Raw genomic sequence first — 1,153,433 nt, 5'->3', positions numbered from 1 at the left:
GGAATAATGAGTGATTTTCGCCCATAACAATAAATAACCCCACAACGGACTAAAGAAATAACCCAATTTGCCAAAATTTCGAAGAATAATTTAGCTTGAAAACGTAAATAACTCACAGAAAAAAACATATCCCTCCCCTCCCTTCCCCTCCCTCCATCCCTCCCTCCCTCTCCCCGCCCCCCCTCCCTCCCTCACCACCCCCAACACCACACACACATTGCCCCCCCCCCCCACACACACACATACACACATTGGCAGACCTACTCAACACACATTCTCACACTCAGACACAATCTCCTCCTCCCGCATACCACCCTGCTCAACATTTCGTTACTTTTTTTAAAGTAATGATGTAGTGTTATTTATATAATAATTATTAATAATGCTACGTAAGCAAAAGATAAATGAAACGCGAAAGGAAATTTCGGTGCTAAAATTGTAGATGTAATAACTTCCAAACTCACTGTTTCACAGATTTTATAAATAGCTCATGTCAGTTTTGCCATACGATTATACGTTATTTTTGCAATAGAGAAAGACATACATACTTACTGCCGCCAGTGTGTACTACAAGAGCGGAGCTAAGAGGCTCTCTGCCCTGACGTACCACGAGCTACACGCCTTGGTTTATTTACGTTTCGTAAAGGGTGTGGCACTTGTTACCTGTGGCTAAGTGTGTCAAGTGCAGTAAAATTAATTTCGCTGGTAAACGTTCACTATGTTTTCCGAAATACTGTGTGCAGCAACGACCAACCAACGGATAACAATAACTGTAAGTAACGCAACAAAATCGCTCTCGTAATGTAAATAATTCTCGCCACATGTTTCGTCTATTCACCTTGACACAGGTACACGACTCCCACACTGCTGCAATCAATAAATATGTGCCATCTGATGATGAATCGCTAGGTGGTTCGAAACCGGTAATGGGATAGTAAAAATTGAGGAACAAAGCAAAAGGCGACTGGTTGCAGTAATTTCAAGAAACCTTTGAAGAGGAAGGCGGCTGCAAACGCCACTGCAAAACTTTCAGCACCAAAACATCTCGAAGTGAGCTCCGTACGCAGGGCGAGCTGTAGTTCCAAAGTGATGCAAATGCCCGCCGCACGGGGTAGCCGAGCGGTCTTGGGCGCAGTGTCACGGTCAGCGCGGCTTCGGCCGTCGGAGGTTCGAATCCTCCCTCAGACATGGGTGCGTGTGTCGACCTCAGAGTAAGTTAAAGTTCCATTAAGTAGCTTAGGCACCGATGACCTCAGCAGTTTGGTCCCATAGGACCTTCCCACAAATTTCCAAATTTGCAAATGTCCGTAACAGGAGAACGTGGTGCCAAAACCATAAAAAGCTGTACTATGGAGCGATGGAAGAGCGTCATTTCGGTGAATGAGTCTTCTTCCTCACTGTTCTCAATCTCTGGCCGAGTTTACGTCCAAGAGTGAAACAGGGCGGGGGTTCGGCTGTGATTTGGCAGCCATGTCGTGGCGGTTGGTGGCCTTCTGTGTTCTGTGCTTTGGAGCGAAGGGTGCGTGCTCGCAGTACAGGTCCCCTATGGTTACCTCAACTTGCCACTGTTTTGCAGAAAGAACTGTATAAGGTTGCCTTGTAAACAACACATGCCCTGTATTTATTTCGAGACGGCTGGAAGTTGCTCTCAATGCCAACAGCTTTCCTACACCGTATTAGGCATGATAATGTGCCGTGCTCTTCGTGGTTCCGCGTTTTTGTCTACCCCCTGTATCTCAATACTCGCAGACTCACTATCGGAAACTATACATGAACTATCTATATAGGTAACTAAGTTTGTACGGAACCTTCACAGCGTGAGTCCTGTTCGCACCTGTGCGGGGTTTGAACATAGTTTATACGAAAATCTTTGGTTCATGCTATGCTAGTGACTCACATAGCCGGAAGACATAACACAGAAATCCTCGTGCTGTCACAACTAGGAACAATAACAAGCGTAATAAGCACCAGAATACATCAACGGGGAGACCATCTGATGGGAATGAAGAGGATCAAGTGTTTTCAAGAATATTCAAAGAGCAGCTATTCGGTAAAAACCTATGGTGAGAGGCAGGAGTACACGGGTAGCATAAATTGAAACAGTATGCAGCAGGATAGGCGTAAATAATTGGGTGGGAGTACCATAAGACACAACCATGTGAGACCCGCGCGGGATATTCGTATCCCATGGAAGCCAGGAAGGAGAAGAAAGTTTAGCGGGAAGACTGAACAGTACGCATGTGCGGTCTCTTGTCCACACGTTGCCTCACTGTACAAGCAGTCTGGTTTGTATTGCGTATACTGTGTGAAAGAAAAAGACAGAAAAAGAGACACGAACAGCAGCTAAGCAATGGAGATACTGTATGCGGGAAATACAAAGTGACTGGGACGTTTTGTTTGCAAAGTTCAGAAAAATGTCACAGCAAGATTTTGATTACCTGCTTGGAAAACTGAGATCTTGTATCTCTAGGTAAGATACTCTTATGCCTAATACAATTTCTACAGCGATAAGGCTGGCCATAAGATTCTGTTAACTGTAAATAGACTATTTAAATATCGGTGTGAACATTCCGCATTTCAAACCGAAGCGCCAGCGATTGATTACTCCTGAAACTCTGAAATACTTAAGGGAAATTCTTAGTTATTATGCGAAGGTAAGCTGACTTTCAATTTATCGTTTATATTTTATTTTATAGAAAAGTTGTTTACACAACTTCACGCGGAAATGATTATAGATTAACGTTGTCTGACTTGACAAATTCTGGAACATTGTAGACACCCAGAATCCACTAGAGCGCTCTCGCTTTCAAGATCTGTGCTTTTTCCGCGCTCATTGTCTTTCTTTTCAATTTCTAGTAATGTCGTTAAGGTTACTAAGTCGCCATACCAAGAAATTCTTCGATAGTCTTCACATGCACATTTTGTAAATTTGTATTATGCTGCTTCTTCGCTGTTTTCCTCCTTGGCACTTACGTTATTCTTTGCAGTGATATGATCAAAGACTTTTTATATTACTTTTAGTTCCCATCAAATGGAAATAACAGTTAGCGCTCAGACCATCACATCTCAGTTTTGTAATCAAATAGTCTTTAGAAGGGATGTTCAATATGACATATCTTTGTTTGTAATTGTTTATCAGTTTCAGTGTACTTTCCTTACTCAGTGGACATCATCGCACACAAATCGCCTGGATCAAAAATGGTTCAAATGTCACTAAGCACTGTGGGACTTCACATCTGAGGTCATCAGTCCCCTAGAACTTCGAACTACTTAAACCTAACTAACCTAAGGACAGCACACACATCCATGCCCGATGCAGGATTCGAGCCTGCGGTCGCGCGGTTCCAGACTGAGGCGCCTAGAACTGCTCGGCCACAGCGTCCGGTTCGCTTAAATCATATCCTCAGCAAATCACACAGCTTAACACACATGGACTCCATCCACCTGTCGTGTGCTAAACAGCGCAAGAGACTTCCACCAAACCTGGGAAGCAAATCACTACGCCGCACGCCATCAAGTTCGAACAAATTACGCACGTACGAAGTAATTTTTAGTTACACAGCTATAAAGATGGCTGACAACAGTAACAGTAACAGGGTAAACTCTGTCCGTATTTTAGTATCGTTAAGAGTATCTTCTTCAGAAGGTAAGTTTTAAACATATTACAATGCTTTAATCATATTATAAAATAAACGTCTAAAATACTTAATACTTTAGAACATTTAAATGCAGTCTAAAAATTACAAGAGGTACTTACATAAACTATAAACATACACAGTGAGCTAGGAAGTCAAACAGCAGAAAATATGGAATAAAGTCGTCCGTGGAAGGAGTATGTAGCGTTGCTCTTGGGGGACAAAAAAATAAAAAGAATTGTTACTTTTTTTTTTAATGTCGAAAAAGTGAATATTTTGGTGGGCCACTTGGCAACAGAATCAGGGATTTATTACGCTATTATAATAACATACGTTGACCATTAAATACCTGAATAAGAGCAGCATATTGATATATATATATATATTTGAGATCGCTCGGAAGAAACATTATCATTTCTGTGCATTTTTATAGTCGCGATACAGTCATACCCGGAACAACACTAAGGGACCAGAAGATTTATAGACTCTAAAAGAAATGCAACACTACACAATTAAAAAAAAATTGGTCCAGAAATAATAGGAAAACGATAATGTTCCTTCTGCCTCATGCTGCGTTCGGCCCATCAGCGTGATCGTAATTTCTGATGATGAAGTAACACAAAATAATTAACAGTTAAGTAAATAAGGAGATGGACTCATCAAGGTTAATTTACGAAAATAAGCACACTTATCTTTAACACACGTTTTTTTTAATGCTACGTACCTTTTCATATTAAATTACAATAGATGACCATTGTGGTTAAATATTTTATACATAACAGTCAAAATGTCCTCTCGACGCTGTCTATTAGATATCAGTTACAAGAAACTACATGTTTTCTGATTGGAAAAAATAACAATTAGCATATTCACTCAATATTTTCACATAAAATATAAAATACAGTTGTGGAACGCAGCAAGTCCGCGTCCGCCTCTCATGGAATACAAACAGTAAAAGGTGAGGCGTCAAAAGCCTCACTTGTCTTGAAACAACAGAATTATTTTTTATACCATTAATCGATACATGTACATAGAGATTTACTGGCACCGCGCAAGAACGGCAAAGATAAAGAATAATAGATTCTGTCGCTGCTATGCGATGATTCATTTCTTTTACTTTACAATTGTTCGATAACTTTAGGCCATCAGGCGTTTACTATTGAGCGTATATTAATGTTTGTGAGGCGAAAATTACTAATATTACACTGCCTCCCATGAGGAGGGAAGGAATACCGAAGGTGTTACTTTCATCCTCATGCCCATTGGAATATTTGTAATTTTCGGATGTAACATACAGGTTATTAAAAGTCTCATTTCATATTCATTCCATAATAAAACAATTAACGTTTCAATTTGTAATTACTGACGGTGGATCATTGTGAATTTGTTCTGCGTTTCTATCAGTGTTTGTATGGATTCAGTCTATCTTGATGATTCTTAAAATTAAGGCTATCAGTACACATATTTACAAAATTTATAAGGAAATAGAGTCACACTTCATTTTTCATCGTTGCAAAAGTAATTTGACTATCACAACTGGTACACAACTTTCTGTTTTGACAGTATTCATTATATTGTCATCGTCTTGTCGATTGATTGCCTTGTCCGTCGTCGCACTTAATTATACATTTATTTTCGTCGCACATACACTATTTATGATAGACTTGGATTGTAGAGCAGCCACTGGTGATGGCTTCGACAAGGAAGTCCACATCTTTCACTTTCAGGACTCGAGTGTGGCTCTCCGAATTACTTCACATATGGAAATGGAAATGAGCGTTTGGCGTCATTGGCCGGGAGGCCCCTCGCGGGGCAGGTCCGGCCGCCATATCGCAGGTCTTATTACATTCGGCGCCACATTGGGCGACCTGCACGCCGGATGGGGATGAAATGATGATGAACACAACACAACACCCAGTCCCCGAGCGGAGAAAATCTCCGACCCAGCCGGGAATCGAACCCGGGCCCAGAGGACGGCAATCCGTCACGCTGACCACTCAGCTACTGGGGCGGACACTTCACATATGAAACAGATAAAATATCTTATATTAGAATAGCTTACAAAACTAATTTTATATACATGTGGGATGGGATATAGGAAGGATCGGATCCTTTGACGTATTTTCGTGTGCTTATTTTCATTCGTATCGTGACCTCTCGTCAAAGTTTACATTTCAACAGTGTTCAGAGGTAACCTTGTGACTTGTCTCTGTGTACAATCAGTCATTATAATAATTACGTTAACTTCTCTATCTTAGAGTCTCTCGGAAGGTTTATGATACATACAAAATTGTTTTCAGTACTGGATGTGAACGTTTTTGCTACAGAATGTAGCGCACAGCAACTGTGTTGGCGGTTGAACGTTTACATTATTTCGTCACGTGGTGGCTGTCCGCCTCCACTGTTGCGAGCAATCTTGAAATTCAGTCTGTGCGCGCGCACGTGACCGGAGCTTTCTTGCAGAGCGTTGATTTCGCGCTTGAGGTGCCGTGCGTCGCTTTTGTTCGGCGGATCGTGGCTTTGTGCTTTTTTAGATTGCTGGAGGGAGCTTCTGCCACCGAAACTGCCTCACATCACTTCCTGTCCACTATCCAGTTACGGATTCACAGGTAAGTGGTGGCTACCGCTGCAACTGCATGTGTGGAATGACACTGATTATTACACACTGCACACATCAACGAATTTTTCACACATATGGTGCAGTAGAATACTGCCACTGAAAACCGTCGAACTTTAAAACTTCACTTGCACTGTGGTGAGCGTCTGCATGAACGGTGTATTAAAAGAAATTCTCGCGTCATAACATCACACGGTGTTTACAAGTTGATTTACATACTAATATTTACAAGAGTTCATTTAAATCGATAAATAATCTAATTGACCACTTTGAATCAAAACAATTGTTTCTTAATTAGTCTTTTTTTTTATTTATGCCTACGGTCACAAGTAGGCTATTATGAGTCCTTTTTCTTTGACCAAATCCATTCCAATCTCCTTTACAAATTAATTTCATTCATAGTAATCTTTATCACGCTTGCTTATTCATTTTGTAGGACCAATACTTTTTTTTTTCTTTTAGTGCTCGTCTTATTTAGTGTCAAAAGTTTTTCTCGTATGTGCTTGTCTTTAAAGAAAGTTCGAGGACAGATTTGAAAATAGCAATTCCGCCTCTGAGTTTCGTGTAGAAATACAAACAGTCGAAAAAAGAAAGGTGGGAAAAGCGGGTCTACTCGCTGATCGTCGACAGAATTTAAATTACTCCTCAACCAGGTCGAAAATTTAATTTACCTTGTGCATTACAAAAGCAATATGCGCGTCGCGAACCTACTCATTTTTATATGTAGTGCCTCACTTCCTAAGCACACGTGCATCTTTACAAGTTGATCCTGAGGAGTGGATAGGATCAAGGATCTTAAAGGATTTGCACTTAGGAAAGGGATTCAATAATCACATAATCACAGAGAAAACAATAAATATTGCAGTGCACACTTAAAATAAAATCTATCACTTCAAGCATGTATATCTAATATGTATCTTGCTGCAGCTTGCTTACTACTCTTTGCTCATTTCTTAGACTAAGTCAAGTTTATGCATTACGCATTTGGGTATTAATTATCATTTGTATATATAAGCCTCTCACTAGAGTGTTGTTGTTTGCTGCTGTCGCTACCTGTGAAGCTTGGGCGAGATCCTTATTCTATGTGCTGCTAGCTTGTGAATTTGCAGTATCGCTAATGCTCAATAGTACCGTGAAGTTGGCATAATAAACCATGTTACTCATATGTTCTTTTACTCAGCTTGTTTATAGTCTGGACTCATCTTACCTTGCGTTATATAATAAACTTCCTTTTTATTCCATCACGCTTTTACTTAAGGTTAACGTCAGGCCTTTTTAGAACAATTGCACTGCGTCATCAATCTGTTCATGCTTAATCCTAGGTATCTGTTCACTTCAAAGAGATGTTATTTTATCGCTGGCACAGCACTGTGCTGGAATTTACAAGTTAAATCTACCGACTGTTTTACGCTAACAGGTGGTGCCTTATTTACATCACCTTTGAAAATAGGGAATAACCTCATGGAATCGAATCTTTCTCACAACTTTCCTCTTTTGTCTGGACGTTTAAGTATTTCCTTTTAAAACAGGTCATTAATTTGTCCTCGATTAAATTTTACTTACTAATACTAAGCACATATAATCATCATTTTCATATTACTATTTAGTGAGAGAAGTGCGTTATTCGCTCCTTCCTGCTTATTCTCAAATTACTATTTAGCGAGAGAAGTGCATTATTCGCTCCTTCCTCTTTCCTCATTTTAGTACCTCGGGGCTAATTAATACCTGTCGAGTACATCATTTTCCTTACATACTAACTTATAACTAAAATTGAAAATCGCCTCTAGGACATGTCCTCCTGTTTGCATAAAGATTATTCATGTAAGTACTTGTCTACAACTTATTCTGTATTTTATTTTCCAGACGCGTTGTTTTAATACATAAGGTTTCCTTTCAGCACCGGTTAACGTCCGTAGTCAGTTCAGTTCCGTTCTTGTTACTCATTGGTTAATCCTGATCTCCAATACCTTAGAATTTTCTTACAGCTTAAATTAACTTAATTCCTGGCGTTATAAAATTTTCTTAAATCTTGATGGTGGAACAATCCTTTGATTTATTCGTGGCAGGGTCAGATAACAAATAGCTACCAATGTGTGGTTTCCTCATTATCACAAAGGGACCTTCATAAATGTGTTGCCACTTACGATTCTTCTTTAACAACAGGGATGGTTTAAAGTGAGTCCTGACTAATACCTTTTCTCCTTCTTTGAAATCTATAACTCTGTTTACCTTCTTATCAAATGCCTTTTTTCGGAGGTCAATGATATGAGGCTTGCCTGATTTTTGCGTCTAGGTCCAATTCGTTGTCTTGTAACTTTGGAAGGGGGTCTATCCATTCATTCCTCTCTTTTGATCTTGACATTAACTCATGTGGCGTGAATCCGGTCGACAGATGAGGAAGGTGGTTTACAATCTGTTCGAATGGTGTTACGAAGTCTACCCACTTAGATTGCTTATTCGGAATGTACGTCCTTATAAATCTGTTAAATTCTTTGAAGATTCTTTCTGTCGGATTCGATTGCGGTCGAAACAGGGATATCAAAATTTGTTTGATTCCATGGCGAGCAAGAAATGCACGCCACGGGCGTGATGTGAAATTTGAAGCATTATCAGACAAGATTGATTCTGGAACCCCGAATCGTGGGAAATAATCATTTTCAATGCGACGAATTATTGGATTTGCACAAGAAGATTTTACTGCGTACAGTCTTATGTGCTTAGAAAAAATTGTCCAGGATTGCTACTAAGTATTTAGCGCCTCCCCTACCGGTGGGTAGTGGACCTGCTAAATCAAAACTAAGAAGCTGGTTTGGCCTTTCAGCAACTATTGGATTTAGTGGAATTGAAGTGGAAATGTTAAAGGAATTTGCCTTTTGACAGATGACACAGTTTCTCAATAATTTATGAATTCTCTGGTGTAGATTCGGAACATAACAGTAAGTCGAGATTTTCCTTTTACATTTTTCTGGTCCGTAGTGACCCCATGAAATGTGAGTGTACCACAGAAGATGTTCAATGAAATTTCGAGGGATGCAAACACACCACCTCTCAGATGACTCAGACGTCTTATGAAATAGCGCTTGGTTATGAACTTTATAAAACTTGGACAACTTGTGGGCTGGATTTTCGTGAAGAATTTGTCTAACCTTTTTCCATTTTGGATCTGTATTTTGAAGAATCTGAATCTGCCTACATAACTGAAGAAAATACTTTCTGTGAATTGGATCTTTCATTAACAAAACTTTACAATTAGACATTTGTTCCACCAGTTCGCTGGTTTCTAGTAAGCCCTCAGGTGAGCGAGAAAGTGCGTCTGCTATAACATTACCTTTACCTTTTATATATACAATGTCAAAGTCATATTCCTGCAGGAATAAGCACCATCGAGTAAGACGAGGGTGTTGCAACTTGCATGTAAGGAGGAATGATAAGGCTTGATGGTCTGAATAGACTTTAATTTTTCTTCCATAGATATAATAGTTAAATCGCCTAAAAGCCCATATTACGGCAAGTGCCTCCAACTCCGTAACCGAATAAGACTTCTCACACTCTGATAACACTCGACTCGCAAAGCTAATCACTTGGATTTGCTCGTGTCCATTTACTAATTGAATCTGGAAAAGACAAGCGCCGATACCCACAAAGGAAGCGTCTGCAGTAATACAAAATTCCTTATCCATCTGAGGATGATGGAGAATGTTACTGTTAACCAGACTGTCTTTAATTTTCTTAAATCCGTCTTGGCATTCCGGCGTCCAATTCAAATGTGAATTCTTTTTTAAAAGGTTGTGAAGAGCGGGATTGTTCAATACCTGATTGGGAACAAAACGTCTGAAAAATGACGTAAGACCGATAAATCCTCTCAGTTGCCTTTTTGTAACAGGGGTTGGAAAGTTTTTTATAGCAGACAATTTTTCCGGGTCGGGTTTAATTCCTTCAGGGGTGATGATGTGTCCTAAAAATTTAATTTCACTTTTTCCAAACTTGGATTTCTTAAGATTTGCTGTAACACCATACTCTCTGAATCGTTGAAATATCTTTTGCAGAAGGGCCACATGATCTTCCCAATTTTTCGATGCTACAAGAACGTCATTCACATAGACTGTTACCTCATCTAAAAGTTCAGGACCTAGTACATAGTCAAGGGCAGAAATAAAAATTCCGGAACTCACATTTAGTCCAAACGGCACAACTTTGAAATGGTAAGATCTACCTGCAAATATAAACGCAGTGTACTTCCTTGACTCCTGCGCAAGTTTTACTTGCCAGTAACTGCTTTTCAAATCAAGGGTACTCAAATACTTAACTCCATGAAACTTCTGCAGATGCTCTTCAAGAGCCTCTGGTCTCGTTCTTATGGGTACTATAATTTTATTGATTAATCTTGCATCTAGGACTAGCCTTACGCTACCATCTGATTTTAGCACAGACAATAAGGGACTCGAATAAGGTGAATGAGATACTTCTATCACATTCCAGCGTAACATTTTCTTGATCTCGCACTTGACAGCTTCGCGTCTCGCATATGGAATGGAATAGCTTGTTCTACAGTAGGTTGAATGGGGCAGGACATCCATTCGATATTCAAAGCCTTTTATTAGTCCAGGTTTCTTAGAAAATACTTGAACGTAATCTGTTAACAAATTGTAAAGCTCATTCTTCTGTTGTTTGGATAATTCAATGGACTCACTAGCTTTACCGTATAATTCATTCTGACCGGGAATTAGGTCTTTATACTCATCGTCATTAACACTTTCAAGATCTGTCATGTCTTCTGTCTGACTGTACTGTTGTCTTTTAGTCCATGGCCGTACTGCTATTTGAAGCACCCCAAAGTTTGTCTTCACCTTACTTCTTAACAAATTTACAGTTACTTGTTGCTGGCTCGCTACTAGAGTACAGATTCCACACTCGATGTCAATTTTAGCTTTCGTCTGCCTCAAGAATTCCATACTCAGGATACATGGCACTGATAGGTTTTTAACAATAAGAAAAATGCACGTTACTGAAATAGACTCTATCTGGATTTGAAGCTGAGTCTGAAGATTTACACGTTGTGTTAGTGGACCAATTGCTCCCGATACGGTGCAACCTTGAATTGGAAGTGATAAAACTTTGCACACAGAGGATATTTGCTTAAATAAACATAAAGATAAGACATTTATATTAGCTCCTGTATCTACAATGGCTGTTACTGGTATGTTGGCAATTGGTACTCTTATGGAAGCTTGAACTTGTTCGTCCCATACGTCATCATTGCCTTTCGTCTCAGTGTCTGCTACTAGATCATCCCGTAAGTTTGTCTCTTTGTCATACCTAATTGCTTTAATTTCGTGTGGACTAATGGACAGGGTGCCCCCATTCAAACTTGCAGGATCCTCTAGGAGGCTCAAAGGTGCTGCTTTTAATTTTCCGCTCGACGCTTACTTTCCTGCTGATTTATATTTCTTAATGTTTCTGCCGTCTGGAACTGGTGTTTGTTTTGTGGTACGAACTCGGTTGGAAACGGATCTTGTTGTCCTGGCGTATTCGCTTGCGCATAAAAAATTTGCGTATTATGCGGGCGTTTAGGCTTCAGAGTTCCCGAAGGTCCGTTCGCTTGTGGCTGAAAAGTATTTTGCTGTGGCTTGTGTTGATTGTAACCGTTAGTGAAAGGTGTACATTGGTCTCCACCTTGATTATGCCATTTATTTCTTTTCCACTGTCGATTTGAATCGTAAGACTGATCGTTTTGATAATTCCCGTTGATCGGTTGCGTGTTTCCATATTGGTGGGGCTGTGTGTTATAATGTGCATTTTCGTACTGAGGTGGTGACGAATTATATATTGGATTGTATCTCTGGCCGTTATTGTACTTATTTTTGTATTTGCTGTTGGAGTACGTAGTGTGTTTATTTTTGAAACCGTTGTGGGGTTGGTACTGGCCGTCCCTGTGACGTGCTTTCGCTCGACCACCATTGTTGCCTTCGTATTCTGTGTTGTGCTGGCCGCCTGCACTGAAGTGGGCGTTGCCAACATCAACTCTAGCGTCCTCGAAAATCAGATCTAATGACTCTAACACAGATAGGAAAGTGTCCGTATCGTCCTCAGACACGTTTACTAACTTTTCTCTGATCGCAATCGGTAGGTTAGTTTTTAGAATCATAATAACGTCTTTGGCGGTGATCGGCGAATCCCAGAACTTGATTTTCGCTAAATACTTTTCAAAATATCTTCTCAAACTACCGCGCTTACTGTTAAACACTTCGGCGTTGTAAACCTCTTTTCTTAGGCGCTGCTGCACACCAGAACTCCAGAATTTAGCTAAAAACATCTGTTCAAACTCTTTGTAACTTTTACAAGAGTCGACCATTTCGGTTCCCCATAAGGCAGCATCGCCTACGATAAATCCACTAACGAATTGAATTCGCTGGCGGTCACTCCAGCTATTCGGGAAAATTCCTGAAAAATTTCGGAGGAACACTATAGGATGAATTTCTCTTTTCTGTGGGTGAAAGGTCGGAAAAATACGATGTTTGATCACGCTTTCCTCCTGCATCAAACTGACAAAAGTGGGTGGGCTGGTAGTCTGGTTAACTTGTGCTTCTATAGAACTATGAGTTTGAGCGTTATCAAATGGTGAACGGTAATGTACTTGCTGTTGTTCATTACTTCGTGGTGAATTATTCCAGTTTCCTGACACGGGAGGTGGGGAATTTTCAACTTGACATTTTAGTGTACGAACTTCATCAACTATCTGTTGACGCCATTCAGGTAAATCTTGAGCTAACGTTCGTCTTATCTGGCCTAATTCTGACATCACCGTGTCTCCTGTTTTTCCAGGGGCTGCCAATATTTCAAAGGCCACGTTTTTGACCGTTTCCCTGAGTTCGTTCTTGACCTTGTTTTCTGTGAATCCGTTTTTGTTTTTAATCCACTCTTGGTAGTGGTCGGACAATGCTTCAGCATGTGCCAACAGTATTCTTTATTTGATCCTCTACATTAAGAGTCTCAATCTGTTTGGAAAGATCATCAACAACATTCTCGATCGTGTCTACTGCGGTTTTAACTCCTTTGACCTCATCAGAGATTGCAGTATAATCTTCTTTTAAGGTCGCAGCTTGTTTTTGATATTCTATCACTTTTGAATTTATCTCTCCCTTGGCTGCTTCGATTTTTTCATCTAACCGTTTTGAAATATCCACTATTTTTGACTCTACTTGTGTGTCAATTTCTAGCCTCATGATCGTGATCTGACTACTGATTTGGCTTTGGACATTACCCAACAGGGTATTTAAATCAGCTGTTATGTCTGCCTTTAGTTCGGCCTTGACCGAATTTAACCGTGTATTTAGGTCATTTGCCCGCATCTCGTGGTCGTGCGGTAGCGTTCTCGCTTCCCACGCCCGGGTTCCCGGGTTCGATTCCCGGCGGGGTCAGGGATTTTCTCTGCCTCGTGATGGCTGGGTGTTGTGTGATGTCCTTAGGTTAGTTAGGTTTAAGTAGTTCTAAGTTCTAGGGGACTGATGACCATAGATGTTAAGTCCGATAGTGCTCAGAGCCATTTGAACCATTTAGGTCATTTATCTCCGTTTGCAGATCTGTTTTTACCGAATTTATGTCTTGTTTTTACCGAATTTATGTCTTGTTTTTACCGAATTTATTTCTGTTTTTACTGAATTTATGTCTGCTTTTACTGAGTTGCACAGATTTGTAAGGACCTGATTTTTATTATGCCGTCTTTCGGCCTTCTCTTTTTCTTCGCGGGCCTTTTCATCTAATCTTTCCTGTTTTTGGCTTTCGAACTTGCGTTCCATTATTGCTTCGATCATTGCAGCCAAGTCATTTTTTTCAAATGCGGGAATAGTTTGCACACTAGGACCAGCTTCTAAAACTTCGGTCGAGGCTGCTTCTGCCTCCGCTCGTGTACCTATCGCGCGTGATCGTAATGGATAGTGAGGTCCATTCGCATTACCGCTGTCGTCTGGTTTTGTTTGTGTCCGCTGTTTACCGTCAGCCATGTTCATGAATTATTTGTCAAACGTCAAAATGCTACAGATATTGTTTGTCACTGCCGTCAGTCGTTTGTCTACGACGTAGTGCTATGGCTTACTGGGACCTAAGATAAAATTTTAACTCTAAGTAACAACTGACGTTCATTTACGCCAAGAAGACAAGATGGTTCCTACTAATTACAAACAAATGAAATATCACACGTTTTACCAGTTTTGAGCGTAGTTATCCGCCATATCGTAATTTTTTTTACGCACTGACAACAATGTTACACTTTCACTGAATTTAACTACGTAAGAATGGACTATGGACAAATTGAAATAAAGCTGTTTCAAGGCAAGGAAAGACAGGTTTACGTTCTGATCAACTCGAAAGATGCTACGTCACTACGAAAGCTTGGCTACTGCGTATAAAAATTTGACTTACTATGGCTGTCTTGATAATGATACAGCTGGATACTCGCGTTTATTGGTAATTTCATCAATCGTTCTTCTGAATTAATTAATAGGTTTTCCCACTTCTCTTTCTCGGTTGAATTGCATCCACATGAAAAAATGAAACAATTACTAGAACAAGCACTGAAAAATTAATAAACACATACATGAAATGATTTTTGATCAAGTCCCTGTTCGGGCGCCAAGTGTAGCGTTGCTCTTGGGGGACAAAAAAATAAAAAGAATTGTTACTTTCTTTTTAATGTCGAAAAAGTGAATATTTTGGTGGGCCACTTGGCAACAGACTCAGGGATTTATTACGCTATTATAATAACATACGTTGACCATTAAATACCTGAATAAGAGCAGCATATTGATATATATATATATATTTGAGATCGCTCGGAAGAAACATTATCATTTCTGTGCATTTTTATAGTCGCGATACAGTCATACCCGGAACAACACTAAGGGACCAGAAGATTTATAGACTTTAAAAGAAATGCAACACTACACAATTAAAAAAAAATTGGTTCAGAAATAATAGGAAAACGATAATGTTCCTTCTGCCTCATGCTGCGTTCGGCCCATCAGCGTGATCGTAATTTCTGATGATGAAGTAACACAAAATAATTAACAGTTAAGTAAATAAGGAGATGGACTCATCAAGGTTAATTTACGAAAATAAGCACACTTATCTTTAACACACGTTTTTTTTAATGCTACGTACCTTTTCATATTAAATTACAATAGATGACCATTGTGGTTAAATATTTTATACATAACAGTCAAAATGTCCTCTTGACGCTGTCTGTTCGATATCAGTTACAAGAAACTACATGTTTTCTGATTGGAAAAAATAACAAGTAGCATATTCACTCAATATTTTCACATAAAATATAAAATACAGTTGTGGAACGCAGCAAGTCCGCGTCCGCCTCTCATGGAATACAAACAGTAAAAGGTGAGGCGTCAAAAGCCTCATTTGTCTTGAAACAACAGAATTATTTTTTATACCATTAATCGATACATGTACATAGAGATTTACTGGCACCGCGCAAGAACGGCAAAGATAAAGAATAATAGATTCTGTCGCTGCTATGCGATGATTCATTTCTTTTACTTTACAATTGTTCGATAACTTTAGGCCATCAGGCGTTTACTATTGAGCGTATATTAATGTTTGTGAGGCGAAAATTACTAATATTACAAGTAGGAGTTGTTACACAGGCATTGGATGGAACGTGTGGCAGCCAATTGAAATGCCATGTAAACCTTTCCTTCCTAAATCCAAATTGGCCCTCTCCTATATGTTGGTTTATCTTAGCTTTTAGTCTTTCCTTAATAATACTGAGAGAAATTTTGAAACATAGCTTATTAATGCTACGGTTCTAGGATTTGAACAATCATTGGCATTTCCTTTCTTAGATATAGCAATTGTTCTACTTTTATCTTTTATTAATTCCGTTAGTAGTGTTTCATCCGCGTAAGAGACACACACAGATTGATACAGAAGGTGTATGTTCTTACATCCAGCATTATCTAAAACTGAGAAGCGATGTTTTCTGTTTCTCTTGCTAAGCTGTTTATGGCACTGTTGAGTTCTGACTTGGCATTTGAATTCATTTTACACTTTTTCCATTGAACTCACGTAATGTGAATCATCTTTCGTACCTTCACCATCACACAGCTTTTCATTGCATTCTCTCAAACTGTCTCCAATTTTTTCATGTTGAAAGAGGATGTTTCTCATCTTTGTGTTTCTACGAGTTAACTGTAGTGATTTAATTTTTGAGTACGCCTTGTCTGCGTTTGCTTTTTGCGCGGTCTTCTTCTACCTCCCTACTACTTTTTCTCAATCTTTTACCTTTTTTCCTGCGACGCGTAGTATAGAACCGATGTATATTTACCGATTCGAGTCGTAGATGGATGTCTAACGGCTTCCAGCGGCAACAAAGATTTGTAGTACAATATTTCAAACACACTGACGTGACAAAAGCCATGGGACGGGGGTCTGCACGTAAGCACGTGGCGTTAGTGCCGCGTACACAAGGTATTAATGGGCACAGCATCGGCGGAGCTGCCGTTTGTACTCGAGGGCTTCACCTGAAAAGGTTTACGTGTCACTGTAGGGACACGACGGGAATCGACAGACTCTGGACGCGGAATAGAAGTTGGAGCTAGGCGCAGCCGACATTCCATATGGAAAATCGTTAGGGAATTAGATATTGCGACATCGACAGTGTCAGGAGCGAGCAGAGAATAACAAAATTCAGGCGTTACCTCTCACCACGGACGACGCACCGTCTGACGGCCTTCACTTAACGTCCGAGAGCAGCGGCGTTTGCGCAGAGTTGTCAGCGCCAACGGACAAGCGACACTGCGTGAAACAACCGCAGTAATCAACGTGGGACGTACGGCGGACGTATCCGTCAGGACGGTGCGGCGAAATGTGGCGTCAGTGGGGTGCTGGCAGCTCGACACCGCCTGCAGCGCTTCTGCTGGGCTCCTGACCGCATCGGTCGGACAACTAGACGACTGGAAAACCGCGGCCTGCTCAGCTGAGTCCCGATTTGAATTGGTTAGAGCTGATGGTAAGGTCGATTGTGGCCTAGACCCCACGAGGCCATGGAACCAAGCTACAAAAAGGCACTGTTTGGTGGTGGTTCCATAGTGGTATGGATAGGGTTTGCCTGGAAGTGACTGGGTCCATTTGCAGCCGATCGTGGACTTCGCATCCCCAAATAACGATGGCAATTCGAGCGAATAATGTGGCCCTCCCGATCGGCCGACCTGCATCCCATCGAAAACTGCTGGGACACAGTCGAATCGCGCACCGCCAACAGATTTGCAGCCACGGACGGCCACACAGGGAGCGTGGTCCGCTATATCCAACAGAATATTAAATAAAACAAACGTAAGTAATTCTCTGAATCTTTACTCTCCATCAAGTGTACACATTTGCAGCCGTCTGCCGATAGAGACCTCCACATTGTAGTGTGTAACGGCACCACGCTGGTGCGCGGGAAACGGCGCGCCGCAGTCGTGGAGCGGCCGGCGCCCTCTGCTTCTGCACCGCAGGCGGCCGCCGAGGCGTCTGCGACAACCAGGCGGCCTCGCCTGCGGCTTCACTGTCACTTCCCAAACCTATAAGAACACCTTCGAGGACTTCACTTTGATAGTGACGAAACGGCGCACGCAGAGGTGAGGCTGTGGCTCTGTCAACCGAGTCAGACAGTCTACAGTGACGCTATCAACAAAGTAGCCGCTCGTGGGGAGAAATGTTTTCGTCACCAGGGTGCCTATGTTGAGATATAAATATGTTGACTCGAAGAACAGAGATATACAAAGTTAGTAACTTTTGCTTTATTTAAAAAGCTATAAGAGTTTTCATCTCGGAGACTGACGGTCCATAAGTGAGTTTCAAACAACCTTTAGGCATAATTTGAGACCTCTTCGAAACTTCTTAGCACTGATACACCCCTCAAAAAGATGAAAGGAATGAATTTTCTCGCTTTCTACACGTTCGCTGTTAATAAGGTAAAACTTGCTCACTACTGACAGTACTTTGCAGGCACTGTTCACACAGTAGTCATCACGTCTCTCACGTGACGCCCATTGTCGACGGGAAGCGTCAGAATGTTTTTCCCTTCAGCAACAAAATGAGTTTTAAAGGGGAATGTCACGTGCCCATTCCACAGAGTGGGCCCATATTAGTCTAGTGCGATTTTTCTTCTATCGATATGTATCGACAGATGGAGTAAAACACGAAAGTTAGACAACAATCCGTGGGCGGCTGTATATCGGCGCGTGGTCGGCGGCAGCAGTCAGCGAGGTGCAGGGCAGTACCGGCCATTTTTATCGTGTCACTGTACCTGTTGATACGTGTCGACAAAAAATAGTATCACCCGTGACTAATGTGGGACCGCTCTATCGAACGAACACGTAACATTCCGCTTCGAAAATCGTTTTGTTTGTAACGCGAAACAAATCGACACTTCCCGTCCACTCTAGGCTTCGCATGAAGGACGTGATGACCAGAATCCACCTACACAGTGCAGACACGAAACAGCAAACATCTGCTGAAAAGACGGAGAAAATGCACCCGACGACTGTTAGGAGAAACGCCCCGTATCCGCTGAATGTACCAGCGAGACTGTGCCATTGAACGACTCGTGGTTGAGGAGATACGACATCTACGTCATCGAGATGTGTGAAAATCTAGGATTCTGCGTCTGCAATCATAAAGAGTTTACTTGCATAACGTCAAATATTAACTCATGTATAAAGTACCCACATGTTTGAAGCTGTTGTACTGGTGGGAGGTGCGTAGAGAATCTTTGGTGGTGGGACGTTCCTTCCAGCTGCGCTAATACTCCGTCACTAGTGAACTCGATTAACTCGCTGATTTTAACTCACATTCGCAGAAGAATACAGCCTGACTTTGTGTGGTAGGGGGGAGACGTCGGACACACACACACACACACAGCCGCTGATGAGAAGAGCGATCGAAGCGTCAACCGGTGGGAATGGATCGCGGACGACCTCGTCGCGTGGAGCCCGTACGGTACGGTCATAATGGGAGCCCGCGGCGTGGTTTCCCTTCCGCATTGAGCGGCCTGAGCCTGAAATGTCGCCTGCCTCTGGACTGGAATGCTGCACACGCAAGTGCGTACGATCACGCAAGTCGGGCACGCACGCACGCACGCACAGGCTATCGGGGTCGAACCGCGGCGCGCTGCTGCAGGAAGCGTGTTGAGGAATGTCGCTCACTTTCACACACGCCGCCGCCTCCTTAAGTGGCTCGACCACAAGCTTGCAATTGTTATACTTACCTTGAAGCCGGCCGGTGTGGCCGAGCGGTTCTAGGCGCTTCAGTCTGGAACCGAACGACCGCTACGGTGGCAGGTTCTAATCCTGCCTCGGGCATGGATTTGTGTGATGTCCTTAGGTTAGTTAGGTTTAAGTAGTTCTAAGTTCTAGGGGACTGATGACCTCAGATGTTAAGTCCCATAGTGCTCAGAGCCATTTGAACCATTTGAACGTACCTTGAAAAGGCCACGCAATTCTAAGCTGAGGCGATGAGCTGGAACCACGACATCTTTAAATTTACCCGTATTACGCTCCTGGCAAAAACGTGATTCACACTGATAATCCAGAACATTGGTCTTTCCACCTTCGCCACGGATAACACGATGAAGCGTCGTGGCGTGGAAGCAACGAGGCCGTGGTATGTCTGTGAACGGAGTTGGCACCACATCTGCACACGAGTCACCAAATTCCCGCGAAGCCCGGGGAGGGACGGAGAGACAATGAGCTCTGACGCCACATCCCAGATGTGTTCGATTGGGTTCAGATCTAGCGAGTTGAGCAGCCAGCACATAATGCGGAACTCGCCACTGTGTTCCTAAGACTATTCCATCACACTCAGGGCCTTGTGACATGGCGCGTTATCTTGTCGAAAAATGCCAAACTTGGACGTCATGAAGGAGCTGTGACTCTCGCGATGTTGAACGTATTTATTGACGGATCACAATCAAACACCTCGCTGCTCAACTAGACGTGTCTGTTGGTAGTGCTGACACACCTGTCCACCACTTGTGGTACTCACAGGTGTCTGCCCTGGCTTCCTCGCCGCCTAACAGAAGACAAAAAGAGCAACTAAAGACGACGTGTGCAGTATTGCTTCCGAACTACGAGACAGATAGTGACAAATTTTTTTGTCATAGGCGTTGAAATATGGGTTGATCACGTCGAACAGGAAACGCCACACCACCTCTCCTCTGATGAAACAGTTCAAAGCTGCACCCACAGCCAGTAAACTAATAGTGACGGTCTTCAGGGACTATTCATTCTGCAAGAATGAATAGTCGACCAGTAGAGCAGTGCCACGCCCTCCCAGAAACGTGGCGTAAGGCCGTCGCATTGAACGGAGATTACATTGAAAATTAGGGTTTTGTGGGTAAAGGATTGGAATAATATGGTGTATTGGAATCCTGAATATAACCAACCTGCTTTGACAAAAAAAAAAACAGATAGATGGCTGCTGTGGCCGAGCGGTTCTAGGCGCTTCAGTCCAGAACCGCGCGACTGCCGCAGTCGCAGGTTCGAATCCTGCCTCGGACATGGATGTGTGTGATGTCCTAAGGTTAGTTAGGTTTAAGTAGTTCTAAGTGACAAATGACCTCAGATGTTAAGTCTCATAGTTCTCACAGCCATTTGAACCGAAAAAAGGTACGCTGCAGTACTTATTGAATGCCTGTCATCGTATATATTCGTATGAGGCTATGGCATCATGTTTAGCATGCTGCCATCTAGTGGCAACTTTGTTTTCCTATCCCAGGTTTACAGGAACTCGCTTAGTAGTGTGCCATATCATGTTATGTACACAACTGGTGTTGCTGCAGTCCTTGTGCTACCTTTGCACTTTTGTAGGTAGGAACGGATTGTGTTTACACTTTTATTGAATGTTGTTTAATTACTGCTACCTAAAAAATTATTGTAAAGTATGTTTGTATACCAGTTCGCTTGTTACATTTGTATTTTAGATTTCTGAAGACCGAAATTATTCGGAAACACGTGTCCGTCTGATTGCCTCCTTCCTCTCCCGCCGCCCCTCCTATGTTACCATCCATATCGCCGATTCCCGCACGTTCTCCCCTCTCCTCTACCTCCTGTACACAGCAGATGTGCCCCCACCCCCTTCCAGTCCACCTCCTGCAGTATGCCGATGACACCGCCTTCCTTGCCCTCTCTCCTACCCTTCAACGGTGCCAATTTCTCGAGAAACACCTTGACTTTTTTGCCGCACAGTGTAATCAGTGGCTCCTGAAAATCAATCCTTCCAAGACCGACGCTATCATCGTAGGTCGTACCACTTGCTCCTTCCGGCTCCTTGATTTTCACTTACCATCTGCACCCGCCCTTCCACCTCTCCCCACCCTTACCTACCTTGGTCTCACCACTGACTTGTCAACTCACCTAGATCCCTCATCTCTATCCAATCCAGAGCCCACAACCACCTCCACCGCCTCAAAGTCCTCTCTGGCCAGACCATCGTCCACACCTACAAGTCCTTAATCTATCCCATCCTCTGTTATTCTAGTCCCACCTGGATATGCGCCCACCCCAAATTCTATAAGTCCCTCCAGGTCCTCAAGCACCATGCACTTTGCCTTGCCTTCCATGTACACCTATCGTCCCCTGTGCGGATATTCTACGACCTGATTCGTTTCCCTCATCTGCTCCTTTTCCTCGAACATATCTGCATCCTCTATACCTGCCGCCGCCTTGATCCCCCTCGTCCCCTGGTTGCTGCTCGCCTCTCTCCAATCCCCGCCCCCTGCTGCGCCTTCACCGTTGTGTCCGCCCTACCCTCCACCTCTGCATTCTTCATCTCCTTTCCCAAGGTGGCTTCCGTCGACTCCCCCTCCCTGATGACGACACTCTCCCTCCATTTATCCCTCCTATCAACTCTGATCCTCACCTCCCCCTTTGTCCTTTGCCCGGGCTCCCCCGGGCTCCCTCTCCCCCCGTTCCATACTGTTTTTTCCCTGCCTACCCTCTCTCAGACTTCCCTCTCTCCCCCGAGTCCTTTTGTTCTCCCCTCCACTGCCTTTCCAACTTCTTCTCGCGTCTGCCCAGCCCCCCCCCTCTCTATGTCCCCTCCCTCCATTTGGCTTCCCCCCTTTTTTCTTTTCCTCTCCTTCCCCCTTTTCCCCCTCATCGGTTCGGGTCCTGCCCCCCCCCCCCCCATCCTCTCTGCCGCCGTGTCGCCTCTACAGTGCTATTTTGAGTTAAAAAATTCATATGGCTCTAAGTGCTATGGGACTTAACTTCTGAGGTCATCAGTCCCCTAGAACTTAAAACTACTTAAACCTAACTAACCTAAGGACATCACACACATCCATGCCCGAGGCAGGATTCGAACCTGCGACCGTAGCAGTCGCACGGTTCCGGACTGAGCGCCTCAGCCGCGAGACCAGTGCAGATGTATCTACTAGCATGATTGCTTGTCTCCTACATGACTTTCTCACACGTCTGCTACGAAAAGTATCCGATGTGGGCATGGAAGAACTAAGTGCTTCATGTACAAAAGAATTTTCTTTTTGCTGTTGGCGTGCGAGCTGTACAGGTAATGGATAAAGTTCTGCACATCAGGAAACCGCGTACGTGAAGAGTGTTGTATTAGTTGAACCCCCATACCGTAAACGATATCAAAAGCTCATTTCAAAACATGCCTGGAAAAGAAGTAACCTAACTCGAATGATTTGGATCAGATACGCAGCTGTAAGACCAAACGTGGATCCAGTATTACAGGGTGACCTAAAAGTCCGTTAACATGTGAAAATGCGCTATTACATGGAATAATACAGGTAGAGAGGTGAAACTGGAAACACATGCCTAAAATGACATGAGCTTTAATTGAAAGCGAAACGGGTGCAAAGATCAGCCAACAGAAGGCGGTCGGTAGCAACACATTAGTGACGCCGCACGAGGACCGGGGCTACTGATAATCGTCGAACTGTCGGTGAAACACAACTGCATGACCAGAAAGTCACGGTGTGGTGTGGATTTACATCAGTCATTATCGGACCTTTTTCCTTCGTGGAAATGTGGGGGTGCTGCTTTTCAAAGTGTCTCGACGTGACGGCTGCACTGCACGCCGATACGTTAAAGCATCGCATCGTCTCTAGCCTGGCTTAATGAACATCTGCTGGAAGGTACGATTTTTATGAAAGATGGCACTCCACCCCATATTTGTACATGTGTGAAAGACCCCTTGCCCACATCATTTGACGACCATCACATGCTGAGCCGTCACTTCCGTCACGCTTGGCCTCCTAGGTCTCCAGACCTCAATGCGTGCGTTTGTTGTCTCTGTAGTCGCAACCGTACCGCAATCTCCTGAGCTCATTAGGGATGCTGGAAGACAACACACGGCGGCAACACGGATACACCGTACACAGCTGTTCACAGCGTTGTGCTCGACTAGAGGCGTTGTTGGTTAACGACGGCCGACATGTTGGAGCATTAGCTGTAAAGAACATTGAGCCTTCTTGGCAGGTCAGATTAAAACCGTGTGCTGGAACACAGAACCTTTGCCTTTCGCGTGAAAGTGTTCAACTGACTGCGCTTGGGTAGCATAGTCGGTAGAGCACTTTCCGCGAAGAAGTTTCATATCAGCGCACACTCCGCTGCAGAGTGAAAGTATCATTTTATAAAGAACACTGGTATGCTACCAGAATGAGATTTCCACTCTGCAGCGTAGTGTGCGCTGATATGTAACTTCCTTGCAGATTAAAACTGTGTGCGGGACCGAGACTCGAACTCGGGACCTTTCCTTTTCGCGGGGAAGTGCTCTACCATTTATTTATGCATGAGAACGTGGATATGGGTGCTGCATCATGGGACGGGTAGGCATGACACACCACAACATTGAGGGGGGTGAAGACGCTGCGGAGATAACCGGCAAAAGTTCGTCGGTAAGATGGTTTTCGGGTGAGGATGCTATGCGCGGTCACAACTTTGTACCAGAAGTCGAGGACTGTATGCGGACCACTCTGAAAGAGGTAGTCTAAAGCCTGTCCTCGAAACCAGATGAGTGTATGGTGCTTAGCAAGAGGGTAGTGAAATGCCTGGGGAAACAACAAAAAATCTGGGGTTACCGTCGTTGGCGGGGCACGGAGGTAAAAGCCCACGATTCGTTGGATGAGGAGCCAAACGTTTCGTTTTAGGGGGCACGTAAGACGGTGCTCGTCGTTGTCTTCGAGCTGACAGTCATGACAGTCAGGCCAGTGCTATGCGATAAAGTCGACTATTAGTCGGGAATTTGCCGTAGACTAAAACATACCAGAGTGCAGACACAGACGACGGTGAAAAGGGTGCATGCACACACCCCCAAACCGTTCGCCAATTAATGTTAGGGTGCTGTAGCACCATGGGGTCGCAAGGGTTGGACAGCCTAAACAAAAGATAATAGTCTTTTGTACGGGGAGGACGAGTGACTGGAGGATCGGCCCGAACGTAGCAGAGTTCTACGAAACAATTGGCGACATGGTTCAATAATGGAGAAATAGGTGCCACATTGATCGGTGGATCGAGAGAAGCTGGTCGGAGGATATCTAAGAGACTGTGTGTTAGGGACGGGACCGGCCCCCGCCAGTGCCGCAACGTAGTGCGGACAAAGAGTGCGGAGGGTCGTGGCCGCACGTTGCCGAGTCCGAGGCCAGCCTTTGCAGGAGGCAGAGTGTTGTAGCGGACTTTGGAAAGGGCCCCTGCTGACACGAAATACCCAAAGGCTGATTAGATGTGGCGGCCAAGGAGCAACGGCTGAAATCCCTGGGCTAGCAGGACAGAGCGGATGAAGTTATATTTGTGGAAAGGGGCCAAAATAAGTTAGTGTCAGTTGCACTCAACATGTAAACTTTATTTGTTAAAACAAACAATTAGACAAGCAAAAATCAAAAACTCTCAATGTTTTAACGAAAGAACCTCCTTTGATTTAATGTAGGTCGGCTGAAGGCCACATCGAAAATCCATGGCACAAGGCCTAAGCAAGGAATGGAGGTACAGGAGTTCCTCTGAAGGTTTCACTTATTTAGGAAAAAATGTTTATCTTCAATATAACTAGGCTGGAAGCCTTAGCTTAAATTTTTCCCATAGAACTCGGCTGAAGGCCACACATTAATCAAGAACAGTGTTACGGCTTTAGGCCGAGACAAAGATTTTCAATGTTTAATCGAAATAGGCTGAAAACTCGGATGAAGGCCGCATATCAACAAAACAATTTAACGGCTTAAGACCTAGAAAGAAGAGTTTTCAGTGTGAAAAGACTGAAAGCCTTATCTTAAATTATTTCGTGTAAAACTCGGCTGAAGGCCTCATACTGAAGAATAACAATCCTATGACTTAAGGGCAAGACAAGGATTTTGAATTTTTAGTTTAAGAGAGATTAAAACTCGGCTGAAGAAAATAATATAACGGCTTAAGGCCTAAAGGGAAGAAATGGTTCAAATGGCTCTGAGCACTATGGGACTTAACATCTGTGGTCATCAGTCCCCTAGAACTTAGAACTACTTAAACCTAACTAACCTAAGGACATCACACACATCCATGCCCGACGCAGGATTCGAACCTGCGACCGTAGCAGTCGCGCGGTTCCGGACTGCGCGCCTAGAACCGCTAGACCACCGCGGCCGGCTAAAGGGAAGAGCTTCTAAATTTCAACTAAAATAGGCTAAAGGCTTTACCTAAAATGCTTCGCATAAAACTCGGCTGAAGCCCACATGCGAAACCCAAACAATCTCATGGGTCAAAGCCCAGCCGAAAACATTTCTAATTTGTAATTTAAGCTGTAAAACTCGGCTGAAAGCCACATAAAAACTAGAAAATATTTCTTACGGCTAGACAAAAATTTCGACTTTCATTTGAAAAGGCTGAAAAATCGGCTGAAGGCCACATACCAACTTGAAACAAATTTACAGCTTAAGGCCTAGACACAAGGAATTTTCAGTTTTAATTTTGAAGGGCTGAAACTCGGCTGAAGGCCACATACCAAACAAGAAACAATTTTCTTTTGCGGCTTAAGGCCTAAAAATAAAAGCTTTGCAATTTCAATAAGCTAAAACTCGACTCAAGGCCACACAGAGTACTTAATACTAAAAATGGAATCAGTGTGTGAAACACAAGGAGCGGCACTCAGAAGGTTCCAAGGGTCGGCCTGGGAACGTAACACGAACGGACGTTTAGGTGAGACAGGCAGCCAGGCCGACAACCTCTTAATCGGAAGACAACTCATCGGAAAGCCAGCAGACGAATCAACCAACAAGATCAGTTCTGCACCACCCGACTAGCAAAATCACAACAAGTTGTCACTAGCACAACGATCTGGGTGCTGGTGCCCAATCCAGCCAAGTCAGAATAAACGGCCAAAACTACCAACAGCACCTCAGCTGCCGTACTGCACGCCATGCTGGAAAGCATCAACACGACGAGGAAAACGCGCTGCTGTAAACTACGTCAACGACCAGGGCAGCTAACCAAAACGTCGATGGCCACAAGGCAGAAGATGCCGATGCTCAACTTCATTAATGAAGGTATAAATTAAATTAAGTTAAATACCACACAGGATGGCGGCTGCAATTGTAGCCGACTTCAATACACATATGTTGTTGCTCAGGGGAATCTCCCAGAAAGCGACAACCAGGATCAAACAAAGAGATGTGGTGGCAGCTGAGGCTTGATAGTAGGTTAAGCGAGCACTCAACGTTTAGAGTCCGAGGTCGGTGGTGACGGACTTGGTAACCCTCGCAAGAAGTGCCCCACAACTCCAGCCGTGCATGCACACTGCCAGCAGCACCGGCCTGATTACGCACCACGGAGACTTCCTCGCTGCTCTGCCCCAACGGCCACAAACGGTCAAAGGACCAAACATGCGCCGGCTGATGGGGCGACCGACCGAACGACCGACCAACGGTCGTTTCCGCCGCAGCCTCCTTCAGTCGGCCAGTGTTGCACGTGTGTCGCCAGCGGTCGGCGAGGACTGGCTGTCCGCGGCTCACTGGTGCTCCGTCCCAGTGCTACAGGTGGAAGCTGAGAGATTGCAGAACTCTATTTTTTGTGTTACTTAATCGACTGTTTTCAAGGACTGCAGGCAGATAAAGACGTATTGTGTAGACACAGGCAGCGTACCAGCTACTTTCTATTTTTATTATGTACTATGAATGAATTGTTGCTAAGTTTGTAATTTGTTACTGCTACCACAATTTCCTTTTTCATTAGCATAGAAATGTTTCGATATTTTAAAGCAAATAACGTATTGTACTCCATTGCCACATGACTTGATAAATTATTTCGAAACTGTAGTTGGTGCCACTCTGCAATACGACGAATGTCTGACGACGAGAGCGAGGAGCCAGCGTGCAGAAGCAGGAGGGCGCGAGTCCCGCCCCGCACAGTGGGCGCACCTGCAGCAGCGAGACGGACGTCGCTGTCCCAGCAGGGCTGGACCAGGTCTCGCTTCGCGTGTCTGTTGCTCGTTTCTCGACGTTGCTACTAAAACAGCACTCATAGCTAGTCCCATTTTCTGTTTTAGCACTGCTGCTATGGATGATTGTTTTTTTTTTTTTTACTCGGTTATTAGAAAAAATAAAAAACATCTATTATAACCGAGATCAAACAAAACCTAAAAATACCAGTTATTCGGAATTAAAATATCGGTTTTAACATGCCACTTTCTCCCATCCCTACCGTAGCACTGTTCATTGCACTGTACAACACAGAATTCCACAGTTTTCCTTTTCCAATTAATCTGGTTGAAGTTAATGGACATAGTTACACATTTTAAGATATATGCTTTGGCGACTCATTCTTAATAGACACCGTTTCCGTTATTACATCACTTTCGTGATAAAAACACGCACGCACACACACATACACACACACACACACACACACACACACACACACACACACACACGCACACGAAACTGCCTGTCAGATTAAAACTGTGTGACGGATCGAGACTCGAACTCGGGACCTTTTCCGTTCGCGGCCAACTGATCTGCCGAATGAGCTACCCAAGGACGTCCCACGACTCGTCCTCACAGCTGGCTAGCAGCATCCTTCCTTCCAGAAGCGCCAGTCTTGCAAGGTTCGCGATAGAGATTCTGTGAAGTTCGGAAGACACTGGCGGCAGTAAACTTGCGAGGACGGTTTCTGAGTCGTTCTTTGGAAGCACAGTCAGTAGAGCACTTGCCGGCGAAAGGCAAAGGTCGCAAGTTCGAATCTCGGTCGGGCACACAGTTTTAATCTGCCAGGTAGTTTTATACCATCGCACACTCCGCTGCCGAGTCGAAATTTCATTCTACACACACATAGCAGTACTTACTTTAACGTAGGAAACCAGTTCAGTCCAGCGTAGTTCAGGAATTTGAACTTATTACTTATTTTTACAGTATCTCTGCTTACCATCATCACAACAGCTACGCGGGTATTTTCCTCTTGTACCCGTTACTCGTGGCCCACCCGGTAGACGGTGTACGGTTTTCTCCGGAAGCACTCTTCCCCGCCCGCCGTGACGGCCTTGGCGCGAACGGACCAGGAAGCGACACTGGAAGGCGTCTGATGAGGCACGGCCGTCGACTACGGTCGGGATGCGGCAGCGGCAAGAGCGAGCGGGTTGCGTAAGCGGCTTACAAAAGACCCGGGCTGGCTGCTTACTGCTGGCTGGGCTGGGCGGCGGTGCCTCGTCACGGCCGGGGGTCTCCCCACACAGCGAGAGTCTCAATAAAAAACTGTTAACTCGATGTGAACTGAACCTCTGAACCTCGACTGGTTTCCTATCTTCGTGTATCTGTGTTGTTGTCCTGGACAATACCAGCGCTAAATGATAAATGAGTCGCCAAAACAGAAACAGTATAATTCTGTTTTTAGTAACTTCAACAATTTAATTAGAAAGGCGAACCTGTAAACTAAACAGCCCAACTAAACAACCCCTTCCAAACATCGTATCGATATCTGAAGCAACTGTTGGAATGAATGGCTCTGAGCACTATGGGACTCAACTGCTGAGGCCATTAGTCCCCTAGAACTTAGAACTAGTTAAACCTAACTAACCTAAGGACATCACAAACATCCATGCCCGAGGCAGGATTCGAACCTGCGACCGTAGCGGTCTTGCGGTTCCAGACTGCAGCGCCTTTAACCGCACGGCCACTTCGGCCGGCTGAAGCAACTGTTCTTCGATAGATAATGAGAGCGGAAATTAAGGCACTTGGACTGCCCGGCGAGCAAAAAACCGAGACGCTGCAAGAGATCATAAGGGAGGAAGTGGAACATACATTGAACCCAATCTCTCGTCCTTCGTTTTCCTTTAAAACGGTGAAAAAGTCGAGACCCAGGCGGAGTTACGTTCCTACAATGCCGCATGAGGAACCTGTTTGGGCACCAAGGAAGACTGACGTCTGGAGGACCCAGGATAACCAACCAGTATGTTTCCACTGCAGACGACCGGGACATGTGGTGCGCTATTGTCGAGAAAGGCGGCGGATATTTGATGACGCCCGCACCAGAAGACAGCAGACAGATCTTACCTGACGCCAACTCCGGGACGACGAAGATGAACAAGAAGATACGGGTGCAGGACGACGTAGGTCACCATCAAGGCAATCTAGCCGCTGGAGCGGACGCTCCCCAACACGCCGATCAAGGTCTCCATCGCCGTTTCGTAGCTCCAGCCGATCACCTAGCTGCCGCAATCTGGAAAACTAAAGGATGCGACCTTCCTTGGAGGTGAGGCCGCTGAAGAGAAAAATCTTCCGCCGTCGATCACTACAAAATGATAGGAAACTATGTCGATATCCTCATGGATGGCCGACCATCCCAAGCTCATGTGGACTTTGGAGCAACATATTCAGTCATTTCGGAGAAGTACCGTCGACAGTTGCAGAAAACCGTATTCGTCGACAGCAAAAAATCTCTACAGAAGGTGGCTACTGGGAAATATGCAAAACCTACAGGAAGATGTACAATTCGTGTGGGTATAAGTAGCCATACACAGCCCTTAGAATTCATCGTCTTACAACAGTGTAGTCAAGACGTCATTCTAGGATGGGACTTTTTGAAAGCTTCTCAAGCAATTATAGATTGTGGTCGCTCGAAGGTTATGCTAGACGAGATGATACTGCGGACAGGAAGATGCGCATCCGAGAGTGTGGAGACTATGTTTGCTGGATGAAGTGATCGTTCCTGCAGTCAGCGGTAGAAAGGTAACTGTCATGTGTCATGCTATGCATCAACCCATGGATCTTTTAGTGGAATGTAAGAGAAGCATACCACTGAAGCATAACTTGGTCATCCCAACCTCTGCCGTCTCGTTTAAGACCGGATCTGGTGAACTGTGGATAGTCAACTGTCGCCGAGAACCGCAGATCCTTCCAAGACCCAAGTAGGTAGCAATCGCTGAGCCGTTAATTGAAGAACAGCTGAGCGTCATACAAACTTTGCCATTCTTCAAGAGTTCTCTGAGTGCTCGAATCCACAGGTGAAGAGCAAATTAGACAAATCGACGGTGAAGCACCGGATTAGCACTGTAGACCATCAATCAATAAGCCGGAGAGCATACCGTGTGTCAGCAACGGAACGTCGAATAATTCGCGACGAGGTAGAGAAAATGATGAAGAATAATGTCATTCAACCTCTGAGCACATGGTCGTCGTCAGTGGTCCTCGTCAGGAAGAAGGATGGCAGCTGGCGCTTTTGTGTTGATTACAGGAAGCTTAATAAGATGACTAAAAAGAATATTTACCCTCTTCCACGAAATGACGGTACACATTGTCTGAAGGGGGCTAAGTTTTTCTCAGCCATGCATATGTACTCGGGATACGGGAAAATCGAAGTAGATAAGGGTGACCGTGAGAAAACTGCATTCATCACCCCTGAGGGCATGTGTGAGTTTCAGGTAATGCCGCTTGATGTGTCTAATGCACCAACAACATTTGAACGTATGATAGATACTCTTCTACATCACCTGAAGTGGACGATGTGTCTTTGTTACTTAGATGACATTATAGTGTTTTGAGAGACATTTGATGAACACGTAAAAGGAATGAGGGCCGTCCTTAAGTGTCTCCAACAAGGCAGACTGAAACTTAATTCAAGGAAGCCTGTCTTTGGAGCAAAAGAAATCAAAATACTTCGACACCTTGTGTCAAACGAAGGTGTGCCGCCAGACCCAGAAAAGGTGAGATCTGTAACGGAATTTCCTATTCCTAGAATTATTAGAGATGTGCGAAGCTTCCTCGCATTATGTTCTTATTACCGTCGTTTTATCACAGACTTTTGTATCAGAACCAGTTCACTCCAAGAGTTGTTAAAAGCCGATGTTAAATTTACCTGTGGTGGTGGTGAACAAGATTCTTTCGATGTCCTGCGAAAATCTCTGACGACTTGCCGTGTACTTGGTCTGTATGATGAGAGAGCACCTACGGGACTACACACAGATACCAGTGGGTATGTGATCGGTGCTGTTCTGGTGCAAATTTCGGATGGAAAAGAGAATGTTGTAGCCTATGCTTCCAGGACACTTACAAAAGCAGAGAGAAACTACTCAACTACAGAAAGAGAATGTCTTGCTGTGATATGGGCCATGTGCAGATTTCGACAGTATCTCTATGGAATGCCATTCACAGTTGTTACAGACCATCATTCACTTTGTTGGCCGTCAGGTCTTAAGGATCCAACAGGACGACTCGCCAGGTGGACACTACGTCCATAAGAGTATGACACTACCATAGTGTTCAAACGTGGAAGAAATCACCAAGATGCCAACTGTCTCTCAAGAAACATTGTGTAAGACCATAAAGCATTTAATGAAGACAGTGACTGTCTCGCTGCACTCCAGGATCTCTCTGCCGAGCAGAAGAAGGACGCCAAGATATCTCAAATTATGCTTGCCTTAAACTGGTCCGACGATGTGAAAGGACAATTTAAGGTAGCTGATGGATTTCTTTCCAAGAGATTTTTCTGGTCGGGTTTAGTTAGGAGTGTCCGTCACTATGTGTCGCACTGTCGAGAGTGCCAGAGGAGAAAGGCAGTTCCTCAGAAACCACCTGGCCGACTCATACCAATTCCACCAGATGAAACGCCTGTCCAGCGTGTTGGGAGTGACCTCGTCGGACGATTTCCAAGGTCTGTTAGTGGCAATAGATGGATTATTGTTTGCTCTGATTATCTGACACGCTATGCCAGTACAAAAGCCGTGAAAACAAATGGTTCAAATGGCTCTGAACACTATGGGACTTAACATCTGAGGTCATCAGTCCCCTAGAACTTAGAATTACTTAAACCTAACTAACCTAAGGACATCACACACATCCATTCGCGAGGCAGGATTCGAACCTGCGACCGTAGCAGTCACGAGGTTCTGGACTGAAGCGCCTAGAACCGCTCGGCCACAACACCCGGCCCGTGAAAACAGCCGAAGCATCCTACGTATCCAAATTCATCGTGGAAGACATTGTATTAAAACACGGTACCCCAAGGCCGTTAATTACGGATCGAGGGAAAATTTTTCAATCGAATCTTGTGACAGAGATAAACCGTCGGTGCAACATTACTTATCCGCAAACAAACGGCCTTACTGAACGCCTTAATAAGACCTTTGCCGACATGAGACCTGGCTGGTACTCAGGGAAAGGTAGGATTCGGTGTGGACGGGGCCGTAATCGGTTACCCTTGGTTGCTGAGTGTTTTTTAATATAAGTCACGTACACTTTATTTGGAAACAATTGCAAATTAAGTTGACAATAAGGAACAATTATCATACTTGACTGTTAAGAAACTATGTCTAATTAGAAAAATTCTTAAGAATGTTGCACTCACGGCTGGAGGCCTTATTGACCAGAAATTCAAATTATTTGTCGGCTCAGTGCTACCTTTCGTGACGTTTGCCTACAACACGGCCAAACAAGACACCACAGGATTTACGCCATTTTTCCTGGTGCATGGGCGTGAGGCGACGACGACGATGGACACTGTGTTTCCGTTACATCCTGACGACGTGGACGACGACTACATCGGCCAGGTGTTAACCAGAGCTGAGGAAGCTCGGCAGTCAGCTCGACTCTGCACGCTGCAGGCTCAAGAAAACGATCGCGGAAAGTATGACGCGAGCCACCGCCGTGTTGTCTACCAGCCTGGTAACGTCGTCTGGATCTTCACTCCTGTTCGGAAGACTGATTTCTTTGAGAAGCTCCTCAGGCGCTACTTTGGACCTTATAAGGTTTTAAGACAGTTGTCTCATTTTAGTTACGAAGATTTCGACCCCGACGCAAGACGACGAAAGGTCAGAGATAGGGTCCACGTCCTTCGAATGAAGCCCTACAAGGATCCTGCCACCCAGGGCAAATTCGAAGCTGGAGCGACAGGCAACAAGAGGAAAGGTGACGAAGAGCGTAGCGGCAAAGGAAGTTCTAAGAAGATCACCGCCAGGGCGAGCATCAGTCATCGGGAGTCTGAGTACGCAGGACCGATGACTCGTTCCCGGACTAGGACGACGTAACACCGAGACGCTGTTCTGTTATGGACGGAGCATTGTCGCAGTAGAAGCTGAGTAGCACCGTGGTCTAGTGGTAATGGCACTGAACTGTTGAGTGGTCACCATTCGGACACATACGAAGCTGTCGCTGCTCCAAGACATGCTCATTGCAGCAGACGTTGACATTGTCTTTCTCCAAGAAGTCTTCGTCGCCGATTTCCCGGGTATGTATGGTTATACGGCTCATGTGTCCCACGCCTCGCCAACTAACAGTGGAGTCGCAATTCTCCTCAGAGGGGGCCTCGAGGCGGACGAAGTCCGATATCTCCCCGACGCTAGAGGAATGGCCGTAGCGGTGCAAGGCGTCCGGTTTATCAACGTGTACGCCCCTTCCGGAACGAATCGCCGTCGTGACCGATCGCTCTTCTTCGCAGAAGGAATAGCACCGCTTTTTCAGGGCAGGCACGATGACTTGATATTAGGGGGCGATTTCAGTTGTACCCAAGCACCTAAAGATCAGCTGCCACACCATTCACCGTGCCCAGATCTTGGGACACTCATCGGCGATCTCCAGCTGGTAGGTACATGGGAACATGTCCGAGGAAATAGACCGGGATACACCCACTTCACGAGTCACTCGTCTAGTCGCATCGATAGAATTTACGTCTCCCGTTCTCTCGCGGCAACGGTGAGTGACGCGGAGGTGTGGCCAGTAGCCTTTTCTGATCACGAGGTCTATGTATGTGCCGTCACCCTTCGTCGCCAACGGGTGTGGCGCAGCCGACATCCCTGGAAATTAAACCTTGCTCTTCTCGCTTCTCCGGATTGTCGGCGCGTCATCGAAGACACGTGAAGTTTGTGCGTCCGCCGCCTCCCAACGTATCCTACATCGATTAGTTGGTGGTTAACCTGCGCCAAGCCGGCCCTACGGCGAACCTTTATTACGTATGGTCGTGAGACTGCTGCTTGGAGGCTGCAGACCCTTGATTTTTATTTCACCGTCCTTCGCGAATGCGCCTCCTTGCCACCCACACCGGAACGACAGTTGACAGTTCAGCGTGCGAAAGCACAGATCGTAGCCCATATGCGCCGGCACCTCGAACGGACGATCGTCCGAGCACGAACACGAGACTGACTCGCAACGGAGCGACCCACCATGTACCACGTCATCCGAGAACGTACACTGCGAACACGGGCGCTGATACATGCCATCACCACTGAGGACGGCCGTCATCACACCACACAACGCGATATTGCTGCAGCCTTCTTCGACCAGTACGCACGACTTTATTCTGCCCAATGTTCCGACCCGACGACGGTGACAGCAGTCTCACAACTGGTTTACGGCATTGTCCCACAGGATTTCCAAACTGAATTATTGAACGACATTACGGAAGACGAAGTTATCGATGCCATCGGTAAAGGAGCGACGAATAAGTCTCCTGGCCCCGACGGGCTCCCTGTTGAGTTTTATAGAACTTTCCCGTATTTACTGGCTCCCATGTTGACAGACATCTGTCGGGAGCTTATGTCCCCCGCGGTGCCGCTCCCTGCGACGTTCGTAGAAGGAATAATTATACCGGTTCACAAACCTAAAGGTGGGGCTCGAATACAAGATTACCGCCCGCTAACACTCGTCAACTGCGACATGAAGATATTCACCAGACTATTAGCAAACCGTCTACGACCGACCCTACCTTACGTCATCTCACCAGATCAGACTTCCCTAGGGGGTGTCAACAACATCCACACAGCACTGAGTCGATACCGTGACTTAATAGCCCTAGCCAGGGCACGCCGCATCCCGGGAGCGCTGGCATCACTAGATTTTAGCCAAGCTTTTGATCGAGTGGATCACGCGTACCTAACGTCCGTTCTCCAGCACATGCAGTACCCACAGCAACTCACAGACGTCGTGATGCGCCTCCTCCGAGGGGCGACTTCCAGAGTGCTCGTTAACGGGCATCTCTCGCAGTCCCTCCCGATTTTCCGCTCCGTGCGTCAAGGCTGCCCCTTGTCGACGTTCCTATATGCTCTGGCACTGGAACCGCTCCTCTGTGGCCTCCGTCAACGCCTCACCGGTCTCACCCCACGTGACGTCACATTTCGCTGTACAGCATATGCAGACGACCTGGTTCTCGTGTTCCGCAATCGCGACGATGTCATCAGAGCACTATAATGGATTACCACGTACGGTGTGGCTTCCGGCAGCTGTCTCAACGTCGCCAAATCGGTCGCCATGGCCATAGGAGACGGGTTGACCCCAGCGTGTGTCGAACCCCTACAGCTTCGTAGCACTATCAAATGTCTCGGAATAGAGTTTCACGACGACATACGGCGCACTTCGGCTCTTAACTAACGCCGCTTATTACAACAAATTCGGGTCCAGATCTTCAACCTTCGTCTGCGGACCCTCGACATTCTGCAAAGGACACACTTCGTCAATGTTTACCTCGCATCGCGCCTTCCACACATAGCGCGAGTTCTTCCAATGCCGTTACTGATGGCTCGACGTCTATTAGCGGCATTCGGAGCCTACGTCAGTACAGGCATGCTCTTCAAAGTCAGTTATGAGTCACTGACCCCTCCCCCAGAAAGGGGAGGTCTTGGTCTAGTCCATGTCCACGACAGAGCTGTGGCCCTGTATGTCAGCTCACACATCAAGCTGTGGCACCACCACACGGAAAGTTTGACAGGTTTGCTGTTGGAGTCCTTAGCTCCGCCCTCCCTTATGCCCCTACAGACGACGCAAGACATACCCCACCCTTCTACTACTTCGGGAACTTTTACATTGAACACAGCTATATCCGTATCGCAGTACCACCGACGAAACAGGCGTCGGCGCGGGATATATATCATGTCCTACAGCAGAGGTGCCCGCCAAACATCGTGGAGACCAAAAGCCCTCAGGTTAGTCGGAAGGTGGTGTGGAAGACGATTCACGCGGTTCCACTGGACACAGCCGTCCGATCCACATGGTACATCACAGTCAACGGTAAACAGATCACCCGATCACGCCTCCACAAGATAAACATGGCGGAATCGCCTCTCTGCGTAGACTGCGGGATACCAGACACGGACGAACACCGTCTCACATGTGGCGTGGCAGAAGACGTATGGGGCTTGGTGCGACAAATTTTGTCGTATTTTCTACGAGTGACTCCGGAACACATTACACCTCGGCTTCTACTATTTCCGGATCAACAGTATTTCCCGCGCGCCAAGACCAACGCTGTCACGTGGATCCGTACGCATGCAGTACACTACTTATTTCACCATGGACCTAAAGATGTATTCGACTTTTGGAACTACCTACAAGAACGTCATTGCAAGATCGTACGGAACCCAAAATACAGACAGTATTTTTCTAATTACTTAGGGAGTGCCCTACGCGACCCTCCACGCAGCTGGATCATCAACAGGTAGCAGAAGACACCCATTGAGTGAGCTGACAAGACTAAGCTCGATTCTCGGTGGAATAACATACGACATACGTGAAAACGTACCTGGATGATGAAGCGTAAGGAGAGTAGCGACGCACCCTTCTGCATCCTGCATCCCATATACATTACCTCGGTGTAGGAACGCGCCGAGATATTGTTTTCTTTACTCAGAGCACGATGCGGTGCTAGATACATTTATTCTTGTTGTGGTATAAAGTAAAACCATATTATGAATGTATTAAAAGCAGTAAATAAAAATAAATAAATAAATAATAATTCCCACGAAAGATTTCCCCTTCCCATCCCTGATTCCTTGATTCCTTGACGGACGAGGGGGACACTGTGACCAGGCCTCGGGTTACGACCCCTGATCGCTCTGCCTTCCCCGCCCTCCCCCACCTCCCAAAAAAAAAATGGAGGGTCATGAGTTCAGAACTAACCTGGACTGTACAATTTTAATTTCTATTTTCGGTTCGAGTACATTCTATAAGTATTCACGAATGTCAAAAATCATTGTACTAGAATGTTGTGTAGCTGTATATGAACTGTATGTGTTCTGGCCGGAGGCAGTTCGCTCTGCACCCTTGAATGTGCAAGTGCTGAATAAACCTTCTTCAGTGAAGTTAGTGTTCGCCATTCATCTAATTAAACTTTCTTCTACGTGACAACATAAGAGAAGAGAGAGCACAGCGTTGGCAGACGCATTTTGTAATTTTTGCTTCTTGTTCGTTCCCAAAGGTCCTAATCACATGCCACATCATCCTAATAGAAGCTGAGTATCATACGGGCGCCTTTGCATACTTTTTTCAGCCGTCTGAAAATCTACTGCCACATAAGAGTTTCAAATGATCTACAAATTCAGCATGAGTTGGTTTACTTAATGGTAACAACTGAAAGTTTTTTTATTCCTACTGTGATCCCTGAATGTGGCATTGCTAATTCCGTGAGACAGGTTGGAAGTACCACAGAAGTCTGCTTGTTCTTCAGAACAGCGTCTAACTTCCTTCGTTCGTGACTTGATTTGCGCTGCGTGTGCCGAGGTTGCCTGACCGCCGTGGTAAACGTGTTTGTCGTCCGCTTTCCTACAAGCTACTAGCAGCAGTATATAGCAGTTCATCTCATTTATTTCGATCTTGAATCTTTTCTGTTCAGTGCTTCGAAAAGGAAAGGAAAGGCAAAGCGAGAATAAATGGAGAAGAATACTGTCCTAAGAATTAAAGGAAAGCCGTATGGAACAAACAGAGGGACAGGGTTTGCTCAGAGAGAACCACCACAGCGTGATGGAAGTTGAAACTATTGGAATGTACCTGCGTACTGTACACCATAATGGAATAAAACAAAGTGTCTCGTAATTTTGGGGTTCAAACTGCATGACCTTCCCTTCCTAGGAAAGCTACCTCCGCTTCCACTGACAAATAAATTAAATCGTGGAAAAAAGAACTGCCTATTAGCCACGGTCATTTGTCTTGAAGAGAAATACAGGAAATTTATTTCTCCTTGTGCCAGTGATGTGAATGCCGTATTCTTTCTTATTGGTCAGAAGTAAGTGATGCGATGCTGTGTACACTCAATGATCGTGAGAGGCGTTGTAGGCGACGTGAAACTATTATACGTCGCATTCCTTCACATAAAATGATTTGTAAAGTGAACTGGTCGTGCTTTTCAGCGTTACGTACATCAGTCGGTGAAAACGGGACCACCTTGTCGTCCATCTGCCTGTGTCTGTCCGCCGCTGTTCTCAAGAATTCAGGTCACATAGTAAGGTCTACCGTCTCGTGGCATCGTACAAAATTTAAGCTACTACGTAAATGCAATCAAAAGATACACTTCTGTGCAGGCAAACTCAGTCATCAAAACGTGTAGAGTACTTACCGTTGGCCTAGAAACATGTAATTTGGCGGGAAGTAATATTTCTGAGCACAAGTAAAGGGAAAAAAATCCGAAAATTGCTAGTTTGTAATTATATGACACGAAAAAATATTTTTTGGCATTGATTGTCGGTTCATCTGCCCGTCTACCTGCCTGTTCCTCTATTAAGGAGCCTTTTCTGAGGAACGGTTAGAAGTATTGAGTTGAAATTTGTGTCGAATACTAAGGTCTGTGGTCCCTAGGCAGTGTAAGCTGCTGAGTCAGACCAATCAAAAGATACAGCCACATATTTCACACAGTTTGGAACTCCCATACTGACTTACCGAAACCTATTGATGAACCATCTGTACACATAATTTCGTTCGTATGGAACGCACAGAGCGTAAGTCCCTTTCTTTTTCCTGTTTTCTTATATTCTCACTTTTCGCACTCTCTGCGTTTACCACTCCTAGTCTAAAATTTCTTTTCGATTAGGAGCCTGAGTTCCAGAATCGCCTCGCTCGTTCCCACTCCCCTCCCGAAACGAAACTGGTCTCCACTCAGCGTATCCTCTACGTCCTTCTCACCCCTTCTCAGAATCATCGTTGTGAGTATTTTTTATGCCTTTGATGTTACGTTCCAGGTTTGGTACTGTTCACGTCTTGTAGCTACCGACTTCTTCGTTGTGGAAACAGGAATCGCATTTCTGGACATGGGCTGGTATTCCTCTTGTGTCATTGCATTGCACAATATGATGTGTGCGTGTATTCGGCGCGGACAGCCTGGCTCTAGCCGCCTCGTGGTCGATTCGCCGACGGGCTCTGGCTGTGTGTGTCCTGGTGGCTGTGTGTGTCCTGGCGCTCTCTTTGTGCTGGCTGCTCGTTACAGGGCTCTGGCAGATGAGAATGGCTCTCCCCCTTCCCCGTGCCTCCCTCAGGGAAACAGGCTCGCTTCACACGCCGACTCAGCCCAGTCGTCCACAATATCGTACTGACCAAACTTTCCACTGCTTCACATTTAAAATGTGGCGGTGTGTGACCCTCGCTGCCAGCGACAACTTGTAACTACTTTCACGGAAGGCAAGATTTCGTGACTACGAACACTTCTTGGTGGTCAGTAACGGGATTGTTAACTTGGATGGAGGGTTGTCTGTAGAAGTAGGAACACCGTCAGGTGCGCCCCACGTAAGTGGGATGGGGAGTTTGATGTCCCATTAAATAATACTGACACAGTAAGTTCCTAGCAGATTAAAACTGTCTGTGTCCTACTGGGAATCGAACACAGAATCTTCGTCTTTCGCAGGCAAATGCTCTACCGACTGAGCTTCCCAAGCACGCATCACGACCTGCCGCCACAGCTTTACTTCCGACAGTACCTCATCTCCTACCTTGCAAACTGCACAGAAGTTCTCATGCATACGTTGTGGGACCAGCACTCCTGGAAGAAAGTGTATGGCGGAGAAATGGCTTAGCCACAGCCTTGGCGATTGTTTCCGGAATGTTTCTGTTTTTTCAGTGTGTAGCGGTGTGTTCACTGATTTAAAGCCTCCTTGCAGATTTAAAATGTGTACCAGAATGGGATTCAAACCTGGGACTTTCGCCTATTGTCGTGAGTGGTGCTTGGGTAGCTCAGCCAGTTGAGCACTTGCCAGCAAAAGCCAAAGGTGGTATGTTCGACTCTCGGTCCAACACACAGTTTTAATCTGTCCGGACTTTCCAGGCTAGCATACACTCCGATCCATAGTGAAAATTGATCCTGGAAATGGCGTAGTAGGCAATACAATCTCAGAATGGTGTAGGATTGGCAACTTGATTTAGATTTTTATAAAATTAAATTGCACGCTTCATAAAATGTAGAAAAGTACTATCCTACTAGCACAGTTGTAGTCACCCACAGAACATGTGAGCTCACAAAAATACTTGACTATTAGTTCGTATGTGAAACGGAATCGTAAAGCAGGTGGCTGAGGTGGTTCGGTGAGGCGTTCCTGCGGGGATGTGGTCAATGCACGAAGAAGGATGCTCAGCGGACGCTTGTCTGACACACCGCAGAGTACTGCCCGAGTGTGTGGGACCGTGACAGCGGATACTGAACATGTTCAGAGACGGACAGTACGAATGCTCACAGCTTTGTTTGACTCACAGGACAGCATCACAGAAATACTGGAAGACCTGAACAGGCAGACGAATGAAGATTAATGCAAACCATTATTTTCCAAAAGTATTAATTGATGGCCCACCGTTGAAATTAGATTACTGAACTAATTCAAATTACCATAAAAATGCAAATTTAAATGAAAAAACATCAGATTCCTTTCTGTTCAGCTGTAATGTTTTTCTGCAAGCTGGGTGCACTGGTGAAGTGCAGGACGCAGCGGTCCAGAGGCAAGAGTGTCGTAAACATGCCCCTAGATGGAACGCCGGGTCCCGAGCCAGCTATTCTGGACAGGCGGGCGTTGTCACACATCGATAAAGGGCTCACAGGAGCTTCAAGGCGCCATCCGGCAAGCTGTGAAAAGCGTGCAAGCGTTTGGCAAATGCTACACACTCAGGGCGAGAAGAATCTGCTGGTCTCAGAGGTGGTCAGCGGCAGGTGACGTTTAAATTTTGCGAGGTAGTCCCAGGCTGGCTCACCAAAACCGTCTGGCGTTCGGCAGTTGTGGCTGTAGCGTGTGTTGGGAGGCGGATAGGCCGGCGACGAAGAGTCGAGTTTCCGGCCAGACCTCCAGAGGTGACGCCGTCACACTTCTCCCTGTGGTATAACACCCCAACTTACCCCTTAAAGTCAATTAAGACAGGATAATATGAAGTAGGGAAGAGTTATCTTGGCAAATACGACATCTTTGCCGATAAGCTAACACCAAGAAGTTTCGATAACAACAACATTATACGTACATCACTGAGACTTTTTGTTATGAAAAGAAGAAGAAGAAATCTCAGATTTGATTACTGGACAAATATCCGAGTGATAATTGCGATTAATATCTTTAAAGCTAAGTCCAAGATGATGTTAGTCAGAGATAACTTTTATGTGGAAGAGAGTTGTAAGCGCAACGAAGAAATTCAATGCGCCTACAATACTCTTTCACAGAAGAAGTCGCTTGCTGGCTCTCGTCCTGTAAAGATGTGCGAAAACAGTTCTTGTCTTAGTTATTGAGAATACGGAACGCGACGAGATTGTTTTGCGTTCAGAAGTGTTTCTTGCGTGACGTGATTCACGAACTTCGGAAACTGATTTTCTAAGCAGAGACAGGAACTGATAGACGCGTTAAACGTGGATAACGGGTTAATTGAACTTTATTGACGAAACTAGTGAATATTGGACTTGACTTTCAAATAGTTGGAACTAAAAGAAGAGTGGATAGTATATCAAAGGACTACACTCAATTATTCTCGAGTACGACACAATTACACGACTTCACGAATATAATACAATTACGCTGAAGAGTCAAGTTGCCGTAATTGTCGAGAAACTTAATTTTAATAGAACTGACTTAACCAACCAACTGCGTGTGCGTGTGGTGCGAAAGTTATAAAGTATTTAGTTCAAATGGTTCTGAGCACTATGGGACTTAACATCTGAGGTCATCAGTCCCCTAGAACTTAGAACTACTTAAACCTAACTAACCTAAAGACATCACACACATCCATGCCCGAGGCAGGATTCGAACCTGCGACCGTAAAAGTATTTAGTGGCCAAGGAACAATAAACTGTTCGTTCCAAGTGAAATATGAAGCGTGGACTACATTATTAAGTGATTTAATCAATGATAGTTAACCAACGACTGTTTAGCAGGGACAATTTAATCTGAATATCAAAATACGTACTTCATTAATTGAAAAGAGAACTTTTCAACATTTTTTTTTTTTTTAATATTACGGCGTAGGTTCACTCAGACGTGATCAAAGAGTATCTGTGGATCTCGCTTCATACAGGTTCAACAACTCCATAGCAACGAGCCAACAACGTACGAGAAGACTGATAATTACGATGTTTCCTCGCAACTGGTGGTGTGTACGATGCGGACGAGATAAGATTTAACAACTACTGCATATCCGGGCAGTGAATCATTCAATCTTAAAACAGAAGAAGCATCCATCGTACGAGTTGGCATTTCTGTCTCCCGTCCACCAACGGGGACCTGCGGCATCGCGCATCGTGGCCCAACTACGCTGCGAGGGCAGTGGCAGCTCTACGGCGCCGACAGTATCGGCAGGCGGTCGGAGTGCGGGGACGCCACAGTGGGGATCTCTGAAGGACGCCGTGTGCGGACCCACGCCACGTACGGTGGATGACGAGACAGAGGCGATTGTGACTGTCTAAGAATCCATTCAAATGGCGAGCATAACTCTATGTCCGTGTTTAAGCATTTTTCGTTTGCAGGAAGGTTTCTGTGGACGTTACAAGCAGTTTAGCTAACCTTTGTGTAGAGTTTCAATAGAGCTGCATTTCTCATTAGTGGCCACTAGTCGACAGCTATTGTAAGGCACCGCGCAGGCTCTCTGAGCGTTTCCGGCGTCTGCAAGGACCCAGGCTACGGTAGCGTGCAAGCTTTACTTTTTCCTGGGTCGCCGGAGAGTAAGGATGGTCTGAGTGGTCATCTCTAGCAGCATAAATTGAAGTGGTTAAGAGTTTTCTTCGACTTTGTAGCAGTTCTTCATTGTAGGCGTCGGTAATCGCCGGCCGCTGTGGCCGAGCGGTTCTAGGCGCTTCAGTCCGGAACCGCGCTGCTGCTACGGTCGCAGGTTCGAATCCTGCCTCGGGCACGGATGTGTGTGATGTCCTTAGGTTAGTTAGGTTTAAGTAGTTCTAAGTCTAAGGGACTGATGACCTCAGATGTTAAGCCCCATAGTGCTCTGAGCCATTCGTCGGTAATCGTGCTATACAAATCATTTCAGTTAGGTAACAGTGTTCAATTTAGCAGTGCTGAGCGACGACACCGAGTGTTGTGAAAACTCAGTTATTTGGACCAAGTACGAATGTGTCGTGTGCTTTTCTGTGTGCTTGCGCTGTTTTCTTGTACGTTATAAGGCTGCGATCTGACACAATCACCTCTCGTGGTCGAATTGAATCCTCATTTCCACTACGGAGTAGATGTGCTTCTTTTTTCTTTTTTTTTTTTTTTACAACTGCGCCGGGAAATTAGTGAATTTATACCACATTTCTGGAACAGGCCTTTGTCCTCAAAAGCAAAAGTAGATCGTCAGAACTGGTTACTCCGTGATCCAGTGTACTTAAATGTGGCAGCATTGATCTAAATTCTATCCTCTTTGCCGTATGGATGGTCAGTGTGAATGTTCGTGTGTGTGTGTGTGTGTGTGTGTGTGTGTGTGTGTGTGTGTGAGTGAGTGAGCGAGCGCGCGCGCATCAAGTAAATCCTACCCGTTGTTTAACAGATTTGGTTCCATGTATGAAAGCTGTGCTCTTACAATACCATGTGTCTTAAGTTGAAGCACCAGCATTCAAAGCAACTTTGTTTTATTTAATACCCTCGAGTTTTTTTGATTCAGAATTAAATGTTCAGTGATTTCTTAACTTGCAACTGTTATATCTCACAGCACAACCCTTCTTCCTAGTCAGGCTCCTAAAAATAATTCAGTTTTTTTTCTTCCCTTAATAAGGATCCTTTGTATCCAGTACGAGAATATTTAATCCTTTCGTTCATACAACGATTTGAGATATGGTGTTTTTTGGGGATTCTATTTAACCCGTATATAACTGAAAGCTGCTGACAACTCCACCATTCTTACTGAAAGTCAGGACATCTTAAATCGTTGGAAAGAGCACTTCAGCTCACTGTTAAGCAGCCCTTCTACTGCCGCTGGAGATTTTCTCAAAAATGTCCCACAGCACCCTCCAAAACCCTGGCTGGCTGATCCTCCAACTTTTCAAGAATTTTGCAAGGCACTCAAGAGTGTGAAACCTGGGAAGGCTCCTGGACCTGACAGCATCCCGATGGAGCTTATTGAGGGTGGCGGCTTGCCTCTAAAAACTAGACTCTTCTCACTTATTATATTAATGTGGGAAACCCGCAAGGTACCAGCTGACTTGAAGAACTCCACAATTGTCACCATCTTCAAAAAGGGCGACAGAAGCGTCTGTGGTAACTACCGGGGAATATCTCTACTCACTGTCACTGGAAAAATTTTTGCAAGAATCCTTTTAAATCGCCTCCAGACACTTTCAGAGACTATACTACCTGAGTCTCAATACGGGTTTCCACCTTCAATAGGGACAATTGACATGATCTTCTGTGCACGACAACTGCAGGAGAAGTGCAGAGAACAGCAAAAACCTTTACTACTTTTCTACGATCTAGAAAAGGCCTTTGATACAGTTCCCAGAGAAGCCATGTGGATGGTCTTAAAACGCTTCGGCTGCCCTGAACATTTTGTTGACCTGATTGAAGCTCTCCACGTTGATATGACTGGACAGGTCCTCTGCCAGAATGAAATGACTGGTGAATTCCCAATAACAAATGGGCTTAAACAAGGATGCGTTCTTGCACCTACATTATTTGCATTGTATCTGGCAGCTATGCTTTACGAGACAACCGTAAACAATGCAGGAATAGAACTAAAGTACAGGTTTGATGGAGGATTATTCAACCAGTCCAGACTCCATTCAAAAAGGTTCACCAGTACCACTCGTGTGACAGAGCTGCAGTATGCTGATGACAATGCCTCTCCAGCTCATTCACCTGCAGAGTTGCAGCTGTCAGTTGATTCCTTCAGCAGGGCGTACGAACGATTTGGTCTCTCCATCAATATTCCAAAGACAAAGGTGATGGCGCAGCCAACTCCTGGCTCCTCCGTTCCTGACTTCAGCATATCCATCTATGATACACTCTTGGAACAAGTGGACCATTTCCTCTACCTGGGAAGCATACTGTCATCCAACTGCTCATCTGGAAAAGATGTGGAGAATAGATTACGTGCTGCACATGTAGCATTTGGTCGTCTTACAAAGCGTGTCTTCCTGAATAAAGACCTAACACTGTACACCAAACTGATGGTGTACAAAGCTGTAGTCATTTCCACCCTGCTATATGGTTGCGAAACCTGGACGTTATATCGCTGCGATCTGAAGAAACTAGAACGCTTCAACCAACAGAAGCTAAGATATATCATGAACCTGAAATGGGATGACTTCATATCCAACACGGCTGTTCTAGAGAAAGCAAAAATGCATAGCATGGAAGCTCTTATCATTGGGCATCAACTCAGATGGGTCGGACATGTCCAGCGGATGAAAAATGACAGACTTCCACGCCAAATGCTGTACAGCGAAGTGAGCACAGGTAAAAGGCCACGAGGTGCCCCTCTCAAACGTTATAAGGATCAGTACAAGAAAAATCTGAAAAACTTGAACATCGATCCGAGTAACTGGTCCACAATAGCAGAAGACCGAAGTCGCTGGCGCTCAGTTACCTCAAATGCTCTTCAAAACTTTGAGCTGGAACGTCGAAGAATGGAGAATGACAAACGCCAGAGACGTAAACTCCTCCAGGCTCAGCCACGTCCTCCACCTTCCATCAGCTGTAATGTCTGTGGCCGCCTGTTCCACGCTAGGATTGGATTGCTAAGCCATCAACGACACTTCCACGCCTGAACCGTGACAAAGCAAATCTCAGGAGAGAAATGAAAACTCGGATACGAGTATCAGCCGACGACGAACTGAATTTGAACCACCAGCCTAAATTTTTGTGTTTGGTACGTGTTCAAAACGAAAGAAAGTAAGCTGTATTTCACACTACTGGCCATTAAAATTGCTACACCACGAAGATGACGTGCTACAGACGCGTAATTTAACCGAGAGGAAGAAGATGCTGTGATACGCAAATGATTAGCTTTTCAGAGCATTCACACAAGGTTGGCGTCAGTGGCGACACCTACAGCGTGCTGACATGAGGAAAGTTTCCAACCGATTTCTCATACACAAACAGCAGTTGACCGGCGTTGCCTGGTGAAACGTTGTTGTGATGCCTCGTGTAAGGAGGAGAATGGCGTACCGTCACGTTTCCGACTTTGACAAAGGTCGGATTGTAGCCTATCGCGATTGCGGTTTATCGTATCTACATTTACATCCATACTCCGCAAGCGACCTGACGGTGTGTGGCGGAGGGTACCTTGAGTACACTTCTGTTCCAGTCTCGTATTGTTCGTGGAAAGAAGGATTGTCGGTATGCTTCTGTGTGGGCTCTAATCTCTCTGATTTTATCCTCACGGTCTCTTCGCGAGATATACGTACAAGGGAGCAATATACTGCTTGACTCTTCGGTGAAGGTATGTTCTCGAAACTTCAACAAAAGCCCGTACCGAGTTACTGAGCGTCTCTCCTGCAGAGTCTTCCACTGGAGTTTATCTATCATCTCCGTAACGCTTTCGCGATTACTAAATGATCGTGTAACGAAGCGCGCTGCTCTCCGTTGGATCTTCTCTATCTCTTCTATCAATCCTATCTGGTACTGATCCCACACTGCTGAGCAGTATTCAAGCAGTTGGCGAACAAGCGTACTGTAACCTACTTCCTTTGTTTTCGGATTGCATTTCCTTAGGATTTTTCCAATGAATCTCAGTCTGGCATCTGCTTTACCGACGATCAACTTTATATGATCATTCCATTTTAAATCACTCCTAATGCGTACTCCCAGATAATTTATGGAATTAACTGCTTCCAGTTGTTGACCTGCTATATTGTAGCTAAATGAAAAGGGATCTATCTTCCTATGTATTCGCAGCACATTACACTTGTCTACATTGAGACTGAATTGCCATTCCCTGCACAATGCTTCAATTCGCTGCAGATCCTCCTGCATTTCAGTACAATTTTCCATTGTTACAACGTCTCGATATACCACAGCATCATCCTCAAAAAGCCTCAGTGAATTTCCGATGTCATCCACAAGGTCATTTATGTATATTGTGAATAGCAACGGTCCTACGACACTCCCCTGCGGCACACCTGAAATCACTCTTACTTCGGAAGACTTCTCTCCATTGAGAATGACATGCTGCGTTCTGTTATCTAGGAACTCCTCAATCCAATCACACAATTGGTCTGATAGTCCATATGCTCTTACTTTGTTCATTAAACGACTGTGGGGAACTGTATCGAACGCCTTGCGAAAGTCAAGAAACACGGCATCTACCGGTGAACCCGTGTCTATAACCCTCCGAGTCTCGTGGACGAATAGCGCGAGCTGGGTTTCATATGACCGTTTTTTTCGAAACCCATGCCGATTCCTACAGAGTAGATTTCTAGTCTCCAGAACAGTCATTATACTCGAACACAATACGTGTTCCAAAATTCTACAACTGATCGACGTTAGAGATATAGGTCTATAGTTCTGCACATCTGTTCGACGTCCCGTCTTGAAAATGGGGATTGCCTGTGCCCTTTTCCAATCCTTTGGAACGCTACGCTATGGTTCACCGCTGCAAGAAGGGGGGCACGTTCCTTCGCGTACTCTGTGTAAAATCGAACTGGTATCCCATCATGTCCAGCGGCCTTTCCTCTTTTAAGCGATTTTAATTGTTTCTCTATCCCTCTGTCGTCTGTTTCGATATCTGCCATTTTGTCATCTGTGCGACAGTCTAGAGAAGGAACTACAGTGCAGTCTTCCTCTGTGAAACAGCTTTGGAAAAGGACATTTAGTATTTCGGCCTTTAGTCTGTGACCTCCTCTGCTTCAGTACCTTTTTGGTCACAGTGTGTCTGGACATTTTGTTTTGATCCACCTACCGCTACATTGCTACTCGCGTTGGTCGAGATCCAATAACTGTTAGAAGAATATGGAATCGGTGGGTTCAGGAGGGTAATACGGAACGCCGTGCTGGATTCCAACGGTCTCATATGACTAGCAATCGAGAAGACAGGCATCTTATCCCCATGGCTGTAACGGATCGTGCAGCCACGTCTCGATCCCTGAGTCAACAGATGGGGACGCTTGCAAGACAACAACCGTCTGCACGAACAGTTCGACGACGTTTGCAGCAGCATGGACTATCAGCTCGGAGACCATAGCTGCGGTTACCCTTGACGCTGCAGCACTGACAGGAGCGCCTGCGATGGTGTACTCAACGACGAACCTAGGTGCACGAATGGCAAAACGACATTCTTTCGGATGAATCCAGGTTCTGTTTACAGCATCATGATGGTCGCATCCGCATTTGGCGACATCGCGGTGAACGCACATTGGAAGCGTGTATTCGTCGTGGCCGTGCTGGCGTATAACACTGTGTGATGGTATGGGGTGCCATTGGTTACACGTCTCAGTCACCTCCTGTTCGCATTGACGGCCCTTTGAACAGTGGACGTTACATTTCAGATGTGTTACGACCCGTGGCTCTACCCTTCATTCGATCCCTGCGAAACCCTACATTTCAGCAGGACAATGCTAGACCGCATGTTGCAGGTCGTGTACGGGCCTTTCTGGATACAGAAAATGTTCGACTGGTGCCCTAGCCAGCACATTCTCCAGATCTCTCACCAATTGAAAACGTCTGGTCAATGGTGGCCAAGCAACTGGCTCGTCACAATACGCCAGTCACTACTCTTGATGAACTGTGGTATCGTGTTGAAGCTGCATGGGCAGCTGTACCTGTACACGCCATCCGAGTTCTGTTTGAGTCAATACACAGACGTATCAAGGTCGTTATTACGGCCAGAGGTGGTTGTTCTGGCCACTGATTTCTCAGGATCTATGCAGCCAAATCACGTCAGTTCTAGTATAATATATTTGTCCAATGAATACCCGTTTATCATCTGCATTTCTTATAGGTGTAGGAATTTTAATGGCCAGTAGTGTAATTAGTGAGTGTTGGTATTTAAAGTCAGAGACAGGTTTCATTCAATAGGCGCTGCAGTCACGGACTGTGCGGCTAGTCCCGGAGGAGGTTTGAGTCCTCCCTCGGGCATGGGTGTATGTTGCTGATAATTCTTCCGGATTACATGGCCGTGGTCCATGGAATTCTTCTATTCGTAACGTTTTGTCCAATAATACGTTGGACATCCTCAGAGGTATGGCTGGTCCTGCTGAGTCCTGCCGACTGACGCGTCGGGCGTCGGAGAGCGGCCTAAATACCGAGGAAAGTGGGCGTGGTCTAGCTTGCACATAGCAGCAGAGAGAAAATTAGTCAAAGATAAAATGTAACCATCGATAATAGCTAATCGATAATAGCAAATAAGAAACCATGTTGTTGGTATAGTTATGTAGACGATACATTCGTGGTTTGGACAAACGGTAAAAAAGCCTTAGACGAATTTTTTGATTATCTTAATAGCATAAACCCTAAAATTCAGTTTACCATTGAAGCGGAAAAAGACCAGGCTATTTCATTTCTCGATGTGTTAGTCATGAGACAGGCCGATGGCAGTCTAAAACATAAAGTGTTTCGGAAGAGCACACATGCTGATAGATACTTACATTGCAACTCCAGTCATCACCCACAACAAAAAAGAGGTGTAATCAAAAGTTTAGTGGACAGGGCAAAACGGATTTGTACGCCGGAACATATGGATACGGAACTGAATCATCTGAAACAGGCCTTCGAAAAGAATGGGTACTCAAACAAAGAAATTAATAGAGTTTTAAGACCTAATTACAGCAGGCCAAAGGACAAGGATGGTACACAACAATGGAAGAACACGGTGTCTTTACCTTTCATTAGTAAGGTTACAGATCGAATCGGCAAAATTTTGCTGAAACATAAAGTGAAACCGGCATTCAAACCTACCAGAAAAATAGGACAAGTACTTCGTTCTGTTAAAGATAGAAGGCCACCAATATCATCTAGCGGTGTGTATAAAATTCCGTGTACCTGTGGCAAGGTCTACATTGGTACTACGAAATGAAGTGTGAATACGAGGGTAAAGGAGCATAAAAGTCTTTGCCGACTGGGAAAAACAGATAAATCGGCTGTTGCGGAACATGCACTTCAGTCAGGTGACCATGTAGTTAAGTTTTCTGAAACTACAGTTTTAAGTGCTGCCACGAACTAGTGCTCTGAGCACTATGGGACTCAACTGCTGAGGTCATTAGTCCCCTAGAACTTAGAACTAGTTAAACCTAACTAACCTAAGGACATCACAAACATCCATGCCCGAGGCAGGATTCGAACCTGCGACCGTAGCGGTCTTGCGGTTCCAGACTGCAGCGCCTTTAACCGCACGGCCACTTCGGCCGGCTGCCACGAACTATTATGCACGACTGTATAGGGAGGGTATTGAAATTTATAAACATGAACATAATTTTAATAGAAAAGAAGTGGCCTTGAAATTAAGCGAGATATGGACAGTGGCGTTACAGAATCGATAAGCGATTTTTATCCATGACGGACTATTATCGACAGTTACATTTTATCTTTGACTAGTTTTCTCTCTGCTACTATGTGCAAGCTAGACCACGCCCACTTTCCTCGGTATTTAGGCCGCTCTCCGACGCCCGAATCGTCAGTCGGCAGGACTCAGCAGGACCAGCCATACCTCTGAAGATGTCCAACGTAGTATTGGACGAAACGTTACGAATAGAAGAATTCCATGGACCACGGCCATATAACCCGGAAGAATTATCAACAACAGTACCATCCGGTCGTGAAAGCCTTCATTGTATGGGTTTGTCCTTAGGATAATTTAGGTTAAGTAGTGTGCAAGCATAGGGACTGATGACCTTAGCAGTTAAGTCCCATAAACTTTCACAAGCATCTGAACTTTTTTTTTTTGTTTCATTCAGGAAACCGACTTAACTATTAAATCTGAGTTTTACGAACAACATTAACGTTCGTGTCGATCTGCTCCGCAGAGTAGCAGGCGCTGTGCTCCTGCCGATGGCGGCCATTTTGAACACCTTCAACAGTAAAACGTCATCAGTAATGTAGTGACCATTTACGCGACTTAAAAATTCGTGGTTTTTGTTGTTTTCGTTGGTACTACTGAGGTTCAGACAGGGCGAACTGCTTCGTGAGGCACCCCGCACGCTGCACCGCCTGCCTTACTGGTGGCGTGCAGGAATTCGGAGCGACACGTTTAACGGCTTTCCTAGCAGCTCCACAATCGGACTTGGGAGAAGGTATTTAGGGCTGATCAGATTTTGTCAGGCTGGTCGAATCTCGTAGCTGGGGTGGTGATGCGAGCCACGCAGGGGACGGTTGTCCGGTCCACTTGCCTTTCCAGTGTCCTGAAGGCGGAGGGACGCGTGTGGGGAGGGCCTTGTGTGTGAGCTCACGTGTCGCGGTGGGCGCGCGCGCCTTCACGCGCCGCCGTTCGGCAGCCGCAAACCGAGCAAAAGGAGCGTCTGCGCCCGCGGCCTCAGCCAAGGCCGGCCCGGGTGACATTTCGTGCGTCTGCGGCGGCCGCAGCGGCGGTTACTGCGTGGACGTGCGGCGGCTGCGTCCTCGCGCCAGGATACAGAGCAGCTCCAAACTACCGTCGACCCGCGCATCCGCACTAGGCAGCGATCATTCGCTCATGCGCATAAGACTGTACCACAGTGCTTACTCCTTGTTATTTGCTTACTGCTTGGTGGCTAGTAGCTAATTTCAGATTTACACGTTGGGGATTTTCCGCGTTTTTTCCCCAGTAAGTATGTTTTCATAAATGCAAAGAAAACAGTTTTTTTTTTTGCCAGAAGCCTTCCTTTTATACTAGCTGTTTGTGAAAGCATTTTTTTATTGATTACTTCGTATTCTAGAAATGAAATGAAGCAAACAGGCTTTAAGCGTCTTAATTCAGGCATTCAGCGAGGAAAGGTGTACGTGTGACTCGCTGTATCATAATACGATACGTCGTCAATCGTTTCTTTCTCACTAATATGCATACAACGTGATACGGTGATTTTCGATTTGCATCCTAATGCCTTAGTTTACGAAAGTTCGTGTTTGCTTTCATTGCGTCTGCTGTTTATTTGAGTATGCCAGAAAAGAGAAACTGGCAATGATAGGCGACAAAGTGCGTGCAGTTTCGCCCACTGCGATACACGAGGACTGAAAAACTCTGAGTAGCACTTGAAAAAATAACCCAAGTACACCTTTAAGTATTGGTCCTTTAAAGTGCTGAAAATTGCAGTCCATACATCCACAACAACTTTTGAAACAGTGTGCTGTGCTATTCTGTGGCTAAAACCCAGACTCTTAATGGATTCCACAGTCGCCAGGAAACGTCATGTAACAACCAGCCTGCAACATAACAGGGCGTTTACCCGCTAGGCTGGTACGGTCACAAAACGTATAAACACATGATTTAATTCTCACTTTCGAGAATGTGAGGCAGCCTCCCTTATGACTGTGTCACACTTGTTAAATCCGTCTTCTACCATAACAGCAGCTTCTCGAAACAGGCCATGTCCATCCTCACGAAATTCCGAAATTCCTGCGGACCTTCGTGGATCAGTTCTTTCATAAGCAGTGAATACAATCCCCTACTAGCGTTCCTTCTTTCCAGCCAGGGTGGAACTCAACAACGTCTGGCTTTTCGTTTTCGTCGTCGTTCTGCAAAAATAAGAAGATTTACTACCATTGCCAGAGCAATAGCTCCAAAAGCAAGTGCGTCCACCATGTGCAAACTGGTGCATAAATGTAAATCTATATACAGGGTGTTACAAAAAGGTACGGCCAAACTTTCAGGAAACGTTCCTCACACACAAATAAAGAAAAGATGTTATGTGGACATGTGTCCGGAAACGCTTAATTTCCATGTTAGAGCTCATTTTAGTTTCGTCAGTATGTACTGAACTTCCTCGATTCACCGACAGTTGGCCCAATTGAAGGAAGGTAATGTTGACTTCGGTGCTTGTGTTGACATGCGACTCATTGGTCTACAGTACTACCATCAAGCACATCAGTACGTAGCATCAACAGGTTAGTGTTCATCACGAACGTGGTTTTGCAGTCAGTGCAATGTTTACAAATGCGGAGTTGGCAGATGCCCATTTGATGTATGGATTAGCACGGGGCAATAGCCGTGGCGCGGTACGTTTGTATCGAGACAGATTTCCAGAACGAAGGTGTCCCGACAGGAAGGCGTTCGAGGCAATTGATCGGGGTCTTAGGGAGCACGGAACATTCCAGCCTATGACTCGCGACTGGGGAAGACCTACAACGGCGAGGACACCTGCAATGGACGAGGCAATTCTTCGTGCTGTTGACGATAACCCTAATGTCAGCGTCAGAGAAGTTGCTGCTCTACAAGGTAACATTGACCACGTCACTGTATGGAGAGTGCTACGGGGGAACCAGTTGTTTCCGTACCATCTACAGCGTGTGCAGGCACTATCAGCAGCTGATTGGCCTCCACGGGTACACTTCTGCGAACTTCAACAGTGTGTCATCCTCATTTCAGTGCAAATGTTCTCTTTACGGATGAGGCTTCATTCCAACATGATCAAATTGTAAATTTTCATAATCAACATGCGTGGGCTGACGAGAATCCGCACGCAATTGTGCAATCACGTCATCAACACAGATTTTCTGTGAACGTTTGGGCAGGCATTGTTGGTGATGTCTTGATTGGGCCCCACGTTCTTCCACCTACGCTCAATGGAGCACGTTATCATGATTTCATACGGGATACTCTACCTGTGCTGCTAGAACATGTGCCTTTACAAGTACGACACAACATGTGGTTCATGCACGATGGAGCTCCTGCACATTTCAGTCGAAGTGTTCGTACGATTCTCAACAATAGATTCGGTGACCGATGGATTGGTAGAGGCGGACGAATTCCATGGCCTCCACGCTCTCCTGACCTCAACCCTCTTAACTTTCATTTATGGGGGCATTTGAAAGCTCCTGTCTACGCAACCCCCGTACCAAATGTAGAGACTCTTTGTGCTCGTATTGTGGACGGCTGTGATATAATACGCCATTCTCCAGGGCTGCATCAGCGCATCAGGGATTTCATGCGACGGAGGGTGGATGCATGTATCCTCGCTAACGGAGGACATTTTGAACATTTCCTGTAACAGAGTGTTTGAAGTTACGCTGGTACGTTCTGTTGCTGTGTGTTTCCATTCCATGATTAATGTGATTTGAAGAGAAGTAATAAAATGAGCTCTAACATGGAAAGTAAGCGTTTGCGGACACATGTCCACATAACATATTTTATTTCTTTGCGTGTGAGGAATGTTTCTTGAAAGTTTGGCCGTACCTTTTTGTAACATCCTGTATAGTAATACCTGTGTAACCAAGTATCGTAACACAAAACCTACATGAGAGAATAACAATCAATAAATAACCATAAAAACAATATCTTATTAAACAGGAACCTTGAGGTCACATGAATATTTCGAACGAGTGACGTTCAAAATGGTTCAAATGGCTCTAAGCACTATGGGACTTAACATCTGAGTTCATCAGTCCCCTAGAACTTAGAACTACTTAAAACTAACCAACGTAAGGACATCACACATATCCATGCCCGAGGCAGGATTGGAACCTGCGACTGTAGCAGCAGCGCGGTTCCGGACAAGCGCCTAGAACCGCTCGGACACAGAGGCCGGCTCGAATGACGATCCAATATGTCACACGGCGCCCCTTGTGTTTCGCGCGGTAGAACGAACGTCTTTACAACACATCAGAGACTTCTGTTCGCGTTTCGCGCGTTGTTACCTTCTACTGTGCTTGTGCGCCAGGTATATCCCGTGTGGATGGTGTAAAAGGTCTACGTGAAACACTACGTAGTTACAGATATGCCTGCTTGGGACGATAGTGCATAAGTATACGATTTAGGCGCATCGTAAAATAGGGGCTTAACTGACGGTTGAACCTGCAACACCGAAATGTTCCAAGTTCGCTGTACGGCCCCGGTTGCAGCAGCAGTCATAGCATTTCCGACCTAGGTATGAGTTTTCGACAATGTGAAATGGTGAAAGATGTTCGAAACTCTGAGAAAAAGAGGAGTGAGCTGTATGGAAAGAGGTTAAGTACAATATATACAGGAACCAAGAGGGAACAATGAGAATGGAAGACCAATAACAGAGTCCTCAGGTTACAAAGACGGGGATGCAGTCTTTCTGCCCTCTTGTTCACTGGGCTATGCAGCTGCCCATACGGATGGGCTTTACGCAATCAATGCAAGACTTTCCAATTGTCTCACTCACTACACGCAAATTATTAGTGGTACAGAAATAATGAATTGGACATATTTGTACGAAATTTAATGTAGTTAAATTTTGTACTGGGACATGTTTTTGCTAGAGATGGTAATTTTAGAAGTGTTCAAGAAAACTGACCTTCAAATGGGTTTTTCTTAAATAAGTAGAAAATCGTGACCTCCCAGTACAAAATGGAACTACATTCAGTGATCTACCGAAAGCTATTACACACGGTGAAATTTTGTAGCACAATTTTATATTGAACTACAGATGGTCAAACGTAGTCCAGTACATCCTGATCAACAGCGATCGCTGGTTCAAGGTGTTGTGGGTAACGTGTTACAGTAAGTTTAGATAGATATCTGGAGGACTCTCATATGTAAAGAAGTGTTGTATCTCATGTGTCCTGGATACTTACTCGCTACTGGCAGTAATGAATTTTGTTTCCAAGATACTATACTGGACATAATTAAGGGAAAGAAAGTTGTTTTCTTACCAATGCAATACGCATATTCATAAGTGATGACTCAAACAATGTGTAGCACACACATCCAATGATTTTGTAATGCTAGTTGTGTAAGGTGGCAGAATAAATGAAGGTCAATTTCGCACCTTACATAAGGGTTTTGTACATCGTAACGGCAAGGTGAATATGACACCTAACTTACTTCGGCGGTAATGAGCAGATTTGCCTATAAGTATGTAATGCAAAAGGGATAACACTCAAACGACGGTATTAACACAATCCTCCTATAGAATGCATGCCAATGAGCAGAAGGTGAAACAAGCAGCGAGAGGAAACGTGTTGTGTGGAAGCCAGCACGGGCGTATGCAGTGGCTGCGCCCCGGGAGGCGCTACAGAAAGCTCTTAAGGGGCCGCGTCAGCGACCGGTCAGGTGACGCGTACTGCACGGCGAGTAAAGGACCGCCACAAGCAGGACAGAAAGAAGCTTTAGCAAACTGCGTTTCGGAATGCCGAAAGGATACATTCGATCACAGGAACTGCGCGTGATAGACACATTTAACTTTTTAGGTATCTGGAGCAGGCACAAAACGTCCGATTACCGAAAACGCAACGGGAAGGAGTAAATTGCCAAGATTTCGACGCGGTTTAATGGTAGGACCCTTGCGATTGGTAGAGAGAGTTTCCACGAAATAAGAGGAACGCTCCTATTGGTCGAAAAAAGCCGTGACATGGAGAACGAAAGAACTCAGGTGGGGAGGGAGTTCGGCTACAAGAAAGACGAGAGCGAAATTTTTGGGGACTCTTCTCTAACTGGGGACTCTTCTCTAACTGGCGTCAAGTGCAGAACAGAAACGCAGAGGAGATATTTGTGTGAACATTACGTTCACAGCGCCTGACCTCCAGCTGGAAATGAGCTCCAACCGTGGAGAAACGAACCAGCTAGTTAGTTAATTGTCCTTGCAAGGACTGAGAGGGCATATTAATATGCAGGCTGCTCCAGCCATACGCATGCATATCGCCATGTTTCAAGACTAGGGATGAGTTCATGTTTTCTCTCATATCAAGAAACATAGGGAGTGTTTCTGCTGGAAAATTCAGCAAAGGCTTAATTAGACTTTATAGGATTTTCAGTGGGCGAGAGCAGCCATGCAGACGACAACTCATCGCAGCTAAGGTAAATACCGCGTGCAGAGGCATGAACTTGTTGGTTCACCAGCTTGCGTCCACTGTAAACTCGAGCGACCTTGGGTAATCTTTTGCTCGATTTGTCACAAAACTAACCATCCTCTGTAGACTGGATTGTCATCCTAAATAGTACCCAACATTGAACCGGAATCGAATGATTTATCGTAGTACTGGCCAACACCGTAAGAATAATTTTATCAAGAAACTTCTAGTTAAAATTTACCAATTTTGTGTTTAGAACTTTTTGTTTCTGAGGACGAGATGCGACATTTTGACAACTGTCTAACATTGTCACATTGAAAACTGTGTAAAAGCGTGTATTTCCGCGATAAAATTGCAATACTAAACAATGTCATTACAAGTTTCACAGTTGTGTTCAGTCATAGCATAAGAAACAACCTAACCACAACCTTACAGTTGATAGTGTATAATCAGTTTATTGTGTGTTAATTGTGGGCCATATTAGTTTTCAAAGACCCAAAATTCAAGTTTTAAAGTTAATTCTATACTGTTACTTGTTGTTGTTGTGGTCTTCAGTCCAGAGACTGATTTGATGCAGCTCTCCCTGCTACTGTATCCTGTGCAACCTTCTTCATCTCCCAGTACCTACTGCAACGTGCATCCTTCTTAATCTGTTCAGTGTGTTCATGCCTTGGTCTCCCTCTACGATTTTTACCCTCCGCACTTCCCACCAATACTAAATTGATGATCCCTTCATGCCTTAGCCTCAAATTCCTCTTCTCTTTAGTTCTGTTCGGTACCTCCTCATTAGTTACGTGATCTACCCATCTAATCTTCAGCATTCTTCTGTAACTCAACAATTCGAAAATTTTTATTCTCTTCTTGTCTAAACTTTTATCGTCCATGTTTCACTTCCATACATGGCCACACTTCATACCAATACTTTCAGAAAAGACTTCCTGACACTTAAATGTATACTCGATATTAACAAATTTATCTTCTTCGTAAACGCTTTCCTTGCCATAGCCAGTCTACACTTTCATATCCTCCTTACTTCGTCTATCATCAGTTATTTTGCTCCCCAAATAGCAAAACTCATTTACTGCTTTAAGTGTCTCCTTTCCTGATCAACTACAGTTCATTATCCTCATTTCACTTTTGTTGATGCTCATATTACATCTTCCTTTCAGGACACTGTCCATTCCGTTCAGCTGCTCTTCCAGATCCTTTTCTGTCTCTGACAGGATTACAATGTCGTCGGCAAATGTCAAAGTTTTTTTGATCTCCATCGATTTTAATTGCTACTTCAAATTTTTCTTTTGTTTCCTTTACTGCTAGCTCAATATACAGATTGAATAACATCGGGGATAGGCTACAACCCTGTCTCACCCCCTTCCCAACCACTGCTTCCCTTTCATGTCCCTCGACTCTTATAACTGCCATCTGGTTTCTGTTGTACAAATTGGAAATAGCCTTTCGCTCCCTGTATTTGAACCCTGCTGCCTTCAGAATTTGAGAGGGTATTCCAGTCAACATCGTCAAAAGCTTTCTCTAAGTCTACAGATGCCAGAAATGTAGGTTTGCCTTTTCTTAATCTATCTTCTAAGATAAGTCGTAGGGTCAGTATTGCCTCACGTGTTCCAACTTTTCTACGGAATCCAAACCGATTTTCCGCGAGGTCGGCTTCTGTAAAGAATTCGTGTTAGTAATTTGCAGCCGTGACTTAGTAAATTGATAGTTCGGTAATTTTCACACTTGTCAACACTTGCTTTCTTTGGGATTGGAATTATTATATTCTTCTTGAAGTCTGAGGGTATTTCGTCTACCTCATACATCTCGCTCGTCAGAAGGTAGTGTCAGGGCTAGTTCTCCCAAGGCTGTCAGTGCTTCTAATGGAATGTTGTCTTCTCTCTGGGCCTTTCAGTGCTGAGTCAAGTTCTTCACGCAGTAGCATATCTCCCATTTCATCTTCATCTACGTCCTCTTCTATTACCATAATACTGCCCTCAAGTACATGGTCCTTGTACAGACCTTTCTGCCTTCTTTGCTGAGAACGGGTTTTCCATCTGAGATCTTGATATTCATACAAGTGGTTCCCTTCTCTCCAAAAATCTGTTTTCTTAATTTTGCTGTTGGCAGTATATATCTTACCCCTACTGATATTTGTCCTGTAGCCATCCCTGCTTAGCCATTTTGCACTTTCTCGGTATCTAATTTTTGAGACGTTTGTATTCCTTTTTGCCTGCTTCATTTACTGCATTTTTATATTATCTTCTTTCATCAATTAAATTTAATATCTCTTCTGTTACCCAAGGATGTCTACTAGCCCTCGTCTTTTTAAATACTTGATCCTCTGCTGCCTTCACTACTTCATCTCTCAAAGCCACCCATTCGTCTTCTACTGTGTTTCTTTCCCCCATTCCTGTCAATTGTTCCCTTATGCTCTCCCTGAAACTTTGTACAACCTCTGGTTTAGTCAGTTTATCCAGGTCCCATCTCCTTAAATTCCCACCTTTTTGCAGTTTCTTCAGTTTTAATCTACAGTTCATAACCAATAGATTGTGGTCAGAGTCCACATCTGCCCCTGGAAACGTCTTACAATTTAAAACCTGGTTCCTAAATCTCTGTCTTACCATTATATAATCTGTCTGAAACCTTCCAGTGTCTCCAGGCCTCTTCCACGCATACAACCTTCTTTCATGATTCATGAGTATTAAATTTCCGTCTCCCTTCACTATCTGAATATTTTCGTTTATCTCATCATACATTTTTTCAATCTCTTCGTCATCTGCGGAGCTCGTTGGCATATAAAACTTGAACTGCTGTGGTAGGCGTGGGCTTCATGTCTATCTTGGCTACAATAATGAGTTCACTATTAAACCAACTCCTCCATTACTCCTATTTGATTTTGTATTTATTCACCTGACCAGAAGTCTTGTTCCTCTTGCAACTCAACGTCACTAACTCCCACTATATCTAACTTTAACCTATCCATTTCCCTTTTTAAATTTTCTAACCTACCTACCTGATTAAGGGATCTGACATTCCACACTCCGATCCGTTGAACGCCATTTTCCTTTCTCCTGATAACGACGTCCTCATAAGTTTTCCCCGCCCGGAGATCCGAGTGGGGGACTATTTTAACTCCGGAATATTTTACCCAAGAGGATGGCATCATCATTTAACCATATAGTAAAGCTACATGCCCTCGGGAAAAATTACGACTGTAGTTTCCGCTTGCTTATTACAAGTTCCCAGATCCATATCATTTCTGATTAAGTATTTTGCTCAAGAAGTTGTCTCAGTCACATTCGATTTAATGGTAATGTATGCTAAGCAACAGCCATGCACAACAGCTGTGTGCTAACTATACAATTTAAAGTATTAACAGAGAGCAGTGCAAAGAGCATTACCATTGCGCAGATAAAGGTAAGAAGTTTTATGATTTCAGGGATAGCATTAATTAAGCACAGGACCATTATTTTCAAATTGATCAAGTTTCTGTTTCATTATCTGGACCAATTTCAGATGATTAGGGTTGCATCAGATTCAGCTTTTGCGTTAAGTAAGTTACTGCAGTTTTGGTTTGGTTTAAATTTATTGACAGTTTACATTCTTGCAGTCGGAAAGTGTTCAGTTCTGGCGAAAGCGCGTAAGTGACGAGATAAATTACACGTTCGCATTCAAGTCCCTTTCTAACAGATGTGTTGGAAAATACTCTCAGATATGTAAGTTCAATCATATTTTAAACGTACATATTTCACTGCGAAAAGGTTATGTTCGTTTTTATGTAGGACAAATAATTTGCACGAAGCGATCAAGAGTACGAAACCTCAGACACGAATTTGTTGCATAAACGCCATTGGTGACTCTTTTTTAAGGAACCCTTCTGTCCCCAGAGGGAGCTGTGGGGCAGAGTGGTCCGGGGTCGCAACCCGCGGTCTGGCCACAGTGCGCCCCGCATTTGAAACCCAATGTATATATTGGTGTAACCAGGAGAGAGTAAAGAATTTAATAAAGTAACAAAAAATTTCGATTTTCCACTATTTATAAGTAGCCTGTATCTCTAAGGCAACTACGAGAAGCTTCGCCGTAGGTACTAAATCGTGCCAGCGACTCCCTGACCTGAGCACCGCGACGATGGACGATGACGAGATCGTCTGCGTATGCAGTGCAGCTGAATACACGATCCCAGAGAGGCGTTGACGGAGGCCGCATAGCAACGGTTCCACGGCGAATGCATACAACAATGCAGCCTCGACGCACTGATCGACGTATCGAGATGGGAGGAGTAAGACGGCCAATGTAGATAGAGTACCCGAGACGTAGCCTACAGAGGAGACGCATTACGACGTCGATGGTAGCATCAGGGTGTCCCATATTGCGGAGCACCCCTTCCAGGCAGTCGTGATCGACGCGATCGAATGCTTCGCTGAAGTCGAGAGCTGCCAAATGTCCAGACACACGACGCGCGTGAGCAAGAGCGATTATGTACCGATAGCGGCAGAGAGCAGTGCGTGTGTTACTAGTACCTCCCGAAGAAGTTTGATCGGGGGAAACCACGTACCGTTCAAGTCACGCAGCCAGCAGCTGGGTGAAGATCTTTGTATCGCTGTTGAGTAACGTCATGGGGCGGAAACGCATATCCGTGAGGTAGCCCTAGTCTTGTGGACTGGAATAAGGAAACCACCGAGGGAACCGTCGGGAATCGGCTCGGAAGATGACGTAAGGTCCTGACAAATTCCCGTCCACACTGGCACCAGAAGGCGACGAAATGTCCGATAAAACTCCAGTGGGATAGCGTCGTGGACTTCGTCCTCCGTGACGTTAGCAATCAGATTCATCGTCGCATCCACGAGAACGAGCCAAAGGAGTCTGGAGATCGCCATAACGTTTTCACGGCGGTGACGTTCAGAGCAAAGCGTAGCGTAATGTGCACTGAGGGCAGACCCCACATCCTGTCGGGTATCAAAACGCTGCCCCTCGTGGGCCGTAAAAACATTAATGAAATTCCTCCAACGGTGGCGTCGTTCCGCTGTGACGTGATAGACAGATAGACGCTCTCGCACTAACCCGCCGCGTGTGCGCCTCTGACCGTAGCTCCTTCGAGGTGGCGGCAAGAGAGGGGCGTGAACTGTGCCTAGCCAGGATTCGCCAGCGCCTGCTGCTCTGGTAAATACGGTAAAATTATATATTCCAAGAGAACGCTGCCACCTCGCCGCGAGCTCCCTTCGGTAAACAATCGAGGCCTAGTGAAGGGCAGGCTTTGCACAGAGCACTGAACAAGACACGGCAGAGTGGCAGGCAGGCATCACGGCGACGACGACAGGTGGCCCACGCCGTCTCGTTGAGCTGCCGGCAGGCGGCTGGAGTGAGGTGGCTGCGGTTTAGTTTCGACGGTCCACCGCCGCGCCACACGCTTTGGCAGCACACACTGGTGGCGCAGATATACAGGGTGTTGCAAAAAGGTACGGCCAAACTTTCAGGAAACATTCCTCACACACAAAGAAATAAAATATGTTATGTGGACATGTGTCCGGAAACACTTACTTTCCATGTTAGAGCTCATTTTATTACTTCTCTTCAAATCACATTAATCATGGAATGGAAACACACGGCAATAGAACGTACCAGCGTGACTTCAAACACTTTGTTACAGGAAATGTTCAAAATGTCCTCCGTTAGCGAGGATACATGCATCCACCCTCCGTCACACGGAATCCCCGATGCGCTGATGCAGCCCTGGAGAATGGCGTATTGTACCACAGCCGTCCACAATACGAGCACGAAGAGTCTCTACATTTGGTACCGGGGTTGCGTAGACAAGAGCTTTCGAATGCCCCCATAAATGAAAGTCCAGAGGGTTGAGGTCAGGAGAGCGTGGAGGCCATGGAATTCGTCCGCCTCTAACAATCCATCGGTCACCGAATCTGTTGTTGAGAAGCGTACGAACGCTTCGACTGAAATGTGCAGGAGCTCCATCGTGCATGAACCACATGTTGTGTCGTACTTGTAAAGGCACATGTTCTAGCAGCACAGGTAGAGTATCCCGTATGAAATCAAGATAACGTGCTCCAGTGAGCGTAGGTGGAAGAACATGGGGCCCAATCAAGACATCACCATCAATGCCTGCCCAAACGTTCACAGAAAATCTGTGTTGATGACGTGATTGCACAATTGCGTGCGGATTCTCGTCAGCCCACACATGTCGATTGTGAAAATTTACAATTTGATCATGTTGGAATGAAGCCTCATCCGTAAAGAGAACATTTGCACTGAAATGAGGATTGACACACTGTTGAAGTTCGCAGGAGTGTACCCGTGGAGCCCAATCAGCTTCTGATAGTGCCTGCACACGCTATACATGGTACGGAAACAACTGGTTCCCCCGTAGCACTCTCCATACAGTGACGTGGCCAACGTTACCTTGTACAGCAGCAACTTCTCTGGCGCTGACATTAGGTTTATCGTCAACTGCACGAAGAATTGTTTCGTCCATTGCAGGTGTCCTCGTCGTTGTAGGTCTTCCCCAGTCGCGAGTCATAGGCTGGAATGTTCCGTGCTCCCTACGACGCCGATCAATTGCTTCGAACGCCTTCCTGTCGGGACACCTTCGTTCTGGAAATCTGTCTCGATACAAACGTACCGCGCCACGGCTATTGCCCCGTGCTAATCCATACATCAAATGGGCATCTGCCAACTCCGCATTTGTAAACATTGCACTGACAGTACATACTGACGAAACAGAAATGAGCTCTAACATGGAAAGTAAGCGTTTCCGGACACATGTCCACGTAACATCTTTTCTTTATTTGTGTGTGGGGAATGTTTCCTGAAAGTTTGGCCGTGCCTTTTTGCGACACCCTGTACACGTCGTGGTCAGAGAACGCAGTGGGCCAGACGTGAGCAGCCTGCACCCCACTGACAGTATCGCAGCAAGTGTAAACACGATGGAGTCGGCTAGTGGAGTGCGTAAACCATGGATGATCGTCATGAACGTGCTCCCAAAAATCGATTAGTCTGAGGTGCTCGAGAATTGTCGCTACCGGCGCGCACGGAGAGTGACGTGGTAGTTGGTCTTTGGGTGCCTGAGTGCAGTTGAAGGAGGAAGATAAGGCTGCAAGTCTCATGAAGGGCGTTGCTGAGGACATATATAGAGCCCTACTCCTGAAGGAGGTTTCAACTGCAGACGACTTCATAAAATGGTGCCAGTATATCGAGACTATGCATCAAAAACGAATTACACGCAAGACGTTTGAACGGCTTGCAAACGTCGTATCGATGTCTGTGATGGAGGAAGAAACTGATTTCACAAGTATTCTTCGTCAGATAGTGAGAGCGGAAGTTCAGACGGAACTTGGATTGCCCGGCGAGCAAAAAACCGAGACGCTTTAAGAGTTCATAAGGGAGGAATTGGAACAAACATTAATCCCAATCTCTCGTCCTTCGTATCCCTTTAAAACTGAAAAAGTCGAGACCCAGGCGGAGTTACGTACCTACAATGCCGCATGAGGAACTTGTTTGGACACCAAGGAAGACGTCTGGGGCACCCAGGATAACCAACCAGTACGTTTCCACTGCCGACGACCGGCACATGTGGTGCGCTATTGTCGAGAAAGGCGAATATTTGATGACGCCCTTGCCAGAAGACAGCAGACCGATCGTAGCTGACGCCAACTTCAGGACGACGAAGATGAACAAGAAGACGTGGGTGCAGGACGACGTAGATCACCATCGCCGCAAGCCAGCCGCAGCAGAGGACGCATCCCAACAAGCCGCAACCTGGAAAACTAAAGGGTGCGAGCTTTCTTGGAGGTGAGGCCGCCAAAGAGAAAAATCCTCCGTCGTCGTTCACTACAAAAATGATAGGAAACTACGTCGATATCCACATGGATGGCCGACCAGCCCAAGCTCTTGTGGACTCTGGAGCATCGTATTCAGTCATTTCGGAGAAGTACCGTCGCTAGTTGCAGAAAACCGTATTCGTCGACAACAGAACATCTCTGCTGAAGGTGGCTAATGGGAAATATGTAAAACCTACAGGAAGATGTACCATTCGTGTGGGTATAAGAGGCCATACACAGCCCTTAGAATCCATCGCCTTACTAGAGTGTAGTCATGACGTCATTCTCGGATGGGACGTTTTGAAAGCTTCTCAGGCAATTATAGACTGTGGTCGCTCGAAGATTATGCTAGACGAGATGAGATACTGTGGACAGGAAGATGCACATCCGAGAGAATTGAATGCTTCACAGGCAATTATAGACTGTGGTCGCTCGAAGATTATGGTAGTCGAGATGAGATACTGTGGACAGGAAGATGCGCATCCGAGAGTGTGGAGACTATGTTTGCTGGAAGAAGTGATCGTTCCAGCAGTCAGCGGTAGAAAGGTAACTGTCATATGTCATGCCATACATCAACCCATGGATCTTGTAGTGGAATGTAAGAGAATCATACCACTGAAGAATAACTTGGTCATCACAGCCTCTGTTGTCTCGTTTAAGAACGGATTTGGTGAACTGTGGATAGTTTCGCCGAGAACCGCAGACCCTTCCAAGACGCAAGTGCGTAGCAAACGCTGAGCCGTTAATTGAAGAACAGCTTAGCGCCATAGAAACCTCCCATGCCGAGTCTGGGGGCGAAATTAGCATTGTCACTACGAGACACGATCTTCTAGCTCGACTATCACCAGATCTCGCTAAGGAACAACAGAAGAAGCTACTTGCCATTCTTCAAGAGGTCTTCAATCCACAGGTGATGCACCAGCAACTTTTGAAAGTATGATGGATAATCTTCTGTCACCTGAAGTGGATGATGTGTCTTTGTTATTTAGATGACATTATAGTGTTCTCAGAGACATTTGATGAACATGTAAAAAGACTGAGGGCCATTCGTAATTGATGACTGAAACTTAATACAAGAAAGTGTCTCTCTGGAGCAAAAAAGTGGACGATGTGTGGTGTCACCGCCAGACACCACACTTGCTGGGTGGTAGTTTTAAATCGGCCGCGGTCCATTAGTACATGTCGGACCCACGTGTAGCCACTGTGTGATCGCAGACCGAGCGCCACCACAAGGCAGGTCTCGAGAGACGGACTAGCACTCGCCCCAGTTGTACGGACGACTTTGCTAGCGACTACACTGACGAAGCCTTGCTCCTTTGCCGAGCAGATAGTTAGAACAGCCTTCAGCTAAGTCAATGGCTACGACCTAGCAAGGCGCCATTAGTAACATTGCATGTATCTAAAGAGTCTCACTTGTATCGCCACAAGCTCCAGATGTACCAAAAGGATGGATTAAAGTTAAGTAGTCCAGAAGCTACATACTCTTTCTTTATAGCATTCATTACGTATCCTGTTTCAGACCTCACGCCCAACTGCGTGAGCGTAGCGCGTGCCTTTCGGCTTCCTCTCATTGTGTCTAGGCTGTCTTGTCTAGACACAACACGATGTGTCTTTGTTACTTAGATGACATTATAGTGTTTTGAGAGACATTTGATGAACACGTAAAAGGAATGAGGGCCGTCCTTAAGTGTCTCCAACAAGGCAGACTGAAACTTACTTAATTCAAGGAAGCCTGTCTTTGGAGCAAAAGAAATGAAAATACTTGGACATCTTGTGTCAAACGAAGGTGTGCCGCCAGACCCAGAAAAGGTGAGATCTGTAACGGAATTTCCTATTCCTAGAATGATTAGAGATGTGCGAAGCTTCCTCGCATTATGTTCTTATTACCGTCGTTTTATCACAGACTTTTGTATCAAAACCAGTTCACTCCAAGAGTTGTTAAAAGCCGATGCTAAATTTACCTGTGGTGGTGGTGAACAAGATTCTTTCGATGTCCTGCGAAAATCTCTGACGACTTGCCCTGTACTTGGTCTGTATGATGAGAGAGCACCGACGGGACTACACACAGATACCAGTGGGTGTAGGATCGGTGCTGTTCTGGTGCAAATTTCGGATGGAAAAGAGAATGTTGTAGCCTATGCTTCCAGGACACTTACAAAGTCAGAGAGAAACTACTCAACTACAGAAAGAGAATGTCTTGCTGTGATATGGGCCATGTGCAAATTTCGACAGTATCTCTATGGAAGGCCATTCACAGTTGTTACAGACACTCTGTTGGCCGTCAGGTGTTAAGGATTCAACAGGACGACTCGCCAGGTGGGCACTACGTCCATAAGTGTATGACACTAGCATATCTACAAATGTGGAAGAAAAAACCAAGATGTCGACTGTCTTTCAAGGAACATTGTGTAAGAGCATAAAGACTTTAATAAAGATACTGACTGTTTCGCTGCACTCCAGAATCTCTCTGTCGAGCAGAAGAAGGACGCCAAGATATCTCAAATTATGCTTTCCTTAAATTGGTCCGAGGATGTGAAAGGACAATTTAAGGTTGGTAATGGATTTCTTTTGCAAGAAAAACTTTGATCCGTTTGGATAGAGGTGGCTTTGACTGATTCCTAAACACATGCCTTTAGATGTTCTACAGAAATTCCATGACTCATCTGAGGCAGGACAGTTAGGATTTACTCGTATTAAGTCCTACGATAGAATCCGCAAGAGACTTTTCTGGCCAGGTTTACTTAGGCGTGTCTGTCACTATATGTCGCACTGTAGAGAGTGCCAGAGGAGAAAGGCAGTTCCTCAGAAACCACCTGGCCGACTCATACCAATTCCGCCAGATGAAACGCCTTTCCAGCGTGTTGGTATTGACCTCCTCGGACGATTTCCAACGTCTGCTAGGGGCAATAGATAGATATAGTTGGCACTGATTATCTGACACGCTATGCCATTACAAAAGCCGTGAAAACAGCCGAAGCATCCGAGGTAGCCAAATTTGTAATAAACACTGTGCCCCAAGGTCATTAGTTACAGGTAGAGAGAAAGTTTTTCAGTCGAATCTTGTGACAGAGATAAACCATCGGTGCAACATTACTCAACACATGACGAATGCCTACCATCCGCAAACTAACGGGCTTACTGAACACCTTAATAGAACTTTATCCGTCATGCTATCAGTATTCGTCAAAGTTGAGCAGAGCAACTGTTATGAGGCGCTACCTTTCGTGACGTTTTGCTACAACACCGCCAAACAAGACACCACAGGATTTACGCCATTTTTCCTGGTGCATGGGCGTGAGGTGACTACGACGATGGACACCGTGTTTCCGTTACATCCTTGCCGACTACATCGGCAAGGTGTTAACCAGAGCTTAGGAAGCTCGGCAGTTAGCTCGACTCCGCACGCTGCAGGCTCAAGAAAACGATCGCGGAAAGGTACGACGCGAGCCACCGCCCTGTTGTCTACCAGAACGGTGACCTCTTCTGGATCTTCACTCCTGTTCGGTAGGTTGGTCTCTCTGAGAAGCTCCTCAGGAGCTACTTTGGATCAGAGATACGGTCCAAGTCCTTCGAATGAAGCCCTGTACGGATCCCGCAACCCAGGGTAAATTCGAAGCTCCAGCGACAGGCAACAAGCGGAAAGGTGACGAAGAACGTAGCGGCAAAGGAAGTTCTAAGAAGATCACCGCCAGTCATCGGGAGTGTGAATATGCAGGACCGATGACTCTTTCCCGGACTAGGAGGACGTAACACAGAGACGCTCTTCTGTTAGGGAGGGAGCAATTCGCAGAAAAAGCTAAGTAGCACGGTCACCGTGGTGTAGTGGTTATGATACTAGACTGTTCCATGGGATGCCGTGTGTTCAAAACTCACCGGGACTCTACAATTATGATTTCTATATTCGGTTCGAGTACATTCTAGAAGTGTTCACAAATGTCAATAATCATTGTACTGGAATGTTCTGTAGCCGTATATATACTGCATGTGTTCTGGCCGGACGCAGTTTGCTCCGCGCTCTTGTATGTGCTGAATAAACCTTCGTTAAGTTAGTGTTCGTCATTCATCTAATTACATCTTCTTCTACGTGACAATATTGGGATTTTATCGAAAGGTACAGTTTTGACATAATGAAAAACGCATTTTCGTTAATGCATCCTCAAATCTTCCAGTACGCTATAAATTATCGACTAGTAATCACATTGTATGAAAACGTTAATTTTGAACGTAATGTTTCGTTAGCTTGTGTTAACAGTTCGGTTTTGTTTCAGGTTTTTAAGATCATTCTCGAAGTGCACCGAGTACATTGCTTCGCAGAACACTATTTTTAGGTGTGCATGTGTGTGTCTCGCAAACATAGTTGCAATTAACGGGTGATTCATAAAGACAGAACAGATTTCAGTTGTTTAATACAAACTCTAAAAGGCAAAAAAATGGTTCAAATGGCTCTGAGCACTATGGGACTCAACTGCTGAGGTCATTAGTCCCCTAGAACTTAGAACTAGTTAACCCTAACTAACCTAAGGACATCACAAACATCCATGCCCGAGGCAGGATTCGAACCTGCGATCGTAGCGGTCTTGCGGTTCCAGACTGCAGAGCCTTTAACCGCACGGCCACTTCGGCCGGCTCTAAAAGGCAGAAACACATTGTGCGCGTCACTGGATAGAGGCGGCTTCCACGTATTGACACGGCTGCGCTGTAGCCTGTTTGTAGCAACACGTGAGTACACGACAAGAGAGGTGACCCCGTGTGTTGGGATTTGCGCAGAGTCAGTCCACTGCTCCTGTGCGACCTGGCGTTCCGTCGTCGATTCAGCGAGAAGCCGCCTTTGCACAACCAGATTTATGACGAGCACAAAAAATTGTTTCAAGTTGGTTGGACACGGAAAGGGGAGGTCACCGGTCAGCGAAGCCCGGCTGATGAAAATGTCGAGCGTACCCGAGGCGCTTCCCCAAGACGGCAGGCCGGGAACTGGAACTTGGTCAAACAGCGGTGTGGCGTGTCTGAAATGGCGCCTGCGTATGGAGCCGAACAAGCTGCAGTTACTGCGGGAGCTGCGTCCCGACCACCGTAACGAAGGCACGAATTCTTCATTCCAGTTGTCCAGGATGCGGCAGAGGACAAGTCATCTTTTCGGACGGATCGACGTTTCATCTACCGGGTCAAGTAAATCGCCATAGTGTAAGAATTTCCGAGTCACGAAATCTTGGCATTGTCGTCCAAGATGAAAGAGACTCAGCGAAACTGAATGAGTTTTGTGCTGTTACTGTTAGCAAAGGTTATGGGCCTTTCGTTTTTGCGGACGAAGCTGTGATAGGAATGTCAAACCTGGACGCGCTGCAGAATTCCTTGTTTGCTCATCTTCACGAAGATTCCAATGATTTCATTTTGACGCACGACGGCGCCCCGCCTCGCTTTCTCCTCGAGGTGCGGCCTTATCTTAAGAACAACATACCACGACGCTGGACTGGAAGGGCACACCTCGCGATTTTTTCCGGTTGAGGTACATAATAGGCAAACTCTTTGTCCCTCCAACGGCAGGTACTCTTCGAGAGCTGAGAAATCGAGTTGCTCAAGCTGTCGGTTCAATGAACGGCGACTTGTTATTTGGTGCGTGGAATGATGCTTCGATGTTTCTCGAGCAGGGCATTGTGCTGATGTGAGTCTATGGTATACATTATGTGCGAACCTAAAACTTTGAGTGTTTTTCTATACGGTGACATGTGCAGTGTGTTCCCGACTTTCACGTTTTGTCCCATAATAAACAACTGGAATTTGGTCTTGCTTTGTCAATCACCTATCCTCGAGAAACTTTTATTTCCGTTATTAATTCGCAAGAATAGAAACGGAGCAATATAAAATTATACACGTATATATATCTAACACAGTATTCCGATGTGCAGTGCTTTATGTACGGGTGTTATTTATCGATATTTCAGCGTGCAAACTTCCCCTGCAGTACCGGATAGACGGCAAAAAGTATTGTACTACGTGCTATACGACGTAATTCGGTTTAAAATGCTGTACACATTAAAGGAAACTGCGTACAAGACGCTGGGGTTTAAATTCTTATCACGAAGTTTGTCTTACAAGGGGAGGCCGCCAATTGTGAAATTCAGATTCGATTCATACTGCGCATAATAAAAGCTCATGGCCAGAGGTGTAATGTGGCAAAGCAGCAAGATGCACTTCTCAGCCGTTGTCGAGAAAATCGACAGTTAAAAGAAACCGTTGCGGTGAAATACTCTCTACGATTAATGATTTTCTACAGCGTCGTGGCGCAGCGGTACGCGCTCGGGTTCGTAATCCGAAGGTCGCCGGATCGAATCTCGCGCCATGCAACATTATTTATTATTAGTTTATTGTAATTCAAATATAACATGCATAAGCAATTCATTAATAGTTTTTATATATATATAACTATTAATAATATATATATATATATATATATATATATATATATATATATATACAACTATTAATGAATTGCTTATGCATGTTGGTCAAGGCGGATCGCTCTCCAATTGTACCGCCTCCATTTTTCCGTTTGTTTAACAGGGTGTACCAAAGCTCTCACGTCCGCACTGATTTTCGACGATGTTATAAGTTGCGCTAGGGACCCCATCTACCTTCTTTCGAAGTTAGCAGGCAACTACGCTGTTATGCGGCGGCTCGTTTCGGCCCATTCAACATCTGTCCTTCAAGTGTAACGAGCGAGTAACGGAGTTTATATTTCATACCTGCCACAGCAAATTTGTGGTCGTGGGGTTTCTATTCTAATTCGAACGTTTGACTTACGCTATACGTATTCGTTTCGGAATATCGTTTCTACGTCTTCCGTTAACTATACGTGGTTAACATTATGAAGACAATTAATAACATTTGTGAAATACAACTTTGTTTGGGGAAAACATAATGATGTTCGAAGTCGCCAGTTTTTCCACGGCAAACGACTTTCAACAACTTATTATATGCATAATTGTTGCAACTGATTGCCCTGAATTTATATATATATATATATATATATATGTGTGTGTGTGTGTGTGTGTGTGTGTGTGTGTGTGTGCATATATATACACACATTTGAATTACAAAAAACAAATACTAAAAAAATAAAAATAAAAAAAAGGTTGCATGGCGCGAGATTCGATCCGGCGACCTTCGGATTACGATCCCGAGCGCTTACCGCTGCGCCACGACGCTGTAGAAAAGTATTAATCGTAGAGAGTATTTCACAGCAACGGTTTATTTTAACTGTCGATTTTCTCGACAATGGCTGAGGAGTGCATCTCCCTGCTTTGCCACATTACACCTCTGGCCATGAGCTTTTATTATGCGCAGTATGAATTGAATCTGAATTTCACAATTGGCGGCCTCCCCTTGTTAGTAGTTTGTCTCGTTCACTCTCGTAGACTTGCCTGTGACTGCCCCACAGCGGCCTTGTGCAGAACGGTCCCCTGTGCGTACCTTTCCCCGACCAGCTCGGCAGGTTTCGTTTTTAGCCCGACCGGTACGGTATCGGGCGCGCCATCGGCGACGGCGGACTTTCGCGGCCTACTCATCCCGGCAGTTACGTTACGCGAGGCGAGCAGTAGCGCGGGCAGCGCGGGCAGCCGGTCAGCCGGTCAGCGGGGCGGCAGCTGCTGGCCGCCAGCGGTGCGTCCCCCCCAGTTAGGTTCACGCAAAACGAAAACAAACACCGAGCTTTATGCCGAGCCCATTGATTGCCTCGTCTTAATCAGAAAGCGGTGCTTTCTGAGTGGGTGAGTGAATCGTCAATTTCGCCGACGATGACGAAGAAAAGTGTACTAGACTCTTACTATTAAGGCCTCAAACAGAACCTCAGAATTCGAGACCCATCGATTGGACTATAGTCCTCGAGTCTGCTACTGCCGAATCGGCCAATGTCTTCACGAGTGAAACTACTCTCGAAATATCTCAGAGATTTCTAGACGGGTTTCAGCCAGCTCTCGGTTCCGAGTATAATTTGACTGTGACAACTTTACCCTGTAGGTTATGAAAAACATTTCCAGACTGTAGGACTTTCGTCGTGCACGCACCTCATTTTGTACAGATTCACCGAATGGGGGTCCAATGATGTCTCAATTTCTTAAAAAATAAGACTATTTTTGTCTAAGAATTAATAAATAATGTGAAAAAAGATTTACGTTGATTGGTTCATTAATTTTCCCAAAAAAATTGTAAAAATAGCTTAGTTTACACGCTGACAGATGAAAATGGACCAATAAAAGAGTAGGTAATAACTTCCACAGTACTAGAGTGACTTTTAGAGGATAAGAGAGATTGTAATACTCCAACAAGTAAGTGAGGACATTCATTTAAAAGTGCTGCTGCGACATGAGGTTTTTGATGTAGAAATTGCACTAATTCTTCCAATTGTAATTTTCAAAACCTCAGACATCATAATCTGAACAGTATCAAAAATATTTTTTATTCTAGTCCTATTAGGAGGACTATACCATGAATGAAATCAAGGAGCCGTACAATGAGCAGAATAAGGGGTTGTAGTTAACTATAACATTTGGGTTGCATTCAAAAAGTATTGATATAATCAATCAACCTTAAATAGAATAAGAAGCGAAATGTTGCAATCAGTTTTGACCTGGAAGATTGGTAAATAAAATACCCTTATTCTTATTAATTGAAGCCAAGGAGAGGTGTATTACTGTTAATAATATAATTGAACTATAAAGTTCCAGTTAAGGAAAAGTAAAGCCAATATGAGAGCTGCTAACTTTTTATATTAGTGGTTAAACTCCGTTAACATCTCTAAAATTTATATAGTTTAAATAAAACATTACATTTTCACTGTAAAAATAATATATCTATATTTATAAATACCTAAAAGTTAAAATACTTCTTTAACATCTTCAGTGTCATGCTCTAATTATAAGCTATTTAAGTACATGAAATATAATATCACTAAAATAAATATTCAAAAAATAAAAGTTAAAAGATAAATCTTGAAATTAGAATCATACCAACCCTGAGTATATCCAATTAAATAAATAAATAGTCTATATAAACCTTGGTCACCAAATATTTCACCTCAACCATAATCAAATGATTTCAATGAATAATAACCTAACTTTAAAGGAATATATCTAACAAACTTAGTTGAAAGAAAAGGTATAAACCATATAGAACCAACAAATCTAACAAAAGAAAGTATACTTAAAGAAAATAAATCATGAGAAAAATCAAACTTAGAAATAAGATAACCCAAATAAGCACCTAAAACAACTACTGTAATAGTTAAAAACTTTAAATAATAATCTAAAGCAATCACATGAGGAATAGGAAAAATTAACCAAGACAAAAGACTACCACCAAAAACTGCAACAAACAATAAACCAATTATACCAAACGAAATATAAAAACCCTTATCATCAAAAGAAAATCTGGAATAAAAATTATCCCCAGATATTGAATAATAAAACAAACGAAAAGAATAAGAAGCAGTTAAACCAGTAGAAAAAAATAAAGAAAAAATTAAACAATTAATTCATCTTAAACAAACCATTTCAAGAATCAAGTCCTTTGAATAAAAACCTGCCAAAAAAGGTATACCACACAAAGACAAACTAGAAACATAAAAACAAACAGAAGTTAAAGGTATAAAATTAACAATTGAGCCCATAAAACGAATATGGATTATTATGAATTATTGAACCTGCACACATAAATAATAATGCCTTAAATAAAGCATGAGTTAATAAACGAAAAAATGCAAGTTTTGGATAACCTATAGCCAAAATTCTTATTATTAAACCAAGTTGTCTTAAAGTAGAAAGAGCAATAATCTTCTTCAAATCAAATTCAAAATTGGCCCCCAATCCAGCCATAAATATAGTTATACAACCAATTAAAAGTAAAAATCGATCACAATTATAAGTATCTAATATTGGTCTGAAACGAATTAATAAATAAACTCCAGCAGTAACAAAAGTAGAAGAATGAACTAATGCAGAAACAGGAGTAGGAGCAGCCATAGCAGCTGGAATTCAAGAAGAAAAGGGAATTTGAGCTCTCTTAGTTATAGCTGCTAAAACAATTAATATAGTAATAAGCTTTATTTCAAAAGAGTTAGAAATAAACTCATAAAAATAAATATAATTCCAACCACCAAAATTTAAAATGCAAGCAATAGAAATTAAAATAGCAACATCACCAATACGATTAGAAAGTGCAGTTAATATACCAGCACTATAAGATTTTACATTTTGGTAATAAATAACTAAACAATAAGAAACCAAACCTAAACCATCTCATCCTAAGAAAATTCTAATCAAATTAGGACTAATAATTAAAAAACCTATATAAAGAATAAATATTAAAACAATAATAATAAAAACGATTTATATTCTTTTCACCCGATATATAATCCCCTCTATAATAAATAACCAAAAAAAGAAATATATATAACAAAAGACATAAAAATAAGAGACATTCAAGCCAAAATTAACCATAGAACCATTTAAATTAAAAATTTCTCACTCAACAACAACTCTATAATCAATTATTAAATAATAAATGCCTAAAATAAAAATTATAGTTCTAGAAAAGAATAAAGAAAAAAAACTCAAAGAACAAATAGAAAATAAATTCACAGCCTAAGATGAAAAACTTCATATCATTGATTCCACAAAACAATATTTTTAATTAAAATACTTAAGCAACTTAAACAAAGAAATATTCACTCTTCAAACAAAGAATATTTAAAGGCAATCAATGCAAAAGTAAAAGATGATATTCACGAAAATAACCAAGAGAACAAGTATAAACCCCAGAATAATAATTACCATGCTGAGAATAAGAATATATATATAAAGTATAAACAGCTCTAAAAACAGATAAAAAAATTAAAGCAAAAAGCTAAAAGAAGATAAAGACATAATTCTATTTAATAATCTAAGCTCACCTACCAAATTTAATGATGGGGGAGTAGCTATATTTGATGATCTCAAAAGAAACCACCATAACACCATTCTAGGTATCAAATTAATTATACCCTTGTTAATTAATAATCTTTCTCTACCTAAACATTCATAAATAATATTAGATAAGCAAAACAATCCAGAACAACATAAACCATGACCAACCATTAAAGAAAAAGAACCTATCCAACCTCACCAATTTATAGTTATCAATTCACCGATAAACAGTCTTATATGAGCAACAGAAGAATATGCAATTAAAGACTTTAAATCAACCTGACAAAAACAAATAAATCTAACAATAACCCCACCAGATAAACCTAAAGATAATCAAAAATAATTAAACTTTAAACCCAAGTAAGAAATAACCTTTATAACACGAAAAATACCATAACCACCTAACTTCAATAAAACACCAGCAAGAATTATTCTACTTGAAATAGGGGCCTCTACATGAGCCTTAGAAAGGCATAAATGAACCAAAAATATTGGCATCTTAACTAAAAAAGCCAAAATTATAAACACATAAAACATAAAATAATAAGAACCAAAATCAACCAATAAAGGGAAATATTAAGTGTTAGAAAAATCATAAACCTTAAATAAAACCAATAGTAAGGGTAATCTAGCAACCAAAGTATAAAAATTAAATAAACACCAGCCTGTAAACGTTCAGGTTGATAACCTCAACCCAAACTCAAAAGTAAAGTAGGAACTAATCTAGCCTCAAGAAAAATATAAAAAGAAAGAAGACTTAATCTAGCAAATGATCAATAGAACATAATCATTAAAATTAAAACCATAAAGACAAAAAAATTAGAATGATAAGAACTTAAATAAACTGAACCTCAGGCAGTAATTATTAAAGAACAAATTCAAAAACTCAGCAAAATCAAACAAAAAGAAAAAATAATCTATACCAAAATAATATCTAATTATATTCAAATCTGCATATGAATAAACACAAATTATAAAAACAAAACTCGATAGAAACCTTAAAGAATGAACCAACCATCAACAATTATTCAGCAAACAAAGAGGGATCAAAAAATAGTTATAAATAAATACTTTAACATAAAGATAAACCAGAAGAATTAAAAGAGTCATTACCATGAGAACGAATTATTGAAACTAAAATAGAAAGACATAAAGCACCTTCACAAACAGAAAAAACTAAAAAAAATAACAAAAGAAGTAATCACAATCAAACTCAATAACAAAAACAATAATTAATATAAACAAAAAAAGAACACTATACTCTAATCTCAGAAGAACCATCAATAAATGTTTAAGTTTAGCAGAAAAAACATAAACACCAGCAAAATAAACCAACAAAGAAGTAAAAACAGAGAATATAAACATTAGTTTCAATAGTTTAAAAAAACACTGGTTTTGTAAACCGGAACTAAGTCTAGCCCACACTTTTAAAATTTCAGAGGTGGAAAAGCTTCCATCATTGGTCCTCAAAACCGATATTTTAAATAAACTAGCCTCTGAAATGATTAAAATAATAATTATATCACTATCAAATGTAATGAATATTAATTTTATTAATTTAAGACAGCCAATATCAATAATGGTTTTCATTATCCTACAAACATTTTTAGTTGGATTAATAACAGGAACAATAATGGAAAAATATTGATTATCATATATTTCATTTTTAACGTTTCTTGGTGGTATATTAGTTCTATTTATTTATATTACAAGAATTACGTCAAACGAAATATTTCAACCTAAATCAATTACCATAATTATTACCTTAACAATATGGGTATTTATTACATCGACATTAGTTATCCTAGGTATAACAACATTTATAGACTTTTTCAAAAATACTGAAACTATAAATATTGATAATTCAGTCAATTACCAAGAAATAACAATATCTTTAGAAAAATTATATAACAGACCAACATTCATTATTACAATAATAATAATAATTTATTTATTTTTAGCATTATTAGCTGTAGTTAAAATCACTAATATTAACCAGGGGCCTATTTGTAAAATAAGATAATTTACTGATGAATAAACCCTTACAATTAAGACATCCTTTAATTAAAATTATTAATAACTCTTTAATTGATTTACCTGCACCAACAAATATTTCATTTTGATGAAATTTTGTGTCCCTGCTAGGGTTATGCTAGGTAATTCAAATCGTAACTGCACTATTTTTAGCTATACATTATACATCAAATATTTAAATAGCATTTAGTAGTGTAGTACACATCTGCCGAGACGTAAATAATGGTTGAATTATTCGAACTTTACATGCAAATGGAGCATCTATATTTTTATTGGTATTTATTTGCATGTAGGACGAGGAATTTACTATGGATCTTATATATACATACACACCTGAATAATTGGTACAGTAATTGTATTCTTAGTTATAGCAACTGCATTTATAGGATATCGCTATCCCATGACACCGGCCTGGGTGGCCGAGCGGTTCTAGGCGCTTCAGTCTGCAACCGAGCGACCGCTACGGTCGCAGGTTCGAATCCTGCATCGGGCATGGATGTATGTGATGTCCTTAGGTTAGTTAGGTTTAAGTAGTTCTAAGTTCTAGGGAACTCATGACCTCAGAAGTTAAGTCCCATAGTGCTCAGAGCCATTTGAACCACTTTATCCCATGACCTTCGTCGCCTCAACGTACTTCTCTATTGCAACAATCGCTGCAAATGAAATAAAACGATTACATATTGGCTACTGATTGAGAGTTTACGTGATCTAACATCTGCGCAGTGACAAATATTGCCACAAAAATAAACGTGTATTATTCACAGGTGCCACTGACTCGATCTTATTTGCCAAATGTGAGAACTGCCATAAGCAAAAGCATGACTCGAGATTCGAATAAACTTTCGCGAATACTTCAGTCCTCGACGGCATTCTGTACTTACGAATATTGTTGTTGTTGTAGTAGTCTTCAGTCCTGAGACTGGTTTGATGCAGCTCACCATGCTACTCTATCCTGTGCAAGCTTCTTCATCTCCCACTACTTACTACAACCTACAGCCTTCTGAATCTGCTCAGTGTATTCATCTCTTGGTCTCCCTCTACGATTTTTACCCTCCACGCTGCCCTCCAACACTAAATTTGTGATCCCCTGATGCCTCAGAACATGTCCTACCAACCAGTCCCTTCTTCTTGTCAAGTTGTGCCACAAACTTCTCTTCTCCCCAATTCTATTCAATACTTCCTCATTAGTTATGTGATCTACCCATCGAATCTTCAGCATTCTTCTGTAGCATCACATTTCAAAAGCTTCTATTCTCTTCTTGCCCAAACTATTTATCGTCCATGTTTCACTTCCATACATGGCTACACTCCATACAAATACTTTCAGAAACGACTTCCTGACACTTAAATCTATACTCGATGTTAACAAATTTCTCTTCTTCAGAAATTGCCAGTCTACATTTTATATCCTCTCTACATCGACCATTTTCAAATTTATACTGACTTTTTGATCACCCGGTAGGTCGAGAACCAACTCATGAGGGTATCGTCTTATACCTCCTGGCAACAAACAGACCTGAATTTATCGAATCAGTTAACGTTGAGGAAGGTATTATTGACCCAGCAAGGGTAACAGGATACAAATTTCAGAATATCTCAGCAGTCAGCAGCAAATATTCGGCGATGAGGACGAATATGTGGAGAAAAAATGGAAAAAATTCAAATGCATCGTTCAATATGCCCTAGAGAAGTATGTTCCGAGTAAGGTTTTAAAGGATGGGAAACATCCACCATTGTTTAATAGCCGTGTTAGAAAAACGATACGTAAGCAAAGAGCACTTTATCTCAGATTCAAGAAAAGTAAAAACCTAGCTCACAAACAAAAGCTGAACGAAGCGAAAATCAGCATAAGGAGAGCAATGAGAGAAGCGTTCAATCATTTCTAAAGAAAGACATTGTCAACCGACCTGAGTAAAAACCCTATGTAAAATCAGTAAGTGGGTCAAAATGATCTATTCATTCTCTCGGCTATCACACCGGCTCCGAAACGAAAGATAACAGACAGACGGCCGAAATACTGAGTTCGGTCTTCCGAAGTTGTTTCACCGCGGACGATCGTAACACTGTCCCTCCTTTCAGTCGTCGTGCGAACATCGAAGTGGCAGGTATTGGGATAACCGATCGCGGAATTGAAAAGCAACTACAATCGCTTAGTAGTGGAAAGGCTTCAGGACCAGATGAAATACCTATAAGATTCTGTAAAGATTGTCCGCCCCCGGTAGCTGAGTGGTCCTAAGGGCCCGGGTTCGATTCCCGGCTGGGTCGGAGATTTTCTCCGCTCAAGGACTGGGTGTTGTGTTGTCCTAATCATCATCATTTCATCCCCATCGACGCGCAAGTCGCCGAAGTGGCGTCAAATCGAAATACTTGCACCGGGCGGGTGGTCTACCCGACGGGAGGCCCTCGTCACACGCCATTATTGTTATTATTATCCATAAAGATTATGCGAATGAACTTTCTCCCCTTCTAGCAGTAATTTATCGTAGATCGCTTGAGCAACGAAAGGTACCTAACGACTGGAGAAAAGAGCAGATCATTCCCGTTTTTAAGAAAGGCCGCAAGATAGATCCACGTAATTATAGACCTATATCGTTGATGTCAATCTGTTGTAGAATTCTGGAACATATTTTATGCTCATGAATTATGACGTTCGTGGAAAATGAACAGTTCCGCTATAAAAATCAAGATGGATTCCGCAAACAGAGATCCTGCAAAACTCAGCTAGCTCTGTTCCTCCATGAGATCCACAGCGCAGATGCCGTGTTCCTTGATTTCAGTAACGCATTTGACACCGTCCCGCATTGCCGTCTACTGAAAAAAGTACTAGCGTACGGAGTATCGGAGCATACCTGCGACTGGATTCAAGATTTTCTTGCGGATAGAACTCAACACGTCGCTCTTAACGGAACTAAATCTACAGAGGTGAAGGTAATATCCGGAGTACGACAGGGAAGCATGATGGCACCGCTGCTGTTTACAATGCGTATAAATGATCCAGTAGAGAGCGTCGGATGCTCTTTATGCTAGTCGTAGATGATGCAGTTGTCTAAACCAAAGTAACAACGCCAGGTGATAGTACGAGTTTGCAGAAGGACCTGCAGACAATTGATGAATGGTGCAGACTCTGGCAGTTGACGCTGAATGTAAATAAATGTAACATATTGCTCATACATAGGAAAAGAAACCCACTACCGTACAACTGGAGATAGCGTCTCCCCTACAATATCTAGGCGTGACTATCCAGAGCGACGTTAAGTGGAGTGACCATATAAAACAGATAGTGGGAAAAGCAGACACCAGACTCATATTCATGGGAAGAATTTTAAGGAAACGTAACTCATCCACGAAAGAAGTGGCTTATAAAGCGCTTGTTCGCCCGATTCTTGAGTATTGTTGATCTATCTGGGATCTCTATCTGGTAGGAGTGATAGAGGAGATACAGAAGATCCTCGTCTCGTCACGGGATGGTCTAGCTGGCTAGAGAGCGTTGTGGAGATGCTAAGCAAACTCCACGGGCAGACGTCACAGGAGACGTGTCGTGCATTACGAAGAGATTTACTATTGAAATTTCGGGACAGCACTTTTCAGGAGGGATCAGACAACATATTACTTCCCTCACAGACACTCGCGTATTGACAACGAGGAGAAAATTGAGAAATTAGAGCCAATACAGAGTCTCGCCGAGAATCATTCATCCCACGCACTATTCGCGAGTGGAACAGGGTTGGAGGGGTCAGACAGAGGTACGGAAAGTACCCACCGCCACACACCATTAGGTGGCTTGCGGAACATAATGTAGATGTAGGTGTGGAATTAGAATCAGGTGTCGTTCCTGATGACTCATAACATCGTTTAGATGTGAAGGCTCGGTTAAAACGCAGACTCAAAAATCCGTAGTCCAGATGCCACTACACAGGGTACTCTAGAATTCCCTTTGCAGACTTCGTCGACTTTTAGAAGGGACTGAGTAAACGCTTGGATTGGAACCCATGTTCGGACACGTACCGTTTTTCGTGCTACAGCCGTTTGAAAACGTGTTTGCTAGGTAAGTACGCAGAAGGATAGTCACGATTTGCGGGGCAGAAGGCGGGGGCGGTTGGTCACATCGGATCAGCTGCTGTCATCTGACGTCCATCCTATCTCTATGACGTGGTTCGAGCCTAATTCGCGTGACTGTGAGTGTTAGAGCAACAGCCGGCCGCGGTGGCCTTGCGGTTCTAGGCGCTTTAGTCCGGAACCGCGAGACTGCTACGGTCGCAGGTTCGAATCCTGCCTCGGGCATGGATGTGTGTGATGTTCTTAGGTTAGTTAGGTTTAAGTAGTTCTAAGTTCTAGGGGACTGATGGCCTCAGATGTTAAGTCCCATAGTGCTCAGAGCCATTTGAACCATTTGTTAGAGCAACATGATTGAGTACATGTTTGCAGAATATGGTTCAAATGGCTCTGAGCACTATGGGACTTAACATTTGAGGTTATCAGTCCCCTAGATCTTAGAACTACTTAAACCTAACTAACCTAAGGACATTACACACATCCGTGCCCGAGGCAGGATTCGAACCTGCGACTGTAGCGGTCGCGCGGTTCCGGACTGAAGCGCCTAGAACCGCTCGGCCACACCGGCCGACCTCTATAATATTTGATCTTATGTACTAATAAGAGCTCTATCACCCAGGATTGAGTTGTCGTCAATAATTTACAAATTAAGCGCAAAAGACACAAATGCCAGTAAACGTTCGAAATATGTTGATCATCTCGTAAAACAAAGTAAGTACCACTCGAAATGAAGAGCACAGAAAATACTGGTGCGATCAAAACAGAATTAAAACCAAGTTTCGCCTCATCCGCCTATAAGGTATAAAACAAAATTTACAGGTTAGTTATTTTAGGAAACCTGTTTTCCAAACAACAATATCTTATACGTATCAAGACGAGATGTATTCTGGTGCTGGAACAGGAATGGTCCAGCTGCTGTTTTATCTCGTTGTTTCAGTTACTTTCAAGTGCAAAGAACAAAGTTCATTTGCCTGGCAGTGAACCGTAATTTTTCGCACAAATTAGAACATACTTCACACAATTGGCACACTTTTAACATTGGTGAAGCTTGTTCTCAAGCACATTTCGTAACAGGTCATTGCGGCATATAAATAACGGGTATAAAGTTGACAGGTCCTCGCTTTCAAAGAGAGAAAAAGTAAGAATAGTTTCCAAAGTTGCAATGCGTGCACCAACTGAAGCTATGACTGACTGCTGTAATTCGTGGGCCAGAATGGCTGCCAGTCACAACGATACTCAGTATCTGAAATCTTTTCACGGATTTTAGAAGAGTGTTATGGTAATACTACATTTATTATTTTGGTGTGCACAGCACGTACAATTTCGTATATACAACGAGACAAAATTATAGTAGCTGTATGGTCCGCAAATGAATAAACAGGTCAGTTAAAACGATATCAACAAACAGGTCAACTCAAATAAGACAACAGAAAGTGTGATTATACGCTGGTACGCAATTAAGAAGTACTTCTGAGGTTTTTAAATACTAAGGAGGCACGCATAATGATCGGCTATGTGCAATAACATTTCTGAAAAGAACGCAACTTTGTTATCAACACATAACATTCATGCTTGGATGTAATTTACGTGTTGAAAACAGCAACCAGTCACATTATTTCGGATTAGTAAACTGCTATCACAAAAACGTTTCCAAGGTGGTGGCATGTATCGACGCGATGCTGTTGCTGGTGTAGTGCCGTAAACACAAGACGGATGACCGTTCCACGGCGAAACAGGGCATGTACAACGTCACAGTGACGTCGCGGAGAAGTGTTACCGAGGCGAGTCTAGCGTCTGCCAGAAGTGAGTGGTGCCGCGAGATGGTGGCCCGCTGTCCCCGCCCACGCACTGAGCCTGCACCACGGTCTGCCGCCACCACGCCGTGGGCTTCCCACAGGCTGGGGAGGCCGCCGGAGTCGCCTCACCTGTTAATAGCAGGGACGACAGAAACCTTAGCACCAGGCGACGGAGCCAAGTCTAATGAGGCCAGCACGCGTTCTATGCCCTATGGATAGGAGCACTTCTCGTGAAAAATGTTCCACACGGCCGTCTGGCTAACCGCATTCCAGAACCCGCACTATGCGGTGCTCACCTCCAAAGTGGCTGTACCTCCTTTGGAACGCATATTCGACCACACGTTGACTTGAGGTTTTTCGCTCCTTGTTCTCTCAGTGACAGTTTCCTAAACTCTGTCTCTATTTAGGAAAATCACCCTACACGAGAAAGAAGACATTTTTCTAAAAATAGCTGTGTAAAGTCAGATATGTGACGACATTCTGAAAAGTGATGCCTCCGAATTTTTTATGTGAAAGCTTTTAAAGCTCGAGGGTGGGTTAGGGAGAACAGTCGACTGAGGTTTTGTGAGCTCTTCGTGGACGTGGATACTGGTGTAAGGCCTTGCGTCGTCACGGTGAAGGAGACGTTCGTCTGCATATTTGCGGCGACGAAAGCTCTGAAGTCGTTTCTTCTCTACCGGCCGGCACGCGGGAGATCGGAAGGCTCTGCGGGACCTTGTCGCGATGACGACAAACGCTTCGCCCCAGGACTCGCCGTGCTTTTGTTCACTGACACGTCTCCGTAGACATGTGCGATTATCTGAAACTCGGTGACAGCTTTGTGCTCTGAACGTATCTGCATTGCAGGCAACATTTTTGAAGGCTAAGTACTGAGCCGACACGTATCGGAACTTGACAAAATTTTAAGGGCTGAAGCGAGAATATTCCAAGAGGTTGCACAAAAAATACGCACATTTTCAACCGAAAACGGCCAAGAGAAACATGTGTTGCAATAGTTTTCGAACGTGCCTCCTTTTTCTCAACATAGTCAACCTGACGACGAACACGTTTATTCCAAGGAGAGACCAATTTGTTGCTACAGTGACTGTATAATGCTCGACTTTCTTGACCGAGCCACAACCTCACCTCTACCTGCATCGCTTCAGCAACGTGAAAGTGACGTCCTGGAAAGTTTTGGAAACAGAGGAAATTCGAATAGGGGCAAGTCGGGACTGTGCTGAAGGTGGCCGACGACAGTGAACCCAGGGCAGACGTGGCAGCGCTCGCCACTCTGCAGCACGCCACATTAGTTTCAAGTGAGAAGGAAGCGCGCGGGGAGACGTTTTTGTTTCTATTTTTAGCAGTGCGCCATAATTCTCAAGAGGACACAAGAGATGCACTGTCACAGGAGGCGGGGACAGTCCGCACCAGACCGCAAAGTGACCGCGCGAAACACCCACACGCGCTTCGAGAATGTTCTAGAACATTTCGAGTAGGTGCACTTCCGGTCTACAAAAGTATTAAGATGGAGTAAACCAGTGAAGTCACCCATCACCAAAGTGAATGGACGCGACCATCTGACGTGACCGGGAATGGAAGAAAGTGGTCATCTTCATCTTCCTATCGTTCTCGTTCTTACTTCTGTCCAATACTAGGCATAATGAGCTGTCAGAGTCTCAATCCCTCTCCTTGCTCGTCTTCCTGAACACCATTACCCTAAGGGGAGTCTAACATAGAAGCTCCCGTCGCTCGTACCCTGCGGAGAGAGCAGTCGCCACAGTGCTGCCCTCCTCTCGGCCTGCAGTCGGGGCGAACCCGTCGCGTCGGGTGCACTGCAAGCCGCCTTCTGCCTCCTCTTTTGAATTCCCGGCTCGCTGTGGGCAGAAGCCGCTTTTCGTACAGTTTTGCGTCATCGGTCCCCCGACGCCAGACAGCCACTCCTGGTCGTTGGTCCGTATGACGGGCGAGAGTCAGGTTGGTATCCCTGGGGAGGATTTTTCTTTTGAGTCATCAGACTTTTTTTGCGCTCAGCCACGAAATTACTCCGATTAGGAAAAATCGCAGGGAGAATGGTATTCGTGCTGATCTTTTTGGATCAAAACCACATTCAAATGGGGGTCTTCTTTCTCGATCATTGATTAATTTCTTTGATAATGTTGTTGCAAGGATTATAACAATTACTGGAATAATGAATCTAATAAAAAGTCTTGTAGACAGGATTAGAATTGTTTTTCTTGATTTATATCAAGCTTTCTGATTGGAAGTCAAATGTACTATTTATAGTAGAAAAACAATTATCTACCTCATCAATAAATAGAGATGTATAAGAATAATCATACTAAGTCTACGAAGTGTCAGTATCATGCTGCTGCTTCAAATCCAAAGTGGTGTCTTGGTGAGAATTGATTTATTGAGTGTCGAAGTAGACATGTTGTTAAGAAGATTATTCTAATAATTACGTGGAGACCATGGAACCCTGTTGCAACAAAGAATGTCGATCCATAAACTGCGTCTCCAATAGTGAAAGGTACTTCTCAATATTCATATGCTTGAAGTATTGTGAAATATAGTCCTAATAATACTGTAAAAAATAATCCTTGTAATGCTTGAGTATGGTTAGATTCTATTAAACTATGATGTGCTCATGTTACGGTTACTCCTGAGGCTAAAAGAATAGCTGTATTAAGTAATGGAATTTGTATAGGATTAAAAGGTTGAATTCCTATTGGAGGTCATAATATTCCTAGTTCAATTGTTGGTGCTAGTCTTCTTCTAAAGAAGGCTCAGAAGAATGAAACGAAGAATAATACTTCTGATGCAATAAATAGAATTATTCCTCATCGTAATCCAATTGATACAAACCCTGTATGTAGTCCTTGATATGTCCCTTCTCGCACTACATCTCGTCATCATTGAATTATAGTTAGTAAGGTAATTCTGAATCCAATTATAAATAAGTTAATGTTAAATAGGTGAAATAATTTCGCTAATCCTGATACTAGGACTATTGCTCCAATTGCTCCTGTTAGTGGTCAAGGTCTATAGTCTACTAAGTGGAATGGGTGATTTGAGTGAGTTTCTAACATAGGTTTAATATACTTCTCTAGAATATAAATTTCTTAAAATTGAGAAAGCGTAAGCTTGAATTATTGTCACTGCTGATTCTAGAATTAATAGAAGTATTTGTCCAATAATTAGTAGTGAGGTTAAGTTTATTGCTATAGATGGTCCTGTGTTTCCTAGTAAGGTTAATAATAAATATCCTGCAATTATATTTGCTGCTAGTAGTACTGCTAGTGTACCAGGTCAAATGACATTTCTAATTGTTTCAATTAATACTATAAATGATATTAATGCAGGTGGTGTTCCTTGTGGAACAAGATGTGTAAATATATGATTAGTATGGTTAATTCACCCAAATAATATGAATCTTAATCATATAGGTAGGGCGATTGCAAATGTTAATGCTAAATGTCTTGTTCTAGTAAAGATGTAAGGGAATAATCCTATAAAATTATTAAATAGTATTATAATAAAAGTTGAGATAAAGATGAATGTTGTCCCATTAAATGATTTTGGTACTAGTAGTGTTTTGAATTCGTTGTGTAAGGTTAAGTTTAGTTTATTTCAGATAATATTAATTCGTGATGGTGTAAGTCAGAACATTGATGGGATTAATAATAGTCCTAAAAATGTTCTAGTTCAATTTAATGATAAATTGAAGATGTTAGTTGATGGGTCAAATGTTGAGAATAAGTTTGTTATCATTTTCAATTTAAGTTTTTTATCTCAATTGTTCTTTTTTCTGCTCTTTTAATAATATTGGGTTTAAATGAGAAAAAGTTTATTTGATTAAATAGGATTAAGGTAGCTGAAAATATAATGAATAGGGAGAATCATATGAGAGGAGATATTTGAGAGATTTAGATTTAATTTCCCCATCAGAAGTAGACGTTAATTTACTATTGTTTGGTTTAAGAGACCATTACTTACTTTCAGTCATGTGATGTTTCAAGGTGTACTAATTGGTTAGTTATTTTAGATTGACACTCTAATGTTATACATTTTAACTAACTCCTTAGATTATCTTAGATAATCACTTGATAAATAAATTTACTGAAGTTCTTCTAGTCAAATTCTGTCTGGCCGCACACCCACCGTCGTCGCGACTGCACAGATATCGCTTCGCCAATTGGCAGGCGGTCTCCTTGTCAGTGGGTGTGCGGCAGCATTCGCCCGAAATTTTCTGGCGCTAGGCGCTGTCGCCTCCCGTCGGTACACAGGGTGTGGGCGTGGCTCAAGCGCTCTGCTTGCCGCGGCTCGGAATCTGGGCCGACTCTTAAAAACGAGAGCGCTCTGCTCTGCTCTGCTCTGCTCTGGCCTGCGACTTTTCCCGCTGCCGCCCGACACGCGGCAACAAAAACACGGCCGGCCGGCCGTTTACGGACTTTCTCTGTCGGCGGCCCCTGCGCAAATCGCGCGCTGCCTCCCACGCGACCACGCACGGAGGTTTCTCCAGCTAACAGCGTTCGCGGTGCCACGGCAGCCGGCAATGTGCTGCGGACGCGCGCTGCCCCGGGGTCGTGGAGTAACGGAGGGCGCTGCCTAATCTGTAGATGACACAGTTGTCGAATGTACCGATGACCCGCGGCTTCGAACCCTCCCTCCGGCATGGGTGTGTGTGTGTGTGAGTGTGTGTGTGTGTTGTCCTTAGCGCAAGTTAGATTAAGTAGTGTGTAAGCCTAGGGACCGACGACCTCAGCAGTTTGGTCCAATACGACCTTACCAAAAATTTCCAATTTTACCGATAACCACTCCGATTTCTCCTACTCTGTCCCTCCAACCTACTTCAGGACTAGGCTATCTCATTATGAAGAACTTGACCAAATCCGGTGATATCTGTCTTTCGGATCAGCCTTCCAACTTGGCTGAGGCGCGCCCGCCACGCGTACCTCTCCGCTGCCGGCCTCTACGTCACAGACTAGCATCTACACCCGATGTGTGTGACTGAGTGATTTGTTTTCCGTATTCCAGTTTCTGTCCTCCCATACGGTTCTCACGCTCTACAACTCCCTCAAGCGGTTCGGAGGTTACTGTCTCTTGTCTTCGCACATGTTCAGTCATCTTGGCCCTTCTTCTCGTCATTCTTTTCCTTGTGTTCCTCACTTCGCCGATTCGACTCATTTCTTATCAGTCTACCATACTTTCGACATTCTTCTGTAGCACTGCACCTCAAATGCTTCGATTCTCTTTTGTTCTGGTTTCCCCACAATTAGTGTATCATTACCGTACTATGCTGTGTTTAACGAACTCACAGAAATTTCTTCCTCAAACTAAGGCCTACGTTTGACACTATTGGACTTCTCAAGGCCAGAAACATCCTTTTTGCGAGCGCAGCCTGCTCTTTGTGTCCTCATTGCCGCGTTCGTCGTGAGTTATTTTGCAGCCTAGGTAGCGCAATTCCTTAAAATCGTCTACTTTGTGATCGCCACTTTCGATGCCAAGTTCCTCGCTGTTCTCATTGCTGTTACGTCTCATTACTTTCGTCTTTTACCGTTTTGCTTTCAATCCACACCCTGTACTAATTAAACTGTTCGTTCCATTCAACAGGTCTGTAATTCGTCCTCGTTTTCAACGAGGAAGACGACGTCATCAGACAATCTTTTCATTTTCATCTTTTCACTTTATATTTCTATTTATAAGCCTCTGTTTCCGTCATTGCTACTTCGATGGCCGGATTAAACATCAATGGAGAAATACTTTATTCCTACCTTGCCCCCTTTTTGACCCGAGTACTTCGTTCGTGGTCTTACATTCTTATTTTTCCGTCTTTGCTCCTGTACATATTGTATGCTACCCTTCATCCAGTATACTTTAACCTAGTTTTGGAATAATTTCAAGTATCGTGCGGCATTTTACGTTGCCGAGTAATATCCATTACACGTAATACGACATTGAGAACACAGTAAAACATTCCAAGGTATTGCTTTTCTGCGCACCGACTTGCATTCCTACGTCGTTATCCTTATTTGTATAGAACACAATAAAATGAGAAATGTTTTCCGCGTCTATAAGTTTCGGGGACCAAATTCCCATCACCTCGCTGTCAATGTTCAACCCTTCATATACAAGGACTTAAAACAGCACAAAATAGTAATGAAATAAAATGAAGGTACTCGGACGTTGCGAGATCAACAACGAAGTGCTCGCATTAAAAGTGGTGTAAGACAGGGCTGCAGTCTTTCGCCCTTAGTGTTCAATCTATACATCGAAGTTGTAGTGAGGTTCAAGAGTGGGGTTCAGATTCAGTGTAAAAGGCTATCAATGATTAGATTTCCTGATGACATTGCATGCTCAATGAAAGTGAAGACGAATTACACGATCTGTTGAGTGGGTGCAGATAGAGAGTAAATGGAAAAAAAACGAAATTAATGAGAAGCAACAGAAATGAGAAAAGTGAGAAACTTGACAACAAAACTGGTGGTCACGAAGTTAAGGAATTGTGCTGCAGCGGTAGTTATTTAGCATTGAAGTTGGCTGATCAGACAGTCGCGCGGCCGGCCAGAGGTGTCGCCAAACGTCTTCTTCATTAGGTTTTCTAAAACATCAAGAGAGACACACAAAAGCTGGACACAGGGCGGCAATAAGGATCGGACCCGAGACAGAGGCTGACCGCCTTCCGCGCGCTGTCATCACCGCTGTGAGAGCAACTGACAATAATCGTATCCGACAGGCAACTTGATTTTCTCGCGATTGGCGAACTTCAGTGCTAATTAACTCGGAAACAACAAAACATGTCGAATTTTTTCTTAACAATTATTTCTCAACAGAACGTACCCTGCAGCAACCTTAGAAGTTTTCAAGCCTTTTTCTGACCACCCTGCGTGTTAGGTATTTTGTTGTTAGTCTAAAGAAAATGAAATGCTAAAGCATCTAAAGCCTGAAGTTCCTTTGCCAAGTACTGTGCTATGCATCATATTTGTGAGACCTAGTTACAAAATTTAAAAATTTGCTACATCTATAATACTTGTAGAAACATAGTTCTATGGGAAAGGAAAAAGGAGGGTAGATGAGTCGCAACTTGGACAGTTGTGCTGTACTATCTGAAACTTTTAATTTTATCTTTTAATTTTTTATTCTAATGTTGTCTGTAATGTTGCAGTACAGTTCATTATGGCCTACTTTGCGAACAGGCCGTTGCATCAGCATAGGTCCCCACAGTGACGTGCCTGCGTGTGCAGCAGATAACCTCGACCGCTGGGCGTCGCCTGGAGCGCCGGTTTCACGCTGGACGTTCTCTGTGCCACCGGCTTCCAACTGGCACTGCCGAAATTTGTTCCGGGACCGAAATCGATGTTTTGCCGTAAAAGGGGTAAGGGGTCACAGGCGAACCAGAGCGACCCAGTATGAAACCTGTATACTTAGTGTAGTGAGCGTATCACTGGAAAAATCCCTTCAAACGGTCGCATCCTAGCCACCCTCTGAAGTAGGGCTTTTGATAAGACGTCGATATATCGAAATCTTTTTCCAAAAAACATCGACATGCGTCGGCGATATGTTTTCTCTCAATACATCGATATCAAAAAGGCAATATCGAGTCCCGATATTTTTATTTTATATTATTTTTTTCACAATTTCGGGAAAAATTTGAAGTTGTACTTTTTAAATTGTAGCAGACCATAATTTTACTTTCAGTGTGTGAAGGAGTCTCACTACTTCTTGAGCTTTCATCACGTCCAGCCTTTCCGTTTGACTGTGTGGAGCAGGCACAGCTGGCACAAAAGAACAAACTTGGGTCTTATGTTTGACAGAAAACTGTGCTGGTCCTCCCACGTTTCCTATCTTTCGGCTCGCTGTCTGCGATCCCTCAACACCCTCCGTGTCCTGAATGGTACCTCCTGGGGAGCGGACCGAGTGGTCCTTATCCGCCTCTATCGCGCCTTAGTGCGCTCGAAATTGGATTATGGAAGCATAGTCTACTCCTCTGCTCGGCCGTCTATTCTTCGGCGTCTCGACTCTATCCACCACCGTGGATTACGTTTAGTGTCTGGAGCTTTTTACACCAGCCCTGTGGAAAGCCTTTATGCTGAGACTGCTGAACCTCCGCTGTCCAATCGGCGGGCAGTCCTTCTGAGTCGTTATGCTAGCCATCTGTCTTCCATGCCTGCTAATCCAGCCCATGACCTTTTTTTCGACGCCTCCTTTGATGTCGGGTATGCAGGCCGCTCCTCCTCCCTACTACCCCCGGGAGTCCGCTTCCGTCAACTGCTCCATTCTCTTTCCTTCCGCTTTCCTAAAACCTTCTTGACAACTTGGGGTACAGCACCGCCTTGGCTCCGTCCCCGGATCTACTTGCTCCGTGACCTTTCTCAATTTCCCAAGGATGGTACCCCTACACTTGTTTACCGTCGGGCATTTGCTGCTCTATGTGCACAAATGACGGAAGCCACATTTATTTACACCGACGGCTCGAAAACATCGTTAGGTGTAGGGAGTGCCTATATTGTTGGCGACACCCCAAATCACTTTCGGCTTCCCGACCAGTGTTCGGTTTATACTGCGGAGCTTTACGCTGTGCTCCAGGCTGTCCACTACATCCGCCGCCATCAGCGGATACAGTACGTAATCTGCTCAGATTCTCTCAGCTCTCTCCTAAGTCTCCAAGCTCTTTACCCTGTGCACCCTCTGGTCCACCGGATTCAGGACTGTCTGCGCTTGCTCCACTTAGGGGGCGTCTCAGTGGCGTTCCTCTGGCTCCCGGGACACGCTGGTATCTGTGGGAATGAGGCGGCCGATATAGCGGCCAAGGCTGCAGTCTCTCTTCCTCGGCCAGCTATTCAGTCTCTTCCGTTTACCGATCTACGGAGCGGTTTATGTCGCCAAGTTGCCCATTTATGGCATGCGCATTGGTCAACACTTCCCCATAATAAATTACGGGAAGTGAAAGCCCTTCCTTGCGCTTGGACCTCTTCCTCCCGAACGCGTCGTTGGGAGGAGGTAATTTTAGCTAGACTCCGGATAGGGCACTGTCTTTTTAGTCATCGACATCTTTTAAGCGGTGATCCTCCCCCACTCTGTCCCCACTGCTCTCAGCTGTGGACGGTCAGACACCTTTTAATTGAATGCCCCTATTTTAATCCGTTACGCTCCCGTCTACAGCTATCGCCTGATCTATCGTCGATTTTAGCAGATGACACGCGCTCAGCTGACCGCGTTCTACAGTTTATTAGTGACAGTGAAATGACGTCAGTCATTTGAAGCTTTTTTTGGGGACAACCAACCCCTTTCTATAGTGGATTTTTAAGCATTCCTTCAGCCTTTAGTTTCTCAAATTTTATGACTTTGTTCCCATTGCTGCTGATTTTAAATTTCGTTTTTTTCCTGTTTCCTACGTCACGGGCTGGGCGCTAATGACCATAGAAGTTTTGCGCCCTAAAACCACAAACAAAAAAAAAACAAAAAAAAAAAAAAAAAAAAAAAAGAACAAGTCCGATGCACTGAGGGCGGGGCGTAAAAATGATGAACAAAACTCTGAATGACAAGATTGGTCTCCGCGGCTTGTGGTGGCGCGTGAGGGGAAATGTTGACGTGATCGGCGATCGGCGCTCGGGCGCTACCAACAGAAATTGCAAGGTTTGGCTTCGCCACGGAAGTTTGCAACTACAGGTGCTAGGTCGCTCGCGTTATAGAAATGAAGAAGCAGGGAAGTGTTCCGCACAAATGCGGTATGTGACGAAACTGAAGGACGGACCTGTCGTGACGCTTTTTAATGTGCCACTTACATGCAGTTAGCACTGTTAGGCAAGCGTGAACGCTCATCGTTTTCCTTTCAGTTCTTTCTTTAAGGGGAATAAACAGGCTGCTAGCTTGTTGATTTACACAATATCTAATAATAAATCAAAAGTATACAGCTCATGTAGAATGTGCAGCCTATATCCATATTGTTGTAACGGCGACCGGAGCAGTCGCGGGGTTGAAGTGACGGAGACGCGGCGGGACCCGTGGAGCGGTCCGCGAACAACAACACGACGGGAGGGGACGGACACGACGAACGGAGGACCTTACGACAACAACATGAACGGACAACAGAGTGAAGAAAACCATACAAGACAACCACGTCCACTCGTAAACAAAACACGAAAGTAAATACACTGTCTAATGCGAGGCGATACGTCCTGAGACGTACGCATGGTTAGACAGGCAGGCGCTTGAGTACTCTATCGGGGACGCCGCTATTGGCCGCTGGAACCACGTGTTCCACTTTGGCGCCCTCACACTAAAAGCTGGCCAGGAGGCGCGCGCCGCCACAGCTTAAGGCGTGATGGTGCAGAGACCTCTAGGGGTCTTCGACGTCCATGACGTCTGGCGGGGATTCAAATTCCGCGGCGCGCGGTATCAGAGATATTTTTCTCGATATATCGCGAGGCGACAATGATACTCTTTTAAATATCGATATATCGGACTCCAAATATTTCTAAAAATATCAGTAATCCTTCTCTGAAGCTGTACACATGGTACATGGTACGCATGGTACAGGGCGGAGGCTACCTGGTGTCATTTGCTTTCCTGTTCCGCTATCAGACAGAGCAGGGGAAAAAGAGGCTATCTATATGACTTTGCACGAGCCCCGATCTCTCTTATCTTCGTGGTTCTTACGCGAAATGTACTTTGACGGCAGTAGAATCGTCCTGCAGTCAACTGGAAATACCTGTTCTCTAAAATTACTCCAAGGTGTTTCGCGAAAAGAACATTTTCACTACAGTGATCCCCATTCGACTTAACAAATCATCTCTCTAACACTCAAGTGTTGATCGAATCTTCCGTTAACAAACCCAGCAGCGCGCCTCTGATTTGCTTCAGTATTTCTCTTTAAGCCGACTTGGTGGGAATCCCGAAAACTCTAGCAGTACTCAAGAATGGGTCGCACCAAAGTGTTCATGAACCACAATTTCCTCAGAGTCTGCAAACAAAGTCGACCATTTCCATTATCTGCCATCTTCAATAATGATAATTAAAACGAACTGCTAGATTATAATCCAGCGTCGTTTATTCAAAACTTGATACCAGTTTCGACGGCAAATAGTATAATCTTCAGGCACCAAGCATAATGTGCCATCAACGTACGAACCGCAACAATAAAGATCAGCGGAGTGTTCAGATGGAATTAGCACAAGTTATGAAGCACGTACGCCGGCATGTGCGACCAACGAAGTCGAGTGGAGCGGGGCCAAAATGAAATGGATTCCGTATCTTCGTAGCAGTGAGAAACCACTAATGGTCGTCTCACCATTGGTATTCCGTATCTTCGTAGCAGTAACAAGCCAAACACTGGTCCGACTACATTGGTGGGCTTGTCACTCCTACGAAGATACGGAATCCACTGCGTTTTGGCCTCGCTGCACTCGACTGCACATGCTGGCGTAACATGATTAATGAGTTGTACTGTTTGCGTTTGAAGACTCGTACGCTAATGGCATATTACGCTTGCGGCTTGTAGATGACGCTTTCCTGGTATCGAAAATGGTAGCATGTTTTGAATAACCGATTCTGGGTTACAATAGAGCTGTTTGTTTCAGTTATGATTCTTTAACTACTTGATGTCCTGATGCTGTCCCTCTGTGCTCGATGCATTACCAGAGACTTATCTGCGTTAAGTGCTGTCCCAGTTGATAACGCTTTGTAACGTTACAACTAGGTAATTAGTCGACGTGACTGCGTCAGGTAACGCACTACAAATGCTGTATTTCGTATACTGCGGGACTGTTTTTCCTACTCATCTGCATTAACTCACATTCTTATCCGTTTAGAGCCAGCTGTCGCTCATCAAACAAACTAGAAATTTTGTGTACCATCTGATATCCTCTTTCGTCGCTGAACGACAACACCACAGCTTCAACAGCAAACAGCAGCAGGTTGCTTCTTGCATTGTCCATCGGATCATTTTCGTAAACAGAAAATAAGAGCGGCCCTACCACACTTCCCTGGGGCATTCCTGACGATACCGATGTCTCTGTTGAACGCTCTCCGTCGGGAAAATACCACCTCGGGTCGGCCCCGCTATTTAGCCTAGCACTCTCCACGCAGCCGTCGGCTGATCACGAAATACGCAAAAAAAAAAAAAGAAAATGCATCCTTTTAGAGGTTTCCAATTCACTGAAGCTGTATTGTGGAGTACACGAAACGATTACATTTACAGGTGATTAGCACAAGCGGTTGTGGGGTAGCAGGCAGCGACCCTCTCTGCAGCACCCTCTCACTGCTGCTACCTGACGCAGCCTCCACGGGCGGCGGCGCAGGCGCCGACTCTGGCGTCCAGCCCGTCGTGCAGGTGGCGAATACTGTCCGGGGAGTCGTTACGCCGCACCTGTTCGACCTGTCCACGTACTTCTCTGAGAGTTGGTCGGTTGGCGAGTCGCACGAGTCACGAGTCACTCTTCGTCCCGTCATACCCCACACGTGCTCGACCGGAGGCAAGACAGGTGATCCTGCTGTTGCCTTGCAGACCACGTCGAGTTCCAAGTACAGCGTGTGGGCGACCACCGTCCTCTTGGCACAACACATCACCTTCCTGTTGCAGGAAAGGCCAACTGATGGGTCTCTTAACATTCTCCACGGACCGAGCGCCGGTTAGTGTTCCCTCCAGAAACGCAAACGGAGAACGAGAGTCGTAGCTTACCGCACCCCGCACCGTAACACCTGGGGTGGGGTCAGTTGTGTCTCGACGAGACGGCGCTCACCGGGTCAACGCCGTACACACAAATGACCGCCACTCGTGTGCAGGCAGAGAGTGCTTCCATCGCCACCCCACCTGGCAAGTGACGCTCTGACGGAGCCAGTCGAGTCGTCCACGTCGCTGCTGTCAGGCTAGAGACGTGCGCCCCTGTAGCCCATGTACTACTAATAACCGGTTCGTGTTGACACGTCTGCACTCACGAGCCCTCTTATCTGTCTGCTGTGGTAGCGGTTCGATCTGCCACTGCTGTCCTCACGATACGGCGATCCTAGTGAGCGTCTGTGCTGCGTGGGCGTCCTGAACCTCGCCTACGAGTGGCAGATTGTTCACGTGACCACTGACACTAGCACGCCCAACTGGTGTGCGAGTTCTCAGAAAGGACCATCCCGCCACCCGAAAGGCCACGACCTGACTCCTTTCAAAGCCGCTCAGCTGGCTGTAGGGAGCACGGGTGCCTCTCCGTGGCACGGTTTCCTGCTTGCTTCACACGTCTGCACCGCACTGAGCTTTCCGGCTGTGAGCGTGTGCTGTTGATGGGTACAAACAGCTACGCCACTACGCCATCTGTCGGCGAGCGACGTCGAAACCATTACCAGCACACCTGCCATCCCCCGTGCGGGACATGCCGTCACCGGATCAAAATCTACGTCGTCTTTACAGGTGCGCTAATCTGCTTTTCGCCCGCGGCACCACAGGTCGCTGTCGGGCGGGAGGACAGCGTGCGGCAGCTTGCGGGCGGGACTTTGTCTCAGATGGCAGGGAGGCGTCTGGAGCACACGGCTCCGCCCCTCTGTATTCTGCCCACACGAGCGGCGGCGGCTCCGAGCCCTTGACATTCAGCCCCGCTGGCTGTGAAGGCCGGCCGCCGCACTGCTACAGTATTCAGTCGGGGTACTTGTATTGTTTTCTCTAGAATGATCCCACCAACCGTTACGGCTTTCTTAGGAAGCAAAGCACTTCTCAACCTGAAGGAGCAGGAAATGCGTTCCTACTTGGCAAGAGTTGTCCATGGGGCACATTCGAGGTCCCTGAAGCAGCGTCAACACTCACTGCACATCTTACAGCGATCGTAGACAAACTTAAATACACAAAAAAAGTTCGAGAAGAATCGATCAATATTTTTTCAGACTTCTATTGTGTCGACAATACCAAAAATTATCTAGTACACTGCATTACAGAAGCGTTTCAGGAGCTTTCGCGCCTGTACAAGGCTGACACATTTTCTGGGTGAAGGCCCACAGCGGAATGAAGGGAACTGTAGAAATAGATACTCTGTCCGAGCAAGCTGTGTGAACTGGTTTAGTGAAATACATTCGAGGAAAAAAGAAGACGTACAGCGAAGGAGCTAACCGAGTGCGACGGAAATCGGTAGATGCGATGTACCTGTACAGGGAAAAAAACACACATTACAACTATGGACACAATGGATTACTTATTGAACAAGACAAATACCGGGTTGGTCCACGTCTGGCGCTCAGCGAGCGGCTGTTCGGCTTGGGATTGACTGACGGAGCTGTTGACGGATGTCGTGACTAATTCTGTCGAACTGGCGCGTTAGATCATCAAAATCCCGAGCTGCTACAAACGTTCTCTATTGGGGAGAGATGGGGCGACCTTGCTGGCCAACGTACGGTTTAGCGAAGACAAGCAGTAGAAACTCTCGCCGTTTGCAGACGGACATTATCCTGCTGAAATGTGAGCCCAGGACGGCTTGTCAACAAAACGGAGCTCACACTACCGTCGACGTACCACATGGCTGTAAGGCTGCCGCGGATGGCAACGCTGTCCAGCGCCAGCGCGTCTTCCGACACGTTTCGCTGGTCATCGCCGCACGTTTTCAAGGGGACTCACGCCTCAAGACATTTCTAGTCCAGTCAATGAGAGACCAGCCTGGAGACCCCCCGGCCACCGGTGGGATGTCAGCCCGACTGACTGTCGCCCGCCGAGAGCAGAGGTGTGGGTGGGCTGCCACAGCACGACCGTCACAGCACAGCGATACGTCGGTGGCAAGTCGTCCTGGGCTCACGTAATGCTCGCCCGCATACTGTGACAGTTTCCGCTGCTCGTCGCTGTGCTCGCCAAACCAAACCAAAGCAATCCCACTCTTATCAGCAGGGGCGCCAGATCTCTCACCAGCTGAGAACGTCTGGAGCAGCGCATTCCAACCAGCTCGTCACTGCGACCACCTGACACCGCAGTTGGACGCAGTTTGGCGCGTTATCCCTCAGGAGGACACTCAACGTCAGTGCCGAGAATAACTGTTTGCGCGAGGCCAGAGGTGCACCAACGCGTTACTGACTTGCTCAGTTTGTGAAGCTCTTTCTCCTGAATATTTTCCTGAAATTGTGCTCATTGGTTTGTCAGTGCGTGTACATCACATCTACCGATTTCTGTCCTGATAATTCCTTCGTGGTGCGTCGTTCTTCTGCCTTAGAGTGTATATTCAGTTATGTGTTTTTCCTTTCGACACATCGAAATTAAACACATAACCAGTTTGTAGTTGCCATACACTCCTTTATTACAAACACATGCTCTTAATGAAATTAACAGTAACAAAGATTGCAATAAAAGGCACGTGCCCTACAGAACAACCGGCAGGACTCAGATCAAAACATTAATCCGTTCAAGTCCAATAGACACAGACCTTTTAAAATTACGCAACCAATTTTCACTAATTAAAACAATGTTCATAAAATCACTGTTAATCAAATTTCACTGACATAATTAAATCATACAACTTTTTAAACATGCTTCGTGACTTACGTAGAACTGGCTTTCAAGTAACTCATATCAAATTCTAAAACTGCTTCCAACAACCGAGACATCTTCCATGACTGATCTTATGCAGTTCTGACAAATTAAAAGTATTAGCAGATTAATACACCCAACTAGGCTTCTCTTTAGTATTACTTACAGGTGCGAGGTTCACATATATTTCATCCCTAGATTATAATTATACCGTATTAAACAATCTTAAAATGGGACCTTTTCAATGTTACGTTGAAAATTACTGATCGACGCGAGCAGAGCGCAAGGTTCTAACAGATACAGGAGTTTCACGGACCAGAAGGTGAAGTAGAACTATACTCAACTCTGAGCTACAGTTAAGCTTCCGGAAAACCACAACGCTCCATCGGAAAGATGGAATTGCAGGACACTAACAGCGTAACGATAGACACCGATCCAGGTTCTTAAATTTCCCTCTTCCGCCGTGATACCCCGATCGGAGTTAGCTCGCTTCGACAACTGCCAATTATCTGAAACATAAACACATGAGCGGCAGACAACGTTCTGGCACATTAGATACACAAAACATATCTGCCCAACTGGTTATAAGTAAACCTTTAATTATACACAGCACAAAATGAACCCGAGCAGAACTAACCTACGTGACCACTTGCCCAGTAGCGGCTCTTAAAATTTGATTAACCAGTTCTCTAGAACAAACAAATAAAATAATAACATAGAGAAAGGAAATAGGGGAAATTATTTCGGCCCGTTGTTGAACGCCAGGCACAGAATTGCGCACTACTTGGTATGGCCTCTAGCTACGCATTAACCACGGCTTCACGTCTATTTGTTGTGCGTAGCTAGCACTCCCTTAAATGCCGTCAACGTATCAGGCGGCCAGACCAAATACAGTGACAAGTAACTGAAACAGTCAAGATAGTTTTCAGTACACTCGGGTATTCAATTAACACGAAGAGAACCCACCAAGGAACAATTCGACGAGTCCAGTTCGTTCACTTTGAGTAACATGTAACAGATGCGAAGGAAATCTGTTCTTCAAATCTCGAGGAAATCCCAGTCACCGCCGGCAATGGATCTGCATTCCAGCGGCTAAACGCGCCGCTGCAGCTGGCCGGCCACGCTCCTGCGTCGTACCGACTCGGCCACTCACCAGCGCCACACGCCACACGTCACTGTAGCTCAACACAGCTGACACCCGAACTCGAGCCCCAGCGCAGCGCGCGCGCAGCAGTAAATAGCCATCCGCCAAAGATGCAACGAAGACAAGCAGGCATCGAAAATCGGCTCACCACGATCGGGATGACAATCGATGGAGACTGGCGCCAGCAGCGCACCAGCTCATTCAGTACTGAAAAAGAAATTTTTTTCGTCCCTGCAAACCGTTAGGTAGTCAACGATCACTTGGGTTTGGGTGACTGGGGTGCCGTTCAGTGATGCAGATCATCCGAGCTGAGTCAGACTGCACGCCGGCTCTCTTAGAGGCATCGTTGCTGCCAGAGATGACATCTCTGTGAACCCAATTTGGCACCGCATTATCCCCACATTAACTCCAAAACTCAAATGTGTATTGTTGTTGTTGGTGGTGGTTAGTGTTTAACGTCACGTCGACAACGAGGTCATTAGAGACGGAGCGCAAGCTCGGGTTAGGGAAGGATTGGGAAGGAAATCGGCCGTGCCCTTTCAAAGGAACCATCCCGGCATTTGCCTGAAACGATTTAGGGAAATCACGGAAAACCTAAATCAGGATGGCTGGAGACGGGATAGAACCGTCGTCCTCCCGAGTGCGAGTCCAGTGTGCTAACCACTGCGCCACCTCGCTCGGTGTGTATTGTTGCATGTATATTTTGTGTACGCGCAGTAAGTTAATTTTCGTTATTGGCTACCTTCCTGGTGTCGCCATTTTAATGGGGAACCTGTGTTTCGATCGTGAGTTGGCGTCCGAACTATCTGTTCTACTTCCGTATCACTGTTCGGGAGCCATTAATGTGGATATACTGGACCCACCGATACCGGATGTAGGCTTCGTCCCGTGACGTAATGATAATGTGCTGTGTGACGCGATATTTGCACAAGCACAGAGAGAACAGAACACAATATGTCTTTTGTGTCACTAGTGGTTCAAATGGCTCTGAGCACTATGGGACTTAACATCGATGGTCATCAGTCCCCTAGAACTTAGAACTACTTAAACGTAACTAACCTAAGGACAGCACACAACACCCAGTCATCACGAGGCAGAGAAAATCCCTGACCCCGCCGGGAATCGAACCCGGGAACCCGAGCGTGGGAAGCGAGAACGCTACCGCACGACCACGAGCTGCGGACTGTCACTAGTGCCTGGTATGTAGGTTATGTAGACTGACAGATCGGCAACGTAGTATGAAGTCTGCGTTAGGTTGCCAAGTGACTGATTGTGAATTGGCGAAACCCGAGGATGTGAATATGACATTTTACACATGGCGACATACTGATTTGTAGCGTAGCTCGAGGTCTAGGTTACGGTTTGATAGTAAGTTGGCGAAGTGATATGAACGCTTCGGTTGATCCGTTTGGCTGACTGTAGTTGCGGATCGCTGCTCGGCAGGGATTCAGAGGCAGCGTCTACGGAACCGCCGACCCCCGACAGCCCGGCACGTGGGGGAGAAGGCGGCTGAGCCTGCCGGACCGGAATGGGCGCCCCGGCGCGCCGCGGCCGCCGCTCTGCCCTTGACTTTCACCACAGCACACCGCGACCACGACCACGACCACGGCCCCACCTGGCCCGCGACACGCATACTGCTCGCCCGGGCAGCCACACTCACTGCCAGACCCTTCCCCCCCCCCCCCCCCCCCCTACTTACCTACCTACTTGCGACTGGGCACAGCAAATCATTCTGCGACATTCCGCGCAAAATTCAAAATCGTTACTTATGTTATATCGTCCAAGTCCACAACGTCTCCAAGTGCCTAGACCACTTATCCAATTTTAGTACTTACAGTTTACTGTACAAAAACAGAGTCCTCGAAGACATATCCCTAAACTAACAACGTAATAAAATTTATATTCTCCACGATCTACATGAGAAAAGTTTTGCAGTTATGATTAAGGGGCTCCTCAACGCCCTATACTTGCAATGTTAAAATAACGCTTATAAATTACATCTTTCCTCACAAAGTATTTGAGGTAGGAAGTTGAACTTTTTACAGATTATTTATTGGAATATGGGCTACAACTTAACACATGGATTTTACAAAATTTTAGTTCAGTTATTAAAGATGATTTTTTTTCAATTGTAATGAAAATTCACAACATTTTTTTGCAATTTTTTATTTATATATTCAAAAATATACAGTTTTTTGGAAAAAGGCTGTGTTAAATTATGCAGAAAGTACTGTGTAACATTTACTGAAAGTTTGAAACAAATATGTTTGGAAGATCCTTAGAAAACATGTAATTAGTATGAGAAAATAAAAGTTTTGTGAATCGAGCGACAAAGATTGGATTAACTTTTTAGTGCATTCCAGGTCCATAGGATGGATTATCTTCATCCTCTGCAAACTCCTCCTCCAGCTTCCTCTTGTTCCTCCTCCTGTTTACTCTTGCTTGTATTGCTTTACTCTTTACAGCCCTGTCTGCAGCCCGAAGGCGTTCCTTGTCTAAAGCAAGCACCGCTCGTTGTTGTGTTCGTAGATTTTGCTACCATTTTCTTCAGTTGCAGTTACTGCAACACTGTTCCAAAAGGTGGTCATGTATGAACACTTATCACATTTTAGTTGTATTTCACTAGCAAGTTCTACGTGCTTTATTATGGAGAGTTCCAGACCAACTTCACTAGAATGAATACATCTTACACAGTTTGAAAAAATTCCTTTGAGAACCGACATATCAAATATTTCATTCACATCCGATTCGCCCATAAAACATTCATAGTTTTCACTCATTGAACCAAACTTCTTCTGTGAAGTATTTTCTTTCCCACTTTGACTGCTATGGGCAGGTGTACTTGAGAGGTTAGGTTCACTCACTTGGTTATCGTCTTTATTGTTTACAGTAATAACACATACCTTTGGCTTTCCAACATTTCTCCTTTTCTTAAAAGCCTTCAGAGGATTTCTAATTACTTTTACTCATTATTATACTTCAACAAAACAGAGACTCAAGAAACAGAATTAATTACGAATATTTTCGAGAAACGACAGAGTAAATAAACATGAAACAATCGACAATCACACCAGCGATATATATTGAACCATCACAGGTTAGCCACAACACATACTTTATCTCACATCACTAAAATGTACCTGATGAACACGGACGTTAATAATAACACCATTTGACAGCAGTTCAACAGCGCCACAGTGGGTCACGCCCATGTAGAACACATTTCAAAAAAAATTTAAAAATTGTTGTAGTCTTCGGAACTGAATAAATTATATATCTATTAAAAGGTAATAGTCTGCAGATTCAGAAAACGCAAAAAAGTAAAAATTGAACTTTTCATGATTTTGAGCCTTTCCGGAGCCCCGTAACTTAACCGAATAATTCTATTAGTTTCCGAGTGTAGAGGACTACGCAGATAGCTCGGTATGGGTCACGTGTTTATCGCCCATGTCTAGAAAAACACTCTGGCCACTGCTTTCCTTCACTAACCTGGAATTGAATTTGATTCTGAAGTAAGAGAGCGTTATGTATTTCTCTCGAGAACTTAGTACCCAAATATAGCAGTTTTGAGTAGCTATATGTTTCTATGTAACATTACTTCCAGAGGACTGAATTTTCCGGTAGCACAAATATTCGTAATTCTGGAATTGGAGAAGTGTTTATTAATATGCTGGATCGAAGTGGAGAATCAGAAACAGCTGACAGTTTCTGTAATATAAGCCAGTTACCTTAATGAATCTATTATTAGAGCAAGATATACACTATACCAGTGTTTTCGTGCTTTTTACAAGTGTTCGAGATATTTGAAACATTGCCCGAACTCTTTCTGTAGTCATGTAGAAAAAACATTCTTGTTAAATATGCTTCAAATGAAGGAGTTGCCTCTAAGGTACTCTGTTTTCAGGATTATTGATATTAAAACTACGTTAGTACAACAGTGTCAGTTAAGAATAAAAACTGCCCGTTCTGTCTGATTGCGATAAGCAAAAAGCAAATGAAAGTCGTCAATGCTAACGACAGTCAGTAGAAAAAGTAAAGCAAACTGTCAAGGCACATTTTTTTATTGGGAGAGCCATGTTAAAGTAGGTGACAGTGTGTTTCTTTGGTGTGACTAAACTTCTAAGTCTCACAGATGAGAGAATGTAAATTGCAAATACAGCGGATGAGATATTCTATATCATACTCGTCAAATAAATCATTTTTTAATTTCATCTTTTACGATTTTGAAGAAAGTTTGTATAAATTACACACGTGAGAAGACCTATATTTGCGATGTGACAAGAATAACATTGTTGCAACAAAAATCTTTCCGTAACCTTCTGGGGTGGTGTAGCAAGGTTGGAGACATTCAGGATTACATGTCAGGGAGGATGATCTTGAAATGTAATCTGTAATAAGGCTATGCAGGATAAAGAGAAACTTGTATTTATTAATCTGTCAACAGATTTTCACTCACCTACAGTAAAGAGAAATGTTTGTGGGAGTTTTGTTAACCGAAAATTTTTTATCATCATCCCCGTATTTTGGGAAATTTGGCGATAAGGTTCTGTTATTGCCGTACGTTCCAGTGAAATCGCTGCTATATTTCTCCACCTTCCAAATGAAAGTTGTATTAAGAGAAAGAAATCCACGATACCCAAATCACACGACGACTGACGTAAGCTTCCGCTGTCTGCCACGAGCTACGAACCCGAGCTCCACCAGGATTTGCTGTCCCTAGACACGAGTGCAGCACTTCTGCCGCCATACCCCAGAAACTGTCTCTCCTTTTGCTGCTGGTCACCTGTTTCGAAATTTCCAGACTGATTGAAACTGTGCGCTGGACTTGGATTGAAACCCACAACTTTGCCTTTTGCGGACTGTGTTGTTACCTCCTGAAACATTACAAACGGCTAGTACCACAGCAGAAGAATCACAGTTCACAATTTTGTGTGTTCACTAATTGTAGTAAATTAGAACGAAACGTATCACAAATTGAGTACCTATATGTTACTAAAAATGCAAAATCATAATATTCTTACGTCAACAGCGGGCGTCATAATCTCTTCGCTGTAGTCTACGTCCATCTGGGTTTCAGATTTGAGGAACTTAAATGACACATTCTTAATTCCCCCCCCCCCCCCCCACACACACACGACTCTTAATTTTAATTGAAATGTATTGAAAAAACTAAGAACTTTCTCGATACAATCTGAACTGAAACCACATTGTGTTGTCCCAAATGAACTGCTAAGAGCACTTTTAGTAAAGTTGTAATTACTGAAATTAATTGTAACTCACTTAGGCCACCCCGTGGCGTACATAATAAAATATAAAAACAGATTAGCTATGCTGTAAGTGGAAAAATTGAAAAGTCTAATTTCTAATTTACAGTATGGACATTTTTGACATCTGAAGTTATTAAATCTTAATTTACCATACAATTAGTACTTTAAACTGTTTACTAATATTTCTCCCATAATACAGAATTGGGTATTTTCATGCGATGTGCGTGTTTTTGTGTAAATGTACGTGTAGTTCGGTAACGTGATAATGCTTACACAGCAAACAGGCATAACGCTTACACAATTGGCTAATAACAGCGTTGTTTGTATTGAATCATTAGATTATGATCAGAAAGTAAAGTAATCAGAATATTTACAAACGTAACAAAATATGGTTGCTGTGGTATGCTTGATGTGGAATCGAGTACTTCAATATTTGCTTCTCCGTCTGTTGCAACACACGACTAAGCTGCACCATCACACCTTCAACACTTTTAAAATCGGTTTTTTTCCCCGCTCAATCTTATATGATTTCAACAAGATATTACCATATATAAATACATTCTTTACGAATATAGGTTTATCCTCATTAATCTACTTCCGAACCTTTCGAGGCTCATTTTCGTACTTCTCCGAGGTTGGCGAAGTGTTAGTGAAGTTCAAAATTTAGTGCGAACTTCAATGCGAGATGCTGTTGATAGTTTCCACAACAAAACCCTGTTTCGAAATCTCGCAGAAAATCCAGAGAGATTGTGGTCGGTGTGAAGTGTACCAGCGGCAGAACACAGGCAACAGAGATGGTGATGCTGCCGATAACCGTGCTACTAAAAAGGAGTTGCCAAGTATGGTTTTCGGAAATTCTTTCACCATAAAAGACAAAGAAAGTATTGCAGAATTCAAATCAAGAAATGCTGCCAACACAAGTGACTTAGAAATATATATCCTCGGTGTAGCAAAGGAGCTTAATTCACTTAATAAAGACAGGTCCTCCGATCCAGATTGCATACCAGTCAGGTTCCTCTCAGGCTGCCCTGATGCGATAGCTCCGTTGCACTGGAAACGTCCATACTCGAGAAAGGAAATAGTAGTAATCCGCTGAATTACAGACCCATATCACTGACGTCTATTTGCAATGTGGTTTTGTAACATGTACTGTGTTCGAACATTATTAATTGCGTCGACGAAAACGATCTGTTGACAGTCGGCACGAATGCAGAAAATATGTCCAAATAGCTCTGAGCACTATGGGACTTAACATCAGAGGTCATCAGTCCCCTAGAACTTAGAACTACTTAAACGTAACCAATCTAAGGACGTCACACACATCCATGTCCGTGGTAGGATTCCAACCTGCGACCGTAGCAGACGCGTGGTTCCGGACTGAAGCGCCTAGAACCGTTCGATCACAGCGGCCGGCGCGGAAAATATCGTTCCTATGAAACACAACGAGCTCTTTGTTATCACGAAGTAATCAGTGCTATCGACAGGGGATCTCGAAATGATCAGAAGGCTTTTGATACCGCCTGTCAGAAACGACTTCTAATCAAATTGCATGGATGTGCAGTATTAGTTCTACAACTGGATTCGCGGTTTCCTTTCAGAGACGTTACACAGTTCGTACTAACTGACGAAAGACATTGAGTAAAACAGAAATGATGTGTAGAGTTTCCCAAAGAAGTGTTGGAGGGCCTCAGATGTTACTAATCTATGCAAATGATCTAGGAGAGAATCTTTGATTGTTTGCAGATGATGCCGTCATTTACCATCTAGTAAACCCACCAGAAGATCAAAACCCATTACAAAATGACTTAGACAAGGTATCTGTACGGTGCGAAAAGTGGCAATTGACACTAAATAATGAAAAGGAATCCGTTAAATTTCGATTACACGATAAATGACAGAAGTACAAAGGCTGTCAGTTCAACTAAATACCTAGGAATTTCAATTACGAACAACTTTAACTGGAAGTGTCACGTAGGTAATGTTGTGGGGAAGGCAAAGCTAAGACCGCATTTTCTTAGCAGAACAGTTCGTAGTTGAAACAGGTTTACTAAAGAGATCACCTACACCATCCTCGCCCGACCTCTGTTCGAGTACTGCTGTGCGGTACGGGGTCCTTACCAGATAGGACAGGCGGGGGAGACGGAAGAAGTGCAGTGGAGGGCAGCTCGTTTTGCACCACCGCGAAATACGGGAGATGGTATGACGGATGTGACACGCCAGTGGCACGGTAATCATTAAAACAGACGATACCATATTGCAGTGTCTGTGTTGTTTACAAGTATGATGCAGGTTGTTTTTTTCGAACGTGCATGCATGCACAAGTGCGGGTTCTGACGCATTAACGACAGTGTGTGAAAATATATTTCGTGTACATTAAAACAAAGCCTTCATACGCTTCTGCGAGATCTTTTAACAGAATTTCAACCTCCGACGTTCTCCTCTGAATGAGGAAACATTTTGTTGACACCTGTGGTGTCACCGCCAGACACCACACTTGCTAGGTGGTAGCCTTTAAATCGGCCGCGGTCCATTAGTATACGTCGGACCCGCGTGTCGCCACTGTCAGTGATTGCAGACCGAGCGCCACCACACGGCAGGTCTAGAGAGACGTCCTGGCACTCGCTCCAGTTGTACAGCCGACGTTCATAGCAATGGTTCACTGACAACTACGCTCTCATTAGCCGAGACGATAGTTAGCATAGCCTTCAGCTACACTTGCTACGACCTAGCAAGGCGCCGTATTCAATTGATAATTATTATGTGAAGCATGTATCATCAAGAGCGATGTTCTACAATTGGGATTAAAGTTAAGTATTATATCAACTACTTACTTTATTTGCAATTCTCAAGATATTGTCCTGTTCCGGATGTGACACGCGAGCGTGTAATTAAACGCGTGCATTTCGGCCTCCTCTAGAAACACAGTGTTGGCTCTTCTGCCAACACTACAACACCCACCTAGATAGGGAGAGACGATAATTGTATTGAAATAAGAGAAACCGGGGCTCGCACGGAAATATTTGTGTGTTCGTTTTTTCCACGTGCTGTCGGAGAGTGAAACGGTAGAGAAATAGAGTGAAAGCGGTTCGGCGAAGCCTCTGCCAGGCACTTCATTGTGAATAGGAGAGCTATCATGTAGATGTAGATGCGGCACATGGCAATTACTCGTTTTATCACCAACTGCGACACGGTCGCGTATACAAACAGTGATCCGATATTGTCAAATGTTTTTTATTCCAGTCTTTGATCACAATATGATTTCTTTAGACGAGGACCGGTTTCCGTCCGTAATGACCATCCTCAGGTCTTTTTTACACCTCGTCCTAAAGTGATAAGGCCATAATGGCATCGTCAAAACATATAAATATAATCAGCATAGCATCGTCATAACGTGTGGAATAGGCCGCATCGTCCACATAGGCATTATTGCAACTGTTTTTCTTTCATTTCCCTCAGAGACACGTTTAAATTAATAATGTTTAAAAAATAGCCGGCTGTGCTGGTGGCATAATAGACCAATCACGACAAGCCAAAAAAGGTCGAGTATTGCCAATAACTGGTGTCGTGCGAAACTTTTGTACAGTGGTAGGACAGAGCGCCACGAACCTTACACTACAAGTCCTCAGTAATGAGGGAGGAGCGAGGCGCGGAGGTCGCTTTTGTACGTGTTTCTCGAATAGGCCAACATGGAAAACCGTGGCCTCCAGCGAAAGCGCACAAATTTCCTCCCATCTTTTAAGCGAGGCTTACTTAAGGTTTATTCATCTACAGCTGAGTTTCTTTAATAAAGAAAGAAAGAAAATTGAGATTCGTAACACATCTCTAACTGAAGCGAAGTTTGTTATTGAGAATTCAGTGTTTTCACCATAAGACGAAGAAAACTGTTACTATTTGAGTATGAAAACTAACGAAATTTTTAAAAATGCAGAAGATCGTTGCTCTGAACTAACCATCGACAAACTTTACACTGACGTAAGAGTTTTGAGAAAGTGTAGTTACTTACCTTACCAAATGGACCTACGAACTATCAGGTTTCTGCATTCTTACGTAGATGTCTCCCACTAAATTAGTGGAAGTGAAACACGTATTTACACAAATATTATGCTCAGTAACTATGCGTAGGTTAATTTTTCCGAGCGTTTGGTATGCCTCGTCACCCTCGTCTTACTTCTGAATTTCTGTGGATTTCGTCCCGATTTCATTTCCAATATGTGTGGGAACATTAGCTACGCAGCACCATGATCTCTGGTTCGCATAGTCAACAATCTGTGCGGAGGCAGGTAGATTTGTGACGTTTTGCGAGCGGTAGCCGTGCACTGTGTTGAAGGTTTGCATGACATTGGCTTGGACACGGCACGTTCACCGTGCTGACCTGACCTGACCTGGCCCCACTCGGCACAGAGCGCTCCGGCCAGCACGTGGCCGCCACCTGCTGCCCCCCCCCCCCCCCCCTCTCCAGTCGCCAGCCAGCGCCCACTGCTGCGTCACGTCGTACACAGCTGAAGTGGTCGGTGTCTCTGCCTTGCTCAGTCAGACACGGTGCCCAGCCGGGTAACGATCCGTTGCCGCCTGTCTACGAAACTTCGCTCTCTGTATGTCTCGAAATCACCTGCAAATTGAATAACGCATTCATTCTTCAAAAATGGTTCAAATGGCTCTGAGGACTATGGGACATAACTACTGAGGTCATCAGTCCCCTAGTACTTAGAACTACTTAAACCTAACTAACCTAAGGACATCACACACATCCATGCCCGAGGCAGGATTCGAACCTGCGACCGTAGCGGTCACGCGGTTCCAAACTGACGCGCTTAGAACCGCACGGCCACACCGGCCGGCATTCATTCTTCCTACTACACTGTACACTCACAATAAATAAAATTTCGTTGTTGCTACTCTTCGTGGTGTTAAAAGTTGAATGGCTATACTCTGTTCTTCATAAGAATAAAACTCATGCAAACATAACGCCATGTTTTCTTCCGCGTTTCCTTCAGTCTCATTGGATTTCGTTTCGAGTGGAGCAGAAGCCAAGCTGTGACCAGTACACTCAAGTACGATCATAAGGATACGTTTTACGTGTTACACGATAATGCGGGCAGCAGCTTTACCTGCGTATTAAACTTGCGACATCACTGTCCAGTCCGCGATCAAACTGACAGTATGTCATTTAATTTTTAAGGAGAATGAAACAATATTTTGGAAAACTGTAGCAATACCGCGTGCTTCTTAGGTGACCAGACGGAAAGCATAAAATGCCCTCGTTCTCACCTGACACAGTATTCTAATTACAAACGATAATGATGAAAATTAAATTTCTGCGATAAACACAGAGTAATTTTTCTGCGATGCGAAAGCGTAGCGTACTGCAGGGATTTCACCGTACTGTTGAATATTAATTACAGTCAGTCGTCTGGTAATCTCCTCGCGCCCTCCTCGTCCGAATAGGAGAACTACATTTCAGTTCTGGATGTGTCGCCTGCTACGTCGGTAACGAGCCTGGCAACAACAGAATCCACGGAGCCAACGGGGACTGATGGCCTCGGATGGTAAGTCCCATAGTGCTCAGAGCCATTTGAACCAGCCACGAAGCCAACCAGGCGCCGCATTCTCTCTTCTTCTTGTGATGAGCCGTTTTACATCCCGTCAGCGTTCGGCAGTGCCACGTGAAAAACCTGCGTGCGTTTAGTTCCAGTACGTGCGGCATCTTAACACTGTTGTTACTTCTCGGCCCAAATCACGTAACATCGCCCCAGATCACTTCTGTTGGTTCCTATCGTAATGGTACAGTGGCAAATGTAACAATGCAGAATTTGTATGGTGTGCTCGATGCTGTGAAAACGATTGTTTGTCATGCATAAAAAGTTCTCGGTTTACTTGCCGCGTAAAATGTGGACAAAATCCCGAGCTGTCGATGACTACCTCCGTCATCTTCGTCAGGGGTAAAACTGACTGTCGTGGACCGGTTTTATTTTTCCTTTATTGTCATTTCCATTCCCCATCAGGAGCGGCCTGGCAGCAGCACAAGCGCTGATCTTCAGCCAAGAGACATAAATGGACAGGAAGAAATTTAAAAACCAATATAAAGGAGATAACATGGCGGAATATAGAAACAAACAGAAGCAAAGAAGACATGCAAAGCGGTGACTGAAAAGTATGTTACACAAAAAAAACTCACTACATTAAAAGTCAGCAGGCAAAGTACGGCTGGAGCATAAAAGTCCGTAGGACGAGTGAAACAGCCACATGCTGGACGGTGTAGCAAGGAACTTTCATGGACGATAAACATGTCGAGCACACAATTAAAGCCCACATCACTAGGTGACACTGTATAACGGTACGGAAACAACACTAACGTAGCACACTGATAACGAATAAAAACCTGGGAGGATCTGCAAAAAGGGCGAGGGGGGGGGGGAGGAGGGACAAGGGGAAGAAGGGGAAAGGAGGCGAGGAGGAGGGAGAGAAAGGGGGATGAGGTGGGGGGCGCACCTTAGGAGGGCTCGGAAGGGAAGGGAAAGGGAAGGGAAGGGAAAACAGCCGAGGATGGGGTGCTGGGACTCAGGGTGGGAGGGAGGAAAGGCGGAAAGGAGGAAAGGCCGCCCTGGGAGAAGCGTGGACCGGCCAGGCTTCCGCTTCTGTAAGCAGTGCACGGCTTCTCATTTGCTGGATGACGTCACGGTGAAAACGGCGCGTACGGAGGTGGCGGCCTCTATATCCGTAGATTTTGATTGCGCGCTTTATCCAGCGTTGCTTGCAGCGCCACCCATCGCAACAGGCGGAGAACTGCGAGGAATGTAAGAAGTCTCCCTTTGTGCTCTTTCTTTATCAACTGCGCGCTTCCATGCATTGCTCAGTGCATATCCGGAGTCTCTCTTGAAATTATTTTCACATAGTCTAATTTCAACTGCTTTCCTGATAACAGAGTTCCAATAGTTTGAAGCGTGAGCAAGTATTCTTGTTTCATCGAATAGAATCTTATGTTTATTTGGGTCGACAAAAGCGTCCGATCCCACGCGTCTGCTTTGACCCGTGACGTAAGGGTGTTGTGTGTGACGTCATGACGGCGCGGAGTTTGGTTTGTGAGAGTGGCGTGTTTGTACATGTCGTCGTGTTGTGGTTTGTTGAGCTCTCTAGTGGTACGTTCAGAGTTTTCGTTTGTGTGGTGTAATGGGCTCAGTTTGCCTTTGCTCATTATCCAGAATTGTTCGAGTGTCGCCTGTGTTTGTAGTGTAATTCATTTCAGTGAGTTAACGATTTTGTGTGAAGGTTAATTTAGTGTTGTTCGCTGTACATCGTGTGTTAATTTTAGTAAAATTAATCTGTTGTTGTTTATGTTCACGAATGGATATGACGGATAAAATTAACAGTGCGCGGGTCAAGGGAAGTGTTCGATCCCAATGTGTGGCTGTGTATGTTGATACTGGTATCGAGAGATGTTTTTGAGCTATATAGGCCAAGGGAAGTGTTTGATCCTAACTTATGGGATCGGGAGCTGCTGTTGAGCTATATAGGTCAAGGGAAGTGTCCGATTCCAGATGATATTGTGTTTAGTGGTATTTGTGGAGTTTTATGATGATGGTTTTTTTCGTCGTTTTGTGTGGTTTGTATGGGGGTGGGTGTCTAAATTTGTTTATATTTAGTTTGCCCCCACCCAAAAACACCCCATTTCCCGCGCTTGTCCCATTAGTGTCATTAGGCTTTTTGTGTGAAAGTGTGTGTGTTTATTTTTCGATGTATTTTCGTTCTCATAATGTGTACGTACCGACTTTATATGCACCATATTGGAATCGTGGTTTATGGTCGTTTCCGCCATATTTGTGACGTCATGGGTCAAAGCAGACGGGCGGGATCGGACGCTTCCGTATTTCCGTTTATTTAACAACCTGTGCTCAGCCACCGCTGGTTTTTCTAGATTCTATCCGATGAAAGAAGAAGCGTCATCATCATCATCATCATCATCATCATTTAAGACTGATTATGCCTTTCAGCGTTCAGTCTGGAGCATAGCCCCCTTATAAAATTCCTCCATGGTCCCCTATTCAGTGCTAACATTGGTGCCTCTTCTGATGTTAAACCTATTACTTCAAAATCATTCTTAACCGAATCCAGGTACCTTCTCCTCGGTCTGCCCCGACTCCTCCTACCCTCTACTGCTGAACCCATGAGTCTCTTGGGTAACTTGCTTCTCCCATGCGTGTAACATGACCCCACCATCTAAGCCTGTTCGCCCTGACTGCTACATTTATAGAGTTCATTCCCAGTTTTTCTTTGATTTCCTCATTGTGGACACCCTCCTGCCATTGTTCCCATCTACTAGTACCTGCAATCATCCTAGCTACTTTCATATCCGTAACCTCAACCTTGTTGATAAGGTAACCTGAATCCACCCAGCTTTCGCTCCCATACAACAAGTTGGTCGAAAGATTGAACGGTGCACAAATAACTTAGTCTTGGTACTGACTTCCTTCTTGCAGAAGAGAGTAGATCGTAGCTGAGCGCTCACTGCATTAGCTTTGCTACACCTCGCTTCCAGTTCTTTCACTATGTTGCCGTCCTGTGAGAATATGCATCCTAAGTACTTGAAACCGTCCACCTGTTCTAACTTTGTTCCTCCTATTTGGCACTCAATCCGTTTATATTTCTTTGCCACTGACATTACTTTCGTTTTGGAGATGCTAATCTTCATACCATAGTCCATACATTTCTGATCTAGCTCTGAAATATTACTTTGCAAACTTTCAATCGAATCTGCCATCACAGCTAAGTCATCCGCATATGCAAGACTGCTTATTTTGTGTTCACATATCTTAATCTCACCCAGCCAGTCTATTGTTTTAAACATATGATCCATAAATAATATGAACAACAGTGGAGACAGGTTGCAGCCTTGTCTTACCCCTGAAACTACTCTGAACCATGAACTCAATTTACCGTCAACTCTAACTGCTGCCTGACTGTCCATGTAAAGACCTTTAATTGCTTGCAATGGTTTGCCTCCTATTCCATAATCTTGTAGAACAGACAATAACTTCCTCCTAGGAACCCGGTCATATGCCTTTTCTAGATCTATAAAGCATAGATACAATTCTCTGTTCCACTCATAACACTTCTCCATTATTTGCCGTAAGCTAAAGATCTGGTCCTGACAACCTCTAAGAGGCCTAAACCCACACTGATTTTCATCCAATTGGTCCTAACTGATACTCGCATTTTCCTTTCAACAATACCTGAGAAGATTTTACCCACAACGCTGATTAAAGAGATACCTCTGTAGTTGTTACAATCTTTTGTGTTTCCATGTTTAAAGATTGGTGTGACTACTGCTTTTGTCCAGTCTGATGGAACCTGTCCCGACTCCCAGGCCATTTCAATTATCCTGTGTAGCCATTTAAGACCTGACATTCCACTGTATTTGATGAGTTCCGACTTAATTTCAATCACCCCAGCCGCTTTATTGCACTGCAATCTATTGACCATTTTTTCCACTTCCTGAAATGTGATCCTATTTCCATCATCATTCCTATCCCATTCTACCTCGAAATCTGAAACATTACTGATCGCATTTTCACCTACATTGAGCAACTCTTCAAAATATTCCCTCGATCTGCCCAAGGCATCCACAGGATTCACCAGCAGTTTTCCTGACCTGTCCAAAATACGTGTCATTTCCTTCTTACCTCCCTTTCGAAGACTGCTAATTACACTCCAGAATGGTTTTCCAGCAGCTTGACCCATAGTCTCCAACCTGTTTCCAAAGTCTTCCCACGATTTCTTCTTGGATGCTGCAATTATCTGTTTGGCTTTGTTTCTTTCTTCAGCATAACTTTCTCTGTCTACCTGGGTTCTGGTTTGTAGCCATTTTTGATACGCCTTCTTTTTCCTTTTACAGGCTGCCTTGACTGTATCATTCCACCAAGCTGTTTGCTTCATCCTACTTTTACCCACTACTGTTCCAAGACATTCTTTAGCCACTTCTAGTACTGTGTCCCTGTACCTTGTCCATTCCTTTTCCAATGACTGTAATTGACTACATTCAACTAACTGGTACCTTTCTGAGATCGCTGTTATGTACTTGTGCCTGATTTCCTTATCCTGAAGTTTCTCCACTCTTATCCTCCTACATATGGACCTGACCTCCTGCGCTTTCGGCCTCACAATCCCAATTTCACTGCAGATTAAATAATGATAAGTGTCATCAAAGAATCCCCTGAATACACGTGTGTCCCTCACAGCCTTCCTGAATTCCTGATACTGGCACAGAAATCCAAGAGTTGTTTCCCGTTCCTGTTGGCCTCCATATCCTCTCCAAATTTACCCATAACCTTTTCATACCCTTCTGTTCGATTTCCAATCCTGCCGTTAAAATCACCCATGAGCAGAACACTGTCCTTGTCCTTTACTCTAACAACTACATCACTGAGTGCCTCATAAAAACTATCCATCTTATCTTGATCTGTCCCTTCACAATGCGAATATTCTGACATAATCCTAATTTTCTTGCTAGACACTGTCAAATCTATCCACATCAGTCGTTCGATTACATACCTTATTGCAACTACGCTGGGTTCCATTTCTTTCCTGATGTAAAGCCCTACACCCCATTGTGCTATTCCTGCTTTGACTCCTGACAGGTAGACCTTGTATTCTCCCACTTCCTCTTCTTTCTCACCCCTTACCCGAATGTCACTAACAGCTAAAACGTCCAGCCCAATCTTACTTGCAGCCTCTGCCAGCTCTACCTTCTTCCCAGAGTAGCCCCCATTGATATTAATAGCTCCCCATCTCATTACCATTTGTTTGCCAAGTCGTATCTTAGGAGTCCCTGGTTTGTCAGTTAGAGGTGGGACTCTGTCACCTCCAAAGGTCCGAGGCATTTTGCTCTGATTGTTGCCAGCATCATATTTAAAGTACCAGGGAAGCAGGTTGCTAGCCTTAATTGCCCCGAGTCCCATTGGGTTTTACCCCTAACGGCTGAGGGACTAACCGGTGGTAGTCTTTGCCGTATGAGCACAAAGGTGACCACGACTCAGAATATGTCCGAGATGCCCATCCTTATTCCAAAGTAACTGGTATCCCGACTGTCGGGACCACTTACTTGGCCACTCATACGTTGCCCGTGGTTCATGAACTAGGACATGACTACAGGAACCCACACCATGAACCACAAGCATGATTAAGGAAAACGTTGATGGCTGTTAATACATTTGAATCTCTTCAAGTTTCATTTAACATAACTTAGTTATAATATATGTAATATATAGGGTGAACCGACTCCTCACATGCCAGCGATAAAAAAATCGCTCACAAAATTTCATCCGGCGAGTACATTGGGCAGAAAAGGACGTTAAAGAATGGCAGTCTGGCAACACTGCAACAATACATATGGTAACTACCTCAGTCAGCAAGCAGCAGTTGTGCTGTGCAGTTGGTGCAATGGCTATCGTTTTGGGTTTGCATGCTGTAGGTGGAAGGTTCGAACCTGGGAAGTGGCGTACCTTTTTATTTGCTAATTTCATTCCGACATTTGATACTGTACTACACCGTTTCTTAGGTCACATGTATCCTAAATTTAGAACATTTTGTAACGCTGACCACAGCAAATATGTAGTTAGACAAATAAGAAATTGACAGTTGAAACAAATGACCTCTCATAGGGCAGAATAACTATGAAAACGATACCAATTTCGAAATGCTAAAGGTGGTAGCACAGTACAATAACACGACATCTACTTGTCATTTATACTACGTTTAATGTGAGCGCCCAGATGGCGCTCTTTAGCAACCAGTGACAATAATAATGCCCATAACCTGCACAACAGAATACGTTGTCCGCAGAACAACACATGCTCAAAGCGACCTCCCTGCACTTGCAAACAATGCGCAAACCACCGGATCTTGCAGCTCTGGATCCTTCGCAGCGAAGCTGCACCCATAGTAAAAACAACAGCATGATCGGCGCTACCAATTCTTCCACATTTTCGACGGCGAAGTAGAGTACACGTACTCCTTCAGGTGTCCCCACAGGAAGAAATCCAGGGGATTTAGATCAGGTGAACATACAACTGGGCCTGCATCTCCGAGCCATTTCCCCGGAAATGTTCCAAATACTGTCCAGAGTGTGGAGGTGCACCATCATGATGGAACAATATCCTCTACCGAACATTTATTGGGACATCTTCCTGTGCATCAGGCAGGAATGCATGGTACCTTCGTGCAGTCAGCCGGCCAGGTAACATGTAGAGGCCCAAACGCCTGTCGCCCAATATTCCGGCACAGACGTTGATACCAAAGCTAACTTGATGTCCACGGTCGCTGCTGACGTACGGGCTAACCTCACACCGATGGCGCGCATTGTGCACATTGAAGACACCCTCACGAGTGAATGCTGCTTCATCCGACCATATTATGGTGTTCACGAAGTCATCGTTGGCTTCCAGTTGTTGTTGGAACCATTCACAGAATTGCACCCGCTGATGGCCAACTGCTCTATGCAGGTGTTGCGTGAAAGCATAATGAGGGGGGGGGGGGGGTGCAGCCCACGCTGGTGCAGCACGTTACCGACAGTGCGTCGCGAGACACGCAGCTGCCTGGCTACGCTTCGTGCACTCTGCTGAGGTCTTGGTATATCACCTCCAGAGTAGCTTCCCCAGCAGCTGGAGCACGGTGAGTCCGTGGACAACCTCTGTCACACAGTGGTGGAAGGACACAACCTGACTCCCGAAGGCGCAACTGCAGACGACGAGCATGTTCACGAGCAGCAACACCAGCCCGGTTATCAGCTGCACCAAGGACCAGAAGCATATGCACCTGTTCGTCGTTTGTGTACGCCATACGTCTGCCACACTGGTTTAGAGGTTTTCAATGAGAAAATTCGAAACGTGTACGCAGGTACCGGTACATTGGAGCCTATGACAGGCGCCTTACTCCGCTCGCAACTAGTCCCCGTCTAGTGGGCAGCGGACACACTGTAAACAAGCCATCAGTCCTGCGCGCTGTTCCACCTGCAGTGCATTACCCCCCTGACCGATATTGTTCTGCACGATTCATGTTCAATTACCAGAAAGTTCCTAAATGCGATGTAACACATACCGTACAGTTAAAAGGAAGTCACGCTTGATCAAGGTCCGCGTCACTTTCCATTTCCAACCAGGCATAACGTCTGAGAAAGGGAAGAAATAATAATAATAATCATAATCATAATAATTATAATAATGCATTGAGATATGTACTGAACAGCATGCGGTTACCATACTCAGTACTGACAGGTATAATTAGTGGGACCATGGTGATAACACATGCAAGTAGTAACCGAGTTTGGACATTATTCGCAAAGCACATCGCTAGTCCTAGTGGTAACGTGAGGCCCTAACGAAATGTAATGGACCTGAACGAGGCTAGAATAATAGGTGGTACTAATCTGTGGGACCATTGGAGGAGGGTACAAAGAATAAAGTTTTCGCATCTAGTAGACGAAGTGTTGAAAATAAATTCACGCCCACGACGTGGAAAGTGCTTCTTTCGAAGCTGACCAATCTTCCTTTTCTACGATTGTAGTACGTAAGTGCAGTTTTTTCTAGAGGACATGCTGCTATCACTGTTGACGATTAAGATGCCAGATACCGTACCACCTGGATTAAATTTGCCAAATGAAAAGCGTATACCTCAACCCAGGATCGAACCATCGGCTTTCTGCATGCTAACCCAAAAACTCTCTCCACTGCACCAACTGTACAGCACGACGTGTATGTGCTGACAAATGTAGTTACCATACATACGGTTACAGTGTTGCCAGATTGCCACTCTTAAACGTCCTTTTCCTGCCGGATGTACTCGCCAGATGATATTTTGTGAGAGACATTTCTTTACTGCTGGCCTGTGAAGAGTCGCGCTTCGAAGACCGAATGCGTGAATTTCGCTTCAGCCCGTGTAAGTAGGACCTACTTCCTGTTTACATTAGGTTTATTCCTATGATGAACGGAGTACAGCAGTGTATTAACGAAAGTTCGAAAGGTGAAGAGGTGATTTTCGTTTCCTTGTAACATCGATGTACAGCTACTGGGTGATATAATAATAAAGAACAGATTTCAGTTGTTTATTACAGACAAACTATAAGAGATAGAAATACGTCGCGCAAGTCGTCGATTAGAGGAAGGTTCGAAGTTATGAAACAGCTGCACTGCTGGGTGTTTGTAGAAGCATGGCGGCTACGCTGCAAGAGAGACCATTTTGTGTGTTGCATTTTGCGCGAAGTCAATCCGTCGTTCACGTTCAACGTTCAGTCCGTTTAGATTTGTAACTGGGATACAAACACTTGGAAGTTGGCTGCACATGCAAAGGGAAGGGCAGTGGTCGGCCACGTACATCTGATGAAAACGTCGAGCGTATCCGAGATGCGTTCACACGGAGCCTTCGGAAGTCCACAAGGAGGGCAGGCCAGGAACTTTAACTTCCTCAAATATGGGTGTGGCGTGTTGTGAAACAATACTTGCCTTACAGTTCGCACATACAGCACCAGCTGCGTCCCGGCAGCTGTAACAGAAGGTATGAATTTTTCGTTTCACTTCTCGAGGACATAGTAGAGACACTTTTTCCGAACGACTCATCTTCTCGGACGAATCGACGTTTCATTAATCGCGTAAAGAAAACCACCATAACGCAAAAATTTGGGGCTCACATAATCCTGTCGTCACCGTCGAACATGAAAGAGACTCACCGGAGTTGTATTTTGTGGCATTTCTGTTCGCAAAGTTTATGTATCTTTCTTTTTTGCAAAGGAAACTATGAGTGGAAAGTCTTACTGCAGTACTGGTTGCTACCGCAACTGCACGAAGATTCGAGTGGTTTTCAGGTGCGGCCTCATCTTAACAACGTTCGACTGGGAGAGGTCGAGAGCAATACGTTATTCATTGTCTCAGTCTCTCAGGTCACCAAATCCCTCACCTAGCGATTTTTTTTCTGCAGGTACGTGAACGAGAGAAACTTTGTCCCACGTATTGCAGCTACTCTTGAAGGGCTGAGAAATCGAATGGTTGGAGCTATCGATTCAAGAAACACAGACCTATCAATTAGTGTGTCGAGTGATATGGACTACCTTCGACGTTTTTCGAGGTGCGCGTGGTACTCGTGTTGAGTCTGTCGTATAGTGTCTGTGAGAAAGTAAGACTTTGAACCTTCCTGTACCAAGTGATATGCAGAATGTGTGTCTCTCTCATAGTTTGTAATAGGCAATTGCAATCTATTCTTCCTTTTTTATATTGTGTGTAAAAAGTTATGAGTTACGTTTGGACACATGAAATAAAAATTATGAAATAGCTCTTGGAATGGATATCTCATGGCACTCGGGGAGTAAGTCTGTCGGCGTCCCGCAGGTCTAGTCCGTGAACTGCCTCGTGGCCACAGCCCCAGTGCGTGACAGAGAAGCGACGTGTTTCTCGTGTCGTCTCGGCTCGAAAACGCAGTTCCCTGCGCGTCAGCGCGATCTTCTCCGCCTGAGCTGTGAGCAGCAGCTGCAGAGCCAGCAGGTGCCGGCTGCCTGTGTGTTAGCAGCTGCTGTCTGCTGGGACCTTGCGGTGGAGAAGACACGCACCTGTTCTGCCTCTGCGCCTCGAACGTCCGCTACTATTTAGACATCGGTTCAGCTCCTCGGCGCTACACGAGAAGCAAAGCCTTCGAGAAGTTCACTAGCCCCTCTCGTCGTGAGCTGCTGCTGTAATCGACGCTTTTACTAATTTCATCTCGAAAGCGCTGCATACAGAGTCTGTAAACATAAACTCCGTCCATTATCCCTGTCGGACCAATAGGCACCGACCGACCGCCGCGTCACCCTCCGCCAGTGAGGTCAATAGATGCGGTATGGAGAGTCGTGAGGTCAGCGGAGTGCTCTGCCGATCGTTGGCAGTGTTCGCGACCTGGAGCCGCTAGTACTCAGAAGCTGAACACGACAAGTGCATAATCCGATTTCCCAGAAATTTCGCTCAGTGGAAGAAGAACCAAATAAGCGAAAACGTGCCTCGACTTAACCGTAAATACGTGACAGTTACTGCGAAATCGACGGTCAGTCTTCGGCGCGATTTAGAGGCCTTCTATTGCGCGATCAGTTTAATTAAAGGCTCGGCACAGTCGGTAGCGTCGCGGCTTCGCGCCTTCGCTCTCCTTGTTCAAAACGCAATCACGATTTTTTTATTTATCCACCCATGTCAGTAGAAGGTTACTGCACAAATGCCTTATCAAGTTATGGGATGTGAGGCATTACATCAGTCGTAAAATTACAATAAATGTCATACATTTATAATATATACTGAAACGCAATTCTCTGGAACAAGTACGCAAATTGACAAAAAACCCATAAAGAATTTCACTCAAATCAATTTCAAATTTTTCTCGTTCATTTATTGGTTAACACATTCTTGTAATAATCTTCTACAGACATCAGAAAAAAATAAAAACAATTGGATTTCGAACACGGGGCTCGAAAGTCTGAAGCCATGGTGCTAGCCGTTGCGCCACCGGTTCGGTTGAATTGGTTCCGTGCTAAAAGGAACACAAAGTACCTCTAAAAGTATGACTGTCGTTTTCTTAAAAAACGGTAGAGTATCTGTGGACAAGCCGAGACACGAGTCTGCTTGTCCTGACATCTATTCCAGTGACATAGTTTCTGCGAAATCGGACTACGTGCGCTTGCCGTGTTCACCTCTTCAGTCAAGTAGCTGCTCAGACTGAGTGTACCCTGTTCTTCCAGCCCTCCCACGAAGGAAAAATCTCTGCCAGTACTGGGACTCGAACCTGGGTCATGCGCGTGGCACTCAGGTGCCACTTAACTACGGAGGCGGACGTACAGTACATGTAGAAATAGTGTTGTTTCAGTGGCATCCCACATTGAAAATTGAAGATATAATTCCTATGGTGTGTGCAACAAGTCTGTCCCCGATTTCAAAATCATATCTTAGATGTAGCTAAGCGGTTTGTTGCAAATAGTAGCTTAACTCATGAAATTTTTATCAATACAATACCATAAGTGTTCAGTTTGTTGCCCATAGAATGTCCAAACTATAATCATACCCATATACAGGGTGTTTCAAAAATGACCGGTATATTTGAAACGGCAATAAAAACTAAACGAGCAGCGATAGAAATACACCGTTTGTTGCAATATGCTTGGGACGACAGTACATTTTCAGGCGGACAAACTTTCGAAATTACAGTAGTCACAATTTTCAACAACAGATGGCGCTGCAAGTGATGTGAAAGATATAGAAGACAACGCAGTCAGTGGGTGCGCCATTCTGTACGTCGTCTTTCTGCTGTAAGCGTGTGCTGTTCACAACGTGCAAGTGTGCTGTAGACAACATGGTTTATTCCTTAGAACAGAGGATTTTTCTGGTGTTGGAATTCCACCGCCTAGAACACAGTGTTGTTGCAACAAGACGAAGTTTTCAACGGAGGTTTAATGTAACCAAAGGACCGAAAAGCGATACAATAAAGGATCTGTTTGAAAAATTTCAACGGACTGGGAACGTGACGGATGAACGTGCTGGAAAGGTAGGGCGACCGCGTGCGGCAACCACAGAGGGCAACGCGCAGCTAGTGCAGCAGGTGATCCGACATCGGCCTCGACTTTCCGTTTGCCGTTTTGCAGCTGCGGTCCAAATGACGCCAACGTCCACGTATCGTCTCATGCGCCAGAGTTTACACCTCTATCCATACAAAATTCAAACGCGGCAACCCCTCAGCGCCGCTACCATTGCTGCACGAGAGACATTCGCTAACGATATAGTGCACAGGATTGATGACGGCGATATGCATGTGGGCAGCATTTGGTTTACTGACGAAGCTTATTTTTACCTGGACGGCTTCGTCAATAAACAGAACTGGCGCATATGGGGAACCGAAAAGCCCCATGTTGCAGTCCCATCGTCCCTGCATCCTCAAAAAGTACTGGTCTGGGCCGCCATTTCTTCCAAAGGAATCATTGGCCCATTTTTCAGATCCGAAACGATTACTGCATCACGCTATCTGGACATTCTTCGTGAATTTGTGGCGGTACAAACTGCCTTAGACGACACTGCGAACACCTCGTGGTTTATGCAAGATGGTGCCCGGCCACATCGCACGGCCGACGTCTTTAATTTCCTGAATGAATATTTCGATGATCGTGTGATTGCTTTGGGCTATCCGAAACATACAGGAGGCGGCGTGGATTGGCCTCCCTATTCGCCAGACATGAACCCCTGTGACGTCTTTCTGTGGGGACACTTGAAAGACCAGGTGTACCGCCAGAATCCAGAAACAATTGAACAGCTGAAGCAGTACATCTCATCTGCATGTGAAGCCATTCCGCCAGACACGTTGTCAAAGGTTTCAGGTAATTTCATTCAGAGACTACGCCATATTATTGCTCGCATGGTGGATATGTGGAAAATATCGTACTATAGAGTTTCCCAGACCGCAGTGCCATCTGTTGTTGAAAATTGTAACTACTGTAATTTCGAAAGTTTGTCTGCCTGAAAATGTACTGTTGTCCCAAGCATATTGCAACAAACGGTGTATTTCTATCGCAGCTCGTTTAGTTTTTATTGCCGTTTCAGATATACCGGTCATTTTTGAAATACCCTGTACTTGCCAACATCTGTTCCATCATCGTCCGTACAGTATCTCGTATTCGTGCCGCAAGTTTGTGCACAACAAAAACTGGTGAACTGAACACCTTAATCCTAAGCTAACCCCACGAAAAGAATCAGTGGGGGGTCATGTCTAGTCAACGTGCTTCTCTCGATGTTGGACAGTCCCCATTCCAGAATTGGAGAGCCGCGCGGGATTAGCCGAGCGGTCTGGGGCGCTGCAGTCATGGCCTGTGCGACTGGTTCCGGCAGAGGTTCGAGTCCTCCCTCGGGCATGGGTGTGTGTGTTTGTCCTTAGGATAGTTTAGGTTAAGTAGTGTGTAAGCTTAGGGACTGATGACCTTAGCAGTTAAGTCCCATAAGATTTCACACACATTTTAACATTTTTGAACAGAACTGGAGAACAAATAACCCCCTAGTGCGGCGGTGCACTGTTTCTTGAAACACTTCGCTACCTGTAACAGGAGAGACAGAAAAGATTTCATAGGATGTCAGAGCACATGTAGAAGTGTACGCATTAACGCCTTGAGTTGAACTACCGTTTGAAAAAAATCACATAGCCATATCTAGCATAGTTGCTCAGAAATAAATGTTTGTAGTGGAGCAGAGAGACGATCTCTCGTCCTGTATACGTAGCAGAGTACTTACGGCAAAATCCTCGTTGACGAAGTGGTCAACAGTAGCAATAAAATAAAAATATGAAGCGGCAGCATTAATTAGTCTTTGAGAGTCATCACTTTATTCTATCCTTGAAATTTGCAAGCTCGAAAGCGTCATCTTTGACCCTAAGTAGATGATCCAGTGCACAAAGCGTCAAACACAGCAGATGGGCGTTAAAGTGCAAGGTAGCTTGCGGCTCTCCAGTCACACAGTTACACGAACTACCTTGCAGTAACATTGAGATCGACGTGTTTGTAAAAATCCTGAAACACAGTCAGAGTGCAAACGTACTGAGGAGGTACAGGGTATCTCGAATAGAATAACTTCCTCCATTCATTGTGAAAGCGTCGGTCGTGTGAAACCCAACCAGCACTTCTCTCGCAAGACAAACCCGAAAGCCACGGATAAAGGCAGCCACGTGGATGCTGTATTTATCGATTTCCGTAAAACATCCGGTTCGGTTCCACATCAACGTTTATTACTCTGTGATTTGGTTGAGGATTGTTTGGTACGCATGATCCGGCATGTTAGATTGGGTGGAAAGTCGACGACAGATGTAGCAGAAAGTTAAGGGAAGTGCGTTCGGACTCTTAATGCTCACGTTGTATGTTTATGACCAGATACACAATATTAACAGCAATCGCATACTATTAACTGGTTTTTAAAGAATTACAATTTGAAAAAAAATGCAAAAATATTCACTAGGAATTCGATACGGTTTCAAAGAGGTACAAATATATCCAATTTTCTGCAAATGTTCAGAAATGTAAATCTGTCCGCTTCACACAAAGCCAGAACATAGAATATTGTGAACTCAATGCCACTGAGTCACAAGTGAAATGGTTCAAATGGCTCTGAGCACTATGGGACTTAACGTCTGTGGTCATCAGTCCCCTAGAACTCAGAACTACTTAAACCTAACCAACCTAAGGACACCTAAGGACGACCGAAACCGGTCGTCGACATAAATAAACTTCCGTTGCGATAGAGGCTGTTCTACTGAATTTTAACGTTTTGTACAGATCGCTATTTACGCTCCATTGATACAATGCTTTCAAAATTTTTAGATGGAATATATCTAAGCACCGTAGATCTATTGGTCCCCGAGGAGTTTCCATGCCGCCCCAGATACGTCATTAATCTGTTTACGGACTTTGAAACTTTCCGGTCCACATTCCCCTTTCCATACCAAAATGCTCAGTCAATAATCCCCAAATGACTCCCCCAATTTTGTCAGTAGAGTTACAGCTCGCACTGTAGAGGATACCAGGCTAGTTCTGACTCACGGGAACCTATCGACATTCGTTAACGTTTCCGGACGTGGCTCTGTGACGCCGAATTCACCACTAGATGTCAGGAGATGCGGATTCGCGAGTGAAAAGTGAGGTGGCGAGTATTGTCAGCAGAGAAGCGACCATAGCAGAACGGGTTGCTCGGCCACTGGGTGTCGCCCAGCTACAGCTGGCCAAGTCGACTGCTGGTGCTCTGACTGCGAAGGGACGGCCACGACAAACCGGAGAGCAGGCAGACGCCACGTGTTGAAGGACAGAGGCCGTCCGTCGGGCACCGCGGAGGAATCACTCGTGAGTTCTAAAGCGCCAGCAGCTGTCCGGCTGGCGTAAGGAGCGCAAAAAATTTTTGAATCTCAGATGCTCCACATTTTTGTAGTCGCTCGAGGTGGTGCAGAGAGCGGACGCTGCTGGGCAGTGGGTGACTGGAAACGAGTGGTTTGGAGTGACGGATCACGCCACACCGTTTGGCAATAGTATGGAAGACTGGGGTTTGGCGAATGCCAGCAGAACCTCAAATGCGATCAGTTGTAGCGCCTGTAGCGAACGACGTAGGAGGTGGTGTTAGAGTACGAGGGTGTTTTTGGTGGTTAGGCAGTAGTCACCTTACTGCGCTTCAGAAAGCGCTAAATGCGGACAACAGGGGAAGAGTTCCGAGATGATGATTGTGTCAGCATCACAATGCATCCTTTCATAAAGCAGCAACGGTTTGTCGACAAAAACGCTTCTGGACTGGAGTGGCCCGCGCACCGTCCCGACCTGGAGCCAGTGGAACACGTTCTCTGGAGAACGATATCACCACGTTCTCTGGTTTCGCCGCTTGAGAAAGGATGGGCTGCCATTCCACCACAGACATTGTCACCTTATTGCGTCTCCAGCTCAGTTCAAGCCATCGTAAGGGCGCAGCATGCACACACACCCCGTATCTTCACCAATTAGTGTCCGCAAACTTTTGACCTGATAGTGTATATCTGGCGCGCAGTCACAAGTGATGCCTGCTACAGGCCGAATCGCTGTCATTGCCTTCACGACAGTATTTACCAGACGTAGAGTTTTGATAGGGCAGTAATATCACGAGCTGGATATGGAATTCCAAAACCAAGAACGGTACCTCTGATGAACCCCACAGAGGCGCAAAGCGACAGACAGAAATGTACAGGCGTCGAGTCTATAACTGAAGCTTAGCGGCGATGAAGCGGTAGTACTGTTCTATCTAAAGCACTACGCCTACACCAAACCGCTTCCGCGTTTCATCCCGCGAAGTTGTCGTCCGTCTGAGATTTTAGCTGCTTCCGTGTCTCAGGCGCTACTGCTCTCCACTTTTAGTATACAGTGAGATGGGAGGAAACACGACGGATAACAGACCTATTAGATAGTACAACGAGGCACCGAAAATATGCTGGTACAGTCTAACCCTGTAATAACAAATAGTCTAAATATAACCGGTAGCAATCACCATGTGGAGCTTAAAGGGCGACGTCAGTTCAAATGTCCTAATGAAGCGAAACGCAGTAAAATTGTGTTAAAAACTATAAATGAAAGCCTTTCAATTGCATCGCTCAGTAAATGAAAATTGTGGCACAATTTACATCAAAGTCAACCTATGCTACCCTGGCATAGGAACGCTAATAATCGTCAGCAAGAGGACACACGTGAGGTGAACATCCGACTATGGGACAAGACTGGCTGGTTGGTTGATTTGGGGGAGGGCACCAAACAGCGACGAAATCGGTGTAGGGAAGAATGGCGAAGAAAGTCGGCCGTGCCCTTTTCAAAGGAACAATACCGGCACACGCTTGAAGCGATTTAGGGAAATCACGGAAAAGCTAAATCAGGATGGCCGGACGTGGGTTTGAACCGTCGTCCTCCCGAATGTGAGTGTAGTGTGCCGACCACCGCGCCACCTCGATCGGTCTGGGGAGGAGAAATTACTTCACAACCAAAAGTTAAATAACTCGTGATGTAAGTAGATGAACTCTTAAATTGGCAGGAAACATGAAAAAACGAACACGTGGGGAGGAAACACCAGCTGCCCTTTTCACATAGAAAATATCTGCCAGACCTATTCTCTAACATGGGCCTCGAGCACGGATCATGTCTTCAAACCAAAAGAAAAACAAAAATTCAGCCTGCTGAGCGAAGGATGCTTCGAATGGCTGGAGACGTACGCTATGACTGCCAACAAATTCCCTGTACGAAACACTGAAAACCAAAAATATGCCAGACAGGATAAGGGAACAAACCACCAGATTGGGACTCAACAGACTGCGCAACAACGGACTTGAAAACTCACTCTTGCAGCACGAACGTATCACGTTTCATTTTCCGAAATTCACTATGCATTCCCTCCCTACATTATTCTCGAAGCAGTTTCGACTTCACTCCGACGGAATCTTCCGGAAAACAAAGAGATAGTTGAGACTCTCAACAGACGGAGAACACCTACTAGGATTTGGGATGATGTCGCAGCGCGTAAAGGAAAGAACAAGTTACTGAGCAGTAGTACTTCAATCAATTCCTACACAAGGAGACAATATTCTCTACATCCACGAGATTTTCAGGTATTTCATTTTACACGGAATTAAACAGAAATTCTCAACACGAACGAAATTCCGAGATCACATTATCGAGACCCCTGAGATAATATGAAGATACATAAGTCAGAACATCAGGCCACCTATCCCAGCTGGGGTTCCTTCGACCGAAGGTTTTTTTCCTCAGCCGTAAGGCGAATGCTTGGGTTTGGAATGAAGAAAACGTTAACATCATTTTCCTCGCGTCTGTCCGTTTATATGCAATTAAAAATCGTGCGAAATGAAATATGCACCCAATTACCCTGAATAAATGGAGTCGTAACAGAACAAACTACAACTGCTGGCTGACGGAGCTGTGCTCTGCCATCCCACCGTGTCCCCCAGAGGTGGAATGAAAAATTGTAAAAAAGTTTGGTAATGAACGTGCAACACTGAATCGCGATGTTAATGCGGGCAGGTCAACAGGTGCCGGTGTGTTACACCAGCGACAGGTCACGGGAATCCCGCAGCCCTCGCTACCTGCGTGCAGCCCTGCTCTGTGGGGCCGTTCGGTGATCGCTCGTGATTTCCAGTCAGTCTGGCGAAACGCACGCGTGGTGTGAGAGCGCAGCTGCGACGGCTTTGTCTCGTTACACATCGCGGCTGCGTAATTTCGCTTCGCTTTGCCTGCGCCGAGTAAGAACCTCACACACTAGATTTTATAGTTAGGCAGGGAGAACGAATCATTATGAGAAGTGAAGTTGAAGCCAGAGTTCCCATTTACAGGGCTATTACAAATGATTGAAGCGATTTCATAAATTCACTGTAGCTCCATTCATTGACATATGGTCACGACACACTACAGATACGTAGAAAAACTCAAAGTTTTGTTCGGCTGAAGCCGCACTTCAAGTTTCTGCCGCCAGACAGCTCGAGAGCGCAGTGAGACAAAATGGCGACAGGAGCCGAGAAAGCGTATGTCGTGCTTGAAATGCACTCACATCAGTCAGTCATAACAGTGCAACGACACTTCAGGACGAAGTTCAACAAAGATCCACCAACTGCTAACTCCATTCGGTGATGGTATGCGCAGTTTAAAGCATCTGGATGCCTCTGTAAGGGGAAATCAACGGGTCGGCCTGCAGTGAGCCAAGAAACGGTTGAACGCGTGCGGGCAAGTTTCACGTGTAGCCCGCGGAAGTCGACAAATAAAGCAAGCAGGGGGCTAAACGTACCACAGCCGACGGTTTGGAAAATCTTACGGAAAAGGCTAAAGCAGAAGCCTTACCGTTCACAATTGCTACAAGCCCAGACACCCGATGACAAACTCAAACGCTTTGAATTTTCGGCGCGGTTGCAACAGCTCATGGAAGAGGATGCGTTCAGTGCGAAACTTGTTTTCAGTGATGAAGCAACATTTTTTCTTAATGGTGAAGTGAACAGACACAATGTGCGAATCTGGGCGGTAGAGAATCCTCACCCATTAGTGCAGCAAATTCGCAATTCACCAAAAGTTAACGTGTTTTGTGCAATCTAACGGTTTAAAGTTTACGGCCCCTTTTTCTTCTGCGAAAAAAACGTTACAGGACACGCGTATCTGGACATGCTGGAAAATTGGCTCATGTCACAACTGGAGACCTACAGCGCCGACTTCATCTTTCAACAGGATGGTGCTCCACCGCACTTCCATCATGATTTTCGGCATTTCTTAAACAGGAGATTGGAAAACCGATGGATCGGTCGTGGTGGAGATCATGATCAGCAATTCATGTCATGGCCTCCACGCTATCTCGACTTAACCCCATGCGATTTCTTTCTGTGGGGTTATGTGAAAGATTCAGTGTTTAAACTTCCTCTACCAAGAAACGTGCCAGAACTGCGAGCTCGCATCGACGATGCTTTCGAACTCATTGATGGGGACATGCTGCGCCGAGTGTGGGAGGAACTTGATTATCAGCTTGATGTCTGCCGAATCACTAAAGGGCCACATATCGAACATTTGTGAATGCCTAAAAAAACTTTTTGAGTTTTTGTATGTGTGTGCAAAGCATTGTGAAAATATCTCAAATAATAAAGGTATTGTAGAGCTGTGAAATCGCTTCAATCATTTGTAATAACACTGTATATTAAGAATTTTTTTTTACAGTTCAATTGGTAATGTTAATGTAGAAATAAAACATAATATTGAAAAAAGAGAATCGATTAAAAGAACATAAAATAAAAGAAATTAACTCGAGTTCCAAGTTAATAAGTTGGAGCTAATATTACTGGCAGACTAGTAAGAAGTCGAAGTTTGTCGACTAAGTGCGCCTGCTTCTAGACACGTTGCTGCTGCTGCACTGTTTTACTCCGCGCACACTGGTACGTGCGTGCCTCCGACAAACCTCGAGTCTACGCGTACCCGTGTGCGCCGCCATAGCATTCTGCTGCGTGGCTCTCTCCTACGAGACGTCAGGTGCATTTCCTCTGGCGTTTCGGCAGACATTTTCAATTCCGTTTTGGCGTTGTGCAGCTGGAATCAGCCCAGACAGCGACTGCTCGTCACGTCTGCCAGCGACGGCGCCTCCCTGCCGCAGAGCGCACAGCGCTATCCATCTCGCTGCTGGGCGGCTGGTTGTTCTTTGTGACGAGCAGTCGCTGTCTGGGCTGATTCCAGCTGCACAACGCCAAAACGGAATTGAAAATGTCTGCCGAAACGCCAGAGGAAATGCACCTGACGTCTCGTAGGAGAGAGAGCCTCTTATATACAGGGTGTTACGAAAAGGTACGGCTAAACTTTCAGGAAACATTCCGCATACACAAAGAAAGAAAATATGTTATGTGGACATGTGTCCGGAAACGCTTACTTTCCATGTTAGAGCTCATTTTATTACTTCTCTTCAAATCACATTAATCATGGAATGGAAACACACAGCAACAGAACGTACCTGCGTGACTTCAAACACTTTGTTGCAGGAAATGTTCAAAATGACCTCCGTTAGCGAGGATACATGCATCCACCCTCCGTCGCATGGAATCCCTGATGCGCTGATGCAGCCCTGGAGAATGGCGTATTGTATCACAGCCGTCCACAATACGAGCACAAAGAAAAAAATGGTTCAAATGGCTCTGAGCACTAAGGTCATCAGTCCCCTAGAACTTAGAACTACTTAAACCTAACTAACCTAAGGACATCACACACATCCATGCCCGAGGCAGGATTCGAACCTGCGACCGTAGCGGCCGCGCGGTTCCAGACTGTAGCGCCTGTAACCGCTTCGCCACCACGGTCGGCCGAGCACGAAGAGTCTCTACATTTGGTACCGGGGTTGCGTAGACAAGAGCTTTCAAATGCCCCCATAATGAAAGTCAAGAGGGTTGAGGTCAGGAGAGCGTGGAGGCCACGGAATTGGTCCGCCTCTACCAATCCATCGGTCACCGAATCTGTTGTTGAGAAGCGTACGAACACTTGGACTGAAATGTGCAGGAGCTCCATCCTGCATCAATCACATGTTGTGTACTTGTAAAGGCACAGGTTCTAGCAGAGCAGGTAGAGTATCCCGTATGAAATCATGATAACGTGCTCCACTGAGCGTAGGTGGACGAAACTAAAATGAGCTCTAACATGGAAATTAAGCGTTTCCGGACACATGTCCACATAACATATTTTCTTTCTTTGTATGTGAGGAATGTTTCCTGAAAGTTTGGCCGTACCTTTTTGCAACACCCTGTATGGTGCCCTACCTGACTCTGATACCTCAGATATTTGCGAAACAAAACAAAATGTGGAAAACTTAACTGTCCATGGACGCACCTGTGTCAAGGCCTCACAGTGTGGGCATGAATGCTCTACTGATAAATATAAACAAATGTACCTTTCACCGAGCGAGGTGGCGCAGTGGTTAGCACACTGGACTCGCATTCGGGAGGACGACGGTTCCATCCCGTCTCCGGCCATCCTGATTTAGGTTTTCCGTGATTTCCCTAAATCGTTTCAGGCGAATGCCGAGATGGTTCCTTTGAAAGGGCACGGCCGATTTCCTTCCCAATCCTTCCCTAACCCGAGCTTGCGCTCCGTCTCTAATGACCTCGTTGTCGACGGAACGTTAAACGCTGTACCTTTCAACAAAATATTACGCTAATTTAAATGGCACACGAATGTTTTTTCTACCGAAATGAAAATTGGAAGTACAATTAGTGATGTAAGACTTGAGAACTGCTTAGACTCTGGGATGGAAACGGCGCCACACTCTCCGCCACAACGGTCGCCTTCGCTGCCGTGACGCGCGCTGCGAGCAGGTCAGTCGGTGTGAGTAGCACGCCCCGCGGCCCGCCTGCACTGTTCAGTCTGCTGGTGAGTGCGTGCGACTCTACTTCGATGCTGCGACGGTGGAGAGTATCTGGCTGCTAGAGAAGTACAGAGTGATCTCTGTGAAGTATACAGGTATGCAATTTACGAAGAAAGTAGTTGATCCGTATAAGACACAAACAATCGTGACGGAATTACATACTTTCTTTCATAACAGGAGTAACATATTGAATCTTTTGCATTTTCTGAATGGAATCTGTACAAAGGCACTCACTGGCCTGCTGTGTTATTGCAGAACTCTGGGCAACCTTCATTCGCAGGACAGAGCGGATCAGGTTGTAGAAAGGGGCCAAGACCAATTACTGCTAGTTCCACAAGAACACACAACTGTATTGCTTTTAAAACAGTACACATTCATCTTTAAAACAACAAGGATAAATTCGCGGTTGGGAGCTCAGGGTCCAAGTAACTTCTCAATAACAAGGGTTTAAATAATTCATTTAGGATTTAGACAAACGGCTGAAGTCCTTACTTAAGTAAAATTAAAATATCTTCTCGGTTGAAGGCCCAAATAATATTCCAGATGACCAAAGGAAATTCTTCAAAAGGCAAGCATTTACAAATTTCAGCTAAAAGCCATATTAAGGAAAATTTGAAATAATTCCTCGGCTGAAGGCGCAATAACATTTCAGATCACCAAGCGAAATTCTTTAAAAGGCGAGCATTTACAAATTTCGGCTAAAGGCCGTATTAAGAAAAATTTGAAATAATTCCTCGGCTGAAGGCCCAATAATATTTCAAAATACCAAAAGGCAACCTTTAAAGAGAAGCATTTACGCAATACAACAGAAAGCCATCGTAAGAAAAATTAAAATATCTTCATGGCTGAAAGCCCAAACAATTATTCAAAATAGTTAAAGACAAACCTTACGATAAGCGCTTACACAGCACGGCTGAAAGCCATTTTAAGAACTCAAGATAAATAATAAAGAGAAACCGTAAAGACAGGAATTTCGATAGTACGGCTCAAAGCCACAAATTTTAAAACAAACGCGGCTGAAGGCCTAAACACAGAGCATACAACCCTAATTTCAATCAATTGGTTCAAATGGCTCTGAGCACTATGGGGCTTAACATCTATGGTCATCAGTCCCCTAGAACTTAGAACTACTTAAACCTAACTAACCCAAGGACATCACACAACACCCAGTCATCACGAGGCACAGAGAATCCCTGACCCCGCCGGGAATCGAACTCGGGAACCCGGGCGCGGGAAGCGAGAACGCTACCGCACGACCACGAGCTGCGGACTTCAATCAATTAAAACAGCATTAATACACTAGAGAAGGGCAAGTACAGCAGTTACAAAACTTAAAAAAGGGAAAACAGAAATTAATTACGATAAGTGGTGTTCAGAAAATACTCCAGAATCGGTCTGAGAAGGTCCCTCAAGGCTGCAGTGAACTGGGACAGGCAGCCAAGGCTTCAGGTCAGATAAGATAAGGCAGCACAACCTAGGGACGGTTCACTAACGACGGACAATCTAACCGATTTCAAACCGTCAGATCCAACTGCACAAATAATACAAAATGTCGGCCGATTACGAGTAAACCAAGATACCTATACCTTCGGTCACGGTCTCACCAAGTTTAAGGCATCAACCAGCACTCAAGACAAGTTTAAAAGAAAACAGAAAACACAAGTGACAGCTGTCATGTCACTACGGAAGAAGGCTGCGGGAGCGGCCGGAGTGGCCGAGCGGTTCTAGGCGCCACAGTTTGGAACCGCGCGACCATTACGGTCGCAGGTTCGAATCCTGCCTCGGGCATGGATGTGTGTGATGTCCTTAGGTTAGTTAGGTTTAAGTAGTTGTAAGTTCTAGGGGACTGATGACCTAAGATGTTGAGTCCACCTACGCTCAATGGAGCACGTTATCATGATTTCATACGGGATACCCTACCTGTTCTGCTAGAACATGTGCCTTTACAACTACACAACATGTGCCTTTATAACTACACAACATGTGGTTGATGCAGGATGGAGCTCCTGCATATTTCAGTCCAAGTGTTCGTACGCTTCTCAGAGCCATTTGAGCCAAGGCTGCGGGTTCTAGGCAACAATAACACACCACTTGTTGTCACACGCGTCAACGGCTGATGAAAGAACAATCCACCAAAACGGAGAAATCGTAACAGTCGAGTTTTAAGAACAGGCAACTAATTACCCAGCTTGATGATCGTGCTTCAGAGGAAAGCGAAAAGGCGCTGACATAGCTAGCGCCTCCAAATGCAACACGTTTTGCCGGCAGAGCAAACGACCAACGGCAGCCCACTTTCGCCAACAGCGGTCCCGGCGAGTACTAACGTTGCTGGCCGCCACCTCTTCCCCGACTGATCCCGGTGTGGCTGCTCAGCAGACCGCATGTCGCCATCCGAGGACCAGCGGACCGGCCGACCGGCGGCCTTCCGCCTGCGCCGGCCACGGTCCCGGCGCGCAGTTGCACCGTGCGGACCTGCCTGCTGCTGACTGCCAACTCGTCCAGCCGCCGAGTAACGACGAACCCGACTCAGTCCACAACCCAAAGGGGACTGAGTCTCAGAGCTGACTGACTAACGTGCGACTGTCTGCCTTCCGAGCGACTCTGCCGACTCATTGCACCGACTCACTCCACCGACTCTGTCACACCGCCTCGTTCCTGTCAGAGCAGAACCCGGAACCCGGAAATACTCACGGGCGCTCCACAGATAGCAACACGAACCTAATGTCGATAACGGCGGGTGCTGCCACTCACGGACAGCGAAGGTGAGCAAGGGTAGTGGCGCCAGAAGGCACTAATACAAAACTAATATACAGGGTGAGTCACCTAACATTACCGCCGGATATATTTCGTAAACCACATCAAATACTGACGAATCGATTCCACAGACCGAACGTGAGGAGAGGGGCTAGTGTAATTGGTTAGTACAAACCATAAAAAAATGCATGGAAGTATGTTTTTTTACACAAACCTACGTTTTTTTTAAATGGGACCGCGTTAGTTTTGTTAGCACATCTGATCATATAAACAAATACGTAATCAGTGCCGTTTGTTGCATTGTAAAATGTTAATTACATCCGGAGATATTGTAACCTAAAGTTGACGCTTGAGTACCACTCCTCCGCTGTTCGATCGTGTGTATCGGAGAGCACCGAATTACGTAGGGATCCAAAGGGAGCCGTGATAGACCTTAGATACAGAAGAGACTGGAACAGCACATTACGTCCACATGCTAACACCTGTTTATTGGTCTTTTTCACTGACGCACATGTACATTACCATGAGGGGTGAGGTACACGTACACACGTGGTTTCCGTTTTCAATTACGGAGTGGAATAGAGTGTGTCCCGACATGTCAGGCCAATAGATGTTCAATGTGGTGGCCATCATTTGCTGCACACAATTGCAATCTCTGACGTAATGAATGTCGTACACGCCGCAGTACATCTGGTGAAATGTCGCCGCAGGCTGCCACAATACGTTGTTTCATATCCTCTGGGGTTGTAGGCACATCACGGTACACATTCTCCTTTAAGGTACCCCACAGAAAGAAGTCCAGAGGTGTAAGATCAGGAGAACGGGCTGGCCAATTTATGCGTCCTCCACGTTCCACGAAACGCCTGTCGAACATCCTGTCAAGGGTCAGCCTAGTGTTAATTGCGGAATGTGCAGGCGCACCATCATGCTGATACCATATACGTCGACGCGTTTCCGGTAGGACATTTTCGAGCAACGTTGGCAGATCATTCTGTAGAAACGCGATGTATGTTGCAGCTGTTTGGGCCCCTGCAATGAAGTGAGGACCTATGAGGCGGTCGCCAATGATTCCGCACCATACATTTACAGTCCACAGTCGCTGTCGCTCTACCTGTCTGAGCCAGCGAGGATTGTCCACGGATCAGTAATGCAAGTTCCGTAGATTCACTGCCCCGTGGTTTGTGAAACCCGCTTCATCGGTAAACAGGCAGAACTGCAACGCATTCTCTGTTAATGCCCATTGACAGAATTTCACTCGATGATTAAAGTCATCAGCATGTAATTGCTGATGTAGCGACACATGAAACGGGTGAAAGCGGTGACGATGCAGTATGCGCATGACACTACTTTGACTCAGTCCACCGGCTGTCGCAATGTCCCGTGTACTCATGTGTGGGTTCATGGCAACAGCAGCTAACACACCAACTGCACCCGCTTCTCCTGTGACGGGCCTGTTACGGAGCCGTTTGCGTGCTACGACCATACCCGTTGCATACAGTTGGCGGTAGATGTTTTTCAATGTGCGGCACGTTGGATGCTCTCTGTCCGGGTACCGTTCTGCATACACCCTGCAGGCTTCAGCTGCATTTCGTCGACACTCGCCATAGATGAGTATCATCTCCGCCTTTTCAGAGTTCGAATACACCATGGTCACAGTTCCTACAACACTACACTATCACAGACGTCTGGTAACACGGTGTACTACAGTTGGTCTGCGTGCGGAGACGAATGCAGAATAACAGCCAGCGCTACATGCGGACACTGCGACAGCTAGACCAAACCACAACAGTGCACTACAGCCACACTCGTAAACACGGTCGTCATCGTAAACATGTCCCTGCAGATGCTGCTCGCCGACCGTGGCCCGTGTTTGTTACAACACGCAACTGAACGTCGGAGGTTTCAAGCGTCAACTTTAGGTTACCATGTCTCCGGATGTAATTAAGATTTTACAATGCAACAAACGGCACTGATTACGTATTTGTTTATATGTTCAGATGTGCTAACGAAACTAACATGGTTCCATTTAAGAAACGTAGGTTTGTGTTAAAAATACTTCCATGCATTTTTGTATGGTTTGTGTTAAACAATTACACTAGCCCCTCTCCTCACGTTCGGTCTGTGGAATCGGTTCGTCAGTATTTGATGTGGTTTACGAAATATATCCAGCGGTAACGTTAGGTGACGCACCCTGTATATTCTCGCCGTTTCAGAAATGCAGGAAGGACAGGTCAGAATCATGAGCCACGCGCGGCTCATTCATTCTTCCTACTTACCTCAAAAATTCTCTTCGCATTGATTTTGTTAGGGTTTGGAGATCTGGCGCTGAAATTATCGCCCACCCTTCTCGTATCGCTCTTTTCGGCTCACATGCAGCCTCAAATTGCCGTCCATTGCGATGAACACGCCTAGCAAGTATTCCCCAATTCCCCAAAGGTTTTCCACAGGATTCAAATCCGGGCTACATACAGGCCAGGACAAGACATCTCAATCTTAAAACCACTTTTTGGTTCTAGCAGAAACATGCACAGATGCGTTATCTTGTTGAGACGTTGGACTTTCGTCCCCAAGATCCTCATATATTCTGATCAGTTCTGCCTCTCGCATCTCAGTGCACGTGTTAGAGTTCATTCTAATGTTCAGCGAAGCAATGCGTGGCTGATGTTCAGCGCAGAATGCTACGTAAATCATAACACTTCCACAACCAAAATTACTGCTCATTCTTTTTTGCTGCTCTGTTCTCAGACCATGACAATGATGTTGAAATCCATCCTTCGCATCTAATTTAAACTTCTTTCCGTCACTCCGATTCTGAGGCCCATGACATGTTTTTCAGTAAACTCCAATCCAACCTGTTCATGTCTGGATGTCGAAACGGGGTTCAGCAGTCGTTTCTTGAATTCAAGATGTCTCTCATGTGACTCGTATGTCGTACACGTGTGGCAGTTACAAGTTGAAAAGAATAACGCTTTGCGGCTCTTGCTTTGCGCAAAAGTAATCCTTTGGGTGTGTCAGATGATTTTCTACTTCCCTCATGTTTTCTGTTCTGTCCATATCCTGCGGCCAGTCTAACGAAATTATCAGTCACTGTACTTGGACAGTTCAACTTCTTGGCCATTTGACGATTACAAAGTCCCTTTTCCTTGTTAACAGTCTGCAATGGGGCACCGTGTCAAACGCAGCGATATAGAATCTGCCTGTTGCCTCGCACCTACAGTTCGCAGAATATCACGTGAGGAAAAGCAAGCAGAGTTTCGAACGAGCGATGCTTTCTGAATCTGTGCCGATTTGTGGACAGAAGATATTCTGCCTAAAGAAAATTTTTTATATTCTTAGACCATGTCGGAGAATTTTGGAGCATACCTATGTTAAGGAAACTGGTCAGCGATTTTGCGGGTTCGTTCTCTTACTCGTCCTTTACACAGGATTAGTGCTGAATATATGACATCTTGTACAGAAGCTAAAGGGCCGTACTGAAAACAATTGATACACTGTAAGTGAATTACGAAAATAATAATTCACTCGATTTCAATGAAACGGAAATCTTTAGCCACAACTGAAAGGCGAATCAATATTTCAATATTTTACGCACGTCCGCTGGCACTAAGCGCTGTGACTCGACAGCCTCATAGCTTTCTTGTCGCATGTACTCTGTTCTGTTTCCGCGCGATATCGCGTGTTGACGCGTGATTTCAGTTTTCCTTGCAATGGCGCATTACCGCTCGTTTGGTGGTGAACGAAATGCAAGAAAACGGCCTAAAGGGCGAAAAGACATCCGAAAACAACCTACAATAGTCGCATCGAACGTAATGAAGAATTTTACTGATCAGGTCAACACCGAAAAAGCCAGGAGTAACATAAATTTGGGCAAGTCCCTAAAATGATAACAAAACATTGCGGTATTTCCGAATCGACTGTACTCCGTATGAAGTAACATCAGCAGAATCAATGTATGCGAGCACGTGTTTTGATTGTACACGCAAAAGACATAAATGGAAACGGGAATTACGGAATTTGACGATTTAGACAAAAAGTTTGTGAGTAGAACTATACCTTGAGACTACGAGGGGAGAAGAGTATCCGACTGCTACAAAAACGGAGAGTGATCACCTTGAAAAAAATTAATCATTCTGGCTCAGAAACCTCCGTTTTTTGCCTGGTCCGCTCACTTGGATTCAGAAAGTACATTGATGGGCAAAAAATATTAATGGAGTGCAGAGACACTGCAGCAGAATCAACGAAGTTGTGTGTAACATCCACGTAATGCGTGCTGGGGACGATACTCTTGTAGTATATATACTTTGATAAAACTTGGATTTCACAAAACCAGACGCAAAGACATATTTTGCTCGACTTCATCGGAAATATTTGTCTGAAAGTACACTATGTGATCAAAAGCATCCGGACACTCCCAAAAACATACGTTTCTCCTATTAGGTGCATTGTGCTGCCACCTACTGCCAGGTACTCCGTATCACTGACCTCAGTAGTCATTAGACTTCGTGAAAGAGCAGAATGGGGCGTTCTGCGGAACTCACGGACTTCGAACGTGGTAAGGTGATTGGGTGTCGCATGTGCCATATGTCTATACACGAGATTTCCACTCTCCTGAAAGTCCCTAGGTCCACTGTTTCTGATCGGATAGTGAAGGGACACGAACAGCACAAAAGTCGACCTCGTCTGTTGACTGACAGAGACCGACGACAGTTGAAGAGGCAGACATCTATCATATGGTTCAAATGGGTCTACGCACTAAGGGACTTAACATCTGAGGTCAGCAGTCCCCTACAACTACACTACTGGCCATTAAAATTGCTACACCAAGAAGAAATGCAGATGATAAGCGAGTATTCATTGGACAAATATATTATACTAGAACTGACATGTGATTACATTTTCAAGCAATTTGGGTGCATAGATCCTGAGAAAACAGTAGCCAGAACAACCACCTCTGACCGTAATAACGGCCTTGATATGCCTCGCATCGAGTCAAACGGAACTTGGATGGCGTGTACAGGTACAGCTGCCCATGCAGCTTCTACACGATACCACATTTCATCAAGAGTAGTATTGTGACAAGACAGTTGCTCGGTCACCATTAACCAGACGTTTTCAGTTGGTGAGAGATCTGGAGAATGTGCTGGCCAGGGCAGCAGTCGAACATTTTCTGTATCCAGAAAGGCCCGTACAGGACCTGCAACATGCGGTCGTGCATTGTCCTTCTGAAATGTAGGGTTCCGCAGGGATCGAATGAAGGGTAGAGCCACGGGTCATAACACATCTGAAATGTAACGTCCACTGTTCAAAGTGCCGTCAATGCGAACAAGAGGTGACCGAGACGTGTAACCAATGGCATCCCATACCATCACGCCGGGTGATACGCCAGTATGGCGATGACGAATACACGCTTCCAATGTGCTTTCACCGCGATGTCGCCAAACACGGATGCGACCATCATGATGCTGTAAACAGAACCTGGATTCACCCGAAAAAAATGACGTTTTGCCATTCGTGCACCCAGGTTCGTCGTTGAGTACACCATCGCCGGCGCTCCTGTCTGTGATGCAGCGTCAAGGGTAACCGCAGCCATGGTCTCCGAGCTGATAGTCCATGCTGCTGCAAACATCGTCGAACTGTTCGTGCAGATGGTTGTTCTCTTGCAAACATCCCCATCTGTTGACTCAGGGATCTAGACGTGGCTGCACGATCCGTTACAGCCATGCGGATAAGATGCCTGTCATCTCGACTGCTAGTGATACGAGGCCGTTGGGATCCAGCACGGCGTTCCGTATTACCCTCCTGAAGCCACCGATTCCATATTCTGCTAACAGTTATTGGATCTCGACCAATGTGAGCAGCAATGTCGCGATACGATAAACCGCAATTGCGATAGGCTACAATCCGACTTTTATCAAAATCGTAACGTGATGGTACATAATTCTCCTCCTTACACGAGGCACCACAACAACGTTTCACCAGGCAACGCCGCTCAACAGCTGTTTGTGTATGAGAAATCGATTGGAAATTTTCCTCTGGTCAGCACGTTGTAGGTGTCGCCACCGGCGCCAACCTTGTGTGAATGCTGTGAAAAGCTAATCATTTGCATACGACAGCATCGTCCTCCTGTCGGTTAAATTTCGCGTCTGTAGCCCGTCATCTTCGTGGTGTAGCAATTTTAATGGCCGTAGTGTACTTAAAACCTAACTAACCTAAGGTCACCACACACACAGCCATACCCGAGGCAGGATTCGAACCTGCGACCGTGGCAGCAAGGTGGTTTCTGGTAAGCGCCTAGAACCGCCCGGCCACAACGGCCGGCCAGGCATCTATCCAGACCATCAAACAGGACTTTGCACACAATCCACTGCAAGTACTATGATAGGTGATAAAAGTTGGATTTCATGGTCGAGAGGCCGCTCGTAAGCCACACATCACGCCGGTAAATGCCAAACGATGCCTTGCTTGGTGTAAGGAGCGTGAACATGAACGACTGAACAGTGGAAAAAAGTTGTGTGAAGTGACGAATCACAGTGCACAGTGTGACGATCCGATGGCAGCGTGTGGTTATGGCGAATGCTCGGTGAACGTGTGTAATACCAACAGTAAAATTCGGAGGCAGTGGTGTTATGGCGTGGTCGTGTTTTTCATGGAGGAGGTTTGCACCGTTTGTTGTTTTGCGTGGCACTGTCACAGCAGAATGATACGTTGATGTTTTAAGCACCTTCTTGCTTCCGACTGTTCAATAGCAATTCGGGGATGGCGATTGCATCTTTCAATACGATAGAGCACCTGTTCATAGTGGACGGCCTTTGTCGAAGTGATTAAACGACAATAAGTTGCCTGTAATGGACTGGTCTGCACAGAGTCCTGACCTGAATCCTATAGAACACCTTTGGAATATTTTGGAACGCCGACTTCGTGCCAGGCCTCACCGACCGACATCGATACCTCTCCTCAGTAAAGCACTCCGTGAAGAATGGGCTGCCATTCCCCAAGAAACCTTCCAGCACCTGATTGGAAGTGTGCCTTCCAAAGTGGAAGCTGTCATTTAGGCTTAGGGTGGGACAACACCATACTGAATTCCAGCATTACAGATGGAGGGCGCCAGGAACTTGTAACTCATTTTGAGCCAAGTGTCCGGATACTTTTGACCACATAGTGTATGTGGAAAATTTTTGAATAGCGTTTTCAAACCATTGGCGTTTATGTTGAAGCGTCTCCGAGTCAGGAATGTCAACATGTTCGTGACACGGGTGCAGTGATGAAGCAGCACGTAGATTTTCGGGAGGTGGGGAATATTCTCGGTCCTCTCAAGGCGGCGCTCGCGCGCTGTCGCGCACCCAATCTCTCGCAGATGCAGTGCGTTCGTACGTAAAGCGATACCGCAATGACGCCTCAGATTTTACCAAAATTAATTTCATAGTTTTTTTAACAAATTTCTCGCTCGAAGTTTCTACAAGGTCCAACAGAACGTAAATTCATCTGGAACGACCTTTTTGTTGCACGGGCGGGACAGTTTCACGCATCTTACGGTATTTTATTTTTTTAAATCAAATGCACGTATGAACTCTGAGAATATTTATAAATTATTTTTATTCTGCAGGGGGGGGGGGCGTAGGAGGAGGGGAGGGGAATAGGATCTGTCATGCCCTGGGCGCCGCTGGTGGAAGACCAAGACAAACATATTTTTTCGTAATTTATTATTATTATTAGAGTAAATTCTGTATACTAGTATTATATTACTACACGCGTTTCAGGGTGGGGGAGTGCTCCAAAAAGTGAAGTGTCATACCCCTGGCACGGAAGGAAAGGGGGGGGGGGGCAATAGCGTGTTGTGCCACGGGCCCCGGCTACGCTAGGTGCGCCGCCGCGAGGCTGCGGGCACAGCCGCGACCCCGCTTTTTAGGCGAGAGGTGGGCGGCGGCGGCGCGCGGCCGGCCGTTCCTCGCGGCGCAAAGAAGCGCACAGGGCCGGGGCCTGGCCTGCCTCGCTCCAGTAGGCGAGTCGGACGCGCCGGCGCCGTTCTTCGCAGCCCCCCAGCCCACGGGGCGGCGGGCCGCCACTTCACACACCGCCGCCGCCGCTGTGACGGCGGAGGGTAGGGGGGGGGGGGGGGGAGGCCGGAGCGCGGCGCGGCAGCGGGCTGTTGGTCGTCACGCCGTCCAGCCGAGCGTCGCCAGGCGTCCTCGTTGTCGTCGGTCGGATCTCCCGTATGGCGATCGTCCACTAGACGCGTCTGCACAACGTGAACTGCCGAGACTGAAAGTGACTTACAGTGGCCGGACGAGAGTGCGGAAACATCGCTAGAGATACGTCGTCGAACGCAAATGCAGATGCTAGGCAAGCCTGCAGATTGCCCTGTTTCACCACGAACGGCACCTCTTTGAATCCTTTACTAGTCTCGCAAGGGGGAGGCTTCAGACACGGCTAACCGATTCGACTCAAATTTGGCAGGTCGCTTGTGCACAACCTAAAACGAAGGACTAAGATATTTTGGCTCAGCCCCCCCTCCCCTCCTGTTTTTGCGAAAATCACTCCTAAATGTTATGATGAGCAATCGACTCAAAATTGGCGGAATCTATAGACGATTGTAAATAGAGCATTTTTGATCATCAGATATAGGGTCCGCAAACGCATACTTTTCCAGAAATCCACGAAAGAATCTCTGTAAAAGTACTCACATGGTAAACCCAATGGTAAACGCTTTTTCGCCGATAGCGCAACGGCCGAGGTAACTGGCTGGGAAGCGGAGAACCCAGATTCGAATCTCGGTGAAACTCTACGGTTTTCATTTTTTTTAAATTGCGATCTATAGCTGACGTTTGGGTGGCTGGTCGCTGTTGGGAGAAAGGTTTACCGTTCGTGCGTATCCTGATGACGTTATGGTTCTTCTCCGTGCCCATGATGATATATCACTGCTGAAGGAAGTTTTCGATGCCTTTTGTCTTCTTACGGGGGCGCGGGTAAATGACCAGAAATGTCGCTCACTCAGTTTGCGAGGATTTGACGCTGTTGAAATTCCGTCGACTTTGAAGGTCACCGGATCTCGACCGTTAGCAGTTATAATTGACAATTGTCCGCTAAAGATGGCTATGATAAACTGGAACTCTATCACGGATAAGATTGAGGGAGCAATCATTGAACACGAGCATCGCTCCCTCTTACTTTTTCATAAGGTCCGGGCCACGGAAACGTATGGGCTAAGAAAGGCTTATTTTATTTCACAAATCTTTCCACTTCCCGCGATGATGTAGCGTAAGTTGCAAAATTTAACTGGCAGGTTTATCTGGCGCAACTCTATATTTCGCGTGCGTTATAGGGTCATGTCGGAGGAGATTCTCGTGTATCAGAACTCGTAGGGATAGGAGGGTTAATAAGGCACGCAACTCAACACGGAATAATAATAGTAATAAGGTAGGCAAACTGATTTCCCAATCGACGTGAGCCGCGCGGAGTAACCGCTCCGTTCGAGGCGCCACGTTACGGACTGCGCGGACCCTCCCACTGGAGGTTCGAATCCTCCCTCGGGCATGGCTGTGTATGTAGTTCTTAGCATAAGGGACTTTAAGTAGTGTGTAAGTCTAGGGACCGATGACTTCAGCAGTTTGGTCCCATACGAAGTGACACATTTGAACAAACAACGTGAATTACTAAAGAATTAAATTTTCTAACGCTGGTCACATGAAAAAAAAAACTCCGAGTAAGAGTGGTGCGAATTCCTCACGAGGGACCACCGGCAGCCAACAACGCGACGCTTGTTACAGCGGGGCTCGGGACAGCACGCGCGCGGCAGGAGCTGCGTCGTCCCGGCTGCCTGTTCGCTATTCGTCGTATCACAGTTGTGAACGTCCAACAGTGAGGCTGTGCAGAATGAACCTTATACAAGTCAACCGGAAAGAGTTGTTTTCCGTCATTAGGCTGTCGCAAACCTCTAGGATACATTAACGATTTTTCATCGCTAATCCACCGAATTATTTGGGAAAGAATACAGTGATCTTCCGTAAGTAACCGTTCGGGAAGAGGGCCACCGCCTCGTGTGACTGTGGCACTCCGGACCACGTGATATATTAGTGTCCCATTTACGATGACGTACGCACCGATCTAAGACGCCAGTTACCTAATAAACACACTTGTCATCTGATTAGCGATCCTCTTCCTCGTGATAACTGGGTGTTGTGTGGTGTCCTTAGGTTAGTTAGGTTTAAGTAGTTCTAAGTTCTAGGGGACTGATGACCATAGATGTTTAGTCCCATAGTGCTCATAGCCATTTGAACCATTTGATTAGGGATCCATCCACATTCGAGAGTGACCGACATTTCTGGTCATTAACCCGCGCTCCTGTAAGACGACAAAAGGAATCCAAAACTTCCTTCAGCAGTGGTATATCATCACGGGTACGGAGAAGAACCATAGCGTCATCAGCATATGTACGAACGGTAAATCTTTCTCCCAACAGCAACCAGCCACCCAAACGAGCAGCTATAAATCGCAATACGAGTTCCAGAAACAGTACGTAGAGCGACACGATAACGGACTCCTTTGAAGGACGCCCAGACACACCGCGATGCGGGAAGTAAGACGGTCATTTACGTCAGTGGACGCCCGAATATCAGTAATTAGAGAGCTAAACAGCCGTCGTGCAGCATCGTTAAAACCAACAGTCGCCAAGGAATCCATGATTAACGCGGTCGAACGCTTGGTGAAAATCAATGAAAATCAAAGCGCTTGTCACAGGAATGATGGAAGCAAGCGAAATTAAATCACGACAGTCAGCAACGGGAGTCAAGAGAGTACGACCCGGAAGACAACTTTGATGGCTTGCGATGATGGTAGCCAACAATACCGGTAGTCGGCTATTTACCGCTCGCCTCACTATTTTACAATCATAGTTGAAGGTAGGCCCACGCCTGATCTACACGCAAACGTCCCGGCTTTTTGGGGATCAGTACAATTTTAGCAACCTTAAAGCTGGGCGGGAGAAGGCCATGGAAGTTATCGTATCTTCTACTAGGGGCCAAAAATCGAATACAAAATTCTTTGGGAAGGCCATCGCGGCCAGGTGATTTATGGGAGGGAGAACGAGCCACAATATCAAGTATATCATAGCGATGGAATACAGAGAAAAACTCTTCCTGGAGAGCTGATGTAACAACACGATCAAGGAGGGGGGTGAAATCAACAGACGGTGGACTGTCTGAATCCACTTCAGCATAAAGTTCGGAATAGTCCTGGTAAAGTTCAAGCATGATATCACATTGGTTCAAATGGCTCTGAGCACTATAGGACTTCACTTCTGAAGTCATCAGTCACCTAGAACTTAGAACTACTTAAACGTAACTAACCTAAGGACATCACACACATCCATCCCCGAGCCAGGATTCCAACCTGCGACCATAGCGGTCGCGCGGTTACAGACTGTAGCCCCTAGAACCGTTCGGCCACTCCGGCCGGCTATCAGATTGGGAGGACCACTCACGCTCATCTAGAGAACGAATGGTAGAAAGACACGTCTTTTGAGATCGCTTGTGAAGCCGTGGAAGATGATAGAGAGAGGTCGACTCATCCTGTACGATTGAAAGAGGCTGGGACGCAATCGAACACCATCCATTTGCCTACGTTTGAGTTGGAGAAGTTTTGCCTTAACACGGCGGACGTCGACGACTCTCAAGGGGGCATCACCAGCATTATCGTAAGGATCGCGGAGGACTGCATACTAAAAGTTCGCATTATTTCAGCGCTAAGCCGCGCGGGATTTGCCGAGCGGCCTTGGGCGCTGCAGTCATGGACTGTGCGGCTGATCCCGGCGGAGGTTCGAGTCCTCCCTCGGGCATGGGTGTGTGTGTGTTTGTCCTTAGGTTAATTTAGGTTACGTAGTGTGTAAGCTTAGGGACTGATGACCTTAGCAGTTAAGTCCGATAAGATTTCACAAACATTTGAACTTTTTTGTTTTCAGCGCTAAAATGCTTGAGTGTATTTCGAATCCGGGGTTTAGGAAAGGTAACTCACCATTCTAGAAGTGAGGAATAACGCGTGTGGGACTGGGTTGTCCGCCGCCAAACGCCTGCGACGATGCCTTCCAGAGAGGAGTCCGTGAGAGGTAGAGTGTTTAGCTTCCATAAAGGGCGCGAGAGATGGACCCGCTGCGGGACGTGGTTAAAAGTCATTGAAACAGTTCAGTGATCAGTGAAGCATAACTGGGGCTCTGACCTACACGACGTAAGACGCACTTAAAATCACCCCCTAACAAAACCTTGCGGAGGTTCCGTCGGAGTAAATAAACAATTTCTTCCTTGTAAAACCGCGCGCGACCGGATCCAGACGGAGTGAAAAGAAAAATTAAGGTGATGTCATAAGAACTACACCCTATAGCACGACCATCATCTAGCGTTTCGAAGTCTGTCGGCGGAATTTCATCTCGATAAAGCAAAGCCATACCGGTAGAATTCTCAGGCGCGACATTGAAAAATAGGGTATCTAGGAAGACAAAACACATCAAATAATACCTCTTGTAAACACACGATATCAGGTTGGGAATAGGAAATAAACAGACGTAACGCAGCAAGCCGTAATTGGGAACGTATCCTATTAACATTGAGGGGTAGAAATGTATACGCCTGCATCAGTTAAGACATGAAAGGTTAATGAAAGAACACTAAGGAAAATGTACTCATCACGCCCTTCTCTCCCTTACGTCCGGTGGCGGTTGAAAGAAGGTATAATTCTAATCCTCCCCACCGGATGCCGAGGAATCTTCGTTATTCTTTTTACGACGAGCCGCTGCACGTGCAGGTTGAAAAGGCTGTTTCACACCACTCCGTGAAAACACACACTGCTGGTGGGGGACGTCAAGCTCCGATTTGACAGAGGAGCCGTCGCCAGTGCACTCATCGGAAATCAGGGAACAAGACTCAGAACGACCAACAGCAACATGAGGTACAGAAAAGACAGGTAATGCAGTGCCTGTGTCACGTGGCATCTCCTGAACATCAGGAAGAGAGCCCGTAGAATCCTGTTGCTCTACCGTCTCAGCGTGGAGGAGGGGTGGTATTGCACTGGAACACTGGAAAGGCTGTCCAGCAGGCGACGTCTCTGCGGGAACAACGGAACCCACAGGAACCGTCACGTCGACGGGTGAACTGAGGGACGCAGACTGAACGCACATTTCAACGTCAACAGAAGCAGCTACATCCTCTCTGGTAATACTGGAATCACAATTAACATCAGTAGACAACGCATTGCCGCCAGAAGGTGCACCCTCTGTCAACGCCGTGTCAGAAGAACGAGACTGGAGTGGGGTGTGGGGCGTCCTCGGAATCTGTACCGTCCTCAGTCCGCCGGCGTTTGACGTGCGCTGCAGGAGCCGTCGTCCCCTCGTGGACAGAGGCCGCACTGGGACGCGTCATTGTAACGGTGGAAATCCGCGAGGAGTAGGGGGTGATGTTGCCCCTACATCGCTTAAAGCTGGAGACCGACTGACAGCTCACTGCCAAGTTACTACGTCTGCTAACGTTAAAGGAAGACGTTTTTGATAAGACGACGTCAGAACAGTAGTACGGCGCGGACCATCAGATCTGAGACGACCGCTTTCGTTACAGAGAGAACACGTTCCTTCTTGCCCTGTATACGTAACATGGATCCGGTAACCATAAACAGTTAAGTGGGAAGCAATATTCTTTTTAACGCACATGTCCACACTCTGGAGGCCATTATAAGCGATGTTGTGCTGACCAGCGTTCCCATCGGATATGCCGTTTTACCCCAAACGGAAGTAACGCCGTTTTAAGACAGGAATCGTCCACTCCAGGAGGAAGGTTCTTAATTCTAACCGGAGTATACTCGAGTGCCGCATTTTCCAGGAGGAGTTGACTAACGGAACCATCGGGATGTGCAAACAACACGTTAGAACCAACCCGAGAGAGAAGCCGTTCTACTTGAACGGGATCATAAAACTTGACAAAGAATGCACACAAATGAGAATGAAAGTAAGCGCGGGCAGAGTCCGGCCGATGCACCAGCGAGACCTAGCGGCCGCGACACAGCCGGCGCCGCTGCTACGGTGTGCTGGCTCTGACGCGCGACACTCAGCTGTCGGCGCTCTCGGCGAGGAACCTTCACCGTCCGATGTGGGTACACAAAGGATGCGTTTGTGGACCGCATACCTGGTGACGAAAAATGCTCCATTTACAATTATCTATCGATCCCGCCAATTTTGAGTCGATTGGTCGTCATACCCTTTAGGGGTGATTTTGTCGAAAAACGGGAGGGTGTCGAGCCGAAATATTTTGGCGTCCTCCGTTTTAGGTTGTACACAAGCGACCTTCCAAATCTGAGCCGAATGGGTCGGCCGTGTCCGAGGTCTTCCCTCGTCAGCCGTGGTCGGTACAAAGGCGCCTAACCGCAACAGGAATGGGGTATACTCGGCTACCGAGCCACGCTGCTACGATCCTCAGCGTTCCCGCTGTGTAGCACGGGAGAAGCCAGTTCGACTTTCGAGCCGACGGTACGACGCATCGAAGATTTATCACCAACACGTCTCTCATTTGTCGTAATTAAGTGTCAGTTAATGGCATATCGGCAGTAAAAAGCCTTCGTATCGTTGTTAAGATGTAACTTAAAACCTGCCTGCGTAAAATTACAGCATAGCGTAGCCTGAAGAGTTTGTCAGTCCAGAAGGATGCCGATTCGATTCCAACCCTGTGCTAAACATTTTTTTCTTCATCTTTGCAAAAATCGCGACATATTCGGAAATAAGCAGCCAGTATTTGTGATAAGGAAGATCATAAATGTCATTGCTGCTTGTCTCACTCGCAACAGTGTACTCTTTCGTTTTTCAGTCAGACAAAGTCACTCCTGAGACCGAGCGCTCTTACATATAAATAACGTCGAACAATACAGACCACACTTGTATTATATTAGTGCGAAAGTCTGAGAATCTTTTACACACGCAAAAGTGAAAAATTGAAACTTATCGCGTCGTCGTACTGGAACTTGCATCCTTCTCTTTCTGAACTTCCAGACTCTTCGGACTACGCTACGCTGTAATTACGCCACCTTAAGCTGTAACTTGTATCTTAACAGCGGTCTGAAGGCTTCTAACGCCGTTATGTCATTAACTGACATTTAATTATCACAAATGGTAAAACAGAGTAACGCGTTTGTAGTAAGACCCGTGGTCTAGGGGCAGCCGGCACGGTAGCTCAGCGTGTTCGGTCAGAGAGCCGGTTGGCCTCTGTAATAAAAAAAACTGAGTGGAAGGATCAACAAACGAACTTGAACGGGCTGTCTTGCGACGTCCGCAACGACCAAACACAACGATCAATAACGAACAAAATGAAAAAAGAAAAAAAAGGGGGTAGCGTCTTTGATTCATAATCAAAACCGTCTTCGGTCCCGGGTTCGATCCCCGCTACTGCCTAAATTTTGATAAATAATCAGCAATGGCGGCCGAAGACTTCCGGCATAAGAAGTCAGCCTCATTCTGCCAACGGCCTTCGCAAAGAGGGCGGAGGAGCGGTTAGAGGTTCAGGGCACTCTCTTGTCCTAGGGGTGGGAAATTGCCCCTAAAGGCGGAAGAATCAGCAATGATCAACGACATGAGGATGCAGAAGGCAATGGAAACCACTGCATTAAAAAAGACACGTAACGTGTATTCACAGGACATGTGGCCTGTAATTGAAGAAGTGTCATGATGATCTCTCCATTGGCAAAAGATTCCAGAATAGTCCCCCATTCGGATCTCCGGGAGGGGACTGCCAAGGGAGAGGTTACCATGAGAAAAAGATTGAATAATTAACGAAAGGATAACGTTCTACGAGTCGGGGCATGGAATGTCAGAAGCTTGAACGTGGTAGGGAAACTAGAAAATCTGAAAAGGGAAATGCAAAGGCTCAATCTAGATATAGTAGGGGTCAGTGAAGTGAAGTGGAAGGAAGACAAGGATTTCTGGTCAGATGAGTATCGGGTAATATCAAAAGCAGCAGAAAATGGTATAACAGGTGTAGGATTCGTTATGAATAGGAAGGTAGGGCAGAGGGTGTGTTACTGTGAACAGTTCAGTGACCGGGTTGTTCTAATCAGAATCGACAGCAGACCAACACCGCCAACCATACTTCAGGTATACATGCCGACGTCGCAAGCTGAAGATGAAGATATAGAGAAAGTGTATGAGGATATTGAAAGGGTAATGCAGTATGTAAAGGGGGACGAAAATCTAATAGTCATGGGCGACTGGAATGCAGTTGTAGGGGAAGGAGTAGAAGAAAAGGCTACAGGTTCAGCTAGTAATAGCGAATACCCTGTTCAAGAATCACAACAGGAGGAGGTATACTTGGAAAACGCAGGGAGATACGGGAAGATTTCAATTAGATTACATCATGGTCGGACAGAGATTCCGAAATCAGATACTGGATTGTAAGGCGTACCCAGGAGCAGATATAGACTCAGATCACAATATAGTAGTGATGAATAGTAGGCTGAAGTTCAAGACATTAGTCAGGAAGAATCAATACGCAAAGAAGTGGGATACGGAAGTACTAAGGAATGACGAGATACATTTGAAGTTCTCTAACGCTATAGATACAGCAATAAGGAATAGTGCAGTAGGCAGTACAGTTGAAGAGGAATGGACATCTGTAAAAAGAGCCATCACAGAAGTTGAGAAGAAAAACATAGGTACAAAGAAGGTAGCTGCGAAGAAACCGTGGGTAACAGAAGAAATACTTCAGTTGATTGATGAAAGGAGGAAGTACAAACATGTTCCGGGAAAATCAGGAATACAGAAATACAAGTCGCTGAGGAATGAAATAAATAGGAAGTGCAGGGAAGCTAAGGCGAAATGGCTGCAGGAAAAATGTGAAGACATCGAAAAAGATATGATTGTCGGAAGGACAGACTTATCATACAGGAAAGCCAAAACAACCTTTGGTGACATTAAAAGCAACGGTGGTAACATTAAGAGTGCAACGGGAATTCCACTGTTAAATGCAGAGGAGAGAGCAGATAGGTGGAAAGAATACATTGAAAGCCTCTATGATGGCGAAGATTTGTCTGATGTGATAGAAGAAGAAACAGGAGTCGACTTAGAAGAGATAGGGGATCCAGTATTAGAATCGGAATTTAAAAGAGCTTTGGAGGACTTACGGTCAAATAAGGCAGAAGGGATAGATAACATTCCATCAGAATTTCTAAAATCATTGGAGGAAGTGGCAACAAAACGACTATTCACGTTGGTGTGTAGAATATATGAGTCTGGCGACATACCATCTGACTTTCGGAAAAGTATCATCCACAAAATTCCGAAGACGGCAAGAGGTGACAAGTGCGAGAATTATCGCACAATCAGCTTAACAGCTCATGCATCGAAGCTGCTTACAAGAATAATATACAGAAGAATGGAAAAGAAAATTGAGAATGCGCTAGGTGACGATCAGTTTGGCTTTAGGAAAAGTAAAGGGACGAGAGAGGCAATTCTGACGTTACGGCTAATAATGGAAGCAAGGCTAAAGAAAAATCAAGACACTTTCATAGGATTTGTCGACCTGGAAAGAGCGTTCGACAATATAAAATGGTGCAAGCTGTTCGAGATTCTGCAAAAAGTAGGGGTAAGCTATAGGGAGAAACGGGTCATATACAATATGTACAACAACCAAGAGGGAATAATAAGAGTGGACGATCAAGAACGAAGTGCTCGTATTAAGAAGGGTGTAAGACAAGGCTGTAGCCTTTCGCCCCTACTCTTCAATCTGTACATCGAGGAAGCAATGATGGAAATAAAAGAAAGGTTCAGGAGTGGAATTAAAATACAAGCTGAAAGGATATCAATGATACGATTCGCTGATGACATTGCTATCCCGAGTGAAAGTGAAGAAGAATTAAATGATCTGCTGAACGGAATGAACAGTCTAATGAGTACACAGTATGGTTTGAGAGTAAATCGGAGAAAGACGAAGGTAATGAGAAGTAGTAGAAATGAGAACAGCGAGAAACTTAACATCAGGATTGATGGTCACGACGTCAATGAAGTTGAGGAATTCTGCTACCTAGGCAGTAAAATAACCAATGACGGACGGAGCAAGGAGGACATCAACAGCGGACTCGCTATGGCAAAAAAGGCATTTCTGGCCAAGAGAAGTCTACTAATATCAAATACCGGCCTTAATTTGAGGAAGAAATATCTGAGGATGTACGTCTGGAGTACAGCATTGTATGGTAGTGAAACATGGACTGTGGGAAAACCGGAACAGAAGAGAATCGAAGCATTTGAGATGTGGTGCTATAGACGAATGTTGAAAATTAAGTGGACTGATAAGGTAAGGAATGAGGAGGTTCTACACAGAATCGGAGAGGAGAGGAATATGTGGAAAACACTGATAAGGAGAAGGGACAGGATGATAGGACATCTGCTAAGACATGAGGGAATGACTTCCATGGTACCAGAGGGAGCTGTAGAGGGCAAAAACTGTAGAGGAAGACAGAGATTGGAATACGTCAAGCAAATAATTGGGGACGTAGGTTGCAAGTGCTACTCTGAGATGAAGAGGTTAGCACAGGAAAGGAATTCGTGGCGGGCCGCATCAAACCAGTCAGTAGACCGATGACAAAAAAAAAGTTGCCTCCGCCCTGGGCTCGCGTGACGGCGGCGGCAGCGGCACCTGCCGGCCTGACCCACCCCACCCCATCGCACCCCACCACACCCCACTTCCGTCGGCCCTCGACTTGAGAGCAAATCTTTAACATCATGCAGCGCGTCAGCAACCGTATATGTATAGAAAATAAACAATTTTTTCAGCCTTCAGTTGCAAGGTAATTTTTAATCGTTTACCTAGGTTTCGATTCACGCGCTGCATGATGTTAAAGATTGGTAAATTTGTACCTGCCGAGGCAAGTAAAGCAACTAACAGATATATGGACATAGTGTATAAACATATGTCCGTATGCGGTTTAATTCATAGGTTCTGAACAAGATTCCAATACTGGAATCGAAACCTAGGTAAACGAGTATAAATTACCTTGCAACTGAAGGCTGAAAAAAATTGTTTATTTTCTGAATTGACAGCCTTGAGAATTGTACTATGTATCGAGTAATCGAACTCCAACGGATTTCTTTTGGAACTCATGTGGATCACATCACACATTTCGTTATTTAGCGTCAGCTGCCACCTGCCACACCATACAAAAATTTTTTCTAAATCGTTTTGCAACTGATACTGGTCTTCGGATGACCTTACTAGATGGTAAATTACAGCATCATCTGCGAACAACCTAAGACAACTGCTCAGATTGTCACCCAGGTCATTTACATAGATCAGGAACAGCAGAGGTCCCAGGACGCTTCCCTGGGGAACACCTTGTAACCTCCCCACAAAATTTTACATTCTCATTTAACCTCCCCACAAAATTCGTTCCCATTTACTGTGTAACCTCAAAACAGTAAAATTCCTAAACTTCTCCACAGTAGAAATTATAATTATGTCGTTCACATTCAGTGTAACGTCCCAACAAAAAAATAAATTCAGTAACCTGGTGATAATACAATGTAACTAACCTCTCAATTAAATTGTCACTCACTTATGACTTTTCAATAATTGACTGTGAATTTAACCTGGTAAATCTTGGACGTCAGCAGTGATGCGTCATGGCCCTGAAAGATCATTCTGAATAAAAAAGAGAAAATTCTTATCTCAATGAAGTCGCCGGATAACGCATATATATCTGCTCTTAAAATAATGTTTTCTGGCACAGCCCTGTGCAATGCTGGCCGATAGATTTGTCATTTATGAAAGGAAGCAACTGATTTTTCTTTTGCAACAATCGGGGTGATCATGGATGGGAGAAATTAGTAAATTCTTTAAATTGAAATGAATGGTTGTTGAAAGTTACTTTTTATGAGAAAGATTATTATTACGAGATTTTAAAAACATTTACATGTGAGTTTACATAATATTACTAGATATGCGCGAGGCTGCTTTTTTACCTTATACAATAATACTCAGGCTCCGGCATCGCTGCACCGCTACCGGCCCAGCCAACACGATACACCAGACAGGACTGACAAGCGCAGACTGCAGACTAGCAACAACTTACTGCTACAGCTACGCAGTTCCTACTGCAGTCAACACTGCTCTCTGGTCAGAGACCTTGCATATCGCAGGCAGCGCATGAGCAATACATCGACATTACATCTGCTCGGACCTCTTACAACTTGATATCACTTCTGTTTTACTCGATGATTTGCCGTCAATTACTACGAACTGCGACCTTCCTGACAGGAAATCAGGAATCCAGTCGCACAACTGAGACGATACCCCATAGGCCCGCAGCTTCATTAGAAGTCGCTTGTGAGGGACGGTGTCAAAAGCTTTCCGGAAATCTAGAAATACGGAATCAACTTGAGATCCCCTGTCGATAGCGGCCATTACTTCGTGCGAATAAAGAGCTAGCTGCGTTGCACAAGAACGATCTTTTCTGAAACCATGCTGATTGCGTATCAATAGATCGTTCCCTTCGAGGTGATTCATAATGTTTGAATACAGTACATGCTTCAAAACCCTACTGCAAACCGACGTCAATGATATAGGTCTGTAGTTCGATGGATTACTCCTACTACCCTTTTTAAACACTGGTGCGACCTGCGCAATTTTCCAATCTGTAGGTACAGATCTATCGGTGAGCGAGCGGTTGTATATGACTGCTAAGTAGGGAGCTATTGTATCAGCGTAATCAGAAAGGAATCTAATCGGTATACAATCTGGACCTGAAGACTTGCCCGTATCAAGCGATTTGAGCTGCTTCGAAACCCCTAAGGTATCTACTTCTAAGAAACTCATGTTAGCAGCTGTTCGTGTTTCAAATTCTGGAATATTCCATTTGTCTTCCCTGGTGAAGGAATTTCGGAAAACTGCGTACAATAACTCCGCTTTAGCGGCACAGTCGTCGCTGCGTCTTGCCGCTTGTGTGCTTTACAAAATGCGACCAGAATTTCTTCGGATTTTCTACCAAATTTCGAGACAATGTTTCGTTGTGGAACCTATTAAAGGCATCTCGCATTGAAGTCCGTGCCAAATTTCGCGCGTCTGTAAATTTTAGCCAGTCTTCGGGATTTCGCGTTCTTCTGAACTTCGCACGCTTTTTCCGTTGCCCCTGCAACAGCGTTCGGACCTGTTTTGTGTACCATGGGGGATCAGTTCCATCTCTTACCAATTTATGAGGTATGAATCTCTCAATTGCTGTTGCTATTATATCTTTGAATTTGAGCCACATCTCGTCTACATTTGCATAGTCAGTTCGGAAGGAATGGAGATTGTCTCTTAGGAAGGCTTCTAGTGACACTTTATCCGCTTTTTTAAATAAAATTCTTTTGCGTTTGTTTCTGGTGGATTTGGAAGAAACGGTATTGAGCCTAGCTACAACGACCTTGTGATCACTAATCCCTGTATCAGTCATGATGCTTTCTATTAGCTCTGGATTGTTTGTGGCTAAGAGGTCAAGTGTATTTTCGCAACCATTTACAATTCGCGTGGGTTCGTGGACTAACTGCTCGAAATAATTTTCGAAGAAAGCATTTAGGACAATCTCGGAAGATGTTTTCTGCCTACCACCGGTTTTGAACAAGTATTTTTGCCAACATATCGAGGGAAGGTTGAAGTCCCCACCAACTACAACCGAATGGGTGAGGTATTTATTTGTAACGAGACTCAAATTTTCTCTGAACTGTTCAGCAACTATATCATCGGAGTCTGGAGGTCGGTAGAAGGAGCCAATTATTAACTTAGTTCGGCTGTTAACCTCCACCCACACCAATTCGCACGGAGTATCTACTTCGACTTCACTACAAGATAAACCACTACTGACAGACACAAACACTCCACCACCAATTCTGCCTAATCTATCTTTCCTGAACACCATCTGAGACTTCGTAAAAATTTCTGCAGAACTTGTTTCAGGCTTTAGCCAGCTTTCTGTACCTATAACGATTTCAGCTTCTGTGCTTTCTATTAGCGCTTGAAGCTCAGGGACTTTCCCAGCACAACTACAACTATTTACAACCACAATGCCGACTGTTCCTTGATCCAAGCACGTCCTGTATTTGCCATGCACCCTTTGAGATTGCAACCCACCCCGTACTTTCCCGAGGCCTTCGGGGTCTTTTGTGTTCAGAGGAGATGCGACAGGTGGACCCAGTGCTTCCAGAAGCCAGTCCCGGGAGAGGTGTCCTGTCGCCTTGGAACACAGCGCCTCCGCTGGGGAACAGAAACTGCGCCGCCTTCCAAAGGAACCGGGGCGCCCGCCACACGACAGTCTTCCACTGCTTCACGGTTCCAGCACCACGTTTTCCTGTTGTGCCGAGTGGTCGTGCACTTGCAGCTACCGCGCAGTCCCCGCTTACGGAGCTCCACTAGTGTTGCTCTGGTCTGACAGGGTTCGCGGGAGCGACATTCAGTTCTGCGGTGACTTTTGCAGCTGTTCACCTCTTACATTTCGTAACAATCCTCTTCAGTGACCCTCTTCCACGGTCACTCAACTCGTACTTCCGTCCACGGTGTGACTCTGTGGATGATCTTTTACCGCTTTCCTTGTATACTGTATACATATTCGATACGGTAGCTCATCACCGAACATTTCGGCGCCCTGATTTGCGGAAGCACCCACCATAGCAGCACCAAAATTTTGTACACCTTCGAATTCACTTAGTTCCGCCATAATGCAGAACACTGTTATGACGCTTGCAACGTTCTGAGGACATTGCACACGTAGCCAAACTCAGCAGCGAGAACGGCAGGCTTGGCTGTCGTCAGCATTTATGTTCGAGAATGCATTTTTCGCGGTGTTTTCACATCTTTTTCCAATCCCTGTAGAAGTAGGCACAGCAGGCACCGCTGCATGTGTTGATAACGCGAGACGTTTTAAAGGCACATTTGCATGCTGAGCTTTTCTTAGCAGAAAACGTAATTGTAAGTAATAAAAAAAGAGATAATTAAAGCGATAGATATAGTCCACGGCTGTATACATATTGTATGCAGCCGCTGAAAACATTTCAAGATTTTTGATCGTCATATAATTGGCGAAAGAGTCACCTTTTGTTTTCTAGGTCTTGTCCAGATCGGACGTATTTAGGCGCACCGCCATCAATACTACGTTATTTCAATATTCTATTCTACCAACCAAATGGCCCTCTTGCCGGCCGGAGTGGCCGAGCGGTTCTAGGCGCTTCAGTCTGGAACCGCGCGACCGCTACGGTCGCAGGTTCGAATCCTGCCTCGGGCATGGATGTGTGTGATGTCCTTAGGTTAGTTAGGTTTAAGTAGTTCTAAGTTATAGGGGACTGATGACCTTAGAAGTTAAGTCCCATAGTGCACAGAGCCATTTGGACGAACGGCCCTCTTAATTGCATAATTCATGTCACAATGTAAGTGTAGTAATTTCAAATTGTGTTTTTATTTCAGAATATAGTTATTACTAACCAACGTATGTTTGGTTACGTGTCATTAGTCATTGTAAGATTGTTGGGTGACTTCGAATGGCAAAAGGTTCCGTACTTTCAAGCAAAACCTGGTCCAGATCGATCCACCGTCGTCTTCGGGTGCTGTTTGATAACCAAGTCCGATTCTAGTGAAAACACAGGGAGAAGAAACACGGTTAAAAATACATGAATGGAGCTTTAACAGAAAAATGGCATCCTCAAGCGCCGAGAGGTTGTATCAAACATATTTTACCAATCTGTAAACGTTATTGATACCTATTTAATGTTCATTTATATACTTCATTGTATGGTCTCGATCCAGTTACGAATGAGCCAAAAAAAAATTAATTAAATTCGCGACTTCGTGTCTGGACGCATTGTTATACACTCCTGGAAATTGAAATAAGAACACCGTGAATTCATTGTCCCAGGAAGGGGAAACTTCATTGACACATTCCTGGGGTCAGATACATCACATGATCACACTGACAGAACCACAGGCACATAGACACAGGCAACAGAGCATGCACAATGTCGACACTAGTACAGTGTATATCCACCTTTCGCAGCAATGCAGGCTGCTATTCTCCCATGGAGACGATCGTAGAGATGCTGGATGTAGTCCTGTCCAACGGCTTGCCATGCCATTTCCACCTGGCGCCTCAGTTGGACCAGCGTTCGTGCTGGACGTGCAGACCGCGTGAGACGACGCTTCATCCAGTCCCAAACATGCTCAATGGGGGACAGATCCGGAGATCTTGCTGGCCAGGGTAGTTGACATACACCTTCTAGAGCACGTTGGGTGGCACGGGATACATGCGGACGTGCATTGTCCTGTTGGAACAGCAAGTTCCCTTGCCGGTCTAGGAATGGTAGAACGATGGGTTCGATGACGGTTTGGATGTACCGTGCACTATTCAGTGTCCCCTCGACGATCACCAGTGGTGTAGGAGATCGCTCTCCACACCATGATGCCGGGTGTTGGCCCTGTGTGCCTCGGTCGTATGCAGTCCTGATTGTGGCGCTCACCTGCACGGCGCCAAACACGCATACGACCATCATTGGCACCAAGGCAGAAGCGACTCTCATCGCTGAAGACGACACGTCTCCATTCGTCCCTCCATTCACGCCTGTCGCGACACCACTGGAGGCGGGCTGCACGATGTTGGGGCGTGAGCGGAAGACGGCCTAACGGTGTGCAGGACCGTAGCCCAGCTTCATGGAGACGGTTGCGAATGGTCCTCGCCGATACCCCAGGAGCAACAGTGTCCCTAATTTGCTGGGAAGTGGCGGTGCGGTCCCCTACGGCACTGCGTAAGATCCTACGGTCTTGGCGTGCATCCGTGCGTCGCTGCGGTCCGGTCCCAGGTCGACGGGCACGTGCACCTTCCGCCGACCACTGGCGACAACATCGATGTACTGTGGAGACCTCACGCCCCACGTGTTGAGCAATTCGGCGGTACGTCCACCCGGCCTCCCGCATGCCCACTATACGCCCTCGCTCAAAGTCCGTCAACTGCACATACGGTTCACGTCCACGCTGTCGCGGCATGCTACCAGTGTTAAAGACTGCGATGGAGCTCCGTATGCCACGGCAAACTGGCTGACACTGACGGCAGCGGTGCACAAATGCTGCGCAGCTAGCGCCATTCGACGGCCAACACCGCGGTTCCTGGTGTGTCCGCTGTGCCGTGCGTGTGATCATTGCTTGTACAGCCCTCTCGCAGTGTCGGGAGCAAGTATGGTGGGTCTGACACACCGGTGTCAATGTGTTCTTTTTTCCATTTCCGGGAGTGTATGTGCTATATTGTCTTCCTTTTGTTATATGTTTATTGCAAACGACGTATGGGATACAAAACGGGAATACTCTGAAGTAAGAAAAATTACTCGAATGTTTGTCGGCACCTGAAACTACGCTGCAGTCGCGGGTACAAGGTGAGGCACCGCATCTTTACATCAGCAATCTTGCTCACGCGCTTTGTATTGCCGTAACTTACTTGATAGATCTATCACAATTTTCTGTTTCCGTAGAAGTGATTAAGCCACATCTCGGTTTCAAAAATAACTTTCATTATTCGTATAGTGCAACAGTAGTGTTTTATCAGTTCACAATACGGAGGACTTTACTTCTGTGCGACGTAATATGGCGTGCAGCCATTAGTATTCAAATTTTCACCATTACTTTCGGCAATTAATTTTCTTGCTCAGACATTGACGCATAGCGAGATTAATTTTTACATTTATTCTGATTACACATACGAGTTTAAATTTTTATTGTGTGTGGCATGGTATTGACCAGAAAACAATCAGCAAGGATGGAGAACCAGAGACGGCAAACACAGACGAAATCAGACTCTGACACGCTATTAAATAATGAAAGTGACGTTACGGTTGACTCTAATACTAACGAGCGACATATTATTGACTATTCTGGTGACGCAAATTCAGAAAATAGACCGTCTACTAGGATATGCCTAAATCTAGTTCCGAACCAGTTTTGGTGTCTGACGTCATGTCTGCCGACGTGGTGGGGGCGGGACAGTTGCACGCCACTAGTGTTGCCAGAGTGTTCGATGCTACAATGGCACAAACGACACAGCGTGACCAGCAGGTGACGTCTGTTCACGCCGCTTTGAAAACAGCTCATGTCGAGATGAAAACACGACATTATGAAATTAAATCAGATTTAGCTGCACTTTGCGTAGCCGTGTTGAGGAGATAAATAACTGGCTGACTGGACAAGTGTCCGACCTCAACGCGAAGTTTTCAGAGCTTTCATTACAACAAGAAAACACAAATAAAGGTGTGACAGATATGCAAGTAGAAATGAACAATCTCAGTAAAAAATGCGAGCCTGCAGTTACTCAGCTTAAATCTTATCCGGCAGTCCATGTTGATATAAAAACGCGCATTGCCGATGTCGATAACAAGATTGACACAATTGACAAACATTTTTCTAATAAAGTAACGCTACTCATTGACAATCATTTCTCATGCATCGATAGAGAATTTCACAGTTGGATAGAATAAAAAGGCAAAAATTTTGACCAGTGCTTACAAGATAAACTGGCTGATGTTGTCCACGACACTGTTGCGGAATTTATAAATAACATCAAACACGTAATCAGTCAAACAGCGGCCGGCCGGAGTGGCCGAGCGGTTCTGGGCGCTACAGTTTGGAACCGCGAGACCGCTACGGTTGCAGGTTCGAATCCTGCCTCGGGCATGGATGTGTGTGATGTCCTTAGGTTAGTTAGGTTTAAGTAGTTCTAAGTTCTAGGGGAGTGATGAGCTTAGAAGTTAAGTCCCATAGTACTCAGAGCCAGTCAAACAGCACAATCTGCCGCTGCGCAATCGAAACAGTTTGACAATTACGAACAACCAGTGTGCAATGACGGTAGTAGCAACCAAAACACACAGTTTGACAATGAACACAAGTACATTTGTGACGGATACACACCACACACTATGTACTCACAACAGCACGCACCTCGACGTGACACACTGCATTCCTGCGTGATAAACATCGATGACATTTTCCTTGCCATTCTCCAGTCGAACCTTACACTAATCATTCTGAAACTAAACATTACTAAGAAACAGGTATTTGTGTCAGTCAAGGTAGGTAATGGAATCGTACAATGGCCATTCTTCGTCGTCCAAAAACTGGTCATTAATTGTATTTTAGGTTTAGATACATTGTGCAAGAAGGGCATCACTATTGACTTCTCTCAACCTAAATGTACACTTCGAGATAAGTGCAATGAAACTGCAATTGACCTGGATACCAGGACTCTGAAGCACGATAAATATTGTACAGGGTACAAGATGCAGTTAATACAGGACACCGATGACGCTGCCACAGAGACACACGCGCCTATTGCCGAGTCTGAGGACTTGAAAACTTCAGTTAGTAATAAGTTATTAGAAACCAACAGCTGTCACACTTGATGAACGTAATGAACTTTATGATATTTCGTCCAAGTATATAAAAGTATTTAGCGAACAACCCCCGTGTGATCAACAATATGTATAAAATAGAAGTTAAGCCTCGCCAGATTTCCTTCCAAATGGTTCAAGTGGCTCTGAGAACTATGGGACGTAACTTGTGAGGTCATCAGTTCCCTAGAACTTAGAACTAGTTAAACCTAACTAATCTAAGGACATCACACACCTCCATGCCCGAGGCAGGATTCGAACCTGCGACCGTAGAGATTTCCTTCCACAAAACCTATAATGTGCCACTATCCCAACGACATGCTGTGTGGCACGAGTTGAAGCTAATGTTAGAGTGGAAAATTATCGAACCTTCCACGTCACCTTACTGCAGACCTTTACATGTTGTAAAGAAACTCGTGTAATTAATGAAATTATTATACCTGTTCGCACGAAACCTGAGAATTTAGAGAAGCAGCTTCAGAGATTTTTAGATTCTAAGTATTTCTGTACGATAGATCTGACCTGTCCTTTCGTTCTGGCAAGTCCCAATCACGCCAGATTCTATAAAGTATACTGCATTTATATTCGGGGACGCACCTATCAATTTTGTGTCCTTCAATTCCGTCTGAACGTCAGTTCAGGCGTGTTTATCCCCCACCGCATTGGATTCTGTACTTTATGATTGATTGGTTGAATGAGTTACTCACTACACTGATGACCTGCTCATAGCTAGTAAGAGTTGGTGTCAACACATTGATACTCTGCAGGAGATTCTACATAAAGCTGGAGTGACAGCTAACCTCAAAAAGTCGAAATCTGCTTGGAGTGAAATTAGGTATCTTGGACATATTATTAATGCTCAAGGTATACGACCTGACAAAAGTAAGGTAGACGCAATCAGAAATTTTCCTAGTCCACGGATTAGAAAGAAATTGAAATCATTCGTTGGACTTTGTTCTTTCTTTCGACGATTTTTCCACACCAACTATTAAACAGCAGACACCTATGGAACCTACTAAAAAAGAATCAGATATGGATATGGTCTGACCACTGTGATAGTATTAAGCATGCTTTGGTTAACACAAATATTTTGGATCACCCTGATTATAATTTAGATTTTTGTATGACATGTGACCCCTTATCCTGTGGCTTAGGCTGTTGTTTGTTTGAAGTTGTAAAGAATGGAGAACAAGAACATGTGAAAATTATTACTTTTGCGAGCCGCACACTTAGCGAATGTGAACGCTCTTACTCTAGCACAGAATTGAAACACTCCCAACGGTGTGGGCCTTTAAGAAAAATGGTTCAAATGGCTCTAAGCACTACGGGACTTAACATCTGAGGTCATCAGTCCCATAGACTTAGAACTACTTAAACCTAACTAACCTAAGGACATCACATGCATCCATGCCCGAGGCAGGATTCGAACCTGCGACCGTAGCAGCCAGTGCGGTTCCGAACTGAAGCGCCTAGAACCGCACGGCCACAGCGGCCGGCAGTCTTTAAGAAGTTCAATTATTATTTGTATGGAAGGAGCACTAAAATTTATACTGACCACCAGGCTCTCACAATTCTGTTACGTTGTAAGCTTGTACATCCCAGATTATCACGTTGGCATTTATCTTTGCAAAACTATCCTTTGAAATTGTGTATATTACGTTTAAAGACAACATCATTGCCGACGCTTTGTCTCGTCTGCCTCAAGGCTTGAATGAGTAACCTTGACCTGGAGAATGTGAATGATTACCGAATACTTCTTATGTGGGATAAGCTATATCACCAGTATTATATCGACTTACGTAGAAGTATGTCAGCGTTGCAGAAATCTTATCCTCACGGGAATAAGGTGAGAGTTTTACTCACAAATCAACCTGACCATCCTCTGTCCAGCCGATATTTGATACATAATGATGTGTTATTTTATCGCCGTCATCCTGAAGCCACTACTTGGTGCTTTTGTGTCCCTAAGAATTCTGAATGCAACCTAATTTGGCATACACATTTTGTTTGGGGTCATTACGGTACCAAGAAACGCGTAGCAAACCTTTAGCAATATGAGACGTAAGATCCACAGTACACTCAAAACATGTGCGATCTGTCAAAAATCTAAACCGCTGAACTTGTCAACGAAGACTAATTTGCATTCTATTCTGCCCTGTAAACCTCTAGAAACTGTAAGTTCTGACATAAGCGGTCCACATTCCACAAGCAGTGATGGTGTGAAACATCCTTGCATTTTGCGGTTCATTCCCCAAGCATCTTAAACTGTATGCTGTAAGATCTGCTACTGCCACTGCCATAATTCGTCGTTACTCATGTGACTACACTCCTCACGTGGGAAAAGCAAAAGCTACTTTATCTGACAGTGCTGCATACTATACTGGGTACAAGTGGTGTAAGTTTCTCAAAGACAATGGTATTAAGAGTATTTTTATCTCAACGTGTAATCCCACTGACCGTGTGGTCCGTGAGAACCTACATTTCTACCAGACACATCAACTGCCTAAAATATTTGTCTTTATTTGATGAGGTACACAACAACCTCAATGTTTATGAAACTCCGTACACTCCTAATGAGCTCATGTTCGATCGCAAAGGTGCCAACGATTGGAGAACGCCGCCAAAACTTTCTTTTCAGCAAACAACACGCGACGAAAAGGTGAGGGAAGTCTATGCGACACTGATTGCAGAAACCAAAATTAGAAACAAAACTTATGCGCGCACTGTCAAGAGGAAGCAGGAATTTAAAGCTGGTGCTTTTGCGTACTCACAGTAAGTCGTCTACTCTTCAGCGGCGCAACACGAAGTGCCGTCTACTGTACGGTCCTTACATCATTGTCAGCATTCCGCATGCTCGTGCATATCTGCTGCAGCATCCTAAAACAAACAGAATTATTGGACTATATGCTCGCCGTGATGTTAGAGTATACCGTGCACAACAGTAAACACATCTATGGATCACGCTTACGTTATACACAACTATCAAATACACGCGCCTCAAGCACTACTACAGAAAAGCTACGTAGTATAAGAGTTTTATTTCAGCAGCAGAAGGAGAAAGAAGAGATTCGTCTTAGCCGTATACTTACAGCAGACACTTAAAATTTTAAAGCAAATATTCTATGTTAGCTGTTATACAGGAGTGAAGACATATTTTCAGCCTATGAGATTGACTATCTACACCGCCAGTTTTCGAATACTAACGACTCATTGACGTGAATACTTCATCATTCTACACCCTTACACTTTCACCTTGAAACTGATGGGATACACATCTCACCATTGAACACACACACACACACACTTACGAGTAGCTAAGGACATGCTGACACTGCGCACTTACACTCGTGTCGCGAGTATTTTTTGTGTTTGATGTTAGTTAATTGCTTATTTGTAGTTGTGCGCTAGAATGGTGTGAGATGTCGTGTCCAAAACTCCTCTATTTCAGGTGACATCATTTGCAAAAGCAAACACATAGATCTAAACTTGTAATGTAAGTAGGCTGTTTATGTTTTCTTTATGTAAGTAGGCTGTTTAGGTTCTTATATTGGTAACGCCGCCGCCACGTAGCGCTCTCTGTATGAAAATGAAATCACTGGCTGTGCTGTGTGCAGTCTGTGGCTAGTTTGCATTGTTGTCTGCCATTGTAGAGGGGCAGCTGGATGTTAACAGCGCGTAGCGTTGCGCAGTTGGAGGTGAGCCGCCAGCAGTGGTGGATGTGGGGAGAGAGATGGCGGAGGTTTGTAATTTGTCATGAACTGATATATATATTATGACTTGTGATGATATTAAGGTAAATACGTTGTTTGTTCTCTATTAATATCTTTCATTTGCTAACTATCCCTATCAGTAGTTAGTGCCTTCAGTAGTTTGAATCTTTTATTTAGCTGGCAGTAGTGGCGCTCGCTGTATTGCAGTAGCTTGAGTAGCGAAGATTTTTGTGAGGTAAGTGATTCGTGAAAGGTATAGGTTAATGTTAGTCAGGGCCCTTCTTTTGCAGGGATCTTTGATAGTCAGATTGCGTTGCGCTAAAAATATTTTATGTCAATTTAAGCACAGTCATGTATAAATTGTTCAAAGGGGAAGTTTCAGTAAATAATGTTAATATTGTAAACATATGTAAAGCTACTTGAAAAATATTTCTATGTGACCAATCATACTTGTGTGAAGACAAGAGGAATATGTCTCTATGTTTATGTAAAGCCGGTATGTAACATGTTTGATGTATTTGAACCTACGTAAAAAAACCTATATGTAACATGTTTCCATGTATTTATCTGTATTTAGGTGAAGCTAAATGAATTATGCTCATATATGTTATCTGTACTTATTACATGTGCCATATGGAAAAAGTTATGAGACTCGCATAACCTGAAATTATTTGTGGCCATAAACGTCGCTGAACTTGTGACTACGAGGAAAGTGGTATGCAAAACCGCATAACTGAAAATGACTATTCATGATATATATGTAGACGTGATTAACTATTCATGTTTGGATTTTGTTTACAAACTGTTAACACACGCAGCACGGTGCCCGGCCGCCCTGAAGTTGGCGACGGCGCCCGTACACCGCACGGGCGAGCCTTGATTTGCCTCCGTAAGCGCGTTTGGCGCGTTTCCGAAGCAGTTGCGCCAACTAATGTGGAGGTAGTTCATTCTGCTTCCGCGAGAGCCAGCATTTATCGGCTATCTCATTCTGGGAGCGGTTGTGAGCACTGCAAAGACGAAGTTACCTGCACTTCATTCACAGGTGTTTACGATCGTGAAAATGGCGCGCAGCCAGTTGACGGAGGCCGAGATCTTAGGTATTCTTTATGGAGATGCAGGATCTGAAACTGACGATTCTGACAAAGAGGATTCGTACTCTCCAGACGAAAGTACAAGTGATGATTCAGGTATGTATATGTCTCAATTGTTTGCAAAGTGAAGAGTTCGTTACCGCATTTTGTATTGTGAGTAGTGTTCATTACTTCACTTTAATTTAGTACCTCTTAGTACCAATCTTAGCATTATTTTTTTTCTATGCAGACAGTGGTACAGACCATCAGTCACCATCTGTGGTAGCTGGTCGTGTGTGGCTCTCTGAGCACAAAGAGCCAGATTGGTCGGAACTAGACGATCAGCCAGCACTGCCGGATTTCCAGCAAGTAGTCGGCGTAGCACCTGCTCCCCTGCTGTGGAATGGGAGTCCACCAGTCTTCTATCAGGCGATGTACGACCTAGGGCAAAAAACAGTGACATCAGTCTAAATAAACGGTGTAACCAGTGCAAAAATACAAGCTGTGCTGCGGGTGATCGCCCACACGCATCTGCATCAAACCTGCCAACTGTGGCATCAGCAATAAGAACTTGTAATTACAAGTTAACGAGTGTTGTCACTTTAGGATTTTGTGTCTGTTTTAGATGTTAATCCACATTTGTGAAATCCATGATGATAAATCTTTTATCTGCGACGTCTTGTGCACATGAACACAGGGACTGGGAATGAACTGTGAGTCGTGTGATGAACTCACTTCGCATCGGCGGCGCTAGTACTGATCTTTACACGACTGCGCATGCATCATAAAAATTCAAACATTGAAAATCTTTTTTGTGTAAATATTAAGTTATATGTGTTATATACGATTTGTATGTGTATTTGCAGACTTATATATGCAATGTGCTTTAGAGTGAGTTGCTCCCCCGCAGGTGTGTCCTTTCGCCTCGCAACTCGGAGGAAAGTTTAAAGGCACATTTGCATGCTTAACTTTTCTTAGCAGAAAACGTAATTGTAAGTAATAGAAAAAATAAATAATTTAAGCCATAGATATGGTCCACGGCTGTGTAAATATTATATGCAGCCACTGGAAACATTTGAATATTTTCATCATTTAGGCACACCGCCATTAATACTACATTATTTCATTATTTTATTCACCAAACGGCTCTCTTAATTGCATAATTCAAGTTACAATGTAAGTGTAGTAATATTAAATTGCTTTTATTTCCGAATATAGTTATTACTAACCAACGTATGTTTTATTGTGTGTCTTTAGTCATTGTAAGATTGTTGGGTGACTTCGAATGGCAAAACGTTCCGTACTTTCAAGCAAAAACTCGTCCAGATTGATCCACCTTCGTCTTCGGGTGCTGTTTGATAACCAAGTCCGATTCCAGTGAAAAGACAGGGAGAAGAAACACGGTTAAAAATACATGAACGGACCTTTAACAGAAAAATGCCATGTTCAAGCGCCGGGAGTTTGTGTGAAATATATTTTACCAATCCGTAAACTTTGACATCTATTTAATAGAGTTTAATAAAGTTGTTCGTAATTTTTTTAACACCCAGGTACTTAGTTGAATTGACAGCCTTGAGAATTGTACTATTCATCGAGTAATCGAATTCCAACGGATTTCTCTTGGAACTCATGTGGATCACATCACACTTTTCGTTATTTAGCGTCAACTGCCACCTGCCACACAACAATCTTTTCTAAATCGTTTTGCAACTGATACTGGTCTTCGGATGACCTTACTAGACGGTAAATTACAACATCATCTGCGAACAACCTAAGAGAACTGCTCAGATTGTCACCCAGGTCATTTATATAGATCAGGAACAGCAGAGGTCTCAGGACGCTTCCCTGGGGAACACCTGATATCACTTCAGTTTTACTCGATGATTTGCCGTCTATTACTACGAACTGCGACCTTCCTGACAGGAAATCACGAATCCAGTCGCACAACTGAGACGATACCCCGTAGGCCCGCAGCTTCATTAGAAGTCGCTTGTGAGGGACGGTGTCAAAAGCTTTCCGGAAATCTAGAAATGCGGAATCAACTTGAGATCCCCTGTCGATAGCGGCCATTACTTCGTGCGAATAAAGAGCTAGCTGCGTTGCACAAGAACGATGTTTTCTGAAACCAAGCTGATTACGTATCAATAGATCGTGCCCTTCGAGGTGATCCATAATGTTTGAATACAATATATGCTTCAAAACCCTACTGCAAACCGACGTCAATGATATAGGTGTGTAGTTCGATGGATTACTGCTACTACCCTTCTTAAACACTGGTGCGACCTGCGCAATTTTCCAATTTGTAGGTACAGATCTATCGGTGAGCGAGCGGTTGTATATGATTGCTAAGTAGGGATCTATTGTATCAGCGTAATCTGAAAGGAACCTAATCGGTATACAATCTGGACCTGAAGACTTGCCCGTATCAAGCGATTTGAGTTGCTTCGCAACCCCTAAGGTATCTACTTCTAAGAAACTCATGTTAGCAGCTGTTCGGGTTTCAAATTCTAGAATATTCCATTCGTCTTCCCTGGTGAAGGAATTTCGGAAAACTGCGTTCAATAACTCCGCTTTAGCGGCACAGTCGTCGGTAACAGTACCATCGGCACTGCGCAGCGAAAGTATTGACTGCGTCTTGCCGCTTGTGTACTTTACATACGATCAGAATTTCTTCGGATTTTCTACAAAATTTCGAGACAATGTTTCGTTGTGGAACCTATTAAAGGCATCTCGCATTGAAGTCCGTGCCAAATTTCGCGCGTCTGTACATTTTAGCCAATCTTCGGGATTTCGCGTTCTTCTGAACTTCGCACGCTTTTTCTGTTGCCCCTGCAACAGCGTTCGGACCTGTTTTGTGTACCATGGGGGATCAGTTCCATCTCTTACCAATTTATGAGGTATGAATCTCTCAATTGCTGTTACTACTATATCTTTGAATTTGAGCCACATCTCGTCTACATTTGCATAGTCAGTTCGGAAGGAATAGAGATTGTCTCTTAGGAAGGCTTCTAGTGACACTTTATCCGCTTTTTTAAATAAAATTATTTTGCGTTTGTTTCTGGTGGATTTGGAAGAAACGGTATTGAGCCTAGCTGCAACGACCTTGTGATCACTAATCCCTGTATCAGTCATGATGCTCTCTATCAGCTCTGGATTGTTTGTCGCTAAGAGGGCAAGTGTGTTTTCGCAACCATTTACAATTCACGTGGGTTCGTGGACTAACTGCTCGAAATAATTTTCGGATAAAGCAGTTAGGACAATCTCGGAAGATGTTTTCTGCCTACCACCGATTTTGAACAAGTATTTTTGCCGACATATCGAGGGTAGGTTGAAGTCCCCACCAACTATAACCGTATGGGTGGGGTATTTATTTGTTACGAGACTCAAATTTTCTCTGAACTGTTCAGCAACTATATCATCGGAGTCTGGGGGTCTGTAGAAGGAGCCAATTATTAACTTAGTTCGGCTGTTAAGTATAACCTCCACCCATACCAATTCGCAGGGAGTATCTACTTCGACTTCACTACAAGATAAACCACTAATGACAGACACAAACACTCCACCACCAATTCTGCCTAATCTATCATTCCTGAACACCGTCTGAGACTTCGTAAAAATTTCTGCAGAACTTATTTCAGGCTTTAGCCAGCTTTCTGTACCTATAACGATTTCAGCTTCTGTGCTTTCTATTAGCGCTTGAAGCTCAGGGACTTTCCCAGCACAACTACAACTATTTACAACTACAATGCCGACTGTTCCTTGATCCAAGCACGTCCTGTATTTGCCATGCACCCTTTGAGATTGCAGCCCACCCCGTACTTTCCCGAGGCCTTCGAGGTCTTTTGTGTTCAGAGGAGATGCGACAGGTGGACCCAGTGCTTCCAGAAGCCAGTCCCGGGAGAGGTGTCCTGTCGCCTTGGAACACAGCGCCTCCGCTGGGGAACAGAAACTGCGCCGCCTTCCAAAGGAACCGGGGCGCCCGCCACACGACAGTCTTCCACTGCTTCACGGTTCCAGCACCACGTTTTCCTGTTGTGCCGAGTGGTCGTGCACTTGCAGCTACCGCGCAGTCCCCGCTTACGGAGCTCCACTAGTGTTGCTCTGGTCTGACAGGGTTCGCGGGAGCGACATTCAGTTCTGCAGTGGCTTTTGCAGCTGTTCACCTCTTACATATCGTAACAATCCTCTTCAGTGACCCTCTTCCACGGACACTCGTACTTCCGTCCACGGTGTGACTCTTCCTTGTATACTGTATACATATTCGATACGGTAGCTCATCACCGAACATTTCGGCGCCCTGATTTGCGGAAGCACCCACCATAGCAGCACCAAAATTTTATACACCTTCGAATTCACTTAGTTCCGCCATAATGCAGAACACTGTTATGACGCTTGCAACGTTCTGAGGACATTGCACACGTAGCCAAACTCAGCAGCGCGAACGGAAGGCTTGGCTGTCGTCAGCATTTGTGTTCGAGAATGCATTTTTCGCGGTGTTTTCACATCTTTTTCCAATCCCTGTAGAAGTAGGCACAGCAGGCACCGCTGCATGTGTTGATAACGCGAGACGTTTTAAAGGCACATTTGCATGCTGAGCTTTTCTTAGCAGAAAACGTAATTGTAAGTAATAAAAAAAGAGATAATTAAAGCGATAGATATAGTCCACGGCTGTATACATATTGTATGCAGCCGCTGAAAACATTTCAAGATTTTTGATCGTCATATAATTGGCGAAAGAGTCACCTTTTGTTTTCTAGGTCTTGTCCAGATCGGACGTATTTAGGGGCACCGCCATCAATACTACGTTATTTCAATATTCTATTCTACCAACCAAATGGCCCTCTTGCCGGCCGGAGTGGCCGAGCGGTTCTAGGCGCTTCAGTCTGGAACCGCGCGACCGCTACGGTCGCAGGTTCGAATCCTGCCTCGGGCATGGATGTGTGTGATGTCCTTAGGTTAGTTAGGTTTAAGTAGCTCTAAGTTCTAGGGGACTGATGACCTTAGAAGTTAAGTCCCATAGTACTCAGAGCCAGTCAAACAGCACAATCTGCCGCTGCGCAATCGAAACAATTTGACAATTACGGACAACCAGTGTGCAATGACGGTAGTAGCAACCAAAACACACAGTTTGACAATGGACACAAGTACATTTGTGACGGATACACACCACACACTATGTACTCACAACAGCACGCACCTCGACATGACACACTGCATTCCTGTCGTAATAAACATCGATGACTTTTTCCTTGCCATTCTCCAGTCGAACCTTACAGTAATCATTCTGAAACTAAACATTACTAACAAACAGGTATTTGTGTCAGTCAAGGTAGGTAATGGAATCGTACAATGGCCATTCTTCGTCGTCCAAAAACTGGTCATTAATTGTATTTTAGGTTTAGATACATTGTGCGAGAAGGGCATCACTATTGACTTCTCCCAACCTAAATGTATACTTCGAGATAAGTGCAATGAAACTGCAATTGACCTGGATACCAGGAGTCTGAAGCATGATAAATATTGTACAGGGTGCAAGATGCAGTTAGTACAGGATACTGATGACGCTGCCACAGAGACACACGCGCCTGTTGCCGAGTCTCAGGACTTGAAAACTTCAGTTAGTAATAAGTTATTAGAAACCAACAGCTGTCACACTTGAGGAACGTAATGAACTTTATGATATTTTGTCCAAGTATATAAAAGTATTTAGCAAACATCCCCCGTGTGATCAACACATATATGTATAAAATAGAAGTTAAGCCTCGCCAGATTTCCTTCCAAATGGTTCAAGTGGCTCTGAGAACTATGGGACGTAACTTCTGAGGTCATCAGTTCCCTAGAACTTAGAACTAGTTAAACCTAACTAATCTAAGGACATCACACACCTCCATGCCCGAGGCAGGATTCGAACCTGCGACCGTAGAGATTTCCTTCCACAAAACCTATAATGTGCCACTATCCCAACGACATGCTGTGTGGCACGAGTTGAAGCTAATGTTAGAGTGGAAAATTATCGAACCTTCCACGTCACCTTACTGCAGACCTTTACATGTTGTAAAGAAACTCGTGTAATTAATGAAATTATTATACCTGTTCGCACGAAACCTGAGAATTTAGAGAAGCAGCTTCAGAGATTTTTAGATTCTAAGTATTTCTGTACGATAGATCTGACCTGTCCTTTCGTTCTGGCAAGTCCCAATCACGCCGGATTCTATAAAGTATACTGCATTTATATTCGGGGACGCACCTATCAATTTTGTGTCCTTCAATTCCGTCTGAACGTCAGTTTAGGCGTGTTTATCCCCCACCGCATTGGATTCTGTACTTTATGATTAATTGGTTGAATGAGTTACTCACTACACTGATGACCTGCTCATAGCTAGTAAGAGTTGGCGTCAACACATTGATACTCTGCAGGAGATTCTACATAAAGCTGGAGTGACAGCTAACCTCAAAAAGTCGAAATCTGCTTGGAGTGAAATTAGGTATCTTGGACATATTATTAATGCTCAAGGTATACGACCTGACACAAGTAAGGTAGACGCAATCAGGAATTTTCCTAATCCACAGGTTAGAAAGAAATTGAAATCATTCGTTGGACTTTGTTCTTTCTTTCTACGATTTTTCCACACCAACTATTAAACAGCAGACACCTATGGAACCTACTCAAAAAGAATCAGATATGGATATGGTCTGACCACTGTCGGAAAGACTTTGATAGTATTAAGCATGCTTTGGTTAACACAAATAGTTTGGATCACCCTGATTATAATTTAGATTTTTGTATGACATGTGACCCCTTATCCTGTGGCTTAGGCTGTTGTTTGTTTGAAGTTGTAAACAATGGAGAACAAGAACATGTGAAAATTATTACTTTTGCGAGCCGCACACTTAGCGAATGTGAACGCACTTACTCTAGCACAGAATTGAAACACTCCCAACGGTGTGGGCCTTTAAGAAAAATGGAAAATTGCTCTAAGCACTATGGGACTTAACATCTGAGGTCATCAGTCCCATAGACCTAGAACTACTTAAACCTAACTAACGTAAGGACATCACATGCCTCCATGCCCGAGGCAGGATTCGAACCTGCGACCGTAGCAGCCAGTGCGGTTCCGAACTGAAGCGCCTAGAACCGCACGGCCACAGCGGCCGGCCGTCTTTAAGAAGTTCAATTATTATTTGTATGGAAAGCGCACTAAAATTTATACTGACCACCAAGCTCTCACAATTCTGTTACGTTGTAAGCTTGTACATCCCAGATTATCACGTTGGCCTTTATCTTTGCAAAACTATCCTTTGAAATTGTGTATGTTACGTTTAAAGACAACATCATTGCCGACGCTTTGTCTCGTCTGCCTCAAGGCTTGAATGAGTAACCTTAACCTGGAGAATGTGAATGATTACCGAATACTTCTTATGTGGGATAAGGTATATCACCAGTATTATATCGACTTACGTAGAAATATGTCAGCGTTGCAGAAATCTTATCCTCACGGGAATAAGGTGAGAGTTTTACTCACAAATCAACCTGACCATCCTCTGTCCAGCCGATATTTGATACATAATGATGTGTTATTTTATCGCCGTCATCCTGAAGCCACTACTTGGTGTTTTTGTGTCCCTAAGAATTCTGAATGCAACCTAATTTGGCATACACATTTTGTTTGGGGTCATTACGGTACCAAGAAACGCGTAGCAAACCTTTAGCAGTATGAGACGTAAGATCCACAGTACACTCAAAACATGTGCGATCTGTCAAAAATCTAAACCGCTGAACTTGTCAACGAAGACTAATTTGCATTCTATTCTGCCCTGTAAACCTCTAGAAACTGTAATTTCTGACATAAGCGGTCCACATCCCACAAGCAGTGATGGTGTGAAACATTCTTGCATTTTGCGGTTCATTCCCCAAGCGTGTTAAACTGTACGCTATAAGATCTGCCACTGCCACTGCCATAATTCGTCGTTACTCATGTGACTACATTCCTCACGTGGGAAAAGCAAAAGCTACTTTATCTGACAGTGCTGCATACTATACTGGGTACAAGTGGTGTAAGTTTCTCAAAGACAATGGTATTAAGAGTATTTTTATCTCAACGTGTAATCCCACTGGCCGTGTGGTCCGTGAGAACCTACATTTCTACCAGACACACCAACTGCCTAAAATATTTGTCTTTATTTGATGAGGTACACAACAACCTCAATGTTTATGAAACTCCGTACACTCCTAATGAGCTCATGTTCGATCGCAAAGGAGACAACGATCGGAGAACACCGCCAAAACTTTCTTTTCAGCAAACAACACGCGACGAAAAGATGAGGGAAGTCTATGCGACACTGATTGCAGAAACCAAAATTAGAAACAAAACTTTTGCGCGCACTGTCAAGAGGAAGCAGGAATTTAAAGCTGGTACGTCAGTGCTTTTGCGTACTCACAGTAAGTCGTCTACTCTTCAGCGGCGCAACACGAAGTGGCGTCTACTGTACGGTCCTTACATCATTGTCAGCATTCCGCATGCTCGTGCGTATCTGCTGCAGCATCCTAAAACAAACAGAATTATTGGACTATATGCTCGCCGTGATCTTAGAGTATACCGTGCACAACAGTAAACACATCTATGGATCACGCTTACGTTATACACAACTATCAAATACACGTGCCTCACAGCACTACTACAGAAAAGCTACGTAGTATAAGAGTTTTATTTCAGCAGCAGAAGGAGAAAGAAGAGATTCGTCTTAGCCGAATACTTACAGCAGACACTTAAAATTTTAAAGCAAATATTCTATGTTAGCTGTTATACAGGAGTGAAGACATATTTTCAGCCTATGAGATTGACTATCTACACCGTCTGTTTTCGAATACTAACGACTCATTGACGTGGATACTTCATCATTCTACACCCTTACACTTTCACCTTGAAACTGATGGGATACACATCTCACCATTGAACACACACACACACACACACACACACACACACACACACACACACACACACACACACACACACACTTACGAGTAGCTAAGGACATGCTGACACTGCGCACTTACGCTCGTGTCGCGAGTATCTTTTGTGTTTGATGTTAGTTAATTGCTTATTTGTAGTTGTGCACTAGAATGGTGTGAGATGTCGTGTCCAAAACTCCTCTATTTCAGGTGACATCATTTGCAAAAGCAAAAACATAGATCTAAACTTGTAATGATTGTAAATAATGTTAATATTGTAAACTTATGTAAAGCTACTTGAAAAATATTTCTATGTGACCAATCATACTTGTGTGAAGACAAGAGGAATATGTCTCTATGTTTATGTAAAGCCAGTACCTAATATGTTTGATGTATTTGAACCTACGTAAAAAAACCTATATGTGACATGTTTCCATGTATTTATCTGTATTTAGGTGAAGCTAAATGAATTATGCTCATATATGTTATCTGTACTTATTACATGTGCCATATGGAAAAAGTTATGAGACTCGCATAACCTGAAACTATTTGTGGCCGTAAACGTCGCTGAACTTGTGACTACGAGGAAAGTGGTATGCAAAACCGCATAACTGAAAATGACTATTCATGATATGTATGTAGACGTGATTAACTATTCATGTTTGGATTTTGTTTACAAACTGTTAACACACGCAGCACGGTGCCCGCCCGCCCCGACGCTGGCGACGGCGCCCGTACACCGCACGGGCGAGCCTTGATTTGCCTCCGTAAGCGCGTTTGGCGGGTCTCCGAAGCAGTTCCGCCAACTAATGTGGAGGTAGTTCATTCTGCTTCCGCAAGAGCCAGCATTTATCGGCTATCTCATCCTGGGAGCGGTTGTGAGCACTGCAAAGACGAAGTTACCTGCAGTTCATTCACAGGTGTGAGTTGACGGAGGCCGAGATCTTAGGTATTCTTTATGGAGATGCAGGATCTGAAACTGACGATTCTGACAAAGAGGATTCGTACTCTCCAGACGAAAGTACAAGTGATGATTCAGGTATATATATGTCTCAATTGTTTATAAAGTGAAGTGTTCCTTGCCGCATTTTGTATTGTGAGTAGTGTTCATTACTTCACTTTAATTTAGTACCTCTTAGTACCAATCTTAGCATTATTTTTTTTCTATGCAGACAGTGGTACAGACCATCAGTCACCATCTGTGGTAGCTGGTCGTGTGTGGCTCTCTGAGCACAAAGAGCCAGATTGGTCGGAACTAGACGATCAGCCAGCACTGCCGGATTTCCAGCAAGTAGTCGGCGTAGCATCGCAATTTTCGGATGCCACTGAGGAGCTTCAATATTTTAGTTATTTCTTTGATGACGTTATTCGGCTCTTCAAAAGTGAAACGAATCGGTACGCTGGTAACTTTATTACGGCAATTGTGGTGTCACCGCCAGACACCACACTTGCTAGGTGGTAGCTTTTAAATCGGCGCGGTCCGCTAGTATACGTCGGACCCGCGTGTCGCCACTATCAGTGATAGCAGACCGAGCGCCGCCACACGGCAGGTCTAGAGAGACTTACTAGCACTCGCCCCAGTTGTACGGACGACTTAGCTAGCGATGCAACACTGACGAAGCCTCGTTTATTTGCAGAGAAGATAGAATAGCCTTGAGCTAAGTCAATGGCTACGACCTAGCAAGGCGCCATAGCAATTGATAGTTATCGTATGAAGCATGTCTCATCAAGAACGATGTATACAAATGATGGATTAAAGTTAAGTATTCCAGCAGCTACGTACTTTTCTTTATAGCATTCATTACGTATCCTGTTTCAGACCTCACGCCATCCTGCGTGAGCTTATAGCGTGCATTTCGGCCTCCTCTAGAAATATAACAGCAATGAAACGCAAAGGTAGCCTGAAAATAAACTCTATTTGGCATAAGTGGTCTGCAGTAAAATTGCAAGAGATTTACTGGTTTTTCAGTATTATTTTGCATATGTGCGTCGTCAAATTGCCGAAAATCAGTGATTATTGGTAAACAGATCCGTTTTTGCAGACAGGATTTGCGAGTAAATTCTTGAGTCGCGATCGATTTTGCGCTATATTGTCGATGTTATACTTGAATGACAATGCTACGTTCATTAGCAGAAGCAAAGAAAAGCACGACACACTTCACAAAGTGAGGCCTTTCTTTGATTTCTTTGTGAATAAAAGCAAAAGTAGTTTTCAACCAGGCATGAATCTGACAATAGATGAGGCAATGTGTCCCTTTCGTGGTAGAATAGGCTTCAGAGTATACGGTAAAAACAAACGCAATAAATGTGGGATATAATTGTATGCTCTCTGCAATTCATCAACTGGTTAGATGCTAAACATTGATGTATATACAGGTTCTGCAGGGAATGCTGACAATAGTATCCAGGCCCTTGTAAAAAGGTTGTGTTCACAGTACTTTGGCAAAGGACATTCCATTTATATGGATAGGTAGTGCACCAGTCCATCTCTTCTGGACATGTTGTGGGAAAATAAATCTCTTGGAGTGGGAACTGTAATGAAAAAGAGTAAAGGTCTGCCACGAATATTCAAAACACTAAAACTAAGAAAAGGTCAGATTTTCAAAGGAAACAGCATCTCTTGGCAGTGAAGTGGAAGTCAAAACGAGACAAAGCATAAGTCTACTACCACTAGTATTCAGGTGAGGGCCAAAGGTGGGATAGCAGAAATTGTAAAGCTAGACGTTATTATTGATTACTACAAGAATAAAGCTGGGGTTGACAGAGCAGTTCAGTTCTCCACTTATTATCCGTTTGCCCGAAAAACTTCGAAGTGGTGGAGAAAGCTGTTTTTCTATTTGATCATACAATGTTTTTCCATTTGATTATCATTTCAACTGTCAACAGTTTTATTTTATATAAAGAGAAAACTAGGAAGAATGTATCCCTAGTAGACTTTATTCACAAAGTGGGGAAGAAATTGGCTGAGAAGGGCGGAAGTATTTTTCAGCAACAAACCGTTTCATCCTCACAAATTGAGTGGACATTTGCAAGGCACTTTCCAAAGAAGGTCCCACCTACTGCAAACAAGGTGAATACTACTAGATATTGCAATGTTCAGACAGGGGGAAGAAAGAAACGAGTAAGCGCATCAGGAAGGAAAGTAGATGGTGTGGTGTCACCGCCAGACACCACACTTGCTAGGTGGTAGCCTTTAAATCGGCCGCGGTCCGTTAGTATACGTCGCACCCGCGTGTCGCCACTATAAGTGATTGCAGACACAGCGCCGCCACACGGCAGGTCTAGAGAGACTCCCTAGCACTCGGCCCAGTAGTACAGCCGACTTTGCTAGCGATTGTTCACTGTCTACAGACGCTCTCATTTGCCGAGACGACAGATTAGCATAGCCTTCAGCTACGTCATTTGCTACTACCTAGCAAGGCGCCATATTCAGTTACTAAAAGAATGTATTCTGAACAGATAATATTGTGAATCATGTACCGTCAAGAGCGACGTTCATCATTAATGGATTAAAGTTAAGTATCAAAGTAATTACGTCCGCTTTCTGAATTCTAATTCCTTGTCATGTTCCAGATCTCACGTCAGTATAGTCCTTCCCTCCTCATGCCAGCCTGCGTGAGCTCTAGTAACACGGTGTTGGCTCTTCTGCCAACTCAACAGATGGTGGTGCAAGGACTGTGGCGTTGGCCTTTGCGTCCCACAGTGTTTCCAGGATTTTCACACAAAGGCTAACTACATCTGAACTATTAAAATACTCTAGTTTACAGGTACCTGCAGTTAGACATTCCAGTGATATATACTTTTTTTTTAATTTATATACAGTATAATGGCATTACTCAAGAGAGAGATCATGTAAAACTTTTTTGACCACGACTTTTTTGTGTGTCTTTTTTAAAATTATAACACCCATTTGTATTTTATGTTGTAAAATAAACTCACATTCACGTAAAGCTCTTACTTTTTCCTTTTAAATAATGCAAGAACCATATTCGTATCATTTTCCTGTTCTTTGCAATCTAATTTCAAACATCCATTAAATAAGCCAGTTCACAGCCAAGTGCCGGGTGTAAAGAGGGCAGTGTTGAAAGTGTTAATGTAGAATCGTGTTACAAATTATTCGCGTAAAGACTTGACGACGGACGTTTGTTCTACGTCGCAACTACTTGTGTACGAATATTTGTGCATCGCTTGACAAACTCTGTATGTGAAGAAACTTTCATAGTGAAGAGCATCGACACGTTTGAGTGCATCGCAAATTGACGTTTACCACGGTGCATCTCTGTATATCTGTATCTTCGCAAGTCTGTATGGCAAGGACTGGTTCCCTACTGCACGTGCGGTCGCTCTGCTCCAAAACGAGGAAGACCACTCGACGGGTGGGGGAATTTTGGACGGATCGTCAGGGAGCAATATGTTCTCGGAAATGAGGGACTTTCTCAGCTGATCTAACCGAGGATCGACTCCAGCATCGAGCCGTCCGAGATCCTGCTCACCTGCTGTGGAATGGGAGTCCACCAGTCTTCTATCAGGCGATGTACGACCTAGGGCAAAAAACAGTGACATCAGTCTAAATAAACGGTGTAACCAGTGCAAAAATACAAGCTGCGCTGCGGGTGATCGCGCACACGCATCTGCATCAAACCTGCCAACTGTGGCATCAGCAATAAGAACTTGTAATTACAAGTTAACGAGTGTTGTCACTTTAGGATTTTGTGTCTGTTTTAGATGTTAATCCACATTTGTGAAATCCATGATGATAAATCTTTTATCTGCGACGTCTTGTGCACATGAACACAGGGACTGGGAATGAACTGTGAGTCGTGTGATGAACTCACTTCGCATCGGCGGCGCTAGTACTGATCTTTACACGACTGCGCATGCATCATAAAAATTCAAACATTGAAAATCTTTTTTGTGTAAATATTAAGTTATATGTGTTATATACGATTTGTATGTGTATTTGCAGACTTATATATGCAATGTGCTTTAGAGTGAGTTGCTCCCCCGCAGGTGTGTCCTTTCGCCTCGCAACTCGGAGGAAAGTTTAAAGGCACATTTGCATGCTTACCTTTTCTTAGCAGAAAACGTAATTGTAAGTAATAGAAAAAAGAAATAATTTAAGCCACAGATATGGTCCACGGCTGTGTAAATATTATATGCAGCCACTGGAAACATTTGAATATTTTCATCGTCATATATTGGCAAAAGAGGAAGAGTCACCTTTTGTTGTGTAGATCTTGTCCAGATCGGGCGTGTTTAGGCACACCGCCATTAATACTACATTATTTCATTATTTTATTCACCAAACGGCTCTCTTAATTGCATAATTCAAGTTACAATGTAAGTGTAGTAATTTTAAATTGCTTTTATTTCCGAATATAGTTATTACTAACCAACGTATGTTTTATTGTGTGTCTTTAGTCATTGTAAGATTGTTGGGTGACTTCTAATGGCAAAAGGTTCCGTACTTTCAAGCAAAAACTCGTCCAGATTGATCCACCTTCGTCTTCGGGTACTGTTTGATAACGAAGTCCGATTCCAGTGAAAACACAGGGAGAAGAAACACGGTTAAAAATACATGAACGGACCTTTAACAGAAAAATGCCATGTTCAAGCGCCGGGAGCTTGTGTGAAATATATTTTACCAATCCGTAAACTTTGACATCCATTTAATATTCATTAATATAATTCATTGTATGGTCTCGATCCAGCTACAAATGAGCCAATAAATAAACAAATAAATTGTTAAAACGTGTAGTGCAGGAAGTAGTATATTCCTCTAGTTCCATTGGTGATGTGACAATATCTGTTCTGTTACAGGTGAGTCTCGCAAGCTGCCGTACACTGAACAGGCCGACTGCGTCGTCAGTGGTACGTATGAACCAGAAGAGTTCGGGATATTGTAGACTTCTGTGTTACGCATTACGTGTATGCGCTTGCTAGAACTCTGATGCTTCGGGTTGCGTACCCGTTTTCTTCTATAGTTGATGAGGCTTCCATCTTCTGACCTGCTTTGCGAATGATGATATATCATGTACAACGAGGTTGTGATTTTACGTTAAGCAGTACGCCCGAGATTTTTGAAATCTCGCTATGTAAAACCACCAAAAAACAGAAAGGGCGCAGCTAGTTTTGACTACTTCGTCGCCATTTGGCAGATCTGTACACAACACAAGATGAAAACACAAACTTTTTCTGAACTAATGGACATATCCAAAACCAATACGTGCAATAGTAGAGTCATATTGTATCCTTAAGCACCTACTTTAATGCTTAAAATGAGCTATACTGCATGTAAATTATTGCGCACACACACATACATATACCGATGGAGAAAACTGCAGCGCAAAGAAATAATTAACATAGAGTAATGAAATTTCGGGAATACGGTTTTCTAGGTAACATATTTAAATGACTGACATAGCTGAGACGGCCGCTGAACCCGCAGGGCAGAACAGGTGATTAGGATTGTGGAAAGAGCCAAATAAGATGTCGGTCGGATTCACTCAAAATTGTAATTTATTATAAGTTAATAACACCTTTAAACCAAAACGGCGCACAGCCGAACCTTTAGAGCTACGAGTTTCAAAGAAGCAATTATTTCACGACTAAGGACCTCCAAACAAGAAATCTTAAAAATCAACAAATAAAAATGCAGTTAAAATAGTAAATAAAATAATTAAAATATATATTTTATCACAGTTAGGCTGGAAAGCCTCAAGGCAAAAGCAGATAGAACAAACATATGCAAGATGCAATACGAGCGGCTGAGGACCACAATTAAATTTGAAATTTGTAAAAAACATGGTTCAAATGGCTCTGAGCACTATGGGACTCAACTTCTGAGGTCATTAGTCCCTAGAACTTAGAACTAGTTAAACCTAACTAACCTAAGGACATCACAAACATCCATGCCCGCGGCAGGATTCGAACCCGCGACCGTAGCGGTCTTGCGGTTCCAGACTGCAGCGCCTTTAACCGCACGCCCACTTCGGCCGGCGAAATTTGTAAAATATTTACCATAATCTGTTAAGGCAGAAGGCCGCAATGTTTTGGCTTAAATGGTAATTTCAAGAGTAAGGTTTTAAGCGGATTAAGGCCCACAATTGATTTCCCGAAATTCAAAAATACATAAGGTCCAGTAAAAACAAGAATTTTTAATCATTGGCTGTGATGGATCGTAAACAGACAGTTAAACACTGGTAAGGACAATAAGGAAAACGGCACTCAGAAGCCTCCACGGACGTCGGTGTGCCCTCGTTCACTTAGGTGTGACAGGTGGTGGGCCCAGCCAGTTACACGCAACCAGGGCGACAGCCACGGACCGACCGACAACGACTTGCCACCAGTCAGTACGTGAGAACGCAAACACAAAAGGTTACGAACGTGATTATCCACGATGAAATATGTATTAGCTGTCACACCATGTTGGACAGGAACAACAGGTGAGGAAAGGACACTCCCTGAAATTACGTTAGTGGCCAGGGCAAGTAACCGGAACACTAACGGCCACTGGGTAGAAAATTCCGCTTGTACACTCGAATTTGAAATACGGTAATGTAGTTAACTTCACCCAAAAGGAACACTGCCTGAATTTACGTCAGTGCCCAGGGCAGGTAACCGGAACACTAATGGACACAAAGCATAAAATTCCGCTGGTGCACTCAATTGTAGTCAACCATTGTAGTTAATTGCACCGCATGGCGGCTAAATTTCAGCAATACAAAAACTCTGTGTTGCTCACAAGAAAACCTCTCCAACAGCGTACCACCGAAACGAACCAGACAACATGAATGGACGTGGCTTGGGTAGTTGAAACCACTACTCTACCTTGAAGTCCTGGGTCGGTGAACCACGAAGCTCGTAGCGATCGGACAGCTCCACACACGCTCCGACACTGCGCAAGGGCTGTCAGCGGACCCAGCCGACTGTACCGCGTGTAGATATCTTCCCTGGTCCGCAGCAACCGACCGACTCCTCTCGGAATGCGACGACATCTAAAATAGTCGTCAGTGGAAGTAACGCCAACTACACACACAACCTGACAAACACTTGCACGAAGACCTGAACGATACCCAACACTAACTAAACACACACGAAGACAAATCGGGCGTCGATGCACGCAGACACACACACACACAGCCGACTCATGAACGATCAGCGGGCCAAAACGCGTCATCCGGTAGGTCGACCGACCGACGATCCAGCAAGACCGCGGCCCGACTCAAGTGATGCGTGGCGGCAACGGTCGGGAGAGCCATGTCGACGCAGAGCTCATTGCTGCTCCAACCCGACTGCACTAGTGCCGCATTGCAACTCCCCGACTGGCAGGTCCTGACTGGGCTCCAGACTCGTTCCAACTGACTGGCAGCCCGAACTCGCAAACCGAGCTCGCTTACGATGGACAACGACCGGCACGTAACAGCAGTCGAGCAAAGATACTACGAGAGGGGATATATCGATAGGCGCAGCTAACGCCGCTCACGGTCAGGCAAAGCAGCAACTCAGTGACAGTAGTGAGGTCGAAGTACGTTAGAAACAGGGTGTAAAATACACGATGGCGGGAACACAACCACGTACGGCTCAACAGAAAGTTCACTGGTTAATGAAGCGAGAAAAGCTTAGATGCTGGTACATTAATTACAGAGTATTGAATGCAAGAATGCAAACGTGAATGCATTGTATTGTACAGGTGCCAGATGTCGATTTGTGGGATAGAGATCCATGCGTGTTGCGCTTGATCGATTGCGTATGAGGACGTCATGTCGGTCGTGGACGACGCTGGAATTTCCGTCCGATGATGTCCCGTGTGTGCTCTACTTGAGACAGGTCTGGCGATCGAGCAGGCCAAGGCAGCATGTCAAAGCTCTGTAAGGCACGTTGGGTTGCAATAGCGGTTTGTGGGCGATCGTTATCCTATTGGAAAACACCCTTCGGAATGCTCTTCACGAATGGGAGCTCGACAGGTCGAGTCGCCAGACTGCGGTGCAGTTCTGCAGTCGTGATCTGTGGGATAGCCACGACATCGCTGCTGCTGTCACACGAAGTCGCACGCCAGACTGTAGCTCCAGATGTACGTCCAGTGTGTCCAGACCGCAACACGGGCTGACTGCGGGCGCTCACCTGGCCACCTTCTAACCGACACACGGCCATCACTGGCACCGAGGCAGAAGTGGATTTCATCCCAAAACACAAGGCGCCTCCACTCCGCCCTCTGCTGAGCTCTTGCCTACACTGCTGAAGCCGCAAATGGTGGTGGTTTGGGGTCGGTGGCATACACGTTACAGGGCGTCCGGCTCGTAGCTGTCCTTGAAGTAAGCGATTTGTAACAGTTCTTTGTGTCGGCGTGATGCCAAGGGAAGGAAAACACAGGTACAAAGAAGGTAGCTGCGAAGAAACCGTGCGTAACAGAAGAAATACTTCAGTTGATTGATGAAAGGAGGAAGTACAAACATGTTCCGGGAAAATCAGGAGTACAGAAATACAAGTCGCTCAGGAATGAAATAAATAGGAAGTGCAGGGAAGCTAAGACGAAATGGCTGCAGGAAAAATTGAAAGACATCGAAAAAGATATGATTGTCGGAAGGACAGACTCAGCATACAGGAAAGTCAAAACAACCTTTGGTGACATTAAAAGCAACATTAAGAGTGCAACGGGAATTCCACTGTTCAATGCAGAGGAGAGAGCAGATAGGTGGAAAGAATACATTGAAAGCCTCTATGAGGGTGAAGATTTGTCTGATGTGATAGAAGAAGAAACAGGAGTCGATTTAGAAGAGATAGGGGATCCAGTATTAGAATCGGAATTTAAAAGAGCTTTGGAGGAATTACGGTCAAATAAGGCAGAAGGGATAGATAACATTCCATCAGAATTTCTAAAATCATGGGGGGAAGTGGCAACAAAACGACTATTCACGTTGGTGTGTAGAATATATGAGTCTGGCGATATACCATCTGACTTTCGGAAAAGCATCATCACCACAATTCCGAAGACGGCAAGAGCTGACAAGTGCGAAAATTATCGCACAATCAGCTTAACAGCTCATGCATCGAAGCTGCTTGCAAGAATAATATACAGAAGAATGGAAAAGAAGATTGAGAATGCGTTAGGTGACGATCAGTTTGGCTTTAGGAAAAGTAAAGGGACGAGAGAGGCAATTCGGACGTTACGGCTAATAATGGAAGCAAGGCTAAAGAAATATCAATACACTTTCATAGGATTTGTCGACCTGGAAAAAGCGTTAGACAATATAAAATGGTGCAAGCTGTTCGAGATTCTGAAAAAAGTAGGGGTAAGCTATAGGGAGAGACGGGTCATATACAATATGTACAACGACCAAGAGGGAATAATAAGAGTGGACGATCAAGAACGAAGTGGTCGTATTAAGAAGGGTGTAAGACAAGGCTGTAGCCTTTCGCCCCTACTCTTCAATCTGTACATCGAGGAAGCAATGATGGAAATAAAAGAAAGGTTCAGGAGTGGAATTAAAATACAAGGTGAAAGGATATCAATGATACGATTCGCTGATGACATTGCTATCCTGAGTGAAAGTGAAGAAGAATTAAATGATCTGCTGAACGGAATGAACAGTCTAATGAGTACACAGTATGGTCTGAGAGTAAATCGGAGAAAGACGAAGGTAATGAGAAGTAGTAGAAATGAGAACAGCGAGAAACTTAACATCAGGATTGATGGTCAATGAAGTTAAGGAATTCTGCTACCTAGGCAGTAAAATAACCAATGACGGACGGAGCAAGGAGGACATCAAAAGCAGACTCGCTATGGCAAAAAAGGCATTTCTGGCCAAGAGAAGTCTACTAATATCAAATATCGGCCTTAATTTGAGGAAGAAATTTCTGAGGATGTACGTCTGGAGTACAGCATTGTATGGTAGTGAAACATGGACTGTGGGAAAACCAGAACAGAAGATAATCGAAGCATTTGAGATGTGGTGCTATAGACGAATGTTGAAAATTAGGTGGACTGATAAGGTAAGGAAGAGGAGGTTCTATGCAGAATCGGAGAGGAAAGGAATATGTGGAAAACACTGATAAGGAGAAGGGACAGGATGATAGGACATCTGCTAAGACATGAGGGAATGACTTCCATGGTACTAGAGGGAGCTGTAGAGGGCAAAAACTGTAGAGGAAGATAGAGATTGGAATACGTCAAGCAAATAATTGAGGACGTAGGTTGCAAGTGCTACTCTGAGATGAAGAGGTTAGCACAGGAAAGGAATTCGTGGCGGGCCGCATCAAACCAGTCAGTAGACTGATGACCAAAAAAAAAAACAAGATGCCAACTGCTCCTCGAATTGCTGGTGTAGACGCAGTACGATGCGCCACAGCCACACGCCACGCGCCACGGTCTTCCGTCTTGGAAGTGCCAGGTGGCTCTCTGGAGCCCAGCCCAGTCTTCTTGCGAGCATACCTTCCCGTGATCGCCGCTGCCACCAGTTGTGTACAGTCGTACACAGTCTTGCCAAGACTTTCTGCAATATCGCGGAAGTAACATTCTGCTTCTCCTAGACCTATTACAGGACCTCGGTGAGCTCTTGATAATGGCGTCGTCTTAAAGTCATTCCTGATTAACACCAACCCACTACGTCCAGCCTCATAGATAACTAACGCTTACGACCGTTACACCGCCTATTTAAACTAATCCTGATTTGCAGCCACTCTTACAGGACTGATGCGATTTGTGGATAGACATCTTCCAGATGTAGGAACACGCATAGCAACTTTCGTGTATCTTCCAAAACTCCTTCTCGGTGTTGGTTATTTTTTCCGTCAGTGTAAGTATAGACACTTTTTTTTCAATAATGGACACATACAGGCGATTTAAAAGAAGTGTCACATTTTAGTGTTGGTCAAAACTACAATATATCTGGAAACCAATACATCTACATCTACATTTGTACTCCGCAAGCCACCGAACGGTGTGTGGCGGAGGCCACTTTACGTGCCACTGTCATTACCTCCCTTTCCTGTTCCAGTCGCGTATGGTTCGCGGGAAGAACGACTGCCGGAAAGCCTTCGTGCGCGCTCGAATCTCTCTAATTTTACATTCGTGATCTCCTCGGGAGGTATAAGTAGGGGGAAGCAATATATTCGATACCTCATCCAGAAACGCGCCCTCTCGAAACCTGGGCAGCGAGCAACACCGCGATGCAGAGCGCCTCTCTTGCAGAGTCTGCCACTGCTAAACATCTCCGTAACGCTATCACGCTTACCAAGTAACCCTGTAACGAAACGCGCCGCTCTTCTTTGGATCTTCTCTTTCTCCTCCGTCAACCCGATCTGGTACGGATCCCACACTGATGAACAACACTCAAGTATAGGTCGAACGAGTGTTCTGTAAGCCACCTCCTTTGTTGATGGACTACATTTTCTAAGGACTCTCCCAATGAATCTCAACGTGGCACCCGCCTTACCAACAATTAATTTTATGTGATCATTCCACTTCAAATCGTTCCGCACGCATACCTGTCCTCTCAAGCACACGTGTCTGTTACGTAGGAGTAGACCCTATAGGCAGTGCTGTATGTGGTTACCACGCATCCTGACACCCCTTCAGCCCTTCTTCACAGTGAATCACGCACTCTTGCAAATACATCTGGCTCCATTCGAAACGTGTCACAACTAGTGGACACGCGTTCCTGTAAAGCCCGAAAATTGTTGATGGATTGGACGTACACCAGTGCCTTAAAATGTCCGTTCAGCGAGAAACCGAACGGGTTCAGGTCAGGTGAACGGGGAGGCGATGCCACCGGACCCCTCGACCAGTCCGACGGCCATGAAACCTTGCGGTGAGGTACTCGGGCGGTGCACAAACTACAGCCGTTACCTTTCTGCGAGCGTGACGTCCTCCATCATCACTGGTAGCTCTCGGCACCGGGCGCCTTTCAGTCTGCTCGCTAAAGTGCGTGGCCTCGGGAGTCTGGCACCGACAATTCCCGCCCACACGGTGACACTGAAGCGATTCTGGTGCCTCATCTCCATCATTACCTCCAACCATTCACGCGCGCCCAGTGAGTTTCAATAGCAAGACGGCATTTTCTTTTTGAGTCCTCAGTCTTCTGACTGGTTTGATACGTCCCACCACGAATTCCTCTACAATAAAAAGGCCCGTGTCTCAACATGTATTGGTTTTTGGACTCATAGTAATAAGAACTTTCCTTGTAGTTTTGACAAGACTACCCGTCGTAGCAATATGTGACAGATTTTTTAAACATCTCGTATAATCGCCGCCACTGGCAGAACGAAGGCGACCGGAAAGTAATGTCGTATTTCTACATTAAATTCAATCAGATAAATTTTATTTTTATTTTTAATCATTGATGTAATCGCCCTCGACAACCTTTTGCTATCTATTGTGTAAATTTTTAGTGCCACATCGATAAAACTCAATCGGTTTCTGAGCAAAAATCTGGAGATTCTATTTTGGACAATATTCACAATTTCAGTTTTTTTGCCAGTTGTAGCCATCGGAAGAAATGAGATTAGATGGTGCAAAATCGGGTGAGTATATTGATTGAGACAATACCTGCAACTCCATTTCATTAATTTTTGTCACGGTTCGTCTTGCGCAGCGCGGTTTTGAATTATCGTGTCGTAGACTAACGCGTTTCTTGTTGACAGTCGCTACGCACTTTTCAATTAAAGATAGATTTATTCGATCCAGTTGTTCACATCAAAGTTCTGCATTGGCAGATGGGCCAGGTTTCAGCAGCAGACACACAAAAGCGCCTTTTTGGGATGTAAGCCCGGCTGGCTTAGCTGCACTCCGTGGCCATTCAGTCGGAGATGGCCGCTGCCTTTTGCGCTTCAGATGATCACAGGAGACCCATTTTTCATCTCCAGTGAAAAAGCATTCAATAAGCGGTGCTGTATTGTGCCGCTGGAGTAGTAAGTTGCATGCGGTGGATCGGTTAGATTTGTTTGTCCTTACGGATCCGCTGCATATGTAATCGGATGTCGACCAAGGTTGGTGAAGAGTGTCAGACAGTTCCTCGATTATCTGGCAAGCATCTGCTACCGCTTCCGCTCGGAACACATCACTGCCTAAAGGTGTTGGTGTTCCCGGTCGATACCAGTTGGATAGATCAAAATTCAACTTAGAAAACCATCTTTGGCATTTACCAACATCTAATGCACTTCGATAAATATCGCAGAGCACGACTGTTAAGTGTACAGTGGGCTGATAAATAACAAACGAAGATCTACACGCTCAGAAACTGCATTCGTTTTCCGGTTCCCCAAATACTAGGGCGTAGATGCAAAGCCATATCTCAATATCTCACAGGCTGGAAAATTGTGCTTCTACCTTCTGTTCTCCGCTATAATCAGTTGTAATTTAATTCATTATTAAGGTCTGTCATTGCAACTCAATAAAGTGCTAGTACAGTCTACACAGACACAGCGACTTCGTTTATTTTAGAGGGGCAACGAAGAAGAATTAATGATGCGGCTGGCGAAGGTGCTTCCAACTATTTTCCACAAGTTCTGAAAACATTAAGAAGAAGTGGATGTTCCAAAAGAAAGTTGAAACTCCCGTCAAACGTGTTTTACGTATGAAATAATCGAAGAGCACTTTCTCGCCGCTAGCCTGGATGCCTATGGATGAGTGAGAGTAGCAGTTTCGGGCAGCCAGCAATCGAACCCGATGAAGGGAAATAACGAAGATCACCTTACCACATTTGTAAAAGATGTTAAGAGAGAAGTGTCCGAATGGTTCGCCAGAAACAGGCTAACAATAGAGCTCCAGAAAATAGTAGCAACGAATTTCCACACAGTCGAAATAAAAATGTAGCAACAATATGTATGCATAACCAAAACATTAGTGCTGTTACTGATCCTAAATTTCTCGGGAATCATATTCAAGAAAATAGTAAATATAGCTCTCGTATCACATCTCTAAATTCAAAACTAGCAGAAATGAGCTATGCAGTAAGAATTGCTTACAACAATACTGGTGCAGAAACAGTTAGGATCATATGCTTTGCTCGTGTACATTCATTACTGAGGTCCAGTGTCACTTTCTGGGGAAATGAACACTAGACAAGAAGCGCTTTTACAATTACAATACAATATTATTTACAAGGCAATTACAAGAATAATGAAACAAGCAAGGAGCAAAAAAAAGCAATTCTGTCTATAAATATCTATACCTTACCCCATCTAGCATTTATATATCGAATGTAATTACGCAAGCCAAGAAATGTATACTGAGAAAAGAAAATCTTTCTCTGCAAAACAAAATGGTCCATGATTACCATGTCAGATAGTGACAGACACGTTAGTTATTGGAACATCGCATTATGCCAAAAACGTGTCTATCATCCAGGAACAAAACTATACTACAGATTACCAAGGTGTTAAAAGTCACACAGGTACACTACCAGCCATAAGTTTGGAAACACCACGCTGCGTGTTACAACGGAGCAAGCCGGGAGTGATCTGTGTGAGTTGTTGGTTATAATACAGTGTAGTGTGCTCAAATAAAGATCAATAATGAGACAGCAGTGTACAGATAATTATTGTACATATTGGTATTGCTCAGTTTTATATAATCTGACTTCACCTGTCCAAGCAGCTCCGCTAAACACGCCTGGTGTTGCCAGTAGACGTAACGATTGTGTAGGAAGGGGTATGTTGTTTACAGTTGAGTTCAGTTGAAATTATTTGTATGAGGGAAGCACACGCAACGAAAGTAATTAAAAGTGACCCGAAAGTGCCAGATTCCTTATGATTCTCCGGTAAAGATAATCACTTTGCACCAAGAACAGTTTAGTGTCCGACAAATACGGAAGAAACTGAAGATTTTCTTCAGCGGAGTCGTCAAGACCGCACACCGACATGGAGAGCCAGGCTCCTGTGGTTATCGTCCTCGCTCAGGAGCACCCACGAAAAGTATTTGTTAGTGACCAGTAAACGTAATAGATTCAAAACTCTCCGAGAACTGACTGCAGATCCAAACGCAACTAAGGTTAAACTAATGAGTGAGTCAATAGTGAGTCGGTGCCTGGCAGAAAACAACATCCAATGTTATGCAACAGCAAGGAAACCGTTGTTTTGTCCTATTAACAGGAAGAAGACGCTTCAGTGGACTGCGGCACACCAACGCTGGACAGCAGGGGATGGGGAAGGAATAGTATTCAGTAATGAATCGAAGTCTGAAATCTTTCGAAGTAAACACTGTCAATTCGTACGTCGATCACCCCATAAACGCTCGAATCCTCAATGCGTAATTCCTCCTGTGAAGCGTGGAGGAGGTTCTCTGATGGTATGATGCTCTTTTTGATTGAACAAAATCGGAGTTTTCTTGAAACAACAGGGGAAAATGAACCAAAGAGTTATCATGCCAATCTCCAGCGATTCGCCAAGACATCTGGCTTGTTTCTGATTGCGAAAGGCTTTGTTTTGCAGCAAGACAACGACCAGAAACATACAGCACCTCTTGTGTCAGGACCGTGTGAAGTCTCCAGAGGTTCTGAAAATTTTGAGAAACGTGGCGTGGCCTCCGCAGTCCCCTGAGTGTAACCCAGTCGGGATACCGTGGGATGAGCTGGACAGGAGCAACCGAAAACGGGGAATGATGAGTGGGTCACACATGGAGATCCTGCAGCAAGAATGGGCACTAATTCCAACTGAAGCCCTGGCAAAACTGGACCGTGCCATGTCGAGAGTGTGCAAGGCAGTGACGAAAGCAAAGGGTGGCTATTTTTAGGAATCTAAAACTTAATAGTTGCATTTACCTATGTTTTGTTTGAGACTACTAGCGTTTAAAAAACAATCCAATGCAATTTTATAATGTATTTCCTTTCCGGCATCCATAATCACTTAGTGTTTCTTTGAAGAGCCAAAGGAACTGGTACACCTGCCTAATATCGTGTAGGGCCACCGCTAGCACGCAGAAGTGCCGCAACATGACGTCGCATGGACTCGACTAATGTCTGAAGTAGTGCTGGAGGGAACTGACACCATAAATCCTGCAGGGCTGTCCATACGAGGGGTTGTACATCTGTTCTGAACAGCACGTTGCAAGGTATTCCAGGTATGCTCAATAATGTTTATGTCTGGGGAGTTTGGTGGCTATTGGGAGTGTTTAAACTCAGAAGAGTGTTCCTGGAGCCACTGTGTAGCACTTCTGGACGTCTGGGATGTCGCATTGTCCTGCTGGAATTGTCCAAGTGCGTCGGAATGCACAATGGACGTAGATGGATGCAGGTGATCAGACAGGATGCTTACGTACGTGTCACCGGGCAGATTTGTATCTAGACGTATCAGGGGTCCCATATCACTGCAACTACACACGCCCCAGATAATTACAGAGACTCCACCTGTTTGAACAGCCCCCTGCTGACATGCAGGGTCCATGGATTAATGCGGTTGTCTCCATACCCGTACACGTCCATCGGTCGACACAATCTGAGACGAGACTCTTCCGACCAGGCAACATGTTTCCAGTCATCATCAGTTCAATGTCGGTGTTAAGGGACCCAGACGAGGAGTAAGGCTTTGTGTCGTCCAGTCATCAAGGGAACACGAATGGGCCTTCGGCTCTGAAAGCCCATATCGATGATGTTTCGTCGAATGGTTCGCACGCTGACACTTGTTGATGGCCCAGCATTGAAATCTCCAGTAATATGCAGAAGAGTTGCACTTCTGTCACGCGAATGATTTTCTCTGCAGTCGTCGTGGTCCCGTTCTTGCAGGATCTTTTTCCGGCCGCAGCGAGGTCAGAGATTTGATGTTTTACCGGATTCCTGATATTCACAGTACACTTGCGGAATGGTCGTACGGGAAAATGCCTACTTCATCCCTACCTCGGAGATACTGTGTCCCACAACTCGTGCGCCGGCTGTAACACCACGTTCAAACTCACTTAAATCTTGGTAGTCTGCCATTGTAGCAGCAGTGACCGACCTAACAAGTGCGCCAGACACTTGTTGACTTATATAGGCGTTGCTGACCGCAGCTTCCTGTGTGCAGCTCTCTGCAATTGAATACACATGCCTACGCCACTTTCTTTGGCGCTTCAGTGTAGTTGTGAATGCACAATACATATTCAGATTTGTAGCTGTTCACTATATGGGTCGAATTTGTATTAAAACGTTAACTGACATCTGTTTGATGGTCGTAGAACGAACAGCTAAAAAATGTTTCTGTCTAACATCTTATGTACAATATGTAAGGTGTTCATCTGTTTTGTAGCTTTGTAAATAATTGGCCTTTGCTATACTGGGACAAAGAAGCATGACAGTGCTGCATTAGTGGATTACATCCTTGACTGTGTTGAATGTAATCTCTGGTGCACATGCGTGCCAGTGGGCTGTGCAGCGCTGGAGCATTCTTATTAGAGGCGTGTATTGTATTGTGCATTGAACCGGGGACCTAGAAACGACGGAGAGGCTTCGTCTCGCCGTAGCCCTCAGTGGTCCACAACAGGCCACAGCAGTCCACCCACCCCACCGCCGCCCCACACCGAACCCAGGGTTACTGTGCGGTTCGGCCCCTAGTGGACCCTGCCGGGAACGTCTCATACCGGACGAGTGTAACGTCAATGTGTGCGTGGTAGAGTAATTATGGTGTCCGCGTACGTGGAAACGGTGTTCGCGGAGCAATCGCCGACTTAGTGTAACTGAGGTGGTATAAGGGGAAGCAGCCCGCAGTCGCCGAGGCAGATGGAGAACCGCCTTAAGAACCATCCACAGGCTGGCCGGCACGCCGCACCTCGACACTGAAGGTCGGGACACGCGTAACCGCAGCGAGCCCGCACCGCCTCCTTCCCGAGCAGAGTCCACGACACGGGCGTCTGTTGGTGACGGTGGTGGTAGAAGAACACACCGGCCCGTCACTGCTCCGAGCGACAGCCGTCAGTATTTTCTCAGTTCTGTTCTCGTAGAGTGGTGTGTTTTTCTGATCTCGATCATGTTTTCAAAATTTCGGAACAGTGATCTAGCGATGATTGCGTCGGCTTTAGAAGAAGAAGAAGAAGAGGAAGAAGAGGGAACTTTGAGGAGGCGAAGAAAGAGAACTTGGGTGGACAGTGCATGGAAATCGAAACCTATTGAGGGAGAATTTAATATCAGCTGGAGGGCCTGGAGAGGTAGGATGAACTGTAGTCCGAGAACTTGTACCACGGTATTTTGGCTCTCGAGCTCACTTTCGGGATCACGTTCAGGCTCTTCCACTGTTGGGTCAATTTCAGAATCGTCCCTTTGATCTTCCATTGATGGCACATTTGAGACGGTTGCTTTTCCCACAATATGGGGGAGCAAAAATTCCAACATTTCTTCCTACTTGTACTTTTGATTTTTGGCTGCAGCTTGTCCTGATTTTGTCTTCCTCTTCTGTAGAGTTCGACGAAATTGGCCTCGAATTGGAGCCCACCTTTTCCTGCACTCTTCCGGCCCTCCTAAACACAAAGAATATTCTTTCAGAATAATAATTGTATGTTACGAACTATCAAAATATCTTTGTTTTCAGGTTTCTTGCAACTGGGGATACTTTCAAAACAATTTCATTCAGCTACAGTCTGTGCAGATCAACTGTAGCTGCTATCATTCACAGTACATGTAAAGCAATTGTGGACGTTATTCTAAACGAGGTCATGCCTGTGCCAAATCAAGCTAAATGGATCACTGTAGCATCTGAGTTTTGGGAAAAGTGGCAGTTCCCTAACTACACTCCTGGAAATGGAAAAAAGAACACATTGACACCGGTGTGTCAGACCCACCATACTTGCTCCGGACACTGCGAGAGGGCTGTACAAGCAATGATCACACGCACGGCACAGCGGACACACCAGGAACCGCGGTGTTGGCCGTCGAATGGCGCTAGCTGCGCAGCATTTGTGCACTGCCGCCGTCAGTGTCAGCCAGTTTGCCGTGGCATACGGAGCTCCATCGCAGTCTTTAACACTGGTAGCATGCCGCGACAGCGTGGACGTGAACCGTATGTGCAGTTGACGGACTTTGAGCGAGGGCGTATAGTGGGCATGCGGGAGGCCGGGTGGACGTACCGCCGAATTGCTCAACACGTGGGGCGTGAGGTCTCCACAGTACATCGATGTTGTCGCCAGTGGTCGGCGGAAGGTGCACGTGCCCGTCGACCTGGGACCGGACCGCAGCGACGCACGGATGTACGCCAAGACCGTAGGATCCTACGTAGTGCCGTAGGGGACCGCACCGCCACTTCCCAGTAAATTAGGGACACTGTTGCTCCTGGGGTATCGGCGAGGACCATTCGCAACCGTCTCCATGAAGCTGGGCTACGGTCCCGCACACCGTTAGGCCGTCTTCCGCTCACGCCCCAACATCGTGCAGCCCGCCTCCAGTGGTGTCGCGACAGGCGTGAATGGAGGGACGAATGGAGACGTGTCGTCTTCAGCGATGAGAGTCGCTTCTGCCTTGGTGCCAATGATGGTCGTATGCGTGTTTGGCGCCGTGCAGGTGAGCGCCACAATCAGGACTGCATACGACCGAGGCACACAGGGCCAACACCCGGCATCATGGTGTGGGGAGCGATCTCCTACACTGGCCGTACATCACTGGTGATCGTCGAGGGGACACTGAATAGTGCACGGTACATCCAAACCGTCATCGAACCCATCGTTCTACCATTCCTAGACCGGCAAGGGAACTTGCTGTTCCAACAGGACAATGCACGTCCGCATGTATCCCGTGCCACCCAACGTGCTCTAGAAGGTGTAAGTCAACTACCCTGGCCAGCAAGATCTCCGGATCTGTCCCCCATTGAGCATGTTTGGGACTGGATGAAGCGTCGTCTCACGCGGTCTGCACGTCCAGCACGAACGCTGGTCCAACTGAGGCGCCAGGTGGAAATGGCATGGCAAGCCGTTCCACAGGACTACATCCAGCATCTCTACGATCGTCTCCATGGGAGAATAGCAGCCTGCATTGCTGCGAAAGGTGGATATACACTGTACTAGTGGCGACATTGTGCATGCTCTGTTGCCTGTGTCTATGTGCCTGTGGTTCTGTCAGTGTGATCATGTGATGTATCTGACCCCAGGAATGTGTCAATAAAGTTTCCCCTTCCTGGGACAATGAATTCACGGTGTTCTTATTTCAATTTCCAGGAGTGTACATTGGTGCCTTGGATGGAAAGCATATTACCATTCAAGCTCCGAAGTTATCAGGCACTTTGTACTGGAATTACAAACATACTCCACTGTACTTCTTGCCTTAGTTGACCAATGCTACAGCTTCATTGTAGTAGACGTCGGACCTTACGGGAAAAACTCGGATGGAGGTATTTTTTTAATCTCGAATTTTGGAAGACCTCTGGAGCATGGCCAGCTCAATGTTCACAGGAGCCGAGCACTACCTGGAACAATTTTCGAACTGCCAATGTTAATTGTAGATGATGAAGGCTTTCCTCTCAAAAGTTATATGATGAGACCTTATCCTGGAAAAGGTTTGACAGATGACAAGAGAATATGTAACTACCATCTAAGCCGAGGCAGGAGGATTTCTGAAAATGCGTTTGGAATTTTAGTACAGAAGTTTCAAATATTATCCCGACGGTTGGAAGGAAATCATGAAAACATAACGACTATAATACTAGCGGCTTGCGTCCTCCACAATTTCATTAGACAAAATGAAGCAAGTAACAAGGCAGTATTAAATGAAAGCAACGATGGTGCTAAGAGCACCAGACTCCCTGGCAGGGCCTGCAATCTTCAAGACCTACCCCGTCTACGAGGAGGGAGGGTCAACACGAGAAGCGTTTACTGTGTGAGAAAAACTCAAAGATTTCTTAAACTCTCCATTTGGAAGTGTAGAGTGGCAAGTAAAGTGGCAAGCGAGGGCTGTACTGGGAATATAATGCACCCAAGATTTAATGCCAATTAACTGTGGATTTTAACCTACAAGTAGCGGTATTATTTTGAACTTTAACTTTCAACTGTGGAAAATTCAAATGTGGTAGTGCGTCAATTCTGTGTAAATTCAACTGACAAACAGTTGTACATGAACTATACACGGTGTTTTTGAACTCCCTGGACATGCTTTGTAGAAATATCGAAATGTTTGTAGAAGTATGTATTTTTCAGATAAAAATTATGTAGTGAAAAAACAAAAAACAAAATGGCAACATTTCTACAAAGCATGTCCAGAGAGTTCAAAAGCACCCTGTTTACAAAATGAGATAATATGAAAAGGTAACATACCTGGCGCTCTCAGTGTCTCGGAAATGATTTTTCACACCCTTCCCTTGTATTCGACATTGCGATATTTATCATCACTTTGATCGTACAGAACGGGAATTTCCGCACTTTTTCAATAAAGTTTTCGCTCTCCACGTTGCACGAGCCCGCACCGTTCTCCGTCAAAAAGTAAACTGAACTAGTCCGTGACGTGCGGCCTCTGTGCGGTGGTGTGCCGTGTGTCCCTACACGTTGGAATGGCTTGTTTTCCTAGCTCGCCGCAGCACGTCCAGCAGCCGTGTGTGCTTATGTGTGTGTCCCGCTCGACCTTCACCCACCGGCCGGAGTCGTGACGGGGACCGCGCGGCTAGCCGGGCGGGCCTATTAGAGGCGTAGTGGAGGCAAGTTGAGTTTTCAGGAAAGGAGGTATGCCATTTGTGAATATGGGAAAAATTATGAGGAATGCTTTATTATAGAGATTAAAACTCGTTTATTCACTGGAGAAGAGTTTTGGAGGAATATTTCTAGGCGAGCCATGCACGTGTGAGAGTGAAATGTTTGTACATGAGAACTATCAATTGAAGGAAATCTTTGTCTGCTAGATGACTAATAATGTTCATAATTTGTGTTAATTTGATGTTTTTATTTTTCATCACGCCACAAATTACGCAATAGGTGAAATGTCTATAATATTTGTAATGAGAGAATTTCGTAACTGTTAGAGTCTTCTTACGTTGTACAGTCTTTTGTGACAATAATCATTTATATTTTCTTTAAAGTAAAATCCTCCTCCATCATTATTAGCAAAGATTGAAAACTTTTGTCGTGTATGCAGCGCATCCTACATCAGTCGAAGCCACAGACTGTTCCTGACAAGCAAAGAAAAGTTTAGAACGGATTATTTTTCCGTAGCTGCAGCGTTTGCTGATTTCAATTTCTTTCGAGAACGTCGGTACAGTAGACACAGAAAAGCATGCTGACAACACGTCGTCAGAAAACATTCAGTTGTGCTAAGTACGCAGATTTATTTACAGTCCAGGCGTAACTAACGTTACACGATATTTTCCACCCGCCGAGCAGTATTTTATTTCGTGGGAACTTGGAGTCAAACGTTGCACTTCAGTGTTACGTAACTTTCATAATGCACTTCAGTGCGGTCTATCAGTTAAATAGTTTTCACTGAGGACATGATTAGTTTCTTTTGGCATTTAATTTGCATTATTTCAAATTCAGCGTTTCATACAATTTATGTTTCTGTTTCACGACACTGCACACAAGCGCACCACATGTCCAACCACTAGTCGGTTTTGCTCTTCCGTTGAATACGATTTAAATCGTACGTTGCACGAGGACAAAGGTTTTGAAGAAAGAATATATAGTACTTCACATATAGATAAATTACGTAGAAAGCTTACAAATATACGTACTGGAAAAGAGATTTATGTAGACAAATAAGTAAGTAAAGAAAGATAGAACTAAATAACTTGCTGCATGCGCGCGAGTTGGCCCAGAGCTGGACGTTCGTTACGCGTCCAGCCAGCGCTGCCGCCAGGCTCCGCGAGCTCGCTGCAGACCGACGTTCTGCTCTGAGGAGGAACTGCCTGCCGGGTCGCCACCCACGCGGCTTTCAAAGCTTCAGGCCGCCCCACTCACCCCATTCTCTCCGGTCGTTTCTTTTGTGACCGCGCCGGACTTAGCAGCGCTAAGAAATTCACCTCTTACCAAAGGTCTGCGTCCCATCGGAGAGACAAAATAAAAAGAAACACCAGCTGTCGTCCATTCACAAACAAAGCGGAGGATGCGTGCCACCATTACCTGCTTTCCTCCGGCATTTAGCCGTTTACTTTTTTTTACGGAAACGTTTCTCGTTTCTCAGAAATTCTCATATGCACTGAGGAAGACGGCCTTCACGAGTAAGCTGTCTGCAGGTGGAAGTGGTGATCAACTCACAAGGGGTTCAGACCACCGTTTTAGTTCGTACACTGTCAGTAATGCATTAGGACAACGTAATGCGCAAGTGGAGAGACATTCCACTTAGGAGATTTCGAGAAAATGGCAAGAGATGCTTTTACGTGTCCGTGATGTACCAGTGTGTTACGACTCTGATACCGAGCTGGCGGCGGTCCTGTGGTTAGTGTTCGAGCTCCGGCGTCCGTGCGTCGGTGCATCGAGTCCCGCTAATCCTTCCTTTTTAATTTATTTTTTTTCAACACTAGTCATATTGTTGCGCATACTTCTTTAGGTCTTCCTTTCCTTCCTTCTTTTCTTTTTATCTCTATAGTTAGTTTAAAAGCTTTTTCAACTGCCTTCAGTCTTGTTCATATTTTTTTGACAACAAACGAGAAATAGCTTCCCGTGAAGATGCTACTCGTACATCGCCCATTTTCGACACCGGTATTTACGAAAATATTGCGCTACGCACGGTTTGCATCCAAATTGTCGGCACGGTTTGTATCCAAGTTGTCGGGAGGAAGAGAAATTTTTCAAAGTGTCACCGATCTTTGTGTTTCCTTAGAAAGCCTGAAGCTTTCTCGTACACAGGGAAAACTGCATTTATTCGATGTTGTAGACGTCGTTTTAATGTATGTACTCTTTGTCTGTGTGAAAACGGTCATGTAATGGCGAAAGCACATCCGACGATTAAACTACAGTACCCTCACATCCTGGCGTATTGTAACTCATTGTATACTAGACAGTTATTTACACCTTTATTTGTCGTGTTTGACGTGGGCTTTCAAAACCTGTCCCTCGTCTTCGAAACCTGCATATCGAAGCGTCCAGGACTAAATAAGTTATTACTGCATAGCCCGAATGCAGGTATAAGGGATTTGGGAAGTCACGACAGGCATACAGTTTCATGAAGACGTTATGCGTTCGGTCCTTCACTTTTCGATACTTAGAAATATAATATTTGTCCTGATAACAGAGATTAGCAAACAACCAAATAACATTGGAAATACAATACCAGTTCGTACGAGTGTCTCGTCATCACATAACGTTTCAGATGTAATATGAATGAAGTAATGTGACTGGCATTGAAAAAATTAATTTAAAAAAACGTGAGAAGGACTCGATCCAGCGATCCACCTGTTACGGAGCTTGAACGCTGATAAGATGACCGGCTACAGATCGTACTCACGTCTCTGACGGGTAAAAACATGCCTCGCGATTTTCTCGAAACCGTCTAAGTAGCGCGCCTAAATACTTGACGTTCTGTTGTCGTAATGCAGCACTAAAAGTGAAGGCAGTCTGAAGTGAATCCGTGATCTCAACGTAAGAGCCTCCTCGTGCCAGAAAGGACAAACGTGTACGCTCTCTAAACTAATCGCACTCTCTCTCTCTTGCCCATCTGATGATTGTGGAGAATTATTGAAAACTCTGTATTCTGACTTTCAAGATGATAAGTTTCCTTGAAAGAGAAAAGCTTCTGTCCACAAACTGACACAGATTTAGACAGGATTGGCCGGCCGAAGTGGCCGTGCGGTTAAAGGCGCTGCAGTCTGGAACCGCAAGACAGCTACGGTCGCAGGTTCGAATCCTGCCTCGGGCATGGATGTTTGTGATGTCCTTAGGTTAGTTAGGTTTAACTAGTTCTGAGTTCTAGGGGACTAATGACCTCAGCAGTTGAGTCCCATAGTGCTCAGAGCCATTTGAACCATTTTTTTTTTAGACAGGATTGCTCGTGCGAAATTCCAAGTTAGGCCTTTTTCTCAGTCGATATTTTGCCAACCGTGGATGAAGGGCAACACGTAGTTTCCCAGTATTTGAAATGTGGCACGCTGTGGACACGAAGTCCGATGATACGGAATAGTTTCTCATATATGTGGGTGGCTCGCGGGCTTCTGAAGTATTCATCGGACACAGAGGTATAGTGGAGAGTGTCCTACAGAAGCCGGACAGCCGGGCCGCCCTAGCTCTCACACACGGGAAGGCCGTGCGAACCGCTGCCGTCGACGCTGCACTGCTCGCCAGAGTGCCGCTGTGTGGGCGTGCGAGGGCGGCCTGGGCGGCGCTGCTGCTCGGTGTGATGAGCGGCAGCTCGCTCTAAGCAGGCAACTCTGTCAGCCCCTTCAGATGATCAGTAAGCAGTCATAGTGGTGCTGCTTGACACAGTCACGTCGATTAAACAGGCAGCCGTAATTTCGTACAGGTAGCTGAAATGCAGGTTCAAATCAAATGGTTCAAATGGCTCTGAGCACTATAGGACTTAACTTCTATGGTCATCAGTCCCCTAGAACTTAACTAACCTAAGGACATCACACAACACCCAGCCATCACGAGGCAGAGAACATCCCTGACTCCGCCGGGAATCGAACCCGGGAACCCGGGCGTGGGATGAAATGCAGGAGCACACGAGGCCGGTGTAGGGAGGGCGAGTGGTCAGCATCCAAGTACAGTGTAGCTCTTCTACAAGGTGTTTCACAATTCGTGTTACGCATTTGTAAAGGGCAGTCAGTGGATCAAGTTTTACATAGGAACGCATGCTCGCAAATGGTTCGTTCCGATGTTACACGGACAACAAGATGCGCAGAATTCACTCCGACATACTGTGATATTACAACAGCTGTTCGACACGACGACCACTACGTTCCGTGCACACAGTGTATCAGCACAGTAAGTGCGGGTAAACACTGCCCAACATGCGTGGTGCAAGGAATTTTGTGGTAAGGTCTTATGGGACCAAACTGCTGAGGTCGCCTGAGGGCGGATTCCAATTGCACGGACTGTGACAAGGCTCCGTAGACCGGTCGGCTACCCTGCGCGGCACCGTGGTGTACGATTAATCGCTTCTGCCGCAGCCACAATCCGTGCAACCAGATCGTTCTCCCACTGGACAAGGGTCTAGTAAACAAGACTCTTCCTGTGGTCCCACAAGAAAAAGGACAAAGGGGATATTTCTGCGGGACAACGGGCTTGCCACAGTGGTAACACCGTTTCCCGCCAGATCGCTGTAGGTAAGCGCTGTCGGGCTCGGATAGAGCTCAGATGGGTCACCGCCCGTGACTGCCGAGCGCTGTTGGCAAGCGGGGTGCACTCAGGCCAACTGAGGAACGGCCGAAAAGGGCGGAATGCCGACCACATGGCCCTCCGTGTCCGCGTCCGGTGGCGCCTGAGGTTGGAGGATGACACCACGGCCGGTCGGTTGCGCTGGACCTTCGAGGCCGGTTCGGACGGTGTTATTTCTTGGGGCTGGAGGGGGGGGGGCGAGGGAGGGGAAGATCTTGGTGGTCAAGCACACGGTCCACCTCAACCTATCTACCTGTCCTCTAGACCACGTTCAGATGGTTTAGGACGCAACCTGCAAAATGTACTGCCACGGCACCGTGATGGAACCACAATTCGTGCCGAATGTCCAGTGACACATCTTCCGAAAACTCCGCCAGCAATATGAAGTATCTGGCACCACCTAGGTGGGGCGGAAGGATGCACGGCCCAGTAACACAATCATCGTAGATAGCTGCCCAGAGAAGTAGGGGGCCAAGGGAGGAGCATCACCCCACAGGGTGCCCCGAACGTTCCGACACGACGACGTCATCCAACCGAGGGCCGGCGTCACCCCAAAGTGGGTCACCCCTGACCAGGACGTCCCACCCCAGAGTAGATCACCTCAGATGACGTCCGTGACGTAACTCGTGACGCAAGTGCCACACCCCCCTGCCGCACCTCCCTGGAAGGAAGTTTGAAATTTGGCGGGAAAGTGCCACGCACCTGTTGACCCTGAAAAATGGCAGGAAGTTCAAATTCCAAGAGGATAATGCACCACACCACGGTTATCTCTACTAAGCAAAGAAAATCGCGGGAAGATAGCTCACTTAGCCTACCTCCACTAACTTAAGTCAACTGACCGCCACTTCATCTTACGAACAGGCGCCAAGTTTGTATTTTGGCAGTAATCAAAGGTCACTTGGGGTTTCGCTGCTAAGCTAAGAAAATGGAGCGAAAGAAAGGACGCTTCTACTAACCTAAGTCACCTCATCCTATGAACAAGCACGAAGTTTGAATTTTTCCTTCGTCCGCAGCTCGTGGTCGTGCGGTAGCGTTCTCGCTTCCCGCGCCCGCGTCCCCGGGTTCGATTCCCGGCGGGGTCAGGGATTTTCTCTGCCTAGTGATGACTGGGTGTTGTGTGATGTCCTTAGGTTAGTTAGGTATAAGTAGTTCTAAGTTCTAGGGGACTGATGACCATACATGTCAAGTCCCATAGTGCTCAGAGCCATTTGAACCATTTGAATTTTCGCTGTAAACAAACGTCATTTCGCATATCTCTTATAAGCTAAGAAAATGACGCGAAAAAAAAAACACTTGTACTAACCTCAGTCATCCGACCGCCACATCCTCCTAAGGATCCATGTGAAAAGGACTTGCACATAAGTCTTCATTTAAACAATTCCATGCAGGTGTGTTCTCCACTGGATCCAGAGCCCAACTCACTTAGTACACATCGCCACCACCAGAGGGCGCTCTCATGACGTCAGGTGATGACGCAAGTACCGTTATTCAAGATGGCTGCATACATTTTGTTCGCCATGTACTCCACGACACAGCCACTGCACGGTCCCGTTACGTAATCCAAGATCATCGCTCGCAGTACGTCAAACACACATCACCCCTGCAGTCAAGCTCTGAGACAGAGAGAGAGAGAGAGATGGTGTAATATTTTCTCTCTGACGCGTCTATAACGGCGTGTGCCGCGCGTGTAGAGCCCGTAGGCGCCACAGAGTGCCTTCTGGAAGTATGCTAGCGAGTGTAACTGAACACACGTGACACCCACATCGCGCATCTAACGTATCAATTGCCTAATTCCAATTCGATTTTAATGATATTCCATAAATGAATGTACGATTTCGATATTCAATTATCAAATGAGAATTTTCGCATTTTCCCACTAGGAGCGCAGTGTCCATTCGTGAAGTAGCACCCCACACTCCTAGAATGCTGCACTCCTATTGGCCACTGCGTTAGTCACGTGATTCTACGTCGTAGAACCCCAGATGATGGTCTGTAGATGGAAACTGGCGCGAAAATCTCCCAGGCTGCGCTGGGCTGCCGAGGGGCGTTAGGAAGGAGTGGACTCTATTTTTGAACATTTTATTTACAGATGGAGTACATTTATCGCACTGATAATAAACACACGCTCTCACATGCTTGGGGCCATCTCATACAGCTCACAGACCTGCAAACTACTTCTAAATAACGCCCTCCAGACACGCAAACAGTTCCTAATAATTTCAGGACACACTTCCCTACTACATCTAAATAATGCAGCACAGTGAAGTGTAGGCACACTCAGTCCTCGTCGCATTCGGGAGGACGACGGTTCAATCCCGTCTCCGGCCATCCTGATTTAGGTTTTCCGTGATTTCCCTAAATCGTTTCAGGCAAATGCCGGGATGGTTCCTTTGAAAGGGCACGGCCGATTTCCTTCCCATCCTTCCCTAACCCGAGCTTGCGCTCCGTCTCTAATGACCTCGTTGTCGACGGGACGTTAAACACTAACCACCACCACCACCACTCAGTCCTCGTAAACTGCCACGCACAAATCCCCGCAGGCATGGCATGAGGCGTGGACATCCGTTTCGTACTTGGTTCCTGGCAGATTCCTGTCGCAATACGTGTTCGCCTAGACACAGGTCCTGGGACGAGCGCGCTGTCACAGTCGCGAGCCTCAACTGAACGCGGGTGAAAGCTGCATCTGTTTCCAGATACTGTTATACTGACATCACGGAATTCCAAGGCGCGCTCACACGAGACACCTCCGAGCAGCAGATGTCTTTACCGCCGATGACAGAATAGCGCAGGACGCACTGCTCAGAGCACGACATGACACAACTGTTTAACCATACTTGACTACATAGCGTGGCTCTCGCCTCGCCGCGAAACGTCTGCATGGCGACTCGTAATCCAAAAAGTTCACAATGTTATTGTTACCTCACATCACTTTGTAAAAAACAACACCCAGTTGTATAGTCTCCCAGAAATAGTTAATGCTAGCTTTCTTTATATCTCAGATTGTATGCACGGAAATTCTTGCCCTGACACAACCTGTTTACGAAAATAACACAGAATGCACTCTTCCCAGCGCTCCTAACATCATACCCTTACTGCTTTCAACACACACAAACGTTCCCACCGCTGTGTAGAGGCTCCTATATCACAACACGAAGGTTGTGAATGAATGGAGCATTATAATTCGCTCTTATCGAATTTACCCGCCGAATTACTGATCCTGCCGATATCATGCCATAACAGAAAACATGTTAACTTTACAATTCAATTTAGCCGGCCGAAGTGGCCGTGCGGTTAAAGGCGCTGCAGTCTGGAACCGCAAGACCGCTACGGTCGCAGGTTCGAATCCTGCCTCGGGCATGGATGTTTGTGATGTCCTTAGGTTAGTTAGGTTTAACTAGTTCTAAGTTCTAGGGGACTAATGACCTCAGCAGTTGAGTCCCATAGTGCTCAGAGCCATTTGAACCATTTTACAATTCAATTTACACAACGTACGGCACAGTAACTTTACAATACAATACATACACATTTTACACAAACAGTGCAGTTACCTTTTATATCTGTACAGCACCCAAAAAAATTATCGTATGCCTACACTCACACAGGCTATATGTCACTATGGTCCCCAGACCTAGGCAGGTACAGCGAGCCTCTTCTTTCTTTCTACAGACGTGACATTCAGCGCCATGCAAAATCATCCCTTTTACATCAGAGCACCCTCAGCGGACCGACGTCGCACTCCGGACTATTCTACTAATTCGAGCTCGTTTCCCCTCAGCACAAACGCGTTACTCTTTCTGCTCCAAACCTGATCCCTTTTCTACAGACGTCTCCATTCTCGGGTATTACAAGAACATTCCTATGTTCGCATGATATTGTACCATTTTCGCTGTACTTCTCGATATCAAGCACTAGGCGGCCTCCTACCGATCGCTAGCGCAGCATAGTTCCCAACATATAGACTCGAAATCATATCTATACAAACGCCAAACGTAAGCGAGGTCCAGCGTGCTGTAAACCGCTCAGTAACTAGAAACAAGTAAACTCATATTCTCACTCTCGAATACCGAACTCGGGGGGTGTGTCTGTGACGTCATACCGTTGTGTGGATTTTCCTGTTTCCAGGTCTGTGATGTCACGGCCGCCATCTTGGATGACGACCAACTCTGGGATGACGCCGGGCCTTGGGGCTGGATGTGGTCATCGTGACGGAACTATCGGTCACCCTGTGGGCAGGTGCCCCCCTTGCCCCCCTGCTCAGACTTTGATGCCAAAGGTGCACTGAAATCTTTGTGTGCACGTGACGTGCGTTCAAAACACCTGCCCTGTCGAAATACGCTTCGTCGGTGAATATAATACGACCTGGAAACAGGAAAATCCACACAACGGTATGAAAACCAAGTAGAGAAATTGCCGCGTGACACAGAATCCACCGGCACCGTGGCGTGTGGCTTCTGAGGCTGGTGCAGGTGGAGCTGCTATTCGTGCAGAACACGCCAGGCAGACGAGTGAGACACATGAAAGCCGCTTGCAGTGGATCGAGTACTCGTGATGGGTCCTCTTCAGCTTGATGAGGTACTTCCTCTTCCATTACGACAGTATGCCGCCTTCTTGGAACGCCGCTGTTTGCTCTGTCGCTTGTGAATTTACCACTTTGGCGCAGTCGTTGTTCTACTCTGGCAAACGTTAGATGGAGTCACAGGGTTTGGAAAGTACTGCTGGTATAGACGTTGAGCTTCTCGTCCACTACGGCGAGCTCACTGTAGGCCAGTGGTTCCCAACAGGTGGGTCCGCGAGCTATGCCAGATGCAATAAGAATAAAAATATATTAAATATATTTCGTATGATAACAGATTTTTTGTTTTGGCCGCTCAATATTTTTTCAATAATGAATATGTCAATGTTTTTTCTAAGTACCAAAAATAGAAAACGTATAAAAAGACTCTTAATTTGGCTTTTTTATGTATTTGATACTGTGATATGATAAGGTACCAATCATGCTCGGTGAGGGGCGAGAAAATTTTGTTGGGAACCCCTACTGTAGATAAACAACATATCGGTGTACTCTGCGAACGTGTACTCGGGTGTCGTGGTTGGTTAGTTGATTTGAGGGAGGGGACCAGACAGCGAGGTCATCGGTCCCATCGAATTAGGGAAGGATTGGCAAGGAAATTGGCCGTGTCCTTTGAAAGGAACCATCCGAGAAATTGCCTGAAGCGATCTAGGCAAATCACGGAAAGCCTAAATCAGGATGGCCGGATTCGGGTTTCAACCGTTGGCTTCTCAAATGTGAGTCCAGTGTGCGTGCCACTGCGCCATCTGGCTCGGTAAGGTGTCCTGTTGCTGCAGTACTAGTCACTGTGATGTCAAGTGACATGCCGGCACGGTAACTCAGCGTGTTCGGTCAGAGGGTTAGCTGCCCTCTGAAATAAAAAAACCGAGTTAATGGATCAACGACGAACTGAAACGGGTGTCTTGTGACGTCCGGCCCGGAGCAGATAAAACGAACAAAATGAGATGAATTAAAAAAAAAGAAAGAAAAAGTGACGCACGACAAGAAAACGTGAAAACGAGGTGGATGGAGGCAGAGGACATCACCTGACATAGCGCCATCGTTCTGTTCATGAATGTGGGTTGCCCACTGCGACACGCGAACTGCTTCAAGAGCATCTAGCACGCGATTCAGTAGTTCTTGCTCCCCTTGCAACATGGAAACGTACCGTTTCCGGAAATGCGTTACTATCTAAAATCTGATGTATTAAGTTCAATGTATACCCTCTACGAGTGTGTAAAATGACTTTTGCAACACCCTGTATAAAGGAGACTACGTAAAGAACTGACGTGAGACCCGTTCTTGGGTGATTTACCTGTGTCTGGTATCCCCGCCACGTCGGATGAAAGAAACGCAGGACTGATGATATATTTGTTACCGGTAGGTTCGATCAACACGTGAATAATACGGAAATGTTCTGTGAACTCAAATAGAGGCAGAAGGGTTTCCTTCCGTCTCATTTCCTTCCATAGATTCAAAATAGCGTCTTTAACGGAAGCAGAGTGTTGTCGTTGATTTTCTTCTGGCGGAAAGTTGGAGCATCGCAGATATTCATAGGCGTTTGCAGAATGTCTACGGAGACGTGGTAGTAAGGCTCGATTCAGACCACTAGTGCGTGAAGCCGCCAGTTCCGCCAGAGATTGGTTTTTGTAAGAGTAATATGATGTGCACAATCAAACGCGTAGGAAAGATCACAAAAACTAGGAAAGATCACAAAAACTACCAGCTGTGAAATACTATTACTTAAGGCTTGTAGTCTTTGACGAGTGAATGTATAACCCTTCTGGAATCTAAACTGTGATACGCTTCTGTACATATTCGCGCTTCGCCGGCCGAAGTGGCCGTGCGGTTAAAGGCGCTGCAGTCTGGAACCGCAAGACCGCTACGGTCGCAGGTTCGAATCCTGCCTCGGGCATGGTTGTTTGTGATGTCCGTAGGTTAGTTAGGTTTAACTAGTTCTAAGTTCTAGGGGACTAATGACCTCAGCAGTTGAGTCCCATAGTGCTCAGAGCCATTTGAACCATTTTTGAACCATATTCGCGCTTCAGTGGGACGCACTTAACCCGACGATTGACGGCTCGAGTGAGACCGTCCCAGAAGCTGGGTGTGCTGCGAACAGGTGTAGCCTTCACCAGGTAGAACTCGGAACCGTACAAATCCGATTATGACTCTCAATTTTTGGTGGCCTTCCTTCAGACCCCGGAAAGGCACCCTGCACTTTAATCTCCGCGACGCTGCTGACGTGGCCGTTGAGCGCCCGCACGCCCCCCAGCCCTCTCCGCAGCCTAAGACTGCTCTTCCAGTCGGGACTCTGGAGCTCCACTCGCTGGCTCCCGCCGTAAACTTAAAACGTATCCGCCAGTGAGGTACGGGTGTAAGGAGACGAGTGTCGCCCCGCTCCCACGTCCAGGTTCCTGTATCGGAAATTCTAGACATTTACTTGGGCGTCGCGGCTTCGCACAGCGTTCCCACGGAAATGGCAAAGTTTGAAAATTTGCAGACACACGAGTGTCTGTATATCTTATTTGAGGAAACGTGTCTGGGGACCGCACCCAGCAGTGTAACAGCAAGTGCACAGCAGAGGACGCCACTCAGCAAGGCAGAGTTCTCACTCCTTCCACCAACGGCTTGCTGTCTCGTACTGAGGACACCAGTCTTCCGTTTCGCCAGTCACTGTTCGCGGAAGCCTAGCCGAGAGGTCCGTCTGTCCCCGCAGAGATTCGTCCCACTGGCCACGCGGCCCACTGGCGTGAGACACTGCACCCTCAGTGACCGAAGTGCCCAAAGTTCCACCCGTTTCCGGGCCAGCGAAAAGGAGTTACCCTGGTCGAGACCGGAATGAAACCTCGGAGGGGTGGGTTACCTACATCTACATCTACACGGCTACTCTGCAGTTCACACTTAAGTGCCTGGCAGAGGGTTCATCGAACCATTTTAACACGCTACCCCGCCTTGCCAGTCGTGTAAACTACGTGCAAGACAGGTGAGGAAGTCGACAAACGAAACTGAATCGGAAAGTAAATGAAGCAAAAGAGTCTCGTATACAAATTCACTCTGCAAATAATATAAAATGCGAGGAGAAAGGCTCGAAACAGGGCGCGGCCTCTCAACCTCGGTTGTACAAGTCTGCGTTTTGTCTGTTCAGGAAATGTTTCACCTCGAAGATCAGTTCGTCGCCTTTTTGACACACATTGGTTTCTTCTTCAGAGGAAAGAGGAACTTGTCGGCGGGTGCCACGATATGAGAATACGGCGGTAAGGCAAATATTGACAGTGCTAAGAAGCAGTGCATCACGAGCTGGCCCGTCGTGGTCCAACCAACTCCTCCGTGGACAGCTTCACGCAACGCAGCGTCCCATAATCTCGTCAGAAGATTTCGACGTACGCTGCTGTGAGGGTTGCCCCTTGTGAGCATAATCTGTTAGCAGTATGACACGGAGGACACAAAACATTCTCAGCATCACGTAAGCTGGCTCTCGGTGGGATTTCCACTGCTCGGTTTATCGGTTTACCCCTGTGCGCCAGAGTCGTGTCGATGCACGCAGTACCAGGTCACGTGGACTGGCCCGACGCAGCTGCCAAAAGCGAGTCGCCTCGCACTGTACACTGGCCTCACGCGGTGGATCGCGGACAGAGTGGTGTCGTAGCCAGCCCCAGCCCCCAGTGCCGCGCCGGACCTCATCCTGCCCGCCGCAGTACACCAGCTCGACGTGCCATACAATCAACAAGTCGTTGCAAGTCCGCTGGCCGGCCGGTGTGGCCGTGCGGTTCTAGGCGCTTCAGTCTAGAACCGCGTGACTGCTACGGTCGCAGGTTCGAATCCTGCCTCGGGCACGGATGTGTGTGATGTCCTTAGGTTGGTTAGGTTTAAGTAGTTCTAAGTTCTAGGGGACTGATGACCACAGCAGTTAAGTCCCATAGTGCTCAGAGCCATTTGAACCGAGTCCGCCGCACTACTAATGAGGCGTCCTGCCTCTATAGCCGTCCTTAAATCCGAAAATGTTGTCGGTCCAGGATGTTGTTCACGAGCTGACCTGCCCATTATGTCCCGTAAGTGTTCGATGCTACTCATCTCGGCCGATCTGGGTGGCAAAATCACTGGCTAGAATTTTCCTGGATATTCTTCAGATCAGTCGCGAACAGTTGTGGTCTGGTGACGTGGCACATTGTCATCCATAAAAATTTCATCGTTGTTTGGGGTAATCCAGTCCGTAAAAGGATGCAAACGATCTCTAAGCAACCCAATATAACCATCTCCACTGAGTGGTCGGTTCACTTGGGACACAGTGCCCAGTCCGTTCCACGTAAACACAGTCCACATCGTTATGAAGCCACCATCAGCTTGCGCTCTCCCTTGTTGACAACATCGGTTCATTGCTCTCTAACCCCACCATCAGCTCTTACAAGGGAACCTCCCCATCGCACCCCCCTCAGATTTAGTTATAAATTGACGCAGTGGACAGGCCTTGAAAAACTGAACACAGATCAATCGAGAAAACAGGAAGAAGTTGTGTGGAACTATGAAAAAATAAGCAAAATATACAAACTGAATAGTCCATGTGCAGGATAGGCAACTTCAAGGACAATGTGAACTGAGGAGCGCCGTGGTCCGGTGGTTAGAGTGAACGGCTGCGGAACGAGAGGTCCTTGGTTCGCGTCCTCCCTCGAGTGAAAATTTTATTCTTTATTTTCGCAAAGTTACGATCTATCCGTTCATTCATTGACGTCTCTGTTCACTGTAATAAGTTTAGTGTCTGTGTTTTGCGACCGCACCGCAAAACCGTGCGATTAGTAGACGAAAGGACGTGCCTCTGCAATAGGAACCGAAAACATTTGATCGCAAGGTCATAGCTCAACCGATTCCTCCACAGGAAAACACGTCTGATATATTCTATACGACACAGGTGACAGCATGTGCGTCACATGATAGGAATATGTTGTCGACCCACCTAACTTGTACACTTGGCGATTTGAATGGGTAAAAAGATTCTTCTACCTTGCCCGATTAGGTTTTCTTGTGGATGTGATAATCGCTCCCAAAAAAGTGATGAAAACATAAGAGCTTATCACATAAACTGAACAAATGAATGCAACAGTTTCACAGTCGCACAGTTTTCCCTGTGCTCTGTCAAAACATATGTTTTTTACGTTTTCAAATATTTCCGTGTGTAGACCGTCAAATCCTTCATATGTCCAAGCAAATCTAAACATGTCCTGGAATTTTGGAGAGCGAAGTTGATTATGTGTGAGTGCCTGAACTTTAATAATTGTCTGAAAAAAATTCACTCGAGAGAAGATTTGAACCAAAGACTTCTCGTTTCGCAGTTGCTCACGCTAACCACGGGACCATGGCGCTCGCAAGCTGATAGTTTCCTAGATGTTGCAAACCTTGCGCATGCCCTACTCAGTTTGTATATTTTGCTTCTTTTTTTCATACTTCCACACAACTTCTTCCTGTTTTCTCGATTGATATGTGTTCAGTTTTTCAAGGCCTATCCCTGTGCCAACTTCTAACTAAATCTGAGGGGGGTGCGATGGGGAGGTTCCCTTGTTAGCAGCTAAAATCAGGACTCATCTGACTAGGCCGCGGTTTTCAAGTCGCCTAGGGTCCAGCCGATTTGATCATGTTCCCGGGATGACGTGCTGTTAGCAGAGGCATTCGCGTGGGTCGTTTGCTGCCACACTCAATAAACGCCAAATTTCGCCTGTCGTAACAGATAGTTGATCGTACGTCCTACATTCATTTCTGACATTATTTCACGCAGTGTTGCTTATCTGATATCACTTGTAACATCCCAAGAAACCCGATAACCCTAATTAGAATGTCATGATAATTTAAAGTAGCGAACAGTGTTATCCTGAGAGATAAGACAACTTTGACAATAATATAACACCTTAAAGTTTTGATGAACACCAGTTTCAATAATTACTCAGTGTGTCATGATATAAAGGTAAAAAGAAGGAAAGGTCATTTTTAATTAGCTATCAAACATCTCAGTAATAACTGCAAATCAGTACGACGAAAATTAAGTCCAAAGTAATATGTCGGTCAGAGAGAGAGTTGTAAACGCAGCGAAAAAGGAAATTCAATGCGTGACTTGAGAACTTGAACTGAAGAGATCAGTTCGCTTGCAGACGCGGAAGTGCGCCAGAGTCGTATCGATGCACGCAGTACGATCTCTAAGTAACCCAATATAACCATCTCCACTGAGTGATCGGTTCACTTGGGACACAATACCCAGTCCGTTCCACAGCTGAGGTCCACCTTACCGGAAGCCGTGTCTGTCCACGGAACAAGATGTCCCGTAGACCGTTATGTACCAACTGTCAGGCAGTGCTTTAATTGTCTTCGTTACGGGCACATCAGCGTACAATGTCGACCTCAGATGAGATGCATTAAATGTAGTGGTCCACATAATGTTGAATCCTGTGTCTCACCTATCACTATTTGCGCTCATTGCGGGGGACAACACGCATCCACGGACCGTTCCTTCCCGGAATACTATATACGGCGACGAGCTCAAGAATTAGCTACGTTCAACAACATTGACTTCCAGGGATGCGCTGTCTATTGCTCGTATGCCAACCTATGCATCCGTCACCGGGGTTCAACAACATCACTTGCCGGCTCCGATTATTCCTGCTCCAACAAATTTGAGCTCTCCGGACTTTCAAAACCCACAACTCTTCCCGCCGCTGCCCGCCGCAAGCATGCAGAGTCAACAACGCGGAAGTGGGGACGCAACTCAGTGTGCAACTGTGCCCCAGCAGACACACGTCGCTTACCGGTCTCCCCGGCGGCAGGCGCAAGTAAACAACCAAAGTAACGTAACCGCAGCCTGTTATATCCCATGCAACATTCATTTACTCCTATCAGCCAAAATCCATACCAGTCTGCTGCTCACAGATTAGCAACCCCACAAGCGCCGAATCAACGACAGCCTCAAGGTCGTGCTGAACTTAGAGATAAGATAACAAATGTGATTCATATTGTCATGCAAAACATAAGACAAAATAGTGCTATGAACAATTCAGATATCCGGCACCTCGTTACTGGCATATTTCAATCTCTCTCTCCCTAAATTATGGCGGCTTTAAACGTATTGCAGTGGAATACGAGATCGGCTAATTCTAATAGAGAAAGCTTGCAACGAGAACTGTTCGTAAGTCAGCCTGATATCGTTCTGTTATGTGAAACTTGGTTCAAATTCGAACGAACTGTTCGCTTTCAAAATTACTCTATAGTAAGGGAAGACCGTCTCGATTGGTGGGGCGGCGTAGCTATACTGGTAAAAACTTCGCTACCGCATCGACCACACCCGTTACACGTACCTGTCACCAACCTTGAATTAGTTGCTGTGGAGATACGAACTGCCCGCAAAACCTTTACAGTTGTCTCGTTGTATAACGCCCCCCACCACAGTATCGTGGAAGACGACTGGAGACAATTAATAAGTCAGCTTCGTCCTCCCTTTATCGAAGCTGGAGACGTGAATGCCCACCATGTAGCGTGGGGAGGAGACGTGACAGACAGGAACGGCAAGAGCTTGATAAGCGTTATCTCAACGATGGCTCTCCTACTATGATAACTTCACCTCTCCGTAGACCCTCCGCAGTTGATGTAACTCTTTGCACCCCCTGCTTTCCTGAAATATCTAATTGGTGCGTTAAAAAGGATTCAGTGGGATCCGATTATCTCCCAATAGAGTTTCACATTAACATCAACGTCGATACTACGCACATCTGTTACTCTAATAGTACGTGGAAAATCAAGGAAGCCAATTGGGCCTCTTATATGGAAACGGTTCGGCGGGCACTCGCAAATACGTGACTTACGGGACGAAGATGCATACCCAATTTTACTCAATGCTATGAACGTCGCAGCTGGCATCAGCATCCCTAAGAAAAAAGAGTTTACAGTACTGAAGCACCGTTCTCCTCCTTGGTGGAATTCTGAATGCTCTCGGGAAGTTGCGAAGCGACGACTCGCCTTGAAAACTTATCGTCAGAATCCTTCATTGGACAACTTCTTGGCTGTGCAAAAAGTGAATGCGCGAGTTAACAAATTCCTGAAGAAAACCAAGAAGGACAGTTGGAAACAATTTTGCCTGTCCCTAAATAATGAAACCAGTATGGCAAGCATCTGGCATAAAATAAAAGCTTTTCGAACAAGAAGACTGTCTTCCTCCCCTCCTGCTATAGTCTACGGCCTGGTTAGAGGAATTCATAGATACAATCGCTCCTCCCACGGTGCCATTTTTAAACCATCGGTTCCCTGCTGAAGAAGACCGCTATCATGTTCTCCTTCGTCCTTTCTCTAAAGAAGAACTCAACGAAGCTATTAAAGTATCGAGCGACAGTTGCCCTGGCATTGATCATATACACTACTCTATGCTTGCACACATGCCTATAGAAGCGAAAGACTTTCTCTTGAACATTTTTAATCAGTACTGGATGAAGAAATACTTCATATCAACATGGAAGACGCAAGTAATAATTCCAATTTTCAAAAGTGGTAAAGATCCAAATGTCGGTACTAATTATAGACCTATTGCCTTGTCGTCGTGTGTTGCAAAAACACTGGAACGAATGGTAAAAAGGAGACTAGAATGGTGGCTTGAAAAAAGTAATTTGTTGCCTCGGAGTCAATACGGCTTCAGAAAAGGCAAAGGGACCATGGATAACCTGTTTTTGCTTAATATGGATATCACGTCAGCCTTTCAAACGAAAGAGACAGTGGTGGCAGCTTTTCTTGACGTTAAGGGTGCATATGATCACGTACAAATACCGACACTCTTGGACAGGCTGGCAGGATTCGGAATTCCTTCACGGATGATCTACGGTACCAGTACCCTGATTACTCAAAGAACGATCCACGTCCGTTTCAAAGGCACCATGGTCGGACCTCTTTATGTCTCCCAGGGCTTGCCGCAAGCTGCCATTTTAAGTCCTCTCCTGTATACTCTATACACGCACGACCTAGAACGCATACTTACTCCCCCCACAAAAATCCTACAGTATGCTGATGATATATGTGTTTTTTCTACTGCTGCTTCATATCTTCAGGCCAAAACGGCATTAACCACAACCATCGCACACATCGATGAGTGGCTCTCTATCAATGGGCTGGAGATCTCGGCTGGGAAATCAGCAGTCGTTCCCTTCTCCAAGTCGACCACAGCTCGCACTGAAGATCACATTACCTGTGGCAAGTACACCTTCCAAATAAAATCTCACGCTCGATTTCTGGGGATGAGCAAGTACACCTTCCAAATAAAATCTCACGTTGGACTTCTGGGAATGATTTTTGACTCTCGGTTAAGCTGGGCGCCCCACATCCGATCCACCGTTGCCAAGTGTGAAGAAGGTTTAAATGTAATCAGATCACTCACTCGTGTCTGGTGGGGAGCGCACCAGAGTGTTTTACTCACCATGTACCGATGAATAATTCGATCTCGATTAGACTATGGCTGTCAATTCTACCACACTGCGTCAAAGATTCATCTCTCCAAATTAGATATTCTTCAATATAGAGCCATTCGTACCTGTCTTGGAGCCATGCGATCGACGCCCACCTACGCCCTTTTAATAGAAGCAGGGGAGATGCCCTTGAGCATTAGACGCCAAATGTTATCGGACAAATTCTCTATTCAAGGCATGGCCATTATGGAGAGTTCCGTCTATCAAAGTAGAGACTGCATTTATCGACTGTGGATTGCATCCCACAGAAAGCATAAAGTGCCAGCCGTTTGTGCCAGCTTTGACACTTGGTCACCTGTCATACATTCTATACGGCGTTCAGCGCATCTACCTGTTTTTGAATATGATCTTCAAACGCTCTGCTCCCAGATCCCAGTCCATTATTTAAGTACGACCTGGCTGGACAGTACTAATGTCAACGTTGGCTTCAATCGTCTCGTTCAAGCACAATGGCCGGGTTTTCTCTGTGTATATACCGATGGCTCCAAAATTCCGCAAGAAGAGTGTACAGAATCCGCTTTCTTCTGCTCTCAGATCCAGATCCGCAAAACCTTCAAACTGCCTACGAGCACTTCTATTTTTACGGCGGAGACAGTGGCAGTTTTGGAAGCACTTAAGTTTGTCTGTAGCACTTCCTTCCCCAAGATATTGATAGTATCTGACTCGCAAAGCGTCCTTAAAAACATTCAGTACAGTCGATGGAGCGAAACAACCAACAGTTATATCTTGGATGTGATATCTGAATATTTTCGCAGCACACGCACGGGCCGGACGATCCATTTGTTGTGGGTACCTTCCCACTCTGGTATCCTCTATAATGATGAAGTTGATGCCTTAGCCAAACAAGCGGCAACCTTAGGCACCGTCCTGGATCTGCACCTTCCTTATACAGACTACTTGCGTGAAGTCAAGGATCACGCAAGACAACAATGGCAGGAAATGTGGAACGTTTCTCAACAGACAAAAGGCGGTTATTACGCAGTGCTACAACCTCGGATTCCTTCACAGCCGTGGTTCATGAGGACACATCTGGACCGATCCACGATTTCTACCATCATAAGACTCCGCTTCAATCATGCCTCTTTCCCACAACATCTACATCGGATCAACGTTTACAGTTCACCAGCATGTGAGTGTGATCCTGAGTCGGAAGCTGATGTCAACCACATCTTATTTATGTGCCCCAAATTTGACCGTGAACGGTTGGTCTTTCTGAAGACATTGCTGAGTATGGGCTACCATCTTCCTCAATCAGCTTCTTCTCTTTTGTGTGCTAAAGACGTTCGTTTATATAAAGTGACAGTTAACTTCATCATTAGTACTGGTCACATTCTGTAGGTTTTAATGGTGTACGTAAATTATAAATATGTCTTGCTGATGAAGATATTTCAGAATTGGTGTGAATTGTAAGCCAAGACACTTTTACTTATTTTCCAATTCAATTCAATTCAATTTTTAAAACATTATGTACAAAACTGTAACAGTTAAACTTTTTCTTCTTGAAAATATGCATTTCTGTATTTGTTTATTCAATTATGTGTACATTGTCACTATGTGTTGCCGATGGCTAAATTGAGTACACCCTCAAAGGCCAAATAAACAAAACAAAACAAAAAAAAAAGCTGAAGAGGTATTCTGATAGTGTACGACGAGTTAATGAACTTTAATTATTGGAGATATTATTGTTGGACTCAACCTTCATCAAAGTGAACAGTTACAACGAAGAATGGACATAGTATCGAAGACTGCAATACCTGATTAACCTGGAGTAGGAAACATTAATACGACCACACGAAGATAATACACATACGCCGATTGTAAAAGTTGTCGTAATTGTCACGATCACCGAATTGAAAAGAATCATAATTGATCTGATCCATCGGTGTGCGTGTGGTGTGATGATTATAAACTAATTGCTAAGAAGGAACAATAAAATTGTTCGTTAGTAATGGAAATCTCACGTGTTGGCTCCATTAGTAAATGAACTGTGTGATAGTTGATGATCAAAATTAATTAACTGTGAACATTTTAATTGAAAGAGTAACTTGATGAACATTGAGCATTGAAAGGAGTGTTTTGCCGAAATTATATCACGACGCACGAAAGCAAGATAGCATAATAGATTATCTCTGGATTTGCGTCGTGCCGTTGTGCAACGATTCTTCCTAGCAACGTAACAACAGCTACTGATACTGAACCGGAAATGAATTTTTCCTCGCTTCAGTGGTGTGAAACGACGCCGGTGATGAATGATTCACTCAATACTGCAATAACTAACTAACCGGGCATAGTAAATCATCATAAAACCATAACAGACAATCAAAATCAGCAGTTCGCATCGCTGAGAAGACTGTGCTGACTCGCAGACGGACTTCCATACATTACGCGAGGAACAAACTTCTTTAGAGATTTTCAGGTGCTGTTCTACGTTATCCGACGGGGACATCCATCACAGCGCGTCGCGTCTCCATTCCACCGACAGAGCTGTGGCAGTGGCGGCTCAACATCAACAGCGACAACAAAAAGGGGAGAGGGGACGTCACACACTGACGACTCTACAAAAACGCGACTTCTCTCGGCCGTGAGCTGAAGACCGTCGGCCGCGGTGTCTTCTGTGCTGAGGGATAATGCCTGCTGGGATTCGGTATTCTCGATACAGTCTTGACACTGTGGATCACGGAACATTGAATTCGCTAACGATTTCCGAAATGGAATATCCCCTGTGCCTAGCTCCTCTACCATTCTGTTAACTGCCATGGTGCGCCCACGACCACCTTTTCACGTGAATCCCCTGAGCTCCGCCAACGCTCTGCCCTATTATACGGCACGCACGCGACACTACCGCCGTCTGTATACGTGCGTGTCGCCATCCCACGACTTGTGCCAGCTCAGTGTAAACCACGCATCACTTCGCTGTAACGAAACCGAGATCTCGATCAGCTGACTAATGCCAGCAACCACTTGCAGAGTATTTCGATAATTCATGTAACTTCTGCAATACTATTCAGTTTATCTTAATTGAAGTATATTAGGGATGTACCCGTGGTCTAGAGGTAGCATCTTCGGTCCCGGGTTCGATCCCCGCCACTGCTTAAATTTTGATAAATAATCACCATTGGCGGCCGAAGACTTCCGGCATAAGAACTCGGCCTCATTCTGCCAACGGCCTTGTCAAAGAGGGCGGAGGAGCGGTTAGAGGTTCAGGGCACTCTCTTGTCCTAGGGGTGGGAAATTGCCCCTAAAGGCGGAAGAATCAGCAATGATCAACGACATGAGGATGCAGAAGGCAATGGAAACCACTGCATTAAAGACACGTAACGTGTATCCACAGGACATGTGGCCTGTAATTGAAGAAGTGTCATGATGATCTCTCCATTGGCAAAAGATTCCGGAATAATCCCCCATTCGAATCTCCGGGAGGGGACTGCCAAGGGGGAGGTTACCATGAGAAAAAGATTGAATAATCAACGAAAGGATAACGTTCTATGAGTCGGGGCATGGAATGTCAGAGGCTTGAACGTGGTAGGGAAACTAGAAAATCTGAAAAGGGAAATGCAAAGGCACAATCTAGATATAGTAGGGGTCAGTGAAGTGAAGTGGAAGGAAGACAAGGATTTCTGGTCAGATGAGTATCGGGTAATATCAACAGCAGCAGAAAATGGTATAACAGGTGTAGGATTCGTTATGAATAGGAAGGTAGGGCAGAGGGTGTGTTACTGTGAACAGTTCAGTGACAGGGTTGTTCTAATCAGAATCGACAGCAGACCAACACCGACAACAATAGTTCAGGTATACGCGCCGACGTCGCAAGCTGAAGATGAACAGATAGAGAAAGTGTATGAGGATATTGAAAGGGTAATGCAGTATGTAAAGGGGGACGAAAATCTAATAGTCATGGGCGACTGGAATGCAGTTGTAGGGGAAAGAGTAGAAGAAAAGGTTACAGGAGAATATGGGCTTGGGACAAGGAATGAAAGAGGAGAAAGACTAATTGAGTTCTGTAACAAGTTTCAGCTAGGAATAGCGAAAGCCCTGTTCAAGAATCACAAGAGGAGGAGGTATACTTGGAAAAGGCCGGGAGATACGGGAAGATTTCAATTAGATTACATCATGGTCAGACAGAGATTCCGAAATCAGATACTGGATTGTAAGGCGTACCCAGGAGCAGATATAGACTCAGATCACAATATAGTAGTGATGAAGAGTAGGCTGAAGTTCAAGACATTAGTCAGGAAGAATCAATACGCAAAGAAGTGGGATACGGAAGTACTAAGGAATGATGAGATACGTTTGAAGTTCTCTAACGCTATAGATACAGCAATAAGGAATAGCGCAGTAGGCAGTACAGTTGAAGAGGAATGGACATCTCTAAAAAGGGCCATCACAGAAGTTGGAATGGAAAACACAGGTACAAAGAAGGTAGCTGCGAAGAAACCGTGGGTAACAGAAGAAATACTTCAGTTGATTGATGAAAGGAGGAAGTACAAACATGTTCCGGGAAAATCAGGAATACAGAAATACAAGTCGCTGAGGAATGAAGTAAAGAGGAAGTGCAGGGAAGCTAAGACGAAATGGCTGCAGGAAAAATGTGAAGACATCGAAAAAGATATGATTGTCGGAAGGACACACTCAGCATACAGGAAAGTCAAAACAACATTTGGTCACATTAAAAGAAACGGTGGTAACATTAAGGGTGCAACGGGAATTCCACTGTTAAATGCAGAGGAGAGAGCAGATAGGTGGAAAGAATACATTGAAAGCCTCTATGAGGGTGAAGATTTGTCTGATGTGATAGAAGGAGAAACAGGAGTCGATTTAGAAGAGATAGGGGATTCAGTATTAGAATCGGAATTTAAAAGAGCTTTGGAGGACTTACGGTCAAATAAGGCAGAAGGGATAGATAAAATTCCACCAGAATTTCTAAAATCATTGGGGGAAGTGGCAACAAAACGACTATTCACGTTGGTGTGTAGAATATATGAGTCTGGCGATATACCATCTGACTTTCGGAAAAGCATCATCCACACAATTCCGAAGACGGCAAGAGCTGACAAGTGCGAGAATTATCGCACAATCAGCTTAACAGCTCATGCATCGAAGCTGCTTACAAGAATAATATACAGAAGAATGGAAAAGAAAATAGAGAATGCGCTAGGTGACGATCAGTTTGGCTTTAGGAAAAGCAAAGGGACGAGAGAGGCAATTCTGGCGTTACGGCTAATAATGGAAGCAAGGCTAAAGAAAAATCAAGACACTTTCATAGGATTTGTCGACCTGGAAAAAGCGTTCGACAATATAAAATGGTGCAAGCTGTTCGAGATTCTGAAAGAAGTAGGGGTAAGCTATAGGGAGAGACGGGTCACATACAATATGTACAACAACCGAGAGGGAATAATAAGAGTGGACGATCAAGAACGAAGTGCTCGTATTAAGAAGGGTGTAAGACAAGGCTGTAGCCTTTCGCCCCCACTCTTCAATTTGTACATCGAGGAAGCAATGATGGAAATAAAAGAAAGGTTCAGGAGTGGAATTAAAATACAAGGTGAAAGGATATCAATGATACGATTCGCTGATGACATTGCTATCCTGAGTGAAAGTGAAGAAGAATTAAATGATCTGCTGAACGGAATGAACAGTCTAATGAGTACACAGTATGGTTTGAGAGTAAATCGGAGAAAGACGAAGGTAATGAGAAGTAGCAGGAATGAGAACAGCGAGAAAGTTAAAATCAGGATTGAGGGTCACGAAGTCAATGAAGCTAAGGAATTCTGCTACCTAGGTAGTAAAATAACCAATGACGGACGGAGCAAGGAGGACATCAAAAGCAGACTCGCTATGGCAAAAAAGGCATTTCTAGCCAAGAGAAGTCTACTAATATCAAATAGCGGCCTTAATTTGAGGAAGAAATTTCTGAGGATGTACGTCTGGAGTACAGCATTGTATGGTAGTGAAACATGGACTGTGGGAAAACCGGAACAGAAGAGAATCGAAGCATTTGAGATGTGGTGCTATAGACGAATGTTGAAAATTAGGTGGACTGATAAGGTAAGGAATGAGGAGGTTCTACACAGAATCGGAGAGGAAAGGAATATGTGGAAAACACTGATAAGGAGAAGGGACAGGATGATAGGACATCTGCTAAGACATGAGGGAATGACTTCCATGGTACTAGAGCGAGCTGTAGAGGGCAAAAACTGTAGAGGAAGACAGAGATTGGAATACGTCAAGCAAATAATTGAGGACGTAGGTTGCAAGTGCTACTCTGAGATGAAGAGGTTAGCAGAGGAAAGGAAATCGTGGCGGGCCGCAGCATCAATCAAAACACTGATAAGGAGAAGGGACAGGATGATAGGACATCTACTAAGACATGAGGGAATGACTTCTATGGTGTTAGAGGGAGCTGTAGAGGGCAAAAACTGTAGAGGAAGACAGAGATTGGAATACGTCAAGCAAATAATTGAGGACGTAGGTTGCAAGTGCTACTCTGAGATGAAGAGGTTAGCAGAGGAAAGGAATTCGTGGCGGGCCGCAGCATCAATCAGTTAGTAGACTGATGACAAAAAAAAAAAAAAAAAAAAAGTAGATTAGGTAAGATTTCTTTACTGCAAAGTTGAAATTTTGAAGGGTGTTTAACTGCACCGAAAGAAATGTGACAAAAAGTTATAATATGTTCGACAGTTACTGTATAAAAAAACACGAACATTTTCTGACACACACACACGCTACGAATTGAACGATAAGGTCTTTTACATATCTTTTTCTTCTTCTTCTCCGTCATCTCTTGTTGCTCTACAACACAACGTGAGCCTTGGCGTCTTCAACAAGTTTTCTGCCTTTTATCTCGATCGGTTGCCATAGCGCTCCATTTTCTCAGTCCTTTCCGTACTGAGTCCAACTTCATGAATCAGTCCAGCTTGCCTTGTCTCGTAAAAATCAGTTGGTCTTCAGATCTAAAACTCAATGAATGGCGAAGATTCTGAGAGTACAGAATTTTAATATCTAACTCAATAAAAGCGTGTACTCAGTAATCAACGTTTCCTTATATATTACGCTTCTTAGATTAATATTGTTTCTATATTTGTACTGGATTAAGCAAAAGTCATAAAACATAAACTGTTATTTCGTGTAAAATGGGGTTATTATGGGTATAAACCGGTATCACCTTTTGTAAAAGCGCAATAAAAGATGCCAAACTAATATTTTGTCTCATATTGCTGTGGAAGCGATGAACTGAATGTCTCGCGTCGCAACAGACACAGGAATTCGCCGAAGAACTCCATTGTGTCTGTTTTGAGAAGAACGACCTGCCACCACCCTGTTTCAAATTATTTGTCGCGCTTTCACTCGACGAAGTGTAAAACAGTAATCGTCGCATACGTGTAGATTGGTAATTTCTGAGACATTAGGTTTACATTAGGTTTACTGTACTAGTCCATTGTTGTGTTGTTGTCTTCAGTCCTGAGACTGGTTTCATGCAGCTCTCCATGCTACTCTATCCTGTGCAAGCTTCTTCATCTCCCAGTACCTACTGCAACCTACATCGTTCTGAATCTGCTTAGTGTATTCATCTCTTGATCTCCCTCTACGATTTATACCCTCCACGCTGGCCTCCAATGCTAAATTTGTGATCCCTTGATGCCTCAAAACATGTCCTACCAACCGATCCCTTCTTCTAGTCAAGTTGTGCCACAAAGTTCTCTTCTCCCCAATCCTATTCAATACCTCCTCATTAGTTACGTGATCTACCCACCTAATCTTCAGCATTCTTCTGTAGCACCATATTTCGAAAGCTTCTATTCTCTTCTTGTCCAAACTAGTTATCGTCCATGTTTCACTTCCATACATGGCTACACTCCATACAAATACTTTCAGAAACGACTTCCTTACACTTAAATCTATACTCGATGTTAACAAATTTCTCTTCTTCAGAAACGATTTCCTTGCCATTGGCAGTCTACATTTTATATCCTCTCTACATCGACCATCATCAGTTATTTTACACCCTAAATAGCAAAACTCCTTTACTACTTTAAGTGTCTCATTTTCTAATCTAATTCCCTCAGCATCTCCCGATTTAATTTGACTACATTCCATTATCCTCGTTTTGCTTTTGTTGATGTTCATCTTATATCCTCCTGTCAAGACACTGTCCATTCCGTTCAACTGCTCTTCCAAGTCCTTTGCTGTCTCTGACAGAATTACAATGTCATCGGCGAACCCCAAAGTTTTTACTTCTTTTCCATGAATTTTAATACCTACACCGAATTTTTCTTTTGTTTCCTTTACTGCTCGCTCAATATACAGATTGAATAACATCGGGGAGAGGCTACAGCCCTGTCTCACTCCTTTCCCAACCACTGATTCCCTTTCATGCCCCTCGACTCTTATAACTGCCATCTGGTTTCTGTACAAATTGTAAATAGCCTTTCGCTCCCTGTATTTTACCCCTGCCACCTTCGGAATTTGAAAGAGAGATTCCAGTTAACATTGTCAAAAGCTTTCTCTAAGTCTACAAATGCTAGAAACGTAGGTTTGCCCTTTCTTAATCTAGCTTCTAAGATAAGTCGTAAGGTTAGTATTGCCTCACGTGTTCCAACATTTCTACGGAATCCAAACTGATTTTCCCCGAGGTCCGTTTCTACCAGTTTTTCCATTCGTCTGCAAAGAATTCGCGTTAGTATTTTGCAGCTGTGACGTATTAAACTGATAGTTCGGTAATTTTCATATCTGTCAACACCTGCTTTCTTTGGGATTGGAATTATTATATTCTTCTTGAAGTCTGAGGGTATTTCGCCTGTCTCATACATCTTGCTCACCAGATGGTAGCGTTTTGTCATGACTGGCTCTCCCAAGGCCATCAGTAGTTCTAATGGAATGTTGTCTACTCCGGGGGCCTTGTTTCGACTCAGGTCTTTCAGTGCTCTGTCAAACTCTTCACGCAGTATCGTATCTCCCATTTTGTCTTCATCTACATCCTCTTCCATTTCCATAATATTGTCCTCAAGTACATCGCCCTTGTATAAACTCTCTATATACTCCTTCCACCTTTCTGCCTTCCCTTCTTTGCTTAGAACTGGGTTTCCATCTGAGCTCTAGATATTCATACAAGTGGTTCTCTTCTCTCCAAAGGTCTCTTTAATTTTCCTGTAGGCAGTATCTATCCTACCCCTAGTAAGACAAGCCTCTACATCCTTACATTTGTCCTCTAGCCATCCCTGCTTAGCCATTTTACACTTCCTGTCGATCTCATTTTTGAGATGTTTGTATTCCTTTTTGCCTGCTTCATTTACTGCATTTTTATATTTTCTCCTTTCATCAATTAAATTCAATATTTCTTCTGTTACCCAAGGATTTCTATTAGCCTTCGTCTTTTTACCTACTTGATCGTCTGCTGCCTTCACTACTTCATCCCTCAGAGCTACCCATTCTTCTTCTACTGTATTTCTTTCCCCCATTCCTGTCAATTGTTCCCTTATGCTCTCCCTGAAACTCTGTACAACCTCTGGTTCTTTCAGTTTATCCAGGTCCCATCTCCTTAAATTCCCACCTTTTTGCAGTTTCTTCAGTTTCAATCTGCAGTTCATAACCAATAGATTGTGGTCAGAGTCCACATCTGCCCCTGGAAATGTCTTACAATTTAAAACCTGGTTCCTAAATCTCTGTCTTACCATTATATAATATATCTGATACCTTTTAGTATCGCCAGGATTCTTCCAGGTATATAACCTTCTTTTATGATTCTTGAACCAAGTGTTAGCTATGATTAAGTTATGTCCATGAGTAGCATTAATGAAACTAGTCCGTCAGCCGTTAAAATCAGTGTTTGATTTCAGCTGTAAATGACAAAAACCTAAACTGTCGGCTCCATTCCGCCTAGTGCGTAATGACAACAAGTCTGCGTTTTGCCCCCTGCCACGTGAGTATGAAACATGCAGGCACAGGAGTGTGAGCGGTCTACACGTTGGGGAAGGTACTTACTGATGGGCCACCTAAAGGAATTGTGTATCAAAATCCTCGGATATTATAATAAATATTTTATGTTCACTGTAACTTGAACCCTATCTTGTACATGTTACTATAGTAGACAAAGAAGTTGTAAATATTCACCGTTAATGAAGTATTTGAAAAATAATTTCATTGTCCTACTCAAAGAGACCCGTTACCTTTCTTGAGCCTGGCAGTTTCCGTGAATGGGCAGTAGTGTCAAATACAGTACGTATCTAAGCGTCAGTATATTTCTTGTTTTTGTTTATTTGAGGAGTTTCTTTTCATCAAAAGGAATTACATGTTCGAAACCAAGGTCCTTAAAGTGAAATGCCTTCGAAGGTAAAAAAGGGGAAATACGTTTCAGTGATTATCAGAACTCTTTGGCTATATACTACTGGAAAACACATAACGAAAACCATTACTTACATTTCATTCGTAGTGATCTACTTAGGCCGAAGATTAGACAAAATTCGACGTGGCTCATTCAAGCCAACTCACACTGCAACGCTAAAAAAAAAAGAAGCCTACTCTCCAGCCACAGCTTGTAACTTCCATTAACAGAAATTTTATTGGATTGATGGTATAGGCAACTAATGGTTAACGTCATATCTAACCAAAAGAATGCAGAAAGTTGTATTTAGTAATTAAGGCGACATAATTCCGACTGGGGAGACATCTCATATAGGGTTCCGCGAGCCTCAGTCGTAGGTCCACCATTGTTTCCCATATGCGTAAACGATCTTCTGTCTAATGTAGAAGGAACAGGATTAGTTCTTTTGCAGGTGGCACCAGTATCGTAAGCAATCCAAACATAGATATAGAAATGGAAAAAGTAGTAAACAATATTCTTAAAAGTTATGTCCCTAAATCTTTGAAAGAGACAACATATTCAGTTCTGCACACATAGGGGTACCAAACCAATGATATGTGTCACGCATGGAGAGGAAACAATAAATATGGCGGAAACTTCAAAATTCTTAGGTGTCCATATTCATGAGAATTTAATCTGGGAAAAGTCCATTTTGGAATATCTAAAACAACTTAGCTCAGCCACATTTGCACTTAGAAACATTGTAGACATTAGCGAATGATGAACCAGTAAGTTGACATATTTTGCATATTGTCATATGAAATAATGTTCTGCGGTATCTCATCTTTAAGAAAGAAAGTCTTCATTGCGTAGAAATATGCTGTAAAAATAATACGTGGTGTTCACCCACGACATATGTTTAAGGAGTTGGGCATTCTGACTACTGCTTCACAGTGTATTTATTCTCCATGAAGTTTGTTTGCAGTGGATTCACTGCAGTTCAAAAGGGTTAGTTATCACAAATCTTGTGCACCTCTTCTTTTGCTGCAGAAAACCTTAATGTGGAGTAATGAATGCCATTTCTTCCTTCTGGCACTGTAATCATGTACAACATCATTGTTCGTTTTGAAGTGTAGTGAATTATGTACAGCAGACTTCATGAGGCAGTAATAATACTGTGAAGCAGTAGTCAGGATGCTCAACTCATGATGATCGTGGGTGAGCACCACATACGTTTTTGAGCGACGAAGATTGTCTCTCTTGAAAATGAGTTACTTCAGAACATTATTGCATATGACATTATTGAAGGAAAATATGCAAAATATGTCAACGTACTGACGCTAAATACAAATGTGGCTGAACTAAGTTGTTTTAGGAGTTCCAAAATGTGATTGTCCAGTTTAAGTTCTCATCAATATGAACGTCTAAGAATTTTCAAGTTTCCGTCCTATTTATTACTTTTTCACTATGTGTTACATTTACCATAGGTGCAGCAACCCTGTATGTGCAAAACTGAATATGTTGCGTCATTTTAAAATAGAGGTTGAGACAGTGTCCAGAAAACCAGTGGATGACACTTTTAATAACCTTGTTTACCATGTGTTCTGTTGCTCTATGGATGCTTGGATTGATTACAATACTAGTGTCATCTGCAAACTTGAACTAATTTTGCTTCTTGTGCATTAGACGGTAGATCTTTTACATATATGAGGAACAATAGTGCCCTGCGGAACACAACACGTGATTTCTCCCCAGGCAGAAAAATGTCCCCGGACTATATTGGTTGGATTACTAAGTACAAGTTTCTACATTATCCACTGTACCATTAATCCCATAAAACTTCAATTTATCTATGAGAATAATATGATACACACAGGGAGATACCTTAGGTAGGTAACAGAAAATACCAACCGGCGCTAATTTCTCATTTAATGCTTGCTGAGGATATTATTGTTGCTCAGATGAGATTCTGTTCTAGAATACATCACTTTGATCACTTTGAAACAAGTATATTAATATTGGTGTGGATTTTGTAAAAACCCCATTAATGTCTCTCGTAATTAATTAAAATATTGCCTTACCTCGTACATAAAGTAAACTAATGCATTTATATTCCAGCCGAGCAGAGTTTCAACCAGCGTCATTGGATACAGTTAAGCCGTTACTCTGACGCTGTAGCTGTAAGGTCTCTGCTGTTGTTTCCCGGTTCGCGCTTCTCTGTGTCGATCAATACACTCTCCCCGTCAACTACTCAGCGGAGGCAGGACACTTGCTTCGTGGTCGGTTAGTGTACGGAGCGCTCTCGTGGTCTACTCTGGAGGACGCTCTCACTTGCGTTCAGCCTGACCGATGATCGTGTCTCTGCGGTCGCCGACGTTGTCAGCCGTGAAAAGGCTCGCAAGTGGAAGATTGCCGTCTGGCGATACGTGACCAAAAGTCACCTCTGGTTGAATACTGCACTGGTAAGGTTGCTGCCCAAAGTGGCCAAATTCATACTCCGCTCTCCACGTTTCCTAATTCCATCAGCATCGCCTGATTTAATTCGACTGCATTCCATTACCTTTGTTTTACTTTGCTTGAAGTTTATCTTACAACTTCATTTCATTCCATTCAACTGCTCTTCAAAATTCTTTGACGTGTCTGATAGTTTTACTTGTGATGCGTGTATGGAGAGTGAAGTGACGAACGAAAAATTTGTACCAAGGCCAGGATTCGAACCGAGATTTGCTGCTTCGTAGGCAGATGCGCTAACCATTATTCCACAACGGTTCAGTGGCTTTGCGCAACTGCACCGAGTACCCTAAGCACTCAGAAGCCACAATGTTTTTATTTCTTCTTTCTGAAGTAATTCCATTTACAAGTTTCTCCTTGGTTTATCCTGACTGTCCATCGTAGTGGGTGGTGCGAACACAACCGTAAGGAATTAGCAATTACAAAATAGCTTCTAGCTGTCGAAAAGTTTTATAATTTTTTTAAATATATGATCGCTTTCGAGAACTCCGTTCCCAGCTTAAGAAGCGCATTCATTACAAATTAATCGACGTTAGATTTTATTTTTTCAGTCACAGATGTGTGTCACCCGAATCCAAGCTCGCAAGCTGACATACAAGGGACGTTCAGTAAATAATGCAATACTTTCTCAGAGATAATTTCGTTTGAAAAAAATGCAGAATTTCTTGTGGGATATCGTGGAATATTCCCGCTTCATGTCACGAAGTACCGATGTGGTGCGGCGCCTTCAAAATGGCGTCTGCAGTGGAGTCACGTTAGGAGCTGATGGATGTTGTGGAATTTCTTTTGGTGGATAAAGAGAGCATCGCAGATGCTTATTGCGCCTGCAGAAAGTCTACGGAGACATGACAGCGAACAAAAGCTCGTAGAGTTGTAGGGAGAGGTGTCCGGCATCATCGAACCGCAGAGCCGTCCCATCTCCCGCGCGCCGGCCCGCCGCACGCAGCTCTCCTACCCTCTGAAGAAACGACTCAGACAAGTTCGTCGCCAAAAAACGCTAACGACGTTCTTCGTCTCCAAGACAACGCAAGGCCTCACACTAGTCTGCACACCGGAGAGGAGTTCACGAAACTTCACTGGACTGTTCTTCCTCATCCACCCTTCAGCCCAGATCTCGAACGTTCCATCTGTTTGGCCCGCTGAAGGACGGGGAGATTATTGATGCAGCAAGACGTCGACCAGTAGAGTGGTAGCAGGTCCTCCCAGCCAGCGTGCTGAACGGAGACTGTGTTCAAAAATAGAAGAGAAGCGTGGGAAATAATGTGATGTATTGAAAACCTGCACAAAACGAACCTGCTTTCAGAAAAAAATTCGTGTCTCATTACTAAGTGAACGTCTTTCGTATAAGGGGGACCGGAAGGAAATGTTGTTTCTAAGCATGCCGATACTGGTTTGTCACTTATCAGCTCATTACTGCCAAAAAGATCTGCGATGGCTATCCAAGTGCATTACACGTTTGAAAATGCCAAAGTTGGTTATCTCACTCAAATCCGGTAGTTTTGATCTTTGCAACTCGATGAGGACATGGTAAGGACGAAAACGAAAGAAAATCCGTGTCAGACAATCGACGGATTGTAAGCACTCTTAACCTACATTGTTCGTCCATCGGAGAACAGTTGCAGCGGATTGGTACATGCAACTTATTGCTTCGATGGCGTAATACAAAAGTGTTTCTTGATCGCTTCATCACTGGAGATGAGAAATAGGTCCTCTATGACAATTTCAAACGCAGAAGGCAGTGGCTCTCTACGAACGAGTCTCCGCGAAGTACAGTTAAGCCAGGTTTACGTCCCAAAAAGTTGCATTTGTGTGTTCGATGGGTTATTCGCGGGGTCGTTCAATTTGAAGCGTTGAAACCTGGACAAAGTGTGAATGCAGACCTTACTGTGAACGACTGGATCGAGTTAATCAATCTTTAATTGAAAAGAGCCCAGTGATTGTCAACTGAAAAAACCATAATGTGTCACTGCGCGAAACGAATCCTGGGAAAAATTAATGAACTGAGATGGAAGGTATTGCCTCACCCACCATACTCGCACGGTGTTGCACCGTCGGATTTCCATTTTTTCCGATCGCTAAAAATTATGTAAGTGGCATAAATGTGGAACTTTAGATGTTTAGATAGCCGCTCCAGATGTTTTCTCAAAACCAATTGATTTTTATCGATCAGTCACTGAAAATTTGCGCAGTAGATGCAAATAGCTGTTGATAAGGAACGTCATTACACAATTGGTTGAAAAAATAAGAACTTGTTAAAAATTTGTCTGTTTGAATTTAACGTAGGAGCACATTGATTTGCCGCCCTGCAGACACGCCCCTCCCACACAGCGCACAGCCTTGCAGCAGCGCTGCTCAGTCGCTACTGAAGCAGCGGGCATTCTCCTCGTGTTTCACTGTCCCTGGTATTACATATCGCTAAACCGAGTACCGCAGTATAATTTGGGACCGCTGTATCGATTGTGCACTTGAATTTCCTCTTTAAAAATGATTTTGTTTTTAACGAAGAACAAACCGACGCTTTCCATCGACGACGGGCCCGAAGGCGAAATGTTTGAGGAGCGTTGCACCAAGTAGATGGAGTAGCTCTGCGCTGCGAACTATCCCGACGAACTTTAATTGTCGCGGTTATGCTGGACTTTGAAGATTGGCGTCGAATCGGGACTACTTTCGATGAAACGTTTCCAAGTGTGATTCTCTGAACATTTTGGCATATATTCCGTGCCGTGCTATGGAAATGACGTGGCAGCGCAGGCATGTTTCGAACATTCGTGGGCGTTGGTACACGAAGGAGCAAAGTTTTTGTGAACTTGTACTATTTTTCGTTCTTAGTTGATGAGACGTTACAATTTTTACAGTTTTTTATGGGTATTCGGAGTAAGAACTCCAGAACATTTTATCGAAGAACATATGATCTATTTGATCGCAAACTGTGTTTACCATTACACCAATTATCCGTAACGTGTTTAATTAATTTTGTCTAAGCGTAGAGGCCGGCCGGGGTGGCCGAGCGGTTCTAGGCGCTACAGTCTGGAACCGAGCGACCGCTACGGTCGCAGGTTCGAATCCTGCCTCGGGCATGGATGTGTGTGATGTCCTTAGGCTAGTTAGGTTTAAGTAGATCTAAGTTCTAGGGGACTGATGACCTCAGAAGTTAAGTTCCATAGTGCTCAGAGCCATTTGAATCATTTTTGTAAACGTAGATGTCCAGGCTATGCATAATATTTTACCATTTTTTCGTATGCCTTTGTTAAAGGTTAGACAGCACACTTTTCAGGCCTTAAAAAGAAGTTGGAAGCGTTCTGACAGTCTGAATATCGTTATAACAACTGCACCCCTGTACAGCCACATTCAGAAAATAAAGCAGCAAATCGTAACTAGTAGTCAAGGTGATCGCGTCGTCGAAAGGTTCGCAGTTTCAAACAGAAAAGAAGATAAAAAGAAAAACAGGGGCAAGTAAGGATAGGATGGTAACAGGTGAACAAACATTTCTGTTGCTGCAAAGCAGACAGAAACGGAGTTTCCCGGATAATCAATTGTAGCCGCGAAACCTCAGCAGTTCTTTCGCATGTCTGCTCGAGAAAACTGAATTATACCCTGAGACAAAAATTAAGGTTTTATATTAAAGAAAAGGAGCACAAAAGGGAAAAAGGAGGGACCAGGGAGAGAAAGAAAAACAGCAGAGTCCCCGGTTTCAAAAACGCACGACGTCAGCTATACGTTCCGGTATTCACTAATTAATCGCTCGGCTCTGAAAGTAAGTAAAGAAACTGCTGTTTCCTGCGAGATAGATAGCGCTGAAGAGTCTGCGAGATTAATTTGGCTTTTATATTAAAAACTGCTGAACTCGGTACTCATCGCTCTCGTTAGAATTTAATCCGACATTCAGACGTGTGCGGGAATTGGAGATTATGCCATGCGGAACTGTTCATCCGCGGTAGGGGGAAAGATGAGAAGATGGCATGGGGCCAACATGAAATCTGCCTCCGTTCCGCATTGTCGAAGGTTGCACAGTTGGTACACGCACGATGTGTGGTAATTATGCACTAGCCCACCGTGAACAGATTCCTTGGGAAAAAATAAGATTAAGCCTATATACAAGAGTGCTTCAAAAAGCGATGGTGTCGTACCTGGAAGAGATGCCGAGCACTAGTTCGGCAGGTTTGGTGAGTTGTTGACCACTAACACCTCTGCCCTCGATTCCCCGTTTTAAGAAAAGCTAGTTATTCACACGCCTCAGTGTTCATGATGTCCTGAACAACGATGCGGCGAGAGCCACGGGACGCCTTCCAAACACCGCCTCCCGCCGCAGTGCAGCAGCACGAAGTGGCGTCGACTCAGCGAGACGTCGGAGGTTCGCTGCAGAGCCGTGCTGCCCTCAAGCCGTCCACAGTTGCGGAACTGTTACAGGTGCAGGAGTTTGTGCAAGAACTGACTTCTCGATTATGTCCGGTAAATGATCGGGGGGACTCATTTCGGCCGATCTGGATCGCTCGAGTCGTCCAGAAGGTTCTTCAAACAAGTTGCGAACAACTGTGGCCTTGTGACATGGCGCAATACCATCCATAAAATTTTCATCCTTTTTTGGGATCATGAAATCCATGAATGGCTGTAAATGGTCCCAAGTAGGCGAACATAACCATTTCCAGCCATTGATCGGTTCAGTTGAACCAGAAGATCCTGTAGACGCTACCCACACCATTATGGAGCCATAACCGGCCCCCAGAGCGCCTCGGTGACAACTTAAGCCCTTGGTCTCCGCCACACTCCAGTCCTACCATCAGCTCTTACCAACTGAAACCAGCACTCATCTTCTGATCGTAAATAATCAAAGCGGATTTAAGATTTAGATTGATCCTCTCCGCAAAGGATGCCCGTGGATAGTATTGTGTAGTAGAGATATGCTTAATACCATTCAGGAAACAGAAGACCTTGAAGTGAGGCGAAAGGGAGGTGGGGACATTATCACCAACCATTTGTTTGGGGGATCCAAAAACACTGCCAGCCGTTCTGAGCGAGTAATGAGTGGATGGGCAAATATCTATGAGGAACATTACATATGTAGATTGTGGACAGTGGATTGCTGTCGCGCTCTTCATCTGTGTCCTCAGTGGCTCAGATGGATAGAGAATCTGTCATGTAAGCAGGAGATCCCGGGTTCGCTTCCCGGTCTTGGCACATGTTTTCAGCTGTCCCCATCAAGGTAAATCAACAATACTTGTCAGCAGCTGAGGGTTTCAATTAATTATCATTTATTCTAGAGTAGCTGCACCGTCATCAATGGTATCTGTTCTTTCGAGAACAGTTACTATCTTCATATATAGTTAAATGGCTACCCGGCCATTGACCTTCATCTGTGCATGTGCGCACAGGTTGCCCGAACTCTTACGGGAATCGTCACATTAATGTGTGCGAGTAATGAGTGGATAGGCAAATTTCTATTAGGAACATTACATATGTAGATTGTGGACAGTTGGGAATGTGAGTCTCACGGAAAGCATGCTAGGGATAAGTCCCTGCAGTTGCGCTATTCGTTTGTGTCCTTGGTGGCTCAGATGGACAGAGCATCTGCCATGTAAGCTGGAGATCCCAAGTTCGAGTCCTGGAGGGGCCATACATTTCCGGCTGTGCCCGTCAAGGTATAACAACAACACCTGTCGGCCGCTGAGGCTTTCAGTTAATTATCATAGACTCTTACTCAATTACACCGCTCTGAGGGCAGGAGATTGAATATTAGAGCGTAAAACCGATCTACAACCCAGCAATATACCATTGTGTACCGTGTCAATGTAGTAAACACATAATTCATGTCCTACATCATACAAAATCGCCCCTTTTACATCATTCATATAGCTATCGACCCACACTCGTACATATACAGTGAACACAGACATCAAAAGCACATGCCCATAGGTATACTGCTCACTGCACTAGATATTTCCAGTGGCATAGCATGGTTGTAAAGGTTGGGGAGACTCTGCAGTTATTATAGGGAGACAAAATAGTACAATAAACAACAATTTAAACAAATGAAACAAAATTCATCAAATAAAACAACAACAGCTACTACTACCACCGTCACTGATAATAATAATAATAATAATAATAATAATAATAATAATAATAAGTACCCATATCATTTAACACAGCCACACATCGATCAAGATGCATCCAACACATGGCTAAGAAAATGTAATATATACAGTGAGACGGAAGGATTCATGATTGCAATACAGGTTCAAACAATAAACACCAGATATTACAGCAAGCATATTAAAGATCCCAATACCACAACAGATAAATGCAGACTTTGCAAACAACAAATAGAAACAGTAGATCACATCACAAGCGGATGTACAATACTAGCAAATACAGAATACCCCAAAAGATGTGACAATGTAGCAAAAATAATACATCAACAACTTGCCATACATCATAAACTAATAAAACAACACATTCCCACATACAAGTATGCACCACAAAATGTACTGGAGAATGAGGAATACAAATTATACTGGAACAGAACCATTATAACAGATAAAACAACACCATATAACAAACCTGACATCATACTCACCAATAAAAAGAAGAAATTAACACAACTAATTGAAATATCCATACCCAATACAACAAATATACAGAAGAAAACAGGAGAAAAAATTGAAAAATACATCCAACTGGCTGAGGAAGTCAAGGACATGTGGCATCAGGATAAAGTTGACATTATACCAATTATACTATCAACTACAGGAGTCATACCACACAATATCCACACCAACGCAATACAGCTACATCCAAACTTACATATACAACTACAGAAATCTGTAATTATTGATACATGTTCAATTACCTGAAGGTTTCTAAATGCAATGTAACATATACCGTACAGTTAAAAGGAAGTCACGCTTGATCAAGGTCCGCGTCACTTTCCATTTTTAACCAGACAAATGTCTGAGAAAGGAAAGAATAATAATAATAATAATTTGTTCAAGAAACGATGACAAATTTGTAGAATTCCAGCAGCAAGAGAAGAAGCACTTACATTTTCTTGTACACAAGTGCAATGCGCCTGTCTTTTCTTTCCACAAATAAGTCTATAACTCGCTCTACAAAGATCTGGTCACTGGATAGCTCTCCAAGTAGTGTCTTTTCTGTTGCTGACGTGCACAAACACGACAGCCGGATGTTGGACATTGAATTCCTTAAATAATTCTTCACTCATTTAAGAGCACTCATGCTTCGTTCACTGCTTGCTGTAGTTGCGGATAGAGTCAAAACCAAATGCAGGAACTTCTTTGTTTCTTCATAAACGGAGTCCAAATCGTTGTGGACAATGTACTTTAAGAGGATTCTTGGAGATAAGTAGTTTTTCTCATCAGCGTTTATGTTACACAGTTCATTTTCAAGTTGTTCTTGTTTGAAAAAGGTGTACTGTTCTAATAATTGAAGCAGTTTCAACTTTTGGAATTCTTTTTGATAGTTTGGGAAACAGTTTTCGTTCAAAAGTTCAACAAACTGAATTTGGGGAAGTCTTGAAACCTTCTTTCCATCTGAACAATTTGCAAATCGAGTATCTCGTAAGTTAGTGCCCTGAGAGATGTTTTTTGACTGTCACAGAATGATAAGTTGCCATTCAAACACAAGTTGCATTTAATGCATTCATCAACGAATGTTTCCGTTCTTAATTATCGTAAGTTCCTCAAAACGGTTCTTATTTCGTCGTGGCAAGCAGTTATACTGACAGATTTTGACTGAAGAACATCAAAGAGATGATCAAAGCACCATCGGTAGAAGCAAAGCAAGTAGACAAACGTAGGATCATCCATCCATCGTTTCATTCCCACGGCACAGCTCAAAGATTCTGGCTCCCACTGACAGTGGGTATCATCAAATATGTAGTTAAAAACACTATATAGCCCTGAGGGAAAGGAAGTTCCAGCTAGTGTTGCTTGCATGTCGCAGTTCAAATCCTTTCCCAGTTAGCAATACAGTTCGTTTTGATGATTAGCAGAAACACGAATGGAATGCAGTAAGATCACTTACAAACATGCGTACTTGTCGTATGATTTTGGAGGCGTGTAACAGTACCAAATTCGGTTGATGTGCGTAACAATGAATAAACAGCGCATAGGGACAGAACTGCTTCACGAATTGTTGTTGTCCTCTTTCTCTGCCCGCCATTACTGAAGCGCCATCATATGTTTTTCTTTTCCTTCCACACTCAATTCTTTCAATACTGCATGAATAATGTTTGACAAACCTTCAGCAGTTCTATCTCCAGAATCATCGTAAAACCCAACGAATCTTTCCTTAATTTTGTCTGCAATACAGTACCTGAATATTATACTCATTTGACTCTTGCATGACACGTCTAATGTTTCATCAGCCTGAATCGAAATGAAATTGCAGTTCTGAATTTCAGATTTCATTTTCTCATTAACTACCAGAGTTATCATTTCTATTACATCATTCTGTGTATCTCGAGAAATTCCTTTAAAGGTTGAAGATGATGACAGATGGTCTCGGATTAACTGATCTCCTTGAGCTACTAAATCCAACAATTCCAGATAGTTTTGTTGCTGGATGATTCGTCTTCTCGATGGCCGCGAAAGGCTAGTTCTTGTTTACAAAGAAATACAATTGTCTGAATAAGTTGAGCCAATACTCTCCTGCTGGATGCAACTTGTTTGTTGCATTTTATTGCTGTCAGACGACCGGCTTCAGAAAGGGCGTGCTCAATTCTACTTTTTCCCAATAACTGAAATGATTCTTTGTTCTGCAGGTGACATTTTTATATCCGATGCTTTTGTGCTTTGCTGTCAAAGTTCTTTATTGTACAAATGCCCTCATTGCTTCATTCCTTTTCACCACCGAAAAGAAAAAATATATAACAATATAATCTGTTATTAACTGCATTCGCAGTCAGCCAAGCATACTTTTCGTACCAGGCTGTCTGAAAAGTGCGTTTTTGTTTGGCTTCACTTAAAATTACACTGAGTGTAGTAGTAGGTCGTTTGTCCTTCAATTCGCACTTTTCTTCGTACGTTAATGTAGCAAAGAGCGTTATTAATAAAAATTCTGCAAGGTTGGCGACACAACGAAAATATGCACAAAAATCTCACAAGAATGACTGTGAACACAAACCGCGCGACTGTTCACTTCCGTGTTAAAAGCCAGCATAGAAGCGGCAGAGACTAGTCTCGATACCTGCTAGCAAGTGCAGCGCACCGGCCTTCGTGGAGGAGGGAGAGTGGAGGGGAGCCGAGAAAGGCACTAACGCTCAGGCAGACACAGCCAGGTAAGGGAAGGGATGCAGAGACAGAGAGGAGACGAGTCTCAAGCAGGCAGGTACACCAATACTCAGGGTGCGGCGGCGCGGGCTACAAAACTGATGTCTTCGCACATTTAGTGCTCTTAGTAGAAAGTTGTTTATATTTTTGTTATGAATTACTATTGCATCTTTTTTAAGCCGGAATACAGGGAGACTAAATCTCAAAGTCTCCCCTCACGCTACGCCACTGGATGTTTCATCACTGCACTAGATATTTCCCGCTGTGTCATCCACTCCCTACGCGTAACCACACTCTCAGTGGACCAAAGTCACTCTCAGAACTGTTCGACAAATTCGGGATCGGCAGAACGCGTTACTGTTTCTGGTCCAGACCGGCTTGCTTGCTACACCCATCTCCAGACACTGGGATCACAAAAACACATGTATTTTCGCATGGTTTGCCACAAAGTTGTGGCAGAAACCGTGATGCAGTGGTTACGATATCAGTCTGTAGCATGGAGTGTCATGATTTCAAAACTCACCTGCACTGTAAAATTTTAATTTCTGTATTCTGTTCGAGTACATTCGAGAAGTATCCACAAATGTCAAGAATCATTCTACTGGAATATTTTGTAACTGTATATGTAACGTATGTGTTCTGGCCAGAGGCAGTTCCCTCCACACTCTTGTATGCGCAAAAAACCTTCGTTCAGTGAGAGTGTTCATAAATCATCAAATTACACATTCTCGTACGTGACATTATTGTGATGGAGGTGCTGGGTACTGGAACTTGTGATAGCGCACATTATCGACGACACAGTGGCTCCCATCAGACCACGACAGATCCGCCGTTTACGTGGCGAGACACCCGAATTCGAGCCATATTCAACAGATCGCAATCTACCGGAGACAGAAGAAGAAGACAGTATGATGACAGCAACTGTGTGCCACTACATGAGACATCCTTCCGGGTTCTCTGGTGACGATGGCCAAGACCCAAACAAGTTGCTGAAGGTATATGAGCGTATAGCCAAATTTAACAAATGAGATGACACCGTGTGTTTCGCTAACGTGTTTTTCTACTTAGAGGGCACTGCCAAGCAATGGTATCAGAACAAGGAGGAGAAGTTCACAAGCAGGGAAGTATTCCAGGCGGAACTGTGCAAGTACATCGGCGACACACAACGACAGAAGTTCAAGGCTGAAGATAAATTAATGTGCATGGCATAGCTTCTAGGAGAACCTACAGAATCCTACATTCAAGACGTCTTGGAGATGTATAAAAGAGTGGATCCTAGAATGAAGGAGGAAGATAAGGTTGCACATCTCATGAAGGGTGTCGCTGAGGACATGTATCAAGCCCTACTCCTGAAGGACCTTTCGACAGCAGACGACTTCATAAAATGGTGACAGTGTATCGAGACAATGCATCAAAAAAGAAGTAATTTCAATTTTAAAAATCAACCGCCTCAGTTGCACAGATTACCTAGATTTACTTAGGTTCCAGTCGGGATAACTGCAGTTCCAGTACAGCACTCGGGGCTGCCGCATCGCGGTTGCGGAATGGGGCCGAGACAGTTTCAGATGCGTTTTTATAGTCTGACGATAATTTATGGAATTGTAGTATTAGCTTGACGATGTCCACTATGGACAAACGGTAGTTACTTTTATTCTGAAGAAGGTTGGGTTATCCTGACTGTCAAGTCATCTGTGCAACTGAGGCTGTCTATTTTTAAAATTAAAATTAATATGCAGGGTGTTACAAAAAGGTACGGCCAAGCTTTCAGGAAACATTCCCCACACACAAAGAAAGAAAATATTTATGTGGACATGTGTCCGGAAACGCTTACTTTCCATGTTAGAGCTCATTTTATTACTTCTCTTCATATCACATTAATCATGGAATGGAAACACACAGCAACAGAACGTACCTGCGTGACTTGAAACACTTTGTTGCAGGAAATGTTCAAAATGTCCTCCGTTAGCGAGGATACATGCATCCACCCTCCGTCGCATGGAATCCCTGATGCGCTGATGCAGCCCTGGAGAATGGTATATTGTATCACAGCCGTCCACAATATGAGCACAAAGAGTCTCTACATTTGGTACCGGGGTTGCGCAGACAAGAGCTTTCAAATGCCCCCATAAATGAAAGTCAAGAAGGTTGAGGTCAGGAGAGCGTGGAGGTCATGGAATTGGTCCGCCTCTACCAATCCATCGTGTACCGAATCTGTTGTTGAGAAGCGTACGAACACTTCGACTGAAATGTGCAGGAGCTCCATCGTGCATGAACCACATGTTGTGTCGTACTTGTAAAGGCACATGTTCTAGCAGCACAGGTAGAGTATCCCGTATGAAATCATGATAACGTGCTCCATTGAGCGTAGGTGGAAGAACATGGGGACCCAATCAAGACACCACCAACAATGCCTGCCCAAACGTTCACAGGAAATTTGTGTTGATGACGTGATTGCACAATTGCGTGCGGGTTCTCGTCAGCTCACACATGTTGATTGTGAAAATTTGCAATTTGATCATCAGAATCGAGGAAGTACAGTACATACCCACGAAACTAAAATGAGCTCCAACATGGAAATTAAGCGTTTCCGGACACATGTCCACATAACATCTTTTCTTTATTTGTGTGTGAGGAATGTTTCCTGAAAGTTTGGCCGTACCTTTTTGTAACACCCTGTATATACAGTTGCTGACAGGGCCGCGAAATGTTGAAAATATTAAAAAAAAAAAACCAATTACACGCAAGAAGTTTGAACGGCTTCCAAAAGTCGTATCGATGTCTGTGATGGAGGAAGAAACTAATTTCACAAGTTTTCTTCGTCAGATAGTGAGAGAGGAAGTTCGGAAGTCACTTGGTTTGCATGGCGACCAAAAGACCGAGACGCTTCAAGAGGTCGTAAGGGAGGAAGTGGAACATACATTGAACCCAATCTCTCATCCTTCATTTCCCTTTGAAACGGTGAAAAAGTCGAGACCCAGGCGGATTTACGTTCCTAAAATGCCGCATGAGGAACCTGTTTGGGCACCAAGGAAGACTCATGTCTGGAGATGTTTCCACTGCGAACGACCGGGACATGTGGTGCGCTATTGTCGAGAAAGGCGGCGGATATTTGATGACGCCCGCGCCAGAAGACAGCAGACAGATCTTAGCTGACACCAACTCCGGGACGACGAAGATGAACAAGAAGATACGGGTGCAGGACGACGTAGGTCACCATCGCCGCAATCTAGCCGCTGGAGAGGACGCTCCCCAACACGCCGATCAAGGTCTCCATCACCGTTTAGAAGCTCCAAAGCGATCACCTAGTAGCCGCAACCTGGAAAACTAAAGGGTGCGACCTTCCTTGGAGTTGAGGCCGCTGAAGAGAAAAATCTTCCGCCGTCGATCACTACAAGAATGAAAGGAAACTACGTCGATATCCTCATAGATGGCCGACCAGCTCAAGCTCTGGTGCATCATATTCAGTCATTTCGGAGAAGTACAGTCGCCAGTTGCAGAAAACCGTATTTGTCGACAGCAAAACATCTGTGGTGAAGGTGGCTAATGGGAAATATGTAAAACCTACAGGAAGATGTACCATTCGCGTGGGTATAAGTGGTCATACACAGCCCTTAGAATTCATCGTCCTACAAGTGTGTAGTCATGAAGCCATTCTCGGATTGGACTTTTTGAAAGCTTCTCAGGTAATTAAAGATTGTGGTCGCTCGGAGATTATGCTAGACGAGATGAGATACTGTGGACATGAAGATGTGGAGACTATGTGTGCTAGAAGAAGCGATCATTCCTGCAGTCAGCGCTAGAAAGGTAACTGTCATGTGTCATGCCATGCATCATCCCCTGGATCTTGTAGTGGAATGTAAGAGAAGCATACCACTGAAGAATAACTTGGTCACCTAGCCTCTGTCGTCTTGTTTAAGAACGGATTCGGTGAATTGTGGATAGTTAACTGTCGCCGAGAACCGCAGACCCTTCCAAGACACATGTGCGTAGCAAACGCTGGGCCGTTAATTGCAGAACAGCTGAGCGTCATAGAAACCTCCCATGTCGAGTCTGGGGGCGAAATTAGCGCTACCACTACGAGACAAGATCCTCTAGCTCGACTATCAGTTCTCACTAAGGAAACACAGAAGAAGCTACTTGCCATTCTTCAAGAGTTTTCTGAATTCTTCAATCCACAGGTGAAGAGCAAATTCGACAAATCGGTGGTGAGGCACCGGATTAGCACTGGGGACCATCAACCAATAAGCCAGAGAGCATACTGTGTGTCAGCAACGGAACGTCGAATAATTCGCAACGAGGTAGAGAAAATGATGACATCGTTCAGCCTTCGCTGAGCCCATGGTCATCACCTGTGGTTCTCTTCAGGAAGAAGGATGGCAGTTGGCGCTTTTGTGTTGATTAGAGGAACCTTAGTAAGATAAATAAAAATGACGTTTACCGCCTTCCACGAATTGACGATACACTAGATTGTCTGAAGGGGGAGAAGTTTTACTCAACCATGGACATGTACTCGGGTTACTGGCAAATCGAAGTAGAAGAGGCTAATCGTGAGGAAACTACATTCATCACGCCTGAGGACCTGCAATGCGGTTTGGTTTATGTAATGCACTTTTGAACAGATGATGGATAATCTTCTACGTTACCTGAAGTGGACGATGTGTCTTTGTTATTTAGATGACATTATAGTGTTCTGAAGAGACATGTGACGAACACGTAAAAAGACTGAGAGGTGTTCTTGAATGTCTCCAACAAGGGAGCTGAAACTTAATCCAAAAAAGGGGCCCTTTGGAGCAAAAGACATCAGAATACTTGGACATCTTGTGTGAAACGAAGCTGTGCGGCCAGACTCAGAAAAGATGAGATCTACAACGAAATTCCAACAAGAATTGTATAGTACAGGTGAGTTTTGAACTTGCGAAATTCCCTACTCCTAAGGCCGGCCTCTGTGGCCGAGCGGTTCTAGGCGCTTCAGTCCGTTTTAACCGCGCCGCTGCTACGGTCGCAGGTTCGAATCCTGCCTCGTGCATGGATGTGTGTGATGTCCTTAGGTTCGTTAGGTTTAAGTGGTTCTAAGTCTAGGGGACTGATGACCTCCGATGTTAAGTCCCATAGTGCTCAGAGCCACTTGAACCCACTGCTAAAGTATTAGAGATTATGCTCTTATTACCGTCGTTTTATCAAAGGCTTTTGTATCAAAGACTCCAAGAGTTGTTAAAAGCCGATGCTAAATTTATCTGGGGTGTTGCTCAAAAGATTCTTTCGATGTGCTGCGAATAGCTCTCACGATCGACCCTGTACTTGGTCTGTATGATGAGAGATCATCTACAGAACTACACACAGATGCCAGTGGGTATGGGATCGGTGCTGTTCTGGTGCAAATTCTGGATGGAAAACAGAAGGGTATAGCCTATGCTTCTAGGACACTTGCAAATGCCGAGAGAAACTATTCAACTACACAAAGAGAATGTCTAGCTGTGATCTGGGCCATCTGCAAATTTCGACAGTATCTCTATGAAAGGCCATTCACAATTCTTACAGACCATCATTCAATTTGTTGGTTGAAAGGTCTTAAGGATCCAACAGGACGACTCGCCAGGTGGGCCCTACGTCTTCAAGAGTATGACACTACCATAGTGTTGAAAAGTGGAAGAAAACACCAAGATACCGACTCTCAAGAAAGCCTGTGAAAGACCGTAAAGAGCTTGATGAAGACAGTGACTGTCTCGCTGCACTCCAGGATCTCTCTGCTGAGCAGAAGAAGGACGCCAAGATATCTCAAATTATGCTCGCCTTAAATTGGTCAGAGGATGTGAAAGGTAGTTAATCCGTTTGGAAAGATGCGCGTAGACGTTCTACAGAAACTCCATGACACACTTGAGGCCGGACATTTAGGATTCATTAAGAACTACGATAGAATCCACAAGAGATTTTTCTGGTCAGGTTTGTTAAGGAGTGTCCGTCACTATGTGTCCCACTGTCGAGAGTGCCAGAGGAGAAAGGCAGTTCCTCAGAAACCACCTGGCCGACTCCACCAGCAGAAACGCATTTCCAGCATGTTGAGATTGACCTCCTCGGACGGTTTGCAACATCTGCTAGTGGCAATAGATGGATTATTGTTTGCACTTACTATCTGACACGTTTTGCCATTACAAAAGGTATGAAAACGGTCGAAGCATTCGAGGTTGCCAAATTCATTGTGGAAGACATTGTATTAAAACACGGTGCCTCAAGGTCTTTAATTACGGATCGAGGGCAAGTTATTCAATCTAATCTTGTGACAGAGATAAACTGTCGGTGCAACATTAGTCATCACATGACGACTGCCTACCATCCGCAAACTAACGGGCTTACTGAAAGCCTTAATAAAACTTTGGCCTACATGATATCAGTGTTCGTCAATGTTGAGCAGAGCAGCTGAGATGAGGTGCTACCTTTCGTGACGTTTGCCTACGACACCGCCAAACAAGACACCACAGGATTTACGCCATTTATCATGGTGCATGGGCGTGAGGCGTGCGGCCAGGTGTTAACCAGAGCTGAGGAAGCTCGGCAGTTAGCTCGACCCCGCACGCTGCAGGCTCAAGAAAACGATCGCCGAAGGTATGACGCGAGCCACCACCCTGTTGTCTACCAGAACGGTGACCTCGTCTGGATCTTCACTCCTGTTCGGAAGATTGGTCTCTTTGAGAAGCTCCTCGGGCTATACTTTGGACCTTATGAGGTTGTAAGATAGTTGTCTGATGCTACTTATGAAGTTAAAGATATCCTACCCAACACAAGATGACTAAAGCTCAGACATGCCGTTCACGTCCTTCGAATGAATCCCTACAAGGATCCCGCAACCCAGGGTAAATTCGAAGCTCCAGCAACAGGCAACAAGCGGAAAGGTGACGCAGATCGTAGCGGCAAAGGAAGTTCTACGAAGGTCGCCGCCAGGGCGAACATCAGTCATCGGGAGTCGGAGTATGCATTACCGATGACTTGTTCTCGCACTAGGAGGACGTAACAGCAAGACGCTGTTCTCTTAAGGAGGGAGCAATGTCGCAGAAACCGTGGTGTAGTGGTTATGCTACCAGACTGTTTCATGGAGGGTCGTAAGTTCAAAACTCACCTGTACTATACAATTCTTGTTGGCGCAGAGCAGTTTGTACATGGGAACAAGTATGTGGCAGCAAGAGGAATCCGAGAAAACGTCGACATGGAAGCGAACAGAATTAGGGAAGCAGTCAATTTCTTTTCTCCGTCGAGGGAGCATTATACAGGGTGATTCAAAAAGAATACCACAACTTTAGGAATTTAAAACTCTGCAACGACAAAAGGCAGAGCTAAGCACAATCTGTCGGCGAATTAAGGGAGCTATAAAGTTTCATTTAGTTGTACATTTGTTCGCCATTTCAGCCAATAAAGTTTTTGGTCCCTTTTTCTTCGAAGGTGCTACTGTAACTGGACTACAGTATCTGGAGATGTTAGAGAATTGGCTGTTCCCTCAGCTCGAACAAGAAGCACAACAATTCATATTTCAGCAGGATGGAGCGCCACCACATTGGCACTTATCTGTCCGTAACTACCTGAACGTCAACTACCCGAGGCGATGGATCGGCCGCCAGGCAGCCCGTGGCAGAGCACTTCACCATTGGCCTCCAAGAAGCCCTGATCTTAACCCCTGCGATTTTTTCTTATGGGGGTATGTTAAGGATATGGTGTTTCGGCCACCTCTCCCAGCCACCATTGATGATTTGAAACGAGAAATAACAGCAGCTATCCAAACTGTTACGCCTGATACGCTACAGAGAGTGTGGAACGAGTTGGATTATCGGGTTGATATTGCTCGTGTGTCTCGAGGGGGCCATATTGAACATCTCTGAACTTGTTTTTGAGTGAAAAAAAACAGTTTAAATACTCTTTGTAATGATGTATAACAGAAGGTTATATTATGTTTCTTTCATTAAATACACATTTTTAAAGTTGTGGTATTCTTTTCGAATCACCCTGTACTCTATGTCTATTGAGGGTCCAGTGATACACGCGAGTTGACTACTGTATTTGACGCCTTTCAGGAAGACACTGAACCATTCGCCTCCAAACTTACATTCAGCTGAGTTAAACGATAAGAGAGAGTGGATGGGGTGATCGATTGAGGTGGAGCTGTAACGAGGTACAATTTAATGGTAGACTCTCAGCCCTGGCGGTGATCTTCGCAGAACTTCCTTTGCCGCTACGCTCTTCGTCACCTTTCCGTTTGTTGCCTGTCCCTGGAGCTCCGAATTTACCCTGGGTTGCGGGATCCTTATAGGGTTTCATTTGAAGGACGTGGACTGTATGTCTGACCTTTCGTCATCTTGTGTTGGTAGGAAATCTTCAACTTCATAAGTAACATCAGACAACTATCTTACAACCTTATAAGGTCCAAAGTGGCGCCTGAGGAGAGACCAATCTTCCGAAAAGGAGTGAAGATCCAGACGAGGTCACCGTTCTGGTAGACAACAGAGTAGAGGCTCGCGTCATACCTTCGTCGATCGTTTCCCTGAGCCTGCAGCGTACGGAGTCAAGCTGCTGAGATTCCTCAGCTCTTCTAGAGAGGGAGAAGTTGGTGCGGGTCAGTTTTTCCACTGTTCTGTCAGTATGCATCAGTCGCGTGAAATAGCTTGCGTTCGACTCGTACACTGTCATGTGTTCTGTATGTGGTTTAAAGCACTGTCTACTTGCGATCGTTAACGGTAAACCTGTCGGTCATCAGAGGACTTCCACCTCATGTGTGATAAAACGTGACACATTCCTCTAAACGAACTATGATTTGTGCCATGTACTCCATCCATCCCCCTGTCGCATCTTGGGGTGTAAAATCGAGACTTCAGCTTCATAACTAAGGTAGTGATGGGTCTTTGTGAGGCTCTGCAATCCCCGTGTAAACATTTGCATGACAGATGTGCTGTTTACAGAGATAGTGGCGAAATGACTTGTAATTTTCACATGTCGGACGCTGCCGCTGTGCGTTTATCTGTTTCCTTGTAAGAGGTATTCCCAGTAGCTACCGATAATTTTATATAGGGCTGATGCAGGCATAATATGATTTCTGAAGCGTGATTGGATGTGAACAGTGTACGCTATACATCTCTGGAAAGCTATATTGTGCCCGTATCACACAGAGCCAATGTTTTAAGAACGTGGTTTTTTCGTTTTAAGCTCGATAACATAGTCTATCGTAGAGAAACCAGGAAGAAGGATGTATGTCATGCTCTTGAAATATGTTTCTGACATTGGAATATTAACAGCGCTACATTCCATACGACTGATAGATAGGTCGGAAACACAGGCGACCTATTATTATGTGCGTTTTAAATGCGGAACATTGCAGCCTTAGAAGTGCATGTGTTTATGTTCTCTCTTACCAGTACCTTCCAGGTACTGTTCCTAGACTCTGGAATAATACTTTAAAACTGATAGCTTGGTTGATTTTTGTAAAAGTTCTTCGAACTCCATCCGTTTGTAGCTCCATCGCGCATAAAAGTCACCCGTTTCTTGTTCTTCTTCACCGTCTGCTGTTACATCACAACACTTTCAAATCTGTTACTATTCATACGTGAGGAGTGCTGACCACCTCGATATGGGCGCATCTCGAGAAATCTTGTGCACTTGGATGGGCGAGGACTCGACAAGCTCCATTCATTGACGAGATGCGGAATGTAGCGGCCCACTTCTGATCGATTGCAGATTAAATCGGTAATGGTGCTGCAGGGTGGGTTGGTCAATGATAGTGTGAGGGGTGTCTTTCAGTCTCTAATTTTACCCTAAGACTGCGAGAATGCTCTGTGACTCCCATCAGCATAGAGATAGATCGTAAATTAAGCACTATGCTTGAAATGTTAGAAATATGTAGGGCGCTGTCTGATATACTTTGATGATTGATGTGTTCGTGAATTAACGATGAATGGACGTACTGCGCAGTCATCTATCCACATTCACAATGATACTCGCGAAATGGGAAGGGGGTGGTTTAGCTATGAAACTGAAACTGGGGAAACATGCTGTCACATCACTGGTTGGTGCTGAAATTACTGTAAGATTGGTAAAATTGTTCACACAATCAACTGTAATGCTTATTATATTTCAATACATCGGGGGGGGGGGGGGGGGGGGGTTCCATCGCATCCATCCACTGGCACGCTGTTTGTTACCACATAATGATGACTGATAACACTTGTCGCGTACATGAGTACAATATTGAAACGTCCCCTTTGAACAATTGTACAGGACTGTGCTTAAACTGACACCCAATATTTTTAGCGCAACGCAATCTGACTTTCAATAATCCCTACAAGAGAATGGCCCTGACTAACATTAACCTATACCTTTCACAAATCACTTACCTCACAAAAATCTTCGTTACTCGAACTACTGCAATACAGCGAGCGCCACTACTGCCAGCTAAATAAAAGATTCAAACTACGGAAGGCACTAACTACTGATAGGCATAGTTAGCAAATGAAAGATTTTAATAGAGAACAAACAATGTATTTACCTTAATAGTGTTGAAAAATCGTAATATACATAGCAGTTCATGACATCCAGTCTTACAAATTTCAAAACTCCGCCATTTCTCTCCCCACATCCACCACTGCTGGCGCCTCACCTCCAACTGCGCAATGCTACGCGCTGTTCACATCCAGCTGCCTAACACTACAATGGCAGACAACAATGCAAACTAGCCACAGACTGCACACAGCACAGACAGTGATTTTCATACAGAGCGCTACGTAACGTTGCCAATAAGAAAACATAAACAGCCTACTTACATAGCCCCATGCTCCCCACAAAAAATTTTACAAATTGTTTTGGGCACTGCCCAATACATATTTGTTAAAAAATTTTCACAATTACAATAACAAAGAAATCAAATGCACACTCGTATTGATACAATGTTGGTCAAAAGCTAAAATTTTCTCACAGTCCATAAAGACAGTCCTGATCGTTCATCACAGTAAAATCGCAATGTTTTTCTCAAAGTCTGAGCACTAAAAGAAAATGCACACAGAAGTAGTGGATTTCCATGCAGTCTTGAAGAAGTAGTGTTGTCCTTCCAACGGAAAGACAGTGCTGACTCTTGACATGCAGACAGGTATTGGTCCACAACAGAGCAAACCCACCGCAGAGTCAGTCGAAGTTTTGAAGAGTATTGGTAGGTAGGTCATCACAGAGCAGACCCACTGTAGTCCTGGTAGAGATTATGGTATTGGTGGGCTACCAGAGGTGCAGACCCACTGCAGTCCTTGTAGAAATAATGGTATTGGTGGATCATCAAAGATACAGACCCACTGTAGTCCTTGTAGAGACAGCCAGCAACCATCTGTTGCGACTGTGCAGGTGCACAATCACCATCGAAGAGTCTTGCGGACAATATAGCAAGTCCATAAACCACCACTTGTGCACTCACAAAAAAATTTTTTTTTCAATTGTCCTTAGAACCAGCTATGCTGTTATCCAGTCCCTTGCTGAAATATTAACGTATGCGCAAACACTGTCAGTCCCTACATCTCACTTATTGTCCATATACTATGACCAACAGAAACGTGTGCAGTGAAATGTAACTTACAAGTTACTTAATTTGATGAACTGGTGTCAATTACAATTTTATAACATAAGAATACAATAACAAAGGTACAAAATACATCATTAAAGAACATAACAATAGAGATAAATTTGTAGTAGTACAGGCTTTACAAAAGAATAGAAATAAACAGATACATCAGTGTTACAGGAATTATGACATAAGTGAATATATAAAATAATGAGAATAGTTTTCGAAACATTAATTTCACACATGAGCTTTAAAACAAAACAGAATAAATAATGTCTAAACATCTTTACAAAGTAAATAACATATTATCAGAAAATATCTACAATGTAACTCTCATCAGATAAACACATAAAGACAGGAAAAACACAAATATACAAGAAAACACAAACACATAGCAGAATAACACAAGAGGAAAGGGCAGGGTTTGTTTTCAGTGTAACATTTGGTACTGCAGTCCAACCTAAAACTTCGTTCTGTAGATCTTTCCTCTTATTTCAACATTTGTTTCCACCAAAAAAATTCTATCCAAGCATGCTTTCTGTATTTATATGTTCACACATTTCTTACCTCATTATTTATTGTCCATTATCTTACCTCATCATTTATTTCCGAGAAAATCCTACCTAAACTTGTTGTCCATAAACCCCACTTTTTTGGTTCATATCCTCTTTCAAAATACTGTTTTTGGCCAAACCATTTTCTTATAGCTTCTCAATGCATTTCTTCCAATTCATCACAACTTGTTCTCTTATATGGCCTACCCCATTTTAAGCTAACTTAAATCTACTGAGCTCAGATGCATAAACTAAGGGATGAGGCAATTCAGCAGCACAAAACAATTAATACAAACAGCAATGACAAAAAATGGAAATTGGCGAAGCAAGCAGCATTATAGAAATTAGCAAAGCTGTTGCAATATTACAACTAATATAAGGCAATGTGCAGCAAACAATAAAAATAAATCAGTAGTAAAACTGGCTTAACAGAGTAATACAAAGTCAAATTCAGTAGCACTATGCCTGGCAAGCAGCAGCAGATAATGCAATAACTTATATCTGAACATGACATGGCTCAAGGAGAAAAAATATTACACTAAAGGCAACAATGCAGACAAGGGAAATGTATATTCACATCTTAATGTCTATGTAATTAAAGTGGTGCACCACAACTTATTCTACAAAAGAAATTACCAAGTACTTGAAAAGAAAATTCTGTATGCAATTCCTGTGAAATGTTTTTGTGCTCCTTCGTTTTTTTTTTAATTAAGTACATCATAAAGTGGTTATTTATTGGATCTGTAGGCATAAAATATCTATATTAGTACATCTATTAAATTTTATTTTAACCAATGCTGCAGTGCAGCTAGAAACTAGATATTAAACAAAATGAGCAATCTCTCAACTAGAAAGACAATAGATGTAAAATGTTTCTCATCATTTCGTGAGGCATTTTAGTAAATATCATAAATTAAGAGCTCCACAGTGTAATCATATGTTTTCAAGTTTGAGCGTGTCGTATTTGCGATGCTTTCGACAAAGAAATGTCAATAGCGAGGATAATGGCTTCTTTTTTTTTTTTTTTTTTTTTTTTTACCTGTGCCTCTGAAAGGCACACACTAATGGCTTTTTTCCAGGCGGACTGTCGCGCAGCTGCCCACAACGCATTACGTGCAGTTGGTCACGTAACTTTCTTATGGGAATATTTACGACAGCAGTTTCCGCTACAGTGACAGTCTCATATAAAAATATTTCACAGGTCAAGAATTTGCATTACAAATCTGTAGAAACAAAATCCTATAAATATAACAGTGTCCAAAAAATTTTCGCCGGCATTGTGATACATTCATGCATTTACACACATTTCATAACTCTTAAAGTAAGATTCTTGGTTTCCAACAACCTTTTTCACAAAGCAGAGTCCCTAACCACTACTCATTATTCCTTACCTTATTCGTCGACACTTCTTCAATATTTCATCGTAACAGATATGTAGCATACTCAAATAACTCATATAGCATCAGCTTATTGATCATAAACATACCGCAACAGTATAATACACATAGTCATCGTGATAATAACATCATAACACCTCAGTCAACTCTCAAAATCGTCGTAGCTTCCTCCAATAATTTCAAAACCTAAAAGAAATTCTCTGCTCATTTCAATAGTGTCATCTACCTCAAACGTACTTTAAAATCATGATCCCATACCAAATACACCATTCAAAGCTCTTGTAATATCACAATGGTTCCAAAAAATGTGAACATTTCACAAAGTACAGACAAAATACAATTTCATAGGTGTGAAGTTATCCAATTGTGTAATTACGTAAACATCTGTCACTCATGTAGTAAAATAAATATTTGTCTCTCTCAGTTAAATGATCAGATAGCTGTGTAATTTGTGTGTTAGAGAAATATGGTACCGATGTGTAAAGTTGTATAAGCAAATACCATATTAGCTAGGGCTCCTTGTGCTTGCCAAACAACGTAGGCATGTACCCCCCTGAGGATTAATGTAATTATACCCTCAGGTCTTACAGATTATTGCAATGGAAAGAAATGTATCACGGAAAAACTTTGTATCATTGTACTTCAAATATCTTTAAAAATAAATGTTTTAAGTACAAAATTGATCACTCAAATATGTGTCCTGTGGCGCTAAACTGTGCGTCTTGTTGTAAGATAATCTCTGTGGAAGTGTCGTAGGTATCGTCCTCCGAAAGCTAAGTTCTGCAGAAGCCAATGTACTTACCTCATGACAAACAAAAATGAAATGCTTTGCGTATAGATATCGTAGTTATTACGCTTATTGCCGTGATGAAGAAAGTACTGTGCTGTAACGTATTGTTGTCCTACGGAAAACACTCTCTCCTTGTAGCTATACCACAAAAGTAAAACATGTTTTACTTTACAGAAGAATTCAGAAAAACTGTGCAGATATAAAACAGATACACCGCAAAAGCAACATTGTAAATTGTCACTCATTAGTAGCGTCGTGATAAAATCGTGTAGCTGTCACTAACCACTGGGTCATCTGCTATCTCACAGAAAGTACTTTAAATCCAGAATGTATTTTCAAGTAAACCAAAATGTTGCATTAAAATTCATTAGCAGTACTGGTAAATGTTCTAAGAATGTGAGCCTTATAGTCGTTACGTAATCGTGCAACTAACAAGCAAGAATGTACACACACAATAACACTGTGTCGTCTGTTCGCAATAACAATGCATTCGTAATTTCTGTTTAAATAAGTTCTCTTGGTTCTTGACTGGATATTTAACTTCAAACATTGTTGCATGTTAACAGATTCTAAGTCTGACAAAGCATACTAGCAATGTAAAGTGAAAAGTTATATGGCAAAGACAAAGTTAAAAAGCAGATTATATTTCAATAAACGGTTTTACATGTGAAATGTGGTGTAAACCTTTACTCTCCCTAGTACACAGAGTTTCAGCTTCAGTGGAATTATCATGTGGTATATGGTACATCGGTAAAGAATGCTAAATTTTTTCTCAAGGTTAGCGTCTATGTAATTTTTCCCTGAGCCAGCTGGCGCACGTGGCTACCTGCGGTGCGAGTCATTGTCTGTCTCTTTTTTGGCGTGCATCGTTATTGGGATTAGGAGACCTAACTTCTACAAATTCACCTTGTCGAGAGTGCCCTGCTCTGTTTGAATCCCGCCAGTTCTGATGGAATTCAGGTCTGTCGTTTTGTCGGTAGTTTACATAGTTTCTTGTTTGTCGGTCATATGGTGGAGAATTTCTCCCAGAATCGTAACTGCACGTTGAACTGTCGCATCTGAAGTTATTCTGTCTCCCTTGATAATAATTGTTTTTGTTCCCATATTGTCTGTTTCTATGGTAATCTCTGTCATATTCATTACTACAGAAATGCGATCTTTCTCTGTAACTATTATTACTCTGCCAGTGATTGTCATATGGGTGGTGTCTGTCTTGGTCACGATTTGCGTTGTAACAATAGCCTTGTCGTGTCCAGTTATTGTTTCTGTCGTCACGGAATTGTGACGGATTTGACCTGTAGTGATTGTTTTCCTGTTTTCGCATCCCGCGACTGTCTGTGTCAATTTCTAATTCTTGTAAGAGTCCCTGAAAAGCTTCAATGTCGTCTTTGCAATGTCCTGCCAAAATAATATGTCGTAAATGTTGAGGTAATTTGATTAAGCAAATGCGGATGAGTTCTGAAGGGCTGCATGGGTTTGAAAGATACTGATTCTTGTGCAACATGTCTTCAAAATATTTGACAAGACTGGAAAATTCAGATTGTTCAAAGTGTTTCATCATCATGATGCTATGTTTTACTCGGTCTTGTGTAGCTTGAGACCAGTATGCTGAGAGGGAGGCATGGTAAAATTCTCCTTCACTGTGACAATCGTGAATGACCGATCGCAATCTTACAGCTGGTTCATTCTCTAAATAGCCACACATAAATTCTAATCTGCGCTCTAATGACCAGTTGGGAGGAAAACAGTGAGAGAATTGATGGAGCCACGCTTGTGGATGAATGTCGTTGCCAGAATTCTTAAATGTTTTAAATTTACGTGTAGTAATAAACAGCTTATAGTCAAAATCATCATGTCGGCGAGTCGCATATCGGTCATTGTTACGTCGTTTCGGCGGTTCCATTTCAAAATTCGGTGCACCTTGCCAATTTCTTTCATAATTTCCGAAATGCACTGTGTTATTATTTTGTGGCTGTTCCGTATTTCTATGTCCCTCTTCCCGTATTGGAGCACGAGTGGCCTCTAAAATATGTAATTCCTGTGTTACCTGAGTCAGCTGATCTTGTACTTCCCGGATTTCTCTTTGGTGTTGCGTATTAATTTGATTCTGATTTTGTTTGAATTTCCTAATTTGTTCGCACTCTTCTGTGTCATTAAAGACTACCGGTTTTGTGTCATTCAGATTATCATCTACCTTCGTAGACAAGTTAGTGAACTGATCCGAAAGTTCGGCTACTTTCTCCGATAGTGGACACATTTCCTCAGTGTGTTTTTCTGAACCAAGTTTCAGAGTGTCCATTTGTGTTGAAATCGAATCTACTGTGTTCTTTAAGTTTACCTGCAACTGAGTCAATTGTAGCCCACAAGGTCTCATGATTTTCATGAACAATGGTTTGCAGTTCTTTTATGGCTGCTTCGTGATTCTGTAATGCATTTTCATGCCACAAAAAAATAGGTTGAAAATGCTCACAAATTTGTGTTTTTACGTCATTACAGACTTTTTGACATTTCGACTCAATGTTATGTAACTCAGTAGTTAAATCTTCACGTGTTTGTTCAAGTGTGGTGTCTAACTTCCGAAGATTTTGTTCCATTGTGTCTAACTTTTGAAGCTTTTGTTGTGTTTGTCTCTGATTTTGTTCCATTTGTTGCATTAATTGCAATAATAATGTATTAGTGTCTGGAATGTGTTTCTCTATGCTTTTTGGCAGTGCATTTTCACCGGCAACATTCACGTTTTGAGAAGCAGAAAATGTGTCTTGACTCATTTAAGAAAACGGCGAGGACCCAAAACCTGAGTCTACAGTATTTGCAAGATTGTGTCCTGTCATTTCGGATTCCTGAGGCGAGTTCTTGCCGACCGATCGATCAATAATGCTTCCCTGTTCACTAATTGTTTCACTACCTACAGCATTATTTGCAGCCCACTCCATTTCCCTATGCACAATTACCAAATTACTACTTTTAACATTAGTTAATTCATTACTCGGCGGCGCTGATAAGTTACGCTCATCATCACTATTATTTCTCAGTTTACTTTGGAGCCTAGTGTTAGTTTTTCACACGCCATTATTGTCACAATATTTCACACGACAACACAGAAAAGCACAATTTGAAGAGCAAAGTAAAAAAAACACATTAACATAGGATTGAAAATAATATCTAGTTAATTGCAAGCGCAGCTGCGAAATACTTGGTGCAAATCTGCATGCATGCCACAACTGTGTATAACAATGAAAAACTACAACTACAAAGGAAATTCTCTCTATAATTACGTGCTAGCAATAAACAAAATCTACACTAATTACACAAACTACAAGAAAAAATCAGAAGATTCCAGGTTCGAATCCTGGCAGGGTCGCCATATGAAACGTCCCCTTTGAACAATTGTACAGGACTGTGCTTAAACTGACACCCAATATTTTTGTGCAACGCAATCTGACTTTCAATAATCCCTACAAAAGAATGGCCCTGACTAACATTAACCCATACCTTTCACAAATCACTTACCTCACAAAAATCTTCGTTACTCGAACTACTGCAATACAGCGAGCGCCACTACTGCCAGCTAAATAAAAGATTCAAACTACGGAAGGCACTAACTAGTGATAGGCATAGTTAGCAAATGAAAGATTTTAATAGAGAACAAACAATGTATTTACCTTAATAGTGTTGAAAAATCGTAATATACATAGCAGTTCATGACATCCAGTCCTACAAATTTCAAAACTCCGCCATTTCTGTCCCCACATCCACCACTGCTGGCGGCTCACCTCCAACTGCGCAATGCTACGCGCTGTTCACACTCAGCTGCCCAACACTACAATGGCAGTCAACAATGCAAACTAGCCACAAACTGCACACAGCACAGCCAGTGATTTTCATACAGAGCGCTACATAACGTTGCCAATAAGAAAACATAAACAGCCTACTTACAAAATAAGGAATCAGTCGAAACAGAACGCAGAACAATCAGTTATTCCGCCAATGTGACAGATGAGTTTCTATGTAGTTTGCAAACCCACGCCAATGCCGCAAAACTCTTCGAACTTCCTTATGTTGTATATGACTTTTATTTAAAATCATCCAGTGTGTGCGATGTGTTATGGTAACAGCAGTAACAATATATTTTATACTGTGCGACATTTAAAGGTACCCCAACTGACCTATCTTCCCTCCAAAATTGAAACTTCCCGCCAGTGTGGCTTGGCAGGGAGGTGTGGTACTTTGCAGCAGTCTCGGGTAACGGTACTCGCATCATCAGGTGATGTCACAGCAGCCATCTTGAATGACGTCAATCGCATCATCAGATGACATCGCAGCAGTCATCTTGCATTATGTCAATCGCGTCACAGTGCAACGTCTTGGATAATGGTACTTTGGGGTGATGTCCTTGTTGTCTGTGAGAGGTTGTGGATCAGGACATCTTAATGAATGACATCAAATACGTCATCAGCTGACGTCACAGCAGCCATCTTGAGTGATGTCAATCATGTCAAACTGGGACATCTTGGATAACTGTACTTTGGGGTGATGTCCTTGCTGTCTGCGAGAGGCCATGGATCAGAACTTTTTTAATGTAGGTTTAGAACTTGACAAAGACCTCAAAGTCGTGTCAGAAAAACAAAATGTTTGGCAGTGTACAAAGCATGTTAGAGCGAAAAAAAAAACAATGTTTCAAACAACAAGACAGGGCCGCAGGAGGCGTCTCTTGCGACTTACAGTATAGTCTATGCGATACGATCATCCTCCTACAGTACAGGTGATGAAACTTTAAGCTGGTCTCTGCAGTGGATCAGTATCTGTATATCTAATAGGATCATCACATGTCCTCGATGCCTGCATGCATGCAGTATTTGTTTTCGATATATGGGAGGAGAGAGATGGAATGAAAATCTTATCTAGTCCTGTATCTGATGAAGTCATTTGAGCTTTTATAGTTCGTAATTTTTCTCTGGTGGGTGCTACAGAATAACGAAGATTGCATGTTGGGGAGATAGATGTGAATGGACGTGGATCTGTAGTACTTTTGCGGATGCACCAAAGTGCAGTTGCAAAATTCCTTGTCCTTTCTTAGTTCCCGTTTCCATAGAATGGTTAAAACACACTGCTGTTGCAGTAACACAGCTTAGCATGTTTCTACACGGATTGCTGCAGGTGGCAGGTAAAGCTTTCTCCAACTTACATTGGAACAATCACATGCACAAAGCTGCAGGGACGGTAGCGCAGAGTCTGAGGGGTAGTTGCATAGGGGCTACCTAAAACCATGTTGGAATTTTACTGTAGCAGATAGGTTCGAGAAAGGTGGCTCAAGATATGATTGTTCCAGAAATGTGATTCACTATTGGCTGGAAACAAAGGACTTCTCCATAGGTTTCAGTGCAGGTATGTGGTTAAATAGGAGGCTTGATTCCAAATCACAGACATCATTTCTACCAAAAGCATAGCACTAGAGATCTGAAAAGCTAGTGTGCATTTCTTAATAGCTCAATCATCACACCATCTACTACTGTTTGTCATCCTTCTCAATCTGTCATCGCCTACAAGTCCGTGGATATGTTGCAGAACCTCTGACATGGCATCGAGACAGAATGCATTACAAATACTAGAGAAATATCTAGTGGCATCGGCGTGAGGGAGTTACAAATACCGGTTTCATACCACGCTCCGTAGCCGAATCACTTCCAAAATTCATCAATTTTATTGCAAGGATGCACCATCAGCGACGTGTAACCGCACTGCTGGTGTGATAATATACACTCCGACATACTCTGTCTCTATTCAGTGTAATGGTAGTTGTCTGGAAAAACCACGACATTCATAGGTAATGCCATACGTGGATATATAAAGCCAGTATAGCTTTTAACATGGATATTTGAATGCATCGCTTGTGATGGTAATATGATTGGGGCTTTCTTTTTTTTTTTTTACATATAGCGGTCTGTAAGACGATTATGGCTCTGTTTCTAATACATGGTGGTCGCACTCACATGAAAAACCTTATGAGACATGTCCATCCATCATTGATTTTAGGTCAGTATTATTTCGTATAACCAGCAATCAGTTATTGATAAAGTATTATACTTAGTAGTAGGGGGTGCATGATAGTTTCGCCTTGTGCATCAGGCTTATAAAGTATGTGTTCTGACATGGGCAAAGGAAATGACTATGTCCAGTCTTAAGGAAGGTATGGATTTGGCATGTAGTACTGTGATAGCAAAGGGAAGAGTATGTCAAGTCATAAAAATTGTACCGATATTTCTATTTCCAGGGCCACAGCCATCAGCAGGGTGTAATTCCGATACCTCACTCGTTGTCGAATGTCGTTTAACTGTTACTGCAATTGTAACATTTAGTTGTAGGTACAGCGATAAATTATATATGAGGCCGGGTTTTTTTCCTAAGACGATTCTATATATGCATGCTTGGCGTTCAGCGCCGGTGACCTATCACAGGAATGATTCACATTTCCCATTAAAGGTAGGAGCCATCCAAATGGAGAGGTCTGTTGGAGTGTAGGAATGTAGCTGATTTAACTGTTGTCCTCTAGACAGCCAAATAGCGAACTAATACTTACGTGTTGGATAACTTTCATGATCATGTGGAAATTTTAAGAAGATTCAATATGGGCGTGTGTTTGTGCTGGACCATTATACCCTTCCACGTGCATTGTCTGGTTGAAAATGCTTCTGCACATATCGCACCTTTATTTAGTTGAAGGAACATCGATTCTGGTGTGTGCATCTAATAGGTGGAAGACACATTTGCCGATTCTCTATATATGAGAAAGACCTTATTTGACTTGGTAAATTATAGGGGCTGATTTGGAATCTGTTACATCACCGATATTGGTATTCGCGGGAGGAGATATCGGTTTCCTCTATTTTTTTCCAAGATCTCACGTAAAGGTCTTCACAGATGGGATAAGTTTCTAGTTACTTAGTGGTTTACAACACACACCACCTAGCTAAAGGGTTTGTAAAGAAATAATTTCCAGTCTGTATCTTTGGAGATGCTGCACGAGCAATCGGTAGTATACTGCCATGTGCTTAATATCGAGATGTATCGTGTAAATGGTATAATATGATGGCAAACCATGTGAAAATACATGTGTTCTTGTAATCCCAGAGTCTGGAGATGGATGTAGAAAAGCAAGAAAGCAAGCAAGTAGGTCCAGACCAGAAACAGTAACACATTTGTGCTGACTGCGAGTTTGTCGAACAGTTCTGAGAGGGACTTTGGTCCACTGAGAGGGCTCTTTCTATACTTTCAGAGTGGATGACCTCCAGGAAATATCTAGTGCAACGAGGAGTATCAAAAAATGGCTCTGAGCACTATGGGACTTAACTACTGTGGTCATCAGTCCCCTAGAACTTAGAACTACTTAAACCTAACTAACCTAAGGACATTACACACATCCATGCCCGAGGCAGGATTCGAACCTGCGACTGTAGCAGCCGCGCGGTTCTGGACTGCGTGCCTAGAACCGCTAGACCACCGCGGCCGGCAGCGAGGAGTATCCCCACGGTGCATGTGCTTATGCTGTCTGTCTTCGCGGTATATGTATGAGTGTCTGGTGGTCGATAGCTATATTAATGATGTAAAAGGGGCGATTTTGTATGGTGTAGGATACAAATGTGTTTACTACATTGACACAGTACGCTGTGGTATATTCCTGGGTTGGAGATCGGTTTCATCCTCTAATATTCAAGCTCCTGCCCTCAGTGGCAGAGCGGTGTAATTGAGTAAGAGTCTTTCTGTATTTGACGATCTGTAAGCCACTTAGCAGGACGTCCCCTCATCGGCACCCCTAAGCGTACCCTCGCATTTTCCTTGTTGTTCTATCAACATAAGTGATGTTGATTACAGTACACCATCACGTGTCGGTGATGTCTTTCCAAGAATTACATCCGCAGATGTGGCATTCATTATCAACATAGTGCCAGTCACCCATCCTTCATAACACTTGTTTGACACAATCTTGGCAGGATGCAGCATCTTCCAGAAGCGCTCATTCGAAGACTTTGTTAGATAATTTCCTAGGGCTGAGGAGAATCGAGACATATAGCTGGTGTGAGTGTAGGCATACCATAGTTTTTTGGGGGGGGGGGGGGGCACTGTACAGATATAAAAGATAACTGCACTGTTTGTGTAAAATGTGTCTATATTGGAGTGTAATGTTGCTGTGGATTACATTGAGGCATGACCACAGAAGATGAGTGTGTGTCCTATTGCGAATCAAGCATAGATTCAGCACATCGATAAGTGTGAGGGTATTAGAGAGATTTTTACGTTGAAAATTATGTGTGCTATAGATACTGAGATTCGTTCCAGAATCACAGCCATCAAGAGGAGACATTACATGTACATCGATCAGTTCAGAATGAAGCAGCAATTGTAATATTGAATTTTAGTTACACTGGTAAATACACTCCTGGAAATGGAAAAAAGAACACATTGACACCGGTGTGTCAGACCCACCATACTTGCTCCGGACACTGCGAGAGGGCTGTACAAGCAATGATCACACGCACGGCACAGCGGACACACCAGGAACCGCGGTGTTGGCCGTCGAATGGCGCTAGCTGCGCAGCATTTGTGCACCGCCGCCATCAGTGTCAGCCTGTTTGCCGTGGCATACGGAGCTCCATCGCAGTCTTTAACACTGGTAGCATGCCGCGACAGCGTGGACGTGAACCGTATGTGCAGTTGACAGAGGCGTATAGTGGGCATGCGGAAGGCCGGGTGGACGTACCGCCGAATTGCTCAACACATGGGGCGTGAGGTCTCCACAGTACATCGATGTTGTCGCCAGTGGTCGGCGGAAGGTGCATGTGCCCGTCGACCTGGGACCGGACCGCAGTGACGCACGGATGCACGCCAAGACCGCAGGATCCTACGCAGTGCCGTAGGGGACCGCACCGCCACTTCCCAGCAAATTAGGGACACTGTTGCTCCTGGGGTATCGGCGAGGACCATTCGCAACCGTCTCCATGAAGCTGGGCTACGGTCCCGCACACCGTTAGGCCATCTTCCGCTCACGCCCCAACATCGTGCAGCCCACCTCCAGTGGTGTCGCGCCAGGCGTGAATCGAGGGACGAATGTAGACGTGTCGTCTTCAGCGATGAGAGTCGCTTCTGCCTTGGTGCCAATGATGGTCGTATGCGTGTTTGGCGCCGTGCAGGTGAGCGCCACAATCAGGGCTGCATACGACCGAGGTACACAGGGCCAACACCCGGCATCATGGTGTGGGGAGCGATCTCCTACACTGGCCGTACACCACTGGTGATCGTCGAGGGGACACTGAATAGTGCACGGTACATCCAAACCGTCATCGAACCCATCGTTCTACCATTCCTAGACCGGCAAGGGAACTTGCTGTTACAACAGGACAATGCACGTCCGCATGTATCCCGTGCCACCCAACGTGCTCTAGAAGGTGTAAGTCAACTACCCTGGCCAGCAAGATCTCCGGATCTGTCCCCCATTGAGCATGTTTGAGACTGGATGAAGCGTCGTCTCACGCGGTCTGCACGTCCAGCACGAACGCTGGTCCAACTGAGGCGCCAGGTGGAAATGGCATGGCAAGCCGTTCCACAGGACTACATCCAGCATCTCTACGATCGTCTCCATGGGAGAATAGCAGCCTGCATTGCTGCGAAAGGTGGATATACACTGTACTAGTGCCGACATTGTGCATGCTCTGTTGCCTGTGTCTATGTGCCTGTGGTTCTGTCAATGTGATCATGTGATGTATCTGACCCCAGAAATGTGTCAATAAAGTTTCCCCTTCCTGGGACAATGAATTCACGGTGTTCTTATTTCAATTTCCAGGAGTGTATGTTTCTGGCTCCCCCTATTCTTGTGAGTCTTGTATGCATTTGACGATCTGTGGACAACTTTGTGGGGTTATGTCAACAAGTGGCCACGAAAGCGTTAACAATTTTGTATTTGTGGGGTTTAATTGTCAGTGCACTATAGGGATCTGTACAAGATACTTTTGCCGCTGAAAGTCTCATCTGCAGAAGACAATGGCAGACAGTGCTCCCACACAGGCAGTAGGAGCAGTTTGGCGGGTAAATTCAGTGACGAACGGGTATTTGCTAGGAGCAATGCACCCTGTGCTATTCTGGGAAGCATTGGCACATCTCTCTTGGCACTGGACCTGCACCGCACCTACGCGTCATCGCGCGAGCTGCGGTGCCTAGGTGAACACGTATTTCGACAGGAATTTGTCAGGTGTCAAGTATGAAAGAGATGCCACTGCATCCTTGAGGGACACAAACTGACACCTATGCATCACTTGGCAGTTGTCGACCACATTGTCGCTACAACTGGGTCGTCACTTCGTGGGGACTGCCAGTGCTTCGCAACTCCAGGGGGACGTATGCAGATTCGGCGGTCTCGGCGTCGGGATTCGAGCGGCGGGATGTGCTTTTTACTGGCGAAGTTTTGTTTAAACTACAGATGCTGCGAATTAAAAAAAAACTACCACATACATTTAATTAATTTGCATTAATTTTTTATATCAAGGCGGTGTTAGCAGTACAATACTTAAGGGGATGGTGTGCGTGAGTGGGCTACATGGAACAGAACAGCAGGGTAAGTGCAGAACGCTAGGTTAATTTGCATAATTTTTATGTAAAACGCAATATAATAGTTTAAGAGGGTGAGTGACAAAAATAATGCGCCAGAAATGGCGTTCAAAATCATGTGACTTTCGAAAAGTGTACTGGAAAGTTGTGGGAGGATGTAACTAATTACTTAATTTGGTATCAAAGGCTGTACAATAGCTTAAGGAAATGGGGGGTGCCAAGGAAAAACCACTAAACAGAGCAATAGGTTGTGCTGACAAAGGGCCAAACATTAGGTTAAGACGTCCAGAGTACAGTGCCGATCATTAGGTTATGCAATGTATTTGCCCCATGTAATTACTTCGTACAAGACCTACGCGTTTCCAAGTGGCAGAGAATGATGAGAAGAGAAATCCAACCCCCACAAATTGAAGTTTTTATAAATAAACAGTATCCCCTTTGAATTTCCTGTTATGAGATCCTTGCTCTCCAGCATCTTAGATTACATCATGGAAGGGATGACAGTGCTCTCTTGTGGCAGTACTGTGTGAATTTGGACTCCAGTCAGAACAGAGTTGGTGGCGGTACTGCCTCTAATTTTTTAAATACAGACGCCGAGTCCTTCTCCCGGCAGTTCCTAGACAGAGGTGGAGGTCAGATGATGTAGGTTACTGGAGGTAGCCCGAGTGCCCTTTTTTCCCGCAATTTGCTAGGTTAGTGGAGGTAGCGGTGTATGTTGCATTGTCCTGATGGAATTCGAACTTCCTGCCATTTTCTGGGAGAGGGGGGGGGGGGGTACCAGTGGGTGAGCGGTTAATTAATTCATCAATTTAATTAAGTAATCAATCAAATTGATGAGAGGATGAATTCCAATAACTCGGACTTCAAAGTACCTGTAGCAGTGAGGGGGTAAGTTTCCTGAGGGGGAGGTGGGGGGGGGGGGGGGACAATAGGCTAAGCGTCTGTCAATCAAAAGAAATTCAAAGGAGAACAATAGCTTAAGTACCTGTCAATCAAAGGAGAACAATAGGTTTGCCCCTGAGTGCATACCTGCCCCTGATGCAGGTAAATCGCAGTAACAAAATGCGCTACAATATATACTCTGTTCCACTACTCATATACGCAGAACTTAACTTTTAAAAATCCACTAGCTGACATAATAATCTAGGTATACAGGTAAAACTAGACATACACGTCTGAAATGACACGGGGTGTCATAGAAACGAAAAGTGAGTGAAAAAAGCGGCCGCCAGATGGCGCGGGACAGCAAGACGTAAGTGACGCCGCGTAAGAGTCGCGTATAAAATGTGCTGCAGTGAGAGAGGGAGTCACGGCATGCTGACTTCACCAGGAAAAAGGAATGGGGGAAGGTGACGACTGGTTGACCAACCTGTTGTGGACCGAGGAAGCCTATTTGTCACTCTGAGGGGCTGTCAACATTCACATCTGCAGAATTCGGGCTACCGAAAATCCTAAAAAATGGTTCAAATGGCTCTGAGCACTATGCGACTTAACTTCTGAGGTCATCAGTCCCCTAGAACTTAGAACTACTAAAACCTAACTAACCTAAGGACATCACACACATCCATGCCCGAGGCAGGATTCGAACCTGCGACGTAGCGGCCGCTCGGCTCCAGACTGTAGCGCCTAGAACCGCACGGCCACTCCGGCCGGCCCGAAAATCCTAGAACTGTTGTGGAAACTCCTCTGCATGACGATAAAGTCACGGGGTAGTGTCGATTTACCACACTAGTCGTGGTCGGATACTTTTTCTTTGGGTATACGAGGGGTGCTGCTTTTCGGACTGTCAGCGTGATGGGTGCGAGCTACGCTGATATATTACCCCTAGCCTGGGCGGTAAACACCTGCCGGAAGGTACGACTGTTGTGCGGGATGGCGCTCCACCCCACACTCCTACACGTGTGAAAGTTTTGCGCACATCGTGTCGCCGCTTCAGTCGTGCCGGGCCTCCACGGACCCAGAACTCATTCCCTGTGATTGCTGGCTGCGGTGTTTCCAGAAGTGGCAATCGTCCGACCTCATTAGTGCTGCTGGAAGGCAACATCCGACAGTAATTTCTCCCCATGCCTACTTAAAAGCTATACGGTGCAGTTCACAGCGTTAAGTCCCGATTCGACGTATTGTTGACGAATGACGGCCGACATGCAAAGCATTAGTTATAAAGAACATCGTCTTTGCTAAAAAAAAAATCTTGTCATGCTAACGATTGTCTTTGTCCATACGAAGCGCCATGCGTTGCTCGTTTTGTGGACTTTTTTGGTTGCAATAAATCTCTATGTCATTTCAGGCACATGCGTCAGTTTTTGCCTCTCTACCTACATTATTCTGTGAAGTTGTTAATTTTTCAAATGTTGACGGACTTTTGCCTCACCTTGCATTTAACGGTAATGGAATGGCGGGAAGATTGACAATTTAAAATTTCAATAACACATAACAGTTCTTTGCGGCATGTAAAACACACGGATAACAGGCACAGGTAGACAAGCGTCGAGCCACGCTAATCACTAAATTCAACCGACTAAGGCAAAGAAAACTGACCAGTCACTTGTACGAAAGCTCCACACACTGGTGTACGCAGTTTAACGGGAACTGTAGCTCGAGCGCGGCAATGAACGAACTAGACACACGAAACGTCGAAGACACCAGAATAAACGGAACGCCGTACGAACGACAGTGGGAGACGAAACACTGTCGCTCACGTTGTATTTACTGTATCAGGAATTTTTAATAAGTATCCCGGACCCCTACGAAGAATCGCCCCAGCAAAAGATGATCACGATAGAGAGAATAGGTAGAATTAGTCGGTAAGGCGATATCGGAGACTGTGGGTATCGTCTTATTTCGGGACGGACGCTACGGGAGGCGTGAGGCTCGTTGGCGGTGGGCGCGCGGCCGAAGGCGTCACGGGCTGCCCGCAACACGCGCCATCATCCACCCAAATGAATTACCTCTTAATGGACCACTGCCTGTCAGACGTGTTTCAACGATCGATGTCTGTTATCACTGATGTAGCCTGTATGAGCTACTGTAGTATATGAAACTTCCTGGCAGATTAAAACTGCGTGCCCGACCGAGACTCGAACTCGGGACCTTTGCCTTTCGCGGTTAAGTGCGGTAGAGCACTTGCCCGCGAAAGGCAAAGGTCCCGAGTTCGAGTCTCGGTCGGGCACGCGGTTTTAATCTGCCAGGAAGTTTCATATCAGCGCACACTCCGCTGCAGAGTGAAAATCTCACTCTGGATACTGTCGTATATGTTAATGAGAACTAATGAACTTTAAAATATAGAAGAGCTGAAACGACAGTCTATTCCAAGTCATTTCGTAGCTCGGGGTACAAGTTGCGATCTTTCATTTAGCACTCCCCGCATGACGGAACCGAGTTCACAAGAGTTGGACGTTCGAGCGCGGCGGAGAACGGAGGATCCGGGCCACCAGACATTTGGGGTAACAAACGGCTATCTAAGAAGTTGTTAAAGACGTACTCGAGCTACACAAAACAGCCATTCGCAGATATTGCACCGTATGTACACGACCGACATCTTGTCGCCACAGCTGAACACCGCGCTAACCTGACGCCTTCACTTCGGCACCCACACCGACAGCGACGCGACGGACGTAGCGTGTGTACGGGCGCAGCTTGCCACACGCGGCAGCGAGAAAGTGGCAAACCGATGTATTACGCCCGACGCCGGTAAATCCGCAGTGTGTTTGGTGCTCGGCACTGAAGTAGTGAGGGGCAGGCAGCCGTCGTTCGAGGCCGCTTACAGAACGAAATGGACGCAGGCGGCGAGCTGCGCGCGCGCCACGGAGGGGCGGCGGGCAGGCGGGCGGGCAGCGCCGGCCCCGGGCGCGACTCGGCGCCCGCGGCCGCTGCAGACCGCCCACGGCTTCCCTTCCTGGATCGCAGGCCGGCTCCACACCGGCCGACGTTGCTGGACTTCCGTCCCGGCCACAGGTAACCAGCCCCACAAGCGCCTACGAGCCGGCTAAATCTCAGCATTCGCTCACAAATCGGAAACTATCAGCTTTGCTTCTCGAGGGCACCGAGACCTGCCGTCAACACCCCTCAAAGGTTTACGAGCAGTTGAAGACTGATTTGGCATTAGTCCAGGAAACTGGCGTTACCGTCGGTTCTGTCGCCTCTATCGTTAACCATTTAAGAACGATAGCACCAGATGACGGATCGTTGCTACCACATCAGTGCTCTGGGAACAATGGTTAACGCTGGAAATTTTCACAACTTTATTTTTAGGGTTCCGTGCCTAAATCTGTAAAAGCGGAACCCTTATACGATCACTTCATTGTTCGTCTGTGTCTCTGTCTGTCCGTCCGTCCGTCCAGAACCCTCTTTCTCAAGAACAGGTGGACGTATCAAGTTTAAACTAATACAACACATTACGGTCTATAGTTCCATACTAGTGCAAAAATTTTAAGTCTCTAACTCAATTCAGTCATAAGATACACTAGGTCCGCAGATCGTGGTCGTGCGGTAGCGTTCTCGTTTCCCGCGCCCGGGTTCGATTCCCGGCGGGGTCAAGGAATTTTCTCTCCCTCGTGATGACTGGGTGTGTGTGTGATGTCCTTAGGTTAGTTAGGTTTCAGTAGTTCTAAGTTCTAGCGGACTGATGACCATAGACGTTAAGTCCCATAGTGCTCAGAGCCATTTGAACCAAGATACACTATGTGATCAAAAACATACGTTTTTCATATTAGGTGCATTGTGCTGAGACCTACCACCAGGTACTCGTATCAGCGAACTCAGTAGTCATTAGACATCCTGAGAGGGCAGGCTGGGGCGCTCCGCAGAACTCACGGACTTCGAACGTGGTCAGGTGATTGGGTGTCACTTGCGTCTTACGTCTGTACGCGACGTTTCCACTCTCCTACACATCCCTAGGTCGACTGTTTCCGATGTGATGGTGAAGTGAAACGTGAAGGGACACTTACAGCACAAAAGCGTACAGACCGACCTCGTCTGTTGACCGACAGAGACCGCCGACAGTTGAAAAGGGTCAAAATGTGTAATAGGCAGACATCTATTCAGTCCATTACACAGAAATTCCAAACTGCATCAGGATCCACTGCAAGTACTAAGGCGGGAGGTGAAAAAAATTTGATTTCATGGTCGAACGACTGCTCATAAGCCACACATCACGCCGGCAAATGCCAAACGACGCCTCGCTTAGTCTAAGGAGCGTAAACATTGGACGAGTGAACTGCGGAAAAACGTTGTGTGGAGTGAGGAATGACGGTACACAATGTGGCGATCCGACGGCAGGGCGTGGGTATGGCGGATGGCCGGTGACCGTCATGTGCCAGCGTGTGTAGGGCCAATAGCAAAATTCGGAGGCGGTGGTGTTACGGTGTGGTCGTGTTTTTCATGCAGGGGGCTAGCACTGCTTGTTGTTTTGCGTGGCACTACCACAGCACAGGCCTACATTGATGTTTTAAGGGGACACGCCCCAGAACTGGCTGCATTTTTAGCATTATATTCACCCTCATAGTGCAACTGATCTATTAATGAGAGATAGCTTAAAACTCTTACACGCAATTGGGGTCATTAGTCAAAGCATTTCCCAAAAATCATTGAGATGTTTATTATATTTTTGTACTGACAGAAATATTTATAATAGTATAAAAAGCGGAACCCAATTCACAGCTGTACCATTCTCTTTGGATCCACTGGCTGAACAGCTTGGAAAAAAAGACAGTACAGACAACATTCACATAAGTGGTTTATGCCTACAAATATCCTACCCTGATGCTGATCTGTGGCAAAGGCAAGTAACTTATTTTACTACAACAAAAATATTTAAAAATGTAGCTCAAATATCACCGACGACATCATCATCATGCTATTAATTTTTCAGGAAATAGTACGCAAGGTAGTTAGAGGAGGTCATTCTGAATATCTGTACCAATTTTTGTGAGCTTAAATTCATTTAGGAGAAAAGTGTACCTGAATGATGACAATTCAAGTTTATGGTAAAGCGCAAAGGAAGAATTTCAGATTTATTAACTTACCACTGTGCTCCTTTAGAACATGCCAACTGCATACTCCAGTTGTCCTCCTGTTTCCTTATCCTCCATACTATTTCTCTTAATCCTTTTCTTTATCCTTGGTAACAGCTTCTGCAACTGTCTCTGCTTCCGTTACCCACCGCTTATCAATATCAGTTAGAGCTGAAGCCATATTCCTTCCCGTCTGGATGTTCAATTTCTTCATAACATTGATCCTTGAAATTGCACCATCATTGAATCTTATTATTGTATCCATTACACCAATTTTCAGTATTGTCAGCCCAACAAATACACTTTTTGGTATTCTCTCCCCTATACAGCTGTTGAAGCTTTCATTTGCATTCTGGGGGAGACCATGCATACATTTCCTAAGTAGATTTTTATTTGCCAGATTCCTATATATAGGCCTAACTGCCTCCATTGCAGCAAGTGGTATGTATTACTTGTGGGTATATTGTATGCCTGTAGCATTCCTCAACCAGTACTTGCACCACGAATCTTCCCCTTTTGGACACAAACGATACTGTGGGGTTTCATCTGTTGACACTCTGTGAAACCATGTTGCTCAAACAGCCCCGTGTTCTCCAAATCTCCTACAATTCTCCTTATTGATAATGCATAATAGTGAGTCAAAGAATCAATTTCACTTTTTGTAAGACTACCTGGACTACCCATGTGTTTTTCGTCTGGCAGTTTTCTTACACTGATGTCTTTACCTAATTTTCTCACCCGAGCTCCCGTTCTTTTTTATGCATGCCCAACACATTCAAGCTTTTCTGTCAGAGTGCCCCCGTATGATCTGTCATTAAGAACAGTAGTGTGTCCTTTACAGTCTCCATCCCTAAGGTAGCCTACATATCTGACACCATGACTGACTTCTGGTCTTCTAAAAATGTTTAGAACTCCTTTCGTTTCCATGTTTCTACTTGGGCCATCAAAGTCCTTTACACAGACGGCAATCAAAGTCCTTTACACAAACATGGGTGCCAATAAATTTACTTGAACCACCCTGGTAGTGCTTTGTTAGACATTCATAATCTAGTATCCTACCAGTTTCAATAAATGTGGCAGTTACAACCACATTCAGAGAAGTATGGCTTCTCTTCTGCCAAGATCCATCAAATGCTGCTACAATGTCTGTATTCTCAGACAAGGCTACTGCTTCTTCTGCCGCTCTTTTCATTGAATGTTCATTTGCACCACATAAAGCATTATGTATTACTTTCTTGTATCTTTCAAACCTCAGTGGAGGTGGAGGCAAATCCATCACTGCATAGAAAGTCTGGGCAGCTCTTCTTCCCCTTCCATTACATCGCATTGCATAAGCAAGCTAAATATTTTACACTGTAATGTCGACTGTCAGCTACTGGCGATGTCATAGTATCACTGTGCATCTTACACGAGTTACAGGCAATCACTAGCCGACTTGAAAAATCCTTCCTTGCTGAGCTGTCCTCAAAACGTCAATACTATCTTCACAAGTGCAGTACTTACATTTCACAGCACTCTTCTAAGGTCTTGACAGCGTATTTAGGTTCACAATAACATTTCCATCGTTGCTGCTGTTTACAATACTACTAGGCTTGTTCTTATAACATTCATAAATCGGGAGTTTACGTCTAGAAGCACTGTCTGTTGAAACAGATTCCGCGAGCGACTTTTGAAGCAACTGATGTGTATTATCCAGTTGTGTTTGGAACTGGTTGCCGCGAAACTTTCGTTTGGGGCTAAATTTCTTTACTAAAAAAATGGTTCAAATTGCTCTCAGCACTATGGGATTTAACATCTATGGTCATCAGTCCCCTAGAACTTAGAACTGCTTAAACCTAACTAACCTAAGGACATCACACAACACCCAGTCATCACGAGGCAGAGAAAAAATTTTTTTACTCTCGGCATATGTAGCAGAGGAAACACACACACACACACACACACACAGAGAGAGAAACAAAGCAACACACAATATCTACAGAACCACACGCATATGAAATTCCGAAATCATATATTCTCAGATCTTTGTTTACATTCGAACCATAGCCTTCTATACATGCCTGTCCTTTGATTCCAGGAGTCAGTGCCTTCTAGAATACATCTGTGTGAACTATCCGTAACTAACGACGGAAAATAACGGAAGAACAAAATAATGCATCACGTATTCTGACACACTTCAAACTGACAGATTGGCGCGGCCCCTGTGCAACATACCGTTCAACCTCAATTTTAGAACGAACGGAAAATGGTAATGCCCATAAATTATGCATTTTTAAATCAGATTGAAATGCTCATTTCTATAGGCCAAGAAATTTTTTTAGAAATTTTTGGTCATTTTCACGAGCAACTCGAGGATGGCGATTGCATCTTTCAACTCGATCGAGCACCTGGACATAATGCACGGCCTGTGGCGGAGTGGTTACACGACAATAACATCCCTGTAATGGACTGGCCTGCACAGAGCCCTGATCTGAATCCTACAGAACACCTTTGGGATGTTTTTGAACGCCGACTTCGTGCCAGGCCTCACCGACTGACATCTATACCTCTCCTCAATGCAGCAGTGAAGAATGGGCTGCCATCCCCCAAGAAACCTTCCAGCACCTGATTGAACGTATGCCTGCGAGAGTGGAAGCTGTCATCAGGGCTAAGGGTGGGCTGACACCATATTAAATTCCAGCATTACCGATGGAGGGTGCCACAAACTGGTAAGTTATTTTCATCCAGGAGTCCGGATACTTTTGGTCACATAGTGTACGGACATTTTTGTCACATATTTAATACTCGAAAACTCACTCAGTAAAACCTATAGGGTACTTCCGTTGACCTGGAAACATGAAATATTGCAAGAGGCAAGTTTCACAGTAGAAGTAAGTAAAAAAATTCTGAAAATTCTTAAATTGACTTTATATCGCATACAAAACATCGTTTTGCAATTAGAACACACATTGCATTCGTCTTCTGTGAAAAGCGTAATAGACGAACATTAACCATGCACACACTATATGTATGTTCAGGATAGTGTAAGGAAATACTGCACATATTTTGATACAGTTTTGGACCGGTATCTTGCCAGTATCTCTGTCGATAATAGGCAAAAATAACAGATGCTTCATTCTGAAAATTTATTTAGTTGACCAACAGCACCGAAGGCCGACCGGCCTTACTCTCCTACTTACTGCTCTCCCTGTCCATCCAGTGTCATTAATTAATTCTAACAGTAGCCTGTTTTTGTTTGGATAGCTGACCTAGGCTCCAAAACCAGTTTCATCGGCTGAAGCAATTTTTTGAGGTAGTGAAATACTAGGCAAAGTGCGATTTCTTGGACATTGCAAATGCAAGACACTATAAACAGATTTTCGTACAACGTACCTGGCAATGTTTTAGCGAACGGTCTGTCATTAGTAGCTATACCGCTTCCGTTCGCCACAAATCAGATATGTGGATGTAGACTTTCGACTACGGTAACAATATAAAGAAATGAGAAGTACTCGATCAGTTTGATACATGACTTCTGATGTCCAATGGCGGACACCAAACCTAGTATAAAACAAATACCCAATTGAATCATTTTTTTGTATAGTGACAATAGTAGAAAAGCCTAAATTTTAGTTATTTGAACGTTAACTATTATAAGTAATGTGTCACTTTAAAAATAGGAGCGTTAATTTTTTACAATCCAATGTTTAATTAGGTTCGAAACATTGTTTAAGGTGTGATGTCGTCCAGGTGTAATGGTGCCAGGAAGTCTCAGCACTTCTGGGCCAGAGCAGACGTACGGATCAGTTTAAGTGCCAACCCACCTGTAACGTTATGATGTCGCTAGGACTGCCGGCACTTCTCCGAGCGGTGGCGGCGGCATCGGTGGTGGTGGTGGTCGTGGTGGTGGTGGTGCGGTGGTTGGAAGCACAGGTGGGTAGCACAGTGGGCTCGCATTCCGAAGGACGGCCGTTCAAACCGGCGTCCAACCGTTCAGATTTAGGTTTTCCGTGATCTCCCTAAATCGCTCCAGGCAAGTGCCGGGACGGTTCAATCGCAAGGGCACGGCCGATTTCTTTCCCCATCACTGACACCATCGGAGCCCGTGTTCCGTCACTAATGACCTCGATGTCGACGGCACGTTAAAGCCGACCCTCCTCCTTCCGCGGACTTGCAGCGAGGTCAGTGGGCCTGCCCTGTCGGTGGGAGGCGAGATAGAGGAGAGGCCGGCGCCGGGACACGGCACGCCCACGGCTTTCGCCGGCTACCTGGCCTCCGCCCTTCCTCCAGGAGGCTGGTGGCAGGGCGCTCCGGCGGCTGCCAGACAGCGACCGAGAGGCACCGCATGCGTGACCCACGCCAAAAGGGCCGTGCTACATCTTGTGGCTGATCGTGGCCCTTACCCTGAACATCATCGTTCTTCTTATTCTTCCTCTTCTTTGCTACCTCTGTCTTATACAAACTTGAGGCTAGGGGCTCTCTGTCGTGACCTGAGCATCGTCCTTCAACTATATGTTTGTCCTCTGCTAATAATGTTCATCATTCCAATTCTCTTCTTATCTCTTCCTCTCATTTCTTCCACTTTTCCCTCTATAATTATATGTCACAGACAATTCTTAATCAGTATATGACCCAGCCAAGATTTTTTTCCACTTTCTGATCGCTTGCAGTAATCTCCTTTCTTCCCCTATTTTCTTCACTACTTCTTCATTCTTAATTCTGTAAGTCCGCTTCATCTGTAGCATTCTTTTTCACAGTGGCATTCCAAAAGTTTGTGAATATCTTTCTTCTTTCTTTTGAACTGTCTGTGATACGTATAAGGTTACGCTCCCGACGTAACATTCAGCAAATCTATTCCTCAACTCCAGTGGAATTCTTCTGCATGTTAGTGACTGCTTCACGTATTCAACTTCTTTCTTTTCGTTGCATATCCTCATCCCTATTTGTTCTGTACGGCTTCCGTTCCATTTCATGAAACCTCACAGGAACAGAAAGGATTTAACGTGTTCTGTCTTTTTTCTCGCAGTATGTTAACTGGAACTTCCTTATCGCTTACTCTTATCACTTTTGTCTTTCCTATATTTATCTTCAATCTATGCTTCTCGCCCTGTCTTGGAATACTCTTCAACGTCTTCTGTACCTGCTGTCCTGATTACGCCGGCACTGCTCGATCAACTGCATATTTAACTGTCTTTATGTTTTCTCCTCAAATTACAACGGATCTTGCATTCCCTATGACCTCACCATTCTTGTCCATATATGTTGTGACACTGATCATCCTAGCCTTACATCCCTTCCAATGCTCATTTTTTACGTCTCCTCATTTTCTGTCACTTTTGCTTTGTATACATGTTCTTTAATAACGTCCTGTCTTTCCAGTCTATACCAACATCTTTTAGAACTCGCAGCCGTATTCTGTGCTCTATCGAAAGCCTACGAGTGTTGTGATAGCTTTGGTAACACGAATGGCAAAATTAACCATCCTATAGCCTTTGCATTCTTTTTTGTTGCACTTTTTAGGTAAAGTGGCCATAAGTAGATTTGAGGTCAGACTTTTGTGTTGTAAATTGTGTTTACTACCCCCGTCAATCTGACTATTGAATTTGGACCTAAGACTATCAGTGCTCAGATGGTATTGAATCGCAGCCCGTTGTTTTTTTTTTTCTGGAGCTCCTGAACTGCTTTCTCCAGTTCCTATTTTCTTTAACTTAGGATCTCGGTGTTATAAAGTCGTACTTCTTATAAAAGAGATAGAGGGTGCCACACGTGCGCCCTGACGAGACTGCATACTAAACTGCAAAAGATTTATTGAAACGTTCCCTAGCCTCGGAACTTGCGGGACTCACGAACACAGGCAGCGCCGCTGCGTGGGTGGCGCCGTCTCCTCGGTTTGACGGTGCTCATTACTGAAGGACAAATGCGTCCTAAACTGGACGCTATTTATTGGCTTCAAGCAGACCTGCACTACCGGCAGCCAGACAGCATCTCCACGCTCTAATACGAGGTCTCTCTCTCTTCCGAAAACATGGGAGCGATTACCGATTAATACGCTGCCCCTAAGAAAACCACCTCCGTACCAGAGGCCGGCCCATATCGTTTCGACACTCGTGTCTTTCAGGCAGCCAGTCTGAGGGGCAAAGCACAGTCATTTCCGTGGATCACTTGTACTCCAGCTAAGGCGCTGCTACCTGCCCGGAGTTTTCACAAGCTGCCATCGTGGAAAGCCACCAGTCCTTATGCTCCGACCCCAAACCACGTAGACCGACTGGTGGGACTCAGCGCGGCAAGGAATGAAAACTGTCAGAATCGGAGTGAGCAACACTTCTTATCGTCTGTGGAGCGTATCAACTCGACAGTTTGTGTATACGTGGGAAAACTGAGGTGAAAAACGTCGCGGGGTGGCGATGTGCGCATGCGCAGGTCGCGGTAGTACGGCGCACGAGGTGTGAGGGGGCAGCCCGCTGGCGCAGTTGTGATTCGTACTCACAAGGGAACCTCCACATCGCACCCCCCTCAGATTTAGTTATAAGTTGGCGCAGTGGATGGGCCTTGAAAAACTGAACACAGATCAATTGAGAAAACAGGAAGAAGTTGTGTGGAACTGTGAAAAAATAAGCAAAATATACTAACTGAGTAGTTCAAGGGAAGATAGGCAACATTAAGGACGATAGGAACGCAGGAGCGCTGTGGTCTCGTGGTAACTTGAGCAGCTGCGGAACGAAAGGTCCCAGGTTCAAATCTTCCATCGAGTGAAAAGTTTAATTTTTTTTTATTTTCAGTTTATGTGACAAACTCTTATGTTTTCATCACATTTTTGGGAGTGATTATCTCATCCACAAGAATACCTAAATCGGGAAAGGTAGAAGAATCTTTTTACCCATTCGCCAAGTGTACAAGTTAGGTGGGTCGACAATATATTCCTGTCATGTGACGCACATGCCGTCACCAGTGTCGCATAGAATATATCAGATGTGTTTTCCTGTGGAGGAATCGGTTGACCTATGACCTTGCGACAAATGTTTTCTGTTCCCATTGGAGAGGCACGTCCTTTCGTCTACTAATAGCACGGTTTTGCGATGCGGTCGCGAAACACAGACACTAAACTTATTACAGTGAACAGAGATGTCAATGAACGAACGGACAGATAATAACTATGCAAAAATAAAGAAAGTAAAAATTTCAGTCGAGGGAAGACTTGAACCAAGGACCACTCGCTCTGGAGCTACTGACGCTACCACGGGACCACGGCGCTCCTGATCTCACATAGTCCATTATGTTCCTTATGAGGCCCATTGACTACTCAGTTTGTATATTTTGCTTATTTTTTCACAGTTCCACACAACTTCTTTCTGTTTTCTCAATTGATCTGTGTTCAGTTTATCAAGGCCTATCCAATGTGCCAACTTATAACTAAATCTGAGGGGGGTGCGATGGGGAGGTTCCCCTGTCAGGTGATTGACGTGAAAATGCGGAAAGGTGTCCGACTCGATCTTGGCTGCACGACGCGAATTAACACAGTTTGAATGCGTAATTGTAGTTGCAGCTAGATGCAGGGGACGTTCCACTCCGAGATTCACGGTGTCAAGACTGTGCCGAGAATACCAAACTTCAGGCATTACCTCCGGTGGACGGAATTCACTTAACGACCGAGAGCAGCTGCGTTTGCGTAAAGTTGTCAGCGCTAACAGGCAGGCAACACTGCGCGGAGTATCCGCAGAATTCGATATGGGACGTACGACGAACGTTTCCATTAGGACAGTGCTGCGAAATGTGGCGTTAGTGGGCTGCGGCAGCAGACGACCGGCGCGGTGCCTCTAGCAGCTGGGAGCACGACGTCGCGTGCAGTGCCTCTGCTGGGCTCGTCACCCTAGACGACCGGAAAACTGTCCCCCGGTCAGATGAACCTCGACTCCAGTTGGCCAGAGGCGGTGGTACGGTTCGCGCGTGGAGCAGATCCGGCGAAGCTACGGACCCAAACCGTCGACAGAGCACTTTGCACGCTGTTGGTGGCTTCATAATGGTGTGGGCTGTGTTTATACGAGTGAGTCCTCTGGGCCCACTGACTGGAAGTGGCCACGTTCGGCTTCTTGGAGACCATGTGCAGCTATTCGTGGACTTCATGCTCCCAAACAAAGATGAAATTTTTCTGGATGAAATGCGCCACGTCATTGCACCACAGTTGTTCGCGATTGGTTTGAAAAACCTTCTGGACAATTCGAGTGAATAATCCGGCCACCCAGATAGCCTGACACGAATCCCATCGAACATTTATCGAACATAATCCGAGATGAGGTTGTGGACAAAATCCTGCACCGGCAACCTTTTCACAGTTCTGGACGGCTATAGGGGCAGCACGGCTCAAGATTTCTGCACGGGACGTCCAACGATCTGTTGAGTTCTTGCGGCAACGAGTTGTTGCGTTACGCCCGGGAAAAAGGAGGTCCGACACGATATAGAGAGGCACCCCACGACTTTTGTTACCTCAGCGTATGTGAGTCGAAGAGGTGGCGGAACGGCAAAAAGAACCTGTCGTATTTGAACGTGCCCATCATCACACCGTGAGTGGAGTTGCCCGATATGTTGGTGTACTAATGTGGACTCTCCAAAGCGTGTTCTTGGAATGGTGGCACATTCACAACCACGTAACACGGCGCAAGAACAGCGGTCGTGAAACGATTCAAACAGACAGGGACTGGGGGCAAGTGTCACGCAGTGTCAATGACAATCAGTTTCAGACCCGAAATGAATTGCTACTGCCACGTGAATGCAGGTCTGTCTCAACCAGTACGCGGGCGACCATTGCCACGATAGTGGACATTCGGCGTCTCTTACCTGTGCAATAGCTGCTCACAGCGGCACAGGAAGCTGCAAGTCGTGAATAGCCTAAAAAATACAGAAACCGGACAGTAACTGATTGTTGGTGCGTAGTGCGGTTCGACACGTCTCGATTTCGCTTCTGTTGAAATGGTGCGAGGTGTTGAGTGCAGAGTCAGCCGACGAGGCGATTAAATCTTCAGTTTGAGGAATATAAGCGGGAGGTCGTTCTGTGACGTTTTGGGGGTGTTTCCCGTACCATAACCTGGATCCACGTGACTAGTACCAAGGGAACATTATCGGTGAACGGGTGTTGTCCTTAACTGCGTTTTCATGATGGGTTTGCTAGGACACTTTCATCTTCCAATACGCCAAAACCCACGTCTTTAGGGCTGATTGTGTGCGGTGTTGATTTGACGAACATTTAGTACTCTGAATCGCTAAATTGAACGATCCTAATCGCTTAGGCAGTGAGTGGGACTATTTGGAGCCCCACGTGAAACATTCTTGCAATTTATAAATTTTGTCGTCTATATAAATAAAAATCAATTACCCGCATGTATGAAAGATCGTCACCTGAGAAAAGCTTGACCAACGTGGTTGATATATTCGTTGCTGTGTTTGCTATTGTCACGACAAGATTTGTGTGAAAGAAAATTTTTGGTAAATCCAACGGAAAAGTCAGAAAGTAAAATCACCTGTAAAAGATCATCACTGGAGAACGGCTCGATCGATTTGGTTGACCTTCTTTTTCTTAATTGTGAATGATGATGATATTTTTGGTTTAAAAATGAAAAGAAAAAAATTGTCTTCAGTTTGACACTTCTGCTGTTCTCGCAAAAAAAAAAAAAAAAAAAAAAAATCAGTTTCATAGTTATGTAAATAATCAATATGTCATATATTGATTTACTGGAAGCCTCGCAAAGTTCTTGGACCTATTTAACACAAATTTTTACACGGAAATAAAGTATATATTTTTGTAATATACTACATACATAAATATATATGTAATACATATAGGGGAAACGTTGTTACCAAAAATCCCGAAAACATCTTGACGGATTTACTTGAGATTTTTGCACGATACTCTAACGGTCATTCAGACAGAAATGGACATAGATAGAGGGGAGGTTCAAAGTGGTTCAAATGGCTCTGAGCACTATGGGACTTGACATCTGAGGTCATCAGTCCCCTAGAACTTAGAACTACTTAAACCTAACTAACCTAAGGACAGCACACACATCCATGCCCGAGGCAGGATTCGAACCTGCGACCGTAGCAGTCGCGCGGTTGCAGACTGAAGCGCGTAGAACGGCTCGGCCACACCGGCCGGCGATAGAGGGGAGGCGGGAGGAGGTTACGTACAGCGAGATGGGGGGGGGGGGGAGGAGGAGGAGACGTAAGGAGAGGGTGGGGGAATGAGGACATGGGCAGAGAAAAAGGGGGGGGGGCAAGGAATTGAGGAAGTAGCTGCAGTTGCCATGCATACTTAGCAATTACGAAGCATTGCGGGGTTCGCTGGTTTTGAATAAGTATTAGGTCGTGTAGTTAAGAAATAGTATAAGACCTGAAACGTTCGCGTTTGGAGCGACTTTGTAGCAGTCTTGCTCAGGGCAACTACTCGCTGGATTTTTGTGACGGTCTTCCCTGTCTCGACAAGAAGTTGGCTCATTGCGGACCCCAACAAGTGAGCATTTCCGGTCGCGGATGCTGCCGTCGGTCTCTTGCTCTCCGTCTTCCCTCAGTATTTTCTCTAGATGTTCACCATATTTTCTCACAATATTGCCAAAGAACTGGAGAATATTTTGATTGATGCGAGAAGAAAGACTCCCTGACATAATGAGGTGATCAATAATGGCCACGTTCGTTTTTCTTACAGTCCATTGTATGCGCAGCATCGAAGCTCAGATGCATCAATACGCTGCCTGTCTCTGGCCTTGAGGGTCCATGTATCGCAACCGTGAGACAATTCAGGGACTACGAGTGTTTCAACAAACTGGACCTCTGTGTTGTTCGTTATCGCTTTGTTCTGGCTAATCTTGCTGAGCTGTTTCATAGCCACTCATCTTAGCGCCGTCCGTCTCCTTATCTCATTTTCACAGCTCCCCGTATTGCAGCTGTTTGACTGCACCCCTTGCCACATGTACTGCCTTATGTCTGTTTGCCTACTAACGTCAGATTCTGGGATGCCACAGAACGACTCGAAGTGAAGGTGGCTACGGATGGTAGCTGCTGCCCGTGCAGTCCGGCGGGTGGGCGGTCGCCGGCTTCTACCCGGGGGCAGTGTTTTACCGCAGCGAGGCGTCGGCAGCTCGTTCGTAGTGTCGGGCGCAAGTCGTGTGGAGCTGCTGGCTGGCGGACGTACACTGATGACGCGCAACATTACGACCAGAGACCAACTGTCGATACAAACCGGTCCGGGCGGTAGCAGCGCCACCTGGCGAGGAGTGACTCATACTCTGACACACGAACAGTGAGAGCGCCGTGGAGATTGGGGAAGGCGCGCGACCTGTCGGAGACTGACCTAGGGCACATTTTGATGACCCGGAGGACCGGCACGAACATTTCGGAAACTGCACGACTTGTCGGGTGTCGGAGGAGTGCTGTGGTGAGTGTCTTCGGCACGTGCCGAAAGCAAGGTGAAACGACCTCCAGACGTCGCGTGGTTACACAGCCACCTTCCATTACAGATGTACACTGGTAGTACAGGACAGGCGGCGAACTGCGGCGGAAATAACATCAGTCTTTAATGCTGGGGAGATTACGAGTGTGTCTGAACACACAGAGCACCGAACACTCTTCACGATGGGCCTCCACAGCCGAAGACCGATGCGTGTGCCACTGTTAACACAACGGCATCGGCAACTACGACTGAAATATGCGACCATCGGTACTGGATGTTGGCGCAGCGGCAGAGCGTCGCACGGTTTGCTGAATCCTGATGCTCTCTTCGTCGTGCCGATGGGAGGGCGCGAATCCGTCGTCTTTCAGGGCAACACCTTTACTTGGAGGCGGCGGCCCCATTGCACTCTGCAGAGCATTCGCGTGTCCATCCGCGGGTCCAGTGGAGCTCCTGCGAGGCACCGTGACGGCCGAGGAGTATCCTACAGCGGTTACAGGCCACGTAGCCCCCTTCCTGAGGACCACGTTTGTCGGCGGCAGTGGCATTTCTCAACAAGATACTGCGCCATGTCACAAAGGAGTGTGGTAGAGTGGTTCGAGGAACACAGTGCAAAGTTGCTATTGATCTGGTGCGCCCCCCCCCCCCCCCCCCCAACTCGCCAGATGGAACACATACAGGATGTGTTCCCTTCCCCGGAATTTACGGGAATCAGGTGAGTTGTGCATGCAGGTGTAGTGCCAGCTCCCTCTAGCGACCTACCGGCCACATACCGGCTACTGGGCGTGTGTTCGTAACGTCCTGGCTGAACAGTGTGCGTTGTGCGCCGAACTGGGATCGCTCGCAGCCAGGCCGTCGGTAATTCCTACTGTCCTGTTGGGGCGTTTAAATGCAAGGGTTGCCCAGGAAGTTATACACCGCATTCTTTTCTTCAATGATTCTTTACTGAACATAAAGAGAATTACACACACGAAAGAATAGTGTTTATGTACACACCCTATTTTTTCCACGTAATCTCCAACTCGTTCTATGGCCTCCCTCCAGCGCGAAACAGGGCCGGGTATGTCCTGCGGTACCGATAATTGTCCCGGTAGTGGAGGGAGTGCTTCACTGTGGGAAGCACCTCCTCGTCGTCCTCAAAATGTCTTCCACGAATGGCGTCCTTTAGTGTCCCAAACGAACGGAAGTCCGAGAGGCCACGCCAGGTGTGTCAGGTCTGACAGCCGTGGGTGGTCTCCCCGACCGCTGTAAACCGTGGAGCTCCTTCGAACCGCCTTCTGATGTCCTCACCCTCCGTGCCCAGCAATAACTGTACTACCGTCGACAGCACATGATCCGTAGACTTTGCACAAGCGTTTGTGGGTATTCCCCACAGTTTGTTTCTCTGCAGTGAGAAACTGAATGTCGGCACGTTGCTTGTAACGGATGAGACGCCATTTTGAAATTGTGCTGTAGCTGCGCTGTCTGTCGGAAGTGACGGAAACTGGGCGCTCTCACTCAGGACACTTCGAATAATACATACGTAACGTTTCGCAGTCGTAGCGTTGCTTTCGGCTTCACTTCTGGATCCACGGCTGCCCAGCAAGCTCTCGAGGTCCTTAAGAACTGATAGAGCGGCCGCAGTCCGAGTGGCGGTCAGCTACAGCTGATTGTCGTGTCGCCCCACTTGCACGGGGCGTTCAGACTGTGAGGCGCCTCCCGGCTTCGGCAACGTAGACCTCGTCACGTGTGGAGAGCACCTACGGGATGCTTCGTGGGCGTCAACAGATGTCGGATCTCGTGGCCGCTCTAATTCGGGGCTCCACAGCAGACGTGCTCCTCTAGCGGGCTGTGAGCGCTGGCCGGCGAGCAGAACTCGCGCGAGTTAGGTCGACACTCGGCGCGCTGGCTCAAGGAAACGACCGTAAATTGATTTCCCGTTCACAGTCGTTCCCGTCAGCCACCGCGCCGAGTGTCAATTTAGTTTGCCGCAGTAATACTGTACGCCGTCCATCGTCACGGGGAATACGATGCGGAGTCGTTTGGAGAATTATGCAAACGAGAAAATGGTTGAAGAAATAATGTCTTCATATTTCCTGACGCATTACAAATCAGTTACTCGAAGCTGCAGATGAGCATGAATCGCTTTTTCATATCATACTCCCAGTCAGTGGCACAGCGAACCCCCAATTTTTCTCAACGCGATTAGTGCCCCGTCTGTAGACACAAAGCTAATAAATTCCGTGACAAACCTGCATATTCTGCACTATCTTCAACGCTGATAACAATGTGATGATAGCTATGTGATTTCGATATCTACACTCTCCTAATGCTAAAAATATGCAACACTCTCTTTACAAAGATTTTTCGAGCTGGCTGGCTCTGAACTTGGCTTGCCATAACCTGTCTGGGATGCACGATAGTGATCTTTGATTGCGGCACTACCTGAAGAGGGCATGTTCAGCTGTAATTGCCAAGTATTTCTTATTAAATCACTATTAGTGAAAGAGCACAAGGACTTTTCTAAAAGTACTGCAATTTTGTATCTCATTCGAACGGCAAACTCACCCGATATTTCAGAGATTCCTTTTAACTTTTAAAACCTCTTAAACACGCTCAGCTTCCTCACATTTTTCGTTTGCGTATTCTTTTACGTGGTAAGACGTGTAGCTCCTTCGCAAATCGAAGTTCCTGAAAATATTCGGCGTCTTAAGATACATTTTGCCAACATCGGTGGCACTGCGGACCGAAGAGCGAACATGCAGTCGGCGCCACACGAGGCCGGCCCGCCACTGCTGCCATCTGATGACGGCGCCGCTGTCCAAGCTGATGCTGCCGCACTTGAGAGTTGGCTCTCCTCCCGCCTCGTAGCGACTTGCATACGCTGTCGCTGACGGCTCTCACGTAAGGTAATCGGACAACGCCAAGTTGTTAGCCCTGCGGGATCTAATGATCGACGAGTGTCTTCGGCTGGGTGCGACGACGTATCACAAGGTCTCGTGGATGTGACATGCCGCACTAGCGTGACGTCTCATCGGCAGCGATTATTTTTTTCTGGAGTGCCTACGTATAGATACCAGCCCACATGTGAGACGCAAGGACTCTGTGTAAACATACCGGATTAAAAAGTTGTGGATCTGTTATACGATGATTAGTTTGACTTTCAGAACGATAAAGGTACCAGAGAAGCAGTTCTGGTGTTGCGATTGATAGCGGAAGCGAGACTTAGGATAAATCGAGACACGTTCGTAGCATTAGTCAAGCTAGAAAAAGCGTTCGACAATGTAAAATGGTGCAAGGTGTTGGAAAGCAAAAACGTCAGATATACATTTGTAAGACGAACGAGAATGCAATAAACAACAAAAAAACGTGAGTAACGAAATGAATAAAAACCGTTTATGGTGGTACGCAAAGCGTGGGATCTGTTCGTCATCATAAGGAACAAAATTGTAAGGAAAAACACCATATCGTTACAGTGACCACTGAAGAAGCTTTAAAACAAAGCGAAACGCACTTGCTTTTATTACAGTTGCTAAAGACGTAAGTTAACCTATGCAACTTGTCTGTGTGCAACTGCCGAAAAAAGAGGACTAGGGGAGCATTTCCATCAAAATTGTGGACCATAAACAAGATGAAATAAGGAATTATCGTACCTCAGGTACAAAACAATATATCGTGGACGAAACAAAAAGATTGCCACAAGCATAGAGGGCAATCCTGGCCTAGAGAAGTCTGCTAATATGAAGCATTTCAGATCTGGTACCACAGAAGAATGTTGAAAATTAGGTAGACCGATAAGATAACGAATGCGGTCGTTCCCTGCGAAGAAAGGAACATGTCGCAAACACTAGAAACAAAAAGGGACAGGATGACACGTATGAGAAACCAGGGAATATGTTCCACGGTAGCAGAGGCAACTTTAGACGATAAAACTTGTAGAGGATGTCAGAGACGGGAATAGATCGAACAAATAATTGAGGACGTAGGTCGCAAGAGCTACTCTGAGGTGAAAAGTCTGACACACGAGAGAAATTCGTGGCGAACCGCATCGAGGCATTCAGAAATTGATTATTTCAGAACAAAATAAGAGCAAAAACCAAACAGAATCGTAATAGCAGGAGAAGGTGGTAAACAGCACAGTGCACACAAACTTGGCCGGATACGGGTGGGTAGGCGGCGCGGCGCAGGAGGGGGGGGGGGGGGCAGTGGTGGGGGCCCGCGGCGGCCAGAGGAGAAGAAGCGAGACGCCGAGTCCGAGAGCGCGCTGCCACAGCGGAGAGGGCGGTGAAAAGAATTGTGCGTACTGGACAACGTCGCCTATACAACACTATCAATGTCTCTCGTGGAAATTCGTCGATATTATCTAAAAATAAAATTTCTCTCGTTTTTTCCGCTCTTTCCTCAAGTAGTGATCGATTCAGTATTTGTTCCTGCATTTCTCGTCTACATCTACATCTACATCCGTATACTGCAACCCACTGCGAAGTGCTAGGTAGAGGGCACGTCCCATAGTACCAGTTATTAGTATTTCTTCCCGTTCCTTCCATGTATGAAGCACAGGAAGAATAACTGCATGCAGTAATTATTCTAATCTTGATCTCACGACCCCTATGTGCGCGATACGCAGGGACTCGTAGTATATTCCTAGATTCATCATTTAATGCCGGTGGTTCGAACTTTGTTAGTAGACTTTCTCGGAAAAGTTTACGCCTACCTTCAGGAGTCTGTCAGTGCAGTTTCTTCAGCATCACTGTGACACTCCGTCGCGGATCAAACAAAATTGTGCTCCCCTTCTGTGCATACGTTCAATATTCTCTGTTATTCTTATACTATGTGATCAAAAGTATCCGGACACCCCCAAAAACATACGTTCTTCAATTAGGTGATTTGTGCTGCCACCTACTGCCAGGTACTCCACATCAGCGACCTCAGTAGTCATTGTGCGTACTGGACAACGTCGCCTATCAATGTCTTTGAGCAGGATGAGGCACTCCGCGGAACTCACGGACTTCGAACGTGGTCAGGTGATTGGGTGTCACTTGTGTCTTACGTCTGTACGCGACGTTTCCAGTCGCCTACACATACCTAGGTCGACTGTTTCCGATGTGATGGTGAAGTGAAACGTGAAGGGACACTTACAGCACAAAAGCGTACAGGCCGACCTCGTCTGTTAACCGACAGAGACCGCCGACAGTTGAAAAGGGTCAAAATGTGTAATAGGCAGACATCTATTCAGGCCATTACACAGAAATTCCAAACTGCATCAGGATCCACTGCAAGTACTAAGGCGGGAGGTGAAAAAAATTGGATTTCATGGTCGAACGACTGCTCATAAGTCACACATCACTCCGGCAAATGTCAAACGACGCCTCGCTTAGTCTAAGGAGCGTAAACATTGGACGAGTGAACTGTGGAAAAACGTTGTGTGGAGTGAGGAATGACGGTACACAATGTGGCGATCCGACGGCAGGGCGTGGGTATGGCGGATGGCCGGTGACCGTCATCTGCCACCGTGTGTAGGGCCAATAGCAAAATTCGGAGGCGGTGGTGTTACGGTGTGGTCGTGTTTTTCATGCAGGGGTCTAGCACTGCTTGCTGTTTTGCGTGGCACTGCCACAGCACAGGCCTACATTGATGTTTTAAGGGGACATGCCCCAGAACTGGCTGCATTTTTAGGATTATATTCACCCTCATAGTGCAACTGATCTATTAATGAGAGATAGCTTAAAACTCTTACACGCAATTGGGGTCATTAGTCAAAGCATTTCCCAAAAATCATTGAGATGATTATAATATTTTTGTACTGACAGCAATATTTATAATAGTATAAAAAACGGAAGACAATTCACAGCGGTACCATTCTGTTTGGATCCACTAGCTGAACAGCTTGGAAAAAAAGACAGTACAGACAACATTCACGTAAGTGGTTTATGCCTACAAATATCCTACCCTGATGCTGATCTGTGGCAAAGGCAAGTAACTTATTTTACTACAACAAAAATATTTAAAAATGTAGCTCAAATATCACCGACGACATCATCTTCATGCTATTAATTTTTCAGGAAATAGTAGGCAAGGGAGGTAGTGGAGGTCATTGTAAACATCTGTACCAATTTTTGTGAGCTTAACTTCAATCATTTAGGAGAAAAGTGCATCTGAATGATGAAAATTCGAGTTTTTGGTACATTGCAAAGGAACATTTTCAGATGTATTAACTTACCACAATGCTCGTTTAGAACATTCCAGCTGCCGCTGTTCTCGGAATATTATAGAATTGACCGCACGACTGATTTGCGTGCAATCTCCTTTGCAACTGATTGCACTTTCCCAGTATTCTACCAGTAAACCGAAGTCTACGACCAGCTTTACCCACAACTGAGCCTATGTTATCATTCCATTTCATATCCCTCCAAAGTGTTACACACAGATATTTCTGTGAGTTGGCCAATTCCAACTGTGACTCGGGCGTAGAAAACTACGTTTTTTCGTTTTGTGAAGTGCATCGGTTTAAATTTCTGAAAATTTGAAGCAAGTTGCCAGTCTTTGCACAGCTTTGAAATAATAGGAATGGCTGACTAAATATTCGTGCAACTTCTTTCAAATAGTCCTTCATCATAGATAACTGCATAATCTGCAAAATGTCTGAAGATACTGTTAATATTGTGCGCGATGTCATTAAGATATAACACGTACAGCAAGGCTCCTAACTCACATCCCTGGGGTATGACCGAAATTATCTGACGATGGTTCTCCGTCCAAAATAACATACTGTGTGTTCCCTACGCAAAAGTCCTCAATCCAGTCACAAATTTGACTTGATACCCCTTATGATCGTACTTTTTACAATAAGAATAGGTGCGTTTCTGAGTGAAATGCTTCTCAGAAATCAACAAGTATTGCATCTGCCTGAATGCCTCGATCAAAAACTTTCAGTATGTGTTGTGAGGAAAGTGCGAGTTCGGTTTCACACGATCGATGTGTTTTCGGAATCGATGCTGGTTGGCTTCGAGGAGGTTTCCTGTTCTAGACAGCGCATTATATTTCAGCTCAGAATATGTTTTAAAATTCTACAACAAATCTATGCCAAAGATAATGGATAGTAGTTCTGTGAATGACTTGTACTACTCTTCTTCTAGACGGCTGTTACCTGCGCTTGCTTCCAACTACTGGGCACGGTTCCTTGTTCGAGGGATCTACGATACATTACTATCAGGAGAGGGGCTAACTCAGCCACAAATTCAGCAGAGAATCTGAGAGGGATTCCATTAGGCCAGGGGCGGGCAGGAATCCTGCACGTGTGCGGTGCTCTTGCACGCGTGCAGTTAACAGGTGTTCTGCGTGCACACAGGGGCAAGCTGGCCACCCGCTTATCTCCCCTCCCCACCATACCTTCTGTCCGCTCCTTCCTCTGCAATGTGTTTTGTTTCCTAGCTTGCTTTATTGAGTGAATGAATAGGGTTAGTAGGAGTGCTTGAAAGATATCGTGTTTTGAAAGAGGACCAATTACCTACGATACGTTTTATTTAATTATCATAGGTGGAGTGGAACAAAATTTCTACATAGAGACAAACGCAAACAGTTACTTAAAGTTTCATCACTGGTGTTTGCTCTTAACCGAGATATTTACTAATTCAGCAAATGGTTTTCCAGCTCTCGCTATATTAAGCGCAATCTTATAACTTGCACGTACCGCTGGTTATTATTGTTGTCGTCCTGAAAAACTGAAAACAGTGCTCCATAAAATGTTAAATCAGTTAGACGAGAGACATGACGAAAGGAAGTCGCAGATCTCTCGTGACCACAGCAACTACGACAGATTCATCTAGTATCGTCAGATCGCCCTTCTTAAGCTCAGTCAATTTCCCCATCAGCTCAGAATCCAACAATAAACTGTACTCGTCCTTGTGAAATTTGTTGTAATGGTCTTCAATACTAAACTTCCGCTGACCAGCGAGAATACCGCCACATATTAAACATTTCTAATTTTCACGTTTTTGCACAAAGAAAAAATGGTTCTCCCATTACTTTTTAAAAGACAGCAAATCTTCCCTTCTCCGTTTCCTTGTTTCACTCTGCATTTTCCGGTTCTTGAAATACAATGTTCACTACGTAGTGGTCGCTTCGCATCAACGTCAGCAGTTTAGCCTGGCACTACATTGCCGCAACCTGCCGGCTATAGCCACTGCCCCAGTCGACGATTGCACGCGAGCAGCACACGTGCAGCGCTGCGCGCTCATGAGCCGCGAGCAACGTTTGCCCGCCTCTGCATTAGGCTCTCGATTTTTGTTCAGTTTTAACTGTTTCAGCTGTTTCTGAACATCACTGGCACTATTATTGATTTCACTCACGTTTTGGGTTAAACTGGGGCAATTCTCGTGAGTTTTCCGTTATAAAGGAATATTTGAAAACGAAGATAAGCATTTCAGCTTTTGATTTGTTACCCTCAATTTCATTTTCTGTCCCATTCGCTAGGGACTGGACACTAACTTTGGTTGCCACTAACGATCAGAATTTCTGCGGATTTTGTGAAAGCTCGTTTGACAATATTGTCTTTCTTTGTTTATTGTGCAATTGGAGTAGCTAGCGGTTCCTGCACCCATCCCAGGCACAGTTATTTTACGAGATGCTTTGCCTCTTCCGACACAAATTGTAGCACTGCTTTCAGTGGCACGCGAGTGATCGTTGAAGAACTTTCCCTGCGGCTGAGGTGCGCGCACCACTGCAGAGGCGCGCCGTGTAGTTACGGGATCGCAACGAGACCGCTGCACGTGCGCAGGTGTGCAGGCGGCAAAGTGGGGCGGACTGCGTGAGCGCGCAAGGTGCGTTTCGCAGCGGCCCCATGCAGGCCGGGGCGGCCGCGCAGTGCGCCCACCTGCCGCCAGGGGCGCTGGCGTCGCCGGCCTTCCGCGGCAAGCGGCGCCCACCGCCGCGCAGTCACTCGTCAGCTGGCGAGCTGTCGCGACGTGTCGGGTCGTTCGTATGTAGCGTGCTGCGTGCAGCAGGCAGCGCCAGCGTGTCCTTGTGTTTCTCAGTCACATCAGGCGGCAGCGTCCGGCTGCGAGAGCAGAGCCATGCGCTGGTTCGGCGAAAGGAGCAAGTCGGTGGACGAAGGCGGCGGCGCGGCGGGCACCGGAGACGGCATCTTCAGCAAACTGCACCTGGTAGGTGGCGATTCCTCTCTACACGTGTCGTATTCGTCTCTGTCGCCCACTAGCCAGCCATTGCAGCAGTTTTCTTTTCCACAAACTTTAGATCAGATACAAAATAGTAAAGATATCTGCAATCGTAATCTGTCAGATTAAATGTTCGGCCGCAGGAAAAGAGCATCGACCAAAACCGAGTAATTTTTCGTGTTTGTGTGAGGACTGGTATGTTGCACCTCTCTATACCTAATCGAAAAACCTACCGTCAGGTACCGTCGATATCCGTTCGTTGCAGAATGTAATGAGGTATCTGTCGGGCTGGGCTAGTACTTGGATGGGTGAGCGCTGTTGGCAAGCGGGATGCAGCCAGCCCTTACGAGACATACGGCCGGGAGAGCGCTGTGGAGACCAAGTGCCCCTCCGTATCCGCATCCGGTGACGCCTGTGGCCTGAGATGACACGGCGGCCGATCGGTACTCTCGGTCCTTCGTGGCATGTTGGGGCGGTGTCCAGTGTAGTTGTTTCTTTTTAATCTCTAACAGACTGCGATCTTCCCTGCCAACCGGACTGGATTCCGAAAAGCTCGGTCATGCGAAATCCAACTCGCACTTTTCTGAGATGACATCTCGAATTTATGGATCGACACAGGTAGATGCAGTATTTATTGGAGTCCCAAATCACACGATTTAGCTACACGTGCAACCTCGTTATCGAAAACACTATCGCATGGCGGTATCAAGTGAAATTTGTGACTGGGTTGAGGATTTTGTTGTAGGGAGTATGCAGCGTGTTATCTCGAATGGACGTCATCGACATACGTAGAAGTAAGTAGGTTCAGGCGTGCCCCAGGGTAGCGTGTTCAGGTCCCTTGCTGTTCGTGTTGTTATTTATTACCTTATGGAAAGTATTATTGCGAGGGCGTGTTGAAAAGAAAGACCTCCGAAATTGTAATGTACAAACTGATAAAGTTTTTTTAAGTAAAACAAACTTTATTGACATTCTGCACCTTAATTCTTCATGCCTGCTTGCCCTGTACCGCTAGAGGGCTCCGAATTGTAGCGTGTGACGTGATGGTGTGCAGAGTGACTGTGTGTGCGCGTCAGAAACAGCCAGTTTCGCCTCGGAGGAGTTCGACTTCTTTTTCTTCGGCACGACTCTGCTAGGCCACACACGAGCGCCGCGGCAGTCCCATGCCTCGGGCTCACGTCATGTCATCCCTTATTCTCCGTACAGTCCCGACTTGACTTCATCCGATTTTCGTCTGTTTCCATAAGTTAAAGAACGTGCTCGAGGACTTGACTTTAATAGTGACGAAGCCGTGCAAACAGAGGTGAGGTTCTGCCTCCACCTACAAAGTCAGACGTTCTGCAGTGACGGTATCAACAGTCTGGTGTCTCGTTGGAAGATACGAGTACGTCGCTAGGGCGACCAAGTTGAGAAATGAATGACGCAGACATGAAGAATAAAGATGTAGAAATTTAATTACGTTTGCTTTACGACATTTCACATAAAAAATTCGGAGACATTACTGTTAAGTTATGTATAACGTACTGTCTGAAAAATAATTTGCAACAACATTCAGCCAGATCGTGACAGGATTTCTATATAGTGTAAAGATTCGCTACTTGCTTTAAATGTTCAGAAATGTAAAATAATGCACTTCCAGAAACGAATAAAGCTTAGTATCCTATGACCGCAGTAAAACGTGTCACAGTTGGAGTCGATCAGGTCATTGTAGGGATATGAAATGGAACGAACACGTAAAACGAGCAGTAGATAAAGCAGGTTGAAATCTTGGTTTATCGATAGAATACAAGGCAAATGCAGTCACTCGTACGACTCATGTTAGAATATTGCTGAATTCTGTGTGCTGCGTAAAAATAGAATTTTTTTTCTTTTTTTATGCGTTCCGCGACAGTTCCCCTACTGTGGTAACCTTTTATCTCACAGTAACAGTTGCATCCTACGTCCTCAATTATTTGCTGTATGTTTGTCTTCCTCTATTGTTTCTACTCTGTACAACTCAGTCCCGTACTATCGAAGCTGTTCTCTGATACCCTAGCATTCCGGCCCTTTTTATTGTGCGTGTTTCCCATACTTTCTTTCTATGGCCGATTCTACGGAGAACCTCCTCATACCGTAGCCTACCTTATCAGTCGACCTTATTTTTAACATTATTCTGTAGCACTCCATCTGAAATGCTTCGATTATCTGTTCTGGTTTTCTCACAGTCCACGTGTCACTGGTATGCAATACTGTAATTCAAACGTAAATTCTCAGGAATTTCTTTCTCAGATTGAGGCCTATGTTTCATGCTACTAGACTTCTCTTGGCCCGGAATGTCCTGTTTGGAAGTGGCAGAATTCCATAACTTCATCTACTTCGTAATCACCAATCCAGATGTTAAGTTTCTCGCTGTTCTCATTTCTGCTTCTTCTCATTACTTTCGTCTTTCTTCGGTTTACTCTCAGTCCATATTCTGTACCCATTACACTGTTCATTGCATTCAACTGATACTGTAATTCTTCCTCACTTTCTCTGAGGATGTCAGTGTCACAGCGAATCTTACCATTGGTATCCTTTCACTTTCCATTTTAATCCTACTTTTGAACCTTTTCTGCATTTCCGTCATTGCTTCTTCGGTGTATAGATTGAACAACAGGGGCAGATTACTACTTCCCAGTCTTACAGCCTTTCTAATCCCAGCACTCCGCTCTCGGTCTTCCACTGTTATTATAGGACTAGCGAAGGACGTCGAGTGTGTACAGAGAAGGGCAGCACGAATGGTGACAGGTTCGTTTGACCCGCGGGAGAGTATCACGGAGATGCCGAAAGAACTGAACTGACAAGCGAGTGAAGGTAGGTGCCATCTGTAGCGTGAGAACCTTCTTAGCAAGTTTCAAAGACCGGTAAATAAGGAATCTAGGAAAATAGTAAGCCCCCTAAGTATCGCTCTCGTAGGGATCGCAAAGGCGAGATTGGATAACTTACAGCGCGCATAGAGTCATTTGAGCAATCGGCCTTGCTGCGCTTTGTACGTGAGTGAAAAGGGAAAATTCCCTAGTACCGTTTTTTAAAGGGCGTCATATACGCCGATGACTGTAGAAATTATTTATTCGACAGTCGCTTTTGGGTCACGTATACAGGTGATCGTCAAACGGGCACAGTGTGACGCACCCTCTGTCATGCACTTCCTAGTGATTTGTAGAGTGCAGATGTAGGTGTAGACCTGTTGCCTTTTTTGTTAGAAGCTCGCACACCAGATGTACCCCCCAGGTGTATCAATTTTTCTCAGGTTTGTTGTTGCATTTCCAGAAAAGTACACAGACGCTAGAAATGCTATCTTTGTTTGTGTCTTAGGCAACTGGAGAAAAGTTCCTGTAGACTTGTAGCCTCGGTGAATAGTGGAAAGAAGCGTTTATCGTCTGTAACTTGTATCAGGAGCTTCTGCGGGATATTTACTCACCGTTTTGCCTAGTAAGCTCTTAGAAGCCCCACACATTCGGGGTTAAGGATGCGCCTCGTAACTCGACAATCGTGGCTCCTAATTGTCACTAAACCTGCGGGGTTCTCTACTGTTGTAATCGAGAGAAGAAACGGGGTGTGTTAAATTTTAGACTGAGTAAGCAGACGCTGCCTGCCGTCTCCACGAGTTTACGGCTATCCGCTCCCCATGTTCCCATCTGCCAGTAAATTTATCGACTCCAGACAGCGGAAGGCTCTCACCTGAGCGGCCTCAATTCTGTACCGGACAGGCACTCCAAGATATCTTACGTGCTCGCCACTTGTAACAATTAAGGCCTCGTTCTGCTGCACCAGTAGTCTCTCTCTCTCTCTCTCTCTCTCTCTCTCTCTCTCTCTCTCTCATTGATAGGAGCCGCTGCATCAATTGTGAATTTCAATTCGAAGGATTCAGCTAGGCGTGATAAAATGAAATTCGGAATTTCATATGTTTGCTTGCTCTTTATTTGCACACGGTCGAGTGACGTTAACGCGACCACCTGCCAAAAGCCTGCATAGCTACGTTTTGCAGCTCGGGCTGCTGCGAGGCGTGGAGGCCGTGCCGTGGCCAGCTGCCGGCTGAGGGTCCGCGATACGAAAACCCCGATCGACGTCGTTTCACTGGTTCTCGACTGCCGGGGAGAGGGCGCACGGTACACACTGGTCCCGGAGCTCGTGCAGCGCGAGCCGTGCTACACCACACGCTCCACTCTACTGCTCGCGGATGCCAAAATAAAACAGACCTAGCCGTGGACAGGATAGGTGTCGATAGTCATCCGGGGGACGCCATAAAGCTTTCCCGAGACCGTAGTGCCGTATACGCCAATTATCCTCCGTCCTGAGGGGCACAAAACGCGATTCATCTGGAAAGGCCCCCAGTCGCCACTCGGTGGACGTCCGCTGCAGCCTTTGTCGGCGACGGCCGGCCGCGGAAGCCCAGCCGCAGCCCCTGGGCGGCCAGCTGCTCGGCGCCTGCACCTCTGTTCGCCTGTACGGATCCCCGCTACTGTCGTTCGCCCTTTTCGTGCGTGACACGTGGCGCACTACAATCGCCTTGACGCCGGCTTTCGATAGCGCCATTTAGCATTCGCGGTATACTTTAGCCACGGCGTCACGCGAACAGTTTACGAACTTCCACCCTCGCACCGAAAGCCAGTGATCGTGTGCATTTCGCCGTCAGATAAATCGCTCTGCTCTCTCATTAAGAAAACGACTGTGCTGTTTTCCGCGTCTCCCCGACACGCTCTACATACTGTCCAACGCTAGTGTCGCCACCCACCGTCAGTGAGTGGTTATTGCACGCTGACGTCCGAGATAGGCGGTGGTCACGTTAATGTCTCTGGACCTCCCCCCGCGGTACGTCGTCACGGAAATGATGAAGAAGCCGAACGTACGACGGTAGGCATCAAGTAACCTACTTACCAAGTTTTAGGAACTGGCATTAAATGGAGAACCTGGGAACATACTGCGACGGAGCCACGCATCGTTCCCGTAGGATCCGCCAGGTCAAAATGAGGGTTATTATACAAGTTCGGATGCATCTCATTCAATCTTCCAGACCTCCTTACGCGAGCTGGACTAGAAGAAGCTCTGATAAGTGCCGGAAGTACCGCGTCCTCGTATCACACACGAAGTCCAGCGTCTCCAGAAAAGACGTACGCAAAGCGCTGCGGCGTGCCGAGTCGATTCTGCGTCAGCTGGAAGCAGAAGCGCAGGCGTGCGGAGCGGCAAGACCTGCCGTCGACTGCGAGTTCAGCCGGACCCGGCACCAACCTGAAGCCCGCACGCCGTCCTACACGCGGAATTTCTGAGAGCCAAGCATTTGCCTGTTTCCCTCATCTTGCGCACTTCTGGCGCGCTTTCGAGCGTCGCAGGTCGAGCAGACTGCTGATGTGGCCAGTCGCACAGTCTGGACCCGCTTCAGGAGATTCACACCGGAACGTCAGTTGGCTGAGTGGAGCAGGGTACGAGAGTTCATAAAAGACGAGGGTGTCGCCAGGAGTGCCTCATAGGACAGACTTGGACGGAGTGTAGAGGGTGTCTCGACGAACAACTCAGTCACCGTCCCAGCCGCAATGCCACCACTTTGCCAGCAAACGCGACATCGTACGACGGCGGACCGTAGGCGGGGTGTCTCGCAGTGTTGTTTGTTATTCGGTGATCTCCAGTGGAGAAGAGGGAGCTAGCTGCTCGTCTCGTACGAATGCGATGCTCTGTAGCCTCGGTGGATGACGTTTCGACGCGGCTTTCCACCTGCAGTGTATTTTTCTCCCGTACACCGACAAACGTGGCAGCTTTTAGAGGGTCCATTGCGTTTTCGAGTTTGTTCAACGTCTTCTGCCACGCGTGCTCGATAAACACCGCAGACTTTCAATGAACGTCGGTTGTAATGAATAAATTCAGATAGCGTTTACGTTTGGTTATCAAAACTTATACGCCGGTCACTGTGATGTGAGGGAGACGGCTGTACTGTCCAACACGGCGCGCGCCGTTGTCCGGGCCACACAACTGGCTGGCGGGCTGCGGCGTGGCGTGCGTGCCGGCGCGGCCTCTGGCGCCTGCGCAGATGTGTGCCGCGTTCTCCTAACAGGGACGCCCGCTCGCCGGCTACCTCGCCGCTTTCGCTTTTAAACACCTGTCGCTTCTCAGTTTCATTCCTCTCAGTCCGGGCGCCCCCGTGTAGACGCGTGCACCGAAAATGAACTTGACGTTCGGAAGTAATGACTCCCCCGAGACATACTACCGTCGCCTTTCTCCCCCAGCACAAACAGTGATTCGTGATTCGCAAGCGTGTAAACGTATTGACCGAAAGTGTAAGGAAAAATTGTCCGTTCCAAGGTGCAATGCCGTGCGTGACGCACGAATGTTGCGGCTAGAAGCGGCGTACGGTGTGAAGTGGAGGCGCGGTATCTGAGCAGTCCGTTACAGACAGGTGCGTAGCCAACTAGATGGCGGTTGACCCACTTTGGACGAGGGCTGATAACCAGTACAAGACACACGTGCTCTCGTGTGTCGGAGATTACACAGTAACCCGGGTTTCCGAGGTCAAAAGCGGCCACAGCGCATCTGCAGTACCGCAATGTCTGCACTCACGTAAGCCGTCGCACAGGCCGACCACGAATGTTTGGCCAACGGACGTCAAGCTGGCTCAGCTGAGCCATAAAGGCCGATCGACAGCTTGCTGTTGAAACTGACCGTCGCAGAGTTGTATACGGGTTGTCAGGCACCCGTTTGCAGCAGAACTGTTCGGTGAGAGAGGATGCAGCTGTAGCAGCTGGCGGACGACGTCACGCGCAGTGTCTCCCCACTGACTGTGTGGACACCTGTGCACCTCCGCGTGTTTTCTGACAAAATGCTTAGAACTGGTGTACAAGAGTGGGCTTAAAAGCAATGCCTCCGAGTGTTGTATTCTGTTCTGATTGTCCGCTGAGGTATTGTGTGTCATTCATATTACTCGGTCATCATTCCCGCTTCGTAAGTTAGTCAGGGGACCGATGACCTCAGCAGTTTGGTGCCTTACAAGGGAACCTCCCCATCGCACCCCCCTCATATTTAGTTATAAGATGGCACAGTGGATAGGCCTTGAAAAACAGAACACAGATCAATCGAGAAAACAGGAAGAGGTTGTGTGGAACTATGAAAAAATAAGCAAAATATAAAAACTGAGTAGTCAATGGGCCTCATAAGGAACATAATGGACTATGTGAGATTAGGTGCGCCGTGGTCCCGTGCTAGCGTATCTGCAGGACCAGAGGTCCTTGGTTCAAGTCTTCCCTCGACTGAAAATTTTACTTTTTTTATTTTTGCATAGTTATTATCTGTCCGTTCGTTCATTGACGTCTCTGTTCACTGTAATAAGTTTAGTGTCTGTGTTTTCCGACCGCACCGCAGTACTGTGCGATTAGTAGACGAAAGGACGTGCCTCTCCAATGGGAACCGAAACCATTTGATCGCAAGGTCATAGGTCAACCGATTCCTCCACAGGAAAACACGTCTGATATATTCTATACGACACTGGTGACGGCATGTCCGTCACACGACAGGAATATGTTGTCGACCCACCTAACTTATACACTTCGCGAATGGGTAAAAAGATTCTTCTACCTTGCCCGATTTAGGTTTTCTTGTGGATGTGATAGTCACTCCCAAAAAGTGATGAAAACATAAGAGTTTGTCATGTAAACCGAAAATAAAAAATTAAAATTTTCACTCGAGGGATGGCTTGAACCAAGGACCTTTCGTTCCGCAGCTGCTCACGCAAACCACGGGACCACGGCGCTCCTCTGTTCACATTTGCCTAGATATTGCCTATCTTGCGCATGGACTACTCGGTTTCTATATTTTGCTTCTTTTTTCATAGTTCCACACAACTTCTTCCTGTTGTCTCGATCGATCTGTGTTCAGTTTTTCAAGGCCTATCCACTGTGCCAACTTATAACTAAATCTGAGGGGGGTGCGATGGGGAGGTTCCCTTGTTAGGAATTCACACACACACACACACACACACACACACACACACACACACACACACACACACCGACGCAAGCTGCAGCCCTCCGCCGCTAGAGGCCTCTGAATTGTAGCGTGCAAGATGGCGGATTGTAGCGCATCTATATCAGTGTGTGAGAAACAGCGCCAAGCAGCGAGTTTCTAACCGCAGAAAACTGAAATCCATGAAACAACTAAAGCTGTGTGAGGTGATAATTGTATCGACATCGGTAATGTGCGACGTTGAGTTGTTCGTTCTCGTAATGAAGGAAATGGTGGTGCCAATGAAGAATTTCGATCTCAGTTCGCTGCTAATGGTTACCTTCCCATCACCAAACATCGCCGGCCGGGGTGGCCGTGCGGTTCTAGGCGCTACAGCCTGGAGCCTAGCGACCGCTCCGGTCGCAGGTTCGAATCCTGCCTCGGGCATGGATGTGCGTGATGTCCTTACGTTTAATTAGTTCTAAGTTCTACGCGACTGATGACCTCAGAAGTTAAGTCGCATAGTGCTCAGAGCCATTTGAACCAAACATCGTTCATACAATCACTCACATAGTTTTCAGCATCAAATAATTTATTCTGTTGCTGTTACTACATTATTTCTTCACTCTTTACGTCCTTGCAACAGAAAATCCGTGTCCACCGAACTGCTGTCTGTGCAATATTTGTAAGTACTGAACTTTCAGCACAGCGATGAATTGCTTGTCCTGCTAGCGGCTACGTAAATCTGCAATGGCGAACTATTATGTTCGTTTAGAGAAGCCACTGAAATAGAGAAGCCACTGAAATATATAAACATGAGAACTGTTTTAAAATAATACAAGAAACCATGAAACTTAATAGTATATGGATAAGTACCATGTGCCTATAATCAAAGTGCATCTACTCACAGAGGTCCACTGTGGGTTGTAATTATTGTACGTCAGCGGAACTTGGCAGATAGAGTTACGCTTTAGTTCGGAACCAATTTACGCTGGCAAAAATTAGTCCCAGTTTTGGCCACAGCGTGCAAATCTGGCGTTGTGAATGCAAGAAAGACGCATAGACATCTTTTTACGTGCAGTGGATTAGGAACGTGACATGGGCAGAATAGGTCAGCTAGTGAGAAAGGCATAATGTTGATTTTATTATTAACGCCCGCTTACACAATTTGTTCAATATGAGCATCGGAGACTGCAATCAAATGCTGCATCTTTCAGGGGGGGTAGGACGCCAAACGGGCCGACTTGGAGCAGGGGAGGCACCACTGTCTATACTTTTACAAATAAATTCACAAAACGTTGTCAGCATGACCAGGAGCGAATCACGATTCACACTCATAGCAGTGGAAGTTCAACTGCATAACACGTGACATTTCATCATTATTTTCACTTACTGTTGGCTGCATTTGTTGCTAAAGTTACACTTTTCTTCATAAGTAAGAGAGATTCTTCGGTCAAGTTTGCGCAGCATACAAAGCATACTTATAGATGTATGAAACTCAAGAATTTTCCAACTGTGGTAAAAATTCAGATAATTAACTATAAAATTTAAGTTTTTTTTCTAAACATGAAGATCAAAATGTGACAGGTCATTCATTTTTTCACTAACAGCGCGCGGCCTCTCTTCTCGATGGACAAACTGTTGTCAAACGACAGCGTGGACGCCATACCGTCATAGAAATAGCGTACAGCGCCAGAATTACACCTGGTGGCCAAAATTGGAACCATTTTTTCTTCCAGCGTAGATGGGTTCTGGATCGCCGTATTAGCGTGTCCGTCAAGTTTCGTTAGCGCACGACAACGACAGCCCGCGCAGGATCTCCGTGAGCAGCTGCACTCTAATAACTCTCAACTACCCAGTAGCTCGCCAGGATCGACAGCTAACTTTTATGTACCTCTGAAACGCTTTATCTCTGCCGATCGCGTGTTTATTGTCGGTCGCCGCCTCCCGACCCATCACTACATTAAAACCCTCTGTGAAGACGCCCACGCAGCAGCGAACGAAACTTTGGCAGCAAAAAGGTTTGATGGACTACGGCCATTAAGAACTGAAGATTCCTAAAGAACGAAGAGGTGTCAGTGCCAGCCGACACTAGCGTGTAAGGACTGTCTGTGCTGCCCAAAGCAAGCAGCAGTGCAGCTTAAGAAGTGAGCATCTGTCACACTATCGGTAAAAAAAAGTTTCCACAAAATTCGATTCACGTAAAGTTAGGATAAACTGAATATCTTCAATTTTATGTTCCCGCCACACGATGCTCTTCTCTCATTCGCCTATGTTTTACTCAGTGGTTCTTGTTAGTGTTAAGTATATAACGCGGGGCCCAGAAACAGCCTGATCAGCCAGAACCTTGTGGCCACCTGTATGATATGATAGCCAGTATGTCCACCTTTGGTTCCTGGCCTTGTGACGTGGCGCATTATCTTGTTGAAAAATCACATTGCCGTGGTCTGCAACCGGTGTACGATACTACTTGGCGCCATGGAGAATCTCCGTTGGACCCATGTATGCCCATGTGAATGTTCGCCACAGCATAATGGAGCCGCCGCCAATTTCTCTTCGTCCCGGAGTACCGGTGTCAAGCAGTTGCTCCACTTTGAATACGACGAATTCGCGCTCTCCCATCGGCACGATGAAGAAGGTATCGGGAATCATCAGGCCGTGCAGCGCTCTGCCACTGCGCCAACGTCCGGTGCCGATGGTCACGTGCCCATTTCAGTCGTGGTGTTAACATCGGCTCACGTGTAGGTCGACGGCTGTGCAGGCCCACCAGTGTTCGCTGCACTGTGTCTTCAGACACACTTGTACTCTACCCGCCATTAAAGTGATGTTAGTTCCGCCACAGTCAGGCGCCTGTCCTGTTTTACAAGTATGACCAGGCTACGACGTCCGACGCCTATAATGAGGGATGGCATTATGTGGGGCCGACGTACGCCGCTGGTGGTCATGGAAGGCGCCGTAACGGCTGTACGATACGCGAATGCCGTCCTCCGACCGATAGTGCAACCATATTGGCAGCATATTGGCGAGGCATTCGTCTTCATGGGCGACAATTCGCGCCCCCACCGTGCACATCTTTTGAATGACAGGAGAATGACAGCGCTCGAATAGAGTGGCCAGCATGTTCTCCAGACACGAACCCTATCGAACATGCCTGGGATAGATTGCAAAGGGCTGTTTATGAGACGACGTGACCCACCAACCACTCTGAGGGATCTACGCCAAATCGTCGTTGGGGAGTGGGACAATCTGGACCGACAGTGCCTTGATGAACTTGTGGACAGTATGCCACGACGAATAAAGGCATGCCTCAATACAAGAGGACCAGTGTGTACAGCAATCTGGACCACCACCTCTGAAAGTCTCGCTGTATGGTGGTGCAACATGCAATGTGTGGGTTTCAAGAGCAATAAAAAGGGTGGAAATGATTTTTATGTTGACCTCTATTCCAATTGTCTGTACACGTTCCGAAACTCTCGGAACCGAGGTGATGGAAAACTTTTTTTTATGTGTGTATATATATGAAAAAAACGTATATTAGTTACAGACGACGGCGTCCACACACACTTCATTCAACATGTAAACGTCACTACAGATATTCGGATTTATGTTTGGACATACTCGATATGCCTACCATCATAGGCGATGATGTGGCGCAGACGAATAGCGAAATTCCGCATGATCCACAGAAGTGTTGGGAACATCGATGCAGTGGATGACCTCCTGAATGGCTGTTTTCAAGTCAGCAATGGTTTTGGGGTTATTGCTGTACACCTTGTCTTTAATATACCCCAACAAAAAGGAATCACATGTGTTCAGATCCGGAGAATATGGTGGTCAATCGTGGCCCACGCCAGTGGCCTCTGGGACTCCCGAGCCAGAATGTCGTCTCCAAAGTGCTCCTCCAGAACATCAAACACTCTCCTGCTACGCTAGGATCGAGCTCCGCTTTGCATAAACCACATCAAGTCGAAATCAGGGTCACTTTGTACAACGGGGCTGAAATCATCTCTCTTGACCTTCACGTACCGTTCGGTAGTCACCGTACCATCGAGTAGCATCACCCCGATTATTCCGTGACTGATGATCGCACACCACACAGTCACCCGCTGACGGCGAAGAGACCTCTGGATCGCTAAATGCGGATTCTGAGTCCCCGAAATGTGCCAGTTTTGCTTATTGACGAACACACTGAAATGAGAGTGGGCTTCGTCGCAAAGCCAAACCGTTCAGCGCATACTAATTCCCACCGTGTCCCCCGACCAACCGTACAGTTTGGACACTCTAACGAAAACCGTTCAGACGTTGTGTAGATTTTATTTGACGTAGTTCAGTGAATGTCAGCCTGTACAAGGAGCGTGACCAGCGTCAGGCGTTGTGATAGGCACGGAGAGGGAGTAGTGATCGGGTGAGGTAGCACTATCGGCACGAGATAAGCTTTCACAGGTCTCCAGATTTGTAGAGCATTCAGATGTGACGGAGGCCCGATGTCGGGACTGCATCGGAACAGCCGCACACTTGGCCGAGGTGACAGTCGACTGCGTGTGAACAGCGCGAGGTACGCTCGACCGTGTCGCGCCCGCACTGACCCCTTCGCGTCTGTGCCTGCCATCCGAGACCCTGAACGGACTCCGAGCAACACAGCCAGCCTAGGGCATTACAATCCCGTGTTGTGTTGTGGCCGTCACCACAACACAGACTGCCGTGACCTGGAGGCGTGGACTGCTCACGGACGGCGCCGCACACTGACAACGATGAACCGCGGCTCTGCACCACGCCGGATGGTCATCGTCTGCCAGTGCGGTGCTCTCCCGTTCTTCCAGTTGTCCGTAGGGGCACAGCGCCTCAGGGGTGTGACTCCAGGCCACGGCTGGCAGTCACTGGGGGAGCTGGTACGCAACGGACATTCTGCCTCCTCCAGTATCGTGTCGCCACTTCCCAACAGGACAGCGCTCCTGCACACGCCGCACGTCTCTCTAACGAACGCTCTGCGTGATGTTGAAGCAGTCCCTTAGTCAGCAGTGCCTCCAGATCCGTGTGGGACCGGCTAGACAGCAGCTCCATCCGATTACCAGTACCCCAGATGTAGGTACCGCTTACAACAGTTGTGGGTTATCTTAACTCAAAAGAGGATACAACCCCCTTCCCAATCTGATTAGTACATGCATCCAATGGCAGAGGGGTTGGAACGTCATACTAATAAAATGGGCTCACACTGCCAAATTCTTTGTGTACCGTACGCTTTTCAAGTATTTTCAAGAATTTGAACTCTTGCCGATCCTGTTGAAGAGAAAGCAGACAGACCTTTGTGTGGTGTCACCACCAGACACCACACTTGCTAGGTGGTAGCTTTTAAATCGGCCGCGGTCCGGTAGTATACGTCGGACCCGCGTGTCGCCACTGTCAGTGATCGCAGACCGAGCGCCACCACACGGCAGGTCTAGAGAGACGTACTAGCACTCGCCCCAGTTGTACAGACGACTTTGGCAGAAGGGGATCACTGACAAAATACGCTCTCATTTGCCGAGACGATAGTTAGCATAGCCTTCAGCTAAGTCATTTGCTACGACCTAGCAAGGCGCCATCACCAAGTATATTGAAATGGAGATTATATCTGTACAAGAGCGATGTTATACAATTATGGATTAAAGTTAAGTATTCCAGAAGCTACGTATTTTTCTTTATAGCATTCATTACGTATCCTGTTTCAGACCTCACGCCAGCCTGCGTGAGTTTAAGCGCGTGCCTTTCGGCTTCCTCTCATTGTGTCTAGGCTGTCTTGTCTAGACACAACACTTTGCATAATGTACTATATTTTATCCACTAATGTGACAACTCGGTATGAGGCTCCAACTCGAAATGAACAAGTTTTGTAACAAAAGTTTTTGGATACCAGAGATAACAGCAAAGTCTGTCGAAACCGGTTGTCGGAAGTAAAGAAGTATTTTTTTGCGATCTTGGCAATAAAAAGTTGTTTACCTAGTTAAAGTCTCGCTTCTCAACACGAGATAATTCAATTAAATGCTGTCGCTAACTAATGTTAATGGCAGGCTCTAAAAAGTGTAGGTGCTGAACTGAGGGATACGACCTAAAACCTAACAAACAATTAAATAAATAAAGAGTCGTCCCACATTCGCTACCTCGACTACGCTGCCATCTCGTGACCGAATAACAAATATTAGGCTGTGTGTTACGTTTGACTTGAGCGTCCCTCAAACTGCAGGACACTCTCGGAATCTGCGCCACAGGAATCTCGTCGCCTGTTTCGTAAGTGAGGTCGTGTGCTTACCGGCTTTACCCGCGCCCGTAAATCTGGACCACCTTGTGACGGCGCGGCGCGGCGGGGCGGGGCGGGGCGTGCGCCGGTCGTATAACTCAGCCCTGTGGCTCGGCAGTCCCCAGCGCGCCCGCTTCTCCTTTATAGTCCGTCGCTCTCAGCGCCTCGCCTGCGGGGCACTGTAAATTTTCACGAGTATCTTACGCAAAAACGGCCAGTTATCAGGTGTACGTAACTTTTAGGGTTTCGTGCCTAGAACTCCTGTAGGAGCGCTTTGTTGTCAGCCTGTCCGACTGCTACGAATCCTTTTTCTCAGGGAAAGGTTGACGTATCGAGTTAAAATCAATGTCACGTACTAAGCTCTGTGGTCCCTTGATGGCGTAAAAGTGTTAGTGCAATCAAAAAATACGGCCATGTATGTCATGTAATTTGATACTCGAAAACTCGCTCATCAACACCTGTAGTGTACTTCCCGTTGACCTAGAATCATGAAATTTGGCAGAAGCAAGATTTCACCCTATACGTTAATTAAAAAATCCGGAAATTGTTTATTTGTAATTATACAATAAGAAAAAATATTTTTTGTGATTCCTTGATCCGACTGTCTGTCTGTCTGTCTGTCTGTCTGTCTTTCCGTGAGCTAAGACATCTTCTGTCTTGAACAGACTGGTGTATCAACTCAAATTTATGTCATGTAATAATGTCCATAGTTCAAAAAAATGACTCTGAGCACTATGGGACTTAACAGCGGAGGTCACCAGTCCCCTGGAACTTGGAACTACTTAAACCTAACTAACCTAAAGACATCACACACATCCATGCCCGAGGCAGGATTCGAACCTGTGACCGTAGCGGTCGCGCGGTTCCAGACTGTAGCGTCTAGAACCGCTCGACCGCTCCGGAATGTCTATAGTTCCTTGGCGGTGTAGAAAGTGTGAGATTCAAAGTCAACACCATCAAAAGATACGGCTGTTCGTGTCACATATTTTGATACTCGAAAATTCACTCATCAAAATTTGTGTTGCTTCCAGTTGATTTAGAAACATCAAATTTTCCAATGAGCAAGGTTTCGCACTACAAGTGAAGGAAAAATCCGAAAGTTGCTAAATTGTAATTATATAACACGAATGAATATTTTTTCCTCATTTTCATGTGTGTTTCTTACTGTCTTTTTAGAACCATTTCTCTGTGGAACAGGGTGTCATATCTAGTTTAAACTTATTTCACATACTGAAGTCTATGGTCCCTTGGTGGCGTGAAAAATTTAAGCTTCTAGGTCAATGCAATAAAAAGATTCACTCATTTATGTCACGTATTTAGGTAGTCACAAACTCACTCATCAGAACCAGCACGGTACTTGCCGTAGACCTACAATCAAGAAATTTCTCAAGAAGCAAGGTTTCGCTGAACAAGTAAACTAAAAATCTAAAACTTGTTAAAATGTAAGTAAATCACATAAAAATACCTGTTGACGTTTGAACATACATTGCCTTCTTCATCCGTCAATAGCATAATAGACGAACATCTCCGCGTGCAAACATAAAATGTAGAACATCTCTGCGTGCAAACATAAAATGTAAGCTTTAGTCACGTTTTAGTAAGTAAATAAAACATGAGGTCCTCCGCTCGCTTCCTTTTGTACGTCCGGACTAGTCTGAGGAACTCCTGTAGTGATTTTGGTACGGACTTGAAATTTCCAGGACGAATATCTTGCCAGTATCGATATCGACGAAAGAGACAGGTCGGACAGCCGCGAAGGATTAGCCGAGCGGTCTGAGGCGCTGCAGCCATGGACTGTGCGGCTGGTCCCGCCAGAGGTTCGAGTCCTCCCTCGGGCATGGGTGTGTGCGTTTGTCCTTAGGATAATTTAGGTTAAGTAGTGTGTCAGCTTAGGGACTGATGACCTTAGCAGTTAAGTCCCATAACATTTCACACACATTTGAACATTTCTTGAACAGGTTGGACAGCAGGATTCTGAGGAACGGCGGTATTTCACTAAAGCCTTCAGAGATGCGGAGGAGTGAGTGTCTCCTCTTTAACTGAAACCCGTGGTTTTATTAGATGAAGATGGGTTAAATGACTTTTACAGACCTGGATTATCATACGAGATGCGTTCAGCAAGTACTGCAACACATTTTACGTTTTTTCTTGGCCAGTTTCGGTTGCAAAAATGTGGGATTTCTTTTGGGACGTCGTGGAATATGCCCGCTTCAGCCCCTATAATTTCATGAAGTTCCGATGGATGGCAGCTCTATACGTAGTCTTCGAAATGGCGTCTGTAACGGAGATGCGTACCAAGGAGATATCTGTCATTCAGTGTCTTTGGCGGAAAACCGGAGCATCTGTGATTTTCACTGGCGCTTGCAGGATATTTGCGGAGGCCTGGCAGTGAACAAAAGCACGATGAGTCGTTGGGCGAGGCCTTTGTCTTCACAAGAAGGTCGCGCAGACCTGCCCGATCTCCCGCAACAGCTGTGACAGCTGGGATGTTCGAACGTGCTGACACTCTCATTAGAGATAATCGACGGAACACAAACACTGCGCTGCACAATTGGACGTCTCTGTTGGCAGTGCTCGCAAATCGTACAATGAAGCCTATCACGACCAGATGTCGTAGTTTCTAAAGATTCTTCCGGTTTGTATGGCCGTGGATGAAGAAACTTCTCGGTTCCTGGCATTTCGCCCAGAGCTGCAATGGGCATCTTCGGAGGTTCTCCTGGCGACGCTGTCTTTCCGACTGACGACTGCTTCCCTGTATAGTCGTAGATAACAGTTTTTCATAGTAGGTAAAACTTTGTTTCCGGAAAACTTGGCTTCATAACTTGCTGTAGATGATATTTCTGTTTATCCTAGTCGGCAAAGGTTCTATGTTCTGTCAGTCTCGTTTTCACGCCAGTCTTATATAAGGTTCGTATAGGGTCTTGTAGCCGAAAGAATGGGGAACAATATTCTGTATTGGAATCCTGCATAAAACCAACCTGCCGTCGGAAAAGTAGCGTTGCATTACTTACTGAATTCTCCTCGCACTTGTGTTCAGGTAAGCTGTTTGTACGAACGTGTTGCTCTCCTGAATTCAGAGTGAGTGTAATATGTAAGGTGAACGAGAACACCGACAAACTTTCAGGGGTTGTTCAGGGATAGCAACCCACGCCTTTCCGGTGGCTCGTTACAGATTCATTGCATTTTGTTTAGTTGCTTGCCGCACTTAGCCCTGTACCTGTGTTGCGCTGAAAACAGCGCACAGCGGCGCCTCGTCTCCACTCGCTCGCCAGCGGCCTGCCGCTGGCAGCAGGAGTCGTCCGCTGCTGCTCGCTTCTGCCTTCAGTTTGTTTACCTGCGGACAGGTGGCACACGTGTCTGGGTTAACTGAATGCAATGTAAGAGCGCTACAACGACTCTATGTTGTTGTGTCGTTGTGGTCTTCAGTCCTGAGACTGGTTTTATGCAGCTCTCCATGCTACTCTATCCTGTGCAAGCTTCTTCATCTCCCAGTACTTACTGCAACCTACATCCTTCTGAATCTGCTTAGTGTATTCATCTCTTGGTCTCCCTCTACGATTTTTACCCTACACGCTGCCCTCCAGTACTAAATTGGTGATCCCTTGATGCCTCAGAACATGTCCTACCAACCGATCCCTTCTTCTAGCCAAGTTGTGCCACAAACTCCTCTTCTCCCCAATTCTATTCAATACCTCCTCATTAGTTATGTGATCCACCCATCTAATCTTCAGCATTCTTCTGTAGCACCACATTTCGAAAGCTTCTATTCTCTTCTTGTCTAAACTATTTATCGTCCATGTTTCACTTCCATACATGGCTACACTCCATACAAATACTTTCAGAAACGACTTCCTGACACTTATAAAATCTATACTCGATGTTGTAACTGCCAACTGCTTTCTGTACAAATTGTAAATAGCCTTTCGCTCCCTGTATTTTACCTCTGCCACCTTCAGAATTTGAAAGAGAGTATTCCAGTCAATATTGTCAAAAGCTTTCTCTAAGTCTACAAATGCTAGAAACGTAGGTTTGCCTTTCCTTAATCTTTCTTCCAAGATAAGTCGTAGGGTCAGTATTGCCTCACGTGTTCCAACATTTCTACGGAATCCAAACTGATCTTCCCCGAGGTCGGCTTCTACAAGTTTTTCCATACGTCTGCAAAGAATTCGTGTTAGTATTTTGCAGCTATGACTTATTAATTTTCACATCTGTCAACACCTGCTTTCTTTGGGATTGGAATTATTATATTCTTCTGGGAGTCTGAGGGAATTTCGCCTGTCTCATACATCTTGCTCACCAGATGGTAGAGTTTTGTCAGGACTGGCTCTCCCAAGGCTGTCAGTAGTTCTAATGGAATGTTGTCTACTCCCGCGGCCTTGTTTCGGCTTAGGTCTTTCAGTGCTCTGTCAAACTCTTCACGCAGTATCGTATCTCCCATTTCATCTTCATCTACATGCTCTTCCATTTCTATAATGTCCTCAAGTACATCGCCCTTGTATAGACTCTCTATATACTCCTTCCACCTTTCTGCTTTCCCTTCTTTGCTTAGAACTGGGTTTCCGTCTGAGCTCTGGATATTCATGCAAGTGGTTCTCTTTTCTCCAAAGGTCTTTTTAATTTTCCTGTAGGCAGTATCTGTCTTACCCCTCGTGATATAAGCCTCTACATCCTTACATTTGTCCTCTAGCCATCCCTGCTTAGCCATTCTGCACTTCCTGTCGATCTCATTTTTGAGACGTTTGTGTTCCTTTTTGCCTGCTTCACTTGTGTGTTCCTTTTTGCCTGCTTCACTTGCTGCATTTTTGTATTTTCTCCTTTCCTCAATTAAATTCAGTATCTCTTCTGTTATCCAAGGATTTCTACTAGCCGTCGTCTTTTTACCTACTTGATCCTCTGCTGCCTTCACTATTTCATTCCTCAAAGCTACCCATGCTTCTTCTACTGTATTTCTTTCGCCCATTCCTGTCAATTGTTCCCTTATGCTCTCCCTGAAACTCTGTACAACCTCTGGTTTAGTCAGTTTATCTAGGTCCCATCTCCTTAAATTCCCACCTTTTTGCAGTTTCTTCAGTTTTAATCTACAGTTCATAACCAATAGATTGTGGTCAGAGTCCACATCTGCCCCTGGAAATGTCTTACAATTTAAAACCTGGTTCCTAAATCTCTGTCGTACCATTAAATAATATATCTGATACCTTCTAGTGTCTCCAGCATTCTTCCATGTACACAACCTTCTTTTATGATTCTTGAACCAAGTTTTAGCTATGATTAAGTTATGCTGTGTGCAAAATTCTACAAGACGGCTTCCTCTTTCATTTCTTCCCCCCAATCCATATTCCCCTACTACGTTTCCTTCTCTCCCTTTTCCTACTGACGAATTCCAGTCACCCATGACTATTAAATTTTCGTCTCCCTTTTCTTGTTCTTCCTGCCACCGAACTTCACTAATTCCCACTATATCTAACTTTAACCTATCCATTTCCCTTTTTAAATTTTCTAACCTACCTGCCTGATTAAGAGATCTGACATTCCACGCTCCGATCCGTAGAACGCCAGTTTTCTTTCTCCAGATAACGACGTCCTTTTGAGTATTCCCCGCCCGGAGATCCGAATGGGGGACTATTTTACCTCCAGAATATTTTACCCAAGAGGACGCGACGATGGCGCCGGCCGGAGTGGCCGAGCGGTTCTAGGCGCTACAGTCTGGAACCGCACGACCGCTACGGTCGCAGGTTCGAATCCTGCCTCGGGCATGGATGTGTGTGATGTCCTTAGGTTAGTTAGTTTTAAGTACTTCTAAGTTCTAGGGGACTTATGACCACAGCAGTTGAGTCCCATAGTACTCAGAGCCATTTTGTACGATGGCCGGCAGGGTGGCCGAGCGGTTCTAGGCGCTACAGTCTGGAACTGCGCGACCGCTACGGTCGCAGGTTCGAACCCTACCTCGGGCGTGGGTGTGTGTGTTGTCCTTAAGTTAGTTAGGTTTAAGTAGTTGTAAGTTCTAGGGGACTGATGACCTCAGAAGTTAAGTCCCATAATGCTCAGAGACTTTTTTTTGTGCGATGTCTGTGTTTATCAGTTATTTTAGAGACCGGTTATTTTGAGCGGTTTTAACAGTTGGGATAAGATAGAGATGAGAAATACTGCCGTAGCCGTTAACTAGTTGTTTTAGCGTTAACCGCCATACTTACAACTATATGCTGAGCTGTTGCCGGTGACCATCAAAAAGGGGGGGGGGGAGAGGCAGTGAGGGAGGGGTGAAAGAGGGGGGGGGGGGAGAGACAGAAAAAGATATCTTTCATGCGCGTGTGTGGACCGAGGGCGCCCTTGGCCGCAGACATTAGAGCGGCCTTTACGGCTGCACGCGGCGACACCGTCAGCGTCGTTAGCGCCACGGCGAGGCGCCGGCCAGGCAGGCCAGGCCACGCCGGCAGCTTTCTCCCCCGGGCCACGCGTACCGCTAATTCCGCGCGTGAGCCGCGTAGCGGATGTGCAGTCGACGGCTGAATTTAAAGGTGGCAGTAGAAGTTATTCCTGGCATGGTCAGTCTGGGTGCGATTTACGGTCAGTGGTAGCTGAAGGACATTGAACATGCCGAGATCGCTAGAAAAGCCATTGATGACCGGTTTCTCCAGGGCTATGCTGTCATCATCGGATCTTATGCTTCTGAATTTTTCGCTCATGTCATCCGTTAGTTTAAAATTTCGCTTCACATTGCATATGTTCACCCGAATTCCATGAAGATCACTACACATAGGCATGTCAGGTGTAAAAGTATTATGTACAAATTTATAGTTATGTTCATGTTTTTGCGTAATACTTTTAAATTTGACTTGCCGATGTGTTGTGATCTTCGTGGTAACGTGGTGTGCATATGCAGTGTGAAGCGACTCGTAACAGTGATGGATAATGTGTCGTAAAAATTCAAAACCGTATGGTCCGATCATGAAAGCGTAGCTCTGTCGAAACCGGTCATCCGATACAATGCTTTTCTGGCGATTTTCGCTTGAGAAGTTTTTTTTTAAGTTACCTGGAAACAGAATCGACTAAACGCAGTCGGTAAGCCGGGTTCCACAGACGCGCCTACAGCGTTCCACGAGAAGGTCTTCCTCGCAAAAAAGATTCTCGTCTACGATTGCTGATAATTTCTGTGAAACTGCAGCACCCGCTGACCGGACGATTACAAATCAAGCAGCGCTATCCGCTGCCCTGTAAGCTTGCTAGGAGAGGATCGCAAATTTGGGAACAGTGCTCGAGAATAAGTGCCGGAAAAAGGATAGTGCCGGAAAAGTTCAAACCCGAGACACAACCGAGCAGTACTGACCACAAACGTAAGGGCGTGAGGGGAAAGTATAACAATAAATAATAATAATAATTCGGAAAAAAATTTAGTTGTGACTTGCAAAAATATCTTTTACTAGCGAACCCGGCAGTGCTTCGCAATTGTTAAACATGTATGGGAACTGGAAGTACGCCATAAATTCCTTGCCCCCCCCCTACCCATCTTTCTAATCCTCCCTCTCTCTCCGTACATCTCCTCCACCCGCTACCTCTCTGTGCATAACCTCCTCCCCTCTCTCTATCTCCTCCCTCCCCCCTCTCTATGTCCATTCCCGTCTGAATGTCCTGTAGAGTACCTTGTAAAAATTTGAAGTAAATCGGTCAAAAACTTTTCGGAATTTGCAGTAAAAACGTTTCTCCTTCATATATTACATATATATTTATGTATTACGTATATAAGCTGTCAAACTTATTTTTTTGTAACGAAAACATGAGACACTAGAACTGTCAAACGGAACCCAATTTTTCTATTTACTTTTCCATACCAAAACATACCGTTAGCATCCACAATAACGAACACGAAAAAACATCGGCCAAGTCATTCTCAGGTGATGGCCTCTTACTATTGATTTCACTTTCCAGCTTTTCCGGGGGATTTTCCAGTAATTTTCTTTCCCACAAACCTTGTCCTGACAATAACGAACACAACAGAAAAAAATCGGTCACAAGTCGTTCTTCCATACATGCGGCAATTGATTTTTATTTAAGTAGATTAAGCTTTACTGTTTCGACAAACGAATTTGTTATCTCCAGAAGCCTACAAAATTAAGGATATTTATATCTTTAGACCTTGTTTATATATTCATGTAAATTATAAGAATTATATTAAAGAAAGTTACTTAGTACTGGTTTACAAAATGTCAGTGTTTTCTTCATAGAAACGTAATATCATTATATGTCCAAAAATGTACATATCGTATGCATAAGATACTGACAGCTGCTAAATGAGGTAGTAAGTAAGTTTATGTAGTATACCTCTTATAATTTCCATAAATGTATAGCCAAACTCTAAGGATTTATAATACCCCTAATTTTATGGGCTTCTGAAGATGACAGTCATTCCCCTAAACAGCTAGAACAAGATAAGAAATATATTTGCAACTGACAACTTTTTTCTGAAACATATATTACAGCAACGAATAAAATAAAAAAGAAAATAATAATAACAATAATAGTAATAATAATCATGTGCTCCTAAGTTGGCCAAAATCGTAGAACAATAATTCATTCATGCATTTCGTATAGGCCATCTTTGGACCACGTTATTTCAACTTTCTGTCCGCCACCGGTAGCTGAGTGGTCAGCGCGACAGAATGTCAATGCTAAGGGCCCGGGTTCGATTCCCGGTTGGGTCAGAGATATTCTCCGCTCAGGGACTGGGTGTTGTGGTGACCTAATCATCATCATTGCATCCCCATCGACGCGCAGGTCGCCGAAGTGGCGTCAAATCCAAAGACTTGCACCCGGCGAACGGTCTACCCGACGGAAGGCCCCAGTCACACGACATTTAGATTTCAGCTGTCTGATGTTCGCCCAGTGCTCCCGCCTTCGTTCTCGGTGTTGCTCCTTCCTCTCCTGGGTCCAAGACTTTTCTGTTTTTAGTTTTGGCTTTTCTGGGATACCCTGCCACGCCATAAGTTTCTCCTTGAGTGGGACACCCTCTGAGATGTCATCGTGGGTGATCCCCACTTCTTTAAGATCTTTCTCCGCCTCTGAGAACCAGGCCCATTTTGTGTTCTTCTCCTCAGAGTAGGTGATCATACAATTGGTCAGTCTTCCAGGGCTCATTCGGGTCATATGTCCATAAAACATAATCCCTCTTTTCCGCGTGGTATTGGTTATCTTCTCTATGTGGGAATACAGGATTATAACGTCTTCTATGTCCCCCATTGTCTTTGATGGGGCCTCAGATCTTTCTCAAAATCTTCCTTTCCTTGGCGTTCAGTTTTTCGATTAGGCCTGTTTTGTTCATTACTAGGCATTCAGAAGCGTGGAAGACCTCCGGACACCTAACACCGCACTAATGCCTTAATTTAGCGTTGAAAGATACTGATCTTTTGTTGCAGAAGTTTTTGGTTAAATGGGAAACTATTTTTTTTTCATGCGTGATATGAAGGCTTCTTTCTCTGATAAGATGGCTGTTATCCATTCTCCGAGATATTTGAACTTCTCAACTCGCTTAATTTTGCCTTGATCCACTACAAGCTCCCTTGGTGGTGAATTTATGTTCGTTATAACCTCGGTTTTCTCAAATGAAATTTGGAGGTCAGCCTTCTGTGCTTGTACGTTAAGCTCATTAATCTGGCTCTCAGCTGTTCCCATGAAATCAGAAAAAATTGCAAGATCGTCTGCAAAGGCGAGACAATCGATTTCAAGATTTTGTTTCTTGTAACCCAGCCTGACACCATTTTTAATTCCTTGGTTTTCCAGTTCTTTGCGCCACTCAAGAATTGCCTTCTCGAGGGCACAGTTGAAGAGCAGAGGTGAGAGAGCTCATCTCCTTGCCTCAAGTCTTTATTTCAAAAGCTTCTGATGTTCTCCTCTAATTTTCACTTTTGAGGTTGTGTTGGTTAGTGTTCGTTGGATTATCGCTTTGGTCTTCTTGTCGAGGCCAAGTTCTTCTAGAATTCTGATCACTGTTTTATAAACAATCGAGTCGTATGCCTTTTTGAAATCCACAAAGGTCACAGCGAAATTTTTATTCCTGAGCTTCAGGTACGAGGGGGTGTATTTGAGGTTCATTATCTGTTCGACGCATGATCGCCCATTCCTGAAACCTCCCAACTGTGGGTCTAGCTGTTCTTCTGTCCTAGTTTGCAGAGCTTTCGACAGAATCCTATAGGTTGTTGATATGTGAGATACCACGATAGTTATTTACATCTGTTCAGTCGTCTTTCTTATGAAGAGGATGAATTAGAGCACAATTCCAGCCATGTGAAATTCTTTCAGATTACCAAATCTGGCTGATAATTTTCTTTAGTTTATCTACTGCCTTGTCCCCTGCATACTTCCAAAGCTCAGCAATTATAGTATCTCCCCATGGTGCTTTGTTGCTTTTAAGCGAGTGAATAATTAGCTTGATTTCCTCTTTCGTGGGTGGTGATTAATTTGGGTGTACTTCTACATAGTCGGTAAAGGGAAATGTGGTTTGGAGCTTCATAATCCAGAAGAGGTGTAAAATAATTCGCTAATATCTGGCAGTTGTTTTATCATTGTGAGCTAGCTTCCCGTTTGGAGATTTGTAGTGTACGCTTGGAGGATTGTACTTGGTGAGATTGGCTTTAGAAGTTCTATAGAAGTTTCGTGTATTTGTCTCCTGGAAGTCTTTTCGTTTTATAATAATAATAATAATAAAAATAATAATAATAATAATAATAATTCCCTAAATATCATTTATTGGAGTTCGTTCTTCGGTTAGCACCGTCTTGAAACCATATAAGTAGGATTTCAATTTCTGAAAATTAATAATTTTAAGTGCTAATCAGTAGCAGCGTTCAATCTGATAATAACACTGAACTCGATTCTAAATGGACTCAACCCAATATTTTGTTACATTAATTTAAAGTCCATATACCACCAAACCGCTGGTACATAACCTTCGTACTGGTACAATTCTTTGACAAGAGTCAGACTGAAATATGACGGGGAATATTTTTGATATTTTCTGCTAAACTCTGAAGGAAGAACGCAGTGGACAGTGATTTTATAATTCGCACGCATATCCCTTTGCTTACTACCGTAATTATAATTACACGGTAACCCCTGAGCAGTAGATTCTGTAAAGAAGAAAACAATATACAAAATAGCTCTCTTTTAAGAAAAGCTGATTTTTCACGTATATCTCCTGCACCAAGGGCGGTATAGTACATACAGTGGTACGTCGGGATACTCTATGGAAAATGTATTGGGAATAGAATTAATAGCGAAGAAGTAATAAATTAAAAAAACGTGTCTGATGATGAAGTTTAAGTTCATGAACAGGGAAAATGTAGTAAGCAATAAAGTTTGTTTCTTTCATGAACCACGGACCCTGCCGTTGGTGGGGAGGCTTGCGTGCCTCAGCGATACAGATGGTCGTACCGTAGGTGCAACCACAACGGAGCGGTATCTGTTGAGAGGCCAGACAAACGTGTGGTTCCTGAAGAGCGGCAGCAGCCTTTTCAGTAGTAGCAGGGGCAACAGTCTGGATGATTGACTGATATGGCCTTGTAACACTAACAGCCTTGCTGTGCTGCTACTGCGAACGGCTGAAAGCAAGGGGAAACAATAGCTGTAATTTTTCCCGAGAGCATGCAGCTTTACTGTATGATTAAATGATGATCGCGTCCTCTTGGGTAAAGTATTCCGGAGGTAAAATAGTCCCCCATTCGGATCTCCGGGCGGGGACTACTCAAAAGGACGCCGTTATCAGGAGAAAGAAAATTGGCGTTCTACGGATCGGAGCGTGGAATGTCAGATCTCTTAATCAAGCAGGTAGGTTAGAAAATTTAAAAAGGGAAATGGATAGGTTAAAGTTAGATATAGCGGGAATTAGTGAAGTTCCGTGGCAGGAGGAACAAGACTTTTGGTCAGGTGAATACAGGGTTATAAATACAAAATCAAACAGGGGTAATGCAGGAGTAGGTTTAATAATGAGTAAAAAAATAGGAGTGCGGATAAGCTACTACAAACAGCATAGTGAACGCATTATTGTGGCCAAGACAGACACGAAGCCCACGCCTACTACAGTAGTACAAGTTTACATGCCAACTAGCTCTGCAGATGATGAAGAAATTGATGAAATGTATGATGAGATAAAAGAAATTATTCAGGTAGTGAAGGGAGATGAAAATTTAATAGTAATGGGTGACTGGAATTCGACAGTAGGAAAAGGAAGAGAAGGAAACTTAGTTGGTGAATATGGATTGGGGCTAAGAAATGAAAGAGGAAGCCGCCTGGAAGAATTTTACACAGAGCATAACTTAATCATAGCTAAAACTTGGTTCAAGAATCATAAAAGAAGGTTGTATACATGGAAGAATCCTGGAGACACTAGAAGGTATCAGATAGATTATTTAATGGTACGACAGAGATTTAGGAACCAGGTTTTAAATTGTAAGACATTTCCAGGGGCAGATGTGGACTCTGACGACAATCTATTGGTTATGAACTGTAGAATAAAACTGAAGAAACTGCAAAAAGGTGGAATTTAAGGAGATGGGACCTGGATAAACTGACTAAACCAGAGGTTGTACAGTTTCAGGGAGAGCATAAGGGAACAATTGACAGGAATGGGAGAAAGAAATACAGTAGAAGAAGAATGGGTAGCTCTGAAGGATGAAGTAGTGAAGGCAGGAGAGACTCAAGTAGGTAAAAAGATGAGGGCTAGTAGAAATCCTTGGGTAACAGAAGAAATATTGAATTTAATTGATGAAAGGAGAAAATATAAAAATGCAGTAAATGAAGCAGGGAAAAAGGAATACAAAAGTATCAAAAATGAGATCGACAGGAAGTGCAAAATGGCTAAGCAGGGATGGTTAGAGGACAAATGTAAGGATGTAGAGGGTTATCTCACTAGGGGTAAGATAGATACTGCCTACAGGAAAATTAAAGAGACCTTTGGAGAAAAGAGAACCACTTGCATGAATATCAAGAGCTCAGATGGAAACCCAGTTCTAAGCAAAGAAGGGAAAGCAGAAAGATGGAAGGAGTGTATAGAGGGTCTATACAAGGTCCATGTACTTGAGGGCAATATTATGGAAATGGAAGAGGATGTAGATGAAGATGAAATGGAGTTACGATACTGCGTGAAGAGTTTGACAGAGCACTGAAAAACCTGAGTCAAAACAAGGTCCCGGGAGTAGACAACATTCCATTGGAACTACTGACGGCCTTGGGAGAGCTAGTCCTGACAAAACACTACCATCTGGTGAGCAAGATGTATGAAAGAGGCGAAATAACCCTCAGACTTCAAGAAGAATATATTAATTCCAATCCCAAAAAAAGCAGGTGTTACAGATGTGAAAATTACCGAAATATCAGTTTAATAAGTCACAGCTGCAAAGTACTAACGGGAATTCTTTACGGACGAATGGAAAAACTGGTAGAAGCCGATCTCGGGGAAGATCAGTTTGGATTCCGTAGAAATGTTGGAACACATGAGGCAATACTGACCTTACGACTTATCTTGGAAGAAAGATTAAGGAAAGGCAAACTTATGTTTCTAGCATTTGTAAACTTAGAGAAAGCTTTTGACAATGTTGACTGGACGAATCTCTTTCAAGTTCTTAAGGTAGCAGGGGTAAAATACAGGGAGCGAAAGGCTATTTACAATTTGTACAGAAACCAGATGGCAGTTATAAGAGTCGAGGGGCATGAAAGGGAAGCAGTGGTTGGGAAGGGAGTAAGACAGGGTTGTAGCCTCTCCCCGATGTTATTCAATCTGTATATTGAGCAAGCAGTAAAGGAAACAAAAGAAAAATTCGGAGTAGGTATTAAAATTCATGGAGAAGAAGTAAAAACTTTGAGGTTCGCCGATGACATTGTAATTCTGTCAGAGACAGCAAAGGACTTGGAAGAGCAGTTGAACGGAATGGACAGTGTCTTGAAAGGAGGATATAAGATGAACATCAACAAAAGCAAAACGAGGATAATGGAATGTAGTCGAATTAAGTCGGGTGATGCTGAGGGAATTAGATTAGGAAGTGAGACACTTAAAGTAGTAAAGGAGTTTTGCTATTTGGGAAGCAATATAACTGATGATGATCGATATAAAATGTAGACTGGGAATGGGAAGGAAAGCGTTTCTGAAGGAGAGGAATTTGTTAACATCGAGTATAGATTTAAGAGTCAGGAAGCCGTTCCTGAAAGTATTTGTATGGAGTGTAGCCATCCATGTATGGAAGTGAAACATGGACGATAAATACACTCCTGGAAATGGAAAAAAGAACACATTGACACCGGTGTGTCAGACCCACCATACTTGCTCCGGACACTGCGAGAGGGCTGTACAAGCAATGATCACACGCACGGCACAGCGGACACACCAGGAACAGCGGTGTTGGCCGTCGAATGGCGCTAGCTGCGCAGCATTTGTGCACCGCCGCCATCAGTGTCAGCCAGTTTGCCGTGGCATACGGAGCTCCATCGCAGTCTTTAACACTGGTAGCATGCCGCGACAGCGTGGACGTGAACCGTATGTGCAGTTGACGGACTTCGAGCGAGGGCGTATAGTGGGCATGCGGGAGGCCGGGTGGACGTACCGCCGAATTGCTCAACACGTGGGGCGTGAGGTCTCCACAGTACATCGATGTTGTCGCCAGTGGTCGGCGGAAGGTGCACGTGCCCGTCGACCTGGGACCGGACCGCAGCGACGCACGGATGCACGCCAAGACCGTAGGATCCTACGCAGTGCCGTAGGGGACCGCACCGCCACTTCCCAGCAAATTAGGGACACTGTTGCTCCTGGGGTATCGGCGAGGACCATTCGCAACCGTCTCCATGAAGCTGGGCTACGGTCCTGCACACCGTTAGGCCGTCTTCCGCTCACGCCCCAACATCGTGCAGCCCGCCTCCAGTGGTGTCGCGACAGGCGTGAATGGAGGGACGAATGGAAACGTGTCGTCTTCAGCGATGAGAGTCGCTTCTGCCTTGGTGCCAATGATGGTCGTATGCGTGTTTGGCGCCGTGCAGGTGAGCGCCACAATCAGGACTGCATACGACCGAGGCACACAGGGCCAACACCCGGCATCATGGTGTGGGGAGCGATCTCCTACACTGGCCGTACACCACTGGTGATCGTCGAGGGGACACTGAATAGTGCACGGTACATCCAAACCGTCATCGAACCCATCGTTCTACCATTCCTAGACCGGCAAGGGAACTTGCTGTTCCAACAGGACAATGCACGTGCGCATGTATCCCGTGCCACCCAACGTGCTCTAGAAGGTGTAAGTCAACTACCCTGGCCAGCAAGATCTCCGGATCTGTCCCCCATTGAGCATGTTTGGGACTGGATGAAGCGTCGTCTCACGCGGTCTGCACGTCCAGCACGAACGCTGGTCCAACTGAGGCGCCAGGTGGAAATGGCATGGCAAGCCGTTCCACAAGACTACATCCAGCATCTCTACGATCGTCTCCATGGGAGAATAGCAGCCTGCATTGCTGCGAAAGGTGGATATACACTGTACTAGTGCCGACATTGTGCATGCTCTGTTGCCTGTGTCTATGTGCCTGTGGTTCTGTCAGTGTGATCATGTGATGTATCTGACCCCAGGAATGCGTCAATAAAGTTTCCCCTTCCTGGGACAATGAATTCACGGTGTTCTTATTTCAATTTCCAGGAGTGTAGTTTGGACAAGAAGAAAATAGAAGCTTTCGAAATGTGGTGCTACAGAAGAATGCTGAAGATTGGATGGGTAGATCGCATAACTAGTGATGATGTATTGAATATAATTGGAGAAAAGAGAAATTACGGCACAACTTGACTAGAAGAAGGGATCGGTTGGTAAGGCATATTCTGAGGCTTCAAGGGATCACCAATTAGGTATTGGAGGGAGGCTTGGAGGGTAAAAATCGTAGAAGGAGACCAAGAGATGAGTACACTAAGCAGATTCAGAGGGATATAGGTTGCAGTAAGTACTGGGAGGAAGAAGCTTGCACAGGATAGAGTAGCATGGAGAGCTGCATCAAACCAGTCTCAGGACTGAAGACCACAAGAACAACAACAACAACAACAACAACAACATTATTTTGTGGCGTATGCTTGTGAGAAAAAAGTTCGGAAAGGTTTCAGATTATGTGTAAGGTTTGTTGGAACTTGCTAAGTGCTCTCATTTTTTGTATGCTGGTTGAATATAGTCGTAGTCAGGGTAACCTTCGAACCACGAGGTACGCTTCCTCAAGGCGTATACATTCTTAGTTTAGTACTTGATGTAAGACTACATCTCGTAACCGGTAGATTATCAGTGCTTTTATTTTTTTAATGTTCGGTGATGCTCTTTGAAATACTGAATATCAGATTTTGGTTGCTCAAGGAGAAAATGAAAGGGAGGAAGGTTAGAGTTTAACGCTCTGTTGACAGCGAGTCCATTAGAGACGCAAAGGAGCCGTACCGACTTTTGCCTGGACTGATTTTGGAAAATACCGGAGAACCTAAATTTGGATGGCCAGTGGGGTTTGAACTGTCGTCCTTCCACACGGGAGTACAGTGTGCTGACCACAGCGCCAGACAGCTCGCTCTTGTCGTTGTCTCTGGAACCCATTAGGCACGCAACTTGCGACTGGGACAGGAGCCGTTTAGTAATACAGGTCTGTTATTTACTGATCACCTGTTGACGTTCTCTCAGATAGGACGTCCTGAATCCACTGCCGAAGGAGGTCCGATATCCGGCGAGCTCGTGTTTTGCTCGCCAAGCGCCGAGGCGTGACTGTATCGAACGTCTTCCGCAAGTCAAGGAACACACCATCAACCTCGGCTTCTTTCTTTAACAACCTTTTCAGAAATGTAGAAATCAAGGCTTTTCAAATGGGCTTTGTTTTTGAGGCAAAAAAAAAAAACACCACACGAAGTTACTAACCTCGTGTAAATAGGGGATGTGGTTGAGGGTTAAATTAAGCTTTCTGTGAGGCTACATTGTGGAAGGGTCCCATCGTAAGAGCTTGTTTCTATAGTTTGTCATACGCGAAGAAAGTGTGTACCTCCTCATGGGCGAGAGAGAGAGAGAGTTTAAATCGTGCAGTAATAACCAGCGGCAGCGAAAGCGTTCTCCACAGTTAGGCGGCCGCGTAGGCCGTCGGTCGGCTGTAATGTTCGTCCCTGCGCGCCGCCTCTGCATACAGAACAGCCCATTAACAAGCGCGTTCCTGGCCGCCTTCTCTTCCACGCACGTCCGCCGCAACGTAAAACGCCGGGACCTCGAGTCTGCACGAATTACTGCCCCAAGTGGCGGCACTGCTACGCTTGCTGGTGATTAAGCGACAGTGTGTGTTTGTACGGGGAGATAACGGAAGTTTGTTTTTACTGCCATAACTAGCGGCCACTCACTGAGGCTACTGTTGTGACCAGACGAAACCACTTTCGTCCGGCCTTAACTGTGGATTCTGGGACAAGTGTCGTCAAAGTGGAACGCACGGAATATTGTATGAATACGTGGTGCACGTCAGAAAGAACAGACACCACGCGTTCGTGTGACTGATTCGCCACTATGGGCAATGAATGGACGACCTCCACTGCCGATGCACATTTACGTTCGCTCTCCAGCGAGCACGGAGGACAGGGGCGGCAGCGGCGGACAGGTCGCGCCGAGGTAGTGAGCACGAGCGCACCTTAACTAGCCGAGCATCACGTGGCACACTTGTTAACAGACTGCTCTGTTCCAGCAAAAGAATGCAACATTAACGGAAGTACATTTCGTCAGAAACCTCAACAACTGCCACTGTCCTGCACGATGGTGTTCACCGCTCTAGCTGAGGTGTCGAGCTGGATGGAGCTCTTGCGCGATCGACACTGTAGTGACGTCAGCGCGAGGGAGTCGTCGTCGTAGCAGTCGATATCCGCACACCTCGGAACGTCCGCGGGGCCTAGTCATCAGTGAGCCGTTTGAGCAGGGCACGAACCACCTCGTGTCGTGCTGCGGCTAGAGGCGGTGTCACACGGCGATGTCTGCTGCGGGTGGGCAAAGAGGCCAGCGCGGGAAATGTGGCCGTTGCACACTTTTTTGCTTTGAACGTCGTTGCTGCCTGCCGAGAAGTTGTTAGCGTAAGAAAACAAATCTAAAACGCGATACTGCAGTGCCGACTGGCTGTCGCGATGCGGTCGTAGCTCCACAATGGCTCATTTGCGATCCACGGTTATCTGGCAGATCTCGCTCGATTCGACGTGCGATCAAGTCTTCGGCTGATTTCAAGCCACCTCCTTTTAGACAATTACATTAGCTTCACGTTTTCTCCAGAACGCCAAATGTTCACCAAGTCATTTCCTATCTACTACTGTCCGTTTTGTTCATTATCGGTTTAGAAGCGTTTTGTCTTGGAAACTTTCTGACGATACGACGACAATGACAATATGAGGCAGACCGAAACTCGAATCCGGTTTCCCCACTTTAAGCGCTTTGGCTATCCGTGCACGACTCGCTGCCACACCTACACTTGCGTATGTCGTTGTTCGTGTGATACAACCTGCACTCGTACGCATTGTGTAATTCCCGGACACGGGGCCGGCCGAAGTGGCCGTGCGGTTAAAGGCGCTGCAGTCTGGAACCGCAAGACCGCTACGGTCGCAGGTTCGAATCCTGCCTCGGGCATGGATGTTTGTGATGTCCTTAGGTTAGTTAGGTTTAACTAGTTCTAAGTTCTAGGGGACTAATGACCTCAGCAGTTGAGTCCCATAGTGCTCAGAGCCATTTGAACCATTTGAACCGGACACGGGGAGGACATTTTAACTGAAAGTCGCTGCCGATATCGGCGGATAAATGCGACATTGCAGTGCCTGTGTCGTGAAGAACAAAGATGCATAGTTGTACTTAACAACACGGCCGCTGCAGTATCGCGTTTTAGATTTGTTTTCTTACTTTATTCTGCCATCAATAATTTGCTTATTTAAGCCACAGTCTTTTAGATTTTCGTGTAGTTTCGTAAGCCTCTTAATTTTTCAGAATGCTGTACAGTTTTTACTTGTCGCCCTGCTAGGATTCATTTTTTGGATGTGCTCATGAACGTTAGTCTTCTTTACTTAATTTCCTCTCTAATTTTTTTACCTGATTGTGTACTTCTGTGTCATTTCTTAAGGTAAACGTTTCTACCGTTAATCTGTTTCGTAAGATCTTTCCCTCGGTCTTCCTTTCCTTTTTCCTGGTTTCTTTTATTGATCTTAAAATTAATGCTCCTGTTGCATACTTTTATTCTGACCATATTATTGCCTTGTGATGACTGTTTTTCATTTCTGTGCATTTATTCAGTGTTTTCGTTTTTCGTTGAGTAAGGTCACCAGTATGTAGCGTCGCAACCCCATCAAAGCACATTCCGCGTACGTGAATTATTTTGCAGGTGAATGTAATGGTACAAAAACAATATTTTTGACACCACATGCCAGTGATGCAGCCAGCAATGTTAAAGATAAAACTGCAGTATTTAGCTTTGGTAGCGAGATGTGATGCTGGTGGATTTTTCGTAAAATAAAATGGCACTAAATACTCCTGTTTTGCGTTTATTGTGTCAGGCGAAAAATCCAGTCTTCATCATTTCAGTCCCAAGTAACAACCGAGCCTGCAAATTTATTTGTTAAAGTAGAGCAATCAGATTGAAACATCACATCGTTTTAACTTGATGTACAGGCAATGTCTCCTCATTATAAGGATTGGTAAGCAGGGCACATGGGCTGCAGGAGTGGAATGCTGACCCCATTTGAGGATACAAAAATTTATTTCCACCACGTTAATTAAAACAGAGCATTGGTAACAAGACAATAATTAATTAGCATTTGCAAATTGCAGTGATCTGCACCTTACTTTGGACAGATATAACTTTTACATAACTGCAGATCTGAGCTCACTAGTTGTGAAATTAAGTCAATTATCAGGCCTTGTCAATATGAAAAAAGACAATTTGTAAAAGCTATTAAGGTTCAAAAATACTCAAATAGCAAGATCGCATAAATACGTGAATTACCTATCATGGGAAACATTCGGCAATATGATGTTATGATAGCCTGTAAGATCCACGCAGCCATCAGCGCATTCCCGACGTTTGGCGTTCACATCGGCCGCGCGGCTCAGTTCCGCGCTCGAGAGCTGGAGTGACAGCAACAGGCAGGAGGGCCTGCGCACACCAGTAGCGGCTTCTAGAACACACGAACCCGAAATTAATACACAGTTCACTAAAATACAAAATCCGACAGCCAAACACGGGGTAGCGCCAAATGCAGAAAGTAGTAGTGTGCCAACCACAGATACTATTACAGCAATAGTTCACTAGACAGTTTTCAATGACGTGAAATTTCACTCGATAAATTTATAAACCACAACTAGCTCGAGGTGATAATGAGCAGGCAATAACGCACACAACCTTAAATACAAAAGGACCGTTCGACGGCGCAAAATTTTTAGTATTATAGTTGTCAAGAAGGAAGAAGTTTGCAATTCCAATTTAAATTAGAAGCTGAAGTTTTATGCAGAGAATAAACTTTGATTCATAAAATTGACGAGTTAACATATTAACAATAATAATGAAAAAAGAAAGCGCCGAATATCGGCCACACTTGTAATTCGAGATAAATGCAACGGAAGCAGGACACAGCGCAGTTACACGGACTTGCAGTGCCAGGTATCCCCGACCCGTGTCCGAGTGGTTTGAGAAGTGACCAGCGAAAATCAAAGTGGCTACACGAAGCAGTCACAGCCAAAAGTTGCACCACAAAGTGGCTCACCGCTTAAAGTTAGTCCAGGGGCTCGCTGTTAAGTGCCGCGCTCTCCCCGGGCTTCGAGACGGAGCCCACGCCGGCCGCACCCCAGCTCCGCCCGCCGCCGGAACGTCAACGCTGCGTGCCCTCCCCTCCCCTCCATTCCACTCCCCGTCACCCTCCCCCTCCCCCACCCCCTCACCCTCCCGCCCGCCCGTCGAGTGTCCGTGGGTGCCCCGACCGAGACTCACCCTGGCGAGCCGAGACCGCCCTAAATGGAGGGAGCTGGCCAACCAGGACGCCGCATAGCGCGTGACTTCGACAGAGACACCATACTGCCGAGAGCATAGCAGCAAGTCACGGCCCAACCATTACATTTTTTATTACATGCACAGGATTTTCCACGGACATCATATTTTCTGTTACAAAATTTCAGTGATACTTTGTGACACGTCAAGTTTCCCCGGCGCGTTGATCCGGTTGCAATCCCGAAATTTCTTAGAATATTCGGTGACATAGTTTGAAATTCAAATTTGGTACATTTGTTTTTATTTATTTATTTATTTTTGGAATTTACCTAGTATTAGACTTCATCAGAGCCGGCCGGAGTGGCCGTGCGGTTCTAGGCGGTACAGTCTGGAACCTAGCGACCGCTACGGTCGCACGTTCGAATCCTGCCTCGGACTTGGATGTGTGTGATGTCCTTAGGTTAGTTAGGTTTAAGTAGTTCTAAGTTCTAGGCGACTGATGACCTCAGAAGTTAAGTCGCATAGTGCTCAGAGCCATTTTGACTTCATCAGTGTATTCTGCATCATTCTGTAAACTCATTTCCGTACGCCTCCGTGTTCTTCTTCGCTTATTTTCGAGCATGTCCGCTGGTACAGTGCGAAATGCATCCTCAACGTCCCACAACGAGTTATCAGCTGTGGCGAGCTCTGGACTTGTTGGGAGCACGCAGCACGCGTTCCTGATGAATGACGGCAGATCCACCGTCCTCGGGAGCGAAAGAGCGCAGCGGGCAGGCGCTTCGTCTCCCTGCAACCACACGAGCTCTTTGAGGCCCCTTTCCTCAAGCTGAGGTATTCATTATTTAGCACTTGTAAATAATTTGCACCGTTCAAAGTCCCTTAAAAAAAGTACGCTCCGAGCAGATTATGTGACGTCATCGCTGTCCACATCGTAAAGTGAGGTGGGTTCCTTTCTAGCTCGAGTGTGGAACGGCGATTCTCTTTGGCCCAAATGACAACAGGGTTGCGTTGTTTGCGGGACGAGACCAAACAGCCAGGTCATCGGTCTCATCGGATTAGGGAAGGGCGGGGAAGGAAATCGGCCGCGCCCTTTCAAAGGAACCATCCCGGCATTTGTCTGGAGCGATTTAGGGAAATCACGGAAAACCTAAACAGGATGGCCGGACCCGGGATTGGAGCGTCGTCCTCCCGATTGCAGTGTGCACCACCTCGCTCGGTCCAAATGACGATATTTCTAGCACGTGTGCAGCGGTAAACGGCACGTTCATCTTAAAACGTAACTTTGACACACTTCAACACTTTTGGAAATTGACTTAACAAATCGTGGCGTGCTATAACGCTATAATTCCGGACTGTATGCCACAACTTGTTCTTCCGATGTACGTGTCGACTGCATAGGAGGCTGTTCAGTCGAAGCAGAGACTCCGACACACGTTTCTTCTCGTGTCTTCTTCCTTCCACTCTTTCCTTCCCATCTTCAACACCGCCAAAAGCAAAAGCACAAAAACACAAGTGTTGCCTTTCGCGGAGGAGACTTATTAAATCTTTCCTAGAATGCTCCCATAATGCGCCTCATTCTATGCTCTTCATGTCGTCGTTCGTGGACACACAAATTTGTCACTAAGCGCCCCTCAGCAGTGAACTATTACCGCTCACATCGACCACGGCTGCAAATTAAAACTCCAGTAATTGATAAGCAGTAACGTACACAGGAACCTGAGTAGTAAAATTTGATGCTAAACGGTGGTACGGGGACTTGTCGCCCACCGGGTTGCTATAAAATAAAGCAAAGTCTTCTAATTAGCAACGGAAAGTGTCCACTAATTACTGCCAGAAAGATAATATATATATATATATATATATATATATATATATATATATATATATATATATATATATATATATGGAAAAACTGGCACGTTTCGGATGTTGCAGTAAACCAGAGTACCACGTATTCCACTGTACCTGGTGGACTGAGCTGCAGCCCCCGCCAGCAAGTCGCCACGCGCCGGCCGGCGGCGGTGACGCCCCTCTCGCCTGCCCTCTGCTCACTCAGTCCTGGGACCTGCGAGCAGCTGCGTGACTCAGCTAAGCCGGCTCCACAAGATCGTGCACTCCACTCCACTGCGCCCACTGTGGCTGCTCCAGTTAAGGACGTCGACAGGCAATCGGAATGCGACCACCAGCCGTCTACCGGATACCTGCATGTAAATAGCCGTGGCCGAGGCAAAAGCGTACCGGTGTTATCGATTCTGTTAGCATTTTGGGCACGGAAAAATGATTGTCTCCGTGCCTGTGCGTGCGCCCTAATCTCCTATTCTCGTCGTCCCTGAGCGACAAGAGTCACGGGACACCTCCCAACATGGCGTCGGACTTCCTTTTTCCCGGCGTAGTGGAGCAACGCGACGCGGCGTGTACTCAACAAGTCGTCGCAAGTCCCCTGCACAAATACTGAGCCGTGCTTTCTCTACAGCCGCCCGTAACTGCGAAAGTGTGCGCGAACTGAACTCTCGATTGTGTCCCAAAATCGTTCGATCGGAATCGTGTGGGGCGGCTCGGGTGGCCAAATCATTCGCTCGAATTGGCGAGACTACTCTTCGCAGCAGTCCCGAACTTGTTGCTCGGTAACACGGTGCATTGTCATCCGTAAAAATTCCATCGCTGTTGTGGAACACGAAGCCCACGAATGGCCGAAAATGGTCTCCGAGTAGCTGAACGTAACCGGGACCCAGTAAACACAGCCCACACCACTACGGAGTCGCCATCAGCTGGCACAGTGCCTCGTCCAACAGTTGGGCCCACGACTTCGTGGTGCCTCGGTCGTACTCGAACCTAACCGTCAGCCCTGAAATCGGGGCTGACCTCAGCAGGTCACGGTTTTCCAACCGTCCAGGGTCCAACCAGGAGCCCAGAAGAGGCGCCGCAGCTGATCTCGTCTTCTTAGCGGAGCCACTCACGTCGGCCGCCTGCTATCGTACCCCGTTAATAGTAGATTTCGCCGGACTGTCCTAACGGATACTTTCGTCGTACATCCTACACCGATTACTGTGGTTGTTTCACGCAGTGTTGCTTGTCTGTTGGCACTGACAGCTCTACGCAAACGCCACTGCTGTCGGTCGTTAAGTGGACGCTGGCGGCCACTGCGTTGTCCGTGGTGGTAGGTAACGCCTGAAATGCGCTATTCTCGTCACAGCCTTCATCGCGGTGCGTTGAATTCGCTAACGGATTGCACCGGGCGTATAGTATAGTTCCAACTACGATTCCCCGTTCGAAGTGTGCGAACTCCCGTCGTGCGGCCACAGTCGCGTCGTAAACGTTTTCGAGTGAACCAACTGACAAGGGAACCTCCCCATCGCACCCCCCTCAGATTTAATTCTAAGTTGGCACAGTGGATAGACCTTGAAAAACTGAACACAGATCAATCGAGAAAACAGGAAGAAGTTGTGCGGAACTATGAAAAAATAAGCAAAATATACAAACTGAGTAGTCCATGTGCAGAATAAGCAATATCAAGGAGAAAGTGGGCGCAAGAGCATCTTGGTTCTGTGGTTAGCGTGAGCAGATGCGGAGCGAGAGGTCCTTGGTTCAAGTCTTCCTTCGGGTGGAAATTTTAATTTTTTGTTTTCAGTTTATGTCACAAACTCTTATGTTTTCATCACTTTTTTGTGAGTGATTTTCACATCCACAAGGAAACCTAAATCGGGAAAGGTAGAAGAATCTTTTTACCCATTCGCCAAGTGTACAAGTTAGGTGGGTCGACAACATATTCCTGTTAGGTGACGCACATACCGTCACCAGTGTCGTATAGAATATATCAGACTTGTTTTCCTGTGGAGGAATCGGTTGACCTATAACCTTGCGATCAAGTGTTTTCGGTTCCCGTTGAAGAGGCACGTCCTTTCGTCGACTAATCGCACGGTTTTGCGGTGCGGTCGCGAAACACAGACACTAAACTTATTACAGTGAACAGAGACGTTAGGTAGCAAAATAACAGCAGATGGAAGGAGCAAAAGTGACATTAAAAACAGAATACAACTTGCCAAAATAGCATTCAATGGAAAAAGAAACTTACTGACGAGTAGAAATGTTAGTTTAGACGTAAGAAAGAGAGTCATGAAAACCTATGTGTGGAGTACAGCCCTTTACGGATGTGAAACTTGGACTAGTGGAAAAGAAGAAAAGAGAAGATTAGAGGCATTCGAAATGTGGTGCTACCGGAGAATGGAAAAAATCAGCTGGCGAGACAAGGCTACAAACGAAGATGTCCTCAGAAGAGTGAAAGAAAACAGATCTCTTTGGCGAAATATACAGAAAAGAAGAATAACCTTCATAGGTCACATTTTACGGCATAACAATTTCATTAAGAGAATATTAGAAGGAATCATTGAAGGAAGAACTCGCCGAGGACGACCTAGATTAAGCTACATTCAACAAGTAATAAATGACATCGGGTGCCAGACCTATGCAGATATGAAGAAGAAAGTTGACAAAAGAACGGAATGGCGTGCTGCTGCCAACCAACCTGTGGGTTGATAACCGAAGAAGAAGAAGAGACGTCAATGAACGAACGGACAGATCACAACTTTGCGAAAATAAAGAAGGTAAAATTTTCACTCGAGGGAAGACTTGAACCAAGTACCTCTCGTTCCACAGGTGCTCACGCTAACCACGGGACCAACGCGCTCCGCAGCTCACGCTATCCTTGATGTTGCTTATCTTGTGCATGGACTACTCAGTTTGCATATTTTACTTATTTTTTCATAGTTCTACACAACTTCTTCCTATTTTGACGATTGATCTGTGTTCAGTTTTTCAAGGCCTATCTACTGTGCCAACTTTTAATTAAATCTGAGAGTGGTGCGATGGGGAGGTTCCCTTGTGAGTATAAAAGAGCTCCGGCTACGCGTACTCTGTCACACCTCGTGCAGTCGCTGTGCCATCGCTTTTGTCGCCTCGTTCTACGATAGTGGCAGGTTAATGGACACACCATCTTCGTCGAATACGGCCTTTCTGCGTTTCGCGAGAACTGCTTATACCGAGGATTTCCACTTAAGTGCAACCACCATTTCTGCAAAGGGGCGATCAAACAGTTACCCTTCGAAGGCCGTATAGCCTGGAATCGGTATGCCAATCAGCAGAAACGCCGTGAGCACTGAGGCAATCGTCCCATCGAGACACGACGCTGAAGAAGCCTGTTTGGTAAGAAACCGTGGCCTGCTGCGTGACTGCCTGCTGCACGTCCTCCTCTCCACAGGAATCGTCGACCATCCGAGGTGTCCCTTAAGGAGCCGAAGGTGGGGAGGGGTGAGCACCGTACGGCGCGGCGACGGCTGCTCGAGTGCCTCCCACTGGAGGTGATGCAGCTCGTGCGATACGGCGACGTGTCTTACCGTGAAGCAGCAGCAGCAGCAGCTCTTGACGCGCCGACACACATTCTGCCCCATACATTCTTCACTCTCCAATGAATGTCTGTCGGTGTTTGTCTTTCGGAGGTCACGAGAAGAGCAACAGTACGTCGGTGTTGTACGAAGGATTTGGCTATAGTACGGAATCGTACTCCGCTTTAGGTGTGCCCAGCATGCAGACAGCTTACAAGGGAACCTCCCCATCGCACCCCCCTCAGATTTAGTTATAAGTTGGCACAGTGGATAGGCCTTGATAAACTGAACACAGATCAATTGAGAAAACAGGAAGAAGTTGTGTGGAACTGTGAAAAAATCAGCAAAATATACAAACTGAGTAGCCCATGGGCGGCATAGGCAATATCATGGAGACAGCTCACGAGCGCCGTGGTCTCGTGATAGCGTGAGCAGCTGCAGAAGGAGAGGTCCTTGGTTCAAGTCTTCCCATCGAGTGAAAATTTTACTTTCTTTATTTTTGCATAGTTATTATCTGTCCGTTCGTTCATTGACGTCTCTGTTCACTGTAATAACTTTAGTGTCTGTGTTTTGCGACGCGTCGCAAAACCGTGCGATTAGTAGACGAAAGGACGTGCCTCTCCAATGGGAACCGAAAACATTTGATCGCAAGGTTATAGGTCAACCGATTCCTCCACAGGAAAACTCATCTCATATATTCTATACGACACTGGTGACGGCATGTGCGTCACATGACAGGAATATGTTGTCGACCCACCTAACTTGTACACTTGGCGAATGGGTAAAAAGATTCTTCTACCTTGCCCGATTTAGGTTTTCTTGTGAATGTGATAATCACTCCCAAAAAAGCGATGAAAACATAAGAGTTTGTCACATAAACTGAAAATAAAAAATTAAACTTTTCACTGGATGGAGGATTTGAACCAAGGACCTTTCATTCCGCAGCTGCTCACGTTACCACGAGACCACGGCGCTCCTGCGATTCCGATACCCTTGATGTTGCATATCTTCCCATGAACTACTCAGTTTGTATTTTTGGTTACTTTTTCACAGTTCTACACAACTTCTTCCTGTTTTCTCGATTGATCTGTGTTCAGTTTTTCAAGGCCTATCCACTGTGCCAACTTATAACTAAATCTGAGGGGGGTGCGATGGGGAGGTTCCCTTGTTAGTTGCAGGCCCTCACCTGCACTCCTCGTAACCGACTGTCATCAATCAGAAAAGACTCCTATGACCCCTCATTCGGCACCAATTAAGTCGCAAATAGCGGGGGGCTGGGATCAGTAGAATGCACGCTGCGTGGCGTTTGGCTCGGAGCTGTCCTCGGAGTAACCGATCTGTAACGGTTGCGCCAGTGTGGTGCCAACTGGTGTCAGACGCGGTCAGATGCGGCACAGCCTGACGCCGAACACGACGGCCTTCCCCCTGGCTGGTGCTACGTGGCCCTCCAGGCGCCGCTCCTCTCCCTACTGTACATTCTCGCGACCGTCGCTGCCAGCAGACATGTACAGCGGCTGCATTCCTGCCACAGTACGGACGACCAGCTTCTCGTAGCCCTATTAGACGATCAGGTTTCAACTCGGTGAGGTAGTGATAATGGCGTCTTTGTCACCTCGAAGCAATTCTTGACTAACGTCAACTCAGCACGTACACTATCAAAGGTAACTTCTATTCTGGACAGTTCTAGAGTGTATTTTAAGCGAGCCCGATTTGCATCAGCATAGCGGCTGTGCTACCGCCGCTCGTACGCGACTGGCGAGAAATCTAACAGACATCTTTCAGATGTAGAAACACGCCTATTATCTTTCGTTTGTGTTGCACAACGCCTTCTTGGTACTGCGATTCCTTTTCGTCGGTTTATTATGCTGTCGTGTGGGCTACACCGACCCGCTATGGTGCTAGTACCGTGTCTGCTGCATTCATTCCAGGCCAGCTGTCGTGCCTAGGTGGTGACCAGTTCAGACACTGGAACAGTGCTCTACAACTGGTCGCACTAGCGTCATCTGAGTGATTTGCTTTACAGATTGTGACGTTCTATCGAAATATCGGTGACAGAGCGCATCATCACAGCTCACGTCAGTTTAGCACGCTGTAGACGCCTTTTTCACCCGAGAAAATGAGGAAGCAAATGTCCGAAAGAACAGACACCAAAAAAAGTGTCGAATACTCTGAGAGGTGATAGTATTCATCGGAATAAGAAAAATAAGACGAATAAACGTGGTCCCGGAAACGCATACTTTTCGAGATAAATACTTGTTTATTAGAGGGGCTGAGCGACGTGCAGTAGTTGCGTCTGCTCCCGGTGAAATGTGTCGGCGGGGTATTGTCATGTCTCACTCACCTACCACTAGGTGTGCTTCGAGTCGTGTTGTAGACTACGTTAGTTTTCGTCGTGTCTGTGTGCCTCATTTTAAAGTACTGTCAACCGTGCGTACATAGCAAAGTGTTTTACTTTCTTCCAAAAGCGGATTCTCTTATGTGTTACTGTTATTGCGCTGTTTGCATGTACAAATGGTGTAGTACATTTTCTCTCTTCCACCACTTGTTAGTTAGGTTTAAGTAGTTCTAAGTTCTAGGGGACTGATAACCACAGCTGTTAAGTCCCATAGTGCTCAGAGCCATTTGAACCATTTTTTGAACCACTTGTTAGCATTGGAAGCCCACTACTCTATAAGTGAAATGGCGGATATAATATTCTGCTACGGTTTAGCAAATGGCCGGCCGTGGTGGTCTCGCGGTTCTAGGCGCGCAGTCCGGAACCGTGCGACTGCTACGGTCGCAGGTTCGAATCCTACCTCGGGCATGGATGTGTGTGGTGTCCTTAGGTTAGTCAGGTTTAAGTAGTTCTAAGTTCTAGGGGACTGATGGCCACAGCTGTTAAGTCCCATAGTGCTCAGAGCGATTTGATTTTTTTTAGCAAATGAACGTAGCCTGCGAGCCCTTGCCTTCTACGCTGAAAAATATCCACAGCGCAGAGTGTCTTCTGATAACCTGTCCGGCAGGCTTTTCCAGCGTCTGAGGGACACGGGTACCCCCGCACATCGGAGGACTGACAATGGAAGGACCGCGCACTCCGCACACGTGACGTGCAGCACCAGCACAAGGCGTGTCTCACTCTCTCATCTGGAGGGTGCCTCGTGAACAATTGTCGTACCTGCGAGTGGGCAAGGGGCGCTACATCAGTAGTGCGTGTAGGTGTGCCTAGGTTGAGAATTTGAGTCTGACGGCAGGCGTGCTGAGGTGGTCCGTGCAGTTACAATGACAATGTGTCCGGATCTACATGTACATCTACACGGTAACTGCAATTCACACTTAAGTGCCTGGCAGAGGGTTCATCGAACCATTTTCATACCACTACTCTACCGTTCCACACTCGAATAGCGCGTGGGAAAAAAGAACACCTAAATCTTTCCGTTCGAGCTCTGATTTCTCTTATTTTATTATCGCGATCATTCTGCCTACGTACGTGGGTGTCAACAAGATATTTGCGCATTTGGAAGAGAAAGCTGGTGATTGAAATTTCGTAAATAGATCTCGCCGCAAAGAAAACCGCCTTTGTTTCAATGACTGCCACCCCAACTCGCGTATCATATCAGTGACACTCTCACCCCTATTGCGCGATAACACGAAACGAGCTGCTCTTCTTTGCACTTTTTCCGAGTCCTCCGTCAATGCTACCTGGTAAGGATCCCACACCGCGCGGCAGTATTCCAGCAGAGGACGCACAAGTGCAATGTAGGCTGTCTCTTTATTGGGTTTGTCGCATCTTCTAAGTGTTCTGCCGACAAAGCGCAGTCTTTGTTTCGCCTTCCCCACAGTATTATCTATGTGGTCTTTCCAATTTAAGTTGCTCGTAATTGTAATTCCTAGGTATTTAGTCGAATTGACAGCCCTTAGATTTGTGTGATTTATCGTATACCCAAAATTTATCGGATTTCCTTTAGTACCCATGTGGATGACCTCGCACTTTTCTTTGTTCAGTGGTCAGACGATGTTCCTTGTAAGCAGGAGCCCCACGTTCCAATCGCCGTCCGCCACAGATTTTCAACTTCCCTCATTACTTCGACCTTTATGGACCAAATAATTACTCCAGATCTCTGCTCCAACGTCATCGAGGCGCCCGCTGTGGAAACAAAAAGGTAAGGCCACGCACAGCACGGAGGTCGCCGCGTGCGTAAGTGAGAGCGAGGCCACACACACCACGGCTGTGATGGCAGCCTCGCCGCCGTCTTTCGGAGAAGGCCGCTTCCCGGCAGAGTAGCCATCGGCGCGCGCTGACGTGTGCGGCTGCGCTCTTCCCGGTCCCCGTGAGTCTGCTTCCCGGGACCCGCAGCGCACGGCAGGAGAGTGACGAGCTGTGCTGAGCGGAAGAACGCGGCGGGTCCTTACGGAGAAGGCCGCCCGCCCGGTCAGGGGACCCGCACGTGTCGCTTTTCACACGTGCGTGCAGTGAGGCGCCGAACGGCAACGCGCTTCAGTTTCCTTAAGTGCTCTGCTTCCACGAATACGGGCTGTTTCAAATTCGAGAAGTCTGCGTCTTCTACGTGACTGTAGGAAATGTCTAACACCAGTACTGACTTAACACGCAGTGGCTTAACACCAATACTGGTGTAGGGAAACAGTTCAAAAATTTGAAAACAAATAAATCAGCAGGTACGAATGGCACCCCAATTTCCTTTTCCAAAGAGTAATTTTTCCGGAGCGCATGCAGCTTTACTGTGTGGTTAAATGATGATAGCGTTCTCTTGGGTAAAGAAATGAAAGACGACGTAGATGAAGATGAGATGGGAGATATGATACTGCGTGAAGAATTTGACAGAGCACTGAAAGACCTAAGTCAAAAATAAGCCCCAGGAATAGACAACATTCCATTAGAGTTACTGATAGCCTTGGGAGAGCCAGCCGCGACAAAACTCTAGCCTCAGATTTCAAGAAGAATATAATAATTACAGTCCCAAAGAAAGCAGGTGTCGACAGTTGTGAAAATTAGCGAACTACCAGTTTAATAAGTCACGGCTGCAAAATGTTAACACGAATTCTTTATAGAGGAATGGAAAAAATGGTAGAAGCCGAACTTACAGAAGATCAATTTCGATTCCGTAGAAATGTTCGAACCGCGAGGCAATACTGACCCTACGACTTAGATTAAGGAGAGACAAACCTACATTTCTAGCATTTGTAGACTTAGAGAAAGTTTTGACAGAGTTGATTGGAATATTCTCTTTCAAATTCTGAAGGTGGCAGCGGTCAAATACAGGGAGCGAAAAGCTATTTACAATTTGTACAGAAACCAGATGGCAGTTACAAGAGTAGAAAGCGAAGCAGTGGTTGAGAAGGAAGGGAGTGAGACAGGGTTGTAGTCTATCCCCGATGTTATTCAATCTGTGTATTCAGCAAGCAGCAAAGGAAACAAAAGAAAAATCTGGAGTAGGTATTAAAATCTATGGAGAAGAAATACAAACGTTGAGGTTTGCCGATGATATTGCAATTCTGCCAGAGACAGCAAAGGACCTGAAAGAGCAGTTGAAAGGAATGGACAGTGTCTTGAAAGGAGGATATAAGATGAACATCAATAAGAGCAAAACAAGGATACTCGAATGTAGTCGAATGAAATTAGGTGATGTGAGGGAATTAGATTAGGAAATACAGTTAAAGTACTAGATGAGTTTTGCTATTTGGAGAGCCAAATAACTGATGATGGTCGAAGTAGAGAGGATATAAAATGAAGACTGGCAATGGGAAGGAAAGCATTTCTGTAGAAGAGAAATTTGTTAACATCGAGTATAGATTTGAGTGTCAGGAAGTTTTTTTCTGAAAGTATTTGTATGGACTGTAGCCATGTATGGAAGTGAAACATGGACGATAAATAGTTTAGACAAAAAGAGAATAGAAGCTTTCGAAATGTGGTGCTACAGTAGAATACTGAAGATTAGATGGGTAGATCACGTAACTAATGAGGAAGTGTCGAATGGAACTGGGGAGAAAAGGAATACCAAGTTAAGATCAACCTGAAGATGCCTAAATAAGGTGAAACGCGTAGTTGAAAAATAAAAAACTAAAATTGCGACCAAGACTGTTATCAACCAATACGTTTTCTTAAGCATAATGAGGGGCCCTCCCCCTGTCACCCGCACATGGCAACACGAGCCTCTGCTGCACATGGTAACGCCCGCCAGACAATCGCCGAACGCAGAGCCTTCCGTCGGATTGACATCGGGCAAAGCGTGATTCGTCGCTCCGAGTCACTCGTTTCGAGCCATCTCCTGTTCTGTGGTGTCGTCCTTCACGCCGCCTCCAGTATCGCTCGGCACTGACTAATAGGTACTCTCAATAACACAAGCAAGACTTCTGTATCTAATAAATATTTCGTACGAATTGTCTAAATTATGATGAATCAAAGTTGAGATGTGCAAACGATGTGGCAGTCTCCTAAGGAACAGCCGCCATAACTCGAGAGAGATGCAGTGGCTTGAGACAGCTGAGAACGCGACCAAATTTGCTTCTGGTGTGACGCTCTAGTGGTAGAGCGTTTGGCTATAAATCCGAAGCTCGTAGGGTCGAATTCCGGCTGGGTCGCTTTCTTTTCACTCTGCCTTTTAACTCAGAATTCGCTGTTCATTGAGGTGCAGATTCGCCAGAAACTAAACACGGCTCGGAATCCGTGTTGCACTGTAGGTCCCCATTCACCCGATGGATAACTGGTTAGTGACGTATGAGCTGCCTAAGAGACATCTAGTTATGAAATTTTCCCTCTGCAGAGGAGTGTGCGCTGATATGAAACTTCCTGGCAGGTTAAAAGTGTGTGCCGGACCGAGACTCGAACTCGGGACCATTGCCTTTCGCGGGCAAGTGCTGGGCAGAGCGTCGAAACTATAGCATGTTTCGCCGAGCGGTTCTAGGCGCTTCAGTTTGGAGCCGCGCGACAGCTACGGTCGCAGCTTCGAATCCTGCCTCGGGCATGGATGTGTGTTAGGTTAGTTAGGTCTAAGTAGTTCTACGTTCGAGGGGACTGATGACCTCAGATGTTATGTCCCATAGTGCTCAGAGCCATTTGAACCGTTTTGTAGTATGTTTCGAATAAACGACTTTGGATTACAAAACAGCTGTTCTTCACAATTATCTTTACTCAAGGCATTCGTAGACGTCACCGGAAGAGGAGAATTCAAACCGTCATAAAGGCAAAAAGGCCGGGGAGGGGGCAGGGGGGGGGGGGTACCCCGTATTGTCGTGTACTAGTAGGTCTTCGGACACTTCTGATCAGATAGTGTACGTCTCGCACCCCGCTACGAATTTGTGGATTGTGACTTCGGTCGAGATCGGTAATTTGCGTTACGCTACGGAAATTCCACGGCAGAGGAACGTTTCAGGTGGACCAGCATTCGAAACGGCAGCGCTTCAGATCGCGTACCGACCATCCAGATTTGTTTTGTCAGAGGTTCTCTTTCATCGGTTAATGGAATATCCGTGCTTTCTCTGAAAAGGAAAAGGGGAGATTTCCCTCTGTATCCTTTCCCAAACTGACGTTGTTTTCAAAGACTCTGTCGCCGACGGAACGTTAAATCCTAATTTCCCTTCCTCCCCCATACATTTGTGCGGAGGGGCCACAGTTAGACGCCAGCGTTGTCTCTACGGCGGCAGAGTAAGTGGCGCTCCCACTTGTAAGAGCTCACATTCCGACCTCGCTGCTGGGTTCGGTCGTCGCATTGTGACGCGTGGGTACGCGTTCGTTGCCCCTCTCTCTTCTCGGCGAAAACGTCGACGGGCGGCCGCCTATTGCTTAAAGGTCGCCGTAGGCTTCTCCTTCCCACTGTGCCACGTCACATTCAGTGTTGTGCGCGGTCCACGTACGACAGGCCATTCCAGGCAATTTCATAGATGAGGACGCCGGCCGAAGTGGCCGTGCGGTTAAAGGCGCTGCAGTCTGGAACTGCAAGACCGCTACGGTCGCAGGTTCGAATCCTGCCTCGGGCATGGATGTTTGTGATGTCCTTAGGTTAGTTAGGTTTAACTAGTTCTAAGTTCTAGGGGACTAATGACCTCGGCAGTTGAGTCCCATAGTGCTCAGAGCCATAGATGAGGACGACGATGATGACGTGTTTCGCCCGTAAGACCTCGATGTCGGCGCTACGTTAAGCCCTAATCCTTCCTTTCATCGTGCCACTGTGCGATGATTTTGTACGTGCTTGTGTGTTCGACGGTGACGTCGGCGGTGGTGCATTAGCAGCAGCAGTGGCACACACTTGAGAGGTACCGCTAGCTGCAGGTTTTCCTACGCACACTCGCACAGTTAGCTCGCGTGGGCACGGAGTACGGGCCGGCAATCCTCCAGCATTCGACTCGAATCCGCGACCAGCAGGCGGAAGGCGAACGGATAACGCAGGAAGCCGCTCGTTCCACGTACAGATGGCGCTAGGGTCACTACGTCTCTTAACACACTGCGCTGTAGCCAGCCACACCCCCGAGCGATACGAGATCATAACGGCGTCGCATAGGCGCCATCGTTGTGCGCTTCTGCACAAAACAGCGTCCGCCCAAAGTATACCTCCACGGACCCACGATTTTATATGCAGTGCGAAAGTATCATTGACGGCGTTCATTTGTGACGTTGTCACGGTCACTCAGAATGAGGAAGAACTGCAGGAACTGGTGATTGGAAGGAATACAATAATAAGCACAGAGTATGGCTTGATAGTAAATAGAAGGAAGACGAAAGTAATGAGAAGTAGCAGAAACGATAAGCGAGAAAATTGGTGATCATGAAACAGATCAAGCTACTTGGAAGCGAAATAACGAGTGATGGCCGATCAAAAGAGGTCTTAAAAATCAGACTAGCACTGCCAAACAGGACATTCCTGGCCAAGAGAAGTCTACTAACATCAAACACTAGGTAAGGAATGTGAAGGTTGTCCGGAGACCCGGTGAAGAAAAGAACATAAGGAAAACACTAACGCGAAGAAGGACAGGATGATAGGACATCTGTTAAGACATCAGGGAATGACTTACGTGGTACTGGAGTTAGGTGCGGAGATTAGAAACTGTAGAAGAATACAGAGATTGCAATTTTTTATCCAGCAAGCAACAGAGATCGTCGGGTGCAAGTACTACTCTGAGATGAAGAGGCTGGTACACGAGTGGCGACTGTCATCATTTCAGACGTTCGAGCCGCTACTTCTAAAGTTGTCTACACACCGTGCCAGACATCCCAAGAACGTACAATCACTGCACCAAAAAAAAAGGAAAAAAAAAGACACCTGGAAACGAACACGTTCCTTGCAGTGGTACGACCTTCTCCTGTGGAAAAGTAGCGCAATGACTATGCGATGTAATATCACTATCGTCGTGTTACGATCAAAATTGCTACTGCCCGTAGGCTCGCACTCCACAGAGTGTCTTAAAGCAGGTAGTTTGTTTCTCTCTTGCTTTCAAACTAGGGGCTCTCCTTTTAGACAAGGTGAACCGAGAGGCTAGCGACAGTGTCTCCTCAATGACGTACCTGCGTGTGGGCCTCCGCAGCCGAGAGGCTGCACGCTGATGACGCGACAGGACGTTCACAGAGCGGCCTTTTCAGACGAATCGCGTTTTATTGTCAGTGGGGTGCATGGCCGTTGGCGTGTACAGCGCGAAACGTCTGAAAGCGAACACCCTGCGACAGTCTTCTGAAGGGGCCACACCGGAGGCGGGGGGACTGATTTCCATGGCTGATATCGCCGCAGTGGACCGACATCCACCCCTGCATGCAGTCTGTTCTACAACGACGTCCACCAGCAGGACAGTGCAACGTGCGTTGCTTCAGGAGCACGGGGGCGAGTTTACCACCAAACTTTCCGGATCTAAACCAAATGTAGAGTCCCTGGCACGGCCTCTATCGGGCTGTACGGACAACGGAGAGAAGCGTAACGCCGCTGGCCACGGGCTCCACATCCCTGCCGCTACCTTCCAGAAACTCGTCGACTCTCCCGCCGCATGTCTCGCAGCTGTCTGCGGTTATTCAGGCCACACTGATGTACCTGGACTACAACAGCATATTACTCTTCCTTAGCTACCGTCATCTTATTACTGTTGTAAAACACGTTGCATTTACTTATTTTAGGTTCTGGTAATCTAAAACTTGTACATGTGTCAGGTCTACGCGTGTATGTGATACGGTTTTTGTTGTTGTTGTTGTTGACAAATACGTACCTGTTCCTCGTTGTGTACAACAGGTTTCTAAAATGTAATTTTTAGTTTTCCGTCGTTGGTCGGTTGCTTCTGTATTCTTGAAGATGTGACTCGTCTAATGCAACTAAATGAGAGGCTGTATTATTGTGCTATACGTGATTCGTTGTTTTTATTTATGAAGCATATTCATGACGTCTAATACAGTTAGTTATTTTATACAATATTTGCGTTGTATAAAAAGTACAGGTTTTTACTATGTTGCAGTTTTTTTATTCTTTCGTCGTTAGGTGGGTGATATTAAATTAATATTTATTTATAATTATCGTTTGTGATCTTATTAGACCATATGTGCCGTCTGGAGTTCTACTTCGATGGTTTGCGTCCCAGGATGTCTGATTTTCGGCGTTTTACGAACACATTTAACACTTTCTGTGTTTACTGTATGTAGTGTTGCCATCTGTTTTTCGTTCGTCTTTTGCTTCTGTTGTCGTGTCTGTATGTATTTTAATATTGTTTTCTTTGTTGCATGTGTATGGAGGAGGGGGTAGGCGCTTGCGTGTGGTAGTTTATTTTTATTTTTTTGGTTATGTTCTACATCTGTACTTGTTTCTCTCGCTAACATGGTGAGCGAGTTGTCGGTTGGATTGATTTCATTTATTGCTTTCTTGTTCATTGAAAAGGCTCTAACTGGAACTCCACGACGGAATATGTGCACTAGTAACATCACGAAACCTGTTGTACAAAATGTTGTTTCGCACCTAACAGAAGAGTAAGAAAAAGTTTTTAATATAGTAAAAAATCAGTAATGATTATATAACGAATATATTACATTCAAAAACAAAGTGTATTACAAGAACGTGAAAATGGCTCACAAAAAAGATAAGCGAAACATGTAGGGCAGAATAGAAACGGCCCTTCATTTGGTTGGAATAGTTGAACCACAGCTCACGAAAAAGATGCTTATCTACTCATTGTAATACTGTACATGGTAAAATAGCCAAGTCGCCAAAGTCGGTGTAATTAACATTTAGAATGTAGTGGGTATTACTGTCAGACATTTGACACATTTTCTTTCTGTTGTTGCAGGTAAGTTCGAGACTGCTGCTGTTCCTGCACTGCGCACAGAGCTGTCGGTATGTTGTGTGTGTTAACTTTCAGCTATCGTTAATGGATTTTGTGCTTCTACTCACGGTCGGTCTGACTTTGGTGTATAACTAGAGAACGTAACGATAATACTTGCGAATCGAATCCGCGCCAACAGTTTGATACCCTCGGGTATGGCACCGCCCAGCGCTGATGTAGTTTTGCTGCAGTTTTTCCTACAAGTTTCAGCGAGCATCGAAACGAGTGCTCATTGATGTTTCGTACTTGCAAAACACAATACACAAACAGAAAAGCGTCTTTGTACTCTTATTAGAGAATGTATCATCATTAACAGCGTAAACGCACATAGTTGAAAGTACACGATCAAAAGAGTCTCAGTGAGCAAAGGTCCGGCAACGATCGTTCGCGAGATAACCGCGACTTTGTGGTTGCCAGCCGACATTGACGTGATGCTGTGCAAACGTGGCATGCCGGTCCGTACACGTGTGCATTTAGGTGTGTTGTCGAACACACTCTAGGTTTCGTCGTGGGCGCCGTCCTCTTTGCTACCGCCTGCCTCCCGCCGGGCATCTCCGGCTCCCTTTTGACGGCGATTTTGCCTCCTATTGCAGTTCTCCACGGACTTGTCTCCTCGATCGGTGTCTTCAGCGATGTCTCGATCGCCTTTTCTCGTGGAGCATCGACAGTGCCTTTCGCTTTTCTACTGACAAAATCGTCTGTATGAATTTCCGGCGGCGCAATTGGTTCCTCCCAACATCTTTAGATCTTGGGCCTGTTGCTGTCCCGTCCGCTGAAACTACGAAATTCCTGGGGCTCGTGTCTTACCTGGCCGCCCGCTGTACCTGCTGGTCCCTCAGTGCCGTACGTGTCCTCAGCTGTAGTCCCCGGGGAGCGGATCCTCGTGCGTTCGAAACTAGACTGTGGGCGTTTCGTGTACGCATCTGCACGTCCGTCGACCTTACGCCGCCTAATTCCAGTCCACCATCGTGGCGTCCGTTTGACCGCTCGCGCCTTTTACTGTAGCCCGGTTGAGAGTCTGTACGCCGAAGCAGCCCGAGTACCGCTGTCATAGCGCCGTGATTTACTCCTCAGCAAATACGCATGCCGTTTATCTGCCATGCGTGGCCACCTATCGTATGCCTCCTTATTCGATGTCTCCTTTGACCGCCTGTATGGGGCGCGTCCCTATTTGTCTGTTACCTCGTGCAGCCGCTTTCGGCACTTGCCACAGCGGCTTAACTTCACACTACCTGCCACTTCCCCGACGGGTGTGAACCCTTCACCAGTGTCGTGGCCCTTGTTCGTCTTGGCCTTCATTATCTTCCTAAGGACACTACTCCAGGCTCGTTCCATCCCCTTCAGTTTCTCGACCTTCACACGGAACTAGGCGACAGTACCTTTGTGTAGACTGGAGGCTCTCGGACTGACCGTGGGGTCGGGTGTGCCTTCGCCGCCGGCGCTGACAATTCTCGGTATCGGCTTCCGGAAAACTGCTGAGTATTTACAGCTCGGCTCTTTGCCCTGTGCCAGGCCACGCCGTCTATCCGGAGACACGCTTTTCAATTGCGTCATCTTGTCGGACTCTGTCAGTGCCCTTCACAGCCTGTGTGTGCTGTACACGGTCCAGCCCTCAGTGCAGCTGGTTACGTGGGTTCCCGGCCACGTCGGTACGACGGGCAACGAGGCCGCCGACGCCCCTGCCGAGGCTGCAGTCCTCCTACCTCAGCCCGCTGCTTACCTCATTCCCTCCACTGATCTCTGTGTCGCCGACCGTCTGTGTCCCTTTGCAGTTCCCTTCGTGGGAACGAGCTCCGCAGAATTCAAACTCTTCCAGAGGCTAGGCCGACCTCGCCTCAGCCCTCTAGTTTTGGCTACGTTGCGTATTGGGCACTGTCGTTTTAGCCATCGCCGTCTGTTTAGTCACGATCCGCCACCATTTTGTGCTCATTGTCGTCAAACTTATTACGGTTCGCCATTTCCTGACCGAATGTCCCTTTTTTATGTTTGCCGCTTGAGTTATCGGCCGTTTTAGCGAACGATGCGCAGGCTGTCGACCGCACTTTACTTTTTATCCGTCCTACGAATATGGCGAAGGACGTTTAATCTGTAGTTAAGGATTTCCGTTGTCTTTATGGCGTGTATTACGGACACTTCCCCAAGAGTAAGTCCTCGGTTTAGCTGTCTTTCCCTCCGTCGATTGGGCTTAACGCGTAGCCGCCTTTAACTCCTTTTTCGTCTTACTGCTCTACGGTTCTGACACGGACGCGTATGAGATTAGTTGTTTTGCGCCCTAAAACAAAACGAAACGAAACAACAACACCCCAGGTGTCTCGACAAGAAGAGTTGCCGCGCCGCACAAATCCCTGGAAGGGGCAGCTGTAGCGCTTGGAGAGCACTGCTCGGCAGTGCAGCGCACCAGCGCACCACTGCGCCTCGGTGGGGCGCACCTCGGTCCCGGACTGGCGCTCTGTCAGTGCAGGCGACGACAACCGCACGTTTGACAGCAACATTTCCTTTACAGATGAAGCAGGTCTGACTCGTGATAAATAAATACGTCGCCACAACTCCCACCTTTGGAATCACCTGGGCTCCGACCCTCGCGCTGTGCACGAATCTCCACATCAGCGACGTTTCCCGCTGAATGTGTGGATAGGGATACCAAACAAACTCAATTGACGTAATTACCTTCGATTTCTGTGGCATCATCTTACAGGATTGTTTGAGCAACGGTATGAAATGTGGTTCGTGCACGATGGAACAAGTGCACATTTTGCTGCTACGGCCAGACATGTAACACGCCGATATGGCGCAAGATGGACTGGGGGAGGAGAGCCGGCAATGTTGTCTACACCCAGTCTAGAGAACGTGTACGCCACGTTTATCTGTCAGCAGTTGGGTGGAACGAAGGTTAGAGGTTAACGTCCCATCGAAAGTGCGGTCATTAGAACCGGAGTCCGAGCTCAGATTATGATGGGATGGGGAAGTAAATAGAACACGCTCTTTTCAAAGGAACCATCCCGAGATTTGCGTGGAGCGATTTAGGGAAACCCGGGGAAAACCTAAATGGGAATGGCCGTACGGGGATTGGAACCGTCGTCCTCCCCAATGCGAGTCCGTTGTGCTGACCGGGGCGCCACCTCGCTCACTTGCAGTATCCCTGAGTGCCGTGACGGACATTTCATCACAGAAATGACAAACTTTTGACCAATGCAGGGAAAGTGGAAAAGCAGCAAGAGCAAGACAACACACGCGACAGGGTAAAACTTTGTGCCGGTCCAGAACTGGAATCTCGATCCACGAGAAGTTTGCGCCGATCGCTGCCACTTGAACCGTACGACCACGCCCGATGGACGGACTAGAAGCTTCAGCTTGTCACAGTTGCCGCCCACACCTTCCTAATTCCACAGCGGATGTCCACTTCTCAAGCTAGCGACTGGTTTTCTTTCTAACATCCATAATGCAGTGTAGTCAGCTTCAGTGTGAGATTCTCCTCCTCCTCCTCCTCCTTCTTCTTCTTCTGCATCACTCTCTTTCTTTTCCCTTCGCTGTTGTTACTGTTTGCTTCCAAAACTTGCATCAACAGTCTCTGTAAGGTCATTAAAACCTTAAAAACCACTTGAGCCTCTCGTGGCCACTTGTTGGTGTGTTGGCTTTTGGCTCTGCATCTTCGGGCGATGTTGTTTAGCGATTTATCTGACTTTTTTTCCAGTAATAGTACTGACGGTAACGGAGGGTAAACCTATGATAATACCACCCAGCCATTAGTGCTGGAAAAAGTCAGGAAAATTGTGAAACAAATGTGGGCCGAAGATTCCCAGACAAAAGCCAGTACACCATACATCGAAATATTGATGCACAGGCTGTCAGTTGTTACAAATTACTTGTATTTCAGTGCCGTTACGGCGTATAACGACCGCTCGGTCGTCATCAAACGTGGCTTTGTGGCCTCATGCTTGTGAGCGATGTATGACAACGTCCGAGTGCCCCAAACAGTGGGACTCCACGTGGAACAAAATATATATTTTTTTTCCGAGACAGCACCGTGCTATCTGGAGAGACTAAAGAAAGCGTCCGCCGCAGAGACAAGAAACTCGCCGTACTTGTGACGTGGAGCTGCTTACATGAACCGCCAGTGAGGACAGGAACTGCGAGTATTCCTGGAGGGCGCCCCTCCTCCCGCAGCCCGTGTGCGGCAGAGAGCAGCCAGCAAACGTGCAGCCTGATGTGGGGCGACGCGGTCACCTCGATCCCAAGTGTAAACCGAGCCAGTCGTCGACCACAAATTTGTTTATTCAGTTCAGTAGCCAGTTACAATCATAATCAGATTGTACTAAAAACGGGACATTCGTTTTTATGAGTAACAGCATTACGACAATCTACAACAGTATAAGTATCAGTGTTGATTCACGTGACCTGAGAAACACGTAACAAATAACACAACTGTTCCATTAAGCTAAGTAAAAGGAGCAAATAATATTCTTCGTCTTGACTGGCATCGTTACAGAATATGGAAACGTGACGGTGTAGGGCCGTCGTTGACGCACTGCAGCAGTACGAGCGCGTGACAGGGCTTCGCCGCTAGGTGTCGCTGACAGCCACCTGTTTACACTGGAGCGGCACAAAGCCAAGAGGTAGCGAGTTTACGAAAGTAGGACGACTTACAAACGTAATGAAAAATAGGTAGAGCTTAAAAATGGGTTCATAATAAATTATTATTTGAAAGTCTAATCGCTAGCTCTCAAATAGCAGTCTACGTGTACGGCAAGAATTTTATTCACTGTTTTTCACTGAGTTTAACGGGACGGATACGTTAAATGATAGACGCTTCTGCGGTCGTGTGAACAACCGTGCTACTTCCACTTAACTTGCCACAATGCATTTATTTTTTAGATCGGCCTAATGACGATCGTGAGATCGCAACAAGTTACTGAACTGAGTGAAGAAATTCGTGGTCAGAGACTGTTTTCTTTTCCACGCGTTCTAAAATATTGTAAGTCTGCAGGAGAACAAGGAAACGCCTCCTCATTCTGTTACCGTTCGTTTCTAGAGTTAGTCACCGCATAAGTAGAATTCTGCGGAAAAAATAGTATAAGTACCACATTTCTCAGTCCGAATGAAATAAGACTTCGTCCGACGCAAAACGGACGCACCTGTTCACCTCGACGCTGTGGGATTCAGTGAAGTGTCGCGTCGCTGTGCCAAAGTGTGTACAGGCTTGTAAAGCCAGTACATATTTGTAGCAGTGAGTATTCCAAAAAGCATGCAACTTATCAAAGTATTATTTTCAATGAATACGTTATTAGCTGGATTGCACGGGGTAGCCGCGCGGTCAGGGGCGCCTTGCCACGGTTCGCGCGGCTCCCCCCGTCGGATGTTCGAGTCGTTAGCGTGAGTTAGTGTAAGTCAGATTAAGTAGTGGACCGATGACCTCAGCAGTTTGGTCCCAATGGAAATTACCACAACCACCATTATTAGCGGGTAGCTTTTTCTTATTATGTCACATTTCAACATATGCGTCCGCATTTTGCACACAAATCTTGAAGCTCTTAGGAACGGAATGCACGTTTTTTCTTAGCACCTTAACTTGAACATTTGCAAACACTTCACGGATATATTGTTCGAGACTGTTAATGTCCTCTGGTTTTAACTTGTACACTTGTTCCTTAGCGCAGTCCCAAAGGAAGAAGCGTCGTGGTGTTGGATCAGGGCTGCGTGCAGGCCACTCTGCAGTCCCGGCTGCATTCTTCCAGCCGCTACCTTTGGAAAGAACTTGACCAATAGTGCCGACTGTAGCCGTTCACGAAACCTCCGGCGTCAAATACCACGTCGCCTGACCACCCCACAGGGTCTTGTCGTACAGCTCGGGATAATCGTCTTCCAAAAAAGCATAATCTCGCAAAATTCCATTCTCTTGTCGCAGTTCTCATCGAACAGCTGTTGCACGTAACGCGGCTTGCGAGGTCGAAAAAACTGACCACTTTTCAAAACGGTCATTACCGTGTGACAGGACCATCCCGTTTCCCAAGCAGCTTATCTTGTTAACTTTTTTGAGGGCTCTGTTCAAAGGTGTGCTGAACAGCGCGTTGTGTTCCGATTTGAATGTTCCAGATCGACTTGCACGTTTCACACTACCTGTTGTCGTTAACTTGTTATGACAGGTTTTTACTGTCTTAGAGTTAAGCGTTGCAATCCTACCTCGCTCTTGTCTCCACCGTCTCTGAACTTGCACCATCGGCTGCTCAACTTCGTACACGGCGGCAATCTTAGCTCTTGTATTCTACTGTAAGTACGCTGGCCATTTTTTGTTTTTGTTTTCACTCGATCAATCTCTGAAATCATAAATGGTAAACCTCACTATTGTTACATGCCAGCAAGAGTTGATGCTGCTTTCTAGTAGAATCAAAAATAGGTATTACAACTACCCTGTTTGCCGGCCGGGGTGGCCAAGCGGTTCTAGGCGCTACAGTCTGGAACCGCGCGACCGCTACGGTCGCAGATTCGAATCCTGCCTCGTACATGGATGTGTGTGATGTCCTTAGGTTAGTTAGGTTCAAGTACTTCTAAGTTCTAGGGGACTCATGACCTCGGATGTTAAGTCCCATAGTGCTCAGAGCCATTTGAACCATTTTTTGAACTACCCTGTATATAGACGACCCTCGGAGGGCAGTGAAAGAACGTATTAACGAGCACGAACGCAACACGCGATTCAAACAAAGTGCAGAATGTGTGCAGCGGAAGTCAAGAGAAGTGCAGACAAGGCACCGACTTCAACAACATACAAGTGCTGGCAAAGGAATGCAACATTTAAATAAGGGAAGCCGGCCGTGGTGGCCGAGCGGTTCTAGGCGCTACAGTCTGGAACCGCGCGACCGCTACGGTCGCAGGTTCGAATCCTGCCTCGGGCACGGATGTGTGTGATGTCCTTAGGTTAGTTAGGTTTAAGTAGTTCTAAGTTCTAGGGGACTGAAGACCTTAGAAGTTAAGTCCCATAGTGCTCAGAGCCATTTGAACCATTTTTTATATAACGGAAGTCCGAGAAGCGGCTGAGATTTCCGACAACGAATGTAACTGCGGTAGACACACCGGCTGGTTTTGCGTAGCGTGCGAGGCAGGGAACTGCGTCTGAACCGAATCGAACCATAGTTGCGGGTTAGATCAATGACATCGTATTTACATACCCTACTGGCTGCTGTGGAATCAGGTTTAATACGGATCAACCAGAACGATTGCTGGGTATGGTAGACTTGTAAACAGTTCACTGAAGATACAGCAACACCACACTTTTTGCACTTCCAAGTACTTTCTGTTCTTTCTCCTCTTAAGTAGCACACAAGAAGCCTTTTAGTGTATTTTTTTTCCTCACATAGGCGTTATGTGAACCGAGAAATGAACCATGGTGTTGTCTGAAATCTCATAGGGGTAGTGCTCGCCGATACTCGCCTGCGAAAAGAGTGCTGAGGTAGCTGTGTGCGCTCTTAAACAGCTGCTGTGCAAAGCAGGTCCTGAAGCCCGTTACGACATACAATGAACGAGTTGAAAATATACGTATCAATTCTGACCACATGTATTTGTCGATTGTGTGTGTGTGTGTATGAGTAAGATAAACATGAAATCTAAAACGTGACGTACGTAAGTTGTCACGTATATGCTTAGAAACGACGCAGAGTTGAATGAAATGCACGAATGAAACGAACATCAATGTAGGCAGCAACGGACCACCTTTTCATTTGTAAACTGTCTCTATACAGAGTGCTTCAGTGGGAGAGATGAATGCTTTGAGGCGTGATAGTATTAGTGATTCTGGAAGAAGAAGAAGAAGAAGAAGAAGAAGAAGAAGAAGAAAAAAACGAAGAAAAAAAAACTGCGTCGGAACATATGCTCTGTTCCGAATGTTTTCCGAGATAGCACACATTTGATATAACGTTTGTACGTTGTACTGAAAACCACGCCCTCTAGCGAAAATTTACTTCACAAGACATCCTATTCATCTTATTCTCTACGCCTAACAGTTTGCGGCAAGGAAGCGCGAGGATATTTAAAATCTCGCGCTGTACCTTAGGTAGTTTTCCTAGGCCAGTTTGAGGAGGTTTGCCGACTTGATAGACAACAGGCCTAAACAATGAATCAAATTGTTTGTCTCAATTTGCTCTATGCTATTGTGGCAAGTTGTAAACAGTGACAGATAATACAGAAAGTAAATAGCAGTATGCAGTAAGTGTGCTCTATTTCGGAAACCATTCGGAGTAGGGCATATGTCCGTGCGAAGTATTTTTTTTTTTTTTGGTTCAGAATCACCGATACTATCACTCCTCAAACCAGGTACCAGCCTGTATACCCATTGGCTGTAAGCTGCGTGACTGGAAAAAGAGCTGTCATCTACTCTTTAAGATCCGCGCCACCCTTCTGATTTTAAAGGGCACTGCTTGTGGTTCATCGGAATCAGAATCAGTGAGACACAAATCACTTGCTTCAATATAGCAGTGGAAAACACTGTCGACAAGCATCTGTAAACCTCCTCATCATCACCACGACCTACCCCTTTCGCCATGTTGGTTCTTTACTAGGATCAGCTACCTTGTGAAAGACATTCATTTAAGAGCAATCTGTTTGGCACAAATTGAACACCGTGCGTTGTGAAGAGCTCATTTGCGAGCCGAGGTCGTTGTGCGATTTAAATGCCACAACAACTTCATGCGACTACAGTTCGTCATTTGATGTGACTGGATTAATGACCAGCCAGCCTGTCATTTTCAGGCTGTCTCCCACGCTCGTTTAGGCAAGTTCTGAACTGATCCCCAAATTTTGCCTCAGAGAATACGATACAGGAACATGATGTGTCGACAGAAGTGCCGACACAGTGTGATTTGAGGGGACCGCAATGCACGCTGTAAACACACGAAGGATGGCGTGAGGTCTGAAACAGGATACGTAATGAATGCTATAAAGAAAAGTACGTAGCTTTTGGAATACTTAACTTTAATCCATCCTTGTTGTATACATCGCTCTTGACGATACAAGTGAGACTCTTTAGATAGATGCTATGTAAGGCTAATGGCGCCTTGCTAGGTCGTAGCCATGGACTTAGCTGAAGGCTATTCTAACTATCTGCTCGGCAAAGGAGCGAGGCTTCGTCAGTGTAGTCGCTAGCAAAGTCGTCCGTACAACTGGGGCGAGTGCCAGTCCGTATCTCGAGACCTGCCTTGTGGTGGCGCTCGGTCTGCGATCACACAGTGGCGACACGCGGGTCCGACATGTACTAATGGACCGCGGCCGATTTAAAACTACCACCTAGCAAGTGTGGTGTCTGGCGGCGACACCACACAACAAAATACGAATGCGCGCAGACAAATAACGTTTTCGATTTTTTTATTCTATTCTTAATACCGTTTGAGATATCAGTTGCAACCCTCTGCCGCTAGACAGCTTCGCATTGTGGCACGAAACATGGCGTTTTGTGGCGTAACTATGTCGATGAGAAACAGCGTGGTGTAATCAAGTTTCTAACCGCAGAAAACGTGTCTGCAATTGAAATCCATGAAAGAATGAAAGGTGTTTACGCTGACGATTGCATCGACATCAGTGACGTGGGACGGAACGGACGACCGCGTGCGGCAACCGACGAGGCTCGCCGGAACCTACTCGAGCTCACCAGGCGAAATCGTCCGTCAAGACACACACACCTCATCGACAGTTTCTATTGCATTTTGAGCGTGAGGGCGATGGGTTCCTTAACAACATTGTGACAGGTGACTCCGAGAACAAGAGAGCATCGATAGAGTTCCGCCACAAAGGGTCACCGACGCCAAAGAAGTTCAAGACATTGCCGTCAGCAGGCAACGTCACGCTCGCAGTGTTCTGGGAGATTCGAGCTGGGATGGATTTGTAATTCGTGCCTAAAGGCACCACCATAAACGCTGCAAGATACTTGAAGATTCACGGAAAACTGAAAGCGCGAATTGGAAGAGTTGGTCCACATTCGGAGCACGCCGTCCTGCAGCACGACGACGCCAGACCAGACGCGAGTGCTGCGGCATCTGCAGCAGTCAGACGCCGTGCGTTCACTGCCGTCGGTCATCTTGCACGCAGTACCGGCTCGGACGCATCCGGTTTCCTTCTGTTTCCAAAACATAGAGAACACCTTCGAGGACTTGCCGTTGATAGTGGTGAAGCGATGTAAGCGGAGTTCAAGTTGTGGCTTCGTCAACAGGTCAAACTTTCTGCCGCGATAGTGTCAATAAACTATAGTTCAATTCTTTTATCTTGGCGGCTCCCAGACGCGGGAGATTGCTGCGTTGCCAGTTGCAAACGACGCACGCGCCAATAGGAGCAGCGCCATAGTATGGCATAGTTCGCAAATTTACGTTTAGGGGGGAGCGCGCAGTTCATGAAGTAAAGCCACCACGGCCGCATTAACCCTTTCGCTGCTACAAAGACGTGGTCCCTGCATTCCGCGCTGTGCGCGATTTTGTCACTGCACTGCTCGCCTGTGCAGACACATCGTGTTCCGACTGCTTTGACGCTCTTATCATTCGATTCCACAAAAACTATTTGGCCCAAAAATTAGATTTTTACATGTCTTCTTGACTGATACCTTCCCCCCATAAATGACTTAATTTTGTTTCGATGTTCAACGCAATCAGTCAAGAAGACGCGTAAAAATCAAATTTTTGGGCCAAATAGTTTTTGTGGAATCGAATGATAAGTGTGTCAAAGCAGTGGGAACACCATGTGTCTCCGCAGGCGAACAGTGCAGTGATGACAAAATCGCGCACAGCGCAGAATGCGGGGAGCACGTGTCTGCAGCAGCGAAAGGGTTAATGAAGAGACAAAGCACTAGAAATTTCAAAAAAATTGCATTCAAACGAATATAATTCGTGAAGTAAGGCACTTCGATATTGTTTTTAAATAATGAAAATACTAAGCAGCACACAAGGTTTGAACTCATAACATTTTGCGTAGAAGCCAAACACCTTAACCGTTACGCTAACACAGCTCGTGTGACTACATGACGCCATGAGGACTCTAACGCGTCACGCAAAATACTGACAAACACTGTTGGTATGACTATGAATTACTCACGCTTCGTCGAAGTACAATAGGAAATAAACAATTACCGCTGTTCTTTATTGCGAAAAAGCGGTTCGTGAGATTGATACAAACACCTTTCCTTGCTATCCTCTGAATTAGGAGTCTTATTGCTTGTTTCGTTTAATTAATTAATAGAATATGAAGCAATTGGTATAAAGAATGCTTTTCCCAAACTTTCTATAAAAGAAAGTCTGCTATCAAGACATTGCTTTTTTTCTATTACTTTATTTATGACTGAACGTTTCTAAAACTGAAGACTCTCGTCCCTGCTATGCACTGCAGTCGAGATCTGGCAACGTCGTTCTCTGTTCATTGGCTGACTGTTTTGTGATGTCAGATGCGCAGAACGAACCTAAACTCGGCCGCCAACATATATGACGCGCACTTTAGTCTCTCATTGCGAGATATATGTTTGTTGCCAGGATGATTATGTCGAGACGTGAAGAATAAAGGTGTAAAATGTTAATAAAGATTTATGATTTAAAAGATTTCGGAGTTCTCACATAAAAAATTTCTTTTCAGCAAGCACTCATGCGGTGTCACACAGAACAAAGTTTCCACGACTCACAGACAAATGGCACCCACCACATCCGTCACTGAGGCTACCTCGCCGACTATCGTGCCAGGGAGGGCACGCGACCACGGAAATAAATAATAAAAATAAAATTTGCGGAATCCTGGGAAGTTGGGGTAAACGCTAGCGAAAAGAAGAATAATTCTGCAGCAGAGAAGACGGTTGTAGAGTCCCAGCTTCGTGGTTCTCGGGCATCGAGGAAGTTAATACGCAGTCGCGCAAAGAGGCGAACTTTGCTGCGCGACGTCAACATTTTGACAAACGTCTTGCTCTGCCTGTTCGGCTGTATCTCCATTGACGTGACACACCTATAGTTGCTCCCTTTTTTATGTGCTTGCGACACAGGTCTTTGATAATGTTCAGCTAACTATGAACACCAGAAGGTCCCAGCAGAGGTATCGAAATGTCAGTCATATAGAAGATCGTGACGTGAAGTAAGATCTTCTATATTTTTAGGTCGTCATATAAGATCTTAGTTCACGTGCGAGAATAATCGCTGACGCAGAGGCGCAGAAATAGGCTTTCTTTCCACGCTTCATCCGCCAGTAGAACTGTGAACAGCCTTTAACATCCCGCTTTGGTATGATAAAAAGCGCTCTCTGCCACGTATTTCAGTGATTCACTAAGAGAGATGGATTTGGGGGGGGGGGGGGGGCAGATCGAGAGAGAGAGAGAGAGAGAGAGAGAGAGAGAGAGAGAGAGAGAGTGCTTTAGAAATTTCTTTCTCCACGTTGTCCCACATTCCGCACAGAGTGCTATATGAGTTCTTTTATTCTGGGGTATAAAAGAAAGTCGCGGACCTATAGTGTTACGGTGCGTGATGGGAAGTTCCGTAAGGTGCTGGCGGCGGCCAGACGTGACCTTGACAGCGAACTATGGGGGCGGCGTGGGAGGCGGTGGGCCGTAAAAATCCGCCATTGCGTGCTTGGCGTGCGAGTGCGCGTGTCGGCCCACGCGGCTGGAGAAACACGTGGAAACCCAGGAGGTGGGGGCGGCCTTCCCAGCCAGGTGGGTCAGTGGACCAGCCGGCGCGAGGTGCGCCTTAGCAACCACTACACCGCCTCCCCTCCCAACCGTGCACGGGACGGTAGCGGGTCGAGAAAACCACCGTCCAGTATCCTTGACGTCCGTTTCTCACATTAGGTCTTCAACTTTGTTTCCGCCGTTTTTTGTCCAAGTTCGAAGCTTTATCGTGAAAAACGTAGAAAATATTTACGATTAAAAGTATTGGCTGTCGGTGGCCAGTACTTTGTCCCACCGTTCTCGAGGCGGGTGGACTGGGCGTCATTCGAGGCGATCCATGTATCGATCCAATGTCGCACCCGCTCGTGTGACCGGGGGCTCAGGTCAGCCAGGCCGTGTGTCATTGATCGAAAAAGGTGGCAGTCAGAGGGAGCAATGCGACGGGTGTGACATCCATTTTACCCTTTAGCAAGTATGCTTTGATGGGTTTTGCGCCTAGATTGACGGAAAGTGATCGAGTACAACATAAGTGATTTCTGGCGTTCCCCAAGGTAGTGTTATAGGCCTTTTGCTGTTTCTTATCTATATAAACGATTTGGGAGTCAATCTGAGCAGCCGTCTTAGGTTGTTTGCAGATTATAGTGTCGTTTATCGACTAATAAAGTCATCAGAAGATCAAAGCAAACTGCAAAACGATTTAGAAAAGATATCTGAATGGTGTAAAAATTGGCAGTTGAACCTAAATAACAAAAAGTGTGAGATCATCCGCATGAGTGCTAAAAGAAATCCGTTAAACTTTGGATACACGATAAATCAGTCAAATATAAAGGCTGTAAATTGAACTAAATACCTAGGAATTACAATTACGAACAACTTAAATTGGAAGGAACACAAAGAAAATGTTGTGGGGAAGGCTAACCGAAGACTTTGTTGTATTGGCAGGACACTTATAAAATGTAACAGATCTACTAAGGAGACTGCCTACACTACGCTTGTCCATCCTCTTTTAGAATACTGCTGCGCGGTGTGGGATTCTTACCAGACAGGACTGACGGAGTACATCTAAAAAGTTCAAAGAAAGGTACCAAGTTTTGCATTATCGCGAAATACGGGAGAGAGTGTCACAGAAATGGTACAGGATTTGGGCTGGACATAATTGAGAGAAGGGCGTTTCTCGTTGCGACGGATTCTTCTCACGAAATTCCAGTCAACAACTTTCTGCTCGGAATGCGAAAATATTTTGTTGACACCGGACTACATAGGGAGAAACGATCACCACGATGAAATAAGGGAAATTGGAGCTCGTACGGAAAGATACAGGTGTTCGTTCTTTCCGCGGGCTATACGAGATTGGAATAACAGAGAATTTTGAAGGTGGTACGATGAACCCTTTGTCAGGCACTTAAGTCTGATTTGCAAAGTATCCATGTAGATGTAGAAGTTGCAAAATTACTTTTTCTGTCTTTCGCTGTAATATGACCGTTTTAGTTCTCAGCTCAAAACTCATGAATTGCTTACGATAACGATCGCTTGTGATTGTTTATGCCAGCTTAAGTAGCTTCGAAAATCTATCTTCCACCGCCGTACCGGTCTTGGACGTCAGAATCACTGTTCTTGAAGCGTCTAAACCACTCTGTGCACATTATTTCACTAACAGCGGGCCGCACGGGTTTAGCCGAGCGGTCTAGGGCGCTGCATTCGTGGACTGTGCGGCTGGTCCCGGCGGAGGTTAGAGTCCTCCCTCGGACATGAGTGTGTGTGTGTTTGTCCTTAGGATAATGTAGGATAACTAGTGTGTAAGCTTAGGGACTGATGACCTTAGCAGTTAAGTCCCGTAAGATCTCACACACAGTTGAACATTTGAACTAACAGCGGCCTCACCATAAGGCTTACCCAGCACTTTATGAGCGTCAGCTTCGGGTTCCTTCATATTAAAAATTGCAACTTTCCGCAGATAAATAGAATTGGGCTCGTAAGTTGACATATGTCTTGGAGAATGACTTCATTATAGAATGACAAATGGACTGGCCTTCTAGCGGCTAGAGCTGCCGCTGCCGCTGCCCGCCGCCTGCTGCAGGCAGAGCAGTCGCGGACGCAACACAGCGCCAGAGCGCCAACCGCGCGACCTCCTCCAACCAGCACGCATTCCGGAAACAACGCTTTTCTCAGGCGAGACGACGAAAGACACGGATCGAGACACTCAGGTACATGTACTTCTGCGTACGACCTCTGCAATGCACCGTACGATACGTGGCGCAGAGTAGTTTGCAGCAGTACTGGCCACTGCCTTTCTTATTCCGCACGCAAACAGAGGCTGTCTGTAAGCCTCAGTACGCGCCCTCATTTCTCTTACCTTGTGTGCGTGGTACTTACGCGAAATGTACGTTGGTGGCAGTACAACCGTTCTGACTACAGAGTCAGCTTCACATGCCGGTTCTCTAAATGTTCTCAGTAGTATTCCACGGAAAGAGCGCGGTCTGCTCTACAGGGATTCACTCGTGTGCTGATCACATATCGAGCTGCCCACCTCTGAATTGCTTAGATGCCTGCCTTTAGTCGGAACTTGTGGGGGACTCGAACATTCGAACAGTACTCTGGACTGGTTTCTACTAGCGATCTTTACAGATGAAACGCGCTTCCCTCAGATTCTGCCAACAGACCAAAGTCGACCGTTCCCCATCTCGCCTTCCGCCGCCCCTGCGTGCTCCTTCACCCTGCAACGTCACGCCCACATGTTTAACGGACGCGTCCGTGTCAAGCAGCACGCTGCTAGCGCTACATTCAAACGTGACGGCGTTGTTTTTCCTACCCACGTGCATTAAGCCGTACTTTTACACGTCTAGAGCAAGCTGTAGGTGCAGCATATCTCGATTTCCGAAAAGCGCTTGCTTCAGCTCCACGTGTACGCTTATTATACAAAGACCGATCCTGTACGGGATATCGAGTGAAATTTTTGACTCGATTCGGGATTTATTGGTAGGAAGGACGCAGCATGTTAACTATTACATGGCGTGTCATCGACAGATGTGTCCGTGAGGAAAGTGTGCCCGGACCCCTGCTGTTCGTATTGTACGTTAATGACCTCGCAGACAATAGTGACAGTAAGCCCCAAGGATGTTAGGGAGATTATGCCGTTACCTGTAACACACAGCTTTAGGAAACCTGCAGAGATAATTCAATCGTGTCTTGCTGATATTTCAAAGTGGTGTAAGGGTTAACGACTTCCTCTAAAAATTCAAAAATATAAACTTATGGGCTTCACAAAACGAGAAAAACGTGGTGTCCTATTACTGCAATATCAACGAGTCACAGTTAGCATCTGAATGTGAAATTTTCTGTGTACGTGAAAGGGAACGGTCCTGTAGGCTCAGTCATAACTGAAACAGGTGAAAGACTTGAGTTCATTGGTAGAATACGAGGGAAATACAGTCAGTCTGCCGAGGAGATTGGTTACAATACAGACTGGAGTACAGCTCAAGTGTGCGGGAACGACAGAGGGTTTTTGGACGTATCCGGAGAAGGGCAGCAGGAATGATGACCTGTGAGACAGTGTGACGGACGTGATGAACAAATCCAACCGGCTACAACTCCGTGTATATTGCTAACATACGGGTCACGCGGACAAGATTATATAGCACGCACAGAGGCGGCTAAAAAGTCATTCTTCGTGCGCTCCGTACGTGAACGGAAGACCCGCTAACATCTGATTTGCAGAGTACAGATGTAGATACGGATACTCAGTGTCCAGTTACATTAACGTGACCACGAATAGCCGCCTTCTGCAGCGAGGACTACTTCTGGCAGACTGCGGAGCCGCGCCTGGGTTCTCGGTTGTCGCGCAAAGCCCGACCCGAGTGGTCCCACACATTCTCAGCTAGGGTCAAATGCCAGGGGAGTACCGTACGCTCACCCTAGTGTTCTTTCGACCACGCACCTGAAGTGCGTGCTGTGGAACGCTGCATTGTCCGTCGTGCCGCAGAAACACCAGCAGCGTCTAGAGAGGTAGGCGTGCCACCCGAGGACAGGTGCGCACTTGTGTCGATCAGTTGCACCTTCCGGAATGCCGAGATAACTCACCAAATGCTACGAAAACATTCCCCAGTCCGTAACGCTCCGTCCTCTGGTCTCGACTCCTCTCACGATCGTTGTTCGCTTTCAGACGTTTCGTGCTTTACGCACCAGTGGCCTCCTATCCAGTGCAGCATCAAATGTGATTAATCTAAAAAGGGCACCTCTCGCATCTCTGTGAATGTCCACTTGCAGAATTACGACCGCGAAAACTCCGGCCTCCGTCGCCGGTGAACAGCAAGCAGTCAGCGTGGAGGCACGGAGCGGCCGCCTGCTGTCCAGGCGACACGCAGCGACGTCGTGCAGGAGACACACACACACACACACACGCACGCACACACTGTTGGTAGCCCTCGGTCCATCCGGGCGGCCAGTTGCTCGGCACTTGCGCGGCTGTTGGCCCGTTCACATCCCCGCAGCCGTCGCCCGCTCCCGTCATCTATAGCCCGTGGTTGCCTCGCCGCCTTCTTGGACAGCGCCGTTTTGTCGTGCACGGCATACTTTAAGGACGGCGGCACGCCAACAGTGTACAACCTTCGCCGTTTCAGAAATACTTCCACCCTCGGTGCAAAAGCCAATGATCGTGCCGTTTTGGGGTCATGTAAATCGCTCTGTTTACGCATTACGACAACGGCTGCACTGTTTTGCCCGACTCTCTTACCTCCGCTGATACGCTTTATTTACCCTCCACTGCAAGTGCTGCCACCTAGCGCCCGTGAGCGGTTACTGCATGTTAACGCTGAACAGAGGCGATGGTTACGTTACGTGACTGGACCACGTATATCATCTATAGCGTTCCAAAGCAGCCGGCACTGATCTTTTAAACGGATGACTAAAAGGCACATTATGTTACTAATTCGTATGTTTTTATTGGTCCTTTGGGTATTACACGGTGCGTTTCGGGTACCCTTTTATGCACAACTTGAACTTGAAACACACCGTTCCATTAGAACATAAAGTGAAATGTATACTAACTTATCCTGTTGTAGCTGTTTTTTTGCTACGCGTCTCGCTTTTATCAGCAGCTTACTTGCTTCAAATGTCGCAGCAAACTTCGTATTACGTCGCTGTAGCCGTATTTCACCTCATTCCCTTTTATTGTCGTCAGTTAACTTGCAAGATAATGTTCTATGTTGACCTTAATAAGACGCTAAATAACGAGCTAAAGACAGATACATGTTTTTGTTGTCACTTCTCGAATATTTGTACTCTTTTCGTTTCTTACTTCACAAGTTAATTATTACGAATAATAACGACAGTCAACAATTTTTTGTTTTAACTCGGTCCGTGTTAACTCTAAAGATACAGCAGTGTAGGAACGTCTTATTCGCCGACGAGCAATGTCACCCAGTCGTTTATTATTCATTTGACAATTACGTTGTTACGAGTGGCGCTATAAATGTGGAGACTAATTCCGCATTATGTTAAATATACAGTGAGCAGTAATGATCAGTTCACATTTGAACAATTACTGGAATTACCGTTAGGTATAAGGAAAGTTTTACGGTCTGTTGAGAAACTTGTCGGATACGTACTGCAACTTTCGAGTCCTCAGTCCGCTCACCCGCCTCGAATTCGTGTCTCGTGCCAGCCGCTTCACGTGCAGCCGACACTGACCGGCCACAACAGTACGGCCACCTACCTGATACCTTGGGCGCGGATAACAGTGGAAGCAGTGAGCCACTGGTAGGTCGCTGCAACCACAAGTCACCCAGTTCCCGTAAAGTCCGGGGAGGGGGCGACGAGCTCAGCCACATCCCAGATGCGTCCGATCGGATTCAAATCTGGCGAGCTGGGGGCCCAGCAGATTAATAGGAACTCGCCACTGCGTTCCTCGGACCACTCGATCACACTCCTGGCCTTGTCATACGGCGCATTATCTTGCTGAAAAATGTCACCGTAATCGGGAAACGTGATCGTCGCGAAGGGGTGTGAGTGGTTTGCGACCAGTGGACGATACTCCTCGCACGACCTCAACTGGACCCACGAATGTTCCCCAGAGCATAATGAACCCGTTGTCAGCTTGTCTCCGTCGCGCCTTAAAGGTGTCGAGGGGCTGTTACCGTGGATGGCGACGGATTGGCGGCCTCCCATCGACGTGACGAAGAAGGTGTCGGGACTGACCAGACCGTGTAACACTCTGCCGCTGTGCCGACGTTCAGGGCCCATTTCAGTCGTAGTTGCCGATGTCGTGGCGTTAACGCTGCCACACGCACAGGTCGTCGGCCACGGTTAGGAGTGTTCGGTGCTCTGTGTGTTCAGACACACTTGTACTCTTCCGTCCGCCACAGTTGGCTGCCTATTCTGTGTGTCCAGCCTACGGCGTCCGACATCTGTAATGAGGGCTGGCGGCCCAATCCCACGACGCACGGACGCGGTCTCACCACGATCTCGCCACGTGTAGAAGACACTCACCGCGGCATTCCTCCAACACCCGTCAAGCCGTACAGTTTCCCAAATACTCGTGCCGAGCCTCGGGGCCGTAGCAATCTGCCCTCGGTCAAACTCAGATCACACGGCTCCCCCATTCTGCACGGGGACAGCACGCTACCTGTTACACTTCACGCACCGTGGCGTGTCTGAGTGGCAGTAGTCGTACCTCGGCAGGTGTCGCTGCTATCTCCCGGACGGGTTTATAGCCACGGTAAGTCGGTGATCATAATGTTGTGGCTGATCGGCGTATGTCATCAATCAATTGCCAGGTGGTTTCCAGTCTGTGTCTTCCTGTACACTTTTTACCCTCTACAGCTCCATCTAGTGCCGTGGAAGTTATTCTCTCAATTATTAACACATGTCTCATTGTGTCCCCTCTTCTGGTCGGTGACATCCATATGTTCCATTCCTTGCAGATTTTGCGGACAACCTCGTCGTACCTTACCTTATCATTCGACGTAATTTTCAACATTCGCGTGCAGCAGCACATCTGAAACGCTTCGATTCTCTTCTGTTCCGGTTTCCTCACTGTCCGTGATTCACTGCCACGTAAATTCCCAGAAATGTCTTCATCAAATTATGGCCTATCTTGCATACTAATAGATTTCAACTGGCGAACAATGCTTCTTGTTTATTTCTTGATTAATACGTATGATACCAGAAGTATTTTATGTTGTCCTTTTATACAGTTCTTTAAATTCGTCAGTTAATACTGACATTATCGGCGACTGATGAATAGAAGTTGAATGAATTGGAAATCAGCAGCGATGAATTGATGACTGCCAATTTACGGCACGGCTGCTTCACGTGCCGCGAGAAGAGGAAAGAGGGAAAAAAACTGGTGAGGTAATGTGGTAGGAATGCGGGAGCGATCTTGTCCTTGTCCTCTTCCCAGAGTCGTGTGCCGCGCGTCTTACTGTGGAATGCACTGTGCGCCAGAGTATCGTGCGTCCTTGGTGGCACAGTCTCTGCGCAAATAGTGGCTTCTAATACCTCGAAATACTACAGCTGTGTTGTCTTGCGACCGAAAGTGCGGAAAGATGTAAGAGCTCCGGTTGACAGAGAGAGAGAGAGAGAGAGAGAGAGAGAGAAAGAGAGAGAGAGAGAGACGGAGGGTGGACAGTGCACCGCCAACTTTTCCCCTGGTCCCTTCGTACCCTCTTCGCTGATGGTACCCACACACAGCAAGGGCCTACATGTAGGTGGTCGTTGCTGAGACGTGTGTCGCAGGAAGCAGTAGGAGAGAATAAGAGTTACCACGACGCAGAACGCCTGTCTTGTAGGAGCTGCTCGACGCACTCCTTTGTGATACGTTGGCGACTTACTTATATACACTCCTGGAAATGGAAAAAAGAACACATTGACACCGGTGTGTCAGACCCACCATACTTGCTCCGGACACTGCGAGAGGGCTGTACAAGCAATGATCACACGCACGGCACAGCGGACACACCAGGGACCGCGGTGTTGGCCGTCGAATGGCGCTAGCTGCGCAGCATTTGTGCACCGCCGCCGTCAGTGTCAGCCAGTTTGCCGTGGCATACGGAGCTCCATCGCAGTCTTTAACACTGGTAGCATGCCGCGACAGCGTGGACGTGAACCGTATGTGCAGTTGACGGACTTTGAGCGAGGGCGTATAGTGGGTATGCGGGAGGCCGGGTGGACGTACCGCCGAATTGCTCAACACGTGGGGCGTGAGGTCTCCACAGTACATCGATGTTGTCGCCAGTGGTCGGCGGAAGGTGCACGTGCTCGTCGACCTGGGACCGGACCGCAGCGACGCACGGATGCACGCCAAGACCGTAGGATCCTACGCAGTGCCGTAGGGGACCGCACCGCCACTTCCCAGCAAATTAGGGACACTGTTGCTCCTGGGGTATCGGCGAGGACCATTCGCAACCGTCTCCATGAAGCTGGGCTACGGTCCCGCACACCGTTAGGCCGTCTTCCGCTCACGCCCCAACATCGTGCAGCCCGCCTCCAGTGGTGTCGCGACAGGCGTGAATGGAGGGACGAATGGAAACGTGTCGTCTTCAGCGATGAGAGTCGCTTCTGCCTTGGTGCCAATGATGGTCGTATGCGTGTTTGGCGCCGTGCAGGTGAGCGCCACAATCAGGACTGCATACGACCGAGGCACACAGGGCCAACACCCGGCATCATGGTGTGGGGAGCGATCTCCTACACTGGCCGTACATCACTGGTGATCGTCGAGGGGACACTGAATAGTGCACGGTACATCCAAACCGTCATCGAACCCATCGTTCTACCATTCCTAGACCGGCAAGGGAACTTGCTGTTCCAACAGGACAATGCACGTCCGCATGTATCCCGTGCCACCCAACGTGCTCTAGAAGGTGTAAGTCAACTACCCTGGCCAGCAAGATCTCCGGATCTGTCCCCCATTGAGCATGTTTGGGACTGGATGAAGCGTCGTCTCACGCGGTCTGCACGTCCAGCACGAACGCTGGTCCAACTGAGGCGCCAGGTGGAAATGGCATGGCAAGCCGTTCCACAGGACTACATCCAGCATCTCTACGATCGTCTCCATGGGAGAATAGCAGCCTGCATTGCTGCGAAAGGTGGATATACACTGTACTAGTGCCGACATTGTGCATGCTCTGTTGCCTGTGTCTATGTGCCTGAGGTTCTGTCGGTGTGATCATGTGATGTATCTGACCCCCGGAATGTGTCAATAAAGTTTCCCCTTCCTGGGACAATGGATTCACGGTGTTCTTATTTCAATTTCCAGGAGTGTATTTATAACTTTGTAGCCTTTGGCGATTTGTCGTTCCATATTAACAGGATACTGGTACGTTTTGTCTCATTAGTTGTCGCTTTAGCAGCAGCCTTGCATACACCATTGGGCCATTTCGTCTTTTCGGTAGAAGGGTGATTTCTTGAATTTTCCTGTTTACGCTGTACGGTCCTTTCTAAAACCCAAACACCACTGAAGGAGCACAGGTGATCGTGATGAACGTGCGGACAGTTCCTCCAGCCGTTACTAGCGGTGGGTGGATCCGGATGTAGCCGCTGCTTCCTTATTCAAGTAGCTCTTCATTTGTTCTCAGGAGAGCTGAATGGACCCCGACCACACCTCCCGCCCTCAGAAAAAAAAAATCTGAGGAGGTACGTGGAATCGAATCAGGATCCTTCCGCACCAAAGGCAGCCAAACTAACCTTTTTTTTAATGAATCGATGTTTGTGTATTACAATTTTCACTTAAAAATGTAGAATTTACATAATATTAAAAAATGCTGCTAATTAGATTCGAACCAGAGACTCTATCCTCACAAGACTGCGACGCTAGGCAATTTATTTCCTGAAGCGGATGTGCCGCCCTGCCTATGGCCTCCTGTATAAAAAAAAAAAATGGTTCAAATGGCTCTGAGCACTATGGGACTCAACTTCTGAGGTCATCAGTCCCCTAGAACTTAGAACTAGTTAAACCTAACTAACCTAAGGACATCACACACATCCATGCCCGAGGCAGGATTCGAACCTGCGACCGTAGCGGTCTCGCGGTTCCAGACTGCAGCGCCAGAACCGCGCGGCCACTTCGGCCGGCTGGCCTCCTGTATCTCTGCAGTAATCGCTCTTGGCGCCTTTCTCGCTGACTAAACACACCGTTGACGAATAGTGCACCTCGTCTTGTAGATCCACTGCCTGACAATTTGCCAACTTTCTATTAGAAACGAAAACGGTGAACTACGTTTGTAGTGCAATATCTCTGTCAGTTTCTGCATGCAGGGCGCCGCTGCTTGGCGTGTCCGCAACGCGATGTTGTAAACGTCTCTATGGCAAAGAATTCACAATAAAAGGAGAAACAGCCCACCTCTTGAGGGGCCCAAAGCTTCTTATAAAATGATAACTAGAGAAAATCTATCCACTAACCTGTCACCACAGAATGGTAAATCGCGAAAGGCTAAAAATATATACACGTGGCCATTAAAATTGCTACACCAAGAAGAAATGCAGATGATAAACGTGTATTCATTGGACAAACATATTATACTAGAACTGACATGTGATTACGTTTTCAAGCAATTTGGGTGCATAGATCCTGAGAAATACCCAGAACAACCACCTCTGGCCGTAATAACGGCCTTGATACGCCTGGGTATTAAGTCGAACAGAGCTTGGATGCCGTGTACAGGTACAGCTGACAAGGAGCTTCAATACGATACCACAGTTCATCAAGAGTAGTGACTGCCGTATTGTGACGAGACAGTTGCTCGGTTACCATTGACCAGACCTTTTCAATTGGTGAGAGATCTGGAGAATGTGCTGGCCAGGGCAGCACTCGAACATTTTCTGTATCCAGAAACGCCCGTACAGGACCTGCAACATGCGGTAGTGCATTATCCTGCTGAAATGTAGGGTTTCGCAGGGATCGAATGAAGGATAGAGCCACAGGTCGTAACACATCTGAAATGTAACGTCTACTGTTCAAAGTGCCGTCAATGCGAACAGGAGGTGACCGAGACGTGTAACCAATGGCACCCCACACCTTCACGCCGGGTGATACGCCAGTATGGCGATGACGAATACACGCTTCCAATGTGCATTCACCGCGATGTCGCCAAACACGGATGCGACCATCATGATGCTGTAAACAGAACCTGGATTCATCCGAAAAAATGACGTTTTGCCATTCGTGCACCCAGGTTTAGTCGTTGAGTACACCATCGCAGGTGCTCCTGTCTGTGATGCAGCGTCAAGGGTAACCGCAGCCATGGTCTCCGAGCTGATAGTCCACGCTGCTGCAAACGTCGTCGAACTGTTCGTGCAGATGGTTTTTGTCTTGCAAACGTCCCCATCTGTTGACTCAGGGATCGAGGCGTGGCTGCACGATCCGTTACAGCCATGCGGATAAGATGCCTGTCATCTCGACTGCTAGTGATACGAGACCGTTGGGATCCAGCACGGCGGTCCGTATTACCCTCCTGAACCCACCGATTCCATATTCTGCTAACAGTCATTGGATCTCGAGCATGCGAGCAGCATTGTCGCGATACGATGAACCGCAATCGCGATAGGCTACAGTCCAACCTTTGTCGAAGTCGGAAACGTGACGGTACGCCATTCTCCTCCTTACACGAGGCATCACAACAACGTTTCACGAGGCAACGCAGGTCAACTGCTGTTTGTGTATGAGAAATCGGTTGGAAACTTTCCTCATGTCAGCACGTTGTAGGTGTCGCCACCGACGCCAGCCTTGTGTGAATGCTCCGAAAAGCTAATCATTTGCATATCACAGCATCTTCTTCCTGTCGGTTAAATTTCGCGTCTATAGCACGTTATCTTCGTGGTGAAGCAATTTTAATGGCCAGTTTACTGCTTCCTCCGACGTACATCTCAGCAGGTAAAGCTAACGCTAGGTAAAGCTGTAAAGACTCGCAGCCATTGAGTTATTGCTTTCGCCAACAGCTGTTTGAGCTTTGCGGTTGGAAGCTGTCAAAACTGCTGCCAGGTATCACGGGTCTCCTTAAGCCGACTCGACAGTAGGTGTGTCTTAATAGTACAGAATAAATGTATTAAAACTTCACGCGGTATTTTTTCATGCATGTCAGTGTTTATGGCGCCGTATCGCTTGAAGCACATGTCGTGCAATGATATATTTGTGTGGCTACAGTTAGCGGCACATATGGATACTGTCTAAGGCGCTGCAGTCATGGACTGTCCGGCTGGTCCCGGCGGAGGTTCGACTCCTCCCTCGGGCATGGGTGTGTGTGTTTGTCCTTAGGATAAGTAGTGTGTAAGCTTAGGGACTGATGACCTTAGCAGTTAAGTCGCATAAGATTTCACATACATTTGAACATTTTTGGATGCTGTCTGCAAAACGTGTTGCGAGTAGAGTTAGTAGCGCACAAGCATCGAATTTAAAAGTCATACGTGATGCGGCAGTTTTTTACGCTTCTCATAGCTCATGACGTGACATCTTGTAAACCGTGATAAGGTGAGTGGTTCTTACTCCCACAGCGATTGTTGCCTGACGTTAAGGTATATGTGTAGCAGCCGGCCGGAGTGGGCGAGCGGTTCTAGGCGCTACAGTCTGGAACCGCGCGACCGCTACGGTCGCAGGTTCGAATCCTGCCTCGGGCATGGATGTGCGTGATGTCCTTAGGTTAGTTAGGTTTAAGTAGTTCTAAGTTCTAGGGGACTGATGACCTCAGAAGTTAAGTCCCATAGTGCTCAGAGCCATTTTATGTATGTAGCAAGTTTTATTGAATTCGGCTCCGTGGTTTTGGAGGAGATGCGCTGTTTTTACATGTAGCTTGGTTTGTTTGCAAATCTGTGACGGCTGAGCCGCTTTATGATGAACGGGCTACTATCTGAATTCGGATAAAGAGGAATACGTTGAAGGAAGTTGTGTCACCGTAGCGTAGAAACAAAGAAGTGTGAATGAAATGAATCCTCATAGTGTCGCGTTTGTACAAAATAAACAGTTATCCGATGGTAAGCACCCGAGTAAAGGTCACTCACAATCAACATCGTGTGCGGTCATCAGTCCCCTAGACTTAGAACTACCTAAGGAAACACACACATCCGTGCCCGAGGTAGGATTCGAACCTGCGACCGTAGCAGCAGCGGGGTTCCGGACTGAAGCGCCTAGAACCGCTCGGCCACAACGGCCGGCTGTAATATAGAATGTCACGTTCCTAGTCCACAGCTGAGGCCACCAGAACGTGATGCAGTTAAAACCTAAATCTGACAGAGTATCGACCTACAATGATTTACATCCAAGATTCTTAAACTTATGTCAACAGTTGAGCGAAGGAAAGACATAGCTGGCTCGGCGTTTCTCTGGATGCCGCTCGCTAGGTACGGGACAGGCGGGTGCGTCCTCTGCAGGGGAGAGGCGGTCCGGCGGAGCTGAGCGACGCGCCGCAGCCACGGGCCTCCTCCCTTCCGTAGTCAACAGGTAGTACAGCGCGTATTAGCGACATCTCTCTCTCTCTCTCTCCCCCCCAGTCCTCCTCTTCGTCTTCCTAACCTCCACCCGCGTCTTCCATCCCTTCGGATACGCTGTTGGTGTGCTTTGTAGGAGCCATTTCCCGCACCAGGTGAAAATCGTTTGTACGCCACCTTTTTCTTTAACCTGCAACTATGCTATATAGTTTTAATACGTGCATTGATCACCTTGCGCAACAAAGTCCATTTGAAACAGTCGTCGTGATGAAATAAAGCAGTGAGAGCCTTCACTCGTGCCGAGACCACGTGTTGTACTGTATGCGTACGTGTGTTTGATAATCTCGCAATAAGGAGAGATCCCATACTCGCCAAAGTGGTACACACTATGTAATTAAAAATATCCGGACACCCACGTTTCAATTAGTGTAGTTCGTGACATAAGTTCGTGGCTTATACAAACTAAACTAAGGCTCAAACACCATAAGACTCAGTTTTTACCGTTTCTAACACACATTTCAACAAAACCTGACGTTTTAATTTCACAGAATTAACATATGATGAGAAAAACTGAACAGTTCTAATTTCTAGGTGTTCAGATAGATAGTAAACTGTTGAGGAAACCCCATGTTCAGGATCCTGTCCAAAGACGTAATACTGCCATTTTTACTATTCGAACGATATCCGAAGTGAGTGATCGTTTGACACGAAGTCTACTTAGCTTATTTCCATTCGTTTATGTCGTATGGTATTATATTTTGGGGTAACTTTTCCCATTCTAAAAGGATATTTTTGACTCAGAAACGGGCGATTCGGGCAATAAGTGGTGTTAAGTTCACGAACCTCTCGTCGACCCCTGTTCACGAGTCTGGGTATTTTGACATTGGCCTGTCAGTATACAGGGTGAGTCTCTAACTACTGCCACCTAGAATAAATCCGAAAATATGATACTGGCTGAAAAGTTCGTGGGACAAATGTTGCATGGGACAACGGGGGCCATAATATGACGTCAGAGATATGGTCAACATTTTTTTTTTTTTTTTTTTTTTTTTTTTTTTTTTTTTTCAGTGGGATGCTATAGTTTGCCACATACTTTCTGATAGCGGCTATCGATACGAAGCCAATGATGTGCAACAGTAAGGTCTTTGGAGGTCAAGGAAGGTCAAAAAGGTGGCATGAACGTCCGTTTACAGAAGGTGTTCGAAGTGATGACCATTGGTACCACTGGAGTGCTGCAATCTCCTTATCATGGATTGACTGGTATTCCTGATCACTTCGGCGCTTATCGAAGCACATGACAATTCTGTTTCGTACATTGTGCAAGTAGTAAATATTCACCGAATATGGCGTATCCATCTAACGTGCCACTGACATATAAACACCATTCCACGGTTTCGCAGTACAACATTAACAGGAACGTCGAATCAAGCGAATGTGAATGATGTATTCCTTCGAAGAACAAGTCGATATGCTTCTCATTTACGGAGAATATCAACGAAATTCAGTGAGAGCTGGAGACTTATACGCTGAAAGATATCCTCAACGTACTCACCCTACACTTAACGTACATTTAAATATGTGTATGACAAATTGAGAACAACTGGATCTTTAACGCATCGGATACACATCCGGTAAAGGAAAGTTACTATCGAGGAAACGGAAATTGGTACTATTGCCACTGTGGTTCGAGAGCCTTGTGTTGGTTCGCGTCAAATCGCAGGGGAATCTGGCATGAGCTAGAGTAGTGTTGTTCGTGTTCTGCATCGCCCTAAATATCATCCTTACCATATCATAATTATACCAAGAATTAATTGGTGCGGATTGTATTCGTCGCATTGAATTCTGACGATGGGCTCAACTTTAGATTCAGAGGGATGACACATTTATTAACTTGATTTTATTCATTCACGACGTTACATTCACTAACCATGGAAATGTTAATTTGCAAAACATGCATTATTGGGCAACTGAAAATCCATGTTGGCTGCTGCAAGTTCCACACCAAAAACCGTGTTCGCTGAATGTATGGTGTGGGATTCTGGAGGACACAATTATAGGCCCGTATTTCATCGAAGGAAATCTTAATGGTAGGAGAACACCACATTCGTACAGAAAACATTAAGTCTGTTATTCAAAGAAATACCTTTAGGAATAACGAACAGAATGTGGCATCAAAACGATGGATGTCCGGCACATATTTCGCTGATGGCTAGAAATGAGTTGCAGACCCAATTCCCTAATCGTTGGATTGGATGCAGAGGCGATGTGTCGTGACCGGCTCGTTCGCCAGACTTGACACCTCCAGGATTTTTTCTTCTGGGGATTCGTAAAAGACGTTGTTTATAAAGAAGTTCGAACTACACCTGAAGATATGCGAGAGAGAATTGTCAGAGCATGTGCTTAGATAACTGCCGAAGTGATAAGGAACGCCACTCAATCCATGATTGCAGCAATGCGTTGATATCAATGGTCATCACTTCGAACACCTTCTGTAAATGGACGTTCATGCCACCTTTTTGACCTTCGTTGATGCCCAAAGACCTTACTGTAACACACCACTGGATTCGTCTCGATAGCCGCTATCAGAAAATAAGTACCAAACTATTGCATCTCATTATAAAAAAAAAAAGAAAAAAAAAAAAGCTGATCTTCATACCTCTGAAGCGGCCCCACCTAGCAACGTCATATTAAGGCCCCTGTTGTCCCATGCAACTTTTGTCCCACAAAAGTTTCAGCTGCTATCATTTTTTTGGAGTAATTCTTGGTGGCAACAGTTAGTGACTCACCCTGTATAAACTCCTTACTATCATTTCTTGTTAACAATATTAGCTTATTCCCAAGAAGAAGCAGCTTTCACTCAGTTAATGCTCGGCAGAAATCAAACCTGAATTTGGATCGGACGTCCTTAACTCGAGAGTTGGTGTGTACTATCCTACTGCATGCATTTTCAATAAGCTGAAACGTCCCCTTTGGAAAATTATGAAGTACTGTGCTGGTAAACTACTACGTTATTTGATTCAGAGACAGCTGAGTAAAACTGAACGTACTCAGACAGTTAGTTCTCTCATTACTTATTCTGATCATCACTAAACTAACACACAATTTTTTTTAGCGCAACGGAATCTGACTTTCAGTAATTCCTACAGAAGAATGGCCCTAACAATAACCTACACCTTTAATGAATCACTTACCTCACAAAAATCTTCGTTACTCGAACTACTGCAATACAGCGAGCGCCAATACTACCAGGTAAATAAGATTCTAACTACTGAAAGCACTAACTACTGATAGGCATAGTTAGCAAATGAAAGATTTTGATAGAGAACAAACAATGTATTTACCTTAATAATGTTCAGAAGTCATCAACTGTACAACGCTACGCGCTGTTCACAACCAACTGCCCAACACTACACAAGCGAATATTCCAACAATGAGTCCAACCAGCCACAGACTGCACACAGCACAGTCAGCGATTTTCATTCAGAGCGCTACGTGGCGTTACCGACATAAAAACCTAAACAAAAGCTACCACAAGAATTGAAAAATCTTAGCAGTAACCCACGCGCTTCCAAATCGAAACTGAAAAGTGTCCTCATGGGTCACTCCTGTTCTGTCGAGGAGTTCTTTGAAAAATTAAGCTGATTCTTGTTGTATTGTTGATTGCGTGTGCTTAAACTTAACGGCTTGACTGTTTTTGGGTTCATAAATATTTTATTTTTATCTGTTATTACTTATATGTTGTAATTTCACGCACTGACAAGTTCATTGACCTTGGAGATTTGCTCCTCAATTTGATCCTACCAAACTTGACGTGTAAATAAATAAAAATAAGTTGTAACTCAAAATTCGTTACTGGGAGTCACCGTAGGCGGACACGCCAGTATAGAAGGTAGTGGGGAGTGGTGTGTGTGGCCGGCAGGGAAGCAGTGGCGGCGGAATGGGCCGGCCAGGTGACCTCAGCGCCCAGTGACGAATCCGTCGCGGACATTCCTGCCGTTCAGTCGACTGTCAAGTGGAGGCGCGAAGTGTCGACCAGAGCTGAACCGGTACCTGGTGGGCCGTCTGTGCTGACGGCCAGGATCGGACCGGCATTGCGGAGGCTGGTGGCAGAAATCGCGCGACGTCAGCGGACGTGAGTTTCACAGTGCTACGAGTCCACAACCAGGCAGCGCAAAGATTGTACACAGGCGGAAAAGAGGATGGCTACAGCGGCGGTCGAGCGGCCGCTGTAAGCCACACCCTTCCGTAGCCGACCGAGCGAGGTGGTGCCGCGGTTGCCACACTGGACTCGTATTCGGGAGGACGACGGTTCAAAACTGAGTCCGACCATCCCGATTTAGGTTCTCCGTGATTTCCCTAAATCACTTCGGCAAATGCCGGGTTCGTTCCTTCGAAAGGGCTCGGCCGACTTGGTACCCCATCCTTCCCTAATCCGGTGGCGCCGATGGCTTGGCTGTTTGGTCCCCTCCCCCAAATCGACCAACCAACCAGTCGAGGAGTGGCGCCCTCTGTGCTTGTGCCTAGTCCGCTTGCAGTGTCTGTATTTTGTCCATCGCGAGGTAGAGTGCTCCGTGTTAGCAGATTCTCTTCCCTTCAAAAAGAGGTTCAAATGGCTCTGAGCACTATGGGACTTAACTTCTGAGGTCATCACTCCCCTAGAACTTACAACTACTTAAACCTATCTAAACTACGGACACCACGCACATCCGTGCCCGAGGCAGGATTCAACCTGCGGTTTCAGACTGTAGCGCCTAGAACCGCTCGGCCACCCCGGCCGGCGATTCTCTTGCCTTGGTGTACTGTATAATGTCCAATACTATTGTCAAATGCGTAACTAGTAATATTTTCGGTACTCTTAAATAATTTTGTCTTTTTCGAATCGAGTCGTACCGCCCTAGTCTGTTAACTATTCTTTATTGCGATTGCATTTTCGACACACGGTCATTGTCAAGTATTGTTGGATAATGCGGCCCACGATTTATTATCCCACGATATTTGCCAATGACCACGTGTCGATATTGGAATCGTAATAAATAATAGTGAACAGCGGAGAGCGGTATGTCTTTATTCAAAATTTTCAGTTTTCCTCAACAAAATTCTGAATTCTTTCTTCGGGTTACTCGCGATTCATTGTGTGTGTCCATTTGACTGTTTATTCCATTCAGTAAGTCCTGCAATTCCTCATTTTCACCTGCGAATCTCATCATTGGTGCTCTTTCACTCAAAATTTTAATATCACTCTTGAGGCTTTCTTTTATTGCGGCCTCCTTTTTATGTGCAGATTGGCCAGTAGAGGAGGAGAACTGCATCACTGCCCAGTGCCCTTCATAATACGAGCACTTCTCTCTCGGTTATTGCATTGTTGTTCTTCCCTCTCGTTATTGTACACATATCACCAGTATTTTCCTATTTTTCTCAGAATTCAAAATGTGTTGCAGGATTTTACGTACTCTACAGTCTTTTTTTTTCCTACGTGGACGTGTCTTGAAGGACCATTACGTAAGCGTTGTGGCAGGTTTTGTGTAGGTTCGCGTCGTTTGTGACGTGGCGCGAGGCCCTGTTAGAGTGGAGCGCGGTGCGCCGCGTGTCCTCGTTAGCAGGACCGCCGGGCCACCACCGGCCGGCCGCGCCTCGTCAGCCCCTGCGGCACGCACCCTTCCCCCGTCTGCTGTCTGCGGGTGAGACCCGAGCCTTAGCCTCAGAGGCTGGGCTGCGGCAGGGCCTCTCAGGCTGCAAACCGCCCATTCTCTCTCCCTCTCCCCCTCCGCTTGCCTCGCTCGCTCCACCTGGCTCGAACTTTTCCGAAGCATCACCTCCGTTTTCTTGGTCACTGCCACCTGTTTATATGCAGTGCTCGGATAGGTTAGTTAAGTGGGACAAGATTGTCGGTGCAAATGAGATTCAAGTAATAATAATAATAATAATAATAATAATAATTTGAAATTTGGCTTCAACACAAAATTATTTCTTCTGTTCCCCATTCCATCGTTGTGGCTGATACAGCAACCAGATTTCAGTTACGCGTTTCGTCTGTGGTCGGTATCTTCAGATTATCTACAACCCAAAAAATTACAAAAACAACTATAAGGGAACGCCTTGATACTGTCTTGTGCTAAAACGTACCCTGTGAGAAAAGTTTTTGTGCAAGCTTACAGAAAGTGGACACGGCGCTCGCCACCCATAAAAATGATTACACGATGCGAATCCATCGGCAAAATGCGACAGGGATATCAGTAGGCTGAAAATTTCCATTGCCTGTCAAGTGGATTTTTGAAAAGAACGGAAACAATATAAAATAACAACTGAAACAATATAAAATTGGAACGATTTTTTTTTATTTTATTTATTTTTTTTTTTTTTTTAGATTTGATGAACTGGGAATAATTAGATTTGCAAAGGGAGGCTTAGGAGATCGTAATCATTCGATTACCGCACTCGCTGCCACGCTAGGGGGCAGGTGCACGGCAGGGCAGAGGGGCGCAGCGTGTGTGGGCGGCCCCCTCACAGACACCCGAGTGCGGAAAAGCATGGCAGTCGGGCGTCGTCTCCAAATAGTGCACCAGGATCTGACGGATAGCGTCGCCTCGTCTACACGTTATCAGCTGCGCAGAACCGATTCGTATACGGAACATCAATAACGTTATAAACCACAGTCTACATAATTTCTAAATTGACAGCTCTAAAAACAAGAGTAAAGTTCACTAACACCTGTCCGGTAAAATAATTGTTGTTGTTCTTGTGGTCTTCAGTCCTGAGACTGGTTTGATGCAGCTCTCCATGCTACTCTATCGTGTGCAAGCTTCTTCATCTGGCAGTACCTACTGCAGCCTACATACTTCTGTATCTGCTTAGTGTATTCATCTCTTGGTCTCCCTCTACGATTTTTACCCTCCACGCTGCCCTCCAATACTAAATTGGTGATCCCTCGATGTCTCAGAACGTGTCCTACCAACCGATCCCTTCTTCTAGTCAAGTTGTGCCACGAACTCCTCTTCTCCCCAATCCTGTTCAATACCTCCTCATTAGTTATGTGATCTACCCATCTAATCTTCAGCATTCTTCTCTAGCACCACATTTCGAAAGCTTCTATTCTCTTCTTGTCTACACTATTTATAGTCCACGTTTCACTTCCGTACATGGCTACACTCAATACAAGTACTTTCGGAAATGACTTCCTCACACTTAAATCTATACTCGATGTTAACAAATTTCTCTTCTTCAGAAACGATTTCTTGCCATTGCCAGTCTACATTTTATATCCTGTCTACTTCGACCATCGTAAGTTATTTTGCTCCCCAAATAGCAAAACTCATTTGCTACTTTAAGCGTCTCATTTCCTAATCTAATTCCCGCAGCATCACCCGATTTAATTCGACTACATTCCATTATCCTCGTGTAGCTTTTGTTGATGTTCATCTTATATCCTCCTTTCAAGACACTGTCCATTACGTTCAGTTCCTCTTCCAAGTCCTTTGCTGTCTCTGACACAATTACAATGTCATCGGCGAACCTCAAAGTTTTTATTTCTTCTCCATGGATTTTAATTGCTACTCCCAACTTTTCTTTTGTTTTCTTTATTGCTTGCTCAATATACAGATTGAATAACATCGGGGATAGGCTACAACCCTGTCTCACTCCCTTCCCAACCACTGCCTCCTTCCATACCCCTCGACTTTTATAACCGCCATCTGGTTTCTGTACAAATTGTAAATAGCCTTTCGGTCCCTGTATTTTACCCCTGCCACCTTCAGAATTTGAAAGAGAGTATTCCAATCAACATTGTCAAAAACTTTCTCTAAGTCTACAAATGCTAGAAACGTGGGTTTGCCTTTCCTCAATCTTTCTTCTAAGATAAGTCGTAGGGTCAGTATTGCCTCACGTGTTCCAACATTTCTACGGAATCCAAACTGATCTTCCTCGAGGTCGGCTTCTATCAGTTTTTCCATTCGTCTGTAAAGAATTCGCGTTAGTATTTTGCAGCTGTGACTTATTAAACTGATAGTTCGGTAAATTTCACATCTGTCAACACCTGCTTTCTTTGGGATTGGAATTATTATATTCTTCTTGAAGTCTGAGGGTATTTCGCCTGTCTGATACATCTTGCTCACCAGATGGTAGAGTTTTATCAGGACTGGCTCTCCCAAGGCCGTCAGTAGTTCTAATGGAATGTTGTCTACTCCGGGGGCCTTGTTTCGACTCAGGTCTTTCAGTGCTCTTTCAAACTCTTCACGCAGTATCGTATCTCCCATTTCATCTTCATCTACATCCTCTTCCATTTCCATAATATTGTCCTCAAGTACATCGCCCATGTATAGACCCTCTGTATACTCCTTCCACCTTTCTGCTTTCCCTTCCTTGCTTAGAACTGGGTTTCCATCAGAGCTCTTGATATTCATGCAAGTGGTTCTCATTTCTACGAAGGTCTCTTTAATTTTCCTGTAGGGAGTATCTATCTTACCCCTAGTGAAATAAGCCTCTACATCCTAACATTTGTCCTCTAGCCATCCCTGCTTAGCCATTTTGCACTTCCTGTCGATATCATTTTTGAGACGTTTGTATTCCTTTTTGCGTGCTTCATTTACTGCACTTTTATACCTTATGAAAGGGATCCTCAAGAATACACGAAAAAAACAAAAAGTAAATCGTGTCTTAAAGAGAAGGGAGTCAAATAAAAAACGCAAGAGATACCAGAGTACTTCACGACTACGACGCTAAACGTCGTTAAAAAGGGGTATCATTATAGCAAAAAATGGAGCGACTATTGCTGATCGTTGAAGAGGTCATCGACACCATGAAACGTGCGTTTATCTATCTCAGATTCCTCAAGTAAGTTCAGTTTCCGGCCATTGTGGGCAGAATGCAAAATTTTCATAATATTGGTAGTAGGCGGGCAGTGGCCAGATAGCTTTAAATTCTCCGCAAATGGTGAGTGTTGTTTTATCTGCCCTCTCTTTGCGAGCCGCTGTTCCTGAAACTTGGTTTCAAACAACACAAACGGGAAGAATGGACAGCGTGAGCCGTCATCCCTGCAAGTTTGCATAAAAGCTTTGCTCAGTATGGGATCAGGACGTTTCCTTACATCTACTTTTGTAATTTTTTGCATTTAGACGATCTGAAGATACCCATCCCAGGCGAAACGCGTGATTGAAATTTGAAAATAAAATGCTGCGCAATCGAGATTGTATTTTTAGCTCTTCTATTTTCTTCTTATTTTACTTGCACTTGTACTGCTAACAGCTGGAACAAGGCATCGGCTGACAGCAATTCTTCGAACATTTTTAAAATTAAAATCGGAAACACTTGCTCGCTGTCTAGTTTTCGTACAGAAAAGACAAAACGGAAAAAGCTTCACACACACACACACACACACACACACACACACACACACACACACACGTGGAAACAAACATAGTAATAATCTCTGCTACTTCTCAGTGCAGCTTATGAAATTATTCCTTCGATACATTCTGGTAGGATTCGAACAAACGTTTGGAATCGTAAAATAAAAACTTTCGGTGATCTCAACGGTGTGCAATTCGATTAGCTCGAAACGTATATCGGGAGGCGCACTTTCAGTTGCTATCGAAAAGGACCTTACAAACATATCGAATATTGGCTGCAAGATAGGAACTTTCTGTAACAAAAACAAAAGGAAATGTTAATAAACGGAAGTAATGTGTAAAGTAGCTTTGACGTAATAAAAGGCGGTATGTTTATTAAACAAGTGCTGTGGAGTATTGTTTTTAGTGTAATGTTACACGTGTACGTTTAACAAAATCGACATTATTTTACTGTTAGTGATTCACCGTTACATTACCTGGATTCCGTCACTAAACTCATTTTCAAGGCGTTTTGGCACCTCGAAGCATTTCTCAAGACGCGCTGCTTCCGGCACACATGCTGTCAAACAAACCCGTAGTATCGTTTTGAATAAATACGTTTAGAAATCCAGATTCTTTATTAAAGGTAAAATTTATATATCACTTACCTACCTCAGAAAAGTGTTGCGAACTTTCGTCCAAAATGTTGTTTTTGAGGAGCTGAAATTTACGATGGAAATCTTTTATACTGCCGACCATATCGTTGATGATGAGATTATTTAAACCCTCCATCGCTATTCCTTCCCTACTCTTACACAGTACTTGAATACACAGAAACATAATTAAATAGAATGACACGCATACAATAATGTAAATAAAAAAAGTTGTAGGTCAAAGACAAAGTAATGGGAAGGGTATGTTGGCAACACTACAAAACACAAACCACAACACGTATTTAGAAGTACAAAAACAATCAGAACACAGTAGTGTGCATAAAAGTGTGTTGCGGAAAACGTAAGAAATGCATAGTGCTGCAGAACAACTAAATATTAGACCAAGATCATCAGTGTCTAACGCAGAAAAACGACGATTTGCTAGCAGACGGCATTTTCCGATGTAAGCGAGAAATCACCGTAACTACAAATCAACTTACTCCTAACGAACTGTTTTTCGATCTAAAAGTAAATCTAAATGTAAATAACGTAATTACAGACTACTGATGATGCTTTACTTCAGTAAAGCTAAACGCGTCTGGTGAAAAAAAAAATCGCTCATTTTTGTACTTGCAACGACAGAACAAAATACCCTCAGGAAAAGTAAATCGTTTAGGAGGCGCATAACATTCTTCTGCAGGAGCTGAGCGCCGGCACCGCGCAGTCCAACAACTTCAGAATTCACTGCCCGCAGCGTAACCTCAGCATCGTAGGGGATATTTGGATGCTGCTCTTGAAATGACATAAAAAATTCTTTGAACTGCCTATGACTGACCCCCTGAGAAGGAATATAGGACGATACGCACCACTGAGTCCATCATGTCTTGAAGACCGGTAACTTTTGCATAAAGAACCTCTTGGTGTGCCAGACAATGAACTCGAGGTGAATTCGGCATGTTAAGCTTCTCCCACAGAAGACCAGTAAACCGTTTTACTTTACCGCGCGTTGCTAGCGCATCTTTTTTTCCCAGATGAGACGTATTGCTTCGGCTACCATTTCGACCCTATCTGAAATATCCGCCCGTGTAGCAGTGTCCTTCATCGGAATCATACGCAGGAGCACTTCCGTCACACGCAGATCGTCGTCCACGTCACGCAGAAAATAGCCGACGAGGCGTGTCGCTAATATCCGTGGGCTCATCAAGTGCGATGGAGAACGCTAGGAGCTTTTCAATGAGCAGTTGTTCGTGGAGATCCCGGCGTTGTCACTGATTCACCGAGACTAAAAAGTATCTGCTGTATGCGGCAGCTAATGTAGGATCGTTGTCTGTATTAAGTCCAACAAAATCCTCTTTATTAGTTGTCTTTCCATAAACGGCTCCCCAGCAGAGCAACTTTACAGCCAGCTCTAACAGTGTTGCCGCAGCGCCCTTGATTTTCTTCGCCGTGTGTTAGACAAAAATATTGTATTAGCAATAGTACAAGCGAAAACGAAAAGGAATACAGTTTCGAGAGGACCTTTAAGCATACTAAATATGCTAAGGTACTGATACAAACCTCGTTTGTGGATACAGAATTCTCTTCTGCAACACTCTGCAACTTCCTTAACTCTTCCTCTCTGGCTTCCCCTATGATTTCACTATACTTTTCTGAACGCAGTTAACTGTAGTGTTTTTCAGTTGACGATCTTCTTACGCACGTAAGTACCGTACCCGAAATTAGTCATTTGGCTTTATCGTCACAACTAACAAAAAAATAAGGAAGATCCCACTCTGGTCTAAATGGACTTTCAGAAAGCTTTGTTTTTTTTTTTTTGTTTTTTTTTCGAACAGGTTGTTCCATTATTCTAGCAACTGTCTTGCGCTTATCTACTTCAGCATCGAATAATAAGCCGTAGTGCACGACGGCGGCTTCACCACGCAAGCCGAGTTGAGGCGGATTAAACCGAGTTGGATCGATGCACCGTGCAAACAGCCTCTGCACCTCGCTCCGTGGGCGAGAGGACATGGGCTAGGGTACGGAAAATGCTCTTCTTGCTGCCGATAAGACGGTCTTTGATGATTGGATGATACGGTGCTTCTGATGGTATGGGGTGTTGATGGTATTGGAGGTAGACTTTGGTACTGTTCTGCTTCACAACTCACGCCCCCCCCCCTCCCCCCGCCATAATTCTATATATCTGATAAATTGCACGTGAATGGGAAGAGAGAGAGAGAGAGAGTAATTTTTACCTTTCTAGAATGCAAGAACGAAACCGGACAGACAGCAGCTAATATTGGTATTTAATAAAGATTTCGTCCATTATGAACTGTGCTATGAAGCTTGGCAGGGCGAAAAGTGAAAATTACAGGCCTTTATCAGTCACAAGCGTTTAACACCCCGTGACTACCGCAGACTGTGAATTTTTCATGTTGCCGGGAAGTACGCTCTGCCAAGTGTTGTACAGCGATTACGAAACGTGTGAGTCGACTACTGAGATTTGTTGTGGCGAGTCCGCAGAAGGGGCGTTTTCTGGTATCGAGTCAGTAGTCCTAACTTGACACAAATTTCCTTTGAAATAAATTCTCCACAATGGAAGGGGAAGTCATCAAAGTTCTGTTAGAGACGGAAATCACAACTGGCCGGGTATTCGCGACGATGTGAGGAATGACCGGAAACGTTCCAGAATTGATTTGCCCTCTCCAGCGGAGCGTGCGATGATTGATCTGCCGGGAAGCTTCAGCTGAAACGCCGGTTCGTGCCGGTGGGGGTGGTGCCGGAAGCCTGAATCGATGAAACCAGCAGAGGAGAGGCGCTCAGGGGAAACAGAAAGACGGGCAGATAATCTTCCGGCCGTGGGCGTGGATTTCCCCTTTCTGAAGAATCCACTTCCTGGGGCCTCCGGAACTGCACATCCGTGGACGAGGCCGGGCGGGATACGGACGGACTCCGGAGGCCGAATGGGTCATATCTTTGCACCCACGGACAGAGGTGGCCGTTTCACACCAGTCTCCGTCACTGTAGACACGTGTCTGGGTGTAGCCGCTGCGTCTGCATCGATACTAGAGATGGCGGTTTATCGCTAAAACGACAGCTTTTACGTTATACCGAGTTTCCCGTCTCCAGTTTGACCCGACTGTTAATACCGTTCAGAATAACCGGTAACGGAAATAATCGATTTTCGGTTTTTTATTGCTATTATTTCTACTAATAAACGTAGACATCACACAAAGATCTAAAAATTATAAGACTACCTGAGACTTTGCCACTACGTATTCCAGGATACACACAGGGTGAAAATTATTTAAACCGACACGATACACCGAAATACACATTAAAGAAAAATGTCATATTTTCCTGCGGGATTTTTTTAAACCGGCGGATGGAATTTTCTCTGAATGAAAATTAATTAAACTGATAAACTTTGGGGGGGTTGCGTTTATGAATGAAAACACTTTTTCTAGTGTTATCCTGTGAGGAGAAAAGATAAGACAAACAAGTTTTAATTCTGTATTGCCAAGAGACAACATTAACACAACACAGTTACTTCGATTACGGTGGAGGTTTGGAGGTATAAAAATGTCTCAATTGACTTGTAAACAGAAGTAACGCCGGTGGGCCGTGCCTTTAAATCCTACTGCCTGGGCAACCAGATAGTCTTCTGAATCAACAGCGGTACTGTAAACTAGGTTGCACATCTCTCGTCACACAAAAGAGTCCAGAAGTGTCAAATCGGGGAATGGAGTAGGCCACGGAGCAGGATGACCTCTGCCAGTCGACTTTCCTGGAAGCAGTCGGTTCGAGAATCTACGCAGAGGACAACTGAAGTGCTGGAACCACATGCGTGTCTTGTAGCGAGCGGCACATCATGGAGCAACTCCGGCAGTTGTCCGGCGAGGAAACTGTAATGGAGCCCGTCATTCATTGGCCCAGGCAGGATTAAACAGCCAGCAACAGCAGCTGCCCACACAGGCGCGGCGAACCGCGCCCCAGGAGCGTGTCGACTGCCGTCACTCAAAAGCATAGAGGACGGAAATGTAGGATGCAGGTACCACTGCGAAGAATGTGCTCAGACTGGATGATCGTATAGTTCCAGGTTGTGCGCAAGCTCTCGAGTGAGACGGATTAACAGTTGCTCACGTAGGACGTTTCTTGCGTTCGTCTGATTCGCCCCTATGTAGTGCGCAACTGCGTGAGTGCTGAGAGTGATTACGCCCTCTGTCGGATTAAAAAATGCTTACAGGTAGTTCTGACATTACAGGAAAATGTTTGTTTCGATATCCCGTTACACTTGGCTCACAGAAAGCGTCCAGGACATCTCACACTTAGTGGAGGAGTACGTACAAGAATTCGTTTCTAAAGGAAAATTGGCAAAATGAATATCCGGGCAACGCCGGGTTAGTCAGCTAGTGTGTAACTGAAACAACAGATCTCCTAGTATGTCTGGTGTAGTAAGTTACAGAGAAGGTCAGTCATAGAAATTATGAAATATTTGCGAGTAGTAACATAAAAGATGCAGCAGAAAGAAATATTTGCAGAACTGAAGTTGATAAATTAAGATTGCAATGCGAGGTACAAATGGCAACAGAAGAGGTGTTAAGCGGTCTGAGAATGGAAGATAGTGAAATTGCTACACGCTCCCTGGCAGTGAAAAATAAAAGAAATTGTGAACTGCGTGTTTGTTGTCGTGCAATGTGTAAGAAAAAGGCGATTAATGTTCGACGTTTGTGAATGGATTTGTGGAAGCAGATCGTGGACCCTGTGAGGCAGCTGAGGGAGCACGAGCAGCAGGCGGCCTCGGCGGTAAGACGCACCTCCCTCTGTCCGCTCAATTACACCTCTACGGTTTCATGACGTCACTCTGAATTGTCTCGCAGCGGAATGTCGTCCGTCTGTGCGTGGTCGATATCGAACCGAGCAGCAGGCCACACCAGGCATCGATCGGCGCGCCTCCAACAAGCGTGGCCGAGAAAGCGGCTGCGGCATCCCGGCGGGAAGGGACGACGGCGACAGCCCCCTTTATCTGCTGGCTGAGTGCATTCCGCGGTCGCCTCTGCCTTATCACACCTCGCACGTCCGCTGCCCGTGACCCAGTACACATTTAACTTTTCACATCTTGCTGGTATACTCTCAGTTTGAACCGCCATGTGCACGACTACACATGTTAAGAAACTACCCGACAGATTAAAACGGTGTGCCGGTCCCTTTGCCTTTGGCGGGCAAGTGCTCTACCCGCGCACCGTCCTCACAGCTTTACTTCCGCCAGTAGCTCGTCTCCTACTTTCCAAACTTGACGAAAGCTCTGCTGCGAAACTTGCGAGAGTAGCGCCTCTAGGAGAAAGGATGAAAGGCAGGGGAGGTTCTGGCGGAAGTACAGCTGTGAGGACGAGTCGTGAGTTGTGCGCGGCTAGCTCAGTCGGTACGAAGTTTTACGTCAGCGCACACTCGGTGAAAATTCATTCTGGACAAATGTTCAGATTGGTTAGATGAGTGCAGGGATCTAAGCAGGGCTGCACGGTGGCCGCTTGCTACCGGCTCTCGAGACGTTAAATCTACAACATCTGTCTGCTCCAAACGGAAGTGACGTAAGAAGCACTTCACCTTGCGCATGCGAAAAGCCTGCTATTCCCCCTTCTTCTCAAACAACTTAATATTTCTCACAACAAAGAATAAACATGTTATTGCTGCTTGTTTCATTCACAGCAATTTAAGGTGCGCTCTTAGGTTCCTGCCTAGCCACACCCTCGGATGTAGCGTCGTATTCGAAAATAAAGAACCAAATACTCATTTCATTCTCGATTTTCTAATCAGATGGAAACATAAATAACATCGAATATTGCAGAACATACTTGTATTACATTCATAAAGAAGTTGCAGAGTGTGTCAACGACGCTAAGATGAAAAGGAAACTCAACACATAGAGCGACGCGAACCTGTTAACCCACTTACTGTGGCAATGTGATCCAATACACTGCGCCGTAGTCACGAGCTTTTGGTATTTTTTCTTGGGTATAATCGTGTCTCTTGTAGGCCTATGTCGCTGATGAGCCATTAACTGACATTTAGCGATACGGATGACATGTTCGCGACTTCACTTTCAAGAACCCTGAAGCAGAAGACATTCTTTCAGAATTATGACAAAACTAATCCGTCTGGTATGCCAAATATATGAGACACGTAAAATACCCTCACACTTCGAGGAGAATGCAATTATTCCGATCCCAAAGAAAGCAAGTGCTGACACGTGTGAATACTACTGAACCATCAATTTAAAAAGTCACATTTGCAAAATACTGACACAAAAATATTTGCAAAAGAACGGACCTAGTAGAAGACTGGTTTATGTTCCAGAGAAATGTAGGATCAGGCGAAGTAATACCAACTTAAGATGAGTTATAGAAAGGTAAACCTACCATTATAGCATTTGTAGACTTACAAGGAAACCTCTAGCAACTTGACCTCATTAACGGTCGATCAACGTAAAAGTGAAGCAGAACCGATTTATGTTCATATTTATGCACAGAACAGAATTTATCTCTGTACACTTGATGTAAAATGTAAATAATTTTTTGGTCCCAGACATTTTTCTTCGTCAAAAAACACTAGTAAGAAAAAATATCCAAGTCCTTAGGCAAACCTCACAAATTTTCACGAAGACAAAACACGTAGTTTTCGTTGAGTAAAATCTTTGAGCAAGTATATTTGGCCCTCATACTGGAAGCACATGATAACTAGCCCTTTTTTTCGGTAATTCTACTTCGGCGTGGTTTTCCTTTTGAATGACTTCAAGCCATTTATCGTTTCGCTCGAACTGCCGCAAGCACGTGTCACGATGAAATTGTATGATTTCAGAATCTATCATGTAAATGAAATACTATCAGTAAGACAGGTGAATGTACTGTACAGTAGCAGTATATTAACACAGCAAACATAAAATCATTATTGTTGTTGTTCTGGTCTTCAGTCCTGAGACTGATTGGATGCAGCTCTCCATGCTACTCTATCCTGTGCAAGCTTCATCATCTCCTAGTGCGTACTGCAACCTACATCCTTCCGATTCTGTTTAGTGTATTCGTCTCTTGGTCTCCTTCCACGATCCTCCCTCCAATACCTAATTGGTGATCCCTTGAAGCCTCAGAATATGCCCTACCAACCGATCCCTCCTCCTAGTCAAGTTGTGCCGTAATTTCTCTTCTCTCCAATTCTATTCAATACATCCTCATTAGTTATGTGATCTACCCATCTAATCTTCAGCATTCTTCTCTAGCACCACATTTCGAAAGCTTCTATTCTCTTCTTGTCTAAACTATTTATCGTCCACGTTTCACTTCCATACATGGCTACACTCCATACAATAACTTTCAGGAACGACTTCCTGACACTTAAATCTATGCTCGATGTTAACAAATTTCTCTTCCTCAGAAACGCTTTCCTTGCCATTGCCAGTCTACATTTTATATCCTCTCTACTTCGACCATCATCAGTTATTTTGCTTCCCAAATAGCAAAACTCATTTACTATTATTAAGGACACACAAATACACGAACATCACTACTCTAACATTGTCTAGTGCTGCGAGAGAATTTTTTTTCTTTATTGTATTTCAATTCCCCATTAGGGCGGCCTGGCAGCAGCATATGCGCTGCTCTTCATCCGAAAGACATAGAACAAACAACAGAAGACATTTAAATATAACAAAGGAGAAAATATGGTGAACATAGATACAGAAAACTGGGAACATCATGGAAGACAATAGACAAAAAAGGGGTGACTGTCAAATGGAAATAAAAACCGTAAAAAAGTAGCACACACAAAAAAACCACACACTGGGACAGTTAAAAGAACACAAGGCACAGTATGACCCAAGCATAAAAGTATCGATGGATGGCGTAGCACGTAACAAACACTGACAGTAGCACTAAGTATGCGGCCAGCACACAATTAAAATCACACCTCTCGATGCACAGGAGAAACAGCACTAAACACAACACTGACGTGGCACACTGACGATGAGCAAAACGGAGTATCTGCCAGGTTCAAGGAGATGAGGGAGAAGGGAGGGAGGGGAAGAGAGGGGGGAGGTGGGTGGGGCGCGCTGCAGAGAGGGCCAGGTAGGGAGGGACGTGGGAGGGAAAGAGGCGAGGATGGGAGCAGGGGCTCAGGGAGGGAAGGAGGAACATCTGCTCTAGGGAGGAAGAGGGGAGAGGAAAAAAGGGGGCTCTGGGGCTATAGTTGGAAAGAAGGGTATATGTCACGGTGAAGTTCATCATCTGGGAGGGGGAGGTGCTGGAAATTGCGCTGACGAAGGAGATGGAGGGTGTGGAGGTGGAGAGAAGGAGGGATACAGCGATACAGGTGCGGCAACGGGCAGGGGGTGGAGAGGAAGGAGGAAACCTGCGGGTGGGGGGGGATCAAGCCTGCGGACAATGTAAAGGATGCGGAGATGTTGGAGGAACAGGAGGAGGTGAAGGAAGGGGATGAGTTCATACAGGAGCCTGTGGGGGAAGGAAGGCGGATACGGAAGGCAAGGCAGAGCGCATGGCGTTCAAGGATTTGGAGGCCCTTGTAAAAGTGGGTGGGTGCAATGCTGGCATAACAGAGGATAGAATGGATGAGGGATTTGTAGCTGTGGAGGATGGTGGGAGGATGCAATCCCCATGTCCAGCCAGAGGCGGAGGTGGGAATGGGCTTTCTGCTGAATGGTCTGGAGGTGAGGGGTCCAGGTGAGGTGACAGTCGAGGGTGAGGCCAGGGTATCTCAGGGTGGGGGTGAGTTGGATGGGACGACCATAAAGAGTGAGGTAGAAATCATGGACGGAGCAGGTGGTGCGGCCTGTAATGATTGCCTGCCTTTCTGGAGGGGTTGAGATGGAGGAATCACTGGTTACACCAAGTGGTGAACTGGTTAAGGTGGGTGTGGAGGGTGCATTGGGACCGTTTAAGGGTAGGATAGACAGCCAGGCAGTGTCATCAGCATACTGGAAAGGTGGACAGGTGGGGGTGGCTTGGGCATATCAGCCATATACAAGAGATGGGAGAGGACAGAGCCCTGGGGGACGCCAGCAGTGGAATAAAAGATATGGGAGTTGGTGTTGTGGAGGGTGACACAGGAAGGATGGTGCATGAGGAAGGAAGTGACCAGACGGACAAAGTTGATAGGCAGGGTGGGTTTGAAGTTTAAAGAGGAGACTGGGATGCCATACATGGGCATAGGCATTTTGGAGGTCGAGGGAAACAAAAATGGCAGAGTGACAGGAGATGAGCTGGAGGGAGAGAAGGTGAACGAGGTCAAGGAGTTGGTCTTTAGCAGAGAAGGAGGGTCGGAAGCACACTGGGTAAGGGGGAGGAGGTGGTGTTGATTAAGGTGCTGATGGATACGGTGGGAGAGGATGGATTTGAAGACCTTCCTGAAGAGAGACAAATTAGACAATAGGAAGAGGCAGCAGAAGGGGGTTTGTTGGGTTTGAGGAATAAGAGGACGTGGGAAGTCTTCCACAGGTCACGGTATAAGCCGGTAGAGAGGATGGCGTTATAGAGATGGGCAAGGACAGTCAGGAAGGAATAGGCGCTTTCTCTAAGGTGGCAGTAGGTGACACACTCATGACCAGGTGCTGTGTTGCGTTTGGACCAGAGGATAAGTGTAATGTTTTGTGCTGTGATTGGAGTGTTGATTTCGGAGGGGGGCAACTGCCCCAAGTACTGGAGACTATGAGTAAGTGGAGCGACCGAGGTATCGGCATGTTCCATGATGGTGGGGAAAAGAGAATAATCGAAGTGGGGATCATCTGGGATGGAGAAGACCTCAGCAAGGGGGAAAGCGAAGTGGTTGGCCTTATTGGGGTAGTGGGGAGCGAAATGGGAACCAGTAAGGTGATGAAAGGTGGACCAGAACTTGGAGGAGTTGATAGGGAGGGTGGCGTTGAGTCGTGTGCAGGTCTGGCGCCAGTCTCGGCGTTTTGTTGCTGTAATAAGGTTCCGTACATGTCGCTGTATTTGTTGGTGGCGTTGGAGTGTGTCCCTGTCACGAGTGCACAGGAAGGAGCGATAGAGGCGGCGGGATTCACGGAGGAGGAGGACAGCCCGCGGAGGGAGAGTGGGACGGTGTAGTGGATAGTTTTAGTACGAACATGGGCCTCCACGGCATCAGTAATTACCTTCTGAAGGAAGGACGAGGCGTGGATGATGTTGTCAGGATGGCGATAGGTAAGAGGGTGGCTTTCGACCTGGGTGGTGATGGATTCCCGGTAGGCATCCCAGTTGGCACGGTGGTAGTCATGGACGACCTTGGGAGGGGATGCAGGGTGCGGAGCCTGAAGGGGGAGGTGAGCAGACATTATGGTGAGAAGGATGGGGAAGTGATCGCTACCTGGATGGCGACGGCAATATGCCCAAGGAGGTTGGCAGAGGCAATGACAACATCTGGGGTGGTGTCACTTTCCGGCCAGGTCTGCTGGGGAAGGGAAACAAGGTCACCTGGGATTGTGGAGAGGAACTGATGCCACCACTGGAGGGCGGCAGGTGAGCGGCTATGGATGTTAAGGTGGAGAAGGTGCGGTCAATGTGCGAGGTGAAGTCATAAGGAAGAGGAGTAGTGTAGCGGACATAGATGGTGGTACAGGTAATGGAAGGGAAGAAGACTGAGGTTAAAGTGTTCTGTGGGGTCATTGAGGAGAGGTTTTGGCCGGATGGGGATATGTGTAAGGTGGCCAATCGTGACTCCACCCTGCGCACAAGGCCGGGAGTGTCAGAGCAGTGGAGGATATAGGGAGAAGTGTGGATAGAATGTTGGGGCTGAAGAAAGATTTCGTTTAAGAGGGAGGTGTCGACCTGGTGGTGGGAGAGGGTGTGCACAAGTGGGTATTTGTTGGAGCAGAAGGAGCGAATGTTCTGGAAGAGGATGCGACACTCATGCCACGCCATGGCAGGAAGAGAGAGGGGGAAGAGAGGGAAGGTAAGAGGCTTAAACTAGGGTGTCGAGGTGGGTGAAGGTGAAGTGGGCTCGGTCGTGGGAGTAAGTGGCAAAGGTGTTCAGGTGGAAAACGGAGCGAGCGGCAAGGGAGATTTGTCGGAAGGTGTGGGGGCACTGAAAAGGGTGAACGTTTTGGAGTACAACAGGAGGAGGGGAGGTGGTGTTGACTTTTTGTGGGAAGTGGCGGGAGCTTCTGGGGGCTGGGAGGAGGGGAGAGGGACGGGGAGGAGAGGGAGGTGGCGGGTGGCAGATCCCTGTGGCGCAGTGGAGGCGCCGGGAGAAGCGGCCGGTTCAGTGGCGGCGACGGTGGCTCGTGGCTCGGCGCGAAGTGCGGGGGATGCAGGTGACAGAGTGACAGGGTGGGTGAGAGAGGGGAAGCCGACCACCTGAGGGGCGGCAGCATAGGTGGCAACAGAGGCGTATGTCAGGGTGGGGGTTGTAGTGGGAGCTGTCGAGGGTGTGGAGGCTGGAGGAAGGGTGTAGAGGTGGGGCTACACAGCAGGGGAGGAGATGGGGGAATGGGTAAGTGGGGGAAGGGGAGGTGAGCTGTAAGGAGTGAGGCCAGGGGCGGCACTCCAGGAAGTGACTGTGGGAGAGGGGGAGGGGGAGGTGTAGATGACAGTGGAGGTGGGATCGCTCATGGTGGACGAACGGCGAGGGGCGGTCAGCGGGCAGCGGCGGCGGTGGACGGCCACGAACAGACGGCAGGCAGCCAGACAGGCAGACACCAAACGTAACAGCAATAGCAACTAGCGCTTTGAAGACGTGGATCACACCCTGAGGGTAGCCCAGGCTCTGGAATCTCATACCTTCGAAGGAGGGAATCCGACCCTCTAGATGTGCGAGAGAAGGTAGACTTCCGATTTTAGTAGACGACGCCGTTATATTGCTGGCAGTGTGAACGTCAAAACTTTGTTCCCGAGAATACTTATTATTGATCTTCCGTTCAAGTTCCCTTCAGGTGAATCGACGTTAATGCGTCACACATCACCAGCGTGATTGTCCCAGGGTGATTCAAATGCAACTCCTAAAAGTGCAATGAAATTGCAGAGGGTCGTATTATCGATTAGGCAATTGGCACTCGTGTTTTGACAAATGATCAACAGGTGGCAGCACGTTGTTACTTTACACAAAACGCAACTGTGCCAATGCATAGATGATTGCCCCGTTGTTTACTAGTGACGCTTCTGAGTAGCGACATATGATACACTTTGTGACGGTTAAGCTGTTAATTTTCGGAAGTGCATCGCAGAACGAAAGCACAGTACGGCAATTGGTGTGTGCGAGTGATGCAGAAAGTTTAAGGCTCCGTCTCGTCGCAGCCGCAGTGGTCCGCAACCCCACGACGACTACCGCAGTTCACTTCACCCCTCCGTCGCGCCACACCGAACCTAGAGTTATTGTGCGGTTCGGCCGCCTGTGGACCCCCCAGGGAACGTCTGACACCAGACGAGTGTAACCCCTATGTTTGCGTGGTAGAGTAATGGTGGTGTACACGTACATGGAGAACTTGTTTGCGCAGCAATCGCCGACATAGTGCCGCTGAGGCGGAATAAGGGGAACCAGCCCGCATTTGCCGAGGCAGATGGAAAACCGCCTAAAAACCGTGCACAGACTGGCCGGCTCACCGGGCCTCGACACAAATCCGCCAGGCGGATTCCTACTGGGGACCAGGCGCTCCTTCCCGCCCGGAAAGCCGTGCGTTAGACCGCACGGCCAACCGGGCGGACAGTTATGGATATCTCATACTGAAATCTACCACGAAATCACCTTCGCCCTACATGCTAACGAAATTATATACATTGAACATATCAACTGTTACACACTTAACCAATTCACAAAATCAGCAAAAGCAACACACACAAAAAGCACTGGACTCCCATTCGAAAACATAAGCTCTTCAGATACTCCACCACTTCCAAAAATCACATACAACGCATTTTATAGAGGAAGTGTAAATTGTTGTACACCAAAGAAAGCAAGGAGAAAAATTCTCGATGACGAACTAGATAGCGAATCAGTTAACTTTTTAAAAATTTTCTCCTGTATATGATAACTGGAGTAATTTCGATAAAAACGCTCATTTTCTCATAAATTCAACATCTACCAAAGAAATAGACTATAAACAACAATCGATAATTTAATAGTAAATAATAGTAAAATAAATTTTAAAATTGACAGCTTTACGTAAATAATGTAATCTACAAAAATGTAACAGCACTGATGTGCGTAGAAACTCTTTGTGAAATGGTACTGTCATATCATCCCTGTAACGTGTTTTGATTACAAAAATAAAGAGTGTAACTGATGATTTGTGTACCCTTCTAAGTAGACACTACTATTTCCATCGTAAGTATATAAAAAAAAAACATCCTAAGAATTATTTTGCCCGATTTTCCGATGGCAGTATACCATCAAAAAGACTACTGCAATACAAGAGAGGCAGAAGATTACACACGGAGACATAAAAAAATACTTATGTAATCAAATACACCTCAGAATGAGAATAAATTCTCAAAGCGTCTTGTGCTAAGCATGGAAAAAGACGTTCCTGGTTTCCATAACTGAAGTGCTTGTGACTGCAGGCGTCTGTGTTGCAGCACGACGATGCTGCCATTTAAACCGCATCGACGATACGAGATACGAAAAATTCATCTCTGGAACACCGACCTTCTCACCAGACCTCGCCCCCGAGTGACCTTCACGTTCTCAGATGTCTCAGAATCGCCGAGAGGCAAGCATTCGAGAAGCGTTGAGGTGAAAACCGCATCTAATAACTCGGGAAATGCGCTGTTGGGGGATTTGATGTCAGGATCGCGTTGGTAGTGAGCGTGTAAGTTTTTTCTCGCCTCATCCTGTAGTGAGAGCTGGGTGCAGCCACAGACACAGCTTCGGCCATGCCCACAGTAGACGGTCCCACGGAAAATTCCTACACTGCGATAACAGACGTCGCTGCAGCACGCGTGAGGATAATTGCAAACATTTCTCACACGTAACAGGTTCACTAGACCACACTTACGTAATGCAGCAATTCTTGCGCAATGGCGAGTCTCGTTTCGCTACAGTATTCTGGGAAAGAATGTGGTGTTGCGAAGCAAAGCTGAAAATCTCTCGGTCCGGCAGAGACAGATTCGGTGTGTAAGATTAAAATCCCCTTATTTTTCTGCATAGTGTTTTATTTGAGGTCAGTTCCAACTCCCAGTTACTGCCGCGTGGAGTGGGCGCGTGGTTTGAGGCGCCACGTCACGGACTGCGCGGCCCCTCCCACCGGAGGTTCGAGTCCTCCCTCGGGCATGGGTGTGTGTGTTGTTCTTGGCACAGGTTAGTTTAAGTAGTGTGTAAGACGAGGGACCGATGACCTCAGCAGTTTGGTCCCTTAGGAATTCACACACAGGTGAACAGGTGACGGTAGCTTCCTAGATACCATTTCTGAAGTCCACTGTAAGAAGTGGTAACTCAGGAGTCATTTAGATTAGGTAAGTACGAAGGCTCGTACAGTGGGTGTCAATTTGAATATAATGCTTTGGGCGTGTTGAAGCTAAAACCATTATTAAAACCGACGTTCCGACCGACTTTGAAGCAGTTCTCTTCAGGGCGAAAAGAGTGACGGTTTTAATAGTGGTTTTAGTTCCAGCATGACACGGTCTAATGCCCAAATATGATCTTATTAAAAACTGATGTAATTGGTCAGCATGTTGCCGCATTTTCCGCTGTAAAACTGAATCCCTCTACATCGTAGCGGGCGATCAGAATTATGTTCCGAGGGACATGAAAATTAGTAAGTAATATCTTGAGAAACTGCACTCTCTCCGCTGCAGAGTGAACGAGTGAAAACTGTCTCCAGTTGCTATTTCGCAAGGCAATCAGTAATAGTAATAATAATAATAAGAAGAAGAAAAATAACAATATAATCATGCTTATAATTATTGTTGTTATTGTTATTATTTTTATTATTACTCTAGCAAACGCAGGAATGGCCTGCAGGAATAGACAGTTCCCGTTGCAATCAATATTCGCCTTTTTGTCAGTGCGGCCTGCCGCGTGAACTACGACGAAATAGGCGTTTCAAGAATTCAATTCCAGTAGCTGCAATATAATATTTATTTACTTGTATCTAGCTATTTCTGCACAATTAGCTTGTCTGTTGCGGTATACGATGGCATTTTCAAGTGCACCTTAGGTGCTGTGAATAATGATTTTTATTTACATCTTACTTATCAAAAAATGGTACAAATGGCTCTAAACACTATGGGACTTAACATCTGAGGTCATCTGTCCCCTAGACTTAGAACTACTTAAACCTAACTAACCTAAGGACAGCATACACGTCCATGCCCGAGACAGGATTCGAACCTGCGACCGCAGCAGCAGCAGCGCGGTTTCGGACTGAAGCGCGTAGAACCGCTCGGTCGCAGCCGCCGGCTCTTACTTATCATCAAGAAGGAATTTTATATTTTGCATTTCTACGATCGTGTAGCATCCAGGAGCCAAACGTGAGCTTTCTGTTGCGAAATGTTAGTATACTCGCGTAGCTGTAATACCGTGATACTTTTTCCAGATAATTATTTGACTTCTGTTTGACAGTTTGAACCGTTACATGCAATATGTTTACAGATTCTTTTTCTTTGAGAATCAGGGATGGCGTGTTTGTTGCATAGATAGTATATGGTTAAAAAATTTTGTGTAAATGATTTCATTTGAGTCAAACAACATACGAGAGTGTGTGAAAGCAATCTCTCAACGTTCTATCTACATCTTAAATCTGAAGACCACAGAGCAGAACACAATGAAAATGCTGTACAAATTTTACACAAAACATCTAATGGGTTCACAATGAGTATTATGAAAGACTTGAAGATAGACACTCACACGAAAAATTTCCATAACGATGTAATGAACATACTGACCTGGAACACAAGCCCTACTTAGAAAATTTATTGAAGTTTTCGAACACTAGAAAGGTTTATTATATGAGATCACAGATAATACATAGACAAAAATTTTTGACCATATAACATCTAAGCAAGAAGTACACCATCCCTGACTCACAAAGATGAAAGGTCTCGAAACATATCGCATCTAAGGATCCCAGGTCTCAAATAGCTGTCAAGGAATTATTATCAGGAAAAATTTCACATTATGACAACTATGTGATTGTACCTGTTGTAACCACTACCGGAAAGGTCGCGGGGTCGCCGAGAACGAAAGCGCGGCGGGACCGAACGGGAGCGGCCGGCGAACAAACAAAACGGGCAATGGGAAACGACGGACACTAACAACGACGAACAACATGCAAGAAGCAACGGGGTCACAAGCGAAAAACCTCACGAATGACAACGTCCACTCGTACACGGAAACAAGCAAAATAAATGCGCTGTCTGTAGGCGAGATGTCGGTACACTCACGCGAATATCAGACTGCCTCACTGGGGGAGAGGCAGGCGCTACCGGCCGCTGGGACCACTTGCTCCACCGTGGCGCCCTCACATTATACGCGCGCAGCCACGGCCTACGGGGCGACGGCTGCAGAGACCTCTGCTGGTGCTCGAGGTCTTTGCCGTCTAGCGCGCGTTCGGAACCCGCAGCGCTCGGTACCAGAATAACGACAACGCCTCACCACAGAAACCCACACAGGTCCACAGTCGCCTTTTGGATATCACATGATCGTCTACACCTAGGTGTACACGGTGATAATTATTGAACTACATGAAAAAAAAAACACGTAAATTTAGTTACAGACTACTACGTGCACGTACTTAATTCAACATGTAAACATCACTGCAGACATTCGGATTTAGGTTATGACATGTTTGTTATGCCTGGCATCACTGGCGATGATGTGGCCGAGCGGTTCTAAGCACTTCAGTCTGGAGCCACGTGACCGCTACGGTCGCAGGTTCGAATCCTGCCTCGGGCATGGATGTGTGTGATGTCTTTAGGTCAGTTAGGTTTAAGTAGTTCTAAGTATAGGCGACTGGTGACCTCAGATGTTAAGTCCCATAGTGCTCAGAGCCATTAGAACTATATATATATATATATATATATATATATATATATATATATAGCCCCACAAAAAGGATTCTCATGTGTTCAGATCCGGAGAACATGACGGCCAGTCGAGGCCCAAGCTAGTGGCCTCTGGGAACACCAGAGCCAGAATGCGGTCCCCAAAGTGCTCGTCCAGGATATCAAACACTCTCCTGCTTCAATTGGGTCGAGCTCTGTCTTGCACGAACCACATCTTGTCGAAATAGGGGTCACTTTGGATAGTGGAGATGAAGTCATATTCCAAAACGTCGACGTAGTGTAGGGTAGTCACTGTGCCGTCGAGGAACATCGCCCTGATTATTCACTGACCGGACACCGCACACCGTTCAGTCACCCACTGAGGTCGAAGGGACTTCTAGATCGCGAAATGCGGATTCTCAGTCCCCCAAACGTGCCAATTTCTCTAATTGAATATCGACTGTTTCCTCACAAGAATGCAAAGTGAGATCTGCCCTAAAATTAACGTAGCTCGTGCTCATCATATTGTTTTGTTTGTGGTATTCTGAAGTTCCCGAAGGGAAATAGAACCCAGCAATTGCAGCACGTGAAGAAAAAGTGAATTACTCGCTACACAACTATTTTTTGGCTGTCGGAAACAAGCTGTGGTTTCGTGCGGCGTAAGGTGCGACGCAGACACGAAAATACACTCCTGGAAATGGAAAAAGAACACATTTACACCGGTGTGTCAGACCCACAATACTTGCTGCGGACACTGCGAGAGGGCTGTACAAGCAATGATCACACGCACGGCACAGCGGACACACCAGGAACCGCGGTGTTGGCCGTCGAATGGCGCTAGCTGCGCAGCATTTGTGCACCGCCGCCGTCAGTGTCAGCCAGTTTGCCGTGGCATACGGAGCCCCATCGCAGTCTTTAACACTGGTAGCATGCTGCGACAGCGTGGACGTGAACCGTATGTGCAGTTGACGGACTTTGAGCGAGGGTGTATAGTGGGCATGCGGGAGGCCGGGTGGACGTACCGCCGAATTGCTCAACACGTGGGGCGTGAGGTCTCCACAGTACATCGATGTTGTCGCCAGTGGTCAGCGGAAGGTGCACGTGCCCGTCGACCTGGGACCGGACCGCAGCGACGCACGGATGCACGCCAAGACCGTAGGATCCTACGCAGTGCCGTAGGGGACCGCACCGCCACTTCCCAGCAAATTAGGGACACTGTTGCTCCTGGGGTATCGGCGAGGACCATTCGCAACCGTCTCCATGAAGCTGGGCTACGGTCCAGCACACCGTTAGGCCGTCTTCCGCTCACGCCCCAACATCGTGTCAACTACCCTGGCCAGCAAGATCTCCGGATCTGTCCCCCATTGAGCATGTTTGGGACTGGATGAAGCGTCGTCTCACGCGGTCTGCACGTCCAGCACGAACGCTGGTCCAACTGAGGCGCCAGGTGGAAATGGCATGGCAAGCCGTTGGACAGGACTACATCCAGCATCTCTACGATCGTCTCCATGGGAGAATAGCAGCCTGCATAGCTGCGAAAGGTGGATATACACTGTACTAGTGCCGACATCGTGCATGCTCTGTTGCCTGTGTCTATGTGCCTGTGGTTCTGTCAGTGTGATCATGTGATGTATCTGACCCCAGGAATGTGTCAATAAAGTTTCCCCCTCCTGGGACAATGAATTCACGGTGTTCTTATTTCAATTTCCAGGAGTGTAGATTCGGAACTATACTAAGCATGAGGAGGGTTTTACTTTAAAGAAAGTCGTTCTCGAAAAATTAAATCTGATTATTCTCAAGAAAAGACTGTACAACATATGAAGATCCTAACAATTAGGCTACGAAATTCTTTCAATACAAAAATTACAAACATTTCAGCCAATTGTGTTGTTTGTGACGTAATGAAAACCAAGAGATCAAGTTAACATTAATCATATTAATGTTATTAGTTATGTGAGAGACAAAGATTTCCTTCAGTTAATAGTTCTGACAAACGAACATTTCATTCTGGCATATGCATCGGTTACCTTGGAAAAAATCTTCTCCACCAATAGAATTAATAATGGATGCTAACAAACAAGTTTTCATTTCCATAATGAAGTATTCCAGATAATTTCCCTGGGGTACACAGGTATGAAATGTCCTTCTCCGGAAACTCGACTGCTGGCCTCTACGCCGCGGCGCTGCACAAGTGACTGGCGACGAGGCGCGCTGACGCGCTACTCGTGCAGCTCGCTTATTCATCTTTCTCCCAGTAAAATAAAGGCGAACTATTTACAGTGGCAGAAAACCTATCAACACCTTACACGTTTAACCACCCAACGTGTTGTCATCAACGTACCATAGTAAGTTACCAGGCTCTGAGTTGGCTTATAGTGATTAACTTCATCTGATGCTGCTGTTGTTACTAAATGCTCGAATTTCCACTGAACTGACGATTCTTGCGGCTGACTAAGGAAACCGGTAACAGTGAATCAAATAATGCGTGACCTGTGCCCCGTTTATCGGCATATTAATGTTAGTCGTCTCCACTTTCATTCTATGTACTGCCGGTCATTCTCTTCGTGGTGGACAAAATCGACCCATTCCAGTGAAGGGCGACCGGCTGGAAAGCACCCCACGTGACCAAAAGAACGCAGCCGCCTGTCGGTGGACGTCAGTAGGCAGTGTCTCCCACCCTTCGCCTTCGAGACGGTTTGAACTTTGCCGGGTACACACATTCAGTGAGGCGTCTGAAGGAAATGCAGCCCATTCTTTCTCGAGACCAGTAGTGACGTCTGACGTTGCGGTCTGCAGCGAAGTCGAGGTCCTAGCTCGTACCAAAGGTATTCCACCGATTGCAAATCGGAACTGAGTGCAGGCCAGTCCATTTCTCGAATGTTCTCGTCGAGAAACCACTGCGTCACAGACGCTGCTTTGTGGCGCGTGTATTGTCTTACTGACAGAAACAGTCATCGTCTCCGAACTGTTTCTCTACTGTACGCAGAAAACAATGCAGCAAAATGTGTCCGTGTCCTTCGGCGGCATTCAGCGTCTTCTTAAGCGCACTGTAACGCGGCCTGCTCCATACGAGCACTAGACACGACGGTTTGCTAAAGTTCTCCAGGTATTTGCCAAACCGCGGCCCTGCCACCGGACTGCCACAGGGCACGTTTACACCGCCTCGCCGTGGCTTACTGACTGCAGGTCGCTCGCGAGGAGCTGCTACACCCTTCTTTCCCATTATGTTTAACTGCCATCGTGCTGGCTGGGCTGCCGGTACCTGCTTCGAACTCGAGTGTGATTGCTTTCGCTGAAACTGTGCGATTCGTCACAGCCAGCCTGCGCAGTGCCCGTCCGTGCGTATCGGGTCTGCCCGGTCCACACCGCAGTCGCGTCACCGACGGTCCACTGAGGCAGCTTCACAAGGTTCTAAATGTTGCTGACGGGTTTATCACTCAGGTGACATCCAGTGCAGGGTGCAGACCCACCTACTCCGCTCTTACTGGTTCTCCACTGACGACGCCGTACTCTCCTCCCCCTTTTATAATTGCGAGTCCGACTGTAGTGACTCCTGGTAGTCAGTTACACATCGATTAGGCGTTCCGGAAACGTTCGATTAGATAGTGTACTTGTAATGCTACTAAATTTGCTGCGCGGAGTCGCAGTGTTAACGAATCGTTGGCCAGTATCAGACGGAAGGCAGTCCTCGAATTATCTACAGCCGACCTGCCGCGGGAGGACGCGCGTTTACACAGCTGCGCAGCGGCCGTCTACGAGGTGCTGCTAGCGGGCGTCACACGCCAGTGTGCGTCGAGCAGCGGTCAGCATCGCCACCGCCTCGGTACGGACCTCACCTCGCATACTGAGAAAGCATACTGCTAAGACTTGGACAAAAACGAGGGTCTCCTAGGTGACGAGCATTTTGACCGAAGGAAAGACAAAGGCGCCGCAGACCTACTTCTGAGATTACCTTTGGTAATAGCGTCAATGGGAATTTGTTCAATTTGTTGCATCAGTCTTAATTACAATAATAATAATAATAAAGGCGACGACATCACAACCAAGTACGGCAAAATTAAAGGGGTCACACACTTCAGATACCTAGGCGAAATCATCGAACCGACCGGAACAGAGAAACTGGCTTACGAAGACAGACAACAGAAGACACGGAAATCACTAGGCATGGTACGAAACGTCTACAACAAACAATGCATTTCCAGAAACACCAAGATCAGACACTATAACACAGTGATCAAACCCGCCGTACTGTATGCCAGCGAAACACTAGCACTCAACAGGAAAATCAAAATTGAAGAAATCAAAAAAGAAGAACGCAAAATCATGAGGAAAATTTTAGGAGGGAGACCCACACCAGATGGCTACAGACTACAGAAGAACTCAACAGTACAAGCATATTCGAACATCGAGAACGATATGAGAAAAAGGCGCCTTAAATTCTACGGACATTTAGATAGACTCCCTGAAACAAGACTCACCAAGAAAATTCTAGAACACATCAAGACACTTAAAGTCTCGACACCCTGGATGGAAGGAGTCCGAAAAGACCTACAAGCAATTGGCACGACAGACAGAAGCACCTTCCGAAAACACATAGACAATTGGGAAGTAAAGTCAGAAGCGCTAAAACAGCGGACCAAACAAGAATGGTCTGAGGAGAGAAAAGAGGCCCTCTCCAAGAGAATGAAGGAGTACTGGAAGGACAAGAAGAACAAGCCTTCAAAGTCATAAGCTTAACGATTTCCTTTTAGGGAAAATTCGCCAACAATAATAATAATAATAATGTAAACAATACACCATCATTAAACTTCGTGTTAATAAATACAGATATTTAGGGACGGGAAAAATACGCTGTAAAACTATACGATGAAAATTATCCTAAAATTTAGCTTATACAGGATGATTCAGGGTGATCGCACATCGGTAATCACATAGGAACCGGTGCTACCAGAAGCCATCCGGGCGTTGCAGTTATTTAGTCACCTGCTAAAAATGGACACCCGCTATAGGAGAAGCTCACAGTTTTGTGCAGATGCATCGAGACACGCCTGACATCGACACTGCGTTGAACGGCGCACCCTCTCAAATCAAAAGCACCGACATCCTCTACCGCGCTGCAGCAGTCCTGCGAACCGGATGCACCGGCGTGTAAAGTTTCATGAACAAGGCCCTTCAGATATCCCGCACAGGAAAAAGTCGATTGGTGACAGATCGCGTGATCGTGGTGGCCACGCCACAGTCGTGTCAAGTTAGCGACCCGTTTTCGAGAAATATACTTTTTTTTCATAGTTCTTGATAGATGTGCCACAGTTCTAGAGTTCTTTGTACAAAATTTGAATAGTCCTGCAGTATTTAGCTAAGAAAACAACAATACGCGAAAAAATTTTCGTATCGCAATCATCCTTTGTCAATTTTCGCAAAAAGCAAATTCGTTCAACACTTCTGAGGACAGTTCTGAACAGAACACCAAGGGTTCTATCGAAAAGCCTAATAACATCTTTTTGTGGCGATGACAGTTTATACCATAACTGCTTTAATGTTAGACCCACTTTCTCCACAGCAAAAAAATAAATTCGTAGAACAGTTTTAATGAACAGTTCTGGATAACACCCCAAGACTTCTATCGATATTCATAATAACATTTTCTTGTGTTGATAATAATTTGTAAGATGATTGATTAATTGTGGGGGCCGACCGGGGTGGCCGAACGGTTCTAGGGGCTACAGTCTGGAACCACGCGACCGCTACGGTCGCAGGTTCGAGTCGTGCCTCGGGCATTGATGTGTGTGACGTCTTTAGGTTAGTTACGTTTAATTAGTTCTAAGTTCTAGGGGACTGATGAGCTCAGAAGTTCAGTCCCATAGTGATCAGAGCCATTTGAACCATTTTAATTGTGGGGCTCACTTACTCAACAAGAAAAAAAATGTCTATTCGTACAACAGTTCTGATGACAGCTCTGGATACCATTGTAAGAGTTCTATCGAAAATGCTAGTAACATATTTTGTGCAGGTGATTGTTTACGAAGTAACTGCATTTAATAAGGAATGTTTATGAGCATTTCCCGTGAAGTTTGCACCCCTTTTACGGGAAATATATATATTTTTTCATAGTTTTTGATATATGTATGCAATAGTTCTTGAGTCCCCTGCTCAAAACACGAATAGGTCTGCAGAATTTCGGGAAGAAAACAATAACTCGGCAAAATTTTGATATGGTAAAAAATTATTTGTCAGTTTCGAAAAAATAAATTTGTATAACAGTTCTGTTGGCAGTTCTGGAAAGCACCCGAAGAGTTGTATTGAAAATGATAAGAACATTTTTGTGGCGATAATAGTTTATACGATAATTGTTTTAATCTGATACTCACTTTCTCTACGATGGCAAAATTCGTAGAATATTTCTGATGACGGTTCTGAATAGCACCCACAGAGTTCTACCAAAAACTATAATAACATTATTTGTGACTATGACTCTATATGAGATAATTAATGTGGGACTCACTTTTGTCATGTAAAAGTAATAAATTCGTACAAAAGGTCTGATGGCATTTCTTAACAGGACCCTAAGAGTTCTAGCGAAAACTGTAACAACATTTTTGTGGGGATAACAGTTAATGAGATAATACCATTTTCGAGAGACCCACTTGGTCTACATTATAATAAATTGGCACAACCCTTTTGCTGACAGTTCTGGATAGCACCGAAAGAGTTCTTTTAAAAACCCTCATAACATTTTTATGGTGCCAGTAGATTATAAAATAGATTGTGTGTTCACTCTGCAGTGGGTGTGCGCCGATGTGAAACTTACTGGCAGATAAAAACTGTGTGCCGGACCGGGTCTCTAACCCCAGGCTATGACGAAGGAATATCGTCACAATATCCTTTCGTCCAGGAGTGCTACTTCTGCAGTTGTCGTGGGACAACTTCTACGAAATTGGGAACGCAGGAGATGAGGTACTGCCGAAAGTACAGCTGTGAGGACGCATCGTGGATTCTCACTTTTATTTTGCAATTATGTGAGACGTAAACAAGGTTACAGTGCGCAGTGCAGTACACAAGAAGCTCTTTTATCCGCACGTGGTGGGAGCGGATGTAATCCGGATTACCGAAAATCCGGATAATCCGGAAATATTCTACTAAATACAAAAAGTCTAAATGATCAGCAATGTGCAAATGCCGGTACAGCTTCTTAAACACTGACTCTAGTAACTGTAGGTGGATGCGTGGGCTGTGCACGCTTAGATGATTCAAAGAGAGAAGGCTCGTCAGTGCAAAACGAACAGATGGCTGAGAGAGCAGATACATTCACACGCGCCACTAACCAGATGGTGTCACACCTGTCGAGAAGCGCATCAGAGGTACAGTGAGATGTGGTTTGAGAGCTGTTGGCGTGGTTACTATGCAACTTACTTGATGGGCCCCAATACACCGTTATATTAATGTACAATACTTGAGAAACAATGTCATTCACACACTCTGAGCTCCTTAATCACTCGGTACTAGACTAAATTACCGGCCTAGTGATAAGCAGCCTATGTTATAAGAAAGAAAGAGAAAAAGACAAAAGGACACAAAATATGAATCCGGATAAACTGGAAATCCGGATTAGTGGGGGCCAAATAAACGAGGTTTGTGTTTGCAAATTTCGAACCCCTTATCAACGTTAGTATTGTATCCCCTCAACATAATAACACCTCTGACAGTCATGTACTGAATTAGGATTTTAACATACTACTTAATTCGTTTGTACAATATATTCATTTAAATATACTTATATTTCGAAAAATTGTAAAGAATTTGACTCTCGCTGTAGTGTAACTCATCAAACTTCCACACTTCCTTTCTAACTAGAACAAATGTTTGCAACAATATTAACGATAGCAACTTCAAATTTACTCGTTACACAAAGTACATGTCTTTTTGTACCCTAGAGTCTGGTAATGTTGCCTTCTAACTTTCATTCATGAGGGTCATGGGCATATTTTTAGCTGTTAGTGGGTCCTAGATGTCATGAGAGCTCAAATAAACTACTGTTTTACGTAATAATATTGTTCTGGTTCTTCCTGATTCTAAAAATATACAGTTCATGTACAGTACCTCGTCATTCTCGTGCTTAAATGTCATTTTGTTTAAATTGGGCGCCGCAATTTCCGTAGAAACTCGTTTATGTAATATCTTTGAAGAACCTGTCGACCGTCGTATGTGCAGGAAAAATGTTTACATGGCATAAAACAAAATCAGAACAGTTGCACTTGGAAACACTTGCCGAACAGTTGCACTTGGAAACACTTACCGAAATCTGTTTTTGTTGGCATTTCAGCTTTTCACATTAGTGGAATGGATGTCATAATATGTTTTAATGATGGAGTAAAAAGCAGATTAAAAACAATGAGCATACCGTGCATCAAAATTAGGCACAACATGAAATTTGTGCTGCTATGAGCGGACAGGCAACATGTCACAGAAATTGAAAAAGTTGCTGAAAGAATGAAAAAGGAGGCCAGAATAACAAAGAAAAGAAGTAAAACTAAAGAAAATGAAAAGGACACGAAAGGAATCAACAAGATTATGGAGCAGGAATGGTTTGAAGTGTCGTCATTGAGAAGAAAAGGCATACAAATCTTTAGTTTCAATTTTCTGTAATCAACATGTTTGCATACAGAGATATTGTTACCCAATATCTCATCCACTATTAAAGCTATATAAACAAAGTTATGGATGAATAATAATATAGTGCTTGCCTACACACTGAACCACATTATTCAACAATGGATTAAATATTTTAAGCTGGAGTATGTCATATTATTTTCTTAAATTAATAGGAGAAAAAATTCCCTCTTAAAATACATTTTTTTAAGTAATCAAAACATGAAATGGTAAATATTAATTGGTTTGCTGTTTCAACAAGGTAATAATTCAAAGAATAAAATTAGTTTTTTATCTTTTATTTGGAATAGCGTGTAGTACATTGAACCCAAAATAATAATTACGTGTAATTCTGTATGTAAGAAAAACATCAATATTCACAGCACAATGTATTCCACAGATTTACAATGTATTTCACTTAGAGCTCATAATATACCAATTCTTTGATAAAAGTTTCATTCCTGAATCTATTGACAGTCTTGCATTGTTAAATTTCAAAGTACCAGGAAAAACTACAGGCCGTGATGTACAGGTCCCCTTAACAGCTCTTCTTCAAGAAATACATATGTAGGGAATTCAGTAATAAATAAACATAGAATTTGTGAGGTGTGAAACAACTAAGAAAAATAGTCACAAAAAATATATGCGTGAAATTTATGGCATAAAATGTTCATATTCTAGTAACTAAAACAGGAAGGCTGTTGTTCCAGAAACAAAGATACTAAGAACTAACATAAGAGTTGTATTTGTAATATTTAGATATCAAGTTTTTGCAGTTGCTTACCTTATAAAGCAAAGTTCCTATGAAGGAACTACTTGCTTCGTCTCGTCAGTCTTGTAGCTGCCATTTGAAAATTTTCCTCTCTTGACATACTTGAACAGGTGTGGAGAAATTATCGTTTCTTGTGAAACTCTCTGTACATCTTTATACAGGTCATCGTACTGCTTCCAGTAGGTTCCATCGAAGACATATGCCGTGTAGTGTTTGATGGAGCTATTATAATGAATGGCACCAACGAGAGTGTACTCTTGATTGTTGACTACGATTTCTTTCGTGATCGTTTGCAACACACCTTTCTTCCTTTGATTCGGAGTAAACTGCTCTTCAGTTGGTGGACAAGTTGTTATACTAGTATCCATCATCAAGTAGCATCCAGATTTCTTTTCTTCGAGTGCTTCGCCTTTACATTTCTTGAATTTTATGATAGTCTTTACACCTCCATTTGTTGCATCTACAGCCTCTTGCATGAAGTTATAACCAATAATATTGTCTAGTATAATTTCCGAACATTCGACTCTGAATTCAGAGAGAATATTTTTCGAGAGATTACTCCTTTTTTAGGAACGGTATCACATATAAAATATCAAATCTCTGCTTAAAATGCAGGGAGCTTATAATTTTTTTGTCTAAAACATCCAAACCCAGACCCAGAAATGGATGGCTCACCATTTGAATGGTACTTTTGAAATCATCGATGAGTGAATTTGTTTGAATGAATGAGGCCATCAAAGAATCGAAACCGCACGTTCCCTTTAAGTTGTAGGTAGCAGATTTGAATTTCCTTGAGGACTCATTTGGGAAAAGTGGTAAATTAATGTCTATGAATTTCTTAGTCGAATTCAAATTTGGGCAATCATCTAAGTAGTTTTTCTTGCTCTTAGTTTGCGTGCTCGATGTGACAACGATTTTATTTTGAAGCTTTTTCAGCATTGCACTCTCCTCCATTTTATTGTTACAGGTCTCTCGGTTTTCTTCTGTTTTCGAATCACAGGATGAAATTTCAATGACACCCTTCGTGAAGTATGATTCGCGATAGTCTTTTGTGGAATGAAATATCTCTTTAGAGTCCAAATTCGGCAGTAAACTATCATCTGAAGAGCGCTGAAAACACACACTATCTCTCTTGTCTGAGAGATTGTTGTTCTCCGCACTCGTAAGAAGTGAGCTCGAAGTAAGAGAAAATTTCTATTCAAAATTATTAAAAATATTGTTTAACTCTGTCTCATTGCCATCTTCGTATTGGGTCTCACTTCGTAACGTATTGTTCAGTGTGGTCTCAGAATTATCGAGTAGAATATTGCTTCTGGGGTTTGTTATCTTCAGCTTCTTATTTTTTCCTCTCCAGTTTTCTTCCTCATGGTAAGGCAGTGATGCTTCAGTTGGTTTGTGCTTCTCAGCTTGCTTTGAATCTTGTTTTTCCATCATAAGTGGCGCTAACAGCAAAGTTTTCTCACACAGCCTGTTCAAATGTTGAAAAATGAATTTTTCTACTCGTAAAGTTGTCTTGTCAAAGCCCATTGTCTTTAATTTTGAAAATCGTCCTTCAGCCGCTGCTGACGAACGAATAGATAAAGGAATATGGAAAGAAGGACACATCACAGCTGTCCGCAGTGGTGTTTCAGCATCTCTGGAGCATTAGGAATGTTGTACGGATTCACGCGAAAGAGATTGCCATCCTTTGTGTGATTCGCGATGATTTCAGCTTCATTGTTTTGCCCTATCAATCCACGCGTTTGTAGTAGATTCCTTAGAGTTCAAAATTGATTCCAAAAGACTGTCATCATCGTTTTCAACATCAGTTTTCTTGTCATCATCTTGTTTTTCGTCAATATATGAATGACGTGGACCACCTCTGATAATGTTACCAAGGTGACACTGATGTTCCATTGATGAATATTCTTGAGCGCATTCATCAACACCAAGATGTTCACTCAACGCAACAACCAAAAGTGAGCGCAAAGCACTTTCGATAAGACGAATATCTGTCATCATATAAATATGGACCAAAACGCGAAGCTAAAGTTGTTTGACTTGTAATTTACTCTTGAGAAGCATTTACACCTCGATATCGTGACCATAAGATGGTTTAAATCTATTCTCAAACAACACGAGGGTGGAATTACTCTTTCATGCAAAACAATATGACTATAACAAGTATTCAAATAATCTGTTAAGTCCGAGCAATTGGCTATTTCTCTAGAAATGGCAATCAACAAAGCCTTACCAAAATCATTTACCATGATATTTGGTTGGGGAGCTCCAGATCTGACGATTTCCATAAAGAAAAATGACAAGAATGATGCGTAATGCCTAGAGGCTATCATCTTTTAAGTTGGGCAACTGATTGATGATCGAATGACGATATTTGGATCTTTACTGTACTCCATTCACCGAAACAAGAGACGAACTGTAAACACGGCAAGGCGCTGCCGTCGAGGGGTGTACAAGGGAGCAGGGGCGTCAGAAATTAAAAAATCAAAGTCGTGTTTTTTATAATTTGGCACCTGAACATGATCAAGTGATCCGAGAACTACCTTCCGACACCTTTCTTTTTACATTACATTAAAATTTATTGTCACTGAAAAAGAGAAATATTTAAGCTTTCAGGAGAAGTTGTTTTTTCGCTTTACTCTATATTTATCACATCATATCTCCTAAACTGTGTGTCGCACAGCAAAATAATTTTATAATTGCCTTCAGTACTATATGTTGATGTGGTCTGCAAATTTTCTGCCCAATAGAGTCAGTAATAGTGAAGTAATAAATTAAAATCTCACGTCTGATGCAGAACTTTTACCAAATCGTCATCCAAAATATAGTAAGCGACAAACTTTTCCCCTTTAAATTTTTTTGTGGGGGTGCAAGCGAGAAAAGTTTCAGAAAGGTTTGAATTTAATTTTGTAGTTTGTTCGAAAGAGATGGGTGCAACCGTTTGTCCTTTATGAGCGATGCATTGTGCGGTTCGCAGGCGCGGCGCTCGGTCAGTGTGGCCGTCTCAGTTGCAGGTGTGAGCTCGTCAGTGGGTGTTGTACAGCGGCGATTTCAGGATATCTTAAGTTCATCTGTAAAAACGCTTGAAAGACTAGTTGTTGATTTTTAGAGTAATTACATGTATTTGTAGTCACGCTGAGCATTCATGTTTATGTGCGCATCCAATAGCATCGCATGGTTTCTTATTTTATATATTCACTTATTTCATTGGAGTCCCTCCACGGCTGCTGCGGCTGGACGCGTCGGGAATGAAACGGCTGCAGTGCGCCGGGCGGAGTGCTGGGGCAGTGTGACGGCGTGCGCTGCACCCTTTGCAGAACGCTTCCTTCCGCCGCGACTGCCCGTGTTGTCCGGTGGCGACCAGCACCCGGCTCGTGCGCTCACAATCGGCGATGCAGGGTTGCGAATAACTTGCGACGCGGCACCTTTCTATCGGGATATTTCGCACGATATAATCGCGCTTCTTCTCGTTTATTGCAGATGGCCGCGATAGATATGAAATGCTTCACAGCTATTTCGCTACCCACAGTACTCCCAACGCTTTCACGACGTGAATGGTAACGGTCTCCGTGAGGTCTGCCCCAGTTTGTATAGCAACGCACTCTCGTGGCGTTTGCGACCCCGTTTCCTATTGATTACTTGTCCTTGTCGTACGCCCGATGTGGCATGTCAGTTTGTAAACTTTTTTTTTAATTACGTTGTGTAATTTCATATCTGTTTAGACAAAAACAGGGGACTTCATCTAGAAGTCCGCGGGTGGCATCCGTGGGGCCCGAGCTGAGTCTGACATTGCTTCCACTTACTTGTGTCAAACTAATCCTGTTTTCTTTCCTGTCGGCCTCCCTTGGCCAACTCTTGTTTTTAGACCGCAATGGTATTAGGTTTCGAGGCCTGAGGGTGTCTTTCAGTTTCCTATCTCTCTCACCCCAGTTGTGCGGGGTTTGATGCAGGTCCCTGGCCCGAGGTTCTGGGTGAAGTCCCCAACGGCAGCTGCGGCGGAGGAGGAGATCTCTGGTACGGTGCATATGCTTGGCGGATGGGGCAACGGATCCGGAGTACCGTAGGCGACAGTAGGGTTCGACAAGTCGGCAACTCCTGCAGCCCACTCAACTCCACACTTAGTGACCCGTCACTCCTGTGGAAACAGTTGTTTGGGTCGAGAGAAAGCTATGATGAACGCTGGGCAAATTCGTGGCTTTTAAATACGACCCTGGCGATGCAGCGCCTGTGGAGAGGACACTCCGCCTGCGCCTGCAAAGGTGCGGATGACAACACGGGCAGTAGCAGTTACCGGTTTTAAGCCTGTGAGTGCGGGCGCCAGGGGTGGCTGTCGTCGGTGGGAGAGCCCACTGCGGCTGACTGACTGGCTACCGCCCGCCTGTAGCTGGGCAGCCCCCAGCCAGTAAGGTGCCAGTCCGTCCCCCACCTTGCGCTTCTATGGGTGTATGGAGCAGCAAGCATCTCGCAGTGCTTGATACAACGTGGGTTACTGAGGCACCTGGAAAAAAACAACAATAAAGCAGCTCATACGAGCAAAACCAACTATTCAATAACACGATTTGCCACCTGGAATGTCAGAACTATGTTACCCGGTCCCTATAGTCAGAAAAACAGCCATATTTGACAAAGAACTCCTGCGTCTTCGCGTTGATGTGGCTGCATTACAGGAAACTCGTCTCTCTGGGGAAGGCAGACAGCGTGAAGATAATTACACCTTTTTCTGGAAAGGGAGAGAAATTGGAGACAGACGTGAACACGGAGTTGGCTTTGCAGTGGTGCTGCGAACAACCAAAATCTATGTCTGAACGATTAACAACTTTGAGATTAAAGACGACATCAGGCCCCGTCACACTAATCTCTGCATATGCTTCCACTATGAAAGCGCCACCTGAAGTCAAAGACATGTTCTATGAAGACCTGCGGAAACGCCTGGAGAATGTTCGTGGATCAGATAAACTCATGTTACTGGGAGACTTTAATGCCCGGGTTGGGAATAAACGGAACAACTGTACCGACTGCATTGGCCCATACGGCATTGGAAATATGAATGAGAACGGTCAGCGACTGCTGGCACTTTGCACCTCTCTTTCTCTCTGCATCCCTAACACTTACTTCCAGAAGAGAGACGTGCACAAAGTAACGTGGAGACACCCACGTTCAGGCCATTGGCATCAGGTCGACTTCATCAAAACCAGAAGAAGCGACCTACGTCATGTCCTTAATTCCCGCACATGTCACAGTGCTGACTGTGATACTGATCACTCTTTAGTTATGACCAAATCACGGTTCACACCAAAGCAGATTCACTCAGCTGAGAGCGTTTGTCGAAGAGTGAAGATCAACACCAAAGCCATTCAAGATGATGAGCTATACAAAAAGTTCAGTGAAGAAATTGAGATGTAACTGGATCCTGAGCAATTTATAAGTGCACAGAGCGCCGAAAATATGTGGCATTTAGCTAACGAAAATATTATGCAGACAGCTATCGGAACATTTGGGAAGCAGGGTAGGACTCAAAGTGACTGGTTTACTGAATGTAAAAGTGAGTTGCGTCCATATATAGACAAGAAATGTAATGCTCATATACAGGTTATGAATAATCCTAAAGACCAACGAGCAATAGCTGAATACATGGCCTGCAGAGCAGATCTGCAACGAGTTTCTCGCCATTGCGCAAATAGATATTGGACCAACCTTTGTAAAACTATTCAGATCTGCCGAGACAAAGGAGATTATAGTGGCATGTATGAAGGCATCAAAAAGGCCAAAGCAGGAAGTTCGCTGCAATAAAAGATCTAAATGGAGACCCAGTCAACAATAAAAACCAGCAGCTGGATAGATGGGTGCAGCACTATACTCAGAAGAGGTCAACATTTCTTGAGAAGCTTTGGGTACTTTACCAACTTACCCAGTTATGTCTGAGCTTGATGATCCTCCCACTGTTGAATTAAAACTCGCACTTAAAAGTCTAAAGCTAGGCAAGAGTACAGGCCGTGATAACTTACCAAACTTGACTGCGTTTTGCCGATATTGTATCAAATCCTATTGCAGTGCTGGGAAGAAGGCACAGTACCTCAAGACATGCGAGATGCAAATATAGTAACAATCTATAAGGGAAAAGGCGACAGAGGTAATTGTAACAACTATAGAGGAATATCTCTCTTGAGCATTGCTGGAAAGGCGTATGCAAGGATAATCCTGAAGAGACTGGAAACCTTGGCTGCTCGGATCTATCCTGATTAACAGTGTGGATTTCGAACTGGCAGATCCACATGTGACACGATATTCACCTTGCGCCAACTACAAGAGAAGTGCCGCGAACACAGAGTGCCATTACACCGTCAGTAGGGTGGGACTCTACAGCATATTGGAAAAACTTGGATGTCCCCCAACTTTGCTGTATTTAATAAGATCTTTTCACGACAATATGCGTGGCTCTGTAATCTTCGATGGCAGTACATATAAACCATTCAGTATGAACTGTGGATAAGACAAGGCTGTGTGTTGGCACCTACAATTTTTGGAATTTTCCTCTCGGGTCTGCTCCAAGTGGCTTTCTAGAATTGCAATGTTGGGGTACATCTGCATACTAGGGAAGATGGAAGGCTTTCCAATGTCAGTCTTCTGAAGAGTACGAGATAGTCGCTCGTGAACTCCTGTATGCTGATGATGCTGCAATTGTTGCGAACTCCGCAGAAGAGCTGCAAGATTTAGTCACGCATGCCACCTATTCTCGACGAGTGTAAACAGCAGTAAGACCGTAATTATTGTTCAGGGTGCTAACACAAAGCCGAATATCACACTAGATGGCACTACTCTGCAAGTCGTAGATAACCTCTGCTATCTTGGATCTACTATAGAATTAAACATGTCTGTTGACAGGGAAATTGATGCTCGCATTGGAAGAGCTGCGACAACTTTTGGCAAACTCTCTACACGTGTTTGGAAAAGTGACAAATTCTCTTTGACAAAACTAGCGTCCTCAGCATCCTTTTGTATGCATCGGAAACATGGACTGCGTATGCCAAACAAAAACGTCGCATTAATGCTTTCCACGTGCGGTGCCAGAGATCCATCCTCGGAGTAACGTGGAAGGACCGAGTGACCAACGAAGCAGTGCTATCTAAAACTAACTGCAACAGTATTTCTGCTATCTCGAAGCAGAGACGACTCCGCTGGCTTGGAAACGTCCACCGTATGGATCCTGACAGATGACCACGTGAGGTGATGCTCGGAGAGATCTCTATAGCCAAAAGACCTGTAGGACGTCCTGTATTGAGGTTCAAGGACTCCTGTAAACGAGATATGGAGAGCTTTGGAATCGACACAACAGACGGGAGGCACGGGCTAGCACGAGACCAGAATGGCGTGACGATATATCATCTGGAATGTCGAAGCGCGATGAAGGCTTGTTAGACAGATTGAGGCAGAAAAAGCTTCGCGATGCTGCCACTGCTCCTGCCTCAGCAGCCGGACACACTTGTGACAATTGCGGCAAGAGATGCCGTGCTGCCATTGGCTCTGCAACAATCATCTACCGAGACGTCGTGGCCAATATATATGGACAAAAATTGTAAGTTAGGCAGGTTAGTAAAAAGTAAATTCGCATGCCATCAGTGCCTGGGAGATCCCGAAGGGCAGGTTCAGCCGCCTGATCGGAAAGATTTTCCCTGCCCTCCGCGTCCGCAGGCACCTTTGCCTCGCCAAGTGTGAGAGCTGTGCGTAAGTGTGTCTGTCGAGTGTAGGTGACTGCAGTTGTGTGTACTGCGTGTGTGAAGTGTAGTGTAGTGCAGTGTAGCGTAGCGTAGAGTCCGTGTCGGAGATGATCGGGGAAGGGTGCCGGTACACGGCACCGAGGGGGCCGAGCTTAACGATGGACGGATCGTGTGTGCCCTCACTCCGCGAGACACTGCCGAGGGGTTTCCAATTTACTCCCGAGCATTTAGCTCAAAGCCAGGTGATCGGCGACCCTTCCAGTCCCCTCTGCCATTAAGGCAAAGGGCGTCTTGTCGAAAGCGAGCGGCGGACCGGGGTGGTCACGGATCCGAGTGCTGGCCACCACCGACGTTTCTAAGTTCGCTGAGCCGCCGGGAAGTGCTCTCTCCCCGAATACCGCCGCACGGTAGCTCGACCGCTTGTGAACCCCTTGTCGCGTCTCAGTTAGAGATACGCAGCAACAAATTGAATTGTTTGGACGCTTTACTTACAGCCGGCCGTGCAAACTGCGCAGATGTTGCGCAGGGAGGTGTTATCGGTCGTGGTAGCGACACGCGATGTGCGGTCGACACGGAGGCCTTTTGTGGCGGCGCATTGTGCGGGGCACGACTCGGAGGGAGCAGCTGCCAGCTGCCAGCTGCCGCGACAAAGCCAGCGCCACGCCGGCCAGGCCAGCGCCACCTGCCGGCTCCTGCTGCGCCTCTGCCGAGATGGCGAACGCTGTTTGTCGATCAAGACTGAGTGCTTCCTGGTAAATTAAGGCTTCCTGGAAAAGCGCAAACACACAGGTTTCGGCACAAAGATGATGGGCCAAAGCAGGCTCAAGAGATAGGGAGAAAGAAATACAAGTCGTTCAGTCATCCGTCTTCTGACTGGTTTGAAGCGATCCGTCACGCAGTCCTCTCCTGTGCCAACCTTTGCACCTCAGAATAGTATTTCCACACTAAATCTTTAACTATTTGTTGGACATATTCTAATGCCTTCTCACTCAGTTTTTCTCTCTACGGCTCCCTCTAGTATCGTGCAAGTTACTCCCCGATGTCTTAACACGTGTGCCATCATCTTATCCCTTCTTCTCGTCAGTGTTTTTCACATATTTCTTTCCTCGCCGATTCTGCTGAGAACGACCTCATTCCTTATCAGTCCTCCTAATTTTCAACATTCTTCTGTAGCACCGCCTCGCATCTCTTCTTTACCGGTTTTCCCGTAGTCCATATTTCACTACCATACAGTGCCGTGTTCCAGTCGTACATTCTCAATAATGTCTTCAATCAATTAAGGCCTTACTCGACATTCTTTGGCCATAAACGTCTTCTGCTTTTTATGTCCTTCTTCCTTCGTCCGTCATGGGTTATTTTACTTACAAGGCGGGACAATTCATTAACTTCATCTAGTTCGTAATCACCATTTTTTATGTTAAGTTGCTCGCTATTCTCATTTCTACTACCGCTCATTACTCCTGGTTTACTCCTGGTTTACTCTCAATCCATACTCTGCACTCGTAGATCCTGCAATTCTTCTTCACCTTCACTGAGGATACCCGTGTCATCGGCAAATCTTATCGCCGATATCCTTTCACCTTCAATTTTAATCCCACTCTCGAACCTTTCTTTTATTTCCGTCAGTGCCTCTTCGATGTATACATTGAACTGTAGAGGTAAACGATTGCATTCCTGTTTTACACCCTTTTTAATGCGAGCACTTTCTTCTTGGTCTTCCACTCTTATTGTTCCCTATGATTCTTGTACATATTGTATATTACCCGTCTTTACCTATAGCTTCGTTATATTTATGCCAGAATTTCGAACATCTTGCACCATTTCACATTGTCGAATGCTTTATGGAGGTCGACAAATCCTATGAGCGTATCTTGATTTTTCTTCTGACTTGCTTCCATTATTAGGTGCAACGTCAGAATTGCCTCACTGGCACCTTTACGTTTCCTAAAACCAAAGTGGTCTTCATCTAACAGATCCTCAGTTTCCTTTTCCACTCTTCTTTGTATTATTCTTGTCAACACCTTCGATGTTTGAGCTGTTAAGCTGATTGTGTGATAAACACATCAAACAAAGTTTTGCTTCACCCTGATTCCCAGAAATCCTGAACATAGACATTGACTGTGGATATCGTATCACAGACACTGTCCCTTCCACTGTTCAGAGATGTCACTAAACCCGCGCAAAGATGAGCAGCCCTATTAGACGGAGGGGATCAGACAGCCGACTACTTTTAGTCATTCCACCAGGAAGTAGGTACACGGCTCGTGTTGTCCGTAGTTCAACCATACCTAGACGGTCAATAACCGCGGTTCAATCGCGTCCGCATTGTTACTTTGTGCCAGGAAGGACTCTCAACAAGGGAAGTGTCCAGGCGTCTAGAAGTGAACCATAGCGATGTTGTTCGGACATGGAGGAGATACAGGGAGGCAGGAACTGTCGATGACATGCCTCACTCAGGCCGCCCAAGGGCTACTACTGCAGTGGATGACCACTACCTACGGATTATGGCTCAGAAAAACCCTGACAGCAACGCCACCATGTTCAATAATGCTTTTCGTGCAGCCACAGGACTTCGTGTTACGACTCAGACTGTGCACAATAGGCTGCATGATGTGCAACCTTACTTCCGACGTCCGTGGCGAGGTCCATGCTGTAGTAACCACAACCAACAGCGGGAACGCCTTGGGCTGAGGATCGGAGCCGCCAGGCGGGGAAGCCGCCGGCGGTGGAGCACGCACCACCGGGTAAACACAGGACGAGTGGGACGACAGACCCACGGCAACAGACAACGACCGACCACGACCGACTATGAGCGACACAACAAGGAAGAGATAAACAACGGAGGCTTGTGGAAACCGCAACACCAAACACCAAACGTAAATCCACTCGGAACCAGAGCCAGCCAATGTCAACAACGAGCAACGACCAGAAGGCAGTACCGCCGAGATAGAGACGAAATCCAGAGCGAGTACCGGACTGACTGGACTAGGGAAGAGCGGGTCCCTATATAGGGAGCGGCTATTGGCCGCTGTCTGCACGTGGCGTAGCGGTGGCGCCCTCGCTGCGCGAAATAGCGGAGCCCTCTGTGGGCTGACCACGTCCATTTCTTCTGCCTCGTGTCCGACTTCCGCGGCGGAAGGTACTAGACATGTTTTCAGCCACGACACCATGCAGCGCAGTACAGATGAGCCTGACAACATGCCGAATGGACCACTTTCTCTTCACCGATGAGTGTCGGATATGCCCTCAAGCAGACAATCATCGGGGAGGTGTTTGGAGGCAACCCGGTCAGGCGAACGCCTTAGACACACTGTCCAGCGAGTGCAGCAAGGTGGAGGTCTCCTGCTGTTTTAGGGTGGCATTACGTGGGGCCGACGTACGCCGATGGTGCTCATGCAAGGTAACGGCTGTACGATACCTGAATGCCATCCTCCGACCGATAGTACAACCAATCGACAGCATATTGGCGAAGCATTCGTCTTCATGGGCGACTATTCGCGTCTCCATGGTGCACATCTTGTGGATGACTTCCTTCAGGATAATGACGTCGCTCGACTAGAGTGGCCAGCATGTTCTCGAGACATGAACCCTATCGGACATGTCTGGGATAGATTGAAAAAGGCTGTTTATGAGCGACGTGACGCACTAACCACTGAAGGATCTATGCTGAATCGCCGGTGAGGAGTGGGCCAATCTGGACCAACAGTGCCTTGATGAACTTGTGGATAGTATGCCACGACGAATACAGGCATGCATCAATGCAAGATCTCGCTGTATGGTGGTGCAACATGCAATATGTGGTTCTCATGAGCAATAAAAAGGCTGGAAATGATGTTTATGTTGATCACTATTCCAATTTGCTGTACAGGTTCCGGAACTCTCGCTTCCGAGGTGATGCAAAACTTTTTTTGATATGTGTAGTTCCCGCACTTACCTGCCCTTCGAAAGAAAGACAAGAAGCAAAATAACGCAGTAGACGAAGTAAAACAACAGTCGAATATCGGCTACAGCCACTCACACAAACAGCAACAAGAAGCAAAGAAACGGAATGGAGACGGAAGAGGGAAGGAAGGGAAACTGATGATCAAAGAAAGGGAAATGGGAACAAAAAGGATAGGAAGAGAAACAGGGATATTACAGGAAAGAATGGAAAGCGAAACTGGAACCAGATTAGTAAGGAAGGGAAACTGGAGAGGAAAAGAACGCAAACAGGAACAAAATAGAAAGGGTAACAGGGACAAAAGGGAAAGGAAAGGGAAGTGGAACAGAAAGAATGGAAAGGAAATTTGAACCAGAGTTGAAATGAAAGGAAGGGGAACTGGAGAGAAAAGGAAGTGAATGGAGGACAAAAAGGAAAGGAAGGGATATAGGGACAGGAAAGAAGGGAAACTGCAACAGAAAGGGAAGAACGTAAATGGAAGCTGGAAACAGAGTAGAAAGGAAAGAGAAGAAAACAAGAGCAGAAACTGTTGTTGATGGGAAGCGTTCAGCTCGATCTCAAAAAACGTAATCACAGACGTGTAACATGGGACTGGCATAAAATTGACGACTGCATCTGAGTCTGATGTTGGAGGAATTTGAAACTGGCGTATATAGAGTTATGTTATCGTTCAGTAATAAGCTACGCCTCTAAATAAATGTTGTTTTATTACCATGCTAGGCGGGATTAGAGAGAGAGAGAGAGAGAGGTAGGTTCGTGGGCAAAGAGACGTGGAAAGAGGCCCGCCGCTCTCTTTGGGCTTGTTAACCAAACACGCGGGTTTGCTAATGTAGCACTATTGTGAGGAAGCTGCTCAAGAAATTGCACATGGACACGCTACGGGAGACATGATGTGCATCGCGCAGAAAGTTACTCCATAAATTCCGGATGGCGTTAGAATTATGCAAATACGCTTCGAGTTAGCGACGTTTGTTCTTCGAAAGTACGTTATCTTCCACGAATGGAATGTAGCATAATGTTGCTTAAGGGGGGGAAAGGGCTATAAACTATGACGAAACCGTGATAGACACCCTTACTCCGAAATGCCCTGCGCAGTCGTTAGTAAAAGCGGAAAGCTGTTGGAAGACGTTAAAGTATTCATTAACGGAAAGCAATGTCACCGGCTGTGTGTCAGATTGCATCTTAAGAATGGCAGTATCTAAATGTAATGGACGGTTCTGTTACGATAGCCAAATGTTAAATGGAGTAGCAAAAGAGTGATGTTGATTCAGTGAATAGCGTCCGCCACGTGCTGTTGGACAGTCTGCCGTAGCCAGCCGTGCCGCCGGGACACTGCGGTGCACGTAAGCCGAGACTGCGACTACAGCAACGTACAGTCTCCGGAACCTCCTTACTGTATTCACCCCTGGTTCTCCTCCTACAATTTCTACCGCGTACATTTCTCTCCTTTACCAAAATGATGATTCTTCGATGGACCCTATCTACCCGTCTTGTCATCAACATTCTTGTGTAACTCACATGCAATAAAAGCCTTTCCAATTCTCTTCTTGTCTTGACTGTCTGTCGTCCACTTTTCAATTCCATACAGACTTACACTCGAGGGCGACTTCCTAAAAGTACAATTAATATTCGATCAGCGACCTGGCTTCGCAGGAACAGCACTAAAGCGGTAAAAAATGTCGGGCAATAATGTTGCGCAATATTATCGACGTTCTCCGCATACTGCTCAATAATATTGAGAGTTTGTAACACCATAGTGCTAATACTCTATTGATTTATTTTGCTTTTGTTTATTTAATGTTACTTCGTTGAGCTTCTGTAAATGTGTTTGATTGAATCGATAACACAGAATTGTATACTCCTTTCTTTGTAAAAAACTTTGATGTCTTGATTTGATTCTACGCAGTGTAGTATATCTGTCGTTTAAATTCTTTGTCCCATTTGGAGGGAACAAAACTTACTATATATAATTGTAATTTCTGTGTGAATAATTTTTTGTAGAAATGTCAATATGTGCAAATTTTCTGTTTTATTTAATGTATTTGGTTTCTGTTATGTAAACTGCTGATCCTCACTTAGGGTTATTAGTTAGTTTGTATGTAAAAGGTGTAGTGGCTCCCCTCGGGAACGGAACTGTGTAGCGCGCGCAAATTGTGGTTGGCCTAGGTAGGAAAGGTGGAACAAGAGTCAGTCGGGGACGAGCTATCAAACTGTGCACTGCCATGTAAAAGATGCATATTGTGCTGGTTCCGAGAGACGTTTTTTCTGTTACTTTCCAATGCCTCGGATGGATGGATAAATAGCTGGAACTATTCTGGAATTTTTATCTATCATCGCCACCAAGAAATGACAGAGTCCAGCAATTCTACCTGCAGTCCCACCTACCAACATGCAGTTGCCACCACATTGCGCAATCATTGCATCGGAATACTACAATGATGATGTACAGTGAAGGATCAGCTTAATGGATGTGTTAGTGTGCTCAAATATAAGGTAATTTATATCTGAATTTACGTACCTACCTCGATTTTTCTCCTCATCATAACACCTCTCAGGTTCCTGTCCGTTTGAACTAAAGTGATTTCCGAGTGTCCTTACTGAAAGAACTTTAAAGCCCAGTGTTTTGCTAATTGATGCCTCTTGAACATAGAAAAAATAAAGTTAAAGTTAATGTGGCAAGAGAGTGAGTTCAAGTTAATGATGCTTGCTGAAAATAATATTCCTAGTAAAACTGCTTATTAATGTGTTGTTGCCAACTTCAAAATTAAAAGTTCTTAAGACTGAGGCTTATAAAGGTTTGCTTAGTAAATGATCACATTGCTGCCTGTTGTAAATCGCAGAAGGTGAGTCAGTATCTTGCAAATTTGTCAACATTGTGTCTCACTGTAGTAAAAGTCGTGAATTGCATTTATGGAAGGTTATATACTCGTTTGCTGTTTGTCTCTCTTGTGTATTGGAAGTGCATATTAATAGTATAACTGGATCCACAGTTTGTCTATTGTGTTAATGCTCGGTAACAAGTAACGGAAAGACCACTAATTAGGAAAACCATAATTTCTTTATTCAAATGATAGTGAGAAGCAACCTGTTAGTGGATTCCAATTAACTTTCATTTTAAATAGTAAAGTATTTAACTGAGAGAGACTTAACCTATATCCAATTAATGATTCTGCATTGAATAGTAATAATAACGTTATAAAGACCATTCAGTTTGTGTAAGTCCGGAAAGTAATAGTTTGTCTCGGTTCTGTTATATTTTTGCCAATAGTTTGTGCTGCTATAGCTGTTAGCTTCAATATTGCCTCAAACATATGTATGTGTCAGAGTTCATTGCACTCGCGTGTAACAAAGTATAAGTTGTGTTTATCCGTTAAAGCTACCAACAACTATTTTCTTGAACGAGAATGTTAATCATTCTCTTGCCTAGTTAGGCTGGCGACCGTTTTCTTTATCCGTTAAACAGTGCAGATAGGCAAAATTTTGTTAGTTACTGTTCAAATATTTACGTAATTCTGACTTCCATTTCCGATAAGCCACCTCCGTTAGGTACAACACGGTCAACATAACAAAATTCCTTTCAGAGGGTAACACTGCTCTGTTGCGTTATACCATAATTGCTGTAAGATTGTTTTATTTCACAACCTGCCTCCAGCTTCGAGGTTATGGTGTAGCAGTAGCAGACGGGAGTGTTATAAGTTATGGTGTCAATGATATTGGCAGTAATGCTCTGTTTCGGAATGTTTGACTATAAAGACTCTGCAACTGCGGTCATTGCTATACTTTGTTCCAATCAGCGAAAATGATAGATGAAAAATTGGTTTCAAGGGGCGTCAAGCGTCACTCACGAAACCTTGTTGAGAGAATTTAGGTCGAACGAAAAAAAGAAACAAAAAAAAACTTGTAAGCCTGTTCGTGGTGCAACGTACAGGATTATATTCTGGTAGGTGTACACAGAGATAAATAACTATCTATCTTAGCTTTACGTTTATTCTTAGCTTTGCATGAATTTATATTTCATAAAAACGTCTTCCTTCTTGGGCGATCCCCGTTTTCTGAGCAACTAATTACGCGAGTCATTATTCTTGACACTTGTATTTTTTCTTCGTATATCCAAAATTGAAACGGACGACTTAGGACGTCAGCTAGTATAATATACATTAAAGAATGAAATCATCTTCAGGCGCATACTTGCTGACAGCAACCGTATGTGTCTAACACTAGTGGTCAGTAGTGAGATAGGCGTGTTCCTACCTGCCTTGCGCATGGAACACGCCTATCTCACTACTGACTACTAGTGTTACACACATACGGTTGCTGTCAACAAGTATGCGCCTGAAGATGATGTTGTGACAACATCGAAAGTAGTTGCTAATAAAACCAACACCTTAATATAGCTGGAGGAATTTCGTCATTCATTAACGTACTTGTATTTTTGTACTCACCTGCCTCAGACATCCCACAGTGCCGGCAATGGTTTTACACGTTTCGATGCACTCTAATAATAGCTCTTTCTTCTCGTTTCGAACTCATTCTGCACGGCACAGCAACAGACCTAGCTAGCCTCCTCGGTTTGCGGAGCACGCCAAAGCCTGTTAGGAATATAGTCAGTACTGCCCACAAACGGAGCAGTATTTACGGGCGGCGCAATATATTACTGTGCAACCTCTCAATCTCGGTGCTAGACGGTCGATACTGCTGCACATCAGATAATATTGCGCTATGTTACTCACCGTCTAGGGACTGCTTACGTATCCACAGCTGGACGACTTGACTGCCCCAGCAGCAATAAATTATATACACAAATCTACCTGGTGAAATGGTATATTGTTGAAAGCCGTATCAAAATCACTGCAGTAGTCGTCGAGATTAGCCTTCACAAACATAAAGAGCACTGCAATTTATTTGTATAGAAGAAATATACGCGTGTAATAGTAATGTAGCGTGCCTCTGTGACCTGGTGCAAGTCTTTCAATTCGATACTGCTTCGGCGACTTGCCTTTCCCTAACGTATCCCAGTGATCCGGTCTGAAAAAGAGGAACTACACTTAAACGTTGAATCCGAACAACTTTTTCTGTCCGACGAAACTCCTCATCACTGAGAGGTGAATGCGAGACTGAAAAATCGATGGCCCGATCCCGCGGCGTTTCAAATTCCAGGCACGTGCTCGACTCGCTTATACCACCGAACCCAACATCGAATCTGATGAAGCTCTGCCGCTGTCTGGAGTTGGGGCGACTCGATGCGCCTATTACACATGGAACAGATAACAATTCACGTATTCTCATCATTACCTAGCGCTCATAAATTATACACACAACCTTTCCTTGTCAATGACTATGTTAGTGTAGACAGCAAAGAAATCCGTACTAAGGTTCCTGAGATTAGGCTGAAGGTACGGACAGAAACCGCGGCGGACAACTTTAATTTATAACGCCTGTCGATGTTAGCAAATTACTGTTTGTCATAATGTTTTTGTCGCTATTGCCAGTCTGAATTTTATGTGCTGTGTACTTGAGCTTTCGTCAGTTATTCCCTCAGTATCACATTAACTAGAAAACATTCTGTTACCCTCGTCATACATTTTTTTTATTTGTCCTATGATTGTGATTTCCTTAGAAACCACTATCCATTCCGTTCAGTTGCTCTTCCAAGTTCTCGGCCATCTGTGACAGAACTGCAGTGCCATCGGCAAGCATCAGAGTTTTTGTTCTTTTCCTCCGAACTTGTCTTCCCAAACTGCTTTACTACAAGTGGTAGAACTCCAGCTCCAGCTCCAGCTGCAGCTCCTCCGGAATACTGAGGCTGTCGCTGTGGGGAGCAGGTGTCGCGACTGTGACTCGCCGAGCCCCTTGACCAGGCCTGCCAGCTGCCGGCATTCAAATGGCTCCAAATTGGGGCAATTTGCGTGGAGCCGCGTGCTCGCCGGCTCCAGCCGCCAGCCGCCAGCCGCCTGCTAGCAGAGGAGGCGGCAGCTGGTCCTGGCTGACTCCCCCTGGGCCTGCACTGCACGAACGTGTGGCACAGCTCGACGGAACCACAACCCAGTGCCTCAGATATTTTTCAGCCACTCGATTACTGAAATGTACAGCGTGTCCGAAAAGTCTTTCCCTGATTACATAAATTGATTACTCAGGATAGAAGTAAGATACAAATATGAAACTTGTGTCTAATTGTTTACAAACTATCAAAGTTTTTTCACACATCAGTAAACTTCCACACGAGCACCCTCGGTAGCACGTAGCACATCTAGGCGATATTCAATTTCCGTCCACACATTAGCCAACATCACTGGAGGGATCGATTCGACGACTGCGGTTATCCGTTGCCGCCGGGTTTCGAGTCCTGGTACACGTATTCGGTAGACCTCGTCCTTGACATAACCCCATAAAAAGAAGTCAAAACGTTGGCCCATCTCGACCAATCCGTCGCCCAGGAAAGGTCATATCGAGATAGGCACGGACGTCGAAACCCCAACGAGGCGGTCCACCGTCTTGCTGAAACAAGACATCGTGGTGATACTGAAGCAGCTGAGGAACAGCATACAGTCGCAACATGTCCAGATACACTGCAAATGTGACGGTAGCCTCAGCGAAGAAGAATGGCCCGATAATTCTATCGTGCAATAGCGCGCACCAAACATTCACCTTTGGACTGCCTCTGGTGCACTCCGTGACCTCGCCAGGGGGTTGTGAACCCCAAATGCGCACATTATGGCGATTCACTACTTCACTGACAAAAAAGGTTGCTTCGTCGGAAAAGGCAATTCGTCTGAGATAACCATCATCGTCCTCAATACGTGATATAAAAAAAAAATGGCTCTGAGCACTATGGGACTCAACTGCTGTGGTCATCAGTCCCCTAAAACTTAGAACTACTTAAACCTAACTAACCTAAGGACATCACACACACCCATGCCCGAGGCAGGATTCGAACCTGCGACCGTAGCAGCAGCGCGGCTCCGGACTGGAGCGCCTAGAACCGCACGGCTACCACGACCGACTACGTGATAGCATTTCGACCGCCAAGTCATATCGACGTGTACTGTCATTGGGCAACAAGGCCGGAACGATTTGCACTTTGAATGCACGAAACAATAAACGTTTGTGTAAAATGTCACTGAGAGAGCTTTTTGGCATCTGTAATTCACGTGAGGCCCTGCGCACCGATTTCTTCGGACTTGGCAGAAAAGACTGCCTTACAGCTTCCACCCTGTCTGCTGAGGTTCTCGGTCGACCAGACCTCGGAAGGTCAGCAACCGATCCTGTGTTCTCGAAACTCTCGTACCAAGCTTTAACGCTTCGACATCAGGTGGATTCCTTCCAAATGTTGTCTGGAAGTGTCTCTGCACTGTGGCTGGTGATGGTGTCTCACGGTACCACAGGACACACTGTGCCTTCTCCTGATTGGTTAACACGGCTTCTTGGGCACTGCACCTCACCCACTACTTACGTACTGCGAACCTAAATCAGAAAAAAACTGCGATAGTTGTAAACAATTCGACACAAATTTCATATTTGTATTGTGGTGTCACCGCCAGACACCACACTTGCTAGGTGGTAGCTTTAAATCGGCCGCGGTCCATTAGTACATGTCGGACCCGCGTGTCGCCACTGTCAGTGATCGCAGACCGAGCGCCACCACACGGCAGGTCTTGAGAGACTTACTAGCACTCGCCCCAGTTGTACGGACGACGTAGTTAGCGATGCACACTGACGAAGCCTCGCTCATTTGCAGAGCAGATAGTTAGAATAGCCTTCAGCTAAGTCAATGGCTACGACCTGGCAAGGCGCCATTAGCAGTATATTGTCTGAAACTATAGAGTCTCACTTGTATCGTCAATAGCGATGTACAACAAGGATGGATTAAAGTTAAGTATTCCAGCAGCTACGTACTTTTCTTTATAGCATTCATTACGTATCCTGTTTCAGACCTATCTCTAGCCTGCGTGAGTTAGCGCGTGCCTTTCGGCTACTTCCGAGTGGCATGGCTGTCTTGTTACGCCACAACATGTATCTTACTTGTAACCTGAGTTATCAATTTATGTAATCAGGGAAAGGCTTTTCGGACACCCTGTATAACCTTTTTCTGTATATACACCGCCGGAAAAGATCGCAACACCAAAAAATTATTAATTTATAGTAATGAAATTTCGGGAATAAATTTGTCTATGTGATTAACACTGCAAGATCTGAGATTTATGTAAACGCGAGATAAGCCATTGCAAACGTTAAATGCTAATACACTAAGAACCAGCGTTACCGCCAGAATGCACGGTGGAAGCATGCAGACGTGCGTGCGCTGTGTGGTACAGGTGGCGGGTATCAGTTTGTGGCACGGAGTTCCGTGTCTATTGCACTCGGTCGGACAGCACAGGGACGGCTAATGTCGGTTGAGGATGACGCCGCAGTTGTCGTCCGACGGTGTCCCGTACGTCCTCCGCTGGAGACAGATCTGCAGGCGACGGCAGAATGTCGGGTTACAACGGCAGTACGCAGGCGACCGCTGCCGTACTAGAGAACACCCCCCTGGCAGCTAAGCAGGTCGACTCGCCAGACTGAAGAACCGATTTGCAGTGAGCGTGCGTGGGAGAGCCAGCCCCGGCCAGCCAGGTCGGCTGCACGCCCTCGGATGCCCTCCGGCTCGCCGACGCGCGGCCGCCGCTGACACTCAGGCAGGGCCGGGGGCCGCCAGAAGGCACGACAGACCTCCAGCTGGCGGTGCTTTGGCATTAGTGGAATGCACGCTACACCACGTCTGTCACTGAAGTGACCAATTTGTAACAGTTCGTTGCGTCACTGTGGTGCCAGTTGCTATTCAGATTGCTGCTGCGCACGCATTACGACGAATCAGAGCCACGCGCCGAACGCGGTCGTCTTCCGCCTCTGGAGCTGCACGTGGCCACCGCTGCCAGCAGCCACGGACGAGTCTCTCTGCAGTACCGCACGAGCAACGCCCAGTCTCACGTACTCCTGTAACGCGAACTGGTTCAAACTCAGCGAGGTGTTGCCATAAGGGCGCTCTGGACAGACCGCGTCCACTCTCAGAGCTAACTAACGGTCACGACCGTTCCAGGCTGTATTTAAAGCAAACCTAATTTGCATCCTCATAGTGGCGTACTGGCGCCACTCTCATTCGAGTGGCGCGAAAAATGGATAGAGATATCGTCTTCCACACGTAGAAACACGCTCACCAACTTGCGTTCGTGTCGCACAACTCCTTCCTGGTGTGGCGACTTTTCCCGTCCCTCTGTGTGTTAATGAATTTTTCCAGTAATTGGCGTTTATGAAAACATAATGTAGGATAAGTAAGAAATTTTATGTTGTATCATTGTAATAAACAGCTGGCCATCTCAGGGAAGTTTTTATCGTATAAAGCGTCTTTCGTGAAACGGTAACATCGTTGGTGCGAGAGCGTGCCAGTCGTAGAGGTGGAGGCAGAGAAGTAGCTGCGAAGCGCCTGTGGCGTCCGGCACACGTGGCAGATCGCTTTGTGACTGAAAACGTTGTTGCAATATATGGTGGGGCAAACTGTTTGTGGGTGAGCAAGTATGGTCGCAATAATATTTTGGAAGTAATGAAAAATAGCAGTGAGCCCAAATTTATTCGAGCTGCTCGGTAACGAAAAAGAGCCGGTTGCCAGTAATGGATCGTACGAGTATAACGAGCTCGGCTTCGCACCACAAGCAACGCATCGCAAAGTAACGCTAGGCGCAAATTGAGACGCGCATAGCACGTGTGACGTGACACGAGACTACAGCGCGACACGCACGTGCCGCACGAGTCGCGCGGGTGCAGCGCGTATTGCGACGCGTACACCGTACTTCGCACGCGCCGACTGGCGACGCTCTGCGCTGACAGGACCGAAGCGCGCGCAACCTGTTATCTTCTTCAAATGATTTTACAGAAACTATTCACTGAAACTATTTGCTTTATGCCTTACTTGTAGCGTTATATGTCAGCTTCGTGGCGAAGTGCTCATCATCTCGCTAATGACCATTCTTATTGTGATGTACACATTTTAGTAAGACACTCCGCAAAACTCAGAAAGTTTGCAACGAAAATTAGGGGTCGCTATGATTTTGCGTTTGGTGCGTATTACACCGTATGTTCTGCGTATGAAATTTAGCAAACATGTTGAAGCCGGCCGGAGTGGCCGTGCGGTTCTAGGCGCTACAGTCTGGAGTCGAGCCACCGCAACGGTCGCAGGTTCGAATCCTGCCTCGGGCATGGATGTGTGTGATGTCCTTAGGATAGTTAGGTTTAAGTAGTTCTAAGTTCTAGGGGACTGATGACCTCAGAAGTTAAGTCTCATAGTGCTCAGAGCCATTTGAACCATTTTTTAACATGTTGAATTTTTGTTTGGACTTGGGACGAGGTGTCTCTATCTGCCTCCGATCTCGAGAAAATGTCTCCCATGTAGCCCGCTCACTTCCGATCTCACGCCCGCGAGAATGAAACACACGCAACGTCTCTCATATCTCCTAAACCGCTCGAGACATCGAAAGTTTGGCGGATGACAGCACACAAGTAGGAGAGTGTTTTGCCAATTATTAAACACACGGAACTTTCTTATCTATGGCGATATATCACTACTTATACTTTCCTTTTTATTTATTTCACTCCAGTGACTAATTTTTTAAACGGTATCGACAGCTAGCGAAACAAGAGCTTCCTAGTATGAAAATAAACATTTAATTTCTTCTTTTATGTTACTACAAACCGGCACTATGAGGTTTTTCGTATGCTATTGAGCTCTGTGATTGCCAATTACTTGTTTAATGAGGCACTCCGTTTCGGAATTCTGTCGCAATAGCTGCTGTGAGATGAGTTCGGCAAATTAAACTGTGACAAAGGAAGTACAATTAAACCAGTCACCAAGAGAAATGTGGCCGTTACTCACAAACGGTGATGCTTCTTCGAATGAGAAAAGGTTAACAAGTCACACAAAAATAGATCGCCAACTCTGTTAGAATTTTGGTGGAATCCCTGTAACCCATCGTATTTTTAACACTGAACGACTGGAATGGAAACTTACCAAAGGATTTTATTCCTTCTCTTGATCAGTATTAAAATAATGACGAGCGTTCCTTCAGGCGGAATGATAGGCACATGCCAGATACTGGTTACTCACCTATGGCTTGCAAAACTGACACTGTGTGATCGCGAATAAAATAATTGTTATAGAGAAAAATAAACAATTGATCTGTCACACAACACGATGGTCAGTGTATTGTCAGCAGCGGAGGATAAAGCGCTGGACAGGAATGCGCAAGCTAGCCATGTATGCCTTGTGAGCTGGAGTTCGAAAAACATTGTCATAGAAGTAGATCTGCCTTTGTCAGCAGTACATTTCAACAAATTAAATATATCTAATCATAACACTATTTTAGGATATTCCTACTTTCGTAATAATACCGATCATTTTCTTCATTTGTGTAGCCTGTTGTATAATTAGTTTATTAATGCTGATAATGTGCATGCAACAGGTGAAATGCTTTTTCTCATCACGGCGAACCAATTAAAACATTTGTGAGTGCTTTTTGACTGTTTCTAGCTTGCAGTGGAAATGTGATGTCCACTTGCATGTAGTACAGTGTGTCGTATTACATTATTACATCCATATCCAAGTAATCACAGTGAGAAACTCGATCCGGCACACAGTTTTAATCTGCCAGGAAGTTTCATATCAGCGCACACTCCGCTGCAGAGTGAAAATCTCATTCTGGAAACATCCCCCATGCTATGGCTAAGCCATGTCTCCGCAATATGCTTTCTATCAGAAGTGCTAGTTCTGCAAGGTTCGCAGAAGAGTTTCTGTAAAGTTAGGAAGGTAGGAGACGAGGTACTGGCAGAAGTAAAGCTGTGAGGACGGGGCGTGAGTCGTGCTTGGGTAGCTCAGTTGGTAGAGCACTTGCCCGCAAAAGGCAAAGGTCCCGAGTTGGAGTCTCGGTCTGGCACACTGTTTTAATCTGCCAGGAAGTTTCATATCAGCGCACACTCCGCTGCAGAGTGAAGATCTCATTATGGAAACATCCCCCAGGCTATGGCTAAGCCATGTCTCCGCAATATCCTTTCTTTCAGGAGTGCTAGTTCTGCAAGGTTCGCAGGAGAACTTCTGTAAAGCCCCATCCACAACCTTAAACTTTACCGTGTGCGCTCTCTGGTTACCTAACAATCAGGTCTCAAAGCTGTCTGTGGGTTAATTGTCACATCTGAATATGGCAATAAACTGTAGATAACTGTAATGTGAATACTGTAGTAGCTAGGCGACCTCTACGTAATAAATGATTGCACAAAACTTTGGGGATTAAATCACCCCCCTCGGAAAGCGATTCCAGCGCATGGTAAGACCTACAGCGAGCTCTGTTAATCTTTCTCCGACCGCCGGTGCTTATGATGCAGCTGCGGTGCATGCAGAGTGAGCGAGCAGGTAACAACGGCACGCCACCTGCCGCCCGGCCCGGCGGACAAAGACGGGCCAGTGTGGCGGCTCAGTGGAATTCCGCAAAGCTGCGGTGGGCGGCGGGCAGTGGAAAGTGGCGCAGCCGCGGCAGCCGCTTACCGCCGGCGGCCATTGTCTTCTCTTCGTGTCTGCTGGCGCAACCCAGCCAGGGTCCACGCGCTCTGCACAGCTCTGCTGCCAGTATCGGCCAGCACCGGCGATTCCTCTCTGCCTTAACTCTCTACATCAGCATCATTACGGTGCGTGGCGGAGGGTACACACTGTTGCAATCGCGAACAGAGCGGTGGGAAAACGACAATCTATTTGCCTCCGTATGAGTCCCAATTTCTGGTACCTTCGGGGCTCTTGCGCGAAAGGTAAGTTGGCGGCAATAGAATCGCTTTAACTTCTGGTTTTCCAGCTCTCTAAATATTTTCAGTACTGTTCTTCGTCGAAAAGAACATCGCTTTCCTCCAAAGATTCCCATTCGTGTCCCCGAAGCACCTCTCTAACACTTACGTGTCGTTCGAAGCTACCGCTAACACGTGTAGCAGTCCGCCACTGAATTGCTCCGATGTCTTCCTTTAATCGAACGTGGTACGGATCCGAGCGACTCGACGGTACTGGCGTCCTGTTTGCGGTCTCCTTTACAGACGAAGCACACTCTCCTAGAATTGTCCGAATGAACCGGAGTCGATCATTCGCCTTCCTCACCACTGTCTCCACACGCGTGTTTCGTATCCCTTTGTAACGCTGTGCCCCGATATTTATGGGCTTGTTTTCCTGCTCACCTGCTCGAACTTATATTTTTCTGCTATTCATCGCACCGAGTAGAAATTTTTGTCTAAATCATCTCGTATCGTTAATACAGATACCAAACTTGGACCCCTTCCCGTACACCACAGCATCGTCGGCAAACGACCGCAGATTGCTGCCCGTGCTGTCTCACACATAATTTGTGTATACAACTGATAATATCTGTGCTGTCACGCTTCCCTGGGTCACTCCTGACGATGTGCTCGACTCTCACAAACACTCGCCGTCGAAGACAATACGCTGGTTTTGATTACTTAAGAAGTCTTCGAGCGACTGACATGTCTGGAAACTTATTATTCCATATGCCCGTACCTCGGTTAACAGTATGCAATTGGGCAACGTGTCAAATACTTTCGGGAAGGCTAGAAGAATGGAATCTGGGTGTTGCCCTTCATCCGTAGGTCGCAGTATATCGTGTGATGAAGCGGCAAGCGAGGTTTCGTATGAGCGATGCCTTCTGAAACCGTAGTGATGCGCGGGATACAAGCTTCTCCAGCTCGAGGAAATTTATTGTGTCCGAAATGCGAATACGTTCTAGGATTTCACAGTAAACCGATACTAAGTATACTGTTCTGCAATTTTGCGTGTCCGTTCTTTTGCCCTTCCCATATATTGCGGTGAACACTCGCTCGGAACTTGTTCCTAGTCGTCGAAGACGGTCGCCTAGAAAACTCTCCACCGAGCATTGTCAGTTGGTGGTTAAAGCCTGTGGGGAGGATCTGACTCAAAGGAAGTACAGAAGTACAGTAGCAGCGTATAAACTGGAAAGAAGCGAAGCAGCGAAAAAGCGTGGCCCGGTGTGAGTGTAACTCGTCAGCACCGTCGGGTACGAATGTCCTAAGAGTTGCCGTGCTCTGTGATAGCTAGAACGGCCGCCAGAGCGCTTTCAGGTTTGTCGTGTTTACCGTTGTTACCAGGCGTAAATAACGTCCGACGCTACGCGATCAGAGTGAAGGACTCGAACGTGCCGCGCGCTCGCATCACACACGGCACCACGAGCACGTGAGGAAAGTTTGGGAGGTGCATCGTTTTCGGCCTCTCCGTTTGGTCTACTTATCGAATCGTGTAATATTCAGATTTGTGGGGCGTTTGTATGTGGCAGCGTCAGACGGTGTACTGTGTGGGAACGTGTGAGGGCAGGCGTACTCCGTCGCCGTCGCCGAGTTCCCGGTCGACCCTCCGACGCCTGCGTCAGCCACCTGACTGGCCGCACAACTTTCTGTACCACCACACATCACACACCACACCAGCGGCTGGGGTCGCGCCGAGACCGGGAAGCGCGCACTGCCGACGAATGACCTCGCATAGTGTTGAGCGGCGAACCTCGGTTCTGCACTGCCGCCGTCGCCGTCGCCGGCGAGTACGGTGGCGGCCTAGGGAGAGGCAGCCACTGGGTACGACCCCAGGTGGTGACCCCCATCCTGACCATCCTGCGGCCTCGCGTGTCGCTTCCCGCGTGACTGTGTCGTGATGGCATTTCTCCGAGAGAACTGTGTGAGTGGTGACGAGGCCAGCAGCCTCTGCTGCCTGTCCCTGGAAGGACACGTGCTGGACCAATCAGTCGTCAACCGATGCCTCAGTTCCAGTATTCGGGATACCGACGACCAGCAAGTCCTTACTGTAAGGGACGACGGGACGACACAGGTATAACCGGCATTACATAAACCGACAGCTGTATTTTCGTCTCTCATTTATTCCAGAGACGACTGGTTTTGCACTTCCATTACGCAGCCGTCAGGCGCAGTATGGTAACATAGCGACTGCGTTTGCATTGCCGGACAAAATTTCGTGTAAAAACACAACAGTATCCGCACTAGCGTGTATAATACGGCTACACACTCGTAAAGAGTATCTAGTAGATTGTTCATCAGCGTAAAGCCGTGTTATACAGTGTCAATCACCTAAAATTTACGACGCAAATACGAGGTGCGGCTAGAAAAAAACCGGACTGATGCTGGAAAAAACATTTATTTACAATTATTTACAATTTCATGTTATCTCCTTCAATGTACTCTCCTCCTCGGTCTCTACACCGCTCGATACGAATTTTCCACTGTTCATAGCAATGCTGCAGATCATTTTCGGTAAGTCCATACATTACTTCCGTCGCTTTTTCTTTTACTGCTTCAACAGTCTCAAATCTAGTTCCTTTCAAAGCTGACTTGACTTTAGGGAAAAGAAAAAAGTCACAGGGGGCCAAATCAGATGAGTAGGGTGGATGATCTAAGATGGCAATGTTGTGTTTTGCCAAAAACGTCTTCACTGACAACGCACTGTGAGCTGGGGCATTGTCTTGGTGAAGGATCCATGACTTTTTTTCTCCACAAATCGTTCCGTTTTCTCCGTACTCGCTCACGTAGGGTAGCCAGGACGCTAATGTAGTAATGCTGATTCACTGTTTGTCCCTCTGGTACCCAATCAATGTGCACAATCCCTTTGATGTCAAAAAAAAAACAATCATCATTGCCTTGAATTTCGATTTTGACATTCGTGCTTTTTTTTTTTTGTCGTGGAGAACCAGGAGTTTTCCAATGCATCGATTTTGTAAGAAGGTGGGATCACTTTCAATGTTTTCCAGGATGTCAGAACAAATCATTCTTCAGCGTTCCTTCTGTTCAATTGTGAGACACTTTGGAACCATTTTTGAACACACTTTGTTCTTGTTGAAACTTTCATGAAGAATCTGCCTAACACTTTCCTTGTCAACTCCTGTTAACTCAGACACTGTTCTGATTGTTAAACGGCGATCTTGTCAAACAAGTTTACCGATTTTTTCAATGTTTGCATCAGTTTTTGCTGACAATGGTCTGCCAGTGCGAGTGTCATCACTGGTGTCTTCGCGGTCATCTTTAAATCGTTTAAACCACTCAAACACTTGTGTTCGCGATAAACAATCATCGCCGTACACTTGTTGTAATATTACAAACGTTTCACTTGCAGATTTTCCTAGTTTGAAACAAAATTTGATGTTAACAAGCTGTTCTTTCTGTACACTCAACATTTTCCGACGCACAGACAAAACGTCAACTACTTAAAACAGACGGCACGGGCAGACTGAGTGCAGGAGGCAGATGAAACTCGAGCAGTAGGCGGAGCGAGAGTCACGTGACAGGCCACGCGACTTTCAGCCTTATTGCATTCGTTTTATTGTTTCACCAGTACTAGTCCGGTTTTTTTCTAGCCACACCTTGTATTGCAGAAATAAAAATCTGCTGTTGATGTGCCCTTTTCTTTGAATGGATTGGTGGTGAGGGACTCGTATTGTTAGCCAATCAACATATTATAATAATACTTACAAAGAGTATTGTCTTTTTAAAAAAATGGAACAATGCTTTTGACGTTAACAAACTTAAAGTAGGGTAAATTAGAAAGTCATTGGTGTTCGTAGCAAGTTTTAGTACGAGTCCCCGCCATTCAGCCTGGGCAGTTGCTAGGTACGATGTTGTTACATTTGCTTACAGCGTGCTCGTGTGTTCGTGTGTGTGACAGCCCAGGTAGCAGGTCGTGAGTGGACGACGAGATTCACCGATGCAGGAAAAGCCAACACGCTCATCACTTATGGAAAGTCTAGGAGGAATGCAGTTCTTTCTTGTGTGTTGTATGCGGCGAGATATCCCAATGGACTCAACCATCTCGGCAGTTATTTATCAACCTCCTCAGCCAGTTACGTGGAAGTGGTAGTATAACACCTAGACGACGAAACAGAAGGAAACAAGTGGGAACAGAACGGGAGGAAATAAACGCTCTCGCTGCCGCAGCTGACCCGCGCAGTGGCACCAGCGAGGCACTCTCCACCCACACAGGTTCCACCCGCGGCACGTCTCTCACCGCCAAGAACTGCACGGAAACGATTATGAGAGTCGCGTGCTGGAAGACGTTCTTCTGCAGTCCACAGTGCACCAAGTACTGCAGCGCGTTTTCACGAATTGTTTCCAAATCGGTGGATCGGACGCAGAGGACCTCTACCTTTCCCGGCCCGTTCCCAGGATCTGACGCCTTTAGACCTCTTCTGTGTGGATAGCTGAAACGCGCTGTCTGCAAGGACATACCAGCTACAGCCGGTCATGTACAGTGTCGTGTTAGTGCAGCCTGCTCGGACATCTCCACTGAGAAGCCACTAAGACTACTACGTTTGCAGCAGTCCTTCCATATCAAATTGGAACCGGGTATTGCCACTGCTGGTGGTCCTGTGATGGTTATATGTCTCGTTATTGGTCAGAATCCACATGCACTTGCACTGTTCTTTACTGTGTGCTACCACAGGTATTCTACAAGTGTCGGTGTGGTAACTTTTGAGAATGTGGTATATCGTAGACGACTCGCACTAGAATCGTGCAACAGACACCGCCGACTTTCTAATTTACCCAATTTTTAGTTTTTTTTAATATCAAAAGGCATTGTTGCACTTGCACAAAAAATATATTGTTATAGGGATTGTTATAATCTGTTGATTGACTAACAATACGAACCCAGACTACTGAAGACCAAAATAGCAAGAACTACAACTGTTTTAATCACCAACAAAATATTAGTCTTCCGTGGCTATGATAATATTGTTATCTATGTAAAATAAGAAAATATACTGTTTAAGTTGTGTTAAACTGAAATTTGTATAGACTTGAAGTCTCCATTAGTGTGTGATGACAAATGAGCGCTTATGTTAGTTGCGACGTACGATGTACCTCTTTTTAATAGCAAAGGCGTAATTGTTCCTAGCTTTTATAACCTATGATTATCTGCTCGATGTATTGTACTTCACTTGTCAAACTTCTAAAACCAAAAATATGTGTATATGCATGTTACTGTTTCGTTCGGAATATAGTCAGCTGTAAGTGGGTTTTATTGTCAGTCTCTTGTATTTGTCTTTGTTGTGTTGCAGGTAAGTTCCTGACTGCGACTGCTGCTCCTCTGCGCAACTCTATGGTATGTGGTTCCTTTTCTTTCTTTTCTTTTTACATCTATTGCGTGTTAACGAGTACAATTCGTAGCTAGCATCTGCCTTCAAATACTACTTAGGTCCATATGTGAACGGTTTTGTTTTTTTTTTTTTTTGGGGGGGGGGGGGGTTAGGTTGTGCGGAGCAAAGCTGTTGGCGAACTGCGCGCGCCGCGGCCAGCCGCAGCTGCGGCGCCCTTCCACTGCTTACTAGGGAGGCGGCCACTGGAGTGGTCCAGCGTTCGCTCTGGAATCCCTGTCTCCGTACCTCTGCATTATACCCTGATGCATCGTTAATCGACGTTTAATATTAATATTTTGGTAGCATTAAAGGCACCTTTTTGTTTCTGGCGTTGACAATTCGATCCAGTGTAGTTAAGACATGCTCAATTACTGACCGTCTCGCTAGGGTCCACTAGAATACCGTAACATCTCTTTCTGTAGCGAAACTAGCACGAAGCATTAGATAGTATAAGGACGCTCGGGAATTTCACTACATTGGTAACAGATTCACAGTTTGTCTAGTATGGCAACTGTTGCAGTTCGATTATGATACGGGCAACAAAACAGTGGAAACGATAAGAAACGCAGAAATACCTAGGGATAATAGTACGGAACGACCGAAGGTGGAATGAGCACAAGACACGGATTGTAGGAAAAGCAGATGCCAAACAGACATTCATTGGAAGAATGTAATTCGTCAGCGAAAGAAATGGTTTAAAAGAGGCTACGTCGACCAAATCTCAAGCGTTGCTCTTCAGTCTGCCAACGGCATTACGACGGATTAAAAGGGGGAGATTGCGAGGGGGGGGGGGGGGGTAAACGAAGAGTAACGCGTTTCGTCATGGCATCTCTAAGCGCGAGAGCGTTATGCAAATGTTCAACAAACTTCAGTGCATAGGGTACAAGAGAGGCTTTGTGCATCGGAGGAAGGTTTAGAGTCGAAAATACGAGCGTGTAAGTTGTCAGAGTATTTAGGCAACGTTTCTACTGGCTCCCAGCTGTACTAGCGGAACAAAAGTAGCCGTGTGACGTTGTTCGGCCTCCAGATGTCACGGCAGGTGGGCGGGGAGCGTTGTGTTCTCAGTAGGCGAGCAGCGACTGTCAGTGACTGCGGACGCGGGCGACTCACTGGACCAAACCTGACGACAGCCCCGTCCACCGACACTTCGACCCTTCTAAACCTGCCGGCGGGGTGTGCTGGTTGTGTTATGGCGAAGTGGAAAAGTGAAGGAACAAACCGACAGCCCGCAGGCTCGTGTACTGGCGGACGGAGGCAGTCGAGCACCGAGCGCCGGCGACAGCGGTCGGTCGTCTGTCCCAGCAGGCCAGCCGACAGGCCGCTCCTCGTAGTTGTGTAGTGAGTGCCGAGCTACGCTGGAGCGCCGCCGCTGGAAGCGAGCGCAGTGCCCGTATGAACCACGCCACACCCAGTGACAGTCGGACGGAGGGGTCTGGCTTTGGCGAGTGCTAGCAGTGGAGGACACTCGAGCTACTCTTATGATATCGGCCGTTCTCCGTTGGATGTGGTATTCTTATTCTCTTACTGTCCTTACGCAAACGCACCCTGTCACAAAGCAGCATCTGTGAGACCATTGTTTACGGCCAGTAACATTCCTGAAACGGATTGGGCTGCTCACAGTCTCGAGCTGAAACCAGTAGATAACTCTCGGACGAGTTTAGACGTCGACTTCGTCCAGGGCCCCTGCGTCCGTCACCGTTACCCCATTATCTTCTGCGCTGTCTCTTGACGATTTTTTTTTCTTTTTTAGTCGTCTTGTGACTGGTTCGCTGGAGCCCGCCACTACTTCTTCTCCTGTGCCAACTTTTTCATCTCCGCGTAGCACTTGTAACCTACGTCCTCAATAATTTGCCAGATGTATTCCAATTTCTTTCTTCCTCTACTTCATCCTCTACAGCTCGCTCTAGTACTATGGAAGCAAATGTCTGATGTCTTAACAGAATTCAGTGTTTTCCGTATATTCCTTTCCTCGGCGTTTCTGCGGAGAACCTCCTCATTCCTTATCTTATGACAATCTGAAATGCTTCGATTCTCTTCTGTTCCGGTTTTCCCACAGTCCATGTTTCGCTGCCATGCAATCCTGTGGCCCGAGCGTACATTCTCAGAAACGTCTTCCTGAAATTATAGGCTGTGTTCGATACTAGAACACCCCTTGCCCTTTTTGTCAGCTCTAGTCTGCTTCTTATGTTCTCATTGTTCTGTCCATCTTCGGTTATTTTGCTGAGTCTCCATTTTGTGTTCTCATTGTCCTGTCCGTCTTCGGTTACTTTGCTGCCTAGGTACCACAATTCCTTAACTTTATCTACCTCTTGACACCACGATCTTGTACATCACCCTCCTTTCCCTACAGCTTACCCCTTTACCTTGCCTGAAGCCAAACTGATCGTCATCAGACATGTCCTCAGTTTTCTTCCCCATTCTTCTCCACATTATTTTTGTCAGCAACTTGGATGCGTGAGCTGATTGTGCGGTAGTTATCGCACCTGTCTGTTTTTGTTGGTTGGGTTGGGTTGTTTGGGGGAGGAGACCAAACAGCGCGGTCATCGGTCTCATCGGAATAGGGGAGGATGGGGAAGGAAGTCGGCCGTGCCCCTTTTCAAAGGAACCACCCCGGCATTTACTTGAAGTGATTTAGGGAAATCACGGAAAACCTAAATCAGGATGACCTCACGCAGGATTGAACCGTCGTCTTCCCGAATGCGAGTCCAGTGTGCTAACTGCTGTGTCTGCTTTTGTGTGGACGATGTTACGCCGAAAGGCTGATGGCACATCACCACTGAATCAATGTGAATAATCGCTTTGTTGCCTTATTTGATCTTAAGTGACCCAAAGCTCTTTCGTATTGTGATTCTAATACTTGATCCCTTATTTCTTCCATATCGACTCTCCTTTCTTTTTCTATTGCGTCATCAGACAAGTCGCCTCCCTCATAGGGGACTTGGAGATCCCCTTCTCACCTATCCACCCTTTCCACTGAATTTAACTGCGGAATTCTCATTGCACTCTTAATCTTACCGCCACTGCTTTAATTTCCGCCTCGAGGAATATTGGGCTACAGTTCATTGACGGACGTCGAACACCTCATTCGAATTGTCCCCACCAGAGTTCGAGCCATCGTAAACGGGGAACAGGGGTGGACAGGCGTTTCCCGATATGACCAGGACGAGAAAATCGGAGAAATTAGAGCTGGTACGGAGGTTTATCGACAGTCGTTCTTCGCAGACAGCATTTGCGAAAGGACCAGAGAAGGGGTGAAATGATAGTGGTACCGTGAGTACTGTCCACCACAGACCACAAGATGCTCTTCGGCCGCGTGCCAGACGCTGCTGCCGTACTCCTGGCGGCCGGCCACACACACAGCCCAGCCGCCCCCGGCCCGGGGTGAACGGCCGCGCCGCAGCCAGGGGTGGCGCCCCGCCAGCTCACGCGCCGCCTTCCCACGCTCGCCGACCACCTGTGTGACTCCCGGCTGCCCAGCCACCCGCTGCTGCCTGCTCCGCCGAGCAAAGCGACGACACGCGACACTGCCAAACCCACTGGCTGTCATCGGACCGTCGATTAATTACGTCTGCTGGCCCTCGAGGCTTCAGCTTGGAGTCATTTAAATTTCAAAAATACTAGGTGTGGTTAAATATTTTACAATAAACAAATAAATAACTACAGTGTCGTTACAGAAGATTCTCCAAGTTATTAGCTTTCAACAAACTCTGTAGAGTGTGTGGCGAGGTTTAATTTGCTCCCTTTCCATACATCTCGAAAAATTTTGTCATTGCATTTTTTCGTCGAGTATGCTTTTCAGGGAACATATCAGTTCCGACATCGTCAATTCTTTGGTCACTCGCCTTCGAGGACAACATACAGGATTCTATTACTTACGAACTCTTTGATCCGCTCTCACACCTGAGAACAGTCTGCAGTGAGGTACTGTATTCAGTGTTTTCAGAAATCTAGGAATATGAAATCTCGTCCATGTTTTGCAGGATATCGTGGTAGAAAACGGTGACCCGAGTTTCGCACGAGCTATACTTTCTAAATCCGTACTGGTTCGTGTTTACAAATTTTTCTCGCCCCGGGAAAAATATTATATTCGAAATCAGAATATGCTCAAGAGTTCTGCAGCAAACCGATTTTAAGGAAACCGGTTTGTAATTATTCGAGTCCGTTGTTTTCCATACTTTTATACGGAAGTTACCTACGCTTTTTTGTCCGTGCACATGTCAGACGGGAAGCAGTTGGCCGCTTCAGGCGTGTTGTGTACACACAGGGACGGCAGCTCGCGAACTAGGCTCTATTTGACACGCGCTAGTCTGCTGCCGTACCAGAGCCCCGGGCCGTCTGTGTTCCGGGCCACTCCGGGAAAGGAAGGCGCAGGCGGCTCCACTCGACTCAGCGAGAGTGGGAGCTGGCGGCTGTCAGTTCTGCGGGCACGCGCCGTCCAAGTGAAAGTGCGGCGGGAACCGGCCGTCTCACAATGCTGTCTGTGTCTGGCTAAACACGCCGTTCCGGACCAGGCTGCATCACTGCCGGTGTTCCGCAGAGGTCAGTGCTGGGACTGATCCTTTTCTTTTTTCAGTAATTTCACAATTAAAAGAATAAAAACAAAAAACCTTTTTCAGCCTCAAGCATTTTTATTTAGCAATATGTATTCTCACGAATGGTTTTGGCATGTTGCTGCCATCTTCAGCTGCATCATAGGTACGTGTATATTAAATTTTATTTATAGGTACCGTTGGAATGCCATGAGATCCGTGTGCTAGTGAGGTTACGTATCGTAATCTGTCCCGGACCAGAGGGACTGTGCGTGGTTGTGGTATGTTTAAATAACCCCAGTAACGTCTCTACTTATACTGATCGTGCGCGCAGTCCCTCCGTGAGATCTATAGCGCTTCAGACAGCGGCGCTCACGTTTATTGACTTCGAGAAGTCGCTTTACACGTCTAGTGAGAAAAAATATGAGCTTACAAGTATGGGACCAGATCTGCGACTGAGTTCGAAACTCCCTCGCAGACAGAACTCAGCATGTCGCTCTTAACGGATCAAAATCGACAGATGTAAAGGTAATTTACAGAGTACCCCAAAGAAGTGTGACAGGACCGTAAGTGTTTACAGTGTATAAAACGATCCAGCTGTCAGCGTCGGAAGCTCCTGAAGACTGTTCGCAGATGATGCTGAATGACAGTAGCAACGCCAGCAGACGGTGTCGATTTGCAAAATGAGTGGCGCAGGCCCTGGCAGTTGACCGTGAACGTAAATAATGTAGCATATATATGAAAAGAAATCCACTACTGTACTGTGCTGTTCATGAGAAACTGCTGGAAACTTAAGTGGACTGACCACATAAAACAAATGGTAGGACAGCAGATGACAGACTGAAGAATCTTGAAGATATGTCACTCATCCACGGAGGAAGTGACTCGCAAGGCGCTTGCTCGGCCGATTCTTAAGTATTGTTCATCAATATGCGATGCTTACCGAGTGAGACTGATAGAGAGGATAGATGAAATCCAACGAAGAACGGCGCGTTTCGTCACGAGATCCTTCGGGAGGCGCTAGAGCATTACCGAAATGCTCATCAAATTCCACCGGCAGTAGTTAAAAGAGAGGCGCTGTGCATCACGGAGAAGTTTCCAGAGAGCACTTCCTAGGAAAGGTCGGACATCATATTACTTCCTCCCACATACATCTCGCGTAATGACCACGAGGAGGAAATTCGACAAATTAGAGCCAATAAAGACTCTTACCGACAAGCATTCTCCCTACGCGCCATCGGTTAGTGGTATCAGGAGTACGCTCTGCCACGCACCAGTAGGTGGATGCGGAGTATGATGTAGAGTAGATGTAGATGTAGATGCTGGGTGTGTTTATGTGGCACACGCACCACAGAAACAAAAGCAACATCATCATTTCACTCTTAACTCATAAACTTGTTTACATTCCAAACTTCTAAAACGCTAGAATGAAACTTATTTCACTCGCTACGGCAGTCAGCAGTTAAGAGCCTTTGGAATGGAAGCAACAATAAGCGTAAGTGTAAAATTAGTGTACATTTAACTGTAAAGCATCTCGCAATGGCAGCAAACTGCTGAAACTCGTTCTGCCGATATGTTGTGCTAAGTAAAAGCGACAAGTGACTGTACCCGAGAATGTTGTACATTTGTTAATACAGTCGCTGTGCTCAACGAATTCCGTACAAGATCAATAAATTAAAAACTATTTTTACAGCTGACATGCCAGTTACAGACCGCATCTGGCTGCTAACACAGACAAAGGCCAAGCCGTTGTCGTCGAGACAGATTCCATATGAGAAGCTTATCACCTTATAAATATTTGAAGAACGATATTTTGTAAGCACCAAAAATGTACCGAAAGGCTGAATTCTTTACTATAGGGATTAGTTCCGATCAGAACAACGTCTTAGAGTTGATCTACACATATAAAGGAAAATTTGAGATAGGCGTAACTGTACCCTTTACGAATATCAACTGAAAATGCCAATTATTGTAACCAGTCACGTTTATAATCCTATATACTTTCCATTACGCGTCTCGGTGGATCATCAGCTGTATTTATGTCAGTTACGAGGCGTGTTTCTTTTTTTTTTTTTTTAAGTAAGTACTGGTCTGAAATGAAAGTAAAGCGCGTAGGCTTTATTTACCAGTTTTATTTTTGCACGAAAGAATCTACTTTAAGATGCGTTTGTACATAATTCCCAACAATATTAAGGCACTTACGGTATCGTACAGCCAGCTTTTGAATATCGTTCTCGCAGAAATCTGCCGCCTGATTAGACAACTATTCCAGCTCGGATATTTTGACATCTTCTTCGTCGTCGTGGAGCTGACCTATTAGGAATTTCAGAACGTCGACATCGCAAAGCGTCTGTTCTCTCTCTCACTTGTTCATCGGATTTCTGCATCAGATCGTCAGTAATGACGGAGAGTGGCCAGCAGAGTGTGGCACGCAGCGCACGTGCCCCAAATACCGGCCGTGGAATTTCAAAACGGTACTTACTTTAAAAATACGATTCGTCGTGAGGCATAGGTTATATGTACAACTTTTAGGCGAGGCATGACCATTCGAAACGCGTAGTGTAAATATGCTGATGAGAAAAAAACATTATGGCCAACTGCCAAACACTGTGTTGCTCCGCCACTAAAACGCCGTAAGCAGTGACTCCTTCGGAAGTGCTGGGCAGCCTGAGGTGCCACACGCCTGTGGCACCAGACGCCTACGCGACCCCCTCACTGGACGTCTCCTCGTGCGATTCAGATCGGGTGACGTGAACTTCCTAGAAGGCTGGCCCTCTTCAGTTTTCTTCAGACGAACAGTAATTGTAGGTCAGTGCCCACTTCCTTAAAACAGTACGACACAGTTCTAAAACAAAGGAAAAGTGTTGGTATAAATCGCTTTCGAAAATTGAAAGATTTCCAAACGCTGTTAACAACAAAAATTTCTAGTATATTAACGTAGTTTCCGGTAGTTGAGTGTGTAACATAAAACTCTTGTAGACGTGAAGTTTTTGATTCGAACCCCGTTGGTGTCGAAATTTTTAAATTTCATTTACTTTTCACACTTATTAACTAACGGGTATGTTAATTAGCAAATACTGAATCATAATTTTTAATAGAAATAATATTTTTATATTCTGATTACTAACCACATGAAAATAAATTAAAATTTAATAGACACAGGAAATGTCTCATTATTTAATGAAAAAATTATAAAAGCTACTTCCTATGGAGCAGGCGCAGCTGTATAAGGATAAAGAGAGGAGGTGGGGAGGGGGGGGGGGTTGACATTATTGCCATAAAAGCTGTTCCCCTGTGATGCGCCACAGGTAACTATGTAATGGTATTTTTTACACCAGATGATGCAACTTAATGTTCTGGAACCAGTCACGCGTACAATAGAAGATTCTTTATTCAGCAACTGTTTTGCAGTTTCGCCATTTTACAAAATGTAAAAATTATGTACATGAAACTGTCCAAACTCTGCAAATTAGAAATTATTTTATTGTCTATTTGAAGTTATGAATTTTTGAACCAAATATTAATCTATTGTGTATACACATATTTTATGTGTTTAGTAATTAAAATAAAATGTTATTTTATTACAAAATTATGATTCTATATTTCTTAATTATCATTTCCAGTTTCTCAATAAATGTGGAATGAAAATAGAAGTAAGAAATTAAGTTTGCAACAAATGGATTCGAACCACAGATTTTTGTTTGATGAAGTTTTGCGCTACGCAATCAGCTACGTTAATAAACTTGAAATATCTTGTGGGTAACAGTGGTTAAAAATATTTTAGTTTTCAAAGACGACTTTTTCGAGGGTTTTCTACAACAGGAAATTGATGCCTAGGCAGTGACCTTCAGGTCCTGCAAGTCTGAAGAAAATCTAAAAGGGTTTGTGAGGTGCCCTTGTCAGAACATAACTTTTAATGTGTTTTTACTGAAGTCAAACCGAATATTAAGAAACAAAGAGAAAAGCAGCACATTGACTCATTGTACATTGATTTTTTTAATAGAAAAACAGCAAAAACACTATTTTTGTTTGTTCAAAAGCTAAATTAACATTACTTATACTTCGTCACCTTAAAATTGCCAATGGAATTTTTTTCTTTTTTAATATTCTGTCTCATCTGATATCATTACGGGTAATAGTCTCTGAAAGGTTGAGAACCACTGCTGTATACTCACTGGGCCTAACGGTGGAAACAAATGCACCAATATAAGGAACAGTGTAGAACATGAAGCGTGTTGTGTGATCTCGGAGGACGGAACCCCTGTTGGGTAGGCATCCCTTCCGGCCGGGTTGCGCAGCCGGCGGCCGCTGACCCCTGCCACTGCTGCTACTGGCTGCGAGACGGTTTCGTGGCGGGGAAAGGTCACCGCCGGGGAGGCAACTCGGTTTCTCCACTGCTTCTCTCGTAACGGGCGGAGCACTCCGTAAGCTCGGAGTGCTTTCGAGAGTAGGGCCGGCGAACAAAAGATTCAGCGTTGGTGAGGGTCACAGATTTTGTCGAGTTTTCAACGTCTTCCCGGCGTCGTGTTGCTTGTGTGAATGACATGCTTGTTTACATATGTACAATGCCGCGTGCTTTATTGATTATTATTAGTTTGGGCGAACATGCAACGGTCTACATGTCCCTTTTCAGCGGTCCTACAGAAGATACACAATGCTTTATGCTACCAAGCATGTTCACAATTCTCCATTTGCTTGCTCGGAAGTTACGTACAGTCTGTTATAGAGCCCACATAGAATATCTGGAGCTTTTGTTTAAGTTTCTATTTTAAACCGGTTTTCATCATGTCCTCGTCGCATTACAGATGTGGCAGCGTGCTTTATGCCAATATAGATGTATTTCGTTGTCAAAGATATCGTTATTGTTTATTCATGTGCATATTTTCTGTTATTTACGTAACGTGTATATTAGTTTTATGTAACTGTTGTTTCGATTATAAATAATAAAATGTATAAAACAGAGGGTGTCGGGCTAGAGGCACACAGACAAATGCTTGTAGCGAAAGAGCTCGACATTTTATGTTTTTGGGTAAATACGCAATCGATAGAGACACTCACCAATATGTGATCGTCACTGTTCCACGACCAGCGCCGATACGCGTGCCACATGCACACGAATGTTTACTGTGCAGCAGTCAGACGTACTGCTGGCAGCCAATATGTGGACGCCACAACGAAAGCTGCAGACCTGAAATCTGTAATACATGTTCAGCGGCGTGCAAGAAGATGATGGAACGCGGATCCTTCTTCACGTAAATCCATTTATCAGTGGGACATAACTCTTCGAGAAACGGGAAGTTTGATTTCAAAGGTGTAAAACGTACTAAAACGCATGTGAATGAAGAGACCCTGGAACGTGTGCGCGAAGCATTCGCTAGAGACCCACGTAAATCTGTTATAGAAGATAGTAGGGAACTAACCGCCCTCGTTCGACGGTGCACGGCATTGTGCACAGACGCCTCCCGTTGCCTACTTACAAACTCCTACTTTTGCATCTCGTTCATTAATCCTGAGAACCCCGCAGACGACGTGATTTTGCTGTTGAAACGTTGCATTGTATAGACGAAAACGATAACCTCAATGCAGTGGTGTTCAGCGATGAACCTACCTTCCACGTGTCTGGCAAAGTTAACTCATATAACTGTCAAATACAGGAAAATCAGACTACAGAAGAAGTGATTCCGTACGGAAGGGACACACCAAAAGTTAATGTGCGGTTAGGATCGAAGAAACATGGCTGATTGGTCCATTTATTGTTATCTAGGCTACAGTGACAGAGCACAACTGTCTCAATTTGCTGGAGAACCATGCGGTTCCACCGATGCCTCCTGACATCATTTTCCAGCAGGATGGATCACAACGTTTCTCCGGGTGACGTTTCCTGAGCCCTGAGCGTTGGATCCGAAAGTGGAGGATCCCATTGCCTGGCCCCTCGCTCTCCCGACCCGACTCCGCTGAATTTCAGTGCACGTGCGTTTTCCAGGGACACTGTTAACAGAACAAAGGTTCGAGGTCAGACAACGGATCTACGCCGCAATAGAGGGCATGACGCCTGTGATGCATATGAATATGTGGCGAGATGTGGAATACCGTTTCGGTACGCTGCCTACAATGAATTGTACCAACATGTATAAAAATGTATGGGCTCCTGTGTACAATGATAGACAAATAAAGTTATAAACCCTAAAATGGGGCCGGCCGGGGTGGCCTAGCGGTTCTAGGCACTACAGTCTGGAACCGCGCGACCGCTACGGTAGCAGGTTCGAATCCTGTCTCGGGCATGAATGTGTGTGATGTTCTTAGGTTAGTTAGGTTTAAGTAGTTCTAACTTCTAGGGGGCTGATGACCTCAGAAGTTAAGTCCCATAGTGCTCAGAGCCAAACCCTAAAATGTACTGAAATAGAAACAAATGTTTTTTTCTATACCTCTGGCATGGACACCCTGTATAGTTAGCATAAAAATACACTGGTGAACCAAAACATGATCATCTGCTTAACAGCTTGTTTGTCCGTCTTTGGAATGAAATACACGAACGGATGCAGGTGTTTCGCGGCTGTGAGCTCGTCTTCGATTACTACCACAGGTCCGACGCAAGCGCCAGAGAACGTCTGCGTCTGTGGCGCGCTGTAATTTTCGAGCCGCCATTCACCTCGATGACGGCGTTTGTGGAGACGACCGTCGATCCAGTGTTTCAACAATGAGATTCACTCGAAGAGCCGACACGTTTCCATTAATCGACGGTCGAATCCTGATTGTCCCGTGGCCACTGCAATCACAATTGACGACACAGCCGGGTCAACATTTGAACACTTTGGGGTGGTCTGTTCCCTGAAACGCTTTTGCGTGCAGCGGCATTGCGCTCTTTCGGCAGAGACGCCAGAGACCACCATCTACCCTACTTTACAGAGCAGACAAGCCTCCGAGTGCCACGTAAACGTCGCAGACGTCCAACCGTCTAGTTTCACTGCCCTACCTCTTTCGGTACATGCTGACGACACTGGCACGTGAACATTAGAGCACTTTTCAGAGCCGCTTATCTCGATGGATTTCGCCGTTTGCAGCCCATATCTGCGCTATGATGATCCCCCGTCATTGTCTGGTCGGCTTACATACTTTTGTTACCGCGTCACGTGCCCGCAACGGTACGAGGCGGCATTCAAAGTCGCAGTGGACAGTGGTCGCAATGTTCTGGCTTATATATTTATATAAAATATTGTTTGTATAAATTCTGTTGTTGGTGAGTTCTTAATGTAAGAGAATGTATGTGAAGTTTTTGACAAAATTTTTGTTTCGTACGTCTGTTTATTCATAAGTAGAATATACACATCATGTAAGTCTACAAATGACAGTACGCACCAACCTATAAAGGCAATACCGTTGTCTTCGACATACGTTACTGGTAATGTTAAGTTCGCGCTCACTTGTAACACAGCGAGAACATGCTGATAACCAGTCATAAATTAATGTAAAATTAAAGAAAAATCTACAGAAATTCTATGGCGCCATCAATGAAGTATACGTAAGTACTGCGCAACCTAGGATAGAAGTGAACGGGTGCTGTAGCACAGGTACTCTCGTGCGAGCTGGCTCGCGGTCGCGCTCAGCAATGAGCGGCCGGTCGGCTCAGGGAGAGTAATGGTGGGGGAAGGAGGAACCACGACGAAGCTGGACAAACTGTTGTCAGCGGGGCTATTCTGTGGTCGCTAATCTTAGTTCTGAGGAGATGTGTCGCTCCGTGGTGGCTAATTAACGTCTTTCCTGGCAAATTTATTTCCTGAGATTTTTGCACTGATGAGGTACGACAAGAAAATGAAACTTCTTTAAATTGATGAGGCGAAGAAAACAGGGCAGCTAAGTACGAAACTCGGAAATTCATAAGAATAGTGCATCATTATCACGAATCTCGTGTTCGGATGAAGTTTAAATTGACGCCAGCTTGTATTTCCTGACTATTTTATTCACACCTTAAACATAAAAACACTGATGTCAATGAATTCTACTAATTCAGCTTTCCACTAATGCGTCAGTGTCTGGTACCACGTTCCTGTGCAGTGCTCTGAAGTGGCAGTCTGAGGGTGCATTTCTCTGGATAGACTCGGTTCTCTTCATTGCGGGAAAAAGTAGCTCGCACTGGAATTTAATTGTAAACATCGACACAATTGTAGTTGCAAACTTTTATACGAGTCTGTAAGACGTATTTTATTACAAAACTCATCACGCAACTGGCTGTGAGACTGCAAGTCTGTATGTTCTAACTGTGGGTAGGGGTCCGGCACTGATGTTTTTTTTTACATCGATGTCGGTGTGTGCGACCTTCTCGTCGAAGTTCGTGACTCGCAATAACACCGCTTTTCATCGATTTACAGAAGACCCACACTCCACTAAGCGCTACGCCATTAAGTGTAATGGTACGGCGAACTTAACGTGCGGTCAATCCTCCGAAGAGAACGCTCTGTCTGTACTTCCCCTGACGTCGGAGCGTCCCATTCTGCAGAGGCGGCGAGTGAGCGTCGCCGTCGGGGCCGGCGCCGGCGCCCGTGCCCCTGCTCAACTAGCTGCCCCTTAAACGAGCCCGCCGTAGCGCACAGCACTGTGTGGGTCTTCCGCAGGACCACTAGAGGTGTACGTGTACCCCGGTGCCGATCTGGCCGAAATAACGACGACCAATGAAACCGGCACTCATTATATGTACACACGTCAAAAAAGTTTTGCATCACCTCGGTTCCGAGAGTTCCGGAACCTGTACAGAAAATTGGAATAGAGATCAACATAAACATCATTTCCGCACTTTTTATTGCTCATGAAAACCGCATATTGCATGTTGCACCACCATACACCGAGGTCTTCAGAGGTGATGGCCCAGATTGCTGTACACACCGGTACCTCTGACACCCAGTAGCACGTCAACTTACATTGATGCATGCCTGTATTCGTCGTGGCCAAGTACCCACAAGTTCATCAAGGCACAGTTGGTCCAGATTGTCCCATTCGGCGTAGATCCCTCAGAGTGGTTGGTGGGTCGTGTCGTCAATAAACAGCCCTTTTCCGTCTATCCCAGACATGTTCGATATGGTTCGTGTCTGGGGAACATGCTGGCCGCTCTAGTCGAGCGATGTCATTAACCTGAAGGAAGTCATCCACAAGATGTGCACCATGGGGGCGCGAATTGTCGCCCACGAAGACGAATGCCTCGCCAATATGCTGCCAATACGGTTGCACTATCGGTCGGAGGATGGCATTCGCGTATCGTACAGCCGTTGCGGCGCCTTCGATGACCGCGAGCGGCGTACGTCGGCCCCACATAATGGCACCCCAAAACAATAGGGGACCTCCAGCTTGCTGCACTCGCCGTACAGCCTGACCGGTTTGGCTCCAAACACGTCTCCGACAATTGTCTGGTTGATGGCATATGTGACACTCATCGGCGAAGAGAACGTGATGCCAATCCTGAGCGCTCCATTCGGCTTGTTGTTGGGCCCATCTGTATCGCGCTGCGTGGTGTCCTGGTTGCAAAGATGGACCTCGCCATGGATGTCGGGAGTGAAGTTGGGCATCGTGCAGCCTATTGCGCAGAGTTTGAGTCGTAAGACGACGTCCTGTGGCAGCACGAAAAGCGTTATTCAACACGGTGGCGTTGCTGTCAGGGTTCCTCCGAGCCTTAATCCGTAGGTAGCGGTCATCCACTGCAGTAGTACCCCAATCATCGACAGTTCCTGTGTCTCTGTATCTCCTCAAAGTCCGACAACGTCGCTTTGGTTAATTCCGAGACGCCGTCACTTGTTGAGAGCCCTTCCTGGCACAAAGTAGCAACACGGATGCTATCGAACCGTCTACGCACGGCTGACCGTCTACGCGTGTTTGAACTACAGACAACGCGACCGTGTACCTCCTTCCTGGTGGAATGACTGGAACCGATAGGCTGTCGGACCCCCTTCGTCTAATGAGCGCTGCTCGTGTATGGTTGTTTACATCTTTGGGCGCGTTTAGTGACATCTCTGAACAGTCAAAGGGACTGTGTCTCTGATACAATATCCACAGTCAACGACTTCAGGAATTCTGTGCTGCGAGAGTGGCCGCACGGTTTGAGGCGCCACGTCACGGTCTGCGCGGCCTCTCCCGCCGGAGGTTCGAGTACTGTCCTGGATATGGGTGTATGTTGTTGTTAACAGAAGTTAGTTCAAGTCACTTTAAGTTGTGTGTAAGTCTAGGCACTGATGACCACAGCAGTTTGGTCCCTTAGAAATTCATACACATTCAGGAGCTCTGCGAACTGGAATGATGCAAAACTTTTTTTGATGTGTGTATATACACTCTAAGACAAAGAAAGAAGACGCACCACGATCCGTACGGGGTGGAAATCGGTAGTGTGATGCACGTGAACAGACAAACAAATGATTGCAATTTCAGAATAGATGAATGATTTATTCGAGAGAAAGAGCCTTACAAACTGAGCAAGTCAGTAGCGCATTGGTCCACTCCACCTCCGGCTGTTATGCGGGTTGTTACATGTGCTGCTGAGGGAAATCGCCTCAGATTCTGTCCAGTCGGTGTGTTGGATCGTCAAAGTCTGGATCTCCGAACGGTCTCAACTGGGGAGAGATCAGGTGACATTGCTCGGCTAGGTGGTGTTTGGCGTGCAGGAAGACTACCAGCAGAAACTCGAGGCGTTTACGGCCTGGTATTATCTTGCTGAATTGTAAGGCCGGGATAGCTTGCCACAGAGGGCAACAAAACGAGGTGTAGGATGTAGTCAGTCGACGTTCTGCACTGCTGTAAGGGTGCCACGGATTGACAACCCAAGGGGACTTGCTACGAGCGACGCTCCACCGCCGTCTGGGAAGTCCTCAGACGCGTCTTCGGCCGGGAGCCTCATCGCACGGGGCAGAATTATCTTCAGTGTAGAGTCCCGCTTCCAACTGAGCCCCAGTGGCCACCGAAGACGCATCTGGAGGCGCTGATTAGCCCGACAGACACCGCTACTACCGGTCTGCGCTGCGGAAACGACCACACACACACAGTGTTGCGAGGAAACCAGCCGAAGGCTGCGTTCTGTTGGCAGAACGTTTAGGAGGTGTGTGACCGAACCCGCCGATTCCACGTGTGACCGATTCGTAGTATTAAACACTTGAGACTTCCTGGCAGATTAAAACTGTTTGCCGGACCGAGACTGGAACTCGGGACAGATCCCGCGCCAGCCGTCCGGAGGAAAACGAGCACCTTCTGGAAGCGGGCGGCGGCCGCTGCTCCCCTGCTGGCACAAAGCACCTGAGCGGTGCCTTCGCTGCCTCTGCGGCTGCCGCGTGCCGCTGCTCAGGCCACAGTACAGCCGTTCACTCATCCCCGCTAACGTCAACTTCACACTGAAAAATGTTACTGCAAATATCGTTAGTAAACTTCCTATTTTCAACTAAACATATGACCGGTGTAACCTAATGTTATTTACACCGCAAGGCGATCATTTAACGTGGGCTTCTACCCAAAGCGCAATGTGGACGAAGGGGCTCGATACGCAAATTCGGTGGGCCACACAGGATTGCACAATGTCTGACCCGCCTGCTACCAGATCCGTCCACACCGCAGTAGCACACCACAGCAGACTCGAAACCTTACCTCAGTTAACCACACTGTAAGAAAAACTATTCCTAAAATTTTCTTTTTCGGTCGCCAGCTTTTGAAATCTTTAAACTTTTTCTTTTAATTACTTTTAGTGGTGACAGTGGCTTTCAGTGGCTGTAATTTATTTTCTTTTTGTTACGTGAGTTTACTTCGAAACAACATGGAAGCAACCTGCGACTGGGCAAGTGGCAGCCATCTTTACTTTTGAAAAACTTGTTAAGTAAATCACGAATTAGCGAGCAAAGTAAATTTAAATTTGTAGCAACACTAATGTTATTCAATGGACCGTAGTATATTTCTTTGAACAAAGCGACCACATTTAAAGACGGTGTTATAAAACAAATCAATTTCTTAGATTGAAGGACTCTCTCTCTGTACTGTGAAGCAGTTCGTAATAACAATGAATTTACTTATTGTACCTTTTACTCAACTATTAAACAAATGAGCCATTTAACTTTCAAACTGTCATTTCACAACAAACATGACCAGGAAACGCGACTGGTGATGGCTCGGGGCAGAAATTTTCGGAGAATAAGTTTGCAAGTAAGTTGACAGTAAGTTGACTGTAGCCCCTTACATGTTCTGAGATTAAACAAAGAAGTCTATAAAGTTAGTGCATGCTTCGCGTTGCGTGCTGGAGGGCTGCTAGTACTGTCGGTCGGCTCTGCACGTCCCCACTGAGGGACTTCCCTACCGATAGCCACGCCACGTCACCAGCAGCGCCGGCCGGATTCCCCGTACAAGCCGCACCGCAGCCCCGCACAGCCTCCCACGCGGCTGCCTCTCTCTCCGCCGCCTTCTCCCTAGGTCACCCCCACGACTGGTCACGTGAAACCCTCTGTACTTCCCCTCATCTTATTCTGTGCATTTGTTTAACATATTCACCGTGAAAATTTGCCCTGAGGTGCCTACAGTCATTACCATTTTTGCATTGAATGGCCATAACATTTTCCTTATCATTAATTAACAATTGTGAATGAAGCAATTCTTTTATGTCAAAGAGCTTTGCATACAAACGTAACACTTTTACACCTTCATTTGCCAATGTTGATCTTTCCACATACGAATACGCTAAAGCAATGTTAGAAATTATTTAAAAAATTTATTTAATTTTCAGTGGTGGCATCACAGGTGCAACAGATCTAAAGGGACTGGCTACAGCAGGCTCGTCCATCCTTTTCTGGAGTAATGCTGCGTGGTATAGAATCCGTATCACTAAGGATTCACATCGAAAAAGTTCAGACGGCAGCTCGTTTTGTATTATCGCGGAATAGGGGAGAGCGTGCCACGGATACGACACGCGAGTTCCAGTGCCAATCGAAACAAAGGCGTTTTTCGTGCAGCAAGTTTTCGCGAAATGTCAGTCAACTTTCTCCTTCGAATGCGAAAATATTTTCTTGGCGCCCACCTACGTAGGGAGAAATGAGCGCGGTAATAAGACAAATCTGAGCTCGCACGAAAATATTTGAGTTCGTTTTTGCCGAAAGTTGTTCGACAGTGGAACGGTACAGAAATAGTTCGAAGACGGTTCGACGAACTATCTCCAAGGCACTTAATTGTGAAATTCAGAACGGTTATGTAGATGTAGATGACGTGCATACACAGTTTCTCACAGGTCCGATAATGAGGTCGTTCGAAATGTGGAAAGATGTAATGCGCTGCAGACGAAGCGCAGGAACAATGTTCGACTAGACTCTTAGCTGTGTGCAGCTCGACAGAGTCACGTCGGTTAAATATCTGGCCTCGTCGTAGCTGACGCCGCCAAGTGAAACGAACACGTGACATCTGTTGCAGGGAAGGTCGAGTTTATTGGGAGAAATCTAACCGACTTGAGTACTCCTCGAGTGTTGTGGAAACCCGTGAGGTGAGAGTAAAGGAAGAATCCGAAGGTATTGAGAGGCGTGCTGCTACGGTCGGTTCGATCAGCAGGTGAGTATTACGGAAATGCTCCGTGGAGTCAAATGGGAACCGCAGGAGGGAAGACAACGTTTCTTCAAAGGCAGGTTATGATTACGGAAAACCTGTGCTCGAGTATCTCGAAAACGGCGAAGCTGGTCGAATGTTCACGTGCTACTCTCTCGAGCATCTGCGGAAAGGGGAAGAAGGACAGTGAAGCCGTCAACCGGCGCTAAATGGCTGGACGTGCACGACTCTTCACGGAACGTCCCGTTCGAAGGCTGGTCTGCTCTGTAAAGTAGGAAGGACGGCGAGCTGTGGCGTCTCTGCCGAAAGAGCACAGTGCTGGTGCACGCACTGGTGTTTCGAGCACACCGTTCATCGTACTTTTGTCGAACGTGGAGCTCCGCAGCAGACACGCGTTCACGTGTTGACCCGACGACATCATCCGTCACCTTTGCAATGGGCGAGGGACTATCGGGGTTCGACCGTAGATCGATGGAAACGTGTCGGCTCTTCGGGTGAATCTCACTTTTGCAACACTGGGTCGCCGGTCGTCTCCAAAATCGCCGGCATCGAGGTGAATGACGGCTCGAAACGTGCAGCGTGCCACGGACGCAGGCATTCTCCTGCGCCTACGCGGGACGTGTGGCGGTAATGGAAGACAGTAGTTTGAGAAGCATCGTAATGAACTCACGTCGATGTCTCGGCGACGAAATTCGCCTGAGGTAGATCCTACGGAACCCATCTGGGTCACTACGGGTCGCCACCACCGCGCACGCAAATCGGTGACCCGTTATTTTCGCGAATAACTTGACCTGTGCGTAGCCATCTAATGCCACGTACCTCCACATTTCCGGATCCCTGATACGCAGAGTCAGTGATGTATTTCGTTCCGAGGACGGAAAACAGGGTATTAAGTAGGCGGCCGAAAGGCTTTGGTTCATCAACGTATACCGCAAGCCTACGGTGTCCGAAATCTGCGCCGAGGCGACTGCGGCGCCCGGCGGGCTGACGGCTGCTGCGTGGGCGTGCGCGGGCACTGCCGGGCAGCCCAGGACCTAGCGGCAGTGTCTCGCAATTTCAAATGAGTCACGTCTTATGTTACGTCCAGAAAACTGCCGTCGACGTGTAAGGAGTGAAACGAGTCAAAGGAAAGCCCCCTGCAACATTCTCCGCAAGCATTCGGGCCGGACCTGGGAGCGTTGCGGCCTGGGAACGGAATGTTTTCGTCATTTTGGAAGGACGAAGGGTGAACACAAGTATGCGTCTACCATTGGGAATCGTGTCCACACCTACGTGCAGTTTCTTTTCCTCGGCCAGGTGGCATCTAGCGACATGACAATGCAATGTGATTCACTGCACGCAGTGTATCTGAGACCACCAAGCCGGCTTTATCGTACTCCCCTAGCTAGCAAACTCCGCTGATTCGGGCGACGTAGAATCTGTGGTAGCACCTCGCGCCACGGACCCTCAGCCGCTGTCGGCTCGGTGCCTTCCAGAAGCTCACTGACTGCTGGCAAGTCACGCACCGGTCCGCGCTGCAGAAGGTGGTCTGGACAGTGTAAAGATCAGAAATCAGTTTTCTGGTAAGAGCACATTTGGACCTCCTGCAGCGCCAACCGTCGCCTTTGCGGGCCTGAACGTGACTATCGAGTATGCGTGTAGAGGTATATGTAAAAGGCTACTTGTTTACTGGTAGCACGTTCCGGCGCATTGGCCGCTTTCGCTTCAGCCCGCAGCAGACCGTTACGAAAGCTGGTCACGCAGGCGACTGGCGCCTGACGCCCCACGTACTCTCCGTCCAGACCACTGCACGCCCCCGCACAGCGCAGCACACCACCTGACTGCTGTCTAATGGCGCCGTGCACCAGCTTAGTGTCCACAGGCTGTACGCATCGACTGAACCGATCATCCGGAATGAATTATCACTCGGTTGCGGATTTACGCATTGATCTCACGGATTGAAACTCTGTGCCGGAACGGGTCTCAACCCTGGAACTCTGAGGAAAAGTCGTCCACTCCAGTGGCACTGTTTCCGTCTAGGTCCTTCAGTGCCCAGTCAAATACTTCCCGCAGTATCACATCTACCACATCATCTTCACCTGCTTCTCTTCTCTTTCTGTAATATACACTCCTGGAAATTGAAATAAGAACACCGTGAATTCATTGTCCCAGGAAGGGGAAACTTTATTGACACATTCCTGGGGTCAGATACATCACATGATCACACTGACAGAACCACAGGCACATAGACACAGGCAACAGAGCATGCACAATGTCGGCACTAGTACAGTGTATATCCACCTTTCGCAGCAATGCAGGCTGCTATTCTCCCATGGAGACGATCGTAGAGATGCTGGATGTAGTCCTGTGGAACGGATTGCCATGCCATTTCCACCTGGCGCCTCAGTTGGACCACCGTTCGTGCTGGACGTGCAGACCGCGTGAGACGACGCTTCATCCAGTCCCAAACATGCTCAATGGGGGACAGATCCGGAGATCTTGCTGGCCAGGGTAGTTGACTTACACCTTCTAGAGAACGTTGGGTGGCACGGCATACATGCGGACGTGCATTGTCCTGTTGGAACAGCAAGTTCCCTTGCCGATCTAGGAATGGTAGAACGATGGGTTCGATGACGGTTTGAATGTACCGTGCACTATTCAGTGTCCCCTCGACGATCACCAGTGGTGTACGGCCAGTGTAGGAGATCGCTCCCCACACCATGATGCCGGGTATTGGCCCTGTGTGCCTCGGTCGTATGCAGTCCTGATTGTGGCGCTCACCTGCACGGCGCCAAACACGCATACGACCATCATTGGCACCAAGGCAGAAGCTACTCTCATCGCTGAAGACGACACGTCTCCATTCGTCCCTCCATTCACGCCTGTCGCGACACCACTGGAGGCGGGCTGCACGATGTTGGGGCGTGAGCGGAAGACGGCCTAACGGTGTGCGGGACCGTAGCCCAGCTTCATGGAGACGGTTGCGAATGGTCCTCGCCGATACCCCAGGAGCAACAGTGTCCCTAATTTGCTGGGAAGTGGCGGTGCGGTCCCCTACGGCACTGCGTAGGATCCTACGGTCTTGGCGTGCATCCGTGCGTCGCTGCGGTCCGGTCCCAGGTCGACGGGCACGTGCACCTTCCGCCGAACACTGGCGACAACATCGATGTATTGTGGAGACCTTACGCCCCACGTGTTGAGCAATTCGGCGGTACGTCCACCCGGCCTCCCGCATGCCCACTATACGCCCTCGCTCAAAGTCCGTCAACTGCACATACGGTTCACGTCCACGCTGTCGCGGCATGCTACCAGTGTTAAAGACTGCGATGGAGCTCCGTATGCCACGGCAAACTGGCTGACACTGACGGCGGCGGTGCACAAATGCTGCGCAGCTAGCGCCATTCGACGGCCAACACCGCGGTTCCTGGTGTGTCCGCTGTGCCGTGCGTGTGATCATTGCTTGTACAGCCCTCTCGCAGTGTCCGGAGCAAGTATGGTGGGTCTGACACACCGGTGTCAATGTGTTCTTTTTTCCATTTCCAGGAGTGTAGTTTTCAAGTTCACATCCTTTGTGTAACCCGTATATACACACTGATCAACCGAAACGTTATTTCCACCCGTCTGCTGCGATACAAACCCGCCCGGGCAATAGCGGCGCCATTTGGCGAAGGATGACTGCTAATCACACAGACGCACGGTGCAGTGCGAGTGCTGTACGTGTGTAGAATGGACAAGGCGCGCGATCTGCCCGAGTCGGATCGCGAGGTGAGTGTGAAGGCCCGGAAGCTCGGCACGGACGTTGGAAAACCGCGCGACTTGTCTGGTGTTCGAGGAGTGCTGTGGAGGGTTGTCTTCGACACGTGGCGAAACCGAGGTGAGGCGAGGTCTAGACGTGGGGTTGGGCGGCCACCCTTCATTACAGATGTCGGACGTCGTAAGTTGGGCAGATTCGTAAAACAGGACAGGCAGCGAACTGTGGCGAAACTAACGTCAGACTTTAATGCGGGGCAGAAAACTGTGTCTGAACACACAGTGCATCAAGCGCTCCTAACGGCGGGCCTCCGCAGACGACGATCCGTGCGTGTGCCAGTGTCAACACCGCGGCGTCGGCGACTACGACTGAAATGGGCGCGAGAGCATCGACTCTGGACGTTGGCGCAGTGCCAGAATGTTGCACGGTCCCGATACTTCGTTCTTCGTGTCGACGGGAGGGCGGGAACGATCGTCTTCCAGGGGAACAGCTCCTCGGCACCTGTGCTGTGGGCTCCCGGGAACGTTCGCGTGGGCATCCGCGGGTGCAGAGCAGCCCGTGATCACCGAGGAGCACCGTGCACTGGCTGCACGCTACGTACGCCGATCCTTATGTTCTTCCCAGGCAGATAGGCAGGTGGTTACTCCCCTGCATTTCAGTGATAGCTTGCTATAGAGTTCTGGATAATCGTTAAATGCTTTTTAGTGCACCACACTTTAAGTGCCGCCAACGCACTATATTATTAGACACTATGTGTTTCACTGCCGGTCAGATCGCACAAGGGCAGTTCTTGCTTTCAGGAATTAAGGAAATTCCTTCGTGATGGTTTTGTCTCTCGATATCAGTGGTGTTTTTCAACAAGACAATGCCGCATGCTCAGGAGTGTGATGGAGTAGTCGGAGGAACGCAGTGGCGAGTTCCAGTTGATGTACTCCGTGTCTGAAGCCGGTCGAACACATCTGAGACGGGACGGAACGTGACGTCAGAGCTCATCTCCCTCCTCCCTGGAATTTACGGCACTTAGGTGACTTACGTGCACAGATGTGATGCCAACTGCCTCCAGCAACCAACGAAGACCTCATTGCTTCCGTACCACGACGCGTCGCCGCTGTTATCCGTGCCAAATGTGGACTTACCGGGTTCTTAGGTACGCGGTCATAATGTTGTGGCTGGTCAGTGTACATGCTCGCTTACAAAAACTGTCACATGCTACTAGAAGAAAAATTTTTGTAGTTATATGTCGGGAAACGAAAGCTGTCGAGATATGGGCCGCTTCACATGAGAGGAGTAACGTGTAGTATGTGGAAATAAGGCGGGATTCCCAAGAGATTACATTGTAGATTACTGCAATACTCAAGTGTAGACAGATGCAAGTCCTTAGAGCAATCATGTAGCTGAGGCATCAAGATCCCTTCATTATTACTGGAGGGACAAGAATTGTTGGTGACAACAGACTCTTGCAGCGATACACTTTACCAAACAGGTTAACGGGTGCTCTGTATCACCAATTTGTGCACGATGAATTACCACCGCTATTGGAGAGCAGAAAGAAATCGTCCGTGGTTTACGCGCGACGGGGCGCCATCCCATTTTCGACGGATCGTTCGTCAGTAGCTCACCGCAACGTTTCATGTGCCACGAACTGATGGATTAAAAATGGCTCTGAGCACTATGGGACTTAACTTCTAAGGTCATCAGTCCCCGAGAACTTAGAACTACTTCAACCTATGATCATCACACACAGCCATGCCCGAGGCAGGATTCGAACCTGCGACTGTAGTGGTCGCGCGGCTCCAGGCTGTGGCGCCTAAAACCGCTCGGCCACCTCGACCGGCCTGATCGATTAGAGCCGGTGGCGAAGTGCCCGCATTCCGTGGAGCTCAATCCGCTGGATTCCTGTCTAGGACTACATTTTAAGACGTTGGTGTGTGTTCAACCCATCGAAAATATGCAGAAGTTACAGAAGAGTGTGACCAATGCATCGCAGAATCGGCCAGGAAAGGAATACGTGGGAAAGACAGACCAGAAGAAGGGACAGGATGGTAGGACATCTGTTAAGACATCGGGGAATAACGTACGTGCTACTGTCCGGGACTGTAGAGGAAGGCAGAGACTGGGACATATACTGCAAACAATCGACGTCGAAAGTTGCAGGTGCTACTCTGAGATGAAAAGTTTGGCACAGGAGAGGAATTCGTGGCGGACCGCATCAGACCAGTCAGAAGACAGATGGCTCAAAAAAGTTGGCACAAGGTGCGTTTGTGAAGTTCGATGAACTGCCCCATATGTTAAAAACAGCGGCGGTCAGCGGCGTCGCGAGCCGACAGCCACGTCGCCGAGCGCCCGCCCCCTGTCGCGCTGCCCAGCGGGCGGAAGCCGTGGTGGACGCAGCGACCGAGCTGGCCGAGTCAGTGTGAGAAGCGCTCGTGTCACTGCGAAATGAACCGGCGTGTTGACATCGAGGTTTGCTTCAAATGAGGGTAAACGGCCACGGAGACTCGTGGAATGTGAGTGCAAGTGAACGGTGCTGAAGCAGTGAGTAACAAGCGTGTGCGTCTGAACGGGTTAAACGCCTTATAGACGCAAGGGGAGGTGTCGAGGATGAGCTGCGTTCGGGTCGATCGTCAACGAGCGCAATCCCAGGTGACACCGGACAAGAGCGGCGGGTGCTCGCGCCTGGTCGGCGGCTGTCTTTGAGAATTGTACCAGAAGAGTTGAATAGTGTAAGCACTACTGTTCGTGAGCATTTGAAGAGATTTGTGCCGTACACGCCGACAGATGAGCAGACACACACTCTCGGATGGAAACGACTGAGATATCGTCGACATGTCTAACCGCAATCCACAGTCTTTGGAATGCAACACTACAGGCAACGAGACGTGGTGTTACCAGTACGATCCGGAGACCGAGCGACACGCAGTGGCACGGTTTTAACAGCATTTTCAACCTCCCAGACCTGGCCGACAAAACCCCAGATTAATACGATGCAGATCGCTTTTTTCGACAGTACGACTTTCTGTATGAGGGTCAAACCATTGACGCGGAATGTTACGAGGGAGTTTCTAAACGGCTCCTGTATCGCATCCGGTGGGTCCTGGCAGAACTGTACCGGAGATGACGGTGGAATTTCCTCTGCGACAGCACCCGTCCAAACGCTCAGCTTCCTCGCTCCGCACGAGGTGCCCGTTATTCAACACCCCCCTTCCTCTCCAGATTTGGCGCCGGCAGACTTCAATTTTCCGCCTTAAATTTTCCTTGGAAGACTTACACTTGGCAGGTGTTGCGGATATCCCAAAACGCGTGACCGCACTGCTTCGATCGATCGTACTACGCAGGCCACCTAATAGTGTGTGGCAGAGGATACTTCTGGTACCACTAACTGATCCTCCATAACCTGTTCCACTCACGAATGATCGTCGGTAAGCTTCTGCGTTAACTTCTGTTCCTCGTATTTCCTCGTCGTGGTCAGTACGAGATATGCGTATGAGAGGAAGTAATATCTTGTCCAGTCTTCCCAAAGAGTGCTCTCTCGAAATTTCAGTAGTGACTTTCTCCGTGATGCTCAACTTGTTTCTCTGCCAGTGGAGATTGCTGAGCATGTCGGTAAAGTTCTCGCGCCGACTAAACGATCCCGTGACGAAACGCACCTCTTCGTTGGATCTTGTTTCTCTCTCTCTCTTTCTCGCTCTCTTTCTTTCTATCTCGATCCTACCTGGTACGGATCCAAAAAAATGGTTCAAATGACCCCAAGCTCTTTGCGACTTAACTGGCTCCTAAACTTAGAACTACTTAAACCAAAGGACATTACATACATCCGTGCTCGAGGCAGGATTCGAAACTGCGACCGTATCAGCAGCGCGGTTCTGGACTGAAGCGCCTAGAACCGCTCGGTCACAATGGCCGGCAGGTACGGAACCCATATTCGTGAATAATACCCAAGAATCGGTCGAACAAGCGTCTTATAAGCCGCTTCGTGTGAGAAAGAGCTACATTCCGTTACGATTCTTCCTATGAATCTCAGTCTGACATCTGTTTTTCTTACTACACTGACGGAAAAAAACCGCAACACAAAGAACGAGCTTTGCAACATAAACGGAAGTTGGTAGGCGTGTTTCTTCATCTGAAAGATGACGAATATTTAAATTTCGCGCCAATTGCATAAGAGTGACGCTAGAAGCGCAAGTCACGTTTGCTTTAAATACACGCTGTAACGGTCGTGAGTGTCAGTTACCTTTGAGATTGGACGTGATGACTTGATGTTAGTCAAGAATGCCTTTAAGCACGACAAAGATGCCATTACCGACACGTCACTGAGTTTCAACGAGATCGTGTAGTAGGGCTACGAGAAGCTGGTTGTCCGTGCTGTGATACTGCAGAAAGACTTGTCAGGAATGCAGCCACTGTACATGAGTGCTGGCAGCGGTGGCCACGGGGATGTTGGGTAGCGAGAGGCCCGGGCCGCACGGCGCCGGAGCGTCGTACTGCAGCAGCAGCGACGCAGGGATCTGTTACAGACTGCTTACTTCGAGGACAGCTCCGGGCCACACACCCTGAGCGCGCTCATCTCAAATCACCGCCATTTGCGACTTCAGTGGTGTCAAGCGAGAGGTCACTGTTGTCTTTTCTGACGTAAGCTGGTTCTGCCTCGGTGCCAGTGATGGCCGTGTGTCGGTTAGAAGGTGGCCAGGTGAGCGCCCGCAGTCAACCTGTGTTGCCATTCGTGAACAGCATTCCAAAGGATGTTTTCCAACAGGATAACGCGCGGGCACAAACCGCTGTTGTAACCCGATGTGCCTTACAGAGCGTTGACATGTTAGCTCGGCCCCCCCGATGGTCGTATCCGTCTCCAGTGGAGCACGCGTGGGACACGATCGGATGACGACCGACTGCGACAGCCGCGGAACACCGTCCCACAAACAATACGCCACCTGCACAACACAGTGCACGCACGTCTGCATCCTCGCTTTCAACACCGGTTACTAATGTAGCACTTGCTGTGGCTTATCTCGCATTTAGGTTAACCTGTGGTCTTACAACGGTAATCACGCGAATAAAACGTATTCCCGAAATGCCATTACTGTACATTAATTATTCTTTTGGCGTTGCGATTTTATTTCCGTTACTTTGTGTGTTTTGTGTGGCCAAGGTATTTTACGGGGCATATTATTTGGAGCAGTTTCTCGTTCCGACAGCTTTACAACCTATGTCAAAAGTGTGTTGTAGCTAATGGAGATTAATTTGAACGTCAGTAAGAGTATTTTGTTTATCACTCCTGTTTCTTTAATTTTTAGAGACGATCCGCCGAACTTTTTAGACACACCTCGTATAAGCGCTCCGTGGAGCGCCTTACACAAGTGTGGCGGCCGGTAAGTCGACGACACTCACTGTACAGTAAGCAGCCCAGAACTCCGGGCTGCCTGCAGCCACTCCTCGCGATGCCTGTACGAGTCTGCTGTCAACGCTACGTCAGTTAAACAGACTTCTTAAGTTGTGATACTGGCGCAACTATGTGGTGATTTCTGTTGAAGACTGGCGGCCGAGTAGCCAGACGTTCTTTCGAAATAAACAGGCCGCGCCATAATACAATGTGATACACAAATTCGCCTCCTTCTCAACCGTTCACACAGGCCTTCAAGATTTGCGAATGTATTGTTTTAGGGAACGTACGGAGTTTCGTGTAGTACGTAGCACTCACTTATCGAGGAACACGTCACTCGGACGAGAAGCGCCTCTATCGAAGGACTCAGCAGGCGAGCTGTGAAGCCCCTACGCACAGTGTTCTACAGTACAGCAATAGGAACGGACGTCGACCTCCGGCGGCTGGAGGTTTGCGATTTTCGTACACTCTGAACTCGAGATACGCCGAGAGGCAGAAATCGGGAACCGTCACGTCGGACGGATGCCTCGGCCAAACCACAGCACTCAACGCCCACGCATTCCGTCCAGTGAGAGACTGGCAGCGTGAGCAGCAATAGCTTCCTGCCGACGCGGCGCGGGGGCGGCCGAGTGCCGAGTCGCGGACACGCGCCACGCTGCGTGCTACACGGCTGTCGTCCCGGTACAAGTGTGGGTCGACGGTCGCAGCTGCAGTGGGTCCACACAACACTGCTTAACCATCACTCCGTGGATTTTCTGTGGCTTCTCAGAGCCCCGATAATTCCCGTTGTTCTTGTTAACTGCCCCTGACAGTAAGAACAAGTTGCGTCGCGAGTGATCATCGAGCTGTCGACAACTCCTCGGAGCTCGAACCAGGATTTACCGCTTATTGGGAGCGGTCGCTCGACAACAGGGCTACCTGAGCACGACTGACGGCCAGGCGCAGACCTGCAGTCTGGACTCGCACACCCACCGCGTACACCCCTGTACAGCTGAGACGGTGGATGAATACGATACTGCAGAGCCGGTGTCGTTCACAAGTGCGATGCAGTGTTCGCCCGGACAGGTGTGCACGTCCCGAGGAACATTGTGTCGTATTTATAAACACCACGGGCACTGCAATAATGTATTTCCATAAACGTGTTCCAAAATCCAACACATTCAATCTTCTTCTTCTTCTTCTTTTGCCCGTAGTTATCCACAGCCTCTTAAGTGTTGCTATCACAATACGCGACGCAGTAAATGTGCTTTATAATGTCTCACGGTTGAAATTAACTAATAGCACTATTTTAATTAAGCACAATACAGCCTAAAACGGAAAATGTATTCTTTAATTAAACATTGACACTTGTCGGTGGACCTTAAGCGGGTCCGAGTCCCGGTCCACAACAAATGTTCACCGTCATTCCAATACACAGCTGATGGTAGTCCATACTGGACGGCCGTAGTCGCCGCAGTGCAGTGCCTGCTCCTCCGGACGCGCCGCGGTCCTCCAGGACACCTGTAATCGCGTGCTGACCCGTTCTTGCGCCAACGCCGCGTGGGCTGGCCGTCCGCGACGCGTCTGCCGACAGCTCGTCGGCTCGCTACTGCAGTGTGCAGCTCTGCCTCGCATGCTCCACCTGTCCATCGTAACTGAATTTCCCACTGCCTCGCAAAGCTGCTAGCGTGTCACCAGCTAGCGGCGCGCCCACCCGCAGTCACAGTAGCAAAATGAAAAGCGGCGTTCTTTGTGACTCACCCTCCGTATGTTTATCGATACAGCTCAGACGATTATTATTAATGTTATCCCGATTAGGCTCTGGTAATGTGTTCTGTCACCGCCAGTTTTTATGTACTGTACTGAAGACGGTAACATAGGCCGTCTGGCGGGGACCCTACTGCATGCGGCGTCGTCAGCAGGCGGGAAGTCTTCCCTTCACTTCCCTTCCCTTCCCTTCCCTTCCCTTCCCTTCCCTTCCCTCCCTTCCCGTTTTTCTCCGTCGTCTGCCGTGTAAACCGCAGGTCGACTTCCGCGTCACGACCGCCGGGAAGAAACGCCGCGCGCGCCTGCTTCCCGCCTCCCGCCTCCCGCCGACGACCGGAAAGTCTGCAGCCCGAGTGACTGCCGGCGCCTTCCTTCCAGTCTAAAACTCTGGATCGAGAGACGCGTGGCCTCCCTCGGCTCGTTACACGCCAATTTCATTTGGCTCGGTCTTTTAGCCCCGTTTATATTGGCATCTCCACTGAATTTAACTATCTCGCACAACCACTTTAACCGCTCATTCATCCAAGTTGCTGACAATATACAGAAGAATGGATAAAAAAATGCGAGGATCTGTTACGTTACGATCAGTTTCACCGTAGCGCACATAATGGTACCAGAGAGGCAGTTCTGACACTGCGATTGGTAATGGAAACGAGACGCGTTCGTAGGATTTGTCGGCGTGGAAAAGTGTTCGACAATGTAAAATGGTAAGAATTGTTCCAAGTTCTCATAAAACCAAGTGTACGCTATAGGGAAATATGTGTAATTTAGAATATGTATAAGAACAGACAGCGAACAATAGAAGCGGGAGGCCAAGAACCGAGTGCTCGGACTAAAGAGGCAGGAAGACGGACGAAGTTCTGCGCCCCAGCTGTTCAGTCTATATCTCGAAGAAGCAGTGTCCGTAGTGTGGCTAGCCTTGCTGCCTCTGCATCACGGGGTTCCGGGTTCGATTACCGGCCGGGTCGGGGATTTTCTCCGCCCGGACACTGGGTGTTTGTGTTGTCCTCATCATTTCACCATCATTGGGGAAAGTGGCGTAACTGAACTGTGAAAAGATTAGGAATTTGTATGGGCGCTAATAACCACGCAGTTGAGCGCCCCACAAACCAAAATCATCATCGTGGTCATCGTCATAGAAGCAGTGACGGAAATAAAAGAAAGGTTGCAGGATGGGATCAAAATTCAGGGTGAAATGATATCAGTGATAAGATTCGCTGATGACGTAGGTATCATCAGTGAAAGTAAAGAAAAATTACAGGGTCTGTCGAATAGAGTGGAGAGTCTAATGAGTACAGAATATGAACTGAGAGTAAACCAGAGAAAGGCGAAAGTAATGAGAACGGACAGAAGTGACAATAGCGGGAAGCTTAAGATCAAAACTGGTAGTCACTGATCGAGGAGGACATAAGAAGCTGACTAGCACTGGGAAAAAGAGAAGTCTACTAGTATGACACACAGGCCTCAATTCGAGGAAGATATTTCTAAGATTGTACGTTTGGAGCACAGCAGTGTATGGTAGTGAAACTCTAACTGTGGGAAAACCTGAACAGAAGAGAATGGAGGCGTTTGAGACGTTGTGTTACAGAACAATCCCGGAAATTAGATGTAGTGATAAGGAACGAGGAGGTTCTCTGCAGAATCGGCGAGGAAAGGAAGAAGGAACGAGAAAAAGAGGCACGTGTTACGATATCTGGGATTAACTGCTGTAGCAGGCCGACAGGAGGAAGCTGTATAGAGTAAAAACCGTAGAGGACAACAGAGATTGGAATACACCCGAGAATTAATTGGGGACGTAGGTTGCAAGTGCTACTGTGGCACGAAGAGGTTGGCACAAGAGAAGAATTCGTGGCGGGCTGCATGGAACCAGTCAGATGAGTCATGTATGTTACAGTGAATAAAGAGTTACGTTGTCGAACGAAAATTCCTCGTAGGGTACTTTACGATCACATTTTTCGGGCGGATTATATTCCTGGCACTTCTCGATTGTGAGCTAATTACTGAGAAAAGAGACGCGATAAATTCCGTGGCCTGCGGCGAGCTGCCACATAATGCCTCAGTACGCGGTCCTACTGGCGTATCGGTTCTCATTCTAACGCGCTCGCTCGCTCACTCACTCAGACCACTTTCTCGCGCCGCAGGTCTGTTTCGTACTCCGGCTCGCCGCTGGCGGACGAATAAATTAGCCGCGTCACAGGTGGCCGCCGCTGTTAAGGGGCAGCACACGTCACGGCCTTCCGCGGTTTTTGTGTCCGCGCGCCAGACGCGAGCCGTGTGCTCTTTCGGCTGTTGGCGACGCCTTCCTACCGGTTAGCAGCGTTCCGCTAAAACTGGCTACGCCTGTGCAAAGGCGCTCTCAGTATTCGTTGCAAACGCACGATTGGGTTGGCCGACGTACACACGCCTACAGACTAAACCGTACCGTGAAATTCTGTACTTCGCTGCTGCTAGACGCGATAACAGACACAAAGTAGCGCACAACAAACGCATGTTCGAAATTGACACTCAGAACACACACACACACACACACACACAGACACACACAGTGTAATGTCTGCCTTTTTTGATTGACGCAGATCCTTCGACAAAACAGCCACGAAATCAAAGTTCAACAACGTTCCGTTCTCTGTATAACAGAATATTTCGACTTTACGGACCTAACCAGTGTCCTACGGTCCCGCCACTCCACTAATTTTTTTTAAATACGCTGTAACAGCGACGCTCCTAACCGTCAATACGCTACACTGTTGAACAAGAGACCAGGTGACCGTGAGTGGTGTAATGTATACTGATTTATGACATGGCATTTTTCTAGGTTGGTGCAGAAATTACTTTTACGTGTATCCAATTCCGTAATGAATTATGGAAAGAATATAAAAAAGTTCTCAAATATGGTTTACAGCGTCGACTGCAGAGTATAGAGCGTGATTTTCTCACCGTGTACAAACTCTATGGATTGATCGATGAGAGGGTAAGGAGCAAAAATGTCCAATGAACTTATGACCGGAAATGCACGGTTCCAATGCTAGAGAGCATTTATTCAGTCGTACACTGTTACAGAGACTGCAGTCCATCACGCGCTGTACCGTGCAGCCGAGAATGATTTCCGTGTGCCTCAAGGCAAGCGTGTTCGCGCCGTAGCACGTTCTGCCGTGCACGTTCACACCGGCCACGCGCCTCCGAACAGTGCCACAGGCAGCATTAACACACTGCTCCAGTCTCTCTACGTCCGGAATGGACTCTGCCTACACGATACTCCTGAGATGGCCCCGTAACCAGGAGTAGCACGGGTTGAGGCCCGGTGAACGAGCGGCCCGTGCAACTGGACCTCTTCGCCAGATCCATCGACCAGGAAAGGCACGACTGAGATCCGTCCGGACGTCGACGGTGAAGTGGGCTGGAGCACCGTCATGTAGCGGCCACATAAACCTTCGCCCCGTCAATGGCACTTCTACTAGGAGGAGAGGCAAAGTCACCCACAAGAAACGCCGACTGTTGGGCGACGTGGGAAGAAGATTGGTCCCAAAATAGGGCCGCCAATTATCCCGGCCCACGCATTCCGACTCCACCGATGCTGATGATTCGCTGTCACCATACCGCGGGGGTTATCCATACTACACCACAGATGACTGTTACGAAAGTTGAACATACCACTCCGTGTAGAGGTGGCCTCCTCTGTGAATGGGGTATGTGTCGCAAATCACGGAATCGTGGTTGCCACGTGAAGAAACTACTCATAAAACTGCTTTCATTGTGGAAAGTCTGTCGCTAGTCAGGCCTGCACACGCTGTAAGAGATACGGGCAGTAGCAGTCTTCATGGAGAATGTTTCACATGATTGTCTGGCTTACGCTGTACTGATGGGCCAACTGCCTGGTACTAACACTTGCACAGTGTTAATCACATTTCCCTCCAAGTCTGGACGATACTTCCTCCATGATTTCCTAGTTCCTGAAACCACCCTGCCTCAGACAAACGCCGAAACACTGTTGGAAACATTGAATGCTGTGGCTGTTGGTCCGCAACCGCGCTGCTGCTACGGTCGCAGGTTCGAATCCTGCCTCGGGCATGGATGTGTTTGATGTCCTTAGGTTAGTTAGGTTTAAGTAGTTCTACATTCTAAGGGTCTGATGACCTCAGATGTTAAGTCCCATAGTGCTCAGAGCCATTTGAACCATTTTTTTGCCATGATTGTTGTCTCGCGAGGATATGTCTCGTGATACAACCTCGCTGCCCGCCACCCGTTGCCATTTGCCTTTCCGTAAATAAAAACCATGTCGGCAAGTTCTCGATTCGAATACGAAACGCTGTATTACATCCACTACAAGGGGAGTCAGCAAGAGAAGGAAATCGGACACAACATTACCAATTACTGTGGCTTGACGTACGAGGAACAGTACCACCATCTAGGAAGTAATGGTGCGTATTGTAACTGTGACTGCAGGGCCTAGTAGACCGCAGTCTCTGTAACAAAGTATGTTGAATAAATGGTCTCTAGCATGGTTTCCATGTATTTCAGGACATGAATTCATTAGACCGTTTTTGTTCCGTATCCGCCGGCCAGTGTGGCCGAGCGGCTGTAGGCGCTTCAGTCTGGAACCGCGCGACCGCTACGGTCGCAGGCTCCAATCCAGCCTCGGGCATGGATGTGTGTGATGTCCTTAGGTTAGTTAGGTTTAAGTAGTTCTAAGTTCTAGGAGACTGATGACCTCAGACGTTAAGTCCCATAGTACTCAGAGCCATTTTTTTGTTCCGTATCCTCTCATCGATCAGTCCCTAGAGATTGTACACGGCGGAAAAAAATCACTATAAAACTATCACCATATATATATGAGGTCGCAAAGACTTCCCTGCAGCCAACGCTGACTGCACGTACTGTGTGTGACGAGGGGTCGCTAATTGTTGGACAAGAACCAAAGGATATGTCAACCTCTCCGAAGATGATTCGTTGATTTTACAGAACGATTTTCCTTACTTCTTCCAGATGGCCGTTAGCACCTGGTGCGACAGGGCGTCCAGGGAGTCGTCGTCTTCGACGTCTTCTCGACCGTTTCGCAAACTCTTCTCTTACTCATAGTAGATACGCCAAAAGCCAACATTTTGAATGCAGTGTTGCACTTAATTTCATTTATCGAGCAAAATTTCATGCAAATTCATCGATCCGTCTTTTTCGAAAGTATATTTCGTAGAGCACGCGAAAACACTTTTTTTGCTTGTGAAAATCGGATGTACAAATGCCTCGAAATTTAAAAACACCTGTTCCTGGTATACAGTGTACAGGCTGGCAGAAGAGCCAGAGCCCCCAGCCCCAGCCACTGGTTCCGCACCTGCCCTAGAGCAGGGTGGCAGGACGAGGCTCAGCCCGCCTTCGTGTATAACACGAGGAGGTCCCAGATGGAGTTAAGAGTATCGCGAGTCCACTAGCAAAATACTTTGTGCGGTGCCACTCAACCCGGACGTAACTAGTTCGATTCCTGGTGGTAAGAGAAATTTTCACCTCCGTCAAATAGGGTTCAAAAATGGCTCTGAGCACTATGGGACTCAACTGCTGAGGTCATTAGTCCCCTAGAACTTAGAACTAGTTAAACCTAACTAACCTAAGGACATCACAAACATCCATGCCCGAGGCAGGATTCGAACCTGCGACCGTAGCGGTCTTGCGGTTCCAGACTGCAGCGCCTTTAACCGCACGGCCACTTAGGCCGGCCGTCAGATAGGGGTGAGGGGGTGTCACGAATGACAAGGCTTTGCGCCAATCTCCAAACCTCTCCTCTGTGTCTCGTGAAGTGAGAGCGTGTGGAACTGTCGACGGCGATCCGTCCATCGGATGGCGACCTCACGCTCGGCGCCCCCCCCCCCCCACCCCTCCTCGCCTCCCCCACCCCCACCCCCCTGCCACCCCCACCCCTCGGTGCTAGCCGGTAGGAGTGGCTCGCGTGTCGGCAGTGGGCTTCACCCTCTCCCTTTTGCCACCTACACTCTACACACACTGCTCAACACACAATTCAAACCGCGCGGAGGGAGGAGAAACTGCCCGGTTAGCCGGCTGGACCTAACCCTCGGGGTTCCTTTTTTACTTTCATAGAGTTGCAATTAAATGATATCTGCGATAGATTTCTCGTACGTATCCGCGAGTGTTGAATACAAATTCAAGTGCACTAAAGTTACGACGTTGCGACTTGGAGCGTATCGGAGTAATTCAAAATTTATAACTTCTACCAATATGTCTAAAGGAAGAACCGAAACTCCGACGAAATATCTGAGGTCGGTGACCAAACCTTTTTAAGTATTTAGTTACTCGATGGAGTGCCGTGTCCTTTCAACGATGCGGCTGCTGCCTGTCCCAAACAAAATGATTCCCATCATTCCGAGCCCTTGCACTATCTCTTTTTCCCAATTGGCGTGCAGTTTGGGATCTTGTGAGGAATTCTGTGAACAGGCAGTCTCGTGAGATGTTATCTCCAATTTCACGGTACTTTTGATCTTCTTTCAGTGTCGAAAATATTTAATTTCATTCTAACACTTTACGTTCCAATCCTGTCTCTCACTGCGCAGATCGTCATCCTCCTCAGGATCTGTCTGGTGTTGGATTTTTGAAGTTTTTTGTAGTAATCAGCTTTCTTTCTTTAAGAGACTCAATCACTAGCAGAACTTTTGTACTTTATGGCCCGAGTTATGCTAATAGTACCGCAGATGTCTCGAAATTTGTGTGTTTCATTTTCAATATCACAGTCGTAATCAAAATGTATACCACAACCAAAAGTAGAGATTACAGAAACTTGTCTAAAACTGATCTAAAATAATTTTTGATCTGGCTGGCTGTTAGACTATGTTTGCCATTATTTCCGGTTTATTACTAGCAACAGTTCCATTTACCGAGTACCAAGTCGGTGTAAATATTGAAAACAGTGAGCGACAGTCCACACCCTTATCGTATATCTCGGTTAATAACTAATTCCTCGTTACAGAGTAATACTGTAATTAAGACTTATTCGTTGTGTTAATCCCAGTCATTTTTGTTTGTGTAAAACGCCTGCCCAGCAGTGAAAAGGCCGTCAGTACGCAGCCGTGGCGACAATCCTCGAGAGAGTGGTCACCGGCGGACGCGCCCGCTTCCGCCTGCTGTGCTCATCGCCGGTCCAGCCCCTGCCTGGCCTCTCACTCCTCTCCCTCCTCCCTCCCTCTCGCGTCCTCTTCCACACTTGTTCCTCTTCTGCCTCTCTGTGTGCTTCTCTTGCCCTGTCCGTGTCGCCAGCTTTCCGAGGCACCTTCTGGGTGGGGTACGTCTGCTGAGTGGCGAGGGCTGCGGACGTCTGTCCCCTCATTTGCTTCCGGCTCCCTAGATGGGGCACCTTGCGTGCCGTTCTTTCTCTGCCTCCCTTTTCTTCTTTGTGTCCCTTACCTCGCCTTCGATGACCTTTTGTTCACCTCATTTCGAAACAAACTGCTCCATTCACTCACGGTGCTCGCTGTTACAACAGTGATACGCCGTAGTTAGTTGGTCGGTCGGGTGCCTAAAGGGACCAAAATACTAGGTCATAACTCCCTTTTCCCTTGAACAGACAAGTTTACATGACTGTAGAACGGGGACAGCCTATCGTGCAAAACGCAGGGGCTCTGTGTGCTTCTCTTGCCCTGTCCGTGTCGCCAGCTTTCCGAGGCACCTTCTGGGTGGGGTACGTCTGCTGAGTGGCGAGGGCTGCGGACGTGTGTCCCCTCATTTGCTTCCGGCTCCCTAGATGGGGCACCTTGCGTGCCGTTCTTTCTCTGCCTCCCTTTTCTTCTTTGTGTCCCTTACCTCGCCTTCGATGACCTTTTGTTCACCTCATTTCGAAACAAACTGCTCCATTCACTCACGGTGCTCGCTGTTACAACAGTGATACGCCGTAGTTAGTTGGTCGGTCGGGTGCCCAAAGGGACCAAAATACTAGGTCATAACTCCCTTTTCCCTTGAACAGACAAGTTTACATGACTGTAGAACGGGGACAGCCTATCGTGCAAAACGCAGGGGAAGAAAACCTCGTGCGCTACGTGACGATCAGTTTGGCTTTAGGAACAGTAAAGGGACGAGAGAGGCAATTCTGACGTTACGGCTAATAATGGAAGCATGGCTAAAGAAAAATCAAGACACTTTCATAGGATTTGTCGACCTGGAAAAAGCGTTCGACAATATAAAATGGTGCAAGCTGTTCGAGATTCGGAAAAAAGTAGGGGTAAGCTATAGGGAGAAACGGGTCATATACAATATGTACAACAACCAAGAGGGAATAATAAGAGTGGACGATCAAGAACGAAGTGCTCGTATTAAGAAGGGTGTAAGACAAGGCTGTAGCCTTTCGCCCCTACTCTTCAATCTGTACATCGAGGAAGCAATGATGGAAATAAAAGAAAGGTTCAGGAGTGGAATTAAAATACAAGGTGAAAGGATATCAATGATACGATTCGCTGGTGACATAAGTGAAGAAGAATTAAATGATCTGCTGAACGGAATGAACAGTCTAATGAGTACACAGTATGGTTTGTGAGTAAATCGGAGAAAGACGAAGGTAATGAGAAGTAGTAGAAATGAGAACAGCGAGAAACTTAACATCAGGATTGATGGTCACGAAGTCAATGAAGTTAAGGAATTCTGCTACCTAGGCAGTAAAATAACCAATGACGGACGGAGCAAGGAGAACATCAAAAGCAGACTCGCTATGGCAAAAAAGGCATTTCTGGCCAAGAGAAGTCTACTAATATCAAATACCGGCCTTAATTTGAGGAAGAAATTTCTGAGGATGTACGTCTGGAGTACAGCATTGTATGGTAGTGAAACATGGACTGTGGGAAAACCGGAACAGAAGAGAATCGAAGCATTTGAAATGTGGTGCTTTAGACGAATGTTGAAAATTAGGTGGACTGATAAGGTAAGACTTACATGATATATGCAGAAGCAAGTGATGAGTGAAAATTCGTACAGAGGCGGAGATTCGAATCTGGATCTCGATTTCATATCCCGGCCTCGGTATAAATTTTCACTCGTCGTTGCAGTCTGCATATACACATCCTACAAGTTTGAGACTTGAAAAGGTCTGTCTAACCGTAAAGTTTTATTTGATTAAAGCAACTGCGTCTGTATTTCACGGAGGATCCGCCATTTCGTTCGGTGGTGAGGTGCCGTTCTACAGTACAGTTGGGGGGCCTCTGCAGCGCTGGCGCGCCGAGTGGTCTCAGGCGTGGGCGTGCGGGCGTATCAGGTGACCAAAACGAATTGCAAAATGATTTACATAAGATTTCTGTACTGTACGAAAAGTGGCAATGGACTCTGAAAAAAAAAGTGTGAAGTTATTCACACGAGTACTAAAAGAAATCCGCTAAATTTCGATTAGGCGATCAGTCACACAAATCTTAAGGTTGTAAATTCAACTAAATATTTAGGGATTACAATTACAGATAACCTAAACTGGAAAAATACATAATGTTGTGGTTAGAGCAAACCGAAGACTGCGATTCATTGGCAGAACAGGTGCAACAAGTCTAACAAAGAGAGTGCTTACACCACGCTTGTCCGCCCTATTCTGGAGCACTGCTGTGCGATGTGGGATCCGCATCACGTGGGACTGACGGATGACGTCGGAAAAGTTCAAAGTAGGGCAGCTCGTTTTGTATTATCGCGAAATAGGGTTGACAATACCACAGACACGATACGTGAATTGGAGTGGTAATCATTAAGTTGTTTTTCGTTGCGACGGAATGTTCTCGTGAAATTTCCATCACCAATTTCTCCTCCGATTGCGAAAACGTTCTGTTTGCACCCACCTTCATAGGGAGAAATGATCATCACGATAAAATAAGAGAAATCAGGGCTCGCACAGAAAAATTTAAGTGCTCGTTTTTCCCGCGCGCCGTTCGAGAGTGGAACGCTAAAGAGACAGCTTGAAGGTGGTTCATTGAACCCTCTGCCAGGTACTTTATTGTGAATTGCAGAAGATGTAGATGTAGGGTAGTCTGTGAAGTTATGCAAAGCCACTAGCGTAGTGGTTAGCGCTTCGGCTAGTGAGCAGCAAACCTGAGATCGAATCTTGGCCTTGGTACAAATTTTCATTTCTCGCTTAAGTCTGCATGTATACATCATAGGTGACTGCGGCTTGAAAAGATCTCTGAAACCATATGGTCCTGAATTTAGAACTTGGTTGGAAGGAGTCCGTTTTGACAGTTAAGTATCACACTAATGAAAATTTTTAGCGCAGAGTAGCTAGCGTTCGGGAGATGAACTTCATTTAGATATGTAGCAGCAGCTGTTCGGGAACTACGTTAATTTCCCCTCAAATCACTACTTAACTTTTCTTTAACTACCCTGACTACTTTAATGCCATAAAACTATTTCTTTCAAAACTAGACATCACGCTGGTCACGTTGGCACTCCATTTTTTTCTTTCCCCACGCTTAGTTCGACTATAAAAATGTGTGGACAAAATTTTTGCCCCAAATCGCTGGATAATTTTTTTCCGTAAATGTTAATCTGTGATTATATACATGAAGAATTTTTTTTGTCACTGGTGATCCGATTCGCTGCTTACTATTCTGCGCATAAAAAGTTACATTAGCTCGACATTTAACTGCCGTTTTCCTCAGGAATGGGTAGACGTATAAAGTTGAAATGTACCTCACATACAGAGGCCTATAGTCGTTTGGCGTTGTAAGAGCGTTTAGCTTCTGTTAATGCAGTCAAAAGACACGGCTATTTGTGTCACATACGAATATAATCGTAAGCTCTCTCATGAAGACAGTGCTGGCCTAGCCGCCGCCGCCGCGTCGTCTGCCGGTCGCCGCTGCAGCTCTTCAGTACAACACAACAGAGCCGTCCAGCCGTGGAAGCTCCGGTTACCAAGTCTACGGTGAAATTCTCGTTTCCGTTCTGATACGACAGGCCGGAAGTTTGTGAAATGGACGATTGGTTGTTTGAAAAGATGCGTTTACAAGACGATGACGTTCGCGGGGTTGTCATATGATTTTCTCGGTAATGCAGTGTATGTTAAAGTGCGAGACGTCGAAACGTGTACCCGGATTATGACAAAAACAGACGGTTTCTCGAACTTCCTTCATTTCAGTGGTGAATCTAGTTCAGTTGCTATCAGCTACGCTGGTTTACGGTTGCGATCTGTGCGCATATTCATCCTCCCATTTGAACTCAAGTTCGATCTCACCAAACAAGCGTTAACGCCATATGCAACGGTTTTGCAGGTTACTGGTGAGAAATGAACGGGCAAAAAACATTTCAGTGTTGACAGTGGTGTGCGAAATGTCAGAATTGATCTTCATAAGCATATCTCTTCAGAGCCTTAATTGTTTAAGATGGCCAATCGAGGACTTGCTTAGTATGCGGATCCACGGATCATCTTAAGTCAAACTGTTCCCCTGTGAAAACGGAGGGAAAACCAGCCACTCTCTTCCGCGGGCGATCTGCGACATCAACAGAAACTGTCGTATGCGGAGACCTTGTCAGCCCCATTACAGGAAACCGGGAATGGGCAGGGCTTACATACCACGCCAGGGAGAAAATGAAGGAAATCAGGATTCAGATGCACTTGGCGTACTGACAAATGAACAGATTTCAACGGTTACTCTGCCAAAATGTTCGACTCAGGCCTCTCTAGGAGAGACTAATGCCCAGACCTTAGACGGTAGCAAGACACTTGGAGAAGAAATTACTATGCCTGTTCAACATCCCGAGGTACCACTAGGTTCCAATACCGATGATGTTGCAGTGTCATCAGTAGGTAGTGACATGCTAGTAGACGAGGACACAAACCGAAACATTCAGCGACCGGTCTCATCATCCAGTATCATGTAAGGACGATTCAAAAAGTCGTCCAAACAAACGAAACGGTTCCCAAGAATACAAAGTCAGGAAGAGAGAAAGAAATAAGAAAGGAAAAGAACACGCACAAGAGATATCGTTAAGAAATCTCAGACAGGGGAAACGGCGGTGGCTGATGCAATAATCGCTCCCATTCGGAATAAGGGCATTAAGATGTAACTAGACAACTACGTGAATACAACCGTGTTAGCATCTTCCGAGTCTCACGCGGTTCCGAGCATGCTTTGGTCGGAGGATACTGAGCATTAGTAAACAGTTGTATGTCGACTTACAAGCTGGCTACAGTTCATGTCTCTCGGTTAAGTTGGGCGGTAAAGTTACAATGTTTGAAAGATTATCTTTACGCGGCTGACATAGATGTTGCCATGTTACAAGAGGTTGTCACTACTAAAGTAGCGGACATAACAGGTTATGAAGCCACCACCGACATCGGAAATGGAGGATGAACAGAGGTTTTATTCAAATAGGGTATCGCGTGTCCAGCTCGAGCTATTTTAGAGACTGGTCGGGGTATAACCGTCCAACTTCATGACCTCATTTTAATTAACGTATATGCGCCATCTGGGACTAATGAAAGACGGCACAGAAGTAACTTTTATCGGAATGGGACAGTTGAACTGTTAAAGAACGTTGGGGCCGCCGCCATGCTTGCCAGGGATTTTAACCGTGTGTTGCGCCGTGAAGACGCCCAGGTTTAACACTTGTCAGGAGCTACAAACATTGGTGACTGAGTTAGAACTGCAAGACAACTGGACTTACCGGAGACACTTACGTCAGTAGCACGTCAGCAAGCAGTTTACATCGAATCTGTCGTACCAAAGAATTGATGCGCAATAGTGATGATTGTGAGATATGGCCTATAAACTTCTCCGACCATTGTGCATACCATATTTCATTCAGGTATAACGGACACAAAACTTTTCGTGGCCGTGGGATATGGCAATTTAACTATTGCAGGAGACTGAACTTAAGCAATATATTAGACAGACTAGGCACAAATGCTTACGCTCCCAAACGAGGTATCGGGAGTGGATCATTTGGTGGACCGAATATGCAAAACCCGTACAGTAAGCAAAAGCCCAAGCATAATGGCGCGAAAAATGGCAGCATATTACTTCTCCTGTCTGCGAGTCCTTTATCAACAACCAGATGGTCTTTCGGCTTACATATTCAAACTCAAACGCTGTTAAGTCGAAATCAGCCGCCCTAGCCCGGCAGCGTCTGGATGAGGTGCGTAGGCGAGCTCGAGACAAGGAAGGCACGTCTTTATATCGTGTAATAAGGGACACACGTAGATGGAAACAGAGGATAATAAACGCGCTGGCGGCCGATGACGGAGGGGAGTACACTACTCGGACCGCCATAAAACAATATGGGGCGAAGCATTACAGGAATCTCTACGCTGGAACGGAAGTAGATAGACGGGACGGTGAAGAACTTGTGCTAAACGTTAAGATGGGACGAGGACAATGCCAGTCTAATCGAACATATAACTCAGGACGAAATAAAAACCATAATTAACGACGCTCCGAGGAAATGTCAACTGGTCCCTATGGGCTCCCGGCCGAATTTTATGTACGCATGCGGGTTGTCATAGGGAATGAGCTCACAGACATGTACAATGAGTTATTAACTAACCTGGCGTTCGCCGGCCGGGGTGGCCGAGCGGTTCTAAGCGCTACAGTCTGGAACCGCGCGACCGCTACGGTCGCAGGTTCGAATCCTGCCTCGGGCATGGATGTGTGTGATGTCCTTAGGTTACTTAGGTTTAAGTAGTTCTACGTGCTAGGGGACTGATGACCTCAGACGTTAAGTCCCATAGTGCTCAGAGCCATTTTTTTAACCTGGCGTTCTCTCCCATGTTTGCGGAGGGAATGATTGTACTCATTCCTAAAAAAACAAACAATAAGAGGATTCACGATTGAAGACCACTCACCTTACTCAACACTGACTTTAAGATTCTCACTCGCATCCTGAATAGTAGGATGAAGCCCCTACTGCGAAAGGTCACAGGTCTCTACCAAACGAGTGCAATAAAGGGTAGATCAATGCTAGACATCTTGTGTGAGTACGGAGACGTCATAAACCTTACTTGGTTAGATGATAGTAGTCTTTCCTTCTTGTTTTTAGATTTTGATAAAGCCTTTGATAGGATCAATCATGGCTTCTTATTCAGCACCATGAAGAAAATGGGTTTCGACGACCACTTTATAACTGTCACGCGTAAACGTATCAGTGGTGTTATTTCGAGGTTTAAAATCAGTGCACAACTGACTGAAACATTTCTAGTTCAACAGTCAGTGCGACAAGGATGTCCACTGCCCCTGGCACTATGTGCGATCGCGGTGGAAGCTTTGTACCAAAAATTGGGAGGACTACAGGTCTTCAGTATTAAGACAGTTTGTCACGGTTATGCTGACGATACAAGTGTTATTGTAAATTCGAATAGTGAGGTTGGTGAAGTGCGACGTTTGGTACATCAGTATTCAGGACCCTCTGGCGCAAAATTGAATCTGCAAATATCCAATATAATGCATCTCGGTTTTTATACTAGTACAATAGGTGCACACTGGTTGGATGTAACTGAGGAGAGACTCCAACTCGGATCGTGTTTAAGGGAGAATCCCAAGCTCATGCCTATGAACAACTGCCAGCGGCAACTTAATGTCATCAGAGCCTTGCTGAAGGACCGTAACAAGCGATCGTTACACCGGTTGCAGGAAGTTCATATATACTTAGCAAAATGTACCATGTCGCAGCAGTCTTATCGATACAGCACATCACCGCACGAAAAATACTAAATGCAGCGTGTTGGTATGTGTGGAAACAAAATATCTTCAAGGTATCCTTCCACACGGCGACTTTGCAGAGGCACAACGGGGCACGTGGAATTACAGACGTTAAATCTAGATGTGACGCACTGTTTCTAACTCGTGTTTTTAAACTAATACATGCCACTAAGAAAGGCATTACGAAGCTACTGTTCCTCTCGTTAGATTCTGGGGGCAAGAACGCTCCTGTTAATGCAGCACATGTAGATGTCAGCATAGATTACGTCCTAAAGTGCTATGTCGATTGGAGCTATGTAAGACTTCACGCCAGCACAAACCTCACCAGAAATCGTCATCACAACCCAATTCAGGTAAGATTTCCTGCTAAAAACTAGATGAACATTTGGAAAAATATCAACAATAAAATTCTCCCAACTAGAATAAGTGCCCTATGGTATGACGTAGTAAACGAAACCATATTCACAGCGGAACGATTATGCAAAATCAAATTGAGACCATCTCCATACTGCGACAAATGTCAGCTTGAAGAAACTGTAGTGCACATGTTTTTATGTGGAAATAAAATCGGAATTTAGAACTGGACTAGGAAAAAATTAGCACTTATCAACAGAACCACGGAAAGTCATTAACGATAACTCAAGCTTTGCAACACGACTGGAAAAGTTATCCGTCCGCAAAGAATAACAGTTATTCGTGGCTTCTGGGACACTTTGGGATTTACGTGTTAACAAACAAACCTTCAAGCTTAGAAGAGTACATGTTTTATATTGCAGAAGAACATTTTCAGTTGAAGAAGAATAACAAATATAAGGAATGGTTTCCAAATTTTTTATCTATTTATTTCTGTGAGGTACAAAGAGGAGGACAGTTTTATTGATTAGAAGAAGAATACTTATTCTTTCCTTTCTATTATTCCTGGAATTTTTTTATGATGGATCTAAAATGAGCCCCGTTTTAATTTGGCAAAACCCGTGCAGTTAAGAAATTTCTATTAATTGTTGAAACATATATGGTTTCCTTATAGACATCATGTGTCTCCATTGCATTAAATCGTGTAAATGTTTTTGAATGAAGGTTTGATATGGATTTTTCCGTCACCTTTTTGACTGTTATGGATTATGTCCTACGAGGAACTCACGTCATTGGAAGTGACAATCTGCTATTTATTTTAAATTACTTACTACCTCAGTTTTGTTCTGCGGTTTAAGGCTTATATGGATTTACATGGGAATAATGGAAGTACTCCGTGAGAGGTGTTGGTGCGGCATCGTGTCCAGACCTCAGAATTCTTCTCCCCTGCCCTCTTTGCCTCCGCCTGCCCGGTGCTGAGAATCTGTGGACAAAAATTTTACCGAAAATCGCTAGTTGATTTTTAGGATTCTTTAGCTCAATCGGTAAAGACAGAACTCTTACAGCATCATTTCGTTGCCTGTCTACCTACTTTTCTGTCTGTCCGACCGTTAAAAACCGTTTTTCTCGGGAACCGGTGGACGTAAGGAGTTGAGCTTCTAAGTCAATGCAGCCAAAAGATAGGGCCACGCATGTTACATCATTTGATAGTCGCAAACGCACTTAGCAAAACCTGTAGGATAGTTCCCGTTGGTCTAGAATCTTTAAATGTTGTCAAGAAGAAACATCTCACAGTATAAGGAAATTTCTGAAAACGTTCATGATGATGATGAGGTCCCATACTCCGTGGAACGATGCGGGAGACCCGCACCGCCGACTGGGCAAGGTCCTAACGGAGGTGGTTTGGCATTGTCTTCCTCCGACCGTATGATGATGAAGACATCACAACAACTCCCAGTCATCTCGAGGCAAGGAAAATCACTGACCACGCCGGGAACGTATCCGGGACCCCGTGCGCGGGAAGCGAGGACGCTACCGCAAGATCACGAGCTGCGGACCCGAAAGTGTTAAGCGGTGATTATGTACATGAAGAATTTTTTTCACTGGTGATCCGACTCCCTGCGTGTTATTCTGCGCATAAAAAGTTACATTTCCTTGATATTTAACTGCCGTTTTTCTCAGGAATGGGTAGACGTATAAAGTTGAGATTTACCTCACATACTGAGGCCTATAGTCCTTTGGCGTTGTAAAATGTTTAGCTTCTGTTAATGCAGTCAAAAGACACGGCCGTTTGTGTCACATCGGAAGCTCACTCATTAAAACATATAGAACACTTATCGTACTTCCATGAAGTTTGGCGAGAAGAAAGGTTTCACTCTACGAGTAAAGGAATTAATTTGAAAATTGCTAAATGTAAGCGTAGGCTTCCGCGACCGTTGTCTTCTTCAATAAAATTCTTCAGGGTATCAGACCGCATCGTCATAATTTAAAATGCGCCAACGTTTCGGCCAGCGTTGCAGCTAGCCTTCATCAGGGCCTTACGTTAACTGCTAAATGAGCACACTTGGTTCCTTAAATAGCTGCACGAGAAAACCGTGTCGTTACTTGATTGGCTGTAAAAGGAGGAGGAGGAGGGGTGAAAGGTATGCTTTATTGGTGTTTCCTTTATTATCTGTCATTGGCTGAAATAGCTGTTTTCTATTGGTCTTTATATTAGCAGTGGCGGAACACCGAGACGAGTGCGGGAAACCAATATTTTTTCAAGAAGCCCGCGTCCTGGCGAAACAGCCTCTCACTTTCAAAAGAAAGATTAGAGAGGCGATATAAATAGCCAAAAGACCCGCCAACATGAATAGAGAGGACGGGTACAAGCTTCCGAGGTCTTGGTTGCCTGCAATAGCAGGGCTACGGAGCGGCGGCAGAGCCGTGGCGGCCCATGCAGACACGCGGAGAGCCGCAGTAGTGGTCGCGAGCACACAAAGCAATGGCACGCCGCAGCCGGCTTCTGGACAGCATGGAAACAATGTGACGTCACAGCCATCACCTGTTCGCTATTCGTCCGTCTCCTCCAATGGGGTGGATTAATATAAAGACAAATAGAAAACAGCTATTTCAGCCAATGACAGATAATAAAGGAAACACCAATAAAGCATACCTTTCACCCCTCCTCCTCCTCCTTTTACAGCCAATCAAGTAACGACACGGTTTTCTCGTCCAGCTATTTAAGGAACCAAGTGTGCTCATTTAGCAGTTAACGTAAGGCCCTGACGAAGGCTATCTGCAACGCTGGCCGAAACGTTGGCGCATTTTAAATTATGACGATGCGGTCTGATACCATGAAGAATTCTATTGAAGTAGAAAATTGCTAGTTTAAAATTATGTCACAAAAATATTTCTTCAGAGCTCAAAACATTCCCGAAAAATTTGAAATCCCTGGGACTGATATCTTGTCAGTATCTATGTCGATAACAGGTAAAAATCTTCCAAGTCCTTGATTCCAGGAATGGATAAACCGTCTGTATACATAATTACGTTAGTACGGAACCCTAAGTGCGCGATTCGTATTCGCACTTGGAAAAGTTTCTGTTAATTAGATGATTACTGCGTAGCACATATTTTTGTTTTTTTGTTTTTGCAAAACTAGGTCTCATGCTGGCCATTCTGATATCGCAAATGTTCATTTCCTACTGTTGAATAGGCTATGAAAATTCTGACAAAACTCATTGTGTAATTTATAGGGCGTCTTGTTTTCGCTCCACTCAGACATTTGACGAAAGAAGTTAACTGAATGTCTACGCACGTTGGAATCCAGTTGCAAAATCGGACTACAAAACTTCACAGTAATCGGTACCGGCACGCACTATAGGCTCCTTTAGTTAAACTGCCAAAGAGCGAGAACACGATACCAAATAAAAATTACTTACACTGTCGGAATGCAGTAGAAAGAAGAAAAACCTGCATCCTATAGGATCGATTCACACCGGGCGTCAGTGTCGGAATTGAACGTAATTGTTTAATTTTTTTCTTTATTTTTTCTGCTTTTAACTTTTATTTTTTGAATGTTTATTTTAATAATGTTATTTTTCTTATACTTAAATAATTCTTGATTTTTGAGACTTTATCTTTTTTTTCATGTTGCGATATCTGCAACACGAAAAAATGAGGCAATATTGTTTTAGGTTTTGTGCTTTGGCGTCTCCTTAGTCTTCGTGAATACGTGGAAGCATAAAACAATCTTTGATTGCAAATTATGTTATTCAATTCAATAATCGATTTTGTTCAGTTCTCTAACTATGACAGTCGCGGATAAAATTTGTATTTGCGTCTTTTACTAAGTTTAGGAAGACAGAGCAATGGTGTACACAACTATCGAAACAGTTTATTGAAACGAATAAAATAATTTGCCATCAAAGACTGATTTTGTTACCACGTACTGGTTCAAAAATGGTTCAAATGGCTCTGAGCACTATGCGACTTAACTTCTGAGGTCATCAGTCGCCTAGAACTTAGAACTAATTAAACCTAACTAACCTAAGGACATCACACACATCCATGCCCGAGGCAGGATTCGAACCTGCGACCGCAGCGGTCGCTCGGTTCCAGACTATAGCGCCTAGAACCGCACGGCCACTCCGGCCGGCTACCACGTACTCTCAAACATTGGCTCGCTGTTGCCTTCGAGGTGATCAACGCCTCTCATTCTTAGTCCTGGATTGTTTGCTTTTTTTTTTGGGACACAAACCATCCATTAGTACTTTGGTTTTTTTCTATATCTGTGTTCTTTCACAAAAGACGACAAATATTTCAAAGCGAAAAATGGTTTTCATTTTACAATGCTTAGACAAAGCAAAAGGATACATCGAACATAAAGAACATAGATAGATAGAACTATTTTTATTAAAAAGCCCAGTTTCTCACAGCGAACAAGTCAACACTGTTGAAGAAAAGTCAGCTCTCAAAAATGGCTCTGACCACTATGCGACTTAACTTCTGAGGTCATCAGTCGCCTAGAACTTAGAACTAATTAAACCTAACTAACCTAAGGACAATACACACATCCATGCCCGAGGCAGGATTCGAACCTGCGACCGTAGCGGTCGCTCGGCTCCAGACTGTAGCGCCTAGAACCGCACGGCCACACCGTCCGGCGAAAGTCAGCTCTATTGAAGGAAAAAAATACAGTTGTTTTAGACGTTAATTAGTTATTAGGAACAAGAAAAACGTAATAGATCGAGTAAAAAGTCTGCAATGTCGGTTGTCGGTTTGATTTGGGGGAAGGGACCAAACACGAGGTCATCGGTCCCATCGGATGAGGGAAGCATGGGGAAGGAAGTCGGCCGTGGCCTTTTCAAAGGAACCATCCCAGCATTTCCCTGAAGCGATTTAGGGAAATCACGGAAAATCTAAATCAGGATGGATGGACACGGGTTTGAACCGTCGTCCAGTGTGCTAATCAGTGCGCCACCTCGCTCGGTGGCTGTTGTGTATTGCCTTCTAAATATCGTTTGACGTGTTTGTGTATGAAGTGTTGGCAGAAGAGCCAACACCGTGTTGCTAGAGGAGGCCGAAATGCACGCTTTTAAGCTCACGCAGATAGGCATGAGGTCTGGAACAAGGTAAAGTAATTATCCTATAAAGAAAAGAACGTAGTTCTTGGAATACTTAACTTTAATCCACAATTGGAGAACATCGGTCTGACGGTACAGGCATCACAAGTTAAATATCTATTGATAATGGCGCCTTGCTAGGTCGTAGCAAATAACGTAGCTGAAGGCTATCGTCTCGGCAAATGAGAGAGTAATTGTCAGTGAACCATCGCTAGCAAAGTCGGCTGTACAACTGGGGCGAGTGCTAGTACGTCTCTCTAGACCTGCCGTGTGGTGGCGCTCGGTCTGCAATCACTGACAGTGGCGACACGCGGGTCCGACGTATACTACCGGACCGCGGCCGATTTAAAAGCTACCTCCTAGCAAGTGTGGTGTCTGGCGGTGACACCGCAGTATGTATGCAAAGGTCGAGGTGCATTTTTTCCGGTACTTGGGAAGACATTTGGAATTTCGTTTTGGTTAAGGAGCACCAACAATTTGCTCACACTGTAATTCGCTCTGCTCCGGCAGACCGTTCCGACCACGACTGCTGCTCTAGTCAAGTACAACGGCGCAACCCGCGTCTGTATGACCGAGCATGCATTTCTCGCGGTATTTTCAAATTTTTATTAGAGACGTTTTTGTTTGTTATTGTGCAATTACATGCACGAGTTTTCATTCACACTGTATATTGTGGGATGTAAAGGTTCTGTAAATTAGGGTGAGAAATCAAACGAAATGTTACTACTCTGATAACGAGCCACTGGAGAACATGGCCTTCTTACGACAAAATACGCAGAAAATGTCCCCGAATATAATGTGAAAGCTTGGGTTCACCCTGTGTGCGTACAGTGAGCAGTAGCGTCCCTAACACGCAACCCTCAGGAGCGCCGGACCGTGCCTCGGCTTCTGACGACGCCTGTCCGTAAGAGCGACGCGTTAACTGGAGGCAGTCGCACAGTCGTGCGCGCCTGTATTACAGGGGACGAGGGACATTCCGCTGGCTCGCGGCAGAGACCAGGCCAGGCGAGCAGGGGGTCGGGTCACGGCATGTGTGTCAGGCAGCGTCCCCCAGAGGCCAGCAGCTGCAGCTGGAGCAGTGTTGCAGAAAAACGCCGTCTGGCGGCGGGGCGGGGTGAAAGGCCGGAGAAAGCACGGGCTCCTGACCCGGCACTCTACGCTGCACACGCACTCTCTCACGGCAAGGTCGTCCCACCCACTGCTTGCGTACCTAGTCTGACCGCCCTCTGTACTACCCGACACTACGGACGTTTTGTGTATAAAAAGCCAGCGATTCGACTTGTGTAATCGGGCACGAAAATATCTCATTTCCATCATACGTGAACACCACTAGCGGATTAGGCTTTAGGCCTGTTACGGCTGGCCAACTGCTGCCCACAAGGAAGTACGAGGAACGATCTACGAGGGCTGTTCGGAAAGTGGGCGCGAAATTGAAAACACCGTGAAAATCCGATAAAGCTTTGCACAGACCTGTTGGACAGAGTCTCTGGCACGCCTGCCGATATCGTCACGTTGCCCTTTTCAGTTCTGACCGCACATTGGGCAAGTGAAGATGCCTGGATATATAAGTGCCCGGTGAGAGATTCCGACCTACACAACATAACTGTCATGCATTTCCTGCTTCGTGGCAGTCCTCGTCGGCATTTTACAGGAGCAATGAAGATGCTCCGGCATCGTTTTGGGATGGGAAGTATTTGATCACTCACAATACATACCGTAATTGGCTCCCACTGACGGTCCATAAAAAAAATAAAATAAAAAAACCCATTGCATTGAAAAAAGCGATCAGTTCATAGTGCTGTGGAATGCCGGAAAAAAACAGCAAATTGGCATTCATAAGAAGAAGAACAGCACCAAAAATGCAACAGGAGCGTAATATGTAAGAAATTGTCCACCCAACCTGCCACTGATGATGCCTTGCAGTATATGTCACTAAAATTGTGTTTTATTCAGCTGCTGTCAGACGGTCCATAAGTAAAAATTATCAATATACCGTAATATTGCACGCAACTGAGGAGGACAGGACTACAAAAGTTGAAGATGGCTCCCACTGAATTTGATCCCTGCTCACATGAACCGCTGGCTAAGAAAACTGTAGTTTGGCACACACAGATCGGCTTAGAGAATTGGGTGACTGTCTTCTATGACGAGGGTACTGGGAAGTTGATACAAAGCTACGACAAAGGTCTAAGTCGGAACGGCGACTATGTATAGAGATGTAGCTGAAAGTGTAGCTAACTGTTGCAACTGAAACATTATTGATTTTCACAGTGGTTTTCACTTCGAGACCGATCGGACCTTACTTTGTGAAAGTCCTCGTTTGATGGTCGGGAGCACGTGATGAGTACGCTGCCAATCCCACCACCCGTTATTGTCAGAAGATGAATTAAGGAATTTTGTGAGCCACAACACTTATTGACGTAAACATCAGTTTGTTTAGTTATCGGTTTCGATCGTTTTGATCATATTGACATTGATCTGTCTTCTTGAAGTTAATATAGAAACCAATATAGGAATTATATGGAGTAAAATCACGATAAAACAATAACCTCACATACCCTTAATGTTGGTCGTCGCTTGCGTACTGTGCTTACAAAACTTGTGCAAACAGCTGATGGAGGCGTGTCCGCTAGATGTCGTCGATCAGAGACATCTAGCGGCCACTCCCCCCGCACCTGATAGCGATTTTACTACAAGTGAGATTGACGCTTATGGCTACGTATTTTAATTGCGTTCTCTGTTAACTTGAAAAAGACAGATCAGTGTGAACAAGATCTAAACCGATTAGGGAATAAACGAAAATTTGCGATCAGTGACTGGATCAGCGTGAGCTTTATCTGAATGAATCAAGATGTTGCCTCTTTTTCTTCATTGAAGTAGTTCCTGGTTTGGTCCCAAAAGGACTGAGCTGACGTGGTATTAGGGCCTCCTTACGTCAGGAAAAAATCTGAGGAGGGATCGGGAATCGAACCCAGGTCCTTTCGCACCAGAGGCGGCAACGCTAACCATTTTTTTCTGTGTTTTTGTAGACGGTATTTGAACCACCGATCACGATGGGTAGTTTTTATTTTCAGTCTATTACGCTATTGTATCGTTGCCAAAATATATGTAATTACAGTATTAATATCAATCATTCATATATTACTTACTTTGTCTCTGAATAATTATAATCGTCTCATGGCACGTAAAGGCTTCGGGTTCATCCGTGCGTTGACCGTCGCGCGGATGAAGAGCCAATACGGTGAAGGAGAATTTCGCGCTAAGAACAATCGTTAGTGTGTAAATCAGTTGTCTTCCGAGATACAGCTGTAAAACTGTTTCCTCCGGGCCGGATTCGAACTGGCGACGTATGGATTTCTGCATACATCGTCTGTATAGTCCATAATCCGTCTAAATTTTTCAAGTCTTAGTTCGAGTTTTATTTTCTTTCTAAGGACTTTGTCATTTTCGTTTGTAATTACTTGCAGTATCAGTGACCGGCGTGCGTGAGATGACACGTCATGGTTCTGCTGAGGCCTAAACGGCTACCGTTGCGGCCTCGGGACCCACCAAGTCCCCACCGTACTTCGCCCTCGGCAGCTATCCCCTACTTGTTGCCATCACCCTTACACGCTCCGCAACAATAAATTGAGCAGCTACATGTTTCTTATCCTACACCCGACTTTTGCAAATAGATGTTTAGCATATTTGCAAATTGTAGTTTCTGATCTTTTAATGAGAGTGTGCGAAAATACTCTTATTCCTTATACGTTTGGAATTCCAGTAGGCTGTCATCTCCTTTCTGGATAATAATGTAATTGACACAATTCCGAAACCCACATTATCGCGTTGTTTTTCATGTAGGGATTATATGGAGGGATGTCCTTCCATATATTAAATAGCGACCACATGTAAATCTCTGTGAGAGTGTGTTCACACAGATTTGTGTTGCATAAACCAATAGCGTTTAGTCTGTCATTTGTACTTATACATTATTGACGACGCTGTACCAGAGTCCTTCACTTCACTTGATAAAACATTTGTAGTGACGTTTTTCCAGACTGTCTTCCAATTCTCATCTGGATATTTCTGTTCAGTTTTGTTCCGTTACATATTCTACATTATCATTTCTACGATCGTACGGTTGTTTGTGTCTGACTGGTTTCTTCGCTTGTTTCTGATGTAGCTGATTTCGATGTAAAATTGTCGTACATGTTTTGTTTTAGGATTGATCGATGCGACATTCGTCGGCGGATCGAGGCTCTTGGGCTCTGTCGCTTTCAGCAGTGCAGCAGTGACGGTGTCTAGATGATTTTCAATGCACTCGAAGTTTCTCTTTAAATACAAGACCTAGGCCTCCTTCGCCCATCTTTAGTGTTAAAGCGCTAGATGCGACGCGTAACAGGCGCCATATATAACCACATACGTCAGACATTTTCGACTTCGCTATCCCTTTGGGAATTGGCGAACGTAGTCCTAAATAAAGCGCTTTTGCCAGAATAGTTCTATTAACAAATTGAACTTTCTGCTGGCCTGTGCATCTCTTTTCTCTTGTGGAGGATCTAATACGAGGGTTGTCCAGAAAGTAACTTCTGATCGGTCGCGAAATGGAAACCACAGTGAAAACAAGAAACGTTTTATTTGTAACAGTTAGGTACACCTTCCACCTACTTCTCTACACAGTCGCCGCTCCAGCTTCCAGTTTTATCGTAGTGTTGTGTCAAATTCCCAATATCCTCGTCATAGAAAGCGGCCGCCTGTGCTTTCGGCTAGTTATCTGCACTGGTCTGTAGCTCGTTGTCTTTGGAAAAATTTTGCCTTCATAGCCAGCGGTTCTTGTGCGCAGAGATGAGACTCAAGGGGAGCCAGTTACGGACTGTGTTGTTGGTGATCAAACGCTTCTGATCGGAAACGCTGCAGGAGCGCCTTCATTGCCCCTGCAGTGTGCGGCGAGAATTGGCGTGTTGAAGGAACTGCACGACAGTTGTGTTATGTGGGCTGCATTCTCTGCTCCTGGTTAATACAGTGAAGTCGTCAGCGTAGGCGTTTGTAACGTTTTTAGTGCCCATAACGCAACAGGTGATATAACGAGGCACTCTTGAAGGGTCGTTCTGGTCGTGGATCGTATTTTTAGACGTTCGAGCTGTTTTAGTTTTAAAGCCAGCAGTTTCGCTTTGATCTTTTTAATTTCCATGTAGTGCGCAGTGGAACCCGAAGGTTGATCGTAGAGCTCCCTGAGCCAGGTGTAGTAAAATTCTATCGTGTTTTTTGTTAAGTGGGCCCCTCTCTGTCCCATACTTAATCACTGCAGAACTTAACTTCTTCTTTGCACACGTTGTCCACCAGACAGTATCAGAGTTGTACCTAGGACGGACTCTGTGACATGTACCAAAAATGATTCTTCTAACTGAATAAGAATAATATTTTCACTCTGCAGCGGAGTGGGGGCTGATACGAAACTTCCTGGCAGATTAAAACAGTGTACCGGATCGAGACTCGAACTCGGGACCTTTGCCTTTCGCGGGCAAGTGCTCTACCACCTGAGCTGCCCAAGCACGACTCACGACCCGTCCTCACAGCTTTAGTTCCCCCAGTATCTCGGGACTACTTCAGCAGAAGAGACACTTCGTTCCAGATTACGTGTTATATGAATTCTGTCCAGACGGCTTGCTGACACGCTGGTGAGAAACGTAAACTTGACAGAAGATGGACAGATGAGTTCCCAAACTTCCTTCATTTGGAAATTTTAACTAAATCAGAGAGTTCGCGAGAAAAATTGAAATTTGGTGTCTGGTCCTTGTCACCAAGTACACAGATCCGATCGCCACCTATTACCATGTGTCCGACGTCATCATTCAGGAGGTGCAAAATGTCTTGTTCAAAGAAGACGGCCCGTTCCTGTTTTGAATCATTACCAGGTGGAGCATCTCCCTGATTCTAAATATTTTACAATTGCAACAGGTATGCCTTCCCTAATTAAAAAGGCTGTCCCACACGAATTTTCGGTTGCCACATTTAATTTCTCTCGATAGCCTGAAATGCGAAGATCCTTACGTCTTGTAACGTAGCCACATCCGTGTCTGATTCGTACAGGAGCTCCTTCAAAGCACTGACTTTCACCGGAGATTGCATCCTATTGATGTTTAAGGTTGTTATACTATACGTCCGATTAACGGTTGTAGAGGATGGAGGGGATAAATTATGTCAGTAATGAACCTCCTCGATTCAAATTGAAACGGGTACTCGGTGCGACAGTGAACGCTGAACTGACATTCGCACAGCAGAATCAGTCAGAGAGAGGACGATTCTCTCCTGAAGTAACTCGGCATGCTGCACCTCTTACGCCTACATCTGCCGGCACCGTTGTACTCGGCGTGGCCTGCGCCGGAACGCCGTCTCCTTCAGTATCATTTGCCCAGTCCGTGATACGATCCACTTCGTCACTTGTACCTTTGCTCGGCACACGTTTTGCCGGGATCACGGTTTTGGCGATTGTCCCGTCGTTCGTCCCTCCTTCCGCACCAGAAACACTGCCACTGACTTCGCCCTCAACGTGTTTTGTGTGTTTGTTCTCGCCACGATCACTCTGTTCTGTCTCGTTTCCCTGCATCTGTGGCAGTTTCTCTCTAGTTTTAGGGGCCAACGTTTCTGCCTCGGGGTGAGCTATGCGTCTTTTCTTCTCTCGTTTCAAAGTCGATTCGGAATCGTCAGGCAACGCAGATTCAGTTTCTGCGCTCGTTACTGCGTCCCAGAGAGGTTTCAGTGAGTTTGGGTGACCAGGTTGGACAGTGAGTGCAGCAGCGATACTCTGGTACTCGCCTGCTGACCGCGGCCGCCGCGCCTGTGACACGCGCCTCGCCAGCTCGCGGAGTGCAGCCTGCTGGCGCCGCCCGGTCTGCCCGCACGTGCACGGCCGGAGCCGCGCCTGCAGCCGGGCAGGGGGCGGCCGCGCAGTCGCCTCTATAGCCTATGACGGGATGTGCTTACCAAACCAGTTTTCGCCTGTCGAACGCCATTCAGCATTTAGCTACGGATACGGTTCGGGAGCTACCCTCGCAGAAATGGTCAGTGTTCCACTGTAAAGCAACAATTCGATATTTGTCAAATATTTGCAGATGTCCATCACGTAACAGGTAATGAATGATCTATCGGGCTATTCGGAAGCGCTGTCCCTCGTCATTAGTACAGGATGTAGACCCTCACAGGCACACGTTCTGGCGCGAAAGCAAACAGCTTGCAGTTGTCATGTCGAATAATTTTTTACTACGCACGAAACACCTACCGAGTCAGTGGGCGGACGCTGTTGACTGGAGGCCGATGTGAAAGTGTACTTCCCATTACGTCCCGGACATCGAGGGTGAAAAATCAGGGTACGTGGCCGACTAGTAAAGGCGTTTGTTGTGGGAAGTTGCATTTGCTACCCGGGTCAAGAAAGAAATGACAACTCAGTGTATCGTATTCGTGAGCATTCAGCTTTCCTCGAACAAATACACAGTCAGTCCTATTGTAATGTCCAGTAGCTCCCAAATCACGATTCCGGGTACTGAGAATAGCAGCTTCCTGCTCACCTGTGGAGAGACCGACGGCCGAACACCGTAGAGCCCGGCTGGCGTCGGCTCCGCTGTCTGTGGAGGCCACAGTCTGCTCCCGAAGCCCAGCCGCGACGGCGGCGGCCCGGTCACGACGCGAAACCACCCAGCCCCGTGGTCGCGGCTCACAGCGAACCGCGCTCAGTGTGTGTGTGTGTGTCAGCCAGCCGTGCGCTCGACTGCGCTTGACTCCGCGTACTGCAGTGGAAGGCGCCCAGGAGATGCAAAGACGTGTCAGTAGAGATGTGAATTCGCACACGACCGCCTATATGCAAGTTTTCTCGGCAATCGCTGGTGAGAGACGTCATTGTAGCATGCTTTCTTTCGTCAACGTACAAGTGTGCTTATACCTCGCTACCAGTCTCTTCGCTTTTGTTTGGCCAAAACACCAAATTTTTCCGAGTGCAAGACGGATGTACCTCTCGCATCTATCGGTGCGAATGCGTAAGTTCTTAAAAATAAAAGTACTGACAGCAGCCGTACGAAAGAAGGAATGACACAGTCTCGTTTCGCTTATAATTTTTTTGGTTTTCTTCCATTCAGTTCGAATGCCTGCGTCACTGAAGTGTAAAATTCGTCAGATACATTTAACATATCTAGTGGTCACTTTTATGAAAAATGCGCGTCTCCTTATTTGTAATTCTATATAGCATACAAAAATCCAGTTTTGATTACAAACGAAAACTATTCTGTAAAAGATTATTAATGAAGATTGCATAATTAAAAAGCCGCAGATCAATTTTTTTTCTATTTTTTTTATTTTACGCTTCACAGGATTGCTCATTATAGAACAAGCACATTTGTTTGAACCTTTGAATTCATCTGGAGCGAGCAAGCACGCTAGCAAAGAGCCACACTGCCTGTCGAGAGAAAATTGCGTTAGCGTAGTGAACGTGACTGGAAAACTCACAACCCGATTCCCTCGAGAATTTTTAAGAGCTGCATAGAACGGCCTTGGGAGAGGTATATTTGAGTTTTGAAGTTCATTTACAATAAATATAAAAGATTACAACAATCCGGTCGTTGTGTGGTCCCCTTGTTAGAGAAAAACGTGCAATGGGGTCGCATGTATACTCACAATTTAATTGTACTCTCGCTAAGTTTGGTTCATAAATTAACAAAAAAATTACGTATGGGGTGCTGCATACGATGCCGTGAGTCTGTGTCGGTGCATCGAAACGCCCCGCCGTCCTAATACCGTACACTTACAAAACCCCAGTCAGCTCTAGAAAACCGAGCGTGAGGCACAGTCATATTTGACCGTGGTCAGCGCCCTCGTTTAACTTTGATCGAGGCCGGTGCATCACAATTTCGCGTTGAAAAGGGTTAAAAATACCGACTTTACCGCGGTTAACTTTTAATGGAGATTGGTGCACTCGGCCGTGTACCTTTAACCTTTGCCAGCATGTCAGTTGTTGTCATCCGTTTATCCCTCACTTGCAGTCGAACAATCCTATGACCGACAGTGAAATTTTCTCTCTATGTGCACGGATATGAAACTTTCTGACATAACGAAACCGTGCGCTAGACCGAGATTCGAACTCGGGACGTTTGGCTTTCACGGCTAAGTGCACTGCTCACGACCCGCCTTACTTCCGCCAGTACTTGGTCTCCTGCCTTCCTTCTGGATGGGTTAAGTCATCTCTGCAGCGTTCTTTCTTTCAGGAGTGCCAGTCGTGCAGGTTTCGTAGCACAACGTCTCATGCCGTTTTCACATTTAAATAAGTTATAAAAAAACAAAGATAGTTCACTAGCGAAACACACATTGCATTTATAGACTTAGTAACACTTTCGACCAATGAGTTAGGAAAATCTGATGGGAACGTATTATACAAGAAATAATATCCTCAGCAAACAACAGAAATGGTATAAAGCCTATCTAACGGTACAAAACTAACTGTGCTATATCAGAATACGTACCGATAAACCGACGCAATCGACAAGTGTGTAGCTTATCATTCACACTTTTTAAAACATACGTTGACGACATGGTTCAAGCAGCGAAATAACAAACTGATCCAAGCGAGAGAGTGTCATATGACATGTTTTTCAGTACGGTGCTTTTTGTACAGGACAGCGAGACTTAGCTGCAAATATCCGTCTATAGACTGAACCAAATTTCTAAAGAACATAATATGAAAATATCAAGTCCAAAACAAAAATGACAGCTTTGAGATAAAACCGCTGAAAACTAAGATCATAATAGGAAACAAAATCATTGAAGAAGTTTCTCACTTCAGTTACCTGGGAAACACTGTGCTACCAGAATGAAATCAAATTGACATCAAACTGTAAAAATACCAAATGATAAACGGAAGAATCAACAGAACATTGAGAAATAAAGTGAAAAAAGACACAAAAATCAAGTTTTATGCGGTAGTGACCACCCGCAAGTTCCATTTCTAAGTGAAACTTGAACAATTACTAAAAAGCAAGAAAGTAGAATCCGAGAGCCAGAAACGAAATTTCTAAAAGTCCTGTAAGAGATTAGACAGACTAAGAATCGAAGACGTAAGAGCAGAGCTTGGGATATGTGCTATAAATGAGAAGATCAAGTCTAACCGATAAAGCTGGCTAGAACATGTACAAAGAATGCCAGAACCGAGACTAATCCTCCGGTACAAGGTGCATAGGAAGACCGAGAACCAGATGATTGGGTACTTAGTAGACAGAAGAGGCCTACGGTCTAGATCTTGATGAAACAAGAGTAAGAATAACTTCTGAGAAGTTTAGCAGGTGCAAAGGCGTAAAGGTGTGACGTGAGTCGTGCTCGGATATCTCAGCTGGTAGAGCACTTGCCTGCGAAAGGCAAAGGTCCAGAATTCGAGTGTGGGTCGACCACATGTTTTAATATGTCAGAAGTTTCATATCACTTGAAATAGTGGGCTGAGGTTGCAGATACAATCTTCAGGAGCGCACTTCCGAAGGATGGTTTGAGGTTTCCATTTGCCGTGCGTCGTTCACTACCGCCAGCACACCACAGAGAAGGGGGCCGTGCTCGGCGTGCAGCCAGACTCAGCTGGGGCACTGGGCGGCGCTCGGCGATGAGGCACGCGGCTGGAAGCACACGTGTCACCACCTCCTGCAGACGTTAACTGTGCGTATAGTACACCCGTGTCCCTCACGCCAATCATTCGACCGTCCTCAAAGTTCGAAAGATGGCCATAAGCAGAACGTGCACGTCCGCAGAGCATCTGGTGTTGTGATCTCCACCTCAAAAGTTCGAGTAACGTTAGTGACACGCTACAACTATAATGTACCCACGCCATTCTTCATCTGTAGGAATGATTATTTTAGATACAAAAAAGAAGCTAGCGTAAGGACCAACAAGCGTTAATACACTGCTGGCCACCGTAAATGCAACACCAAGAAAGACAAGAGGTAGCACAACAAAATTTATTTTGTTGATAACATGTTGGCCAAGTATCAAATGATTACGTTTACAAACGTCTGTGACATGTGGTTCCTGCCAGAATCAGTAGCCAGAGTAGCCGCCATTGTTGGAGATCACCGCTGCCACACGTCTCGGCATTGAGTCAAAGAGACGTTGGATGTGTTCCTGGGGTACAGCAGCCCAAGCAGCTTCCACACGTTGCCAAAGATCATCCGGTGTGGCAGCTGGGGATGTAATCTGGGTCACTCGTTGAGCAACCGTGGACCACATGTTTTCTATCGGCGAAAGATCCGGAGAGCGAGCCGGCCATGGAAGCACTTCAATCTGGTTATTGAGGAAGAACCTTTGGACAATGCGTGCCACGTGTGGTCGCGCATTATCCTGTTGAAATATGGCTGTGGCCGAGCCCTGAAGGTAAGGAAGGACAACTGGCTCCAGCACCTCGGATATGTAGCGCCGGCTATTTAAAGTACCGGCAATGCGTACTAGAGGTGTGCGAGAGTAATATCCAATACCGCCCCATACAATAATACCCAGTGCAAGACCAGTGTGGCGGTGCATAATGCAGCTGTCCAGCATCCTCTCTCCACGGTGTCTCCACACTCGAATCCGACCATCGTGGTGCTGCAGACAGAAGCGTGCCTCGTCAGTAAAGACAACGTCATTCCATTCTGCCGTCCACATCCGTCTGTCATCACACCATTGGCGACGGAGACGTTTGTGGTTCTGCGTCAATGGTAGACGAAGCAATGGACGTCTTGCGGACAGACCACTCTGCTGCAAACGGCGTCGAATGGTACGCGCAGACACTGGATGATGCGTTACAGACGCAATGTGCTGTGGTATGGTTCGGGATGTCACTGAGCGATCCGTAACTGCCATGCGCACAATTTGCCTATCAGCACGTGCAGTGGTGCACCGAGGTGAATGCGATCGACCACGTCGGTCCGTCACACCCTCCTGCATCCACCGGTCACATATCCGCATTACAGTTGTTTGGTTTCGTCCAACACGACTAGCGATTTCTCTGTATGATAATCCACAATCTCGGTAAGCCACTATCCTTCCTCTGTCGAACTCGGATACTTGATCAAACGATGTTCGCTGTTATCTACGAGGCATAACTGATCGTCTTGTGAAACAACCACAAGTTAAACACACGTGCCGAACGTACACTCGTCGAAATCGCCAAGCGTTAAATGGCGCTATGAGGTGGCGCCACAGGCGCGCGTGATGTGCGTCTGCGCTGAAATTCTAATCAGTTGCATATCTCATCGCTGCAAACCCATGGTGTAAATTTCACTTGATTCGGATGCTGCCTTCAGGGTGTTGCATTTACGGTGGCCAGCAGTGTATATTGGCGTACCATCATTTTGATGACGTCGCAAGGGAGAATCCTTATCATTTCTTCACAACTACGTTTTCCCTTCCAGAAGTTGCCTTCCCAAATCCCCTGTTGCAGTTTTTGTCTCCAGTTACTTTGTACTTCGCCTCCTGTAGTTGTAAAATACTGGTCACGTTTATGAACACCCCACAAAGATAGTAACACATACAGACTGAGGCGACGAATGAGAATTTGTACCGAGGCTGGGCTTGGAACCCGAATCTCCCGCTCTTAGGCAGATGCGCCAACCACTATGCCACCCTGGTTCAGTGGCTTTGCGTAACAGCACGTACTACTGCCCCAGCACGTCGCCCTCTTCGATCCAAATTTACAATCACATCTCAGCCCACTCGGTATTCCCCCTAAACTTGAACAGCTCTGCAGAGGCTCTCAAACTATATTAGAACAGCACGCATACCTGGGTTTCAGGCGGGATCCTCCGTTCCCTTCGATGCTGAGGTGCTATTTCGATAGAACTGGAGTGCCTCTGCAATATTGTTCGATTGTTGGAGATTATGGGGAATAATAAGTGGGCTGATGTGTGAATGCGAATTTGCATTCAGGAGAAAGGCGTGCGAGGGTAGTCCGTGCAGTTGAACAAAGCCACCGAGCCAGGGTGGCGTGTAGTGCTTAGCGCATCTGCCTACTCAGCAAGAGAATCCAGTCTCATTTGTCGCTTCAGTCTGCGTAGCTACATCATTAAAAAAAGATTTATACATGAACAATGACGTAAGTCAATTGTCGTTAAGTTCTCGTTTCTTATCGAGAGGAGACCTAGGGACCGTCAGACTTCCATTTGCGTAATAACAAATAAATTCTACGACAATATCAAATAGATCCGTTTGAGGGCGTTGCTGCAGCGTAGCGCGACTGCGGTGCGGGTATATAAGCACTGACGTGTGGACAAAGGATCAGTGTGGCATTCTGGTCTTTCCGAAGTGCGCGCGGTAAGTGAGAAAGCGTGAAGTGTGGCGACGTTGTTACCAAATGCGTCCAAAAAGGACCGAGCTGCGGTTATTCTTTTATCGGCTAGCGAAGGACAAGCACCAGTATCCATCCACGGGAGAATATACAACGTGTACGGTGCAGCACGTGTGTCTAAAACGAATTCTGAGAAGTGGTGCGCCAAGTTTCGTTGTCGAGGTAGACACATTTCTCTAGCGCACTGTCAGGTGTCACAGGCGATGACCACTGTCATCCGTCCTCGTGCCAGCAAGTTCGAGACCCAACCATCTGCTGGAAAGGTGATGCCCCCCCTGTCCTTACGATTGCCGGCTTCCATTGCTTGTCGATTTCGAGAAACCTCGTGCCCACATCACTGGGGAAAGGTAGTGCGCCACGCTGGAGAAATTACGACGCACAGTTAAGGAGAAACGGCGGGAAAACTGTGACGAGGGGTAGCGCTGTTTGGTGGGTGCACGTCCCAGCCCAGCCCGAGCACCCGCCCTACAGTCCCGACTTCCCGCGCCCGGGTCCCCGGGTTCGATTCCCGGCGGGGTCAGGGATTTTCTCTGCCTTGTGATGACTGGGTGTTGTGTGACGTCCTTGGGTTAGTTAGGTTTAAATAGTTCTAAGTTCTAGGGGACTGATGACCATAGATGTTAAGTCCCATAGTGCTCAGAGCCATTTGAACTACAGTCCCGATCGCCCCCCGTGCGATTCTCAGCCTTCGAAAACGGCTTTGAAGAATCGACCATTTCTGTCGGGCGGGGATGTGCAGCGGGCAGTTACGTCCTCTTCACGTTGTTCTACCAAATGGCTAATTCGACCTGGTGCGCGGGTGGGATGATTGCCTCAGTGCTCGCGGCGCTTTTACCTGGTTGGCATACAAACTCTGGAGTATACGGCCTTCGAAAGGAAACTTTTTGATCGCCCTTATAAATTGAAATGAATGTTGCATCGATTAAACCTGGATGAATCGAGTGAAGATTCTGTACCTCTGTTAAGTTACCATTCTATTCGTTTGAGGCGACTCGCCGCGAATTCCTCTCCTGTACGACCTCATCGTATCAGAGTAGCAATTGCAACCTGCTGGATATATTCCAGTTTCTGTTTTTCCCTCCAGTGTTTACAGATCCTATCATACTGGCCCTTCTTCTTCTCACTGTTTTCAATGTATTTCTATACTCGCCTATTATGCCCAGAATCTCCTCGTCGGTTACATTTTCAGTTCAACTAATTTTCAACATTCTTTTGTAGCGCCACATCTCAAACATGTCGATTCTCTTTTCCCGTTTTCCAACAGTTCGTGTTTCACTACCGTACCGTGCTGTGCCCCAAATGTACACTTGACAACAAAAAAAGTGGGTCACTGCCGAATACAACCAACATAAGGTAGCTGCGTTGCAGGTCCTCTAAACACCAAAACCCCGTGGAGTACAGTCTTTTGACGATACACAATGGGTACCACGAGAGACTACTAGAGACCAAAGGTCTTTATGACTGTCAGTCTAAGCATCAACTAATATCGTCATACAAAACATATTAGAAAATACGTTCTTAGCGATGAGGCACCCCATAACACTCACAAACTAACCTGAATTACAACAAGTGTCATTTCAAAAGTTCTGAGAAAACTGATTGTTTTACGTATATCGTACAGTAATCCTTGGTCAAAATTAAATACTCGAGACGATATATGGAGTTACAAAGCTGTACGGCAATTGGAAAAAAGTTTTTCGCTCTCGAAAAGGTTTTCCATCCACGTGCTGAACGTCGCTCAACGGCGATTGGCACTGGAAACTGGATATTGGACGAACCAGTAAAAAAACGCGATTAATGGCAACAAGCACTCTACGGAAATCTCAACATTAACAGCGAATCACCAGTAATATCATTGTTCTCGTAACACATCTACAGCTACGTGTGCACAAATTTGAACTTTAATTGACATGACCAACGACGTCGTTCTGGACCTGGATTCAAGCAGAGCACCTATAGCCATTGCTAACTAAGCTAAGCTTTGTTTGTGCCTTATTGAGACCCGATCACTAGGCATAAAGAGACGTGAAGTATAGACGTTTGCACCAGCATCAGTTATCAATTCAGATCCTGAAAATAAATGACGAAAATGTTTGTACTGAACTGGGAATCCTGTCATAACAGTTACCTTCCTGGGAACTACCCACAACGACGTTTAATATGGTGTCATTCACAAGGAACAAGGTACGCTCATGTTTAAAATTGGAATGCCATCATGTAACGCTTGTGACAGGAATGCGAACCCAGCACCTAATCGGATTGTTAACGAAGTACGTAAAATCAGGAGTTAAATATCAAATGTTTTCACCAATAGCGAGATGTTGGAACCTTAAATGACGATAGAATTGTTTTTGCCTGACTGGGATTCGAACCCAGCATTTGGCGTTGTCGTTTTCTAGTCAGGAACAAACGATAAATAGCTATTGCTGGTTCACCAGTAGCGAGATGTGCGCGTGTTTAGCTAGACATCAGGCGACGAAAAGTTCTGTGTTGAATGGAATTCAAACCCCGCACACGTTGTCATGAAGGCACTTTAACTATCAAATTCTTTTACAATAATAGCTAGGAGTGGCATGTTTGTACTTTCAATGATGTGATGGAAAATACTCTACTGGCTAGAAATTGAATCCACAACATATCGTCGCTGGTGATCACAACCAACACAACGTCAAACCCAAATCCGTTTTCGACAGTAGGATGAAAAGGAATATTTGAACTTGAAAAGATGTAAGGAAACATTTGATCTTGCTATGTTGTGATAAAAAGCTCATCATGTGGCTGTGAGTTGAAACGAACACGTTACGCTGACAACGCACGAAGAGACGTTGAAAATGCAACTATCTTTCATTAGTAGTTCAGAGTGCACATGCCAGGGCTTGAAATGAAATAATGAATATTTTGTGCTGCTCAGGATTTGAAACCAGATAGGTGGCTTTCGAGGAGGCCTAGAAGAGTTTGCAATCTTGGGGAACACAAATCGAATTCGAATCCCAGTCCAGCACCACAATTTTCAACGTCTCAGTTTCAAATAAAGTAAGAGCCTTGTGAACTTACATGGCCATTAGTTCATGAAATGAAATACGTTTTCTAGTTTAAAACGGCTTTCTGGTGACAGAGTCTCTGCCTTCCGGGATTTCTCCATCTGCCACAGCTCAAACGAACGCCACTCTGCCCCAGTCGGCAGCGAAAGGATGTTATCTTTACTGCGGATATTGAACTACGGAGCTTACTGGCGTTCTGCACTTCACTTGGCGCTGCTAGGGGTGAAGGAGAGTTGCTTGTGTGTGTTAAAAATCTACGCCTGACGTAAGATGTGAACCTACACGTTTTACACATCAATACAAGATTAATCCACCAGACCACAGAACCCCCTGCCAAGCACATAATTATGAACTGCAGAGTATTCATTTAGATGTAGATGCAGATGTCAAGGGACGGGAGGAGGGCGGGATCTGGGAATGGATAGAAGTGCAGAAGTGCAAAATATAAGCGTGAAATGCTTGAAAAGTACTGCTTACTTAGATGTGTGCCACAGTTCGTTTTATCTTAGGACCGAGAGATAAGGAAGGGCTGTTTTCAGAACGAAGAATGGGTTATAGGGAAGGGGAAATCAAAGAATACGGTTTCATAGGTGTTGAAAGGATTGATGGTTCAGATGGCTCTGAGCACTATGGGACTTAACAGCTGAGGTCATCAGTCCGCTAGAACTTAGAACTACTTAAACCTACCTAACATAAGCACATCACACATCCATGCCCGAGGCAGGATTCGAACCTGCGACCGTAGCGGTCGCGCGGTTCCAGACTGAAGTGCCTAAAACCGCTCGTTCACCCCAGCCGGCGGAGTGATAGAGAGTCAAGACAGCAGCAATTAAAAGAGAAAATGTAGCGTCAATGGAAACCGCTAGATTTGTTTATAAAGTTTTGGGGGAAGGAATAAAAGGGCACTTGCTGCGATAGTGTCAGAGAGGGAGAGAGTGAGAGAGAATAGAGGAGATATTAACAACGAGTAAACATAATATGAAATCGTTTGCGTATTGTGTAGAGGACGGAGGGTGTATTCATGGATGGAGGGGAAGAGAGAGATGTATTTGAAATAACAAAAACTACTGTGACAGAGTCCATCCACGCTGATTAGTTTGTAAGTATCTAGACAGGGTATAAATGAAATCAAAATAGAATATTTAACGAACTGTATATTCAAAAGAAATCCACTTGAATTAAAAAGGCAACTCAAAGGAAAACTAACCCATATTGTATCTTTTCTGTTGCCACGCAATCTTTCACTAGCTCCCAACGAGGAAAAATGAAAAAGAAGACATAACAAAACATTTTAAGGACTTTAATATTTTATCCAGAATCCTTTATTACTTTGTTCTTCTGTCATGCATCTTGGCATAGAATGTATAAGCCGTCGGACGTAACAGCCTGAAGAAGCAACTTCCTCTCAGGCTTCCAGGACGCAGTCCCAAAGAGCGTCCGCAGTAGTTGGTTGGTTTCGTGGCCAGTTCTCTGTTAATGTTCTGGCAACCTCAGCCCACATGTTTTCCATGGAGTTCATATCAGCCGCCCGTGGCGGCCAGTCCATGAAGTTGACGCCAATCGTGGAGAGCCGCTGCTGAACAAATGCAGAGTTGTGAACGGGAGAACGGTCCTCTTGCAATGTGACGTCCCCTTCGGCGTACAGCATTCGCACTGACGGAAGCATCACATTTTCCAATATGTCGGCATACTGCACGCTGTCCAGAGTTCCTTCTATCCTGTGAAGAATTCCCGCCCCTCTAGCAGAAATCCAACCCCGTCAGGTAACAGATAGCTGGCCACTTCTTCTCGTCGTGGTTACATATTCGCGTCGATGGCGAGTCCGTTGCGGGCTGTAAACGATTCGTGGACCGTCGTTACTGGTGGAAAACACCTTCTCATCAGTGAAAATGACGTTGTCCCACGACGCCCTCAGATGGAGCTCCGCAAATGCTTGCCGGTATGGAAAGTTGTCTTCGCTGAGCTCTTGTTTCACAGCGGATCGTCGTGCATGCAGTCCAGCGTCCCTCAACCTTCGCGCGAATCGTGTCACTGGAGCCGGGGAAGTTGGTCTCCCGCCGCAACTGCTTCGCGTTCAGAAAGGGATTTTCTCTGCTCCTAGACACTTGGTCCCTGTCTTCCTGCTGTGAGCTCACTCTCTTCCTGCCTGAGCCAGGAGCCCTGTTGCTGGTGCCTCTTTCAAGGCAGATCCTCCACCATCTCGTTGCAGTGGTATGTGGTACGCCATACCGTCTGCCAGCTTCTCTGATGGAACATCTTCCTTCTTCAATGAGAGCGACGACTCTATTTCGAATAGACCCCTCCCAGTGAGCCACTACGGCGGACAGCCTGATGTGTATTTCTGCTTGCCGTTCTTATGCTGATGCCAAGAGAGGAGGTAAACATATTTACGTCAAACGGAGCGGCAGAGGCAGAGGCATGCGGCGCAGCCGTGCTGGCTCGTCCTGGGCCGTTGGCCCACCAACGCCACCGCCAGCTCGCTCACTTGCGTCTCGCCTCGGCCAGCCTCGCCGACCCGTAGCTCGCGAGCCGCGGCTAGTACAGACCCCTTGAAGGATCAAACGTTACACCTAACGTACCCAAGTCTGTAGTATAAACTAACGCAGCTACAGCTGTTATGTTATAACATGTGCAGGCACACCTCCAGTTGACGATTCATTCAAATGTTTGACGAACAATACGATCAAAAATACATTCATTTTAAACATAGCTACCACAAAATATTTCACCTAGCTAGCAGTAGCATGACGCAGGAAATTATTCTTTCTTGTAAGCGCTCTGCATTAGATGTAGCCTTAAGAAAACGTGTATTCAACGACGACAACTAAGCGGAATGTAAAAGTAAACAGGTTTGTCGGCAGCTTCTCCAAATAATAGTATATACGTAGTGTATAACACACGTTTTGTGCACTTATGACATGTACTCAGTGTCTCTGAAACAATACGTGCTGCACGACGGAAATTACTTTCTGCTGAGGCACTTCATTGACATCTCAATGATACACGATTGCTAGAGAACGGCAGTCAATCCACTTGTAAATTAACACCATGATATCGCAGATATTAGGCAACTCGTTACTAGGAATGAGAAAAGCCTTAAGGTTTGCAACTAAATATGCTACTCCTAGCTACTACTGAATAAGAATTTGATTATTAACGTGTCTAGCCGCGCGGGATTAGCCGAGCGGTGTAAGGCGCTGCAGTCATGGACTGTGCGGCTGGTCCCGGCGGAGGTTCCTCCCTCGGGCATGGGTGTGTGTGTTTGTCCTTAGGATAATTTAGGATAAGTAGTGTGTAACCTTAGGGACTGATGACCTTAGCAGTTAAGTCCCATAAGATTTCACACACATTTGAACATTAACGTGTCTTCATGACCATGTGTGCGGCGTTCGACTCTCAGTCAGCATAGACGTTTTCGTCGCCTTATTTCTAGTTAAACGTGCGCACATCTCGCTAATGGTGGACCAACATTGGACATTTCTCATCTGTTCCTGGTTGGACAACGACGGTGGTAGGCGCCGGGTTCGAATCGCGGTCAGGCAGTACAACTTCAGTCGTCATTTAAGGTTCCAACCTCACTAGTGGTGACAAACTGATTTTACGTACTTATTCAACAATCCGATTAGGTGCTGGCTTCGCATCCTTGTTACCAGCATTACATGATGGCATTTCAATTTTAAACATGTGCATCCCTTGTTCCTAGACAATGCAACAATACACAACGTCTTTCGAGGTTAATTACCAAGAAGGTAGTTGTCATGTTAGGTTTCCTGGTTTCGTACAAACATTGTCATTTACGTTCAAGCTGAGAATTGATAACTGATACTGGTGCAAACGTCAATATTTGACGGCTCTTTCTGACTAGTGATCGAGTCTCGATAAGGCACAAAGCTTTGCTTGGTTAACAGTGGCTTTATGTTCTGGGTTTGCATCCGGATTCAGAACGAAGACGTTGGTCATGTCATTTAAAGTACAACTTTGTGTACAAGTAACTGTTGATGTGTTTTGTGAACAATGATATTACTCTTCAGTTGAAACTTCTGGGCTGAGGGGCCTTGGTCGATGTATAAAATTTCCACCTGACTTTTCGTCTCCATCTGCAGGAGACATCTTCTAAGGTCTTCCGGCTACTGCTTAGTATTACATGAAGTTGATGCGAAACGACTCCCTGTTGAACGTTTAATGACGTTCAGCATGTGTTGGGTAAACCTATTAGACAGCAAAGAGCTTGTTTCCAATTGCCATACAACTTTATAAATCCATATACTGTCTCAAATATTTAATTGTGCCTAAGGATTACTGAACGATTTATATGACAAAATTAGTTGTCCCATAACATTTGAAATGTCACTTATTGTGATTAAGTTTAGTTTACGAACGTTAAGGACTGTCTGATCTCTTCTGTACTATCGTGGTGTTACTTTACATCTGAAAGGACTGTCATAAAGACCGGTGTTCTCTAGTAGTCTCTAGCGGTACCCATTGTGTATCTTACAACGACTCTACTGTGGAGGGTTGCGACGATGTGCAACACACATATGCTATGTTGGTTGCATACATTCAAGTGCAGCCTACACATTGGAATTCAGGCGTGACCCACTTTTTTTGCTGTCGAGTGTACATTCTCAGAAACTAGCCTGTGCTACTCTGCTTTCTATTAGTTCCTCAGTTGTACGCCATGTGTCATTTTGCTTCAGAGGTAGCAATGTTACTTCTTTTCATCTAATTCGTGTTTCCCAGTTATGATAGTATGTATCTCATTTCTGCTATCTTAATTATTTTCGCGTTTCTTCGGCTACTCTCAATCCGTGGTGCGTTCGTGAGACAGTTAATTCTGCCAAACACGTCCTGTTATTCTTCTTCACTCTCGCTGAGGGTAGCATTGTTGTCAGCGAATCTTGTCATTGATACCCCGCCAACCTGAATTCTAATCCCGCCTCTGCGCCGTTCTTTCCTTTCAATAATTGTATCTTCGTTGTACAGATTGAACAATAGACGGGGGAAAACCGCATCTCGCCTCGCACCCTGTTTAATCCCCTTATACCTATCTCGGTTTTCCATTCTTCTTTCCTCTCAGTTAGCTCTTGTACACATTACTAAGGGGCAGTCAAACAACAACCGAACACTCTCCACATCAGGACCGTGGAATAGTTCCATTCAGAAACAATCAGCACTCGCGTTAAGAGAGGAGACGCTCATTTCCTGTTTCATAGATCACAGTGCCGGCCGCTGCCCCTAGTCGTGCACCACATCGCCACACTGAAGCCGACGTCCACGCACGTCTAGGTGTGGCAGTCACACCGAGGGCAGATCCGGCCTGTGCAGGGAATGTCGCAGGCCTGCTGACAGTGTTGTGACGGACGGGTGTTCGCGTACAACGCAGTGATTCCGTCCGACATCCAGAGAGCGAGCGCCAACATTCCGATAAGGCCACGATGACCTCCTCCTTCGAATGCAGGGGCCCTCGGTTCGTCGAGTTCCTCGAATGTTCGACGGCAATCGACGCCTAGCATTTTGAAGACACTTTTGCAGAAACTGCGCCGCGTCACAAAGGCAAAACGCTAAGGAATGCTCTCGGACGGAAACAGCCTGTTGCACGATAACGCCCGCCACCACATTGCCAATGGGGCGATTTGGTTGGGAAACACTGCAACATCCTCCGTCAGCCCGGGTTTTTTACATCTTTGGCGATCTCGAGAAAGACATGCTTGGACGTCGGTTTCAGTCAGACAAGGAAGTACAAGAAATGGTGCGGCTGTGGATCCGTCAGCGGTCTACCGCATTCTACAGGGTGAAAAGTATTTAAACTGGCAAACTCTGGCAGGTTGTAGCTGACATCAAAATAAATATTTTTCCCTAATGTCATTTTTTCCTATGAAGATTATTTAAGCCGGTGGGGGCCATATTACACTCTTCAGTTGTTAGAGGCGCATTACGATCTTCAGTTGTTAGAGGGCGTATTACGCTCTTCAGTTGTAGGCAACTGCTGTCCACCAGTGTAGTAGTGCATTGTCTGTGCTTACTAATGAAGCGATACACCTGGAGTGAGTACACTGATACGGTTGGTGCGTACCACGTAGCGCACCACGACGGACGAGCTGCACAGCGGGTTTATCAACAACAATATCCTAATCGCCGTATCCCGCATCATACGACCTTTGCTGCTGTGTACTAACATCTGCGTCAGGCCGGGTCATTTAGCAGATTACCTGGACAGGGAAGCCGTCGCACGGTAAGAACGCTGCAGTTTGAGGAAGCTGTCTTGCAGCATGTGAAGCGGGATTCTTCAATCAGCACTCGTGCAGTTGCACTTAACATGGGGACGAATCAGACAAATGTAAGAACAGTGCTTCGAGAGGAATTTTTACGTCCATTTCACTTACACCGTGTCCATAACCTGGAACCAGTTGATTATCCACCCAGAGCACAGATTTCGCGGTGGTACCTGGAACAGTGTGAAATGTATCCTACATTTCCATCCTCTGTGTTATTTACCGATGAAGCAACGTTCGGGCGTGATGGAGTCTTCAACATGCACAAATCGCATGGTTGGAGTGAGGATAACCCACATGCCACAGTTACTAGCGGTCATCAAGTGCGGTTCTTCGTTAATGTGCGGGTCGGTGTTGTTGGGGACTGTTTAATTGGGCCGTATCTGCTACCTAGGCCATTAAATGTCAGGCACTATTACAATTTTTTCTCCAGAGCATTGCCAGAATTGCTGGAAGACGTCCCGCTCCCTACAAGACAACGCATGTGGTTCCGACATGACGGGGCACCGGCACATTTCAGTCGGTGTGTGCGTCGATTCCTGGACCGACGGTTCGCAGAAACGTGGATTGGCCGAGGTGGTGCTGTACCATGGCCTGCTCGATCCCCAGATATGTCCCCTCTGGACTTTTTTGTGTGGGAAGAGATGCACAGCCTTGTTTACGCAACTCCTGTTGCATCAGAAGAGGATCTGGTTGCCCGGATAGTAGCAGCAGCAGGAACAATTCAGGACACTCCTGGGGTTTGTGCCCGTGTCAGACAGAGCATGATCCGACGGTTTAACCTTTGTTTACGTGTCAATGGAGGCATTTTTGAAAATCTACTGTAATTGAAATTGGGTTGTGTTAATGTGTTGCCTCTTGGTCATAAAAAAATGGAAAAGTGTTTCTTGATTTAGTTAATTTGCCACCAGAGAAATCTTCCTCAACCGGTTTAAATATTCCTCATAGGAAAAAATGAAATTAGGCGTTTGATGTCCCCTACAACCTCCCAGAGTTTGTCGGTTTAAATACTTTTCACCCTGTAGAAACAGTGAATGATCGTCTCGTCTCCCATTGCCGTAAATTTAATAACGCGTGTAGCGATTACTTTCGAATGACACATTTCGTTGTCCCGTTGTGGTGGTTATTCGGTTTCCATTTGACTGCCTCTCACACATACACCTATATTGACAACCGAAGTTTGCGCTCTAACCGGGGCTCAACCGCGATTGCCTGATTGCGAAGAGTCGCCTCAGCCATTGGGCTCTGTCTGAAGACATTTCCGAGTGTGGCTCAAACTTCCGTTGCCTCTTATGTTTCCTGCGGTCATTTATGAACACAACAAGTAGAGTTTTTACTACTGGGGGGTCTGAGAGCGTCACCTCTGAGGGAACAGTGCGGCTTACCTCAACTGGAACGCAGAGTCTGTATGTAGACGTAGACCGACGAACAGCTTAATCCAGTTTTAACTGACTGGCTCTAACGTGACTCGCGCGGGTATCTTGCTGACCTCAGCCTTGTCGGACGACAAACGGTGTCGTGTCCTTCGCTTGCTTGGTGCCTGCCGTATAGCGCGCTAGCTATCCCGTCGCCTGCAGTGGGGCAGGGAACTGCGGGTAGATTTTACTGCGTCCAGTACCCTGGAAACTCGTAGTTCCCTCGCCACGCACGCGTTACTGGACCCCACTAAAGCTCCGTCCGTTATCCCCCGTGCTAATCTCCCGCTGAGTGGCAGCCATTAACATCCAAATTGGCGCTTACTGCCTTAATGAAGACGGCAACTCTCTAGTCGACCAGCTTGCGAAACGGGCGCTGAGAGTTCAGAATGACGAGCCGCACAGACATAAAGCAACAAGGGAAGTGGTAAAAATAACAGTCCCAGTCACTTGTGGAAGAACTACGGGAGATAGGGAGTTTTACGTCCCGGAAGTGACGAGGTAATCACAGGCGGAGTGATAGCTCGTATTTCCCGTGCAAGGGAACCGTTCTAGCATTTGCCTTAAGTTACTTGGCGAAAAGACGGAAAGCATAAATCTTAATGCCCGGACGGGGATCGGAACCGCCGTCCTCCCAAATGCGAGTCCAGTGTGCTGACCACTGCTCCACTTCGTTTGGTCCGCGGGTCTACTGAACCTACCGCAGGCTCCTCCCACAGTCTAATGGTGATGTGGCGTATGGCGTCGTATGTAATGAAACAGAAAAGGAACAGAACATGACTATATTTGATTTGCGTATATATTTGTTTTTGGCATGTAGGTTACCGTTAACAACATACCAGTAGCGTTGCCTGAGGTATGCGTTGGACTGCAAGGTAACTGTTGGGTTGTGAATTGCCGAAAGCAACGAAAATGAGCACGAAATCTTAGCTGTGTTGCTCTGTAGCGTCGCCTGAGGTGCGGATTAGGTTGGGATTTGGTAAAGCGGTATCGAACGGAACAGTTACTCCGTTTGCGTAAGCCATCCTACGGTGAAGTCACTACCACCCCTTACCTTCCTCCCCCCTCCCCCTTCAGTGTCCGTGTGAGATCTAAAAAATATCTCCGATTTTTATATCGTGATCATTTCGCGAAGACGTGTGGGAGAAAACTGTCCGACCCTTCCCAGAATGTATCCTCCAAGAGTTTCAAGAGTAAACCCCCCTGTGATGCACAACGCGTCTGCCACTGGACGTGCGTCCTAAACGATCCTGTGACGAAACGCGCTGCTCTTCTTTGGATCGTATCTGTCTTTTCTGTTAATCTTAAGGGTCCCAGGCTGATGAACAGTACTCAAGAATCGACTGAACGAGCATTTGTAAGCCACTTCCTTCACCGATGAGTTGCATTTTCTTAAGATTCTCGCAATGAATCTCAGCCTGTCACCTGATTTTCCTACTATTTCTTTTACGTGATCGCGCTGGATGGTTACTCCTAGGTACTTCACGGTAGTTACCGTTTTCTCTACATCATCCATATCAGCTTAGTCGAACAGTAATGAATCTAATATATAAGAAACTATCAGCCTCGATTGCGGTAATGAAACATATCTTTACCTACCTAGGTTTCAGCCCAAATAATTGAGCCTTCTTCAGAAGATATACCTGAATCTATATTTTGTCTAAGAGGGCATGGTCTAGAAATAAAACTAAAACAGCTGAATAGGCGTAGTCACATTTTAAAAATGTGGCACATAAGTACTAAGTCAACACCAAGACTTAACTTAAGCTCTGGCGTGTGCCTCGTCTCCATGGACGCCGCGCGGTGGGCCTCGGGAGCTCACGTGAAACTATTTCTAGACCGTGCCCTCTTAGACAAAATCTAGATTCAGGTGTATCTTCTGAAGAAGGCTCAATTATTTGGGCTGAAACCTAGGTGTAGGTTGGTTTCGTTACCGCAATCGAGGCTGATAGTTTCTTATATTTTAGATTATCACGATTGCTGACTAGGCTGCATTGTTGAAAGTGCAAAAAAGTAACGAATCTCTTTGCCTATTTAGGCTCAATACCCTACATTTATTACCTTCAGAGTCAATTACCAGTCGCTGACCTATAGTCCATCCACAGGTCGCCCCCTGCATTTCGCTATAGCCTTCTAATGTTGCAGACGTCTTAAAAATAATAGATGCACGGAGCCTCCAAAGTTATGCTCTGGAACCTTCTCTCGAAATTAGTCTTACCTCAATCGATTTCGTTCCATTAAGAAGAAACGTCATTATGTCTCCAATTGTCCTCTCACATAGACTGTTCAAAGAAAGTCACCATCATTCAGCAACCATGGTGCCGCTGAGATCAGTGACTCAGCAAACGGCTCCACTATCTCTTGAGCAAAATTCCCCCCTGAAAAGCACAGATCACACCCATCTATCTACAGGGTCATCCAGCTGCCCAACATACAGGTTTTTTGCAATCCGCAACACCTTCAAAAACCACGCACGAGATTTTCGTATTCTCTCGCATGCTATGTGAAAACTAGTCTTACTCCCACAGAAAAAATGAACAGGACCTTTCTGTATAAAATTTAATGTGGTTAAATTACGCACTGTGATACATTTTCTTTGGAGGCCATGGTTTGAAAGTTGTTCAAGAAAAACTCTTCCGACGGTCATTTTCGTACCGTTTTCTTGAATAATCCGAGAACTGCGGCCTCTAGCGAAAACTTATCCCGATACAAAATCTTACTACACTAAATTTCCAACAAAAATGGTCTCATCATTTTTTTTCTGTAGGCTAATATTTTGCGCATAGTGAGAGGAGGAGGATATTCGTGTTTAACGTCCCGTCGACAACGAGGTCATTAGAGACGGAGCACAAGCTCGGATTAGGGAAGGATGGGGAAGGAAGTCGGCCGTGCCCTTTCAAAGGAACCATCCCGGCATTTGCCTAGATTGATCTAGGGAAATCACGGAAAACCTAAATCAGGATGGCCGGACGCAGGATTGAACCGTCGTCCTCCCGAATGCGAGTCCAGTGTGCTAACCACTGCGCCACCTCGCTCGGTGCATAGCGAGAATAAGAATATGAAACCTCGCGCGTGGTATCAGAAGGAGTTGCGGGTTGCATAAAGGTAGGGGCACCTGAATCACCCTGTATATATATTTTAAAAAAAAATCGATCCACAGAACTACCGTTCGATATTACTCACATGTGTTGGAAAGAAGAATTCTGAGTTCAAACATTGCCATCTATCTGGAATTAAATTATCTCTGTGGGAGTAGACACGCGTTTCGATAATACCGACCATGAGTAGATCGTCTCGCATTATTTCCTTGTTGTCACATATTGAGGAAACCAGAAAACATGTCGATTCGGTGTTTTCAAACAGGCGAAAGTTTGTAGTTACGGGTACCATATTGATGCGTTTTAATGCAAATACGTTCCTAGTGGATACCTACCCATGTTGGCGACTGCACGGAAAATTTCTGTCAGGCAGGAGCAACTACAGGCACTGAAGCAATTTGTGTCATGCTCCAGGGTTGGGTGATGCGACCATCGCGTTTAATGATATGAGTTATCATTGGTTGCACTCTCAGGTTTGTCCCAGATGATGCAGTTATATACGAAAAAATTCATTCCTGTAAAAATTTGTAGTAATATCCAGTTACATCTCGACCAAAACATTCGCTGAGCGAAGGTTGGCTCTTAATTTAGACAGATACACGAAATCGTGTATTTTTTGAATCGTAAATTCGTGGTATTCTTTAACTGTAGGGTCGATGGATCGGAAGTTCGTCAATGTCACACAAATATGTAGGATTATCTGAGTACCTGCCCATGTATGTTTTCATTCCAGTTCCACCAGACCTTCTCATCTCTCTGTCCACCTTCTCCAATCCCCACTCTCAATGTCCTCCTGCCCCTCTCTCTGTCCATCTGCCTCTCTCTCTCTCTTTCTCTCTCCCTTCCTCCCTCTTCTTCTCTGTCCATCTCCTCCATCACAGTCTCTGTTCATCTCCACTTCCCCCTTCCCTTTTTGTCCATCTCCTCCTCACCCTCTCACTCTTCCATTTTCTCCTGCCTATTTCCTCTGCCCATCTCCTCCTCTGTCCATTTCCTCCTCCCCGTCTCTCCATCTCCTCCTCATCTACACCTACATCCGCATACCCTAATCAGCCAGAAGATTATGACCACCTGCCTAATGGCCGGTATGTCCACCTTTTGCATGTGGTAACAGTGGTGACGCATTGTGACATGGAAGCAATGAGGGCTTGGTAGGTCACTAAAGGGAGGTGACACGTCATCTGCATACACAAGTCACTTTATTCCCGTAAATTCTCCGCGAAGGGGGGGGGGGGGGGGGGGGCGTGACCTCTGACGCCATGTTCAGTCACGTGCCTGATGCGATCGATCAAGTTCAGATGTGACGGGTTGGGGTGTGGGGAGGGGGGTCATCACATCAGTTGTAACACGCCACTGTGTTCCTGGAACCATTCCACGACACTCTAGGTGTTGTGACTTGCCACATAATCTTGCTGAAAAATGCGGCTGCTTTCGGGAAACATGAAGGGGGTATGAGTGGTCTGAAACACTCCGTGACCGTCAAGGTGCCTTGCATGAGCTCCACTGGAGCCACGGATGCCTATGTGGATGTATAACGGAGCCGCCGTCGGCTGTTTCAGTCGTAGTCGCCGGTGTTGCGCTGTTAGCCTTGCGGGGTGTGCGGCGCCTTGCCGCACAGTCCGCGCGGCTACCCCGTCGGAGGTTCGAGTCCTCCCTCGGGCACGGGTCTCTGTGTCGTCTTTAGCGTAAGTTAATGTAAATTAGATTAAGTAGTGCGTAAACTTAGGGACTGGTGACCTCAGCAGTTTGGTCCCATAAGACTTTACCTCAACTTTCCAAATTGTGATGTTAACATTGGCACATGCGTCGGTCGTCGGCTGCGGAGCCCCATCGTCAGGAGTGTTCTGTGCACTACGTGTTCAGACACACTTGCGCTCTGCCCAGAATTAAAGTCTGACGTTACTTCCGCCGCAGCTCGTCTTCTTTCCTGTTTTACCAGTCTGCCCAGCGTACGACATCCGACATGAGTCGTGGCCGCCCAACCCCACGACGCCTGGACGTGCTTTCAGCTTTGTTTCGCCACGTGTCGAAGACACCGCAGCACTTCTCCGACACCTGACAAGTCGTACAGTTTCCCAAATACTCGTGATGAACGTATTGGCCGGAACAATCTGCCCTCGGTCAAACTCAAATAGATGGCGCGCCTTCCACATTCTACACACGGCCAGCACGCTCTCCGATGCTACGCGCACCGTGCGCGTGTCTGACTAGCAGTCATTCCACGCCTGGACTGGTTTATATCGGCAGTAGGTCTGTGGTCACAATATTCTGGCTAATCAGTGTACACACTCCGCCAGCCACTACCACTCCTTCCACTCGCAAATAGAGCGAAGGAAAAACTGCGTGTCTCGGTATGAGCCCTAATTTCTCTATCTTATCTTCGTTGCCCTTACGCTGGCGGCAGTCTGATCGTTCTGTGATCAGCTTCGAGTGCGGGTTCTCTAAACTTTCTCACTAGTGTACCTGCAGGGATTCCAGTTCGAGTTCTTAAAGCATCTACCTAACACTTACGTACTGTTCAAACCTACCGGTAACAAACCTAGCTGGATGCCGCTGAGCTGCTTCGATGCCTTCCTTTGATCCGACCTGGTACGGATGGATCCCAGACACCAGAGGAGTACTCAAGAATAGGTCGACCATTCGCCTTCCCTGCCTCACACGCTCGTTCCATTTCATATCGCTTTGCAACGTTACGCCCAGATATTTAAACGACGTGACTGTATCAATCAGGACACTAATAATGCAGTATCCGAACATACCTGTTTGGTTTTCCTACTCATCCGCATTAACTAACATTTTTTCTAGATTTAGAGCCATCTGCCATTCATCATACTAATTACAAATTTTGTCGAAATGATCCTGCACTCACTCATCTTCGACACTTTCCCGCATAACACAGCATCATCAGCAAACAACTGCAGATGGCTCTCCATTCTGTCCGCCAGATTATTTATGTGTATAGGGAAGAAGAGTAGTCCTATCACATTCCTCTGGGGCACTCCCAACGATACCCTTGTCGAGGACTGCCTTCGAGCGACCCACATATCCGGGAATCTGTTCCGTGCGTTGTTACAAGGTGGCAACTACTGAACTACATAATAATCATCGTAAGTTCTGAACGGTTTGGACTAGACCGTTCAAACTGCACGATGGGAATTAGTACGTGCTGTATGGTTTGGTTTAGCGACGAAGCCCGCTTTCATTTGGATGGGCTCGTCAATAAGCAAAACTGGCGCACTGTGGGAACTGAGAATCCGCATTTAGCGATCGAGAAATCATTTCACCCTCAGCGGGTCATTACGTGGTGTGCCATGCCCTGTCACGGAATAATCGGAGCGATGTTCCTTGATGCCACGATGACTACCGAACGGTACGGTTAGGTTTTGGAAAATGATTTCATCTCCATTATCCAAAGGGACCCTGGTTTGGACAAGACGGAGCTCGACCCCATCGAACCAGGAGATATTCTGAAGGAGCATTTTGGGGACCGCATTCTGGCTCTGGGGTATCCGGAGGCCACTGGCGTGGCTCTCGATTGGCCACCATATTCTCTGGATCTGAACACATGCGACTCCTTTTTGTGGGGCTATATTAAAGACAACGTGCACTGCAATAACCCCAAAACCACTGCTGTCAGAGGTCATGGACAGCATCGATGTTCCGACACTCAGCGGGCCGTGCAGAATTTCGCTATTCGTCTGCGCCACATCATCGCCAATGGCGGCAGGCATATCGAACATGTCATAACCTAAACGCGAATATGTGTAGTGACGTTTACACGTTGAATAAAGTGTGTGTACGTCATAGTTTGTAGCTAATTTACGTTTTTTTTTTCTTTTTCATGGAGTTCAATAATTGTCACCCTGTACCTTCGTTACCGTGTCAAATGCTCCCCCCCTCTCTGTCCATCTCCTCCCTTGTCACCTCCAGTTATCAACCGCACCCGAGTTGGAGGTTGCTGGTACTTATCCCAAAGTATTTCTTTCCCGATAGTAAGTAGTACGTGCGCCAAGGTTGGTCGAAATCCATCCAGGGTTTAGAAGGAGCTTTTGGCCTCTGACTTTGCTCACATACTAACGTCTCAAATATATTTCACATGTGTTTAACATGTTTCACTTATGTTTGTACACATATTCGACCTGTATCTCTAACGGGTTTCGCTTTGTAGTTTCTTTTCAGATGTTCAATGTTTAAGATACGTTTTTTCAGGTACAGTACATTTGTGAATACTTTCTGCAAAATTTGTTTCGAATAGAGTTATGAGTAAAGAAGTAATAAATTAGAAGTTGGTGCATGATGCAGCAGCCGGCCGGAGTGGCCGACCGGTTCTAGGCGCGTCAGTTTGGAACCGCGCGACCGCTACGGTCGCAGGTTCGAATCCTCCCTCGGGCATGGATGTGTGTAATGTCCTTAGGTTAGTTAGATTTAAGTAGTTCTAAATTGTAGGGGACTGATGACCTCCGATGTTAAGTCCCATAGTGCTCAGAGCCATTTGAACCATTTTTGATGATGCAGCACTTTTACTACTCGAACAACGAAAACGCAGTAAGCGATAAACTTTTTCACCCTCATCCCCACACTGATTCTTCCCAGACAGTAAGTGATATGTGTACCGAATTTGAATGAAATCGATCCAGTGATTTAGGAGTAGATGTGGATCATGTATACAGACACACATACATACAGTACATACATACATTTTTATAATACGGGTGGATTCATTGGTAGGAAATTGCGAAGTTTGCAGTTGTGTGCAAAAGAGACTGTATATGAAACACTTTGACGCCGTTCAACGCGAGGAACCAGTATCAGGTCGATCTGACAGGGGCATTGAGCGTATACATACAAGTGCGCACAGGGTAGCGAGAGAGCGTGACACAACTGTAGACAGACAAAACACGCCTGACTGGTTTACAGAACTTGAGGAACCATCTCTTGGGAGCAAAAATAACGAAAGTTCTTCAGCTCCCCCAGTTTTTCTATAATGATTACGGAATTGCCTCGCTCTGCAATTAATCTTTCCACAGTTTCGTATCACATTAGGATCCCTATGTATAAAGTTGTGAAGATAGCGCAGTTCGAAATTTCCTTTAATGCTTCACTCTTACTAATTATGAAATTTAAAGAGTGTATGTCGTACATAAACCGCGTAAAAATTCTGATATTCGCTTAAGTTCTAGATCTTTCTAGTCTCTATTAGAATACCATTAATTGTCATTAGGATGGAATTTTTTCTCGAAATGTTGCAAACTTAGCATCCGGAAAAGTTTTGCTCCTCGGGAAGTGGTGGCGGAAGTGGCAACACAGTGTGAGCCGACGGTGGCAGCGCGTCCGTCTGCCGAAAACCAAATAATTGAAGTAGCACTACTCGATGGAAAAACTGGGCGACGGCCGGAAACTTTTTGATGCGTTGTGTGTATGTAGTCCGTTTATTAGACAGAGACTGGAACGGGTCGGTCACCTGCTTAGGACTGTGTGGCAAACCTCCCACAGTTCACATCCAGGCTCCCGGGAGTACGAAACCAGCGGTCTTTAGTACCGCACCCAGTTTCAGTCCGTTTCTGGTTCGCTGTTGCCAACGACTATCGGACAGAGAAAGAGAGAGAGGGCGGGTATAATGGCGCCCGCATACACGCAGTGTGTAACCGCCACTGGACCTACCGAGGCCCACGTACTCTCATTTCCTGGTTCTCTCTTACTGGGGTCGGTGAACAGTGGAAAAGTGTTACGCATTCATATGTTTCCACTATATAGTGCGAATGATGCCAGGGAACTTGAATGTCGGAGTTTATAATTTTTTGTAACATGAGTCCCCAGCATCTAAAATTTGTTTAAATCACGTTATATTCGATTTGAGCTGTTACCGTTTTTATCTTACTATTGCAATTTCGGCGTTAGTGCCATTTTCAAGTTTCTCTGAAACGAAATACAACGTATCGAGAAAAAGGTAATGAGGTTGACAATATGTGCAACCAATTTTTGCAGTTTAACATTCACATAGCTACAAGATTTGATGTTAATTATTTACATAGGAACAGGTTAATAATAACGTTGTTGTTGTCGTCAGACTCTGTTACTTTTTGTGGTAATAGTGATCAGTTACTGACAATCAGGTCATCGTGTGGTAGCATTCTATGTACTGGGGCAGCATTTTATGTACTGCAACTTGAGTGGGCTATGTACGTCACGACAAGTGTTTACTTATCTAAAAGAGTAAAATTTATTAGAGAAAATGCGTAATATAATCTAGAAAATCTTTATTTCTGGGGTTCTTTGGTTTACTGAGTGGATGTTTTGGTTGTCCCTTAAAGGCGCTTTTAATATCAGTTCGTATGCGAGCTAAAAGAGGATTTACAGTTCTCGCTATTTTTTTGTGTGCTCTCTGAATCCGTTGTCCTGCGAAGCAGTCGTGCAGTTAATGAGAATATAGCACATGCTTGTAGTAAAAAGATTTGCTGCATGTATTGATAAATTTTTCAAAGAATGAGTTCTCTATATTATTTAAGAAAATATCTGCGAGCTTGGAATCTCGGGGTAAGGAGCTATTCAATATGGTGGCAAGGCTGATTTGGTATTTGTTGAAGGGAGGCTGAATACTCGGCAGCAAAGGGCAACATTCTTGACATACACTTCATGACCTAGGTATCAAATTACTTATTCTAGCAGGATAACGCAAGACCCCACACGAAGAAACACCTTGAGGACTATACGAATCCCAGACTAGCCTGCCAGCTCACCCATGCAGCACGTCAAGCAGGCGACGGGAAGAGGTAGGCTTCCATGAACAGACACAGCACTTGTTTCAAGCATGGCAAGAAATTCCATTAGATGGCGTTCAGAGGCTTTTTGCTTTCATTGCGCAACAAATACTAGAGCCTACCTGCGAGAAGCACACCTCATAACGCGCTGGTGATAGATGTCATTTTAGAAAGGAAAGTGTATTTCTTCTTCTTCTTCTTCTGCACATTCGTATTAGGCGAGTTGTGGCTTGTTATGGCTCCTGTCTTTTCGCCTACTGCCAGGACCTTTTTCCCATTTTGATTTACAGTTCTGATTACGCGGTAGTCTTTACAACACCGTTCTTCTTTATATACTGGGTGGTTGTTATTTAACTGATGGTGTTGCGAGCGCTGCAACGCGGGCCACAGGGCGTTGAAACGTCGTAGGTATGTTCATCGACCAGTGTGCCCGTGGAGTATGTTGAAAAAGCGCCCGCCCGGTTAGCCGAGCGGTCTGACGCGAAGGAGCGCCTGGTCCTTGTTGATTCCCGGGATGGAACCCTGAGCGCGCGGTGCGTGAGACGTGAACGCCGTTGCACGCAAGTCGGAAGGAACGTTGCAGCGCGCGACTCCTACACTGACATCTGGGCAAGTTTTCCAGTAACTACTCTCTTAGCACTCACCGAATGTTTTCTACAAAATTCCATTGATGTAAATGTGATAGAAGATTACGTTCTGTACATCTTTTGTCTGGCTCACAAATTCATTTTTGTAAATCATCTTTTCCCGAAGTGTAATACCGGTTACGTGGTGAATATATCCACAATATTTGTTCAGTATCGACCGGTTACTTCGCGGCACAACACTTTCTACATCTACATCTACATTTATACTCCGCAAGCCACCCAACGGTGTGTGGCGGAGGGCACTTTACGTGCCACTGTCATTACCTCCCTTTCCTGTTCCAGTCGCGTATGGTTCGCGGGAAGAACGACTGTCTGAAAGCCTCCGTGCGCGCTCTAATCTCTCTAATTTTACATTCGTGATCTCCTCGGGAGGTATAAGTAGGGGAAGCAATATATTCGATACCTCATCCAGAAACGCACCCTCTCGAAACCTGGCGAGCAAGCTACACCGCGATGCAGAGCGCCTCTCTTGAAGAGTCTCCCACTTGAGTTTGCTAAACATCTCCGTAACGCTATCACGGTTACCAAATAACCCTGTGACGAAACGCGCCGCTCTTCTTTGGATCTTCTCTATCTCCTCCGTCAGACCGATCTGGTACGGATCCCACACTGATGAGCAATACTCAAGTATAGGTCGAACGAGTGTTTTGTAAGCCACCTCCTTTGTTGATGGACTACATTTTCTAAGCACTCTCCCAATGAATCTCAACCTGGTACCCGCCTTACCAACAATTAATTTTATATGATCATTCCACTTCAAATCGTTCCGCACGCATACTCCCAGATATTTTACAGAAGTAACTGCTACCAGTGTTTGTTCCGCTATCATATAATCATACAATAAAGGATCCTTCTTTCTATGTATTCGCAATACATTACATTTGTCTATGTTAAGGGTCAGTTGCCACTCCCTGCACCAAGTGCTTATCCGCTGCAGATCTTCCTGCATTTCGCTACAATTTTCTAATGTTGCAACTTCTCTGTATACTACAGCATCATCCGCGAAAAGCCGCATGGAACTTCCGACACTATCTACTAGGTCATTTATATATACTGTGAAAAGCAATGGTCCCATAACACTCCCCTGTGGCACGCCAGAGGTTACTTTAACGTCTGTAGACGCCTCTCCATTGATAACAACATGCTGTGTTCTGTTTGCTAAAAACTCTTCAATCCAGCCACACAGCTGGTCTGATATTCCGTAGGCTCTTACTTTGTTTATCAGGCGACAGTGCGGAACTGTATCGAACGCCTTCCGGAAGTCAAGAAAAATAGCATCTACCTGGGAGCCTGCATTTAATATTTTCTGGGTCTCATGAACAAATAAAGCGAGTTGGGTCTCACACGATCGCTGTTTCCGGAATCCATGTTGATTCCTACATAGTAGATTCTGGGTTTCCAGAAACGACATGATACTCGAGCAAAAAACGTGTTCTAAAATTCTACAACAGATCGACGTCAGAGATATAGGTCTATAGTTTTGCGCATCTGCTCGACGACCCTTCTTGAAGACTGGGACTACCTGTGCTCTTTTCCAATCATTTGGAACCTTCCGTTCCTCTAGAGACTTGCGGTACACGGCTGTTAGAAGGGGGGCAAGTTCTTTCGCGTACTCTGTGTAGAATCGAATTGGTATCCCGTCAGCTCCAGTGGACTTTCCTCTATTGAGTGATTCCAGTTGCTTTTCTATTCCTCGGACACTTATTTCGATGTCAGCCATTTTTTCGTTTGTGCGAGGATTTAGAGAAGGAACTGCAGTGCGGTCTTCCTCTGTGAAACAGCTTTGGAAAAGGTGTTTAGTATTTCAGCTTTACGCGTGTCATCCTCTGTTTCAATGCCATCATCATCCCGTAGTGTCTGGATATGCTGTTTCGAGCCACTTACTGATTTAACGTAAGACCAGAACTTCCTAGGATTTTCTGTCAGGTCGGTACATAGAATTTTACTTTCGAATTCACTGAACGCTTCACGCATAGCCCTCCTTACGCTAACTTTGACATCGTTTAGCTTCTGTTTGTCTGAGAGGTTTTGGCTGCGTTTAAACTTGGAGTGGAGCTCTCTTTGCTTTCGCAGTAGTTTCCTAACTTTGTTGTTGTACCACGGTGGGTTTTTCCCGTCCCTCACAGTTTTACTCGCCACGTACCTGTGTAAAACGCATTTTACGATTGCCTTGAACTTTTCCCATAAACACTCAACATTGTCAGTGTCGGAACAGTGTAGTTAGCGAACCTGCAACGCAGAAAATAATACACGTTGTGAAACAGGCCACCACACATACAGGCTGGTTCAGCTGCCCCTGCCAGTGGGTTTTATGCAGCCCAAACCCGTCAAATCGCGTGCACGAGATTTTCGTGTTCCCTCGCTCGCCGTGCGCATACTATCAGACCCACAGAAAAAAATAACGTAGTTAAATTTTGTGCTGGGATACTTTTTTGCGAGAGGCCGTAGTTTTCGAATTGTTCGAGAAAAACATACAAAGGTGACCTTCAGACGTTTTTTTCTCGAATAACTCGAAAACAGTCGCCTCCAGTACAAACGTATCCCAGTACGAAGCTTAAATACGTTATATTTTGTGTTCATTTTTCTCTAGACTAACAGTTTGCATGTGGTGTCCAAGAGAATATGAAAATCTCGCGCGCGGCTTTTGAAGGTGTTGCAGGTTGCAGATGAATCACCCTGTGTATCCTTAACGAACAAATATGTCAATGCGGTTTCCTGCCGAGCTATAGAGGACAGTGCGGTCAACTTCCTCACGTCAACAAGTAATTTTACCGTTTATAGACGCCGAATCCTTTTTTTCCCTTATGAAACTACATGATATTTTCCGTGGCATTGGAAAGAAGGTTGTAAGAGAACTTCAACGACATACTATCTATGGAACTTGATCAAATAGTATCAGCATAACAGCGTCGCAAACTACTGTCCTATCGTCAAGAGAAGAGTTTCAACAAATGTTTGCCGTGCACCCAGCTTAGATGTGGGCCCTGTGTTTGTTATCATGGCTGCCAGTCCGAGTTCTCGAAATATTGACCTGGATCAGTGCTACACGCTACCAACTGATACTGCAGAAACTAAATTGCACGTTGAATTCCGCGTGGACTTAACGGCATCTTAGGACCGTCTTATAACGCAGGCATTTGATGCCTTTGGGAATCGTCGTTGCTTTCTAATAGACCCTTCGTTTCAGTTTGCGCCACAGATAAAATTATTGGATATTTAAGTTTGATGAATGCGCAGACCATTTTTCGGTTCCTGAATGACTGCTTCCTTGACGTACAGATCAAGCAACATTAGGGAGGGGCTGCGATACATTTGTCGTATGAGAGACCATTTAGTGAGTCACGACTGTAGGGTGGAAATGCAGTGAAGGTTTCAAGAGAGAGAATAACACCTTGTCATCACTGACCGACCTGTGGCTGTGATACCTCAAGTTGCGAGACGGAGCTCTGAATCTACCTACTGCAGTGTCTAGGAACGAAATATATTGCTTTTTTTTAAGTTACTGAAATTTCAACAACAACAAGAACACGTAGTAATAAACAGTGAATAATTTTCTATTATCTAAAGAAGAAAGAAACAAAACCAAACAGATAATTGCAGCATCCAAGAAGAAATCTTAGGAAGACTTTGGAAACAGGTTGGAGACTATGCGTCAAGCTGCTGGAAAACCATTCTGGAGTGTAATTAGCAGTCTTCGAAAGGGAGATAAGAAGGAAATGACAAGTATTTTGGACAGGTCAGGAAAACTGCTGGTGAATCCTGTGAATGCCTTGGGCAGATGGAGGGAATATTTTGAAGAGTTGCTCAATGTAGGTGAAATTACGACCAGTAATGTTTCAGATTTCGAGGTAGAATGGGATAGGAATGATGATGGAAATAGGATCACATTTCAGGAAGTGGAGAAAATGGTCAATAGATTGCAGTGCAATAAAGCAGCTGGGGTGGATGAAATTAAGTCGGAACTCATCAAATACAGTGGAATGTCAGGTCTTAAATGGCTACACAGGATAACTGAAATGGCCTGGGAGTCGGGACAGGTTCCATCAGACTGGACAAAAGCAGTAATCACACCAATCTTTAAACATGGAAACAGAAAAGATTGTAACAACTACAGAGGTATCTGTTTAATCAGCGTTGTGGGTAAAATCTTCTCAGGTATTGTTGAAAGGAAAGTGCGAGTGTTAGTTGAGGACCAATTGGATGAAAATCAGTGTGGGTTTAGGCCTCTTAGAGGTTATCAGGACCAGATCTTTAGCTTACGGCAAATAATGGAGAAGTGTTATGAGTGGAACAGGGAATTGTATCTATGCTTTATAGATCTAGAAAAGGCATATGACCAGGTTCCTAGGAGGAAGTTATTGTCTGTTCTACGAGATTATGGAATAGGAGGCAAACTATTGCAAGCAATTAAAGGTCTTTACATGGATAGTCAGGCAGCAGTTAGAGTTGACGGTAAATTGAGTTCATGATTCCGAGTAGTTTCAGGGGTAAGGCAAGGCTGCAACCTTTCTCCGGCCGATGTGGCCGAGCGGTTCTAGGCGCTTCAGTCTGGAACCGCGCGACCGCTACGGTCGCAGGTTCGAATCCTGCCTCGGGCATGGATGTGTGTGATGTCCTTAGGTTAGTTAGGTTTAAGTAGTCCTAAGTTCTAGGGGACTGATGACCTCAGATGTTAAGTCCCATAGTGCTCAGAGCCAACCAACCTTTCTCCACTGTTGTTCATATTATTTATGGATCATATGTTGAAAACAATAGACTGGCTGGGTGAGGTTAAGATATGTGAACACAAAATAAGCAGTCTTGCATATGCGGATGACTTAGTTGTGATGGCAGATTCGATTGAAAGATTGCAAAGTAATATTTCAGAGCTAGATCAGAAATGTAAGGACTATGGTATGAAGATTAGCATCTCCAAAACGAAAGTAATGCCAGTGGGAAAGAAATATAAACGGATTGAGTGCCTAATAGGAGGAACAAAGTTAGAACAGGTGGACGGTTTCAAGTACTTAGGATGCATATTCTCACAGGGTGGCAACATAGTGAAAGAACTGGAAGCGAGGTGTAGCAAAGCTAATGCAGTGAGTGCTCAGCTACGATCTACTCTCTTCTGCAAGAAGGAAGTCAGTACCAAGGCTAAGTTATCTGTGCACCGTTCAATCTTTCGACCAACTTTGTTGTATGGGAGCGAAAGCTGGGTGGATTCAGGTTACCTTATCAACAAAGTTGAGGTCACGGATATGAAAGTAGCTAGGATGATTGCAGGTACTAGTAGATGGGAACAATGGCAGGAGGGTGTCCACAATGAGGAAATCAAAGAAAAACTGGGAATGAACTCTATAGATGTAGCAGTCAGGGCGAACAGGCTTAGATGGTGGGGTCATGTTACACGCATGGGAGAAGCAAGGTTACCCAAGAGACTCATGGATTCAGCAGTAGAGGGTAGGAGGAGTCGGGGCAGACCAAGGAGAAGGTACCTGGATTCGGTTAAGAATGATTTTGAAGTAATAGGTTTAACATCAGAAGAGGCACCAATGTTAGCACTGAATAGGGGATCATGGAGGAATTTTATAAGGGGGCTATGCTCCAGACTGAACGCTGAAAGGCATAATCAGTCTTAAATGATGATGATGATGATGATGATCCAAAAACAAGGTGAGTACTGAAAACTAGCTACCGTGTTGCGAATACTAACGCACTAAAAATGTAATAGGCTCCAGCGTGGAACGTACTATTTACCTAACAGGTGACCGTGTTATTATAATAGACACGTTAAATAGCCGGCCGGGGTGGCCGAGCGGTTCTAGGCGCTACAGTCTGGAACTGCGCGGCCGCTACGGTCGAAGGTTCGAATCCTGCCTCGGGTATGGATGTGTGTGATCTCCTTAGGTTAGTTAGGTTTAAGTAGTTCTAAGTTCTAGGGGACTGATGGCCTTAGAAATTAAGTCTCATAGTGCTCAGAGCCATTTGAACCATTTAGACGCGTTAAATATAGTGCGTCCCTAGTTTACATTACTGTCAACTTTCAACTTCTTGTTGTGTGGTTGCGTACGCGCAACGCGCAGATTTAGATCGTCGCTGGGTTTGGCTTAGGGAAACCTCCTCTTGTGTTAGCTTTTCGTGCACTTGTTCTAAGGTGAGAGCACGAGCGTCAGCACTTCGCAAGTTTAACGCCGCTAGAGGCCAGCTAAATAGAAATATTGAGAGTAGTAATTTGCATGTCTTTCTCCACACTGCAGCACGGTGAGTGCTTTCTTAATGCATTCGACTACAAAGCAAACGTGCAGTCGTGTGGGAGCCGGTACTCTCAACAGGGAACGCGATGCGTTGTGAGTGGAGGGCTCCCTGCCTTTTCTACACTGGCTTACCGGACATAAGAGGTCAACGTACCGTCGACATCTAGGTCATTAGAGACGCAGTCCCTGTTCACTTGGACTAGGGTGGGGAAGGTAGCCTCTTTGTGGGAACTATCTGGAAAAAGAGAGACAACAGGAAACCTAAAATCAGAATTACCGGTCGCAATACTTCTCTGCATAACTTGGCAATGGACTCTTAAGGTCGTAACTGGCTACTCGCGATGTACACACTAACTTATGGTTCTTTCTTTCTTCTTCTTCTTCTTTTTCTTCTTCTTCTTGTTCCTCCTTCCTTCACTCCATCTACTACTGCTCCATCTCCTCACTTTTCCATCTTTGTCCATCCCCTCCTCTCTGTCCACCTTCTCCTCCTCCTATCAGTGGCAACCTAGTCCTTCCCCTATTGGTCCGTCTCTTCCATCCCCCCCCCCTTTCTCCTCACTCTTTGTCCCTGTCGTCTGGTACTAGCTCCCATCTACTCCTGCCCCATCTCCTCCTCCCTGTCCATCTCCCCCACCCCTACCTCTGTCGACCTTCTCCTCCTCCTCTCTGTCCATCTGCCCTGGCCCTACACCTTCTCCTCTCTGTCCATCTGCCCTGGCCCTACACCTTCTCCTCCTCCTCTCTGTGCCTCTCCCCTGCCCCTGCCTCTGACCACCCTCTCCTCCTCCTCTCTCTCCATTTCCCCCACCCATACCTCTGTCCACACTCTCCTCCTCCTCTGTCCATCTCCCCGGCCCCTCCCTCAACCACCTTCTCCTCATCCACCTTCTCACCCGCCCTTTGTCCACATTCTCCTCCTCCTCCTCTCTGTCCATCTCCCCTATCGCTACCTCTGTACACCTGTTCCACCTCCTCCCTGCCATCTCACCTGCCCCTACGTCTGTCCACCTTCTCCTCCTCCTCTCAGTCCATCTCCACTGCCCCTACCTCTGTCGACCCTCTCCTCCACCTCATCTCTGTCAATTTCCACCACCCCTACCTCTGTCCACATTCTCCTCCTCCTCTGTCCATCTCCCCCACCCCACCCTCATCCACCTTCCTCGCCTCATCTCCCCCGCCCCTACCTCTGTCGACCTTCTCCTCTGCCTCTCTGTCCATCTCCCCCAATCCTACCTCTGTCGACCTTCTCCTCCTCCTATCTGTACCAACCTCTTCCTTCCCCTATTGGTCTGTATCTTCCATCCCCCCTTTCCCCTCTCTCTTTGGCCCATCGTCTGTCGCCAGCTCCCAAGTCCATCTACTCCTGCTCCATCTCCTCCTCTCTGTCCATCTCCCCCGCCCCTACCTCTGTCCACATTCTCCTCCTCCTCCTCTCTGTCCATCTCCCCCACCCCTACCTCTGTCCACCTTAACCTCCTCCTCTCTGTCCACCTCCCCCACCCATACCCCTGTCCACCTTCTATTCCTCTCTGTCCATCTCCCCTGCCCCTACTTCTGTAAACCTTCTCCTCCTCCTCTCTGTCCATCCGCCCCCATCCGTACCTCTGTCCACATTCTCCTCCTCCTCTCTGTCCATCTCCCCAGCCCCTACCTCTGTCCACCTTCTCCTCCTCCTCTCTGTTCATCTCCCCCACCCCTACCTCTGTCCACCTTCTCCTCCACTCTGCCCATCTCCCTCGCTCCTACCTCTGTCCAGCTTCTCCTCCTACTCTCTGTCCATCTCCCCCACCCCTACATCTGTAAACCTTCTCCTCCTCTGTCCATCCACCCCCACCCGTACCTCTGTCCACATTCTCCTCCTCCTCTCTGTCCATCTCCCCAGCCCCTACCTCTGTCAACCTTCTCCTCCTCTCTGTCCACCTTCTCCTCCTCTCTGTCCATCTCCCCTGCCCCTACTTCTGAAAAACTTCCCCTCCTCCTCTCTGCCTATCCGCCCCCACCTGTACCTCTGTCCACATTCTCGTCCTCCTCTCTGTCCATCTCCCCAGCCCCAACCTCTGTCCACCTTCTCCTCCTCCCCCCTGTCCATCTCCCGCACCCCTACCTTTGTCCACCTTCTCCTCCACTCTGCCCATCTCCCGCGCCCCAACATCTGTCCACCTTCTACTCCTACTCTCTGTCCATCTCAGCTGCCCCTACCTCTGTCCACCTTCTCCTCCTCCTCTCTGTCCATCTCCCCAGCCCCAGCCTCTGTCCACATTCTCCTACTCCTATCTGTCCATCTCCCCAGCCCCAACCTCTGTCCACATTCTCCTCCTCCCCTCTGTCCATCTCCCCAGCCCCAACCTCTGTCCACATTCTCCTCTTCCTCTCTGTCCATCTCCCCAGCCCCTACCTCTGTCCACCTTCTCCTCCTCCTCTCTGTCCATCTCCCCAGCCCCTACCTCTGTCCACCTTCTCCTCCTCCACTCTGCCCATCTCCCGCACCCCAACCTATGTCCACCTTCTCCTCCTACTCTCTGTCCATCTCCCCGGCCCCTACCTCTGTCCACCTTCTCCTCCTCTCTGTCCATCTCCCCAGCCCCTACTTGTCCACCTTCTCCTCCTACTATCTGTCCATCTCCCCTGCACCTCCACCTTCTCCTCCTCCTCTCTGTCCATCTCCCAAGCCCCAACCTCTGTCCACATTCTCCCTCTCCTCACTGTCCATCTCCCCACCCCCAACCTCTGTCCACATTCTCCTCCTCCTCTCTGTCCATCTCCCCTGCCCCTACATCTGTCCACATTCTCCTCCTCTGTCCATCTCCCCCGTCCCTTCCTCTGTCCACATTCTCCTCTCTGTCCATCTCCCCTGTCCCTACCTCTGTCCACATTCTCCTCCTCGTCCTCTCTGTCCATCTCCCCCGCCCCCACCTCTGTCCACCTTCTCCTCCTCCTCTCTGTCCATCTCCCCCATCCCTACCTCTGTCCACATTCTCCTCCTCCGACATAGTAGCAGAAATACTGGAAAATTTAGGCCCCGAATCACTTGAGGATTCACCGGAAATTATTAAAGAAATTTGGACAACAGAAGAATTACCTCACGATTGGAAGTGTGCACTTATGCATTCCCTGCACAAAAAATGAGACCGAACGGATGTCAACAATTACCGAGACATTTCACTTCTACCAGTCACCTACAAGATTATCTCTTCATGCCCATTGGAGAGAAAGCAGGAACAAATTGAACACAAGATTGGGAAGTATGAAGCGGGTTTCTGACCCCTGTATTCAAATTCAAGTTAAAAAGTAAAGATGGATAAAGAGAAAGGAAGTTGTAGCAACAGCTATAAATTAAAAATCACTCGTAATTTTTAACGAAAATAGAAATTAGCTAATCTGAAAAATAGTTTTCACCCTTTAGCACTGATCGTAATAGCCAAATAATTTTATGACCCTCGATTAAATTTTTGAAAGAGATTTAAAAAATTTGAATCAGTAGGTGAATATTGGTGAACTTCATGTAGTATTTAAACCCTCATTAGTTTTCGAGAAAACTATTTTATTTTATATTTTGATTATAGGTGTCTTGGAACGTGTAACCCAAAAGTCTGAATTAGTCTTAGAATTCGTTATATGTCTACATTTATTGCCGGAAATAATAGCAATAAAAAAAAGAAAATGGGTTACTTCAGAAACCAGTTTTTTTGAGCACTTGAGTCAAGTGAAACAGGAGGCGAAAAAAAAACGATAAAACCAAAAACCTGTTTTTTGAGCGACGAATGTCATCCCTACTCTAGTGTATTAGACCGAATATAAGACGTTCTTGAAGTGAATGATGGGACGGTTCCTTACCACCACCCTTCGCCACGTAGGACTAGCTCAGCGCTGGTTCAGTCTCTTGCCACATGTTCCTCAGATGTTAAGTCCCATGGTGCTCAGCCTTCCCTACAGCCGATCTCACGCGCTCGCTCCACTTCATGTCGCCTTGCAACTTTACAACTGACGCTGTCAAACAGCACGACACTAAAACTGTATTCGAACATTATGGAATTATTTTTCCTATTCGTCTGAGTTATCTTATATTTTCCACGTTTGGAACATGCTGCCATTTATCACTTCAAGTCATCCAGGATCCTCCTACAGTTACTCAACCACGACTCTTTGTAACACGAATTTGTCATTTGTTCTGAATAAATGTCACTGAAGCGCATGTTACTTTACTGAAATTTAACTTTTAATGTACTTTTTGTTGAAGTGTCTCAGAACGAGAAATGAGAAGGAGCGCCCTGTATGTACTTTAAAAAAGCTTTTTATAGCCAATATGGCTCTGGAAACTGTTTTTATTGACCGTTTTCGACAGATGAGACTGTCATCTTCAGATCTGTAAATAAAATTACTATTACTTGTGACAAACTGGTTTGTAGGTTGTTTTTAAAAAAACTTTGTGGAATGCGCAATATACTCTCCACTAAAATGTTAACGTTGAATGATGGAATGTTTTGGTTGGCAAGAGAGCCAACACCGTGTTACTAGAGGAGGCCGAAAGGCACGCGTTTTAGCTCACGCAGGCTGGCGTGAGGTCTGGAACAGGACAAGGAAATTAGAATTTAGAAAAAACGGACGTAGCTGGTGGAATACTTAACTTTAACCCATTAATGGTGAACGTCGGTCTGACGGTACATGAATCAATATCAATAATAACTGATAATGGCGCCTTGCTAGGTCGTAGCAAATGACGTAGCTGAAGGCTATGCTAAACTATCGTCTCGGCAAATGAGAGCGTATTTTTTCAGTGAACCATCGCTAGCAAAGTTGGCTGTACAACTGGGGCGAGTGCTAGGACGTCTCTCTAGACCTGCCGTGTCGCGGCGCTCGGTCTGCAATCACTGATAGTGGCGACACGCGGGTCCGACGTATACTAACTGACCGCGGCCGATTTAAAGGCTACCACCTAGCAACTGTTGTGTCTGGCGGTGACACCACATGGAACTTGACGTACAACTAAAAAAAGTTCTTAAAGATCTGAAGATGACAGTCTTACCTGTCGAAACCGGTCTATGAAAAACAGTTTTCTGTGCCGTCTTGGCTATACAAAATTTCTTGAAAGTATATGACTTTTTATTTAGCTGATTGTCTTGAAGTCTTCTTATTAAAAGTGTGGTTATGGCCACAGAACACGGTTGTGCGGATAATATATTTACTGATTTCCAGGGCTGCGAATGTTCGAATGCATCACTAACTACGAAATGAAACACAGTGGCCACGCTTTGAACTGTTGTGTTTTCAACTTTTAAAATATCAGATTGACAGAAATTGACATCCATTCGCTTCTCTGAGCCAATAGTTCCAGCTAAACATGCCTCCTTTCTACAAAATATGGCTTGACTCCACTACAAGCCAACTTCCCCCCACAGCGAACAATAAGGACGAAGATTACATCTGAGACAAAGAGAGTGAAACGATTTACATCGTTGTCAAAAGGTATTATTTCCATTAACTGATACACAATTTAGGCAAACTGAGGAAAAATTAAATTTGCAGATTTCCATGTTAAATCTGCAAAATTGTCATGATCACATAAATTGTAAATAATTAAGCGTCCAATAGTGAATGCTGAAGAACATTGTTTTATAGGAACTTCTCAATTCAAAAATTAAATTACCTGGCATGGAAGGTTACAGAATGCTTGATTAGATCACAGCTTTCCCGTACTACAAAGCAGCGTCGTCAGCAAACAGTCGCAGATTGCAACTCGCCCTAGCTGTCAGGTCATACGTGTAAAGTGACAAGAACTCGGCTACGCGCTTCGTGTGCTGTACGCTAAACTAACTGTTTCGCGCCCACATTTTGCGTCCGAGCGCCCCCACGGGACTGTAACGTAGCTTAAGTGCCTTCCACGCGGCCTTCTGGCCTAAGCGAGGCCGACGAGGGCGTCTCTCTTACGCGAGGTCGTATTCGAGAGTACCCGAAATATGTTAAACAAATAACCAGCGGGGATTTACAAACTGTCGTTCTTGTGAAGCACAACTGGTCCTTCATTTAAGAGACGTAATGAATGCCGTAGGTAGGGGATCTCCACTGATTCATATTTATACAAGGGCTGTTCAATAAACAACAATATTATCCTTTTTCTGACAACTTACCTTTAATCATCCTCATAATTTGGGTACTCCTTCCGAAAATAATTTACTTTTGATGTGATGCAGTTGTACCAGCCTTTCTGCCAGTCAGCAAAGACATGGTGGAAACCATTTCTCGAAAGGTCTTTCAAGAAAGCGTTCAGTACTGCTTCCGATGATGACAAATGCCTCCCACGAAGGTTTTTCATCACGTTAGGGAGCATTAAAAAAAGTCCTAATGGTCTAAATTTGGACTATTAGGATGGTCAGGGATGCACTTCCCATTGCGTTTTTGTAACATTTGCATTGTGCGGCCGTACATTATCGTGGCGCAGCATCCAGCATGGACTCGCAAATTTTTCGGGACTTCCTTATAATATTGTCCAGTTTGCAACAAGTCGGTGCTGGTCGAGTCAAAGCAACGCTTCAATGAATTCTCAAACGGTATGCAAATGGTCAAGAGTTGCAGATTTGCCAATCCACGTCACAAATAATGACGAAATTGCAGACGTGCGATAACTTTTGACTGTGACGCATAGGAAACATTAACCAAGTATCCAGAATTAGCAGAGGCCTTGTCCATCTGTTTATGGCTCGAGAATTCGGGCATTCAGTTATCGGGAATCTTATTTATTACGAAATAAAAGGGATTCGATCTGGTAAGTAGTTGAAATTTACTCAAGAAATACAAACGAGAAGAAAACTCACGAATCGCATTGAATTAAAATGATTACAAACGTGATATCCTTAGACAAACTTATGCATTCCGAATTACAATAAAAGGGTCGCCACAGGTGTATTACTGGAAAATTTGATTGAGATACTGACCATAAATAATTTTTTGGTACATAATTCTCTGTATCAACCGTCATATAAAATAGCGAAGAGAATGTATGTGGTGACAGGTGTGAAACAGGCCGCTGCCTCACAAGTTGTTGATTTTAATATAAATAAGTTATACAAAACTGCAACCAGTCACTTTTTTGAATAATTATGTTTTATTCCATGAACCAGTTTTCGAATCTTTTCAGGTTCATTAATTTGCACTCTGACCGCATGACTTTTCCAGCATCCAGCATGCGCTTTACAATTGTTGCTTGTAACAAAGATCTTGACACGAAGATATGGCATAGGCCTACCTTGCAAGGAGATGTAATTTGTTTTTCTTTACATGTATTAAAGTCGATATAAGGGCAAATATTTTAATCAGACTGGCTATAACAAGAGAGCACAAAATAAAATAAATTACTACAAGAACAAACTTCAGGTGATCTGATACCTTATTTCAATTTGCATATTACGTATAATACAGGCAGTTATAGCATTTTTTAAAATCATGATTGGCCTTAACATGAATACCCAGGAATCAATGACACAGAGTTATTGTATGTGCAGTGAGATGCAGCTGTCTGTATGACTAGGACCTTTATATTTACTTTAATGACAAACCTTCAGATGAACTGTTGACTTATTTCTGTTGTTATGTTAACATTAATAGCAAGAGTAGATTCTACAAAATTGTTAAGGCTTTCGTGGCCACTTGTTGACAAACTGCCTATTGGTTTCTGTCTCGGGTTCTTCGGTCGACGTTCATCTAATGATTTTACTGACGTTTCGCTAGCACGAGTGGCTGGCATTGTCAAAGCTTCACCCTCCAGTTCACCACCGGCAATGGAGAGTGAAGCTTCGACAATGCCAGGCACTCGTACTGGCGAAACGTCAGTAAAATCATTAGATGAACGTCGGCCGATGAACCCGAGACAGAAGCCAATAGGCAGTTTGTACAGAGTAGATTCTGTTTGTTTTACCTAAAGGTATATGTATAAAAGTTATAGTGATTGTAATGGACTACAGCTGTTTCTATGGCTGTACACTTTATATTTAAAAAACCATGAACAAAAGTCCTTTAACTGTTGACTTATTTTTATTCTTATAATAAAGTGATGTGGAATGTCGGTAAAGGCAGCTTCTGTTCGTTTCAGCTAGAAGGAATATGTATAAAAGTACTGATTTATGTTAGCAGTAGAGGGCCTTAACATTTAGAAATATAGTATATAATTATTCTGTGGTGGGATATTACATTGACACCAGTGTAGTTAGGATGTAAGGCGAGGGGGGAGGTTGTTGGGGGAGGGGGATGGGGAGGCGGTGTAGGGTTCGTTGGGTGGTTACTTGTTTTGGACTAGTAGCTCTTCAAAATTCTGAAGGAATAATTTGTTTCTCAGTTCAATTTGATCATTGAGTAGGTAGTCAGGTACTGTATTTGTGTAGATAAATATTTCAGTTTCTTCAAGGTGGTCAAGTATTGTGCCTTTGTTGCCAAAATGGTGTATTTGGAGATTCTGTTCTATGTTGTTTGCAGAATGATTGTGTTGGGCAAGATGTGAGACAAAGCTGGACTTATTCAGGTTGTTAAGATGGAGTGCATCCATGTTCTCTTTAAAACTTGTTGAGAAGCTTCTACCAGTTTGTCCAATGTAGAAGCTTGGACATGAGCTGCAAATGAGTTTGAACACACCTGACTTTTGATACTGTTGTATAGTGGTTTTGGTGCTGTGTATGATTTTATATTGTATTTTGTTGTTCGTGAAGAAACTTATTTTTATGTTGTATGTCTTGAAGAGGTTGGCAATTTGGTGAGAAATCTTCCCTTGGAAAGGCAGGCTTATAAATGTGGTCTTCCAGTTTCTGGGTGGTTGTTCAGCAGTTGGTTGATTTAATTTCGCTGTATGGATTAGTTTATCTATTATTGCGGGGTTGTACCCATTGCTGGAGGCAATTGATTTAATAATTTCTGTTTCTTTTTGTCTTTCACTTGTGTCCATTGGGGTTTTTAACTATTGTTCTGAAGACTGCTTTTTTATGTTGGTCTGGATGGCAAGAGGATTTGTGTATAGTAACATTGGTGGTTGTTGGCTTTCTGAAAATTTGAAATTTATGCTTTTGATTTTTATTTGAGACTGTTAGATCAAGATTGTTAATGCCTTCTGGTGTTTCATGTTATGCTGTGAATTGAATTTTATTGTGTATTTTATTAAGTTCTTTGCCTAGATTATCTATTTCTTCTGTTGCTCCATTGAACAAAATGAGTGTGTCATCAACATGGCGTTTGTAATAAAGCAGCTCATCTTTTAGGTAGGTTTGGGCTCTAAAAAGTTATTTTCAAGGTTATTGATATACATGTCTGCTAGCAAGCCTGCAAGACTATATTGGCCTTTGCCAGTCCATCTTTCTGAATATAAAACTTGTTGTTGAACAGGAAGTAGTTGTGTGACAATGTAAGCTCCAGGATCTCTATGAGTTCATAGATTTCAGCTCTACCCATTGTCCCATGTTTGAGTAAGTTATTTCTTATCAAACTAATGGTTTCCTTGACAGGTGTGTTTGTATATAGGTTGACTGTGTCAAGAGATGCAAATTTAGCTGTGACTGGGATGGGGATATCTTTTATACTATTGAGGAGCTCATAACTGTTGATGGAGAAGTTATTTTCAAATACATATGCCTTGCGGATAGTAAAAAATGCTATAAACTGCTTTTATTATACGTAATATGCAAATAGAAATAAGATATTAGATCACCTGAAGTTTGTTCTTGTAGTAATTTACTTATTTATTTTATTTTGTGCTCTCTTGTTATCGCCAGTCTGATTAAAATATTTGCCATTATATGGTTTTAATACACGTAAAGAAAAACAAATTACATATCTGTGCAAAGTAGGCCTATTCCATATCTTCGTGTCAAGATCTTTGTTACAAGCAACAGTTGTGAAGCGCATGCTGGATGCTGGATGCTGGAAAAGTCACGCGGTCGGACTGCAAATTAATATAGATTGTGTGGAAGTGTGTGTAGTGACATAACAACTGGACATCAAAATGGAGGTAGACAGATGGACACTAACCGAGAAAAGCCCCTATACTGTGGCAGTAAGTAAAAAACTAAATTTTCGTCGATATCGACAGATAAGCTGTAGTCATAGCGATACATTAAAGTGTGTTCCATCTTCCCAGCAGAAGCAACCACTTTGCTTTTTAGGGGTTGAGGATGGGGTATCCGCACTGAGTTCTTGTTTGTTGTCAGAGTCAAATTGTTGCAGCCAAGTTTCCTGAGCAGCGATTACCTTTGAAAGAAACTCCGGTTCTTCAGCTAACATCAACTTCAACTGCATGCAGGCTTGCACACAAATGTTGTTTTTATCGGGAATCGGCAGTCTTGGGGTCAACCGCGCACAAACAAGTCTCGTGTATAAATTCCCTTTCACCAACTTGTGGGTGGCACAAGCAATTCAAGGAATACTCGTAAGGATATTGGTCGATTATCCCTCACAATGACAGGAACAGTGTTGATGTTTTCTTCTATAAGAGCAGTAACTGCAGCGCCGGGTAAACTTTCCTTTGCAGTTTATTGTCTCCTCTCTTTTAACATTTCAATCCATCTTCGAGTTGAGCTGTAGGGCAGAACAGACTCTCCGTAGGCCTCCTGCAACAGTGCATAGGCCTAAGTTGCAGATTCGTTGAGACGAGAGCAGAATGTCAAGCCGCGCACCGATGGTCGCGCGCCACCTCCGCGACGCTCAGCACACAGCTGCCGACGCTCCCGATTTTCCACGTTTTCTCCCGCCCTTCGGTTATTGCAGTATTTTTCCTGGTTTTTAGCTAGATATCGTCAAACCTAAGACAATTGTTTTGAAAATCCGCCATTTCAATTTTTTGGCCAATGGTCATAAGTCATTCGCTCAACAGATTTTTTTTTTTTTTTTTTTTTTTTTTTTTTTTTTTTTTTTTTTTTTTTTTTTTTTTTAAAATCAGTCTTCTGACTGGTTTGATGTGGCCCGCCACGAGTTCCTCTCCTGTGCCAACCTCTTCATCTCAGAGTAACACTTGCAACCTATACTTACATTCTCAATTATTTTCTGGATGTATTCCAATCTCTGTCTTCCTCTACAGTTTTTGCACTCCGCAGCTCCCTTTAGTACCACGGAAGTCATTCCCTCATGTCTTAACAGATGTCCTATCATCCTGTCCCTTCTCCTTGTCAGTGTTTTCCACATATTCCTTTCCTCTCCGATTCTGCGTAGAACCTCCTTATTCCTTACCTTATCAGTCCACCTAATTTTCAACATTCGTCTGTAGCACCACATCTCAAATGTTTCGATTCTCTTCTGTTCCGGTTTTCCCACAGTCCATGTTTCACTACCATACAATGCTGAACTCCAGACGTACGTTCTCAGAAATTTCTTCCTCAAATTAAGGCGAATATTTGATATTAGTAGACTTCTCTTGGCCAGAAATGCCTTTTTTGCCATAGTGAGTCTGCTTTTGATGTCCTCCTTGCTCCGTCTGTCATTGGTTATTTTACTGCCCAGGTAGTAGAATTCCTTAACTTCATCTACTTCGTGATAAGTTTCTCGCTGTTCTCATTTCTACTACTTCTTATTACCTTTGTCTTTCTTCGATTTACTCTCAAACCATACTGTATACCCATTGCACTGTTCATTCCGTTCAGCAGATCATGTAATTCTTCTTCACTTTCACTCAGGAAAGCAATGTCATCAGCGAATCGTGTCATTGATATCCTTTCACCTTGAATTATAATTCCACTCCTGAACCTTTCTTGTATTTCTATAAATGCTTCCTTGATGTACAGATTGAACAGTAGGGGCGAAAGGCTACATGCTTGTCTTACACCATTTTTAACACGAACAGTTCGTTCTTGGTCGTCCAGTCTTATTATTCCCTCTTGTCTGTTGTACATATTGTATATAACCCGTCTCTCCATATAGCTTACCCCTACGTTTTTCAGAATGTCGAACAGCTTGCACCATTTTATACTATCGAACGCTTTTTTCAGGTCGACAAATCCTATGAAAGTGTCTTGATTTTTCTTTAGCCTTGCTTCCATTATTAGCCGTAACGTCAGAATTGCCTCTCTCGTCCCTTTACTTTTCCTAAAGCCAAACTGATCGTCACCTAGCGCATTCTCAATTTTCTTTTCCATTCTTCTGTATATTATTCTTGTAAGCAACTTCGATCCATGAGCTGTTAAGCTGATTGTGCGATAATTCTCGCACTTGTCAGTTCTTGCCGTCTTCGGAATTGTGTGGATGATTCTTTTCCGAAAGTCAGATGGTATGTCGCCAGACTCATACATTCTACACATAAACGTGAATAGTCGTTTTGTTGCCACTTCCCCCAATGATTTTAGAAATTCTGATGGAATGTTATCTATCCCCTCTGCCTTATTTGACCTTAAGTCCTCCAGAGCTCTTTTAAATTCGGATTCTAATACTGGATCCCCTATTTCTTCTAAATCGACTCCTGTTTTTTCTTCTATCACATCAGACAAATCTTCCCCCGCATAGAGGCTTTCAGTGCATTCTTTCCATCTATCCGCTCTCTCCTCTGCATTTAACAGTGGAATTCCCGTTGCACTTTTAATGTTACCACCCTTACTTTTAATGTCACCGAAGGATGTTTTGACTTTCCTGTATGCTGAGTCTGTCTTTCCGACAATCATTTCTTTTTCGATGTCTTCACATTTTTCCTGCAGCCATTTCGTCATAGCTTCCCTGCACTTCCTATTTATGTCATTCGTCAGCGACTTTATTTCTGTATTCTTGAGTTTCCCGGAACATTTTTGTACTACCTCCTTTCACCAATCAACTGAAGTATTTCTTCTGTTATTCATCGTTTCTTCGCAGTTACATTCTTTGTAGTCTACCTATGTTTTTCTTCCCATCTTCTGTGATGGCCCTTTTTAGAGATGTTCATTCCTCTTCAACTGTACTGCCTACTGAGCTATTCCTTATTGGTGTATCTATGGCCTTGGAAAAAGTCAAGCGTATCTCGTTATTCCTTAGTACTTCTGTATCCCACTTCTCTACGTATTGATACTTCCTGAATGATGTCTTAAACTCCAGCCTACTCTTCATTCCTACTATATTGTGATCTGAGTCTATATCTGCTCCTAAGTACGCCTTACAATGCAGTATCTGATTTCGGAATCTCTGCCTGACCATGATGTAATCTAATTGAAATCTTCCCCTGTCACCCGGCCTTTTCCAAGTATACCTCCTCCTCATGTGATTATTGAACAGGGTATACGTTATTATTAGCTGAAAGTTGGTACAGAACTCTCATTCCTTGTCCCGAGCCCATATTCTCCTGTAACCTTTTCTTCTGCTCCTTCCTCTTCAACTGCATTCCAGTCTCCCATGACTATTAGTCTTTTATCCCCTTTACATACTGTATTACCCTTTCAAGATTCTCATACATTTTCTTTCTCTCTTCATCTTCAGCTTGCGACGTCGGCGTGTATACCTGAACTATAGTTGTCGGTGTTGGTTTGATGTTGATTGTGATAAGAACAACCTTGTCACTGAACTGTTCACAGTGACATAATCTCTGCCCTACCTTCCTATTCATAACGAATCCTACAATTTTCTGCTGCTGTTGATATTACCCTATCATCTGACCAGAAATCATTGTTTTCTTTCCACTTCACTTCACTGACCTCTACTATATGTAGATTGAGCCTTTCCAGTTTCCTTTTTAGATTTTCTGGTTTCCCTACCACGTCCAAGCTTCTGTCATTCCACGCCTCGACTCGTAGAACGTTATGCTTGCGTTGATTATGGTTATCGATGTCTATAGAAATCAGGAAGTCTCGGCGCGACCTGTATATCAACTGTTACATATCCTCTTTCTCGCGAATTTTGTAGAATGTAAGCGTATTGCTCAGTGTTGTGCTTTATTTGGACCCGTGTCTGTGTGTTGCCTTTTGTTTACGTGAAGTCGCTTATTGTTTAGTCGGTATAAATTTTTAGAGTGGATGGTAATGAGTGTTATTTTGTTACATGAATCTCTGAAAAGCTTTACTTTCGTGCAACAGATTATTTTACGTGGTGTCTTATTCGTTATATTCATAGTATTGTGATTCGTTTGTTTCTTTTTAATATGGCAAAAAATAACATTATTCATTATCCGTAAGCAGAAAGGTGCTGTACATATTCTATAGATTGCCCTCCAATTTAATCGATTTTTAAGTACAAGTAAAAACACTACTGGCCATTAAAATTGCTACACCACGAGGATGACGTGCTACAGACGCGATATTTAACCGACAGGAAGAATATGCTGTGATGTACAAATAATTATCTTTTCAGAGCATTCACACAAGGTTGGCGCGGGTGGCGACACGTACAACATGCTGACATGAGGAAAGTTTCCAACCGATTTCTCATACACAAACAGCAGTTTACCGCTGTTGTCTGGTGAAATGTTGTTGTGATGCCTCGTGTAAGAAGGAGAAATGCGTACCATCACGTTTTCGACTTTGATAAAGATCGGATTATAGCCTATCGCGATTGCAGTTCATCGTATCGCGGCATTGCTGCTCGCGTTGGTCGAGATCCAATGACTGTTAGCAGAATATGGAATCCGTGGGTTCAGGAAGGTAATACGGAACGCCGTGCTGGATCCCAACGGCCTCGTATCACTAGCAGTCGAGATGACAGGCATCGTATCCCCATGGCTGTAACGGATCGTGCAGCCACGTCTCCGTCCCTGAGTCAACAGATGGGGACCTTTGCAAGACAACAACGATCTGCACGAACAGTTCGCCGACGTTTGCAGCAGCATGGACTATCAGCTCGGAGACCATGGCTGTGGTTACCCTTGACGCTGCATCACAGACAGGGGCGCCTGCGATGGTGTACTCAACGACGAACCTGGGTGCACGAATGGCAAAACGTCATTCTTTCGGATGAATCCAGGTTATGTTTACAGCATCATGATGGTCGCATCCGTGTTTGGCGACATCGCCGTGAACGCACATTGGAAGCGCGTATTCGTCATCGCCATACTGGTGTATCACCCGGCGTGATGGTATGGGGTGCCATTGGTTACACGTCTCGGTCACCTCCTGTTTGCATTGACGGCACTTTGAACAGTGGACGTTGCATTTCAGATGTGTTACGATCCGTGGCTGTACCCTTCATTCGATCCCTGCGAAACCCTACATTTCAGCAGGATAATGCACTACCGCATGTTGCAGGTCCTGTACGGGCCTTTCTGGATACAGAAAATGTTCGACTGCTGCCCTGGTCAGCACAGTCTCCAGATCCCTCACCAACTGAAAACGTCTGGTCAATGGTGGCCGAGCAACTGGCTCGTCACAATACGCCAGTCACTGGTGTTGATGAACTGTGGTATCGTGTTGAAGCTGCATGGGCGGCTGTACCTGTACACGCCATCCAAGCTCTGTTTGACTCAATGGCCAGGAGTATCAAGGCCGTTATTACGGCCAGAGGTGGTTGTTCTGGGTACTGATTTCTCAGAATCTATGCACCCAAATCGCGTGAAAATGTAATCAAAAGTCCGCAGCTCGTGGTCGTGCGGTAGCGTTCTCGCTTTCGGCACCCCGGGTTCCCGGGTTCGATTCCCGGCGGGGTCAGGGATTTTCTCTGCCTCGTGTTGACTGGGTGTTGCGTGATGTCCTTAGGTTAGTTAGGTTTAAGTAGTTCTAAGTTCTGGGGGACTGATGACCATAGATGTTAAGTCCTATAGTGCTCAAAGCCATTTGTAATCAAAAATGGCTCTCACTACTATGGGACTTAACTGCTGTGGTCATCAGTCCCCTAGAACTTAGAACTACTTAAACCTAACTAACCTAAGGACATCACACACATCGATGTCCGAGGCTGGATTGGATCCTGCGACCGTAGCGGTCGCGCGGTTCCAGACTGTAGCGTTTAGAACCGCTCGGCCACTCCGGCCGGCGAAAATGTAATCACATGTCAGTTCTAGTATAATATATTTGTCCAATGAATACCCGTTTATCATCTTAATTTCTTCTTGGTGTAGCAATTTTAATGGCCAGTTGTGTACTTATAAGTTTAATAGAGTTAAACATTATGAAAGTTGTACAGATTTCTTTAAAGACGTAGTTTCCCTGACAATATGAAATACAAACGAACTTTAAACAAGCGTGAAATTTTCTGAGGAGAAAGTAGATTTTGCCCCTGAAAAAAAAGGAAAGGGTTTTTTTCAGAATTTAAGAATACGGCCGAGAGCCTGTCGGCGAGACTTGGTTCACAATTTTCACAAAACAATATGGCGGACACTGTTTTACAGTAATCAAACTTTTCTATTAAAAGGAAAAAAACCACCACAACGTAGCGTCGCGTGGGGTAGCCGCACGTTCTAGGGCGTTTTATCTCGGTCCGTACGGTTCCCCCCGTCGGAGGTTCGAGTCCTCCCTCGGGCATGTGTGTGTGTGTGTGTGTGTGTGTGTGTGTGTGTGTGTGTGTGTGTGTGTGTGTGTGGTCCTTGGCCTAAGTTAGCTTAAGTTAGATTAAGTAGTGCGTAAGCTTAGGGAACCGATGACCTCAGCAGTTTGATCCCATAAGACCTTACCATAAATTTCCAATTTTTCCGCAACGTAGCACCCATTACCTCGCCTACACTGTAGACGAGGGCTATGGAATCAACGTTTCGGTCAGTTCCAATGTCTTCAGTTGTGTTTTTATAACCATTTGTGACGTTATAGGGAAAGACTCACTTCAGTTGTCTCGGTATTATACTGTAAATGAGCTGCGGTTTTTGATCATTCGTACCTCCTTATTTTCAAAACTGAATCTCATGAAGGCATGTAAACATGTCTCATTCTGCCCGCCTCTCGGAGGAGTGCCGGCAATGAAACTAGTATGGCGTGTTTGTTACATATTAATCTAGCAGAATATGAAAGGTTAAATTCTAGCCCAATAAATTACGGCAGTAAAAATTGTGATCAATCTTTATTGAACAGCCCTTGTAGATTTTCAGTAGGCTTTTGACACAGTTTGTGACAAGCGGATGGTAATCGAATTGCGTGCCTGCCGGGTACCGCCTCAGTTGTGGAACTGGATTCGTGTTTTCTGTCAGAAAGGTTGCAGTTCATTGTAACTGATGGGAAGTTACATGGTGGGGTTGCCCCAAGGAAGCGTCATAGTGAGGCCCCCTGCTGGTCGTAATCTACATAAACGATTTTGGAGACATTCTTTTAGTGAAACACTGTAGACAAAGCCTAGAGGGCAGCACTGCCAACAACGTACGTCTTGCATAGGCGCAAAGACGACAGCATAACAGGAATCACAACTAGACAGTCCTTTAAAGGGCATAATATTCGCCGTTGATTGTAGAAATTATTTATTGCACATTTGTAATTTCGGCCATTTTCAAGTGGATAAAATATATTAAAAATATTTAAAAAATGAAACACAAAATGTATGTACAGAACTGCGCAAATATGTCGCGTGGGCAGTAGCACATTACAAAAATAACGAAAATAATAAATCATTTACATTTTACTTCAGCACATGTCAGCCTTTAAAATCCTCCAACTTTTATCCGTGTCATCGTCAAAAATAAATATTTTCACTATAGAAATATCAAACGAGTGCGAAACTCCGTAGATCGTGAAATTATGTAAATTACCTGCACTGTTACCATTGTTAATGTTCTTCACAAAAATCGCTGCAAATCAATGTTCTAACATACTATTTACATGCGAGCTAAGGACGTTGGTGCATAATATATTCACAAATCAGACAGTCCGTGCACGTATGAGAGGTAGTACATTCCAGCGATAACAATCGTAAGGTTCGTATCGTAACATCCTTTTGCACCTGTTCACAACATACAGGCGCAGGATAGGAATTTTTATTTACAGAAGATTAGCGTAAAAGTGGGTACGTTATCCGTTCCAAAGGTCTCGCCTTCAATTGGGTACTGATACAGAACGTGGCAACAGAAATCTTACATGTTAATTTGTTTGTGTATACATTGCAACAGGTCCTTGGATACATGCTCTCCCAGAGTACGCAACGGTATGTGCACCAGCGCCACCTGCTTGCTGTTACCCATTGTGGCTTCCGTTCCTCCTCCGCTGATGAGCAGCTCCGGAACCGCAACCATCCCCTATCCCAACAGATGAACAACCGTCGTACAGCAATCATATGACTGCGTATGGCACTCCAGTCTCCTTTTCAAACTCTAGATTTATACACTTCCAATCAATTACGTCCTCCTTGTTGCATCCTTTCCCTCGACTCGCCCGTCCTTCTGCCGCATTGCAGGAGTGCCCCAAGGCTCCGTACTCTCCCCTCTCCTTTACCTCTTATACACTGTCGACATGCCCAGACCACCTCCTCCTGTCTACCTCCATTAATATGCTGATGACACAACTTTCCTTGTCCTCTATCCTACGCTCGACAAGTCCCAAAGATCCCTCGAACTTCACCTCACCCAGTTTACCTCATGGCGTAAGGGACAGCTCCTCAAGATTAATCCCTCCAAAATCCAGTCAATAGTTATAAGACGCACCACCCACACCTTTTCTCTCCATGACTTCTACCTCACGACCGTTCTATCCAGCTCACTAACACATAACATACCTTGGACTAACCTTCGACTGGCAGCTCATGTGGAAACCTTACTTACTAACCAACCAGCAGGAAGCGCACAATAGACTAAAACTACTAACTGGCCGAACATCGGGCTACACTATGCTTCACACATATAATTCCCTGATCTGCTCCTTCCTTTACTATGCCATTGTTGCCTCGATATGTGTCGCAGTCAAGTTCTATAAGTCTCTCCAGAACCTCAAACGCCACGCTTTCCGCCTCGTTTTCCGCATCCGCTTATCCTCGCCCATAAGGAGCCTTTACCAACTCGTCACATTCTCCCCTCTCCTCACTCACATAGAACACTTCTGAATAAACTACACCACCCGCAAACTCGACTCCAATGATCCTATTGTGTCGCCTCTCCTCTCCAATCCTACACATTTCCTGCAAATCCTACACAGCCTATCCCAAATAAATTTCAACCATCTCCCCTTGCAGATCATAAACTCCGTCCCAAAATGTATCCCTGCTACCATCTCTGATTCCACCCCACCCTCTCTACCCTTCGGGGGCTCCCTTCTCCTCCCCCCCCCCCCCCCCCATTTCATTCCACGCTCCTCCGCCCTCCAGTCGCTCCCCACCCCCCGTTTCCTTTCAGATTCAAAGATACCAGTGACAGCGACGCCTTTCTCCCTGCCCTCCCCCCACCACCCCTCGCCACAGCTATCCCTCTCTCATTGTCACCGAGCGAGGTGGCGCTGTGGGTAGCACACTGGACTCGCAATCGGGAGGACAACGGTTCAAAACCGCGTCCGGCTATCCTGATTTAGGTTTTCGATGATTTCCCTAAATCGCTTCAGGCAAATACCGGGATGGTTCCTTTGAAAGACGACAAGCGATTTCCTTCTCCGTCCTCCTCTAATCTGATGGGACCGATGATGTTGCTGTTTCGACCCCTCCCCCAGATTAAATCAATCAGTCTGCAGTTGTCATTGCCACCTGTTACAAACCCTCAGTTCCCATCACTCTCCTCTCTCCCTCTGCAACTACATTTCCTTTCGCCTACCATTCCAGGTCAGGTCCTTCGAGTTTTAGTGAAAGTGCGCAGTCCTCCTTTTTAATGGTCAGTGTTGTTCGGTGTTGTTCCAGTATTTTTTCGAGTATTTTGGGTGTTCGTGTCCTAATTTAAATGTACTGTCTGACCATATTTTTGTCACTGCTTTTAAACTATTGAGTCAGCCTTATTACGTTAGTCTTTCACAATTCTCATATTTCACCACTATATTAAAAACATTTGCATTATGTCTTCATGTTTATGTATTAGCGCCTAAGTGGGTTAGTCCCCTCAGCCTATGTCCACTGCCCCCCCCCCCCCCCCCCCGCGCACGGGACGAGGGGGAATGAAATCACAAAAATGAAAAAAAGTACATATTGCAACCGATGAATAAACACACAAGCCACAAAATGCTCGCCAGTGATACAGCCAATAGCGCTGCACAACAGATTTGGACAATAAATCACAAGACGCTGCCTCGTAAATACAGGATATGTCTTTTTATCAACCCCACTCGCTGTCTACAACACAGTGAAACATTATTTGCTCTTAGACCCCAATTCTTCAACTGCAACATATTGTTGATTCCCTGTTGACATATGTTTCGACAGTCAGAATATACGGGTAACTTAGCAGATTGCTACCCATCATCGGCGTAGAAGTTGAGACTAGCGAAACATCACCTAGAAGTAGTAATAGTTTTCCATTAGGTAGAAATCATGATTCAGTCACAAGAATATCCTTTTTTCCCCTCGCCTAAGGCCAATTTCGAGCTACTTTTTTTGGAAGAGTATGGGGAAGGCAGTCGGTCGAGTCGTTTTGAGTCCAAGTTTTAGTTCCGTTTCTAACGACCGTGACTGCAGTAGTGAAAGGTGATAGCAATGCATGATGCCGGGAGCGGTAAGGTACTGCGCTCCACAAAGTACAGTTCTTACTGAACAAATTTTGTTTAACATTCCGAAGGTGTCTACAAAGGTAATTTGGCACTATTTGAAAAAAAAAACTTAAGGAAATCTTAATACAGGTCTAAAAATGGTCAAGAACCAGTTACGTTTGTTGTTGTCGCCTTCAGAGCGAAGGCTAGATTGATATGCTACTTTATCATCTGCAATTTCTACATCTCTGAATAACCACTGCACCCTTCATCATTGTGAATCTGCTTACTGTATTCACCTCTTGGTCTCCCTTCAAAATTTTTACACGCCAGACTTCCCTCCAGTATTACAATGGTGATTTCTTTGTGTTTCAAAATGTGTCCTAAGAACCGATCCGTTCTTTTAGTCAAGTGGTGCCACAAATTTCTTGTCTCCTGCATCCTGTACAGTACTTCGTAATTAGTTACTCAATCCACCCATCTAATCGCCAACGTTCTTCTGTAGCACCACATTTCCAAAGCTTATGTATTTTCTTGTCTAAACTGTTTATCATCCACGTTTCACTTCCACAGACACCTAAACTCCAGACAGATGCCTTCAGAAAGACTTCCTAACACGGATATCTGTACTCTATGTCAACAATAGGTTTTCTTGCCATTGCCAGTCTACATTTTATATCTTCTCTACTTCTACCATTATCAGTTATTTTGCTGCCCAAATAGCAAAACCCATCTACCACTTTCAGTATCTCGTTTCCTAATCTTACTCCCTCGGCATCATCAGATTTAACTCGACTATATTTCATCATCCTCGGTTTGCTTTCGAGACAGCCCAGCGGCAGGCTTCGAAGCGCAGGCGCAGAAGGTGAGTGGTTGACAAGTGCAACTGGTGTCGCTTCTCACACGGCTTCTGCGTCTACGACTTCCGCCAGCCACTGACCAGAGAGGTCTTACGTGAAGTAGGTATCTGACCTCGGTTTTTTTTATTCGAGTAAAAGGCATCAACTACAAGGGAATTAACATGTAAGTAGACAATGGACATAAACATGTAAACATGAAAAAGGGCAAAGAAATCTATAATTAACTTGCTTTCTCCCAAAAGTGAGCTACGCTCAAAGCGTTACAGTTGGCATACAGTTAGAAGTAATTGTACATAAATGAACATTCATAAATACACTCGAGACATTGAATTAAATTGTCTTTGCCCAGAACGTCCGAGGCGTTAGAACTGGCCAGCATCAACTCTTGTTCGGTGCCTGATGACGGGGTGAGACATCGTCTCCACACTCACAACTTTTCAACAGTTTCTTTACTCCGCCCAACACCAGTTCGTAATCTGTTGAGGGACTTCCAGGTACACCAGCTCTCATTATCACCGGGAGGTAGTTCTTCTTTAGGGTGCCTCTACTCTCTAGCCTTTGGTTTGTGTCGCTGTTGTTTACACAGACCGTTACAAAGCTTTTTCTGGACGGTGCAAGCGAATGGGCAAACAGTGGGTGAGTGTCGGATGTGGAGGCTGTACGTCCTCGTGCTTGAGCAGCCGCCCCACTCCAGTGGGTCCCGGGCACCCACCGACTTTGCGGCACGCCTCATTCGGAGCGGTGTCTACGTGCCTAGCGTGGCAGGAGCTACACCAGACAGGCGCTGCATATTCGCCCGCAGAGTAGTGCGACGCCAAATCCCAAGTCCGAATAGTGACTGCCTGTGCACCCCTGTTAGATTCCCTTAGTTTTCGTATGATATTATTCCTTGCGGACACTTTCATTTTGGTGTTTTGACAATGCGTTTTGAACGTTAGGGTCAGATCTAAGGTCACCCCAAGATACATTGGGGAAAATGAATGTTCAAGTTGAGTGCCATTCCATGAAATATTTAGTCGTTGGTTCGCCTGTCTGTTTCTTAGGTGGAAAACACAGACTTGCGTTTTCGTAGGGTTAGGTCTTAAGTTATTATTTTTGTGGAACCGTCCTAGTTCTTCCAGTGCTTCAGACACCTTATTTCCCTGGGTGGCCAATGCGAGATCATCCGCATACAGAAAACTCCTGGTGTACAGCGGAAGTGGTTGATCATTCGCCGTATACATATTAAATAGGGCCCAGAACACTGCCCATTCCTCTGTAGTCTCCATCTACTGCGCCGTCCTTGAAATTCAACGAGAAATCTCCCGTTGCTGAGGAAGTTGGCTATTAAGGTGGTTAAAGTAGAGTCATTAGTGATGTCATAAAATTTTTTCAGGAGTAATTTATGGGCACAGTGTCGTACGCAGCAGACATGTCAACAAAGGCCACACAGGTTACCGTATGTGATTCATAACCGTCTTCGATGTGCAGGGTGAGACTGGGATCTGTGATGTGCAGCTCTTACCCCGTCTAAAGCCAGCCTGTTCAGGTATGAGCGCAGAGTCAATTGCTTCTGTCAAGCTGTTCAAACTCATTCTCTCCAAGATTATATTCAAATGGCAAAGAAGAGAGATGGGATGGTGGTTCTTAGAGTCTTTGTCCTCTTTATCGGGTTTAAGGGTAGCGATGACACGAGCTTTCCGCCAGACTAGGGACCCTACCAGAGCATAAGCAGTTGTTAAAAAGAGCTAGAATCCATTTTAGTGTTGCAGAGCCAAAAAGTTTTATTTGCTCATTCCTAAGATCATCCAGCCCAGCAGCCTTTCCTGTTTTACACTTACTAATCCCCCTCTGCAGCCCCTTGACAGGTCGGTAACAGAAGTACGCATGTTATTTTGGGTAGATGTTTCGGTTATCCGATTTCCCATTTAGTAATAGTTGTTGGGAAATATCGTTGGCTGTTATGTTTGCATGGAGGGTGGCGATAGCAGGGTCATTATTAAGTTTCCAGGCTTTCTGGCTGTTCTTGTTGAAGTCAGTTTCCTCCATATGCTTGGTCCACTGATCCAACTTGGCGGCTGATATTGAATCAAGTAATTGCAGTCGACGAGATATTGTTTCTTCGACAAAAGGGTCTTGCTCAAATGCTGTGTAGTAGCGATCAAGATCTGATGCTATCTCAGGGACAGTCCTTGCACGTATTTGGTTCGGCATCCACGAGGGATGGACATTGTAGAACATTTGTTCACAGCTCTTACGAAACGATCGTATTCCTCAGGGTATGGGCTTATATGTGTTACCTCTTTATCAAGAAGAATTGTAAACTTCTTCCAGTTTGCTCTTTTAAGGTTATACCGGCGGCGAAATGGAACAGATTGTGGACGTATTGCAGGCAAGATCTGACACGTGATTGGTCTATGTTGAAGTTTAGGGATCAGTGAGCATACTGTCTTTCTGCACAGCTGTTTGACGGTGTCGCTGGCAAATATGAGGTCAAGATTGTATCCACGCTTCCATCGTGCACAATTGAAAGATGGTGGCACTTACTATCGTTTATAAGTGTCATAGACCTAGAATCCGCCCAGTTTAGTACTGCATCTCCGCTGTCGTCATCTTCACTATAACCCCAGTTGGTACTATGGCTGTTAAAGTCGCCTATTAGTAACTTAGCTGACTGGCTATGGAAATTAGGTGTTTCTTGAAAAATGAAGGCTTCTGTAGGATATCTTCAATACGTCACGGCCCTGTCAGCAACTGTGTAAATATTAATTTTAATAATTAACAGCCTCAGTTGCACTGTTTGGCTAGAATTTACCTAGGTTTCAGTCGAGATAACCCATCCTTCTTTAGAATAACAGTAACTACCGTCTTTCCATAGTGGACATCGTCAAGCTAAAACTACAAATCCATAAATTATCGTCAGACTATAAAACTTATCTGGAACTGCCTCGTCCCCACTTCGCGACCGCGATGCAGCAGCCACGAGTGCTGTACTGGAACTGACCGTAGCGTCATGAGGCCCGCCTAGGCGGACACAGTACCTTGCGCCTGCGCATAAACTGTGTGATAGTTACTTGTTGGGACAGGACGTGAACTTAACTCCTGGCCTTGAATTTACTAGTAAAGTGAAATAAAAAGGTGTAGCTGAGGAAAAGGGCGTATACGTTAACCTGTGCAGAACGTAATTAGATCGACTGTCTTAACGATTGTGAAGTATTCATGCGCATGATATGAGGAAAACATGTGCTTACAAGGTATGGCCTATCTAGGAAAATTTTTGTGCTTGAGCGCGAAGTTTAATCACCTAAGAAGAACGTAGGAGTGGGAATAATAATATAAAGCCAACATCGTTATTATTACGACTAGGTTTAGAAGTTTTTAAGACGTAATTGTTAAGCGCTTGCTTAGCTACGGTTACAACGCGTGAACATCTTATTGACTTAGCACGCAAATGGTCATGATTAAAATTAGGAACAAGTCTATATCTAATCTGTAACATCTGACAATACGGGCCATATAAAATAGATGGTCATTATTCAAGGTTAGTATATTTGACCTGAAATGGTCCAGAATCAAGTCAAAAACTAATACACGTGCCTGATTGAGCTTCTTGGCGAATTTATGGTTATGAGTTGCAGAAAACCCTAAAGTAGGGGAAATGTGGCGGCAATGGGTTACTCAATTTGCCTCCATGGAGGTGATCCACACACATACTACAAAAACTGTGTGTGGGCCACTGCCATCATAATTCGGGCCTGGTGACCACTGTCAATCAACTTACGGAATGACAGCGGAAATATGCTCATAGCTAAAGTGTGACTTGGCGACTATCGCTCCGGTCAACACACTTAAAATAATTGACCGACATAGGTCAATAAGTACTTAAAGAGCTAGTCTAAATTTGGAGAGTATGTCACAACTTCCTTAAGGAGTTCCTCCTTCTTGTTGCTTAAGCCCTCAATATTGACAGAGACTATAATCAAAGCTGGGCCTGATATGGGCAATTTTGAAACTCGGTGGGTTGCCATTTCGATGGCTGATGCCTTAGGAGTGGAAGGGTTAGCTGGCTGTCACACCGTTACCAGGGGACGCCCGGATGTGCTCTAGATCAGATACATTCACACCCTGCGGGGATGGGGAGGCTCCTTCCGTGTCGCGCGTGACTTGGCTCGGTTCGTAGGATTCTGGAAAAATGTAGTGAGTCTACACACCCAGAACGTTGTGCAGAGTGTGGTACTGGTACCAAATAGAGTATTAAATTCCTCGAAGACTGCCTTCGTAACTTTCATCGGTTTACTTGAAAACTGCTAGTCTCAATTGTTTTAACTGTTACAGTTCTAACACGAATTCCTTACAGCAGAATCGAAAAACTGGTAGAAATGGACCTCGAGGAAGATCAATTTGGATTCCGGAGAAATGCAGGAACATTTTGGGCAATAGTGACCCCAAACGCCTCTTAGAAGACAGGTTAAGGAAAGACAAACCAAGGTCTAGAGTGTGATTACGTAGGCTTTCCCGGCGTAATGAGTCATGAAAGTCTCTTCGGGTTTGCTGCCGGATCCTAAAATCAACTTGACTCGAGTTGATTTTAGGATCCGGCAGCAAACCCGAAGAGACTTTCAAGGTCTAGAGTATTTGTAGACTTAGAGAAAGCTTTTGACACTGCTGACTGGAACACTTTTTGAATTTATAAAGGTAAGGCTGCTTTCAGAGTCAGAGTGCGCGCCTAAGTAGCGAGCCCGTTACAGAGGAGGGTGACGGGATGCTGAGCCGCCCTCTCAGTTAGGGCCAGAGCTAGCGGTACACCGTGCCATGTGTGTTGCAGCCGGTGTCGGGGTGCTGGCCGCCGCTGCCGTCCGCTGTGAAGCTGGACTCGCTGCTGACCTGCCCCTCCCTCAACCTCAACGTCAGCATGCCCTCCTCGCTCAGGACACGCAAGGGGTGGTGCGGCTGTCTGCAGGTGAGTGGCGACTGCTGTTAGTACCCTGGCCGTTCAGTAAGTAATGCAACACATTTTTTTTTTCTGAGAGCAGGTTTTATCAGGATTCCTCACTCTTTTGGATGCAAAATCCTGTTTTTCAATATAATGTCAGGCCTTACGCCACCTTAGTGGGAGGGCTCGTATGCCCGTACGGTACCACTCTGCTGGTCGACGCCCCGCCCGTCACCTACATACTGCTTCCCGCCGACTCCGTCCTCCATTGGGCCAAACAAAGGGGAGGCGAGAAACCCACCAGGCACACAGCGTGCCAGCACTACCGAGAGAGACGTCCACTTCAGCCGCGAGGTGTTCGCGATCCGTCGGTCGCGTCGAACGAGTGAGTGTCCGCACGTTCTAACATTGCAGGAGCTGTAGCTGTGTGCGGGGCCCGGTTCGCTGGAGGTCGGACACGTTTGCGCGACCTTCTCGCGACGGTATAGACGCTTCGCCTAATGACTTCGTTCAGCGTCAGGCCTCCTAGACATTCTGCAAGCGCCTACGAACACGTGCGATGCTCAGGTTTTCCGCCAAGAGAAACTCGGCGACAGATCTCTGCTCGGAACGCCGGAACTTCGTGAAACTATAGCGGTAATATTCCACGATGTCTCACAACAATTTCCGCATTTTTTCAGGCGAAATTGGCTGAGAAAATATGTATTGCATTACTACTCGAATGCCCTCGTATTTGTAATTAATGTACAACCGTGGGCCATTTGCATTTCAATCTAATGGCGAAATCGAACTCTTTCCCCAAAACATGGATAAATTCATCTTCTTATAAGGAAGGAAAAACATAAGAAGATAGACAGAGATGATCATTTGACCCCTATCTGTGATTTTGTGTCAGTTTGTAAAAGCAAATATTAATTGTGCGACTGGCCGATTTCGACGTTTATGTCATTTTCGAGCACATAATTATTACGGTTATCCACAAGTGCTTCAAAATTGCATAAACGCCGAAATCGGCAGATTGCACTGTTAGTAAAAAATATTGCGGCCTGCTATGGACCGAGCTCACCTTTACAAAAATTTTAGAGGCTGTGGCCCCACGGAAAAATACAATTACTTTATTAAAATTTACTTTAAAGGTTTTACAGTATTATTGTCCTGCAAATATTTTATATTTGTTACTTGACAGAAAAGAAACCCACTGACGCTGGTGGAGCTTTTCCGAAACAGTTACGGGTATTAAAGAATTTTTGTTTGTCGAGGCAGAACCCAACTTCCGCAATTAACTTCCAAAGTTAGCAGACGACATCAGCGCGCCCCTCGCCCACGTCGACATGAAAACTTTTTTCCCGAGAACCGGAGACGATGAGGTTCCGTTCCGTTTAAGGCCCGAATGAATGCTGCCATTTGAAATGCGTTGTGCAATGTTTTTATGTTCGTTCCGTTTCGTGCGAATCGACCTTTTCTGTGTGAAAGCTCACCGCCATTTCGAGAAGTAGTTCGTTTTAAATCCAGTATTTTTAGTCCGTGTCACTATTTGCGTAGCGCCGCTGTGAATAGCCGAACGTGGCTGTAGAATACCGTTACCGAAACGCATTTAATCTCTGGGGTTCTATAGAAGCCCGTTGACGAGCCGTTTTTGCTCTCTGTGGCAGAGCTCTTTGTCGCCGTGCGTTGTTCAGCTGTTCCAGCGGTGCGGCCTTGTGCCGACGACACAATAGTCGCGTAGGCTCCGTTGTAATACAGAATGATTGTCCCCGGTGTGTGCTTCTTCATAAGCATGCGGGGATATCTCCAGTTGGTCCTCCCTGGCAGGGGCCCACACACTTGAGCAATATTTTAGAATCGGGCGCACGGCTGGTTTGTAAAGGGATGTCCATGACCTGGAGGTCAAATTTGGAACTATTTTTTTTCCAGCGAAAATCTGTTACGCTTTAACACAGTTAGCGTATCTACCACATTTCGCCGCCATTCGATAATTACAGCCCGTGGTGAGTTGCTGCACTTTAATTCTAATCACCTAATTTGTAAAAATGAAATTTTTAAATTTGTTTTACACATTGGTTAATACGCGCGAGTAGTGTTCGGACAGACGTATGGACAAAGAGGCTCGATGAAAATAGTATTAACTGCTTTGACGGAACCCAAAAAACTGATCTTTTATTGATATATTTCTTTGAACCTTACGATTACGTAGATTTTCAGTCACTTATTGTATGATCACTTAACAGAATTCTTCTCGCTGAATTCCAGCTTAACGATAACTTCTTGTTCGCACGTGTGTTTCGACATATTAGCATGCCACTTAACGTAAATATTGTATAAGTTTTGATACAAATTCATATTGAACAGAATAACATCGGCTTTATATGCGTTGCAGAACATCACGACTGACTCACTGAATGACAGGCTGTGATTTCGACTCTCACGGCGGGGAATTCCCTGAATGAAATCTGACACTCGTGCGGAACTTGCTCCAGTCGGGGAATCTCAGGCATACGGGCATGTAAATTGTTGAGCTGGGAGAGGCCATAAAGACTGGTGGTCACTGTAATATTTTCTACGTTCAGGATTAATTTTATATTAATTATTATTAGCTGTTAAAACATCACGATAATTATTATTATCCGTCATATTTAAGTATATTCTAATTTTAAAAAATTCACGTGAGATTATAGTTGCCCCATTCTCCCCCTTTAAGTGAGACTCGGTGAAGTTTTGCCGGACCCCCTCACCCCTTCCCAATCTTGAGGTCACGTAAGCAGGCTTCCTTCTAGACTGACTCCATTTTCCCAATATCCGATCAATGAAGCGAATCTGCTACCGGTTTACCTGCGACTGAGCCTATGCAATCGTTCCATTTCACATCGCTAGAAACTGTTTCAGCCAGATGTTTATATCAGTTCACTGATTCCAGTTATTGCTAATTGATGCAATCAAACAGGACTGATGAGGTTTCAGTGCTTACATTAATCTTTATTGGCCCCACTCTGTTCGTGCGTATACCGATGTGAAGAGATTTCAGCAGCAGAATATGCATTTTTGTCTCCAGGCTGAAATATTCCAAGCAATTTCGTCCGCCCACGTATTCGAGCCGGTTGTGCGAACAACCTCATTTCTTATCTTATGAGTCTACCTACCGTGGTATATCCTTGCTCCCCGTAGCTACCAAAGTATATGCTAGAATTCTATTGAACTACCTCCACACACTCTCCGAGACTATACTTCCTGAATCTCAGTGCGGATTTCGCCAGTCCAGAGGAACTATTGATACCCTCTGTGCGCCAAAACTGCAGTAGAAGCGCAGGGAACATCGCAGTCTTTACTGTTTGTGTTTATGACCTTAAAAAGGCCTTTGATACAGTGCGCAGAGAAGCTATGTGAATGTCTTAAGAAGTTTCGACTGTCCTGAACACTTCTTCAACTGATTCAATCTTTCCATGATGACATGTTGTAAGGTGGTCATGTCATTTTGATTTTTGTGTGTCATCGATGGGCACGTCAGAGAGAGAGCAAGCTACATTACTGTTAAACAGTCTCGCGGAGTCTTTGTCTCTGCGCAGTCTGATAAGTTCTTGGTTGAAGTGTGGCAGCTGATGGAGGTATTCAGTTGTGCTGTGTTGTGATTGTATCAGTTAGATGAGGGATTATTTTTTTGGTAAAGGACAGCGCTATATTGGAAGGCGAAAAAGATATATATTATGAATAATATTATTATTTTTGAACAGAAGAAGTTTGAGGTAACACTGCAGCACTGCGTAGCTAGGAATGATTATTGTCAGCTAGTTAACTTGCTCAGAGCTGAGAGAAATCCACCTCACTTTCCTGAGCCATGCGTTAACATATTAGTTGATTAAGCTGTTTGATTTTTATAGAAATTTTCTGTTAGCATTATTCCCTCTTTAAATTATTGTTCACTTTTTTAAGCATAGTATTGTTATGTGCGAAGATCAAGCGAAATTTTACCGTGTCTTTTTGAATACATACCTCATTCTAAAATCTTTGTCTTGAACTATCATTTCACAGGAATAGTTGCTCACCCCACCCCACTGAGTAGGGGAAAGCTGGGTAAAGTGGCCACCCTAAGAAAAACGTTTTGTTTCATTCACTTTATTTGACATATAAGCATGTAGAATGTATCTTATTAAGCTATGTACATTCTAGAACCATAAAAAAGTTGTATTATTACTCAGTACCATGTTCTGTAGTAGAGAAGTGGGCTTAAATGAATGTCTGAAAATGGCCACTTTGCCCAGTAGGTAAAAAAGACTCAAAGAACAAGTTTATGACACTGTGAATAGAAAGGAATTTCGAAATGTAGAACGTAGCCTACACATTTACAGAATGAAATTTATTAAAATTTGAGATAAATATTCAAACTTATTAACAATTTACCAGATTATACAAAACGTTAATAGTTTTACTTTCCAGGTTACAGCGCATCATTTGTCATGAGATCAAAGTCAAATTAGGGTCATAAGTCACTTATCTCTACAATATTCACACACGAACACGACGTCATCATATCCGGCACATTTTTCATGATCCCACAGCTTGCAATCAGAGCATCTAATCCAACCTTCATTGTCTTTAGATTTATTGAAACCCTCATTTCAATAAAAACATTCAGTGTCCTTATCTTCCTCGCTGTATTCTTCTTCACTGTATTCTCCAAAAAGCTGCTTTTTGCACTTTACTCCTAGCTTTCCTATTTGCACTTTTGCTTTGTTATTAGGCCTTTTTATTTCAACAGCTGGTTTAGTCATTTCTTCTTTTTCTACAAGGTTTGTTCTTCTTTTCTTGATCTGCTTTTTCTTCTTCGCCTTATCTTCTAACAGCTCACGTTTGTAAGGGCTAGAGGTTATTATCGTTGCCTGACCCCTTCTTTGCCCTTTATTTCTTTGTTGTTGCTGCTGGCCTAATTTTAATTTTGGTAAAGGTAGACCTATAATATCTTTTGGGCTTACTGCAAAAATTGTAGACTGTGTTACCTTCTCATTTGCGTCAGCAATGAAAGTGCCCTCATTATTGTTTTTGCCACTCATTTCTCCTTCCTGCGCAGCTTCATTTTCATTAGTAGGACTATCAACTGCTTCTTCGCTATTTGCTGCTACAACATCAAATTCATCTTCTTCAGTTTGCTTAGGCCTATTAAATACATCTTTAACACCTTCAGTTCCTTTGTTTGTCTCATTTACTGTGCCCCTTCTATTATCATTTAATTTTCCTCCACAGATTATGCCTATGTCCGATATGCACACCTCTGCAGCAACGAAATCTGCATCTGAAAATATAGACGGGTCCAAAGAGACAATCCCGCATTTACGAAATCCATTTATCGCTGTAGACGGTCCTGCTACCAGCAGAAATGCCTCTCCAAGAAGCTTACTGACACCTCTGCAGCAACGAAATCTGCATCTGAAAATATAGACGGGTCCAAAGAGACAATCCCGCATTTACGAAATCCATTTATCGCTGTAGACGGTACTGCTACCAGCAGAAATGCCTCTCCAAGAAGCTTACTGATTTGGAATTGTGTTATTACCCTTCCTGGGTTGTTTCAGAGAAACTTTTCACAAGCTCTGGCATAGAATGTTTTGAAAGGTGCCATAAATAATACATCAGGAGGTTTTCGTTTGTGGTTACAATGTGGTGGCTTTTTCTATGAAGTCTGTATTTTTTGTGTGGATGGCGTGTCCATCCAGAACAAGTAGGACAGGATTGTCAGCCGTAGGCTTTATGTAATTCAAGAAATGATCAAACCACTTCATGAAAATATCCATCTGCATCCATCCACTGTGATGGCAGGGAAATGCGGTTCCTGGAGGAGCATCATCCTGAAGTTCAACTTTCATTCTTTGTCTGGGAAATATCACAAAGGATGGATTGCAGACATGCATATGGCTACTGCTGAAAGCAATGAATAGCACCAACTTGGCGTCTGCCTTTACAAGAGAAAATTTTGAAATTTCTAGACTGAACTGTCGTTAGACCAGTTTTTGTCAACATTGTAGATTCTATGAGCAGGGTAAAAGTGTTTTTCTTGCACTTCCTGGAGAACGTTGAAAAATCTTTGCACATTTGCTTTATTAAAACCCTGAGCCCTGGCCATTGAAGTGGATTCTGGTTTCCTAGGGCTTATGTTTGGATGTCTTTTCCGAAACTGTGCCATCCAGTCCTTGCCTGCCATCTTTTTTTTCTTTATTAAATGGGTGTGGTACATTATTCCTCTCAGCAAGTTGAAACACCAAGTCTCGTAAATCAGTTACTGATATGCCATAATACCTTCGTTCCATGTAAAAAATATGGCTAACAAGTTCTTCTTCTTGCTTTTCGCCGAAAACACGTCTAAAGTTTCCAAGAATCATCTTATTTTCAATAGCATCAGGATTTTTCTTCTGGAATGTTTCTTGGAACATTGAACTGTTTGGCTACTGTTGTAAAGGGCATCTTTTCTTTTCTTACAGCTTCCAGTGTCTGGTGCATAGCATGGGAATCCCACGATGGTTGCAGTGATTTTCTCACATTCCTGTAATGATAGAACACACGTTTCAAAAATCGGTTAATATATTAATGCTTTAATATACGTACGTATTTTCAGACAGACTATTTTCTTATTATTGAGAGTATGTTCGGGGAAAGTGGCCACCGGCCAGACGACTGGGCACTTCGCCCGACTGGACGCCGGCCGGGGTGGACGAGCAGTAATCAAATGTCGCAGTACATACGTTTTAAATATACTTTCCTTCAGACGTATAGAAAACACAAAATATGTCACTGCAGACGAGTGCGCCCGTCTATCTCCACGAGACTCGCTGGCAATACCAAAGAAGTCTCTTTGAATAGTTTTAAGTGTTGTCCATTAGGCTGCAGCATTCTCCAAGGGAATAAATGCAAGTGGCTACTTTCCCGCCATGACCACTATAGCCGCCCATACCCTACCTTTTTACTGTTTGAATATAGTTGGAAATTTTATTTAGAAACAGAAATCTAACTAACCCGCCGCCTGCTTGCTGTTTACTGTTGCACTTTCGAGAAATATGCAACAGTGTTGTCAAGATGCGAAGTAAATGAAAATTTTGACGTGTGCCAGATAATTGTTTTACTTCAGCTACGCATTTAATATAAAGACGAGTTGCATTCAGATCAGTTACAGTTCAGTTCAAATTAGGTTCTGTCTGGTCGAAGGCTAGCGGACGAGTTTAAGTTGGACAACAGTTTGTGGGAACATAGTTTTGGTAAAATGTAGACCTTTTTTTTAGAGTAGGAAGTAAAGTTGGGCTAAATTTCAGACAGAAAGAAAATAGTAGGGAGGTTACGATGCCTGGGCATGTGCTGTAGAATGAAACATCGGTCAAATTCCCTACTACTAATGAGCTGAAACAAGGATGTGTCCTGGCACCATCGTTGTTTGCTCTGTACCTAGCAACCATGCTGTGTGCTGTGTGAGACATGGTCCGTACACAGTGCGAGAGTAGAACTTATATCAGATCTCACACAGCTGGCTGAATAGCAGTATGCTGATGACAACGCTTGTGTTGCAACTGTCTGTAAACTGTTTCGGTACTGCATATATACGGTTTGCCCTAACCATCAGCATCCAGAACACAAAGGTAATAGCGCAGCCATCTCCTGGAATGGTCCTTTCGGATTTCAATATCGCTTTTTCCAGCACACCTTTGGAACAAGTACATCACTTCCTCTATCTAGGAAGTATATTACCAACTAGTGCCTCGTTGTAAAAGGACGTGGAGACAGGATTCGTGCCGCGCGTGTTACTTTTGGACGCCTCCTACTTCGGATCTTCGTGAATAAAGATCTGACTCTACGCACCACACTGATGGTGTATCGCGCAGTTGTGTCTACCCTGCTCTAAAGTTGCGAAACCTGGACACTACATCGCCTTAATCCTAAGAAACTAGAACTTATTAAGCTTATCCATTAAAGATTCAGTTCATTTGAAGTTTCGTTCTTGCGTCTGAGTGTAAAGTTCAAGAAAATACAAACACCTGCAGTTCATTACAACTACTACAATTACATATTACCTCTAGCTGAAATAAACAGAATCTGCGTTTACTACTATTACAGATCATATTAATGTCAGAAGAGAAAAAAGTCGGCAGTTCATTTGAAGTTTTTTCCTTGTATTTAAACTTTAAATATAAAGTTCGTGGTCAAACAAATACCTGCAATTCATTCCAAATGCCGGCTTATGTGACCGAGCGGTTCTAGGCGCTTCAGTCCGAAACCGCGCTGCTGCTACGGTCGCAGGTTCGAATCCTGCCTCGGGCATGGATGTGTGTGATGTCGTTAGGTTAGTTAGGTTTCAGTAGTTCTAAGTCTAGGAGACTGATGACCTCCGATGTTAAGTCCCGTAGTGTTTGGAACCATTTGAATTTTTCATTCCAAATACTACAAATTCTGTAAAATTTTATTCCTCCACATTCATGTTAACGTCAGTCTTGATTAAAGTATTTGCCCGTAAACTGACTGTGTTATATGTTAATATAAGAATAGAAATAAGACACCAGATTGTTTGAACTTTGTTCTTGTAGTAATTTGTTTATTTATTTTATTTTGGGCTTTCGTGTTAACACCAGCTTTGATTAAAGTTTGTGTCCATTCATGGACTTTAGTACGAGCAAACAAAAACAGATAACATCTCAGAACAAAGTAGGTCTGTGTCATATCATTGTGCGAAGATCTTTGTAACAAGTAACTGTTGTATAGCACATGCTGGATGCTGGGAAAGTTTCGTTATCAGAGTGTATAAGCATGCATATCCTGTAAAAGTAGGTAATGTGATACCATCTGGTCGCAGAAAGTACAAAACAAAATTCTGGGCCAAATCGGCATATAAACAGTAAGCGTAGCGATGCATTAAACTATTTTGCATATTGTTGTCACAGAGCCAGCACGCGGCATTACGCTTCGAAACAGCTACGTAACTTCCTGGACACCATCTGAAGATGAGCCTCAAATGGTTCGAAAACCGGTACATGGAATAAATATGTCAAAAAAGTGACTGGTTGAAGTTCATGGAATAAATGACCATTTCAAAAAAGTGACTGGTTTTAGTTTTATGTACATACAAGGAAACTAGAAAGCTTCAACCAACAGAAGCTTAGATAATTATGAACATCAGATAGGATGTCTTCGTACAAAACAGTTCTGCTTTTGAGAAGGCCAAGACGTATAGTACAGAAGCCACCGTTACTGGTCACGAACTCAGATCGGTCATGTCCAGAGGATGAGAAACAACAGACTTCCTCGAGAGTGAAGTGATCCCCGTGGTGCGCTAAAGGAACCTAAAGAGTCCGAACACGTGGTGTGCAGCAGCAGAAGGTGGGGAACTACTCCAGCTGCTGCCTCACACTCTGACCAGGAAAATGGGAAACGTCACACTTCTGCAGGCCCAGCCACGCCCTCCACCCTCTGCGCCGCACCTTTCCTGCCGAGACTGGACTGCTAAGCCATCATAGACCTGAACTGCGATGCAATAATGGAAATGCCGGAGGAAACGAAAACTGGGATTTGAGTATCAGCCGGCATCCTCCTACAGTGCCACATCCCAGACGCCACGAGTCTCTCTTCTCCCGTGATCCCACAGTCCACGATTCGCGAACACACGGGGTGACAATTATTGAACTATATTACATAAAATCGTCATAACTTCTGAACGGTTTGCGTTAGGACGTTCAAACTGCACGGTTGGCCGCGGGGAGTGATGGTAATTAGTATGCGCATTCGTGCTTTGGATTACGGACGGAGGGCACTTCCATTTAAATGGGTTCGTCAGTAAGCAAAATTGAAGCATTTGAGGGACTGAGAAACCGCATTTCGCCATCGAGAAGTCTCTTCGCGCTCAACAGGTGACTGTGTGTGTGCAAGTCCAGTCACGGAATAATCGGTGCGATAGTCCTTGATGGCACGGTGACTAACGAACGGTACGTGAAGGTTTCGGAAGCTGATTTCTTCCCCATTAGCCAAAGTGACCCTGATTTTGTTAAGATGTGATTCGTGCAAGACGGAGCTCGACCCCATCAAAGCAGGAGAGTGTTTGATATCCTGGAGGAGCACTTTGGGGACCGCACTCTGGCTCTGGGGTACCACAAGTCACTGGCATGGTCCTCGAGTTACCGCCGTATTCTCCGACTCCTTTTTGTGGGGCTATATGTAAAGACAAGGAGTACGCAAATAACCTCAAGCTGAAAAGAGCCATTCACGAGGTCATCTCAGCATCGATGTTCCGACACTTCACCGGGACATGCAAAATTTCGCTATTCGTCTGTGCCACATCATCGCCAACGAAGGCAGGCATATCGAACTGTCGTAACCTAAATCAGAATATCTGTAGTGACGTTTACATGTTGAATGAAGTGTGTGCACGCCGTACTTTGTTACTATTTTAAGTTTTTTTTGTATAGCTCAATAATTGTCACCCTGTACAGTGCAGTGCTCCAGAAGTAAATTATGAGAAATGCCTTCCTCAGATTAAGACCTATGTTTGATATTAGTAGATTTATTTGATTTATTTGCCTTTACATATCGCCCTTACTACTTTTCTTCGAAGGTATCAGAATTTCTTAATTTCGTCTACTTCGTGGCTCCTAGTTATGATAAGTTTATAGCAAATCTTATTTCTTCGGTTTACTCTCAATTCATACTGTTCGTTCACTAGATCTGTCTTTCCATTCTAGAGGTCTTGTAGTTCTGCCTCATTTTCACCAAGAATAACCGCGTCGTCAGCAAATCGTATCGTTGATGTCGTTTCACCGTGGTCTGCAGTCACGAACACAAATTTGCTGAGAAGCCAGCTCGACAAATTGAGGATGGTTTAACTGAAACGTAAACAGCACTCACGGACTAGGCTGCGGTCACGGCGGCACTGATATCGGCCTCTTATCGAATCAGTGCGCCACTACGTGCCCGGTCACAATGTAGACGTTCTCTTCGTCCGAAAGTACATATTTCGGACGAAAACTGGTGAAATTTAAATCAATTTGTTTTCTTTGGCCACATAGACCGATACGACACGAAATATGGACTGTGAGCAACTGATCGAAGGAGAAGTTTGTGGCATCCTGAGGATGAAACTTTCGTAATCAGGGTATAGTTCGGTATCTATGGACTGAAATCGCAGGTTTACCGGAAACTACAATAAAGTTAGTGTAGTTGATCGTTTGGTGGACATTAGCTGTTACTGCTTACTAGCGTTTTGATGCCAGTAGGGTGACGTTTCTGTCACGTGAAGTGGTTTGCCAATGTGCTTGCTGTAGGTATTTCCACTTTTCACTCCTTTAGATGTTAAAAATATCTTATTCTAACTTTATGTTTGTCTTTCACACGTATGCTGAATGACAGTTATTGAAGGTTAATTGGCGTATGTCTCCATAACGTCAAATGAACTCAGCAAATTGGAGTGCCTGTAGTCTTGCTTTTCAAGGTCACCAAGAATCATCTCAAGTATGTAACACTTTCGGATAACGAAAGCTAAGTTGTAGTACTCATGGATGTGGGATTCGAGCTCTATTAAAAAAAATCCGGTACGGTACTCTCATTAAAGATGCAGTTCTGGCTCAAGTAAAGTAGTAATGACACTTAGATATTTGACATCTGGATATTACATATTTCCAGTATTTTGTCCTACACCACTTGGTGAAAAGTACATTTTCAAAGATTTTGTGTGAGACGCTGGATGCTATTTACGATACTCAAAAGTCTAATTTAAAAGCTAATATTTTCAGTCTTGCACCCCAAATTCTATGGAATATTTTACTTCCTTTCTCAAATCCACTGGTCATTTAGTAGAGTCTGCTTTTCTGAATGTACTGCTAGTGCAGCATTAATTTTGACCACTTGAAAATAAAATGAGCTGCTGTGAAACCACAAATCTTTCACTAATTAATTAATTAATACTTTCGTACTCATTCACAATACATTCCATTAGAACTACTGATAGCCTTGGGAGAGCCAGCCCTGACAAAAAACTCTACCATCTGGTGAGCAAGATGTATGAGACAGGCGAAATTCCCTCAGACTTCAAGAAGAATATAATAATGCCAATCTCAAAGAAAGCGGGGGTTGAAATTACCGAACTATCAGTTTAATAAGCCACGGCTGCAAAATACTAACACGAATTCTTTACAGACGATTGGAAAAACAGGTAGAAGCCGACCTCGGGGAAGATTAGTTTGGATTCTGTAGAAATGTTGGAACACGTGAGGCAATACTGACCCTACGACTTATCTTAGAATATAGATTAAGGAAAGGCAAACCCACGTTTCTAGCATTTGTAGACTTAGAGCAAGCTTTTGACAATGTTGGCTGGAATACTCTCTTTCAAATTCTGAAGGTGGCAGGGGTAAAATGCAGGGAGCGAAAGGCTGTTTACAATTTGTACAGAACCAGATGGCAGTTATGAGAGTCGAGGGGCATGAAAGGGAAGCAGTGGTTGGGAAGGGCGTGAGACAGGTATGTAGCCTATGGGCTGAAATGGCTCTGAGCACTATGCGACTCAACTTCTGAGGTCATTAGTCCCCTAGAACTTAGAACTACTTAAACCTAACTAACCTAAGGACATCACACACATCCGTGCCCGAGGCAGGATTCGAACCTGCGACCGTAGCAGTCCCGCGGTTCCCGACTGAGCGCCTAGAACCGCACGGCCACCGCGGCCCGCGTAGCCATGTATGGAAGTGAAACGTGGACAATAATAGTTTAGACAAAAAGAGAAAAGAAGCTTTCGAAATGTGGTGCTACAGAAGGACGCTGTAGATTAGATGGGTAGATCACATAACTAATGAGGAGGTATTGAATAGAACTGGAGAGAAGAGAAATTTGTGGCACAACTTGACTAGAAGAAGGGATCGCTTGGTAGGACATATTCTGAGGCATCAAGGGATCACCAATTTAATATTGGAGGGCAGCGCGGAGGGTAAAAATCGTAGAGGGAGACCAAGAGATGAATTCACTAAACAGATTCAGAAGGATCTAGGTTGCAGTAGGTACTGGGAGATGAAGAAGCTTGCACAGGATAGAGTAGGATAGAGAGCTGCATGAAACCAGTCTCTGGATTGAAGACCACAAGAAGAACAACACAAATTTTATCCTTGAATCATGTAATAGAAACATCGCCTATTTTCACTACGTAGACTAACTATTTTGTGCTCTTAACCTAATTGGGAAAAACTACGCCGATATCGCTCGTCCTGCTACTGTGAGGTAATAAACCGAACTATCAATAATGTGTTTGCAACGGATCCTTAATGTGGGGCATCGTTGAAGTTGTACAAACTGATGGAAAAACATTGCAACACTAAAAAAATAATTAATGTAGAGTAAAGAAATTTCGTAAATACGTTTGTCTAGGTGCCATAATTAAGTGATTAAGAAGCGCGAGGTAAGGAATTGCAAATGTGAAATGCTGGTACATTAATGACCAGTGTAACCGGCAAATCGTCGAATGCCGTCGTGCAGACGGGCACGCGTTGCGCTGTACAGGTGCCGGATGTCTGTCGGCCAGAGTTCCTTGCCTGTTGCTCTCGGTGGGTCAATACAGGGACGGTTAACGCCGGTTGTGGATTACGCTGGGGTTGTCGTCCGACGTTGTCTCGTACTTGCTCGATTGGAGACAAATTTGGTGACGGAACAGACTAAGACGGCACGTTAACTCTCTGTAGAGCCCTGTTGTAAAAGACCCTCTGGAATGCTGTTCATTAATGGCAATACAACGGGACGAATCGTGAGACTGACGTTCAGGTTTGCAGTCGGCGTGCGCGGGATAAGCACGAGAGTGCTCCCGCTGTCCGTCATACTCAGACAGGTTGGCAGGCTGGCTGCAAGCCTCCCACGAGCTCTGGCTTCACGCAAACAAAGTCGCAAATGGCGGTGTTTTGCAGTCAGTGAAATGCACGCTACAAGGCTTCTGGCTGTGTGCTCTCCTCGAGGTAAGCGGCTTGTGGCTGTTCGCTACGTCACGTGTTGTGCCGGCTGCTGCTCAAACTGCTGCGACAGGCGGCGGTGCGGTGCGGTGCGCCGGAGCCGCGGCGGTCTTCCCTGTCGACAGTGCCAGGTGGTCGTCACCTTGCGAGCGTACGTTCTCGTGACCTGCTACGTGACATCATTCAGACTCAGTGAGGTACTGTCTACTAGCATCGACTCAGAGGTAAGCGACGCTCACGTCCTGTACAACTTGCAGCCTACTCTGATTTGCATCCTCGTAGTGGCGCTACTTGCGACACTCTTACGCGACTGGCGCGAATTTTGAGCAGGCTTCGTCTTTCACATGTAGAAACACGTCTACCAACTTTCGTTCGTGTCACACCACTCTTTCTTCGTGTTCCATTTCTTTCTGTCAGAAGGAAAATGGCGTCACAGTGTTAAAGCGCTTTAACTTTTGTGGTATGGCGTTTTTTTCTATTCGTGTCATATTCGTAAAACTTGGCTGGTAATTTGAGTAACTGAAGACAAAGTGTACAGTACTTGCCTCGTTCTTTTCGAGACACCGTATACGTAGCTCATTTACATGCGCTCGGATCTCTTTGATAGCAAACGCAGCACTCGTCTGAATGCAGAGAGGCGTCGTCATATCCCGGCCTTCGTACACAGGATAACTTCTAACCTAAGCGAACCTCCTGGACCTCGACAAACATTGACGGAGGGCGGAACCGCGTCGCTGGCGACCTCTGGCGGGGACGCTGCCTCCGTGAGCGCCGCCTTAAGTTACGTTGTGCAAGACGCGACAGTTGGCTGCGACTGCGACGCTGCCCCCTCCTCTTTTCCCACCCTGGCAGACGGCGACACGGCCGCAACACGACTGGAGTCGTCGCCGTTTCCCAAGCTCCGGACGGCGGCGGCGGATTCAAATACATAAGAAAAATAAGAATTCCGATTTTCTTGCTGTAAAAAATACTGTATGTTAATGCAACAAAGTTACATCGGCTCCCAGAGTTAGTTTTTCGATACAGATTCTCCTTTTACTTTAAAAAATTGAAAAGTATCTCTTCCGGTTTTGCGTGTTTTTTTCGCTGTATATTACTTCTCAATCAATTGTGAGGAAAGTAAAAGGCACAAAAAATTGATGTTTGCGTATCTTACAGTTTCACATCACAGCTTGATAATGAGGTGTGTATTTTTCCGATATTCGTCACAGTTATCCCGATACTTAATTTACAAGTAACCTACTGCATAAAATTTGAATTGTGTACAGTGAAAAATGTGGTCGCTGGCTACTTTACGCATGGTTCACGTTAGGTCATACATCGTTGCCGATGAAAAGAAGCTAACATATCGAAATTATTTTTTAAGTTGAGATCAGATTGATATCGATCTCCGTTTCCGAGATTTGGGCTCATATATCTCCGGGAGCGTCGCGACTAGCCGCCAGTTCTGTCGACGCGCAACGAGAATCGTGTGGTCATCACACGATAGAGAATGCATTTGTTTTGTTTCGCTGACACATTTGGACCTAATGAAACCATTTTATGTCATATTCCTCCGGTATGAGTTACTAATATTTCTCCATATGCTCTTGACAATTTCATTTAAAATGCCACGAAACGTAGGTTTCTTAAAGCCAAGTGATCAAGCAGAACCCATTTTCTTGGTTTTGCTGAGGCATCTGAACCTGTTCCAAGCTTTCTTTCTCGTTTATTTCTCTGATACGAGTCCCGAATATTCCTCCATCTGTTTTTGCACATTTCACCTAAAATTCCAATGAAAGATAAGTTTATTAACAATAAGCGCACGCTAGCTTCATTGCATTGTTTCAAGTTCTTGACAACAAGATAGGGTTACACCTTAAACATCTCTAGAATTTTGATTCTGAACGTCTACAGTATACACTGGCAGAAATGTGGAAGAAATAATGTCCATGCTTGTTCACAAAATTTCCCCAAATTATACTTGTCAGTTTCTCCCATGCAGAAACTTTTGGAACAAGCTAAGGCAACTTTCATAGCCGACTGAATCTTTATTCCCATCGAAATGAACTTCCATATTCTTGTATTCTGACAGCATACATCGTTATGGATGACATCAACATTTAATCTTGCCAAGCTGCACTCAAAAGATGACTCCAGGATTTACAAAACACGAATTTCAATTGTGAACTGTGTCAGACCAGAAGGGCCTTGTAAAACAGTAGTGCACTTTTGGCACAAGTTTTTTGAGCACCATCTTCTACCAATGAATTGAAGTGAATGTGACAAATTACTTATTGCAGCATACTGTTTGCGCAATCTGTTGAGAAACGCCTTCCTCAAAAACGAACATCTATTGATTACAGAAAGCTGTACAACAATCTGGTGGTGGTTTTTCACAACTAGAAGGTATCACCAAGACACCAATCTACCGTTTACTTTCAAAGTGAAGGTATTGTAGAATGTAACTTTCTCGTTGTACTTTAGATTGTTCATTTTATAATGTATTTGCCGTTTTCAATTTTTATCGTCACAAAAAAGAGTAATGCGAAAATTGACCTTCAAGTTCATTTTCATCATTCTAATTCTACATCTGCATGGATTATACTGATTTTCATAACAGGCCTGAAAAATTTGCATTAATGGGAAAATATTATATATTTCACTCACCTGCCAGTTTCAACTGTGCACCAATTACTTCCCAAATTCTGTCTCTGAACATAGTGTCTCTATATTTAGGGTTCTTCAAATCGTAAAGGCAAGGCTGTTGCGAGACCAGCTCACAGAGCATCACATCCTGTGAGTGGCTCATTTCAGTTTTCCTTGACTGGCTCGACATCTTTCTCGCAGCCGTACGTCTTTGTGTCGTGCGACTTCCGTCGCAACACTGCTCACTGGTGCAGTGCTGCGACAGCTGCCGCAACAGTCGCGCGTCGCATCCCAAACTCGAACTGCGCATGCGCCAGCGGACAACTTCTGACGTCACGTAGCGACCCGTCGCAGTCGCTAGTGTGCGTCGCGCCTTGGACAACGTACCTTTAGGGGGCTCCCGTGTTCAAACACCCCTTATAAATCACCTGTTTTCTCAGAAAGTGTATGAGTTGGGAAGCTGAAATTTTTACAGGTTATTTGTTGGAGTATTGGCTACAACGCAACACGTGGATTTTTAAAAATTTGAATTCAGTTGTTAGAGGTTAATTTTTTTTATTGTGATGAAAACTCACTACTTCCTTGACTTTTTCGTTTATAAATTCAACAATTTACGGGTTTTTGGAAAAATTTGTGTTAAGTTACACAGAAGGGACTGTGTAAGATTTCGTGACAAGTTGAAGCAAATTGGTTTGGTAAAACCTAAGAAAACATAGAAATTGTATGAAAAATAAAACTTTTGAGTATCGAGTTACAAAGTTTGAATTACCTTTTTAGTGCGCTCCAGGTCTTCTTCTTCATCTTCTGCAAACTCCTCGTCCATCTTTCACTTTTTCCCCTACTCTGGCTACGTACAGCCCTGTCATCAGCCTGCAGACGTTCCTCGTCTAAAGCGAGCATCGTTGGTCCCATGTTGAAACGTATCTTCATTCCCATATTTGGAAATGCTTTGCACCTTACAACGTAGCAGCAGCATCCTGCACACCAAACTGAAGTGTTTCTGTTCCGACAAACACAGTCTTGGGCATACTCGAACATATAACGCCATTTGCACTTTCATTGGGGTTTTGAGTTTTTCCACGAACACACTTTTTCAACAGTACAGGTGCTGCTAAGTCTCTGAAAATAATTTTATCTCCTCCATTACCGCAGCCGGCCGGTGTGGCCGTGCGGTTAAAGGCGCTTCAGTCTGGAACCGCGCGACCGCTACAGTCGCAGGTTCGAATCCTGCCTCGGGCATGGATGTGTGTGATGTCCTTAGGTTAGTTAGGTTTAAGTAGTTCTAAGTTCTAGGGGACTGATGACCTCAGAAGTTGAGTCGCATAGTGCTCAGAGCCATTTGAACCATTACCGCATCAGGCGGACTATGTTCATGAGCGTACACTTCACCAGTTAGCAATCCCTTATTGTACTTACACCAACTGTTTTCTTCTGCGGCACGCAAGTAATATGGGGACTTTCATCGGTTACAAAAGGTATGAAAAAAAGAGCCCAAATAGCCTTCTTCATTTCGTCGACACTGCGTGTGTTTTGCCTAATAGTCATTCCATTATAGTTCAGTATTTTGTCAGTCACACTCTCAGCCAACCTCCCGTTCTCCTCCAACCCTTTACCATCACCGAGTTTTCCTTCTTTGTACGAAACTTTCAATCACCGAAGTCTTGATCCCATTCGTTTCTGTACGTTTCCAGTACACTTAGATTTGTGCACTACAACATCACCACCGAGGTAATCCACATATCGCACTTTTGTCACACGCAACAGAACGTTGAAATATATTAGCAACACCAGCATTTTCCGTTCCTCCACTACTGCCACTATACTTAGCTGTGCAATTATTTTCATGTATACTGTTATTTTTTTGTCGACTCCTACAATATTACTGCTACAATTGAAACTTTCCCTGTATACTGCACCATGAAGAGATGTGTGTCCCCTTTTATGCCACGTACCATCTAATGCTTCAGTCAAGTCTGTATTACCACTGTTTTCTATTACTGCCTCGTCCACAGCTTTCTTCATAGAGTCTATACAGACATCTTCTACTTTAGAATCTGTAAATCTATTATAGTTCGTAAACTTGGTTGGGTGTTTCCAAGATTCATCATGACACAGAAAACTGCACCTGCAGTAGCACCCTCATCAATTGTACGGAAGGCACAAACAAGTCTAATGTTGTGTTCATTGATTTTGCTACCATTTTCTTCATTTGGAGTTACTGCACCACTGTTCCAAAAGGTGGTCATGTGTCAAAGCTTAGCACACATCAGTTCCATTTCACTGGCAAGTCCTATGTGATTTTTTAGAGAGAAATCCACACCGATTTCACCATACTGGACACATCTTACACAGTTTCCAAAATTTCCGTTGAGGACTGACATCAAAGATTTCATTCACATCCGATTCGCCCATAAAACATTCATTCTTTTCACTAACTGAACCAAGCTTCCTCCGCGAAGTACTTTCTTTCTCACTTTCGTTGCAATGGGTAGATGAACCAGCAAGATTAGGTTCACACATTTGGTTATCGTCTTTACTGTTTGCGGTAATCACACCTTGGATTTTCAACATTTCTACTTATCTCAAAAGCCTTCAGAGGATTTCTAGTCACTTTACGTTTACCCAGGATTATCCTTCAAGAAAACAGAGACTTCAATGCAAAGAATTCACTACGAATATTTTCAGGATTACAGAAGATAGAATAAACATGAAACACACGATAATAAAGCGAGCTATATGTTTCGAACTATCACAAGTTAGCCACAACACTTATTTTGTAACACCTACTTTCTCTCACGTCACTAAAATGTACATGATGAGAATGTAGATTCGCGCACAACATTTTACAGCAATTTAACAGCGCCACAGTGGGTCACGCCCATGCAGAACATATTTGAAAAACATTTTAAAAGTAGTTTCTTCGGAAATGATGTCAATTGAAAGGGGAAAGTTTGTAGATTTTAAAAATGCAAGAAAGTAAAAATGGAATATTTCGTAATTTTGAACCTTTCCGGAGCCGGAGCCGCTGAGGCCGTCAGGCACGTTCGGTGTTGCTGGCTGCGGCCTGAGGTGGTCAGCACGCCGGCAGAGCTCCTCGTTTTGCCTCGCAAGGGACCAATAATGAGGAAAACATCTGAGTAGGTACTGGGAATGAGTCCTAATTAAGTTCGAACACTCTCCTTGGGCGTAGCAAATAAAAAGACCATCCGGCAAGCGGATATGTGTAATTTTTTATGTTTATGGTACGTAAAATTTAGAAGTGAAACATCAGCACCGAAAAGCTCTAAGCAGCTCTCAAAGAATTTCGTGAAAATAGACACTGAAGACTTCCGAGGACTATCAGTTCTATCAAGCTAAGGTGGTTTTTCACGGTGGGCCATATGGCTCGAGACTTAGATTATGTAAGCAGGTACTGTGTTGAACTTAGCTACCCACATTCGAAATGATCTGCGAACTTTTACCTGTCACAAAATAACGAAAAGGAGGACGAGTAAAGCTAACGAACCCAAGTACGAAGCCATAAAAGGGACACAAATGTGGGAAAACATTGCATCCTTAAATCCCGCGTATGTTCAGTCCGGTGTGATGTGCTTAGAAGAAGTAATACCGAAAGCAGAGAAATTATATAAAATAAAATTGTGCCCACGCCTTACTGTGAATATGGCCTACTGACTGATTCAACAGCTCACAGGTTAACATTCTGTCAGAAAATATACATAAGGGTATGGGAACTTAAAAGAACTCACACTTACGAACAGGACAGCCGAGAATGCAATGAATTTGAAAGCTGTAATCCAAACAACTTGCAATGCCAACCCTGAACCAGAGAATATGACTCACTGTACAGTATACATATTATTGTCTTCTCTATTAAGAAGGTTACAGCACGAGCATACTCACATTTACGTGACTCGGCAGCCAGGGACAGTGGTCGTGTGAGAGCGAGTCGCATGTGTGCAGAAGGAGGCCTTTTGGCAGAAAGCTTAACTTGTTAGCGGTCTTTTTTGTTATGCCTGTCTCCACTATATATCTATCCTTCTCATAATATTGTCATTATTCCATCGTGAATTTTCCGTTGTCTGGTCTAAACTACTGTGATAGAGACAGTGGTCGTCATCTGTCTTCTGCTGCGGCCTGCCACCAATTCCTCTCCCCTTCACCTCAGAGCAGCACTTGCAACCTACGTTCTCAATTATATGCTGGATGCATCCTACTCTCTGTCTTCCTCTGTAGTTTTTACCCTCTACAGTTCCCTCTATTTCCTGATTTCTTAATAGATGTCCTATCATCCTGTCCCTTCTTCTTGTCAGTGTTTTCCGTATATTCCTTTCCTCGCCGATTCTGCAGAGAACCTTCTCATTCTTTACCTCTTCAGTCCACTTAATTTTCAACATTCTTCTATAGCATTACATCTCAGGTGCTTCGATTCTGTTCCTGCTTTCCAACACCCCATGTCTCACTGCCATACGATGCACTGCCCCAAACGGACATTCTCAGAAATTTTTTCTTCAGATTGGTAACTATGTTTGATACTAGTAGACTTTTCCTGGCCAGGAATGCCTTTTTCTTCAGTGCTAGTCTGTTTTTATGTCCTCCTGGCTCTGTCCGTCATGCTGCCTAAGTAGCAGAATTACTGAACTTTATCTACTTCGTGATCACAGATTATGATGCCAAGTTTCCCGCTGTTCTCATTTCTGCTACTTCTCATTACTTTCGTTTTTCTTTGATTTACTCTCAGTCCATATTCTGAACTCATTAGACTGTTTACTTACTCAACATATCGTGCAATTCTTCTTCACTTTCACTGAGGATAGCAATGTCATCAGCGAATCTTAACGTTGATATCCTTTCACCCTGAATTTTAATCCCACTCTTTATCTTTCTTTTATTTTCGTCATTGCTTCTTCGACGTATAGATTGAAGAGCAGGGGTGAAAGACTACATCCGTGTCTTGCACCCTTTTTTATTCAGAACGCTTCGTTCTTGGTCCTTCAGATTATTCCGCCTTGTTTCTTGTACATATTGTATATCACCCGTCTCTCCCTATAGCTTACCCTTGTTTTGCTCAGAATTTCCAACATCTTGCATCATTTTACATTATCGAACGCTTTATCCGGGTCGACAAGTCCTACGAAGGTGTCTTGATTTTTCTTCACTCTTGCTCCCATTATCAACCTGAACGTCAGAACTGCCTCTCTGGTGCCTTACCTTTCCTAAAGCCAAATTGAACGTTATCTAGAGCATCCTCAATTTTCTTTTCCACTCCTCTATACACTATTCTTGTCAGCAACTTGGATGCATCAGCTATTAAGGCGATTGTGCAATAATTCTCGCACTTGTGGCTCTTGCAATCTTGGAAATTGTTTGGATGATATTTTCCGAAAGTTTGATGATATATCGCCGGTCTCATACGTTCTGCACACCACCGTGAGTAATCGTTTTGTTGCAACTTCCCACAATGATTTTAGAAATTTCTAATGGAATGTTGTCTGTCCCTTCTGCCTTATTCTTCCAAAGTTCTTTTAAATTATGTTTTTAGTACTGGATCCGGGGGTCGATCGTTGCTTACGTCCGTAGGTATAATCTAAATTACCCTATACGTGACCCATGGGTGGTGATAAACGAGCAACAGTGACATAGGCGATATACAGTATGTCTGAAAACATAACTAATAACCGTCGTTTTCAGTACCACCCAACTAGAGACGAGAAACACCTAGTTCGTATTACGCAGCTTAATATTGAAGGCATAAGCTCTGCCAAATGTGAGTACCTACAGAAACAACTGCATGAACTTAACACTGATGTCAACATTCAAGAAACACATAGCAAAGATGAGCGAGATCTTCAGTGTAGAGGACGAATACCTAGCTGTCCACCATCCACAGTATGGAATAGCCACTTATGTGAGGTCAAGCCTGTAACTGATTCTACACAAGTTAACCACATCTGTACAATAGTAATCCAGATAACGACTTAAAAATTGTCAATCTGTACAAGCCTCCAAGTGTGAATTGGATCTCTACAGCTGTGCCGGCTTTCGATCACCGTTGTATATACACTGGAGACTTTAACAGCCATCACACGGATTGGCGGTAAGACACCGTGGATGTCAGTGGGGAGCCACCAGCTCAATGGGCAGAAACTACCATCATGCACTTGTCTTTGATATGAAAGACAAGGGAACCTTCCACTCTGCACACTGGAATAAGGACTACTACCCAGACTTGGTATTTGTGCCCAAAGATCAGCTGGATCAACCACTTAACGCCACTCGTACTGTTCTGTCTAACTTCCTAAACAGCCAACACCGTCCTGTTATGACAGAAATTGGTTTAAAAATTCCCCTTGTAAACTCAATCCCCTACCCAGATGGAATTTTCAACGAGCTAACTGGGATGGATTCTCAAAAGATCTTGACTCCAACTTAGCTGCTAAGAATTTACAGACAAGAGCAAGCAACTACTGTGAATTCGTTAGACTAGTTATCAAAGCTACTAAGTCAAACATTCCTAGGGGTTACAGAAAGGAATACGTGCCTGGCTGGAACCAAGAAAGTGAGACTATATATACCAAGAATACCAAAGTTCTAGAAATCAAACAGTGGGCTCACAGCTACTCCACTTTTTAAACAAGAACAGACGATAGAAATGGGAAGCAACACTCAAAGAAATGAACTTTGCACAGTCAAGTAGTAAAGCATGGAGAGTCTTGAATGGGCTAACTGGCAAGTAACACCTCAGAGAGCCTGATACTCCAGCTGAACAGGTGATGAGGATTGTGGAAAGGGCCAAATAAGGTGGCGGCCAGTTTCACTCAAAATTGTAATTTAATAACACCTTTAAATCAAAACGGCACATAGCCGAACCTTTACAACTACAAGTTTCAAAATGCAGTTCTTTCACGGCTGAAGGCCTCCAAACAAGAAATCTTCAGATCGCAAGAAATCTTAAAAATCAACAAGATAAAAATGCTGTTAAAATAGCAAATAACATATATATCACAGCTAGGTGGAAAGCCTCAAGGCAAAAGTAGATAGAACAAACATATACGAGGTGCAATACCAACGGCTGAAGGCCATAATCTTTTAAGGCAGTACGCCGCAATGTTTTCGCTTAAGGGGAAATTTTGAGAATAAGGCTTGAAGCGGCTGAAGGCCCACAGTTGATTTTCTAAAAATTCAAAAATACCTTAACCTTTAAATTTTCAGTGGCTGCCGGCCGGGGTGGCCGAGCGGTTCTAGGCGCTACGGTCTGGAACCGAGCGACCGCTACGGTCGCAGGATCGAATCCTACCTCGGGCATGGATGTGTGTGATGTCCCATAGTGCTCAGAGCCATTTGAACCATTTTTTTTCAATGGCCGAACACACACTAAATGAAAAAGCAACGCAACGAAATAACTACATTTAAGAATAAGGCTTTAAGCGACTGAAGGCCGCCGGCCGCGGTGGTCTAGCGGTTCTAGGCGCGCAGTCCGGAACCGCGCGACTGCTACGGTCGCAGGTTCGAATCCTGCCTCGGGCATGGATGTGTGTGATGTCCTTAGGTTAGTTAGGTTTAAGTAGTTCTAAGTTCTAGGGGACTGATGACCACAGATGTTAAGTCCCATAGTGCTCAGAGCCATTTGAATCATTTTTTGACTGAAGGCCCACAGTTGATCATAAATTGATTTACATAAAACTCAATAAAAAAAATTTCTTTTAAAACGTTGGCTATAATAGATTACCACAGACCATTAAACACCCATGATAAGGGCAGTACAGACAACGGCACTCAGACGCTTCCAGGGTTGGGGGGGGGGGGGGGGGGGGCTGCCCTCGGAACTTTAACGTTCACTTAGGTGAGTCAGGTATTGAGCTCAAATACACTTGATCCATCGGTAAGCCAACCAAGAGACAGTCACAGATCGACCGACCAAACGACTTGCTCGCCACCAATCGGCACATAAAAAATCAAAGACCAAACTCTTACCGACGTAATTATCCACAATGAAGTTTATATTAGCTGTCAGAATTACACGCCATGTTCGACAATGACAATAGGTAAGGAAAGGGCGCTGCCTGAAATTACGTTAGTGGCCAGGGCGGGTAACCGGGACACTAACGGCCACAAGGCAGAAAATTCCGCTGGTACACTTGAATTTTAAATAAGTTAATACAGTCCACTTCACCAAAAAGGAACACTGCCTGAAATTACGCCAGTGACCAGGGCAGGTAACCAGAACACTAACGGCCACAAGGCACTTGAATTGTAGTGAACCAATACAGTTAACTCCACCGCACGGCGGCTCGATTTCATCACTACAAACACTCGGTGTTGCTGATATGAAAAGCTCCCCAACAGCGAACCACCGAAACGAATGACACAACATGAATGGACGTGGCTTGGGTACTTCACTCAACTTTGTCGTCCTGGGTCGGTGAGCCACGAAGCACTAGCGATCGGACAGCTCCACACACGCTCCGACACTGCGCAGGGACCGCCAGCAGACCCAGCCGACTGCACCGCACGGAGATCCTCCCACCAACCTACCGACTACCCTCAGAATGCCGACAACATCTAAAACAGTCGTCAGTGGAAATAACGCCAACTACCACACTAGCTGACAAACACTTGCACGTAGACCTGAACGATACCGAACAGTAACTAAGCACCCACGAAGACAAATCGGGAGTCGATGCACACACCCACACAGCCGACTCATGAACGATCGGCGAGCCAAAACGCTTCATCCGGTAGGACGACCGACCGACGATCCAGCAAGACCGTGGCCCGGCTCAAGTGATGCGTGGCGGCAATGGTCGGGCGAGCCACGTCGACGCAGACCTCACTGCTCCAATCCGACTGCACTAGTGTCGCATTGTGACTCCCCGACTGGCAGGTCCGGAAGGTCTCGATTGAGCTCCAGACACGTTCCAACTGACTGGCAGCCCGAACTCGCGTACGACAGACAGCGGCTGGGAAGAAATAGCAGTCGAGCAAAGATACTACGAGAGGGGATACATCGATACGCACTGCTAGCGCCGCTCACGGTCAGGAAAGCAGCAACTCTGTGGCACCAGTAATTTAAATTAACGTAGTGATCTGGAATGTAGAAACAGGGTGTAAAGTACATGACGGCGGGAACACGAGCCACGCACGGCTCAAAGTCGTATCCTAAATTGAGTCTCGAGCTCATTGCCAACCGGATTGCAGACCTCGCAAAGGCAAAGATAAACAAGAATCATACCAGAGCAGTGAAATGTAACCTCTCTAACCTCAAGCGCAGTGCCCCAAGAAACGAGCCACTTTCCAGCTCCTTCTCCATAGCGGAAGTAGGAAGTGCTGTCAAGCAACTGAAAGTCGGTAGGGCTGCTGGTCCCCACAACATCTATAATGAATTTGTTAATAACATGTGCCCACACTGCATATGCTGGCTCACTTCGCTCTTCACTCACATAGTCAAAGAGAACAAATTTTCCAGACAATTCAAACTGTCAAAAGTTATAGCCACTCTCAAATCTGGCCAGCCTGAAGACAGCCCTGAAAGCTACCGCCTTACAGCACTGCTCAGTTGTACATTCACTTTTGGAACAAGTCGTCCTAACCAGAATAGCACCGTTCGTCGAGGCTACTACCCCTCTCGAACAAGCTGGCTTCAGACGAGGACACAGCTGCACCGATCAAGTTCTTGCCCTAACAACCCATACTGAAGCAGGTTTTCAAGGCCATCTGAAATCAACAGCTGTCTTCATCGACCTGACAGCCGGATATGACAGGGACCGGTCTACAAGCTACTACACGTTGTACCAAGTCGACAAATTGTGGATCTAATATCCAGCATGCTTAGTGAAAGTCAATTTGAAGTGTTTCTAGGCAGCTCTAAAAGCCACAAACGGAAACTAAATAAGGGACTACCACAGGGATCTATTGTAGCCCCATCAGTATTCAATTTATAAATTAACCACAACACCAACTAAATTCATCTATGCTGATGACATCTCACTGGTAGCACAGAGCAGTAATTTCGAAGATGGTGAACGAATCTTACGGAGGATCTGGAGAAGATGTCAACTTTCTTTAAGACATGAAAATTGACCCCAAGCACATCAAAAACTGGAGTCTCTTGTTTCCATCTAGCGAATCGTGCTGCGAACTACAAACCGAGAGTTCTGCTCAATGGACAAACTTTGAGGTACAACCCTTTCCCAAAATATCTCCTAATCACTCTAGATAGAACCCTGAGCTACAAAGAGCACATCACCAAGCTTTCTCATAAACTTGCTGCAAGGAACAACATACTACATAAGTTCAGTGGTACCACCTGGCGAACCTCTGCTGACCGTCTGCGCTTAACTGGCATCAGTCCTGTGTACTCTGCTGCCGAGTACTGTGCACCTGTCTGGTTGGAAAGTGTACACGTGAAGAAGGCAGACACAAAACTGAGTACCGAGCGAGGTGGCGCAGTGGTTAGACACTGGACTCGCATTCGGGTGGACGACGGTTCAATCCCGCGTCCGGTCATCCTGATTTAGGTTTTCCGTGATTTCCCTAAATCACCCCAGGCAAATGCCGGGATGGTTCCTCTGAAAGGGCACGGCCGACTTCGTTCCCCATCCTTCCCTAATCCGATGAGACCGATGACCACGCTGTCTGGTCTCCTTCCCCAAAAACAACCAACCAACAAAACTGAGTGACACAACGTGCTGCATTACTGGCTCCATCAAATCAGCCCCATGCCACTGGTTACCTGTACATCCCTCCACCTCACTTAAGGCGGAAACAAGCTGTACTGAGGGAGGCCAAGAAAATCTCTGCATCACCTTCTCTACTACTTCTCCAGGAATTCTGTCAACCGCCACAGCAACGACTGCGGTCAAGAAGACCAGCAAGTGTTACTGCAGGACAACTCATCGCGGATGGTTTTGATCTAAATGAAAGCTGGAAGCATGAATGGTCAACAAAAACATTGGGAACAAGAGCCCATCACCTTGATCCCACAAAGAAGCCAAAAGGATTTGACCTACCGAAGAACCTCTGGTGCAGCCTCAACAGGTTAAGGACTGGACACGGTTGTTGCAGCTACTTCAGGTACAAGTGGGGCTGGATCAGTTCACCAATGTGTGAATGTAATCAAGAAGAGCAGACAATTGAACATCTAGTCCCACGCTGTCCACCTCATTCATACCCTGGAATTCCCGACGACTTGTTCACTCTCACACCCAGCTTAATCAATTGGTTGAAAAACACAAACTTTAAGGTTTAATCTTGTGTTATATCATATGTATATTGTATAAAATCACTTTCCTTATAGCAACTGTATATTGTATAAAATCACCATCCGCTTAAATAAAATAAAAGTACTGGATCCCTTATCTCTTCTCTGTCGACTCCTGTTTCTTCTTCTATCACGTCATCAGAGAAGTCTTCAGAGGCCTTCAATGTACCCTTTCCACCTATCCATTCTCTCCTCTGCATTTAACAGTGGAATTCCCACTGCACTCTTAATATCCCTTGCTTTTGATTTTACCTAAGGTTGTTTCGACTTTTTTACACGCTGCACCAGTCCTTCCAACAATCATGTCTTTCTCGAGTTCTTCTCATTTTTCATCTAGCCATTTCGCCTTAGCTTCCGTGCACTTCCTGTTTATTTCATTCCTAAGTGATTAGTATTTCCGTATGCCGGAAATTCCTGGAACATATTTGTACTTCCTTTCATCGCTCAAGTGAAGTACTTCTTCTGTTACTCATGGTTTCTTCGCAGTTACCTTCCTTGTACCTAGGTTTTCTCTCCAACTTCTGTGATTGCCCTTTTTAGAGATGTTCATTCCTCAAACTGAACTGCCTACCGATTCCTTGTCGCAGTATACTGTATATAGCCTTAGAGAACTTCTGGCGTAACTCTTCATTCCTTTTTATTTCCGTATCCCACTTATTTGCGCATTCATTCTCCCGGACTAGTCTTTTAAACTTCAACCTACTCTTCATCACTACTAAATTGTAATCTGAGTCTGTACCTGACCCTGGGTACATCTTATATTCCCGTTTCTGTTTTCAGAATCTCTGACTGACCATGATGAAACCTTCCTATATCTCCCGGCCTTTTCGAAGTAAATCACCTCTTTTTGTGATTCTTGAACAGATTATTCGCTATCACCATCTGAAATTTATTACAGTACTCAATTAGCCTTTCTCCTCTCTCGCTCCTGCTATAAGCCCATATTCTCCCTTTCTTCTACTCCTTCCCCTACAACAGTACTCCACTATTACTATTAGGTTTTCATCTCGTTTTACGTACTGACTTACTTATTCCATATCCTCATATACTTTCTCTCTATCTTCATCTTCCGCTCGCGACGTCGGCATGTATTCCTGTCGTTGTCAGTGTTGGTTTGATGTCACAGAACTGTTCTCAGTAAGTCACTCTTTGCCCTACCTTGCTATTCATGACGAATCCTACTGCCCTTGTACCATTTTTTGCTGCTGTTAATATTACACAATACTCGTCTGACCAGAAATCCCTGTCTTCTTCCCATTTAACTTGACTGACGCCCAATATATTTGACTGAGCCTTAACATTTCCATTTTGAGGTTTTTCTGCCTTCCCACCTACGTTCAAACTTCTGACATTCCACGCTCCGACTCGTCGAACGTTGTCCTTTCGTTGGTTATTCAGTCTTATTCTCCTGCTTTGCAGCCCCCTCCCGGAGATCCGAATGGAGACTAGACCGGAATCTTTTGCCACTGCCGAGATCATCATGACAGTTTTTCAATTACAGGCCATATGTCCTATGGATACACATTGTGTGTCTTTAATGCAGTGGTTTCCATTGCTTTCTGCATCCCCGTGTCGTTTATCATTGCTGATTCTTCCGCCTTATACGGGCAGTTTCCCACCCCTAGGACAAGAGAGTGCCCTGAGCATCTACCTGTCTCTGCGCCCTCTTTGAAAAGATCATTAATTGGATGAGAGTGACTTCTTCTGCCGTAAGTAATTGGCCGCCATTGCCGATAATTTTTAAGCAGTGGCGGGTTCGAACCCGAGAACGAGGATGTTTTCATTAGTAATCAAAGATTCTTCACCTAGACCACGGCTAACGTGTTCTGATGTAAAGAAACGTTTACCGTCATTATAGTTTTTTTTAACAATCTAGTATCTTACTATTTGTACCATTATATAGTTAAACTGGTTACTGTTCAATAATGGCTTGTATATGATAAAAAACAAAGGTGGTAGCGTCAGAGAATGGTAATGGGTAATCAATGAATTTCTGGCTCGAATCTCGCTATGATCTCTTTTTCGTTCAGTTCCAATACCTACATCATTGAAATACAACATTCACAAGATATATGCTAATTAACACAAATATGATCATAATTTTTTATGAAAAATGCATATTTTCTTGTTTACAATTATATATTGCAAATATAAACGATTACTTACATAATTTTATACAAGGTTCTTAATAAAGACTGTTTGAATTTAAAAAGCCTCACAAATTTGTCAACAATCTTTTAATAAAATATCGTTAATTAAGAATTTGTATTTCCAATAAGCTTTAATTTTGTGTGCGATATATAATTATAAACCCTATGCGTAGTTTTCATAAAAATTGGTGATTAGATATGTGTTAATCAGCATGTATTTGATGAATTTCATATGTAAATGATGTAGGTATTCTAAATGGACGAAAAAAAATAAAACGAAAAAAAAGACCATAACGAGATTCGAACCAACGATCCATTGATTACCCAGTTACCATTCTGTGACGCTATCGTCTTTTTTGTGAAGAATCGCCTTGTTTTCAGAGGGGAGAAGTTCTTCAGAAATCTTCAAAGTCTATTTTCTCGAGAATTTGAGAGTTGCATCGAACTGCTTTGTATGACTGATATTTGCATTCTCAACTTCATTTACCATAAATAAATAAAAATGAAGAAGTGTTAATGTGGTAGTGAGTAGAAGTGGAGGCAAACAGGTGAGGTTTTCGTTCGGCGGGGTACCTTACAGCCGCCAGCGTGAGGTTGGAGAACGCCTGCCTACCTGCGGAGAATGGAAAGCAGGCGCGGATGTGGGTTAGTCTGTGCTCGGCCCCCCACTCCAGGGGTCGCGGGTTCGTGGCCCTGTCCGGCCTTGGCATTCCTTTCCCCTTCTGCGCAGAGGCGACGTTCGCGGAGAAACCAACACACCTGCCTAGAGATGCCTGCAAGCTGGGCGTAAATAGCCGTTCAGGAAAGTACAGTCTCTCAAGGTGCTGCAGCTCTTCTTTCAGCTCGTATATTTCTTTGCTGGCGTTGTATCAGTCTTTATCTATACTCTCCAAACCACTATGAATTGTGTGGCAGAGACTACTTCCCTTTCCACTCACGTATAGAACACGGGAAAAAAGATCGCGTGAACTCGTTTGAGCGCGATATAGTCAGTCTACTCCTGTCCTCACGATCCCTAAAGGAGTGATACATAGATTGTTTCTCGGTTCATCATTCAAAGCTGCTTCTTGCAATTTTGACCAACTGTGATTCCATCAGGAACTGTTCTGTGCAGCGATTGTAGACTGTAAGCAACGAGAGGCAGACAACAGTCAGTCGCAGACCGGTTAGCTTTTATTATTCTGACAAACGTAGATTTATGCCGTAAACAGCCATCTTCAGTGCATTTTCGTTATATTATTACAGACTCGTAGCAGTCCGTCTCACTGTATGTTCTTACAGGTGTACAGATGGCTATTTATAGCCGAAATTTAGATTTGCAAGAACGATAAAAGCTGATGAATTGCGATTGACTGCAGTGTGCTTCTCCTTCCTTCTTGAAATTAGACTTTGGTGCAATACTTTGCGTCTATTCTCGAGAGCTTGCCGGTCCAGTTTCTTCAGCATCTCCGTGACACCCACACGCAGGAACACCCACCTGCAGGACCGAACAAATCTGTGAGCATTCCTGCTGATATATTTCGTATACATTCAATATCCCCTGTTAGCGTTATTTAATACGGCTGCCACATACTTGAGCAGTATTCAAGGACTGGTCGCACGAGTCATTTGTAAGCAATCTCCTTTGCAGGTTGAGTCCGAGTCTGCCACCTGCTTTGGCCACGTCTTACCTTACACGGAGCTGACAAAACTCCTAGGGTTCCTCCTGATATCGTGACGGACCTCATTCTGCCCGCCGTGGTGCAGCAACTCAACAAGTCGTTCGAGTCCTCTGCAGAAATATTGAGCCACAATGCGCTGCAGCTGTCCACAATCGCGACAGTATTGCCAGTGCAGGATTTTGTGCACGAACTGATCCCTCGATTATGTTCCGTAAAAGTTCGACGGGATTCATGTAGAGCGAGCTGGTTGGTCAAATCATTCCCTCGAAATGGCCAGAATATTCTTCAAACCAATCGCGAACAGTTGTGGCCGGGTTACATGGCGTGTAGTCATCCATAAAAATTGCATCTTTCTTTGGCAGCATGACGTCCGTGAATGGCTGCAAATGGTCTCCCGGTATTGGAACATAACCATTTCTAGTCAACGATCGATTCAGCTGGACCGCAGACCCCGTCCATTGGAGGTAAACACAGCCCACACCGTTATGCAGCCATCACCAGCTTGCACAGTGCCTTGTTGACAGCTTGGGTCCACGGCTTCGTGGGATCCGCGCCTATTATCAGCTCTTACCCAGTGAAATGGGGACTCGTGTGAGCAGGCCCCGGTTTTCCAGACGTCTGGGCTCCTTTCGATATGACCACGAGTCCAGGGGAGGCGCTGTAGGCGACACCGTAATGTCAGCGAAGGCACTCGCGTCGACCGTCTGCTGCTGCTGCTGCTGCCACAGGCCATTCACTCCAAATTTCGCCTCACTGTCCCAACGAATACGTTCGTCGCTCATCCCTCCCAATGTTGCTTGTCAGTTAGCACTGACTGCTCCAGGCAAAAGCCGCTGCTCCCAGTCGTTAAGTAGAGGCCGTTGGGAGCTGCAGCGTCCGTAGTGAGAGGTAATCACTCAAATCTGGTTTTCTCGGTAAGGAGTTCAAAATATTTTGCGGCGCATTTTAGACTGGTATCCCTATAAGATTCAGAATCCGCAGCCAAAAGAAGCCCCGAGAAAGATTACAGCGCCGTGGCTTTGCCTTCGAATTTGCCACGCACGTAAATGGATGACATGCGGCCAGGGAATATTATTTGGAAGAACGAGGCGCGTTTTACACTGCACGGAACTGTCTGCCATATGTTGCGCGGGAGCGTCCTGTGCACTCAGCTTACGTGACTGCGCGGTATTCTTTCTCAAGCTCCTTCATTCTCGGTCCGTGTTTCTTCGAGGAGATGACACGTTGCGGGCCTGTTAGGCGTGCAGTGACATCTTCACGATATGAGGACCTCCTTTTGCAACACGTGATTATGTCCACAGTATTATTTTCATAGAAGATGGGGCGATAGTACACGTCGCTTGCCAGGTGAAAGATTTGCTTCGAGAACCCTCCAGTAACGACCGCATAATCTCTAGGCAATTTCAAGGTGTATGGCCTTCCAGATCACCCGACCTAAATCCATGTGACTTCTGGTTGTGAGGATATCTGTAAGACCGTGTCTGTCAGGGATGTATCCGGACTCTTCCTCATCTGAAGGATAGTGTACGACGACATATCGATCTGATTACACTGGATATGTTGCGAGCGACTGTCGACCAAGCTGTGTTGTGGATGCAGCATGTTGCTGAGTCGGGAGATGACGCTGAACACATGTTGTAACTTTTGACCACGTCCTAATAAACGTGCCAGAACGACCGTTATCTTGTTTTTAGTCGTTTCTCTCCTTTTCCTGTATCCACACCACATTCAGCTTACAGCGTCATGTTTCCACCCGGTTGTGGAAAGTGGAACTGTAATTTTTTCAGCATACGCAGCAGGCGCATCGATTAATGGGACCTACGATGTTTCAGCAGCCTGCCTTGTATACAACTAGCACTGCAACTCTCGGATCACCATCTGCTTAGTTATGACCAACTAGTATTTTATATCCTGTATTCAAAACGCTTATTCCTGCATGATTTTTGTGGTGTCACCGCCAGACACCACACTTGCTAGGTGGTAGCCTTTAAATCGGCCGCGGTCCGTTAGTATACGTCGGACCCGCGTGTCGCCACTATCAGTGATTGCAGACCGAGCGCCGCCACACGGCAGGTCTAGAGAGACTTCCTAGCACTCGCCCCAGTTGTACAACCGACTTTGCTAGCGAGGGTTCACTGACAAAATACGCTCTCATTTGCCGAGACGATAGTTAGCATAGCCTTCAGCTAAGTCATTTGCTACGACCTAGCAAGGCGCCAGTACCAGTTGATACTGTAATAATGTACCGTCAAGACCGACGTTCACCATTTATTGATTAAAGTTAAGTATTCCTCCAGCTACGTCCGTTTTTTCTAAATTCTAATTTCCTTGTCCTGTTCTAGACCTCACGCCAGCCTGCGTGAGCTAAAACGCGTGCCTTTCGGCTTCCTCTTGTAACCCGGTGTTGGCTCTCCTGCCAACCCACAACAATTTTCACACCTGTTTCTAACTCCTTTTTTAAATATAGGCATAATTTTGGTATGCAACCGTGATCTTGGAATACGGCTTCTATTCCAACATTTATAAATTAGATTCAGAAATCTTTGATTTAGTTTTAGGCCCCGTTATCATTCTAATTCTGTATTTATTCCATCTTCTCCTGTAGGCTCCCTGTTCCTCATTTCTTTTAATACTGTTTCTAACTCCTCGAAGGTCTAATGGCCCTACATTCCTATGAAGAGGCACATAGTTTTGCTCTTCTTTTTACAGGGAGGTATTAGGCCACAAAACCCTATATTTGTTTTTCTACGATTGCACTTATATTTGCTATATCTCTTTCTTCACTATATACACGCTTAAGCACCTTATAAGACTTCGCAATATTCTCTCAGAAAGTACGAGGGACGTTCAATAAATAATGCAGCACAGTTTTCTTCTGAATGCAGGTTAGTTTTATTGACGATTCCAATAGACCGTGTCATTCCCCACTCTTTTGGCTACAGAACCTTACTTATCAACGAAGTCTCCGTTTACTGCGATGGCCTTACTCCACAGAGGTCAACATAATTCTGTGTGGGCACATAAACATCAACACTAACATCGTAAATGAATCCAGCAGCACCTTCATAAACACCCTTTAAAGTTTTGGCATGTCTCTATTGGTCAATAGTGCAACAAGGGTTACCACAACGACTTCATCAGTAATTGACCATGTGGCCACAAATAATGACAGGGAAAAACGTGATGCAGCTGTAAAAGATCTCGGACTATCAGACCATCTCTGTCAAATAACAACAGTGAAGTCAGGGCATCGAATCATTCCCTAAACTACGAGCCTATAAACGACATCTATCAGAAATCAAAATAAAAGATTTTTCATAAGAACTAGAAAAACAAAGCTGGGATGAAGTGTATAAGGAAACCAATGTGAGTATGAAATTCTCTATATTCTCCACATTGTTTAAACTGAACTTTGAAAAGGCATTTCCAAAAGTATGCGTGTCTGTATAAACATCTCACAAAAAGAGATGGTTCAAAATGGCTCTGAGCACTATGGGACTCAACATCTTAGGTCATAAGTGTTATGGCGTAGCAAGACAGCCACGCCACGGAAGTAGCCGAAAGGCACGCGTTTAGTTCACGCAGGCAAGAGATAGGTCTGTAACAGGATACGTAATGAATGCTATAAAGAAAAGTACATAGCTTCTGGAATACTTAACTTTAATCCATCCTTGTTGTATACATCGCTCTTGACGATACAAGTGAGACTCTTTAGATACAAGCTATGTAAGGCTAATGGGGCCTTGCTAGGTCGTAGCCATGGACTTAGCTGAAGGCTATTCTAACTATCTGCTCGGCAAAGGAGCGAGGCTTCGTCAGTGTAGTCGCTAGCAAAGTCGTCCGTACAGCTGGGGCGAGTGCTAGTCCGTATCTCGTGACCTGCCTTGTGGTGGCGCTCGGTCTGCGATCCCTGACAGTGGCGACACGCGGGTCCGACATGTACTAATGGACCGCGGCCGATTTAAAGCTACCACCTAGCAAGTGTGGTGTCTGGCGGTGACACCACAATAAGTCCCCTAGAACTTAGAACTACTTAAACCTAACTAACCTAAGGACATCACACACACCCATGCCCGAGGCAGGATTCGAACTTGCGACCGTAGCAGCCCCGCGGTTCCGGACTGCAGCGCCAGAACCGCTAGACCACCGCGGCCGGCCAAAAAGAGATGGATAACAGCAGGTATTAAGAATTCCTCCCCAACACTTAAACACCTCAGTTCCATGAAAAAGGTTCGCAATGATCCAGAATTCTTAAATTTCTATCATAGATACAAAAAGATCTACAGGAAGGTGCTGATTGCTGCAAAAAAGTCATTTAATGAAAAAATAATATATAATGCAGAGCATAAAAGCAAAGCAGTCTGGGATCTTATAAAAAAGGATACGGGGAGAGGCAAACAAACGCAGAATAAGATACTGCTAAGGGAGGGCGATAAAGTAATAAATGATCCACAGCACTTAGAAAACTATGTAAACGAGCTTTTTTCAAGTATTGCAGAGAAGTTACAGCAAAAATTCCCCCAAACAAATATAACACCTGTAAATAATCTTGCACTAAATACAAGGATGTTACTTCCAATCACAGAGCATGAAGTCAGTAAAACAATTCAAAAAGTAAAAAATGAAAAGTCTATAGGCTTAGATGAAGTACCAATGTGTGTACTGAAACAGAGCATAGGGATTATACAAGGCCCCTTAACGAATGAGTGGTCTTTTGCCGTAATGAACGAAGTGACATTTAGTTAGTTTTGAGAAATGAAGGACTGAAGTTATGAGTTTACAACAACTTATTTATTCAAAAATATTTACGAATATATATGTGGTCTGGTGCATAATGGGTATGAAAAACTTTTACAAGCATTTTGAGCCTTGCAGCACATTATTTAATTACAGTTTGACACTTAAAACTACAGAGAAACAATGTAAAATATCCATGTACGTCAGGTTATTATGCTGTCACATCACATTAATGCACTTCAGTACGAAATATAAAGTAAAGTTATCTTGTTTTTGTGTTATATTCATGTATAGATCTATTTGGTTACTGAGACACACAGATATAATTTCAGCATTTATGTAATACAGCATTACTAAGCAATTTTTGGAATTAGGAGAGAACATTGGAATATAGTTAAGGCGATGATTATGCTTCCCCATTACTCATCTTCTTCCTTACTGTCACTGCTCATTTCTGATACTTCTTCAGCCATTTTGAGACTCTTACAGAATTCATGGTATATTGGGCGTGCGTACTTTAGAAGGCTCTGAATACCTTTCAGTTTCTCAAGGCATAGAGTGCGCCCTAATTGATACAGTGTAGGTAGTGTAATTTGACTGAGAGAACAGTGGCGAGCTTTTAAGCGTTAATTTGAATTCACTGAAGAGTATTCTTCCATGTCATTATGACTGTATTTGTACTCCATTATCCCCGGCTTCTCTTTTGAAAATCTCATTTCCTTAATCCTAAGCCACTCAGTCTTTTCTCCAGAAAGATTTACTTTTCTGTTAGTCATTGCTTTTTCGAGTAGCATAGTACTTTTGAAGTCACTACAATCCATTTTTACAACTTCAGATTTACCTTTCTTCGCTCTGGCATTCTCAATAATACAATAAAGCCGTTCTGGGGCAAATATTTCTGGATAATGCCGTAGTTTCCTCCCTATATCCCCAATATCACTGTCATTAGGAAGATATGAGTGACCAGGTTCAGCAAATTTGTGCGCAATTTCCTCAATGTTAGTTTTGTCACTCTGAACCAAATACATCCAGATTGTCATAATTTTAAAATTCCTGTTTTGCCCCCCACACGAATCCGACCATACTACCATCCTTGGACCAATATCATGAAATTCGACTTACTTCAGTACACAAGAGCCTACCCCTTGAGCTCCCCTTGAAGCAGTACTTTCATTCTAGCAATGCATTACTGCCTTCCCAAGATTCCAAGATTAAAGCAGGAGAGTTGACATTTATAGTACGCAACACCTGTTGTCAATTTTGGCAGCAGTAATGCTTTCAGCAAATCAAATGAAAAAACTGTAAGATTATCTTCTGTCTCGGAGTTCTCCATATCCCTTTTCAGACAATCCTTTGCAGCTTCAGCCTTCCTGTGGTGCAATTCCTGCTCCCTTCTTAATCTTCATAGCTTCTCAGTGTTTGCCTCACCAGCTCTAAGTGTCTCCTCTGCTGTAATTAGCGTTCTCAGCTTGTCACATGTTTGACCTGTATCCTTTTGAGGAGGCTTGAAACTGAGATTGAAGTCTCCTCTAAATACTTTTTCGTACAGTGATTGGCTGGGAGATTTAATATTGGGATCTTCTTCTTTTAGATTATCAATGAATAATCTGTACATCAAACTAAGATTAAGTCTACTGTCCAAGTACTTTTTTGATGAATCTCTTCTGCAGCAGTGACTCGATGTACAGGCAAAACTATTAATATGATTATGAGGTTCGCGTTTTCCACGCTGGTCACGTAACGAGCTTGTCTTTGCTTTGGCTATGGCTCGATGCACCCTGCTACCAGAAATCTGTAGTGTCTTTAGATGAGTTTCTTTGCACGCCTTCACATCATTACCATAGGAATATAATAGGTCCTAGAAAACTTCTTCTTGTCGCGTTTAGAAAGCTTCCTTTTGATGTCTGCCCATCCCAAGACCCACTTCCATAAAATGTGTCAAAAAACTTTCTTCTCTCCTCACAATTTATTTTTTGCCAGCATTTTTGTCTACATGAAAAATTAAAATCAACAAATGTCTTTTCTGGGACAGTTTCCCCTTTATTGTTAACGTAAGTTTCCCCACTATTTCACTTCTTCTTCCTTAGGTTTTTCTTCCATTGTTCCCTGTTTCCTTTTTTTCTTTTATTGCCAGAAATTTCATGTCCATCTGAAAAACAAATTACTTAGGTCTACAAATTCGATTTCAAAACTGAGTTATTAAGAATGCCAATCATGAGACCAAGCTACAATATTCCATTTCATTACTTTGGTAGCTGACAAATATACGAAATACAATTCTTTCAGGAACTCTTCTGCCAGAGTGAACCATCTCCACATTAAATCGCATTTCCCGCCCTAAATAAAGAGGTATTTCTTTCCACAGGGTCAGTTTTTCTCTCCCCTCATTATTTATGGCAGCACTGGCCGAAATATCAACAGACACTCACTATCGATTGTGCAGTGACGTTGGATTTACTCCTTGTGGTCATGGTTCATTCTGGCATGTGAGGTAAAAAACATAACCTCCAATTAACGAGTTTATTCTATAAACTAAAGTATCACCAGTTATTAAAATCCACTTACCATTTGATGATTGAGAGGTAGCATCACTAGGTTCATATACGTCAGAAGAACTAGAACTAAACGACTCGTCTTCACAATTATCATAGTTTTCTGCCATTGCGCGGGAACGTGCATCTGGGCTATATACCACGGTAGCCATCTTGTGATGCCGCATCGTTCACTTTGGAACAAGAGAATGAATAGTACCAATCTTCTGCCAAAGAAATCCCTTGCTACAGCAACGAAACGAGGCGAGTTGTCAGATAGTTCGTTTTGTCATAAGACAGAGTGAATGAAATCCTATCATTTTAAAATGGTGAAGAACTCATTTTTTTTTAAATGTCGCTTAGTTCATTCTGGCAAAAGACCACTCAAATATAATAAATGAATCCTTCACATCAGGGACATTTCCAAAGCAGTTAAAACAGGCAAGAGTTGTACCTTTGCTTAAGAAAGGTAATGCAGTAGACGTAGAAAATTAGCGGCCCATTTCCCCGCTGCCAGCATTCTCAAAAATAATAGAAGCAATTATGAAAGACAGATTAATGAGTTACCTGAATAAATACAATCTTTTAAGCGAATCACAGTTTGGTTTCCGAAGTGGCAAAAATATGGAGTCAGCCGTAGTAGAATTCACAAAAGTTGTACTTGATGCTCTTGATAAAGATGAGTGTATCACAGGCATATTTTTGGTTCTTTCAAAGGCGTTTGATACAGTCGACCACAAGATTCTATAAAATAAATTAGAAGCATTAGGAATAAGAGGAGTAGCTAACGACTTGTTTCGATCGTACCTAACAGATAGGGTACAAAGAGTAGAGATAACACATACTTCAAATAGAGAGAAACATTTGGTAAAACACTTATCAGAAGCAAAATACATTAATGTAGGGGTTCCACAAGGTAGCATATTAGGACCAATTCTGTTCCTGATATACATCAATGACTTTCCCAGTAGTGTTACTCATGGTGAAAAAATCCTCTTCGCTGATGACAGCAATATTATAGTCACTGACAAAACAAGAGAACTCCTTGCCGAGAAAGCAAATGAAACTCTCAAGGATGTTTATGATTGGTCAATAAGTAATAAAGTGACATTGAGCATAAAGAAAACTAATGCCATGAATTTCAGTTTGAAGAGGAAAAATGACAATGTTACATTAAATGTAGATGGCACCTCTATAGAGTGTACATATGAATAATATGTGACTAAAAGACACTGCATGTTACACACTGATGATAGGATTCTAAGTGCATAACATGTGATGACATTCTGTTTGCAAGTACCTTTTTGTGTGTTCACACCACTTCAACTGAGAATCAATATTCATTCCTAGAAATTTCTGGGGAACAAATGCGCAAAATATGAACACAGTTTTAAAACTCCAGAAAAGAGCCATAAGAATAATAACCAAAAAGACTAGTCGAGCTCATTGTAAAGATGTGTTCAGAACACTGGGGATTTTAACTGCTCTGTGTGAATACATTTACCAGTCAGTTGTACATATCAAAAATAACATTGCTAATTATTGCACAAACAACTCTGTCCATGACCATGCAACAAGAGATAGACTCAACTTACACTTACCAAGAAAAAATAAACATAAAACTCAAAACAGCATTTTCTACCAAGGAATAAAACTGTACAATAAATTACCAAAAGAGATTAAAGAAATTGCCAAAATACACTTATTTAAAAAGGCAGCTAAAAAGTACCTGTTATGCCATACATTTTATACATTGAAGGATTACTTAACTAAAACAGAGTAGGGGTTTGGTAAAGAATGTTATACAAATAAATAATAATAATAATGATTATAAAATATCCAACATTCCGCAAAACACCTTCACTTTATGTTTTTTTTCCTTCTTTTCTTCCTTTCTAGAAATACTTACCCCCAAGCTATGCATAGCACAATACTAACACCTCTTCTCCTATCTGAGCTCAACATCTCACTCATTATGGAGGGATGCTGACTCAGTTTTTGAGGATAGCAAATGGAAAGTTGCGATACAGAAAATGACCCAAAGATCACCAATGTGTGCGCGCGTGTGTGTGTGTTTGTGTGTGTGTGTGTGTGTAGTGAGTGAAGTGTTATGAAACCATGTGAGTATAGTGTGTGCAGTGACTGATAGTGAGATATGAGTGAACAATGTGGTATTATGTTATTTAATAAGTTATTTGTAAAAAAAGGTATTGTATACCAGGAATAAATCTAATGATTGTCTCTAGAAGTCTGTAAATATATGTGTATACGAATTAGCTTATTTTAAATTGATCTAAGTTTGTAAATACTTTGACATGTCGTATATCATTGTAAAAAGAGATCTACGGATGAATAAAGCTACTACTACTACTATTACGGGGAGTGTCTGTAAGCTCGCACGCTACGTAATTGCTGGTCGACGTATGAGCCAACGTCTCGCTTCTTGCGGAGTGCATCCTTCATTGGGCCAAACAGATGGGAGTCGTAAGGTGCGAGCTTCGAGCTGTAGGGTGGAGGAGGAAGAACAGTCCAATGAACTTTTGTGAGCTCCTCTCGGTTGCGCACATTAGTGTGAGGCCATGTGTTGTCATAGAGAAGGAGAAATCCTTTTGCATTTTTGTGGCGACGAACGCACAAAGCCGTTTCATCCATTTCCTGAGGATAGCAAAATACACTTGAGAGCTGATCGTTGCACCATGAGGGAGGACATCAAACAGACTAAACACTTTAGAGACCCAGAAAACCGTCGCCACGACTTTACCGGGTGAGAGTGTGACTTTGGACGTTTCCTTCGAAGGAGAGATGGCGTGGCGCCATGGACTGCCATTTCGTTTCCTGTTGAAAGTCATGAACCCGTGTTTCATCGCCTGTGACGACGTTCGACAAAAAATTTCACCATCAACCCCGTAAAGCGCAAGCAATTCCGCACTTTTTACCCTTATTTGTTCTTTACGGTCTTCTGTCAGGTGTCTAGGAACCCGGTAGGAACACACCTTGGTGGAAGAGTGTGCCGGCTGTGCCAACAGAGGACTCGTATTGTGCAGCGAGGTGCTTGACTGTGATCCGCCGATCACATCGGATGAGAGTGTCCGCACGCTCCACTGTCGCTGTGTGTGGCTGGCCTGCACGCAGAACACCGGACATGTTTGCGCGACTTCGTTGCGACGGTGGCAGACACCTCGTGCAACGACTCATCGCGCTTTTATTATTCACTGCTAGGTCTCCGTAGACATTCTACAAGCGTCTGTGCGACGCTCTGGTTCTGTAAAAGAAACTCAATGACAACTCTCTAGTTGGTACACTCCTCCATTACAGACGTCATTTTGATGGTACGTAATAGCACTACCACCCAACGGAACCTTTCTTAAAACTATAGGGGCTGAAGCGAGAATATTCCACGATGTCTCGCAACAAGTTTCGCATCTTTTTCAACCGAAAATGGTCGAGGAAAAAATATGTTGCCTTACTGATTGATTGCTCCTCGTACAGCACTGTCAATGTCCAATACCATGTTTATTTCGAAACATCACAAATGAGCCGTACAGTACAAAGTGCTAAAATGCCCTGGTTTGACTTTTATCCTCATTGCAGACACCTAAGAACTGGTGAATAGCTTATTGGTTGTGTGGTTGTGGCTCGCTAGTACACTGTCCTCCTTTGTCCCCCAGTTCCAACCCACTGGATATATATATATATATATATATATATATATATATATATATATATATATATATATATATATATATATATATTTATTTGATGGTTGTCAGTGCGTTCAGAACACGGCTGGGATTTTTGAGCGTGTAAGGGCATCGATGAAGGGACGTGCTGAAGTCTGCCTCCACATGAACGATGGCCGTGTGGACCACTTGTTGTAATGCGTTTGTACCCGAGTGCACATCTGCAGTTTGGATCCTCGGGGACTCTGTTATGCAGTGTCCACGTACTCACAAAGCGAATGAGCCTATGCGTTGTCACCGATTTCGTGAATATCCCTGGTATATGCGGGGCGTCAGAAACTGACAGATGTGGGAGTTCGAGATGGCCAAGCGTTTAGGAGAAAACGGTATTTTTGGTGCTGATCTGAGGAGGCGTTCAGTTTCTAAGCAACGGTTGGCGCATCGGAAAGAGGACAGACTGCTTTACCCGGAGATTGTTAGGCAGCGCTCCTAAGCGGCAACATTTTTTTGTATTTTCAATTTTCGCTTTACGTACACTACAAATAAACCAAAATAATGTGCAACATATTTTATTTATTGATATTTTCGTAAAAGTTATGAAGAGGAAAGGCAGACGAAAATTTGGGACTGCAAATAAATTTCCAGGAAGGCGTTGTAGAGCGTATATCAGAACTTCTTATATAAAATTAGGAAGTTTTATTATTCTACAGTTCATGATTTGCACGTGCTGCGGTGATATTCGTCGCAAAAACAGGAGGAGTAGTAATTGTTTCGGCATGTTGCATACGTTATAAACACCTCATTTTTACAATTATAAAATAGTTCTACTAAAAAACAAAAGTGTATTACATTCATACATCATTCTCTGTCATTGGACGGTTTTGGAAAAAAACCACGCGTCACGAAGTCCATTACGCGTGTATTACAATTCTTTCTTGGAAATTTATTTGCAGTCGAAAATAAAATGGTTCAAATGGCTCTAAGCACTATGGGACTTAACATCTGAGGTCATCAGTCCCCTAGACTTAGAACTAAGTAAACCTAACTAACCTAAGGACATCACACACATCCATGCCCGAGTCCAAAATCTTCCTTCGCCTTTCTCTTCCGAGCCTTTTATGAAATTAATTACGAGTAATAAGTACAATATACTTAGCATTATTTCAGTTTAGATGCAGTGTAAGTGGCGTATAAACTGAAAATGAAAATAATAAAAGAATGTCGCCCTCATAGACACTCGACCTCGCGACCCTCAGAGTACCATTCCGTCCACTTTCTGCAGAGCCAGCCGCTGCCTGTAAACTGACGCTTCGCCCGATCCGCCCCAAAACTGCTGTCATTTCTAGACGCTTGGCCGCCTGGCGTCCCCGCTACTGCCGCTTTCATTTCTGCCGGAGACCTGCGTGTACCACGAATTTTGACCAACTGCGCGCTCTCACCTCGGCAGTCGTAATACGTGTTATATTATCGAGGTTATCAATTCTTATGGCTAGACGAAACTACAATCGTCCGGCCATAACTGTTGCTTCTTTGTTTGCTCAGGTACATGGTTTATTCCAGCTACAACATGTGAAATAATAGTTCACTTTATTGCACGAATGATAAAAAGATTTACTTAATTTGATAGAGCAGTTTTCCATAGGAGTGCTTGATAATTTACAACTGCAATTGACTATCAAAGCATCACTCGATGCGCTAATTAGCAAACTCTTCTCTGGAAGTACAGTGTTTGACATTTACTAAAGCACATGTCCATCTGAATTTGAATATCACTGGTTTTACTCGATGACGTTGACTGCTTCAGATAAGGTCAGGCTGCTTTCGTGCTCGGCTCTATATTGACCTCTGTACACTGCTGTGCTGAGAGAAAGGGCGGCTCTTCTTCACTCTCTCTCATTGCAGCGAGACGTCGGTGATGTCTGTGGCACCGATGTGCGTTGTCGACATTGGTGTGGCACCGTGATCTCTTAACGATATCACACCAGCGGTTTCCATACCCATGTTTATCAGCATTACTTGCTTGTTCTATTGTGTTCTAGTTGCCCCTTTCGTTTGTGCGTACAGCAGTTAGCACCATCTATATAAACATCTCTATACCTGTTTGTTTGGCGCTTAAGTGTATATATACGTACGTACATACACTTAAGCACCAAAGAAACAGGTATAGGCACGTTTATTCAAATGCACAGATATGTAAACAGGCAGAATAAGTGCTACGGGTCGCCAACGCCTATACAAGACAACAAGTGTCTGTCGCAATTGTTAGATCGGTTACTGCTGCTACAATGGCAGGTTATCAAGATGTGAGTGAGTTTGAATGTGGTGTTATAGTCGGCGCACGACCGTTGGGACACACTACCAAGGTGGCGATGAAGGGGAGATTTCCCCTTACGACCACTTGACGAATCTGCCGAGAATATCAAAAATCTGCTAAAACATCAAATCTCCGACAATACTGCGGCCGGAAAAAGATCCTTCAAGAATGGGACCAACGACGACTGAAGAGAATCGTTCAACGTGACAGAAGTGATACCCTTCCTCAGATTGTCCCAGATTTCAATGATGGGCCATCAGCAGATGTCAGCATGCGAACCATTCGACAAAACATCATCGATATGAGCTTTCAGAGTCTAAGGCCCATCGTGTACCCTTGATGACTGCCCGACACAAAGCTTCACGCCCGCCTGGGCCTGTCAACACCGACATTGCACTGTTGATGACTGGAAAAATGTTGCCTCGTCGGACGAGTCTCGTTTCAAATTGTATCCAGCGAGTGGACGTGTACGGGTATGGAGACAACCTCACGAATCCATGGACTCTGCAAGTGAGGAGGGGACTGTTCAAGCTGGTGGAGGCACTGTAACGGTGTGAGGCGTGTGCATTTGGAGTGATATGGGACCCCTGATACCCCTAAATACAACTCTGACAGTTGACACGTAGGTATGTATCCTATCTGATCACCTGCGTCCATTCATTTCAGTGTCGTTTGTTGCAGGATTCTAGTTCGAGTCGTTTACGAGATATCGTATTTTTCTAAGTTTGCACACCGACACTTGTTGCTGCCAATCAACCTGTGTAGTTTCTAAATACAATGTTGTTCTGTTTGCTTACAGTGTGCGTGTGTGTACCGCGAATGAACTGCAACTTGCTAGTCAGTTAGTGTGTGAGAGTCCAAGCAGTGGACCGTGAGTGGAAAATGGGATTTACAAATGCATAAAAAGCAGGAATACGCAAGGTGTATCGTGAGTGTAGGAAGAATGCGGTAGCATATTGCAACCATCACGACAATAATTTATCGACCTCTTCAACCAGTTACGTGGAAGTGGTAGCGGAGCACCTAAACAAAGCAACAGAAAGAAACAAGCGACGAGAAAGAGGAGTAAACTAATGTTGTTGCAGCTGATGAGCACGAGGCAGTGGCACGAGTCAGGGGCGTGTCCTACGCGTTCTCCGTCCCTGCCACATCTCTCTCCATCAGGAGCCGCATGGAAACGATTATGAGAATTGTGTCAACTTCTGAACGTGGACATTGAGACGGATACTCCAGATGTATCGTGTAACTTGTTTACTGATGAAGCCATATTTACCTATCTCGGCCAGGTAAACCGCCGAAACATGCACTATTGGTCTGTTGACAATCTCCGTTGTCTTCAGCGTCAACGGAGTGTGAACGCGTGCTGTCGGATTGTGAACCATCAGCTCACACACCCGTTTTTCATAGACGGCACACTGAACGCGCTCAAGTCTCCCATCTTCCTAGCAGACCATCTTTCACGAATGCTAGAAGACGTTTCTCTGCAGACTAGGAGGAACCTGTGGTGCCAACATAATGGCTGTCCGGCTCGTAGTGCAAAAAGTACTGCAGCATGTCTTCACGAATTGTTTCCAGATCGTTGGATTATACGCTGAAGATTTGTACCTTGGCCGGCCCGTTCCCCTGATTCGACGAGTGTAGACTTTTTTCTATGGGGAAAGCTGAAAGACGATGCCTGCAGCGACATAACGACTATACCAGATGATACGCAACGGCGTACTGCTGCAGCCTGCGACATCTCCGCTGAAATTTTATCACGTGTGCATACCAGACTGAAAGAGTGTATTGCCGCTGTCGGTGGTCATCTCGAACACAACCACTGACGGTCAGCTCTCTCGTTACTGGTCAGAATCCACGTAGCTAGTGTATGCACTTGTTCCTTAATGTGTGCTACCACTGATATTTTACAAGTATAAGTGTGGTATCTCGTAAGCGACTTGTACTAGAATGCTGCAACAAATACCACTGACATTCTGATTTACCCTACTTTTAATTTGTTAATGCCAATAGGCATTGTTCCATATAAAAATGTATGTTCCACAAAAAATACTCTTTCCAAGTATTATTACAATCTGTTTATTGGCTAACAGTACGAGCCACTGACTAGCAAATAATTCTGTGAAAACCGATGGCGCTAATGACTTAACGCTGTACGTTGCTTTGAAGAAGGCGCCGCCATCTTACATGCTCTAGAAAATTAGCAGATTACTGTTGCTTCTTGTTCTTAATTTCTGAGCTGTGCACGCAACGGTTGTTCTAAACAGAAAATATTACAGAGCTTTCGTGCATAACATGTCAGGAAGGCATTTTCAGACTTTTCCTTCTAGGCAATACTTATTAAGAGCAAAATCCCATTTTTTATTCACTGCTCGATGGAACCATTTGTTCGACAATATGCGAACGGAAGGAAACGGTGATGGCTGTGAAGGTAGGAGAGGGCGGCCGCACTGAGCGGCAGGCGAGCGGGTCTGCTGTGGTCGCCTCGCCTCTCTTCTTCCCGGATAACGCTGCTCTCACGTGATTTCGTTTGCTTCTTCTCTACAATGGATGACGAAATATTATTATCGGCAGTTTTTAAAAGGGAAATGACCTATTGAACCGACTGAAGTTCTGCAAGAATTAAATTTTGTATTTTGCTTCGCAGTATAAGATTTTGTAGAGATGGAATTTCAGACGTGTTGGCAACAAACTCGAATGGAAATGGAGTGACAAATGGCAGCTAGCTCTAAAAGTGGAAAAATGTAAGTTAATGGAGATGAGTAGGAAGATCAAACCCGTAATGTTCGAATACAGCATCCCGCTTGACACAGTTACGCCGTTTAAATATCGGGCCGTAACGTTGCAAAGCGATATGAAATGGAATGAGCATGTGAGAACCGTGGGAGGGAAGGCGAACGGTCAACTTCAGTTTATTGGGAGAAACTGAGGAAAGAGTGGTTCACCTGTAAACGAGACAGCGTACAGGACGCTGGAGCGATCTATTCTTGAGTACTCCTGGAGTGTTTGGGATCCGTAGCAGCTCAGATTAAAGGAAGACATCGAAAAAATTCAGAGGCAAGCTGCTAGATTTGTTATTGGTAGGTTCGAACAACACGGAAGTGCTACGGAAATGATTCGGGAACGCAAATGGTAATCGCGGGAGGGAAGGAGACGTTCTTATCGAGAAACACTTATGAGAAAATTTAGAGAACAGGCGTTTTAAGCTGACTGACGAACGATTCTACCGCCGCCAATATATATATATATCTGTGCCACCTGAACTTCCTTCACACAGTCAAAGGCAAAGACTGGGCGCGATAAAAGCTCAAAAAGTGGTAAGACTCCTTCATACAGTGAAAGTAAAATTTTGTTCTACTACAGTTTCGGAAGAAAAATTTCAAATATTTACCGAAAATTGCGAAAAACTATAACATAAAATAAAAATATCGGCATACGATGTTGCCATTTTGATATCGACGTATGATATTTAGGGGAAGAAAATATCGGTGTTATGAATTAATATTTTCTGGGTGAAATATCGGCATTTTATCACCAGCCTTAGTGCAGGGTCCTCTCCGTCACATACCGTACGGTGGATTGCGGAGTATGTACACTATTGGCCATTAAAATTGCTACACCAAGAAGAAATGCAGATGATAAACGGGTATTCACTGGACAAATATGTTATACTAGAACTGACATGTGATTACATTTTCACGCAATTTGGGTGCATAGATCCTGAGAAATCAGTACCCAGAACAACCACCTCTGGCCGTAATAACGGCCTTGATACGCCTGGCCATTGAGTCAAACAGAGCTTGGATGGCGTGTACAGGTATAGCTGCCCATGCAGCTTCAACACGATACCACAGTTCATCAAGAGTAGTGACTGGCGTATTGTGACGAGCCAGTTGCCCGGCCACCATTGACCAGACGTTTTCAATTGGTGAGGCATCTGGAGAATGTGCTGGCCAGGGCAGCAGTCGAACATTTTCTGTATCCAGAAAGGCCCGTACAGGACCTGCAACATGCGGTCGTGCATTGTCCTGCTGAAATGCAGGGTTTCGCCGGAATCGAATGAAGGGTCGTAACCCATCTGAAATGTAACGTCCACTGTTCAAAGTGCCGTCAATGCGAACAAGAGGTGACCGAGACGTGTAACCAATGGCACCCTATACCATCACGCCAGGTGATATGCGCTTCCAATGTGCGTTCACAGCGATGTAGCCAAACACGTATGCGACCATCATGATGCAGTAAACACAACGTAGATTCATCCGAAAAAATGACGTTTTGCCATTCGTGCACCCAGGTTCGTCGTTGAGTACACCATCGCAGGCGCTCCTGTCAGTGGTGCAGCGTCAAGGGTAACCGCAGCCACGGTCTCCGAGCTGATAGTCCATTCTGCTACAAACGTCGTCGAACTGTTCGTGCAGACGGTTGTTGTCTTGCAAACGTCCCCATCTGTTGACTCAGGGATCGAGACGTGGCTGCACGAACCGTTACAGCCATGCGGATAAGATGCCTGTCTTCTCGACTGCTAGTCATTTGAGGCCGTTGGGATCCAGTACGGCGTTCCGTATTACCCTCCTGAACCCACCGATTCCATATTCTGCTAACAATCATTGGATTTCTACCATCGCGAGCAGTAATGTCGCGATACGATAAACCGCAATCGCGATAGGCTACAATCCGACCTTTATCAAAGTCGGAAACGCGATGGTACGCATTTCTCCTCCTTACACGAGGCATCACAACAACGTTTCACCAGTCGACGCCGGTCAACTGCTGTTTGTGCATGAGAAATCGGTTGGAAACTTTTAAAAAAAAAAAAAGTTCAAATGTGTGTGAAATCTTATGGGACTTTACTGCTAAGGTTACACACTAAGCCTAAATTATCCTAAGGACAAGCACACACACCCATGCCCGAGAGAGGACTCGAACCTCCGCCGGGACCAGCCGCTGGAAACTTTCCTCATGTCAGCACGTTGTAGGTATCGCCACCGGCGCCAACCTTGATTGAATGCTCTGAAAAACTAATCATTTGCATATCACAGCATCTTCTTCCTGTCGGTTAAATTTCTCGTCTTTAGCACGTCATCTTCGTGGTGTAGCAATTGTAATGGCCAGGTGTATGTACTGTAGATACAGAAGATCGTCTGTCAATGTACTACTCTGTGGTCCGTGACAGTGACCGGGCCAAATATCTCACGAAATAAGCATCAAACGAAAAAACTACAAAGAACGAAACTTGTCTAGCTTGAAGGAGGAAACCAGATGGCGCTATGGTTGGCCCGCTAGATGGCGCTGCCATAGGTCAAACGGATATCAACTGTGTTTTTTTAAGTAGGAACCCCCATTTCTATCTCATATTCGTGTAGTACGTAAATAAATATGAATCTTTTAGTTGGACCACTTTTTTCGCTTTGTGATAGTTGGTGCTGTAATAGTCACAAACGTATAAGTACGTGGTATCACGTAACATTCCGCCAGTGCGGTCGGTATTTGCTTCGTGATACGTTAGCCGTGTTAAAATGAACCGTTTACGAATTGCGGAAAGGTCGATATCGTCGACATCATCCAAGTGTCCGGACCGTTCGCCGGATAGTTACGTTATTTAAGGAAAGAGGAAGTGTTCAGCCACATGTGAAACGTCAACCACGACCTGCAACAAATGATGATACCCAAGTAGGTGTTTAAGCTGCTGTCGCAGCTAATCCGCACATCAGTAGCCGACAAACTGCGCGAGAATCGGGAATCTCAAAAGCGTCGGTGTTGAGAATGCTACATCAACATCGATTGCACCCGTATCATATTTCTATGTACCAGAAATTGCATGGCGACGACTTTGAACGTCGTGTACAGTTCTGTCACTGGGCACAAGAGAAATTACGGGACGATGACAGATTTGTTGCACGGGTTCTATTTGGCGACGAAGCGTCATTCACCAACAGCGGTAACGTAAACCGGCTTAACCCGTTAAGTACCAATGTCCTATTTTGAGGGCAGAGCACATATTTATTTACAAATACACAATAAATTATTAATTTGCAACTATTACTGTTCTACGTCATTTGTTGATGCTTTTTATAACAAATGTATGCTTACAGGAAACTAAAAGCAATAAATCCTACCATTAATTGATTATTGAATACTAAGGCACACTTTTCGTTATTACAGGTATTTACTTTATCGACAATATAGTAATATTTGAAATATGTGGCAAAGATCTTTTTGTGATTATTTATAGTCAACAACGTATCTTTTAAACTACTTGCATTGTTAGCTCAATTGGAGTTATATTCATTGTTTTCCATTGTTATAAAATTTGGTGTACTCGAAATACGACACTGGGACTTGGTGTTATCATTTCAGTTATTTGTATTGCTGTACGTTCGAATATGAAACTCTGCTACTGCTGATGTATTTTCTTTTTAGAACGTGGTAATTTTACCAGATTTTGTTGTTTATATATTATATGTATATACTACAGGATATGAAGTTACTTTGAAATTTACAGCGTATTATGTAAGTATACTTATGAATATGTTACCCATTAGTAAATAATGCAGTTCCAGATGGACAGAGGTTATTTACACATTGCCTTTTCTGTAGTTTGTGCTAGTGTATTATTCTTTCATTTCACTTTATTTTATCACATTTTATTTCATTTCATTTTATATAGATTATAATGGCCTTCAGACGAGATATACACCACACTAACGAAGAAATAGAAGAAATAATAAACAGTGACGCATTCTATAATGCGGTGTCAGATGATCAGGACCATATTGATATCACCGTATGTCCTCCTGAAGTAGACTGTATGACCGACGAAGAAGAAGGTCCAGACGATGTTACTGGAACCGTGGAAGTCTCAGGTGTGCCAGGGGCTATTGAATCACATTATGTTGCATCAGAGAATAACGAAGAAACTGTATGTAAAACTTCACTGCCAAGCACATCCCAAGTTTCCAGAAGTAAAATGAAGAAGAGGCGTCTTACTGATGAGAGGAAAAAGACACCTCCAGTTTATACAAAACTGCCTCAAACTAGTGAGCATGACATCAGCACAAAAAGAGAGGAATTGAAGGAACAACTTTCTTCCTTGACTCCGAGGGAGATGTTTGAAGAACTGATGAACGAAAATATATACGAGTTCATAGTGAAAGAAACTGTGAGATACGCAGTAAATATGAAGAATACGTAGGATTTTATCCTCGCAGTTGAAGAAGTGAAGGTCTTTGTCGGATTTCGTCTTTTTGCTGGCTACCATAAGCTCCCTGCTGAGAAGCTATACAGGTCTGAGGATGAAGATGTTGGCATACCAATTATAAAGACAGCTATGTCGAGGAATAAATATCAGAAGTTGAAAACGTTGCTTCATTTTCAAGATAATGACTTAGCCAATGAAAACAAACACGATCGCGGATTCAAAATTAGACCTCTCTTGAAAATGTTATATGAATCTTTTCAAAAATTTGGAATATTTGAGGAAAATTTGTCAATTGACGAAATGATAGTCAAATACTATGGACGAAGCGGGCGGAAACAGTTTATCCGAGGAAAGCCTATTAGATTTGGCTATAAGTTATGGTCTCTTTGTGGAGCAAGTGGCTACTGTTTCAAATTTGATTTATACTGTGGAAAGGATCCAGAATACACTGCAAGGGATGAGCTACTTTTGGGATCAAGAGTAGTCCTAAACATGCTGGACTGCATTGAGAAACTCGAGAATCATTGTGTGTACTTTGACAATTTCTTCATCAGTAGAGATCTTCTGAGAAATTTGGGTTTTCGAGCAACTGGGACTGTCAGAGAGAATCGAGTTGGTGACTGTCCACTACTGAGCAGCAACGAACTGAAAAAGACAGTTCGAGGAAACTGTGACTACCAGTTCGACAGGAATGCTGAAGTCTTATTTGTTCGATGGCACGCCATCAGATGCGTTACAATTGGTACAAATTTCGACAAAGTTGAACTTTTGGGAGCAGCTATGCGGTATAATAGACAAGCAAGTAAGAAGACACAAGTGCAACAACCTGCCGTTTTGAAGTCGTATAACGCGTACATGGGAGGTGTTGACCACCATGACTGTTTAGTTGGAAAATATGCGACGGCAATTAGAGGGAAAAAATGGTACTGGGTCCTATTTACACGTATGCTGGAAATGGCCCTCGTAAATGCCTGGCTCTTCTACACACTAGTACATGGGAAAAATACACTGGATTTACTGGATTTCAGGCGTGCAGTTGCAGTTACATACCTGAAATTGAACACTTTGTAGTTTTGTGGTTTGACGCTTATTTCGTGAGATATGTGGCCTGGTCACGAGCAATGTACCCTGTATATATATACTTTCTCCCTCTGTTCAGATTTTTTAAAAGTAAATGTTCAAAGCGCGAAGAGTTTGTGGCAATATCATCGGCTCCGTCTCCATTTTGTGGAGATATAATGAGGTAACACATGTCATGGGATACCTTCTAACATCGTGTCGGACCTGGCGTAGTGCAGCAGCTAAATGTGGCATGGACCCAACAGGTCACTGGAAGCCCCAGCAGAAACACTGAGCCATGATCCGTCTATAGCCATCCATAATTTGTGAAAAATGTTGCTGTTTCAGGATTTTGTGCACGAAATGACCCCTCGATCAAATACCGTAAATGTTCGTTGGGATTCGTGTCTAGTGATCTAGGAGGCCAGATCATTCGTTCGGACTGTCCAGAATGTTCTTCAAACCAATCGCAAACAATTGTGGCCGATGACATAGCTCGTCGTAGTTTGGGAACATAAAGTCAATGAATGGGTGCAAATGATCTCCAAGTAGCCGAACATAACCGTTTCCAGTCAATGATCGGTTCAGTTGAACAAGAGGACCCAGTCCATTCCATGTAAACACCGCACACACCATAATGGACCAAGAAGCTGCTTTCATGGTGCTTTGTTGACAACTTCGTGGGGTATGCGCCACACCCAAACCATACTATCAGCTCTTACCAAGTGAAATCGGGAATCACTTGACCTGGCGACCGTTTACCCATCATCTAGGGTCAAACTGATATGGTCATGAGCCCACGAGAGGCGCTGCAGGTGAAGTGCTTTTAGCAAAGGCACTCGCATTGGCCGTCTGCTGCCAAAGCCCATTAACCCCAAATTTCACTGCTCTGTCATAACATAACGTCTCACAAAGGTTTTTGTGGTTATTTCAAGCAATGTTGCTTTTGTGTTAGCACTGACAGATTAGTGCAAATGCCACTGCTCTCGCTCAGTAAGTGAAGGTCACCTGGGTTCTCTAGGACCCAGTAACGTCGTTGTTGGTGACTGCCATCCATGCGCGTATAAACGCAAGCCGCGGATTTGGTTGGCGGTCGTAAATCAGCACTTCATCTTTCATATTTAAAAGCTAGTGACCCATCACAAGATGCTCTTTTCCCAATTTTCTGCATCTCGGAATAGCTGGCTCCAAGTTTGGTGTGTCACTTCTTTATCATACGACGGTCTTCCCTGTGATCTTTTCCCTTCGACTTTGCCTTGGATGCTCACCTTCCCAAATTATCCTCCTGTCATCAGAATTTGAAGGAAACAGTCGACAGCCTCTTCCCCACCTCGAGTTCTTGAAAGATTGAGTTGTTAGTTCATTTGTCCCTCCACGATATTCTCAGCAACTGCTATATGTCCACCTCCCAAAAGCATCAATCCTTTTGCGATCCCTTTCAGTTATTGTCAATGTTTTAGCGCCGTGAGGAAAACTGAAAACACCAGGGATTTGAGCACTATCAATTTAGTACATGTGGTTAGGGCTGAGTTTTTAAAAATCACTGTCAGATTCCATGTGGCACCCTACCCAGAACAGTTCTACGTAGTATTTCCTGTCTAGAGCCACTCTCTTTCTTAGTTAATGGATAAAGTTAATAGTGAAAGCGATAAAGTTGGTATGTCAGTAAATACAAAAAAGACGAGAGTCATGATAATTGACAGAGGTAATTCTCATCATTTTCAGATACTGTATCCATATCTTGTCGTATAATACGTGATGTTATGTCTTTTACTTTATATGGAAGACCATTGTAAATTTGTATAGTGCTGTTTATTGTGGAGGTTTTATAGGCTGCTGTCCTTATTGATTGAACATGAAACTTTTCCTTTTTGTCTTCTATCATATTCATGGATATAAAAATTTTCATTTATATCTTTTAAATTATTTCTAATATATTTAAGGATTTCTAGTATATACATACAGGGAAGAGGGAGAAATGATTACTTTTGAAAGAAGGGTTTGCAAGAATCTGTTTGTCAACCATGTTGCATTGCTCTTACAGTTCTTTTTTGAGTTAAGAAGATGATTGAACTAGATTATGTAACCCCAGAATATAATTCCGTACAGTAGGATTCTGTGGAACTGGGCAAAGTATGCAGTTTGGATAGTGCTATAACTCGCTTTGACAGTGTAAACACAGACTGTAACACATTTTATTTGGTGTTCCATTAATTTTATTTACATGTGTACGCCATTTGAAGTTATTTTGAAGCCATAAGCCTAAAAACATTGTTTCGGGAGAAGATGAAATTATGTTGGAGTTTATTGCCACACTGGTGCAGCAAGCATCACCTTTTAAACAGAAATTTAGGAATGTTGTCTTTTTGGTGTTTATCATACGCTTATTCCCCTCAAACCATTAATTTAGCTACTCTGTAGTCTTATTAACAGCTGTTTGAAGCTGACTTCTTGTATTTCCTGTAATTAGGATGCTTGTGCCATCTGCAAAAAAAAGTGTTTGTTTGTGACTCAATGTTCAGGTCTAGATCATTTATATAAAGGAGAAAGAGGATTGGCCCAAGAATGGATCCCTGTTGGACTCCTTTATTTAGAACTTCTGCATCTGAGAAGCATGTCCTGGTGTTTTCCTTTAGTTCATGTTTTATTTGTATTTTTTGTTTCCTGTTCGTCAAGTGCGAAGTAAACCATTTTAGTGCAGTGCCTCTAATGCCACATACTTGGAGCTTCTCCAACAGTATGTTGTGGGCCAGTATGTCAAAGGCTTTACCTAAGTCTTAAAAAATGCCAGTGTCTCTTTGTTTTTTGTCTATTGCTTGCAGGGCATTTTCTACAAAATCATAGATTTTAATGGTTGTAGATTTATTTTTCATGAATTCATGTTGAGAATCAGGGAGAATTTTGTTTTTCTCTAAGAATTTCATTAACTTATTGTACATAACTTTTTCTATGAGTTTACTAAAGCCTGATAATAATGAAACTGGTCTATAGTTTTCTATGTTTGTTTTGTCTCCTTTCTTATCGATAGGGACCACTTTAACAATTTTTAAACTGTCTGGAAACGTGCGTCAGAAAAGATGAATTTACTATATCAGCAAGAGGAAGTTAAATGTTTTTAATAAATTACTTTATGATATCATCAGGAATACCATCAATCCCTGGTGACATTTTCCTATGAGCCAATGCGGCACAGATGATTTCATCTGGGGTTGTTCCATCAGTGTAGGCTGAAGAGGAACATGAGTGCACTCTAATATCTGTTTTGTCACTGTTAAATTATTTGTGATCTCTGCAAAGTAGCATTTAAAAAGATTTGTGATGTGTTGGGGATCAGTTATACTCTTGTTCTCTTGGTTAAGAGCGATACTTTCCATTTTAGAGGACACTTTATTTGCTTCCTTCTTTGTAACTTTCCATTCTGCTTGGCTTTTATTTGCTGATTCTGTCACGAACTTATCATTAGCTTTTTTTTTTTTTTTTTTTTTTTTGGGTAACACTCTTCTGAAGATTTGAATGTATTTATGTAAATAACTGTTTAGAAAAGGGGGTATGTTATTGTTTTTCCTGTATTTGACTAATTCTATTTTCCTCAGACTTCATGTTTTGACCCCTGTTATTATCCATAACTTTGCTTCTTTAGTTGCGCCTCTTATTTCTTGTTTTGAGAGGGAATGCAATTTCAAAGCAATCAGTGAAGATGCTAGAGAATTTCTCAAACTTTCTGTTGCTGTCATATATTTGCAAAACTTCGTCCCACCTTACTCCTGATAACAGGGTGTTGAATGTTTCTGTATTGTGTGTATTAAACTGTCTTGCTGTTATAGTTCTGGTTGGGCAGTAAGTGGCCTAGGATGGTGACAACTTGAGCTTCGTGATCACTAACACTTGTACTTATACATTTTGCCGTACAATTTATATTCACAAATACCTTATCCAAGGCAGTAACAGTAGTTTTTGTGATTCTTGTTGGGACTGTTATAGCCTATCTTAAGTTGAAAGTATCTGTGAGGTTGAGCAATAGTTCTAGGCGTGCCAAGGTTCTTCAGCTGCTGCACTAAATGTGGGAGCACGACACAGTCATAAGCTTTGGTAAGACCCATGTAAATTGCCAGCAGATGCTTGTTGCCAAGAGCCATCACTAGTGTAGTCAGCAGCCAGTTGAACCAAGTGCATTTTTGCCACATACACCATGTTAAACATTAGACGCATGCTGAGAGGCAGTGTTTTGTTTACGAAATGACAGTGTAAAAGTGCCACAGTGAGAACTGCGTGAGTTTAGTCGCAGGGCGAGGTCATGGTTTCTGCTCGTAGGCAGAAGATACGCACACGAGGGGTTGGAGAAGTCACGTATCTCTACTGTAAGTTCTTAAACCAACTTCCTTTATTTATTTTTCCCTGGTCGGTTTCTGCTCTCCTCGGTACCTGATCCCTTAGCTAAAGCCGGTAGAAGTTGTCTATGGACGTCAGGCCATGTCTGTTTTGGGTCCAATCGCTGCCAACATTCACAATGTAACAATTCAATGTGTGTGTGTGTGTGTGTGTGTGTGTGTGTGTGTGTGTGTGTGTGTGTGTGTGCCGTTACTAAGTGATTGTTGAGTGGTTTCGTGCCAAACCAACAACAACATGTGTAGTGAGGCTTCGGTATGCGGAGATTGCTTCCTCCACTCTCCGCATCCTCTATGGAAACACTGTCAGAACGTCGTGAATAAACTTATACAAGTTGGACAGCATAAATCTGGCCTGGAAAATATTTCACGCACCTTGACATAGGCAACCTTACTCACAGCATCCACAGTCGAGGCAGACGATGTGAATTAGACTGCCTATCTTAAGGTGCACGAAGACATGAAATGCGATGGCTATTCGGAAAGTTATGTTCCGGTCGGTCGCGAAATAGAAACCACTGTGAAAATCAAAAATGTGTTATTTGCAGTGTTTAGCTACTTCTCCATATTTGTCGTAGCGTTGTACTAACATTCAATAGCGTCGTCACAGAAGGCAGCCGCCTGTGGTTTCCGCCAATTCTCTGGGTTCGTCTACAGCTCGTTGCCTGTGCTAAAATGTTGTCTTCATAGCCATCAGTTCATATGAGCAGAAGTGAGCCAATTACGGGCTGCATTGTGGGTGACCGAACACTACCCAACGAAAACACTGCAGGAGCATCTTCATTGCCTTTGTGGAGTGCGGCCGAGAACTGTCACAAAGAGCAAAATGCATGACAGTTATGCTATGTAGGCTGCACGACATAAGGCGAAATCTCTTAGCTGGTCCTCACACTTTGCTATACACTATTTTCTAGGCACCTTTATGTGCTCACTGTGCGCTCAGAATTGAAAAGCGCGACGTGCTGTGATCGACGGGCATACTAGACACACTACCCCACACGTCTGTGCAAAACTTCATCGGATTTTCACAATCGTTTCCATTTCGTGACTGATCGAAACTTACTTTCCGAAAAGCCCCCGCATTTTCCAGGACAGTCAAATAACTTCACCCCGGTAGATATGGTTCGCTTTCACGGGTTGGGTTGTTTTGGAGAAGACCAGACAGTGAGGTCACCGGTCTCATCGGACTAAGGAAGGACGGGGAAGGAAGGCGGCCGTGCCCTTTGAAAGGAACCATCCCGGCATTTGCCTGGAGCGATTTAGGGAAATCACGGAAAACCTAAATCAGAATGGCCGGACGCGGGATTGAACCGTCGTCCTCCCGAATGCGAGTCCAGTGTCTAACCGCTGCGCCACCTCGCTCATGCTTTCACGGTAGAGGTGTTTTAGCTAAATTTCCTTCATAAGCTAAAAACCATTAATTGTATACTATTTTAAGTTGGAACATGTTTTGTGTTCTTATGTTCTCTTCATTGGTAAACCCTTTCTCACTTGAAGCATGCTGATGTGAAGTTTGTCAAGGTCAAGGGGCAGTGAAACTCATATTTCGTGTCAAAATAGCTCTGTACAAGTATGAACTTTGCCAAGAACCGCAAGTTATCGCTTATTATTAATTAATGATCGTTGACTAGCTTTGTGACAGTATGTGAACAGGACTTCAATGTCAGTTGGTTGTAGTATAGTAAAGGTTGTTTTAGTGAGGCCAATTTCATTTTAACACCATAACAATTCACTATAAGGAGTTTGCTGAGAGTCTCTATTCATTACTGCACACAATTTGTGGAAAGTGACTGCAGGAATTTCCACCACAACACACACGGTTGTTCATTCAATCATTCATTATTATCAAACACACGAATGTGATTAGAACGTGCTGTTGTGTCCACAGGATGCCGAGCCGCCAGAGATCACATACTGCGTGGTGGAGCAGGCAGGCACACTGTCGCTCACTCCGACCCAGCCCATGCCTGCCCCAGAGGAGCTGAACGCCAAGTTTGCAGAGCTCGTGGTGAGTGGCACTCGGGGACAGTTGTAGCTCCATTAGTGCAGACAGATAGACGCATAGGTGTGGTAGTAGCAAGGCAGCATCACAATTATCCACGACGCATTCGTCCTCAGAATGTCCCCAAGTATACATTCATCCACACAGTGTTGTCTAACTAAACTTTCATCCTGTGATGTCCAATTACATATTCATCCGCTCTATATTGTTCATTCAGCATTGCCCAGCCACATATTCACCCAACATTGCCTATCTGATTAACCAATGAACCAACCACTTATGTAGCACTGTCCTATCAGCCATCCTTATCCGTGTACATCTACATTCTCATCCTCTCATCAAAAGGCATAAAACTGCTATATGCAAAGCACCTGAGTTCGAACACGGTGGAGGCTGACAAAGTGGCGCTTTGAACTCTTCTGCCTGTTTTCAGCATTCCCATTTACACTGCATGTATCTAAATACCACTTCTAAAATTAAAGTGGTTTTAATTTTTTGCACAGGATAGCACGATCTAACAGGTAACTGAGAAATGTGCGACAAATTGTCATTTTAAGAAACAGCAGTGTTGTCCCAGAAAAATTTACTTTCACGAGTTCCTAAGTGTTCAGTTCTTTTCTCGTCAACGTCTTATCTTCATGTAATTATAATCTGCATGCCACTGACTTCCATCTCTGCTCTTAGTAATATCTGTCTTGCTGTATCAGGCACGGATGACAGTTTGTCTTTTGTAAATCCTCAGCGCCAGTTTTGTAAAGGCCTCGTCGCTACTGTGGTGGAGGCCGCATTGCCCCTGTTGTTAAGGTAGGCCGAGTTTGTGAGTTCGTAAAACAGCTACTGGTTGAGTACATCGCTAAGACAATTTCTCCCTGCCAAAAATGAGTTAAAAGGGTTTACTTATCTTTGTTACTTGGTGAATAATGAAGACTGCAACACTGCATGTAATATAACACAAAAAGGCCCTCAGTGGCTAAGTGCAACTAATCATAGGTAAACTTCACAGTACATAAAAAGCACTCCAACTTCAGGTCACAAGTGGCCCATCAGGACCATCTGACTGCTGTGTCATCCTCAGCTGAGAATGCGGATAGGAGGGGCGTGTGGTTAGCACCCCATTCTACCAGTCGTGGTTTTCTTCGACCGGAGCCGCTACTGTTCGGTCGAGTAGCTCCTCAGTTGGCATCACGAGGCTGAGTGCACCCCGAAAAATGGCAACAGCGTACGGCAGCCGGGATGGTCACCCATCCGAGTCCCGGCCTTGCCCAACAGCACTTAACTTCAGTAATCTGATGGGAAGCGGTGTATCCACCACGGCAAAGCTGTTGCCTCACAGCACATAGCAAATGCAATTCACAACAACTGTCTGTTCACTTTTAAGAGTTCACTAAGTCAGTCCTGGACGATGATCTAGTGCCAAATGAGTGAGAGCCGCTCTTCTGTCTTGCGAGTAGGCTTCTGTCTGTAATCATCTGAAGACTGGCAGACTGTAGACCGGCAATTGGCCGAGGCGAAGTCGATACCTTGATCCACGGCGCTGCTGGAAGTCGCGCAATTGGCAAGTGTCCATGGCACTGGCACCAGCTCACATCTGTGTGCCTGTGGTGCTTTTTCACTGGCCGTGTCTCGTTCGGATGACACACCAATGTCCAGTGTCTAGATGGACACAATATTTCTGTTTGAATGTGAACCTGACAGAAGTTACATTAGGTTTTGATATTCACCCCTTACCCTGACAGTTAGCATTTCTGTGAATGAAAACTGCTTAAAATTCTCAGGATATCATGTTACATTAGCAAAATAATAGGAAGAGGTATAAACACAATCATTAATGAGCTCATACTGCTCAATCTTTATTGTCTATCCACCAAATGAGACAATAGAGTTGTCTGCTTCGGCCACCTTTTCTCTCAGTGCCATTGCCTTTCCACTGTGGTACGCAGCTGTATGTAGGGTGCAGCACTGCCGACTTGTGTGTGGCAGTTGGCTGTGACACTGCTGTAGTTATGTGCATTCAACTCTCCCACGATTTACTTTATTACTTTTTAATGAGTGATGCTGCTCTTGTTTCAAATATGTCTAACACTATTTCGAGCATTGAATACCTCTCACTTCTGAAGTCACAACACGAGAATCAAAATTGTGACGACACTCGCAAGTTGTCGAAATTTATATCTCCCACACAAACTGAGGTGTCTTTGCGTAATTTATCCACAGATGCAATGTCTGTGAGATTTTGGTCACGTCCTTGTCATCCATTAAGATGTACTTCTGCTCGACTCTGTATCGTGTTTGGAGTATGTCCCGAACTGATTCCTCGTCGACTGTACATTGCAGGAGGAGCTCGACCTGACGGCACCGAACAAGGCGGCGATGCTGAGTTTGCCTCCGGAGAAGAAGTGGCAGATATACTGTAGCAAGAAGAAGGTGAGGCAAAACTTGTGATCTTGTGGAATAGTCGACACAGTAAGTTTTTATGTCCATTGAATTACATTGTGATTTCAATAAGTTGTTAGAACTTTGGTTACCTGCCAACAGCTTTAATACGCAAGGTATGTGGTCAAACAATACTAGAAATCAGAATAATCGTTGCAAAGATTTAAAGCCACTGGCTTTGGTCCAGAAAGGTGTCCATTATTCTGAAATACACATTTTAAATAACTTGCAATCACTCATAAAAAGTTTAATTACTAATGGAGTTCAATTTAAGAGGAGGCTAAATGATTTAGTGGAGTGTAACTTCCTGCCTCCCTGACGAATGTCATAGTAGAACTGACTGACGTGTATATCTTCTAACTTGTTTTGTCGTACAAACAAATGCTTTGAGTTATTGATTCATTTGGCCTTTTTCTTAATTTTATCTGACCAAAGGATGAAGCATTGCATATAATCTGACTTCTGCACAGCAATGTGATCGGGGTCAATGTGTGTTGTAAACTGATTTTCTCTTTGATGATGCATAGCTACACTAGCATCTATTATCTATCTATTGTTCCTCAGTGTATTGTACATTTACACGATTTGTGACAAATTCATTATTACCTCTTACTTAAAAATACAATTATTACTATCTTTCAATGGACATTAATATATCTCTTATTTGTGTAGATACGTGTTCTTATTTCGAGACATGTTTTACATATTTGAGGTTTTCCTTACTAAGAATTTATGAAACAAAGAGTACTTCTAATATGATCTAATGAAATACTTTTTTGGCTTCATAGTTCACTTCTTTCTGGACAAAAATAAGCTTAAACTGTGGAAGGTATTTTTGTTCCTTGTGTTATATTTTTGAATTTCACTAGTTCTTTACAACAGACTCCATAAGAAATTGTATGTGAAGCATGAAGTTTGAGGATGGACACCATATATTATCTTTGAAGCATATTTCTGTGCAATGAGTACCTCATGTGGAATGACCCCAGGGAATTATTTGGTATAACATTAATGAATTGGAGTATGTTCGGCAAACCAACTTTCTGATCATTACGTTACCACAGTAATTATATGAACAGTTAATGTTGTGGAACTCAATGATTTTAGAAGTTCTGAGTTTACACTGTTTCATATTTTGTGTTGCAGGACCAGGAGGGAGAAACGGATCTGTCTCACTTGCCGGAGCACTACATAGAGCGCGTCAAGGCTCTCGCCATGGTAACTATACTACCCATCACCAAGAAGTCTATCGTGATAGCGTGCTCACTTGTGTATGTTTCACCTCAATTTCTGCTGTCCTGTGTTTCAGATTTTTGTTGTTGCGAACTTCACACATTGCAGCAGTAGGACTGCTATTATTTAACACGTTTTTGTAACTGACATTACTACATTGCCCTGTAGCTGTCCCTAGAGAGTGTGGTGATCCTGATTAGTTCTAATATGACTTTAAGTCAAAATTTGTTGAATACTGCAAGTGCAGGGATGTTTACCTGCACGTTAATAAAACCATTTTTTTGTGCTCAGTTGTTTGGTCCACAGTGGAAAGTGTACAGGTTCACTGTTTGAAAGATACCAAAATAAATTTCAATCTCGTGTGTCTTTTTTGTATAAACAAGCAAATATCAGTCTTGTGGCATAAGGCGATGTGGCTAACATGTTGCCAATCAAAAAGTATCAAGAAAAATTATCTAGTAGACAGCAAGAGGTGACACACCGTTGTTTCGTGCAAGAGTTCAGCAAGAACCACTACTTCTGTCTATGTCAGTTTTGGATAAAGCCAACACAATGTATATGTTCGTTCATGAATTGACAGTCATACCGATTAACATTTTTATTGGCTAAACTGGTTGTGGAAAACTATATGTAAGTGGTGAAAGAGGTCTGTGAGACTTATGTAGTGAAGAACTGCAGTATTGAAATTGACCTTTAGTTTTCAGCTTTACCATTTTACCTACCAGTTAAGATACTGCAACATACCTGTCACAATTTTCCATCACTGAAACAAGTCTGTGTCCTTTTGTATTGGCTTTCAGTGTCACTTGAGCTGCACATAGATCTATGTGGCTAAAACCAACGGAACATTTATTATAATAGTGATTGTATCAGAAAATAAAAATTATTTTAAATAAATATATGTAATTTCAGTTGTTCAAGAACTACACTTTCTGTACAATGTGAACAGGATCTTCCTCATTTTGAAATATTTCATAACAGATTATTGTTTACCATTGCCATTGTGTTACACTGGTGCAGATCTAACCGCAACTGTGACATTCACTCTGAAATGGGCGACTCAGTATTGTCACAATTTCAGTGCGTTGTGGTTTCTGGGTTATATTAAGCAACATTACTATATCAAAGGCGCGCATTTAATGGTACAGCTGAGTTGTCAATTCCATTTTTATGCACTATTTTTTGTCATCCTCTGGTATCATTACGCATATTCCATTCATTCGTACATTGTGTTAGGTCGATCTGGGCCCGGAAATCCCAGATTCAATTCCAGATAGGAATCCCTCCAGGATAATCCCAGCCTGCTATCAAAAGAGTACCAGGGATCTTTCCCGGAGGTAAAAGGCGGCTGGGACCGGCAATGGGCCACTGCCCTCCCCCTCGTAGTGCCGCAATGGAGGACATTCTACCTGCACTATCACCAGTAGCACCGAGCGAGGTGGCGCAGTGGTTAGCACACTGGACTCGCATTCGGGAGGACGACGGTTCAATCCCACGTCCGGCCATCCTGATTTAGGTTTTCCGTGATTTCCCTAAATCGCTCTAGGCAAATGCCGCTCTGAAAGAGCACGGCCGACTTCCTTCCCTAATCCGATGAGACCGATGACCTCGCTGTTTGGTCTCTTCCCCCAACCAACCAACCAGCAATCACCAGTAGCCCAGTCACGGGCTAGTGTCGCAGAAAAGAATCTGCTAGTCTGGAGAAAAAACTGTTCCCTCCTCAGTTTTGCTATATATCTGCTGTTAGCAGCTTAACATTTACTTCATTATAATGGCATTTTTCAAAGAAAATTATATTCTATGTCTGCAAACACTGAGCCTTGTTAACAGTATATTACTATTTGTCACACAGCCTTATAATGAATACTTGGACATGCCACTTACTTAACGGAATTTTTCAATTGTCGTATCTAGATATACAGATAATTGTAGAAAGAATGGCTGATAGGTTTGTTAGTCGGGCTCCAATCATTCGGCATACACGACGGCACGTCTCGCGACACCCAAGATGACGACTGAGTCTGTTATCGAAATATTGTGCCCAAAATGGAATCGACAACTCAGTTGTACACCTGTAACGACAGCATCAATAGTTCACATAGAGAAAGCTATTGTGTCTCAGATAATTATCAGTTCATTCAATTTAGAAGTGTAACAACACAGATCCACACGAATAAATAAATAACTGCAACAGCTGTCATGAGACAATTTATTGATGTATTGGTTCACAACTAGTTTCGTAACTATAAAGGTACATCTTCAGGAGCCACACAGTCGACCTTTTTCAATCGTAGAGGCTGTCCCCCAATAAAACAGAGACGCCCCCTATCCTCACGCTGATCATTTTTCAGTGCATTATTGCCGAGTTGTCAGTGCACGCTGTGCTGCTCCACGCACAGCCTCTCACCGTTGCTCGACTTACATCTAGTATGTAGTATAGTCACAAAACCAGTTGTGAACCAATAGGAGCTCAGTAAATGGAGTTATTTATTTATTCAGATGGATTTCTACAGCTGTGTCTGACCAACTCACCAAATCATATGTACAGTTCCATGTGTTCTGTGACTCTCACACTAGTCCGCCAGCAGCAACTTGGGCATTAATTTTATAGCCTTAGAATTCACGTATAGCCCACCTCACTTCATGTTGTACATAGCTGTGTGGCCCAACTTTTGTACTCAGATAACTGCAAACAACTGCACATTAATTACAACTATTGAGGCCCCAGTTCACTGACTTATTCTTAAACTCTGGTCAGAAAAGAGCTAGACGAGTGGTATACCTGCAGCAGGACTGCAGAATCCATTGTGGCCACAATAATTGTAACTTTACTGACCTATATGAGGTGTCAAAAATCTTCTTCTCGTGTCATTGTTCATTTCAGGACTGTTAGGTATTTTAAGTAGTTTTTAAATAATTCAATACAACACCATCAAAGCTGAATTTTAGTTTCTGTTTATTACTGGTTCTGTTACTGCTGGTGATGATCGGATTGTGTATTTTTTTTTTTTTTTTTTTTTTTTTTTATCACAGAGTAAGTCAGACTGTACAAACTTTATTGGATATAAGGTCTGCCTGTTATGCAAAACTCTGGTTTTTCATGTAACCCAACACGTTTCATCACCTCTGTGCTATTCGACTCTTAATTTTTAGCTTATATGATTATGTAGGACCATTTGTACATTACCTTGTACTGGTAAGTTGTTTCTTTTTCTTTCGCATTCTTTTGAGTGACTGAGAAGCACATCCAGTGATATACATATCTCTCAAAATTACGTTTATGACAAACACTGAGATGGGACACAATAATAATGATTACACTATATTTTGGTGAAGTGAAAAGGTCCATTACAAACAAAATTCTGCAAAATACATGTAGTATTTGTGTGTGGTTCTCAATAACTCATAAAAGCGTGAAAGAAAAAGGATCTGCCAAAACAAAACATGACAAGCTACCAGTACATTGTAATGTACAAATGGTCCTGCATAACCATATAATGTAAAATTAAGATTTGAATAAAGAAAAGCCACTGACAATGGCACAGAGGTGCCAAAACATGTTTTGGTTACATGAAAAAAACTGTTTTGCATAATAGGTGGAACTTACATCCAATAATTTTAACTGCAATGTGGTAAATTCTAGAGCAGTAAGTCCAAATGATGAATATATGAACTTTCTTGATGACTACAGAACATGCACCAACTGAATAGTGAGTGTACACCAGAAGTTACTCTCGGAGAATTACTCTGACAGCGGATTGTGTGCTGTCTTTATACGAAGTCGGTGGTCACTGACTGTGCCATCATCATCATCATCATCACGGGCAGTTTCCAGCCTCTGGCCGGGTCTGTATGGAACATAAGGCCTCTCCATTGTCTTCTGTCTTCCCACCATCTCTCCATCTTCACCTTGGTCCAGTCCTCTCCTTTCATTCATCTGTCTCTCGGTCTTCCTCTTGGTCTCTTTCCTTCCAGTTTCATCTCATGTATCCTCCTGGGTATTCTCCTCCATTCTCTTAACGTGTCCATACCATCTCAGACTTGATTTCTCTATCTCCTCCTGTAATGGTTCCACCTTCATTAACTCTCTGATCTTTGTCACTCCAATACTGTTTTTCACGAATTTGATCTCATTAGCTAGTACTTTGCTTTCCTCTCTTCCTTTCATAAATCAGGTTTCTGATGCATATGTCACGATTGGGACACAGTATGACCGATATATAACCTTTTTACTGATTTGGGGTACATTCTTGCTCCATATCAGGCTTCTGACACTCTTCTGAAATGCTTCTGCTTTTCTCCCCCGCTCGTTTATTTCTCTGTCATTTTTTCCATCATCCTGTATCAGGCTTCCACTCTCCTCAAACTTTCCCCACCAATTGATATTCCAGTTGTTCCTCTCTCCTTCTTTCTTGTTGTGATAATCATCTCACTCTTACTTATACTAAATTTCATCCCATATTCTTGTACTGTTCATTCCCATATGTCCAACTTTTCTTGTACTTTCTCCTCCTTATTCCCCCGAATCATCAGATCATCTTCAAACACCATAGCTTTCATCCTCCTTTCTCCAATTACTTGTGCTACTATACAACTAATTGGAGAAAGGAAGATTGTTTGTTGTGCCTCTTTAAAGATGTTTGTATTGAGGTTTTTTAAAAAAGTTAAAATTACAAAAAATTCCATTTTCATTTCCAGTATAAAAGACACACACACACACACACACACATATATATATATATATATATATATATATATATATATATATATATATATATATATATATATATATGGCAATGAAGTTCTATTTTAACCATCAGCTGCATATTCTTCAAATGATGTAATTATATGATCTGTATTCTATGTTTTGTGAATGAAAATGTGGACATAAAATTTATGTCTAGGTTTTAGCAAGGCCAGCCATGAATTTTCTAGGAACTCAAATGAGTGGATTTTCAGCAGGATTACATTTTAAGATTAGAACATTCTGCTATTCTTAAAATGATAACAATTTTGAATATGGATGTTTTTTAAATTGCACAGTTTTCAGAAAAGATAATTTTTAGAAAGAAGAAAATCAGTGCTTCCAAGTAAGGTATGTCAATCTTAAAATTCCTGCATGAATAATACGTGAAATAAAGGAAAGACAAGTGCTCACCTACAGCTGACTGATGTGTGGTGCATAGAAACATGCAACAGAAACAGTATTTTGGTAGCTTTTGAGCTCGTGGTCTTTCTCTGGCAGAAGTGCACACATTCATGCATGTGACCACACAGACACCCTTGGCCGTGAATGTGTGCTTTTGGGTGTGTCTGTGTGGTTACGCACATGAATGTGTACTTCTACTAGAGAAAGAGCTGAAAAAACTAGTGAAGTACTGTTTCTATTGTGTGTTTCTAGGTGCCACACACTAATCAGCGGTAGGTGAGTGGTTAACTTTCCATTATTTTATGTATTAAAACAACATTTTAGTGGGGTAGAATTTTCAAGCGCTCCAGGATTTCATGAATCATAAATTTGGAAAACTTCCTCGGATAAAATATTTGTATGCAAACTACTTTCCTATCATCATTAGTATCAAGTAAGTAATATACTGAATAACTGTTGTGCTCTTCCATGCTGACTGGTTTGATGCAGCTCTCCACGCTATTCTCTACCATGTGAGCCTTTGTGCACCTACTGCAATCTACATCCTTTGGAACCAGCTTAGCTTTGGTATCCCACACTCTTCCTTCCAGTAGCAAACTGCTGATTCCTTAAAATCTCAGGATCTACCCTATCAACCTATTCATTATTTTATTTGCGTTACATAAGATATTCTTTGTTCCCCAATTTGATTCAGTACCTGCTACTCATCTAATCCTCAGCTTTTTCCTATAGCTGCATATTTCAAAAGCTTCTATTCTCTTTTTTTCTGAATCCTTTTGTTCTCCATGTTTCTCTTCTGTACGAGGCTATGATCCAGACAAATATCTTCAGAAAAGTTTTCATATCATTTAAATTTACATTTGACGTTAACAAATTCCACTTTTATTTAAATATATATTTCTTCTCTTGCTATTGGCAGTCTGCACTTTACATCCGGTCTATTTTAGCCACCATCAGTTATTTTGCTGCCCAAACAGCAGACTTCATCTACTTCTTTTATTGTCTCCTAATTTCTTCTGTTATTTAATTTGACTACACTAGATTACAGTTGTTTTACTTATGTCGATATTCATCTTATAAAGTCTTTTTAAAACAATATTCATCCTGTTCGACTGCTTGTCCGAGTCCTTTGCCATGTCTGAAAGAATTACAGTCGTCAGCAAACCTAAAAGTGTGTTTTAAACCTGGAAGACAGACTACAACCTTGTCTCTCTCCATTCTCAACTACAGCTTCCCTTACTAACTACTTACACTGTCATTCTTAGCATCATGTAAATAGTACACTGTACTGTAAGGTTCAGAAAATTGCACATTAAAAAATAAATAAATTAGGGATTCAGTGTATACTATGCATATGTATTAAGTATACAAAAGACCGAAGACAGGTAAGAAAGTTTTATTTGTATTAAGAGTGGTGTTGTAGCAAGTTGAGGTATTCCATGTTGCTATATTTTATAGTGACGGAGCTCGAGCCAATCAGGTGATGAGAGTCTTTCTGGTCCACAGCTTCAATTTCCAACGGTGGACGCAGACGATGAGGTGCGGTCCCGCACGCGGCAACTGGATGCACTGAAGACAGCGCTGCGCACCCAGCCGCACAGCTTTGTACTGCGCTTTGTGGAACTGGATGGTCTGCCCGCACTGCTCTCCTTCCTGGGGGGCATGGACTACCAGACAGCACAGAGTTCTGTCCACACCTCACTCATCGGCTGTGTCAAGGCGCTCATGAACAACTCGGTACGTAGTGGATTTTCACTGAGGCTTGTTTGTTTTGAGGTTGAGTTCGTTGGCCTAATTTTTTTCTTTTTTGTCGACATTCTTGCTTACAACCATTAAGACAATTCTGCTTCATTTATTCCAGGTGACTGGCAAGTATTGGTATTCTGTGTAACACCACATCTAGAACTCCAAAGATAATTTTTATTATTTTTATCTAAGCTGCGATATAAAGTTGCACAGGAGGTCATAACCACTATACGGATATTGAGCACGTCCTAAGCACCACATCTTGGCAGATAATTGTTGTTGTTGTTGTTGTTTTTCTTTTTTTTTTTAAACACTTTTGGGTATGGACCACCATCAGAATTTCAGATAAAAAAACTTAATACAGAGTATTATGTAAAATGATTTCTGTTTTGATCACAAATGTGACACATTGATCTGTATCAAGTTCTTTTGTCTGATACTTTAATGGCAGGCTGTGCTCAAAACATGTGAATTAAAAGAAAATATTTTAACAACAAAGGGTCTGTTTTTATTATCAGTCAAGAAGCGGTTAATATGCTTTGTATTAGTATTGTGCTATGGCCGTGCTCAGAATATTAGGTGGGTGGACTATCTTTCTCCTGAGCGTAGATCACAATTTGCTTTCCCCCTGACTAATATTAATGATGTCTATTTATTTGCAGGCTCATTGTAAATTGTAGAAAAAATAATTCCATAAGCTTCTTTAAATGTATAACATTTTATCTGTTATCAATTTAGAATCAATGGTTCTCTCTCACAGCATTTTAATTAATTATCAGTGTTTTTCAGAGACTGTAATTGAGCTTTTGTATTTTTGCAGTGCTCACATTTCTTTTAATATGAAACTTAGTTTCAGCATATGTTTCTTTAATACATCAATCATGTATTGCCTCCACATCACTTTAAATCTTCAAATACAGTGTGTATTCATTTACAGACTAATAATTTGAGTTCAATTTTTTGCTACTTACTCAATTATTTCTGTTCTTTACATATGAAACTGAACTATCAGCTGTAGCAAAGATATTGCCATTGCAACATTGCATCACTCATACACTCGACATGAAGCAGAAAGAAATAAGACATTTATTAAGTACATGTAACACATAATAATGTAATACAGAAATATATTTTATGAAATGCATATTAAATCATTTTGCATTTATTGCATATTATTAACTACATGCAAATCTGTACAGTCTTGCGTTCTCCAGAAAATGTAATAGCTGTGAAACATTTCCAGTGCTAAGACACTCTTATTAGTAGCCAGTTGTCGATATTGTTCTCCCACCCACAGTTTGTATGACTCTGCTGTTGCAGAACGGTAGAGCGCATGTACTGGCACATCCCACAGCTATCGACACGATAGCGCAGAGCCTGAGCACAGAGAATGTCAAGACAAAGATTGCCGTGTTGGAGATCCTTGGTGCTGTGTGCCTGGTGCCTGGTGGGCACCGCAAGGTGCTGCAGGCGATGCTCCACTATCAAGCGTACGCAGCCGAGCGCACACGCTTCCAGGTATGTGCCGAGCAGTAGCCCTTTATTACTTATAATTAAAGGCAGTACATTATCAAAATATTCAGCACAACTGAGTCAAAATGTTAACTTGCAAAGCCAGCTGAACTTTCATATTACTTTATAAATAGGTGTCAAATCAGTTACATGGTTTCTAAAAGTAGATTTTTGAACTGTTTGAAGAACCAAATTAGAAGAATAAGCAATAAAATTAAAAGTTAAAAGGAGAAAGATAAGAGTTATGTTGTTAGCAAAATCAGGTACTTGCAGTGATAGAATAGAATGAAACTCATTGCAGAACTCAGCTAAATAAAATTGGCAGTTCACAAAAAGCTACAGACAGCCATATTAAATTTAAAAAATCCATCTCACATTACACCGAGAGCAATTTAAAGCATAAATATACTATAAACTTAAGAGGAGACAGAATGACTGTCCATTAATTACCTTAAGGAGATGAAATTGCAAGTAAAGATGACAGAAATACTTTAAAGCGAGAATTATTATACTTAGCGTCAGAAAATATATATATTTTCATCCGGTGGGAAGGATAGAGAGGTTAGTAAGAGAAGAATGGAAAGATGGGGCAAGTGACTCAGAACCCAGTTGAGGGGATATAGATGAAAAGGAGGTCAGTGGTAACATGTTCATAAGAAATTTTCCAGTTTCAGTCCAGATATCACATAAAGAACACAGTGAGAAGTAAAGATAGATTAAACCTGCAGAGAAAAGGAAAGCAGAATGATTGATGCAATTAAGAACTTCTAGGAAAGCGAAAAAAGAGGGGAACGGACCAAAAATAGGTAGCAGGAGGGGAAAGGGGGGCGGTGAAGTTAAAATATTTATTAGATAATAAAATTCATTGAAGAGTACAACTGATTAGATAAAAGAATCGTTGAATATTTCGAGAAAAAGATCATCAGTTGACCAAAGAAGATATGAATATACCTGAAAACGACATTCGGAGGAGAGAAAAATTCAGAACCAAAATTACAAAAACATAAAGGATTTTTGAGAAAAAGCTATTCAACATGGAAGGAGCATCACTCGGTAACAAAAACAGCAGCAAAGTGAATGAATGGAAAAGTACTGGCAAGACAGGAAGAAGTACCTCATTCGAAAGAACAACTCCTCTGAGCAATTGTTTTACGTTGTCTGTAGTTAGTTGGATTCAACACAAGAAGAATCAGTTGTATTGTTGAGGAAAAAAATGCATGTGTGTGTGTGTGTGTGTGTGTGTGTGTGTGTGTGTGTGTGTGTGTGTGTGTGTGTGTGTGTGTGTGTGTGTGAGGGGGGGGGGGCTGGGACAGAAGTTTTGTAGAATGTCAGAATATGTTTGAGAATAAGTTGTTTCTTTTTACTCTTTGTTTTCTTACTTTCTTCTCTGCTATTTAAACAATTCTATTGTGGCTTCATGCTTTCAGTGCACTGAAGTCGTTAGTTCACAGACAACTGCTATATAACTTTATAAAAGTCAGAGTTTACGGCCTGAATACCCTGAGGGGCGATACTGTAAATGAAAGCTCTGAAGATTATTGAATCTTATGATTTATGATATATGAATTAATTATCTATGATGTGACATATTTTAACAACCTGGTGCTCCACAGCTGCAATATGTTTGATAAAAGACATTTTTCTATAGCCACCTTTTGTAGCAAGAGCACATAGGTGTCCTGATAGCCAAAGTATATTAGTGACTTGAAATAACAACACAGACACTTGCCTATTTAACATCATATTAAGGCAACTATATTGATGTAATGGATATTTTGACAGCACCAGAATATGATCCCTGTACAGATGAAAAAGTTTTTGTCAGCAGCTGATCATGTAGGTATATAAATATGTCTTTCACTAAATAACAATGTTATGAAAAGGATAGAGCACTGTTCACCATAAAGAGAAAGAGGAGACACTGAGTCACAGGTCACAGACAGGCACAATGAACAGACTGCCATACATTTTGACTTCTTCTGGAACAGAAAACACACACACACTGTGGTGTCACCGCCAGACACCACACTTGCTAGGTGGTAGCCTTTAAATTGGCCGCGGTCCGCTAGTATACGTCGGACCCGCGTGTCGCCACTGTCAGTGATTGCAGACTGAGCGCCACCACACGGCAGGTCTAGATAGACGTCCAGGCACTCGCCCCAGTTGTACAGCCAATGTTAATAGCAATGGTTCACTGACAAATATGCTCTCATTTGCCGAGACGATAGTTAGCATAGCCTTCAGCTACATCATTTGCTACGACCTAGCAAGGCGCCATTATCAATAGGTATTTAACTTGTGATGCCTGTACCATCAGACTGATGTACACCACTTATGGATTAAAGTTAAGTATTACATCAACTACGTACTTTATTTGCTACTAAAAATTCCCTTAACTGTTCCAGACCTCACGCCAGTCTGCGTGAGCTTAACGCGTGCCTTTCGGCTTCTTCTCATAGTGACTTGGCTGTCTTGCCAAGTCACAAAACACACACACACACACACACACACACCTCACATACACATGAACACTGTCGTGTGTGTGTGTGTGTGTGTGTGTGTGTGTGTGTGTGTGTGTGTGTGTGTGTGTGTGTGTGAGACTGTGTGTGTTTTCTACATAAGAAGAAGGCCTTTTGGTCAAAAATGAAAATATATGGCAGCCTTTTCGTTATGCCTGTGTGTCACTCAGTGACTCCTCTTTATGGTGAACAGCACACTATCCTTTCCATAATATTGCTGTTATTCCACCATGGACTTTGCACTTTTCTTTCACTATATACATGAGGTCTGTTCAAAAAATTCCAGGATGTTGTCCACAAAATTTTTCTCTATGCTAACCTTTTACTTATTGAGCATGGCCTCCTTCGACATACTCTTCTCCACAGTTGATACATCACTCCCAACACCATTTCCACTTCCGGAAGCATTCTCGGTGTGCCTCTTGCTCGATTGCATGAAGCGCCATCTGTGAATTTTCTTTTATCTCATCTGTCATTGCAAATCTTCATCCTGTCAATGGGGTTTTCAGCTTTGGAAATAAAAAAAAGAAAAAAAAATGAAACTGGACCAGATCTGTAGAGTATGGAGGATGAGGTAGCACAGTGATTTCATTTCTTGTACAGTAGTCATGCACCAATAGGGATGAAGATGCAGGTGTGTTATTGAGAGGCAAGAGCCACGGATTGTCTCACTACACGATGAACCACACCAGGTTTACTGTAACCCTTGGACCTTCACATTGACGATGAAACAAAGAAATTGCATCGGGAATCAATTAAAAATTCACAATGCCGATTTCTGTCCACAGGTGTAACGTGACCATTTCCTTCTCTCATTTTCTTGCAGACGTCACAACACGTCCTGATAGTACCGTCATTTAACATTTTGTCCCCGTGGCACGATTCGTGATGAACTGATCCTTCAAAGTCAAAGAAAACTATCAGCATGCTTTGACATTTGACTTGACCTGACAAGTTTTTTTGATCTTGGAGAACCTTTCCCAACCCGTTTTGATGGCTGAACCTCGGTCTCAATATCGTAACCTTAGACCCACATCTCGTCCCCAGTTATGATTCTCTTAAGGAACGTCCCATTCTCATTTGTGCAATCCAAAAACTCTTCACAGATTGCAAGCCAAAGGTCTGTCTGATCTTGACTCGTGAGACTTGGGACAAGCTGTGTCAGCACGATCCGACTGAAATGTTACATTCTTCTGCAATCTCTCAGACAGTCGGTCTTCCACACTGGCATGCACAATTTCAGTGACATTCCTGACATGAACGTCATTGGTAGACATCAAAGGGCATCCTGAATGAGGGCCATCTTTAACTTCCATCCAGCTATTTTTAAACCGTGTGAACCATTTGTAACACCAAGTATGGCATAAGCATCCATTACTGTAGGCTTTTTGCATCATTTAGTGTGTCTCTGCAAGGGATTTACTGAGTTTCACACAAAATTTAATACAGACATGTTGCTGTGCCATATCGAAATTCACAAACTGTGCTACACAATGTTCTACTCAATACAGCACTGAACAATAACTAACAGACTTACGACAATGAAACTTCTGGCAGTTGCACATTAAATACAGGCTCGTGCAGGGATGCTAACCACATTTCACTCCAAACACCATTGGCACGAAATTATGAATGTTCCAGAATTTTTTGAACAGAACTCGTTTTGTTCGTCAATATTGTATAGTTGTGCTATATGACGTGACTGTATGTTCTACTGTATGTAGGGCATAGTGAATGACTTGGACAGGAGCACAGGCATATACCGTGATGAAGTGAACTTGAAGACAGCCATAATGTCATTTGTGAATGCCGTCCTCAACTACGGACCCGGCCAGGAAAACCTCGAGTTCCGTTTGCACCTGCGCTACGAGTTCCTCATGCTCGGCATCCAGCCAGTCATTGACAAGCTCAGGGGCCACGAGAATGAGACACTGGATAGGTCTGTAACATTCTACCAGTGTGAAATGTGATTTATTGATAATGTTACTTACAATTTCCAAATCATTTGCTTCGTTTTGTTGGAGACATCTTAATATTTACAATGAAAACATTTTTTTAGAAATACTGTCATTTTACATTATTTTGGATCAGCTATACAGTACTCAGTATAGTTTTTGATATTTAAAAAAAAAAAAAAAATACGTATTTCCCTTGCTCAAATTGTGTAGTTTTCATCCATGAATTTTTCAACAGAACAACAACATTTTTCCTCTATAAAGGTAAAGAGCAGCTTTTTCTTCAGTGACCAAGCTCCATGTTGAATACATTACTGCCTATTAATTTACTGCAAATATTTAAACCAATATGCTCTGATGTTTTGGCATAAAGTTTGAAATGGTGTGTCTGAAGTTCGTAATTCTCTGTGTAGTGAGTGGTGTAGTTGTGCTGGAAACATAAAGTTTATTGTTTTTAATATAAGAAAATTACACATTGTATTGTATTGTTCTTCATCAATTTTTTTTTTAACAGTGGATTACAAGATACTTTTTGTTTAGCAATTCACATGTTCCTAATTATTTTATTTTGGAATACCGGAAGCCTTATGACAAAATTATATTGAATTCCCATAGGAGATTATGCTATAACAAATAAGCAACCCAAAGTAACAGTGATAAACTATCTTTCTAATGTTCATGTTTGACTAAAATCACAGTGCAAATACTGAGCTATTCAGTTTATTTGTTAAGTAGTCAATATGTTCTGTTCAGTTTAATTTTTGTCAAGAATTAGGCTTAAGAACTTTATGCAATTTGTTTCCATGATCTCCTGATCACTGCAGGCGATTTTTATGTCTCTCTGTTCTAATGATTTAGTTCTCAAATTGCATCATCTGAGTTTTAGTGAAATTCAGTTTTAGTTCATTTTGACTGCATGAAGATTTCAAAAAGTTGCAATATCTTGTGTTGTACACACAATCCGACAACATTTTATGTCAAATGTGTCTATTTAAATTGTCTGTCCTTTGAGTGGATGTGTCTTAACACATAACTCTCTTTTGCAACTGAATTTATTTTTATTTTGCCTAAATATCCAGGGTTATTCATAAGTGCCTCTGGGTTTTCAGAGGACAATGGTACGAAAACTACAAGACATAAAATCACACCTACCAGCGGATAAAGGATCTCTCCAAGTATGCACTGTGGCATAGTTGCAGAACATGTAACAAATCATTCGTTCTGTATTGTCGTATCACACCCATTGAACAAATTTACAAAGCAGGCTGCTGTTGTGCCTTAACATATTGACGTTTGCCACATCACATAATGTACCTATATTGTGCATCTGCAATGTGAGTTAAAAACTTGCAAAAATGCTCTATCCACTGAAGTGTGTCGTTTTCTGTATTATTTGTAGTTTTTGTGCAATAGCCTTCTGAAAAACTGGAGGTACTTCTGAATGACCTTGCACTGATGCATGTCCTTTGTGGGTCATAATTTCTGCTGTAACTAGCATTTTCTGGGTGAAACTGTTAACCATTGGACTTTGCTTTGGTTATACATACTCTCACTTGTGACTTATTGGATAAGCTGTAGCCAGATTGAATTCATTTACTTATCAGTTTTGCTCATAATGCTCCTTCTGCAGCTGATAATTTACGTTGGTGTCATGATACTGGAACAAGTGGCAGAGTGACATGACAGGATGGAACTTCTATGAAAGCAAGAGGACTCAGAATGCTGGAAAAAGCATGTTTCTTTATTTGTGAGAAAACAAAACCCTAATGTTGGTGTACATTATTAACGTTACTGCAAATATCATAGTCTGCACTGGCAGAGCCACTGACTTGGGTCGTGCCTAGAAGGTGACTGAAACTTTGGTGCATACAATGCTAGTAGAGTACAAATGCCTACTTTGGAAGTTGTTCAGCTGCAATATCTGCACCACTTATGATTTTTATGCTGAATAATATATTGTTGAGCAAGCAACACATCATACAGACACCACCTGCAGTCTCTCTGTCACGGGAACATTCAAACAATGCTTTTTGCAACTGCCTAACTGTGCCTGTCTACAATGAGCAAATGTCAAGCTGTTAAATATTTTAGAAGGAACAGGAAAGAACACACCATCACTTATCCTGATTGTAACAAATATCAACACATTTATATCATCATTAAAGTTGTAGCAGCCACTAACAGTGAACAAACTGGATCTGATGACTTTCAAGTTGTGTAATGCCTATTACTACAAAATTTGTGACTGGTAGTATATTTTGATAGTGAGTATAGAATGGACCTGCCTTTCCTCTACAGGAAAAAGCCACTAATTAACACAGTAAGCTCACAGCAAGAGCATATTAACAGTGATAACATATTCTTAAACAGCTTGAAAGTCAGTAAGTGTGTTTGTTGGTAGTGACTGAAGCAACTGTAGCAAAGAAATAAATATATAAATCTCTCTTTATAATTTAGAATAATAATTTTATTCATTGTAGAACCCAGAAGCATAAGAGGAATGACCATGTTTGAATATAAAAAACATCAAATTTGAGTTGCAAAAGACAAATAATTGTTAAAACATCTGCCCAAAGTGTAAGCAAGCATTTAAATTGCAGTTGAGGAGTGATGAGTAATACTAAAAGACATATTTTAGCTGTTAAAAGTAAAAGTAATGATAGTGCAGGAACAATTTTCTCTTCCTGCCTTTGCACCATGTTTTATACATACTGCAACAATATTGTATATGTGAAAGATACACTATTTCATGGCAGTACATAAAAATTTATAGGAATAATTTAGCAACAAGATATCCTTGACATGAGTGCCCAGTTCTTCTAGAATGTTCCATCTGTGAATTTTTGGCCAAAGCCTTATTCAGAAAAGAAAACACACACAAACATTCACAACAAGCAGGGACACCTAACATGCAAGCAGGAGCTGTCTGTGGCTACAGTGGCCGGAGATAGTGTGTGTGTGTGTGTGTGTGTGTGTGTGTGTGTGTGTGTGTGTGTGTGAAGCAGTGTGCAATTTGCAGGGGGGGATGGGGAGATCCCCCCCACCCCCCGCCTCTGCATCAGACCATCCCCTCCTCTGGTTTTAGTTTATGCATCCTAACCTGGGATGTTTATTTCCCACGCACTGGAGTAAAACTTTACACATATAATTTAAATTTGTGGAGCCGAACACTGAAAGTTTTTAGTAAGTCTTACGATTAATACTATTAATATGTTTCAGTTTTCTAACATCAGAATAAGTACAGCTTTTCACAAATGTGCCTCTACTTTTTGAATTCCTCTTGTATACCTGTATGTAGATGATTTTGTAAATAAGCTTGACCTATAATGTACTTTTAAAGATATAACAAGGGATGGCTTTTCTGATAGTGCATACGCGTGAATAGTGAGTTTCGGCATTAACATCTATTTATAAATAGTTGTTTAACCATGCATAATGCCACGGTCCAAGCTAACATATACAATTCTACCAACCCCCAAGACTGGTGAAAGCACAAATCGCACCCGGGTGTGAAGTGCCAACGTGTATGTGTTCATTTTCTTTTCTGAATGAAAGCTCCGTGTGTAACAGGCTTTTCATTGTGCCTCTCTGCACTTCAATGTGTCATTTTTATCGAGTAGCAATCTGTCCCTTTCATAATGTTGTTGATATTCCAGCCTGCACTGTCCATTGTTTGTTCTATTTGGGAATTTGTACTTTTTTTCCTCAGGCATCTGGACTTCTTTGAGATGGTTCGAAATGAAGACGAGAAAGAGTTGGCCAGGAAATTTGAAAAGGTACTGCCGATATACTCTAAAGATACAATACTTTCTATGGCATATTAGCTTGGCGCCTCCTAAGCTCTAAATCTTAACAGCCACTTTACTACTTCTGTTCTTAGTATTTTCACAAGTTACTTCTATAGATCTTTGAGGAAAAAATTGCCTTTACATTTGGGATATTATTGATATCATTTAAAATGGCTGATTGTGCACTATCAATAAAAATTCTCATTTTATTAGCATGATTATTAATAATAATTTATCATTATTAACAATATTGCTTTTACATTATTTATATTCTGTAAAAATAAATTTCAGTAGGAAACTGCTCATACAATGGCATTAATGAAATTTTTACTTGAATTTATAGAATAAAAACCTTTGATTATTGTGCAATGAAAGAAATTTACAGAAGACAAAATAAATTTCTATGAAATTGGAGTCCAATTTTTCTTTGATGCAGTTCTTATTTTGAGATCATCAGTATTGTATTCACTTGTCTGCTCCAATTGTGACACATTATTGTTTTGTCTAATTGCTCTTCATATCATCATCATATGCCAGCAAATCTCTGCCCTAGATCTTAGCATTCATTTCTCACCATCTTTTGTGATCTAGTATTGTCTTCAGCATTTCTCTCTTTTATTTTTCCTTCAATTGTTCTGCATCATGTCTTCCTACTGTCACCATCTTAGCTACATATAGGACTCCATACTTCACCATTTTCTTCTAGTGTTATGTCTGTGTCCATAGATATATTCTTATTGCTGAGTGTCTTTCTGGTCATACAGAAGGCTGACTGCATTTTTCATCCTCTCTATTATTCCCTCATTGCTCCCTTTTTTTCCTGTGATACATTCCCTTAGATATTTAAATTTGCTGCAGTATTAGTAGGATAACAACATTATGAAAAGGATAATTGCTACTCACTATACACCGGAGAGATAAACACAACAAAAAGAGTGTCACAAAATAAGCTTTCGGCCAACAAGCCCTTGGTCAAAAATAAACACACACATACACAGTCACGTGTGAGAGTGTGTGTCATCTATTTTTGACAACGGGCTTGTTGGCTGAAAGCTTATTTTGTGACACACTTTTTGTTGTGCCTATCGACAAATCAGCATCTCTGCTATATAGTGAGTAGCAACTCTCCCTTTCATAATATTGTTGCATTCTATTCTAGATTTTCCATCGTTTTACTGGAAGAACAATGCAGTTTGCTCCTTTTACATTGTACAATATGGATATCTCAGACTATTTCAATGCCTGCACGGTAGAGTACAAATAAGAGGAATCAGTAGTGATAATAGGCTGAGGACTTCACTGTTTACAGGAGCACATAGACACAAAGAGCGCGACGGCAATGTTTGACCTGCTACGTCGCAAGCTGAGCCACACGGCAGCCTATCCCCACCTCCTGTCATTGCTCCATCACTGCATTCTACTGCCATGTAAGTACATTTCTGTGATTGTGCATCTTATGTTTCAGTAATTACGGTGAGATACTGGTGGCTGTCAGACCTACAAATGGTGAAGCTTTTCAATATGTAAGCTTATTATTACTTCATGAATGGATTTTCTCCATGGTGTTTATGGAACCTCATTTAGATATACACCAGAATCCGTACAAATTTAAATTCAAATTTCCTATCACAATATTGTTGTTGGTGCACTGCTCACAAAACACTTGTGCGTCCAATCTTAGAATATTTCTCAGTTGTGTGGGATCCGTAGCAAGTAAAATTAACAGGAGATGCTCAATTTATACAAAGAAGAGAAGCACAAATGGCCACAGGTTCCTTTGATTCTCGGGAGAGTGTCACTGAAAACCTGAATTGGTAGATGTTTGAAGACGGCCATTAGTTATCCCCGAAAACCTAATTACGTAGCTTTAAGGACCAGTATTAAGTGAAAAATACAGGGTCACACTTCAACAGCCTATGAATTACGCCCACAAGGCTATGAAGACAGTTTTGGCCTAATTACAGGCTTGCATAGATGGAGTCCGTTTATACAAGAGTCTACTGGGTATTTGACTGTGTTATGATACAATGAAAGTACTCACATTTTGGTTAATATTGCAAACAGCCTTCATCAGGGAAGGAAAAAATGCTGGGTATCTTGTAGTTGCTTCAGAATGCCAACTAAAATGTTAATTGATGAGCACGGCTCATACATCTGTGGCTGCTAATTTGTAGTGGATGTGGAATGTGTTAAGTAAAAAACATCATTTAAAGAAATAAGAAATAAAACTGGAAATTACTGTATTTACAACAATCTTATTGTGTGAATGGGACAACTGTGAAGTAAAATTTTGAACACACATTTATGTTATTCTTAAAATTGTAGATCTGTTTCATAACAGGGCTAAAATGAGGTTATGTGACACAGATGTAGAATACTGCAGTGTAACAACAACCACAACAATAGCAGTAGTAGTAGTAGTAGTAGTAGTAGTAGTAGAAGAAGAAGAAGCAGAAAAGACAGTGTCTTGGTGAAATAAGCACTGTGTTTCATCTTGAGAGTATCATTACAAAAAAGAATTCTCTGCTAATCAGTGCTATAATTTGGTCATTTTTGCTGAACTTTCCAGTGGACTACGGTTCCCATCCACAACACTGGCTGCTGTTTGATCGGATAGTGCAGCAGCTGGTCCTCCAAGGGGAAAACAGCAACAACCCTGATGTGGCTCCTCTCCATATCAACGTCAAAGAGCTGGTGCACTTGTAAGTTACATCTGTGTGTTCTCACTCAGTTGTCTGACCAAAAAGTGAAGTTGTTAAGCAACTTGCAGAAAAACAGTAAAAGGAGTAGGAAATAGAGGAAGACTTAATGTAGTTTTATTTATCTGTGGATCACTCCTACAAGAATACAGTAATAAATTTAAAAAAAATAAAAAAAAGACATTTACATATTGCAGGTTATTTTGAGAAGTATGTGACAGGAAGTTTATAAGCCATCCTAGTAATTGCTTAAGTAATCTAGGCAAACCTCAGAAAACCTAAATCTTGACAGCCAGACTGACTGGAGTCTGGCCAGTCTTTTCAAAATAGAAGAAGCTTATTTGGTTTATCCCTAGTGTAGAGCACTGTTTTGCAAGGAAGTTGTTTAATAACATAAAAAACTACTGCTACACTGTTCATTCGCTTCTCAACACCAATCGCTATGCTCACTATCAACTTCGATCAGGACATTGACAGTAATGTTTTTTTTTTCCATTATGCTACTGGAACTTCCAATTTTCTTGCCCGAAAAACTGAGTTGGCTTCCCTCTATAAAGAGATAGATACTGGGCTCAGAGAGAGAATAAGGTGCTAGTATTATCAACTGCAGAGATTTGGGGTGATATTTTCCAGAAAGGAAGAAGAAGAAGAAGAAGGAAAGGGGGGTGGGTGAAATGGCAGAGCTGTGTGTGTCGCATATTTTACCAAACCCCTCCTCTGTGTAATCTAAATGAACCCTAACTATAATGTTGCAAACAAATTAAACCAAGTTAATTTTTTCATATACTTGCTCCACCTGTTCAACAGTGTATAAGTGGTAAGATGTGTCATTCCATGTTTGGTTTACACTTTGACTATAAAAAATTTTCTCAGGTTAGCCAAAACTGTATCATTCCTCCACAGTGGCTAAGGAATTCAGCAACAATCTGTGCATATGCAGATAATTTAAAAGACTTAGGTTCCAGCTGTGGTAAGTACTGTTGTGTACTATCTTTTACAAAATGGTTGTGTTTTGACAGTGATATCAGAAAAAACAGCCACCTGTCACCTAGTGCGCATGTGCGTGTGCGCACACGCACGCTCTCTCTCTCTCTCTCTCTCTCTCTCTCTCTCTCCGTCTCTCTGTGTGTGCTCTAGTTGAACACAGGAAACACAATTCACATATCGCTCACTGAATCATTTCTCCCACAGTCAATTCAGGAGATGCAGCTGTAAGTGATACTGCAGTGGTATTTCATAACTGATGAAGTGCCAACACAAGTCATGGTTACATGATGCAAAGTCAAATTATTTGCATACACAAGCATATACAACCAGAGATTATATTGATGTCTCTACAGTAGTGTTGATAAATCTGTTTGAGAGTAAACATCTCAGTATTTTTCTCTGTAGCCTTTCAGCATTTAGTAAACCACCAAGGTCCCTGTCAAGGTATAATTTGGCCTTGACAGCTTCCTTAGCAGCAGAATCCCAGTAGATCAGTGTATGCTATACTCTTAGTGGTGCATATAAGTGGTTACAGAGAAATACACTAAATTGTTTACTTTCTGGAAGCATCCAAGCATCACAGACAGTGAAACAATCGCTGGTAGCATGTGCTAATTTGTCGACCATCAAATGACATCTCCACAATGTACGTTGACCAAATACTGCATATAGAAGACCACCTTAGACTAGATACAACAGTCAGCTCAGATGGAACTGTTTTATTACTGCCAGAAAGGCATATTTCTGTGATAGTCTCAGTCAGGAACACAGTTTTATCTTCTGGGACATAATTACTCATATCAAACTTTGACGTTCATTGTCTGAAGCATATTTTTCTTGCATTTAAGAAATCCAGTTAGATCTTGGCAAAATAAACTGCCTAATACAAAGACTGAAATACAGAGAAATGTAAAGCCGCACTCTTTACAAAATGTAAAAATGTGGTGTCCTTTAACTACTCATTAACAGAGTGACAGATAATTTGACTACTAATTTCTGTCCCTACCATTCTAATTAATTACAAGCAGACATTTAAAACAAATCACATTACTCTCAAAATGTAAAATACCATGTAGTTCAAGCCATCATTCAAATACAAATAATTTTTTTTTATCATTTTGATGAAAGTATAGCTTTTATTGCTTTTTATTTAGGCTCGCAAAGGAAGAAGAGTTGGTAGCTGCAAGGAACAGAGCAGATGAACTGGAGAAGGAAAATGCAGATCTCGCCTCACGGTTGGCCAAGAAGGAGCAGGAACTGGATCTCCGACTGCAAGAAAAGGTAAATTATTGACATACACTGAATGACAATTGGAATTGGGGTACTCTTTGTGGAATGGTAGATTCTATAAACATCAGTGCTCGAACAAGTAGTGAAACAATGAAATGTCTCACTTCAGAGATAGTCACAATTTATAACAGACATCCCAATTAGCGAAACTTCCTGGCAGATTAAAACTGTGTGCCGGACCGAGACTCGAACTCGGGACCTTTACCTTTTGCAGGCAAGTGCTCTACCAACTGAGCTACCCAAGCACGACTCATGCCCCGTCCTCACAGCTTTACTTCTGCCAGTATCTCGTCTCCTTCCTTCCAAACTTTACAGAAGCTCTCCTGCGAACCATGCAGAACTAGCACTCCTGAAAGAAAGGATATTGCGGAGACATCGCTTAGCCACAGCCTGGGGGATGTTTTAATCTGCCAGGAAGTTTCATATCAGCGCACACTCCGCTGCAGAGTGAAAATCTCATTCTGGATCCCAATTAACCTTCGTCAAATGTGTGCTAGTAAAGCACCTGATAGTAATCTGTTTCTGACCGCCTTGTAGTGACAAGCTCAGTCATTATATGAACCTTGCTTCATCATCATCTGTATCTGTGAGTGATTAAATATAGAAGTGCAGTCTAGTGGCAAATGAATTGCAGAATATGTACAGGCAGCTGGTAGATTTTTGTACAGGTGACAGCATTTCTTGGATCTTGTGAATAAAATCCTTTATGGTGTTAGGTTGTGTAATTATGGGATACTTAAAAAATTACAAAAACCAATATTTTGGTGATATTTACAGCAGTCTGCTTCATTGTGACTGTCAAACATCCAAAGAAATTTGATTCAAATTGACACATATTAAGATATATAATTTTTATTTGCTCGCAGATATGGCTATTGTGAACGTGTCATTTTTACATTTTACCATCTTTCAGTTTGTGAGTGACTCAATAATGGTTGTAGGAAATGGAATTAGCTGACAGTGTTAGTGGCAAGGATTTTGTCCTTTAACTGATAAGGAAAAAAACTGTGTTTCTCGATATAACTATGCAACCTGTAATTGCCACTGTAATGAATGATTAAAAAGTAATATGTATTTTTGATATTCAGTGAAGTAAGTCAACAGAAACTGTAGGTTTGTGATGGGTTGTAACACACTTTGCATTTTTATACCCTGCAGATAAAACGACAGTTACTAGCACATGGTTTTGAGGATTTCATAATTAATATGAGTTAGTTGTGTTTTTACATTGTACAAATTTGTCATACAGGAAGACATGGAGACAAACTTACAAAGAGTCAAGGAGAGGCTCGAGAAGGAGACGGCAGCCCACCTAGAGATGAAGCAGCGCTGCTTGGAGCTGGAAGATCGTGCCTGTGAGCTGGACCGACAGGTGGCCTCAGAGAGGGGGGAGAGGCATCGCCTGGAACGGCTTGTCAGCTCAGGGTCGCTGCCAGATGACGCCAAGGTGACTGAGATAAATTCTTCTTTCTTTCTGCTTGTTGATATATTCAGTTGTACATAGCTACTTCTTTTCCACTCTCTGTAAGCTGCCATTATCCTCTTGCTGTGTATTCTGCAGAAAGATAGGAGTACTGTAGTGATTCTTTACTTACATAGGGTCGAGCAGCTATTTCAGCGCTGATGGGTTTATTGTCATATCCGTCTTGAGAAGCTGATTTGTGTTAATTACATCTATTAGTTATAGATGAAAGAGCCTTTCAGCAAAGCATTTGCAATCAGTATCAAATAATGGGATAATATGCACCAGTTGCAGGAATTTAATAAAATCAAATTGTAGTTATAAAAGTGTTGAGGCTTTTGTGGTCTCTCCTTCAAGAGTTGCCGGGCAGTGCTTTTCTCAGGCACAGCTGATGGTAGTCCAATGGTTTTCCTATCATTCTGTCAGGACAAGTGGCCAGCATCCTCGAAAATTTGCTCACCAGCCATGGAATAGTGTGACTCTTTGAATATGCTATGCAGTTGTGCTTGTGCAACGTCAGAGAAACCACTAAATGACCGTTGGCAGAAGATCACAACATGAGTGCCAAAAGGCAACATGTTGCAAGGTAAATGATTTTATTTGAAAAATTTTTGTCTGTTCTGAAACATGGGTGAATTGATTCCATTTACCATTTACAAAACTTGCTCTTTATGGCTGAAAATGTTTCACACTGCACTACGATTAAACAGAGAACAAAAATTTGAACAGTGTGTTAATAATTCTCCTGGGTGTTAGTTGTTATTTCGAGATATGAACATTAATAGATTGCTTCTGGGTATTCTACCTAGTTGTTGTTTACATTTTATGCACAATGTTTCAAATACTGACTCATCTGTCTTCTTCTGTTGCTGTGAGTTTTGCTGTTACATGTACTCGTTGCGTGGACTCCAACCAGACTGTGAACTATTGTTTGTCCACACCAACATTTATAGCAGAGTTCCATCCCCAATGTGCACTACGCCCTTTGACACTCTTTTCAGAGCTTGCAACGATATTTCGTGAAACACAAATTCTCTGTGTCTTCGAACTCTTGTGAATGTGCTGTCTGGCAAGATTTTAATAAATTGAGTGCTGTATCCCAGGTGTTATTTCTATTAAAACTGCTATCTGTTTTTTAGGTTTTCTGACATCTTTACTGTGATAGACTCCTCTATTATGCTGTCCCAGAAACTTTGCATTTGCACTGCCATACTGGTCTCATCGTATTTCATTTCACGGTGATATTCGAGGCAGGGTTTGGTGACGGCTGATTTGCTAGGTTGCTTTAGTCGGGTATGTACTGACATCCCTCACATTCCTTCTAAACTGTTCTTATAGTCTGCCCCACGTAAGACATGTAACATTCACCTGGAATGCGATACACACCTGGCTTTCGGAGACCGAGACATCTTTAACAAGGCTAAGAATATTGTGTATAAAATGGAGATCCTGGCGGAGGTTTGAGTCCTCCCACGGCATGTGTGTGTGTGTGTGTGTGTGTGTGTGTGTGTGTGTGTGTGTGTGTGTGTGTTTGTCCTTAGGATAATTTAGGTTAAGTAGTGTGTAAGCTTAGGGACTGATGACCTTAGCAGTTAAGTCCCATAAGATTTCAGACACATTTTTATAAAATGGAAACAGCACCTTGGCAGAACACAAGGAAGCATCCTATTAATCAGTTGTTCTGAGAAAACTTGAGAGATTAAGATGAACATTGACGAGCAGATTTTTGCTCGGTATGTATTAGTGCATTTACTTTCAGTTGAACAATCCATCACTAGCTGATCCCAGAACACAATGATTTGTATGCATGGCATCAGGGTGGATTGATATTTTCTGTTTCTGAACAAACTATCGCTAGTGTTAAAAATATTTGATGTAGTAGTTTATAAAAGTGCAAATAGTGTGGTTGTGGGATTTAACAAAAAAAAAAAAAAAAATATATGTAAATCATTTAGTTTGTAGATCAATTCGTGACAACCTACCACTGACATAACAACATTCTCACTTTTTGATAAACAGGTGGTCGGGCTGCGCTCGGGACTCGGAGATGGCTACGACAACCGACTCGCCCCGACGACACCCCCGGATGGCAGTGGCAGCCCTGCACCCCCACCGCCACCCCCACCTCCGTTGTCTGACACCCCAGAGCAGACACAGTGTCTCTCCTCCTCAGTTCCTCCCCCACCACCCCCTCAGGCTCCCCCAACTGCACCTCCGCCCGTACCTGTACCCCCTCCCACACCTCGGCCAGAGAAGAATGTGCCACAGCCTTCCAACCCACTTAAGTCGTTCAATTGGTCCAAGCTGCCAGATGCCAAAGTCACGGGCACTATCTGGTCGGAACTGGATGACAGCAAGCTGTACATGGCAATGGACCTCGAGAGCATAGATAAGCTTTTCTGTGCCTATCAGAAGAATGGGATTACAGTAAGTGTGTCCTTTGTTATATCCCAAGGGGAAAGGGGGCCTCACAATTCCTTTGTGACACATGCATAGTGAGTACGGGGCCCTGAGCCATTACAGCTTTCTGTACCAAATCATAGCAAGTTCCAAAATGTATCTGACCATAAACTCATACGGACAAAAGTAACCGGCGATGGTGCACTTAGTTATATTCAATCCAGAATGGGATTTTAACTCTGCAGTGGAGTGTGTGCTGATACGAAACTTCCTGGAAGATTAAAACCGTGTGCTGGACCGAGTCTCAAGCTTGGGATCTTTGCCTTTCGGGCAACTGTTCTACCGAATGAGCTAACAAAGTGTGACTCACAACCCATCTTCACAGCTTTACTCCCACAAGTACCTCATCTCCTATCTTTCAAACTTTGCAGAAGCTCTCGTGCAAAACCTGTAAGACTAGAACTCCTGGAAGAAAGGATATTGTGGAGACACGGCTTAGCCACAAAACACTTGCCTATGAAAGGCAAGGGTCGCAAGTTTGAGTCTCAATCTAGCACATAGTTTTAATCTGCCAGGAAGTTTCAGTTAATCAGATGTTCATACTGGCTACCATATATAAACATATTGGTCGTAGTCGTTCAAAGATGGCCTAAATTAGACAGTACAGAATTACCCTATGATACGGCAGTGACTTTAACTTGTTTAATTTTGAATGGGAAACTACTTGTACATTAGTGGCAGTAAAAACGATCTTAATAAGTACTCGTAAATGCAGTTCTGCAACAACTCCTACAAACAAAGAGCCTGACGGTTTATACACGAAAAAAGATATTTTCGACTTCCCGGCTATAGTATCAACATTAGCAACCATGATGCTGCTAGTCTGAAGGCAGAAATTACAGGGATGAGGGTTATCAAGAAAGCATGGAGAGTATCAAGAACTGTTGTAGTCTTGAACATCCAATTTAAAATACATATTAAACATGGATTTTAATTATAATAAATGAAGAAAAGTTATGATTAGTGCTAAAACACATAGTAAGTCATGCTATAAAAAAATATGCACAAAATAAAGGCAGTGAAAGATAGTAAAGATTCGCCTTGGTTTAATGGTACCATTGGTTTAATGGTACCATTGCACTGACAGAGGTTCTCACATTCTGTCTACAAGAGAAAGGGTAGGAATACTACTATTAATGAACGTAACAGTAATTTCGTTACACAGATCTTTGCGAAAGATCTATCAGAAGAGCCTAGCAATTTCTGGGCGTACTGAAAGTCATTGAATGGATTCATACCTTCCATATAATCTCTCATGAGTCAGCCTGGTGTTGAGGCTGAAGACAATGTGCATAAAACCAAAACATTGAATTCTGCATTTAAAAATGCATTCACACTTGAGCGATTTTGAAAAAAGAGCTCCCAGTATTGAAAATCATTCCAGACTGCTCAAAGTGAAGCTTATGTTTAATGAGAATTTCTTGCGACATATGGTAGAAATTTTTTGTCACTTTATGATTGTAAGTAAATTTCAGAATGAATTGGAGATTTTGGTGAAAAGTATAGCAGTTCTCTTTAAATGGGAGTAAATGCATTTAATACCCATAGAAAATATAAAGAAACTGATTGTATCCTATTATCAGATTAGTGATAAAGTTCCAGAGTCTATCACATTGTTTATTTATATGTTTTTATATATCATCTGCCCATTTGATCATGTACAGTACAGAATACTTCACAATGTCAGACACCTCAAACCTAAGTGTATACAATATTTACTTGCATCAGCATCCTGTTACATTCATAGGTTTAAAGAAATTCATGTATACAGTTGTATGAGGGACATTCGAAAAGAATCCAACCTTATTTTTTATTGTCGAAACCAACAGTGGAATCAGGGTGCACATATTCTCTATGTTTGTAAGCATACATAGTGTGCACGCCTGATTTTTTTCACGACTGCACAAACAACCAGTCACTGGCCACAAGTAAACACACGTAAGTGGTAGTCATCGAATTTTATGTTGTGGGCAAAATCACAGGAGGGCGAACAATGTTATTGCATCAATTCGAAACAATCTGTGAGATCTGACAAGTGTTTGGGGATGAAGGAATGGGTGCCACACACCTGTGAGGAGTGAAGCAAATTTAGGTAGGCCCTCAATGCCTGTAAATGAGATTGTTATCGGTCACGCGAGGACCCAGGTGGAGCAGAATAGATGAATCACAATCGGGGAAATTTCAAAAAAAAGTCAAAATTAGTATTGGATTCATTTCTCCCATTTTAACAGAACATTTGGACCTCTGGAAGATCTCAGCAAAACTTGTGCCATAGTTGTTAGATGAAAAGCAACTTCATTTGGAAATCACACAGGACATGCTGCATACTGGGAACAGCAATCACAGCTTTGTTAACTTGTGATGAGTCCTGAGTTTGTGGGTACAACACAAAAAAAGTTACAGTCACTGCAATAGTCTGTCATCCTCAAGGGGTGGGGAGGCAGGTCTGCAGCAATGTGATGTCATGTTGACAATCTTTTTTTGACTCTAGTGTTGTGGTCCATCACGAGAATACCCCAGAACTTACTAACGTAAGTAAAGTGTACTACGAAGAAGTTGTATGTCAACTTGGTGAGGCAGTGAGATGCAAATGGAAGGACTTGTGAGCATCAGGCAGTTGGCACCTTCACAACAATAATGCACCCACTCGTCTTTCTCAATACAGAGTTGATTTGGCCAAACACAACAAGGCTGTGGTTTGTCAGCCTGGCTTTTCCCTATACTGTAACAAGAGTCTGGAAGGGGCCAGGTTTCAGAACAGGGAAGACACTATGCAGAATTGCATGCAGCTGCAGGACACTACAATACCCATCACCCAAAGAAATTGGCATTGGTAGATATGGTATGATTACAGTTCAAGTAACACATAAATGGAGGCTTCAGCCTAATCCAAATAAAACTGAGGTTACTGTGTTACATCTAAATAAAAAAAGAAGCTACATGTCACTCGTGACGGAACTGAAGTGCCCTATAACTACAATGCAATATATTTAGCAATCACTCTGCATTGATCCTTGACATTCAAACTACAGTGCATGAAATTTGGCTGAAGAATGGATCTTCTTTGTAAGATTGCTGGAAGCAGTTGGGGTACAGACATCAAGTCTCTGCTGTCTGCTGCACTTGCTCTTGTGTACTCTGCTGGTGAATACCGTGCTCCTGTGTGGTAAAACAGCACCCACACAACAAAGACTGATGTGCAGCTTAATGAAGCTGTGAGAATTATCGTTGCTACTGTTAGATCTACTCCCATTTAGTCATTACCTGTGCTAACAAATATTGCTCCAGAAGATCTAATGAGGAACGCAGCTAACGTAAACTTGCTCGAGAAGAGAAATCTCACGTGAACTGTCCCTTGTACGATGCCCTACGAGAACCACCAACAACTCGTCTGAAATCACGCAAACCACCGTGGGTCAGTTCGGGAGGTATCAGTTCCTGGGTCGATTCGGGAGGTATCAGTTCCTGGGTCGATTCGGGAGGTATCAGTTCCTGGGTCGATTCGGGAGGTATCAGCTCCTCTGACATGACACCTGTGTGGTGACAACACTGGAACAAACTTTCACCTGACGGCACTGACATGGTTCAGTATCTGACAGAGAAAGTTGAGCGGTTCCAATTACTGTATCAAACCTATTCAAAACTGAACTGCATTAGGACGGTTCGAGGGAGGTGGGTTACACCTCGAAGAAGTGAGGTTGCCATTCCTTAGCTATCCGCAGCTGAGGAGAGGGGCAGCAAAAAGAATGCTCACTTGAAGCATTTGACCTAAGGGCTCTACACCAAGTGACTCCGAGTGCTCTGGGCTGGTTGTCAAATTTGGACATTTCCGTTTGATTGTAGATACTCATAAAGCCACCACATGTATAATGCATAATGATCATTCCTTCCAACATAGTATTTAAAAAAGATGCTACTGTCTAGGACTGTGATTGATAAGGCAACAGCAAACCCTGTATGGAAATATATGCACAACAATGTTATGGTATGCACAGCTGTCTAAAAGAAGCATGAGGATAGTCACCACAAAAGTAATTATATTATAGGTTCTGTTTTCTCATTAAGGTGACTGTAGTGGAATTGTAAATGCAGAAGAAAACATGTCTCTCGAATTGTTTTGTAGGATATGCAGTAGACTAAGAGAGAGAAGGGAAAGATCACTGTCATTCAGACGAAACTAGAAAGTTAAGAAAAAATCTGGAAAGAATAAGGGATAAGAATGTAAAACAGATCCGGGAAGTGGCAGTAGGCATAGGTCTTCATCAGTTTTGGTGTTCGTGTGGAAAATAGTTTTGATTTGTACTTTATAACTTAATATTGCAATCTTCCACATTTCATAGTACTGAATAATTTCTTTCTCAGCAAATTATTGTTTAAGAACATGGTGTTACAAGCAATAACTGGACAAAAATAGTCAAGCTAAGTTAACTTTTGACGCTTTAATCAACAATTGCAACAGAAGAAAGTAACATGGACATTTGAAAGTTTTTAACAGTGCAATCATTCATATGTTTTATAAATTTGGTTTTACTTATTAATTTTTCTTCATGTTTTACAGTTCAAAGTGTGGTAAAGATGTAACCTGTGCATTCATTTCTGTACTAGTACTTCATCCCAGTTCAGTAATAGTCGATTTGGAGTTTTCAAGAAAATTTAATTCATCTTTTCCGATCTTCCAGAATGAAGGCTCTGTAGAAGATCTATCAAAGCTGGGCAAGAACCGCACAAAAGTCATCTCAGTAATAGATGGTAGACGTGCCCAGAATTGCACCATCTTACTGTCCAAGCTTAAAATGTCAGACGAAGAAATTTCTAGGTTAGTAGCTATTCTAATTTCCTTTGATCATTAAAGAAAAGAAAGAGCTATATTTTGTAATGTCCCAACTGCTTGCTTATCGATTATTTGTGTAGCTGTACTTTCACAATAAGCTGCATACTAAATTTAAAGTAACTCAACAACAACTGCAGTTTCCTACTTGTATTTATGGAAACAAAGAAAGCGGCATTCTGTAAGTGGAAAAGTGATATGTGTAGAGGAATGGTGAATGGTTAATTTCTGTTAGTTATTTATTCCAGTGATACTACATTATTTCATAATGAAAGTGAAGCATATCATTAAAGATGTGCGGATAAATGCGCAATTCAGTAAGGCAAAGGTCTGTTATTCTATTTACAATCTAGATTCAGAGGCATTTGCTGCTTAGTGGTGATGAGATATAAGTTACATTGCCACAGTGAAATGCTATGCGATATTTGCCGGGGTGTCAGTCATATTTTTATTTTCTCCAAATGCTTTTCACTTTATAGTGGCAGTATACACTGGGAATACATCATCTGATGATAAATTCTGTTCTGTATCTTAACAAAAACTCACTTGAGAAAATCAGGAGATGAAATGCCAATATTTGTGGATACGCTCTCATAAAATTAGGAAATGCTTTTGTCACAAGGTTTTCTCTACTTGTATGTGCATTTTGTGGTAGTAATTACAATACTCTCTAGTTTCACTGTTTGTGACCCACCCACCAACTAGTCACTGACACCAAAGCAGGAATCACAAAGTCTTTTCGTCACAGTTATTTATCTCCAGTACACCAGTAAACACAGTATCATATTGGTTATGATGTAAAGAATGTTTAAAAGTGCATTCATAATGAGAAAAATGCATTGCAGACTTTTGGGAGGAAATGAGAGGAACACTTGCCAAGTTGGAGCATTCAGATGGTCCACAAAGTGTGGAAAGGCAGATGTCTGGGTTTGACTTGCGGTGTGGCACACTATTTTGTCTTATCACAAATGCCAACACAGCTTAAATGTACTCTAACTACGGCAGAAAACTTTCATTTCAGTGTAAACAGTTTTAAAAAACTGAGCCATTCAATACTTTGGGTTACTCCTTCATATACATACTGAGACTGATTTTGTCAGATGTTTAAAGTACTCAGCACAAAATTGCAGACAACCTGACAAAACAAAATATGCTTCTAAGCTCCTCAGCCATACAAATAATTGTGTTCTGTCTGCATTTATTATCCACTTCCACATTCCTTCTGGCAGTTGAAAATGGAGTGAGCACACACCGATACTGGCATGAATTTCTTCTCTGGTCAATACCAAAAATGGGGGAAAGGGCGAGGACGGGAAGGGGGGGGGGGGGAGATAAACATTCACATGAACTGCTGAGACCTGTAATATTACAAGATCTGTGAGCTAAGTCAATTGTGTTTTATTTCCAGATCAGTGAGAATAGTAGAGTATTTCAGATTTTTCTGTGAGGTACGAGAACTTTCAGTCAGAAGCATCTTTGTTTCAATAACTATTAGTTTTAGATGTAATTGCTCAAACAAATATGAAGTCTTTAGGTACTTTTGCTTTCACCTGTCATGTTACTGGAGTTTCTTGTTACTGCTCATTTAGATAGTAGTGGCTCAGCTAAATTCTAATTTTGTACCTCATGAAGGAGCTGTTGTTATGAAGAATCACTAAGTGAAATATACATCTAGAATATGATGCGTCTGTTTCTGTCTTTTTTAAGATTTAGACCCTATCCGTGGCCAGGGTTATGGACATGTGTGGTTGGTTCGATCCTCAGGTGTTGCTAGGAAAAGTGGTGTGTAATTTTAATTTGTGGAATACACCAGTAGCCAGGGCAGCACTATTCCTAGTGTAACATCTGGTTCAGTGTCGGATTTAGCTGGAGAGTGGTTGTTAGTGTTGCTGTTCACAACAGCTGTGTAGTGGTGTTTTGCGTTGATTTGTGTACAAATTGTTTTAGGTTGTCAGTTGCCAAAGAGAAATTTCAAAGAAAAAGTTTCTAAATATAATGCTATCATTTATTAATTTCTATACTCATAATCTCACAATAAGACATGTTTACTTCTCTTCTTTTCTTTCTGTGAGTAAACTGCATCAGTCTCATTTCTTTTGTTGTAATTCTAAGGTAAAAATTGCTTTTATTTTCCCACCTACATATGCCCTTTCCATCCAAAATCTGCAAGTTAAGCTTGTTCCTTCCCTTGCTCCATTATACCTTTGCTCGTCACCTGTAATCTCAACAATTTTGTTACCAAAGATGCAGTCTGTACGTAAAGTTTTTACCCAGGAATATTGCTTTCCTGAAACTGACACTAGTTGTAAGTGACAATGTCGAAGTGACGCTATTGCCTCCCACACTGTATTGCAGAGCCATACTAAGCATGGACAGCAGGGACCAGCTCCCAATCGATATGGTGGAGCAGCTGCTCAAGTTCACGCCATCAGCAGAAGAGGCTGCTCTGCTGGAAGAGCACGCAGAGGAGATTGACAGCCTGGCACGAGCTGACCGCTTCCTGTACGAAATATCAAAGTAAGTATAGAAACTAAACCGTGTTGCCCATTTCCCTGCATATATTGGAGTCCAGACTAGGTCACAATACTGATTTACCACCTTCTTTATTACAAGCTTCATATCTCCAACACTGTTGTTATAGTTGGAAGTACAGCTGTATCAGGTGTCAAATGGCATAGAAATAGTTTCGCGTGAGACATATTATTGAGATCTACTGTACGGTACACTTATAGTATGCGAAACATAAAACTGTTCTGAGAGCCCGATATCGGCCAGATACAAAAGCACAAACACCATTACGTGAAGACCCAACAGTGCTGTAAAAATTGCACGTCAGTAGTATTAACTTCTGATGCTACTCGTAGGGTAAGATTGTAGTGGTACGGTTATGTTAGCAATGACTAATGAAGAATGCAGATGTCATTTTTATTGTGTAAAATAAATATATGGACATATCCGTATGCAAATGTTAAGGAACAAAGTAAATATATTTCACCATTTCCAAATTAACTCATATCAAAGTTAAACAACTGGGCCATTCGAGTGATCGGCCAGAAACAGTTAGTGTCAGTCGTTCTCTGAGTGTAGACGACAGTGCACGAGACTGCTCAGCCTTTGGCACGGATTCGATCCTTATTACTGTCCCGTGTCCAATTTTTGTATCACTCTCACATTCGGTTATTCTTAAATGAAGAACACACTCGGCGACACCGTCTCTGCCGGGCCGCTCGAATTTGTCCGTGCGATGGCCCTGTTGGCTAACTTCGACACTAATTAACACTAAAGTGGTGCAACATCCTGAATTTTTTCCTAACAATTACTTTTCAGCACAATATAACCTGCAACACCCTTATGAGATTTTCAGACAGTTTTCGACGTAAGGCAAGATTAATAGTGGCCATTATGAAAATCAATTAAAATACACACATAACTGGTGGATTACACATCCCCGTGCAATACCAGCATGTAGATCAGCCTGTTCAACATTGCCTCATTGTGTAAGGACACCCCTAGCTGCCACTCAGCTCACTCACAGGTAGGAACAGACAGTTAGGCTGACCGTTAGGCACTGCAAACCTCTGCACCAATAGAGAAACACGGTGCGGTGTTGTTGTGGTCGTGTAAATTCCACAAGAAACAGAAAAGAAACAAAACTTTATGGATACAGTTATGAACCAAAGCATTATTACCACAGCACACCACGAGATGGAATGTTGCCTTGTGGCACTGAGCACACGTAACACACTAAGGAAGCTATTTGAGTAGAGCAAATCTGAATGTGGAATTTTCTGCTGAAAATACAGTTCACAAATGAGAAAATACACTGACACACAAGTGACTTTGATAAAGGAAAATTGTTACAGGCACGTACGGAAAGTGGTCAAAGGACTGTGTATCCTCAAATAGGCGATAAGGTATCGGACGTCCACACCTCACAACCTCGGAGGGTGGAGGCTTGCCCATTCTGTAAAGCAGAATAGGAGCCAGTCTGTTGCAAATCTGATGGCAGAGTGCAATGCCGGTGCAGGCACAAGTGGTTTAGAACCCACTATTCAGTGCACCAGATGACCACTGTGTTCCCGTACTCGTGCAACAATATTGTCCATTAAGATTGCAGTGGGCACAGGACCTCACATCAGAGGAAATGTGTCACTCGATCAGACGAATTATGTTCCTCTTTACATCTGGCTGACGGTTCTCGCCGGATACACGTCATCTGACCAAACAGCCGCTCAAAGCTTGCATCTCACTACGGACCTAGGCCAGTGGGGGCAGTACTGAGCTAAACGGACATTCGCTGGGGCTCGCACGGGACCTGTGGTAGTAATTGAAAGCACTGCGACAGCTGTGCACTTTGTGAACATTACTGCAGACCACCTGCGTCCCTTCACGCTCGGTGTCGTCCTGACAGTGATGGCACCTTCCGGCAGGATAAATGGCCACGTCACGAGGCCAGAGTCGTGTTACGATGTTTGAGAAGCACAATACTGAACTCGGCTCAATGTCTCGGCCACAAAATCCACCTTACGTGAATCCAATAGAACATACCTGAGATGCTATTGGGTGCCAGATTTGCAACTACGAATCATCACACTCTAATTTACGGGAATCGAGCGTCCTGTGTGTACACATCTGGTGCCACACACTTCTAGAAACCTACAGAGGACTTGTCGAATCCGTGCCTTACTGGATCTCTCCTGTATTGAATTACAAAGGTGAACCAATTTTTATTAGGCAGCTGGTCGTAATGTTTTGGTTCATCAGTGTATACTGAAATAAACTTAATGTGAATACAACAAAATACATATTTATAAATGTTTACCTGACCTCGGTCACATGGGAAAGACGTCAGTGTTACTATCAGTATTTGTAACTCTACAACTTGCCCACAGGATTGGCCACTACGAGCAGCGGCTAAGGAGCCTGCACTACAAGAAGCGCTTCACAACATCGGTGTGCGAGCTGGAACCACGCGTGAGGGCAGTGCTGGAGGCCTCGCGGGAGGTAGCACGGTCGCGGCGCCTGCGGCGTCTGCTGGAAGTGGTGCTGGCATTGGGCAACTACATGAACCGCGGTGCACGTGGCAATGCCCGTGGCTTCCGCCTGGCCTCCCTGAACAGGCTGGCCGACACACGGTCCAGTGCAGCTCGCGGCACTACCTTGCTGCACTACCTCGTGGAGGTGCTCGACAAAAAGGTCAGTTGACAGTGAATAGTGGAGATAGTTCATCTGTGTCGGTTTGAAAGGGCGGAAACTTGTCTGGATAATTGGAAATCCTCAGGAAAATGGAATTTAATGGAAAAGTCAGAGAACTCTGAAGAAATTCTGTGACAAGAGTTTAGGAGGAGTACAACTGTTCATTGACAAAAAGAAATTTCCAGGGTAATTTTGTTACAAATCATTCTGAGAGAGTATTTAAGAAATTGTTGGTTTTTGACTTGTATAAGCAATGGCCTTGCCGTTCTGGTACTGCGAACGGCTGAAAGCAAGGGGGAAACTACAGCCGTAATTTTTCCCAAGGGGATGCAGCTTTACTGTATGATTAAATGACGATGGCGTCCTCTTGGGTAAAGTATTCCGGAGGTAAAATAGTCCCCCATTCGGATCTCTGGGCGGGGACTACTCAAGAGGACATCGTTATCAGGAGAAAGAAAATTGGCGTTCTACGGATCGGAGCGTGGAGTGTCAGATCTCTTAATCGGACAGGTAGCTTAGAAAATTTAAAAAGGGAAATGGATAGATTTAAGTTAGATATAGTGGGAATTAGTGAAGTTCGGTGGCAGGAGGAACAAGACTTTTGGTCAGGTGAATACAGGGTTATAAATACAAAATCAAACAGGGGTAATGCAGGAGTAGGTTTAATAATGAATAAAAAAAAATAGGAGTGCGGATAAGCTACTACAAACAGCATAGTGAACTCATTATTGTGGCCAAGATAGACACGAAGCCCACGCCTACTACAGTAGTGCAAGTTTATATGCCAACTAGCTCTGCAGATGACGAAGAAATTGATGAAATGTATGATGAGATAAAAGAAATTATTCAGGTAGTGAAGGGAGACAAAAATTTAATAGTCATGGGTGACTGGAATTCAAGAGTAGGAAAAGGGAGAGAAGGAAACATAGTAGGTGAATATGCATTGGGGCTAAGAAATGAAAGAGGAAGCCGCCTGGTAGAATCTGCGCAGAGCATAACTTAATCACAGCTAACACTTGGTTTAAGAATCATGAAAGAAGGTTGTATACATGGAAGAACCCTGGAGATACTGACAGGTTTCAGATAGATTATATAATTGTAAGACAGAGATTTAGGAACCAGGTTTTAAATTGTAAGACATTTCCAGGGGCAGATGTGGACTCTGACCACAATCTATTGGTTATGAACTGTAGATTAAAACCGAAGAAACTACAAAAAGGTGGGAATTTAAGGAGATGGGACCTGGATAAACTGAAAGAACCAAAGGTTGTACAGAGTTTCAGGGAGAGCGTAAGGGAACAATTGACAGTAATTGGGGAAAAGTATACAGTAGAAGAAGAATGGGTAGCTTTGAGGGATGAAATAGTGAAGGCAGCAGAGGATCAAATAGGTAAAAAGGAGAGGACTAGTAGAAACCCTTGGGCGACAGAAGAAATATTGAATTTAATTGATGAAAGGAGAAAATATAAAAATGCAGTAAATGAAGCAGGCAAAAAGGATCTCAAAAATCAGGAAGTGCAAAATGGCTAAGCAGGGATGGCTAGAGGACAAATGTAAGGATGTAAAGACTTATCTCACTAGGGGTAAGATAGATACTGCCTACAGGAAAATAAAGAGACCTTCGGAGAAAAGAGAACCACTTGTATGAATATCAAGAGCTCAGATGGAAACCCAGTTCTAAGCAAAGAAGAGAAAGCAGAAAGGTGGAAGGAGTGTATAGAGGGACTATACAAGGGCGATGTACTTGAGGACAATATTATGGAAATGGAAGTGGATGTAGATGAAGATGAAATGGGAGATACGATACTGCGTGAAGAGTTTGACAGAGCACTGAAAGATCTGAGTCGAAACAAGGCCCCGGGAGTAGACCACATCCATTAGAACTACTGCTGGCCTTTACGAGACAGGCGAAATACCCTCAGACTTCAAGAAGAATATAATAATTCCAATCCCAAAGAAAGCAGGTGTTGACAAATGTGAAAATTACCGAACTATCAGTTTAATAAGTCACAGCTGCAAAATACTAATGCGAATTCTTTACAGACAAATGGAAAAACTGGTAGAAGCTGACCTCGGGGAAGACCAGTTTGGATTTTGTAGAAATGTGGGAACACATGAGGCAACACAGACCCTACGACTTATCTTAGAAGAAAGATTAAGAAAAGGCAAACCTACTTTTCTAGCATTTGTAGACTTAGAGAAAGCTTTTTACAATGTTGACTGGAATACTCTCTTTCAAATTCTGGAGGTGGCAGGAGTAAAATACAGGGAACGAAAGGCTATTTACAATTTGTACAGAAATCAGATGGCAGTTATAAGAGTCGGGGTTATGAAAGGGAAGCAGTGGTTGGGAAGGGAGTGAGACAGGGTTGTAGCCTATCCCCGATGTTATTCAATCTGTATATTGAGCAAGCAATAAAGGAAACAAAAGAAAAGTTTGGAGTAGGTATTAAAATCCGTGGAAAAGAAATAAAAACTTTGAGGTTCGCCGATGACATTGTAATTCTGTCAGAGACAGCAAAGGACTTGGAAGAGCAGTTGAACGGAATGGACAGTGTCTTGAAAGGAGAGTGTAAGATGAACATCAACAAAAGCAAAACGAGGATAATTGAATGTAGTCAAATTAAGTCGGGTGATGCTGAGGGAATTAGATTAGGAAATGAGACACTTAAAGTAGTAAATGAGTTTTGCTATTTGGGGAGCAAAATAACTGATGATGGTCGAAGTAGAGAGGATATAAAATGTAGACTGGCAATGGCAAGGAAAGCGTTTCTGAAGAAGAAAAATTTGTTAACATCGAGTATAGATTTAAATGCCAGGAAGTCGTTTCTGAAATTATTTGTATGGAGTGTAGCCATGTATGGAAGTGAAACATGGACGATAAATAGTTTGGACAAGAAGAGAATAGAAGCTTTCGAAATGTGGTGCTACAGAAGAATGCCGAAGATTAGATGGGTAGATCACCTAACTAATGAGGAGGTATTGAATAGAATTGAAGAGAAGAGAAGAGAAGCTTGTGGCACAACTTGACTAGACGAAGGGATCGGTTGGTAGGACATGTTCTGAGACAGCGAGGGATCACAAACTTAGTATTGAAGGGCAGCGTGGAGGGTAAAAATCGTAGAGGGAGACCAAGAGATGAATACACTAAGCAGATTCAGAAGGATGGAGGCTGCAGTAGGTACTGGGAGATGAAGAAGCTTGCACAGGATAGAGTAGCATGGAGAGCTGCATCAAACCAGTCTCAGGACTGAAGATCACAACAACAACAAGCAAAGTTGGGGTAGTGCACTGGAGTGTCGGGTAACAATTGTAGCTTAATAGCAACTGCTTACATCGCACTTGTGTATCTTCATTGTTCCTGGGTTCTCGGGCTCCAGGACTGTTTATAATTGCATGAATGTGTGTGCCATGTGCACATGATAAACTGTCAAGCGTATGAGAGTTCCGAATTTGTCATTTGCCCAAAATCAAAGGCAACTTTTTAATTTTATAAAAAAGTGTAAAACAAACCAATATATGAGCACGCATGCTTTGCAGATTGGTATTGAATATTCAGGATTTCATTGTTTTTATTTATTTCAATACAAATTATTACCTAGCTGACATTCTTGCAGTGTCACGCTTCAAGGCAACAATGACAACAGCATGAAGACTGTCTGGTTTGAAACATGATGTGTCATTACTATTATAGCCTGCAATTACATTCTAGTGACAACAGTTGGAAGTGAGTTCTGCGAGGATTTCTCATAAAAGAGATGTGTAACAATAATAATAATAATAATAATAATAATAATAATAATACTGTTTGGCTTGGTGGCGTGGTGGAAGTCTTTCAATTGGATGCCACTTCGGCAACTCTTCTGTTCCTAACTTACACCAGTAATCCTACCAGATGGGACAAAAGAAACAGAAACCGGGTGTATCCCGCCAAATAAATATTACTGTTGGACGTATATCGTCAAAATATCGTCTCATTATTTTGAAATTAACTTCTAGACTATACTGTACCATAAATTTTGTGCCCGAGAGATAAAGGTACGTAGGTCTACCTTCTGCAGTTTTAATTTAAGACTATATTTGTAAAAGCCACACACTGCTTCATTTGTGGAGAACAGTGGAGGTCTTTAGACAGCCATTGGCTGATTTTGTGTGTTAAATGGACACGGCCTTTTTGATGCTATCTAAATCAACTATGGAATATCAATAATATTAGGAAAAGGATAGACTGCTATTAACTATAAAGATGACATGTTGAGTTTCAGACAGCCACATTTAGCTTTTGGCCTTATTCAGAAAAGAAAACACACACACACACACACACACACACGCACACACGCGCACACACACACACACACACAAAGCAAGCACAGCTCCTGCACAGATGACCATTGTCCCTGGATTCACCTGCCAGAATTTATCTTTGTCTGAAAGGTGTAATCTCAGGATTTCTGCTCCAACTTTGCTGTAATTACTTTACAATTCAAAACTGCTATCTCTGCTACATTACTTTTTCATAAATAATTTGCCCCACTACTTTTGTGTTAACCAATCAAATACCCTCTTCATCGTCAAATATGTGAACTGCATTAAATGACCACCTTCATTGTTCAATATACAGAGTGACAGTAATGTGTCACAAGTTCATTTTTCATCTCATACATATCCATTCTTTCGATCAGTGCATCCCCCGCACAGGATAGCAATCCACAAAATATTCTTTGCCGCATTTGAGCTGATATCTCCTCTTGCAAAGTTACTGTGATTACCGTCCTACGCCTATCTCTCAGTAGAGCTTGTTACACTCAAAAATAAAAAGAAAACCAATGCACAATATCTATACGTTTATACTCAGTATGTTTTTTTTATGTTTCTCTTTCCTCATCACATCAATAAGTTTTGGATGCGAGTGTTGTTCATCAGTAAGAAGACGTCGGAATAGGGCTCACTCCTCTTGAGTAATGTGTATCACCACACTGTAAATGTTCCAAAATATTTCTCTCTCCGGTCACCAGACTTTCAACTCAAATGTAATACTCACCAAAGAAAACTGCAGATTCAGCACGACAAGAACTGACACAGTCACACAAGTAGCTATAGCCACGTTCTAGGTCAGAGTAGAGCACGTTGCTACCCCACAGTGCAAGTGCAGAAATTGATCACAGAAAATAACTTTTGTGGTCAGCTGTAACAGCTTGCTGGTAACATAAGTAACTTTTCTGACAATGAGAAGGAGAGTAAAGTAAGTAGTGCTGACACAAAAGATGATGTTAAATTCGAGAAAGCCGATGATATGTAAATTATAGCAAGAGGGAGATGATGCCGATAGGAGAAGAATTTAGTTATCGACTCAAAACGAAAAGAAACACATGCAGTACATATGTCACTGATGATACAGATAAATGTGCTATTAGGCAGCAATATATGTGATATTACTAACATTTCAAAGAAAGAACACCAGTGCAAGAGTTTGAGGGTAGCAATAAAACTGAGAAAAACTCTTCTGTTGATGGGATTTGATTTTGAAAGGTGGCAGAATAAACAAGTCTTCAGATGTGAATGAGATGACATACTGCCTGACAAAAAAAGTGAAGCTCCCAGGACAGCAGGAAACGAAATAAAACTTCTCAAGTTATGAGGGTACGTAATGTTATTTCAGTAATTGCAGAAGTGAATCAAATTTACAAAGATGTCAGCTGTATGAGCCCTCTTATCAGTATGACATTCCTGCCCTCTGGCTGGGACGTGTGCACCAATTTGCTCACCGAGGGTGTCACAGAGCTGACGTACCGTCTCCTGAGCTGAGCTTACCCGCAACTGGCGTCGGGACGGAGTCAACACCCGAGCTGACGCCACACATTCCATTGGGGACAGAGCTGAGGATCTTATCGGTCACGGAAGTACCGCAACATCACACATACAGCCGACAGACACGTGCTGTATACGGATGAGCAGCGTTCTGTCGAAAAATGGCACCACCGCACTGTCGCACAAGAGGTAACGCGTGCACGAGGATGCGGAATGCTTGTGACCGTCATGGAGTCAGAGTTCCCTCATTCGTCACCAGTCGTTACTCAAAATTGTACCCCACGTAGTGATGCCAGGAGTAGCACAACTGTGACACTCGGAAACCCTGGAAGGATGGAATTCGTCACCGAACACAATGATGCCATTTATCAGCAGTCTGCGATTCCCAGGCACGGCAAAACTGCAAACGCAGCCATTTGTGTTGCTGTATTAATGGCAGCCTACGCACGGGGCAGTAATTCTCTAGTCTGGCTGCTGTTAGTCTCTGACCAATGGTGGTGGCTGATACAAAATTTTGCAGGGAGTCCATTACTCGTTGTCAGATGGCAGACAGAGACATGAAGAGGTTACGACATGCTTGGTGGCCGGTACTCCCTCGAGATGGCCAGACGTGGTCAACAGAATCTCGATGACGAGTATGCCCGCCTTCGTGTTCCCGTGCTGTCCGATGGGCCACTGTCACTGAAACAACACAAATCTGTATATTGCACAATTAGACCAGCAGACCACATGGAGACTCACAATAAGGTGCTGATTACTATCTCTCACAAGTATGCAGCTTCTCTGTCTCCTTCACAATGATACTCAACATCTGACACTGTTCCCATCCCGTATATAGCCTATCATTCTCGATAACGTCACTAGTGCACTCTTGTGACCATTCTACCTGTCAAGGAGAATGGCAACTCTTTAATCATTTACATATCCACTGAGGGCGTGTGCGTGTACAAAGTTAGTGACATCCGACCATTTCTTCTGGGTGCTTTACTTTTTTGGCGGTCGGTGTTGTTTCAAATACTGCAGCCACATTTTATTCGGGAGAAACATTTGTTCGTACACATTACACTGCGAATAAATGTTTTCAGAAAGGGAGTGTGTGAGGAGTTTTGCAAAGAGAAGTGTAGCACGTGACAGCACTTCAATGTAGACTATTGGAGTTTGTGCCATTACTCCCTCCGATCTCTGATCTCGGGCTCAAACGTGAAGGCGGTGCCACCTCGGTCGGGCCTTCAGTTTCAGTTGACTAGATAAGTAAAAAAAGTTTTATAGTTTGTGTTTCTATTGATAATGGTCTTAATATTTCATTCTCTAGTTGCTGTGAGGTACTTTCTCTTCATAATGCATAATGAATGAAATCATTTAAATTTTACTCTGTAGAAACTCAAAAATGAATTTTCAGCTGTACTGTTTGATGAAAACCCTGCTTGCTCGTTGCCAATGTGACACATATAGCAGTTATCCTCACAAGAAGGCAAGGAGTTCTGTGGATGTGGAACTCGGGAGACAACTATGTAGCCATTTAAAAGATTATGTGAGGAAACTGTTCGGCATTCAGAGGCAACAGAAGTGTGGCTTGGTGAAAATCGTGTAAGTTACTGACAGGATCACGACAGAAGGCATAGCAAAGATCAGGTTAGAGCATAGTTTGCCTACTTCGCAACTCTGTTCTAGAGATGAAGGAAATGCAAAGTTCGTACACAGATGAGTAGAAATGATTATGCGTGGAGCTTGGGTAAGGGACAAAAAAATGAAAGAAGACTGGGGAGAAAAAAACTTAACAATGACAGGAACTGGATACGAGCTTATGGAAGGATGTGGGAAACCACTAGAAAACAATGAAAGAGACTGAGTTGAACTAGGTTCACTGTTTACAGGAAGTGAATATTTCTTTAAGGAGAAGGATGTTATAAGATTATCAGCAAACATGTGCTTGAAGAAAGGCTAAGTCATATGATTTAGTAAGAGAACTAAACTGCAGTTGCCAGTGTTCTTTCATTTACATATTTATGTAAAACATGTGAATCGTTCATTTGTAGAAATATCTAGTAAACTGACTGTGATGCTCATGTAAGGCTCTATATTTCTTGTGAGTGACAGTAATTTTTCCTTCCAATTCTGTTTCAGTTCAAAGACATTCTGAAACTGGATGAAGACCTCCCTCATGTAAGGGAAGCTGCAAAAGTGAGGTAACGTTTTACACGACATATATCTTAGTCCTTAGTTTAAACGTGAAGAAAATTGCTGAACAACCACCAACTTTTGGAGATGTGAGTTACACGCTACAATTGACATCAGAGATATCACTTTGCTGATGACACAAAGTTTACAAGATAAACCCATCTGAACAGGAAGTGACTCGTCATAGGAAATCGTCGAAATGAGAGGTCACTACCCTGTTCCTTCAACATCTGTTTGTGGTATAACTTGCAGTATGCTAAAAAATGAGCCTCACAATGCAAGAGAGTGATGATCGCTGTCTGCACATTCGAATCTCACTGAAATGATACAAATGGCTAATGAAAAGTGGACAATGAGTTAATTCACAAACACTCAAATAGTTCTTGGGCTTTTTAAGATGCCCAAACTATAATTAATCCATTAAGGGCTCTCAATCACTTGACATTTGCACAGAAATAATCAATATATTGGTATGATAAATGAAGACGACAAAAATACCGTGGAAGAAGCGATTGTGACACATTGGTTCTTCCAAACAACTATGACTGAAAAATGTTAGCAGGAGACCAGCCTTTTCCCAGGAATAACAAGAACAGATGATTAACTGTGATGGTGTCCACACACAATTTATGTTCCACTTTGAGTGTAATATCTGCACCCCAGAAATAAAGCAGCCACTTTTAGTGGAAATATTACACTTTTCAATGAAAAGACAAAAATTAATTTCTCATGAAATACTCCAATTCACAGAAGCATAGTGACATCTGACACTGGGTATACATGTTGTTAAGAGACAAAACTGTGGCAAGTGGGTTTCGGCAACAAAATATGGCCATGTGCAGAGTTAGTGAGGAGGATTATACAGGGTTATTCAGAATACGACTGTGTGAAAACTGCACGATGTATAGAAAAATGGCACATGTCAGTGGGCAGAACATCTCTCATGTTATTGTGGAGTTGCAGAGCACACAACTAGGGGCAAGCATATCAGTACATGGCATATAATAGAACAATGCATGCATTTTGTGTCTTAAATTCTCTAGATGTGATTTAGTTGTAGCAGTTCAGTGACCATTTCATACAAAATATCAGGTAAACGCTCCAACAAATGAAACTACCTATGAGTGGTGCAACACATGAGGCTGGCTGTTTAATTGTGTGAAGTACACAGGCCAGCTGGGATCATAAGCAGCGAAGGTGAAGCATATGCGGCAATCTTTCACCAGGAATATAAGGTAACTGTGAAAACTGCAGATACCGCAGTCAGCTGTCTGGTGCATTCTGGGCAAATGTCTGCAGTTGTCACACGACCTGACTACTCCAGATAATGAGCTTCATTATGACTTTTGCAATTACTTGCAGTGGGTACTGGAGAAAGACAGCTTTTTCACAGAAGTTGATTTTCAGTGACAAAGCCATATTTCAAGTGTCTGGAGAGGTGAATTGTAACGTAGATGTTTGGGGCACAGTACATTCACATGAGATTGTGAAACACATTCTCGTTTCACCTAAAGTTAATGTCATTTGTAATGTGTCCTTCAAAAGTGTTTGGACCATTTTCTTTACAGAGGAAACTGTGATTGGTTCTGGTTACATGGGTGTGTTGCAGTGGTGGTGTATGCCACAGTTACAGGAAGAGAGTGGAGACTCCACTTCACAACAAGATGGTGCACCACCACACTTTTTGTTGGATGTACGCGATTACCTCAATGCTATACTGCCTCAACTACAGGATCGGACGTGTGTCGCATCGTAACTCTTCTCTTCTTCCCTGTCCCCCATTTTCACCTGACTTCCGTCCGTGTGATATTTTCTTATGGAGCTAAGTGAAAGATCATGTGTTCCTGCCTCCAGGGCCACCTGCTTTGGAAGAGCTGCAAGGATAATTAACAGATTCGCCGAAATTGAGCACGCCATGTATGGCAAGAGTTTGACTGTTGTATGATATTTGTCATGTCACAAGTGGTGCCCACATTGAGGATCTATAGGTGGGTTAGAAACATGTTGATAGCCTTTATCCATTGAGATGTGTGTGTAGTTTCTGTATATGACACATTTTTGTGCTGCCATTTTCTGAAACACCAGAGGAACTTATGCATAGCCCTGTAATTGTAGACTATATTTAATTATCGTAGAAATGACACTTCTACAGTGTACAAGGATATTTCTTAATGATTGGTACAAAAGTGCTGTATCAATAGAGAATATCTGAAAGAATCTTTAAAGTACTGTGTAAGTTAATCATGAATTAATAAAGGGTTTTTGAATAGGAAATGCAGATTGATTTTAATTGCTAATAAAAAAGAAAGGGGCCACAATGAGAGTATTACAAATTCCACTACCTGTCAAAGCCAAGTATATCAACTGTTACAATGTAAAAACTTGAGCCATTACCACATGCGAATACTGTGACGTGGATCGGTATGACTGCTCTCGAGGACGGCATACTGCTTTAGTGGAGAAAATCGCCTTTGAAAAATGGAAATATATTTTGTGGCCCTGCTAATTTGCATGCCCAGCCCAGTTTGCCAAATAAAACTGAGGTTATGAAAGAACTCACACAAATCTAGATTAATGTGTAAAAATGCACCTTGTTTCATCATTTGATGGTTCTTTACTCTCACAAGTGCTCTCAAGGTGCTGATACACACTTCTCTTTTCCCCCATCTGTTCAATGTCAAGGAGTGAGGTCCATTACTGGGGACTGGTGCTCCAGGCTTTCTACACTAGGGAAAGGGTGAAGATCGATTCCTAGTGCTTCCACAGGGACGCGAGTGCGTTCCTAGACCCCACTTCTGGTTGGTTGGTTGGTTTGGGGAAGGAGACCAGACAGCGAGGTCATCGGTTTCATAGGATTAGGGAAGGACGGGGAAGGAAGTCGGCCGTGCCCGTTTTGAAAGGAACCATCCCGGCATTTGCCTGGAGCGATTTAGGGAAATCACGGAAAACCTAAATCAGGATGGCCGGACGCGGGATTGAACCGTCGTCCTCGCGAATGCGAGTCCAGTGTCTAACCACTGCGCCACCTCGCTCGGTCCCCACTTCTGGGAGAGACTGAGAAAGACCGTGCTGTATCACGGATCCTGTGCACTGACCTTCCAAGGGGACATTGTCTACTCATCGTCACCAAATTTATGGTACATGCAGGACTTGGCCAGAAATGAAAGTAACAGAAGTGGAAGCTCCAGATGGCAAGTTGTTTAGGAAAACTAGCATTTTTGGCTCTTGTTGGGAGAGGCACGAGCCATTTACGTTGTTTGTATTATAATTGTCAGACATCAGGTGGTGCAGTGGAAAGGATACAGATCAGTAATCTAAGGGTCATGGAATTGAGTTCCTATACTTACCTTTTCCTTTCTTTTTTAATTTGGTGAAATTATGTGTTACATGTTGTTTGATACCAAACTGAGTGATAAGAGAGAACATTTACGAATCTGCATCAGGTTTGTTTATCTATAGTAACTTTAAAACAACCGTGTAATTGTAGACATGCAGTGTTTGTAACATGTGCAAGACACCGATAAAATTACTACTTTCCCTGTTTTTAAGGTGAATATCACCCCAGCAGTGTAAATTGTCAACTGTAAAATAATAAAAGTACCTCATTTTATATAGAAAATTCTCGTGAATGCCATAAATCCCTTCCTGGAAATTTATTTGCAAACCCAAATTTTCCTTTGCTTTTTTTTTCCTGCCTTTTATGGAATTATTAATAAATGAAATATATTGAGCATTATTTCGGTTTATCTGCAGTGTGAGTTACATAAAAATTGACAATAATAATAATAATAATAATAATAATAATAATATGTTTCTGCATAGGAACGTGACCCTGAACACTAGGATTACCATTCTGCACTCTTACTGCTGCACCAATTGCTGCCTGGAATTTACATTAACACAAATGGCTCATACCTTTTCCAACATACACCAGAAATGCTAGTTTTTCTAAACTCTTGGCCATAGGGAGCTCCTGCTTCTATCAGTTTCATTTCTGACCGAGCCCTCCATATACCATAAATTTAGAAGAAATCGATGATAATGAGTAGGCATAGATCTTTGCCCTGGTGTGGACAGTGGTGGACAGTGTATGGTGTACAAGTGTTTAAAAATCAACTTTGCCATTGCAACAGACCAACAGTTGTTGCTGTTGTTGTTGTTGTTGTTGTTGTTGGTGGTGGTGGTGGTGGTGGTGGTGGTGGTGGTTGGTTGGATGGTTGGTTTAAAGGCAGGAGAAGGGACAAAACTATGAGATCATCGGTCCCTTGTTCCTAATAAAACAAGGCCACAAGTGTGAGAATAAAACAGACAAAACATATAATACAAAACGGAAAGAAAGGAGAAGCCACAGTTAAAAGTCAAAGTCACATTTTATTCGGGAGAAACATTTGTTCGTACACATTACACTGCGAATAAATGTTTTCAGAAAGGGAGTGTGTGAGGAGTTTTGCAAAGAGAAGTGTAGCACGTGACAGCACTTCAATGTAGACTATTGGAGTTTGTGCCATTACTCCCTCCGATCTCTGATTTCAGGCTCAAACGTGAAGGCGGTGTCACCTCGGTCGGGCCTTCAATTTCAGCTGACTATATAAGTAAAAAAAGTTTTATAGTTTGTGTTTCTATTGATAATGGTCTTAATATTTCATTCTCTAGTTGCTGTGAGGTACTTTCTCTTCATAATGCATAATGAATGAAATCATTTAAATTTTACTCTGTAGAAACTCAAAAATGAATTTTCAGCTGTACTGTTTGATGAAAACCCTGCTTGCTCGTTGCCAATGTGACACATATAGCAGTTATCCTCACAAGAAGGCAAGGAGTTCTGTGGATGTGGAACTCGGGAGACAACTATGTAGCCATTTAAAAGATTATGTGACACATATAGCAGTTATCCTCACAAGAAGGCAAGGGGTTCTGTGGATGTGGAAGCCACATTTAAAAGTCTGCCGCCACAGAGCTGCTAAAAATGGGCAGTCCAGCAAGAGGTGGACAACTGTCATTTGGGAGCCACAGCGACAATGAGGTGGGTCCTCGCGATGGAGTAGGTAACCATGCGTTAGCCACGTATGGCCAATGCAGAGCCAGCGAAGGACAACTGATTCCCTGCGAGAGACCTGCGTGCAAGACTTCCACACATTCATAGTCTCCTTAATGACAGTTTGTTGTGTGTGCTGTTATGCCATTCTGTCCCCCAAAGCTGGAAAACCCTGTGGTGTAAGACAGAATACAGGTCAGCTTTGGAGATGCCTATCTCCAGAACCGGTTTCCGCGTCGCCTGTTTGGCCAGCCTCTCGGAAAGTTTGTTGCCGGGGATTCTGACGTGTTCTGGGGTCCACACAAGCACCACGGAACGGCAGGACTCTTCCAAGGCATAGATGGACTCCTGAATGGACACTACATTGGGTGACAAGGGTAGCACTGGCCGACAGCTTGTGGGCTGCTCATTGAGTCAGTACACGGGAGAAATGACTCGCCAGGGCATGGGCGGATGTATTCAAGAGCACAAGATATGGCCGCCAGCTCTGCAGTGAAAACACTGCAGCCAACTGGCAAGGAGTGCTGCTCAATATGTCCTCCATGAACATATGTGAAGCCAACAAGACCATCAGCCATTGAGCCGTTGGTGTAAACCGCTTCAGAGCCTCACAACACGTCACGAATTGAGAGGAAGGAACAGCAGAGAGCGGGGTTAACAGAGTCCTTAGGGCCATGAGAAAGGTCCAGATGAAGCTGCGGCCGAGGAGGCGTACGTGAACTGACCGCAAGTAGAGCTGGTAAAGGGAAGGACTCCAGCTCGGAGAGAACGGACCGCATGCAAACTGCAATTGTTAGCCCCAATATGGAGATGGATTGCCGCAGGTGGGGAAAGTAGACGGTAATGGATGCTCAGGGGAACTATGAATGTGTGCTGCGTAACTGGCGAGCAGTTGTGCACGTCTCATCTGCAGTGGAGGGACCACCAGCCTCCACCAGTACGCTGGTCACCACTCATCCTAAAAGCTCCTGATGCCAATCGAACCCCACAGTGGTGCACAGGAGTGAGTAAATGCAATGCTGCAGGGGCTGCCAAACCATAAACCACACTCCCATAGTCTATTCGGGATTGGACAAGGGCTCTGTAGTGCTGCAGCAGCATAGAACGATCTGCACCCCAATTGGTGTTGCTCAAGAAAAAGAGGGAATTGAGGTGCTGCCAGCACTTCTGCTTAAGATGATGAAGATGAGGGAGCCAAATCAATCGAGCATCGAAAACTAGTCCTAGTAATTGATATGTCTGCACTGCAGTGAGTGGATCGTCATGGTAAATTGCGGGTTCCGGATGAACGGTATAATGTCGACAGAACTGCACGACGCACGACTTTGCAGCTGAAAACTGGAAGCCGTGGGCTAGAGCCCATGACTGTGCCTTGTGGATGGCTCCATGGAGGTGCCGCTCAGCAACAACAGTACTGGAGCAGCAGTACGAAATGCATAAGTCGTCTGCATACAGAGAAGGTGAGACGGAGGGCCCGACTGCTGCTGCTAGACCGTTAATGGCCTCTAAAAATACACACACACTCAATACAGAGCTCTGCGGTACTCCATTCTCCTGGATATGGATGGAATTATTGGAGTCACCAACTTGGACATGTAAAGTACAGAGCGACAGGACGTTTTGGATAAAAAATCGGGAGTTGTCCCCAGAGACCCCACTCATACAATGTGGCGAGGATATGATGTCGCCAAGTCATGTCGTATGCTTTATGTAAATCAAAAAAGACGGCAATCAGGTGTTGCCGTCTGGAAAAGCCTGTTCGGATGGCAGACTCAATGGACACCAAATTATTAGTGGTAGAGCGACCCTGACAGAAGCTGCCCTGATATGGAGCCAGCAGGCCACATGACTCCAGGACCCAACCCAACCGCTGACACACTATACATTCCAGCAGCTTGCAAAGAACATTGGTGAGGCTGATGGGCCAATAGCTATTCACATCGAGCAGGTTTTTACCGGGTTTGTGCATCGGAATGATGGTGCTCTCCCGCCATTGTGGTGGAAAGGCTCCATTGCACCAGAGCTGGTTGAAGATGACAAGAAGATGTCGCTTGTAGTCAGATCTGTAGTCACATCTGGCTGTGGATGCGATCAGGCCCTGGAGCTGTGTCGGGGCAATGTGAAAGGGCGCTGAGGAGCTCCCATTCTGTAAATGGGGCATTATAGGATTCACTGCAGTGTGTAGTGAATGAGAGGACGTTCCCTTCCAGCAGCTGTTTGAGTGTGTTAAAGGCCTGGGGGTAATTCTCTGACACAGAGGCTCGAGCAAAGTGCTCAGCAAAGTGCTCGGCAATCGTGTTTGTGTCGGTACATAACTCGCCATTTTTGGCAACACCGGGGATAGCTGTTGGGGCCTGGTACCCGAAAAGACGTTTGCCCAGATTTGTGAAAGTGACGTGTGGCACCCAATGGTCAAGTCGTATCTCTCCCAATACTCCTCCTTCCGTTGTTTGATAAGGTAGCGAATACAGGCACAGAGCCGTTTAAAGGCTATGAGGTGCTCCAGGGAAGGGTGCCGCTTATGCTGCTGTAGAGCTCACCAACGCTCCTTAATTGCTTCAGCGACTTCTGGCGACCACCATGGGACTGCCTTATGCCTTAGGCACCCTAAAGAGAGAGGGATAGCATTTTCTCCATCAGAAACAACTGTGCTAGTCACTTGCTCAACCATCACATCGATGTTACCGTGTGGGGGAGATTCAGTGGTGACAGCAGAGGTGAAAGCTCCCCAGTCTGCCTTGTTCAAAGCTTATCTGGGCAGACGTCCGTGTACCTGACGCTGGGGCAGTGACAGGAAGATGGGGAAGTGGTCACTACCATGCACGTCGTCATGTGCTCTCCAGTGGATAGTTGGGAGAAGTTCTGGGCTGCAAATTGATAACTCAGTGGCCGAGTAACTACCATGGGCCACACTGAAATGTGTGGCGACCCCAGTATTTAAGAGGCATAAGTCGAATTGCGACTAAAGTTTCAACATCTCTGCCTCGGCCAGTAAGCATGGTACCACCCCACAAGGGGTTATGGGCATTAAAATCTCCCAGAAGTAGGAATGGTTCAGGGAGTTGATCAACCAGTGCAGCTAATACAGTCAGGGGTACTGCACCACCTGGAGAAAGATTTACATTGCAGACAGTTATTTCCTGCGTCATCCTTATTCTGACAAACACAGCTTCAAGAGGAGTTTGAAGAGGCATATATTCACTACAAACTGAGTTTAGGACATAAACGCAAACTCCACCTGACACTCGATTATAGTCGCTACAGTTCCTGTATTATCCCTTACAGCCACAGAGGGCAGGGATCCGCATTGCTGGGAACCAGGTTTCCTGGAGGGCAATACAGATGGCAGGTGTAAAGCTTAACAGTTGCTGTAGCTCAGCCAGGCGGTGGAAAAAACCGCCGCAATACCACTGGAGGATGACATTGTGAGGCTAGGAATGCATGGAACATTCAATGAGGCAGTTTACACCTCAGAGTCACCTGCTGCCACTGACTTATTGCCTGAGCAGTCTATATCCCTTGTGTCTGAGGGTCTGGTGAGATCTAGGTCCTCAGCAGACGTCAAAAATCCACCTCATCTTCAGTCGCAGAGATTGTAGGTAGCGGTGGTGTGGGTGCCACTGCAATTTCCCTGGTCTTAGAGATTTTCTTTTTGGATTTCTCTCGCTGCTCCTTGCGTTTCCCTGGCAGGGAGGACTTCACTGGCTCAGTCCCTGGGACTGAGGATGAGTGTGAACCCTGCGACCAGCTGCTTTTTGGTGGCGTAAGACAATCTCATATGCACAGGATGCAGGTGTTCAAATTTTGTCTTAGCCTCAGTGTAGATCAGTCTGTCCAGGGTCTTGTACTCCATTATTTTCCTTTCTTTCTGGTGAATCCAGCAGTCTGGCGAGCAAGGCGAATGGTGCTCTCTGCAGTTGACATGGATGGGAGGTGGGGCACATGGAGTATTGGGATGTGATGGGCATCTGCAATCTCAGCATGTGGTGCTGGAAGTACAATGAGAAGACATATGGCCGAACTTCCAGCACTTAAAGCGCCGCATCGGGGGAGGGATATAGGGCTCTACATCACACCGGTAGACCATCACCTTGACCTTCTCGGGCAATGTATCACCCTCAAAGGCCAAGATGAAGACACCAGTGCCAACCTGATTATCCTTCGGACCCCGGTGGACACACTGGACAAAATGTGCAACTCCCTGCTCTAAATTGGTGCGCAGCTCATCGTCGGACTGCAAAAGAAGGTCTCTGTAAGATATGACACCCTGGACAGTATTTAAGCTCTTATGGGGCATGATGGTTACAGAAACATCCCCCAGCTTGTCAAAAGCGATTAACTCCCGTGACTGGGCAGAGGATGCTGTTTTGATCAAGACTAACCCAGATCTCATTTTGGACAAGCCCTCCAACCCCCCCCAAACTTGTCTTCTAAATGCGCAACAAAAAACTGAGGCTTTATTGTCATGATAGGTTCCCCATCAGCTCTCGAACATACAATGTACTGGGGCAAATAAGATCTGCTGTCATTCTTAACCTGATGTTCCTCCCATGTTGTGGCCAGGAAGGGGAACGATTTGAGGTCGCACTTCTGTGCGTTGAATTGAGCTCATGATCACTTAGAGACTGTCGGTGTTTTACCACCAGCAAGAGATGATGGACTGTGCTTCATTGCATGTCATCCGCCCTGATGCCACCCACTCCGACCAGGGGCCCTCCCCACGGGTGCCACCCAGCCATAGCAAAGGCCACCTGGCAGAATGGCTATTGCCTGGAGTCCCGATGCCCCAGGGGGATGGGCATCTATCCCTTGGCATAATGGTGGAGCCATCAGCAGAGTGATTCCTGTGTGGTCAGGGGGCTACAACCAACAGGGTACATGGTGGCCCCACCACAACAGACTGACTACCGTGCTGGACATCAGGTGCAAAGACGCCTATGGTCATCGTCAATGCAGAAATCAACACTGCATGGTGCATGGTGAAAAACGCATCCAGGAAGGTGTCCTTGCCCAAGAGATGGAGAATGGGCAGGACTGCAATGCGACATCAAGAAAGTGGGGTAAAGATCTCAATGCACGATGGATACAGTGCACCTTGTAAGGCACCCTTCCCCAATTGGCTCACTCTTCGGGAAAATTTTGAAGAATGGAGTTGAAACCTTACAGGGGACCATCACATGAAGGCTGAAAGGTGTGAAATTCCTTTTAGTCGCCTCGTACGGTAGGCAGGAATACCTCGGGCCCGCAGGGGGGGGGGGGGGGGGGTTTACACATTGATAGCAACTGACTGAAGTATCAAAAGGATAACATCTTTTGTCATCAATCTAAAGAATGTCAAGAATAATTTCAAAACATCCAATGAAAAAGACGTCAGTCTGAAATCGCACCATTTGTTCAATGGAGTTAAGTGCAGTGTGAGGTAGCAATGTGTAATAACAGGCATTTCTTTCAGATACTAGAAGAAATCTAACCAGTGACCCTAAAGTTACTTAATATCAGACAAGAAAAACTTTGAGCGAGCTTGCAAAATAAGCAGCACCATTAGGAGATGGACAATTACTGACCTCCTGTTCTGAAAAATCAGTCATATTTTGTTGTTGATTCATTCCATTGAGGAGGAGGAGGAGGAGGACCCTTAGAGAGGTGGAGTGAGTCAAAAATATAAGTGAACAAATAGAAGCAACTCTTAGAAATTAATCTGCACCCTGTGTTAACAATAAACTTATCACTGTACTGCTTAATATTACATGTGCCTATGCCGGTTAAATTTAACTTAGTATATTAAAAGGAGAATCTCTGCATTGAAAAAGCCACTACTTCCATTAGATAGTTACTGTTTATCTTCTATTGGTAGCTCAACATTTACTTGAGTGTATTGGCATTTTGCTAAGAAAATAATAACCAACGTATGTGACAGTAGAGGCCTATTTACATAGCTCAATTACTCCTCTTACGGCTTTGCAACGAATGCTGCTACTTGCCGTACAACTAATAGAAAATATCAGTCTTATAATCTAGATATTAATTAATTTGCAGAAGTGGTTAATCAGGTATGTGTTATATTTTCTTGTGAATTTGTAGAGGTTTTCTTAGTTTCTTGGTTTGTAATAGAGGGCAGCATGTTGGATTCTTTTATACCAGAGAACATAACTTCACTCTGAATGTTAGACTATGAGGCAAACTACATGCGAAATTATTTTTCAGAATGAGATGTTTACTGTCCCACAATATACAAAATTAAATCAGTGCTTTATTCTATAGGAGACCAGTTAGTGTTATATTATTCTAAATTATAGTTTTAGGGTATTTTGGTGTCATACAATCTAACTGTAATACATTATTTAATATCATACATTACACGAGTATTAACAATTCAAATAAACTTTTTGTAGCTTTACATATTTCAGATCCTTTTGCTGCATCCAAATCAAGAATTACTCTGATGAGTAATTGCACTTTCAGGCTAGCATTCTGACATATTTCTCTTCAGCAAACTACACATTCGAACTTATTTATATTTTTACCTTACATTTTGTTATAAATCTTCATTCCCATACACTGTGGAGTCAGAGGAAACAGCTGTAGACAATGAGTAGGAAGCATGAAGATATGTTTAATCCTAATACTGTGGACCTTGTACTGTGACTGTGCAGTCACCGTTCACTTTAAAGTGGTTTTTATTATCAGCAACAAAAAAAACTGAAGAGTAAATGTACTAGGAATTTATGGAGTTCAGTTGATGATGATGATGATGATGATGATGATGATAAGAACTGTTTATTTTGCATAAATAATAAAACTGAAGCAAAGATATCAGAAAAATGAAGTTAACCAGTTGTGACCATTGCACAGTATGGGGGAACTCGAGAAGGACATGTCGGCGCTGAGGGGAGGCCTGAAGGAGGTGGAGCGGGAGATCGAGTTTCACCGATCGCAGGCATCTGTGGTGCCAGGAGACCGCTTCCTGCCCATCATGAGGGAGTTCCTGTCCTCTGCCACTTGCCGCTTCTCGGAACTCGAGGACCTCTTCCAGGATATGAAGACACGGGTTTGTCATTTTCCTCACTATCCTGTTATTAGTGGCTGATAAATGATAACCACCCAGCACGAAATGTGTGGGGTTCGAGAAGGTGTGCCAGCCCTGGATTGAATCCAATCTGGTCAACTACTGATGAAAGGCCAGTGTGCAGGCCAGCCTGGACGTGGTTTTTAGGTGATGTCCCACAACCGACTAGGTTAATAATGGGCTGGTACTTACGTCCTGCCTCAGTTACAATATCTGTAAACATATAAAAATGTTTGCACTCTTTCACATCAATAAAACTAGGTGCGGACAGTTGTGATACACAAATTCCGTCATTGGGGAGGAAGGAGGGGGGGGGGGGGGGGCGTAAAGAGATGGCAATAGGAAGGCCATCCAGCCATCCTCCTCTATCATTAACAATGCCAATTCCAATAATTAGCTTGCCGACTTCATGTGGACATAGGATAAAAACAAAAGAAAAAGAATAAGATTCACCCGACAAGTGATAACTTGAAGTTTCCTTCTTTAATTCCAGTCTATAATCACAACCAAACTGTTGTCATACTTTCCAGAATGAGATTTTCATTCTGCAGCGGAGTGTGTGCTGATGTGAAACTTTCTGGCGGATTAAAACTGTGTCCTGGACTGAGACTTGAACTCGGGACCTTTGCCTTTGCGGGCAAGTGCTCTACCATCTGAGCTACCCGAGCACGACTCACGCCCCGTCCTCACAGCTTTACAATTGCCAGTACCTCATATCCTACCTTCCAAACTTTACAGAAGCTCTGCTGCGAAACTTGCAGAACTAGCACTCCTGAAAGAAAGGATATTGCAGAGACAGAGCTGTGAGTGAGTCATGCTTGGGTAGCTGAGATGGTAGAGCACTTTGCCCGCGAAAGGCAAAGTTCCCGAGTTCGAGTCTCAGTTCGGCACACAGTTTCGATCTGCCAGGAAGTTTCACATCAGCACACAATCTGCTGAAGAGTGAAAATCTCATTCTGGAAACATCCCCCAGGCTGTGGCTCAGTCATGTCTCTGCAATATCCCTTCTTTCAGGAGTGCTAGTTCTGCAAGGTTCGCAGGAGAGCTTCTGTAGAGTTTGGAGGGTAGGGGACGAGGTACTGATTTATGAAGCATGCTGTGGAAGCGTAACTGTGAAACAGCCTGTAGCTGCTTCTTGTGACACAGTGGGATAGAATGATTGGGGACTTGCCCATTTGCTCTTCAGCTTGCAGATGCACTAAGGAGGGAAGTGCTTGACCCCAGTGTGGTGACTTTCCTTCCATCATGCTTCTATCCCCCAGCCCATTACCATCCCAGAGTACAATTTACCACTTATGGCTATAATGCACTCAGGGCCGTATTTAGATTGTGTGATGCCCCTATGGAGTAATTTATTTTATGTTCCCTTTACCTAAACTTCACCACTGATATCTGTTTACGAACTACCAACACTAAAGCTGTGTAATCATTAACTTCAATTCTAAAGTGTACTGAACTATTTAAATATGTAACACAAAGAACACATGAAAGTTAAATACTAAAAAATAATAAAATAACCACTACATAAACATCAAACTTTGACACAATATATGGTATAAATACGAAGAAAATCATTATAGCTTAATACCCTATACCAAAATTATTTCAGTTAAATGTGAAATTTAGTCAAGTCCCAAATACATGATATAACACTATGCAATTAACCTTCTCCAAAATATAGCAAATTTAAAGAAATGACTTCCTCCTTACTTTTGTACTTGCAAATTCATTTCATCCTGAAAACCCAGACTGAGTGACATGTCTGTGGCTAGTACTCCAAGTCATTCTTGACTTTGTCATCTGTAGATAATTCTCAATCAGTGTTAAAACAGAAAAGGACATTTCAGTTGAACATTTTGTTGCTGGAGTACAGTTGTAAATCCTGAGTGCTGTGTACACATTTGGATAGACACCCCCCCTTTTTTTGTTTTTTAAAGCGACACTGCACAGAGATATGAAAGATGACAATTCATCACGATCATCTTCCAGACAACAGAAAGCTTATAAAATGTATACATTCTGCACCGAAGTTGTTCTCTACATCAGAATTACAGATGGCTCAGTTTCTGCGGCATCATAAATTTGAATGGCTTCTAGTTCGGTGATACTTGAGAGAAATGAAAATCTGAAGTTACATTCTCTGTAAACATTAACTCTGTTCTGTAACTCATCCTGAAGAATTTACATAAACATAGAATACGATATTTTCATTCCTCTCCAGATCTCAACCCAGTCTGATCCTGTTTCTTCTTCAGGACATTTGTGTTCGTATTCTGAGTCAGATAGTTCATCAAAGAATTTCTTTCATTTAATTTTCTGTTTATTTTTTGCATTCTCAATAGATGAAGGAAATGGAACTGATCCCGTATTCCTGATCACAGTAAGTTTCTTTCGAGCTGAATCCTTGAGAATTGAAAAGATGTATGAAGCTCAGCTGTTAACATTACAAGAGTGTCATCTATACATGTAGTAATTTCTACATCTTCAGCTTGCAGTTTTTTCATTGCTTTTCTACACCCTTGCAGAATGCAACAAAACACTGTCACGAAAGCTACCTCAGTACTACTTTCTACAATGACCTTCAGCTTCACATCCAACACTACCACTCTCACTTTCTGAAATTTTTCTTAATGCAGAAAACACAGCTTTCCAATCTACATTCAAACGTCCTCACAAGCACGCCATCGTGTTGTAGACAGTGGCTTCAGTGTCATACTTGCAGAATCAAAAAAATGTTTCCAAAACATTTCATCTGCCAGTAGAATGTACAAAGAAGTTGTGTAACCCTTGAATTAACTACAAAAACCGTATTGCAGCTGAGTAGCATTGTGCAGCTCATGACCCAGCCAGATTCAGTGAGTGAGCCAAACGTGAAATGAAGAAAATTTGATTATTTCGGTCCTTGAATCTTGCTTGCAAGTTTGCACCAGACATATTGGCTATGTTACCTTATGACTATCCTTTACGGTTATCAAAGTTCAGTCCATGTAGTTCTAAAGCATTCAAAACTGCTTCAAAAAGCTTCTCTAGTATGACCTGCATTTTTTTTTCTTAAAAATAAATAAATAAAGGACAGGAATCTTTCAGTTAAGAGCCCATCGTCATTTACCTATCTAAATATTATACCTAACTGATCATTTTGGGATATATCAGATGTAGAATCTATAAGACTGAAAAAAATTTACAAGAAATAACATCAGTACATACTTTTTTGGTCACTGACATCCCCATTAGACATGTTAAATCTTCATAACTTGCTGGTGAAAAGTATGAAGTAAATTCTGTTCCAGGGTTACCAAATCATGCTATACGGTCAGCCAAAAAAGAATCATGCTTCACATTTAATTCCAGACACACCATGAAATTTCCATTTTTCTCACAGGCAAATGAACACCTCTGTCTCCATGAAATGCTACACCTTTAGAAGCTAGCTTCTCAACTACCGAAACAATTTTAGTATATTCCTCCAACATGTAACTTTATATTCGTGCTGAGTGAGCAACAGATAGTCATTTCTATTCATGTAGTTTCCTCACATTTTTACAACATTAACAAGTAGTCTCTGTGAGAGGTAGAACTTTCACATTCAGCTATTCATATTCCAACATGGCTCCAGTCACTGAAACCAGATGTTGCAAACTCAGGTGCTCATCAAATAATTCATAACATGCACAGAACAATGATCCGTGCCTAGGAGAATATAGCAGATATTCACGATTATATAGCAGATATTCACGATTAATGATTTCCCCATTCACGAAAACCCTTTTCAACTATCTTTTGCTCCAGCATTGCCGAGATCCTTCGGCGTATCGCCACGAGGACATAGAAAAATTAGCATTTTTGTTATGATTAATACCATTTTTAACCAAATAATCCAATGTCTGGTCATTGTTTTCCCAATTGGTCATTACTTGGCATGGGAAACTTCCTCTGCTTTATAGCATGCAGGCTCTTGACATCCTTCTGGAACTCGGAAACCTTGAACTTCTGCACTCTGTTTATGATTTAGAACTTTTAGGTTTATCTGCACTTACAGAGCTACACTGTTCATTGTTACTGTTTTGAACCAAAACTTCACCTGAACGTTCAGAGCCACACGGTTCACTTTCACTTTTACCACTAATATATGAGTCCAGCCGCTAAGTTTTCTGTTGAAGTTTACAATCCCTCTGTCCTTTTTCTTCAGCTTTCTTTTGATATGCAGCACCACTTAACCTAGATCATCTATCCATACCACTACTGTGAATTGCAGGAAAAAAAACATCAGTGATATAGAGAGTTGGAAACTGAACATACACATGACTGCCGACTATCCAACCTAATGTGGCGGAAGGTCAAGCTGGACAACAACAAAACTGGAAAGGCTGGAGTTTCATAAATTGTCTCTTCCGACCCCAGCAGTACCATTAAATACACCTATTTTTCATACTGAATTTTATTACAATTTTTTGATTTCAGTAATCACTACAAGTTTTTTTTGTTTATCACCTATTTCAGATTTTTTAATTACAACACAAAGGACTGAACAAAATAACAGTTTAGCAATACATGCACTTTGGGGTGTCTGCTATGCAGATGAAGAAGTATCATTTTTTTGAAGAGTGGTTCCCGTAATTTATTTAATATTATGACTCCAGATGTGTTAGAAGAACATAAACTGCATAAAATATTTTGAAAGACCACATACCATTGCAGCCGATGCCCTGGTGAAGTAGAGCACATACAAAAAAATTAATCCCCACTTTATTACGGAGAAGTATTATTACGATATTAATGAAGTAGATCGGATAGCCTAATGCCAGATGGTCATGAGTCATATAGTCGAGAGTCCACTGTACTTTGGTTGTATCAAGTACAACAGAACCAACTTCACTGCAACCAGTTAGTAATTGAATTATATACCTTAATTTTAAGTTGATAACTGTTTGAAATGGTGTGTTGCATATGACGGAAACATAACCATGAATGGATGCAGAACTGAAAAACACACTACCCACACGATTACGTGGACAGTAAGGCAGTGTCACACAGAGAGCAGGCTGCGTGTGCGCTCAGAACACTCTGTTGCCCATTGAGGCCGGCTGTGGTCAAACATTGTGCAGTCAGGTCATAGCGATCCAGTCGTCGGATAGCGCTCGTTCCGAATGTGTCAGTCTCTTAAAAAGACTATGTCAGATGCATTTTTAAATGAGTTTGAGTTGGAAATGTCTTGAATGAGTGTGCATAAAAAAAATAAAATAAAAAAAGCTGTCATATGTTCTAGCTCACACCTCTCTCTCTTACTGTCTCTGGCGTACTGATAATTTGTGACTGCAACTACATCTTCATTTATTTATTTTCATTTTGGCTTTTTCGCCAGACTAACTGACATTATGGAATCAATATGATTCTTCCTCTAGATCCCCATCATCAGGAAATAGTTCCTCTGACTCTACAACATTTTATGATATACGATGTGGTGACATTGTGTCAGGTAGAAACTACAAATGACCTGCCCTTGGCAATTTCTGTCACTTCTTGGATGAATCTTTCTCTCCATTTATGCATTTTAGGTATTTGCTGCAAGTCTCTCATAGATTCTTCCATTTTGCTTGAACAGTCTCATCTTTCAGTCAAGCCTTATGCAAATTCTTTTATTTCATAGGATGCATTTTGTTGCACATATTTGGTCACTGCTGATTCATACCACACCACCACTTTTTAATTCCACATTGGAAGGTCAACCGTCTCTAGCTTAGTCAAATACGTGTCAAGAAGTCTACAACGTTTTACAACCACTGTATTTACCTGAACCAGCAGAAGAAATCAGGAAGAAAACAGACGGGATTGATGGAACTGTGGCAATTTCCTAACTGCACTGGCATGTTAGAATGAAGTTTTCTAAAAAAACAGTAGCTTACGATATTTTTGTTACAAAAACTTCTTTCAGTTGTCCTGCTCAGAGTTATTGATCACAATGACAACTCTGTGGTTATCGATGTGGGCAGCTATGACAGACACTGTGATAGCACAAGTTTTCAAAACTCGTGCATTTTTCCACAAATTCATACGAGGAAAAGGTATTCGCAAGCAGTTTTCAGTAAACAAATATGCAGGGGTCACTGTGTGGTGGACACCTTCAGTATGCCTGTACAAGAGTGAGCAGTCTTTTTAAGACCTATAGACTTAGAATCGATACTGCAGAAGCTGTTGTCAAAGCGGCAAACTTGTAGCTTAAATTGTGCTACAATGACACCACTAGTTTGTACAAGCACGTTGTTATTTAAACTAAACAATATTGTTCACTCCAATATCCAACTGGTGCTAGATCACTTATTTATAAACAAGTGGAAAAAAAAGCAACCTGTTTTATATACACTCACATCAGTTTTCTATCTCGTTGCCTCCTTTTCCATCACAATTTTATAATCACAGTGTCGTATATCGTGCAAAAATACATTTGTGTGCACCAACTCAATCAGTCTTGCTGTTTCTGGCAACATCTTTCACACACTAGTCCACTACGAACTTTATAGAAAATCACAACCTGCCAGCTGCACTCCACAGACAAGGGTCGTCTAGCACGGGTGCCCGCCTCCTGTCTGACCAGGACTATGCTGTAGCATGCAGCATGGGCACCATGACAAGTGCCCCAGCAGGTTGTGCATTCCCTGTTTGACAGCCTTAATATGCTCGTACATGTAAGACATTATACAGATGGACTAGTAGTAAAATCTGAGTTTATGATGGCTACAAAAATTTGTCACCATATTGCAAATAAATAATAGAATGCCTCAATCCTGATGCAATGAACATTAAAATAATACTTAAAAACTTTTTTTAAGTGGCAACATTTTGCCGCCCTGTGAAGCTGCACGTGTTGCACCTGCCTAAATATGGCCCTGAGTGCACTTAGTTAAGAACAAATATTAAATGTGCATATTACATCTGACTTCATTTAACAATAAACATTAATTTTATAGCATTAAAACACTATTTTTTATAATTTGCAATTTCTTCCCTCCCCTGCATCATCAAAATTATTAGTCCTAGAAAAATATGAATATGAAATTTTTGTAGGGAATATAATGTTGTACTGGGACACATTTTCACTAAACGTGTCCCCCCCCCTCACACACACACACACACACACACACACACACACACACAATTTTTTTGGTATGTTTTTCATGGCTCTCCCTCCCACCAATATACAAAAATATGTGAGTGCATCAATTATTTCCCATAATTTCCTACATGGAAAGACGTAATGATTGCTTGAATTTCATCTTGTTCGTTCACAGTTTGATCGGGCTGTCCGGCTATTTGGAGAAGATAATGCTGCATCAGTACAGCCAGACGAGTTCTTTGGTATCTTTGATGCCTTCCTGAATGCATTCAACGAAGCTCATCAGGACAATGAGAATCTCCGAAGACGGAGGGAGGAAGAAGAAAGGAGAGCAATACAGGAAGCAGAAGTAAGTAAAACATATGGCAATGTATGTATCAAATAAGAAGAAATGTTAAATTTTGTTACTGTGTAGTCTTTAAGGTAACTCTTTTGCAGTAGCCATTATAAGGAAACATTTGGACTTGTGAGAGACATAGTATTTAAATGTGTGACACGTAAAATGCATCACTTATGATGAGCATCTTCAATTTTGTAATTTTATCTTTAAATGCAGTTAGAAGTCTGTATTCTCTCGATGCAGTTTCTCATTGCCACTTATTGAGACCACTGACATGTTTCACAACATAAGAAATGGTGTTCCAATAATCAACGACAGAATAAATTTGTCCAAGAACTGGGCTTTGTGCACTTCATATGTGAATGGAACAGGAAGAAATCATAATAACTTTTACAATGGGACGTACCCTCTGCCACGCACCGTACAGTGGTTTGCACAGTATAGGTGCAAATGTAGAATTGCTGTTATATGTTTGTATCACACGATCCCACACCAAAATATATTTCTAGTAAATCTCTGTTACTTGGTAAATGAAGACAACCATAAAGAAGAAGGGAAACATACAAATTTGGAACAAGACCAACACAAGATATTCCATCTCACAGACTGTTACAAGCACAGATTTATTTTATTTTTTTGTGTCAGAAGCCCACGCCTACTACAGTAGTACAAGCTTATATGCCAACTAGCTCTACAGATGATGCAGAAATTGATGAAATGTATGATGAGATAAAAGAAATTATTCAGATAGTGAAGGGAGACGAAAATTTAATAGTCATGGGTGACTGGAATTCGAGTGTAGGAAAAGGGAGAGAAGGAAACATAGTAGGTGAATATGGATTGGGGCTAAGAAATGAAAGAGGAAGTCGTCTAGTAGAATTTTGCACAGAACATAACTTAATCATAACTAACACTTGGTTCAAGAATCATAAAAGAAGGGTTTTTATTTTTTTTTATTTTTTTTTAGGGTGCAAAACTTCTATGGTCATTAGCGCCCGGTCCCTGACTTAGGAAACAGTAAAAAACCGAAATTGAAAACCCGCAGCAATGAGAACGAAAGTCATAAAATTGGAGAAACTAAAGGCAGAAGGAAGGCTTAAAAATCCACTACAGAAAGGGGTTGGTTGTCCCCAAAAAAAGCTTCAAATGACTGACGTCATTTCACTGGCACTAATAAACTTGAGAACGCGGTCGGCTGAGGGCGTGTCATCTGCTAAAATCGACGATATATCAGGCGATAGCTGTAGACGCGAGCGTAACGGATTAAAATAGGGGCACTCAATTAAAAGGTGTCTTACCGTCCACAGCTGAGAGCAGTGGAGACAGAGTGGCGGAGGATTGCCGCTTAAAAGATGTCGAGGGCTAAAAAGACAGTGCCCTATCTGGAGTCTAGTTAAAATTACCGCCTCCCGACGACGCGTTCGGGAGGAAGAGGTCCAAGCACAAGGAAGAGCTTTTATGTCCCACAATTTATTATGGGTAAGTGTCAACCAATGCGTGTGCCATAAATGAACAACACGTCGACATAGAACGCTCCGTAGATTGGCGAAGGGAATCGATTGAATAACTGGCCGAGGAAGAGAGACTGCAGCCTTGGCTGCAATATCGGCCGCCTCATTTCCACAGATACCAACGTGTTCCGGGAGCCAGAGGAAAGCCACCGAGACGCCCCCCAGGTGGAGCAAGTGCAGACTGTCCTGAATCCGGTGGACCAGAGGGTGCACAGGATAAAGAGCTTGGAGACCGAGGAGAGAGCTGAGAGAATCTGAGCAGATAACATATTGTATCCGCTGATGGCGGCGGATGTAGTGGGCAGCCTGGAGAACAGCATAAAGCTCCGCAGTATAAACCGAACACTGGTCGGGAAGCCGAAAGTGATTTGGGGTGTCGCCAACAATATAGGCACTCCCTACACCTAACGATGTTTTCGAGCCGTCGGTGTAAATAAATGTGGCGTCCGTCATTTGTGCACATAGAGCAGCAAATGCCCGACGATAAACAAGTGAAGGGGTACCATCCTTGGGAAATCGACAAAGGTCAAGGAGCAGGCAGATCCGGGGACGGAGCCAAGGCGGTGCTGTACCCAAAGTTGTCAAGAAGGTTTTAGGAAAGCAGAAGGAAAGAGAATGGAGCTGTTGACAGAAGCGGACTCCCGGGGGTAGTAGGGAGGAGGGGCGGCCTGCATACCCTACATCAAAGGAGGTGTCGAAAAAAATGTCATGGGCTGGATTAGCAGGCATGGAAGACAGATGGCTAGCATAACGACTCAGAAGGACTGCTCGTCGATTGGACAGCGGAGGTTCAGCAGTCTCAGCATAAAGGCTTTCCACAGGGCTAGTGTAAAAAGCTCCAGACACTAAACGTAACCCACGGTGGTGGATGGAGTCGAGACGCCGAAGAATAGACGGCCGAGCAGAGGAGTAGACTATGCTTCCATAGTACAATTTCGAGCGCACTAAGGTGCAATAGAGGCGGAGAAGGACCACTCGGTCCGCTCCCCAGGAGGTACCATTCAGGACACGGAGGGTGTTGAGGGATCGCAGACAGCGAGCCGAAAGATAGGAAACGTGGGAGGACCAGCAGAGTTTTCTGTCAAACGTAAGACCCAAGAATTTAGCGACGTTTGAAAGCGGAAGGTTGACAGGACCTAGATGTAAGGAGGGCGGAAGAAACTCCTTACTTCGCCAAAAATTAACACAAACGGTCTTACTGGGAGAAAAACGGAAGCCGGTTTCGATGCTCCAAGAGTGGAGACGATCGAGACATCCTTGAAGACGTCGTTCAAGAAGGCTGGTCCGTTGAGAGCTGTAGTAGATCGCAAAATCGTCCACAAAGAGGGAGCCCGAGACATCAGGAAGGAGACAATCCATAACTGGATTGATGGCAATGGCAAACAGTACAACACTCAGCACGGAGCCCTGGGGTACCCCGTTTTCTTGGAAGAAAGTACGGGAGAGAGTAGTGTTCACCCGCACCCTAAATGTGCGCTCTGCCATAAATTCGCGAAGAAAAAGGGGCAGCCGACCTCGAAAGCCCCAAGAGAACAGTGTGCGGAGAATGCCTGTCCTCCAACAGGTATCGTATGCTCTCTCCAGATCAAAAAGTATTGCTACTGTTTGGCGTTTCCGGAGAAAATTGTTCATGATATATGTGGAGAGAGCAACAAGATGGTCAACTGCAGAACGATGCTTTCAGAATCCGCATTGGGCAGGTGTTAAAAGACTGCGGGATTCCAGCCACCACGCTAAACGGTAATTCACCATACGCTCCAAAACCTTACAGACACTACTCGTGAGAGAAATGGGGCGATAGCTAGAGGGGAGATGTTTGTCCTTTCCAGGTTTCGGAACAGGAACGACGATAGCTTCCCGCCATTGTCTGGGAAAAGTACTGTCGGTCCAAATTCGATTATAAAGGCGAAGGAGGTAACGCAGACTATGGGTTGATAAATGCAGCAACATTTGGACGTGGATACCATCTGGTCCTGGGTCGGAGGAGCGAGAAGAAGAGAGTGCACGTTGGAGTTCCCGCAAGGAGAAAACAGTATTGTAGCTTTCGCGATTTTGAGAGGAGAAAGCAAGAGGTCGCACTTCCGCTGCATGTTTCTTCGGGAGAAACGCTGGCGGGTAATTTGAAGAGCTCGAAATCTCACCAAAGTGCTGACCCAACGAGTTAGAAATTGCGACGGGGTCCACTAATGTGTCACGCGCGACAGTGAGCCCAGAGACCGGGGAGAAACTAGGCGCGCCTGAGAACCGTCGAAGCCGACTCCAAACTTACGAGGAGGGAGTGAAGGTATTAAATTAGCTAATAAAGAATTTCCAGCTTGCCTTCTTGCTATCGCAGCTGTAAGAATAACGTCAGTAATATGTGTGACCTCATCGTCAACGCTGGGAAAGTGACGGTCATCGAATGTCGCTAGAGGCGAAAAAAGTGTCCAATCGGCTTGGGCAAACTTCCAGCGTCGCGGGCGCATGTAGGGCAGTTGAGGCTGCAGTCTAAGGACACATGGAAAGTGGTCACTCGAGTGTGTATCATCAAGGGTGAACCATTCGAAGCGCCGAGCTAGCAGAACAGTACCGACCGCAAGGTCCAAAAGAGATAAATTTGTCGTGGCGGCAGACAAAAATGTAGGGACCCCAGTGTTGAGGCAAACTAGATCTGCTTGGTGGAATACGCCTAGCAATAGTGAGCCACATGGACAAGGATGTGGAGATCCCCAAAGCGGGTGGTGGGGATTGAATTCCCCAACTAGCAAATATGGGGGTGGAAGCTGACAAAGAAGATGAAGGAGATCAGCTGGTGCCATTGGTGTGGACGATGGAATGTATACAGTACAAAGAGAGAACGTATATCCGGAAAGGGAAAGACGGACGGTGACAGCTTGGAAGGAAGTGTTTAAATGGATTGGGTGATAATGGAGAGTTTCATGGAGAAGAATCATGAGTCCATGTGCTGGAGTGCCTTCAACAGAGGGGAGATCATATCAGATGGACTGAAAATGAGGGAGAACAAAGCAGTCATGGGGACGCAGCTTTGTTTCCTGAAGACAGAAGATGACCGGCGAGTAGGATCGTAAGAGGATCGACAATTCATCCTGGTTGGCTCGAATACCGCGGATATTCCAGTGGATAATGGACATAGGGGGAACAGAAAATGGAGGAATGTGACCAAGGTCGCTGTCAACTCAACGACTGCTCTGAGCTTGCGACCGACAGCATGGAATGGCATTCAGCCGAAGGCAGAAGATCCTGATCCATAGGTTGGTCAGGAGCAGCTCCTGCCACCAGCGATCGGCCGGTTGATCGGTCGCCAGCAGTGCGCCTCGCCAACACAGAAGACGGCCGAGGGCGATTTCCGCCAGGTGGTGCTGTAGATGGGACACGCCTTGGCGGAGAAGGAGAGGAACTGGGTTTCTTTGTAGCCTTCTTGGAAGTATGATGTTTAGAGGAAGGAGGAACCGATGGTTGGGAAGTTGCCGTACGTAAAAACTCTTCACGAGTATGCTCTTTTTTCGAAGTCTTGGTGTCTGACTTTTGGGCTCGAGATTTATCAGAACTCGACGAAGGGTGAGCCAGAGAGTGGGCAGGCGAAAGTCGTGAGGTTGAACGGGCGATCTTTGCGCTGGCCGATCTGACGACCGTGGCACTAAAGGTGAGGTCGCAAGTCTGCGTGGCCGCCTCCTTTGTTGGCCGAGGAGAAGCAAGGACAGTGCTGTATTTTCCTGTCTGAGGCACGGTGGGCTGTCGACTGGCGAATAATTTTCGAGCAGCAAAGGTCGACATCTTTTCCTTTACTCTAATTTCCTGGATGAGCTTTTCGTCCTTAAAAACGGGACAATCTCGAGAGGAAGCAGCGTGGTCACCCATACAGTTGATGCAGCGAGGGGATGGAGGTGGACAAGCACCCTCATGGGCATCCTTGCCACACGTAACACATTTGGCCGGATTGGAACGGGACTGGCTGTTGTGATTGAACCGCTGACACCGATAGCAATGCGTAGGGTTTGGGACGTAAGGTCGAACGGAAATTATTTCACAGCCTGCTTTGATTTTCGATGGGAGTTGAACTTTGTCAAATGTCAAGAAGACAGTGCATGTTGGAATCATGTTCGTGTCAACCCTTTTCATAGCCCTATGAACAGCCGTTGCGCCCTGGTCAGACAGGTAGTGCTGAATTTCTTCGTCAGACAATCCATCGAGGGAACGTGTATAAACGACTCCATGCGAGGAATTTAAAGTGCGGTGCGCTTCAACCCGGACAGGGAAGGTGTGGAGCAGTGAGGTACGCAGCAATTTTTGTGACTGGAGGGCACTGACTGTTTCTAACAACAGGGTGCCATTCCGTAATCTGGAACAAGACTTTACAGGACCTGCAATTGCATCGACACCTTTCTGAATAATGAAAGGGTTGACCGTGGAGAAGTCGTGACCTTCGTCAGACCTAGAAACAACAAGGAACTGTGGCAACGATGGAAGAACTGACTGTGGCTGGGACTCAGTGAACTTACGTTTGTGAGCAGACATAGTGGAAGGTGAGGAAACCATTGCGGAAGAATCCCCCATGATTACCGGCGTCTCCGATGGCACGCTCCTCCCTTGTGGGGGCCCTCTCTGAGGGGACTCCCGCCTTAGGTGATTGTTCACACCTCAGGTCACACCTCCCGACAAACGGACGGAGGGACCAATCGGCACTTTCGGAAGGTATCAGCTCGGGTAATCACCCCTCCCTGGGCCTGGCCGTTACCAGGGGGTACGTACGTGTCCTATCTGTCTACCCGGGGCAGGGAATTACGCGTTACCCCGTCACCGGCTACGCATGGAAGTGCGTGGGTCGGCCTTCAGACACGCACAGGGAGGAAGAAAGAGAAAGGGAAAGGAAAGAAGAGAGGTCTCAAACGCCGCAGCGGAGAAAAGGGTAAAGAGAAGAGGTAAGGAAAAGAGAAGGACAAAGGAAGGATGAAGACATACAAGCAAGGAAGGCGAAGAATGCGGTACATTTACAAGCGTCCGTCTCCAGACGTAGGCACAAACCATACTCCCAGAGGGGGAGAAAGGGAAGGAAAGAGCCAGCAGTGTGGGGGGGGGGGGGGGGGGGGGCGGCGAAGATGGGGGATGGGGAAGGATGCGGAAAGGGAAGGTATGCAGCCCGGAAAGGAAGGAAGGCCACATTAGCTCGGGGTCCCGTGCTCGCTACGCATGTATCCACAAAAGAGTTGTGGATCCCCTGGGAGGTAAAAGAAGGTTGTATAAATGGAAGAATCCCGGAGATACTAAAAGGTATCAGATAGATTATGTAATGGTAAGACAGAGATTTAGGAACCAGGTTTTAAATTGTAAGACATTTCCAGGGGCAGATGTGGACTCTGACCACAATCTATTGGTTATGAACTGCAGATTAAAATTGAAGAAACTGCAAAAAGGTGGGAATTTAAGGAGATGGGACCTGGATAAACCGACTAAACCAGAGGTTGTACAGAGTTTCACGGAGAGCATAAGGGAACAATTGACAGCAGTGGGGGAAAGAAGTACAGTAGAAGAAGAATGGATAGCTCTGAGGGATGAAGTAGTGAAGGCAGCAGAGGATCAAGCAGGTAAAAATACGAGGGCTAATAGAAATCCTTGGGTAACAGAAGAAATATTGAATTTAACTGATGAAAGGAGAAAATATAAAAAATGCAGTAGATGAAGCAGGCAAAAAGGAATACAAACGTCTCAAAAATGAGATCGACAGGAAGTGCAAAATGGCTAAGCAGGGGTGGCTAGAGGACAAATGTAAGGATGTGGAAGCTTATCTCACTAGGGGTAAGATAGATACTGTCTACAGGAAAATTAAAGAGAACTTTGGAGAAAAGAGAACCACTTGTATGAATATCAAGAGCCTAGATGGAAACCCAGTTCTAACCAAAGAAGGGAAAGCAGAAAGATGGAAGGAGTATATAGAGGGCCTATATAAGGGTGATGTACTTGAGGACATTATAGAAATGGAAGAGAATGTAGATGAAGATGAAATGGGAGATACGATACTGCGTGAAGAATTTGACAGAGCACTGAAAGACCTGAGCCGAAACAAGGCCCCGGGAGTAGACAACATTCCATTAGAACAACTGACGGCCTTGGGAGAGCCAGTCCTGACAAAACTCTACCATCTGGTGAGGAAGATGTATGAGACAGGCGAAGTACCCTCAGACTTCAAGAAGAATATAATAATTCCAATCTCAAAGAAAGCAGGTGTTGACAGATGTGAAAATTACCGAACTATCAGTTTAATAAGCCACAGCTGCAAAATACTAACACGAACTCTTTACAAACGAATAGGAAAACTGGTAGAAGCCGACCTTGGGGAAGATCAGTTTGGATTCCGTAGAAATATTGGAACACGTGAGGCAATACTGACGTTACGACTTATCTTAGAAGAAAGATTAAGGAAAGGCAAACCTACGTTTCTAGCATTTGTAGACTTAGAGAAAGCTTTTGACAATGTTGACTGGGATACTCTCTCTCAAATTCTTAAGGTGGCAGGGGTAAAATACAGGGAGGGAAAGGCTATTTACAATTTGTACAGAAACCAGATGGCAGTTATAAGAGTTGAGGGACATGAAACGGAAGCAGCGGTTGGGAAGGGAGTGAGACAGGGTTGTAGCCTATCCCCGATGTTATTCAATCTGTATATTGAGCAAGCAGTAAAGGAAACAAAAGAAAAATTCGGAGTAGGTATTAAAATTCATGGAGAAGAAATAAAAACTTTGAGGTTCGTCGATGACATTGTAATTCTGTCAGAGACAGCAAGGGACTTGGAAGAGCAGTTGAACGGAATGCACATTGTCTTGAAAGGAGGATATAAGATGAACATCAACAAAAGCAAAACGAGGGTAATGGAATGTAGTCGAATTAAGTCAGGTGATGCTAAGAGAATTAGATTAGGAAATGAGACAGTTAAAGTAGTAAAGGAGTTTTGCTATTTGGGGAGCAAAATAACTGATGATGGCCGAAGTAGGGAAGATATAAAATGTAGCCCGGCAATGGCAAGGAAAGCGTTTCTGAAGAAGAGAAATTTGTTAACATCGAGTATTGATTTAAGTGTCAGGAAGTCGTTTCTGAAAGTATTTGTATGGAGTGTAGCCATGTATGGAAGTGAAACATGGACGATAAATAGTTTGGACAGAAAGAGAATAGAAGCTTTCGAAATGTGGTGCTACAGAAGAATGCTGAAGATTAGATGGGTAGATCACGTAACTAATGAGGAGGTATTGAATAGAATTGGGGAGAAGAGGAGTTTGTGGCACCACTTGACGAGAAGAAGGGACCGGTTGGTAGGACATGTTCTGAGGCATCAAGGGATCAATAAATTTAGCATTGGAGGGCAGCGTGGAGGGTAAAAATCATAGAGGGAGACCAAGAGATGAATACACTAAGCAGATTCAGAAGGTAGGTTGCAGTAGGTACTGGGAGATGAAAAAAGTTGCACAGGATAGGGTAGCATGGAGAGCTGCATCAAACCAGTCTCAGGACTGAAGACCACAACAACAAGAATGTCTTGTGCTGCATAATGGACCTCAAACGAGGGATGCCAGGGAAACATAATAAACAGCCCAGCAGTTCAGAAGTTTGTAATGAATTTATGATGGTGAGTGTTATATGCTTGCATTGCCACATCAACTGCCACGGCCAAAATGAGAAAACTGCTCCTAGAAAATATGCCACGTGAACTTTTATTTTGATTTTTTTTTCTTCCGAGATAAAATAAAATCCTGTGAATTTTCCCAGTTGGTGTGGTGAACATAAATTAACACTTCGCTATCAATGTCGTAACTCATTATCATCCAGTCTCCATTTTTATGCATGTTTGGCAATGTGATAGCTCTCATTCCTCCATCAGTAGCTGACATTTATCACCATGCTTGATAATAACAAGCTGCTTGGCAACAATGCATTTTCACTCTAGCAAACGTAAGGAGGAATGATACTATTTTAGGAATGAAATTTTATCTGCTTAACACTCTAACACTAGTGACAGCTGGATGTGTTGGTGTCTCGGTATTAAATTATCCGTGCAAGTGAGCTTCGCTGCACACATAAGTAATGTGTCTTGTGAGGGCATGCTGTCATTAGATGTCATACTCACAGGGCTTATACTTAAAAGGTCAATAACTGCCAGGTACTGTACCAGTACTCACATGCTATTAAAATGCCAGACCAGGCTGTCCATTATAGTATATTTTCTTGAGTATCACAGCAAACACATGTCAATATACCATTCTCCTTTGTAGTCTTCCTAGCTATAGTGAACAAAGGAAAGGGAGGGGATCACTGCGGTCAGCTGCATCGGGATATTACGTGGAATCTGCGGCTATGTGTGAAAATGTGTACCAGACCGTGATTTGAACCCAGTCCAAGTGTGAGCACGCGCTACCCCTCACTCCACCCAAAAACACCATTCCATTAAATGTAAAGTTACTTCAGAAAATTACTTTTTATTTGTCAGCTATGTCCAGGAGTATGTGTACTTGACCAATGCAGTTATGCTAGCCCCAAACCTGTGCTGATGAGATGCAGCGACTCAGTCAAAGGCATTGTCAACAAAAAGGGAGAATGTCAAAAATTACTAAGAAACTGATGCTTTTTGCTAAGGCGACATTTATGCTGCAGACTTGCTAATCACACCTGCACAGCTGGCGATCACGAAACAAGCCAGTCAAACTTTTACCAATACACTGAACCTGCAGCGTTGCTGATCACCTCTCAGCCTGCCACACTCTGCATTAGACAAAAGTACCGAGCAGTGACCATTGCTGACCATCCTAAAACTTGAGCTGTGGTTGCCTGTAGAGATGGGTCCTTTGTGAACTAACGGGTCCAAAGGAACGGTTCATCGAGATGAATGGAATGAGTGAGGAACGAATTCTAAGCAACAGTCTTTTATAGTTCACTTCGGTCACGGCTTTCTATTTATAGTTCCCGGGAACAGGAAATGGTTGGTCTCATTCCCGCAACAGCATGTCTGCCAGTCTCATTCCAACCTCGGTCCCGTTCCAGTCTGTCTTGGTCTCGGCCGCAGCTTTCTTTTTGTAGTTCCAGGGAATGGGAGACAGTCGGTCTCATTCCTGCAATGGCACGTAGGCCGGTATTGTTCCAGCCTCGGTCCCTTTCCGTACATGTCTCTGTCTCTTTCTCGATCGGGCGTTCTCGTCCTTTGCGTTCATCGCAGTTCCACTGTCGACTGCTCGTAGTTCAGTATCGAGTTCTTGCTCGTTTTGTTCGCTGTGCACGCCCATTCTAGATCTGTTTCAAACCTTTTTTGAACTCTGAACTTCTGGTTCTTTTCGTATTCTATTCAGAATCCGTGACCGGCAATTGAAATGCACTTTATAATTACATATATTACATAAAAATTATATGGTATATAATACATACATCTTTTCAGGTAACAGAATGGCATATCAGCTTACTTCACTATTTTGATAAACATCAGAAGAAACACTCGTAAAAAGGCAAGATTTTTTTGTTATTAGACACGCAAAGGAAATTGGCAAGGCACACATGAGTGGCCATTTTCTATCTTTTTTTGACCAGAGGTAAAAGGCCATGTTCATTGTTATGGAAAGCAGATTGATTTACAACCGAATGAAGCCCGCACTCCATAGTCAAGTGTCTGGTGTCACATTTTGTAAAGAGAATATGATACCTTCTACAATATTATTTCAGTGATACTGGGTGGCACACGAAAAATTGGCCTCGAGTACTAGATAGCTCATTGTCGCCCACCAATCGTCATCTATTGTTTCAAAGTTGTTGTTTGCCGTAGCTTATTTGTTATTTCTTCACTGCCTAATTATTACATGTTCGTCTATTCTGCTCATAACGGTCAACAAATCATGCGTAATTGGCAAGTAGTCTGTCCTTGGTGCCAGTTTTTCGTGAGCCACCTTATATTATTTCACAGCAACCAGCCACATAATACTGTAGTTGGCTAAATGAGAGGTTTTACGGAATCACGAAAATTACAAGTGAGTGAGAATTCTGTTATGAATAAAAACTTCGTACTCCAGTGGGGAGCGATCACCAGGGAACTAGTTCCCAAAGATGAACGAGTTTGCCCATCCCTAGTTGGCTACTTCATGTTCCCTCTAATGTGTCTTAGTCAGCTGGATTGTTCCTCATTACAGAGTTTCTCTGGCACCCTATACAGAGATTAATCTTTCTTCTATTCTTCAAAAATAGATTCAAGGAAGAGCTGTGTGACAATATTGAGCTGGTACTTATTTCATTAGTTTTTGAAAACAAACCTATTGAGACCAGATGCAAGCAGAAATTGCAACAATTAGTTTGTATAATATTTTGCGTAATATTTGTTGTAATTAATATTACTGTTTCACCTAATTTGATTTTTTATTCAGTAAATTAGCAGTGGAAGATATACATTTGGCAGATGTACTGCATTAGTTAAATGTAGATCAAAACTGAGGAATTACCACCTCAGAGCAAGTACAAATTTCTCTTCCATAGAAACTGTACTGAGAATATTTGGCTGAAACTACAACTGATTGACTATATCTGGTAAACCAATACTTAAAATATTGAAAGTTTGATGTGCCATTGGTAACTTTCTGCAGCATAAATGCTCCCATATGTGCAGCCATGTGCCTACAATTGTCAATCAAAAATAAAAAAATATTTTCATGTTTCATTTCATTACCTTCCTTTTTAAGAAGAGACAGAAGTGCGAAACTCCTATTTTAACAATGTTGTACTTTCTATTTCAGTTGAAAAAGCGCACAATAGAACGCAAGAGCTCTCGGGAAAGCATCCTAGCTCGAGTAGGTTCTTCACTCCGTAACGGCCTGAACAATGGCACTGTGCCCGGCCCTGATGGCCGGATTGCCATAGGTCTGCGGCGCCGTGAGAGTGATTCAGCAGCCAAGGGGGAGTTTGACGATCTGATATCGGCCCTACGGACTGGAGATGTCTTTAGTGACGATGTTGCCAAATTTAAGCGCAGCCGCAAGGCTCGAATGAACGGATCGCCTCCCGGATCGTCTGTGGACGGTGGTCGAGAGAGAGTTGTGACCGCTGTAGGTGGCAACACGCGCCTTGGCCAGTAGGTAAGTTTGCCCACATTTTGACATGACACAACAAGGGAGATGATGGTGCGCGCACTCACACACACACACACACACACACACACACACACACACACACACAGTGTTGTTATGCTCTTGGAAGTAGGTCCTACATATGTATTGGATATATTAATACCAAGTTATCTTAAATGAAATTTTAAGATGTTCAAATGTATTAGCAGCCATCAACATTTTTCTGAATCACACTTTAGTTACATAGTTTTTATTTCAGCTCTGCACTGTTGTGCTCTGATTTTTGTACTGTTAATACGCAGTATGAAAATGGCTGAAGCTGCTTCCTGTTCCGTAGGGAATCACACCTTTGGAACACTGTTAAAAAGTGCCGAGAAATAGGTTGTTCTTAATGCTTATCATAAATTTATGGAGATGATCGGCTTTGAAGTTTTCTGAGCAACAGTATTAGGTACAGTTGAGACTTAAATGCATATTCGTGTATAGCGGTATCAGTGGCATAATAGCTTGGTAACTTATTGCAGTAAATGGTTTGCTGGTTCAAGCTTTGCCCAAATTAATTTCTTTTTCTTGTTCAATTTGACGCACCTACATCTCGTAATTGTAAAATTCATCTTCATTTTTATGAATAATGATCATCATCCTGTTTTTAATTACATACTGCATGCAAAATTCTTGTTTTCATTCCAACTATAAATTAATTAACAATATTTTATGAAAGACTGTTAATAAAGGTTGCTTAAATTAAGAAAACATAACAATTTAACTTTTAAATTCTTTTATATCACAGATGTAGAAGTGTGTCGTAGAAACAAGAAAAACAATCATTTTCACCGCATCAAGGAATACACAAATAAATGCATTTTTACAACCAATGTACCATTACCATATGAACCCAACAGATCTGATCTGGACTCAAGTTAAGGGGCTTGGCTCGAGAAATAACAAGACTGTTAAGCTGCCTGACATACTGAAACTAATGCACACACCTTTTTCACATGTCACTGCCAAAGACTGGCAGTATATAGAACGGCATGTCATAAAAGAGGCAGAGACAATGCGGTGCATGGATGGCTTTGTGGATTCTGTTGTTGATCGACTCGTTATCAATGTAGCTGATGACAGTTTCAGTACTGAAATGTATTTTCGGTATTCAGATAAGGAAGGAACTAGGAGATTACCAGATAACGGACTGTAATTAATACCTTCAGTGGCTTCAGTATTCAACAGTACAGTGACATCCCTGAGTATGCTTCTGCATCACACACAGCTTGCTCAAAAAAATTCCTCTGTATTTAAGTTCAGAATTTTCATCACTCTTGTTTGTAATTAGAACACTGTGTCAGGTGAGAATGAGAGCATTTTATGCTTGCTTTCTGGTCGCCTAAGAAGTGCACAGTAGTGCTGGAGTTTTGCCAAATATTATTTCATTCTCTTTAAAAATTAAATGACATTCAAAGCTATGTTGTTCCTTTGCCCATCTCATTTTATGTCTGAGCAAGGCTAGTTGGACTGCTGGTTGGCCAGTGCTGTCCAAGTTTAATGCACTGGTAAGGCTATTGTCCTGCACTTCATTGCTCAGTCTACGTGCATTTAACACAGCATAAAATGTATCCTTATGATTGTACTTGACTCTACTGGTCATGATGTGGCTTCCGCTCCATGTGAAACGAAATCCAGTGAGATTGAAGCAAACACGGAAGAATACATGGTGTAATGTTTACATCAGGTTTATTCTTATGATGAACAGAGTATAGTTACAGAAATAAAATGTCCTTTTTTTCCTTTTAACAAAGATTGATGATGTTTCTGACATTTTGTAAGTGCGCACAATTAATAATAAAATGTGATGTTAGTGGTTTCTGGTCTTCACTGTTACAATAGTTGACAGTGTGCCTCAACCTTACATGTGGTGTACTACAAATAAAATGCATGGGGTCTACACTATTAGAGAGAGTAGGAATGTCATCAAACACAAACCATGAAAGTCACTCAACTGTGTTTTCCACAGACTGGCAATATACCAAACACTTCTGTACGGCACCTGAAGTTTAATTACATCACACTGGTGGAAGGCATGCTGAATACCATTCCACAGCCTATAAACACACTAGCATATATGTGTTTGTTTTCCATCTTTTGGGTGTGCTTCCAGTATACTATTAATTCTCATTCCAGTATTTCAGCTGGCAACCCTGCAACTATTCCAAGATGAGTTGCCTGCAGTATTTTTAAATCGCTTTACACAATATTGCAAAGCAACTGCACGTTAGTAACAAGACCATCAGTCACAGATAAAACTTTACATCTCTAAGGGTAAAACAAAGCAAGTGCAGAGGCAGCTAATGCACAGCGCTTATGAAGTATTTGGTTGATTATTATGGATGGCATATGTTGAAATGCCTGGCAGTGAAGAGACAGAATGATACTTCCTTTGAGAGCATAGACTTTAAATGGGGGTTTCCATAATTCTTCAGGCTGGAAACCCTCATCTCGGTTGAGCAGGTTATGTGGTGACTGTATTTCCACAGCTTCCTTGACCACCTAATCCCATTAGAATGAGTGTATTTCCACTGGCCAACTTATTGGGCTGTAAAAGGCAGGAGTGTGTGTGTGTGTGTGTGTATTTTTATTGCCCCAGTGCGTATTGTTTGCCCCATGTACCTTTCACCATACAAAGAATTTCATATATACATGCCTCTCATTAAAGCATATCAGTCTTCATAAATCCCAGAAGGGCAGCGGCCTGGGCCAGTGGCAGGAAGATTATATCTTTCATGCTGCTGCATTATTCTTGCAATGTTTGAAGAAATATTTCCCACGCACAATAGAAAGGCTGTAGTTTTCACATATCTATCTTCTTGCTTTTCTTGTGACTGGTCTGGAGTTTTTGCTTGCAGAGCTCTTTCAATTTGATGCCTTGTATGTCCATTCCCATGGAACATTTCTTCCAAGTGTGCATGCTCACTCTATAGGCTATCAGTGTTGGACACTATATGAGCCCTATGTACTAAAGTTTTAAGTACACTCATAGTTTGCAAAGGATGGTGGCAGCTAGACATCTGCAAGTATAAATCAGTATGTGTGGGCTTACTGTAAACGTAATGTCAGAAAGACCCATCTCCTTACATCCAGAAACAGTAGCAGCCATTCATTTCTTGTTCCAGTGTAAATTTGATATTTTCATGAACGGAATTTGGACTCACCATGAGGTCAAACTATGAATGTGTCACTGACGATATCTCCAGTACACGTCGGTTTTTAAAACTACAGTGTTGAGTGTTTTCTCTCCCCCCCCCCCCCCCTCCCCCCCTGCCTCCCCTTCAAAACTTCCACAAATAAATTACCTAACATTGGTGAGAGAGGACTGCCCATAGTGACACCATCATTCTGTTCAAAATATTGCTTATCAAATAAAAAATGGAGCTTAGGGCATGCTAGCCATTACATCATCTTCAAACTTGCTATTAATCAATGACAAAGTGTCGACAACAGGCACTTTTGGTGATTAGGGAAACAACATTAAGGCAGACAATTATATCAAAGTTTTTGTCCTCCTAACAAAATCTGCTGAATTACCGATGTGCTGTTCACACTTTTAGGACATAGCGTTTACCATAATACCACCCATATTGATTTACACTTTGAGGCCTTCTGCTGCCACCATCCTTTGCAAACTGTAAGTGTACCTAAAACGTTACTACATAGGTCTATGTATGTTACACACTGACAGCCTATAGAATGAACTGGTACACTTTTAAGAAAACTTCCGTAAGAATAGGTATACAAATCATCAAGTTAAGATCAACCAAAAGAAGGGCAAGAAGAAAGAAATGTAAAATCTATGGCCTTTCTAATGTACTTGGGAAATATTTCTTCAAAAACCGCGAGAATAATGAAAAAGCATAAAAAAGATTCTTCTTTCCTCTGGACAAGACGGCAGCTGTTCTGGGATCTGTGGAGGATGACCTGCATTCACAAAAGGTGGTATATATGTGATTCCTTCCGAGTGTGGTTTTGTTTACTATCTTCAACTTTTGTACTCCTGTCTTACACACAACTGAGGAGTATTACGGTATATTGATAATTTTTACTTTAGGGACCGTCTGAGTACAATTGAATGAAACCCAGTTTTCATGCCAGACGCATTTTGCCTTTATTTTCTGCAAGGCGTCTTCAGAGGCATCTTTATGAGGATACAAAACAAACACAACACTTTCAGAATACAAGATAACTCACAAGCTGCAAACTTACAAACACATTCAACAAACACACATAATGACAACATAACACAGAAAAGAACCAGATGGTACACTATGACTTACACACAAATTATCACATAGAGTTGCAAACATCCTAAAGAGACAGGCTTCCGAATAGCATATAAGACTGGGCAAACCCTCCGATCACACCTAAGCCAACCAACTACCAAGAGGGATAAATTTCAACGATCAGGAATATATAAACTTGAATGTCAAAGTTGTAATGCAGTCTACATACGTGGGACATGGAGGAATTTTAAAACATGGTACAAAGAACATATCAGGTGTTGATCTTTGAACCATTCCACATTTGCAGAACATTTAAAACACCATAACCCTCACACACACACACACACACACACACACACACACACACACACACACACACACACACACACACAATATATATATATAGATGATAAGATGATGCAGCACATAAAATTCAACAAAACATGCAAAATAAACGATATAATTCCAAGTTATATTAATGTAAAAGTTAAGAACATTTCTACAGTGGCACAGAAGTCAAAAACAATTGCAGAATGATGTTGGTTGCTAAATGAAATTAAGATGCTATAGTCGAAAAAATAGTACCATACCTAAACATGATGCTCTATGAGACTCATCTAGAATTGGCACAAAACGTAGGAAATCCCACAGTTCTCATCGCACTAAAAGAAAAAAACTGAACACAACACATACACAGCAGTGAAACATTTACAAAACAAGCATAAACAGAAAATAATGAAACTACCAATAAAAAAAGACAAAAAATATATTTACATTCTAAATGTGAAATCACAAGAGCACCAATACACATACTACTCATGTTTAGTTAATCTATCAGAGACAGAACTACACAAAAAAGAAAAAAATGATCTTGGAAAAAGGGTTGAAACACTGTGCCAACAGAAAAGTAAACAACCAATACATAGAAAATCTCAAAGTAGAAGCCGAACACATCCTTGCATGTGAAGGACAACAAAATAATTGTGAAATAAACATAGGAGTGACAAGAGAACTAGTAAAAAAGGAATAAAAGGCGTAATAAAACAAACACAGCAAACATACAGTAAGAACAATGAAACAGAAACAGCTACCATGAAAAGGTTAAAACTAAACTTCATAAACAACAACATACTAATAGCAAGAGCAGACGAGGGAAATGTAGCCGTACCCATGGACAAAGAGCAATACACCACAAAAACCAAGGAACACATAATTACCAACACCATACAGAAATTGAAGTCAGATCCAGCTACACGATTCCAGGCAAACCTGAAATGAACATTGAAAAGCATTGAACACACACTCACAGACAAACAGAAACACTACGTTGCATAGAAAAACCCACAAGCACCAACACACTGCAGCCAACAAAAGGTACACAAAGATGGTACACCAAGCCAAGAAAGCCCCAACATACCACATAGCCAAACACCTCCAAAAGTTAATTACAAAACACTATAAAACAGAACACAACAGAACAGTGATAAACACAGGAAACCTAATAGAACACACCCAGAACGTACAGATACCACACACAGCACCACTGATTTCATTCGACAAAAAATTTGTATACCTCCATCCCTACCACAGAAACAATAGAAATCATAGAACGAAATCTCACATCCTACAGCAACATCACCACAGAATCAAAAAAAGAAATAACAAATATGCTCACATTGACAACTGAACAAAACTACTTTCAGTTCAAATGAATATTATCTACAAAGGGATGGACTGCCCATAGGATCCCCAATATCAGGAACATTAGCAAACATTTTCATGTCATTTAGAAAATCTGATATTTGAAAAGATAACCACTAATGAAAGTTTGAAAATCATATATTGGTACAGATAAGTGGATGACATTATTTGTCTGGTAGATGAGCCATGTGAAAAAATAGATGAAATCCACTCAGAAATCAACAAAGCACATCAGAACATAAAATTCACATTTGAAAAAGAAAAAAAAAAATATTCTTGACATAACAATAAGAAAAGTAAATGGTAAACATACATGCTTAGAAAACCAACAGTAATGCATTCCACATCTAATCATCCCCACAACCAGAAGCTTGCAGCACTAAGCCATATGTTACATAGATTAAACAGGATCCCACTCAACAAGAGAAACTATGAAAAAGAAATGAGCACAATAATACAAATAGCTAGGAACAATGGGTACGACACACATGTAGTAGGCTCAATCAAAAAAATAAAAACACAAACGCAAAACAAACAAAACACTTCTAGAATACAAGATAACTCGGAAGCTGCAAACTTACAAACACAATCAACAAACACACATAATGACAACATCACACAGAAAAGAACCAGATGGTACACTATGACTTACAAACATAAATTAATACACAGAGTTGCAAACCTCCTAAAGAGACAAGGCCTCCAGATAGCATATAAGATCGGGCAAACCCTCCAATCATATCCAAACCAATCAACTACCAAGAGGGATAAATTCCAATCATCAGGAATATAGAGGGTGATTCTCAAAGATATATGCAAATATTTTAATATGTAATTCTACAAGTAAAACTAAAGAAAGAAGTTCATATAAAAATAGGTCCACAAATGTTTAGTTATGGATAATAAAAGATTTTGCCTGAAATTTAGAAAGTTCGCTATTATGAAGCCATCGCAAAACTGTACGAGGTTAAAGTAAAGCACAATTTCCATTTATTTTATTGTTATTGACCTGGTGAATCTAATAAAACATGTCCCAGACGTGTATCTGCAGTAGTTTCCCAGAACATGCAGAGAAGCAAAGAAGTGATTTCATAAAATTTTTTAATTTATTAACTACTTTGCCCAATTTGTTTATTAAATTCCAAACAATTGCACAAAGTTTTCAACAGAAGTTGTTGAGACTTTAATTTTGGAAAAATGATGGTAATAACGTTAACTGTAATATTGTACCTGCCAATCCACTAGTAACACCAGTCTACATTCAACCAGAATGATATTTCCTATTTGCTTATTTTTGTATCAGATAATCTGCTCTTCATTAATACCATAGCACACAAGAATTCATGTTGAACCAGAAAATCAAAACTCAGCATTAAGGAAATTGTACAGTGATCATACAAATTCACAGTACAACCAGAACGATATTTCCTATTTGCTTATTGTATGAATGTATCAGATAATCTGCTTTTCATTAATACCATAGCACACAAGAATTCATGTTGAACCAGAAAATCAAAGCTCAGTGTTAAGGAAATTGTACAGTGAACATACAAATTCACAGTACATTCACAATAAATGTTCATGAACAGATTTTGTTGCTCATTTCAGTTTCACAGGGTTGTTCTTAATTTCGTCTATTGCATTCATAACGCGAGCAAGTAATGCCTCATTTGTATTGACTTTGACCTCATAAAATATGTCTTTCATTCATTCCCATACACAAAAATCCATTGGTGTTAAAATGAGCGATCTGGGTGGCCACAGACATGTAGCACCACAACCAATCCATTTCTGGGGGAAATGTTCATTTAAATGTGTAGTAACGGCATTGATGAAATGTGAAGGAGCGCCGTCATGTTGAAAATACATTTGCAATCACATAGCAAGTGGAACATCTTCGAGCAAGTGGGGCATTTCTCACTTCAAGGAACTGTAAGTACGTCTTGCCAGTTAGACATTCTGGGAAAATGAATGGTCCAATAAAGTATGTGTTGATTGTACTACACCACACATTTACGCTAAATCACTGCTGGAAATTATGTTGCACTGTTTCAAGTGAGTTTGCATCAGACCATACATGCTCGTTATGTAAATTGTTTATACCATTTCGTGTAAATTGTGCCTCATCAGTAAATGCACTTTTTGTATGGTGAGGATACAGATTATTGTACTTCAGTTTACGCCATATCTTAGATTGTGAAATGCCTAATCACTGAGAGATACGTTGTGTACTGGTACGCAGGATATGTTGAACAGTGCCCATAATATTCTCATCATTGTCTTCACATACTGAATGATCATACTGATTATGAACGCTAGGTAGAGAACCTGTCTCTTGTAACATTCGAAATACTCCACTAATGGTTCATGCATTCGGAATCCTCTGAGTTGGTTGACATACGGAATATTTGTTAACTGCAGCTGTAACATTACCATCACATTTGCCATAAATGAACACCATGTTGGAGTATTCCTGTCGTAAATTTGAAAGGCATCCCTATTTCACAAATAATCTACAAGCTACAACAGTTACTATGTGGTTTCACTTAAATACACTGTTATTGTTACATTCTTTCACTGAACAATACAGAAAACTAACTACTCTCAAGGTTAGGAAACGACTGAAACAATTCAATAATGGTCGTCAACAATAACATAAATGTTTCTACATTCTTAATGGAAAGTAAACAAATTTACTTGTATAATAATCTTTGGTTCTCTGGGTGTTCTGGGAAACTACTGCAGATACACGTCTGGGACATGTTTTATTAGATTCACCGGACAAATAACAACAAAATAAATGGAAACCATGCTTTACTTTAACCTTATACAGTTTTGCAATGGCTTAATATTAGTGAAGTTGCTAAATTTCAGGCAAAATCTTGTTTTAGCCATAACTCCATAACTAAACATTTGCGGACCTATGTTTATATGAGCTTTTTTCTTTTGTTTTAGTTGTAGAATAACACATTAAAATATTTGCAATTCTTTGTGAATCACCCTGAATAAACATGACTGTAAAAGTTGTGATGCAGGAATTTTAAAACATGGTAAAAAGAACATAACAGGTGTTGGAAGTATGAAACAAACCATTCCACATTTACAGAACATTTAAAACACAATTACCACCATCCCTAAACATGGAACAAGACATTAAAATAATGGGAATAATCTTATACAAAGGCAAGAAAACTTCCACATTCAGAAAGCCATAGATGAAAACAAACGTGATAAATGAGCAAACGTACATCAGTACAGGCTCCCTACAACACTTAATAAAAGAAATGATGAGATAAAAATTGTCCCTCACAAATAAGAAAAAATTCCCTCTCCCTTCGCCTTCTGGACACACACACACACACACACACACACACACACACACACACACACACACACGGATACACAATCAGATCACATATACTTCAAAAATCACACTCGAAAGTTGGCAAGAACATTCGATCTTCGGCAATAACATTTAAAAGTTGGCAACACAAACCAAAACATTGCTCAAAACAAGTGTTCAGTTCCTAGTGCTGTGAAATGTGGAAAAAAGTCACAAGTGGTAATTATAAGAACGGAAACGTAATATGTAGATAATCCTTCACGCAACCTGTAACTAGAATTTAAAATATATCTACATCATAGCATAAACCAACCACCATAACTGTTTATAGCCTATACGTACATTGCACCAAAATGTAAAACTAAATAGTAAAAATATGTACATATTCCAGGCCACTGAAGATGACTTGCAGAGAATACAGGTGAAATTCGTATGGCATGAAAATTGTGTTTCATTCAGCTGTGGTCAGATGGTCCAAAATGTAAAAATTACCAATTATTATATACACTAGGGTCATATGTGCTCGTGTCACAGCTGTAGAACATGACAAAGAGAGGAATTAAAAACGAATACACATTAATCCCAATCTACATCTACATTTATACTCTGCAAGCCACCCAGCGGTGTGTGGCGGAGGGCACTTTACGTGCCACTGTCATTACCTCCCTTTTCTGTTCCAGTTGCGTACGGTTCGCGGGAAGAACGACTGTCTGAAAGCCTCCGTGCGCGCTCGAATCTCTCTAATCTTACATTCGTGATCTCCTCGGGAGGTATAAGTAGGAGGAAGCAATATATTCGATACCTCATCCAGAAATGCACCCTCTTGAAACCTGGTGAGCAAGCTACACCGCGATGCAGAGCGCCTCTCTTGCAGAGTCTGCCACTTGAGTTTGCTAAACATCTCCGTAACGCTATCACGGTATATGGCTAAAAACAAGGACAGGGAGAAAGGTCTATAAAATACGCCACAAAGAAACGGAGGTCATGAATTAAAAATTAAATGGCCTTCGCAATATTGTTACTATGTATAAAAAGTAAACATGGTCGACAGCCCAAACGTCGTTTGCTAAAATGGCCAATAACAGACGGCAAAAACAAACGAGAATGTAAGCGGTTACAAAAAGGGTATTCCATCAGGAAGTGGCGGACCAGCAGAAGCTGAGTGCAGTGAGTACAAAGTGGTGGGGGAGCACCACTTAACAAATGGCGATGGCTAAAAAGCCAATGCCTGATACACAACCTAGCAAAAATTAACTCACGGGGAGTCAAGAGGTGGTCATCCAAGCTGTCAGGAGATGCTTAAAAACCCGGAGCTTGTTCCCATGTAAGGAATACCAGTGGTGATGGCAAAGTGACATCACCTGCTGACAGGCGGCAACACAGAGATCATCGGAGGGAATATAAGAATTAGCGGGCTGAGGTACGAGGACTACAGTCTTGGTAGCAGCCTCAGCTCCTTCGTTTCCTGTCAGAGCGATGTGCCAGCTTTCCTAGAGCTGTTACACTAGGGGATGGATCGTGTATGGCACACAAAGGCTTTGAAGGGCACTGAGGGAGTCTGAGAAGATGACACAATTGAAAAGCCTGTCTCTCCGGATGTACTGCGTGGCCTGATACAGGGCGAAGAGCTCTGCTGTAAATACTGAGAAATGTTCCGGAAGCTGTCGGTGCCATGACGAAGCCACACCAGACACCACCGTCAGAACAAAAACTATCAGTGTACACAAAGGTCCTATTGCACAGGTTGTGAAGCTTACAGCGATACAGTGAGGCTGGAGTACTGTCCTTAAGAAGCAAATGAAGGCCAGTGTGAACCAGGGCTGCTGCACAAAGCCAAGGTGGTGAAGGGTTTACACCCACCGTGAAAGTTGCAGGTAGTGTGAAGTTAAGCTGCCAGAACAAGAGCCGAAACCGAACTCCACAGGAGGTAACAGAGAAACATAGGATGGGTGGCCACACATGGCATACAAATGGCATAAATACCTGCTGAGAAGAAGGTCATGGTGGTAGGACAGTGGTAGTTCACCACTTCTGCATACAGACTCTCAACTGGGCTACTGTAAAAGGTGCCACTGGCTTAACGGATGCCATAGTGGTGGATAGTATTGAGACGGCATAAGAGGGGACGGACGCGAAGATGCATACATGAAACACCCATAGTCTTGTTTCAAACAGACAAGGGACCAGAACAAATGGAGGAGGGTGGTTTGATCTGCTCTCCAGAAAGTACCACTGAGGGCATGTAGGACACAGAGGGACTGTGTACAACGGCCTGACAGGTAAGACATGTGGGAGGACCAAGAAAGTTTCCTATAGAGCATGAGCACCAGGAATTTTGTAGTTTCAACAAATGGAACAGAAACGGGCCCAAGATGTAAAGACAGTGGAAGAAAGCAATTGTGCCACAAGAAATTCATACAAACGGTTTTGTCAGTGGAAAAAAAAAAGCAATTGTCAATACTCCCCGAGTAAAGACAATCCAGACATCACTGAAGACGCCACTCAATGAGACAGGTCTTTGGAGAACTGCAGTAGATGGCAAAATCATCAACGAAAAGGGAGCCAGAGATGCTCTGCAAGAGACAGGCCATTATAGGATTAATGGCAATAGCAAAGATGACGACACTCAGGACGGAACCCTAAAGCACATCGTATTCCTTGATAAAGGCGTCCAACAAGGCAGAACCCACACGTACCTTGAAAATGCTATCTTTGAAAAATTCCTGAAGGAAGCAGAGCAGGCGGTCATGGAAGCCCCACATGTGGAGAGAACGGAGGATACCAGTCCTCCAGCAGGTGTCTTAGGCTTTCTCCAAATTGAAAAACACGGGTGCAGTCTGAGATTTCCACAGAAAACCATTCATGACATGGGTGGACAAAGTGACGAGATAGGTAACTGCAGAACTGTGTGCTCGAAATCCGCACTGTGCAGTGGTTAGTAAATTGTGAGATTCGAGCCATCATATGTTCCATCACCTTGCAAACACAGCTGGTGAGAGAAATGAGGTGGTAGCTCGAAGGAATGTTTGTGCCCTTAACGGGCTTAGGTATGGGTATGACAGTGGCTTCGTGCCTCTGTCTGGGAAACGTGCCCTCTGGCCAGATGCGGTTGTACGTATTAAGTAGAAAACGCTTGCCTGCAAGAGAAAGGTGCTGCAACATTGACTGTGAACAGCATCTGGCCCTGGGGCGGAGGACCAGGATAAAGTGAGAGCACGATCTAGCTCCCTCATAGTGAAAGCAGCATTGTAGCACTCACGATTCGGAGAATAAAAGGGTATTGCCCGAGCCTCCTCCACTTGTTTCCGATGGAGGAAGGCAGAGTGACAGTGGGAGGAGCACGAAATCTCCGCAAAATGGCAATCTAAGATGCTGGAGTTAGCAATAAGGCCCACAATGATATCGTCTGCTATTGTCACGTTGGAAATTGGGGAATGGATCTTGGTCCTAGAGACCCTTAGGAGATTGGTCCTCACAACAGAAGAGGGCGTGGAACAATTTAAAGAACTACTGAATGAAATCCAGCTAGCTCTTTTGCTGTCCCGAAGAACACGACGACACTGTGCACGCATCTGTGTATAATGAATACAGTTTCCCATCGTTGGATGACTGTTAAAAATGTGGTGGCCACAGCTCTACAAGCAAAATACATGGTGGCATGCCTCAGTCCACCACGGGACCGGGACACAACATGGTAAAGAGGAAGTGTGAGGAACGGAACGTTCTGCGGCGGTAAGGATACCATTTGTAAGATATTGCAACTGGGCATCACAACTGGGGAAATGTCGTTTGTCGAAGGTCGCCAGAAAGGAGTAAAGCCTCCAACCTGCCACAGTAAGCTGCCATTTGGGTGTGAGTGTAGGTGGGGTAGGAGTCCCAAACGGATAGCACACAGGAAATAGTCTCTCGAGTTTGTGTCGGAGAGAAGGGACCACTCGAGGCGACGGGCCGGGCAAGCTGGGCGTGCAGAAGGATAGGTCCAAATGAAACTAGGTATGTGCGGAGTCTGAAAGGAAAGTGGGTGCTTCTGTGTCGAGGCAGAAGGGATTAAGTTGATTGGGAAGGTCAGACAAGAAGGCACCTCTTGGACAGGTTCTACGAGAATGCCATAGGGGATGGTGTGCATTGAAATCACCAAGCAGCAGAAAGGGATGAGGTAGCTGCCTAATAAGCTGGAGGAAGTCTTCACCGGTGACATCGAATGACGGAGGGATGTGAATGGTAGAAAGGGAAAGGATCAAGTGAGGAAGGAAAAGGCAAACTGCAACAGCTCGAAGGCACGTCGTCAAGGAGACGGGTCAATTATGAACATCATCTCGTACGAGCAGCACGACTCCCCCACGAGATAGAATGCCGGCTTCCAAACAGACAGGGAAGAAATGTGAAAGCTCAAGGCAGTCGGGAGGATGCAGTTTTGTTTCCTGAAGGCAGAGAACAAGTGGACGCTGTGATTCTAAAAGCAGCCTCGAGTCCTCTTCGACAGGATCGAAGGCCACGAACGTTCCATTGGGGGAGGGTCACAGAGAGGAAAAAATGAAGGGGTGTCACCTCGGCAGCTGCCGAGTGCCAGCCTTCAAAGACTCGCCATTACAGGGCACAGAGAGAGAAGGATTCCACTCCACGAGGTTGACAGAAGCGTTAGCATTTTCCTCCTGTCGGCCTGCGGAGTCCGGGACGGAAAAAGGTTGGGTGTCGTGCACCGGCGACACGAATGTCTGCCAGGCGAGGGTATCACGTGGTGACACCGTCAAAGAGGATCTTCGAGTCGGTGAAGGATAATACCGTTTGACTTTATTGAACTTCTGCAAGCCTTTCCGATCGGCAGAGGGAGACTCGGACGTAGGTCAGACGGAAGGACGTAGGAAGTCTTCACGGGAGTGTTCCTTCTGTCCTTTCCAGCCTGCCGGTTGTGTAGCTGATGACTTCACCCTGTGAGGGAAAAGTTCGGTGGTGTTTTCCATAGCCGGAGGAGGAGACAGGGACGCAACCATGACGCTGTGCGATTTCACAACCACGGTGCTAAATTTGAGGTGACACGTGTGCGTGGCCACAACCTCCACGGAGCGAGATGTAGCAAGAACAATACTGTAGGTGCCAAATGGTAGAACACACGGTTTCCCTAGCTGACAACGTGCGAGCAACCAAGTAAGGCACTTTTTCCTTCACCCGGGTCTCTCGGACAGCTCGCTTGTCGAGATACGTGGGACAGTCGCAGGAGGAGTTGGCACGTTCGCCATCGTAGTTGAAGCAGCGGGGAGAAGGAGGCGGACAGTCATCCTCGTGAGCATCCCCGACACAGGTTACAGATTTGGCAGGGTGTGGCAGGACTCTCGAGTGTGGTCGTAACAGTGACACTAGTAGCAGCACATCGAGTTCGGAATATACGGTCTGGCTGTAATATATTTGATGTTTGATGGAAGAACCACTCTAGTAAAAGTGAGAAAGAGTGTGTGTGTGGGCACTAAGGAGATATCTACTTTCTTCATCATCCAATGAACGGCAGTGACACCCTGATCGGAGAGGTACGTTCGGTTTTCTGCCTCAGTCAGACCGTCGAGCAGCCCAGTGTAAATAACAACACGAGAAGAATTTGGCATTCGACGGGCCTCGGCACGGAGAGGATAGCCATGGAGGATCAAAGTTGCGAGCAATTGTCGTGCTCGAGAATCGGAAGAAATCTTTGAAAGCAAAGTGCCATTGTACAAACGAGTGCAGGATTTCACAGGGCAGCAATTGCATCGACACCTTTCTGAATAGTAAACGGATTTATCGTAGTAGAGGACTGACCATCTTCAGTATGTGAAACTGTGAGGAACCATGGTGCAGCTGGGAGGGTCTCTGAATCGTTAGCTCCATTCCGTTTACTTTTCGCAGCCACCGACTCGAGACGATTGGCTCGTCGCGAGAAAATCCCCCGCGATTGCCGGCACCTCCGAAGGTGTGCTCCTTCCGACTGGGGGCACCCTTCAGAAGGGGATGCACCTTACGTGATTGTTCACACCTCAGGTCGAATTTACCGAACACCTGACAGAGGGACCAATTGGCAATTTGGGAAGGTAGCAGTTCAGGCAATCACCCCTCCCTGAGCCTGGCCTACCTAACCTGTCAACCTGGGGCTGGGAATTACGGGTGCCACAGTCACCTGTTACGTGTCAGACACGTGAGCCGGCCTTCAGGAGCGAACAGGAAGGAAGGAGAACCTGAAACGCCAAAGCAGAGGACGGATAGGAGAAGGTGAACAAAGAAAGAAAAAATGAATGAAAAACAGTGGAGAATATATTTCCAAAAAAAGGGGAAATAGCAAGATTGTAGGTATGCAGCACAGAAGTTAAACTATGCTGCAATGTCTGGGGCCCAGTGGTAGCCAAGCATGAACCCGCCAAAGTGCAGCAAGTACCCAGGGGTGGTGCGAGTGTGGTGCATATGCATTGTAAAAAAATATTTCATTTAACACCAGTGATACACTTGTCTTCCACAGCCCAGTAAATCTGCAGTGGCTGTACACTGCATTTCCACTCCTGGCATTCCAAAACAGGCCATCCGTAATAATAAACCAGGTGCTTTGTAAGTATTGTGGATATGCTGACTGCACTTACTTCTTTTTTTACTCTTTGACGCATAAAGTTTTCTCTATAACTGATGCTCTCTTTACCAACAGTGTCGTCCCCGACACATTTGTGATTACTCTACAGTATTGTGTAAGTGATTCAAAAATCTCGCAAGTGACTTATCTTAAGAATGGCTGATGGGTTGTCAGCAAAAGTATCTGAACAAGAATTAATAATATCCTGGATGCACTCTTGGAAGGCGATGGCATACAGTAGCATAAATTCTGATAGTGCATCAATCAAGTTATTAACTTCAGGCTTTTATTCATAAATTGATTTAGTAGTTGCATGGGAGAACTACTGGCTGCCACAAACGTTCCATGTTTTCATTGATTGTGTACTGGAACAAAGTTAAATGTGTGGTGACAGCTACACTCCACCCCATGGACATTTAACTTCAGTTGTGTGTAGGGAGCAGATTTACCATCACTGATCTCTACCGTAGGTGGATGCCTGATTAATTAACAAGTTACAGTTCTCTAAATAGGTGTTATAGATAAGTATCAGGAACTTACCTATATCATTTAATAACTTTTTATTGTTCTTACTTTCTGTGGTAGCATCTTATCCAGAGTTACTGTCCTGAAACAAGTCCTGTATACTTAACAGTATTCAGATAAAATAAAAAAAAATATTCAGATATGTCCAATACTTGAGACATACCTGTACTGTTGTTAGTCCTTAAGACTGGTCTGATGCAGGTGTCCACCCTAATCCATCCTGTGCAAGAATCTTCATGTCACAGTAGCTACTGTAACCTACATCCATTCGAACCTGCTTGCTATAGTCAGGCCTCTACAGTTATTTGCATCCCCCGCCCCCCTGCCCGCCCACTTCTCTTCATATCCAAACTATTCCTTGATGCGAAGGATGTGTCCTATCTTTTGCTCAACTAGTGACATAAATTTCTATTTTCCCCTTCCCCTAATTCTATTAGTCAATCTCTCCAATCTAACCTTCAGCACTCTTCTGCAGATCCACATTTTAAAAGCTTCTTCTCTCTCTTTGTCTGAACATTTTATCATCCATGTTTGCCTTCCTTGCAATGCGACACTCTAGAAACACTTCCTAACACTTACATTTATACTAAGTGTTAGCCAATTCTTTTTCAGAAACGCTTTTCTTGCTTTTGCCACTCTGCAGTTTATACCCTCTTTACTTCAGCCATCATCAGTTGTTTTGCTGCACAAATAGCAAAACTCTTCCATTACTTTTACTCTCTAATTTCCTACACAGGATAAAAACAAGAATGTTATTATGAAATGTAGTACAGTGGATTTCAAAATCTGCAGGTTTATCATTCATACACAATTACAGGTGTTAACATGGGTGTTTGCCGAGTAGTTGTTTCCATTTTATGCACACTATTTTGTCGACCAACCCAGCCATCTTTTTCAGGTGCTGCAAGTTTTGTCATTATGTGTTCTTTCTAGCTGGATTCATGGTCAAAATATTGTGCATAACATGGAAACAACAACTCAGCAGAATACCATTAATTAATAATGCGGAGAAAACCTGACAGAACTCATATATGTATATTTCTAATTCTGGCAAAAGTTTACAGTAAATGGTTCGACCCACTCTGTATGTGGCTGGCTATTGTCTTTTTTCCTTCACTTCCCCCCTACCCCACTTTCAAGTTATTTTACACAGTTGCTTTTGAACAGGTTTATACTGTGCACACTGCAACAGCTGTAAGCACTAGTTCAGTACAAGGACTATATCTTGCAATAGTGAAAATGAGCAAGTGCTCATAGCCCTTAAGGTACCCATTTTTGGCCCATGTTTACTAGACTTTTTTGCTTTGAACGGTACTTCCTGTCATATCCCTGGATACTGACCATTCCACCTGGGACACACTGTGTTGTTATGCACAGTGCCTGTGAGACATTATGTTGTACAGGCAAGAAAATATTAAAATTCACTATCACCTGCAGGAATTTCACAAACATCACAGATCCTTCTGATTTTTTTTTTTACTAAGAATATCCATTCCAAAGGAAACATAGTTATCCAAAAGGGTAGTGTAGACAAAACTGAACATAAAATGTGACACAATTAAAAAAAAAAAAAAAAAAAAAAAAAAAAAAAAAAAAATTCAGGCTACATTTACACATACTATTATTGTGTGATGAGTCAACTCCACGAAGAGCCAAAGCAAGATTTGCTACAACATCCCATAGATTGTTTTCCTTGCTACTACTGTACATACATTTCGTAAATTATGTTACCTATTAATACCTGCCAGTAACTATAAAAATAATAATTTTATTGGAAATGTAGTGAAGAGTCATCGTTTAGTGCACTGATTTAGCAATTTGTTTTGCATGGCTCTAATGAAATATGATCTGCCCAAAACAAAAGTGCTGAATGAAAAAGCCTTGTCACTGCAGTTGGTGAATTTTTTAACTCCTTCGCTAAATTAACCCAGGTAACCCTGACGTCCGTCTGGAAGGACGACGTAACTCACTGTATAAATTATTTATTTTTACGAATAACGCATTGTTGCAACGGACTGTGACGCATTGTTATATGAAGTAGGCACAGTCAGTTGCGCACTGTGCCAGTCAGTTTGACGCTGTCGTTCATAGCGAGTGAGAAACTGTGTCATGAAAATAGGGCCGATTTTACCATGGACGAACTGACTGACCTTGTCATCGATGGGTATGTATATTTTCTTTCATATTGCGTCAATAATTCTTGTCATATAATATCTTAAAGAATTAACCTATATTATTTATGGGCTCATATTGCGATTGAAAGTTTTCGTCAGTTGTAATTCAATAATGTTTTCAACCGTCCTTCCAGAAGGACGTCAGGGTAATGTGTTGTCATTTTGTATTCACAGAAAACGATGTACACTTATGGAACTTTTGGACATGTTAGAATCAAAAGATGAGGAAATACCTAATACTGGTGTGAATGTAACATTACACCCTCCTCTAAATTCAACTGATGACGTAACAGATGAAGATTCGGGTGCTGAAGAAAATCCAGGTGTAGATAAATTAACAGCAAGTCAGCTCAATGTACCTGCGCTACATGACCTAAAAAAGAGGGGTGTGGAAGTAACAGGAACAATAAGAGGAAACAGCGTTAAGAATTATACTCTATCATTTGTAGATAAAATGATAAAAGAAAATGGAGGATCATATGAAATTTGTTCTGACTCAGCATCCGGGATTTCCATTGTACGTTGGAATGACAACAATGTTGTTACTGTACTTTGACAGAGTGCAACCACTACACTCTGTAGCAAGATTTTCCAGGGAACAAAAGAAAAGAATTAGTGTGCTTTAACCTAAGTTATTACACTCCTACAATACTAATATGGGAGGCATAGATCGAACAGACTAAAAGGAATCCCTATATAGATGCTCTATAAGAGGGAAAAATGGTATTTCCCGATCATTGCACATTTTGTAGACATTGCAGAGCAAAATGCCTGGGGTCTTTACAAGCACAACGAATAATCCATAGGTCATCTGACATTTCGTCGTCGAATTGTCACTGCAATTCTTGAAAGTAACAAAAGAGTCACAACCAGCAGAGGATGTCCTAGTAAGAGGGCAAAACTAGATTCTATATTTGATGGAAGAGAACATTATGTTGCTGAATTGCCAACGGACGAGATAACAAAAAAGAAGACGCAGCTGAAATGTCGAAGTTGCCACAAAAAAGCTACTACTATGTGCGTAAATGGAGACGAACCACTTCATGTTTGTTGCTTTTTGTCTTATTATACTAGTGCATAAAATATGTGTATAGGTTATTTTCTTTGTTTTTTGAATTTATTAGCTGTTTTAGACCATAATTCTAATTTATTTATGTTTATTTGAAAGTATAAAAACAAAAACAAGTTAATTGTGCAACGTCATATACTTTAAAAACATGTTCCCTTATTGTCCTGATGTCCTTCTGGAAGGACGCCCATTTTTGGAAATACTGAATAAAAATAAATACACAAAATTGTTTTTACTTTCTTCCTTATAACCTTGTGCATGAATGTAGATAAGATATAAATCAATTTTGAAAAACAAATAATTCAGGACTATCTGGGTTAAGGTCAAGATATGGAGTGTCTTAAGATCTATATTAATCTATGTTAATGCGTGTACAGTGTGTGTGTGTGTGTGTGTGTGTGTGTGTGTGTGTGTGTGTGTGTGTGTTTTTAGCATATATCTAGTACAGAAATTATTGCCAGTCTGACCTACGTAGTAGCTTGAATAAGTTTTACATGTGATTCTGTGTATTTCTGATTGTAGAATGTATTTTATTGTGTAAGCTGTGAACTAATTCCTGCTGTAGTTTATGGAAAAAGCTATTTTCACTTTATGTGACTGAAATAGGTTTGCTGTTTTTTGGAAAGTGTTGCCTATTAACGGAATGTTGGTCACACATTTAATTTTATAATTAAGCAATTTGCATTGACCCAGGTTTTTCCAGCTCAATGATAGAAAGAATGCAGAAACATGGAACAAACTAATGATAAAATCAAATGTTCATTTCAATGAAGAGCAAACTGTGTGACACTCAGTCACTTAAATCACATGTAATGGAGAAACTATACATTTTTGCACAGTCAGGTCAATGATTTCTTAATGGAAAGATAGAAACTGAATTGATCAGTTTCTCCCTATAACACATATAGTAAACACAACAATGGAGTAATAACAATATAGATTAGGATAGTTTCCTATTCACTGCACAAAGGAGGCCTTGAGTAGCAGACAGACACAGACCATTGGATATTGTCAGGCTATTGGACAAAGTTCTTCATCAGGTGTAGAAACACTCCCACTCACTCTGGACTCACATTAGCGAGTAACCGATTAAAAGAAAAAATTTTCTGAATTTTACATTATGCTCAAATGTTGATGCATAAAATAGTTTTGTAGCGTAATGGATAGAGTATTGGCCTCACATACAGAAGGTTGCAAATTCGATAATTGTCAAATGCTTTGATATTTTTATTGAATTAAATGGATTAAATTTGATTTTTTATTTCTGTTTCTTTATCACATTTTAATTATCGTATCATTTTTTAATTTGCTCGCTTTTCTTTGCATAATTCTTTTTCCACTTTACCATTTGCAAATGTTGTTCATGTTATTTCAATTACTTTTATTTTTTAAGTGCAATTAATTTCCTACATTTTATCACCCTATATTTTCGTCCATTTGATTGCATTCATTAATTCTATTCCTCATTTTGATTGAATTTTGTTTTACTTATAACCCCTACCTTCGTTTAAATCTTCACCTGCATTATTTTGTCCATAGTGCAATAGGAATTTATATTTTAAATGTTTGTAAGATGATTACCATAAAAAAGGCAGCAGCTCATCTTGTAATGAAAAATACATTTTTGCCACCATTGAACAGTCACTGGCGGGGGAGGGGGGGGGGGGGGGGGGGAAGAGATCTCATTTTCAACTGTTTAAACATTATGATAGATAAATAAAAATAATTAGATTCACACGCACAAAGATTCCAAGTGGAAAAGAGTGAAAAAAAGAGCAATTTATGAAGTTAAAACGATTATTGATTGATTGAGGGGAGTTGTGGAACTAAACAGCAAAAAAATTAATTGCATAAGATAGAAGTGTCTGATAAAAGTGGGTGGATCCAGTCAGAGGGGTCACATTATAAAGCGAGAAAGCTAAAAACACAGACAGTATAAGGCAAAAAATGGTAGGCCAAATCTAAAAACTGGAAAAACAGAGGGATAAAAGAGCAGTCTTCACTAGGGGAAGTTGTCATGGGTCCCCGACCCAGAAAACGCAAAGAGAGGCCCCAACCACAACCAACCTGCTCCTGGTTCCACGAGTAAAGCAAAACCTTTTAACTGATAATAAGAATCACTTTCATGTAGAAAACGAAGGACCAGTTCAACCATCCATGAATCGTCTGCTAATATTAAAGACAAGGAATCTGGAAGGCTATACTTAGTACAAAGGACCAAAAGAATGGGACATTCCACCAATATATGGGATACCGTCAGTCTGGATCCACTGTCACATTGTGGGGTGGCTCGTTATGCTAGAGAAAACAATGAATGAGCCTAGTATGAAAGATGCGTAGCTCGCAAAAGACATAGACTCCTTCTTAGAGGAGTGGAAGGAAGAGTGCTAAATTGCAGTAGTCTCCTTGATTTTGCGAAGTTTATTACTGAGAGCAGTAGCGCACGAGATGTCATTCCACTTCTGGGCAAAGAGAGATCTGACTTGTGTCCACATATCTGCAGCTGAAATCCAGAAAGGAAACAGCTCAGGTATCAAAAGTGTCATACCTGCGTTCTCAGGGGCTCAGCCAGATGGGTACATGGCCCCACCATGCAGATTGGTCCAAATGCTGGTGACCTAGTGGGCCGGAGGGGGCCTATGGCAGAGAAGAAAGAGGTGAAGGAAGGAGCCTCTCTAGCCAAATGGTCAGCCAGTTCATTCCCTGGGACGCCGACATGACTTGGGATCCAGAGAGAGACAATTGAGCAGGGGCACAGCCAAGGGCTGAAAGGAGGTCATGGACAGCACAGACCAAAGTGTGACAAGAGTAGCGTCGGACTGTGGACTGTAGGCTGTTCATAGAGTCAGTACATATGAAAACACTGTGGAGGGAGGCCTGAGTAACAAAATGAAGGGCCTTGTTAATGGGTAGCAGCTCACACCCCATGATATCAGCAGTAAATGATGTTCAATGCCAGTAGGAGATGTAAATGTATATCCCATCTTATCTATTGTTTTAGAACAATCACTGTAGAAGATGGTAGCACCATGGAACTCTTGAAGGATGGAACACACAAGATGCCAGAATATCGTAGGGGCAACAGAGACTTTAGGACCCTGGAATAGGTCAGTCCTAATCCTGGTCAAGGCACCATCTAAGGTGGTATGCAAGAGGAAATACCCGGGGCACATCCCATTGAATGGAGATGAAAATCATGACAGGGGGAAGAGAGATGCATTCCAACTGGTAATCCCACATGAGGGTTTCAGGAGGGAGGCATCCATTGTTTGCGAAGAGGATGGTGTACACGGGACAGTCAGGGAACTGACTGCATATCAGATGAGGAGTTGGCACTGTCATATTTATAGAGGGCAAATCCCATTTCTGCGAGGAGACTTTCAACTGGACTAGTGCAAAAGGCACCTACAGTGAGGCGCACCACATAATAATGAACGAGGTCAAATAGTTTCAAAATGGAAGGAGCTGCCGAGCCATAAACCTGAGCACCATTATCTAGTCTGGACTAAACCGTTCTCCTAGATCCAAGGGGTGCTAAGTGAAGTGCCAACCCGAACCTGGAAGTGCCGATGGGATACAAATTTGTGGATAAAAATGGGAAGGGATCTGTGAAAACCCCAATCATGGAGGGTATGTAGGTCAAGGAAGACCGTGATGCTGTTGGCGTTTAGCAAAAGCCTGTAGATGCTGTTTCCAATGTGAGTAAATTGTCAGTTGTAGATTATCCTTCCTGGAAACCACACTACACGGGGACAATAAGCCCCGAGACTCGAGTACGCAACACAGTTGAAAGCTAACCATCCTCTTGAGCAGTTTACAAAGTGCTGGAAGCTGTCGAGAGACATTGGGTTCTTCCAAGATTTAAGTACAGGGATAATTACGCTGTCTTGCCATTGCGAGGAGAAGACACCTATGAGCCAAATGCAGATGAAGACCCCGAGTAGATGTTGCCTCTGGGTAATGTCCAAGTGTTGGATCATCTGGTTGCAGCTGGAATCCAGGCCAGGGGCCAACTCATGTGAAGAGGTAATAGCCTGCAAGAATTTTCATTCAGTGAATGGTTCACTATAGGCTTCAGCTTGGTAGCAGTTCAAACAAACACTCAACTAATTGTTTCTGACGGACAAAGGTGGCAGGATAAGAAGAGGATGCCAATGCTATCACGAAGTGTGTTGGGAGGTGTTGTGCAAGGACAAATGGATCAGTACATGGAACACCTGGTAGGATAAGACCCAGGATAGTTGATTGTTGCTGGCGGCCCAAAAGGCTATGGAGCTTGGACCAAACCTAGAATGAAGAGGCATAAGTCTCCAGGGAGGAAACATAGTGCTCCCAACATTCCTTCTTACTCTGCTTAATAAGGTGGCACGCCTCAGCAAGGAGATGATTAAAAGCGATAATGTTAGTCTGTGAAGCATGTTGTTTAAATTGTTGCAGCGCCTGTCAGCAGTCGTGGACAGCGATTGCTACATTCTTGATCCAGCACGGTCCGGGCGACAACGAGGGGAGCCTGTGGTAAAGGGGATAGCAATGCCAGCGACATGAAGACTAGTGTCAGAGATGTCTTGCACAACTGCATCAATGGAGTCTGAAAGAGAAGAGTCAAAGTCCACAGCAGACATACATAAAGGCCAATTGGCCCTACAGAATGCCCAAGGTGGGGGCCTGTCTGCCTCGTGGCAGCACAAGAACAACAGTACTGCAAAGTGGTCACTGTCACAAAGATCATCATGGGGTGGCCACTGTAGTGAATCCACGACAGCAGTGGAGGAGGTCATGAGACTGATGGCAGAAAAGGTACCATTAGCAGCAGTGAAGTTGTAGGACAACAGTCATCAAGGAGACACAAATCAATGTCTGTAATAAGTTGACCAATTAGAAGACCCCCAGCCCATTGAAGTGGCACTTCTCCCCCAAGGGTGTGGTGCACATTGATGTCCCTGAGGAGGAGATACAGGGGCAGAAGTTGCTGTATTAAGGTAGGCAGTTCAACGTGAGGAAGTGTCCTGCCTGGAGGGAGGTATACCTTGCAAATAGTCATCGCTGGTGTCGATTGTACTCGTACCGCTATTCCTTCCAGGTTGGTATGAAGGGGGATCCAGAAATAATGACATCAGTGTGAACCGAAGTGCAGACCCCTCCAGATGCTATCTGGGCGCTGGCACGGTTCTGACAGAATGCACAAGAACCACGAAACAATGGAGAGTGGTCATCACAGAAGTGTGTTTTTTGAAGTGCAAGACAGAATGCAGAATAAGAGGAAACTAGGTGTTGTATTTCTAGTAGGTGACAGTAATATTCGTTGCAATTCCACTGGGTTATCGTGTCATGAGAGTCCAGGTTAGACATAAAGAAGCCAAGAGGAGGTGTGTGGCCATCACCAATGAGGATAGGGTAACATCCATAAAAACTGGGTCTGATTTGAAGTGAGAAGAAGGGGTTGAAGATGCCGGGGAAGCCTTGTCCTTGTAAGACAGATAATCCAGAGCCGTACACTCTTGGATCATCTTTTCTTTCTTGTAAGCCGGGCAATCTGCCGAGTGTGGAGAGTGGTGATCATGACAATTTACAAGCATAGGTGGACAAAAATCCATGGCTTTGTGGTGGTGAATGTGTCCTTATCTGTCCTAGTTTAAACCAGGTAGCAATTAAGGTATTTCATCCAATGGCAGCAAGTGTGGCCCTCCTCCCAGGGTGCAGCCAGGGAAGGGAAGGCTGCAGGGTCATGTGAAGCAACATTAAGTGATTTGGTACTCCTCAAAGAGACGGCCATTTGAGAACAGCCAGATTGTCACAGCTTGATGCGCTTCATGCATCAAGCATGCACCCCGATACGACCCACTCCAATCAGGGTCTCTCCCATGGGTGCCAACGAGCCGTCTGGCACTGAGGCCATTGCCTGGTGCTGCAAGATGACAAGCAACCACACCTTGGCATACATGGCGAGGCAACAGCTCAGGTATCAATGGTGTCATTCCTGTATTCTCAGGGGGCTCAGCCAGATGTGCGCACGGCCCCACCAAGCAGATTTGCTCCACATGCTGCTGACGTAGTGAGGCAGAGGAGGCCTATGGTATAGAAGAAAGAGGGGTAGGAAGGGGGGCGGGGTATTCACACCATAGACAATAGGGAGGGAGTTCTTCCCCAAATGACTCACACTAAAGACAGAAAATTTAGAAGTGGAGGTCACACCCCAAGGGCAAAAAGGATGATAGAGAACAGGCAAGAGGAACAAAACTACAAGGAATATAGGGAACCAGGTGGATATCCAGGTCAACATAAATAAGAACACAGAGAGGGGGGAAGGAGGGAGCAGTGGGGGAAAACGATGCTGAGGGAGGTGCTTGGGGAAGGATGGAGCAGTGGGGAAGGAGCAAGGATGAGGAGAGAGGGGCTTGGGGAAGGAGCGAGGATGAGGAGAGGAGAGAGGGGCTTGGGGAAGGAGCGAGGATGAGGAGAGGAGAGAGGGGCTTGGGGAAGGAGCGAGGATGAGGAGAGGAGAGAGGGGCTTGGGGAAGGAGCGAGGATGAGGAGAGGAGAGAGGGGCTTGGGGAAGGAGCGAGGATGAGGAGAGGAGAGAGGGGCTTGGGGAAGGAGCGAGGAAGAGGAGAGGAGAGGAGAGGAGAGGAGAGAGGGGCTTGGGAAAGGAGCGAGGAAGAGGAGGGGAGAGGAGAGAGGGGTTTCGGGAAGAAGGGGGCAGTGGGGAAGGAGCGAGCACGAGGGAGAGAGGGGCACGCTGAAGGACAAGCAGCCCGGGAAGGGTCCATGCGTGCCATGCACTCACGAATCAATCACAAGACGCCTTCAAGGGGAATTAAAACTTTGATTAAAATGGTATGACAAAGGAATACAAATAAAAAAACTGTGTAAACCAATTAACTGAATAAAAATAATGAAGAAAATCATTATGATGAGAAAAAAAAGGTTAAGCACCAAACGACATTCAGAGCCACAACCTTAGCATACCCATTATGCTACAGCCCTTTTTTAAAGCTAAAGACAGTCATGCAAAAATTCTGAAATATTTTTTTCATTGATTGATCGAAAATGAGGGTTCACCATAGTGTGATACCTGCAACTTAATTTAAATCACTTATAGATGGTTTCAGAAAGTCAATCATACTGCTGGGGACCTCTAAAGGTCGAACTGCAATGCACAGTGATCTTAGCTGGGAATGGCTGTGAGTGTACAAAAGGGGATGCTTTGGTGCTCGCTATGGGAAGTGTAGAGATGTGGTGGTAACAGAATGTTGCAGTTATGTTAGGATGGTCTGGGGGAGGGAAGGATTATGCAGGTGCACCATGTGGATGGGAAGTGAGTATGATGAGGCTGGAGTGCAAGCAGGGGACAGGAGAGAGGCAGGTGAAGAATAGGGAGTAGCGAAGATTGAGCATAGGAGGATTATGGGAAAAGAAGGACATGATGTAGGGGAAGTTCCCACCTGTGCAATTCAGTAAAGCTAATGTTGGTAGGAAGAATCCAAATGGCATGGACTGTTAAGCAATACTGATGCCAAGCACACTGTTTTGTGCAGCATGCTTGGCAACTCTGTGGTTCAGGTGTCTTTGCGCCATATTAAAGTGACCATTTGTGCAGACGGAGAGCTCGTTAGGTCTGCCCAAGCAGAGTGCAGCACAGTGGTTTGAGCTAAATCGGTAGACTAATGGCTGCTTTCACAGGTGGCCCAGATGTTGAAGGGGGAGGAAATGCCTGTGACAGGGCTGAAATAGGTGCTAGTGGAAGGATGTACGAGACAGGTCTTTTACAGGGATATAAACCCTGCTATGAAGCATTGTGAACAGGAATGAAATAGGGATGAACAAAGACACCATGTAGGTGCAGAATACCACTGTGGGCGGGGTGTAGAGGATATTTTGCATCTTGGGGGATAACAGGAGGCAGCTGAAACACAAACGAACATGCTTCAGTTATTCCACTCCTGGATGGTAGTGACCACACTGGGGACATTCCTTTGTTGGTTGTGGAGGATTGTAAGTGACTAGGGGACAAGGCGCAAATCTGTTTCTGTAGAAGGTGAGTGTGAATAGTTCCTCTCCAAATATGGCAAGAAGTCACAGAGATTTTCACAGATATAGTAGCAACAGCAATTGAGAGAGTCATACCTCAAAAATTGGTAAGAGATGGAACTGATCCCCCGTGGTACACAAAACAGGTCTGAACTCTGTTGCAGAGGCAAAGGAAAAAGCATGCGAAGTTCAGAAGAACGCGAAATCCTGAAGATTGGTTAAAATTTACACACGCGCGAAATTTGGCACGGACTTCAATGCGAGATGCCTTTAATAGGTTCCACAACGAAACATTGTCTCGATATTTCGTAGAAAATCCGAAGAAATTCTGGTCATATGCAAAGTACACAAGCGGCAAGACGCAATCAATACCTTCGCTGCGCAGTGCCGATGGTACTGTTACCGATGAGTGTGCCGCTAAAGTGGAGTTATTGAACGCAGTTTTCCGAAATTCCTTCACCAGGGAAGATGAATGGAATATTCCAGAATTTGAAACACGAACAGCTGCTAGCATGAGTTTCTTAGAAGTAGATACCTCAGGGGTTGCGAAGCAACTCAAATCGCTTGATACGGGCAAGTCTTCAGGTTCAGATTGTATACCGATTAGGTTCCTTTCAGATTACGCTGATACAATAGCTCCCTACACTCATATACAACCGCTCGCTCACCGATAGATCTGTACCTACAGATTGGAAAATTGCGCAGGTCGCACCAGTGTTTAAGAAGGGTAGTAGGAGTAATCCATCTAACTACAGATCTGTATCATTGACGTCGGTTTGCAGTAGGGTTTTGGAGCATATACTGCATTCAAACATTATGAATCACCTCGAAAAGAACGATCTATTGATACGTAATCAGCATGGTTTCAGAAAACATTGTTCTTGTGCAACGCAGCTAGCTCTTTATTCGCACGAAGTAATGGCCACTATCGACAGGGGATCTCAAGTTGATTCCGTATTTCTAGATTTCCAGAAAGCTTTTCACACCATTCCTCACAAGCGACTTCTAATCAATCTGCGGGCCTATGGGGTATCGTCTCAGTTGTGCGACTGGATTCGTGATTTCCTGTCAGGAAGGTCGCACAGTTCGTAGTAATAGACAGCAAATCATCGAGTAAAACTGAAGAGATATCAGGTGTTCCCCAGGGAAGCGTCCTGGGACCTCTGCTGTTCCTGATCTATATAAATGACCTGGGTGGCAATCTGAGCAGTTCTCTTAGGTTGTACGCAGATGATGCTGTAATTTACCGTCTAGTAAGGTCATCCGAAGACCAGTATCAGTTGCAAAGCGATTTAGAAAAGATTGCTGTATGGTGTGGCAGGTGGCAGTTGACGCTAAATAACAAAAAGTGTGAGGTGATCCACATGAGTTCCAAAAGAAACCCGTTGGAATTCGATTACTAGATAAATAGTACAATTCTCAAGGCTGTCAATTCAACTAAGTACCTGGGTGTTAATATTACGAACAACTTTAGTGGGAAAGACCACATAGATAATATTGTGGGGAAGGCGAGCCAAAGGTTGCGTTTCATTGGCAGGACACTCAGAAGATGCAACAAGTCCACTAAAGAGACAGCTTACACTACATTCATTCGTCCTCTGTTAGAATATTGCTGCACGGTATGGGATCCTTACCAGGTGGGATTGACGGAGGACATCGAAAGGGTGCAAAAAAGGGCAGCTCGTTTTGTATTATCACGTAGCAGGGGAGAGAGTGTGGCAGATATGATACGCGAATTGGGATGGAAGTCATTACAGCAAAGACGTTTTTCGTCGCGGCGAGATCTATTTACGAAATTTCAGTCACCAACTTTCTCTTCCGAATGCGAAAATATTTTGTTGAGCCCAACCTACATAGGTAGGAATGAGCATCAAAATAAAATAAGAGAAATCAGAGCTCCAACAGAAAGGTTTAGGTGTCGTTTTTCCCGCGCGCTGTTCGGGAGTGGAATGGTAGAGAGATAGGTATGATTGTGGTTCGACGAACCCTCTGCCAAGCACTTAAACGTGAATTGCAGAGTAGTCATGTAGATGTAGATGTAGACTGAAATTTACCTCCCCACCTTGTCCAGCAACAGATCTGCTGCACCTTTCCTCCCAAGTCACCTATCATCTCCTACAAATACACAGTGACTGTCAACAAAGACTGCTGCCCACTTGACTCACTACCATCCAGGACTGGAGACAGTGAATCATGTTCTCTGCCAGAGTTTCAACTGCCATTTTTTGTGCTCTGAAATGAGAAATATTCTCCCCACCCCTAATTCACTGTTACGCCACTGTCCACCCAACTTATGTGAGCTTCTTGTTTGTCCATATCCCCCCCCCGCCCCCCCCCCCCCCTGCTCCCAACACCTTGTCTTATGGCTCATATGCCTGTGAAAGACCCAGGTGAAAGATTTGTGTCATACAGCCTCCCAATACCATCTACTCCAATCTTGTCAGAGGTATTTCCTTTCCGGTCACAGGCAGGAACAATTGCGACAGCAACCATGTGGTCTACTATCTTAGCTGAAGCACTGTGCAGCATTCCATGTGATTGTGTCCATTAACATTCTGTCTGTCCACATGAAAGTCCAACACCAAACTGTGGTAAAGAGACAGCTGACCACCTAGTTGTTGAACATGCTATGTAAAATGGTGGGCACAACTTGGGTCACAACCAAGTTCCCGTAATCCTCCCTCTATCATCTTCCTTGCTCCCACACCAGCATGACATTGACCACCTATTCCCCCAGCACCCCTCCTTACCCCCCTTCCCCTCCCCACCCACCTGCCTCAACCAGCACAGCTTCCTGATGAATATGGCAGCCTACCACCCTGCCGCGCCATGTCCCTGCACACTCCCACGGGCAGCATCGTAGCATCTTCCTGCATACCTACATTGCTATCCCCCCCCCCCCCCCCCCCTGCTGCCCGTTGCCTCTTCTGTACACTCTGCACCATATATCTGAAAGCATGGGTGATGTCACAGCGGGGACTGCTGCGGAGCTCGGAGCAAGCGTATGCATGCCAACCTGAGAACATTGGCTATGCTAGGCTGACCAGACATCTCAGCTTTCACATTAATGTCCAGGTGTCTAAAGACAATCACTCTGGACATGTAATTGTCCCAGTTTTAATCGAGAAACAAAATGGGTGCAGTAACATTTCTTATTTAATTAAAAATTATGAGAATTAAATTCCCTAGTAGTTAGACGTTAGAGAAATGTATTTCACAGTATTTACCATACTTACCGTATTAATAATAAAATACCTTCTCTCTAATGAGGAACTGCTAAAATCAATCCATTCATTCTTCTCATAAATACTACTAAGGTAAATCTTAGGATAAAATATTTACTTTGTGCCTTATTACAGATTAGTAATATTTACATTTCCCATCCCAATTCACATATTGAAGATGCACTCTTGTTTTCAGTTCTTCAATTGTAGCATCAAATGGCTCTGAGCACTATGGGACTCAACTGCTGAGGTCATTAGTCCCCTAGAACTTAGAACTAGTTAAACCTAACTAACCTAAGGACATCACAAACATCCATGCCCGAGGCAGGATTCGAACCCGCGACCGTAGCGGTCTTGCGGTTCCAGACTGCAGCGCCTTTAACCGCACGGCCACTTCGGCCGGCAATTGTAGCATCATCATGGGTCTGTTATCAGCTTCAAAATATCAAGGTACCTGGCAAGAAAAATAAGAGTAAGACGTAACTGCAGTAAACTATAAACGAAAGTTTCCTGGTTTTTTATCTTTGAAATCTGATCAGCTTAGAATGCGAGCACTTACATTCAGTCATCATCAGGTAGCACAGCTATTCCTTCCAGTTCTCTGTCATCTTCAGAGCTAAAATCACAGTAACCAGTTCCGCTATCATTGTCTGCACCACATAAATCTATGATTATTTTATCTATTTAAATGTCGATAAGTATTTCTTTGTGGATGTATTCCCGCTCAATTTTTTTAATGTGTTCGTACAACAGAATCCAGTCTTCTTTACTCATGGATTTAAATTTCTCCTCACACAAATTTTGCACAAACGTTACATTGCAAATAACGTTCCTAGAAGCTGCCCAACCTTTTACAGTCGACCAAATATTTTCTATTGGATTTAATTCTGGATGGTAAGGAGGAAGGCGTAAAGCAACGTGACCAGCAGTTTCAAGGATTTTATGGATGGAATACTTGACAGTCGTTGCCTTGGTTCTTCGAATGAGCTCATAGAGAACGGGTTTCAACATGTCATCCGAGAATGGAATACGTTCCTTTGTTATCCGCTTTCTGATATAGTCTTTAGTTGAGTAAGATGTTGTAGCTTTATTTATTTTGCATTGTGATACGGCATATTGTCGAGAATTATTATAGAGTTGGATTTTAAATTGGGAATCAGCTTTTCTGTCAACCACTTCTCATAATTTTGTTGGTTCATTTGATTGTGGTAATCTCCCGTTGCTTGATTTGACTTCCACATAACAAGCGCATTAGGAATAAAGCCATTTTTGTCGCCTGCATGAGTTGTTATTAGGCGCTGTTCCTTTGATACTTGTTTGAGAAGACTGTGAGCAGTATTCTTAATCCATGATTTCCCAGTTACGTGTGACGATAAAATAAAAGTTTTATCAACGTAAACAATGTCTCTGTTTTCTTCCTTACTTTTTTTATTTGTTTCAAATATGATATTCTTTTTTCTCTAATATTGCTTCTCTCTAACAGTATCAGCCTATTTGATTTTGTTTTCTTCCAGTGGAAACCGAATTTCTTTAGTAGCCGCTTTACACTAGTGTCCACTGTAGGCACACGTTTTTCAGCCAGATAAAAGTTGTAAACAATTCTCTTAACAACGACCTAATCGAAACTGTCAACATCTATAATTCTTTTGCGTTTACGTTTTTTATCTGGAGTTTCAAATTTCCTTTTCCCGCGATATTCCAATAGCTTGCCTTCCCTTTTAATTTTCTGGATAGTGCTATGCAAAACGCCTGTGGCCACTTCAGCTCTCAGATGAGCTTGCCCCACCAGAATGTTCATCCTCTGAGAGGACTCAGCCTCCATAAACATTAAAACGTTATGTATAATCTCCTGTGACTGGCTATTCGGTTTACTGCCTTTCAGTTTTGAAGTACTAATAGACGTCATATTCAGTATGAAGTCACTGCGTACTAGTAATACAAATACCGAAAAAGAACACAAAGGTGGAACTTGTACTGTACTCACGAAAGACACACGTGGCACACTGAGGGCAGCCGAATGTATTTGGGCAGAGCTGCACACTTCTGCGCATGCGCAATGGCTATCCGGCTGTTTCAGAGTAACGGTCACAAAGCTCTCAGATACCTGGTGCGGGCTGTACCTCCCATTACGCACCCCAGTCAGGCCTCAATGCCCAGAAGTGACAATGACCATATGTATGTTTTTTACATCTGATGAAGGACTTTGCCCAACAATTTAATCATATTCAACAGTCTACTTTTAGATGTGCCCTTCTACTACCCAATGTCTCCTCTGTGAGATGAGTACAAATCTCATCTAATTAATATTATTTCTAATAAATCCATAAGCATGGTTAATACTTTGCACGTTTTGCAACAAAATAGTATAAAATAGAATGTGAAGTGCAACTGATAACTTAAATTGTCATTGTTGTTATTCATAGTACCTAGAAGGAAAGATTTAATGTAACCCACAACAACAAAACACCTTTTACTTTGTACAAACTCTGTTGGAAGCAGCACTGTTGCATTATCTTTGTACTATGTCTTCATTTAATGTAAAGCAAACTTGCCCCCCTTCTAACTGCCGTGTACCGCAAGTCTCTAGAGGAACGGAGGGTTCCAAATGATTGGAAAAGAGCACAGATAGTCCCAGTCTTCAAGAAGGGTCGTCGAGCAGATGCGCAAAACTATAGACCTATATCTCTTACGTCGATCTCTTGTAGAATTTTAGAACATGTTTTTTGCTCGCGTATCATGTCATTTCTGGAAACCCAGAATCTACTATGTAGGAATCAACATGGATTCCAGAAACAGCGATCGTGTGAGACCCAACTCGCCTTATTTGTTCATGAGACCCAGAAAATATTAGATACAGGCTCCCAGGTAGATGCTATTTTTCTTGACTTCCGGAAGGCGTACGATACAGTTCCGCACTGTCGCCTGATAAACAAAGTAAGAGCCTACGGAATATCAGACCAGCTGTGTGGCTGGATTGAAGAGTTTTTAGCAAACAGAACACAGCATGTTGTTATCAATGGAGAGACGTCTACAGACGTTAAAGTAACCTCTGGCGTGCCACAGGGGAGTGTTATGGGAATAAATGACTTAGTAGATAGTGTCGGAAGTTCCATGCGGCTTTTCGCGGATGATGCTGTAGTATACAGAGAAGTTGGTGCATTAGAAAATTGTAGCGAAATACAGGAAGATCTGCAGCGGATAGGCACTTGGTGCAGGGAGTGGCAACTGACCCTTAACATAGACAAATGTAATGTATTGCGAATACATAGAAAGAAGGATCCTTTATTGTATGATTATATGATAGCAGAACAAACACTGGTAGCAGTTACTTCTGTAAAATATCTGGGAGTATGCGTACGGAACGATTTGAAGTGGAATGATCATATAAAATTAATTGTTGGTAAGGCGGGTACCAGGTTGAGATTCATTGGGAGAGTGCTTAGAAAATGTAGTCCATCAACAAAGGAGGTGGCTTACAAAACACTCGTTCGACCTATACTTGAGTATTGCTCATCAGTGTGGGATCCGTACCAGGTCGGGTTGACGGAGGAGATAGAGAAGATCCAAAGAAGAGCGGCGCGTTTCGTCACTGGGTTGTTTGGTAACCGTGATAGCGTTACGGAGATGTTTAATAAACTCAAGTGGCAGACTCTGCAAGAGAGGCGCTCTGCATGGCGGTGTAGCTTGCTCGCCAGGTTTCGAGAGGGTGCGTTTCTGGATGAGGTATCGAATATATTGCTTCCCCCTACTTATACTTCCCGAGGAGATCACGAATGTAAAATTAGAGAGATTAGAGCGCGCACGGAGGCTTTCAGACAGTCGTTCTTCCCGCGAACCATACGCGACTGGAACAGGAAAGGGAGGTAATGACAGTGGCACGTAAAGTGCCCTCCGCCACACACCGTTGGGTGGCTTGCGGAGTATCAATGTAGATGTAGATGTAGATGTACGAGTATCAACATCTAAAAGTTACAATATTTATATTTTCCAACCACAAAGAGATAACTAACAGCATGGCAAGAGAAGGTAAAAAACACACATGCACACACATTACTAAACTCTCACAGCACTTTTATTGCCGCACTGGGTCGCCGCGCGGTCTAGGGTGCCTTGCCAAACTTACCACAATTTCCCAAATTTCCACTTTTATTTTCAGCACATTCGTGAAATGCATGTGAAAAAAAATGTTGGTGCAGTGTTATTTAAATACGCTCTAGATCTTGTATGATAATATTATTATATAGTTGCTGATAGAATGTGAGTAATTTTGCCTGGTTATCATTTCATTATCATTTATTATCCTTAAAATTTTAAATGTTTGACACTTTCCACAATTCAAAGCAACACTAAAATCTATTTGACCAATTAGCTAATTCTTTTTGTACATACTGAAAATTTTTCCAAGTACTAAGGATTTTATTAAAAATAATATTGATGTTTTAATGTTCTTTTATAGGACCTACACGGCTGCCCTGTGAAGCGCATACGGTCTCAGGAGAGGAAACAGGGATCAACATAATCCAGCACATGCCATGGCAATGGTTTTCCTGTCCAGGATACTGTGGTGGAAAATGGATTGCTTCATCATACACTGTGTAAAGTCTGAATTTTTAAACACATCATTTTTGATTCCACATTTTTTTTTATAGCCGACAACAATTCAACTGAAACTGAATGCTTTGCATTATAATGTAAAGCTGGCCTATCATTTTGAAGAATCATACTATAATTTTTAAATTCTGGAGCTGAATCACATGAAAATGTTACCAAATGTTCAGCTAACGACTCTTACTTCCTCGATGCATAACCAAAGATGTGACTTATTCGAAGTAGCTAGTTGTCCTTATATTATAATTATGGAAACTGTAACCCTAGTCTCCCTGAATGTCTAGATGCAAACAAAATGTTGCTGCACTTTTGTGCAATAAAGAAATGATGCTTTTTAGGTAGAGTGTGCGAAGAGTGTTAAATTTCAGGCTTGTGGTAAGTTGTAATATTTTATCACAATGTCACGAAGCTTTGGAATCTTTTACACTTTGGTACTGTACATTTTATACAATATTGATTTTGGGGACCAGGAGAAAGTTTCACTGCATTTTGTTTAGTTCGGGCCACTGCTGCGACCTGGCTGAATGCCTTGCATTGTCACACTGCCACTCGGGTCTCTCCAGCGCAGACTGACCAGTCTTTACCAACCAACTTCACTGATCTTGTGGGATTTCAAAGCAGAAACAGGGAAACATTCAAAATTTACAAGAGACTGTGTTTGTAGAAATCAGTATTTTTAATCATTTTCGTACATACTTGTGATGAAATTTCCGTATATTTTGTATGAATATATATTTCTCAAACTTTAAGACTGCCTTTAGTTTTAAGCCACTCTTGAACGAATCGTATTGAAATTCCAGCCTGTTGTCAATCAAGGTAGATTTATACACTTGTTAGCAAATCAGATTAATTTATTGTTTCTATAAATATGTAATTTTGGTGTCTCAGCAGCTTCATTATTTTTACCATAATGAGAACTACAGAAAATAAAAAAAATAAAAAATAAAGCAGAAACAGCTGACATTACAGGGAAAACTGCTGAGTTGCTAAAAGGAGTGTTTAGAGAAACAAGTGCACAGAATGTTGTTAGTATCTTCACACTCTCTGTATAATAGTGTAATTGTTTTGTAGAAGAAATATGTCTGTATATATTGTTTACACAAATGAATTATAAATTACAGCTTACTTGAGCATAAATTATACCTATCTGTAGTAAATCCTCAGTTTTCCCAACTATTTACACTTCTCCAAGACCCCCCCCAAGGGGGGGGGAATTATTTTGTCATTGTTCACTATCATAACCATCACCACCAACACCCCATGACGGTAGCATTACTGTTGCTCCAGCTGAGGAATGCCAGTAGTGGCCAGGGTTGAAGCAGCCTGTGACATTTGGTATTCCAGAGCCAGTCAGCCCTCGAGCAGTCCTGGCAAGGCGTAGTAGTCTATCGGCAAGGTGCTTCTGTAACATATGATGCACTAGTAGTAATTTATTATGGTAGTCTCAAGGAATCTGAACATGTTTAAAAAAAATTATCCAGGAGACAGTCACTGTAAACTCTTTTTCTTTGAATCAGCTGTGTGTCTGATACAGTGCAATCACTTTTGATGAAAACATTTTGACCTACTCATTCATTCACATGTCTACTGATATGATGTTCACAGTTTAATATTTTAGTTTGAGGTTTAGTAAATTTATTTATGTATAACTTTTCTTTCTTTGCAAACCAATCACAGTGCTAGTGCATGCATCATTACTTACATTTATTCAAAACAAACAGATTCTATCGTGACGTATACAAAACTGAATTATTGAAGCTTCAGGCATTCAACAAATCATAAATGAAACAAAAACAAACAACAACATATTAACAATGTAACTAACTGCAGAAAATGTATACAACCTTTATTATGAAATCACTGGAAAATGATACTCCCATTTTAGTAAATGTTAAAATCCTGACCCAGCTGTCGACATGACTATCGTGACTACTGCATATGTAGACTTACAGGTGGGTGTCTAAGGCTTTATGTAACACATTTATCACAAAAAGGGCAGCTTGTTTAATGGTGAAAATTAGTGTTGTAAACAAAATTAAACTTACATAAATGACAATGCTACACAGCTCTGTCCTCTGCAGTATTAAATCTTATTTAAAATATTCACTTTCCTACCATCTTACAATGGAATTTTTCTTTAGTATACTTGGCATGCTCATTGTAAATTATGCAAAGGTATGGGTTCATGTTAATACTGTCAGGTAACAGAAAACAACATGGACTTTGCGAAACTTGTTTGAAATCCACACATTGCCTAACATCTCCCCTGAAGTATACATAATAAGTATGATCAAAAGGCAACCAATTTTCAATTTTTTTATTTTGTTGTACACATGTTCATGATGTATGTTTGCATTTTCAGCTGTATTGAATTCTTAGTTTATTGTTGACAGTTGAAAAGGCTTCCAAGTACACAGCGAGTTTTTACTTTCAAAAAGGATGGATTGAAGAATTTGCATTCAATTTTGCTTCAAAAGTGGAATAAAGTGGAATAAAGTGCAGCACGACATTTTGGCAAATTTGGTACAAGTAAGGCAACAGTTGATGGGTGGTATAAATGTTTCAGAGAGGGTCGAGAAAATGTTGAAGATGATGACCGCCATGAACTCCCTAGCATGAAAAAAAAAAAAACAACACACACACACTCTCGACACGGATCCAGAACTTCTAAAGAAGATGATCATTCCAAAGGCTTGTTGCGGGGGGGGGGGGGGGGGGGGGGGGGGCAGAGGAGGGCGGGGGGGGTACCAAACAGCAAGGTCATTGGTCCCATTATCTAAGGGAACAGAAATCAAGGGATGACCAACACAAACGGCACAGACCAGCCAAGGTGAAGATATAAGGGACAAGCAAAGAGGGTAAAGGGATGACAGGCCGGCGGAAAGAGGAAAGAAAGGGGGGGGGGGTGCAGGAGTACCCCAGAAACGCTATGAGTGGTGGGACACCAGTACCGCCACCAACCCGTCACACCAAACCATCATCACGATACAACAAGTAAAAAACGAGGGGAAGAGGACACAACAAAAGGGGATACAAAACTGCAAAACAGAATAGACAAAATGGAGGAGGAGGGGGGAGAATCTGGCTGGTGTGGAATCAAAATCAAAGCCTCCATAACCAATGCCTATGCTGAGAGATAAAATTTCCAGAGGAATATTCGAAGACTTAAATGTTAGAGGGCAAACCACTTTCACGAAGAAAAACAAGGAGAGAGATAACCATGGGAGGGTCATTTGCTAACACCAGAGACGAAGAAGGTGGGAGGGCATATTTAGTGCGAAGGGCCAAAAGATGGGAGCAGCCTAGCAAAATGTGGGTCACTGTGAGGGGAGCATAGCAATTACAAGAGGTGGGGAGGGGGGCGGGGCTCAGTGCAGAGTAAAAGAACCATGGGTACTGTAGAATCCCACTGGCAGAGGCAAGAATGCCACGTGGTGGGAGCCTCTTTGATTGGATGAAGTTTATTAGACAGGGGGTAGCCTCCGAAGAGTCGGTCCATGATTAAGCAAAAAGGGATGTGATGTAAAGATGCAAATCCGCACCTGGAGGCAGCGGTGTAAAAGGTCTGGGAATTCATAAGTTGGGGCAGATGCCCAAAATTCATAAATGCCCAGGCATTTCAAAGATTAACTAATAAGCAGCACTTATAAAAATAGTTTAAGTTGATATTTTGTATTGGAAAAGCTGTTTTGCAACACTGTTTCTTCAGTGTATGGATAACCAAGTTGAAAAAGTTGCTTGAGAGTTCTTAGGAGAAATAAATTTGACTGTGAAAATAACTTTTAACAACTTTAATTATGTCAATTCTTGGGGTAGTACATAATAAAAAAAGAAAAAGACAATGAGTTTAAAAGAAATTTTTGCGTTTATATTAAATAGCTAGCCTGTAGGTAGTATTTTCACTTCTACTGCAAAAAATTTTAAAAGTTGTCCTCGATCACTGTACCTAACTCAAGCACTTTTTTCAAATTCAGAGGCCACTTTAAACACTTTTTGATATGATTTTCCATTTTTTTTGCAATGTAACTTTTCGTATTCTATAAAACAATACTTATGAGATTCCTTTCTCTTTTAAATTCAAAAAGGCCCAAACAGAATCTTTATGCTTGAACACCCTGCATATGTTCAACAGCCTATTGTCTATAAATAACACAAAGACGAGATTATGTTGCTTCTCATTGAACCACATAGATTTTAATGACTGTCAGTCAGCCACATCAAAGTTGCCAATTCCAGTTAACTAAATAACCCACAAAACTGCAATAATTTCCATAAATTACCAGCCACTCACTCAAAATTTCATCACTACCTATTTACAATAACAGCAACAGCACTAATATTTCTTTAGAAGAAATTAGATTAAAAAAAGTTCATCCATAATGATTTTACTTATGCATGAGTCGCGTACCAATTCAGATTCCACAATTCCAAGAATTGTGGATTCTCTAGGAATCAACTAGTATCGGGATCTTAACGATTCCAGCATCTTGGCCATTGATTCTTAGTTATTAAATCCTTTTAAGGTTACTGTTCTCATTTTATCTTCACAGCAGCACAGTCGTACAAAAGAAGATAAAGAAAGAAGCAGAAAAGAAAACTACAGTCTGTCTCAAATGTCGCTACATCTGACAATAACATCCACTGAAAACAGTTTAACATTTAAGAATATATTTATCATCAAGGAACACATGCCAGCTGTTTAATACATTCAGTAATAATTTTGTTATCAACAATCATTTTTCAATAACATTCAGTAATTTGACACGGATTATAAATGTGTTACATTAAAAGCGATGACCTAAGGAGTTTGTGTACTGAAAGCTGGAATGCTAGTAAAAAAAGAAGAAGAATGTATTAAATGCATTTTAGTTTTTAGCTGGTAAATTATGTATTCAAGAAGTAAAGACTTTAAAAAGTACCTTTTTTTTAAGTGCGCACATTTTGGGCACTTAAAACTGCTCTGGGCAAATGCCCATTTATAACTGTCCTTCCCTCTGGGCATTTGCCCAGCCCACATCATTACCCGGATGGGGATAGAACAGGCAGTAGGTGTCCACCCCCAGCCAGACAGTCAGTAAGTTTATTACCAGGGATATCAACGTGGCCAGGAACACACACAAAATCAACCGAAGAAGCAGCATTGCCAAGATCAACGAGAAAGTAATGGATGGCAGAGAACAAGGGGTAGCAGAGAAACTCTTAAGTGATAGCCTGAAGGCCACACATCGAGTTGATACATAACAAAACTCAGGTATGAGAGGACCATTTAATGAAGCAAAGGAACCAATAGATGGCCATCAATTCCGCAGTAAACACCCCACACGTAGCAGGCAAGAGAGGCCAAAGAAGATGTGAAGGCATACCCCACATGATCAGCAGATTTAGAGTCATCAGTGTAAAATGCAATGGTATCCTGAATCTCTTGTACGAGCATTCGGAACAGTCAATGAAACACCACTGAACCGACCGAAGCTTTCGGACCCCGGAAGAGATCCACCCGGATATAGGGCGGAAGAACTAACCGGTGGGATTAGTTGGGAGAGAACATGGTTACGAGTACAGGGAGGGGGGAGATGGAAGTCGTGGCAGAGAGAAGTGAGGCGAATCGCAACCGGTAAACCCACCCGAAGGCGGGCAGCGGGCGAGCAATGGCCTGAAGTTGTGAAGAGAATATAATAGGAGGGGTGAGCAGTGGGAGAGCGGATAGTGATGGCACAGGAAATCAGGAGCAGGGCCTCCCAAATTAAAAGGGGAAGGATCCCAGCATCAACCGGAAGACTATCAACATGGCTAGTGGAAGGCACCGTAGTACAGTGACAGAAATGCAGCACCCTCAACTTAAGGGGAGAGGAATGAAAACCGTGCAAGAGTGTCTGTGTGGAAGCACAATGGATGGCACCCTGGAGCTGTCTTTCCACAGAGGTCACTGAGTGGGAGCTAGCCCAACTACAGAAATCATCCATATATAGAGCAGGGGTGACCAACGGTCCAGCAGAGGGCGCAAGTCTATTAAGAGTGATGAGAAAAAGTACACTTAAAAGGGAGCCGTGTGGAATGCCATCGTCTCGGGTCTGTGTAGAACTGACAACAGTGCCAACACAGTCGCGTGGCTTTTGAATGACTGGTGGGACAGAAATTGGTGAATAAAAATTGGCAGGGGGACCCCGAAGACCCCACTCGTGGAGTGTAAGGAGGATGTGATGGCACCAAGCTGTGTTGTAGGCCTTAGGAAGATAGAAGAAAACTGTGACAAGATGACAGCACTGAGAAAAGGCCTGCCGAACTGTGGTTTCTCATTGAAGCAGACCATCGTTCGAAGACCATTGCTCCCGTAAGCTGCACTGGTAAGGAGATGAAAAGGTCCCAAGATTCGAGGACCCGATTGAGCACAGGAAGAGCAGTACTGTCTCTCCACTGTGAGGGGAAAATGCCTTAGAGTCAAATACAGATAAACACATGGACGAGATATTGTCAATGTTGAGAACTGAGATGTTGATGGAATCGGTGCCATGAACTGAATCATGGGAACAAGAGAGAGCCAGAAGAATTTCCCATACAGTAAAAGGACCATTCTAGGATTCACTTGACAAGGGTTAAAACGTAAGTGGGGAGCTTCAGTCCATTGTTTCTGGCGGAGGAAAGCAGCTGGATAGGACGCTGATGCTGATGTTGTCGCAAAATGGGTCGCAAAGTGTTCCGCAAGAACTGATAGATCTGTAAAAAGCAAACCTGGAAGGGCAAGGACTGGCATAGAAGACTGCTGCTGACAACCGTGGAGAGTGCAGACTGTAGCACATACCTGTGAAGAAGGGACACAAGAACCCAGGGAGAATAAAAAGTGTTCCCAAGACACCCACTTGCTCTATTTGTTTAAGTAACAGGCTTTGGCATGAAGACATTCAAAGGTAGTAAGACCAGCAGAAGATGGGTGCCACTTAAGATGTTGCAAGTTGCAATGACAATCACAGATAGTGGTGACAATGACTGTGCTGCGCAATGGAACTGGTCGATGGCAAATGGGGCCTGTAAAATGGAAAATGCCAATGCCAGCAGGGCCTGTCAAGCGGGAAACAGCAATGCCGACAGTGCGAATTACCATATCGGACAGAGCATGGATGACTTCACCAATATAACCTGCTACAGAAGATGTTAACATGACATGGGAGGTATATAGAGGCCAGTCAGAATGATGGAAAGCCCAGCAGGATAACCTGGTCATTGGGAGGTGCGATGGGAACGAGAGAATCTACAGGAAGTGATCGCGATCACAGAGGTCATCGTGTGGTGACCAGTGTAAGGAAGAAAGAAGGGGAGGGGCCGGGAAAGAGAGTGAAAGATCAATGGCATTGAAAGTGCCATATGCTGTGCTAAAATGAGTAGGGGAACCAAACCCTGACTAGACGAAAAAGCATTGCCCCACAAAGGGTAATGGGCATCATCATCATCAAGGATGAGGAAGTGCAGTTAAGGCAGCAGATGTACGTGGCCTGTAAGGAGTGGGACAGAGATAGCAAACCGTGACTGCAGAGTCCAAGTGAACCCAGGCAGCAACTGCTTCCAATGTGGTTTGAAGTGGGATCCATGTAACACCAATATCGATACAGACCAAAGTGCAAACATGACTGGAAGTCCTCAATGGGCCAACCTGGTTCCAACAAAGTGGTGGTGACAGAAGTATCCATTACAGTTCCTTCGAAATAGCACGTGGTTGGTATCCAAATGGGAGGTGAACGTGCTGGAGCCGATCACGCCACCAGGTCACAAACAAGGATGGTGTGACATCCATAAATAAGAGGTCAGACTCAGGTTGTGAGGAGGGGACATGGCATATTCCGAGGCATGGGATAGAGTGGGTGGCATGTCGAGGGACTCACATTTCTTTTTCTTCTTCTCTTTCATAGGTTGAAGAGAGCAGGGCACAAAGGGGCAGCAGACTTCCACAAGATCCGGATCCGAAAGAGAGCTGGTGTACTTGGGGCGCAAAGACTGTGCGTCCTGTGGCCCAGTTGTCGTAGCACGCCTCTGGCACCGATGGGCGCCGAAGAAGGGGGACATTTCTTCAGTCAGGGAGGGGAAGCGGCAACCAGAGGGGAGGGTGTGGGAACCACAAGGGAGGGGCAGAAAGGACATAACAGAGGCAAAAACACATCTACCTCTACATCTGCATCTATACTCTGCAAAACCACTGGTAGGTGCATGACGGAGGGTACGTCGCATTGTACCAGTGATTATGGTTTCTTCTTGTTCCATTCATGTACGGAGTGTGGGAAGAAAAATTGTCTGACTACCTCAGTGTGTGCAGTAATTATCCTAATCTTATTCTCACGATCCTTATGTGGGTGATACACAGGGGACTGTAGTATATTCTTAAAATCCCCATTTAAAACTGGCTCTTGAAAGCTTGATGGTAGACTTTCTCGGGATAGTTTACCTCTATCTTCAAGAATCTTCCTGTTCATTTCCTTCGGTATCTATGTGACACTCTCCCACAGATTAAACAAAACTGTGACCATTCATGCTGGCCTTCTCTGTATACATTCAATATCCTGTGCAGTCCTATTTGGTACTTTAACAATAACCTATGATGGCCTGCACGCGTGATTTGTAAGCAATGTCCTTTGTAGACTTATTGCACTTCCCCAGTATTCTACCAATAAAACCACGCCTACCACCTGCTTTCGCCATGAATGAGCCCATGTGATCATTCCATTTCATATTCCTACAAATTGTTCCACCCAGGTAATTGTATGAGGTGGTTGACTCCAACAGTGACTCACAGATACTACAGTCATAGAATACTATATTTTTTCATTCTGTGAAGTGCACAATTTTACATTCCTGGATATTGAGAGCAAGTTGCCAATCTTTGCACCACTTTGAAATCTTATCAAGATCTGAGTAAATATTTATGCAGCTTCTTTCAGATAGTATTTCATTATAGACAACTCTTGCAAAAAGCGTGATTTTATTATTAATATTGTCTGCAACGTCATTGATATACAACATCAACAGCAAGGATCATAAAACTCGTCTCTGGATTACACCCAAAGTTACTTCTCCATCTGGCAAAGAGTTTCCATCCAAGAGAACAAGAAATACTGCATCTACCTGATTGACTTGATGCAAAGCCTTCAGCATGTCACGTGAGAAAATTGCAAGTTGGGTTTCCCACAGTTGATTTTTTCAGAATACATGCTGGTTCACATTGAAGAGGTCATTCTGTACAAGATACCCCAGTAGAAGTCACTGACACAGAATCAAGTAGACATATTTCTGATGAGCTTCAATGTAAGATAAATGATCAGGAGACTTATATTTTGTATCTCTTTTCCTTTCTCGTAAGCTGGACAATCTGGTGAGCACAGAGAGTGATGGTCATGACAATTAACACTCACGGGTGGCAGAACACTGGCTGCCCTAAAGGAGTCCGTGTCCATATGCACCACATAGAGCAGGGCTTTCCAACGTGTGGTCCGCAGACCCCTTAGGGGTCCGCCGGTTCTTTCTAGGGGGTCCGCGGCCACCTTTCACCAAATCATGTAAAATAATGAGTAAAATTATTGAATAAAACTGTGAAAATCAAATTCATCACTATTTTTTTTTCGTGTGAAAAACGTGTACTTTTACTTCAGGTCGTATTCACAAGCAGCCTCTGCGGTTCCTAAGTGAGAACGCATACACAGTTTAGTGCTGAAGAATGCGGCTTCCCTGATCGACTGTTTCGCAAGAATATGGGAGTCGTTTGTGCGCCGGCTCACGGCGCTAGATGCACTGAAACCTCTTACACATGCGCGGAGCGAGCTTTGTCGACCAATCACAGTGCTCGCTGGCACGTATGCGGCCCCAGGCATAATTAAATATTAAATTTGCTTTGTCAGTGCACTACCTATTTCATAAGTCGATTTTTGACCAGTTTATTACTTCTAACATGGATCGGTGGCTGAAGTCAGGATCATTGAAGAAGGGTGCAGTTTTTCCATCGCCTTCGCAACAAGGGAAGTTTCCAGTTGAAATGAATGAGGAGGGAGGACGACCAAATGAAGAAAAATCACAAGAAGCTCCACAGCCGGATTTATTGGCTCTGAACACTAGGCGACTTAACTTCTGAGGTCATCAGTCGCCTAGAACTTAGAACTAATTAAACCTAACTAACCTAAGGACATCACACACATCCATGCCCGAGGCAGGATTCGAACCTGCGACCGTAGCGATAGCTCGGTTCCAGACTGCAGTGCCTAGAACCGCACGGCCACTCCGGCCGGCCCAGATTTATTATGTGAAAACGCAGCAAGTACTCCATTGGTTGCAATATCCTGTGGAAGTGGGATAGCCGGCCCGAGTGGCCAAGCGGTTCTAGGCGCTACATTCTGTAACTGCGCGACTGCTACGGTCGCAGGTTCAAATCCTGCCTCGGGCATGGATGTGTGTGATGTCCTTAGGTTAGTATGGTTTAAGTAGTTCTAAGTTCTAGGGGACTGATGACCTCAGAAGTTAAGTCCTATAGTGCTCAGCGCCATTTTTTTTTTGAGTGGGATAACGAACAAGCGTAAGTACAGCGAAAACTATTTAGAAATGGGCTTTATGGAGACAAAGGAGGGTAAAGCTCAGTGTGTAATTTCTGCGCCTGTCCTTCCGAACAGTTCAATGCTCCCAGTTAAATTGCGCCGTCATTTTGAAGGTACTCACCCGGGTTTCCAGGCTAAAGACATCGATTTATTTAAAAGGAAGAGTGCTGAACTAGCTGCTTCTCAGCATTGTATTAAAACTCTTGCAAAAACAATTAATGAAAATTCATTAAAAGCTTCTTTCTTGGTTAGTTATCAAGTGGCAAAAACAGGCAAAGCTCATACCACTGCAGAAAATCTCATAATTGTATCCTTAATTTCAAGTTGTTTTCATTCATCTCTAAACCAAAGACTATTGATACTTCGAGGGAGGGGGGGGAGGGGGGAATTTAAAGTTACTGTGCTCTTGACTGACTAGGGGTCCGCCATGGATTTTCGACTGAAGAAGGGGTCCGCCAGCTGGAAAGGTTGGGAAGTCCTAACATAGAGGTTCCACTGTACATCAGAAATACGTGCCTGAAATGCAGGCAGCAAAAGCGCCTGCACGAGTGGCAGGACATATGGCGTCACTCACACCAATAACATATAACCTTTACCTCTCTCAAAAGCCAGAATACATGCGCTGTTGTCTGTGCTTGGCCCAGATTTCCCCATCCATTTGAATGAAGAAGTCCCTATGAAAAATGAGTCTCTGCACCATATTCAAAAACTGGTGAGGTGTAATGGACATCACAACATCGCCAAGATGATCACAACCATGAAGGGCTGCAGACTGGGCAACAGAAGTAGTTTTGAACAACAGGGAGCGTAACCACATCTTACCGAGTTACTCCACTTCGCTAAACTTGTCTTCAATATTTTCCCCAAAACATAATGGCTTTGTGGAGGTGAATGTGTCCTCATCTATCAAGTACAGACCAGTGGTGGATTTACAGATAGGACCATTAGGCATGGCACCTTAAGGGGGGCGGCATTTTTTGCTCTGTACTCATTTTAACCTTTTACGTTTTGAAATAACCTCGCTTACAAACGACAAAAATTTTAATATTGTTAAACAACTTGCTAGTTTAAGTAAGTCTTAAGAACGAAATTCGACAACACAAGTTTGGAAGTATACAAATTTACTTGATGACCGGGTTCCTGTCTGGTATATCTTCATGATTGTTCAAAATATTTTGAAGTAAACTGTCAGGATGGCAATATACAATACAATGTTTGAGATGTTAATATTCTGAGAATGTTGTCAGCTTCTACTTAACCCTACCATATTTTCCCCATGAAAATACCAAGAACCCTGAAAAGCTCTGATAAACTAATCAGCAGTTTCTTAAATGCTGTAACTTGTGTGGACCTCTGTTTGTAAAACCCAACTCTACTTAAATTTCTTATAGAAATTATGGGCAAGTATCAAGTCAACCTTCCATTACTGTAATTAATGTGAAAGCTCTGTGGTCTTCAATATCTGAGCTTTGATTTAATGATATCTGTGTAACAAAACCTGTTGATACTAGGAATGTTTTACATTTTTAAACACACATTTATACGAAAAGCACACAAGCAGAATATCTAACAATGTGTGAAATACACTTCACAACAGTTTAAAATTTTTATTTATTAACTTACTCAGTTACTTTTTTAGGCAAAAAACCAACTTTCATTTGTCTTATTTATTGTGCTGCAGCCTGTACGATACCAAAAGTTCCCACTCTGTGCAATCAAATAGTACGTAACATTGCAAATTTTATATTAAACTTTTAAACTAAGCTTTTTTTCTTCAAGGAAAGGTTATTTTAATTTTATGTTGGAACAAAAGGTGCATTTGTGTGTAGACATAAAAATAATGTTCACACAAATGACAACACACCACATTAACTGCCAACACGACTACTTAACCCTTAACCACTATAGTCATTCACAAAAACACAACTTATATGGAGGGGTCTCTCAGACCGCATTTTTATATTTCATATATTAAACCAGAATTTTGCCTCCCCCCATGAACCATGGACCTTGTCATTGGTGGGGAGGCTTGCGTGCCTCAGCGATACAAATGGCCATACAGTAGGTGCCATACAGTAGGTGAGAGGCCAGACAAACGTGTGGTTCCTGAAGACAGGCAGCAGCCTTTTCAGTAGTTGCAGGGGCAACACTCTGGATGATTGACTGATATGGCCTTGTAACACTAACCGAAACGGCCTTGCTGTGCTGGTACTGAGAACGGCTGAAAGCAAGGGGAAACTACAGCCATAATTTTTCCCGAGGGCATGCAGCTTTACTGTATGATTAAATTATCATTGTGTCCTCTTGGGTAAAATATTCCGGAGGTAAAATAGTCTCCCATTCAGATCTCCGGGCGGGGACTACTCAAGAGGACGTCGTTATCAGGAGTTAGAAAACTGGTGTTCTATAGATGGGAGCGTGGAATGTCAGATCCCTTAATCGGGCAGGTAGGTTAGAAAATTTAAAAATGGAAATGGATAGCTTAAAGTTAGATATAGCGCGAATTAGTGAAGTTCGCTGGCAGGAGGAACAAGACTTTTGGTCAGGTGAATACAGGTTTATAAATACAAAACCAAATAGGGGTAATGCAGGGTTTAATAATGACTAAAAAACAAGGAGTGCGGGTAAGCTACTACCAACAGCATAGTGAACGCATTATTGTGGCCAAGAAAGACATGAAGCCCACGCCTACTACAGTAGTACAAGTTTATATGCCAACTAGCTCTGCAGATGACGAAGAAATGTATGAGGATATAAAAGAAATCATTCAGATAGTGAAGGGAGACGAAAATTTAATAGTCATGGGTGACTGGAATTAGATAGTAGGAAAAGGAAGAGAAGGAAACGTAGTAGGTGAATATGGATTGGGGGGAAGAAATGAAAGAGGAAGAAGCCGTCTGGCAGAATTTTGCACAGAGCTTAACTTAATCATAGCTAACACTTGGTTCAAGAATCATAAAAGAAGGTTGTATACATGGAAGAAGCCTGGAGATACTGACAGGTTTCAGATAGATTATATAATAGTAAGACAGAGATTTAGGAACCAGGTTTTAAATTGTAAGACATTTCCAGGGCCAGATGTGGACTCTGACCACAATCTATTGCTTATGAACTGTAGATTAAAACTGAAGAAACTGCACAAATGAGGGAATTTAAGGAGATGGGACCTGCATAAACTGACTAAACCAGAGGTTGTACAGAGTTTCAGGGAGAATACAAGGGAAAAATTGACAGTAATGGAAGAAAGAAATACAGTAGAAGAAGAATGGGTAGCTTTGAAGGATGAAATAGTGAAGGAAGCAGAGGAGCAAGTAGGGAAAAAAGACGAGTGCTAGTAGAGATCCTTGGGTAACAGAAGAAGTATTGAATTTAATTGATGAAAGGAGAAAATATAAAAATGCAATAAATGAAGCAGGCAAAAAGGAATACAAACATCTCAAAAATGAGATCAACAGGAAGTGCAAAATGGCTAAGCAGGGATGGCTAAGAGGACAAATGTAAGGATGTAGAGACTCATCTCATTAGGGGTAAGCTAGTGAGTGTCTACAGGAAAATTAAAGAGACCTTTGGAGAACAGACAACCACTCGTATGAATATCAAGAGCTCAGATGGAAACCCAGTTCTAAGCAAAGAAGGGAAAGCAGAAAGGAGGAAGGAGTATATAGAGGGTCTACACAAGGGGGTTGTACTTGAGGACAGTATTATGGAAATGGAAGAGGATACAGATGAAGATAAAATGGGAGATATGATACTGCATGAAGAGTTGGACAGAACACTGAAAGACCTGAGTCGAAACAAGGTCCTGGGAGTAGACAACACTCCATTACAACTGCTGACAGCCTTGGGAGAGCCAGTCCTGACAAAAGTCTACCATCTGGCGAGCAAGATTTATGAGGCCGGTGAAATACCATCAGACTTCCAGAAGAATCTATTAATTCCAATCCCAAAGAAAGCAGGTGTTGACAGATGTGAAAACTGCCGAACTATCAGTTTAATAATTCACAGCTGCAAAATACTAACGCGAATTATTTACAGACGAACGGAAAAACTGGTAGAAACGGACCTCGGCGAAGATCAGTTTGGATTCCGCAGAAATGTTGGAACATGTGAGGCAATACTGACCTTACAACTCACCTTAGAAGAAAGATTAAGGAAAGGCAAACCTATGTTCCTAGTATTTGTAGACTTAGAGAAAGCTTTTGACAATGTTGACTGGAAAACTCTCTTTCAAATTCTAAAGGTGGCTGGGGAAAATACAGGTAGCGAAAGCTATTTACAATTTGTACAGAAACCAGATGGCAGTTATAAGAGTCGAGGAGCATGAAAGGGAAGCAGTGGTTGGGAAGGGAGTGAGACAGGGTTGTAGCCTCTCCCCGATGTTATTCAATCTGTATATTGAGCAAGCAGTAAAGGAAACAAATGGAAAATTCGGAGTAGGTATTAAAATCCATGGAGAAGAAATAAAAACTTTGAGGATCACCGACGACATTGTAATTCTGTCAGAGACAGCAAATGACTTGGAAGAGCAGCTGAACGGAATGGACAGTGTCTTGAAAGGAGGATATAAGATGAACATCAACCAAAGCAAAAAGAGGATAATGGAATGTAGTCGAATTAAGTCGGGTGATGCTGAGGGAATTAGATTAGGAAATGAGACACTTAAAGTAGTAAAGGAGTATTGCTATATGGGGAGCAAAATAACTGATGAAGGTCGAAGAAGAGAGGTTATAAAATGTAGACTGGCAATGGCAAGGAAAGTGTTTCTGAAGAAGAGAAATTTGTTAACATTGAGTATAGATTTAAGTGTATGGAAGTCGTTTCTGAAAGTATTTGTATGGAGTGTAGCTATGTATGGAAGTGAAACATGGACGATAAATAGTTTGGACAAGAAGAAAATAGAAGCTTTTGAAATGTGGTGCTACAGAAGAATGCTGAAGATTAGATGGGTAGACCACCTAACTAATGAGGAGGTATTGAATAGGATTGGGGAGATGAAGAGTTTGTGGCACAACTTGACTAGAAGAAGGGATCGGTTGGTAGGACATGTTTTGAGGCATCAAGGGATCACCAATTTAGTATTGGAGGGCAGTGTGGAGGGTAAAAATCGTAGAGGAGGACCAAGAAATGAATACACTAAGCAGATTCAGAAGGATGTAGGTTGCAGTAGGTACTGGGAGATGAAGAAGCTTGCACAGGATAGAGTAGCATGGAGAGCTGCATCAAACCAGTCTCAGGACTGAAGACCACAACAACAATATATAATTTCTTGACTTCCTGTCATTCATTACAGTTCTTAGAGGAGGCCTTTGTAGATTTTTTTTAAAACAATACAGTATTATAAACACTCCAACAATTAAAACAAAGCGAAATCTGGAGTATATTTTTATTTGATGAGTTACGAAAATAACAGCAAATAGTTAGCTCTGTATTCACACACAGATTTAATCAGAGGGATTATATTACAAATTGGCAATATAACTAGGTGGAAAAATCCAACTTGACTTTCGTCAGCTTTCAGTTTATGACTCATCTTTGCAATGTAGAGAGAATATTTCAGTTCATAAGTCTATGAATGGAGAAACTTCGCCACGTTTTACTTCTAAAATTATAAGTAAAAACTAAATACTTGTTCTCATGTGTCACTGAATCATACTTTAGTCAATTTCCAGCTCCAAACACTTCATGCAGACCTTTTTGGAACACTCCAAACAAATCGTAACACCACACTGTTGACATGGATACTTTTTGTTCCTCCTCACACGAGGAGGGCAAAAGGCACACGTTTTTCGAATTATTCTTTCGGTGTCTGAGGCTCATATTGTAAATGAAGTATTCTTCAGATGGTGTCATTCAACTCTCGTGGCAAGCGTCCAACAGAAATTCTATGCTTCATATGATGTTCAATTAGGTCTATGGCTAGCGTCTTCACGAAACTCAATCTAATCATTACTTCTGCCTTGGGGTAAGCTTGATGTACCACATAACAATTTATACCACAAGAAACATCCATTAATGAGAAGAAAATGGCCACAGGCCATCTTGTTGTCCAGCAACTTGACGAATAAGCTGCACACCTTCGATCAAGACAGTCCACACCATCTTTTGTTGTGTTATAAAACAGGATGATGTCAGATTTACCGCATTTAGGATCATTGTTTAGTGAATGATGCACAGAAGAGATCAGTATTGCAGTTTTGGACTTCTTGGGCACGGAGGAAACCAGAGTCATGTCTTCTGCAAAGCCGTAAACAGATATCTTCACACCACGTTTTTTATTAGGAAATAAGTTCTGTGGGATCTCCTTTTTGTTCTTTTTCAGTGTACCAAAGTATGTGAGACCTTTTTCTGGAAGTTTATCGACTAGTTCTACTGATGAGTACCAGTTCTCACCTTTAACATTTCTCCTTGTGTTTTCGATGGGTTTCGCCAATTGAAGAACAGCCTGTGTGGCAACACTGTGACCTTTCTCATGGCTGGGAAGGGTGTGACCGTCGCTGCCTTTTCCAGAATAAATGTGTGCATTGTATAAGTAATTAGTACCAGTGTCAGTCAAACACTAAACTTTCAGGCCATGCTTTGCCGGTTTGTTTGGCATGTACATTCTAAACCCACACCTTCCACGAAAAGGAACAAGCATTTCATCGACACACACTGTTTGTGGCACCTACAGAGTAGCAAAGTTGACTGTTTTCAATGAAACGCAAAAAGATTTGTAAAATTGCTGCAGATTTGTCTATTTTCTTTCTTTCTTTCCACACTATCATCTGGATTGTTAAATTGTAATGCAGATAATAAAAACAGAAATCTTTCTTTGCTAACAGTACACCTGAAAACATCTCTGCCTGTTCCATCGGTTGCAAACAAGCTGTAAACAGACTCGTTCCCTGACTTGAAAATGGCCAAATACAGTAATAGACGAATTAGAGCCTTCAATTCAATGACATCAACGTCTTGTACATAGGATACTCGATTGTTAGCATACTGTGCTCCAAGCTTAGATATTTTAAGATTTGTCCGTTGGTTGACAATTTTTTAAGTGCCTTAAAACGAGTAACAGTGAAAAAAGCAATTATCGAAGGAAAGGTGAGAACGAGAAGCCAATGTTCTAAAAACGCTTGGCGGAGTAGATAAATTTTTCGCAAAAAGTGCTGTTGGTTTGACATCGAGTTCAGTAGTACGGATAATATTTGTGGCACTGCAACTGTTCTAGAAGAAGTAAATACAGACGAAACAAAAGTTAAAAATGAAGAAAAGCAAATTGTTACTGATTTCGAGTTTCACGCAAAACTAAGTGCCGAGTAAGATATTGCAAACAGAAATAAACTTGTTGCAAAACTAAGTGTCGAGTAAGATATTTCAAAAAGAAATAAACTTGTTAGAGATGATCTTGCAGAATGGTTTGTCAGAGAATCAACAATCGACATTACCTTACCACGTGGCATTAATCAAAATTGCAACGGCGATTTTTCCAATTCAAGAAGATTGATAGGCGATAAAACCAGATATTTGAACAAAAATGTATTCTACCATAAACTTTTAAATGGTGAATCAACTATACTTGATTTTCTAGTATTCTCCTGTAGCACCAGTGCTGTTTTTTTGTACACGAGTTAAATTGTTCGGAGGTAAGCCCGCGATTGCTACTAACGGTATTGCAGATTGGAAAAATATTTCTAATATTTTATCTCAACATGAGAATTCACTTGAACACAAAAATTCTGAGTTATCTCTCTTAACACTCTTAACAAGAAAAGAGTCAGTTGGAACAATAGATAACCATTTCGAGTCATATGTCGAGACAGGGCTTCCCCTACGTGGGCACGTTGAAAGATTCCATTAATTACGGAATGGTCAATTTATGATGTCTCTCGAACTTATAGCCGAGTTTGACGCTTTTCTCGCCGAGCACATTGAACGATATGGAAATCCAGGGCAGGGACGTACAAGTTATCTTTCTTCAACAATCTGTGATGAAATAATGGAGCTTCTTTCTGAACGAATAAAAAGAATTATCGTAAGTGAAATAAAACAGGCCAAATATTTCTTTATAATAGTAGATTCTACTGAGGACATTTCACATATTGATCAATTATCTTCCATATTAAGACATGTGAACGAGAATGGTTAACCTGTTGAATGTTTCCTTCTGTTTTTACCAAACCCAGGACACAAATCCTTAAACTTAGCTGAGGCCATGCTAAAAGTCCTGTCTACAAATTCCATCGATATTACTGACAGTAGAGGCCAGTTATATGACAACACAAGCAATATGTCAGGAACCTACGCTGGTTTGCAGGCACGCATTAGAAAACTAAATCTGAAAGCGCATTAGGTGCCTTGTGCACATTCTTAGGGCGGCAACGCACTAAGCAGACTGGCTGCAGCAGCCAGTAAAACAATGACGGCGTATGGTAGGCCGCGCACTGGGCAGCCAGAATTCTCTGGCTGCGGCAGCCAGAATTCTCTGGCTGCGGCAGCCAGAATTCTCTGGCTGCGGCAGCCAGGTGGCAACAGCATGTCTCGCAGTGAGCGAGCATATATGGCTGCCTGCAGTCTCCGTGAACTCGTCCGAGCAGCAAGACCGTGTGTTCGAGTGACCGAGAGACGAAATACACCGTGACTTTTGATACGGAGAAATTTATTCCTGAGGTTGAAAGCCGAAGAGCGATCTGGGATATTTGATCAGAAGAATGCAATGAACGTCATTTTGAAGAGGAGGAGTTGGGAGGAAATAACAAATATAATGTGTGAGCAGAATATGAGTGAAAAATGACAAAAATGAATTTGGTAAGTGTTTTTTATTTACTACATAATGAACATTTGTTATACGTACAATAATGGAAAAGAGGGTATTAATTTACACTTAACAATAATTGATACTAAATCACTTGGAAGCAGTAACAGTTATATACATTATCTAAACGACACAGATAACACAGCTCTACAAAATAAATTTTTTTTTTCGTTGCCAGGGAAGTTTGAACGAAAATGGGATATTGTTATGATACTCATTCCGAGTATATTTGTACTTTTTCCAAATTGGCTCTGGTTTTTGAGATATAGGTTATTTGTGGAAATGAGAGTTTCATGTGGATAATATCGACTGCAGGGTCCATATATGGTGTAATGTATTTGCTACCTGTTTTTTAATTAGTGATCTTGTACTATCTTTATTAAACAATTGTGCTCAGGGAGTGCATCTGTGTGGTTGAGGATTACATCATGCAAACATCACACTGTCAGCATGTGTTCAGTCCTGTTGTGCGGTGCGTGTGTTGAAGATATTGAGGGTTGTGCAGATTTGAATTCGGCGGTACTCGACATTCATTTGTTGGCCGAGGTAATCCCCGCAACAGCCGATAGGTAGCGTTCAGTGTAAACAAGAAAAATGGCGATGGTCGAAAGTCACACACATGTGCAGTGCAGCTTCAAGGAGATAGAACCTTTTCATCGTGACGTAGCAAATAAGAGGCAAGTATTCATTTCACACAAAACAATTAATGATGTTTGTTGGATGTGATTGACATGCAAATACAAGAAAGTTCTGCATAATATGTAGTATTTGTGCAATTTTGTTTTAGGAAAACATGAGTTCTTCACGCCGTCTTTGCGTGAACCATCCAGATGAGTTCTGCTACATTTGTGGTGAATACGTTCTTCAAAAGAACAGGAAGAATATCACTCCTTTTGTGAAGGAAGCGTATCTGGCATATTTCGGAATTAAACTTGGAGATCAAGACAAGGCGTGGGCACCCCATAAAGTTTGTAAATGCTGTGTGGAGTGCTTACGGCAGTGGACAAAACGAAAAAGGAAAAGCTTAAACTTCGGAGTGCCTATGGTATGGCGAGAGCAGAAGAACCATACAGATGATTGCTATTTTTGCATTGTTAATGTGAAAGGTTTTAATAGGTTCAAAAAACGAAAGTGGGAATATCCTGATTTGGAGTCCGCAAGAAGACCGGTGGCGCACAGCAACGATGTTACTGTACCAACTTTCACAACATTACCCACGCTAACATCATCAGATGACGATGTGCACGGCGAGGAATGTACAAGTAGTGGTTCGGAATACGAAGGACGTGAGACACAACCCCAGCAGTTCGACCAGAAGGAGCTCAGTGACTTGATACGAGAACTCAATCTTTCAAAGCAAGCATCAGAACTCTTAGCATCCAGGCTTAAGGAAAAGAACTGTCTTCATCCAAGTGTTAAAATAACAGCTTACCGGACGAGAGAAGAAAACCTTCTTCCATACTTCAACCAGAAGATGTTATAGTGTATTGCAGCAATATACCTGGACTTTTACTTGAATTGGGGCTGCCGGAATATAGACCAGAGGACTGGCGTCTCTTCATAGACAGTTCCACTAGAAGTTTAAAATGTGTTCTCCTACACAATGGCAATCGTTACGCATCTATTCCAATTGCCCACTCAACAAAACTTTGTGAAGCATATGCTAACATCAAGATGGTTCTGCAGAAAATTCAGTATATGCAGCACCAGTGGTTGATTTGTGTTGATTTGAAAATGGTGAACTTCTTGCTTGGACAACAAAGTGGATACACAAAGCACCCATGTTTTATCTGCATGTGGGATAGTAGGGCAAAGCACGAACATTGGAAGCAGAAAACATGGCCTCCAAGGGAACATATGGCTGTTGGTGAAGCAAACATCATTAATGAACCTCTGGTTAGTAGGGACAAGATTGTTCTTCCACCATTACATATTAAGTTAGGACTAATGAAGCAATTCACCAAAGCTTTAGACAGAAATGGTAATTGCTTCACATACATCTGCAATACGTTCCCTGGACTCAGTAGTGAAAAACTTAAGGCAGAAATATTTGATGGTCCTCAAATTCGCAGGCTCATCAACGAAACCAATTTTACAAGTGTCATGACTGTCACTGAAGCATCGGCCTGGAACAGTTTTGTCGCTGTTGTAAAATGTTTTTTGGGCGATCATAAAGCTCCCAATTACGAGGAACTGGTCAAAAACATGCTCACTAACTTTCAAAACTTAGGAGCTAACATGAGCATAAAATTGCACTTCCTTCACAGCCACTTGGATCGATTTCCTCGTAATCTAGGTGATTTCAGTGAGGAACAAGGAGAGCGGTTCCATCAAGATATGAAAGGAATAGAGGAAAGATATAAAGGAAGATGGGACAGGCATATGATGGCAGATTATTGCTGGAATCTGCAACGTGACTGTTCTGAAGAGACCTATAAAAGGAAGGCGTGCAGGAAGCGGTTCGTCATGGACAGAAAATGATATACTTATAGAGAAACTTTTCAATTATGTTTTATACGTGGACAAATGCCTATCAGGTTTTCATAGAAGCTATTTATAAAGATTATTTTCTTTTTTCATTGTAGTTTGTAGCGCTTGAGTTCAGTATTAGCAATTTTTTCTAATTTTTTGAATATCCTTGGCAAGAAAATGAGTGTTGACCAGTGTAATTACTACCCCAGTGCAATTCTGTTTTGCCACTCCAGCAGATTTTCATTTGTAAAATAATCCGCAAATAAATTCATAAATGCTGATGATGAGTGGCACCCTCTGCCTGTATGACCTGGTGGAATTTCCAGTTCTGGAGATACATACAATGTGTCTTCAAATTTATAACCATCCCTTTCGTGCACATAATTGTGTAAAACACAGCACGCTTGCAGTATGGCAATTGCGAAGTCTTCTCGAATGTCCATTGGGCGATGAAAAATTCTCCATTTGTTTGCCAGAATGCCAAATGTGCAATTCTATAAAACACCTAGCCCGAGAAAGTCGGTAGTTAAAGATTCTCTTCTTGTTTGTTAAACTCCTTCCTCTATAAGGACACATTAAATTTTCAGATAAACCAAATGCCTCGTCTCCGACAATGACATATGGCATTGATACACCGTTGTTAAAAATCGGGCTTCCCTTAGGTATTCGTAAATTTTGATTCGCGAGTTTTTCGTACAAAATTGATTGCTTAAATGTACACGAGTCACTACATTTTCCATACGCTCCAACATCTATATATGTGAACTTATAATCAGCATTGCATAAAACAAGTAAAATGATGGAAAAATAAATTTTCTAGTTATAGTAAAGTGTGCCAGAATGACGTGGTTTTATTACTCTGATGTTTCCCGTCGATGGCACCAATACAATTGGGAAAGTCTGAATTTTTATTAAAACCATCTGCTATGTCAATCCACCTTTCCTCATTTAATTCTGGAAATGAACGCACGCTCGCACGCTCTCTCTCTCTCTCTCTCTCTCTCTCTCTCTCTCTCTCTCTCTCTCTCTCTCTCTCATGTTCTCCCAAATCGCCAAGAAAGTTTCATATATGACTTCTCGGACAGTGGTATATCCTATCCGAAAAATGTGAGTCAGTGCTGCCACAGTACATCCTGAAGCCAGATATCTGAAACGAAAAACAAGTTCATATGAAAAAATTGAAACCCATGCATCTGTGACAGAAATTTTAGTACATTATTTTAAATTATTTTTCAAATTAGCATCCCTAAATTCACCCCAGCAGCGCTAATTGAGATGTCTTTTGCAGGAAAATCTCTACAGCTGAAGTGGAAGAACATTAGAACAAGTTTTAGCAGGGAATTAGAATGCAGAGCAGGTGTGAAAAGTGGATCTGCAGCTTTGCGTAAAAGCCCTTATGTGTATTATGGGTAATTACAGTTCCTGAAGGACACTGTATTGAACAACCCAACTGAAGCTAGCCTGGAAACCGAAGTTTCTGTAAATAACCACCAGAGCAGTAACATAAGGAATAGCATGCCAGAAAAGAAAAAGCAGAAAACTGACGACGATAGATTGATTGCAGTACTCCAGCAGAGTATCGCAATGAGGGAGGAGCGAGAAAGGCCATACGAAAGAAAACTAGAATCCGATACAGATCGTCTCTTTCTGCTTTCGTTGTTACAAGACATGAAAAAAATTCCAGAACACAGAAAGCTCACTACAAAAATGGAATTTATAGACTGAATAAAAAGAGCACAAATGCCTCCACTGCAAACTCCTCATCAAGGCTATGGAGAGTATGTGCCAATAACGTCATTAGCTGGACCATATAAACATGGGAATGGATACCGGGTGCAACCGAATTATGGTCTATGAGACTCGAGCAGATGGCAGAATCACTGTGGATATTCTACGCCTGTTGCAGTCAGTCAGACCACTGCCGCGGATTATAATCAGTTATCACCCACTGCCTATCGGTATCAACTGTATCAAGCCTGAATACTTAACTACTTGATCTCTTTCAGGAGTCTGTACGTGAAGAACATTGATTTTAAAATTCTTTTCTTTTGAAATGTAACAAAAATTTAGCAGCCCTACAAATAGTAGCAAATCGTAAAATATATTGTTTCATTATATTCAAGCTAGCATTTTTGTTTTGTGAGTTTTTTTCCTTACAGTTCCTTCAAATTTGTAACATTTAAATTTCAAGGCCAAGGTAGAAGACGACGATGGGTCAATAATATTTTACACAATTTCAGTGTATTACTACTGTGAAGGTATTTTTAATGATACATTTTCTCACCAGTACCATAAATATCAGGTGTTGTTAGTTGCCACGGGGAAAGGCAAACCTACGTTTCTAGCATTTGTAGACTTAGAGAAAGCTTTTGACAATGTTGACTGGAATACTCTCTTTCAAATTCTGAAGAGGGCAGGGGTAAAATACAGGTAGCGAAAGGCTATTTACAATTTGTACAGAAACCAGATGGCAGTTACAAGAGTCGAGGAGCACGAAAGGGAAGCAGTGGTTGGGAAGGAAGTGAGACACAGTTGTAGCCTATCCCCGATGTTATACAATCTGTATATTGAGCAAGCAGTGAAGGAAACAAAAGAAAAATTCGGAGTAGATATTAAAATCCATGGAGAAGAAATAAAAACTTTGAGGTTCACCGATGACATTGTAATTCTGTCAGAGACAGCAAAGGACTTGGAAGAGCAGTTGAACGGAATGGACAGTGTCATGAAAGGAGGGTACAAGATGAACATCAACAAAAGCAAAACGAGGATAATGGAATGTAGTCGAATTAAGTCGGGTGATGCTGAGGGAATTAGATTAGGAAATGAGACACTTACAGTAGTAAAGGAGTTTTGCTATTTGGGGAGGAAAATAACTGATGATGGTCGAAGTAGAGAGGGTATCAAATGTAGACTGGCAATGGCAAGGAAGGCGTTTCGGAAGAAGAGAAATTTGTTAACATCGAGTATTGATTTAAGTGTCAGGAAGTCGTTTCTGAAAGTATTTGTATGGAGTGTAGCCATGTACGGAAGTGAAACATGGACGATAACTAGTTTGGACAAGAAGAGAACAGAAGCTTTTGAAATGTGGTGCTACAGAAGAATGCTGAAGATTAGATGGGTAGATCATATAACTAATGAGGAGGTACTGAATGGGATAGGGGAGAAGAGAAGTTTGTGGCACAACTTAACTAGAAGAAGGGATCGGTTGGTAGGACATGTTCTGAGGCATCAAGGGATCACCAATTTAGTATTGGAGGGCAGTGTGGAGGGTAAAAATCGTAGAGGGAGACCAAGAGATGAATAAACTAAACAGATTCAGAAGGATGTAGGCTGCACTAGGTACTGAGAGATGATGAAGCTTGCACAGGATAGAGTAGCATGGAGAGCTGCATCAAACCAGTCTCAGGACTGAAGACCACAACAACAAATACATTAATTTTCACGATGAAGAAAGGAGCAGCCCTTTAAAACTGTTTATCTCACCAAAACAAAAAAAGCACCATGCTTCTACTGGCAAATCAGCACCTTGTTTAAGAAGCTTTTCTTGTCTGCACGATGTTGGAACTAATTCTCCTATATTAATATCAACAACTCAAACACTTACATTCAAGCATATTTTGTTTTGCCTGTGATTGTGTCAATCCTTGTATGCCAACCAGATAAATATTTTTGAATAATTTTACACAAACTCCCTTTGAATAATTATTTAAGCAATTAAGCCTACTATTAACAACTACCCCGCAATACATTTAGTCCCATTTCTGCCATCAGCAGCAGGCATTCGTAAATATTACACACCTAATGAACAACTTCAGGAGTCTTTCACACAAGTCTGAATAGAATCTTCTAAATTTTCAAACCGCGTCAGTTAGAATAAAATTCTCAAGCTTTGGATGGCCACCTCCACTATCGTCGTCAAGAGTAAAACCACCGACTGTGGGGGCTGGCACTTTTATATCCATGACTGCAGCCTCTGGTACCAATCACAGAGGGCCAAAATGACGCGTGTGTGGAAGCTGATTGGGCAGTTCATAGCAGCTCCGGTCCACCACAGGACTGAGTGACCACGTTTGAAATTGTCGCTCTCATCTCCCTACAAGCGTCAAGCATTTGTCGTCACTTCCTTTCGACACCCGAAGCTCGGTATCACGCTCTATTGAATGTGTATCTCTGGTATCTTAAAATTGTCACTGTTCATTCCAATCTCAGCCGCCTCTTTTATAATGAAATTCCAGTATGTTGATGCATGAGCCACTACTCTCGTGTTTTCGAAAAGTGTTTTGTGTCCATTTGTCAGCAATGCTCAGATATGGCCGACAAACATTTGATATAATCTCATGAGCTACCACAAACACAATCAAACTGCACAGAAAAATTAACTGACTTTAAAGAAACTTTCAACAGCTGGAATGAAGAGAAAAAAAAACAAGTCCATTTGAAGAATTGTGAAGTATAGGTCTTTGTTTGTAAAACGGAAAAGTCAGTAAATCATGTTATGATGTTTTAATGGTGTCACAGCTGGCACGATAGTGAGCCACTAGGAAGTTTCCACAAGCCAGATGGCTAATGTGCACTGGTGGAGTATGTATGTGCAAGTTTTGACTGTCTCTCGATACTCAGCTTAATCATATTGTGTATAGCATTGTTTGTAGGAATTACTTTAGTCAACAAAGTGTCATGTTGTTGGGCTGTTTCTTTTAACACTTTGAGTACCAGTGGCTTCTGCCTAAAACCACAGCCTTATTAATTTTTTAAGTACAAGTGCCTTTTGCATGATATCAACAATATGATTGCAATACAGAGATATGTAGTGGTACAGTGACGTACTTCTATAAATGTAGCAGTCACGTACAGTGATTAGAGCAACAGTTGGCACAGAGCTGGTGTAATGTGATTTTAAGGGATTGTGAAGCGCTTTTTTTTTTTTTTTATATATAGTAATCATATTGTGGAGATCACTGCCACTGAAAGTAAGTATATCTAAAGTTACTGTAATGTAATTTTGAGTTTCTACTACTGCTGTTATGAGCAGTTTCAAAATGAAACCATTGGAGCAGTACATATATTTGATATAAATTTATTAAATTTTAGGACCAAGATTGTTATTTAGGACCGTGTTTTGTTCCAGGTATTACGAGTTCATGAAAGTTTCGAGATGTGGGGTTCTGTCTAGGAAAAATGCGAAATTGCTTTCAAATATATATCACGAAATGATGGGTGGTTGAAAATTGTACATCCCAGTAGATCCACAATTGACTGTTTTCTTTCTGCAATTTCTCTTTTTATTCCTCTTTGTTGCTTGTTCATGAAAAAAAAGAAAAAGTAAATTTTGTGAAAAATTTTAAAATTATATGACAAAGCGAAACTTCTTCCTTAAGATACCTGATTGTTTACTTGTTGCCAATTTCTTCTTTTGTTCGTTGCTTACGATGATGACAAAGGTCAATTTTGCGGAAAACTATTTTTTAATTTTTTTTATTGTTGGAACTCAAAAGGGTCAAGTAAGAGCACTAGGTTTGCAGCAACAGTTCTAAAAAGGGGACTGTATGAACCAGCCTCCTTAGATTTTTTCATAGGGTTTGAAGGTCAGCATAACTGCCCTGTACTTCCAAAGTTGACGGTTCGAATCTCACCAATAACTAACAGCACTCAGAAAAATTATCTTCAAACAGCATTTTTTGTAAGTTTGTTTGAGAACTGCATCGTACTGTTTCAAAAAATTGATGTCTAGACACTGGTCTACAAAAACCATAAGAATGAAGAAAATCAGAGTGGGCCAGTCCGTAATGGCCTCTTATAAGAACAAAAATTTTATAAAACGAGAGAGGAAGGCTCTTTCAAAAGAACAAGCAGAAAAATTCTCAAAAAAAGTTTACAATTTTCTGAGAAAGAAATTTGCCACTCACCATATAGCAGAGATGCTGAGTCGCAGATAGGCACAACAAAAAGATTTTCACACTTACAACTTTCAGCCAGTGGCCTTCGCCAACAACACACACACACACACACACACACACACACACACACACACACACACACACACGTGGCGACTGGGTGGCGGAAACAAAGAGGCTGGGGCGGGGAGGAGGAGGGATAGTATGGTGAGGGTGGCAGACTGAAGTGCTGCAGGTTTTGTGGCGGGCAGGGGAGAGGTGGGGAGGGGGGGCGAAGTAGAGGAAAAGGAGAGAAATAAATAAATAAAATAAAAAATACTGGATGTGGTGGAGGAATGACGGCTGTGTAGTGCTGGAATGGGAGCAGGGAAGGGGCTGGATGGGTGAGGGCAGCGAGTAATGAAGGTTGTGGTCAGGAGGGTTACAGGAATGTAGGATGTATTGCAGGGAAAATTCCCAGCTGTGCAGTTCAGAAATGCTGGTCTTGGTGGGAAGGATCCATATGGCACAGGCTGTAAAGCAGTCACTGAAATGAAGGGTATCATGTTTGGCAGCGTGTTCAGCAACAGGGTGCAGGGTGGTCCACTTGTTTCCTGGCCACAGTTTGTCGGTGGCCATTCTTGTGGACAGACAACTTAATGGTTGTGATGCCTACATAGAATGCAGCACAGTGGTTGCAGTTTGGCTTGTAGACCACATGACTGGTTCCACAGTTGCCTTTGATGGGATAGGTGATGTCAGTGACCATGCTGGAGTAGGTGGTGGTGGGAGGATGTATGGGACAGGTCTTGCATGTAGGTCTGTTACAGGGATATGAGCCACAAGGTAAAAAAATCTGGGGTACAGCTATGGGCACCTGCATAGCACCATCCTATGCCAACCTATTCATGGCCCATCTAGAGGAATCCTTCCCAGAACCCTAAACCCCTCACCTGGTTCAGATTCACTGATGACATCTTTGCTATCTGGATCGAACGTGGGGACACCCTATCCACATTCCTCCAGAACCTCAACAACTAGTCCCCCATTTGCTTCACCTGGTCTGACTCAACCCAACAACCCATCTTCTTAAATGTTGATCTCCACTGCAAAGATGGTTACATCAGTACCTCCGACCATATCAAACCAACTAACCACCAGCAATACCTCCACTTCGACAGTTGTCACCCATTCCATACCAAGAAGACCCTTTCGTACAGCCTAGACACCAATGGTCATCGCATACGCAGTGACGAGCAGCCCCTCTCAAAAAATACCAATGGTCTCACTGAAGCCTTCACTGACCGTAATTATCCTCCAAACCTTGTACAAAAACAAATCTCCCGTGCCTTATCTCCCACCACATCCCAAAGCCCCATCGTCCAGCCACAGAAGAGCATTCCCCTCTTAACTCAGTACCACCCAGTACTGGAGCAACTGAATTACATTCTCCGCCAGGGTTTTGATTACCTCTCATTGTGCTCTGAAATTAGAAATGTCCTGCCTGTTATACTTCCCACTCTCCCTACAGTGGTATTCCCATCCACTGAACCTACACAATATACTTGTTCATCCTTACACAACTCCTGCTCCCAATACCTTAGCTCATACCCCTGTAATAGACCTACAGGCAAGACCTATCCTATACATCCTCCTCCCACCACCACCACCACCACCACCAGCACCACCTACTCCAGTTCGGTCACTATCATCACCTATCCCACCAAAGACAGGGCTATATGTGAAACCAGTCATGTGGTCTACAAGCCAAACTGCAACAACTGTGCTGCATTCTATGTGGGCATGACAACCAACAACAAGCTGTCTGTCCACATGAATGGCCCCGACAAACTGTAGCCAAGAAACAACTGGACCGACCTGTCGCTGAACACGCTGCCAATCATCATATCCTTCATTTCAATGACTGCTTCACAGCCTGTGCCATATGGATCCTATCAACCAACACCAGCTTTCCTCAACTGCAGAGGTGGGACTTTCCTGGCAATACATCCTACGTTCCCGTAGCCCTCCTGGCCTCAACCTTCGTTAGTCGCTGTCCTCACCCATCCAGCCCTTCCCTGCTCCCATTCCAGCACTACACAGCCGTCATTACACCACCACACCCAGTCTTTTTTATTTTATTTTATTTATTTATTTCTCTCTATTTCTTTCCTTTTCTGCTACTTCCCCTCCCTATCTATTCCCTGCCTGCCGCCCAAACTTCAGCACTTCACTGTCCGCCATTCCCACCATACTATCCCTCCTCCTCCCCGCCCCAGCCTCCACCTTTCCGCCCACACCAATCACGCAGTAGTGCTGCTGCTCATAGTGTGGTGTCAATTGCCTGAGACTGCAGAGTGTGTGTGTGTGTGTGTGTGTGTGTGTGTGTGTGTGTGTGTGTGTTGACAAGCCTTAAGTGTGAAAATCTTTTTGTTGTGCCTATCTGTGACCTCTGCTATATTGTTACATTCCATCCTGGATTTTCCACTGTTAAAAGAAAGTTAGGTTCATCATGGAACATAGGTTGCAGTTACAAAGAGTTGAAGAATACATATTTCCACGCTAAATATTGATCATTAAGAATAAAGACTCAGTTCTGGAAAGTGCACATGAAAGTTATTTGTTTAAATGGGCATTGGCTTTCAAAAGATTGTGTCACAATTTTAAATAACCTAAGCAATTTCAATGTAGCCTCAAGTTTCTGTAGAACAAATAGTACCCATTGAGGCTCATTAAAATACAAAGTGAAAGATGATTTCAATGTTTTAAATGGAAGAGGTGTATTTGAAAGCTGCTCAGTTGTATTAGAAAAACAAAATATTGTCATTATATCAATATACATAATTCCAGGTGTAGCAGTACCAAAGTTAATGGGACCTTACAGAAAGTCAGTAATGACACAAAGAAAAAGTTTTTAATAGCTGCTGATTTCAATATAAATTTATCAAATGAAACCATTGACTCAATGCAGTTTATGGACCTAATCCAAAAATTTGGGTCCAAGACAAACTTCATGTAACTCACAAGAGAAATGGACAATACAGAAACCTGTATTGATAACATTTTAACAAATTATAAATTCGATGATGCAAGGAAGCTATGTGTAGATTTAAGACTTTCGGACCATTTTTGTTTATTAAAATGATTAAAACAAATCAACAAAGTACCAGAAAAACTTCAGCAAAAGACGTTTTACTGTTGACATCTAAACATTGTTCTGCTCTAAATTTAAGTGGTTGAGTGGCAAGTCCAAAACAAGATTCCAATCTCTGTACATTTTAACAATTTTTCTGAAATTTTTTTACATGTATTTAATGAAACATTTTCACTTACAGTGTCTAATAAGCTAAATTGGATAATGAAGGAGACAGACGGCGGGGGAGGGGGGGGGGGGGACGAGATAGAGAGAGAGAGAGAGAGAGAGAGAGAGAGAGAGAGAGAGCCACTGTACAAGGAATTGAAATGCAACAAAGACCCTGTTTTCATTAACTATGTTAAACACTATAAAAAGCATATTTAAAAGGGTAATGAAAGCAGCGAAAGAAATGGTTAGCAATAAATACATCTCTGCTCATGAAAACAAATCAAAGGTAGTATGGTCCATCATAAAATAAGAAAATAAGAGTTGGGTACTAGAACTGACAGCAAAGATATTTCCAAAATTAAGGTGGGGAGTAAAATTGTAACAAACCCGGCTCAGATGTCAGAGTTATTCAACACTTTTTTTTATTAATGTATCTAAATCAGATGTAAATGTACATGCTTATGCAGAGAAAGTACATTTAAGACAAGACAGAAGAATATTTTAACAAATTTGAGAAAATTTCAGTTAAATATGTAGAGAAAACTATATTACAGCTACAAAACAAAAATTCTGCTGGGTGGGAAGATTCTTCTGGGTGGGATGGCATACCTACCAAAGTAGTTAAAGCAGCTGCCAGAATAACAACTCACCCTCTTTGCTCAATAATTAATAAATTGCTCGAAGGAGGCCACTTTCCAGATGTTCTAAAGTATGAGGAGGTAACGCCTTTGTTTAAGAAAGGCTCGAGAGAAGACATGGGGAACTACAGCCCAATCTCTATTCTCCCGATTTTTCAAAAATATTTGAAAAAATGGTGGTAACACAAATTAAAAAAAAAATTATAGAGAATGCAAACATAATTTCAGATAATCAATATGGATTTCAGAAAGGCAAGAGTACAATAGAAGCTACTAATGAGTTTGTGAAAAAGTCAGTTCTGCCTTAAACAAGACGAGAAAAGTGACCTCACTTGCTCCAGCATAAAAAGAAAGGTATGGAATTTTGGGTTGTGCTTTAGAGTGGTTCAGATCATACCTCACAAACAGAAAACAAAGGGTAGTTATATCATCAAGTAAGGGAAATTCCTTCTCTGAATGGATGATTATTTCTCAAGGTGTTCCACAAGGCTCAATTCTGGGTTCAATTTTGTTTTTACTTTATGTAAATGATCTACCCCTGCACATAAATTCACACTCAGTTTTATTTGCTGATGATATTTCTGCCCTTGTTGAAAGCAATGACTCCAAACGAATTCCTTCAACTGTCACAAAACTACTAAAGAATTTGGAAAACCGGTTCCAGCTAAATGGGCTGAAAATGAATATTGGGAAAACACATTTGCTGCAGTTTCAAACTACAAACTCTAAGGTAAAAGAATTCCACATTAGTCACAGAGACCAAAAACTGAAAGAATCAGACTGTGTTAAATTTTTAAGCATACATTTTGACCAAAATCTATCCTGGTCTTCACACACTAACTACACACATCACAAAAAGTTCTGCACAACTCCTGTGGATATTGTGTCACAAACAGTCCCTCTGACTGTTCAGAAATGTCACTAAACCCACCCAAAGATGTACACAACAATGTATTAGCAGCACCTATCAGATGGAGGGGGTCCGACAGCCAATCAGCTCCAGTCATCCCACCAGGAAGGAGGTACATGACTGGTGTTGTCTGTAGTTCAACCATGCCTAGACAGTCAATACCGTGTTTCAATCCTGTCTGAATTGTTACTTTGTGCCAAGAAGGGCTCTGAACAAAGGAAATGTCCAGGTGCCTCTGAGTGAACCAAACCGATGTTGTTTGGGCATGGAGGAGATACAGAGAGACAGGAAATGTCAATGATATGCCTCCCTCGGGCCACCCAAGGGCTATTACAGTACTGGATGACCGCTACCTGTGGATTATGGCTTGGAGGAACCCTGACAGCATCACCACCATGTTGATTGAAGCTTTTCGTGCAGTCACAGGACATCGTGTTACGACTGAAACTGTGCACAATAGGCTTCATGATGCGCACCTTCACGCCCGACGTTCATGGTGAGGCCATCTTTGCAACCACGAGAGCATGCAGCGTGGTACACATGGGCCCAACAATATCCCGAATGAATCACTCACGACTGGCATCACGTTCCCTTCACTGATGAGTGTCACACATGCCTTCAACCAGCGACGTATTTGGAGGCAACCCGGTCAGGCTGAACACCTTGGACACACTGTCCAGTTAGTGCAGCAGGGTGGAGGTTCTCTGCTGGTTTGGGGTGGCATTATGCAGGGCCGACCTACACCACTGGTGGTCATGGCAGGCACCGTAATGGCTGTACGATATGTGGATGCCATCCTCAGACCAACAGTGCAACCACATCGGCAGCATATTGACAAGGCATTCATCTTCATGGACGATAATTCATGCCCCCATCGTGCACATCTTGTGAATGACTTCCTTCAGGATAACGACATCGTTTGACGAGAGTGGCCAGCATGTTCTCCAGACATGAACCCTACCGAACGTGACTGGGATAGATTGGAAAGGGCTGTTTATGGACATGACCCGCCAACCACTCTGACAATCTGGACAGACGAAGCTGTAATGAACTTGTGGATAGTATGCCATGATGAATACAGGCATGCATCAATGCAAGAGGGCATGCTATTGGGTATTAGAGGTACTAGTGTGTACAGCAATCTGGATCACCACCTCTGAAGGTCTCGCTGTATGGTGGTACAATATGCAATGTGTGGTTTTCATTATCAATAAAAAGGGTGGAAATGATGATGATGATGATGATGATGATGATGATGATGATGATGTTGATCTCTATAGGTTCTGGAATGCTCGGAACCGAGGTGACACAAAACTTTTTTTAATGTGTGTATTTAGCAAGTACACTAAACAGCCTGACATTTGCAATGAAGATTCTGTCATATTCAACTAGCATGGAGACAAGAAAAATAATTTACCACAGCTACTTCAAATCAGTTATAAGGTATGGCATTATTTTTTGGGGAGGCACAAGCAAAATGACTAGAATCTTAAATTTACAAAAATAATTTGTTAGAAATATGCCTAATGCAAAACCGAAAGTATCCTGTCGCCCACTGTTAAGAAAATCAAAGATATTAAGTGTTCCATGGTTGTACATTTATGAACTAATTATTTTTGTATACAGTAGCCCATTGTTATTCATAGGCTTTAAACATCAATATGGTACTAGGTACAAGGAGAATTTTGTGTTTCCCACTAAATCTGTTTGCACAAACCCCAGAATATATGGGCATGAAAATTTACATCACTCAAAAAAGAAATAGATCCTCAGCATGGAGATGGGGCAACTAAAGCAAAAACTACGACAACTGTTAGTATAGAAATGTTATTATTCCTTAGAATAATTTCTTAATGACAATCTGATCAACAAAGCAAGTGGCTGACGTTATTTTTAATTAAACTTACGAGATGGGATGAGAAATTCTGCCTTGTGCAAGACACCTTTTTTCCTGTTTCTCAGAAGGCAGAATTTCTCATCCCAGTTTCGTAGCAAGCATGGACATAACAAAAAGAACTGCACCACTAGGTGATTAAGCTTAGAAGTCTTATGTCTAATAAATGACTGTAGTAATTATTCTCTCTTTTTACAGTAATACTGTTGTTAGTAGAGCTCTGCATTTCGATGAAAACAACCGCTCGAGCATTTCCCGTTTCATGCCGCTGCTCGACGGCTGGGAAAGGCCCACGCTGCGATACGGCTGTGGCCGTCTAATGCGCCATGTGGCCGGTTGTCCTCCACCTCTCGGTTATCGGTTGGACTGTCGAGCACTGCCGGGCGCTCGAGCGTACTCACAAACTCGGCCGGTGACAGTACAGCCGCCGCGCGCTCTACGGTGCCGAATCACATTAGAAACCTTGTGTACACGCAGTTGACGACCTGGCTTTGAGAAGCGCAAACAGTGTTATGGATAAATCAAGTATAGGTCGTAAACGTTCCATTCATGAAATGAAGAGAAGTATTATGGAGAGAATTAGGAGCGGCTCATTAGTCCTGGAGAAGAAAGACATGTCGCAAGAGGAGGCGAAAAGTGAAGGTTGGAAATCGTTTGCACTTGTAGTGGATCCTGTCACGCAGACTTCTGCTGGTTTCGTGCAATGTACCACATGCGATACCATACTTCCGTACCAGTCAAGCACAACAGGTATGATTCGGCACTGCAAAAGTAAATGCGGAACAGAAGTCCACCGGCCACTTTCAGTACCAAGTAGCATAAAGAAAGTTGTTGTTGATAGGTTGGTTGGTATGAGTGGAATAGATTTGCCACCGTTAAATACTTGTAGTAAGATTGGCTTCAAGATTTATTCGCAGGAGCTCATCAATGTTGGCGCCACTTACGGCAAAGTCAGTATAGAAGATGTTCTTCCGCACCCTACAACTGTATCGCGGCATATTAAAGAAAAGGCAGACAAAATACGGGTGACAATGCTGCCCAAGCTAATATGTGCCTTAAAGAACAAAATGTGCGCTTTAGACGCTGATCTATGGTCTGATAACTACAAGAAGAGAAATTTTTTGACTGTGACGTCGCATTATGTGAATGATGAGTGGCAGCCAGAAACGCTTGTTTTGATAACAACCGAGTTTCCGGACGTACCTAAGACAGGAGAGAACATACGGCACGAAATCGAAGAGCGGGTGCTTGAGTTAGGAATTGACAAGAATGATCTTACGAAATGTTACTTTGTCACCGACCAAGGAGCTAACATGAAGAAGGCACTTGAATCTTACGACCGTTTGCCTTGCTTTGATCACTGCTTGATGACTGCGCTTCGTCACACATTTCAAGAGACATTTTGTTTGTGCAAAAAAATTTCGTGAGTATTACTTTTAACTCCGTCATTCCCTCCCGATCCTGCATTTAATATTAGTACAACGTATACGTGGCCGAGTTTGGAGATAGGCTACACATAGTCGATGATTAGACTACTGTGTTTCCGTTTGTCTACCGAACGGAACAAAATACTAAATACAGATATTACTGTTTTTAACGTTACAATTACTGGAATACATGATAACCTCAAAGGCGAAACTCCAGTAGTCTGCAACATATTAACAAACATCAAATGTAACATACACAAGTCATATATTTAGGTCATAGAACTGGTGGTAAACAACGAAAGACATTTGTAAAAGAAATAAGTGAGTGGTTAATGTGAAGCGGTAGCCTCTGATCTCAAGGAGTGTGACGAAGCGCCGCTCGCTGGCACTGAGTCCGCCGGTTACTGGCGACCGGCCGAGCGTTTGGCGCACTCGGCCGAGCGCTGGCGATCGACTGCCCACAGCCGGCGGAAGAGCACGCTCGGCCGCATACTCCCGAGAGCCAGAGGGGCGAGCGGGACTCGCCGGTAAAAATCGGAGATAATGCAGACCTCTAGTTGTTAGGCTACACACAGTCTCTGTAAATTATAAGTTAAGAAGTATTGTTTCTGTAATACACATAAATTGCAGTTGCAGTAATGACGAGTCGCCGTACATTACATCTTGTGATTTAACTCTGTATGTTACAGGATAATAAAAATCCTGATTCTGATGGCTTTAAAATGTAAATGTACTGTTTTCGAGAACAACAATCAGCTGATGTATATTGGTAAAATTATATATCCGTATAATATAAATATTTCTGTTAACTTAATTCGCCCAGGCCCAAATATTCCCATTACACGAGTTGTTAATAAAGGTAGTCTGTAAAACTACAATAACAGGGATCGATTGGCCAGTATTTATGTTGTTATGGCCCAGCAACACGAGTCCCTTTCAATATGGGGTCTGAGTGACCTGCACCGCAATCCCAAATCTGTCCCTAAATCTATTTTTTTCTATTTTAAATCAATCTATTACAGCACTGGAAATATGCCCAAACTTTAGAGCCTTCTGTCTCCTAGAAATTTTAAAGCTTTCTCAAGTGAATTCTTATTTTGATATTAAGGTATCTTCTGTATTTCTTTCCCCCTTGCACTTATCCCATTTAGTACAGGGTCCATTTGTTCTCGACTTGGAAACTTTGTATTTTATTATTAACTTTGTGACCAAATGCACACCCAGACATCACAGCCATCAAGGCAACCTAAGGAAGAGAAATTGTGCGCGCCATCTGTCTGCAAATTCATGTAAACTTAGTTTTGTATATCATATTGGTACTAATTTATTTATCTATATGTCAAGGTCTGCAAGACAAAACTGAGGAGCAAATCCCCAAGATCATGGAACGTGTCAGTACATGAAATTACAACGCAAAAATAATAACAGATAAAAATAAAATGTTTATGAACCTGAAAAATGTCAAACCATAAGTTTAAGTAAACGCAATCAACACTACAACAAGAATAAGCTTAATTTTTCAAGAAACTTCTCTAACAGAATAGGAGGAGTGACCCATGAGGGAACTCTTCAGTTTCTACTTGAAAGCATGTGGATTACTGCTAAGATTTTTGAATTCTTGTGGTAGCTTATTGAAAATGACTGCAGCAGTATACTGCAATCCCTTTCTGCACAAGAGTTAAGGAAGTCTGATCCAATGCAGGTTTGATTTCTGCTGAGTATTAACTGGATGCAAGCTGCTTATTCTTGGGAATAAGCTGACATTGTTAACAAGAAATGACAGTGTGGAAAATATATACTGAGAGGCCTATGTCAAAATATCTAGGCTCATGAACAGCGTTCAATAAGAGGTTTGTGAACTTACACCGCTTATTGCCTGAAGCACTTTTTTCTAAGCCAAAAATATCCTTTTAGACTGGGAACGGTTACCCCAAAATATAATACCATACGGCATAAGTGAATGAAAATAAACAAAGTAGACTAATTTTCATGTCGAATGATCACTCACTTTAGATACTGTTCGAATAGTAAAAATGGCAGCACTAAGTCTTTGAACAAGATCCTGAATGTCGGCTTTCCACAACAGTTTACTATCTATCTGAACACCTAGAAATTTGAACTGTTCAGTTTCACTAATCATATGCCAATTCTGTGACATTAAAACATCAGGTTTTGTTGAATTGTGTGTAAGAACCTGTAAAAACTGAGTCTTATGGTGATTTAGTAGTTTATTTTCTACAAGCCATGAACTTAGGTTATGAACTGCACTATTTGAAACCGACCCAATGTTGTACATGACATCCTTTACTACCAAGCTTGTGTGATCAGGAAACAGAAATATTTTAGAGTTACCTCAATACTAGAGGGCGTATCATTTATGTAAGTAAGGAACAGGAGTGGCTGTAACACTGACCCCTGGGACAGCACCCATTTGAAGTATGCTTTAAGTTTATACCTGAAAATATGAAGACTTACAATTTTGTGCCCGATATCTAATACGAAAATGTTTTGGATTTTTGCTCCAGAATATAAATGTTCATTCTGAACCAAAAACACTCTACATAGAAATTAGTTTTACTCCTTGTATAACAGATATAAATTTACAATTTATCTGGTAATTTTATCATTGTGGAGAAATCCATCCACCATTAAGCCATAAGCTGGGTGTTTTGTTAACTTTTGGAATAAAACAACAGACTTCATCTGTCCATCGCCAGGTTACGTGTGTCACACACTTGCATTTTATCCTTATTCTGGTTATAATTACGTCTTTCTTTCCTTGGTCCATATTGGTTTTTCTGTTTTTTCTACTAAGTCCCAAAATACAGGTAAGTTTTGCTAAATGAGAACAACCTGCAGGAAACTATTCCCAAGAGCAAAAAATAAATAATAATAATATACATGACCAGGAGCACGTTCAAAGTATGGTGGGACATGTTGTTCATCCAGAATAACATGTTTCACTTCTTTCTCACAAGCCAATGAAAGATGTCCATGTAAAAATGTTATTTAGGTAGTTAGTACGCAGAGAATTTCACACTGCGCACATGCCAGGATGATGTACGTGCAGATTTGGGGAGTGCAGAATGTCACCAAGGCGCCTACGTGATTGACCATCTACACCTGCTGTGAAGGAGTCTGTTGTGCTTTGATATCACAGCTTAGCAGTATCTTGCAAATCAAGGGGCAGATGGCAATGTCAACACCCGAAGAACAGTTGAAATGATGTACACATAACATAAAACACCCCTCTGTGTAACAAGGGGAACTCCCCATTACATCCTCCCCCGTGGACAGCCCGTCAAAACCTGAACGCTGATCAAGCATGAAAACAGGAAGAAGGTTTACTGTACTGAGACAGAGAGCGAAATAGAAACAGTGAATGGTCCAAGGACAGGAAGTCATATATAGTAGAGCCTAAGAGAGCAATGGCATCATGATTAAGTGGTCACAGTCTTGGACTGCAATTGGGTGAGCTATGTTCAAATCTCCCTCTGTGACAAAGCATGCTGGGATAATTTTACTCCCCCTCTTATTTTGCCACCTGCCTCCTTAAAATTAATGTTTTCACTTACTACTAATTACCATTGACATACATGAGTGTAATCTGTATTTTCATAAAAGAGAATGGTTGGCTCTCAGTTTTAAAGAAAATAACACCAGATCTAATTTTGTGCTTAGTTTTCTGTTAGTAATTGATTTTCTAATTTATTTTGACCATGCCTACTTAGTATCGTTTGTTATAGGGTGAAATCGGTAACTGTTTCGTAACTTAAATTCTACTGTTGAGCCGGCCGGAGTGGCCGAGCAGTTCTAGGTGCTACATTCTGGAACCGCACTACCGCTACGGTCACAGGTTCGAATCCTGCCTCGGGCATGGATGTGTGTGATGTCCTTAGGTTAGATAGGTTTAAGTAGTTCTAAGTTCTAGGGGACTGATGATGTCAGAAATTAAGTCCCATAGTGCTCAGAGCCATTTGACCCATTTCTATTGTTGACATATAAACAAATATAAATTCTGTAAAAATTGTAAAAATTTTGAAGACGAAATGCTGGTATTCTTAAAGTATCTATTTGGCTCTAGTCAGATACACGTTAGCAAACTAGCTCTTAATTAATTCCACAGTAATTAACAGTTCTGTCAAAAGTAATGTTTGTATAACAATATCTCTTAATTTCACAATTTAAACAGATAATTCGGTCTAACTCTTGTAGTAGAAGAAACTGTTAAAAAGACGGAATTTTTTGATGTATTCAGTTAATTTAATGAGTTAAGTTTTAATTGTAATTTCTATAAATTTAACTTCGAACAATGTGTAGTTTCAGCACCTATTATTGTGAGGTTATATAAAGGGCCAATTTTTGGTCCTGAGACAGTCAGTCCACGACCGAGTTTCAGACGTGAGACCAGCGTTGGTTAGAACAAGAACAATGCTTCAACTTAACTGCGAAACAAGTGTAACACAATTAGGCCATGTGTCAAAACAATGAAAGTGTCTGCTCCACAAGTACCTTTCTATTCTTCAAGAACTGTGAACTTTGTGGTTAGGGTTTTACTGCTCGTAGATGTTCAACAGGAAACTATTATAGCAGTATGTGGATGTTCGCCTGCAACCTATTAATGAAGCTTATCGAAAGTTAAACAATAGTGCACTGGCCATATAATTGAGTATTATTTGGGTTGTGAAAACTGAAAGTAAAAGACTGTGAAATGCAAATGTACATCTGTCGACTAAACCTTTTACAGTAGACAGTAGTTGTACTCCCACGATCCATTTTTCAGCCAGTGTAGTAATGCAGTACATCGACACCGAGGACAACAAATGAAGAACCAAAGCAGGCAAGCACCGTCACACCTCATGTCAAAAACCTGTTCTATTTCCCTGTATTCAAATGTGTGGCTGTGCCGTGGTGTAATGTCAACAGCGAGGCTTATGGAAGGGTTCTATAATGACAGTTGATTCCGCCCAACTACTGTATTAGCAGCCAAAAGGAAATGGCTTTCGAATGGGAACTGCAAACGTTTGATGACAAGGAGACGTGTCAACCGAATCCCTCACTGGGAGACATGTCTGGAGTATCAGACACAGCATCAGTGACAGTACTTGTGTCATATAATTGGAATCTTTTACCGACATACCTAATTTGAAATCCTGGCATGTGAAAGACATGCCTCCTTCCCCAACTTAGGTGTCTGTATGAATGTGATCACTCCCAAGGAAATGATGAAAACATAATAGTTGCCCACATAAGCTGCAACAAATGAACACATGTTTCACAATTGCATAATTTCTCTGTGCTCTGTCAACACATATCTTTTTAACATTCTTGAAGCTGTGTTCCATTTTCGAAGTTTTGGTACTTTTATTCCTTTTTTGTAACATAATTCACACCCGTTTATTTGTTGTTTACATTTGTGTGAGACATCTACATGGTATCTTGCCTGCTCTCACTATTCATCACATTTACTTGTGATGGTAACATATTCTTACCACATGACGGATATTTTATAACCAATATACAATATGACAACTGCCAAGACTACAGAAAGAGAAACATTTTAGTGACTATATAGACAGTTCATAGTATTGTGACGGGGGGGGATTATATATATATATATATACATAAAAAAACAAAGATGAGGTGACTTACCGAACAAAAGCGCTGGCAGGTCGATAGACACACAAACATACACACAAAATTCAAGCTTTCGCAACAAACTGTTGCCTCATCAGGAAAGAGGGAAGGAGAGGGGAAGACGAAAGGAAGTGGGTTTTAAGGGAGAGGGTAAGGAGTCATTCCAATCCCGGGAGCGGAAAGACTTGCCTTAGGGGAAAAAAAGGACGGGTATACACTCGCGCACACACACACACATATCCATCCACACATATATATGATATATGTGTGGATGGATATGTGTGTGTGTGCGAGTGTATCAAAGACACCAACCACTTTCTCGAACCCCTGGAATCCTTACCCAGTCTGTTACCCCCGGAAACCATCCTTGTAACCATTGATGCCACTTCTTTATACACAAATATTCCGCACGTCCAGGGCCTCACTGCGATGGAGCACTTCCTTTCACGCCGATCACCTGCCACCCTACCTAAAACCTCTTTCCTCATTACCTTAGCCACCTTCATCCTGACCCACAACTTCTTCACTTTTGAAGGCCAGACATACCAACAAGTAAAGGGAACAGCCATGGGTACCAGGATGGCCCCCTCATACGCCAACCTATTTGTGGGTCGCTTAGAGGAAGCCTTCTTGGTCACACAGGCCTGCCAACCCAAAGTTTGGTACAGATTTATTGATGACATCTTCATGATCTGGACTCACAGTGAAGAAGAACTCCAGAATTTCCTCTCCAACCTCAACTCCTTTGGTTCCATCAGATTCACCTGGTCCTACTCCAAATCCCATGCCACTTTCCTTGACGTTGACCTCCATCTTTCCAATGGCCAACTTCACACGTCCGTCCACATCAAACCCACCAACAAGCAACAGTACCTCCATTATGACAGCTGCCACCCATTCCACATCAAACGGTCCCTTCCCTACAGCCTAGGCCTTCGTGGCAAACGAATCTGCTCCAGTCCGGAATCCCTGAACCATTACACCAACAACCTGAAAACAGCTTTCGCATCCCGCAACTACCCTCCCGACCTGGTACAGAAGCAAATAACCAGAGCCACTTCCTCATCCCCTCAAACCCAGAACCTCCCACAGAAGAACCACAAAAGTGCCCCACTTGTGACAGGATACTTTCCGGGACTGGATCAGACTCTGAATGTGGCTCTCCAGCAGGGATAAGACTTCCTCAAATCCTGCCCTGAAATGAGATTCATCCTTCACGAAATCCTCCCCACTCCACCAAGAATGTCTTTCCGCCATCCACCTAACCTTCGTAACCTCTTAAGTCATCCCTATGAAATCCCCAAACCACCTTCCCTACCCTCTGGCTCCTACCCTTGTAACCGCCCCCGGTGTAAAACCTGTCCCATGCACCCTCCCACCAGCACCTACTCCAGTCCTGTAACCCGGAAGGTATACACGATCAAAGACAGAGCCACGTGTGAAAGCACCCACGTGATTTGCCAACTGATCTGCCTACACTGTGAAGCTTTTTATGTGGGAATGACCAGCAACAAACTGTCCATTCGCATGAACGGACACAGGCAGACAGTGTTTGTTGGTAATGAGGATCACCCTGTGGCTAAACATGCCTTGGTGCACGGCCAGCACATCTTGGCACAGTGCTACACCGTCTGGGTTATCTGGATACTTCCCACTAGCACCAACCTGTCAGAACTCCGGAGATGGGAACTTGCCCTTGAGTATATCCTCTCTTCTTGTTATCCGCCAGGCCTCAACCTCCGCTAATTTCAAGTTGCCGCCACTCATACCTCACCTGTCTTTCAACATCTTTGCCTCTTTACTTCCGCCTCGACTGACATCTCTGGCCAAGCTCTTTGCCTTTACAAATGTCTGCTTGTGTCTGTGTATGTGCGGATGGATATGTGTGTGTGTGTGCGCGCGCGCGAGTGTATACCCGTCCTTTTTTTCCCCCCTAAGGTAAGTCTTTCCGCTCCCGGGATTGGAATGACTCCTTACCCTCTCCCTTAAAACCCACATCCTTTCTTCTTTCCCTCTCCTTCCCTCTTTCCTGACGAAGCAATCATTGGTTGCGAAAGCTAGAATTTTGTGTGTATGTATGTGTTTGTTTGTGTTTCTATCGACCTGCCAGCGCTTTCGTATGGTAAGTCGCATCATCTTTGTTTTTAAATATATTTTTCCTGCGTGGAATGTTTCCCTCTAGGTACGGAATTGTTTTGCACACTGCTTAGCCAGTTGGCAGTCCAACACTATGACCACTTACCCATGATGCCGTTGCTGTTTTGACCTGCTCTTTATTGCTTTCCTTGTTCTTGGACCGTTCACTGTTCTTATTTTGCTTTTCTTTTTTACAGTTCAGTACACCTTCTTCACAGGCTATCTTATCACTAAATCTGAGGGGGGTGTGAAGCGGAGTTTTCCATGTAAGATTCCATTCAGAGGTGTTGTTCCAATCTGCAAATTAACAAGAGACCTGTTCACCCAGCTTTGTAAGTGTTGTATATGAGCAAAGAAATACAGAAAAGTTATTACAATGTGGTTGTGTCATTTCATAGGTTTTGCAGATCAGAGCTCTATTACAGCCCTCTACCATACACAGATGGTGAAGAAGTCAAGCAGCACGTATCAGTGGCATTGCACAGCAGGTCCACTGCATCAAAAAACTAAGAAAGGCTATGTTACGAACATAATTATGGTAAAAATTATAATGACACCATCAAGGTGATACATTGTTTTTGGACTACCACACCATATTGGCTTAGTCCAGCTACATAAGATGAATGATTAATTACGTAAGAGTGGTAAACCTACTTGAAGAGGGAAATAAAAGCTGCAAGTCTGAAGGCCTGAAGGACACATGAGAATACACCAGCAGGGTGTATACACAGACAAGAAAACAGATTCCAGATTAAAAACACATTTTCTCCTGGGTGAAAATACACTTTTCAGTAAAACTTATCAATCCTTTGTATGATTATGGCTTTATACACCGGCATAGAATTTTCCAGCCCTTTAGAAAACCAAGCTGTTATATATAAAGCTTCGGATAGATCTTTGATGTGCAGCAACAGGAACGCTGCGTATTTTCATTTACGAAAGTATAAATTTGAATTGCACCAAACACCGCATGTTATTTTGTGAAGTACTGAAATCGAGATTGCGATGCACTTTTGTAAGCCACTCATAACTCGTGTCACACGATCTTACCGGCCGATGGTACAGATATTCAGAGCACAAGATGCGCGACGTAGTCAGCCAATAGCAATAACGCTGTTAAGTAGCACACGTGTACACAAACTGGAATGTTAATATATATGTACACAGTGTTGCTACAAGAAAATCAAAGCTTTCACATATACTGCAAGAGCAGCTAAGCTTTCGCAATATAATATTGATTTTTTTTTTTTTTTTTTTTTTTTTTCGTGTTACACTTTAAGATACATCACACAAATGTGCCAGTAAAATTTTTAATAACGACATAAATGCCTGATCTTCTGGGCTCGAAATTTTTCTAAATGGTCATCCTTAAAGAGATGAGTTTTAAATGAGTCAAAACGCTCTGTGATTTAAGAAATTCATCGTACATTCTAGCACATAGTTCAGCTTGCATAAAAGGAAATTCACTTTGAAAGTAACGCTTTTCAAACAACCATACACAATATTTTCCTGCGACCTGTTAGAAATAAGTTCATTTCAGCAATTGCCAGAGAGCCCAGCAACAATGACAAAGGAAGCCCTTATGTTCGTACATGTAAAACATTAAAAGATCTTACATTACATCATAAAAGAAACAAGACATCAGAGGATACTCCAAGAGCATCGGAATTTTGTGAACCGTACTAAAATACGTAACTCGGTTTACAGTGCACATTCGTATGTCCAAATTCGTACGTAAAATTTCTTGGAGTACCAGTACTGTATTATCTCATGTTTGGTTCTTTATCGTGGCATAATGCCATACATGCTAGAAGATGAAAAGATGCACTTTTGAAATGCAGCGAACAGTTGAAACTGGCCAATAGTGTAGAATTAAAAACTTCGTTTCAAATAAATTGACTGCCTCAGTGGAAAATATTAATAAAAGCCAGAAATCCATTTTGTTTTCATTTGATGTGAGAACAATAAACAAAGAGGAAACAGCAAAATCACAAAGTCACGTGAAGACTCTCCACTACAACTCAGACTGTGCATCAGTACTGCATCAACGGTGTTTCCAAACCGTGGCAATACTAGATATAGTGGTGGCCCCTGTCCCCCTTCCTCCTTAGAGCGTTTGACATATACATATATATAGGTAAGTCTTTCTGCTCCCGTGATTGGAATGACTCCTTACCCTATCCCCTAAAACCCACATCCTTTCGTCTTTCCCTCTTTCCTGATGAGGCAACAGTTTGTTGCGAAAGCTTGAATTTTGTGTGTATGTATGTGTCTGTTTGTGTTTCTATCGAGCTGCCAGCCCTTTCGTACAGTATATATATATATATATATATATATATATATATATATAAACAAAGATGATGTGACTTACCAAATGAAAGTGCTGGCAGGTCGACAGACACACAAACACAAACATATACACAAAATTCAAGCTTTCGCAACAAACTGTTGCCTCATCAGGAAAGAGGGAAGGAGAGGGAAAGACGAAAGGATGTGGGTTTTAAGGGAGAGGGTAAGGAGTCATTCCAATCCCGGGAGCGGAAAGACTTACCTTAGGGGGAAAAAAGGACGGGTATACACTCGCGCGCACACACACACACACACACACACACACACACACACACACACACATCCATCCACACATATACAGACACAAGCAGACATATTTTGGTTGTGTCTGTATATGTGTGTGTGTGTGTGTGTGTGTGTGTGTGTGTGTGTGTGTGTGTGTGTTGTTTGAGCACACTCTCTCCTCTACATATTTTATATTTAACAACAAATTTTACGAACAATCTGATGGTGTCGCCATGGGGAGTCCTTTGTCTCCCCTGGTGGCCAATATTTTTATGGAGGATTTTGAGGAGAGAGCACTCGACTCTGCCACTTTTAAACTGACAGTATTTTGGCGGTACGTTGACGACACTTTTATAATGTGGCCTTATGGGGTGGACTGTCTCCAAGAATTTTTACGTCACATGAACTCCAGACATGAAAACATAAAGTTTACCATGGAGATAGAGAAAGATGGCTGTCTGCCATTTTTAGACGTCTTGGTGCGACGGAAGAGTGATGGCACACTTGGTCACTCGGGGTACAGAAAGTCCACTCATACAGACCTATATCTACAAGCTACTAGTTGCCACCATCCAGCACAAACAATGGGCGTTCTCAAAACCTTGGTCCACCGTGCCCATACTATCTCTGACGCCAACAGTCTTCAAGCGAAACTGGAACACCTGCAAAAAGTATTTTTGAAGAATGGCTTTTCACCTAGGCAAGTGAACAGAGTGATGAAGACCTAGAAACGACGGAACAAGGAAGAGGAGGCGGCTTTCAGGTCGACTGTTTATCTACCATTTATTGGGAATATTTCTTCACAGATAGGCAGAATCTTGAGAAAGCATCAAGTGAGAGTAATCTTTCATCGTCCTTCCAAAATTTCATCACTGGTGGGATCCGTTAAAGACGACCTGGGCCTGCGTAAACCAGGTGTTTACAAAATTCCGTGTGAATGCGGCAAATCATATATAGGGCAAACGACACGAACTGTGCAGGAACGCATTGTGGAACACCAACGGCATACTCGCCTTCTCCAACCCACTAAGTCCACAATCGCCGAACATTGTATTTCCACAGACCATTACATGAATTACGACGACACAAAAATTTTAGCCCATACATCAAACTTTTGGAGCTCGATTATCAATGAATCTGAGGAAATAAGACTGTCTGACAACGAGACTCTCATCAATCAAGATAGCAGTTATCAGCTGAACTCTGCTTGGAATCCTGTTATAGAGAAACTTCGTAGTCGACGTAGTTATCTGCATAAAGATGGAAATTGACCTGACACCGATACGCCAGGCTTTCACAGTGGAGGACACGAGGCGCAGCGCACGGAGCCGTTATGAACGCGCACGCTGAGCAGCGCATGAGCAATGTCACCTCAGAAGGCTTTAAATAGCGGAGCTCAGCGCGTACTCGCCAGTACTACTACAGTGGCATTCATCTGAAGATGGCCAGAAGACTCTGCGCTGAAATATCGTGGCAGAACGTTACAGATATCCGGCAGTTCTCCCGTGTTTTATGGAACGAACATTTAATTTTATTTCCCCATAAAATTACGCCAACAAAATATGCACGCAGAAACTCAAACAGGAAGAGGAACAAGAGTGAGTTGCACATTGTTTTCATATTTTTCAAAATATTAGAAAAATGAAATTCCCATAGTTAGTGATACACAAGAGGCAAATTTTCGGCATTTCAATTAAGTCTTTGATGTAGAGTCGTTAAGATCTGCTACACTGTCTACCACAACAACAAAGGTGACATGCGATGAACAACATCCAGCTTTGAAATTCTGCTTTCATTTCAACAAACCTTCAGCTGAGGCCCATATGATGTTACAGGAGGCCTATGAAGAGTCTGTTCTTCCTCATAGCATGGCTGGAAGATGGTTTAATATGTTTGCAGAGAGTAGACAATCAGTTTCAAAAGGAGGAGGACCCAGCACTCCACTTACTGCTCTTACACAAGAGAACATTAGCATTGCTGGTGCCATTGTGAGAGAGGATTGGCGAATAGCTTTATGAATACTTTCTGAAATACTGAAAATTTCACTGGGTGCCATCTACAACTTGGTGACAGAAAGTTTACACAAGATGTGTTTGTGTGCAGTGGGTTCCAAGAATGTCGATTCTCGAATGAAAGAACAATTGTGTGCACTTCAGAATGGAGTTAAAATTGATGTTAGACAGAGATCCACAGTTTCTTTCAAAGGCAAGCACTGCTGATGAAACTAGGCTATGTCATTTTGATCCTGAGAGCAAAGAGCGAAGTTCAGTGTGGAAATTTCCATCATGAAGACCCAAAAAAGCAAAAGTTGTTGCTTTTGCTGGGAAAGTTTTGGCCATCTCAGTGTTTTATGTTCATGGAATAGTTTACCAGCATGTTCTATCTGTACACACATCAACAACTTGACAATATGACACAGATATCCTGAAAAAGTTTGTAAGTCCACATTAGATGAAAAAGGCTATATATCCACGATACAGGCTGAATGCTGTGCAACAGTAATGAACAACCAACCACATACCAGGTGTACCGGTATGAAATGCGCGTTTTTTTTGGTGAAAATGAAACACTAATTTTGAATTTGAAAGTAAAAACATTTTATTCAAATTACTGACCATTGCTTTCTATACATTTTAACCATCTTTCTGGCAATTTGTGGACACCACGCCAAAAGAAATGTTCGTCTTTTGAAGCAAACCAATCAGATACCCAATTTTAGATTTCTTCGTAGGAATCGAAGTGTACCTCAGCCAGTTCGTGTCCCATTGATGAAAACAAATGGTAGTCTGAAGGGACCAAGTCCGGTGAATACGGCGGGTGGCGTAGCAGCTCCCAGCCAAGTGTTTTGATTGTGTCCTGAACCAGTTTTGCTTTGTGTGCAGGTGCATTGTCGTGTAAAAAAAATTACTTTGCCATGTCTTCTGGCCCATTCTGGTCTTTTTTCGATCAATGCATAGTTCAAATTGATCATTTGTTGTCTGTAGCGATTAGTACTCACAGTTTCACTGGGTTTTAGGAGCTCATGATACACCACACCTTTCTGATCCCACCAAACACAGAGCATTGTCTGCTTGCCGAATCGATCTCGTTTTGCAGTCGATGTTGATGGTTGTCCCGGATTTACCCACGATGTTTCCCATTTAGGATTCTTAAAATAAATCCATTTTTCATCACCAGTAACATTTCGATGAAAAATTGATTTTCTTTCATGTTTTTGAAGCAAAATTTGACAAATGGTTTTTCGGGTTTCCATCTGTCTTTCATTCAATTCATGTGGCACCCATTTTCCACAATTTTGAATCTTTCCCATAGCTTTCAAACGGTCAGAAATTGTTTGTTGTGCAACATTTAGCTTTGCTGCCGACTGCTTCTGACTCAAAGTATGATCATCCAATATTGCTTGCAATTTGGTGTCTTCGAACTTTTTTGGTGGTCTTCCACGTTCTTCATTTCTTACGTCAAAATCATTATTTCTGAACCGTTGAAACCATCTTTTGCACGTTGCTTCTGATACAGTATGATCACCATTTGCCTCGACAAGCATTCGATGCGACTCTGCAGCACTTTTTTTAAAATGAAAACAGAAACTTAATGCTTTCCGCAAATCATCACTTTCTGGTACAAAATTCGACATTGTTAACATGATGAAAACATATGATGATGTTTGTTCCATGACTTGATGTATACTAAATATCTTTGACAGATGTCATACCAACCAAACAAAAAAGATTAAGGCTCGGTCACAACAAATGTTCTCTATCGACACATTTGTATCTTAACGCTCATTTCATACCGGAACACCTAGTACCACAAATATTGTTACCAATCTCTTGCAAAAACCAATGTGAAGTGCATACCTCAACCTCTCAATAGTCCAAATTTAGACCCTTGTGACTCTTATTTCCTGATCTGAAGAAATGCCTTTGTAAAAAACATTTTCCATTGTCAGAAGCAGTAGTGAAGGCTGGACAGGAGATTCTGAAGGACCTTTTTAAAAATGGTTTCCAGCACGTATTTGCAGACTGGCAGAAATGCTGGGACAAGGGCTTCACAGTCGAAGGAGACTACTTTGAGAAGGATGTCAAAATTATGAGGACAAGTAAAGGTGCGATCATTCTTTACTGAGCAGCACTTGTAATCATCAATGAGCTTAGATTAGCACTAATCGTAATATGTTGTTAGTATAGTTCACAATGTTGCCTGCAGTGGCTGCTTCTGACTTACAATGTACAACATGGCTCATTCCACACTGCCAAAGACTATCTTTCTAGAGGGGATTAATGGAATGCAATCTGTAAATAAATGAATGATGCAAAAGAGGGTTCTGCATGAGGACAATACGCCAGCTCACACATCTGTTTTTGTGATGGACTTCAATACGGTTCCTCACTTACATTACTGTATTCACCATATCTGACTGAAATGTGATTCTGTTCTGTTTCTTTACATCAAAAAATAGTTTTGAGAAAAAACATTAGGCTCGGATGTAGATTATCTGTGCCAAAAACTAATAATATGGAGAGCTAGATGTCAACTTCTTTTCTGATTTATAGAAAGGAATGGAATCCAATGGAATGAAATCTCTGAGCTCAGTGGAGAATATGTAGCTAAAAATAATCTTTGCTTGCAAGTAACTGTTATATAACACATACGTAACAAAGTTTATCAGGCACACTACTGTACTAAAGCTCACCTTCCCAGCAGGGCCCTCTTCTCGCTGAACTAGTTTGTGCAGCATCTTGTCTCTGCAGACGTTATGCACTTCTGCCGAGCACGTCGCAACCAGGTGTGGTGGTATTCCCTCTGGCCAGGACACAGCTATCACACACCGACCGGTGGCCAGAAACACAGGACTGAGATGCAACAAGTCTTCTTTGATCTAGAAGACACAAAAAAGATTTTATCTCTAAGTTTTACCAGCATTATGAGTACTCCGTAAGATTTTGAGATCGCAGTCAGATGACATACAGTTCTCGCTTTGATATATCGACCTATCAGCCATCCACCTTTGTGTGAATTCATGAATGGTGCACCTATCTACACAAAAAATTGGTGCGGAAGCCCACACATGTGTGTCTGGGCTCCCATTACTCCCTTTAGCAGAGAATATGGGTGATCTCCTTTTCAAAGGAACCATCCCAGTATTTGTCTTACCAGATTTATGGGAACAATGGAAAATGTAAATCGAGGTGACTGGACAGAGATTTGAGCCTCAGACTCCTGAAAATGAGTCCAATATCTTACCACTGTGATGAGTCCAATGTCTTATCACTGTGACACTTTGCTCGGAGCTTGGCACGAACACAAATGGTCTTGGCACTAGTGGAAAATTTAAAGAAGTCTGTTTCATATACAATGGAATACTAGCAACGTGGATCGCACGAGAATCAACACCCCTGACATACCGTGTGCAGCTGCCTTTGGATAATTGTAGCTCATCAGCCTGACAATGAAGGTTGGAAATTGGGGGGGGGGCTTATCGGCAAATGTGGTCAGCCTCGTCCTCGACGGCTGACGATACCCAAGATTTTTAGGTGTGAGGGTCATGCTAATTAATAATCCACACCAAAACTAATGAAAGTCTCATGAAGTTACAGTAGGTATGCACGAGTGCTGTCCAAAGGCCTGTTGTTCAAGTGCTTGAGAGACAGTGCTCCCTGCTCTAACGTGTGATGGCTGTGAGAGCTTTTCATCAGAAATGAGGCCCATAAACCTCACCAAACTCTCTTACTCATAATGATGCCACTCATCAACACAGGTGGACTATGTGCGTGTCACAAGTTCGGAAGTCAGTGCACAGTTTTCTACGCACAGAACTAGGAGCCTTTTTTTTTGTGGTTTTAGGGCGCACAACTTCAACGGTCATTAGCGCCCAGACTACGTTAGGAATGCACCGTGAGGCACAAGTTTAAAACAGCAACTAAAAGGGAAAACACGATAAGAGATCGACAGGCACACGATTAAAAAAACAGCATAATCAAATGTCCTTAGACAGATTGGTCAATTTGATAAAACGAAGACCGCGAGCAGCTGCTCCTGGGTCATCCGCTAAAATGGCATCGAGAGTACATGGCAGGCCAAGATCAAGACGCAGTGTAGTAAAACCCGGACAGGACGTTAAAATGTGGCGGACTGTCAGCAATTGCCCACATGGGCAGAACGGCGCTGGCGCAGCCGTCAGCAGATGGCGATGGCTGAACCGCCAGTGTCCAATTCGTAACCGGGCCAAAACTACCTCCTCCCGCCGAGAGGGGCGTGAGGAGGACGTCCAAGCCGCGGGAAGAGGTTTCAAGGCCTGAAGCTTGTTGTCCGTAAGTGCAGTCCAATCGGCATGCCACAGCGATAAAATGCGCCGACAAATGACCCTGCTGCAATCTGATGAAGGGTCACAACAAGAAGCTGTCCGAGGCTGGAGGATCGCAGCCTTGGCCGCGGCATCTGCAGCTTCGTTCCCAGGGATACCGACATGGCCAGGAACCCACATAAAGCTAACCGGAGAACCGTCGTCCACCAGCTGCTGAAGAGAGCGTTGGATCCGGTGCGTGAAAGGGTGAACCGGATACGGATCACTGAGGCTCTGGATGGCGCTCAGGGAATCGAAGCAGATGACATAAGCAGAATGTCGGTGGCGGCAGATGTAAAGAACAGCCTGGTAGAGGGCAAAGAGCTCAGCTGTGAAGACCGAACAATGGCCATGGAGCTGGTATTTGAAACTTTGTGCCCCGACAATAAAAGAACAACAGACCCCGTCATTGGTCTTACAGCCATCTGTATAAATGAAGGTCATATTAATGGAGTTCGAACGAAGTTCGACAAAACGGGAGCGGTATACCGAACCGGGGTAACCTCCTTTGGGAGCGAGCTGAGGTCAAGGTGAACGCGAACCTGAGCCTGGAGCCAAGGTGGCGTGTGGCTCTCGCCCACTCTAAAGGTTGCAGGGAGTGAAAAATCAAGATGTTGAAGGAGGCGACGAAAGTGAACTCCAGGGGGTAGCAGGGCAGAGACGTACAACCCGTATTGACAATCGAGGGAGTCGTCAAAAAAGGAACGATAAGACGGGTGGTCGGGCATTGACAGTAGCCGACAGGCATACCGACAAAGCAGTATATCGCGCCGGTAGGGCAGTGCCAATTCACCGGCTTCAGCATGAAGACTCTCGACGAGACTAGTTTAAAATGCTCTGATCGCAAAATGTAAACCCCGATGTTGTATGGAGTTGAGGCGGCGTAAGATGGACGGCCGTGCAGAGGAGTATACGAAGCTCCCATTATCCAGCTTTGAGCGGACGATCGACCGATATAGTCGAAGTAGGATGGTTCGATCCGCTCCCCACGACATACCACTGAGAACACGGAGGACATTTAGTGAACGGGTACAACGGGCAGCCAAATAAGACACATGTGGAGACCAGCTAAGTTTCCTGTCAAATGTAAGACCTAAAAATTTTGTTGTCTCCACGAATGGGAGAGCAACGGGACCGAGTCGTAAGGACGGTGGGAGAAACTCTTTGTAGCGCCAGAAGTTAATACAGACCGTCTTCTCGGCAGAAAAACGGAAGCCACTGGCGACACTCCAGGAGTAAAGATGGTCAAGAGAACGCTGAAGACAGCGCTCCAGGAAACATGTACGCTGCGTGCTGCACTAAATGGTAAAATCGTGCACGAAAAGGGAGCCTGATATATCAGCTGGGAGGCAATCCATTATTGGATTGATCGCTATGGCAAAGAGAGCGACTCTCAAAACTGAGCCCTGTGGCACCCCATTCTCCTGGCGAAAGGTGTCCGACAGGACAGAACCCACACGTACCCTGAACTGTCGATCCATTAAAAAGGAACGAATAAAAAGAGGGAGGCGACCGCGAAAGCCCCATGTATGCATGGTGCGGAAAATGCTCGGCCTTCAACAGGTGTCGTAAGCCTTCTCCAAATCAAAGAACACAGCCGCGGTCGGGCGCTTCTGCAAGAAGTTATTCATAATGAAGGTCGACAAGGTAATCAGATGGTCAACAGCAGAGCGGCGCCTACGAAATCCACATTGTACATTGGTAAGTAGGCGCCGAGATTCGAGCAGCCAAACCAAACGAGAGTTAACCATTCGCTCCATCGCCTTACAGACACAGCTAGTAAGTGAGATGGGTCGATAACTGGAAGGCAAGTGCTTGTCCTTCCCCGGCTTAGGAATCGGTACAACAATAGACTCGTGCCAGCATGCGGGAACATGTCCCTCAATCCAGATGCGATTATAAATACGAAGAAGGAAACCTTTACCTGCAGGAGAAAGGTTCTTCAGCATCTGAATATGAATATGAATAGAATCAGGCCCTGGAGCGGAGGACCGTGACCGGGCAAGTGCATCTTCGAGTTCCCGCATGGTGAAAGGGGCATTATAACTTTCACGATTCGAGGAGCGGAAGTTAGGTGGCCTAGCCTCCTCTGCCTGTTTTCGGGGGAGGAAGGCAGGGTGGTAATGAGCGGAGCTCGAAACCTCTGCGAAAAAGCGGCCCAAGGCATTGGAGATATCCTCAGGGGCCACAAGGACATCATTCGCGACCGTCAAGCCAGAAACTGGTGAGTGAACCTTAGTGCCAGATAGACGGCACAGGCTACCCCAGATAACAGAAGGAGTAAAACTGTTGAAGGTGCTTGTGAAAGCAGCCCAGCTGGCTTTCTTGCTTTCTTTAATAATACGACGGCACTGCGCACGTAATCGTTTATAAGTGATACAATTCGCCACTGTAGGGTGGCGTTTAAAGGTGCGTAAAGCACGTCGACGAGCACGTAAAGCGTCTCTACATTCTGCGGTCCACCAGGGGACCGGTACGCGACGTGGAGAAGAAGTAGTGTGAGGGATGGAATATTCAGCAGCAGTGAGAATGACTTCCGTGAGGTGTGCGACCTGACTATCGCAGCTTGTGAAGGTTTGATCCTGAAAGGTCACCCTGGAAGAGACGAGCCCCCAGTCTGCTTTGGAGATGTTCCAACTAGCTGAGCACGGAGAGGGGGTATGATGCAGGAGATGGATGACACAAGGGAAGTGGCCACTCGAATATGTATCAGAAAGGGCATACCACTCAAACCGGCGTGCAAGTTGGGTAGTACATATAGAGAGGTCTAAATGGGAATAGGTGTGAGATGTGTCAGAAAGAAAAGTAGGGGCGCCAGTATTGAGGCAGACAAGATTGAGCTGGTTGAAAAGGTCTGCTAACAGGGAGCCCCTTGGGCAGGATGCTGGAGAGCCCCAAAGGGGATGGTGGGCTTTGAAATCTCCAGTTAACAAAAATGGTGCAGGTAGCTGAGCAATAAGTTGAATCATGTCTGCCCTGGTAACGGCAGACGACGATGGAGTGTAAACGGTACAAATAGAAAATGTAAAAGTGGGGAGAGTAATTCGGACGGCAACTGCCTGCAGGCCGGTGTGCAATGTGATGGGATCGTAGTAAATATCATCCTGGACCAGCAACATAACCCCTCCGTGAGTCGGAATACCTACCACAGGGGGTAGGTCAAAACGCACAGAGGTGTAGTGTGCCAAGGCAATGTGATTGCATGGGCGTAGCTTCGTTTCCTGGAGGGCTACGACGAGTGGACGGTGCAAGCGGACGGAGCAGCAACTCCACGTCCTCTCGGTTGGAGCGAATGCTGCAAATATTCCAGTGAATAAGTGCCATCGTGAGAAGAAAAGGAAGATGAAAGAAGGGGTCACCTCAAAGGCCGCTGAGGGCCTGGCTTTGAGCGAGTATTGCCGCTGCTATCAGTAGGCGGACAGTCATCGTCCATTGGTTCTATAGGTTCATTGGCCATCTCGTTAAGATGGCCGGGAGGAGGAGCTTCCTCCGCCGGTGGACGGCCAGATGTTCGGCTACCAGCGGTGCGGCCAGGCGAAACGGATGACGGCCTGGGGCGGCAACCGCTGGGTGGCGCAGGAGAAGAAATGCACCGTGGAGGAGAAGGAGAACTGTGCTTCCTATGAGCCTTCTTGGAAGGTCTTTTAGTGGAAGTACTGGTCGACGTCTGGGCGTTCGAGGTACGTAGGAAGTCTGCACGGGGCGGTTCCTTCTTGAAGGCCCGTGCATCTGATTTCTGGGTCTTCGTCTTGGCAGAAGCTGATGAAGGTGCTTGTGTTGGAGGGGTGACGGGAGGAAGAGGAGACATCGACCGCGCGATCTTAGCACTGGCCGAATGGACGACCGTGGTACCGAAGGTCAGATCGCATGTCTGCGTCGCCACCTCCCTGGTAGTCCGAGGAGAGGCGAGGCCAGTACTGTACTTCTCCGCTGGGAGCAGCGTGGGCTTCCTACTAGCAAATAGCTTGCGAGCAGCCGAGGTGGACACTTTCTCTTGGACCCGAATTTCTTGGATACAGCGTTCTTCCTTGTAGATGGGACAGTCGCGGGAGGACGCTGCATGGTCACCCCGACAGTTCACACAACGAGGAGACGGAGGTGGACAGTCACCCTCAAGGGCATCCTTGCCACAAGTGACACATTTAGCCGCATTGGAACAAGACTGGCGAGTGTGATTAAAACGCTGACACTGGTAGCAGCGCGTAGGTGTCGGGACATAGGGGCGAACAGAAATAACCTCGTAGCCCGCTTTGATGCGCGACGGCAGCTTAACACTATCAAAGGTCAAGAAAAGTGTCCGGGTCGGTACACGGTCATTGTTGACCTATTTCATGACCCTATGGACAGCCGTCACGCCCTGCTCAGCGAGGAAAGACTGAATCTCCTCGTCAGTCAATCCGTCGAGTGATCTAGTATATACCACACCACGAGACGAATTCAAAGTGCGGTGAGCCTCCACCCGGACAGGGAACGTGTACAGGAGTGTGGCCCGAAGCAGTTTTTGTGCCTGAAAGGCGCTCTCAGTTTCTAGTAACAAGGTACCATTACGCAACCTGGTACACGACTTGACAGATCCGGCTATGACATCTACGCCCTTCTGGATAACGAAAGGGTTGACAGGAAAAATCCTTGCCGTCCTCAGATCGAGAAACTACGAGGAACTGTGGGGCAGGCGGTAGTACTTTTGTCACTGGTAGCTGGTTAAGTTTCCGTTTATGGGCAGAAGTCGAGAGAGACGAAGAAGAAGAAGAAGAAGAAGAAGAAGAGAAATCCATTGCGGAGGAATCCCCCATGATTGCCAGCGTCTCCGATGGCGCGCTCCTTCCTTGTGAGGACCCTCTCAGAGGGCACTCCCGCCTTAGGTGAATGTTTACACCTCAGGTCACACCTCCCGAGAAACAGACAGAGGGACCAATCGGCATGGTCAGAAGGTATCATCTCAGGCAATCACCCCTCCCTGGGCCTGGCCTTTACCAGGGGGTACGTGCGTGCCTACTTGTCTACCCAGGGTGGGGAATTACGCGTTACCCCGTCACCGGCTACGCGTGCGAATGCGTGGGTCGGCCTTCAGGCGCGCACAGGGAGGAAGGAAGAAGAGGAAAAATAAGAGAGAGAGGGAGAGAGAGGACAGGCTGTCTCAAACGCCGAGGCGGAGACCAGAGAAGGCAAGGAGAAGAAGGCAATGAGAAGGCAAGGAGAAGAAGACAAGGGAAAGAGTAAGGAAGACAGTGAGATGGAGAAGAGCAAAGAAAGGAACCAACCAAAGGAAGGAAGAAACGAGAAGTGAAAAAGCAAAATGACCGCAAATAGAGGTCGTGGAACCGTCCGTCTCCGGACGCAGGTGCTAACTACCCCCTTGAGGGGGAGGGACTCCTTTTAGTCGCCTCTTACGACAGGCAGGAATACCTCGGGGCTATTCTAATCCCCGGACCCGCAGGGGGTGAACTAGGAGCCTGAGTGCTTAGTCTACTCCTATCGTGTCTAATGACAGTTGCACCTTTCTTTTAGAAACGAAAATGGTAGTTTGGGCCACTCAGTGTACCGCAAACCCACGCACACGGACCGTTATTTGCACCGGGATTCGAACCACCACCCACAACAGAAGCGGGGTATTATCAAGACGTTAGCGGGCAGAGCTAGAAATATTTGTGAACCTGAGTTGCTCGACGCTGATATGGAACATCTCCACAATGCACTAATGAAGAACGGATATTCGTCCGCCGAAATAATACGTGCATTGAGGCAGCCACGCAGAAATCATACTGACGTACAGGCTACTGCAAAATCTAAGGTTTTCCTGCCGTTTGTTAAAAATGTAACGGAAAGAATAGGGAGTGTAGCGGGGCTTTGAATTTCGCCGCGCTACACTCGTTCCCTCAGATAAAAAATATCTCGTCGCAGCGGTATGAGCGCTCGACGGCAGAGAAACTACCAAAATTGTTAACTTTTTTTGTTTTTTTATTCCGTTTTCAATTGTCTCTTGATAGCCGTAGCTTAAGGCAGGCGTGATCGGATGCTGACGTAAAAACTTAATGGCTAATCTTGATCTGATTGTAATGTGTAGATATTGTGGAAGTTATTAAGAAATTCGGTGGATGGAAGTAGCAAAGTGAATTAAATTGCATACAGTATCAAGATGATTTTAATTGGTATAAATTAGTGATCCCTGGACTATTACAAGATTTCGGAGCAGATTTTTTCACGCTGAAATGAAGGAGATTTTTGAAGACGTGGACGCCGCCCTAAAGAAGATAAGTTAATCTGGTAAAGGATGATCTCTCGTCTACGCCACTTCCTTCTGTCCGTTACATTCTGTTATTCTCTGTTTCTTTTCAATAACTTTTGTAGTGAAAATTGGTTTAACTTTTGCTCAAAAACGCCACAAGGACCACCCCAACAATAGCTTTTCCGAATAACGAAGTCCGATAGCTTTTCTGTAATACAAAGTCCGATTTGCTTTTCATTCTTTCCCTTTTTCACGGTCTCTCTTCTCCCATTTTTTTTATTAACCACTACAACTGGCTCCCGCGACTGGACGCAATTTTCGGATGTGTCGTTTTTGAGCAAATTTGAAACTTTAATTTGTATTTTTCCCAACAGAGAATAAAATCCTGAAGTTTAAAGGGTAACGAAAACACCAACTTTATTGTACCTAAGCAAATGATAGCACAATATTGTAAAGAATTTTTGTAACTAATTCAATCTGTTTTTCTTTTCATGGCATATATTGATGCAAAACTGTTATTTTGAGACCTTTTGGTGATTATCCGATGGAGATGTATTAAGAAAATCCATATTTTGACGAATACGATTTACGCAGAAGTGATTGACCAGCCGTTGCAGGACAGAAAATTTAATGGTGAGTCACACAATTATGTTTCATTCAAACATTCAATAGCCAACTGCAGAATCCATTTTTCCTTTTCCACACATCCTGTAGTTTTCTTCTAGATTTTTACAAAATTATCTATCTCTATTGTAGTTTGTCTTAATTATAGTATTGTTGTAGCATATGAAGATCGTGAATTTGACAGCCAAACAGTCATTTGTTACGAAAAATTTTGTCCGCCCTGCTGCATCTTTCTCAACCATTGTTTGCAATAGAGCAATCATTTACATTGACGAGAAAATATTTCAACCTAAATTTGAGTCAAATCTTTATTAATCAGACTTATATTATTCCCTTTTTGACTTACTATTATACATCCTATTACAATGGAGCGTGGTAAGGTAGAGATAGTTTCGGCAGATGAGTTAAGTGAAGTAGATTCATCTTTCAACCAATAAGAAAGTCCGCGTTTCCCTCCATGGACGAGTTCACAGATCAATGCAATGATTTTGCCTCAAACTCGCAACATTTGTGATAATACACAGATGGCGACTTTAAATGACGAAATGTGGAATGGACGCGAGGCTAGACCGTCAGCACCATTGTTAACATCAATGTCAGAACCGAATATGAGACAAATTCAGCAATGTGACACAAATCGGACACAGGAAACTGACAAACTGGACCGACTATTAGAGTTATTTGCAGACATGAAAAGAGACGTTAGTCAGAAAATTGACATATTAAACCATACTATGACCGAAAATTTTGAACGGACGACAAAACAGATGACAGAATTAAATAACACCACTCAACAGCTCAGCCAGCGATTTGAGACATTGTCCGACCGAGTCACTAAACAGGAAGAAACTTTGGTTACATTCACACACGAAACAAAAAACAATATCACCCGATGTGAGAATCAGTTAACTCAAATAGTTAATGTGCAGCAGGAAGTGAACACCCGTGTGGAAGAGTTAGCTCAGGCCCACACCTCAGCTAGCTCCACCCAAGAAAAGCTGACTGAAGAAGTGGGAAATATTACCCAACAACTTACAATGGTAGTTCTTGAACAGACCCACCTCAAAGAAAAGATAGAAAAGTTAGAAGATCGAGCGGACCTCGCGTCACTAAACAACGACACCAACATGGCCGAAAGAATTGTACATGAATGTAAATTGTGTGACGACTATCTGGACAAAAAACTTGAAACAATTACACAGGACATACTTTCAAAAACAAAGACACATGTTAAAGACGAGACAAAACACATAGAAGACGAAGTGACAAAATTACGAGACAATGTTGTGCCGTGTTTGGCGATAGGTGCAAACGCATCGTCAGGAAACGACAAAACAGCTAAAACCATGGCTAATGACACAGACAGAACACCACCTATTGTGGAATCACCTATTTCAAATCAAAATTACAATGTGCCGCTTTCTTTTCCACCGAACGAGCAATATTACGTTACCGGCATGGCCGATGACACGTTTGTAAGACATGGGTATTTCCAGACATTTTCCAGTGAGGACAAGCACAAAGTCCACCCTATTGTGTTTATTAGATCATTTGACGGTGTTTTTCCACGTAGTTGGTCAGAAGTCGATAAAATCAGATACGTCACCAATCTCATGAGAGGACGAGCAGCTAAGTGGGGTGCCGCTATGAAACGGCGGTGCCTTACGTTTGAACAGTTCGAACAAGCCTTCTTGGACGAATTCTGGTCCGAGAATGAGCAACAGAGTCTAAGGAGAGAAGTGTGCAACCCCGAGACCTATGACCCTAAAAAAGAGACATTAAGACAATACTTTGAGAGGTACTTAGACAAGACACTGTACTGGTCCAAACCAGCCGACTTGTCAGCGATAATCGACACTTTAAAGAGCCACTTACCCTTTCCATACCGAGACAGATTAATAGGAGTACCGGAGAATGACGTTAAGACTTTCTTAAACTTCTTAGATCAAATGGATAGTTTACAGAGGCGATTCACGCCATTCAAATTTTATTCATATTAGTAACCAAAACCAGCACCCACCCCAAAGGAACCGTAGTGACGGTGGTTGGTGGAACCATCCGCCTGCGCGCGAAACATATTCAAATGGAAACGTGTATGACAGTAGGAACAACCGCAGAAATTCGTGGAATAATAACAATAATTATCACCCATATCAAAATGGTAACTACAAGCAAAATGAAAATTACAGACAGTACAACAACAACAATAGGAGACGTGAGAATAACCGGTACAACCCGGGCTACTTTGACAGGAACATGACATATAAGAGACATAATTACCACCAAAACAATACCAATCCCAACAATCACCGACAGAATATGTGGAACACACAAAATTCACGCATGACAAATCATAACCCTCCACGGAAACCGCCGCCGTTCCCCGGTACAGTTATGCACTCCCCGCCACGAAGTAGCAATAACAATTGCGGCGCGCCATCAGCTGACGCGTGGGCGCCAACCGGCCGGAATGTAAACATAGTGGAGCTGGTCAATGAACCCGGCCAAACACAGCAGACGACGGAAACAGTCGACGACCGAGCTAAGCGCTCGTGCTTCGGTCGTGAGGTGTTGTAAGAGCGCAACGGCTGAGACGGTGTGTTTCCTCAGGTACAACGACAAAATGACAGCTATTATATTCAGGTCCTTTCAGAATAGCAAGCATACCTCACCCAGGTTGTTACTCCCTAGAATACCCGTTATCTCACAAGCCGAGGGGGCTGCATCCCCACAGACATTTGAAACCCTTTGTGCACTAAAACAACATAATATAATGATAACTAAGTTGAGCATGAGCAAGTTGCTGTGAAAACGAGATCATAAATATTTGTATTGAATACACGAACATTAAGTTATACAGCCTAAGAACACAAACATTCATTTATGGAAATTATATACTGCAGTTACACTTGCACACATAATTATGAAGAGAAGGTAAACCCAGGTGAGTACACTTGCTGAATGAGAAAAGATATTCATATAGGAATGAGGTCTATGCAGGTTACATTGGTTGTTAATTGTAAATTATAAGGTGAATCAACAACTAGTTAGTTATTTCAAGGCACTATAATGAGAGGAAATAATAGCTATTGACATCAGTAATGACATAGGTATGTAGCAGAATGAATGAGGATGTAAGAATGAATGATCAGTATGAATGAGTTAATATTTAAGTTAATATAAGAAGGTAAGTTACTGTGAAGTGGTTGGAGACAAGAGATTATTTGAGGAAAATATTATTGGAGTTTTATGAGAATGGAAGTGCCAAATGGCCCCACGTATGTGATATATTAATGTTTGATGAGGAATATGTTTAATGTATAAGGATATATATATATATATATATATATATATATATATATATATATATATATTATGATGAATATGTGAGTAAGGAATGAGTGAGAATGTTTTGGTAATATTGTGCTACATGGAGAAGTGAGTAAACAGTTTATATCTTTAAGATTACATAAGAATTTCAGTTTGAAAGAAAACATTTGTGATGAGTTAGAACACGTGAGTACAAGACGTTAAATGTGAATCTATTTTCAGTGCCCTTGAAAAGGAATGAATGCAAGAAAAGCAGAGTGAACATAACGATGATTACAGCTGTGGAAAGAAGTGTAATAAGAATGTAACTTGGAAACACATTAGCTTTAATTTATTTCAGAAGTGTAACTTAGTAACCTTTCGTTAAGTTTTGTTACGCCATTGTGTGGAAGAAAACATTTATAGTTCGTGTTCAGACAGGAGAATGATATTTTAAGGAACTTAAGTTGAAACATAATTTTTACACAGCCCTCATGTGAATGCATTTGTTAAAAAAAAATACGAAAGTGAAATTTAGTGCCATATTAGCCTTTATTATAATTACATATGACAGAAAACCCTGAGGAAGCAAAAGATAGGAGAGTTATTAAGGCCGTTTTGCGACTCGTACAACACCTCCACTTAAGCGAACAGATGACAAAATTACATCTACGTTGAAGACATTTGACTTTTTAGGCTATGCAAGGTAAGTGCAAAGGAGCGGTGACCATCCGTGCAGCCGACGTCGAGCAACGGACAGTGAGAAAGAGACATTTTGCTGTCAATTATAATAATATGTTCTTTGTTTATAATTTATAGATAGAAATGATGTATATATATACTACATACATGATATTTAACCTTCACTAAAGTCGAAGAAAGTTCATGGTTGAACTCTTGAGAGGAAATTTGATATGTTACCATATAATACACATTATGAGAGAGACAATCTCTGAGATACATTTTCCATTTGTATAGACGGTATCCACAAGAAGTGGAGATATTGAGGAAGCACTGAGGGGACATGCGATTCACTCATGCAAGGATTTGTTAAGGTATAATACACTAAGTCATATGAACAGTCAGAACACAAACAGAGAATCTGTCATGATGTTACACTACACAGACTTGACATAAGGACACTTACATTTACTCATGATTTGGTAAATTGTAAGCACCTCCTTTCACACACCCCTTGAAGGTGATGCAAACGTTACAATGTATTATATTCTCTTTTTTATGTATTAGCTGTAGGATTTGGTAGTTTATAGGTAGTGAATAGTTTCTTCCAGTCTATCTTTCTTTCTTTCTCCATTATCCTACCATATACTGCAGCTGGGTATTGTTTGTTTATGGAATGTAAGAATATATTGTGTGACAGTAAACTTTCAGGTATGAATAAAAAGACATGAAGAAAACTGAATATTGATGGCATTACAAGCCTGGTCAACCACTAGCCAAGATATGGAATAAAAAAAAAAAGAGAAATAATAAATGAAGGAAAGCCCGTGCTTTAAACATTAAGTCTTATATCCCTTGGCACGTCAAAACCTTAATAAAGAAAATCAAAATGACCATAAACCCCAATAAAAGAAAGCCAATGGGACTTAGTATAAATTTTTTTTTAGTGTAAATATTTCACGTGTATATTCTTGTAAATTTATATGTATTTGTATATGTGTTAAAACTTTGCATATTGTCAACATATTTTGAAACGTGACCACGAAATGTAAGCTTTCATAATTAACGATGTAAACATGCTTGGACAAAGTGAACTGTTAAAATGTAAATGTGGCAAAAAGTGATGCAAACTGTGTTAAACAGTGAACGTTATAAACGACGAATTTTGTGTTGTTTGTGAAACTTATGGCGCATAAACCAAATAACTGTTTATAAATCGATATAAACTGCAGTTTACTTTGACGATAATGAGGATTTTCACACTGCAAATGAACGTTTGTTGGCAAGTGTAAACAATGTGGTGAAACACCTACCTTTGCGAACATCGACGCCGTTGTTCCTGGCCGGCCTTCAGATGCTTGGAGACAATAAACTCAGCACCTGTCGTAGGCGATGTGGAGGCTAAAAACTACATCGACCATATATGCCCCGGGAACAATAGTCATGAAAACGCACAAGGACCTGGAGTGTTGTGTCGTAACAGAAGACATGGACGTTGCTTCAGATCACGCACACGCTCAATCTTATGGTGTCACCGAACTTAACACGCCATTTATGCTGGAATAACAACTTGTAATGAACACTATGTGAGAGTGAATACTGTTGAAGACTGTCATAACACAGCGATTTTGAAACTGCCGCACGTGAAATGTTTTAGCGTGACAGTCGAGGGGGCGATGTAGCGGGGCTTTGAATTTCGCCGCGCTACACTCGTTCCCTCAGATAAAAAATATCTCGTCGCAGCGGTATGAGCGCTCGACGGCAGAGAAACTACCAAAATTGTTAACTTTTTTTGTTTTTTTATTCCGTTTTCAATTGTCTCTTGATAGCCGTAGCTTAAGGCAGGCGTGATCGGATGCTGACGTAAAAACTTAATGGCTAATCTTGATCTGATTGTAATGTGTAGATATTGTGGAAGTTATTAAGAAATTCGGTGGATGGAAGTAGCAAAGTGAATTAAATTGCATACAGTATCAAGATGATTTTAATTGGTATAAATTAGTGATCCCTGGACTATTACAAGATTTCGGAGCAGATTTTTTCACGCTGAAATGAAGGAGATTTTTGAAGACGTGGACGCCGCCCTAAAGAAGATAAGTTAATCTGGTAAAGGATGATCTCTCGTCTACGCCACTTCCTTCTGTCCGTTACATTCTGTTATTCTCTGTTTCTTTTCAATAACTTTTGTAGTGAAAATTGGTTTAACTTTTGCTCAAAAACGCCACAAGGACCACCCCAACAATAGCTTTTCCGAATAACGAAGTCCGATAGCTTTTCTGTAATACAAAGTCCGATTTGCTTTTCATTCTTTCCCTTTTTCACGGTCTCTCTTCTCCCATTTTTTTTATTAACCACTACAGGAGGATCTTGACGAAGCGGAATATTACCGTAATTTACAAGCCCACCAGGAAGATACAGGAATACCTTAAGCCTGCCAAGGACGGTCGCAAACCATTGGAAAAATCTGGAGTGTATAGGATCCCATGCAGCTGTGGTGATGTTTATGTGGGTACCACCAAAAGAACTGTTTCTAAACGTTTGGAAGAGCACAAGGGAAATTGTAGAAGAGGAGAAACGGAACGATCAGCTGTTGCGGAGCATGCTTTCCAGCCTGGGAACCACAATATTCGTTTCGAGGAGACCCAAGTACTAACGGCCACGAGCGGATATTACGAAAGGCTATACAGGGAGGCAATCGAAATCGCTAAACACCCAAATAATTTCAACCGAAAGGAGGAGGGCGTCAAATTAAACGGTATATGGATGCCAGTGTTAAAGAAGATGTGTACCACCTGTCCACTACTGGGTGATGGCAACGGCGATCGACGGCGACGGACAGCAGCCAATTGCACTGACGTTTTCAAAACACGTGATGTCACGCGAGGGCGCGCGGACACGGAATTTAGCGGCAGTCAGTAGCGAGCCAGTGTGTGTGTGTGTGTGTGTGTGTGTGTGTGTGTGTGTGTTGGACCTTCCATCAAGCTACGGACCCCCTTGAAGAGGTCTCCCGCAGTCAGAGACGAAACGTTGGGAATCACCACAGATTTCATCAACCGACCACGGCATAACAGCCCGGATAATTACAATCGACATGATATTTCTGGCCGTGAAAGTCTACATTTTAGTAACATAAATTGTAAATAGCCTCTCGCTCCCTGTATTTTACCCCTGCCACCTTTAGAATTTGAAAGAGAGTATTCCAGCCAACATTATCAAAAGCTTGCTCTAAGTCTACAAATGCTAGGAACGTAGGTTTGCCTTTCCTTAATCTTTCTTCTAAGATAAGGCGTAAGGTCAGTATTGCCTCACGTGTTCCAATATTTCTACGGAATCCAAACTGATCTTCCCCGAGGTCGACTTCTACCAGTTTTTCCATTCGTCTGTAAAGAATTCCCATTAGTATTTTGCAGCTGTGACTTATTAAACTGATAGTTCGGCAATTTTCACATCTGTCAACACCTGCTTTCTTTGGGATTGGAATTATTATATTCTTGACATCTCGTGGAAATCGGGTTTTCTGCCGGATATCAGTGTCTTGCAAACACGATATTTCGACGTCATTACTTGACGTCTTCATCAGGTGTTCCCCGAGACTGGCTGCTTGCTGGACCGGGTCGCATATTTATGCCTGCCTGGTGCCTGCTGTTCTGTTTGCCGTTCCCTAGTCGGTCCGCGCCCACGACTTGCGCTATGCTGCCGCTATGCCGTCCGCGCCCAATCCGGCCGCCTCCAACTGCGGTCGTGGCCTCCTGGTGTTGCCTTCTCGGTCCGCGCCCGTGAGTGGCGCTGCCCTGCCACTCTGGATGTTCCCTATTCCGTCCACGCCTGATGAAGACGTCAAGTAATGACGTCGAAATATCATGTTTGGAAGACGCTGATATCCGGCAGAACACCCGATTTCCACGAGATGTCATCAAATCGCCAGGAAAGTCTAAGAAATTACATCACAAGACTCTACGGGGAGGAAATGTGCTGCAATATGAAGAAACTGGACAAGCTGCGACAACGCAAAGAGAGGATGGTGGGCTCACTCAACTTCCTCCTCAGGTGCAGAGAAGGAGATGTGGTGCCTGTATTTGCTAAAATCAAACATCGTATTACGTCTAGGGCGGCCAACAGGATCAAGCACTGTGCCAGCATCGCTCTGGTGAGAGAAAGAGTCCGTGACATCTGCCATAAACTTGATGTCACGTCCAGGGAGCTGTTGCATCTACATCTGTACATGGCTGCCAAACCAGCACAAGAGGATTGGGACAGAACTGATGGAGTGTCTTGGTCACTAGCAGCATGCATTAAGACAATGTTACAGCCCGACAATTGGCAAAATTTGAACGCCTGAACAGCAGATTGCAACAAAATCATGACACTCGCAAGGTTGTAAATTTGAGAGACAGAACACTGGATGAAGCTACCCTGAAGGTTCTTGGCAGGGGCCTAAATTTCGCTGTCACTCCTAGAGATCTACCGGTAGCCAATTTCATCAGCTCTGTGGAACAAGTCGTCAATACACTACCCTCAAGTACGGCTGAAGAGATTCAGAGAGAGACATGCAGAGCCCTTACCAGAGGCAGGCCGCCTAAGTCCAACATCTCAAGAGACGAGAGGATGGCCCTCAGGAGATTACGAGAAGATGACGACATGGTCTTATTACCAGCAGACAAAGGGAACTCCACAGTCATACCACAGAAAAGTGACTATGACCTGAAGATCCGGTGACTTCTGGAGGACCCGGCTTACAAACCACTAAAGCAGGATCCAACTGACAGGGTGGACAGAAAAACCAAGTCTCTGCTGAAGGAAACTGGCTCGCCTGAGAAAGTTATCAAACAAATGAAATCCAAGGCACCAGTACCACCCAGACTCTATGGACTACCTAAAGTCCACAAAGAGGGTGTACCACTACGACCCACTGTGAGCAATATTGGGGCAGCCACCTACCCAGCTGCAACATATCTCAAGAAAATGTTGGCACCATATGTGGGGAAGTGTGCACACCACATCTGCAACTCACGGGACTTTGTGGAACGTCTTAAAAACCTACGTTTCTCAGATGCAGATTTAATGGTCAGTTTTGACGTGGTGTCCCTGTTCACCAGAGTGGCCCTTGCCCCTTAAGGACACGCTTGACTTAATCAGTGAGAAGTTTGATGGAGCTGTGCTGGATCTGTTTAAGCATATCCAAACATCGACTTACTTCCTATGTGGAGGTCAATTCTATGAACAGACTGAAGGGGTGGCGATGGGTAGCCCCTTGTCACCAGTAGTGGCCAACCTGTTTATGGAGAAGTTCGAGGACGAGGCTCTTACAACTGCCACTTACCAGCCAACATGCTTCCTGAGATACGTTGATGACACATTTGTCATTTGGCCCCACGGTCACGAAAAACTGGAACACTTCCTGAACCACCTGAACTCAAGGCATCCGAATATTAAATTCACCATGGAGCTAGGAAAGGACGGTCAGCTTCCGTTTCTGGATGTCCTGATGAAGAAGAAGGCAGATGGCACCTTCAGCCACAGTGTGTACCGAAAGCCAACACACACAGACTTATACCTACAGGCCGACAGCTGCCACCATCCAGCACACAAGACCGGGGTGCTTAGAACACTCGTACACCGAGCCAAGACACTGACTGACAGCCTGGCAGGGGAACTTTAACATCTTCAAAAAGTGTTTGCTAACAACGGATTCTGATCCATGGACATCCTCAGAGCTCTACATCCCGCCAGACGTCAGGATACACCGGAGAATGAGCAAGAAGAAGAAATCAAGAAGCTGGCATTTTTACCGTATGCCGGGCCTGTTTCTGCCAAGATCAGCAGAATACTAATGAAACATAACATCAAGAGTGTCTTCTGCCCACCTAGCAAAATCACGGCTTTACTTGGAACAGTCAAAGATGACCTGGGCTTAAGGAAGCCTGGCATTTACAATATTCCTTGTGAATGCGGTATGTCCTACATTGGCCAAACAACTAGAACGGTGGAAATCAGATGTAAGGAACACCATCGACATACCAGGCTAAGACGGGCCACAAAATCAGCAATAGCAGAACACTGCCTAGAGTTGGAACATTTCATGGACTATGAGAACACCAAGGTCATGGTCCAGACCCCCAGGCTCTGGGATAGTGTCATCACTGAATCTATAGAGATAAAGATGGCACAAAACCTGATTAACCGGGAAGCAGGATACCAGCTAAGCACTGCATGGAACCTGGCATTTGAACTGCTGAAGCAATACCGGAGAAAATATGTTTCCAACACCAACAACAAGCCTCAGACATCCGCAAACTGCTGGCATGAACCAAGAAGGGAACACCAGGAAGCCTCAGCCGCAGTTGGAGGCAACCAGAGCGGGCGCGGACGGAATAGGGAACGTCCAGAGCAGCAGGGGAGCGCCACTCGTTGGTGCGGACGAGAAGGGAACACCAGGAGGCCACGACCGCAGTTGGAGGCGGCCGGATTGGGAGCGGACGGAATAGAGCGGCAGCATAGCGCGAGTCGCGGGTGCAGACCGACTAGGGAACGGCAAACAGAACAGCAGGCACCGGGCAGGCATAAATATGCGACCCGGTCCAGCAAGCAGCCAGTCTCAGGGAACACCTGATGAAGACGTCAAGTAATGACGTCGAAATATCGTGTTTGGAAGACGCTGATATCCGGCAGAAAACCTGATTTCCATGAGATCGTCATCAAATCGCCGGGAAAGTCTAAGAAAATATTATATTCTTCTTGAAGTCTGAGGGGACTTCGCCTGTCTCATACATCTTCCTCACCAGATGGTAGAGTTTTGTCAGGACTGGCTCTCCCAAGGCCGTCAGTAGTTCTAATGGAATGCTGTCTACTCCCAGGGCCTTGTTTCGGCTCAGGTCTTTCAGTGCTCTGTCAAACTCTTCACGCAGTATCGTATCTCCCATTTCATCTTCATCTACATCCTCTTTCATTTCCGTAATACTCCTTCCAGCTTTCTGCTTACCCTTCTTTGCTTAGAACTGGGTTTCCATCTGAGCTCTTGATATTCATACAAGTGGTTCTCTTTTCTCGAAAGGTATCTTTAATTTTCCTATAGGCAGTATCTATCTTACCCCTATTGAGATAAGCCTCTACATCCTTACATTCTCTCCTCTAGCAGTTTTGCACTTCCTGTCAATCTCATTTTTGAGACTTTTGCATTCCTTTTTGCCTGCTTCATTTACTGCATTTTTATATTTTCTCCTTTCATCAATTAAATTCAATATTTCTTCTGTTACCCAAGGATTTCTACCAGCCCTCGTCTTTTTACCTACTTGATCGTCTGCTGCCTTCACTACTGCCTTTCCCAATACAGTATCTGAAATAGTGCTGCGAGACTGAGGACTGTATAGAAATGGGTAGTTGTCCCGGTAGCCTTACTGATGAAGATCTCTGTGGATGTTGCACTTCAAAGTGGTATCATAAGCTTTCTGAAGATAGATTTCAGCAACATGTAACTCGAGTAGGAAAGCCAAAGCCTGCTGGATAGCTACTCCAGCAGATCACATTAGTCAATGGTGAAATGGTATTTCTTGTACCAACAATGGTTGGTTGGATGGATGTTTAAAGGGACAAGCCCCTGCCACTTACCAAAGGTATTCTACTCCGAGACTGACTTGGAAAGACTAGCAACACAGACAGGACAAGAGTAGTACAGAGCGAGACAACATACAACAAGTATAACAGACCACAATTGGGGGGTGGGGAGGTGGGGGGGGGGGGGGGGGGGAGGGGTAATGGAGCAGGCTGGACCACCAAGCCCAGATGCTGCAGCCCGGTCTGGGCAGAGGAGGCAACAGTACAATGAGAAACCACTCCAGGAGATATTAGCAGCACACCAGGTGCCCACATTACAAACAGCACGTTAACAGACTCCGGCGTACCATATGGGGAAAAATGCAAACATTTAAAACCACACAGTGAACAACATTTTCACAAGGCTAGATGCCATGCAGCCTGCTGTGTGGAAACTAGCCTATATTTCACAAAGGAGAAACACTACACACCAACTCTACAAGGACCTGACGGACCATTATGCTCTGCAGAGAAGGCTGAACTGATGGCAATGACACTAGCAGCATCATTCACACCGAATCTAATTCCTTTTGACCCAGCTTTCACACTTTATCACCACTCCACAATCCATTAACTCCTCCATGTAATGAAATGTATCACAGACAGCTACAACATTAACAAAGCTACAGGGGCAGTGTTCCTGGACATCGAAAAGGCCTTTGAGTGTCTATGGCACAACAGTCTCATGCACAAATTCAGTGATGGTGGGTTCCCTGATGGACTCTTATGTCTCACACACTCATACCGCACCAACAGATGCTTCTAAACTGATGTTCTGGGCAAACAGCCAACACAACTCAGTATACAAACGAGAGTACGCCAAGGCAGTATCCTAGGACCCTTTTGTTTAACGTCTACATCAGTGACTTCCCAGCTACACAAAACGAGACGACAGCCATCTGCACAAATGACACAGCCATCCTAGCACAACAAGACTGGAAAATGTCCAACATTAACTCACAATTACAGACAACACTCAAAACTGCCGAGCATTGGCTGGAAGGATGGCATGTTAAAGTAAACATTGACAAGTCTGAGGCTGTTCTGTTCACACTCCAACTGAAATTCTGCACAAACACCAAAACTGCAAACAAATGACACTACACACACGCCCAGCACGTTTCTGTAAGGAAGTTGGATACCTCGGTGTCTGGCTGGAATAGAAACTTACATGGGGGTGGTGGGATCACACTGAATACACGACCAGCCAAGCTAACATGAGGCTCAGACAGCTTTACACTATGTTCAGTACACAAAGCACAATGAATAGAACGGTGTTGACAACCATATATACAACACTAATTAGACCACTGATGAAGTATACAGCTCCAGCACAATGAATAGAACGGTGTTGACAACCATATATACAACACTAATTAGACCACTGATGAAGTATACAGCTCCAGTCTAACGAAACGCGGATCCTACATGTCTGCAGATCATACAGAACTAAGTGCTATGCATCGTAAGCAATGCTTTACGATACACTCTCTCTCTCTCTCTCTCTCTCTCTCTCTCTCTCTCTCTCTCTCTCTCTGTCTGTCTGTCTGTGTGTGTGTGTACCTTCACAGAAAATACCGCCTTGATACTGGAAAAAAAAAAAAAAGACGACGACATACGAGTGTACAGGAAAATGAGACATTCGAACAATTCTTTCATTCTTAACCTGACTCATAGGTGCCCAGCCCAGCAGTACCGCTCCTCGATAGGACTGACACTCTTTATAATCACCTAAGCTACTGACAGTGGTACTGACCATTGCACGATACCCAAAATTAACAACCACCTCACCGCTGCATGATCTGTTACAGATAGCAAGAAAACTGCTACTGCTCCTACTACCTGTCTAAACTATCGCAGAGGTATTTTTCACTCTTGGGGTTTGCCATGGCACTTTTTTCTCCCTGCCCTTGAAATCGTTAACCTTTGTTGCTGTGCATCCACTATTTTATCTTCCCTGTGTGATCAAATTAGTGGTTAATCCTACTCAGACATACATATAACATAAGGCCTCACATCCTGCGAAATCCTCAATTAGAAACTAACAACTGTGGAGGTGACAGTAGATCTTTTGAGAGGGTCACCACGTCAATGTAGCAATAAGGTGAAGTGGCCCTCTCTTAAGGATAATAGTAAAAGCTCGCTTCACAAATAAAATGTAAAACTGAGTCAGCCACTGGGGCATCATCTCATTCCAGGCACCTAAAAGTTGTCAGCGTGATACTGATTGGAGGTCTGTTTATGGTATACTGATCTCAAGACTCTGTTTACTGGTAGCCAGTTTGGGCAGGCTATCAACGAGTTCATTCACCGGGATTCCAAGGTGGCCAGGGTCCAGATGAAGGTCACTGAATGCTCACACTGTTCACGGGCATACACGGAGCCCCAGCTATCAATGACCAATGGGTGGTGACGGTAGCATTGGTCGAGAGCTTGCAAACTGCTCACGGAGTCGCTGCAGATGAGAAAGGACTCACAAGTGCAGGACCAGATATGCTGAGAGATCGCGACCAACACCACAGTGAAAACACTACAGCCATCTGGCAAGGGGAGGTGTTCAGTATGTTCCACATGAGTATAAGCAAAGATTACACAACCAGGAAACATTGCGCTGTTAGTGTAGACGACTTCTGAACCCTGGGACATGCCAAGGATGAAGAAAAATTGGCAGCAGAGGACCTCGGCACGAATCGAGTCTTTCGGACCTTGTGATATATCAAAATGAAGCTGTTGTCGAGGGATGCACCACGGAGGTGTACGGAAGTGGGTGCAGAGGAGAGGTGGAAGAGGAAACAACTGAAGTTCAGAGAGGTCAGACTGGATGCAGACTGCAATCACAATCAGTGTCAGTCTGCCATTGTGGGAGATGGATTACAGTGTTCGGAAAGAGGAGATGGTAGTTTGGACGTTTAGGGAAGCTGCAAACATGAGTAGCGTAATTGACAAGCTGTTGTTGGTGCTTATCCGCAACAGAGGGATCCTAGCATCCATGAGTAAGCTGTTCACAGGGCTAGTTCGAAAGGCTTCTGCCACAAATTGAACCCCAGCAGTGGTGTATCGGCGATGCTGAGGGTGATGCTGAACTGTATGCCAAACACCCATAATCAAGGCGGGATTGTATCAGGGCTTTGTAAAACTGCAGAACAGTGGACTGATCTGTACTCCAGCTGGTCTTACTCAGGCAGTGAGTGTATTAAGGTGCAGCCAGCACTTTCACTTAAGCTGGTGAAGATGGGGAATCCATTCAACCGAGAATCAAAGACCAGTCCTCAAGTGATAAGTCTCCACTACACTGAGCAGTTGGTTGTCGAGATAAAGTTCCAGTTGTGGGTGAACGATACAGTGTCAACAGAAGTGCATGATGTTAGTCTTGGTGGCACAAAAGTGAAAGCCGTGGCTGATGGCCCATGGATGCACCTTTTGTATGGCGCCTTGCAATAACATTCAGTGACACCCACAATAGAGGAGGAATAGTAGAGGTAAAAGCTGTCAGAATACAAGGAGGGTGATACTGAGGACACCACAGCTGCTGCTAGACCACTGATGGCTACTAGAAAGAGGGACGTTCAGTGCAGAGTCCTGCTGGACTCCATTCTCTTGGATATGGGGGATACTGTGGAAAGTACCAACTCGAACTTGGACCATATGGTGTGAAAGGAAGTTCTGGATGAAAATTAGGATGACTCCAGAGACACCACTCACGTAAGGTAGCATGGGTTTGGTGTCATGTGGTGTTATGAGCCTTTTGTAGGTAAAATATAACAGCTCTAAGGTGTTGACATTGGGGAAAAACTGTTCGGATGGCAGACTCCAGGTAAACCAGATTATCATTAGTGAACCATCCTGGGACGTAGATAGAAGACCCCTACGTTCAAGGAGCCAACACAGTCACAGGCTCACAATATGTCCAAGCAACTTACAGAGAACGTTGTTGAGAGTAATTGGGCAACAACTGTCCATCTCTAGAGAATGCTTATCTGGTTTCAGTACTGGGACAGTGACGATTTCTTGCCATTGGGATGGGAACTCGCCCTTGCGCCAGATGCGGTTGAAGATGCCAGCCAAGGATATGATGCTGACAATCTACTGGCAAGCACTTGATCATTTGGCTGTTGTTGCAGTCTGGCCCTGGGACTGTATCAGGGCAGTGGGTGAGGACACTGACGAATTCCCACTCTCACAATGAAGCATTATATAGCTCTAGGTGTAGTAAAAGGTAACTGGTTTTGCTCCAACCGTTGTTTCAGCACACGAAAGGCAGGTTGATAATTCTCAGGCTCTGATGCTTGAGCATAGCGCAGAGCGAAATATTTGGCAACAGCGTCTGGGTCAGTTTGTTTGTTTCGTTTTAGGGCGCAAAAACAACTGGGGTCATACACGCCTATGTCAAAACCATAGAACACGAAAACAGAGATGAGTTAAAAAACAACTTAACATCAATCCCAATTAACATAAGAGGTGACCGCTAAAAACAGGGACAAGGAGAAAGTCTACAAAAGACGCCATAGAGAAACGGAGGTCCAAAACTAAAAATTAATTTGCATTCACCATATAGCTTTGATGGATAAAACGTAAAATGCGGTCAACAGCCCGCGTGTCGTTGCCTAAAATGGCCGATAACTTAGATGGCAAGCCCAAGACGGAAAATAAATGGTTAAAAAAAAAAAAAAAAAAAAAGGACTTGGGCGCAACGGGTACAAAGTGGTGGGGGAGCACCACTTATCAAATAACGATGCAACCTAGTTAAAATGACCTCCTCCCAGCGGGAGGGCCAAGAGAAGGTCGTCCATGACACTGGGAGAGCCTTAATAAACCTGAGCTTATTCCCACGAAGGGAGGAACAATGGTGATGCCAAAGGGACACCACCTCCTGACAGACGGCAACACAGAGATTACTGGAGGGAATATGGAACTAGTGGGCTAAGGTACGAGGACTGCAGCCTTGGCAGCAGCTTCGTTTCCTGGCAGAGCGACATGACCAGGAACCCACATAAACTTTACAATCGCTCCACCAAGAGTGAGCAGGTGACAGTTTTCCTGGACCCCTTGCACTAAGGGATGGGCAGTGTACAGTGCACATAGACTTTAAAGGCCGCTAAGGGAGTCTGAGTAGAGGAGACAAGAAAAGTCTGTCTCACCAGATGTACTCCGTCACCTGACACAAGATGAAGATCTCGGCTGTAAATACTGAACCATGTGCTGGATGCCGACCTCTAAAGACGTGGGCGCCAATGACGAAGGTACACCCAACACCACAGTCAGTCTGAGACCCATCAGTGTACAAAAAGGTATTATTGCGAAATTCCATGCGAAGGTCATGGAACTGTAGGCGATAGAGTGAGGCTCGAGTAGTGTCCTCAGGAAGAGAATGAAGACCAAGGTTAAGAGGGATCACTTCACGAAGCCAAGATGGTGAAGATTTCACACCCAGAGGGAAAGTTGCAGGTACTGTGAAGTTAAGCTGCCGGATCAAGCGCCGAAAGCAGACTTCAGGAGGTAACAGAAAAAGAGTGATATGCCCCTTACTGATAACCACAGGAATCATTCGAGGAGGTGGCACAGGATGGGTGGCCACGCATGGCAGACAAACAGCATGTATACCTGCTGAGGAGAAAGTCTCAGCAGTAGGACAGTAGTAGTTCAGCAGCTTCAGCACACAGACACTCAACCAGTTTAGTGTAAAATGTGTCAGTGGGCAAATGGATGCTACGATGATGGATAGTGTTGAGATGGCATAAAAGGAATGGATGTGCAGATGCATAAACAAAGCACCCATAGTCTACACGGGACTGGTACAAGCGGAAGAGGGTGGTTTGATTGGCACCCCAGGAAGTACCATTGAGGACATGTAGGACATTGAGGGGCCGCGTACAGTGGGCTGCCAGGTAAGACACATGGGAGGACCAAGAGAGCTTCCTATCAGGCATGAGCCCGAGGAGTTCCACAGTGTCAACGAATGAAAAAGCAACAGGCCCAAGATGTAAAGATAGTGGGAGAATCCAATTGCGCCGCGCGAAATTCATACAGATGGTTTTGTCAGTTGAAAAATGAAAGCCATTGTCGATGCTCCAGCATTAAAGACAATCAAGACATTGTGAAAGATGCTACTCAGCGAGACAGGTCTGTGGAGCACTGCAACAGATGACAAAATAGTACAAAAACACCGGTGGAAGACAGGCCATTAGAGGATTAATGGTGATAGCAAAGAGAAGGGCACTCAGGACAGAACCCTGAGGCACACCATTTTCCTGGACAAAGGTGTCCGACGAGGCAGAACCCACACGCACCTTGAACACTCCATCTTTTAAAAATTCCTGAAGGAAACAGGGCTGGCTGCAAAGGAAGCCCCTGTGTAAAGAGTACGAAAGATACCAGTCCTCCAGCAGGCGTCTTAGGCTTTCTCCAAATCGAAAAACACAGTCTGGGACTTCAGCAAAAAACCATTCATGACATGGTGGCCAAAGTAACGAGATGGTCAACTGCAGAACAACGTGCTCTATATCCACATTGTGCAGTGGTTAGTAAATTGCAAGACTCGAGCCACCATACCAGCTGGGCACGAAATATACATTCCATCACCTTGCAAATGCAGCTGGTGAGAGAGATGGGGTGGTAGCTACAAGGAAGGTTTTTGTCCTTACTGGGCTCACGTATGGGTATGACGATGGCTTAAAGCCAACGTCAGGGAAATGTGCCCTCTGCCCAGATGCAGTTGTGTGTGTTAAGCAGAAAGTGCTTGCCCGCAAGAGAAAGGTGCTGCAACATCTAAACGTTGACAGCGTCTGGTCCTGGGGCGGAAGATCAGGATGAACTGAGACCATGATCTAGCTCCCTCACAGTAAAGGCAGCATTGTAGCACTCACGATTCTGAGAAGAGAAGGGTATCACCCGGGCCGCCTCGCGTTTCCGATGGATAGTGAGAAGAGCTTGAAACTTCCGCAAAATGATGGCCCAAGGTGCTGGAGATAGCAATAGGGTCCACAACGATATCGTCTGCTGCTGTCAGGCTGGAACTTAGCGAATGGATCTTGGTCCCAGAGAGCCATAGGAAGTTGGCAACATACAACAGAGGGTGGAACTGTTAATAGAACTATTTGTGGCGGTTCCTCCTGCTTTTTATTATTTAATCACTTGTCGATTGTTGTCCTCGGTGTCAACACACGGTGTTGCTACACTGGCAGAAAAGAGGGGTTTGGGGATTCCAACACTGACTACTTTAAATGATGTAGCCGACGTATGCACAGTTACGTTTCACAGTACTTCAATTTCACTTTTCACAACCCCCTAATAACACCCAGTTACATGGCCAGTACCCTATTATGTTATCTTCAATAAGCCTCATTAATAGTTAACAGGGGAAACTCCATATACTGCTACAATAGTTTCTCGTTGAACATCTATGAGCAGTAAAACCTAACAGTAATCAGGTATGTATGAAGCAGTTTTCACACACGGCATAATTGTTTAACACTTAGTTCACAGTTAAATTGAAGCATTGTTGTTGTTCTAACCAGCACAGGTTACTCAACTGAAACTCACTCGTGGACTGACTGCCTTTTGACCAAAAATCGGTCCCCCCACATATCATCACAATAATCAGTACTGAAACTACACAATGTTTGAAGTTAAATTTACAGAAATTACAATTAAAACTTATCTCATTAAATTAACTGAATACGTCAATTTTTTTTTTTTTTTTAGCAGTTCCTTCTACTATAAGGGTTATGCCAAATTATTTGTTTAAATCATGAAATTAACAAATATAGTTCCGCAAAAAATACTTTTGGTTGGTTGGTTTAAAAGAGGGGAGAGGGGACCAAACTTTGAGGTCATCGGTCTCTTGTTCCTAATAAGACAGTGCCACAAGTGAGAATAAAACAGACGAGACACATAACACAAAATGGAACCACACGACCGAAGGTAAGGCAACGAACACTAAAGGAACTGTGGCCGTGCGGTTCTAGGCGTTCAGTCTGGAACCGCATGGCCGCTACGGTCGCAGGTTCGAATCCTGCCTCGGGCATGGATGTGTGCGATTTCCTTAGGTTAGTTAGGTTTAAGTAGTTCTATGTTCTAGGGGACTGATGACCTCAGATGTTAAGTCCCATAATGCTCAGAGCCATTTGAACCACTAAAAGGAACAAAAGACGACAAGAAAACAACAGAGACATGCTAGAAACAGAAGACAGTAAAACAAGAAAGCAGATTACAGTGGATGGCCGACCATGAGAATAAACAGGAAAAGCCAACCACTCTGCAAAACATTAAAACCTCCACCCTAAAAGCACTAGGGTGGAGGACACAGAGGAACAAAGGACACACACTAAAACTCAGATCGAATGGGAAAACCCCTACCTCACAAATAAAATGTAAAACTAAATCAGTCACATAAAATGAGCGGCAATGAGTCTGGTAACCCAAGATTTCGTCACTGGGCTGTCAAAGTGGGACAGTGCACTGGAATATGGGCCACTGTCAACCGGGCTCCGCAACGACACAGATTGTTCTTCACGGTGCAAGAGGTAACCGTGGGTCGCCCAAGTGTGCCCATCGCAGAGCCAGCAGAGGACAACAGATTCCCTGCGAGAGGACCGCATGGAAGACTTGCACACAGTCGTAGTCTCCTTAATGACAACCAGTTTGTTGTGCGTATTGTTATGCCATTCCACCTCCCAAAGCCGATAAACCCTGCGGCGTAAGCCAGAACACATGTTAGGTTCAGAGATGCCCATATCCAGCAGCAGTTTCTGCGTAGCCTGTTTGGCCAGCCTGTCGGCAAGTTTGTTGCCTGGGATGCTTACATGTCTTGGGTTCCACACAAACACCACTGAACGAGTCCAGTGCATATATGGACTCCTGGATGGATGCCACCAAAGGATGGCGAGGGTAGCACTGGTCGATAGCATGTAGGCTGCTCAAGGAGTCAGTACACAGAAGAAACGATTCCCCCGGTCATGAATGGATATATAGAAGTGCACGAGATATGTCTACCAGCTCTGCAGTGAATACACTGCAGCCATCGGGCAAGGAATGTTGTTCGGTATGGCCTCTGTGGACAAAGGCATAGCCAACATTACCATCAGCCATCGAGCAGAGGCTTGAACAAAGTGCTCAGCAATCGTGTTTGCGTCGGTAGATAACACGCCATTTATGGAAACACCAGGGACACCTGTTGGGGTCTGGTATCCAAAAATACATTTGATCTTTGCCCAGACTTTGGAAGGTGACGTATGGTACCCAATGGTCAAGACATATCTCTGCCAACAATCCTGCTTCCATAGTTTGAGAAGTTGGCGAACGCAGGCACGGAACTGTTTAAAGATTATGAGGTGCTCCAGGGAAGGGTGCTGCTTATGCCGCTGTAGAGCTTGCCGATGCGCCTTAATTGCTTCAGTGACTTCCGGCAACCACCAAGGGACTGCCTTATGCTGGGGCACCATAACGAGCGAGGAATCGCGTTTTCTGCTGCAGAAACAATTGCAGTAGTCACCTGCTCAACCATCACATCGATGTTACTGTGTGGAGGAGATTCAACGATAGCAGCAGTGGTGACAGTTTCCCAGTCCACCTTGTTTAAAGCCCATCTAGGCAGGCATCCGTGGGCCTGACGGAAGGTGCAGTAAAAGGAAGATGGGGAAGCGGTCACTACCACGTAGGTCATCATGTGCTCTCCAGCGGATAGATGGGAGAAGTCCTGGGCTGCAAATTGATAAATCGCTGGCCGAGTAACTACCATGAGCCACACTGAAATGTGTGGCGGCCCCAGTGTTTAATTAAGAGGAGGAGGTCCAACTGATACAGTAAAGTTTCGACATCTCTGCCTCAGCCAGTAAGCACGGTGCCACCCCACAAGGGGTTATGAGCGTTAAAATCTCCCAAAAGTAGGAAAGGTTTAGGGAGTTGACCAATCAGTGCAGCTAATACATTAAGGGGTACTGCAGACAGTTATTTCCTGTGTCGTCCCTATTCTGACAGCCACAGCATCAAGAGGGGTTTGAAGGGGCATATGTTCACTACAGACTGAGTTTAGGACATAAACGCAAACTCCACATGACACTCGATTATAGTCACTATGGTTACTGTAATATCCCTTATAGCCACAGAAGGCAGGGGACCATATTGGTGGGAACCAGGTTTCCTGGAGAGCAATGCAGATAGCATGCGTAAAGCTTAACAATTACTGTAGCTCAGCCGGGCGGTGGAAAAAACCGCCCAAATTCTCCTCGAACGTAACGTCATCGTGAGGCTGGGAAGGCATGGAACATTCAATGAGGAAGTTTATAATGCCACCGACATTTTGTCGAGGCAGTCTATATCCACTGTGTCCGAGGGTCCGGCAATATCTAGCCTCAGCGGACGCCAGAACCTGCATCCCATCCTCAGACACAGAGCTTTTAGGTAGCGGTGGTGTGGGTGCCACCACAATTTCCTTGGTCTTAGGGGTCTTCTTCTCGCTGCTCCTCGGGTTTCCCTGGCGGTAGGACTTCACTGGCTCAGTCTCCAGGACTGAGGATGAGCGTGGAGCCCTACAATTAGCTGCTTTTGGGCTCTTCAGCCACTGGTGGGTGTCATCTTTCCCACTAGCAGAAAACTGGGAAGGGAGAGACCCAAGGGACCCCTTCCTAGCGAGAGGAGCCAAAGAAGACTTATGCTTCTCCAACTCAGAAGTGGGGACTGATATCCCAGACGGTTGGGGGGGTGTTACTCCTGAAGTAGGTGGTGCAGGAGCAACAGGGAGGGAAATACCCCCCACCATGAAGGGGGAAGGTGTAGTCTTCTGGCTCTGAGAGGTGACTCAGGTTGTCGGAGCTGATGGTGCCGGAACTGTTGTAACGATGACAGATGCACAGGATGCAAGCTTTCAAATTTTCTCTTAGCCTCAGTGTAAGTCAGTCAGTCCAGGGTCTTGTACTCCACGATTTTCCTTTCTTTCTGGAGAATCCTGCAGTCTGGCGAGCAAGGCAAATGGTGCTCTCCGCAGTTGACACAGTTTGGCGGCGGGGCACATGTAGTATTGGGATGCGAAGGACGTCCACAATCTTGGCATGTGATGCTGGAAGTACAGGAGGAACACATATGGCCAAACTTCCAGCACTTAAAGTACCGCATTAGGTTAGGCGTATATGGCTTTACATCACAGCGGTAGACCATCACTTTCACCTTCTCGGGCAATGTAGCACCCTCGAAGGCCAAGATGAAGGCACCAGTGGCAACCTGATTATCCCTTGGACCCCGGTGGACACGCCAGATGAAATGTACACCTCGCCGCTCTAAATTAGCGCACAGCTCATCATCAGACTGCAAAAGAAGGTCCCTTGAAATATGATACTTTGGCCCATATTTAAGCTCTTATGGGGTGTGATGGTTACAGAAACATCCCCCAGCTTGTCACACACGAGTAGCATCCGTGACTGGGCAGAGGATGCTGTTTTGATTAAGATTGACCCAGATCTCATTTTGGACATCTCCACCTCCCCAAACTTGTCCTCTAAATGCTCAACACAGAACTGAGGCTTCATCGTCATGAAAGATTCCCCATCAGCTCTCCAACATACAAGGTACCGGGGTGAATAAGATCCGCTGCCATCCTTAGCCTGACATTCCTCCCATGGTGTGGCCAGGTAGGGGAACGATGAATGATTTGTGGTTGTACCTCTGTGTGTTGATTTGAGCTCGTGAATGCTTAGAGACTGCTGGTGGTGAAACACCAGCAAGAGATGATGGACTACGCTTCATCGCATGTTATCCGCCCTGATGCCACCCACTCCGACCAGGGGCCCTCCCCACGGGCACCACCCAGCCACAGCAAAGGCCACCTGGCAGAATGGCCATAGCCAGGAGTCCCGATGCCTTGGGGAATGGGCATCTACCCCTTGGCATACATGGGGAATTAACGGTGCAGGCATCAGCAGAGCGATCCCTGTGTGGTCAGGGGGCTACAACCAACAGAATATATGGCGGCCCCACCACAATGGACTGGCTACAGTGTTGGATATCAGGTGTAAAGAAGTCCATGGTCATTGTTGACGCAGAAAGCGACACTGCATAGTGCATGGTGGAAAACGCACTCAGGAAGGTGTCCTTGCCCAAGAGATGGAGAGTTAGCGGAACTGAAATGCGACAACAAGAAAATGGGCTAAAGATCTCAATGCGTGACGGACATTATGCACCATGTAAGGCCCCCTTCCCCAATTTGCTCGCTCTTTGGGAAAATTTTGTGGAATGGAGGTCAAACCCTATAGGGGACGATCACATAAAGGCCGAAACATGTGAAACTCCTTTTAGTCGCCTCTTATGACAGGCAGGAATACCTCGGGCCTATTCTTACCCCCGGACTTGCAGAAGGGGTAATACTTTTGACAAAGCTGTTAATTACTTTGAAATTAATGAAGCGCTGGTTTTGCTAACCTATTTTTGAATGCAGCTAAATACATACTTTAAGATTACTAGTACTTCATCTTCCAAATGTTTACTATTGTTACAGAATTTATACTTGTTTATATGTCAATGATAGAATTTAAGTTATGAAACAATTACTGATTTCACCCTATAATGAAAGGAACAGTCAAAATAAATTAGAAAATCAATTACATACATAAAACTAAGCACATAATTAGATCTTGTGGTATATCCTTTAAAACTGAGGACCAATCTCCATGAAAATGCAGGTTATATTCAGAAATGTTAATGGTAAATAGTTAAAAGTAACAAAACGGATTTAAGGAGGCACATGGCAAAACAAGAGGGGAATTAAAATTATCCCAGCTTGCTTCGTCACATAGTGAATGAAATCCAGCTAGCTTTCTTGTTATCCCGAAGAAAGCGACGACAATTTGCACGCCATCTGTTTATAATGAATGCAGTATGCCATTGTAGGATGACAGATAATAATGCGAAGAGCACGTCTCCATGTGCGAATTGCGTCGTGGCATGCCTCAGTCCACCAAGGGACTGGGACACAGTGTGGTAAAAAGGAAGTGCGAGGAATGGAACATTCTGAAGCAGTAAGGATAACGTTTGTGAGATATTCCACTTGGTCATCACAAGTGGGAAAATCCTGTTCTTCAAAGATTGCCAGGGAGGAGTAAAGCCGCCAGTCCGTCTTAATAAGCTACCATTTAGGTGTGCATGAGTCAACAAATGGATAGCACATGGGAAATGGTAGCTCGAGTAGGAGTTAGAAAGAACGGACCACTCAGGCAAAGTGCTATTCTGTAAATGAGAGCAGGATTTCACAGGGCTGGCAAATGCATCAACACGTTTCTGAATAATAATCAGATTTACTGTGGCATAGGACAGACTGTCTTCAGTACGTGAGCCCACAAGGAACCGTGAGGCAGCTGGAAGGGTCTTTGAATCATTAGCTTCATTCAATTTACATTTCGGAGATGTTTATTTTGAAGATGATTGGCTCATTGCGAGAAAATCCCCCGCGATTGCCAGCGTCTCTGATGGTGTGCTGCTTCCAACTGGGGGCCCCCTTGACAACGGGGCGCACCCACCTTAAGTGATTGTTCACACGTCCCGAACACCTGACAGAGGGGCCAATTGGCAATTTGGGAAGATAGCAGCTAAGGGAATTACCCCTCCCTGGGCCTGGCCTGTACCAGGGGGTATGTGTGAACCCTAACTGTCGACCCAGGGCTGGGAATTGCGTGTTACCCACTCAACTGTTACACGTCAGGCGTGTGGGCCGGCCTTCAGGAGTGCACAAGGGGGAAGAAGAAAAGGAGGAATCTCAAATGCCAAAGCAGACGAACAAGAGGAGAAGGGAAACAAAGAAAGGAAAAGAGAATGAAAAACAATGGTGAGACTGTTCTAATGTCAGCGACAGACAAGGCAGAACATTCCCAGTAACACCCCAGACATGTTCCCCAAGGGAGGGGAAAAAGAATAGCAAGAGGATAGACATGCAGTATGGAAGGGTAAAGATGCTGCAAAGGCTGGGGCCCCATGGTAGCAAAGCTCGAATCTGCCAAAGAGAGGTGAGTCTCATAGGGGTGGGGGGTCTGCGTGAGTGTAGACTGTGCCATTTAATGTAATATCAGGTACACCTGCAGGGGTCTGATATCCATAGAGAAATCTGATCTTCGCCCAAACCTGCGAAGGAGACGTAAGCGGTCCGATGGTTGAAACATACGTTTCCCAGTATTCTTGCTTCCATTTATTTATTAGGTGGCAGACCCAGACACGGAGCTGCTTAAAGGCAATGAGGTGCTCTGTACACAGGTGCCGCTTATAACATTTGAGAGCCTGCCTACAATCTCAAACGACTTCTATGACTTCTGAGAACCACCAAGGTACTGTCTTCTGTCAGGGCAGGCCAGAGGGACAGGGGATCACTAAATCGTCTGCCAAAAGAATGGCTGTAGTTGTATTCTGGACTGCCTCATCGATACGTCCATGTGGCAGGGAGCCAAGGTCAACAGCAGAAGTGAAAGCATCCCAATCAGCACTATTGAGAGCCCATCTTGGCAGGCATCCAGGGGAGCAACCTTGAGGGAGGGACAGGAAGATCGGGAAGTGGTCAATACCACACAGGTCATTGTGGACACTCCAGTGGACGGATGGGGAAGACAAGGGATGCAAATGGAAAGGTCTATGACCAAGAAGGATCCGTGTGCCACACGGAAGTGTGTGGGGTACCTACCAATATTCAGGAAGTAAAGGGCAAGTTATGCTCGAAAATTTTCGAGCTCTTTACTGCAGCCAGTGACCGTGTTTCCACCACACAACGAGTCAAGGGCACTGAAATCACCCAAGATCATCAAAGGTGGCGGAGCTAAGAAACCAATGCAAACAGTATGTTCTGAGGCACTTTACTTCATGATCGGGAGGTAGGTAAACATTGCAAATGTTAATATCCTAAAATGCTCTTACTCTAACTGTCACAGCCCCCAAAGGTGTATTAAGAGGCACGTGTTCACTATATAGAGCGTCTACAACGTATGTGCAAACTCAGCTCGACACACTGTCATAGGCAGCACAATTCTCATAATATCTCTGGTATCCATGAAGGGCTGGGGTCTGTGTTGTTGGAAACCAAGTCTCCCGAACAGCAATGCAGAAGGCTCTTAAAAGATGTTAAGGGGGCAGGTTATGCATTAGGGTCATCTGCTGCTACTGGTTGAGGGATTATGGTATCAACATACGTGGGTTCCGAGTTATATTGTGTGATGCAAACCAGTGCCTCAGGGGCCGCAGAAATCCTCGCAGCCACAGGAGTGGAAGATGTGGGATCTGCTGTCATGGTACTTCTTTGAGGACTTTTTCTTTTCTTTCCTCTCCTTAGAGGATTTCAATGATTGTGAGGGCTTCTCTGAATCACTGTCAGGTAATGAGGACGATCGTGAAGACCTGCAATCAGGAGCCTGCGGCTCCTTCAGCCAATGGCTGGTGTCCGGTAGTAGACAGATGGAAACAATGGAAGAAAGTGTCCCGAGGGGCCCCTTCCTGGCAAGAGAAGCTGGAGAAAGGCGATTTCTCTCCAGCTGGGAGATGCAGGCCAATGTTGCTGGTGGGTGGGAAGCTAATGATCCCAATGTAGGTGTGAGCTGCCGATCATCACGGGTAGGCAAGGTCAAGTGCCCCTGAGGGATCACTGTAGGAGTTGTAACAGGCAGGAGTACCTTTGCCAAAGGGGAGTGACATTATCATAGCTGTAACATATGTCGACACGCTGGGTGCAAGCACTTTACTACTTCTTGGCCTCTTGGTGAATGAGTATGTCCAGAGTCTTGTATTCTTGTATTTTCTTTTCTCTCTGGAAAACAGCACAATCTGGTGCAGGGAGAGTGGTGCTCTCCACAGTTGACACAGATGAAGGAGGTGCACAGTCAGCTCTTGTCCACAATCTCTAGATAGGGGGTTAATGTTGTAACACGAAGACATGTGCCCAAATTTCAAACATATGAAGCATCACCCTGTGGGCAGGGAAATATGGTTTCACATCACACCAGTATACCATCACCTTGACCTTTTCAGGCAATGAATCGCCCTAAAAGGCCAAGATGAAGGCGCCCTCAGCAACCCATTGTCCTTTGGCCCCCTATGTACGCAACAGGCAAGGTATACACCCCATTGCTCCAATTTGGCATGTAGCTCATCATTAGATTGTAAGAGCAGGTGTCTGTGTAAAATGATGCCCTGAACTAAATTTAGAGTGTTACAAGCGAGCAATGCCCATGACTGGGTAGGGGATGCCATTTTTATCAAATTTGATCCACTTTTCATTTCAGAGGTGGCTGCCACTTCCCCAAACTTGTCTTCTAAGTTCTCCACAAAAAAACAAGAGCTTTGTGGCAAAGAAGGAACACCATCAGTCCTTGTACAAACGAAGTATTGTGGGGAGTATTGTTCTGCTAGCTGCTTACCCTAGGTTCCTCCCACGGTGCAGCCAGGGAAGGGCATGTTTTAGGGTAATATCTCTCTGCACTGAAAGAGGACTGTCCATTCATGAAAACTGCTGGGGCCGTATGGCCACAGGTAGGAGATAACTTCATTTGTGACTGATCTATTGTGGTGCCACCCACTTCAAATTGGGACTCTCCACATGGGAACCACCAACCTCATCAATGGCTACCTGTCCAGTAATCTGTAGCTCAGAGTCCCCATGCCACTTGTCATGACCACCACATACTACTTGGCATGCATGGGGACGCATGGTCAGGTGTCTACCCCCAGGGAGGTACTCGACAACCACCAGCGCATTGTGCTGGTTTTGTGTGTATTGAAGGGAAGGGAAGGAGCACAAACTGCATTGGGCGACCTCCCATGCACAATCTGAAAAATTTTCAAAATTGGTGGCAGGTCAGACCCAACAATGGGTATCATCTGTTTATTTGATGAAATGCTATAGAATACGCCAGAAATGGAAAATTGAGGCCAAATCATAAACCATGTCCAAGCAGGGTCGGCACTTAGAAGCCATCCGATGAAGAGGCAGAGGGAGAAAGGGGTAGTGAAAGTATAAGCATGCAACATGGCTAGGGAGAAATGTTGCAAAGGCTGGGACCCCGTAGTAGCCAAGCATGTACTCCAAAAGAGTTGAGAGCCCCCAGGAAGGGGTTGAACCTACAATGGAAGCAGCTAAGGAGCTTCCTGGATTTGAGAATACATGGGTCTTTCCTACATAACTAATGAGGTAACTACTATGTTAACTATTCGAGCAAAAATGGTCCTTCCCTGTTTTCAGGAGAAGAAATTGGACTGAATTCCTTCAAAAGTCATAGAAGTTTCCCCATCTTCCTTGTGTGGTTGACGAGGACAAGGAAAATTTCTTTTGCATAGGGGTCATTCCATGTCAGTTCAACCACGGGCTCCAGCTCATAGTCTCAGATTTGACTGAAATTCAGTACACTAATTCTACCATGTGTGGAACACTCATGTACAAAGTATTAGTTTCCCCTGCCAATTAGTTCCAGAATTATGACTTGTGAAAGAAGGTGGCGTGACCCAGAAATTGCAACCCGCATCTGGCAATCTATCTTCAGACCCAACTTCAGGTCTTACTAACTTTGGAACTATTCCACACAGTCCAGTGTAATTTTTACAACCCAGTAACATCCATTAGAGAACACACTCCATGAATCAAAACACCAACAACATATTTCTGAGGGAAAATAAAAAAATTCCAAAATGTGATTTAAAAAATGTAATACGTTAAAAGGTAAATATTGTAGGTGCCCTCTATGGCAAATATAATTCGCTCAAAAAGGGTATAATTTTTTTTGTGGTAAGCTTAATGTGGCCTAAACACACACAGAACTCATCATGCCCATACCAGTCACACAAACAGATTTACATGCACACAAAAATACAAAAATTTGAAAAATTACCTGAAAAACACGGATTTCCTAAGTGTGGTAGCACAAAAGGGACAAGTGGTATCCAAACCAAATTTCAAACACTGCATAAGTAGACCAGAATATAATATGTGGCAAAATTTCAACTTGTTATTGCAGGGAATTTGTGTACAATAAAAATTGACAGAGATGTATTTGGTTACATTTATTTTAACACGATTTAGCAAGTAATAGTGATGATGCAAAGAGCTTGTTTCAGATAAAGCTGCAGCAATTGTTGGGAACCATTAGGCAACAGAAAGTCAAAAAATGATAGCTTTCAGGGACAGAATGAGTCATTGTTAGGCAGGAACAACAAAGGAAACAAGCAACAATTACAGGTTACTCATGGCGAAGAGTTCTCGGGCTTCCAGCCGGGTGGCGGTATCTTCAAACTGCAATGTTTCGACGAGTGACATTCTCGTCATCTTCTGGCGAAGTGCCGAGTCTTTGCGGATGCCGGTCTCTTTATACCTGCGGCGTGCCCCCCACCACCTGGCCGCGGGAGGCTGGATCCAGAGGAGTCGGCGGGCCGTTCGTGTCTCCGTCAGAGCATTACGGTCGTGTCTCGTGAGCTGGACGGTTCTCGGTGCGTTCCTGGCGTATTGCGGCTAATACCAGATTCCAGGCCACGCTCAGTTGATAACCTTCGCCCCTGTTCACGAGATTCTCGTGGACCTGTATTTCTATTTATTCTTTAATCACGCTGTCCCAATAGCTCCCAGCTCGGCACAGCACCCTGGTGTTCTCAAAGTCAAAGGTGTGGTTTTCTTTGATGCTATGTTCAGTTATAGCAGATTTCTCTATCTGTCCAAGTCGGACATGCCTGGTGTGTTCCTCGCACCTTTTCGAGATGCAGCGCTGCATTTGTCCAATGTACTGTACACCAAAACTAGCAGGCAAACCTGTATATACCAATTGCGTTGAGTTTGCTGGGTCTTTAGCTGAGCCCAGCAGTTCTTTCGTCTTCGGCGGTTGTCGGTAGACGGTATTTATGTTTGATTTTCTCTGTAGCCTCCCGATTTTGGCTGATATGGGCCCCAAATATGGAAGAAAGGCGAGTCTCTTGTTAACGTCCTCTTCCTCTTCCTCTTCCTGACATTTGTCAGCCTGTCTCCTCTTTAAGACCGTACCAATCTGTGTTTCACTGTACCCATTTTTCCGAAATTCCTCTCTTAGGTGGTGTAATTCGTCCGAGAGGCTTTCTTTGTCACAAATGACGCGCGCCCTATGTACCAAGGTGGTCAGTACTGACTGGCGTTGCACCGGACGGTGGCAGCTGATTGCATGGAGGTACAGGTCTGTGTGCGTCTTCTTTCTATATACTGAATGGCCCAGCGTGCCATCTGCTTTCTTCCTGATCAGTATGTCCAGGAATGGAATACTGCCATTCTCTTCTACTTCCATCGTGAAGGTGATGTTCTCATGTATGCCATTTAGGTGGTCCATAAACTACTCCAGTGCCTGCCTGCCATGCTGCCAAATCACGAAAGTGTCGTCCACATAGCAGAAGAAGTGCCTGGGTTTACGGTGAGCAGTTTGTAGTGCCACCTCCTCAAAGTGTTCCATATAAAGATTCGTGATCCCTGGAGCAAGGGGAGATCCCGTGGCCACTCCATCCACTTGTTCATAATGCTCTCCATTGCACTTGAAGTAGATGGTCGCAAGTGCATATTCAAAGAGCTTCACTGTTTCAGGCTCGAAGTGCTGATTAAGGAGTGCCAAGGCGTCTTGTAGAGGTACTTTCGTGAACAAGGAGGTGACGTCGAAGCACACGAGTAGTCATCTCTCTGTATTCGGATGTCCTTCAGTATTCTTACGAAATCTGCGGAGTTTTTCACGTGTTGACTGCAGTGTCCCACCACTGGTTTTGATAGTGTCGCCAGGTATTTGGCCAGTCCATAACTGTGCAAGTTGATAGTGTCCAGAATCGGCCGTAGAGGCACCCCATCTTTGTGAATCTTGGGCAATCCATACAGGTGCGGTGTCATTCGCAGTCTGGGATACAGCCGTTTCTGCACTACCTCTGGTACATCTGAGTCCTTCAGTAGCGCCACGGTTTTCCTGGTCATCATCATGTAGGGTCCTTGTCGAGTTTCCTGTAGGCTGGGCCTTGCAGCAGAGAGCAGATTTTCTGTTGGTAGTCGACTGTGCGAATCGGCACCATCGCATTTCCCTTGTCTGCTGGGAGGACCATGATGTCAGCATCATCCCTCAGTGCGCGGATAGCCTCTCGCTCCGGCGCAGTAATGTTGGCTTTCAGGAGTCGTGACTTGTCGATAATCCTGCAGATCTCCCTTCGGATCTGCTCAGCTTCCTCCTTGGGTAGGCCCCGGATTGCTTCCTCTACACTGCTGCTGATGTCCTGTTTCGGTATGGTCCTTGGTACAGGTGCAAAGTTTAACCCTTTCGTGAGGACAGAAGTTGTGGCTGCATCTAGCACCTTATCTGTAAAATTTACAATAGCTCTGGTGCTATTTGTCACCTTCTGGGTCGACTGAGCTCCAAAGAGTCTGTCGAATTTGTCGATCTGTTTTGCGGCAACATGCCATTTCCGCACCTCACTGTCGGCGTGAGAGCTGCAGTCAACCCACTCCCAAGTGTGTGCCGGTAATGCTTCTGCCATTTTCAGGTGACATGCGATCAGGATGTGTTCATTCTTTTCCAGTTCTTGCTGTGTGTAGTGAATGCGTTGCCTGACAATGGCCATTCCTGCTCGCCGTAAAATACGTTCGGTTTTCTTCGTTTTCACAGGATGTCTTAATTCCGCAAATCGTGGCAAGATGTTCTTGTCTCGGCAACGTTGGAGGAAAGCCATGGAGCTGAGCAATTTGGCTTTCTTGTTGCGTTCTTTCTGCAGCAGCTTGAAGCTGCAGAGCATCTCCTCCCCGTAGAGGTGTCATAAATGTAAATGTATGCTTTCCTGGCGTGTACAGCTGGCGAAGAGTTCTCGGGCTTCCAGCCGGGTGGCGGTGTCCTCAAACTGCGACGTTTCGACGAGTGACATACTCGTCATCTTCTGGCGAAGTGCCGAGAGATACCAGGAATGCCCGACTTGGACAGATAGAGAAATCTGCTATAGCTCAACATAGCATTAAGGAAAGCCACACCTTTGGTTCTAGAACACCAGCGTGCTGTGCCGAGCCGGGAGCTATTGGGACAGCGTCATTAAAGAATCAATAGAAATACGGGTCCACGAGAATCTTGTGAACAGGGATGAAGGTTATCAACTGAGCGCGGCCTGGAATCCGGTATTAGCCGCAATACGCCAGGAACGCACCAAGAACCGTCCAGCTCATGAGACACGACCAGAATGCTCTGACGGAGACACGAACGGCGCACCCGCTTCCCCCTCCACCCCGCCCGCAGGCTCCTCTGGATCCAGCCTCCCGCGGCCAGGTGGTGGGGGGCACGCCGCAGGTATAAAGAGACCGGCATCCGCAAAGACTCGGCACTTCGCCAGAAGATGACGAGAATGTCACTCATCGAAACATTGCAGTTTGAAGACACTGCCACCTGGCTGGAAGCCCGAGAACTCTTCGCCAGCTGTATACGCTGGGAAAGCATACATTCATATTTACAGGTTACTCATGTTTTTAAGATTCTTGTTCAGGCTGGTCAGTACTGTTGTGGAAAGTCAGTATGGAGGCAGAAGAGTGCACTAGTGGTGCTTTTGTTCAAACAAGTTGCAAGTACATTTAAACACTCAGGTTGGCTGTACAGATTCCAGTCTGCTTTACTGAGCATCCACTTTGATGGCAGTTTTTGAACACTGTTTGATGTGATGTGCTAGGTGCATACGGATTGGGAAATGGTTGACTGACTGTAAGTCCTGGAACACTTTCCAGTGAACAGTGCCAGTGAGGGTTGAAGAGCATGCTAAAAGATCATCGAGGGAGAACAACCTTGTAACAGTGTTTAAGTGCATGCTGTACTTCAGAAGACATAATTCTTTTTGTATAGGCATCTCTACAGCACTATCCTGGGAACATGAGTAAATAGTACATTCCATGAATTTAAGTCTCCACAAAGGAGAAATGGTTCAAAGAGCTGTGTAATGAAACTTCAAGAAGCTAGTGGTTCAGATCTCTAGGAGCCAATATAACAAGCACATTTGCAATTTCACAGAAACTGCTTGCGAGTGACGTCTAAGGAGAGAGGCGAGGCGTAATGTACGTCATTAACAAATATGCACCTCTCCCTATCTAATAGTCTTTCTGTTGACTCTATAACCCTTCAGCACAGGGCTACTGGTCTCTTTGATTGAACTGGATTGGTGGAGTTAAAGGGAACAAGCTACGAGGTCATCTGTCTGTCTATCTTTTATCCATCAAGCTGTGAAGAGTCCTCAGAGAGGAAGGACACTGAAGACAAATCCTTACGAACCTGACTATAATAGAAAATCAATGTAACCAAGATACAGAAGCAAACAGAAGTGTTATAGGGACAAGAGTGTGAAGGTGGGGGAGTTTCTCCATGCAGAAAGCAGCTGCAGGCCCTGGCCCATGTTATGTGATGGGAGACACAACCTCTGCATCTGATGCATGTTTCCTCACCTTCCATTACCACAAGAAAACTAACATTGTGGGTAAGTTGATAAAACCTCAGTAAAGAGAATGATGATGATGAGACACTAAACCATCAACAGGTGTAAAGAAATAAGAATTAAGAATGTGTGAATGGCAATAGCCAGGCCAGACCACCAAGCAACGACAGCCTTAGGCTCGCCGGATTGGGACAGGTGACAGAGCAAATCCCCCCCCCCAGTCCCTCAAGTGGCTGACAATACAGATGTCCCCTACCTCACAGAGAGGAGTAGAAACCACCTTCATGGGTAAAACCAGATCAGCTGCTTTGGCATCGTTCAGTAGCACCAGAGGCAGTTTAAGGTTTTGCCATAAGGTGGCTAAGTTGGGGCAGTCCAGTAGGATGTGGGCTACCATCTGATGGGCACCACACAAGCAGTGGGGTGGATTCTCTTGTCTAAGGATGTGGCCATGGGTCAGCCAAATACAGCCACAGTGAAGTTGACAGCAAATGGTAATTCCCTACGAGAAGCATGAAGGGAAGGCTGCCACACAGTTTTGGTCCCTTTATTGCTCACAGTTTGTTTGGATGAACGAGAGTACACCAGTCTGTGTTCCAAGCATCCAACAACCGATGGTGTAGAATTGACCGGAGGTCCGGTACTGGTACTCACACCTGTTAGCCAACTTGGGTAATCGGTCTGCATTTTCTTACCCTGGGATCCCAGTCTGATGTGGGGTCCAGACAAAGACAACCCCCCCCCCCCAGGTTGATTGTGATTGAGGTCAGGCAGTAGACCCCAGATAGTCAGAAGCAATGGGTCTCGAGAACGGCACTGGTCAAAGGAAAACCATAGTATAGTCGACGCGGAGATGACACAGGGTGGTAGACTCCTTTCGGGAGACGCGGAAGGAAGAACGCCATGGGACAGGTGTGACCCTAATTGCAAGAAGTTTATTAGATGGGGAGGTAGCCTCCCAAGAGTTGTTCCACGATTGTGTGAAGTGGGCTTTGATATGAAGCCGTAAATCAGACACAGGAGTGGTTACAGAGAAGGGGTGGAGGGGGAGGGGGGGGGGGTAAGTGACTGCTCCCCCAGCCAAACGATCAGCAAGCTCACTACCTGGGATACCCACACGGCCAGGGACCCAAAGGAAGTCATCGGAACAAGCAGCATGGTGAAGATCAGCGAGACGGTCATGGATGACCGAGACCAAGGGATGGTGGGAAAAACACCGGTCCACTCACTGAGTCCGTACATAACGAAATGTGGTTGAGTTGGGATTGTTTAATAAAGGAGGGCCTGGGATATTGCCATCAATTTGGCAGTAAACACCCCACATGCAGTTGGCAGCAGATGATTTTCCATGCCAACAGGACATTAAGGCATATCCCACACGATCAGCAGATTTAGAGCCATCAGTGTAAAAAACAACAGCACCCTGAAACTCCCATAAAATTCAGCAGAAAAACAATGGAACACCATCAGGGGAACGGAATCTTTTGGATCTCGGTGGAGATTCATCTGAATCCGTGGCCGAGGAACTAACCAAGGGGGGTACTGGGGAGGGAACGTGGGAGATGGGACAAAGAAGGAAGCTGAAAATCACGACGAAGAGAAGCAGCGTGGAGCCCAAACGGTAAACTCGCCCGAGGGCGGGAATCAAGTGGGCGACGTCCTCGGTCTGGGAACAGGAGAGAATAGGCAGGATGGGTGGGAGGGGAACAGACAGCGATTGCATACAAAACCAGAAGCTATCAATAGGGATAGTAGGGAAGGCACCGATGGCCAAATGGATACCACGATGGTGGACCAGACCCAGGAGGCACCATGTGGAAGGAGCAGCTGAACCATAAACTTGACAACCGTAGTCCAAGCAAGACATCACTAAAGCCTGATAAAGGCAGAAAAGAGTGGAACGATCTGCACCCCAAAAGGTGTGGGCAAGGAAGTGAAGGACATTGAGTTTACGGAAACATCCCATCTTCAGAAGTATGATATACGGCAGCCAAGTGTGCTTGTTGTCGAAAAGTAGACCAAGGGAAAGGAACTGTGGGACCACAGGTAATCGTGCATCAAGGTAGAGCTCCGGATCGGGGTGGACCGTAGTACGGCGACAGAAGTGGACCACCCGCAGTTTTGAAGGAGAGAATTGAAACCTGTGTGAGAGGGTCCATGCAGAGGCACGTCATATAGTACTCTGGAGTTGCCACTCTGCAGAGGCCATCAAAGAGGAACTAACCCAAATATAGAAATCATCCACATACAGAGCATGGGTGATCAAAGGACCGATGAATGCCACAAGTACATCTATAGCAATGAGGAAAAGAAGTACACTCAATATGGAACTCTGTGGGATGCCATTCTCCAGGGTCCATGGAGAACTAAAAACAGTACCAACGCGAACCCTGAATGACCGATGGAACAGGAACTGGCGGACAAAAATCAGGGGTGGGCCCTGAAGACCCCACTCATGTAATGTAAGTAAGATGTGATGGTGCCAAGTTGTGTCATAGGCCTTGCGAAGGTCGAAAAATACTGAAACCAAATGGCAGTGCTGGGAAAAAGCCTGCCGAACTGCAGATTCCAATCAAAGTAAATGATTGATTGGAGATTGATTGGTAAGGAGACAATAGATCCCGAGATTCAAGGACTCAATTGAGCCGACGGGCTACCATCCCTTCAAGTAACATGCAAACAACGTTTGTCAGACTAATTGGATGATAGCTTTCAACAAAAAGGGGGTTCTTACCATGCTTAAGGTCAGGAACCACGATGCTATCCGTCCGCTGAGAAGGGAAGTCACCCTGGAGCCAAATACAGTTAAGCACCCGGAGAAGATGTCGTTGTTGTGGAGCACTGAGATGTTGAAGCAATTGGTTATGAATGTAGTCTGGGCCAGAGGCCGTATCATGAGAAGAAGAAAGGGTGGAAGAAAGTTCCCATTCAGTAAAAGGTTCGTTGTAAACTTCTGACTGACAAGAGGTGAAACTTAAGGCGGAAGTTTCAGCCCGCTGTTTCTGGTGAAGGAAAGCAGCCGGATAGGAAGCTGCTGCTGATGCTGTTGCAAAATGGGTCGCAAGATGTTCCGCGAGAATCAACGGGTCCGTGCAAAGGCCATCTGGGAGGGCGCAACCTAGAAGAGAGCAAAGTGCAGCCCATACCCGTGAAATACGGACAGTAGAACCGAGAGAAGAAACAGAGTATTCCCTACACGCCCATTTGCTCTGTTTGATGAAGTAATGGGCTTTGGTGCAAAGGCGTTTAAAGGTAATAAGATTGGCAGCAGATGGGTGCCTCTTAAGGTGTTGCAAAGCTCGACTGCGATCACAGGTGGCAATGGCAATGGCCATGCTCCACCACGGGACTTACCGGTGGTAAAATGGTACAGATGAGTGTGGGATGGCAAGGCTGGCTGTGCAAACAATTACATCAGACATGTCACATAGGATGTCATGAACACAACCTGACAAAGAGGGAAAAAAACGACCTGTACAGTATATAGAGGCCAATCGGTGCATTGGAAAGACCAACAAGGTAACCTGTCCATTGGGGACAGGGGGGGGAGCGAGATAATCAACGTGAAATGGTCACTATCGCAAAGGTCGTCTTGTGGCGACCAGTGTAATGAAGGGATGAGGGAGGGAGAAGGAAGAGAAAGATCAATGGCACAAAAGGTACCATGACCGGCATTGAAATGGGTAGGGGAGCTATCATTAAGAGGGCAGCACAAGACGTGGTCTGCAAGAAACTGGTCTATGGGAAGACCCCGACTAGATGGAAATACAATGCCCCACAAGGGACGATGAGCATTAAAATCCCCAAGGAGGAGGAAGGGAGGAGGAAGCTGCTGAAGAAGGGCAGTTAAGGCAGCAGGTGTAAGAGTCCTGTCAGGAGGGAGATAAAGATTGCAAACCGTGACCTCAGAGTCCAGGTGGACCCTAACAGCAACGGCTTTGAATGTAGTTTGAAGAGAAATCCATGTGCTAGCAACGTCTGTAAGGACCAACATACAAACCCCACCAGAGGCCTGCAGGCTGCCGACGCTATTTCGACAGAAAGCACGGAAACCACGGAGGATTGGTGAATGATCAATGAGAAAAATGAGATTCATTTAGAACCACACAAGCTGCAGAGTAAAACGAAATAAGGGATTTCAACTCCGGAAGGTGATGGTAATAAGCATTACAATTCCATTGGATAACCACAGAACGATGATTCAAATGTGGGGTGAACATGCTAAAGCCAGTCATGCCACCAGGTCAACATGCGCCACCGACAAGGAGGGGGCGACATCATTGAACAGCTGGTCAGAGTCAGATTGCGAATGTGGGGACGGAACCTCTGGTGACACCAGAGGCTCCTTGTCCCAGGACTTATGTTTCTTCTTCTTTTCTGTTTAAGATCAAGAAGGGCTGCGCTTCAAAAAGGAGCCAGCTACAGCAAGATCTGGAACAGAAAGAGAGAGGGTGACCTGGCACCCACAGACCGTGGTTCTCGTGGTCATTGTGTGGCAGCAGACCTTTGGCCTGGAAGATGCCGGGAAGGGGGGTGAAGATGTAACTAAAGCATAGCTAGACGTGATTGACACAGGATGAAGACGTGCATACTTCTTACGAGCCTCAGTGTAGGTTTTACGGTCAATCTGGTAAAAGTGGAGAATGATTGCCATGACAATTAACACACACAGGAACTCCCATCATGGAGTGGACATCCACAGTCACCACAGAGAGGGGTCTGCGAACAGTGGGAAGATGTGTCCGAAACATAAGCACTTAAAACATTGCATAGGTGGTGGGATGTACGGCTTTACGTCACATTGATAAACCACATTCTTGACCTTCTCAGGGAGGGTATCCCCTTCAAAGGCCAGGATAAAGGCACCAGTATCAATGTGATTGTCCTTCGGGCCCTTCAGAACATGCTGAACAAAATGAACACCCGGCCGTCTTAGATTACCCCTAAGTTCCTCATCAATTTGAAGGATGAGATCTCTGTGAAAAATTACACCTTGAACCATATCAAAGACTGGTGGGGGGGGTTATGAACATAGGAACTATGCCAAGATGGCCACAAGAACGAAGGGCCGCAAACTGAGCAGCTGAAGCAGTTTTTATCAACAACGAACCCAATCGCATCTAACCACACAAGCTGCACTTTACCAAACTTGTATTCAATGCGTTCTACAAAAAATAAAGGTTCAGTATTGGTGATAGTATCACCATCAGTACTGCTGCAAACCGGATAGCGGGGGAAAGGTTTCGCCCCTAGCCGACGAGCCTGACCCTCCTCCCAAGGGGTAGCCCTGGAAGGGAAGGCCGGACGGGCAGAAGAAATAGCAATAAAAGAATAATTTCCATTCGAAGATACGGCCATAGAAGAACGACCAGAGTTCTGGACCCATATGCGTTTCATTTGCATAGCATCTACCCAGATACCACCCACTTTGATCAGGGGCTCTCCCCACGGGTGCCAACCACCCACACCAAGGGCCGTCTGGCACAGCGGGGAGTTCTGATGCTCCAAGATGACAAACAACCACTCCTAGGCTGACATGAGGTGGTCACAGCTCAGGTATCAGAAGAGTGATCCTTGTGTTTTCAGGGGGCCTCAATCAAAAGGGTACACAGCAACCCCACCACGCGGGCTGGCTACCGTGCTGGCTATGTACCATAGCATCAAAAAACGACGCGAAGGAAAAATATGGAAGGAACCAGTAGAGCACACGCCAGAGACACTAGGTAAGGTGCTCTACCCCAAATGGCTCACACTACAGAATAGAAATTTAGTAATGGAGGGGGACCAGAGAATGCCGAAAGGGTGAGGTAATTACGCAACAAAGCCAAATCGCAAAGCCAACATAACAAGGAGGATAGTGGGGCCAACATACACGAGGACACCAAGAGAGGGAGAGGAGAGGGTGGAGGGGAAGGAGCAAGGACAGGAAAGGAGGGGAAGGGGAAGGAAATGCAGCCCAGGAAAGAAGGAAGGCAGCAATAGCTCGGGGCCCCGTGCTCACCACGCACATACTCATGAAAGGACCGTGAGCCCACTGGGGGGGGGGGGGGGGGGGGGGGTGAAGAGTATGGCCGGCATGTTGAAGAAGATAGGGAATCCATGTAAAATGGGCATTGAAGACCAATCTCAGGAAGTGATAAGACTCCAGCACATTGAGCAATTCATCACTGAGTTAGAATTCAGGTAGTGGATGGACAATATGACATTGACAGAAGTGCACAACCCTTTTCTTGGCAGTTGAAAACTGGAAGTCAAGGGTGAGGGCCCAGGACTGTGCCTCTTGCATGGCCTCCTGCAGTCGGTGTTTAACAACACCCACCAATACAGAACAGTAGTAAACACAGGGTTATACTCTAGACCCCACAGCTGCAGTTAGGCCATTGATAGCCACTAGAAAAAGGGACACACTCAACACACAGCCCTGCTGGACCCCATCCCCTCGTATGTGTGTGTGTGTGTATGGGGGGTTGGGGGGGGGGGGGACTGTGGGAGGCATCACCATGAACCTGGAAAATACAGTGTGACAAAAAGTCCCAGACAACAACCAAGACAGGTCCTGGAGATCCCACTCGTACAGTACCGTGATTATGACATATGGTGTCATAAGCCTTTTGCAAGTCAAAGAAGATAGTGATAAAGTGTTGACGCTGGGCAAAAGCTGACCAGATAGCACACTCCACAAAGACCAACCTATCAACAGGAGAAAGGCCTTGGCAAAAACTGCTCTGGGACAGAGCCAAAAACCCCTAGACCCAAGGTACCAATACAGCCACAGACTCACAACAAGTTCAAGCAATTTGCAGAGATCATTAGTGAGACTAGTTGAGCAATAGCTGCCCATCTCAAGGGATTGTTTACCTGGTTTCAGAACTGGGATGATCACATTTTGTTGGCTTTGATATGGGAACTCATTCTCACTCCAAATATAGCTGAAAATGGCAAGGATGTGACATTCGCAGTCCACCGACAGGTGTTTGAGCATTCAGCTATGAATGCCCTGGAGCCGTTTCACGGTGACAGGTTATGGTACTGAGGAATTTCCATTCACTTGAAACAGCATGGTATGTCTCCAGATGACCTGTAATAAAAGATCAGTGAATTCACTCCACCCAAAGTGTCAGGAGATGAAATGCAGACTGATGATTCCTCGACACAGAGGCCTGAACATAAAGCAGAGCAAAATGTTCAGTGACAGCATCTGGTACAGAGTACACAACACCATTCAGGGAGACACCAGGCACACCAGTGGGGGACTGATGTCCATAGGGGCATCTAAAATTTGCCCAAAACTGTAAAGGAGCAGTACACAGGCCAATGGTACCAACACATTGTTCTTGTTTCTGGCTTTTTATTATTTGATGAACCCGGGCACGTAGCCATTTAAAGGCAATTAGATGCTCCATCGACATGTCACTTATGGCATTGGATAGCCCATCTACAGTTTCTAATGGCCACGGCAATTTCTGAAGATTAAAAAGGTACTGTCTTCCGACGGCGGGATCAAGAGGAATATGGGATTGTTAAGTCTGATGCCAGCAAAATGGCTGTGCTCTGACGGACTCATCAATACTTCCACGAGACACTGTGCTGAGGGCAACAGCAAAGGAAAAGCATTGTTGGAAACCAACTGGGGTGGACACCCAACCGAGAGATGCTGAGGGAGGGACACGATGATCAGAAAATGGCCGCTATCACACAGCTTATTATGGGCTCTCCCATGGGGGAACAGGAGAAGATTGAGACTGCAAAAGAAAAGATAAATGGCCGAATGAGATCCGTATGCTGCAATGAAATGGGTGGAGGTACCAATAGAACAACCACAGGCTCCAAAGGTTTATCAAGTGTCATACATTTGGCGTAGACAGTCTAGACTGTATGTACGAATCCTCCCAACACTGTGTCAATCAGCTCGATTCTTAAAATACCCAAACAGCCGAGGCTAGGGGTTTCTAGTGCTGGGAACCCAGTTTCCTGGAGGGAAATGCAGATAACAGGGGAACACATATGTTGTAGCTCACTGAGGTGGTGGGAAAAAACTGCTACGGTTCTGCTGGAGAATCATGCTTTTGGTATCTTTTGAGGGCGTGAATGGACAAAGGAGGCAGGTCATGCCCCAGGGCCGCCTGCTGCTACCAACTGTGAGGTTACAGCATCAATACGCATTGGTTTGGAAGCAGGTTTTGTAGGGGAGGACGCAGTGCCACAGGGGGTAGCAAGAGTCGAAGTATGCAGGGTCCGATGGTATGGGCATCACTGGAACCTCCTCTGTCGTGGAGGTCTTGTTTCTGTCCTGCTTCTTGGATGATTTTTATTTCTGGCCTAGTTTCAGAGACAGAGGAAGAACACAAAGCCCTATGACCAGCAACCTGTAGCTCCTTCAGCTGCTGGCTTGTGTCCAGTTGCAGATTACCAGAATCATGGGAGGTGGGCATCTCAAGGCACCCTTTCCTCACGATTGACGCTAAATGAAGCTGCTGCTCCACTAGCTGGGGATTGGGAATCGACACCCTAGTGGGCAACGAGTCAACATTCTGAAAGGGGGTGTGGAGGAAACACAGGAGAGTCTCCATCCACCAGGGAAGTAGGTGTAGCCGAGCGGCTCTGAGTGCCTGACGCAGGAGGATTGAAGGGCGAGGGTACTATCACTAGAGAGGATGACATCATCATAGCCATAGCCAACGTCATTGTCATATGTACAGGTTGCAAATGACTATTTTCTTCTTCTCTCCTGATACACGAGTTGGTCAAGAAGTCTTGTATTCTTGGATTTTCTTTTTTCTATGGAAGATGGTGCAGTCCGGTGAACAAGGGGCATGGTGCTCCCTGCAATTAATACAGATGGAGAGGAGGGGCACAGGAAGCACTTGTCTGAATCTTATGTCACTATTCTCAGACAGGGCTAGCATTACAATGTGAAGACATGCTCAAATCTCTCATATTTGAAGCACCGTGTGGGATGGGGAATATACAGTTTCACACTGACCTTTTCAGGCAATGTATAGCCTTCAAAGGCTAAGATGAAGACCCCAGTATCAAGCCTGTCATTCTTTGGTCCCCTCTGGACACAAGGGACAAAATGCACATCTTGGCACTCCAGATTGGCATGCAATTCGTCATCGGTCTGTAAAAGGACCACAGTGGAAGATGATACCTTGTGCCATATTGAGACTGTTACAGGAGGGGCAGGGTTAATAGTTAAAGGAATGTCATTCAGCTTGTCACAGGTGAGCAGCACCTGCAACTGAGCAGGGGATACCATTTTAATTAGAACTGAACCACTTTTCAGTTTCAAAATACCCGTTATTTCCCCCAAAGCTGTTTTCAACGTGTTCAACAAAAAAAAGTGGCACTGTGGCCAAAAAGGAATCCCCATTGGTCCAGATAAAAATAAATATTGTGGGAAATATTCCTCCCCTTGTCTCTTAGCCCTAAATGTCTCCCATGGTGCAGCCAGAGAAAGAAATATTGTAGCAATTCTTTCCCTCAGAAGACACTGCTGGGGCCATATGGCCATCAAAGGAAGAAAGCTTGAGTCGCTTCACATGCATGTTATCCACCTCGGTGCCACCCACTTTGAACGTGGGCTCTCCCCGAGGGTATCAACCGACCACAGCCACAGTTACCAGGCCTGATAACCACTGCCCCTCCTGAGACCCTGCCTCGACAGCAGATACTCCTTGGCATATGCTGGGAGTTCCCAGCACAGGTACCAATAGTACGATCTCTGCATTGTTAGGAGACTACGACCATGCATGTACTTGATATCCCCCACCGTGTTGGGTTTTGGGCATATTACTTTTGCCAGAAAGGAAAAGTGCAAAGATATAAGTGCACAAAAGGTGAAATGTACACCACATTAGATGATCTTCCCTGCATGATCTGCACTTCTGAAAAATTTGGAAGAGGAACAGTAGCTCAAACCCAACAAAGGGGACCATATAGTGCAAGATGGAAACTTTTACAAACTGCTGGAAGAAAAAGAAATGAGTGTCCAAAATTGTGAACCACAATTAAGCATGGTTGGCACCAAGAAAACAGTCCAATGGAAAGGCAGTGGGGAAACATGAATAGTATAAGGGTGCACCTGTATCATGGAAAAGGAAGTAATGCAGCGAGGGCCGGGCTTGAGTGTTGACCAAGCATGTACTGACATAAGAGATGTGAGCCCCTTGGTGGTTACTCTCTTTGAAGTGGGTTTCCTGCAGATACAGACATTTTCATATGCCCTGAATCCATTTACATTTCACCATAGGCTGGAAGCTATTTCATCAGCCAAGTTTGTGAATGTCTCCCCTTTCCTTTTGCTTTTGTTTCAATATTTTGTAATAGCCTGGGAAGGGGGGGGGGGACATATAGAGCTTCCTTCAGACAGATGTCCAACAATTTTGTACCTTCCAGGGGGCATCATCATCAAGCATTTGCAACAAAATGAGCACTGAGTGGTCTTATAGCTTGGCACACATCTTAATGTTTTGCATTTTTCTCAGCCACTCTTGTAATGGATACTGTTGTGATCTTTATACATTTGGCTGACCTCTTTGGTGACTCCCTGGGTTGGCTGTTTTATTTTATGCATACTTTGCTGTTGGTCTTACACTGTTTGTCTTGCACATGTTTAGATTAAATTAATTATTCATTCCATAAACTCACAAAAGAGGGGATCCTCCTCAGTGAGGAACATGTCAGAGTGAGTGTGTGTGTGTGTGTGTGTATCCCAGCACGCATAACTATTCATGCTGACATTATATCTCTGAGTGAATGGAACTTCAACTTTTGCCATTTTTCTCTGCCACTGAAACAATGACTAGTGTAAAATCTGCACACTGCATTGCTTTGAAGAAATTCCCTATTTCAGTAAAAGTCGTCTATGTTTCACCCATAATTTCTTGCACCTTACCACACAGGACATTCACAGCTCAAAGCAGCATTTCTTTTAATTGCTAAACACACATTTGGGTTGAAAGTTAACTGTTACTATTCACACATTTTGTTTTACTCTTAATCTATCCACTTGTGCTTTCTTTTCTGTTTGCAAAGACACAATCATGTACAGCAGTTACATTCCTGCTCATCCAGAAAAAAGTACCCACTGTGTCACAAGTAAATTCACTTAGACTAATCTTCCTTGTACATTTTTTCTTAATAACAGATGAGCCTGTCTAACAAAATTGATGACAACCCTTTCATTTTGATGGTGAATTAGAAATGGCTCCAAACTCCAGTCTAGGTGTCTATCAAACCACAATACTGTGTGTGTATTCAGGTACATTTTACCTATGTCTGAACACCACCATGTACTACAGCACAACGGCAGCATCATACATACACGGATAGGAAAACATTCACAGCATCAAAAAAATAATTAACATAAACTAAAGAAATTTTGGGAATACATTTAACTAGGTAACTATGTAAGTGATTAGCACTGCAAGATCAAAGGCCAATGTAAGTGTGAGATAAGCCATTGCAAATGTGAAAAGCTAGTACATTAATAATCAGTGAAACTGCCAGAATGTTGAATACCAGCAGGCAAATGGGCATGCATTGTACTGTACAAGTGCTGGATGTCAGCTTGGGAAATGGGGTTCCATGCCTGTTCCACTTGCTCAGTCAACATAGAGATGGTTAAACCTGTTTGTGGATGACTGTATAGTAGTTGTCCGATGATGACCCATATGTGGAGACAGACCTGGTAATGGAGCAGGCTAAGGCAACACATTGACACACTGTAAAGCATGTTGTGTTACAACAGCAGCATGTGACGAGTATTATCCTGCTAGAAAACACCCCAGACTGACACAAATTTGCAGTCAGGGTGTGTGGGATAACAACAAAAGTACTCTTACTGTCATACTGGAGTCCTGGAATACAGGCTACAGAACATCTGGCTCTGGGCTGTCCTTGAAGTAACTGATTTGTACTAATTCGTCCCAACTGCTGCTCAAATTGTTGCCGTAGATGCAGTACAAAGCGCCAGAGCCACACGCGGAACAATGATCTTTCCTCTCTGAAGTGCTATGTGGCTGTCCAGAGCCCAGTCTTCTTCCTGTTCTACATTTCTGTGACCACTGCTGCCACCAGTCATGTACAGTAGTTACATTCCTGCAAAGTCTTCTTGCAATATCGCAGAAGGAACATACAGCTTCTCATAGCTCTATTACACAATGTCGTTCAAACTCACTGAGGTGTTGATAAAGGCATCTTTGTCACCTTAAAAGGCATTCTTGACTAATCTCAATTCACCAGATCCAATCTCAAAGATAACTAATGCTCAAGATTGTTACAGCAAGTATTTAAAGAAAACTTTATCTGAACCCTCATAGCGGCGCTACTAATGCCCCTCTTATGCAATTGGTATGAAATTTGGAGACACATCATCTTTCAAATGTAGAAACATACCTACCAACTTTCGTTGATGTCACACAGCTCCCTCTAGGTGTTATGATTTTTTTTTTTTTTTTTTTTTTTCAATCAGTGTATTTCCCATGAGGTGAAGTACTTAGTTAAATTTGAACATGACACTTCAAGCCACCACCATTGAGACAGTGGTCGGATTATGCACTTTAAAGTGTTAGTGACAATATAGTGTTATGAAACTGTCCAGTAATGTGCTATTACTCTGTACTATTTACCCTCTGAAATATCAGATATCACATGGCCACAGACCACCATTGTCAAATTACATTTCTTTTCCTCACAAAGATTTATTCTTATATAAGAAGTTGAAACATCAGGACAAATTCTTAACAGTCCTGTTAAGTGAGAGTTTGTTCAATAAATGATTGAAGTGAGCTAATCACTCAGACACTATGTGAAGATAGCATGTATTTTACATGCAGTTGATGTCAATTTTTTAAACTCACTTTATCTGCAGCATCAGCTCGTCTCGGATCTGCCAAGATTATGTAGTAATCCACATGCACGGCTAAGTTACTCAGTAGCCGTTTCACTCTCTCTGAAACATGGACATAGAGTTTATATCGCTCCTCGTGAGCTTTGTGGTATTCGAGCAGAGCTTCCTTCATATTCTTGGCAAGGTCAGCTGTAGAAATTATCTGTAAAAAGATAAAAATAAAATAAAATGAGTTTACATCATCACTTTCTGGCTCTTTCAAAAATTTTCTTCACTTATAAAATAATACCCGGTAATAACAATATCTTGTAAATAATAATGTTAATGGCAAACAAAGGAACAGCCAGAAAACTAGACCTAGCCTACAAGCTAACACAGAACAAGTACAACAAATGGGAGTTATCATACAATGACAAAACCGGACACTATAGCTCTGCAGGGGAAACTGAAAGATTACACACTTCGGAGTGTCTTATTTTAAATAAAACTGGAGATTCAAGAACTCGAAAATAAAGGAAGATTCTGTGGAAAAGTCTTGGACCACAGAAGATTAATGTTGGGACTTGGAAGAAGAGGAAAAATGAAGAACTCTACAAGTCCACTGAAAAGATCACAGACACAGTGAGGAAGAAAAGGCTGAAGTTCTCCAGACACCTACTAAGGATAGCTAATCAGCTACATTGTTGGGTTAAAGGCCACATCTAAGTGGGTAGATGGGGCGAAGAGGGATGCAGCAGAAGTCGGAATTATGGCACAGATGTTCTACCATAGAACAGAGTTCAGAAGCAGTGTTAACAGTATAAAATGATTTCAAAATAAACCACGAAACAGAAGGCCCAAATGGACAATTTCCGAGGAGGAGAGGAGAAAGAAAAAAAAGTGAAAGAATGAAGCGGTGTGGGAGAAGAAACGCCAAGAAGACAATTTCTCTGGGATCCGGAGTTGGCAAAATTCAGAAACTTAAAAAAAGTTAATGGAAAACATGTATGGTATTAGCTTCATAAAGGTGTTTCTGAAATTGAGAGCACAAATTCTTAGTGTAAACATTATAAATGAGAAAGATTGGCTGTTCTCTGGGGGTTTCACAAGTTCCACAAATATAGAACTGGCATTTGTCAAACTTTTATTTGCAATCTCTCTGACAGACAGCATGATGGTGGGCCACGTGCAATTGAAAATCAGCCTTGGCAGAACTGAATAGCTGGGATGCAATCCCTGACCACTGTCCATGCATGAAGGGAGGCAGAAGGATCTTCAGATAACCAAGGAACATAACAGAGTGAGTGGAGTTTTGTGCTACCAATTTCCTAATCAATATTTATGTTTGCTGTTTCAAATGAATATAGTTTTGTAGTTGTTCATGTGCCACCTTGAGAACCATATCTGTGTGTGTCCCTCTCAGAGAATAAATGGAACTGAATTTGGCCAGCTATGGACCGCATAAAACTTGAGACTTATGGTGTTTCTTTTTCTTCCGTTCTTCCCAGTACTTCATTTTCTCACCAACTGCTCGTCACTGCTCATCTGTCCACACTCTCTTAGGTCGAGGTTTTGGCGCATCTTCTTCATAGTTTGCGTTTTCTGTAAGTAGCCTAAAGTTATTCCTGTCACGTATTATTTCTTCTGGAACACCTATTTTGTTGGCGTCTTTCTTTACTGCTTATATCCATCCTACAGTGTTTTTCAGTTTACTAACGTAATTAAACATTTTCTTTGTAATCCGTGTGTCTTCCATTCTTTTTAAATGTCCATAAAACTTTAGCCGTCTCTTCCTCATTGTATCTGTGATCTTTTCTGTATTTTTGTATAGGTCTTCATTTCTCCTTTTAATCCACCTATTTTCCTTGTTCTTCTCACGACCTAGAATTTTTCTTAATATTTTTCTCTCTCTTTTTTCTAGTTCTCTTAATTCGCCTTTCTTATTCAATGTTAGGCACTCTGATCCATATGTTGCTTGTGTCCTAATAACTGAATTATAGTGTTTAATCTTTGCTTGTATGGATATTGATTTCTTATTGTAGTAGTTTTGTGTTAATTTATATGCAAATTCCAACTTTTTTATTCTTTCTTTATTTGTTGTGTTATCCAGTCCATTGGCTTGGATCCACTCCCCCCAGGTATTTGAATCTATCAACTCTTAATTTTTCCATACTTTGTTTTCATAAACTTTCCTGTATTATATTTGTGTTCTATATACTCGGTTTTTTCGTAGGATATTTTTAGCCCAGTCTTTTCAGCAGTCTTGTGTAACATATCAAGCATAACTGTTGCGTCTGTTCGGTTTTCAGTTATCAATGCCATATCATCCGCAAAGACTAAACATTTTACTTCAAATTTGTTCTTTCCTTGGCCCATGCTTATACCCTTTGTGCCTCTGTTTTTTAATGTGTTTTCCCATGTTTTTACTACTTTATCTAAAACCAGGTTAAAGAGAATTGGGAACAGTCCGTCACCTTGTCGAACTACTGTTTTGATTTGGAATGGTTCAGAAATTTCGCCTTGAAACTTAATTCTTGATGTTGTATCTGTGAGCGTTTGTTCAACAAGTCTTCTGGTGTTTTCATCTATCCCTGATTCATAAAGTATCTGGAATAGTGTTTGTCAACTGAGTCGTAGGCCTTCTTGAAGTCCACGAAAGTAACTACTGTATTTTTATTTTGTATAGCTCTCACTCTCAAAATTGTTTTTAAATTAAGAATCTGTTCTGCACATGATCTACCCTTTCTAAATCCTGCTTGATAATCTATATCAGGTCCTGCTTGTTCCTCTATTCTATTTAAAAGTGCTTTAGAAAGTATTTTGTATGTCACTGGTAACAAGGATATGCCCCTGTAGTTGTTGGTGTCTGTTTTATCTCCTTTTTTATGGAGAGGGTGGATCAAAGCTTGTTTCCAGTCACTGGCTATGATTCCTTTTGTCCAAATGTCTTTAATTACTTTGTGAATTTTCTGACATGCGGATAAGCCCCCTAGTGTCCACATTTCTGCCACTATCCCATCCTCACCTGGTGCTTTGTTATTCTTCAATGCTTTGATAATCTTTTCTATTTCTTCTAATGTAGGTGGTTCCGACGGTGGATTTTCATGTTGTGGTTTTTGAAATTGTAACCTGTCATTAGGCTCCTCACAATTTAATAGATTTTCAAAGTATTCAGCTAAGATTTGGCAGTTCTCTTTATTGCTTAAAACTATTTTTCCATTTTTATCTTTAAAATGTAAGCTTGGTGACTGGAATCCTGTTGAAACTTCTCTGAAAGTCTTATAGAAGCCTCTAGTGTTGTTCCTTTTGAAATCAGAATCCATTTCTTCTAATCTGTCTTTGTCATATTTTCTCTTCACTGATCTGATGATTTTTGCTGTCTTTTTCCTTTCTTCTTTAAACTCTTCCCAGTATTCGTGTTTCTTATTACTGTTCCATTTTTACCATGCCTTTAGTCGATTGTCAATTGCTTCATCTCACAGCTCGTTCCACCATCTGTGTTTTGGTATTCTTCGTGGCTGTCCCATTTCTTTAACTGACTATCATTGTTTCTTTAATTTCTTCCCAATTATCCATTTTTCCTCGTGTTTAGTATATGACAGAATTTGTCCTGCTTTTGCAGGAGAAATTTAGTGTTTACTCTTGGAAATCATCTTGGTTTTGGTTTAGGTTTGTTTGGTTGGAACATGGTCTTTATTTTTGTCAGATAATGATCTGAGTCTATGTTTAGGCCCTTCCTCACTCTGACATCCAAGATTTCCTTGTAGTTGCGAGTCGTTATTGCCACATGGTCTAACTGATATTCACCTTGATTTGGATTAGGTGATACCCACGTTTTTTTCTTTCTTGCAAGTTTCCTGAAACATGTCGACATTAATTTTAGATTAAACTGTCTACAAAAATCTGAGTCTTTCCCCATTTCTGTTGGTTCTTGCATGTGCTGGATAATCTCCAACTACTGATTTAAATTTTATTTCTTTGCCGACTTGTGCATTAAGGTCTCCCACTAAAATTTTTATATGTTCTTTTGGTAATATGGATGTTTCGTGTTCAAGCATTTCCCAAAAATCTTCCACTTTGTCAACATTTGTTCTGTTATGTTGGTTAATAGGTGCATGTACATTTATAATAGTGTAGCCTTTATTGCCTGACTCGAACGTCAGAAATGAAATTCGTTCTGATGGGGAGCTAAAATTAGTTATTGATTCTGTAAGTTGCTGTTTGACCATAAATGCGGTCCCTAATATAGTCGTATCATTGGAATTTTTAATGGCTGGTTTTCCTTTGTAGATCCTGTATCCACCTGATTCAAATGCATTTTCATCCAGATACCTTGTTTCTTGAAGAGCTAATATAAGTATGTTGCGTTGATTGAGAGTGTCCGTTAGGTATTTTAGTTTTCCAACTTTCATAAGTGTGTTGATATTCAGAGTCCCCAGTAGATGTTTTTTCTTGGGTCTTATCTTTGAAGAAGTACTAGGAAGCTCCGACTCTTCCTTACATGATGTTCTAGGCTCTCCAGAATCCAAAGGCCTAGTTGCACCGCCATGAATAGCGATGGAAGATTGGTTACTTCCTGGAGTAGTTTTCATTTTGAAGTTTACCATCATGTCTTAGGTTAAAGTTTGGTTTGGGGAAAGGTAGTTGAGCCTTTCGATGATAAAAATTCAAGCATTCAGCTTGAGGCCGCCACTAACATGTGGGACAGACACCTTTTGCAGCCGCCCACTGTGGGAACAGACACTACAGTCTGGTGCTTTTATACAAAAGCCTGCCTCTTCCGCCAGTTCCGCCGTTCTGATGATCTTCATCACCGCCTTCACTGCTGTTGAGGTCTTCACCGTTTCCCTGGCAAGGGACCCTCACGAGGTACCATCACCCGGGCCAGGTGAACCAAGGTTTTTTAACGAGGTGTTACTCCTCCCCCTCCTCCTTTATATATATAATAGAGGGAAACATTCCACATGGCAAAAATATACCTAAAAACACAGATGATGTGACTTACCGAATGAAAGTGCTGGCAGGTCGATAGACACACAAACAAACACACGAAATTCAAGCTTTTGCAACAAACTGTTGCATCATCAGGAAAGAGGGAAGGAGAGAGAAAGACAAAAGGATGTGGGTTTTAAGGGAGAGGGTAAGGAGTCATTCCAATCCCAGGAGTGGAAAGACTTACCTTAGGGGGAAAAAGGAACACACACACACACACACACACACACACACACACACACACACACACACATCCATCCACGTGTGTGTGTGTGTGTGTGTGTGTGTGTGTGTGTGTGTGTGTGTGTGTGTGTGTGTGTGTGTGTGTGTGTTTCCTTTTTCCCCCTAAAGTAAGTCTTTCCACTCCTGGGATTGGAATGACTCCTTACCCTCTCTCTTAAAACCCACATCCTTTCGCCTTTCCCTCTCCTTCCCTCTTTCCTGACGGAGCAACCATTGGTTGCGAAAGCTAGAATTTTGTGTGTCTATCGACGTGCCAGCGCTTTCGTTTGGTAAGTCACATCATCTTTGTTTAAGTTTGTCTTTGCAGACATTACATTGCAGTTTACACCAGATTTGCGAGAACATGAAACCACAGAGAAATTTCTATAAAGATATTTTTGTGAAGTTTTGCAAAAGTGGAGAGAGCTGCAAAGGACACAAATCTAGTGAAAGAAGAAGGGTTTCCTAAAATAAAAAACAAAATTGTGAAGGGTGTAAGTGCTACTATTTGTTTTGACTATAACCTCTGCTAATAAAAAGGGATAAACTTGATTTAAAAAAAAAAAGTGGAAATGAGTAATAACCCTCATAACTAAATCATACAACACATTCCTAGACAAAAATTGTACTCTAAGAATCAAAATGTAAAATGACATCGTTCAAAAAGATTTCGGGCTTGCAGCCGATCGCCGTAAACTTCATTGCATGATATTTTGGTTGGACAACTGCCCGCCATCTTCAGGTGAGCTGAATGAGGACTGACGAAGACGTTCCGTTCCAGCTTATATAGTGCGCTGATAGTACTGCAGCACATGCATTGCAGTCGCGGAGACAGAAGGGCCACACCATCCAGCGACAGCGTCCTCGCTCGTGGAACTGCAATACTCAGCTGCCGTCGGTATTGTCGATGGCCACAGCTATCGAAGTCTTCTGGCATCTTCGACTCTAGTAAATTTCGGAGGTGATGGATTCCATTCGTTATTCAATTGGTAACCAGTGTCACAGTTCATTACATTTCCAGCAATGCATATTTCAACAGATTCTTTGATAGTCCCAAAAAGTTGTTGCTGTGGCCAAAATCGAAGTTTTGTCATACTCCATTGAATGTCCGTTAGAAATACAATGTTCCGCAACTGCAGACTTACTGGGTTGCAGTAGGTGAGTGCAACATTGATGTTCTGTACTATGCTCCTCCACTGTACACGTTGCCTGTCCTATATAGGCCATACCATATTGACACAGTATTTTGTAAACTGCCGCCCTCTGCAGTAACAAATCATCCTTCATCGATCCCAGCAAATCCGAAATCTCAGAAGGTGGACGAAAAACCACTTTCACATCAAAATTATTAAGAATCCTCGCTATCTTGAAGCAGATATTTTCAACGAAGGGAAGAAAAGCTAGGGACTTGGCTGGCGCGTTCTCTTTATCCACTTCCCAGTTCCTGGCTCTAATTGAGAAGGCCCTATTAATTTTCCGGGTCGAGTACCCATTGTCTCTGAACACTGTCCTCAAATGTGCAAGTTCCTTAGGCAAATTCTCTGCATCCGACACTGTATGTGCTCTATGCACAAAGGTTTTAAGTATACTCGTGGTCTAGGATGGGTGATGGCAATTTGAAGAATGCAAATACAAATCATTGTGAGTGGGCTTATGCTAGACAGAATGTCCCACCGTGCTGTCACTCTTCCATTTAACCAAAACATCGAGGAAGGCAGCCATCTTTCTCTAGTTCCATAGTAAATCGAATATTCTCATGACTGGAGTTAAGATGGTGAAAAAACTATTAACTTTTCTTCTCCGTGGGGCCACACTATCGAAGTGTCATTGAAGTATCTCCAAAAAACAGTTGGTTTACAAACCACTGATTCGAGTGCTCTTTCCTCAAAATCCCACTCACACTGATTTGTATTTGCATTCTTCAAGTTGCCATCACCCATCCCAGGCCATGAGTGTATTTAAAACCTTTGTGCACAGGGCACAAACGGTGTCTGATGCTATATGTATGTTTTCAGTAATAATAGAAAGCGAACTCACGAGAACTGTAAGCCATCCTGGGTCACTTAGATTTTTGAAAAGACTTCACTGCACATCCAGCTATGAATCGGTTTGTGTCACTTGCGCACTGCCTCAGTACAAATAGAAACTGAATTCGTGAGGACTGCACACCGTCCTGGATCACTTAGATTTTGTGGAAGTAACTGTTTGTGTGCCACCCGTAATGATACCAAAACTGCGAGGCAAGTGGTGAAATTATTTTCCACTTTTGTGGTGACCAATTAACTTAGATTATTAGAAGTCAGGACGGAAGACCATTTGTTGGAAACTTACCATAGAGGTCTCCTCTGAACTGCTTATAGTGCTGTTTATGATAGACACTTCATCATCATCAGGAATATTGTATTACTATGTTGTGCGTGTGAAAGTTTATCCAATATATCGATCAATTAGAACTCGAAACTATCATTTATTAACATAGTTCCTGATCCTGTTGAGTAAATAGAGAGTAGAAACATTTTTTTCAGTCAGCAAAAGAATAACATGGACTTGCGAGATAGGAAACTATGGCCAGCATGTTCTCCGTCACTTTCAGACTGACCACAAAAAGAGTTTTCAGGAACTTGTAGAAGATGGCAAACAATATTTCCTATTTCATGTTATTAACCCATTGCCCCAGAACACCCGTATATTTTGTGAGTGTCTGACAATTTTGACTAAATCAGGCCCTGCTTTAGACTGTTTCTGGTTAATTATCTTCACATCTATTTAAATGCTATTTTATTCGTACTGATGTTTCAACTCGTGGCCATTAAGCTTTGTTGGAGAAGAACACAACCAACACCAACATCTGTCAAATATTTAAATATGCACCTAGTATCAGGTTTCTTAGTATTGAAGGATACTTTTAGTGGTCTTGTTGTACCCCTACTAAATCAATTTCATTAACATTGTTTTATATCAATTATTATTTCATTTTAGTCTCTTAAATTGACAGCAAATTAGGAATGTGTTACATCTTACATGTTTTGTTTTTATTGACAAACCATCATCATTAGTGATTATGTAAATATATTATACAAACAATGTCATTTAATGTAAAAATTTGAAATTTTCCTGGTGAATCAACTGTTATAGCATTAAAAGGTATCCTCTGAAGGAAAAAGCACACTGCGTATTTTGGCTGGACGAGGCAAAATATCCAATCACAATGCATCGAAGGTGCAGAACAACTTACAGTGAACTGCAACCAGATGTCAGGTTGATTAAGGAATGGATGTAAATTCCCTCCCAGTTGAAGGGAAGTATAGCAAAAGTGATCTTCAACATCTGTAGAGTTTGCCCAAAACATCCAGATAATGTTTACATGATCTCAATCCAAGTTAGTGAGAGAAACAGGATGTCACCTCCAGGTACCGAAAACCACTGTACACAGAGTGTTAAACACAAAGTTGCAAATGTATGCATATATAATTCAAAACTTGCGATTCACTGAAACCGTGTGATCGTGAACAACAAATAGAATTTGTCAACATTTAGTTCTGTATCGAAAACAATGAAAATTTCTTAAAGCAAATAGTATTTATTGATGAAACATTTACGTGGCACTCTAAATAAACATAATGTACATAATTGGGCTAATGAAAAGTCAAGGCTTAGGAGGGAACACACAAGGGATAGCCTGAAGACAAATGTATGGGGTTTACTAATATCTGACAAAGTCATCGGCCTGCTCTTTTTCTGCAAAATACTTGTTATTGGTACTATGTACTTGGATACGTGTCATAATTATGTTATACTTCAATTCCTGGAGATGGAGCCCCATGTCATCTTACAACTGAATGCAGAACCACCTCATTGGGCAACACAGGCCTGAGAGTCTTTGGATGAAGAATTTCCATATTGGTTTAGTGGAAGGGATGGTCCAGTCCAACAGCCACTACAATCACCAGACATTACTCCATGAGACATGTGCCAAGGTTTATGCTACATCTCTGTTAGACATGGGCTATTCAAATTGTTAAAAGTGACCCCTTAAATCCTCGAAAATAAGTGGCCTGAGATAGAGTACTATTTGGATATTTGGCACATCACTAGCAGTGCTCACAATGATGCATTAAATGACATTACATATGAGTGAAACCTTAATGATCGTTCGTGAGTGCGCGCGCGAACATGTGTCCTCACATTACCACTTTAAATCAGGGTACACATTCTGGGAGACCCTGTATTATCCAAAACATTTATTTTTTGGAAATACCACTCTAACACGTACTTCCCCTATTTTTTCATTCTGCTCATTTGAAATTATCTGGTTGACAGGAATTTCACCAATTTTAATAAAAGCTATGCAGTGTTGCTGCTTTCCCTGTCTTGCATTTAGCAACAATCTTGCAAAACTCTTGAGAAACTATTCTCACACATTAACTACACTCTGGAACTGAAGAACCAAATATTTTGTGTGTCCCCACAAGCAAAAGTCCAGTAATCTGAAGTAAGTGCACAAGGTGGTCATACAACAGGATCACCACTGCCTGTTCACTTGTCATGGCAAGCACAATCTAAGTATAATTGCCTATTACAAAGGACACATACTGTTGCCACATTACACTACAGTCTGTGTATGAAATCGGACATTCTCCAATAATTTTTTATGTTCTGTTGGGCCTGCTGTATAGTATACATTGATATAACACATTATGGAAATGAATGCTTCACACCAGCTGCAATACGGTGATATGTTCTTTAATATTTTACATGACAGCCCTGCTTCAACTTATTGCTATTGTCAAGTGAAATGTAGTTAGAAGTGATGACCATACTGCATCTATAGTAAAGTCTTTCTGTTATGTCATGGTAAGTATAACAGTTCTTATGGTTCCGAAACTTAAGTTTTTGTCAGATATTTTGACAGTTCAGTTTTGACAGTTCTTTATTATTATGCTATATGCTCACGAAGTCTGGTAAGTTGTATATACTCTGTAAACATGGTTGGAAAAAATTTCTCACAAAATAGCAAAAATGTTAAAACATAGTGATATTAATTTGTGTGTTTATTTGCTGTGATTCATTTCACTGATAAAACTTCATAATATGGACATTCTGGGCCTACCTCCTGATTTTCCTCCTTCCTTCCAAGGTGTTTTGCATAAGGCCGTTACGTCGAATTAGATTCCAATTAATTTACGTTTTCTTCTGTGTATCATATTAATATCCTTCTATCTTAAATTTCTTTCAGTGTTTGTCCATCAAATTGTTTGTTCAGTATAGAATGTCTTTGTGCCTCTTCTCCATGTCCACGTTCTCATTGCTTATAATTTTTTCTTTCCTCATTTCCCCAGTCTACCCATCACAACCAGAGCTTAAAATACTCCGTGTAAGTGTTTTGATTGTTTCTGTATTAAGGTGATTGTTTGCTAATGAGCTACTTTTATTTCTGAATGCTTGTTTAGTCATTGCAATTCTTCTTTTGGTATCCATTACACTTCTGTTATTGTTCTTCCTGAGTAGCAAAACTAATTTACTTGCATTAGCATTTTATTTTCTATCTTAATGTTTGCCCTTATTTGTCAGTTTGATTTATCTACTACCATTATTTTAGTCCTGTTTGTGTGTATTTTCAGTTTGTGGTTGTCTAAGCCTCAGACAATTTTTAATGTACAGGGTGTAGAGTCTTGTACTGCAAGGACGCAAGCGAGAGGATGCTGTTATGGGTGGCTGGTATTCTCTTTCTACCACACAAATGCACACGTGGATTAACACAGTTCTTTATTTACTTTAACTGGATACTTAATTTGAATATAGTCCATGTGTTGTGGTACAAGCTCATCAGTAGAGACCGGATTATATGCATTTGCATGATGCCTATGCATTTGCATATTTGGCTCCATTTCACCTGTTATTGCACTAAAAACAAGTGACGACGCATATTTTCACTATGTTTACAATATTTTAAAAATTTAGATGGGCAGTCTCTAACTCAATCTAGTCTTGATGTCTCACAGATTGACCATGACCTAGAACTGCGTGCAATCGCTTACCAAGAGGCCACTGCCTAGTGGAATCATTACAGAAGAGGAACAGGAACAGAAAGAGGAACAGGAAGACAGAGTCAATGCTCCTGCACCCGCAACCCTGGTTAATCCCCACTGCTGTCATACCATGTGTGTTGGCAACAATTAAATTAAATTACACAAGCTTTTAGTCGCACGTCCATTGTTTCAGTTTAGCCTTCTATTTACTTGTACACAGTTGAACATGTTTACGACATGTAGTGTTGCATGCCATGCTGCCCGAAAAAACAAATGTCGTTTCGTGGATAGCTGACCATCCTGGAACATTGCAATATGACAGAATTTTTATATATTGTCGAGTCTGTGAAAAAAACATTTCATGCAAAAAATGTTTCAAACAGACCACCATGTCAAGACTAAGTCTTCATATCACAGGAATGCAGAAGAAAGGACCACAACAACAATTTCTGACAACAGCAAGTTGCAGTAGCAGGGATTTGTCCAAAGGTAACCAAAAAAGACTATTTAAAATAGATCTATGTGAAGCATTCATTCATTGCAGCAATATTCCTCTTCATAAACTTACAAACCCTATCCTCAAAGGCTTCCTGCACTAATATTGCACAAATCAGAATATACCAAATCAATCAACATTGTGTAAAAATTATATATCGACAATTTACGCAATTGTTCTGGAAGAAATACGCAATGAACTTGAGGACAGCAGAATCTGGATTTCAGTTGACAAAACTAGACACTTGTGGCATTACATTGCAAATTTAATTGCTGGTGCTTTAAAAGAAGAGCCTCCTGCTTCCTACTTAGCAGCCTGCAAAGAACTTGAAAAAGTAAATCATTCTACAATCACCAGATTTGTGAATGAGGCTATGGGAAAAATATTTCCAGAATCTTCTGCAGATGATAGGGTGTTTGTGCATTTCAAATGCTGCTCCCTGTATGATCAAAGCAGCGAAAGCCCACCGAGTATTTTAACCAAATTTGATTCCTGTGATGTGCTTTGCTCATGGAGTACATCGCCTTGCTGTAGAAGTATGTTCCACGTTTTTGAATGTAAATAAACTGATTTCATCCACAAACAAAGTGTTTCTAAAGGCTCCTGCTCGCATCAAGACCTGCAAAGAGAAACTACCAAATGTGCTTTTAGCTCCCGAACCAGCGGTAATTTGTCTGGGTACGTGGTTCGAAATTGTGTTGTTTTACAATGAACATTTTGAGGCCATTAGAGGGGTTGTAAACAACTTCGATAGTGCAGATGCTTTGGCAGTTGGCCAGTGCAAGGAAGCTTTTAATGATACCAGTATTTTTTTTTAAAAAAAAAAAAAAAAAAAGACCAAATTGATAGTTTTAGTACTGGGATGGGTGTACTTTTTTCAGAAACAATAAGTGCCAACACAGCACCCAAATTCAAATACTGGGCAGTTACCTCAGTTGATGTAGAATGGTTCTTTTTTGTTTATAAAATTGTTTTGAGTGATAAAAGACACAACTTGATTCTTTATGTTTACAATAGTAGAAAAATGTAAAATAAATTGTAAATGATGCTTTGGTCCAAGAGTATTAATTAATACGTTGTTTTTAAATAAAATATTATGGAGTTTTTGAGTGTGCCCTCCAGCGTGTGACATCTCTAAGTTAGTCCTGTACATATTGATTGTTTCACTGTGACTCACTCGTATCGCATCCGCTTGCTACCGACAACAATACCAAAGAAGAAATAATTCTTTAAACACTGTATGCATCCCCATTTCGCAAATTTTTAGAAAATAATCCCAGAAAGGCCTCCTTCCCAATCTCTAGCAGAAAGTGTTCAGAAAATCATATCAGCATTCTGAATGTACCAATTTTTCATGTGTCCAGCGCTCTTCCTCATAATTGATATGCACAGGTTTGACTTCAAGATATAATGCACGCAGTAACTACCATGTTTTTTAATTATTTGATCTTGCATATTTCAACACTTTTCATGCATTTATAAGCATTTTTCATACATATTTTAAACTTTTACTGATTAGTAGAGACCGGATTATACGCATCATAAATAGTCCTCTTGCAGACAATATCGGTAATCTCACTATTACAAACTTTAGCCTCGCTATAGGCTCTAATCTGGTGGCTATGTACTGACATAGCCTGGGACCTGCTCAGCAAATGAATGACAGACTGCAAATTGGAGTGTGAGTGAGGTATGCCCCCCGGTCCGCGGCAGTGGCCTAAATACTTGCTGCCGAGACGGCATTGGCAGCGTGTTGCTAGTTGGTGTGTCTCTGGCTTCTCTCATGATAGGCACACTTTATTCAGTGCCTACTAATTAATTCACATCTTTGCTGACCAGAGTGCTGGGGGACAGCTTATGCCTGCATTGCTACGCTTTGCTGTAGGTCTGTATACAGTTTCGTATTGATGCAGCGAAAGCAACAACGCTGCAGTTTTTGAGAAGTGTGTGTAGAAATCAGCTTTGAAAGATGAAACGAGGACTGCAAAAGTTTGTGATCTGTCACTAAAACAGGGTGTATACGTGGACAAGGAAAAAAATAAAAAATCCCGGATTTTTCCCGGTTAAAAAACACACTTTTTCCCTGGTGAAAATACATTTCTTCCGTGTTAAGTGACAGTATACTTATCCTTGGAACTGTAAAACTTATCAATCCTTTAAATGGTTATGGTTCTATACACCGGCATAGAACTTCTCAGCCCTTTAGAAAACGAAACTAAGAAAAAAAGACCACGTAGGCTGGATATTTTTGTATTACGAAAGTATAAATTCTAATTCCAACAAACACCGCACATTAATTTCCGAAACACTGAAATCGAGATTGTGATGCACTTTTGTAAGCCAGTCATTGGTCGTGTCATGTGATCTCGCGGGCTGATACAGCTGATAATACTCAGGGCTTAGGACACGTGATGTAGTCAGCCAATATCATTATCACTGTTAGTGCATACATACAAATAGGAAAAGTTAATGGTGTAAATTAATATACATAGTGTTGCTACAAGAAAAGCACAGCTTCCACATATAATATTGGTCTCGACAATTAATAAGCTGCAAGAGAAGCTAAACTTTCACATATAATGTTGATCTTTTTTGCGTGTGTTACACTTTAATATATATCACACAAATGTGCCAGTAAAATTTTTAATACCGATATAAATGTGATCTCCTGGGCTGAAATTTTTTCTAAAAGGTCTTCCTCAAACAGTTGATTTTTGAAAGAGTCAAATGCTCTGTGATTTAAGAAATTCATCGCACATTCTAGCACTTAGTTCATCTTGCTTAAAAAGAAATTTACTTTGAAAGTAACGCTTTTCAATCAATCATTCGCAATATTTTACCGCAACCTGTTAGAAAGAGATTCGTTTCTGCAGTTGCCAGAGAGTGCCAGATAACAGGCGTCACCGCGTTTGCGCAGCTATGATGACGCAGGAATTCCGTATGTTCGTACTTGTAAAACATTGAAAGACCATACATTATGTCATAAAACAAACAAGACATCAGAGGAATTTCGTGAACCATACTAAAATGCATTATTCGGCTTAAAGTGCACTGTATTATCTCATGTTTGTTTCTTTAATATGGCATGATGCCAAACGTGCTAGAAGATTAAATGCAAAATATGGTTCAAATGGCTCTGAGCACTATGGGACTTAACATCTGAGGTCATCAGTCCCCTAGAACTTAGAATAACTTAAACTTTACTAACCTAAGGACATCACACACATTCATGCCCGAGGCAGGATTCAAACCCGCAACCATAGCGGTCGCGCGGTTCCAGACTGAAGCGCCTAGAACCGCTCAGCCACCCCGGCCGGCGATGTAATGCAGCAAACACTTGAAACTAGCCAGTGGTGTGGAATTAAACACTTCGTTTCAAATAAATTGACTACCTCAGCAGAAAATATTAATAAAGCCATATTTCTTTAGCAAACCGACAAAAATATCTTCATTGTTCCGCAAGGCGATTAATACTTGACTGAAATTGCCACCCGGGGCAGATACCCCGATTTGCTCCAAGTGAATATGGCAGCTTGCACCCGCCAGTATAATTCTTCCGGGTAGCATCTTGCTGCTTGCTTATACGGCTAACAGCCATACTTTTATAGCCAGAAGCGCATGCGTGCGCATGGGCTCGCTCGCAACTGCTCACATGAATCTAATGTAAACAGTTGTGACGTCATGCTCATCGGAGGCAATTTGTTGTTATGAAGCATTGCAGCGTCTTCCTAAAGCCTTTGACAGATTTTGCTACTGGCAGACGCTTCTATGAGCACTGTATTTTGTTGTGTACATGGCGCATTTCCTTTAAGTTTTATTTTAGTTTTTTCTCTTGTTCATGTTTTATTGCTCCAGTCCTTTGTTAAAGTATTATTTCTTCACACTCAAAATCACAAAAATTTAACTGAAAACTAAAACAAAGTATCCCGGAATTCTAAAAAATTCCCGGGTTTTTCCCGGTTTTCTCCCAGATGAAAAAATACCCGGGTTATTTCCGGATCTTCCAGCTGTCCCGGGTCGTATACACCCTGTAAAAATAATTTGAGACCATACTAATAGTCGCGACTGCTACGGTCGCAGGTTCAAATCCTGCCTCGGGCATGGGTGTGTGTGATGTCCTTAGGTTAGTTAGGTTTAAGTAGTTCTAAGTTATAGGGGACTGATGACCTCAGAAGTTAAGTCCCATAGTGCTCAGAGCCATACTAATAGTAACGGAATTTTGTCACACCATACACAATAGCTTCTTTTTCAATTTTTGATTAATTGCACCAAGTTTGAGTTAACAACTCAGAGGCAAAAGCAATAGATCTGTCTTTGTGCTGATTCTGTAAGAGGTAATGTCTACTTGCAAAATCACATGTTTTCCAGGATCAAAATGCACTCAACATCTGTCACTACGGAAAGCATTTTTGTGCTTCTGAAACGCGTCGTGACGCTCTTTGGTCCACACGAAAGGCACATTTTTGCGACACAAGTGATGCAATGGATCTGCAATCCGAGCAGCACATGGTATGAACTGAACGTAGCACGTCATCTTGCCTAGTACTGACTGCAGTTCAGGCACAGTGCGAGGAACAGGCAGGTCATTGCATGAGATTGGAGGGGGTGCACACTGATGGTTTATCACGTGGCCTAAGCGCTGTAGTTCAGTTTGAAAAAAGTCTCACATTTCGAGGCGACACTTGAGTCCTGCTTCTGACAACACTCAAAAAAGAGTACGCAAATAGGCAATGTCTGGTGTACGACCTGAGACAACAATATTGTCATGGCAATTTGAACAAAATGGTACCTTTGCAGTCAGCTGTTCCAAGTAACATTGAAAAATGATGGGTGCGGAAGCAAATACTTGAACAGTTCCAAGAGCGTATTTACTTCAAACACTTTCTGTGATTCTTCATCCAATGAAATTTGCTAGTACACATCACAAAAACCTACCTTAGAAAAGTAACGTCCTGCACCAAGTCTGTCCACAAGTTCGTCAGGGTGATTGTCAACTACTGCCTGTACATTGACTGTAGACCTGAAGTCAACACAAATGCGAATGCGACCAGATGGCTCAGGCAACAAAACGAGAGGTCTTGTCCATTGAGTAGCTTGAATGGGAGCAATTACACCACGATCCAATAATTCTTTCAATTCACTGGCAACATTGTCTCTTAAAGCAACTGGAATATGGCGGGCCCAGAAAAACTTAGGCTGGGCATTGTCTTTCAATGTAACACACGCTACAAAGTTATTAGCTTGTCCCATTCCTTCTGAAAATAGTTCAGGAAATTCTTTAAGCAAGCTAGCTACACTGTCACTTGGTCCAAGTGCAAGCACTAAAGGTACACTGTCTTGGATACTACGTCCAAACAAATCAAAGGCCTCAACCGAATATGTTCCCATTGTCTCTTGATTTCAACACAGTAAAATCCACTGTTCTAGTGTGAGATTTTTAAGTGGCAGGCAAACTGCACTGGAATTCCCTGTCCATTGTAAACATTGAGCTGCTTGCTAGATATAGATAGGCATGGTCAACCTAGCTGTTTATATGTGCCATGATTACGGAAAGTTACTGAGGCACCTGCGTCTAACTGAAAGTTCACACAACAGCCAGCGATTTGTAATGAGACAAATAGTTTGTTAGAACATCGTTGCACAGCACTAGGGAGAGAAGACGGGCACAACCTTGCTCTTACTTTTGTCCGAGCCTGTTGTAGGTTTTGAAAACACAGTGTTCACTGCATGTGCACAAGCCCGTTTTTTCAGGGAGTGGTCAAAATTGGCATTTTTATGCTGCTGCAAACAAACTGCTTGGACATAGCCTTTTTTACGTGATGGGTAGTCCTGTCTTTTATAGTGGGCAAAACATCCAGGGAAAGACTTCACGAAATTCACAGGTCTGTTTATATGTCTAGGTGGCTGTCCACACAGCTGTGTATGCGCTCGTCGTTGCGGATCCTTGGGGTGGTCGCGAACTAGGGGCGACTCGACTCAACAAATCTGGGCCTGGTCAAACTTATTGGCCACTGTGGCACCCAAATCATATTGCGCCAAGATTTGCAAGACTTCGGGAAGTGATGGATCAGAGTACTTAAGATCTGTTTCTGTATTCTATCTGGGACATTGAATGTTATTGAATTGTTGTTGTTGTTGTTGTTGTTGTTGTTGTTGTTGTCTTCAGTCCTGAGACTGTTTTTTTTTTTGTGTGTGGTTTTAGGGCACACAACTACAGTGGTCATTAGCACCCAGACTAAGTTATGAATGCACTGCGAGGCACAAGGTTAAAACAGCACCTAAAAAGGAGAACACTATAAAAGGCGCATTAACAGGCAAGGGGTTAAAAGAAAAGAGCATAATCAAATGTCCTTAGACAGGTTGGTCAATTGGATAAAACCAAGACCGCGGGCAGCTGCTCCTGGGTCAGCCGCCAAAATTTCATCCAGAGTACATGACAGGCCAAGATCAATGCACAGTGTATTAAAATTCGGACAGGATGTTAAAATGTGGCAAACCATCAGCAATTGCCCACATGGGCAAAACGGCTCCGGCGCAGCCGTCAGCAGATGGCGGTGGCTGAACCGGCAGAATCCAATCCGTAACTGGGCCAAAACGACATCCTCCCACTGAGAAGAGCGTGAAGAGGTCGTCCAAGCCGTGGGGAGAGGTTTCAAGGCCCAAAGCTTGTTTTCAGTAAGTGTAGACCAATCGGCATGCCACAGCAATAAAATGCGCTGACAAATGACCCTGCTAAAATCAGATGAAGACACACAACAAGAAGCTGTTCGAGACTGGAAGACCGCAGCCTTGGCCGTGGCATCTGCAGCTTCGTTCCCAGGTATACCGACATGGCCAGGAACCCACATAAAGGTAACCGGGGAACCGTCGTCCGCCAGCTGCTGAAGAAAGCGTTGGATCCGGTGCACGAAAGGGTGAACCGGATACGGATCACTGAGGCTCTGGATGGCGCTCAGGGAATCAGAGCAGATGACATAAGCAGAATGCCAGCAGTGGCGGATGTAAAGAACACCCTGATAGAGGGCAAAGCTCAGCTGTGAAGACCGAACAATGGCCATGGAGCCGGTATTTTAAACTGTGTGCCCCGACAATAAAAGAACACCCGACACCGTCAATGGTCTTAGAGCCACCTGTATAAATGAAGATTGTATTAATGAACTTTGAACGAAGTTCGACAAACTGCGAGCGGTATACCGAAGCTGGGGTAACCTCCTTTGGGAGCGAGCTGAGGTCAAGGTGAACGCGAACCTGAGCCTGGAGCCAAGGTGGCATTTGGCTCTCGCCCACTCTAAAGGTTGCAGGGAGTGAAAAATCAAGATGTTGAAGGAGGCGACGAAAGTGAACTCCAGGGGGTAGCAGGGCAGAGACGTACAACCCGTATTGACAATCGAGGGAGTCATCAAAAAAGGAACGATAAGACGGGTGGTCGGGCATTGACAGTAGCCGACAGGCATACCGACAAAACAGTATATCGCGCCGGTAGTGCAGTGCCAATTCACCGGCTTCAGCATGAAGACTCTCGACGAGACTAGTTTAAAATGCTCTGACCGCAAGACGTAAACCCCGATGTTGTATGGAGTTGAGGCGGCGTAAGATGGACGGCCGTGCAGAGTAGTATACAAAGCTCCCATAATCCGGTTTTGAGCAGACGATTTTTTTTTTTTTTTGGTAGGGTTTAAGGGCGCTTAACTGCTGAGGTCATTAGCGCCCAGTCACTGGTGTTAGAGCACAAGGAACCTGCTAAAACTCAAGGGGATGGGGGGACATCAAAAGGACCTGACAAAGATGCAGATGAAATAAGTAAAAAGGTTAAATGTCTTTGGTCAAGCCAGTTAAAGTTATAAAACGCAGAAGACGAGCAGCTGCTCGAGCGTCATCAGCTAAAACATCCGGTAAGGTAGATGGCAGGGACAGGACAACACGAAATTGACTAAAACGGGGACACGACAATAAAACATGGCGCACCGTTAATGCCTGACCACAAGGGCACTGCGGGGCTGGGTCACCAGAGAGCAGGTAGCGGTGGCTAAACCGGCAATGCCCAATCCGCAACCTGGTCAGAAGGACCTCCTCGCGCCGAGATGGTCGGGAGGAAGTTGTCCAAGCAGTTGGGAGCGGTTTTACTGCCTGGAGCTTGTTTCCTTGGAGGGATGACCAAGCATCCCACCACAAGGACACAAGCCTCTTACATACATCCCCACAAACGTCAGATGACGGGACACAATGGGAGGCTGGCCGAGGCTGGAGGACTGCAGCCTTGGCTGCAGCATCCGCAGCCTCATTCCCAGGCACTCCTACATGTCCGGGGACCCACAGAAAGCTGACAGAACCGCCATTATCAGCGAAAGAATGGAGGGACTGCTGTATTCGTTGAATCAAGGGATGGACCAGACAGGGAGCCCCAAGGCTCTGAAGAGCACTGAGTGAGTCAGTGCAGAGTACATACGATGAATGGCGGTGGCGGCGGGCATACTGAATGCCCTGATGGAGAGCAAAAAGCTCGGCCGTAAAGCTGGAACATTGGTCAAGGAGCCGGTATTTAAAGGTGGCGGTCCCGACGACAAAGGCACAGCCGACACCATCGTCAGTTTTGGAGCCATCGGTGTAAATAAAGGTGTGACCAGCAAGTCGAGCACGAAGTTCGACAAACCGTGAGCAATACACTGCAGCCGGAGTACCCTCCTTCGGGAGTGAGCTGAGGTCGAGATAAATACGAACCGGAGCCTGGAGCCAAGGTGTTGTCGGGCTCTCACCCTCTCTGAAGGTGGTAGGGAGGGCAAAATCCAATTGTCGAAGCAGGCGACGGAAGCGGACTCCGGGGGGCAGCAGGGCAGACACATACAACCCGTACTGACGGTCGAGAGAATCGGCGAAGAAGGACTTGTAAGAGGGGTGTTCGGGCATAGACAACAGCCGGCAGGCATACCGACACAGCAGTATGTCGCGCCGGTAGGTCAATGGTAACTCGGCAGCTTCAGCGTAAAGACTCTCGACAGGACTAGTGTAGAAGGCTCCGGTCGCAAGACGTATCCCCCGATGGTGGATGGAGTTGAGCCGGCGTAAGAGGGATGGCCGAGCGGACGAGTAGACGAAGCTCCCATAATCCAGCTTCGATCGGACTATGGACCGATACAAGCGAAGCAGGACAGAGCGATCCGCTCCCCAAGATGAACCGCTAAGAACTCTGAGGACATTAAGGGAACGTGTACAACGGGCCGCCAAATAAGAGACATGTGGAGACCAACACAGTTTCCGGTCCAACGTGAGCCCTAGAAACTTAGTTGTGTCCACGAATGGGAGAACAACGGGACCGAGATGTAAGGATGGCGGAAGGAACGCTTTATATCGCCAAAAGTTGATACAAACCGTCTTCTCTTCAGAGAACCGGAAGCCATTTGCCACGCTCCATGAGTAGAGGCTGTCTAGACAACGCTGGAGGCAGCGCTCCAGGAGGCATGTTCTCTGGGCACTGCAGTAGATCGCGAAGTCATCGACAAAGAGAGAGCCTGAGACATTAGGTGGAATGCAATCCATAATTGGATTGATCGCGATGGCAAAAAGGGCTACGCTCAAGACGGAGCCCTGAGGCACTCTGTTCTCCTGGAGGAAGACGTCTGACAATACGGAACCCACACGTACCCTAAACTTTCGATCCGTTAAAAAGGAATCAATAAAAAGGGGCAGACGACCGCGTAGGCCCCACTTGTGCATAGTGCGGAGGATACCTCCTCTCCAACAGGTATCATAAGCCTTCTCCAAGTCGAAGAACACGGCTACCGTTTGGCGCCTTCGCAAAAAGTTGTTCATGATGAATGTCGACAAGGTCACAAGGTGGTCAGCAGCGGAGCGGCGGCGACGAAAGCCGCATTGGACATTAGTAAGTAGTCGTCGAGATTCAAGAATCCAAACTAACCGAGCATTAACCATGCGCTCCATCACCTTACAGACACAGCTTGTAAGAGAAATGGGGCGGTAACTAGAAGGAAGGTGTCTATCCTTCCCGGGTTTGGGTATAGGAACAACAACGGCGTCACGCCAACGCATGGGGACCTGACCTTCGGTCCAGACGCGATTGTAGGTACGAAGAAGGAAGCTTTTGCCCGCCGGAGAAAGGTGTGCCAGCATCTGAACGTGAATGGCATCTGGCCCCGGAGCAGAGGACCGGGACAGTGCAAGCGAACGTTCGAGTTCCCGCATAGTAAAGGGGGCATTGTAAGTTTCCAGATTCAACGAGTGGAAGGAAGGTCGCCGAGCCTCGTCTGCCTCTTTCCTGGGAAGGAAGGCAGGATGGTAATGGGCGGAGCTTGAAACCTCCGCGAAAAAGCGGCCAAAGGCGTTGGAGACATCCACAGGATCAACAAGGACCTCATTACCTGAGGTCAGGCCAGGTACTGAGGAGTGGGCCTTAATGCCCGACAGCCGGCGCAGGCTACCCCAAACAACGGAAGAGGGAGTAAAACTGGTAAAGGAGCTCGTGAAAGAGGCCCAGCAAGCTTTTTTGCTGTCTTTGATGACTCTACGGCATTGCGCTCGGAGTCGTTTGTATTCAACACAATTCGCCAACGTAGGATGGCGGCGAAAGGTGCGTAAAGCACGTCGTCGAGCACGGATAGCGTCCCTACAAGCCTCGTTCCACCAGGGGACGGAAACGCGACGTGAAGAAGAAGTAGTACGAGGAATGGAACGTTCGGCAGCATGGATAATAACAGCCGTGAGGTATTCGACCTGACTGTCACAACTGGAAAAATCGTGGTCCGGAAAGGTCGCCATGGAGGAGTATAGTCCCCAGTCAGCTTTCAGTATGTTCCAGCGCGAAGGACGTGGGGATGGGGTGTGGTGCAGGAGACGAACGACACAGGGGAAGTGGTCGCTCGAATAGGTGTCAGAAAGGACATACCACTCGAACCGACGGGCAAGAGTGGTAGAACAGATCGAGAGGTCCAAGTGGGAGTAGGTATGAGTAGAGTCCGAGAGGAAAGTCGGGGCGCCGGTATTGAGGCAGACAAGATTGAGATGGTTGAAGACATCCGCCAAGAGTGAGCCTCTTTGACAGGATGCAGGAGAGCCCCAAAGGGGATGATGGGCATTGAAGTCGCCAAACAATAAGAACGGCGGGGGAAGCTGATCGATCAGGTGCATCATGTCAGCCCGACTAACAGCAGATGACGGTGGAGTGTAGACGGTACAAACTGAAAAAGTAAAAGCAGAAAGAGTAATGCGGATAGCTATTGCTTGGAGTGGGGTGGTCAATGGGATGAGATGGTAATAGACATCGTCCCGAACGAGCAACATGACCCCACCATGTGCTGGGATACCGTCCACAGGGGCGAGGTCATACCGCTCCGAGGTATAGTGGGAAAAGGCAATACGGTCAGTCGGGCGCAACTTGGTTTCCTGGAGACCAAGGACGAGCGGACAGTGCAGGCGGAGGAGCAGTTGTAATTCCTCCCGATTAGATCGAATACCTCTTATGTTCCAATGAAACAATGCCATCGCTAGTCAAAAGGTTGGGGGAACGAGACGGGGGAAGAGCTGGTCACCTCGATGGCCGCGGACGGCCAGGTTGCGAGGCAACAACGCTACAACTGACGGCAGGCGGATCCGGTTCCATCGACTCATCGCCAGCTGCAGCTGCTGTCCCTGATTGTGTAGAAGGGGCCGCACCATTTGCCGACAAAAGGCCGGCGGAACGCCTGGCAGCAGAGCGTCCCGGCGAAACTGAGGACGGCTGGGAGCAGCGACTCACGGATGAAGCGTCAGATGAAACGCGCCGGGGTGGAGAGGGGGATAGAGACTTCTTCTTGGAGGCCTTCTTGGAAGGCCGAGGAGGCACAGGGATGGTGGGCTGGACCCGAAGAAGGTCCTCACGCGCGGGGTCCGTTTTGGAACGCCGGACCTCGGAAGCTGGGGTCCGGAACGTTTCCCCGATGGACGCCTGAGAAGAGGATCGCTTCTCAGGTGGCGTGGGGGGAGGAGGAGGAGGAAGGGTGGCCCCTGGGGCAGGGGGGGTGGGGGCCGCCGGGGAGGAGGAGTTGGAAGGGAGGGATTTGGGAGGCGGAGGCAGAGCCCCCTGATGGGTAGAGGAGGCGGAGGGGGGACAGGATAGAGGTGAGGATACAGCGGAAGGAGTGGACACAACTGAGGCAAACGAAGTGGCCAGTGACACGGGATGAAGGCGGTCATACTTCTTCCTGGCCTCAGAATAAGAGAGCCGATCCAAAGTTTTGATTTCTTGTATCTTTTTCTCCTTCTTAGGCGGGGCAGTCTGGGGACCTAGGCGAGTGGACGCCAGGACAATTAGGGCACCGAGGTGGTGGGGTGCAAGTATGTTCCTCACGAAGAGGACGTCCACAGTCGCCACAAAGGGGCTCAGCCTCACACCGGGACGACATGTGCCCAAAGCGCAGACACCTAAAACAGCGCATAGGAGGCGGGATGTAAGGTCGCACATCGCACATCACCTTTACCTTCTCCGGGAGAACGTCCCCCTCGAAGGCGAGGATAAAGGCCCCGGTGTCGATGCGACGGTCTTTGGGGCCGCGCTGGACTCGCCGGACGAAATGCACGCCGCGGCACTCCAGGTTGGCCCTGAGCTCCTCATCAGATTGTAGCAGGAGGTCACGATGAAAAATAACCCCCTGCGTCCTATTTAGTGCCAGATGTGGGACAATGGAGACTGGGATGTCCCCTAGGCGGTCGCACGCCTGGAGTGCCGCCGATTGTGTGGCAGAGGTGGTCTTGATAAGAACGGACCCTGATCGCATCTTGCTGAGAGCCTCGATTTCCCCGAAGACGTCCTCAATGTGCTGAACAAAGAACATGGGGTTGGAGGTGGCGAACGTCCCCCCATCTGTCCGAGAACAGACCAAATAGCGGGGGAAGTACTTCGCCCCAAGCCGGCGGGCCTGTCCCTCCTCCCATGGAGTGGCCAAGGGGGAAAGGGCAGGAGAACCAGAACTAGAAACGGTACCTTTTCTTTTGGAAGACTCGGCCGCAGAGCGACCTGATACGTGTTGACGTTTCATGTGCGAAACGTCCGCCCCGATACCACCCACTCCGACCAGGGGCTCTCCCCACGGGCGCCACCCAGCCGCAGCAAGGGCCACCTGGCAGGATGACCATTGCCGGGAGTCCTGATGCCCCAAGGAGACGGGCATCTACTCCTTGGCCAACGTGGGGAGGGTGCAGCTCAGGTATCGGCAGTACGATCCCTGTGTTGTCAGGGGGCTACAACCTAGAGGGTACATGACGACCCCACCACAACGGGCTGGCTACCGTGCTGGATTTCTGGTGCCATGGAAAGTCCATCATGATCGCTGGTGCAGATGGAGATGCACTATGGGCGTAACTTGGACAACCCATCAGGCGTTTAGGCCCAATTTGAGGAATAATGGGTATGGTGACAACGCCGGTGCAATGCTGAGTGCCAAGGTCTTAGTGCACTTAGGACCAGTGGTACACCATGTAAGGTGTCCTTCCCCAAAAGGCTCGTACTTCTGTATAATTTTGAAAAATGGAGGTCAAACCCCAAGGGGGACCATCACATTAAGGCCAAAACATTTGAGACTCCTTTTAGTCGCCTCTTACGACAGGCAGGAATACCGCGGGCCTATTCTTACCCCCGAACCCGCAGGGGGGGAGCAGACGATTGACCGATATAGGCGAAGTAGGACGGTTTGATCCGCTCCCCACGACATACCACTGGGAACACGGAGGACATTTAGTGAACGGGTACAACGGGCAGCCAAATAAGACACATGTGGAGACCAGCTAAGTTTCCTGTCAAATGTAAGACCTAAAAATTTTGTTGTCTCCACGAATGGGAGAGCAACGGGACCGAGTCGTAAGGACGGTGGGAGAAACTCTTTGTAGCGCCAGAAGTTAATACAGACCGTCTTCTCGGCAGAAAAACTGAAGTCATTGGCGACACTCCAGGAGTAAAGTAGGTCAAGACAACGCTGAAGACAGCGCTCCAGGAAACATGTACGCTGCACACTGCAGTAGATGGTAAAATCGTCCACGAAAAGGGAGCCTGATCCATCAGCTTGATGGCAATCCATTATTGGATCGCTATGGCGAAGAGAGCAACATTCAAAACTGAGCCCTGTCGCATCCCACTCTCCTGGCGAAGGGTGTCTGACAGGACAGAACCCACACGTACCCTAAACTGTCGATCCATTAAAAATGCACAAATAAAAAAGAGGGAGGCGACCGCGAAGGTCCCATGTATACATGGTGCAGAGAATGCCTGCCCTCCAACAGGCGTCGTAAGCCTTCTCCAAATCAAAGAACACAGCCACTGTCTGGCTTTTCTGCAAGAAGTTATTGATAATGAAGGTCTACCAGGTAACCAGATGGTCAACAGGAGAGCGGCGCCTACAAAATCCACATTGTACATTGGTAAGTAAGTGCCGAGATTCGAGCAGCCAAACCAAACGAGAGTTAACCATTCGTTCCATTACTTTACAGACACAGCTGGTAAGGGAAATGGGTCGATAACTCGAAGGCAAGTGCTTATCCTTCCCCGGCTTAGGAATCCGGACAACAATAGATTCACACCAGCATGTGGGAACATGACCCTCAATCCAGATGCGATTATAAGTACGAAGAAGAAAACCTTTACCCGCAGGAGAAAGGTTCTTCAGCATCTGAATATGAATAGAATCAGGCCCTGGAGCGGAGGACCGTGACCGGGCAAGTGCATGGTGAATTATTCGAGGAGCGGAAGTTAGGTGGCCTTGCCTCCTCTGCCTGTTTTCGGGGGAGGAAGGCAGGGTGGTAATGAGTGGAGCTCAAAACCTCTGCGAAAAAGTGGCCGAAGGCATTGGAGACATCCTCAGGGGCCATAATGACATCATTCAAGACCGTCAAGCCAGAAACTGGCGAGAGGACCTTAGTGCCAGATAGCCGGCGCAGGCTACCTCAGACAACAGAAGAATGAGTAAAACTGTTGAAGGAGCTTGTGAAAGCAGCCCAGCTGGCTTTCTTGCTTTCTTTAATAACATGACGACACTGTGCACGTAATCATTCATATTTGATACAATTCGCCATTGTAGGGTGGCGTTTAAAGGTGCGTAAAGCACGTTGACGAGCACGTATAGCATCTCTACATGCTGCAGTCCACCAGGTGACCAGTACGCGACGTGGAGAAGAAGTAGTATGAGGGATGGAATATTCATCAGCAGTGAGAATGACTTCCGTGAGGTGTGCGATGCGACTATCGCAGCTTGCTAAGTTTTGATCCTGAAATGTTGCCCTGGAAGAGACGAGCCCCCAGTCTGCTTTGGAGATGTTCCAACTAGTTGAGTATGCAGATAGGGTATGATGCAGGAGATGGATAACACAAGGTAAGTGGTCGCTCAAATAGGTATCAGAAAGAGCGTACCACTCAAACCGACGTACAAGTTGGGTACCACATATAGAGAGGTCTAAATGGGAATAGGTGTGAGTTGTGTCCGAAAGAAAAGTAGGGGCGCCAGTATTGAGGCAGACAAGATTGAGGTGGTTGAAAAGGCCTGATAACAGGGAGCCTCTCGGGCAGGATGCTGGAGAGCCCCAAAGGAGATGGTGGGCATTGAAGTCTCCAGTCAACAAAAATGGTGCAGGTAGTTGAGCAATAATTTGCATCACATCTGCCCTAGTAACGGCAGACAATGACGGAGTGTAAACAGTACAAATGGAAAATGTGAAAGTGGGGAGAGTAATTCGGATGGCAACTGCCTGCAGATCGGTGTGCAATGTGATGGGATCGTAGTAGATATCATCCCGGACCAGCAACATAACCCCTCCATGAATCGGAATACCTGCCACATGGGGTAGGTCAAAACGCACAGAGGTATAGTGTGCCAAGTCAATACGATTGCATGGGCGTAGCTTCGTTTCCTGGACAGCTACTACGAGTGGACAGTGCAAGTGTAGCAGCAACTTTAAGTCCTCTCAGTTGGAGTGAATGCCGCGAATATTCCAATGAAGAAGTGCCATCGTGAGAAGAAAAAGAAAAAAAACAGAAGCAAGAAGGGGTCACCTCGAAGGCCGCTGAGGGCCTGGCTTCGAGCGAGCACTGCTGCCGCTATCAATAGGCGGAGAGTCATCTTCCAATTTTTCAATAGGTTCGTCAGCCCCCATGTTAAGATGGTCGGGAGGGGGAGCTTCCTCCGCCGGTGAACGGCCAGATGTTCTGCTACCAGAGGTGTGGCCAGGCGAATCGGATGACGGCCTGGAGCGGCAATCAGTGGGTGGCGCAGGAGAAGATACGCGCAGTGGCGGAGAAGGAGAACTTTTCTTCCTATCAGCTTTCTTGGAAGGTCGTTTAGTTGAAGTACTGGGCGATGGCTGGGAGTGCGGGGTACGTAAGAAGGCCCACGCATCTGACTTCTGGGTCTTAGTCTTGGCAGAAGCTGATGAAGGTGCTTCATCTTAGGGGTGACAGGAGGAAGAGGAGACATTCACTGGGCGATCTTAGGACTGGCCAATGGACGACCGTAGCGCTAAAGGTCAGATCGCATGTCTGCGTTGGTACCTTCCTGGTAGGCCGAGGAGAGGCGAGGACAGTACTGTATTTCCCCGCTGGGAGCAGCGTGGGCTTCCAACTAGCAAAAAGCCTGCAAGCAGCCGAGGTGGACACTTTCTCTTTGACCCGAATTTCCTGTATACAGCGTACATCCTTGTAGATGGGACAGTTGTGAGAGGACACTGCATGGTCACCCTGACAGTTCACGCAACGGGGAGACGGAGGTGGACAGTCACCCTCATGGGCGTCCCTGCCACAGGTGGCACATTTAGCCGCATCAGAACAAGACTGGTGGGTGTGGTTAAAATGCTGACACTGGTAGCAGCGCGTAGGTGTCGGGGCATAGGGGCGAACAGAAATAACCTCACAGCCCGCTTTGATGTGCGACGTCAACTGAACACTACCAAAGGTCAAGAAAAGTGTGCGGGTCAGTGCAAGGTCATTGTCGACCTTTTTCATGACCCTATGGACAGCCGTCACGCCCTGCTCAGCGAGGAAAGACAATCTCCTCATCAGTCAATCTGTTGAGTGATCTAGTAGATACCACACCACGCGACAAATTCAAAGTGTGGTGAGCCTCCACCCGGACAGGGAACGTGTACAGGACTGTGGCCCGAAGGAGTTTTTGTGCCTGAAAGGTGCTCTCAGTTTCCAACAACAAGGTACCGTTATGCATCCTGGTACAAGACTTGAGAGGTCTGGCTATGGCATCTACGCCCTTTCGATCCTCAGATCTAGAAACTACGAGGAACTTTGGGGCAGGTGGTAGGACTTTTGTCACTATTGGCTGGTCAAGTTTCCATTTTAGGGCAGAAGCCGAGAGAGAAGAAGAGAAATCCATTGCGGATGAATCCCCCACGATTGCCAGCGTCTCCGAAGGCGCGCTCCTTCCTTGTGGGGACCCTCTCAGAGGGCGCTCCTGCCTTAGGTGAATGTTTACACCTCAGGTCACACCTCCCGAGAAACGGACGGAGGGACCAATCGGCATGGTCGGAAGATGTCAGCTCGGGCAACCACCCCTCCTCGGGCCTGGCCTTTACCAGGGGGTACGCACAGGCCCTACTCGTCTACCCAGGGCAGAGAATTACGCTTTACCCCGTCACCGGCTACGCATGCGAACGCGTGGGTCAGCCTTCAGGCACGCACAGGGAGGAAAGAAGAATAGGAAAAAAAAGAGGAGAGACGGAGAGAAAGGACAGACTGTCTCAAATGCCGAGGCGGACACCATAGGCTGGACAAGAAGGCAAGGAGAAGGCGGCAAGGAAAAGAAGACAAAGTAAAAAGTAAGGAAGACAGTGGGAGACGGAGAAGGACAAAGAAAGGAAACAAACAAAAGAAGGAAGAAACCAGAATAAGCGAAAAACCAAAATGACCACAAATGTAAGTTGTTGAACCATCCGTCTCCAGATGCAGGGGCAAACTATCCCTGTGAGGAGGAGGGACTCCTTTTAGTCGCCTCTTACGACAGGCAGGAATACCTTAGGCCTATTCTTACCCTGGACCCGCAGGGGAAGAATGCGAAAGGCTGGGGGGTAATTCTCTGATGCAGAGGCTCAAGCACAGTCCTCAGCAAATTGCTCGGAAATAGTGTTTGCATTGTCAGGTAGCACACCATCGATGGTAACGCCAGGGTCACCTGTTAGGATCTGGTACCCAAAAACACGTCTGATCTTCATCCAGACTTGGGAAGGTGACATATGGTACCCAATGGTTGCGACATACAACACTCCTGTTTCCACCTTTTGATAAGCTGGCGAACATGTCGCTGTATACCTCGCCGACGCTCTTTAATTGCCTCAGCGATTTTCGCCGGGGCACCCTGAAGAATCACATTTTCCACCGCAGAAACGATCGTTGTAGTTACCTGCTGACCCACAACATCGATGGCACCATGTGGGGGAGATTGAATGGTGACAGCAGAGGTGAAAGCCCATCTGAGTAGGTGTCTGTGGGCACAACGCTGGGGGAGTGACAGGAAGATGGGGAAATGGTCACAACCACACAGGTCGTTATGTGCTCTCCAGTGGATAGATGGGAGAAGTCCTGAACTGCAAAGTGATAAATCAATGGCTGAGTAACTATCATGAGCCACACTGAAATGTGTGGCAGCCCCAGTATTTATGAGGCAGAGGTTGAACTGAGACAGCGAAATTTCGACATCTCTGCCTTGGCAAGCAAGCATGGTGCCACCCCACAAGGGGTAATTAGTGTTAAAATCTCCCAAAAGTAGGAAAGGTTTAGTGAGTTGAGCAAACAGTGCAGCCATTCCATCTGGGGCAAGATATATGTTGCAGACAGTTATTTCCTGTGTCGTCCATATCCTGAGAGCTTCAAGAGGGGTTTGAAGGGGCACAGGCTCACTATATACCAAGTTCAGGACATAGACGCAAACTCCAACTGACACTATTATATTCGCTACGGTTCTTGTAATATCCCCTACAGCCCCATAGGGCAGGGATTCGCATTGCCGTGAACCAGGTTTCCTGGAGGGCAATGCAGAAAGTAGGTGTAAAGCTTAACAATTGCCATAGCTCAGCTAGGTGTTGAAAAAACCACCGCAGTTCCACTGGAGAATAATGTGATCATGAGGCTGGGAAGGCATGGAACATTCAATGAGGCAGTTTACATCTCAGGGTCCACTGCCGCCACTGACTTATTTCCTGAGCAGTCTCTATCCATTGTGTCTGAGGGTCCGGCGAGATCTAGGTCCTCAGTGGACACCAGAATCTCCAACCCATCCTCAGACGCAGACCTTGAAGGTAGAGATGGTGTGGGTGCCACCACAATTCCCTTAGTCTTGCGGGTATTCTTTTTGGGTTTCTGTCGCTGTTCCTTGGGTTTCTCGGGCTGGAAGGGCTTCACTGACTCAGTCTCAGGGGATGATCGTAAAGCCCTGCGACCAGCTGTTTTTGGGCGCTTCAGCCACTGGTGGGTGTCATCTTTCTCACTAGCAGAAACCTGGGACCCCTTCCTAGTGAGAGGGGCCAAAGAATACTTATGCTTCCCAACCTGAGAAGTGGGGACTGGTGTCCCCAATGGTTTGGAGGGAGGGGGGGGGGGGGGAGGGGGGGGAAGCAGTGCTCCCAAGGTAGTTTGTGCAGGAGCAACAGGGAGGGAAGTGAACCCCACCATCAAGGGGGCACGTGTAGTCTTTCAGCTGCGAGAGCTGACTGGAATTCGTGGCACTGATGGGGCTACAACTGTTCTCGTAGCGGCAGCGTAAGAGGAGGTCATAGGCACAGGATGGAGCCGCTCAGATTTCCTCTTAGCCTCAGTGTAGGTCAGTTGGTCCAGGGTCTTGTACTCCATGATTTTCCTTTCTTGCTGTAAAATCCTACAGTCTGGCAGCAAGGGGAATGATGCTCTCCGCAGAGGCGGGACACAGAGTATTGGGATGCAAAGGACATCCACAATCTCGACATATGACGCTGGAAGCACAGCAGGACAACATATGGCCGAACTTCCAGAATCTGAAGCAACGCATCGGGGGAGGGATATGTGGCTTCACATCACAGTGGTAGATCATCACCTTGACCTTCCTGGGTAAGGTGTCATCCGCAAAGGCAAAGATGAAGGCCATGGTGGCAACCTGATAATTCCTCGGACCCCTATGGACACTCCGGATGAAATTAACACTTCGGCACTCTAAGTTGGCCCACAGCTCGTCATTAGACTGCAAAAGAAGGTCCCTGAGAAATATAATACCCAGGACCATACTTAAGTGATGGTGACGGAAACACCCCCAGCCTGTCACATGCGAGTAATGCCCGTGATTGGGCAGTGGATGGCGTTTTTGTTAAGACTGTACCTAACCACATTTTGGACAAGCCCTCCATCTCCCCAAACTTGTCCTCTAAATGCTCAACAAAAAACAGAGGCTTCACTGAAACAAAGGAGTCCCCACCAGCTCTCGTACATACAAGGAATCATGGTGAGTAAGGTTTGCTGCCATCCTTGGCCTGGCATTCCTCCCATAATTCTACCAATAAACTGAAGTGTCTCATCTGCTTTACTCACAACTGTGCCTTTGTGGTCATTCCATTTCATAATGCTACACAGTGCTGCAACCAAATATTCGTACGATTTGATTGATTCCAACTGTGACTCGTTGCTATTACAGTCATGGGACACTGTTTCCTCAGTCTGTGAAGTGCACAGGTTTACATTTCTGAACATTTAAAGCAAGTTGCCAGTCTTCGCACCATTTTGAATCTTATCAAGATCTGAGTGAATATATATACAGCTCCTTTTGGACAGTACAATACTTTAATATAGATAACTGCAACATCTGCAAAGAGTCTAAGGTTCCTATTAATACAGTCTGAATTAATATAAAACATGAACACCAAGAGGCCCAACACACTTCCCTGGGGCACACCTGCATGGATATGGACATGGACATGCAGATTGTGATGAGTGTCAGTAAAATACACAAAACAGGAAGATAAAACAGCATGCAAAACACAGGTAACGATAGTTGAGAAACTACGTGTGTACCCACACAGAACCTCGGAAGAAAGTGTTGCGCCAGTAGTAACACATTAACGACATAGGAAGAAAGTGGTATAAGGAGCTAAAACAATATAGCAGATGGATGTGGCTGGCTGACCACAAGAATAAAAACGGAGAAGCCAGCCACTCAGCAACACACTAAAACCTCCAGCCTAAACGTTGAAGCCAGCGTTCAGACATACCACAAAACTTTAACAAAACTTTAACAATCGACTCATCGGCTAAAATAGAGGGCAGATCCCCACCAATATTTGCTTCCGCCCTTCCATCATGATGTAAATACACTCTGGTAAAATATGGTGGATAGAGGAATGCATGCCACAAACATCACAAAACGGAAGAACCTCTTGCCATAGCAAAAAGCTACTTGTGAGAGGGCAGTGCCCAATTCTAAGATGCGTGACAATCACTTCATCCCACCTGGGCAACTGGCAGGAGGAACACTATGGCTGGGTTGTTGACTTCACCAACCACAGCTTATTGGCCGTCACCACCAGCCATTCCTCATCCCACAACTGCATGCGCTTCCTGTGTAGTGCAGAAACAACAGCCTGCAAGGGAATAGGACACGGTGCCACATCCTGTCCTCCGCAGGCCTCCTTGGCAGCCCAATCGGCCTGTTCATTTCACCACATCCCTAAATGACCTGGCACCCAATGGAATGACACCTGCTTACCCTGCCATTGGAGCATATATCAGACGGACTAACCTCTCAGCTGGGTACAGGTTCTGTAACGATTGTGAAGCACTAAGGGAATCGGAGCAAATGAGAAACCGTTTGCCCCAAATACGACGCTTTTGTTTCAGTGTCTTCAGTATCGCATGGAGCTCCACTGAGGAAATGGTATACTCATCAATCAGTAACGGAGAGACTGAAATTTAACCATGCTGCACTTGTCGAAGACCTACTCTCTTTCTCTCGATGCCTGCAATGGAAACACTTCTTTGCTGGCAGTCCCTCCAACCAAAACCACCCAAATCTCAACATTGAACACTGTTGTTGTGGTTGTTGTTGTTTTCAGACCTGAGACTGGTTTGACGCAGCTCTCCATGCTACTCTATCCTGTGCAAGCTTCTTCATCTCCCAGTACTTACTGCAACTTACATCCTTCTGAATCTGCTTAGTGTATTCATCTCTTCGTCTCCCTCTACTATTTTTACCCTCCATGCTGCCCTCCAATGCTAAATTTGTGATCCCTTGATGCCTCAGAACATGTCCTACCAACCGATCCCTTCTTCTGGTCAAGTTGTGCCACAAACTCCTCTTCTCCCCAATTCTATTCAATACCTCCTCATTAGTTATGTGATCCACCCATCTAATCTTCAGCATTCTTCTGTAGCACCACATTTCGAAAGCTTCTATTCTCTTCTTGTCCAAACTATTTATCGTCCATGTTTCACTTCCATACATGGCTACACTCCATACAAATACTTTCAGAAACGGCTTCCTGACACTTAAATCTATACTCAATGTTAAATTTCTCTTCTTCAGAAACGCTTTCCTTGCCATTGCCGGTCTAAATTTTATATCCTCTCTACTTCGACCATCATCAGTTATTTTTCTCCCCAAATAGCAAAACTCTTTTACTACTTTAAGAGTCTCATTTCCTAATCCAATTCCCTCAGCATCACCCGACTTAATTTGACTAAATTCCATTATCCTCGTTTTGCTTTTGTTGATGTTCATCTTATATCCTCCTTTCAAGACACTGTCCATTCCGTTCAACTGCTCTTCCAAGTCCTTTGCTGTCTCTGATAGAATTACAATGTCATCGGCTAACCTCAACGTTTCTATTTCTTCTCCATGGATTTTAATACCTACTCCGAATTTTTATTTTGTTTCCTTCACTGCTTGCTCAATATACAGATTGTATAACATCGGGGATAGGCTACAAACGTGTCTCACTTCCTTCCCAGCCACTGCTTCCCTTTCGTGCTCCTCGACTCTTATAACTGCCATCTGGTTTCTGTACAAATTGTAAATAGCCTTTCGCTCTCTGTATTTTACCCCTGCCACCTTTAGAATTTGAAAGAGAGTATTCAAGTCAACATTGTCAAAAGCTTTCTCTAAGTCTACAAATGCTAGAAATGTAGGTTTACCTTTCCTTAATCTAGATCCTAAGATAAGTCGTAGGGTCAGTATTGCCTCACGTGTTCCAACATTTCTGCTGAATCCAAACTGATCTTCGCCAAGGTCGGCTTCTACCAGTTTTTCCATTTGTCGGTAAAGAATTCGCGTTCGTATTTTGCAGCTGTGACTTATTAAACTGATAGTTCGGTAATTTTCACATCTGTCAACACCTGCTTTCTTTGGGATTGGTCCTTAGTAGTTCCAATGGAATGTTGTCTACTCCCGGGGCCTTGTTTCGACTCAGGTCTTTCAGTGCTCTGTCAAACTCTTTACGCAGTATCATATCTCCCATTTCATCTTCATCTACATCCTCTTCCATTCCCATAATATTGTCCTCAAGTTTATCGCCCTTGTATAGACCCTCTATATACTCCTTCCACCTTTCTGCTTTCCCTTCTTTGCTTAGAACTGGGTTTCCATCTGAGCTCTTGATATTCATACAAGTGGGTCTCTTGTCTCCACAGGTCTCTTTAATTTTCCTGTAGGCAGTATCTATCTTATCCCTAGTGAGATAAGCCTCTACATCCTTACATTTGTCCTCTAGCCATCCCTGCTTAGCCATTTTGCACTTCCCGTCGATCTCATTTTTGAGACGTTTGTATTCCCTTTTGCCTGCTTCATTTACTGCGTTTTTATATTTTCTCCTTTCATCAATTAAATTCAATATTTCCTCTGTTACCCAAGGATTTCTACTAGCCCTAGTCTTTTTACCTACTTGATCCACTGCTGCCTTCACTACTTCATCCCTCAAAGCTACCCATTCTTCTTCTACTGTATTTCTTTCCCCCATTCCTGTCAATTGTTCCCTTATGCTCTCCCTGAAACTCTGTACAACCTCCGGTTTAGTTAGTTTATCAAGGTCCCATCTCCTCAAATTCCCATCTTTTTGCAGTTTCTTCAGTTTTAATCTACAGTTCATAACCAATAGATTGTGGTCAGAGTCCACATCTGCCCCTGGAAATGTCTTACAATTTAAAACCTGGTTCCTAAATCTCTGTCTTACCATTATATAATCTATCTGATACTTTCTATTATCTCCAGGATTCTTCCATGTATACAACCTTCTTTTATGATTCTTGAACCAAGTGTTAGCTATGATTAAGTTATGCTCTGTGCAAAATTCTACCAGACGGCTTCCTCTTTCATTTCTCTCCCCCAATCCATATTCACCCCCTATGTTTCCTTCTCTCCCTGTTCCTACTCTCGAATTCCAGTCACCCATGACTATTAAATTTTCATCTCCCTTCACTACCTGAATAATTTCTTTTATCTCATCATACATTTCTTCAATTTCTTCGTCATCTGCAGAGCTAGTTGGCATATGAACTTGTACTACTGTAGTAGGCATGGGCTTCGTGTCTACCTTGGCCACAATAATGCGTTCACTATGCTGTTGGTAGTAGCTTACCCGCACTCCTGTTTTTTTTATTCATTATTAAACCTACTCCTGCATTACCCCTATTTGATTTTGTATTTATAACCCTGTATTCACCTGACCAAAAGTCTTGTTCCTCCTGCCACCGAACTTCACTAATTCCCACTATATCTAACTTCAACCTATCCACTTCCCTTTTTAAATTTTCTAACCTACCTGCTCGATTAAGGGATCTGACATTCCACGCTCTGATCCGTAGAACGCCAGTTTTCTTTCTCCTGATAATGACACCCTCTTGAGTAGTCCCTGCCCAGAGATCCGAATGGGGGACTATTTTACCTCCAGAATATTTTACCCAAGAGGACATCATCATATAACCGCACAGTAAAGCTGCATGCCCTCGGGAAAAATTATAGCTGTAGTTTCCCCTTGCTTTCAGCCATTTGCAGTACCAGCACAGCAAGGCCGTTTTGGTTAGCGTTGCAAGGCCAGATCAGTCAATCATCCAGACTGTTGCCCCTGCAACTACTGAAAAGGCTGCTGCCCTCGTTCAGGAACCACACGTTTGTCTGGCCTCTCAACAGATACCTCTCCGTTGTGGATGTACCTACGGTACAGCCATCTGTAGCGCTGAGGCACGCAAGCCTCCCCACCAATGGCAAGGTCCATGGTTCATGGGGCTACACTGCCCCTTCCAATTCATACCACCATCCAACCGTGATGCTTCCCCTCTCCCGTCTAAACACCCGCTGGTCACCTTCCTCGAATTCCTTACCTCCAACTTAGCTTCATCATCATTCCTCCCAGGTATCGTACTCAGAACACCAACCTTTCAGTAGAAGAAAGAAGATCCACACACTACCTCAAAACAAATTCTGACCAAATCATCCTAACTGCAGACAATGTTCTCACCACTGTTGATATGAATCACCCCACCATCCCTTTTAGTGCCTGGATGTCTACTCGTCACAGTTGATGCCGCCTCCTTATACACCAACATCCCTCATGCCCGTGGTCTTACCACTATTGAACACTACCTTTTGCAATGGCCTTCAGAATCCAAATCCATTACCTCATTCCTCATACAGCTTACTAACTTTACCCCAGCCCACAACTACTTCCCCTTTGAAGGAAAGGTAGCGAATGGCAATTCGCTATATGGGAGTGGGGTTGTAAATCAGTTACAAACTATGGCGTGAACACACTTACTTCAACACATAAACATCACTATGGAAATTCGGATTTAGGTAATGACATGTTCGATATGCTTGCCATAATTAGCGATGATGTAGCGCAGACGACGAGTGAAATTCTGCATGACCTGCTAAAGTGTCAGAACATCAATGCTATCTATGACATCCTGAATGGCTGTTTTCAGCTCAGCAATGGTTTTGGGGTTATTGCTGCACAATTTGTCTTTAATACAGCCCCACAAAAAGGAGTTTCATGTGTTCAGATCTGGAGAATATGGTAGCCAATCAACGCCCATGCGAATGGCCTCTGAGCACACAGAGCCAGAATGCAGCTCACAAAGTGCTCCTCCAGGACATCAAACACTCTCCTGCACTGATGGGGTCGAACTCCATCTTGCATGAACCAAATCTTGTCGAAATCAGAGTCACTTTGGATAGTGGGGATGAAATCATCTTCCAAAACCTTCATGTACCATTTGGTAGTCACCGTGCCATAAGGGAATATTGCACCGATTATTTCACGACTGGATACTGCATACTACACACTCACCTGCCGAGGGTGAAGAGATCTCCCATTCGCGAAATACGGATTCTGAGTCACCCAAATGCACCAATTTAGCTTATTGACGAACTCAGCCAAATGAAAGGGGGCTACGTCACTAAACCAGACTATACCAATTCCCATCACGCCCCATGGACAAACAGGCAGTTTGGACATCCTAACACAAGCTGCTTAGAAGATATGTTAATTTTATTTCATAGAGTTCAATAATTGTCACCCTGTATACAAACAAATGAGGGGCACAGCCATGGGCACCTGCATGTCACCCTCCTAAACCAACCTTTCTATGACAGGGTGTATACGGGGACAAGGAAAAAAAATTCCCGGATTTCCTGGTTAAAAATACACTTTCTCCCGGGTGAAAATACACGTTTTCCATGTTAAGTGACATATTTTCCCTTATCAATCCTTTGAATGGTTATGGTTTTATACACAGGCGTAGAATTTCCCGGCACTTTAGAAAATGAAACACAGGGAAAAAGACACATTTTGAAAATATCTTTGATGTGTAGCAACATGTATGCTGTACCTGTTATTCCTGTCAGTCGTTTATTTCCATTCTGGTAGTCTGAATCTATAGATTTCGCTAGTAATTATAACAATGCTGATCATTCGCAAACCCAGTCAACCACACAATCAGGAAGCGATTGGCATTCATCCGTTCGGCTTTACTCCGCTCAGCTCGTATAGCCCCGTCCCCTTTTGTCTGCAGAAAGTTTATTTCTAGATGCGACGAGGATTCTCCTGACAGACACATCACGCATTCAAAAATCAACTTCTGATTCATTCAGAAATGAACTTAAAATGTATTAAAAATGTTCAAAATCCAACAGGGAAGCGTTTCAAAATCATAAGAATAACTGATAGACAAACGTGCGTTGGATGCTAGGCGCTTTGTGAAACAAGTTCTTTTCCTCAAGAATTTGAATTTGGCGCTGCCTTTTCCCAGTAGCATCTAGCTACATGCTGCGACTGCTTGCACAGCCAACAGCCACATTCCTGTAGCCAGAAGCAGGAGAATCTACAACTGAAACGCGACTCAATTGCGCATGCGCACGAGCCCGCTCTTAACTAACAGTAAAACGAATCAAATGTAAACAGTTGTGACTTTACGCTCATCGGAGGCAATTCGAAGTTATGAAGCATTGCATAGTCTATCTAAAGCCTTTGACACATTTTGCTGTTGCCAGACGCTTGCATGAGCACTGTGTGTCGTTGTTGTATATGGCGCATTTCCTTTGCAATTTAAGTTATTTTCGTTTTTTCTCTCGTTTATGTTTCACTGTTGAAGTATAATTCTGCAGTAGTGGGATACAATAATATCCTTTGTTAGAGCATCGGTTCTTACCAGTCAAAATTACAAAAATTTAACTGAAAACTAAAACAATGAAAAATTCCCGGAGTTCCATAAAATTCCCGGGTTTTTCCCGGATATCCCAGTTGTCCCGGGTCGTATACACCCTGTATGAGCAAACTAGGACACACTGCTAACCTCTGAAACACAAAACCCCAACTGCTTCAGGTTTATTGATGATATCTTCATGATATGGATTCAGGGCCAATACATTATTTTGTTCCTTCACAATCTCAACAGATTCTCTCCCATTTGCTTCACAGGGTCCTCCTCAATGCAGCATGCCACTTTCCTCTTCCTCTCTGATGGCTCCATCTGCACCTCTGTCCACATTAAACCCACCAACCACCAACAATACATACATTTGGACAGATGCCATCACTCTCACACCAAAAAATTCCTCCTATACAGCCTGACCATCCAGCAGCCTGACCAACCAGGGACAGTGCATCTGCAGTGACAAAAATCCCTTGCTCAGTACGCCAAGGGTCTCACCATGGTCTTCACAGACAGGCACTAACCCCCAGACCTTGTCGGCAAACAGATCTCCCGTGTCATTTCCCCTCACACCCCCATTTTTTCCACCACCCACAAGAAGCAGCCACAAAGGAATAGCCTCTTCATCACCCAATACAACCCTAGACTGGGACAACTGAACACATTATTCACCAGGACTTTGACTACCTACTAAAATGCCCTGAAATGATGGACATCCTACCAAAGATACTTCCCACCCCTCTTAAAGTGGTGTTCCATTACCCACCCAGGCTCCACAACGTCCTAGTTCACCCCTATGCCACTCCCAATCTCAAACCCTTGCCACAAGGATTATATTCCTATGGAAGATCCAGGTGCAAAACCTACCCAATCCACCTACTCAGCACTTCCTATTCCAGTCCTGACTCAGATTTATCCTACCCCATCGGACACCAGGCCACCTGTGAAAGCAATAATGTCATTTACTAGCCCTGTTCCAATCATAGCGCAGCTTTTTATGTTGGTATGATTACCAACCAGCTGTCCAGGATGGACAGCCACCGCCAAATGTGGTCAAGAGCAAAGTAGATTACCCTGTGGCATAACATGCAGCTGAACGTAACACACTTTATTTCAATGGCTGCTTCACTATCCAAGCGATCTGGATCTTTCCCTCCACCACCAGCTTTTCTGAACTTCGTAGACGGAAGTTACCCTTACAACACATTCTCTGCTCCCGTAATTATCTCGACCTCAACCTACATAACATACTGTCTGTACATCCTCCACCAAACAGTTTCCACCCCCTCTGTCCTATCTTCGCCTCCCCACTATCTCCAACCCGTTGTCATCCTCTGCCAATGCACTGCCCGTCTTTCCCCCACTTCCCTCCTTTTTCCCCCCCAACCTCTCTGCAATACAACCTCCTGCTGCAGCAGCTGTTGGCATTCTAGTCCCTGCACACTCCACCAGACAGTGTTCATCTCTCTCCCCACTTGCACACTACTATCCCTTCCCTTCCTCTGCCCTCTCCATATTGCTGCTTGGGTCCCACTGAGGCGTCGCAACTAGTGCGTGATCGCCCATTTGTCTATTGAAAGCTTTACTTCAGAATGTATGTGAGCTGCAATGTAAGCCAGTAGAGTGTTATACGGTCAGTAACGGATGAGTTGTGTCCTGCAGACTGACGTCACCACCATCTGTTGCAGCTGCTCGCGTGAAAGCAGTGGAGTAGTGGCGCTGGCAGGCCACTTACATTATACAAAACTAAAAATATTAATAACTAATAAAGGAATAACCTGAGGAATGCCATATTTGATGTACAACCTTCGGTTGTGAAAACAAACAATATGTCAAAGTCTGAGATCAAAAATTGTTGTATTTTGGAAGTTAGTTAAAAAAACTTAATTTTCCAACAGTCAAGAATTTAAATAAATACAGTGATGTAATAGTTCACCTTCAGTGACTATGTATGATGATCTGATAACACTTTCAGTGTTCATATATAAATTTGGAAAGTTTTTAATTTCAGAAAATCTCTGTGACTTTTCTATAATAGTCAGTCACGATAAAAGCTTATATATATTAATTGTGTTCAAAAATGTGTAATTAACTGGGTGCCCGGTAATGTGTGGGCTTACGTCATAAAATTTAGTTTTTCTTTTTACAAAGTGGAAATAAATATGTTCTGGTGCATTGAATGATATTCCAAGAGTAAAATATTTTTTAAATAAGAAGAGAGAGAGCAAGAGTGAAAATTTCTCCTTCCTAGCAGTGAAATCTTCGGAGAAGCGTCCGGTGCTAGCAGAAGACTTCAGCGCTGCAAGAAAGCAGAACCAGCATTCATCAACAAGTGAGTCGACGAAAACGCTTAAGCTGTATAGAGAGAGCTTAACATTACACCGAGCCACCACACTAGACACCCTATTTTAGACGAATGGGCAGCATAATACATTGGCGACAAGTTATAAGAAGAACCCTGCACCTCATGGCCACGGAATTTTCTTTTGTGCTTTGCTGACGCCTTAATTCTCTCTCTTTTCTTTGCAGGGGTGTTTACTTGCTTTAACAGTGTCTTATCGTATGTTTGCTAATCAGTGTTTTCAGGTGGGCATTGCAGAAATTTTCTTTGCTTTTGTACTTACTTTCTTGCTTGCCTTGTCTGTTTATTGCATTTGTCTCTTCCAACATGCCCACCCCAACTATCCAACCCATTGCTGAGGTGCCACAGCTGCCAGCATTAGATGCAATGCAGCTAATGCAGATGTTTCAGTTTCGGAGCCAGCAAATATCCTCACTGCTAAACACAGTACAGCAGCTCCTGGTAAACCAAACTACTAATGCAGCACAAGAAACACCGACTCCCAGTGCTATGCCGCTTTTTCGCCAGTTTCATGAACAAGAAGAGGAATGGCTAGAGTGGTTGCATCAGTTTGAAGCCCTTGTAATTGCTCACAACGTTCCAGGTACTGTGAAACTCCCCTATTTCCTTTCTACAGTAGAAGGGCAGTGTTCCGCCTCCTATAGAAGTTATTTCCTAACATCACTCCGAGTTAACTTTACTATGATCATGTTGTAGATTCCTGGTACCTCCATGTCCAAATACTGGTATGGAGTTTGAGTCGGGTGCATTCACTTCACATGACTGAACCACTTCAATCTCAAAGCACTCATCCTCTCCTCTATAGTCAATGTCACCTGCAGGTGTCTCCTAGTTTTTTTGTAGAGTTGACCTAAGGAACTTCATTTCACATGCTTATATTCGACACTCTTATTTATGACACACGCTTCTGACTATACATCATGATTGGCAGGAAATAAGTTTTATACATGGTCTGTTTGGCTCTTAGAGGGACTTCCTTGTCCCAGATTAGATTTTGTACTTGGTGGAAGAAGCTAGATCATTTTGTTATTCTGTTTAAGACCTCTAGTTTGGAGCTTCCATCGCGTGATATGATGCTACCCAGATAATTGAAGCTTTTCACACATTCAACCTCCTCCCTCTCAAGTATGATGTTACAAGGTGTGGGTGTCCTGCTGCTGTTACAAGGTGTGGGTGTCCTGCTGCTGTTACAAGGTGTGGGTGTCCTGCTGCTGTTACAAGGTGTGGGTGTCCTGCTGCTGTTACAAGGTGTGGGTGTCCTGCTGCTGTTACAAGGTGTGGGTGTCCTGCTGCTGTTACAAGGTGTGGGTGTCCTGCTGCTGTTACAAGGTGTGGGTGTCCTGCTGCTGTTACAAGGTGTGGGTGTCCTGCTGCTGTTACAAGGTGTGGGTGTCCTGCTGCTGTTACAAGGTGTGGGTGTCCTGCTGCTGTTACAAGGTGTGGGTGTCCTGCTCATCTTCATTGCTACTGTGTTCTTCCCACTCACAGTTAACTCTAATCTTTTAAATTTTGTGTTCCAGTAATCTAGTTTCCTCTGAACCTCCATTTCTGTCTCTCCCCAAATGGCGATGTCATCAGAAAAAAAAAAAAAAAAAAAAAAAAAAAAAAAAAAAAAAAAAAAAAAAAAAAAAAAAAAAAGAGCACTGAGATCTCCATAAAGGGGAGAGAGAACTGCCTTGCTGAACACCTTTCTTTGTCTTAAACCATTTTGATCTTCGACCTTCTACTTGTACACTGCACTCACAACCATCGCACAGCATTTGGACTTTTTAAATTAATGAATCAGGAACATTATGTTTTCTCAAGCATTCCCACATTTTATCCCTTGGTACACTGTCATATGCTTTTTCCAAATTCATGAATATTACTAACAAGTCCTTTCCTTTTTCCTAATACTCCTCCATTAACTGACAGAGGGAGAAAATGACATCTATTGTTACCCTATTACTTCTGAATCCATGCTGCTGTTCCTGTAACTGGTGTTCTAGAATTTTCCATTTCCATTATCGTAAGGCAGTATGATAACAGTGTGATTCCTCGGAGTCCGTGCATTTCTTTCTGCTACCTTTCTAGAGCAGTGGTATTATAATTCCTTACTTCCATTCATCCAGCTCTGTTTTCTTTCCATATCACCCCTAGCACTCGGTGTAACCATTGTATTCCATGGATTCCTACGGCTTTAATCATATCCGCTGCCAGCTCATCTACTCCAGCCGCCTTCCCACTTTTAATCTATTTCGGGGAATTCTCAGTTTCTAACCAAGAGACTGGATCCTGCTCCTCCTCTAATTCAATGACTTCAGTGTGACTTTCTTGTGCACCTTCCCCACTGAAGATACTTGTCACTAGTGGGTAACAGATTTGTAGGGTATGGCGAGGAAGAGCAAATTCAAATGTGGCTGTGGCGCTTTACATTCAGATGTTACGTTGCGTGATGCGATTGTGTACAATATAACTGATGTCAAACTCGGAACAGATTTTGAAACAGTCCAATCCATCATTTCAGTAAGTAGTGCAAATACTAGATCAGTACGATTCAGGTGCCCTGTCAGCCGATAAATTTGAGCAGCCAGCAATTTGTTGGGTTGGCTCCCCTGTTTGCGACTGGCCCTTTCGGCAGCTGCAGCTTGCGCTCACCACGATGCATAAACAACTCTCCACGCCGTGTAAGCGGCTCGCTAAACAGGCAGGTACACAGGCGAACAATTACGTCATGCCCCAGTGTTATTCACAAGACTTTGGGCCTCCAGTGGTACTCTATTTTACTTATTTTATGTTTACCGTAAGATAGTTGTTTAATTTTTGGCCAAAAGAAATCCAAATCCATGTTCTGGAATAGTGTTTTGTTTCTCCACTAGACAGTGCCACAAGTTCCTACAAAAATTCTTAACACACACACACACACACACACACACACACACACACACACACACACACACACACGTCATACTAACAAATGTAAATCCACCTGATGATGAAGGTTTAAACCTTTGAAACACGTCATGGAAATAAACAGTCACTGGTAACAGTAAACTTTTTGTTTCATTTAATGTCAATAACAGTGACAGTAAAGCCTAATCTAAAATGTTTGCATTTAAAGTTATGCTTGTGGCAAGAAAGGAGATGACCATGTTTGCAACGGAACAAACATAAGAATTCAGTCCACTCAAAAAAATCCCGTCACAAGGCTCATGTCATTAGCAAAACTAGCAAGTGAGCAGTTTCTTCTGTGCTACACCAGTTCCAACAAATTTTTTCTTCAACTGCTTCTTTGGGAGAAACGGGGAAATTTCACTTTCACACAGGTGCCACTGTTACATTGCTGAATCTTCACATGTATGTTAGGCTCGACATGCACGTTTAAAACTAGCATACACCTGGTGGCTTATAATTGACAAGACATTCCCATTCTCGGAAAATGTACTGAATATTTAGCTAACATACATTCTCATCTCTTGGCCTCATCCCTTGCGTAGCATAAAGAGCTCTGTAGTGCGGCGATACTTCGCACATTGGCGAAGCCTTGCTATAGACAAAGGTGAGATTCTTGTTCAAAATGACAGAGGACAGTCACGTGTTGATCCCTCAAGCTTTGCAAAAAGAAATGTAGCAGTTACTTCACTAATGATTCTGGGGGATTGTTAGTTCAAAACAGATAGTGCATCAACACTGTACTTGGCAGCATACGGACACCCAAACAGAACACGACATCACAGTGTCACGCATGTGTGGGAAATCAGTCTGGTCCACCACAAAAATTCTCTGCTTGGCCTAAGTTGCAATCACCATGACAACATGGGCACACATACTTTGCGGGATCTTTTCGGAACATCTGTCAGTCGAGTGTGGTTGACTCGTATAGGAAGTTTCCTTTTGCTGTGCCAATGAACTCAACAACGTCTTGTATCACAATTCAGGTGAAGATGTCTATTTTTTGCCTCCAAGATTTGCCTGAAGTAATAGTGTTGGACAATGGACCTCAGTTCACATCAAATGAATTTGAAACACGCTGTGAATGCAATGGCATCCAGCATCTCACTAGTATACCGTTCTATCCACAGTCAAACGGCGAAGTGGAACATTTTGTCAGAACCTTCAAAAAGCAGATGGCCAAACTTTGATCCGCACACACCAGGGATCAAGCATCGCAACTGTTTTTCACCTCCTATCGTTCGCACTCACGAGATGGCCCATCGCCAGGAGAGCTGCTTCACGGCCGCCGCCATTGGACACTGCTCCACATTCCTCTGCATCCGGCACCGAAGGAAGGCTGCAAGTATTATTTCGCACTGCACGATATTGTGTTTTGCACGGTTTTTAGCAGCAGCAGACAGTGAACATGAGGTAAGATTGTCTGTGCACTTGGCACTTGCATCTTACCATTTCAGGTCCAGACGGCTTGTAGCACCAACGTCGCTATCAACTTTGCCACTGTCATGTGCACGGTGATCCTTCTGTGTCTCTTCCCCAGATTCACAGATCCCGAGGATATTGCAGCCACAGCGGCCGCCAGAGGGTGTCATAATACTGCGGGTCGACCCCCACGGAGACGGAGTCTCCTCCTCCTCTGCCTCCTCTCATCCTACTGACGCAGCTGGACCCACCCACAGTGCAGAGCCAACGCCTTCTACATCTGATTATTGGTATCAGGAGGTGGATGTGTACCCTTCTGGTCATTTTTTGGGCACGTTTCTGCCACAACAAAGACTGGACGATGGGGTACTGCCGGAAGCTCAACGTCCCCTCTGCGACAGTTGTTGGTCTAGCAAAGTGCCCACCCTTCTGCCTCCCCCAACATTGTCAGGCACCCTACACGACGACTGTCCATCGCTTTGGGGGGCACGAATGTTCCAGCGTAACGACAAGTGGCGGCACAATGATGAAGAGCAGAGAGGGCTGTGAGACGATGTCAGCCGATAGTACGCCGACTAGGACGACACCGAGATAAAAGAGGCATCCACACAAAGAGAATACAAGTGCCGCACCGCCTAGCCGAGAGGCAGTAGAAGACGAGCAGTGACTTATGAACCGAATTAGTTTGCTTGTATTGAAATTGTATATACTGAAGGACATCGATTACTTGCATGTCGCCATTTGCCTTCGACACCTTTTTGAATATGCAAAGTTAAATATTCTCAGTTTAACTTACTGTAATAAACTGCATTAATATGATTCGCTTGAACTGTTATCGAGTGATCTGAGAAAACAGCTTCCTAGGCGCCCTATATTAGACAAGTGGGTAGGATACAATACTCATACCTGTAAACAATCATCCACCTAATATGCAACAAGCAGAATTGGTTCATTTGCCGATGACAGTGGCATTATAATCAGTCCAGGCATCCATACAGAGACAGAAGACAAGCTAAACAATGTTCTTCAAAATTTCATTGACTGGTTTAGAACTCCTAAAACAAAGTTGATCCACATTCACACCAAGAATCACTGCAAATCTTGAGGAGAGACAAATCAGCAAGTTGACCTTCTCGCATATTTTCATTCGATAATGTCACACAAAATAATATTCTGCGATAACTCATTTTTAAGAAAGAAAGTAAAAAGAAAGTCACCATTGGTCAAAAATGTGCCGTAACTATAATACATCGTGATCACCCATGATTATCTAGTAGACACCTATTTAACGAGTTGGGTATTCCGATTACTGCTTCACAGTATATTTATTCCCTTGTGAAGTTTATTACGAGCGAGTAAGAAACCATGACGTACATAATTAAAATACCAGAAGAAGAAATGACATTCATTACTCACATTAAGGTTGTCTTTAGAGTGTGTTATATATATAAAAACAAAGACGATGTGACTTACCAAATGAAAGTGCTGGCAGGTCGACTGACACACAAACAAACACAAACATACACACAAAATTCAAGCTTTCGCAACAAACTGTTGCCTCATCAGGAAAGAGGGAAGGAGAGGGAAAGGCGAAAGGATGTGGGTTTTAAGGGAGAGAGTAAGGAGTCATTCCAATCCCGGGAGCGGAAAGACTTACCTTAGGGGGGAAAAAAAGGACGGGTATACACTCGCACACTCGCGCACACACACACACACACACACACACACACACACACACACACACACACACACACACACACACACACACACATATCCATCCACACATATACAGACATGTCTGCTTGTGTCTGTATATGTGTGGATGGATGTGTGTGTGCGCGCGCGCGCGCGAGTGTATACCCGTCCTTTTTTCCCCCCTAAGGTAAGTCTTTCCACTCCCGGGATTGGAATGACTCCTTACTCTCTCCCTTAAAACCCACATCCTTTCGTCTTTCCCTCTCCTTCCCTCTTTCCTGATGAGGCAACAGTTTGTTGGTTGCGAAAGCTAGAATTTTGTGTGTATGTATGTGTTTGTTTGTGTTTCTATCGACCTGCCAATGAGACTTTCTGTTTTTGTGATGTGTAAAAGATGGGAAAAACAACCTTATGATTGTAATCATATTTAAAAATTAATTTGCAGTTGTTGTTGTTGTTGTGGTCTTCAGTCCTGAGACTGGTTTGATGCAGCTCTCCATGCTACTCTATCCTGTGCAAGCTTCTTCATCTCCCAGTACCTACTGCAACCTACATGCTTCTGTATCTGTTTAGTGTATTCATCTCTTGGTCTCCCCCTACAATTTTTACCCTCCACGCTGCCCTCCAATACTAAATTGGTGATCCCTTGATGCCTCAGAACATGTCCTACAAACCGATCCCTTCTTCTGGTCAAGTTGTGGCACAAACTTCTTTTCTCCCCAATCCTATTCAATACTTCCTCATTAGTTATGTGATCTACCCATCTAATCTTCAGCATTCTTCTGTAGCACCACATTTCGAAAGCTTCTATTCTCTTCTTGTCCAAACTATTTATCGTCCATGTTTCACTTCCATACATGGCTTATTAGGCACGTGATCCATAAAACTAACTGATAGTCTGAGTTCATCGTAACCTTGCTTAAACAGTTTTGTTGTAGGTTATTCCATATCAAGCGGTACCCTCTCAGCAATCTCAGATTTTGTTCAAATTTGTTGTGCAGAGTTGCTAAATGACCTATAAATATAGCATTCCATGCCAAGTGGTCTAGAGGCTCCCACATGACCCTCATGGATTTTGATGAAATTTTGTATGAACATTCACACATGTTCTCAATGAACACTGGTAAAGTTTCAGTTTCAGAAATTCAATACTTTCGGAGATACAGTCACTTGTTTAAGACCATAGCACAGCTTTCTACAGAGCGTCCTTGAATTTTCAGCAACTTCGAGAAGATATATCTCTGCAAGTATTTGCATGAAAGAAACAAAACTTGGCCATCTTATACAACTTTTAGAGCTCTTTAAAGTAAAATATTAAGAAAATGATTTCTGAGCAATTATCATATAGATAATTTGAAGCAAAGTTGGGCGAAAAAATAGCTGGTTAAAAAAAAAACGAACTTTAGTTTTTTATATCTCCAAAAGTAATTGTGGGATGTACGTGAAACTTTGCACACCATAACTCACCAACACTAGGTCTTAGAATATAAAATTACATTCTCCTATTGCTTTCCATTATTTCACAAATCTAGGGCGAAGTTGACGATTTTTCAAAAAGTGCTAAAAATGGGTATTTTTACTCAAATTTTTCAAAAAAGTGTTTTCTCCAAACTCTTTTAAACTATAGCCATTAGAAAGAGCACATTCTAAACTATCTAGAAAAGTGGATTTCGTTTTGCAATGCAAGCATATAAAGCCCCAAAAAGTAGCATCATCAAAGAGGCGCACTGGAAGTTTGAACACATTTTTCTGGCACTCAAATTATACCTGAAATTTTTTATTTTGCCTTATACATGTTTATTAATGTCTGGGATAAGTGAAATAAGAAGTCCTGATGAATAGGACCTAGCTTAAGTCTGAGTAGAAAAAGAATAAAAATAGAAACAATGTTAATTCTCTCTCTCTCTCTCTCTCTCTCTCTCTCTCTCTCTCTCTCTCATACACACACACACACACACACACACACACACACACACACACACAATCATAAAATTTATTTGCATAATCATCTAATTATTTGTTGCCTGTTTAATGAACAACACCAGCTTACTGATGGAAAAGAAGTATATACATGAGTTGCTATGGTCCATGGTGGCTTAACCACTGCTAGTTTCATTTCACCTGAGAAAACCAGCATTCCCATTGCCATAGGGGCCACACCCGATAGCTTACCAGCAACAGCCACGGGTGGGTTTCTTTACCACTGGATCCCAAGCCTGATAAGGGTTTCTTCACACAGGTTCCCAAGCCTGATAGTAAAATTATTTAAGTGCCCTGTGTAAAATTAGAAGGCACTCTTGGGTTCCTTAGATTGTTTCCTCTAACCTTAGATTGTTTCCCAGCACTTGTCACTTCTTGGTGGCCAATAAAATTAATTTGCTGGAACATGTGGATGCATAAAGTTTATTAATACATCCCTTTGCTCTGTGGAGGTCTCACAGATATTCCCAATCCACCACACGTTTTCATAGATGCATGCAACGTATTGTCCTGGTTGGATAGCAGACATTAATATGCCTCCTCCATTGCTGTGACCCATTTTAGCTAGAAAAGATGAACAATCATTTGAAACTCTGCTGACCTAAATTGTTGTTTCATCAATAGGTAGAAAGTGATGATTTTCTCTAGTGCCTGCTACAGTTTGTCCAAGTTTAAACCTCTCTTCTTCTGACACAATATTTTTTTCAATTTCATCTTTACTGACGAAAACAAATTTAATTCCATTAATGTTTTCAGAGCAGAAGTGAAACAGATCTAGGGGAGTGAGAATTTGTCCATTAAGTAGCCGTTGCAAGCTTGCTCTTGCTGCTAACCGCTTTGTTGTACCTCCAATACCAACACAGGGTGATTTCCCATGACTAGTAGCAAAAAAATTCCATTAGGCTATCATTCCAAAATCACTTATGATAGCACAAATTTAGGAAATTCTTGAAATTTTTATATTGAGCACTGGAGCCATCAATCAAATAGTGAATGTGGGATATCTGTGCAAACCGTGCTTTTATATATTTGATGAGCTCCTTGCGAAAAACGTGAACTCTAATAGTGTCAGTCCGCAAACCATCACTAATAATTTACAATTCTGTTTTTAATCACATTTTGAGCCTTTTGAATTTTCTTCTTCACATATTGGGGCTTATCTCTGTAGCTTACTGTTCTCTTCAGGGGTAAAATACCGATAGACAATAAGCTACTATTTAATTCTTCTTTTGGTGTAAATTCCTCATCAGAATGTGATGATGAGACTGATAAAGCTTCGTCCAAGTGTTTATTTAAGGTAGTCCTGCAAGCCGGACAAATTTTCTGACCTGGCTTTATGTTATTAACAAGCTGCTTCTTCAACATATCAGAAGCCTTATTAGCTGTTTCAGTATCAAGAGTGTGAATCCCTGGCATAACATTATGATTCACCTTCCCAAAGGGATTGAAGCATTTTTTTTGTAACCTCTCATATTGTGTCAATAACAGGGCTTCATGGTGTAGGCAAACTTGAGAGGTATTGTCCAGCTTTGCTTCAGAACGTCGGACCAACAACTCTTTTTCCTCATCACTAAAATCCGCAAACCATTTTAAAGCAGATTTTTTGGCAAAAAAAGTGACATGACACTTTGTTCCACTATCTCCTTGCCCAATTGAGCAGGAAGGTATGCTGTTCCCTTCTGCATCCATCTCTGATCAGTAAGTAAATAATGTATTTGGCCTCTAAGTGCAAATTATAATCTGCTTAAATTTCAGACAAATTGCTACTGAACGAAATTATACACAATGTATAATACCAATGAAAAAAATCTAATAAGAGATATATGCTATAAAAGACACAATCAAAACAATTTTTTGTAAATTAGATTACGAACTTCGATGGTCTTACGAATCACTTAACAAGCCACACTCAGTCAAGAGAACCCACTCACTATGCTGCAAACACACCACTGAAATACTGATTGTTAAAGTAATTGTTGCCATTATATTTTCTAAAAACAGTGTATCTTGTGAATTTTCTCTGTGAAACTAGTGGTTACGTATTTACCAAGATAGTAGGCTACATTTAAGTGTGATTAAATACAAAATTAAAACTCTTAGATGTTTAACCAACCAATTTCACATGTTTCCCTAATAACTTTAAGACAAAAATTCACAGGTTACAACAACTAGGTATTAAAATCTCTGCAATATTGATTGGAAAATTTACATCACTTGATGCATGATTCAAGCAAACCGATTCTTTTTTGGAAAAATGTTTTATACAATTGAATCCAAAAATTAGGTCTCCATTTTCCACTTGTAAATATTTACAATTTTGAGAAGTACAAAAAATATGAAGCTATTATTCATTGAATTCTTTATGATCTATCTCTATCTCTCTCTCTCTTTTTTTATTTTTAATTTTTTTTTTTTTTTTATATATATACAAATGAGAAGAGTTTTATGCAGATGAACACTTATGATAAAAGCAGAAGGGCTACTTCTCAGAGTTTTCAAGTTTTTCTGACAGTCTCATTGCCTATTTACCAGATCTTTTTATTTCAATTACTCAAGGCACTAATAAACATTTATTAGGCATAATAAAAGGTTTCAGGTATAATTTGAGTGCCAGAAAAATGTGTTCAAACTTTGATTATGCTACTTTTTTGGGCCTTATACGCTTGCACTGCAAAACGAAATCCACTTTTCTAGATAGTTTAGTATATGCTCTTTCTAATGGCCATAGTTCAGAAGAGTTTGGAGAAAACACTTTTTGAAAAATTTGAGTAAAAATACCCATTTTTTAGCACTTTTTGAAAAATTGTCAACTTCACCCTAGATTTGTGAAATAATGGAAAGCAATAGGAGAATGAAATTTTATATTCTAAGACCTAGTGTTGGTGAGTTATGGTGTGCAAAGTTTCACGTACATCCCACAATTACTTTTGGAGATATAGAAAACTAAAGATCTTTTTTTTTTTTAACCAGCTATTTTTTCGCCCAACTTTGCTTCAAATTATCTATATGAAAATTGCTCAGAAATCATTTTCTTAATATTTTACTTTAAAGAGCTCTAAAAGTTGTATAAGATGGCCAAGTTTTGTTTCTTTCATGCAAATACTTACAGAGATATCTCATCTCAAAGTTGCTGAAAATTCAAGGACACACAATAGAAAGCTGTGCTATGTTTTAAACAAGTGACTTTATCTCCGAAGGTATTGAATTTCTGAAACAAACTTTACCTGTGTTCATTGAGAACATGTGTGAATGTTCACACAAAATTTCATCAAAATCCATGATGGTCATGTGGGAACATTACTCGATATTAGACCACTTGGCACGGAATGGCCCAATTACCAAATGTTAATAGTTTGTGAGAAGGGACCTCTTCAGTGATGGGTCCAAAAATGTAGGGGTGCCATTTCAAAAATTTTAGCCTTTGCAGCACGAATACAGTAGATAGGCCTAATTAAGGCAAAGCTGCAAAACGTGGCAAGAAAGCAACACGTTGCATGGTACACCTTTAAGTTTTATGTCATCTGGCTCGCTATTTTTGCTCTATGTGGCACTATCTAGTTATCTATTTTGTCCTAAAAAAAAAAAAAAATTATCCCAAAGGTATATAGCACGAGTTCTTTTATATAGTTGGTTTAGAAACTTACTTTGGTGGCATAGTCTAGTAGCTCGTTCATAAAACTTGTAAATTTTATCGCCTTTGAATTCACATTTTTTCAGATACATTGGGGTGAATTTGCCCAAAAAGTATTTGCTGTCAAAGTAAACGATTTTGAACCTTTAAATCAAGAAGGGACGTGTGTGATTCACACTTGCATTAGATACCATTTGAAGGAGTGTTTCTCTTTTTCTATAAAATATCAGATTTCTATAACTACTTTATTTTTCCTTGAACGTCTCTAATTTTTCAATAAATTTTCTCGTTGGCGAGGCACAACTGGTTTCGAACGTATACTAAAGACTTACCACAATGGACATCATGAACTCTGTATCCGTTTTACCAGGTACATCAATGCTGGGCATTTCTGAACTACTAGATTGAGTAACTTCTGACATTCTGTTACTTATTATAAATGAAAACTGTCTCACTTCAACAATACAACAACTCAAATGAGAGCGGGAATTGTTCCACCAAAGTGCTTATAAACTTACAGCTACCACCTAACAGCAACCATCTTTGGAAAGTGCAGAATGTCGATACATTCAAACAAAAGACAAACACAGCGACAGATGAACTTTGAATTGGAACATCTTTAGAATATAAGATCGCATCTAATATCTATTGATCCATCAGTAATCGTGGTGTCTGCACTGCGGCACGTCAATAAGTTCGTCGTTTGAAAAGAAAGGGTAGGGTTCGAAGCAGTCGTACAGAGAAAGGACTAAACGTATTGAAACGCTGAGACCATTTGATATGTTGCAGTTTTTTTGGTAAGTGCTTGTTCTTTCTGAGCAACTGCGGAATATTTTGTCCGGTTACGAAAGCTTCCTTTGTTCTGTTTCGGAGGCATTATGTACTGTTATACTGCTGGTGATTAAGTAGCAGTTAAGTAGTACAGAAGCAATAGTTACAGAGACAGTGAGCTTAAATGAAGTAACCCAACAGATAACTTTCTAGGACTTCACATACAATGAAGCTGCAGTATCTGCAATTACATTTTGTACGACACATTGGCCTAGCGAAGAGGTGCGGTAGTTGAGTCACCCAACTCTCATGAGCGAGGTGGCTGCTTAAAAGTCCCCTAGCCTCATCTAGTTATCAGTTTACTGTTGTTTCCAAGCCAAAAGCGAAATGGTTAAAAAAAAAAAAAAAAAAAAAGGGGGGGGGGGCGGGCACCGTCCGCAATGTGGTGGTTTGCGCATGTGCAATTTATTGAATCTTAAAGTGGAGCTTCTTTATCGCTGGGGGATAACCTTGCTCGAACTCTGAAAAAAGATTCACCCAGCGTAGCACCTATTCTAATAAACATTCGTGAACGATTTTGATTTCGTCGCTTCTACTATCTCATATGTTTTGAGTTATTCCGCCATTCGTTATCGTGGACTTTTCTGCTAAACATATCTGTACTACAAGAAGTGCTTTACGACCAAAAAACTACTTATGCCTATGGTAACTGACGTTCTTTTATGTGCAGGTATTAGGTTTTGTCTAATTTATAGGCAAAAAGTTGTAATGAACAAGTTATCATTGTTTGATCCAAAGCAGTCATTGAGGTTATTTCCTCGGAAAAATGGTGCAGCTTTGCATCACTGCCAAACTGGAGCATTCTCATTACTTTTGCTTTATACTTGGTTCAGCGTGGGTTAAATCTTATTACTTTGAAAATAAGTATTGCTAAGAGATTAATGTGTTACAATATGGTGTGAATGCAAATGGAATCCAGTGTATCAAAACGTTCGTTTACTATGGTCCTATAGTGTAACATAATAAATTTCAAAGAGGGTAACATTGTTCCAACCTATTATCCTATCTTAAAATAATGTTTATGGCAAGCACAGCAAAGTAATCTGTTCCAGGGGCTACTTTGCTCCAATTCTGTAAATGTAAAATTTCAAAAATAAATCTTTGATGTCTTTCAAACCATACAACTCCCAAGTTGCGATATCAACAATGTAAGAAAAGATAGTGCTACTTACCGTAAAGATGACACGTTGAGTCGTGGGTAGGCACAATTAAAATACAATTACGTGTAAGCTTTCGCTCACAACCTTTGTCAGAAAAAGACACTCACGTCATTGGTTCACACAAGCAATCACACCTCACGCACACAATACCACCAACTCTAGCAGCTTGGACCAGAAGAAAAAGGCTTTGGCCAATGGCTTACGTGAAAGCGTCTTAATTGTGCCTGTCTGGAATTAAATGTCATCTTTACAGTAAGCAAAAAAATTTTTTTCTCCTCCTCTCCATTGCTGTCTTTGATGTCCTTGTTTGTTACTATATGGTTTTTACATTGTTTTAGAATAGACCAACCTCATTTTCAAATGTCATTTTACAGGACTAGTATGCATTACATGTCTTTGTTTGAAAAACTGTCCAAAAGTAGAGCAAAGTAACCCTATCCTATAGAACCTGTTCAATTGCTTGAATTGTATTTTTGCTGCAGCAAATGTGTAACCCTTCAGTATCTTCAAACTGAGCTAAGCATTACAGATCTGTGGTTACAGTATTAAGAGTGTCAGTAGGAAAATGTACATGTTAAGTAAGATTTCTTTCACAGCTTTTTGAAATGACTGTGACACTGGATTTTAGTCTCCAGCTACAGATTGCTCCAGTAGATGCTGTACCAGCACATAAATGAAGAAAACCCTGCAGACAGATCTGTATATTAATAAAATAAAAGCTTAGACACTGTGAGCATGTGCAGTTGATGGAAACACAACACTTTAACTTTTTGTGTCAAAAGAATCGTATAAGCCGCCATAATACTGACCAGCCAATGTAATCTTTTGTCAGTTATAACAATATTATGAAAAGTATAGTTCAACTCATCAAGGAATAATGGAAGCATCCAATTCCACCCCTCTGCTTTGACCAATGACGCCAGTGGAAACCACCATAACAAACAAACTCCCATACCGCTCCTACGACATCACGTAAACGTGACAACAAACACGAAAATAGATAAAAAAAAAAAAAAAACACCAAACAGGTATTCCTCCAAAAATATAATGGTAACTAACGGGACAAGTGGGATAAATTGGGGTTTTTTGGGAGGGACAAACTAAATACAAACACATGCCACTACACCAAATGACAAAAAAACACCAAAATAACAAGACCCCACAACCTTCCCAAATTCCACTACACACAAAATCTACTGGAATCGATCACTTACGTTGACCTATATAGCTCAACAGAAACAACTGATACCACTCTCTCTATCTATCTATCTATTCGTTTAGTCGGTTCCGACTCTTCGTGACCCCATGAACCAAATCACGCCACTTTTTCCTGTCTTGCACTTTCTCCCATAGACCTTCCAGGTTGGAACACACTGCTCCTGTGATGCCATCGATCCATCTCATCCTCTGACGTCCTCTTCTTCTAGTTCCTTCAATCGTCCCCAGCATTAATGTTTTTTCCAGCGAGGCATGCCTTCGCATTGTGTGTCCAAAGTAGGTCAGCTTTTGTTTTAACATTAGACCTTCCAGGGAGAAATCTGGTTTAATTTGCTCCAATATTGATCTTTTGTTTCTCTTTGCAGTCCATGGAACTCTAAGAAGTTTCCTCCAACACCACAATTCGAAGGAGTCAATTCTTCGCCGTTCAGCCTTTCTAATGGTCCAGGTCTCACGTCCATACATCACAACTGGAAAGACCATAGCCCTCACAATCCGGATCTTTGTTGCTAGCGTTATATCTCTGGACCTTATAACCTTGTCAAGGTTTGACATCGCCTGTCTACCGAGCAACAGGCGTCTCCGGATTTCATGGCTGCAGCCGCCGTCAGCAGAGATCTGGGAACCGAGATAACCACACTATAAATCTCAAATTTTCACCACCCCCACACTTAATCCTACCACAAAAAAAAAAAGGCCAAGAAAATCAAAATTGGAATCGAACACTTCCCTTGACCTATTATCCTTGAGATCTCCACAGATAGCCGTCCCTGGTTCGAGACACCAGATCTTTAGTAAGCCTCATTTCTTCACGACATGCTGAACTCTTCAGGCAACAGGCTGAAAAGCTGAAGAAATTTTACTAGAGACAACCACTGTCCCCCATCATTGCCGACAACCGAAAACTGTTGTCAGTCGTATCCGTACCTACAAAAGACATAAACAAAGCAATTTACCAAAATTCACCCACGACAAACAGAAACAACTACAGTAATGTCGACATAACAATACTAAAACCGTTAACTAGCTGAAAAATATTCTGCTGAAAGCACAGTCACCACCGATATCACACATGTGTGAATGAACCCCGTACGTCACATAACACACTACCCATAAACACACCACCAGAGAGAACCACCGACCACAACAATACGCCACCTAGAAACACGCCACACACGCAAACTAAACCAAAAACATTCCCTAACACATAAACACACCACCAGAGAACATCACCGATCAAATCAAAATGACACCTACAATCATGCCACTCTCACAAACTAAACTCGGTGACGTCACACACAACAGCCTTGGGTCACCGGTCAAAGCCAATGGGTGATATTCTCATGCAAATGCACCACACACACACACACACACACACACACACACATGAACAGTCTCTGGTGGCTGAAGACAGACTAAGCAGCAGCGCATTACAGGAGGGGCAACTGCTTGGTGGGGCAAGGATGATGCTGGAGCGGAGGGAGGGAGGGATAATAGGGTGGGGGGGATAATAAAATGCTGCTGGGAGCGTGCAGCAGAGGCGAGGTGGAGAGTGGGGCATCTAGGTGCAGCTGGGAGGTTAGGCGGAAGTTAGGAGTTAGAGTACAGAGATTGGTGGGGGGGGGGGGGGGGGGAGATCGAGGAAAAGGAGAGAAGTAAAAAAAAAAAAAAAAAAAAAAAATAATAATAATAATAATAATAATAAACACCTGGTCCATTGACGGAATACAGGCCTGTGTAGTGCTGCAATGGGAACAGGGCAGGGGTCTGGATGGGTAAGGACTATGGCTAACGAAGTATGGGACCATGAGGTTTACGGGAACATGGGATATATTGCAGGGAGAGGTCCCACCTGCACAATTCAAGAAAGATCTAGATGGCATACGCTGTGAAGTAGTCAGTGAAATTAAGAAAATCACGTTGAACAGTAGGCTCAGCAACAGGTTGGTCTAGCTGTGTCTTGGCGACAGTTTGTCGGTGGCCATTCGTGCGAACAGACAGCTTTTTAGATGTCATGCCCAGTAAGAATGTAGCACAGTGACTGGATCTTAACTTGTGGATCACATGACTGGTTTCACAGGTAGCATTGCCTTTGATGGGATAGGTGATGTTTGTGGCCAGAATGGAGTAGGTGGTGTGGGGGGGATGTATGGGACAGGTCTTTGCTTCTAGGTCTGTTACAGGGATGTGAACCATGAGGAAAAAGGGGATTGGGAGCAGGAGTCGTGTAGGGAGGGAAGAAGATATTGTGTAGGTTCGGTGGGCAGCAGAATACCACTGTGGGAGGAGTGGAAAGGATAGTGGATAGAACATGCTCATTTCAGGGCACGGCAAGAGGTAGTCAGAATCCTGACACTGAATAAATTCAGTTGCTCCAGTCCTATGTGGTTCTGAGTCATGAGGGGAATGATCCCCAGATCACAAAGATATCACCAGTCAATCTGAACCAGGTGAGGGGTTTGGGATTCTGGGTATTTAGGAAGGATTCCTCTAGATGGCCCGTGAGTAAGTTGGCATAGGGTGGTGCCCATAGCCATACCCCAGACTTGTTTGTAGGTGAAGCCTTCAAAGGAGAAGTAATTGTGGGTGAAGATATAGTTGATCATGGCATCTAGGAAGGGGATTGTCAGTCTGAAATCTGTCTGCTGTTGGGAAAGATAGTGTTCAATAGTTGCAATTCCGTGGTCATTAGGTATGTTAGTGTAAAGCGAAGTGGCATTAGTAGTGGGGAGCAGGGAACTGTGTGTTAAAGGAACAGGAACTGTGGTGAGTCTGTGGATGAAATGGTTGGTACCTTTTGTATAGGTGGGTAGATTGCGAGTGATAGGATGAAGTTGTTGATCTATGAGAGTAGATATTCTCTCAGTATGAGCACAGTAACCGGCCACAGTGGAGCTCCCTGGGTGGTTGGGTTTATGGACATCAAGAAGCATGTAGAATATAGGAGTACGGTGAATGGTAGGTGTGAGGAGAGATGGACTACGGGATAAGGTTCTGGGCTGGGCTAATGATTTGCGGAAGGACTGGAGAACCTGCTGGATTTATGGAATGGAGTCACTGTGACAGAGTTTGTAGGTCGATGAATCTGACTGCTGGCAGTCCTTCCGCTACATAATCCATGCAGTTCAAGACAAGAGTTGTGGAGCCTTCATCAGCAGAAAGGACTATAAGGTCAGGATCAATTTTTAGATGGTGTATTGCAGTTCTTTCGGAGGATGTATGGTTGGTTTGCATGTTGAGGGATTTGAGGAATGAGGGTGAGGCAAAGTTTAGAGGTTAATAAATTCTGGACAGTTCATGGGTCGATTTGGGGGCAGTGGGGATGGATCGCAGTTGGATGGAGGAGTGAACTTAGTCAGGCAGTGTTCAACATTGGACTTTGGTTGAGTCTGATTGGTTAGCTTGGTGGCAAAATACGAGGGCCGTTCAGAAAGTAACCTCCGGTTGATTTAAAAAAATACACCAAGTTAAATAAAAATATTTTAATATATATATCTTACAACTACATCTTTGCACTATTTTTCTACATAGTCTCCATAGCGATTGAGGCACTTATCATATCTCTTCACAAGCTTTGAAATTCCTTCTGCATAAAAATCACCCGCTTGTGCCTGGAGCCAGCCTGTGACCGCATCTTTGAGCTCTTCGTCGTCATCAAACGGCTGTGACCCGAGCCATTTCTTCAAATGCATGAAGAGGTGATAATTACTTGGCGCCAGGTCTGGGCTGTAAGGTGGATGGTTGATAACGTCCCACTTGAAGGACTCAAGAAGGGCCGTTGTTCTGCGAGCAGAGTGAGGACGGGCGTTATCGTGCAAAAAAACGATACCGGAAGTCAGCATACCATGGCGTTTGTTCTGTATAGCCCGTCGTAACTTTTTTAGTGTTTCACAGTACACGTCTTGATTAATGGTCGTACCACGTTCCATGAATTCAACCAACAACACCCCTTTGGCATCCCAAAACACCGTTGCCATCAGTTTTCTGGCAGAAAAATCTTGCGAGGCTTTTCTTGGTTTGGTAGGCGAATTTGAATGTGCCCACATCTTTGATTGTTCTTTTGTCTCAGGGTTCACGTACTTAATCCAGGTTTCGTCACCGGTCACGATTCTGTTTAACAATGGTTCTCCTTCGTCCTCATAACATGACAGAAAGTCTAATGCAGAGGCCATTCTTTGAGTTTTGTGGTGGTCGATAAGAATTTTGGGCACCCATCGTGCACAGAACTTATGGTAACCCAATCTTGCTGTCACTATCTCGTACAAGAGAGTCTTAGAAATCTGTGGAAAACCAGTAGACAACTCAGACATTGAGAAACGTCGATTTTCACGAACTTTTGCATCAACTGTCTGAACGAGTTCGTCAGTCACCAATGATGGTCTACCACTCCTCTCATCATCATGAACGTTTTCTCGTCCACTTTTAAATAAACGTACCCATTCACGGACAACTCCTTCACTCATAATTCTTGGTCCGTACACGGCACAAAGCTCACGATGAATAGCTGCTGCAGAATATCCTTTGGCTGTAAAAAAAACCTTATGACAGCACGCACTTCACATTTGGCGGGGTTTTCTATTGCAGCACACATTTCAAACTGCCACAAAAACTAAACTAGCGCAGGTACACGTTCACTCGACCATGGCTTGATGCCGACTGACCTGTTGAGTGCGTGAACGCACAGATGGCGTCGCTACTCCCCCCACAACCCGCACTGTGACCAATCGGAGGTTACTTTCTGAACCGCCCTCGTAGTATTGCCACTGTAGTGACTAGGAGAAGGAGAGGAGGACTTTAACAAGTCCTGCATGATTGAATTTGCGAGTGTAGCAAAAGGCGAGGCCTCTGGAAAGGACTGATTCTTCTGCAGGACTAAGGCTTTTGGAAGAAAGGTTCACAATTGTGTTTAGAGTCTGTTTATGTTCTGGATTCTGTGTAGTGGTTGGGGCGGGGTGGGGGGAGGGGGAGTTTTTGAGTGTGGGGAAATACAACTTCTTGTATAGTAACTTCTAAAGACTTTCGTGGAAAGGGCAAAACATTTGCACATGTGTGGCTCGAGAAGATGTATAGAAAACAAATTGGTTCGGCAGAGTACTATGGATTTAAGAACAGACATGATAACTACTACTCTGTCGAACCTTTACCAGTGACTGCTGCGGATATAACAAGAATAAAATTGTCATTGGAATGCTTTGTAAGTTTTTGAGTGAAGGTGCTGAGTAAAATGATCATTTGCATGTTTTGCCGGTTTTTTGGCAGAAGCAGCTGCACATTAATTATGTAGAATAACCCTGTCTTTGTGCTAGGATATTTGATCATCCCAGCTGATGGACTGAGGTCGAGTTGACTAAGAGTGCAGCTGTACCGGCTAAGAAATATAACATAACATGTTTAGATTGCCTCTGAAGAGTTGTTCTGTTGCGAACAGACTGGTAGGAAACAGTTTCCAGGCTTTTGAAACAATTTGGTAACTGTCTTTTCAAGCTTCAGTCCTACAAGAGAAGCATTACAAAAGGAACAAAATGTGGAAACTGTTTCTTGACAAGTGAAGAGCAGCAGTGATTGCATTGAAGTATACTCTAATGTAGGAACCACTTGTTTGCAATTTTTTCACTGTCACTGATGTGTAAAGGAAAAACTTCTAGAAAGGAATGAATTGTTTATCAAACATTTTGAGAAAGAGAGGAAGTAAACCAACATTTTCTTTTCTGTAAAACAACATAGTTTAGCAAGTGATGCACTTGATTGAGATATAATGCTAGTGAATAAACCTGAGACTATTACATGTGTTGCACGTAACTATAGTGTTTAACTGGATATTTAAAATTGGAAGAAGTGCTAAGTTTCTGTGTGGTTTAATATTTTACACCTGTGAAGCTAGAAAGTATAATTAAACTGTTTTTCTATATTAACAGAATATACTTCTAGGAACTCCATTATGCACTACATCATAAACGGTTAAACTGTTGCAAATTCACTTTTGTCCTACAGTTTTTTGTTAATAGCTTGAAAATGAGTAATTATTTTACTTTGACAGTTTGTGAAAAGAACATATTTCACTATCTTATCCAATGAAGACGACTTCCGTTTTTTTCATCTTAAGAAATTGTAGTGTTTTATGCTTCCTAAAAATTTTACTTATTTGCGTGTGATGAGTTCTGCAGAGAGGCAGCTCCATTCCAGAGTCTCTGATTGGAAACCATGTTAAATCAGTAGACTGAATAGGTGTTATGTTTCCATATTGCTCCCATTTATTATTCATACTGAAACAAATAAAAAATATCACTGTAGAAGTAATTCTGACCAGGTCCACCTATAAGTTTCTTTCTTTCTTAAAGAAAACGTGAACAAACTAGTAGCAGTTGGACAACACCACTAACTAGCACCGCCCTCATCCCCCCCCCCCCCCCCCCCCCCCCCAAGGGGTCCACAACTCATTTGTGGATACGTGCGTAACAAGCACGGGACCCCGAGCTAGTGGCCCTCCGTCCTTTCCGGGCTCCATCTGCGTACCTTCCTTTTCCGCGTCCTTCCCTATCCCCCATCTTCGCCCCCCCTCCCCACACCTCTGGCTCTTCCCTTCCGCTTCTCCCTCTCTGGGAGTATGGTTTGTGCCTACGTCCGGAGACGGACGCTCGTAAATGTAATGCATTCTTCGCCTTCTCTGCTTGTATGTCTTTATCCTTCCTTCGTCCTTCCTTTCCTTACCTCTTCTCTTTACCCTTTTCTCTGCTGCGGCGTTTGAGACCTCTCTTCTTTCCTTTCCCTTTCTTTGTTTTTCCCTTTCTCTTTCCCTGTGCGTGTCTGAAGGCCGACCCACGCATTTTCGTGCATAGCCGGTGACGGGGTAACGCGTAATTCCCCGTCCCGGGTAGACAGGTAGGACACGTACGTACCCCCTGGTAACGGCCAGGCCCAGGGAGGGGTGATTACCCGAGCTGATACCTTCCGAAAGTGCCGATTGGTCCCTCCGTCCGTTTGTCGGGAGGTGTGACCTGAGGTGTGAACAATCACCTAAGGCGGGAGTCCCCTCAGAGAGGGCCCCCACAAGGGAGGAGCGCGCCATCGGAGACGCCGGTAATCATGGGGGATTCTTCCGCAATGGTTTCCTCACCTTCCACTATGTCTGCTCACAAGCGTAAGTTCGCTGAGTCTCGGCCATAGACAGTTCTTCCATCGTTGCCACAGTTCCTTGTTGTTTCTCGGTCTGACGAAGGTCACGACTTCTCCACGGTTAACCCTTTCATTATTCAGAAAGGTGTTGACGCAATTGCAGGTCCTGTAAAGTCTTGTTCCAGATTACGGAATGGCACCTTGTTGTTAGAAACAGTCAGTGCCCTCCAGGCACAAAAATTGCTGCGTGCTTCACTGCTCCACACCTTCCCTGTCCGGGTTGAAGCGCACCGCACTTCATCAAGTGGAGTCGTTTATACACGCTCCCTCGACGGATTGTCTGACGAGGAAATTCAGCACTACCTGTCTGACCAGGGCGTAACAGCTGTTCATATAGTTATGAAAAGGGTTGACACGAACATTGTTCCAACCCGTATTGTCTTCTGACATTTGACAGAGTTCAACTCCCATCAAAAATCAAAGCAGGCTATGAAATAATTTCCGTTCGCCCCTACATCCCAAACCCTACGCGTTGCTATCGGTGCCAGCAGTTCAATCACACCAGCGAATCCTGTTCCAACCCGGCCAAATGTGTTACGTGTGACAAGGATGCCCATGAGGGTGCTTATCCACCTCTCCATCCCCTCGTTGCATCAACTTTATGGGTGACCATGCTGCTTCCTCTTGAGATTGCCCCATTTTTAAAGACGAAAAGCTCATTCAGGAAATCGGAGTGAAGGAAAAGGTGTCGACCTTTGCTGCTCGAAAATTATTCACAAGTCGAAAGCCCACTGTGCCTCAGACAGGAAAAAACAGCACTGTCCTTGCCTCTCCTCGGCCAACAAAGGAGGTGGCCACGCAGACTTGTGATCTCATCTTCAGTGCCACGGTCGCCGGATCTGCCAGCGCAAAGATCGCTCGTTCAACCTCACCACTCTCACATGCTCACTCTATGGCTCACCCTTCATCGGGTTCTGCTAAATCTCGATCCCAAAAGTCAGACACCCTGACTTCCAAAAAAGAGCATACTCGTAAAGATTTTTTTACGTACCCCAACTTCACAACCATCGGTTCCTCCTTCATCTAAACATCATGATTCCAAGAAAGCTAATAAGAAACAGAGCTTCTCTGCCACGGCGTGTCTCATCTACAGCACCACCTGGAGGTAACCGCCCTCGGCCGTCTTCGGTGTCGCCGAGGCGCACTGCTGGCGGCCGATCAACCGGCCGATCGCTGGTGGCAGGAGCTGCTCCTGAACAACCTATGGATCAGGACCTTTTGCCTTCGGCTGAGTGCCGTTCCACGCTGTCGGTCACAAGCTCTGAGCAGTCGTTGAGTTGACAGCGACCTTGGTCACATTCTTCCATTTTCTGTCCACCCTATGTCCATTATCCATTGGAATGTCCGTGGCATTCGAGCCAATCGGGATGAATTGACGATCCTCCTACGATCCTACTCGCCAGTCATCTTCTGTCTTCAGGAAACAAAGCTGCGGCCCCACGACCTCTTTGTCTTTCCCCATTTTCAATCAGTCCGAATTGATCTCCCCTCTGTTGAAGGCACTCCAGCACATGGAAGACTCATGATTCTTCTCCATAATACTCTCCATTACCACCCAATGCCCTTAAACACTTCCTTCCAAGCAGTCGCTGTCCGTCTTTCCCTTTCTGGATACACCTTCTCTCTTTCTACTGTATACATTCCATCGTCCACATCAATGGCACAAGCTGATCTCCTTCATCTTCTTGGTCAGCTTCCACCCCCCTATTTGCTGGTTGGGGACTTCAATGCCCACCACCCACTTTGGTGATCTCCACATCCATGTCTGTGTGGATCCCTATTGCTAGACGTCTTCCACCAAGCGGATCTTGTTTGCCTCATCACTGGGGACCCTACATTTGTGTCTGTCTCCACAACAAATCTCTCTCATTTGGACCTTGCGGTCGGTACTGTTCCACTAGCTCGGCGCTTCGAATGGTTAGCCCTTGCTGATACACACTCGAGTGACCACTTTCCATGTGTCCTTCGATTGCAGCCACAACTGCCATATATGCACCCGAGACGCTGGAAGTGTGTCCAAGCCGATTGGACACTTTTTTTCGTCTCTAGCGACATTCGATGACCGTCACTTTCCTAGCGTCGACGATGAGGTCACTCCTATTACAGACGTTATTCTTACAGCTGCGGAACATTCAATACCATGCATCTCCGAATTGCACCCCCTGCGGGTCCGGGGTAAGAATAGGCCCGAGGTATTCCTGCCTGTGGTAAGAGGCGACTAAAAGGAGTTTCAACCGTTTCGGCCTTCCATGTAATCGTCCCCCTTGGGGTTTGACCTCCATTTTTCAAAATTCTACAGAAGTACGAGTCTTTTGGGGAAGGACACCTTACATGGTGTACCACTGGTCCTCAGTGCACTAAGACCTTCGCACTCAGCATTGCACCGGCGTTGTAACCATACCCACTATTCCTCAAATTGGGCCTAAACGCCTGATGGGTTGTCCAAGTTACGCCCATAGTGCATCTCCATCTGCACCAGCGATCATGATGGACTTTCCATGGCACCAGAAATCCAGCACGGTAGCCAGCCCGTTGTGGTGGGGTCGTCATGTACCCTCTAGGTTGTAGCCCCCTGACAACACAGGGATCGTACTGCCGATACCTGAGCTGCAGCCTCCCCACGTTGGCCAAGGAGTAGATGCCCGTCTCCTTGGGGTATCAGGACTCCCGGCAATGGTCATCCTGCCAGGTGGCCCTTGCTGCGGCTGGGTGGCGCCCGTGGGGAGAGCCCCTGGTCGGAGTGGGTGGTATCGGGGCGGACGTTTCGCAGATGAAACGTCAACATGTATCAGGTCGCTCTGCGGCCGAGTCTTTGAAAAGAAAAGGTACCGTTTCTAGTTCTGTTTCTCCTGCCCTTTCCCCCTTGGCCACTCCATGGGAGGAGGGACAGGCCCGCCGGCTTGGGGCGAAGTACTTCCCCCGCTATTTGGTCTGTTCTCGAACAGATGGGGGGACGTTCGCCACCTCCAAGCCCATGTTCTTTGTTCAGCACATTGAGGACGTCTTCGGGGAAATCGAGGCTCTCAGCAAGATGCGTTCAGGGTCCGTTCTTATCAAGACCACCTCCGCCACACAGTCGGCGGCGCTCCAGGCGTGCAACCGCCTAGGGGACATACCAGTATCCATTGTCCCACATCTGGCACTAAATAGGACGCAGGGGGTTATTTTCCATCGTGACCTCCTGCTACAATCTGATGAGGAGCTCAGGGCCAACCTGGAGCGCCGAGGCGTGCATTTCGTCCGGCGAGTCCAGCGCGGCCCCAAAGACCGTCGCATCGACACCGGGGCCTTTATCCTCGCCTTCGAGGGGGACGTTCTCCCGGAGAAGGTAAAGGTGATGTGCTATCGGTGTGACGTGCGACCTTACTCCCGCCTCCTATGCGCTGTTTTAGGTGTTTGCACTTTGGGCACATGTCATCACGGTGTGAGGCTGAGCCCCTTTGTGGCGATTGTGGACGTCCTCTTCGTGAGGAACATACATGCACCCCACCACCTCGGTGCGTTAATTGTCCTGGCGTCCACTCGCCTAGATCCTCAGACTGCCCCGCATATCAGAAGGAGAAGAAGATACAAGAAATCAAAACTTTGGATCGGCTCTCTTATTCTGAGGCCAGGAAGAAGTATGACCGCCTCCATCCCGTGCCATTGACCACCTCGTTTGCCTCAGTTGTGTCCACTCCTTCCGCGGTATCCTCACCCCTATCCTGTCCCCCCTCCGCCTCCTCTACCCATCAGGGGGCTCTGCCTCCGCCTCCCAAATCCCTCCCTTCCAAATCCTCCTCCCCCGTGGCCCCCACCCCCTCTGCCCCAGGGGCCACCCTTCCTCCTCCTCCTCCCCCCACGCCACCTGAGAAGTGATACTCTTCTCAGGCGTCCATCGGGGAAACGTTCCGGACCCCAGCTTCCGAGGTCCGGCGTTCCAAAACGGACCCCGCGCGTGAGGACCTTCTTCGGGTCCAGCCCACCATCCCTCTGCCTCCTCGGCCTTCCAAGAAGGCCTCCAAGAAGAAGTCTCTATCCCCCTCTCCACCCCGGTGCGTTTCGTCTGACGCTCAATCCGTGAGTCGCTGCTCCCGGCCGTCCTCAGTTTCGCCGGGACGCTCTGCTGCCAGGCACTCCGCCGGCCTTTCGTCGGCAAATGATGCGGCCCGTCCTACACAACCAGGGACAGCGGCCGCAGCTGGCGACGAGTCGATGGAACCGGAACCGCCTCCCGTCGGTTGTAGTGTAGTTCCCTCGCAACCTGGCCCTCCGCGGCTTCCGAGGTGACCAGCTCTTCCCCCGTCTCGTTCCCCCAACCTTTTGACTAGCGATGGCATTGTTTCATTGGAACATAAGAGGTATTCGATCTAATCGGGAGGAATTACAACTGCTCCTCCGCCTGCACTGTCCGCTCGTCCTTGGTCTCCAGGAAACCAAGTTGCGCCCGACTGACCGTATTGCCTTTACCCACTATACCTCGGAGCGGTATGACCTCACCCCTGTGGACGGTATCCCAGCTCATGGTGGGGTCATGTTGCTCGTTCGGGACGATGTTTCTTACCATCCCATCCCATTGACCACCCCACTCCAAGCAATAGCTGTCCGCATTACTCTTTCTGCTTTTACTTTTTCAGTTTGTACCATCTACACTCCACCATCATCTGCTGTTAGTCGGGCTGACATGATGCACCTGATCGTTCAACTTCCCCCGCCGTTTTTATTGTTTGGCGACTTCAATGCCCATCATCCCCTTTGGGGCTCTCCTGCGTCCTGTCCAAGAGGCTCACTCTTGGCGGATGTCTTCAACCATCTCAATCTTGTCTGCCTCAATACCGGCGCCCCGACTTTCCTCTCGGACTCTACTCATACCTACTCCCACTTGGACCTCTCGATCTGTTCTACCACTCTTGCCCGTCGGTTCGAGTGGTATGTCCTTTCTGACACCTATTCGAGCGACCACTTCCCCTGTGTCGTTCGTCTCCTGCACCACACCCCATCCCCACGTCCTTCGAGCTGGAACATACTGAAAGCTGGCTGGGGACTGTACTCCTCCCTGGCGACCTTTCCGGACCACGATTTTCCCAGTTGTGACAGTCAGGTCGAATACCTCACGGCTGTTATCATCAATGCTGCCGAACGTTCCATTCCTCGTACTACTTCTTCTTCACGTCGCGTTTCCGTCCCCTGGTGGAACGAGGCTTGTAGGGACGCTATCCGTGCTCGACGACGTGCTTTACGCACCTTTCGCCGCCATCCTACGTTGGCGAATTGTATAGAATACAAACGACTCCGAGCGCAATGCCGTAGAGTCATCAAAGACAGCAAAAAAGCTTGTTGGGCCTCTTTCACCAGCTCCTTTAACAGTTTCACTCCCTCTTCTGTCGTTTGGGGTAGCCTGCACCGGCTGTCGGGCATTAAGGCCCACTCCTCGGTACCTGGCCTGACCTCAGGTAATGAGGTCCTTGTTGATCCTGTGGCTGTCTCCAACGCCTTTGGCCGCTTTTTCCCGGAGGTTTCAAGCTCCGCCCATTACCACCCTGCCTTCCTTCCCAGGAAAGAGGCAGAAGAGGCTCGGCCCCCTTTACTATGCGGGAACTCGAACGTGCGCTTGCACTGTCCCGGTCCTCTGCTCCGGGGCCAGATGCCATTCACGTTCAGATGCTGGCACACCTTTCTCCGGCGGGCAAAAGCTTCCTTCTTCGTACCTACAATCGCGTCTGGACCGAAGGTCAGGTCCCCATGCGTTGGCGTGACGCCGTTGTTGTTCCTATACCCAAACCCGGGAAGGATAGACACCTTCCTTCTAGTTACCGCCCCATTTCTCTTACAAGCTGTGTCTGTAAGGTGATGGAGCGCATGGTTCATGCTCGGTTAGTTTGGATTCTTGAATCTCGACGGCTACTTACCAATGTCCAATGCGGCTTTCGTCGCCGCCGCTCCGCTGTTGACCACCTTGTGACGTTGTCGACATTCATCATGAACAACTTTTTGCGAAGGCGCCAAACGGTAGCTGTGTTCTTCGATTTGGAGAAGGCTTATGATACCTGTTGGAGAGGAGGTATCCTCCGCACTATGCACAGGTGGGGCCTACGCGGTCGCCTGCCCCTTTTTATTGATTCCTTTTTAACGGATCGAAAGTTTAGGGTACGTGTTGGTTCCGTATTGTCCGACGTCTTCCTCCAGGAGAACGGAGTGCCTCAGGGCTCCGTGTTGAGCGGAGCCCTTTTTGCCATCGCGATCAGTCCATTTACGGATTGCATTCCACCTAATGTCTCAGGCTCTCTCTTTGTCGATGACTTCGCGATCTACTGCAGTGCCCAGAGAACATGCCTCCTGGAGCGCTGCCTCCAGCGTTGTCTAGACAGCCTCTACTCATGGAGCGTGGCAAATGGCTTCCGGTTCTCTGAAGAGAAGACGGTTTGTATCAACTTTTGGCGATATAAAGCGTTCCTTCCGCCATCCTTACATCTCGGTCCCGTTGTTCTCCCATTCGTGGACACAACTAAGTTTCTAGGGCTCACGTTGGACAGGAAACTGTGTTGGTCTCCACATGTCTCTTATTTGGCGGCCCGTTGTACACGTTCCCTTAATGTCCTAAGAGTTCTTAGCGGTTCATCTTGGGGAGCGGATCGCACTGTCCTGCTTCGCTTGTATCGGTCCATAGTCCGATCGAAGCTGGATTATGGGAGCTTCGTCTACTCGTCCGCTCGGGCGTCCCTCTTACGCCGGCTCAACTCCATCCACCATCGGGGGATACGTCTTGTGACCGGAGCCTTCTACACTAGTCCTGTGGAGAGTCTTTATGCTGAAGCTGCCGAGTTACCATTGACCTACCAGCGCGACGTACTGCTGTGTCGGTATGCCTGCCGGCTGTTGTCTATGCCTGACCACCCCTCTTACGAGTCCTTCTTCGCCGATTCTCTCGACCGTCAGTACGGGTTGTATGTGTCTGCCCTGCTGCCCCCCGGAGTCCGCTTCTGTTGCCTGCTTCGACAATTGGATTTTGCCCTCCCTACCACCTTCAGAGAGGGTGAGAGCCCGACACCACCTTGGCTCCAGGCTCCGGTTCCTACTTATCTCAACCTCAGCTCACTCCCGAAGGAGGGTACTCCGGCTGCAGTGTATTGCTCACGGTTTGTCGAACTTCGTGCTTGACTTGCCGGTCACACCTTTATTTACACCGATGGCTCCAAAACTGACGATGGTGTCGGCTGTGCCTTTGTCGTCGGGGCCGCCCCTTTAAATACCGGCTCCTCGACCAATGTTCCAGCTTTACGGCCGAGCTTTTTTGCTCTCCATCAGGCCGTTCAGTATGCCCGCCGCCACCGCCATTCATCGTATGTACTCTGCTCTGACTCACTCAGTGCTCTTCAGAGCCTTGGAGCTCCCTATCCGGTCCATCCCTTGATTCAACGGATACAGCAGTCCCTCCATTCTTTCGCTAATAATGGTGGTTCTGTCAGCTTTCTGTGGGTTCCCGGACATGTAGGAGTGCCTGGGAATGAGGCTGCGGATGCTGCAGCCAAGGCTGCAGTCCTCCTGCCTCGGCCAGCCTCCCATTGTGTCCCGTCATCTGACGTTCGTGGGGTTGTATGTAAGAGGCTTGTGTCGTTGTGGTGGGGTGCTTGGTCATCCCTCCAAGGAAACAAGCTCCGGGCAGTAAAACCGCTCCCAACTGCTTGGACAACATCCTCCCGACCATCTCGGCGCGAGGAGGTCCTTCTGACCAGGTTGCGGATTGGGCATTGCCGGTTTAGCCACCGCTACCTGCTCTCCGGTGATCCAGCCCCGCAGTGCCCTTGTGTTCAGGCATTAACAGTGCGCCATGTTTTATTGTCGTGTCCCCGTTTTAGTCAATTTCGTGTTATCCTGTCCCTGCCATCTACTTTACCGGATGTTTTAGCTGATGACGCTCGAGCAGCTGCTCGTATTCTGCGTTTTATAACTTTAACTGGCTTGTCCAAAGACATTTAACCTTTTTACTTATTTTATCTGCATCTTTGTCAGGTACTTCCGGTGTCCCCCCGTCCCCTTGAGTTTTAGCAGATTCCGTTTGCTCTAACACCAGTGACTGGGCGCTAATGACCTCAGCAGTTGAGTGCCCTTAAACCCTACCAAAAAAAAAAAAAAAAAAAACCCTCCGAATTGCCCCGGTGCCCCCCAGTTTCTTCGTGGAACGAGGCATGACGTGACACAATACGTGAGCGGCGACGTGTTCTTTGCGATTCCGCCACCATCCTACTTTGGCCAACTGTATCCGCTATAAGCAGTTCCGTGCGCAATGCCGTCGCGTCATCTCCGATAGCAGGAAGGCAAGCTGGAAATTCTTTACTAGCTCATTTAACACCTTCACTCCCTCCTCGGAAGTTTGGAGTCGGATTCGATGTTCATCTGGCGCGCCTAGTTTCTCCCCTGTCTCCGGGCTCACTGTCGCGCACGATACGTTAGTGGACCCCGCCACAATTTCTAACTCATTGGGTCAACACTTTGCTGAGATTTCGAGCTCTTCCAATTACCCGCCAGTGTTTCTCCCGAAGAAACGTGCAGCGGAAGTGCAACCTCCTGCTTTCTCCTCTCAAAATCGCGAAAGCTATAATACTGTTTTCTCCATGCGGGAACTCCAACATGCACTCTCTTCTCGCTCCTCCGCCCCAGGACCACATTGTATCCACATCCAAATGTTGCTGCATTTATCAACCCATAGTCTGCGTTACCTCCTTCGCATTTATAATCAAATTTGGACCGACAGTACTTTTCCCAGACGATGGCGGGAAGCTATCGTCGTTCCTGTTCCGAAACCTGGAAAGAACAAACATCTCCCCTCTAGCTATCGCCCCATTTCTCTCACGAGTAGTGTATGTAAGGTTTTGGAGCATATGGTGAATTGCCGTTTAGCTTGGTGGCTGGAGTCCCACAGTCTTTTAACACCTGCCCAATGTAGATTCCGGAAGCATCGTTCTGCAGTTGACCATCTTGTTGCTCTCTCCACTTATATCATGAACAATTTTCTCTGGAAACGCCAAACAGTAGCAATATTTTTGTATCTGGAGAGAGCATACGATACCTGTTGGAGGACAGGCATCGTCCCGCACACTGTTCTCTTGGGGCTTTTGAGGTCGGCTGCCACTATTTCTTCGCGACTTTATGGCAGAGCGCACATTTAGAGTGCGGGTGAACACTACTCTCTCCCGTACTTTCTCCCAAGAAAACGGGGTACCCCAGGGCTCTGTGCTAAGTGTTGTACTGTTTGCCAGTGCCATAAATCCAATTATGGACTGTCTCCTTCCTGATGTCTCGGGCTCCCTCTTTGTGGACGATTTTGCGATCTACTACAGCTCTCAATGAACCAGCCTTCTTGAACGACGTCTTCAAGGCTGTCTCGATCGCCTCCACTTTTGGACCATTGTAACAGGCTTTCGCTTTTCTCCCAGTAAGACCGTTTGTGTTAATTTTTGGCGTCGTACGGAGTTTCTTCCACCCTCCTTACATCTTGAACCTGTCAACCTTCCGCTTTCGGACATCGCTTAATTCTTGGGTCTTATGTTTGACAGAAAACTGTGCTGGTCATCCCACGTTTCCTATCTTTCGGCTCGCTGTCTGCGATCCCTTAACACCCTCCGTGTCCTGAATGGCACCTTCTGGGGAGCGGACTGAGTGGTCATTCTCCGCCTCTATCGCGCCTTAGTGCACTCGAAATAGGACTATCGAAGCATAGTCTACTCCTCTGCTCGGCCGTTTATTCTTTGGCGTCTCGACTCTATCCACCACCGTGGATTACGTTTAGTGTCTGGAACTTTTTACACCAGCCCTGTGGAAAGCCTTTATGCTGAGACTGCTGAACCTCCGCTGTCCAATCGGCGAGCAGCCCTTCTGAGTCGTTATGCTAGCCATCTGTCTTCCATGCCTGCTAATCCGGCCCATGACATTTTCTTCGACGCCTCCTTGGATGTAGGGTATGCAGGCCGCCCTTCCTCCCTATACTACCACCGGAAGTCCGCTTCCGTCAACTGCTCCATTCTGTTTCCTTCCACTTTCCTAAAACCTTCTTCACAACTTGGGGTACAGCACCGCCTTGGCTCCGTCCCCGGACCTGCCTGCTCCATGACCTTTGTCAGTTTCCCAAGGATGGTACCCCTTCACTTGTTTATCGTCGGGCATTTGCTGCTCTATGTGCACAAATGACGGACGCCACATTTATTTACACAGACGGCTCGAAAACATCGTTAGGTGTAGGGAGTGCCTATATTGTTGGCGACACACCAAATAGATTTCGGCTTCCCGACCAGTGTTCGGTTTATAATGCGGAGCTTTGCGCTGTTCTCCAGGCTGTCCACTACATCCGCCGCCATCAGCGGATACAGTATGTTATCTGCTCAGATTCTCTCAGCTCTCTCCTCAGTCTCCAAGCTCTTTACCCTGTCCACCCTCTGGTCCACCGGATTCGGGACTGCCTGTGCTTGCTCCACTTGGGGGGGGGGGGGGGGGCGTCTCAGTGGCGTTCCTCTGGCTCCCAGGACACGTTGCTATCTGTGGAAATGAGGCGGCCGATATAGCGGCCTAGGCTGCAGTCTCTCTTCTTCGGCCAGCTATTCGATTGACTCCCTTCACCGATCTACGGAGTGTTTTATGTCGTCGTGTTACTCTTTTATGGCATGCACATTGGTCGACACTTCCCAATAATAAATTGCGGAACGTGAAAGCTCTTCCCTGTGTTTGGACCTCTTCCTTCCGAACGCGTCGTCGGGAGGAGGTAATTTTAACTAGACTCCGGATAGGGCACTGTCTTTTTAGCCATCGACATCTTTTAAGCGGCGATCCTCCCCCGCTCTGTCCCCACTGCTCTCAGCTGTGGACGGTAAGACACCTTTTAATTGAGTGCCCCTATTTTACTCCGTTACGCGCCCGTCTACAGCTGTCGCCTGATATATCGTCCATTTTAGCAGATGACACGCGCTTGGCTGATCGCGTTCTCGAGTTTATTAGTGCCAGTGAGATGGCGTCGGTCATTTGAAGCTCTTTTTGGGGACAACCAACCCCTTTCTGTAGTGGATTTTTAAGCTTTCTATCTGCTTTTAGTTTCTCCAATTTTTTTGAGTTTCGTTCCCATTGCTGCTGGTGTCCATTTTCGTTTTTTACCGTTTCCTAAGTCACAGACCGGGCGCTAATGACCATAGCAGTTTTGCGCCCCAAAACCAAAACAAAACAAAAAAAACTCACTAGCACACATTCTGTGGTCTATTTTCTGAACTGTGTCATTAGAGTAGAATAAGGTTTGGACTTGCAGAGAGAGAAGGGATTTGAATTTTCGCTCCTCAAAAAGTGTACAGTGCTTTGTAGAAATTAGTATCTCCCCTACACAGTGCTGTATCTTGTGCTTTCTCTCGAATGCATTTGATATATGGTCTGTTCTTCTCATAGAGTAATATTTGCACAATTTTCTTTCATGAAGGCCCAACAGGATTTAGCCATCTTGATTGGTGCATATGACTTTTTCAAAGAGTAGCTTCTTTCTACATTGTTTGTATTTCATTCATTAATAAAATAATACTCTGTAGATTCCCTCGTGAAGATGTCTCTTCAGAATAGTTGAAAAAGTCTACTTACATTTGTGGCGCCTAGAAGCCAAGGGTTCAAAGTATAAAAAACTTTATTTCGAGAACGAAAGCATATTAAAACATTTTAATTATATATAAACTATGTCCTGAAAGTTAACAATGTTTCGCACACTGCATTTGGATCGCTTGTACACCTGCACCTGGCCCCTTGCCTTCTGAATGTAGGTCAATAATGAAATTATTTTTCAAAGTAGAAAAACACTTACCTTCATTTTTAACACTTAAAAATTGGCATTACAAAAAATAAAGATCAATTAAAAGAATACAAGTGGAACAAAATACAAATTTTCATTTTTATTCATCCTCGTCAGTTCCATAGACATTGTGCAGAGCTTCATCTTCTTTATCTCCATCACTTAGTTCTGCCTCTTCATCACAGCAACCTGCTGCTTGAGCTTGAGGCCCAGCGGCTACATTTTTTTAACTCCAAATGAAAGGGGTGATGGATGACTGGTACAAACTGGAGTAGCTCAATCAGGTCTTTTACTTTTTGTGGTTTTAGTTTAGGCTTTGTTGTTGTTCCCAGCATGAGAGTTTCACACTGCAGTGGAGTGTGTGCTGATATGAAACTTCCTGGCAGATAAAAACTACCGGTATGTGCCGGGCCGAGACTCGAACTCGGTACCTTTGCCTTACGCGGGCAGGTGCTCTACCATCTGAGCTACCGAAGCACAACTCGCAACCCACCCTCGCACACAGAAACTCTTCTGTGAAAGCTGGCAAAGGTCCCGAGTTTGTGTCTCAGTCCGGCCCACAGCTTTAATCTGCCAGAAATTTTGTTGGTTGTAGAGTTGGGAGCTTTACAGGTAGTTTTCCAGTGGCTTTTTGTTTCAGGCTAAGTTGAGTGAATGGCTCTAGGTATCCTGCCAAATACTTGTAGAGTAAGATGCCTGGAGTACTCTTCTTGATTTTAAGAATTTGCATTTTCTGATACTTTTACGTATTTTTTTAAACCCAGTCGTTCGGAACTTACATATGCCTGGGTCGCCCCCCTCACCCGATTCTGTCACATTCATTGTATGAGTGGCCAGGTACAAAGTAATGCTGGGTGACTGTCTTAATGCCTGTGTTTCTTACTACATACAACCAGAATTTTGACGTCAAGTGGCTCTTGTTCTGGCCTCCCCAATTGTTGGTAAATGCCTCAGTGTGTTTGATGTAGCAAGGGAGGGTCTTAATGTATTTCAGAAGGCAACTCATTATTTGCTGACACTCTCTGTTGGCTTGCCCTTCATACCACAAGTACATGTTTCCAGTACTGTCCTTGAGATTATTGACATTGAAATTGCCGCATATAATACATTTTGGAATGTTTAAATGCAAGCATTGGCATCATTCTTCGACGGTCAAAACAGATTGCTGCTATATCTTTTGCCTTGTTTTTGGTGCTATTTTTTGTTTAATTCTTTTATAGCTTCGGCCTTTCTCGAGTGTAATTCTTTTTGTTTCATTGTCTACTTGTTTTCTTCTTCTGTGCCATGCAAAATTTTTATTTTGAGCTTGTCGCAAGTGACTCAGGTATATGTCTGAGGCCTATGAAAACCCAAACTAAACTTTGTGTTGAAAAAATTTTTAATAGCTTTCTTTTTCAGCCACAATTCCTCTTTCCTCACATGACTCTTTGTACAGCTTGTACATAATTATTAGTTTTAAGTTTGGATTAAGGAACTTTCTGTTGACAGCCTTTGCTCTGCATATTGACTTGAGTACTTAGCTTCTAATGTGTTCTTCAATAACTGCCATTCTTTCTGCTGAAATTTTGTTTGCTGGTCCCGTTTTACCTCTTTTGTCTCGCAGAGCCACACCTGATGGGTTTTCTTTCTTTTTTAGAACAATATTTCTTAATCTTTTGTTTGATGCATCAAGGGTACTAAAAAAAAATACTCTGCAAACTCTGTAGCCATTAAGGTTGACAGAGCGAGGTGGCGCAGTGGTAGCACACTGGACTCGCATTCGGGAGGACGACAGTTCAATCTCGCGTCTGGCCATCCTGATTTAGGTTTTCCGTGAGTTACCTAAATCGGTCCAGGCAAATGCTGGGATGGTTCCTTTGAAAGGGCACGGCCGACTTCCTTCCCCATCCTTCCCTTAACCGATGAGACCGATGACCTCGCTGTTTGGTCTCTTTCCCCCAAACAACCCAACCGCCATTAAGGTTGTATGTAACTGACATGTCTTTTTCTATTTACAGCTAATTCTTCTCGGCTTTTGATAGGATTCAGTTCTGCAGCACTGTGTATGTAGGCCGTTCACAGTTCCCAATCAGCTAGGTTCCAGTATGCCTCAAGTATGACTTGCCTTTGCTCTTGTGGAATATTTTCATTGCACTTAAAACAACAGTTGTGGTAGTACTCACGGACCTCCTTAGACGTATGATATTTCTATTTGCAGTCACGATAAGCCTTGCCAGAATTTCGTAACTTCTTGATTAGTTCTCACTTCCAGAGTCCCACTCCCTGAAGTCATTTCCTTCCAGGTTGTGTCAGTGGTGGTATTGCATTGTCTCGTAAATTCTCGGTAATTCCCCCAGCCACTTCAGCTTCTGGTATTTCAGCTAAAAAGGAAAACAGAAGGATAGAAAAGTGAGTTACGTGTAAAGTAAGAAGTCTGGGTTAAATTAGGCAAGTAGTCACATTAGGTTACAGTAGGGCTATGAATAAACCAAAATATGCTGGTAAAGTAAAATAAGTTTTCGTAATGAATTTTTCGTATCGAAGTGAAAATTAACCTCTCAATATCAGGGTTCAATTTTCATCGCAATCACTAGTAGTTTCATCATCATTTCTGGGAACAAAATTGGGATCTGCGTCACTATCGTGTCTGTCTCGAAATAAAGCAGCGTCTAAGAAATTCAAACGAGATTAGCCGAAGAGTTTTTAAATATTTTTTAGTCAACAAATAAACAAATATCTAGAAAGGTTACTCACCTGACTTGGATGAATCTTCATGTTGGTCATTTATATTGCAGTGAACTTCTAACCTTTGATGTTTTAAACAATTCTCTTTCAGTTTAAAAAACAATGAACTGGTTCAAAACAACAAGAAATCATAGTTCCAAATGTTTCAATAAAACACATCAATGTGCCTAAAACGTGACACTAATGCTTGTTACCCAACAACAACAACAACAACAACAATAATAACAACCACTTCTACAGCCCTTTAGATCACATAACATCAACAGATATGAAGAAAGTAAATTGGAAAAAGAAAACACTACATGGCAAGCACCCGTATCATCTAACACAGCCACACATCGATCAAGACGCATCCAACACATGGCTAAGAAAAGGCAATATATACAGTGAGACGGAAGGATTCATGATTGCAATACAGGATCAAACAATAAACACCAGATATTACAGCAAGCATATTATTAAAGATCCCAATACCACAACAGATAAATGCAGACTTTGCAAACAACAAATAGAAACAGTAGATCACATCACAAGTGGATGTACAATACTAGCAAATACAGAATACCCCAGAAGACATGACAATGTAGCAAAAATAATACATCAACAGCTTGCCTTACAACATAAACTTATAAAACAACACGTTCCCACATACAAGTATGCACCACAAAATGTACTGGAGAATGATGAATACAAATTATACTGGAACAGAACCATTATAACAGATAAAACAACACCATAAAACAACACCACATAACAAACCTGACATCATACTCACCAATAAAAAGAAGAAATTAACACAACTAATCGAAATATCCATACCCAATACGACAAATATACAAAAGAAAACAGGAGAAAAAAATTGAAAAATACATCCAACTGGCTGAGGAAGTCAAGGACATGTGGCATCAGGATAAAGTTGACATTATACCAATTATACTATCAACTACAAGAGTCATACCACACAATATCCACCAGTACATCAATACAGTACAGCTACATCCAAACTTATATATACAATTACAGAAATCCGTAATTATTGATACATGTTCAATTACCCGAAAGTTCCTAAATGCAATATAACACATACCGTACAGTTAAAAGGAAGTGACGCTTGATCAAGGTCCGCGTCACGTCCCATTTTTAACCAGACTTAACATCTGAGAAAGTAAAGAAATAATAATACAACCCGTGGAGGCCCGGGAAAAGAATAGGCCTCCGGTATGTTCTGCCAGTCGTAAAAGGCGCCGAAAAGAGCAAACCACTAATAGGGCTAATCCCCCTTTTAGTGTGATTAGTTGGTTCAGGACAGAACTAAAGAAGCCTCGGACAAGCGCCGTCATGGTCGGGGACGACGTTTGAACCCTATGCCCGCCCACAGTGGTAACGACACAGCTAGCCAACTGGAAAATGATTTAAATCCAAATAGAGGTGTTGTGCAGGATATGTTTCCTGCAACCACCCTAGAAGGAAAACAGTCAGAGGATGAGATGGTCAGATGAAGTTAATCGACACCTCATGTTGTGTTATTGCCAAGCAACAAACCTAGGAACCAACACAACTGGATACAGATCACAAGTATACACAACATTTATTACCAGATACCCAGAATTAAAATTTTTAACAGAACAACGACTAGCTGATCAGATCCGTGTAATAATAAAAAATAACAGGATACCCCAGTCAGAATTAGAAAACATCAAACAACAAGTACAACAAATACTGGAACAAAATAATGTGCAATCAGAAGAAGAAGAAAATACAGTAATGGACTCAAACATCCCAGAGCAAACAAACAAAGAACAACACGCACCAATTAAACAATCAGAGGAAAACGAAATCTTAAGACAGCCACCAGAACAAGCACAAATAGAACTCGAAGTAATACACATGTTAGATATAGAAGAAAAATTTCAGCTGACATATACAGAATACAAAGACACAAATGCAGACATTAGACCATTCTTGCATAGACCACCAAATAACCCACAAGTCGAAACAACAATAACAACTATCAACACAATGATACACAACAAAATAAAAGAAAATACAACTATGGAAGAGTTACAACTACTGGTTTATATAGGTGCACTCACTACACTAAATATACACACTAGGCAGAGATCAGAACCAACCAACACACAGAAGAAACCCACAAAACCAGCATGGCAACACAGGCTACAGATGAGAATAGAATAACCGAGGAAAGACATCGGGCAGCTAACACAATTTATAGGAAATGAGATGTCAGAAAAAAAAATGAAAAAGGTTAGGTCAAATCTCACAACAAGAGGTGACAGAGCAATTAGATTAAAATAAGCAGAAATTACAAGCATTGGCCAAACGACTTAGAAGATACAAAAAAAAGTGAAAATAGAAGGAAACAAAACCAGACATTCAACACAAACCAAAAGAAATTTTACCAGACAATAGATAACGCACACATTAAAATAGCCAATCCACCAAACATAACAGACATGGAACACTTCTGGAGCAACATATGGTCAAACCCGGTACAACGTAACAGGCATGCACGGTGGATACAAGCAGAAACAGATACATACAAGATGATACCACAAATGCCTGAAGTGATAATTTTGTAACATGAAGCCACCCAAGCAATTAATTCTACTCACAATTGGAAAGCCCCTGGAAAAGATAAAATAGCAAATTTCTGGCTAAAGTAGTTCACCTCAACACATTCACATCTAACTAAATTATTTAACAGTTACATTGCAGACCCATACACATTCCGTGATACACTTACACATGGAGTAACTTATCTGAAAACTAAAGATCAAGCAGACACAGCAAACCCAGCTAAATATCACCCCATAACATGCCTACCAACAATATACAAAATATTAACTTCAGTCATTACACAGAAACTAATGACACATACAACACAGAACAAAATTATAAATGAAGAACAAAAAGGCTGTTGCAAAGGAGCACGAGGATGTAAAGAGCAACTGATAATAGATGCAGAGGTGTCATATGAAGCTAAAACTAAACAAAGGTCGCTACACTACACATAGATTGATTACCAAAAAGCTTTTGATAGTGTACCCCACTCATGGTTACTACAAATATTCGAAATATACAGAGTAGATCCTAAATTGATACAGTTCCTAAACATAGTAATGGAAAAATTGGAAAACCACACTTAATATCCAAACAAATTCAAATAGTATTACATCACAGCCAATACAGATTAAGCGTGGAATATACCAAGGAGACTCATTAAGTCCTTTCTGGTTCTGCCTTGCTCTGAACCCACTATCCAACATGCTAAATAATACAAATTATGGATACAATATTACTGGAACATACCCACACAAAATCACACATTTGCTATACATGGATGATCTAAAACTACTGGCAGCAACAAATCAACAACTCAACCAATTACTAAAGATAACAGAAGTATTCAGCAATGATATAAATATGGCTTTTGGAACAGACAAATGTAAGAAAAATAGCATAGTCAAGGGAAAACACCCTAACAGGAAGATTACATATTGGATAACCACAGCAACTGCATAGAAGCGATGGAAAAAACAGATGCCTATAAATATCTAGGATACAGACAAAAAATTGGAATAGATAATACAAATATTAAAGAAGAACTAAAAGAAAAATATAGACAAAGACAAAAAATATAGACAAGACAATGACAGCATTATTCAGTTCTTAGATGTCGTTGACTAGGTTTAAATAGTGCGCGAGGAGATAGGAAAACAAAGAGAGAACCCCCAAGTACAAGCAATTTTTTCAGACCCGGAAAACCGGTGGTAAAGACTGTACTCAGAATAACGCCTGAACTTTGAAACTGGCTAAGGGGAGGGATTTATTTTGGCTCAATCCTGGAAGCAAGAGTAGATAAATAGTGGAAATAAATATGTTCTGGTGCATTGAATGATATTCCAAGAGTAGCGTATTTTTTAAATGAGAGAGAGAGAGAGAGAGAGAGAGAGAGAGAGAGAGAGAGAGAGAGAGCGCATTTCCCCTTCCTGGCAGTGAAATCTTCGGAGAAGTGTCCGGTGCTAGCAGAAGACATCGGCGCTGCAAGAAAGCAGAACCAACATTCTTCAACAAGTAAGTCCACGAAAACGCTTAAGCTGTGTAGAGAGAGCTTAACATTACACCGGGCCACCGCACTATTTAAACACACTTTTCTCATAAAATCTAAAACTGAACAGCAGATTCAAAAAAGTTATAATAAGTTATGGTCAAGTCTCCAATATGTATTCTAATGTGCATTGTGCACATATATCACACACAACCCATGAAATAGGCATAGGACGTTCACTGCAAAAGTTTTACTCATTAGCCTAAGAATTAAAAATAAATAAATAAAAATAAAATTGAGTACATACCCTGTAAATTACTGATTCATAGTCTTGCCTCTTTCGTACTCCTCTGCACACTATTTTATTTAAAATTTCCTGGCAAAATTTCTGTCTACCTCTCCTTTCCTCCTGAGTCGTTCAGCCTACCTGCTTAAGTTCTTCGCTTGTTCATTGCTTACAGCTCACTTATATAGCCCTAATAACTAAATATGTTTCGTCCACGGTTGTAACTTTATTTCTTTTCATCAGGCTATTCGGTCCGCACAATCCTATTATTCATCAAACTTATTTGACTCAGTACCTCTGGCTTAGTATCTATTTCTTTTTATCTCCATTCATCTTACTTTGTACTACTATCGTTATGAACACAGGTGGATATAAACTTCATCCCCCCTTCTTCCTTCAGCTTATTTGACTCGATACCTCTTCACTTGAGATGTGCAACCGTCATTACTTAGCACATTTGCTCGAGCCCTTCCTGAGCGCTACCTCCCCCCTTATCTGTGAGGGTTGTTACATCTCCCTGTGTGTTTCTTGTCTGCGTCTTTGTATTTAATTGTATGAGTGTGGAAGTCTGATCGTGCGTCCTGATTCATCGGCCCACTAAGGTTCTTAGTTGAAGATTTTTAGAAATCTTGGAAAAGAGGAAGACTTCAGCGATAGCAGTATATGAATGTGGACAGAGGGCAATACAGATTGGTACTCTTAAGAGAAGTAAGAAATGAAATAAAATAATTGGTTGCTAAGATCGAAGAAAGAAAGAAAGAAGACAGCCCCAAAGACAGGAAACTCTTCCCACCCCCTTTCCCCAGGATCCCCACTTCGCCGGTACTTACGTGAGAAACCGGAGGAGGTATGATGTTCGGCGTCTCCTGCAGAACGTACATTCTCACTGTCACCTTTGAAGTCCCCGAAGAAAAGATCTTAGTAACTCCTATGGAACGGCAAATGATGAAGTACCGGTCACACTTGTTTTTGAGGGTTGTATGAAGGGCGTGGTGTGTAGGTTGTGTCTGTGCCTATGCTACCCACCCCTTTCAAAATTAGATATAAACCCTCCCCAATCACATCACATTTTACAAAAAAATATAGAACACTCTATAAAAATAGAAATTATATACACTATAATCAAATAGTTATTCAGTTAGTCACTTCACTCTATATTTCATACACATGTTTAGTTTGTCATCTAGGTATCATTCTTCCTAAACAGTACAATCATATTATATCTCCTGTTAGAATGCCACCCTGTTAGTTTTATCACATGCTTAGAGGTTACTGTTTATTGTGACTCCTTAAATTAGTCATAATCGTGTAGTCACAATTGGTCTCTTTTAATACTAATATGATAGGATAGCTTAAGGGCAATAAATAGATTACAGGATAGTCGAAGATTTGAAGGGCTTTCGGTGTAGGAAAACTAATGTGGAAGCAACACCGAACCCAACTCGGGAACTGGCGGACGTCACTCCGCCCGTTGACACAGAACGTCAATGTCCCTAGGGGTTTTGTACATATCGTTTTATATCCTTAACATTATACATTCCCTTTTCGTCTCCTGTCACAGGATCTACTAAATATAGGGTTTTTTGGTGTACTATTGATTGAATACGATAAGGTCCTACGCATTTCAGAAAAAATTTGTTTCTGTTTTCAGTGCTGAACTTCAAAGGTGTTGTTTTACTAACGCCCTTGTCAAATGCCAGTCAAAATACTTGCGCATTGTACCTCCGACATTACTATAGTATTTAGGATCCCACAAATCCGAGATCAACTTCTCTTGTGCACTTGAAGACCAATATTTTTCCTTAAACTTTCTCTGAGATCTTCCCAGGATCTGAAGTTTTCAATATTTACTGTGCCCCATTCTGAAGCTGCACCCTCCAAATAACCTACCACAAAATCTATTTTCTTAGCATCCTCCCAACTTTTAGGTATGGCTTGGTTAAACCGTTTTAAGAAATGGGTGGGGTGTATCTCCCCATCTGGTTTAAATTTAGGAAACTGTCGTGACAAGCCTGAATTTGATCCCCATTGCAAATCAGTTATCATGTGGTATAATGTTTTGAGAAACTGTGCCTTTCTCTGGTTTCTCCTGCATAAGCTTGAACTCTTTCCTCAATGTTTCTAAGTCTTTCTAGGTGTTATCTAAATCGGAAGTTACTATAGGCGAAGAGATTTCAACACTTAGTTTCTCTTCAACCTTTCGTCCTATTAATTCTTCTACTTGTTCTTCTAAGCCATTCAAATTTATAAGCTCTGCAGTCATTAGCTTTTCTTTGAAGTTCTGTTCTACGGTTTCCACCCGTGATTTGACCCCTGAAATTGGCTCCTGTACTAGGGGGAGCAACTTATCTTGTTTCTGGACATTGGTTTTTAGCGTAGTTAATTCTCATTCAACCACATCAATTTTCAAAGAGTTGTGTTTTTTGTTAAATTGTGTTTCCAAATTACTACATTTTCAGTCTACATCGTATTCTAATTTTTGAACTAAACCTTTTAGATTAGCTTTATTTCTTTGTTCTAAATCCTTAAATAAAATATTTGTCTGTTCACTCAGGGAATCGGACAATTCTTTTTTCCATTCTTGCATCTGATTACTTTGGATATGAGCCTCTCGTTTTGTTTTTTGCAGATCTAAGTTAGAGTTTAGTTCTGCCTTCAGTTTGTCCTGTTTTGTGTTCTGTGATTCAAACTGCGCTTTGATAAACCTCATTAATTCGCCTAAATCTGGCCCCTGTTTTTCAATTCCCATAGCCCCAACAGACTCTACGGATTGATGTTCCTTTTCCATTGTGTTTTGTTTTGTCTTTAATGTAGTTATCATTAAAAGTACACTCGCTTTTTTCCACAACCCCCCACACTCCACAAACAATCAAAGGTCAGTAGTAGCTCACCTGGCGTCGGTGGAAGGCGGCGTCAGCACCGGTGTACGGCTGCGTCATCGTCGATGGACAACTGCATCAGCTTTTGTGGACGTCGGCGCTGGTGGATGGCGGAGTCGGCGCTGGTGGATGGCGGCGTTGGCGATTTGAGACTAACCGCAACGTTGTGCGATTTTCTTGATTCCCTTAATCATTTCACCATTCATCAACGTGATGTTTCTGGATAAGTATCGTGGAATCGCTCTTCAGCCTCGCTGTTACCGGTTGCTATGACAAGTTTATTCTTGTAGCATCTTCTTTAATATTTTCCCTTCTTTCTCAGGTTCTTTCTTTACGGTTACCATGTTCTTTTGGTGGCCTGGTGTAATGATAAGCTCTTTCTATACAGCTTAAGCGTTTTCGTGGACTTACTTGTTGAAGAATGCTGGTTCTGCTTTCTTACAGCACCGATGTCTTCTGCTAGCACCGGACGCTTCTCCGAAGATTTCACTGGTAGGAAGAGGAGATTTTCACTCTCTCGCTCTCTCCTTATTTAAAAATATGCTACTCTTGGAATATAATTCAATGCACCAGAACATATTTATTTCCACTTTGTACAAAAATAAAAAACTTAACTTTATGATGTAAGCCCACACATTACCAGGCACCAAAAATCAGTTAATTACACATTTTTGAACACAATTAATACATAAGCTTTTATCGTGGCTGACTAACCATGTCCAGTCCACGTATTCTAAACAGTCACTATTTTGAGTCTCTTCATTTGTTTTTTAACAGTACAAAGCTACGTTACTCTTTGCAGCCGGCCACGGAGCTTCCGGGCCGTGTGTGTTTATTCTTGGCAGGTCACGCTGAACATTTGCCAGCGCCGACGAACTATGTCTCTTCCAGTTTCGCCTGCACAAACAATAAGTGGGTGCAGTATCCCGTGCTCATCCTTACGCCCTGCTTTAAAGTAACGCGTGTTCGAAACGGCTGGAACACAAGTGTCTCCAGACTTTCGTAAAATTCTGGGGGCACTAAAATAGGGCACAGACATAAACATTAGGCTACGGTACATGGCAGTCTGTTACAACCACCTCCATTTGGCATTCACATTTATTGGCTACGTCAGCTCACAGCTGAATTACAGTAGAATCTCATATAGCAGCATAATTTGTTCCAGAATTTCACTCATAATGCAAAACACTTGTTAAGTGAAACAATTTATCCTATATAAATGAAGGTAAAATACGATAATTTGTTCCATGCAGAAAAAGTACTAAGTTTTTTGTATTCATGACATTTATTTAAAGAAAATTATACATACAGTATTATGTATTTTATTATTCACAATCCATAACTAATTCTTTTTTAGTAGGAAGTCTTTTAAAAGAACACTTGAACACTTTGTGAAAGTGCAACCCAGCATTATCATCAAATAAATTTGTAGTGTGCACAGTCTCTGCTTTACTGGGGGTGAAAATTGTCAATGTACGATGCGACAGATTCCCGTGCTTTGAGAATTCCTCTAATTGCACCAGAAGATTGCAGCTTTGCTGTTCCTCCTCCTCCTCTTGCTTTGAAGAACTCCTCTCCACAGCTTCCTGCTGTGAAATGTACTGCAACTCCTTAAGCTCTTCGGTGGTCATTTCTTGGGTGTGATTGTTCACAAGCTCATCAGTATGATTGTTATCCACATCTAGTCCGATGCCCTTGTCTCACTTTGACTACAGGCTACACAGATACTGGCTCAAATGCCTCAGTCACATTATCTAATGCACTCTGGCCAAAGCTTCTTCAGAGCAGAAGTGAAAAGTTCTCTTGGTAACCCCTTTTCGATCATGTTGACACAGGCAACAATGTTGTGAAATTTCTAAAACTGTCTGAAAGAGAGAGATTGGTAGCTTCAGTCAACTCAAAGCAATGCTCGAGGAGTGCTTTAGTGTAGAGTTTCTTAAAGTTAGAAATAATGTGCTGGTCTAGAGGCTGGAGTAATGGAGTGTTGTTGGGTGGCAGAAATTGGATCTTGATGAACTGAAATTCTTCAAGCAGATGGTCTTGTAGACCTGGAGAATGGGCAGGTGCATTGTCTATAACAACCAAGACATGGAGTGGCATATTCGTCTCAAGCAAATATTTTTTTCACCAAACACTTCATTGATCCAGTTCAAAAAAAGATCATACCATCCGAGCCTTGTTGTTGTGACCGGGCTATGCTCTCTGCTCTGCTGTTATAAATATATGCTTCAGCACCTTTTTGCAGAATAGACCCGACTTCTCTCAATTAAAAACCTGTTGCTGCAGGTAACCCTCGGAATCTGAGCATCTCGAAGGTGCCGATGAAGTTATCTGCTGCCTTTGTGTTGTAGCTGGCTTCTTCACCCTGCCTCACAATGCTGTGGATGCTGGTTCTTCTCTTAAAATTCTCGAACCCCTCACGACTTTCCTTGAACACTTCTTGAGCCACCGATGATCCTGGCATCTTGTTAACGAGATTGGCGAAAATGATTCTTGCCCTCTCACAAATAATTTCCTCATTAACAGTGTCGCTCTGCATTTGCTTTTGGTTTATCCATATAAGGCGCAACCTTCTGACATCATCCAGAATATCAAACTTGTTTAGCTACTCCTGTCACTCCCTTTGAAGCATCTAGTTCCTTAATCTTGTCCTTGTTCTTGGGAATAGTGCAAATAGTTAATGTAGACCGAGTGTGTAAGCGTGCTAGATCAGAAACCCTCACACCACACTCGCGCTTTTCAATGATTTTATGTTTCATTTCCTAGGTCATTTTCTTTCTCTTATGGTTGTCCTCTTGCAGCTTTATCTTTGGGGACATTCCTATAAGGTTACTAAAATTTGCACACACAAAAAAACACTGTGTCAACACAGGTTTAGAAAAATGTGTGATCACAAGCAACACTAAGATGGTAGCAGAAAAAGCACTAAACCCAGACTCCAATACATATTAAAGACATCGTTCACATGCCACTGCCGACAATGAAAGCTGTTCACGTAGTTGAATGTTTCCTCTGCCACATGTGAACAGCTGGTGACGTCACACTAAATCATCGACACTCATTATGTGAAACATCGCTCATTAAGCGAGTCACGTTTTTATAATTTATTTTGCTCGTATGCAAGTCATGGGAGGTGCCCATTAAGTGATGTTCCACTGCATTACCTTTGGACCTAACTTAGACCTCAGGCTACACTATAGACTGGTCTGTCACCACAACAAAGATTTAAGATCGGTCCAGTATCACATACTAGCTGAAGACTGATTAAAGCCCTATGACTCAGTGTACTGGACCCTAAGATGAGGAGGCAAATTCTATGGTGGGGTGCCAAATTATTACATTCACTGAATGGACACAGCAGTTTTATTATGCAATTTTATTCTGCCATTTTTTATGAACTTTATTTTATGTATCACTGATATTACATTTATGTAAACTGAATCAGTTTAATGAAAAAAACTTTAAAACACAATTTTACTGAATACAGTGAAGACAAGTAAAGTTTCAGTATTTTCTTATAATCAGTCTACAAAGGAGATGGCTTACAAATCACTCATGCGACCCATCTTAGAATATTGCTCAAGTGTATGGGACCCAGGCCAAATAGGACTAACAGGGGTTATTGAAGATACACAGAGGAGGAGACATGAATGTCCCCACTGCTCTCAACTGTGGATGGTGAGACACCTTTTACTTGAGTGCCCATATTTTACTCCGTTACGCACCCGTCTACAGCTGTCGCCTGATATATCTTCCATTTTAGCAGGTGAACGCGCTCAGTCGATCGCGTTCTCGAGTTTATTAGTGCCAGTGAGATGATGTCAGTCATTTGAAGCTCTTTTTGGGGACAAACAACCCCCCTTCTATAGTGGTTTTTAAGCTTTCCTTCCGTTTTTAGTTTCCCCATTTTTTTTTTTGAGTTTAGCTCCCATTGCTGCTGGTTTCCAGTTTCGTTTTTTTTACTTTTTCCTAAGTCACAGATCGGGCGCTAATGACCTTAGCAGTTTTGCGCACTAAAACCATAACAAAAAAAAGAAAGAAAAGAAAAATTCCTTTCAGCAGCTATTTCAGCTATCTGTTCTTCCTCGGGTTCCCCCTGTCGGAAGAGGGTCCCTTGGTGGACTCAGGAAATTGTTGCAGCCATAAAAGACCGCTGCCGTGCTCTTCAACACTTCAAGCGGCACGCTTCTACTGCTCTCCTTGTGGTCTTTAAATGATTCCGTGCCCGGGCTCGCTACCTAATAAAATTTCAGAAACGGATTTGCTAGGAACGACCATAGGACCGCACACACCCTCTTCACAAGTCTGGGTGAAACTCTGGCAAATTTTTGGCCACTGCCCTCCCACCGGGGTTGCAGGAATTTATGTGCATAGTGTTGCCCTTATCCATCCACTTTGTCCCAGAGCATTTCACTCAACACTTTGCTCAAGCTTCTGCATAGACTCAATATCTGCACATGTTCCTCCTCTTGAAAGAGCGCTTGGAACGTCTGCCTTTGTCTTTCAGTTCTTGATGCTTGGAGCCCTATAATGCACCATTTAGGGAGTGGGAATTTGCCAGCACCCTCGTCCTTTGTCCCAACGTGGCTCCTGGGCTGGATCGGATACATAACCAAATGCTCAAACACTTACCGGCAACTGGCTACCGTTGTATACTGACCCTCTTCAACCGCCTGTGGTGTGAAGGATCTTTCCTACCCAGTGGCAGGAAAGCATTGTTGTTCCAGTGTTGAAGCCAGGGAAGCCACCTCTGTAGTCGGATAGCTACTGTCTGATTAGTCTTACCAACACCCTCTGCAAGCTTCTTGAACACATGGTGAGTCAGCAGCTGTTTTGGATACTCGAATCCCGCAACCTTTTGTCGTCGACTCAAAGGGGTTTTCACTGTGGTTGCTCTACGGTGGACAACTTGGTCTACCTGGAGTCTACAATCCAGTCGGCTTTTGTCCATCGGCAACACCTCCTTGTAGTCTTATTTGATTTGCATAAAGCCTATGACACCATCTGGTGCCACCGCATCCTCACTACCCTTCATGAATGGAGCCTTCGTACCACTCTGCCCATTTTTATCCGTAACATTCTTTCTTGTCACTCTTTTTGGGTCAAAGTTGGTTCCTCCTACAGCACTCACCATTTGCAAGAAAATGGGGTACCATAGATTTCTGTGTGGAGCGTCCCTCTCTTTCTTAAAGCCATTAATGGTCTGGTGACTGCTGTTGGGCTGACAGTGTCCCCCTGTTTGTATGCTGACGATTTTTGTATCTACCTTGCCTCCTCTGTAATGGGCACTGCAGAACGCCATCTACAGGGGCACTCTGTCGGGTGCACTCGTGGGCTCTCTCCAATTGCTTTCAGTTTTCGGCGTGTGTCATTCATTTCTGCTGTCGCCGTTCAGTCCATCCCCATCCGGAACTGTTCCTCAATGGCCAGCCCCTCGAGGTGGTGGACACCCATCACTTCTTGGGTCTGGTCTTTGATGCCCCGTTGACATAGCTACCTCACTTTTGCCAGCTGAAGAGGACGTGCTGGTCCCATCTCATTGTTCTTAGGTGTCTGTGCAGTACCACCTGGGATGCGGACTGCTCTGTTCTCCTGCGATTGTATCAAGCATTGGCCCAGTCTCGTTTAGACTATGGAAGTCCTGTCTATGGTCCTGCATCGCCTTCGGCACTGCAGATACTAGACCCCATCCACCACTGTAGGGTCTGGCTTGTGGCTGCTGCCTCCCGGACTAGCCCCGTACTTAGCCTTCTCACAGAGGCGGGGATTCCACTGCTGCGAGTTTTGCGCCAGCAACAGCTGATATCTTATGCGCTCCGCATTCGCTGCACCCCAAAGCATCCTAATTGTGGTTTCCTTTATCCAGACTGAGAGATCACCCTGCCGCAGCAGCGGCCACGATGTCGGTTTCCCATGGCTGTCCGCATTCAATCGCTCTTTTCTGAGCTCCAGCAGTTGCCTTTACCACCTCTCTTCTCTGCTCATGCAAGTACCATCCGTGGTGCGTCTCTTGGCCGCAACTCTCTCTTGATCTCTCCGTCAATTCAAAGGATTCTGTCCCTCCAGTGGCTCTTCGCCAGCAGTTCTCCTGTCTCTTCAGTTCTTTTCAGGGTTCAGAAGTGATCTATACTGATGGCTCCATGGTTGCTGGCCACACTGGTTTTGCTTACACCTGCGCGCGGCACCAGGAACTTTGTTCCTTGCCAGATGGCTGTAGTGTTTTTACTGCAGAATTGGTAGCCATCTTCCATGCACTGGACCATATCCGTTCATGCTCTGGACTATCCTTCACTATCTGTAGTGACTCATTGAGCGGTTTGCATGCTATCAGCCAGTGCTTCCCTCGCTACCCATTGGTCATCGCTATTCAGGACTCGCTTTCTCTTCTCGCCCAACTTGGATGCCTGGTTTTCATTTGTACCCCAGGCCATGTTGGGATTCCTTGCAATGAACTTGCCGATCGACTGGCTAAATTAGCCATTACCAGGCCATCTCTTGCTATTGGCATTCCAGAAATAGACCTTCGCTCAGCATTACATCGTCAGGTTTTGGGCCTTTGGGATGCAGAACGGCACACTCATTCTTCACCGAACAAGCTCAGGGTGATTAAGGACTCTACAACTCCATGGCGGTCCTCCTTATGGGCCTCTCATAAGGCCTATGTCGGCTCCGCATTGGCCATACTTTTTTTACTTACGGTTATCTCCTGCATTGTGAGGCCCCCCCTCCCCCCCCTCCCCATCGTTATGGATCGATGTTGATTATGGCTCACATCTTTTTGGACTGCCCCAACTTAGCCACCGTACGACGGACTTTTAGCTTTCCAGACTCGCTACCTTTGGTGTTGGCTGACAACGCCTCGGCAGCAGATCTCGTTTTATCTTTTATTTGTGATGGGGGTTTTTATCACTTTAAGGGAGGGACCTTCCACCTTATCGGTGAGTGGAGGGGATGGCAGGCCCTCTTGCTCCCCCCTTTGCCCTGACTGGATTGGCTTCAACTGGGCTTGGTGGTTAACCCCAGCCCTGTGCCTTCCCACTCCTTTCGTTACGAGGTCTGGTATGTCTCGAGCGTCTCTTGTCTCCTGTGCTTCTTCCTTCTTGCCCCTGTCATTAGTTACTTTCTTTCCCTCACCTCTTCTTCCGCCCTTTTCCTTTGTTCTCTGTCATTAGTTTATCATTTTATGGCCATTGTAGTTGCCTCTCCTAATGTGGGATTTTATCAATTTTAGTTAATCTAAGGTCGCAGGGGACTGATGACCACATAGTTCGCTCCCTTTTACACCCAACCAACCAACCAGATTTTAATGCCTGTAACCCCTTGTGGAGTGGCATTGTGCTTACGGCCGAGGTAGAGATGTCGAAACTTTCCCGTTTCAACTCAATCTCTGCCTCTTAAATACTGGGGCCGCCACACATTTCAGTGTTGCTCATGGCACATACTCGGCCATTGATTTATCCCTCTTCAGGCCAGGACTTCTCCCATCTGTCCACTGGAGAGCCCATGATGACTAGTGTGGTAGTGACCATTTTCCCATCTTCCTGTCACTCCCCCAGCACCATACCCCCAGAAGCATTCCTCTGCTGTCTCCATTAAATCTCTGCTACATGGTACCATCGATGAGGTAGTTATGCAGTTAACTAGAACGATCATTTCTGCCTTGTTCTTTAGGTTGCCCCCAGCGAAAGTCAGTACCTTGGTGGTCGCCGGAAATCGCTGAGGCCATTAAAGAGCGTCGGCAAACTCTACAGTGACAAAAGCGGCACCCTTCTGTAGGGCACCTAATAGCCTTTAAACAGCTCCATGCACATGTTCGCCAGCTTATCAAAAGGCAGAAACAGGAGTGTTGGGAGAGGTATGCCTCGACCATTGGGTGCCGTGTGTCACCTTCCCATTTTTGGATGAAGATCAGACGTGTTTGTGGGTACCAGACCCCGACAGGTGTTACTGGAAATAACATCAATGGCGTATTATCTACCATCGAAGCAAACACAATTGCCGAGCACTATGCTCAAGCCTCTGTGTCAGCATTTCGCGCCCTCAGACAGCGGATGGAAAGGAAAGCCCTCTCATTGACTGAATGTCACAGTGAATCCTGTAATGATCCATTTACAGAGTGGGATCTCCTCATCATCCTTGCACATTGCCCTGACACAGCTCCTGCCCCAGATAAGGTCCACAGTCATATGATCAAACATCTCTCGTTCGACTACAAGCGACATCTCCGCATCTTCAACCAGATCTGGTGCGATGCCGTTTTTCCATTGCAATGGCGGGAGAGCACCGTCATTCCGGTGCTGAAACCTGGTAAAAACCTGCTTGATGTGGATAGTTATTGGTGCATCAGCCTCACCAACATGATTTGTAAGCTGTTATAATGTATGGTAAGTCGGCGGTTGTGTTGGGTTCTGGAGTTACATGGCCTACTGTCTCCATGCCAGGGCGGTTTTCACCCGGGTCGTTCTACCATTGATAATCTAGTTTCCCGAAAGTCTGCCATCAGAACAGTGTTTTCCAGACTCCAACACCTGGTCGCCATTTTTTTAAATTTTTTTATTTTATATACTAAAGACTTGGGACTTGACCTGGTGGCATCATATCCTTGCCACATTATATGAGTGGTGTGTGCAGGGCCTGCCCCCAATTTTTACCCAAAATTTCCTATCACTCCATATTTTCCATGACCAAGTTGGCGCCTCCCGCCCCCCCCCCCCATCGCCGCCTCCCGCCCCCCCCCCCATCGCCGCCTCCCGCCCCCCCCCATCGCCGCCTCCCGCCCCCCCCCATCGCCGCCTCCCGCCCCCCCCATCGCCGCCTCCCGCCCCCCCCATCGCCGCCCCCCGCCCCCCCATCGCCGCCTCCCGCCCCCCCCCCGTCGCCGCCCCCCACCCCACCCCCCGGCGCCGCCCCCCGCCCCCCCCCCCCCCCCGTCGCCGCCCCCCGCCCCCCCCCCCGTCGCCGCCTCCCGCCCCCCCCCCGTCGCCGCCTCCCCCCCCCCCCCCCTCCTCAGTGTCAACAATGACCATGGACTTCTTTGCTCCTGATGTCCAGCACGGTAGTCAGTCTGTTGTGGTGGTGCTGCCGTGTACCCCGTTGGTTGTAGCCGCTTGACCACACAGGGATTGTTCTGCTGATGCCTGTGCCATTAACTCCCCACATACGCCAAGGGGTAGATGCCCATCTGCCTGGGGCATCGGCCATCCTGCCTGGTGGCCTTTTCTGCGGCTGGGTGGCGCCCGTGGGGAGGGACCCTAGTCAGAATGGGTGGCATCAGGCCGGATGACAATTGATGTAGCGTAGCACATCATCCCTTTCTGGTGGCGAAACACCAGCAGTCTCTTAAGAGATAACGAGCTCCATTCAATGCAGAGAAGTACGACCCCAAATCGTTCCCCTCCCTGCCACACCATGGGAGGAACTTCAGGGTAAGGATGGCAGCAGTTCTTATTCGCCCCGGTACCTTGTATGTTCGAGAGCTGATGGGGGGGGAATCTTTCATAACAATGGAACCACAGTTTTTTGTTGAGCATTTAGTGGACAAGTTTGGGGAGATGGAGGGCTTCTCCACAATGAGGTCTGGGACAGTCTTGATCAAAACAGCATTCTCTGCCCAGACACGGAAGTTAATCGCTTATGACAGCTGGGGTATGGTTCTGTAACCATCACGCGTCATAAGAGCTTAAATATGGTCCAGGGTAACATATTTCATAGAAACCTCCTTTTGCAGTCTGACAATGAGCTGCGCGCCCATTTAGAGTGGCAAGGTGTACACTTCGTCAGGTGTGTACACAGGGGTCCAAAAGATAATCAGGTTGCCACCTGTGCCTTCGTCTGGGCCTTTGAGGGTGATACATTGCCGGGGAAGGTCAAGGTGATGGTCTACCGGTGTGATGTGGAGCCCTATATCCCTCCCCCGATGTGGAGCTTTAAGTGCTGGAAGTTCGGCCATATGCCTTCTCGCTGTACTTCCAGCGCCACATGCCGGGATTGCGTATGTGCATCACATCCCAATACTCCATGTGCCTCGCCTCCCATCCGTGTCAACTGCGGAGAGCACCTTCGCCTTGCTTGCCAGACTGCAAGGTTCTCCAGAAAGAATGGAAAATGATTGAGTACAAGACCCTGGACAGACTGATCTACACTGAGGCTAAGAGAAAATTTGAACGCCTGCATCATGTGTGTATGAGATCGTCTTATGCTGCTGCTGCTGCTACAACATTTGTGGCACCATCAGCTCCGCCAACCCAGGTCACCTCTTGGAGCTGGAAAACTACACCTGCCCCCTTGATGGTGGAGGATATATCCCTCCCATCTACGTCGTAAGCAACATCCCCCCCCCCCACCCCCACCCCGATCCACTCACCCACCCACCCACCCCCCACAACCATCGGGGACATCCGTTCGCATTCCAAGCTGGAGAAGCGTAAGTCTTCTTAGGCTTCTTTCGCCAGGAAGTGATCCCTTGGGTCACTCCCTTCCCAGGTTTCTGCTACTGGGAAAGATGACACCTGCCAGTGGCTGAAGACCCCAAAAGTAGCTGGTCGTAGGGCTTCACGCTCATCCTCAGTCCCAGAGACTGAGCCAGTGAAGTCCCCCCTGCCAGGGAAACCCAAGGAGCAGAGAGGAACCCAAAAAGAAAACCCCTAAGACCAAAGAAATTGCGGTGGCACCCACACCACCGCTACCTACAAGGTCTACAGCTGAGGATGGGGTGGAGGTTTTGGCGTCCACTAACACCCTAGATCTCGCCAGACCCACAGACACAATGCATATAGACTGCTCAGGCAATATATCAGTGGCAGCAGGTGACCCTGAGGTGTAAACTGCCTCATTGAATGTTTCATGCCTTCCCAGTCTCACGGTGTGATGCTCCAGTGGAATTGTGGCAGTTTTTTTCACCGCCTGGCTGAGCTGTGGCAACTGTTCCAGCAATGCGAACCCCTGCCCTCCGTGGCTATAAGGGATATGACAGGAACCATAGTTACTATAGTGTGTCAGGTGGAGTTTGTGTTTATATCCTAAACTCGGCCTGTAGTGAACATGTGCCCCTTCAAACCCCTCTAGAAGCTGTGGCTGTCTGAATAAAGACGACACAGGAAATAACTGTCAGCATTGTGTATCTTCCTCCAGATTGTGCAGTACCCCTGAATGTATTACCTGCACTGATTGATCAACTCCCTAAACCTTTCCTAGTTCTGGGAGATTTTAATATCCCATAACCCCTTGTGGGGTGGTACCATGCTTACTGGCTGAGAGATGTCGAAACATTACTGACGCAATTCGACCTCTGCCTCATAAATACTGGGGCAGCCACACATTTCAGTGTGATTCATGGTTGTTACTCGGCCATTGATTTATCAGTTTGCTACCCAGGACTTCTTCCATCTATCCACTGGAGAGCACATGACGTCCTGCATGGTAGTGACCACTTCCCCATCTTCCTGTCACTGCCCCAGCGTCAGGTACATGGACGTCTGCCCAGATGGACGTTGAACAACGCAGACTGGGGAACTATCACATATGCTGTCACCACTGAATCTCCCCCACACGGTAACAACGATGTGATGGTTGAGCAAGTGACTAGCACAGTTGTTTCTGATGGAGAAAATGCTATCCCTCTCTCTTTAGGGTGCCCAAGGCTTAAGGCAGTCCCTTGGTGGTCGCCGGAAGTCGCTGAAGCAATTAAGGAGCGTCAGTGAGCTCTACAGCAGCATAAGCAGTACCTTTTCCTGGTACACCTCATAGCCTTTAAACGGCTCTGTGCCCGTATTTGCTACCTTATCAAACAACGGAAGGAGGAGTCTTGGGAGAGAGAAGTCTTGACCAGTAGGTGTCACACGCCACCTTACCCCCCAGGGGGTCCACAACTCTTTTGTGGACACGTGCGTAGCGAGCACGGGACCCCGAGCTAATGTGGCCCTCCTTTCTTTCCGGGCTGCATACCTTCCCTTTCCGCATCCTTCCCCGTCCCCCATCTTCGCCCCCCCCCCCCTCTCACCTCTGGCTCTTTCCTTCCCTTTCTCCCCCTCTGGGAGTATGGCTTGTGCCTACGTCCGGAGACGGACGCTCGAAACTGTTACAAATTCCTTGCTTTCTACACTTGCAAGCCTTCGTCCTTCCTCTCTCCTTCTTTTCCTTCCCTCTTCTCTTTGCCCTTTTCTCCACTGCAGCGTTTGAGACCCCTCTTCTTTCCTTTCCCTTTCTCTTTTTTCCTCCCTGTGCGTGTCTGAAGGCCGACCCACGCATTTCCATGCGTAGCCGGTGACGGGGGTAACGCGTAATTCCCCGCCCCGGGTAGACAGGTAGGACACGTACGTACCCCCTGGTAACGGCCAGGCCCAGGGAGGGGTGATTACCCGAGCTGATACCTTCCGAAAGTGCCGATTGGTCCCTCCGTCTGTTTGTCGGGAGGTGTGATCTGAGGTGTGAACAATCACCTAAGGTGGGAGTGCCCCCAGAGAGGGCCCCCACAAGGGAGGAGCGCGCCATCGGAGACGCCGGTAATCATGGGGGATTCTTCCGCAATGGTTTCCTCACCTTCCACTATGTCTGCTCACAAGCGTAAGTTCGCTGAGTCTCGGCCATAGACAGTTCTTCCATCGTTGCCACAGTTCCTTGTTGTTTCTCGGTCTGACGAAGGTCACGACTTCTCCACGGTTAACCCTTTCGTTATTCAGAAAGGTGTCAACGCAATTTCAGGTCCTGTAAAGTCTTGTTCAAGATTACGGAATGGTACCCTGTTGTTAGAAACAGTCAGTGCCCTCCAGGCACAAAAATTGCGGCGTACGTCTCTGCTTCACACCTTCCCTGTCCGGGTTGAAGCGCACAGCACTTTAAATTCCTCGCGTGGAGTCGTTTATACACGCTCCCTCGATGGATTGTCTGACGAAGAAATTCAGCACTACCTGTCTGACCAGGGCGTAACGGCTGTTCATAGGGTTATGAAAAGGGTTGACACGAACATCATTCCAACCTGCACTGTCTTCTTGACATTTGACAAAGTTCAACTCCCATCGAAAATCAAAGCAGGCTATGAGATAATTTCCGTTCGCCCTTGCGTCCCAAACCCTACGCGTTGCTATCGGTGTCAGCGGTTCAGTCACACCAGCCAGTCCTGTTCCAATCCGGCCAAATGTGTTAAGTGTGGCAAGGATGCCCATGAGGGTGCTTGTCCACCTCCACCCCCTCGCTGCATCAACTGTATGGGTGACCATGCTGCTTCCTCTCGAGATTGCCCCGTTTTTAAGGACGAAAAACTCATCCAGGAAATCAGAGTGAAGGAAAAGGTGTCGACCTTTGCTGCTCAAAAATTATTCGCCAATCGACAGCCCACCGTGCCTCAGATAGGAAAATACAGCACTGTCCTTGCTTCTCCTCGGCCAACAAAGGAGGCGGCCACGCAGACTTGCGACCTCACCTTTAGTGCCACGGTCGTCAGATCGGCCAGCGCAAACATCGCCCGTTCAACCTCACCACTTTCGCCTGCCCACTCTCTGGCTCACCCTTCGTCGGGTTCCGCTAAATCTCGAACCCAAAAGTCAGACACCAAGACTTCGAAAAACGAGCATACTCGTGAAGAGTTTTTACGTACGGCAACTTCCCAACCATCGGTTCCTCCTTCCTCTAAACATCATACTTCCAAGAAGGCTACAAAGAAACCCAGTTCCTCTCCTTCTCCGCCAAGGCATGTCCCATCTACAGCACCACCTGGCGGAAATCGCCCTCTGCCGTCTTCTGTGTCGCCGAGGCGCACCGCTGGCGGCTGATCAACCGGCCGATCGCTGGTGGCAGGAGCTGCTCCTGAACAACCTATGGATCAGGATCTTCTGCCTTCGGCTGAATGCCATTCCATGCTGTCGGTCGCAAGCTCAGAGCAGTCGTTAAGTTGACAGCGACCTTGGTCACGTTTCTCCATTTTCTGTTCACCCTATGTCCATTATCCACTGGAATATCCGCGGCATTCGCGCCAATCGGGATGAATTGTCGATCCTCTTACGATCCTACTCGCCGGTCATCTTCTGTCTTCAGGAAACAAAGCTGCGGCCCCATGACCGCTTTGTTCTCCCTCATTTTCAGTCCGTCCGATATGATCTCCCCTCTGTTGAAGGCACTGCAGCACATGGAGGACTCGTGATTCTTCTCCATGATACTCTCCATTGTCACCCAATCCACTTAAACACTTCCTTCCAAGCCGTCGCCGTCTGTCTTTCCCTTTCTGTATATATGTTCTCTCTTTGTACTGTATACATTCCATCGTCCACACCAATGGCACGAGCTGATCTCCTTCATCTTCTTGGTCAGCTTCCACCCCCCTATTTGCTGGTTGGGGACTTCAGTGCCCACCACCCACTTTGGGGATCTCCACATCCTTGTCCACGTGGCTCACTGTTGCTAGACGTCTTCCACCAAGCGGATCTAGTTTGCCTCAACACTGGGGTCCCAACATTTTTGTCTGCCTCCACGACAAATTTATCTCATTTGGACCTTGCGGTCGGTACTGTTCCGCTAGCTCGGCGCCTCGAATGGTTCGCCCTTGATGATACACACTCGAGTGACCACTTTCCATGTGTCCTTAGACTGCAGCCTCAACTGCCATATATGCGCCCGCGACGCTGGAAGTTTGCCCAAGCTGATTGGACACTTTTTTCGTCTCTAGCGACATTCGATGACCGTCACTTTCCCAGCGTTGACGATGAGGTCACACATATTACCGACGTTATTCTTGCAGCTGTGGAACATTCAATACCACGCACCCCCAAATTGCCCCGGCGCCCCCCAGTTCCTTGGTGGAACGAGGCATGCCGTGATGCAATACGTGAGCGGCGACGTGCTCTCCGCGTTTTCCGCCACCATCCTACTTTGGCCAACTGTATCCGCTATAAGCAGTTTCGTGCGCGATGCTGTCGTGTCATCCATGATAGCAAGAAGGCAAGCTGGAAATTCTTTACTAGCTCATTTAACACCTTCACTCCCTCCTCGGAAGTTTGGAGTCAGCTTCGACGGTTCTCAGGTGCGCCTAGTTTCTCCCCGGTCTCTGGGCTCACTGTCGCGCATGACACATTAGTGGACCCCGTCGCAATTTCTAACTCGTTGGGTCAGCACTTCGCTGAGATTTCGAGCTCTTCAAATTACCCGCCAGCATTTCTTCCGAAGAAACGTGCAGCGGAAGTGTGACCTCTTGCTTTCTCCTCTCAAAATCTCGAAAGCTACAACACTGTTTTCTCCATGCGGGAACTCCAACATGTACTCTCTTCTTCTCGCTCCTCCGCCCCAGGACGGGATGGTATCCACGTCCAAATGTTGCTGCATTTATCAACCGATAGTCTGCGTTACCTCCTTCGCATTTATAATCAAACTTGGACCGACAGTACGTTTCCCAGACGATGGCGGGAAGCTATCGTCGTTCCTGTTCCGAAACATGGAAAGGACAAACATCTACCCTCTAGCTATCGCCCCATTTCTCTCACGAGTAGTGTGTGTAAGGTTTCGGAGCGTATGGTGAATTGCCGTTTAGCTTGGTGGCTGGAGTCCCGCAGTCTTTTAACACCTGCCCAATGCCGATTCCGAAGCATTGTTCTGCAGTTGACCATCTTGTTGCTCTCTCCACTTATATCATGAACAATTTTCTCTGGAAACGCCAAACAGTAGCAATATTTTTGTATCTGGAGAGAGCATACGATACCTGTTGGAGGGCAGGCATCCTCCGCACACTGTTCTCTTGGGGCTTTCGAGGTCGGCTGCCCCTTTTTCTTCGCGAATTTATGGCAGAGCGCACATTTAGGGTACGGGTGAACACTACTCTCTCGTGTACTTTCTCCCAAGAAAACGGTGTACCCCAGGGCTCCGTGCTAAGTGTTGTACTGTTTGCCATTGCCATAAATCCAATTATGGACTGTCTCCTTCCTGATGTCTCAGGCTCCCTCTTTGTGGACGATTTTGCGATCTACTACAGCTCTCAACGGACCAGCCTTCTTGAACGTCGTCTTCAAGGATGTCTCGATCGCCTCCACTCTTGGAGAATCGAAACAGGCTTCCGCTTTTCTCCCAGTAAGACCGTTTGTGTTAATTTTTGGCGTCGTACGGAGTTTCTTCCACCCTCCTTACATCTAGGTCCTGTCAACCTTCCGTTTTCAGATGTCGCTAAACACGTCCGTGTCTTGAATGGTACCTCCTGGGGAGCAGACCGAATGGTCCTTCTCCGCCTCTATTGCGCCTTAGTGCGCTCGAAATTGGACTATGGAAGCATAGTCTACTCCTCTGCTCGGCCGTCTATTCTTCGGCGTCTCGACTCCATCCACCACCGTGGATTACGTTTAGTGTCTGGAGCTTTTTACACCAGCCCTGTGGTAAGCCTTTATGCTGAGACAGCTGAACCTCCGCTGTCCAATCGGCGAGCAGTCCTTCTGAGTCGTTATGCTAGCCATCTGTCTTCCATGCCTGCTAATCCAGCCCATGACATTTTTTTCGATGCCTCCTTTGACGTAGGGTATGCAGGCCGCCCCTCCTCCCTCCTACCACCGGGAGTCCGCTTCCATCAACTGCTCCATTCTCTTTCCCTCCGCTTTTCTAAAACCACCTTGACAACTTGGGGTACAGCACCGCCTTGGCTCCGTCCCCGGATCTGCCTGCTCCGTGACCTTTGTTGATTTCCCAATGATGGTACCCCTTCACTTGTTTATCGTCGGGCATTTGCTGCTCTATGTGCACAAATGACGGACGCCACATTTATTTACACCGACGGCTCGAAAACATCGTTAGGTGTAGGGAGTGCCTATGTTGTTGGCGACACCCCAAATCACTTTCGGCTTCCCGACCAGTGTTCGGTTTATACTGCGGAGCTTTATGCTGTTCTCCAGGCTGTCCACTACATCTGCCGCCATCAGCAGTTACAGTACGTTATCTGCTCAGATTCTCTCAGCTCTCTCCTCAGTCTCCAAGCTCTTTATCCTGTGCAGCCTCTGGTCCATCGGATTCAGGACTGTCTGCGCTTGCTCCACCTGGGGGGCATCTCGGTGGCGTTCCTCTGGCTCCCGGGACACGTTGGTATCTGTGGAAATGAGGCGGCCGATATTGCAGCCAAGGCTGCAGTCTCTCTTCTTCGGCCAACTATTCAATCGATTCCCTTCGCCGATCTACGGAGCGTTTTATGTCGTCGTGTTGTTCATTTATGGCACGCGCATTGGTCGACACTTCCCAATAATAAATTGCGGGACGTGAAAGCTCTTCCTTGTGCTTGGACCTCTTCCTCCCGAACACGTCGTCGGGAGGAGGTAATTTTAACTAGACTCCGGATAGGGCACTGTCTTTTTAGCCATCGACATCTCTTAAGCGGCGATCCTCCCCCACTCTGTCCCCACTGCTCTCAGCTGTGGATGATAAGACACCTTTTAATTGAGTGCCCCTATTTTAATCCGTTACGCTCCAGTCTACAGCTATCGCCTGGTATATCGTCGATTTTAGCAGATGACACGCGCTCAGCCGACTGCGTACTCAAGTTTATTAGTGCCAGTGAAATGACGTCAGTCATTTGAAGCTTTTTTTTTTTTTTTTTTGGGGGGGGGGGGGGGGGGGGGACAACCAACCCCTTTCTGTAGTGGATTTTTAAGCCTTCCTTCTGCTTTTAGTTTCTCCAATGTTATGACTTCCGTTCCCATTGCTGCTGGTTTCCATTTTCGGTTTTTTACTGTTTCCTAAGTCACTGACCGGGCGCTAATGACCATAGCAGTTTTGCGCCCTAAAACCAAACCAAAACAAAAAACGCCACCTTCCCAAGTCTGGGCCAAGATCAAACGTCTTTTTGGGTACCAGGCTCCAACAGCTGCCCCCGATGTTAGCATAAATGGCGAGTTATGTACCGATGCAAACGCGATTGCCGAGCACTTTACCCCCAAGCCTTTCGCACACTCAAACAGCAGCTGGAACGGAACTCCCTCTCATTCACTACACACTGCAGTGAATCCTATAACGCCCTATTTACAGAGTAGGAGTTCCTCAGTGCCCTTGCGCATTGCCCCGACACAGCTCCTGGGCCTAATCGCATGCACAACCAGATGATAAAACATCTCTCATGTGACTAAAAGTGACATCTTCTCGTCATCTTCAACAGGATCTGGTGCGATGGTGTCTTTCCATCACAATGGAGGGAGAGCACCATCATTCCTGTGCTCAAACCCAGTAAAAACCCTCTTGATCTGGATAGCTATCGGCCCATCAGCCTCACGAACGTTCTTTGTAAGCTGCTGGAACGTATGGTTTGTCGGCAGTTGGGTTGGGTTCTGGAGTCACGTGTCTTGCTGGCTCGATGTCAGGGCAGCTTTCGTGAAGCTCCCTCTACCACTGATAATCTTGTGACCATTGAGTATGCCATCCCAACAGCCTTTTCCAGACGGCAACACCTGATTGCCATCTTTTTTGACTTACGTAAAGCATACGACACGACTTTGCGACATCATATCCTTCCCCCATTGTATGAGTGGGGTCTCTGGGGACCACTCCAGATTTTTATCCAAAACTTCCTGTCGCTCCATACTTTACGTGTCCAAGCTGGTGGCTCCCATAATTCCATCAATATCCAGGAGAATGGAGACCCACAGGGCTCTGTATTGTGTGTGTGTGTGTGTGTGTGTCTATTTTTAGTGGCCATTAACGGTCTAGCAGCAGCAGTCGGGCCCTCCGTCTCACCTTCTCTGTATGTAGACGACTTCTGCGTTTCGTACTGCTGCTCCAGTACTGTTGTTGCTGAGCGGTGCCTCCAGAGAGCCATCCACAAGGCACAGTCATGGGCTCTAGACCACGGCTTCCAGTTTTCAGCCTCAAAGTCTTGTCGTGCACTTCTGTCGGCATTGTACAGTTCATCCGGAACCCAAACTTTACCTTAATGACGATTCACTCTCTGTAGTGGAGACACATAAATTCCTAGGACTAGTTTTCGACACTCGATTGACTTGGCTCCCTCATCTTCGTCATCTTAAGCAAAAGTGCTGGCAGCACCTCAGTGCCCTCAGTTGCCTGAGCAACACCAATTGGGATACATATTGCTGCAAGCTGCTGCAGCTCTACAGAGCCCTTGTCCAATCCCGAATAGACTATGGGAGTGTGGTGTATGGTTCGGCAGCACCTTCAGCATTGAATTTACTCGACCCTGTGCACCACTGTGGGGTTCAATTAGCGACAGGCGCTTTCAGGACAAGTCCTGTGACAAGTGTACTGGCGGAGGTGGTGTCCCTCCACTACAGATCAGACGTGCGCAACTGCTCGCCTTTTACGCAGCACACATTCATAGTTTACCTGCCCATCTGAATAACAGTCTGCTTTACCCGCCCGTGGCAGTCCATCTCCTGCATCGGTGGCCCAGATCGGGGCTGACGATTGCGGTCACTTCTCTCCAAACTGGAGTCCTTCCCTTTACCACCTCTGCTTGCGGCACGTTCACATTCGCCTCCATGGTGTACACCTCGGCCACAGCTTTGTCTGGACCTTCTGCATGGCCCTAAGGACTCCGTCAACCCCGCTGCTTTCCGCTGTCACTTCCTCTCGATTCTTGACATGTTCCGGGGCTCTGAAGTGGTTTACACAGACGGCTCAACGGCTGATGGTCACGTTGGCTTCGCATATGTTCATGGAGGACATTTTGAGCAGTACTCCTTGCCAGTTGGCTGCATTGGCTAAACGTGGCTAACGTACGGACACCTACTCTGTCGCAAGGCCACTGTGGCTCCCAAATGATGGTCGTCCACATCTTTCTGGACTGCCCACTTTTATCCGCTCTGCAGCAGACTTTTAACTTTCGCAGCACCCTACCTTCGGTGTTGGGTGACACTGCTTCAACAGCAGATTTAGTTTTACGTTTTATTCATGAGAGGGTTTTTTATTGTACCATCTAAGGATGAGCATTTAGCCTTCTCTCTGAGGTTGCCACGCTCCCTCCATTTTAACTCTGTCGCACTTTCTTTACATTTGTTTGGCTTGGTGGTCGTCTTTTCCCTACATGTGTCCATCTCGCCTTGGCTTTTTGAGGTGAACATTTTAATGTGTTGCAGAGTGGCTGGCTCCTCCTCTTTTATTATTGTGATCAGCCAGCCCAGACCATAATGCTCTGTTTTAATGCCTTCTTCTATTTTTCCTTGTGGTGTATTTTTTCTCCATTATTTGTTCGTTCCATTTGGTTGGTTTTTTTTTTTTTTTTTTTTTTTTTTTTTTTTTTTTTTTTTTTTTTTTTTTTTTGGGGGGGGGGGGGGTGTTCTGCACCTTGAGCCTTGCACCTTGCTTGTGTCAGATAAAAGGGACTGATGACCCTTTAGTTCGGTCCCTTTACACCCGAAACCAACCAACAATCCAATCGGCATTGCCGAGTGAAAATGTGTGTCGGACCGGGATTCGAAGCAAGGATTTCCTGCGTTAACCACTGCACCTCCCAGAGACAGTATTCATCGCAATTGCGTGGGCTGTCTCAGTACGCCCCTCGGTGACCCACATTCCCACCCAGCACCACCTATCCGCAGTCTTGAGCTGTGTCCTCTGTGCTTGCTACTTCGAGATTCTCACAGCAGGTTGAGTGTGATTCTGCATTTTCACTGAATGTGGTGGATTCGTAGCCCATTCTGGTGACTCAGTTATACAAATGCGTGTCTGTTCTTTCGAACATGTCCATATCTGTGAATGTTTTGTGTAGATTGAAGATGGAGCATTTGCGTGGATGGTGGCTAGGTGGGAATATGGCTCAACCGAAGGTTGAACAGAGTTAGTCTGTGCAATTAATGATAAACACAATGCCTGGGTGGTTCAGTGGCTAATGTCCTCCCACTCCACCTTCAACTTACATAATATAAATCACTACTGGGGATTTCACTTGACATGGTGTCTGTTCTTTTGGGCATGTCCGAAAGATCTTTTGGACATATCTGAAAGAATAGACACCACAGATTCGTATAAAAAAATTAATTTGAAAAATTTGAGTGCTACTTATCCTATATTACTTGGTTGCTGTTATTATCTGATAATTGAAAAAAGGGTGGTGGTTAGCATTTCAACCCTACACAGAACACTATTATAACATTAATATTATGAAAAAGACAGTTTGCTCCTCACCATATAGAGGAGATGTAGGGGACGGATAAGCACTCGAAAAGTCTGCTGTCCATTTTAGGTTTCAGCAAAAGAGCTTCTTCAGAAATTGGAAAGAAAGCGCGTGACACACACACACACACACACACACACACACACACACGAAAGACCACAACAGCCAGACTGCAGAGACAGTAACCGCACAAGACAGTAGTAGCAATCTGGTGTAGGTGGTGAGGCAGCATGGAGCGGTGAAGTGAGGTGCAATGCTGCTTGCTGCAGCATGCAGGGGTGTGGTGGGAACAATGTAGGGCTGCTAGGTTCAGTTTGGAAGTTTTGGGGGGAGGGGCAGCAGAAAAGGAGAAAAGTAGAGAACGGGAAAAAGACTATCAGGCGCATTGGCAGAATAGAAGGCTGTGTAGTGCTGGAATGGGAGCAGGAAAGGACAGAAACTAGTGAAGGTTGATGCCTGGGGGGTTATGGAAATGTAAGATGTATTTCACAGAGTGTTTCCATCTGCATGGTTCAGAAAAACTGGTGTTGGTAGGGAGGATCCAGTTGGCATAGGCTGTGAAGCAGTCATTAAAGTAAAGCGCATAGTGTTGGGCAGCATGTTCAGTAGCTGGATGGTCCAGCTATCTCTTGACCACAGTTTGGGAGTGGCCATTCATTTTTGGTTGCCATGCAGGCATAGAAAGCAGCACAGTGGTTGCAGCTTAGTTTGTCGCTCACGTGACTGCTTCACAGGGCAGGAGATGCTTATGACTGGAATGGAGTACCTGCTGATGGCTGGATGTGTGGGACAGGGATATAAGCCGTGAGGCAAGGGGTTGCAAGCAGATGTGGAGTAGCAATGGACAAAGATATTGCCTAGGTTCGATAGGTTGCTGAAACCACGGTGGGAAGGATAGTGGACAGGATATTCATTACTTGAAGGTAATTGAAACTGTGGTGGAGAATGTGATTCAGTTTCTCCAGGTGGTTCTGAGCCACAAGGGTGTAGAGACAAGGGACTGTAGAGACAAGGCATGGGACATCTGTTTCCATATTAGGTTGGGAGGGTAATTTCGGTCTGTGTAGGTTTCGGTAAGACCCTTGGTATATTTTGAGTGTGATTGCTCATCATTACAGATGTAACAGCCACCCGTGGCTGTACAAAAGGGACTTCTTGTTACAGAATGTATGGCAGCTGTTGAAGTGAAAGTATTGTTGGTGGTTGGTAACTTCGATATGGATGGAGGTACTGATGTGGCACTTTTGAGGTGGATTTCAACATCAAGGAAGATAGTTTGTTCAGTTGAGAAGGACCAGGCGAAGCAAATGGGGGTGAAGGTGTTAAGTTCTCAAGGAATGTGGATAGGTGTCCTCATTCTCAATCCAGATCACGAAGATATCGCAATGAATCTGAACACGGTGAGGGACTTGAGGTTCTGGGTTGTTCAGAAGGGTTCCTTTAGAATGCCCGTGAATATCTTCGTGTAGGATGGTGCCTTCTGGGTGCCCATTGCTAATTTACCCCCTGTAAAATGATTGACCCAATTGGGGGGGGGGGGGGGGGGGGGGATTGGTTGGCTGACAGTCCTCGGTTTCCACAAAGACACTCTGGCTATCAAATTGAAATGTGATAGTGATTTTCCTTCTTTGGTTGTGAAGATCAGTAGTAATTCGTGCAATAAAGTAATGTTGTAAACCTCTCACGGGCAATTGGCATCACACCCAGGATTGCACATTGTTGACCTCAAGTTAGCCATTTAAGGGAGTAACACAATATACACATCTCATCACATTTGTGTTTTGTGCCAGTCTCTGTATACCTGTAAGCATTCATTTGCAGTTTTGTGCCAGTCTCTGTATACCTGTAAGCATTCATTTGCAGTTTTGTTTTAAGAAGTGTTTCCTTTATAAAACATTCTATTGTGGTTTTATTTTCCAGGATGGACAGTAAAATGATACTCCTTTTGTTAATTGGACTTGCGGTTTCAATTCGAGGTGAAACCGACTTAAAATCCTTGATTCCACAACAAGTGCATTTGTCCCTTTCAGGTAAGTGTTTCTATCGTTATGAAATGTACAAGTTTCAGACTGTGTGTAGGAAAATGGTTGATAGAGTTGTAAAAAGTGAACCTGTTTAATTCTTTCTCTACAGGTTAGTGCATGCTGTTTGATAGTGGAATCTGACTCTCTATTTTCCTGATGAACTGAATGTTCTATTGTTGTATTTATTTACTTCATGTTCCATAGATTTGTGTTGGGACAGATTGCAGGATATTAAATGAGGCAATTTTACAGGCTTGTAATTACTACAGTAAACCAGTCTGTGTTATATGTAATGTTAGACTGATTCTCTTATAAGAAAAATAAAATATTGGAAACACTACCAATGATAAATACACATATGTACACACAACAATCTGAATGTAGATGTCACAAAAATCTTGCTGCCACTGAACTGTATCCCCTTTTGGAATACACTCACAGAGGATGTCTTTAGTGTCATGAGTATAGTATAAACTATTTTAGTTACGACCCTCTTTTAACTAAAATAGCTTCCCATGGAAAGGCGGGCATAGGAAGGAGCCATCCTTGTTATCATGGCCATATCCATGATTTGTTTGTATGTATGCCCCTCAAAGGTGAAGTAGTTGTGGGTAAGAATAAAGTTGATTAAGGTGAGTGGAAGGGATGTCATAGGTTTGGAATCAGGTGGCTGCTGACTGAGCAGACAGACAATGTACATTGGAGATGTTGGTATAGAGGGAGGTGGCATCAATGGTGACAAGCAAAGTGTGTGGTGGGAGTGGGACGGGCACGGATTTCAGACGATCTGGGAAATGGTTGGTATCTTTAATGTGGAAGGGGAGTCTTTGTACTATGGGTTGCAAGTGTTTATTAACTAAGGCAGGTATACAGTATGTTCAGTCGGTGCTTTGAAGCCAGTAACTATGGGACGGCCAGTATTGATTGAATTTGTGGATCTTAGGAAGAAGGTAAAAGATGGGGGTGCGTGGTTTGGATGGGGTGAAAAGTTCTGTGGATTGAGGTGTTACTCCTTGTGAGGGGCCTGAGGTTTTAAGGAGGGACTGCAGGTCAGTTTTAATCAGGGATGGGATCTTGATGGTCAGACAGCTAGTGTAGACATTCACTAACGTATTCCTTTTGGTCAAGTTCCTCAGTGGTAGATCCTTTGTCTGCTGAGAGAAAAATGATAGAGTCGTCAACGTTTAGGGAACGTAGAGCCTGGAGTTCTGCAGAGGACAGATTAGGGTCACATTGTAGGGACCTGAAGAAGGGTTGTGAAGCAATGCTGAATGTGAGGAATTCTTGGGATGATTTTGAGGTAGTGGTGGTAGATCAAGTTGGGATCATGGTCTGAACTGTTAAAGATGATTCAATTTCAGGTTTGCTGTGGGAAAGGTTTTGGGGTTGGGTTGCAAAGTGATATTTCCAATAGATATTACATGTGAAGGAAAATAGGTCCTTCACCAAAGCAGCATGATCAGATCCAAGTTTAGGGCTGAAAGTGATGCCCTTAGATAAAACAGGTATTTCAGGAGGGGCCAAATTCATATTCTTGAGGGAAGGGGGGAATAACCTGTTTAACAAAGTGCCTAGCACCCAGCGCATGTTGGTATATCGATTATTCATATGATGTTGAAATGCATCCCTGTTGGTTTTTGAACATTTTTTAACGCACTCTAAGTTGATTTCGGAATTAATGATTAGTTGATTTTTGAATGCGTGCTTAGTGAACATGTCTCTGCCAGGGGAATCCTCATTGCACCTCGAAATAAACTTTCCTGCAGGCAAAAGGGGCGGGGCTATATGAGCTAAGGGGAATAAAGCCGAACGGGTGAATGCCAATTGCCGTTTGTGGTTGACCGTGTTTATTAATGATCAGTGTTGTTACAATTACTAGCAAAAGCCATAGTAACAGACTACCAGAGTGGGAATAAATGGCTAACAGGAATAACAAGTAAGAAAGATTATGTGTTACCTTCTCAGAGTATCGAAGAAAATGAAATTGTGACCGAAAGTTTTTGGCCAGACCGCTACACCAGTAAGGGTATACAGTTGTACAGTCCCCAGCTAGCATGTGCTTAAGTTCTATTCCGGGAGTAGTGTGGAAAACGCATTGTACGAACACGTAGCAACACATAAAAGGAGAATAAATGTGGGATAACTAAACTGGTGACTATGTCACGGTTAGTGAAGTTAACTCGAGAATAAGTTTTGACACTGGCAGGAATAGTTACAGAATTAGTGATGACAAGATTGGTTCTAAACAGGGTACTAGCAGTAATAGGCAGCCCGGGTGGCTTACTAGTGGGATAAGGATATAATGTAGAACCAAGTTGGGATTATATCAAAACGTTAGAAGTAGCCACAATCAAGCTGCAGTAGCCTATTATGAACAGTATTGTAAAGTGCTTGAAATGTTGTTACGAAGGCAAAGAGTATGTGGTATGCAAATAGAATAGCTAATTCACAGGATAAAATTAAAACCATATGGTCAGTTGTGAAAGGGATGTCTGGTGAGCAGCACAAGATTGGTGTTATAAAGTCAGTTTGTAGTAAAAATATTTGTTACTTTTAAATCATATGTTTGTACAGTATTTAACAAACATTATCTGAGCATTGCTGGTGAATTAAATAAAAATTTAGTTTCTACAGGAAATCGTATAACTTTCTTGGCAAATGCCTTTCCAAGATTGATGCCCGAAATACTCCCCTTTGATATAGACAAGGGGGAGATTGAGTCAATAATTAAATCACTGAAGATTAAGGGCTCTGATGGTTATGATTTTAGCCATATTTGTAATTTTTTGTTTAGAAATGGTCAGTATCCTGAACGATTAAAGTACTGCTTTATAAAAATGGAGAAAGGGATAATGTGGACAATTTTAGACCTATTTCTATCAGTGTTTGCTCAAGTTATTGAAAAAGCTGTGTATTTATGGATAATTGATAATTTTGTATCACACGATTTGCTATCAAATGTACAATTCGGCTTTAGAAGTTGCTTAACAATGGAAAATGCTATATTCTCTTTTCTTTTTGAGGTGCGTGCGTGCGCGCGCGCACACACACACACACACACACACACACACACACACACACACATCCATCCGCACATACACAGACACCACACACAGTCTGTGTGTGTGCGGATGGATATATGTGTGTGTGTGTGCGCGAGTGTATACCCGTCCTTTTCCCCCTCCTGAGATTGGAATGACTCCTTACCCTCTCCCTTAAAACCCACATCCTTTTGTCTTTCCCTCTCCTTCCCTCTTTCCTGACGAAGCAACCGTTGGTTGCGAAAGCTAGAATTTTGTGTGTATGTTCGTGTATGTTCGTGTATGTTCGTGTATGTTCGTGTTTGTTTGTGTTTCTATCGACCTGCCAACGCTTTTGTTTGGTAAGTCTCATCATCTTTGTTTTTAGATCATTTCTTGTTAACGATATTGTCTTATTCCAAAGAATAAGCAGCTTTCACTCAGTTAATACTCGGCAGAAATCTAACCTGTATTTGAATAGGACTTCCTTAGCTCTTGTGCAGAAAGGTGCGTAGTATACTGCTGCTTCCATTTTCAGTAATCTGTCACTTGAATTCAAAAATCCTAGCAGTAATCCACGCACTTTCAAACTAGACTTGAAGAGTTTCCTCATGGGTTACTGTCGAGGAGTTCCTTGAAAAAGTAAGCTGATTCTTGTTGTAATGTTGATTGCATTACTTAAACTTATGGATTGTCTTTTTTCAGGTTCATAAACATTTTATTTTTATCTACCATTACTTCAATGTTGTAATTTTATGTACTGACACATTCCATGACCTTGGAGATTTACTCCTCAATTTGGTCCCACGGAACTTGAGACATAAACACTAGGACTTCAGAACTTAAGAAATGTGTACCGTCTTGCTTGTCACTTGTCTGTATTGGTTTCATATGTCCTATATTTAATTTTATGTTACACAAAAAAAGAAAGTTATTAGCTAGTAGGCAATGAAGAGTGCATATTTTCTGTAGAGTTCTTCTCCCAGTTACAAATAATTCCATCCAGTATTAATTGTAAGGGTTAAAAAAAGGGGGGGGGGTGGTGTGCAGGATGTCAAACTGGCCAACTGGGAGCAGGAGAGGCTTCACAGGTCATTTTAATGTCCACTGTCGTAAATATAGTTTGATGGCATCCATTACAAAATATATACGTTTGAATTCAACAGAGCAAAATACAGTGACATGCGATAGAAGAATACTATGTGAAGAGGCGTGGCACTGCACTTTATCACAGTTAAGACCAAATAAACTGTCTTACATTTGCTCCAAGACCTATGTTTTGTTTATCAGACTCGTCAGAAAGGTGTGTGCTACAAAACGAACATTTATTGAAAAGTGGATTTAGTTTTTGGCATCCAGCCTCAAATGCTGGAGGGGTAGGGCTCCACCATATAGTATTGCCCCGCTTCTGAAATATGAGATTGAGACACCGAGCAGTCTGAGTTGTTGTGGGGAGGTGTGCAGCCTCCAAGTGAACCGTGTTTACGTTCAGTGATTTTGCTGTTTCCTCTTCGCGTATTGCTCTCAAGTCAAATGAACACAAAACGGAGTTCTGTGGTCGGGAGCTATCAAGTGAATTAAAATACATTCACACAATTACGGAAGGCTTAAATATGTTATTAGTTTCAGATATTGTTTTATTTCCACCTTTCTGACAGTCAAGCATTAATCGCCTTGCAGAACAGTGAAGTTATTTTTGTCAGCTTGCTAAATAAATGTGGCTTTTATTAATCTTCTCTGCTGAGGCAGTCCATTTATTTGAAACGAAGTGCTTAATTCCACACTATTGGCTAGTTTCAACTGTTTGCTGTATTTCAAGTGCACATTTTCATCTTTACCATGTATAGTCTTATGCCATAATAAAGAACCAAACACAAGATGATGCAGTACTGGTACTTCAAGAAAATTTACATACGAATGTGCCCTTTAAGCCGAATTATGCATTTTAGTATGGGTCAAGCAATTCTTATGCTCTTGGAGTATTGATATCTTGTTTCTTTCTTACATAATGTAAGATCTTTTAATGTTTCACATGTACGAGCAATCGGGCTTCCTGCATCATTGTAGCTGCACAAGTGCGATAACATCTCTTACCTGGCGCTCTCTGGCAACTGCTGAAATGAACGTATTTCTAACAGATTGCGGGAAAATATTGCGAATGGTGGTTACTTTCAAAGTAAATTTCCTTTCATGCAAGATGAACTGTGGGTGAGAATGTACGGTGAATTTCTTGAATCACAGAGCATTTGACTACCATTTAAAAATCAACTCTTAGAAGACGACCGTTACAAGAATTTTGAGCCAAGATGAACGGACATTTGTCGTTAATGAAAATTTTAGTGACACATTTATATGACGTATCTTAAGGTATAACACGCGCAAAAAAGATCATCATTATATGTGAAAGCTTACATTCTCTTGCAGCTTATTAAACTTAGATATCAATATTATATGTAGAAGCTTTTCTTTTCTTGTAGCAACACTATGTATATTATTATAATTACAATAATAATTGTTGTTGTTATTATTATTATTATTAGTATTATTATTTCTCTTTCCTGTCTCAGACGTTATGTGTGGTTAAAAATGGAAGGTGACGCGGACCTTGATCAAGCGTGACTTCCTTTTAACTGTACGGTGTATGTTACATTGCATTTAGGAACTTTCGGATAATTGAACAAGTGTCAATAATTACAGATTTCTGTAAATGTATATATACGTTTGGATGTAGCTGTATTGCGTTGATGTACTGGTGGATATTGTGTGGTATGACTCATGTAGTTGATAGTATAATTGGTATGATGTCAACTTTATCCTGATGCCACATGTCCTTGACTTCCTCAGCCAGTTGGATGTATTTTTCAATTTTTTCTCCTGTTTTCTTCTGTATATTTGTTGTATTGGGTATGGATATTTCGATTAGTTGTGTTAATTTCTTCTTTTTATTGGTGAGTATGATGTCAGGTTTGTTATGTGGTGTTGTTTTATGGTGTTGTTTTATCTGTTATAATGGTTCTGTTCCAGTATAATTTGTATTTATCATTCTCCAGTACATTTTGTGGTGCATACTTGTATGTGGGAACGTGTTGTTTTATTAGTTCATGTTGTATGGCAAGTTGTTGATGTATTATTTTTTGCTACATTGTCATGTCTTCTGTGGTATTCTGTATTTGCTAGTATTGTACATCCGCTTGTGATGTGATCTACTGTTTCTATTTGTTGTTTGCAAAGTCTGCATTTATCTGTTGTGGTATTGGGATCTTTAATAATATGCTTGCTGTAATATCTGGTGTTTATTGTTTGATCCTGTATTGCAATCATGAATCCTTCAGTCTCACTGTATATATTGCCTTTTCTTAGCCATGTGTTGGATGCGTCTTGATCGATGTGTGGCTGTGTTAGATGATACGGGTGCTTGCCATGTAGTGTTTTCTTTTTCCAATTTACTTTCTTCGTATCTGTTGATGTTATGTGATCTAAAGGGTTGTAGAGGTGGTTATGAAATTGTAGTGGTGTAGCCAATGTATTTATATGAGTGACTGCTTTGTGTATTTTGCTAGTTTCTGCTCGTTCTATAAAGAATTTTCTTAAATTGTCTATCTGTCCATAATGTAAGTTTTTTATGTCGATAAATCCCCTTCCTCCTTCCCTTCTGCTTAATGTGAATCTTTCTGTTGCTGAATGTATGTGATGTATTCTATATTTCTGGCATTGTGATTGTGTAAGTGTATCGAGTGCTTCTAGGTCTGTGTTACTCCATTTCACTACTCCAAATGAGTAGGTCAATATTGGTATAGCATAAGTATTTATAGCTTTTGTCTTGTTTCTTGCTGTCAATTCTGTTTTCAGTATTTTTGTTAGTCTTTGTCTATATTTTTCTTTTAGTTCTTCTTTATTATTTGTATTACCTATTCCAATTTTTTTGTCTGTATCCTAGATATTTATAGGCATTTGTTTTCTCCGTCGCTTCTATGCAGTCGCTGTGGTCATCCGATATGTAATCTTCTTGTTTAATGTGTTTTCCCTTGACTATGCTATTTTTCTTACGTTTGTCTGTTCCAAAAGCCGTATTTATATCATTGCTGAATACTTCTGTTATCTTTAGTAATTGGTTGAGTTGTTGATTTGTTGCTGCCAGTAGTTTTAGATCATCCATGTATAGCAAATGTGTGATTTTGTGTGGGTATGTTCCAGTAATATTGTATCCATAATTTGTATTATTTAGCATGTTGGATAGTGGGTTCAGAGCAAGGCAGAACCAGAAAGGACTTAATGAGTCTCCTTGGTATATTCCACGCTTAATCTGTATTGGCTGTGATGTAATACTATTTGAATTTGTTTGGATATTAAGTGTGGTTTTCCAATTTTTCCATTACTATGTTTAGGAACTGTATCAATTTAGGATCTACTCTGTATATTTCGAATATTTGTAGTAACCATGAGTGGGGTACACTGTCAAAAGCTTTTTGGTAATCAATGTATGCGTAGTGTAGCGACCTTTGTTTAGTTTTAGCTTCATATGTCACCTCTGCATCTATTATCAGTTGCTCTTTACATCCTCGTGCTCCTTTGCAACAGCCTTTTTGTTCTTCATTTATAATTTTGTTCTGTGTTGTATGTGTCATTAGTTTCTGTGTAATGACTGAAGTTAATATTTTGTATATTGTTGGTAGGCATGTTATGGGGTGATATTTAGCTGGGTTTGCTGTGTCTGCTTGATCTTTAGTTTTCAGATAAGTTATTCCATGTGTAAGTGTATCAGGGAATGTGTATGGGTCTGCAATGTAACTGTTAAATTATTTATCTAAAACAAAGATGATGTGACTTACCAAACGAAAGCGCTGGCAGGTCGATAGACACACAAACATACACACAAAATTCAAGCTTTCGCAACAACTGTTGCCTCATCAGGAAAGAGGGAAGGAGAGGGAAAGACGAAAGGATGTGGGTTTTAAGGGAGAGGGTAAGGAGTCATTTCAATCCCGGGAGCGGAAAGACTTACCTTAGGGGGAAAAAAGGACGGGTATACAATCGCGCACACACACATATATCCATCCACACATATACAGACACAAGGAGACATATTTAAAGAACTGGTGTTAAATAATTTAGTTAGATGTGAATGTGTTGAGGTGAACATCTTTAGCCAGAAATTTGCTATTTTATCTTTTCCAGGGGCTTTCCAATTGTGAGTAGAATTAATTGCTTGGGTGACTTCATGTTGAAAAATTATCACTTCAGGCATTTGTGGTATCATCTTGTATGTATCTGTTTCTGCTTGTATCCACCGTGCATGCCTGTTATGTTGTACCGGGTTTGACCATATGTTGCTCCAGAAGTGTCCCATGTCTGTTATGTTTGGTGGATTGTCTATTTTAATATGTGTGTTGTCTATTGTCTGGTAAAATTTCTTTTGGTTTGTGTTGAATGTTTGGTTTTGTTTCCTTCTATTTTCACTTTTTTTTGTATCTTCTAAGTCGTTTGGCCAATGCTTGTAATTTCTGCTTCTTTTCATCTAATTGTTCTATCACTAACCTTTTTCATTTTTTTTCTGACATTTCACTTCCTGTAAATTGTGTTAGCTGTCCGATGTCTTTTCTCAGTTTTTCTATCTGATATGTAGCCTGTGTTGCCATGCTGGTTTTGTGGGTTTCTTCTGTGTGTTGGTTGGTTCTGATCTCTGCCTAGTGTGTATATTTAGTGTAGTGAGTGCTCCTATATAAACCAGTAGTTGTAACTCTTCCATAGTTGTATTTTCATTTATTTTGTTGTGTATGATTGTGTTGATAGTTGTTATTGTTGTTTCAACTTGTGGGTTATTTGGTTGTCTATGCAAGAATGGTCTAATGTCTGTATTTGTGTCTTTGTATTCTATATATGTCAGCTGAAATTTTTCTTCTATATCTAACATCTGTGTCACTTCATGTTCTATTTGTGCTTGTTCTGGTGGCTGTCTTAAGATTTCGTTTTCCTCTGATTGTTTAATTGATGCATGTTGTTCTTTGTTTGTTTGCTCTGGGATGTTTGAGTCCGTTACTGTATTTTCTTCTTCTTCTGATTGCACATTATTTTGTTCTAGTATTTGTTGTACTTGTTGTTTGATGTTTTCTAATTCTGACTGGGGTATCGTGTTATTTTTGATTATTACGCGGATCTGATCAGCTAGTTGTTGTTCTGTTAAAAATTTCAATTCTGGGTATCTGGTAATAAATGTGTGTATACTTGTGATCTGTATCCAGTTGTGTTTGTTCCTAAGTTTGTTGCTTGGTAATAACAGAACATGAGGTGTCGGTTAACTTCATCTGACCATCTCATCCTCTCTTTGTTTTCCTTCTAGAGTGGTTGCAAAACACCTCAATTTGGATTTAAATCATTTTCCGTGTGGCTAGCAGTGTCGTTACCATTGTGGACGGGCATAGGGTTCAAGCGTCATCCTCGACCACGACAGCGCTTGTCTGAGGCTTCATTAGTTCTGTCCTGAACCAACTAATCACACTAAAAGGGGGGTTAGCCCTATTAGTGGTTTGTTCTTTTCGTCGCCTTTTACGACTGGCAGAACATACCGAAGACCTATTCTTTTCCCGTGCCTCCACGGGATTTATTATTATTATTATTATTATTATTATTATTATTATTATTATTATTATTATTCTCTACATTTTATGGCATTCATTGGACTACTCCAGCCTACTTTCTATAAAGAATTTTTCAGTTTCCTGTCAGCCCAGTACTTCCCCCCCCCCCCCCCCCCCCCCATAGGGGGTCCGCAACTCTTTTGTGGACACGTGCGTAGCGAGCACGGGACCCCGAGCTAATGTGGCCCTCCTTCTTTTCCGGGCTGCATACCTTCCCTTCCCTTTCTGCATCCCTCCCCGTCCCCCATCTTCGCACCCCCCCCCCCCCCCACCTCTGTCTCTTTCCTTCCCTTTCTCCCCCTCTGGGAGTATGGTTTGTGCCTACGTCCGGAGACAGACGCTCGAAACTGTTCCAAATTCCTTGCTTTTACACTTGCAAGTCCTCGTCCTTCCTCTGTCCTTCTCTTTTCCTTCCCTCTTCTCCTTGCCCTTTTCTCCGCTGCGGCGTTTGAGACCCCCTTTCCTTTCCTTCCCTTTCTCTTTTTTCCTCCCTGTGCGTGTCTGAAGGCCGACCCACGCACTTCCATGCGTAGCCGGTGACGGGTTAACGCGTAATTCCCCGCCCCGGGTAGACAGGTAGGACACGTACGTACCCCCTGGTAACGGCCAGGCCCAGGGAGGGGTGATTACCCGAGCTGATACCTTCCGAAAGTGCCGATTGGTCCCTCCGTCCGTTTGTCGGGAGGTGTGACCTGAGGTGTGAACAATCACCTAAGGCGGGTGTGCCCTCGGTGAGGGTCCCCACAAGGGAGGAGCGCGCCATCGGAGACGCCGGTAATCATGGGGGATTCTTCCGCAATGGTTTCCTCACCTTCCACTATGTCTGCTCAGAAACGTAAGTTCACTGAGTCTCAGCCACAGACGGTTCTTCCATCGTTGCCACAGTTCCTTGTTGTTTCTCGGTCTGACGAAGGTCACGACTTTTCCGCGGTCAACCCTTTCATTATTCAGAAAGGTGTCGACGCAATTGCGGGTCCTGTAAAGTCTTGTTCCAGATTACGGAATGGTACCCTGTTGTTAGAAACACACAGTGCCCTCAGGCTCAAAAATTGCGGCGTACTTCTCTGCTCCACACCTTCCCTGTCCGGGTGGAACCGCACCGTACCTTAAATTCCTCGCGTGGAGTCGTTTATGCACGCTCCCTCGATGGATTGTCTGACGAAGAAATTCAGCACTACCTGTCTGACCAGGGCGTCACCGCTGTTCATCGGGTTATGAAAAGGGTTCACTCGAACATCATTCCAACCCGCACTGTCTTCTTGACATTTGACAAAGTTCAACTCCCATCAAAAATCAAAGCAGGCTATGAGATAATTTCCGTTCGCCCTTATGTCCCAAACCCTACGCGTTGCTATCGATGTCAGCGGTTCAATCACACCAGCCAGTCCTGTTCCAATCCGGCCAAATGTGTTACGTGTGGCAAGGATGCCCATGAGGGTGCTTGTTCACCTCCATCCCCTCACTGCATCAACTGTGTGGGTGACCACGCTGCTTCCTCTCGAGATTGCCCCGTTTTTAAGGATGAAAAGCTCATCCAGGAAATAAGAGTGAAGGAAAAGGTGTCGACCTTTGCTGCTCGAAAGTTACTCGCCAGTCGACAGCCCACGGTGCCTCAGAAAGGAAAATACAGCACTGTCCTTGCTTCTCCTCGGCCAACAAAGGAGGCGGCCACGCAGACTTGCGACCTCACATTTAGTACCACGGTCGTCAGATCGGCCAGCGCAAAGATCGCCCGTTCAACCTCACCACTTTCGCCTGCCCACTCTATGGCTCACCCCTCGTCGGGTTCTGCTAAATCTCGAGCCCAGAAGTCAGACGCCAAGTCTTCGAAAAAAGAGCATTCTCGTGAAGAGTTTTTACGTACCGCAACTTCACAACCATCGGTTCCTCCTTCATCTAAACATCATACCTCCAAGAAGGCTACGAAGAAACACAGTTCCTCTCCTTCTCCGCCAAGGCGTGTCCCAACTACAGCACCACCTGGCGGAAATCGCCCTCGGCCATCTTCTGTGTCGCCGAGGCGCACTGCTGGTGGCCGGTCAACTGGCCGATCGTTGGTGGCAGGAGCTGCTCCTGACCAACCTATGGATCAGGATCTTCTGCCTTCGACTGAATGCCATTCCATGCTGTCGGTCGCAAGCTCTGAGCAGTCGTTGAGTTGACAGCACCCTTGGTCACGTTTCTCCATTTTCTGTTCACCCTATGTCCATTATCCACTGGAATATCCGCGGCATTCGCGCCAATCGGGATGAATTGTCGATCCTCTTACGATCCTACTCGCCGGTCATCTTCTGTCTTCAGGAAACAAAGCTGCGTCCCCATGACCGCTTTGTTCTCCCTCATTTTCAGTCCATCCGATATGACCTCCCCTCTGTTGAAGGCACTCCAGCCCATGGAGGACTCATGATTCTGCTCCATGATACTCTCCATTATCACCCAATCCCCTTAAACAGTTCCTTCCAAGCTGTCGCCGTCCGTCTTTCCCTTTCTGGATACACGTTCTCTCTGTGTACGGTATACATTCCATCGTCTACACCAATGGCACGAGCTGATCTCCTTCATCTTCTTGATCAGCTTCCACCCCCCCTATTTGCTGGTTGGGGACTTCAATGCCCACCACCCGCTTTGGGGATCTCCACATCCTTGTCCACGTGGCTCACTATTGCTAGACGTCTTCCACCAAGCGGATCTAGTCTGCCTCAACACTGGGGTCCCCACATTTTTGTCTGCCTCCACGGCAAATTTATCTCATTTGGACCTTGCGGTCGGTACTGTTCCGCTAGCTCGGCGCTTCGAATGGTTCGCCCTTGATGATACACACTCGAGTGACCACTTTCCATGTGTTCTTCGACTGCAGCCTGAACTGCCATATATGCGCTCGCGACGCTGGAAGTTTGCCCAAGCCGATTGGACACTTTTTTCGTCTCTAGCGACATTCGATGACCGTCGCTTTCCCAGCGTCGACGATGAGGTCACACATTTTACCGACGTTATTCTCACAGCTGCGGAACGTTCAATACCACGCACCTCCGAATTGCCCCGGCGCCCCCCAGTTCCTTGGTGGAACGAGGCATGCCGGGACGCAATACGTGAGCGGCGACGTGCTCTTCGCATTTTCCGTCACCATCCAACTTTGGCCAACTGTATCCGATATAAGCAGCTCCGTGCGCGATGCCGTCGCGTCATCCGCGATAGCAAGAAGGCAAGCTGACAATTCTTTATTAGCTCATTTAACACCTTCACTCCCTCCTCGGAAGTTTGGAGTCGGCTTCGACGGTTCTCAGGTGCGCCTAGTTTCTCCCCGGTCTCTGGGCTCACTGGCGCGCATGATACCTTAGTGGACCCCGTCGCAATATCTAACTCATTGGGTCAGCACTTTGCTGCGATTTCGAGCTCTTCAAATTACCCGCCAGCGTTTCTCCCGGAGAAACGTGCGGCGGAAGTGCGACATCTTGCTTTCTCCTCTCAAAATCGCGAAAGCTACAATACTGTTTTCTCCATGCGCGAACTCCAACATGCACTCTCTTCCTCTCGCTCCTCCGCCCCAGGACCGGATGGTATCCATGTCCAAATGTTGCTGCATTTATCAACCCATAGCCTGCGCTACCTCCTTCGCCTTTATAATCGAATTTGGACCGACAGTACCTTTCCCAGGCGATGGCGGGAAGCTATTGTCGTTCCCGTTCCGAAACCTGGAAAGGACAAACATCTCCCCTCTAGCTATCGCCCCATTTCTCTCACGAGTAGTGTCTGTAAGGTTTTGGAGCGTATGGTGAATTACCGTTTAGCTTGGTGGCTGGAATCCCGCAGTCTTTCAACACCAGCCCAATGCGGATTCCGACAACATCGTTCGGCCGTTGACCATCTTGTTGCTCTCTCCACTTATATCATGAACAATTTCCTCCGGAAACGCCAAACGGTAGCAATATTTTTTGATCTGGAGAGAGCATACGATACCTGTTGGAGGACAGGCATCCTCCGCACACTGTTCTCTTGGGGCTTTCGAGGCCGGCTACCCCTTTTTCTTCGCGAATTTATGGCAGAGCACACATTTAGGGTGCGGGTGAACACTACTCTATCCCGTACTTTCTCCCAAGAAAACGGGGTACCCCAGGGCTCCGTGCTGAGTGTTGTACTGTTTGCCATCGCCATTAATCCAATTATGGATTGTCTCCTTCCTGATGTCTCGGGCTCCCTCTTTGTGGACGATTTTGCGATCTACTACAGCTCTCAACGGACCAGCCTTCTTGAAAGACGTCTTCAAGGATGTCTCGATCGCCTCCACTCGTGGAGCATCGAAACCGGCTTCCGTTTCTCACCCAGTAAGACCGTTTGTGTTAATTTTTGGCGACGTAAGGAGTTTCTTCCGCCCTCCTTACATCTAGGTCCTGTCAACCTTCCGTTTTCCGACGTCGCTAAATTCTTGGGTCTTATGTTTGACAGAAAACTGTGCTGGTCCTCCCACGTTTCCTATCTTTCGGCTCGCTGTCTGCGTTCCCTTAACACCCTCCGTGTCCTGAATGGCACCTCTTGGGGAGCGGACCGAGTGGTCCTTCTCCGCCTCTATCGCGCCTTAGTGCGCTCGAAATTGGATTATGGAAGCATAGTCTACTCCTCTGCTCGGCCGTCTATTCTTCGGCGTCTCGACTCTATCCACCACCGTGGATTACGTTTAGTGTCTGGAGCTTTTTACACCAGCCCTGTGGAAAGCCTTTATGCTGAGACTGCTGAACCTCCGCTATCCAATCGGCGGCCAGTCCTTCTGAGTCGTTATGCTAGCCATCTGTCTTCCATGCCTGCTAATCCAGCCCATGACCTTTTTTTCGACGCCTCCCTTGATGTCGGGTATGCAGGCCGCTCCTCCTCCCTACTACCCCCGGGAGTCCGCTTCCGTCAACTGCTCCATTCTCTTTCCTTCCGCTTTCCTAAAACCTTCTTGACAACTTGGGGTACAGCACCGCCTTGGCTCCGTCCCCGGATCGACTTGCTCAGAGACCTATGTCAATTTCCCAAGGATGGTACCCCTACACTTGTTTACCGTCAGGCATTTGCTGCTCTATGTGCACAAATGACGGAAGCCACATTTATTTACACCGATGGCTCGAAAACATCGTTAGGTGTAGGGAGTGCCTATATTGTTGGCGACACCCCAAATCACTTTCGGCTTCCCGACCAGTGTTCGGTTTATACTGCGGAGCTTTACGCTATTCTCCAGGCTGTCCACTACATCCGCCGCCATCAGCGGATACAGTACGTAATCTGCTCAGATTCTCTCAGCTCTCTCCTAAGTCTCCAAGCTCTTTACCCTGTGCACCCTCTGGTCCACCGGATTCAGGACTGTCTGCGCTTGCTCCACCTGGCGGGCGTCTCGGTAGCGTTCCTCTGGCTCCCAGGACACGCTGGTATCTGTGGAAATGAGGCGGCCGATATAGCGGCCAAGGCTGCAGTCTCTCTTCCTCGGCCAGCTATTCAGTCTCTTCCGTTTACCGATCTACGGAGCGGTTTCTGTCGCCAAGTTGCTCATTTATGGCATGCGCATTGGTCAACACTTCCCCATAATAAATTGCGGGAAGTGAAAGCCCTTCCTTGCGCATGGACCTCTTCCTCCCGAACGTGTCGTCGGGAGGAGGTAATTTTAGCTAGACTCCGTATAGGGCACTGTCTTTTTAGTCATCGACATCTTTTAAGCGGTGATCCTCCCCCACTCTGTCCCCACTGCTCTCAGCCGTGGACGGTCAGACACCTTTTAATTGAATGCCCCTATTTTAATCCGTTACGCTCCCGTCTACAGCTATCGCCTGATCTATTGTCGATTTTAGCAGATTACACGCGCTCAGCTGACCGCGTTCTACAGTTTATTAGTGACAGTGAAATGACGTCAGTCATTTGAAGCCTTTTTTTTTTGGGGGACAACCAACCCCTTTCTATAGTGGATTTTTAAGCATTCCTTCTGCCTTTAGTTTCTCAAATTTTATGACTTTGTTCCCATTGCTGCTGATTTTAAATTTCGTTTTTTTCCTGTTTTCTACGTCACGGGCTGGGCGCTAATGACCATAGAAGTTTTGCGCCCTAAAACCACAAAAAAAAAAAAAAAAAGAGCCCAGTACTTCATTCTCTCGGATCTCATCCTTCTTTTTTCGACGGAAATCACCTTTCCTATTGTCTGTTTGGTGATTCTCGTTTGCAGTCTGGTTTGTTTGTCTGCGAGTTTCCTGATTCGGTCAGTTTTGTTTCTTAGGCCTTCCAATGTAATCTATAGTGCATCCGTATCTTCCTTGGTTTCTGTAATCCACTTAATGTTGCACTTACTATTCCACTATTTTTCTATTATTCTCCTCATGATCCTGTTCTCTGGTGTGCTGATTAGATGTCTGAAAAATGAAATGCGTTTCTTCCTCATGGTACTCATTGCTGGTTCTATTTCCTTGTAGACTGTTTCATTTGTAACTACTCTCCAGTGTCCATCTTTCTGGTACGATCTGCTGATGCACGATGTTTTGAAGATGGTTTCACTTGCGTGTGTTATTTCTGGTTGAGTGACTGTTTTGTAGTGTTTTAGTTGTGTTGCTATTGACAGGCACATTTTGTTGTATGTATATTAATTTAAACCATTAACTTTTCCTATATGTGTGGTCGCACTACTTCAGCGATGTGCCCTATGCTCTGAATATCTCCATCATCGGCTGGCGAGATCACGTGATGTGAGCTATGACTGGCTTACAAAAGCGCATCAAAATCTCGATCTCAGTGCTTTGGGGAGTAACATGCGGTGTTTGGTGGAATTTGAATTTATCTACACATCACAGATCTTTCCATAACGTGTCGTCCCCCCCCCCCCCCCCCCCCCCCCCCCGCACCCCCACCCCCACCCACCCCCTTCCCCAGTTTTGTTTCATAAGGTGCTGGGAAATTCTACACGGGTGTATAAAACCATAACGGTTCAATGGATTGATAAGTTTATTTTTCTGAGAAAAAGTATGCTGTTACTTAACACAGAAAAGTGTATTTTCGCCCAGGTGAAAGTGTATTTTTAAACGGGAAATCCTGGAAAACTCCCGGAATTTTTTCCTTGTCACGACACTCTCAAGTACTGTTAAAGTGACTGAGGGTCCTCATCAGCTCTCATTAAAAGAGATGGAAGAAATTCAGAAGTGTACTTTCTAGATTTGTAACAGACCTGTTAAAGCAGTACAAGAGTAAACCAGCAGATGAAAATTATATTTTTAATTTAGGGGTAGTGTTCTGCATTTGAAAGGCTCAGTGAGGTTTCTAGGCCTCATTTTTTACTCCCAAGTTGTTGTGGGCACCATACCTGAGAGACATAGACATCAAAATCAGAACCCCGAAGGCAATGAACATTGTCAAGTGCTTTATCCACAGGAGCAGTTTTATACAGCTTACCTGAAGATCATGCTATTCACCGTGAGGGGAGTATGCTGGCCATGGGTGCTTAAAGGACAAGCTCCATACCCAGTCTCTGTGCCAAGTCTGGGACACAGAAGTACCTCGAAGCTCTGACTTCATCTGCATATCGTACTATTGCTTGCATGCATCTAGAACACCTTTTCTCCAATCTTCCACGAGCAACAATGCTGTTTGGGATTTGTGTGCAGCGTGTGCTGGAGTCACTTGCTCCACACAAAGTACAGCCCCAAATCCAGGGTTTTAACCATCTGCCACCATGGCTATGAAGTACAGAGTAATTTCAGATTTTGTGCAGTACAGAAGAGATTGCTCTCCTGCATATGTTTTTTATACATTATTCTATGACATTTTAACTAAGCACAACAACACTACAGCTATCTTTACGGATGGGTCGAAACAGGGCTCTGTTGCTAGCTGTGTCATTTTCTGTGATCGTGTCATCAAGGTCCATCTGCCTTGAGACTTTACTGTCTTTGGGTGGAATTATATGTGATCTTGCTGGCACAGGAGCAGATGAGTTGTGCTTGCAGTGCTAAATTCCTTGGCTGCCCCAATTCTCTGAGTGTACTTCACTCTCTACAAAACTTACATTCAGCAGGTAAAATAGTTCAAAATATCCAGGATGCTGTCCTCCATCTATAACTGCTGGGAAAGATGGTGGTGGTTTTTTGCTGGGTACTAGGGCCTGTGGATATTTTTGGGAACAAAAGGGTGGATGTAGCAGCCACGGAGGCATGTCGCGATCATCGGTTATTTCAGTGTACCATTCCCTGTGTGTTATCGCCTCACTGTCGAGATACAGTATCGTGTGTTGATCGGAAGACTAGTGGATGGAAGTGACAGATATGGTTCATTTGAGCAGTTACCAGAATGCGCCAGACAACAGGCTGTACTGCGCATCCGCAGCTACGATGACGTAGGCAGCCCGTGCTTGGTGCTTGCTCTGCTCATACGCTTTTTGTCGTATTTCTGGTGGGGCATCACGTGACCATGTGTAGCCGTGGCGCCCGTGTGGCATGTTGTTGAGAGGACATACTGAATTGTACTTAGAGCAATTGTTTTATCATATCCCACACAGAAAAAGGATGCAAATAAGGAAGCAGTTCTTGGCTTTTGAGTCATTTCAAAATTAGACTCCACAGCTCGAAGTACCATAAAATTTGACAGATTAAAAAAAAAAAAAAAAAAATTATATAATATATATATATATATATATATATATATATATATATATATATATATATATATATTTTATTCGTGCTCTGCAATGTTGTTATGTAGCATTTCCAACACGTTTACATCTACACATCACTTCAAAAAGCTACTAGGATGGAATACAAATTACTTGCAACAAAAAAAGAGAAAGTTTCTTGTGTTGCTTACACCGGAATAAAGGACAATAAATTTCATGACTATTTCAAAATGTGAAAACATTAACATGGTTGTCTATGAGGTAAAGAAACTGTACAACTGACAGTTTATATTCTACTCTAGGAATAAATATGAAGCCATGTGGGGAATTAAAACGATAAAACATGGTATGCTGCCAGTCTAAAATTTAGCATAGAATGGCATTCTATAAATTTAAGACGTAAACACAAATTAAGAAATAACTTCAGGCCCAGAGGAAGTACGAGACAAGTGCCTTGTGATCGAAAAACACTTTCACTGAAGGCAGATCTATAAAATTCTACTACAGCTGTCATTATATTTGAAACAAAATATTTAGTTCAAAACCACTGACCAAATTTGCCTACTTAGCTTCAAGTCAATGTTTACATATGTTCGTACGTATGTAGCATTAAGAGATCTTACAGTGTCATACAAGGAACAGGACATTGGAGACTACTCCAGCAGCATCGGAATTCCATAAACCATACTAAATGCTTCATTCCCCTCTAATTGTACATTTCTATGTCCAGATGGACTCTGAAGTTCCTGATATTCAGCTTTTCATGTGGTTCTCGTGATACAAATTTTCTTGGAGGTCCAGTACTGTATTCTCATATTTGGTTCTTTATTATGGTATAACGTCATTCGTCCCAGAAAATGAATATTTGCACTTTAAATTGAACGAGGTTGAAAGTAGCCAATAGCGCGGAATGAAACAGTTCGTTTCGTTTCAAATAAACTAACTGCCTCAGCGGAAAAAAAAATTAACTGAAGCAAATTTCTCTATAAAACAGACAGAAATAGCTTCATTAAGACATTAATGGTTGATTACTAATAACCTGGAAATAATATAAAATCAGAAAATTGAAACTACTAACTTATTTTGGTCTTTCATGGTTATGAGAATGTGTATTAATTCACTTGATGGCTCCCGGCCACAGAAATCTGTTTTGTTTTCATTTGACGTGGGAGCTGTAAACGAAGACACGGCCACGGGTCACGTGAGGAAGGACCCCCCCCCCCCAACTATAACTCAGCTTGCTCTGCGCATGCGCGAATCTGACAGCTTGGGCGAACCAGGAAAATTTTTCCGGGTAGCTTCTGGCTACTTGCTGCTACTGCTCGTACACCAAACAGCCACGCTCCAAGTAGCCAGGAGCGGGAGGAAGGCACTGCTCGTACGCGAATTCAGCTCTGCGCATGCGCACGAGCCCGCTGGCAACTGCTCATACGAACCTATAGTAAGCTGCGGCTAGTCTGGGCAGTTCTGTACTTTTTCAGCAATGAAGACAGGATGAGGTCCTCCAGACTCGTCTTTACACAGACCATAGCCCTATGACACGCGGCTTCTTGCTCCGGTGAGAGGACCCTCCGATGTGGTGCTTGTGGCGTACAGATCGTGGTGCGCAACATTTTACTAGACTGTTTTTTATTTTCCAACCAGAGGGCAGTGGCAGATTCTGTTTTCATCCCAGGTGTAGTACCTTTCACTATTTCCCATTTGTTTTATGGCATGTGATTGTGTGTGTCAACTCGAGTGACGCAATTTGAGAGTGTGCATCCATGCTTCACAGGCTCGCTTATAGAGGCCACCTGGGTTAGTCCTCTGGTGAGCTGCCAAAGAAATAGTATTATTTAAGCAATTGCAAACACATGTTTGGCCCATTCTGTAACCCCGTATTGCTGTTGTTCTGTCAATGTGTTCAGTGCTATGGTGAAATCCTACTTCACTGCATCTTCCATGTTGTTCTATAAAATACTATGTTCCATAAACTGTTTGTTCGTGCTATACAGGGTGTTACAAAAAGGTACGGCCAAACTTTCAGGAAACATTCCTCACACACAAAGAAAGAAAATATGTTATACGGACATGTGTCCGGAAACGCTTACTTTCCGCGTTAGAGATCATTTTATTACTTCTCTTCAAATCACATTAATCATGGAATAGAAACACACAGCAACAGAACGCACCAGCGTGACTTCAAACACTTTGTTACAGGATATGTTCAAAATGTCCTCAGTTAGTGAGGATACATGCATTCACCCTCCGTCGCATGGAATCCGTGATGTGCTGATGCAGCCCTGGAGAATGGCGTATTGTATCACAGCCGTCCACAATACGAGCACGAAGAGTATCTACATTTGGTAGCGGGGTTGCGTAGACAAGAGCTTTCAAATGCCCCCATAAACGAAAGTCAAGAGGGTTGAGGTCAGGAGAGCGTGGAGGCCATGGAATTGGTCCACCTCTACCAATCCATCGGTCACCGAATCTGTTGTTGAGAAGCGTACGAACACTTCGACTGAAATGTGCAGGAGCTCCATCGTGCATGAACCACATGTTGTGTCGTACTTGTAAAGGCACATGTTCTAGCAGCACATGATAACGTGCTCCGTTGAGCGTAGGTGGAAGAACATGGGGCCCAATCAAGACATCACCAACAATGCCTGCCCAAACGTTCACAGAAAATCTGTGTTGTTGACGTGATTGCACAATTGTGTGTGGATTCTCGTCAGCCCACACAGTTGATTGTGAAAATTTACAATTTGATCACGTTGGAATGAAGCCTCATCCGTAAAGGGAACATTTGCACTGAAATGAGGATTGACACATTGTTGGATGAACCATTCGCAGAAGTGTACCCGTGGAGGCCAATCAGTTGCTGATAGTGCCTGCACACGCTGTACATGGTACGGAAACCACTGGTTCTCCCGTAGCACTCTCCATACAGTGACGTGGTCAACGTTACCTTGTACAGCAGGAACTTCTCTGACGCTGACATTAGGGTTATCGTCAACTGCACCAAGAATTGCCTCGTCCAATGGAAGGTGTCCTCGTCGTTCTAGGTCTTCCCCAGTCGCAAGTCATAGGCTGGAATGTTCTGTGCTCCCTAAGACGCCGATCAGTTGCTTTGAACGTCTTCCTGTCGGGACACCTTCGTTCTGGAAATCTGTCTCGATACAAACGTACCGCGCCACAGCTATTGCCCCGTGCTAATCCATACATCAAATGGGCATCTGCCAACACCGCATTTGTAAACATTGCACTGACTGCAAAACCACGTTCGTGATGAACACTAACCTGTTGATGTTACGTACTGATGTGCTTGATGCTAGTACTGTATAGCAATGAGTCGCTTGTCAACACAAGCACCGAAGTCAACATTACCTTCCTTCAATTGGGCCAACTGGCGGTGAATCGAGGAAGTACAGTACATACTGACGAAACTAAAATGAGCTCTAACACGGAAATTAAGCGGTTCCGGACATATGTCCACATAACATCTTTTCTTTATTTGTGTGTGAGGAATGTTTCCTGAAAGTTTGGCTGTACCTTTTTGTAACACCCTGTAGATATGAGAGATTGAATGTGACAACATTTTTAGCCCTTTTATCCACATTCATTTCTTTTAATATTTCTGTAGGGCACTGATAACCACACTGAGCGTCAGTAACCCACCACACACACACACACACACACACACACACACACACACACACACACAGAAATAACCTTAGTGCAGTCAGGAAGAGTGTCCTGAACTATGAGGTTAAGATTGGGTCTCAGGTCAGTAGAGTTGTAATAGGGCGCCAAAGTGTGTGTCAAACTTCAGAAGGTGGTGTATTGTGGAATAGTATCCCAACTGAGCAACAATAATATCCTCAGCAAATCATAGATCTTCTGAGAATACCGTTTAGATGTACACTCGCCAAATTTTACAAGCGTTATACAACAAGAATTTGCCACTTGAAAGTTCTGCAACCTATCTAAGGCATTTGACTGTGTGAATTACAATATTCTCCTAGATAAACTGAAGTTTCATGGGATTAATAGTATAGCCAACCAATGGAAAATGCTGTATGCAACCGCAAGGATGCAGAAAGTTGTACTTAGTAATTGAGCCACAATCAGAATTAGTTCTTTTTGCAGAAGTCATTAGCATTGTTAATAGTCCAAGCATACACAGAGAAACAGAAGATATGGTAAACTGTATTCGTAAAAATATCATTGAATAATTTTCTGCGAATGGTTTCGCCCTCAATTTTAAAAAGATAAGACATATTCAGTTCTACATATTTAGGGGTGCACACCAGTGACAAGTGTGACACATGGTAGGAGATGATAAATAGGGCGGAAACTTTAAAATTATTAGGTGTTCGTATTGATGAGAATTTAAACTGGGAAAAGCCTGTTTTGGAATTCCTAAAATAACTTAGTTCAGCCACATTCGCACTTAGAATCATTGCAAAGATAACAATGATGTACATAATTACAATATCCAAAGGAAAAATGACATTCGCTACTCCACATTAAGGTTGTCTTCAGCACAAAAATGGGTGCACAACACTGCAACTAAAATGATTAATAACTTACACATTCGTATAAAGTATCTGACAGGCAGCAAAATAAAATTTCAAAACAAACTGAAAAAAATCTTATACATTACAGCCCATTCCATTCCACAGAAGAATTTCTATTGTATTGTGTGAAAGGCAGTGGGTAGAAATTATTAACTCACATCTATATATTTATTTATTTTTTTTTTTAAAAAAAAAAAAAGCTTGTAAATATTCAGCATTAGTCATAGAATGAGTTTTAATCTGCCAGGAAGTTTCATATCAGTGCACACTCTGCTGCAGAGTGAAAATCTCATTCTGGAAACATCCCCCAGGCTGTGGCTAAGCCATGTCTCCGCAATATCCTTTCTTTCAGGAGTGCTAGTTGTGCAAGGTTCGCAGGAGAGGTTCTGTAAAGTTTGGAAGGTAGGAGACGAGATACTGGCAGAAGTAAAGTAGTGAGGACGGGGCGCGAGTCATGTTTGGGTAGCTCAGATGGTAGAGCACTTGCCCGCGAAAGGCAAAGGTCCTGAGTTCAAGTCTCGGTCCGGCACACAGTTTTAATCTGCCAGGAAGTTTCAGCAATAGTCATATTTACAAATTAATTTGCAGTGTGAATGTAAAATTGTTCATTCATCATCATTATGATTTATTGTGTAAATGATCTGTGAAACATGAAGCTAACTAGGGACTTATTTGTGCTGCTCTGTGAACTTGCCTGTTGTCATTTGGAAAATGGGAATGTCCAAAGCATACTTATCATGGAGGTGTTGAAGGAAAGGCAACACTCGGGTCACTGAATTACAGTAAGTTCGAATTAGCATCCTGCTTCACATTCGAGACAATCTGGATGAGTGGGCCAAGTCTGGGTATGACGTAAAACCTCCCAAAATTATCTCTGTCCTAAACTGTACCCTCCACACACTGCAGATCAGCACCTCATTGGGTCTTCAGTGCACACAATGCCTCACATTGCACGAAAATAGGAAGAATCTCGTCTCGTAAGTCCACACTGTCTTCCAGTCACCTGTGTCATGTGGCCAACCGAAGACATGCAGCTGTATGTGATGCTGAGAACAGTATACTTTTGCGAGGTACCCGATCCCAAATGTCCAATGTGTGTCGTTTCTTTCACAGTGCTTACTGAGAAGCTGCTCGATATGAATTTGCCAACATTGACAGCAGCAATTTCTGTTAAGTGTTCTGCCACTTCTTTAGCACGATATCAAGTGGCGAGGTAAAGTGTCATCGGGAGCTGATACTTCGCGTAATTTAATCTCGCTAACCTTATTATTTCAGAACACTCGCAAACCTCTTCTGATCGAACACCTTTTCTTGAAGTGCTGCAGTTACTGCTGCAACGTAAAGAGTAAAAGTCCAACATCCAACTCTCAAAATACACTCTTAAGAGAAAAAAGCAACATGGAGGAGTTATCCAAATGGAACGGAAATTGGTAGATGTGATGTACATATGCAGACAAACAAATGATTACAGTTTCAGAAAAATTGGATGATTGATTCAAGGGAAAGAGCTTCACAAATTGAGCAAGTCAGTAATGCATTGGTCCACCTCTGGCTCTTAATAGGTCAATTATTCGGCTTAAGTGTTGATCGATGGAGTTTGTTCGGTGTCTTCCTGCGGGATATCGTGCCTAATTATATCCAATTGGTACGTTAGTTCATCAAAATGCCCTGCCTGTAATGCTCCTAACATTCTCAGTTGGGGAGAGACCTGGCGACCTTGCTGGCCGAGGTAGGTTTTGGCAAGCCCGAAGGTGAGCAGTTGAATCTCTTGCTGTGTGTGAGCAGGCATTATATTGCTGAAATATAACCACAGGATATCTCACACGAAGAGCTACAAAATGGGGTGTATAATGTCATCGATGTACTGCTGTGCTGTGTAGGGGTGCTGCATTGAAAAGAAATGGCATCTTAGATCATCTCTACTGGTTGTCAGGCCATATGGAGGGTGACAATCAGGTTGGTATCCCACTGCTGTCTGGTTCATCTCCAGACAGGTATTCCATGTGAAATGTCATTAACTAGAGTAGAATTGTCTTTATTGATGAGTCCCACTTCAAATTGAGCCCCAATGACCAGCAGAGACGTTTCTTGTGATGCCCCAGACAGTGCTAGGATAGTGTCGACTGCCGTTCAGCCTGAAAACTGGGAGTGACGGTCTGGGATGCCGTTTCTTTCATAGGAGGACCCCTTTAGTTGTCATTGGCAGCACCCTTACAGGATGCCGACATATCGACGATATTGTACACCCCGTTTTGTTGCCCTTCACAGTGTGCTTCGTGGGCTTAATGCTGAAGCAAAATGAAGCAGACAGTAAGAGTTTCTATTGCATGTCTTGATGTGTGCCAAATTCTTCCTTGGCCAGCAAAGTCACAATCTCTCTCCCCAACTGAGAATGTTTGGAGCAGTAGGGGCAGGGGCTTTCAACCGTCTTGAGATTTTGACACTCTAACGTTCCGTCTCGACAGAATTTGCCACAGTATCTCTCGGGACATCCGACAACTCTGTCAATCAGTGCCAAGCCTGATAACTGCTTGGGTAATTACTGGAGGTGGAAAAACGTTTTATTGGGTTCCTCAATTTGTGAAGCTTTTTCTCTTGAGTTAATAACACAATTTTTCTCAAGTTGTAATCATCACATCTACCAGCTTCTGTCCGTTCAGATAATTCCTTTGTGGAGCATGATTTTTTTCCTCTCTTAAGAGAGTAAACGTGAGACGTCTCATTGTTGTTGGAAGTTAGGAGTATACAAGTCCAGCATCCAACTCTTGAAATAAATGCAAGGCTTCTCATTAACGTGTATTATTCTCTTGTTTACTATGACTGTGTGTTACAAAGTTGTTACATTATATGGAACATCGCAGAAACATTGATAAGGACAAGGTCCAAAAAGTTCTGTCTTCATCAATAGATTTCAATCAAAAGTATCTACACAGGGTAATTCTTATTAACAGTTAAAAAATCCCGAAGTGATGTAGATGATGCTGAGACAAGTAATTTGATATAAGACAAGTGAGGCCTCAACTGTTGGGAGATACCTCAAAAATGATAACAAATGTTAACACAATGACATCAGCAGATGACATACCTTATCACATGGGCAGCGGTAGAGCTTGTCAGTCCTGTTCTATTGCTCTGTTAGACTGTTTTTGTAAATTTAAACTGATTCATCATAATCTTGTATTACTACTACTCCGAGCACTACCGTATCACATCAAAAAATGTGAGGATGAAAACACTGTAGCCTAGTGGAGCAATGTGTAGCACTGCCCCCCTACCAGAGAGGGTAGGATCGACAAGCCCAATTGCTACACGTGCAGTGGGTTACATTACTGAGGTCCACGAGAAAGACTGGCAGTGCTGCGTACATCACGAGGGTAGGTCTGAGATTGCTCACTCACTCAGCCCAGCAGATGAACTGTTTCCAAACATGTTAATATGTAATTGGGTATTTATGTACTAACAATAACTGCATCTTCTACTGGAATCCACTATTATGGACTGTTACTGAGTACTGTAAGTCCATAGGCCTACTACTAATTCGTTATGGCTGTATTTCGTACAGTGAATATGGAATTATACCAAAATGGTTATCGGTCAGGTCGGTCCATTCGAGTCTGTACATCGTGGAGTTCCATCATGTCACTGAGACAGAGCTGCAGACTTAACCTCTAGTACAGAGATGGGCAGCTCGTACCAACATTATAGTGAATATAACGGACTTCTACTTAAACAGCATTGAGGCTACGACGACTATACAGAAGAGAGCTTGTTCTGTAGCACGTGGAAACTTCAGTTACTTTGTTTATGAATAAAGAGCCCAGTTATTAATTGCGTGCAGTTTGTGTTATAGAACGAGGCTACCGGCCACCAACCGACATCCTCTCCTTGTTTCCTGTGGTACAGCTCTACTGAGACAATGAGATAACATAAAAGCAACTAATGAGCATACAACACATCATATCTTGTAGACACATTGGACATTCTGCATTGAGACATAAACAAATTGGCTAAGTTCATACCCGTTGTGGTCGTATACGCACCCAAACAGAAGAGCTAATTTCCCCATTTGTGCCAAATGTCCACCTATAGCAGTTTCTCCATCCAACCAACTGGCATATGCACACCACTTCATAACTATAACTTGTCAGTTGTGAAAGCTCACATGACCACATGGCACCGGCAGCACTCTTAAACAACCAGTATGCTCCTGTAAGGGGGTAATTAATATTTTGTCTTGTGACCTTGTATCTTACACAAGAATCTTGAGAACACAGGTCATATTCAGTTCACAAAGACTGTGGCATGAACAAATATGAGATTGTAAATCTGATATTATTCCCTACATTTTATATCTCGCATTAGGATCACAAAATGGATTGGGTACACACAGATGCACACACAGTTGCTTTTCCCTGCTTTCCTTTTGGGAGTGCGACATCTGGTGGGCTACTGCCCCACCTAATAAAGTTAACGTGTGTGTGTGTGTGTGTGTGTGTGTGTGTGTGTGTGTGTGTGTGTGTGTGTGTGTGACAAGCTACCCCCCACATAGTCACCGTGAAGCCTTACAGCTCATATCTTGGTGGAACACCCCCTCCTTTTGGCCATATAGACTTTAACCAAGTATAGACTTGTGAACTCATTGCCTCTAATATTGACATATGATTTGTGGATGGTTGACCTGGTTATCTATTTTCTCTGTGAAAGTGGTTTTTTTATTCTCAGTTATAAGGTTTTAATCTACCTTAAGAGCGGGGGCAGAGCGGTTGGAGTTAGTGTATATCCCGCTGTATAATAGGTATGGGGGATCCCTGACCGTATCTCCTTGACTGGGCTACTCTTTCATCCATGTTTTACTTGTGTTTTAACTACTTTTAGATTCAGTTTGCCTCTTTTTTGCCACATCCAATTTTCTGTTCTAGGTGCCACACTTCCTTGAATGTATGGCACTCTTAACTGTAATTCCTCAGGTATGGGACATTTCCTGTCACATGCAGAGCCTCAGGGGCACCCACCTGCTGACTTCGCTCTTTTCTTCATCTTGCTTTTACTATCGATGGCACAAAAGACGTTCGTAACGTTTTTCACCTTCTTGATTTTACTGTTACAAATCTAATTACACCAGAAAACTTTTTTGGAGGAAGTTTCTACTTCTACACGACTAGAGGCTGAATGTTTTCTGATCTAATCAGGAGATTTGGAAAAGCAAGACGCACTATTCTTGGATCAAGGAGCTGGTCACCTTGTTGTCTGGCCCTTTAGCCCCCCCTCACTCCCCTCCACCCCACCACCCCACCCCCCCCTCCACACGCGCTATGCGTGCTATATACGTTCAGAATTACCTTTTAGATCTGTTTGGTGTGAGTCTTGCACACCTTAGCACTATTCTGCGATGGATCACAAGCATATTTTGTAAGCAGTCTCTTTTCTACATCTACATATATACTCCGCTAGCCACCAAGGAGTGTGTGGCAGAGAACACTATTCATGCCAATGTCATATTTCCCCCCCTCTTTTCCACTAGCAGATTGCATGAGGGGGGAGGGGGGGGGGGGGAAGGGGAAAAGTCTGTCTGAACACCTCAGTACAGGCTCTAATTTCCCTTATCTTTGAATGGTGATCATTGCACGTTTTGAAAGTTGGTGGTAATAATATGTGCTCTACATCCTCGTCGAAGATAGGATTTTGGAATTTAGTGAGCAGCCCCTTCCATTTAACGCGTCGTCTATCTGCAGGTTTGTCCCACTTTAAACTTTCTATGAGATTTGTAATGCTCTCACAATGGATAAATGTACCAGTCACGAATCTTGCCACTCTTCTTTGGACCTTCTCAATCTCTTGAATCGGACCCAACTGGTAAGGGTCCCATACAGACGAACAGTACTCAAAGACCAGACGAAGTAAGTAAGTGTAGTGTAGTGTAAGAAATTTCCTTTGTTGAAGGACTGCATCGCTTCAGGATTCTACCAATAAACCGCAATCTAAAGTTCGCCTTACCCTTTACTTGTGTAATCTGATCGTTCTGTTTGACACCATTTCGAATAGTCACACCCAGATTCTTGACTGATGTTAGCGCTTCCAAAGATTGGGCATTTATTTTGTACTTGTACATTAATGGGGATTTTCACATTGTACACTTACTAATATTCAGAGATAACTGCCAGTCATTATTTTCTGCAAATCCTCATCGATGTGTCGACAACTTTCGTGTGGTACTACTTCCCTGTAGACTACAGCACCATCGGGAAACAGTATAATGCTGCTGTCCTTTATAGATTGACTGCATTTTCCCAATAACCTACCTCTGAGCGTCTGCTTTACCTATAACTCGGACTATTTGATCATTCCATTTCATACCCCTACAGTTGCTACACTCAAGATATAATGGGTGACAAAAAGTTCCTGTTCGAAAGCCATACAGTCCAAACTTGATATGCCAGTTGGGCAGAATCACAGTAAGCGGGTAGAATAAATCCGTTTGGTAAAACACCGTGTCCTGTTGCTGGGAGTAGTCCGTAACTGCCTGTTGCACATCCTTGTCTGAAAGGAATCCTCAACCTTTAGAGGCCTTTTTTAATGGACCAAAGATGCGATAGTCGAAGAGGGAGAAATCGGGTCTATAGGGCGGGTGCTCGAGGTAGTAACATCGCCATATTTAAGGTTTTTGCATCTACCGCACACACATCAGAAACACAAGAATGCCACACTAATCTCTTGCCTACATGTCTGTGCTTATATACCTGCATCAGAGTCTTGCTATGTTGCTTTTACACTGCAGCAGTGCTTGGAAATAGCTTTTGGATTGCTCTATATTTCTAAGAGTTCAGTAATTCCAGTTGTGTGTCATTGATATTGTAGTCGCAGGATACTATCTTTTTAGAATTCAGAAAATTCACAAGTCTGCATCTCTGAAGATTTTAAGCGGGACTGGCAAAGGCATGCAAACTTCACGCAAGCCGGGTGGGCCGAGGCTCGGCCTGTGTCAGCTTTGCTCCTCCCTTCCCAGAAGTATTTGGTACAGCGCAACGTTTCATTTTGTATTACAGTGTGGCATTTTTTTGTCAGCACAAATCTCTTTGGTTCAGCAGAATCGTGGTGTTGGCACTGTATACCGTTTGCTGTTTGTTCTGTTATGAAGAACATTTACAGATTCGATGGCTGTCTGCACGAAAAGAGTCAGCCTAGCGATGTCTTGTCAGAGCCTTTAAAAATGAATGGGAGTGACAGAAGACAAGGGTGAGGATTCTCAATATATAATTATGCAGTCATGTAAGTGACGGGTGATGCAGATTTGCTATGAAGCAATATTACTATATTGTGCAGAAAGAATTTTTACTTGATAATGAAAGAGTAAAAAACTAAAGTGGTTGACACATGGGATTCAAAGTTTTGTAACTCGAGAATCACTTTTTGCCAAATTTGCAGGCATGCAGCAAGTGAAGAAATTAGTGCCACAAGTTTTTGAAGTTGCACGCATTGTTCTACTATCAGTTGCAACAGTTTTTGATGGAGATGTAACAAAGAGTATGGAGACTTTATATATTACTGCTAAGTATGTTGGTTGAGTCAAGTGACATAACTGGAATGATTTTTCAATTTAAAACACACTACTGTTGAATTTATGAAGAAAAAAAGAATGCTAGGACAAAAATTATAACATCCAGAATGGCTTGCAGATCCAACTTTTGAAGTGGACTTCACTGCACATTACCTGTAGTTAGACATTGCAAGGTGAGAAACGACTACTTTCTGATCTAATTAAAAAGATTTAATTAAAAAGAAAATTGCATTAATTGTTGTGTTATGGTCTTCAGTCCAGAGACTGGTTTGATGCAGCTCTCAATGCAACTCTACCCTGTGTAAGCTTCTTCGTCTCTGAGTAACTATTGCAACCTACATCCTTCTGAAACTGCCTAGTGTATTCATCTCTTGGTCTCCCTCTACGGTTTTTACCCTCCACGCTGCCCTCCAATGCTACATTTGTGATCCCCTGATGCCTCAGAACATGTCCTACTAACCGGTCCCTTCTTCTTGTCACGTTGTGCCTCAAACTCTTCTCCCCAATTCTATTCAATACCTCCTCATTAGTTATGTGATCTACCCATCTAATCTTCAGCATTCTTCTGTAGCACCACATTTCGAAAGCTTCTATTCTCTTCTTGTCCAAACTATTTATCGTCCATGTTTCACTTCCATACATGCCTACACTCCATACAAATACTTTCAGAAACGACTTCCTGACAGTTAAATCTATACTCGATGTTAACAAATTTCTCTTCTTCAGAATGTTGCAAAGTGTGAAATATAAAACAGTTGTATGCCGTGTGACTACAATGCCATTTAAATGCGGTGCATTTTCAGTGTCCTCCTCTCCTCCCTGCCTGCACTCAAACACGTTGCTGCAGTGGTGGGTAAAGTGCGCTTTGAGGCTGAGCGCAGTGGTACTCATCCCAGGGCATGGCTCGCAAGCTGAATTCTTGGACACTCCCCGCCCCCCTCCCCCGTGGGTCTGGGGGTTACAATAGGCCCGAGGTATCCCTGCCTGTCATAAGAGGCGACTAAAAGGAGTCTCACACTTTTCGGACCAATAGGTTCAGGTCCCATTTAATGGTTTGACCTGCCACTTTCCAGAGTCTACATAAGTGCAGGCCATACGGGGAAGGATGCCTTACATGGTGCACGAGTTATCCACAGTGTCCTTAAATTTGATCTCCTGAACCTCTTGTCTTGGCTTTGCATCTCCACCTGCAATTCTACTATTTGGGCGAGGACTTTTTCCGGGGTATGTCGTCTTTTTCCATTGTCTCCTGTCCTCTTTTTTCTCCCATGACAGTATTGCGTTTCTCTGCACCCAGTATTGAGCACTGTAGCCAGACCATTGTGGTGGGGCCGTCTTGTACCCATTTGGTGGTAGCCCCCTGACAACACAGGGCCATACTGCTGATGCCTTAGCTGTAAACTCCCCACATATGCCAAGGAGTAGATGCCCGTCTTCCTGGGGCATTAGGACTCCCGGCAACTTCCACCATGCCAGGTAGCCTTTGCTGTGGCTGGATGGCGCCCGTGGAGAGAGCCCCTGATAGGAGTTGGTGGCATCAGGGCAGATGACCTGCAATGAAGCGGACTAAGTAATCTCTTGCTGGTGACCGTAAGGCGCCAGCAGTCTAAGAAGGTCAAGGTCGAGTACAGTGCTGACAGGTACGACCCTAAGTCGTTTCCATCCCTCACTACATTATGGGAGGAACGGAACGTAGGGCCACAGAAAGAAGAGAGCCATATTCGCCTCTGTATTTAGTCTGTAACAGAATGGACGGGGACTCCTTTCTACCTGTGAAGCCTCAATTGTTTGTTTGAACATCTTTAGGATATTAACAGAATCTTCCATCGGTTCTTGGTAGAACAACATTATAATAATATATGAAAAGCACCAGTTTGCTTTTGTTCTACAATATTATTTTTATTGCTAACCGGTTTTCGGCTTACAAGGCCATCTTCAGACATTTACTGATTATTATCACCAAATAAGTTAAATATTAGCAGACAACATTGGAAGAGAAGTAACACATCTAGAGTGAAGTAGAAACATATGGTGTGTAACATCTTTGCAATGAAATAGTAAAAACTGAACAGTACATAAATAACAATGGAGTTGACAGGAACACCTTTAGCACAAAATAGGAATAGCATGCCTACATAACAGTTTCTATTAATAAACAAAACTAATAAAATAAGATAAAATTAGTACTAGACAAGGCTGCATCAAGAGGTATGAAACATGGAGAGTGATACACAACCAATTAAAAAAGAGACAGTTGTCAATGTAAATACAGAATACACGAGGAACTTAAGCAATATCAATAAGATAAACAGAAATTAGTAAATGCAGGAAAATTGAGGTGTTTGAGGGAACCTACAGTTTGAGAGTGTGATGGTACTGCGTTTTAACATTAACATTATAATCAAAGCAATGGCTGTATACCAGTTTACATTAAATAAATGAGCAAAGTAAAATATGAACAGTGCTTGATGAGACAACTACAAGGGGAGTTAAACATGGACAGTAATACAACTTCTACCGTATCTTCCTTCGCCGTCGGCGTTGTCGTGGTTACAGTGAGACACCGTTATACCAAGAGGAAAGGTGCGTCGATCTTAGAGCATGAGATATGATGACCTTAAGCCATTGACAACACACAATGGTCACGGTAGCACCTGATTCCAGAATAGCTGCGGTAGTTAAGATCTACGAACTATTCCCTGTTGACCAGGTCCCCCAAAACTTAACTCGTAATGAGATCCCTTCAAAGCAAATTGTCATAACAATTGTCTATAAAGGCTTCGTACAACGAGAATAAATGTTACGGTTTGTGGAATAATAACAGATACGACCAAACTGTCTTGTCTCTTCTGCTTTATTTAACATAACTTCGTTCAGTTTCATTTCGCATTCACCACTCATTCACCGAAACCCTTTGATGAACAGTTTTGGTTGCTTAACACCAACAGTCAATGATAATGATACAGCTTTTCTCCTTTTTATAAATTGAAGCCCGCTCTCCGTGATATAATAAAATAAAATAAAAAAGTCTCAATACCGCGTCCCTCATGAGATGCGAATAGACTTATCCCGGAATTGACCGCCCTGTAGGTGTACTCAATTTAATGACCTCACTTCACTGTCCGCTATTTCGTATAACTGAATGTCCATTTGTTAGTCTGATTATACACTGTAGCTATTTAAAATTCGCCCCTATATTTTTCACAATGCACAATTAGCACTTCGTTACTTGTTTTCTTTTTTTTTTCTTCTAAGAGTAAACGGAAAAAAAAGACGCCGTATCATCGGCTTAGTCGATATAAAGCAAAACACCTTAATATGCCCAATTCTACCTCTTCTTATAGGATCGGCTACCTTACTCATTAATTTATTACATATTATTTCCAATAACGCTAAACAGGTATCGCCGTTATATTTTAATTGTATTCGAAAGCATGTTACTACTATTATGACCGACCAAATCGTAACAAATCGCGCGGCGTGCGTTTTTAACGATAACTTTACGCTATTCAATTTCCGTTACAGCTATCTTGACTCGTAATGTTACAACAAGTACAAGTTAAAAGCAAACCCTTAACGATGGAAACTACAGCATATGTGGAATACAAAGACAACTGCAACAAATAAAACAACTTAATGACTACAGGAAAATGGGAATATGTGGGAAGAGAGAGTGTGGGAAGTAATGAACAACAAAGATGATTATATGAAGTTTAGGAGAGGGGAAGTGTTGAGTTGTGTCTGGTCATTTAGGATGAGATCTGGACTGTGAGCAAGATGTTTGTTAATTTTCAGGGCTTCCAGCAGGTTGAGTTTATGGCCTTTGTTTGCTAAGTGAAGTACATGGGACACTGGCTGGTAGTTGTGACTCTCACTCCGTACATGCTCAGCAAATGCAGAGTCTGAATTCTGCAACCTCCAGTTGCGTTCATGTTCAGCCAGCCTAGTTGATATCTCTGCCTGACTGACCAATGTAAAATTTGTCACAATCAGAACAGGTGATTTTGTATACCCCACTGTTGGCTAATAACTGGATCTTGTCTTTGCTATTAAAAACACACTGGGCTGTAGTGTTCCTGACATAGTAGGAAACCCTATACTTGCAGGATTTCAGTGCTTTGGCTACAGTCTGTGATACTTGACCTAGAAATGGTACAGTACACCATTCCTTGCAGACAGTGGATGGGGAAGCAGGTGGGGCATAGAGGAGGGGTATAATTTTCCGTTTTTGTTTTCTGTGCAAGATGTGGTCAATAAGAACTGGATTGTAGCCATTGGCTGAGGCAATAAATTTTATTGTATCTAACTCTGCTTTAAAATCATCTTTGGACATGGGGATAGATATGAGACGGTGTACCATTGAGTGGAAAGCTGCATGTTTGTGAGCTATGGGGTGTTGTGAGCTAGAAGGTATTACTGTGTCTGTAGTTGTTGTTTTTCTGTAAATTTTGAAACAATGTGTGTGTTGTACTGGTGTCAATGGTGAGATCTAAGTAGTTTATGGATTTCCATAGTGAACTGGATATTTTTATGTTGACTGTTTAGGTTTTTCAAGAATGTATTGAGTTGTCTTGTAGTACCAGTCCACATACACAGGACATCATCTACATATCTAAACCAGTATTTGATGTTTGCACTCAAAGGTTCTGTTTTTAGAAAATTTTGTTCAAAATGATCCGTAAATATTTCAGCCAACAGTGGTCTAGGAGGGGAACCCATAGCTAAGCCATCTAATTGTTTATAAAGAGTGCCTTGGAACTGGAAATAGTTCTGTGCAAGGCAGGTCTGTGTGGCCAGTCTCAAGTCATTCAATTCTACAGGATTGACATTAGACTTGTGCATCAGCTCTGTCAGAATGTCAATACATTCTACTACTGGTATGTTAGAAAACAAACTGCTGACATCAAAGGATACTAATTTATCAGTGTATGAGACAGATATACCTTTTAACTTGTTTACTAGGTCCACAGAGTTTGAAATACTTTGTATTACTGTCCATGTTTAACTCCCCTTGTAGTTGTCTCATCAAGCACTGTTCATATTTTACTTTGCTCATTTATTTAATGTAAACTGGTATACAGCCATTGCTTTGATTATAATGTTAATGTGAAAATGCAGTACCATCACACTCTCAAACTGTAGGTTCCCTCAAACACCTCAATTTTCCTGCATTTACTAATTTCTGTTTATCTTATTGATATTGCTTAAGTTCCTCGTGTATTCTGTATTTACATTGACAACTGTCTCTTCTTTTTTAATTGGTTGTGTATCACTCTCCATGTTTCATACCTCTTGATGCAGCCTTGTCTAGTACTAATTTTATCTTATTTTATTAGTTTTGTTTATTAATAGAAACTGTTATGTAGGCATGCTATTCCTATTTTGTGCTAAAGGTGTTCCTGTCAACTCCATTGTTATTTATGTACTGTTCAGTTTTTACTATTTCATTGCAAAGATGTTACACACCGTATGTTTCTACTTCACTCTAGATGTGTTACTTCTCTTCCAATGTTGTCTGCTAACATTTAACTTATTTGGTGATAATAATCAGTAAATGTCTGAAGATGGCCTTGTAAGCCGAAAACCGGTTAGCAATAAAAAAAAATTATAGAACAAAAGCAAACTGGTGCTTTTCATATATTATCTTTAGGATACGTTAGAGGAAGTGACAGCACTGTCCGAGACGAGGATTGATGCAGTTTGATTCAGACATCAACCCCAGCCCAGTACCGGGCCTCACTCACTTGTGACCGGCTGTGTGGTATTCCTGTTTCCGTCACTCCCCATAAAAGCCTCAACACGGTCCAGAGTATTATTTTCCATTGCGACCTCTTGCAGTCTGACGACAAGCTCTGCACCAGTCTAGAATGGCGGGGTGTTCATTTCATCTGGCTCGTTTACAGGGGGCCCAAAGACAACAGGGTTGCTACCAGTGCCTTCATCTTGGCCTATGAGGGTGATTAGTTACCTGAAAAGGTCAATCGTGCCCTGTTCAGTTGACATCCACTTAAGCTGCAGCTACATTACCATCGCCATCACAAGTAGTAATCTACCACCCTCTGTGCCACAAACAGTGGGTCCTCCGGGCCTTCGGAATACATCTCCCCTCTCGGTGGTAGGGGGAAATTGCCTTCCGTTGCTCCCAAAGTACCTAGTTCAGCAGCAAGGCCCCCAAACGCGGGAGAAATCGGTCACATCCCCCTCCCCCAACCGGAGAAACGAGCCGCCTCTGCACCTCTCATGTGGAAGGGGTCCCTCGGGACCCTCTCCCCCAAGGTATCCACTAATGCCACAGTGGACACTCTCCAGTGGCTAAAGGAGTCAAAAGCTGCTGCACAAAGTGCTTCATGATCTTCCTCTGTGCCTGAAGCTACTTCAAAGAAGTCCTCCCAGCAAGCCCCTAAAGAGAAATGAGGGCAAGCAAAGATAGTAGTAGTCTGGCCTCAACACCACCACTCCCTACCATTTCTACACCTGCAGTTGACGTGGAGATACCAGCGTCCCCCGAGGACCTGAATCTCACTGACGCCTCATCCACAATAGGAATGGATAGAAATACTCAATCGGTGGCAGCCATTGACCCTGAGGCGTAACCTGCCTCCTTGCATGCTTCACGCCTACCCAGTCTCACAATATCATCATCCTTCAGTGGAATTGCTGCAGTTTTTTCCACCACCTGGCTGAGCTATGGCAACTGTTAAGCTTTACACCTGCTTTCTGCATTGCCCTCCAGGAAACCTTGTTCCCCGCAATGCGGAGCTCTGCCCATCTCGGATATAGGGGATATTACAAGAACCGTAGCGACTATAATAGTGTGTCAGATGGAGTTTGTGTCTATGTCCTGAACTCAGTATGCAGTGAACCTATGCCCCCTCAAACCCCTCTTGAAGCTGTGGCTGTCAGGTTAAGGACTACGCAGGAAATACCTGTCTGCAACATGCATCTTCCTCCAGATGGTGCAGTACCCATGAATGCATTGGCTGCACTGATCCATCAACTCCCTAAACCTCTCCTACTTTTGGAAGATTTTAACACCCGTAACCCCTTGTGGAATGGCACTGTGCTTACTGGTTGAGGTAGAGATGTTGAAACTTTCCCGTCTCAGGTTGGCATCTGGATCTTAAATACTGGCCCCCCCACACATTTCAATATTTTTCATGGCGCTTACTCGGCCATTGATTTATCCCTCTTTAGCCCAGGATTTCTCCCGTCTGTCCACTGGAGAGCCCACGATGATTTGTGTTGTAGTGACTACATTCCCATCTTCCTCTCACTCCCCCAGCACCATATCCCCAGATGTATTCACCTCTGCTGTCTCCATTGAATCTCCCCCACATGGTACCATCAATGTGGTAGTTGAGGAGTTCACTAGAACAAACGTTTATGAGGAGGAAACCACGTTATTTAGGTTTCCCCGGGCGAAAGTCAGTACCTTGGTGGTCGCCGGAAGTCACTGAGGCCATTAAAGAGCACCGGCGAGCTCTACAGCAACATAAGCAGCACCCTTCTGTAGAGCACCTAATAGCTTTTAATCGTCTCCGTGTATGCGTTCACCAGCTCATAAAAAGATGGAAACAGGAGTGTCGGGTGCCATATGTCACCTTCCCATGTCTGGACAAAGATCAGACGTGTTTGTGGGTACCAGACCCCGACAGGTATTACTGGCATTAAGATCAATGGTGTGTTATCTACTGACACAAACCCAATTGTTGAGCACTGTGCTCGAGCTTCCATGTCAGAAAAGTATCCCCCAGCATTTCACGCCCTCAGACACCGGATGGAAAAGAAAGCCCTGTCGTACACTGAACATCACAGTGAACCCCATAAACCCATTTACAGAGTGGGAGCTCCTCAGCGTCCTTGCACATTGCTCTGACACAGCTCCTGGGCCAGATTGGATCCATGGTCAGATGATTAAACATCTCTCGTCCATCTACAAGTGACATCGCATCATCATCTTCAACCAGATCTGGTGTGATGGTGTTTTTACATTGCAATGGCGGGATAGCCCCATCGTCCCAGTGCTCAACTCTGCTCGATGTCGATAGCTATTGGCCCATCGGCCTCACCAACGTTTTTTATAAGCTGTTAGGACATATGGTAAGTCCATGCCAGGGCAGTTTCTGCCAGGGTCCCTCTACCACTGATAATTTACTTTCCCTAGAGTCTGCCATCCAGACAGCCTTTCCAGACTCCAACACCTGGTAGCCATCTTTTTGGACTTACGAAAAGCTTCCAACACAACCTGGTGACATCATATCCTTACCACATTATATGAGGGGCGTCTCTGTGGCCCACTCCTGACTTCTATCAAAAATTTCCTATCGCTCCATACTTTCTGTGTCCAAGTTGGTGTCTCCTATAGTTCCTTCCATATCCAGGAGAATGGCATCCCGCAGGTCTTTGTATTCAGTGTACCTCTGTTTTAGTGGCCAATAACGTTCTAGCAGCAGCTGTCGGGCTGTCAGTCTCACCTTCTCTATATGCAGAAGACTACTGCATTTCATACTGCTCCTTCAGTACTGGTGTTGCAGAGCGGCGCCTATAGGGAGCCATCCGTAAGGCACAGCCCTGGGCTCTAGCCAACAGCTTCCAGTTCTCAGCAGCAAACTCGTGTCTCGTGCACTTCTGTCGGCGTCGTACCGTTCATCCAGAACTAGAACTGTACCCTAATGACAATCCACTCACTGTAGTGGAGACATATCAATTCTTAGGGCTGGTTTTCGAAGCCCGATTGATGTGTCTTCTTCATCTTCGACAGGTGAAGCGTAAGTACTGGCATCACCTCAATACCCTCCACTACCTGAGCAACACCAACTGGGGTGCAGATCGCTCTAAGCTGATGCAGCTCTACAGAGCCCTTGTTCAATCCCACCTTGACTATGGGAGTGTGGTTTATGGTTCTGCGGTGCCCTCAGCATTGCGTTTACTCGATCCAGTGCACCACTGTGGCGTTTGACTGGCAACAGGAGCTATTAGGACAAGTTCGGTAACCAGTGTCGTGGAGGATACCAGAGTCCCTCCATTGAAGGTTAAGTGTGCACAAGTGATCACCAGTTATGTTGCACACAATCGTAGTTCTCCTGAGCATCCGAATTACCATCTCCTTTTCCCATCCACGGCGCTTCATCTCGTGCGTCAGAGTCCCAGGTCATTGCTTAAGATATGGTTTGTGTCCGATCCCTTCTGTCTGAAGTGGAGTGCTTGTGTTTACCACCTATACTCGAGGTCCATTCACATACACCTCCGTGGTGTACACCTAGGCCAAAGCTTCACATGGTCCTAAGGACCCGATTAACCACGCAGCTCTCTGCCGTCACTTCTCGATTCTTGACGTGGTAATGTTGGCTTCGTGTATGTTCGTGGAGGACATATTGAACAGCACTCCTTGCCAGATGGCTGCAGTGCTTTCACTGCAGGTCTGGGTGCCATTTCTCATGCTCTTGAGACCATCCATTCTTGCCCAGGCAAGTCATTTCTTTGCTGTACTAACTCCTTGAGCAGCCTACAAGCTATCAACCAGTGATACCCCCACCATCCTTTGGTAGCGATCATCCAGAAGTCCATCTATGCCCTGGAAAGGTCTAGTCGTTCCGTGGTGTTTGTGTGAACCCCAGGCCATGTCAGAATCCCAGGAAATGAACTTCCTGACAGCCAAACAGGCTACATGGAAACAGCTTCTGGAGATTGGCATCCCTGTAACTGACCTGCAATCATTATTACGCCACAAGGTTTGTCAGCTTTGGGAGACGGAATGGCATAATCTCAGTACGCACAACAAACTGTGCGCCCTTAAGGAGACTTCGAATGTGTGGAAGACCTCCATGCGGGGCTCTCACAGGAACTTTGTGGTTCTCTTCCCGCTCCGCATTGGCCATACGTGGCTAACACATAGCTACCTCCTCCGTCGCGAGGACCCACCTCGGTGTCGCTGTGGTGCTAATAAGACTGCCTCTGTCCGGTGGACCTTTAACCTTCCCAGCACCTTACCTTCAGTTTTGAGTGACGCTGCCTCAACAGCTGATTTAGTTTTTACGTTTTATTCATGAGAGGGGTTATTGTACCATCTAAGGATGAGCGTTTAGCCTTCTCTCTGAGATTTCCACCCACCCTCCCTCCATTTTAAATCTGTCGCACCTTCTTTACATTTGTTTAGCGTGGTGGTAGTCTTTTGCTACATGTGTTCATCTCGCCTTGGCTTTTTGAGGTGAACATTTTAATGTGTTGCAGAGTGAGTGGCTAATCCTCTTTTATTATTGTGATCAGCCAGCCCAGACCATATTCTCTGTTTTAATACCTTCTTCTACTTTCCTTGTGGTGTATGTTTTCTCCACGTTTTGTTCATTCCATTAGTGTTCTTTTTAGGTGTGGTGTTGGGTTTTTTTGTACCTTGAGCCTTGTTTGCATCAGGTAAAAGGGACTGATGACCCTGTAGTTTGGCCCCTTTACCCCAAACCAACCATCCGATTTCTTGGCTGCCGCTGATTTAAAACATGTTGCTCATACTTGCACCTCTTTGAAGTTTTGCCCAGATCTGATTGAATGTTCGTGCAGCTCTCTCTCTCTCTCTCTCTCTCTCTCTCTCTCTCTGTCAAGGTGCTACTGTTAATATTTTCTGCCAAGTCATTAATGTACAACATGAACGACAAGAGTCACAACACACTGCTGAAGGGCAGAGCTTAAGTCATTTTTTAATCTGTTAATGATTTTGCGCTTCAGGTAATGGTGGCAGCATTCCTACAAAGAAATCCTCAATCCAGACCTTTTTTTTTAGCCTGGGATTGTACTTTTCACTAACAAACATAGTAATGTATTGACTCAGTTCTTACTCATTTAGGCAGATAGGTTGTGAATAACATGAATCTTTTGCATCAGCTGATTTTAATGACTTGTTTGGTATTTAGTATTGCATTACTGTTATCTTGTTATTGAAATGAGTGTTACATTTTATTTTATTTTATTTTATTGTATTGTCATTCATTGTATTGGAGTAATTGGAATTGCAATTTAACTTGATTGCAGATAAGCCAAACGAAGTCGTGATAACATGGAGCACAATGGAAAAGACAGCAGATTCCTTTGTGGAATTTGGTCTGACCCTTCCAGGTTTGGAGCTCCAGCATGGTAACATGACTTACTTTGAAGAGTGTGGAAAAAAAGGCTGCAGATCACAATACATTCACCGTGTCAGATTGTCTAATCTGACATATGGTGCAAGTTACAGTGAGTAATGACTTTTGATATAGATCATTAACACTGACCATTTAGAAGGGTGAAAAAACTGACAAACGTTCGAAGAGTTTGGATTTGCTGCATTAGATATTAATTGTAGCCACCTTTCTGTTTATATACAACTAGTGAAGATAGCAATGTTTCACAATTGCTAAATATATATAAGAATTGGAGGTTATATACCTTCCACTTTTTGTCATTGTCCATATATAATGAATTCCTTCCACCTACTGTCTTTGTCCAGCTCCCCCCTGTGTTTGTGTGTCTCCTCCTCCCCCTCCCCCCCCCCCCCCCCCCCCCCTCTTTCTGTCAATCTCCTCACACCTGTCTCTGACGTTGAGCATAGTTCATTGTTATTGCAAACATTGATTAAGAATTGAAGTCACTTAAAATGAATGAGTAAATGGGTTCAAGTCACTGGTATACATGGTGGGAGACACAGCTTTCCAGCTCCTGGATCTCTGAGGACAGTAATTTCGATAAAAGTGTTGTGTCTAGACAAGACAGCCTAGACACAATGAGAGGAAGCCGAAAGGCACGCGTTAAGTTAAAGCTGGATGGCGTGAGGTCTGAAACAGGATACGTAATGAATGCTATAAAGAAAAGTACGTAGCTTCTGGAATACTTAACTTTAATCCATCCTTTTGGTACATCTGGAGCTTGTGGCGATACAAGTGAGACTCTTTAGATACATGCAATGTTACTAATGGCGCCTTGCTAGGTTGTAGCCATTGACTTAGCTGAAGGCTATTCTAACTATTGGCTCGGGTAATGAGCAATGCTTCGTCCACGTAGTCGCTAGCAAAGTCGTCCGTACAACTGGGGCAAGTGCTAGTCCGTATCTCGAGACCTGCCTTGTGGTGGCGCTCGGTCTGCGATCACACGGTGGCGACACGCGGGTCCGACATGTACTAATGGACCGCGGCCGATTTAAAACTACCACCTAGCAAGTGTGGTGTCTGGCGGTGACAGCACAAAAAGTACTTCACGTATTTTTAATTTGTGAATGGGTAGGATTACAAAGTTCCAGATTCTTCAGTTTCCGTAGCAGCACTCTAATCGTAAGCAAATACGCCACCCCCCAGGAGGGCTCATGGTCCTTTCGTGAGTATGTGTATGGCGAGTACAGGGCACCAAACTATTGCAGCATTCCTTCTTTCCCGGGCTGTATTCCATTTCCCTTCCCATGCTCCTTCCCTTCCCTTCCCATGCTCCTTCCCTTCCCTTCCCATGCTCCTTCCCTTCCCTTCCCATGCTCCTTCCCTTCCCTTCCCATGCTCCTTCCCTTCCCTTCCCATGCTCCTTCCCTTCCCTTCCCATGCTCCTTCCCTTCCCTTCCCATGCTCCTTCCCTTCCCTTCCCATGCTCCTTCCCTTCCCTTCCCATGCTCCTTCCCTTCCCTTCCCATGCTCCTTCCCTTCCCTTCCCATGCTCCTTCCCTTCCCATGCTCCTTCCCTTCCCTTCCCATGCTCCTTCCCTTCCCTTCCCTTGCTCCTTGCCCCTTGCTCCTTGCTCCTTCCCTTCCCTTCCCTTCCCTTGCTCCTTGCTCCTTCCCTTGCTCCTTCCCTTCCCTTGCTCCTTGCTCCTTCCCTTGCTCCTTCCCTTCCCTTCCCTTGCTCCTTGCTCCTTCCCTTGCTCCTTCCCTTCCCTTCCCTTGCTCCTTGCTCCTTCCCTTGCTCCTTCCCTTCCCTTCCCTTCCCTTGCTCCTTGCTCCTTCCCTTGCTCCTTGCTCCTTCCCTTGCTCCTTGCTCCTTCCCTTGCTCCTTGCTCCTTCCCTTGCTCCTTGCTCCTTCCCTTCCCTTCCCTTGCTCCTTGCTCCTTCCCTTCCCTTCCCTTGCTCCTTGCTCCTTCCCTTCCCTTCCCTTGCTCCTTGCTCCTTCCCTTCCCTTCCCTTGCTCCTTGCTCCTTGGCTTGCTCCTTCCCCTCTCTTGGTGTCCTTGTTTATGTAGACCCCGCTATCCTCCTGGTTATGTTGGCTTTGCGATTTGGTTTCGTTCAGTAATTTCATCATCATTTAGGCATTCTCTGGCCCCCCTCTGGGGTTTGACCTCCACTACTAAATACCTATTCCGTAGTGTGAGCCATTTAGGGAAGAGCACCTTACCTAGTGTCTCCAGCATGTGCCCTCCTAGTCCCTTTTATCTTTTCCTTCACGTCATTGTTCGATGCTTGGGTACATAGCCAGCCCATGTGGTGGGGTTGCTGTGTACCCTTTTGGTTGAGCCCCCTGAAAACACCATGATCACACTCCTGATACCTGAGCTGTGACCTCATCATGTAAGCCTAGGAGTGGTTGCTTGTCATCCTGGAACATCAGAACTCTCAGCAATGGCGACCGTGGCAGACTGCCCTTGCTGTGGCTGGGTGGCGCCCGTGGGGAAAGCCCCTAATCGGAGTGGGTAGTATCAGGGTGAGCGCGATGCAAATGAAACGCATACGGGTCCACAACTCTGGACGTTCTTCTATGGCCGTCTCCTTGAATGGAAATGAATCATTTAGTTTGCACCAGGACTGATGGGAATAGTTTCACCAATACCAAACCTTTATTTTTTGTGGAACGCATTGAAGACAAGTTTGGTGAAGAGGGCACTCTGAGCAAGATGCGGTTGGGTTCGTCGTCATTCAAAACTGCTTCAGCTGCCCAGTCTGCGGCCCTTTGTGCCTGTGACCATCTTGGCACAATTCCTGTGTCCATTACCTACCCCCTCCCCTCCACTACTCTTTGAATATGGTTAAAGGTCTAATTTTTCACAGGGACCTCATTCTTCAAACTGATGAGGAACTTAGGGACAATCTAGGGCGGCGAGATGTTCACTTTGTTCGGCATGTTCAGAAGGGCCTGAAGGACAATCGCATTGATACTAGTGCCTTTATCCTGGCCTTTGAAGGGGATACCCTCCCTGAGAAGGTAAAATATATGGTTTATCGATGTGACATAAAGCCGTACATCCCACCACCTATGTGATGTTTTAAGTGCTTACGTTTTGGACACACGTCTTCCCACTGTTCGCAGACCCCTCTCTATGGTGACTGTGGATGTCCACTCCATAATGGGAGTTCCTGTGTGTGTTAATTGTCATGGCAATCATTCTCCGCATTCACCGGATTGCCCAGGTTATAAGAAGAAAAAGAAGATACATCTTCACCCATTCTCCCCCCCCCCCTTCCTTACCCCCCCCCCCCCCCCTCCCTTACCCCCCCCCCCTCCCCCCGCTCCCCAGCTAGCTGGAGAACTGTCCCACATCTTCGGCGTCTCTCCCACACGTCGACCACGAGAGCCACGGTCTGTGGGCCCCCAGGTCGCCCGCTCTGTTTCTGTTCCAGATCTTGCTGCAGTTGGCTCCTTCCCACACAGCCCTCCTCAATCTCAAACAAAAAAGGAGAAGTCCCGGGACAAAGAGCTTCTGGTGTTGCTAGAGGTTCTGTCCCCACCTTTGCAATATGACTCTGACCTGCTGTTCATGGATGTCACCCACTCCTTGCCGGTGACGGATGGTGATCTGGTGGCATGACTGGCTTTAGCCTGTTCACCCCCCATTTGAATCATCGTTCTGTGGTTATCTAATGGAATTGTAATGGATATTACCATCACTTTCTGGAATTGAAATCCCTTATTTCATTTTACTCTGCAGCTTGTGTGGTTCTACAGGAATCTCATTTTACTGACGTTCACTCACTGACCCTCCATGGGTTCAGTGTTTTCTGTCGAAATCTGCTCGGCCCCCTGCGGGCGGGCCTCTGGTGGCGTTTGTACGTTGGCCTGTACAGACGTTGCTAGTACGTGGATTCCTCTTCAAACTGCATTGGAAGCGATTGCTGTTAGGGTCCACCTGGACTCTGAGGTCTCGCTTTGCAAACTTTATCTCCCTACTGACAGCACTCTTAAAGTTGTTGCCTTCACTGTCCTTCAGCAGCTTCCTCCTCTATTCCTCCTCCTCGGGGATTTCAATGCTCATCGTCCCTTGTGGGGCAGTGCATTTCCATCTAGTCGGGGTCTTCTCATAGACAAGTTTCTTGCAGACCACGACTTGTGCCTTCTTAATGATGGCTCCCCTACTCAATTCAGTACCGGTCATGGTTCCTTTTCTGCCATTGATCTTTCTTTCTTCTCTCTCCCTCCTCCCTTCATTACACTGGTCGCCACACAACGACCTTTGTGATAGTGACCACTTCTCTTTGACTCTCTCACTCCCTTCCTGCTCCCCGATGGACAGGTTACCTCGTTGGTCTTTACAACATGCAGATTGGCTTCTATATACTGCACAAGTTGTTTTTTCTGCCTCTTTGCGGGTTGTATTGATGATGTCCTATGTGACCTGTCTGACGTGATTTTTCGTGCTGCTAGCGTTGCTATCCCACGCTCATCTGGATCATTTCGCTGCCAGCAAGTCCCGTGGTGGAGTATGGCCATTGCCATTGCCATCTGTGATCGCCGTTGAGCTTTGCAACATCGTACGAGGCAGCCATCCGTTACCAACCGTATTACCTTTAGACACCATCAGTCTAAAGCCCGTTACTTAATCAAACAGAGGAAACGGGTGTGTTGGGAACGCTTTGTTTCTTCCCTCGGTTCTGCTGTCCCTATGTCACAGGTATGGGCTACACTTCGCTCTCCCGAAGGTTGCCCTCGGCAGTCTACCCTCCTGGGCTTTCACCTCCTGGATGGCCTTTGCACAGACCCATTGATTCTCGCGGAACATCTTGCGACCCATTTTGCAACAGCATCAGCAGCAGTCTCCTATCTGGCTGCTTTCCTTCACCAGAAACAGCAGGCCGAAGCTTCCGCCTTACGTTTTACCCCTTGTCAATCAGAACCTTACAATGAACCTTTTACTGAATGGGAACTTCTTTCTGCACTTTCTTCTTCTCACGATTGGCCCAGACTCCATTCACAACCAATTCCTTAAATATCTCAGTGCTCCACAATGGCACCATCTTTTCCGGGTGCTTAACTATATTTGGCTCCAGGGTGATTTCCCTTCTCAATGGGCGGGTACCATCATGGTTCGTGACCTTAAGCCTGGTTTGTTGAAAGCTATTGGCCAATTAGTCTGACAAATGTTGTTTGCAAGTTACTTCAACGGATGGTAGCCCGTCGGCTCAATTGGGCCCTCGAATCTCGGGAGATATTGTCCCCTTACCAGTGTGGCTTCCGAGAGGGACGGTCTCCGATCAATCATTTACTTTGATTGGAGTCCGCAGTTCGACAGGCTTTTTCCCAGCACCACCATTTGGTTTCAGTATTTTTCGACCTTCGCAAGGTCTATGGCACGACTTGGCATAATCACATCTTACTTACACTGCCTGAGTGCGGTCTTCAGGGCCCACTCCCGATTTTTATCCGCCAGTTCCTGTTCCATCAGTCATTCAGGGTTTGGGTTGGTACTGTTTTTAGTTCTCCATGGACCCTGGAGAATGGCATCCCACAGGGTTCCATATTCAGTGTACTTCTTTTCCTCATTGCTATAGATGGACTTGTAGCATCTGTCGGTCCCCTGTTCTGCATGTGGTTGACTTCTGCATTTGGGTTAGTTGGTTCCTCTTCGATGGCCTCTGCAGAACAGCAGCTCCAGACATGCCTATGCATGGACCCTCTCACACGCGTTTCAGTGCTCTGCTTTAAAATCGCGGGTGGTCAACTGCTGTTGCTGTACTACGGTCCTCCTCAATCTGGATCTCTACGTCGATACACGACAATTACCTGTGGTCCCACAGTTTCATTTCATGGGTCTACTTTTTACAAGAAGTGCACTTGGCTGCCTCATATCATACTTCTGAAGATAGAATGTTTCTGTAAATTCAATGTCATTCGCTTCCTTGCCCACACCTCTTGGGGTGCGGACCACTCCACCCTTCTCCATCGTTATCGGGCTTTAGTGCTGTCTCGCTTGGACTATGGTTGTCAAGTTTATAGTTCGGCTGCTCCTTCCACATTGCGCTTCCTGGATCTGGTCCACTATCGTGGTATCCGTTTGGCCACCGGTGCCTTTCATACTAGCCCTGTTGATAGTCTTCTGGTTGAAGCTGGGATCCCACCCTTCCCTTTCTGTTTGGCAGTCCCAGCTTCTGGTTCCTTGCGCAATCACTGTCCATTCCTCTCCCACTGTTCTGTTCCCAGACCAAGGACGTCGCCCACCTGATTCCCGCCCTCGGCCGGGGTTATCAGTTGGGCTCCGCCTTGTCTCTCTTCGCCGTGATTTTCAGCTTCCTTCTTTGTATTGTCGCCCACGTTCACTCCCCAACAGCCCCCCTTCGTTAGTTCCTCGGCCCCAGATTCGGATGAACCTCTGCCGAGGTCCGAAAGATTCTGTTCCCCCTAAGGTGTTCCATTGTTTTTTCCGCTGAATTTTATGGGAGTTTCGGGATGCTGTTGTTTTTTACACCAATGGCTCTAAATCTGCTGATCATGTGGGATATGCCTTCACGTCCTCTGTTGGCACAGAAAATCATCTCCTGCCAACTACCTGTGGGGTGTTTACTGTGAAATTGTGGCAATTTCTCAGGCCATTACCTTTATTAACAATCCCAATTCCACCGCGTTTTGCTATGTACACGGACTCAAGGAGTGGCCTTCATGCTATTGACCGCTGTTTCTCCTGCCATTCCTTGGTCTCGGCCATCCATGACCGTCTCACTGATCTTCACCGTGCTGCTTGTTCCACTGACTTCCTATGGGTTCCTGGCCATGTGGATATCCCAGGTAATGAGCCGGCTGATCGTTTGTCCGGGGGGAGCAGTCACTTAACCCCCATCTCTGTAACCCCTCCTGTGACAGATTTACAGCTTCACATCAAATCCCACTTCGCACAATCGTGGGCCAACTCTTGGGAGGCTACCTCCCTGTCTAATAAACTTCGTGCAATTAAGACAACACCTGTCCCATGGCGTTCTTCCTTCCACCTCTTCTGAAAGGACTCGACCACCCTGTGTCGTCTCCGCATCGGCCATACCGTGCTGACCAATGGTTTTCTTTTGCGTAATGAGCCACCCCCATTTTGTGGTTATGGAGCCTTCCAGTCAGTAGCCCACATTTTCGTAGAATGCCCCCTTCTTTTGCTTCTGCGTACTAAGTACAGACTTCCCCACACTTTACCTTTAAAGTTGACAGACGATTCCCGGATGGTTGAATTGGTTCTCGGTTTCCTCCGTGAAAGTGGCTTTTATTTTCAGTTCTAGTGTTTTTAATCTCCGTCTGAAGTAGGGGCAAAGTGGTGAGGGTTGGGCAGTGTCCTACTGTAAGCTGTGTTTGGAGATTCCTGACTCCACTTCCTGGCCAAGATCCTCTTTTTCTCTCCCTTTTACTCTGTTTTTATCGCCTTTTAGACGTGGTTAGCCTCCTTTTACAATATGCACTTTCACATTCTAGCGGTTGGATGCTTTTAAATAGCAGGTCATCTTGCCTGTACTACAACAGAGGTGGGATATTTCCTGCCTGTAGCATAGCCTTTGGGTTGCCCCCTTGCTGACTTCCCTCCTTTTGTTTTCACCATTGACAACACAACTGCACTTTTACGTTTTTTAGCCTTTTACTTTTTATCATTGAGTCTTCTGAGATGTAAATCCATCTGAAAGGACCACCTTTGATACAAGGGACTGATGACCATGCTGTTTGGTCCCTTAAACCCCAATCAACCAACCAAATAAGCCATAAATACAACTTTCCTGTTCTGTGTCAAAGCAGTTGTAAGGAGGAATACAAAATGGCTTCATGTTGTATATACAAGTTTTGTTTGAAAATGTATTGGGTGGTCAGAAACAGTTTTAGGGCATTAAAGGGTAGATTGTGATGAGAAATAAATGTTAAGAAAAATATTTGACACATCGTGCTGTTTCTGGATCTATTAGCATCGAAATTAGCTAATCAGGCCTCTGTGCGCACATATTCGAGCAGCCCACTAGAGACAGTGTTCCAAGACGTGCTTTTCATTAGGTTTTCTAAAACCGAACATGAGAGCAATACAAAAATTGAACATGAGTTGGTACTGAGAATTGTGCCTAAACCAAAGGCTGAGCAGTCCCTTGCATTATCATCTTTGATCTGAGAACAACTATCAATTGTGTATATGGCAGCCCACTTGAATTTGCACGCTCAGCAGCCTGGTTAGCTAACTTCAGTGCTAATTAACTCTGAAATGGTGCAATGTATTGAAGTTTTTTCTTAGTAGGTGTTTCTCAAACTGTTGCTGCAAGACCTGTATAAGCTTCTCGGACTGTTTCTGAACCCCCTGTACGAAAGTAGATAGAATATTCTGGGAGAAACAGTTGTCCGCTGCTTTACTTCTCCTCGGATCATAGTTGAAACTGACTACAGAAAAAAAAATTGAACCTGCATATTTGCACGGCACAGCTTTCTCAATTTCAAATTTTTTTCAATAAATTTAGATAAATATTATTAATTGATATCAAGGAAAATATAGATTGCTACTTACCATAAAGATACATGTTGGGTTGCTGACAGGCACAGTTAAAGAACACTTATACATTAGCTTTTGGCCTTAGCATGTCAGAAAAAGACACACACTGACATTCATTCACACAATCGAGCGTACCTCACGCACTCACGGCTGCAGTCATCATAGGTAATCAAAGACCTGGCATAGTATGTGTTTCAGTTGTTCCAGCCTTAGTCCCTTCTCAGAACCTCTCCTCTGAATCCATTTCCCACCTCGCCTCTGACACCCTGCGCACTCACCTTCTATATGCTTCCCAAAATCTTTGATTACCTATTACCAAGCCCTAAAATCAGAGGCATCGTACCCGAGATCCTTCCCACCCCATGTAAACTGGTGTTCCGTCACCTACCCGACCTCCACGACATCCTAGTTTATTCCTATGCCACTCCCCTTGCCACAAGGGTCATATCCCTGTGGCAGATTCAGGTGCAAGACAAGAATAATCCACCCACCCAGCACTTCCTATTCCAGTCCTGTCACAGGCTTATCCTAATCCATGAGAGGCTTGAAAGCAGCCATGTCATATACCAGCTCTACTGCAATCGTTGCACAGTTTTTTTATATTGGTATGGATACCACCTGGATGGATGCCCACTGCAAAACTGTGGAAAAAATCATAGTAGACCACCCTTTGGCATAACATGCATATGAAATGCTCTATTTCAATTGCTGCTTTATTACTCAAGCCATCCGGATGCTCCCCTTCACCACCTGCTTTTCCAAACAACACAGATGGAAGTTATCCTTACAGCACATTCTGCACTCCCAAAATTATCCCGCCTCGACCTACGGCAACATTTGTCCCCACTCCTTCCAGCCAACAGTCCACACCCTCTGTTCTCACCTCGTCCCCATTCTCATCTTCCAACCTCTTTGTTTGCTGCTCTTTGCCAGTGCTTAACTTTGACTTTGACTTTTTGCCTCAATTCTGCCCAGGTCTTGCCAACTCTTTTTACTTCCCCTTGCACTGTCCTCTTCCATGTGCCCCTATCTCTTCCTTGTTTCCTAGGGATTTCATTCCAATGTTTTTGTTGTTGTTGTTCCCCCCTCTTGATGGATCCATCTGGTTTTCTCAATGTGTGCCCCTACCACCCCCACTTTCTCTCTTGTATCTGGTCTCTCTCACTGTATTCCTTACTTTTTACCTTGCCACCTTCTCCTTGCCTTCTTGTCCACCCTATGGTATCTGCCTCGGCGTTTAAAACAGTCTGTCCTTTCTTTTCCTCTCTCCCCTTGTTTTCCTATTCTTCTTTCCTCCCTGTGTGTGCCTGAAGGCCGACCCATGTGTTCGCACGCGTAGCCGCTGATGGGGTAAAGCGTAATTCGCCACCCTGGGTAGACAAGTAGGGCCCGTGCGTACCCCTTGGTAAAGGCCAGGCCGGGGAGGGGTGATTGCCCGAGCTGACACCTTCCGACCGTGCCGATTGGTTCCTCCATCCGTTTCTCGGGAGGTGTGACCTGAGGTGTAAACATTCACCCAAGGCGGGAGCGCCCTCCGAGAGGGTCCCCACAAGAAAGGAACATGCCATCGGAGACGCTGGCAATCGTGGGGGATTCATCCACATTGGATTTATCTTCTTCTTCTCTCTCGACTTCTGCCCACAAACGGAAACTTGACCTGCCACCAGTGACAAAAGTACTACCACCTGCCCCAAAGTTCCTCGTAGTTTCTGGATCTGAGGATGGAAAGGATTTTTCATCTGTCGACCCTTTCATTATTCAGAAGGGCGTAGATGCCATAGCCGGATCTGTCAAGTCTTGTCCAGGATGTGTAACGGTACCTTGTTGTTGGAAACTGAGAGCGCCTTTCAGGCAAAAAACTCCTTCGGGCCACACTCCTGTACATGTTCCCTGTCCGGGTGGAGGCTCACCACACTCTGAATTCGTCACGTGGTGTGGTATCTACTAGATCACTCGACGGATTGACTGACGAGGAGATTGAGTCTTTGTCTTTCCTCGTTGAGCAGGGCTTGACGGCTGTCCATAGGGTCATGAAAAAGGTCGACAATGACCTTGTACCGACCCGGACGCTTTCCTTGACCTTTGATAGTGTTCAGCTGCCGTCGCACATCAAAGCGGGCTGTGAGGTTATTTCTGTTTGCCCATATGTCCTGACACCTACGCGCTGCTAACAGTGTCAGCGTTTTAACCACACCCGCCAGTCTTGCTCTAATGCGGCTAAATGCGTCACTTGTGGCAGGGACGCCCATGAGGGTGACTGTCCACCTCCATCTCCTCATTGCGTGAACTGTTAGGGTGACCATGCAGCGTCCTCTCGTGACTGTCCCATCTGCAAGAATGAACGCTGTATACAGGAAATTCGGGGCAAAGAGAAAGTGTCCACCTCAGCTGCTCGCAATCTTTTTGGTAGTAGGAAGCCCACGGTGCTCCCAGCGGGGAAATACAGTACCGTCCTCAGCCTACCAGGGAGGTATCGACGCAGACATGCGATCTGACCTTTAGTGCTACGGTCGTCCATTCGCCCAGTGATAAGATCGCCCGGTCAGCGTCTCCTCTTCCTCCTGTCGCCCCTAAGACACAAGCACCTTCATCATCTTCTGCCAAGACCAAGGCCCAGGAGTCAGATGCACGGGCCTTCAAGAAGGAAACGTCCCATGAAGACTTCTTACGTACCCCGCACTCCTAGCCATCGCCCAGTACTTCGACTAAACGACCTTCCAGGAAGGCTCATGGGATGAAAGTTCTTCTCCTGCGCCACGGCGTGTTTCTTCTCCTGCGCCACCCAGCAGTTGCCGCCCCAGGCCGTCATCCTTTTCAAATTTCGTCTAGTGCAGTCTCCCGCAAACAGTCTTTCTGTCTCATCCTATTCGGTAAGTCCATCATGACCCAGAGTTCTGTGCAACTTTTTGTAAACCGTGCCATATTTTTTCTTCATCGCTCTTCCTCCCCATTGAACCCTTCTGTCAGAAGGAGCCATTGGCTCTGAAAGCTTACAAATTTCCTTAACCTTTATATTGGGCTGGAGCACAAGTGTGTAGAAATTGTCCACAAGTTTAATAAACACAATACATACACATAAGAGACTTTAGTCATCAATAATATACTCTCCGTCCCTGTTTACAACAGTCTACCAATACTAGGGTAACTTTTCAATTCTGTGTGGTTTCAAGGCAAAGAACCTGTCGAGTCATGTTCAGAGCACATTTTCTTGCAGAAAGGACATATCTGTAAGGTTGCAAAGTAGAGCAGAGAAGGTGAAAGTCTGAGTGTGAAAGGTCAGGTGAAGAACGGGGTGCAGAATTATGTCTCAATTATGTCTCAACCCAACTCCTCTTTAGTGTTTTTTGGCAGTCTGGCAGAATGTGAGTGGGTGTTATGTGAAGTAACATCGGTTCACCCAGTCTTCCTGGTCATTGTTCTTGAATTGTGTCTGCTAAATGTTTCACTTGTTGGCAATGGCACAGGTATTGCTTTTTCCTTACGTTAGCATACAGGCGCCATTTCTCATCACCAGTAACAATACAGGATAGGAATGGTCGGTGTTGTTCACGAGCCAATTGATGACGAGCAAGCAGAGATGCCCATCAGCAACTGCTGATTTTTGTGATTTTGGCTTAGGCCACTAATACCATACACCCTGTTTTTTGAATCTTTCACATTGCATGCAAATATCACACAATGGTAGAATGAACACAGTTAATCACATTTGCCAGTTCTTGAGTACACTTACATGGGTCCTTGTGTATTAATGCATGTAAATGATCTTCATCAAACCCCTAAGGTCTTCCTAAACATGGAGTTACTAATATCAAAATGATCTTCCTGAAAACGAGAGAACCATTTTCTTGCTGTGCTCTGTCCAGTGGTATTATCCTCAGACACGGCGCAAATGTTTCTGACTGCCTATGCTGCTGTCACCCCTGTACTTAACTCAGTCAGGACAATATATAAGAAATATTCAGATTTCTGCACTTGACACTCCATTTTCTGGCCTCCACAGCTCCATTCACTATCTTCAAATGACAATACGTAAACTCAAATAGCAACAGTGAAATAGAAATGAAAAGTGCCAATAGATAAATAAACCCATAATAACAAGTATGTCAACATACAAGTTACAGTGTAACTACTCTATTGGTAACACAAGGTTGTTTGTACTCAGTTCGTTGTCCCACGAAGGAAAAATCCCTGACAGTACAAAGAGGTGAACCTGGGTCATATACAGTATAACCCCGCTTTAATGTTTTCCTGTCATTTATGACATTTTTTATCAGTCCCGTCAAATTTCCTATGCCCACAATGTTAATTTGCGCATGATTTTGTGTCAACATATTTATAATTTCCTCACAATTTAAGCATTACGAAAAAATGATGCTGACATGATGTTGGTCATCCAGTAATGTTTACAAATATTACGTGGTTAAGTTTCTTGACACCAGAGCACCCTATTCAGTGGATTTGAACTGGTAAACATGTAAAAGATGGAACAATTCATGCCATATCTCCCACCACCACCAAGCTCTACTTGGCATGGTGGCTGATGTGAGTAACAAGGTTCGTTCGAATGAAGATACCGTGACCAATCACAACCGTTTCCAAACTGCCTCTACTGTGCAAACACTGATGAACCATACTTAGCGTGTTTTGGCATACGGCCATGTGAAGCGCTAGTTGATGCAGTCATTCACTTTGTGTTGCTCAAATGGTTTTTAGTTTAAAGTGCCGGTTACGTGTTTTATTCATGCTGAGCAAAACCTGTTTAGAGAATTTATTCTTGTTGTCAAGTGCAGTGTTTACAAACTGTGTGTGTGTGTGTGTGTGTGTGTGTGTGTGTGTGTGTGTGTGTGTTTTTGTTTTTGTTTTTTCGTTTTTGTTTTTTTGTTTTCCCCCTGCAAAACTGGTGAGGTACAGTACCTGACTACAGTAAAAGAGACACAACATAACACACATTCAAACACCTTACAAAATACTTATTTACATATTTTCACTTGGCAACGAGAAAAAATTCTTGAAACACGTCGTGCTAAGCATGAAAAAAATACATTACTAGTGCAGTATTTCATTATTTAAATAATGAATGACAGCTGCAGCCTTTCAAAAACATCAATAATGGCATTTGAAATTGAGTCAAATGTTCCTGCTTCCCAGACAGTTATCAGTTCCAGTTATGTCAGCAGTTTTTATTAGATAATAAACCTTCATTAGATAATAAACAAGTCTCTGACAACTCTTTTGATGCCTGTTATTTGCATATATCATACATACAGTACAAGGGGGTATCCTATACGTAACTTTTACAGCTTAAAGTGCTATTTCCCACATTTTACATTTTCCCACATTTTTTTTTTTTTTTTTTTTTTTTTAGTCCCTCAAAAAGTGTAAATGCTGGGTTTCACTGTGTATGGCAGTCAGATACACCGACCACTCCACTACAGAGGCTATTATAAACTGATGGATATTATAATATTAATTTCATGAAGACTGCTTGCAACAAATATAAAGTTAGCAGGAGATATACAATATATTTTGTATATGTAAATAATTAGCATTTCAGTGGAACAGCACTGAAGGAATGCCATATACATTCTGTATATAAGGAGGAAAAAAAAGAAAAGCAAAAAAGGCTGTTTTCTTACTTAGAAATTGCATTTTAATGTTGATTGTTTATGTTGTGCTGTTTGTAAGAGGGGAAAAGTGAATTCAACAACAGCAGGACTGTGACCTATGAAGACTGCGGTTTATCGTTCCATGACATTGCAGCTTACATTGATCTGGATTCCAGAACTGCCTTGCAAATATGGAGCCAATGGATTCAGGATGCCAGTACTTAATACCATGCGAGATTTCAGTGAGCCCACGCAACAAATGCCCGAGAGGACAGAAATATTATCAACTTGGCTGTACAGGGTTATACGATCACTTTAGATACTTTTGAGTAGGGAAATGGTTTGCTTTGCAGCAAGACAAATATTCATACCTACAGTGTGACAATATGTAGAGACCCCACGGATTGTCAGCATGGTGACTGTTGTTGCGGTTTCCCTTAAAGCAGCAGCAGAGAGAGAGGTGTTCCTTGGTAGGGGACTGAATGACAACACTATATCTTGAGAGACGAGTCCCAGTTCTGCCTACAGTGCTGAGGAGAGTAAACGTTGCCAGATGGCATTTTTTCTTGATCATTTGGGACTAGTACATAACACAATGATACGTGGTGTCACTGGGCAAACATCATGATCACCTCTTCTTCCAGATAGCTGATAAGTTGATCACATTTGACTTATTCGGGCCAGTTCTTGTGTCCCATGCAAGATCACACATTGTCCACGCTGTCCTGATCTACTTAAATACAGAAGGAATCCGACTGTTGTGCGATCCAGCCTGTTCTCCGTGGCTCTCTCCCATTCAAAATATCTGGTCGTGAGTTGCCAAGGGACTGATATTTAATAACTTGCTAGCCATTACAGTTGCTAAACTTTGGCGCAGCATGGAATGACTTACTTGTGTCTATCATCCATGCACTGTTAACTTGATACCCAGACAGGTTAGGCCATTGTTGTTGCTGGAGGTTCCAGCTTAGTGTGCTAAATTTTGCACCCTGTATACTTTCAAACCACTTACAAATTTAGTAATATATCAGTGAAAATAAGCAGTTTTTGAACATGTAATGTGATTGACAGGTGAAAAGTCTACTCACCAAACAGTGGCAGCAGAGAACACATAGAAAATTCAAGGAAATGTGCAAGCTTTCATAGCCAGTGGCTCCTCGTCCTGTCAGATGGGTTGAAGGGGAAGGAAGGGGTTTGAAGGAAAAGGCATGGTGGGGTTTAGGGAATTGAAAGAGCTGCCCAGAACACTAAGTCAGGGGAGACTTAGTGGATGTGATGAGTAGGAAAGACTCATTCTGTCTCCACTGACCCAGGATTCTCGGCAATTATACCATAACAGTCAGCATTTTCTAAACATCACCAGTACTCTTCCTTTCCTGCTCATTCCCTCCAGTAAGTCCCCTCTGACCCCAGGGTTATGGGTGACTTTTCTGTAACTATCACCATTCCCTAAATGGTGCCAATATACTCTTTCCTTCTCATCCTATCCTCTGAGTTTCCTCTGATGTGGGGTTCTGGGCAACTCTTCCATAACTCTCGTCAATTCCTAAACCTCACCAGTCCTTTTCCTTCATCCCTCTTCTTTCCCCTCCTACACTTCTGTCAGAAGGAGCCAATGTCTCCAAAAGCTTGCAAGTTTCCTAAATTTCCTTAATTTTAAATGTGTTTTCTCTTGCTGCCACTTGGTGCGTAGATGTTTCATTTACAAATTTAATAATGTATTCTTTGTATCTCACTGTATGCAGTGCTCTCCCACTCCCACTTTACCTCCCCCCCCCCCCCCCTCCCCCAATGTTGTCTACATGACATTTGACATATTTCGGTCACTGTTTGTGTATCTTTTACAGTGTACCATGTCGGCAGCTCAGACGGTGGCTGGTCACCAGTGTTCTCTTTCAAGACACCACCATCTCCACCAGCATTGGAGGGCGGTGATTCCGCGGCTCAGTGGGCCCCACGCATTTTGGTCCTAGGGGATATGGGCACTCTAAATGCCAAGTCGCTCCCCTATCTGCAAGAGGAAGTGATGCACCAGAGTGCTGACGGTATCTTACACGTTGGAGACTTTGCGTACGACATGGACTGGGTAAGGGTACTGTACTTAACGTGTCGGCCTACACTGTCTTTTTTTGTTTTAATTAAGGTCTGTCAGTAAGAAAAAAAAGTAGTAAATGTGTAAATAACAAGAGATCAAAGTGGAGAAAATTCGTGAGGACATGTGATGTGTGTAAAAGTGTGTTAAAGCATATTGGTATTAGTTTTGAAAGAGAAGAGAAAGAAAAGAAGAAAAAGGTATGGATTAAGGGGAGGGGAAGTAAACAAGTGCTATACATTACAGATATCTTTTAACGATGTTTTTTTTTTTTGAAGGCAAACAATGGAAACTCCAGGTTTGAATATCAGCAATGTAAGAAAAAGATAGATTGCAAACTTACCATACGGACAACGCATTGAGTTATTAACTTGCAGACAGCCACAATTAAAAGACTCGTACATATTAACTTTCGGCCACAGCCTTCATCCGAAAAAGAGAAAGAAAGAGAAACACACACATTCATTCACACAAGCAAGCACACCTAACGCGTACGTGACCACGATATCCCTGCAGCAGCAATCTGGAGGAGATGGGGAAAGGGAAGGGTTAGCAGTGTACAGGTAAAGGGAGAGGAGAGTGTTATCAGGCAGTGGGTGCAGGGACTGGACTGCCAAGAGGTGCAAGTTGGGAGGCAGTGGAGGAGGAAGGTGGGAAGGGGCAGGGGGAATGGAGTGAAAAAAGGGGAGGTGCATTGGCAGAGGGCAGCACACGAAGAGGGTGGGAGACAAGAGTAAGGAGGAAGTGGTAGGACAAAGGGTATGAAAACAGTTTGGTAAATGGTTTGGGGACAGTACATTATAGTAGATTGAGGCCAGTGTAATTTTGCGAGTAGAGAATGTGTTGTAAGGATAACTCCCATCTGCACTGTTTCATAAAGCTAGTGGTGGGCCAAGATGGCTTGGGGTGTGGAGCAGCCATTGAGATCAAGCAGGTTATATTCAGCTGCAGATTGTGCCACACATTAGTCTACTTTGCTCTTGGTCACAGTTTGGTGGCAGCCTTTCATCCTGGTGGGCAGCTGGTTGGTAGTCATACCAGGATAAAAAGCTGTGCAATGATAGCAGCAGAGCTGGTGGTGTGTGTGTGGGGGAGGGGGGGGGGCAGGACAGGAATAGGAAGCGCTGGGTGGGTACATTGGGCATATCTCGCTCGGAGGTTGTTGGTTAGGATGTCTCTCCTCTCGAGACACGATGATAGGTTATCAGAGCCCTGGCAAAGGATGCGGTTTGGTTGTTCCAGTCTGGGTGGGTATTGGGTCACAAAGGGTACTGCAGCTTGTTTCTCCCAAGAGGTCAATGTCTACGGAGGGGGCATGTTGTGTTGAGGAGGACCAGGTGAAGTGATGGGAGAGGTGTTAAGGTTGTGAAGGTAGGGTGCTATGCTCTGAGTGCAGATCGTGAAGTTATCATCGATGAACCTGAGCCAGACAAGGGATTTGGTAGTTTGGGAGGCTAGGGAGGTCTCCTCTAGATGGCCCATGTACAGGTTTGCACAGGAGGGTGCCATTCGGATGCCCTTGGCTGTGCTGCAGATTTATTTGTATAACTACCCTTCAAAGGATAAGTAAGTGTGAGTTAGGATAAGGTTAGTAAGGTGTATGAGGAGTGGGGTAGTGGGTTTGGAGCCTGAAGGACATTGGTGAAGGTAGTGTTAAACAGCAGTAAGATCGTGGACGTCAGGGATGTCGGTGTATAGGGAGATGACGTCAACAGTGACGAATAGGTATCCAGGAGGTAAAGGAGTGGGGATGGTGGAGAGTCGGTGAAGGAAGTGGTTGGTATCTATGACACGTGAGGCCATATTATTGGCAGTAGGTTGGAGGTGTTGGTCAATGAGGGCCGAAATTCTTTCAGTGGAGGCACTATTATTAGCCACTATGTGCCATCCAGGTTTGTCGGGTTTGTAGATTTGAGGAGCATGTATAAGGTGGGTGTGCAGTGTGCCATAGGGATGAGAAGGGAAATTGATTCCAGGGAGAGGCTCTGGGAAGGTGCTAAGGATTTAAGCAGGGATTGGGGGCTATGTTGGACTTCTGGGATGGGATCACTCTGGCAAAGTTTGTATGTGGATGAGTCAAATGATTAGCAGAAGCCATCCACTAGGTATTCACTGTGATTCATAACAGTGGTGGAACCATTGCCTGCAGGTAGGATGATTGGATCAGGATTGGTTTGGAGGCTGCGTATGGCTGTTCTTTCTTCTGCTGAAAGGTTGGTGTTCTGAGGAAGGGCCTGGGGAAGGATGGTGAGGCTTAGTTGGAGGTAAGGAATTCCTGTAAGGTGATCAGCGATTGGGGGGGGGGGGGGGGGGGAGGAGGAGGTCATGGTTGGATGGTGGTATGAACTGGGAGAGGCAGGGTTCAATGTTGCAATCAGGTTAGCTTTGGTTTAAGGGATTCGTGGCAAAGAAGTGTTTCCATTGTAGGCATAGGGAGAAAGTCTTTAAGTCCAGAATGGTTAAATCTGAGTGTAGAGCTAAAGATGAGTCCTTTGGATAGATGTAAAACTTTTGTGGGGCTGAGGGGTTTGGTGGAAAGGTTAACAACAACATTATGGGAATGTTTTGGCTCTGGCTTCAGTGGAGTGTTGGTTGGGAGTTCTGGGGGTTCGTGGAAAGTTGGAAAGGTCAGTTAGGCAGGGTTTGGGTGCTGCGAGTGGTTGAGGAGAAACAACACTGTGGTAAGGACTGGTTGGATAGTGGTGCCCCGATATGGCAGTAGGATGTCAGCAGGTTGGATAACATATGAAGGTGAAGGTGGTGTCTGGGATGCTCCTCCATGTGCTAGAGAGCAAGGGATTCAGTTTCAGAGATTTGATGTATGGAGCAGGGATTTCACAGTGACTGTATCTTGTGGAGCGGGTAGAGATGGTTTTCATTCCGTTCCCCCTAGTCTTCCCCACCCCGGTATCCCACTGCCTCTCTATCCTGCGCCTGTCGGCAGTCTTGTCCCTGCACACTCTGCCAGACAGCATTTTGCTCTCCCCACACCTGTTCGTGGCTATCCCTTCCCCTTCCCCACTCCCTCCAGATTGCTGCTTCCATTCCACATAAGTCGCATTCTGGTCAGAGCTGCCAGAGATGGCGTGTGCGTACGTACGTGCGTGCATGTGAGAAAGAGAGAGAGAGAGAGAGAGAGAGAGAGAGAGAGAGAGAGAGAGAGGTGTGTGTGTCCTTTTACAGTCAGATACTCATATAAAATGTTTGAGTGACTAAACTAGTGTCAGTTTATAACTCATACTCATTTTCAGTAGTGCTATAGAAGATTAAGAAAGAGTATTACAAGTATAAGTTAAGAAATATTACAGTGATAAACTACAAAAGTATATTACCAAACTACATAAATGTGTGTAAAAAAAAATCACTTAAATGTCATGTATTTGTATATATTTTATATATTTGTAATTTATCAGTGTAATATTTTTGTACTTATTCTTGGTTGGTTAATGTTTTTATTGGGAATTTGTAATGACTGGTAAGAAAACGTTTGACTGCAATAAACTTTACTTTTAAAGTAAATGTGGTCATGCTGATCACAACCAGTAAAACCATAACATGAAAATAAAGGACCTACTTTATGCTTGTGCTGCTGTTGAGAACTGGAGAAACTACTTGTATTTCAGGTGGTGAAATGCAGTAGTCAACTATACAATGGAAGTCAGAATAGACAAACAAATTGGGCACATAAAAAAGCACAACACTACTGACAACATTGTTATAACCCATACAATGTAAAATTATATACTTCAGCACTTCATTTTGTTAAGTGTGGACTTCAGCACGTGGGGCTGCTAGTGAAAATGTTGCTCGTAGAATCTTTTTCTATATTTTGTTTATGTTGGCTTCCGCTGCCAGTGGCAGTTGACATAAAAGGTTTCTGGGTGTAGTACTAGGCCATATTGTGACTATACTGGTGAAACAACTGTTTCGGCCACAGTTACAGTGGCTTCCTTCAGGGTGTACAGTAGAAGGCCACCTTAACTGTGAGCAAAATGTTGGTTCAACCAGTATAAGTTTTTGTATTGTGAAACTCGTGATACCACACCCATAAAACTTTTTTCTCAAAATGGCTCGTCTCTGAAACTTCACATGTGAGAACACGGACAAGTCAAATCATAGCTCAGATGCCACATTTGAGATGTGACGATGTACCAGCTTGGTAGTGACTTGCACCTTATCTTTCCTTCTCAGTCTGAGGCTTTCTTGACTAACACACCAATTTGTGATGTGCTTACCCAAATATCTACACTTGTGACGCTTTGCGAAAAATGACACTGCACAGGACACTTGCATTTTTTAACTAGTGATGGTCCTCCACATCCATTCTTTAATTCTTTAGTAGCCATTTTAATAGAAGTTAACATCAGAACTCACCTCTCCTATTGTTGCCAAAAGTAAAATTTTCGTAGCCTTGTGACATTGATATACATCTTGAAATAAGTACACAAACTGCTTGATCGACATTGAAATATGCTGGCACATTTTAAGGGAATATGTGAAGGCTGACTAACAAAGACTGAGACTGATTTTATTCTGTAGCTTCCATGATAGTCTCCTATCTATACTGTGAATATTTGAAAAGAGCGGGTTTTTATGTATAATGTCCATAGGTGGCAGCATTCTCGCATCACTAGGTTGGTAGTAATGTTCGAGTTTGTAGATACTTTTCGCATTTCTCATACCAAACAATGGAGGTGACGCAAGAGGATCAGTATGGCGCAATAAAATTCTGTGTTCGTTTAAACTGTACAGCCCCTGAGACTTGCAAAAACCTGCAACAAGTCATGGTGAAGCTGCACATCATCATCATGCAACAGTGTTTAGGTAGTTAGAGGATTTCAAAGAAGGCCAACTTGTCTGTTAAGCAAGGTGGACCTGATATTTTAGCTTCTTCTATGAATGAAGTCAACATCAACACAGCTGCTGTGATTGTCTGTGAGGATCGGCAAGTAACAGTACGTAATCTAATTGAAGTATTGAGAATTTCATATGGCAGTATCCTTATGACCCATGTTTGTGCCCATTGGGTGCCATTTCTGTTGACTCCTGAACAAAAGAATGTGCAAATGGAGAAAAGCCGCATCTTTCCGCTGATGGAGGGGATGTGTTTCTGGAATCGATTATTGCTGGTGTCCTTATGATCCTGAAGGAAAACGGGCTTAGCAGTGCTGAAATAACCACGTGCTCCAACAAAGGTGAAAGCTGATCCATATGCAAGGAAAGTGATGGTGATCACATTTTTTGTATACAATGGAACGATTTACCTGCAAGCACCTCCCCCATACACTACCGTTACAGCAGCATACTACATATCAGTCAGTATTGGCTAAACTCAGGAAGCACATTGCAAGGAAATTACCAGAACTTTCTCGGACTAGGTAGTGTCTTTATCGTAACAGTGTGTGATCTCGAGTTGCAAATCGAGCCGTGCAGTTTCTGGCTCAATTAGACATTGCCTGTGTACTCCATCTATCTTATAGTCTCAACCTTGCACCCGTTGATATTTTTTTTTTATTCCCATTACTAAAGGCAAAGCTTCAGAGCATTCGGTATGACGACTGCGAAGCAGTGCTCGAGAAAAATGAGGCGATTGTCTATGACCTGACAAAGAATGGGGTGCATCGTGTATTCGAGGTCTGGCAGAGTCACTATAAAAAGTGCATTTGAGTAAGAGGGGAGTAAATGTTGAAACAGTAATAAACACCTGTGAAAAAATAAGCTTCAGTCTTTGTCAATCGGCCTTCATATTGTGTGTGCTGGTACACTGACCAGACTTTCTCGTGGGTTCCGTTTTTTTCGTTCCTGATATATGAAACAATATCCAAATTTTCCGAAATTTGTGTTTTTCATGAGAGTGTTTAAAAGTTCACTGAAACACCACTAGGTATTATAATGGATCTGGGAGATGTTATTTTCTACCGGATTTGTCGATACCAAATTGTAAATGTTTTCTTATATTTTTGTCAGAATTTTTTTATTGTAATTTGCCTTATGTTAATTTACTTATATTTTTGAGAGTGACAGCATATTGATTACTATTAGTAGATGTGACGAAGAATATCAAAGAGACTGGTTACAAGTGGAAGCTGGTGTGTTGTGTAAAATGTCTTTGACGCTGGAGTCATCTTTGACTGTAGTCAGTCGGCAGTTAACTCTTGGTGTGTGTTGACAGTAGAACAATGTGCAGGTCGCCGTCATAAATATTTGTTAGTGGAAAAAAATGAATTATGTTACTATTTTTTTTATATAAACTTTAAGAAGAAACCACATTCGAAGAAATGGTATTTGAAGCACCAAAAATGAGGCAAACGCATTGAACCAGGTCAATTCTGCAGCCGACAAAACTGCATAAGGGAATCATACTTCCACTAGACAACTGAAGCCAAGACAAATATCGCCTTGTAAACATTTAACGGAAAGGGTACTGTCACGAAATATGCCAAATTTAAGTAAATAAAAAATAGTGAGCATATTTCAGTATCTCTCCATTCGTCCTTCTTTAGTAGTATGCAGAGGACTGCAAGCTGAGTGGTTTGGCTAGTTGGTAAGCATACTGCCATTGTCATGTTTCCTTGATTGTTGTTTTAGTGATGGCTGACTTGAAAGAGCAGTGTGTTTTGAACTTGAATAGATTGCTGCAGAAACACTCAAAATGTTGCAGCAAGCTTTTGGAGATAACACTAGGTCAGACACTGACTTACAAACTGTGGAAGTTTTGCGAGATGGAATTCTGCTGTTGTCAAGCAGACAGAACACCAATTGTGGGCACACACAGAGATCTTTATTATGGAAATATACTTAACTCGGTGACAAAACAGCAACAAGATATGTGAATATGCTAGATCTGGTGGTACGGCTTGTCTCACTGGAATCAGACCCATAAATCTTGGGAGCAGACCAAGTCCAGGTGATTGGCATATACTAAGAACACAGTAATTGAAGTTCCACAAGAACTTGAGGAAGCTAGCTCGAGGGTTAACACGAGGCCAAGTCCAGACTCTCAGTGCGGTATGTAAATAGTGCCACTGCGTGCACTTCCTGGAGGCGTTGCTCTCTTGTTGGCCTTCCATTAGAAGCTAGTGCACACCGCTTGACTGACACTTGTTAGTGCCAACTGTCTAACATCTGCTTGCTTTGCTTGGAGTGGTGTGTGCACCGGTTGACGACACTGAGGCAAGCACTTCAAAAATAGGTGAAAATAGATTGGTGACGACCGTTATTCCGCGAGATCATTGTCTGGTGTCACACCAGGAAATGTTCAAAATGTGAGAGGTGTGATTGTGCAAGATTTCTGCAACTCTTTGGGAATAAGTTGTGATACATGTGAATGTATTGTCAGGAAAAATGACCAAGAGAAAGCTTTCAATTAAATTTGTGACATTCTGCTTCAAGATGATCAGAAGCAACATCGTGTGAAAGTCTGCATGGAACTTACATAGCTGCTTCAAAACAATCCAAACATTCTTTCAGAGATCATCACAAGCGATGAAAGTTCGGTGTATGGCAATGAAACTGAGTAGCAGCAGTCACGGTGGAAGAGTTGTTCTTCGCTTTGGCCCAAAACAAGCTTAGCTAGTTAAGAGTATCATTAAGTCCGTGGTTATCTAAAGAGATTTAGGGAGGACACGAGGAGGAAACGTCTGTAGAAGTGGTGTATGAGTGACTGGGTGTTCTACCTTTACATTGCACAATCACATAACGGCCTCCACTGTTCAGGAATTGTTGTCTGAAAGTGAGATGAGTGTCGTTTCCCGGCTGCTGTAGTCACTACACTAGCCTCCGTGTGACTATTTCTTCCTCCCTGAGATGAAAGTACAGTTGGAGGGGCAAAGATTTGATACTGTGGAAAAGATTCGAGCAGAATCACAATGTAACAAAGGATTCACTCAAACACAGGCAGAAACATTGGAATCAATGTGTTCACCCACAAGGGGGCTACTTTGAAGGTGATTGTGCTGATTAAGGTCTAGGTAAGACAAAATAATTTTAATTAATATATTTTAGAAACCAGCTTGTAGAACCTTTCACCTATGATATATGCCATTGCAGCATTCAGTGGGAGTCTGGGTCACAATACAGATGGACCTCTTCCACATTGATATGTGGATAATAACATGCTGATAAACAGAACTACAAAACTTTTCCATGTGACGTAGTTATTAATACTGAAGGGGAATTAGCTTATTACTAATGAAACAATTTGCCTGCAAATAAAACTAACCTGATGCAGGAAAATGGCTTCTCTCCAGTAAACAAAAGTAGTTGGGCTGCATCTTCACTTGATACACATTTTCCATATCTTTTAGTTTTTCTCCACACAATGTAAATATAAAAGGAGCAATCAAATGAAAACCAAACACTTACTATAAAAGGACCGAAGAATGTTTAGATTCGAAAGTAATCACTACGTGCATTAAAACTGACAGAATTCAGACAGCCCGAGAGCAAATGGCAAAGCTGACAGTGGAAATGTACCACATCTCCCCTGCCAAAGAAGTCCAAAGCTGTTCACGCAAGTTCCAGTGAGGTCTAGACGACCCAGCTCCCCTGCAGGTGCTTTCTGCTCACAGAGGTCCTGGAGTGCAAAACTACAGTCAGTGCGCAGTGCTGTGAAGTCACTTTCCAGAAATTGCAGTGCACTGTGAAGTCAAAAAGAACAGATATATTTTCGGGCAGAATTATCTGTTACACAGCAATGCCCGCACCCACATTGCTAGTTGGACAAAGGCTAAATTTCAGCAATTCGGTTGGCAAACACTGCAACATCCTCCGTACAGCACAGATCTTTCACTTTGTGATTTTCACTTGTTGGCGACGTGAAGAAAGACGTGCGTGGACATCAGTTTGTCAGACAAGGAAGTGCAAGAGCGGGTCAGTTGTGGATGTCAGCAGCCGACTGTGTTCTACAAAACAGAAATTGATCGTCTCATCTACCAGTTGGACAAATGTCTTTATGCATGTGGTGATTACTTTTGAATGGAACTATTCCATGCTTTTGTTGTGGTGGCTGTTCGGTGTTCATTTGACTGCCCGTCATAGGTGATACTTGATGTCCAATTTAATTGTGATGGGCAACTGGAATTCAATACTATGAAAACCAAGGGAACAGGAAATAGACCAGTACAGCCTGGGGAAAGGAAATGAAACAGGAACACATCTGGTATAATGTTGCACAGAGTGCAATATCCCCCCTGCGGGTCCGGGGGTTAGAATAGGCCCGAGGTATTCCTGCCTGTCGTAAGAGGCGACTAAAAGGAGTCCCTCCCCCTCAAGGGGGTCGTTAGCGCCTGCGTCCGGAGACGGACGGTTCCACAACCTATATTTGCGGTCATTTTTGTTTTTCACTTCTTCTCGTTTCTTCCTTCCTTTGGTTGGTTCTTTTCTTTGTTCTTCTCCATCGCACTGTCTTACTTACTCTTTCCCTTGCCTTCTTCTCCTTGCCTTCTTCTCCTTGCCTTCTCTGGTCTCCGCCTCGAAATGCCGGGATGGTTCCTTTGAAAGGGCACGGCCGATTTCCTTCCCAATCCTTCCCTAACCCGAGCTTGCGCTCCGTCTCTAATGACCTCGTTGTCGACGGGACGTTAAACACTAACCACCACCACCACCATCTCCGCCTCGACGTTTGAGACAGTCTGTCCTCTCTCTCTCTCCCTGTCTCCCTTCTTTTTCCTCTTCTTCCTTCCTCCCTGTGCGTGCCTGAAGGCCGACCCACACGTTCGCACGCGTAGCCGGTGACGGGGTAACGCGTAATTCCCCGCCCTGGGTAGACAAGTAGGCACGCACGTACCCCCTGGTAAAGGCCAGGCCCAGGGAGGGGTGATTGCCTGAGCCGATAGCTTCTGACCATGCCGATTGGTCCCTCCGTCTGTTTCTCGGGAGGTGTGACCTGAGGTGTAAACATTCACCTAAGGCGGGAGTGCCCTCTGAGAGCCTCCCCACAAGGAAGGAGCGCGCCATCTGAGACACTGGCAATCATGGGGGATTCCTCCGCAATGGATTTCTCTTCTTCTTCTCTCTCGACTTACGCCCACAAACAGAAACTTGACCAGCCACCAGTGACAAAAGTACTACCACCTGCCCCACAGTTCCTCGTAGTTTCTCGATCTGAGGATGGAAAGGATTTTTCCTCTGTCAACCCTTTCGTTATCCAGAATGGCGTAGATGCCATAGCCGGATCTGTCAAGTCTTGTACCAGGTTGCGTAAAGGTACCTTGTTACTAGAAACTGAGAGTGCCTTTCAGGCACAAAAACTGCTTCGGGCCACACTCGTGTACACGTTCCCTGTCCGGGTGGAGGCTCACCGCACTTTGAATTCGTCTCGTGGTGTGGTATATACTAGATCACTCGACGGATTGACTGACGAGAAGATACAGTCTTTCCTCGCTGAGCAGGGCATGACGGCTGTCCATAGGCTCATGAAAAAGGTCAACAATGACCTTGTACCGACCCGGACACTTCTCTTGACCTTTGATAGTGTTCAGCTGCCGTCGCGCATCAAAGCGGGCTACGAGGCTATTTCTGTTCGCCCCTATGTCCCGACACCTACGCGCTGCTACCAGTGTCAGCATTTTAACCACACCCACCAGTCTTGTTCCAATGCGGCTAAATGTGTCACTTGTGGCAGGGATGCCCATGAGGGTGACTGTCCACCTCCGTCTCCTCGTTGTGTGAACTGTCAGGGTGACCATGCAGTGTCCTCCCGCGACTGTCCCATCTACAAGGAAGAACGCTGTACCCAAGAAATTCGGGTCAAAGAGAATGTGTCCACCTCGGCTGCTTGCAAGCTATTTGCTAGTAGGAAGCCCACGCTGCTCCCAGCGGGGAAATACAGTACTGTCCTCGCCTCTCCTCGGACTACCAGGGAGCTGGCGACGCAGACATGCGACCTGACCTTCAGCACTACGGTTGTCCGTTCGGCCAGTGCTAAGATCGCGTGGTCGACGTCTCCTCTTCCTCCCCTCACCCCTCAGACACAAGCACCTTCATCAGCTTCTGCCAAGATGAAGACCCAGAAGTCAGATGCACGGGCCTTCAAGAAGGAACTGTCCCGTGCAGACTTCCTACATACCCCGAACTCCCAGCCATCGACCAGTACTTCCACTAAACGACCTTCCAAGAAGGCTCATAGGAAGCAAAGTTCTCCTTCTCCGCCACGGCGCATTTCTTCTCCTGCGCCACCCAGCGGTTGCCGCCCCAGGCCGTCATCTGTTTCGCTTGGCCTCACTGCTGGTAGCCAAACATCTGGCTGTTCACCTGCAGAGGAAGCTCCCCGTCTCGGCCATCTTAACAAGATGGCCGATGAACCTATAGAACCAATGAACAATGACTGTCCGCCTACTGATAGCGGCGGCAGTGCTCGCTCGAAGCCAGGCCCTCAGCGGCCTTCGAGGTGACCCCTCCTTTCATCTTCCTTTTCTTCTCATGATGGCACTTATTCACTGGAATATTCGCAGCATTCGCTCCAATCGAGAGGACTTGAAGTTGCTGCTCCGCTTGCACCGTCCGCTCGTCGTAGCCCTCCAGGAAACGAAGCTAGGCCCATGCGATCAAATTGCCTTGGCACACAACACCTCTGTGCATTTTGACCTACCCCCTGTGGCAGGTATTCCGGCTCATGGAGGCGTTATGTTGCTGGTCCGGGATGATATTTACTACGATCCCATCACATTGCACACCAGCCTGCAGGCAGTTGCCGTCCGAATTACTCTCCCCACTTTTACATTTTCCATTTGTACCGTTTACACTCCGTCGTCGTCTGCCGTTACCAGGGCAGACACGATTCAACTTATTGCTCAGCTACCTGCACCATTTTTGTTAACTGGAGACTTCAATGCCCACCATCCCCTTTGGAGCTCTCCAGCATCCTCCTCGAGGGGCTCCCTGTTAGCAGACCTTTTCAACCAGCTGAATCTTGTCTGTCTCAATACTGGCGCCCCTACTTTTCTTTCGGACACATCTCACACCTATTCCCATTTAGACCTCTCTATATGTACTACCCAACTTGCACGCCGGTTTGAGTGGTATGCACTTTCTGATACATATTCGAGCGACCACTTCCCGTGTGTTATCTATCTCCTGCATAATACCCCCTCTCCGTGCTCAACTAGTTGGAACATCTCCAAAGCAGACTGGGGGCTCTTCTCTTCCAGGGCGACCTTTCAGGATCAAACCTTCACAAGCTGCGATAGTCAGGCCGCACATCTCACGGAAGTCATTCTCACTGCTGCTGAATATTCCATCCCTCACACTACTTTTTCTCCATGTCGCGTACCAGTCCCCTGGTGGACCGCAGCATGTAGAGACGCTTTACGTGCTCGTCAACGTGCTTTACGCACCTTTAAACGCCACCCTACAGTAGCGAATTGTGTCAGTTATAAACGATTACGTGCGCAGTGTCGTCGTATTATTAAAGAAAGCAAGAAAGCCAGCTGGGCTGCTTTCACAAGCACCTTCAATAGTTTTACTCCTTCTGTTGTCTGGGGTAGCCTGCGCCGGCTATCTGGCACTAAGGTCCACTCACCAGTTTCTGGCTTGACGGTCGCGAATGACGTCCTTGTGGCCCCTGAGGATGTCTCCAATGCCTTCGGCCGCTTTTTCGCAGAGGTTTCGAGCTCCGCTCATTACCACCCTGCCTTCCTCCCCCGAAAACAGGCAGAGGAGGCTAGGCCACCTAACTTCCGCTCCTCGAATCGTGAAAGTTATAATGCCCCTTTCATCATGGGGGAACTCGAAAATGCACTTGCCCGGTCACGGTCCTCCACTCCAGGGCCTGATTCTATTCATATTCAGATGCTGAAGAACCTTTCTCCTGTGGGTAAAGGTTTCCTTCTTCGTACTTATAATTGCATCTGGGTTGATGGACATGTTCCCGCATGCTGGCGCGAGTCTATTGTTGTACCGATTCCTAAGCCGGGGAAGGACAAGTACTTGCCTTCCAGTTATCGACCCATCTCACTTACTAGCTGTGTCTGTAAGGCGATGGAGCGAATGGTTAACTCTCATTTGGTTTGGCTGCTCGAATCTCGATGCCTACTTACCAATGTACAATGCGGATTTTGTAGGCGCCACTCTGCTGTTGACCATCTGGTTACCTTGTCGACCTTTATTATGAATAACTTCTTGCGGAAGTGCCCAACCGCGGCTGTGTTCTTTGATTTGGAGAAGGCGTAAGACACCTGTTGGAGGGCGGGCATTCTCCGCACCATGCATACATGGGGCCTTCGCGGTTCCTCCCTCTTTTTATTTGTTCCTTTTTAATGGATCGACAGTTCGGAGTACGTGTGGGTTCTGTCCTGTCAGACACCTTTCGCCAGGAGAATGGGGTGCCACAAGGCTCAGTTTTGAGCATCGCTCTCTTCGCCATAGCGATCAATCCAATAATGGATTGCCTCCCAGCTGATGTATCAGGCTCCCTTTTCTGGATGATTTTACCATCTATTGCAGCACGCAGCATACATGTTTCCTTCCTGGAGCGCTGTCTTCAGCGTTCTCTTGACCGTCTTTACTCCTGGAGTGTCGCCAATGGCTTCCGTTTTTCTGCCGAGAAGACGGTCTGTATTAACTTCTGACGCTACAAAGAGTTTCTCCCACCGTCCTTACGACTCGGTCCCGTTGCTCTCCCATTCGTGGAAACAACAAAATTTTTAGGTCTTACATTTGACAGCAAACTTAGCTGGTCTCCACATGTGTCATATTTGGCTGCCCGTTGTACCCGTTCTCTAAATGTCCTCCGTGTTCTCAGTGGTATGTCATGGGGAGCGGATCGAACCGTCCTACTTCGCCTATATCGGTCAATCGTCAGCTCCAAGCTGGATTATGGGAGCTTCGTATACTCCTCTGCACGGCCGTCCATCTTAGACCGCCTCAACTCCATACAACATCGGGGTTTACGTCTTGCAATCGGAGCGTTTTATACTAGTCCCGTCGAGAGTCTTCATGCTGAAGCCGGTGAATTGCCACTCACCTACTGGCGCAATGTACTGCTTTGTTAATGCCCGACCACCCATCTTATCATTCCTTTTTTGACGACTCTCTCGACCGTCAATACGGGTTGTATGTCTCTGCCCTGCTACCCCCTGGAGTTTGCTTTTGCTTTATCGCCTCCTTCAACACCTTGATTTTTCATTCACTGCAACCTTTAGAGTGGGCGAGAGCCACACACCACCTTGGCTCCAGGCTCAGGTTCACGTTCACCTTGACCTCAGCTCGCTCCCAAAGGGGGTTACCCCCGGTTCGGTCTACCACTCCCGTTTTGTCGAACTTCGTTTGAAGTTCATTAATATGACCTTCATTTATGCAGATGGCTCTAAGACCAGTGACGGGGTCAGGTGTTCTTTTATTGTCGGGGCACACAGTTTAAAATACCGGCTCCATGGCCATTGTTCAGTCTTCACAGCTGAGCTCTTTGCCTTCTACCAGGCTGTTCTTTACATCTGCCGCCACCGACATTCTGCTTATGTCATCTGCTCCGATTCCCTGAGCACCATCCAGAGCCTCAGTGATCCGTATCTGGTTCACCCTTTCGTGCACCGGATCCAACGCTCTCTTCAGCAGCTGGTGGACGACAGTTCTCCGGTTAGCTTTATGTGGGTTCCTGGCCATGTAGGTATCCCTGGGAATGAAGCTGCAGATGCCGCGGCCAAGGCTGCGGTCCCCCAGCCTCGGACAGCTTCTTGTTGTGTCCCTTCATCAGATTGTAGCAGGGTCATTTGTCGGCGCATTTTATCGCTGTGGCATGCCGATTGGGCTGCGCTTACGGACAACAAGCTTCGGCCCTTGAAACCTCTTCCCGCGGCTTGGACGTCCTCCTCACACCTTTCTCAGCGGGAGGAGGTCGTTTTGGCCCGGTTATGAATTGGACACTGCCGGTTGAGCCATCGCCATCTGCTGACGGCTGCACCGGCACCGTTCTGCCCATGTGAGCAATTGCTGATGATCCGCCACATTTTAACGTCCTGTCCGAATTTTAATACACTGCGTCTTGATCTTGGCCTGCCATGTACTCTGGATGCCATTTTAGCAGATGACCTAGGAGCAGCTGCTCGCGTTCTTCGTTTTATCAACTTGACAAACCTGTCTAAGGACATTTGATTATGCTGTTTTTTTTTAAATCCTATGCCTGTTACTACGTCTTATATAGTGTTGTCCCTTTTAGTTGCTGTTTTAACCTTGTGCCTCGCGGTGCATTCCTAACTTAGTCTGGGCGCTAATGACCATTGTAGTTGTGCGCCCTAAAACAAAAAAAAAAGAAAGAAAGAGAGAGAGAGAGAGAGAGAGAGAGAGAGAGAGTGTGCAATATAATCATTGGAAACATTTTTAATTTTTTATTTATTTTATTTATTTATTTATTTTTTTTTTTTTTTTTAATGAAGAGACAGAAGGTGGTAAATGTGATTGATATCGTGGAGACTCTGCAAGATTTCAAGCCGATTTTATAGTGGTAAGAAGAGATTTCGAAACCAGATTTTAAACTGGAAAACATTTTCAGTTGTTGACTTAGAATCTGAGCATAATTTATTGGTTACAAACCAGATATGAAACTGAAAAAAATTTTAAAGCTACAAATTAAGGAGTTGGGACCTGGATAATTTGAAATAACTACAGCTTCTCAAAAGTTTCAAAAGAAGCTTTAAGCAACCAGCAAAAGGAGGCGGCCAAAGGAAATGTAGACACATAAAAAGGAGATTAGCAGAAAGTGAAAAATAGCAAAGTTGTTGGAGCATATTTGGCCATTAGAAAGGAAATATAGGAAAATTGAAGAAAACTTTGAAAAGACGAGCAGCGGTATAAATATCAGTATTACAGCTCAGGTGGCAAACCAGTAATAAGTAACTAAGTGATATATGTAGAAAGTATGTACAAAGGAGAAAAATTAAAGACCATACTATGGAAAGGAAAGGCTAAGTAGATAAAGGTGTGATGGAAGGTATGACACTTCGAAAATAATTAGACGGAGTAGGGAGTGATCAAAGTTGAAACAAGGAACCTGGAGTAGTTGACATTCTCTTGGAAATATTAATATCCTTGGGAGAATATACTGTGTCAAAATTATTCCACCTGGTGTGCCAGATATGAGACAGGTGAAATACTGTCAGACTTTGACTCTTCCAAAGAAGACTGGAGTGCATATTACAGGACAATTACAGAAATCCAGGTTGCAGAATACTGTTATGTGTTATTTATGGAAGAATAGGAAGACTAATAGAAGCTAACGACAGGGAAGATCAGTTTGGGTTCAGGAGAAACTGAAGATGATACGAGGTAGTACTGACCCTATGGCTTATAGAAAACAGATTGCAGGAAGACTAATCTGTGTTTGTAGCATTTGCAGATTGAGCAAATGCATTTAACATTGTTGACTGCAATACACTATTTGAAATTCTGAAGGCAGCTGGGATAAAATACAGGGAGTGAAATGAAATGTTACATGCAACTTGTACAGAAACCAGACTGCATTTTAAGAGTCAAAGGGTATGAAAGGGAAGCAGGAATGAGACAGAGTTGCCTGTTTGCCATGTTATTCAATCTGTATCTCGAGCAAGCTGTGAAGGAAACCAAGGAGAAATTTTCAAAGGAAATTACAGTTAAGCGAGAAGAAATAATAAGTTTAAGGTTTGCTGGTGACATTGTAATTCTGTGAAACACGGATAAGGATTTCAGAGTTGAACGGAGCGAAAAATATCTTGAAAAGAGACTGTTAAAATGAATGTCAACAGAAGTAAAATGAGAGTAATGGAAGGTAGAAGAATCAGATCGAGATGATGCTGAGGAAATTAGTTTCTAAGATTAGTTCATGAGCCCACACGAATTGCAAATGGTTGCGAGAACACACTTGACCTCTTGGCCACAAATAATCCTGATCTAATAGAGAGCGTCATGACAGATACAGGGATTAGTGAACACAAGGTCAAAACCATATCAACCAAAACCACTAAAAATAAACGCAAAATATATCTATTTAAAACAGCAGATAAAAATTCGCTTGACGCCTTCCGAAGAGAGAGGCTCCATTCCTTCCAAGCTAATTATGTAAGCATAGACCTAATACAGCTCAAATTCAAAGATACAGTATCGACAGCAATAGATATTCATACCACATAAGTTAATAAGAGACAGCACTGATCCACCATGGTACACAAAACAAGTCAGAACAATGTTGCAGAAGCAAAGAAAAAAGCATGCGAAATTCAGAAGAATGCAAAATCCCCAAGACTGACTAAGTTTCACGGAAGCTTGAAATTTAGTGCGGACATCAGTGTGAGATACTTCTAATAGGTTCCACAATGAAACAGTGTCTCAAAATATGGTAGAAAAACCAAAGAGATTCTGGTCATATGTAAAGTATACCAGTGGCAAAAAAAAAAAAAAACAGTCAATACTGTCACTGCGCAATAGCAACGGAAATGTTACCAGTGATGATGCCACTAAAGCAGAGTTGCTAAATACAGTTTTCAATCATTCCTTCATGAAAGAAGATGAAGTAAATATTCCAGAATTCGAAACCAGAAAAACTGTTAGCACGAGTGACATAAAAGTAGGTGTCTTAGGTGTTGTGAAACAACTCAAATCACTTAAGGAAAGTCTTCCAGTCCAGATGGTATAGCAATCAGGTTCCTTTCAGAGTATGCAGACACAATAGTGCCTTTCTTAGCAATCATATACAACTGCTCACTTGACAAAAGGGTCTGTTCCTAAAGAGTGGAAAGTAGCATAGGTCACACCAACATTCAAGAAAGGAAATAGGAGTAACCCATTGAATTACAGACCCATATAACTGACCTCAATTTGCAGTACGATTTTGGAGCATATACTGTACTCGAACATTGTGAATCATCTTGAAGAAAATGACTTATCGATACATAACCAACATGGATTCAGAAAAATATCATTCTTGTACAGCACAGCTAACTCTTTATTCCCATGAAGTAATGAGTACTGTTGACAAGGGATCTCGGATCGATTTCGTATTCCTAGATTTCCAGAAGGCATTTGATACCATTCCTCACAAACGACTATTAACAAAATTGCATTCATATGGAGTATTGTCTCAGTTGTGTGACTGGATTCGTGATTTCCTCTCGGAGAGGCCACAGTTCGTAGTGATAGACGGTAAATCATAGAGTAGAACAGAAGTGATATCTGGCATTCCACAAGGTAGTATCATAGGCCCTTTGCTGTTCCTGATTTACATAAATGATCTAGGTGATAATCTGAGCAGCCTCCTTAGATTGTTTGCCGTCTAGTAAAATCATCAGACGATCAATTCCAATTACAAAATCATGTAGAGAGAATTTCTGTATGGTGCGAAAAGTAGCAATTGGCATTAAACAAAGAGAAGTAAGAGGTCATCCAATGGGTACTAAAAGAAATCCAATAAATTTTGAGTATATGATAAATCTCTCAAATCTAAGGGCTGTCAATTCGACTAAATGCCTAGGAATTGCAATTACGAGCAACTTTACATTGGAAAGACCTCATAGATAATATTGTGGGGAAGGCGAAACAGACTATGCTTTTTTGGCAGAATGCTTAGAAGATGCAACAAACCCGCTAAAGAGACAGCCTACATTATACTTGTCCATCCTCTGCTGGAATATTGCTGTGTAGTGTGGGATCCTTACCATGTACGATTGATGGAGAACATCGAAAAAGTGCAAAGAAGGGCAGCCCATTTCGTGTTATCGTGCAATAGGGGTGAGAGTATCACTGATATGATACGTGAGTTGGTGTGGCAGTCACTGAAACAAAGGCAGTTTTTTTTGCGTCGAGATCTATTTATGAAATTTCAATCACCAACTTTCTCTTCCGAATGCGAAAATATTTTATTGACACCCGCCTACATGGGGAGAAAAGATCATCATGGTAAAATGAGAGAAATCAGAGCTCGAATGGAAGGATTTACGTGTTCCTTTTTCCCACGCTCCATTTGAGAGTGGAATGATAGAGGAGTAGTGGTGGTAGTAGTAGTATGAAAATGGTTTGATGAACCCTGTGCCAGGCACTTAAGTGTGAATTGCAGAGTAAACCATGTAGATGTAGATAAGACACTAAAAGTAGTACTCGAGTTTTGTTATTTGAGCAGCAAGATAATGGATGATGGCCCAAGTAGGGAGGATGCAGATTGACTACAGCAAGAAACATCTTTCTGAAAAGAGGAATTTGTCAACTTCTAATATAAACTGCCAGAAGAAAATTAGTACACCATTTTAGAGGTTTCCAGTTCATTTATGACTTATTATTGCAACAGAGCGTATAGAGTACACTAAATGATTATATTTGCAGAGCAGTATCACGAGCAGTTCTGAGATACTAGGTATTGGTGCACATTGCGAACACCCACGTTAGTTGTGTGGTGTAGCCTCCACAGGTGGCATTTCAGGCTCTCCTCTCTCTCTCTCTCTCTCTCTCTCTCTCTCTCTCTCTCTCTCTCTCTGGCATCCAGTCGATCGTGCAATGTCGGATACTGTCCCAGGACATGATACGCCACACTCGCTCGATCTGTACGTGTAGTTCTGTAAGAGTAGTCAGTCGACATTTCGCACGAGTCACTTCTTGGCCCGTCGTATCCGACACGTACTCGATTGGAGACGGCCAGGAAAGTTGCTGCACATCGTGAGTAACGTGTCAAATTGCACGGGCAGAATGTGAGCGAGCGTTATAAAGAATGACACGTCACCTTCCTGTTGCAAAAATGGCAAAAGGGTGGGTCTGACAACATTTTGCGTGTTGATAGTGCCGCTTATTGTCCCCCTAGAGAAACGCCAAAGGTGAAAGTGTGTTGTAGCTTATAGCACCCCACACTGTAATGGAGTGGGGCAAGTGTCTCTTCGACAGGTGAACTCTGAGACGACGGTCATCCAGTCTACACTGTAGGTGCAAATGAACTTCACTTGCAGGCAGGCAGGCAGTATCTACTTTCATCGCCGCAGACTGTAGCATGCCATTCCGTCGTTAAGTGATCTTCAGACGGCACTATTCGAGCAGTGCACGTCAGTGCTGTGGTGCGATTGGAAGACGGGCTAGAGATCTGCATGTCCCCTGTAGATCTACTGCCGATAACTAGTTCCCGACAGTTTGTGTTGACACGTCTGGGCTCGTGAGCCCTCTTATCTGTACTGTGGTTGCTGTGTGATCTGCCACTGCTGCCTTTACAATATGATGATCCTGACGGGTGTCTGTGCTTTGTGGACACCCAGAACCTCTTCTGTGGGAGTGAGAATGTTCGTGTGATCATTTCACAACGGATGCAGCACATCTAACTTGTGTAGCCTAATAAATAAAATTGAAATGACAGTTGTATTTTCTTGTTCAGTATAACAATGTTAGAAAACAAAGAATTAGTCAGTGTTCTGTAGATCATTTGCACAGTTTCTACTGAAATGTGTAATGGATCAGTTTGCAGGCAACAGGAACATGCTACATGTGCTTAAATTTAATAACAATGAGAGGCAATGTCCTGACTAACTGACCGACTAACTGTTGCCCAGTGCAATTTGTGATTAGAAGGGGATGTTGATTTTATACTGTAGACATTGTTTAAGAAGTGATTTTTCAAAACAGGGGATAAAAGGATTTTTGAAAAATGTCACTATTAAGACAGTCTTGAAGCTAAACGTATGAAAATAGATTTTTGGTCTCTCGGTCATAAATAAATAAATTTGTGTTTCAGCCTTTTTGGAAATGTAACCCCTATAGGGTTGAAATGCGGGTGAAATTGGTTTTCCCTCAAAAAAAAAAAAAAAAAAAAAAAAAAATAGAAAAAAGAACTACTTAAACATTTTAAAGCCATATCCATTAAAATTGGTATTAGCCTTCTGGGATAAAAAAAAATGGGTTTCAGTGTTTCCAGAAATCCAACCCCTAAGGGAGTGAAACATGGGATGAAATGCTTTAGAAAATATTTCATTATGAAAGCATTTTTATGAAAATTTTTATTTGGTTTCTTGGTTGAAAATAAAAAAAATATTTGTCTCACTGTTTTTGGGAATTAAATCCCAAAGGGCGGTGGAATAGGGCCAGTCTGATTCACTCACTCATCACGCAGCCCAAACTGCCAATGATAGAAACTGGAAATTTGGAGAGGGCTTAGGCGTCATTTCAGAAAAGACTGTTTGAAATTCCTTTCCTAAGGAGGTGAAATAGGGAATGAAAAGCTTTTTGATAACGTTACTGTTAAGGCAATTTTTAAGCTAAACAATGAAAATTTGCAATTTCATTTCTTAGAAAACAAAAATGTTTCAGCATTTTTGGAAATTCAGCCATTAAGAGAGAAACTAGTGGCTGAATTATCTTTGTTAAAGAACTACTAAAGTAGGTTTAAAGCTGTATCTATGAAAATTGATATTGGACTTCACTAGAAATAAAAAATGGACATCCTTCTGTGTTTTTTGGAGATTCAACCCCCTAAGTGGGTGAGATAGTGGATGAACAATTTTATGAATCTATTTCGTAATGAAAAAATTTTCAAAACTAAGATTATGACAGTTGTGAAAAAAAGTGTGTGTCAATGTTTTTTGGAACTTGTCACTAAGGGTGGTGAAATAGGGGATAAATTTTTTCTAAGAAAATATTTCATTATATTAAATAACTTTAAAGCTAAATATATGAAAATTAGTGTTTCAATTCCCGGTTAGATTAAAAAATGTGTGTTGAGGAATGAAAGTTTCTGTGGGAATATCACCACTAACCACAAGCCCACAAAAGCCATGATTAACAAAGACTTAGACTCCAGCTACGAGAACTGCTTTTTGGTCAGAAGTCCATTTGGAAAAGACCATGCTTCTATGGCCTTAGATAGCATAAAAAGTTTAGGTGCTGCAAATTGCAAACAATGTAAAGAATTTTACTAAAGAAAAACAAAACAAAAAAAAAAAAATCTCGCAGACTTACAGCTTATGAAAGCAAAGCAGTGGATGCTAAAGCTAGTTTGTCTATAATAGTACTCCTGTACTCAAAGATAGTTTGTTTTGGCTACATGTGCTACCACTTTAGAATTAAAAATGTATCTACAGAACAGGAAGAGTTGTCCATAAGAAATGATTTTAGGCTAGATTTAAAATTCACCTTTCTGTCTGTCAGAGATTTTGTTATTGGACAAATGATCAAAGATTTATGTGGCTGCATATGGAGTGCCTTCTTGAACAACTGACATTCGTATGAAAAAATAATGGAGGTCATTTTCTTCCTTGTTCCAGTGTTGTTGCAGTTGATAGCACTTTTTTTTCCCCCAAATTGTCATGAATTATTTATTTCAAATTTCATTAATGAATATACATAGCATCAAGAATGGTTAAAATGGCTAGCTCCTTGAAGAACCATCTACAAGATCATTGTGGGTGAACACTTTGTATTATTCTCAGTGTCCAGTATTTTGAAATCATTATTTTGTTTCTGGAAGCGATGAGCTACCCCATAAAATCATGCTATAAGCCATTAATGAATGGAAATTGCAAAACTATTGAGATGTTGATCTGCTTGTTTTTCAAAACAAACAATTGTAAGAACAAACAAGAAATATGGCAAATGATCTATGGAATATGACAAATGATCTTTGGAATAAGCCAAAAGGATACTGTTTCAGTGTATTCTCAACATCCCAGTCAGCCACATTGTCTGGAAAATAATGATAGTCTTGTGTGCCAAGTGAAAAGTATCAATATGATGAAAGGAGGCCCTTTCTATCTATTCCTGTCCTCTGGATGAGATTTTACAGCAAATAAAATCTCATGAAAAGGCAGCTTTGCTAAGTTTCCTACTTAATCTCTGTTACAGGAAAGTGGTGCTCTAGGAGATGAATTTATGAGACAGATAGAACCAATAGCAGCCTATGTTCCATACATGACTTGTCCCGGTAACCATGAGGAGAAAAGGTTGGACTTATTTGTTGCATGATTGTCTCGAGGGATCTGCATGTGAAGAAACAGAATTCACTGTGTGTGTGTGTGTGTGTGTGTGTGTGTGTGTGTGTGTAAAGAAATGAGGACAGAATTGAAATGTGAGCTTGTGTTGAAAATTGAAATGTTGTGATGTAGGTTTCAGATGGACATGCAGCTTCTTCATATTGTTCAGTATTCTGTTGTTTGATGTGTAAATTATTTGGATTTGTTTTGTCTCCATAGAAATTAAGGTGCTTTTGCTGTAGTCTGTGTGAATTATATATACTCATTTCTTTATAGCACATCTTTACTATTTTAAGGAAAATGTTCTGTATCTTCATTGTGGTGTGAGGGTTTTTTTTTACAGGTTACTTGTTTTATGTTATTTTACTCCACACTGGTTGATGAGAACTTCAGTGTCTTTCTTACTCCTCAGTTCAGTTGTATTCTGTCACATAATGCTTCGGCACTTTCACTGTGTTTACTGTTGTTGGCATGTTTCTCTCTCTGTGTGTGTGTGTGTGTGTGTGTGTGTGTGTGTGTGTGTGTGTGTGTGTTCTGTTTGAGAAAATAGCAAATGTGTAATTATTAATATAGTGTTCTAGAAATTGGTCATTTACATTTTTCTATCTTGTGAAGCAGTAACATTATCACTGCTTTTTTGTTTTTATTTATGTTGTGATCGAAAATACAGTGTCAATTTTTTAAACTTATCTGTGTAGTTCACATTATATGAGGTGCTTTAGAAATAGTTTAACTAACTTGGGATGGGTTCCTTACACCAGAATAATGAAAAAAATATCATGTAAAAACACATGGGAGACATGTTGTACTGTCAAGTGTTTATTGAAGGAGCATTGTACAGTGGCATGTCATTTGTTTGGAGCCAACTCACAGAAATTGTTCGCAATATAAACAACTCATAGTAAATGTTTAAGTGGTCCCTCTTTCTGCCTTTACAGCAAGTGGTTGAGATCATGGATACTAGTACCCATTCAAAGATCAGCAGTTGGTGCTAAATGGTTTTGGACGTTTCCATGGGATATTATTAAAATATCGCTGCAGTTGTGTGACTTAATTCTTGCAGGCATCCGCATAGATAAAGCATTGAACAATACAGTAATGCAGTCCAAACCATGTGCTTCTGTACGTTAGTCATGGTACACAGTGCCCAGTGCATCTTCATAATGCAACAAATTTTTTTGAGTCACTTAAGCAGTATTTGGACTTGTTGATGCAAGGAAGGATGTTTCATCTAAATAGGCATTGTAACACCCCCCCCCCCCCCCCCCCCACCCCGGTCCCCCTTTTCCCCACCACACAAATCTCGTCCAACTTCAGTGACAAATCACGCAAGCCACTAATCCTCTGACCACACCAAGAACCAGCTGCAGAGCCTCTGCTCACCGCCTCACCAGTTATCCAATAACATTGAGGACTGGAACAATCGTACGCCTCACTGTGGTGGACAACTTGCCATTGTGCCTGGAAATGAGGAATGTCCCACGCACAATACTTCCCATCCCACACAGTGACATTTTGCTGCCTTCCAAATGTGCATAATATTCTAGTCCACCGTTACGCCACACCTACATCAGACTGCTTGGCAAATGGGTCAAGAAGATGAATGTGCGAGACCTATCACTGATACACTCGCCCAGCACATCCTACTCCGTACTGTCAGTCTTTCTTATACCATTGTATCTGTGACCAACAGCAGATTTGATCACCCTGTAACAGAAAATGCTGCTCATTGGCTGCTTTCCAGTCCGTGTCATCTGGATCCTACCCCCAACTCCAGCTTCTTTGAATAATAGACTGGAGTTGTCCTCACAATACAATCAATCTCGTAATCCTTCTGGCCTCGGTCTGTGCTAGCCCGAGCATGACCCATTCCCCATGCCCCTAACTGCACTGATACTCTCTCGCATCCTCTCCTCTGCAGTCTCTCTGTTCCTCTCCTCCTTCCGGTTCATTCCTCCATGTCCACGTGCGCTGCACACAACACCCACTGCCCGTGGCCAGAATGAGCTCATTGGCGCCACTTTCTTAACCTGTATGCTTGCACCTCACCTTTCCACCTATCGGGCTGCCATCCTTAACATTCTGCTCCTTCTTTCTCCCTTCACCCACTCCACCCTGCACGACCCCTCACCCCTGACGAGTTCCAGTGCTGACACAATGTGGCCGTACTGGTTAAAGAGTTACGACCCTTGTATGTAGCATAAAAGTAGCTGTGGGGTGCACCAAGTTCGTATTCGGTGTTCAAAATTAGAAAACTCCACTGTTTAAAGATCATTAACCACTTTTTATCCAAACTGTGTTTTGTTTGCAGGTGAGTCTAATGTTTCTTAGGTGGAATATCTGCATAAATTATTCTGTCTTTGTCTAGGAAAAACTCGCTATTAAAGGTCTTCATAATATCTGTGCAGCTGATTATCTGTTGATATAGGAACCAGAGATACTGTATAGTAAAAGCACTGTGCAGCAACATGTGTTAATCTCCGTGTATCAATAAATTATTCTCAGTTGAATTTTTTAACAGATATGTTCTCTTCCTGATCTTTTTCCAGCTAATTATGTACAATATTTCTCACGGATAGATAACTTAAGCTTCTTTTGTTTCAGAAAATATTGAAATAATTTGTAAAAAATTCACTTTGTCACGATATATCAGTACCCGCAATAATTGAACTATTTCAGTTTGTCATATTTCCTTTTTCACTTTGCCGGCCAGTGTGGCCGAGTGGTTCTAGGCACTTCAGTCCAGAACTGCGCAACTGCTACGGTCACAGGTTCGAATCCTACCTCGGGCATGGATGTGTGTGATGTCCTTAGGTTAGTTAGGTTTAAGTAGTTCTAAGTCTAGGGGACTGATGACCTCAGATGTTAAGTCCCATAGTGCTCAGAGCCACGCCATTTTCACTTTAATTCTGAAAGATCAATAAGTACTGTTTGAGTTAATCTTCTGTAGACATAACACAAAATAGTTCCAAGAAAAACACCTTCAGTAAAATGCGCTACACAGCCATATTTTTGTGTGTTCATTGTTCAAATAAATTTATTGCATATCGCAACTTATCAAGTACTTGACAAATAATAAAACTTTACTCAACGTATATCTGAAAGCAGTTGTGGATTAACTGGAACTGAACTCGGAATGAATATTTACATTGCAATTTTCAGAGTCTGTTATTCTTTTTCAGTCGTTCAAACAGTAGTCACAGAAATACAATGTAGCGTTGGGCTGCTTCGTATGATAGACAGTCCTTGAGCTGGTGAATATTTTCCCATGCTCTCTGAAGAACAGCTGTCAGATCATACTCAGTCCCTGCATCACTCATGTGACAAACACAAAACAAACATTTTGTAGGTTTTTTATTACGTTGCTATTATTGCCATATTCGTAAAAGAGAGGCTTATTTTTTACTACTGTTTGTGAAGTTTTTCAATGTTTTAATCAGAGTCCTATTTCAGTAAGTCCTTACTTCAAAACAGTTTCACTGTGCTCTGTCTCAGATGATGATACCGATTGAGATGGCACAGTGATCAGCACACTGATCAGCACACTGGACTCACATTCGGGAAGATGGCAATTCAAATCCACATCTGGCCGCCCAGATGTAGGTTTTCTGTGATTTCCCTGTATCACCCCAGGCACATGCTGGAATGGTTCATTTAGGAGGACATGGCCGATTTCCTTCCCAATCTTTGAAAACCATCAGAGCCTGTGTTCCACCTCTAATGACGGCGATGTCACTGAGATGTTAAACTCTTAACTTCCTCTCCGATGACCGTGACGTCGAGCGCCCCGTCGACCCGAGTCGTCATCGTCTGGTCTTCCTTCCTTCAGATGATATTGCTGACGCAAGTTGATTCCCACATCCTTGTGCCCAAAAACGGAGCGGTTTACCTCTGAAATTGATATATTTAAACTGATAAATAATAAACACTGCTGAGTGGGTAAAGAAAAAGAAATGAAAACAGCAGAAAAAAAGATGTTTATTTTCTTATCATCTGATGTCATCAGTTTCTCATTGCCATAGAAGCTAAGAGACGAAACCAAAATCCGCGGCATCGCCTCGTGCATAAAACAAGTGATTAGTCGGTTTGTCTAGGGCATACTCAGTAAAACAGTTGGAAGAATTAATCAGCTTGGTGACTTCTATCAGATACATCACACTATGTGTTCTATTAATTATGTCACATGATATGTTCTTTCAGTAACAACTCAGGAATAAAGCATTACCTAACATGTTCACATGATATACGTTAAATTCTTGGTATTGGGAACCTTTCTCCAAAGTTTGTCAAAGTATTTTTGGTACACACTGTATTTCTACTCACTTGTCCCATTGAGCAGGGATAGCTGATGGTGCACAGTCATGTAAGATTAAGAATGCAGTTTTAGTACCTATGCAGCTGTTACTGTTGTAAAGTTGTTGTATTTATATTTTTTGTTTCTGTGTATGCATGTGTGTGTTTTCAAATGCCCAAATGTGTAAGTAACTTAGAGTGTAGGAAAAAATCAATGTTATTTATGTTGTAGGACTGCATGCTTCCTCTGTTCACGAAGGGTACCAGGAAAGATCTGCAATTTCACTATGTTCGAACCAGCCACATTATTATGTGCTGTTGTGAGCTTGACAAAGCTTTGTACTTCCTCTAGCAAAGACCTCCAACTACTTCTGTCAGTTGTGCTATAGCTGTCAGTTTTATTAACAAGAAGAGTTGCTGCACTATAAGAAGCAAGAGGGCTTGCCAGTGTATTGGTGCTTTTAGAAAATGTCTCCAGTGCTACGAAAAATATCTGTGTGTGTCACTCCACCACAGTCATTAAGTTCAGCTGCTTTGAATGTTAAGCTCCAGGACAGTGCCTACATTGGTCACTGAACACGATATTATTGCAGCAGGAAAGTTATTTGAAAGAGACGGTTGGGTTTAATACAGAGCATTCAGAAAGTAATGCAGCCTTGTGGAAAAAACACTAAATAACAAAAGTTATAGAGAGTGGCCAATATTAAGTGATTCACATAACTGCATAGGACATTCCATGTTCTTACACAAATTGTAACTTTAATGTCGCAACTGCAACACGACATCGCTCACACTCTTTCTGCATTCATTAATTCTGTGAGAAACGTAAAAGTGTTTATGTTGTAGAGCTTGCCTAGTACCCTCTGTTTGCTTCAGCATTGAATTGGGATTTATTTAATATAACTGATGAATTATTATGTACATACATCAATAGTGTAAAAGAGAAAAGGCAAATGGTTTATTTGTTGAAATCGTAATATTATTGCAAATGTTTTGAAATAGGAATTTCTTTGGTGCAAGAACTTAGATTAATCTAAGTCATCTTTGAATAGTGTTACTATTCATTATTATATTCAGTGAAATTAACAGAAGAGGGGGGGGGGGGGGGGGGGGGAGAGGAGGAGGAGGGAGGAGAGACTCGTGTATTTTTTACTTGTATGTGAAGACCTTTGAATTCTATACTGAAAGCAATTGTAAACATTTCACAGTCTGATTATAATTTCAAGAATCAGGTGTATTGTTAGAACCTCTGTTTTCATGCAGTTTCCATATACAACTTTTGTGCATATTTTTGTACTTGTTCCAGAAACTTCAGTGAATACAGGGCACGTTTCTCAATGCCTGGACCATATGAAAGTCTAATGCACAGTTTTGATATGGGTATGGTGCATTTTATTGCTTTGTCAACAGAATTTTATTATTTCTTGGAATATGGTATAAAACTTCCAGTTATGCAATTTGAATGGCTTGTTGAAGATCTGAAGGTAAGATGATTTCTGACAAATTGGTATAGATAGGTATCAAACTGCCACATACAGTGACTATAATAACTGTAATTGAAATGAATAGGGGTAAAAACGAATTTCAGTGTTGCGTAAACAAACATTTATTGTTTTCTGCTGTATACATGTTGATGAAAATTTACTGAGATAATGAAATCTATTTTCCATAGATACAATAAATTGTTCTAAAAAGTTGCAATTTAATACAAGCAGTTCGTGATTCATGTAATCATTTATTCAATCACGGTGTTTCAGTATAGGATTTATGGAACGTGGTGAATGACTCTATTTTATTTCAAGCCTTAGTGTCACTTCTCCCTGTCAGTGCCATGTGACAGAAGGTGTTTGCAGTGACTAATGAAAGTTTAGGCCAGGAGGGTTATGAGAACGTAAGATGAATTGCAGGGAAAGTTCCCATCTGCGCAGTTCGGAAAAGCTGGTATTACTGGGAAGGATCCATATGGCACAGGCTGTAAAGCAGTCTGAAATGAAGGATATCATGTTTGGCAGCGCGTTCAGCAACAGAGTGGTCCACTTGTTTCGTTGTTGTTGGCCATTCATGCGGACAGACAGCTAGTTTGTTGTTGTGCCCACATAGAAAGGAGCACAGTGGTTACAGCTTCGCGTGTAGACCACATGACTGGTTTCACATGTAGCCCTGCCTTTGCTGGGATAGGTGATGTTAGTGACCAGGTGGTGGTGGTGGTGGTGGTGGTGGTGGTGGTGGGAGGATGTATGGGACAGGTCTTGCATCTAGGTTTCTCATTTCAGGGCATGATGAGAGGTAATTGAAACCCTGGCAGAGAACGTAATTCAGTTGCTCTGGTCCTGGGTGGTCCTGAGTTAGAGAGGGGAAAGCTCCTCTGTGTCCAGACAGTGGGACTTGGGGAGGTGGTGGGAGATGGGAAAGATAGGCGCGGGAGATTTGTTTTTGTACAAGGATGGGACGTTAATTACGGTCAGTGAATGCTTCAATGAGACCCTCGGTATATTTTGAGAGGGACTGCTCCTCACTGCAGATGCGACAACCACAGGTGACTCGGCAGTATGGAAGGGACTTCTTGGTGTGGAACAGGTGGCAGCTGTCGAAGTGGAGGTATTGCTGGTGGTTAGTAGGTTTGATATGGATGGAGGTACTGATGTAGCCATCTCTGAGGTGAAGGTCAACATCTAGGAAGGAGGCTTGTTGGGTTGAGTAGGACCAGGTAAAGCAAATGGGGAGGGAGAAGTTGTTGAGGTTCTAGAGGAATGTGGGTAGTGTGTCCTCACCTTTGATCCAGATAGCAAAGAGGTCATCAATGAATCTGAACCAGGTGAGGAGTTTAGGTTTCTGGGTTTTTAGGAAGGACTCCTCAACTGTCCCCATGAAAAGGTTAGCAGAAGATGATGCCATTGCGGGTTTGTTTGTAGGTAACGCCTTCAAAGGAGAAGTAATTGTGTGTGAGGGTATAGTTGGTCATGGCGACTAGGAAGGAGGTAGTCGTGTTGGAATCCATCAAGCATTAGGAAAGGTAGTGTTCAATAGCGGTAAGGCCATGGGCATTAAGAATGGTAGTGTTCAGTAGTGACGAGCAGGGCACCGTGTACTTCAGGGACAGGGAACGTGGAGAGTCGGTGGAGGAAGTTGTTGGTATATTTTGTGTAGGAGGGTGGGTACTGGGTAACAGGTTGATGGTGTTGGTCTATGAGAGCAGAGATTCTCTCAGTGGGGCACAGTAACCGGCCACTATGGGGCATCTTGGGTGGGTGGGTTTAAGGGCTTTAGGAAGCATGTAGAAGGTAGGAGTGCAGGAATTGGTATGGGTGAGTAGAGAGGTAGACTCCGGGGAGAGGTTCTGGGATGGGCCTAAGGATTTGAGTAGTGACAGGAGATCCTGTTGGATCACTGGAATGGGGTCACTGTGGCGAGGTTTGTAGGTGGAAGTATTTGATAGCTGGCAGAGTCCTTCCGCCTGGCAATCCTTCTGATTCATAACAACAGTGGTGAAGCCTTTGTCTGCAGGTAGGATTATAAGATCGGGACCAGTTTTTAGATGGCAGATTGCAGATCTTTCTGTAGATGTAAGGTTGGTTTGCATGTTGAGGGATTTGGGGAGTGATGGTGAGGCAAGGTTAGAGGTTAAGAAATTCTGGAAAATTAACAGGGAGTGATTTTGGGACAGTGGGGGTGGATCATGGTTGGGTGGAAGAGTGAAATGAGGTAGTCAAGGTCTTTGGTTGAGTCTGATTGGCAGAGTTAGTGGTAAAAAGTGTTCACACTGTAGAGACCGAGATAAGGTTTTTAACAAGTCCAGCATGATTGAATTCGTGAGCGGGGGAAAAAGGTGAGTCGTTTGGAAAGGACTTGTATTTCTGTGGGGCTGAGGATTCTTGAGGAAAGGTTCACGACTGTGTTGTGGGTCTCTTTAAGGTTCTGGATTCTGTGTGGTGGTGGGAGTGAGTTTTGGAGGGTGGGGTATGTGTAGTAGGTCTGCGAGACAGGGTTGGTCAGCTATGAGGGGGTGTGGGGAGGTTTGGAGCTTGTTGTGGAGGTGGTGGACAGTGGTCCTCAAAGGCAGGAGTAGTAAGTGAAGGATGAAGAGCTTTTTGTGGTGACATTGTGCATGTTGCTAAAGTTACTGCAGGGCAAGAGTTTAAATGTGTGTTATGTGTTCCAGGAATTTGGTATTGTGCAGTAGGAGAATTATGCGGATGGTGAGAATGTACTGCAAGGAGGTTTGGGCTTGGTTGATGTGGTGAAGGATAAGGATTGGCGGAATCTGAACAGGTGGAGATCATTTTGGTAGTAAGGCCGTTAGGGGGATTCCGTGAGCCAGACAGTGATGCAGGAACAGTATGTCGGACTGGGATCTGGCTAGGGATAAGTCAACTTTTCTGATTGACCCAAATGGAAGGTGCAGGGATCCATGGTGGTGGAAAAATGAGAAAAATTACTTAAATAATACAGAATTGTGTCCGAAAAATTTCACAAAAATACAACCAAATACCTATGAAAATTCATGAAAATGAAGAAATGGATGCAAAAGGGGGAAACAAGATGAAAGACGAAAGTTTACTAAAACTGGCGAGAAGTGACAAGTCACAAAGATCAAAGTAAAGAATAACTAATAAAAATATATATGTTACTGTGGGTATCAAGTTTCAGGGTGGATAAATGAGAAGGGGGGCGGCAGATGTGACTGGAACTGGTGGTGGGTGTGAACTGGGATAGGATAGAGAAAGTGTGTGGGTGAGGAGGGGTTCGTAGGATGAGATAAAAGATCGTGTGGCACCAGAAAAGTGCGGGAGTTAACTCACAAAAATACGGGAAATGGTGCACCCCTTTAATAGACCTACATGAAAGACCTGTCCCATACATCCTCCCAACACCACTTACTACTGTCTGGTCACTAACATCACTTATCCCATCAAAGGCAGGGCTACCTGTGAAACCAGTCATGTGGGCTAGAAGCTAAGCTGCAACCACTGTGCTGCATTCTATGTAGACATGACAACCAACAAGCTGTCTGTCCATATGAATGGCCACAGACAAACTGTGACCAAAACACAAGTGGACCACACAGTTGCTGAACATGCTGCCAAAAATGATATCCCTCATCTCAATGACTGTATCACAGCCTATGCTATATGGATCCTTCCTGCCACCACCACCTTTCCTGAATTGTGCAGATGGGAACTTTACATGCAATACATCCTATGTTCCCGTAACCCTCATGGCTTCAACCTTTATTACTCACTGCCCTCACCCATCTAGCCCTTTCCCTGTTCCCATTCCAGTCATTCCACCACCAAACTCAGTATTTTTATTTCTCTCCTTTTCTGCTACTTCCCCTCGCCCCTCTCCACCTCACCCCTGCCCTCCGTCTAAGCTGCAGCACTTCACTGTCCTCCACCCCCACCATACTATCCCCACCCTCCTCCTTAGCCCCACCCTCCTCCTTAGCCCCACCCTCCTCCTTAGCCCCACCCAGTCCCACCCTCCTCCTTAGCCCCACCCTCCTCCTTAGCCCCACCCAGTCCCACTCCCATCAGGCACTGGTACTGCTGCTGCTCACAGTGTGGTTTCAGTTGCCTGAGTCTGTGGTCATGTGTGTGAGTTGTATTTGTGTGAGTGTGTGCGTATGTGCGTCTATTGTTGACGAAGGCCTTAATGGCCAGAAGCTATGATTGTGAGTGTCTTTTTGTTGTTCCTACCTGCGACCCAGCGGCAAACAGAGTTATCTGTCTGACCTGGGTGGCAGTTTCGGGGGAGGGGGGCCATATTCATATTCTTGAAGGAAAGAACCTTGTTTCACAAAGCGCCTAGTATCCAGCTCACGTTGGTCTATCGATTATTCATATGATTTTGAACACATCCATGTTGGTTTTATAACATTTTTGAACACCTTCTAAGTTTATTTCTGAGTGAATCATAGGTTGGTTTTTGAATGCGTACATAGTGTATGTGATGTTTGTCAGGGGAATTCTCCTTGTACTTAGAAATAAACTTTCCTGCAGACAAAAGGGGATGGGGCTATGCGAGCTGAGCGGAATGAAGCTGAACGGGTGACTGCCAATCGCTGTCTGATTACATGGTTGACTGGGTTTGTGAATGATTAGCGTTATTATATTTACTAGTGAAATCCATAGATTCAGACAACCAGAGTGGAAATAAACGAGAAAGATTACATATTATCTTCTCGGTGTACCCAAGAAAATGAAATTTTGACAGAAAATTTTTGGCCAGATCGCCACACTAGTGAGGGCCAGTTGTACAGTCCCAGGCTAGCAGCCCCTTAAGTTCTGTTCTGGAAGCAGCGCGGAAAATGTGTTCTATGAACATTTAACAGTGCCTGACTGGAGAATAATCGCGGGATAACAAAACCGAGGATTCTGACAGGATTAGTGAAGTTACTCAGCGAATAACTTTGAAAGTGGCAGGAATAGTTACAGAATTAGTGATAAGATTGTTTGTTAGAACGAGGAAGGAGAAGAAATGGGGACTTCACTCAAATTATGGAAGAATATCACGATTCCAAATTTATATAAAAATTTCATGCTAATACTTTTTGATCTCGTGCTTGTTGTAGGACTAACAGGTGTTTGATATTGGTACTTCGTGTATTATATTCTGTCATTTGTGTCAAAGCAGTCTCATTTATTTTCTGTGTGTTAAAATTGCTGCAATATTACGAAGGCCTATTTTGTTTTATCGAGCAGACAGTGACAAAATAGACATAATCAGACCGAGAAACCACACCAGTCTTGGGTGCTATTTGTGTTCAGTATTAGACGACATTTTGATTTTTCATGCAGCAAAACGTTTGACCAACGTTGATAAGGTAATAGATTCTTTCGCAGAAAGGAAAGCACGCTGTGTAAAGCTGTAGCAAGATTAGAGAGAGAAAAAATGATAGGAGCTAAGTATTGAAGAAATCTGTATGGTCTTGTTTGTCTCTTGTCTTAACTGGTTTCATGTATCCTACATTTAATTGTATGTCACACAAAACAGCAAGTTATTAGCTAATACACAACAAAGAGTGCAAATTTTCTGAAGAGTTCTTGTTCTTCCGATTACAAATAATCGTGTCCAATATTAATTGCGAGCTTATTATTAAAAAAAAAAGGGGGGGGGGGGGGGGGGGCGGCGGCAGGATGTCAAACTGGCCGTCTGGGAGCAGGAGAGGCACCACAGGGCATTTTAATTTCCACTATCCTGAATATAGTTTGATGACATCCATTACAAAATATACACATTTCAATTCCACAGAGAAAATTACAGTGACGTTCGATAGAAGAATGCTGTCTGAAGAGGCGTGGCACTCCACTTTGGCACACTTAAGCTCAAATAACATGTCTTACATTTCCTCGTACACACATTTTATCTATCAGATTCTTCAGAAAGGTGTGCTCTACAAAATGAACATATTTTTGAAAATTCAGTTTTTTAAATATTTTTGACCTATCGCAATCCCTCGTCGCAGGGGGGAGGGGGTGTTACCAAGTATTGCCGGTTTGCTAAAGAAATTTGGCTTTTATTAATCTTTTCCGCTGAGGCAGTCAATGTATTTGAAACTAAGTGTTTAATTCCACAGTATTGGCTATCGCTGCATTTCAAGTGCACGTTTTCATCTTCTAGCACGTATGGCATTATGCCATTATAAAGAACCAAACATGAGATAATACAGTACTGGTACTCCAAGAAAATTTACATCCCAAAAACCACACTGAAAAGCTTAATGTCAGGTCGAGGACTACTTCATTGGGAATCTGGACATATGAGTGTGCACTTAAAGTATTCACTTTAAATGTGCACATTTCAGTGTGGTTGATGAAGTTCTGATGCTCTTGGGGTATCCTTTGATGTCTTGTTTCTTTTATAACGTAATGTAAGATATTTTAATGTTTTACAGTTACAAACATATGTGCCTCCTACGTCATCGTAGCTGCGCAAGCACGGTGGCGCCAGTCATCTGATGGTCTTTGGCAACTGCTGAAACAAACCTATTTCTAAGAGGTCACGGGAAAATATTGTGAATGGTGTTTTGAAAAGCAAAACAACTCTGATGACAAGCCATTTAGAAGAATTTTGAGTCTAGATCAGACATTTATCTCGTTATTAAAAATTTTACTGGCACATTTGTGTGATATATCCAGAAGTGTGACACGTGCTAAAAGATCAACATAATATGTGGAAGCTTAGCTCCTCTTGCAGCTTATTAACCTTAGCGACCAATATTATATGTGAAAGCTTTGCTTTTCTTGTAGTAACACTTTGTACCGGGTGATCAAAAAGTCAGTATAAATTTGAAAACTGAATAAATCATGGAATAATGTAGACAGAGAGGTACAAATTGACACGCATGCTTTGAATGACATGGGGTTTTATTAGAACCAAAAAATACAAAAGTTAAAAAAACGTCCGACAGATGGTGCTTCATCCGATCAGAATAGCAATAACTACCATAACAAAGTAAAGACGATGTTCTTTACAGGAAATGCTCAATATGTCCACCACCATTCCTCAACAATAGCTGTAGTCGAGGAATAATGTTGTGAACAGCACTGTAAAGCATGTCCGGAGTTAAGGTGAGGCATTGGTGTCGGATGTTGTCTTTCAGCATCCCTAGAGATGTTGGTCGATCATTATACACTTGCGACTTTAGGTAACCCCAAAGCCAATAATCGCACGAACTGAGGTCTAGGGACCTGGGAGGCCACGCATGACGAAAGTGGCGGCTGAGCACATGATCATCACCAAACGACGCGCGCAAGAGATCTTTCACATGTCAAGCAATATGGGGTGGATCACCATCCTGCATAAACATCATATGTTCCAGCAGGTGTTTATCAGCCAGGCTGGGGATGATGCAATTCTGTAACATATTGGCGTACCTCTCACCCGTCACGGTAGCAGTTACAAAACCAGAATCACGCATTTCCTCAAAGAAAAAAGGCCTGATAATGGTAGATGTGGTAAATCCAACCCATACCATGACTTTCTCATCGTGCAATGGAGTTTCCACGACAGTTCTAGGATTTTTGGTAGCCCAAATTGTGCAGTTGTGGGCATTGACAGACCCTTGGAGCGTGAAATGAGCTTCGTCGGTCCACAACACGTTACTCAACCAATTGTCATATTCCGCCATCTTTCAAAACACCCACACCGCAAATGCCCTTCGCTTCACTAAATCGCCGATGGATTTTGTACGGATAGCATCGGAGGGTACGCCTCGGTGCCAACCAAACAGTAGTGTATGGAATGCCGGTGCAACGTGCAATTGCACAAGCGCTGACTTCCTCGTGCATGACGAACCCGCTACAGTCTCCATTTCTTCCTGAACTGTCTCAGCACCATTACGCTTTGTGCTCAGTCGGCCACTATGGGGTCATCTAAACAACCCGTGGCTTCGAACTTCGAAATCATTCTCGCCACAGCTGCATTTGTCAACAGACCTTAACCCGTTCGAATCCCCTTCCTATGGCGATAGGATTGTAACGCTGAACTAGCACATTCCCTATTCTGATAATACAGCTTCACTAAAAGCGCCTTTTCAGTTAACGTCAACATGCTCCGACTGCTGGCGCATCTGATTCTCTCTCTCATTACAGCTCCTTTTATACACAATTGTCATGCGCGTTGTGCTGTCCAGCGCCATCTGTCAGACCTTTCGTGAACACTCTCTCTCTCTCTCTCTCTCTCTCTCTCTTTTCTTCCCCCCCTCCTCCTTATAAAACCCCATGTCATTCCAAGTATGTGTGTCAATTTTTACTCCTCTGTCTACATTATTCCGTGGTTTATTAAGTTTTCAAATTTATACTGACTTTTTGATCACCCGGTATATCAGTTTAAACCATTAACTTTGCTTGTTTGTGTGTTCGCGCTACGTAAGTGATGTTGCTAATTGGCTGACTACATCACTTGTCCTATGCTCTGAATATCGCTGTCATCGGCTGGCGAGATCACGTGATGTGTGCTAAGACGGCTTACAAAAGCGCATCACAATCTAGATTTCAATGCTTAGGAAAGTAACATGTGGTGTTTGATAGAATCAGAATTTATACTTTCGTAATACGAAAATATGCAGGGTACATGTTGCGTCACGTCAAAGATCTTCCCAAAACGTGTTTCTTTCCCTGAGTTTCAGGAAATTCTATGCCCATGTATAAAACCATAACCATTCAAAGGATAAGTTTACAGTTCTGAGGGAAAATATACTGTCACTTAACATGGAAAAAGTGAGTTTTCACTTGGGAGAAAGTTAATTTTTAGTCAGGAACTCCAGTAAAAGTCCGGGATTTCTCCCCCCCCCCCCCCCCCCTCCCCCCTTCCCCCGTTGTCCGCTTATGTACCCTGACATCATTTCTGTATATTATTCTTTCTGTTATTGGTGTTACAGTGTTGTTGTTTGGATCTTCTGCACAGAAAGCAACTACTGCAGAGGCAAGAGCTGCGAGACCATGGATTGTGGCATTTGGACACCGTCCCATGTACTGTTCTAATGGTGGCCCTGCAGACTGCAATCACTACAGTTCCCGAGTGCGCACCGGAATTCCATTCTTGGGACTGTGAGTTGTGTTCTGTTTTGTAGATGTAGTAGTTTGATGTGAATGGTAGGACGACTCTTATTGAAAAGTCTGACATTCAGTTTTGTCTGATTCTGTGCTCTTTAACAGTCAGAGAAAAGTCACAACCACTCGACTGACTTCGGATCGCCTGCTTTTGATTGAAAGCTGTTGTTTCCATTTCATTCCATTCCATGCCAGGTGGTCTCGAGGTTCCCACATGAGCATCACAGAATTTGATAAAATTTTGTGTAAACATTTGCACATGTTCCCAGTAAACAATAATAAGGTTTCATGAACACTAATAAAATACGAGGGTTGGAACTTGCATAGTCGCAACTATTTATTCACGACCAATACAAAAGAGTTACATGTTTGCATCTGTTACTGTCCTTCAAAGTAATCACCAGCATTGTGTAGAACCCATTGTCAGTTATGTGGAAGGCGTAGTATACCGTTAGCAGAGCATGTTCTGTTGATGGTGCGAATGGAGCGGTCTAAAGTTAAGGTGATTCTCATGTACGACTGTTGTCCTAACGCATTACCTTCCTCAATGGCAGACTGTCAGTGCACAGTATTACTGTTCGTTTTTTGGAGCATCACCTGCGACCATCTTTGCAAAAGAAGCAGCGGCACTTTCTGCGCAACCCACCCATCATTTTGCACGACAATGCTCAAGTGCATACAGCGCAAGCTGTGGCTGCTCTGTTCAGTCAATGGGACTGGGAAGTACTGTACCATCCACCAAACTCCCCGGACTTAAGTCCTTGTGACTTTTATTTGATTCCAAAGATGAAGGAACCACTTTGTGGCGTTTGCTTCAGAACTGTTCCAGAGATTTGACAGGCAGTAGATTGCTCCATTTGCACCATCAACAGAACAAGCTCTGCTAAAGGTATACTATGCCTTCCACATTGTTGGGCAACAGGTTCTACACAACGCTGGTGACTACTTTGAAGGACAGTAACGGGTGCAAACATGTAACTCTTTTGTATTAGTTGTGAATAAATGGTTGTCACTGTGTAATTTCCAACCCTCGTATTTCTGGAGATGCTCTTTTGTTTGACCACATAGTGCAGCTATCAACAGTGCACCCACACGTTTTCGAGTATTTGAGATATAATATCCCCTGCAATATTTTCTCAAAAGAAACGAAACTAAGTCATCTTGTAGTCGTACAACTTTTTACACCCTCTTAAGCAAAATAATAATAATAATAATAATAACACGATCACAATGCCACAAATATAGAATACATCACATACATTCAGCAACAGAAAGATTCACATTAAGCAGAAAGGAAGGAGGAAGGGGATTTATCGACATAAAAAACCTACATTATGGACAGGTAGACAATTTAAGAAAAATCTTTCTAGAACGAGCAGAAACTAGCAAAATACACAAGGCAATCACTCATATAAATACATCGGCTACACCACTGCAATTTCGTAACCACTTCTACAACCCTTTAGATCACATAACATCAACAGACATGAAGAAAGTAAATTGGAAAAAGAAAACACTATATGGCAAGCACCCGTATCATCTAACACAGCCACACATCGATCAAGACGCATCCAACACATGGCTAAGAAAAGGCAATATATACAGTGAGACAGAAGGATTCATGATTGCAATACAGGATCAAACAATAAACACCAGGTATTACAGCAAGCATATTATTAAAGATCCCAATACCACAACGGATAAATGCAGACTTTGTAAACAACAAATAGAAACAGTAGATCACATCACAAGCGGATGTACAATACTAGCAAATACAGAATACCCCAGAAGACATGACAATGTCGCAAAAATAATACATCAACAGCTTGCCTTACAACATAAACTTTTAAAACAACACGTTCCTACATACAAGTATACACCACAAAATGTACTGGAGAATGATGAATACAAATTATACTGGAACAGAACCATTATAACAGATAAAACAACGCCACATAACAAACCTGACATCATACTCACCAATAAAAAGAAGAAATTAACACAACTAATCGAAATATCTATACCCAATACAACAAATATACAAAAGAAAACAGGAGAAAAAATTGAAAAATACATCCAACTGGCTGAGGAAGTCAAAGACATGTGGCATCAGGATAAAGTTGACATCATACCAGTTATACTATCAACTACAGGAGTCATACCACACAATATCCACCAGTACATAAATGCAATACAGCTACATCCAAACATATATATACAGCTACAGAAATCCGTAATTATTGATACATGTTCAATTACCCGAAAGTTCCTAAATGCAATATAACACATACCGTACACAGGAAGTGACGCTTGATCAAGGTCCGTGTCACTCCATTTTTAACCGGACTTAACGTCTGAGAAAGTGAAGGAAATAATAATAAAATATTTCATGAGCAATTTTCATGCAGATAATTTGAAGAAAAGCCAATTAATAAGCACTTGAAAAAAAAATTGTGAAGTTTAGCTGTTTATACCTCCAGAAGTCATCAGAGGATAAATCTGAAACTTTGCACTTAATAACTTACCAATATGAGGTCGTAGAATTTCATCCTCTTATTGACTTCCAGTAGTTTACAGATTGAGGGCAAACTTAAAGGTTTCTCGAAAAACATCAAAAACAGCAATTTTTGGCCCACTTAGAAAAAAATCTTCTGCAAACTCTTTTAATCTGTGTTCAAATCTGGTATCTTTTTCCTAAGTCTTTCTAGTGAAAAATGTTTAAAAAAGTTTGCGGAAGACTTTTTATTCCTCTAATATTTAGAAAAATTGTAACTTTCCCTCATTTTGTAAGCTATATGAGCATGAAATTTTATGTTCTACAACTTTGTATTGGTACGTTATTAAGGGCAAAGTTTCAGGTTTAAGAAACTAAATTTCACATTTTTTTCGAGCGGCACTTTCCCCCCCCCCCCCCCCCAAATTTGCTTAATGCAATTTTGGAACGTGCAAATGTTCACACACACAATTTCAGTGAAATCTGTGATGCCCATGTGGGAACCTTTTCTGAAATTAGACAATTTGGAGTGGAATGGAATGGCCATTTACCCAACATTTTCACATATTAATAGCTGGTTGTGATGTAAAATATCAGTTGTTATACTTATATTTACTTTGTTGGCATCATGCAATTAAAATTTTTGTTTCTGTTTTCGTTTCTAGAAATTGTGCTTTATATTGCCACCATTTATCGAAATTCAGGGCCATCTTTTATCCTCAGTCAAGTTATAGGTTTTGTGAGATGCAGCTTCCACGAGCTAATTCCACCACACCTGATACGTTAGCTAACGTACTGGTGCACTTGTTCCTTTATTGCTTTTAAAAAATGACCCTCAGAAAATAATTAAGCTACCTCATGATACCATCATGTATCAATAAAGACGTCTAGTTTCTAATACAAGCCACCCTTGTATCAACCCAGACCATAAAAATACTATTAATACAAGAATGAAAAATGCTCTTATCATAACACACACAAAAGGCGATGGTGTCCTGGACAAAGTTTTGATTTATCTGGCAGCTTCAGACACATTTAAATGAAAACATATTGACATATTCACACTTTTTTTACTTGTTAGAATTAGTACCCATGATACACAATGTATTGTGCCAGGTAGAGTAACACGATACATGATGTTACCCCCCACCCCCGGAATAACTTGTTTCAGCTAATAGATGTATGCCCTTTAGCTTCATGATACTGTATTTTTTCAATGGGTTTCAAATTATGTAGCTCGTATTGTGGCAATGGATAAATATTCCATAAAACACTAGGACCATCATTAATTGCTCATATTTGTCTATCTTCTTACAAAACTTTGATCTATTTGCACATGTTTGAAACATATAAGTGGCATCTGAACAAAAAACTCGTTTCAAAAAATGTGTTTTTTGCACATAAAATTTTGCTAGATTTTTGGAAGCAAGTTTTCAGTTTTATTTGAAAATATTGAAACCATTTCTGCGCATTCAGTTCACGTAAGAATGATTTTTATACTAATTTAAACCATCATATCATATCAACAGATAAAAATTATTGGGCAAAAAATTTAATTTAGATTTTATCAATTTATCTACCTTAGTGCAAAGTTTGAACTCGTTCATACAAGTTTAAAGTGTAGAAGGGATGGGCTTCAAAAGCTTCCTGCACGTATTTACATGTAAAATCCGAATGGTGCTCGTACAAATGGTGCCATTAGTTGAGCATTAATTTCAGCCCATTTAACATCTTTAGCAAAAGGAGTTAACCAATTCTGACCATTTGCCAACTCCAGTTCATTATTCGAGCATTATTCAATATACTGCAACATGGCTACAATGAAACACATGCTTGAATAGCTATACAAATGGTCACTGGTCCAGGTTAGACAAAAAAATTTTTACTCTGTGTTAAGATCCCCTCCCCTCACCCCCCCCCCCCCCCCCCCCCCAAACTACAATTCTACTCGCAGCCTTCTCAAACATATTTATTGCAGTGCTGTAACAATAAATAATCGTAAAGTAAAGGTAACTATTTGCCAGATATGTTGAGGCGCTGATTCATCAACAGGCATGCAAACAAGATTGATTATGTTGCTAACTTTTGAATAAATCCTCCTTTGAAGATAGCAGAATACATAAACACTATCTGATCAAAAGTGTATGGACAACCCTACGTAATGTGAAATTGACTACTAGATGTCATAAGTGGACCCACCAGTATAAGAGAAGGCAGAGAATATTGTGTTGTCAGCACAGAAGCAGTAACAGCGAATTGGGTCAGCCTGGAGAGTTAGGGATTTCAAACCTGGGCTAGTCATTGGATGTCACAAAAGTAACACGTCCATCCGGGACATTTCAACCCTTCCAAAGTAGCCAAAGCCAACTGTTGCTGATGTGAACGTGATGTGGAAATGTAAACGAACAACCACTGCCAAACCGACACCAGGCAGGCCTCGTGTACTGGCTGACAGGGACTGTTGAGCATTGGGAGTTACTGGTAAAAATGTTGCATGAAATCAGTGGAAAAAATGACTCCCATGTTCCAAAGTGTCACCAGTAGCCCAGCTGACGCAGTGGTTGTGCATAGGGAATTAAAAAAAATGGTGTAAAATGGTCAAGCAGCTCCTGATGAAGTCATACATTTCTATAGTCGCTCTCTCGCTCTCTCGCTCTCTCGCTCTCTCGCTCTCTCGCTCTCTCGCTCTCTCGGTCGCTCGCTCTCTCGGTCGCTCGCTCTCTCGCTCTCTCGCTCTCTCGCTCTCTCGCTCTCTCGCTCTCTCGGTCGCTCGCTCGGCTCGCTCGCTCTCTCGCTCTCTAAGAAAACGCTAAATGCAGAAAGATATGAACAAACTTTTGTTATGTCAGCTACTGTGGAAGTCAGCACGGACAGGTGGCATTGAATTAGCCTTCCTGGAGGTGTGGTACTGCCCCCTCTTTCCACTGGGATGCGAGTCATCACCTCCTTGGTGCCATTTCACAGCACTGCACTTGTTGTGCAGTCATTGCCTTAGGACTGCACACTTTTACAGCATTGTGTGCTGTGTACAGTAAAGGAACAGTATGGAGTGATTGTATCAAATAATGGAAACTTCAGGTAGGAATATCTGCCGTGTAGGAAAAGATAGTTTGTTACCTACCATAAAGGAGATACATTAAGTTGCAGACAGGCACAATTTAGACAATTGCATAAAGCTTTAAGCCACAGCCTTCATCAGGAAAAGAGAAAAACACACACACACACACACACACACACACACACACACACACACACACCATTCATGTACACAAGCAAGCAAACCTTGCATGACTGGCAGCTCCAGCATCTCTGGCCAAAATGCCGAATGACAATGCATCTTGTCATAAAGTAGCATCTCTGATCTTGTCATAAAGCAGCATCTCTGATCATTAATTTGTGGACAGTAACATACCTTAATGGAGTAATCTACCCAGAGTCTTGACCTGAACCCAATTTAAAACCTCTGGGATGGCTGAAGATATTGATCTCGCTCTAGACCCGAACATCACTGCCTTCTCTGGTTTCGGCTGTCGAGGAAGAATGTGCTCGCATTCTGCCACAGACATTCAGACATATCATTGAAAGTGTCGCCAGCAGAGTTGACGCTGCCATAAATGCAGAAGGTGGACACACTCCATATTACAGGGTGTATATGGCCCAGGAAACTCAGGAAAAAGTGGGAATTTTTCGTCTGAGAAACAACCTGATTGTTTTTAGAATTCCAGTAATTTTTCGTAGTTTTAGTTTTCAGTTAAATTTTGGTAATTTTGACTGGTAAGCCAGTGCTAGTTTTCTTGTGAGACCTTGTCACGTTCCCTGCATGCGACCAGTGCTGGCCAGTCAGTTTTCTTGTTTGGCAACAGACGTCACAGCCTACAGGGCAGGAACTCAAAGACAGGACTAGTTAACCCCAGAGACCAAACAGAACATCATGTGCCGCCAGCCGACCTACAATCTTTCTCAAATGATTGTAAAGAAACTATTTGGTAAAAAAAAAAAAGATTCTCACAGATTTTACTTCCCCTCTTGTTTTGGCATCTGCCTCCTTAAAATTCATTTTTAACTAATTACCATTAATGTACATGTGTATAATCTGCATTTTCATAAAAGAAATAGGTTGGCCCTTAGTCTTCAAGAATATACCACCAGATCTAATTTTGTGGATAGTTTTATCTGTGTAATTGATTTTCTAATTAATTGTGACTATTTCTAGTTAGTATCTTTGTTATAGGGTGAAATCGGTAATAGTTTTGTAACTTAAATTCTGTTGTTGACTTGCAAACAAATGTAAATTCTGTAGTAATTCTAAACATTTGGAGGAACAACTAATAGTATTCTTAAAGGATCTGTTTGGCTCTATTCGAAAACATGTTAGCAAAGCTAGTCCTTAATTATTTCCAAAGTAATTAACAGTTTTGTCAAAAGTATTGTTTGCATAATGATATTTGTTAATTTCATGATTTAAAAAAATAATTTGGCTTAACTCTCATAGTAGAAGGAACTGTTAAAAAGAACCAATTTTTCAATGTATTCAGTTAATTTAATGAGTTAAGTTTTAATTGTAATTTCTGTAAATTTAACTTCGAACAATCTGTAGCTTCAGCCAAGAAACCTGTGTTGGTTGAACAACAACAATGCATAAACTTAACCGTGAAATAAGTGTCACACCAATAGGCAGCATGTAATAGCATTGACAGTGTCTGTTCAATTTATTTGGAAGACTGTGAATTGTGTGGTTAGGCTTTTACTGCTCGTAGATGTTAAACAGTAAACTATTACAGCAGTATGTGGATGTTTGCCTGCAGCTTATTAATTAGGCTTATCGAAAGTTAAACCATAGTGCACTGACCATATAACAGTGTCATTTCATTAATGGTCATATTTACTGTGATATTGTAGGATTAAGTAAACTACAGCAAGAATTTTGGAAAGTTTGCAGTGAAAAATAGAGGTCGCTATGAATTTGCGTTTGGTGCATGTTATGTCATATGCTGCTGTCTATGAATTGTAGTTAACATATTGAATTTTTCTCTACACTTAGAATAATATTGCTCTCTATTACCAATCTCAAGAAAATGGATCACATATAAAGTGCTTCATCCTGAACTAGAAAGCCAGCGAAAAAGCCAGAATGAAATATTCACAGAATTTCTCGTAACTCGTAAACAGTTTCAGATACTGAAACAAGAATTTTGCAAATGAAAGTACACAAGAGGAGAGTGTTCAGGCATATGATTAATATACAGAACTTCCATATCTACTGCTATATTCAAGTGACTACAGATTTTTTTGCTGAAATAATGATATATAATTAAGTGCCATTGATAGCTGTTGAAATGAGATTTACTGTGGGTTTGGAACAATATGTGTCAAGAAATATAGTTTATTTTTATACGAAGAATGGACAGTTTCATAAACTATTGACATGTCTTTGCATCAGAAATGAATATTTATAAACTCACTGTATTTTGGTGAAAGAAACTGATTAAATGGCAAAAAGAAGTCTTTTGTATTACTCAGAACACGTCACTGATAATGTTTCTCTGAATAAGAGAAGTTGCTACTTCTCTTGAAATTGTAGCAAAATCCTATAACCAGTGTAATTTTAGTAACAAATGATGTGGATTGAAACTGGGCTACGGATTTTATGTTTCTCAATAATCTGAGAAATATGAAAACAATAGTACGTAGCGTGTCATCGTTTCTTTCCTCTCTCTATACAGAATGAGGGATCTTTTAGTGTGTCAAAGATAGTCATCACATCCAACAATAGTGTTTATCTGTTTACACCTTGATAGGTAGGTGACTGTTTTCATGTTTCTCAGATCATTGTGATAAAGAAATTAAATTCTTTGACCAGTGTCAAGCCACATTATTCATTGTTAAACACACATTGGGGTTAGCATTCCACTGAAATTTCAACAGAAATGTCAATTTATTTTTGTTTCTCTTCTTACTCCCTTTAATTTTCTTCAGAGAGACATTATCAGTGGTGAGTTTTTAGTTACGTTACCTTGTTGCCATATTCAAATCTGCTACTTTGGCCAAAACACAGCAGAGTTAATGTCACTAACATTTTAATGCAGTTTAAATTGCAACAGAATTATTAAACAGTAACTGATGGAAAGACAGGTCAGTAGTTTATGAAAATGCCCATTCTCGGCATAAAAATAATGTGAAATTTCCAAATTTGTGTTGTTCCAAACGCACTGTAATTTTCGTTTCAACAGATATAGAGGACACTTCAATGTTACACCATTTCATCGAAAAAATTTGTAGTCACTCGAATGTCACGGTAGATGTGGAAGTTTCGGCAAATTAATCACATAGCTTGATACTCCCCTCTTTGCATGCTGCATTTGCCAAAATCTTGTTTCAGTATCAGAAACTGCTTACAAGATATGAAGAGCTTCGTGACTATTTCCTTCTGGCTTTTTTGCTGGCTCACAAGTTCAAGATGAAGTGAATTAAACACAATCCGTTTTATCAAGATTGCCCTCTTTACATGCTGCATTTGCCAAAATCTTGTTTCAGTATCAGAAACTGCTTACAAGATATGAAGAGCTTCGTGACTATTTCCTTCTGGCTTTTTTGCTGGCTCACAAGTTCAAGATGAAGTGAATTAAACACAATCCGTTTTATCAAGATTGATAATAGACAGCAATATCCTTCAGAGTGTAAAGGAAAATTCAGTACATTAGCTACATTTCATATGCAGCAACGTATGACCTAACATGTACCAAACGCAAATACATAGTGACCTCTATTTTCCACTGCAAAATTTCCTAAATTCTCTCAGTAGATTGTTTAATCCTAAAATATCGAAATAAATATGACCATTAATGAAATGATAGTTAATCACGAAGCTGGTGAATAAAGCTATAAGATGAGTGAGAATCAAACTTTTTACCAAATAGTTCCTTTTTAATTGGTTAAGAAAAATTGTAGTTCGGGCGGCTCACACACCTGCCGTTCAGACTCGAGCGAGCCAGCCAGCCAGTTTACGTGCTGAATCGTGCACAGTGTGGAAGGCTCAGCATGTGAGGTAGCGGTCACCCCTGCCTGCTAGCTGGCAGTTGTTTAAGACATCTAGCAAACCGTGAGACAGGCTTTAGGCTGTAGGCTGCAGAACAGATCTTGTAACAATAGGCTCGTATGCCATACAGCCTGACCTCTGGTGCTGCAGTTGTGCAAAAATGCAAAACTATGTAATAAATGTTATTTTATAATGGGTTATATCCGTATTAATTATTTTATCAGAGACAGTTGGAAATAGGTTTATTTTCTGCTTATAATTGTCGAAAATATAGCAAATTTTTGGTTACTTGTACTTTGCAATTTAGATAGATGATTGCTTAAGATAGTGTTTACAGAAGAAAGTTCACAAATGCAATAAGGTAGCAGTGCACTTTATCTAGTGCCACGCCGGTTGATGTCGGTTGAATGGTTTGTATGAGATACATGCCTGATAATGCAACATAGAAACTCAACACTAGGCCTAGCATCTCGGTCTGAAAAGAACATGCCTGTCAACGAAATAAAGTTCAAAATTTGGTATATTGCACACACTTTTATGTGGCAGTTTTAGGATGTGTGTTTTTTTAACAGTTGGTGCATCAAATCCCAGTAGAGGTGGGGCCAGAACTACCTCATTTGTGACACTGCCGACATCAGTAAGCAACTGCACGGTAACTGTTACCGTAAGCTTTGTTGTTGTGCATTGCTCATTGTTTTCTTTCTTATTTTGAGATGAGTGAGGAGACTAATCTTCATCCATCACTGTATTCGAATTGTAACTATCATGACACTACAAGGGATTGGCAATATTGGCAATCCCTACAAACATATCTCAGTTCTGCTTCCACAGAAACACAGGTGTAGACTGACAGCCATGTGCAAGGGAGGCAGGTCTCATTTCCCTGCACCTCTCCTCTCCACTCTGGTGATCGTTAAAACTTCTCAGTTTACTTGCCACGTCAAATTCAGATAAATTCTCGAGCTTTCCAGAGTTCCTCCATTGTCGTATCAGGGGCTAAGACTTAGAGAGACACTCGTCGAAAGCTCAGGTCTTTACCTGAATTTCGCACAGAACTTTTTATGCGAGGACCCCATTGGAGAAAACTTCGTAATCGGGTCATAATTCTAGTTTGTTTATGCTCGCGACCGACTGCCAGTTTATAGTGACCACACTCTACACTAGAGTGATAAGAAAACGGAACCTATAAACGTATTTTGACTGTACTGAAAGTCTCCCCCTAATGTGTGAATAGTTAATTTTGGTTCTACTTGTAAGCTAAGTACCTTGTAGGTTCAATCTGTAATGTTGTCAAGTATTGGTTGCACAGCTATCAATGCCCATAAAAGGTAGAAATCAGTATTCTGCAGATTATGTAATTATTGAATGGGATGACAGAAATAATTTCAAGAAACATCTTAAATCAGAGAAGCACTCGGTTCACCAGCAGTAAAGTGCCACTCCTTCTCAGCAGAAACAACCATTTGGTTAAAGTTAAAATCGAGCCAAAAGAAGAAAACAAGCAAAGACCTATTTGGAAAAAAAGTTGCAGTTTTTACTAAAACAAACATTTCAATCAAAAAACTCCTCGATCTCCACTGCCCTCACCTTCTTCTTCTTTCAACAATCAACCCAAGGCTAGACATCGTGTGACAACATTTCCATTTTGAACAGCTAATTGTTTGTAAACAAAAACCATTTAGACAAAAATTTTGCAAAAATAGATGTGAAATTTGCCAAAAATAGACGATACATTTTACTAATGACACATTTAGACATATTATTAATAGTACACACAACTGTTTTGCATCACCACGATTCCTAGAGTTCCGTAGGCTGAAGAGAAAATTGGAATAAAGATCAACATAAACATCATTTCTGCCCTTTCTACTGCTCATTAAAACCACACATTGCATGTTGTACCGCCATACAGCGACACCTTCGGAGGTGGTGGTCCAGATTGGTGTACACACGGGTACCTCTATTCCCCAGTAGCACGTCATCTTGGATTGATGCATGCCTGTATTTGTCGTGGCATACTATCCACAAGTTCATCAAGGCACTGTTGGTCCCACTCATCAACAGTGATTCGGTGTAGATCTCTGAGTGGTGGGTGGGTCACGTCGTCCATAAACAGCCCTTTTCAATCTATCCCAGACATGTTCGATACGGGTCACTCTAGTTGAACGATGTCGTTATCTTGAAGGAAGTCATTCACAACATATGCACGATGGGGGTGTGAATTGTCGTCCATGAAGACGAATGCCTGGCCAATGTGCTGCCAATATGGTTGCACTATTAGTCAGAGGATGGCATTCACGTATCGTACAGCCGTTACGGTGCCTTCCACGACCACCAGCGGTGTAAGTCAGCCACACATAATGCCACCCCAAAACAACAGGCAACCTCCAACTTCATGCACTCGCCGTACAGTGTATCTAAGGCATAGAACTACAAACAACACGAGCCGTGTAGCTCCTTCCTGGTGGAATGATTGGAACTGATTGGCTGTCAGACCCCCTCCATCTTATAGGCACTGCTCATGCATGGTTGTTTACATCTTTGGGCAGGTTTAGTGACATCTCTGAACAGTCTAAGGGACTGTGGTACTGTGTTAGTGTCTATCTTTAGGAGTTCTGAGAACCGGCGTGATGCAAAACTTTTTTTGATGTGTGTGTGTATTTGTTTGTTCTTTGCTGCTTCTTCTTCTTTGGGACACATACTTAAAATCCCCCTGCGCTCAGCAACATGTCCATCCTGCTGCAAGTTACATACCATTTACTTACTCAACCTTTTGCTTGCATGTGACATCACCTTTTTGTGCCAACACTATTCTCTTCTTTCCCCTTGTCATCATCAGTAAATTTCCAAATTTTCTGCTATTAACAACAAGCAGTCACTGCTGCCACGCAGTTGTTTTCAACAATCACTTGCGCTGCGAGGCAGTGTGGCCTATTTTGAACAGGAACATGGTTGTACCTAGTCACAAGCTACGGCTAGGTCTACAATTCACTTTGTTAAATACTATACCTCTGGGGACTCATATATTTGCCTAACAAATGTTACCTAAGTATCGAGGCAATGGCAGATTTGCTTCCTGATCCTTGTTCAGGCTGAGCATTTGTTTCATTTCCAAAGACCTCATTGCCAGTGGGAGGTTATACCACCATCTCTGCTACTGCAAGTCCTGCCTTGTACACAAGATCTAGTGTGTCTTTTCACATATTTCTCCTGTACTTCAGTATTGAGGTTCACCGTATTACAAAATATTTTGTGTTGCAGATTGGGACTGGAGAACCTTTTCTACGAGTATGGTGTAGATCTCCTACTGTGGGGTCACCAACATTCCTACGAACGACTGTGGCCGGTTTACAACCACGAGGTGAAAAATGGAAGTATCGAAGAACCTTATCGCAATCCGGGGGCACCTGTACACATCATTACAGGCTCGGCAGTAAGTTTTCTCTTCAGTAACTAATTTCGTACACATTTGTCAAGGTTTTGATGTAATGATATCGTCCACTCGGCAAGGAACAAAGTAATTACGTGCTTTAATTAGAAAGAATTGATTGTTATTGAATATTTTTCTGATTGTCAGTGAGCACCCATTCTGTTTCACAAGAATTATGTTTAGCTTGAAATACTGTTTATCGTAATACAGGAAAGAGCATCACGCTTACATTGGTCTTGACATTCCAACATGATTTTCTTTAATCACAGTTAATATGGATTCACAGTACAGGGCATTTCAAAATGGGTATACAGGATTTAAGGCTTTGTAGCATTTATTACATTCAACCTACACTTACAAATAATACAGTTAATGGAGGGCAACTCGGTTTTGTTTGTATTCATGTGCACAAAGTGAAGAACACGGAACGACAGAGAGTGACCGGAGAATGTATAGAACGAGTGAGAGTCTTTAACACCTAGTGCAAAGAAATCAGTTTGGAAGGCTAGTCACGAATTAGCTCTTCCAGTTACATCTAGTGTGTCATTGTTCTCAGTAAATTTAGAACTGAGCAGAGTTTTCGAGAGTTCTGAGAGAAGTATTCGTGAACTAGACGGATCTCTTAGGTTTGACATCAGGCCTCTTCTCTCATCACGTGGCTGCCATTAGGCGCCTCTGGGGTAAACTGCTAGAGGGTACTTTAAAAAAATTTGCAAGTGTGTGTCTCATATCTCCCTTTTGTTTAAAAAATTGGAGGTGGCCGTGTACAGTCTCTCATATAAATGCAAGATCATTGTATCGTCTGCTGGCTTTCATCTCAGGATTTTCGACCAGTGTCGATTTGCTAATTTTGCTGATGTTTCGGCAACACGGGTGACTAGAATTATCGAAGGTTCGGCCTCCATTGCCAGTCTCCAGGGTCGCATTCGGAAAGCGGTGAGCAGTACGTGCCTTCAGTTCAGCTCAGTTCGGATTTGGAGCACTGACCACATCTATCAGAAAACCCCACAACCGGAAGTCACACGGATTAAAACCAGACAATATGGACGGCCAGGCCGTAGGGAAATGATGGCCGATAATTCTAACATTTACGAAATGCCTCTGCAGCACCTGCTTCACAGCGTAATGTGCGGAGGAGTGCCATTTCGCGTAAAAATGATGGTACCGACATATCCGTGCCGTCGGAGGTTTGATGCACGAAAGACACTTGTAGTGCTAGCCGGTGATAGGACATGCAGGACTCTTTTCCTCAAAAAAATAGAGCCCTACAATAAATGGTGCTGTCGACCCACTCCACGCGGTCACTGTCGCAGAATGAGGTGGCACCTGTCGAAGCGCTTCCAGATTTGTTTGTCGCCCGTATTCTGCAATTCTGAATATTGGCGTGTGCCAGGAGATGAATATTGACGTGTGGTGGGAGGTGGAAATGGGGCTTCATCTGTACACGGAATGTTCGACAGCCATTCGCTGCCCACTACCGTCCGAACGAGAAATTCCAGAGTGGACATTCGATTCACGAGCAGCTGAGCAGGAAGTAACTTCCGGACATGGGTGATTATGTACCGATATCAATTCAGAACGTTTTGTTGGATTTTCTGCACTGTGCTCGCAGATGTGTCTGACGTCCGTGCAATTCCCCACACACTGTGTGTCCGCAGAGCACCGCTCGACCTTCCCCATAATGCCGCGGCCACTTCCTCGACAGGTGTCGGATCGGTCGCTTTCCTCCCTCTGTCGTGCACTTCAAAAGGACCTCTCTTCTCAGATATTTTAATCATTTTCTCCAGACCTTTCGGCAGACATCGGACCGATGCCCTTTTTTTTTACCCTCGAGTATTTGGAACTGCTACAGGTCTACTGGTGCGCAGTCACTGTTCTTGTAAAAGAGCACCAGCAGCATGCTATCCTTCAAGTTGGGCCTCTGAGATGCAAACTGAGGAGCAGCCACCTGCCACGTTTTGGTGCTTACAGTGCCAGCTGTTGGTCTGCAGGCTTAACATTGTTGTTGCATTCTATTTGTTTTGTCCATACTGGAAACTTTTTTTATGTTGCTATTTCCCAGAAAATTATTTTTATTCATCGTATGAACTAAAATGTTACAATGTTTTAATATTCCTCGGGTTTCTATCACGCGTCGAACAAATATCTGTTGCAGGGCTGCTGGGAAGGGAAAAGCCCCTTCGTGCTGCCAGCTCCCGAATGGTCCGCATTCCGCAGCACAGATTTTGGATATACTCGGCTGCTGTTCCAAAATGTTTCACACTTGCTTGTTGAGCAAGTATCAGTTGACAAGGTAAGATTTGTGTATACGTTTACACTATGTGAGAAAGCAGAGCAACTGTTTAAAAAGCTATTAAGCAGTTTTGTGTCGCAGTGACTAGGCTGTCTCTCGTCGACGAGAGAAAGTAATTTTTTTGTAAACTTGTTTAGTAATTGCAAGGAAGCTTGTTAAGTCATAACTCTTAGGTGACAGAAGGTGTCGGATAGTGATACACACGTACACAGATGGCACTTGGGCAATTCCTGCGAATAGGTTGCAGAGATGATTGCGGTCGGAGCTAGACTCATGGAACATTCCGTTTTGGAAGATGTTAGGAAATTTGATATTCTGACATCCACAGTGCCGAGAGCAGGCTGCGAATACCAAATTTTGAGTGTTACCTCTCGCCGTGGATGACACAGTGGCTGACAGCTTTCACTTAATAACGGATAGCAGCAGCATTAGTTAGTTTGCTAACGTACGAGTGACACTGTGTGAAATAACTGCAGAAATCGGTGTGGGATGTACGCGGAATGTATCTGTTAACACAGTGTGGCAAAATTGGGCACTGACGGGCTATGGCAGCAGACGACCAGCACGAGTGCCCCCGCTAACGGCACGTGGTTTGCGGTGCCTTTCCCCAGCCCTCGACGGTATTGGTTACACCCTCGACGGCTGGAAAACTGTGGCCTGGTCGGACGAGTCCCGACTCTGGACGGTACGAGCCGATTGTAGGGTTCAAGTGTGGCGCACACGCCACAGAGCCGCAGACCCGAGTTGTCGACGGTGCACCGCGCGAGCTCACGGTGGCTCAATTACGTCGTTGGCCGCATTTGCACGGAATGTAACTGATTGCAGACAGTTCGGAACCGTTCGTGGACTTCACGTTCCCGAACGAGGACGGAATTTTTATCGACAACAGTGTGCCATGTCGTCGGGCCCCTGCCGTTCGCGGCCAGTTCAAAGAATGTTCGGCCACCCAGATCGCTCCACGTGAACCCCGTGGAACATTTACAGGACATATTCGAGTGGTCAGTTTGTGTACATCGTGCAGTGGCAACACTTTGGCACGTATAGAGGCAGCACAGCTCAGTATTTGTACAGGGCACTCCCGGCAACATGTCGAGTGGCTGCACTGCGCCGGACAAGCAAATGTCCGACATGGTAGTAGGAGGTGTTTTGTGACTTCTGTCACCACAGTGTATATTGTTAATATGTAACAGCTTCATACAAACTGTCAACGGATTATTAGTTGGTGACTGTCTTACTTGATAAATGACTTCTAAATATTAATAGACATTTTTATTTTAAAAGCTTATTTTTGTCCAGACACAAAATGAGTAGAAGTAAGTTCATGGGACTTCAGCTTCAGCATTTGTGTTTAGTTGTAGGCCTATTTTGTTCATGATTTTTGTGGCAGCTTTGTGATTTGCAGTGTGCAAGTTGTGATAGTGGTCTTCAGTCCTGAGACTGGTTTGGTGCAGCTCTCCATGCTACCCTATCCTGTGCAAGCTTCATCTCCCAGTACTTACTGCAGCCTACATCCTTCTGAATCTGCTTAGTGTATTCATCTCTTGGTCTCCCTCTATGATTTTTACCCTCCATGCTGCCCTCCAATGCTAAAGTTGTGATCCCTTGATGCCTCAGAACATGTCCTACCAACCAGTCCCTTCTTCTTGTCAAGATGTGCCACAAACTCCTCTTCTCCCCAATTCTATTCAATACCTCCTCATTAGTTATGTGATCTGCCCATCTAATCTTCAGCATTCTTCTGTAGCACCACATTTCGAAAGCTCCTATTCTCTTCTTGTCCAAACCATTTATCGTCCATGTTTCACTTCCATACCTACACTCCATATAAATACTTTCAGACATGACTTCCTGACACTTAAATCTGTACTTGATGTTAACAAATTTCTCTTCTTCAGAAACGCTTTCCTTGCCATTGTCAGTCTACATTTGATATCTTCTCTACTTCAACCATCATCAGTTATTTTGCTCCCCAAATAGCAAAACTCTTTCACTACTTAAAATGTCGCATTTCCTAATCTAATTCCCTCAGCATCACCAGACTTAATTCGACTACATTCCATTATCCTCGTTTTGGTTTTGTTGATGTTCATCTTATACCCTCCTTTCATGACACTGTCCATTCCGTTCAACTGCTCTTCCAAGTCCTTTGCTATCTCTGACAGAATTACAATGTCATCGGCGAACCTCAGTTTTTATTTCTTCTCCATGGATTTTAATACCTACTCCAAATTTTTCTTTTGTTTCCTTTACTGCTTCTCAATATACAGATTGAATAACATCGGGGAGAGTTTACAACCGTGTCTCACTCCCTTTCTAACCACTGCTTCCCTTTCATGCCCCTCGACTCTAATAACTGCCACGTGCTTTCTGTACAAATTGTAAATAGCCTTTCGCTACCTGTATTTTACCCCTGCCACCTTTAGAATTTGAAAGAGAGTATTCCAGTCAACATTGTCAAAAGCTTTCTCTAAGCCTACAAATGCTAGAAACGTAGGTTTGCCTTTCCTTAATCTTTCTTCTAAGATAAGTCGTAAGGCCAGTATTGCCTCACGTGTTCCAATATTTCTACGGAATGCAAACTGATATTCCCCGAGGTCGGCCTCTACCAGTTTTTCCATTCGTCTGTAAAGAATTCACGTTAGTATTTTGCAGCTGTGCCTTATTAAACTGATAGTTCGGTAATTTTCACATCTGTCAACACCTGCTTTCTTTGGGATTGGAATTATTGTATTATTCTTGAAGTCTGAGGGTATTTCGCCTGTCTCATACATCTTGCTCACCAGATGGTAGAGTTTTATCAGGACTCGCTCTCCCAAGGCCGTCAGTAGTACTAATGGAATGTTGTCTACTCCCGGGGCCTTGTTTAGATTCAGGTCTTTCAGTGTTCTGTCAAACTCTTCACGCAGTATCGTAGCTCCCATTTCATCTTAATCTACATCCTCTTCCATTTCCATAATATTGTCCTCAAGTACATCGCCCTTGTATAGACCCTCTATATACCCCTTCCACCTTTCTGCTTTACCTTCTTTGCTTAGAACTGGGTTTCCATCTGAGCTCTTGATATTCATACAAGTGGTTCTCTTTTCTCCAAAGTTCTCTTTAATTTTCCTGTAGGCGGTATCTATCTTACCCCTAGTGAGATAAGCCTCTACATCCTTACATTTGTCCTCTAGCCATCTCTGCTTAGCCATTTTGCACTTCCTGTCGATCTACATCTACAGACACACTCCACAATCCACCATACCGTGCGTGGCAGAGGGTACCTCTTACCACTACTAGCATCTTCTCTCCCTGTTCCACTCCCAAACAGAAGGGAAAAATGACTGCCTATATGCCTCTGTACGAGCCCTAATCTCTCTTACCTTATCTATGTGGTCTTTCCGCGAAATGTAAGTTGGCGGCAGTAAAATTGTGCTGCAGTCAGCCTCAAATGCTGGTTCTCTAAATTTCCTCAGTAGCGATTCACGAAAAGAATGCCTCCTTTCCTGTAGAGACTTCCACCCGAGTTCCTGAAGCATTTCCGTAACACTCGCGTGATGATCAAACCTACCAGTAACATATCTAGCAGCGCGCATCTGAATTGCTTCTATGTTTCCCTCAATCCTACCTGATAGGGATCCCAAACGCTCGAGCCGTACTCAAGAATAGGTCGTATTAGTGTTTTATAAGCGGTCTCCTTTACAGATGAACCACATCTTCCCAAAATTCTACCAATGAACCAGAGACGACTATCCGCCTTCCCCACAACTGCCATTAAATGCTTGTCCCACTTCATATCGCTCTGCAATGTTACGCCCAAATATTTAATCGACGTGACTGTGTCAAACGCTACACTACTAGTGGAGTATTCAAACATTACAGGATTCTTTTTCCTATTCATCTGCATTAATTTACATTTATCAGCTGCGATTCTTTACACAAATCCCAAATCCTGTCCAAGTCATCTTGTATCCTCCTACAGTCACTCAACGATGACACCTTCCTGTGCACCACAGCATCATCAGCAAACAGCTGCACATTGCTATCCACCCTATCCAAAAAATCATTTATGTAGATAGAAAACAACAGCAGCTCATTTTTGAGATGTTTGTATTCCTTTTTGCTTGCTTCGTTTACTCCATTTTTATATTTTCTCCTTTCATCAATTAAATTCAATATTTCTTCTGTTACCCAAGGATTTCTAGTAGCCCTCATCTTTTTACCTACTTGATCCTCTGCCTCCTTCACTACTTCATCCCTCAGAGCTACCCATTCTTCTTCTACTGGTTTCTTTCCCCCATTCCTGTCAATTGTTCCCTTGTGCTCTCCCTGAAACTCTGTACAACCTCTGGTTTCGTCAGTTTATCCAGGTCCCATCTCCTTAAATTCCCACCTTTTTGCAGTTTCTTCAGTTTCAATCTACAGTTCATAACCAATAGATTGTGGTCAGAGTCCACATCTGCCCCTGGAAATGTCTTACAATTTAAAACCTGGTTCCTAAATCTCTGTCTTACCATTATATAATCTATCTGATACCTTTTAGTATCTCTAGGCTTCTTCCATATATACAACCTTCTTTTATGATTCTTGAACCAAGTGTTAGCTATGATTAAGTTATGCTCTGTGCAAAATTCTACCAGGCAGCTTCCTCTTTCATTTCTTCCTCCTAATCCATATTCGCCTACTACGTTTCCTTCTCTTCCTTTTCCTACTTTCGAATTTCAGTCATCAGTGACTATTAAATTTTCATTTCCCTTCACTATCTCCTCATACATTTCATCATCTGCAGAGCTAGTTGGCATATAAACTTGTACTACTGTAGTAGGCGTGGGCTTCGTGTCTATCTTGGCCACAATAATGGGTTCACTACGCTGGTTGTAGTAGCTTACCCACACTCCTATTTTTTAATTCATTATTAAACCTAGACACACTGAAAGAAATTGCTAGGTATTATCAAACAATGGAAAATCCAGGATGGAATGTAACAATACGAGAGAAGGAAACTTGCTACTCACCATATAGCGGAGATGCTGGGTCGTGATAGGCACAATAAAAAGGTTCACACACTCGTAGCTTTCAGCCATTAAGCCTTTGATACGAAAGGCACAATGCCCACTTAAGTACAAGAGGAGTGACTCTTGCAATAGCAGTAGGCACACGCAAACGTAACTTGCACACTCACCTGCAGTCTCAGAGAGCTGAAACTACACTGCGAGCAGCAGCACCTGTGCATGATGGGAATGGCGACTGGGTGGGGTTATGGAGGGCTGGGGCAGGGAGGGGAAGGGACAGTATGGTGGGATTGGCGGACAGTAAAGTGTTACAGTTTAGACGGAGGGCAGGAGAGAGAGTGCAGGGGGGGGGGGGTGGTGTAAGTAGTGGGAAGGAGAGAAATTAAATGACTGGGTGTGGTGGTGAAATGACGGCTGTGTAGAGCTGGAATAGGAACAGGAAGGGGTCTGGATGGGTGAGGACAGTGACTAACGAAGGTTGAGGCCAGGAGGGTTACGGGAACGTAGGATGTATTGCAAGGAAAGTTACCACCTGCGCAATTCAGAAAAGCTGGTGTTGGTGGGAAGGATCCATATGGCACAGGCTGTGAAGCAGTCATTGAGATGAGGGGTATCATGTTTGGCAGTGTGTTCAGCAACAGGGTGGTCTACTTGTTTCTTGGCCACAGTTTGTCGGTGGCTGTTCATGTGGACAGACAGCTTGTTGTTGGTTGTCATGCCCACATAGAATGCAGCACAGTGATTGCAGCTTAGCTTGTAGATCACATGACTGGTTTCACAGGTAGCCCTGCGTTTGATGGGATAGGTGATGTTAGTGACCGGACTGGAGTAGGTGGTGGTAGGAGAATGTATAGGACAGGTCTTGCATCTAGGTCAATTACAGGGGTATGAGCCATGCAGTAAGGGATTGGGAGCAGGGGTTGTGTAAGGGTGGACAATTATATTGTGTAGGTTTGGTGGACAGCGGAATACCACGGTAGGAGGGGTGGTAAGGATAGTGGATAGGACATTTCTCATTTCAGGGCATGGCGAGAGATAATCGAAACCCTGGCGGAGAATGTAATTCAGTTGCTCCAGTCCCGGATGGTACTAAAGGGAGTGCTCCTCTGTGGCCGGTCTCTGGGGGAGGTGGTGGGAGACTGGAAAGATAAGGCACGGGAGATTTGTTTTTGTACAAGGATGGGAGGATAATTACAGTCAGTGAAGGCTTCAGTGAGACCCTCGGTATATTTTGAGAAGGGCTGCTTTTCACTGCAGATGAGACGACCACGAGTGGCTAGGCTGCACGGAAGGGATTTCTTGGTATGGAAAGGGTGGCAGCTCTCGAAGTGGAGCATTGCTGTTGGTTAGTAGGTTTGACATGGATAGAGGTACTGATGTAGCCATCTCTGTGGTGAAGGTCAACACCTAGAAAGGTGGCTTGTTGGGTTGAGTAGGACCAGGTGAAGCAAATGGGGAGAAGTTGTTGAGGTTCTGGAGGAATGTGAAAAGGTGTTCTCACCTTCAATCCAGATAGCAAAGATGTTGGCAATGAATCTGAACCAGGTGAGGGGTATAGGATTCTGGGTATTTAGGAGGGATTCCTCTTCCACACTTTCCTGGTACCACACGATCTTATCTCTAACTACAGACCCCTCAGCCCCCCCCCCCCCACACACACACACACACACACTCACACACACACACACACACACACACACACACACACACACACACACACTCTTTCTCCGTTCACCCCTATTCGCACCCACTAAATCCACCTCATCCAGTCACATCTGCCGTCCCCCTTCTTTACACTTATCCACCCTCAAACCTGCTACCCACAGTAATATTCATATATTTATTAGTGATTAGTTATTCTCTACTTTGACCTTTGTGACTCCTCGGCAATTTTAGTGAGTTTCCGCCTTCCACTATCATCGCGTTCCTCAGATTGCATCTCTTTTCTTCCCCCTGTACATCCATTTCGCCATTTTCATAATTTTCACTCGTATTTGGGTGTATTTTTGCATAATTTTTCGGGCATAATTCTACTTTCTTACGTAATTTTTTGCATTTTTGCATCGCCGTCGATCCTTGCTATTTCCCTCTGCATCAATACAGAAAAGTTTCCGTATCCCTGGCCAGATCCCAGTCCCACATACTGTTGCTGCATTGTTGCTTGGCTCATGAAATCCCCACTAATGGCCTTATCATCAAATTACCCATCTCTGGTTGCCACCCCTCCTTCCACAATGACCTCCACCTGTTCATATTCTGCCAATCCTTAGCCCTCGCCAATGTAGTCCTGCAAAACCATAACCAAGCCCAATCCTCCCTGCAGTATCTTTTCTCCATCCGCAAAATTCTCCTGCTATGTAATCCCAAATTCCTTGAACCCATAACACACATTGAAACTCTTGCCCTGCAGGAACTTGAGCAGCATGCACAACGCCACCTCAAAAAGCTCTCCATCCTGCCCACTTCCTACTCCCGCCTCAGAGTACCACTGTCCACTACTTTTACACCAACCTCCAAACCTCCCCCACGCCCCCTCATAGCTGACAAACCCTGTCTCGCAGACCTACTACACTTACGCCACCTTCCAAAAACTCCCTCCCACCACCACTCAGAACCCAAAACCTAATCAGATCCGCAACACAGTCATTAACCTTTCCTCCAGAAGCCTTAGTCCCACAAAAATATCGATCCTTTCCAAAGGCCTCATCTTTTGCCCCACTCCCAAATTCAACCATGCTGGACTAGTTAAAGACCTTCTCTCTTTCTCCCGGTCCCTACAGTGGAAACACATTTTCGCTACCAACCCGACCAATCAGCCTCAACCAAAGACCAATATTGAACCTTGCCTAACTCATTTCACTCCTCCATGCAACCGTGATCCACCCCCACTGCCTCCAAACCACCCCCTGTTATCTTCCAGAATTTCTTAACCTTGAACCTTGCCTCAACATCATTCCCCAAATCCCTCAATGTGCAAATTAACCTTACATACGCAGAAAGAACTGCAGTCGACCATCTAAAAACTGATCCCGACCTTATAATCCTACCTGCTGACAAAGGCTCCACCACCACTGTTTTGAATCGCAAGGATTATGTGGCAGAAGACTCAGTCGGTTGTCAAATACTACCACCTACGAACCATACCACAGTGATCCCATTACAGTAATCCAGCAGGATCTCCCGTCACTACTCAAATCCGTCCCAGAACCTCTCCCCAGAGTCCATCTCTCTACTTACCCCTACCACTGCCCGCACCCCCACCTTCTACATGGTTCCTAAAGTCCATAAACCCAACCACCCAGGACGCCCCATTGTGGCCGGTTACTGTGCCCCCACTGAGAGAATCTCTGCTTTCATAGACTAACACCTTCAACATATTACCCGGAACCTATCCTCCTATATCAAAGATAACAACCATTTCCTCGACAGACTCTCCACAGTTCCTTTCCCTTTACACACGTTGCCCAGCTCGTCACTATTGAGACCCTCGGTATATTTCGAGGAGGACTGTTTTTTCACTGCAGATGCAACGACCACGAGTGGCTAGGCTGCACGGAAGGGATTTCTTGGTATGGAAAGGATGGCAGCTCTCGAAGTGGAGCATTGCTGGTGGTTAGTGGTTATCTGGTGGTTATCTTTCCAGTCTCCCACCACCTCCCAGAGTCCGGCCACAGGCCACAGGCATCGTAACTCAGTACCATCCGGGACTGGAGCAAATGAATTACGTTCTCCATCAGGGTTTCGATTACCTCTCGTTGCACCCTGAAATGAGAAATGTCCTACCCACTATCCTTCCCACCCCTCCTAGCATGGTATTCCGCCGTCCACCGAACCGAAACAGTATACTCCTCCGTCCTTACACAATTCCTGCTCCCAATCCCTTACCTCATGGCTCATATCCCTGTAATAGACCTAGATGCAAGACCTGTCCCATACATCCTCCCACCACCACCAGCACCACTCCAGCCTGGTCACTAACATCACCTATCCCATCAAACGCAGGGCCACCTGTGAAACCAGTCATGTGATTTACAAGCTAAGATGCAGCCTCTGTGCTGCATTCTATGTAGGCATAACAACCGACAAGCTGTCTGTCCGCATGAACGGCCACTGACCAACTGTGACCAACAAACAAGTAGACCACCTTGTTGTTGAACACGCTGCCAAACATGATACCCCTCATCTCAATGACTGCTTCACAGCCTGTGCCATATGGATCCTTCCCACCAACACCAGCTTTTCTGAATTGCGCAGGTGGTAACTTTCCCTGCAATACATCCTACGTTCCCGTAACCCTCCTGGCCTCAACCTTCGTTAGTCACTGTCCTCACCCATCCAGCCCCCTTCCTGTTCCTATTCCAGCTCTACACAGCCGTCATTTCACCACCACACCCAGTCATTTAATTTCTCTCCTTTCCAGTACTTACACTCTCCCCCCTCTGCACTCTCTCTCCTGCCCTCCGTCTAAACTGCAACACTTGACTGTCCGCCAATCCCACCATACTGTCCCTCCCCGTCCCCACCCCAGCCCTCCTAACCCCCACCCAGTCGCCACTCCCATCATGCACTGGTGCTAGATGCTATCAGCTATTTGACTATGTATGTATTCAAATGTAGACAACCACACACACAACCCCCCCCCCCACACACACACACACACACACACACACACACACACACACACACACACACACAGACACAGCCACTGTTCTCTCTGGATGTTAAGGCTTGACTGTCGTAAACAGCAATCGTGGCCAGGGGTACCAAGGTAGAGGTGGGGAAGACACTTTAGTGCTGTCCGTTGGCATCTGCACGTGTGCAGAGGTGTGGTGGAGGGGGGTGGGGGGTGGGAGGCAAGATGGCTTAGTGTTGATAGGCTGTACTGTAGGGACAAGAGGAGAGATGGAGAAGCAGAGTAGGAGGAAGGACAATTCATTTTTCCTCTTTCCTTTGACCCCATAGCACAGCTTAACTTCTGCTGCACCTAACAGTCCACTATTCTGTAACTGCCATATTCCTGCACTCTCACAGGCAGCACTTTGTGTTTCCCCCATCCCTATCTCTAACCTCCTCCTCCTCCTCCTCCTCCTCCTCCTCTTCTTCCTAGCACCATGCCTCTTCTGTATCCCCACTTGGCACCCTAGCCAAGATGACTGCTCACCATTCGTAGTCAGACCTTAATACCTGCAGACAACAGTGTCTGAGCTATGCATATGTGTCTCCTGTAATCAGAAGTTGTGTATGTGTTTTGTCTTCATCTGATAAAGAACTTATCCGATAGATGAAAATATCAGTCTTCTTTCAGTGTGCCTGTCTGCCACTCAGTGCCTCCTGTATGTGGTGAGTAGCAGTGTATCACATTTCATACTGTTGTTATTCCATCCCAGATTTTCCATTTTTAAACAGTCACATACGTAAGGTTCAAATGTGGTGGAAAAAATATTATTCTTACAGCATCTTTATCTGCAAAGTAAGCTAGCTGTCTCATTATATTGCCACCAAACTCAGCAGTTACACATAGAGAGAATGTTGGTAGACTCAAACAGTGGAAAATCCAGCATGGAATAGCAACAGTATTACAAAAAGGGTAGATTGCTACTCGCCGTACAGAACAGATGCTGAGTCGCAGGCAGGCAAAACAAAAGACTACTAAACATGTGAGCTTCAGGCCAAATGCCTTCTCCACTGTCTGATCACTGAGGCAGAGATAGGAGGAGGCCAGTCTATCTTTTTCATAATATTGTTGTTGATGAACTTGAGAATTTTAGATGATCTGTAACGCACAAATTTGACTTGAAAGTTCTTATCAGTATACGTGCTCATTAATTTTGAACATTCATTGTTACACATTTCCCTTCCACCGTGAACTGTCGCTTTTGGTGGTGGTGATTTATCCTGCCTTGCACAGAACTGAATAAATTGTGATCTTAAAGTTAAATGATAGTTCATATGAAAAGTCTGAGGGTGCTGTAGGTGTGCCATATTTCATGTCCCCAAAAATTTGTTGGACAAAGCCGAAGCATAATGGGAATGAACCTGGCACTGCTGTGTTAAAACAGTGAAGGTGAAGGTAAAGGTAAAAACAATAGTGACTGCATTCTGGGACTCAGGATATCATCACAATTATTTTGAGAATGGTTTGTAAAGCACAACTTCATTGCACCATTTACAGTGTGTGTTGGAGCAATCGCAATCTAGAACAGATAAGGAGAAAAGGGCTCTCGCACAGTAGTGTGCATATGCTGACACACACATTACCAATATGGTGTATATAATGTGTGACCTGGTGGCTTAGGGAATAACTGTCAAGCTAAAAATCAATAGGTCTGGGGTTCAACCCCAGTTGGTACTAAGAACTTTTCTGTAAGTTATCACTTCATTCACCTCTGGTAATGATCTCTCGATGTGAAAAATGCAAAGTTGTACTGTCCACCTTAAATGTAGGCTCCTTTATAACTGGCTGGTAAGTCGGTTAAAGGAAGCTGGGGGTACTGAACCTACCAGGACTATACCTAACAAAGCAGTACAGTGTTCAAACCAGACTTCTGGTCAGTTCAAATTTACTTTTTTGAATAAATGAAATAAAGGAAGCACGAACTATTAAATGAACAAGCAAGAGTGATAGCATCCTGTGTTTCAAGATAAGATAAGATGAGTAGAAACTGTGTCCTCCGCACCCCTGGCTGTATCATTTCTGCATGTGCGCAATGCAATGGGAAATTGCTCTGTGATACTCCACATGAAACTATATATCCGCCCTATAATTGGCTGGGCAAGGCAGCTGTTGGATTGTTTTAAGGGCACACAGCCCTCACTAAGACTATAATGCTAAGCACTGTATTGTTCATACCAGCTTTTGTGTTAGTGACAGCTTCATTTTAGTTTTAAAAAACTCGGGTTGGTGGAACTAAACAAGATGATTTACCCCGTTGGCATATCCTGTGACGTAGCCAAAGTCTTTGTTTGTATAGGTCGTAAAATTTCACAAAGGAAGTTCAAAATTATAATGGTGAAGGCATTAACTGTTCCATGTGTGGAGCATGAACCAACAACAGAAAATATAGGTTCATCACAGGAATGATGGTAAATTGAGAGTGGGAAAACATTAAATATGGTGTCTCCTGTGATGAGCACTACACACATTATTAGCATCCGGAAAATTTGAATCTATTTGTGGTAAAATTCACACCATTTTGTCAAAATTTGCATCTATTTTCTTGTTTTTGTAAATGATTAGATGGGAATTTATTGACTGGATTGTATGCTTTTGCAGAAACAGCAACACTTTTTGTTCCGAAATGGTCTGTGTTTTCTTGGTCTGGCAGTATTTAAGCTTTCAAGAGTGATTTTTCTGCCGAAAAGTAGCAGCATTTTCCCACCAGTGAACTGAATGCGTTGCCAAATTAAGGTGTTTCTGGACATTACTTGTCTTTTCCCACCCAATTCGACGATTACTAAATCTGCAGACTATTAATTTCGACCTTCCGTGGACATTCACAGCTATGTGACCCGTACTTGGCAACGCTACAAATTGAACTGACAAGGGACGTAATGTAGAATTAGAACCAAAAGTACAGAAATTCTATTTTTACATTAGGAAGAGGATTTCAGCCCAGTCAAAAAGTGTTACAGATTTTGTTTTTCAGTCACTATAGCACTATTGGCTATGGTGGTAGATAGCCGTGAGTGTAAACAAACTAGAATTTTGACTGGCAGACGGGAGAGGAGAGGTGCAGGAAAACGAGCCCTGTCTCCCTTTAGCAGGGCAGCAGCAGCCTACAGCAGGGCTGACACATTGCCGATCTCTTCTGGTGTTGTAAGTGTGGTAATCAAAATCCGTGGTAGAAAACAATGAGCAATGCAAAACAAAAGGCATTCAGGGACACCTACCGTGCAGTTGCTTTTTGAGGTTAGCAGAGTATTGTTAACAACATAGTTCGGTCCCGACCTCTGGCACCATTCGCTCTGACCACAGTTCAAAACATCTGCCACATAATACGCCGTGTTAAAAGTTTCTTCATTATACCATCTATTGAGATTTGGCTAACAAATAAACTTATAGCATTTTTTTGTTTTAAAATGCTAGGTCGTAAATAGACCACTCGACCATCCACAGTTGTCCAGATCATTGTGTGCATTGATACGTCATTGCGTTCATACACTATTTATTTTGCATACAGGTTCTTACATGCATTATCTTCCCAAATTGGGCTTCGCCAGATGATGTTCAATCCCAGTAACTGAAAATTGGTTAAATTTTCAATATTCATATGCAGAAAATAGAGCTGTTTCAGACTGTCACTGATAGTAGAGTTCATATGGAGACAGTTCGCTACTAAATAGCTTCTGTTAAGTAATTTGCATGCATTTGTCACAAAATGCGAATTTTCCAGCCCCTACATATTACTGTTGCTCTGTGTGTGTATTGCCTTCATGAAACAAATGGTGCACACAACTCAATGAAATTACCATTGTGATGACACGAGTAGTATATCAGGAAGTTGACACCTTGACCCATTCCTGTTCTCAAGCTGCATAAGTGAGTCACCAGAGACATTGGAGGTATCTTCAAAAATGTGATGTTTGCTGATGGTACAAATTTGCTCATAAATATCTGTACATGGCAGTACCAGGTATAGACAGGACATAATCAAACATGCTTATAGCAGGTTCACAGCTAACAGCTTTATATGTGGACTGTCCAATATGATAGTTTCCTATTTTATAAAAAAAATTTTACACAGTTTATCTTCTTGAAATAGTTTTATTGACATTATAAAACTCTTCTGTTACTTTCCTACACAGTCACTATCTTTTTTTCAAGCATTCTTAGGGAAGTGACAAGGTTTTTCAAACCGTTGTTGAACTAGGTCGGGCACTATGCTCATAAGCAGCTGTTCACTGTCGATGTGTCGTCATCATCAGTGTTAAAGTACTTATTTTCAAAGTAACCTTTCAGCTGGGGAAACATGTGAAAATCACTTGGGCAAAGTCTGGTGGATTCGGAAGAGCGGGAACACTTCCTAGATGAATCTTCCAAACTCGGCCTGGGTCATTTGAGCAGTATGAGGCTGAGCATTGCCACAAGGGAAGAGAACTTAGCAAGACAAAAGTTCAGGATGTTTTCTCTTGATGGCACTCTGATTCCTCAAGATACTGCAGTACCCCTCTGCTTTCATATTGGTGTAGCGATGCAGGTAGTGAATGAGCAAAATCCTCTGACTGCCCGTTTTGGAGTAGTTCTCCACCCCTCTGATGCATTTCAAGAAACATTCTACCCAAATCCATCCATTGCTGCTTGTGGACATTGCTCAGCAAATGTGGCTCCAATCTCTCACAGACTTTGTGGTAGTGAAGATGGTTTGTCAGGATCTTTGTGATGGATGAGTGTTCAAATGCAGCCCCAGGAGGTAGTCACACTAGAAGGTTTTCAGTGGTAATACAACAGTCCCTCACAATATTGCCAATTGCAATAGCTGCATCAGCATCAGCAGCATAATCACATGCCACGGTGGTGTACATCCTTGTGCACTGTCGTCATGCACATAGTCGTCATCAAATTGTATATGCCAGCATTGAACCACTTGAATGCTTGTACATCCTTCTCCACAGACATACATTAAATCTTGATGTATGTAGACAGGAGACACTAATTTTGTTGGGGAGGGGGAGCAATGAATGACAGAGTGCAGCTCACAAGCGCACACACTTTGTTGTAGTGCTAACTGGCTGTGGACTAGCAAGATACTGCGGTGTGCATTGTAATCCAGTGCGAGTGTTGTCAAGATGTACCAGTCGAACTCACCAGCCTGCACGTCATGGACAAAGTTTTTTTTTCCCCCCCTCTCTCTGAGAAATAAAATAGGGAAGCGTACTTTTTGGGCAACTCGAGTATCTAAAAACCATATTATATAATCACAAACAAATAAAAATGAGTTACAGCTAACAGAAGTAGAGATCAGTAGGCACTCACTAAATGAAGCTGCATGTGTGAAATTCCTAGCTATCGAGGATGATAACAACCTAAGGTAGGTTAGTTAACCAAAAAGCCCATTTCTGCCTGCTTTGCCCTTGGGAAACCTCTATTACTGTGTGACCCTCATACGGGACTGCTTGCATACTTCCAGTTAATATTCCCATATGGTACAATCTTCTGTGGAAGTAAAGAAGAAAACATTATTTATTCTACAATCATGTGGTGTAAGAATGTTGTGCAAAGTTCTTAAGTGAAGCTCTTTTGGGGAACTCTGGATTCTTACACTTTCATGCCAGTATAGGATGAATTGGGAAATTTACGACTTCAATACTAAAAGTAAAATTGCTGCCATACAGAGTATGCATCCTTCTCTAGGATCCCTCAAATGGTGCAAAAGTTTTTGACATGTTGTTAGCAGATACTGGGCAAGGAATTGGAAATTTCGACATATTCAAAAAAAAAAAAAAATTGTGAAGTCCCATTTTACTTTTTTAAAATTTGGATGTTAACTTTACTAGCCACATCTAAAATTCTGTAGCCACATATAAAATTTATCGAAATTCTAGCTGTATGTGGCACGTGTTGCAAAGATACAGAAAGAAAATAGGTGTGTGGTTTAATGTCATTGAAGTGCTTCGGAACCGGGGTTGCGTAGACAAGAGCTTTGAAATGCCCCCATAAATGAAAGTCAAGAGGGTTGAGATCAGGAGAGCGTGGAGGCCATGGGATTGGTCCACCTCTACCAATCCATCGGTCACCAAATTTGTTGTTGAAAAGCGTACAAACACTTCGACTGAAATGTGCAGGAGCTCCATCGTGCGTGAACCACATGTTGCGTCGTACTTGTAAAGGCAGATGTTCTAGCAGCACAGGTAGAGTATCCCATATGAAAATCATTATAACGTGCTCCATTGAGCGTAGGTGGAAGAACATGGGGCCCAATCAAGACATCACCAACAATGCCTGCCCAAATGTTCACAGAAAATCTGTGTTGATGACGTGATTGCACAATTGCGTGTGGATTCTCGTCAGCCCACACATGTTGGTTGTGAAAATTTACAATTTGATTACGTTGGAATGAAGCCTCATCCGTAAAGAGAACATTTGCACTGAAATGAGGATTGACACATTGTTGGATGAACCATTCGCAGAAGTGTACCCGTGGAGGCAATCAGCTGCTGATAGTGCCTGCACATGCTGTCTATGGTACGAAAACAACTGGTTCTCCCGTAGCACTCTCCATACAGTGACGTGGTCAACGTTACCTTGTACAGCAGCAGCTTCTCTGACACTGACATTAGGTTTATCGTCAACTGAACGAAGAATTGCCTCGTCCATTGTAGGTGTCCTCGTCATTCTAGGTCTTCCCCAGTCGCGAGCCATAGGCTGGAATGTTTCGTGCTCCCTAAGACGCCGATCAATTGCTTCGAACGTCCTCCTGTCGGGACACCTTCATTCTGGAAATTTGTCTCGATACAAACGTACCGCGCCACGGCTTTAGCCCCGTGCTAATCCATACTCCGCATTTGTAAACATTGCACTGACTGCAAAACCACGTTCGTGGTGAACACTAACCTGTTGATGCTACGTACTGATGATGTGCTTGATGCTAGTACTGTAGAGCAATGAGTCGCATGTCAACACAAGCACCGAAGTCAACATTACCTTCCTTCAATTGGGCCAACGGGTGGTGAATCGAGGAAGTACAGTACATACTGACGAAACTAAAATGAGCTCTAACATGGAAATTAAGCATTTCCGGACACATGTCCACATAACGTCTTATTTCTGTGTGAGGAATGTTTCCTGAAAGTTTGGCCGTACCTTTTTGTAACACCCTGTATATTTGCAACATGAGATTAACAGTATTATGACAACAGTACTGTTATAAGCGATTGAGATCCCTTCGCATATGATATGCTTAAATTGAAGTCGGAGGAGGATTTTTGCAAAAATAGGTACATAAAAACGCACCCATACGAGAATGTAACATTGTGTCAAAATGTCAACTCAATCGGTCAAGAACTTCCAGAGATTTGCTATGAAGAACAAACAAATAGAAAATGTAAATGTTCCTAATCACAAACCTCTGGAAGTTCTTGATTAGTTGATTGAAAGTGTTGGAATATGCCCATGGTTTTATATAATTCTCTTTTAATATGTTTGTGAAATGTGTTGTGAATATATTCTTTAGTTAAGAAGTAGTAAAACAAAATATGGTGCTGCTGTGGCAGTTTCTCAACATTTATGATGTCATATCTCACAGACTGTGTGATGTACAGTGATATAAATCTGCCAGAACATTTGTCAGTATATGTAGATACTGTGTGAAAAATGGAGCACTAATGAAACATCATTCAGTTAACAGTAATTTATTGGCAAAAGCTTTACAATCACTCTACTTCTTCTCAGTGGCCGTGCTGAGCCTGCACTGCTTGAAAGCTCGATGTGGCTGCTGAGGAACGCAGAAGACCCGACAACGACCCTAAGAACATCCCGAGTGTCGATCCGAGCATACGGCCAGGGAGGTGGTGATGCAGGCATCCATGGGCCGAGTTGGACAGCTTGCAGATTGGCAGATTGGTTCTTCATCCATGGTAGATCGGCCCAGCCCCCATCCTCAGTCTGGTTCTTCATCCATGGTAGATCGGCCCAGCCCCCATCCTCAGTCAGTCACAGTTGTGACTGGCAGGACTGCACCGTGCAGATCAGAAGTTCCCTCTGTGCCTGGATTGTAGCAGTGGACTCCAAGTTGGTGGCAGCTTGACACTTGTTGAATTCACCAGTGCATCATGCAACTTAATAGAGCTGGTCTTCTATCTGTATTTGTGATGCAGACTGAATGGCCTCACTCGTAGAATGACCTCAGGAGGGTGGAGGTTTTATAGCAGGTGGTGATATGATCCCCCACGTTGGTGACAGTGAGTACTCTTATTGTCTGAGCCTGTCAGTGCTCCCGGTTTCTCTTGCATTTAACTTCAGGATTTCAGAAATGTTCCTTTATGTGAAGTTTGCACCCTGAAAGACATTCTTCAGACATCTCCTGGTGAAGTTGCTGCATTCAGCGACGTTCTATCTGCTCCACACTGTTGTCAAACTGCTGAATCGGTCATTCTTGGCTTCCCTATTGCATAGTCGGATGAAATTGGCTCCCAGCTTGTTTGTACTTTGGGTCTCCCGAGTTGACATTTGGTTAAGACACTGTAGCTTAACTGGCAGATGCGCCCCATTTAGTGACTTCTAGGTCGTTTTTTTTACAAAATTTTATTCCTACACTGACTTACTGCTCTACTGTGCAACATTCCCCATCCTTTATAAAACTGGTCCCAAATTTACACACCTTCCTGTTAGTCTACATGTCTTATTAATCTATCCTTCATGCGATATCCCTTTATAAAAATTGAAGTCAATCTCACAAATCTTATGCCTCTTAAAACATAATTCTAGTTCATAATTGGGTCCTTATTCCTAGTTCCTAGTACCTAGACATATAACTCACTCTTAACTACTCTGTAGTATTTCCTGTCATATCGCCATGCTGAGAAATGTTCAACATGTGCACAGATAATTCCAGGTGTTTTATAGCTTTTTTCCTTATAGCAAATCTAAGTTACACAAATGGTGATCAGAACCATTATAATACTTGGAGCTGAAATGCTTATGTTTATCATGTGATTACGCTGTCGTCTCCCCCCCCCCCCCCCCCCCCCTCCAATACTTTTGGGTGTGTTGTAAAATCTGTTCAGAGGAAATCTGCCCCTTCTGTGATGCTGTTAGTTGGTCTACTGACAAAAGGGTGTCCGGGTTGAGTGTATTAGATTTTGGACTGGCAGTCTCTCTTTTTCTCTGGCAAAAACAATGAAGGATGTGTCAACTCGGCTACTGTTTTTCTCTGCCAATAAGTAAAATGTTGTTCTGGCTATATTGCCAACGGTTTCCATTTATTAAGATTCCACTATTTTTTAATTCCATTTTAGACATACTCCATGGCTTTCATTTTTTATAGTAATTCAGAATTATGATTACCGGAGTGTATAACAAATATATCCATGTCACACATATTCTTTGAGTTTTAACACTGTCACCAACTCTGTTGCTTTGGATTTCCCCAGGAACATTCGTACCTCGCATACATGTGTGTCAATCTGAACCACCCTGGTTGAACCGACTGTACTAATCTCCTGCTAGCAATCCCATTCTCATCGCTGGACATCAGCACTTATGTTTCTCTGTTCTCTAAAATTATCATTACTTGACTAGTGGACACTTGTACCCATTTTCCTGCTGTGCTCCGTTTCACAAGGTAAGGATGTATAATATTACAGTGATACTGGGCATTTAAGCCTACGACCAAAAAACGTATTGACACATGTAGTCGCACTCCATCCGCTTCAAATGCTAATGTGACAAAATACTGCTAAGCTGACCTAAGTTGGTTTTGCTGTATGCTTTGGCTCAGGTATAAAATCCTTTTGCACTTATTGGGGTCCTGATAAGAATTGCAGCGATGGCAATAGTGTACCGCTTAGCTATCCTTGTATTGCATGAAAAACAAATTCCTCCATTGTTCACGTCTCCAATGTTGCACCATTAATATTATCTGTCAAAATACATAACTGTCTGGCTGCAACTGTGTGCCCCTCTTTGACCTGTAGTTGGTTCTGCACCCTTATAAGATCCTCATTTATAATCTGCATAGTTCTTTTAGTGTACTGCATTGGACCCATTGCCAACTCCTGTACAATTTGTTCTGTCCACCTTACTACTCATAACGTCCGCTGCTTCTTGTATGTTGTTTAAATTCAGAGTATTTTCGTCATCTGCTGTTCCAAACACTGTCTTCAGAAGATTGACAATTGCATTTATCCATCCTGTCTTTCTTCAAATCAATGTCCTTGGCACCAGGTCAATTACATGATTCGACTGTTCCCTCAGTTTCTTATAAGATACTTGCTCTGTGCGGTATTCCTTCTCCATTCTACTAGAATTTCATTTTTCCCTTGCCTTTTTTTTTTTTTTTTTTTTTTTACAATTCTCCAAAGGTGTCTTCTAACTTGCATACATCATTCTCATTTTCCACACTTTAAACCATGTGTTCACCAATGACTGGCTAACCCAAAGGTTGTCTAGAGAACACAGCTCCAGATTCAGTAGGTTGGTTCTCTAATTTAGCTCTTAGTCCCCTCTATATGAGGTTTAAGAGCAGCAAAATTACCATTTCTTCTTGGCTGCCTGTGCTGCCTCCCTGCTTGAGAGGAAGGAATATCTCGTTATTCCCCCTCCTTTCCAAAAGTTTAAGTGCACAACAAAATACTACTGAATACTACTCAATATGGACTCATTAAACTATCTAATATAAACTGCAGCTTAACACCCCAAAACAAAACAATATAAATTGAAACAAAAAATTTGCACAGTTGACAAAAGGAAACCGAACACATGCTGTTAACACATACGGTATGCTATGTGAATTCTGAAGAGTTTTAACCATTGGCTTCTGTGCCTTCCTAGAGTTTTTATTCTGTATCATTTGTGGTTTTGGAATTGGCGGCAAGCATCTTCTGCTCCACTGAAGGGTCTGACTCGTCGTACATGAATAGTCGATGTTTTCGTCAGAAACTGTACCTTCACATTCATTGGTGATGTCATCTCCATCACTTGGTATGGGCCCTGATGTGTGAGGGTTGGTTACCAAAACCCACTGACCACCTTGATATTGTGGCAGTATCCCTGTCTTTTCTTGACAGTAAAGTGCTTTTGTTTTCACTTTGACCTTCTGCCTAACTCCTGTATCCATTTTTGAACCTATTCACTGACTCCTCATTAGCACGTAGTTCAGGCTTCAGAATCTGAAAGGAGATGGCGTCTTTCTATTGTATACAACCTCGTATGGTGAAAGACCTGTACTCCTTTTACATTTGAATTATTTGTTGGGACATCATATTGCAGTTATGCATCTCAACTGTCATATTGACTGTTCGCTAATGCGTCAACCTCTTTGAAATCTTGTATTGAACAGATTCAATATGACCGTGTGCTTGTGAATGGAAACAACTAGTGTGAAGTTTTTCAGATACTAAGCAGACAACACAACTGCTTCAGATGGTCTGACATAACATTTGTAGCCTGATCTGTTGTCATAGGATCAAGAATACCATATTTTAGTATCCAATTATCAACTATTGCATTTGTGAGTGCACTTGCTCACTGGTGTGCAATTGCGATCATTGCTGTGAACTGCGAAAAATTCTCTCTCATTAGACTACAATTTTTACCAGCTGTTGTCCTATTACAAGGTCCACAAATACCTAAACCGAGCATTTCAAAAGGTTTTATCATTTCTGGTGATCTTTGCAGTGGCATGTGTTGGCTCAAATCTGCTCTTTGCACACACGGTGCACAGTCTTTCACATACTAGTCATAATCTTGCTTTCTGTTTCTCCACCAAAACTTTTCTCTTAAGCATCTATCTGTCATTCTACATTCTCCATGACCCACCAACAAGTGATCATGAGTTTGTTGCAACACTTTGTTTCTAAATTACGCAAGAACTACTATGTGTGATGTGCACTTTCTGACACAGGAAAGTTTGCTGTACAAAAGTACAAACTGTGGCTTTGATGTAAAGGCACAAAAATCCATGCCTGCTGCTTGTGCTTTCTGCCCTTCTGACAAGCTTTTGCCTAGTGTTTGCAGAGGTCCCATTTTTCTGCTTAATATGACTGCACTTTCCCAGGTTTATGCACCATCTCATAATTAAACTTGCTTGATTTCAATAGCCATTTGAGGGAAACATGATCAATAACTACCTTAAATGTTTGTCCATACAAATAACAGCAAATGCAGGTAACACCATAAATACCCAGCAGTCGGCTACACGGGTAGCAGGGGCTATGTGGCATGGACTGGGCAGTTTTTTAGGTTAGATGGCCTCGGGCAAGTACAGAAAGGGAAACAGCCTCAAAGGGTGTGGCGCAAAGTCAGGACATGCAGGGACCAAGCAGCAATCGGTATTGTAATTGTAAACTGTCGAAGCTGCGTTGGTACTTCAAGCACTGATAGAAAGCACCAAAGCTGAAATCGTTATAGGTACGGAAAGCTGGCTGAAGCCAGAGGTAAATTCTGCCAAAATTTTTACAAAGGCACAGACGGTGTTTAGAAAGGATAGATTGCATGCAACCAGTGATGGCGTGTTTGTCGCTGTTAGTAGTGAAACAGAAGTGGATAGTTCCTGTGAATTACTATGGGTGGAGGTTATACTCAACAACAGAGTTAGGTTAATAATTGGCTCCTTTTACCGACCTCCCGACTCGGCAGCATTAGTGGCAGAACAACTGAGAGGAAATCTGGAATACATTTCACATAAATTTCCTCAGCATGTTATAGTCTTAGGTGGAGATTTCAATTTACCAGATGTAGACTGGAACACTCAGATGTTCAGGACGGGTGGTAGGGACAGAGCATCGAGTGACATTATAATGAGTGCACTATCTGAAAATTACCTCGAGCATTTAAACAGAGAACCGACTTGTGGAGATAACATCTTGGACCTACTGATAACAGACTCGAACATTTCGACTCTGTTAGTGCAGAACAGGGAATCAGTGATCATAAGGCCGTTGCAGCATCCCTGAATATGGAAGTAAATAGAAATACAAAAAAAGGGAGGAAGGTTTATCTGTTTAGCAAGACTAATAGGAGGCAGATTTCAGACTATCTAACAGATCAAAACGAAAATTTCTGTTTCGACACTGATAATGTTGAGTGTTTATGGAAAAAGTTCGAGGCAATCGTAAAATATGTTTTGGACAGGTACGTGGCGAGTAAAACTGTGAGGGATGGAAAAACCCACCGTGGTTGAACACCAAAGTAAGCAAACTACTGCGAAAACAAAGAGAGCTTCACTGCCAATTTAAATGCAGCCAAAACCTCTCAGATAAACAGAAGCTAAACGATGTCAAAGTTAGTGTAAGGAGGGCTATGCATGAAGCGTTCAGTGAATTCAAAAGTAAAATTCTATGTACTGACTTGACAGAAAATCCTAGGAAGTTCTGGTCTTACGTTAAATCTAGAGGAACAGAAGGTTCCAAATAATTGGAAAAGAGCACAGGTAGTCCCAGTTTTCAAGAAGGGTCGTCGAGCAGATGCACAAAACTCTAGGCCTATATCTCTGACATTGATCTGTTGTAGAATTTTAGAACATGTTTTTTGCTCGCGTATCATGTCATTTCTGGCAACCCAGAATCTACTCTTGCTTTATATGTTCATAAGACCCAGAAAATATTAGATACAGGCTCCCAGGTAGATGCCATTTTCCTTGACTTCGATACAGTTCAAAATTGTCGCCTGTGAAACAGCCTACAGAATATCAGACCAGCTGTGTGGCTGGATTGATGAAGAGTTTTTACCAAACAGAACACAGCATGTTGCTCTCAATGGAGAGACGTCTACAGACGTTAAAGTAACTTCTGGCATACCACAGGGTAGTGTTATGGGACAATTGCTTTTCAAAATATATGTAAATGACCTAGTAGATAGTGTCAGAAGTTCCATGCGGCTTTTCGCTAATAATGCTGTAGTATACAGATAAGTTGCAGCATTAAAAAATTGCAGCGAATTGCCGGAAGATCTGCAGCGGATAGGCACTAGGTGCAGGGAGTGGCAACTGACCCTTAACATAGACAAATGTAATATATTGCGAATACATAGAAAGAAGGATCCTTTATTGTATGATTATACGATAGCGGAACAAACACTGGTAGCAGTTACTTCTGTAAAATATCTGGGAGTATGCGTATGGAACGATTTGAAGTGGAATGATCAGATAAAATTGTTGGTAAGGCATGTGCCAGTTTGAGATTCATTGGGAGAGTCCTTAGAAAATGTAGTCCATCAACAAAGGAGGTGGCTTACAAAACACTTATTCGGCCTATACTTGAGTATTGCTCATCAGTGTAGGATTCGTACCAGGTCGGGTTGACAGAGGAGATAGAGAAGATCCAAACAAGAGCGGCGCGTTTCCTTACAGGGTTATTTGGTAAGCGTGATAGCGTTACGGAGATGTATAGCAAACGCAAGTGGCAGACTCTTCAAGAGAGGCGCTCTGCATCGCTGTGTAGCTTGCTGTCCAGGTTTGGAGAGGGTGCATTTTTGGATGAGGTATCGAATATATTGCTTCCCCCTACTTATACCTCCCGAGGAGATCACGAATGTAAAATTAGAGAGATTTGAGCATGCACGGAGGCTTTCTGGCAGTTGTTCTGCCCGTGAACCATACGTGTGTGGAACAGGAAAGGGAGGTAATGACAGTGGCATGTAAAGTGCCCTCCGCCACACACCGTTGGGTGGCTTGCGGAGTATATATGTAGATGTAAATAACAGCTATAATTTCTTTTTCTGTTGTTAAATAATTGCGTCGTGGAGTAATGCAGCTACCTGCTTTTTCAAAATGTTAATGGCTTCACTCAGTTACTAAATGCATTTGTGGTCTTGTGTAACCTCCATTTTGAACTACACTTCAGAAGAAGTGGGATCTCTTTAAACGGACAATATAAATACGCAAAAACAACTGAACTATGGTTTTCTCTGTATTATAGCCCAGCAAACTGTCAAGATTCGTGGCCAAATCACCTGTAACTTTTACACATTACTGGTATGGCTCAGTACACAGTAACTCGTGCCCTGACAAATTACAAAACTGGTGCCTAGTCGGGCCTAAATATTCTTCCCTGTAGTTACGTCTGAGTTGTGATAGGTCTACAGATGCTTGAGGCCTGTGCTACGTCACTTTAAAGTTACTAAGCAGATCCTTCTGGCCCAGTGCTGCCCCAGAACAAAAGAAAAAGAATCTTTTCTGTCATCTTACTTTCTCTTTTTGTTTGTGCAAGTAGTTTCACTCTGTATTCACCTTCCCTTTTTACCATCTTTTTACCGTAATCTACCGTACAATCGAATCTGTGAGTCCGTACCTCCCGAAAGTGGGAGGTGACATTCCAGCGCCCGGCAAGCAAGTTGCCGACTACGTGCCCTGGCATGCATTCCCTGCAGTCCGCGGCACGGCCCGTACGAGGGTGCGGCAGCCCGGACTCTCCACAGCCTAGCGGGACTGTGGACGTCTGTCGGAACGTCAACACTCTCAAATAAGTGAAGCTGCACTCGGGCTAGATTCCGTACCGTAGCCCAGTAATTTGTTGTCACAGAGGCAAAAGACCCAACGGCAACGCCGACTGGCAGAGTGGCAGTCCCAGAACGTTGCCGGTAATGCGGTACTCGTACCAACCCAGTAGTGGCACGCGCGTGGCCTCCGCCCGAGTCGAACGGCTCGCAGACCGGCAGATCGACTGTCCGTCCGCGGAAGATCGGCTCGGAACCCACCCTCAGTCGGTCACTGTTACGACCGGCAGGCCTGTGGCTCGCACATCAGAAGTACCCTCTGCAGCCTGACAGCTGTGGACTTGTAGCAGTAGATTACAAGTTGGCAGCAGCGTGTATGCAATTTTTAAATTCACCAGAGTATCCTGCAACTTAACACAGCTGGTCTTCCATTAATAGCTATGATGCATACGGAACTGCCTGATTTCAGAACGACAGAGGTTTTACAGAAGGTGATGACATGATTCTCTGCTCTCTCTCTCTCTCTCTCTCTCTCTCTCTCTGTGTCTGTCTCTGGTGACCAAGTTTGATCTTCGCCAGAGTAGATCTGTTATAATGATCAGAATATCCATTTTTTCTGAATACCGTCGTCTGATAGTTAATCTCTGAGGCGAGATGATCCTTGTCCAAAATAGTCCTTGCTCTGTGTACCAAGGTATTCGCCATAGCTCTCTTCTGAGCTGGGTTGAAAATTATGTTCATTTAGATATAAATCTGTATGTGTCTGTTTTCTGTACACAGAATGTCGGACACATCAATCTGATTTTCACTCCACCAGCACATCTGAGAAGGGTAACTTCCCGTCCTCATCCACCTCCACTGTAAATCTTGTGTTCCGGTGTATACCATTCAAATCGTCAAAAAACTGCTGCAGTGCCTCATTGCCATGTGGCCAGATTAAAAATGTATCGTCAACATACCTGAAGAAGCAGGACGGACGTAAGGGAACACTGTTCGACGTTCGTTCTTCGAAATCCTCCACGGAAAAGTAAGCTGTACCCAGTGACAGTGGCGAACCCGTGGCTGTTCTGTCAGTCACAGTGGCGAACCCGTGGCTGTTCTGTCAGTCATTTAATAATATTTTCCACCATTCAAAAAATAGGTGGTCGTCAAAGTGTGTCGAAATAACTTAAGTATTTCAGGAGGAAAAATGAGCAACCAACAGTTTTAATGTATCTTCCACCGGTACCTTTGTAAACAGAGAGACCACATCTAGGCTGATCGTGATGTCATTTGGACTTATCCTCATCTGCTTTATGACGTCAACAAATACTTTTGAGTTATTAATATGATGGTTACAGTGGCTGACTATAGGTGCTAATAATTTGGTTAAGTATTTTGCCAACCGATATGTAGGAGACCCAATAGCACAAACAATAGGTCGCAAAGGGACCTCGTCCTTCTGGACCTTGGGTAGACCGTATAACCTGGGTGGCCTCGGTGCCCTTGGTCATAGATTCTTGACTAGTTCTTCTGGCAGGACAGAGTTTTTCAGTAGCTCCCCCATCTTTCTGCCAAGGGCTGTTGTGGGACCCCGTTTAAGAATCCGGTACATGGTATCTTCCAATAATAGGGCCACTTTCTTATGATAATCGGTAGGATTGAGGATAACTGTGGCATTCCTTTTGTCGGCTGGTAGCACAACTAACTCTCTTCATCCTTCCACAAAGATTTCAATGCCAGTTTCTCCACTCTGCTTACATTGGACTTAAGAGGCTTGCTTGTTGCTAAAATCCGACTAGTGGCAAGCCTTACCTCATCTGCTGCCTCTTCAGGCAGGTGCCGAACAGCTTGTTTTACTCCACTGATAATCTTGGCCACTGGTAGCTTTTGTGGAGCTGGAGAAAAGTTCAGTCCCTTACTGAGAACCGAGATAGAGCGTCATCAGTTTCTTTGTTGGAGAAGTTGATAACAGAGTGATGTGCGTCCCTGGACCCAGAAATTCCTTCTCCACGGTTAAGGGGCACAAATTTATCAGCCTTTTTTTTATTTATTTATTTATTTATTTATTTATTTTGCTGTAGTCTTGCTTAAATTAGCTTGCTGATGCGCAGCCAGGATCATGTCTACCCATTCCCAGTCCCAATGTGACAAAACTGCAGACAGAAACAGATGGCAACTGTATAAGGAGTGAGCAATGGCATCCAGTTCATACCTTGTATGATGTATCCTCTCCATGATGATCGCATGACTTGTCTTCTGCAAAATTCGATTCACTGCAGCAGTTCAGATGTGATGTTTTAACATCTGCGAAATTTGGTACAACTTCCTTGTCACGACAACATCCTCCCCGTAGAGGAAACTAATATGACTACGAACTCTTTCGTGACAGTGTTCTTGGTTTACTTGCCACGTCAAATTTGGATAAATTCCCAAGCTTTCGATGACTACCTCCGTCATCTTCGTCAGGGGTAAAACTGATTGTCGTGGACTGGGGAGGCTTCTGCTTTTATGAGCAGCAGACGGCTTCTCATTGGCTGGATTACATCGTGGTGAAAACGGTGGTGGCCTCTATGTCCATAGATTTTGTTTGCATGCTTTATCCAGCGTTGCTTGCAGCGCCATCCATCGCGACAGGTGGAGAACTGTGAGGAATGCAAGAAGTCTCCCTCTGCGCACTTCCATGCATTACTGAGTGCATATCCAGAGTCTCTGTTGAAATTATTTTCACATAGTCTAATTTCAGTTGCTTCCCTGATGACAGTCTCAATAGTTTGAAGTGTGAGCTAGTATTCGTGTTTCGTCGAATAAAATCTTATGTTTATTTAGCAAACTGTGCTCAGCCACCGCTGATTTCTCTAGATACCTGTGTTTCAGGTGACGCTGATGTTCCACATAGCGATCGGCAACAGTTCTTATAGACTAGCCCACATAATTTTAGCCACACTAGCAAGGAACGCTGTAAATTCCCAGTACTCTCAGGCCAAGATTATCTTTCACGGGTCGCCACTAGTCGGATTTTAGCAACAGCCAAGCCTCCTAAGTCCAGTGTAAGCAGAGTGGAGAAACTGGCATTGAAATCTTTGGGGAAGGATGAAAAGTTAGTTGTGCTACTAACCGACAAATGGAATGCCACAGATATTCTCAATGCTACCGATTATCAGATCATCATAAGAAAATGGCCCTATTATTGGAAGATACCATGTACCGGATTCTTAAATGGGATTCCACAGCACTTAGCACGAAGACAGGGGAGCTACTGAAGAACTAGTCAAGAATCTACGACCAAGAGCACCAATGCCACCCAGGTTATACTGTCTACTCAAGGTCGAGAAGGATGGGGTCCCGTTGAGACCTATTGTTAGTGCTATTGCGTCTCCTACATATCAGTTGGCAAAATACTTGAACAAATTATTAGCATCTATAGTCGGCCACTCTAGCCATCATATTAATAACTCCAAAATGTTTGTTGACATCATAAAGCAGATGAGGATGGGTCCGAGTGACATCATGATCAGCCTAGATGTGGTCTCTTTCTTTGTTTACAAAGGCACCGTGGGAAGATACGTTAAAACTGTTGGCTGCTCATTTTTCTCCTGAAATACTGAAGTTATTTCGACACACTTTGATGACCACCTATTTTTTGTATGGCGGAAAATATTATGAAATGACTGACAGAACCGCCATGGGCTCGCACTGTCACCAGCAATAGCTAACATTTTCGTGGAGGATTTCGAAGAACGAGCGTTTAATAGTGTTCCCTTATGTCCATCCTGCTTCTTCAGGTATGTTGACGATACATTTTTAACCTGGCCACATAGCAATGAGGCACTGCAACAGTTTGTTCATCATTTTAATGGTATACACCAGAACATAAGATTTACAGTGGAGGTGGAGAAGGATGGGAAGTTACCCTTCTTAGATGTGCTGATGGAGCGAAAATCAGATGGATGTCTTGAACATTCTGTGTACAGAAAACAGACGCATACAGATTTATATCTAAACGCACATAGTTTTCACCACCCAGTCTCAGAAGAGAGCTATGCTGAATACCTTGGTACACAGAGCAAGGACTATTTTGGACAAGGATCATCTCACCTCAGAGATTAACCACCTGACGACGGTATTCAGAAAAAATGGATATTCTGATCGTGATATCAGATCTACTCTGGTGAAGAAACCTACAAAGGACTCTGTTCGAACAGATCAAGAGGACCAACACATCGCGCGGCTACCATTCTGCAGTGCAATGACCAGCAAGATAGGTAGAGTCCTGAGCCGGCAGGGAATCAGTCCAGTCTTCCGGGCACCCAGGGAGAGTAAGGTAATGTTACTACCCGTGAAAGATAATCTTGACCTGAGAGTACTGGGAATTTACAGCATTCCTTGTGAGTGTGGCAAAAATTATGTGGGCCAGTCTATAAGAACTGTTGCCGATCGCTGTGTGGATTATCAACGTCACCTGAAATGCAGGTATCTCGAGAAATCGGCTGTGGCTGGGCACTGTTTGTTAAATAAACATAAGATTTTATTCGATGAAACAAGAATACTTGCTCACACTTCAAACTATTGGGACTCTGTCATCAGGGAACCAGTTGAAATTAGACTGTGAAAATAATTTCAACAGACTCTGGATATGCACTCAGCAATGCATGGAAGCATGCAGTTGATACAGAAAGAGCGCAGAGGGAGACTTCTTACATTCCTCGCAGTTCTCTGCCTATTGCGATGGAGGGCGCTGCAAGCAATGCTGGATAAAGCGCGCAGTCAAAATCTACGCACATACAGGCCACCACCTCCGTACGCGCCGTTTTCACTGTAACATCATCCTGCGAATGAGAAGCCGTCCACTGCTTATACAAGCGGGAACCTCACCGGTCCACGACAATCAGTTTTACCCCTAACGAAGATGACAGAGGTAGTCATTGAAAGCTCGTGATTTTATCCAAATTTGATGCGGCAGGTAAACAGAGAACTTTTTATGCAAGGACTCAGTCGCAAAAGACTTCGTAGTCGAGTGTGCTCTCATATTCTGAGCCTGTCAGCACTCGCATCTGCTCTACTGTTTAACTTTAGGGTTTCACAATGTTTCGTTATGCGAAGTTTATAACCTGAAAGGCTATATTGTGACACCTCTAGATGAAGTTAATACATTTAGGTTCGTTGCAGGAGATTATTCTGTCTGCTCTGTACTGTTCTCAAAGTGCTGAAACAGTTCTTGGCTTCTCTCACAGTTTCATGAAACAAGCTTCCAGCTTCCTTCTACTTCAGGCTCCAGTGTTGACGCTCATTTATGACACCGTCATATCCAACAGATGTTCCCCACTTAGTGAAGTCTCGGGCAGTTTCTAACAACAAAAAAAAAGAAAATTCTGTACTTGCTTACTATTCTACTGTGCAACAATAATGAAAGGCGTTTGTCAAAAGGAAGCCTTTTCCATTTTATCACTCAAATTTTTTATCTCTACTAGGAAACTATTGAAAACGAAACCTGCAGAAAACCTGTTGAGTAGTTAAAGAGTCATTTTTTGTCATTAACAACTTGTAGCACTATCTTATGTTCAGTCATATTGCTTCAAGGTGTGACATTTCTTTCCTTTTTTCACAGGGTGGTCAAGTTATTGACAGTTTTTGGATTATGAAAGATGAGCACAGGGCTTACGAGTACAGCGTCATTTGAAGATAATTGAGAAAATTATTTCATTGGTGGCAATTTTATGTTAAAATGTAACATCTTTATGTGTGTATTTAATTATTAAATGTATGTCAAATTCCTATGAGAAAGGTGCAGTCATATATATGTTATTGTGATGGCAGTTTAATTGCTGTGAATACATGTTCTTTCTGTGGAAGTTATGTGATATCAGTACAAGTCTGTTTTATTCAATCACAGGAGATACGATTATGTAAATTTAAGGTTTGCGTGTGTACTGTAGGTTTGTGGAGACAGGATATGCTATCAAGTAATTAAATTAGTAATGTCAATTGCTGCACCATTTCTTTCCAGTTACTGTTATTAAAAATTAATGTTACTGTCTGAAGTAGAAAATTGATGTTTCTAGTTCCAACTTACATATTGGTGTTTTCCCATCTATGTACTGTGTGTGAAATTCTATACCTATCACCATCATTTTGCTCAGGCATATAGATATTATTATTATTGAAAACCATAACTCATAATAGCCTGAATATTTAGTACCTGCATATCAAGCTCAGTTAGAGAAAATTATCCAGATACAAATTGTTTAACTTCTCTGTTTAGAAATGACAGTGATTATTAAAATACCAGCAGCATTGATTATTGTTAATTATTTGTGTAAAGGTCTGTGATGTTATTACATGTGATACTGAAATGGAAGTGTGATATTTTGTTATATAATAGATATTGTCATTTATTTTTGTAATTAAGTTTACTATTTTAACTACAAATTGCCTTATAAACATATTCATGTTAATTTATCGACACCACTCTAGTTCCCCTTCATTGTTAATTTGTACTCTTGTAATAGACTTTAATCTATAAAATTAAATGTATTTCAGTGTTTGAAGTATTTCATTTTTGTTTACCCCTTGTGTAATTAAAAATCAGTAGCCCAATTTACATAAATTGCATGCCTGTGAATAAGAAGGGGAAGTGTTGCACAAGCAACAGTTCCTAATACAGCATGACTGTGATGATCTGTTATGTTTGGTGCTCTGTTAATGCTGGATTATCAAATATATCAGATTATCAAGGTCATTTTTAAAAACCTGGTTTAAAAAAGGGGCATAAGTAAAACCTGCAGTTTTAACATACAAATACAAGTAACTGTTATACATTTAAGACAAAAGGAGACTGTAGCGTTGCTCTTGGGGGGGCGAAAAGACAAAGAATTGTTTTAATTTTATTTTATTTATTTTATTTTTTTTTTTTTTTTTAATTTCGAAAAAGTGAATATTTTGGTGGGCCACTTGGCAACAGAATCGAGGATTGATTACACTAGTATAATAACATACGTTGAGCATTAAATACCTGGTTGGATTATGTTGAACAAGAGAAGCAGATTGATTTATTTGAGATCGTTCGGAAGAACCATTATCGTTTCTGTGCATTTTTATAGTCGCGATGCAGACTATAAAAAACAAAACAAGACAAGACTAAGGGACCAGAAGATTTATAGACTTTAAAAGAAATGCAGCACTACGCAACTTAAAAAAAAATCTGATTCAGAAATAATAGGAAAACGATAATGTGCCTTCTGCCTCATGCTGTGTTCGGCCCATCAGCGTGATCGTAATTTCTGGTGATGAACTAACACAAAATGATCATCATTCAAGTAAATGAGGAGATGGAAATCATCAAGGTTAATTTACTAAAATGAGCACACTTATCTTTAACACACAATTCTTAATGCTATGTACCTTTTCATATTAAATTACAATATATGATCATTGTGGTTATATATTATTTACATAACAGTCAAAATATCCTCTTCATGCTGTCTGTTTGTAATCAGTTACAAGAAACTACATGTTTTCTGATTGGAAAAATAACAATTAGCATATTTATTGAATATTTTCACATAAATTATAAAATACCAATGTGGAACGCAGCAAGTCTGCATCCGAATTTAATGGAATGCAAACAGTAAAAGGTGAGACGCCCAATGCCTCATTTGTCTTGAAGCAACAGAATTCTTTTTTTATATCATTAATCGATACTTGTACATAGAGATTTACAGGCACCTCACAAGAATGGCAAAGATAAAGGATAATAGATCTGTCGCTGCTATGCGATGGTTCATTTCTTTTACTTTACAATTGTTCGATAACTTTAGGCCATCAGGCGTTTACTATTGTGCTTATATTAATGGATGTGAGGCAAAAATTACTAATATTAAACTGCCTCCCATGAGTAGGGAAGGAATACTGAGGGTATTACTTTCATCCTCATGCGCATTGGAATATTTGTAATTTTCGGGTGTAACATACAGGTTATTAAAAGTTTTCATTTTACATTCATTCCATAATAAAAAAATTAACGTTAAAATTTGTAATTACTGACAAGAGATCATTGTGAATCTGTTCTGTGTTTCTATCAGTCTTTGTATGGATTCAGTCTTTCTTGATTCTTAAAATTAAGGTTACAAGTACACATATTTACAAAATTTATAAGAGTCACACTTCATTTTTCATTGTTGCAGAAGTAATTTGACTATAACAACTGGTACACAACTTCCTGTTTTTACTGTATTCATTATATTGTCATTGTCTTGTCAGTTGATTGCTTTGTCTGTTATCGCACTTAATTACACACTTATTTTCATCGCGCGCGCACACACACTATTTATGATAGACTCGGATTGTGGAGCGGCCACTGGTGATGGCTTCGACAAGGAAGTCCGTATCTTTCACTTTCAGGGCTCGAGAGTGGCTCTCCAAATTATTTCACATATGAAACAGATAAAATATCTTATATTTGAATAGCTTACAAAACTAATTTTATATACATGTGGGATGGGATATAGGAAGGATCGGATCCTTTGACATTTTTTCGTGTGCTTATTTTCATTCGAATCGTGACCTATCGTTAAAGTTTACTTTTCAACAGCGTTCTGAGGTGACCTTGTGACTTATCTCTGTGTACAATCAGTCATTATACCAATTTCGATAACTTCTCTATCTTAGAGTCTCTCTGAAGGTTTGATACATACAAAAATGTTTTCAGTACTGAGTGTCAATGTTTTTGCTACAGGATGTAGCGCACAGCAACTGCTGCTGGCGGTTGAACGTCTGCATTATTTCGTCACATGATGGCCCTCCTCCTCCTCCAGTGTTGCGAGTAGTCTTGAAGTTCAGTCTGCGCACGCATGTGATCATAGCTTACTTGCAGAGCGTTGATTTTGCGTTTGAGGTGTCGTGCGTCACTTTTGTTCGTTGGATCGTAGCTTTGTGCTTTTTAGATTGCCGAAGGGAGCTTCTGCCACTGAAACTGCCTCACATCACTTCCTGTCCGCTATCCAGTTACAGATTCACAGGTAAGTGGTAGCTACTGCTGCAACTGCATGTGTGGAATGACGCTGATTATGACACACCGCACACATCAATGAATTTTTCACACATATGGTGCAGTAGAATACTGCCACTGAAGATTGTCGAACTTTACAACTTCACTTTCACTGTGGTGAGCATCTGCGTGAACATTGTATTCGATGACATTCTCACTTTATAACATCACACTGTGTTTACAAGTTGATTTCCATACTAATATTTACAAGAGTTCATTTAAATCGAGAAATAATCTAATTCACCACTTTGTATCAGAACAATTGTTTCTTAAAAGTCCTTTTTCTTTGACTAAATTCATTCCAATCTCCTTTACAAATTAATTTCATTCATAGTAATCTTTATCACACTTGCTTATTCATTTTGTAGGCTCAATACATTTTTTAATACTCATCTTATTTAGTGACTTGTGAGTGGTGCTTCATTTATGTCAAAGTTTCTCTTGTATGTGCTTGTATTTAAAGAAGATTCGAGAACAGATTTGAAAATAGCAAATCTGCCTCTGAATTTTGTGTAGAAATGCAAACAGTCAAAAAGGAATAGTGGGCAAAGTGGGCCTCCTCGCGGATCATCGACAGAATTTAAATTACTCCTCAATGAGGTCTAAAAGTTTAGTTTACGTTGCGCAATATAAAAGCAATTTGTGTGTTGCAAGCCTACTCATTTTTATACCTAGTGTCTCACTTCCCAAGCACACGTGCATCTTTACAAGTTGATCCTGGGGAGTGGATAGGATCAAAGATCTTAAAGGATTTGCAGTTAGGAAAGGGATTCAATTTTCACATAATCACAGAGAAAACAATAAATACTGCAGTGCGCACTTACAATAAAATTTATCACTTCAAGCATGTATATCTAATATGTATCTTGCTGCAGCTTGCTTACTGCTCTTTCTTCATTTCTTAGACTGTGGCAATCTGTGAAGCTTGGGTGAGATTCGTATTCTGTTTGCTGCTAGCTTGTGAGTTTGCAGTATCGCTAATGCTCTATAGTACCGTGAAGTTACCATAATAAACCATGCTACTCGTATGTTCTTTTACTTAGCTTGTTTATAGTCTGGACTCATCTTAATTTACATTATATAATTAACTTCCTTTTTATTCCATCACACTTTTACTTAACGTTAACATCAGTTCTTTTTAGAACAATTGTGCTGCATTTTCAATGTTCATACTTAATCATAGGTATCTGTTTACTTCAAAGAGATGTTATTTTATCACTGGCACAGGACTGTGCTGGAACTTACAAGTTAAATCTACCAACTGCTTTGCGCTAACAGGTGGTGCCTTATTTACTTCACATTTGAAATTAGGGAATAACCCCATGGAATCGAATCTTTTCACACTACTTTCCTCCTTTGTCTGGACATTAAGCATTTTCTTTCAAAACAGGTCATTAATTTGTCCTTGATTAAATTTCGCTTACTAATACTAAGAGCATATAATCACCATTTTTATATTTACCATTTAGCGACAGAAGCGCCTCATTCGCTCCTTCCTCTTCATTTTCGTATCACTATTTAGCGTGAGAAGTGCATTATTCGCTCTTTCCTCATTTTAGTACCTCGGGGCTAATTAATACCTCTTGCGTACATCATTCTTCTTACATACTAACTTATAACTAAAATTGGAAATCGCCTCTAGGACACGTCCTCCTGTTTACATAAAGATTATTCATATAAATACTTGTCTACAACTTATTCTGTATTTTATTTTCCAGGCACATTATTTTAATACATAGGGTTTCCTTGTAGCACTGGTTAACATCTGTAGTCAGATCAGTTTAGTTCTTGTCACTCATTGGTTAATCCTGATCTCCAATACCTTAGAATTTTCTTACAGCTTAAATTAACTTAATACCTGGCGTTATAAAATTTTCTTAAATCATGATGGTGGAACAATCCTTTGATTTTATTCGTGGCAGGATCAGATAACAAATAGCTACCAATGTGTGGTTTCCTCATTATCACAAAGGGACCTTCATAAATATGTTGCCACTTATGATTCTTCTTTAACAAAAGGGATGGTTTAAAGTGATTCCTGACTAGTGCCTATTCTCCTTCTTTGAAACTGATAAGTCTGTTTACCTTCTTATCAAATGCCTTTTTTCGGAGGTTAGCATACGTTTTCGGTAAGAGAGCTTGCCTGATTTTTGCGTCTAGGTCTAATTCACTGTCTTGTAACTTTGGTAGGGGGTCTATCCAATCATTCTTTTCTTTAGATCTTGACATTAACTCACGTGGCATGAATCTAGTCGACAGATGAGGAAGGTGGTTAACAATCTATTCGAAAGGTGTTACGAAGTCTACCCACTTACATTGCTTATTCGGAATGTATGTCCTTGTTGTTGTGATCTTCAGTCCTGAGACTCCAGCTCTCCATGCTACTCTACTCTGTGCAAGCTTCTTCATCTCCCAGTACCTACTGCAGCCTACATCCTTCTGAATCTCCTTAGTGTATTCATCTCTTGGTTACCCTCTACGATTTTTACCCTCCACACTGCCCTCCAATACTAAATTGGTGATCCCTTGATGCCTCAGAACATGTCCTACAAACCGATCCCTTCTTCTAGTCAAGTTGTGCCACAAACTCCTCTTCTCCCCAATTCTATTCAGTACCTCCTCATTAGTTATGTGATCTACCCATCTAATCTTCAGCCTTCTTCTGTAGCACCACACTTCGAAAGCTTCTATTCTCTTCTTGTCTAAACTATTTATTGTCCATGTTTCACTTCCATACATGGCCACACTCAATACAAATACTTTCAGCAACGACTTCCTGACACTTAAATCTATACTCCATGTTAACAAATTTCTCTTCTTCAGAAATGCTTTCCTTGCCATTGCCAGTCTACATTTTGTATCCTCTCTACTTCGACCATCATAAGTTATTTTGCAACCCAAATAGCAAAACTCATTTACTACTTTAAGTGTCTCATTTCCTAATCTAGTTCCCTCAGCACCACCCTACTTAATTCGACTACATTCCATTATCCTCGTTTTGCTTTTGTTGATGTTCATCTTATACCCTCCTTTCAAGACACCGTCCATTCCGTTCAACTGCTCTTCCAAGTCCTTTGCTGTCTCTGACAGAATTACAATGTCATCGGTGAACCTCAAAGTTTTTATTTCTTCTCCATGGATTTTAATACCTACTCCGAATTTTTCTTTTGTTACCTTTACTGCTTGCTCAATATAAAGATTGAATAACATCAGGGAGAGGCTACAAACCTGTCTCATTCCCTTTCCAACCACTGATTCCCTTTCATGCCCCTCGACTCTTATAACTGCCATCTGGTTTCCGTACAAATTGTAAATAGCCTTTCACTCCCTGTATTTTACCCCTGCCACCTTCAGAATTTGAAAGAGAGAATTCCAGTCAACCTTGCAAAAGCTTTCTCTAAGTCTACAAATGCTAGAAACATAGGTTTGCCTTTCCTTAATCTAGCTTCTAAGATAAGTCGTAGGGTATTGCCTCACATGTTCCAACATTTCTACGGAATCGAAACTGATCTTCCCCCGTGGTCGTCTTCTACCAGTTTTTCCATTCATCTGTAAAGAATTCGCGTTAATATTTTGCATCCATGACTTATTAAACTGATAGTTAGGTAATTTTCACATCTGTCAGCACCTGCTTTCTTTGGGATTGGAATTGTTATATTGTTCTTGAAGTCTGAGGGTATTTCGCCTGTCTCATACATCTTGCTCACCAGATGGTAGAGTTTTGTCAGGACTGGCTCTCCCAAGGCTGTCAGTAGTTCTAATGGAATGTTGTCTACTCCGAGGGCCTTGTTTTGACTCAGGTCTTTCAGTGCTCTGTGAAACTCTTCACGCAGTATCGAATCTCCCATTTCATCTTCATCTACATCCTCTTCCATTTCCATAATATTGCCCTCAAGAGCATCGCACTTGTATAGACCCTCTATATATTCCTTCCTCCTTTCTGCTTTCCCTTCTTTGCTTATAACTGTGTTTCCATCTGAGCTCTTGATATTCATACAAGTGGTTCTCTTTTCTCCGAAGGTCTCTTTAATTTTTCTGTTGGCGGTATCTATCTTACCCCTAGTGAGATAAGCCTCTACATCCTTATATTTGTCCTCTAGCCATCTCTGCTTAGCCATTTTGCACTTCCTGTCGATCTCATTTTTGAAACATTTGTATTCCTTTTCGGCTGTTTCATTTACTGCATTTTTATATTTTCTCCTTTCATCACTTAAATTCAATATTTCTTCTGTTACCCAAGGATTTCTACTAGCCCTAATCTTTTTACTTACTTGATCCTCTGCTGCCTTCACTACTTCATCCCTCAGAGCTACCCATTCTTCTTCTACTGTTTTTCTTTCCCCCATTCCTGTCAATTGTTCCCTTACACTCTCCGTGAAACTCTGTACAACCTCAGGTTTAGTCATTTTATCCAGGTCCCATCTCCTTAAATTCCTACCTTTTTGCAGTTTTTTTCAGTTTTAATCTACAGTTCATAACCAATAGGTTGTGGTCAGAGTCCACAACTGCCCCTGGAATTGTCTTACAATTTAAAACCTGGTTACTAAATCTCTGTCTTACCATTATATAATCTATCTGAAACCTGTCAGTATCTCCAGGTTTTTCCATGTATACAACCTTCTTTCATGAGTCTTGAACCAAGTGTTAGCTATGATTAAGTTATGCTCTATGCAAAATTGTACCAGGCGGCTTCCTTTAATTTCTTAGCCCTAATCCATGTTCACTTGCTATGTTTCCTTCTCTTCCTTTTCCTACTACCCAATTCCAGTCACCCATGACTATTAAATTTTCGCCTCCCTTCATTACCTGAATAATTTCTTTTATTTCATCATACATTTCATCAATTTCTTCATCTGCAGAGCTAGTTGGCATATAAACTTGTATTACTGTAGTAGGCATGGGCTTCGTGTCTATCTAAGCCACAATAATGCTTTCACTATGCTGTTTGTAGTAGCTTACCCGACCTCCTACTTTTTTTTATTCATTATTAAACCTACTCCTGCATTACCCCTATTTGATTTTGTATTTATAACCCTGTACTCGCCTGACCAAAAGTCTTGTTCCTCCTGCCAGCAAACTTCACTAATTCCTACTATATCTAACTTTAACCTATCCATTTCCCTTTTTAAATTTTCTAACCTACCTGGCTGATTAAGGGATCTGACATTCCACGCTCCGATCTGTAGAACGCCAGTTTTCTTTCTCCTGATAACGACGTCCTCTTGCGTAGTCCCCGCCCGGAGATCCAAATGGGGGACTATTTTACCTCCGGAATATTTTACCCAAGAGGATGCCATCATCATTCAATCATACAGTAAAGCTACATGCCCTCGGGAAGTATTACAGTTGTAGTTTCCCCTTGCTTTCAGCCGTTCGCAGTACCACAACAGCAAGGCCGTTTTGGTTAGTGTTACAAGGCCAGATCAGTCAATCATCCAGACAGTTGCCCCTGCAACTACTGAAAAGGCTGCTGCTCCTCTTCAGGAACCACACGTTTGTCTGGCCTCTCAACAGATACCCCTCCATTGTGGTTGCACCTACGGTACGGCTATCTGTATCGTTGAGGCACGCAAGCCTCCCCACCAACGGCAAGGTCCATGGTTCGTGGTGGGGGAGGGGGGTGTTGTTGTTGTTGTTGTTGTTGTTGTGGTCTTCAGTCCTGAGACTGGTTTGATGCAGCTCTCCATGCTACTCTATCCTCTGCAAGCTTCTTCATCTCCCAGTACCTACTGCAACCTACATCCTTCTGAATCTGCTTAAGTGTTTTCATCTCTTGGTCTCCCTCTACGATTTTTACCCTCCACACTGCCCTCCAGTACTAAATTGATGATCCCTTGAAGCCTCAGAACATGTCCTACCAACCGATCCCTTCTTATGTCCTTATGAATCTGTTAAATTCTTTGAAGATTCTTTCTGTCGGATTCGATTGCGACCGAAACGGGGATATCAAAATTTATTTGATTCCATGGCGAGCAAGAAAGGCCCGCCACGAGCGTGATGTGAAATTTGAAGCATTATCGGACAAGATTGACTCAGGAACCCCGAATCGTGGGAAATAATCATTTTCAATGCGACAAATTATTGTTTGCACAAGATTATTTCACTGCATACAGTCTTATGTGCTTAGAAAAATGTTCCACGACTGCTACTAGGTATTTAGCGCCTCCGCTACCAGTGGGTAGTGGTCCTGCCAAATCAGTACTAAGAAGCTGGTTCGGCCTTTCAGCAATTATTGGATTTTGTGGGATTGAAGTGGAAATGTTTAAGGATTTTGCCTTCTGACAGATGACACAGTTTCTCAATAATTTATGCGTTCTCCGAAGTAGATTAGGAACACAAGTGTCGCGATTTTCATTTTACATTTCTCTGGTCCGTGGTGACCCCATGAACTGTGAGTGTACCACAGATGATGTTAAATGAAATTTCGAGGGATGCAAACGCACCACTTCTCAGACGACTCTGACGTCTTATGAAATAGCACTTGGTTATGAACTTTATAAAACTTTGGGCTGTATTTTCGTGAAGAATCTGAATCTGCCTACATAACTGAAGAAAATACTTTCTGTGTGTTGGATCTTTCATCAACAAAATTTTATAATTAGACATTTGTTCCACCAGTTTACTGGTTTCTGGTAAGCCCTCAGGTGAGGGCTGCAACATTATCTTTACCTTATATAATAGAGGGAAACATTCCACGTGCGAAAAATATATCTAAAAACAAAGATGATGTGACTTACCAAACGAAAGTGCTGGCAGGTCGATAGACACACAGACAAACACAAACATACACATAAAATTCAAGCTTTCGCAACAAACGGTTGCTTCATCAGGAAAGAGGGAAGGAGAGGGAAAGACGAAAGGATGTGGGTTTTAAGCAGACACAAGCAGACATTTGTGTCTGTGTATGTGCGGATGGATATGTGTGTGTGTGTGTTTTTGTGTGTGTGTTAGTGTGTTTTTGTGTGTGTGTGTGTGGGGGGGGGGGGGGGGGGGGGTGTTGCGCGAGTGCGAGTGTATACCTGTCCTTTTTTCCCCCTAAGGTAAGTCTTTCCACTCCCGGGATTGGAATGACTCCTTACCCATTTGTTGCGAAAGCTTGAATTTTGTGTGTATGTTTGTGTTTGTGTGTCTGTCGACCTGCCAGCACTTTCGTTTGGTAAGACACACACACACACACACACACACACACACACACACACACACACACAATATTCCTGTAGGAATAAGCACTATCGAGTAAGACAGGGGTGTTGCAACTTGCATGTAAGGAGGAATGGGAAGTCTTGATGGTCTGAATAGACTTTAATTTATAATAGTTAAGTCGCCTAAAAGCCCATACAACGGCGAGTGTCTACAACTCCGTAACCGAATAAGACTTTTCACACTCAAATAACACTTGACTCGCAAAGCTGACCACTTGGATTTGCTCGTGTCCATCTACTAATTGAATCTGGAAAAGACAAGCGTCGATACCCACAAAGGAAGCATCTGCAGTAATGCAAAATTCCTTATCCATCTAAGAATGATGGAGTATGTTACTGTTAACCAAACTGTCTTTAATTTTCTGAAATCCGTCTTCGCATTCTGGCGTCCAATTCCAATGTGAATTCTGTTTCGAAAGGTTGTGAAGAGCGGGATTGTTCAATACTTGATTGGAAACAAAACGTCTGAAGAATGACGTAAGACCGGTAAATCCTCTAAGTTGCCTTTTTGTAACAGCGGTTGGAAAGTTTTTCCTTGCAGACAATTTTTCCGGATCAGGTTTAATTCTTTCACGGGTGATGATGTGTCCTAAAAATTTAATTTCATTTTTTGCAAACTTCGATTTCTTAAGAGTTGCTGTAAACACCATACTCTCTCAACCGTTGAAATACCTTTTGCAGAAGGGCCACATTATCTTCCAAATTTTTCGATGCTACAAGAACGTCATCCACATAGGCTGTTACCTCATCTAAAAGTTCAGGACCTAGTACACAGTCAAGGGCTGAAATAAAAATTCCGGAACTCACATTTAGTCCAAACGGTACAACTTCAAAATGGTAAGATTTACTTGCAAATATAAACGCAGTGTACTTCCTAGACTCCTGTGCAAGTTTTACTTGCCAGTAACTGCTTTTCAAATTTAGGGTGCTCAAATACTCAACTCCATGAAACTTCTGCAGGTGCTCTTCAAGAGCCTCAGGTCTCACTCTTCTGGGTACTATAATTTTATTAAGACTAGCTTTACACTACCATCTGATTTTAGTACAGACAATAAAGGACTCGAATAAGGTGAATGAGATACTTCTATCACATTCCAGCGTAACATTTTCCTGATCTCGCACTTGACAGCATCGCGTCTCGCATATGGAATGGAATAGCTTGTTCTACAGTAGGTTGGAGCGAGGTGGCGCAGTGGTTAGCACACTGGACTCGCATTCGGGAGGACGACGGTTCAATCCCGTCTCCGGCCATCCTGATTTAGGTTTTCCGTGATTTCCCTAAATCGTTTCAGGCAAATACCGGGATGGTTCCTTTGAAAGGGCACGGCCGATTTCCTTCCCAATCCTTCCCTAACCCGAGCTTGCGCTCCGTCTCTAATGACCTCGTTGTCGACGGGACGTTAAACACTAACCACCACCACCTACAGTAGGTTGAATGGGGCAGGACATCCATTCGATATTCAAAGCCTTTTATTAGTCCAGGTTTCTTAGAAAATACTTGAACGTAATCTGTTAACATATTGTAAAGCTCATTCTTCTGTTTCAATAATTCTGTGGACTCACTAGCTTTAACGTATAATTCATTCTGACTGGGAATTAGGTCTTTATACTCATCGTTATTAACACTTTCAAGATATGTCATGTCTCCTGTCTGACTGTACTGTTGTCTTTTAGTCCATTTGAAGCGCACCAAAGTTTGTCTTCACCTCACTTCTTAACAAATTTACTGTTACTTGTTGCTGACCCGCTACTAGAATACAGATTCCACACTCGATGTCAATGTTAGCTTTCGTCTGTCTCAAGAATTCCATACTCAGGATACATGGCACTGATAGGTTTTTAACAATAAGAAAAATGCATGTTACTGAAATAGGCTCTCTCTGGATTTGAAGCTGAGTCTGAAGATTTACACGTTGTGTTAGTGGACCAATTGCTCCCGAAACGGTGCAACCTTGAATTGAAAGTGATAAAACTTTGCATACAGAGGATATTTGCTTAAATAAACATAAAGATAAGACATTTATATTAGCTCCTGTATCTGCGATGGCTGTTACTGGTATGATGGCAATTGATACTCTTATGGAAGCTTGAACTTGTTGGTCCCATGCGTCATCATTGTCTTTCGTCTCAGTGTCTGCTACTAGATCATCCCGTAAGTTTGTCTCTTTGTCATACCTAATTGCTTTAATTTCGTGTGGACTACTGGACAGGGCGCTCCCATTCAAATCTGCAGCATCTTCTAGGAAGCTCAAAGGTCGTTGGTGCTTTTAATTTTCCGCTCGACGCTTACGTTCCCGCTGATTTATATTTCGTAAAGTTTCTTCCGTCTCGAACTGCTGTTGGTTTTGTGGTACGAACACTGGTGGAAATGGATCTTGCGCATAATAAATTTGTGTATTATGCGGGCGTTTAGGCTTCAGACTTCCCGAAGGTCCGTTCGCTTGTTGCGTGAAGTGTATATTGTGTGGCTGAAAAGTATTTTGCTGTGGCTTGTGTTGATTGTAACCATTATTCAAAGGTGTACGTTTGTCTGCACCTTGATTGTGCCATTTATTTCCTTTCCACTGACGATTTGAATCGTAAGACTGATAGTTTTGATAATTACCGTTGGTCGATTGCGTGTTTCCATGTTGCTGGCTGTGTATTATAATGTGCATTTCCGTACTGATGTGATGACGAATTATATATTGGATTGTATCTCTGGCCGTTATTATACCTATTTTTGTATTTGCTGTTGGAGTACGTAGTGTGTTTATTTGTGAAACCGTTGTGGGGTTGGTACTGGCCGTCGCTGTGACGCGCTTTCGCTCGGCCACCATTGTTGCCCGCGTACTCCGTATTGTGCTGGCCGCCTGCACTGAAGTGGGCGTTGCCAACATCAACTCTAGCGTCCTCGAAAATCAGATCTAATGACTCTAACACAGATAGGGAAGTGTCTGTATCGTCCTCAGACACGTTTATTAACTTTTCTGTTATCGCAATCGGTAGATTTGTTTTTAGAATCATAATAACGTCTTTGGCGGTGATGGGCTAATCCCAGAACTTTTGCTAAATACTTTTCAAAATATCTCGCCAGACTACCGCGCTTACTCGTAAATATCGCCGGCCGCGGTGGTCTCGAGGTTCTAGGCGCGCAGTCCGGAACCGCGCGACTGCTACGGTCGCAGGTTCGAATCCTGCCTCGGGCATGGATGTGTGTGATGTCCTTAGGTTAGTTAGGTTTAAGTAGTTCTAAGTTCTAGGGGACTGATGACCACAGCTGTTAAGTCCTATAGTGCTCAGAGCCATTTGAACCATTTTTTTTTTCGTAAATACCTCGGCGTTGTAAACCTCTTTTCTCAGGTGGTGCTGGACACCATAACTCCAGAATCTGTTCAAACTCTTTGTAACTTTTACAAGAGTCGACCATTTCGGTTCCCCGTAAGGCACATCGCCTACAATAAGTCCAGTAACGAACTGAATTCGCTATTCGGAAAAATTTCGGAGGAATATTATAGGATGAATTTCTCTTTTCTGCGGGTGAAAGGTCGGAAAAACGCATTGTTTGATCACGCTTTCCTCCTGCATAAAACTGACAAAAGTGGGTGGGCTGGTACTCTGATTAAATTCTGCTTCTATAGAACAAGGCGTTTGAGCGTTATCAAGTGGTGAACGGCAATGTACGTGCTGTTGCTTATCACATGGTGGTGAATTATTCCACTCTCCTGACGCGGGATGTGGGGAATTTTCAACCTGACATTTTAGTGTACAAACTTCATCACTATCTGTTGACGCCATTCAGGTAAATCTTGAGCTAACGTTCGTCTTATTTGGCCTAATTCTGACATCACCGTGTCTTCTGTTTTACCAGGGGCTGCCATTATTTCAAAGGTTACATTTTTGACAGTTTCCCTGAGTTCGTTCTTGACCTCGTTTTCTATGAATCTGTCTTTGTTTTTAATCCACTCTTGGTAGTGGTCGGACAATGCTTCGACATGTGCCTTAACAGTATTCTTTATTTGATCCTCTACATTAAGATTCTCAATCCGTTTGGAAAGATCATCAACAATATTCTCGATCGTGTCTACTGCGGTTTTAACCCCCTTGACCTCATCATCAGAGATTCATTATAATCTTCTTTTAATGTCGCAGCTTGTTGATGATATTCCATCACTTTTGAATTTATCTCTCCCTTGGCTGCTTCGATTTTTTTCATCTAACCGTTTTGAGATATCCTCTATTTTTGACTCTACTTCTGTGTCAATTTCTAACCTCATGGTCGTGATCTAACTACTGATTTGGTTTTGGACAGTACCCAACATGGTATTTAAATCAGCTGTTATGTCTGCCTTTAGTTCGCGCTTTACCGAATTTCACCGTGTATTTAGGTCATTTATCTCCGTTTGCAGATCTGTTTTTACTGAATTCGTCTGTTTTTACCGAATTTATGTCTGCTTTTGCTGAATTGCACAGATTTGTAAGGACCTGATCTTTATTATCCCGTCTTTCGGCCTTCTCTTTTTCTTCACGGGACTTTTCATCTAATCTTTCCTGTTTTTGACTTTCGAACTTACGTTCGATTATTGTCTCAATCATTGCGGCTTAGTCATTTTTTTCAAATGTGGGAATAGTTTGCACACTAGGACCGGCTTCTAAAACTTCGGTCGGGGCTGTTACTGCCTCCGCTCGTGTACCTATCGCGCGTGATCGTAATGGATAATGAGGTTCATTCGCATCACCGCTGTCGTCTGCTTTTGTTTGTGTCCGTTGTTTACCGTCAGCCATGTTCATGAATTGTCGATCAAACGTCAAAATGCTACAGATATTATTTGTCACTGTCGTCAGTCGTTTGTCGGTAACGTAGTGCTATGGCTTGCTGGGACCTAATATGAAATTTTAACTCTGGGTAACAACTGACATTCACGTACGCCAAGAAGACAACATGGTTCCTACTAATTACAAACAAATGAAATATCACACGTTTTACCAGTTTTGAGCGTAATTATCCGCCATATTGTAAAAATTTTTTGATGCACTGACCATAATGGTAAACTTTCACTGAATTTAACTACAGAAGAATGGGCTATAGAGACACTGAAATAAAGCTGTTTCAAGGCGAGGAAAAACAGGTTTACGTTTGTGATAAACTTGAAAGATGCTGCGTCACTACAAAAACTTGAATACTCGCGTAATTTAGCCTTATCTTCAGTCGTTCTTCTAAATTGATTAAAGGTTTGTCACATTTCTCTCTCTCGGTTGAATTGCATCCACATGAAAAAATGAAACAATTATTAGAACAAGCACAGAAAATTTTTTTTAACACATTCATAAGATGATTTTTTATCTTGTCCCTGTTCGGGCGCCAAGTGTAGCGTTGCTCTTGGGGGTGGGGGGTGGGGGGCGAAAAGAAAAAGAATTGTTATTTATTTTTTTGAAAAAGTGAATATTTTGGTGGGCCACTTGGCAACAGACTCAGGGATTGATTACACTATTATAACAACATGCGTTGAGCATTAAATACCTGGTTGGATTATTTTGAACAAGAGAAGCAGACTGATTTATTTGAGATCGTTCGGAAGAAACATTATCATTTCTGCGCATTTTTATAGCTGCGATGCAGACTGTAAAAAAACAAAACAAGACAAGACTAAGGTACCAGAAGATTTATAGGCTTTAAAAAAAATGCAACACTACGCATTAAAAAAAAATCTGATTCAGAAATAATAGGAAAACAATAATGTTCCTTCTGCCTCATGCTGCGTTCGGCCCATCAGCGTGATCGTAATTTCTGGTGATGAACTAACACAAAATAATTATCATTCAAGTAAATGAGGAGATGGAAATCATCAAGGTTAATTTACTAAAATTAGAACACTTATCTTTAACACACGATTCTTAATGCTTTGTACCTTTTCATATTAAATTACAATAGAAGACCATTGTGGTTAAATACTCTATACATAACAGTCAAAATGTCCTCTTGATGCTGTCTGTTCGTAATCAGTTACAAGAAACTACATGTTTTCTGATTGGAAAAATAACAATTAGCATATTTACTGAATATTTTCACATAAAATATAAAATACCGACGCAGAACGCAGCAAGTCTGCGTCCGCCTTTCATGGAATGCAAACAGTAAAAGGTGAGGCGCCCAGTGCCTCATTTGTCTTGAAACAACAGAATTCTTTTTTTATATCATTAATCGATATATGTACATAGAGATTTACAGGCACCTCGCAAGAACGGCAAAGATAAAGAATAATAGATTCCGTCGCTGCTATGCGATGGTTCATTTTTTTTACTTTACAATTGTTCGATAACTCTAGGCCATCAGGTGTTACTATTGAGCATATATTAATGTTTGTGAGGCGAAAATTACTAATATTACAAGACGTTACTGTATAAAATCTATCTGTATTAGTTTTCAGTAAAACCACAATAAAATGAAAAGTCGAGCACTGTGCTACACTGCTAAATCAGTTTAAGATGCGAAGTTTTGGAAAAGTACAGTGCACGTAAATAATTTTTCGTATGCTAGCTTTAATGTATAATAAGTGCCATTGATACGAAAAGGTCAAGAACAAGCTAATCAACAAAAATTATCATCAAGAGTTCGGTGGAGTTTAATTGGGATCACTGTCTTAGCCCAGATATCTAACGTTGAGGGCACAGAATATGTCGGACTGATGATTTAGCTGAAATTTTCTTCTGGTTCCTCTACATCTACATATGTACTTACATACACCGCAAGCCACTGTATGGTGCTCAGTAAAGGGTATCCTGCACCAGTACTATTATTTTTCTTTCCTGCTCCATGCACAAATGGAGTGAGGGAAAAACAGTTATCTATATGCCTTCGTATGAGCCCTAATTTCTCGTATCTTAGATTTGTGGTCCTTACGTGAAATGTATGTCGGAAGCAGTATGATCATTCTACAGCCAGCGTGAAATGCTGGTTCTCTAAATTTTCTCAGTAGTGCTCTTCGAAAAGAATGCCACTTTCCTTCCAGAGATTCCCATTTGAGTTCCCGAAGCATCTCCGTAAAACGTATTGTTCGAATATACTGGTAACAAATCTAGCAGCCCGTCTCTGAATCACTTTGATGTCTTCCTTTAATCTGACCAGGTACAGAAGCCAAACACTTTGGCAATGCTCAAGAATAGTTCACATTAGTGCTCTAATGTGGTCACCTGTCATTCCTACAACAAACCTAAAATCTCGTTCCATTTCGTATCGCTTTGCAAGGTTACACCCAGATATTTAAATGACGTGACTGTGTCGAGCGGGACACTACTAATGTTGTATCTGTACACCGTTGGTTTGTTCTTGCTACTCATCTGCATTAACTTACATTTTTCTACATTTAGAGCCAGCTGCCATTCATCATACGAACTAGAAATTTTGTCTGTCATCATGTATCCTCCTACGGTGACTCATCTTCAACATCTTCCTGTGCACCACAACAAATAATCGTAGATTGCTGCCCACCCCACCCAGTCCACCAGATCATTTATGTACGTAGAAAATAACAGCAGTCCCATCACACTTTCGTGGGGCACTCCTAACGATACCCTCGCCATCAAGGACGACGTACTGGGTTCATTACTTAAGAAGTCTTTGGGCCACACACGTATCTGGCAATCTACTCTGTATGGTTGTACCGTTGTTTAATAGCCTTCTGGAACGTAATGTAAATGCGAACTTGTTTCTTGGATTGAGCTCTTTTTTGACAAAAATTATTATGTTCATAACTTAAGTAGTGGTTTTTTTTTTTTTTTTTTTTGTTGGCTAATTTCGGCAAATTTCACAAAAGTATTTAAAGCTTCTGAACCCTTAGTCAAATAGATGGGAGTTGTAGGCATTTCTTCTTCTTCACTCTGTTTTTGGTGCCTCTTGTGGATTGGAAATACTTTGTAATATCACATCGTCAGTAAACTATTCTTTTTTTAAACTAAATTTCAGTCATTATTGATCAGTACATTAACTATTTCTGCTGAAAACACACTCAGATTATTAGTGGGTGCAAAATTTATCACTCGCACAATTTTAGAGCGATCAGTTGTCGATTCGTCATCATTTCCAATTACATTTCTTCAATGAGTTTAGGCCGCAGTTTCTTCCCAGTTCCTGGGTAATGTGTATTTTTCACAGAGGTCCAACCAACTGCACCTGTGAAAATAGCATCTTTAATGTTAAAATTGCGTTGGAACTAATTGACACTGCAATCTGAGCTTCGCAGACTTTGCACAAACATTTCTCTATATCAGCACTTGAAATTTTGTGTGGCCCGTTGGTCTGTGACATACACTATGTGATCAAAGTTATCCGGACACTTGGCTGTAAATGACTTGCGAGTTCCTGGCGCCCTCCATCGGATAATGTTGGAATTCAATATGGTGATGGCCCACCCTTAGCCTTGATGACAGTTTCCACTCTCGCAGGCATGTTCAGTCAGGTGCTGGAAGGTTTCTTGGGAAATGACAGTCCATTCTTCATGGAGCCCTGCACTGAAGAGAGATATCGATGTCGGTCGGTGAGGCTGGCACGAAGTTGACGCTCCGAAACATCCCAAAGGTGTTCTATAGGATTCAGGTCCAGGTCAGGACTCTGGTGCAGGCCAGCCCATTACAGGGATGTTATTGTCGTGTAACCACTCTGCCACGGGCCGTGCATTATGAACAGGTGCTCGATCGTGTTGAAAGATTCAATCCCCATCTCTGAACTGTTCTTCAGCAGTGCCAAGCAAGAAGTGCTTAAAACATCAGTGTGGGCCAGTGCTGCGATAGTGCCATGCAAGCAACAAGGGGAGCAAGCCCCCTCCATGAAAAACACAACCACACCACTGCCTCCGAATTTTACTATCTGCACTACACACGCTGGCAGATGACGTTCATCGGGCATTCACCATACCCACAGTCTGCCATCGGATTGTCACATTGTGTACCGTGATTCGTCACTCCACACAATGTTTTTCCGCTGATCAGTCGTCCAGTGTTTACGCTCCTGACACCAAACGAGACGTGTTGTGTGGCTTATCAGCAGCCGCTCGATATGGAATCCAAGTTTTCTCATCTCCAGCCTGTCATAGTACTTGCAGTGGATCCTGATGCAGTTTGGAATTCCTGTGTGATGGTCTGGATAGATGTCTGCGTATTACGCATTACGACCCTCTTCAACTGTCGGCGGTCTCTGTCAGTCAACAGATGAGGTCGGCCTGTACACTTTTGTGCTGTACGTGTCCCTGCACGTTTCCACTTCACTATCACATCGGAAACAGTGGACATAGGGCAGAGCGCCCCATTCTGCTCTCTCAATGTGTCTACCGACCACTGAGGACACTGATATGGAGTACCTGGCAGTAGGTGGCAGCACAGTGCACCTAAAATGAAAAAAAAGTATGCTTTTGGGGGTGTCCGGATACTTTTGATCACATAGTGTAACGTCAGCAGGAAGATACATGCAGAAATATTACCTAACTCAGGCTCCGATTCCGTAGTGTATGCTTGGCAACTGTCAAGACGAGAACAACCTTAGAATCTGTAGATAGTCCTTTTTTTTTTTTAAATTTGCTTTCACAAATCACAATCAAAAGTAGTGTGTAATTGTGCAAAACATTTCCACACAATAAAATAGTTATTCTGTCTTCATTCTTTTTAAAACCCTTTGTGTTGGACTCCTCAGCACCCAGCAGGATTGAATTTGTCAAACAGTGCCATAACAGGCCAGTCTTATCATCATTTTAAATTTGGTGTGTGCAATTTACACTCACCAAGAAGCTTTTGACACGTTGTTTTGTACTCATTTGCAGCAGCCTCATAACCAGATTTTATTTCACCGAAGACATATCGGTTAATGTGAATTTTGAAATTATGAAGCCACGCTTTCAAGAGTGAAAGTAGTTCATCTGTGTGTGTCTAAGTCCTTGTGAATTAATTTGGCCTCTTCAGTTAATGTAGTCCTCATTATTGGCTTTCCCTCTTCTGTTATACAAAACTTCACATTTTAAAGAGAGTTTGCCTAATGTCTAGTGATGACATGGGCAACATTTGGTGATCCATACACCTGATTCAGATACAGCTTGCGGACTTCCTTGTGATATGGCAGCAGTGCTCCTAACACATAAAGTCAAAACTATATCGTAAATTAATGTTTTTGCGATAATGTGCAGATTTTAATATCACCCCTTGCCTGAGATGCCACACTATCAAATTTTGCCTCAAAACACCCTTTGTGAGAGTACATTCAATTTATGTTCACCTTGTCTTCGCCAGCCGCGGTGGCCGAGCGGTTCTAGGCGCTTCGGTCCGGAACCGCTTGACTCCTACGGTCGCAGGCTCGAATCCTGCCTCGGGCATGGATGTGTGTGAGGTCATTAGGTTAGTTAGGTTTAAGTAGTTCTAAGTTCCGCGGGACTGATGACCTCAGATGTTAAGTTCCATAGTGCTCAGAGCCATTTGCACCATTTGAACCACCCCGTCTTCAGATGTTTACATTTATTTATGCGGTATGAAAATTGTTTCTTTACTTAGTGTTTTCCAATAGCTGTCTCGAAAACTTCCGTTGCAAAATTCTACAATGCTGATAGTAAATAAAAAGCATTAACAACACACAAGTAATTGTAAACATCTGAGGATAAGATAACAGGCATCCTGAAATGTCAAATGGAAAAATAAATGCGTATAAAAGGAAGTAGTGCACCTAATTCATTATAAATGAACTTTGATCTGTTGCAGTGTTGTAACAAGTCCAAAACAGATAAGAATTATTTGCTAATATTAATAATAGAGATCCCCCTCAAGAACCATACACCTTGCCGTTGGTGGGGAGGCTTGCGTGCCTCAGCGATACAGATAGCCGTATCGTAGGTGCAACCACAACGGAGGGGTATCTGTTGAGAGGTCAGACAAACGTGTGATTCCTGAAGAGGGGCACCAGTCTTTTCAGTAGTTGCAGGGGCAACAGTCTGGATGATTGGCTGATCTGGCCTTGTAACACTAACCAAAACGGCCTTGCTGTGCTGGTACTGCGAACGGCTGAAAGCAAGGGGAAACTACAGCCATAATTTTTCCCGAGGGCAGGCAGCTTTACTGTATGGTTAAATGATGATGGTGTCCTCTTGGGTAAAATATTCCGGAGGTAAAATAGTCCCCCGATTTGGATTTCCGGGCGGGGACTACGCAAGAGGACGACGTTATCAGGAGAAAGAAAACTGGCGTTCTACGGATCGGAGCGTGGAATGTCAGATCCCTTAATCGGCCAGGTAGGTTAGAAAATTTAAAAAGGGAAATGGATAGGTTAAAGTTAGATATAGTAGGAATTAGTGAAGTTTGCTAGCAGGAGGAACAAGACTTTTGGTCAGGCGAGTACAGGGTTATAAATACAAAATCAAATAGGGGTAATGCAGGAGTCGGTTTAATAATGAATAAAAAAAAGTAGGAGGTCGGGTAAGCTACTACAAACAGCATAGTGAACGCATTATTGTGGCCAAGATAGACACGAAGCCCATGCCTACTGCAGTAGTACAAGTTTATATGCCAACTAGCTCTGCAGATGACGAAGAAATTGAAGAAATGTACGATGAAATAAAAGAAATTATTCAGATAGTGAAGGGAGACGAAAATTTAATAGTCATGGATGACTGGAATTCGACAGTAGGAAAAGAAAGAGAAGGAAACGTAGTAGGTGAATATGGATTGGGGCTAAGAAATGAAAGAGGGAGCCGCCTGGTAGAATTTAGCAGAGAGCATAACTTAATCATAGCTAACACTTGGTTCAAGAATCATAAAAGAAGGTTGTATACATGGAAGAAGCCTGGAGATACTGACAGGTTTCAGATAGATTATATAATGGTAAGACAGAGATTTAGGAACCAGGTTTTAAATTGTAAGACATTTCCAGGGGCAGATGTGGATTCTGACCACAATCTATTGGTTATGTACTGTAAATAAAAATTGAAGAAACTGCAAAAAGGTGGGAATTTAAGGAGATGGGACCTGGATAAACTGACTAAACCAGAGGTTGTACAGAGTTTCAGGGAGAGCATAATGGAACAATCGACAGGAATGGGGGAAAGAAATACAGTAGAAGAAGAATGGGTGGCTTTGACAGATGAAGTAGTGAAGGCAGCAGAGGATCTAGTAGGTAAAAAGACGAGGGCTAGTAGAAGTCCTTGGGTAACAGAAGAAATATTGAATCTAATTGATGAAAGGAGAAAATATAAAAATGCAGTAAATGAAGCGGGCAAAAAGGAATACAAACTCTCAAAAATGAGATCGACAGGAAGTGCAAAATGGCTAAGCAGGGATGGCTAGAGGACAATTGTAAGGATGTAGAGGCTTATCTCACTAGGGGTAAGATAGATACCGCCTACAGGAAAATTAGACCTTTGGAGAAAAGAGAACCACTTGTATGGATATTCAGTTCTAAGCAAGGAAGGGAAAGCAGAAAGGTGGAAGGAGTATATAGAAGGTCTATACAAGGGCCATGTACTTGTGGACAATATTATGGAAATGGAAGAGGATGTAGATGAAGATGAAATGGGAGGTACGATACTGTGTGAAGAGTTTGACAGAGCACTGAAAGACCTGGGTCGAAACAAGGCCCCGGGAGTAGACAACATTCCATTAGAACTACTGACGGCCTTGGGAGAGCCATTCCTGACAGAACTCTACCATCTGTTGAGCAAGATGTATGAGACAGGCGAAATACCCTCAGACTTCGAGAACAATATAATAATCCCAATCCCAAAGAAAGCAGGTGCTGACAGATGTGAAAATTACCTAACTATCAGTTTAGTAAGTCATGGATGCAAAATACTAACGCGAATTCTTTACAGACGAATGGAAAAACTGGTAGAAGACGACCACGGGGGAAGATCAGTTTGGATTCCGTAGAAATGTTGGAACACGTGAGGCAATACTGACCCTACGACTTATCTTAGAAGTTAGATTAAGGAAAGGCAAACCTACGTTTCTAGCATTTGTAGACTTAGGGAAAGCTTTTGACAATGTTGATTGGAATACTCTCTTTCAAATTCTAAAGGTGGCAGGGGTAAAATACAGGGAGCGAGAGGCTATTTATAATTTGTACAGAAACCAGATGGCAGTTATAAGAGTCGAGGGACATGAAAGGGAAGCAGTGGTGGGGAAAGGAGTAAGACAGGGTTGTAGCCTCTCCCCGGTGTTATTCAATCTGTATATTGAGCAAGCAGTAAAGGAAACAAAAGAAAAATTCGGAGTAGGTATTAAAATCCATGGAGAAGAAATAAAAACTTTGAGGTTCGCCGATGACATTGTAATTCTGTCAGAGACAGCAAAGGACTTGGAAGAGCAGTTGAACGGAATGGACAGTGTCTTGAAGGGAGGATATAAGATGAACATCAACAAAAGCAAAACGAGTATAATGGAATGTAGTCGAATTAAATCGGTTAGATTAGGAAATAAGACACTCAAAATAGTAAAGGAGTTTTGCTATTTGGGGAGCAAAATAACTGATGATGGTCGAAGTAGAGAGGATATAAAATGTAGACTGGCAATGGCAAGGAAAGCGTTTCTGAAGAAGAGAAATTTGTTAACTTCGAGTATAGATTTAAGTGTCAGGAAGTCATTTCTGAAAGTATTTGTATGGAGTGTAGCCATGTATGGAAGTGAAACATGGACGGTAAATAGTTTGGACAAGAAGAGAATAGAAGCTTTCAAAATGTGGTGCTACAGAAGAATGCTGAAGATTAGATGGGTAGATCACATAACTAATGAGGAAGTATTGAATAGGATTGGGGAGAAGAGAAGTTTGTGGCACAACTTGACCAGAAGAAGGGATCGGTTGGTAGGACATGTTCTGAGGCATCAAGGGATCACAAATTTAGCATTCGGGGGCAGCGTGGAGGGTAAAAATCGTAGAGGGAGACCAAGAGATGAATACAGTAAACAGATTCAGAAGGATGTAGGCTGCAGTAGGTACTGCTTGCACAGGATAGAGTAGCGTGGAGAGCTGCATCAAACCAGTCTCAGGACTGAATACCACAACAACAACAATAATAGAGCAAAAAAAAGAAAATATGACAGTGGCCTAGGAATTAGTCCGCCCCGGTAGCTGAGTGGTCAGTGCGACAGACTGTCAATCCTAAGGCCCCGGGTTCGATTCCCGGCTGGGTCGGAGATTTTCTCTGCTCAGGGACTGGGTGTTGTGTTGTCGTAATCATCATCATTTCGTCCCCATGGACTCGCAAGTCGCCAAAGTGGCGTCAAATCGAAAGACTTGCAGCCGGCGAAAGGTCTACCCGACGGGAGGCCCTAGTCACACGACATTGTTATTATACATAGGCATTCCCAATCGACAAGCAATTAGGAGTGACTATGTTCGGCCACGAGTTGGTAATTCCAGTGTTTGAAATTTAGTGCCTGGACATCTACAAACGCCATTAGAAGCATTTTTTAAATTTTCGTCCAAAAGTGCATTCTGAGGAGCAAATCTCTGTGGTGCGCTGAACAGTGGTGGGAATATCCAAAAGTGTGACCCTGTGGCACCCGGGGCGGGGGAGTAGTAAGTGTGAGCACCACAGATTTCTTCTGTGGGCCAGATTGAAACCAATCACAGGCCTGAAGCAGCCTGCGGGCCGTCAGTTGCCCACGGTCCAATGTTTTAAGACTTGGCGTGCGGCTGACGTGATATTACAGCACTTACAGGAAAAGAGAATGTACAACAGATCTAATATCACGTCATGTCAGTTACGATGATTTTATTTTCTGTGGTGTCAAATGTAAGTCTGCAGCTCCCAATTCCATCTGTGAGGTCTGCGGGCTGTGTAGAGGACAGTGACGTTATCACTTGGACAATTCATCATTCTTGAAACCTTTGTTGTTGTCTCTTGCTTCGTAGGCAATAGATGATGCTTGAGTTGTTTCTGTTTTCTGTCCTTTTATGTTGATCTTGCGTTCAAAATGTGCATTGAAGAAGAGAAATATTTTGAGAATAGTGATTTATAAAGCCCTTCATGAGTTTACATGGTGATGAAAATTAAGTATTTGATGGAAATTCAAATAACACGTCACCTGAATATTGTAATAACTCTAGACTTCTTCGAATATGGGTTTCTGCGTACATTTATCATATTATTTTCACAGATTGAATTGTTATGAAGAATACGTCATGAAATGAATGCGAGCATTAGAGTCCAGCGAACTTACTATTGGACTGTGTATCTCTCCATGTCTCAATTTGCATTACATTGTACTCCCTTTATGAATGCAAAATTTTGCATTGATCTTTTGTTTTGTGCATTCCTTTAAATGTAGATTAGCTGTAAAAGAAATACAAACAGAAAGATCAAATGTTTTCTTACGTTACTGAAAACTAGAATTTCTTTTCAATTTTTTTCTGTGATGATTACTTTTAAGCTGGAGTTTCATAACGTATTCAAGATTTAACACTAGTAGTACCAAAATCTACATCTACATCCATACTGCGCAAGCCACCTGACGGTGTGTGGCGGAGGGTACCTGGAGTACCTCAATCGGTTCTCCCTTTTATTCCAGTTGTGACCTCCCCTTCTCTCGTTGCTCCGTTTCTTTCGCAGATCTTTCCTCTTCTTTCTTCCTTCTTCGTACGGCGGCTATATCTCAGGGTTTTCAATGCAGAAATGTAGTTAGAAGGGGGCACATGTATGTGGTGGTTCACGATATCGGGAGCATCACTCGGGCCTCTGGTTTGAGAAGACTGACGACTGAAGTACAAACATTACTCAAAAGAAAAACAGGTATGTGCTCTCTTTTCTTTTAAAACTATAAATAGTAGCGTAGCTAGTACTATCTATCGTTCTACTAGACTGAATGAGTACGACACCATTGATGAAGTTCCAACCTCGAAAGAAGTTTATTAATACCAATTAGCTGAAGAAAACCTCATCCACTCCAGAAGCCACTCACAGTTAGAGTAATTAGTTTCTGATGTGTGTGTAGTGGTCGTTAATACTTAAAAGATCGTTTCAATAATTCTATCACTGTCCGTTTATGAGTTGCTAAGCAACGTATCAACAAGCTGACTATGCAATGATTAATATTTGTCGAATCCCGACAGTAAATCGCTTCTCGCTTGCTTTAAGCATCAAGACGATTATTATGCCGCTCATATAAGTCTTTGATAGTTATTATCAAGCTAATGTCCGTCAATTGCGGTTAATGTTACTGAATTACACACGCGACGATGACGCCCGATATCCAGCCGCGTATCTCAAACTCCGCGCCGATATTTGAGAATTCCGCGCGATTTGTTTGTACAAAAGTCGGGCCGTGGTTCCCTAGAGTAATTTTTAAATCAACTGCGGGTTATAAGTTAACTAATCTATGCCCATTCATGAAAGTTACAGCAGATCCGCACTCGACGACTACTTGATCGTGCACTCGAGCAACACGGAAGTGTTTTTTTTTTTTTTCCCTACAGAGAGAAAACACATCATGCGTAATGCAACAAGGTGATTTGCTATGTCAAAACATATTTATATCTATCTCGTTAAAACCCATTTCCTATTAAATGTTGTGCATAATTAAATTCTTTACTCTGTAAATAATCAATAAAATTTCGAAATGAATGACATGTATAAAAAAATCTCAAGTTAATATGACGTCATGGGTTTCAACTCCCCTACACTCACTTGATGCAGAGTAGATCCGACTATATAGGACATATTCAAGTAATGTTACATCGCCCCCCATACCTTAATATCTTTGAAAGGTCACAGATATTGGAGGTTTCTCTGAACGATGGTAATATGGTGTTGTCTACTGTTGTTTTTGAACCAGTCTTTGACGCACTCATACGACAAGTTATGAACATCGTACATTGATCTTTACAACATTGATTAAATGTGGGGCCTAACAGGATTTTCCCATTCAATAAACCACAAACGTCATAATATTTGTCCAGAATTTTTAAACACTTTTTCACAAAAATATTACACTTTCACTTCACTGCACTAACTTCACTACACTATTAGTTGAGAAGCCCTTCTTTAACTGAGTGCACAAAGCAGCGATTGCAGCCAGTTCCGATGGAAAAATGACTAGGCAGCGGCTGCAACCGAGCTGTTCAGGCTGCTAAAGACAGCTCGGTCATCTTCTTCGTCGTTCGACGATCCTAGTACTGCTGCTTGTCGATCGGCGATTCCAGATTTTAAACAGGCCGCTCATATAGCCGAGTTATTTAATAGTTCAGCTGATATGGTCATCTCTGCTTCTCAACAGTACGTCTTTCGATTTTCTTTGGTGTCAGCATTGTATTCTTGACATTTCATGTTTATCAACACGTTGCATGTGGTAACGTAATCTGTACCAGCTTTCATCTACACTACTGGCCATTAAAACTGCTACACCACGAAGATGATGTGCTACAGACGCGAAATTTAAACGACAGGAAGAAGATGCTGTGATATGCAAATGATTAGCTTTTCAGAGCATTCACACAAGGTTGGCGCCGGTGGCGACACCTACAACGTCCTGACATGAGGAAAGTTTCCAACCGATTTCTCATACACAAACAGCAGCTGACCGGCGTTGCCTGGTGAAACGTTGTTGTGATGCCTCGTGTAAGGAGGAGAAATGCGTACCATCACTTTGATAAAGGTCGGATTGCAGCCTATCGCGATTGCGGTTTATCGTATCGCGACATTGCTGCTCGCGTTGGTCGAGATCCAATGACTGTTAGCAGAATATGGAATCGGTGTGTTCAGGACGGTAATACGGAACGCCGTGCTGGATCCCGAAGGCCTCGTATCACTAGCAGTCGAGATGACAGGCATCTTATCCGCATGGCTGTAACGGATCGTGCAGCCACGTCTCGATCCCTGAGTCAACAGATGGGGACGTTTGCAAGACAACAACCATCTGCACGAATAGTTCGACGACGTTTGCAGCAGCATGGACTATCAGCTCGGATACCGTGGCTGCGGTTACCCTTGACGCTGCATCACGAACAGGAACGCCTGCGATGGTGTACTCAACGACGAACCTGGGTGCACGAATAGCAAAACGTCATTTTTTCGGATGAATCCAGGTTCTGTTTACAGCATCATGATGGTCGCATCCGTGTTTGGCGACATCACGGTGAATGCACATTGGACGCGTGTATTCGTCATCGCCATACTGGCGTATCACCCGGCGTGAAGGTGTGGGGTGCCATCGGTTACACGTCTCGGTCACCTCGTGTTCGCATTGACGGCACTTTGAACAGTGGACGTTACATTTCAGATGTGTTACGACCCGTGGCTCTACCCTTCATTCGATCCCTGCGAAACCCTACATTTCAGCAGGATAATGCACGACCGCATGTTGCAGGTCCTGTCCGGGCCTTTCTGGATACAGGAAATGTTCGACTGCTGCCCTGGCCAGCACATTCTCCAGATCTCTCACCAATTGAAAACGTCTGGTCAATGGTGGCCGAGCAACTGGCTCGTGACAATACGCCAGTCAGAACTCTTGATGAACAGTGGTATTTATGTTGAAGCTGCGTGGGCAGCTGTACCTGTACACGCCATCCAAGCGCTGTTAGACTCAATGCCTGTAGTGGGACGCGAAATTGAAGCGTCACCCCTCCACCAGTGTCAGCCCAGTTTGCGGGTGAATATAAGTTTAATTTTGTTTTTTGTTTATGTATTTTTGTAATATTTGTAATGGTTGTGAACTGTCTAAAGTTTTGTATTTATTTTTTATGTTTCATGTACGGAGAGGGCGGAGCAACGAACGGAGACAGCATCTTCGCTGCCGGGACCAGAGAGAAAATTGCTGGCCACTATACGTCGCGGGTCGACAGCCAAAGAGCAACAGAAGATCCTGAAACCGAGTTGTTGCGTCGTGCTTCTAAAAATTGAAAAAAGAATAAGAATTTGTAACGTTTGTACAACAAATACGTTATAGAAAGTTAATCATGTTGTAAATGTTCAGTTCTGTCTTGTCAAGGGTCAGGTTCACGTCTATATGTAGGAAGTGGATGCTACTAAAGTTTAAATACGTGTTCCGAGAATTTATTTATGAAGAATTATGTTACGTAATTTATTTGACAAGATTATTAATTTTTGACAGCGTTCATCGCGAGTGTGATTCTTGTAAGTTTATTCAATGTGGTTCTAATATTTATTAAGGCAGATCACTTGCATTAATATAATTTCTGAGAAGAAACAAACGACATCTAAATTGAAAAAAGTTTACGCAAACCAATTGGCCTGAGTGACGTAATTCTGCGCATACGACTCAAATGATGATGTTTTAATTACAGTTTTGTTTCGTTCAAGAACCATTCAGAGACAAATTTAAAAAAGTTTAAATAATTTTGAAGTGTATTGTAACTGACGTAGGTGACGAAGTCTGCACATGGTCATATGTCCAAAGAAAATCATTTATACAAAACTTACGTCGTTACACTACACCGTGGCGACCTTATAAACAGGACTTGGTGGTGGTGGTGGTTAGAGTTTAACGTCCCGTCGACAACGAGGTCATTAGAGACGGAGCGCAAGCTCGGGTTAGGGAAGGATTGGGAAGGAAATCGGCCGTGGCCTTTCAAAGGAACCATCCCGGCATTTGCCTGAAACGATTTAGGGAAATCACGGAAAACCTAAATCAGGATGGCTGGAGACGGGATTGAACCGTCGTCCTCCCGAATGCGAGTCCAGTGTGCTAACCACTGCGCCACCTCGCTCGGTAAAACAGCACTTGTGTCCAACTAAGGCACACAGGTACGAAACAATTAAAACATCAAGAGTCCTTCGGAAGTCAACGCGAGTTTCGTGGAGCCTTCACCAGCCAGCGGCGACTTCGCGGGTGTGGGCATCTGACGGAGCGGAGCCAAGCAGTACGGTCACGCAGTTATTCCACGAGAAGGATCTGTTGGGCAGCAGCTGAACGCTGCAAACCCCGACAACCTTTTTCTGCCTAAACTAACAGGCCCAGTTCGTCAGCTGGGGGGCGGTCCTCCGGCTGGTATTAGAGGTGTTGCTGAGGGCTTCGCCTGTCTACGGTGCAGCCGGGCGTGGTTGCAGCCAGTGACGTCTCCGGGGTTCGACTCAGCGTCCTGCCGGTTGCGGAAGCGGGGTCACAGCATATTAGCGGCTGCATCGACGGCTGTTACTTCTACAGCCCATAGCAGTACACTGATCACCGAGAACTACAAACTACAATATCAGTGTCCGGTGAGTCTGTTTCAAGTTGGAAGTGGAGTGTTGTACATAGGGAGTGTGCTTTTAATGGGATTGGTGATTACAAGTCTGCGTGTGTAACTAGTTAATATCTTACAATAATGTCGGGAAGTGAAATGTCAGACGAAGAGCAATCTATGTCCGACAGGAGCATGAGATCCCTTTTTAGGGCGATCGCTAAATTAAAACAATCTAATGAAGAATCCACTGCTAGATTAAAAGAGGAACTAAAACAGGAATTAAAACAGTCTAACGAGGAATCTACTGCTAGATTAAAAGAGGAGCTAACAAAATCTATAGACAGGTTACAGGAACATCTTAATGAAACCAGTCGAGAATTAAGTGATAAAATAGAGGCTTCTAAAGTTGAAATGCAGGAAAAACTGGTAGGACTTGTAATAAAATTGCTGATAATTGTAAAAGATTAGAAGAACATATCCAGGAATCGCGTGAGCAAAAAGCTCGCATGCGAAATGATATTACTGACTTAACCAAGAGATTAGATAATGTCAATGTCTTAGTTGTAAATGAAATAGAGAAAAATAACGATAAGTTACGAGATGAATTTTCTATGCAAACGGAAACTGTTCGTAGAGAATTATTAGAATCTATTAAAGAGGTTTCTACCAAACCTGTAGAGATTTCTTCAATAGATAATGTAGAATTAGAGACATTAACTCATCGAGTAGAAAAAGATCATACTGAAATAGAAAACATGAAATTTTTAATTACCGAAATATGCAGTAACCTTGAGACTTCCAAAGATAATAACATTGACGAAGGTACAGAGCGTTCACATCGTGAACACAGTGAAGAATCGATATTAGCTAATCGCGTATCCAATACAGAAATGCGAATACAGGAAATTACTAAACGGTTATCGGAATTAGATAATAATGAAAACATTTCAAGTAGTAGACGTAATAACGTAATCAGAGAAACAGTCGCATGGTGTTTGCTAGCTCGGACGACAACAATACAAATAAAGAAATCACGGCAAGCAAATCCGACGCAACTCCGTCTCTGCAATCTAAACAAAATCCAACTATGTCTTTCGCAGAATGTTGGGATGATATAACGACAAATTCCAATGTACCAAGTCGATTTCCTGTATTCAAACCAGGAGGCGAACTTCACTCTATAATCTTTATAAAAGCTTTTGAAACTTCATTATCTCCTAAATGGAGTAATGAAAAACGGATTCAATTTGTAATAGGACATTTAGAAGCAGAAGCTGCGGAATGGGCAGTACTGCATAGAACTGAATTTAGGGACTGGGATGATTTCGTTAAGCAGTTTAAACAAAATTATTGGTCAAGAGGAAAACAACAACACTTAGCTTTAGAATTGTTAGACACTCCTCCATATTCTAAACGGTGGGGAGGTTATAGGAATTATTTCAAATTGCATTTAAATCGTGCGAAATTAATTGAAGAACCAATTATTGAAAGTCAGCTAATACGAGTCCTAATTAGTAGGTTACCGTATTATGTAAAGGAAAGAAAAATGTTATTCTACGAATTGTCTATCCAAACGAAAAAATTTGCGAACAGATTGTTGAAAATGCTGAACGGAGAATTAAAAGTTATAATCACCATGCTATAGAACCTTCATTTCAGGTAGGAGATCTCACCCTAAAAGGTCGAAGATCAATAAGGAATGTAAAAAATTCTTCTTTATCTTTGAAGGTCCATATGTTGTACATAAGATTGTACATCCCAAAGCGTTACTTCTTATGGAGCCTTCATCAGGTGTAATTAAAGGATTATATAGTGTCGATCAAATGAAACCCTTCATTCCTAAATAAGTTAATATTTAGTATATGTTACATACGGAAGAGCGTTCATAGTTTATTCATGTGAAGTTTTTCGTGATAGTTACGTGTTATTTTTAAAGAAATGACAGGTAGTTTAAACAAGTGTTCTACAATAATCTACCGGTACTTCAAAAAGGGAAAGATAACTAAAAGGGGATTTATATGGAAGAAAATTTTGTTATTAGGTCAGAAGGAATTTTGTATATTTTATATTTACTCGGATAGTAGGAACCGAAGGGGATGGTTAATAATTTTAGGGACCATGGGCGTCCAGAGCTATATGGCTCACGAGAACATAGCAGAGTGCTTTTAATAGAGATTTGTAATAGTGTTAATATAGAACACACCAAACGGGGCTCTCTCGCTTGTTTCTCCTAAATAAATTTCCATTACCCAACAAAGTGTCCGAAGGTAAAGAAAGCCGCGCCGAGATTCTAAAGAAAGTTTTGATTGATTACTTCGTGACCTCAGGCATAAATAAAGCATTAGGGAAAAGAACGACGTAAAGTAAATAGTACTATTAGTTAGTAATATATATTTTGGAAAGAATAACTCTGGTAAATGAATAAAACTGAAACTAACCTATCACAATTTGAACGCTCTGTCCTAATGTAACAACGTTAAAGAACGTACTAAATTATTATTTACTAGCAACTATTAAATGAAAAGGAGTAATCTCCATATATTTGGTTATGAATTACCATAATAGCACAATTAAAAGTAAATGACAAATAGTCACAACAATATCATCATAAAAGGATTGAATCCATCTAAGAGCAAGGACTTTAGGTTACTGAAAATGCGACAAAAATTGTATAATATTAACAGTTAAATATTGTATACAGAAGAAGTTTTATTTTCGGTTAAAACCTGACAAACTGAGCTTGTGGGTGGGGTATGTAGTGGGACGCGAAATTGAGGCGTCACCCCTTCACCAGCGTCAGCCCAGTTTGCAGGTGAATATAAGTTTAATTTTGTTTTTTGTTTATGTATTTTTGTAATATTTGTAATGGTTGTGAATTGTCTAAAGTTTTGTATTTATTTTTTGTGTTTCATGTACGGAGAGGGCGGAGCAACGAACGGAGACAGCATCTTCGCTGCCGGGACCAGAGAGAAAATTGCTGGCCACTATACGTCGCGGGTCGACAGCCAAAGAGCAACAGAAGATCCTGAAACCGAGTTGTTGCGTCGTGCTTCTAAAAATTGAAAAAAGAATAAGAATTTGTAACGTTTGTACAACAAATACGTTATAGAAAGTTAATCATGTTGTAAATGTTCAGTTCTGTCTTGTCAAGGGTCAGGTTCACGTCTATATGTAGGAAGTGGATGCTACTAAAGTTTAAATACGTGTTCCGAGAATTTATTTATGAAGAATTATGTTACGTAATTTATTTGACAAGATTATTAATTTTTGACAGCGTTCATCGCGAGTGTGATTCTTGTAAGTTTATTCAATGTGGTTCTAATATTTATTAAGGCAGATCACTTGCATTAATATAATTTCTGAGAAGAAACAAACGACATCTAAATTGAAAAAAGTTTACGCAAACCAATTGGCCTGAGTGACGTAATTCTGCGCATACGACTCAAATGATGATGTTTTAATTACAGTTTTGTTTCGTTCAAGAACCATTCTTCATTTGTAATGGTTGTGAATTGTCTAAAGTTTTGTATTTATTTTTTGTGTTTCATGTACGGAGAGGGCGGAGCAACGAACGGAGACAGCATCTTCGCTGCCGGGACCAGAGAGAAAATTGCTGGCCACTATACGTCGCGGGTCGACAGCCAAAGAGCAACAGAAGATCCTGAAACCGAGTTGTTGCGTCGTGCTTCTAAAAATTGAAAAAAGAATAAGAATTTGTAACGTTTGTACAACAAATACGTTATAGAAAGTTAATCATGTTGTAAATGTTCAGTTCTGTCTTGTCAAGGGTCAGGTTCACGTCTATATGTAGGAAGTGGATGCTACTAAAGTTTAAATACGTGTTCCGAGAATTTATTTATGAAGAATTATGTTACGTAATTTATTTGACAAGATTATTAATTTTTGACAGCGTTCATCGCGAGTGTGATTCTTGTAAGTTTATTCAATGTGGTTCTAATATTTATTAAGGCAGATCACTTGCATTAATATAATTTCTGAGAAGAAACAAACGACATCTAAATTGAAAAAAGTTTACGCAAACCAATTGGCCTGAGTGACGTAATTCTGCGCATACGACTCAAATGATGATGTTTTAATTACAGTTTTGTTTCGTTCAAGAACCATTCAGAGACAAATTTAAAAAAGTTTAAATAATTTTGAAGTGTGTTGTAACTGACGTAGGTGACGAAGTCTGCACATGGTCATATGCCCAAAGAAAATCATTTATACAAAACTTACGTCGTTACACTACATGCCCAGGCGTATCAAGGCCGTTATTACGGCCGGAGGTTGTTTTTCTGAGTACTGATTTCTCAGGATCTATGCACCCAAACTCCATGAAAATGTAATCACATGTCAGTTCTAGTACAATATATATGTCCAATGAATGAATACTCGTTTATCATCTGCATTTCTTCTTGGTGTAGCAATTTTAATGGCCAGTAGTGTACAATTAAACGGCAAATGATTTTCAACTTTAATTTAATACGAGATATTGCCATTATTAATACATCTTAGCACTGGTGCGCGTTTACTATACTCCATTTGTTCATTGTTGAATACAGACTTCACTATCGTATGATTCATAGAATGTATCTGTTGTGTGCTCTCTTCAATGTCTATTGCTTTATCCTTCATAGAGACAGTGGGTATATTTATTGTGTTTTTGCTTGCAAGTCACTTCTACATTGTTTCATAATTCTCTTCCATTTTATATTAAAATCTTTTCTTATCTGTCGTTGTTTCTAAATTACTTCGGTGAACCATTCCAGTGCTTCCATCATTTTCGTGTTTACACAATGTTCGTCCTCCCATTTTGTACCTTACTGATGATTATTTTGCGATAACAGTCATAAAATTATTTTAATATATCTCGTGTTCAGATTTACTCTAACCGACAGGGAATTCTCCGATGCAATCTGTTGCAGGTCGTCTTCTCGATGATCTCGTTTTCCTTATCCATAGACATGTTCCTTCTTATCAGGTCCTGTCCTTTTCCTTTCTCATTCCCACTACACACACACGTGAAATTATTTTTCATCTTAATACTATTATCAATAACATATTCTTCATAACATATAAAACTGTAAGAAAAATATTTACAAATCTTAAATCAATTCTTCATTCACCTGAATAACACTTTCGGAATCCGTTAGCTTTTCCTCTCTCTCTCTTTACCGGAAAATCTGTTATCCAATTATTTTTCCAATTCGGATATCTCTTTTTGATTCTTATGACTTTCTTCATTCCATCTCCTCTTAACACACACACACAATACTTTCTACTATGTACATATACTGTTTTCATAACAAAGAAAAAAACTCTTCTTAACTCTATATTACCACCACACAATAGAATTCATGGTATGCCTTTGTATTATTCATAAGGCTTCATTTCATTAATTGTGTCACAGTATCAAATTCCTTCTCTATTTTTCTTTCTTGCAGTTTATTTCCATATTATTGTCCTTCTCTTCTTACTGAAAGTATTTTTTAATTTCTGTGTGGTGAAACAGTCCCTTTATGATATTTGAGTCACAGTCAGCTAATATGTAACTTCCTTCATTGTTGTTGTTGTTGTGGTCTTCAGTCCTGAGACTGGTTTGATGCAGCTCTCCATGCTACCCTATCCTGTGCAAGCTTCTTCATCTCCCAGTAATTACTGCAACCTACGTCCTTCTTAATCTGCTTAGTGTATTCATCTCTTGGTCTCCCTCTATGATTTTTACCCTCCACACTGCCCTCCAATGATAAATTGGTGGTCCCTTGATGCCTCAGAACATGTCCTACCAACTGGTCCCTTCTTCTTGTCAAGTTTTGCCACAAACTCCTCTTCTCCCCAGTTCTATTCAATACCTCCTCATCAGTTATGTGGTCTACCCATCTAATCTTAAGCATTCTTCTGTAGCACCACATTTCGAAAGCTTCTATTCTCTTCTTGTCCAAACTATTTATCGTCCATGTTTCACTTCCTTCATATGGTATTTGAATTATCTTGTAAGGCCCGGTATACAAATACAGCCACTTTTTGTTAAGTTTCTTCTTGCTGGATGATTTTGGATGATTTCTTAATAGTATTTTCTCACCATCTTTATATGTGATTACTTTCTTTACACTTTTGTCAAACTTTGCTTTCCGTAGTTTAGTCTGATGTTGTAGGTTCTCATAAACTTTTTGCAGAATATCCCCTTGCGTATAATCATCTTCTTGAATTCTGGACCAATTCTCTAACCAATCTTGAAATTCGTTTCTTCCACGCATTATCTGGTTCGGCGAATATCCAGTAGAACCATGCGGTAGGTCATTGTACATCCTCTCGAATTCTGGTAACCAATCAATCCATTGGTATTGTCGCTGTGGTGTATGTGCCCGTAGAAAGCGGTTTAATTCCCGAAATAGTATCTCTATCGGATTCCCAGGAGGATAAAACCGGGATATGTATATATGTTTTATATTATGTTCCTTCATAGTCCTTTTCCACAATCTTCTAGTAAAATATGCTGCATTGTTAGTCAGAATCATTTTCGGTTTCCCATAATCAGTAATGTAACTCATGATAAATCTCCTTAACATTGGTCGGACATGTAGACTCCGTAACGGATATAATTTGACATTTTATGAAAAAGTGTCGTAACAAACCAGTTTATTCTTAAATCTTCCTCGTGCAGTCGGACACGGACCACACTCATCGCAAGCTATTAAAGGTTGGTGAGAAATTATAGGATGTAGTTCGATTCTTCGACAATATTTTATGGGTTGGCATTTTTGCATTTCTTCGGAATATTATTCGCTAGTCGTTCTAGGTTCAGATAATAGCAACATTCACCCAACTTGGCTTTACATTTAGAAGGCCCAAAATATCCCCACTTCAAATTAGTATACCAAAGTAATGGCTCTATATAACCCTGTGGGACAAAAACCTTCCAGTTGGTATTGGTAGATTCTTTCCTAAATAATACCTCAGATTGTACAGTATATAGATATTTAGTATTAGTAGGATTTTTGTGCCTAATCTTGTCCCTAATAGGCTTCCAATGTAGGGCTTCTTGTAACTGTGGCAGCTTTTGACACAACTCTGAAACTTGCTCTTCATGATAATTTACTGATATGTCCATTACTTTAAAATTTAAAGATAGTTCATCGTCTTCTTCATTCGTTCTCCCTTGTGGCAGTCGAGATAAAGCATCAAAAATTACATTGTCTTTTCCCCTTATGTATTGCACCGAAATGTTGTATCTTGTAACAACAGGGCCCATCGGGTTAACCGTGAATGAAACATTCGACGTGTCAAGATAAATGATAAAGCCTTATGATCACAGTATATCATAGTCCTCTTGCCATAAACAAAATATCTGAACTTCTTGACTACCCAAATGACAGCTAAAACCTCTAATTCAGTGGTACAATATGCTCTCTCGCATTTAGACAATGTTCTGCTTGCAAACCCTATAATTTTTTTGGTGTTCAGGTCACGCGGATTACCCAAACCTGTTTCTGAAGCATCCGTTGCAATACAAAAGTCTTATTCCAGATTTGGATGGTGCAGAAGTTGTGCATTAATCAGAGCGTGCCGGATTTTATCAAATGCTTGGCTGCATTCCTCGGTCCACTTCCAAGTAACGATCTTCCGCAGTAGTTGTAGTAAACAGTCTTGGCTAATTATTTGGTCAGGTAGAAATCGACGGAAGAAGGAAGCAAGCTCCAAAGAAGACTTTAGTTCTTTTTTACTCCGAGGATACGGAGACTTTTTGATAACATTCATCTTCTTGGGGTCGGGCATAATTTGGTTTGGCGTAGTTATGTGTCCGAGAAACTTTATTTCATTCTTGGCGAATTTTGACAGTCAGATTCACTGTCACTCCGTACTCTGACAATTTCATTAATACTTTCTCTAACAAATCGAGATGCTCCTCCCACGTCATAGTCGCGATCAAAAGGTCGTCTACATACAAAGTAACTTTGTCAAGGAGATCTCGTCCTAGTACGGTATCTAATACGGAAATAAACACTCCTCCGCTGAAGTTTAAGCCAACGGCATAAACCGTGAATCGATTGCTTCTCCCAAGAAAGATAAAAGCAGTGTACTTCCGTGATTCGGATGGTATTCTCGTCTGCCAATAGGAACTCCTCATATCCAGGGATGTCAAAAAGCGGGCACCATTAAACTTCTGAATAAGCTCTTCTGAATTCTCGGGTCTCGTTTTTACTGGCATAATAATTTTGTTAATTTCCCTAGCTTCAAGAACTAGTCTTACATCACCATACGATTTTATGACAGCCAAAAGAGGGCTTGAATATTGAGAATTAGAGGGTTCTATTATTCCACACTCTAACATCTTAGTGATTTCTTTTTTCAATACCTCTCTCGTAGACCACGGAATCGAGTACGAAGTGCGACAAAAAGCTTCATGAGGATAGGTTTAAATATTAAACTCGAACTCTTTGATGATTCCTGGACGTTTATTAAATAATGGTGCATAATTAGTTAACAAACATAGTAAGTCTTCTCCATGATCTGACGTCAGATATTCAGATTCAAAAACATTGTCTCGTATTGTGCCTTGATCTGTCTCTTCATCAGAAGATTCGATAAAATAAATTTCATTTGCTGAATCGCACTTAACACCAATACAGCTAACCATTAGCTTTATACAACATTGCTCTGGGACTACTTGCCCATTCATCCCAGGAATTGTCATAATCTCGCTTCCGGAGTTCAAAGTACACGTCCCGTCTTTCAAATTAATTACCGCTCCGGCTCTACACAAAAAATCAAGACGCCAAATACAGTGTACGGCCATTTTCGAAACGATCACGAAGGTACAGTCTATAGTAGCCCTCCGCATTGTAATGTCGACTCGTACCTGTTTTGAGATTCTCTGTGCTTTCACATGAAATGCGCCGGATACAGTGCATCCAGCAACAGGAATCTTCGATGATCCATAATGGATCGTGGGACGACGCCTGGCATAAACTTCCTCTGACTTCCTCAGTCTGTGTCGCCTGGCCACCAAGAGCTTTTGCAGGACGATTTGATTCACGGGTCCAGTTATATGGCTCCTCCCGTGTATAGCGATTTTACGACTATGACGAGTGGGGCCTGAAGATGGATGGCATCAATGTAATGCCGAAACTACAATACATATGGCTGTGGGTAAATTATTGCATCAAGAAGTAACAGGAATCGTTAATACTCTCCCTCCTCTGCTGATCTGTTTATAACAATCTTTCGTCATTACGCTAATGTTTGCGCCTGTGTCGATCAAGATCTCAATATCGATACCATTTACTACTGTTTGCACGACAGCTTCTAAGATTCGTCCACCTTTATTGGAAATATTCGGCACTTCTTCACTCAACTCTTCCCTTAAGTCCAAATCATTATTATATCTCAATACCTCTGCTGAAAAATGATGCCTTCCCTCCTTTCGATCCCCGGTCATCCTAGGAAGGCTTTAGGAGACCGGTTTTAGTTTAACCTTTCGGTGGGTGTCTTCATCGGTGGTTCATGAACTTTCACTATACGAATATTGCGTTCAGGGTTCGTTATTGGTTTGTCATTCAGCGGTATCGGTCCTTGCAGTTGTGATGCTGGAGCATTACCTTGCGGATAATCTACCCACGGTTGTATCCTATCAGGGTATTTTTCCGGATATCTATCATATCTGCGTTTACGATTAGGCTTTCCCGCGTTTGCATAATTTATGTGATTACCATTATTCCCGTAAGTTTTCTTAGTATAATAAGCATCGCGTTTATATTGATCTCCCCTGTTAATGTAGGCTTAGCATTCCTATCTCTGTTGTCGTCATTACAACCACCATCACGATTATTAATACCCGCATCATTACGCTGTGTAATAGCCCATTGATTATTATTCCAAATTCTGGCATCTTCCATTATCAGATGAATGGAATCAACTACAGACAAAAGCTGTTCCACATCACAATCGGGTACATTTATCAGTTTTTCGCGAATATGAATTGGCAACCTTCCCTTTAGAATGCGTATTACTTCCCGATGAGAGATGGGCTCGCTCCAGTATCTCGTTTTGTTAATGTATTTTTCGAAATACTGTCGCAGTGAGCTACGCTTACTCTTATAATATTCAGGTTGGTACACTTCCTTACGCAACCGTTCCTGTTTGCTCTTGGACCAGTATTTTGACACAAAAGCTGCTCAAATCCTGCACAAGTGCTACAGCTCTCGCTTGCTTCTGCAGCCCACAGTGCTGCTTCACCTGTGATTCTGGATACGATGAACTGAAGCTTATCTTGTACCCACCAACTACGTGGAAAAATACGCTTGAAGTTATTTATGAAAATTTTGGGGTGGATGTTGTCCTTCTCTGACGAAAATGTGGGAAATTGCCTGCTTTTAAATATGCTAGTTTCAACTTTTAGAGACGATAGATACCCTCTCTGTACAAACGGACCACGATCATCCTCGTAACGTTCATAAGATTTATCAGGTACTGTGGTACCGCAGTTACATTTACTCTCTCTACAGTGTCTACTGGTTTTCGATTTGTCCATTGAATGATTATCGTCAGTCAAAACATTCTGTGATGACCTGCGACCTAAATCAGACATTTTAAAATTCGTGTCCCTTTGCCCCTTCGGCAGTTCTTCAATTATCCTTTCTTTAATTGCCTGAAATTCATCAGTAAACAATTTGACAAGTTCGTCGTGTTCCGACTGTTTCCTTTAGATAAGTTCGGATCGTTTCTCCTCAAACTCCTTATTCTTAACCTCAATCCATTCGTTAAGATCTTCCTCCAATTTTGAAGTTTGTTCCTTTAAATACTTTAAATACTTATCACACGTATCTTTTTCGAAATCTGTCATTTTTGCGGACAGATCTTTCTATCTGCACACCGGTTTTGAGACAACTACTTTCGCAACTACTGACTCTGTTTGATAAATCGGTGTGCCCTTGTGAAATAATATCACATTTACTGTCTACTTCATTTATTTTTCCTGTAAGTTCAGAATGTAAATCATCAACACCCTTATACACTTTTGTTTCAAATTCTTCAAACTTAGCACTTAATTGTCCTTCCAAGTTAAGTTGTAATTTCTCAGATTTCTTATTTAGGGAACCCATTTCCGTTTTCAATGAACCTATGTCAGTGTTCAGTGAACAAATGTCTGTTTTCAGTGAACTCATATCTGTGTTCAGCGAATGCATGTCTGTTTTTAATAAGCTCATATCTGTGTTCAGTGAACGCACGTTTGTGTTTAATACCACCAACAAATCCAATATCTTGGCGTCCCTGCCCGTCATCGCGCTAGTGGACATCTCTACCTCACTTGGGCCACTGGCTGTGACACACGTCTCCCTATCTGTTTCAGTATCGCGCACATCACTTTCACCAAAATCTGATGTTTGTGATTCTATCTCTTTCACATGTGACATTTCGTGGCTCTCCTCCCTTAGCCCATGCTACGTCGGTCCCACACTTAATTCCTGCAACGCCTCACCCTGAGGCTCAGCTTCTGTTTCCTTATCACTACTCCCTGCGTCCATATTTTTCGCACTTTTATTAAAATCTCGTTTTCTCGTTTTCTTCCAATATGCATTTTCACAAATTAAATCTCCCTACACACTCCTGCTACTGACGCCGTTACGACACACACAAAACAATACAATAACAACTTTTGATTCACTAGTCTACTCGCTCCTGCGAGTCACGCATTTCAAAAGCGAGTACTTATTCAGTCGGCGCGTGCGAAGTTAGACGTTGTGGCCAGCTGTCTCCTGCACTCAGGCCGACTTGATGGTCGCCAAATGTGACCTCCCCTTCTCTCTTTCCTCCGTTTCTTTCGCAGATCTTTCCTCTTCCTTCTTCGTACCGCGGCTGTATCTCAGGGTTTTCAATGCAGAAATGTAGTGAGGCACATGTGTGTGGTGGTTCACGATATCGTAGTGCTGTGAGGGAGCATCACTCGGGCCTCTGCTTTGAGAAGACTGACGACTCAAGTACAAACATTTCTCAAAAGAAAAACAGGTATGTGCTCTCTTTTCTTTTATAACTATAAATAGTAGCGTAGCTGTTGCGGATATGTGAACAAACATTTTCCAGCGTGCATAGTGGCGCACAAGATATGATGTGCAGAGTGTATTAGACTCCATGGAAATATATGTTCCGTGTTTGTTGATGGGGCAACTTAATATAATTTGGTAGTCAATTGTATTAATATGTGTTGTGCGAATAAAGCATAAGTTTATTTTCTCCCTTAAATAGTGTTACCTGTCATTTGACTGCGTAAATCTGCATAAACTACAACAGGTTATGGGCCCAGGTACTAGATTAAAGTGAAATAATATGCTCTAAGGTGACGTATATTTGCGCAAAAGGTGCGCGGAAGTTCGTATAAACTTGAATTGTGTACGCTATGTTGTTGTTGTGGTCTTCAGTCCTGAGACTGGTTTGATGCAGCTCTCCATGCTACCCTATCCTGTGCAAGCTTCTTCATCTCCCAGTACTTACTGCAACCTGCATCCTTCTGAATCTGCTTAGTGTAGTCATCTCTTGGTCGCCCTCTACGATTTTTACCCTCCACACTGCCCTCCAATGCTAAATTTGAGATCCCTTCATACCTCAGAACAACCAACCGGTCCCTTCTTCTTGTCAAGTTGTGCCACAAACTCCTCTTCTCCCCAATTCTATTCAATACCTCCTCATTAGTTATGTGATCTACCCATCTAATCTTCAGCAATCTACTGTAGCACCTCATTCCAAAAGCTTCTATTCTCTTCTTCTCCAAACTACTTATCGTCCATGTTTCACTTCCATACATGGCTACACTCCACACAAATACTTTCGGAAACGACTTCCTGACACTTAAATCTATACTCGATGTTAACAAATTTCTTTTCTTCAGAAACGCTTTCTTTGCCAATGCCAGTCTACATTTTATATCTTCTCTACTTCGAACATCATCACTTATTTTGCTCCCCAGATAGCAAAACTCCTTTACTACTTTAAGTGTCTCATTTCCTAATCTAATTCCCTCAGCATCACCCTAATTAATTCGACTACATTCCATTATCCTCATTTTGCTTTTGTTTATCTTCATCTTATATTCTCCTTTCAAGACACTGTCCATTCCGTTCAACTGCTCTTCCAAGTCCTTTGCTGTCTCTGACAGAATTTCTATGTCATCGGCGAACCTCAAAGTTTCTATTTCTTCTCCATGGATTTTAATACCTACTCAGATTTTTATTTTGTTTCCTTTTACTGATTGCTCAATATACAGATTGAATAACATCGGGGACAGGCTACAACCCTGTCTCACTCCCTTCCCAACCACTGCTTCCCTTTCATGCTCCTCGACTCTTATAACTGCCATCTCGTTTCTGTATAACTTGTAAATAGCCTCTTCGCTCCCTGTATTTTACCCCTGCCACCTTCAGAATTTGAAAGAGAGTATTCCAGTCAACATTGTCAAAAGCTTTCTCTAAGCCTACAAATGCTAGAAACGTAGGTTTGCCTTTCCTTAATCTTTCTTCTACGATAAGTCGTAAGGCCAGTATTGCCTCACGTGTTCCAATATTTCTACGGAATCCAAACTGACCTTCCCCGAGGTCGCTCTACCACTTTTTCCAATCGACTGTAAAGAATTCGTGTTAGTATTTTGCAGCTGTGACATATTAAACTGATAGTTCCGTAATTTTCACATCTGTCAACACCTCCTTTCTATGGCATTGGAATTATTATATTGTTCTTGAAGTCTGAGGGTATTTCGCCTGTCTCATACATCTTGCTCACCAGATGGTAGAGTTTTGTCAGGACTGGCTCTCCCAAGGCAATCAGTAGTTCTAATGGAATGTTGTCCACTCCCGGGGCCTTGTTTTGACTCAGGTCTTTCAGTGCTCTGTCAAACTCTTCACGCAGTATCGTATCTCCCACCTCATCTTTATTTACATCCTCTTCCATTTCCATAATATTGCCCTCGAGGACAACGCCCTCTATATACTCCTTCCACCTTTCTGCTTTCCCTTCTTTGCTTAGAACTGGGTTTCCATCTGAGCTCTTGATATTCATACAAGTGGCTCTCTTTTTTCCAAAGGTCTCTTTATTTTCCTGTAGGTGGTATCTATATTACCCCTAGTGAGGTAAGCCTCTACATCCTTACATTTGTCCTCTAGCCATCCCTGCTTAGCCATTTTGCACTTCCTGTCGATCTCATTTTTGAGACGTTTGTATTCCTTTTTGCCTGCTTCATTCACTGCATTTTTATATTTTCTCCTTTCATCAGTAAAATTTAATATTTCTTCTGTTACCCAAGGATTTCTACTAGCCCTCGTCTTTTTACCTACTTGATCCTCTGCTGCCTTCACTACTTCATCCCTCAGAGCTACCCATCTTTCCTCTACTGTGTTTCTTTCTCCCATTCCTGTCAATTGTTCCCTTATGCTCTCCCTGAAACTCTGTACAACCTCGGGTTGAGTCAGTTTATCCAGGCCCCATCTCCTTAAATTCCCATCTTTGTGCAGTTTCTTCAGTTTTAATCTACAGTTCATAACCAATAGATTGTGGTCAGAGTCCACATCTGCCCCGGGAAATTTCTTACAATTTAAAACCAGGTTCCTAAATCTCTGTCTTACCATTATATAATCTATCTGAAACCTGTCAGTATCTCCAGGCTTCTTCAATGTATACAGCCTTCTTTTATGATTCTTGAACCATGTGTTAGCTATGATTAAGTTATGCTCTGTGCAAAATTCTACCTGACGGCTTCCTCTTTGATTTCTTACCCCGAATCCATATTCACCTACTATGTTTCCTTCTCTCCCTTTTCCTACTCGCGAATTCCAGTCACTCATGTCTATTAAATTTTCGTCTCCCTTCACTACCTGAATAATTTCTTTTATCTCATCATACATTTCATCAATTTCTTCTTCATCTGCCGAGCTAGTTGACATATAAACTTGTACTACTGTAGTAGGCGTGGGCTTGGTGTCTGTCTTGGCCACAATAATGCGTTCACTATGCTGTTTGTAGTAGCTTACCCTCACTCCTTTTTTTATTCACTATTAAACCTAGTCCTGCATTACCCCTATTTGATTTCGTCTTTATAACCCTGTATTCACCTGACCAAAAGTCTTGTTCCTCCTGCCACCGAAATTCACTAATTTCCACTATATCTTACTTTAACCTATCCATTTCCCTTTTTAAATTTTCTAACCTACCTGCCCGATTAAGGGACCTGACGTTCCACGCTCCGATCCGTAGAACGCCAGTTTTCTTTCTCCTGATAACGACATCCTCTTGAGTAGTCCCCGCCCGGAGATCCGAATGGGGGACTATTTTACCTCCGGAATATTTTACCCAAGAGGACGGCATCATCATTTAATCATACATGTACATTATGTAAAGAATATTGCAACTAGTTTGTTGTCAATAAGCGAAATAGTAAAGAAGGGTAATAAAGTTATCTTCGATATAGAGGGAGCCAAAGTGATAGACTCTTGTGGTGATATTGTAGCTACTGTAAGTAATGTAAGAGGTATTTACAAAGTGAATACAGTTCAGAATACTGCTGAAACAGGAGATACTCTGTTTATGCTGCAAAAGGTTTCTTGTGGCATAGGAGACTTGGACATTTGAATAGGAAAAGTATGACTTTAATGAAGAATATGGAGCAGCTCGTGGTCATGTGGTAGCGTTATCGCTTCTCGCGCCTGGGTTCCCGTATTCGATTCCCGGCGGCGTCAGGGATTTTCTCTATCTCGTGATGACTGAGTATTGTGTGACGTCCTTAGGTTAGTTAGGTTTAAGTCGTTCTAAGTTCTAGGGGACTGATGACCATAGATGTTAAGTCGCATAGTGCTCAGAGCCATTTGAAGAATATGGCAACTGGGATGGAAAATTATAGTATGAATAATGTTCAATGTGAGGTGTGTTTGCAAGGGAAGCAGGCTAGATTGCCATTTAAATCGAGTCAGAGCAGATCTACCGAAGTCTTGCAACTCATACATTCAGATCTCTGTGGACCTACGGAGAATGAATCCTTAGGAGGTAGCTTCTATTTCCTGACATTCATAGGTGATTTTTCTAGATACATGCGTGTTTATTTTATAAGTAGCATGGATCAAGTGAATGATGTATTTGTTGTTTATTGCGAAATGGTCGAAAGACAGACTGGGAAGAAAATTAAAATTATTAGATCAGACAATGGATCAGAATATGTAAACAGACGGTTTAAGGAACAGTTGAATGAAATGGTTATCAGGCATCAGACTACCATTCGTTACAGTCCTTCTCAGAATTGAGTTGCAGAACGAGCCAACAGAACCATTGTAGAAAAGGCAAGAAGTATGTTAAGCGATGCTGAGCTACCAAAGTGTTTTTGGGCAGAGGCTGTGACAACAGCAGTGTATTTAATTATCAGATCACCTACCAAAGCTGTGAGACACAAAACACCTTATGAAGTATGGACTGGGAAGAAAACGGATGTAAAGCACTTAAAAGTCTTCGGATGTAAAGCCATGGTTCAGATTCCAAAACCATTAAGGGGAAAGTAGGATGGAAAATCTCAAAAATATATTTTTGTTGGCTACTGTGAGGATTCAAAAGGCTACAGATTTTATAATCACGTGAATAATAATATAATAAGTAGTAGAGATGTAGTATTTTTGAGGATTATAGACCTAAAATAAAGGAAAGTAGTCAAAATGGTACAGTAATGCAATCAAGCATAATATGTGATAGTGCTGAAATAGAGATGGAAACTGAAACAGAGGAAGACGAGAATAAAGAGGACGCTGATGATCTACCCGAGAATCAAATTGAGGAAGAAGATTCAACAGAGGAAGTCGGTTTAAGGCGGTCTTCACATATAGCAAAACCAAAAGAATATCCAGATTATGAAATGTATGCTGCCCAAACAATCAACAATGAACCAATCACAGTTGAAGCTTTATCAATTTCTAATGCTCAAGATTGGAAAAAGGCTATTGAGAAGGAGCTGCAATCTTTTGTGGATAATGTTACATATGAATGGGTTGACATGTGTAGGCGACTTGCCTACAACAAATAATTGCATAGCCGTCCGGCATAATGTGTTAACGAAAAAATATTTATTCGCAAAAACTTACAATGAGAAGAAACTAAAAAAACAACAGAGAAGTAACAAAAACTAGGAGACTCTATAGTCTTACAGCAAAGATAAAAAAAACAACACATGACCAGAAAAAAACTCTCGCGCACTTTTGATATCACTTTGCACCAGACATGAAAAATATCACTTCCACACATGCCTAAAAATAAAAAGCCACTAAGAACAAGATGGGTGTTTAGTATTAAAAATCCAGAGAGTGCAATACCAAAATTCAAAGCCAGATTGGTAGTTAAAGGATATTCCCAGAAAGAAGGAATAGATTACAATGAAACTTTCTCAACAGTGGTGAAGTATTCATCATTTACCTATTAGCTCTGGCAGTAAAGGAAGGCTCATTAATTCATCAAATGGATGTGAAAACAGCCTACCTGAATGGAAGACTGGAGGAGGAAATATATGTGGTTCCACCTGATGAAGTTAAGCGACCTTATCAAGGTAACAGGAGAATTTGGCGTTTGAAGAAAGGCATATAGGGATTAAAGCAAAGTGGCCATTGCTGGAATAAATGTTTGCATAAAAGTTTGATAAAACTAGGCATGTTACAGTCAAAGGCAGGTCCCAGTATATATCATGAAAGGAGCAATGAAGAAATTGCAATCATGGCCATATGGGTAGATGATTTTTTAAAATTTTAACCAATACTGAAAGCCAGATGGACTTTTTTAAAGAACAGTTACGGTCAGAATGTAATATGCATGATTTAGGGGAAATTAATCAATACTTAGACATGAAGATTCTAAGAAGTGACAACAGAGAAGAATTATGGATTGATCAATCACTGTAGACAAGGAAGATCTTAGAAAAGATCAATGTGGAAAATTGTAAACCTATTTCTACTCCTATGGAAAACAATGCAAAACTGCTAATAACTTATGATGACAAGAAATGTAAGAAAAGTGTACCGTATTTGGAAGCTGTAGGAAGTTGTAGGGAAGCAGCCTACGCACGCCATATAAAATTCATATGCTTTCCACTGTGTGCCAGCTTAGTCCGGTGTAACTAGCTATGACATCACGAATGTTGCACAATACCTTAAAAATAAAGTAAATAATCTGAAAAGTTGACAGCATGTCAGGAATGATGCTAAAATGATAATGTATTAAGTTTCAGTTTGGTAACTTAAACAGTTTTCGAAATTTGGACGTTTTATGTAAAAATCATGGCGCAACAAAAAGGAGCTAGAAACTTCAAAATTTATATTCAGATTCCTTTTTCATTGTAATTTAATGGAAACAGCATACTGGATCTCACAAAGTAATATTTTGGTTGAAATTCATGATTTTCTGTATTTGTGTTGTAACCACTCCACAAAAATTTAAATGACAATATTTAATAGAAATGGAGCCAAGTGTAAGCTCCCCAGAGAAATTTAAAAGATAATATTTTAAATGTGAATAGACATAGAGCTAGTGTAACCTCACAGCAATTAAATTTAAAGACAATGACAATTAAATGAAAATATAATTGCAATCTGACCCAAGTATAAGCTGCCCACAAAAATGAAAGACAATTCAATGATAATGAAAACGCAAATAGACCGAAATGTCGATCTTAGGCCCTGATTAAACTCAAATTCTTACCTCAGTAAAACTGCATCTGCTCTTATTTTTCGCCATAGCTTGGAGGAAAGGCATCGCAAAATATTTTTTTTTTTTGAAGTTAAAGGGAACTTTTCTTTATGGAAATGTAAGGCAAATATTCTTTCAAAAAAGGATTCTTTGTTAAAAATGGTTGGTTTAAAAACAAAATTATTACTGGGGCGATTCTTGAACAAATTAGTTACAGTTAATTTACATTACATTATCAAATGTGCGCATTGCTGCTTCATTACCTTATTTAAAACTCTACCTCGTCCTGAATCTTGACCAGAGAGCCATGTCGACGCCCGCCGACTCCTCACACACAACTGCGACTATCTCTCGCGCGCTACTACCACAGACTATGTCATCTCGCATGCGCTACTACTCTCGAACTCTAACTCGCAACTGAACACTCGCGCGGTCAAGCGCAGACTAGGAACGACAAATAGCTCTCTGGTCAGAGACTCTGCAATGCCTCGCCATCGCCGCCACACAACATACGTGTTTCATAACCCTCCACTGGGGGGGAGGAGGGGGGGGGCAAAAATTTGGCAGCGTTGGTGAGTCATTTGGACTTGCCAAGCGCGGCAAAATTTTTTCTTTAATTGATCAACTTTTACAATTTACAGAATATTCAGATGTAGTGCATGAATTAAATGTGGTGCACATGCACCAAGTACAAAACAATGACAAAATGTGAGTACAAAACATATTAGCAAATCAGAAAAATGTATATATAAATTATTTGATGGATAATAAAGTGCACACGCACTGAAAAATTCTTAGCATTTTCAGAACAGAATGGCAAAAAATAATGTTGACAAGTGACATGAGTGTACATGCAGTGCAGTTGAGAGTATTTCAGCAAATCAGAAAATATATTAATAAACGGCAAAAATACACACGCACTGCAGTACAGAGCATATCAGAAAGTCGCAAAATATATACGTAATGAGTACAAATGGCATAAAGTGCACACGCACTGAAAAACTCTCTAATATTTTTGTGACAAATAAACCTAATGAGTACAAATTATATTGACAAATGACAAAAGTGCACACGGACTGTAGTACTCTCTAGTATTTTTTTACAACAAACAAACAAATCAAGGAGTGTAATAAAGTGCACATGCACTATAGAAGTCTTTAGTAATTTCAGGATAACTGATCTTATTAACAAAAGAAAGGAAGTGCACACGCACTGTATATGACTTTTTCATTTTACAAGAATTAGGGAAGGAATAGGAAGGATTGCATCATGGTTGCAGCACTTAGGTTGCACGCAGCTGCACTGAAAGTCCATATCTTTCCACAGAAGTACAACACCAAGTGAGACAATTTGCAGTTCTTTTCCCAGAAGTATTTATCAGCTTATCCAAGACACTGAAATGTCGTAGTAATATTTCCTGTTATCATTTTGGCAGTACATCAGGTACACCAAACAGTGGGACCATAATAATGTGTTCATCGCTCACGGTGGTGGACAACATGTCGTGTCAACACCACGCTCTTACAAGGCACACCAACGTAGAATTAGTGCAAAAACCAAATATAGTGCTCCATGATTATGAGGATAGACAGGACAAGTGGATACTACAGTAATTCCAGGAAGTTAGGGCAGAAGGTGAAGGACATTAAGTCACAGACTAGTCTTGATTAGGAATTACATTAGCAGTTTGTGGCATTCATAGCCCAGTTATTGAACATTTCTGTACCATGTATTTAGTATTACAGAATAATGTTCATAAAATTAAATTATTGGTATCATGGGTAATCGTATTACAATAAACAGTGGCAGTCCTTGGGCAGTCACTAAGCATATTTAGTATGACAGAATAATGTTCATCAAAAGTCATCATTGAAAAGGAGAGTCAATTATTGGCATAGCATTAACATAATTCATTGAGTTATACAAATTATTGGCACTCATTGGCCAGTTACCAAAACATGAAAAGTCATCATTGAAAACAGGAGCTAATTAATGGCATAATTAATAAAATAATTCATTTAGTTACATTAATTATTGGCACTTAATGGCCAGCAAGTATTGAATAGTATAAAACATTGTTCATCCTTCAGTATTATCCAGAACTTTCTTAAATGAGTAGCATTATTTAAAACAGGTGATACACATCATTAAGAAGTCATGATTAAAAATCAGTTAATTACAGTCATAGAATTAATAATCATGGGCATTATAAGTAGTCTCATTACAATAAATAGTGGAAGTTATTTGCCAGTTACAAAGCATTATTTTATATATATTTTTTTATCATTAAGAAGTCATTACTGAAGTGACATACTATTCAGAGCTGATCAGTATTACTCAGAATTCTCTTAAACTAGTAGCATTATTTGGGACTGGTAATACATTTTTTTTGTTTTTGTACTAGTTAGTTAGCAATGCATTGCTTTGGGTAATTATAAGGGAAAGCAAGAAGAGAAAAAGAAAAAAAAATTGCTTCTGGGTTGTTCCTGTAAATGAAAAATGTGTAACGTCATTCGTCATGAGTCAGCTGTAGCAAGGTTGTGACAGAAGTGGATAAAAAAATGCAAGTACTAGTATAGGCTTAATAAGTAACAAGTTTAGTAACTATCATGAAGGGCTTCTCCTGGAAAAAATACAAAATGGATTATTGAGCTGTAAGAAGAAACACATACTATGCTGAAAAGTAGTGAACTTCGAATTAACAGGTAGTGAAATGCGTATAAAAAATGTGTTCCATAGCTGTCCTTTCTAAAACCTTCAGTCATCATACAATACGATATAAAACATACTTTCAAAACAAACTGCAACAAATACTTAAATAACTACATAGCATAAATACATAAACTTCAACATCATCCTCATCTGTAAAGAAAAACTTCATTATCCATATTATCTTAACTTCATTATTATCATCACCTGTAAAGAAAAACTTCATTATTCATAGTAGCATATTCTTCATCATTACTCTTCATCAGCATTCATTATCATCTGCAAAAAAAAATCACTTCATTATTCATTACACAACTATTCCTTATTTCTATCATATTTCATCACTAAAACTAAGATGTGTAGTTCTGTCTGACAGCCTGCATCAATCGCCTTGTATTCTGAAAGAAAACATTAGTTGAGACTGCTATTCTACGATGTGCATAGTATATTCTTGTTAATGCTTGTTAATTCTGATCCATTTACTCTTCCTCATAAGGTTTTTTGCATCTTCTTTCGTTTATTCCGTATGTGAAATTCCCATTTCTGTTTAATTTATTTCTTTTACGTATCATTTCTTTCTGAAATTGATGAACAAAGATTAATGCCTTGCATTTAAATCATATACCCACTAAATAATGACTGGTTAATGGTGACACAATTAAGCATACAGCATATCATGACAGAAAACGTAATATGTGAAAAGCATAGACAGTGTTCAAAGGCAAAAATGTACAGAGAATATCACAATGCAGCAGCAAAAAAAATGTAAAACAGTCACGATGTTGAGATATCATAGGGCAAAAAATGTCAAAATCAACTGGTGTGTTATACCTTAACTATTTCACAGTGCATATAAACAAAACATGAAAACAATCGTACATAGAAAAGACAAAATGTGACGTCCGTTGTGTTCAACTTGTATGTAGTGTAGTTAATAGCGGTGAGAATTAAAGACTTTAATGGAGAGAGAATTTGATAAAATTAATACGTCACTACATAGAATTGCAAAATTATTCATAAAATGCGTAAGTTCATCTGGAAAATATGCACGGTCTGATGTGTAACGACAAGAAGAGCGACCTGCTAACCTTACATTGCCGGGCACTTGCCAAGAAAAAATACGATAGTCATCAATAATTAGTCACGTGAATATAATTGCATAAGTGGTCATAAAATGTGTAAGTTCATCTGGAAAATATGCACGGTCTGATGTGTAACGACAAGAAGAGCGACCTGCTAACCTTACCTTGCCGGGCACTTGCCAAGAAAAAATACGATAGTCATCAATAATTAGTCACATAAATATAATTGCAGAAATGATCATAAAAATTAGTAAATAGCATTACAGTGTGATAAATCGTAAAGTATGTTCACTCAATAAAGGGTTTCATGTTGGATAAGTGGTGGTTTCCTTTCGATTTTCTGGTTCTCAGAGTTTCGACGTGTACAACATTGGGGTGAAGAATGCTGCGAATTCGATATGGACCTGCGTATAGAAGTTCAAATTTACTGCACTTACCTTTTATTTTATTGGATAAATAGTGTGTTCGTACTAATATCTTCTGTCCAATGTGAAAGTCTCGGCGCGTACAAATCTGTTTTTGCTCTCTTCTCCGGCGCTCTGCGGCACGTTTGATGTTGTTCAGCGCAATGTCAATTATTTCGTGGTGTCGTAATCGACGAGATGTAGGAAAGTTTACTAATTCTTTAATTTTGTTTGGTGGTTCAACGTTTTTCAGTATAACAGACGGAGACAGCATAGTGGATTCATTTGGAATGGAATTAATTACATCTTGGAATGAGAATATGTGTGTGTCCCAATCAATATGTCTTTTGTGGCAGTATATTCTACACAGTTTACCAATTTCTTTCATTAATCGTTCACAAGGGTTCGAAGAAGCATGGTACTTGGATATATAGATCGGAGAAATGTTTCTAGCTCGTAACATGCGTGTCCATATAGCAGAACGAAATTGTGATCCATTATCGGAAATTACACTCATCACATGCCCTACATGAAATAGAAAATGTTTTACAAATGCTTTCGAAACAGTTTTAGCAGTAGCTTTGCGTAACGGAGTGAAAGTAACAAATTTTGAAGTGAGTTCAACAGCGACAAAGATGTAGCAAAAACCTCTGTTAGTTCTTGGAATTGGACCAAAAATGTCTACTGCGGCCATACGTCTTAATTTAACAGGTACAATGGGATATAATGGGGGAATGTGTGAAGTGGTGTCTGACTTAGCTTTCTGGCAAATTTTACATGACGCTAAAACTCGTCATATACGTTTTTCCATGTTGGTAAAATAACAGTTCTGTCTCAGTATAAGAAAACATTTTCTGGCTCCGTAATGTGCATAACTTAAATGAGTATACCAGATTAATTTGTTAACCAGTTCGTCAGGAATGCATAATAACCAATTGTTGCTATCCGGATGAGAGCGGCGAAACAGAATGCCATTGCGTACAGTGTAATGGTTTCTAATCGTAACATTATTCCTATCTTGCCAAAGGTGTTTAATTTCTCTCCACACATTGTCTTTACTTTGCTCTTCTGCTATGTCCTGTAATGACGATGAAATAAAATTTTCAAATGCAACTTGCTGAATGTACATGACACTGAAATTTGCTTTGCAGAAGTTGGTTGCTATGTCTTGCAGATTGTTGCTGAGAGAACGAGACAATGCATCTGCTACAACATTTTGTGTGCCGGGAATGTGAACTATTGTAAAATTAAATTCTTGTAAATAAAGTTTCCATCTGCTTAATCCGTCGTGAGTGAATTTGGCCGAAAGTAAAAATTGTATCGCTCTGTGGTCTGTGTAAACGGTGGTATGTCTGCCATAAAGAAAGTGCCGAAATCTCATAAATGCCCAAACAACACATAACGATTCCAGTTATGTAACGGAATAATTTCGTTCAGCAGGTGACAAAATGCGACTTGCAAATGCGGTGTTTTTAATTACTGTAGAGCCATCTTCTTCAATCTCCTGGAAAATATGTACGCCTAAAGCGGCGTTAGAACTGTCGGTGGCAATGGAAAAATTTCTGGTAAGATCTGGGTGCGATAAAAGTGGGGCATTCAACAATGCATGTTTCTGGTTCACAAATTCAGAATGTGCTTACTTATCCCAAGACCAAATACTGTTTTTACCTGTTAAATGACATAATCTAGGTGTGTCTAAAGCAGAATGATGAATAAATTTGCGAAAAAAGTTAATTAAGCCCAAAAAACTGCGTAGTTGCTTCTTTGTCGTAGGAACAGTAATGTCACGTAGAGCTTGAAGTTTTTCCGGATCAGGTGCAATGCCTTCTGCTGAAATTACGTGTCCAAGAAATTTTATGGAAGTTTTGCCAAAATGTGATTTACTGAGATTAACTGTGATTCCTTGCGCACGAAAAGTTTCCAACAGTTGTTCAAGAATCAGATTGTGTTCACACCAGTTAGCTTCTGCGATAAGAATGTCGTCTACGTACGTCGTGATTCTGTCTTTAAGTTCTGTCGGAAGTATTGTGTTCAAACCGCGAATAAAAGCTGCAGAGGAAATAGTTAACCCGAATGGTAATTTGCAAAATTGATAACAGTCAACAAAACAGAGAAAGGCTGTGTACTTTCTGCAATTCGGATGAAGTTGAATTTGCCAAAATCCCGATTTCAAATCTAATGTGGAATAAATAGCTGTAACGTGAAATTTTTGTAGCAGTTCCTCTAAAGTCTGTGGTCGATCTGTTTCATTAATAATAATGTCATTAATGTGACGTGAATCAAGTACAAGGCGAAGTGAGCCATCATTTTTCTTAACAATATGTAGCGGTTTTATGTACGGACTAACTGCTGGTTCAATAATTCCTTGATCGAGCATATCCTGCAATTCTTTTTTAACCTGTTCTCTGTGAATATACGGAATAGGATAATGCTTAGCTTTAAATGTGTCGTGCTGTTTGACTTGAAATTCATACATAAATCCGGACATAGTACCAGGAATGTTGTCAAAAACTGGAGCTTGCTGTAAAAGAATTTTGCGTAGTTGCGTGCGTTCGTCATCTGTATTTGCACTGCTTTGTTTAACCTTATCGGAAATCATCTGCATTACGTCGTAGTCAGCTTCGTCTGGAGTATTATAGTTATGTACGTACGTGTCTGTGAACAATGCGGAATTACAGTCTATGTTACGTAACACGGAAATGACGTGTGTACAATTAATTGTTTCCTCTTCTGCCGATAATGAGTGCTGAAATTCTAAAGCCAATTGCACATTTTCGTCCTTCAACATTAAATAGGAATTTTGAAAATCAACCACTGCGTCGTGTTGTACGAGAAAATTAGTACCTAAAATAACGTCTGTTGTCAATAAAGGAACAATCCAAAAATTTGAGTGAAATGTGTGACCTGCAATACAAAATGATAAGTGTGTCTGTAATTTAACGTCTACTCCTTTACTTGATACTGCTCCTTTCACTTTCGTTTTGCCTAATGGTAATGTGGGATACGTATTCTCTTTGTTACACTCGTTAAAAGTTTCTTCATTTATTACTGACATAGGTGATCCGGAATCGATTACTGCTGAAAATTTCGATGAACCAATTTTAATTTCGATGACAGGATGTGAAATGGTTTTCTGAACAACTGGTCTTTCCTGTAAAAGAGTGTCTCTGATATCATCAAAAGTAATTACATTTTCGTGAACAATATTCTGTGTGTCAAAGGTAGTGCTTGTGTTATTGAAAGATGCGCCCTGTACAGTATCTAGTCAAATTCTATCTGACGTATTATTATTGTCAGGGGGATTCCGTGGCATTTCTTCCAGACGTGTTACGCTCTGGATGATACCTACTGTCGGGTTCATTCATGACAATATGTTCTTGTTGATCATTTTGTTGCTGGTAAGACCGACTGTTATTATATGTACGGTGATAATTGTGCTCATCACTTTTACGTCTCTTGTGATAGTCATTCCTATACGGTGCATTGCGATAGGAATTGAAATACTGTGTTTTCTGTACGTAGTTGTTTCTTTGCTGCCGTGCGTTACTATTTGTTGTATCAGGGACTATACGTCCACGCGGCGAAACATTAAAGTTAGGTTGACCTTGTGCATTATATTGTTGGTTAGGTATGCTAACCGGCTGGTTTTGATGCTGTTGTCGTGAAAAACCTCTATTGTTGCTAAAATGTGGTTCCTGTTGCTGAAAATTTTGACGATATTGATAATTAGAATTTTGTCTGTGATTAAAGTTCTGATAGTTGTCATTCCTAAAGCGTCTGTTACTTTTACTATTGAAATTACGTGGCTGATCGTAATTGCTGTACGTTTGTTGGCCTTGGTTGTTATATGAAAAGTTTTTGTTTACGAAAGAATAATCAGATTGCTGCACTTCTAAAAGCTGCAGCAGATCTCTGAATGCTGAAATATTTTCCTTCTGTTGACCCATTAAAAGTGACACTCTTAATGACCGTGGTAACTTAGAGATACATAGTTGAATCAGTGCAGATTCACTATATGGTTCACTTAAGTACTGGTTTTGTTGGACCATGTGCTCAAAAAATTGCGTGACAGTGGAAAAATTGGAGTTCTCATAATTTGGTAAACTAATTAATTGATCTTTAATTCCGCGCTGTGTCGTCTTCGACCAGTACGCTGACAGAAAGGCATTCTGAAATTCTTCTACTGAATAACATTGTCTCGCGATCGGTCTCATACGAGTTGCCGGTTCGCCTTCCAAAAAACTGCAAATAAATTCAAGTTTGTGCGTTACGGGCCAAGTCGGGGGAAAGGCAAAGCTAAATTGTTGTATCCAATCTAGCGGATGAATCTGTGTTCTATCATTTTGAAACACTTTAAATTTTCTCACTGACAGAAAATGTTTGTAATCAAAATTATCATCTCTGTATGATGGAACAGGATCAGGATTGTAAGAAAATCTATTTGTATGCGTCTGTTCAGAATCTAAGTCGTATACTCTCTGTTGATTACCTAAATTATACGCACTGCGTGAGTCTGACAAATGTTCGCAAAGTGGCGTCTGCTGTGATGCGTTGAACCCAGAAACATGTTTTATCTCTGTTACCTCTTGCTGTAAACATGACAATTTTCTACGTAAGGTGTTATTAGATGAATCGATCTCATTAATTGTCTGCTGTAAATTTTGGAATTCAGGTGTTTGGTTAAATGAAATCGGTGCAGTATCGTCTGATTTGCTGTCATTATTACTTTCGATAACATCAATACGACTGGCCAATTCATCATTTTTTCAGTCAGTATTTTAACCTGATCATCGTTTTTAGTGTCAGTAGTATTAATCTGTTTTTGTAATTTCCGTGTGGTTTTGTTCAATTTTTTAACGTCAGCTTTGACGACATCGGAATCCTGTGTTATTTCTAATTGTTCGAATCTGTCGGTCACTGTCTGAATATCTGCTGTGTGTGTATCTGTTTTTGATTTAAGATCAGAAATTTCATCACGTAATTCCGCGTTTAACTGTTCGATGGTATTAATTTTGTCGGACACTGTAGCAATATTGTTGTCTACGTATGTTTTTGCTTTCGCAAACATTTTACGTTTGTCTTCTTGTCTCTGTGCAGTGATTGTTTCCATTACTTGACGTTTTACCTTATTTTGATCCTGAATAAATTTGCGGAAACGCGTATCACTGTTTTGTATGTGAAGACTAAGACGTTCTTTAATTTGAGAGTTCTGTTGGTCGAATTTCGCGTCAATCTTTTCATCCATTGTGCGCGAAAGTTCTGCTGTCATTGCTTTAAACTCGTCGCGTAATTGTGTAGCCTTTTCAGAGCATTGTTTAGCGACTCCGCTAATTTCGTCTCGAAGTGTTTCTGTTGTAGCTGTTTGCATTTCCCTTAATTCCTGAGCAACAGACCTAATTTCTTCGCTACTTTTTCTTGAACAAGCCTCAATTTCCTCGCGCAACTGTTTCTTAGTATCATGACATTGCGCAGCAACGTCTCTAATTTGTTCACTAAGCTGTTTGAAATCTTCACTCTGTTGTCTAAAATTCTCTTTAAGTTGTTTGTTATCTTCACTCTGATTGTCTTGTTTTTCAATAATTTGGTTAACTCGTTGCAGCAATAGTGCCATAATTTGATCCGAGCCGAAATTAGCATTTCTATTCTCTGTGCTAATTAATGGTGGATCTGGAATTGTCTCGTTTTGTGTGACCATTTGGTCATTCTGTAATTTACAAAAACGTTTATCAGTCGGATGTACACTGTCAGAAACTATTTCGGAATTAAATAAATCCGTCGTACCTCCAGTACCCTGTCCATTTTCATTAGAAAAATTTGTCTGTGCATTATTTGAATTTTCCAAACCGAGTGTATTAAGCTGGGCAGCGCTCATTCCAACAGAACGCCCCGCGTCATCAATTGTCGTCAAATTAACAGATGAGACAATTGAGTTCGTTTGTTCATCAGTAAGATAATAATCATCATTAGAGGTTGGAACGCACTGATTGTTGGTGAACGCAGGATTGTCATCATTACACTGCGTGTCACAATTACTATCAGTCACGTTGTTTAAGTCGGTAATTTCGTTCATAATGCCTCGCGATACACTATTCACAGTCTTTCGCGGCATTTTGCTATAGTCACAATTATTCACAAAAGAAATAAGCACAATGCAAAAGCAACAAACATAAATACAACAGAGCAAAGAATTGCCGATGATCTGAGGAAAGGAATTCACAAATTAGTAAAAGCGTTGCGCCAAATGCTAATTATATTTAAGCAAATAAGAGCAGATATTTGGCTACTTTTCAAAAGATTCTCAACGAAATACGATCCTGGACCGGATGTCGCCAAGTGTAACCACCCCACAAAAATTTAAATGACAATATTTAATAGAAATGGAGCCAAGTGTAAGCTCCCCAGAGAAATTTAAAAGATAATATTTTAAATGTGAATAGACATAGAGCTAGTGTAACCTCACAGCAATTAAATTTAAAGACAATGACAATTAAATGAAAATATAATTGCAATCTGACCCAAGTATAAGCTGCCCACAAAAATGAAAGACAATTCAATGATAATGAAAACGCAAATAGACCGAAATGTCGATCTTAGGCCCTGATTAAACTCAAATTCTTACCTCAGTAAAACTGCATCTGCTCTTATTTTTCGCCATAGCTTGGAGGAAAGGCATCGCAAAATATTTTTTTTTTTTGAAGTTAAAGGGAACTTTTCTTTATGGAAATGTAAGGCAAATATTCTTTCAAAAAGTATTCTTTGTTAAAAATGGTTGGTTTAAAAACAAAATTATTATTGGGGCGATTCTTGAACAAATTAGTTACAGTTAATTTACATTACATTATCAAATGTGCGCAATGCTGCTTCATTACCTTATTTAAAACTCTACCTCGTCCTGAATCTTGACCAGAGAGCCATGTCGACGCCCGCCGACTCCTCACACACAACTGCGACTATCTCTCGCGCGCTACTACCACAGACTATGTCATCTCGCATGCGCTACTACTCTCGAACTCTAACTCGCAACTGAACACTCGCGCGGTCAAGCGCAGACTAGGAACGACAAATAGCTCTCTGGTCAGAGACTCTGCAATGCCTCGCCGTCGCCGCCACACAACATACGTGTTTCAGTGTCCTAAAAGTTCGTAAGCAAGATAGATCAAGTAAGTGATTAGATAAAGCTAGGATGTTTATATTCAGGTGGAATGGAGACTCGATATAATAACAAAGATGTGAGAAGTTTCAAAAAGGTAGCTATAATCACCAACTGCGACATAATTGCGTACACAAACAGTGATCCAATACTGTCCAATGTTTTGTATTCCAGTCTCTGATCACAATATGAATTCTTTAGGCGAAGGCCGGTTTCAGTCCGTAAAGACCATCCTCAGATATTTTTACACCATGTCCTAAAGCGATAAGGCCATAATGGCATCGTCAAAACATATAAATGTAATCAGCACTGCATCGTCACATGGATCTAAAATAAGGTGTAGAAAAAGCCACATTGTCCACATAGTGATTATTGCAACTGGCTCCCTGCTCTCCGTTGGATCTTCTCTATCTCTTCTATCAACCTTATCTGGTACGGATGCCACACTGGTGAGCAGTATTCAAGCAGTGGGCGAACAAGTGCACTGTAACCTACTTCCTTTGTCTTCAGACTGCATTTCCTTAGGATTCTTGCAATGAATCTCAGTCTGGCATCTGCTTTACCGACTTTTAATTTTATATGGTCATTCAATTTTAAGTCACTCCTAAAGCTTACTCCCAGATAATTTATGGAATTACCTGCTTCTAGATGCTGACCTGCTATGTTGTTTGTTGTGGTCATCAGTCCTGAGGCTGGTTTGATGCAGCTCTCCATGCTACTCTATCCTGTGCAAGCTTCTTCATCTCCCAGTACTTACTGCAACCTACATCCTTCTGAATCTGCTTAGTGTATTCATCTCTTGCTCTCCCTCTCCGATTTTTACACTCCACACTGCCCTCCAATGCTAAATTTGTGATCCCCTGATGTCTCAGAACATGTCTTACCAACCGGTCCCTTCTTCTTGTCAAGTTGTGCCACAAACTCCTCATTAGTTATGTGATCTACCCATCTAATCTTCAGCATTCTTCTGTAGCACCACATTTCGAAAGCTTCTATTCTCTTCTTGTCCAAACTATTTATAGTCCATGTTCCATTTCCATACATGGCTACACTCCATACAAATACTTTCAGAAACGACTTCCTGACACTTAAATGTATACTCGATGTTAACAAATTTCTCTTCTTCAGAAACGTTTTTCTTGCCATTGCCAATCTACATTTTATATCTTCTCTTCTTCGACCATCATCACTTATTTTGTTCCCCAAATAGCAAAATTCCTTCACTACTTTAAGTGTCTCATTTCCTAATCTAATTCCCTCAGCATCGCCCATCTTAATTCGACTACATTCCATTATCCTCGTTTTGCTTCTGTTGATGTTCATCTTATATCCTCCTTTCAAGAGACTGTCCATTCCGTTCAACTGCTCTTCCAAGTCCTTTGCTGTATCTGACAGAATTACAATGTCATCGGCGAACCTCAAAGTTTTTATTTCTTCTCCATGGATTGTAATACCTACTCAGATTTTTCTTTTGTTTTCTTTACTGCTTGCTCAATATACAGATTGAATAACATCGCGGAGAGACTACAACCCTGTCTCACTCCCTTCCCAACCACTGCTTCCCTTTCATGCTCCTCGACTCTTATAACTGCCATCTGGTTTCTGTATAACTTGTAAATAGCCTTTCACTCCCTGTATTTTACCCCTGCCACCTTCAGAATTTGAAAGAGAGTATTCCAGTCAACATTGTCAAAAGCTTTTTCTAAGCCTACAAATGCTAGAAACGTAGGTTTGCCTTTCCTTAATCTTTCTTCTAAGATAAGTCGTAAGGCCAGTATTGCCTCACGTGTTCCAATATTTCTACGGAATCCAAACTGATCTTCCCCAAGGTCGGCTTCTACCAGTTTTTCCATTCGTCTGTAAAGAATTCGGGTTAGTATTTTGCAGCTGTGTCTTATTAAACTGATAGTTCGGTAATTTTCACATCTGTCAACACCTTCTTTTGTTTGGAATTGGAATTATTATACTGTTCTTGAAATCTGAGGGTATTTCGCCTGTCTCTTACATCTTGCTCACCAGATGGTAGAGTTTTGTCAGGCCTGGTTCTCCCAAGGCCGTCAGTAGTTCTAATGGAATGTTGTCTACTCCCGGGGCCTTGTTTCGACTCAGGTCTTTCAGTGCTCTGTCAAACTCTTCGCGCAGTATCGTATTTATTTATTTATTTATTTATTGTTCCGTGGGACCACATTTAGGAGAAGTCTCCATGGTCATGGAACGAGTCAATACATGAAATTATAACACGATTGTAGAAACAGATAAAATGAAACAAGTCGTTAGTTTAAATAAAGAAAATCAAGAATGTAACACTGGAATTTGCTTAATTTTTTATCTCTTCCAGGAGCTCCTCGACAGAATAGAAGGAGTGAGCCATGAGGAAACTCTTCAGTTTAGACTTAAAAGTGTTTGGGCTACTGCTAAGATTTTTGAGTTCTTGTGGTAGCTTATTGAAAATGGATGCAGCAGAATACTGCACTCCTTTCTGCACAAGAGTCAAGGAAGTGCATTCCACATGCAGATTTGATTTCTGCCTAGTATTAACTGAGTGAAAGCTGCTAACTCTTGGGAATAAGCTAATATTGCTAACAACAAACGACATTAAAGAAAATACATACTGTGAGGGCAATGTCAAAATTCCCAGACTATTGAATAGGGGTCGACAAGAGGTTTTCGAACTTACACCATACATAGCTCGAACAGCCCGTTTTTGAGCCAAAAATACCCTTTTTGAATCAGAAGAATTACCCCAAAAAATAACACCATATGACATAAGCGTATGAAAATATGCGAAGTATACTACTTTTCGTGTTGAAATGTCACTTATTTCAGATACTGTTCTAATGGTAAATAAAGCGGCATTTAGTTTCTGAACAAGATCCTGAACATGGGCTTTCCACAACAGCTTACTATCTATCCGTACGCCTAGGAACTTGAACTGTTCCGTCTCGCTTATAACATGCCCATTCTGTCTGATTAAAATGTCAGTTCTTGTTGAATTGTGGGTTAGAAACTGTAAAAACTGAGTCTTACTGTGATTTAGCATCAAATTATTTTCCACAAGCCACGAACTTACTTCATGAACTACATTATTTGATAATGTTTCAATATTACACACAAGATCCTTCACTACCAAGGTGGTGTCATCAGCAAACAGAAATATTTTTGAATCACCTGTAATACTAGAAGGCATATCATTTACATAAATAAGGAACAGCAGTGGCCCCAGCACCGACCCTTGGGGAACGCCCCATTTAACAGTGCCCCATTGGGACTGAACATCATTACCACTCTCAATATTGCGGAGGATTACCTTCTGCTTTCTGTTCTTAAAGTAGGAGGCGAACCAATTGTAAGCTACTCCCCTTACTCCATAATGTTCCAACTTCTGCAGTAATATTTTGTGGTCAACACAGTCAAAAGCCTTCGTTAAATCAAAGAAAACACCTAACGTTCTCAACCTTTTATTTAATCCGTCCAAAACCTCACAGAGAAAAGAGAATATAGCATTTTCAGTTGTTAAGCCATTTCTAAAACCAAACTGTACATTTGACAGCAAATTATGTGAATTTAAATGCTGCAGTAATCTTGTATATACAAGCCTCTCGATAACTTTAGCAAACACCGATGGCATAGAAATAGGTCTATAATTGTCAACATTATCCCTGTCTCCCTTTTTATAAAGTGGCTTCACTACCGAGTACTTTAATCGGTCAGGAAACCGACCACTGCTAAAGGAAAAGTTACAGATATGGCTAAGTACTGAGCTAATATACGTGGAACAATACTTCAGTATTCTGCTAGATACCCCGTCATATCCATGAGAGTTCTTGGTCTTTAGTGATTTAATTATTAACTCAATCTCCCTCTTGTCAGTATCATGGAGGAGCATTTCAGGTAACAGTCTCGGAACACTTTTTTCTAAGAGCGCTATATGATTCCCTGTTGGGACTAGGTTTCTATTTAGTTCACCTGCTATATTCAGAAAGTGATTATTAAGTACTGTACATATATGCGACTTATCAGCAACACGGACATCCCCACTACGCACTGATTCTATATCCTCGACCTGTCTCTGCAGACCAGCCACTTCCTTTACGACTGACCATATGGTTTTAATTTTATCCTGAGACTTAGCTATTCTATCTGCATACCACATACTTTTTGCCTTCCTAATAACTTTTTTAAGCACCTTACAATACTGTTTGTAATGGGCTGCTGCATTTAGATTTTGACTGTTTCTAACGTTTTGATATAATTGCCACTTTGTTCTACAAGATATTCTTATCCCTTTAGTCAGCCACCCAGGCTGCCTGTTTGTGCTAGTACCCTGTTTTAAACGTTCTAACGGAAAGCAACTTTCAAAGAGCACGAGAAAAGTCTTGAGGAAAGCATTATATTTATCGTCTACTGTATCAGCACTATAAACATCTTGCCAATCTTGTTCCTTGATAAGGTTTACAAAAGTCTGTACAGCAACTGGATCAGCTTTCCTAAAAAGTTGGTAACTATATTTAACATGTGTTGAAGCACAAAAATCTTTTAGACTTAAAATTTGTGCAAAATGATCTGAAAGGCCATTCACCTTTTTGCTAACAGAATGCCCTTCTAATAATGACGAATGAACAAAAATATTGTCTATGGTTGTTCTACTGTCCCCTTGCACTCTCGTTGGAAAGAATACGGTTTGCATAAGATTATATGAATTAAGGAGGTCTACCAGCATCCTTTTCCTTGCACAATCACTTATACAATTAATATTGAAGTCACCACATATAACTAACTTTTTGTATTTCCTGTAAAGTGAACCAAGAACCTCCTCTAGCTTTAGCAAAAATGTTGTGAAATCGGAGTCTGGGGATCTATAAATAACAACAGTAAGAAGTTTAGCTCCACTAAATTTAACCACACCTGCACAACATTCAAACACCTTTTCAGTGCAGTACTTTGAAACATCAATTGACTCAAATGGGATACCGTTTTTCACATACATGGCTACTCCCCCACACCGCAAAGAGCTCCTAGAAAAGCTGCCAGCCAACCTGTATCCTGGTAAAGGAAGCCTCTGAATTATCTCCTTATTTAAGAAGTGTTCAGATATACCAATAATTTCAGAGTCAACATCTATAAGCAGTTCACTAACTTTATCTCGAATACCTTGTATATTTTGATGAAATATACTAATTCCCTCATTAATCGGATACCCAAGCTTTGTAGAAAGTGGTTTCTTTGTTAGAGAGACTTCCCTTAAGCAGGAATACCTATCAGCTGACTTCAATCTAAAAAAGGTACAGCTCTAACACCCACAACTACCGGAATTTTCCCATGAGTGATCCCACCACCCCCACCTATGCTGTCACCTATAAGTTTTGCCAACCTCCCCTTCCCATACCTGTTGAGGTGCAGGCCATGTCTAGTGAAACCCGTCCTACTGATAGACTCCACCGACACCACTGAAATGTGACTCATGCCTTCTGTCATCAGCGCACCCCCAAGTCTCATGTATCTCCCATTTCATCTTCATCTACATCCTCTTCCACTTCTATAGTATTGTCCTCAAGTACATCGCTCTTGTATAGACCTTCTACATACTCCTTCAACCTCTCTGCTTTCCCTTCCTTGCTTAGAACTGGGTTTCCATCTGAGCTCTTGATATTCATACAAGTGGTTCTCTTTTCTCCAAAGGTCTCTTTAATTTTCCTGTAGGCAGTATCTATCTTGCCCCTAGTAGGATAAGCCTCTACATCCTTACATTTGTCCTCTAGCCATCCCTGCTTAGCCATTTTGTACTTCCTGTCGATCTCATTCTTGAGACGTTTGTATTCCTTTTTGGCTGTTTCATTTACTGCATTTTTATATTTTCTCCTTTCATCAATTAAATTCAATATTTCAGCTGTTACCCATGGATTTCTACTAGCCCTCGTCTTTTTACCTACTTGATTCTCTGCTGCCTTCACTACTTCTTCCCTCAGAGCTACCCATTCTTCTTCTACTGTATTTCTTTCCACCATTCCTGTCAATTGTTCCCGTGTGCTCTCCCTGAAACTATATACAACCTCTGGTTTAGTCCTATCTCCTTAAATTCCCACCTTTTTGCAGTTTCTTCAGTTTTAATCTACAGTTCATAACCAATAGATTGTGGTCAGAGTCCACATGTGCCCCTGGAAGTGTCTTACAATTTAAAACCTGGTTCCTAAATCTCTGTCTTACCATTATATAATTTATCTGATACCTACTAGTATCTCCAGGATTTTTCCATGTATACAACCTTCTTTTGCCATTCTTGAACCAAGTGTTAACTATGATTAAGTTATGCTCTGTGCAAAATTCTACCAGTCGGCTTCTGCTTTCATTTCTTAACCCCAATCCATATTCACCTACTATGTTTCCTTCTCTCCATTTTCCTACTCTCGAATTCCAGTTACCCATGACTATTAAGTAAGTTTTCGCCTCCCTTCACTACGTGAATAATTTCTTTTATTTCATCATACATTTCTTCAATTTCTTCGTCATCTGCAGAGCTAGTTGGCATATAAACTTGTGCTACTGTCGTAGGTGTGGGCTTCGTCTCTATCTTGGCCACAAGAATGCGTTCACTATGATGTTTGTAGTAGCTTACCTGAACTCCTATTTTCTTATTCATTATCAAACCTACTCCTCCATTACCTCTATTCGATTTTGAATTGATAACCCTGTATTCATCTGACCAAAAGTCTTGTTCCTCCTGCCTCCGAACTTCACTAATTCCCACTATATCTAACTTTAACCTATCCATTTCCCTTTTTAAATTTTCTAACCTACCTGCCCTATTAGGGATCTGACGTCCCACACTCCGATCCATAGAACGCCAGTTTTCTTTCTCCCTATAACGACGTTCTCTTGAGTGGTCCCCGCCCGGAGATCCGAATGGGGGACTATTTTAACCTCGGAATATTTTAACCAAGAGGACGCCATCATCATTTAACCATACATTAAAGCTGGAAGCCCTCGGGAAAAATAACAGTTGTAGTTTCCCCTTGCTTTCAGCCGTTCGCAGTACCAGCACAGCAAGGTCGTTTTGGTTAGTGTTACAAGGCCAGATCAGTCAATCATCCAGACTATTGCCCCTGCAACTACTGAAAAGGCTGCTGCCCCTCTTCAGGAACCACACGTTTGTCTGGCCTCTCAACAGATACCCCTCCGTTGTGGTTGTACCTACGGTACGGCCATCTGTATTGCTGAGGCACGCAAGCCTCCCCACCAACGGCAAGGTCCATGGTTCATGGACTATATTGTAGCTAAATGATAAAGGATCTTTCTTTCTGTGTATTTGCAGCACATTACACTTGTCTACACTGAGATTCAATTGCCATTCCCTGCACGGGGCGTCAATTCCTTGCAGATCCTCCTGCATTTCAGTACAATTTTCCATTGTTACAACCTCTCGATATACTACAGCACCATCCGCAAAAAGCCTCAGTTAACTTTCGATGTTATCCACAAGGTTATTTATATATATTGTGAATAGCAATAGTCCTACAACACTCCTCTGCGGCACACCTGAAATCACTCTTACTTCAGAAGGCTTCTCTCCATTGAGAATGACATGCTGCGTTCTGTTATCCAGGAAATCTTCAATCCAATCGCTCAATTGGTCTGATAGTATATGCTCTTACTTAGTTTATTAAACGACTGTGGGGAACTGTATCAAACGCCTTGCGGAAGTCAAGACACATAGCATCTACCTGGGAACCCGTGTCTATGGCCCTCTGAGTCTTGTGGTCGAATAGCGCGAGCTGGGCTTCACACGATTTCGAAACCCATGCTTATTCCTACAGAGTAGATTTCTAGTCTCCAGAAAAGTCATTATACTCGAACATAATATGTGTTCCAAAATTCTACAACTGATCGACATTAGAGATATAGGTCTATAGTTCTGCACATCTGTTCGACGTCCCTTCTTGAAAACGGGGATGACCTGTGCCCTTTTCCAATCCTTTGGAACGCTACGCTCTTCTAGAGACCTACGGTGCACCGCTGCAAGAACGGGGGCAAGTTCCTTCGCGTACTCTGTGTAAAATCGAACTGGTATCCCATCGGGTCCAGCGGCCTTTCCTCTTTTGAGCGATTTTAATAGTTTTTCTATCCCTCCGTCATCTATTTTGATATCTACCATTGTGTCATCTGTGCGCCAATCTAGAGAACGAACTACAGTGCAGTCTTCCTCTGTGAAACAGTTTTGGAAAAAGACATTTAGTATTTCGGTCTTTAATCTGTCATCTTCTGTTTCAGTACCATTTTGGTCACAGAGTGTCTGGACATTTTGTTTTGATCCACCTACCGCTTTGACATAAGACCAAGTTTTTTTAGGATTTTCTGCCAAGTCAGTACATAGAACTTTACTTTCGAATTCATTGAACAACTCTCGCATAGCCCTCCTCACACAACATTTCACTTCGTGTAATTTTTGTTTGTCTGCAAGGCTTTGCCTATGTTTATGTTTGCTGTGAAGTTCCCTTTGCTTCCGCAGCAGTTTTCTAACTTGGTCGTTGTACCACGGTGGCTCTTTTCCATCTCTTACGATCTTGCTTGGCACACACTCATCTAATGCATATTGTACGATGGTTTTGAACTTTGCCCACTGATCCTCAACACTATCTGTACTTGAGACAAAACTTTTGTGTTCAGCCGTCAAGTACTCTGAAATCTGCTTTTTGTCACTTTTGCTAAACAGAAAAATCTTCCTACCTTTTTTAATATTTCTATTTACGGCTGAAATCACCGATGCTGTAACCGCTTTATGATCGCTGATTCCCTGTTCTGCGTTAACTGTTTCAAATAGTTCAGGTCTCTTGGTCACCAGAAGGTCTAATATGTTATCGCCACGAGTCGGTTCTCTGTTTAACTGCTCAAGGTAGTTTTCAGATAATGCACTTAAGAAAATTTCCCTGCCACCTGTCATAAACGTTTCAATCTCCTAGTCTATATCTGGTAAATGAAAATAACCCAAAACTATAACATGGGTCGAGATATCTACTCGAAATATGTGTATTTAAAGTAGAAAGTCTAATATATCTAAAAATGTTTCGAAATTCCAACTAAATATTTCCCACACGAATTATGGCTTCAAAAGAACCAGATATTTCAGCCAGTCCACAGGTAACAGCAGCCATCTTCGAGACCAGTGCCGTAAGTGTTACGTGAAGCTGATTGTGACACACATTTTTCTAGCTGTTTTTGTTTTTAATATCATATATACTGCAGTTGATTATACAGTATTAAATTCACTCATAATATTGTTTTGGTTCTCACCTTCTTCCATTCTCCTTATGATTCACAGGTGTGGGTGGACTGTAAACTTCAAATTTCCATTTTGCTGTTTTAGACACACCTTTGCTCTGTTTGGAAAACAAGTACTCTGTATGTATGTACTTGTTACTGTGCTCTAATCTATATAATAGTCACACAAGTAACTGAATACTGATATAGCACCGTGACATTATTAAATAACTATTACATAGAACAGCACAGCACTGATACAAATG

At 44.0% G+C, this 1,153,433-nt stretch overlaps 3 protein-coding genes and 1 non-coding gene across 10 annotated transcripts; 3 read left to right on the top strand and 1 right to left on the bottom strand.

The window, feature by feature from the left end:
• Window positions 1-292,121: 292,121 nt before the first annotated feature.
• Window positions 292,122-727,999, top strand: LOC124551379 (disheveled-associated activator of morphogenesis 1). Of its 2 annotated transcripts, XM_047126427.1 has the most exons (22): window positions 292,122-292,332; window positions 552,315-552,449; window positions 611,848-611,967; window positions 614,296-614,385; window positions 615,541-615,612; window positions 622,283-622,513; window positions 623,843-624,040; window positions 628,278-628,492; window positions 632,218-632,284; window positions 633,606-633,723; window positions 634,866-634,998; window positions 637,137-637,263; window positions 638,522-638,719; window positions 640,754-641,161; window positions 645,874-646,010; window positions 648,378-648,539; window positions 650,915-651,218; window positions 659,151-659,212; window positions 671,092-671,287; window positions 678,592-678,765; window positions 691,019-691,357; window positions 726,723-727,999. In XM_047126427.1, the coding sequence occupies exons 1-21, from the start codon at window positions 292,243-292,245 to the stop codon at window positions 691,355-691,357; spliced, it is 3,576 nt and encodes a 1,191-aa protein (XP_046982383.1). In that variant the 5' UTR covers window positions 292,122-292,242; the 3' UTR covers window positions 726,723-727,999. The 2 variants fall into 2 exon arrangements, with proteins under 2 accessions (XP_046982383.1, XP_046982384.1); XM_047126428.1 differs by lacking the exons at window positions 292,122-292,332; window positions 552,315-552,449 and adding an exon at window positions 566,535-566,586.
• LOC124551380 lies at window positions 727,562-887,004 on the bottom strand. Of its 6 annotated transcripts, none has more exons than XR_006967833.1 (5): window positions 886,819-887,004; window positions 833,124-833,315; window positions 777,792-777,977; window positions 770,631-770,821; window positions 727,562-728,276 (listed from the first exon to the last, which is right to left on the bottom strand). XR_006967833.1 is itself a non-coding variant. In XM_047126432.1 (4 exons), exons 1-4 carry the CDS (start codon window positions 886,906-886,908, stop codon window positions 728,225-728,227), a joined length of 537 nt encoding a protein of 178 aa, XP_046982388.1. In that variant the 5' UTR covers window positions 886,909-887,004; the 3' UTR covers window positions 727,564-728,224. The 6 variants fall into 6 exon arrangements, 3 of the variants coding, with proteins under 3 accessions (XP_046982388.1, XP_046982386.1, XP_046982387.1); XR_006967832.1 differs by lacking the exon at window positions 727,562-728,276 and adding an exon at window positions 748,883-749,852; XR_006967831.1 differs by lacking the exons at window positions 727,562-728,276; window positions 770,631-770,821 and adding exons at window positions 748,883-749,679; window positions 749,718-749,852.
• A 108-nt stretch (window positions 887,005-887,112) lies between these two features.
• LOC124551373 (acid phosphatase type 7-like) lies at window positions 887,113-1,084,048 on the top strand. The gene is made up of 10 exons (XM_047126413.1): window positions 887,113-887,283; window positions 941,614-941,723; window positions 983,126-983,326; window positions 999,204-999,442; window positions 1,022,219-1,022,316; window positions 1,027,946-1,028,123; window positions 1,037,047-1,037,189; window positions 1,049,984-1,050,155; window positions 1,052,308-1,052,445; window positions 1,083,113-1,084,048. Exons 1-10 carry the CDS (start codon window positions 887,267-887,269, stop codon window positions 1,083,182-1,083,184), a joined length of 1,368 nt encoding a protein of 455 aa, XP_046982369.1. The 5' UTR covers window positions 887,113-887,266; the 3' UTR covers window positions 1,083,185-1,084,048.
• Window positions 1,084,049-1,094,924: 10,876 nt separating this feature from the next.
• Trnaa-cgc lies at window positions 1,094,925-1,095,003 on the top strand. Its single transcript has one exon. It is a non-coding gene; the product is annotated as a tRNA-Ala (tRNA).
• The last annotated feature ends 58,430 nt before the right edge of the window (window positions 1,095,004-1,153,433 follow it).

Source organism: Schistocerca americana, chromosome 9 (assembly GCF_021461395.2).
Source record: "Schistocerca americana isolate TAMUIC-IGC-003095 chromosome 9, iqSchAmer2.1, whole genome shotgun sequence".
In the NCBI taxonomy this organism is placed as follows: domain Eukaryota; kingdom Metazoa; phylum Arthropoda; class Insecta; order Orthoptera; family Acrididae; genus Schistocerca; species Schistocerca americana.
This window is presented reverse-complemented; position numbering and strand designations above follow the sequence as displayed.

Bases quoted from the DNA above. Each gene is read 5' to 3' on its own strand.
- LOC124551379 (XM_047126427.1), top strand. From the start codon at position 292,243: ATGCGCTGGTTCGGCGAAAGGAGCAAGTCGGTGGACGAAGGCGGCGGC. The intron at 634,999-637,136 runs GTAAGTTACATC...CTTTTTATTTAG, and splicing joins GTCAAAGAGCTGGTGCACTT to GCTCGCAAAGGAAGAAGAGT. The intron at 659,213-671,091 runs GTAACGTTTTAC...ACCATTGCACAG, and splicing joins AGGGAAGCTGCAAAAGTGAG to TATGGGGGAACTCGAGAAGG.
- LOC124551380 (XM_047126430.1), bottom strand. From the start codon at position 886,908: ATGTCAGAAGTTACTCAATCTAGTAGTTCAGAAATGCCCAGCATTGAT. The intron at 777,978-833,123 runs GTGAGTTTAAAA...TGTGTCTTCTAG, and splicing joins GAGCTGATGCTGCAGATAAA to ATCAAAGAAGACTTGTTGCA. The intron at 728,277-777,791 runs GTGAGCTTTAGT...CATATGTTACAG, and splicing joins AAGAGGGCCCTGCTGGGAAG to AAGCACCTTGCCGATAGACT.
- LOC124551373 (XM_047126413.1), top strand. The intron at 983,327-999,203 runs GTGAGTAATGAC...TATCTTTTACAG, and splicing joins GACATATGGTGCAAGTTACA to TGTACCATGTCGGCAGCTCA. The intron at 1,028,124-1,037,046 runs GTAAGATGATTT...TCTTCTGCACAG, and splicing joins GGCTTGTTGAAGATCTGAAG to AAAGCAACTACTGCAGAGGC.